This window comes from Acanthochromis polyacanthus, chromosome 15 (genome assembly GCF_021347895.1).
Source record: "Acanthochromis polyacanthus isolate Apoly-LR-REF ecotype Palm Island chromosome 15, KAUST_Apoly_ChrSc, whole genome shotgun sequence".
Classification (NCBI taxonomy): domain Eukaryota; kingdom Metazoa; phylum Chordata; class Actinopteri; family Pomacentridae; genus Acanthochromis; species Acanthochromis polyacanthus.
The window spans coordinates 25,971,085-27,000,706 of NC_067127.1; the positions used below are offsets into that span (position 1 = coordinate 25,971,085).

General features: G+C 40.5%; 5 protein-coding genes and 1 long non-coding RNA gene across 54 annotated transcripts in view; 2 read left to right on the forward strand and 4 right to left on the reverse strand.

The window, feature by feature from the left end:
- Window positions 1-94,101: 94,101 nt before the first annotated feature.
- On the reverse strand, window positions 94,102-651,112 carry LOC110961245 (uncharacterized). Of its 44 annotated transcripts, none has more exons than XM_051959628.1 (12): window positions 650,519-650,747; window positions 602,999-603,102; window positions 571,102-571,223; window positions 481,213-481,281; window positions 403,958-404,057; window positions 305,312-305,404; window positions 262,524-262,627; window positions 118,592-118,635; window positions 101,366-101,502; window positions 100,926-101,006; window positions 99,510-99,564; window positions 94,237-99,143 (listed from the first exon to the last, which is right to left on the reverse strand). In XM_051959628.1, the coding sequence occupies exon 12, from the start codon at window positions 98,720-98,722 to the stop codon at window positions 96,953-96,955; it is 1,770 nt and encodes a 589-aa protein (XP_051815588.1). In that variant the 5' UTR covers window positions 98,723-99,143; window positions 99,510-99,564; window positions 100,926-101,006; window positions 101,366-101,502; window positions 118,592-118,635; window positions 262,524-262,627; window positions 305,312-305,404; window positions 403,958-404,057; window positions 481,213-481,281; window positions 571,102-571,223; window positions 602,999-603,102; window positions 650,519-650,747; the 3' UTR covers window positions 94,237-96,952. The 44 variants fall into 44 exon arrangements, 30 of the variants coding, with proteins under 30 accessions (XP_051815588.1, XP_051815585.1, XP_051815577.1 ...); XM_051959625.1 differs by having other exon boundaries at window positions 101,332-101,502; XM_051959617.1 differs by adding exons at window positions 276,486-276,593; window positions 363,996-364,115 and having other exon boundaries at window positions 94,237-101,502; window positions 650,519-650,748.
- LOC127537416 (uncharacterized) lies at window positions 600,203-601,406 on the forward strand. The gene is made up of 4 exons (XR_007947038.1): window positions 600,203-600,403; window positions 600,714-600,771; window positions 600,978-601,066; window positions 601,314-601,406. It is a non-coding gene; the product is annotated as an uncharacterized LOC127537416 (long non-coding RNA).
- Window positions 651,113-652,998: 1,886 nt separating the features above from the next.
- Window positions 652,999-693,239, forward strand: fancl (FA complementation group L). Of its 2 annotated transcripts, XM_022206813.2 has the most exons (14): window positions 652,999-653,329; window positions 654,449-654,507; window positions 654,687-654,747; window positions 655,243-655,299; window positions 655,625-655,722; window positions 666,887-666,983; window positions 671,900-671,968; window positions 682,734-682,884; window positions 683,070-683,153; window positions 685,670-685,715; window positions 687,767-687,848; window positions 688,752-688,868; window positions 692,617-692,688; window positions 693,103-693,239. In XM_022206813.2, the coding sequence occupies exons 1-14, from the start codon at window positions 653,243-653,245 to the stop codon at window positions 693,136-693,138; spliced, it is 1,116 nt and encodes a 371-aa protein (XP_022062505.1). In that variant the 5' UTR covers window positions 652,999-653,242; the 3' UTR covers window positions 693,139-693,239. The 2 variants fall into 2 exon arrangements, with proteins under 2 accessions (XP_022062505.1, XP_051815618.1); XM_051959658.1 differs by lacking the exon at window positions 654,449-654,507 and having other exon boundaries at window positions 653,000-653,329.
- On the reverse strand, window positions 691,278-723,452 carry vrk2 (VRK serine/threonine kinase 2). 5 transcript variants are annotated; one of them, XM_022206809.2, is made up of 14 exons: window positions 723,261-723,450; window positions 721,839-721,973; window positions 721,345-721,400; window positions 719,234-719,303; window positions 718,186-718,273; window positions 715,717-715,825; window positions 715,383-715,475; window positions 714,991-715,123; window positions 707,293-707,413; window positions 706,947-707,005; window positions 704,142-704,314; window positions 694,932-695,066; window positions 693,973-694,083; window positions 691,278-693,603 (listed from the first exon to the last, which is right to left on the reverse strand). In XM_022206809.2, the coding sequence occupies exons 2-14, from the start codon at window positions 721,966-721,968 to the stop codon at window positions 693,235-693,237; spliced, it is 1,647 nt and encodes a 548-aa protein (XP_022062501.1). In that variant the 5' UTR covers window positions 721,969-721,973; window positions 723,261-723,450; the 3' UTR covers window positions 691,278-693,234. The 5 variants fall into 5 exon arrangements, with proteins under 5 accessions (XP_022062501.1, XP_022062500.1, XP_022062502.1 ...); XM_022206808.2 differs by having other exon boundaries at window positions 693,901-694,083; XM_022206810.2 differs by having other exon boundaries at window positions 693,469-693,603; window positions 693,973-694,079; window positions 723,261-723,452.
- A 178,981-nt stretch (window positions 723,453-902,433) lies between these two features.
- The window catches only part of LOC127537399 (piggyBac transposable element-derived protein 4-like), a 206,159-nt gene continuing 78,970 nt past the window's right edge, over window positions 902,434-1,029,622 (reverse strand). The window contains exon 3 of the transcript XR_007947028.1: window positions 902,434-902,825. The gene's annotated coding sequence lies outside the window, so the exon portion shown is untranslated. The remainder of the gene's footprint in view (window positions 902,826-1,029,622) is intronic.
- Window positions 916,129-943,545, reverse strand: LOC110967628 (cationic amino acid transporter 2-like). Its single transcript, XM_051960124.1, has 9 exons — window positions 943,504-943,545; window positions 938,938-939,307; window positions 936,735-936,890; window positions 936,452-936,617; window positions 935,397-935,533; window positions 934,615-934,837; window positions 933,151-933,287; window positions 916,419-916,521; window positions 916,129-916,171 (listed from the first exon to the last, which is right to left on the reverse strand). Exons 1-9 carry the CDS (start codon window positions 943,543-943,545, stop codon window positions 916,129-916,131), a joined length of 1,377 nt encoding a protein of 458 aa, XP_051816084.1.

Below are 1,029,622 nucleotides of genomic sequence, written 5' to 3' on the forward strand. Positions count from 1 at the left end.
GGACTCCTCTCCACCTGCCATGGTAACTGTTACCTGAGCATCACCGCCCACTTGAGCTTTTCAGCCAATCACAGCGCAAAAAACGATGGACTTCCTTTTCCACTATACTTACTTCCTTTTCCACTATTCTCTCTCGCAAATACATACATTCTCCTCTCACACACCTACATTCTCCTCTTACATACATACATTCTTCTCTTACATGCATATATTTTCTTTGTACATATACATATATGTAGGGCTGGGTATCAATCTAAAAGTTTCGATACCGGTACCAATTCCGATACCTTCACTTCGATACCGGTTCCTAAACGATACTTTTTTCGATACCAGTTTTACAATATATACTCTAACAGAATGAAAATTGCATTACACATTACTTTTCACATCTTGAGTTTAATTTTCCAGTGATTTCCAGTGCAAAAGAACATTTGCAAGCAATGTACAGTTCAGTACATTCTGAGCCACCTTCGGCCCCGGACCCTTCCTGGCCGACCCGGAGCCGGTCGCGGCGCACCGCCGCGGAGGAAATGCGCCAGGCGGGGGACGGCCCGCACCCGGTGAGAGGTCCCGCGAGGGGATCCTCCCGCACCGAGCGGCCGTCCCTGGCCCGCCGAGTTGAATCTCCCGGGCGGACTGCGCGGACCCCACCCGTTTACCTCTTAACGGTTTCACACCCTCTTGAACTCTCTCTTCAAAGTTCTTGTCAACTTCCCCTTAAGGTACTTGTCGACTATCGGTCTCGTGCCGGTATTTAGCCTTAGATGGAGTTTACCACCCGCTTTGGCATATACTGCACCGCGCACTATTGGCGTCTGTGGCGATGGGCGTGGGAGAGCTCAGCTGCAGAGGGGAGAGGTGTGGAGGAGAGTGTGTGGAACCAGCGTCAGGTTAATTAGCGCAGCTGGCACCAATTAGACTCACCTGATTCTCTCGGCAGTAACAGACTGAAGCAGAGGACAAAAGACAGACGGACAGAGAGGACGGGGGAACGGACGAGCGGAGGACAGCGGACAGGACGAGGTCCGGTGGAGCGGGCAGCTTATCGAACGAGATCCTGTGGAGATCCGGCTGACGCTGAGACTGTTTACCGGAGGAGAACCGGCGGAGAGCCGGCGGACGTTGAGACTGTTTACCGGACGAGGTCCGGTGTAGCGCCGGGCAAGGAAGAGAGACTGTTTTATTTACATTGAGACGGTGTGGTGAATAAAAGACTTTGTCTGCATTGGCCGAACTGCCGTGGTTATTGTGCTGAGCAGAGCCGCAGACAGGTTCTCCTGTTACAGCGTCCATTTTACAAAAGTAGAGCCACGTTTTAGACCTCAGAGGCATCTTTTCCCACTTCGACGACATGCTAAACAACTACAGTAAATTCAATGTACCTAACGTGAAACCTGTCTGTGAACGGGCAGCATGCTTTTTTCCGGCTTGCCGCAATCACGTGTAATGTTACAGCCAATCACAGGTTTGCTTTATCATAATCACGTGATAAGTACCGGAACATGGAACCGAAAGACGAGGCTTATTTCGATACTCCTTAGTACCAAAACATTTCGGTCGGTGCCATTAAAGAACCGAAGTTCGGTACTCAGCCCTACATATATGTCCATTTATTTAGGATAATGTATGAATGTGAAAGGAGAATGTGTGTACGTGCAAGTGTGACAATATATGCATGTGAGAGGAGAATGTATGTGTGTGCATGAGTGAAAATGTATGTATGTGAAAGTAAAATGTGTGTGTGTGTGAAAATTAAAATATATGTATGTGAAAGAAGAATGTATGTGTGTGCAAGGAAAATATATGTGTGTGAAAGGAGAATGTATGTGTGTGAGAGGAGAATGCATGTGTGTAAGAGAGTGAAAATATATGTGTGAAAGGAGAATGTATGTGTGTGACAGGAGAATGTATGTGAGTATGAGAGAAAATATATGTGTGTGAGAGGACGAGAATGAATTAAGTCTTGTACGGCCCCTCATACACATCCTACCTTTGTCTGTGTAGATTCTCAGTCATCCAGGTCATTGTAATCCTTGTCACTTTCATGGTAATCCTAGGAGGCATCCAACCTTTACATAAAATCTCTTTGCTCAAGTTTCCACCTGTTGTCTTTCGATGAGTCCCATCAATTGTGACTTGAATTTGCCCTGCTAGTCTCTTGCATGAATGCATTGAAGAGAACTGGATAACAGTCTTCAAGATGGTACCTCATTTGTTCTTAACTTTCCTTTGTGGATGTTTGGGATGCCTGGACAGTAGAGTAGTGGTTAGCACTTTCGCGTTGCAGCAAGAAGATCCCCGGTTCGAGTCCCGGAGTTTGCATGTTCTCCCTGTGCATGTGTGGGTTTTCTCCGGGTACTCCGTCTTCCTCCCACAGTCCAAAAATATGCTGAGGTTAATTGGTTACTCTAAATTGCCTGCAGGTGTGAATGTGAGTGTGATTGTTTGTCTGTATATGTAGTCCTGCGACAGACTGGCGACCTGTCCAGGGTGTCCCCTGCCTTCGCCTGAGTCAGCTGGGATAGGCTCCAACCCCCACCCCCACTCCGCGACCCTACTGAGGATAAAGCGGTATATAGAGGATGGATGTTTGGAATGCTTACAAAATTTTGTGCACAGAGAGTCACATGACTGAGACTCCCATTGGCCGAGCTGGTGGTCCTCCTGTGGCTGCCAGTGCACACGGGATTGGGATAAAATAGCATCACAGCTCATCTACACTTTCCTGATGTCATTGGACTAAGTAGACCAACTTCTGACTGAATAAAATGATATTTTGTTGGGCTGAAACATTGACTGTTGGTTGATTTTACAGGCGCTCCTTTTCCACTGATTATGTGGGGAAACTGCTTTTGGGCATCATGTGATGAGCATAGAAGTTGGTAGATATATGGTTTGTCGACTTTGCTAAAGTAATCTTGGGTCTTAAAAAGTCTAAAACAACTAAAACTAACCAAAGTTTTCCTTAACTGTCTGGTATTGTGCATTCCTCCTTATTCCCTTAAAATGTTGTGTACATGTTACATGTGAATTGTAGATGTTCTGCCTTCTTTTTTTTAACATGTGGTCACATGCACAGATTATGTTAGAGATCGGTCTTCAGAAAACCTGTATATATGATTTATTTACACATGGATTCATCTGAACTTTTTCCCGCAGTTAAATGATTTAACTTGGTTCACAATGTTGGGAGCAGACTAACATGAGAAAAAGATGCAGATCTGGTTTTAAAAGCACCACCAATTTCAACACGCAGTCCTCCTTCTGATAGACTCCTGTCTCACTTTGCCCTCTTCCTTCATCCCTCCTTCTGCCACATGCTGCAAGGCGACCGATCCTTAATTGTTGCTGTAATCAGTGTGATTCATATTGCCTCATTAATATGCCTGTTGTTCACACAATCTTCCCACATGTCTCTCTCCTCACTAATGTATCCCTTCCCTCCTGTGCCACTCCTCTCCCCATCTCCTCACTTCCTATTTTATTGCTCAATCCACTGTCCCTTTTCCCCTTTTTTCTCCCATTTCCATCTTATTATTTCACCCACTTACATGACCCCGCTCCCTCCCTCTTCTTGTTCACTGATCACACATAAATTAACATTGAAGGCTTCCATAATTGCTTATGTAAAAACTCACACTAATGCACACACTGCTCCCTATTTAACGGGTCTAATTTTATCCCCCTGCACTGTATCACCCGCCCCACTAATACACATGGTTTTTATGCTAAATGATTGATGTCTCACCATACCACATTTTCCACTTCATTAATAAAAAATGGTGTCTTTATTTATTAATGGGTAATATACATATACATGTATTTATGATTCAATTAGGGTGGCGATAGAACCGCAGTCAGGACATATAAGAAGGGATTTACTGTGTAAGCTTGAAGATCTAAGTGCTTGGTAATGTATCTGTATTGGGGTATTGCTCCGCTTGCTATGGAAGACTTGATAGCAGTGTACAGTGAGAAGCGCTGTGCATTAACAGGGGTAGAGATATTTCCATGAGAGAGTTGAAGTAATTAAGTTCTAAACATAGCTTGACAAGAATGTAGGATTAAAAATGAGCAAACTTGGTTCTAAAGAAAGTAAAAGGAAACATGTCGATATGGTGTTTTTATATGATTGAAGACATATCATGAGGGAAATAAGTCAAAATCATGGTTTCGCAATTCTGATGGATCGTTCTTGTTCTTCAGAATCCGTTTCCGGTTGTAACATAAATGGCTGAACAACTTTCCGCTATTCAGTGTGGAGCAGTTTTGGAGCAGAATTGGAGATAAGCAGGTTTGCTTGAGTTGCCGTGATTGGGGAGAGGTAGGTGGAGGAACCTGTGGGGACTTAAAAAGCTCACACAGTCTAGAAGAAGCAAAAGTGTAGCGTTACATCTGCGCCAAATCAAGAAGGAATTACTTTCATGGAAAAAACGTAAATACGTAATTTTGATGAGATGAGGTTTAAGGCATTAAATAAACAACCTGAAATAAAAGTTAAAGAGACAGGAACTAAAGTTGAGTTCTCATTACTCAAGTTACTGAAATTAGTGTGAAAAACATTCATGCTAATATTCTAGTCATATTTATGACTGTGAAAGAGAAATAATCCTTGAAGCTCCCATTTATCCAAGTAAGCAGCAAAAGCAAGAAAACATGAATGAATCACCAGAGTCCGCTGTTAAAGGTAAATAAATGGCGGAATTTAATCGATATGCTATTTTTAGGAAGGTGATTACTTGTAAATTGCATATTTCCTTGTGTTCTTATATAAAATAGTTTTGAATCAAAGTAGCAATTTCAGTATATTGAGTTGTAATTTAGGTGTAATATTTGGAAGAGATGTTGGTCAGACAAATATATTTGTATTTGTATATATATTATATTTTTTTCTTGTTAGATTCTGGTGTTGAGTGAAATTATGTCTGATCTATCATGCTAATCATATTTTAGCTTATATTTGGGGCTATTTTTTAGTCTACTTTTAAAGTTATTTTCTGTCACATGAAGTTTAGTTTTCTTTGGATTTACGGTATTTTTTGTAATTTTTAATTCAAATGTCAAAATGATTTTTATACTTCAAAACAAAGCATTGCGTTAATACTGTTTCCTATTATTGAAAGTGTCTTGTTATTTGTGAATAGATGCACATTTAAATGTGTGTGAACAGACCTTTAGCAGGCAGTGGAAGAGTAAACTCCTGAATTAAACATCCAAAAGCTTCCATAACTACATTTAAATCTCAGTCCATGCTTTTGTAGACACAGAGGAGCTACATAATGCCAGAAAAAAGTAATGCATATTTTCTATTTGTCGAGGAAAAAAATAATACATGAATATTAGGCAGTAGGTAAATGCAAAAATCTGCGTTATGAGCCAGCACATGTTCACATATCAGAAATACAGTTTTTTTCTAGTTAGATTTAACTATCCATTTCACACAACATGTACACACACAAAATAACACATTTACTAATCTCATAAATCAAGTTCCAAAGAGGACAGTCATTTGCTTGAGCCATTACTGTTGGGCAGTACTGGCTACTAAATTAGCCTATATTAGTCCTTTTTTTCTTTGTAAATGTGTGTGTGTGACTGTGTGTATCTGACCGCTAACCTAATAGAAGTCAGTATAACCCTGCTGGCGGAGACAGGGCTAATAGAAAGATAATGAGTCCGTCCATACTCACGCCTCTATTAAATCTCCCCTTAATACTCTCTCCCTGGAACGGCGGGTGTATTAGAGCCTGCTCCTCCTTTATGACTGCAGCGTTATGAGAAAAGTGAACCATCAATGAATATTCATGGTCCAATGGAGCTAAATACTTCTTACAAACAGTTTCTGTTTATGGTGAGATCTGGAAGTGTTTCCAAATGATGAGCACTTCTTGGGAGGGGGAGTAGTAATGTCTGCATGAGAGCTACAGTAAATCTACACATTCTACTGTATGTTAATGATTTACACAATGGAAAATGTCTGATAGCAAACTAGCCTTTCTAGTTTTCTGAAAACCACAGAAACACGGAAAAGAATGTTACCACTATGGTGTATTGTTACATATGCATATTTGCTCTTTTAACTTTAAACTTGGCATTGAAAGTGAAAATAAACGTAAAAATTTAAAGGACTGTGTTACTATAAGCAATGCATACTTCATATACAAAGTGCTTCTGACTTTTATGTTTAATTTTCCCTACAGTCCAGGCTCTGTTTCTTCAATGTGTTTGTAATATGAAAACTGGAAATGTGAAATCTGTTGAGCAAGCTTTGTGGTCAATTACAGTACAAACACAACTGCTTTACTTAGGAACTTTCAGTATGTGTAGATATTACATCACGATAATGCACAATATTAGTTTCTTACCTTAAACAACAGCTTAATTACCATGTTAAAATGCGTGCAAGGTAACCATAGCTACAAGATATATGCGTTATATCGTGCAGTTGTATCTGTACTGTCATTGCGTCTGTGCTACTTTCTGTTAACAATCCCAAAATGCAAGGTCAGTTGTTTTACAGATGTCAAAACTGTCCAGGTGACTGACAACAAGACATTCAAATGCAAATAGCAGAGCTATGTGAGACTAATATACACAAGAAGTAAAAACAGTGCAAAGTAAACTGTAAAGCAAATATATTTGTAATTAATAAAGATAATTAAAATGAATTCAATAAATAAAAGAGTGTCAAATGAAATCTGTAATTATAAAATAAATTACTTCTATTAAACAAAAGTGTCAGCTAAACAAAAAAAAAGGCTTGATGTTTGGATTTAAAGATTGAACTCTTTCTGGCTCTTTCATATTCCTCATACCCTTTTGCAGACATTCCCCTCAGCAGACTTCTGCTGAAGACTACATCTACAAATTTTGCACCTTATCAACTCTGCTGTATGGATGCTCCGAACAAAATTTCGTTGTTCTGTGACAATGACAATAAATATTCTGAATCTGAATCTGAAATAGTTTGATTTTGTAATACAAGCTCTGCGATTTGGTCAAACTGCTGGGTACTATAATTACATTTTATGTAAACAGCGTTTGAATATAGGTACATTCAAACTACTTAACGTTGTTGCACTACTACCAACAACAGTGCATTTCTTGGACAGTATATTCAGCAGAGAATTTAAACAAAAGGTCGGCGGGCACAGGAAATAAATGACAGTATTCACGGCAAAGAAGGAACTTGTCATCCAGTGAAATGTGATTCACTGAATGCATAATGAAAGAAAGTAATAAAAGATTTTGTTAGAATTGCTAAAAGAAAGAATTGTTAAAACAAATACACAGTTCAATTTATTTAATAAGTCATAGAAATACATAAAGGATACAACATAATCTGGTTTTCATTCTATAAGTTATGAATCAGTGAATACCAGTGGTTGCTTTCAAAATAAGAGAATGCATTTGGGAAACTAAAACATGATCATATCTTTTGGACATTGGCTGCCTTAACATGAAGCATTGGCCACTTGCACTGTTTACTTGTCTGAGGGGATAATGAAGCCTAATACCTTGCCACAAGTTATTGTAATAATAAAAATATATAAAACAACAATAACAAATAACCTTGGACTGACCTACTGGTTAAAGCTGAGGATGCTTGCTTCCATTGACATGGATCTAGTTGTATCAAACACAGATTCTAAATAAGAAAAGGTGAATTCTTCTTGTCCAAACTCAGGGTTTTATGAAACTGAAATCCATAGATACACAAATTCCAGTTAATGGATTTGCCCTTCTGTCATTCACAAAACCTTGGAGCAGCCATGTGGCTTTTGTCTGACGTTACCAATGCTTTAGCAGTGAAGCACAGCACAAAACACATGCAGCACGTATTCATCACACTCTCTGTCTCTTTCAAACTTACATGTACGGATGGATGAATACAAACTCCATAGAGAAAAGCACACAAATATCCAAGAAGTAAGTTATTTAGATACGTGTCGGGGATGAGGATAATGTGATGTCACCTCTAATACCCAGATAGAGACACAATGTCCCTGCCAGTGCTTTGCCTTCACATGTAAAAACAGCAGAGGAGGCGTATATGAATGACAATGCGGCTTGTGTCAGTGCAGGCTGACTTATTGGGGATGTATAGTGCAGGCCAGGCCAGCTTCATTCACTATGCTGTGTTATTTACCCCTTTTTTTCTATTACCAGTGCATTTTTATTGCAGAGGGAATAGGGAAGATGTAATTGCCTACCAGGTATCTGCTTGCATTATCAGGCCTAGGATGGCATTAACTATAAATAGATAAAGGACATTATGCTGCCATATTGTGTACTCAGAGTGTGTGTGTATGTTTGTGTGTGTGTGTGTGTGTGTGGGGTGTGTGTGTGTGTGTGTGTGTGTGTGTGTGTGTGTGTGTGTGTGTGTGTGTGTGTGTGTGTGTGTGTGTGGGGGGGGGGTATGGCCAGTGAGTGTTTTTGAAAGTGTGTGTGTGTTATTTGATTTATTCATACTACACAGCCTGTGGTTTATGACAGACAGAATATACAAATCTATTGTGAGGTTAGAATTAGATATTTGACCAGACAATGGGATAAGCTGCATCTCCAGAAGTGACCCGCATAAACCCTGTATACATAGTGTATAGGTACAGTGTGTCTGTGTGTGTGTGTGTGTGTGCGTGTCGCTGGGAGGCTGTTGAAAATAATTTATAGTAATAGTAATTTAAGTTCTTCTGCATTAAACAGAGATGTGCAGTTTTCAAGCAAGCTCAGCAGGGAGTGCAGCAATGGTAAGCCAATGTTTCTTTCTTTCTTTCTTTCTTTCCTTCTTTCTTTCTTTCTTTCTTTCTTTCTCTGTCTGCTTCAGTCTGGCTATGTGGGCACAGACAAAGTCAAACTGCTGCTCGCACATATTTGGGCGGCTATTTAATTAAAAGTGGATTACAAGAGTGTTGGGTAAACAAAGATCAGATTAACAAATAGGCCGTCGCTGCTTTCCCATTTGCTAATGCAAATTTGACTTGACGATGGGATTGGTCGTGCAGAAGAACGGCTCCGCCACTCCGCCGGAATATTAAGACCCGGTCTGGAGCTCATGTTAAGTCGGGACGACTCGCAGAAGTTGGCTAAGCCCTCATCCTTATGCCCAGTGTATGTGTGTGTGCGTTTGTGTATGTGTGTGTTTTCTCGCAAAACATTGTTCCTCATTTCTGATCTCAGAGGTGTGGTTCTTGATTTGATTGATGCGGTTTACGCAGCAGATGATGAACTACATAGTGCAGTTTGTAAATGTTTTTATATCAAACCCCAAAATATTTGAACACAGAAACACAAGTGAAGGAGCAGACATCACATTTCAATTTTTTTTCATCCAAACATTTCTGATTCAATATTGAAGTTCTACATTATAATTGGGGAGACACCAGTGGAAAAATTGCTATTGGGACCATTGCAGTGACTGTAGACAGCCCTTACAATCCCGAAAGATCCCCCAAATTAGTTCAAGAACTCTGAGCACTCCTGGACTCCACTGTGTGCTATAGACTGACAAGGATGTAATTTTACTGCCTTTATCATAGTCCACTTTCATCTCTTCTGTTTTACAGCTTCATTTTGGCTAATTATCTGAAGTCATTCTGAGAAAGCTATCCTTACTGCCCAGCTGTTATTATCCAGATAAGAATATGTGTTGACTTGACAAAAATCCAACTGGGGTTGCTTCTTAGGCTTAATACTTATTTCACCTCCCTCACTTGTCTTGGCCGAGCCAAACAAGGCTGTTGGCCCAACCTCAAACATTTAACCTAAACACAACTCCTTGTTTGATGTGTCCTGATGAGGGCCATGTGCAGTCTAGCAGAAAGCAATGCAGGCCATTTCTGTGAAGACGAAGTCAGTCCTTTTAACAGTAACAAACTTACAGTAACAAACAGTACTGTGCATCTTCATGCTCATCATGCATGTGTGCTTTCTTGAAGTCATACTAGTAGCTCTGTGAGGCTATATGGGTGATTTGAAATAAATGCAAATGCTAATGTGCTCATACTGACAATGGTGACCTACTGATGTTCATGGGAAATATTATAAAATAGTTTAACTGACTAGGTTAGCATGTCAGCATGCTAGCATTTCCATTTAGACTAAGAAGAACAGAAAGGGCTGGAAAAGTCATTAGTGCTGCACGTTTGTTAACAATTTAATAGTATTTTGTATGATGGTTAGCAAAGTTGGTGATAAGTGATATCAATCAACCAACCAACCAACCAACCAACCAACCAACCAAACAAACAAACAAACAAACAAACAAACAAACAACCAACCAGCCAATCAATCAATCAATGCACTATAAATGCTTTACAATTTTACAAATTCATTGTGCAGACACTTGCCAAAGTCAGGGGTACTAATCACTGAGCTATCCAGCTGCTTGTCCTTTACAAAACAGAAGGAATAAAACAATGAAAACAATGATCAATAAACACTATGTCATAAATGAAGGATTCCATAGATATGAGGACAGAACAACTATGGACAACTGTAAATAAACGCAATGAGGAATCACCAGAAGCAGACCAAGTAAAAATTCAGAATAGCAAGAAGATAAAAAAGTGATAAAAGAAAAATGAAATGGACTGAAATAAAAAGACAAATTAAATTGTATTTAAATCCAGAAATTAACCCACAACAAGAAACATATTTTGGAATGTCATAATAATCCAAAAAAATTTATACTGAAAAATTAAGCAATTCAACTGCCACTTATAAAATCTGCATTGTTAGTAATTTGAGAAGTGGTAGTAGCAGAGCATATTAAAAAGCTACCAGTCTTATAAAAAGTTAACACTAACCAGAATACATTGAGTTCACTGAGGTAACCCAGGCAATGGCTGCACTGTAGTAACAGACACTGGAATACACTTTTACAAGAAAGAGAAATTTCCTTGAAAAAGCAACAAAAAAAAAAAAAAAAATATATATAGAAACAGAGTATAACTGGAGTCACATGCTGGATGAGCAGCCCGTCATTTCGGTAGAACATGCAGGTTTTCTCCATATTTTGGGGCTCTTGGAGCCACTACATTTCAGCCTGTGCTCTACTGGAGCAGATACTAAATATTAAATAACTTTGGTTAAATTGGGACAACGATAACTTCATTTGGACATCCCTAATGATAACAATAAATAAATAACTAAAATCAAGAAAAAGCCAGACAGGTCTTGAATTTGCTTATTAAAATAATAATATTCTCTACAACCCTCAGGTCAGAAGGATCTTCAGGAGACCTGGGCCTTAAAAACAAAAGACCGCCACGTCGTTGGTTGTTATTTGACTTTAGGGATCATATAAATGCCCAGAAGCCTGGGAGTATGGATGGAAGGTTCATAGGATGAAAGCAAAACCAATAATTAGGAGCAACCAAGACTATTAAGAGCTCAATATTTCCGCTTTCACTGAAAAAACAATCAGTACAGTCAATACTTTGAACAACAAATATCTTGACCTTGAACTTCATGGAAGCACCATATAAAAAGATAGCGGATCACAAAAGCACCAGTTCGACTACCATAATTAGATGCCAATCCATTCAGCAAATCTTGAAATTTGGTACTAAAAACGTAAATTTTTCTGTTTATCTGTTTATGTGAAAACAGGAAATGTCAAGGGATTGGTGACGTCAACAAGAGTCATCTTCTGGTGGCCAAACATGTCCGTATCACATTTCATGACAATTTGTGAGCCAGTTCATTCAACAGTTGTGGAGACAATTTTATCCAAAACCTAACATGTTTAATTGTAAGAAGCATTTAGGATTTATAAAGTGAGAAATATGGAAATTTTATGCAATCATTCCAACAATGTATGACATATTTCAGTCTGGACTAAGACACTGACACCTCAGAAGCCTCGACACTAGTGCTAACCATAAACCTATTTATCAGTTGAGATTGAAAGTGTCAGCATCTTTGTCTTTATTTCTTTCTTCACATCTCTTTCCATTTTTTCCTCAACCTCCACATTCCTCACACCTCCCTGGCCTATGTGTCCCAGAGTTTTGGACACGGTTCGACCTTGCCGTGATAGACTGTCGCTGTGTTCATTCCTCTTTTTCAGGACACCTCTCACCTCCCCGGTCACAGGAGAGTGAGGGAAAAAGAAGAATGAAGTGGAGTTGGAGGAGAAGAGATGGATTTATTGACTTGAGGCTCGGCCTCAGGTCGATGCATCAGAGTCTGGATCATGGTGGATGATGATGGGTGTCAGGGACAACTTCATACTGGCCGGGGGCCACACATTTTTCTATGCAGTACCTTTTCTAATTTATGCAATTCACTTTTTTTTAGTTGTGATTTTTGCATTTTGCTGCTGTCAAATGGTAAATACTTAAAATCCTCTTTTATTTTGGTCTATATTTGTGCACTGGTTTTATGCAAAAGAAGTACTTTCTGCCCTTAACCAAACTGCTTTTGTTTCCTAACTATAAAGAGTACTGCAGATATGAATCCTTAAGTCAGATGTGAGTGTGAAATGCTTTGTACATCCACCATCCACCCCAACCTCCTCCTGCTGACTGCAGTGCAGTTTAGAGTTGTGCTGCTTCATTCTTAAAAAAACAATAACAGAACAATGCCATTGAATGGATTCCAGCCAGTGATCATGTTGTATCTAAATGCATTTGGAAGGATACAGGCTACAGTGCTCTGCTTTTGTCTAAAACCTTCTAGGCTGTTGCTTTGGGACTGTTTTCGTATTTAGAAGTTATGTTTTACTACTCACAATCTGAAAACCTCTGGAGCTCTGTCTAGATTATTCTGTTATCTTAATTAAACAAGGCAACAGTAATTTTTATATAAGAGGGAAAAAATCTGTTCAAATTATATTTCAAAGAAATTTAGCATCTCGGATGTGGATCACAGAGCTTAGTTTGGCTGAAAGAGGCTCAAATGAAAAGGTCAGGGACCAGTGTTGCACAGAGGGAGGGCTCAGTGTGTTGAATAATACAATAGATGATGTTATGGGGGGCACATGACGCCTCCTTCCACGATGCTTACATGCTTCTGTGTTATTTTAGTCTCTGGCAGAACAGGGATAGTCCATCTGGGTTAGCTGTAGAGTCACCCTCTACAGTCCCAGTGAGGAGCACCGTGACTCTCTGCAAGGACAGGACAAGACACAAAGAGTTGGAGAGCAGCGGACTGACACGACATGCTGGGTGAAGGAGGAGGTGAGAGAGGGAGGAGAGAGAGAAAGAGAAGTGGGACAGGAAGACAAAGGGAAAAGATAAAACAGGAAGATAAAAACCTGAAAATGGAAATGTGGACAGTAGTAACTGAAAAAGTGAAAAAAAAAGCAGAGCTAGAAAATAAGAGAAAAGAAGAAAACAGCTACAGAAAATGAATAAAGCAAGTGAGGAAGGAAATAGAAGAAAGCAGGGAAAGTGAGAAGGAAGAGGTCAGAAAGAATATGTAGAGATGGAGGCAAAGGAGGAAAAAATAGGAAAGCTGAGGAAGATGCTGAAAGAAGAGAATGATGTGAGACTGACATTTATGACCATGAATAAAGAACAAAATGATGAAATTTAGGTTTTCTAAGCGACACAGCTTTATGAAACAACTGTAGGTCTTAAAAATGTTTTTTGTACAATTATACAAAAAACATTTAATATTAAAGCTGCAAGCAGTGATGGACGGGTCCTTGCATCCTTGCTGGTCGACGAATCCACGCACGTCCATAAGGTGGCGCTTTGACCGAGAGTGTTTGTTGGCATGAAGAGTGGACTCTGATCACACATGCAAAATTTCAGGCAGATTGGAGCATGTTCAGGCTAGTTTTACAGCATTTCATGTCCGTCCAGCAGGTGGCGCTGCAACGGAGAGTGTATATTGGCCCATGGATGTGATCAGAACTGGACTCTGACAACACATGTAAAGTTTCAGTCAGATCGGAGTATGTGTAGGCTAGTTATATAGCATTTCCTTCCATCCAGCAGGTGACGCGATGACAATGGCTGTGTATTGGCATATAGATGTGATCAGGGCAGGACCGTGATCCTGCAGGTAAAATTTGATACAGATCGGAGCATGTATGGGACAGTTACACAGTATTTCCTGTGTCATGGTGAATTGTCAAATTCCAGGGGTCGCCATTTCCACACCCTCAAAATTTTGTGGAGCATTTTAATAACTTTTGATCACTCATGCCTGCTGTATATCCTGTCCAAATTTCAGCTGTCTCGGTGTTACCCTGTTGGAGTATATAGCTTTTGAAAATGGTGAAAAATGATCGAAAATCATAACAAAATATGAGACGTGATTCAAAATGGCCGACTTCCTGTTGGATTTGGTGCATGGGTGTAAATTACATTCTTGTGTGTCTTGACCAGTTGCATATGCCTACCAAATTTCATAACTGTAGGTGACACGTACTGGCCTTAGTAAATGTTTGAAATTTTCCAGGTGGTGTTATTGAGCCATTTTGACACAATCAGGTGAAATTCCTCTAAAAACTAAAAACTCAAATTTTGGTGAGCATTTGAGCATTTTTAACCTGTCAAAAAGTACTTTGTTTGTTATGGCAATGATGCGTTGCCACGGCAACAGTCTTTTTTGAATGGTCCAAATCTTCACACTGTGGCATCGTCAAGGCGTGAACACTCAGCTGTCAAATTTTCAGAATGATATGGCAAAGTATTGTGCAATGGGACGTGCAAATGTAATGACCAAAACTTGTTACTACCAATAGGTGGCGCTATGAGTATTCTGAAATTCATGAGTATGGATGTGTTCAGACCCCGACTGGTGTCCATCATATAAAGTTTGGTCCAGATTGGAGCTTTTGCAGCCGAGCTATAAGAATTCAATTTTCATGGCGAGAAATCGAAATTCGCCACGCCGCCATGGCCATGCCCTCTGATGATGAGTCATCATTTTCTCGGGGAAACATCATGAATGTGTTTAGGCTTGTGTCACCAAATTTGAAGTGAATATTATCAACCTGCTAAGAATAGTATTGCAAAGTGGAAAAAAATATGTACTTCCTGATACCACAAGATGGCACTATGACTGAGAATGTATATAACCACATCTATGTGATGAGGCTGGGACACTGATCATACATGTAAAGTTTCAGTTAGATTGGACAGTGTTCAGCAGAGTTAGACACCACTTCCTGTTTCATGGCGAAGGATCAGTATTTTGGGGGTCGCCATGGCCACACCCTTTGACTTTTGCAGAACATTTTCATAATTCATCAGGAAGCAGTATTGCATATACTGGCCAAATTTGAAGTCTCTGGGACTTACCCCCGATGAGTTATTAATCTCAAAAAATTTACAGCGAATTCAAGATGGCTGACTTCTTGTTGGGTTTAAAGCATGGCTGTAATTGACTTTTTCGTGTGTCCTGATGTGGTGCATGTGGCCACCAAATATCGTAGCTGTAGATGAAATTTCGTGGAAATTAGCCTAATGACTACATTTTTCAATTTTATTGGGGGCGCTATAGAGCCATTTTGGCACACACATGCGCAACGTCCATAAAATATCAAATTTTTCGCCAGTCCCAATGGGCATGCCAACTTTGACGCATTTTGGGGTATGATAAGGCTGCCAAAAAAGCAGTTCATTTGCCGGGCAAAGAAAGAATAATAATAAAATTAAAGCTGCAAGCAGCGATGGACTGGTCCTCGCATCCTTGCTGGTCGGCGAACCCACGCATGTCCACCAGGTGGTGCTTTGACTGAGAGTGTATGTAGGACTATGGATGGCATGAGGAGTGGACTCTGATTACACAAGCAAAATTTCAGGCAGATTGGAGCATTTTCAGACTAGTTTTACAGCTTTTCCTGTCCATCCAGCAGGTGACGCTGCAATGGAGAGTGTATATTGGCCCATGAATGTGATCAGAACTGGACTCTGATGACACATGTAAAGTTTCAGTCAGGTCAGAGTATGCGTAAGCTAGTTATAGAGCATTTCCTTCCATCCAGTAGGTGGCGCTATGAGTATGACTGTATATCGGCATATAGATGTGATCAGGGCAGGACCATGATCATTCATGTAAAGTTTGATGCAGATTGGAGCATGTACAGGACAGTTACACAGTATTTCCTGTGTCATGGCGAATTGTCAAATTCCAGGGTTTGCCATTTCCACGCCGTTAGATTTTTGCGGAGCATTTTGATAACTTTTGATCACCCATGCCTGCTGTATATCCTGACCAACTTTCAGCTGTCTCGGTGATACTCTGTTTCAGTATATAGCGTTTGAAAATAGTCAAAAATGACCCAAAATCGTAAATACATCTGACACATAAATTCAAAATGGCTGACTTGCTGTTAAATTTGGAGCATGGGTGTCAATTACATTTTGTGCATCTTGAGGAGTTACATATGGCTGCCAAATTTCATAGCTGTAGGTTACACGTACTGGTCGTAGTAAATGTTTGAAATTTTCCAGGTGGCGCTATGGAGTCATTTTGGCACATTCAGGTGAAATGGCTGAAAAATCTCAAATGCTTCACCGGTCCAGATATATGTGGAAATTTTGGCGAGCGTTTGACCATTTTTAGCCCTTGCACTGCCTGTCCTCGGCACCGTCGGTGCTCAGACCCTAATGATACAAAACAGCTGAGTCATCTACCAACATGTTATGATACAGTAATAGGAGCATAGCATGGTATGTAATATGAGGATACAGTGCAGAGCAATGTGTTCAGTAGTGTGATAATCTTTGATAGCTATAAAGTTATGTAGTAATCTCTTTGACAACATGAATTAACATTACAATACAATATTAACCATTAAACTACAATGTGATGGTATGATATAATATACTCAATGGACAGTAATTAATTACCTTTACTAGCACAATAAAGCTCAAATTAGGCCCTAGTGGCCAAATGTTTTGTTATAATGTTAAATTGTTACTAAAGATTAAGCTGGATGAAAATTATCGATGATAGGTGCTTTGAATGGTCAGATTATACTTGATTTGTCTCAGCCCTGCTGTTGTAAACACACAAGTAGTTTTCCAGGTCAAATTTCTAACTTATAAACCCAGAAAACCTTGCAAATATGCACTCTGCTGGAAAATGCTGGCTTTCAGCTGCTGCGGCCACAGCTGGAGAAAAGCAGAAAGGTGCCACTAGCTGATGCTCTGAGAGTCTTCAGTAGAGCAGCGTGTTCTTGCGTTGCAATAATCACAACGAGTCTCCGATAAGTGATTACTGGGTTTGGTGTGTGTCACAGTACAAACATGAAATCAGTCTACACTCAAAAATCTTCATGAATTACAACACATTAATTTTATGTAAGTTTTATGCAAAAATTTCATTTCAATTTTGTGTGTTTGCTATTGTTAGTAAAACAGTTTGTAAAGGTTATTACAATCTGATTTTAATATATTGTTAAACTGCCCTACATGAATACTAGAGTATGTGGTGTCAGAAGACTTATGTATGTGACTTAGGCACATTTTTGAGTTACCTGCAGTCCGCTTTACATTTTTGCGCTGCTCTATTTTGCTACCGTTTGACTATCAACTATGAACTAGTTGTATTGAAGTGGTGCAAATTGAACTTTTTACTCCAGTACATTTTTGCTGAAGTGAAAGGTTACAGCTGACAGTTACCTGGCATATTACAGTACATCTATAGAAACTAAAAATTCATATCTTTACTTTGATATACAGTAATGTAACACGATATAAGTCCATCTTCAATTATGCAATTATGGATATACATGTGTAGCTGAAACCTCATGTAGTGTCTTTTTGCGTCAGACTTGCATTGCCATCCCTAAAATATCCTAGACCAAAAAGCTTGACTCCCAGCACCCTGTCAGCACTGAGCGGTGCACCATTTTGGTCATCGCCACGACTCAAATTCACAATGTGAAACATCATCTTTGCACTAAAGCCACAGGCTGTCACCACCTTTTAAAAAGAGGAACTGAATAACGCATAATGCCTGAGATAATAACCCTACCCCATCAGTAACTGGCACAAAACAGAACTAAAATGAGACAAACAGTACAGCACATGTCAAAAGCAGTAAGAATGTCAAAAGTATTTTTTTTTATATTTTATTTTAAAAAAAACAACACTTGGACATAAGGATGTGTTAAACTGCACACAGAGCTACCACTGTTTCAGTGTCCAATGAAAACATCTGAGAAGCACAGCATCTGGTACTCAGCAAGTGCCTCTCTAATAGATTAGAACTGTTTCTGTGTTTTATCACTTACTGAACTCATGTTTGCAGCTCCCTTAGATGTTTTCTCTCTTCTCTCTCTTTTATTAATCTTTTTAAATTACAATATTACTGCAGTACACCACCCAGGTAATGGCCACTGGCTAACATTTTAACCTATTTTATGATCACTACTCATATTTGCAATATTTAACATCACATAAAATAACATAAAATCACATAAAAATTCACATAAATGAGAACAACTGTGGTGAAATTGGCTGTTTAAATCAGTATTTGTGATCAGAAAGAGCAGGCCAGGCCAGGAAGATTATCTCTCTGCCTCCTTACCTAGTTTGATTATTTCTCTGTGTCTGTATTATTGATTTAAAAAAAAAACAAAAAAAAAACAAGAATACTAGTCGTGCTATATACATGTCAAGACAAAGTCAGTAGAAAATAAAATATACAATAAAAACCTAAATGTCTGTGACCCACATGTTGACATACATCGTGTAGAGTGGTGGTAAATTGTGTCAGGTACACACAAAATAACCACAACACAGACTCTATAAATGGGCAAAAGTATGAGCAAATCATATAAATTTAAAGATGGATTAAATATTGCATAGCAATATGATATAGAATATGGTACAAAATGGTCTACACTTACATAGCGCCATTCTACCTTTATTGGTATATTGGCACATTACAATGTTTCATATTCACCTATTCACGCACACTAATGGTGACAGAGCTTCCATGCAAGGTGTATGCCATTGGGAGCAACTTAAGGTATGTGACCACAGGATCAGCCAGTTTCTTGCATCTCATTTATTGTCTATGTGAAATTCACCGTATCGCATGCTGGTTGTGCTGCAGTGTGTTTTGAGCTGCATTCCGGTGCGCCACCCTGGAGCTCAGTTGCATAAAGTACTTTCGTTTCTACTTCACGCAAATGAGGTGGAGTTCTGACGTATTGCAAAACTTTTCTAAACTTTAGATGTCTCAACTAGCCGTCATTGAACTAAAACAAGGACAGATTCAGCAGCTTATTTCTCGCCTCAAATGCTTTCAGAAATACTTTTTGCTGAACCGTTTTCGTAATAAAAGAGAAAGTTTGCAACCGAACTGTCAAGTTGGTCCAACGCATCTACCGGACTGAAGGTCTGAACGGCTGTCATGGGACTACTTAGTGGCCCACTAGTCCATGCCCACCATTCATATGTGGTGCATTTACATGCGCTTTAAAAAAAAACAGCCCTGTGGACACACAGTTTTAGGGTTCAGTGTTTTGCCCAAGGACACTTTGGCATGTAGAGGGGCCAGGGATAGAACAGCTAACCTTGTGATCAGTGTACAACTTGCTCCACCACCTGAGTCACAGCCACCCATAAAAATAAAATACGTTCAGGAATGAAGCATGAGATTTAACACATACTTTGAAAAACGCCTATATATATATATATATATATATATATATGGTATATAACAAAGAATCCAACAGCAGGAGTTACAGATGTTGAAGTGGTCGCATCAAAAGCATTTGTTGAGAAAAAAAAATGCACATTGTGAATATCTAATGAAAGGACTTGAAACTTATAAGGTGATGAAATTAATACATATTTAATTCCCTTATCCTCTTGTGCTAATTGTTTAGTTCAGCAACACTTGGAAATGTGTGCGAGTGTGTAAACTGGGTGCATGTGCGCCTGCAAGGAAGGAGCGCCAGAACGGAAAAGAAAGCATGAACTGTCCACAGAACACCACCCCTAACTCTTAACACATACAGATCAGGTTCACTTGTCTTTTGGTCTCATATTTGAATTGCTCTTAAGTTTAGAGCTTCAGTCAGACTTCACACCATCTCCTGGTATTTGTTTCAAACACTGAAAATTGAAGAGAGAGAATGAGATTTCGCTTAGCTTTTGGAGGCACTTGATGACTGACCATTGCATATATTGGGAGGAACAAGTTCCCATATTCTATACATGGGGTGGGAGCACTGTCTCTTGCAGGGAATAAGCTTTTAGTTTAGAGAGTAATACCAGAAGAAGAATAAGAAATCTCTGAAAAAATGGAATAGTAAGGAGGATTACACAAAGAAGAAAGGAATGGAGGAAACACTGCTGATAGAAGAAGGTTAGAGGGGACAGAGGGCAGCCTAGGCTACTGCTGCCTGTCATACTGTGTCATAGTCACTAGAGCTGTATGTGTGTGTAAGAGAGAGAGACTGTCCAACATAAAATGTTACTTGAAGCGCTGTTTCATTCCTCACAAATCCCCGTGTGTGTGTCTGTGTGTGTGTCTGTGGTTTGGGCTGAGGGCACCAGACGGGCAGGAGGGTAATTTGGTTTGGCACTAATGCAGGGCCGAGGATCTATGCTCTGGGTGAGAAAAATGTCTCTCGCACACACTCACACTTGTACACACTTTTTCCAATGTAATCTAAATAGAAGCAGACGGTTCACAGTTCTGCTACTTGCTGTCGTACTCAGTCCCACTGTACATGTAGACATGGCAGCCTGGCTGTGGCTCTGTGTGACATTTAAGGCTCTTCATGTATGTAGCCACATTCTGTATGCTAGCTTTGATATATAAATGTTATTATATACATAACACTCATCTTTCACGAATGTAGACTTTGTGTTGATTTGAAAATGTATGCAGTGTGTGTGCATGAATTACTATATATAAATCAATCCCTATAATTGAGCTTATGCATTAGTTTATATCCTTATTTGTGCGCATAGATGTGCATCAATTTGTTCAGTGTTTGTGTGTATGTCCATATACTTTAATTTGGGCAGGCACAAAGGTCTCTCACCCTGTCACACCAGCTCTTTATCCTCCTCTTCCTCCACCCCTTCCCGTCTTTCCGCTCACACCACCAGCAGGGCGATTATAGCCTTGCCAGCGTCACCCTGTTTACACCTTAAGCCGCCACCAATTACCAAGTTTGACACCCGAGGTGTCACCCGGAGGTTGGGGAGTAGGTTGGTGGGTGTGGTGAGGTGTTGGTTGGGTGGCAGATTCACACCCTTGGCCACACTGTCACAGCTTTACCTGTGAATAGACACAAAGAGAGGGTGGGGAGGGGATTAAGTTAAACTAGTATATGGTTTTGGGCATCAATATTTAATACAATTTCTTGACTCGCACACAGATGTTTGGGTAATCACACATCTGACAGTTTTTTTTTCATACAGAGCACCTGTTATATAAGTACATTGCAGTGCATACATTGAGACATGCTCTCACAAGGTCAGTCAGAATAGAATGTTACATATTGTTTCACAGGGAAAAGCAAATGGAAGATGTGCTTTTGAGGTCACTGAGTTTTAGGGTGCTTTCACACCTGTTAGTCCGTTAGAGTGGTTCGTTTGGACCCAAAAGTTGTTACAATGTTGCTAATTTCAACTGGTTCGGTTCGCATTCACACCAGTGTTTTCGCAGTTGAACCAACTACGATGAATGTTATATCTCCCCCCAGTCGTTTGGCGGCGCTGTTAAGAAAAATAAGGTGTTTTAGATGACGTAGTGAACGCTGATTGGCGCAGCATGTGAAGAGGGAAAAATCCCGGAAGAAAACATTCCATGGATCGAGGTTTATTCGTAAACAATTAACTATGCTCTCCTGTTCGTTCTTGTTGTCATATATTCGTATCATTGCTTTATGCAGCAAGCACAAATACTGCTGTCATTCCAGCATGAAGGTCGCATTCGATACGAGAACATTACACAGTCGTTTTTGGCTATGGAAGCTCCCGTAGACCAAAAAGTCTGCTGCGCCATCAAGCTGGTCCGAATGGAGACAGGTTTGTGTTCTCACCAGGAGCGAACCGAACTGGAGTTCACATAGAAGCGGACCGGTTCTTTAGTCCGCACCAAAAACATCTGGTCTGCTTTCACACCAGCCCAAACGAACCGTAGTTGCTGGTGTTGCGGACTCCAGTCCGCTTTAAGCGGACCAAAAGGCATATGTGTGAAAGCACCCTTAAATGAAGCTCAGATGAAATGGCATTTTAGTCGAGGGAACCTCTGGGGCTGAAAAATAAAGCTGACATGGAGATGCCAAAAACTACAGTTCCTTGAGTAGCCACTTGAGGCTGACTACAAAAATAAATCAATCCCAGCAGACTCCATGTTAAAGTGCTTAACTTTACAGCAGAAATAAACGTGTTGACAGTCTGATACTATATGTATGTGGAGTGAATTTTTCTTTTTAAAATTTTTCTTATCATTAACAGATACTGGTTTTCCCAGCGAGATCCCACATTAACACTGCTATACGGGACTGTCGGAGGACTGAACTGGTAAAACATTTGTCAAATTTGTGTACAACTTGAGACTGTACAAACAGTGACAACAATCCAAACCAGATCTTTATCAGAGGATTACCTCACATGTAAGACTAAACAATTGTTATTGGTTGTATTTGGTCATAATGCCATTATATTGAGGGCTGAATGAACTAACTCAATTTGAGCTTTTCTACTAGACCTACTGTCAAACAGGGCTGTGAGTATACAAAAGTCCAGAAAGTTTGTCTGAACATCTACATCCCCCTGCTTTTAAAGCATGCAACTACCTGAGAGTTTCTCCATCTTTACCTCCTCCAACCACACCCATTGAAAATGTATGCTTTATCTCATTTCATTGCACTTTTTGTGTTCATTCAAACACAATAAATACCCACATTTTCGTTTTATAAAAGTGAATGAGTTTTGTAGATGTTGAGCCTGGTCTCAATACAATGATACTGAACATGTTAAAGATAAGACTAGAGGCTTTAAATAGACATGAGACTCACAGAAAATATCTTGATTTGTTGATAAGAAGATGGGATGAAAGAGACATACTTTGCCACTGAGGGTTTGTTTTTCTGGTGGTTGGCCTACATGCTGTCTGAAGGCTCAAGCTGCCTGCTACTCCACCAAGTCTGTGTCAGCAAACACACTGAAATGTTGCCATGTACAACCAGCTAGAGTGCCAGCTAATGGCAAACCTTCTTGAGCTGTTAAAAATCTTTTTTGAACACCCAGTGACTCATGACAGGGTATTTGGAATACTGGATGCTTGCCATTCATGGACCATGGTTGAGGATTAGAAAATAAGCACAAACCATGTAGCACTTGTGCTTCAAGACAGGGGTGCAAATCTGGTGAAAGAAATGAGGTTTGCTGAACTTCCAGAACTCAGCTGCACAATATACTCATTTCAAGGTATGGGTTAATGACAGTATGTCTATTCAAAGAGCCATCATAGATACTACTGTGGCAATAAAGAAACATGACATCTGTTTCTGTCACACAATTTTTGCCAAGCAGTCTCTGAGGGATATTTCATAGCCAGAAGACAACCTCATCCAGGCTGTCCCAACAAGGTGGAACTCAACACTTAACATGTTGCACAGTGCTGGGGTAATGCTGTGCTCTTAACATCTACATGGAGGATACTGCACACCAGCGGGACCATGTGTATGGTATACAAATCTCATCCCAGTGGATGGAGTGATATTTCTGTAAACTAGAAACAAAAACTGTGGAGACAACATCTCCACCTCTGGTTTGAAGACGATGGGTATGGTGCTACAGAAGAACACTGTCAAGAACACAGTGTGAGCCAGTGTGGAAGAGCAGGCAGCAGAAGGAACCCATGAAAAACACATAACTGCAAAATGTAATGAAGGGAACTGGCATCTTTTTGTCACAGTATTGATGAGATGTTGGGTTCTCTATTAAGTCTTCACACTGGTAAAGCATTGGCCAACATCTGACTTGACAATAAATTAAAGTTGGACCCCAGACAGCCAGCTATTAACAGGTAAATGCAATATATACGACAAAATTTTAAATGTTACGATGCTTTGTATTTTGCACAATATAAAAATATTGGACTTTAAATTATCAGAATTTTTTTTTTTTATTAACCCTTACATAGTTTGGTTAAGAGCTTTTAAACTTTAAATCAATTTTTCTCAACTTCACTGTTTATATAGGAACATTGTAAAAACAAACCTTTTCCATTCTTTAACTGTAATTTGTAAACCTTTATTGATATTTGTTATAATATTGTTATTTAGCAAATCTTCAGTTTTGTTTAATTACAGTTACTATCTGGTTAAAGTTATATAATAGTGCTTCACAATTTTTTAACATTTTTTTTCTTTGTTACTTGATTTTCATGTGTTTTTTGTTTTGTTTTATTTCGTTTATTTCATAGCTATGACTCTATGCCTTTGTGATGCACTTTTGGACTCATTTTATTCTTTCATTAGTTAGCTACTTATACTGATTGATGTCTCTGACAAGATAAAAAAGCAACGTCATAAAAATTGAAAATACCAACACGAAATTACATGTACTACATAATAAGTATGCATAAACCAGCATAGTACATATGCATCCGCATGCACACGGTAATTGGCTGCAATCCATAGTAAATAAATATGGGAAAAAAATATGTGCATATTGAAATTAACTGAACCATTAAGTCCAGTTGCCTTTATCTAGTTGTTTTTTGTTCAATTTTAATGCTGCTCTTGGAAAGCAGCATGTTGTATTTCACATTAAAATCCCACTAGAAAATGGCAGGATTATGTCCTTTGAGCTGGTGGAAGTCTTTCAATATGAACAGGTGGGTGTTGAGTTTCACTCAGCCAGTAGCTTTAGACCAAAATACTGGCAGAACAACATAGGAGTGCTAATCACTACTGACTACAGAATTAGTATTTCTATTTTATTGGCAATATAGGAAATCAAAAGACTTAGAGTTCAAACATACATATTTTATAGAATGACTAGACTGAGCAGTTATACCATTTCATTACTGAACAGCACATAAAGTGGACTACATTCACAGAAAACAGCATCAAAATTAGAAGATCACTTGTTTTAAATAAAGAATCCTTGCAGTTTATGCAATATGTCTTTGTAGCTCTGATATGCTAAATGCAACTATCTCTTTCTGTCTGTGTAGACTGTGTGTTTGTGTGTGTGTGTGTGTGTGTGTGTCTGGGGGGGGGGGTAATTATAGGGGTTGTGGGGACCTAATGTCCTCACAACCATAGGAAAACCAAAAGAAATGTCATTTGTGGGGACCTCATTTGGGTCCCCATGAGGGGAAACAGTGTTTTCTTGGTCATGTTGTTGTTACTGAAAGAAGTAAAAGTGCAAAAACGTTTCTTTAGGGTTAGCCATTGTTTTGGTCTGGGTTAAGGTTAGGGTTAGGGTAAGGGTTAGGGGATAGATATGAATGGGAGTCAATGGTATGTCCCCACAAAGATAGGAATACACAGTGTGTGTGTGTGTGTGTGTGTGTGTGTGTGTGTGTGTGTGTGTGTGTGTGTGTGTGTGTGTGTGGTGCTTCACAGTAAGGTGAGTGTGGTCCATTGTGTGAAAAGGTGGGACAGAGGGCTTGGCCCAGAGCACAGCTATGATTAATGGACACACACAAACACACACCATCATCTCTCCTCACTGTCCCATAGTTGGGTCATGTGTTTTTAACCCCTCTAACACAATGACACACACACACACATACGGGCCACTCTCTGTGCAAGAGTCAAGCTGTTTTTTTTTACACATGGGAGTGAAGCAGCAACCTCATGCCCACAGTAATGTCACACTCAACATTAGCTAAAACAGGACAATAGTGACTGAGTGTGTGTGTGTGTGTGTGTGTGTGTGTGTGTGTGTGTGTGTGTGTGTGTGTGTGTGTGTGTGTGTGTGTGTGTGTGTTAATGAGCTGACCTGTTTGGTCCACCTGCTCTCCCCAGCTGGCCAGGCTGAGATGGAGTCGGATGCCGTAAATATCTGGAGGAGGTTCCACTGGGCTTTTGCTTCGCCTCTCTCCTCCCTTTCTCCTCCAGTCTCCATTTCTGCCCAGTCGTCTCTTTCCCATCATCTCACCTCACCTCCCTCTCTCTCTCCATTTCCACCCTATAATGTCAGCTCTCTACCTTTGTTCCCCTTTCTCCTCATCTCTCCATCTGACCTCTTTCTACTCTCCCTCCTTCATTCCTGTGAGGTTTTCTCCTTCATGCCAACACTCTTTTTTCTCCTCTACCAGTTCTGTTCACTTTCCATGCATTATCTTTCCTTCCCTTCCCTTTTCCTCATCCTTCCTTCCTCATCCGTATTCTTTTCTGCTTTATTGTCACCTACTACTCTTTCTCCTTCATTTCCTTTCCTCCTGATTTTTTGTGTCTAATCCTTCTTTTTTTTATCAGTTTGTCAGTATCTTCTCTTCAAGGTTTGAGTTGTCATGGTGTTAGAGTTGTGGTAAAGGCCAAGTCACCCTTTCCACGTCTGTGTGTGCAGGCCGATGAATGGACAAAAAATGTGCCTGCTGCTCAATTTATAGTACAATAGTACAATTAACTCTCATACTCATTTTAACTTTTACAGGAAGTAGCAGAAACTTACAGACTGGGCTGTGCAGCCATGTCAGTCAATATCTCGTGGGACAGTGGGACACATCACAGGACTTCTGGAGAGTAAATTTCAACTGTGTTAGAGTTTTGTTGATGAAAGTAAAATCAAAGTACCTCCAAAGTTTGGCAGCAAACACTTTAATTAACTTTCTGTTAATGATAAAGAATCCCATCATTCTCTTACCAAACATTTGCTTTAAGCACCACTTGTTTTCCTGGAATGTATGCAGTAGGCACACTTGGTCACACATTTTGCATGGATTTAGGTATTGCTATGCAGAAAGCTTGAATGGCCTTACGCTAAGAGGAAAACTGTCCTTTTTGCATACAAAGGGGGACACATGCTAATACATTTTTTTGTGGGTCACAAACCAGGATGGTTGTTAAAATTCTTTCTGAAATTGTACTTTGTATATCAGTCGACATGTTAAGCTGGTAATCTGAAATGGAAGAAGAAACCGTAGCAAGGGTCTCATATCAGTCCAAGTGTACTCGGTGATCCTAACACCACAGTACATCATTCTGCTGGGAAACCTGCCACATGGCAAAAACTTCTCAGGAACAACTCAAGAAACACTACAAGGAGCCTAAGGACTGGGCTTGGCCTTTAAACTCAAAAGATTTTCATCTCATGGAGTGGACATCCATGGGATGCACCAGCACAAGCCCCCTCTGTGCCTTTTCCCAGAAGCAACAGGATGCAAAGAATCCACTGCCACCATCCTGGTGCAACACCATAGGACACTCTCAGAACACTCATGTCCATTTAGTCTTTTTTGCATTCAGCTTTTGACATATCTTCAAAAAGTTTAAGTCATCCTGATTCCTATACAATTCTGGAGGTAAAGTGGTCCCTCGGTTTATTGCGGTTCACTTTTCACAATCTCACTGTATTGCAGATTTTTAAATAGCATTTGGTATCGCAGATATTTCACTATATCGCGGGGTTTTGTGAACTATAGGTATTTTTATATATTTATTATTGTGGCAAACTGCGTTGAAGAACGATGCTGCAGAAGAATATCTAACTTTTATGCACTCTGTGACTGGCAGATGCTTTTATTTTGACAAACACAACAAGCACAAACTTAGAAAATGTGGCAGGAAGTCATCATACACACTACACTTCACAGTCACGTCCTGACAAGACAACACTTAACAAAACTAACTAGGCTGATTAAACCACAAAAATACAATAAAACACAAACACTAATAACACTGTAGCACTAACATAAATGACAATACTATCATTTAAACCTCCAACACCCTGAACTCCTATGGTGCATTGCAGCACAAACGTTCAGTCATAGTGACTGGCTCTGTGATCACTACATTATTTTAATTATTTTTGTGGCAAAATAAGCATTTTCTAGCTTAAAAAAGTAAAATCAATGTTAAAAATATTAAAAAAAATAATTGAAACATACTAAAAGAATATTAAATCCAATAAAAATGTAGGGTACGGCGCTGGACACTGATTAGCTCAGTGACCATAGCATCAGTCTCCTCTGTCTCCTGTGTGTAGCAGCATTCAGTATCTCACCTTGTCCATATCACATACAGTAGGCATCTGATGCTGCTCATAGTGTTGCTCTGTGCTGTATATAAATAATAAAATAAATATGGTCGCTACATCGCAGATTTTTGCCTCTCGTGGGGGAGTCTGGAATGCAGCTCCCACGATATACAAGTGACCATGTATGTGAAACTTCATTTTTTTAAGTGAGTGGGTCTATAGGGATCCAAGATAATAAGATCCTCAATTTAAGTTCAACTGAAAGTTAAAACAGGTTTGTCATGTCTATATGTTGATATTTTGTATCAGGTTTGACTATATATTTTTGAAGCAAATTGCAGCAATCAGACTCTAGGTTTTTAAACTAGACTATCTTAATTGCCTCCAGTGCTTGTGTTGATAAGTGGGCCAATCTGCAATAACTCACTTCTTGTTATATTTAAAACACTTGCACACGCCTTTCCTTTCACTTCGCACTGTATCACCATGTCTACACAGAAGGTGTGGTGTGAACAGCACATTGATCCCAACACCTTTGGCTTCCAGGCACAGTACTGAGCTATCACCTGCAGTTTTAAACCACCCAGTACACAGTCACTGCAGTTATGTTGATAAAACACAAAACAGAGAAGGCTCAAAATTCAGTTTTGCTCATATTTATGTGTATATAGTGCAAACAAAAAATCTGTTGCCCTGCCACTGTTAGAATTAGGGATGTGCGGACTAGTCGTTTAATCGTTTAACCGCCTACTCATTTATTAAACGTTTAGTATTTTACTAGTCGGTTAAACGCTAGTGTGCCCCCCCACCCCGACCGGACGCTGCCATGCAGCTCTACGCTCGGCCGTGCGCCACACGCTCGTCCCGGCTGGGCTACCTGGTTGATCCTGCCAGTAGCATATGCTTGTCTCTTTTTTTCAACCCCCGCTATCCCCCTCATCATTAGCGGTGTTTTGACCACTCCAGCTACACCCACCACGTCCCTTCCTGCCACCCCGAAGCAAAGCATCGGCTCCAGTATGTGCTGCTCATGGACTGTCATGGCACACCGACCCGCTGCCGTTACGTACAGACGCAGCGGCACTTTCTGTCTCAGTGGAAGACTGAACATCTTCATCAGAGGGTGAATATTCCTCTTCAGAATATGAGTAAGCCATTACTTGACAAAGTACTTTGTCAGCGTTGACCAGACCTCTCGGTACGGTGAGTTTTCTCACTCTAAAATGTGCCGTCTTGTGCTCTGATATGCTCCGACGGCGAGTCTCGTCTCCTCGGTTTTCAAACTCTGTAAACTCCAAAACTTTGAATGAAAACACGCTCACAACTGATGCTCAGATTGAAGTTCCAGATGTCCGCCATCTCCTGGTGTACAGTACATGAGGCACACGAGGCAGTATATTTGAAGCTATGGCTTGTTATGTTCAGCAATGTTGCTTGTCGCAATATTGCGACTTTGGCGCTTAAAGGATTAAATTGCAAATTTTCCGAACCGACTAGTCGCCAATAAAATTAGCGACTAGTCGGTTCGGAAATTAGTCGAAATTCCCATCCCTAGTTAGAATATGCATTCTATCAAACATTCAAAAGATTTCATGTGTAGATATAATGTCTTTCAACATCACGTCTCTCTTCACAGTTACTGCTGCTTCACTTTAAGTTTGAAACATCTGGAATATAACCAAATTTTTTCTAACTGGAAGGTATTATTATTATCTTACATAAGCAGTACAATGATAGCCTAGCCCCGCTAGACAACCCATGGCAACGAATTTAATTCTCTGCCAGGGTGGGTCTAGTTACCCTCGGTAAGCCTCGAGGTTGGATGCTCCTAAAACTGGCCGACGAATCACCATGAAATGTAGAGTCAGAAGGCGGGCGTAACTAACTGACGACAGAGGCACGACGATTCTGACAGAAACAACTGGAAACAACTAGCCTAGCCGCGCTAGACAACCCACGGCAATGAATTTAATTCTCTGCCAGGGTCGACAACAAAAACGACAACAGTCATTGAGCTCCATCAGCACCGACTCTGAATAATCTTTCTGTTAACGTGTCTGTAATATACTTGAGCTTCAACCATTGACTGTATAAATAAGGCTTCACCGAACTACCGCATCCTCTGATTTCCGGCGCTCTAGGAACTATGTCAGCCTATTCGTTGCGCTGATTGGTTGTATACCTACCCAATTGCTGCAGAGTGATTTGAAAGACAACCTTTCAGCCCGCCTCCCTCCCTGTCGAGAGTTCCGAGACCCTTGTGTCTTCAGAGCTGGGTCTAGCGCGGCCAGGCTAGTACAATGATCGAAAGGTGATTAAGGCAAAGTTCAGCGTTAAAGTTAAGTATGTTAAGTATGTTAAGTATGCTAGTTATTGTGATTGATTCAGTCTGTAGATGGCCACCCCTGTAGTCTACAGTGTGCACATTTGCAGTCTGAATCTTCATTGAAACAATACTCATTGTGTGTCCTATTTCTATTCCTAATTTTATAGAAAAATTGTTTATATTTCTATTTGAATGTAGCAGGTTCTACTCCAGAATGCATTTAGAAAAATAGCTTGTGAAAACATTTCATATATTACGACCACAAAATAAAACTGGCTTCAACCCTGTCCAAATAAAAAGCTTTTCTACATAAAAACCTTTTGAACAGGGAAGAATCACAAACCAGCATTTATCTAAGTTAATGTGACTATTATAAACACATAAGCAGAGACATTCACAGCACCATCAACACATGCATTTACAGCTGAATAATTCAACAGCAACAGTTCCTCTAATCTGAGACGAATGAATTTTAAACAGAGAGGAATGTATTCAAATGTAGGTTGTTTTTTTCAGGCACTGTGTACTATTTACATACTGTAGATGTAACACTCTGACTGATCAATTGTGTACCTCTCCACATTTAATAAGGGGGCTCATCTATTACCTGGTATGACGGCATGAAACATATATCAGCTCTGCCACAAGAAAACCAACCCAAGCTGTTGTTAAAGGATGGACAGAAGGTCCACAGATAGAAGCTTCCAGTATTAAAATGAAAAGTACTTATCAAGCATTCTTTTTTGAATAGCAGCACTATAGGAAGCAGACCATTGCACATTCATGCAGTGCATCAAGCGTGTGAGCTTACTGACATACAGGGAACAGGGAACTATAGGTTGAAGGACATCAGAGAAAGTATTAAACTGAAGTGAAGCATTGAAAAAACACCTCTAATATGAAAGTCATTATCGGTTGAGTCCTGGTTAACGCCCCTATCTGTGAGGAAAACTTTTTTCTGTAATTGTGGACATCTGTTCATCATTTAATCAAAATTCCATGATACTACATTGACTAATGCTCTTACCAGAGTGGGTAGACAAAAAAAAGATTTTTATGATGGGAAAATCAGGCCTGTCAGGTGATGCATATCAGGGCTGCAATTTTAAGCTGAAGCTGTCATTTTAAGAACATCTTAGCGATGACATTTATTATTGTATTAATCATTCAACATGAAATAACACTTTGAAAGGCTGACATTCTTCAGTCATTTGAAAGCTACCAACCATATAGTAAACTTTCACATAATGTTTTTGCTGAAACTTTGTTTCACATTTTCTCTTTCAAGAGCTTTCAACTTATTTGAAGTGGTAATCCTTGCTACTGATTAATAAAGACTAAGTCATTATATGGTCAGAGTGATTGATCCTTTGCTAAGCCTTGTCCAACTTAGCTACCAGTTTCTGCTCTCCCATGGCACATATTTGCACATTCATAGTGAAAGGAGTGACAGATTGACCACTTTAAATTGTTGGTAAATTGCAAAATAATTGGTACTTAATTTCACACTGAAGTAGACGAAAGCACACTTTTTATTTCAAGCTGCTGACCAATTATTTTTGCAATGACAACTGTTACCGGAGATTTTTTGAGCATGTAGTAACGAAGTAAAACGGGTTTTAATGATGCAGTTTCTTGGCTAGAAAAAGAAATGTAACCATCTTTGTTTATTACCAGGACAATGATTCAAAACACACCTCCTGGCTCCTTAAGGGCTGTCACACCCAGAGGCAGAGTGATAGAGTGCTGCATCAGCGGACCTAGCCTCCACAGTCATCACCCTAAACCCACATTTTTTGGTTTGAGATGAGTTTGGAGTGCAGAGTGAAAGAAAAGCAGCTGGCAAGTGCTCAGTGGTAACTTCTTTGTTTGAAAAACTCCATTCGAGAACTTCACTGAATAAAGGACAATTACTGGACTAAGTGAAATTAATTGTTTCAACTGGTAGCACACAATAAAATTCAACTTATCCATATGAAGTTAACAAGCAGCAATAATGTCAGTATTTTACATTAGATATACTTAATCAGGTGATTCATTCGAACAGTATGCATTGCTATAAGTCAACTAGTTAACTATCTAGTAAACTAGGTACTTGGATACAGTACTCTTTGCTACTTGCATTAGCACTGTTTTATCAGTTACAAATATCCTGTTGTGTTTTTTAGTTTTAGAAAGACAAGAATCTCTCTTACAGGAGCTCTGTGCATACTACATTTTACAATCACTGTAAAAGGGAAGGGTTCAGAGAACACACAATTAGTTGTATATTGTAGATTTAAAAAGGATTTATTTCTATGGAATAAATAAGGATTGCAACATTAACGCACAGATGGACATATTGGAGATCTGCTTTTAATTATTTATTTTTAACTGTAGGTTTGCCAGTGTTGATGTGATGAGTAAGAACGTAAATACAGGCTTGGGCAAAGCTTCAGGAAAGCCAAGCCACATTGTGAGCAAATTAAAAAGAAAACTCATAGTGCAAAGAACTGGGGAAAAAAATCCCGGACTAATTCTTAGGGGTCAAACTGAGGATCAAATCCACATTCTGTAGTGGATACACCCTGCAAATAGATTCAAGCAGTCAAATTGTTCCCTGATTTGAAGGCACTTCCTAATAACTAAATTTAAATATAGAAATACTATTTTTTCCCATTTCATAGTGGATTAATTACAAAAGACTGATTACTGAAATTATATTCTGTTGGTGTAGCTTTTGAAAAGTGCTGTCAAGATGAACCCTCTCCACTTGTGCACTGGATCCAGGGCGAGACACTAAAGCAGATGCAGAGACAGAGAGTCCTGACTTGCTAATGAATTCAGTTTTGACTCAGTAACAACTGACACAGTTAGGAGACTGTGTGGGAGTCGTGTGTGTGTGTGTCAGTACAGTAGGTGAGTGTGTGTCACATGCAGCACTTCCGATGGCTGTATATAGTATAAGTACACACTTTCATACACACTTTGCAAATAAACAGCAGTGTGTGTGTGCTTGTGTGTCTGTACTGGTGTATGATCATGCACACTTGCGGGCGACTCCATCCTCCCACCTCCACTCCACTGTGTATGTGTGTGTGCGTGTGTATGTGTGTGTGTGTGTGTTGTACAGTGCAGCGAGCGCCTGCCGGTGTGTGCTCAGTGTGCCTTTATGCAAGGCAGGTGAAAGAGGTAAATTGGGCCGTTCCATCATGCGATGCGGGGAGGCCAGGCTGACATGCTGATCAGGTGTGCATGCATAATGGCCACCAAAAATAAGCTCTGTTTTGAATAATGCCCCCCCTGTCCAAAAAAAAAGAAAAAGTAAAAGAAGAAGAAATGCGGCGGTCTGCTCCTGGTCCGGCTGGGATCTCATCCATCTTAACAATGAATGGAAATCAGAGACAGACTGCCACCGACCGGGGCCTCCGCAGAGCCCACTTACATCTCTTTCTCCCTCTCTCTTTTCCCTCTCTCTATCACCCCTTTATTCTCTGACCCTTTCCTCTCCCCCTTCTCCTCCACTCTTTTGCTTTTTCGTCACCGCTGTGAATTTTTTCCCACTTGACTGTAGTTTTTTTTCTGTTACATACTCGCTTCATGTTTTTCCTTCTTCTTCAGCAGAGTAATAGTGTGAAAAAAGTGGCTAATTTGTTACTGACTAAATAATCTACCATGTGGCCAAAAGTATGTGGACAGCTCCATGAATGGAATACCCTGCTGAAGCCCTGAGCCAACACCAATGAAATGGTCCCCTATATTGCAGTCCCCAGATTGCCTTAAAAAGTCATTTCTATGCTGGATTAACACTACTTGGCCATTTTTAAAAAAAAGCAAAATACAAAACACATTTTAACCTTCACCTTCAAAGCTCATTTCTCAACTTTGCAAGCTTCCCAGGAGTCCCAGGACCCTACCGGAAGCTCTAGACATATTGTGTTTCAACTTGCTAGTGTTAATTTTAATGAAAATTAGTGAATTTATACACCTCAAAGGCATAGTATAACCTGGCATTAAAATAAACTCTGTATCAAAATGTAATTTTAGGGATTGCGGACTTTAAATTTTGTGATTACATGTTACAAATTGGTCCATTTTGTAGCTGGGTGCAAAGCAGCAAAACTGAAAACTGGCACTTCAAAGTCTGAGGCCATGGCTAGAAGAGGGTCGCATGTTGGGAAGAAGCTGTTGCCTCACGAGGAGGAATTTAAGTACCAACTGGTTCACGTGTAGTGAAAGACAGGAGCACTGTACTGTTCTCTGATGGTAAAGGGCGGCTTGAAGCAACAGGTAAATCTAGCACTTTACTCTCTCTTTACTCTGTTCCATTCTTTTTCTATGGCCACAAGCTGTGGGTGGTGACTAAGAGAACAGACCATGGATACAAGCGTTGCTGTTAATGGCTGGCTGGGCTAACCCTTACAGAGGGTCAGAAGCTTGGTCATTTGAGAGGGCATCAGAGTAGAACTGCTTCTTTTTGTGTTGATAGGAGCCAGTTGATCTGTCTGTCTGTGATGCCCCTTAGACAATGCCCACCTGAGATGTTTTGGGCCTGTCCAACTATGAGGTGACCCTGAGGCAGACCCAGCACACAGTGGAAAGATTATGTCTCTCTTCTGCCTTAGTTACACCTATATATATTCCCCTGAAAAACAGTGGCAGGAGGGAGGAGGTTCTGAACATTTCTGCTTTGACTGCTCACTCAAATGAAATGAATAATTAAAGACTGATGGATACAAATCTTGAAATCAGTCTGTTTAATTAAACTATAACACAACAAAACTGGAGCTGGCGTGGTAGGTGGTTTAAAAGGTGCACAGTAGTTTACTTATTTTATCTTGCTGTAGGTAATCCTTCCATTTTCATCTTAGTTGTGATTGCACTTCCATCCATCCATCCATGCTCTAACCACCACTTTATCCTCATTAGGGTCGTGGAGGGTGCTGGAGCCTGTCCCAGCTGACTCGCGCAAAGGTAGGGGACACCCTGGACAGGTCTGTGATTGCACTTGTTGAACTGATTTGCAACTGACTAAAAACTGTGTCAAAAAGCTATAATATGGTGAACTTTGTATTCAGGGCCTACATACTTTCATGTACTGTTGGTCTAGGTAACCTAGTCCTAATAAAGGGTAATCTCAATGCCAGAGAATGAGGTGATATTTTAAACCACAATGTTCTTCCAATTTTGTGTCAACAGTTTGGAAAAGTGATTAATGTGCACATGCACATCTATATTGTCCATGTGTTGAGCTCAAAAACCATTTCTGTGATTTCTGCCCAACAAGAACAACACTGTTGGAACTGATAGTAGGGGAGGATTTGAGGGGAGGAGACAGCAAACGAAATTAAGAAAAATTGCATGTTAACATACAGAAAAGGAAACTAGAGGAGGACTGCACATAAAGCTTTGTAGTTCTTATGAGCGCTTTTTCCTCAAAGTGTGACGTGAATTGAATATATATACAGTGCCTTGCGAAAGTATTCGGCCCCCTTGAACTTTTCAACCTTTCGCCACATTTCAGGCTTCAAACATAAAGATATAAAATTTTAATTTTTGTCAAGAATCAACAACAAGTGGGACACAATCGTGAAGTGGAACAAAATTTATTGGATATTTTAAACTTTTCTAACAAATAAAAACCTGAAAAGTGGGGCGTGCAATATTATTCGGCCCCCTTGCATTAATACTTTGTAGCGCCACCTTTTGCTGCAATTACAGCTGCAAGTCGCTTGGGGTATGTCTCTATCAGTTTTGCACATCGAGAGACTGAAATTCTTGCCCATTCTTCCTTGCAAAAGAGCTTGAGCTCAGTGAGGTTGGATGGAGAGCGTTTGTGAACAGCAGTCTTCAGCTCTGCCCACAGATTCTCCATTGGATTCAGGTCTGGACTTTGACTTGGCCATTCTAACACCTGGATACGTTTATTTGTGAACCATTCCATTGTAGATTTGGCTTTATGTTTTGGATCATTGTCTTGTTGGAAGATAAATCTCCGTCCCAGTCTCAGGTCTTTTGCAGACTCCAACAGGTTTTCTTCCAGAATGGTCCTGTATTTGGCTCCATTCATCTTCCCATCAATTTTAACCATCTTCCCTGTCCCTGCTGAAGAAAAGCAGGCCCAAACCATGAGGCTGCCACCACCATGTTTGACAGTGGGGATGGTGTGTTCAGGGTGATGAGCTGTGTTGCTTTTACGCCAAACATATCATTTTGCATTGTGGCCAAAAAGTTCGATTTTGGTTTCATCTGACCAGAGCACCTTCTTCCACATGTTTGGTGTGTCTCCCAGGTGGCTTGTGGCAAACTTTAAATGAGACTTTTTATGGATATCTTTGAGAAATGGCTTTCTTCTTGCCACTCTTCCATAAAGGCCAGATTTGTGCAGTGTACAACTGATTGTTGTCCTATGGACAGACTCTCCCACCTCAGCTGTAGATCTCTGCAGTTCATCCAGAGTGATCATGGGCCTCTTGGCTGCATCTCTGATCAGTCTTCTCCTTGTTCGAGGTGAAAGTTTAGAGGGACGGTCGGGTCTTGGTAGATTTCAGCCCGGTCTCACGGGGATTCGTGAAACTGTCACGTCAGTTTTTGTTTTGGTTTCGTGCGCACCAACAGGATGTCCTCATGTTTTTCATGCCGCTCACCACGAGCGAAACCCGCTGTGGTAATCACATCTGAAAGTGGTTTATACCGGCGGATTCATGACGATCTAAGCTGTCCATCGGCGTTTGCGGCCGCTGCTGCGGCCGCTACTGCGGCTGCCACTGCGGCCGCCACTGCGGCCGCCGGACATTCTTTAAATTCCTATGCAAATTCGGCGGATTCATGACGATTTAAGCTGTCCATCGGCGTTTGCGGCCGCCACTGCGGCCGCTGCTGCCGCTGCTGCGGCCGGATGTCTGGCGGCCGCAAACGCCGATGGACAGCTTAAATCGTCATGAATCCGCCGAATTTGCATAGGAATTTAAAGAATGTCCGGCGGCCGCAGTGGCGGCCGCAGCGGCGGCCGCAGCGGCGGCCGCAGCGGCGGCCGCAGCGGCAGCCACAAACGCCGATGGACAGCTTAGATCGTCATGAATCCGCCGGTATAAACCACTTTCAGATGTGATTACCACAGCGGGTTTCGCGCGTGGTGAGCGGCACGAAAAACATGACGACATCGTGTTGGTGCGCACGAAACCGAAACAAAAACTGACGTGACAGTTTCACGAATCCCCGTGAGACCGTGTTGTAGATTTGCAGTGGTCTGATACTCCTTCCATTTCAATATGATTGCTTGCACAGTGCTCCTTGAGATGTTTAAAGCTTGGGAAATCTTTTTGTATCCAAATCCGGCTTTAAACTTCTCCACAACAGTATCTCGGACTGGCCTGGTGTGTTCCTTGGTCTTCATGATGCTCTCTGCACTTTAAACAGAACCCTGAGACTATCACAGAGCAGGTGCATTTATACGGAGACTTGATTACACATCATCATCAGTCATTTAGGACAACATTGGATCATTCAGAGATCCTCACTGAACTTCTGGAGTGAGTTTGCTGCACTGAAAGTAAAGGGGCCGAATAATATTGCACACCCCACTTTTCAGTTTTTATTTGTTAAAGTATAAAATATCCAATAAATTTCATTCCACTTCATGATTGTGTCCCACTTGTTGTTGATTCTTGACAAAAAATTAAAATTTTATATCTTTATGTTTGAAGCCTGAAATGTGGCGAAAGGTTGAAAAGTTCAAGGGGGCCGAATACTTTCGCAAGGCACTGTATATATATTCAATTCACGTCACACTATGAGGAAAAAGCGCTCATAAGAACTACAAAGCTTTATGTGCAGTCCTCCTCTAGTTTCCTTTTCTGTATGTTAACATGCAATTTTTCTTAATTTCTTTTGCTGTCTCCTCCCCTCAAATCCTCCCCTTCTCTATCTCCCGGGTAAAGAAACGAGCTGGCAATATAAGTGTTATTCATGGCTTGGACAGAGGGTGAGTTTTACTGCAGGTAGATAAAAAGATATCGTCCTTCTGCTGCTGTCTACATGCACTATGTACACTGTCGTTAATGTGATGTGTTTCTCTGCCGCAAATAGAGGTGCAATTAAGGTACTGCAACAGTGTCGCTTCAGCATGAAGAAAAAGACTAAAATATAAGTAGTGTACTTTATGTAGTACAGTTGGTGCATCCTGTAGGCAGCAGAGGGTAAGTATATTGAAACCAATACAATATATTAGTTTGGTGTGTCTAAATATAGATATAATATATAAAGGCATGACTTGGTCACTTCTGACATATTACAATATAATAACATTTTATGTTCACTATTTGGAGAAACTTTCTATTTATACTTAGTTAGGATTTAGTGATATTCTCAGATGTTTCAGATGTAGGTGAAGATACAGTAGAAATCTATTAAATTGTACAAATAATTTGGTGTAGCATTTTCAGCATTGATTCAAGCTTTAGTACCCACCCTCTTTGTTATGTTCCACCTAAGTGAAAATGAATTGGGTACTTTTACACTGGCATCCCTTGTGATGAACTGTGATGGAATATTTTTTAGCAGTTACCACATTGCTGGACAGGACAGCATATATTTGAAGTTTCAATTGTATCACCTGCATTATATGTGTGTGTGTGTGTGTGTGTGTGTGTGTGTGTGTGTGTGTGTGTGTGTGTGTGTGTGTGTGTGTGTGTGTGTGTCAGTTTGTGAGGCCTGACATGCTACTGTGATCTTACTGTGATCTTAAATCTTAAATGACCTCAAATTACCAAATTTATTGTTCGAGTCCGAAATCTGACCCAATTCTGAATTGACCTGACATACATGTATGAATAAAATGAGTAAAAAAGAAATAAAGAAGACATGAAATAGACTAAAAGGACAGTCACAGTAGATCTATATGGACCAGAGGACCATCAGACTTGATCCAAAATCTAGTAGATCAAAACAGACCTGATAAGGAAAGCACTCAGAGAGTAGTGTTGTAGTGTTTACTTATTGCAGTAGTTAGTGACACCATGCCGCTATTTCACAATGATATTCAAATCTTTAACAAATCCGTGGATCCAGATTATAAACCACATCACTGTCGAAATCTAATCACTTGGTTCTTGTGTCATTTCTGACCTTCCCTGAAAATTCCATTTAAATCCAAATTGTCCATTTTTGAGTAATGTTGTGAACAGTTGTGAATATACGCTGATCATCACATAACTCTGCCGTTCCCTGGCGGAGTAAATATTTGGTTTCCATTTCTACCATTAGAGAACAGTTTTGTTCCAGACAAATAAACCAAAAGACAGATGACTGTTTTGGAACCAACATTAGAAATAGAACTTTTCTGGTGGAAAAGTAGCAATAGAGAAAACATGATTCACCACCAATCAAGTACTAATATCGCTGACATATTCCCTGCACTTTACAGTTCAAATTCTGCTTAAATGGACACAGTTAATTTTTCTGACAGATCACATGATCAAAGCTGATTGTGAGTCCCCTGGAATCCACTTGTCGGTTAGACACAGTGATTCACAGACTTAAGAACTGTGGCAATAGAGTGAGACTCAGTCCAGACATCTGACTGAAAAGAATCAGGACTCAGGGGCCAGGCAGGTCTCGCTAAGTTGGAACAAATGGAACTGTGAGGCCATCTACTCCGGCATTTAAAGTTGAACCACAGAATCCAATATATTTTTTGATTTTTTTTTAAATTTAACAATACCGAACTCTTCTAAACTCTCATCTCAACAAGTTTAATGATAACCAAGAAAAAAAAAGAATCTCAACACCCAACTGAGTCTTGCCTAATGCTAAAGTACAGTGGCAGGATAGGAAGAGGAAAAACAATGAATGGCATATTAAAAGATATGATAACAGTATCCAGAGAAACCATGGGAGGCCACAACCTTAAAGACTGAAAAGAGGTCAGTGAGGACAGTGGTGAGCTGGAGCACAAGAAGAGACAAGAAAGCAAACCAAGGAATGAGGCAATGTAAGACAAGCAGATGAGGACAGCGACATGAGATCAAGTGAAAGCAGAAGAAAGGCCGAGAAATAAAGGAAGAATGAAGCGAGGACGAAGGACAATGGTTGCGAGTGGAGGAGGAGTGGGAGGAGAAGGACTGGGAGATGGAGTGGTAAAGGATGGAGTGTGGATAGAGAGCAGAGGGGAGGACAGGAGGGAGGAGGAGGAGGAGGAGGTGGCGGCGGCAGGGCGTGTTTCTATGTGTAAGCGTTTCCTTCAGCCGGGGTGATTGAGCACCTCTGCCCTGAACTCTGGGTAATGAGCGGAGAGAAAAGGGAAAACTTCTGCCCTGGAAACTTCCCAAATTATTTAGAGGCTTATGGTGGCGGGAAAAAAAAAATTACAATATGCACAATCCACCTTCTCGATACCGGATGAAAAATAATGAAATTCTTTGTGACAGCCCTTCCAACCTCTCGCTGTATAATGATTTTTTTTGCCCCCCTCCCCACCCTCCACCCTTTCCATCCTGGCTAGATCTCTCTCTCTCCCACTCTCTCTCCCTGAGCCTGTAGTATCCGGGTACATCTGTTTTGCATGAGATGCATAAAATGACAGGACTTAGACAGCCACTGCATCTAGTGACAAAGATTACTGTCAGCCACCTTCGCCAGTTAATACATCATTGCCACTGGTCCATTCCCTGCCTCTGTCTCCTAGCGACAGCCTATCCCTTGGCGAGGTCCTAGCCATGTGATGAGCCCCCCACTAACTCAAAAGCCCCCCCACCTCCCTCACTCCCAACACACCTCCCTCTTCTACTCTTCAGCTTACCTTTTACATTAAAAAGAAAAAAAAAGAAGAAGGGGAACTGCTATTTTCAACTTTACATTTTTATCGTATTACCATAAAATATTGGCGAGAGCGCAGCATCGGCATTCATATCTGAGGAATTTGATTCTGCCAGTGATTATACCGTGTTTAGACTTGTTAATGTGCAGCTGCATGAGAGAGAAGAAAGTGGGGGCAGAGGTGGGGGAGAGAATAATATTTGCTTTTGGATATTAGTTTTTTTCTCTCCCTATTAGATACAGGACATAGAAACTTTTAAATGGTGCAAGGAATTAGGGTGGGAGAGGCAGGGAGGAGTGTGGGGAATAACCTCTTTACATGCAAATGGTACACAGTGTTATCTGATGGTCCGCTGGATAGAAAATGGTTGCTTTGGTTGTTCTCTCTGTTTCTGAATACATATAGAACAATACAAACGTTTCAAAATAGGCCTAAGGTGTGGTTTTATTGTGGGTGTCAATATTGACTAAAATTCAGCAAGCATTATCCTGTTGAGGCCAGAAAAAAAGTGTCTGCGTTTATTTTCAGAAGTGGAAAGTCAGAGGTTGGTCAACCAAATAAAGTGAATTTGAACATTTCCATACATTTATGTGTCTAGACAGTAACATGTCTAACTTGTTTGTTTTTTAAGTTATGTAAATTAATGCAGTAAACACACTTCAAATTAGTTTTCTTTGATTTAAAAAAAACAACTTGAAATTGTATCTTATATTCTCTTGTTAACTCTGTGACGTCCAACACTGTCTCTGGCTGTTTGATTCTACTGTCATGTTAAGAGAATATAAACAGTGAATAGAAACATGGATTGCTGCTCAAAGATATGCAAAGGATGAGCAGATACAGGCTGAGCAGCACAGTGAATCTGTGAGCAACAATTTTATCCTTACACCTAGCAAAGCTTTTTTTTTTTTCTTTTTTAAATTTGGACATATAGAATCACACGTCAGAATTGTCTAAATTTTCCAAAACTCTTGACGCAGCTGCTAAATAGCTACCCCAGTCCCTTACATCCCATGTCCCTGCAAGCTCACTGTGATGCCGTTGTGGTGATCTTTAGTGTCACTCAGATGCCTCTTCACTGAGTCTCATGGATGGACTCCAAATCTACAATCCTGGACTGCAGTTGGTGACAGTATTTCTTCTGGAGAAGCTGGAGATCTACTCCAAGCAGCTCACTGAGGCTGCAGAGCAGAGTCCACCCCCTGTAAAGTCCTCCTTTTCTGGAAGTTGATCTTATATGGTAAACAAAACATAGCATGGTGGATGAAGAAAAGGTACCAGTAGGTAGTGGAATGGTCTGCTGGAAGAACTGTGGAAGCAGCAGAATTGTGAATCATGACTTCAGTCAGAACTTCTACAAAAAAAATCAGGGCAAAGAAAATGATGCAGAGATTTATGAGTTTGGCCTTTATCTTTAGGTTGAAATGACAGGTTCTGCAGTCACACAACAATATGCAGAACTCATCATGTGATCGCATGAGTTCAACTCAATCTGTGAGTGGTTCAGATTGTGGATTGTGATTCTGCTCCAATCAGATAAAATGTACAACCAGATTTCAATCAGACTTTTTGGAAAGTGAGAACATGAGCCATGGAATTGTTGGTTATCTGTTGGTCAGCAGATATTTGTTTTCTCATTAAACTACCAATTGTAATGTCCATAACCATGACCAGGCAGCTTGTGTGTCATATGAACCCTGGCCTCAATGTTTCCTTCATCTGTTCAATCACTGTCACTATCCATGCAGATATAAATGCCCAAAACAGTTTAGCAAAAAAAAATATATACATACACAAATATACACCTGGATAGTAGATTCAAACTAAACATCTGTGGATGATGTGTAAAAAAGGAAGCCAGGAGAATATTAAGATATAGCAAAGTCTTTCTGTTACCACCACCAGATCAACAATGGAAAAAAATGTCATAATTCAAAATTCTTAATTTCATATAACAAAAATTCTAATTAAGACAGTGAATAATCGTCTTTAAATGATAAATCAGTGACACTATTATCAACTGTTTGATCAAAAATATTGTAATTCTTATTCAAATCGGAAAGGGAATGATGAGTCAACTCAGCTGCATCTCTACAAAATTTGATGCCACAGAAAAAAAGCAAACAATGCTGCATCCATTTTAGTCTCAGCAACACTGGGATATGTCTGCACTGAATGCGCCACACCATTGAACAAAAGCAGCAGGTTGCCTTTTTAATTAGTTATTTTTTAATTAATTTAATAGAGTGACAAGTTTCAAGAAAACTTGAAATTCCAATGTTAAGAGAATATTAATTGTATTAGAATGAAGCAAACCTGGCCCATGTGCACTGTCCATCAGCTGTCAGTTGTTGTGCGTGTTTTCAATTCAATTAAAAAATCAGCATGTTTTATGATCAATATGTGGAGGACTGTGGAGTTCCAGTGGAGGGATGAGTTTCTTGAGTAATTACTTCTGCGTACTGACTTATTAATGCCACTAACCTGTAATCACAGAACTGTACACACGTACAAACAGTGATCCCTGCTGTGTGATGCTTAGAAAGTGTTGGGACAAGACAACAAAGAGAGAGAATGGCTTTTTATTTCACTGTCCTTGTTCTCACTCCTTTGTCTCCTGTTTCTCTGTTCTCATTCGCTGTGGATTTTGCTGTTTTTATTGACTCACGCTGCTTCTCTCTTGTCATTATTTCTACCTTTTTCCTTCTCTCATCCCTCTCTTTTTCACCCCCGCCCTCCTCCCCTCCACTGACATTGTAATGTTACTGCACACGACTTTATCTCGCCTGAAAAGGTGAAGCCATGAATGATCTCTCCAATTTAAAAGCACTCAACCCTCACGCCGCCTGAAATGAATATTTTGCATATATTCATGCAACAATGATTCAATTTGAGGATATTATTTGCAAACAGTGGCTGAATTCTCCGCAGCATTAATAACGGAGCGGGGAGGCCGATATCACCGGGATGAAAAATGTATTTATTCTGACATGTTTAGAATGAACCAGCGCGATTAATTAAAAAGTAAACAATAAAGAGAAGAGTCAGATGGAAAAAGAAAGATGGGATGAGTGTGACCAGAGACATCTGACTTATTGGAGGTTGTTTGACTGTGGAACATGACTCTGTTGCTGTGCTAATGTCATTTTTGGATATTTTAAAGAAAGGGGGTGAAAAATATGATTCTAAGAATGTCTATTGTTTCTTACTGAGACGGTTAAATGTCTGCATGATGAGATGATGATGAGAAAGCCAAAAATGTCTGAATATTAGTATTTGGAGCTTGAAAATATATTGCACTTCATTAACACACAAAAAGGCAAAAAAACGGGAAAAACAAGTTTTTAAATTCCCAAGGTTGTCAAACTCTGGTCGAGATTTCCATGACGGTACACATTTACAGCTCGTCACAATTAGTCTCCAAGTGAATGCATAAGTTCTGTAGTTACGTGCTGCAGTTGAGGGAGATGGGGATTAGAGTAGATCCACAAGTGAGCATTTTCTGTTAAAACAAACATCTGTTCATTGTTTTCTCCTGGTGAACTCCCATCAGTTTGGGAAACGCAGCGGAATACAGCGCAGATAGCCTCTGAGCGACAGAAAAGAAATAAAAAGCTGATGAACAAAAGGGTCTGGTGGTTTTTCAGGTTGTAGTTTGTATGTTTGTGCAGTAGCTGGACAGTGGTGTCATACACTGGAGACTTGTCTAAATCCAATGTTAAGCCTGGCAGTGGCTCTTTCTGTATGCAGGTGATGAGCTGTTATGCTTGAATCAGAAAAGAGTATAAAAGCTGTGATGTGAAATAAATGCAATGTAAATACATTGATCAGATACAAATAAACCAAAGTTTCAATGCACAAATAACACAATTAAACTCACAAAAACACAAACACACCCTATGTGTGGAGGCTGACTTCACTGACCCTTTATGTTAACACTGATGCATTAACACAAACATGTTCTTTATATATTACTTCATATTTAATTACATCATTTGACCAGTGTTTCGCAAATGATGATGAGTATTAGGGTCATGTTAAAGTTTTACAGCACTTTTACTGTACATTTATTTATGAAGAACAGTTTTTTGATATGAAAGTCTAAATGAGGCTGCACAGTGGTGTTGTGGTTAGCACTTTCGCCTTGCAGCAAGAAGATCCCCGGTTCAAATCCCGGGGTGGGCCTGGGATCTTTCTGCATGGAGTTTGCATGTTCTCCCTGTGCATGCGTGGGTTTTCTCCGGGCACTCCAGCTTCCTCCCACAGTCCAAAAATATGCTGAGGTTAACTGATTACTCTAAATTGCCCGTAGGTGTGAATGTGAGTGTGATTGTTTGTCTGTATATGTAGCCCTGGGACAGACTAGCGACCTGTCCAGGGTGTCCCTTGCCTTCGCCTGAGTCAGCTGGGATAGGCTCCAGCACCCCCTGCGACCCTAGTGAGGATAAAGCGGTGTATAGAGAATGGATGGATGGATGGAAGTCTGAATGGTAAATGTCTCTTTAATGAAGCTGATACTGTCTAAGTATGTCAGAGTCTTAAACAGAAACTAGCTGTGTTTCCAATATAACTGTCAAGTAATCTGAAGTAAATTTGTAGTAAAGCTTTGCAAAACAAGAAAAAAAGTATGAGCTTGGCTTTAGTATGGGCTTGTTTCCATTGACTCCTTTTGAGCAAATAAACTACGTTGGATAGTAGGAGAAGCTTCAAACAGAACCAGTTGTTTTCCATCCATCCATCCATTATCTATACACTGCTTAATCCTCATTAGGGTCATGTGGGGCTGAAGTCTATCCCAGTTGACTTAGGGTGAAAGCAGGGGACACCCTGGACAGATCACCAGTCTATCACAGGGCTACATGTACAGACAAACAATCACACTCACATTCACACCTATGGACAATTTAGAGTTACCAATTAACCTGACCATGTTTTTGGACTGTGGGAGGAAGCTAGAGAACCTGGAGAAAACCCATGCATGCACAGAGAGGACATGGAAACTCCATGCAGAAAGCTTTCAGGTCCAGGCCAGGATGTGAACCAGGGATCTTCTAACTGCACGGCGACACCGAAGTCACTGTGCAGCCACTTGTTTTCCCCAAAAAAAGGAAATAAAATTTTGGTCATCTACAACAGAAAAATGGGAAAAAAATCTGAAACAGCTGTTTTCAGTTGAGCGAGCTGTAGTGTCAGCCAGTACTGATCATGTTTCATGCTGTCAAGAGGTGACAATAAAAAGAAACCAAAGTGGCCAATGGAGGAACTGCAGTTTTTGGCTCCTTTGCGTTAACTTCAATTCTCAGGCCTGAATGTAATATACACTATTGCGCAAATTATGACTTATCAAGTATGAAACATAGAAATAGTTGCCTTTTAATTGAGCACAGTGGAATGATTTTAATGCATTGATGTATGTGTGTGTGTGTGTGTGTGTGTGTGTGTGTGTGTGTGTGTGTGTGTGTGTGTGTGTGTGTGTGTGTGTGTGTGCATCATGTCACTGTGGAATAAGTTTTCAGTTGTGATAGTTAGCAGGATTATAAAAAGAGGATTACTGATCACTCAAATTAGTAAATAATTTAGTCGTAACATTTTGCAGTGAAACGATCTAATCCTACTTTTTCTCTACTGAAAGCAGGAACATAGTAGGGTGTGTGTGTGTGTGTGTGTGTGTGTGTGTGTGTGTGTGTGTGTGTGTGTGTGTGTGTGTGTGTGTGTGTGTGTGTGTGTGTGTGTGTGTGTGGGCTTTACAGAAGTTCTCTCAGTGTGAATCAGTTTCCTGTGTCATTAGTCTAGATCCACTCTAATGATGGTCCCACTGGAGCACCACTCTACACACACATGAACACACACGCATGAACACACACACACACACACACACACACACACACACACACACACACACACACACACACACACACACACACACACACACACACACACACACACACACACACACAAGCTGAAATCCAGCCTGTGTTGAGTGCGACAGATATGAGAGGCTGTGGTTGCATATGCGAGCATATGTATGTAAATTCCCTCATTTATGGCATTATCTGGAGGAGGTATTGTCTCTCCAACGTAATGTATGACTGCCAGGGAAACATGAAAGAGACAGAGAAAAAGAGAGAGACTCATATGCATGCAGAGAACCGATACACCATAACATATAATGACAGTTCCCGCATGTGGAAGAAGAAACAGGGACGCAAATGAGAAAGAGAATTAGAGAGTGAGAAAGTAGGGAGACAGAGACATGAGAGAAAGAGAGAGGCAAATTGAAGAGGCATGGAGAGAAGATGAGGAAGAGTGGAAAAGGAGCAAAATAGGGCCCAGCTGATTTGGGACTTTTTAAGGTGAAGAGAGATTTTATTTTTGGATTAAAGATGCTTATGTTTTGTACCTGTAAGACCAATTTCAGGCTCATAAAGGTGTAAAAGTGTGCATTGTGTCATAACAGTGGTGGAATGCACTGAAAGCAGGAGAACTTGTTTTAATAAAAGGCCAATAACAGGCACCTAAAAAAGCAAGTGGAAATATTGGCTTGCCCTGAGATTAAATTGGGAAACAAAGGGAGTAAGAGAAAGAAGCGACTGGATGTGGAAAGCTGGGGAAGGTGTGTGATCAAGGCACAGAAACAAAACATGGAAAAATGTGCGTTTGTAAATGAGCACAGGCATGTATATGTGCTCAATACAGCAAGCATTGTGTGTATCCTGAGCTTGAACAAAGAGAAAGACAGCTTCTGGCTTTGAAAAATGGTTAGATGGGATAATATGACTAGCTCAGCCTTTTGGAAGATCCTAAACAGAGAGAGAGAGAGAGAGAGAGAGAGAGAGAGAGAGAGAGAGAGAGAGAGAGAGAGAGAGAGAGAGAGAGAGAGAGAGAGAGAGAGAGAGAGAGAGAACCTCTATTTACGTATGGTCACAATAATAGATGTACATTCAAAAGTATACATTCAAATGTAGTCAATTTAACATAATCTTTAAATAAATCAGCTAAAGACAGTGAAGACTGATGGCCAATACCATCATATGGCACCATTGCACTCTGTTTTGCTTTTTTAAATGGTAAATGGTTGTATTTATATAGCGACCATCAACTTAAACACCTCAGGCCAAGCATCAAAGTCTTTTTTGTTGTTGTTTTTTAATATCCCGTGTTTCAACACTGGGTTTGATTGAAAATACATACAGTGGACATTGTGATGTGTGTTCAAGATTTTGAAAAATGTCACAGATTTGCATTCTATCAAGAGTAAAATCAGAACATAGACATCTCCATATTGTGGTTTTTAAGTATTGAACTTCAGACTGAACATAGCTAGCTTGGCTTACACAAAGGCTGGACATGAAGGAAAACAACAGGGTTTTACCAAAAATTCTAAAATTAGATTATCAGCACCTTTCAAGCTTACTTATTTTTTATACATGTTTTTATGCAGTACTTGGTGTAATATGAATAAAATGTTACATTGTGTGTGTTTTAATATAAAAAAATTATATAAATACTTGCTTTAAATCTAACACTTGACATCTGTCACCCAGCTTCCAGGAGCAGAAATCAAATGAAGCTGAGGAAGATAAAAACGAATAGGTGAATATGCAGTCAAAGATGGTGATAGTAAGCATGAGGACAGCTGTGACCTGACTGTCACAGCCATGTGGTCTCATAACAGGAACTTAGAGAAATTATCATCCTACATGTGAATGGATGGATGCTGTAATGTGTGTTGTGACGGCCAGTAGCAGAGCTAGTTAATGATACTGTTGTCATGTAAGAAAGAATTTGATGTTTCAACCATACATGGTTTTGCTTGAATGTTAAGAAGAATTTTGGCATGGCAGGAAAAAGAGAATGATTCTACTGTCGTTTTGATTTGTAATGGAAGGAAAAGCAAATGTGCAATTAATAAAACTAATGATGACTCCATTCCAATGAAGTGTCCCAGTAAACCACATCTTTGAGTCATAAAGCTGAACAGTGGAGTCCTGCAGTGGGAGCGTCATGATGGAATGCAGCCATCATTAATTATTATTATTAATTACACCTGTGCAGCTCCTGCTATGATGTGTTAAAGTGTCTGCTGTAAAAGAAAAAAAAAAGAACAAACATGCCTGTGAGACCTGAACTGAAAGATTTTGCAACAGAGGTTCAGAGCTTTTGTAATGAAAATATCAAACCCACCTCAGAATCTCCAAATCTGCTACATACCATGTGGGACTTTTTAATTAGTCCTAAAATTGTTACAGATTTTCACAAATGATGTAGAATATCAACTGTGATGAGGCCTCCATCTTTCATAATATTTTTTATACTGTGGTAAATATGTGTTTTATTTTTTCCTGTGTTAAGCAATAAACACATCCATCATCAGAGAACTGTAAAGATGTGACCAATAATTATTTTCATTATGACTGTCTCACAATTATTTCTTTGACATTTAGCTTACTATCTAGGTTATAAAGTGTCCAAAATTCGTGACAAAATTCCTTGCTTTCTGAGCGCTTGAAGAAGTGATGGCACTACATCATATGTTGAGGGGCCACTGGAGGAACATGTTGGGAACTTTTGTGTTTGAATTTCAATTCACTGTGTCTGCAATGAAACAACACAACTCTTTCAGGGCTGAGGTCTGTGAAATCCTTCCTTCAGTTAGACATAATAGCACATAGTTGTTCAGGTTAAAGGGTAAAAGTAAGTTTTATTAACTCCTGAAAAGCTTACATTATAAAATACAAGATACAGTATTTCCCTACACTGATTATTAATTTTACCACGTCTGCAATTTAAACTCACACTGTCACTGCAGCATTGAAACCACCATTTTATTGTTATCATTAAAACATGTAGTATTAATGATAGCATTGTACCCGCAACATTTAGGCTAAAACCTGCACCCACTGTTGGTCTAAAAAGTAATGGAAAAGGAAATTCTGTGATTGTGGTTTGGACAGTTTGACCTCTGTGGTTTTGTCAGAATATTATCACCAAGTTGATTTACAGGAGCTCTGTGAAACCCTGGAGTGGTTTTCCACATTCATTTGGTTTGCTGGCTCATGTGAGAACATGACGCTTCGACCAAAACCTGTTTTGCTACGTTTCCACTTCCAATTAGAATTCTGGTCTAACTTGCACTTGGGTAAAAACAAAGACTTAGTTCCCTGATAGTTTGGTTTCATTTACCTTAATTTTCACATACTATAGTGGAAGGTCTTTGATATAAATTAAATCCACACCTATAGAGTACAACTTTGACTTGCTACTGAAACAGTAAGTCGCACTTTGATTGGACAGTTGACTTCTTCACTTTAAGGTGTCTCTCATTTACATGCTCTGTAAGTGTGTCGCTTCAGGTTCTCACTCCCTCACCAGAATGCCTTGAAAGAGCATGCCTGTCTGACGTGTTTGCCAGTGTTTACCACTGTGTATGGCACGGCGCGCAGTCCGGACTGTCATTCATACTTACACTGTAAATATGGGAAGCAGTGTAGTGGAAGGGATCTGAAAATTACTCCGCCGCGTGCCTCGGTGACGAAATTAATAAACGGAGGCATGGGAGCAGAACGGGTTTTGACAATGCAAGTCTCTCTCTCCTTCACTCTCTCGTCCCATCCCTTTCTTCTCAGCCCTGCTGTCCTATTTTCCTCTCCCTCTCTCTCGACTGTGGCCTAATAAGGCTCAATTACACGGAGGCTCTTTCATTCATTATAGGCATGGGCCCCGGCTTCTCTTTGTGGACTCCTAATAAATACTAACACAGAGAAATAGCCGGGGCCTGGGCTTACTTATGAACCCGTTAATAACTGGGTGCCGTTGCTGTGATGGAAACAGCTTTCTCAGCAGCCTGTCTGGCCGCCACAAAAACACAAACACACAATGGATAGGGGTAAAAAAAAAAAAGAGGGAGCTAACGCTCTAGTTAGCCTCTAAGACAATGCTTTGGCAAATGACAAGCGCCGGCAATTAGCGCATCCATGACGTGGAGGTAACCCTATACATCTTTGTCTGTTTCAATCACGCCCAGACGCCACTCATGGTAAGAATTAGGGCCAAGGATGCCATCAATTTCCCTTAACCTGTTTTATATTGCTCTGTGTAGGTGAATGCATGATAGATTGTTTTTGTCAGCCTATTAAAAGTGATGTTAGATGCGTTAACAGCGAAGGCTGGAATGCACCCGCCAGGTCTGGAGGTGGCGGATATGTGTTTGTGTTTGCTTCTGTGTGTGTTTGGATGGTGAAAAAATATGCCCATTCTCACAATTTATGTCCCTCTCACTCGCTTCCTCTCCCATGACAGACCCTGATATCTAATGCAAATCACACTCTATACCACAAAAGACTTTCAGCTTGCTTCTGTCCATAACATCATTGGTGGATACACACCCCTCCTCTCCACACAACAGCTCAATCTGCCCTCGCAGAGCCTGTACACTGTCATTGGGAATCAGACAGACAGGCTCTTTATGGTGGTCTTTACGACTCCGACTGAAATAACTGTATTCCCCGGTGGGAGATAGAGTGGTGGTGGGAAATGTAACTGTATACATTTACTACAGTGAGAGAAGGAGAGAGAGAGTGAATGTAAGATGAGAGATGTCCCACACTGGTCAGTCAGAAGGACTACATTCACACTAAACAGCCTCCCATCTTTCTTTTCCTCTCTCTCTCATGAAGCTTTCTCTTTCGGACACATTTCATCTGTCCATCTCCTTCCTCTCCCGGCATCTTTGTCCATCCTTTCTTGCAGGTTTAAACCAGCAGCCGTGGCAGAGATTGCCATCCGTGGTTGTCTTGCGAGATGAAAGATGGCACGGCTGTGGCGCTCGGGGACGATCGCACCCTCCGTGACACACACATACACACTCTTTCTCTCTCTCACACCCACGTACGTCCTGCTCTTTCATTCGCCGCCGAAATGGTCCCTGCCTGGGCTAATTTACATAATACACTTCTGACACCTTTACTTTATTCATCAATCACACCCAGGCAGCTTCTCCAGGTCTGGGCTTTTGTCTGAGCATGTCTGTGGCTGTGTAAGGCTTGGCACAAAAGATTAATTTCACAGTTCCCCCCACCCCCCTTCTTCTTCTTCCTCTTCCTCTTCTTCTCCTTCTCCTTCTCCTTCTTCCTCTTCCTCTTCTTCTTATTTCTCCTCCCTGCTTTCCTCTGTCCCTCTGCCTCCCCCCTCATCTTTGTCCTCCTCCTTTCTCGTTCATCCCTCTCTTTCATTTCAAAGATACAAAGGCAGCAGAATGACAGCAGCCAGATAATGAAAACAACAATGCAAGCATTTTTTTCCCTCTCCTTTAACTCTGGCAGGTCGTATTCCTAGATTTTCTCAACAGTGTATTATTCCTTTCTTTCACTCTCACCCCTCCCACTGTTTCTCCATCTTGTTCATCCTCTTCCTCGTCTGCACCTCCGCCATCTGTTTGCAGTTTTTTCTTTCATCATCATCCCTCCATACTGTACTTGGGCCGACCAGGAACAGATTCCCTGTCAGTCTTCATCCTGCTCTCCCCCACCTGTCCAAGTTTCTCTTTCTTTTGTGTTTGTTGTTCAAATTGAAAACCTGATTCTTGCATGGCAGTGGCGGGAGACTGAAGTTTTTAAACTCATGAAAAAAGGAGAGAGGAAAATAATAAACCATCATATGTGATTAAAACAATGAACACAGCGTGTTGTTTATTAGTTTCCTCCGTCGTTATTGACCTGCAAGTGTGTCTCACATTTCAATTACCTGAAAGAAATGAAATAGGGCTTGAAAATCTCACGCTTGTTCGTCGATGGAGATGAGAGGGCAACTGTCGCTCAGATATCAATTTTTGAACAGATGGGTTGCCATGAGGGGCCATATCTCCCTTTCAATTAAAAATCTGAAACAGTCATTGTCTTAACTGTCATGCAAAAACACACAGATGGGTTTTGTTTGCGTCCATGTCGGAGTGAGCCTTTTCTTTTTCTACTCAAGTCGCTCAGTGGCCACCAGTGGACATCTGTGGTTGGACTGGGTGACTCCCAGCTCCAAGAGGGCCACAAAAGAGCATTCAAGCTCTGCACCGAATAATAGAAAGAAAAACAAAAAAACAACAACAAGCAGGGTAGATCCAGGTGAGGGAGACTGTCTGACCCTGAGGTCAAAGCAAAACAAGCATGGAGTTTGCACACCTGGGTGTGAGCATTCCCTCGACCCCCCTCAGTCTTTGCCCTTGCCCAGTGCCCCTTCAGCCCCTCCCCCACTTCTCACACTGTGTGGCATCTGAACCTAGCCAACGGGATAATTAGCCCCAGAGGCCAGTTTAGCAGGATGGAAAACAGCATTTCACTGAGTCTTCTGCACCAAATAGCAGTGGAGCTGTGTTGGCATCAACATTGCTCGTTGACCCCTTACTTACTTTCATTCCTGTTTGTTTCTGTGAGTCCAGGCACATCTTATGGTGCCTATCAGTTACAACGAGAGCAAAACTGTGACATAAACCAAATCTGATTCATGGCCACGGAAGCCTGTAGTTTGACCCAGGGCTGCAGTCCAACACAACCAAGAGCTCACCTGGCAAAGATGAGTTGATGAAGCAATTAGTTGATAATACATAGACTTATTTATCAAATACAAAAAAAAAAAAATACTTTTATATCTCTTTGAATTGGACAGCTTTTGGCATTTGGATGGTTGGTTGGACAAAACAAGACACATAAAAGTGCTACTTTGGATTTTTTCATATATTAAATCATTAATCAATTAATTCTGAAAAAACACTGTTGTAATATTGTTTAGTAAATACAAGAATGAAAGTACCTCAGTGCAATCATAATAAAGTCTTTTCATAACAGTAATAAAACATCCTGCACGTTTGGTTAATGTGATGCATTACGACACAGTTCTTGGTCATTAACTTTGCATTTCATTCCATTGCTTATGATAAATGTGCCAACCTCAACACGTTGCCAAAACTAGCTGTTTGACTTCTTCTGCATTGGCCACTTGTTTGTCTTGTTTGGTTTTCCTGATTCTCTCTGCTACATTTAGAGGAATCGCTCTTTGAGTTGTTTTTGCTTTTTTCCCAATTGCAATTTGTTCCTGATTCTTCCTCTTTTCCTTATGTCATTTACATATGCCCCAGCATTTAAGTAATTATTAAAATTAATATTTGAGACACAATTTTTTCTATAATGTTGTTACGTCCCCGAGAACTAGAGGATGAGGTGAGTAACAAATATAAAGAAGAAACAGATAGAGAGGCAGGAAAACTGATTGCGTAACATTAACAAAAGAAAATTTATTTACCAAAAAAAGAGAGAGAGATTTCAACACAAAGCAAAACAAGCTTTGTAAGTACAAAGCTGGTCACACTGTCACACAGTCCTCTACCCATTAGACACGTGGCCTAAAGCAGAACGCGAGACACCAACACCACACTCTGGTAGCTGATCTGGCCCACTGACCACGATGGTCAGGTCGGCTGATTCTTTAACCATTCCTGCTGATTGAAAGGAGCCACAGGTAGCCACTCTCACTGGGCGTCACCTGGGAACGGGGAAAAGAGAGAGAAAAAAACACAACCTACCTTACCTACTCAAACACACCACGGAACGTAACAATGTGCATAAAGTGACATTATCAATATACAATGTACCTGGGCTTTTTTTGTGCAAAATGTTCAACAGCAGTTCTTAAAAAGAAAGAAAAAAATCAGCAGCCCAATATAGCCACAATAAATTGGAGTATTTCAGCATAGTGAATCAATTGAACAGACAACGGTAATATCAGTAGAAATATATGTCATTGCTTACTGATGCTGATTAGTATTTAGGCCGGTCAGTCTCATCAGTTCAGCAGGTCTGACAGTCACTGATTGTGTTTCGCTCACAATATTCTGGACCTGGAATGTCCACAGTATTATTTCTCCACCACAAAACACCTATGGACAGCTTGCAGGACCTTTTTTTTTTCTTGTGAAGTGACCGCTGTTTCAAAATTCATCACACTGGTCACTGATCAGGCATTGTGTCCAGAAATATAGTTCACAGGAACAGGACTGGAATATTTGGCAGTAATATGAGAATAAAGGCTCTAGATTTCAAAGTGGGATTGAATCACATGCCAATTATAATATCATCTCTTACACTGATTTATTTCATTGTGTAACTTGATTGAGATAAAGATAAAGTGATAAAGTGATTCTGATTCTGATTGACAATGACACTGAAATGATGTGAAGAGGTGTGAGTCGGGTGGGGATCTAGATAGCGTTGTAGGTGATTCCGCAGGTCTGACACCTCACGGACAGCTCTCACCTCAAGGTCCATTTACCAGTTTCACGTTAGGTAGAGTTTAGAAGAAGAAAGTTAGTGTGTCAAGTGTGTTATTTGGGGGAGATACAAATGGAGTACTACGTTGCTTTTTTATTGTTTGTTTTTATTGGAAATACTGTCATTTTTAGTGTGATGTGTGGTAAAAGATACAATTAAGATGATGAATGTAAATGATTTGTGTTGAAATGCCATGGTCTTTTACCATTTTACAATGTATAGGAGTTCAACGAAGCAACCAGCAAGTGGTGGCTTGGTTGAGCTTTTCTTTCATGTCTAAGTTAGATTTTGCCAAATCTTTTTGTTGCATTAAAATAGGTTCCTATAGTGATTTATTTTCTGTTTTTAAATCTAATAATGCATGACAGATTTTTTGGACAATTTCCCCCCACCGCCCCGCTCCCTGCAAGGACAATATAGTTAATTTCACTTCAGAAGTCAGGCCTGTTATTACTGGAGAAATCTTACTGTCACATCAGTGGATCCTTTTGCTTTTTATCCCAAGGACTTCCCACTTCTCTAAGCAGGTGTTTAGAAGTCTGGGTTAACACCCCACCATCACCACACACACGCACGCACGCACGCGCACACACACACACACACACACACACACACACACACACACACACACACACACACACACACACACACACATTCTTTCACCATTGCTTGTTCCCTCCCCTCCATTTCTCCCTGAAGAAAATTAACACTCTCCTCCCACCCCAGGTGGCGAAGGGAGGGGCAGCAGGGATGGAGAGGCGGGGAGGGCGGAGGAGTGTCGAGAGCCTGATTTATCTGAGCCTGTCAGGCCCTGGGAGGCCTCGTGGGTGTTTGTGTGTTGGAGTGGGGCGGCAGCGGTGGTGGTGGAGGGGCTCTGTGTGTTTACAATGGGTGCAGGGAGAGAAGTGTCTCTCCCACCTTGGCCCCTGGGTTGGCACAGCGGAAGCCCCTCTCCGTCTCATTAGGACGTGTGTGTGTGTGTGTGCATGAGTGTGTGTGTTGTGGGGGGGTGCAACAGTGTGACAGTTCAAAGTGACATTCACACTTCCTTCTTTTTCTCCTGTCCTCCTTCTCACTTTTACACACACACACACACACACACACACACACACACACACACACACACACACACACACACACACACACACACACACACACGAAAAGAAAGGAAAAGGTATCAATATGTGACATTAGTCCTGATGCCTATATGACACCTTGCTATATTTGCAAAGCCAGCAAGTCAGGATCAGTCATCAACCAGCACTTTTAACCAGCACACACACATGATTCAACTCAGTTCAGGTTTGCATTATTTACTCAAGATAGAAGAGCATGCAAAGAAAAAAACATATTTTCTCTGTTTGTACCACATTTTATTGCTAAAGGGGAGAACCACTGATTTCTTACTATGATGTAAATAATCTCCACTTTCAGCACATTTTCAGTCTTAACTCTAAACTCTTTATTCCCCTAGGAATTATATATGACCCTTTTACACCACACCAATTACCCACTGCTTCTAAAATTCCATTTTTAACCTTGCAAAATTAGGCCAAACTCTTGCTAGATTTAGTAATGGGCTAGCTTATACTTCTGCCTCTAGTATATTCGGATCAATATCAAGAATGTGTGTGAAAGTGTTTTCATTCTGTTAACACATAGAGTAACTGGGTGACATGGACAGCATCAGTGCTTAACATGAGGGAAAGTAAATGTGCACAACAATGTGTGTGCCGACCATGAGCCCTTCACAAAACAACCCACAGACACTCATATGCATTTGGTATTCCCAGACAGAACGGTTTTTATTGGATGATTCTGCAAGACCCTAGAATGTGTTTAGTGGCACTTTTCAACATCAGGTGCCAACAGCTTTGGAGTTCTTGCTTTAAATAAAAGCTGTCTCTGGCATTCATGGTAAAATTTGGGTGATACTGTGGATATGGTAAACCAGCTATGGTTGGGCTTAAGCAACTCAAACACTTGGCTACACTTCTGGGTCTGAGAGGGGATTTGAAAGTCTACTTTCTGTCTCACTGGATGTAAATTGTGAGGTGGAGAATCATCACAAATGGATCTGGAATCATAGCTGAGATTCTAGCACACATGCAGTCAAGCAAAAACAAAATGTCAAGGCTAGATTTGAGGGCTGCTCCCACGCTGATCAGCTCAACTGACTTACCTGAGTGACAACACCAACGGGGTGGCTGCTTGTTCTGGCCCCCAGGATGGATCCTCATCCTCAGTTCTGTTCCACCACCACATTTATTTTTTTGATAACTGAGTGTCATGCCCCTGGACCACATCCAGCACACCCAAATATTTAACAGATGGTACCATGCAGAAGGAGTTTTGCAATGTGATATTTTTCTTCCCTTTTTTCTTACCAGATGGGTATGACCAGGTCCTCTTGTCACCTGCCAGTCAGGTCTACACTCTCTTCCCAAGATCCAGCCCCTCTCTAGGCAAATGACCCAGTCCATCAATAAGATATCGTGTACAGCTTCTTCCTTGGCCATTGGTATAGATCCAAGATTTTGTCCCGATAGCCACCAGCAGTATAAGTGAACAGTCACGTGCCTACTTGTCATTTTGAAAAGTTCCTGCCTGATAAATGTCTTTGATAAAGGGATGCATCTATAATTTATACTGAAAGTGTCAGAAAAGCACAAATTATTTCATTAGTATTTAATAAATCTGTCACATTAAGAAAAACTTTAAAGTTTTTGGAAATAAATAATAATGCTGATTGCAAAATCTCATAGACATATTTATATCTGTCAATTATTCCACCTATTTGCAGCTTATAGGTGCATTTCTGCAAACTTGACTGGTGAGGTTCACCATAACTGACAGGACTGTGTCTTTGAAGCAGCATTTAGAAAAGTGTGCATGTTAAGTGCATTCATTTAAATGCCTGAGACTGGAACTGTAGGTACTGGGACAGATCCTCAATCTCCATATGCTTATGCAATTTCAAATGACACAAGACATCCTGCTGATAATTAATCTGGGCAATCTATTAATTGCAGCAGATATTAGAAGCTAAGGTCAAACCAAGTAGCAATCAATTTTTGAAAAGACTCCAACTATACATAAAATGTGACTGAAAAGCTCTAGAACATGTACTGAATATGTGTTCCTGAGCTTCCAATCACATCACATGATCTTCTTCATTAGACTGAGTTAGTTATTTTTTTAAATCTCATTGTCCACGTTGGCTTAAAGGCAGAGATCTAAAGTTCCGTCTTGACTTCAGAAAGCTGCTGTTGAAGATCTTGTGATATGACCGAAATCTCCAGAGCTGCTAGATATTGTGGTGAAATGTTTTCTTAACTATTGCTTTCAAAGTCAAGAATAAATGTTGAGCCTCAGCTGGAAAAGTAAAGCTTCTAACAGTATTTTAGCATTTGGCTGAGCTCAGTGGAAAGAGCCTCTTTCTACATGTGGATATTTGAAATCAATCAAGGTCATTGCTAAAAACCAGTCGGAAGATTTTTCAAACCGTCCTTTTTCACAGTTGTATTGTGCAGCGCTGTTTATTTAACTGCCGCTTCATTGTCAGCAGTACAGTGATTAACCCAGCACCTCCTGTTTGGGCCTTCCTCGCATTAGCATACAAGATTTGTTTCACTAAACCCATTAAAACTAATAAGCACACAATTACCAGGCACGTTGCAGAGAAATATGCATATCAAAAACACCAGAGCTGTCATATTGTCCTGAGCATGTGCCAAGCTCTCCATCCTGACCATGTGGTCCAGGATTATAATAAAAACAATTCTCTGAAGAAGGCAAGTACCTTTACAGTACGTCCTGCTTATTAATTGGACAAACATAATTACTGAAATGAGCATTGTTTTAATTCATCATTATGGTGTATCTTATTATTTTTTAAAATAGTAAGTGTGCATATGTGCAGGCAGTTAAAGGTAAACAGCGTAGCATATGGTTGCCACAGAAGAAAATGAGGCTAAAAAAAGATATCAATCAAGAAGCTGTGAGAATGTCTTTTTTTTAAACTATGAGGGAGCAACAATGAGAAGATGAGGGATAGAGATAGCATAAATTAGTGAGGAGCATCTCTTTTCTCTTCTGATTTCATCTTCCAGATGCCCTCTCCCTCTCTTCTCCCCCTCTGTCACTTGCAATCTCCCTCTCCCTCCCCTTCCAAACCCAGCTTCCACTCCTGATCTATCTTTCTCTCTTTAAAGATGGGCAGAGTGTCACAGAAGAGAGGAGGAGAGGAAGCGAGGGGGAGGAGGAGGAGGGGGTATGCACTATGCAAAGCAGGGCCTCGGTAGCCAAAGTCGGCAGGCTGAGATGAGGTGTCAGCATTGCACGGGCGCACTGATGTATGAATGCGGCGAAATCAAACGCGTCACTCGACAGACAGGAGGGGGTTGGAAAGGTGAAACCAGCGTGCCGGGAGAGAGCAGCTGTACATCGGCGTCAAGGTGCTACCGTCCCTCTCTCCCTTCCTCTATCACTCTTCTTTTCTTGTCTTTTTTTGTAGTTGTATTCCACTTATTTATTTATTTGCCTGTTTATCTTCATCTGTAACTCTCTGCCGCTGCTTCCTGTTCTGTGGCACGGAAGAGGCCACAGCTCTAACAAGGTACAGCGGTCACAAAGAGAGAGCGGCAGAAATAAAGAGACACAGCTACTCAGAAAATATTAGCATATCCCCTAAGGAATACCAACTAAATTGATACCAAATGAACCCAACCCCTCCCTCTCTCCATTTTCACTCCTCTCCCCTCCCCAGTCCCCCTCGTCCCTCCCTTTTCTTTCTCCCAGACCTCTCCCAAGGTGTCACGGTGTCTTATTCATTAATATGTGTAAATCCTTGTTTTCGTCAACACGGCGGACGGCGGGCGACATCAGGTGGGCCGGTGTCGCCGCCTGACTTCACCACTCCGGTTCATCGGCTGAGGCTCATCAGTTGGAGGGATGAGTGAGAAGGAGTTAGGAGAAGGAAGAAAAATGAGGGGGAAAAAAAGGCGGGGACAGGTAGAAAGAGAAAAACACAGTCTGTTAGAATAGATGGTGACTTCATACGATCAGAATTAAAATGTTTTTGTTTTTGTTTTGTTTTTTTGCTACCAGTTTTGATGTCTGTGGTTGAAAATGTTCCTTGTTAGCAAGTTGTTGAAGACGTGTAAATTTCAGAATTTTTATAATCATTGTGTGAAGAGGTATATGTTCTTTTATTGTGGTGGAGAAACAAGTATGAGGAAAAGTAAACAAAAATGATTAGCATTTCTGTCGTACAAAATGTAACCTAAAAGTCTTTTTTGACAAGTTAAGTTTGATAAAGCGGTGTATAAAGCATTGATATATCGATGGATGGATGACGTTTCTAATAAGTGTTTTTCTGTAGCTGAGTCATAGCCAAGATTATAGAAATACTAAAGTTTTGATCAATTCCATCTAGGCTTAGACATATTTTACCAAAATCCAATTTTCTTGCTCCAGTAAGGCTGCAAGTGGCAAACCTTCTGTCAAAGTAGTGTCATAGACATGATATAACTTTAAAAGTAGCCAAGATCTGTGGGCATTTGTGTTGTCTATGAATTAAAATCTTTTCCATATTGGTAGTCCATGCATCACTGAGAGAAGGGTCTTCCATAGTGCTGGCAAGAGCACAGGCCTAGTGTCAGTGTCCTGTCTTGTAATGGCCTTTCCAGCAATCTGCTCAGATAGTGCAGGTTCTGCTGACCAGGTTAGAACCACTCATGGAGGGAGGCAGCATCCCCCGCAATATGTTCAGTGAAGATCTGGCAATCTGCATCACAAAGATTTCTGCAAGAGAGACATAAAAGCTCCCAAAGACAATAAAAGCTGTCAGTACAGTGAGTAGCGGGAGAGCCTAACAGCTGACCACATGAGGTGGAGAAGGATCCTGATCCACCACCTCAAAGCAGGGAGTGAGAAGCTGATGAACCAATATAAGCACACAGAAGGAGAGCAGCAGTTCCACCAGAACAGAGAGCACACACAGAAGTAACCTTTGCCATAGACTGTCTCTCCTGCACTTCAGCCACAAGAGATATTGCTCTAACCGAGCGTTCAGTCTTCACAAGGGTGCATCAGCCATGGTTCACCCTGACTAACGGAGACCCATAGGATTAAGCACAAGTAAAAATGTCATCTTTAACTGTAGTTTTCCAGATATTACTTTGGCCTGGTAAGGGGCAGATATTTATTATATTTCAAGATTCGCTTTTGTGTCTCTTATCCATAGAATCTGTGAATGTTCTCAGTTGTCCAGGTCATCTTAAGGTGAAGGGTTTAGTTCAGGCAACTGGACTTATTCTTGTGATCTTGAAGACGTTTCGCCTCTCTCACCAAGACGCACACTCAACAATGTAGTTTACGCAGTCCAGTGCAGTGAGGACTGCCCAGATGGCCCAACACAGAAGAGCCAGCACCTCAGGACAAGATTCAACTGTCCATTTACATTTACAGGAGAAAGGCCACTCCTTCCAAGACTCAAATGTACATATTCTAGACAGAGAGGACAGATGGTTTGAGAGAGGAGTGAAAGAGGCCATTTATGTTCATCTAGAAAGACCCACTCTGAACAGAGGGGGAGGCCTCAGACACCACCTCTAAGCAACATACAAAGCTGCCTTAAGAATTCTCCCTAGAAGATTTAACTACTGTTCACCCCTTTCCTCAGGTGAGCCCAACGACTCGCATGATGGTGAGTCATAGGTAGGAGGCTACTCATTGGGACATTAAATCAACGACTCTCATCAGACCCCCCTCTATTAGCATATTAATACCTCATTCGGATTCAACACCTGTTGTTGAAAGATTTCTTTAGTCTTTTAGGAGATACCATCAGCCTTAGCCCCCACCTTCACCTCTAGTGGTTAAATACCTGGGACTCTTCAAACTAGTTTTTCAGAACTGAAGAAGCCGCTCGGATGAGAGGCAAAACATCTTCAAGATCACAGGAATAAGACCAGTTGCCTGAACTAAATCCTTCACCTTATCCATAGAGCTGAAGGTTGTACATTTTGGGTGTGCATCAGTTGAACGGTTACTGACTAAATTTGAATGTTTTGAGGCAGAAATTTCCAAAAAGTAGCCAAAGGCTGAAGATGTTAAGTGAACTGAAGCACAGTGGATTTTGAATACCAAAGAAAATGTTCCCATATCATTGAGGCTCAAGTTTTCAAAGAAGTTAATGAGAGTTTGATCAGATTTCTTACTGGCTGTTTGATCAGATAAGCTATGAACTTTTGACACATTTCTTAAGTTTTAAAAAAGCTTCTAGTTTGTATGGTATTGTAATGGCACTGATACCTTAATGGTGTCCTAAATTTTTATTAATGTATCATTTGTTAGCTCAACTACTAAATAAAGGCCATGTACGATTGTTGATCGCAGAATATAGATTCACACATGCTGCTAAAAACCACAAATTCACACGCTATTTCTCAGTGGTCATCTCCTATAAGCTAAGGCCCTGTTGTGTACTGTGTATCAATACATCGAGCTAAATAATGTTCTCTCTCCTACATTCACATTAAAAGTGACACACAATCAGACATGTCACTTTTTGCCCTGAATTACACATATTAACACATTTAAAAGCAAACTGAGTTGTTTTGTCCCTAAGTGCACTCACAGAGGTATTTAAGATGACTCATGCCTTTTAAGAGCACATAAGTGGAAACAGTCACAGCCACATTTGAAACCACTTAGTTGAAACAATAGAAAAGAATGCAATTTGCACTGTTGGAATTAAGTTGTCTGGCTTAATGTGGTGAACTGAATTCTCTTTTTTTTTTCAAAATATTTTCCATACAAGCAGAGCCTGTTTGCTCAGCGAACATCCTGACGTATACTGGACTTATTAAATTATAGAATGCGGAAGAAAAAAAATCAATTAATGGCTTAGGCAATAAGCAATAAGCTGTAGCTGCTCTGACATGTCAGGATGGAACTCTTGTGACACTAATACATGCTATGTTATATGAAAAAAGGCTGAAGGCTTACTCCATTGATTTATTACAGAAACAGCAAATTGATTTAAATAACACTGCTAATGGGAGAGTGAAATGTAAAGGTTGGCGGATGCACAGGATGTTCAGAGCAAGCACTGTGGGGTGTCTAACCATAAAGGCTTAAAGCAGGGACACAGTCTCATGGCTACACCCACATTGTAATTACAGCCAAGCATCAATTCTCCAATTCAAACGAAAAAAAAAAAGTAAATTTTTAACCTGGTTGCTGGTTCACGGTCAGTGCAGCTTAGTAAGTGATGGTGATGTCTTCCCCATGCAGTTGTTCTCACATCACAGCAAGGGACAAAAGGAAGATGTCCATATATCCCAAGTTTGCAGTCATTCATATTAAACCCATGTTGCATTGCAAACAGCTCCTCTATTACCAACACTGCCCTGCTGTGAACTCTCCACTGAGCGTATGCAATCCACACGAGGCATGAGGGATGCGTAGTGCTGCGCTAGTATGTTAAGATTCCATTTAGATTTCATTCATGTTTTAAAATATCTCTTCTACGGGGGCTGCATGGGAATATGTATTCCATGAATGGGAAATGCCTGGATGCGGATGTGTGTTTCTGTGCATCCCGCACTGCAGGACCATTCGTCGGAGAACAAGGCCCTTGCCGTTTTCAATTTCCAAAGGTGTCAGCCGGACTCGAGGAAAGCTGGAAGCTGATACATCAGCTGAGCCGCCGGCCCTATTGTGTGTCTTCACTTCATACAGAGATATCCTGAAATGTATGGGCGCAAATTCAGAGCTATTGTCAAAGTCGAACGCTGCCAGGTAGCAATAGCAGTGGCCGATTCCTTGATAATATTCATAAACAACAGGTTAACTTGTTATGCTAGACATAGACAGAGTCAGAGTGATATTGTGAGCACTTTTCAATGATGCACACAGATAAGTTGGATTGCATTTAAATAGGCACAGTATTTGTCAGGCAAGATGCATTTACTTTCAAGAGTGTGTCTGTTTGTTCAGCTCAGGCTTGCTCCTCCTATGTGCTTCTTTGTCCTGATACAACAACATCTGCATGAAGCATGGCTCACACTCAATGCTCGTACAAGCATGTAAACACACAGAAAAATCTTCCTACACATGTATTTTCTGATGGGAACCTGCAGAATTGTGCATGTGAAGACCACATGCACACGTTTTTTGTCCCATCCATTTCTTCACAGCTAACACACACACACACACACACACACACACACACACACACACACACACACACACACACACACACACACACACACACACACACACACACACACACACAGGTCATGTAGTTGCAAACACACATTCATATACTTGAAGTCTTTACTCATTCTCTTTGTGTGCCCTCACCTTCACTATGCACCTTTTTCTCGCTTACACACACAGACACACAGAAATACACGCACACACACACACACACACACACACACACACACATGCAAGATAACTGATGTTCCTTTTCTTGTTGTCCTGCTGTTATGCACAATGGGATTTATTGTTTGCAGAGTGCATATGCAATGTGAGGGAGCAACACAGATGCAACAACTGCGAGAAAAAGAGGATCTGAAACAAATGGATGATATAGTTGTAACTATGCGACTGACAAAAGATTATCAAGTAGATAAAATGGTGTTACTTTCAAAGAGATGTGTATTTGTTTCCTGGACTTGCTGGTCTTTTCTTTGCATTTTTCATTACTCCTTCTGTTTCCCTGACCTTAAATACTGCACCTTTTTCGCTTCAAAAACACCCAGCAGGTAATAGATAATGTCTGTCATTGTGACCCTATGTGGAGAAGCCGTAAAGCAGGTGTCATTTTAATAACATATGCTAGCAGGCATGCTAAGAGACACGGCAGTCCTAAAGCGGCTGGGATGAGATGTGAGCCCTCATGGCTAATGGCTAATGCTCCTTTATGAAGTGCAGGCATCTGAGGAGGACGTTCGCCTTATGAAGCGCTCTTACAAGAAGACCATGCCGGCTTTGTGCCGTCTGATTCAGACGACCATGCTACAGACCTTGCTAGGTGTTAGCAGACTGGATTTCTGTTTATTATATTTGGAAATATGAGCTCCATTTTGATTTGATGTGATTCTCCATATATTTCACAAAGCCTGATGTGCTTGGCGGAGTTTTGTTGGACACAGGGAAATATTCACAGCTGAGGTGATATTGGGGGCTGAGTCATTTTCATTCAAAAGCAGATATTGCCAGGTCAACTGATGTTGTCTTCAAAACGGCTTTTTTTTGTTTTTTAAAGGCAAGTTTTTTTGTATAGCACAATTCAACACAAGGTTATTCAAAGTGCTTAACATAAACATTAAAACCAGCAAGACAGCAATAAAATTACAAAAAATAAATAAGAAACAAGAAATTAAAATAAAATACAAAAATAAAAATATATAAAATCAATTTTAAAAGAATAAATATACTAAAAGTAAAACTAATAGAGTATAAAAGTAGGCAGTCACAGACTGAGCTGGCTCTTTTTATCAGTCTGTTGAGTCTGTTTTTATCACACTCAGAGCACCACCCTCCCCAGCACACCACTGCACAGAAGACCACAGATGCCACCACAGTGTCATAAAAGGTCTTCAGAGCAGTGGTCTGCTCACACCAAATGATGCAAGTCTCCTTAGCAGGTATAAATGACACTGACCCTTCTTATAAAGAGAATCAGTGTTATCTGACCAGTCAAGTTTGTTATTTAAGTCAACACGCAGGTACTTGTAGATCCTCACTCTCTCAATGTCAAGTCCCTGGATGTTCGGCAGTGGAGTGTATGAGGGCTTCCTGTGGAAATCGATCACCATCTCCTTTTTCTTGCTGGTGTTTATTTGAAGTTGGTTCTGCTCACACCAGTAGACAAAGTCCACGATGACCTTCCTGTACTTGCAGTCATTCCCCTCTGACACGCATCCTATGATGGCGGTGTCATCGGACACCTTCTGGAGATGACAACTGTGTGTGGAGTAGCAGAAGTTTGATTTATAGAGGGTGAAAAGGATAGGTGAGAGTACTGTACGTTGGGGGGCTCCTGTGCTGTAGACCACCACATCAGAGAAACAGTTCTGTAGCCTCACATACTGGGGTCTATCTGTGAGGTAGTCCATGGTCCATGCAGCCAGCTGGTCATTGACCCCCGCTCTCTCCATCTTCACTCTAAGCAGTGAGGGTTGGATTGTATTGAAGGCACTGGAGAAGAACGGGATCCTCACAGTGTTTCTAGTGTCCTCCAGGTGAGACAGGGATCTCTGCAGCAGGTAGAGGATGGCATAATCCATCCTAGTACCAAGCTGGTACACAAACTGCAGGGGATCCGTGTTTGGGCTCACCATGGTGCAAAGATGGTTCAGGGAGATCCTCTCCAGTGCCTTCATCAGGTGAGAGGTTAAGGTCACGGGTCTGAAGTGGCCGGGCTCCTTGGGCCATGAGGTCTTTGGAACCGGAACCACACAAGAAGTTTTCCACATGGCAGGAACTCTTTCCATTCTCAGGCTCAGGTTGAAAATGTAGCTGACCACCTGACAGAGCTGGGGTGTGCACAGTCCCTGAGAAGTCTGGAGCTGAAGCCATCAGGACCCGTGGCTTTCTTGGCTCTGGTCTTCCTAAGCTGCATTCTCACCTGATCCACTGTTGATGTGAAGAGAGGAGGAGGAGGTGGGGGGAGAGAGGAGAGTTCCAGAGATGGTGGTAAAGGAGGTGAGGGGGAGAGGATGAGCAGGCAAGAAGAGCTGGAGGCAGGCTGGACAGGGCTCAGATTGGAGGGGGAAGGGGTGAGACCAGTGTCAAACCTGTTCAAAAACAGGTATAACTTGTTGGCCCAGTCTCTGTGTCCAGGATCAGCCTCCCCCTTTTTGCCTATGCCCTTCCCTGATGTTGTCTGGAGTCCTCTCCAGACTTCTAATTATGCCATAAAATTGGTGCGATGATGCTATGCAGCATCAGCACAAGTGTTTAAAGCTTAGCACAAGTGAGAAAAAAAAAATGCATCCTAATATCTGTATGCGAGTGAGGGTCAGGGGGACAATTAACCTCATTAAGCACGCAGAGTACAAAAGAAGCACAAAAAGAAGAAAACTTTCATTCAAAATTCCTATGGCATCGGTAGGTATGTTCATAATTTAACATGTAGCCTTGTAAGAGAGCCTTTCAATGATATGTTATGTATGCCACTTCATTTTTATGGGATCATTAGAAAAGTAATTTCATATCCTTGTTTGTTGTTGTTTGTTGACTGTTTCTCAGTAGATTAGCTAGAATAGTCTCCACATTCTCGTTCCATACTTCTGTACTCAGCATACCAAGAGTAGTAGTGATTGCCAAATAAGCATACTTCCCAAAATACTAAACTATAACTTAATTACAAAAGGATGACTTGAATTTTTGATTTCAAGTCTCCTTCAGTAGAGCAGTGTTAATTTTGTAAATTGTGGTCCTATTTAAAGTAAAATAGATGATAAAGATAAGCTCTGTTCATTACATCTGATTTTAAAAGGGCTAACATGGAAATGGACAAATTCCAAACTCAGGCTTCTAAACAGTAGTCCATAAACCAATTGGTGACATTATGGGTTTTTAGATACAGTTTATGATGCTAACATGAACTACAGACATCTACTGGACTACTCTGCATGTTCCAAAGTAACACTGAAAGGGTGCTGAGGGTGTTAAAAATAATGCCAAGGGATCAGGAGTTGTTGAGTGACACAGTCAGCCTGCACTAATTGAGACCAAAAACTGAAGATGAAAATGTTACCAAGTGATTAATACAGCAAAAAAATAGGTTCATCTTCTTATCGACTTCCATACAATTAGAATCTGCTGGCCAAAGAGAAGAATGTTGGTTTAGGGGACTGAACAGACTGAAGAGCTACAAGGGATGACTTGTGACTTTTATTCTTAATCTGAAACATTAATTTCAAGCATTGATTTACTAAGGCAGATGTGAATCAGTGGTTTCGAGAGAAGATGAGGATTTCTTAAGGATTGTGGCCAAACAAAGAACACAGAAAGTCCCACTGAGTCAAAGGAGTAGAAATGCAAGGTAAAGAAAAAAGGAAAGGATGAGTTGGCACGGCCTCTCGCTGGAAAGTGGTCACTGTGCATGTTAGTATACCTGCATGGGTAGCTATGATGTGTGTTCTAAGGTGGTAAGGTCAATTTTGTTGTTTTTACCCCAAATCTAAGTCAGTCAAGCCATCGCATACAGAATTGGCTCTTATGTTTATAATCACCAGCTCTTATGATATAAATCAATTGTCATTTGTGAGAAAAAAAAATCTCAAAATGCAGACGTGAAGCATTCCTTCTATAGTAGGCTTCCTTGGCTATGCGCTTCATGCCCTTCTAATTCAACAGGCCACAGCTTAAGGGCCCAGTTACAGTGGGAAAGGATTTTATGAGTTTACGGGATGCTGTTTTTACGAGCGGCTGAGGAGAAATAATGGGGTCGAGTGTCTCCCTCCTTCGTCCTTCCCTCGCTCCATCCCTCTCTCCCTCTCCCCAGGCCTCTCCTATTACCTGCCGGCTGGAGGACTCAGGAGTATCGCTTAATAAAAGTTAATCATGAGAAACTTGTTCATTAATTACAGTTCAGGCCGGCTGCCTACTTGCCTGGTTGCCTTGCCGTTTCTTCCTCATGCTAAGGTATGTCTTCCTTCAGGCTGGGATTAGACTCTTTGTTTTGTCCTTTTCCCCCACCTGAATTGCCATGATTTTTTATTGAGAAAATATCCAATCAGGTAAGTATTTCCTTGCACACGAGTGGGTAATACAAAGGATGCATTTACAGGCTACCAAGGAAAGCCAAGAGGGCAAAAGGGACACAATATAAAAAGGCAATTTCAAACGGTAGCAGGTCTAAGGGTGTTAGCTTAAAAGTTGATGACTTCATTGCCCTAAATTCCTGTGAGATGATGTCACTAAAGAATAAAGAGAGATCATATGAAAATAAAGAGCAAAAATTTATTATGAAATAACATTAAAGAAATGAGTCCTAGATAAAGTTTGGTGATGAGAACAAGACTTCCTGAGTCTAAATGTGAATGATTGTGGAGCAAAGCTAGCAGATAGTTGGTCTGATTCTCCAGATGTAGGCTGCATGCAGCTACAACAAAAACATCAAGTTCTGTTGAAAATTTGGATAATTTAATAGGGCAGCCTTGTTTTTATTCGTATTCTTATCATTATTATTTATATTATCCATTTTAATAGCTGTGTTCACAATCCTGTGTGCAAATGTTCCACCAAAACAATTCCCCATGGCTATTTTGAATGATCACCGTCAAGGCAAGCTTAGTCAAGATGATTGTGACTGGTCTGAAGAAACACAAATATCCCAGAGCTTGTGCCAGACCCCATAGCTCATTCACCTGCAGTTTGACACATACAGGTGTCTGAACAGTGATGCAACTTTTTGTTTAGGAAGAAAAAAAACAAACTATATTTTCAGTGGCTATGAATCTTTAAACTGCACTGAATCAGTCAATACTGAGGGATTCCAGATCCAGAATCAGCAATACTAACACCAATATGAGGACCTTTCATTACTAAAAGTGGTTAAATGACTATTTTAATGAGATAGTTAATGAGGTAAATGCGTAGCAATTACGCTATTTGTAAATATGCAATAATGAAAATAGATTTTCATTGCCACTGACAGATTTGCCAAACATTAGGCTTTTTTTAAAATTCTGTCGCTTAATCACAAGAATGTCACATTTTGTGTCTCTCACTAATGAGTAATTAACACCTTGTTCAAGATGTGATCAAAAAGTTCAAATTTTATTTCAATGTCTGCCATGCGTTAACAGAATGTTGGACGATCATGTGCATGCAACAGGAGCGAGCATTATTTCTTAGGAGTCCAGGTTCCACATGATGTAACATGATTAACACAAGATTTGTGTTAAGCACATTTTTCTAAACACCAGCACATGCATTTTAGCACTGTGATAATGAGAACACTGTGCAGTGTATCACTGAACATGATAACCACTTGGAAGGGAAGGACAGCTACATTTAAATCAGATATCTATGCTGTATTTATGCAGACTAGGAATTTCTTTTCATTGCGCCTCATAGTTTTAGTGCAGGCACATAAAAGACGAAAAATGTTTACAACAACTTGAGTAGTGATTTGCCAATAATTTGTTGATTTCTGTATGTTCAAGTTAAGTCCCTGGAAAGTCATAAATACCAAAACTTAGGTGCTCATTTTCAGGAAAAGTAATTGGACACTAGTTATACAGAAACTGATAAAACTCAGGTTTGCTACAGGCATTAAGTACTTACATATTTAATATTCTATGAAAAAATAGGAAAAATTACACAAAAAATGAAAACTAATGTTGTTTTTTTTAAATGAGGGCACAGTTTTCAAGAAAAACTAGCAAAAACCGCTTTGAACATCAGAAATCTGCTTATAATTGGTATTTATCAATTTTGCTTCTGTTTCTGCTTCATTTTGGTTTAACTTTTCCCTGTAGGTTTAAGGCAAAATGGAATTGTTTAGTTTGGCATTTCCAGCTGATTGAACTTTCCAGGAAACTAACATAAACATTCTTCAACATCGCAGTAATTATACCGCTAAGTATCAACAAATTTATAGGAAATTCTGAGGAAGACTTTAAGAAAATTCATTGACAAATACTGGAACCATTAAACTATAACGTGACTGAAAATTTGATCTTTCCACTTTACCTTCTCTTCCAAAAAACTTTGTCTAAGCTAAAGTTCCAGAGAAGGTTAAAAACCTAAAACCCATTAATTGACAAAGCTAAAAAAAAACCAAAAAACAAACAAACATGAAATCCAAGTTGTAATAAATTGATCTTTTAAGTAATGGTTCTATTTTAATTCCCCATTTTTATTTTGGCTGATTAATGCAGGTTGTCCTCTACTTAAAGGCCATATGGCTGTATCTTTATGTCTGTATCTATATGTCTAGTCTGTCTATCATACATACAGATGAAGACAGACACTGAGTTATAATCTGTTTAACCATGTGTCTGGTGTTTCTTCATGATTCAAGTCCAGACTGGATCATAGCTGGCTGGGGCTTCATGTGGACTCTTCCCGACCGCAGGACAGCACCGGCAGACGGGCCGAAGGCAAACACAGCAGACAAACACATACTTCGGCCAAAACCAGCAGGGTTTGGACTCCTGTTTCCTCTGGAGAATGAGGAAAAATAGGCTCTCCCAGTGCTTCGCTGTGAGGTCAACAGGCTCACCCAGCCGTGTCATTATAAAGTACACACACACACACACACACACACACACACACACGCACACGCACACACGCACACAAACTCTCTCTCTTTTTCTCTCTCTCTGTCTCTCTCTCTCGCCCTGCAAAAATGATCAGGCTTGACAAATGTTTTTATCTATGATTCTGCTACGCAAGGTTTATTTCAAGATATGTTGAATAAAATGACCTCAGTGTTATGACCGATATTTTTCTAGTCTGGATCCAGACGTTACATTTGTTTCAATGAAAGAGTGAGTTGCTTAAAGTGGTTTGTCTAGGGAGGTTTTGGGGGAATAATCAGGTACAGATGATCTCCTTTCTTTGCCCTAAAGTACATCTCCTGTGAGATTAAATGGCCCTTTGTTCATTTAGTTGCAGAATGTATTTAATTTACTTTGTTACAGGGGCGGCATGGCTCAGTGGGTAGAGTGGCCGTCTTGTAACTGCAAGGTTGCCGGTTCGATCCTCGGCCTGTCGTGCTCATGTCGAGGTGTCCCTGAGCAAGACACCTAACCCCTAATTGCTCCTGGTGGGTTGTGGTTAGCACCTTGCATGGCAGCTTCCACCATCAGTGTGTGAATGGGTAAATGTGACATATCATGTAAAGCGCTATATAAATACAACCATTTACCATTTTACATCTGCGACAGCCTGGTGACCTGTCCAGGGTGTCCCCTGCCTTCGCCCAAGTCAGCTAGGATAGGATCCAGCACCCCCGCGTTTTTTTTTTTTTTTTTTAAATCTCACAGGTCAGTAGTATGTATCCATAGTTTTATCAGTTCGGTTGCATTTGTATCACAACAATAAAAGAAATGGAGTTATGACAAATACACTGGATAAGAGTAGCTGTGCAGAAAAAGCAGATGAAATAAGTGACATCTGTGTGCCTGAATTTATGATACATGTCATGTTGATCAGTCTTCATATCCATTCCTGTTTATCTGTACAAACAGAAATGCTTTTAGTTGCAATTTCAGTACATATTTTATATAAGGATTACTGTTTCATTTGCATAACCATTGCTGTTGCATTATGTATTGTGAAAATGCCTCTTGGGTCAAGTTGGTGTTAAATATGCAGAGTCTTAGTGAATTGTAGGTACCCTGACTGTAAAGATGTGTGGTGTGCAACTGGAACAGTCGATTTGTTAATGCAGTACAGTTGTCTTTTGAGTCATTAGAGGCAATGCGCTTAATTAATGTATGTAAATAGGTGCAAGATCACACCTTACCAAAGTATGAGACAGGGCAGCTGTGGGTTGCATATGTGTGTTAATTAATGTGCTGTGCAGAGTCCACTGTCTTCTAAAGTGTGAGATATGAGCAGGTTCAGGGTGAAAAGTGTTGTGTCTGACAGGGAGCATTTACACACAAAGTGTTAAAACTACCCTTGGATTTAGATGCAAGTTTTTGCTTTATAATAATCCACCTTTATTTTGTACATTTGCATCTGCATGAACAAACACATGCATATGATCCCAGCTCTCAGGGTGACACACCACTGGCAGACAAGGTATGAAGCTGGTAGGACATTGTGGGGGAATCTAAAAAGCTAATTTTCTCGGTGGCCTTCTCACACCTCTGCCCTTCATATACAGCCATTTCCATAAAGTGCTCCCCCTGGGGAACCAACAATAATAAACAGTTATTAGTAAATGCATTATGCCAGCACGTCCCTTTTGCCCTCTTGCCTTTCCTCAATAGTCAACCTACAAACACTCCCAGCACCGCCGCAGCACCCAACCGGACCTGACACACGGGGATGCATTTGTGTGTGTGTGTGTGTGTGTGTGTGTGTGTGTGTGTGTGTGTGTGTGTGTGTGTGTGTGTTTTGTGTGAGTGTGTGTGTGTGTGTGCATGTCTGTATGTGTGTGTGTGTTTGTATTTCTGACCTATCTCACCACAGAGTACTGAATTCGTGAGGGAATTGGGCTAATGCTCATAATAGCGCCGGCCATTACAGCAAAAAGCTTTGGACGCTGTACGCCTGCCAAACTCATAACTGTCGTGATTTCATCTGATTGCCTGGTGCTTTTAGTTATGAAATCTCTTCATATTGCCTTTTTTTATTTATCCAGTTAGTTTGCACTTTCCATTAAAGTGGGCTAAATTGCTCTGAATTAAAATTCAGGTATTATCATCCCCGATGTTTAGTGATTCAACCTCTTCAATTAGTGATCTGAGACTGGTCACCTGTGTAATTGGAGATGATACTACACCTAGGTTTGTAAGCAGTAACACTGTGCCTAAAATACAAATGTATTTGAATTTCTCAGCCAGGATGGAGTCCAAACTCTGAGTTAGTCTTGTTTTATGTTTAAAAGTGACTGGTGACACATGTTTACAAGGCTAAACGGGCACCACCAGAACACTCTGTGCCATTAGTTTTTTTTGTTTGTTTGTTTTTTAATTTGTTTTTGTCATTATCATCAGGACTCATGGGAGCAGGCATGCACACAATCACATCGGTGCACATGCACAAACGGCATCTCATCTTCATACGAGGAATCACAAGCTTCCGTTCATTAACAGATGTGCTTCGGTGTCTGAACTGGCTGTCCATGCACATAGAAAGATGGGGGAAGGAGTGAGGGTGGAGGGGGGGTTAGAAGAGGGAGACAAAAGACAAGCACTTGCCAGACCTCTCCAGAGTGGGCACCCCCAAACAAAGATTCCTAAATGCTTGAACTTATTTACATCTCTATTGATTTTGGGGACATAAGGAGGCTGGGAGTGGGTGGGAGGGTGGGGTGGGGTTGTGGGGGGCAGATGGGCTGCCTACCTGAATGAAGCTGTCCTGTTGTGGGAGTGCGGTAAAAGGTTGGTTGTCAGGGCAGCTGGAGACGCACTCAGCACTCAAAGGTCTGGTGTGACTGACCGTCTGTGAGTCTATTCATCACCTCCTCCGCCATGTGTCTAGAGTGAGCATATGCAAACCTTTGCTATATTTGTTTGGTCCATCAAGGACCGTGCACCTTAAACCACATCCAACATCAACAGGACAGTTTCTACCTGAATCGAGCTGCACACTCTTTTGCCATTTGTCTAAAGGTTAATGGCATGGACACTATTTCTTAACTACATGTATCTTAGCGAGTTATTTTGTTGTTTTTATTACTCACACTAGCATCTGTGTAAGAGTAAAGAAATAGTGATGCAGAACCATGCAATTAGCATATGTAGTGACTTAGTCCTGTTGAAAAAAAAGTTGTTTTTTTATGAAATATTATTTTAGTTTGGGCAAATCTATGCCAAAAAAGTAAAGGAACAAAGGATAATGCATTACTTAACAGTTCCCAAACTACTACATGGATTCTTTAGGATGCACTAAGAAATAAAGTCCAAAATGATGTGATAACACAAGATCTGAATTCTGAAGAAGTATCTTTATACAGAATTATTTCCAAGCAGATTTATGAACCTTGACAAAGATCACAGACATGTTATCTTAGTGACATATGTTAGTCAGCATCTGACTCAGCATTTGACTGAGTGAATATAGGAAAATACATGTTCATAAGACATGTCTGACTGTACTGCAAAAACGCCCTTGAACTGAAAACATATAAAATAGACGTTTTCCTTTGGTTGAAAGAGGTCCATTTTGCTAACAGTAGAAAGTGATCTTGCCCTGATAGGATTTCAAAACAGAAAAAAAGTCTTTTTTCCCCAATACTAGAAGTCTTAAAACAAGTTCCAGTGACTTATAATGACAAGATTAGTGCTAACCTTGTTTCTGTAAAGCAAAACCTCTTGCTAGTGATACCTGTGCAGAGCCGTGCCCAACTTTTTGCACGTACAATTTTCAAGTTGGGAGATGTCTGCTAAAATTAAGCCACCTGGCCAAATGGATTCTAATGTCGCAGCTCAAGCCCCCTGTAAAGTGTGAAATTCTGCCATAAAATTTTGTACAGACTCAATCTCTCCACATGATGTGTCTGAATCACTTTGTCCTGAAAACCACTTCCTTTTTTTTTTTTTTTTTACATTGTTAACATGCCCATGTGGTATCTCTTTATACATTGGAAAATGCATCATGAGCTACATATAATACCTACAAAAGCGGCATATAGACAATTGATGGATGGACGATAGAAATAATGGTAAAGTACCTTCAAAGTTAGTCCACTGTTATGAAAGCCTCAATTTTTGTGAAGAATTTTTGTAGTAGGACTACTCTATTATTTGTAACTGGAAGACAACCTCAATCACACCAGAAAATATGAAGAAAAAAGGTATTTGTGGTATGCTTTTGTCTAGTCACTAAATTGATTGTGTCCTTGAAATAAACAAAGCAATCATGTTTTCTCTTAAAAGAGGTATGGAAAATTGTGTCAAACCATAAAGTCTACCAGTTAGCCTTGTTTCAGCTGAAGCTGAAAACTAGACAGAATTTCTCACAAAGACAAATCAAGACCAGTTACCTTGAAATAAATCTAATACCTGAGTGCATTCGGTGCTAGGCACAATAATTCATTTTGATGAAGTAAGATTTAATCATCCTAAAATAAGTTATTACTTTCAGAGTAGATTGAAAACAACATCCAAAAAGAAGTCCCATACTTAAAGTCAAATATCGTTTAAGGTTGATCATATATTCAATTACTAAAGTCAATATGATGAGATACATTCCATCCTTATGAGGAACATTTCACTACACATGTGCTAAACATATCTTCTACATAACCTGACATTACAAGAAGAGAAAGCAAAGAGAAACCTTTAAATAAGCTGTAACACATGAGAGAAGAAGATGGAGGAGTGAGACACAAACAGTACCCATAAATGAATGAAAGTCAGGGAGGGAGAGAGGGACAGTGAGAGGTGGCGCGGTCTAATTTGGACATGGTTGCTAAGTAAGGAGAGGGCTAATTACTGGCTGAACAGGGCAGGCACAGGCTGCTCATGTCAAAAAGGACTGAACCACTTATTAGGCATCAAAGTGCATTCATATCACAGCACAAAGGAGATGGGGGTCGAGGGGGCACGAGAGGGGGTACAGCATGTGTAAATGGAGGCATCTGTGTGTGTGTGGGGGGTGGGGGTTAGCTAATGAATGTTGTTGAGAGGTGCATTATGGGACCCTCTCCTTGGGTCTTTCGCTGTTTTAGGACAGCAAGAGGCTGCAGAAGGGCTGATTTGATTGTGTTCTAAAATGAAGCAGTGGAAATGGAGAGATGGAGGGCAGACGAGAGATAAAAGAAGGCTATGAGGGAAGTGCTTGGAGGAAGTGAAATAAAAAGATAGAGTCAGGATGATAAGACAAGAGAGTTTGGTTCTCAGGTCAGTGGGATCGTGGGGTTTCAGGGATCGACGAATAACTGAAAGGCCAACTGGGCACAGGCTAGGGGCCACAGGAGTAAGAGGAGACAGGAAGTAATCACCAAAAGATGTCCAATTACCAAAATTAGACACAAAGGGATGTGAAACACCTACAGTACAACGGGCCATGAATTTACCAAACTATGTCAACATTTTCTACAAATGTAGATAAAGTGAAGCAGACTATCAGGGGCCGAGGCTCTTTTACATCTCTGTATCCAGGAACCCTTTGTTTCAAAAACTAGCCATGCTTTCATGTGTTGAGATATAGAGTAGTCAACTTGAGAGTGTTAAAGAATGTGTAGTACTCAGTTCTCTTTTGACTTTAACAACAATCTTTCTTCAGCCTCTAGCATAGTGTTGTTGCTTTATGTAGGTTTCTGTAGATAACAACTTTTAAAATGTTCTCATTTGATATGTAAAGAAAAGAAACCATATTTATCTAGTTATTATACATAAGCACTATGTAAATGAATTCTCTGACCTCTTACAAACTCATGCAAAAGAAAAGTCTGAAAAAAAACAAAAAAACTTTTCAGTTAATGTAGACATTATTACCAAAACCCATGGTGTGCAAACTCAAGATATTTATTCACACAACTAACTTTTAAAAGTGCTGTATATGACATTGAAAAGAAGAATTTCAATAGAACATTATAATAATTGACAAAAACAAACTGGTGTGCCCTTTCACATTTCATTAAGAACCAGAAAGATTAAGAGCCAACAAAATTATTTTATTTATTATTATTATTTATTATTTATTTGGTTTCTTGCCTTGCTGAACACTCTGGACTGCACTCTCATGTTTACAGTGAGGTGTGGGAGGTTGCTCAGTCTCAGCCCAACAGTTTCACAGTGAGGGACCTACATCCGCATTCTGTCCAAACTGGATGACATAACATATTAGAGAAGGTCAAGAGAAGGTGAACCCTTGACCTCTACGGTGAGGGGATCTGTGACTCTATTATACAGTGGGTGGCATTTAACTCACATGGTTTGGTTCCACTTGTCTCCTTACAGCGAAGAGTCACTGCAAATCAATGCAAAGTTGTTCTGAGTGATCACCTTTGATGATAAAATGACAAAACATTTCCCTGCGGATGGGAGTGGTCTCCTCCAGGAAGACAATTCACCCATTTATAGGGCACAGGGAGTGACTGGAGGGCTTGGCAAATATGAAAATGACAGAAATCATATTGTGAATCAATCAGATCTCAACCAAACTGAACATCTGTAGAAGATTTTGGACTTGTGTGTCAGAAAGCGCTCTCCATCACTATCGTTTATGTCACCAAATGAGAAAATATCATTTGGAGGAATGCTATTCATCCCTTAATTAGAGTTAGTCTTGGAGAGTGAATGTCAAGGAGCATTAAAGCTGTTCTGTTAACACATTGGTGCCCCACATTGTGTTATATTTTACGATGGTTTTGCAGAAAATCTGACCTCTTGTATGTATATTGATGCTTTATTTATGTTCAAAATCTTCTGTAGAAACTTTAAAGGATCATGAACTAAAAAACCTTGGTAACCATTTATCTTAGTCACTAAAGCTGAGCTTTGAAACTTCTGTTTACTTTCTCCTTTTGAGACACACTGAAGACGCAATGAGAGAATTTTAAATACAGTGTAGCCGCAGGTCAGGCTTCTGGATCTTTGCATGGTGATTATACATGATGTAAAAAGACCAATTCTCTCAGCAATCTTGCATGTCCAAAACATTTAAGACTACACAGTTTGATTCCCCCCATGCATTTTGTGTGTTGTCAAAGTTAACTAAAATTACAGTAATGTACAGTCAGTATGAATTAAGAATTGTATGTTATAAAGATGAATGGCTGCAAATATCTGCATGTTCTTTCTACCAGCAGCTTTATAGTATCAGAGTGATGCCTGAAGAGTGAGTGTCCATCACAGAAGGAGAGACAGAACCAACTGTCGGGAAGCCCATCAGTTAGAGGCCACCACAGCATCTTCTTGAAGTCAGTACACAGCGGTTAATTGGCAACCAGCAACAGCAGCCTGCATTGTCAGCGGCCGGAAGACTAAAAAGTAAGAAAATTCAGCCCACAGCAGGAAATCTGCACACACTTATCAGCAGCTGACTGTATCTGACAATGAAAACAGATCCCATCTATTCCTCAGTCACATTCTGAGCTTCATCCATGAATCTACATGGTAATCGGTAAGCATAGCATTCAGCTACACAACAAGTCTCGCCTGACTGAGTCTTACCACAGCTGTATCCAGGGAACCAACAAATTTCATACAGCCTTCATAATACTAATCCCAGTCAAAAGACGCTAAAGACCGACAGAGAGGGAGGTTATGGGACCCACATCCGGTGGTGGTGCAGTGGGGAAGTGGATCGTAAACTGCTGCTTCCATCCCAGCATCCTGGGTTTGCAGTATATGAACCAAGGAACCAGAGGAACCAATAAATCCTAGAGTTCAACCCCTAGCTGCTCACACCCGGCCTGGGCTGGCATGGGATGAAAGGCCGCCTCGAAACCCTGGGCCCAACCACAAGTACACACACACACACACACACACACACACACTCATATAACCATGGCTTACCCCCACCAGCCCCCTGCCTGGACCCTGGCCCACAGCCCAGCGCCTATGGAGCGTTTATTAGAGAGGAGACTGAGCACCATGTGCTGCGGCCTGGACTGAAGGAATGTGCCTGGTCTACAGCAGATTACAGTGTGGAAGCATCTGCAGAGGAGGTACTTATTTGTGCTGCTTTGTGTACGAGTGTGGGTGTGTTTGTGTACAGTATTTGCATGCGCCTGCCTATATGGTAGCAGTGAAAATATGTGCATATGATGACGTATCCACATTAGAGCACTCTCTCAGTCTATGTGTTTGTCAGAAGGCATCGTATTAGAGATCTAAAATGCTGTGTATGCACTCACATGATTGTTTTTGCTCATGTACATGTTAAAATACGTGCCTGCATTTATGTGAACCTATGAGTCTGTTCATGTACATGTAGCCTACTGTTTTGATTATTTCACAAAATAGCTGAATTCTGGTTCATACTGGACTGTAAAGCATGTTAAGCGTACTGAACTTAAAAGCACACGTTTTCCTGTTGCCTTAAAAATGTGTGTTAACCGCACTTTGGTTGATTCATTATTTTAAAGTCATCTTATGAGCTGTGAAAGAAGTTGGGTTAAGTTAACTGACCTTGAGAAAAGCCCAATAAAATTAACTTGAAAAAATTCATCACATACACATGGTTACAAACTTGTTTTCCTTTTACATTCTCTAAGTTTGAAGAGTTCTTGGTTATCTAACACTGAGGACTGAGAGTCTCAGCTGTTGAGGACATTTTTGATCAGAGCCAGTACAAAGACAATCTGTGAGGCTGCTCCTGGTTACAGTCAAGTAAATTGTAAGTCTATGGGTGTAGGGGTGAAATTCAATATTCATCTTTTGTCATGGACTGAATTTATTTGATTACTTCTGAAAGCAACAACTCTAATTTAATTTAACATGTATTAAAAACACAAAATTCTTCATCATGTCTGTCTTGTCAAAGAACCAAAATCAATAGTCCTTTGGGAGTTTTAATTACTCCCCCCACCCCACCCCCACCCCCCCTTTTCTATAGATAGATGGATAGATAGATAAATAGATAGATAGATGAGAAAGAGAAGAAAAAGTGAAAAGAGAAGCTGACTGAATTCCTTTATGATCTTTTACAGTGTGAATGAAGCCCATAGTGAACTGCTTCATTTTCTCTGATGTTTAAAATGGTTTAACTACATGCCTAATTTAATCAAATTACGTTTACATTTATATTTGAACTCCACTGCAATAAAAAGGTCTGAAATGAGTCTAGCTAAAGACTGTGCAACTGCTAATAGTCCTTCAAGTAGCAGGCTGTTTAAATGAACAGAAGGCTTAATGAGTAGGTACACAAAAATCTGACATGCACAGGTCAATATTCCATCTATCCATTCTCTATACACCGCTTATTCCTCATTAGGGTCGCGGGTGGGGCTGGAGCCTATCCCAAGTGACTCGGGCAAAGGCAGAGGACACCCTGGACAGGTCGCCAGTCGCACAGGTCAATATTGCTCTATTTTTTTTAAAGACAGTTGTGTAGATAATGAAAGAGGGTCCTGGAAATGAAGTTAAAGTGTGTAAGATATAATCGAAGATGTTTATACCTTACACACCAATTGGTTTTAATGGCTCAATGGAGCATATAGCGTACTAAGAAAGAAGAAAGAATTTGTGAAAGCGATGAGGGAAATAAAGAAAATTTGTCTATGTCTTTGTAAATTGAAAATGGAAGATTTTGGAAAAAATCTGCAAAGTTCATCAGGCCTTTTTTTGCCTTTATTATAGTGCACATTGAGACAGAAGACATGGGGAGAAGAGTGGGGGAAAGACATGCAGTAAATGGCCGTGGGTCGGACTCAAACCCATAATTGCTGCGTTGGGGACTATAGCCCTTGTTTATGGGTCGCCTGCTCCAAGTGTTGACTTACAGGTGTGCCCCATCTGACCTTTTTAATCCACCTTTGAGATTTATCCTAAGTTCAGTGCATAAGTCTTGCACGTGTCTCAGCTGGACACCAAATCTAAAAGCTGAGCAGGTAGTGATGATGAACACTGCTGAAAGTCAAATTGTTGAACTAAAATGAATTGGCATCTTTTGTTCAGGCCGTCAGGACCATAAAAGTCCTGCTGCTTGAGTACTACATATTTCTGGTTCTTGTTCACAGAACTGCATTTAAATATGATTTCAAAATTCATATATGGACACTTTTCTTTGAGGGAAATCTGAAATGTAAAGATTTACATCAGGTTATTGTGTGTATTTCAACTCAACTGCAAACAAGTGGTGGAATGTTTGTTGCTTACATGTACAAAGCAACTATATGTACATATAAGAATAATATATTCTTATTTGTTTGGTTTAGACAGTATAAATGTTATTTGTACATGAAGAATCCTCACATTTGTAAGGTAGCAGCTGGTTAAAACAGACAAAGCAGAGGACAATATGTGCTGTTAAAGCCCAAAAAATTCTCTCTGATCACAGAGACACATCAGTGATAAACAGCTTTGGGGCATATACTGTGACTCACAAACGTACAATCCTATTAACAACAATCCACCAACCAATATACTGTATATACCTACTCAATTAGCATCCTGGCACTCTCATTTATGCTGTCTGGAATGTTCAGGCGTCAGGGTCAAAGTCGTATTTGCAAGAGGTGAGGCCAAACAAATGAGATTATAGCTGAATTAGCTAATTATCATCATTTCCATTCCCTAACAACCCGTAATATCTACAGCATAATGGTGCTTGTCAGGTTTATTGTTGTGTTTGTCTGGGCAGCCTTTGCCCTCTGGTCTCACCTGCTGAAACACATCGCCCATCCATTAGAATGCATTATGGAAATGAAATCTTTGTTGTTGTTTTTTTATACAGACCTTAATATGACAAGTTTTTTTTTCTGTGCTGGTGTTGTGTTATTTTTTTTTTAATAGAGAGAAGCGAGAAAGAGTAGGGATAGGCAACAAAGAGGAGAAGGAGGTATAGAGAAAGAGGGAAAAAAAGAGTACAAGTATATGGGTCTTCTTTCAAGGTTAGAGCAGGCAGGAATTTGTGAAGGAGTACCTATTACAGACAGACCTTTCAAAGGAAAATTGGACCCGTCTACCTTTTAAGGACGACATGCTAATTCATGTCAAAAAGGCTTTTAGTCAGGAGGACAGGGCCAGAGGAAAGGCTGTTGTGTTACATTCATATGGGCTGATGTGCACTCACTTCGAGGATATCGCAGGCAAATATTGATGTCAAGATTTGCTTTACAAGACTCAAGAAAAAAGCACAAAAGATAAAAGAAAAACATATTGTGTTTTCATTGCATTTAAATTGCATTTTATTAATCATTTTATTCAAAAACACAACCAAGGTTTGCTGCAAATAAAACCACAAATAATTGCTGTCCAGTGAAAAACATGTATCTTCAAGGTTACTGGTTTTTACACAGATGACTCAACAGCTATGTGCCATTTACAGGTACATACTGAGGAAACACGGATTCTGTTTAATGTCACAAGACTGATGCCTTGAACAATAAACAGGCAGGTTATTTCAAAATGTTTTACATAAAGTAAAGTGGCAGACAGGTAAAAAAAAAAAAGTAAAAAAATAGGTCAAAATTAAAGAGGGGTCAAGAAATCTTGCCTTTTTTTCACTAGCATGTATCAACATTGCTGGATCCAAGTATTCCCATAATGCCTATGACAGGTGATTCCATCATCATTCTAGTTCAATGATTACAGTTTATAAGATATCAAATACTTAGTCTCATGCCTAAATCAATATTACCTAGATGAGATGTACAGTAAATGGATGGAGCGCTGTTGTAGCTCTAGGAAAGTTCTGAAGATAGACTATCATAAATGCTGATTTTGACTATTTTATATCAATTCTTCAAGGTACAAGTAAATGATTTGTTTTTGAATTGGCACTGTTATATGGGATGGACATTGCTGTAGAATTCTAATTCACTGTCCAGCTGACTGTTGTAGACAGAGGAATCAGACCATGGTCCATGTTTGAAGTGACTTGTTTTTATTGGACAATGGAAATTCTTTTAAGAGAAGTGGTCTTATGATAGTTCTTTGTCTTCCATCTTTCTCCATATTTTTATATGATCAGTCAGGTAAAGTACTTGATGAAATTCAAAAATGGGCGCTTTCAGTGATAAACCTACAGAGAATATTCACCTATCTCTTCTTGTGCCCTTTTTAGTGCCGTTCAGCTGATTATTGTGAACATACACGGCCTGCAGCTTTAGTGCTTTAATTCAGTTTTTTCTTGTCTTCAGTCAAATAAATAAATAAATTAATTTTAAAAAAACCATTGTATGACTCTTGTCATTGCTAAAACGCAAACAGACACAGTTAGCAGCTAGCTGGTGATCATAGTGCAGCATTTAGCAGTTGAAGAGCCAGATATCATCGCTTTCTTTTGAAGATTTTTTTGTAATGTTTTGTACTATAAGCTGTACTATCGCATATACAAAGGAATAGTACTTTGCTTTCACACAATAGATGTGCAGATAATATACAGTGCCTTGTGAAAGTATTCGGCCCCCTTGAACTTTTCAACTTTTCGCCACATTTCAGGCTTCAAACATAAAGATATACAATTTTAATTTTTTGTCAAGAATCAACAACAAGTGGGACACAATCGTGAAGTGGAACAAAATTTATTGGATATTTTAAACTTTTTTAACAAATAAAAACCTGAAAAGTGGGGCGTGCAATATTATTCGGCCCCCTTGCATTAATACTTTGTAGCGCCACCTTTTGCTGCAATTACAGCTGCAAGTCGCTTGGGGTATGTCTCTATCAGTTTTGCACATCGAGAGACTGAAATTCTTGCCCATTCTTCCTTGCAAAGCAGCTCGAGCTCAGTGAGGTTGGATGGAGAGCGTTTGTGAACAGCAGTCTTCAGCTCTGCCCACAGATTCTCGATTGGATTCAGGTCTGGACTTTGACTTGGCCATTCTAACACCTGGATATGTTTATTTGTGAACCATTCCATTGTAGATTTGCCTTTATGTTTTGGATCATTGTCCTGTTGGAAGATAAATCTCCGTCCCAGTCTCAGGTCTTTTGCAGACTCCAACAGGTTTTCTTCCAGAATGGTCCTGTATTTGGCTCCATTCATCTTCCCATCAATTTTAACCATCTTCCCTGTCCCTGCTGAAGAAAAGCAGGCCCAACCCATGAGGCTGCCACCACCATGTTTGACAGTGGGGATGGTGTGTTCAGGGTGATCAGCTGTGTTGCTTTTATGCCAAACATATCGTTTTGCATTGTGGCCAAAAAGTTTGATTTTGGTTTCATCTGACCAGAGCACCTTCTTCCACATGTTTGGTGTGTCTCCCAGGTGGCTTGTGGCAAACTTCAAATGAGACTTTTTATGGATATCTATGGCTTTCTTCTTGCCACTCTTCCATAAAGGCCAGATTTGTGCAGTGTACGACTGATTGTTGTCCTATGGACAGACTGTCCCACCTCAGCTGTAGATCTCTGCAGTTCATCCAGAGTGATCATGGGCCTCTTGGCTGCATCTCTGATCAGTCTTCTCCTTGTTCGAGGTGAAAGTTTAGAGGGACGGCCGGGTCTTGGTAGATTTGCAGTGGTCTGATACTCCTTCTATTTCAATATGATTGCTTGCACAGTGCTCCTTGAGATGTTTAAAGCTTGGGAAATCTTTTTGTATCCAAATCCGGCTTTAAACTTCTCCACAACAGTATCTTGGACCTGCCTGGTGTGTTCCTTGGTCTTCATGATGCTCTCTGCTCTTTAAACAGAACCCTGAGACTATCACAGAGCAGGTGCATTTATACGGAGACTTGATTACACACAGGTGGGTTCTATTTATCATCATCAGTCATTTAGGACAACATTGGATCATTCAGAGATCCTCACTGAACTTCTGGAGTGAGTTTGCTGCACTGAAAGTAAAGGGGCCGAATAATATTGCACACCCCACTTTTCAGTTTTTTATTTGTTAAAAAAGTATAAAATATCCAATAAATTTCATTCCACTTCACGATTGTGTCCCAGTTGTTGTTGATTCTTGACAAAAAATTAAAATTTTATATCTTTATGTTTGAAGCCTGAAATGTGACGAAAGGTTGAAAAGTTCAAGGGGGCTGAATGCTTTCACAAGGCACTGTAGGTGTAGCATTTAACCTTGATTGTTTTGGACACCGGTCAAACCCATGTTGTCACATTAGGCACAGTCCCAGGTCAGGTCCTCTGCAGCATTTCTGCACATGTCACCGTTCAGCCGGGCATCACATCAGAACAACATCAACAAAAGTTGAAAAGATGTTGATTGTACATGTAGGAATGAGCATGGTGGCTGCAACTGACAATTTGACGATGCTTCAGGCAGTGATCTGTTCATTCGGACTCATGTTGCCAAGTGATCATAAACAATTACAAACCAGGTGTTGAGCTAGTCTTCATTGTTATCACAGTATAACTGGTCAGATTCTTGAATGGCAAGAATGATCCCATTATGTGAAAATTGAATTCAAACCCAGCGTTGAAGGGTGTCTGTCCTCCTTCATTTCTTTGATATAAGCAGCTAAGTTGCGCTGATGCTGCAAATATTTTTTCTGCAGCCTGACATGACAAGGCAAGTTTACAGGGTCAGCCACTTTGATTATCTTAATCTGGAACATAGTGGGGGATTGTTGAGTTTGTGATTTGAATGTTCGACTCTGAAATTTCAGGCCTAAATCAAATGCACCATCTGCTGCAGCAGGAGGCTTTGAGAATGGTTTACACAGTCTGTGTTCATGTCCACCCTGAACAAAATGCTCAACAGCTTTTTTCAAGGGCTCTGCTGTAGCATTCTACCATTCCTGTCGTATAAGGCAAACACCCTGGAAAATACAGTGTCAGGTTGCAGCTCATCCAGAGTCGTCAGTAGTCTTGAATACTTTTCCCTCTGCAGGATAATCTGATAGAATAGTCGAGGCTCTGCCACATTATGCGGCCTAAAGGCGGTTTTGGACTGCTGGGCCACTCCACTGTGAGCTGTGGACCTCCTGGGATCCTGTAGCTGTGAGAGATCAAACAAAGAGTTGAAGATAGATGGGGGAAGACACTCTGCCTCAGCTGATAACCTCCTCACCCGGCTGACACTGACAGCTCACACAGAGGAAGTTCTTCATGCATGTGCTCTGGAGCTGACACACATGCACACACTTAAACATTCACTTCACTTAACACTTTCTATTAGCTTTACTCTTAATTTATCCTTGTGTCTTTCTATTTTTCTCTCAGCCTTGTCATCTTCCTCCATCTCTACCTCCCCCTCTCTCTTTTCTCTCTTCTTAACCAGCCAGAAAGCAAAGGGTCTTTCATTTTTTCTGACACCCTTGTCCTTCAGCCTATTGATTGGCGACCGAGCCTGCGAGCCCCTGTCGGCTGCTAATAGAAAGTGAAGTTCATCAGCCTTTCCCTTCCCCTGACACACACACATACACACATGCTAACTCAGCCGTCCACCGCTCAGGGACCCTCCCGTCAGCTGACACCCGGTGATCTACTGTGGAAAGGCCAGCAAACTAACCTTTGCAGCACTATCCTTACTTCCTGTTTTGTCCCTGAAATCTTGTCTCATATTATATCAGGCTCTATTTCCCTTTTTGTGTCTGCTGATAACTTATTGCCGTATTTTGCATGCATTCAGGTTCAAATGAAAATTCTTGTCCTAAAATGAAGTTATTTTTACTGGTAAATTCTTAATTTTTGTTAATCATAAATCTAAACTATTATTCACTTTATCTGAAAGGTTGGTTGTATAATCAAAGAATTTAAATAGCAAACTGCGATATACATAAACATTGCTCAGCAATGTTTTGCTAAGCAAGTATCATATGACAATATTTTCATGCATTTGCAAGTTTCTGAATTTCAGAGTCTTTTACGAGGTGTAAAAGATTAATGCTTTGTAAATGTCAGAGGCTAAAAAACCACATGCAAAGTAAATGTAAAGACAAAACTAAAACTCAGCTAAAGATAAATTGTCATACAACTTAGTACACACAGTCAATGCAAAGATACAAATGCTACTCATGACTGTAAAATTAAGCAGCTTTGGTTTGTGCAGAACAACATGAAGCAGTAGTTGTTGGGAAATGTAAAACTGAAGAAACAGGGTGTTTCAAGTAAAATTACAAAGCAGGCTGATAGATTGAGCTCTGTAGCTGCTACATCTGTATAGTTAGGCACAGATCTCCACCCTGTAGGTCCCTGTTCTCTATTGGCTATTAAAATGCAACAAGCTGACATTTTTGGTCATTGAGTAAAGAGATTGTCCCGCATCATGATGAGTAAAACTGATGTAGCATTGAAGTCCTTCTTTCTGTTTTATTCATTGAGAATTCAGGTTCAGCTACATCAGTATCTTTTCTCCCTGATTGTTATAATTCACTCTAAATTAAAACTTTTGGATCGGAAGTAGAACAATTTAGAAAGTCACTTTTGAAGTTTCTCAAACTTTACTCTGGCCTGATGATGGGAATACATAGACTTATTTCATTTTAAAATTCTCTCAAGTGTCTGTTGAACCCAAGGTTGTTCATTTTGTCCTTTGTGGAGCCTGTAGTGCCTGAATTTGCAGATGGTTTTCAAGTGGAAGTTTCAAAAATTGCCTAAGGATAAAAGAATTAAACTACTAGTTGTGCTGGCACCAACACAAGCTGTAGAGACAAGACATTTAACATTGTTTTAATAAACATGTTAGCACCGTTTCCTATTTTATGTAAGAGCAATATTGGCATTCCTTTGGGTTGAGATGCTGACAATCTGGCAAATGTAAATGCAGTAGTGTCGCTCTTTTTAGGTCTGCTTGAGTGCTGTTCATGTGGCAAATGGATTAATCGGTGTGTTTATATTGAAAACAACTACACAATGATTTTCAGTGGTAATTCTCATTCATCAAGAGTGACACCTTAGTCATTATATTTACCTGGCAAATAGGTCAGATCAAGAATCTCTTAATATTTAAGCAAAAATTTATATTTTAAATATCCATGAGAACCCACAATAATGATTTTATGCGACAGACATGGCATACATGAAGTTAAAGTTCTTCCCTCATTTTCTCAGCTCTTTGTTTGCTTAAATGTCCAATGCATTTTTTGAAACCAGAAAAAAAAGGAAGAAAATCTAGTAAAACTTCTTAACCCACAAATTTTGCACTCAACATATATCACATAAAAAAATTATAGTGATTGGAGATGACTCTGTTATTACGCTGAGGCATGTTAGATCTGCTATATCTAGTAAGTGAGAGATTCTTAGTGTCAAAAACCAACAAGCTTCTCCCATAAGGCAATGATAGCTCAATGAGAAAAGCAATCCTTCACACTGTAATTAAAGTAGCCGCATTTAAAGCTTGGGTCTATGAGAGGGAGTCTGGGTATTTTCACTTCACGCTGCTTCTTAACAAAGTCTTCTCTGTTTTTTAAGGTTGACTCAATTAAACAGTGGCTAGTGGGTTGTTCATCTAAAACCAGAACAAATCAGGTTTGAGATGACAACCCTTATTTTGGTGCTGAATTAAATGTATAAGCTAATTATAGCTTACATTCTGTGATCGAGTGAAGAAGTATGGATGATTTGAACAGTCTGAGTTAGACAATCCACTCTTCATCACCATTTGATAATCACGCATAATAAAAACTTCATTACATTCCATACAGCAAGTGCATAAATCAATGCAGAACAATCTTTGTAAATAAAATGTTTTATTACACTGTAGATCCCTTACATTACAACAAGATCTCACTATTCAAACTACGAAAGGCACTTTGTAAGTTTACACATTGCAGGTTAAACAATGCCTTTCTCCAACTTTTGTTATTGGGAACTGACCATCCTCCCACCGGATTCTTGTGTTTCAGTGCTTTGGAGGAAACCACCAATCAGGACTGGGCTAATGTTAGCTCTGGGAATATATTCCCTCTAGATATAATGCCAGGAGGAAGGGTGCAAGTCAAATACATACTTCATATCGGCTTTTCCATTCTCTTCTTCTTTTTAAACCAGAAAAGATGTCCTAGGCAAGAACAGGAAAAGTAATTTTAATCTTTCCTAACGTTTTGGCCTGGTGATTCTCAGTTCAGTCAAACACAGTAAGCCAGAACCAAAGAAAATTTGCAGACTGAAATTACAAATAATAATAAAATAAACAAACAAGCAAATTAAACACTGTTGAGACTGTTTGGAAAAAGTATGCTAAATAATAATAATAATAATAATAATAATAATAATATTTTAGCGAAAACTAACTTTTTCACAAAATAAGCAGTCAAACACATGGCTGAGCATTTCTATCTTCAACTTGAGATTGCTGATAACCATCTAATAAATATGAATTCAGGCTTCTGGGGTTTTACACGTGACAAACTTAGCTTCACATCTAAGAAATTTTACAGTTTGAAGAAAACATTTGTTGTCCAAATATGTACGTAAGTTGGAATACATTTCTATTAAATCCAGTTTCTTTGTATAAAATCGTTATTTATTTTTTAGTCAATGAAGAAATATGGTTCTATGAATGACCTGTTATCGGTCTGTCAGGAGGCCAGTCCACCACTTTGCATTCAGACTAAAATAACTCAATAACTATTAGTTAAACTGGCTTCACATTTTTAACATGACCCCCGTCCTGTCCACAACATCACAAGGAGGCTAACACTTTTAGTTATTAGTGAAATCTTTCAACATTTACAAGATGGATTAGCACATAATTTTGCACATACATCCACGTTCCCCAGACACTAAATCCTAAAGAGTCTGATCTCATGACATTTACTCTAATGCCATCATGAAGTTGACATTTGTATTTTTGAGTGAAATAACTCTTCGATTACTAGATACATTACCTTGAAGTGTTCACATACCATTGCTCCCCTTAGGATGAATTATTAGCAATTGTGTCACTTCCCATTTTTTATGTCAAAAATTTAATTTATCCAATTCTTTGTTTCATAACTTCATGGAATTCCCATCAGTTATAGCAATGTTTTGTACTTAGTGGTAATCAGCTAGTGCTGGTAAGCTTATGTATTAAGCTAAGACAGAACATATTGAACGTTACAGCAGCTTATCATCAACTTGTCACTATTATTGTGACCCAATAATGCGTAGTGTGCCATTTATTCATATGAAAATGTCAGAAGTTATTATCTAAATTCACAAAATGTCCTAGAGAAGCCCAAGGCTCTCAAGAGTGCCAATTTACCATCACATCTGTTTTAATGAGCTCTTCGTGACTTGCTACGCTCCTATGACACCCACTGTGGCTTTGCTTACATTCTACAAGCAGTCATGGCATTATAGGACAGCATTTTCACCACTCACTAAGCAAGGTTTTTTCTCATGTATGAAATTTTCTGCACTTTTTGGGGCCATTCAAGCATCGTGAGCCCGGAGTGAAACTTTACTGGCTGAAGGCTAAGGCCCCACTTTGAAGTGAGGGAACATGGTTACTCATTTTCTTTCTTTTCAGCCTCTCCTCTGTCAGGTCTTAAGTCAAGACCAATGGCTCCTATTAGTGAGCGTGGCAGGCTTGCTGACAGGCTAGTCAATATCCATGAGAAGGCCACTTCATTAATGATCCCTACTTGCTCAGAGAGATGGAGGGGCCAAAGAAAGTGGCCTCTGACAGGCCACAGAGAAACACAAAGGGCTTGGACTACATTCTAAGCAAGACACAACAAAATAGTCAGAATGTCTGACAGCTGAAGGTATATTTTGAAGAAGATATATTCTAGGTCCATGTAAAAAAAAAGAAACAAGAAAAGATGAGAAGATAATCCTATGACAGCTTCAATAAACCAAAAGCGAGTAGTACTTTTCAGACAAAATGTATGAGGTAAGTAAGATGATAATGATGATCTTCCAGCAGTGTTGCCTTTCACTGCAGGACAGTGCAGATTTCCATGTTCAAACCACAGAATGAATGAGCCTGAGAAAACAACACTGTGTCTAAAAGCTGCTGCTGAGTTCATGCACTGATGCTTTTACATGTCTGATATATTTCAGGTAAACAGAAAAACTGGGCAATAAGGTGAAATAGCTATAACCCACCATCACTGAACACACACAAAAAAAGACTATATGCTGAAAATCAAACTTCATCCACATACAAAAAAAATGTCACAATTAGTTTATATATATATATATATACATATATATAAATTTAGGCAGGGTCTTCACTGTGCCAAACCCAGGACTACAAAAGGAATACAAATGCATATTTGCAACCACTGATTCTCGAAGAACCCCACTTGTAATGTGAATCTCTGTGGTTCCCAGAATTGTCAAGATTATTACCTTGCTGTTCTGTTGACCTTTGCAGACAAATTTGAGGTATTTTATTGTTTCCAAAGGCAGGCAAACTCCAGGTTGAACAACAATTAAGCTGAGAGATCCAGACAGATTTTTCAAGCAGCTACATTTTAACACTGACTAACATTTGAGTACAACAGGTATAGCGACTGTAAAAGTTAAGATTTTTTTGATAATAGGTTTAATCACTGACTAAAATGTCAATTTGTGCAAATTGTGTATATTATTCAAATATTTTCTTAATGACTACTATTTTATGTCCATGACAGGCAGTTTCCATTTTCCAGTTTATGAAATCCTGTCCAATGAAACAATAACTTCTGTTGTACCTCTGGTGATGTCATCATGTCTACATCAATTCCAGACTCTTATTTTGGATTATCAATGAAGATCCCTGGAAACAGTTCCCAAATAGTGTCTAATTCTGATAACTGCTTGCACTGTGTAAGCCTGTGTCAGGCCAGCAGCAGCTGGGCCTAATTAAGTGCTATTCTGTTGTTTTTGTATGTTCTCTACCTCTCTCCCTTCTTTAGGCTTGGCTCGGCAGGCAGGAGTGGCAACAGGTGTTCCCTATCCACAATCATGATCAGTGGGCGAGGGAGCACCTGGGAACGGCTCAGCAGATCTTCGCCACCTCCTTTAAAAGCAGACGCCACTCGCTTCTCTGTGCCAGATCGTAGCAACTCCTGTAATCTTTCACCCGATTACTTTACCACTATTCTCACCGTTGTTGATCCAACTCCGCTCTTTGCTCCTCTCTCCAGTCACCGGTTCAGCCGCTCCAGTCCACACTTTGCCCAGGATCGCCATTATCACTCCGTCTGTCGTTTTGTTTGAGGATAGTCAGCTGAGACGTTCCAGCCATCCGGCGTCCTTTCCACACACCGATGGTTGCCCTGCACCCGCAGCCATGCAGACCGCCGGCCGACTGCTTACACCGCTCAGCCCTGGAACCCAGTCCGAGCATCCTGATTCTTCCGTTGTTAAGTAACTGAGAAAAACCGATTGTTTGCCTGAGACAAGAACTAGTATGAGAGTAGCCTGTAACGCTTGATGATTTCAGTTAATGTTAGACTTCACCTATATGAACTCTTCGATATTGAGAAACGCCCGTAACGCTTCGTATTTTGCTTCGTTAGTAAATTGTGGTTTCATACGTATTTGATGATCCTTTCGATTTAGAGATTTTGTACTAGTGAACTCGTTCTGCAAGCCACTAGTGTGCGCTACCTTTGTTGTTACTTGTTTTCCCTCGTTACTTCCTGTTTCTCGTCCCATACTTGGGAATTGTAGTTCTTTTGAGAAAAGATTAAATTTTATTCCCATAAGACCTGTTGTCTGTCATTTCCTGCGCCTGAGCTCCTCCACAAACCATAACAGCCTGAACTCAATGAAAAATGTGTTTGGTAGTTTTTAATTGCTGAACTCTCTCTGCTCTCCCCTAACCCTTACCGGTCGAAGCAGACAGCCAACCCCTCTGAGCCTGCTTCTGTCAGATTCTTCCTGTTAAAATAGTGTTTTATTCTCCCACTGTTGACAAAAATTAGGCTTCTTTCTATAGGCTGTCCCTAAAGGACATAGGAAATCTTCCAAATATTAAATATGGCTATTACATTAAATATATATTTGATTAATTATCAAATGTATAGGGTTACGGAAAAAATACATATTTTCAAGAAATGAAATTTTTAACAGCATTTTATTCAATACGTAATTTTTTTCTATATTGAATCTAATATTCAATATAGAAAAAGTTACATACTGAATAACATGCTGTTAAAAATTTCATTTCTTGGAAAAAAAAAACAGTTTAAGATCAGTAAATTCAAGCATTGACTTTTGATTTACCATCATGCGGGCTGAATAAAGAAATTTAAGTAATGAGTAAATTTGTGTGCAAAGCTACCTAAACAGAGTGAGCATTTCTTATTTTACATGATAAATATTCCAATAACAGATCCAAAAATTGTGGTCTTGAACTTTGTGACAGATGACCTGTCTGTGGGTCCACTCAGTGCAATAATCACGGCATTCAGGCTATGCAAGACGGATTTATTCACCACAGAGCCACCAGTGAACATAAACAGTTTCTTCCTTTGCCTGGCGCTACACCGGACCTCGTCCGGTTGACAGTCTCACTCTCGTGCCTGCCGCTCCACAGGACCTCGTCCGTTAAGCTGTCCGCTCCACCGGACCTTGTTCCGACCACTGTCCTCCACTCGTGCGTCTTCGGTTGTCCTCTCTGTCTGTCCGCCTTTTGTCCTCTGCTCCAGCCTGCTAGTGCAGAGATAATCAGGTCAGCCTAAATGGTGCCAGCTGCGTTAATTGACCTGACGCTGCTTCCACACACTCTCCTCCACACCTCTCTCCCTTGCAGCTAAGCTCTCCCACAGCCATCGCCACATATCCCCACCGCCCGACTTAGACCGGGGAGCCATCCGGCCGAACCCACTCCCCGCTCCGAGGAGCGGGAGAGGAAGTCATCCACAGCCATCTGTGCCCCTGGCCTATGAACCACTGTGAACTTAAACGGCTGTAGATACCACCGTGTGATTCGGGCGTTGGCATCCTTCATGCGGTGGAGCCATTGGAGAGGGGCGTGGTCCGAACAGAGGGTGAATGGGCGTCCCAGGAGGTAGTAGCGCAGGGCCCCGACCACTCACCTGATTGCCAAGCACTCTTTCTCCACTATGCTGTAGCGAGCCTCCCTCTCAGACAACTTACGGCTGATGTATACTATCGGGCGGTCGACGCCCCGCACCTGCTGGGACAAAATGGCACCCCAGCCCTCTGTTTTGACGCATCAGTCTGCAGGGTAAAAGGGAGAAAGAATTTAGGTGTGTAGAGAGGCTCCCCACAGAGGGCTTGCTTTATCCTCTCAAACGCCCGCTGACACTGCTCCATCCACTGGACCGGATCTGAGGAACTCTTCCGAGTCATGTCGGTCAAGGGGCTGGCCAGGTCCGAGAACTTAGGGATGAACCGTTGATAGTAGCCCGCCAGCCCCAAGAGCTGATGTACCTCTTTTTTGGACTTGGGCTGCGGACAGGCTGCGATCGCTGCTGTCTTGTCCACCTGTGGGCGCACCTGCCCGCCGCCCAAGTGGTGGCCCAGATACCGTACCTCCCTCCGTCCAACCGCGCACGCACTTCTTCGGGTTGGCTGTCAGCCCCGCCTATCTCAAGGACTCCAGCACCGTGGCCACCTGCCGCACATGCTCCGCCCAGCTATTACTGTGGATGATGACATCATCCAAGTATGCGGCCGCGTATGCTGCGTGTGGCCGCAGCACCTTGTCCATGAGACGTTGGAACGTGGCTGGGGCTCCGAACAACCCGAATGGAAGTGTCACGAATTGGTACAAACCGTACGGAGTGGAGAAGGCCGTTTTTTTCCCTGGACTCCGGCGACAGGGGAATCTGCCAGTAGCCCTTGGTCAAATCTAGTGTCGTAAAAAAGTGAGCAGTGCCCAGCCGATCCAGGAGCTCGTCGACCCTGGGCATTGGATAGACATCAAACTGTGACACGTCATTCATCCTGCGGTAGTCCACACAGAACCGTATAGACCCATCCTTCTTGACGACCAGAACAATGGGGCTACACCAGGCACTGTTAGACTCTTCTATTACTCCCATCTCCAGCATTATTTTCAATTCCTTCTGAACTAGTTTTCTCTTATGTTCAGGCAGCCTATAAGGACGTGAAAAAACCCTCACACCTCGGGGGGTCTCGATGTGGTGCTGTATGAGGTCTGTACGCCCTGGCAGGGGAGAAAACACATCAGCAAACCACTCCTGCAACATGGCAATGTCGGCTTTTTGGGACTGCGAGGGATGGCTTTCAAAGGGGAGTGAGGTGGAACTGCCCGGCTTTGGAACCTCAGGCCCTAACTCATCTCTCTCCTCGACCACAGTCACCAAAGAAACCGACTCCGCCTCTCTCCATGCTTTTAGGAGGTTGAGGTGGTAAATCTGTGCTGCTTCTCCCCTGTCAGAGCGTGCTACCTCATAATCCACCTCCCCTACTCGTCGTGTGACCACGAAGGGTCCTTGCCACTTGGTGAGTAATTTTGAGCTAGAAGAAGGGAGTAATACAAGCACTTTGTCTCCCGGTGAAAATCGTCTGAGCTTTGACCCTCTGTTGTACAGGCGTTGTTGTCGCTCCTGGGCCTTTAGCAAATTCTCCCATGAAAGCTGCCCAAGTGATTGGAGTTTTGCTCTATGGTCCAGGACGTACTGAATTTCGCTCTTACTTGGGCTCTGACCTTCCTCCCAGTTTTCTTTAACCAGGTCCAAAACCCCACGTGGCTTCCTGCCAAACAACAGCTCAAAGGGAGAAAATCCCGTGGAGGCCTGGGGCACCTCCCGCACTGCAAACAGCAGAGGGTCCAGCCATTTGTCCCAATTGCAGCTATCCTCATGAATGAACTTACGAATCATGTTCTTCAAGGTCTTATTCAGACGCTCCACCAGACCATCAGTCTGTGGGTGATACACACTAGGCCGAAGAGACTTGATGCCCAATAATTCGTAGAGTTCCCGGAGTGTTCGTGACATAAACGAGGTGCCCTGGTCAGTCAGAATCTCTTTGGGGATTCCAACTCGGGAGATGACCTGAAACAGTGCTTGAGCAACACTCCTTGTGGAGATGGTGCGCAATGGCACTGCTTCAGGATATCGCATCGCATGATCCACTAGGACTAACACAAAGTGATATCCTTGTGCACTCCGGTGAAATGGCCCAATGAGGTGCATGCCAATTCTCTTGAAGGGGACCTCCATCAGCAGCAATGGGCGCAAAGGCGCTCGTGGGATGGCCGGTTGGTTAACCAACTGGCATTTGGGACAAGAAGCACACCGCCGACGGACATCTTCCCGAATGCCAGGCTAATTGAATCGGGCCATAATCCGGTCTAGTGATTTTTCGTACCCCATGTGACCAGCCATTGGGTTGTAATGTGCCGCCTCGAAAACAGTTTCCCGGCAGCATTTTGAGACCGCCAATTGGGTGGTTATGTCCCGCATCTGAGCATCATGATTCACTCTGTATAATCTGTCTCTGATCAATGCAAAATGTGGATATGTAAGTGCTGTGCCCGGGTGCACCAGCTGACCATCAATCTTTATCACTTGGTCAAAAGCTGAGCACACAGTATCATCTCGAGACTGTTCCAGAGGAAAATCTTCCATGGGGTGGAGGTCAGGAACCCCCGGAGCCTCCTGACGAGACCCCCCGGGCTCCCCCTCCCCGTCTGCAGTGTCGGATGACCTCGCGTCGCCACTGAGCACAGCACACATACCACATGTCCCTACCTCTCGTGAGCGCGCTCCCACACATTTTCCCACTGCTCGCTGAAACCCAGGCCAATCCGTGCCCAAAATAAGGGAGTGCGCAAGGCGGGAGCTAACCGCGGCCTTTATAACATGCTTTTTTCCCTTAAATATAATTTCCACTGGCACAATAGGATATTTGTGAACATCCCCATGCACACATCTTATCCTTACCCAGGATGCCTCCACCAACGCCCCAGGTCGAACCAGATTTTGGTGAATCTGGGACTGTTCACAGCCCGAATCCACCATAGCCTGGTGTACACCCCCCTGGATCCTTACCGGAACGCTGTATGTCCCACCTGGACCGGGAGAGGGTGCTGGCGGGCCGGCAACCCGAACCACCTGGTCGACCTCCCTGAGTGGGCACTCTCGGCGGGTGTGGCCAGGCTGCCCGCACCTCCAGCACTCCTGTCCTGATGTTTGAGGAGCCCCCCGTGAGTTGGAAGCAGCATCTGCAGCAACTGGAGCCTGGTGGGAAGAGGAAACATAAGGAAAGTTAATACGGGGAGCCGGAATAGGAGCTCCCGGCGTGCGAGGCGCCCCCGTGGGCTGGGCCGCTGACTTCCTGCGTGGCGTCGGTGGAATCACTGGAAGCATCCGTCCTTGGTCCCCCGGATGAGCAGCCAGATGGTCCTCGGCCAGCGTCACAGCCATGGTCAGGTCCACTGGACAATGGCACCTCACCCAGTTGCCAATCTCCGTCGGAAGCCCCTCCGTAAATTGCTCCACCACCACCTTTTCCAGCAGCCAATTCTCCCCTGCGGTCTCCCCCGGCTGCAGCCACCTGGCCGCCGCATCTCTCAGCTGCTGCACGTACACGAACGGGCGGTCGTCCGTCCCCAGCCTGGTGCCCCGGAATCGGTGACGGTGGTCCTCTGGCAAAAAGCCCAATCGGTCAAGAACCGCCTTCCGTATGTCTGTGAATCTTCCCTGGGACGCCGCCGGCAGGCTGAGCGCAGCAGTCTGGGCATCCCCCGTTAATAACGGAAGCAAGCGCACTGGCCACTCCGCCGCTGGCCATCCGCAAGCCTCTGCCGTCGCCTGGAACATATCCAAGAAGGACTGTGGATCGTACTCCGCCGTCATCTTCTGCAGGGACACGCCGGAGATGGGGGAGGAGGAGGGGGCCGAGAAGTTAGGCATTCCTCCCGACCGGGACAGCACCCGCTCGAGGACGCGGGCCTGCCTCTCTGACCGCTGGCGGAGAGCATCAAGGTGTAGCTTATGTAGAGCCACTAGCTCCGAAAGCATTGCCGCCAACTCCCCCAGCATCTGAGCCAACGCCCCCGCTGGCTGCACAGGCTCTGCCAGTGGCACAGACATCTTATTGCGCTGAGTGCCGTTTGGGCGCCAATGTGACAGATGACCTGTCTGTGGGTCCACTCAGTGCAATAATCACGGCAGTCAGGCTATGCAAGATGAGTTTTCATTCACCACAGAGCCACCAGTGAACATAAACAGTTTCTTCCTTTGCCCGGTGCTACACCGGACCTCGTCCGGTAACCAGTCTCACTTCTGCCCGGCTCTCCGCCGGATCTCGTCCGGTAAACAGTCTCACTTCTGCCCGGCTCTCCGCCGGATCTCGTCCGGTAGACAGTCTCACTCTCGTGCCTGCCGCTCCACAGGACCTTGTCCGTTAAGCTGTCCGCTCCACCGGACCTTGTTCCGACCACTGTCCTCCACTCGTGCGTCTCCGGTTGTCCTCTCTGTCTGTCCGCCTTTTGTCCTCTGCTCCAGCCTGCTACTGCAGAGATAATCAGGTCAGCCCAAATGGTGCCAGCTGCTTCCACACACTCTCCTCCACACCTCTCTCCCCTGCAGCTGAGCTCTCCCACGCCCATCGCCACAAACTTGTTTTGCATAGTCAGACCACTCTCAAGTGCAGACATAGGATTTACTGGGTGCACCTCATTATCATTCTACTATACTGATTAAAAAAATTATTTTTGGTTTGCATTTCTGTGAACCAATCACAATCATCTTAGGTAGGACTAAGAGCAGGCATTCACTCAAAACAGTAAAAGTGGAATTGACTTGGCGCGACATTTGCACACAAGGAGGTCATTAAAATGGATACTTTACAGAAAAGAAACAAACAGGACTACTTTACTGTATGTATGATCCATATCCTTGGTGTTTAGGTTGCTCCATGAGGTTGTTGTTTCCTGCAGTGAAGTGGATTTTAAAAATGGTAACATGAAGATATCAGAAGGAAAGAAGAAAGAAACTGAATGTGAGATCAATGGGAGTATGCATATTGTGAGTCAAAGTAGACACAAATGGACAAAATTTGGTGGATGAAAAGCATATCAGTTAGTATTAGGGGTGTAACGAAATTTCGTGCCTCGAAATTTCGCGAAATAAAAAATGACGAAATAAAATTCAAAGACGCACGAAATAAAAACACGAAATAAAAAACGCAAAGGGGCGCCGCGCATCACTGAGACTGATGATTTTTGACCCTCCTCACAAACCGTAGCAAAACAGTCGCTTCAAAGCGGAGGAAGATGAGGTTGAGGAATTAGCTGACGCTCCTTCGTCAAATAAGTCTGTTGTGTCGACCTATTTTGGCTTCCTATGTAAACGACGAGAGAACGGTGAGAAGACTGCGGATAAAACAAAAACCGTGTGCAAAATATGCCGCTACAGTTCGCCGTATACTGCAGCGAGTTCACAGTTCAGACATTTATAGGTCTAGACTGCAGCTCCTAGGACTGCTATTTGTTTTCTTTTCATTCAAGAATGTAGATATCTTGATTGTTACAACAACAAAGCACTTTTTTATTGAGATTTTATGTTTGTATTTGCACTGTAGTCTAAATAAGGGGAAAAAACTACAATTTTCTTTTTTTTTTAAAGCGCATTTATTTTGGACTGATGCAGCAGCATTTTTTGTATGTCTGCATAAGGTAAAAAATAAAGAAAATGAGATTTTTGCATAACATCTTACTGTTGGGGATTTTCTTTAATCTTTTTTTGTATCGTTAGTATTTCGTATCGTGAGCTCTCTTTCGTATTTTGTATCGTTTCGTGAGTTGACCATTTCGTTACACCCCTAGTTAGTATCATCACTATGACTTCACAGTATCATAATCTGCTTGGCAGATAAATGACAATAAACAGGGAAACCTGTAGAAAAAGAATATTTTTGGAAATAATTAGAAAACAGCTGGACTGGTGTTTGCTCATGAGTCATGTTGAAAGAAAAATTTGGTCATAAGAATCTCTCTAACATTGTGCAATCTGAGTTTTCATCCTCCCAGCCCGCAGCGCTAAGCCAGTAGAGAATTGTGGGAGAATGACAAGGAATTACAGCAGTTTGGTTGCTTGTGGGATTGCAGAAGTGATATGGTTTCCTACAAGCTATAATACTGTGCACTGTACGCACTGGCAGCACATGTTGTATTGAAAGAGAAACTGATAAACCTTTTCACTGGATCACAAGTCGTTTAGATAAGTTGCTCTTTGCGAGCCTCCCTGAGCACACATCCTTTTTCACACAAACACAAGTCAGTTACACACCCACCTGTCTTTAGTCCTTGTTTTCCGTTATGTCGAGGCGCTCGTCAGCAGGTGTGTGTTCTGTGGGTGAAATGATGTTTCTGCCCTGGACGACATGGGAGAGCTATCTGTGTAATAGAATTATCTGGAGAGGCCACTCAAAATTAACATAATACAGACTCAAAATGTAAATTGTCTTTCTGTGAAATGTAATGTGCATACGAATCTGCTCTCTTGCTCTTCTCTGTCTTATCATCCTGTCTCTCTCTCCCGCTCTCCCTCATACACTTTCTCTTCCTTATTTCCTGTTGTAGGGAGCTGATAAAAATCCTCTGTGTTGATGTGGACGCACACACTTCCACACATTTTGGGTGCAAATACTTGAGAGGTGTGTGTTCCGCTGACACGTGTGAAGCTAAATGCCAACGTACCATTTAAGAGAGAAAGGGCAGCAGCACATCCAACCTTTGTAGTGTGTCATTCAGCGGTGTTCACAGCCGTTCACATATAAAAATGAGGTCTCCTCTGTCCCGGGGAGCAGTGGATCCCTTTCACCCCATCAGGCAAAGGAGAGGGAGGGATGTTAACAACCGCACAGACATCTGTCGAAAGGAGAGAGGGGTGACAAAAAAAGAACAGGAAAGAATTTTTCTCATTTTTGTGTCCTTTCGTTATCCCTGAATTTAATTGAATCATGTGGCAGTGTTTGAAAATGAATCCTACTTTTCAATTTCTTTCTCAATCTCATACTTCATTTTTCCTTGTTTCCTGCATCCTTTTTTTCCTTTCATCCTTCCTGTCACACAGCAATGATGAGCACTTTCAGAGTGTTCAACTATTGCATTTAGCCATTCAGAGAGTTTGATAAAGCTACAATCTTCCCCCCCGCCTTCGAATTACATGGTAAAGGGAAAAGGCCACCTCTTTGTCACTAAATGCCTCTCCCATTCATTCACATGACAGCAAAGTAGTATGTCTTTTCCCACGGTAAAATGCCAGATTTGAAAGCCTTCTATTCGATTAATGTTTAGAGTAAGGTTGTGTGCCACCTTTAATCCTGGAAGTATTTTCCAGTCAAATAAGAGTCTTTTTAATTTGGGGGATGGGAAGGTGCATTGGTGGTGGAATATGAAACATTTTCACGATATGTACTGTAGACTGGAGTTCCACCTCTAATGTATAGATCTTGAATACTGATGGCTTAGAGTGTGCATTCATGTTTTCTGTGCATGCTGTTGTTTAAAAGGTTTTATACATGAAGATATGAAAAATGAGAAATAAACAAGGAGTTGTTTAGCTTTTACAAAAATCCAAATATATCACTCATAGAAAAGAAGAACAGTTTTTTTATGTTTGAAAGTCTACTTAATGCCTTTAAAAGATTATATATATATATATATACATACATATATATACATATATATATATATATATATATATATATATGTATACATATACATATATATGGCATGCCGTTTAGGAAATTATATATATAATGAAAGTCGATATATATATAATGAAACTTGATATATATATATATATATAATGAAAGTTGATATATATATAATGAAAGTTTATATATATATATATATATATATATCAATCAACTTTCATTATATATATATCGACTGTCATTATATATATATCAACTTTCATTATATATATATATCGACTTTCATTATATACATATATCAACTTTCATTATATATATATCAAATCTTTTTTTCCTACCGAGCCCCGGAAGGGACATGTCCGTATGGCGAAGCGACAATGAAGGACACTCACCCGGACGACAATTTTATTGAGTTTTATTTTGAAATCGGCCTGAAATACACAGACATTCAAGCAGTGCGATGCGCTAAGAGTCTGCCATGCAGACCAGCGATCCTGATAATGGTAAGTTTTATTTCTCCAACATCCTGCTGTTATCCTACTATGAATACGCTAGCTACAACAGTCCCACATCAGTATTATGAACGTTCCGCCAGCTAACGCGGTCCGGACACCGGATCAGTGATTAGAGGTTGGCTTTGCACTATTGTTTGCCAGCCAGTTAGCCGCTGGTAAGCTAACAAGCTATGAAACAACTCCTTATAAAACCGGAGGAAAGCAGCAGCAATATTTCAGTCCAAGACCTGTATTCAGAACCTCCCACGCTGTTACACAATGACCCATTATTCATATTACTGAACTATATGGTTATCATTGAAATTTCCCTTGAAGAACCAGTGAACTCTTTGCGAACACATTTTAATTTATGTGTTGATTATGTTTCGTATCAGTAATACAAGTCTAAAAAACTGATTCAAATGATCAAGTTAACACAATGAAGTAAAGAGTACTGGTAATCTGCAGCTATTTTCATAATTTCAAGGTAAAATTCTGATGTGTGATTTTCTAGCTTTGCAGATGTGGAAATCCAATGCACTGATTTCTTATACACAGATGCTTTTGGTGTTTTTTGTTGTAAAATAAAACAAGGCATTTATCACTGTTGGAAATTATTACAGGTATTATTTGTAACACTTTCTAACATTGTATGGACAAAGCAATAAATCAGTTAATGGATAAAATCATTTGTATTACAGATGCTATCAACAGCATGTCTTGTTCATTTTATTTAGTTGTCGGCCTTGGATGATGAGGTCCAGTTACCAGGAGCTCTAGTCCGCAGCTTACTGGTTCCATCCTGCAGCTCCTCCACGCTGTCCTCCTCTCTACAGACCAAATCAAGTAAGATCTGTTTAGACTATGCAGACATCAACATGATCAGTATGTTATCTTTTGACCCATCCTAAAATCACAAAATAGAACATTTACTTTAAGTTAACAGTGTTTATGAAAATAGAAAATAATTACTGACAACTAGTACTTTTTGGTGCTTTTATGCAGGAAAAGGGAACCAGGAAGCTGCTGTGGATCCTCTGCAGTATCTGGAGAGGTCAGAGGAACGGTTCTTGGAACAGATCGGAAGACACCAAGACGTGACCTCTGCCATTCTCCAGAACATCCAGAAGATGAATGAAAACCTTGGTTGCACTGATGGGACGCATGGTGTCGGTGCTGGAGCAACTGTCCCAGAATTAAACTGCATTGTTGACTATTGGCTTTTCTAGAAAATAAATCTTTTTTAGTACTTCACCTGTTTTGTATTTTACTCATGCACTTTGGGTGAATAAACAGAAATTTGTGATGAGAGATGCAAATTTTTGTCTATAATCTAGAGAGACTTTATTCAGTGTTCAGTGCACACTTTTGTTACACACATTTTGACAGATAAGCAGTTGTGCTTTTCAAGCAGATTTTAGTCAGAAACATCAGTAGCATAGGTTTTTTTTTTACTGTTACACCAATCTAGGTAGATAAACTGCACTACTGCAGCAGACATATTATTGAAATGTGCTTCTATTATGTGTCTACATACACTGCTCACAAATAGTTATTCAACTTTTGGGTGAAATTGATGGAAAATATAAAAAGTGCATGCTTTAGTGATATATCATAAAAGTAGGGTATTTAACTAGAAACATGCAATAGTGATTATTGAATCAAAAGCTAACAACAGTGGAGGGTATGTCACAATAAAAATGTCTCAGTTTGGACAGAACAGCAGCCTTCAGCTGAAATCCAGTACAATTGTGTCCCACCAGTGGTGTGATCATGGATGTGTCCAGGCAGCAGCTGACCTCTGCCTCGTAATTAGCCTTAAGACCAGCTATAAAGATAAACATAGATATTATCATTATCATCAACATATGGTGCAGTTGTTTAACCTTTAAGCTATGTAGGGATGCAAATGTAGTCGAAGCTAAGTAGCTAAGCTAATGCTAACACGTTCAGTGTTCAGAATCAAAACATCTCTAAAAATTACCTGTTTTCTCAAACGTAGTCGCCGTTCCCTGTGACAACCATGAAGACAGATAGATAATCACAGAAGAGCTCATCTGAAGAGCAAATGTCCAATAAGGTTCCTGTTTTTGTTTGCCATGTCCTTCCAGGGCTCAGTAGGAAAAAGTCTGAATATATGGAATGAAACTTTGAATAGATGGAATGAAAATCTGAACATTCTATATTCCGACTTTCATTATATATATATCAAGTTTCATTATATATATATCAACTTTCATTATATATATATATCAAGTTTCATTATATATATATCAAGTTTCATTATATATATATATATATCAACTTTCATTATATATATATATATCAACTTTCATTATATATATATCAAGTTTCATTATATATATATCGACTTTCATTATATATATATCGACTTTCATTATATATATAATTTCCTAAACGGCATGCCATACATATATATATATATATATATATATATATATATATATATACCGGGCTTTGCAAAAGTTCTGTTACACGGTTTCATAATCTTTAGAGACGTTTACATGTCGGAGTGAAAAATTCCATTAAATAAACTGAAAGTTCTACCTTATAGGCAGGTGTCCTTAATACAATTTTTTTTCTCCGGTGAAGTTGTATCAAGATGGAAGTCAAAAGAGTTGAGATATCTGCTCTCCTTCATGCTGGCCACAACAAGTCTGACAGAGCCAAGCAGCTGAACATCAGCCGGATGACCGTCCACAGAGTCACGGAGAGGCTCAAGAATGGTGAAGATCTTTCAGTGATCTTTCAAGAATGGTGAAGACCTGAAAGATCTTCACCATTCTTTAGCTTCTCCACGACTCTGTGGACGGTCATCTGGCTGATGTTCAGCACAAAGGAGAGCAGATATCTCAACTCTTTTGACTTCCATCATGATACAACTTCACCGGAGAACAAAATTTGTATTAAGGACACCTGCCTATAAGGTAGAACTTTCAGTTTATTTAATGGAATTTTTCACTCCGACATGTAAACGTCTCTAAAGATCATGAAACCGAGTGTAACAGAACTTTTGCAAAGCCTGGTATATATATATATATATATATATATATATATATGTACATATATACATATATACTTAAAAGCAATTAAATGCATAGTCACTCTATTCAATACGCCCAAGTGTTTTGCAACCACCTTGTTTGGTCCAGTATGACCAGTGGCATAAGGCCAATACATTCTTTCGACATATATGTGGATATGTGTATGTGATGCAAATTTCATCATCCATCCAAATATGCAAGGGTAATAACAGTGGCAGGCTGGTGAAAACAGTGGAGCTTTTAGTCGTTTGAGACCATAAGGTAGCTTTCTTTTAAAACTGAATAATGCACTTCTGTGTGTCCATGCTAATGTTACTGCATATCTTACTGTGTGCAGTTGATGAAATCGTTATGTTTACTGCTTTTCCTGCTTCCCCCAAGGGGCCAAATATGAAAGCAAGTGTCTTTACAGAAACATTCAGAAATGAACAACAATTCAGATGACCAAATTGCATGGTTTTGTTGTAATACCTCTATGCGACACTTGAATTCCAGAACAAATCACAAGCTGGGCCCTTTGTTTCAACCCTTGTATCACATGAAATGACTACCTGGGGAATGCGTACATATATCACTTGTGTCTGGCGGAAAAGTTGTGCTACTTTACAAAAATAAAGTAACACAACACTTTTACTTGAAGTTTTTTTTTTTTTGTATAAAATTTGGACTGGGGTTTTGACTAAGGCTGGCATTGATTCTTAGCCTCGATTACAGCTTCAAAGCAGATATTTGTGTTTTTGTCCTTGAAACTCTTTCACAGTTTTGTGCATTCATGGTTTTGACCAAACTTGAATGTTTGACCTATCATGTTTGGCCATAGAATGACTGACCAAGCCAAAGGTCTTTCACATCTTTCAGTTTTTCTGTCATTTAAAAAACAAAGCCAACCCAGAAGTTAAACGGGTATAATATGACACTAGTGTAAACAGATAAGCTTTTTGAAATGGTTTTATTGATGGGTGGAATTACTCACTGCTAACAGTACCTTTAGAGACACAAAGGCTTTTTAAAGAGAGTTCAGACTGAGCTCTTGTCAAGCATTACTACCACCATGATGAAGGTCAAGGGTTGTTTTTCTCCATTGACGTGAGCGTGCATACACTGCTACACCCCCTCATGCAAACCTCTACATCTCTTTATTTTGCTTACATTTTTCTTTTCTCTATTTTGCCACACTCTTCAAAGACCTTGTGGTAACACTCCACACATTATTGCTGCCTTACTCAAAAGCAGCGTTTCCGTTCTTTTCTCATGAATAGCTGTTGCTGGTGAACCACACACCTCTAGCAAACAAACTGAAGGCAGAGTCTCTGAGCTGCCAAAAAGCAGAGAGAAAGGTTGTGTGTTCTAGTCAGGGCACGACTACTTTATCTTGTCAAGGTTTGCATTGTTGCAATGTAAAATTGATATATAGAGAGAAAAAAAATTAACTCTCACTGTAATGTTCTAAAATAAAGTAATAAAAAACAAAGTAATAAAAGAAAAAATAAAAAGAAACACAGAGAAACATCATACATTACTTTTAATGTAATACACTGTGCATTATTATTCAATAGCTTTAAGACGAAGACCACTCATGCCATGAATTTGTACCTTCGGTATTGCATGGAAGATAATGGTTGAGTGGTTTAAGAGATGCATCAATTTGTTCTCTTTGAAATCATGGCATTTCACTGAAATGACACTTTGTTAAAGGCTTTTCTGCAGATTGAGAAGCTATTGGCTCCAAATCTGAGCAGTGTGAATAAGATTTATGAGTGTCATTTTTTTTTATAAGATTCAAAAGTCATAATAAGAAAATCTAATGAAAAAAACAGAGAAAGAGGATAATAGCACTGAAGCTAAAAGATGCTAACTACATACTCAAAAAAGAAAGTGTAAATGTATCAGAAATTGAAAATGATAGTGATTTACATTGTTAGAATACAAAGGTGCAAAAAAGATGAGAATTTTGATCACTTATAAGATAAGATAAGATAATCCTTTATTACTCCCCGTGTCCGGGGAAATTTCCCATGTTACAGCAGCATACATCATACAGTAGAGCCAACAATAAGCAACAATAAACAACAATATAATGATAATCATAATAACAATCACAATACGTTCAGGAGTGTAGGATGGAAAAAGTGGCTTATGAAATAATGTGAAGTATAAGAAGACTCAAATAGCACAAGAACTGTACAGATTATGTGTAAAGGATGATGTGATAGAGTTCAGTTTTGTGTTAACATCAGCCAGTGATGCTGATGTTATAAAGTGTTATTGCAGATGGATTGAATGACTTGCGACAGCGCTCCTTCTTGCAGGTTAGGTGTCTCAGTCTACTGCTGAAAAAGCTACTTTGAGACTCCACAGTGTCATGCAGTAGGTGAGAGGGATTGTCCATGATGGATGTGAGCTTTGCCAACATCCTCCTCTCACCCACCTCCTCTTTGGAGTCCAGGGAACAGTCCAGCACAGAACCGGCCCTCCTGACCGTTCTGTTCAGTCTCTTCCTGTGCCTTTCAGAGCTCCCTGCTCCCCAGCAGACCACTGCATAGAAAATATCAGACGCTACCACAGAGTCATAGAATGTCCAGAGCAGAGTCCTGCACACTCCAAAGGACCTCATTCTCCTCAGCAGGTGGAGACGACTTTGGCCCTTCTTGTACAGGACCTCTGTGTTGTGTGACCAGTCCAGTTTGTTGTTGAGGTGAACACCCAGGTATTTGTAAGAGTCCATTATCTCAATGTCCATACCCTGGATGTTCACTAGTGCAGTCTGATGTGTCCTCCTCCTGCGGAAGTTGATGGTCATCTCTTTCGTCTTACTGGCGTTGAGCTGCAGATGGTTTCGCTCACACCAGTCGACAAAGTCAGAGATGACTGTCCTGTACTCCAGCTTGTCCCCATTCGACGCACACTCAACAATGGCTGTATCATGGAGGTGACAGCTCCCAGAGTTGTAGTGGAAGTCCGATGTGTACAGGATAAAGAGAAAGGGAGAGAGCACTGTCCCCTGTGGGGCCCCCATGCTGCTGACCACTACATCAGAAACACAGTCCTGAAGCCTCACCTACTGTGGCCTGTTGGTGAGGTAGTCGATGATCCAGGCAGCCAGGTGACAGTCTACTCCCGCTCCCTCAAGCTTCACCCTGAGCAGAGAAGGCTGGATTGTGTTGAAAGCACTGGAAAAGTCAAAGAACATGACCCTCCAGTGCTGCCGGTGTCCTCCAGGTGAGTCAGCGATCTGTGCAGCAGGTAGACAACTGCGTCATCCACTCCAATGTTCGGTTGGTAAGCGAACTGCAGTGGATCCAGATTAGGGCTCACCAGGGGGCGTAGGTTCCTGAGGATGATCCTCTCCATCGTCTTCATCAGATGAGAAGTGAGGGCCACAGGTCTGAAGTGGTTTGGCTCCCTGTTGTTCCTGGTCTTTGAGACAGGAACCAGGCAGGAAGTCTTCCACAACACAGGAACCCTCTCCAGACTCAGGCTGAGTTTGAAGAAGGAGCAGCACCTGACAGAGCTGGTCTGCACAGTCTCTGAGGAGTCTGGAGCCTATTCCATCAGGACCTGCAGCTTTCCTGGTCTTGATCTTTTTAAATTCTATTTTAAATATATGTTAGACCCTCCAGAATAATCCCAGCAAAACAGCGCATAGTTCCCGCAAGAATCTCACATTTCCATGAAAAAAAAAGAGAAATATGCGGGTCCCGCTTGATTTCACAATTTCCACATAAAATGAGAAAACTATAACCAATATAAATGGAGTTGTGAGTGAGTTTTTATGTGACGCCCGGCCTGACGTCATCAGTTCGCGCATTCACACACACACTAGAAGCACAAGCTGATGCGGAACGCGGCGCTCAGAGACGAAAAACAAGAATGCCGAATGCTCAAAGATCACATTTACCTACGAATATTTCAGCCAGAGACCGGGCAAAACAGTACCCAGATTTACTGCACGAAAGCAGGGGGAAACTTTTTTGCACCCCGTGCAACATCGTTCTGGAGCACCGAAGAAAATCAACCGTGTTGCAGGTAATTTACTCTACCTCAAAGTATAACTAAGCAGAAAGAATGTTTTATTTCTGAGAAATTTCTGATTGAGGAATGTTTAAGTCATGCTTAACCTGATAATAAATGAAACATTGGCAGCACTTACTGTGATGTATCTTGCATGTAGTATGTCTGTTTGTCTTTATATTGCTCTTTTTCATTCAGTGGTAGCCTAGTAACAGGATGTAGGAGAAGAATCACCTTTTTTCCCAGTTCTTAGATGTTTCGCATCTTTTTGCATATTTCACAACTATTTGCATACTTTGCAACTTTCCGCAATTTCCCCGCATAAAATGGCATAAAAACCCCGCATATTTATTCGCATAATCAAGGATTTTAGCCCGCGGACATAAGGATTTTAGCCCGCGGACATAAGGATTTTTGCCCGCGTTTTTCTGGAGGGTCTAATATGTAATGAATTTGCATTGACTGCTATATGATAATGTTATATGAACTTCCAGGTTGCAATAGATATCAGGAGCATCATGATCACCATCATATCTTCATAATGGGCACATTGAAAGAGTTCCTCAAACAGTTCTTAATATTCAGGAAAAGGTAATGTGCCGTAAGAGCAGCCAATTATGTCAAAGTAGCCTTAGCTTTCTAAATTCATTGCTGTTTTCATTAAACATACTCTGAACTTGTCAGTGGCTGATGTTACAGTAGTAAACAGATGTGCCTCCAGATATTGAAGTTGACTGAAGGGGAAGCTAAACCTTCTTTTATTGATTTGTATTGACAATAGAAATCCTGGAATGGAGTTAGAGTGTTGATAGCTTCTCTAGCTATCTCTCTTTATTGATAGCTCAAGTAATACAATGACAGGCTTACTTGTGTGAGGTCTTGTGTATTTGCTTAGGCAATCATTTTTTAATGCTGCTGTTTTGTAATGGGTGCAGTCTTCTGTACTGCTTTTTAATCTGTTCACTTGTATCAGATGAAGAAAGAAGATAATGATAAGATAAAGGTAAAAGAATACAAGACGAGAAGAGTTTTAGAGTTTGTTCATATTTAATATTTTAACAACTAAATCTTTTGTTTACGTCATATGTTTAAAGATTATTAACTCTTTGACTCTTGGTGTATTTTCAGGGTAATTTCACTGCTATTACTTTCAAATTATTTTTAATCCTAGCTATAGATAGTGAATCTATTTTTTCAAAACAGTCAATGTTAAGTCAAAGATGTTAGGATAAATCTTGTAAAAACTATTATATCAAAGGGGAAAAAAACATGAAATGTTGCAGTGGAGATAAAGTGGGATACTGTATGATTTAAAAAATAGGGAAAACAGTATACTTTGTGCCAAACAGAGAACTGCCATTATTTTGTCGAACAAAAATTTGATGTAATGTGCTATACCTGCAAAGTGTTTGCTCTGCTATGTGCAAACATGTAACCAGCATAATTAAAAAGGGCCAATTCTTGTGATTCAATAAGAATGTATTTAGATCTATGTAATGATGAGTTCATGAGTAATTCAAACTGGATGCAGAGTTGTATACAACTATTCAATTCAAAATATTTTTTTCTTGTTGACTCTGTCTCACAGACAAGCAACTGTAAGTGTTGGAAAGGTCAAGTTATGTGGTTTTCTTTGATATGTACAACACCTCGCGGCAATAAATACATTGAGAGTAATTAGACTGAGAAGAAATCTAGACACAAAGTGGTAGGGTTCATTACGCTTAGAGTCCCTGATTAAGCTTTAAAGCTGGTGGAGGTGTTACATGGCACCCTCTGGTCCCTGGCAGCCATCACCTCAACGACTTTAACGACATGCTTTGGTCAGAAACATGAAAGACATATAAAACTGTATTTGTTCCCAAGAAAATTCCAGCACCTTTAAGCTAGGGACATTATCGTGTGGTTTCTAGTGCTCTTTAGAACACAGTTATGTTAATGAGGTGGAATTCAGTTCAGTCTCTCACTGCTCTTAAGTGTTACTGAAATGCTACTAGGTCTAAGTAAGCTTTCTGATATGCAACCTATATGTAAAACTGTCATCATATTTACCATTTCAGTGGCTTCCACTGATATGCTAACTGCAAAGGCTATGTTGTTAAATGTGTTAGATGCTGTATGTCTTCTGATTACATCTCGCTTCCACTGTATTTCTCTGCATATCTAACTGTTTTGTACTGCTTTTATTTGTTTGCAAATGTGTTCTCATGAAAAAGGTTCATGCACTTTGAAATATTTTATGCTTCATCTCCAAAGAAGTTCTTTTTTGTAGCAGTGCATATGAGCTTTCTGAATTGTGTTACTGTTGCACAATATCCCTGAGCTTCTGAAGGCCCGAGTCAACACACTGCAAGGCCTCAAATAATTTGCTTCTCATTTTCCACCAATTATGTACTGTTAAAAAACCTGGGAAGACTAAAAGACATACAGAAACACACACAAACACTAATTTGTCATTTTTGGTTTGAAAAAATAAAAATAAATAATACTCTGCTGTTTTTGTGTTTGGATTGGGGGGTTCTGAATAGTCACTGGGAAGTGACTGGGAAGTCAGGCTTGAATGATGTTTTCTTATTAAGTTTACAATAAATTCTCAGTAGGCACACATCAATTCCTAAATCACTTAAAAAGTTTAATCCAGCAGTGTTTTTAGGAGACCTTGTCATGTCAGGCTCAACAATCGATGATTTCCCCCTGGCATTAACAGCTGATCAATACTATTGATCGACCAAGTAGGAATACTTCAGCAGATCATTCACTTGCATATTTTTCTATGTTTGACATGGTGAGCTACTGTCCATACTAGATGAGGTTTTGGCATGACAAGGTCATAACCTAATAATTTCCTTATTCAATATTAAATATTAAAGAATAATTATCCAAAGGCTTCAATTTCCTTTCATCATTTATATTTGTATGAGACTTAAAATAAAAATACTTTAAACATAACTGCCCATTAAGATTAAACAGTGGCATCACATGGAAGCATTACATTTTACTCATATGCTGTTTCATTGGTGTACTGTCTTTCTCTGTGGAATCCTTGCAAAAGTTTATCTCTTTAGCTGTCAATGTGTAAGAATTTTATTCTTTTGCACTTAATTTTTTAAAAAGATACAACAGACATGCAATTCCAGATTTCTGATAAATTAAAACCATGTAGAATTAACACTTAATGAGCAATGCAAAAGATATGATGTGCGATGAATTATCACAGATTTTTCTATATTAACTGAGTAGGATACACAGTTTTCCCAGCAGATATTCAGATCTCAATGTTCACCGATGCTATGTGAAGCTTTATAAGTGCCTCACATACTCTACCCATGTACCATCTATGGTGAAGAAAGCCTGAAGGTCCAGCGGCCGTATAACAGGTGGTCAAATTATGAAGTCTTAATATAACTAAAGGGAACTACCAAAGTTCGGAGATGTTTTTCTTGATCTCAGCCAGGTGGAAAAATAAATAGTCTGTCATCGAAAGATTTATAGCCTAGTAGATGAATTGCCTTTGAAATTTGGTTGAGTGTGCATAACACAGAAAAAAATTAAAAAATTAAATCTAATGAATAACTGATTTTGAAAAGTTCCATCTTTGCTGCAAGTGTTGGACATTTCTCCACCTTCAACATTTGAACATGAAGAAAACAATAACAGTAATTCTAAATCAACCATTGATTAACATTACCTAAATGTATGGTCATCCATGGTCCAGTTCACTCACATGCTCATTGTTGTAGCTGTTGTCAGGGGTCAGTATGAACTCTCCAAATGGTCTGTGGCTACACAGGTCCAAACTCAACAAGCTGTGAGGCACTGTGTCTTCTGACAAGTTTCTATCAGAGAAAGCATTAAGGGTTTCAGAAGTTTGTGCTACAGTAACACAACTGACTTCTGACAACTTCACTGAGAATTATTTGACTTAAGTATATTTTTGAGATACATTCAAAAGATTTAGTGTTGAGTACAGGAAGACTGAAGAGTGGAAGCACTGAAGAAGAATAAGTGGCATCAAGTTGCCTTGTCAGCACATCAATTAATTTAACAGTGAAGTAAACCTCACAACAGTCTATGGCCTTCATCTAATACCAGTGATGTAAAAACATCAAATAAGGATGCCCATATTTTACATGCCCATTACACTTTGTCATGTCATGCCATTCGATATTGCTGTTGGAGTTAAATCAGCAGATACATATACAGTCAGATGAAATATGCCCAAACTAAGTGAGACAAGCTTTTCATCTGCTGGCAGCATGTTGCTGGTGTCAGGGATGTTGGCTGTGATCCAGGAGCACGGCAGGCATCTCAGGTCCACAGACGGCCTCCCACAAGACGACCAATAAATCACCAGCTCTGACCTTTGCTGGCATCAGGGACCTTAGTGCCTCCAAATGCTAGAGACTAGAGCAAGATTGAGACTTAGAGAAGAAGTGATGAACTGCAGATGGCCACACACACACACACACACACACACACACACACACACACACACACACACACACACACACACACACACACACACACACACACACACACACACACACACACACACACACGTGCGTGCACGCACCGTCTGGTGTCACTCACCTCTCCAGCTAGCTATCTGTCTCTTTCTGTGACTTGTGTTGTGTGTTGGGTTTGCTGAAATATTTTTCAGGTCGACACTATTGAGCGTTATAATATGGTGCTTCTGAGAAAAATTTGATTGCTTCAAAAGTAATACACGTCAAGCTCATTTTCAAATTGAGTGTATCACTAATTTGTCACCCAAGATAAAGTATGCAGAACATTTTATGTTTCATTTGATCTAATTCAATGTTGAAAGATGAAAATATGTGAAATAGTGTGAACATTAGCCTAAATGACAGTATGGTCTCTGTGGCAGATGAGTCGCACATTTTCGCCATAAGGTTGGTGGAGACTACATAATGGTCTCCAGCCAATCATAGCTTCTAGTCTGTCACAATGTGCGTGATGTCATCGAGAAGGAGGAGCCAGAGTGATTTCTGAAAAAATAAATCAGAATCAATGTTAACTGTCCTGCACTTGGGGAAGAAAGAAAATAAAAACAGAATGACCCCTGGTCAGTGTCATCAAACCTGAGTTTGTGTCCGTGTAGTGATTCATATAATTTTCTTTATGATATTTTATTTCATTTGTTTTTGTGGACAATGTGCACCTTCATTTATGTCCCTTGTTGAATAGAGGATAGAGATAAAAGCATACTTTTCTTTTTCTGCAGTTATAGCTATAACTTCAAAACACAACTTAATATTACATGAGGAAAACAAGCACAAGCAGTGAAAATAACTACTGTTACCAGTACGCAATTCATTCATCACATGCAGGGGTAGGGTAAAGGTAAATACATTGGTGTATATGTTGACCTCTTTTAGATGTTCATTTCTTTTTGAGTTGTGCTTTATCTATGTTTCTCTCCTAAAATAATTTAAACCTCCGGGTAGAACACAAACTGTAATCACAGGCCTCTAACAGAGTGCTGTCGCCTCTTATATATCTGCAAAGAAAGATTGGGTGCAAAGGTTTTTTGTCAAGCTAGTTATTTGTGGTTCAAATTGTTTTTAGGAAAGCATTTCTGATATAGCTGGATATTTCCACATGTTTCTACACCTGCTGTTCATTAGTCTTTTTTACGCATTCTTGAGGACTTAGGGCTAAATGTGCCCTCCCACTGTCCATAATGCATTTCTAATGAAAGCGATTTTATACACAAATATACATTTTGGTCCAATTTTGACACACTTTTCCACATCCCTAAATGTTCTCTGAAGTATGAAATGTATTTATTTCTATCAGTGTGCCTCTATCTGGCTCCGCTGGCTTTCCTCCCTCTCCCTTCAATGGTAGAAGGTTTCCATATGTGAGCCGTCGTGCCCTATTGGATGCATACTGTCAGGCGGGCGTGTTGTGCCCAGCATGGAGCCTGGCTGGGCAAGATGGAAGGTGGGCAAGTCAGCCACGCCACACGGCTGGTGGCCATATTAACTCTTGTGTTTCTGTGTATGTGTGTGTGTGTAGGGAGGGAATGGTTGTTGCTCTGGTGTTCCTCCATACGTTAGCTGTCTAAACACTCCCCCTTTTTGCTCAGCACACGCACATTAGACCCCCTACGGTGCTGCAGAGTGTAGATATTCATTCTGCCAGTAAAAGAGGGGGGACCACAAAGGGCCGAGGGAATCAGTTGAGGCTGGAGAACTCAAAGTGGACTGGCAAGAATGTTGAGGCTATTTAAATACACTGTGTATGGTTTACATGTTAAGTGTTTCCCCTGTTTTTCTATATCAAGAGCATCACAGTGCTACCTGAAGTATCATTGTTTTCTTTTCATATCCTGTATTATTGTGTATTGTCATTGTGGTCGACAGATTTTCTAAATTTGCATCTATGCAATAATGAACAAAAACAAGTGGAGAAAAGAAGAAGAGCATCAGGTAAGTGGGAGAAAAATATATAGCGCAATATTGCTGACCTCATTATTTGGCGAGGTTTAGCCCCTCTAGGTTCCTTCTTACCTGCTTTGATGTTCAGGCTAATGGTGAATGATTAATCACAGACTGTGGCTTTACACGCACTGATCCTGGTCAGGCAATGTTAAAACAGAGACTCAAGCACAACTTGGTGATTTTCCACAGTGGGGTAGTTCTTACTGACAGATCAGGAACTTTTGGGCTGAGGCCTGCAGCACTGAATTTTGGTCAAGTACACGCAGTGTTTTTTCACACCAGGTATTTTTAGACGTCACTCTTTTCATAGGTAATACTAATCTGCTTAATATTTCAAAGGCATTGACCCTGCTGTGCAAATGAAAATCAGTATTTGCTGGAACTTCTTTTAAAGCTGGGAAATCTCCTGGATATGATTTTTTTTTTTAAATGTATGGACCCGAAATTCCTGATACAATCCCAGCTACTAACAGTGTGACACCAATGGCAGAGTGTGCTGCAACACCCACATGCATGTATGCTTCCATGTGCACCCTCATGTCCGTGTCACTCAAGACTTTAAGAACTCAACAGGGAATCTTTACATCAAAATTAAAAAATAAGCAAATACTGGAATACACACAACTATATGGTGTTGTCAGTTCCTGCTGTGCTGAGCTTCAGTGTGGGGAGTGACAGTCAGTTTGTATTGTACATCAGTGCTATGTGTATTACCAGAAACAATATGAGGGACAGACTTGTCACTTAAAGAGTCCTGGATAGATATCTCCCAGAGCATTCTGTCATTACAAGGGATGGCGATTGTATGACACTTGTCCTGTCACTAAAGCCAATCATCTGCTTTGTTACAGCCGCAGCAGGAAGCATCTAACCAATTGTGCCGTTGCACTTCAGTATTGAGAAACTATGCACATGTACATCGGGTACGGAAAGTATTCAGACCCCTTGAAATTTTTCACTCTCTCTGTCATTGCAGCCATTTGCCAAAATCAAAAAAGTTCATTTTATTTCTCATTAATGTACACTCAGCACCCCATCTTGACAGAAAAAAACAGAAATGTAGAAATTTTTGCAAATTTATTAAAAAAGAAAAACGTACCCACTGTATATGTTTTCATCTTGGGGCAAAAATAATGAACTTTTTTAAAGCGTCTAAAATAAAAATCAGTTTAAAGTGATTATTCTATACACACAGTTTAGATGTCTCAGGAATTATTGATATTGTAGTTATGGCTCTCTCTCCATAACTGCTTGTGAACATTACTAAGATGGCTGTCAAGTGGCAAGACTTGCATATTAGGCTTGCGATGCTGATACATGATATATTCTATTTTTGCATTTCACTATTCTATTCTACATGAATTAACTGATTGAAATAAAATGGTAACTAAAAGAAAATTTCTATGTCACATATATTTGATGATGCTCATGAATATGAATTACAATTATACTGTGGACCTCCATTGTGAGTTCAGTTTGAACTCCAAAGAATATGAATTTCAACATTGGAGTACAGATTAAGAATGGTACAAGTCATATCAATGTACCTTCATTTTATAAAAATGTGTGTCAAAAAACACATTTTAAATTTCAAGAAGTACTCCTTTCATTATCTAATTCTGTTTTACTTTTTTGTACATGTGGTTATGTATTTTACATTAACATTTCACTTCCTACACATATCTGAGGTGGAAGAGTATCGTTAGGTACATTTACTATAACAGTTTCCGGTTATTAAAGCAATAGCTGATGATTTAAATTTTACCTTTCCACTCCTGTCAACATTAATCATGTTTACTTTGTGTGTCACACATTTCATTCACAATTTTAAGTCTAAGACATCATGGCTATAAAAAAAGCCCATGTCTTTCTGGTAATTACCCCTAGTAGAGTGATCTAAATGGTTTCTCCCAGATGACAGCTTGTATTTACAGGAAATTCGATACGACACGAACACTGAATCACTGTTGGCAGAACTGTCTATCCACTGCTCATTAGGTGTAACCTCCATTTCTAATCAATGCACACACGTAGGCTGTGATGGCTGAATAAATAAGGTGAAACCTACTATTAGGTATTTTAAGATCTAGTCCCACTTTCATTAAAGTAATTATAACACGAGATTTCCTGTCGCTCCAAGTGCTATTTCCAGATTTTGTTCAAGTAACGAGTGAATAAAATGATGCTGATAATCTACTTGTATCCTATACCTTTACTTCCAAAAATAAAAATAAAAAAATCTGTTAACTGTAAGTACTGACCTTTCCTTTACACCATGCACAGGACAGATCTGTCAACATGGCATCTGAAAATAAAACAAGACAGAGAGAGAAATCAGAAAATGATGTTAATGCCACATGGAGGCTTTGGAGCAATGACTCATGAGTGACTCCCCAACAACGATATTAACCAGCTGTCACCATGGTGCTGACCTTTACCGTGGCCCAGGGTGACCAGCGGTTTAGCGTCAACGTAAACTTGACCCCTGACATTTCCATGGCTCAGTGCCACTGTAGGCTCTGTTGGGAGGCAAATGGGGATAGCAATCAAGAGCAATGGATGTGACATGGTGTCTCTCTCTCTCTCTCTCTCTCTCTCTCTCTCTCTCTCTCTCTCTCTCTCTCTCTCTCTCTCTCTCTCTCTCTCTCTCTCTCTCTCTCTCTCTGTGTGTGTGTGTGTGTTTCAATCAATATTGGAACTGAGGAAGCAGTGATCACGATGATAATTCTTATGATAGTCATATACATACATATTTTGAAATTCCAAACCCAGTTAATAGTAGCTGTTGATGGTTTAGATAGTGACAATAGATACAATAAATACGCCAGATATAGCCCAAGGTTCATTTCCATCCGTTGTCCCAATCATCAATTAACCTCAGCATGCTTTTGGACTGTGAGAGGAAGCTGGAGTACCCAGAGAAACCCAGACATGCACAGGGAGAACATGCAAACTCCATGCAGAAAGATCTCATCCCGGGACGCAAACCTGGGCTCCTCTAGCTGCAAGGCGACAGTGGTAACAACTGAACCACTGTGTAGCCCACAATTAGAACAATTTGACCGAAAAAGCTTGATCACATTAGAATGCAGTCAATAATAATGATGATTCTGATTCAAAGCATAACTCTGATGATAAAAACAAAGACTGTGGCAGGTGAATTCAATTTAATTCTAATGATAATCATCATCATGAGAGTAAGAAAATGGTGAACTGACTGTGGTGGTTGAGATGATGTTGAGAATCATTAGTAGAAACTTTTAGCTGTTCTCATGAAAATCACAAGAGACAAGAATGAGAATTAGGATATCTTCAGTGATTCTTTTGCTGCTGTGAATCATATAATTGCAAGTGAGGATTGGGATGAGTTTCAGGATGATGATGATGGTGTTGATCATGGTGTGTTTGCTGATAATATTCATGACGATGTGTTTATGATGATGGCCACTGGACGAATAATCAGTACAAGAATTCAAATTCAATTGAATAATTCTGGTTAAAGTGATGATTTATTGACTGAGACTGAATCAGACAAAGATGTCCACAATGAAAATCATGCTGTTGATAATTGTGATGGTGCTGACTACAGCTTAAATAAAAAAATATAGTGTGTCCCTGATGACATTAAAATGGCTGAACAAAGACATTCTTACGTAGACAATGGCACTATGACAGTGAATAATAGAGGGGACAGATATGTCATGAGCTCTCCCCCAATGAAGACCTACAAAGTAAAGATGAGACGACAGTGAAGACTGTAAGATAAAGCGGCCATACAAGCAAAGGGAAAGCGAGCGAGCTAAGTCAGAAAGGACAGAGAGAGGAAGAACATGAGGTATAAAGACGGTCAGAAAAGGAAAATGGAAGCGATAGTGGGCCCAGGGATGGAGATAAAAGCTGTATTACATGAAATTAATGGCGGTCTTCACAAGCAGTACATGAATCACAGTCCTCTCCTACAGTGTGTAGCGAGAGAGAGAGCAAGACAGAGGCAGACAAAGGAGAACAGAGCTACCGGCTCACTAACTGCAACTTCAAAGGTCTTTCCACTTAACCAAACTACATAACACCCCTGACAAAGTGACAGAAGAAGAAGAAGAAGGGCAGGAGTGAGTAAAAAATAAAATAATACAATATATAAAACAGCAATAAACAGAAGAGGGGACTAAGTTATTTACCATATCAGTTTCATTCAAATAGAATTTTTCTGAATAGCTGCTTTGCTTGAGTATGGAAAAAACATTGATATGGTGCATTCTCAACATGCAAAATGCAAAATGCTGCTATGTGCTAAATGTACATGACCATTAAAACCACTTTCTTATTTGTTAGGTTCAGTTCATGTCAACTTTCAATTCATCATTACAGCCACTTTTTCCAGTTGACTTAATAACCTAATGCTGTAAGGTCATGGGCCCTGTCAAACTGAATGGAGACAAATGATGTCTCTGTAAAACAACATTATTGTATGAACTTTAACACATATTCAGTAGGTATGCTAGCAATTTTAAAATGCAAATTATTATTTCTCTTGAGGTATCAAATAATGTCGAACTGATGATAGTGATATGCACTAGTGACAGACAATTAATCTGCAGCAAAAAGAAAACTGTTTGATAGAATGATCTATATCCTTGCATTTTCTTCTGTTTATCCAGTGTTGAGTCACAGTGGCAGCAGGCTTAGCAGGGCCTTCCAGACTTCCCTGTCCTTAATGTTTTCCAGCTCTTTCAAAGAGATCCCAAGGTGTTCTTAGATCAGATGGGATCTGTAATCCCAATCAGATTCATGGACCACCTTGCACAACTGGCAACGTCGCAACTCTACTCCAGGCTCCCTCCAGATATCTGAGCTTGGTAGGTGCAGGGTTGTAATGTAAACTGACTGGCACATTAAGAGTTTCATTTTTGACTCTACACACCCCATCAACATCTGCAAATCTTCCTAGCTGGAGGCAGCAGTCATAGAATTATGACAACCCTGTTTCCCAAAACCACCTCCACCTAGGCAATGTTTTATTGGCGGCCTGTAAACTTCAAATGCCCATACTTCAGGTGTCCATGGTCCACATACCAGCTTTAGTAAGCACCCCAGGCCATCACTACCAAATATACTCTCAGTGCATGGCAATGGCTTCAGATTTATTTTGCAATTCATCAATGAGATTTTGATTAAAGCCTCCTGACTTCAGGGACAGAACCTGTGACATCCCATTTTACCTCAGCTCTCTATGGCATCATATTTCTCAGTCAGCCAAACAGAAACACTTGAGCACATGCTAAGATTTTGACATATTGAAGTGACCAGAACTGCATTACATATAGTTACTGCCTGCTGCTTAGAAGGAGTCCCACTTGAGGCATAAACATTATATTTATGTACGTATAGCAAAGGGGAAACAGGCTTTCCACAGCAACACACTTACACCTCAAATCCCCCCACATTATGTGCCGCTCATAAAGATCCCCGTCCACCCCACCCTACACACACACACACACACACACACACACACACACACAGACCTCAAATACTATGCCTTGTTCTCGAGTCTGTTCGGGCCTGTTCTTCTGTGAATAAATCTCTGTAATTTGAAAGTGACAAGGAGGAGATTTATGAAAGTATAAGTGCCCGTTTCTGGTGGAATTTATAGTGCAGAGCAAGGGATATGCAGATGAGAGTGCAAAGGGTGTTGTAGGTACGGGCAGATGTGTTTGCATGTATGTATGTGTGTGTGTGTGTGTGTGTGTGCGTGTGTGCGTGTGTACGTGTGTGGTATGACAAAGGGGCCTACAGCACTTCTTAATCTTTCAAGCATTATTATACATGCCTGGTGGTGGCCAAGCTGCAGCAGTGTAGAGGTTAGAGAAAGGGGCTTGTGGGATCGGTGCAGTCCAACACGATCAGGGTGCAGATACTGAATGACAAATGGTCTTTTTCCTCAACACGACCAATAGGGAGACCCCACAGCGATGAGCTGCTCACATGGTCAAAAGCAATGGTCATAAAATCAAACACAGAAAACCACAAAATTCAATTTTATTTTATTTTTTATAGACATTTCATCACTGAAAATGAAGAGATTTGTGTAGGTAGTGATCAGATGTGACAGGTTAGTGTTTGCATGTCCACATATTTTAGACTTAGAAATCTGCTGGTGTGATGCACTCAAAATGTATGATCACATTTGTGTTTATCTGTATTATTCAGCACTTTATTTTGTTAATATTAAGGAAACAAACATTCCAGTAGTGAGATGAAACACTTACAGTAGTTAATTTCAGATTTATGGTGGTTAAAATTCTCAGTTCATTAGGAAGAGGCAGAGTGGAACCAATGTGCTTAGGTGTTGTTCTGACCAGGTTCCTTTAGGTGTGGGTTTCTGACCATCTCCTCAGAGTAAATTTAAGAAGATAAATGATCGGTTCGTGTCTTTATTCCTGTGAACCTTTTACCTGTGTTTTCTAGGTCAGTACACTTTGAAAATCTCACAAAATCACAATGAAAGGTTAAATGTGTAATGCGAGTGAGATGTGTTTTGGGATTGTGTTTTGGCGTTCTTTAATAAGTTAATTAGCAGAGATCACCTGCGTCTTGGCAATGTGCTGCACCATTTTACAATACAGCAGCTGCGCTCCATATTTGCTTGCTTATGTTTCTGTGGCTTCCTGCCAGAGGTGGGTAGAGTAGCCAAAATCTGTACTCAAGTAAGAGTAACTTTATTTCAAAATTATATCACTCAAGTAAAATTGAAAAGTAGTCATTCAAAAAATTTCTCAAGTAAAAGTAAAAAAGTATTTGGTGAAAAGACTACTCACATACTGAGTAATTGCTTAATTGTAATGTCCGATTTATTTATTTATTTTGAAATGTGTGATCAGATAAACAAAAGTGTAAAATAATGTACAAATTCTGGTATTTCCAAATAATAAAATTTTAAAAAAGCAAAAAGAAGTAACATCTTTAAAAAATGACAAGTTAAGTCACAAGAAACACAAAATTCCAATACAAAAAATACAATGTAAATAAATATTTGTCATTGCTTCGGTTTTATTCATTCCATCTGCGTAATATGCAGCAGCAGTGTATGCCATCACATAATCATTAATACATGTATTTCAGTTATGCTATACAAACTTTTATCAGGCAAGAGTTCTGTTTTTCTCAGATTTTCAAATAATGGCAGATTATGCCCACATATAGTCTTTCTGAAGCTGTGGTCTTCCTGTTGGGCTACACACACTGTAATCTGGGTGAAAGACACTCTGATCGACACAGGATTTATTTCTTTATGGTCAATATCAAAATATTTAATTTCAGCTTCCAACACCACAGTTGAGGAAAACAGAATATCATGAGGACTCCAGTTTGAAAGAAAGCTTTTTGTACCACACAGACCATAGTACAGGACACAGGAAGGATGACCCAGTGTTAGCATGCTAACAGGCAAATAGTTAAAGACACTTTTTACTTGAAACTGCTGTATTTACTCTCTGTTTATTTAATATGAAAAATGACTGAACTGAAATATAAATGACCCATTGTACACATATGTCAAAGCAACATCCTGTGTTACTATTGTGGAGCATGATCCATAAAAAATAACTTCCCCCTCTCAGAAAAATGCTACGGATGCCATCAAATACTGAGTCTGATTTGCTATTTAGGCCTTATTTGCCTTCGCTATAGTCAAATTCATATTATCACGGGTTTTACCAGAAATCGGACATCAACAGATCTCTTACATTAATCTTTTATATAATGTTTTCTGAGAGGGTTTCCAGACAACATGTTGTACTGTTTTCCAAAAGCCTGTTCCATGAAAAGTGACCAAGTTTTAAGGGCTACTGACCCAGAGCTATGTTTGGTACAGTCTGAGCATTCAGAGAAAGTCTTGTGACTCTCATTGATCCAAACACATGACAAGTGTAATGGTGTGGCTTACAATTCATAGACAGTTGAGACTTGATTGTGGCCATTTAGGTTTTAAATCTTGATAAGGAATAATTTTAGAATGACTCCTAAATAATAAATTACAGTGCATTTTGTCAAGCTCAAGCAAATGTTGAACAGGAAATTTGAAAAATGTTTGCTGTCCTGTTACACAAAATGACCATTATGTATTTGTTAGTGATGAGGTGATATAGTTGTTGACTACTGTCAATAACTCAAGAATCTTGGCCTCTTTCTGTGAATACTTTCTGCGAATTTGGATCAAGAACTCCAAGCAATTGCATTTTCAGGAGACTCCCCATATGTTTTTTATGTAATTCTAAATGAGGTATAAGCTAGGTTTTTATTAATCTGACTCACTGGATGTAGATTGTGGGTGGCTTCCACAATCCTAGTCGAGCCTGTCCTCAAACCAAAAACGACCACATAGGTCGTCTGTACACGCCCGTATTACGACCCAGTGTTATGTTTTGACTATGCGAACTCTGGCGGTTGAGTAAATATCGACACTCTGGAGTCGCAGGTGAAACGTCATCATGAACAAACTTTTATCTAACACTATCCCTGTCCCTATCCCTAACCCTAACCTTAACCATAACCCTAAAAACGTGTTGGGAAAGTGAGAAAAAAGCCGTTTTGCGACGGAAAAGCCGTTTCGCGAATTAAATCCCGTAATGCGTTCGTTTTCCCCGTAGGGGCGCAAACGTTCATACGACCGCATAGGTCGTATTCCGGTGCACGGTGCAAACGACCGATGCGGTCGTATGAATTGGAGGACAGGTTGCATTCTCCGCTTAGTCCCATCCATGACTATAATTGTTTTAAAGAAATCCAAACAAGCAAAGCATTTCTTAGCCCCTAACAAAATGAAGATGTAGTGCAGCCACACTATTATGTACCACAGAATGGGTGGACGAAGCGAGACTAGCTCTCTATATAAGATATAAGCTTTTCTGATCAGCCACAACATTAAAACCACTGCCAGTTAAACTGAATACCATTGACTGTCTCATCCAAATGAAATGTATTGCTTGGAAAAGTCCTGGCATTCATGTGAATGTTATTTTAACACCCAGCTATTAATTACAGCAAAAAAACAACAACAATGAGTTAAGTACATTAACAAATTTAATCGCACCTTTTTCAGTTTTCTCATTTGTGGCACATTGGTGATGAACACTCCAGCCCAGTAGGTGGCGGTAATAAACCTAAAGTTTATCTGCAGCATACGGTCTATGGTCTGCAGTGAAGAAGATACACAGGAGTGACGTCAACGCACAAGGAGGTTTGGTGAACAGTGAGAACTGTTTTATATATATACAGTGCCTTGCGAAAGTATTCGGCCCCCTTGAACTTTTCAACCTTTCGCCACATTTCAGGCTTCAAACATAAAGATATAAAATTTTAATTTTTTGTCAAGAATCAACAACAATTGGGACACAATCGTGAAGTGGAATGAAATTTATTGGATATTTTATACTTTTTTAACAAATAAAAAACTGAAAAGTGGGGTGTGCAATATTATTCGGCCCCTTTACTTTCAGTGCAGCAAACTCACTCCAGAAGTTCAGTGAGGATCTCTGAATGATCCAATGTTGTCCTAAATGACTGATGATGATAACTAGAATCCACCTGTGTGTAATCAAGTCTCCGTATAAATGCACCTGCTCTGTGATAGTCTCAGGGTTCTGTTTAAAGTGCAGAGAGCATCATGAAGACCAAGGAACACACCAGGCAGGTCTGAGATACTGTTGTGGAGAAGTTTAAAGCCGGATTTGGATACAAAAAGATTTCCCAAGCTTTAAACATCTCAAGGAGCACTGTGCAAGCAATCATATTGAAATGGAAGGAGTATCAGACCACTGCAAATCTACCAAGACCCGGCCGTCCCTCTAAACTTTCACCTCGAACAAGGAGAAGACTGATCAGAGATGCAGCCAAGAGGCCCATGATCACTCTGGATGAACTGCAGAGATCTACAGCTGAGGTGGGACAGTCTGTCCATAGGACAACAATCAGTCGTACACTGCACAAATCTGGCCTTTATGGAAGAGTGGCAAGAAGAAAGCCATTTCTCAAAGATATCCATAAAAAGTCTTGTTTAAAGTTTGCCACAAGCCACCTGGGAGACACACCAAACATGTGGAAGAAGGTGCTCTGGTCAGATGAAACCAAAATCAAACTTTTTGGCCACAATGCAAAACGATATGTTTGGCGTAAAAGCAACACAGCTGATCACCCTGAACACACCATCCCCACTGTCAAACATGGTGGTGGCAGCCTCATGGTTTGGGCCTGCTTTTCTTCAGCAGGGACAGGGAAGATGGTTAAAATTGATGGGAAGATGAATGGAGCCAAATACAGGACCATTCTGGAAGAAAACCTGTTGGAGTCTGCAAAAGACCTGAGACTGGGACGGAGATTTATCTTCCAACAGGACAATGATCCAAAACATAAAGCCAAATCTACAATGGAATGGTTCACAAATAAACATATCCAGGTATTAGAATGGCCAAGTCAAAGTCCAGACCTGAATCCAATCGAGAATCTGTGGGCAGAGCTGAAGACTGCTGTTCACAAACGCTCTCCATCCAACCTCACTGAGCTCGAGCTGTTTTGCAAGGAAGAATGGGCAAGAATTTCAGTCTCTCGATGTGCAAAACTGATAGAGACATACCCCAAGCGACTTGCAGCTGTAATTGCAGCAAAAGGTGGCGCTACAAAGTATTAATGCAAGGGGGCCGAATAATATTGCACGCCCCACTTTTCAGGTTTTTATTTGTTAAAAAAGTTTAAAATGTCCAATAAATTTTGTTCCACTTCACAATTGTGTCCCACTTGTTGATTCTTGACAAAAAATTAAAATTTTATATCTTTATGTTTGAAGCCTGAAATGTGGCGAAAGGTTGAAAAGTTCAAGGGGGCCAAATACTTTCACAAGGCACTGTATATATATATATATATATATATATATATATATATATATATATATATATATATATATATATATAGCTTAGAAGTGAACACAGCTACAACATGCAGCCAGAAATGTAGCAGCCATTTTTGATCACAACCTCAGCTTTAACCATCAAATCTAGACTCTGGTCAAATCATCCCACCTGCAGTTCGCAAAGATCAGTTCGCAAACCAAAACTCCCCAGAAACATCACTGAGCAGCTGATACACCCTCATTTTCTCCTGCCTCGACTACTGCAACTCATTATTCATCTGCCTCAATGACACAACAATCCCCTAGTTACAGCTGGTTCAGAATTCAGCAGAAAGACATCATTAATACTTGATTTATTTACAGTTGCATTTCACAGCAATATTGAACATGGAAATAACATTAAAACAGGTTTTTTTCTAAGGGGTTTGCTAGTTGAGGCTGCACTCAATTTCAGTGGATCATATGTCCACTCAAATTGAATGTACATGATAGCTTTTCCTGTAAATTAAGTAGCTGTGATCACTTTTACAATCAACTAAAGTAATGTTATGTGCATGACTTGGAGGGATATCTTCACATATGACACACTGGCTCTACAAAAAATAGTTGAGTTAATGAGCAAGTTGTGAACCCAGATGTTATTTGTAACCGCAAGGCACACTGGTGTCGATGTATAGAATACCACTCCATGAGCCAGGCATTTAGTCAATCATCTGACAATCAGCACAATCAAATAAACTCAGTGGAGGTGGTGGAGTGACTCTCTCTCTCTCTCACACACACACACACACACACACACACACACACACACACACACACACACACACACACAGAGAGAGAGAGAGAGAGAGAGTACTCAGAGCAGCACTCAGAGACATCATATTAAGGCCTATCTTTAAACATAATAACCGTGCTTTTTATTTGAGTCATTAAACACACAAACTTCCAATGTCGTTTTAAACTGGGTCTAATCACATTCATCTGTTTAAACAGAGGCACACAGAGACAGAGTGAGAGGGGATGAAAGACACGCAGAGTGAAAGAGAGACTGTGGTGAAAGGGCTAATGAAAGAGTTGGCAGTGTTTACTCAAGCTGTGGAAAGTAGGCACGAGCACAGAGAAACAATGATAGAGGGAGTGGAGATGATGGATCGCAGAAAATAGCTGATACCCATACATACTCTAAATACTATAAATTCTCAAAAAGAGGTCCTGGCTTGCATTTACTTCAGCTGCTTGAAGGAGCAGGATTTGGTTTGAAACATGCTGGTTTTAGTAGCCACTTGCTTTGTACACTATTAAACTTAAAAATATTTAATTTAGTAAGTGCTTTGTTAATTTTCTTTTGCTAATTTAACAAAACACTCTGCTGAATTGGATAATTTGAATTGTTTGAGCCAGTGCTTTGAGTTTTGACCCATAATAGAGACTTAAAATTTAGGATATCTTGGCCTTTCCATTTTCACAATTTTTGTTATGACTATCACAGTCACATCTATTTTATATACAGCACTTTAATGGCCCAGTTTAAATAAGGGGCATATTTTTAAAATTTATTTGTTAACAGTGTTTCGAAGAGAAACTCTAATGTCACAACACATTAGAGTAGTGAGTACAACTTGATCATGTTGTTTCAATTGTGCTGTTTCTTTGGATTTTTACATTTGCAGTATTTCAGAAATACCTCAAACCATTTTTCCCCTTCGATTTCTCCTAGTGTTTATCAGGCCTTTATTGGGTTGCTTATTATTTTCTTATATTGACTTTTATTTTTCAGAAGTCTGTTTTTCATCAGTTAACAACCTCAAGAATAATCTTAATAAGTTACCACATGCTAATGTAAAGCAAACACAATCTTTCCCAGTGCATCAAAAATGAATTGAATTTTACATTGTGCAAGCTTTTAGGACTTCTAATAAATTAAATTAGTATGTGCTTTGCTTTGCAACCTTTCAGTTTGTTTGTATCCGTAAGTGTGTAACACTTTGTGTGTACATACTGAGTTTGTGCAGCAGTATTTCTGAACAAGGAAGTAAGACAGAGCAGGTTGGGGCATATTGTAATTACTCGCTGCATTAAAATCGCTCTGTGTTATGGATCACAGGGGGGATAGTGACGTCTGAAACGGCCAACGGCCGTCTCCTTCAGCGGTCATTACTTTATGTGACAGCATACATACAGCATGTAGCTCAGACAGAGGGCAGTGTGAAGGGGAACATGTTTTTATGGTTGTATGTAGCACAGACAAAAAAGAACAAAATACTTTTATTAGCAGCACTTCTAGAACCAATGGAGATGGAGTACCATTTAACTGGAGTTGAAAAAAAAGGGTGTATGCCTGTCATTGTCTTCAATCTTTCTTTTTTTCTTGAATTTACTCCCTTCTCAGTGATCTTCTTTGTTTAGTGCTGGACATTTGAGGAGAGCTTTTCCCTGACCTTCTGCTACGGAGAGTGATGACAAGGACAGCACTCGCTGACCTTGACATTCAGCATGTTAAATGGCTTCTTCCACAGCCGGTCAGCAAACACAGACAGGCAGGCAGGGAGACAGTCACCACTGTAGCAAGAAGGAACACCACTCCTGGAGGGTGTGTGTGTGTGTGTGTGTGTGTGTGTGTGTGTGTGTGTGTGTGTGTGTGTGTGTGTGTGTGTGTGTGTGTGTGTGTGTGTGTGTGTGTGTGTGTGTGTGTGTGTGTGTGTGTGTGTGTGGTATGGACTATGACTGTGGGTAGAAATACTGTATCTTGTAAAGGCGATAAAGGATGAATCCAGGAGGAGTATTTAATACAATCATGAAGGTATCTTTTAGTTTATTGGTATGCAGAGGTTATGCACACAGTCAATCCACATTTTGGCCATCTTGTGATGTGCAGTACAGAGCTAAGTCTCCAGACAATGGAGAGGTAACCACTGTATTTGCTTTGCTTGAGTTCTGCATTGATGGGATGAGGTTTTTCAGTGTTTTTCTGCCCAGCATGTAATACATACCACTCTACTACAGAATGAAGCAGAATTTAGAATGTTTTTAGCACAAAATGTCACGTGTCACAATGTGACAGGGGCTTCACCAAAAGATCCACAATTAAGTTGAGCGACATGCAAGAATTGCTCATATGTGAAGCCTATCAAACAGGTTTTTCTGTTTTCTTTTTGTTTTAATCTCAAAAACTTTTTGAGGACAAGCAAATTCTGGTACAAGTGAGACAATCTGTACTTTGTCAAACAAAATTTTGATTCGTGGGAAAATAGTCTGACTCACCTTATGTAGACTGTGGGTATGGGCTTGTCATTGTCCGTGCATTTTCAAAATTGGAAAGCAACCTAAGGTTTGCTCAAGGTTTAGACTGTGCAATGAATAAATGCAGTGAATGAGTCATTTTATGACAATGGTAGAAAGACTTGGCGAAAATAGATATACTGGTGTGTCTTTTTCCATCTTCTCATCAACAATATATGTATTTTCTGTAGTTCAGAAATGTTTAGAATACCAAGGAGGCATCGGATTGTTTCCAAGCTAATTCCTGATAACAAAATTTTATTGTACTTTCAGCACAAGTCATTAAAAACTATCTTCAGCCACAAGATGAACAAGGACTCCACAAACAGATGGTGTCGGCCCCACAGAGTCTTGATATCTACATCGTGAAATTCGTCTGCATTTGCATGAAGTGACACAAAACACTGAGACAGCTAATTCCATACAAAAACTGAGGCAAGTTCTCCAATTGCTTAAACTTGCCATAGATTGCTTAAACTGCTGCCACTTCATCATCTTCCCACCACCCCTTCCCCTCTTTTTCTGTTTTTGACCATGAAGACAAACAACCATGCATGGAGCATGCTGGAGTAGTGTTGTGTGGGTAAGTTCATATCACTTTGTGTCCCATTTAGAGAGCCAGGACTGTGAACCAACATTAGATTTTTTTTTTTTTCACGAATAGAATGAAAAGGTTAATTGAATCTAACAAAAACTGTATTTGATTAGCATACCTGACTTTGCGTTGAAGGGGTAACAAGGTTAGTTTTGAGCTGCACCTGTAGACGTGTTAATCTCATCTCTTTACATAAGATCAAAATATTTTTCCAATGAAGTCATTTGTCACTACTGAAACTGAACATTAGTTTATTGCTTCTACCACTTACTTGAACCCAGCTGGTGCCTACAGCTTGCCTGCATGCCAGCAACTCCTCCTACTGTGTTGGACAAATTTCAGAAGTCAAGAACCATCACAGAAGTTGCCTCTTAAACAACACAGTGTAGCATTGTTGGTGGTGCTGGCATACTGTCCCTTGTTCCTAACGAGAGAAGACGATGTGGGGTGAAAACAGCGCTAACCTTTCTGCTTGTTTACACTCTCTGCTGACAGGACCTGAGGATGGGCCGGAACGAGGGATGAGAGGAGGCGGAAGATGGAAACGAGGAGGTGGCCTCTCCAAAGTTTACCCGGCAGCCCCCCTTCTGTCCCCAGCTCCCCTTGAGAGTCGGCGCCTGGGCCTTAATGAGGGACCCGGTGGAATTGTTGGGACGTCGTCTCAAAGAGCACTGGGATGTTGAGACTGGCCAGGCGAGGAGGAAGAAGACCGAGTGTGTTTGTGTGTGTCTGGCTTTTGTCTTTGTTCCTGGAGGAGCTTTCTGAAGGTAAAGTGCCCAGTGAGAGTAGCCATACTCACTGTGGTGATGTTTGTGAAAGTTATTTTGTCTTAGATACTTGTTTTATCCCAAGGCCTCTAACACTTTGTGCTTGCAGCAGCACAGAATTCAATGGAAAATATGTTTTAGAAAACATACGTTATCTCTTTTTTCAGTATGCAATGAATCCTGTAACAGATTTGATTCTTAGCTCTCAGTCCCATACAGCATATTGTGCCATTTTAGCCCATTGCCACTCAACATAATTACATTTTAATTACAGAAAACAGTATGTCACAAATGTAAAAAGACCTGTCTCTAGGAGCAAAGAAGTTGAAAGTTTCTACATCAACTCTCTGCCAAAGCTTTATATGTCCACATTCCGCTCTACATAGACAGCTGTTAGGGTGGTGAAGGTGGAGGCAAAGAAGCACAAGTTTAATGTCTCAAACACACAACATGCTGACTTTCAAAGCAACACTTTGAAAACACATCATATTTCAATGTGGGGAAAAAAACTAACTGGATATTTACATTGATATTTACATTGGACTGGATAATGTGTGAGGAATGAAAAGATGCCACATTGTTTGATGGAAATTAAAATGATCAACCCACAGAGGGCTAAATTCAAGACACTTTTCTCCAGACCCTGTCATGTCTGTCACATGCGCTCAGGGTGAACCTGCCCTCATCTGTGAAAAGCACAGGGTGCCAGTGGTGGACCTGCCAATTCCTGTGTTCTATGGCAAATGCCAAACCAGCTCTGCGGTGCTGGTCAGCAAGCACAGAGCCCACTAGACCACCCTTATTACATCTCTTTCTGATTGTTTGGTCAGAGACATTCACACCAGTGGTCTGCTGGAGGTCATTTTGTAGAACTATTGCAGTGCTCATCCTGTTCCTCCTTGCACAAAGGAGCAGATACCTGTCCTGCTGATCGGTTGAGGACCTTTGACAGCCCTGTCAAGCTCTCCTAGACTAACTGCCTGTCTCCTGGAATCTCCTCCATGCGCTTGAGAATGTGCTGGGAGACACAGCAAATCTTCTGGCAATGGCATGCATTGATGTGCCATCCTGGAGGAGTTGGACTGTCTGTGGAACCTCTGTAGGGTCCAGATATCGCCTTATGCTACCAGAAGTGACTCTGACCCTAGCTACATGCAAAACTAGTGAAAAACAGTCAGAAAACATTAGGAAGGAAAAAAATGTCAGTGGCCTTCACCTGTAAACTCATTCCTGTTTTGTGGGTTGTCTCATTGTTACCCCTCTAGTGTATCTGTTGTTAATTTTATGAACACCAAAGCAGCTGAAACTGACTAAAAAGCCCCTCAGTTACTTACCTGACCAGATCAGTATCCCACATGTTTCACTGATTTGATGCAATACTTAGATTAAAAAGTGTTCCTTTAATTTTTCTGAGCAGTGTAGTTTGGGTTAAAATGAAAGCTCAGAGACATTTGCAACAGAGTTTGTCATTAAAGGTAGAGTCAGCAATTCTAATCAGCAAACCTTTCACTGAATATCTCTTCACAGTCCACCAGCTGTCTATTCTGTGTGTGCATTGATGACAAATATGGTGCTCGTGCACAGTGAACCTGACAAACACTAATGATCTATATATGCTAACCAGCTGAAAATCAACAATCTTTGTCCAAAATGACAGATTTCATCTTTAAAGCAGCACCTCTCTCCATACTTGGTGCAAGTTTACCTGTGCTGCCTTATAGGTAAAAAGGAACAAAAGTCTCTCTGCACATTTAACACCACTGATTCACCTACAAGACTGTGATCTAATTGCAACCTTTCTGTGGAAGATGCACACTGATGCACAACTGCAGCTGTTTTTAGGCCAGCATCAGTATATCCCTCTGCACAGATTGGGGTGCACACTGCATACTTGTACATATGCACCACTATACTTCTGGTTGTCTGCAAATAAAAGTTAAAGTACATAAGTGACATCAAATATTTATGTACTCTTTCTGCATTTTGTGTTTATTATAACAATTGTGTCTTCCCCTTTGCGAACCTCCTCCTTCAGACTGTCCTGGGACAGTCCGGCTGTCTGCTGAGTCAATAACTGTAGGAACTGGAAAAAACATTTAGCATGAATGGCTTAAAATGAAGACCACAAAGTCGATATATCTATTTTTCCTTCTGCTCTGTAAGACCACGATAAATGTGTTCATACTGTCAATGAAAGAAAGAAAAAAAGAGAAAGTCTTTAGGAGATACCTTGGGTTTAAAATGTTCATCTGGTTTGTTTGAAGGGTTTTTGTACAGACAAGAGTGGAACAAATACAAGTCATCTTCAAAGTTTCTTTTTAAAGTTAGTTAATATTTCTGAGAAGAATGTCTCACTGCACCTATGCTAAGGAATTACAGGGTGGAATGCAGATATTGAGAGTTCTTGGGCAACAAAATGCAAACAGTTTGATAGACTGGATTCTGAACCTTCATTTCATTCAACATGTTATGAATAGAGTTTTTTTTCTTATTTAAAAAGAAAAATAAAGCCTTTCTACAACGGAACTCTTCATTTGTCCTTCAGATGATACAAAATGAATTGCCACTGACCTCAGCAGGTTTTTATTTCGTGAAAGTGGAGAAGTAAGTGAGAAAAGTAAACTGTTAAACTTCAAAAAAAATATCAAGATTTCCTTTTGAACATTCAACATAATTATACACTTTGGAATTTGAATGATGTCACTGACAAAAGTGCTGTAGTACAAAACTCAAGATAGAGCTGGGCCCCTCAGAGTGTGAAAAGGGTTAACCGATTGCTGTAATGCCAGCTTGTGAGTGTGTGTGAAGTAACTAAATATGACTCATGGCTTTATGAGGCTCTCTGATGGGCATCTGAAACTGTGAACACGGCTGAACTGTACATTTCCTTAATTGCTCCAGTCCTTGTAACAGGATAATTGCAGTGCTCTTCCTCTTTCTTTTAACTCTCTCACACCATTTCAGTAAGGTAGAATGACAGAAAAGAAAAGAAAAGAAAAAAGGGAAAGACAGTAGGGAATAAATTAGCAAGGAGAGATACGAAATGACGTAGAGTTGAATTAAAGCAGTGTTTTATCTAAATTGATGCTCGATGATGGTCATGACAGGTTTAGGGTTTGAGCTGATTAGAATTAGACGAAAGTGACAATCTTGTTGGACATTTTTATACATTGTTTTAAAGTGACATAGAGATATGGTGATAGATATGGTGAAGAACATACGTGGACTTCATTGCATCATATTGAGGGAACAGAAATGTATGGTTTATTATGTATTAAGAAAATAGAAAACAGATATGAGGAACTCTAAAACACCAGTTTGATCCTGGTCAACAAGTAGTTTCCGCACATAATCCCTCATGAAATGATTTAACACTTCTGTTAAACAAAGAGCATATAAAGTAAACTTTGAACTAGTTATGCCCCAATCACAGATCTATTCCTGATGCTTTGTTTATGTCACCAAGGTGTTGTGCCATTTGTGGCAGGATGCTAATGATGCAAGTTTTGAATCATTTTCCTAGCTCAGTGATGCCAAAGAAAATTCACCTACCCTACCTTTAATGATGCCACATCTGGTTAAGCAATGTTAAGCAACCATTGTTTTTGATCATCACACAGATTTCATTCACCTGATTCTTTGTCAAGAGTTGTTGTAACTTTAATTCACAATCATATGAAAAGCTATCTTGGCTAGCATGATGAACACACAATAACTGTCCCACTGCCAAGACTGTAAGGGTTGGACTGTTGTGCAGACTTTGCTCTGAATGCATTAAGCTAAATCAATGTTCTTTATTTCAATCGCTGGTGTGCTGAACCTGAGGAAAGCTGTGGACCAAACCAAATGCATGAGGTGGTGTAAAGAGATGCATGGACTCTCATTCCCCCAGAAAACAAATGAAACATGTTATATAGCGCCTTGCAGACTCCAGCCAAGGTTTAAAGTGGTGGACTTTTCCATATTAATTATTTACGTACTTTCTGATAATGTTGCTTATTTAAACCGACAATTCAGAAAAGTTGTATTACCTTGCTGACATGATTTACATACTTGTAAGGAGAATTAATGATATCACAAGTTTTCCCTAAGTTTATATGCATCAAAGTCTGTTTACTCAATATGAAAAGTTACACTCTAGACATGAAACCAGCTGAGTCATGTTTTCTATGATGCCAGAGGAATTCTGTCAAGTCTGAGAAATATCTATGAATACTGGTGGTGTGGAGTTTGAAGGGGGCATTTGCAAAACATGGAGGATTTAATGTGAAAAAGTGGTAATTTATATATCTAGTTGTCATTGTTTTCTAAGTAGTAAACTAGAAAATTTGTGTAAAGAAAATATATTTGTATATTGTTTTAAGCTTGTATGTTGCTATGAAAAGTGTTACCTCTCTGTCCTTTATAGCGTATAGACATAGGCGTCAGTTTAGGGGGGGACGGTAGGGATGTGTCCCCCCCACTTTTTGTCAGGGGTCATTTTGTCTCCAACACATTCATATTCTTCACATGTAAGCCGTTGTAAACCCAGTTATTTTCAGCAGTATAGAAAATTCCGACGCTCCTGAACGCACCATCCGCACTCGGCCGAGAGTTGCACAGACATGCAGCACACCTTCGTGAGGTTAAAAAAAAATGTCCAGATGCTAAATTTGCGACCGTGTCAAGTGGAAGCTCCGACCAGAGGTGTGCAGGGGCAAAATTTCGGCCCGGGAGAATTAGTACTATAGCGGCCCACAGACCCCTCTACCCGCATGTACCGATACCTCAACAGGTTGAGCCTCCGCCTTTGGTGCGGTGGTTGTGAGTTTGAGCCTAGCTTGTGGCATTTTGCTGCCGTTCTTTGACATTTTCTCAAAGTGCTGTCTTACCAACGACACGGAAGCATATGAGAAAAGCAGGCGTGCCGCACCAATGCTAAACTTTGATCTCAAGTAGAGGGCCACAAAATATCGTCCCATGGGCTGCAGTTGGCCCGCGAGTTTGAGACCCATGATTTAAAGCATTATTATTATTATTATTATTATTATTATCATTATTATTATTTTATGACTGGAGCGGCCCAACAATAAAGCGGTCCACCGGGGATATCCCCGGTGTTCCCGATTACCCAGCACGCCACCCAGGGTGTGCATTTCCATCTGACAATGGCTGTGGTCTCCATCGCCCGCACTTTTAAAAACAAACTGACGCCCTTGCGTATAGAGGCTCTTTTTGCATTAATTGATGTACTGTGGAATATTAAATTTCTTGTTGTAGCTCATGACCTTCTCTTAGACTAGATTAGCTTCCACTATCAAAACTTTTTATTTGGGACACATTGCCTGTGTAGCTGGCATATGAGAGAAAGTAAAGAGGTCTTGAAATTTGGATATTTCATGCCTGTTTACATGTGTGCGCACCAATGATGCTATATAATTATCCATCCTACAAATGCCATTGTCATATTAAGAGAAAAGCAGGGATTTCAGTGGTCATGCCCAGAGGTCATGCTGATGTCCTGACCTTGAGATGTGACTCCTATGTGCGTGTCATTCAGTGTGTTTGTGTGTGCTCGTGCACGACATCGATAACAGCATCTGCGTCTTAGTGTGTGACTCTCCAGTGTTGAGACTGAGGCCCATCAGGCTGTGCTCACATGCAATTCAGATGAGCTCCGCAAATCCAGCATGAAATTAAATTTACGACTTGGACCACAACACACACGCTCTCTCTCTCCCCTCTGATGGCTGCCCTGATAACACATGGCCCTGGATATATGCATGCGGCTGTGTGTGTGTGTGCGTGTGTGTGTGTGTGTGTGTGTGTGTGTGTGTGTGTGTGTGTGTGTTTACGCTCCAAACTCTAACAAAAGCATTAAGTGACTTTGCAGTATGCGTCAGTATTTTTACATTGTTGCGATGATTCATATTTGCTTTAGCATGGCGATGTGTGGCCTGATAGTAGATTCATGATTCAGTTCAATGACAAGTTGAATATTACACAGATATGTTTTTGTGCCCATGTTTGTGTGTGCAACTGCGTGTTGTCTGCCTCTACATTTCTGCATGTTATGCATATTGCCCCGCCCTGTCCTGCTGAATAATAGAACATTTCCAATAATAACAATAATACTAATGGCTACCAGCATTACACCACAATCATGACCACATCCATAACAACTGCCACATGCACACACACATTGGCACACACACTTCAATCAACACCAAGTCTGGCCCAATCATGTCAGCCCTAGCTCTTTCTATTTGCATAAAACAATTACCCTGGGCGGACTCAGGGTTCAATGTCGTCTAGACGACATGTTTCACCGTGGTGTCATCAAGCCGTGTGTCTGCCTGTGTGTGTTTGTGTGTATGTGGGAGTGTGTGTGTGTATGTGTGTGTGTTTGGGGGGGTGACACTAGGTTGGTTGTAAATTAGCTAGGGTATGGTTGCTCGGGCACTGGCCGCATCACATCACCCTGAGGCGCATGGGGCTTGGAAGGATTTATTCACATAGATAACACACACACATGCAAATTAGGCAGCCAAGACACACACAAACACACACACACACACACACACACACACACACACACACACACACACACACACACACACACACACACACACACACACTCATGCACCCGCGTACACACTCCCACATACACACACACACACACACACACACTGCAGTGACATGGAGGAGTTAGGGGAGAACCAATATTCATATGGGGGCATAGGGCAGAGAGAAAGCAGGGAAAAAGGATTGTGTATGGGAGTGTGTGTGTGTCAGTGTACACACGTGTTTGTAGATCTCTTTTTCTCTCTCCATCTTCCTCTCTCTCTACTAAGCTTTCACCACCCCATTATTTTCTGCTACTGAGCCTCTGCGATCAATACACACAACACACCGGGCATCAGAGAAAGAAGGAGAGGTTGGCTTCTGATCTACCCCTCCTCCCCTCTGACCGACCAGAGGCCATGCGGAAAGGAAAAGAAAGGAGCAATAACAAATGACAAGACACACTTTTGCTTATTTGTCCCTGAACTGACTTTTGTTTAGAAGAGTCACTATTCAAGACCAATTAGCAGATAAGGGGAGAGTGTACTGTGTGTGTATATTACATGTGGACATGTGTTTCTGACTCCTACACTGACACACAGTCTGGGAACTGACTCCTATTTTTGCTTCAGCTTTGCCCATGTTTTGTCCAACCAATTATTATTGTATTACAGTTTAATTTATTAAAATTTAAAACAATAACACGAGATTACTATGTACACCATGAATTCACACACAAGTGATGAATAAAAGTAATATATACTGTATGTACCTATGTACAATTTAATGTAGTTGTGTCCTGTCCTGAGACAAAAATAGTCACAAATAAAGTGAGGAGATAAGGAGGTTGCACTAAAAATCAGAAAAGATAAACTGCACCTAAAGTGTAATTCTGATTTATTTCAATCTGTCATATGGGTCAGTCGAACTCTACACTTGTGATTTCCATTGCAGAGAGTCTGAGGAATGAACAATCAGGAAAAAAAATAGTATATATCAGGACAAACAGTGCAAGCCTCATGCAGCTATTTAGATTTTTCAAAACAGTTGAAATTTTTACATAAATAATTTCAAACACTGAACACAGAGAGTAACTGCCATGTACAGCACATAGACTGTATATATAGTGGACGTAGCATCTGGCTCCAGAATTGAAGCCAACCCAGAAGTGTCAAAAACTTGCAATATCCCGCCGTCCGCTAGGGTTGGCTCCAAAAAGCTTTTTCTCCATAGACCCCAATTCATTTTTGGAAAAAATAAAATTTGATAGACTGATTTTATACACCTCAGGATTTTTTTCCCGTTAGTTTTCATGGTCAAAATGAGAGATCAGGTGGTCGATCTTAAAATAAATCAATACTGAATTTTAAATAAATCGTTAAAGTAGGCGGAGCCAGGGGGCGTGGCTATACTTGATAGACAGCAACAGAAGCCTCTGCGGTAAAATGTGGGCGGGATAAGAGAGTCCTCAGCCAATCCTGCCCCTAGTTACTCTCCGGTCCAGTCTGTTTGATGACACTTTTTACGTCACTGGCTCCAAAAAATCCAAAACGGTGACCAGGAAGTAGCAAAATCCGGGCTTCATTTTCTCGGCGTTGAAACCAACGGGTGACGTCACGGTTAGTTTACGCCTGGTACAGCACAATGATCTACATTTTGGGCAACTTCCCAGTTGACCTCATCACAAATCCACACACACCAATTTGTTTGCAAGTGTGATGCTGCCTTTCACTGCTGTCATACTGTCTTCTGAGGTAGCCTAAAGTTCTGAGAGCTGCTGCCGTTCATTTCACTTTTATGGTTAGACTGTATTTATTAGACAGATAAGGAACTAAACTATATAAGAAGAGACTCAAAAGAACAGTGCAGTATTTGAAAGGAAACAGACTGTCCTGAAAGACAACATGCATTTTGAAACTGGTGGTATATCTTCAGCCACAGTTGATTGAAAAGGGAAACTTGTGCTGCAGAGAGTTTGACCTGTTGATTTCCAACTTGGAAAAACAGATGAGTCCACTACTCAGAATGATTACAGAGTTGTAACTACAAGAAATGCATTTGTGAAGCATACCAACTTTACTGTTGTGGAGATTTTTTTGCCTCAAAATTGACTGAAGAATAGATAAAGGCAAGCGAGATAAATGTAAAAATGTTTAATGTATGTGAGGTCACCTGGCACAAGCAGAAAGCAAAGACATGATTACAACTGTAATGTCTGGTTGACAAAATAGAAAAAAAGACCAGGATGTAAATCTTTGGGAACTGTGGGAGTTTCTTCTCCTTTAGCATGAGTCCTTGTTTTCCCAAATACCTTCAATGGAGTGGGTGGATGCAAAGTTACATCCACCCACAATCGACCGGACTACTATGGTCACATTTATGGTGAAATATGCTTCATTGAAATAGCCTGAATTTAAGTTTAAGGTAATGGAAATCAGTGATGGATGCTTGTCACTCATTGATGGAAACTGAACAGCACAAGTGAAAATAAGTAAAAAATAAAAACGCAACATTTAACTGCTGCAGTCACTGGAAAGAATTCAACAGCAGTAAAATGCTTTCTGCACTCAGTCCCTAATGTCATTATGTACCCCAACTCATATAAACATCGTACACAAGTAGAATGTGGGAAGCCTTACAAATTGCATGTAACTTCTGTATATTTACTTGCATTCGTTTCTTACGATAAACATGCTCCAGATTCAATTGCATACTTCAATGTGGGGTGTAAGTTATGGGTACAGATAAAAATTTTATGAAGCCTTTTATATGGAGTACGAAAGAGCAGCTATTATGGAATGGATTACGATGCAAGGAAGACCACAGTGCTGACCCTTCCTGCTTTGGAGGGATTTCCTGAGTGATTCTCGAGGACCCCTGGAGAGTCCCAGCACCCGAGTTTGGGAAGCAGTAATAAAATATGCAAAAGAGAACATCTAGATACTGTAGAGACAGTTTATGTATGTGTGCAGTGTGTATAGTGTGTGTGTGCAACTGTATCTGTGAACAGCCACCAGTCTTTACAGGCACTGCATACCAGTCGTCCCTGTTTGTATTTATATGTCTGGCTCCCAGGCTCTGGCCTTGCACAGTGCCTGACCTGTTTCACCCCATTCATGACCCACCCCCTGTTCTGTTCTGTCGACGCACACAAATATGCGCTAAAAGTTAGTCAAACATCCAGCGAACCCCTATGTGATCTGCAAAGTGTTTTTGTGCGATGTGATTAATTATGTAATACCTACTCAACACAATTCGAGTGTTGCTTTACTTTCCCTTAAAATAAATGCTGAGAAAAAGCGATAGGAGAGGAGAGGCGAGGGGAGGAGGTGGGAAAAGAGGAGGAGGAAGGCGTGGGGTAGGGTAATTATCCCTGGCAAAGGGGGTGGCATGCCCTGAATGGAGAGGCAGAGTGACAAGAGCACACGGTGACAGGCCCTTGCCCTTCACACACACACACACACACACACACACACACACACACACACACACACACACACACACACACACACACACACACACACACACACACACTAAAATAGAGAGAGAAGAAGGAGGAGAGTGCTACAGAGAGGGCAGTGGAGGGAGGGAGAGGCTGTGACATCCCAGACCCAGACTGCAGGATTAATGATGAATAAAAAGAAAGAAGTGCACACAAAGGAGACGGAGGGAGAGAAGGAGCGAGGGGGAGCAAAATAAAAAAAAGAGAGAGAACAAGAGAAACAGAAAAGGAGGAAAAGAGAGACCCCTTTTTTTTTATCCCACTAGGATGGATGAAGTTGTATTGTAAGTCAGGCCTCCTAGGAGTACATATCTATAGACACACACACACGCACACACGCACACGCGCAGACACATTCACAGTCATTTCAAAGGAGCACACATCAGTGTATATGCGTGTGAATGCAAGTACACAAAATGATGAAAATAAACACTTCTTTATTTCTTCATCACTTCTTTCACTTTATAAACTACTGGTGTCACATATAATAAGAGTAATTCCTCTGCGTACACACACACACACACACACACACACACACACACACACACACACACACACACACACACACACACACACACAGACTCATACATAAAACAGGCTCCTCACATTCATGCACAAACACATGGCACTGTGAATCAGCGGATGCTTAATCAATGTCAGAATTCAATCAATAGCCCAGTCCCATGTGACAAAGGGGGGCTCCCTCCTCTTCCTCTACTCTTCCTCCTCTCTCCATTTCCTGTCATCTCCCTTTCCTCTGCCTTCCCTATCATTTCTTTGCCTCATCCTCCTCTTCATTTCACCTTGCCTATGCCCTAAAGTCACTTAGAAGGGCACAGACAGTGTTGGTCAACACAACAGCAGCCCCCCCACATCCCATTTCCCCAAACCGATGACAGAAATACAGTATGTGGGGCTGAAACAGCGACTCTAATGTCCTAGAGAAACATCAACGGAGGATGACTCTGAAATGTTACTTACTGTCTGGTTTCCATTTACCTTGTCTGTCTTATTTATTACAACTATAGATGTTTTATCTTTATATTTCTTTAATTAGAAGATTATTTTTCTGCCACAATGCAGCCATGTGACAGTTTGTGTCTTTGTTTTGAGATGTGCTGTATAAAGACTGTTTAATAATATCCTAATCAAGGTTTTTTAACAAACATATATAGGCCTATTTGCTGCAGTTGTTGTTGAAGTGCAGTTTTTGTTTAAAAAATGAAACATTTCATTAAATTTTATGTCAGAAACAACTTCAAAGAGTTTGGAGTCTGCAGCATGGACTGTATGTGAAGGTGAACAATGCATCACTGTTTCCTCACAATGTACCAACGTGAAGCTAAAATATTGTGAATATGGCCACTGCCATCTTGCACCGGGAACACAATTTGCAACTACAGTTTACACAGCTGAGACCAGGATGTGGAAAGATGTTACTGAAGTCTTACTGGCCGGCCTAAATATGAACACGCACCCTCTAAACTTCATGTACTCCAATGACTTTCATTGATGCTCAATGTACACATAATTTTTCAGATAAAACAAAAACGTTTTCTAGTCAGCAAGCTACATATGAACTTCTGTTATCACAAAATGATTGTGTTCTTACCCTGGTACCATGCAAGGGACATCATTATCAAATGTCATCAGTACAAGTTGGTAACATGAGAGCTGCCATATCATCCATCAAAGTCTATAAGGTGCTAGTACCACATACAGTAGCCAAACTTATCTCCACAACACTGTGTCAGCACTGGAGAATAGTCTGACTGCATTCATTAACATTCAAGAAAATGGCCTGAATTGTTTGTCTTTTTAAACCAGTCAGAGCCATCTTCGGCAATGATAGGGCACAGAATGTAGCGATGGTGTCCCTTCAAAATAGTGATGGGGGAACTGTTTTGGTGAAACATTTGCATGCACAGAGGTGATCACTGTCTTTCGATAATTCATTTAAAATATGCAGACCTGTTTTCCTGCATGATCCAAATCTTTGGCAAAATCTGAAATTTTTAGCATGTTGCTTACTGTATTGAGCTTACAGTAGCATGAAGAAAGTAAAGCAGGAGAAGGCAGACTTAGACCTGCAGTCTACTACTGAGTCAAACCAGTGGGCTACAGTTGATGCCATATTGGCATGGGAAGAGGCTGGAGGAGAAGCTGGTTCAGAACAACGCGCGGGACGTGTGGAGAGGACTTAAGAACATTTCTGGACATGGACAGAGTGCCAGAGGGACAGCTGATGGAGACCAGCGCAGGGCGGATGAGCTGAACTGTTACTTTAACAGATTTGATTCTCCCCCTACCCCCTCTGCCCCCCCTTCCTGCTCCCCCCTCTTCACACATCCCCAGCCCAGCGGACTCTCCCCTTCCTGCGACACCTTCACCGGCCCCCAATTCACCCTCAAGGACTATTCCCACCCCCTGCAGCCCACCTCACTCCCCCCCTCACTCCCCCCTCTCCTTCACACCGGAAAAAATCTTTCGGTTTATAAGGAAGATGGCGCTGACCGAGGGCGACACGCCAAGAGCCTCTCTCTGCTTGTCTTTAGTTTTACTCTTACTGATAAGTTTGTTTTTGCTGCCAGTGGCCTCTTTAATAACATATGACCGCCAAACTCTTTTGGATATCAGACAACATGTCCTGGATGAGTTTGTTTTTCACGGATTCCCAGCGGACACTGTGAAGAAACCATCACAGTGCACTGAGTGGCACAGATTGAGTGGCAGCTCCAGGTGCAGCAGAAGGCGTAAGAGAGGAAGACGCGGAGGACTCCTGGTTCGACTAAGACGCCGACCCACACGAGCGCCGATTCCAAGCGTTTTTCTGACCAATTTGCAATCAATGGGGAACAAGATGGATGAGCATCGCTGCCGAGTCAACACTGAGCGGGACTTGAAGAACTGTTGTGTTTTTTGTTTCACCGAAACGTGGACTAAACCTGACACGCCGGATAATGCCATACATATCGAAGGCTTCTCTGTACATCGCTTAGATCGCTCTATGGACACGACTGGTAAAATAAAGGGTGGTGGAGTGTGTATTTATGTGAATAACTTGTGGTGTTTCAAAATCCTGCTCGCGGGACCTTGAACGCATCACCGTCAAGTGCCAGCCGTTCTACTCACCTCGAGAGTTTTCCACTGTTTTAGTGACCGGAGTTTACATCCCAACCGACGCTGACGAAAAGGCAGCCCTGGAGGAGTTACGCAGTGCTATTGGTGCGTGTGAGAGACGGTATCCTCAAGCCATTTCCATCGTAGCGGGGGATTTTAATCATGGCAAAAGTGTGCTACCAGAATATTACCAACATGTCAGTTGTCCCACGCGGGGGAAAAAGACTCAAGATCGTTGTTATTCCACCATAAAAGGAGCATATAGATCTGTGCAAAGACCACATTTTGGGAAATCGGATCATTTCTCAGTGCTTTTGCTTCCTGTGTATAAGCAGAGAGTCAGACGGGAGAAGCCTACTGTGAAAACTGTACAGCACTGGACCGCAGAAGGAGAGCTCAAGCTACAGGCTTGTTTCGACTCTACTAACTGGGAAGTTTTTAGAGACAACTCAAATATGCATGAGTATGCTGATGCTGTTTCTGACTATATTAAATTTTGTGCAGACATGTGCATTCCAACTCGCACTTATCGCTCCTACTCAAATCAACAGCCATGGTTCAACAATGATGTCAAACAGAAGCTCAGAGAGAGAGAGGTGGCCTTGAAATGTGGAGACGCAGAGCGTTACAAGGCAGCCAGGTATGGGCTCCAGAAAGCCATAAGAGCGGCAAAAAAAGATCATAGAGACAAATTGGAAGAACACGGGAGAGAGAATAACTCTAGGCACCTATGGAGGGGTTTTCAAGAGGTCACAAACTATAAGTTAAAGCCAAACACTAATTCAATCACCTGTGCCTTTTCTCCAGATGATCTGAATAGTTTTTACTCTCGTTTTGAGCGAGATGTGGACTCATCAGGGCCTTTACCAAGTGAGGACTGGAACATGGATAGTGGAGTAGGACTTGAAATCACAGAGACTGATGTGCACAGAGTTTTTAAATCTGTTAAGACTGGAAAAGCAGCGGGGCCAGACGGCATTACACCACGGGTCCTAAAATGCTGTTTTAGCCAACTTGCAACTGTCTTTGTGGATATTTTCAACTTGTCACTATTACTTTGTGAGGTTCCCACATGTTTTAAACGATCTATAATGGTGCCTGTGCCAAAGAAATCCTCTGTTACTACGATGAATGACTTTAGGCCCATAGCCCTAACTTCAGTGATAATGAAGTGTTTTGAGCAGCTGGTTAAACAATACATAAACAAAAACTTGTGCGCTACCATCGACCCGCTACAATTTGCCTACAAGGAAAATAGAGCTGTGGAGGATGCTGTCTCATTGGCCCTACACACTGTGTTACAACATCTAGACCGGCCAGATAGATATGTCAGGATGCTTTTTGTTGACTACAGCAGTGCTTTCAACACAATTATTCCATCTACTCTTGTAACTAAGCTAAAAGATCTAGGTCTTAGCTATTCCATATGTCAATGGTTACAGGATTTCCTGACAGGCCGTCCACAGACAGTGAGGGTAGGGACCACTTACTCATCCACTGTTGTTTTAAACACCGGGGCCCCCCAAGGATGTTGTCTAAGTCCTTTGCTGTATAATCTGTATACTTCTGACTGTGTGGCAAAACATTCCACCAACAGAATTTTTAAGTTTGCAGATGATACTACAGTTATAGGTCTTATATCGGATAACAATGAGGTGCACTATAGAGAAGAGGTACAAAGCCTGGTCACTTGGTGTCATCAAAACAATCTGTCCTTGAATGTGGAGAAAACAAAGGAGCTCATCATAGATTTCAGGAGGAATAAATCTATCTGTAGACCTGTTCATATTAACGGCACTTCAGTTGAGGTGGTTAATAACTTTAAGTTCCTGGGCATTTATCTCTGTGACAATCTTACTTGGTCTCTTCACATCAGTTGTGCTATTAAAAAGGCCCAGCAGAGACTCTATTTTCTGAGACGCCTCAGAAGGTATGGACTGTCCAAAGAAATACTCAAAAACTTTTATAGCTGTACAATCGAGAGTGTTCTGACCTCTGGTCTCCTGGTGTGGTTTGGAAACATTACGGGAGATGATCTCGCTCGGCTGGTGCGGACTGTAAAAACTGCATCAAGAATCATTGGATCCCCTCTGCCTCAAATTGGTCAGTTGTTTGAAAAGCGCTGTGAGAAAAAGGTCCTGAGCATTATGCAGGACCCCAGTCATCCTGCTCATGCTCTCTTCTCCTACCTGCCATCGGGGAGACGTCTGCGCTGCCTACAAACTAAGACCTGTAGATTTAGAGACAGTTTTTATCCTAAGGCGGTGCGGCTCATGAACATTAGCCTGAAGAGGCGCTGATAACTCTTATTGTTTGTTGTTGGTGTTGTGTTTTTAAATTGTATTTATTGTTTTTATTGTATTGGCTTGCAGAGAGTGTGCCAGGGGCAAACTATTTTTCATTGCTTGTGGTACCTTGTACCCTAATGTATATGACAATAAACTAAACTGAACTGAACCAGGTGAGGAGACAGCTGAGGCAACTGAAGCAGAGGAAATCTGCAGGACCAGATGGCATCAGTCCCAGGCTGCTGAGGACCTGCGCGGACCAGCTCTGTGAGGTCCTCTGCCACCTCTACAACCTGAGCCTCAGCCTGGAGCGGGTCCCCGTCCTTTGGAAAACCTCCTGTGTGGTCCCAGTCCCTAAAACAGCTCACGCCAAGGAACTGGCCCACTACAGACCTGTCGCCCTCACCTCCCACCTCATGAAGACCATGGAGAGGCTCCTCCTCCACTACCTCCACTCAGTGGTGAGCTCTGACCTGGACCTGCTGCAGTTTGCCTACAGGCCCAACATGGGGGTAGAAGACGAGGAGGATGTTGACCAAGCTCTCATCCATCATGGACAACAGCTCCCACCCACTGCACCGGACTGTAGTGGAGCTGAGCAGCTCCTTTAGCACAAGACTCAGACACCCTCAGTGCAAGAAGGAGCGCTACCGCAGGTCCTTCATCCCCACTGCCATCAGACTTTATAACACTACTATGTAGTTGTTATTATGTGCAATATTTATTATCTGTTCTTGCACTTTCCTGACTTTTGCACTCCTTTGTTTTTTTGTTTCTAAGAGCCCTGTAACGGTAAATTTCTCCTTTGTGAGATCAATAAAGTCTATCTTATCTTATCTTATCTTATCTTATTTGTTGTACCATTAAGCCACTGCAGAAGAAGAAGGCACACTAAAATGGCATAATTTAAAGAGGTCTAGTGAATCCTGAAGTAACATTTGTTTCATGGTTTACTTGTACAAAAGTTATGATTTCACCATTGCTTCAACAGATCTTATGTATTCATCTGCCTTTATTGAAGAAACTTCTTTGCTCTCTCACCCGAGGAGTTGAAGCTTCAGATGCTGAAGTCATATGGTTAAGCATAATTTTTGTCAAGTTCTCCTCTTCAGGCAAGCATAAAAAGTTTCTTGTTGTTACTGCAATTTTGTCTTTAACATTTTCTCCTTTTCCACTCAAGGTGTTTTGTAAATTGAAAATACACACAAAAAAACAGGTCGATGGAAATGCAGCAGCCCTGCTTTGTTTAGCCACTAATCCACAGGTGGGGGTATCGTTTAAAGATAGGCTACAGTGCACCAACAAAGGCAGGGAACACTGCAAGCTACAACAATAATTGTTGTACTTTCAAAACCTATTCATAGGTTTAGTATTGTAATTTTCGTATTTTTGTGGATAACAGAGGAAAAAATCTATGTCACAAAATTATGCATTTCAGCTGGAAGTAGTTGCTATATTATCTGTGTGTAAAGAGTTTTCTCATGTGTATGTTTGCATGCAAAAAGCCATTAACTTTACAAATAGCATTTTTAAACCAATATACCGTAATTGATCAATAATGAATAAACGAGAATTACAACCCCACAAAATTGATTGTAATATGCGTAATTGCACTGTCGATATTACAGAATACTACTACAGATTTTACTTTTTATACCGGGGGCTATATTTCATTCAATCTATCTGCATAACTGGTAAAAGGAAACTTGTATGAAATTCTGTGGTTTGTTAACTTGCATGAATGTTATGCATGTTGAATGATATCAGTCTGTAGATTGAACATAAATGCTGTGTGTGTGTGTGCACGCGTGAGCACGTGCGTGCGTATGTATTCCTATCCCATGGTATGTAGACATGACAGTGCTGCCTCTCTCTGTCATCTCCTGGGAAAGGCAGCTGTAGTATCCTCATACAGCCTCAGTCTGTACACCCACACACACACACACACACACACACACACACACACACACATACTATGTTTTTCTATCATTGTGGGGACATACCATTGCTTCCCATTCATATCTAACCCCTAACCCTTACCCTAACCCTAACCTTAACCCAGACCAAAACAATGCCTAACCCTAAAGAAACGTTTTTGCACTTTTACTTTTTTCAGTAACAACAACGTGGCCAAGAAAACACTGTTTAAACTTGTGGGGACCGAAATGAGGTCCCCACAAGTGGCATTGTTTTTGGTTTTCCTACAGTTGTGGGGACATTTGGTCCCCACAAGTATAGCCAGCACCTGACCACAACCGCACACACACACACACGCACGCACGCACACACGCACGCGCACACACACACACACACACACACACACACACACACACACACACACACACAGCTGAGCAGTCCAAGAGTAATATATTTTGTGTGTGTGTGTGTGTGTGTGTGTGTGTGTGTGTGTGTGTGTGTGTGTGGCTGGGGTGGGGGGTGGAGGGGTCTTTATGGGCACACACAGTATGGACATAACTACACAGTATGGACATGAATACTGAAGCACACACAGAGTTGCTAGCAATAAGGTTGTGTTATTAAAAACCCAATGTTGTGTGAGACTAATGTGATTGTACTGTAATGCTTGCTTATGAAGATGTAAATGGTGCTATGAGAGACTGGTTTACATAGCTGTTATTATTTTGGTGTGTTTAAATGACAGAGAAATAACCTTTGCTTGTCCATCTGGAATAAATAGGCTTCCCTGTGTTCATAAAAATACAATTTTCGCTGGAACAGTTATGAAGTTATGTCTGCAAGATAGTGTATGTGGTATTATTTTGTAACTTGACCAAAATACTGCTTCAGCATGTCTTGTGTTTATCTGTGGTATTGTAAAACTGAAGTTCTGTTGTTCCTTCCAGGGACAAATTAGTCTCCATTTCAACTGACTTGCAGGTGTTTGGACTGCAGGAGACGAACCAGACCACCTCGAGACAGAACCAATGAGCTTTTTAACAGCTTCACTCAGTAAATGCTCTTCTCAAAATACAAAAGCATCATTATGATTTACGAGATGGTTTGGGAGAATTATGTCAAACTCAAGAATTTCTTCATACTTCTATATGCTTAGAAAACCAAAGAGCACCTTAAAGGAATTCATTCATCACTTTTTGTTGTTGTTTGCACTTTATAGACAATGTTTACACAGGAAGAGTAATGTGACCACTTGTTTTGGATGTTTCAGCCAAATAAATGTTATCAGTGCATATTCATCCCATATTGGTCAGTCAGGACTTTCACCTCTTTCTAGTAGGCTTAGTAGTCCATTATTGTCTTTCTTACTTTCACTTACAAAGAGAAACAAAAGTCCACATTTGGATGACATTCAGATAAAAGGCTTGGTCAACTTTAGAAAAGGATCAAAGTTTGGGTTAAAAGACTTCCTGTGGGTAAGTTTCTGAGATGTTACCAAGCTCCATTTTGTTTCTTCCAGGGAGACGACTCCACTGGAGAGTTAACACGCTTTCATTCAATCACTAAGATTGTTATCTGCATTACTTAGTTTAACACGATGGATGACAACACACTTACTGGGCCTACTGAAGAGCGGAGGAGGTCCCTACTGGCCAAAATAATATGTGGTGAAAACTATTTAATAGGAGTTGGAATTAATAGGAGTTTGAAAGTTGGAATCTGGTGCATGAACAGCATGTCAGCAGAGCAGACATTCAGGTGTTCCATCGGCATGTACACAGGATGTCATTAAGCACAGAATTCAACTATAGGTCACCTATATCACCTATATTTTCTATTTCCCAAAACAGAATTACTGTAGATACTTGTGAATTGTAGTTGTAATAATCCATGTATGGTTCACTATTCGTTTTTCTGTTTCAAAATAAAATGAGAAAAAAATAATAATTTATTTATATTTTTGTTTTTCGTTTAAAAATTAAATTTGAAAAACGAAGAGTACAGAAAGAAAAAAAAACACTGCATTTTTACCAAGTTTAAAGTTTAAACAAAAAAAATAGCCTTTTCCCATTTGGATGCTACCAGCAGAACCGGAAAGCAAAATCAGAACTCGTGGTGACTTGACTTGACTTCTCTGTCCCAAACTCTGCACTACATACTTTGAAAACAGCAAAGACATGTTTGTCTTATTTAGAGGGAGTAGAAGCATCACACTGAGAGCTCATGATCTCGGTGTGAACAAAATTGCTGTAGTATTCAGGGCTTAAAGTTTTCCGGCGCTGCGCCGGATTTCCGGCGCATGGAAGTGTACCATTTAAAAAATTTCTTCCATCTCCCTCCCGAAGGCTCCAAGCATGTGCGTCATTGTGCATTCAGTTGCTCCGCTTTAATCAATCAAACTCCAAATCCTATATTAAAAAATATACACCTTCTGTCCAGGCATGCGACTTTCTGATAGAACTTTTATCCAATTACAGTTTTCTAACTGCGAGTGCGCATCGACTGCTGGGCGCACGATATGCTGCGCCCTCTTGGTTCGGCATCGTCAGTGCTGCTGAGCCACTGATAAGAAATAACAGTATCCCACAAACAAAATCCAAATTTGTTGGTGTTTTTTGTAATTATATTTTAAGGGAATTACTGGAAACACATTGATATATATTGCATATTATTTATTTTATTTCTGCTTGGACTGTATACCCATTCCACACGTGTCCCAGCCCTGTGGCTGCCTGGTCTCTCCAGAGCGCACGGAGCTCCAATCTGTGAGTGGTGCGGTGAAGAATCGAGCAGCTGATCACTGGTCAATAGCGTTGGAGCTTGTGTTTAGCCCAAAGACGCAGATACTAAAGTTTGCTCAGACTTTGTGTGACAGAGGAGAGAGGATGTGTCTCTGCTGATTAACAAAGAGAGCCGCGATCCCTGAGCCGCGGTGTGTTGACTCGCCCCATTGGCGTAAGTGCGTCAGTGGCGATGCACGTGCATGCCCCACAGTCCCCATGGTTTCGCCACAAAATAAAAACAAACGGGCTTAGGTATTGAATTAAAAAAAGTAACAAAAACAGAAGTTGTTGATTTTGTTTGATTTCTTAATCTTTAAACATTGTCTATGTGTTTTACAACGGCAAAAGGAAAAAAAAAGAAACAGCTATTTAGTTTGCTGGATTTTATTTTGAAAGGAAAAAAAATCAAAGATCAAGCCATACCGATTTGTCCCATTATTCTACTCAGAACATCTGTTTAGTTAAATATGCACAAACTGAATGTAGCTTAGGTGATATTAACCTTTTTTTATTTGAGGACATATAGGATGTTTGTAATAATGAGTTAAATAGCTCTCAGCAGATTTTGTGACCTTATGCATCCGAATGATGTCTAGCCACAAACAAAAACTCTCCAATCTTAAGCAAATATTATTAGTAAGAACAGAACGAACGTATGGGTTGTGTGAAATGAATAATGGATAGGTAGTTAAATAAGAATGTTCTTAGCCTGCTTTTCACCGTTTTTTCTTCCCAAAATATAGATTAAAAATAGAAACATTTAAATTGAAAGCCAACTGAACAAATTATACAGTGAATACATTTTTTCCCCTTACCAAAAACAAACAAAATGTGTGTCAGTTCAAATTGAAAGTCAAATGATTGAAACTAATCACACAGATTATTGAGGTGTATCAAATGAGCAGCTACTAACATGCGTATGTGTGGTTATGTGCTACAGAGGGCTTCTTAATCAGATCTTTGTGAGAAATGGGCTGACTCCAGAGGAAAAGGCCAGAGTAGAAGTTCTTCAGCATGAGCAGTCCATTCCCACCAGGACCCAGATAAACCAGATCAGGAAGGCCCGGATTTCTTTGCTAGTTACAGAGTTTGAGAGAGTCAGCATCATGATCAACTTATTCAGAGGTATCTTATATTGTGAGGCAATAACTAAAATTGCATTTAAGAGTTAATACTAGTACTTTTATTACCTGCTTAAATACAAAGTTGGTATAGCAAGTGACATATGACAGTTTATTCTCTTGTAGTGTTCCAGAGAATATTAAACAAATTAATTCTGTTGTCTGTGTTTTGCAGTTTATTTCAACAAACAACATTTTGAACAACATGTTAAAAAGAAAATGTTCAGAAAATTCACAAACAAAGCAAAAAAGAAGAAAGAAATGACTTTTTCAAACAGTATTCTCCAAGCACTTAATATTCTCTTGAGACTGACACTTGAGATAATGTTGTAAGTAAAAATTGTGCCGTATGAAGGAAAGCAGCATAGTTTTGTAGCAGTTTTGTTGTGGTTGGTGTTGTTTTGAGTTCTTGTTAAATCTATTGAAGAGATAAAAAAAATTATTAAAAGTTATTAATAATACATGTACTTGATTTTCATGATTTTTCCCCTTTACACTAAAATAAATCTTTGCAATTATAGTGATGTGGTATTGAAACATCAACACAAAAAAAAAAATCTGACTTGGAGCACTTTCTAAAATGCCTTAAGTTTTGGCCGAGTAAGGTTTTACATTTGAGCAACAATAAAATAGTGGGATCATAATGGGCATTATTTCCACCAGATGACCTCATATTTGCTCTGAATTAATAGAATCTCATATATATTGTGTTTTAGTGAGTTTTAAAACACATTTAAATACGTTTATTGACACTATAAATTGGATCTTAGAAGTTCAGGCTCAGGATTTTTTCTCACTTTAAGCCCTGAGTATTCCAAGTAAGCATTTTTAGGTATTAAAATGTGAAGAACTCTTGCGAGTCCGACCGCTGTTCCAGTTAAACTGGCGATCAGGTTAGCTGTCGATAGATTCCGTCTCCAGATGTTTCGTCACAGAATCGTCCAGACCAGACCTGGCTGTGTGTGAAATATATACACCAAATAAGGAAGATCTTGCCAAAAAAAATGTCAGCATCATTTCTTAATAAAGTCTATATCCATGTAAATATCACTTACAGGCAGTAAAAAGAAATGTGCTGGGGAAATAAAAAAACACATATTTTTATGAACAGTGAGAGTATCAGAAATGATGGAATCCAGAGACAAAATCAGAGAACACAGTCTCACTCATCATACCACAGATCAGTTCAACAAACATCCCACTGCATCCACATAGATCTTTGTCATTCTGTCAGGTGTTTAACATCTGGTGATTGTTCAGGAAACATGCCCAGGTTAACTGTGGATAATCACAACTTAATACAGGCTGCCTCGTTAATAACGAGCCACAGAACTAATTATTGTCTTACCAAGAAAACCCACAACATAGAAGCTCGTTCACTGCTGTGTGCTCGTCTGAGTTCAGTGGAACAGATCCAGAGCAGAACTTCAGGTTTAACTCGGGTTTATTCACAGAAACACTCAGACCCTTAGCAGCATCCCATGATGACCCTAACCCCTTGATAAGATTTGATGAAATGCATTAGAACAAGCTGAGACTACGTTGTTAAAACTAGTCACTCAGAAAACAATAAAAACACATTAAGTCCTCTGTCCTAACCATCATTTCAGAGCACGATAACCACTGACAATATTAAATAAAAATGGAAGTAAAGGGATCCAACCAGGTCAAAACAAACAATATATTTGTGTGAGTTGTGTCTTTCCAAAACCCCTGACTGGTTTAGAAATGGCTAAAAGATACTTTTAAAGATGTCACAAAAGAAGACTAGAATTCTTTCAGTACTGTACAGTCTAAGTGATTATACTACTCAGACAGTTTGTGTTGTAGGCTATTTTTGTAATCCTTTTTACATCCTTGTGAAGATGTTTATCGGACTGATCGGTGATACGATGAGTGAGACTGTGATCTCTAATTTTATCTCTGGATTCCATGGTTTCCAATCCTCCCACTGTTCACAAAAATATGTGTTTTTTATTTCAACCAGCACATTTCTTTGTATTGTCTGAAGATGATATTTACATGGATATAGACTTTATTAAGGAAGTGATGATGACGTTTTTCGATGAGGTCTTCTTTATCTATTATCTTTATTTCACACACAGCCAGGTCTGGTCTGGACAAATCTGTGACGAAACATCTGGAGAAGGAAATTATCGACAGTTAACCTGATCATCAGTTAAACTGGAACAGCGGCACCAATAGATGACGAGTATCCCGTCATAAACTTTTGTCCGTATGTTGGACCTGTCTGTAAAACACACACACAAAAGTGAAACATAACATTCTACAGTTCAAGAAATATGGCCCTGAAAATAGCATATTCGGTTAACAAAACAAATTACAGCTCTCTCCATTGAACACGATTGCATCTTCTTAAACTGCTCTCCATGCAGAACCTCCTGACACTCATAGAGCAATGTGGCGACACAAAGTGTCGCTGATTTCTGCGTGGGTTTTGCCACTCTCAAAGAGAATGAAATTGGAAAAGGGCTTGAGTACAGCCATTCTTTATGTGTTCACGGTCCAGACCAGCATAAAACTGTTTTTCCTCGGCAACTTCCGGTGTTGCAACAAATTAAAACAACAGCTGTATTTTGCATTTCAGGTTTAAAAAGCTAGAGCAAAAATCCAACACTGTGGTTATTTCATTAGTGAATAATACATTTCTACATTTAGGTTTTAAACACTGAACAGAAATGTATTATATAACTAATATAACATAACAGCCATATTTTGATATTTTGATTACAGAAACAATTGTTTAAATGTGGTTACAGTATGTGTCCATACACACAATAATGTTACTATGTCACGATCCTCCAGCTCATGTGCTCTGGCTCGTTAAGCTAAGGACGAGCAGCGACCGTCGATCCAGCTGCCAATTCCCGGCCTGGCCTCCAGAAGGTCCCCGTCGGTCCAGCTGCCGGTTCCCGGTCCGGTCCCTGAAGGGCCCCCGTCAATCCAGCTGCTGGTTCCCAGTCCGACCCCCGGAGTGTCCCCGTTGATCCAACTGCCGGTTCCTGGCCCAGCCTCCAGAAGGTCACCGTAGGGCCCACTGCTGGTTCCCGGCCTGGCCTCCAGAAGGCCCCAACCGCCGCAGCTGCCAGTTCCCAGTCCGGCCGCCGGAGGACCTCCGTTGGCCTGGCTATCAGTTCCCGGTCCAGCCCCAGCCTGTCCTGCACCCGGACCGTCCCCCGGAGCGGTCCTGTCAGCCTGTCCGACTCCTCCAGCCTGTCCAGCCCCTGGACCGTCCTCCGACGTTGTCCCTCCCACCCGCCCGGTCCCAGCCCGCCCGTCCCTCGGGCCGCCTCCCAGAGCGGTCCCTCCTGCCGAATCCCTGCAGGTCCCGAGGTCATCCACCGGCACCCCGGTCCGCTACAGCCTGCTCACCGTTCACCGTCTTCTGTACGCTGCTTCCCAGACTCTGTCTATCCCTTTGGACTACCTTGCCTGTTTCCCTGCCATCGCCACAATCCCTCCCTTGGCTCTATCAGTTCTGCCTGCTTCCACCTCCCAAACCCTGGACAATTCGTGAGTCACCTTCCCGTTAATTTAGTTTAGTTTCATGTTTAGTTTTACCTTGGCCCTCGGGTCCACCCTTAGGGGCCTTTTACACGAGGACGCTTGCAGGTAAAAACGTCAAAATATTTCAACAAAACACCCTATCGTTTATACGAGGACGGCGTTTTGGGGGCTTAAAAATGCAAAAATTTGAAACCGGCCTCCAGAGTGGAAAAGTTGAAAACTCTCTGCTGTTACGCTTCCGTCTAAACAGCAAAACGCAAAACTTTGCCAAGATCTGACCACGTCACTTATGCGATTACGTCACATACGTGCGCTGGTGCTTTGGTTTGCCGGCCGGTACAAGGAAGTAAACAAAGATGTGTGATTATTTCCATCCTTCATACCTTCAAGCAACTCTGGCAGCTCTATGTACACTACAGGAGTTGTACCAACAAACGTGCAGAATCTGTACAGATTCCATTCATGAACATTTACCGCTCGTCTAAACGTGAAATGACAAGACACCACTTTTGCGTTTTCTGTTAAGATGGTCCTCGTATAAACGTAGCCTTAGTTCAGTTCAGTTTTAGTTTCTCCATTCTGCTATATTTTTCCCCTTTTTCTGTAAGAGTTTTCTGTTTATATATTTTATAAATCACTATTAATTCACCCACCCATCTGTGCCTGCTGCTTGGGTTCAACTCTGATTCGTGACAGAATGATGCAGCCTCTCATGAACCCAGCAGGCACCCTTGTTTTTTTATTTGTCCCCACCGGTTTCTGAGCTGTTAAAAGCCATCTCCTCAGCTGCTGAGAAACTGGCCGGTTATGTCCACTCTGTAGGGTCTGGGGCTCCCTCTCCGGCCATTGAAGCATTCCTGGTCGCCGCTGAGCACTACAGGGTCATTTTGGCGGGCTCTGCCGGCTCCGCGGATCGCTTACAGGATCCGGGGGTACGGAGGACCGCCGTGACGGCCGTTGGGGGGCTCAAGGCCATCTGTGCTGCCTTCGAGGGGCTTGAGGCTAACCGGCCAGGCAGCTCTCCTGACAGCCCACCTGATCCTGTCTCTCAGCTAGTCATAGAGCCGACAGCCCGAAAGCCTGGTCGCTGCAGACGCGGCTTAAGAAGACACCATAACTCCCCTACTTCTGCCCTGGAGGAGCCCTGTGTCACCTCCTCTGCAGTGCCAGGGGGGCCCCGTGCCACCTCGCCTGTAGTGTTAGAAGGACCTTGTGCTGCCTCACGTTACGAGCGGGTCGACGCCGCCACTGTCTCCGAGCGGGTCGACGCCGTCTCGACGCCGGCCCTTGCAGGACTTGCAGCCTTGATGAGGCGTAAAGCCTCCAAAGCAGCCCTTAAAGGAGCCAAAAGCTTCCCCTGCAGCGTCTAAGAAGCAGGAAGCTCCCCCTGCAGCTTCTAGGGAGTAAAAAGCTCCCTCCGTGGCCTTGAAGGAGCTAAAAGCTCCCCCCGCGGCCTTGAAGGAGCTAAAAGGCCCCCCCCCCCGCGGCCTTGAGGAGGCATCCCACCTCCTCAGCAGCTTCTAAGAAGCTAAAGGCTTCCCCTACAGCCTTGAGAAAACTAAAGGCATCCCCTGCAACTCTGAAGGAGCAACAGGCTCCCGCTGCAGCTCTGAAGAAGCAACAGGCTCCCGCTGCAGCCTTAAGGAGGCGGGACACCTCTTCTGCAGCCTTAAGGAGGTGTTGCCTCCTCTGCAGCCTTAAGGAGGCGTCCTGCCTCCTCCGCGGCCTTGTTGAGGCCTCCCGCCTTTTCCGCGGCCTTGTCGAGGTGTCTCGCCTTTTCTGCGGCCTTGATGAGGCATCCCGCCTTCCATGCGGCCTTGGGGAGACGTCCGGCCTTCCCCGCGGCCTTGGTGAGGTGTCCGGCCTTCCCCGTTGCCTTGGTGAGACATCCTGCCTCCCCTGAGCCCTTGGTGAGGCGTCCCGCCTCCCCCGAGCTCTTGAAAAGGCGTAGCCCCTCCTCGGCAGCCTTTAGGAGACGTAGTGTCTCCCCCCTAGCACTGAAGAGGCATAAGGCCACACTAACACCAAGTGGCTTCCCTGCAGTGGCCACCCTCACATCGAATGGTCCGCCTGCAGCAATAGCCTCCCCTGTCCTGTCCCCAGTCCCAGATCCAATTTTGCTCCCCGAAGAGTCTCCATGGCTCAGTTTGGCTCAGTCCCCTGTTGTTTGTTTAGTTCAGTCCCTCCAGTCCTCCTTTGTGCCTCCTGTTCCTTCTGTCCCTCCAGTCCTTTCAGTCCCTCCTGTCCCTCTAGACTTTCCAGTCTCTTCTGTCCCTTATCCCGTTCTGCCTCTTGTCCTGTCCCCTGAGGGGTCCCTAATTCTGAGCCCAGTCCCATCCCCAGTCCGGCCCCAGGAGGGGCCCTTGGCTCCAGCTCCACCCCTGGAGTGGCCTTCGGCTCCAGCTTTGTCCCCGGAGCGGCCACCAGCTCCAGCTTTGCCCCCGAAGGGGCCACCGGCTCCAGTTTCGCCCCCGAAGGGGCCCCACCGTCGCCGGTTTCCAGTTCGGCCACCGGCCAAACCCCCTTAGGGATCCCAACCCCCAGAGGGATCCCACCGCTGCCGGTTTCCAGTCCGGCCACCGGCCCAACCCCCGGAGGGGTCCCACCACTGCCGGTTTCCAGTCCGGCCACCTGCCCGACCCCTGGAGGGGTCCCACAGTGGCCGGTTTCTAGTCCGGCCACCTGCCTGACCCCTGGAGGGGTCCCATCGTCGCCAGTCTCCAGTCCGGCCCCCAGAGGGTCCTCGTCGATCCAGCTGCCGGTCCGGCCCCCGGAGGGTCCCCGTCAATCCAGCAGCCTTTTCCCGGCCCGGCCTCCAGAAGGTTCCCGTCGGGCCAGCTGTCAGTTCCCAGTCTGGCCGCCGGAGGACCTCCGTCGGCCTGGCTATCAGTTCCCGGTCCAGCCCCAGCCTGTCCTGCACCCGGACCGTCCCCCGGAGCGGTCCTGTCAGTCTGTCTGACTCCAGCCTGTCCAGCCCCGGCCTGTCCAGGCCCTGGGCCGTCCTCTGGAGCGATCCCTTCAGCCTGTCCGACTCCAGTCTGTCCAGCCCCTTTCCAGCACAGCCGGTGCAAATCTACAATCAAGCGCAGCATAAAAGTCTGGCTCTCCTCAGCTTCCATTGCTGCATCATTGCTCCACCCTCCATGCCACACAACGCACTCCACTACAGCCTGCTCACCGTTCACTGTCTTCTGTATGCTGCTTCCCGGACTCTGTCTATCCCTTTGGACTACCTTGCCTGTTTCCCTGCCATCGCCACATTCCCTCCCTCGGCTCTATCAGTTCTGCCCACTTCCACCTCCCAAACCCTCGACAATTCGTGAGTCACCTTCCCGTTAATTTAGTTTAGTTTCATGTTTAGTTTTACCTTGGCCCTCGGGTCCACCCTTAGTTCAGTTCAGTTTTAGTTTCTCCATTCTGCTATATTTTCCCCCTTTTTCTGTGAATAAGGGTTTTCTGTTTGTATATTTTTATTTTATTAAATCACTATTAATTCACCCACCCGTCTGTGCCTGCTGCTTGGGTTCAACTCTGATTCGTGACTGTAATAGATGTTCTGTTGGTGGGTCCGCTCAGCGCAATAACCACGGCAGGTTGGCAGTACCACACGGGTTTTTATTCACCGGCAGAATCACAAACGCAAATAAACAGTCTCTAACAGGACCTCGTCCGGTAAACTTTCCTCCACCCGTGCATCTTCACCAGCCACCTTCCTCGCTGTCTGTGTCCTTTTTGTGCATCCGCTCCAGCCTGCTACTGCAGAGAGAACAAAGAGTCTAATCGGTAACACCCGTGTCAATTAGCCTGATGGTGCTTCCTCACGCCCTCCTCCACACATCTCTCCCTTGCAGCTGAGCTCTCTCACGCCCACCGCCACATATCCCCACCGCCCGACTTAGGCCGGGGAGCCATCCGGCCTAGCCCACTCCCCCCCCCACTCCCGGCTCTGAGGAGCGGGAGAGGAAGTCAGCCACAGCCATCTGTGCCCCCGGCCTATGAACCACTTTGAACTGAAAAGGCTGTAACGCCAGATACCACCGTGTGATTCGGGCGTTGGCATCCTTCATGCGGTGAAGCCATTGGAGAGGGGCGCGGTCCGAACAGAGGGTGAATGGGCGTCCCAGGAGGTAGTAGCGCAGAGCCCTGACCACCCACCTGATTGCCAAGCACTCCTTCTCCACTGTGCTGTACCGAGCCTCCCTCTCAGAAAGCTTACGGCTGATGTACACTACTGGGCAGTCGACACCCCGCACCTGATGAGAAAAAACAGCCCCCAGCCCTCTGTTCGAAGCATCAGTCTGCAAGGTAAAAGGGAGAGAGAAATTAGGTGTGTAGAAGAGAGGCTCCCCACAGAGGACTTGCTTTATCCTCTCAAATGCCTGCTGGCACTGCTCCGTCCACTGGACTGGATCTGAGGCACTCCTTCGAGTCAGGTTGGTCAGCAGGCTGGCCAGGTCTGAAAATTTAGGGATGAAACGTTGATAGTAGCCCGCCAGCCACAAGAACCACCGTACCTCCTTGGGCTGTGGACAGGCTGCGATCGCTGCTGTCTTGTCCACCTGTGGACAAACCTGCCCGCTGCCCAAGTGGTGGCCCAGATACCGTACCTCCCTCCGTCCAACCGCACACTTCTTTGGGTTGGCCGTTAGCCCCGCCTGTCTCAAGGACTCCAGCACTGTGGCCACCTGCTGCACATGCTCTGACCAGCTACCACTGTGGATGATAACATCCAAGTAGGCAGCGGCATATGCTGCGTGTGGATGCAGCACTTTGTCCATGGGACACTGGAACGTGGCCGGGGCTCCGAACAAGCTGAATGGAAGTGTAACAAATTAGTACAAACTATACGGAGTGGAGAAGGCTGTTTTTTCCTTAGACTCTGGAGACAAGGGAATCTGCCAGTAGCCCTTGGTCAGATCCAGCGTCGTAAAAAAGTGAGCAGTGCCCAGCCGATCCAGGAGCTCGTCGACCCTTGGCATTGGATAGGCATCGAACCGTGACACATCATTCACCCTGCGATAGTCCACACAGAACCGTATAGACCCATCCTTCTTGACGACCAGAACAATGGGGCTACACCAGGCACTGTTAGACTCTTCTATTACTCCCATCTCCAGCATTGCTTTCAATTCCTGCTGAACCATTTTTCTTTTATGTTCAGGCAGTCTGTAAGGTCGTAAAAAAAACCCTCAGGCCTCGGGGGGTCTCGATGTGGTGCTGTATGAGGTCTGTACGCCCTGGCAGGGGAGAGAACACATCAGCAAACCGCTGCTGCAACATGGCAATGTCTGTTTTTTGGGAATGCGAGAGATGGTTTTCAAAGAGGAGTGAATGGAACTGTCCGACTTTGGAACCTCAGGCCCTAACTCATCTCTCTCCTTGACCATAGTCACCAAAGAAACCGACTCAGCCTCTCTCCATGCTTTCAGGAGGTTGAGGTGGTAAATCTGCACTGTTTCTCTCCTGTCAGAGCGTGCAACCTCATAATCCACATCCCCTACTTGTTGTGTGACCAGAAAAGGTCCTTGCTACTTGGCAAGTAATTTTGAGCTAGAAGAAGGGAGTAATACAAGCACTTTGTCTCCCGGTGAAAATTGTCTTAGCTTTGACCCTCTGTTGTACAGGCATTGTTGCCACTCCTGAGCCTTGAGCAAATTCTCCCATGAAAGCTGCCCAAGTGATTGGAGTTTTGCTCTCAGGTCCAGGACGTACTGAATTTCGCTCTTACTTGGGCTCTGACCTTCCTCCCAGTTTTCTTTAACCAGGTCCAAAACCCCATATGGCTTCCTGCCAAACAACAGTTCAAAGGGAGAAAATCCCATGGAGGCCTGGGGCACCTCCCGCACTGCAAACAACAGAAGGTCCTTCCATTTGTCCCAATTGCAACTATCCTCCTGAATGAACTTACGAATCATGTTCTTCAAAGTCTTATTCAGACGTTCCATGAGACCATCAGTCTGTGGGTGGTAAACGCTAGTCCAAATAGACTTGATGCCCAATAATTCATAGAGTTCCCGAAGTGTTCGTGACATAAACGAAGTGCCCTGGTCAGTCAGAATCTCTTTAGGCATTCCAACTCGGGAGATGAATTGAAATAGTGCTTGAGCAACACTTTTTGCAGAGATCGTGCGCAATGGCACTGCTTCAGGATATCGTGTCGCGTAATCCACTGGGACTAACACAAACTGATATCCTCGTGCACTCCGGTGAAATGGCTCGATGAGCTCCATGCCAATTCTCTCAAATGGGACCTCCATCAGCGGCAATGGGCGCAAAGGTGCTCGTGGGATGGCCGGTTGGTTAACCAACTGGCATTCGGGACAAGAAGTACACCACCGGCGTATGTCTCCCCGAATGCCAGGCCAATAGAATCAGGCCATAATCCGGTCGAGTGATTTTTCATACCCCATGTGACCAGCCATTGGGTTGTAATGTGCCACCTGGAAAACAGTTTCCCGGCGGCATTTTGGTACCAACAATTGGGTGATTATATCTTGTGTCTGAGTGTCACGATTCACTCTGTATAATCTGTCTCTGATTAATGCAAAATGTGGATATGTAAGTGCTGTGTCAGGATGCACCAGCTGACCATCAATCTTTATCACCTGGTCAAAAGCTGAGCGCAGAGTATCATATCGAGACTGTTCCAGAGGAAAATCTTCCATGGGGTGGAGGACAGGAACCCGTGGAGCCTCCCGACGAGGCCCCCCGGATCACCCCTCCCCTTCCGCACTGTCGGACAACCTCGCATCACCACTGAGCACAGCACACATATCACACATCCCTACCCCTCGTGAATGCACCCCCACACATTTCCCCACTACTCTATGTAACCCAGGCCAATCCGTGCCCAAAATAAGGGGGTGTGCAAGGCGGGAGCTAACCGCAGCCTTTATAATATGCTTTTTTCCCCTAAATTTAATTTCCACTGGCACAATAGGGTACTTGTGAACACCATGAATGGGTGTTAAATTTCTCCTTTGTGAGATTAATAAAGTCTATCTTATCTTATAAAGTCTATCTTATCTTATCCCCGTGCACACATCTTATCCCCACCCAGAATGCCTCCACCAATGCCCCGGGTCCAACCAGATTCTGGTGAATCAGGGACTGTACACCCCCTTGGATCCTTACCGGACAGCCCGATCTCACGGGGATTCGTGAAACTGTCACGTAAGTTTTAGTTTCGGTTTCGTGTGCACCAACACGATTTCGTCATGTTTTTCGTGCCGCTCACCACGAAATGCGCACCAATGTATTTTAAACGGCGGACTTTTCGTGCCACTCAGAACGTATTTCAAAAGAATGTGTATATTATATTTTTAATGTAAAACCGTGGCGAATCCAACGCTATATTTTGCATGACATCGTTCCTAAACATAACCCTAACCATAACCATAACCATAACCTAACCATAAGCCGGTGGTACACTTACCAATTTGCATAGGAATTTCAAGAATGTCCGGCGGCCGGCGGCCGCAAACGCGATCACACAAGCAGTATACGCCGATCGACAGCTTAGATCGTCATGAATCCGCCGGTATAAACCACTTTCAGTTGTGATTACCACAGCGAAAAACATTTCGTGGTGAGCGGCACGAAAAACATGACGAAATCGTGTTGGTGCGCACGAAACCGAAACTAAAACTTACGTGACAGTTTCACGAATCCCCGTGAGACCGGGTTGTACCGGAACGCTGTATGTCCCTCCTGGGCCGGGAGAGGGTGCTGGCGTGCTGGCAACCCAAACCATGTGGCTGACCTCCATGAGTGGGCATTCTCGGCGAATGTGTCCAGGCTGCCCACACCTCCAGCACTCCTGTCCTGGCGTTTGAGGAGCCCCCTGTGGGTTGGAAGCAGCGTCCGCAGCAGCTGGAGCCTGGCGGGGAGCAACCCGGTCTCACGGGGATTCGTGAAACTGTCACGTAAGTTTTAGTTTCGGTTTCGTGCGCACCAACACGATTTCGTCATGTTTTTCGTGCCGCTCACCACGAAATGTTTTTCGCTGTGGTAATCACATCTGAATGTGGTTTATACCGGCGGATTCATGATGATCTAAGCTGTCCATCGGCGTATACTGCTTGTGTGATCGCGTTTGCGGCCGCCGGCCGCCGGACATTCTTGAAATTCCTATGCAAATTGGTAAGTGTACCACCGGCTTATGGTTAGGTTATGGTTAGGGTTATGTTTAGGGACGATGTCATGCAAAATATAGCGTTGGATTCGCCACGGTTTTACATTAAAAATATAATATACACATTCTTTTGAAATACGTTCTGAGTGGCACGAAAAGTCCGCCGTTTAAAATACATTGGTGCGCATTTCGTGGTGAGCGGCACGAAAAACATGACGAAATCGTGTTGGTGCACACGAAACCGAAACTAAAACTCACGTGACAGTTTCACGAATCCCCGTGAGATCGGGCTGCGGGGAGAGGGAACATAGGGAAAGTTAATACGGGGAGCCGGAACAAGAGATGCCAGCGCGCGAGGCGCCGCCGTCAGCTGGGCAGGAGACTTCCTGTGCGGCGCCGGAGTTGGTTGAGTCGCTGGAGGTGTCCGTCCTTGGCCCCCCGGATGAACAGCAAGATGGTCCTCGGCCAGCGTCACAGCCGTGCTCAGGTCCACCGGACGATGGCACCTCACCCAGTTGGCCGTTTCCGTCGGAAGCCCCTCCATGAACTGCTCCACCACCACCTTTTCCAGCAGCCGACTCTCCCCCGCAGTCTCCCCTGGCTGCAGCCACCTGGTCGCATTGCCGCAATCTCTCCCAGCATCTGAGCCAATGCAGCCACTGGCTGCATCGGCTGTGTCGGTGGTACAGACATCCTACCACGCTGAGTGCCAGCTGGGCGCCAGTGTAACAGATGTACTGTTGGTGGGTCCGCTCAGCGCAATAACCAAGGCAGGTTGGCAATACCAAATGGGTTTTTATTCAACGGCAGAATCACAAACGCAAATAAACAGTCTCTAACTTATGCCCGGCGCTCCACCGGACCTCGTCCTGTAAGCAGTCTCCAACTTATGCACGGCGCTCCACAGGACCTCGTCCGGTAAACTTTCCTCCACCCGTGCGTCTTCACCAGCCACCTTCCTCGCTGTCTGTGTCCTTTTTGTGCATTCGCTCCAGCCTGCTACTGCAGAAAGAACAAAGAGTCTAATCGGTAACACCTGCGTCAATTAGCCTGACGGTGCTTCCACACGCCCTCCTCCACACATCTCTCCCCTGCAGCTGAGCTCTCCCACGCCCACCACCACAGTGACATACTATGAAATGGAAAATTCTACATAATAAAAGACTTGACAGCAGAAAAAATTCTAAATTAAATGGATCATACTTTTACAAACTCATCCTACAGATGGCAGTTAGGTAACAGATGATGTTGTTGCAGCTTATAACTGTGACTCTGTGTGTGGGATTTTACCAGTCTGAGGTGAAGTAAAGGCCTTCACTTCAGGGATAATTTATAAGCGATTAATGTTAAGTTTCATATGTATCATGGTTGCTGTCTGATGCTACAAGTATTTGATGAACACAGAGGAAAGATTCCTAGAAACAGCTGGAAGCCTGTCAAATGTTTTGTCAAAACATTTATTACATTCATTATTTGTGAATCTCTGATTTGATTTGTTTTTTAATCCAGCTCATTCCAGTCATTCATTGCAAGGCCGGTTCTATAAATCTAGCCTTTGATTTGTAAGAGCAAGATTGCAATATCTCTTTTTACAAAAGTTAGATAGTGTAGCTTTAAATGGTAATCATACATCATCAAAAGATCATTTAAAATCCTCACATTGTTCTGGTACTGTCACTGGTAATATGATGCTTAGGACATTCAGAATTTATCATTAGTGCTGTGATTTTTTATTTCAGTTTCTCTGATTGCTTTAGGACAATTTTAGTAGCAATAAAAAAGGGGAAAAATGAAATAAAAACAGAATATTATGTGTTGTCCCCTTTGATAATGATGCAAAACAAATGCGAAAAAAGATCCTTACATGTATTCCATTTTACTGTAACCTCCAAAAGTGGAGAATCTCTCATTTGTCAATAAGCATTGTTTGTGTGATTATCAGTCTCCCTGCTTGTATATACGTATCTATAAAAAAAAGTGTTTTCTCTCCTGCTCTGCCAGCACACAGCAGGATTTCTGTATATTTGGGTTCAGCATAGCCACAAGAAACAGTCTCCCTCCTCCGCCTGGCCTGGGTGACTCATAGTAAAACCAAGAGATGATCCACACAACGCACACTCACAGAGTCAAAGAAAGTACAGCGCTGATACAGCGTCTGACATAGCACTGAGAAATAGTATAAGATAATAAATGAATACTTCATTCATGCAAAAGTGTCTATATGCACATGTGTAAGCATGAGTTAGCCCTATATGTGCATGCATGGTGACCATTTTACCACTCTATTCCACTCTGTCTCTCTGATGTCAGAACAAATTTAGCAATTTCAAGAAGGGGGAGAGAGAGAGAGAGAGAGAGAGAGAGAGAGAGAGAGAGAGAGAGAGAGAGAGAGAGAGAGAGAGGTCTACTGAATGTGACCTGTCAGTAGTTATGGCTTGTGTGTGTGTGTGTGTGTGTGTGTGTGTGTGTGTGTGTGTGTGTGTGTGTGTGTGTGTGTGTGTGTGCGCGCGCGCACCCGCGTGCATGTGTGACTGCATATGCATGTGTGCATACCTATATGTGTGTATGCATGTGACCAGGCTGCCCTGAAGCAGCAGATTTGATCTTTGCAAAGGCTAACATCTGTCGCCTGTCATTTTAGCAAGATTGATGACAGCTACCAGAATGGAAGGGTGAGAAGGAGGAAGAAGAAGGGGTGAGGCAATGTCTAGGACAGTGGAGGGGGAGGAGACAGTAAGAGCTTGTGGAGTTAGATAGTGGGTAGTAATGGACAGGTCATAGAGTGGTCTTTAGAGACACTGAATGAGACAACCCACTGCACCTTGGTGATTGAATAGAACACTGATGTTCTTTTTTTATGTCAGTTTTGCCTCAATTGATATTGATCCAAAACTTGTGTTGATTGCATATATTGTTGCTATCCAGCCCTGAAAGTTTTGAGAGCTTTCATAGAGCTGTATCAGCTTTTATCAAGTTTTTAATCGGACTTGTGTGCTTGATCATCGCCTGGAGTTCTTTTGTCAAGGAATTTTACTTTAATGCTCCATGCTAAAGAATGCAGCTGTAATGAAATATGGTATTTTCAACACCACTTCAAAATAGCCAAACAGTCGTCAGACAAACCACAAAAGTAAAAATCACAACATTTGCAATTGCAGAGAAAATTACGGAAGAAAAACTTTTTTACACCACAAAATGTAGAAAATGCCTCATTTTTAAGAATCAAGGACATTACTCCTCTAAAGGCTGGCATTCACTGAGTGTAGGCTGACTGTACCAGATTGCCAGAATCACCAGTTCTATAATATGTTTCATTTGCTTAAACTCCGAGTTCTTATGGGTTATAAATAATGTGAGACCAGACTCATGCAGCTTCTGCTCTGTGGTATGTTGTGGTGTTTAGGACCTGAAGGCTATACTCCAGTGTTGGTTCACATTTACCTTCGCATCCTTATGCTTTTTGCAACACTTCCTATTAAGTGAATTACCAAATTAAGGGTACCTATCTTGCACAGCTCATCTGGCTGCTGATTATTCAGTTCATGCATGTAACTTCTAAACTGATAGTACCTTGCTGAGCAACAGATTTTTTTTCTCTATTGACAGTCTACCGATTAGTGACCATTTATTTCATGACATCACAGGACCGTCACAGTACAGCTTACAAAGACTTTTAAATATTCTCATAAAAACAGACTGAGTTGTGGTCTCCACTTTTATTGTTTTAACCTGATGATCTGAAAGCCAAAGGCAGGGACATTGCTGTTGTTTTAAATTACTATTTCTGCTGGTTTCCAACCACGTTGGCCTCAAAAAGTGTAATGACATCAGATATTAAAACCTATGTTATTATATGAGACCTTTAACTTGTCATTGCATGGTTTAGAATTTTAAGATGGTTTACTGTAAATATTAATTATTCGTGCCAGAAGCATACTTGCCTCTAAAAAAAACTATGAGGGCTATATTCTGGAAGGAGCTCAAGCACAAATTGAAATGCAAGCATAAACGCAGAGAATAAGTGTACATCAGCGTTATCAACACATTTCTTCAATTTCAGTTACCAACACATTCCTGAGACAGCATAGCACATTGTGGATGAAAGGCTGAATACAATGTTAGTTGAAAGAAATGTTGGAGCTGGAGTGTCTGTCAATAATTGGCAATCACACAGGGTTCTCTCAATCCCTTTAAAAGCAGAAAGCAAATTAAGGGAGGTTTTAATGGCACTGAATACTATCTGGAAGTAATGAAAGAACTAAACAAGCCTCTTTCAGTTTTGACATGTGTAATCAAAGCTCTGCAACTGTAAATGAGGGCCTTTGGCCGGTCACCGAAGCTGCAGTGACACAACTACATAGCATTTGTGCTCTTCTGCAGCTGGAAGAAATGCAGCCTATAATGTTTATTCATTGAAAACACAAGCACAAAATTTATAGTGATCACAGAGACATTCCTACCATCATCACCTGTTACATCAATAGCATGTACAGATATTTCTCTGAACCAGGAGCAAAGCAAGTTTTATCAGGTATGTAGGCAGAAGCAGATGCCAAAAGAAAGCCACTCACTAAATATTTTTGGATAACATCTCTGTGAGGCTGGGTTGTTGAGGTAATGACATTACAATGACAGTTATTGATTAATGATACAACATCCTGGCACTGGCAGCAAAATTTAAGAGTTACATTGCCAGTGACCAGTGATGATATACTGTATGCTGCTTTACTTGGAACTTAGATGACTGATGATTAATATTGTGTAATCACAACAGCAGACAGCATATCCAAAAGATAAATAGAGAGCAGTAAGCTGATTTAGTAAATGAGCATATTGAACATGTTGTAGAAATGAGTATGCAGAGTAGCAGAGAAAGAGGAACATAAAATATACAGGAAAATATGTAGATAGAGAGAAGTCATAGTGTCCTTGGTACACGTAAGTAGTTGAAACAAGGAGTCAACCTTTGAACTCAATCAATGGTATTTTTGCCAAATTAGGGGCAGTACAACAAAATGTAAACACAACAACAACAACAACAACAACATATTATCATCGTTAAAAGGTACCGTGATGAATATCAGGCAGCATTGGTTTGATATTGTGTTTCTTTACACTTGATAAATGCAGTTCCAATATTTACTCTCCTTTATTGTTTTGGATTTAAGTGGGCAGTCACTTTCACATGACATATGAGGGCTGACTGAAAAGTTGAGATACTGTCTGTGGAGCACATGGTGTGGGTGACAGTCATGCGATTGCGTCATATGTTCGCGGTCATTATCGCCTCTGGAGACCAACATCACCTCTGTTACACATGTTTTAGCAACCATTGGTAGGTGTGATCTGTGATTTCTCCATGGAAGTCAAACCAGCAAGAAGAGAAAAACCTTCTGTGTCATTCGGCAGCCAGAGTGAATCAACCTTCATGTTGAGGATATCAGTGGGGATGAGAGGGCGGTTTGCAGCCACTGCTGAGACAAGAAGCAACAGTTTTCACACTGGCAGAGCCCATAATTTCCCAAACCAGACTAGCTGCATCAGGACCAGGATAACATGAGGAACACATTCATTTTGTTCAGCATTCTGTCAAGGCAAAACTCGAGGGGTCTCTGTCTATAGAAGAACACCAGCACAAGCAACCTGGTCTGATGGTGTGATGGAATGTGGCTGCTCCAGTGCACTGTGTGTAAGTGTTGTTATTACACATAGGTTCTTCGGCCACAACAACCCAATTGTTGCTCCACAACCAACCTTCTCACTGTATTTAGCTCCCTATGACTTCTTTCTTTTCGCAAAAATGAAATTCAACAGGAAGGGTCATCATTCTGACACATTTTCAAGGATTCAGCGCCCACTGCCGATGGCGCCTGGCATGTTTTTATCAATGGGCCTTCCAGGAACTGTTACAAGGTTGCAGAACCACTGGGAGCACAGCATCACTGCACATTCCAATGCGGAATTCAATTGAGGTGTGGATTTAGATTTTAAAAAGTTTATACAATTTTCTTTTGAAGTAGGATTTTTTTTTAAAACATTGATGTGACTGCCTAGCAGCTTCAAAAGAGCTTCAGCAGCTTGCTATGTGGATGATTTTAAGTTTTAAATGTGAAATGACTCCCCAGCTTCTTATTTCAAAGGTTGTAAATTTAGTGACTATAGATTGAACAACTTGTATGTATCCTCCAGTAACACGCATTCAGGATTAGTATGCCCTCCATTAAAACATACTGGAGATGGGAACAAAAAATGAAAATAAAGCTCCATTTACAACTTTACATTGCAATCATCTTTGCTCCATTCTCTTTTCATTTGGCTCTCTGTGTGTCCGCAGGGACACGTCCCTGACCGCTGTACATACAGCGGGCTGAAATTAAAAAAAATGAAAACCTAATTAACTGCAGAGTGGAGATATTATCCAAGCAGACAGAAACAGAAGCTACACTCATTTAAAGCCCAGTCAGTGCGGGTCATGCTCCATGAATTATTCAAGCTGGCCGGCAGTTTGCAGAGGGAGTTTTAAGTGGACAATGACCCTGTGCACACTCATTTAGCCTGCGCCTCGGCTAACAAGGCTAAGTATTCACCGACTCTCCACTATCCTCCTCTAACAAGCTAATGGAATTTCAATCAAGAGGATGCAGTGAATGGCTTAACATGGGCAAGCCTCGCGCTGGACTGCTATACACACACATATCAATATTCAATTAGATCTGTGGGTTTTTCAGCCTGGCCTTGTTCAGTAAGAAGTTGTGTAAAGCGAAAGCTTGCAAAGGCCAAAAGGCTAGTTCCAACCAGACGCTCATAACTTAAATAGTCTGTGTCTTTCTCTATAATCACAGCCTTCACTTAGATTTTAAAAAAAAGTGGCATTTGGAAAATATTGTAGAAAAAGCAGTTCATACACACGCAACAGGCAAGGATTATTAAAATCAATGTCCACTTTTAGGACTCATACACACTGACAGCCATGGAAGTTTTTTTATGAACACAAAGATTTAAAGCTAAAAGTTATGATGCCAATCAAATGAATAGTGTGCAATATATGATACATAGTACCATAGGTCAGTGCAACTACATATAAAAACACACCTATCTTCACTTCTGAGAGGAGCACTTAACACTGGTGATTACACACTTCAGAAGATTTTTCATTCATAACTGACACAGACTCTCTCTCTCTCTATCTATCTATCTATCTCTCACTCACACACACATACAATAACTTTATTAAGGGAAATTCAATATTATTGTAATAAAAATATTACTAATAATTAATAATATTATTTGCTTGTGAACATGGTTGGTAATTCTGATGCTACAGTTTCTATTAGTCAAGTCTTTAGTCAAAGAGACTAGACTGCAAATAAAGATAGAAAAAGTCTGAATGACAACAGCCAAAGGTTTTCTGAGCAGAGTTTTGGAAGTTCAGTACAGTTGACATTTTGGCTGTGCCTGAGTTCTCCTAACTCTCAGCTAATTTAATAATGGACAAAGAGATGGAGCATGAGTGGAGTTAACGGGTCATGCAAGCATTTTTGAGCCTTGCCTTCTGATGGCCTCCCCTTGTCACTCAAATCGCCATGCACTTAATTAACACTTGATTCAATTAAAGTGACAAATCAGTTAGCTAAAAAGACAAAAACTGTTTCTACCAGGCTGTGAAAAAGTTTGTTTCTCCTGTAAAGTTAAGCATTATAACATTGGGATCTATGGTAAATAACTTGCTATTGGAACCAACCTCAAATGGACACTGAGGAATTGCAGTTTTTGGAACTTTTGTGTTGACTTCACCTTTTAACTTTGGAGGTTGCTTCTAGATCAGATACAACAGGATTTGCTGATGGTGGACTTTGGCAAAAACAAAAATGTGTTAACAACAACAAGACATATGTCAACTTCATACAGTTATTAGCCAGGTGTGCTGATTTAAATAAAATAAAGCCAGTTTAAACTTGTCTGTCTAGCTTTGTATTCATTTGTTACTTAATTACATCTGTCAATTTACATTTACAAATATGTGTAACACGAGGAGTTACCTTGAAAAAAAAATGATGAAAAGAGGAGCTGCTAAAATCCCTCCATCTTTAGATGTCATCATAGTTCTGGTAATTTCTAATATTACCTGAACTATAGTTTTACACACCTTAACTTGAGATCCTGTCCATGAACTCCACAAACAGGAACAGAGACAAGGAGCAGCCCTTGCGAAGTCCAACACCCACAAGAAGTGTGTTTGACTTTCTGTCAAGAATGAGTACACAGCTCTCACCTTGGTTGTATACGGACCGAATGGCTCATATCAGTGAGCCTGTACCTCCCCATACTTCCCCATACTTTCACAATACCCCTGGCAGAGCCCATCAGGAGACATGGTCATAGGTCCTTTTGAGGTCCACAAAACACGTGCACTACCTGATTGAACTCCCATGACCCTCTCAGCAGCACTGCAAGGGTGAAGAGCTGATCCATCATTCCACAACCAGGATGGAATCTGCATTGCTTGTCCCGAATCCCTTCCAGTACCCAAAAGTCAACTTTCCTGGGGAAGCTGAGACATGTGATACCTTGATAATTGGTGCCCACACCACGCCGGTCTGCTACTCCACAGACATCATACCTGATGTCCAAGTTACACTGAAGAGACGTGTCAACCAAGACAGTTCAACGATGTCCAGAGCCTTCAGCATCTCAGGATGAATCTCATCCACAATGCTTTGCCACAGAGGAGATTCTTAACTACCTCAGCAACTTCTACTAGGGATATGGATGAATATTCCCCCGAGTCTTCATCCTCTGCCTCTTCCACAGAGGATGTGTTTACCAGTTTCACGAGTGGAAAGTGCCCGACAATATCGCATGTCCAGGTGACCAGTTCTCCCCCTTGACTGTACACCGCCCAGGCAAAGCCCTGCCTCCTCTTCCTGAGGAAATCAAACGGTTTGCCAGAACTTCTCCAAGTCCAACCAAAAGTCTTTAACCATATTCTCTCTGAACTCCTCCCACTCCCACATTTTAGCATACACAGCTGCTGTAGCTGCAGCCCTTTTGACCAACTGATAGCTATCTGCTTCTTTAGGAGACCCCCAAGCCAGCCAGGCCCAAAAAAAACCTCCTTCTTCAGCCTGACGGCTTCCTTTACTACTGGTGTCCACCAGCAGATTCTTGGGTTGACACTGCGATGGACACCAGTGACCTTCAGGCCACAGCTGCTAACAGTCACTTCTGCAATGGAGGCTTTGAACATGACCAACTTAGATTGCATGTCACCAACCTCCCCCGGCATGCAGGAGAAACATTTATGGCCAATCTATAATTAGCACAGCAACAAACAAAGCACTGTTCAGTTTCTGATCAGGCAAACCATTCCTACCAATCACCCTCCGCCAGGTTTTTCCATCATTGCCCAAGTGAGCATTGAAGTCACCCAGGAGAGCTATGGAGCCTCCAGAACAGGACACCATCCAGAGACTCCAAGATGGCTGAGTACTCTGAGCTGATGTTCAGTGCATAAGCACAAATGACAGTCAGAGTTGTCTCCTCCGCAACATGCAGTTGCAGAGAGGTGATCGTCTCATTCTAAGGGGACAACTCAAAAGATGCAGCTCTAAGCTAGGGGCTTGTGAGTATTCTCACACCCGCCCGGCACCTCTCAGAGTCCAATTCCTCTCCAGGAGTTTGGTTCCAGAGGGAGGTGGACCCAACTATATCTATTTGGGACTGCTCCAACTCCCACACTAGCTCAGGTTTCGGTGAGGTGATGTTCCACGTCCCCACAACTAGTCTATGTCACTATGGGGTGCCCAGGTGTGCTCCTGCCTATTGCTTGGCGAACATTGCACCCAACCTTGATATCCAGCCCTGTGGATGGTGGACCCACTGGGCAGCAGACCCATGTTACTTCTTCAGGTTGTGCCTGAATGAACCCCACAGGACCCCAAGGCTTGGTCACCAGGTGCTCTCTGGCGAGGTCCCCCCCAGGCCTGGCTCCAGGAGGAGACACCAGTTTCCCTGACCTGGGCGAAGTGGTGGCTTTCCTATTTTTTGTTTTCATTGGGGTTTTCTGAATCACTCTTTGTCTGGTCCCTCTCTGATGACCAATTTGCCTTGGGAAACCCTATCATGTTCTGTTGTCCCAGACAGCACAGCTCCCAGGATCACAGGGACACTCAAACTCCTCTAACATGATAAGGTGGGTAAGGTCATCAGGGTCTGACCTAAAAAAAATTGCATTCTTCAAACAAACTGCATTCCCAAGCTACTGGATTCTATTTGCTTGTGACGAATCACAAATATGTTTCTAATGAATATATCTTTATCCATTTATTGTATTACTTACCAACTATCACTATTTTTCAGCCAATCATGTATTAGTTCACCATTTCCTGATAACCCATAAAACGGATGCTGTAAAAGGTTTATATTTAAACACAAAACATTTTTTAGCTAAGTCGTGTTGGTACCTAAACTTAACCAAATTAAGGGAAGACAAAACTTAAAGCTGCTGTCTGGAGTTTGAATTGCAGCGTCTCCCAAAACACTGTTGGTCCCACCCTCCCTCTGATTTCGCCCCTTTATTTGTGCATGCGCGCAGTACCTGAGAGGGATGCCCGGAGTGCTGCAGCATCTTGCCTGTTTTGGTGTTTTCCACTCTTCTACATTTAGTACATTCAGTAAATAATAAAGGAATTACGTTAGAATTCTGTATTGAGTCTAACTTGTCCTAATACGAAAATAACATGAATCTGCTAGGACGAACGAGTAAAGTTTCAATATGTGATTACACTCGTGTATCCCTCTCGATGACGGTGTTTATCAAACTTAGTGCATTTACACGTGTATATGTGTTACATTGTTTATTTATTTCTATCTAGAGTTCAGAATTGCATGACTCCTCTGACGAAGAGTATGTCCCAGACGCCCCAACATCTTCCTCCAGAGGTCGGGCATCTAAACGAAGCCGTCAGGCGGGCTATGGAGGCCGTGGTCGGGGAGCGACGCGAGCACCCCGAGCCAAAAAACGTTCTGCAGTCTCTTGGCCTGACAAGCCGTGGGATTGGTAACTTTTCTGGAAGTTGCTGAGCCCTGATGCTCTCTCCTCCACAAGCAAAACAAATGTGCGCGCGGTTGCGTAGTGCGTAGCTCGCCCACCTCTGCATGGGCTTGCTTGCTGTGCGTGTAACCATTGATTGACAGCATGACAAAGGTGAAGCTCGAACTTGATTGGTCGGCAGCGACCGGCACTTTTTGGAATAACATGGGGGTCTATGAGAGGAAGGCGGAGCTCATGAATAAATTTTCATATCGCGTTATACTAACTTTATATTATAGTACTGAACTAGACTAACACATTTAAGCTTTGTTAAAAAATGATACATAAATTGAAAACAAACGGAAACTCCGGACAGCAGCTTTAAGTCGAGATATGATGACAACAGTAGAATACAAACACCAGTCAGTTGGGTGAAAGTCTGGTGTCAGATTAGTGTCACCACCAACCCCTCTATTCTCCTTACTCTGGTTTTGTGGCTCTTTGAAAGTGGAGATGGTTTTCGCCATGTCAAAATGTCACCAGACGTATATTTCTTTCAAAACTGTAATTGAGAATATTCTTTATATGTGTGGGAAGATAATTTGCTGGCTTATTCAGCTTTTTCAATGCTCTGACCATTTTTGCTCTATGAGATTTTGCTGCAGCATTGTTCTCAGATTTCTGAAATTACCTCAGCAGCTAATTACTAGGAATTATGTCCAAAATTACTTGGATACAGTATGACTTGAGAAGCAATAAGCCAGAAGTTAAACAAAAGATCTATTTTGAGGACACTGTTAGAACTGTGTTTGACTTTTTGTTGTGTTGTGACCATGCACTACAGATAGATAACCCCCTACCATAAAAAAAAAACCCTCACAATTAGCTTGGATTCATTTTCCAACTGTTGCAGCGCCTTAATTTCAGAGTTCATTGAATGTCAAATGAAAAGTCCTTGTAGCATTGCATTGTGGGAGAATGTCAATTCCATCTTATGTGCCAAACTAGTTGATGTGTTCAATTGAACATCTAAAAAAACGGGACAAAGAGAGAGCAAGCTTTATTCCAATTGGCTATGAGAAACAAAAGCCCACTCAACCTTGTTGATAGAAATTGCACTTGAGAGCAGAGCTGGCGAGCGCTACAGTAAATACTGATTAATTTGAATTCCTAATGAATAGACGCTGGGTCTGAGAGAAGGAAAGGTATTGAAGGAATGTGGCGTGTATTCTTCATAGAGGTAAAAAAACAAATGGATGAATAAAGGAGGGTAAAGAGGGGAATAATTAATTAGTTTGCTAGAGTGAAGTGTGCATTCAAATTGAAGGGCATACTGACAAGGCTTGCTCACACAAATGCTCAAGAAGGACAAGGTATGCTACAAAAGTTAAGCTGAAATCAAAGTCCAAGGTCCATGAGGTCTGTTTAAAAATGCCCCATCAGTGTCATCTTTTAAACCCTTTTCTAAATACTTTTTCAAAGATCTCAGTTTGTTTAGCTGCAGAGCAATAACACCTCCAGTGGCTGGGAAAGAAGAGTAAAATATGCAGGAAGAGGTGTAAAGATGTGTGAATATTGGTGTCATTTGAGTTGCATTCTTGTCAGTTATTTTATAGTCGTGTCCTGGTGTTGTTTAGCAGGGACACGCTGTACTGACAAGCTTCTTTGGTGCATCTTTATCATTTGACGTAATGACACTGGAAATCTATTTTGTCTTTATGTGCAGCTCTTCATTGTCTTCATGCACTGTGTTTGTATTTTGTCCCATTCTTCATTGTGCAATGCAGGTTGTGTCAGTTGTGTCTTTTTGTGTCGAAGAAAGCCTTGACATGACATCTTTTTGCATTTGAACGGCCGAGACAAAGGCAAAATACGACGTGTCAGCTCTGTCTCCCAGGAGGAAGAAGGAAAAAAAACGGCGGAGAAAGTGAGGGATAAGGGAGAAACATTATGCAAATGGGTTTTATAAGTCGAGTCGGGCATGTTGTCGTGACACTGTCTATATTTAAAACAGGTCACCTTAACCCCATCCCCACTGTCTCAATGACAGACACCGAGTGAGGCTGCGCTGACATCTGGATGTTGCACAATTGCAGCGATGCACACACATACAAGCACGGACGGACACCAGCACAAAATCAAAGGCATTGCTGGATCTTATTTGCATATTCAAACACACAATGCACATGTGACACACACATACACACACACACACACAGCATGACAATTGCTATGATATATGTATATATGTAAAACTGGCCAGCCCATTCTCTGCAGGCCAGGACCCAATCATTCCAGAGCGCTGAGCAGAGAGACAACCAGTCAGCCACTCAGCCTGGCAACAGAGGTGACAGAAGAGAATACCTGACCCCGGTGCATTCACCCGTCCCTCCATCCATCCCTCCACTCCTTCATCTGCTGGCCCCATTGCATTCCCTCACTCCTCCATATTCAAGAACAGCAGCATGCATGCATACGAGCCCTGATTTTATGGGGCCATCGAGTGGCCGTGAAGAATGGCTACTGCCTATGTATCCCCCCCCCAAAACAGACCCTCAGGCTGTCCATTTTTAATGGAGACGAGATGACCAGCACTCCCTCTTCATCCTTCGCCCCCAAACCTCTATTTAAATAATTTTCATCACTTCATTTGCTTTTTTTCCCCCATTTTTTTCTTCTTTCTACCATCTCTGTTGCCCTGACCTAGATACCAATGAAGAAGAGTGACACTTCTCTCCTGGCCAGTGCAACACCCCTTATATCTTGCAAACAATAAGTCAACATATTGGCATCTTTTTCTCCCTTTATTTTCCTATCATTCTCTCTCTCTCTCTCTCTCTCTCTCTCTCTCTCAACTGTCCATAAAATATGCCTCGGCGTTATCTCTCCCCCCACGCAGGAGAATAATGAAAGGCAGTGGCATGACAGATTGGACATAGATGAGATTGCCGCTGTGACTATATGCACGGCTCGCCTCGGCTCCAGCTTTGCATCTGAAATGGAAAAAGGGTGGAGGGTGTGTGTGTCTGTGTGTGTGTAGGTGAGGAAGGCGGGGGGTGGGGGGCAGAGGATGTTGGGTGCAAGGGGTGACAGTAAGCTTGAGGGGCAGTGGGTGCAGTGGTGTGAGAGGGGAGGAGGGGTTGTAGTGGGTGGCAGTGTGTGAGGAAAAAAATAGGGGGGATGGATTGGTCTGTGTGGCTGATGGGTTTGACGTTAAAGGGGAGGCAGATTCCAGACTGTGTGTATGTGTGTGTGCGTGCGAGTGCGAGTGTCTGCATGCATGAAATGACTGTATCATGGGGCAAACAGGGCAGAATCCAAAAACTGACCATCTGAGTGAGTCTTAAAACTACATTAATTACAGCACTTCTGCTCACTTGCAGGAAGATTATGGTGATGCAGAGTCATCATCAGTGTGTGTGACCACTCTGAACCAACTGACAGCTGTATGGGGGATGAGATTAGGCAGATTACAGCCAGCGAGCTTGGGTGTGAGGACCGAACACGCTGCCAAGATGGCTGCTGCAGTGCAGCGGCACGGTGCCAGCAAGCAACATGTAGGCACCTGTTACTGCTACAGCCGGACATCATGCTTAGCCACCGTGCCAGCAACTGCTGCTACAGTGGGGGGTTAACAGGGGCAGAGAGAGAGAGGAGGAAAGAGAGAGAGGCGGCTGTTCTACTCCGATGGAAGGAGCCTCGTGTTACACTGCTGAACTGCTACTGGTGCCATTAATGCATTTAACAAGTCAGCTGAGAAACATAGCTAAAGTGATGCTCAATTCAGCTTGCACTCGAAGTGTATTACAGAATAGAATAGAATAGAATAGAATAGAATAGAATAGAATAGAATAGAATAGAAAACTTCTGTATTTTGTCATGGCTGTAGGACAAAGTAAAAAAAAAAAAACACACTCAGACATTGAAAGCACCCTCACACATTAAAACTCATTTCTGTCAACTGAAAGTTTTTTCAAGTGGAGAAGAGCTTATTTTACAGTTTATGCAGTTCTTCCTAATTTTCCCTTTTTCCAAGAGAATATTCCATCTTAATATTATGCTATATATGCTATGCTATTGAAGCAGACTGTATTGTGTTTATTTACTGTCTTCAGGTGGGATGATGTTGGTAAAATCTTCATATATATATATGTATGTGTGTGTGTGTGTGTGTGTGTGTGTGTGTGTGTGTGTGTGTGTGTGTGTGTGTGTGTGTGTGTGTATGTGTGTATATATAGTATATTATTAGATTATGAATGAGCAGTGAAGCTCATTACTTTTGCCTACAAAGGTTTAATACACCCACAGGTATTTAAGAGGTAACTACCCTCATATAAACTGTATAAATCGAATAATAAAGCGATGTGCTCACCATTGTCCTGCTTTGACTTTGTCTTTTTAACAGAGAAACTGTTTTACTCACTGAATAATTCCAGTTGCATCTACTTTGCTGTTTTTTGATCGTTGTTCAATGAAACTAAACAATTTACACTAAAAGCTTTCCAGTGACTTAAATGGTGCAACTCAGCTAGCTTTCTTTTTCTAATGTGATTCATCTGCTGGAAGTGTTCACTGACGGCATGTTTCCTCTAAAGGAAAAAAAAAAAAGAAAAAGCTGAATTGATTGAAATTAATTGGAGCTGCAGAGTAGAGAGTGTGAAGAGATTCTGTTAACGTTCTTGTAGAATTAGTGCTGTGGAAATGTATACCATGCTGAATTTACCAGGTGAGCCCTCCTTCTATTATTTGTTTTTCATGGCTGTTACTTGTGGCCATTTCTAAATGGAAGAAAGTGATTTCTCAAGAAACAGTGGTGACATTCTTGTTTTTTATAATCAAAAATGGTCCTGGAGTTCTGATTGAAAAAAAAAAACATCTAAAGATGCCAGATTTCACAATTTTCATTTATTAACATCTTTTGGTCAATCATTAAGTGTTAAATTAAACAAATTCTCAATTTATTAACTGACTATGTTGATATTATTTTATCAAAATCATACTCTACTTACATATACATCATACTTGTTCCATGAATTTGCGGAAAGTGTGACAGCGGATCTGAGCAGCAGAAAGACAAAACTGTGAACTCGAATGAAGTGGAGGAGAGGAGGAGGAGAAGAACGGCAGCTAAACGCTATGTTTTTGGCAGCAAGGCTTGAGCTGTGTAGCGGCTTAAGCTGAAAACGAAATTGACATGACCCAGAGTGAAGCAGGTAAACAGGCCCAACCTGCTTTGCCTGGGGTGACCATCTGGCCCTGTCTCATGGCGAAGCAGCCTTCAGGATGCACGCACACACACAAAGTAACACACACACATGCTGGTGTACCTGGTGTCCCCTCTCTGCTCGCCTCTGTTTTTGTTTTTGTCTCTCAAAAGCTGACATGCTTTGGCTGCAAGCGACGGGAGGCATCAGGTAAGGGAACAAGCAAAACAGGTATGCACACACAGACATGCACACCGCACGCACAGACGTAGCCACACAGACACACACAACATATGGTGATTGGGCACAGCGTTGTAGTCCTTAAGTGGTGCTAACTTGACCCGAGGCAAGAAAGACAGAGAGGGAACGAGGGGAAGAAAGAAGCAGCAAGGAGGAGGGAGTTGGTTAAAATTGTTGCAAATTATTGATGCATCGTTACAGATACCTGCTGGCACAACATGACTCTCTGTCTATGCCTGTCACACACACGCACACGCGCACACACACACACACACACACACACACACACACACACACACACACACACACACACACACACACACACACACACACACACACACACACACACACACATCTGTGCGCAAACATATTTCAGCCACTAACTTTGGTTTATTCCTAAAAAGCCTTCACACTGTCAAGTTTTGATTTAAAACAACCTATCATCCTTACAAGTCTCCTCCAAAAAACTCTAATTAAAATTTATTCTGCTGCCATCAGCGACTTGTTCATTATGCAGAAACAAAGGAAGACTCTTTGAATGAGAGCAGCAAGAAAGGCTTTTCTGCTGTTATGTCTTTGGCCTTTGCCAGGGACAGCATGTATTGTAATGTTTCACACAAGATAAAATATTCATAAAAATTAGGGGAGCAAAGTTCCAGGGATAGCAGAGGGGAAGGGAAGAAAAAAAGTTAATGAATATGAGTAATCAAATTCGCTATCTCCTCCTTTTTTATTGAAAATCTTTTTTTTTCTTTTTTCCCTTTTTGTTAATTAGAGCCTATTACTATTCTAATTGGCTGAGTCTTACATGTCCAGTTCAGTAGCGTCATTATGGAGCTATTAAAGGAGACCCACCGAGATAGAGGAACAGAAAAAGCATAATCAACCAATCAATTAGGATCTTTGAGGAAAATGAGCTTTGCTGCGTTATCACGTTTGATCTTATGTCCTTGGTTTGGCTGTCATGTGTAATTTTTTCCTTTCGTTTCTTTTAAGTGCTATCAGCCAAATGTTTAAATTCTTCCATATTCTTTGAGCTGATGGGTGGAGTGTGTCTTTATTTCATGAAGCACTGACAAATGCTGTTCAGCAAGGACACAATTCTCTTAGTATTTTGTGTTTTCCTTGTTGTACCATACAATAATTGATAGCACATATTTTATAATCACTCCTTAGTAATTTCACAGATGTCTGAGGGAAAATAAATGAATAAATAAAAATCTACGCATACATAATATAACAATACTATATCATTTGAAGGCCTAAGCATACACTATTCCCCTTTGTTGTATTGGTAAAAACATCTTTTCCTTCACTGACTGAAAGCATCAGCTTGTTCCAGCTTTTCATTACTGGAAATCTGCATGATGCTTATATAGGGAGAAATACTCAAAGCTCAAAGAGCAACCTTCTTCTCCTTTGATTTATATTATTGCAATTTCTCCATAAGAAATGTGTCTTTTCTTGAAAATTCAGACTGAGATTTATGACTTTAATAAACATGCAATCAAATGTGAATATTTTAGATTTGCCTTGTGCATCATTTCATTCAAAATTCAACGACATTCAGCCTGACAGATTTGGTATATTTGGCAAATGCTGACATCTGCATTGAATTTATTATTTATTTTTGTTTTACAGGTTTTTCGCACACATAGTGCTGAAATGTGTGCAGGCGACTCTGTCCTAATTAACAGCCTGACATAATCCAGCCAAGAGATAGAAAAAGAAGAGCAGGACATGACCAGAGAGAGGAAGGATGTAGTGACTACATGTACAGACTCCCTATTAATGCCAGTGTTCAAATGTTACAGTTCACCTTATTTCAGACTATATAAAAGTTTCCTCTTTTCTAACATTACATTTCTGTAACACTGTGCTCACTTTAGTCACTTCACCAGGTTTCTGAGTTTCAAGTCTTTAGAGAAGAAAAAAATGCACATGTTTTATTTATTTTTTTTAGATTATGATCCCTTCTCCCTGGCTGGATTAACTGGCCACTGGGCCCCCCCACTGACCCCTGTTTTTTTCCTAATTTTACTAAACAAGTATATTTAGGAAAATAGGCCTAATTTTGCCACTAGGCCATTTAACAAAACAAGTCCTGAACTGATGAAGATAAAACTTTCTTTGAGAAAAACAAAACAAAATTCACAGAACTTCTGCTCCTTGGATTTCGTACCAAATGAAGTTGTTGGCATATCTGCAGAGTGAGTTGTGTTTGGTTTTACTGGAACGTGTTATCACATGGTTTGGGAATGGCAAGACGTCCATGTATTTTGGAAAGCGGTGAGAATATTGCTCGTTTACCAACTGTGCTACTCCTAAATGATAATTTTTTCTAGGTTGAATTCATCATGGTTAGAATGACGTGTACCGCACAGCAGCAAAATAAAACAACAACAACAACAACAACAAAACTTCTGCTGCTGTTTGCTGTGAGAATCTTTGTAGGTCTCAAAATTATTGGTTAAATTTAGAATTTTGATTTTCTTTTTATTCAGAACAAGGGGCAGACAGAAAGCTTTAATTCAAAAAAATGTTGAAATAAAACGAAATTTATATTTTATATCAATGTGCGGCTATGTATGCATATGATGTAAATATAATATGTATGCATACAGTGACTTTCTTAATATGCATTTGTGGTTGAAAATACCAATCTTGTTCTATTGAGTCATGTATAAAGACATGGCTAGACTAGAGACATGGAAGGATTATGGAAAGGACTCACCAGGCCTACCAGGTACAGACCGTTGGTTCTGAGCCTGTTTGAAGTGACTATCAACACATCCCGTTGAAAAGCCAAACCACTGCCAAAAAAATGTAAAAAAAAACAACTTTGAAAAAGAAACATAAACTCACTCAAAACAACTACAAAGAGACTCAAAATTATAAAAAAGATGAAAACACACCAGAAAGAGGACCAAATGAATAAAAAACTGACATCAAATTAACAAAAAAAAAAAAGATCTGAAATGTCCACAAAGAGATGCAAACCAATACTGTGGACATGCAAACAACAAGAAGGCAAAAAAAAAAAAAAAAGACTGCGAAAATTAACATGAGATCCAAAACAACTACACAGAGATCCAGAATTATCATACAAAGTCATTAAAAAGATGCAAACTAAACACAAAGAACCAAACAAATGAGAAAGAGGTTCAGGATTAACAAAAAGAGATGCAAAATGAACATGTTTCAAGAGATGCAAAACCACTGCAAAAAGATGCAAACTGACTACAGAAGAACACAGAACAACCAACACAGAAAATTACAAGCAAAATGTAGAAACATGCATGAAGACTGCAAAGAAATGCAAAATGAACATCCTGCAAACAGACAAATTGACCACTAAGGGGCTCAAACAAACACAAAAACGCATGTAATGACCACACAGAAACTCAAAACGCATCCATTGTAGGAGGAACTTGGGGCCTTTTATGAGTTTGTACCCAGGGGCCAGACTAGACTAGAAAGCTGCTGAAAACATTACATACAGTAGATCCCTTCGTGGCATCATGTTGGATTTCAGGGTGGATCCACGAATGATAAATGATGTATCCACTAATTCTGCTGGAAAGTGCCTTCATCTTTTCTCATTTAACACCAGCTTCTTTCTGAAGACAAAGGGGGGTCATGCCCGAGGATGGAGAGGATATTATTTGCTGAAGGTGACAAATTATTAGATGTAGGTCACCAAAGTATCAGATTAGAAGGAGCCAATGTTCACCAGATGTTCACTCTGTGTCATAATGATAAAAACTACAAGGTCAAATCTGGACTTAAGCTAAAGTATTGCAAGTTCTGCACCTCTTCATGCACATTTGAAACAGATTGAAGGAGAGATAGAATTTAAACACAGAGACAGGGGAGAGAATCATAATGATTTAAGCAATAAATTTTCAGCCTGCCGAAATTACAGCAGGCCCGAGCAGCAGCGGCAGCGACAGAATCTGTAATTATCCCTTGAATTCAATAAAAGCGAGGAAGAACAAAGAGCGAGGAAAACAGTTCACTGGTAAGTAAAGCGGTTTAGTGAATCGCCACTACACTGGTACAGGATAACACCAAAGATAATAGCTTCTTCTTCTTTTTTTTTCTACCTGAAGAGCAACTTCACAGGGGTGCCACAGTGTTCGGAGGCAGAATCGATAACACTATCAAAGGGCAGAATCTCAACCTTAATGAAAGGAAAGAAAATACTGCAGGCTACAGGCACTGAAAGACCACTAGAGATCTATGTGTATCAACTCGCCTGAGACTAAATATGAAATCAATTCATTACACCCTTTATTTCTTTCTCAAACACAGTCCAGCACTGAGATAACAAATTTACCTGCTACCTCTTTTATTTTCCTACTTCTTTCAATCTTTCTTTTCTCCCTCCGTCTCTCTCACAATTAATGAAAAGACAAGCAGTGGACACTTTCCAGCGATGGAAGCAGCATAAATAGATTAAATTGCAGAGGAGATTATAATTTATCATTTCTTTATTAAAAAGTAATGCGGGTGAATTAACTTTGAATTAAATTCTATTTGCATGGCATTACTGGAATCATCTGTGTAAATGGCTTAAAATCCCAAATGGGACATTGTTCCCTCCAACAGTATAATTGTAGAGAAAGAACTTTTTTTTCTTCTTTATCCAGGAAATTATAAGAGACCAGGAATTAATCTGAAACTATTGGAACAATGTGAGAGGTGAGACTTTAATCACGCCACCCAAAAAAAAATTCTTATACTTTTCAAGTTCTTTCTTATGAGGCTTGTACTAAAGTTTTTTGTTGTTGTTGCTGTTGTTTTTTGTCCGATTTCTAGAGGCTGGACAAATCCTGACCAAACCTTTGTTTCACAGGAGATCAGACAGCATAAGATACATTATTTCAAGAAACAATTAATAGAAAACTGGTTGCAGGTTTCTATTTGTTAACCTAGAAATCACACACAGCTTTTCTTACCGTTGACCTTAAATTCAGCAAAGTCACTTTGTTCCACAGTTGATATGTTTGGAAAAGCTGCAGTTGAAAACACAGTTCTGTGGTGCAGCAGCACTGAGGTAAACTGTTTTTTTTTTTATTAATCTATGCTGTCTAAATATTAAGCATAAGCCTTAGCCTGATGACTTTGTTGATGATACTTCAAGCAGAGGTTCAGTCAAATTTGACACATTTTAATAAAACAAATGTATTTGTTAAAGGAATGTGTTATTAAAGTGTATTAAACTTTAAAAACATTAACTGGTGTTATAAGAGAACTAATGAGGGAATCTCATATACTGACCTCAGCTTAATCAATTATGCTGTTATAAACACACAAGCAGTTTTCTGGGACAAATTTTCAGTTTGGTGGATCCCACCAACACAGTCTCCTGGAAAACATACTGTTGTGAGCCCAAATGAAGGAACAAGGACCACAACTGCCACAGGTTGAAGCTCTTTAGTTTGTCCAGAATCAGAACCTTATCAGCTCAGGAACTTCACTGTCCATCCACTCTCAACTGCAAAACGGTAGATCAATATGCAATTTTTGCGAAAAACATGATCACTTGACTATGAGTGATGGTTATTGTGCTGACCAAAGCGCAATAAGAATGTTTATTGTAAATGACTAATAAATATATCAGAATCAAAGCATGTTAACTACACTTTGAGGTACTAAAATGAAATGATACTTAAGAAAAAAAATACAGTCATACTGAGGAAAAGTCTTTTTTTTGTTATGCACAATTTGCACATTTCCAGATGACATCAATGGTGGAAAAACTGACAGAAAGGTTGGATTTTCAGAACAAAAAAAAAACAAAAAAAACTTGTTGACAAGTTGTAAAAAAAATTGCAATCCAGTAGAGCAGGGGTATTCAATTAAAATTCAAAGAGATCCAGTCAGAGAAAAGGCATTAAAGCAAAGGTCCGGAACATCATAAAATCTAGCTTGAATTAGTGTGATATATGTTGATGTAACCTCGTCGTTTTATTAACGTCTGCATGAAATCGAAAACTGACAAATCAAATAAATTCAGTACAGTTCAAAAAACAGTGACATTTTCTAAAAATAACTTTTTATACAACTGTGCATCTTAAAATAAAGTGCAGAACTTGAAAAAATAATGACTGAACAACCTGAACCAACTTATACACATATTTAATAATATCTAAATCTCAAAAAATGTGAATGATTAAACATTTTTACTATTTTTCCTCTCTTATGTCACTTCCCTTATGTCCCTGCTGCTAAATGGGAGAACTGAGCTGCAGCTTGTCCTGGCAGTGTTTTGAATCATCAACTGTTTTCTGAACGCAGAGCTTGCGCAGTGACTACAATTCACAGACTTCATTGGCTGAGTAGCGTCACGTGGGATGTCTGAACTTATACAGAATTGGTCTGTGTGTTTTCTGAGCTGAAAACCAATGCCATAAACACTGGAGAAGCTGCACCGAAACAATAGAAGTGACCCATGAAATTTAAAATCCCGTTACCATTTAATGATTACAGGTCCAAGTGAACCTGCTGACCAGCCTCCACAACACAGGCCCACCGGGACAGCGCCCGGTAGGCCTGATGGCCAGTCCACCCCTGCCTGTCACAGCTGAGTGTCTGTGGATTTAAGTGCTTTATTGTATGTTTTTAGTGACTTTTTTTATTTAACCTGTGTGATTTTATGTGATGTGAACGAACACAAAATAGGCTGCACTGTTTTTAGTGTTTTTAGTTATTTATGTGTTTTACTTGTTTTTTAATAGTACTGAGGTTTTAATATGTGACAGTGTTTTCAATGTTTGAGAGTGGTTTTTACATTTTGTCTTCCAGTCATGACAAAAAGCAAATTTCTGTTTTTATCTTGAAACAGACAAGAAAGTTATCGATTCTACCTGACTATGTTTTGTGAAAAAATAAATTAACTTTTTGCGATGATGTTTGTTTTTTGAATGAGTTTATTCTTGGGTCTAACAGTTGGTTATCCTTATGTTAAATCTCTCTTGTATAACTGAGTGACTGAACCGAAAAATTGCCCGAACACAGTTTCCTCCACGGAACCTCACTGCAACGAAAGAGCTTGACTCTGTTTGTTCTCACACTGCACCATCAGTCTGCTTTGACACAAAAACACACCCACATACCGACACAACTGCAGGAGGCAACGTCTACTATCAATACTGCAGTTAAAGTAAATGAGTAAGAGAGAAACCCGATTATCAATGCGGTGTGTACAGATTTACAGCAAACAGGTTATTAAATGTCTCATTACCTGCGCAACCTGGTAACTTAAGTGTATCTAAACACAACGCCAGATACCCAGACAATCCATCCTCAGCCCAACTGCAAACATTATTTAAAAAAAATAAAAGTTCTTGCACCAATCCAATCACAGCCAACATCTTCACCAGTCTGTGTGCAGGAGGTGCTGTGACAGTATCAGCGGCTCTATTTACAGCATGAATCATGTACACATTCCCCAATTCAATACCCATCTACACCCTACCACTTGGCTCTCTGTTTTGCACACAGCAATATAAGGTGGGGTGTCCAAAACACTATATGCACCAGCTGTTAGTTTAGAGTAAAATTGTAATTCAAGCCGTGGCTCAACAATTTTCACATTTCCCCAATGAAGTTTAAAATGATTTCCTCAATGACAAAAATCTCCAACTCACAGAAGACAGGCAAATCCCTGTTACTGGATTTACTTGTTCTCACCCTTATAGAATATTCAACATCACATAGTTACCCAGCTTCATTAACTTTTCTTATGACACAATGAAATGGCTTTAAAGAAGAAGTGGAGAAAGAGACCAAAAAAAGAAGAAAGGCAGACATTGATGAGCAATTTGATTGGCACATGACTCATGGGACGTACCAAATGAGGGAAGGCCCACGGGACAGGGGGAGATCTGATTAGCTGGGCATGGTGAAAATAGAGTGTACCACGACTAATTCAAGACAGCGCAATGAGAGATTGAAAAATCACCCAAGCCTCATACTCCTCATTGCAGTTTTTATTGAAATTCAATACATCTTAGCAAATGTCTCCTTGCCTCTCTGCCTCTCTTTGTTTTTACAGTGGACACACAGTCTCAGACACACAAGCACACATACACAAAAGTTTGTTGTGAGATGCACAAATCGACTATTTCCAATACGCACAAACATGCACACAAACAGATTCACACGCAGACTGAGAGCTTATTTTTCTCCGGGTGGTGTATGTTTTCAGTTCAATCATCACTCTTTGATACTGAGCCATTTTGCACGTGCTCAAGGGCATGTACTGAAGATGTGGAGGAAGAGTGGGGAAACACACACGCACACACACACTCCACAAACACACACACACATACAAAACCACTCCAACATTCATCCACTGATTATGATTGGCCTGGATGGTTTGGGTGTTAAGGCAGTGGTGCAATAGTCTCCTGCACAGTGTCAGAGCTAAACCCAGCTGTGGTGACTATTGATATGGCTGGCACAGACAGGGGCACCCTGAGGCCACAGCAGGCTTCAGCTTTAGTTAAGTGCAGTCTAAACTGGCTGGAGCAAAGCTAACTATGAGGAGTGACAAGATTCAGGACAGTCTACATGCTGGTTTGCCTACTGTGAAGTGAGGTGGTTGGGCCACTGTTGGGCTTTCAGTTCAGTATTTATTCTATTCAGTGGCAACCAAAGGTCTGAGACCACTAGCGAAGATACTTCAAATTTCATTCAAACTGTTAAAAGAATCCAAATCACAGTACCAGTTTAATAGTTGGAATGTGAAGGTAAATCTCTGAACATGCCAATGAATTTCAAGGTATCCTATTATTTGTTTGAAATTTGCAGCACTTGAGCTGTATGGACTCCACCAGTTTGTTTAAACCTGATCAGCCATGTTCTTCCAGCCCCATGTGACCTTGTTCTAAAGAGCCTCTTATGTTGTCAGGAGTGTTTGTCTTTCTTCGTGCTCAGCCCCATAAATGTTCATCTGCTTTTCTACCACTTGGTGAACAAAGCTGGCTTTTCAGATGGAGTCCAGCAAATATAACTAATCCAGTTTCCACAAAGGGTTTCGGAGCTTCATTGACGTCAAATGAGGCTGACAAGGTTTATAAGGTAGGGACCCAGTCATGATTTGATGCTGAATAACAATGTGACTTCTTTTTCACTATCACAATGCCACTTAGCAATCTCCTTCAGGAAACCTGAGACACTGCCATATTTCTGATAGATGAATAATGGCTAAAGGTTGATTTAGTTTAACAAGCCCCTGATTAGTCGATCAATGTCATGTCAAGGTTGTTTCAACTGAAGTATGCAACTTAAGAAAATCTGACCTTTGTACAAAGTAAAATGGCCACTGCCCCTAATCGGATCATTTTCATTGCTGACGTAAATGTAGCGCAGAAGCTACAAATGTTGCAGTTCAGAACTTCATGTCAGAACTCTTTCACATGAATGTTTTACAAAGAAAATGTATGAGTTTATAAAGAAACATTGTTACAGGTGATACTACCAAACAGTATGTAATGCAGTTTCATTCAGCTGCAGCTTTGTCGAAGTGAAATTTCTGTCGGAGTTTTTGTATGGGATTACACTAGACTGCACAAGTGTCCCTTGCTGCAACCTGTCTGTTGCTGTGTCCATAGAAGTTGTTGCTCTGAACACCCTAACACCTTAAACAATGCAGCACCGCCAGATAACATTTTTTACCTCATCTTGTACATACTTTAAGCCAACACTTTCTTGTGAGAATTTTTTTTTTTTTTTGATGTTGCTACTTCTAAATATTCCTGATTGCTACAAAATTTAAATATGATACTCTTCTGTATTTCTGTAAGTTGGTTGCTCCTTTTTTGCAGTCAGAATTCCTGCCACAGATCCTGTCCTGGTTTCCTCAGTCTCTACGGGGATTTACAACTTTCTCCTTTGGCTGACTGGAACTTTTCACAAGGAAAACTATGTGTTCATGTCTTCTGTGACTGTGAAACACTGTGACTCACATACACTCTCACATACCATAAATGGACATACACACTACATATGCACATGCACACTCAGGGGGTAGAGGCAGTAACAGTAACATCCCACCTCTCTCTTTACACCCTTAGTGTCTCTCTCACACTAAAGGTGCAATCTATTTTAATCACTTTCAGTAGACAAAGTTTTTTTTACACTATCTTCACTCTTCTGTGTATTGTTCCCTCTCTTCTTCATTCTTTTTTCATGTCTTCCTCTCTTGAACTCGTTCCATCACACACCTCTTCTTATCTCCATCTGGTCTTGAATACTAACACATACTGTATATGCTACACACACACACACACACACACACACACACACACACACACACACACACACACACACAGACATATGGACAAGTGCATACAAAATCACACCATCTCTCTCTCTCTCTCTCTCTCTCTCTCTCACACACACACACACACACACACACACACACACACACACACACACACACACACACACACACACACAGACATATGGACAAGTGCATACAGAATCACACCATCACACACACACACACGCACACACACACCTACCCCTAGTGTCTTGTCCTCCCTCTCTTCTTGCCTTTCTCTTTCATTCCTCCCCTTCTTTCTCCGCATTTGCTTGGAAAATGTTTGAACTCTCTGGCTCGCTAAGATGTTGCTGAAACAGAATATGAATTAGTCCCCCCCATCCCCCCCCCCACACACACACACACACACACGATCTGTCCTAATGCTGCTACTGCTTATGCGTAAGACACTACCCCCCCCCCCCCAAACCCTTCCACACCCCCCGAACCAACCACCAACCCCTCCCCATGCATAAATAATAAAACAATACAAAAGGAGGAGAGGCCCGCTGTCGAGGCACACATGAAAGAAGTGCTGAACTCCGAGCCGGAATGACAGGATTCAAAACTTCCTCAGAGGGAATGAGCGGGGTGTGGTGGGGAGCTGTGAGGGCGGGGGCGAGGGGGAGTGATGAGGAAATGGAGCAAGTGCACATGTTTATGTATGTAGGGTGTGTCTGTGTCTTTGCATCCGCACTCCATGTTTGCTTACTACATGCTGTCCTTCCATAAAAAAATCTTCTTCCTGGAGTTTTTTGTTGTATTCTGATTTCTCTGCAAACCTATATTCCAGTATCAACACTTTTTTTAAAAATGCAAAGCCAGCCAGGTTCATCAGATGCACTCATTCAGTTTAGAAAAGTTATCTCCAACATAATTTTTTTGTGCTTAAATGTGACCCAACGTTGCCAATAAGGCAAAGCATATGCACTTCTATCAACCAGGCTGTCGTGATAGTTGTAGCCTACTACCAGCTGGTTTCTAAACATAACTGATCCATTGACTTCCCTGGCTGATGGATCTCGTACGGCAATTAAAAGCAACATTAAGACCAAATAGGGACAGTCTCTATGCAAATTCATCTTAAGGTGGCTTATACTATGTATACTGATGGTGTACCCGGAGCTCAGACTTAAATCTTGTTAATACTCAGAGCTTTCAAGGAGGGGTTAATGTTTAAAATAATGCCTTGTTATGTCTGCTGTTATCCATTAGATAGTATTTAAGATGCACACTTCAATTGGAGTGGAGTTTGCCAGCATTTAGGCCTCATGCAACAGAATAGATTTGTTCTGAAAAAAATGCATTTTAGAGGAATTTAAACCATTCAGTAATTTCTTCATATTTTGGAGTGGTCCAGGTTTGTTGTACGAGACTTTTACAGATATTTTGCCTGCAGGATTCAGAATGACGTCAAATCTGATATACAAAAATAACAGTGACAGTCTCGTCCCAGTGACTTGACTCTCATATTAGTCATTGACCAATTTGCTTTAGATAAAGGGTTTATAGTGTCTAACTTAGCATCTCAACACTCATTCTTTATTTCCGTCAAACTCCAGTGCTGCTCTGATGGCAAGTCGCTGACAGCTGTATTATTAATATTTTCTAATTACTGACACTGCTAAAGTTGTTATCTTTTTGTCTCCTGATTTCTGACAGCAAGGGAGTCATTTTTTTTTACTACTGCATGAGTCTTTGTCAATGAAATTTTCCCACAAACGGAGCAGGCCCATACACAGTTTTAGGGAAGTCGATAATGTAAATGATTAGATAGCACAAATGTGCAGCTGCTCATGAAGAGGTGACTTTAATCAGGTTGATAAAAGCAATTTAGTTTAATTTGTTCGTCTTGGAAATAAAGCGCATGAAGCCCTTTGGGAAATGTCAGAAGCTTAAATGGGTGTAGAAAATTTGAAAAGAGCCATACTGAGATCAAAAACTTGTTTGATTGTTTGACTATAAATGGTTAAAAGTTACAATTTTTGTTCATATTTATAAATAAATGTCCAAGAAACAAACATTTTTCATAGCACTAGCTACACACATTGAACACACACCAAATAGCCAGCAGAGCTACTCTTATTGGAATAGCAGTGGTGTTTTAACTTACATTTTAATCTATGTTTTACAACATGTGTATAATTTAAAATGATGTTTGACAATCCGTTAAAAAAAAATATATCACAATCACTTTGTTGCGTAGTATCAAATCGAATGCAAAAAAAAAAAGAAACAAAATGTGTGGTAATATATTAAAAGAAACCTCATTGTGAAAGAGTTTGCAGACCGAATGCACACAACACAAGCACAAATCTTCTTACAGTCATATAATCAGAGGACTCTCGCTACTACATTGATTTTATGGACATAGAATTGGTTCGGTTTTGTGCTGACTTGCTATTTATCATCTCTCCCTCTCACCTCCTATCTCTGTCTCATCTCCTCCCTCTTTACCCAGGTCTCTCCCGCGCTCTCTTTTATGAAGTCTGCATATGTATTAAGAGGGATTTTGTTGTCCCAAGACACCAATTTGCATAAAGTGCATGCCATCATCAGTTCAAGAGAGGCAAATTATTTCCCTGGCAACATCACACTTTCTCCTTCTTTTATTATTTATTAATTTTTAACGTGATGCAAGCTGGGGCTTGTTAGGACCATTTAGCCAGATATGCTAAATATTGCCCTCCTTACAGCGCCTTCATCAATGAGCAGCGACGGGGGTGGGTTAGCACTTGCTAGAAATGATTGAATTAAGGACTCGTCCAGTCGTTTAGCAATTCCCCCACAGTTGTAACAGCAGCCAGCCTGCATGCCTGAGCGTGTGTCTGCTTTCAGTACATGCGTGTTGGGATGTGTAAACATGTTCTTCAGGTTTAAAAGCAGTTGGCATGTGTTGTCTAAACTGAATAGGAAATTGAAATTAAGATTTTATTAATTAAATATCTTTAAACACATAGTTAATTAGATTTATTGATCTGCTGTGACCTCAATCACATCTTTGGGGAAAAAAGTCTAACATACTACACCACTTTTCATTCTCATCAGTAGTTTGCCAACACCGTAAGATGATGGTTGTGTTCGGCTCAAACAAATATCTCATCCTTTTCTTCAATTAATTGTGCTCATGTGTTAAACTATTAGCTGAAAGAAATGCAGTGGTGTTTTTTCTCCTTTTTTCATTGTGATGACATGTTTAATATGCTTCAAACATAAAAATGAAGGTAGGAAATTAAGAAATGTATGGATGGGACTTTCAGAAGAGTCAGAAATCTGAACAAAAAATATTTATAATACATTTTATTACTGTCCTTTGTTGCTGAGTATTCTAATTATATACTTAAAATGTTTTAATTGTCGTTGAATTGATAAAATTATAACTAAGTTGACATAAATCACGTGCATAAATGTCAAATTTTCAAAAAAAAAAAAAAGCGTTCAACCAGAAACATGTTTCTTCACAGGATTAGTCCCAAGAACCAGTGATGGAATGAAATCACAATATGGATGAACACCACATAGTCAAAAGTATATGAACTCATATATGCAACAGTTAAACAGTTATTTCAACAACTAATCCCCTTCCTCAGGCTGAGGTGTCTGCCTTTCTGTTGACTGACCACACAAAAGAATATCCATCACGTGATTTGACCAAATGTGGCCATTAAGTCAAAATTACAACCTAATACTGTTGTGGATCAGAGTGGATGTGCTCTAAACATATTGCATGTCACATTAAACAAAAAAATAATGCCAACTGTAAAGTGCAGGAAAAAAACAACAGGTTTTGTTGCTTTTTTTTTTAAACCTCAGCTACCTGTTAAATGGTGACACATCTTACTGCTGCCACTGCTGCTGGTTTCTGTCCAGTTGGTCTGTTTAGGTTGATCAAATTCTACATTGAGTCAAATTATCTCTGGGTTTTCTGCCATAGATTGGAGCTAAAGTCTGAAAAAAAAACATTAGACCTTGGAACAATTCTGTAGCATTATTGGTGCCAGGGTCAAATCTTGACACAAATCCACAGATGCTTAAAAAAACAAATTTGAGTCAGTACTGTCAGTTTTACTTTGTATGGTGTTCTTTCTGTTTTTGGATGTGCTAAGGTCCAGCATTCATCAAATACCACGGATACCTCCTTAGATGTAATAAAGGCTGGGTTTATTCAGATCAGGTTTGTATGTCCTTTGGTCGATGTCAGATTGGTTCTCTTTGTAAAATAAAACATTTTTGCACACAGGTGTTTTGTGACTACCACATCAGACCATACCAGACAATCACACACAACTTCTGGCACAGCTGTTTACTCATACTTGTGGCCATATGGTTTAATTGGTATTCTTGTTGGCTCAGTGGCTATAATGGATACATATATAATGGATGGTGACTTCAGGGTCTTTAAGCTTCTTACATTCTTTCACTTTGATTACAAGAACATTTTTTATTCAAAATTTTAGCTGTAAAATCATCTAAAAATATATAAAGCACAAATTCCAAAAATATCAGTCTTGAAATAAGACAGGCAGATGTAATAAACCCAAGTGAAAAAAAAAAACATGTCAGTGAACATCTATCAGTATTCCACTGTCTCATTAGGAGCAATGATGAAGGTGCAAATGCCATTCCAGTCAAACCTCTTTTAGTAACTCTATCGGACAGGCAGCTTAACGTGACGTTATTTAGAATTAATGTAATTCACTGAGAGAGATCCGAGGTCCATTGTACCTTAGATGTGTCTTCTTTTGTCTGGGGCCCTGAACAATGCTCTGTCATTTTAGCAGAAGCTAATATGATTAAAGCACTCTGACAATAGACGGTGTAATTCATTTCATCATTAGGGATTGCGGACTGGGCCACGAGAGACGAGGGGGTAGATTATTGAGGCTGCATGCTAATTCAGCCACAGTGGAGAAGACCGACAGCCAAATGGACTTCAGCTGAAAAATATCATTTAGAGTTGAATCTTTAAAAAAAAAGAAAAGAAACCAAATTTCTTTAAAAAAAAAAAAAAAGATCCACCACACTAAGCATGGAGTGGAAAATCATCAATCACGTGAAAGAAGGAGATTTATGAAGTGTAATAATAGCAATAATCGGCAGTGCACTCCTGGTGAGGGATGGTGAAGGTGTACATTTCAGCAGGGGACGATGCCAGAACACGGGGTGGGGGTGGGGGGTGGGGGGGTAGTGCTTCTGGTTTTGAAATAGTCCATTTACTGACGATTGTGCTCTATTACTGTTCTTAGTCACAAGAGATTGGACACTTAGCCTTTCCTGAAGGTCTGTTTCTCATAAGTGTCTGAGCGGAGCTAGACGGTGCCATCTGACAAGTCTTTCATCTTCAGGGAGTGCCTGGCACTCTCTGTAAACTCCCAGTCACTGGAGGAATACCACTTCACATGTTTGCCTATAAAGTTACATGCCCATTAGGCCACCGCAGAAGAAGTGTGCAATATTTACCGTCTGGGCGATTAGGAATAAGCCTCAAATAATATCAAATTCTGCTACACACACCAAGAAGCTGGGTGCTAGCATGAGAACAAAAACACCCTCCAGTATGCTTGACAAGTGGGGACCAAATTATGACAGAAATGCAGCATAGGTGGAAACTTACTGGCGCTTCAGGAGTTGCCAGTTTAAGGTTGAATGTACTTTCTTCGCTTTAAAGAGTTTTTCAAAGTCACAGCTGAGTGTCAGATAGCATTATTTAGAGCATGTCTCATTCAAAAGTTCCTATGCAAGTAATTGTTGTATGTCCTGAAAACACAGTTTGACTGTCTCTGCTGTTTGAAAAGTCAAAATCATCTTGTCTGACACCCAAAACAATTTAGCACAATAAATGTCAACAGGTTCAAAGGTATGCTGCACTAAACAAAGATTTTAGACAGCTTAGAGGTTTAGATTCTTATCCATTGCAAAATATTCATCAGAATGGGGTTGGATTGGTCCCACAGCTCGACAATGAGCCCAAAAATCCATCCAGTCATAAAAAACGATCTTCAGTCACAAGAAGAACAAGGAGTCCTACAGCAGATGGTATGGCTTCCACAGAACCCTGGTCTCTCTATCATCATGAAGTTATTCTGGGATCACATTAAGAGACAGAAAACATTCAGACAGCCTGAATACAAAGAGCAAATGTGGCAAGTCCTTCAAAATGACTGACACAACGGACTCTGTAAATAAACTGTGTGCAGGTGTACTGAGGAGAACTGGTGCTGTTGTAAAGATAGGACTGCTCACACATACACGTACAGTATATGTCGGTGTGTGCACTTTGAATGAAAGCAACTAATACATATAAAAGATTAATTCTATTCATTTTGAAAGCATCACTTTACCTTCACTGCCTTAAAACTTTTTCATTGCACTCTGTCAAGGGCTAAGAAAGCTCAAAAGACATTTTTCAATCAGCTCTTTCTGTTGTCTTGTTTGTTTTTCTTTGCAAGTCTGTAAAATGAGCCAAAATAAAGCCAGATCTGAATAGCGCTGGCACAACAATATGGTCTTTATCAATGTCAGATGAGAGTGGAAGCATTCTTTTTTACTCACACTGTTAGAATGGAATATTCGACAACAGATACACACTTGCTAAGCTTGCCAAAACAACCAGGCTATAGAAAGGACGTAGGTTTTTGATCTGAATAAAGTTCCAGTCAAATCCCAGCTCTTCATAATACAGTACTGCTGAGCCTGAACACCTCTCTGGAGAGTGCACACAAGCACAGTGACACCAGACACGAACAACTTCATATGTAAAAAAGATGGTGGTGCTGGTGCTGGTGATAGCAGTGGTGGTGGGTTATAAGGGACAAAAACCTCCAAAAAAAAGTTTCCTGAGACGGCGAGCAAGAAGGAAAAGAGAAAAATGTGCGTTCTGCAAGGCGGGATCATTAATAACACAGCGACTAGTGAATGTCGAGAGGAACAATGGCATTGTGTGGAGAAGAGATGACGAATCCTTCTCTCTTTTCTTTTGGAGACGGCTCTATCTATTAATTACTTTTATGTCTTCATTCATTATTTCATACCATTCCAACGCCCAGAGTGATTTTTAATCGCTGCTGGCAGTAGAGTTCACCATGAGAGCTTCAATACACTGTTTAAGTGCTGTGAGTTTGTCATATATGGTCAGTCTACTACTTAGATTCAGTGTTGAGGGTAGATGAACACGCTACTGGTAATCCACATTTGGAGAGACTCAGAGATTACTTGAGTTGATCCATTTTCTGCTATTTTATACTTTTACTACACCACAATTCAACACGGAATGCTGTGCAATTCACTTTTTAATGATTTACATTTCAGTGCACTAACCAATAAATCATGATGTAAGATTTTATTGTTCGCAGTGGCTCATACACTAAAATTACTGTTTATATTCCAATGTAGTTTAACTATAACTACAGACCAGTAAAACCAGATGGAATAATATTAATTTTTTTGTAATTTTGCCAAAGGTAAAGACAACCTATGTAACTTCTATTACAAAAACAAGTATAGAGTAAAACGATTAAATAGGTGTACTTTTCCATTGCCTTGTTTTTCAGACTGTTTCAGATAGAAGTTACTTTCCAGATTTCACAGACAAAACAATTGATAGATCTTCCTTTACTGCTGAGATCACATTTAATTAACTAAACAAATTTGGCTTTATGCACCACAACCACATACAATTTTAACTTTGACATAAATCAACACCCGACATTCAAGCCAAATAAGTTCAGAAGACGCTCATTAAGCTTGTCAATACCAGGTAAGACTCTGTATTTTGCAGTAAACTGGGCTTTTGATCTGGTTTTTGTGGCAACATTCCCATGTTGGCTCACTGGTAGCATTTTTTTTTACAGCAACTAGCAGTGATCGGTTTGTCAGAACTGAGGAATGGAGGGACTCCACTGATGGAGATGGAACAGGCCACAGCTGTGGCTGCATACCAGAGAGGGGCAACAGCAAATATGAACAAAATCCCAAGAAGCCACAGCAGGGTTTGTGTGATTACTGTCACTTTCAAAAGAGGAAGACAAATGTTACACATTGCAGGTTTGAAATGTTGCGTATTTGCTAATGCATTTTAATAATCCAGCAGTTCTCAATGTAACAGTCAAGAGCCCGTTTACCTTCGTTGGCTAAAGCAAAATTTTAAATTTAGGAATATTTTCTTTACTCGTAATAGAGTATTCAGTATACAGATACTTTTACTAAAGTATTTCATACATCTGTTGCTGGTGGTTGGAGTGTTTTAGAAGAATCTAAGGTACAAAAGCCAGTTCCCTCTATCACTTACTAAAATCTTAAATTATATAGGGAAAATATACGGACCACAATGAAGACACTATTGGATGTAAGTTACTCCAGTCACTGTGAAAACCAACAAGTCACCAGCTGTAAGCAAAATAATCTACAACATAACCAAGTTTATTAATTACTTTACTGATTCATTTTGATGTTTAAAAAATAAATAAATAAAACTTTACTGAGAAGATAAAAAGTATAGTCCCTCATTGGTGTCAGTGAAGAATATATTTAATAAATGATTCCGCTTAAAAATTACAAATCACAACCTTTAATTGTTTGTGCACTTATAATGCAGCATTTTAACATGCACCTTCATGTTACAATTAATCACATAAGATTGCATCCATCCTAAAGGTTTAAAGTCACGTAAAATGAGATTTGAAGAACTGAATAACATTCCCGTTCCTGTTATTTTAAATTGTCTACAAACATCACTTTAAACAGAGACTATTTCTTTGGGAGAAAGAATTAACAAAAAAATTCCGTCTTGTAAACTACAGCATATTATACGTCAGATATAGTGGTCTGTTTTGCAGATATTGTGAAGTTATATATCTTTATGGGTACATATTTGGTTTTATTTGTGAACAAAGCACAAAACGTGGAAAGAAAATATCATTAAGAGAGAATTTTGTGATGTCTCCCACACTTGCTTGCCTGGCGCAGCGCATCAGTCTGGGTAAAGTGGACATACTAGACTTGCATCTGGCTCTGTATGTGCAGCCAGGAGAGTCTGCATTACATCCAGTCTGCAGCAGAAAGGACATCTCAGCAGAATGTATGAACCGGAGACGAAGCCCTGGCCTGGCATCCAGGCTCTGTGGTTGACTTTGCCCCCCAACCCTCCTCCTCCTTCTTCGCTCTCTGTCCTTAACCCTCCACCCACTCCTTCCATCCTTTCCCGTCTCTCCCCGGCCCTCCCCTTCCTCCACACACCCCAATTGGCTGTGGAAGATGGCTTCAGTGAGTCATCTTGGGACCGAGATCAAAGGCAAATTACAGCCGACGTCTATGCAAAATGTAATATGGAAACCCCCCAGCTATGTCCTCACTATTGATTTTTCTCTCTCTTCTTCCATCCCTTCTCTCTCAGTCCGTCCCTTTCTCCTCATTTCTCCGCTTCATTTTTATCCAAGCACAATACTACGCAGTGTGAAATTTGAAGAAAAAAGGCCCCCGAACCCTCCTCCAGATGAAGGGGGAAAAAAGAAAACGAAAGGGTGGAGGGGGTCTGGAGGAGTGTATGATTTGGCTGTTCCTAGTTATGCCTGTTTGCATTTAGAGTCCATTTTGTGATGTAAGTAGTCCTGTTACTCGTGTGGAGCGCCACTTTAGGCGAGGGTTTGATGTCAAAGAGGGAGGAGTTGCAATACGTTCCGCCCAGGCCTTTCTCAAATTAAATAAACTCGACAGGCAGCGTTCCTCTCACGCAATAGAGTCATATTTGTGAAATATCGGGTTTGGGGTTAAGATGTAAGTGCGAGGCTAAATGGAGTTCTTCGTCAGATTACTCGCTCTCTGAAGTCACTCGGGCCCTGCAGGAAATTGAAATGAATTGTGAAGCCATTCTCTATATAAAAGGAGTCTGTGACTTCTTTTTTTTTTGGAGATGTGAATATGTGGAATAGTGCTGCAGTCATATATTTTTGACACGTCAGCTTATTCACTGACAAAGCAGCTATTTCATACAGAAACGCATGCAAACCTGTATGCTTGTCGTCACACTTGAGCTTAGCAAACTTCAAAACACTACTGGGCAAAGGTGTAGGTTAAGTTTCTGAAGGGGTGGGGACTACATTTAAGCTGAGAGCTCCTCAGCCAAAAAAGAACTCAACCTACTACATGCATCCACAGAAAAAAGCATGGTATTAACATGATAGATTAGAGACTAGAAATTCCACATGCATTCCTGTTTTGAATGTGCTAACCTATTTGAAGTGAGATTTCAGTGGACATTTTACCAAAAAGCAGTACTGTTCATTTGCTGTTTTTCGGTGTTCAATTTGGAAGGGAATGTTTAAAAACTGCACTAAAGTCAAAAAAGACCATTTTATGCAGACTTGAAGCTTTAACTTCTGTTAAAGGCGTGTAAACTTATGAAACATTTATTTGGAAGAGGTGAATGCAAATGTGGGCTGCACAGTGGTTTAGTGGTTAGCACTTTCGTCTTGCAGAAAGAAGATCCCCGGTTCAAATCCCGGCCTGGGCCTGGGATCTTTCTGCATGGAGTTTGCATGTTCTCCCTGTGCATGCGTGGATTTTCTCCAGGCACTCTGGCTTCCTCCCACAGTCCAAAAACATGCAGAGGTTAATTGATTATTCTAAATTGCCCGTAGGTGTGAATGTGAGTGTGATTGTTTGTCTGTATATGTAGCCCTGCGACAGACTGGCGACCTGTCCAGGGTGTCCCCTGCCTTTGCCTGAGTCAGCTGGGATAAGCTCCAGCACCCCCCGCAACCCGAGTGAGGATAAAGCGGTGTATAGACAATGGATGGATGGATGGATGAATGCAAATGTTCTTTCTACATTCTCTACTTGAAATTATTCAGTCACTTTGAAGAGCTGTGTTTTCATTTTGACATTAAGTGGCTTGCTCCTATTGCTTAGAGTCAAATTAGACAAATTAGATAAACTTTGATTCAGTGTTGTTAAAGAGTGAAACATGTAAAGTTCCTATGAACTCTATTTGATGGGGATGTGTTGTGAGATCTGTATTACATTACTGTACAGCAGTGTTGGCTATGTGTATGGATTTGGCGTCAAATAGATCAGGACCAGGCTACAAGTCAGTACTGATCTGTTTAATTTTAGCCAGCAGGCCTCAAATATTTAATCAAATAAGGAATTACAAGACCATATGATTTGACTTAAATGGTGCATTTGCTGCTAACTGTGCACTAGGCCTTTTCTCTCAAAGCTGGAAATCCCACCCACTGTTGACCTTACCCACCTTTGTGACCACACACTTCTGAGAAACTGGTCTCTGCTGTAAACCAGATTATACTGAATTTTAGATGCAGCATAGCAATATTCTATACTCATTAAAACAGCATTTAACACACTTCTATGAATATAAAAGTACTGTATTTAAAATTCCATGTATGTTAAAATAAATATTATTACTAACACATAGGAAGTGTTGAAAGTAGAAGGACTTTGCAGAAAATCTGCCCATGTGACAGTGAATTTTTTTTTTCCCCATAACCAATGCATTATTGTTCAAGGGACATTTTACTGGTTTTACTGTTGAACTAATATCTATCCATCCATTATATACATCGTTTAATCTTCATTAGGGTCACGGCATGACTTGAGTCTGTCCCAGCTGACTTAGGGTGAAAGCAGGGGTCACCTGAACAGATCACCAGTCTATCACAGATGTATGTATGTATGTATGTATGTATCTATCCATCTATCTATCTATCTATCTATCTATCCATCCATCCATCCATCCATCCATCCATCCATCCAGCCATCTATATTGCATTTGCACCTATGGAAAATGTAGAGTTGCCAATTAACCTCAGCATCATTTTGAACTGTGGGAGGAATACAGAGAAAACCCACGCATATACAAGGAGAACATGCAAACTCCTTGCAGAAATATTCATGGAGGGCCAGGATTCGAACCAGGGATCTTATAGCTGCAAGGCAAAAGTGCTAACCACCAATCCATTGTGCAGCCCTTGCAGTAATATTCATGGATCAATCTCATCCAAATGATCACTGAGTAAGACTGAGGCTCAAATGATCAGCACACGGAGAGATTAAAAGAGAAAGAGAAGAGAAGAACAAAAGATGAAATGAGTTCCTCAAACTATTATTTAAAAGAAAGTCAACAATTCATTAACATCTAAAACTTTATGAAGGATTCCCAACTTTACACTGCCTGTCTGTCACAAGTGGTCACAAGCTATACAGCCTGATAACCACTGGATTAATCACGATCAACATTTTCATGTAAGTAAGTTATCTGTAAAATAACTCTGCCTGCCTTTTTTTTTTTAAAGTCGTAATTGTTTTCAAAAATCAACTGCAAATGAAAAAAATAAGCCTGAGGCGAACTTTGGTGCAGTGCATTGAATGATAACTTTGGTATTTCTTATTATATATGCTCTCTTACAATTAAAATAGAGACATAAATTGTAGTGGAGCTGAAAAATAACATAAAATGAAAAAATACAAATGTCATTTCAAGGCATCTGTACTGAACAGTAGGAATATTTCTATATCATTGTCAAGCAAATTTGAAGCAAACTTCCAAGATTGTTTTTTAAATAACATGCAGATTAGGCTGGTTTCCAGTCACTACTGTGGCATGTATAAATTAGGCTGAGTAGTTTTGTCAGAAGGTGATGGTACAGTCGAGGAAACAACACCAGTTGTTTGCCTAAAAATATCAACACAAAGAAAAATGTGTCCATATACAAGAGAAAAATGAAGAAGTCTTCAGGAGTTGCTTTCAATTGGGAAAGCTGTAATTATTGCTTCCTGTCAGCTGGTACTGGCCATGTTTCATGCTGTCTGGAGACGATGACTACGAAAGAAGCAAATACAGCTGATCGATCATGGGAGTTCAATGTTTGTTAGCTACGTCACAACTTAATCAAAAAAATGGTTTGTCCATCTCCTGTGATTTAATATATATATATATATACAAGTGTAAAAACTTTCTTGGAAAACTGAGGTTGTTTTTTTTCAAAATTTCCCTTTTGGATTAGGTTTCTCTGTAGTGCTAATTTAGCATGTTGATGTTAATCAAATCTGTCTAGTGAGAATGGTACTTGAGTAAATGGCTTACTGTTTACCACTGGTTAGAGTCACACACTGATACTGACTACTATATGATGGAGCAGTTGTGGGGGAAATAATAATAAAAAAAATTTTTGATTAATTAATTAAAAAAAAAAAAAAGGGCCCAAATTCCCTTTCCTTGGCCTGTCTCTTTGTTATATTTAGTGACTGGAGGCTGGCTGTGGTGCTAACATGACGGCCATAGACCTGAGATGCTGTGTTGCTGAAAGAATTAGATCAGCTTTATGTTTGTTGTTACTGTTTTGCTATATGTACAATGTAGATTTTTTATCACTTTGTCTCAAGTGTTGCAAAAATAACCCCACTCCAAGTAAACACAGGCCGTACAAAAATGCACAGGTAATCCAAACAATGGGTTTAAAGCGGCCTGTAGCCTACAAGGTGAAACCCAGGGCAGAACTGTTCATAATTCACACCCGGAGCCTATTGCTCTGAGCATAAAATAGTTGAAGGCAAACTAGACAAATGCATCATCCCAAACAGAAATTACAGCCTCGTTATTATGAATTAAACACACTGGATAAATAAACAAATAATGACAGCATCTGCACTAATTTCACAATATGTTTGAATGAATTTCCTCTGGCAAAATAGTTGTTGAGTAATGAAGGTGTTTGTAATTTGATAAACAATGTGCATATAGCTTAAAGCTGTTGATCTGTCTCATCCACACGACACACAAAGCACAAAGAGCCGCAGCGTGCACACACACACACTTTGTTCCCTTCGCAGTGTGTGTGGGACGCCGCATCAGAGCCTATTGAACTGTGGGTAAATATTGTGCCGATTGAGAATAAAATGCTGCAGGGATGAAATCCAAGCAACACACCTGGAGTCCGGAGAGAGACAAATGGAGATATATAGAGAGGGAAAGACAGACGGAGAGATTGAAAGGAGTGTGAGTGGTGAATGAGTGGGTTGGAGAGTGTGTACATGTGCGCTCCTGCATTCCTGTGCACACCATCGACTCCCCTCCTTGCTTTGGCGTGTCAATTTTGCTTAAGTGGATGCATGCTTTCAAAGAGTGTTTGTGAACCTGCGTGCATGTTTGTGTTAGTTGCGGCAGCCGCAGAAGGGGGCTGGCGGTGATGGGGACGCAAAGACATTAAAAAGGAAAGAAAACCTTTTTTTTCCCATTTGTGTGCGAGTGCAGCAGTGCCAGCTTCAGTGCCCTCAGCCATGGGCACAAAGACGACAGTGACAACCCATTCATTTCCCTGACGAGCTGTCGCCTGCGGGAGGATAGGTGTCTTCTCCCAAGGTTATTTATGGCATTGTTGATCTCTCATTCTTGGAGTCGATCCTCTCTGTCGCACAGTCCCCTCCCCCCATCCGTCGCCATCCCACATCCCAGCAGCATCCCTCTCTTTCTATCGCCATTTATCTGTCTCTGGCTCCTCACCTCATGTTGTCATTAGCCAGATTTAATCATTCTGAATATTGATGAGTTTATGTTTATAATGGAAATGCACAGATCATCTGGGCCTGTTCTTGACACACCAGTGAAAGTTAACCGAGGACTAAAAACAATGTTAGCTTCAGAGTTGAGAGTTATTTCTGAAACTTAAAGACACAATGTAGAACATATAATGAATATACAGTATGTGCATAGAGGTGTCCTTGTTGTGATTCTTATCTTGGTTTTGATCATATTTGGGATGTGCTGTTTAAATAAAACAATCGGTGTGAAGCCCTTATGGACTACAAGAGGAGATTCAAACACCTGGATGAGGTGTAAACATGCAGCAGTACTCTGCTTTCTATCAAGAGAACTTCAGGTAAGGTATCTAAGATACCAGGATGACCCAGGATACGACCCAATGCAAGTTTCTAAAACTAGTATGAGATGTTTATATGTATGACACAGGTCACTTTAGAGTATTGAAGCCACGTTGTTGTAATGCACTACTTATTAAGATTTTTAAAGGGTTCATAAGGCCTACAGCCTTTCACCAGAAACAAGATAATCAAGTAGTCTGTTGCAGAGATTGATCTCACTGGTAAATTTAAGAGCGCACTAAAAAGACTAGTAAAATGGAGGAGCTGGATTTTCCAGTTAAGCAAATTAAAAGTTCTTCAAAAAAAGTTTTATAACCGACCTATAAAACATTATTTCATGATGTGTTACACACAAAAAAAATTCATTCATTACAAATTAACACAGAGCTTTTCAGTCAGATAATCCTAGGTTACACAGTTTATGCAGAAACATCATGACAAAATACCTTAACTCTCGTAATGATATTCACAAATCCACAACATCGGTAGCATCTAGATATTCCTCTTTTGGAGGCAATGGAATTTGCAGCATCTTGTAATGTGCAAAACTGCACATTGATGGAGAGCGGACTCTTTTCTTCTATCGTCCAGCTGATCATTTCCTAAACCTTAACACAAGTATGAAGTTTGCAGTGATAAAAGTGGTTTACCTCTCAAGTTTATCGGTTGCTTAATTTAAGAGAAAGGGAGTAGGTATAGTGCATAAATGATACAGTACTGATTGACTGAGGCTGCAGCTGGGTGTTCAAGGCAAAAGGTTGATGATCCATGTAGCAGACATGAAAAAGGAAAAGACTTTCAAGGTGGCTCTGACTGATGTGTTTATCAAATGCTGTGCATTTTTAGGTGTACCATCATCTGGGGTTGCTGAAAGTTCCCCAAATCAAATAAAGAACAGGACAGGCTAATGTTAGCCTTGACTACGGTAGTATTCAGGACCAGCTTTCATGCAGTGGAATACACTTCACAGTTCAGCTGTAGATGGGGCTTTGTCCACTGAAACTCTGTAAGAGTCACGGCCTGGCTATCACTTAACAGGTTAGGAATCATCTGTACTGCTCCGAAATATCAGACGACATACGAATAATTTCAGACAGTAATGCTCTTACTTTAAGGCCTAAATGTATATATGCATCACTCTTGGAATTTTTTATTTCTTAATTCTAGATGCCTGATAAATACAGGCTCAAAAAGCTTTGATCGTAACAGTACCAAGCCAAAGTAAGTACAGGGCTTACACCTTCACATACTCCAGCACTTTGCCTTATGCAGACACACATCCACACTCATAAAAGCATGGGGAAACACTCCTTCCCACTCACACACACATGTACAATGCATGAGTAATGTGATTTAACCTGCTTTGGCGAGCTCTGACGGGTACTCGACATGATTAAGAGCCAATACAGTGTTGCATAAAGCCAAGCTAAAGATGTCTCCTTCTCCGAGCCGCTCCTATTTGCCTGCTTCTTAAGCCCCTCTTTGCATCCCTCTCTACATGTCTTTTAAGCACTTCTGAGGCATCTCAGAGGGAGAACTTTACACACATCATCCAGGATCCCTCACTCAGACGTAGAAGCATATCAAATGTCAGTGAAATGGGGAGCTCTGTGGTAATAAGGTGTTTTTAAGGTCCTTTCTGGGAGGCGAAATGCTGGAAAGTTTAGACTGGGTTCATCTTTTGGGGCTTTTTCTTTTTAAAGTAAAGAGCCCCCCTCCATCCCCTTAAGACCGATCATTATGTGCTTGGAATCAGCACTCTGCAGACGAGGAAGAAGTTCGGAGGCGTCCAGACGTGAGGCGAAAGAGGGATTGCGAGGAAAAGTGGCAGAGGTAAGACGGCACAGTTTAGATTCAAGCTTCTTGACCTCTCAGTTTACATCCAAGTGTGTGTGTATCAGCAAAAAGGATTCTTGTATGCGTGCATGCAAACACGCTGCATGTTCAGACATCTGAGGAGCTGCTGAGTTGTTCATCTATACATAACTTTCCATCTCTGCAGAACCTCCTCCCAGTCCAATCCTGTCTCCTTCTTTCATCCAATCCCATCCCTCGTTCCTTTTTTCTGTCTTTCTCCACCTTCCTCCTTCTCATTTCCGTGTTGTCCTGCCATTCACTTGTGGCGAGGCAGGCATCATCTCGTATACATGGCGTGGCGCGCGATGTGGGACCACGGTAATGCAAGCATCTGCTCAGGGCTTTTGTGTTCAAAAGATTCAATTAAAAAATAATTACCAAAAGATTAGTGGTAGTCCGGTACGACTGTACTGTTTGAATAGATGTTTCCTTTTCATCTGCTGTAATAATAGGATGCTTTTTTAATTAAAGAAAAAAAGAGGAAGCAGATGAAGAAAGAGAAGGGGAAGAAGAAGGAAAAGGCGGGCCCGCCTCAGTACACCCTGTCTGAAGACAAAGTTTGTTTGATGTGCAGCAAAATTAAATATTTTTTTGATCTAACAAATTAATTTTCACCCCCACTCCCCAGCCCTACCCGTCCTTCCTCTTCCTTTTTTTCTGGAGGAGATAAAGACAATTTAATTTAGATACCAACATGGTGAGGAGCACTGCACGCAGACACACACACACACACACACACACACACACACACACACACACACACACACACACACACACACACACACACACACACACACGCGCACAGTGTCTTGGTCAAGCATGATGAGGATCCGTGACTACCAACCAAGTTAAATCCTCGGTGGAGAGTAACAGAGAAAAAGGAAGGCAAATCATCACATGGTGGGGTGGAGCTGAGGGAAAGAATAGGCTGTGCTGCATGGGATCATAAAAGGGGAATCTCGCAGGATAAATACAATGTCAGTGTCACACAATATTGGTCATCAAGCTGATATTCAAATAACCAAACATGTTTTTTGTTGCCTTTTTTCGTGTGTGTTGATTATGCCATCTATATCAGATGTATCAGTGAGCATTACAGGAAGAGCTGGTTGAAGCTTTAGCAGGGTTTTCATTGAATGTTTTAATTCAACCAAGCAACAAAGACTTTTATTTTTCTGCAACATTCTGAGATTTTTATATAGCAATTTCAACATGTTTCGGGGAAAGTGTACTCGGGCTTTTTTATGTACAATCTGACAATGCACAGAAAAAACTCACACGCTGAAAGTGCTAAAGGCAAAAAACTCATGGTCACCATATAATTATGGAGGACAAGTAGATTAAATTTCAGGTTGTTTTCCAGAATTAGTAAATATAAAATGTATCAAAAAAGAGTGTATTTACCCATATTTCTCTTTATCACAAGTCAGTTTATGCTGATTTTGGCTATGTTGAGCTCTTTTTTATAAAATTATAGGATTTTTCATTTTCCTCACCGTGTTTTTTTTGTCTTATGCAGTGTTTGTTTTCTATTTTCACATCCATTATCATTACGAGAATTCACACATATAGGATGCATATTTTACAGTGTATGTCACTGCTTTAACATTTTTGAAATCCTTCTTGCATCTTTATGTAGTTTTATATTAACCCTATGTGTAACAGCGGCTGAATTACATAAAGTGGCTTTTAGGTGCTGTTGAATGTCTGTTAGGGTTATTGAACAGAGATATTTCTTCTTTTTCATTTGTTGACACTGTCCACGGTTAATCATCTTTAGATTGTTTTGACCATGTTACTGGTAATTCAGCTGAATATGCTTTCCTTTTTTTCTTTCTCCAGCCCCATCCCTGGCCAGGTGTATTTTTTATGGATGATTGATTGCTTGCTCCCTTGGGTAAGTTGTTGTTCCATTCAGGCTTGTTTTCTATTTGTTGTGTGAAATCCTTGACAAATGTTGCTTGACTGACTGTAGCTATTCAATAAATTTACCACAAGAGCACAGTAGCTGGTTTTTGGGTACTTGAATTTATTACCTTTTCTGCAGTGCACCTGTCTGGAAACAGGTGTGCAAAGATCATTTCGCATTTAAGATAAGTGTCAAATCACTGAAATAGGATTTAGAGGCAAATTATATTTCTTTACATTCTGCTATGAATAATAGTGTTTCCTTACTATTTAATTTCAAAAACAGTTTATCTGGAGCTCAGTGTGGCATATTTTGGTCCAGAATAAATATATCTACAACACTAGATCAACTGTGATTACATTTACCTAGAACAACTTATACCTTTTTTGATCTCTTCTGCTAATATGTAGACTAACAGGTTGCATTTTTTGACTGTGGACAACTTTGTACCTGTTCATGTTCCCTACAAGATCAGTCATTCAGGACTGATTAGCAAACGTGAGCATGCTCAAGTAAGATGGTGACCATAGCTTGCTTAAGAACAGCCGTGTTTTATCTTGGACATATAAATGGGTAAGCTTCCAAAAAGTAGCCTCATTACTGCATCTGTCTGCCATGTGATCACCTTGCACTTCTCAGCGGTCCCTCAAGAATTCCCCATGTCATGAGTGTCAGGCCCACCCAGTGAGTTATTTGCTCACACTATGACACTGTAATCCTGCTCTGCCTCGGGTTACACCCCAAAACACGCCTAATAGTCTGCTCTATTACAAGAAAAAACAATGAATTCGGCCCCTCTCTCCATCTTGCAGGGGTGAGAGAGGGTGAGGCAAATTTTAAAGAGAGTGACTGAAGTAAAGCAGGTGAGAGAGAAACAGTGAGAGAGTGAAAGAGAGAGAGATGTCATTGACTCCGTGTCCCTGTGGCTTTGTTCCTGCCATGCTCTGCAGCACAGGGCCAATGGGCCCTCGAGCAGTGTGCAGCACACACACATACGCACGCATATGCACACACACAGACATGCAGACACACACTGTGCCCCGTGCACACATGCTGTGTTTGGCCTGTCAGCCATGGTAGCACCTGTCAACTGCGCATGCTGACCACTTCATCGGACACCCCCAGAGAGAGGGGAGGGAGGCGGGTTACTACAGACACACAACAGGGAAAGCAAACAACTGACCTCTCTGTCCAGATGGGTCCTATCTTACTGTACAACACAAAACAGCAGTAGAAGTAATGCACTTTCATATATGTGAGAGGCTAACTCTGACAATCATTGCACCCTGATATTTTGAATTCAGTAGAGGAGTCAGAGACAGCATCAATAAACTACCAGGCTTTGCAAAAGTTCTGTTACACTCGTTGAGACATTCACAAAAATGAACACAAAGATTTTTGGTGCAATAAGATAAAACTTTTGGGTGGCCACATTTCTGATTAATATTATCATTAACACATATATTGAAATATTTGGAAAATAAAAATTTATCCTATTGCACAATAAAATCTTTGTGTTCATTTTGTAAGTGTAACAGAACTTTTGCAAAGCCCGGTATGCTCTTTTCTTTTCTGTCATTGTGGTAATTATCAAAAAAAAAAAAAAGTCAGCTGTAGCAGCATTCATTCACATAACTAGCAAATCTTTGAAGAACAGACTGTGAACAAAAAAATGATAGTTGTGGATTAAGCATGCAAGTCTCTTCTAAGAAATGGCAAAGTGATTGTATTTCAGAATAAAAATCCTTTCTAGAATGTGTAACTTTTGTTTCTCATCTAGACCCTTAACAGACAACAACCCGAAAGAGCATTTTAAGGTTAATATGTTAAACAATGGTGGAACCATTCATCATTTTTCTTTCAGTTAAATGTATTTTCGTGTCAATAGTAAAAACAGTCAGATGAAAACTATTTCTGCTGCATAAATTCAGTCAGTGGTTCAATATTTCTGGTAGTTCTGCTTTCTTTAGGAGAGAACTTGAAAAGATGTGCTTAAAAATGTCTTTTCAACCAAACCTATTCCCTGTTTAAATGGATAATGTACAAACTGGCTGAAAAACAAACATTAATAGCTTTTTTTTTGTTATGTTAGTGAAAGTTTATTTGTATAGACATTCGTGAATGTGGGTGAATGCTACTTTATTTTAGATGGATATATTGTAAACAGACATCAATGACATGATAAAAAGGAACTGTTATTGCTGAGCGTTGGAAAAAGGTGCACATTTAATTATATTGAAAGGTTGTGCAAGATACATGAATTGAAAATATTTGCTTCTATCCAGAGAGGATGTTAATTCTCGAGTTTCCATATAATCAAACTATTAATTCCTATGCAGGATTGCAGGTAGAATGCAACTGGCATAATAGAGTAACTCCCTGCTTTCACATCAGTCTGTCCAGCATTGTAACAAATCACTCAAAAGTTTGGATTGTTTCCATTCTGCTAATTATGCTTCCCCCTATCCTTGTCCAGCCTCCTCTGACTAGTGACTGGAAGTCGATGGACTGCCATCATCATGTTCTAATCGCTTAAATGTGTCTCTGTGGAGACAAGGAGTGAAGAGAGAGGAGCTTTGTGCAAGGAACCACAGGTGTATACTGTTGTTTTACCAGTGGTAATTAGGCTAAACATTTACAACTGGTTCATTATCAGTACTGGAGCGGCAGTCATCAGGTGTTTTTGTTTAAACCCACTGAGCCACAAAAGACAGTAAATAGAGATGGATGTCATTCCAGCATTTGTTGTTGACACCAAACTCATACCAGGCTCACGCTATAAGGGGTTTATGTTAATTTTGTCCTGTTTCAGCCCTCCTAACAATCAGAGAAGAAATCTGGCCTTGGATCTTGGTCTCAACAACATGTCAGGGATTTATTGGTCCAGTCTTTACCCTCCTAAGCTACTTGCAGATTTTTCATTGCTGTCACAATAATGTCAAATACGAGTATTAGTTTAGCTGACATTAGCATTAGCATACATTAGATATTACAACTAAAAGTTAAAATCTCATTTCCAGTTCTCACTACAGAATGGACAACCCATGTTGACTGCATTTTCCAGCTATTTTCTCCTCCATAGTTACTTAGCTTTTTGCTTTCCATTGATCTCCATTATGTTTCCATCTGTTTCCCCATAACATCAAGAGCTGCAGCACTGCTCCTGGGTTGCTCCATCAGGTGTGATGTTCTTAATGACATCCTGTGGTGTGTCATGCATCATTATTTTTATAATTGGTTGTGAGTCCATGTCTGAGATTAGAGAGAAGAATACCTGTGTGCCACTTGATTCACAAAAACTTGAACCTCTTGTTGTGTGATCCTGTCCTAAGAGAGCAACCAGTCAATTGGAAAAAAGTAGTTGATACATTGGTGGTGGTGGTGGTGGTGGTGGGGGGGGGATTTATATTTGGTGGGTGACCACACATACTAGTAAGCATGATTAACCCATAAACTGTAGTAAGTAAGGAACGAAATAATGAGTCTTGGTTACCATATTTGATATTTGACAGAAATAAATACACTGCTCAAAATAATTAAAGGAACATTTTGAAAATACATCATATTTCAATACGGGGAAAAAACAAACTGGATCTTAGCATTGATATGGACTGTTGTGTTAATGTGTTAGGAATGAAAAGTGCCACATTGTTTGATGGGAATGAAAATTATCAACCCTCCAGGAGGGCTAAATTCAAGACACCCCAAAATCAAAGTGAAAAACTGATGTGGCAGTCTAGTCCATCTTGCTGAAATTCCTTGGCAGCAACTCAAAATGGTATTCAGTAGTTTGTATGGCCTCCATGTGTTTGTATGCATGACTGACGATGCCGGGACAAGCTCTGAATGAAACGACAGATGATGTCCTGGGGTATCTCCTCCCAGAACTGGACCAGGGCATCGCTGAGCTCCTGGACAGTCTGAGGAGCAACCTGTTGGTGTCAGATGGAACAAAACATAATGTTCCAAAGGTGTTCTATTGGATTCAGGTCAGGTGAGCGTGGGGGCCAGCTAATGGTATCAGTTCCTTCATCCTCCAGGAACTGCATGAGTTCTCTTACCACATAAGACTGGGCATTGTCGTGCACCAGAAGGAATCTAGGACCACTGCACCAATGTAGGGTCTGACAATGGGTCAAAGGATTTCATCCTGATACCTAAAGGCAGTCAGAATGCCATTGTCCAGCCTGTAGAGGTCCGTGCATCCCTCCATGGATATGCCTCCCCACACCATCACTGACCCACCACCAAACCGGTCATGCTGAACAATATTACAGGCAGCCGAGCTCCACGGTGCCAGTCAGCGAGCACAACGGGCACTAGAGGACGCCGGGCCCTCAGACCACTCTCATTAAATCTCTTTCTGATTGTTTGATCAGAGACATTCACACCAGTGGTCTGCTGGAGGTCATTTTGTAGAGCTATTGCAGTGCTCATCCTGTTCCTCCTTGCACAAAGGAGCAGATACCTGTCCTGCTGATCGGTTGAGGACCTTCGACAGCCCTGTCAAGCTCTCCCAGACTAACTGCCTGTCTCCTGGAATCTCCTCCTTGCACTTGAGAATGTGCTGGGAGACACAGCAAACCTTCTGGCAATGGCACGCATTGATGTGACATCCTGGAGGAGTTGGACTGTCTGTGGAACCTCTGTAGGGTCCAGGTATCGCCTCATGCTACCAGAAGTGACACTGACCCTAGCCAAATGCAAAACTAGTGAAAAACAGTCAGACAATATTAGGAAGGAAAAAATGTCAGTGGCCTTCGCCTGTAAACTCATTCCTGTTTTGGGGGTTGTCTCATTGTTACCCCCTCTAGTGCATCTGTTGTTCATTTTATGAACACCAAAGCAGCTGAAACTGACTAAAAAGCCCCTCAGTTACTTACTTGCCCAGATCAGTATCCCAAGTTTCACTGATTTGATGCCATACTTAGATTAAAAAGTGTTCCTTTAATTTTTTTGAGCAGTGTACATTTCATTGTTCTTTCTGACCATTTGATGAACAAAAATGTCAATTACGCTTGAGTAAATGAAACCTTTTACTCTCAGTTGGTATCATTCTTGTGCTAATGGTTTTTCTTTGCTCCCGATTAAAACACCTATAGATGCATTAATAATTTCTCTATGCAGGAACAACCTGTGCTAACAAGGCAATTAGCACTCATTAAATATTTTATCTAAGAAATGGTGAGTCTACAGCAAGTGTCCACAACTTTCCAGGACAGTAGATTTATATATCCCTTATTAATCCCACGAGGGGAAATTCTGATTTTCGCATAGGGTCAGCTGCAGTACAGCTGCAGTACCCCTGGAGCAATTAGGGGTTAGGTGTCTTGCTCAGGGATACCTCGACATGAGCACGACAGGCCGGGGATCAAACTGCAACCCTCCGGTTGTGAGACGGCCACTCTACCTACTGAGCTATAAATTAGCTTAACAGCAGCTTCACTACAAAAGTATGAATACTGGTATGTGCCCATTTCTGTCAAACTCTCATCACAGCAGGATTATTACATTGCTGCATTTTAATCCTTGTAATGAGGACAAACTGCAATATTCTCCATGCATAGTAACTTCAAGGGCTGAAAGCTTGCTTGAACAACATAAACAGGTTCTGGCTAATGCAGTCATAACATTCATCCATTCACTGTATGTTCATAACTGATTTAATTTCAATGTAATAATGCACATAATGTGTCTGTAATATGTTTGTAATGCGGTTTCAAGTCAGCTGTTCCTCTTTTTGATTAGTCACGTTGTCAGTGTTTTGCACTACAGCCTCCAACAGAGTAGATTACATTTGCTCTTTGGTCTGATGGAGCATTCATAAATAAAAAAAGAATAGGATGGAATTAAGTAAGAGTGGAGAAAGCTTCAGAGAAGAGGGATTAGGATTCATAGTGTTTGTTAGAGACAGAGAGCAGTCGTGGCATTGTTTACCTCCTGCTTTATTCCTGGGCTTATTGGCAAGGCTTCAGTCTTAACTAGGCATTGATTCTTATTTAGGAGTGGAGAATCTAGAGTATGAGGGTTGTTAAAAAAAAAGTGGATTTAACACAAACCTTCTGCTGCCCAATGTGTGCGCATGTAAGGTGAAGAGGTATTCATCGTCCTCCATGACACCTGCTGGGTAAAAGTATCTCTGTGTTTCTTCTAATTTCCATTTACTGTAAGGCTCAGCCAAAGGTATTTTTATTCCTCTTCTCTCCCTCTTTGTGAGATTCCTGCTGTGCTTGTGTTTGTCTTATGCACTTTGTTGTGAAACTGATTTGGCGACACCTGTAGTTACTGGAGGTAATGGGAGATGTGTTTTAATATCACAAGTAATGACACATAAATGACACACAACAACCACTTGGAGCAACAAAAGCACCTAGATCAGCAAATGTGCTCAACAGAAAACGAACAAAGTGCAGCTTATGTACTGAGTGATGGGGGAGTTTAGATGAACTGTATTCTTCATTGCAAGATGGGGCTTATTTAATTTCATTCCCGTGAAAGTTGCTCAAATGTGATGTATCTTGTACACTTTTTAAGTGTTGCTGAACTGAATTTTTCAACTTCTTCAAATAAAAAAAGAGTCTCTTCCCAGGGTTTGCACTGCTATATTCTCTATTGCACAACTGCAATTTAACAGTGATTGCATATGGGAAAATGCTTTTTGGGCCAGTGTGCATCATGATAAACATTGAAGTTGTAGTGGCACTTCTTGGCCACTACAAGAAGTGCCACTACTCAACCAAATCCATGTTTGGTTGAGCTGGAATCAGACCCTCCCATCTTCCCACCAGAAAATTCACATCATGTTATTTCAACCCTTTGAACCCTTGTTTGAGTTTCACTCCTTTTGTTTACAGGCTTATGGCATAGTCACTAAATATCTTAACAGCGCATTTTTTGAAATAGTTTGCAAAATTGACCTGTATTGCTAAACCAATACGAGATCAGTATTCCAGGGATGTTAAAATCATGCTAATAGGCTGTCATTTGTCTTAGTTCTTTCAAAATAAAATCTCATATTTAATGCATATGTACAGTGCATGAAGCATGCTGTCAGTTTGTTTATTTATTTATTTATTTTTTAATTTTTGGGATAAATATTTTGTGAGTTTCTGTTATGCAGAGTTTCCATCAGGCCTGAACAAAATGTGAATCAGTCAGTTGACTGGGGTTGCCCAGTCAAATTTTATTAGCTGCATTTCTTTGCATCATAAATATCTCGGTTTACTTAGTATTTATCTGTTTCTGTGTACTTTAACAGACAACGATAACCAGGATTACTTTTAATACTGAAGAAAGTTCGGCGATGTTGTGACAGTTGATGGTTTCTCAGCGTGTGGGACTGGCTGTGTGTCGCTCAACACAGATTGGTTAATCTTGAAGAAATCATTTTTGTCAAATTGCACTCTCTCCAACATTGTCATCTTAAATAAGGACAAAGGGTAGAATTGTAAATGTTCATTGTTAGACTTCCTATGTGTTCATAAAAATTGAGTTACATCAATTTTGGTGCATTGCAGTTAAGGTTGTTGGATCCTAACAAAAAGATTGCCCTGAATTCCTGCAGTGTAAAGCTTAAACTTTGAGAGATTAGATATGAAATTATGAGAAGTGCTTTTTGACATGATTTCCAAGCAGATAAATGTACATTTGCCTATGATGGATCTATGATTCATTGATCCTTGGAATAATAAAGTTGCAAAAAAAATTAAAGAGGTCAGTATACAATAACTATGATCCAGAGTTTCAGTAGATGACAACTGGACTTCTGTTTCTGGTACTTTAAAGACTTTTCACCTCTCATCCAGGAGGCTTTTTTTTAGTTTTAACTTAGAACACAACACTTATAGAAAGAAGTAGTGACAGAATTCCAAGCCACTGTTCCTGACATAATGTCATAAATAGGTTTCAATCTGTGGTTTGCAGTTATGAAAACTTTTTGGGAAGCTAACATATTTGTACTGTCACTTACACATTGTCGGAGGATTCCCCAATACAGGGTTGTCAAACTGTAAAAGACATGAAATAGGCACATTTACATAAACGACAGCTATCTTCATTGTACAAATGTAACAATGGCACTATCCATCTCTCCTTTTCTCTCTCTGGTAGTACAGGGATGAAAGGGAGGTGGGGGAGGAGTGGGAGAGTGGAAAGAGAGGGAAGATATTAATTAAGCAGGGATTGTGCATTGACTCTGCCTTGTGCATAAGACAGAAGGTTAAGCAAATGCCAGGGCAGCAGTGTCACTTCAAACAATGACTATTAGCTTTAGAATCAGCCTTGTGTCTGCCGAGGAAACACAGTCCATTCAGACTCCTGATTGCCACTCAGCACAGCGTCTGCATGGTGGAGGTAGTGGGTGGTTGTGGTGAAGAGTGTGTGTGTGTGTGTGTGTGTGTGTGTGTGTGTGTGTGTGTGTGTGTGTGTGTGTGTGTGTGTGTGTGTGTGTGTGTGTGTGGTAGTGGGTGGGTCATTCTATTTCAATCTGTGGTTAAATTAGCCGAAGGTGGCACAGGTTGAAAACATACAATTATTGGTGTGAGTCGGGCCGATGGGGACTGGAGAGGCAGGGGCAAAACTTAAAAAAAAAAAAAAAGAAGAAGATAGTGATAAAGACAGATATTATTGAAAGAGGTGATGGTGGACAACAAGAAAGACAGAGGAGGAGCCGGAGGCTGGAAGGTGTGTTGGAAAAGGGCTGTCAGAGGTAACTATAGAAATGATAGCCTATTGTCTCAAATACAATCGATGAAGACATCCATGTTGCAAATGGCACATTGACTAAGGATTCAAAGGAAGATAGTGATGTTCATCTGAAACAGCTATTGCTTTTCAATAGCTTTTCAATGTGAACCACTATGTAGGTTACATTTTAAAAAGCACATTCTACAAAAAGTATAATCATTAACCATATGCAGTATGGTGCAGGGTGACACAGTGACACCTATCAGCTAGATGGTCTTGGGTTTGATTTTTGTGGTTGGGGCCTTTCTGTGTAGACTTTTCAGATTCACCTGATGTCTGTCTGTCTTTCAGTGTTAGTTCTGTGATTGAGACAGCTGTGACCTGCTGAGGGAGTCCCCCGCCTTTGGCCCTTTGTAAGCTGAGACAGGCCCTATTACATGTGCAGAGAACAAATGGTGCTTGTTATGAGGAGAGACTATACCAGGAGATTCTTGGTCATTTATACTTTAATAATTCATCATTTAGAAGAACTGTGAATGCTTTGATTTGTACATGCTTTCCATCACAGTGGACATTATAAATTCTCTAGAAATCTTTAGATGTCCACATCCACAGAAAACATCCACAACAGCCCTGCATGTTTTTCTGGAGTTCGTATGAGGGCCAATTCAAATGTCTGTGTAGCAGACCAATATGTGTCAATTACAGTATGACTGGAGTCATGTGAGCATCTACTGTCTGCAGTCCACATCAGTCATGTAATCACCTTGAACAGGTGACATCATTGTGCAACTGATATTAACAATATTTTGCTGAGCTACAAAGCAAAACTACAAAGCATATTGTAGCAGTTATGCCACTTACTGTATGCTCTGCATGCATGTCATGATGACATCTTTTATTCTTTGATCCCTGTTATCAACCTATTCCTGCCAGAAATAAAGAATTGCTGATTTATAGATAGAATCACTGGAAATTGTGGAATATTCTAAGAGCTTGAAAAGATTGTGTAAGAACTTTTGAAACTCACATTCTGACAGCTAAGATACACTTTCATTATGGGTGGAGTTAAAAACTTCTCTTGATCTGTCTTTCTCATACTCTATAAAGATGGACATCAACTGAAGCCAGAATTTCACAGAAACAGGTGCGCTGTCTTGCACTAGTGATATCATTTCCACTCTCAGTTGCTACTGCACAGACTCTGATTGCAAATATCATCACCAATGCAAGATGGCAGTGCCTATTTCTGAAATATTTTGGCAGTCATTATGTCCAACTCTATATACAACCTGTGGTATTTACTAAAAAAAGCAACTATACAATCCATCAGTCTGAGGACGGTGTGTGATTCCCCTGTGAGAACAATGGTGCAGTTAAGTCTCTAATAGATGGCAGGGGTTATATAAGGTACCTCTTGTCAGTCAGTTATAGAAGTGGTGCATTAGTGTAGCTGTGTTCATGCCTTGTTAATTTATTATGAGTTGACATTTTGTGCACTTAAGCCCCGCCCTTGAGAGAGGCCACCCAGAACAAGTATAGATGTTTTAGGATGCTTGTTTGAAGCAGACTGAGCCTTTAACTATTCAGGGGGAAAACGAGTGCAAAAATATTTGCTGGGGTCAAAAATGCCCCTGTTAAATGCACTGAATACAAACTGTAATAGATTGGGATATAGCAAATAAAAGCTTAGTTAAGTGACAAACACAAATAAAGAAGGACTTCTTAATTTTACTGAGCTGTGTAGTATTCAAAACTGATTACAAAAAATGCCATGGGGCCACAGTGAGTTTTCTCTATAGTTGTCAATTACTTTTAACCTAACATGCTATCTACACAAATACTTACAGCGAACCTATAGAGCAGCAGAAGCTGGCACTAAGTTGGAATAAATCGCCACATCAACATGACAAAAATAAGGAGGAAATAAACAAACCAGCAAAGCGGAGAGAGCCTAATGTTAGGGGCCTCTTTTGTATTGAGAGAAATTACAGGAGCGTTTGATTTGCACCGAGGTGCCGTCCTGAACATATGGCGTTTTAATTCTTGCCGGTCTCATCTGGATAACTCGGGGCCTGGCGAATCTCGTACCACCATCAGGGAAATATGGGCACAAGCAGAATGCTTAACAGCAAAGGGCTCCAATTTCCCACCTTAATGGGCATTCTCATCCCATTTTTCCCGCTTGCTTCTCTCTCTCTCTCTCTCTCTCTCTCTCTCTCTCTCTCCCTCTCTCTCTTTCTTCTCTCTCTTTTTGTCTCTTAAATCCAGGCCTTTTGTTTGTTTTTCATTTTTTTCAGCCCTTTTTTGTCATTCTTTTCACTCCTCCTGTCCTCCCCGCTTCCCTTATTTGCATTGATTTCCCCACTTAGAGGAAGAGTGGACTCGGAGGGAAAATAGGCCTCTATCAAAACACTCACACACTCACATACACACACATTTCCTCACCGTCCAAACACACACACACACACACACACCTGACACATAGCAGAAGACTAGCAGTGTGCAGAATATGTTTGTGGCTGTTTTTTTTTTTTTAATCGTCTGATGCCTTTTGTGTGGGTTGACAGCTTGAGACGAGTGACTAATAAGTCCAGGCCTGGTGCTGTCCTGCTGGGCTGAGCAGTCTCTTTACACACACACACACACACACACATACACACACACACACAAAAAGAGACCCTGAGCTTGGCTTCATATTCACTGCGCGCGCACACACACACACACACACACACACACACACACACACACACACACACACACACACACACACACACACACACACACACACACACACACACACACACACACACACACACACACACACACACACACACACAGTTTTTCACACAAAAACACACTCATAGGCCCCTAATCATCCTGGTGTCTAGCACTCCGCTGGCGATCACCACTCCGCCACACTGCCATCATGGGCCAATTAAGTGGCCATATATCTGTCTAACAGTCTCCTCTGGCTGAATGGACAGTGGTGGAGTAGCAGTAGTAAGCCGCTACATGAGCCCACCCGTGGCTAGCAGTCAATTTGTAGCTTAAAGCCTAGTTGCCACAACACTCCAGCATTATTAGGACTAGTAACACTATTGAGGATTCTTCTGAGTGTGTGTGTCTAAGAGAGAGAGTGCTTAGAAGAAAAAAAAAAAAAGGTTGTACACCCTTTTGTGTGTGCCCAAGCATATATGTGTGCTTCTGTGCTCAAATGTTTACCATTGTGCTCTTGTGCATCTGTGTGAATGTATACTTATTTAGAATCATTCAAGTTTCAGAATGACTACGAAACTATGTGTGTGCTTATTGCTTTACTTTGGTATTTAAAGTAGGAGCTGTAGTTTCCATGTGTGTGTAGTTCTTGTAATAAGGTTTGTAATACACTCCTGTGCGTTTGCCAGTGTCTGTTTGTGTCTTGTTGTCCTTGTTCTTCGCTTGTGCACACATGCACAAGAACCAAACCTCATAAGTCATAAAACAAACATCCACCGGGCTCCTTTTGGGAATGACCCAGTTGTTAAATTGGGCTGCCCCGCTGTCACCTCACAACAGGGAAACAGCCATATTTTGGCCATGGCTCATCTAGTCTGTCCAACTCTGCCGCAAAAACAGAAAGCGACCACATCTGGCACCCCAATGGAGAAGTCAGTGGAGGACCAGTGGTGTGCGAATAATAGCTAATGGTGCGTTCATGTGCACAGGCTTATGTACTTTTGTACAAGTTCTAAATGTGTAATTGCATGATGATAATCTTTGTTAGGTTAGGTTTGACTTTCCCTCATTTCTCTGAGTTTTCATGAACTCAGAGAGCATCAAAATCAGCATGTGTTTGCTGAAGACAAAAACAAAAAAGTTCAGTTTCAGATGCATTTTGCCTTTACAGGTAAACAAGTTGATTGTAATTTTTGCTTTGCAGTCAATCTTGATACAATGAAATGGACCCCTAGACTGTGATTCTATGTTTATTCTTTATTAACCACAAACTGACAATGAATTGACTCTTCAGTACAAACTATACATGGTTGTCATTAGTTAGCAACATAATATATATAACTGTGTGAGCAGCTCAGACCCCGATATTCCCTTTACAACTAACATTAACTTGCAAGTTGTATTTGGATACATTATTAAGTTGATAAAAACTGATCCATGCATCTTCACATTTACACCTGATATAAAAGGTGTAAATGTTGTTTAGTTTAACTGAGATCCAATCAGAATGTAAAACTGATCTGTTCTAAATCTGGTCTGATTGATCAAATCATTGCCAGTGCATCTGCACCTGCAGCAAAATGCATTTTTCGTTGTACAGGTGAGTGTAGAGTACTCAGAAGTTATGAGAAGTCAAACTGTGTTTATGTTAAAGTGATTCTTTGTACTACAAGAATACTCAAGACTATTTCCCTCTTTCCATCCACCTTGGAGGTTGGTGAAGTCAAGCCAGAAATCCAGAGTCACAAAGATTTACATTTTTTGTATATTTGATTTTCTTCAGCACTCTTTATTAATATCACATTTCTCTGTATAGTCATGAATTGGTGTCACAAAGCCTTTGGCAAATTGTCATCCTCTTGCATCTTGTGCTGAATCTAACATTGACTTTTCATTCACACAGAGATCACTTTAATAAACTAAATTTACAGATCCAGTGTGGCATTACCATGCATTGTCTGTAGCAAAGGTGACTTCAGTCTTAATTCCTAATAATTGCTTGGTTGCCTGAAAGTTTTGATTTGCATAGATTTAAATGCCTTGAAGTAAAAAAAAAAAAAAAAGAAATGGTAAATAGTCTTTATTTATATAGCGTTTTACTATACCTGCAAGACACTCAAAGCGCTTTACATGATACGTCACATTCATCCATTCACACACACATTCACACACTGATGGCGGAAGCTGCCATGCAAGGCGCTAACCACGACCCATCAGGAGCAATTAGGGGTTTGGTGTCTTGCTCAGGGTCACCTCGACATGAGCACAACGGGCCGGGGGATCGAACCGGCAACCCTTCGGTTGCAAGACGGCCACTCTATCCACTGAGCCATGTCACTCAAAGAGTTTCCAAAGAGAATTGTAGCAAATACAGAGTTTGTTGAAGATAAACCCAGTTTATGACTGACTTGGTTGTGCTTGATGAATGACAGAGCTGACAGTTTTCAAGATGGTCACAGATTACTTTTTGTTGCTTTATGAATCCATATGGAGACATCAGTTCAATTTCAGTCCAAGGTTCAATGTACAGTATGAAAGGAAAGCTTCTTTTTCTGCTGTTCCGAATACAGTCCAAATTACGCTGCATTTAGGAAAGGTATTTGACTATCATCTGCTCCAGAGAAATGGCTCAGTGACTTAAATTGGAAGATTTGTTTGCTGAAGGCAGATTTTAATGACTGTAGAAGGACTACCACATATTCCGTTTACTTTCCTAGGGCAAATGTAGTTTATGTACAGTACCTAACAAAAATTAGGTGTCACAGTTATTTAGTTGCTGGAGTCCATATAATTTGACGGATTTACAGGCTGTGTATTTCAAAAACACACAATATACAAGGTGAGAAAAAATAGATGGAAAGAGACAATTACCATAAAAAACAAGACGAGAACCCAAAAGAGAGAAAAAGAGAAAGAAAAAATGAAAGAGAAAAGGAAATGAGGTAAAGCCCAGAGTGCTCCAGAAGTGATTATTCTAATTTAGCAGCCAATGTAAATCTAAATGAAGTCACGTCAGGAGTCGGTGGATGGCCACAACACAATCGCTCTGGGATTCCCCATCAGATTGTCTTCCTCTCTCTTCTTTCAATCCAACTCTATCCATCTCCATCTCAGAGACACTGTTTGAGGATTTTGAGTGGGTAACCTCAGCAACACCACACGCAGCGGGGACCAACAGAGGTATTACTGTGTTTAGTATTGCTTTTTGGGTTGGGAGAATGAGTGGGATGGGGTGATGGGAGAACAGGAAGGAAGGAAGGCGGAGGTGCAGGAGGTTACAGAGCCTATCTGGGCTTGCTGACAAACACCGTTGGACTCATATTTCCATCTGGGTCCCAACAGATCGGGACGGCGGGGACGTGGCGACGCAGCCAGTTGTCTCGGTCCCAGCGCCCACAGATGACTAAATATGCCATAAGCACAGTATGTATATTGTGTGTGTCTATAAATCACTTCTATTCATTAGATCATAAACATAAAAAGAGTTAAGAGTTAAATCACAGTTGCTTATATTAACTCGAAAAGAAGATGTAAACAATACTAAAACAGTACTTCTGCTGTGACTATTCATTTGAATGAGTACAACATATACAAGCATGTGGGATTTTGTTAGTGTGTACACACATTCCACAAAGATCCTGCACTTACTCAGTTAGCCTCAGAGTGTATTTGTGTAATCACGGTTGAAGAAATATGATTTTGTTCACGCAAGATGACATTATGAAAAAGTTAACAGCAGATTGTCCTCTTCAGAAATGTCCAAAATATCTAAGAAAAAGGCACCTAATTTAGCTTTTTAACTTTAAGTAACTTTTAAAACACTGCTACATGATCCAACAAAGGCGATGTCTGAAGCATAGTTGGGCTTTTAAACACTTGCTAAATGGGATGCCTCATAATTTTTTGAATTGTCCTTCTTGGGTGATTGTTAACATTGTTCATGTTTTTAGAGTAAATGAAAACAAAAAACCACAGCATATTGTTTTACTAACCTTTAATAATAATCATCCATGTAGATCAGTTAATTTAAATCCATTTCATTAATTTTTATGTCCATATTGTTATTATTATTATTGTTTAGTGTGTGTTATTAAACATAATTATTGTTATGTAGTATTCTTAGGGAATATATCTCTTAACTAAAAATGTTATTGTAATTTGGGTGAAATGATTTTTTAAAATCATTGAATTAAAGATAAAATTTCAAGAGTATGTCTTTTTTTATTCTTTAATAAAAACAACAACTTGATATAGTTTTAATTTTTTTTCTTATTAGTCAGTTGCTCTTTAGAGTGGAGGGCTACAACAAAAGTGATTTGGATTGTTTGTTTTGACAAACATCTCTGATGATTTGATACAAAACACAAGTTTTTTTTAATAACCCAAATTAAAATGACTTTGAAGATCAAGATTTAAAAAAACCATTAAAACCTAATTTAGTAAGCCCACCAATACAAGGAAGCCCATTTTTTTTACTTTTTGTACAGATTTATGTAAGTGTGTTTGGGTGCCTGACTGCACTGGTGTGGGACCCCAGCCGACAAGCCGATGCAATGTAGCACCTCCTTGCACTAAGTGGTCATTCATCACTGGGAGAGCTCCAGATAACGCCAGCCTTCACCAGCGGGTCAGCAGACGACCGTCTCCTGACCTGGCTGCCAAAACATTTAACCGTCACCTCCCACGGCACAGACCCAGCTTGAATGTGTGTGTGTGATGGAGGGGGGCAGTGATCCCATTTGAGGTATAACTCAGCCAAAGGTGACCTCTGATCCACCCTTCATCCCCTGAAACTCAGCCCATCTCTCCTGTTAGCAGCCCTCTTCACCAGCCAGTCAACCTAAAAGCCAAAGAGCCTTCCCCGTCGGCTCTAATTCAGTCTTCTTGTGCATTTTCGTGGGTGTACAGAGATACATGAAGCTGTGATTATGAAAAAACAATTCACAATCAAACACCGATCACACTGCTGCATCAGCATTTCTTGTATCTCTATCAGTGCTACCAGATTGGCCAAGTCTTATTCCAAAGAAATGTTGCAGATACCTCACTGCATTTTTAACTTTTCGCCCACAACGTAAAACCACATGCAACTTCTGCATCAGCTGCCCCTCCCAACCCCTTATCCTTGAAGTCCCCAGTCTCAATCTGAAGAGGAGTAGCGACAGGGCGGTGCGAAGGAGAATAGAGGCAAAGAGATTGATGAAGAACCCTTTTGATACACCGCTGCAGGCAAAGGAAACGAAAATTGATTGAACCTTGATGAGAATTATATCAAGGGGAGCGTTCATTTGGCATGATGGACCTGCTGCATGCACCGGGGAGTAAGGAGGCCTGTACATATGTATGATCTGTGCTTGACTGTGATTCAGAGTTAAAGGGAAGCACAGGGGAATAGCACATTTCCATGATTTTTTCTTTTAACCTTCTTTTGACATGCCCTCTGATAATACTAGATTAAGCCATGTAGGTATAAATAAGTAATAAGTACATATACTTTAAAAAATGAATCTTAAATGTGTCTTTCTATAAATCTATGCTTGTTTTTCTTGATGCAGTAATGTAGTTTACAGTAATCCAAGAAAATAGATCAATGTTTTATTGATTTACTTATTTATTTGACACAATGTTAAGAGTGCTGCCCAAGCAAAGTCAAAGTGAAAAGAATTAAAAAAAAACCCATATACAACATATGTATGTACAACAACATAAACATCATAAAACATCTGTGTCACAGGGGTTCCCATTGGAATAGTTTTACAGCGTCAGCTTGTTTTATATGGTCAATCCTGACTCCCAAAAATTATATTTCTGAACAACCACACTGTATTCTGATTTACATTTTAAAAGAAATGCATGCTTCTTCAAAATGTAAGAAAATGACATCACATTTTGGTTGATTCTTGTATAACAGAAGCTTGATAGAAGTATGGTTAAGTTGAGGTATGAAAACTACAAAATAGTTTAGGAAAATGTCATGCCTTGGCTTAAACTATAACACTTTCACAAAGTGCTTGAAGCTTCTTCTCCATTTTTGGGATTATCAGGATGACGAGTCCTGCCCTATCTAATATTTGATTGGTTTCCTTTAATGCAGTGATAGTAAAGCAATAAAATGATGCATATGTATATTTAAAAAAAAAAAAGAAACATTTTTGTGACGTGTGACGCTACTATGGTACAGATCATTAATAGGAACCAAGTAGCTTGAAACTGTCCCAGTGGATCTGCTCCCCATTGCAATCCTTTGAAAATACATAAAACTGGCATTACTGGACAGCGGATGTAGTGATAACTGTTAGCTGTCTGAAAGCATCTTTCGAGATCACAGTCATGCTACGAGCTGTACTTTGACAGGGCTATGCTTTAACTCGGACTTTCAATGCAAAGGTTGGAGATTGAGTCAAATCTGGTAACATTAAATTGATATTTAATTTAGGTCTGGTTTCCACTTTTAGTGTGTTTTACTGACAGTTCATGAACCTTTTAAGTCACTGCTTGGTTCAGCTAAGGTGCCAAAGCTACTTGATTAGGCTAAGAAAAAGATCATGTTTTGGGTTAAATGGAGAGTGATAACTGCATCAAAATTTTACATAAATGTATTAAACTGCAAGAGATTATCGGGACTGTTTTCTTTTCACCAATAATCACAATTGATGAAAACACAGCTTCTGATTTACTCGTAGTGCTACAATACCTGCTAGTATCGACTGCATGACAGCAGTTGATTGCAGTCTGTTATTGGACTGATAATGCCAAAATTGTGTGGAAGAATATTTGCTAAAGAGCTTACAGTGGTGACATCATCAGTTTTATCAGTCAAAAGTACTTCTTAAATTACATTTTTGACCTGATGATGACACTATATGAAAAGTTGGTGGGTCATCACAGCTATTGCAATTCAGCCTGAGGGGAGCTGGATTTCTGAGGCAAATTTCATAACAAGCTTTCCAAAGATGCCAAACTATTTCACTCAGAGCTAGAAAGCCAACCTCACAGTAGCATGACACATATATATATATATATATATATATATATATGCAGACTGACTATACTCCATTGCCACGTGTAGAGCCATGCTGCTGGTCCGGCTGAAAATAGAATTAAATTTAGATAAAAACTATGTAAGAAATAAGTCAAGTAGTATAGGTAAAAGAATGGATTAGGAGGCTATCCTGTACCACATAACTTTATAAGTTTATAACTTACTTTAGACAGACAAGGGTACAGGAGTGGGGTGAAGAGCAGTATTATTAATGACCTTAACCTGTGGTCACATGAAGAAAACCCTAACAAAGCATACACAAAATAAAGGCTGATTTTATGTTTTTGACATTTATGAAATGTGTAAATATGTAAGAGTGTGTTGAATACAATGATCATGTTGACATGAATAGATTTTTTTGTTACACTTGTGATTTGTTGCTCTTATTTTAGAAGAATACTGAGACAACACACTTTGAAAAACATGACAAAAAAGGAAATAACAGTAGCTATGGATGCCAGGTTTCTTAGTGTGAGGCATTTGAAAGTTTTTATGTTGTTCATGCAGCAGAATTTGATCTAGAACCATTTATTAATTGTAAAAATTCAACACGATTTCACAGACCTCAAACAAACAAAGAGTAATTAATTTTACACTGGTTTCACAGCATGCGTTTCATGTGAAGTTTGGCAGGTTGACAGAATCAAGACCATTCCATCAGACCGCTAGAGCGGTCAAATATGGCTGTGTGTGTGTATGTGTGAGCATGTGTGTGTGCGTGTGTGTGCCTTTGTGCATGCATGTGTGCATGAGAGACAGGGTTGGGTATATATGCCATCTGGCAGTGGTGCCTCACACCCAACGTTACCCGTCCCCGTGTGTCGGATCAGAACCACCGGATCATGGATCCAGATCACTGCACACACCAGACATCGCCAAAAATAAACACACATACACATCACATGCAACACTAATACACAGAATACACAGATGCTTGGAGAGAACACGCTAATTGCAGTCTGTGGTTGTCAATCAACCGCTGTCCCCCCCTCTCCTCCTCATCATTATCTTTTTTTCTTCATTGTGTCGTTTCTTCCTCAACCTGCACTGTGGAGGCCCCCCACCCCCCGCTGGGGACAGTTGAGATCAATCTGAGGATGCTTGGAGATATTCATTAAGACCGCAGAAGACACTAAAGCTGCATGACAACAATGCCTTCCAAGATGAAAATGACAGCTGACATGGAGTCCCTTGCCATGAACATCGCCTTAAAACTCTGGAGTGGTCAGAAGGATTTTTTTTAATGCACAGTGATTGCTGTTCATAACTTTCACAGTGCTTCCAAAATATATGCTCAAGCTGCACATGTTGACACTCTTGAGAGCTACAGATGTATTCTGCAAGAAATAGGTTTCAGGTACCACCAATAATGTTTGAAAAACACCTCAGTCTTTACCAAAAAAATAAGTGCAAAAGTTTTTGTTGAATGATACAGAATTTGCTAATATCCATTGGTTTTCAGAATCTTTAATCAACTTAGGGATAGGTTAGATGTTTTATGTCTGTGTTAATGCAATACTAAAATACCATAGGTACAATTCAAGAGTTATTAGTTGCTGTAATCACTGTTCTTGTCAATAACAGCTGTAAGGGGAACCCTTTGAAATGAGATTACACTGTAATCTGCAGTCCTCTTTCTGTACCAAACAGACGCTCTAAACTTGATAAAACTATCTTTGGCTGCCTATCTGAAAGCAAGAAAATCATTACTGTCTGAGATAAAGGTTCTCACCTTATGCTAGACATAACCTTTCTCAAGACATTGACAGTTGTAAGGATTTACTGAATTTAATGATAGGAATATTCAACGTTACCTTGCAGTGGTAGAAAGGTAGGGGATTTCTGAAAAGTACAGCATTTCAGTTTAATGCAAGGTTTTATTCAGTCAAATTTGGAGTTTAACAATGTATGAATCGTGCATCTGATGTTGGGCCATCCAGGGAGCTGTGTGCCACTACCAAGACTAACCTAGCTGCTAAATGATCAGTTGTTTGTTTAGCCAAAATACCCTGTTAATTATTTCTATACGTTAATTACAAGATGTTAGGCATGGAAATGGAGGACCTGAACTTATTGAGAGGCTGGAGCTATGGTGAGTTAAACATAGAAAGTAAGGTAATTGATCACTATTTTCGAGTAACATGACCTTTTGAGTATTGGGAGAACATGTCGACACTGTGAATGGAAAAGCACATTCAGCATTACTTTTCAGCCTGCCCTTTCTTAGAGGTGCAAATATAATTTCACTGAAATCTCAAAGATTCCAAAAACACTGGGAGGCATTTATACATTCTCCAATGTAAAATCAAAGTCAGGCAAGGCTTGCTCTAGATTGTCTTCAAATATCCAAGATTTATTGCATAACTGTGGTCAGCAATGAGAAAAGTACTGTGAAGTGGTTCAAAAAAGTGAGGACAATTAGAAAAAAATAAAATCAAACAGCAGAACTCAATAGAACTTAGAGACCAAATATTTGGGTTTTCATGCAGAGAGTTCCTCCCCCTCCAACCCTGTATTTGCCTCATGCACGCACACATACACACGCGTGCACACACACACACACACACACACACACACACACACACACATATACTACTACATAGGCACAGCTGTTTTTCACAGGAAATTGGACTTGTTTGCTGGAACAGGTGTTTAGGCAGCCAAAAACATCTAACCAAACTCACACAGCATCTTTAATTGTATGGATATTTTCAACTTGTTTATCTTCAAGCCCAGATCCCTGCTGAAAATATGCTGTTTGTTGTCTCTATTTGGATTTTACTGACTGTATATTGGCAAATTAAAGAGAAAACGAAAAATCACTTAGAAATGTCAAAATAAACTTCACAGAAAAGTACAAACAGAAAGTTTGAGGATATTATAATACTGGTGCTGCTGGTGTGTGTGTGTGTGTGTGTGGGGGGGGGGGGTTGTGGTGGTGGTGGTGGGGGGTGCATGTACATTATTTAACTGTTTTTTAGGATTAAAACCAAGATGCATAAAAGAAAATGTTTTCCTTTCTGATGCCACAGTTCAGTTCAGTATATGAAATTAATGCAGGCAGGCAAGTGACTACTGATTTGCGGGTACAACACACCTGTGTCATTTATAATTGTTAGATGTTTTCTTATGGATGGCCTTGAAATGAGGCTAAATACCAATTTATTCTATGTTTATTCTATGTTGACACACTGTCCACGGAGGCCCCTCTTTGATAAGTGAACACTGGTCAGGGTTGCAGGTCCTTCCTTGGCAACTACAAAAATAGTAGTAGGACAACTATATGCATTTGCACTATTTTCCAACAAACAATGTAAAGTTAGCTATAGGTTAGGTACTTACTTTGTTAGCATAATTGGATAGTTATCATTTGCCAGATTCAGCACCTATCTTGTTCCTATTGCTATTTGATTTTTAAAGAAAGCAAAATGGGGGAAAAAGCAAGCTATGTGTAGTGAATTCGAATTGGTGATTTTATTCCATCCATCCATTCACCCATCTATTATCTATACACCGCTTAACCGTCATTAGGGTCATGGTGGGCTGGAGTGTATCCCAACTGACTTAGGGTGAAGGCAGGGGAGGTCATCAGTCTGTTACAGGGAGAATTGGTGCTTTGACTTCTATGAGCATTTATTTGCTTCGATATTCTATGAGTGAATCAGCGTAACACGGATGTGACGCACAAACAAATCGACCTTGAAGTCCATGTAGTCCAAACAACAATGGCATGCAGCCGAGAAAGCGTCGCGGTGAATGATTACTGCCGTTTTTGTCACAAAAATCTGCGAATACATAGGGTACTCTCAAGTACAACACTTGTTTTTGAAAAGGCTGCTCAACAAAAGACTCCTTCTGAACGATTAGCGGTGTTAGGAATAACTTCAAATCGGAGCCAAACCAAGTCGGTGTTTGGTTACGGGAGGTGCGCAGGTGTTTTATGGGTAATCCAGGCGCTGAAGATGACGCAGCATTAACTCCCGCCTCCCATGCTATGATTGGTCATACCAAACTTTCCCGGGAGGGAAACGTGATTCAATTCGCCCAATGCCAAACTGATTCTCCTGTGTCTCCTAACATGGAGATAGGAGATTACATGGAGATTCAGTTTGGATTTTCCAAGCTAACAATGAGTGACATTGATGTTACTGAACCTGCTTTAAAACATTCAACTGTGGCTCTAACAAATTTAATGCAACAGAAATGAAGCCTTATAATGCTACATCCATTTTTGTTACAGTAGCACAAGGCAACTCCTTCACTTATTATGGCATTCTTGGTAACCTTGGATTTTTTTTAATAACTCAAACAGCTTGACCCTGGTACAGCAAGCTCCAAGGTGGAAATAGTTTACATTTTAAACATAGTATGGGCAAGTGCCTTGTATTTGACAAAAGAAAGATTTCTTAAAACATCCAAAAAGATGCAGAGGAAATGGTAGTGTGACTCAGAAATGGAGAGTGCTTTTAAAAAGGTATATCTCAGAGGATGTAGACCCTTTAGTATCCTTCTGTCATGGTACAAGCCTCAAGAATCACATTGTGGTACTGTATAATTCTCCTCTGATCAGAGTGTATACCTTAAAGTGCTCACTGAACACTCTCTCCACAGCAGCCTGCTGCTTGAGGCTTTCCCTCGCTAGCGCTCTGTAAACACTACACACATCAAGACATCAAGAAATTATCGTTGAACACGGCGGCAGCGGTGGGATGCAGAATCAATTTGGGTTTCTTCAAAAGCTCCACTTGAAGCTGGTGGCGGGCGAGACGGAGCGGAGATGCTAATCGCCAAAAGGGTCCGGGTGTAATGCCTTCCCTCCCATTCAGCTCGCCTGCCTCTGAAGCCGTCGTTCTTAATTATCACCGTAGGACATACATTACCAGACCAAACGCAAATGCCATCAAAACGACAATGGGCTCGCAGTTGCCGTTATCGCTGGGCGTTAATTGATCTTATCGTAATCACATTATCTAGTTCAAATAAGGTGCTTTAACAAGCAGCCCTGGCCGTTTAAGCCTGAATAAATATCCACTGAGGAGCAAAGACTCATCACATCTTATAAAGGAGATATTCATGCGAGAACAGTGTAATTGCTGCTACTTAGTCCTTGTAAAAATGGATGCAAAACAGTACAAAATATCTACTGTATTTTGTGTATTAATGATACTTTTAGTGATTTCTGTGTTTCCTTTTTAGTTGAAGAATAACATGATTTCTGAATTCAATGACATCTCCAAAGGATACAGAATCAGAATCAGAAAGATTTCTTTGATCCCCAACGGAGAAATTGCTCCAAACTAGGCCCATCACAAATGTCTGTCTACAGTTTAACAAGGTATTTCGGGTATTCATAATAAGGCTACAAATGTAAATGAATCCAGCCACGTCTGTAGTGCTGCATTTGTCTCGAAATCCTCAAAAAGTGAAGAAAAGTGTTTCCTGCTCCTGAATTTAGAATATCAATTTAAAAGCAGAATGGGAGGCAATACTTTTAGCTATCAGCTCCTCTGTTATGGAATCAGCTCTCAGTTTGGGTTCAGCAGGCAGACACCCTCTCTACTTTTAAGATTCGGCTTAAAACTTTAATTTTTGATAAAAACTATAGACGGGGCTGCTAAGGTGACTCTGCACCTACCCTGCTGGGTTACTGTTTAGATGCACAGAGTAACTCTCCTCTATGATCCTCTTCTTCACTTTCCATACATTTATAGCACCTTTGCATGTCACTAGCTTTGTGTCTTCTCCCTTGCAGTTTGCGCTTATTACTTTGTTCTCTCTGCAGGTAGCTCCATGTTTCTGATTTGCAGTTACTGGCCTCACCAAGGTTTATTGTGGCATTTATTGTTTTCTTGTTTGTTGTCAGTGCATTTTTCACTGCTAACAACAGCAAAACAACTGAAGTAAATCAAACCTATCTTGTTTGCTTTTTAGTTTTTGATTCCTATAAGTCATTCCTATGAATGTGTCAACAGCTTTGAACTTGGTAATATACACAATCTGTCTGACTAGGTGTAAGAAATTTAGCACTAAGTAAATATATGCTAAAATTGTGAGATAGCACTAAAAACTGCTGTAATTTTTTTGGGCAGAACTCTGAATTTGAATATTTCTACAAATTGGATTATAAAAGCTTTAAGCAACAACTTCATGAAGACCTTTTGTCATTAGACTGAACTCTATTTGAGCCACTCAAAGTCAAGTAACATACATATGAAATAGGAACAGAAAGATAAAATCACGTGAAGAGTTAGAGTTTGTTGCATCACTGCTCTTTAGTCCTACATTGTTGTCATGCTGAAATGGCAGCGGATTCCTATAATATTCTTTCCTGTCAGTTTGAGGTTTTAATTATCGGAACTACAAAGACACTCTTGTTTTATTCACTCACTTTTTCTCCCTGCTCTAGTCTCTCTCCTTCTTTAAGTGATAGAACAGTTCTGCGTATTTTACACTTGCTTTCTGTATCAGTCGGATATCAGGCACCATTTCCTCTGCTGACAATGATCATTTGAATATTTTTTCAGGACTCTATAAAATATGATATAGCACTTCAGTGAAATCAGCTAATATTTCTTCCTGAAATTAAGGTAAATATACGTAGGTGTTCAGAAAATTTCAAAGAGTTCATCTTCATAAATGTTCCAGACCAATCAAATTGTTGAGCCTTCAGAGAGAGACTTTCTTTTTTGAAGTTTAAAGATGAATACAACACTTTGTCAAATACATAAGCATGTATATTAAATTCAATCATTGTGTTTTTTCACGTAATGGTAACTGATAACAGTCCAAACTATGATGATGATTAAAGTCAGTCCACAAGTTGCTTCAGCTTAAATTCTTAAGTTTATTGAACGTGTTTTGTCAAGGTTAATTATTTTAACTCACCTAGTATTAGATTAAAAAAAAAAACAAGAGTACATTTTGATGTAGATACTCACCCTGAGTTAAAAAAAAAATCACATTTTTAAATAGGAATGAGAACTTGTGCTTTTAAGTTGAACAAACCATTAAAAAGATGTTTTCCAACATCTTCAGCAACTATCACATTCAAATATGACAGCATCACACGTATCAGAACAGATGGATAACAGATGATTTTAACAATTTGTAATTTTAATATAGTTTAGATATAATAAAAGTCAATAGATTATAATAATATGTTAAAAAAACAGGTCCCAAATTTAAAATAAAATACAATAAATTAATGAACTCAAAACCTTTTTTTTTTTTCGTAAAATTTATGTCCTACAACACAAATACATTTGTGCAAGATTGGATGGTGTGCCTATGATAATTCCGGTTTGCACCTGAAAAATTTGAGTTCAGGTTTTCTGATAAATGAGAGCATTGAAAATGTGGCATTATTTCAAAAAATGTGGACTAATGACAAACATGCATGTTCTTTCTGCTTCCTTTACATTTACCATCAGAGAAAGCTGCATCTATTGTGTATCTGAACTAGAAATGCACTTGTGAAATCTTTAAACTACAAAAACGTTTGTACCGTGATTTATTTCCTTATAATTAAACCTCAAGTTTAAGCTTTGTGTCAAAGGCTGAAGAAAACAACTATTTGGTTGGATCTGTTGCCCGACACCCCCCCCCCCCCCCCCCCCCCACACACACACACAAACACACACACACACACACACACACACACAGAGTCCTAGAAATTATGGCTGTATTAGTTTGTTGTCTCTGCTCTCAGTATCAGGATTCCCAATGAATTCTGTAGAGACGGTATTAGGAACGTAGACAGAAGTTAATAAAAGTCTAATCAAAATAACTTCCAAAGCTTTGGCTTCTTTCACTTTCTAAATGAGATCAAAGCAAGAGTCGAAACCATTTAAGAATTACTAAGATCTGGAAGACACAAACAACAACAACAATAAGAAAGAGAAAATGTAATGAATGGCCAGGCAACAAACAAATAAAATAATAGGAGAAGAAAAAATACAGCAAAGAGGAGGGATAGAACAATCCACCGGGGACACTTTTCCTTTATTGTCTCGCTTCTTCTTTCATCTCGTGTATTTTTGTTTGTTTTGTTTATTTCTCCATTGGAGAGATTTGGTTTCTCATGTGTTGTCCAAAGGGGCGGGATGGGAGGGGGTAGCCTTCCAGGGGGTCGAATTGTTATTGTGTGTCTTCGAGTGTGCGTGTGTCCTTGTTTGTGTAATTATATTCCCCACATTTCCATAGAGGAAATAGTCTGAGCTATAATTGGCTTGACAATGGGAGTAATTGTTGATTATTCCTTATTTTTAATTATTGTACTGTCAGAATCTCCACCGCTTTTTTTGTTGTTGTTTCCACTTCATACTTGACTTGCAGTTGTGTATCACATGCATGAATACATTTCTTTCCTCCTATTATTGACTGTATGGCCAAACTATAACTAGTATGTACTTGCTCTTTCAGAAAGGTTCCCGCCAACCGACAAATCTGTTTTTTCTTTTTGGCACTCAAGTCTTTTCTTGTACTTTTGAACCTGCACCATTATGGCTTTTAGTTGCAGATCAAAGGTAGAATTACATCTCTTTTCATAAGTAGGAGCTGTTATTCAGTAACTGCACCTTTCCTCGCCGCAGCGAGGCGTCCACCGCTGCTGCAGCCTTTTCAGAGAGGTTGGCCGTATGAGGAGGGAGGTAGGGTCGGCGCGAGAACAGAAATAGAGGGAGAGGGAGAGAAAAGTCAGCGAAGAAATCAATGTCAAGCTCGGTCTTTCTTTTCACCTTGCACTTGGAGAAGGAGGGGCGAGGCGGTGGTGGATAGGAGGGAGGATGAGGAGCGGTGGCACTGGAGGACACCTTAGGTCAATAAAGAATCAATAAGAGTGGGTGAAACTACACGCTGAGGATAAAAGACTGTGGAGTAGGCCTTGGCTGCTGTGTATTGTAAGGGAGGCTCTGGCACTGGCAGAAAAGGAAACATGTCCAGGGGTTACTCTGCAACACTTCATGGCCAAACCTTGCAGCACCTAATTGCGCTAAGCTGTTTTCTAACCCAGCAACAGAGCGACATGTGAAGCACACCGCTGTTTGTCCACTTATTAAACACAAATGCAAATTACATTTCCTGTTAAATGGGAAAGCATGCTCGCACCAGTTTGGATCCTTCTCATTCACTCAGCATCGTAAACCATTCTGATCTTTAAAGAACACCATTTTCTATCAGTACAGGCCACAACATTATATCGCAAATTAAAAATAAAAGAAAATACTCATCATGCTAATTGTTTGTTATGCTTGAATGTGAGAAATCAGTCATGGAGCTAACAAATTTCAGCTCAGCTTTTCTCACTAAATGCACTGGAAACATGTCCAAGTCATTCTTCATTAAAATTTCAGCAGATGTGTTGTGACATCCCTGACATGTGGAAAATAACGAGGCGATGAAAGAATGATAGAAAACAGCCTTTGAAGTGTGGTGTTCCTACACAAACGCCTCTCTTTCTCCCAGTAAGGAATAAAGCGACCAATTAAGCAAATGAAGATATCAATTAGGTGGTGTAATTGAGATTGTGTGGCTATATGAAAATGAATTTCCCAAAGGTGTTTTGGGTCATGATTTCCATAGAGGTATTAAGGTAGGGTTGTCAGGCCCTGTGAAAAAGTTACAATAACACATAGACAAGGTGATATTCTTTACCTTTCTTCCCCGCATGTTTTTTTCTGTGACTGACTGTCTGTCATTTTCATGCCTTAATCTTTGCAGCTATGCAAGAAAGCACATTTGATCATGAGTTGAACAAAGAAACGTCTTTACCTCAGCTGCATGAAATAATAAAATAAGGTTGTGTTAGAAGCGTCCTATAAAAATTCATATTGTAGTCAGAGAGCGGACAGTCGCACTTAACTTCCAAAGGCTGAACCAGGGTCTTGTAATTAGCAGAGTAGGCAATACAGTTAAAACCAGATGATTGGTAAGGGAAAAATAACAAATCCTATCAGTCATAGCTGAGATGCAGAGCATGTTGAGCTTCAATCCCTGCAGCACACCTGCGTTTGTGACTCTCACCCTCTGGGGGTCAGAGGTCAGAGGAGCTGGAGTGGGCGTCTGAGCAAAACAGGGGTATCTTCCTACTGAAACACCTCCAGCAAAATGGCCACCTGAGCTTGTGAGGGCATCATACATATCTATTATAAATGCAAACCCAGTCTTAGTTAATGATGTCCTCACATGAATTTCTCTTCAGAGCAATTAATGCAGCTGTTTGTGCTGGAGGATGCCCCCATACATACAATGTCAAAGCCTCCACTCCCACACAAGCAAACAGGGAGAGCCCATGTAGGCGCACACACACAGAACATACAAATACAGCAACATGCACACATTGTTTTATCACAATCAGCATGTTTTAAGTAAGCTTTTCTTCTGCTCTAACTATGCAGTGGGTCGGGACCTGAAATGGCTAAGGAGTCTGTTTCTGAGTCCCTGTGTGCCAGGAATCTTAGTTCATACAGTGAGTACTAGTAGTCATTAGACCAGATCCCAATGTAAGACTGGATTTTCTAAATTTGGTTCCCGGGCTGAAGAAGTTTAACAACCCCTGCACCATTACGCGGGAGGAGAATGGCTAATGAGGACAAGGTTGAGAGATGGAGCGCAGGAAAAAAAAAACAAAATACTCAAAAGACGGGGCTATGTGAGCGCAGATATCTGGCGAATTGCATCCACACCCTCCACCCACCCAACACAACAAACACAAAAGATGCACAGCTCTCCATCTCTCTGAGGACAAACTCAGTGTTCTGCATATTGAATGAAACAAGAACAGTCAGAGCCAGCAGAGTGGCTGGCAGTACTGTAGTGGTAGCCTGTACCACAGGGTCAAGGTAAGAGTTGGTTGGAAGAAAAAGATGCTAAATGAAAGCACTGACAGTTGTATGCTGGTAAGCCCTTCACCTGTGTATGAGGTTTTATGAATCTAAAAAATGCATCAAATGTGTGATTAAGGTAAATACCAGAGGTGGTACACAGACTTTGGTATTCACAGTCAAACTGAGACAAAAAAAAATTATGAAAATAAATACATATAAAGTACATCTTCTTTGTGGGGGCAGGTCAAAACTGAAATTACCAACCATAGACTCTGTGTAGGCAACATTACTCTGTATGTTATGTAGTGAAGCTGGATTAAAGCAGGATTTAGTCATGCATCACCAAAATGTGATCCATAAAAGTGAGAAAGCTAGCCAAGCCATTCTATAACGCATAAGTGAAAATCATGAATCAACTTTCACTTCAGTTCAAACTGTCAATCTCAGCAACTCTGCTTTAAATTCACTTTTCTCCAGTTTCTGTTTGCACCGCAATGAAAATGCAGGTTTCTACAGCTGCAGATGAATGCATGGCCATTCAAGAACATTACATTACATACAGCACTAGGTGAATGTATCATTGTTTAAATGCACTTCAGCAGGTAAAAAAATAAGTCTTAATATGTTTTAAGTACTGCATGCACTGTGAAAGTCAGCTGAACTGACGATGACGTCCTTGGATTTGATATAGATTTGTTTGTTCGTGTATAGAACAGAAACTGGTGTGAATCTGTGCTAATGTTAGCACTCAAGGCTATTTAACATAGAGTCTCTGAGTGGAACACAAACTTAATAGCTGCATAAATCTCCCCAAATGTTGATTGTTGAAGGAGAGAGAAAGCAGCTGGCTGTCCCCCTTTGCCTCCAGATTACCAAGAACCTTTCACCTGGTTCACATTCAGCGGTGAAGGACGAATGATAACAGTTGATCATTGTGCTTCAAGTGGCCTATCATGGGCTTTATGCACTGAACAAAGTCAATCTTACCTAGTCTGGATCTTGACACCAGTTGAATGAATATCCTGTACCCCACCCACTCTACTTAAGCAATGCACTCCAGCAGCCAAACAGAGTCCGTGTATGGGTACTTCTGATCTGTGAGGGGTTTTCCTTCCATCCCTTCCACTAACACCCATTCATGGCCCATCACGTGGAAACTTAACATTAGCACGGTGTGACTGCACCCCCATGTTGTCCTCTATAAGCTTCTGGGTCCTCCCTCTTCTGGAGAAGGTACTGGGCCTTCAGTGTCTTCTTGTCTCAGTCAGTCAACTGATGCCATGGATAGTGCTTAAAATTTTGACACTGCTTCCACAACCTCCAGAAAATTTGACTTAGTTAATTCTACAATTCTACAATTTCATTTAGCAGACGCTTTTGTCCAAAGCGACGTACAACACAAGCAAGAATTCAGACATAAGGAAAAACCTGTAGTAAGTGCAAAAAGTGCAAAAAGTGCTTCAAGTGCGATAGGTCAAAGGTGTTGCCATCAAGTTACAGAAGAATTGCCAACACCCCCCCTTTTTTTTAAATCTTTGTCAGCGCGAAATAAATGCTGGGTTTTGGACCACCTGACTTATTCTACCCCTAAGGTGGAGTCAGATTAAGTGCCAAGGTGTTCTCTAAACAATTGTCTTCAATTGTCTTTTAAAAGTAGAAAAATAAAAGTTAAAATAAAACTCTTGCATTAAAGACAGAAGGTAAATACAAGCAAGTTTATCTGTCAGTACAGTCAATACATAGGCTCATACTGAAAAGAACAGTCCACCCAAACGTGTGTCCACACAACCATAGTGAGCATAGGAGGTCAAAGTTGAAGTTAGTCTAAACTGTGAAAACCTACAGTATCCTTTGAGCAGAGGTGCTCACTGCATCAGTATCAAAGAGACGTACTCTGTGGAATGGCCTCTATCAGTGCTATGCAATTAAATATTATTATTGCTGTCACTGATGTATCAAAGACATTTTATGTTTTAGCAGGCTGGAATGGAGCCAGTTTTAACTGGTTTATATAATACTGGGTAGTTTAATGTACTGTGCTGTTAATGACCTAATTGTAAAGATTCAGATCTGCTCACTATTTGGAAAGTGAACAGCTAACAACTTCTGCTGAGATGCCATGGAGCATAGTGTTGGACCTCAGTAGAGCTGTTCTGTGGCCAAAAGTGAGGACCTATCCTTGTACAGTAGTAAGCAGTTCCTATGACTTTATGTGGGTAATCGTATGAAGGGCTCAGTTGACTTTTCTTGGATAAATAAATGTCCAGAGCTAACTGCATTACTGATAGCCAAGTGCTCAATTTTTTTGACAAGACATCCTCTGATATGGATTTTAATGGTGTGGGAGTGTGAGATGGACAAGCTGCCCCCAAAATCATGAAAAGATCAATTTTATCATATTACCCACCATGGAGTCTGTTCCCAGTGAGTGTGGACGATTGGCCGTGAAGTGTCCTCTGGTTATGAAGTGGTCTCTGGGCAACTCAGACTTTGGCAGAGAGGCCCGGCACCACACAGCTCGGCACAGCTTGCCATACTTGACCAGCAGCCCAGGCAGATGGCCAGCAACCAAACAGCCCTATTAGCATTTGGTCTGGATTAAATCAAATGCCCGGTGGAGAGCTATCTCTGGAATGGCCCTGGAAGGAGCTGTGGGAGAAGAGCAGGAGGAGCCGGTGTTGTGGAGAAAGACTGGGTATGGAGCGAGTAGAGCGGTTGGTGCTGGGTTGGAACTGGTTCAGTGATCTGAAGTGTGATAGTCAGTGATGCTGGCTGGACTCCTCAACACAGACTGACAGGGATGTCCTGGGTTGAATCACTTTGTGATTATTATTTTTTTCTTCACATTCAAGGCGCTCACATTTTGATGAATTTGAAGTTACCGAGTTATCAGGTGCTCGCTCTCTGAGGTTACTGAAATGTGTGATTTATCTATCTGTCTCGTCTCTCTATTTATCAGGCTCTCTCTTGACTGATTGCATGTTGAGGTTAGATTTTTTTTATATAGATTTTAAACAACTTCATGTAAACAAAATATATGTATTAGAAGTCCATCCATTCTCTATACACCGCTTTATCCTCACTAGGGTCGAGGGGGTGCTGGAGCCTATCCCAGCTGACTCGGGCGAAGGCGGGGGACACCCTGGACAGGTCGCCAGTCTGTCACAGGGCTACATATACAGACGAACAATCACACTCACATTCAGATCTACGGGCAATTTAGAATAACCAATTAACCTCAGCATATTTTTGGACTGTGGGAAGAAGCCGGAGTACCCGGAGAAAACCCACGCATGCACAGGAAGAACATGCAAACTCCATGCAGAAAGATCCCAGGCCCACCCTGGGATTTAAACCGGGGATCTTCTGGCTGCAAGGCGAGAGTGCTAACCACTAAACCACTGTGCAGCCCCGTATTAGAAGTCAATAAATGTAATACTTTGTTGCAGAAAATTATTTCAACAAATTTGTGCAAGCTGTAATAATTTTGCTTTATGTTTTATTCAGCAAATATGGATCTGCAACAGCAGCAGAAACAATAAATTACACAAACTGATTATGACAACTGAACTTTTTTTTTTTTTTAACCTGAATCTACCTATTTGCAGTGTGACATGTTGAATTGCTACTAAAAAAAATGTGTAGCAGTACTCTTGACACTGATCTTTCACAGTGTGCTGGGTTTGGATCTCAAGACAACACACTGCAGAGTTAGTTTTTTTGGCCACTTTTATTACTGAACTCAGTAACACCAAATAACTGGACTCAGTTACATTAGGATACACAAGGATGAGAGTTAATTTTTCACACAACTTAGATCTACTGTAAGTGTAGGTAATCCAGTTTGTTTCCCCAGAATTACATTCCTTTACAACTAAGTTGTATTCTCATTCACATTTTGAAAGAAACATAATTTCTTATTGAAATAAATACATTCTCAACTGTGACACAGTAGGAATTGTTTCAAGTTGGAACAAGCCACAAGGGTCACAAAAGTAGGTAGGAGAGAATGGAGGCATAACTTGTGATGAGATTCTCACCGAGGCGATCATGTTCACATCCCGTATGACAACATTGAACTTAAGTTTATATTCATTTGTTGTGTACTGATGATTTTAGCACACCGTAGTGGCATCAAAAGTACTTGGCTAGGTTTAGGAAAATATAATGGATTGGATGAATATAACTAATCATCATGTTTTAAGCTTCTCCTCCACTTTGGAAGATATCATGGTAATGAGTCCTACACTTTCTAATATGTGACTGATTTGCTGAAAAGAACCAGCATTAAGGCAGTAAAATACGGCAAAAGCCAAAGATAGGTTGATGGATATCAGATCTGGGATATGCTTAACAAATCTAGGCTGGTGGAAATCACAGTCTCTGAATGTGATTGAGATGTTGTGTCGGAAGTTAAATTTTGGACGACAGGCTTGCTTTACCTTATTCTACTGTGAGGTCTCAAGGACTGTAATGATGATAGGAAGATGTGTCTACTAATTAAAGGCAGTCTATATAGTCTTTGTTGGAATGTAACAGAATCCCAAACTCACTGATGACTGTGTGTGATCATATTCAATCCGATCATATTCAAAATCTCAGTACTTTCTTGTATTTTAAATGTATTGTATTTCCTATATTCTTTCCTAGCCTTTTTTACAACTTCCATATATTTGAGCAACTGCTACAAAATAAATAAATAAATCCCTGCAGGGGATTGTTAAAGTTGTTATGAATATGTTACTGTATGGTTTCTTCCTCTGTCTTTTTCTTTTGTGCCTTCTCCACTTGTTGCTGTCTCCCCTGTTGCATCCTGCATTCTGTCGATCTTCACTTGTAGAAGCCACAGAAGTCTGAATATGGTTTGAAGCTAGTTAAAACTTTTTAAATGCTATTTTAAACCAAAACCAATGAATTCAACAGTTAACATCATGCCCAAATAACAACATTGAGCTCCCATCAGTTGGACAGTTTGCTTATTTATTTTTTTAAAGATGCCAAATGTCTTCATGAACGTGGCCCCTGCAGTGTTTCCAATTACCTGCTCACTTTGGCTCGCAGGGGGCATTTGTAATGCATAGCATGGGTGTTACTCTGGTAGTCAGAAAGTGATTGTGCTAATATGGAGATTCAAGGTTCCAGCAGAAAAGAAAGAAAAAAAAACAAAAGGTAGCAATTTTTACAGCTGTTATTTATTCATTATGTATGGAGGTCTGTGATAGACTGGCCTTCTGCTCTGGAGGTATCCTGATTCTTGCTTAATGTCAGTTGGGATAGACTCCAATCTGTGAAACCATCTTTTGGATTTTGTTTGGTGTCATCTCAGTGTCATTGAAAACAAGGGTCACTTTAGTGTTTGCAATAATCTTGATACAGTATATATATATATATATTCTTTTACCAAAACTGGACAATTTGAAAGCAAACGCTGATTATGCTGGTCAAAGATTATGCCCTAAGCTGTACCTAAACACAGAACATAAAACAACACAGCCAGCTGCAGGTTCTTTCTTTAACTTAAGAGGAAACCAGAGGCCGAGAGAGACAAAGTGGGAAAGAGCTACACAAAAAGAGAAAGTCGGTGACCTGTCATGTTTTAACGATCCCTTTGCTGCTCACACACACACACACACACACACACACACACACACACACACACACACACACACACACACACACACACACACACACATGCACACGCACACAGGGGCAGAGCGTGCACGTTAATCTGAACTGATTGCATGTCCACTTACATAAATTATGGACTGTGGTGGATGCATTATTTACTCAGTAGAATTAAAAAAGCATGCCAGGTTGCCATCACAACATCACGACACACACACACACGCACGCACGCACACACGCACACGCACACGCACACACACACACACACACACACACACACACATACGTGCACACAAACAAGGAGACTTAGCAGGAATATAGTTTGAACAGAAAAAGGCACTAAAATAAGCAGTTAGCCTGTATACACCCCGTCCTTCTTTGGCTTTGTTGTGTTTTATTTTTTATTCACTCCCCCTCTCCCATTTCCCTTCTTTCCTCTATCATTCTGTCCTGCTTTCCTTTCGCTCCTTCTTCTCTTCTTCCTTTGTCTCCCTCTGCACATACTTGCATCCATCCACTCACTTTCTATCCATCATCCTTTCTGTTCCTTTTCTGTGCTTCATTCTGTAATTTTTCATTAATTATTTCAGCCCTTTTTTCTTTCTATTATTTTCTCTCTACACTCTACAGTTTGTTCTTTCTTTTCCTCGTTTCTCTTCCTGTAGTACATCATTCATTCATTTTCCTCATACTGTCTTTTTTCTCCTTTCCTTTCTTTCCCTCCACTCCTAGCCTCCCTGCCATTTTTACCTTCCCTGTGTCACACCCTCTGTCCATTCTTCCCTTTTTCCCTCTCACTGCTTTACATTTCTGTTATCCATTTATTAAACAATTCAGCCTGCATTAGTTTCTCTCCTCCATCCTTTCGTTCTTACCTACAATCATTTACTCTTCCTCTCCCTGCTTCTTTGCTTAATCTCCTTCCCTAAGGTTACTCCATCAGTTTCACCCCCACTTCTTTGTTTTCTTTCCTTCACTTCTTCTTCCCAGTATCCTCTCTTTCCACACTGTCCTAATCAGGCTTAATCCCATTCCGCTATTCATTCTACTCTCCACTCTGCTCTGTGGCCCACACTATCTCCACTATTTCCATCATCTATCCTTTCTTTCCTTCCTCCACTGATCACAGAATTCTCCTCATTCACAGTTAGAAAGCTCCCCTCTCTCCCTCTCTGTCTTTCCCTTTGCTCTGTTTATGTCCCTCTCTGCATTTTACATCAGATGAGATGTGACCTGAAGGGAGGCCAGAAAACAGTGAGACTAGACTGCAACAATATTTTGACAGGACACATTCGTAGAATACCTGGAGGGATGGTAAAATCCAGAGGAAAGGAAAGAGATACTGACCTGCTGATGAAGGAGATATACATGTAGAATATATTCAGCATGAAACACTGCAAACAGGTGGACACTCATAGTGTATTATAAAGCATATAGTGTGGTCACAAAATAGAATTGAGAAGCCAATATTAGACCATTTTGTTGTAGTATTTCATACTATTGTAGGTATTTTTTATTTAGTTGTATTTTGATATACAGGTTTATCTTGGTAAGCTAGCCAAGCCATATATAGAATAAATGAAGGTACTTGCAAACTGAGGAAAATATAGTTGGAATTGTCATTATTTTCTGACATATTTTCATCATTTCATGTCTTGCTTTGGTTGATTAAAGAAATAGAATAGTGTCTCCACAGTTGGTATTTCGAGTCACATGATGCTTACCAGCCCAGGTTGGGTCAAAACATCGACTGTGTTCCAAATCACATGCTTCGTCTTTTTATTTTAATTAAAAACTAAAGCTGCTCTCACAAAGTGTGCATTGTTTGATGCAACATGTATACAACTGGGTAATACTACTTGGTCATAATAGCATATCTTAAACTGTGATGGTGCACTATGTGGTGAGGGTAGCTAGAGAATTTAAATGTGATGTCAAGGGGTCCTGACAAAGCTGCAAGTTGAAATGAGATGAGAGTGAGACTGGGCTCCATTGACTACTTTATGAAATATGATATACTATTATCACTTCAAATCAAACTGTACCAAAAACGTGTAATAAATATGTTAATTCATATGTGAGAAGGGAAAGCAAAAAGTTGGAGAAGGGCTACAGTATGCATCTTCTATGGGCCCCAAAATACAAAGTCTCATAAGGCCTAACAACGACTTTTAGCTAATGTATCAGCTGAGCCACTACTATTGCAATGAATGATCCACCATCTTGGTACCCAGTTCTATTAATATGCCCTGTTTGACATTAATTCATTGGGTTTATAGCTTTATTTTGGTGATCCTGTTTGTCTTTACATTTCTGTGAAGCTGCACTTTAGAAAGCAATGTTACAGAACTTTCTTGCACTACAGTCACAAATAGTCAACTTAACAGCAAGCATTACCAAACTCCTTCTTTGATGTTTTCTAAGCAATTTAATGGAGTCAAAAAAGTAATAGCAATAGAATAATACTGTAGTCCCAGCATGCATACACCATCTTGGAGTTTGTTTGATGTAAATTGCATCAATCAAAAGATTATCAGACTGTGGCCTATTTCTCATTAATGTGACAATAATGGCTGTTAAGCAAAATTTAACCTTTGTGATGAAAAGTCACACACAAGTAAATATGTATGGAGAGAATTTTGTTTCTTAAGTCATATTGACTTAACTTCAATCAAAACTAATATTTTTTGCTTGCAAGTTCAAAAGTTTTGCTTGTAAATTCAAAAGTTTTGCTTGTGAATTCTCAAGTTTTGCTTGCAAGCTCAAAAGTTTTGGTTGCAAATTCTAAAGTTTTGCTTGCGAATCATACTGAACCAAATGGGCGGGGCCAACGCTGGTGGAAGAGACAAGAGTTCCTATTGGTCGGTTTGACCTTGCTCCACAGCCAGTCATCGTGGCTCCACTCTGTGCTGTTGCATTTTGTTAAGCGGCCCAGCAAAATCTGACTCCCCCTACAACTTCTCTCCTGTAATAACTGCATACTTGATACTTCACACAGCAGCAGCAGAGGTGCAGATGTTGTAGCTGAGAAAGTTTGGAGGTTGTCACCTCTTGCATTCCCAAATAGTAGGGGAGTCCGATTTTGTTAAGTCACCCAATAAAAATCTGACTCCAGATTTTAATTCATATCATACAATCTGCACAGTTAACTCAGCCTGCATATTTCTGTTAAAGTCCTAGTTTTGAAATAGTCTCTCTGTTCTTAATCTGCAATACTGTGATCATTTAGCCCCTTATTTTATTATTCTGTTCTTACAGACTGTAATTTACTAGGTTTTTTTCTTTTTATAAAAACTTGTGATTTGGTGTTTTAGCTGTTGTACCAAATAATTTCCCAGGTATGGGAAAAATAAAGAATTTCAATTCTATTATATTGTTAACTGGCCCAATAAAAATAACAATAATAACAAATGACTTTATACTTAAAAACTATACTTATATTAAAGACTTTATACATAAATAACTGACATATTTTGATGCCATATCTTGCATTCTTAGGAGAGTCCGATTTTAAATAAGGAGATATAAAGTTTTCTCAGTGAACAATTATTTTATTGACACGTGCAGAACACTGATGGAATATGAACAATATTTGGCGATTACACCCTGTCCTGTCCTGATGTCCTCATAGGAGTGAAGCTGAGAGTAGCGTAGGATCTCCCCCGATGCCATTTAGGGTGCGCACATACGGATGAGAAGAGGAGGAGAAACATGTCACCTAATCATATTTAACAGGAAAACATGTCTGCAGTTCGGTACTTAATCACATTTAACTCGAAAACCTGTAGAAAACAACAGCAAAAACAGTAAACGTACAACAGAAAACCCATCAAGTGGCCACAGAGTGAAACGTAAGTCGCGTGCGTTCACGCGAAGGGGGAATCAGATTTTTCCGGAGAGTGTAAAAATTCTTACCCCAGTAGGTCAACTCGTTCCGAAATCGCGCGATAGCTCGCGCCAAAACACCGGTTTTTGCGATTTCGCAAGCTATCACGTGATTTCGGAAGGAGATTTGCTTTCTAGCGTCCTGAAATTTGGATACAGACCACAACAAACAGCGATTGCCAGGTAATGTGGAGGTTTTCGTTTACTTCTCATCTCTAGTATGTTGTGGGACACTCATTGAGACTATCTGAGCCGGTCAGTGTGGGGAAAAAAGCACGTTAGGGCGGACTTTGACGCAGGGGGCAAGTTGCCCCATGCTTTTCGCTAGCTGAGGTGCTAAGCTGCCTGCCTGGCTAAATACTGGAGCTATGTCGAAAATTCATTTCTCCATCACTCACATGTATGAAATGACAAATGAAAACAGACCCCAGGTTGAAAAAAACCGAAGTTCCCCTTTAAGGGAAAAGTATTTCTGAAAGAACTTGAGGAAAGTTTCACAATGCATGGGATCTCTGCACGCCGCATCGAATTCGCATCAACGCACTGATTAATTAATGCCGACAATTATTTGATTTGATTTAATGCAATTTTTTTTATTATTTATTATTATTGTAAAGGACTGATATTGTTGTTTATTTTGAGGTTTCACTGTTTATTGTTCAGTTTGAGATTTACCTAATGTCAGTGAACATGCTATGTTTAGTTTGTGCACCTCTGACTAGCTCAGAGTCAGCAGTAGTGTGCCTGTACAGTGAGAGAGCTGGGAACAGTGGCAACTTCTATAGGGTTTGTGTAATTATTTTGGTGTTGGCTATGGTCTACAGTAGCCTGTGTGAAGGTTCAGTAAATGACCAGAGAATGATATGAAGTCTCACTCATTCATCACAGAAGGTTCACTACATTGTTACTGTTGAAGTCAGTTACTTTCCGGCTCTGAATACACATACAGACAAATCATGGATCACAGGAGGTCTGAATGTTGATTAGTACTTGGGATGGGCATTATCACAAACTAAAGGTGGAGGGAGGCTTTGGCAGACTGGTTGGATGGGAGAGGTAGAGATAAACTTAAACAAGACAAGCGAATAAATGCCACAGCGAAATAGTTAGCTATAGACTGCGGGTCAGTTAGTCTCATGGAAGATGTTGATCTGAGGAACGTTCTTTGAACTGCAGGATTGACGGAACATATGAGCCTCAATCTGCATCACTGGAAGGTTTTTTTGTGTGACGACATAAACCGGGACGCAGCGGTCATGGGTTTGAGTCCAACCCATGGCCATTTGCTCTTCTCTCTACATTTCCTGTCACTCTCCACTGTCCTATTAAAGCCTAAAAAGGCCACAAAAGAAATACAAACATGGACCTCACAGACTAAAAAGTCTTCTGCACAGTCAGTCCCAGCTGTGCACTGTTTTACTTCATTCTAACAGGAACAGCTGCTACTGTACACAGAGTGTTTGTGCTGCTCCCTGATAAAAGAAAATGTCTTTGCTGGTATCTGTTCAGAGAAAAAACAAGAATACAGATGAATAAATGTTAGCTTGCTGTTGCTGGAAAGGTTCCCGTTATAATGTTATGATGGTGGCTCTGGACTCTGAGGGTAACTTGTGTATCTATAACAAACCAGATAAAACGTTAATGCCCTAGAAGTGACAAATAACTTTGGTTTGATTTGATTTGAGTGCATTAATGTTTAAGTTGAGATCTACAAGAAATATGTTAACTGCTGGGCTGCACAGTGGTATAGTGGTTAGCACTTTAGCCTCGCAGCAAGAAGATCCCTGGTTCACGTCCTGGCTTTCCTGGGATCTTTGTGCATGAAGTTTGCATGTTCTCCCTGTGCATACTTGTGTTTTCTCTGGGTACTTTGGCTTCCTCCCACAGTCCAAAAATATGCTGAGGTTAACTAACAATCCAAAATTGTCCATAGGTCTGACAGCGAGTGGGATTGTTTGTCTGTATACGTAGCCCTGCGACGGACTAGCAACCTGTCCAGGGTGTCCCCTGCCTTCGCCCGAGTCAGCTGGGATAGACTTCAGCCCCCCTGTGACCCTATTGAGGATTAAGCGTTGTATAGAGAATGGATGGATGGATGTTTACTGCTACTGTGTAAAGGGAACACTGCTGTTGAAGTTTCAAGTTTGTTTAAAGTGTTTTCAAACCAATTGTGATAGCATTTTTTTCATAAAACAGTATTTTTAAAATAAAAGTGTAGAATACACTACTTTTCAATTCATTATTGTATTTTTTGCAAAAAAACCCCAAGAAAATCTTGTAATTGTGATCAAAAATTTTACTGCACTAATATATATATATATATATATATATATATATACACACACACACAAAGAAGCAATTGACTCCCTGCCTTTAGGCTTATATTATCTCCACTGTGGCTTTTACATTTTGAACACACTGAGCCAAGCATATTAGAGCCAATTCACAGCATTCATGTCTTTCCTCTTTTTTTCTCCCTTGAAGTCAGCAGTAAAGCTCAAATTAGTATGCAAAGTGTCATAGTGGGGTGGCTCCTTACAGCAAAACATCCCAAGCTTTGCTGAAACTTTTGGACACCAAGTGCTGCCTCCAGAGCCAAGTGAGAGGGCGTCTGAAACAGACAGAGACAGAACTAAACAGAGCATATTACTAGAAAGGAAAAAGTATGGTTTTCCCCACTCACTCCCATCCAGCACCTGCAATCTTGGCTACAACGACTTAGCACCTAAATATAGAGCATGCTGGCTATTCATGTAGTGTTATTGCAACACTAATGCGCACAATCGCGGATTTTGGAGGGCTAGCCGGCCTTATAGCACGGCCGCCGGCTCCTGAATATGCATGGTGCCGAGCAGGGAGAAGAGAGCGCCAGGCGAGACACAGAGGATTTGATGTTCAATAAAAGAGAAAGCCTTTGACATGGAATACGAGCGGGGCCCAGCCTCAATATAAAAGAACCAGGAGGGGAATTAGATGGATGGAGAATTCCTTCAGAAGTACAGACAGAGGAGAGACAGAAAAGAGTGTTATGAGAAAAGGAAAGGGGATATTTGAGTGTTTCTGAGTGTGTATGTGTGTGTGTCTGCTCAAGTACATGAGCCAGTGACAGAAAAGCAAGCAGCCACACACACACACACACACACACACACACATTTTTTTTTATTTAAAGTGGAGATATTCCTCTCTGCGCCCTCTTTGACAGAGTTTGGATAATACAAACCTATGATACATCATAAGCAAGTCATTGAAAAGTCTCACTGCAGCTGCTCTTCTCCAACTCTTTAAAAGCACCACAGCTCCAACTCCCAGCTCTCACACGCCTCCCACCAACTTTCTCCAAGCTTTATGTGGCTTTTAAAGATTACCTTTAAAATCATTGAGTCACTTAACAGGCTTTTCAAATTAGACAGGGCCTACGGGTCAGGCTCATTACACATGCCATTAGCAACCATGCACTAATGCTGTACAAGGAAATAGTTGTTCAAGGGCCACTAAGTGATCATGGGTAATCCTCATGAAGATGAATGCTAACTAAATGGCCCAAATGAGACATTTCCTCATCCTAGTGATGTTAAAAGTAAAGACTTTTGTTTTGGAGGAGGCGATACATGTTGCAAGTTAACACTGACAAATTAAATTAAAACATACATGTGCACGTATATGACAGAGGGACTTTCAGGGAAAACCTCTCTATGTGTCTTCATGCACTCCAGTTTTATTTGAGGGAGCTAGAAAAATATTATAATATAATTCTTAAACTGAAAAACACATTGGGTGGATGAAGACCTAAAAAATCAATGAACAGATCAGTAACACAGTTGATATTGAATCTTCCCAACTTTACCTATATCACTTTTCATAAATATGTCATTAAAGAAACTGGGAAAATAATTTTTGACCCTGTGTGCTAACTTTATGTTTTTAAGATTAAAATGTGCTTGTAATGATGTGGCTGCATGTATGTCTCACAGTAACCTACCTTAGTGTTAGCTTATGTCAAACTAGATGCTTGCAAGAAAGATACTTTGATAACAGCCAGAGAAATTCTGGATTTCACTTGTCCCATAGTCAGTGTACATTGTAATCTTCATGGATTAACACAAGGTATACAGGACTATTTGTGAACAATGCTGTTTGTATCAGATGCTTGCTGATACGGATTTATATCACAAACCTTTGTAGCTCAGGTACTGATTTCTTCAAATCACAGACCAACTCTTCGTTACAGTTTCTCATAAAGAAAGATGGTGGATAGAGGAAAACACAGCAAACCAGAGGGAAAAAGACAGAAAGCACTGGAAATTCTGTGGACTATGAAAACGAGTGTGTTTACACAGCCCGATCTCACGAGGATTCGTGAAACTGTTACGTAAATTTTTGTTTCGGTTTCGTGCGCACCAACACGATTTCGTCATGTTTTTCGTGCCGCTCACCACGAAATGCGCACCAATGTATTTTAAACAGCGGACTTTTCGTGCCACCCAGAACGTATTTCAAACGAATGTGTGTATTATATTTTTAATGTAAAACCATGGCGAATCCAACGCTATATTTTGCATGACATCGTCCCTAACCATAACCCTAACCATAACCCGGTGGTACACTTACCAATTTGCATAGGAATTTAAAGAATGTCCGGCGGCCGGCGGCCGCAAACGCGATCACACAAGCAGTATACGCCGATGGACAGCTTAGATCGTCATGAATCCGCTGGTATAAACCACTTTCAGCTGTGATTACCACAGCGGGTTTCGTTGTGAGCAACACGAAAAACATTTCGTGGTGAGCGGCACGAAAAACATGACGAAATCGTGTTGGTGCGCACGAAAAAGAAACAAAAAATTTACGTAACAGTTTCACGAATCCCCGTGAGACCGTGTTGGTTTACATGGACATGGCTACCCAAAGTTGGTAGCTGGAATACTTAAAGAAAATTGAATATAGTTGTAAGTGAATGTCTTATCTAACTGAAACAATGCAGCAGGTAAGGTATTCTGATGCATCAAAGACACTCAATTTCAGATTGGATAAAAACAAAGCTAAAAATACTACATTGAAATGGGAGCGAAGACAAATTAATTGTGTAGTAGCCTGTTTTAACTATGCACAGCTAGCATGGTGCAATCAGTAACTGGGATATGAGTATTTGCTATACATACAAGATTTTGTGGTGTTGAGCGTAGACTTCATGGACCCAATATAGTCAGTATAGTACTTACAAGACATAGAGGATACATCATCTCATTGAGTGAGTAGAGCAAAGTACCATAATATACCACATCAACCACACTAGGGCCTACAACAAATTTGTATCATTAAGGGCAAAATGAGTTTTGCTTGAAATGGTTTGTTTTAGTTGACATTATGTATTTTTGTGGAAGACAATGGTCGCAGAATCTGAAATATGAACTCCTCCACACGTAGTAAACTGAAAGAGGAACAATGTAGTTGATACTGGGCAGTGCAATCTGTATTGAGTTCCTGTTTCTTGATCATCTATGTACATCAGACAGTTTGTTATAGATGACAAGGTCCAAATTGTTATGGTGAGAATAACGACTACAGCATCATTATACACAGGTACACTGATGGGTAAAATCATATCCAAAAACACAAAGATAGAAAAAAAACCCTGCAGCAGCACATTGAAATGGGGGATAAAGGTTCCTGTTAGGATGAGATTGTCACTGAATACACAAAATGCATGAGTTGATGCAGGAACAGCATTGACATTCACGCTCAGATTTACATACATACTGTATAATGCCCAGTCACGGATGCAGAAAGCGGGACTTCTACACAGGCCTGTTGGGGATGCCACGCATGTGCTTTGGTTGGAGCAAGTTCCATATTATGTGTGTTTTCCATTGCAATTAAGGCTTTGGCCTGATCCCTTCTGACACGGTAATTGTTATTTCAAACGCAGATTAATAAATCATGGACATCTAGTTAAGAATTAAAATAGGTCTTCACCACTGCTGCAGCCTGGGCTAACCTCCACAGCCCTGCACAAGCACGCACGCACGCACGCACGCACGCACGCACGCACGCACGCACGCACACACACACGCACACACAAACTGCTTCCCTGCATGTTCTCATACGCACACATATACAAACATATTATATACTGTACATGCTACACACAATCTGACTTCATACACATTTACAGTACACATATAGGGACATAACATATATGCACACATATACAAACGTTCATTTTCATTCATGAAATGTAAATTTGTGAGTAGGAGTATCAGTGTTTTTGAACTAAAATGATGCACCATGTTGAACAGCATGTTTTCATTCCAATTCTTTTGTGCTTGTTGATCATTTCTGATCATTTCAAAATGAGAAACATGTTTACCTCACTTAAATTACAAAAAAAAAAAAAAAAAAATCTACATGATGGCATCATCTTTGAATGACATGTCAGACAACAGAATACATAAACTCTGGGCAAAATTACATTGACCATGCGGACGAATAACAACTTTGGTGATGCTGAAATGAAAAAGGTGCAGCAAAACATATGGAAGGAGGAGGTCATGGAATAGGTGAATATTATTCAGTCCATACAGAAAAGCATTTAAGAAGTAAAAAAATAAAAAAGGAAACTGGTTTGATTTGAAACAGTGCAGCAAAAAATTGCGCAGCTGTCAACCAAAGTGGCATTAAGGCCTCATGGGGAGACCAGTAAACAGCTGAAGTGCACATCAGTGCCATGTCACTGAAGAAGTGGAGGCACTGGATTTGTTCTAAATGGACATAGCAACATCATGGCTGAAAATGTTGACCAGCTGATGGGCACGGAGGCAGAAGGAAAAGACCTCATAGGGTGTCCAGGAGGTAAATGCAAAAGGCTTATAAAAAAGCATTTTAGTCTCTCACGTTATCTCTTCATTCAGCAGAGCAAAATAATGTCTATTAGTCAATACTCACAACAGCATCTGAAGAGTACAGAGCTCTAAAGATACACATAATGGTCTGAAATCTGAATTTTACAGATGAGTGTTTTGCTGGGAATCAGATGAAGAAGGCAGAAGCACAAGTAATGTCTACAGCAGGAATAATGCAGTATGCAGTTCAGACAGCACACTAGAAAAAAATGAATGATTTATTTCAGAATGATATTCATTTAAGTTTGTTGGCGAATCTGCTCAAGTGATGCTCTTGAACAATCAGAGAAAGCATGACACACTCCATCCCTGAGGTCATGAGGCCTCTGTAACAGATTTATGACACTTTTAAATAACCACAGTATAAACAATGAACACAAGGAAGCCAAATATAAAGAGGCCATATTATACAAAGTACAATTTTTCATCGCTTTGCTACGGAGCCCCCGAGGGGACATCCTTCCTGTTTGTGTTATATCCCTTCCTGTTGTACTTTTTCTCCTCCGCGTTTGTATTTTATTCCTTCGCGTTTGTGTTTTTTTCCTTCGCGTTGTACTTTCTCTCCTCCGCGTTTGTGTTTTATCCCTCCGCGTTTATTTTTTAAGGAACACTTTTGTCATTTTTGCCCTCCGCCTTTATTTTTTAAGGAACACTTTTGTCATTTTTGCTGTTGACAAGTTGCTTTTCAAAGACGGAGTTCGCGTTCAAAGTCGAACTCCGCGTTCAAAGTCGAACTCCGCGTTTAAAAACGAACTCCGCGTTCAAAGTCGAACTCCATCTTGGGCCCGAGCAGTGTCACTCAGTCAGTCTGTTGAGCGTGCAGCAGGGGAGTCAGAGGACGGATTCCTAGGGTACTACTTCCTGTCCAAACTTAGTTTGGAGGTTTGCTTTGCCTGGCACACCGGCTGATCATCACCTTGGGACATTACACGCCAAACGGTAAATAATTATTTTAATGAATACCACTGTGCTTCGTCTATTGTTCTGAACTCTGCTGATCTCAAGTCACATTAGCCCTTTCTGTATTTATCGCAGTTGGACTGCTTCGGTTTGCACGCTGGCATGAAGCTAAAAGGAGCGCTCGTTTTTGTTCAGTGGGACTGCGCGCGGGACGGTGCGCTTTTTATACATTCAGAGAAACAGTCGCGGTTTGGTCAGTAGAAACGTTGACAAAAACAAGCGCTCCTTTTAGCTTCATGCCAGCGTGCAAACCGAAGCAGTCCAACTGTGATAAATACAGAAAGGGCTAATGTGACTTGAGATCAGCAGAGTTCAGAACAATAGACGAAGCACAGTGGTATTCATTAAAATAATTATTTACCGTTTGGCGTGTAATGTCCCAAGGTGATGATCAGCCGGTGTGCCAGGCAAAGCAAACTTCCAAACTAAGTTTGGACAGGAAGTAGTACCCTAGGAATCCGTCCTCTGACTCCCCTGCTGCACGCTCAACAGACTGACTGAGTGACAGTGCTCGGGCCCAAGACGGAGTTCGACTTTGAACGCGGAGTTCGTTTTTAAACGCGGAGTTCGACTTTGAACGCGGAGTTCGACTTTGAACGCGAACTCCGTCTTTGAAAAACAACTTGTCAACAGCAAAAATGGCAAAAGTGTTCCTTAAAAAATAAAGGCGGAGGGCAAAAATGACAAAAGTGTTCCTTAAAAAATAAACGCGGAGGGCAAAAATGACAAAAGTGTTCCTTAAAAAATAAACACGGAGGGATAAAACACAAACGTGGAGGAGAGAAAGTACAACGCGAAGGAAAAAAACACAAACGCGAAGGAATAAAATACAAACGCGGAGGAGAAAAAGTACAACAGGAAGGATGTCCCCTAGGGGGCTCCGTACTTTGCAACATAAATGTGTCCCTATGAGTTTACAGTCCCACAAGATATGAAAAAAAGCCTACCACCTTGTTTCTCAAGTTCCTCCATCAATTTGAGTTGTTCAGGTTTGCAACCTGTTGTCTTTTGTCACAACAAGATAGTTACTCCCCCAGCTGAATCCTCCCTCTCTTCCTCTGGACTCCTCTCTGCAACTCACTGAACAGAATAGACTGAAGAGACTGGAATGAAAAGGGGCTTGTGACCAGGATTGAATCTGAGTGCCCCTACACTGTGGAGGAGAGATCTGGTTCCATTTTATCCACTTTCTGCATACATTTGCATATTTAAAAGACTGCTGTTTTTGTTTATTTATTTATTTATTTTCCCTCAGAAATCGCTGCAACTTCTTAACACTTTGACCTTACAGTCACAAACAGATATGAGATGTGTTGCATGCCAAGGCAAACATGTTGCTGTGAAACATGTTTGTTATTTAATACATTAATTGGACTAATGAGGAGGAAACTCAGCCTCTTTGTGAACATGATATTTCACCATAGAAACTTCCTACTTACACCACAGGTATCCCATTGGCTGTGATTGAATATGTGCATATTAATCAAGTAAAAGTGGTGTTTTGTAAACTTTGCATAAGCCTTGATGACAAACCTTTAGCACAGTGAATGTAGATTTTCCTTTTATCTCTGAGATTATGGAAGAACAAAAGAAAATAAAGAAATATTAGAGTTTTAAGCTCAACTTTTGAGCTACCCACTGGTCAATGTTTGATAAATTATTAATTTAGAATTTTTATCTGTCTCACACAATTCAAATTTCCTATGCTCCATAACTCATGTTTTATTCAATTCTGTCACTTTTGTTCATGGAATTGTATGTTTGATGTGCTGCATGGCAAATACAAGTCTAAATATTTGCGATGCACAGAATTTGTTGTATTGTGTTTTCCCCACTTATTGAAATAGGAATGTCTTTAAATAGCTAAAACTTTGCAAGATGCACAGAAATCTGGACTTACAGAGGAGTGCGGATAAGGGAGAGAACTGACGGCCCTACAAGTGTGTTTCCTACAATAATACAAACAGACAGTGTAGACACACAGTTTCTGTATATAAACATGCAAATGCATATACGGTCTACACACAAACACTGTGTGCACTACACAAACACAAAATGTAAACATCCTATAGTCATAAGCAAATATATCATCAGTACATACATACATCATCTGCGCAAGTATGCACTTTCATGCACACACACCTTCAGATTGCATTGTGGTACTGTTGACAATAGAACACACAATGCATCAAAATAAATAAGAGCTGAAGGGAGAGAAAGGAGAGAAACAAGCATGAGAATCTGCATAATAAATGCAAGAAACATGTAAAGACTCAGCTACATCTCTGACCCTCCATCTCTGTTTCCACCATCTTCCTCCTTTCTTATCCCACAACCTCCCTATCACAGCCTCTAACTTGTGCTTCTTTTCCTCCTCCACCTCATTTTATCTCTTCCTCCTAAATGTCCCCTGCCTCTCTTGTCCATCTCTCCCTCCTTCATTCAGTCCTCCCATGAACTTTCATTCTCTTCCTCTAAGCCTTTATCTCTCTCTCTCCGTTCTTTGTACATGTGAAGATCGGGAGACTTCTGGCCCAATACAAAATTTATGCTGAATAATGTGTGTGGTGGCCACATCTTATGCTGTCTTCTCAGTGCTGTCCCTCCAAAAACAGAATCTCACAAACACAGAGTCTTCTGTGGTCGTCACAGAGCACTTTAACTATCACTGTGGATTAGCCTGAGACCTGTAATGCACCTTTAAGTACACCAGGGCCTTTTTAAACCACAACACTATATGCACGCACACATCACACATGGACAAGCTTAAAATACACATTACACACAGAGACAGTGGGTTTGATGCCAAACTATGTCTAGCATTATATACACAGAGAGCTGTACAATGAAGGCAAGTATATACATTTCGATACACATATTGGCAATGATTCATACTCTTGAACTATTTGTATCTATCACAAAGCTACAACACACATAAATATGAACATTCACAAGAGCATAAATAAATACACAACTTCATACTACCACAGATTTTTTTTTTAAATAGCTCTCTTTTTCTCTCGACTTGGACTCAGGTTTCCAAGGCAGCAACTTGGGGGATTAGAGGTAGGAGGAGGTGATGTAGATGGATGGACAGGGGAAAGCAGCAAAGACTCTCAAGTGCACTTCACACGTGCTGTACTCACTTTTAGATTGGACTCAGTACAGAAAAGTGTAGATGATGTAACACAGTTCTTTCCTTCCCAATCTGAACCATATAAAAATGCGGTCACTGGATACAATGAAATTCAGAGTAGTTCTTGAAGCCATGTTTCTCAGAAACACATAATACAACAGTCCAAGGCTGTAAGTCTATTGGTTATACAGTCCAGTAATTTCACATCGTCAGTGATGGTGGAAGAGAGATCCAGCTCATGTCTCCCTTTTTCCTGTCTGGACCAGATTCGTTTCCTTCATCGCTTCATTATTTCTCTGCATCTGCATCATCTGCATGGCCTCAGATTTCTCTCTTTGAGGTAGAGGTTCACCCCTTTCAAAGTTTTTTGACAGTTAAGTTCCAGAAAAAGAGCTTTGGCTAATGATTCTCTAGTTTTAAGTGATCAAGAAAAATACTGACTGCACAATGTTATCCGAAAAACTCAGGACCTTGGTCATTTGTGAGTTACAGTCGAGATGTTTATGACAAGTTAGAGAATAGTATTTATACATTTACATATTGTGATTATGCTGTACGAGAAGAGATGAAGAGGTAAAATGCTTCATGAATGTATCAGAAAAAGTTGGAGATTTGGGTTTTACTTAATATCAGTTAATTTTTCAAGATTCAAGTTTTGAATCCAGGATAATAATTTGGATTGCTATAGTTTATAGATTTCACAGTTCATAGTTAAGAAACACTGAAACATCTCAAAGATGGCATTACTTGATCTCATAAGAAAAATTTTGAAAGTTTCCAGGAGAACACAACAGTTAGATTGTGTGACGATGTCCTGGGATGTCTTCAAGAACTCCAGTTGACCCCATTAAAAAGTTTGCTTGAATGTGCTTGTACATGCATATGTGGTGTGCATGAATGTGTTGCCTGCGGAGAGTGTTGGGGTGGATCAAAAGGGCTTTGAAATGTGTTTTGGCTGGCCATGACAGATCAGTGGGCGACAATCCGCAAAGTGGCCCCTGAGAACCCCCTGTGGATGACCCCACATCTAGACTGAATGCAACCCCCTAATCCAGTGTGTCACCTCACACACCCGAGCCCTTCACCTCCCGATGGAGAGATGAATCAAAGAGAAAAGGCCTCTCGCTGCCCTCACTCCCTGAGAAAATACAGCAGTGGAGAGATGACCTTATAAGAGGGAGCAGATGAGATCAGATGGTGAGATGACAGGTCAGAGAAGTGGAGGAGGTAAAAGTAAAAAAAAAAATGGGCGGAGAGAGAAAGAGACAGATTAAGAGAAGGAAAGAAGTGGGGCAGAGAAGAGGCAGTGATGGCAAACAGTGAGTGCAGAGTGTTGTAGTGTGGAGAGCGGGCACTGAGAAGGATTAAGTGGTCATGCCGGGCTCCGTGTGTGCGTGTGCGTGTGTGTGTGTGTGTGTGTGTGTGTGTGTTAAGAGATAGAGTGGCTATATCAGGGTTATTCTGATGTCATCAAACAGTTCATGCGCTCTGCAGGAGCTGACCGTAGACAACTAAAGGCACTCAAATACAGATTTGTATTTGCATATTTCAACTAAGTTCATGCAATCAATTCCAAACTGAGAACTGTCAAACACTGACTTTTAACTGCACTTAGCAAAATGCTACCCTTACCCAATTTTACTACATAAAATCAGGCTAATCACAAAGTAAATCTCTGAATAATAACCTACACTTTAGCCCCTGGTCAAAGACTCTTCTTTGAACTGAAGTGGATTTATTTGTATGCGCAATCTACTCTACTGCAAAAACACACAAGCAACTCCCTTTTCCTTGACATTTCCCCCAGCTCTATTTGGAGATTGCCAAGGCATTAACAGGTAAAAAATCTTCTCGGCATTCCCTTAAATTTTTTAAAACTTTTTAAAACTGCCAGAACAAGGTGTCCAGAAGGCCTCCTGATCAGATGTTCACACTGCCTCAACCAATTCAATTCAATGTCAAGGGGAAACCCTTTGACTGAACTCTTTCCTGATATCTGCACTCCTTGCCCTGTCCCTATTGGTTAGTCAAACTACCAGGGTAACAAACTACATGGGTAACAATTGCTCCAAATTAAATCCCCATATAGATCATTTAATAGTTTTTGTTACATTCCATAGTCAAAGTAAAATGTTGCAAATCACTGCTGAAAAATAAACAAGGACATTTCATGAAACAACAATACTGTGTTCAAGATTGCGTTTCGTCAGAAAGAGAACCAGAGAAAGATCAGAACTGGGGTTAAGATAAGTATGGAATGATTATAGTTTAAAGACATAAAATTTAATTTAAATTTGAAAATAAGTGTAAGTCTTTGTTGACACAATATTCACTTAGGAAGGTCATTGTGGGGGGCACAGTGACCTGCCTAAGTGAACATTGTGGCTCTATATTATCACCTGACTTCCTTTATTGCTCCCAAAACCATTTCACTCAAAGCTCATAATCACAGATAACAGCTGAATGGTAGACTCACTGGAAAATGAAGAGCTCTGACTTCATATACAAGTGTCTCTTCACCATGACAGTTACAGCCAGCACTGTTCCTTCTCCTTCCTCCCATACAGATGACATAACAACCTATACAAAAAAACAAAAAAACAAAAAACAAACTCTCTGTACTCTTTGCTCTGTCCATAGCAATAATCTGATTTGTCTTTGAAAAACACATACAATACAGGTTTGTGACTATACCCTCCAATATGACCCATAGGATTCAGGAGTAACAGCATGCCAGAGGGTAGCAACAGTTAAATTGATACATTGCTGTTTAAAGATAAATAACACATCCTTTAATGGTAAAAGATGTCATTCTGCGCCATTCTAACACTTAACAGAATTCACCGTTTTATAAGAAATTAAGAATATATTGGCATTTAATCGGCAAAACTCCGGCCAATGATGATTATTTTAAAAAGGGCTATAATCTGCTGATTTAATCGGCCGACTGATAAATTAGTTGGGCGCTACTGTCTACTATCTTCCATGTGGAGTTGATTGGTTTTGCCACTACCAGATCCACTGCCCATGACAGCATGTGTGACAGCAAGTCTACTTGGAAAAAGTGCCTGAAATGCGTTGCCAGAGACGTTTCTGGGATTTTGAGTCATTCGGCACTGCAGATGCGTTAATTGCGTTAAGATTTTTTAATCAGATTAATCATGATGATGGATTCATCTGTGTTAACGCATTCATTTTGACAGCCCTAGTTACTATACAAACCTGAGCATAGCTACAAAGCATAGCGTTGACTATTGGTCTATCCCAGCCTCCTCACCATCTTGACTTTATGGTTCCACAAAAATGTCACCTGTCTTCCCCCTTCAATGTCACATTTTTGGGGTATTTTTTTCCTAATAGAAGGGCAGCCTCCTGAATATAGGTAACAGTTGATTGCAATCCATTTAATGAAGCGCTTTGTCCACGTTTGCATTCCTCTGCCACTATGACAGTTACAAAAATATCTGCACTGTACTGCACTATACTTTGAACAGGATCCCAGGCCACTTAACCCTCCACAGCGTACCCCACAATAAATCATTGAGGGGCGATTGGAGTAGGTTTGTGTAATGGTGGCTACAACCTCCCAATCCTCCCAATTTTTATTAATTGTTATTTTTTTATTTTCTGAGGACGAAAAGTGAGTATCAATCTTCTCTTCATCAGCAGTGACATCTTACTGGCCCAAACAATCACATATGGATAAAAAGTGTTTCTCTGATGTGCTTTGACACCTTGTTGAGAACAGTTGAGAGTTTTTGTGACACGTTCAGCTTGAAAGCTGCCACAGAACTGAACTGAGCTCACTGAGTAATCAGCTTAGAGAATTAAATTAAATAATGTTTGTATATATATATACTGCTCAAAATAATTAAAGGAACACTTTGAAAATACATCATATTTCAATACGGGGAAAAACAAACTGGATCTTAGCATTGATATGGACTGTATAATGTGTTAGCAATGAAAAGTGCCACATTGTTTGATGGGAATGAAAATTATCAACCCCCCCAGGAGGGCTAAATTCAAGACACTCCAAAATCAAAGTGAAAAACTGATGTGGCAGGCTAGTCCATCTTGCTGAAATTCCTTGGCAGCAACTCAGAATGTTATTCAGCAGTTTGTATGGTCTCCATGTGCTTGTATGCATGACTGACGGTGCCGGGACAAGCTCTGAATGAGACGACAGATGGTGTCCTGGGGTATCTCCTCCCAGAACTGGACCAGGGCATCACTGAGCTCCTGGACAGTCTGAGGAGCAACCTGATGGTGTCGGATGGAGCAAAACAATGTTCCAAAGGTGTTCTATTGGATTCAGGTCAGGTGAGCTTGGGGGCCAGCTAATGGTATCAGCTCCTTCATCCTCCAGGAACTGCATGAGTTCTCTTACCACATAAGACTGGGCATTGTCGTGCACCAGAAGGAATCCAGGACCACTGCACCAATGTAGGGTCTGACAATGGGTCAAAGGATTTCATCCTGATACCTAATGGCAGTCAGAATGTCATTGTCCAGCCTGTAGAGGTCTGTGCGTCCCTCCATGGATATGCCTCCCCACACCCTCACTGACCCACCACCAAACCGGTCATGCTGAACAATGTTACAGGCAGCATAACGTTCTCCATGGCTTCTCCAGACCCTTTCATGCCTGTCACATGCGCTCAGGGTGAACCTTCTCTCATCTGTGAAAAGCACAGGGCACCAGTGGTGGACTTGCAAATTCCTGTGTTGCCAGCCGAGCTCCACGGTGCCAGTCAGCGAGCACAGCAGGCACTAGAGGATGCTGGGCCCTCAGACCACTCTCATTAAATCTCTTTCTGTTTGATCAGAGACATTCACACCAATGGTCTGCTGGAGGTCATTTTGTAGAGCTATTGCAGTGCTCATCCTGTTCCTCCTTGCACAAAGGAGCAGATACCTGTCCTGCTGATCGGTTGAGGACCTTCGACAGCCCTGTCAAGCTCTCCCAGACTGACTGCCTGTCTCCTGGAATCTCCTCCTTGCACTTGAGAATGTGCTGGGAGACACAGCAAACCTTCTGGCAATGGCACGCATTATGTGCCATCCTGGAGGAGTTGGACTGTCTGTGGAACCTCTGTAGGGTCCAGGTATCACCTCATGCTAGCAGAAGTGACACTGACCCTAGCCAAATGCAAAACTAGTGAAAAACAGCCAGAAAACATTAGGAAGGAAAAAAAATGTCAGTGGCCTTCACCTGTAAACTCATTCTTGTTTTGTGGGTTGTCTCATTGTTACCCCTCTAGTGTATCTGTTGTTAATTTTATGAACACCAAAGCAGCTGAAACTGACTAAAAAGCCCCTCAGTTACTTACTTGACCAGATCAGTATCCCACACGTTTCACTGATTTGATGCAATACTTAGATTAAAAAGTGTTTCTTTAATTTTTTTTGAGCAGTGTATACACTGACAGTCAATAGAAACTTTGAGACCATATTTTTCAACATAATTTTGATTTTGAAGCCCGAAATTGGATTTTCTTCATATGAATCATTTGTTTAGCATATTGACATACAGAAACAAAAATCTAAAGTTTCAAGAATGATTTCAAAATAAAAAATTTCACAAAAGAAAACGGCACCTGCCAAACACAAAGTCACAACAGTCAATACCGAGTATGGCCTCCATTTGCTTGGATGCAGGCAGCAATCCGTCGGCGCATGCTTTGTACCAGGCTTCTGATTGTGGGTTGGGAACAGCCCATACGCCTGGCTACATCACTATAGCTCAAACCGGCCTCCACCATACCCAGTGCCCGGAGACGTTGTTCATGTGATAGACGCGGCATGATGCTGTTCACTGGACTAACAATGGTGGCCTTTTTTGGGCCTTTATATAGGCCTTCAAAATCCATTCTCAAATTGTGCAGATACTCACTGAGTATTGCTTGGTGTGTATTTGGTTCACTTTTGCAAAGTGACCAACCCATGTGCAATGAATCATGAAATAATGACAACTCATCATTATCTCAACTACCAGGGCACTAGATCATCAGTAAATCCACAATGAATAAATACAACCCCCCTACAAGTAGAATTCTGCGTACATTTCTACCTCAAAGTTTCTATTGACTGTCAGTGTATATATATATATATATATATATATATATATAAATACACACACACACACACACACACACACACACACACACACACACACACACACATATATATATATTTATATACACATATATGTATATAATTTATGTTTTTTAGTGAATGTGTTTGTTAACAGAACCCCTAGAGTACTATAATTTCACTTGGATGTGTAAGCTCCACAGATGCGACTATCTGTAGACTTTGTTTTCACATCAAGCTGTTGAATAAGGGAATATTCTCTACATAATAAAAACAGACTTCTAGGTAAAGTAAGACATATTTTATGCCCAAAACAGCTGTATGTTTGTGGAGTCAGGATTTTAAAATGGAGAAGAACTATGTAGAAAATACACATCCAAGATCATTTTCAACATGTACTGAACCTAAACCAGACTCTGTGTTGTCTTTACCTGATGCTAAATGTGAAATTTTGTGGTAGTTACAGCAAAATGTTTTTTTGTTTTTCTCTTATCAGAACATGGCAAAACATAGTGTTTCATCATATGTAGAATAGGTGGATGATTTCTTTATTTGTGCTCTTCTCAGTTGATAGACAATTGACAGCGCTGACCTCTTGCTCCTTCACTGACCAGAAGAGGTCAGGCTCACTTCGTCAACAGGTTCCTGCCTCTGATTTGGAAGGGATCACTTGTCTTTAACTTCTAAAAGCATTTGACTGTGTTATTAGGGTGTATCTATCTAAGTGAGTAGTCATTCTTAACAAGCATTCATTTATAAATGTCCTCTGATGGATAGTCGGTTGAAATAAAATCATGCTATTTCTTCTTTTGCCATGGACTACATCACATCCACTGAAGGACCTTCTCAAGGTCTGCAACACTGCACTTGGAGACAGTGTTTGTGTTTCAAATGTAGTGGACAAAGCAGCATTTTTACCCATCGTGGCCTTGGAAAGATTATTTTTGAACTGTTATTGTTCAAAGGTCGCGCTTTTTGGAGTAACTGATTGAACGGACCCTACAGTGATGAATTGTGTAAATAGACTGTGTTTGTTCTACTGTGACAGTTTAAATGAAGAAGTGAAGATAGTTCAAACCACTTTATAATGTACGGCTGTGTCCACTGTGGTGACATGTTGCTGCAGAACAGAGGCAGAAGGATTCAATGCGAGTCCAGGGTGAAAGAGTCAGACAGCTATTATTCCTGCTTTAAACAGGAAAACAGTGCTTCAGTGAGCATGAAGTCTGAACCACAGAACACAGGTGCATGTACACGACAATAGCGGCATAACTGAAAAAAAAAAAAACAATCAAGAACACAAATCTATACATCAAACTTTCACATTCTTTTGTGTTGGCATTTTTTTCAACACATATTTTTCACAAGCATTACTGATGTGGTTACTGGCATGCACCCTGTTTCTGTGAGCGTTATATTTTCCATTTTCCACTCCTATAGGGACAATCATAATGGCAAAATTCCATTACTGCAAGCTTTCAGCTTATTTCAGCTTTAGGACTCTTTTCAGGCAGCTTTTATGGTGAAAGGTACAGTTTCTGAGCATCCAGTGAAGGCACATGAACCTTGATTTTCTCTTGTTTTGAAAATTTTACTGAGTTCATTGACTTGAGGAGAAGCACCTCTACTTTACACATTAAAACCAGTTTACTTATTTATGTTATGGGCTGTACTACTAAGGCCGGATCCCCACCGGGCAAAGCAGGCCAGGTTTTATAGAATCATGCCTAGCTCCAGCTGACATGATGAGAAACTTGCTTTTTTAACCTAATCTTCAAGTCCTGTATTGAAAAGGGACTCTGTATAAGACTCTCGTAGCAAAATTGCCATTGTAGCAGATATTACATTTCCATTGTGTATATTCCCACATAGTTTTGTGCTTTATCAAACGAGCACTGCACATAACCCAGGGAGGAATGAGAGATTTTTCTCCCCTAGATATTACTTATATATTCGAATAATGTTTACTACTTCCTGTGGTTTTGGAGGGGCATCAGCAAATTTTAGAAATAATGACATGATCAGTGTTTGTTCTGCTTTAGTCTGAAAACTCCCACCTTTGACAGACTATTACATGCTTGTGGTGGGCTTGCAAAAGTGTTTTCATTACACCACAATCCATACAAAGTCTCATTAATGACTAAAACTAATTCATTTTATATATATATATATCTTGTCTTCATAATTCATGAAAATGCAGCAGTAAATATCTGGAATACCCCTTTAAAGCAGTAACAGTAAGTTGGGAGGCAATCTGGCTTGTGGTTATGTTAACAGAAATTTGTTTGCAATTAAAAAAAAACATTGAACAAGGAAACTGCAACATGTTAAAATATTTTTTAAGTTGATATAATTACTATATAGAACTATGAAATTCATTTGCACAAAGCTTCTGTGATCACAAAGTAGAGCCAGATGTCTGAAATTGCTATGAATGTGCTCAGGGGCAAACATAATCAATAGAGACACTATTTTCATCGTCTATTAACACAGCACATCTGCATCAGTTGATGAGAAAAATGCGAAGACAGTGAAATCAACAAAACTTCCACGAGTGACCTTGTCATTAAGGGATGTTCTTGTCAAGTGATCTGAAGAAGTGAAAATAAAACAAAGGGAATCAACACAAGGCCTTGGCAAGGCTTGTTGTCTTTCATATGAACAGTGGCTCTGGCTGTCATATAATACTGATAAAGAAACACAAGATTGATTCAAGAAGCCACATCCATGCATCAACGAAGTCTCTGAGTTTTGTAATCTTGGTCACAACTAGTTGCAAGAGTGCAGCCTAGTGGTGTTTGCAGCTGACTGAAGGACATATTTATTCACACGGGTACTGAAATCAATACATTTGATGGGACTTATAGGTATCTGTTGTCTGCAGGGATCTTTCAATGGGTTACCATGGTTACCCACTATGTGCAACCTCTTATGTGCACAAATACTTAAAATTAAATCTACTTAAAAAAGAACATTTGCTGAGTGCAGGCAGAATATACACTCATATGGACATATGCTCTCAGCACACCTACACAAGCATCCGCAGTTATTTGCACACTCTTGTGCACAATACGTCCTTCTCGGACACTAAAATAACTGTCTGCACAAACACACACTGGCGTTCACACACGATTGTGACCCCAGAGAGCAGGCCAGCTGTGTGTGTGCTGGAGCAGTAACCCCTGCGTTAATTATAAATCAATGGGCCAACTGTAAACGCACACAGAGTGCATCTCTGGCACACATGACTTCTCCCATGCATGTCAACATCCATAGGGTATATAAGCCGTTTAAAGTGCCGGGGCCCCTGCAATATTCATGGCTGATTATAACAGATGGTAGACACACACAGCGCAACACACTGCACTGATACAGGACAATGATACAGAGACAGACTGAGAGAAGAGTGGAATGCTAGGGCTGGGGATCATAAACTGACAACCACCGCTACCAGACTGCCTCACAGATCAATTTCAGGACATTAAAAGTTCAAACGCTGTGATATTATCAATTTTAACAAGCTGTTTAAAGGTAAATCTGCTTTCAAGCTGTTAGATAGGCATAGAGTGGGAAGAGAACGTCTCTGATCTATGATGTTTTGCTGACTTTTTCCTCTTCCTGCTGCATGTACTTCTACCTCTGTATCTTAAAGTTCCCTTAGACATTTCTCTGGAATGGTCTTGCATCCACCCATCAGTTCTTTACAGACATTTAATTTGTGCTGTGTTACACTTTTTCAGGTTTGACTACTGTCTGCACACATTCCTTTCAACCTTCTCCAACAATGTATAGCCAGTATAGCCTAAGAAGCAAACATGAGTGCAAACCAATTCCACAAAACACTCCCTGCTGCTATACTTCCATCATACTTTGTACATTCTTCTGCACATTTTGAGGTTTGACTGTTCTTTCACTGACGTCATCTTGTACTTGTTTGTCTAAAGGTGGTTGAATTGAAACCAGCAAAAAATTTGCATATTCATTGGTCATTTTCCTTTAAACTCTGTGTTTGCATCACTTTTAATTTATTGTTATTATTTTTTAATGGAAGCACAGTTGATAAGTCATTTTCTCAGACTGGGTGAGGATGGAGCCATCATAGAATATCTGTAGCATCATCAAAATACAGGTATTAATAATGTGACCAGTGTGTAAACCAAAGAAGGTGTGTGGGGCTTATTAGTTCTGCAAACGACCCTTCTCAAAACCCAAACTCTCCAGACATAATCAGCATTTAAAATAACAGACATAGTCTATAGAAATGACACAAAATGTGATAATCAAATCAGTTTAAGTGTAAGTCATATAAGAAACCAAGTCCTGATGATTTTTTGTCAAAAACATTTCAGTAGTTTATTTGTATTTAATTGTGAGAGTCAGTGTTTTTTTTTTCAATACCAACAATTATGTTTGTTTGTTTTGGGGTTTTTGTGATTTAAGAGACAAAGAATAGCTTTTTAATAAGATTTTCAGGATATAGCTTATACTTGGCAAATAAAGGGATACAATAAAGAAACACAAGGCTTATTATATTACAGATACACATACTATTCTGAAGCACTGTAGGAAGAATGCATATACACAGAGACACCAAGAGATCAGCAATAAATTATATGCAACTCTTCATCTATTTCCAGCAATAAAGTGTATTCATTTTTCTAAGCTGAAACTGAATTAAAGCCCATGAGAGAGCAGTGCAAGATAATCGTATATGAATACAAATGTGTGTTTGTACTGCAATAACTCACATGTATGGTACCTTTATTACTTGGTGAAAGAGACAATTCTGTCAAAAACAAATGTATTAATGGAGTAAGACAGTCTGATCAGCATGAGAGTATGATACACTCAGTGGTCACTTTATAGGGAACATTGTACAACCAAACACACAATAGCTGTCTCTGCTAAGCTGACAATGGTCAGGCGTTTTTTCTGTCAGGTAATTTAAATTAAATAAGTTTATTACTGGGTTGCACAGTGAGGTAGTGGTTAGCACTTTCGCATTGCAGCAAGAAGATCCCTGATTCAAATCCTGGGGTGGGCCTGGGATCTTTCTGAATGGAAGTTTATTACTTAATTTTAAAATTATATACTCTTATATATAATGGCATAGATAAAGGTGGGCATTTGAAACAAATGCACAAACAAACAGATAATAGTTTATGTTTTTTAAAGTATGAATTGAGTCAGCTGTAATCACAGAGCAGTCTCAATGTTTTGAGTAAACGTCTAAAATAGCTAAAAGGAACATTTAACTAAAATAAATGAATGAAAAGTCTGTCTATGAGTAATAAATAGTGAGCTAAAAGTTACAGATAAATAGTTTGCTAACAGTAATAATACCTAAAGGTAGTATACGAAACAATTAAAAGGAAGGCAATTTAAAAAATGCTTCAAAAAATATCACAGAATAACGGTTAAACATTTTAATAACTCTAGTGAAAGTATTACAAAGTTGAAATAGTTACCTAAATAATGAATAAATGAGAGATGCACCTATAGGTGATGGAAACAATAAAGTTACCTAAATGGAGGGTACACAAAATTTAGGTTCAGGCAGGACTTGTCACCCTGATAATCCAGACAATGTAGGAGAGTCATCATACAAGTTGTAAAAGTTGTAAAAGGTTTGAATCTTAATCCAAAACCTGATTTTTTCCCCTAAACCAATCCATGTAGTTACCTAAACTGAACTACAAATGAAAACCAAAAGTAAACAGTGAGTGAAATGTTAATTTAAGTTCAAGAGTAACGGACAGGACATGAACCCAAACCTTAAAGTCCTGTTGCTGACTTATGTATGTACCTAGATGCGATCACGATATGATACAATAGACGCTTGAATATGGACATTTAAAAGGCCCCCTGACTCTCCTATACAAAGGGCTTAGATACTGAGAGTGAAAGAAACACAAATGTTGTTGTCCTGCATCTCATTTATTGTCTCTTTTGTTTGTTGTTCTGCATATTGTTTTTCTCTTTGGTCTCTTTGGAGTTGTTAAATTGACTTTCAAACATGAACTGTGCTCAGTTACTGGTCCTATTTGTCTAACCAGCTAAATACTTGTCAACTTTTGACTTTGAGGAACCTCAATAGTAAAACATATAGTTTCATTGAATTAATGGATAAGTAATCAAAGCAGTTTATAATAGTATAATGTAAATATTTTAACACTGCTTTGCTTAATATCAGGTTTTTATCTAACACCGGTGAAGTACGACTAAAGATGTTTTTCCCTATATAAGATGTGATTGTCATGGTTAAACATAAATACGGTCATTTTCTTTTCATGTCACTGCAGTATGGCGTCATGTGAATACTTCACAGGCATGCAAACACTGACACACATCAGTCATGCATACAGAAACATGCATGCAACTGCTGTAACCTCAGCATATGCAGAACGTCTTTATAGCAACATGAAGGAGGGAGAGATAAGAGAGTGATGGAGGTGAAGCAAGGGAGGGCGATCAAGTGGCTCTACAAATTATATATGACGACTTGTTCAATTATGGGTCTATATTACTGACTGCAGTCTGTCACAACAGTGAAGGCTCAGCATGAAGATGAGACTGCAAACACTGTGTGGATCACACAGTTGAGAGGACAACAAGTGCAAGTGGGTACATAGAAAATCCAAGTTGTACTGGTAGTAATAGTCTACCTTGTTTACACAAATTTAGCAGCTTAATGTCCTCTCTACCACAAGACTGTGTTGGGATTTGAATCCTGCAGGTCCTGTGGGACCCAACGCAAATCTTGCAAGAGTGGGTGGTTTCAACTTTGCTGCAGGCAGTCAAAAATAAACTTTGGGTCGCGGGATTTTCCAGAATCAGAAGGATGGAGTCGATGAATGAAGTTGTAAAATGGATTAAAAGAGGCTTTTACAATACAAAATTGTAGCCAAGTATGTCTGACATGTGGATAAATATCTCACTTGTTTTTGAAAAAGGAGTAAAAGAACTCAATGGGCACAAAGCTGTCATCTCTGAGCTGAGGGGACACCTGCTCTATTCTCCCAGGACAGAGTAAGATAAAGTACTTCTTCCTCTGGGTATTAAAATGATATTGTTGAGAACTATATGAAATGTGTACTAACTCAAACAGAATGATTTTCATGTGTTATTACTGAAAGACATGTGCCTCTTTAATTATGTTACACAGTGATAAAACTTTTATTACTTCTCTGCAGGACATGAGAAGATGCAAAATCAATGTATTTCTATCCATCCATTCTCTATACACCGCTTTATCCTCACTAGGGTCGCGGGGGGTGCGAGAGCCTATCCCAGCTGACTCGGGTGAAGGCAGGGGACACCCTGGACAGGTTGCCAGTCTGTCGCAGGGCTACATATACAGACGAACAATCACACTCACATTCACACCTACAGGCAATTTAGAATAACCAATTAACCTCAACATATTTTTGGACTGTGGGAGGAAGCCGGAGTACCCGGAGAAAAACCACGCATGCACAGGGAGAACATGCAAACTCCATGCAGAAAGATCCCAGGCCCACCCCTGGATTCGATTCGACCTTCTTGCTGCAAGGCGAATGTGCTAACCACTACCCCACTGTGCAGCCCCAATGCATTTCTATTTTGTGTGAAATTCATATATATATATATATATATATATATATATATATACATAACTTACAAATGCCATTATTTTTGAAAGAAAAACTTTTTTTATTGAATGCAACATTAAATAATCAGAAATACAGTCCAGACATTGTTAATGTGTTTCTACTAATACAGACTAATGTGGAATGATTTTTAATGGAAGATCTATATAGGGGTACAAAGACCCATTTCCAGCAACAATCACTCTTGTGTTGTAATGATACATTGTGCAAGCTAATCGTGTTGAAAGGCTAATTGATGATTAGAAACCCTTGTACAATTATGTTAGTACATGAATAAAAGTGTGAGTTTTCATGGAAAACATGAAATTGCCTGCGTGACCCCAAATTTTTGAATGACAGTATACATTACTGATGGAACAGATGTATCTGGTTCACTCCTTCATCATGTCCCGTATAGATTACTGTAATTCCTTGTTCCTCGGTCTCCCAGCATCATCCCTACAGAAACTTCAGTACATCCAGAACTCAGCAGCTCGTGTCCTCACTCACACCAACCGCTCCTCTCACATCACTCCCATCCTTCGTCAACTTCACTGGCTCCCCGTTCAGTCCCGCATCATATTCAAAACTCTCCTCCTCACTTTCAAAGCTCTCCACAATCTGGACCCTCCGTACCTCAATGAACTTCTGACCCCCTACTCACCCTCTCGCTCTCTCCGGTCTTCCAGCTCCAACCTCCTCTCCATCCCTCAAACCAAACTCTCCACCGTGGGGGGGCGGTCTTTCAGTGCTGTTGCCCCGAAGCTCTGGAACTCACTCCCCCAATCCCTCCGTGATTGTCACTCCTTCTCTACTTTCAAATCTCTGCTCAAAACTCATCTTTTCAATAATCATTTTGCCTCCTCCTCCTTGTCGCTTTGTTTTTGTTTTGTTGTTGTTCTCTCTGTTCATGTAAAGCGACCTTGGGTTTTGTGAAAGGCGCTATATAAATTGAACATATTATTATTATTATTTCATTTTTTAGAATAGAATAGAATCACTTTATTCTAAAAAATAGAAACACACACACACATATATATATATACACACACACATATATATATATATATATATATATATATATATATATATATGCAATTAACATATGTGCTACATCCACTACAATTGGGCAGTCGCTCCAGTAGTAGCAGAACCAAGCAATTCCACATGAAAGACCGTAAATTTTTAATTTCTCATAAAGCAGTAAATGCTGTTAAATTTCGGAGTCGGGCAGAATGATATCCTTGCATCGTTTAAGCTGCAGCCAGTCAACATTACAGGAGTGGGCAGAGCCGACAGGTACTTATAACCAGGTTGTGAAATTAACAGCGACTCAACATGTCTCCCGTTTTAAGTGAAAAAGCTAAAATGATGAACATTACTGTCTGTCTGCAGCAACCGCCATGATGTCACACATATATATGTGTGTGTGTGTGTGTGTGTGTATATATATAAATATATATATATATATATATATATATATATATATATATATACACACACACACATATATATTAGGGATGTAATGAAATGGTCAACTCACGAATATGAAATACTCACGTTATGAAATAAAGATTAAAGAAAATCCCCAACAGTAGGACGTTATGCAAAAATATCATTTTCTTTATTTTCTTCCTTATGCAGACACACACAAAATAATGCTGCATCATTACAAAATAAATGCTCTTTGAAAAAAAAACTAAATTCTATTTTTTTCCCCCTTATTTAGACTACAGTGCAAATACAAACATAAATCTCAATAAAAGAAGTGCTTTGTTGTTGTAACAATCAGGATAACTACATTCTTGAAAGAAAAGGAAAACAAATAGCAGTCCTAGGAGCTGCAGTTTAGACCTAGAAATGTCTGAAATAGGTCCACACAACTGATTTATTTGACGAAAGAGCATCAGCTAATTCCTCAACCTCATCTTCCTCCGCTTTGAAGCAAGTGTTTTGCTACGGTTAGTGAGGAGGGTCAAAAATCATCAGTCTCAGTGGTGCGCGGCGCCCCTTCGCGTTTTTTATTTCGTGTTTTTATTTGGTGCGTCTTTGAATTTTTGTGGCACAAAATTTTGTTACACCCCTACTATATGTATATATATATATATATATTAGGGGTGTACACACACATATACCCTCTCCTGTCATTAGTCATTACCTTTGCTGACTCAGCTGAAATCTCACTAATAATTTTTTGTGCAACAACTCTTAGCTGTCGGGTAGGGTGTATACTCAGACAGAGAGATAAGTTCATTAAATGCAGTTAAATTCAAGCACATTTGTTCTGTCAGACACACATCAGATGAATGAGTGAACCATTATTTCATTCTTCTATTAGATCACTGCTGGATGTGAGTAGCTGTACTAATAAAAAATGAAATACATCTGTTCCATCAGATGCACGTGAGATGGACAAATGTTCAACTAATCTTTAAAGAGTCTTCATTTGTGTTTTGTGTACTTTGCATGCATATGAGAAACTTTAACATCATCAAAAAGGAAGTCTGCAGGGTGTAAGTGTGCATGCATGGTGATTTTTGAAAGTGGGTTTTAGAGCACACATCCGCTCCCAAAGATGGTCGCCGTAAATCTCCTAAAAGGAGGGAGCATTAAAGAAAGATGATAGGTAAGGTCACTGAAGTGTCACACACAATCACACACACATAAAGTTGACAAACTGGGCAGAGGAAACCGCGGGAAGAACAGCAGCTCACCTCCACCACTTCTGCACCTGACCACACTTCCTACATGGCTGCACACACTTCCTGGTCCCCTCCACACATAGACACACTGAAGGAAGTGACCGCAGTGTCAACAGGCAACTGATAGAGAGAGAGAGAGAGAGAGAGAGAGAGAGAGAGAGAGAGAGAGAGAGAGAGAGAGAGAGAGAGAGAGAGAGATAGATAAAGAAAGGGAAACACACCCTATATAAATCACTCCATCTGACAGGGTTGGGGCGGGTGTGAGAGAAGAGGGGAGAGAAAGAGAGGGAGAGCAGTAGATGAAGTGATAAAGAGTATCTCTTTCCCACATTATTCAGAGTTATGTAACATACTGTAGCATGCCGGTAGGAGTCATTGTAAACAAATGCAGCCACACATACATTTATGCATTTATGCATCCATAACACAGACGAGCCACAGTGGGCGTCCACAGTGAAAATGTATTCTCTGTCTGTATTTTCTGGATGCACACACACAGACACACATATCTACTGTGGAAACACACAAACATGCACACAGGTTCCAGGCCTGGAGACATTTCTGGATGATGAGTTGTATGGAAACAATATAAGAGCGCCCCATGAAGAGCAAACAGGAAGAGGAGAGCGAGTTCCGAGGTGGTGTGTGAACAAAAGGAAAGAACTGAAAGACACAAAATGTGAAGAGACTGCACAACACCAGAAAGAAATTAACTGGAGAAATAATGTGGGGAAAAAATGTTTTGCTTTGTTTGTTCAAAAAAGGAGAGAAGAAAGGTGAGAAGAAAGCGAGAGAAACTAAAAACTCAGCAAAGGGACATTTTGAAGAAAAGCAAGTAAAAGTTGCAGGTAAAGAAAAGAAAAGAGAAGAAGAAGAGAAGACCAATAGAAAGCTGTCCTCATACTGATTTTTGCAAGCTAATTGACAGGTAGCAAGCTCACTGTATGGAAGAGCTGATTGCCTTTCGTTAGTTACTCACTAAAGTTAAAGCTGCAGCTGGCAGCAGTCTCGAGAAAAAAACACAAAAAAACTTTCCCTCTGTTCTAAACCCTGAAAAAAAAAAACAGGACAAGGTGAAGAAGTGGACGTGTAGTTTCCTCTCTGACCAGTTGAACTACAATATGCTGAATGCCTAGCGTGGAATTTTTCCTCAATAATGCCAGAATAATGTTGTCTTAACCAATTTTACAATTCTACAGTTTCATTTAGCACTTTTGCCCACAGCACCGTACATCTGAGAGTAGATACAACACAAGCAAAGATCTAGTCAGGGGAAAACAACCTGGATTAGAGCCATAAAACAAGCTCAAGTTCAAATTAATACCAAAGTGGTGGAAATGTCCCCTTACCAAGAAGTAGACTGTATATAAAGCAGGACAACATAACAATTGCGTTACTGGTGCCTGGTTCCAGTATACTTTATAAACTCTCTCTATGTTACAAACAGCAGAGATTAACAGCTACTCTGTTCAGAAATATTACCTATTAAATTATTGCTTCTGTAGAAAACAATTGCTATTCTGAGGGGACCTTTGAAGTTTTTTTGGTAAGCTTTGACATCTAATCTAGTACTAAGATTAAAAGCTAAGAGCACAACAAAATAATTAAGGTCTGACTGTAAGCCTACAAAAGAAGGATGTAGCCTCCATTACATTTCCCATTAGTTTGTGAACTTTTACTTTGAAACCTTGAGTTTGGAAGTTGGCATCTTTATATACAAATTGCCTCCAAGCTTTACGGAGTAAACGGCTGCTGCAATCATGTCTAAAGTCTGTGTTTCGAGTCATAAAAGGTTAAAATGTGTTTGTAAATTTGCTTGGCTCCATAATCATTTCTTTTTTACTTAAAGAACTTTGAATGACAGTCATGTTGGCACTTTAAATATCAAACCTCACAATACATATATTGAGCCAAAATATTTAATGTTAACAACATAAACTCTGTCTAGAGTGACATCTGTAATCTGCTCTGCTCACACAACACAATGTACAGATCTTGTTCAAAGAAATACAAATGTCACATATGGTTTTGTCACTAAAAAAGTCAGATTTTCCTGATTGAGTATTATAGACATCGTTCCTCTTTAAAAAATTGAAAATCTACAAATATGCAAATATTTTTCTTTGAAAATGTTTCACTTCCAGATACAAGATGTGTCCTGAGTCTCCTGAATCATGTTCAGTGTTCAAGTTGCCACATCATGCTGGTGTAAATCACCTATTGGACAAGTTTGGCTTGAAGACTAATAGGGATATCACAAACATTGCTTGCGAACCCAATTTAAATATGCATCCATCCATTATCTATACACTGCTTAATCCTCATTAGGGCCTGGAGTGTATCCCAGCTTACTGAGGGTGAAGGCAGGGGACGCCTTGGACAGGTCACCAGTCTATCACAGGACTACACAGAGAGACAAACAATCATACTCACATTCGCACCTACAATTTAGAGTTACCATCACCTTAAATCTGTTTTTTAAAAAATCTTTTAATCAGAGAAATGTTACAGTTTCTGTAGAAGACCAAAAACACTTTTCTGAGTGGAAGAGTTACAACTCAAGTTTTTTAGGGTCATTATATTCATGAATTCAAGTTCATTGACTCGAGTCCTCACCTCTGTTACTAATGCATCTTCTAGTAATAATAATCTGACATCATCACATCTGTAGCGATCAGGATTTTTCTGCAGCCACAGCTAGTGGATGTACATGAAGTCCACAGAAAGTGTTTGAGATGCCTGTGTGGGCTTTCAGAGGGCACTCTGGACTTCATGGATATGTGCCTCTAAATCTGTTACATCTGCAACTCTGCAAATGTAAGGAAACGTAAACCCTTGGATTCAGCCTGAAAGGAAGAAAATAAGAGCAAGAAGTCAAAAGAGAAGAAAAGGGAACCAAAAAAGGTGAGAAGGGGAAGAAAAGTGATTTCATTTAGTCAAAAAGGAAAAAAGTCTGCATTCTAAAATCGGAAAGCAGAAGACTGAACTAAGAAAAGAGAAAAAGAAAACAAGTAAGAAGGTGCAAAGAAAGAACAAGATAGCAAGAGGAGCTGAGTTAAAGTGCCAAGGAAAGTGGAAGAGAGAAAAAGAACATGAAATAAAGGAAGGAGGGGAGAGGAGGGATAGAGAAAGAGAAGAGAGATAGTAACAAAGAGGAGAGAGGAGGCTGCCAGCTCTTTCGCTCTCTGTGAAGCGTCTTAAAGGCCTCAGACTCTCATGTATATTAATGGTGCTGCGATATGACAATGGTGACACAAAGCCTGTTTACAGGGAGCTGGCTGACTGCAGCCAGGTTGAAGCTGTTTAGCATGCGACTCTGCAGGGATTTATCACACTGCACCCATGTCGAAGGCTGCTCAACGTAATACAGGAACACAGCTTTTTGTACAGTGCATTTACATTTTACTTTTTCTTCTCAGGCATTTAGCCGACACATTTATGTGGAGTAACTTGCAATGAGAGCAACGTTAGAAAACATTCCAGGATCGTGCCAAGAGATTACAAGGAGACTGGATTAAGGAGGTCAAAGGTCAGGGGCATGAAATACTGTAATTCTAATTCACCTAGTGTAGCATAAAACTACAACTTGACAAAAATGTTGGCCTTAAAAACTTAATTAATCACAATTCAAAGTAAATATTGTCGTTGTGCCAACAAACTAAGACAGCCAAGTGCAGGAAAACAAAAACAAAAAACTGTCTTCACACAGAGTTTACTTTGTCCTTTGTATTGTTGTATTGTGAAATCTTATTTTTCACATGGAAACAGTACAACCCTGTGTAGAAGTAGAGACAACTCAATAATGCATTTTGTGTCATGGAACAAAATGCCATAAATGATTAAATATGAAAAAAAGCTTTAAACAGTTGAGTTTCTTTGATTATTTACTTCACAAAACTGAATAAACACAAATATAGAAATCAGTCATTTTTCCAAAGGTGTTGACAATACTGAGGAACTCTACATGCTATACATATTTTACTGTTTACATTTTGAAAACCTTTACAAATGCTGGATTTTCACATTGTTCTGCACATCAGCTCTGGAAAGATATTTCTCTATGCTGAATGTATCTTTCAATAACTGGCTCCACTGGACACTGTTTTTGAGTATTGTATTTGTTGATCAGGTACATTTTATTTATCTCCAAACATCTTTTGTCATATCCTCCCTGAACCTACAGTTTAGCCAAAAAGTGTCTGAATTTACATGACTGCTGGTCTCAGCTGAGTTGGTCATGACTCCTCAGTTTGCTGAGTGAACAGGTTTTGGTTTCTTTTTAAATTTCTTACAGGATCTGGTGCAAACAGTATTTGATGAACTTTTGAGTGAACACATGGAATGATGTAGAATAAGGTGATTTAAATAAAATATAACAATTTTAAGTTTGGTTTTCCTGTTGGAACTGCACATCACACATGATAAGCAAGGGCCACGAAGAAGTTGAACAGTCAATGATTGTCTCAAATTTTTATCACATCTCGCTCTGATAAATGGTGTCATTTTGGAAATTTTTTGAAAAGAAATAGGAAAAAAAGGTATAATTCTGAATTTAGTTGACAAAATGTCCAAGAGATCATTTCTTGAAGTCATCAAATTATATCATTTTTTAAAAATTGTGAAATCATTTGCATATAGCCTCTAGCATGCATTGGATTAAAGTTAAATGCTTCTTTTTTTTCTTGGATTAAAAGGTTGGCAAGCTGGGGGCGTTGTGTCTGTTTATAAATGCATCTTCAAAGACTTTAAAAAGAGTTAAAAAGTAAAACATTTGGATTTAAATGTAAAAAATAATGTGTTCCTATCCTCACAAAGCTGAGCTGAAGGAGAAACGAATATCTCCATTTGGACCTACTGTACACCAAACAGTTTTTTTTTTGTTTTTTTGTTTCTACCGGCTGCCTCTTTGACTGAACAGTTAAACTTCGCTTGCCTTTCTTATTGTTTGAAGAAGGGCCAACCTGTCCAAGATGTGTCTGAGACTCTGTTTTCATTCAGTCCTGACTGAGCTACTTTTTATTAGTGTGGATTTCAGTGGAGAGTTTAAGTGTCCCATTGTGGTTAAAATCCGGCCAAGAATGTGTTTTCAGGTCTTTTTTTTTGTGTTTTCCTACTAGACAATGGTAACTTTTCAAAATACCTTTAGGCTGTATTTGTTCTAGGTGCTGAGCTTCAAAAACTAGTAAAAACTCACCCTATGAAGAGACACATGCTATCTATAGGCCAAACATACAACAGAGACCCACAATTTAATTAACGAGTCTGTCAATTCCAGAGAATGAATGATTTGGCAGTGATTTTTTTGTTCTCTCTCATGAGGACGTTGAACCAAATCTATTATCTTTCATGGACCAAAAAATTTTAGTGGTCTGTTTTAATATTTTCAGTCTTTTGTGGTAAATCTGCTTTTAAAACCATCAGCCATCTTGAGAGCACTTTGTTAGGAACTCCACACAAGTACTGCTCACAAAACACTCCTGGCATGGATTTTACATAATGCTGGAAACCCTCCTCTGGTTTTCTGCTCCATGTTGACATGATAACATCACATTATTTCTGCAGATTTGTCAGCTGTACAGTCATGCTGCTGATGTCCCACTCTACCACAACTCACAGGTGTTCTACTGGATTCAAATTTGATTTGACTGGGGAAGGCCATCCACTGGAACTCCAGCCATTTTATGACACTAACTTGAGACAACTTTTACTTTGTGAAAGGGTACATTATGCTGCAGGAAGCAGAATAAGAGAAGATGGTAAACTTAATGTGATACACATGCTCAGCAACAACTGGCTGTGACAGCAGCTTGGACTGTTCATACAAGGCAGGTGGATTCATGGCATTGCAGAAATGTTGATCCATCATCTGTGCAGTTTTGGTGAGTCTCTGTTCACTGCAGGTTTAGATTTCTGTTCTTGGCCGACAGGAGAGGAACCTGGTGTGGTCTTCTGCTGTTGTAAACTTCATGGTTGATCACAGCCTTTCTGTCGGCTTCTACCAGCTTAGCCATTCTCCTCTGACTCATGTCATCAGCAAGACACTTCTGTCTGCACCACTGTTGCTAACTGGATTGTTTTCTTTGTTGATTTTTTACGACCTGAGTAAACTTTTAAAACTGTGTTTTAATAACCAACTTCAGAAAAACTTAAAACAGTCAACAGTCATGTCCTGTTTTTTCCCCATTCTGTGAACCGAAGCTCCTGACTTCTTTCTGCATTGCAGTACTGCCACATGATTGGCTAATTATTATTATTATTATTATTATTAATTTTTTTGTCTGCATTTGTTCTCATTGTTCAACTCCAGAGAAGAGTGTCAACATCTTATGAGATTAATGCATATTTTAGTCTTGCAGCCAAATATTTTAAGATTTAGTGCATGCGTGTGACCATCACCAGCCCTTCCTGAGAGCTAAGCTGATATTCTTTATTAGAATTCCCTATGAAGAGCCAGGGAGGGCAGTGCTACACCTCAGTGACGTGCAGGGAAACAAAGAGTGGACAGGACGAAACAGGACAAACAGTGATAGGAAATAGCAAGCATCGCTATAACAACTGAAGAGTGTCAGGTGCTGTGCTGTGTTATCCATCAACAAAACAAAAAAAACAAACAAAACAAAAAAACTCAAAAAATAAATAAATAAGCACACAGTATTGAACACCATAAATGTGTATGTCTTGACAGTATAGAATAGAATAGGCCAGAAGAAGATACTAGAGAAAGAGAGAATGAGTTTAGTGTAGAGACTCTGGAGAGAGTCTCAGCACATTCTGGTGATGTCCACTCATTGCTCAACAGTGGGACTAACAGGAGCTGGTGAGACCTGATCAAACATTCTAGCGTGAAGGACCCTGAAGCCCAGAACAGCCATCATGGCAAGGCAGGGCCAAGATAACAGGGTACCCCCCACCCCAACCCCCACTGAGTCACAGGAGCTACACGGCGGCACACCCAGAGAGCCACCAGGGCCACCGTGTACAACACAGACTCTGAGAACAAGAGGGAGCAGCTACCGACATCCCCAGCACGCCAAGACCGACCCAGGCAGCCTGGGGCACGAGGACCCACCCGCCACCCAAGCCCAACCCCGCCTGCCCAGCCCCCACCAGAACCTTCTTCTTCCTTCAAAATCATGAACAAATTTAGCTGCTGCCTTGTTTAATTATTTTGAATAACAAAGTGAAACACCAATCTGCGATTTGATTAACATAGACATTTTCCAATATCCGATGGCAAGTGAAAACAGTAACAAAATGTTCCTTAGTTTAGCTGAATCTAAGGCCTGGGGTATATAACAAGCTGCCTTTAGACATCCTACTTTAGCTTGACTATTAGTTGTCTTTCTATTTCACAGTGCAGCACAGGCTATTACACATTTCTACAACTTAATCTTTAGAATAGTAAAACATAATCAAATAAAGTAAAATTTAAAAACAAGAAAGAGAGAAAATCAGGTAGTGATTCTAACTGAATTTTGACCAAATGTATTTTTCTTTGTTTCAGGTCCTGCCCTTTATCTCGCTCTATTTTTAGTTATTTTTCTACAATGCTAATAAAGGCATTACATGGCCCAGCAATACAGAAAAAAACATATTTACAGAGCTGACAGTTGTATATATGTAAAAAATGTGCACTTTTCCAGGCTTTCATATCCATCTCTCAGTCTTGTTCATCTTCGTCCTGACACTATATAACCTGCTGTAACACAGAGTGTGCCTAATCTTACAAATTCTGGAATGCAATAAACATGCAGGACCACTTTTATTACTGTATGTTTGGGTCTTTGCATATGTAAACATCCACACGAATGAAAGTCTGATTTGGTCCACACCTGCAGTTTGCCTCCAGCTCCTCCTCCACCTGCACGGTGAGAACGAGACGGAGCTCTCACTCTCACGTTCTGCTCTCGCTCGTCCATGGCGATGCCCCAGTAGGGAGGAGGGGGAGGAGTGATTGGGAGGTCTGGGCGAGACAGATTCAAGTCTTTATTGAAAGATCATATGGGATGACTGAGGAATCCCATTACTTGTTGATTAAGTATTGATCCTGAGCCGTCCAAGTATTAACAAGTAAGCTAATATGGGCTGACCCATGGGACCAGTGGCTCGGGGTGTGTGTGTGTTTGCCTGTGTGTATCTGTCCTTGTGTGTATGTGTGTGTGTGTGTGCGTGTGTGTGTGACTGAATGAGAAAAAAGAGAAAGACGAAGAGATATGGAAAAAGAAGGGAGTGTACCTGATAGTGTGACAGGCTGAGAGAACAGGAGAGAAAGAAATTATCACAGTAAAGGTAGAAGGAGAACGACAGCGATTAAAGTTTGAAATGACACAGAGGCAAAGTGTGGAAGAAGTTGACTGTGCGGCGGAAAAGTGGAGCAAACCTACGTGTTAACGGGTCAAAGGAGAAAAGAAAAAGCGAGGAGAGAGGTATTTAAGCAGGGGGGATGGCGGGGGTTGTATGGGGAGGTGAGGTGCTCAAGGCTTTGGTTGAAATGTCAAGCGCTTACTGCAGAGTGGAGATCAATTCCTTCATTACTCTCTGCTCCTACCATTACCATCATCGCATGGCATTTCTGCAGTGAATTGATGTCCCCTCCCATTACATCCATGCATCCATGCACATATACACGCACTGGCTGTATAAAGCACTTTTAACTACATCCTTTCACCACAGAGTACAGTAGAAGACTTATAATACATTGTGAAAAGGAGAAAACCTGTCGATAGGTTTCATTATCAATGTAAAAGTAAATCTGTATTATTCCTTATACTTGTTGATGGAACACTGAATGGAGTTACTGTATCTGGTAAAGGTCCAGGTGGCCACGAGGTTCAGACAGTGTCTGGTCATAAAGTGCAAAACATCCCAGTGTGATCATATTGAAATACAGGATGATCACAAAATGTCTACAAAAAAAAACTGAACAAAAATAAAGAGACAAAAAGTAAACATGAGACAAAAAACAGCCACAAAGAGATGCAGACACTCTAGAAAGAGCGGCTACAAAGAGACCAAAAAAAAAAAAAACAAACACAAAGAGATGCAAAATGGAGTACAATATGAGGCAAAAAGAATTCAAATGGACACAGTGTGACTGCAGAGAGTTAAACAAATTGAGAGAGATGCAAAATAACTACAAAAATGCAAAACAACTAAAGTAGATGCAAAATAAGTAAACAGAAATACAAAGTAACTACACGGATGAAAAACAACTACCAAAGATGCAAAACAAACAAGCAGAGATGCAAAAAAAAAAAACAAGAGAGATGTAAAACAGATACAGAGATATGCCAAACAGCTACAAAAAGACACAAAAACAACTATAAAGAGATGTAAAGTGGATCCCAAATGGATGCAAAATAAACATTAAGAGATGCAAAAAGAGATGCAAGAAGGTTCACCAAAAAGGACAAACAGAAAATGACAAAAGGATCCAAAACATGGGTTCTATTTGTAATACCTGTGACCACAACAACTCCAAGTGTATGCTGTATGTGTACATAAACAATATGTATTCCCTTTGACCTACTAGACTAAGAATCCTATAATTTTGAATAAAAAATATTCTATATCTGTTTCAAATACTATGAAAACACCAATACTACATTAGTATCTCTGTGGCTATAAGCAACTAACCCATTATTTTTATTAAAGAGCTATATCTTAAATGCATCTATAGCTGATATTATATCACAAAACTGTATCAAAATATGTCAAATTGTCAATTATTGCAGGTTTAAAACTGCATTAACTGATAATTTATTCACTTGGAGGAACCACCAAAAGCAAGACACAAGTAACAGTTACTTCTTAACATTTGTATGGATCTGAGATTTTGCCCAACCTGTTTAGTGCTGAGTAGACGGTGTATGTAATGTTCAATAGTGCAGCTTTAAACAAGCACAAATATGTAATTGAATTTGTTCAGAATATTTTTTTATCAGATGATTAATTGGCATTTGGTGTTCTCGTGAGTATCTCTAGCAGAAAATAAAGTGTGTATGTTTGTTTTACCAAGCGTAATAGTACAGCTCACTGATGTGTCTTAAATATTCTTCTCTTTAGATAACAGTGGCGCTCGGTGGCACAAAGACTAAAATAAGTAAGGCTTTTGCTAGGGGACATAGTCAGATTGGTTAATTGTTGGTTTTAGACTTTTCATGGGACTCGTTGACTCTAAGAGAAATATAGAATCTTGCCAGTTTAATGCTTTTGTGTGCTTCAGATAAAGCTGTGAAAGACTTGAAAACGTACAACAGTATTCCTAAGAAAATACATAAAAACATACAGAATACAGAATGTACATATACAGAAATATTGTTTATACAACTGTGCAATTTATTCTAAAATACCACAGCATGTGTTGTGTAATCAATCTTAAAAATATAGCCCTATATACATACTTCAGTGCCTGGAAATAGTTCATGTAAACTGAAGGAAACCTGTTTGTGTGTACATCAGGGAACAAATATGTATATCTAAAATAATTTGCATTAAAGAAGGGAGTTACAAAGTTTGTGTGAACAAACTCTGTCCTTCAAACAAGATGAACTGGATTAATTTGTGAATTACGTAAGTAGTTCATTTATCAAGCTGACCAGATCTGATGAAGTCCAGGCCAGATTAGTGAAGGACCTTTCCAGAGCAGAGCCATTGAAGATTGGGGTTCTCTGGATTGTATAAAAAATAGAGTGGCATGATCATGCTATTGAACTCTGCAAATCTCCAAAAGTTCATCCACCCCCCCTCCTCATTCAACCTTCAGGACCACACACTGTGAGTTCCCACTACACCTCCATCCTTCATCTTCCTTCGTAGCTCTCCCTTTTGCACTCATAGGATGATGAACTAAAGCCGTGAACTTGAATACAGATCAAGGTTGAGTCCTGACACGGCAGGCTGCAGGTTATAGCAAAGCTGAGTCAATGGAGCACTGAGGGCACAAGTTTAGGTATTGAAAATCAAAGGCCAAACACAAGGAAACTCTTAAAAATGTGTTCTTCACTCTCATAATAAAAGCACTATTATCAGTAGTCTTATTTAAGCGCTTCGGAGAAGAAGAAAGCTTTAGGATGCATAAATTATGCCATTACAAAGATGTTTTTTTCACAGCTGACAGCACAAGTCAACAGTTTTCATTGTCATAGTAAGGCTGTATTCAAACTAGCATTAGCACTGTGGTAAGACTCAATTATGTCACTGCAGTAGTAACTGTTGTGGAACAGCACAGCACTGTTTCCTCTCAAAGGGTTTGTAAGGGAGCACTGAGTTCTAATTCACTGAAAATGACCAATGCTCATTAATCTTTGGCACGAATTAACGATATCTGTAGCAAAATGGGTATCCAACACAATTCAACATCAACTCATTATCAGGAGATTATAAAGTAATACTCTGCTGCCAGTGGTGACCAGAACTATGCAACAATACTAGTAATTACAATACAAAATAGAAGGAAAAGTGCCGCAACACCTGCAAGTACGGTTCATTTGGGCTGGTGTGAAAGCAGACCAGATTTTTTTGGTTCGGACTAAAGAACCGGACCGAGACCACCTTCGGGAGGTGGTCTCGGTCCGCTTCTATGTGAACTCCAGTTCGGTTCGGTTCGCTCCTGGTGAGAACACAAACCTGTCTCCATTTGGACCGACTTGATGGTGCAGCAGACTTTTTGGTCTACGGGAGGTTCCGTAGCAACCTGCACAGGTTGTGGAGCATCACCCGCTTTCTCCGATAACGTCTTGCAATGCATCTTCTCCATGCCAAAAACGACTGTGTAATGTTCTCGTACCGAATGCGAGCTTCATGCTGGAACAACAGCAGTATTTGTGCTTGCTGCATAAAGCAATGATACGAATATATGGCAACAAGAACGAACAGGAGAGCATAGTTCATTGTTTACAAATAAACCTCGATCCATGGAATAAACACAGCCTGTTGTTTTCTTCCAGGATTTTTCCCTCTTCACATGCTGCGCCAATCAGCGTTCACCTACGTCATCTAAAACACCTTATTTTGTGAACAGCGCCGCCAAACGACTGGGGGGAGATATAACATTCATCGTAGTTGGTTCAACTGTGAAAACACTGGTGTGAATGCGAAATGAACCAGTTGAAAATAGCAACATTGTAACAACTTTTGGGTCCAAACGAACCACTCTAACGGACTAACAGGTGTGAAAGCACCCTTACAAGCAACGGTGCTTTCAAAAAATTTTGGGGAAACCAGAGTGGATCGACAGCTGAGCGGCGTAGGGAAACGGAGCTCCACACATTTGTGTGTTTGGCGGTGACAATCCCCGTGTCCACTGCTTCAGTCGAGCGGACATTTTCAGCCCTAAAGTGAATTAAAACTTATGCCAGAAACACAACAGGGCAGGCTCGACTTTCAGCTTTAGTGTTGATGGCGATAGAAAGGACTTCTTGATGAAACTGAAGCGCACGGATAATCTGTAAGACAGAGTAATTGAACTCTTTTTGAGGAAAGAAAGGAGAATGGATTTCATATACAAATAATCAGAATGTCTGGTGAGTAAAATGTTGCTATTTTCCTAAATAATATTGCGATTTTATGAAGTTATTATTGATGCTTTTTTATGTGTGTGGCAGCTGTCGCTGCAGTAGGAGACTTGCGCACCCCGGGTTTGTTTCTTCAGTAAAAGCGTTTATCATGGCTACATGAGTTATCTGTCTGTGATTCAACGCCTCTTTATACTGCATTTCTGCATAAGAAGAGGTTTTTATAGCCATAAAATAGTTATTGTGGGGTGGATTGATGCAGACAGAGCACCACTGAAGGCCTAGGTGTGAAATGCACAGCCCGCCACTGGCTTTAACATACACAGGACATGCTAAAAAGTGTTTTGTGGATTGGTCAGAGCCATTTTCATTGTTTCGCACTTACAGAATAAGAGGTTGTGTGGAAACACCAGGTTTTGTTCCAACATATATACAGAAAGGGCACCTAGTAGACCGCGGAGAGATACTTGATGAATTTCACAAAATGAGTGCTATATTTGAAATGTTGTTTCTTGTTGCTATTAATTGTAATTCATATATCTCAAGATCTCGGAGGAAGGAGAAGTCTGTATTTTCAGATATATAGATTGAGGTATTCATGCACAAATGTGATTAAGATTCTTGATAAGGGCTGGTTTCCACCTTAAGTGCAACCTGCAGTGAAAAATGTGATGCTCTATGAGTTAAGAAATGGTTTACCCTTCAAGCTGATGAAGTTTTTTTCTCCTGATGCTTGATGCACTGACATTTTATATTCTGACCATGTGAAATTATGCTTTTATCTCATCAGCTTAAGTCAAAATATATATTTTCATAAAAAACATAGCCATTTCAATGCCTATTTATTGGAGTAAAAGTGGGCATAGGTAGTATTTCTTGGTTTTGCTGGGCAAAAAACTTTAATACAAATCTTTCAGCTTATTGTAATTCAAGTTGTTCAAGAGGAAGGTAGACTTCTGCACCTTCTCCTGGGTCCTTTATCAGGTTTTAGAAAACGTAACCCATGTTGTGAGATTTTAGCCTGTCCCATGGCTTTTCAACAATCACATGAGATGTATACAAATATGAACAAAGTCCACATAAAGCGGGAGGCGATGGTGCAATGGTTCAGACAGAGGGCTGTCACTTGGAGGCTGGGGTTTTAAATCATGTGTGAAGCCACAAATAACTGTAGACTTGGAGCTTGGAATGTATGGTGGGGGGTGCATAGAGGGGAGAGGGACAAATTGCAGGTGGAGGGCTGTACATTTTTGGTTTGGTGTATTTTTTTCAGGACTTTAATTTACAACATGTACAGAAAACAACAACAAAGAAACACTTGTTTGCTCTTCAGCCCAAAACTGCAAAATTAGATGTAGACTTTGCTAAAATACCTTAGTCAGATGAGACCAGGATAGACTTCTTCCCCTCAGATTGTGTCCTGTGTAACATGTGTAAACCTGGCCAGGACTACCACAGTGAATGCACAGTACCAACAGTGAAGTACGAAGGTGGGAATATGATGATATGGAGCTGAATGAGTGCAAAAGGTGCTGAGGAGAAGACATTTATAGATGACGCTATGAATGCCTGTGGATATACCAAAATACTGTCTGACAAGATGACTCCCAGTCTGCAGAGCCATGGTGGAATAGAAATAATCCAGCATAACGATCTAAAGCACACTGCCAAAATTACACAAGGGTTTTGAAAGTAGAAAAAAGTGAAAACTATGACCTGACCAGGTACTCTGTATGACCTAAATCCAATAGAACAACTTTGGGGTACTTTAAAGAGAAAGGTAGAGGAACAGAACCCCTCCAGCAAAGCACAACTGTAAAAACATGTCTCTGAAGAATGGTAGAACATCTTCCAGGAAATTTGGTAAAAACGCTGTTATTTTCTGTGCTGAAGAGGATTGAGTCTGTCATTGAAAATAAAAGTGGACATGGGGAGCATTGAAATAAAAGATTCAGATTCCTGTAGTAACTTTTGTTGCACTGGATTTCTACTGTGCTTGTTTTTAGTATAATAAATCTGAAATCCTATTTTTCAAAGTTTACATCAGGACAAATAGCATATTGTTCAATTTATTATTATAATTTTTATTTTGGCCTTTTTTAGGCAAAGATGCCAGTGCAGTCGGCTTTTTTATTTCAGCTGACTGCATCTTTAATGGCATAACTGTAAAATATTCTAATTAAATGCTAAACATGCAACAACAACAACTAAAAAAGCAACAATTTATTTATTTATTTATTTTTTCAAACTGCCAGGCAACATAAAGGTGTTCAGTCTTCACCACTTCAGAAAGACAAGCATTTAACCGCCTAGCACTTCATATCACACTGACACCTGTGATGTCTCTTGAGGAAGGCTGTACACTACATTCTGAAACTGTCAAAGGCAATCAATCTTCTCCTCGTGACTTGTGAACCTGCTCGGCAGTTAACTTCACTGAAGATGAGATGAACCAGAGCCTACCAAATCAATCAAAATGTGTGTGTTTTTGTCTATCAAAAACATCCAGCGTAATCTACTTATAATCTATGCAGTCATCAGCGTATCAAAAGTAAACTTTAATGAACTTTACTATAACATTATTTTCACAGCTTTGATATCACCTGCTCTTCTCTCTTTTTATCTTCTGTCCTCCAGCCACTGTAAATAATTCATTTTTCATTAAAAACTCATTACCACTAAAAACCCTGCATTTATATTATCACAGAGCACGAGAGAAAAGAGTGAGAGTAGAGTGTGTGTGTGTGTGTATGTGTGTGTGTGTGCGTGTATCTGTGTGTGTGTGTGTGTGTGTGTGTGTGTGTGTGTGTGTGTGTGTGTGTGTGTGTGTGTGTGTGTGTGTGTGTGTGTGTGTGTGTGTGCACGCATTTAAGTGTGAGAGAGAGAGACAGAAAGAATGGAGTTGAAATATGAGGCAAAGCCATAAATAGATTGTGTGCTCTAATGTGATTGTCATCCTGCGGTTGCTCTTTGTCTGCAGAGAATGCAGAGTGATGAGTCCAATGAGAGAGAGATCAATGGAAGACAGGGAGAGGAGAGGAGGGTGGTGAAAGATGAGTGAAGACAGAGGGAGTGATGACCAGCTTTTCTGGATGTGTGGATAAGAAAGAGGGAGACGGAGAGACAGAGTTTGTGTGTGTGTGTGTGTGTGTGTGTGTGTGTGTGTGTGTGTGTGTGTGTGTGTGTGTGTGTGTGTGTGTGTGTGTGTGTGTGTGTGCGCACGCGCATGTGTGTGTGTGTGTGCGTGTTGCATGGTGAGAAAGTGAGAGCTTATGCATCACACTGTTTTCATATGCAGATCAGTTGGTGTTATTATTCACTGTTCACAAGCTTTGGTGTATGTTTATTTATGTGAATATACAGTGCTGGATTAAAGCTTTCATGTCACATAACACCCTTTTTGGCAGCCATGTTGGAGTTTGCTCCTGAACAGTGTTTATGAAGGTTGTCTTCAGAGCTGGTTATGTCCACACTTTCTTAATTTTAGTGGGGTCATAAACATGTTTGTTTATTATCCTATCGATTTAGTCTCTGAAGAGCTGTCACCTGCTCACTACCTCATATATCAGCATGATTAGCAGTTTAAAAAAAAACCAAAAAAACATGCAAAGGACTGGAGAGAGCTAGCTAATTACCCAACAAAGCAAAATACTCATCAGAGAATAGGGTTGGGAATTTTCTGTTTCATTTATACTCAAGAAATGTCATAAAATGATCCAAAACAGCCCTGCCCTTTTGAGGAATGGACGAGACCGCTGAAGGTGTGCTGTGGTATCTGGCACCAAGATGTTAGCAGCAGACCCTTTAACTCCTGGAAGTTTCGAGATGGGGCCTCCATGGATCAGACTTGTTCGTCCAGCACATCCCACAGATGCTCAATTGGATTGAGATTTGGGGAATTTGGAGGCTCAAACTCAACACTTCAAACTTGTTGTTGTGCTCCTCAAACCATTTCTGAACAATTCTTGCATTGTGGCATGGCACATTATCATGCTAAAAGAGGTCACAACCATCAAGGAATACTGTTTCCATGAAAGGGTGTATAAGGTCTGTAACAATGCTTAGGTGGGTGGTACATGTCAAAGTAACATCCACATGGATGGCAGGACCCAAGGTTTTCCAGCAGAACATTGTCCAAAGCATCACACTGCCTCTCCCAGCTTGCTTTCCTCCTATTGTACACCCTGGTGCCATGTGTTCCCCAGGTAAGCGATGCACATGGTCATCCATGTGATGTACAAGAAAATATGACTCATTAGACTAGGCCACCTTCTTCTATTGCTTCGTGGTCCAGTTCTGATGTTCTCACGTCTATTGTTGGTGCTTCTGGAGGTGCACAGGGGTCAGCATTGACACCCTGACTGGTCCGTGGCTATGCATCCCCATACAGAACAAACTGTGAGGCTCTGTGTATTCTGACACCTTTCTATCAGAACCAGCATTAACTTCTTAAACAATTTGAGCAACAGTAGCTCATCTGTTGGATGGGACCACACGGGCTAGCCTTCACTTCTTATGTGCTTCAGGGAGCCTTGGCCACCCATGACCCTGTTCCCGATTCGCCACTGTTTCTTCCTTGAATCACTTTTGATAGATACTGACCACTGCAGACTGGGAACACCACACAAGAACTACAGTTTTGGAGATGCTCTGACCCAATCATCTAGCTATCACAATTTGGCCCTTGTCAGACTTGCTCAAATCCTTATGCTTGCCCATTTTCCCCGCTTCTAACACATTAATTTTGAGGACAAAATGTTCACTTGCTGCCTAATATATCCAGCCTACTAACAGCCATATTCCTCTGGTCACAAAGCTCCAGTCATCCTCAAAGTTTTGTCAGACTTCTTATGACAGATGAGATCAAGTGAAGGACATTGTATGATAACCACCCGTATAAATATTGTCCAAGAAACAGTGCTTGCTTGGTCTTCAGTACAACATCTGTTTTGTGCAAACCTGGCCATAGCTACCACAGTAAATGCACACTCCTGACAGTAAAGCGTCAACATGGGAGTATGATAATTGTGGATTACATGAGTGCAAACTGTGTTCGGGAGATGTTGCTCCTGATACAATTCAAACCCTGTGCCTCTGCTGAATACTGATTGGCTGAAATAACAACTTCAAGTAAACTAATGTGATACTTCGAATTGACAGATTTTTATTTTTTGAGAGGGGGGTGTTAATGGAAATGAATGTTCCACAACAAATAAAAGAGGTACAACTGCAGCAGCAGTTCACAAAGAAAGAGGTCATTTTACTTTTTAAAAAATCCTCCTGCTATTTTATTGTTGTGTTTTCCTTCATGAAGGCTTATTTGTAGTACTTAAAATGAGGAAGTGAGAGATTTTTCAGGTGTTATTTCTAAGGTCAAGAATGAAATGTGAAGCTCAACCTTTCAGACAAAATGAATGAGAATTCCTGAAAAATGCTAAAACAAACAAATAAATAAAAATAACCGAAAAGTCCATCCCCTTCAGTCTCTTGACAACTAAGAAAACCCCTCTGCTGATGAAGACATGGCAATGTGGTCAAACAAATCAGCAAGTAGGTGGACCTTGACTTGGGATTGTTTTGCCAGTGGCTTTTTCAAGTTTGAAATTGACAGTGTAGTTTCAAAGTTGGACTTTGATTGATGTCTATCTTTCACCCGATCAAAATACTTCACATACAGTGCCTACACAAGAGGCGAGATCCCACCAAGATTTCACTGTGACTAGAGTAATATAGTCCAGATGTTACTCGTTCATACTTTCCTAATTATATCTACAGCCACACACTAGATCAAGTGCAGGTTTTGCATTTGATTGTGTAACTTAGCTTCATTCGTGTGTGTCTGTTTATTGAGATGTAGTCTCTAATCTTTGCCTGCGTGTCGGTGTTTGTGTGTGTGATTGACCATGCCGGTGTTTGGCATTCGCCTCGTCTTGCGGCCAGTCAATAAGGCAGCGTGATTATTCAGATGGGCCTCAGGTTTAACTCTCCCCTCCTCATTGACTTGATGAAGGTTTTAGTCCTGTTAAGAAGCTGACACACTTCATTACAGAGAACATTCCTCTATTGATTAAACCATTCCAAGGTCTGGCCTTTCTTTCTCAGGAAGGATCTCCTCAAAAATAACTATACCTTACTCCAACACAAACACTGAGCTTTTGCACATGCCCAAGGGTGTATGCATACAATACATTAAAAGAAACAGGCTGTGTGTAAAAACAAATTGTTTTCAGTAAGTTAATTGTAAGTAAGTTTGAAAATGCAATATGTTGTCAGGAAAAGCTGTTTCAAAATATCTGTCATATGACTGGTGGACTGTCGATTTTATGATTATTTCATGAGCTAGTTTTTTGTAAGTAGATTCTGGCTAATTAGTGAAACAGACTAAATGTGTGTGACGACTGAAAATAGAATGCCAAAATGAATTGAAGCTTCAGGGTTCTGTTTTATGTTAGAAAATTTCTACTTCCAGTCAATCCCATTGACATTTGTAGTACTACTAATTCCACATGTTTAAAAGAGGTTGATAGTACAAAAAAGAGAGAGAAAAAATTAAACTGCCTTTCCCTTCAGTCAGACACCAGCAGCATGAGTTAAAGACTACGGCTCGGTTACAACAGATGTGTCTACATGTAACTGTGAAAGGTTACGTATTTGCATGTATGTACACTGCTCAAAAAAATTAAAGGAATTTTTTTTTAATCTAAGTATAGCATCAAATCAGTGAAACATGTGGGATACTGATCTGGTCAAGTAAGTAACTGAGGGGCTTTTAAGTCAGTTTCAGCTGCTTTGGTGTTCATAAAATTAACAACAGATGCACCAGAGGGGTAACAAAGAGACAACCCACAAAACAGGAATGAGTTTACAGGTGAAGGCCACTGACATTTTTTTCCCTTCCTAATGTTTTCTGACTGTTTTTCACTAGTTTTGAATTTGGCTAGGGTAAGTGTCACTTCTGCTAGCATGAGGCAATACCTGGACCCTACAGAGGTTCCACAGACAGTCCAACTCCTCCAGGATGGCACGTCAATGCGTGCCGTTGCCAGAAGGTTTGCTGTGTCTCCCAGCACATTCTCAAGCGCATGGAGGAGATTCCAGGAGACAGGCAGTCAGTCTGGGAGAGCTTGACAGGGCTGTCGAAGGTCCTCAACTGATCAGCAGGACAGCTATCTGCTCCTTTATGCAAGGAGGAACAGGATGAGCACTGCAATAGCTCTACAAAATGACCTCCAGCAGACGACTGGTGTGAATGTCTCTGATCAAACAATCAGAAAGAGATTTAATGAGAGAGGTCTGAGGGCCCAGCGTCCTCTAGTGCCTGCTGTGCTCGCTGACTGGCACCGTGGAGCTCGGCTGGCATTTGCCATAGAACACAGGAATTTGCAAGTCCACCACTGGTGCCCTGTGCTTTTCACAGATGAGAGCAGGTTCACCCTGAGCGCATGTGACAGGCATGAAAGGGTCTGGAGAAGCCGTGGAGAACGTTATGCTGCCTGTAACATTGTTCAGCATGACCGGTTTGGTTGCGGGTCAGTGATGGTGTGGGGAGGCATATCCATGGAGGAACGCACAGACCTCTACAGGCTGGACAATGGCATTCTGACTGCCATTAGGTATCAGGATGAAATCCTTTGACCCATTGTCAGACCCTACATTGGTGCAGTGGTCCTGGATTCCTTCTGGTGCACAACAATGCCCAGTCTTATGTGGTAAGAGAACTCATGCAGTTCCTGGAGGATGAAGGAACTGATACCATTAGCTGGCCCCCACGCTCACCTGACCTGAATCCAATAGAACACCTTTGGAACATTATGTTTTGTTCCATCTGACACCATCAGGTTGCTCCTCAGACTGTCCAGGAGCTCAGCGATGCCCTGGTCCAGTTCTGGGAGGAGATACCCCAGGACACCATCTGTCGTCTCATTCAGAGCTTGTCCCGGCATCGTCAGTCATGCATACAAGCACATGGAGACCATACAAACTGCTGAATACCATTTTGAGTTGCTGCCAAGGAATTTCAGCAAGATGGACTAGTCTGCCACATCAGTTTTTTACTATGATTTTGGGGTGTCTTGAATTTAGCCCTCCTGGTTTTCATTCCCATCAAACAATGTGGCATTTTTCATGCCTAACACATTATCCAGTCCATATCAATGCTAAGATCCAGTTTGTTTTTTCCCCGTATTGAAATATGATGTATTTTCAAAGTGTTCCTTTAATTTTTCTGAGCAGTGTATGTTTGAACAATACTTTCAGAAGAGAGTAATGATGTAAGCACTTGAACTCATGGAGCTTTCAGTTTTAGTATGCTCACAACATTTGTAAAATCATGCTAAACAGTTGTTTAACTTGGTTAGATTAAGAAGGTTATAGCTTCCAATGGCAACTGCTAGTTATAGTCATTGGCCCGGTTTCACAGACAAGGCTTAAGCCTAATCCCAGACTAAAATGCTGTTTGAGCTTGCTTAACTTTAAGTCACTTGCACAAACCTATCTTAAAATAGTCATAGATTTAGTCTGTTCTGGATTAAACAAAGCCAATTGCAAGAGGGTAGATTAGAGCTACTCTTGGACTAAATTGTAGTTTATATTAATCCTGCAAAGAGGCAGGTTTAACTTCAGCTTAGTACTGTTTGTGAAAGGGAGCACAGATGGTTTGGGAGCATGGAGTATTTGGAATATCTAAATGAAGACCAGTATTCACTACAGAGGCCAGCCAGACAAATACTTGTGGACAGGAGCAATCCATTGAATCAGTACGATGAAATAACTTTCCGAGACCGCTTCCGTATGTACAAAGAAGATGCATTGGAGATCATTACATTGCTTGAGCCTAGACTTTCCTCCATGTCTCAGAGAGGAAGGCCTGTACCAAGTTCTCTTCAAGTTCTGATCACTTTGAGATTCTTGGCATCTGGAACCTTTCATCGTGAGACTGGTGATTTGTGTGGTGTCAGTGAAGCAACAGTCTGTAGAATAGTTCACAATGTCTGCAGTGCCATTTGTGAACTGAGAAATCTGTACATTAAGTTCCCTGATGCTGCTGAGCAAGCCAACTATAAAGTAAGTTTCTATGAATATGGAAACTTCCCGGGAGTGATTGGCTGTATAGATGGATGTCATATTGAAATCAAGTGTCCATCAACTCCTGATGCTGAGGAGTACAGGAACCGTAAGAACTGGTTTTCCATCAATGTCCAGGCTGTATGTACTCCCAATTTAGAGTTTTCTAACATTGTTGCCTGTTGGAAAGGAGCAACACATGATTCAAGGATTTTTCACAACTCTTCATTGTGTGCTCAGTTTGAGAGAGGGCAACATAGTGGACTACTACTTGGTGACAGTGGATATGCTCAGAGTTCCTATTTATTCACACCATGGCCACATCCCACAACAACTGAGCAGCAAAGATACAACAGAGCTCATATTCGCACTAGAGGGTTGGTCGAGCACATGTTTGGAGTGTGGAAGAATCGATTCCAGTCTTTGCGCAATACACTTCACTTTGAGCCAAGAAGATGCTGCAAGGTGATCATTGCTACAGCTGTGCTGCACAACTACCTGAAGCAGCATAACTGTCCTGACCCTCCAATGGAAGACCAGAATGATCCAGATGTGCCCATGCCCATGGCAGGAAATAACCAAGGAGGACTTGCGCTCAGAGCTGCTTTCACATTGCAGCACTTTAGTTAGAAAAAAAAAATACATTTCACCATTGAAGGCATTGATTATGGCTTGTTTTTGCCTTAATAGTGTTTTTTGTGTACAACATATATAAATAGTGTGCAGAAAAATTAAATGGGAAACTTAACCAAGGCTGTTCTAAAATGTAGGTAGTGGTGTTTACATTACTCACTCTCTCACAATTTCACAATCACTCACAATTTATTTTCACAAGATATTTCATTACACTACATAGCTGTCTCATGCATCTTTCTTTGAATAGCTCTCTCTTCTAATTTCATATCTAATTCAACCTGTAGAATTCTCATTTTCATCTCATGCTCTTCTTTCAGCTATTTCATTTTCAGCTCATGAAATTCTAAGGCTAACTTTTCATGCATGGACATCTTTTTTGGTCTCTGCGGGAAGGTGGTGGCAGTATCTTTTCTCTGGGATGCCGTACCAGATGTGGAGGGTGCACAGTCACTGTGCACTGGCTCTTCCACCAGGGTTAAAATGATTTCCTCTGGGAAAAGAACACTGTTAGATACAAAAACTCACATGGTCCTTAGAATAAAATAAAAATAAACACGGACAGTTGAATAATCTGTATGTACAGAATGACATAACCTGCTTTCTATCGTATATTTACCATTTGTGCTCAGTTCTTCATGTCCACTGTCCAAATGGTCATCATCTAGTATACCATCCAGAGGTTGCTGGTCCTCTATTATCCCAGTCAACAAGTCAGCCAATTCATCACTTGTCTTTAGTAGGTGGGGGTCCACCACCAGTAGTAAATCTCTCTCTTCGGGCCACTGCAGTTTTTTTTTTCAAATCTAATTTGATGTTCTTCCACAGAGTCTATGAAGGCAGATATCATTCAATATAAACAATGTCACAAAACTATATGAGATCTGTGATATACAGGTCATAATCAACATGTCTCACCTGCAGTTGCTGTACCGCTCTTGTGGTTACATTTGCATTTGCATTGAATTCACTACAAATGGCAGCCCAAGCCCTCCTCTTCCTTTGTTCAATAGCAGCACTATGGCCTTTACTTTCAATAACAGCATGAGTTCCCACAATCTGTTTAAGTAGAGTTTTTTCATATTCAGTATAGTTCTTTGAGAGTTTTCTTTTACCTTCAGCCATGTTTGGTGCCAGAATTCCCTCCAGCAAAGCTGTCCTCAATTCCATTCCAGGTTTTTATGATCATCAATAGGCTAACAGGCTGTGCTCCCACTTAGGCTAATGAGGCTTGACGCAGGTGTTCTCGCTTAAGCTTACTCCAGGACTCCACAGTCTGGGACAAACTAAGACAAATGTAAGCCACGTTCATGCAAGCCACTTAAATGACCTAGCTTTACTAGTCTGACTTAGGCCTACTCCTGACTTGATATAAGCCTTGTCTGTGAAACCGGGCCATTGTGTTTTAGAATATACTATGTTGTTTTCAGAAAGACAGATGACAGATTTCAGGGTTTTGATTTGATTGGTTTGGGGCAGATCAGCCTATCAGATCAGACATGTTTAATTTCAGGGAAATGTTAAGATTTTGCTTTAATATTTGGTTTCATTAATATAGCTTGTTGCTCATATACCTAACAATATTCTGACAGTGATGGGCTACAAAGTTTAAGACTTTTATAAAGATAGCTAGAATAACAGGCACTTTCTGTTGTTTCTTTTTTAATGATTGATTGATTGATTGATTGATTGATTGATTGATTGATTGATTGATTGATTGATTGACTGAACACATCTAAATATCCAGTGAGTCCAAAAAAAGCTTGCACTTCATAACATTGGTAAAAGTCATGCAAAAAGGTTTTGTTTCTGTATGCTTTATGTCTAAATGGGTAGATTTAAGTTCACAGACAGCATATATTGTGTGCACTCACCTACAATTATAGACGCACATAAATACACCTGTACAGTTATATGTGCCACACCGATGCTCTGCATAAACCGAAGAAAACCCAGTCATCAAAGTTTAAAAGATGTTGCCTTGTGAAACTAATCGTCTGTTTAACAGTCTATGAGGCAAGTTAAACCAGGATGCTACTTTATAGAAGCATGCAGGACACACACACACACACACACACACACTGAAAGATACAGGATGTTGTGCAGCACAAATGTACTTGCCGAGGGCTATATCAAATCATTCCAGAAAATTTGACAGCATGTCTCATCATAACAAATATAAATAGGGAAAGTAGGGGAAAGCATAGAAAATACATGAATAGCATATCATTCTTGCTGTATCGAAAACTTTATCTCAGTATGTAAATGCTATCTATCTGTTGGAAGCATGTTTTCCTAAGCAAGATTTATAGGAATGAAGAAAAATATATTTTTAATATTTCATCATTGGCATACATGGATTTTTGCCATTCTGCCTTGTTCAACATACAGATGACCATTTAGCCCTTTGTACTGAGGTTTTTCTGTGTCAGCAGCTTCAAAGACTAAATGAAAACTTTATTGGCATTGTCACCGTTAACTGAAAGGTATTTTGTTGCTGATACAGCTTCTGTGAAATCAATAACCATTTAGTGAATTATGTGTTCATGCCAAATTTGATGAGTCTCTTACAGACTTCAATTAGAAACATCTACTACCACCCACACTGAGGAGCTTGTCTTCTCTGGCGAGATGCCAATTAATAATTGCTCAGTAATAATGTATATTACAGTATGCAAATATGCTTTCTATTCAGATACTGTCATTAAATTGTATGCACTTAACTATCTGTTTAAGGCAGATACTGAGTCTGTATTTGACAGATTCATATTTTAGTCAACGTAATTAAGCACTATTTGTAGTTGATTAGATGGACAAGCTGTATGCTGAATAAAAATAATTTACAATTTATACGAGTTCTTTTTTTGTTTCTTTAAAAGGTTGAACAAAAAATGTTTTTGTGCTGCCAAAATTAGGCACAGTTATCAATATTTTTCAATAATCACACTTCTAGCCACTGCACACAAATTCTCAAATAAAAGCTTTTATTTGAAAAACATTAAATTCGGCAAAACCTAATAACTAAAACATAAGTATTAATACTCACCATTTTGTTGTTCAGAAAAATACAGTTTCTTCCACTAATTCATTCCAGTAGATTCTACGTTGTCATTTTCTTGATCATTATTAAACTGCTCTCAGTAAAGTATTCTATTCTGCAGAACTTTCTTCTGAAAAGCCTCAGAAAAATGGTTTAGCCCTTTGAGTCACTGGGAGGCTTTTTTTGACAACAGCAAGTGTACATGGAGAGAGAGTTTGCTGTAGGAGCAAACAGCATCAATGGTAAACTGAAACTGATTTTTTATTAAAATAAGATCAAATATTAGTAAATAATATATACTACTAGGGATTTTATGTCTAATACTGGCATGTTCAAAAAAAAGACAGTTGAGGCATTTAAAGGGCCTGGGTACCATCACAAAACACCAACTACAACAATACAGTACAGGTACAAGTAATGGCAATTTATACACTGGCTTTTCTAACTGCATTACAGGCCAAACAAGTTGTACCTGAAATATTATATGAAGTGTTTTGTTAAGTGTTAGAAGAAGTATTGAAATACAATTGGCGGAGCTGCCATTACTATGTCTAAGCTACCTGGGTTTTCAGGAAGATTTTTTCCTTACGGAAATATGGCTGTTGATGCAATTACAATTGTAGCCACAAGTGGCAGTGGGTAGTCACCGTAGACACACACAGTGTTTGCAATTTTACATGTGCAACACTGAGTAACTACATATTCAGCAGATAAAGAGCAAAAGTATCCTTCAGTTGGAGTCATTTTGGGATATACCTAATGAATGCAAGTTTGAGATTCTATGTCCTTTTTGTTTTAGTCTTCCCTAACATTTAGCTTTACTTCTATGTTAATTAGCTAGCCGCAAAATGTGTTTACAGTAGTGTTTGTTGCTATTTTTGTTGAAAAAGACTGTTGTGACGAGATACACAGTTGCACAAAGTTACTGGCCACACAGCTAAAACAGATGCTAAAATGCTTCACAGGGCTGTGGAGAAATAAACAGCTGGATAATTTTCTATGGAGTAGTCTGATCAACTGGGAAAAACAATACAAACATCTACTCATGCCCTGCGACAGACTGGTGACCTGTCCAGGGTGTCCCCTGCCTTCGCCCGAGTCAGCTGAGATAGACTTCAGCCCCCCTGTGACCCGATTGAGGATTAAGCGGTGTATAGAGAATGGATGGATGGATGGATGGATGGACATCTACTCATGCAGGTTAAAGTACTATGTTTTGTATTAAAAACTGCATCAGAAGTTACCCACATGTTCTGTATCTTAACATGACTTTAACCTTAACACCAACAGTTTGTTTTTCAAACTATAGTAACATATTTTGGTTGCCTGGTTCCTTTTGTCTGGTTTGCTATGGGTGTTTGGTCATTACATTCCATCAAAATGTCAGAAAACTTTCACATTGCATAGCAATTTAAATTGATGTCTCTCCAACTCCTGTTGTTTATTTATTTATTTATTTATTTTTAGTTCAGTAACCTATTTGGTCATGAGTCAAGTTTAAGATTGAAATAATTCCCTTCAAAGTCACAAAAGCAAACTGATTTACAGTAGTTATCAAAGAAATGAAAATAACACAAAAACCTACTGAGAACACAGAAAAACTAAATCCATTTTCTGCTTGGAAGAAATTGTAGGAATGGCTCACTCTTCTTCCACCACCCCTGACTCAGGACTGTCTCCTCTCACTTTGCATCAGACATGTGATTTCCAATTTGATATACAACCTTTTAATGACCGATTCTAACCTTACATGTGACCTGGGGTTACAGAATTAGCCCGATGGGACTGTTGTTCACCTAGGTTGTGACTTGGTTCTTCATTTTCTGAGGCTTTTGGCCAGCAGTTCTATGGAAGCTCCCCAAAATACACATGCAGGCTTGATTGTGTGGGCGCCACCTCGGTGATTGCCTATTTAGTGAGTAATTATCCCTGTCTTTCTCACTCTCAGCCAACACAAGCACTGATTGAGTTCCTCTCATTGTGGGTAAAGTCTTATTTATCATAAGAGCCCAGTGTGAGTTTTGCAGAAAACACAACAACAACGAAAATAGATAGAGCAACCAGGCAGTACAGTCATCTGCAGCTATGGAAGATAAGGGCTGCATAACAAACCAAAAACAGCAGGTTAGTATAAGCTTGGAATGGCTTGGCATTAGGGAGCAGAACTTAGAGCTTTATGATAAGTTCCAAAACAGTTTGATTTTTGTCATGTTGTTGATATTGTGCTGTCAACCAACCTTAAAACACAGAAGAGCAAATACGAACTCAGATGAATTTCCATTAGATGTGAAGACCAGTTTATCCCTATTCAAGGCACACTAAAGCATGTCTTTGTCAGTGTTATTTTTAGTGTCAAGATGCTTTAAATTACAATACTTTCATCTAAAATCAGACAGGTTTCAGGGAGTGTTGAGGCCTCGGCTGGTATTTCCTATTCCAGACACAGTTAAGCATGTCTGATGCCGCCTCAGCTCTGGAGTTAATCTGTTTCTTTGTGTTTATTAGTAAATCAAAGGTCTAATCAGCTCTGAAGCTGCAGAGAAGAGGAGGAGAAGAGGAGTGGAGAGGAGCAGGAAAGAAGGTATAGGCTATTTTTCAATCTAATGGCCAATTAAGATCAGGCTAAACGAGGAGGCAGGAGAGCATTGTCTTGTGCAGACCTCATTGAGTCTCTAATAAAATGTCAAAATACCACCTATCTTTTTCTCTCTCTCACTCACTCACACACACACACACACACACACACACACACACACACACACACACACACACACACACACACACACACACACACACACACACACACACACACACACACACACACAGTCTCTGGATCACTTTGTCAATCTCATTCATTCAATTTGTTTTTTTACATTTCACGCCCCCTTTCTAATTTCTGACCTCTTTTTCTTTGTCATTCTTGACAAAAACATACAAACATTCACAGTCCTGCAAAGAAAGAGAAAAAAATCCCCTCACTCTTCTTCTTCGTTTTTTTTTTTTTTAACTTCTTTTGCTGCTGTCCTTGCACTCCCACACACGCTGGCTTCCCTCTCATCTCTTTTTTTATTTAGAAAGGCAAAGACAGAGAGAGAAGGAGAAGAAAAAAAAATGGAGCTATAGATTTGAGCTGCATACTGTATCAATTTTGCCCAGTCTAAATGACCTAAATAAGGAATTCAATACTGCGGGGTCTGAATAGGAGAGCTTAGTCCACATATTTATTGAATCCAGCCTTTTTGTCCAGTGCCAGCGCACTCTGTGGTTTTAGACTCCACTCCAGTGATCCAGTGTGGAATGGAAATCCGATCTCTCTCCCTCTTTTTCTCACTCTCTCTTTTTCTGTTTTTCTTCCACCATGCTCAGCCCTGGCAGCACAGAGATGGATTGAGGATGGTGATGCGAGATAAAAAGAGAAAGAAAAAGAAGCAAGAAGAAGAAAGATGTGGAACCAGAGAAGTTGATAAGGTTATCTACACAGGTGAAACTACAAGTACAAGTGTATAAAGGGTTACTATGCTCACTACTGTAACATGTAATAATTTGACAGTGGTTCATATTGATTTTTATGAAATGTTCTCACTTACTTGTTTGTGTCGACTCCATCTGTGGTATTCATCTTCCATTCTTTCCGCTGCTCAGTGTGAGGATGTCAGAGCAGGAAAATATATGCTTCAGCACTGCAAAAAATATGTGAAAATAAGCATTAATACTGCAGATGCTGTTTCAGTAATAATCTAAAACATGTTTCACACTGAAAATGGAGCTTTTCACTATGACTGCTACTTCTGTACTGTATGCTGGTTTGGGAAGAATGTAGATGTAAGCTGCAATTTTATTGTATGTGATTGTTAGGAGCTTCACCAGAACGGCATAACATGGAAACCGCATATGGCAGAAATCCAGACCAACCCCTATATGGTTCCTGTAGTAAAACACAGCAGCAGTAAGAGAATGAACCTTGGCTGACAAGAGTGATGGTTGAGCATTTTTGCTTTGTTCAACACTGGTCATTTGTGGAAAAAATGAAGACAACCTGTGTTTAGGTTTTTCTGATGAGGATATTTTGTGGTCATGTGAATAGTGAGTAACATAGATGATACATACTAGTAAAAGCTAACACTGAAAGTCTTTCATAAGATTACTGTTATGGTGTATGGCTCTGGCATTAAATATACTACATAAGTAGCTGGTAGTAAGATGCAAACACTTTGTAGATGAGCATTATCAAGGTAAGGTCGATGCAGAGTAGATTGGTGGAAATGGGCAGCTGGAAGCAGTGGGCTAGTCTGTTTCAGTGACTTCTGTCCCTTCATGTATTCTCAGATGATGTTGAGATCTGGGCTCTGTGGGATCAGACCACAACATCTGTTGCAGGACTCCTTATTCCTATATTTTACTGCAGTTAGCTTATTGTAACTTTGGTTGTATGTTTTATCCCATTGTGCTGCTATATAATCATTTGAAGAGCAAACCAGGTTCCTTTTCCATGACATGGTGCAATAGATAAGAAAATGATGTCCCTATCAACTTTTTTGTGCTACTCCAATCCAAGTCATATAATACTTAGTATCTGCCTTTTCCTGGATAATACACACCTTGACTGTTGTAACTAGGTGGTACTAGCTGTACAACACTTTGTCACCACCAGGTACATCCTTTAATATGACCAGAGAAGGTGGGCACTTCCATGTTTCAAGGAGAGAGCATTGTGGGAGTTTGGCTTGTAAGAGAGCACTACACCAGTCTTTTCTGAGGTTTAATGAGCTTGGCCAATGCTTAATCTTAAAATGCAATAATTAAGATCAGCAAGCTAATATCCCTGTGACACGCCAAACACCGATGTTTCTACATGTCTGCATGACAATACAGTTAAACAAGGAATTGGGCTTAATTTTTCCAAGCAGTTAAACATTGGAGCAACTGGCCCCAGTCTGTATGTGAGGATCAGGCTTGAGACATCCCGAGCTAAGAATCGTTAAAGGCTTGGCAAAGTACTTTATGTGAGTTCATTATCATAGTTTTTATTGATAGGGTGAGCAGATCAAGATATGCCCATTTGGTTATTTTGAATGTTATACAGTTAAAGCTATGTTTATTTAGTTTGATGGCATGTTAATATCTCATAGTTAGCAATAAAAACAAAGAACAACCAACCAACATCACTAGTTGATTTTATGCCATAAATCAAAGTTTTGTTCAAATTTGGGAAATCTTTGTCTATGGTGGCATTAATTGAAAAGCCCAGGGATTACCAAACCAACAACATGTTATCCTGAGAAAGATGACCGATAGTATTTGAGACGTATCACTGACAACTAGATATGTCAACCTAAAGGTAGTGCTTGAGCGAAGTTAAAGCTCGTGTCCGGAGTTTCCGTTTGTTTTCAATTTATGTATCATTGTTTAACAAAGCTTAAATGTGTTAGTCTAGTTCGATACTATAATATAATTTTAGTATGACGCGATATGAAAATTTATTCATGAGCTCCGCCTTCCTCTCATAGACCCCCATGTTATTCCAAAAAGCGCCGGTCGCTGCCAACCAATCAAGTTCGACCTTGGGCTTTGTCATGCTGTCAATCAACGGTTACGCGCACAGCAAGCAAGCCCATGCAGAGGTGGGCGAGCTACGCACTAAGCAACCACGCACACATTTGTTTTGCTTGTGGAGGAGAGAACATCAGGGATCAGCAACTTCCAGAAAAGTTACCAATCCCACGGCTTGTCAGGCCAAGAGACTGCAGGACGTTTTTTGGCTCGGGGTGCTTGCGTCGCTCCCTGACCACGGCCTCCATAGCCCGCCTGACGGCTTCGTTTAGATGCCCGACCTCTGGAGGAAGATGTTGGGGCGTCTGGGACATACTCTTCGTCAGAGGAGTCATGCAATTCTGAACTCTAGATAGAAATAAATAAACAATGTAACACATATACATGCGTAAATGCACTAAATTTGATAAACAACGTCATCGAGAGGGATACACGAGTGTAATCACATATTGAAATTTTACTCGTTCGTCCTAGCAAATTCATGTTATTTTGGTATTAGGACAAGTTAGACTCAATACAGAATTCCAACGTAATTCCTTTATTATTTACTAAATGTACTAAATGTAGAAGAGTGGAAAACAGCAAAACAGGCAAGATGCTGCAGCACTTCTCTCAGGTACTGAGCGCGTGCACAAATAAAGGGGCGAAATCAGAGGGAGGGAGGGTGGGACCAACAGTGTTTTGGGAGACGCTGCGATTCAAACTCCGGACACGAGCTTTAAGGGTAGCTCAGATTCATCCTCTTAGAAACTTGAATGTCGACAAAATTTTCATGACCATCAATCCATTGGACCAAAACATTGATCCACCAACCAACAAACTGACTGAGATTGGCTTCGTCACAGCCACACTGCTTGGTGACATTACTAACATTTTTGTTCATGAAATTTCATGAACAAAAAAATATGTCCTGAAGTACAGTAGCAGTCAAAACATACCTTCTCATTCAGTGGTTTTTATTCATCTTAATTACTTTCTACTTTCTACTTTCTATATTGTAGATTAATACTGAAGACATCAAAACTATGAAAGAACACATGTGGAACTGCATAGTAAACCAAACCATAAAACCATTTTTTACATTTTAGATTATTTAAAGTAGCCTCCTTCTGCTTTAGTGATAGCTTTTCACACTCTTGGCATTCTCTCAATCAGCTTCATGATGTAGTCTCTTGAAATGGTTTTGAATTGACAGGTGTGCCTTGTCAGGAGTCAATTTGTGGAATTTCTTGCCTTCTTAATGTGCTTGAGACCATCAGATATGTTGTGCAGAGGTAGGGTTAGTACACAGTGGATAGCCCTATTTGACTAAACCAGGTCCTTGGTTTAGTGAAATGGCGCCACAACCTATGACGTTTCATTGTCACATCGCCATCTCCCATAAATTTACTAAGAAAGTCTTGCGCCAGCACTTCAATGTCCATTGTTTGCGATGTTAAAACAAATTTCGCGCAGGAACTCGTTGCGAGTGGAACAGATGAATACCTTGCCAAATGGGGTTACATTAAAGAATTTAAAATATTGAACATATTTTGATTTAACACTTTTTTGTTTACACGATAATTCCATATATATTCTTTCATAGTTGTGATGTCTTCAGTATTAATCTACAATGTAGAAAATAATTAAGATGAATAAAAAACATCAAATGATAAAGGGTGTCCAAACTTTTGACCGGTACTGTATATCCAAATCATTTTGGAGAGTGACTCACACAAGAGCAAAAAGGTTGACATCTTATCCATACTGTTTGTACTGGTAATAGAAACCAAATCGCAGGTATTTTGGCAACTAATATAATTTCTCTGGTATCGAACGTCATATTAAATATGCAACCTCAGTAAGTTTTTACCTATGTTTTACCTTTTGACATTTTGGAAGAAGAGATTGAAAAAGAAATTGTATGCTTGTCACATCATGTTAGTTTTAAAAGACATCAACACAGGGTCAGAGATTTTCTCAGCAGTCATGAGATCCTTCATCTGTACTCAAATTCACAAAATTTCTGAAATTTTGTATTTTTTTTTCCCATCAACAAAAGAGGTCATCTTTGTCTCTCTCTCTCTCTCTCTTTCTCTCTCTCTCTCTCTGTGTGTGTGTGTGTGTGTGTGTGTGTGTGTGTGTGTGTGTGTGTGTGTGTGTGTGTGTGTGTGTGTGTGTGTGACCTTTTTAAGATCCAGCCAAACTGCTAAACACACTCCCTCTGTGCCTGTCATTTACAGGTTGGCTATCGACATCTTACAGTCTCAGCTTGGGGGATCGGCGTGCACATGCCAACATCATACACATGTGGGATCTGCATTCTGCATCAATACACACTCACACATACACAAAACACACTCATGTAGAAGCTATCTGCTCAAAGCCTATAGACAAAGGAAGAAGGCATCAGAATCTGTTGATGTAAACACTGCTTTAGTGTCACGATTCGCATGTTGAAACGATTTTTGCCAAAAATGCTGTCAAATTGGAAACTAGAATATCCTACCACGGTATTCAATGGATATAGGATCACTTCTCTGCATCCACACATCTGCTTTTGATATTTTTTCGAGAGGCATGCCCCCAATTCAAATCAATAACTGCATTCACTTCTTCTAAGCCTGCTTATTATTATTTGCTGGGAAACACATGCAATTAAAAAGGAAGTGGACAGCTGATTCCTGCTGTGGCTGCGGCTACTACATGTCCCCATGTGTCAGAAAAAAACAATGGAACTCACTGCTGTCATGTCCTCAGGCTTTGGCCTCTCCCAGCTTTGTCTTTCAGCCTAGGTTAACACGTAAACATCCCTCCCCTCTCCCAGTCAACATCTCTGCTTGCCAGCATCACCTTTGCATGAAAGTGATCATGAAATGTACGCCCACGTACAGCAGACTGATAGAATAGCTTGAGGGGGTAATTTTGTCAGGGAAACCTCACATAAGCTTTTTATCACAACACATTAGGAGGAGAAGGGGAGGGGAGCGCTAGTGTCAGCTGTCCAGCCCTGTTGGAGAAAGCGAGCTAGGCTAACTGTGACAGGTCAGTGAGCAACACTAGCCAAAGGCTTCGGAGAGCGGATGGAGACATATACTGCCATCACTGGCTCTTTCAACCTAAAAAAATAAAAAAAAAATAAAAAAAATCCAAATTGAGTATAAGGATGGAAAGTGTTGGATGCTATATATATTTTGGCATTGTGATTTTGAGCTATATAAGACTGACTTGACGAAGCATGTCTTATTATAATTGAAGTGATCGTCTTTGCAAAGAATATCAAAATAGATCCTGTGATATAGAATAGACCACAGAAGAGTTGAACAAGCTTTATTTAAAGGGGCACACTCATTTACATTGAAACAGCCACAGATCTTTCATTTCTGTTTAAGTTCATAAAACACATAATCCTAAATTCCGTTGCTGCAGTGTGACAATGCGCCACGAAAGTACCATTTTTACCAGACTTGCACCTCTGACTTCTGTCAGTGTGGCATCTCAGCCGCTGGTTATTACACAAAACTTAGAGCTGCTTTACCTTTTTCATCATTTGAAAATTGACCTGCTCTTCTAAATTGTAACTATTTCCTAAGAGGCCTTTTCAAATTAGACATTTGGAGGAGTCACAGTAGTGAAAGCACAAGATGGATGAATTCCTTGTAGCTGATTGAATTTCATGGTGCTATTATTGTGCTATAGCTCAGAGTATCGTACTGCAGCATTGTTAGTGTTGACATTATTAGTAATATTAGGCTTTTTCTACTCTGATCTGATGTAAAAAAAAAAGGCTTCTAGAAACAGTGACAGCTAGAACTAAAGTAGATGTTTGTATTAAAAAATACCTATCATATTTTGGTTATTATTAATATTTATGAATTTGGATACAAACTGGGATAAAATGACTGAGCAAGCCAAGATTGCAGTTGAATTATAGATTTAAAAAAAATCTTAACAATCATAATAATCCAATCCAACTGTACTGACACTAGGCATGCTGCCATGAAACAGTGGATGGTATAAATGTGGTTCTATCATGGATGGTGGATCACTTTGCAAATTGCTACCATGCAAATTGTGTTTACTGCATAGAATGGACAAATGTAGGAAGCAACGAAATGCCTTCTCTAAGGATTTAAAGAATTCAACCACCTCTTATCATGGCCTTCACGTACATACTTGAGAGTCATTTTGGTTTGTCTGGGATTTTCCTGAGTGAAAAAGACCACAGCTCCAGTGTACAGCCATGCTAGTTGCTCTGTGAGGCAGTACTTTGGCACAACTGGGCTTTGACCCAAATGTTTATATCAACATTCTAACAATGGCAATGCTGACATGGTGAAATTTAGTGCATTCACTGCTTGCCATGTTCACCATCATAGTTAAATGTGATGCATTGCCAATTTCAACTAAACACAAATTATAGCAGATTAGAGCTGCTGATGAGAATGTCAATAGGGTTGCAGTTATTCCACCACACAACTGGATAATAATAATATTTACTGAAGATAGAATTATGTTCCAGTGAGGGAAAAAAGCCAAAGAGGAACAAACAACAAAACCACAACCAAGACGATTAAAAAAAAAGAAAAATCATCAATAATTTTTGTCTAATATGCATGACAGTTTGAGGAGTAAAAACGGTGAACTGAGTGTTGTTGCAGAAGATTTTCACTTTCCATTCCTACTTTTTTTTTTTTACATCAATATGCTTTTAGTTCAATATTCTGAGATTTTTTTTTTTTTTTACAGATTTGTGAAACTCAAACCGCATAAGCTTTATACATGTAAGTGTGAGACCAACCAGAGCTTTGCTGACATAAAACAGACATGAAGATTAAGTTCCCAGTGCGCTCTCTTCCTGTGCTTCCATCGGTCTGGTGAAAACACAATAAAGGCTTTTTCTCTCTTTTGTATCTTCACATCTGCTTTTGGTAGATTTTGGTTGAACAGATGTGTCAGCAGTGCAAATCACTATCTGATTACTTATTCTACCCAGGACAGCTGTTGTCCCCTTCCCTTTAAAAAGTAAAATACCTCTGAAAAACAATCTGAAAGTGTATAGAATATTAATTTCATTAATATGTATGAATATTATGAGTTTTTTTTCAACTGTTTCACTATTTTGCACATTTTTTATACTTACTGTAGTATTCAGTATTCTGTCTGTTCCTTGTTTGATTTTTTTTTCTTTTGTTAATTTCACCACGGCATTATTTCTTATGGAGGTGTTAATATAATACCATTGTGATAAAGTATGATTTTCTTTCTCAAATTTGCTAAAGGATTACTGCAGTTCTTTTGGGAAACTAGACAATCTGAAGCTCCCTCTTTGTCAATACTAAATGAAGATAATTAACTGGAGTGCAATGGTGGGAATTATAATAAGGTAGCAGGCTTTGGGGTTGTTAGGTCTTCTTGTGTTGAATGTGCACTGAGCAATCTGGAGTGTGACCTTTCTTTTGGATACAAAGCAATTTTAAAGATCAGACTTTAATAGACTTCCTTACTACATTTATATCAATGGATGTTTGTTATAAAATTTAAAACTTTTTCAGGATTCCTATAGACAACTTTTGTACATTTCTTAATAGCCAGCATTTTGGAGCGAAAGACCATGGTCATCTTAAAAATTAACCAGACTTGTCTTTTTTTGGTGTCAACCTTCCTCTTTAAGCTGAAATCATTTGTGTTGTGGCACTAATGATGGATCAAATGACTATGTTTAACCCTTTCCATCTTGGAGGCCAGTGTACCAGTACCAGACTACTGTATATCTTTTCGTGATAGTCTCATGTTGTGCCCCCTTTTTTTTTTAGCATATTAATGAAAGTGGCCAGAATGTGTCTTCCAAGTTTCAGCTCAAAGTATCATGAGATGATTTTAAAATCAGGAAAGCAGCAACTTGGAAATGGCTAGGAAGTGACTGCTGGTTAACGTAGTCTGAATAGACTACATTTGAAGTACTACTTCAGCTGAGTTAAAAGAAAGTAAATGTGAACACAGAGAGTAGAAGGGAAGCATAAAGATATAAAGATCTGGTACCGACTGGGTAACTCATGTGGTCACTGTTTCTGTAAGATTACCCTGTTTCACGTTACAATTTAGCATAGGTAACATTGTGGCAATGTCAGCTATATTTTTACACTTCATTATTCATGTCATTACATGACCAAAGCTACATGCTTAAATTTTCTGATTAGAACCATTTAATCTTCATGAAGAGTGCAAATTTCTACTACACAAACCTTTTGTAAGGTCTGTTTTGTAATAATAATAATAATAATAATAATAATAATAATAATAATAATAATAATAATAATAATAAACTTGGCCATTTGAAGTCCTTGAACATATGACCCTGGCTGTCTTTTTTTCTGGAAAACTGCCATGCTAGGAGTCAGAAGTCAGTATGGAAGCTTGATGGTCCAGTCAGGGGACTGGCTAGTTGTCTGATCACTTACTCAGCCTGTCCAGGCACACAGAACACCAAGAGAGTGTATATATATGTAGGATTATACTTCCATTTCACAGGTCCATATGGCCCCATATAGCAGATATGGTAATGTGAGATTAAGGAAAACTCTCTGGGCAAGGATCCAAGATTATGCTGACATGACGTGGGCAGCATTTTTAGCTGGGAGTGTGACTAAGTAAAGCTGCTGTCTCCTTGAACAACTACTGTCAAGGTGCCCTTGAGCATGATGTTGATCCCCTACTATTTCAGTGGAGCTTCATACTAGCATCTCAGAGAGTAGGCCTGTGTTGGGTCAATTGAAGGACAAAAAAATATACTTTTTCTTTCACTTCTAATGGTCATTGCATATGTCAGTGTTTTGAGATATCTGAGATGTCTCCTCCAGCAAACACAATGAAATGAATAGAATTAAATTTGTGGTCACAGAATTTTAATTTTACTTTTTTTTTTTAACTTAATCTTTTTATTAGTGACAGGCGTGTATAGGATCAGGGCTGAATTTAAGCTTGTACACACTCTTTCAAACACTACCGAGATTTCAGTGAGTAGACTTTCATCAAAGAATTAATTTTTCAGGTCATAAATTTTGGCACAATTTTACCTCCTTTCAAGGTGCAGAGAGATGAGAAGAGTTAAAATGAGTGAAAACAAACACCAACACTAGAGTTGTTCTTAATCTGCTTGACCTGTTTTCTGAGAAAAGTTAATGGATGAAGTAAGGAGCCCCAATCTATATCAAATGTGTAAGTGTTCTGGCTCCTGTTCTATTTAGAACAGTAACCAAATCAATTCCAAAGTTAGTCAGAAATACTGTGCAATATTTTTATTCATCCAATTCACCTTTTTTTTAAAAAACAAAAAAAAAACAAAAAAAAACAGAATGGTGCCATGAGAGCAGTTTAATCTCCTTTGAACATGTGCTTTACTCCCTTAAGACTAATAAGTAAGAGTGCTACCAAAATCTAAGAATATTAAGAGAAACCAAAAAACTAACTGCAGATTCAAGATAAAGATCAAGATGGTAAAGGGATTAGAAACGGGGCATCAAAACAGTAATTCACATTCATTTAAAAAGGAAACAGGCCTTATTTTTCAACTAATTCAGAGGTATCGGTGTAGTCAGCAGGTGACTCAATTAAGTATTACAATTTCAGACCCTTTTGTGGCTTATTCAGTCTGACACTCTGAGGCTTGTTTTCAGTTATGAAATTCTTTTAAAGTAAGCTTTATTTTAAATTAGGCAAAATCTTAAGGCAGCACAATCCTTGGATATAAAATATTAGTTAGCTCACTGCAGAAGAGATGCAAAGCATACAGACTGCTTTCCCTGAGACTTTTAACATAAATGAAGTGTTGGGGTGGTAAAGAACATATTGAAAAGATGTTTTTAACTTAACTTTATTAATATTTTATAACATGCACACTGTAGTGTACAATAGGATGTCATTGATGTTAAATGTGAAATATTAACAAAGTAAATAAGCTGATCATGAAAATAGCTCATCTGAATGTTCTATTAATTAAAACGCATGAACAGATTTGTTTCAAACACATATTAAAACTTAATTGAAACTTCACAACAATTCACATTGAATTTGCACTAACCAAACCGTGTGTGGCAATGGGTGTCGTCAATCACAAAAAGGTGTGTAACTCCCTAATGGTTTCCAAAGAACTTTGGGGCAAGGTTGGTCATAGGCTAATGAAGAACTGATTAAATGTACACACCAACTGGTCAAAGATGAGCAGTAGGCATGGCCATTCACAATAACACACCTAACTCCAAACAGCTTTATCAGACAATGACAATGAAGAGTCTTAATTGATGGTATCTAATGAGGCAATCTGATTCTTTTTGTTTCTCTCACCCTCTCCTGTCTCAATCACTGGGCTCTTATCTTCTGAGAAGTCTAGGTCTGAATCTCCTTCAGTGATTCTCTGGAGAATTATTTTGCCTCTGTCAAAGGCCTGTCAACTAAAAATCAAAGTGAAGTAAACATAAGTCCAAAATCCTGACGTACAGCAGGGACAGATCTACTGGGGTAGCATAGGGTGGCCACTGTCACCCCTAGAAGATGCCTTGCCACGCTGGCTGCCACCCCAGTTCTGAACGATCTTATTCAAAAATATGTATATGAAAGTTTGTGGTCGGCTGTAAAGAGCGAAGGTCCAGAAAGGATGAATAAGCGAAACTTGGAGTGCTTTTGAAAGTACCATGTGGACGTAACATACTGTACAGTCTATGCTGCTACAGATACGAGGCAACATGACCCCCCTGAGGGGACTGCTGTTCGACCTCACTTGTGGACGACAGTGGGACTTAAGCATGACAGTAACCCCGAAGTTCCACATAATGCGATCGCGCCGTGCCGCGCAACGGAACGAAGCGCCGCTGTCTTGCTCCGAAAGTCAAAGCACACAGCAAGCGCAGCGGTGTGCCATCCGGATGGGGAGGGCTGGTCCTCAGAGAGGCTCTCGTGTGAACAGCGATATCACGCGATAAAAACGCATGATATAAACAGAAAATAAATAAACCACACCTCATTTCACTTCTACAAGGTCGCTCTGCTTGACCCAGCCACATTGCTCTGTGATTTATAGTACTTCTAGCATGGTTGAGTACATGATTTATGTTTTGATCTCAAATGAGTGCTTTTCTTTATCCAATAGTTAATTTTGTATGGTTTATTCCATATAAAAACAGTAATTTCTCTTCGCCCATGGCGTCGTGTTGTATCTGGGACCCTGTTGACCTGATGTTCGTGCCTCCAGAGGTGTAATAACAACATATAGGAAAAAATTTACGTCCGAGAAGTCGTGCATTGTGTTTTATTTTGAAAGTTCCGGTTTAACTTCCTGTCTGGAAAGAATATGCGGCGCTACTGTCTTCCTTCCACCTTCAGCCCCCATCGGCTCATGTTGGCTCATCCCGTCCTGTGAGCACATAAAAATATATACATATGTCTATGACATATCCACATGTGTCTATGTGATCACCCCTTCCTCCCCCCAGACGAAAATATTCGGAGCTCGTCTCTTCCCTTCGGCCCATTTCAGCTCATCCTGTCGTTTTCGGCTCATCTTGGCTCCTCCGTTCATGTTTGTAAACACCACCCGAATGGCCAGGTTGCTGCCGACTCTGACGTCATGCTGCTGAAGACCTCCGCTGTTTGGGAATTCTTCAGTTTAACTGAAGACGAAATGAAGGCAAAATTTGGACCCGAGACCAGACGAACGGATCCGAATATTCGGGCCATCTCTGCCACAAGCCGTCTCCGCCACAAGCAGCAGCTGCTGCCGCCGCCACCGCTGCGGCCCCCCCGGACCATCTCCGCCACAAGCCGTCTCCGCCAACAAGCAGCCGCCTCCGCCGCGGCCCCCCCGGGCCGTCTCCGCCACAAGCCCCGCTCCCGCTCACGGTCCCGCTCCCCCTAACCCCTCCTCTGTCGGACGTTATGGGGCGGAATGAATATGCAGATATTCGTCTTTAATAGGGCCCGAATATTCGGAGGCCAGAAACCACTATTCGGGCCAGCCCTAGCCCATACCATAACCCCACCACCACCATGGGCCACTCGATCCACAACATTGACATCAGAAAACCGCTCACCTACACGACGCCACACATGCTGTCTGACATCTACCCTGAACGGTGTAAACCGGGATTCATCCGTGAAGAGAACACCGTGCCGAATGTGAGCATTTGCCCACTCAAGTCGGTTACGACGACGAACTGGAGTCAGGTCGAGACCCCAATGAGGATGACAAGCATGCAGATGAGCTTCCCTGAGATGGTTTCTGACAATTTGTGCAGAAATTCTTTGGTTATGCAAACCCATTGTTTCAGCAGCTGTCCGAGTGGCTGGTCTCAGATCATCTTGGAGAAGAACATGCTGGATGTGGAGGTCCTGGGCTGGTGTGGTTACACGTGGTCTGCGGTTGTGAGGCTGGTTGGATGTACTGCCAAATTCTCTGAAACGCCTTTGGAGACGGCTTATGGTAGAGAAATGAACATTCAATACACCAGCAACAGCTCTGGTTGACATTCCTGCTGTCAGCATCCCAATTGCATGCTCCCTCAAATCTTACCACATCTGTGGCATTGTGCTGTGTGATAAAACTGCACATTTCAGAGTGGCCTTTTATTGTGGGCAGTCTAAGGCACACCTGTGCACTAATCATGGTGTCTAATCACCATCTTGATATGGCACACTTGTGAGGTGGGATGGATTATCTCAGCAAAGAAGAAGTGCTCACTATCACAGATTTAGACAGATTTGTGAACAATATTTGAGAGAAATGGTGATATTGTGTATGTGGAAAAAGTTTTAGATCTTTGAGTTCATCTCATAAAAAATGGGAGCAAAAACAAAAGTGTTGCATTCATATTTTTGTTGAGTGTACATCCTGCTTGTTTAATGCTGTTTTTCATAAATTTGGTATCAAGGTCATAATAACATCAACATTGTTGTTAGAAGATGGCGCCGCAGATGGCAGCCTCGGTACTGCGCTCTCTTGTACTTTATGTGTTTTGTGTTTTTTGCTTAGTTTTCTGCTCCCCTCCACTGGTCACATACACCAGGGAGAAACATTGGCGCATCTGCCTGTAAAACTTTTGTACCGGTTTTCTTTGAACCAGAAAGTTTTGCAGAGATTTTGGTCGGAGGAGCAGCAGTTCTCTACGTTAGCCGGAGACGCCGCCGTGGGAAATGCGCAGGAGCTCTCGTCAGACTGAGACAGCGGGGACTGCGGACCTCGCTCCCAGTGATTCACCTGGTGAATGTCCGCTCGCTGGCAAATAAGATGGATGAACTGCTGCTCCTTAACAGAAAAAACACAGACTTTTGCAGATCTGCCGCTCTGTGCTTCACGGAGACCTGGTTCAGCGAATACATCCCGGACACCTCACTCCACCTCCTGGGCTTCCACCTGATCCGGGCAGACCGCACGGAGCTGTCTGGGAAAACGAGGGACGGCGGAATCTGCTTTTATGTGAATGAAGGTTGGTGTATGGACGTCACAGTGCTAGAAAAGTCGTGCAGCCCTCATTTAGAAAGCCTTTTTTATAAACTTTAAACCTTTTTAGTCACGGGAGTTTTCCTCGTTCATTCTGGTGGGAGTATACACCCATCCTCTGGCCTGTGTCACTGAGGCCTTACAGCAGCTGGCTGACCAGATAAGGAACATGGAGCAACAACATCCAGACTCCCTGCTCATCATACTGGGGGACTTAAACAGAGCAAACCTCAGCCACGAACTGCCAAATTACAGACAGCACATCAAGTGTCCTACCAGGGACGCAAACATACTGGACCACTGTTACACAATTTTAAAGGACGCCTATCGCTCTGTTCCCCGGGCAGCAACCACTGACCTGCACGAACTGAGTGACACTGTGACATCCTACATCAGTTTCTGTGAGGAGATGTGTGTACCAACCAAAACCCTCCTCACTTACAATAACAACAAACCCTGGTTTTCACCAAAGCTCAGGCAGCTTCGTTGAGCAAAGGAGGAGACCTACAGAAGTGGGGACAGGATCTTGTACAACCAGGCCAGGAACACACTGACTAAGGAGATCAGAGTAGCTAAAAGGAGCTACTGTGAGAAGCTGAAAAACAACTTTTCAGCAAACAACTCAGCGTCAGTGTGGAGGAGCCTGGAGACCATCACAAACTACAGGAGACCCTCCCCCCACACTGCAGGGAGCCATCACCTAGCCGAGGAGCTCAATGGGTTTTATTGCAGGTTTGAAAGGCTTTCTCACCTCTCACCCACCCCAACAACACCACCTCACAACTGTTCACACCTCCTGCCACCCCTTCCCTTCACCCTGCTGACCCCTCACTCGAACTCAGGATCTGTGAGGAGGACGTGTGTCGGCTCTTTCAGAGACAGAAGATCAGGAAGGCACTAGGACCAGACGGTGTGTCTCCCTCCTGCCTGAAAGTCTGCACTGATTAGCTGACACCCATCTTCACGCAGATCTTCAACAGATCTCTGGAGCTGTGTGAAGTCCCCTCCTGCTTCAAATGCTCCACCATCATCCCAGTCCCCAAGAAATCCTCCATCACAGGACTAAATGACTACAGGCCCGTCGCCCTGACGTCTGTGGTCATGAAATCTTTTGAGAGACTGGTGTTGGCCCACCTGAAGGACATCACAGGCCCCCTGCTGGACCCGCTGCAGTTTGCCTACCGGGCAAACAGGTCAGTGGATGATGCAGTCAACATGGGACTACACTACTTCCTGCATCACCTTGACTCCCCAGGGACTTATGCAAGGATCCTGTTTGTGGACTTCAGTTCAGCGTTTAATACCATCATCCCGGACATCCTCCACTCCAAACTCCTCCAGCTCACTGTACCAGCCTCCACCTGTGAGTGGATCACAGACTTCCTGACAGACAGGAGGCAGCAGGTGAGATTGGGGAGCATCACATCCAGCACCCGGACAATCAGCACTGGTGCCCCCCAGGGGTGTGTGCTCTCCCTACTGCTCTTCTCCCTTTACAACAACGACTGCACCTCAGGTGACCCAAGCGTGAAGCTCTTAAAGTTTGCAGATGACACAACTGTCATCGGCCTCATCCGGGATGGTGATGAGACTGGGTACAGACGAGAAGTGGAACAGCTGGTCCTCTGGTGTGGTCGGAACAACCTGGAGCTGAACACGCTCAAGACTGTGGAGATGACAGTGGACTTCAGAAGGAGCCCCCCTGTGCTGCCCCCCCCCCCCCCCCCCCCCTCCATTCACAACAACACGGTGTCTGCTGTGGAAAGTTTCAGGTTCCTGGGTTCCACAATCTTCCAGGACCTGAAGTGGGAGTCCAACATCAACACCATCAGGAAAAAGGCCCAGCAGAGGATGTACTTCCTGCGCCAACTGAGGAAGTTAACCTGCCACAGGAGCTGCTGATACAGTTCTACACCGCCATCATCCAGTCTGTCCTCTGCACTTCCATCACTGTGTGGTTTGGATCAGCCACCAAGCAGGACAGGCACAGACTGCAACGGACAGTCAGGACTGCAGAAAAAATAATCGGTGCCAGCCTGCCCTCTGTTCAGGACTTGTACATGTCCAGAGTCAGGAAAAGGGCAGGGAACATCACTGCAGATCCGTCACATCCTGGACATAACCTGTTTCACCTCTTCCCCTCCGGCAGGCGCTACAGAGCTCTGTACGCCAAAACCACCAGACACATGAACAGTTTCTTTCCACAGGCTGTTGCTCTGATGAACATTTGAAACCAGTCACAGTCTGAATCATGAACATAAACATCCATAACCTCAACAAACAGTCCTATAAACAATAAAATTATAACTAGAAATGCACCATTTCCACTGATCACTTTAAACTAAGTTATTTTATGCTAAGTCATGTTATGTCATGTCATGTTATGTTATGTTACGCTATGCTATGTTAATTTTTCTAATTACGTAATGTTAAAGTTATGTTAGTATTTTTTATATATTTTTTGTTACATAATTTATGTTTATTATTTAATTTTCTATTTGTCTAGTACAAGAGGGTACTGTAAAATACCGGAGTCAAATTCCTTGTATGTGCTCACATACTTGGCAAATAAAAGTGATTCTGATTCTGATTCTGATTGTGTTTCATCATAATACAGTCATATCATTTAGTTTACAGCTCAAAAATGTTAAGTACTTATTTAAGGTTTAAGTTGTCCGCATAAGATTGTATCATAGTTAATAATGAGGACGATCAAAGGAAAAACATAGTTTAGTCAGTGTGAATCTTGTAGGATGCAATAAAGAATGAAAGGAAGGGTACCATCACTAGCTTTTCCCAGCCTAAAAGAAGAGAGGAAGAAGACCATCCCAGAGAGGAGATGGAGGAGGAAGAGATAAGAGAAAGAAATGAAGGCATGCAGTGCTCAGGCCGAGAAAGGTAGATCACAGACTATTTCTGGTCCAGCTGGTCCACATGGTACGAACATTGCTTTAGTACAATATGAGTAATAAGTACACCTGTCACAATAATGACCTATTTGTACAAATATTATCAGATGTAGTTATTTTTTTCATTTTAAGATGATAAGTAGATCCTTAGTATTCTTAAGAATATTCAAATATTGGAATTATAGAGTGTAAAAAATGTAAGATATGTCCCAAATAAAGAGCATCAAAAAATAAAAACACAAATCTAAGCCAATAAATAAAATTATCTGGACTCTGACTTTGTTCTAGATGAATTGGTAATGTAATCATTGTGGCAGGCCTAACATAAGCGTTGATCACGCAAATGCATATTTCCCAAAACAGTGCAAACAGTGTAATTTGTTGCTAAAATTAAGAAACATTTTTAATATATCTAGCATTTGGTTTCTTCCAAGTGTATAAGGTCAGCTTTATTTCAGTTTATATCTTTCCCCCTTTTTACTAGACATATCAAATCACATATTGTGATTGACAGCTAATAAGAACAACTCATGTTTAGGATTGGCTGACAAATACAAATATTTACTTTATACATACACACACACACACACACACACACACACACACACACACATATATATATATATATATATATATACATATATATATATATATACACATGTGTCACCCCCTAAAATGTATGTGGCACCCCTTTGCCACCCTATTTATTTTTATCTTGATCTGCCCCTGGTCATACCCTGTATAATAAAGATGGACGTAGTGCCTGGGTCAAAAAATGAAGTCTACCCGAAAGGGGAAAAAACTTGCAATATCATACCATCCACCAGGGGCTGGCTCCAAAATGTTCTGGCTCCATAGATCCCAATTCATCACGGGAAAAATTTTAATTTGATAGACTGCCTTTCTACGGCTCAGGATTTATATCAAAACGAGAGATCAGATGGCCAATCTTAAAATAAATAAATATTGAATTTTATATAGAGCGCTAAAGTTTTGCGGAGCCAAGGGGGCGTGGTTACTTGATTGACAGTCTGGTCTGGAATGACTTGACAGGTCCTATGGAGCAGGTAGGCCAGACGCTCATTCACCGTAAACTCTGTTCTCGTTTGGATTAACTCTGATATGCTCACTGTTGGTTTATTTATCGCTGAAGCCGCAGAACATTTTCCACAGATAATTTTTCTGCCTGTTAGCTTGTTTTAATCAGTTTTCTAACTTCGACTGATTCTGCCAGCAGACACTGAAAGGACTCTGATAGTTCGGTAAGGAAGTGTTTATTTTCTTATCGGTGCCGGTTTTACTGCACTTTATATGCAGCTTTAGTGTCAGATACAATATGTGCAATGCACTCCAGATGTTGGTGGAGTTTATTTCTGTGTGTATTGACCAGAGAAGACAGTTAGCATAGTAAATATTAGCTTTACTGTTAGTGATGCTAATGTAACTTGCATAGAAATGCATGGCCACTAAAGGGTTAACTCCCTCACTTCCGGTTGTTTGATCCTCAGCCCTTATGAGCAGACGTGTTGCAGCGCAGAGAGCGCGCAGAGAGACAGAGGAGAGGAGTAGCAGAAGTTAAGCCATGGAGAAATAATAGAAAAATGGAAATACACCAGCTAAATTAGCTGATGAATTGAATATGAGATGATGGAAATCTACCGGTTCAGTTTACTTTTTGATGGCGCATTGCTCTGGTGGTAAACGAATCAGGTGGTGTTTCCAACTATCGATGATCCGACTGTTTTTTGACTGGATTAGATACTTGGATGTAGTTCCTGCTGAACGTGATAGCAAGCCAGACCCAGCGAGAACTTCTGCAGATGAACGTTTAAGGCAATGTGGCCAGTTGTTTCAACCTTCATTGCAAGAATCAACTCTGTTGTTTTCAAAAGATTTCCGGATAAGGAACAATCACATTTAGACACGTCTATCCTACCTGGGTAGAGAGAGAAAAGGCTAATGAAAAAGTGACACAAGGAAGGACACAAACCAAAGAAGTCTCAAAGAGAGACATTAAGGACATTTTGTATTTTACTTTACTATTTTGTTTTCTTATGCAAAGTGACTCTTTTATTTTTGGGGGTTTTCAAAATATATATTGTGCTGTTTTGCAGTTGTTATTAGTGTGTCAAATTGCAATAAATTGCCAGCTGTTATAATCTGCAAATATATCGCTTTTTTAACTAACTCTTCCAGAACTTAGTTAATCACTGGCCCACATCTAAGCAAGTGCTACACAAATTTGGCAAGCCAGCCAGGAGGAATAGTTTTTTTGAAAACAAAATTATCAATTTGTACTGAAAACAGTTTGGCAGTTTTATCACAGTCGGACACACAGTTTGTTCTTATTACAGCATGACTGTCATTGAATCTCAGAGCATCAAGGTATCAAACTCCATTTTAATTTGTGGATTAAGTGGTACAGAAGTAGATGAGGAACTAGTTGAGGTTTTGCAGGAACATGGTTCAATTTCCAGAACAGCCCAAACTGATAGTTCTGATCCTGACTTTCAAAACACGACTATAGTTGAGTTTCAGTTAGGCACAGCTATTAAAGCACTCCAAGACAAATTGCCATGCCAAAGACCTACATCTAACCATAGTGTTCCTCACATTATTCAGCTTTTCTCACCACTCTACAGCACTAAGCTATCTTCTGGGATAACTCAGACCTACCTAGCTAACTTAAAAGGGGTTGCAAAATTGAGTGGCGCAGGCTATGAACAGATACCAGAAGAGTAAGGGAAATACAGAAATCAACTGACGGTGAAGAGGTAGTTCTTTTTGAGGACCCTTCTCCTGATGCAGATGAGCTAGCACCTGTGTCGCCAGATCAAACTCAGGCCCACCAAGTTAGTCCTGCCCTCCAACCTGTCACAAAATCAGACCTCAGTGCCTTGACTGGTACTAAGGGCACAGTTCCCCTCTTGTCACCTGAGCAGATTCAGACACCTGAAGTCCAAAGGGTGATAATTGAACACATTGTCAAAGCAGTGATTTGTCTCAAATTTACCCAAGTTCTTCCAAGCTCAAACTTTTCTCTGGAAAAAGACCCTGTACTAACATGGAACGTGACTATGAAACTTAATACACACGTGGACAAAATTGTTGGTACCCCTCAGTTAAAGAAGGAAAAACCCACAATTCTCACTGAAATCACTTGAAACTCACAAAAGTAACAATAAATAAAAATTTATTGAAAATTAAATAATCAAAAACAGCCATTACTTTTGAATTGTTGATTAACATAATTATTTTAAAAAACAAACTAATGAAACAGGCCTGGACAAAAATGATGGTACCTCTATAAAAGATTGAAAACTATTTGACCAGAGTGACATGATTAACTCAGGTGTGTCATTTAATTGACATCACAGGTGTTTCCAAACTCATAATCAGTCAGTCTGCCTATTTAAAGGGAGACAAGTAGTCACCCTGCTGTTTGGTGAAAAGGTGTGTACCACACTGAACATGGACAACAGAAAGCGAAGGAGAGAATTGTCCCAGGACATCCGAAAAAAAATGATAGACAAACATCTTAAAGGTAAAGGCTATAAGACCATCTCTAAACAGCTTGAAGTTCCTGTGACAACAGTGGCTCATATTATTCAGAAGTTCAAGACCCACGGGACAGTAGCCAACCTCCCTGGACGTGGCCGCAAGAGGAAAATTGATGACAAATTGAAGAGACGGATCGTTGGAATTGTATCCAAAGAGCCCAGAGCAACCTCCAAAGAAATTAAAGGTGAACTCCAAGGCCAAGGTACATCAGTGTCAGATCGCACCATTCGTCGTTGTTTGAGCCAAAGTGGACTTCATGGGAGACGACCAAGGAGGACACCACTGCTGAAAAAACTCATAAAAAAGCGAGACTGGAATTTGCAAAAATGCATGTTGACAAGCCACAAAGCTTCTGGGAGAATGACCTTTGGACAGATGAGACCAAACTGGAGCTTTTTGGTAAGGCACATCAACTCTATGTTCATAGACTCAAAAACCAAGCATACGAAGAAAAGAACACTGTCCCTACGGTGAAACATGGAGGAGGCTCAGTAATGTTTTGGGGCTGCTTTGCTGCATCTGGCACAGGGTGTCTTGAAAGTGTGCAAGGTATGATGAAATCTGAAGACTATCAAGGCATTCTGGAGAGAAATGTGCTGCCTGGTGTCAGAAAGCTTGGTCTCAGTCGCAGGTCATGGGTCTTCCAACAGGACAACGATCCAAAACACACAGCCAAAAACACCCAAGAATGGCTGAGAGAAAAGCGTTGGACTATTCTAAAGTGGCCTTCTATGAGCCCAGATCTGAATCCCATTGAACATATGTGGAAGGAGCTGAAACATGCCATTTGGAGAAGACACCCATCAAACCTGAGACAACTGGAGCTGTTTGCTCATGAGGAGTGGGCCAAAATACCTGTTGACAGCTGCAGAACGCTCATTGACAAATACAGAAATCGTTTAATTGCAGTGATTGCCTCAAAAGGTTGTGCAACAAAATATTAAGTTATGGGTACCATCATTTTTGTCCAGCCCTATTTCATTAGTTTGTTTTTTTAATAATTATGTTAATCAACAATTCAAAAGTGATGGCTGATTTTGATTATTTAATTTTCAATAAATTTTTATTTATTGTTACTTTTGTGAGTTTCGAGTGATTTCAGTGAGAATTGTGGGTTTTTCCTTCTTTAACTGAGGGGTACCAACAATTTTGTCCACGTGTGTAATAATGTGGAGTTTCATCTTGCTGACTCTTCGATCCCTGAAAGACCAATTGTCAGGAAAATGATAGAATGTGTCTTACCACCAGCTGCCAACATTGTCAAGCATCTGGGTCCCCTTTCCAGCCCCCATGATTTTCTGAGCCTGAACTGTTTGCAAAATTCCTCAACACAAAGCAAAACGCAGGTGAAAAGCCTTCAGCCTACTTGCATTGCCTACAGACCACACCGAGTACGGCTTTGAAGGGTGGTGATATTCGAGCTAGTGATTTTTACCGTCAACTGCTTAAACAGTTTTGAAGAGGATGTTGGAAAAACGGCTTAATTAGCAATCTTCAACTTGAGCAAAAGAAATGCAATCCACCCCATTTTCTGAACTATTGCTGTTACTGAGACCTGAGGAGGATAAGCAAGCTGCTGAGTCCAATCGCATGAAGCAGCATTTGGGCCTCACAAAATTAAAGGTACTGTCCAATCCCCTAAATGTGTACCCAGATCTAGATATGGCAGCTACTACAGATGACAGAACTCACACAGTGACAAAGAAATTGCAGAAGCAAATTGCACAACTCCAAGAACAGCTCACATCCCTGAGAGCTTCACTTAGTGAGTCTGTACCCATAAGATCTAACACATCACCACTGAAACCCAAGAAAGAAAAGCCCAATGAGACCAAAACAGAGAGTCGCCCACAGTGGAGTGAAAATGCAAGTAAAAATAACATCCAGACTTCACGGCCAATGCAATTAGTCTGTATGGACTTTCTGTCCTTGGAGCCGGACAGCAAGAACACAAAAGACATTTTGGTCATTACAAGCCATTTTACCAAGTATGCCGTTGCCTTACCTACTCATGACCAAAAGGCCACAACTGCTGCAAAATGTCTTTGGGAACACTTTCTGGTGCACTATGGGTTCCCTGAACTGCATAGTGACCAAGGCAGAGATTTTGAATCAAAAGTCATCTGGGAACTGTGTGCTATAAAAGGCACCTAGAAGGGGAGAACTAGCCCTTATCATCCCAGGGGCAACCCAGTTGAGCGGTTCAACCCCACCCTTCTCAAAATGCTAGGAATGTTGAAAGACGAGCAAAAACACTCAGGGTTACACTAACACGGTGCAGGGGTAATGTTTCCCGTCAGGGACTGGGAAACATATTAATAGGAGCGTAATGGGAGAGTTTCACAGTTATGGCCTCGCTGGTGGGATCCGGCCCCCTTACGGCTATGGGGGGCCGGGGTGGACCATCATCCGTGTCGCTGTGGCTGGGGGTGCCCTGGGCCAGGGGGTTGTGGCCTGTGGGGGTTCTCCTGCATGCCTGCAGGTCCTGGTTGGTACGGTGGCTCTTGGTGGGCTGCAGGGACTGGATTGGCTGTCCAGCTGTGGCTGTGGCGCGGGCTGGTGGTGTGTGGTGGCTCTGTCCTGGTGGCGGGGACCAAGTCGCGTTGCGGGATGTGGGGGCCTTGGGTGTACTGTGCTCGCCCAGGAGCTGGTGCGGAGCGGTATGCGGGGTGCCTCCCCGTTGGCATCGCCGGGCCCCACCGCTCTGTCCATTTTTGCCCTCTGGACTCGCATTGGGACCTGGCTGCGGTTCCCTCTGGCCGGCCTCCGGTGGCGGCCTGCCCAGCGGTAGCCTGGTTGCCCTTCCTTCGGTAGGGTATTCTGCCCTGTGTCTGGCTCCCTTTGGGGTGGGGGGGTGGGTAGGGGATTGGCGGGTAGTGGTGGTGGGGTGTGGGGTTCTGGTGGGGGCTAGGGTGGGAAGGGTTAGGGCTTGGGTGGTGGGTGGGTCCTCTTGCCCTGGGCTGTCTGGGTTGGTTCTGGCGTGCTGGGGGTGTCGGTAGCTGCTCCCTCTTGTCCTCGGGGTCCGTGGCCCCGGTTGCTCTATGGGGGTGCCACCCCGTGGCTCCTGCAGCTTGGGGGGGTGGGCACCCTGTCAGCTTGGCCCTGCCTTGCCGTGATAGCTGTTCTGGGCTTTGGGGTCCTTCACACTTGCATGTGCATGTTTGATCAGGTCTCACCAGCTCCTGTCAAGTTCCACTGTTTAGCAGCAATGGGACCCGCCAGAATGTGCTGAGACTCTCAGAATCTAAATTCACACTAAACCCACTCTCTTTTTCTCTAGTATCTTCTTCTGGCCTATTCCACTCTATACTTTCAAGACACCCACAACTATGGTGTTCAATACTGTTTGGTTATTTATTCATTTTTTTTTTTTTGTTTGGTTGGTTTTTCTGTTTTGTTTTGTTTTAATTTTTGTTTGTTTGTTTTATTGATGGGTAATTAATAGTCGGGAATAACACAGCACCTGATATTCTTCAGATGTAATAGCACTGCTTGCTAGTCCCTGTCCCTGTCCGTCCTGTTTCGTCCTGTCCACCCTTTGTTTCCCTGCATGTCACCACTGAGGTGTAGCACTGCCCTCCCTGGCTCTTAACAGGGAATTATAAAAAAGAATGTCAGCTTAGCTTTCAGGGAAGGCTGGTGATGGTCACATGTATGCACTAAATAATAAAATATTTGGCTGAAAGACTAAAATATGCTTTAATCTCATAAAATGTTGACACCCCTTCCGTGGAGTTAAGCAATGAGAACAAATGCAGACAAAGGAAAAAAAAAAGATGAGCAAAAATTTTACTTACTGGTGTGACTATGTCAAATAACTTGCTCACGCCCAGAACTGTCCCAAAAATGAGGTCACTGGTTACAGCCCATATGAGCTAATGTTTGGCAGATAACCACGGCTACCAGTGGACCTGGCTTTTGGACTACCTGTATGAGATGGGCAACTGACATCCCACTCCTAGTATGTCCGCAACTTGAGAGCTCAACTGGAGGAAAGCTACCAAATTGCTCTGGAGAACTCGACAAAAAGTGGTTGAGCGAAACAAACATCGGTTTGATAAGCACGTCCGAGAATCTACCCTCTAAGTTGGAGACAGGGTCCTTGTCAGAAACGTCCGCCTGAGGAACAAACACAAAATAGCTGACAAATGAGAATACACTGTGTACCATGTTCTCAGGCAAATGGAGGACCTACCTGTCTATACAGTTCAGCCAGAAAGTGGAAATGGCCCCACCCTTATGTTTCACAGGGATCTTTTGCTCCTATGTGGACACTTGTCTGAAGCTGAAGAAAATAAGGCAGACAAATGAAAGCCTTCCTACCAGCTCAGGACCAGGAAAAGCCCTCTTCAGCGAGAGAAACAGGATAACTCTGACTCTGAGGATGAATATGTATTCTTTCATTTTACTTTTTGATGGCTCGTTGCTCCGGTGGTAAACGAATCAGGTGGTGTTTCCAACTATCGATGCTCTGTTTTGTTTTGTTTTTGTTTGTTTTTTTGACTGGATTAGATATTTGGATTAAATTTCTGCTGAATGCAATGGTGAGCCAGACTAAGCGAGAACTTCTGGAGACAAACGTTTGAGGCAGTGTGGCCAGCTGTTTCAACCTTCATTGGATGACATCCTCAGTGGACCACTTCCTGCTTAGCTTTCACTGATGGAAACTCAGACCAACTCTTCCAGCTGTTTATTATTCCCTGTTCTTAGTATTCACAGGTTCCATTTATCAACTTCATCTCTGCTGTTGTAGCAGAAATACAATATAAAAAGTCCATGCTATTTATTACAGATATGCAGCATTAAAACATAAATATATTCAGGGCAGGAGCTTCATTATTACCTTTATTGCACATTTAAAAAGTACATTATTAAACAATTCTGAACTATAAAGATGTGTAAACGCATGTAATAAATGGATAAAATGACTAATGTGCTGCCTCAGTGAAGTGTAAAAACTGAAGTCAAGACAAGTTGTATTATGAAGAGAGGAGCTGAATCTTCAGCATTAGTGTTATTACTGAAAGGATGAGGAGGACATCAGTGCTGCTTTTCCTCACAGCGATGAAGGAGAGAAGACTCTTCAGACAACCACAGCTGGATGTTCATGTTCTCTGGAGTTCTCAGTCCACATCAGACTAGATGTTCCCAATGATCCAGACCAAAGCTGGAATGAAAAGACACTAACAGTGAGGAAAACATCTACAAAGTTCTTTCATTCCAACTGCTGGAACATTAAATATTAGAGTGAACACAGCAGGATGTGAATGGAACACCATAGAGTGATGTGTTTTGTCCTGTTTTTTAATGTTATGGAAATGTTTGTTTTCCTGGTCGAGGCCAAATAATATTTTACTGCCTTAGATGAACAATGAAGTTTCTTATTTTTTGATTCTAATGTATCATTAGCATTAACATGACCTCCACACAGTTATCTGACCATACACTGTTGTAGGAACAGAAGCTGTTAAAACAGTAGGAACCAAAGAACAAAGATATTAAATCAGAACTGAACTGTTTTTCATTCACTGAACTGAGAGATCAGCATTCATCAGTAACAGAGTTCTGTGGAGGAACATTAGCATAGATTCATTTCTATCTGCTGATCATTAACGAACTGCACCTCGAGATAGCAGTTATCGATCTGTTATGATTGATCCATTATGACTGATCATCTGTGACCTACAGGGCACTTAGCTATAGTTTACAGTTAACTAATTTATGATACTGACAAACCTGATATAGCATTAGTGTGAACACTAAGTTAGGAAACGTAACTTGAGATTTACAGAACAACTTGAAAGCATGATGTTAGAACATTTTTTCCATCAGAGGTTACAGTCTGATGTTAACTTACAGTAACTTCAGCTACAGTAATGTAGGTCATTGCTCGATATGTGATATTCTCCAGTTGTGGAGAAGAGTACAACTAGTTACAAAGATGACTTTAACACTTACCTGTAGAATTTAGCTCCACTTTGGGAGGCTAACATTGTTAGCAGCAGCGTCAGAAAACACCAGAAGCCAGTAAATGTGGGCGAAACAGAGAGTCCTCAGCTCTCTGTCAGTCTTACCAATTGCTGTTCTCTGACTGTGCACTCTGAAAATCTTTCTTTCGTCTCTGGCTCCAAAAATTCAAGATGTCAACCAGGAAGTAGCAAAATCCGGGCTTCATTTTCTCTGTGTAGAAACCAATAGGTGACGTCATGGTAGCTACGTTCATCTTTGTTATAAAGTCTATGCTCCTGACAGGCACTACAGTGTATGTTCATAAATCAATTGTTTTTCCTATGAAAATAACTTATCTAAGCTCTGAAAATGTACTCGAATTACTCTTTAGATGTTTATGTACTATAAGCAATTGTAACCCCCATAGAAGTTTAGCGTCTTATTTAAGTAAATAATTTTATTGATAAATTAAAATAAAAGTGTCCATTCCTGAATATGTCCATGAACACACCTTTCACGTGACTTACGCACGCACGCACAAGCAAGCCTGATTCAGCCAATCACGAGCCTTGTACCTTCCTATACAAGCTACTGCCGCGCTGCTTACTACAGACTCGGGAGGAAGGCAATACGAATGGCTGCAACAGGTTTGTCTCATTAACTCCACTAAGCGTGCTTATTTTAAAGCGTGTGTGTGTTTCTAATTGAATGTACAACTTATAGAGGTCGGACACCACCGCGGATAGGACGCTGGGTACTCGCTGGGTGACATTCATTGTGGAAATTGGTGAGTCTGTTGTCCTGCTATCAGTTATGCTATTAGCATTAGCCGCACTCATTTACCTTAGTGCAGATCTGTGATGCGAATGCTCGTAGGCCTTGGGTTGTTTATAAGCCGCATCGGCAATGTTTTTACTGATCCCTTTTTGGTTTCAACACTGTAACCTAGAAGCACTTTAAGCAATGAGCTACAGTAAATGGATTGATTTATTTATGAACGTTTTTGAGTGTTTTGAACTGTTATTTGAATATATATGCACTGAAATAAAATAACTAGCTAGTGTTAATAGAATTGAGTGAACTTAAGAATTAATAGTCGGCCCTGTTTTCCAAATAGGCCAGGTGTGCCTGGTTGGCACAGAACCACACGAGACGAGCTGACCCAAAAAGGAGCCTGAACCAAAGTCACCATCTCAACTCAGTCCTGCGGTCTGGTAGGGGCTGTTGCAGCCAGTCCTTCCCTGTTCTCTCTGTCCCCCGCTGTTCGTATATGAACTGTTTTGCGCGCTATGGCCTCTGTTCTCATATCCCAACCCGTACGTTCTTCTATGGACAATAATACAAAACTCTCTCAACCTTATTGCGGACAGTAAACATTTCCACCAACAAGTGGAAAATTGTGGAGGAGAAAAAGAGAGTATTATACTCTGGTTGGTTGATGGTGTTTCTATTGTGCTTTGACCAATGTTTTTGTGAACTGTAACAAAAAGGGAAAAATACTTATTTTTGTGTGTGAACTACTCAAGCTCGAGAACATTCTTAAATCTCTGCAGATTGTAAATATGTACCATTTCAACTCACTGTAAATAATAATACACAAGTTACTTTAAAATCTATTCAATCGTCTGTTTTTATTATACTGATGCACGCACCTCCCTAGAGATTCTTACATCTTCTGAACTTGTCCATATTCATAACTTTAGCAACACAACTCGTACAATCAAAAACTGTTTAAATATGAATATCTTGCTTACCTTTCTTCCTTTCGTAAAATGTGCTCACTTGGGATGGCTGCCATTTTGCAAAGACCAGCCAAGGGAGTTGGAAAGACACCCCCCCCACACGTCCGTTGAACAAAAAAAATAATTGTCCACTACAGTGTACAAAAATTAATTGCTAGGTCTCAGGAGGTTTAAGGGCTTTATAGGTGCGCTGGTCTCTTATCAGTCTTGCCTCTTATGTAAATCAAAGAGACTTTACAATCCCAAAACTACCACCTGTTATGAGAATCTGTAGCTGCTATATATGCAAACCATGCCATCACTAAGAAATGAAAGTAATATAGCACATGCAAGAAACAGACTAATGAGAAAGGCCAACAAAACATCTACAACTCCTCTGCAGGAGTTCAAAGCATTCACAACTGAGATGGGACTGAATGTGCATACAATGACTTTTGCATGGGTTTTTCAATGGTCAAAACTTTATGGTAGAGCGTCAAAGACAAAGCCATTGTTGAAAAAAATTAACTGAGCTTTTAAGATTTTAAATTTAACTGAACAGGTCTAGAAGACATGCTGAAGACTCTAAAGTATCTTTGGTCTCATCTCAGCAAAATTCATCCTTTAGGCCATCAGACTAGACACTGTATTTGGCGGACACCAAACACTGCACATTATCATAAGCACACCAACCTCAACTGTGAAGCATGGTGGTGGCAGCATCATGATGGGGAGAAACTTCTTCAATAACAGGCCCTGGAAGGCTTGCAAGGTAAATAGGGAGATAAGTGCAGGAAAGTATAGAGAAATCTTGGAAGACAATCTGATGCAGTCTGCAAGAGAACTTGGGGGAATATTTGTTTCCAGGAAACAAATGACAAGAAGCATACAGCCAGACTTGGACAGAAATGATTCAGAGACAACAAGGTGAATGTTCTAGAGACAATGATGCAGAGTCCAGATCTTAATCCAAATGGAAATTTGTGGCTGAACTTGAAAAGAGTTGTTCACTCACAAATGCTGTGAAACCTGACAGAGCATGAGTTGTTCTGTAAATAAAAATGGGGTCAAACTGCAGCGTCCAGATGTGCAAGGCTGCCTGAGATATATCCACTCTGCCTCAGTGTGAAGTAATTGTAGTGATTGGTGCATCTACTCAATACTGACTTGAAAGGGGTAAATGCATATGCAATCACTCATATTAAGTTTAATATTTGAAGTAAATGGCATTACTTGGAAGAAATCTGTTTTGCACTTTAATTAGAAAACTGTATTTTTTATATAAATTCTTGCCATAATCCAATTTATATTGACCATGATCCAATGCTTAAAAACGATAAATAGAGAAAATTTCCAAAGAGGGTGAATACTTTTTTATAGGCACTGTATGCTGTATGTGTATCAAGCAGTTAAAACTCCACACACAAATTGTATTGCGCACCTTTGTATTGTTGGGCCTGCATTGGAATAAATTAGGATATGTCATTTATGTGCATTTTTGTTGCAAATTTGAGTTGCTTTGCTCCTTCATTGCTTGCCACAAATAATGCATTTTATGTCCAGAACACAGAGGCTAATTGAGATGTAAGATTCACACCACAGAGCAGTAGATGGGAATGCATAATGAAACACGGAGCTGGATCGTATGCTAAATATAATGACAGAGGTGAGGCTGCAGATCACATTGAATATGAGGCAAGCACCGTCTTCATCTGCTAGCCTCCCACACACACACACACACACACACACACACACACACACACACACACACACACACACACACACACACACACACACACACACACACACACACACACACGCAGGTGCGCACGCTGGCTGAAAAAAACATGGCAGAAACACACACATGCAGTTTTACATACAGTGAAAGAACAAACATACGCTGTGTGAACGCATGCAAGAGCAGGCGGAGGTTTTCTGTTGTTGAATACAGTTGCACACACGCAATCAAACACACACTCACACACATGCAGACACAAGCGCAGGTCAGAGAGTCCCGGTGGCGTAGAAACTGGCAGGCATCCTTCCACTGTGCTCCAACAATCCAGCAGGCTTTTCTTTACCACACTGCCAACATGCTTTCCCCTTCACACACACACACACACACACACACACACACACACACACACACACACACACACACACGTGCGTGCACATACACACACACATGCATGTACACACACACAGCACATTGCATTTCCTTTTTCCTCTCCAATCATCCATTATTCTAAGCCCTCACAGGCATTACAAACAATGAGAAGTTGAATGGGAGAAAGTGAAGCTAATTTGTGGACATGTGCTTTGTTATTGTTTCAATAAAAATTCCCTATGAACATGACAATTACATAAGTACAACAAAGAGGCTTTTGGCGAAGCCTCCATCATGTCTCTTTTGTACAGACGTCCCCTCAGATATTCTGTAATGGATCATTAGCTAGAATATCTCCAAATAAATCAAAAAGTTGTTTGTGATTCTTTTTGATCTCTGAAGAGGAAGAAAATAATGTTGGACCGAAACTTTACTAAGCTGACAGAAGTAGATGCTTTTATAAGTGTATCTCCATATGTGTGGTTGCTTAGTGGACAGGTTTAGCCCATAAAAGACATAATGATTTACGATGAAAATTCATCTCTGCAGTTTCCCAGAACCCTTTGGAGCCTATTAGCCTGTTTTAGCTTGTTTTGGTTTTCTGGCCTGCAGTTTCAGTAGTTAATAGCTGTTAATAGCTAAGAAGTACTTTTATAAACTCTGCTTACTGTCAGTTACAATCCAAAGTAGAGAGGAAGCACAGTACAGAATTAAAATTCATACACGTCTACCCCAAACTTGCCATAAATGTGACCCACATTTGTTCGGACTGGGTCATTTTTACCCTCCTTCACCCTCCCACTCTCCCTCCCTCCCTTCACACACACACATACTAGTGGCAGTATTCTGGGCCGGGCAGCTCCTGGCTTCCACTTCAGGGTTTTGGCTGTGTCCCTTGCACTGTGACACACACACACCCTCTCCTCTCCCATGCTCTAAGATCCTGTTCATCAGCCTTTATTGTCCCAATCAAAGCCTTGCCTCCCTGACCGCCTTTAATATTCAACACTGCAAGATGGTACATGAGCCGTTTGTCTCAGTCTACATAACTCGCTAAAGGAGGACGGGTGCGTGTGCGTGTGCGTGTGTGTGTGTGTTTGTTGTGTGTGTGTGTACATGAGCACGCATGCTTCCACACGAAGTGGAGCTGGATAGCTGCGAGTTGCCCCTGACACCAAACTTAATTCTCCGAAGCGAGGCTGGGGATAAATATTTCAAGGTCATTCTGTTTGCTCTCTGTTGTCTTGTTCCGGGAGCGCTGACTATAATAGGAATATATGCATGCCTAACTAGGGGCTTTAGAACAGAATTACACCGCCTGCTGCTCACTCTCTGCCTATAGGCACAGGCCAAGAGATGAAAGATGACTGTCAAAGACGCCGCAATGGACATATAGAATCATGTGTCTTCATATGTGCAGTCTTAGGGAACACCAGTGCTGCCATCCACAGAGATGCTTCTATGTTCTGTCCTACCAGTGCTTCATATTAATGAAGCTTCTGTTGTGAACAGGCATGCTTGGTTTGCAGGTGTAATTAAAAGGGAACTTCAAACATGAGCTCATATTTAGCCCTCCATCACATCCGAGACCTTCATCAATTCAAGTACTTGTAGGTAAGCAATAAAAGCAAACCTGTCTCTTAGAAATTACGTTCCTGTACAACTAAATTCTTTTCTCAATTGCTTTAAGTTGCAGAGTAGCTCCTGGCAAGATCACATTGAAAGAGAACTTTTTTTTTCTTTTTTTTTCAAGAATGTATTGGAGTCACGAGGCGGTGGCTGGATTAGATAGTTGACTTAAAAAACAAAGAACTGTGACACCAGAGACTCCATTCTGTGGTTTAAACATTAAAAGCAATTTGAAAAAATTTTAAAAAGTTAGCGTTTTTATGAAGGTAAATATATACATTATGTCTCAATTTGCTTTTTCTATTTTGACCCAGACCTCATTTGCTACTAGTCCATACACATAACCATAAAATGGTAAAGAATGTTATTTTAGCTTCAAATGAATATTATACATGTTTGAGTTTCACGTGTACATATACAACTATATATAAAGCTACTTTTATTTCATTTTTTCCCACCTAGAGGTATTAATACATTCAGTTTTGGTGGGCCATGGATGATATTCAACAGAAAAAAAGTTCACAAAAACAGAAATGTGTGTAGCTTTCCAAGCCGCAAGTCCAACAATAGCATGTAAGCTGTTGATGCTTGTACAAGGGTGTGACAGATGCGACAAGTGCAAACTGCTCTTAGGCTATCTGTTTGATCAGTTTCAGGGGTGCATGGCTCAATGGGTAGAGTGGCTATCTTGCAACTGGAGGGTTGCTGGTTCGATCCTTGGCCTGGAGAGCTCATGTCAAGGTGTCCCTGAGCAAGATGTCGAACCCCTAACTGCTCCTGATGAGCCGTGGTTAGCACCTTGCATGGCAGCTTCCCCCATCAGTATGTGATAGCAATTTAATTGTACACTGTATAAAAACATTCTTCTTTTTAGTGGTTACAGCTGAATGCAACATGCATTCAAGGAGACGATCAAAAAGTGTACGGTGATATCTCCATGTATAAGCTTTAGCATGCCTTGACTTTAAAAATACACAAAAGAGACAGTGTGCCATAATTTCAGGCTTTTCTAACCATGTTTGATTGTGGCTATTTGGAAAAGATCTAAATCTTCATCACAACAAATTAAGGAATCTATTTTTTAAAACCTACAATTACACCCATGACTATTTGTCCAGTTTTTACTGTGAAGTCTGGAAATCCACTATTTCTTCTTCCTTAGAGAGGAGCTCAATAGCTTCTAATAAAATCACATTTCTGTGCACTGCTCTTGAATTTGAGACATTTATTGCATTTATTCCTCACATTAATTCTGTAATGAGAACTTTGAAGAAGGTCTATGGGGTCTGAAAAGTTAGTTTGATTCACTGATTCAATAAATGTTTCAAAGAGGTTCTCAGATGTCTCAATGAGATGCTTGCACAGCTCAATAATCAAACAATTTCTATTGTCTCAAATTCCCGCGCATCAGTAATCTCCTTTATTTTAAAGCTTTGTGATATTAAACATGCATTCAGCCAAGATATGACTACAATGGGATCTTGATTAGTATGGGTCTAGTTCTAGGAGATAGGTCTTTATGACCAGATCTGACATGGAACTGATGCAGTTATGTGTGTTACATGTCATTTCTCTGCAATGGGCTGTGTGGATGGTATGAGTATACTGGTTTGCTAAACTAGAGCTGCACAATCACACTTTATCTTGCAATACTGATTTTACTGAACTTTTTGCTAATCAGAAATTGATCAAATTTCCTATTCAAGCAGAACATGGACTTTGGGAGCAACATGTTCAACACTATTAAAGCATTCTGCAAAGTTAAAAATCAGCCAGTGATTCACTGTGAAATAGTGAATGAATAAATATGAACTAAACTGTAGGCCCATCCAAACCTTAAGTCGACTCATTTGCAGTGATTACAAATCTACCAGCCGTCTCTTCTCCCTTAAACAAAATTATTTCATCAATGCACTTCTAAAAATGTTTTACAACTCCTTTTGAGGTTGGAGAAAGGCAAAGGGGGCCCAAAACACTAACGAAGCGTGGTCAAAGTGCGAGCGGGGAGAGACTTTTCAGCTTGGCGGGAGATGTAAAGTAATGAAGTTGACACCAGTGTCCACCCCATTAGGCTGGGCCTGCATGGACCATTACAGGCAGGGTGAGAGGACAGCCCAGAGCCAGAGGACCCCGCGGAATACATGCGTGCGCGCACACACACACAAACATGAAAAGATGGAAGTTTATATACATGGAAGGAATGAAAATGTTCCGTATGTCCACACTTGGCACTCTTTCCTAAAGGGTTTGTCTTTACTATACAGAAACTAAGTATTGCGTGTGTCTGTGGATGCGTGTGTGTAAAGTTGTGTCTGAATAGAAAACAGAGATGGTTACACAATACATCCCATATGCCATATCCATAACCCTGCATATTCTTTTCCATAATATGTGCGTACATGTATAATCCCTGAGTGTGTCCTGTATCAGTGCATATGTACAGCTTACCTGAGTGACTGTGTATAGCAGCAGGAATGTCAGTGCATATAAGTGTGTGTGTGTGTGTGTGTGTGTGTGTAATGGAACGATATGGTGGCAGCCTCCATTCTCCCGCTCAGCCTGTCAGGGAAATATAATTTGCGCCTTCAGTGCTTTTCACCTGGCTCATATGCAGCATGCAAATTTATTTCTCTAATAATCCGAGTGCGCGACGGCCCTCCTCCAGGATTAATGACAGCATTCCTGGGGCCTTGCCTCTACCCTGGACCGCCAGAATATTACCACCATGCTCCCCCCGACACGCCATCTCCTCACTCACACACACACACACACACACACACACACACACACACACACACACACACACACACACACACACACACACAAAAACACCCTGACATGGAAAAATTGTGTTAGTTCTACACAGAAAAACGCTGGGGTATTTGTCCTGCTAGACAATATAATGGGCTGGTGCATCATCAGATTGCAATGTCATTTCAAAAAACCTTGAATACAAATAATAGGGAAAGGGGGTTGAAACGGGAGGGAGGAGAGGACTTGGAGGATAGATGGTGCGTTTTCTAATCCGGTGGGCTAGTTATCCTTCATTTCAGGTAGAGTGGTGTCGCAATGACACATACACACTCACAGAAGAAAAACACACCGCTCCGTTATTCAAATGAAGAGTGCCGCATTGTGCAGAGCTTGCTGCTTTCCTGGGACACATCCCTTTTCTTCCCCTCTTCCACCATTAATTAATCTTAGAGATCTTTTTTACCATCCCTCCCTCTCTTTCAACCCTCCCCAGCCCCAGTTCTCTTGCTTTTTCTAAGCAAACAGTATGAAATATGGATATGGGAGAAGTATTAATTATAACCCCATGTGTGGGTGTAGATCTGTGTGCGTGTGTTAGGAAGAAGGAAAAGAGAGAGGCGAGAGAGAGGAGGAAACAATGTGCCAGCGCCACCACCCACTGCCTGGATCTGTCACAAGATCCTGGGAAAAGAAAGAGGAAGAAGCAGAGAGAGGAGGGAGAGATGTACCGAGACAGTGTGAAAGAGGAAAGCGAAGAAGAGTGTGTGTGTGTGTGTCCTTCTATTAGTGTGTTTAAGTGCCACCCCAGCTTGTGTAGCCCTTCACCAGCGAACAGAAAGCGCCTCCATCACAGGTGAGGCCACACAAAGCCTCGGTCGAGCCTGTCAGCCGCTGCCATCCAGCACAAAGCGGGTTAACTTCAGCTGTGACTCTGCACCCTGACAGGCCGCGACTGCTGGTCACTTATCTTTTTAATTAGCTTTTCACTCGTCCTCAGCCTCCCCATGCACCCCTTCTCTCTGCCTTCCCTCTTTCTCTCCCTATCGCTAATTCTGAGTGGACCTTTATGAAAAAATGTTACCACTACACACTCATCTTCTCACATTTTAATTGAAAGTTGCCATTATAATTCAGGGTAACAATAAAAATTTGAGAAATCTGATCGGGTTTTTAAAAAAAGTTAAGGGCCTTTAAAACACACAATTAGTTAAGTACCATCTTTATTTTCCAGGTTCCCGTGTGGCAATTATATAGAACTGTCATTGTTAAGATGATAGAAAAGAAAAACCGGATCAAAGTTCAGCTTTCTTTTCTCTGTTTTCTCGCATTTTGTTATGGCCGCTTCTTTTTGCACAGCAGTCATTTCTGCTGTCAGCTTCTACTCTGGGTCAAAGGACGGGCCAGACAGGAGGTGATAGTTCAGAAAGAACAATTAGAAGTCCCTACTGCAGTGATAGTAAGATCCCTCACTGGGATCCCACCAATGGTTGGAGCACTGCATCCTCAGACTGAATCTGGTCTTTGCCTAGCTGACTTTGGGAGATGTGCCCTTTTTACCTTATATGTAAAATCCTTTAGGCTAATTTTAGAAAAACAATAGATGGTGATGATGATAATGTAAAACAGAATTTCACTTTGGGGATTAATAAAGTCTAGGATAGGATACCAACAGTTCAGTAAGAAAGTATCCATCATCCAGAAAGCACCGGTGGGGGGTGGGGGTGCGTGGCTGATCTGACAGATTCTGACAGATCTGTCAGATCAGCCATGTAATAAAAAGGACACGTCATCACACGTCAGATGACGCTCTGAAGTAGATAGCAGATGTCGTCGCAACATGTCGGCAAGGTAAAAACCATACTTTCTTACTGAATTGTCGGTTTAAAAGTAATGCTATCCCATAATAAGAAAATGACAAAATGAACATCATCCAATTAAAAATAAAGTCTGTCTAAGCAGTCACAGAGAATTATCAACCACCTCACTGCAGGTCAAATTTGCTGAACATTGTACTGTCCTTAGTTTAATGACCTGCAGGTTTACAGGTTTTGGATCGGTTGGTTGGTTGAAATAGCCATTACAGTGCTGTTACAGCACTGATTACCTTCTACCTAGATGCTACCTTAAAAAGTTTTTTCACTTTTTAACTTCTGTTGCACTTCCGGACCACCACTGGTACTTTAATGCAGTTCAAACACTTAACTTTTCAGAATTTTGTCTTGTTTTTAAAACTACAGTAACTACATGGTGAAAGATATCCTCTGCGTTTGCTGTGAGGTATCCCTTATTTTGGAGGGTTAATAAGAGATATTTGTCCATTATATTTTCATTGCATATCATCATCTCTGCTACATTCAGAATGAATCAGATGTTATGTGAAAATAGTTGCAATTCAGATACCATTTGGGATAACAATGCTAAATAAGGTTTCCTTTATTTGATCCCAACATTATTAGTGTTTCAGAATAACAGTGAATTTAAAAAATGTCAAGACACAGCAAGGTGAATTATCCAAAGAGTTAGTTAAAATTTCATATTTTGTCTGTTCTTCATTTTGAAATTGAACTTTTTTTTTCCTGCTGCATGGTAGAGGCCTAAAAGAAACACACAGGGGGTTTTCCTTGTGACTGTGAGCTTTGACCCATGAGTCTTTCACAAACACACAGAAACCTTTGCTTGTCAGAAAGAAGTCTGTCCATTCAGAAAATGTGCATTCGTGAGCATAAAGGCACAGAGATGGTGAATACAACGAGGGAGGGATACAATGACTACCTTCAATCAATTCAGTAAAATAGAAGAGTACAGACCTGTACATATACATGGCCTTGCAAATTTACAGGCCACAAAAGTGAACAGACTCTTCCAGAGTTTAGAGAGCCCTGCTGCATGGAACTGCAAGGCATGCAGGAAAACAAACCAGCATTTGTCATATGAATCATAACTTTGCTGCCACTCACTTTTGAGGAGTTGCAAAAAAAACTACATTTTGATTTGTTACTATGATGTGTCATTCCTGGCACCAGTACATTGTTTATATGTGTAATGGTCTTGAAAGAGTGATTGGAAATGCAGACAGACAGAATGGATATTCACATTGAGGGGATCCAAAGCAAACAGAAAACAGAGAGGCAAGGAGACGGCTTGAACCAGACCAACTCACATAATGATTTACTCATGTATTGAGCTGCGATTGGCTTTTCAATAAAAACAGGAAATCAGGCAGTCTTTGTAGTCTCCCATTAACGTCCAATAAAATGCACAGCTGAACTCCTAAGAAAATTGTTACCTCATGGAAAACTTGTTGAAATCAGCATCTGCTCTGTCAAATCAAACTGACTTTCTCTACATAACTAACACCTCATTTGTTTAAGACTGATTCTTCATTGTTGCATTTTAACTGGAAATACTTCACAGTAATGAAGTAATGACACCATTTCATGGAACTTTCTTGGAAAGTTAAAATCTTTGAGTTTACTCGACAGTGATTTTTTTTTTTTTGCCATCTGATTGCTGATGGTACTGTCGTGAGCATTATAATAAAACAGCTCTTAGAGTTCTGTTCTTTGTGATGTGTTTTGACCACAAGGAGCACAAAAAAGGCAGAAAGTGAGTAGTGATAAGGTTGCGATAAGACCAAACAAACTTAATTGAATGTATGCATTACAGCAACAAGTATGTGCTCCAGGTTTGCAATTTTGTTTTTCTTTTACGTTTTGCACTTTCCTCCTCCTTCTAATTCACATCTCTAATGTGTGTTGAGGTTGGGGAGTTAAAGTGGACGCTGTTTGGAATTCCTTGAGGGTCTCCACAGGTTCACCAGAACTGGACCGCCTCACGGTCATCAGCATTCCTGGGAAGAGGGCAACTCACCAGTGACCAATTAGATACAAGATTGCAGCAGTGAGATGAATAAAAGGGCTTGACTGTCTGGTGAGACCCCGTGTGGCTGGGGTTTGGTTGATGTGAGGACCAATTTGAGGACCCAGCAATGGCATTAAGAGGAAGGCGTGTCATGATGCTGGACCTCGTGAAGCACACGAACACACAGCATCAAGAACTAATAACCCACTGAAGACCCAATTCTGAGATCAGTGCATGCTATCCTCCAGCAAAATGTTGAGAAATTACCCTTCAGTCACAAGAAAACATTATTATTCGCCAATCCAAACAGTTAGAAATGGTCAAATCAAGCTTTAAAATGGTATTGTATTATTCTCTAAGTCTTGTCCATGTAAATAATTGCGCATAGAGTACATTCCACAAGGGCCAGAAATGCAGTGTAACAAAAGCTACAATCTCACTGATTTCTCCTATTAAATCAATTTTAGTCACATAATGATTCAACGTGGATTTTATATTTTATACCCAGTGATTTTTGGCTCCATTTGGGTTTGTACATTATTGTTGCTCCACCTTATCAAAGTACTTTGATATCTGCTTATAAAAAAGCCCGGATGTCACCTGTCAGTGTCCATCTAAGCAGCGGATGAAGATGTGACAGCCTTTAGGGGACCAGAATACTATTAACGCCGCGTTTCATCCCAAATGGGCTTTTATTAAAATGAACGCCTAATTAAATTCCAAGATGAGGGGGCAGCGAACAATGCCAGGCAGTGGCTACTTTGATTTTTTTTCCCCCTTGTTTTAAAGTAATTATGCAGGCCTGACATGAGTGAGCACACTGCCGGAGACCCCTCTAATGAGTTAAGCAAGAAAAATCGCCACAGTCGCCTTCACTGGCAGCAGCTAATTGCCTGGCCACATCAGGCCACCACTAACACTGTCATTTAAAATGTGCTTTTCTTCTACTTCTGCTATTTTTTCTTAAATAATTTTGGTTGATTAACATTTCTGTAAAGGTAGACTGTAAATAGTAAAGGAGCCAGCACTCCGTTCTTGCAAGATCACCCACCTGCTTGGAGAAGTGGTGAGAGGTGCAGGTGAAGGTCAACAAACTTTTACTTTAAAAGCATGAACTTTGCTCTCGAGAGGTTTTAACATCAGTATTATGCTAATGATCATGTTTAAAGGTATAAATTTGGCTGCTTGTGACAGAAGAGGCAACATGAGAGGCCAGGAAAAGTGTCTTCTAATGCATAATCACTGAGTTGCTGAATACATGAATGCAACCATAGAAGTAATCCCAAAAAGAAGTGAGTAACTAAAAAGAACCTGATGACAGAGGAGTGAAAATTAACATGAAAAATCTCCTATATGAGGTATCTTCCCAGAAAACAAAAAGGAAACATAAAGGGAATTGTTGTAATGCAAAAATACCAGTTATGATTCAGTTATGACATTTTAGCTTGCCTCCAGGCAGCAATGTCCAAATCTATATTAATCAGACAAAAAACAACTATTATAATCGCACCAAAAATGTCACAGCAACCCTGTCAGTCATCCCATCTCTCACGCATGCATGCACTTACACACACATACATAGACACGCACGCAACATAGACACAAAGATATATGCATGACTCTGCCGTTGCATCTACAAATGCATCTACATCTACAATGCCGTCGCTAACATTTGCAAATGTTTCTGGACCTCCAAACAAGGGAATCAGTGAGACAGCACATAATTATTCATATGTTTCACTTAACCTTTAACATGCAGTCCCATACAGTGCCCCTGCCAGTGTCTGCATATTGGTAGTAGATTATTATGAGAATGGCTAGGCATTTGTCCTTGTTTACGTGCCCTGTTGAAGCATCCTTGGCCGTGCTTGCCTACTCTCCAGATGAATAGCATTCCCTGGCCCCTGGAGGCTCCCAACTTCTCCTGAGACCTTTAAGTGTTTGTTGACAGACTAACAGACTTTGGCTTGTTTAGCTTTCTCCACTCTCTAAAATCCAAAAGGTCACCCGCAATTCCTCCGCCAGCCGCACCCCCCCCCCCTCAAAAGAAGAAGAAGGAGGAAAAAAAACAAGACCTCAGGAAAATGCCCTTACGAGCGGACCTCGAGAGCTCTCAGGGAAATAAATAGAATCCCTACTGCCACGGTTACCAAGTTTACCAACATGTCTCTATGGCTACAAATTACAAAATAGCTAGAAATACGCCCCCCTCCGCTAGAGAGGCAAACAAAGAGGAAGAGGAACTGAACTTGGTATCCTGTAGATTACACATCAGTAGCATAAAGAAACATTGCACTGGATATTTCCTTGGCTAAAAAATAAAGAGCCTAAAGACTGAGATAACATGCTCCATATGGCATATTTGGGAGGTCACTGTCAGTTTCGCAACATGGGGTAAAGCAGTACAATGGAATTATCCTGCATAACATGCATAATTCGTCTCGTTACAGCAAACGAGCAGTGTGCACCCCGTTATTTGGGGTCTCTATTGTTGCCGTGGCGCTGCTCATTATTATGGGGTGTCTGGTTCAGGCCATCAGAGAGGCTCTCGCCACTGAGGTCTCCGTGGAAATCGGCAAGCCCATCTCACTGCTTAGCAACCAAGCCCTGGGGCCTGTTTTGCACAGCTTAATTCAGATGAGAGTGCAACGCACAGGATTGGCTAAGCTCGACCCGCATCCTCCCCTCCCTCCCCCTCTCCTCCCTTCCCTCCTATCTCTCTCTCCCTGACACACACAAGCTCACACAGTCACTATCTCGCCCTCTTTCGCTGCAGCCTTACCTTGTGTATCTCTTCTGTTCTCTGACTATCTTCCTCTATCTACATTGTTCTTCTGCACGCCTCAAGCCTACACTCTTCGCAAAGGTGATTCCACAGAGAAGGAAAACAGTTCTGTAAGCTTTGGTGCCATAAAGTGCTCTGAGAGATGTCCCCTGTGGCACCAACAGTGTACAGTAATTATTGAATTTGTATGAGTTGATGAAAAAAAAATTCTTGTTACACTTTCACGGTCTTTTCCGTAGACGTGACAAACTTATTTGGAATCAGCCTAGCTATGCATTACTCATTAACAATCTCAATAATGTATTGTAATGCCGATCCCAGCTCTGCCATAAATGATTCAATTTAATAAGTACTGAGATCATGTGAGACAGCCACTACCCCACTCACTTTGTAGCTGTATTTTATTTGAAATGAGTAACAGCACTTTGCTAATTTGCAGCTGTACTTCAGAGAAATTAGGAAAATAAATACATAAATAAATAAATAAATAAAGATTTTTTTTTTAAATGCACTCACAGGAGTGCCACAATAAAATATAAATCTGTGAAAAAAATAAGAAAATAAACGTGTAAATATGAAAAGAAATAAATAAAAGAACAAATAAATAAATATATAAATAAATGAGGAAAGGAAATTTTGTCTTTGTTTTTCCCTTTTCTCTTTTTTCTTTTATTTTCCATTTTGTCATTGCCTTTTCCGTTTTGCATTTTCTTTTTTGCTATATTTATATATTTATTTATTTGTTTATTTATTATTTTATTCATTCCTCTTTATATTTACACATTTATTTCCTTATTTTTTTAAACAGATATATATATGTGTTTCTTTTTATATTTACACATTTCTGTCCTTTTTCTAAACAGACTTATATTTTATTTTGGCACTCCTGTGACTCCATGGAGCTGAGAGTCTATGCTTTCCATAATAATTATAATGTAGATTTCTTTGATATTTGCAGTCTTCAGCGCAACCTTAACTATGACATGATAATAGCAATGTCATCAGGATTGTTGATAAACTCCTCCACCACACAAGTCTGTTTTTACTGGTTCAGCAGTTCTACCTGTGTCAAGTAAACTCATGTTTGTGTGTAAAATATAAACAGTGGCCTCTTCAAATGTCAAATCAAAATGCAATATCTAACCTGTGACACATACTGTGTCGAGTAGCCTACGTAAGACTAGATGACCTGTAGTTCAAGCCCATACAGCCCACTGCAGTTGACCCCGCAAAGGCATACAAATTCTATAAACTACCAGAGAATCATTTGTTGGTTGAGAAGGCTGAAATGTCCCTAACCACCAGAATTATTATTATTACAACTTACCAGATATGTCTTTTAACACACTTTTCTTGAACCTAACAATTATTGTGTGCATTCAAAGACTGATATATCTTATTCCTCTGGGCCATGGAGCTCCACTGTTGTCCAAAACCTATTAAAAACACATCATTGAGCCAACCTGTTACACTGGGTGGCAAATTTCATCATTGCCTTGAACACGAGCATTGCACTTTATGTCGACTCAGTCCCATATACACCAGTCTGCAACCAGAAACACTCACTAACAAATGCACAATTAACTTCTCTCTCAGTAGTTTTTGCTGCTGGAGTGCCTAGCTGTTATAGCAACTTCCTGAGCCTTTATTGTTAGATCAATATATATATATACACTGACAGTCATTAAAAACTTTGAGACCATATTTTTCAACATAATTTTTATTTTGAAGCCTGAAACTGGATTTTCTTCATATGAATCATTTGTTTAGCATATTGGCATACAGAAACAAAAATCTAAAGTTTCAAGAATGATTTCAAAATAAAGAATTTCACAAAAGAAAACGGCACCTGCCAAACACAAAGTCACAACAGTCAATACCGAGTATGGCCTCCATTTGCTTCGGTGCAGGCAGCAATCCGTCGGCGCATGCTTTGGACCAGGCTTCTGATTGTGGGTTGGGAACAGCCCATACGCCTGGCTACATCACTGTAGTTCAAACCGGCCTCCACCATACCCAGTGCCCGGAGACGTTGTTCATGTGATAGACGCGGCATGATGCTGTTCACTGGACTAACAATGGTGGCCTTTTTTGGGCCTTTATATAGGCCTTCAAAACCCATTCTCAAATTGTGCAGATACTCACTGAGTATTGCTTAGTGTGTATTTGGTTCACTTTTGCAAAGTGACCAACCCATGTGCAATGAATCATGACAAAATGACCAGGCCACTAGATCATGAGTAAATCCACAATGAATAATTACAACCCCCCTTCAAGTAGAATTCTGCATACATTTCTACCTCAAAGTTTCTATTGACTGTCAGTATATATATATATATATATATATATATATATATATATATATATATATATATATATATAATTACATTAAACATAATGTAATTAATTACAGGCTTTGTAATTAATTAATTGCAATAAATTGTATTTTCAAATAGCAATACTTGAGACAATTAGTAATTATTTTAAATTCAAATACATTTTGGTTGACAGTTGAAACAATGAATAGGCATATACATGTGTATAATTTCAAATTTATAAAATTAATACAATTTAAAAATGGGAGATATAGAAAAAAGTGATATTTGATCATTTATGGCTATAACAAAAGCATAAGTAGTTCCAGGACCTTCAAAAAGATCCACAGATTCATTCTGTTTTCATAGTTTCTGGGTCTGATAAATGGTGTCATTTTGATGTTCTTTTTTTATTTGATTATGTTTTTTTTATTTAGAAACAAAAATATCTTTCATAAACTAAAAGTTTATAATTAAGTTATCAAAAGATAGACATTTTTGTGGTTTAACTTACTACTCTGCTGAGGCTCCACCTTTTTGGCAGTGTAATAAATTAAACCACAAAAATGTTTGTTTCATTTCTATTTATCTGCATTTTTCATCAGTCTGCTACATTTATAAATGCAATTATAGCGGTTATATTCAATATTTTAAGACTTTTTGTAAACTCAAGCACTTTCAGTGTTTTCTAAAGTGGTCTATTATGGGATGATTACACCACTAGCCGTTAGCAGGTCAGTTGTAGCTAGCGTTTGCTCTTTCGCTAACAGCAACATACACACGTGGACAAAATTGTTGGTACCCCTCAGTTAAAGAAGGAAAAACCCACAATTCTCACTGAAATCACTTGAAACTCACAAAAGTAACAATAAATAAAAATGTATTGAAAATTAAATAATCAAAATCAGCCATCACTTTTGAATTGTTGATTAACATAATTATTTAAAAAAACAAACTAATGAAACAGGCCTGGACAAAAATGATGGTACCTCTATAAAAGATTGAAAACTATTTGACCAGAGTGACATGATTAACTCAGGTGTGTCATTTAATTGACATCACAGGTGTTTCCAAACTCATAATCAGTCAGTCTGCCTATTTAAAGGGAGACAAGTAGTCACCCTGCTGTTTGGTGAAAAGGTGTGTACCACACTGAACATGGACAACAGAAAGCGAAGGAGAGAATTGTCCCAGGACATCCGAAAAAAAATGATAGACAAACATCTTAAAGGTAAAGGCTATAAGACCATCTCTAAACAGCTTGAAGTTCCTGTGACAACAGTGGCTCATATTATTCAGAAGTTCAAGACCCACGGGACAGTAGCCAACCTCCCTGGACGTGGCCGCAAGAGGAAAATTGATGACAAATTGAAGAGACGGATCGTTGGAATTGTATCCAAAGAGCCCAGAGCAACCTCCAAAGAAATTAAAGGTGAACTCCAAGGCCAAGGTACATCAGTGTCAGATCGCACCATTCGTCGTTGTTTGAGCCAAAGTGGACTTCATGGGAGACGACCAAGGAGGACACCACTGCTGAAAAAAACTCATAAAAAAGCCAGACTGGAATTTGCAAAAATGCATGTTGACAAGCCACAAAGCTTCTGGGAGAATGTCCTTTGGACAGATGAGACCAAACTGGAGCTCTTTGGTAAGGCACATCAACTCTATGTTCATAGACTCAAAAACCAAGCATACGAAGAAAAGAACACTGTCCCTACGGTGAAACATGGAGGAGGCTCAGTAATGTTTTGGGGCTGCTTTGCTGCATCTGGCACAGGGTGTCTTGAAAGTGTGCAAGGTACGATGAAATCTGAAGACTATCAAGGCATTCTGGAGAGAAATGTGCTGCCTAGTGTCAGAAAGCTTGGTCTCAGTCGCAGGTCATGGGTCTTCCAACAGGACAACGATTCAAAACACACAGCCAAAAACACCCAAGAATGGCTGAGAGAAAAGCGTTGGACTATTCTAAAGTGGCCTTCTATGAGCCCAGATCTGAATCCCATTGAACATATGTGGAAGGAGCTGAAACATGCCATTTGGAGAAGACACCCATCAAACCTGAGACAACTGGAGCTGTTTGCTCATGAGGAGTGGGCCAAAATACCTGTTGACAGCTGCAGAACGCTCATTGACAAATACAGAAATCGTTTAATTGCAGTGATTGCCTCAAAAGGTTGTGCAACAAAATATTGAGTTATGGGTACCATCATTTTTGTCCAGCCCTATTTCATTAGTTTGTTTTTTTAAATAATTATGTTAATCAACAATTCAAAAGTGATGGCTGATTTTGATTATTTAATTTTCAATACATTTTTATTTATTGTTACTTTTGTGAGTTTCAAGTGATTTCAGTGAGAATTGTGGGTTTTTCCTTCTTTAACTGAGGGGTACCAACAATTTTGTCCACGTGTGTATTTTACATTGAGGTGCTACCGTCAGCTTGAAGTGCTGCGGTGGTCAGAAAACTCTTTGTTGGACAATTCGCAATCCAAGCTGTGATCAAGAAGATTTTTAAAAGAAAACCTTCTTACTAACAAGCTCAGTGTTCTCGTCTTCCTTCATTGATCACCAAATCGCCTTTGTGCGCTGACGTCACTTTTGTGTATCTTCTTCACTGCAGACTATAGACCGTATGCTGCAGACAGACATTATGTTCATTTCCACCACCTACTGGGCTGGAGTGCTCATCAGTGTTACCGGTGTGCCACAATTTAGGGAACTGAAAAAGGTGCGATTAAATGTGTTTATTTGACGCATTATTTTTTCTGCAATTATTTAATCGAAATTAATGCATTAAAGTCCCAGCCCTAACACACACACACACACACACACACACACACACATATACATATATGTGTGGGAAGTAATGTGCTTGGGCCTGAGTGCTACAGACAGGAATGAGAGACAGTATGGGATTTAGTGACAGTAAGGAAAAAAACACAAAACAAAAAAACAAATAATGTTCTTGCATGAATTCCATTTTGAAGATGCTCCTTATCATGCCCAATGACACATTCACCACTGTGCTGTTTTTTGCCATGCACTTACTGGAGCTCACCTGTTCGTCAAAGAAGAGAGTGCTGTGTTAAAGTGCTGTTACTCTGTTGATTCTGGAGGTGGCGCTCTGTTCTCTTGTGTGCTCAATCCTTATTGTACCAACATTGTCATGACTATTTCTTGTGATAGTTTTTCTCTAAAGCAGAGCCAACAACAAATAGAGAAGTTTGCTATGATTTGACTGTGTCAGTGGAGAATATCGAGCCTAATAAGTAGATGAAAATGCATTACTGTTAGAGAGAAAATGTGACCAACAGTGTAAGTAGGAATCTTTGAAGAGCCACCTGTTTTCTGTAAATTTTACTTTACTTTTTTAAAATATTTTTGGCCATCTTTCCACTCACCTTCCCTACTCCTTTTATCACCTGTTTTCCTCTCTCTCTCTCTCTCTCTCTGTCCCTCTTTCTCTTGTTCCCTCCACCTCACTTCGTTAAGTGGGTGAGAGTGGGACAAGTGAGGAATTGACAATGGCGGCTGTGACTCGAGCCACCAGCTGCTGCAGTGTTGTGACGGTAATGAGGACAGGGTCAGTGGATAGACAGACTGAACGGCAGAAACACACATAGGAGGACAGAGAAGGGAGAGAGAGAGCTCACCATAGAGATGGTTGGAAGAAGTGAAGCTGGGTTCATGCAGGGAGTGAAAAAGACAGTGAGACAGAGATGGTATGAAAAAGGGAGGGAAATGGAGAGACAGAAAGCAGCTGATAGGACTCTATGGCAGTGATGGCCTCACAGGGAAAGTACTGAGCTCAGCAATTTTTTTTTCTCCCACAGTGTGGTTCGAGTGAGAGGATGTGCAACAGTACGAGTTGCAGGTTCATGTGAGGACACCCAAAATACATGCTGCAAAAATTTTTCAAATAGCTTTTAAAAGGTTGCCACATATTAACCCTACCTGCCTTCTGTTTAACATACTGAACCTTTTTTTTGTTGTTTTTCATGCACTTCATCTGCAGACATCAGTCATCACCCACCATGAGAATATATATTGTTTAAAAAAAATATGTTACACTCCTCAGAAATTACGTCAGTTCACAATCAAGTGGGAAAGCCATGTCATGTGAAGAATAAAATTATAAATGAAAATGTTAATCTTTTCAACTAATTTGAACAAGCAGGCATTTTAACCTCTTTTGAACAGTGCCTACAGAAAAAGGTGATATACTGAAACAAATTACACAGAAAACCTACATTTTGAATGCTCTTTAATGTTCAAAACACAACTGACCACTTATGCGGAAAAAGTAAGTGCAGTTTTACATTTATTTCACCTTAAAATAAAGGTTTAACAAAAGTTGAACTGTACGGGAAATATCAAGACCACAAACAGTTACTGATATGGTTTGACTGGAGTGTCTGTTAGATTAAAGTTATGGCAAATTATAGTTTTCACCTTTGCTGTTTATTGATTATGATGCTGATTTTTGGTTTAACTTACAGCAGCCGTGGTCTAGCTGCTGTCAGGTGTTATCATATCAAAAAGTAAATTGCTGTTTCCATTTGTCTCCCTCAAGACTCTAAGACTCTTAGCTCATTTTTTTTGGTAAATCTAAATGCTACATTTACATACATTCTCTTAAATCTGAAATACACTTCACATCAAGGGCTTCGTTATTGAGACCGTCCTACACAGTGAAAATGCATTCATAGATGTGTAAAGCTTTAAGACAGATGACAAGAGGATGGTAAATACTGCAGTTAAAATGCAGTATGCAAGATGAAATGAGTCTCTGACATGAATTTAAATTACAGTTTACCAAAACTAAGATCTATTTGAAGAAATTATACAACCACACACTGACAGCCTGGTATAACTATTTCCAAGAAAAATTAAATATTCTACACATTCCAAATGCATCAAGCCTAACTTTATATCAGTGTTAATGCATTAGCTCAGAATCACAGATTAGAACAAAGACGAATTACATCTTCAGTATCTTACATCGCAATGAGACTGTCTTTAATTTAGTTAATTGTAAAAAAAAACAAAAAAACAATGAATCTCTCAGTGGTGAGTGAACTTAACTGCCTATTGTCATAGCAAATTAAAGAACAAAGTAACTCTTGGTAATGCACAACATTGTTTGATGTATCCAACAGTAACTCAGTGCAGAAAAAAATATAAGCTTCCACACTAGTTTATAATTTCGTATCTTTGAATGGTTTACTGAAGAAAAAAGTAGCATTTCACACATTGTGTTACGCCAAGATACGGAGCGAAATGGAATGAGACAGTGGCAACACTATAGACACAGTGTTTAACATCGTCACCCGTGGCAGCTCAATTACCTGAGTGTAATTGCAATAACTCCAATACCTCTGCAGTCATGCTTGACAGTTTCCAGACCAGGTCCTGTAATTGCAGGTTGATATATGCAACTGGAAATCAAATGGGGCTAGCACGTTAGCGAGAGAACAGCTAGGCTATGACTTCCACAGCAGAGTGGTGAATCGCTAATGTAATAAAAGGCCGGAGTTATTAGCAGAGTTGTGAATGGCAAATTGGTGTGAATGCCAAATCGTCAGGGTTAGTAATGAATAAGATAGAAAGTTAAAAAGGAAACTGGCAGGAAGACATAATGAGACAATGGACGGTGTTCAGCTGTGCGAGAGCAGGCTCGGTCTCAGTGTAATGGTGCTTAAATACTGTTCGCAATTACAACAAAGATCTACTTTACTCTTTAAAAACTTCCTCCAGTCAGTAGCACAGGTCGGCTTTAGACCAGGGATCACAGATATTTATCATGAAGACCTGAAAATCTGAGTTTTCATTTCAACTCAGGTGTTGTGACTGGTGAACAAAAATGTTTCAGCATCTTGACCTTTAAGGTCTTGTGATGCTTCAAATGAAGTACTTGAGAATCATCTACAGCTGCTCAAAGTCCCTCATGTCAGAATCAAGGTGAGACTCTGTCAGACAATTTTTGAAACTTTTCAGAACAGACAACAGAAGGATTTGCAGCCTCCCTCTAAGACTTTCTTTGTTCATTTCTCACACGTTGACCTCTGTCATTTTTCATGCATACAGTTAGGAGCAACACCAAGTTTCGTTCAAGGAGAGAGTGAAACTGTGTGTCTTGTTCCTTTATTCACACTTACATGTTTGCATGATCATGCCTTTGTCAAAATTCCGTTATCTGTAATCCTTTCCTTGTCATTAGATATCAGTTAAAATGTAATAGTATTAGATCAAAACATAGATTTGCCAGTTTCAATTACTTTTATCATTTTTAATAGGGCATAGTCTTGAATACAGATGTCTTTAATCAAATTAACACATATACGCTAATGTGCAAAACACTAGATAGATCTTTGGAGCATGTCTAAAATGACAAGGCTTGTGTAGTGCTCCTGTTCTGCAGGTTGAGTGTCTACCAATGGTGGTTGAAGGAGAGACAAAACATGGGCTATTGAGAGGGTGATGGGGGCTGTGCTGGAAAGTGTCTCATCTTCAGCCACCTTACAGGAAGACTGCAAAGATCTGCTGCTAACATCTTAGTTTTTAATACCACAGGGCACCTTCACACTTCTTGTAGAGAGTTCATGCAGCAGTGATTTGGAGCTGTTTGGGCGCGTCACAAAGGACCAACAGCATATTACGTGGGGGTCGTCGCTATGTTTTGATGCATGAGTATACATACCATATGTATCGTCTCTGAGATACAGAGAACCATTTCACATTAATCCAACATCACAGTGCTGGTCTCTAATCCCTGGTTCTCTGAGGAAATAAGGAAACTGTCTCATGGTCTGCTGTGTTCACTGCATTTAATGGTATTTGGGAGCAAAAGGGTACATTACAAACTGTCGGTGGGGGTGGTGAGGGCAAAAGTAGCAACAGCATAGTTTTGCTACTTGGCCGCCAAACAAGTTCATCGTGCCATGTTAGCACCTCTCATAAGAACTTCTGCCACAGTTTTTTTTTGGGCCTCCCAGATATTGCAGCACCCTCTAAACACAAGAAAAGTATATCATAGGATTTTGTTTCACCAAGTCATAAGCTTTTCCCCTTGAAAGCTTCATTTGACTTATCTGAGATATATCTGAGTCTTGTAGTGTTTTCTTGGTTTTAGCCACAATTGGATTGTGTAGACTGCACCTTCTTATAACATCAACACAACCATTAGGTCTTGGTTGCTACCCAGTCTGTAGTTATTGTCTTAGATCATTTGCAGTAACAGCTGTCTTTATAATTTAGTTTTTCATTGCTTTGGCACTTTCGGGCCACTCGTGGTCAAGTTTGCTTTGGGACTAACATTTGGGCAAAAAAATATAGAACAAACACAGTTTTTGATTGATTGACGGCTGCGGAATCATGTGCGACCAGCCTGTATAAAAATCAGTAAAAATTCCATCAAAAAGACCACACTAAGCGCTACCGCTTCACTTTAATGTGGTCATAAGGAAACCCAAGACCATGTGCGGTTGAGACCAGCAAGCTAAAGGGCTTTGTGTGATTGCAGCATTCCTCCATATGTCTCGAGATGGTCCAAAACCACAGGCCCTGACACAAGTGCTGGTTCCAGGCTCAACTGCCAAAATCCACTGTGAGGAATATTCCTGTTCTTGGTCCAAGAGCGCTCCATTAGGATTTATAGCAGGGGAACATAAAGTACTCAGAGAGAATCTCTGTCCAGTAAAGGCCCAAACAGACTGACTTATGACAGCAGTAGTCCACCAAGGAAAGCATGGACCTGACCAAACATTTAGAAACTTTGGTTAGCAACAATGTGTTTACCAAAACAGTTAAACCCAAAAACTGGTGGATGAATGGATATGTCAAACATTCTTTTAGTCAGTCAGAGTATCAAATCATGTGGACTCCTTTGGAAAACAATCCCTATGATATAATCTAGCCATTTTCTGCACATTTGGACAAGGCAACTGTGAGCCTACCACAACACAGACAGCAAGCACACCACACTTAGATAAAAACACCACAGTAGCTCCGTCCAGAAAATGACTGAACAACAACACAAACCTTGCAAAAATCATCACATCTGTGACCTAATTGTAACAACCATAATTGTGACCATCCGCAATACGAAAAGCACAAGTACCATGAAGGATCACTGACACCATAATCACATAAGAGCGACAGGGATACAATTGCAGCTCGGCTTCATAGTGACAGTATCTTAAATTCCTACTTACTCAGGCTCCCCCCACAGCAATTACATTTCCTTAAACAGACTGTTAGGAGAGGGAGGGAGGAGGGACGACGAAGAAATGTGGCGACATGCTAGGAATAACTGTTGGCCAAGGAACTAATAGGCATGGAATGATGACAGATATCATGGAGTGGACGCCTTGCAATGACTGGGAAGGAATTAATAAGCAGGAATGGGTTAATAGTGCATTAAGAGCCAGCAGGAGAATGGCAGGAGAGAGGAGGGAGAAGCTTCTGAAGTCAGCTGTGAGTAATCAGCCCATGGCGAGTCTTCGACGATTACCATAACAGAGCAATTGGACGTGAAAAATGGATAATAGTATGGACATAGAAATGTGGGACTGTGTGTGTGTGTGTGTGTGTGTGTGTGTGTGTGTGTGTGTGTGTGTGTGTGTGTGTGTGTGTGTGTGTGTGTGTGTGTGTGTGTGTGTGTGTGTGTGTGTGTGTGTGTGTGTGTGTAGTGATGGCTGTGGGGGAGGAGTGAAATGCACAAACCGTACTGATTCTCCAATTGTGAAAAGTAGAAGGTGGTGGCAATTTTTCAAATAAAAACACTCATGTAGCAGTAGTGTTTGCTAATTTTAATCATTTTACCAGAGTCATCACTGAGCTGAAAATGTAATCTTCATCAGTGCATGTACCGTAATCAGGCTGGATAATATAATCTCAAATCTATAGCATGAGAAAATACCACAAATCTGCATGACTGAACAGATTTGTTGCCTCCTGTTGAGTCAGTTAACAACTGTTGTAACTTACTTTGTTAATACATGGTGGTGAGTTGGAGTTGGGGCAATTACTTTCTACACAACTGGGTCCTCTGTACAAAAACGTTGAGTGGAAATACGGTTTGCCAGTGTTCTTGTAGGGTAAAGGTAAATGGGCATCTGGTCATGACATTTACATAGCTTAATCAAGCTCCCAAGAGCAGTTTTTATTTCTGCTTGTCATACCATGAGCTTTATCCTTTAATATTTAATATTTTACTTACTTTAGTACTTTAATAAGCTATGGCTATCATTTAAAAAATAACAATAGGCTTCAAAGATCACCCTTGCCTTACCTTATTTCACTATTTTAAGACATTTTTGACCAAAAAACATTTTTATCAGGTTTTGATTGTATTATTCATTAAAACATTTAGTTATGCTTTCCCATATCTAACCTAAGGGTAACTGTGGTGACAAATATAACCCTTACCTTGATCAATTATGCCATCACAGTTTTGACAGCCATATTGCATAAAATGTACTGAACAAATTCAGACCCAAGTATGGAACCTTTTCACTCTTGAGTGTATAGCCCTTGTCCAGCCCAGCTACAAATTTTGCATGGCATCTCTACCATTGCTTTAAGCTCTAAAAATTAATCTCTGTGTATCATGGTTAAATTTTGATTTTTCTTTCATTATTTTCCCAATTTTTACCTTGAAATGGCTTACACACATCAGTTCACTTACAACTCTGCTGAAACACTGTGAAACTACTCTACGCTACACAAAGGCAAGTTGTAATATGAGAGAAAAATGATTCTGAATAAGAACAATGATACAGAAACCCCCACACTGCACGTTAACAGAATTGGTTAGTTAGTTTTATGATGTAAGAGACAATGGAAACCGGAATCCATATTTTTGAGACTGTCATCAGCACCCAGCAGTTAAAGAATGGAAGTGAAGATGTTATGGAGATGTTAATGAAGTTAAAAAACAAACAAACAAAAAATCTTATTTGAGGTTAATGAGAAGGGGTCTTTAAAATTTGTAACTAACTCTATTAATCTCAATGGGTTGACTACAAGCATCCTGTTTAGAATTAGCACCCTTTACCTTCATCAACATTACCTAATTATGGGTCCATGTAGCAGTTATTTTGAAGATATAGGTATATTCTACTACTACTAGAACATATTTGGCAGTGCATTGTTTGTTCTAAAGAGCACTGTTGTATGTGACAGGTGTGCCGAACCTTGCAGCCTCTAGGGACACTTGGTGGGTCTTTAAACCTTTACTGTTACTTACCTTAAACTGCCTTACCTTAGGCATTCAGTGTGAAACATTTCATGCATAGCACCACAGTTCCATCCTCCTACCTTTTGACTGCAAGTTTTGAAATTCATGAATTTTGACAAGGCCACTAGTTTTCTTTACTTTCTCTATATCTGGTATGTTTCTAGTGTATGTGGAACTAGAAGATATTTCACAGCTCGTGAGCAAGAACAATACATTGAATAGGGATATGATATACAGTAGCTGAAAATCAATATGCCCTTGGCATTACACCATTTGCTTCCAGTACGTGTCAGAGAAGCATGAGACGTTTTATTTTGTGCACTGATTCCTTTGGTCGCGTCATTATCCCCCTGATAAGTCCACATACCTCCTCTAATCAAATGGACATTCATCCCTGGGAAGTGAGAATATCCAGTCGCTTGAATGTTCAGTCATTATGTGATAGCTCAATCATAATGTTAATTTTATGGGGGTATTATTGTAAGGCAGATGATTGTGACTGAAACCGACTAGAAAAAAGACCTCCTCCACTTTCACATTAAACTGATTTGACTGCCCTTTTTCTCTGTACAAATGTGTGTGGGCAAAATGCAATGCACGATATAGGTATAAGAAGGCACATCTGTGTCCATGCACAGAACTCAATGGAATTATCACACTCAGCTTCACAGGTAATTGTAGGTAGTGGTGGCTACCTTTAACCAGAAAAGGTCACATAGGGTAAACATCCATCCATTCTCTATACACCGCTTTATCCTCACTGGGGTCGCGGGGTGGGGTGGGGGGTGCTTGAGCCTATCCCAGCTGACTCGGGCGAAGGCAGGGGACACCCTGGGCAGGTCGCCAGTCTGTCACAGGGCTACATATACAGACAAACAATCACTCTCACATTCACACCTACAGGCAATTTCGAGTAACCAATTAACCTCAGCATATTTTTGGACTGTGGGAGGAAGCCGGAGTACAGGGTAAACAGATGAAGTAAAATGTAATATAAAAAATGTTCTAATAAAACCCCCATGAACATCCCTAAATTGTTGGATAAAATAACAATTCTAATGATATCGGTTTTCCTACATTTAATATTTGTTTTGCTAGTGTAGTTGCTACCAGCGAACAATAACATGCTGCATCACAGTGAAGCTCAGGCTCTCTTTATCCAAAATACATATGAAAACAACTGCAAATATATCCCATTGTTCTGAGCTGTGCATATGTGAGCTTGTTTTGTTGCCCCTAATGGTCTATAATTCCTTGATGAAGTTTAAAATAACTGACTTGAATCAGAGTTATTACAAATGGATTTATTCATGCCATACCCAGTGTCTGACATTTATATCTCAGAAGTTCAACTGTAGTGAAAACAACTAGAGAAAAAAATAGCAAATCATAACAATTTCAACAGTACCACCCCATGCAATGGCAAAATTTCTACCTCTGAAATTCAAAAGCAATGAGTACACATCAACTACTAAAAAAGCTATTGAATGGTATTCCCCTTTTGGAATAGATGCAGGGCAGTGCAGATTGTTTAAGTCCAAAAGATCACAAATAAACATCTGTGGGCCTCCATAACTGCAAATAGCCTGGTTAAAGAACAAGTGCAACTTGGGGAGAAAAAAATACAATGCGAAGAACTCGAAAGGAAAGGAGTCAGCTCAAAGTCATAATAGTTCTACAACCTTCCACCCTATTGTCTGGCGCCAAACCAACTCTTACTGTCCACAAAATGCTACATTGGCTGCCAACTCCCCAAAAACAAACTCCAAAGGATCACTTTTAAATAACAAAGAAAATGAAAAATACAGTAACAGAAAGCCATGAAGTGGAGCAAAAAAGGTTTGCAGATACGAACTAAGGAACTCACATTTACCTACAGCTCATTAACCACATTTGCCTTACATAAAGGCCTCTTATTTTCAATTATTTCTCTGCATTGGCTTTTTTTGAGACCTGATGAGTCATTGGCTGTTCTGCTCTCGGTCTGTCCGGTGTCGCCCACGCCGTCGCATTAAGACCCCGACTCCAAACACCGAACAGGTGGCGGAGAACATTAGGTGGCCATGGATCACATAGCAGCACAAACAGCACATCGCATCTTCATAAATTACATAAGAATATGGACAATGAAGCGACAGAATGTAGGGCAGCAGCATTACAGGGTGACTGTTGCTTTCTGCTTGCATCTGTGCATGTATATACCTTAGTGTGTATTTGTGAAGGTGGATGGGTTGTAGAAACCTCTATGTTTGCATGTCCCATTGCCATGAGTTCTGCATATTATGAGATTAAAAGTTACCTCTGCCTGTGTACCCATTTCTGTGAATGTATGGGTGTGTTGCTACTGGCTCTGTGTGGTGTGTGTGTGTGTGTGTGTGTGTGTATTCAGCCTATATGGGTGGCTGCTGCGGTTGTACTAAATGTGTGCCCGTGTCCTTGCAAATGTGTGGGCCTGTAAATAGCTGTGGCAGCTGTAATGCTACTGTAATGCTATGTGTGGTCCTAGAGGGTCCACATAACCAGATGGCCAACACATTCCTGCCAACACATACAGCAATATTAAACGCACACACACACATACATGCTGAAGCCAGTGGGACTAAACCTCTAAAGGCCTTATTTCAGGCCTGGGCCGTGGGTAGAATATCAGCCCGCTGGCAGTGCCTCTCTTCTGGGTAAAAGTCTAGGCCCAGACAGCCTGGCAGCCAGGAGCTACTGGGCCTTACGCATGCCAGCTGAAGACTGCTGGGAGGCTGACTGTGTGTGTGTGTGTGTGTGTGTGTGTGTGTGTGTGTGTGTGTGTGTGTGTGTGTGTGTGTGTGTGTGTGTGTGTGTGTGTGTGTGTGTGTGTGTGTGTGTGTATGTGTGTACATGTGAGGTGCTGCGTTTGCCCTGAGCTCATGTGAGAACTCCCTTTCCTCTGGGCACCACATGCTCTGATCAGTGCTTGTGAGAGTTTGTGTGAGAGAGAGGGGTTTGTACCAAGTTGCAAAGTTGTCTACTTGAAGCATATTGTGGCCGGCTCAAACAAAAGCTTGTTGTTAGCCAAGAAAAAAAAAGTTCAAAGACTCTGTATGTTTGTGTGTGAATGTGTTTGAGTCGACAGATGTTGAGTACATGCTGGTCCCTTGTGTAAGAGACTGGGAGTTTCTGACTTACCTGAGGCTGCTGTGCAGCTGTCCTGAGCTGATCATTGTCCCTACCACAGACACAGAGAGTGTGTGTGAACTGGTGTGTGTGTGTGTGTCTGTGTGTGTGTGTGTGTGTGTCTAATTTTATGGAACTTAAGTCTTACTTGCAGACCTTTTGATATCAAGAATATGACTTCTGATTGCCGTGCCATTACTGATAGATACACCTGCATGTTGACTCTACAGTGCAATTTTATTTCAACAAATGTCCCCAGATACTTAAATCAAATACTAAATCAGATACTAAGTCAAAGTAAATGGTATTTTAAATCACTAACATGGAAATTTTAACCTGTAGTACATATAGTTCTATGCAACAGCTGTAGGCAATAAAAGTGAAAGGAAGATTCTTTGAAAAATAATGCCATAACTCTGTTTTATTCATCAGTGAACTTTGTTCAAAGTGCAGTAAACAAAAAACAAATCTAAATCAAATCAATATTTGTTGTGGAACCCTTTGCTTTTAAACTTTGTTCCATTTTTTTTTTTTTCCATTTACCTGGCAGGTCCGATGTTCCAACTCGAAGAGTTTGAGATTTGGGGTCTGTGGGGGTCACGCTTTCTGTTGCAGGACTCTGTTCCTCTCTGGCTGTATGGTTTGGATCATTGTTGTGGCGCAGAGTGAATCTGGGACGATTTGACGTTTCACTGGTCAGATTACATCTAATACACATCTAAACTGTCCAAAAGCCTTTGCACAGTATTGTACATTCTAAAAGCATAAGACAACTGTACATTATTTCAAAGCCCCATTTCTTAAGAAGGACCATAAGATGCATCTGAAAGCCCTGGAAAAAAGTTTGAAAATGGATCTCAAGTTTGGAGCATTTCATCTAACAAATCCATTCACATTAAACCAAAATATCTCCTTAATTTCTTCAACAATGGACTATGGACTAAGGACTTATGACAAAATATTCTTAGAATTCTTACTCTTGAAGCAATATGGCATAAGGAATGTCACACAAGATGCATTAATGACAATACTTACTTTAAAGGTAATATAATCTAAGCTTTTAGGTAGTTATTGATATTAAATATTGGTCTTAGGGTCGCACAGAAAACTGTTGTAAGCAAGTAAATGGTCTATGGTTGTTAACAATTTGGGTAATGCTATTGCTCTTTTATCAAAATTGGTTAAAAGAATGATCATTATACTTACCTACATTATGATATCATGAAACAGGTAATTTGATCAAAAGCAAGGATGATTTAGGTGTCATTCACTTTTTAATGCACAGCATTTCTGTCCATTGAAACAACACTAGTGACTTGTTGAAATCTGTGATTTTAGTATATTTCAGCTATCTTATGTTGTTTAACTGTGTGTGTGGTAATCTGTTATGGGGGAAAAAAAGTTTAACACATCAATATGTTAAACTTGTCTAATTACAACAAAAATGATATAGTGACAGCAACCACAGTGGTAAAATAAATAAACAGTAAAAATATAAAGAGTGAGGAAATAGATGGAAATAGAGCAAGAAATACATAAGGACATAAGAGGAGCACAGAACGTGGAGGGGAGGGGGTCTTCTGTAGCTCTACACCTGACACCTCCCTGCAAAAAAACAGCATGATAATATTTTTTTGTATGGAAGTGCTAAAGAGCTACATGTCTTTGGATTTAGAGCCCAGCTATCAGTAGCCACAAGCTCCGGCACGAGACGGCGTGACAGGTGTATGTTTCAGCAACTTAAACAGGGCGGATTAAGCCACTAGTGGCTCCTCTTCATATGCATTCCTTATGGGAGTTAAGGCCATTTGAAATGCAGGGCCAAAGGCAAGATTACCGGCTCATAGGCCCATGGAGAGAGGTGTGCTGCAACTAAAAGCCTGGATTTGAATAATTGTGGCAGAGCTTAGTGCTCGGAATCAGCACAGAACAGAACCAATGGATTATTACACACGCACACACTGACACACACACACCAACTTTGGAGGCTTTGACTTGTCTGACTCAATAACTCACAGTATCTCTCTCTCTCTCTCTCTCTCTCTCTCTCTCTCTCTCTCTCTCTCTCGCTGTGTGTGTATGTGTGTAAATGCGTTGTTGGTAAGGGGTTGGTTTGTGCCATATCTGTCTCCATGCCATAATGTAAACACATGTGACTGATGTTCTGCTGTTCTGCTGTTTATTATCCACATCCAACGTGTGTGTGTGTCTGTCTGTCTGTCTGTCTGTCTGTCTGTCTGTCTGTGTGTGCGTGTGTGTGTGAATACCACCACCTAAACACAGCAGAGCCACTGTTCCAGCGCTGTACGTTTTGACACTGGTTGACGGCTTAGTGGCGCTCGAGGTGCCAGACAGACTGACAGACGAGAGGGAGGGGAAGAGAAGCTGAGGAGCTGCAAAAAAAAGAGGAGTGGAAAGAATAGATAATGAAGGGAATGATGAGTGGTGGTCCCATATGAGTTTTTGCAGGGAGAAAGTGAGGGGAGAGGTTCAATGTATTCAACCTGTTTTAAAAGTGGAGGGAGAGGGAACAGGGCGGCAGGTATGAAAGGGTGGGTTTCACCTAAAGGAGGTTGATGGGAGAACAGAGGGAGACAAAGAGTTACACACTTAGATTGAACTGATTGAGCAAAACCTTTGGCCAAAGTATCGCATAATATATAACAAGAATGCATTTTGTCATTTCTGAAGGTTTGATCTGATTTAATTAATGTTTCTACTCTCTTACTTCCTCAAACCCCACTGAAACTTCTCACAGAGTGACACCAACCAAATCCACTAATCACTAATCACAGTCATGTACTTGTGGTTACTGCATAAAGGGTGCTCCACTTCATAGTTTTGTGGTCAGTCCTGGATGCAATGATGAAGCATCCACATCCAATTTTTTGGACCAAATCAAAATCATTGACCTCCTGAACTTGCACATTCTTGTATACTTAATAGCGTACACATACTTTTTCACAAATCCACTGGAGATAGAAATATGGTTACAAGGCTCATGTAAATCCCAATGAAAATGAGCTTGTGACATGTAACACAACCTACTTTCTGACCAACACTGAAACATAACCAAAGAAATATTAACAGGTACTGCTGTGACTTAAAGTTGTGTCCAATCTTAGCTCCAGTTCAGTTTGGTGAATTACTTTAAATTTAAAGCAATATACAAAGAAAACAAACTGAAAACATACATGGTTATGCCTCCACATTGCCTGAAAAACTTGATCCCATGATGAAATATGTGGGGAAAAAAACCTGGATCAAAGATGAAACTAATTTTTGACCTTGGATTATGAGATGTGCTAGTGTGTTTACCAACATTATCAATTTTGAGCAACTCTTGGCGAAGTTGTGTTTTTGTGGCTGTTTTGCATCTTTTTGTACCGATGTACAAAAAGCTCAGAAGTGTTGCTGTTGGTGGAGAACACAATTAACAGCTGTACTTTGTTCACTCTGGAAGCAGATCCACGCTGTGATTGCTGTGGGATACATTACAGGGAGACATAGAAAACAATTAAAGAAACTGTGTGGTGCAGCCAGTATTGTATTTTGTAAGCAGAGCAATTTTAGTTTTTTTAATGTGTTAGTTTCAGTGTAGGTTTAATGCTTCTTGCATTGCGTATGGGCAAAATATACCGTATATGCACTTTATCTGCAGATTCTTCAAATAGATGATTTGGATAGAGACATCCATCCATCCGTCCATTCTCTATACACCGCTTTATCCTCACTAGGGTTGTGGGGGGTGCTGGAGCCTATCTCAGCTGACTCGGGCGAAGGCAGGGGACACCCTGGACAGGTCGCCAGTCTGTCGCAGGGCTACATATATAGACAAACAAGCACACTCACATTCACACCTACGGGCAATTTAGGGTAATCAATTAACCTCAGCATATTTTTGGACTGTGGGAGGAAGCCGGAGTGCCTTGAGAAAACCCATGCATGCACAGGGAGAACATGCAAACGCAAACTCCACGCAGAAAGATCCCAGGCTGGGATTTGAACCGAGGATCTTCTTGCTGCAAGGCGAAAGTGCTAACCACTATGTCACCTTGCAGCCTTAGATAGAGACAGAAGAAAGGAAATAAGAAGTAACTGGGTTGTCCCTAGTTTAAATTGACTCCTCTGATTTTCCAACAAGAAATGTTTAACACTTTGGCTCAAGGCGCCCTGATGCCTTGAGCCAGTGGGCTGTGACCAGTGGAACCTTTAAGAATTCAATCACGACAATGAAGATTCTAAAACAGATTTACTTTTCAATTTTGTTAGGCATTCCAACAAAACACAAGAAAAACACAATTCACTTTGAAAATATACTATAATAACCTGAAAAAGTTACTTTCAAACATCACAAAGTTTTATTTCCAAATGAACCTTTAGACACCTAGATTTACAAAATGATGTTGGTAGCAGCTCTGGACCTCATCACAAGTATCATATCAGAGATGCATTTACCATCTCAAGACATCTGTTCAGTTTCAAAATGTTGTTGCAAAAATGTTGTTCTGTCTTTCCAGGATTTGTGTCTCTTTAAGTATATCTTTGTGAAGGGGAAATCATCAGTAAAAGTGAAATAAGACACGACACAAAAGAAGAGAAAAAGCAGCAAACTATGAAATAAGTTTAATCAATTATCACTTTTAAGATGGAAATAAGAAAAAAGGTAAAACTACAGAAGAAAAAAATGGAGCAAATGGAACTGTTAGGAAGTCAATTTGATGTGTCAATGATCAAATCCCACCCAGACGGACCTGAGTGCCCTGAGACCCCAAAACCCCAACATATGCAAAACAGCCGAGTGTATCCTCACTTTTTAAATGGTGTGAGCAACACTTTGAATAGAGGCAGCATCAACACCTGCTGCCGCAACTCGACCAAGAAGAGCTGCAGTGACAAGAGGGCAAACACCAATTGTAACACTCCGGAGCTGCTCTGAAACCACCTCTGCGAATACATGTACACACGCAGGGACATGCAAGTGTAGTAACAAGGATTTTTTTTTTTTTTGCTGATCCAAAATGAAGTGCAGTAACATGAGTATGGCAGAAAAACAGACCTATTAGACTAAATCTGTTACAGTCACCATTGGCCCTGACAGTATTTTATGGTTTTATTGAGTATTTTTGTCCAATCCTGTCAAAAACATGTACTTTTTACCTTTCTAAAATATTTCATGCATATATACTCCTATTATCTAAATGTAATTTAGGGGACCCATTCCCTAAAGCATCTTAATGCAATATTTGAAGAATTCTGAAGTCTGTTGGCTAACGTCAGCATAAGCTGAAGAGTTTATTTTGGAAATGAGACCCTGTTTTCTTGTTTAAACCTGAATGATGTTGTAGTGATAGCATAGATAGGTCCAAAGGAAGAAGCAAAGTATAACCTGGACAGTCTGCCATTCTGTCACAGGACTTTTTTCTTTCCACAGCATTAGTCCTAGTGTATGGAGAAGCTCTTGTATTGCCCTTACGTATATTTACTTCTTCTTCCTCAATGAGCCATCTAATGTCTTTCTCCTGGATGTCAGAGTGCATAGTCTTTGATGAGGACTCCACTAGGTTTTTTTTTCTCCAGATGTGTAAGTAATATAAAATTTGAAAAACTTCTGTTTACTCGTATTGATTTTGTTGTGTCCTGGAAAGTGGCAAGTACACTGAGATTGATGTCACGACCAGGGTCCGAGCAGCATGTACGCTTGAAATGCATTTAGATAGCTGGAAAAGGAAGAGCGTGTCCTGTGTTCTTTTAGTTGGACATAGGTCGAAGGTATCCAAAATCACAGACTGCAAATTACTTCTTGTCCCAGAGATGTGAAAAAGCTGACTGTCCAAGCAAACAACAGCTCTAAGCTCTCCTGCTATCTGCAACAGGACTATAATAGCACCACAAATAATCTCAGCTACTGGCTATGTGCCTTTCTCTTGGACCCTCTGAGTCACTGAAGACAATGTATTACAGTGAGGTAAATTCATAAAAGCCAGAATAATACTGAATAGTAATAAGTGAAAGAAAGTGACATGGTTTGAGATTGAAATGAGATGAAGAAGATGGGCAAAATCATTCATTTCTTACCCTGGCAGATGAGCTCGAGGGGATCTTTGATGAGAAGGGCTATTTCAATTCTACAATGGGAGAGATGGAGACTTATGCCTATTGTGTGAAGTATGAGGAGCGCCATCCACCCTCCAAAAAGAGACATCTTTTATTAAGGTGTGACTGTACCGTCCCTCTTCTTATTTTGGAGAGGATGATGGTGCGGTCTTCTCTCTCATCTTTCCACTGGACCCTGTCTTTTTCACAGGTCCCCAGACGGAGTCATGTAAATCTATCAAGTCATCTGAGAGAAGCACAGGCTTTGGGTGTGATAATGACTTACAGAAGACTACCAACGGGGAAAGGATGTGCCTGACACACACACATGCATGCACACGAACACACATCACTGCACCATCCACACCTCTCTACTCCAAGCTAGCTGAGCAATCTCCACACTCATCTTGTCCCTAACCTCCCACATACTGTGCCAGCTGCAGATTGAGGTGGCAGCGCCCGTCATAATGTGGTAGAAAGGGGGCTGTTGGAGGGCATTGCCAGTCCTGCTGGAAGCCCAGGTACCCAGCCTGAGTTCCAGGTCTCAGTGGGTAGCTACAGGGAATGGGCCAGCCAGGGTGGTAATAGAGTAAATAACTCAAATGAGGCAGAGTGTGAATTACTTCTCTGATGGGCTGGAGGGGTCCCTGCTGTGAATCTGACCAGGGGGTCCAGCTAGGATGAGCCTCAAAAATGTGGGGAAATGGGTCCAGGATGTGGCGAGTTAGCAGGGGGTGGTATGTCAGCAGGGATGGGGTGTGTGAGAGTGTTTAATACAGGTGATGATGGAGGGGAAAAATTGCTTGAAGCAACAGTGCCGCAGCAGGTTTGGATGAACCTCAGCAGCCCCAGGGGTGGACAGTCAAACAGAAAAAAAAACGAGAAACACAAAAATTCTGTCCTAAATATTAACTTGATGGAGTTTATTGGGCTTATTCGGACTGGTCTCATGTACGAATGGTTATTTCGGTTCCTAAAAGCTAAATCTTCTGTGCTATATAGTCCACGGAATAAAGAAACTTGCTTTGGACCATATGTAGCTACCCTGTGAATGAACAGAACTTGTAGCCCTGTGGAGCCCAGATACCAAGCACAAAAGAAACTTCAATGCCAAGGGATGATTGAAAACCACTTCAAAAATGAACCTGCAACCTTGAGCTTCAAAGGGAAGCATATTGCGTGAACTAATACAACCAGGAAAATATATGAATACATTTTCCTTCATTAGGTGACCTCGAACTAGGTTACATGGTCATTTCTATTCTGTGCCGACCCTCAAGTTCACAGACGCCTCAGAGCCACTGACGGGCAAACAAAGACTTCAATGACAGTCCCTCAGTGTAGGAAGATTCTGCTTATCATTTCAAAGGGACAGCCCCTTTCACCCTACCAACTCAATACCAATGGACAGAGTGCACTTGCAGAACAAAAAAAGTCCAGTTGCAAACTTAGGTCTTGCAATGGAAAACATGGAACAGCTGTCATCTGTATGCAGTATTTTTTGGCAAGAGGAGTGACATGACTTAGCAGGCAGTGGTTCTCCTGTGTGTGATCTTGTCCTGACCTTCAGGATGATCCATAATGTATTGCAGCAGAATTGTATAAAGGTTGTGAGTGTTAAGTCAGACCAAAGTTGTTGGTTTGTCATGCAGCAGCACAGGCAAATCTTTAGTCTGTGTTTAGGAGTAGGTTATGTAAATACAGGCTGCATGTCAGTTTAAGGAATGCAGCAGCATTTCTGAAAAATGCTGCTCTGATCGTGCAGAAACCCTGCAACTTGTCAGACATTGCAGGAGTCGGTTAGGGATCGACTGACCTTACTCTCCTTTCACAGCCTTTACCCTTCATTCCTCACCCCCACTTTCCCCCAATAGTGGGGCCTCTATTACACTCCATGGAAGTTTTTTTTTTTTTTTTTTTTTTTGCATCTAAGTTTCCCTCCTGCACAGCAGAAACTTTCACCTCACTGAAGAACTATCTTCTGGCAGCAAAACACAGCTGGACAAGACAGCAGAGACCCACGAGACAAAAAAAAAAAAAAAAAAAAAAAACAGATTCACAACAGAATCCTCATACAGCTGCCCTGCTAAAACACCATATAAAGTTCTAACAGTGATGGCTTTCCTGCCTAGTTGTTAGATCCATTTTCTCCAGGACTCAAATTGAATGCGGGCTCAGACATTGGAAGTTTGCTTAAATCGAGCTCAGCTGGTGGTTGCAAAGCCTCCGGTAAGAGAGAATTCTACTCAGGGAATATATTTCTTTGTTTGGTTGGATTTCAGGTGGATAGGCAGTAAGCCATGTAGTGTGCAGGTATATCCGGAAGATATGAGATTCATAAAGTCCCAGTTGATGTGGTTCGCAGTGTTGGGCTTCCTCTGTGTGGGTGCCTGTGTGTATTGTTGTGTGTGCAAGTACAAGAAAAAATATGTTGAATTTGAATGGAGCGAGCAAAGTAGAATGATGCTAATTCTGTCTTGTACACAAACAAGAAGGTGGACATGTTCATGCAGTGTTTGATTTGTGGGCGTCGAGGGTTTGGGAAACGATGAAGAGGGAGGTGGAATGAAAATTACCCAATTGAAAAAACTGCATTTATTTCATCGTCTTGCAATATTTTTAGCAGCGCTACATTTTACTGTGACAAATCAGAAGCCAGAAGGGTGCCCCTAAAGAAAACAATGACACCCTGAACTTTGTCATGGGTTTCGAGCAAACCACAAAAAACATTCTGTTGATATCAAAGATGCTATCATATTATTCTTTTTGGAGCTAGTTGCTGATTATTAACTTAGCAGTTTTTAGATTATTCATCCAATCGCTTAGTCTATAACATGTCAGAAAACTGTGGAAAAATTCCCATTATTTTCTGAAGGTAACATCTTGCCCAGTGCAGAAAAAGACAACACAAAGAAAACATAAAAAAGGCATTTTTTTTTCAAGTTTGAAAGCTCTGAGGAACATATCTTTAAATCGCTAAGTAAAAATATACTTGGAATTACTGAAATGATAAAGTATCACATTGACAAGTCAATTTACCTCTACCCTACATATAACATTTGCATGTGTAACATACATTGGGTTTTGTTTTGTTTTGTTTTTTGGCAGAATCCCTTGCCTTCAGTAAAATAAAAAGTGGTGAAGAAGTACAAAGTTCTTCCAGCTGACAGGACTGATGTGAAAAAAAGGACATTCGACAAGGACACAAGTAAACAATCAGCCTCACTTTTTTGATAGATCTAAGGGTCAGGTGTGGACTATATTTACCTTCCCACACTCCCTGGAAATGGCTGCCGCTCACCCTCTAATGTAATTACAGTTGTTTGCTTGCTGTTGTATCTGTGAATGTCGGTTTGTCACTGGCGCTTCTTTCCATCCAAACTAACGCCAAATATCCTCTGCTTAATGGTGATTGAAATATGGGTGCTGCCTGTCTCAGAAACCACTTAATGTCAACATGTCAGAGGTATCAGGGGGGAACTAAGTCCAAAACTACTGGACTGTCAAATCATAAACGCCATGGGGAACAGATTTCTCAGGGATCTGCAAGCGATGAAAAGAATCAGCAGAGGTTTTGACAGGGATTTCATTTGGCATCGCTCATGTCTCCAAATTAATCCCGCCACAAAATTATGGTTTCCTTTCATCCCCAAAGTCCCATTTCTATGGCTACAGTGTAGGGAAATCTCAGGGAGGGGAGGGTGGTCGGAAGTAAAAGAGTGTGAAGAGAAAGGAGAAGCGCGTTGCTCGTCTTTGATTTGATTTAACATTTCAACGTAGACAAGAAAAAAAAGAAGGCAGAATCTAATCTGAACAAAGAGAAAATTACATTTTTAACAGAGGTTTTATTGTTTTATGCAGAAGGGGGAACAGGGAGAAAGAGTTGCTCTGACAAAGAGATTCATTGGCTGCCTCGTAATTAAGCTACAAGTAAAGACATTTTAATTACTCCTGTTTTTTTCTGTCTCTTTCTGTCTCTGATGAAGATGGTGCAGCAGTGTGCAGGGAAATGGACCATTAACTATCTAGAAACGCAGACAGAGGCTGAGTAAAGCACATTTCAACTCATTTCTTTGCAGTGGACCTAGATACCTCATGCATGGATACTCAGAATAATTTGAGGGTATTTTTGAAAGCTTGAACTATTGTGTTTCACCTTTATTTATGTGTCCTGTTTAATAGAAACTTGCTTGTATGTTTAAATTACCCAACAAAGACTCTCAATAGCCCGCTGTAGTCAGTATTTTAGAGCAACTGTGGTCAAGACATTCATAACAGCTGTCAGCAGAACAAAAATCCTCTTTTCTATACATGCTGGTAGTCGTCCAAACAAAACTTCCCACAAATCTGTGGTTCACTTTGTCACCATAATGAGGTTTCAAAACCAACCAATGGTTTTGTCAAAGAGCACCAGAGCGACTTCTGCTGCTGCCGGAGCCAGTTGACCATCGACTGGCTGTTTAAACTGACTATCTGTGGCTGTGTGCAGAGGGCAGCCAACGTGTTATTACTGGACTGAGCAAGTACACTTGACCAGATGACTTTTGTGCTATAGGAAGACAGTCAAGTTGTAACATTCAACCAAGAGAAAAAGAATTCTGGATCTAAATCACTGGACTTTAGGTCTTAAAGAATAAGAGAAAGGCCCTTACAAAGCAACATACAGGAGACTCAATGCCCAGCGTTAATAGGAAATGTATGTGAAAGAGAAACTCTGATTGACCTCAGAGTTTAGTGAAGAGGTATATAAAATTATTACCCAGCCACACCGAACCTCTCAAAAACAAGTCTTCCAGCTCCTATTTCAAAAGTTAACATGCAGTATAATAGTCACTGTTAATTGTGCCTCCCCCATTAGTCCAAGCTTGCATTCTGTTTGGAAGAATAAAGGTCTTTCACTCTGAGTCTGAAGAATTACACCCAGAAAAAGAAAGTTGACCTCAAGGACAGAAGGTTTCAGATTTTAATAGAGTTTAATATATCAGGAGATCTTTAATGGAGTTGAATGCATCGGTTACATTTCTCATCTGTTCTTATCAAGTTTCCAGAAATACAGTTGAAGCAAATATGCTCTAATGAAGATGAAGAGCAGTATGTGCTTTAGTTTTTTATTTTACTCCATTCAGGTGCTTCAAGGTAATTTCAGTAAATTCAGAGAGATTCTCAACATTTTATATGGCAAAGATATTTCTTCCCAGAGTGCCTTTAATAGGTCTTTTTCAGTTTTTATTCCTGATGTGTTTTGAGATGCTCCTTACTGGGCTCATTAATAGGACACTGAAAAGCTGTGACCAATTTCATTTATGGATTCTGTCATCCCCTGCTCTCTCTTTTTCTCTGTCCTTACAATGCTACTTCTAGGCTTCACTAACAGATGTGTGGATAAAGTGGTAGTGTTTCCGATGGACTCACTTCCCTCTTTCTTTTTATTATTCTCACTTTCGCTGCCTTGCTCCCTCACTTTTGTGGCATGTCAGATTACCTTCTGCAAGTCACTGACATCGAACACAACAGTCATGTTCCTGATGATGCACTGCTTAGCTCCTAACACAAAACACACACACAGAGAGAGAGAGAGAGCAAGAGAGAGAGAGAGAGAGATACGCACACACACTTCATATTTCACAAGTCTCTTTTAATGAATAAAGACTGCAACTGTCACAAGGAGGCGAGCGAGGGGAAAGAATACAAGGAGAAGAGATAGAATTGCAAATGGAAAGAAAGCAAAATTAGAGCAATGTGTTTGGTTAAGACACACACCTACACACACACACACACACACACACACACACACACACACACACACACACACACACACACACACACACACACACACACACACACACACACACACACACACACACACACCATGTTTACTGCCCGGCTAGTTTCCTCTTGCCACCAGACCAACGCCCCACCCCAACGTCTGCCAGCCCTCCATCGATCCATGTGCTTTGATCGTTTTCTTTCCACCCTTAATATCTTCTTTTTTTTTCTTTTCTGCTGAAATGCAAACAACACAATGAGGCTAATTTTGGTGTATTTGCCCAAAATCCCAAGCTCTGTTGGCGGTAATTCTACTCGTGCTGTGCTTGCTGCATGGGAGAGTGTGCGCGCGCGCATGTATGTGTGTGTGTGTATGTGCTTATGAGTGGGTGGCGCTCGTCTCAGTGTAGCCGCTCTTTTTCCCTGGCATTGAACTTGACCCTGTGCGACCCCTCCATAATGAGTGAATTGAAAACATCTCCCTTCGGAATGCTGTGTGTGGAAAGAGGAGGCCATAGCTGCCTTCACCGTCTCTGCTCTCTTCACGTGTGTGTGTTTGTGCACATTTTAGTGTGTGCGTTCTCTCCAAACAAAAAAAGGCCCAGTGTCCACGTTCTTCATCCTACCTGTAAATACACAGTACACATCTTGACAAAACCAAAGGTTAGGTGTCTTGCTCAGGGACACCTCAACATGGGCACAACAGGCCAAGGATCGAACCAGCAACCCTCCGGTTGCAAGATGGCCACTCTACCCACTGATCCATGCCGCCCCAGATATCAAGAAATGAAACTGTATAAATGTAGCAAAGAACACATTATGATAAAGCTGGTTGTGGTGCTTCGTATTAAAGCAAAAAAAACAAAAAAAAAAACAAATTGGAACTGTTAATGCACGAATTCCACTTACAGTGCCTTGTGAAAGTATTCGGCCCCCTTGAACTTTTCAACCTTCCGCCACATTTCAGGCTTCAAACATAAAGATATAAAATTTTAATTTTTTGTCAAGAATCAACAACAAGTGGGACACAATCGTGAAGTGGAAGGAAATTTATTGGATATTTTAAACTTTTCTAACAAATAAAAACCTGAAAAGTGGGGCGTGCAATATTATTCGGCCCCCTTGCATTAATACTTTGTAGCACCACCTTTTGCTGCAATTACAGCTGCAAGTCGCTTGGGGTATGTCTCTATCAGTTTTGCACATCGAGAGACTGAAATTCTTGCCCATTCTTCCTTGCAAAAGAGCTTGAGCTCAGTGAGGTTGGATGTAGAGCGTTTGTGAACAGCAGTCTTCAGCTCTGCCCACAGATTCTCGATTGGATTCAGGTCTGGACTTTGACTTGGCCATTGTAACACCTGGATACGTTTATTTGTGAACCATTCCATTGTAGATTTGGCTTTATGTTTTGGATCATTGTCCTGTTGGAAGATAAATCTCCGTCCCAGTCTCAGGTCTTTTGCAGACTCCAACAGGTTTTCTTCCAGAATGGTCCTGTATTTGGCTCCATTCATCTTCCCATCAATTTTAACCATCTTCCCTGTCCCTGCTGAAGAAAAGCAGGCCCAAACCATGAGGCTGCCACCACCATGTTTGACAGTGGGGATGGTGTGTTCAGGGTGATCAGCTGTGTTGCTTTTATGCCAAACGTATCGTTTTGCATTGTGGCCAAAAAGTTCGATTTTGGTTTCATCTGACCAGAGCACCTTCTTCCACATGTTTGGTGTGTCTCCCAGGTGGCTTGTGGCAAACTTTAAATGAGACTTTTTATGGATATCTTTGAGAAATGGCTTTCTGCTTGCCACTCTTCCATAAAGGCCAGATTTGTGCAGTGTACGACTGATTGTTGTCCTATGGACAGACTCTCCCACCTCAGCTGTAGATCTCTGCAGTTCATCCAGAGTGATCATGGGCCTCTTGGCTGCATCTCTGATCAGTCTTCTCCTTGTTCGAGGTGAAAGTTTAGAGGGACGGTCGGGTCTTGATAGATTTGCAGTGGTCTGATACTCCTTCCATTTCAATATGATTGCTTGCACAGTGCTCCTTGAGATGTTTAAAGCTTGGGAAATCTTTTTGTATCCAAATCCGGCTTTAAACTTCTCCACAACAGTATCTGGGACCTGCCTGGTGTGTTCCTTGGTCTTCATGATGCTCTCTGCACTTTAAACAGAACCCTGAGACTATCACAGAGCAGGTGCATTTATACGGAGACTTGATTACACACAGGTGGATTCTATTTATCATCATCAGTCATTTAGGACAACATTGGATCATTCAGAGATCCTCACTGAACTTCTGGAGTGAGTTTGCTGCACTGAAAGTAAAGGGGCCGAATAATATTGCACACCCCACTTTTCAGTTTTTTATTTGTTAAAAAAGTATAAAATATCCAATAAATTTCATTCCACTTCACGATTGTGTCCCAATTGTTGTTGATTCTTGACAAAAAATTAAAATTTTATATCTTTATGTTTGAAGCCTGAAATGTGGCGAAAGGTTGAAAAGTTCAAGGGGGCCGAATACTTTCGCAAGGCACTGTACAATCACTGTTTTTTTGCGGGGGGAAAAAATTGACAAATAATACGAACAGCTCAGGGTCCATCTACTTGTCCCTTAAGTAGCTACAAGCTGCTAAGAGGACCTTGAGTAAAACTGCACCAAACCACATTTAGCGTCATTGACAGGGATCCAAGACTGAATAATAGAGGCTGTATTTGCATCTTAATAGAATAAATTTGTGCTTTCCTGTATTTCCTTTAACTAATGTTCACTAGAGCATTATTTTCAGCTGTAAATCAAAGTATAAATTAAATCATTTCAGAACGTATAGCTGTAGCTTTTTCCATCCCTGATTAGTATCTGCATAACGTATTATGAGAGATGAAGCTGAAGGACAATAAGAACCACTAAGAGCTCGCTGCTGTTGGTGAACCTTATGAGCACATTGTAAAAACTTTCATCTGGATTCTGGCAGCTTCAACAGTAAAGCACAGCACATACCGGCAGTGAATCATAAAAACATCTGCATGTTTTCTACGGAAGTCCGTACACTGGTGGCATCTTGACATGCATCACTGCAGGTTGCATCAGCTCTGCAGAAAAAAAAGTTTTTTTTACATTTGCTCCACAGAGTGCTACAGCATCTGGGTGCTATGGACACCAAATGATATGATACGAGACATACATGGCTCTGACGACAGCCAGCAGGACAAGAAGGACACATCTGATTCTGTCTGATGGAAATTATGCCCAAATCATTTAAAATATCTGACTGGAGTTTCAGAAGTATTCTTTATGTGAATAGTGGCATAATAACTGATGTGCAAACACTCAGATTATTGTATACTTTTGATATACTGACAATAAATTTCTGATTTTCAGTGATTAAAATAAACCAAAAAGTTCTTAAGATCAGTCAGGAATATGTTTAAGATTTCAACCTTTACTACAGTTTTTTATTTACTGTGTTACGAGTCAGAAGGAAGTATTTTACTCCAATCCTCTTATGTGACAGCTAATAGACATTGTTTATCTTGCTTATTTTTCACACAAAATAGACAACATCTTGATCTTAAAAATAACACATTATTATTGATCAAATTAAAACAGTATATAGCAATAAAACTGAGCTCCATCTCAATCAGCTATAATTAACAAAGTAATAATAATATCACAACAGTTAAATTCAACCAAGGCCCAGCTTCTTACTGCATTGTTCAAGGGGATTTAAACAATCTTTTGTAGGATATTATTTGATATTTGCAGATATATTGTCCCCATTAATAAGTGAGGGCTCACAGAACTGCAGCACATATTTAATCCTCATTTGGCAAAATAAAATAAAGAAAAATCAAAAGTGACCAGTTTCATTTGTGGAATTTGATAAAAATGCTGTTCTAAATGTTTTGTTGCCTGGAAAATGTTTGAATAGCTTTCTGTTTGTTAGTCTGTGATGTACTGCATTTGTGTTTTAGATGCAAATGACTCACCAATATTATATTAGTTTTATTATATTAGTTTATGCTTTGTTCATAAATCTGGACATTTATGAGAAAGTTTTGATGCAAATTATAAAAGCATTTCTGATTTTGATTTTTTTTTTTTTTTGATACAGGACCCAAACTATAATATGGATTTCCATTTTGACGTTTTGTATAATGAGCACTTTCACTCTTGATGCTTTCAGTACATTTTTCTTTACTTTTACATCTTGGTGAAAGTTTAAATTCAGGACTTTTAGAGGAAAGTTTTTTTTTCTTTTCTTTGTATTTCTGCTTTTAGGGAAACACTGTCTTCATATCTTCAAATAAAATACAAGGATTCTCAAAATCTGTGAAACTTGCTTTTTTATGCACGTGTAAAATCATGCGTGAGTAAACAGTGAGGATCTGTGTGCGTGTGAGTGTGTGTGAGTGTGTGTGTGTGTGTGGCCAAATGTGTCCAGCAAACCTGACGGGGCATGACGCTGAGGTGTGTTTGATCTTAATCTCGATCTACCATCCGTTGACACTGTCACCATCCATCACACACACTCGTACAAACTCACGTCAGGGGGAGGGACTAGTGACAACATGCTGAGGGAGGGCTCATGAATAATAAACAGGAAAAGAGAGAGGTCCAGGTAGGGTACCACACACACACACACACACACACACACACACACACACACACACACACACACACACACACACACATCCCCCATATAACCTCGCCACCATGCTGCCCTCTCCCTCCTCCTCCTGCAGTTCCATGTTTATGCATGGCACCCTGTTTCATATGTATCGGCTGCATCATTCCCCCTGTTGTCACGGGAACTGATGACACAGGCTGCATTAAGAATGATGACCCACCTACAGATTACTGTGCTGTTGGTACACACAAACACACATTTCCCGCATACAGAAACAAAAATACAGAAACACACAGCCAGATACAAGCACACACACACACAAACGCACACACACACACAAACACAAACACACACACACACACACACACACACACACACACTGACTGATGCTGTAAACATTTCCCAGTGGAAGCTGATAACACCAGCATGGCAGCCTACCTTCAGAAATATAGGGGAAAATACAAAAGACAGTGGCCAGTCAAACAAACCCCCCGCACACGTAACCTCACACTGACCTCAGCTGGTAAACCACACTGATAATGTATGATGCGTGCATGCAGAAAACAGCTGCTTTGATTGACAATTTACACATTTATTTATATAAAAAATAATCAAAGTGGCTAAGAATGATGATGATGCACAGTAGCCCTCCAAAATTTCCCATATGTTTCTATTCGAATTTATCTCAAGGATAAAAGAACTGAAATGCTCCTAATGATGTGGTGATAGGTCAATGCTCTCAGTTACAGTAATAAGAAAAAAGCAACATTTTGAATACCTAAAATGTCAACCACACATGCAGGAACAAGTATCTAAGCAGTGGCAAATTCAATGTGTCTAAAGGTGTGAAGTGAGGCAGTTGTTAAGCTGAGTCTAAAAGAGCACAGCTAAAAGCAGAGTAGTGTGACTCTGGACATAAAGGAGCAAGAAAGGGTAGAGTCATATAAAGTGAAATGAACAAAAGGACTGACTTAAAGGCATGTATTTTTTCTATCTTTAGTGATCAGATTCTGCTTTTTTTAAAAAAAAAATCTATACAGTCTATATGACACCCTCAATCTTTAGGTTATTCATGTAAGGAATAAGTCAATCTAAAAAAATATGTAAGTCAAAAAAAGTGAGGGAAACCTCTGGAGAAGTGGCAGAGGAGGGATCAGTCATCTAAAGAAAAAAAATCACCATGCAATGCTTTGCTTATTATATTTAGAAAATGATCAGCGATCAACAAATTGTCTTAATCAAAAATATTGATCTTAACCTCTGCTTTATTTATTGTTATTATTTACTGTAATGAGGAGAAATTCAGACCCTATCAATGGTAGAAGAGATCATCAGATCCTCACATAAGTCAAGGTAACACATACCAAATCATATAAAATGTACAAAATATGTTGCTGCATTTTAAAAAAATTTATTTACTTTAAATGCATTGAAATTCTAAATGCAAAATGTACTTTAATCAAAAATAAAAAATACTATTTACGACAGATTGTACCATTATATGTATGTACATATATGCTACTGCACTGCTGATTTACAATGATGCATCAGTGTGTAAGTTCGAGCTGAAAGGATTTGTCATTTTCAACTATTAACTTAATCACCATCTATTTTGATTGTTATTTAATTAGACTGAAGGTTTTTGAGGAAAAAAATAGATTTAAATTCTCTGATTGCAGCTTCTCAAAAATATTCTCTGCTTTCTTTCCTCTGTGACAGTAAAATGAATATCTTTGGGCTGTGGACAAAACAAAACATTTATCACTATTTGTTTGGGGAAACACTGATTAACTCATTTTATTTTTTAAACAATTTTATGAAATTTTGTTGACTACAAGTAATTAATATATTGAGGAAATATTTGACAAATTAACTGTGATGAAAATAATTTGCAGTCTTAGCATAAGCAGCATTTTACTGTTGTGTTTAGCCAAGACTGGATTTGTTTCATGTACTTTGCATATGGATGGGTTGCTTAAACTCTTCTAATCTCATAAACCGATCATGTATTGTGAATGTATGCATTGCTGAGAATAACTGCTAATTCTAGTTGTCAAATAAATTAAGTGTAATATTTCACAATGAAAAGTAGTAGATTTCATGTACTCATATAAATTACAAGTATCTCAAAACTGTACGGCCTGCATTTAACCTTTAATAGTAGGAGTGTGTAACTGTCATGATTTAATTCATGTGTCTTTAAAGTGCATGAAAAAGTTTGTTTAGACTTGTAAAATCAGGCTTCTGGATGGGCTTTAGAAACTGTAAGATATCATTCAATGTGAAGCTCATGGTCATTAAATATTACTTAATTGTGACTTCAGCAAAGAGAAAGCTACCATGTTTAATGTGACATTATGAAAATATTAATTATTGTTCAACGTAAGGCCAAAATGTGGCAGTTTAAATGATGGGCTGTCAAAGGGTTTCATGTTAAAATCCTGACAGAACAATGACACCAGTGATAAAGGCATTAACTCCAAGTTTGTGTGCTGATGCTGCTGTAGCAACATGGTGGCAATACACTGTCTGTCAGGGTGATTACAGAGCGAGGGAGACAGTGAATAAAAATGACAGTTGATGGTTGGTGGCGCTGTTTATAAGATAGAGGGTCAGTGTGTGTGTGCGTGTGTGTATGTGTGTGTGGATAGTGTGGTCCACAGAGACGCCTTCTCTGTTTTTCCACGACAGAGACATGAAACCGAGGTGGGAAAAAAAAGGCCCTCATTCGGTGTCTTTCTGTCGTCTTGTTTCACATTTCCTGTCATTCGTCCATATAATGAAGTTTTTCCCTCTTTCACTCTTTTGTAGTCAAAGTGAGAGACGCCAACTGATCCTTCCTTTTTTTCTTTTTACCTCTTTTTTCCTACCATTTCAAAAGATGTTTCTGTCGGAAGAGAATACATAATGTATATTACAGACAGCCAGAAGAAAACAAGACAATATGAATAATTAATAAGCCGCAGCACATATGTATAAACATTTCCATATCAAATAAATATCATATCTGGTCTTATGACTCATTTTTTGAATGCTTTGAATATTCAATTACTCATAAGATTGTCTGATCATTTGCAGGGGGACAGTCTATTATGCATGTCATGATCAAATGACACTGGGTATAGAGCAGGGGGAGGTGACGGGGTGGGAGGGTGTGTTGGTGTTGGTGGTGGTAGGTAAAACTTGAAATAAAAATACTTTGAAGATGGCCTCACAGAGTTCAGAGCAGATGGGATTTTTCTTGGTTAAAGATGAAGTAGGTACAGATCTCCCTACTAAATATATAAAAATTACCTTAAGACTAGTTGCAATGTCTTCAAACTCAGACCATCTCAGACAGTTTATGAAATTTCATTGGTCCAGTATTGTATGGAGTAAGATCCTGAAAGCTTTGAAAATCTCACAAATTGCGCCTTTAACATTTATTAAGCATAAATATAATATTACATAGTAGCAAACAACTAACTGCTATGTAAATATGCCGTGGAGTAATGGCATCCTTAGCACAGAATATGTTTCTGGATCGTAATCCTGGATTCACATCCGTTGGTCGTCCAGTCTAGTTCCACCTTGAAAAAGCCTGTCCCTCCCTGTGCTTTGAAACATACTCCCACACTTGTAAAAAGATTAGTGTAGTCCAGCTTTCAGCGGTCGCTCCCCAAATATTCAAGTGAATTTTAAAACCAAGTGTCTTACTGATATTATTTGCCTAGCCTGTTTCATTTCAGCTTCTTCCATGTTCATATCTGCTTTGACCCAGTCCTCTACTGTCCCTTTTAACAAAATTTAAAGTTACTTTACACCGAGCTTAACATTTTTTTTAACACTTGAAATGAATAGTAAAGGTTATTGTTTTTCCTGCTGACTGATTAACTCTCTATGATGTTACCCATAGGTTGCCTGAAGGGTGTGTTTTATGTTTTAACTGTCACTTGTGCCTGACTCCTTATAACTCACTGTTAATCCAAAAATGATCAGGTAGAGTGTTGTGAAAAGAGTTGGAGTGGGCCATGCAAAACTCTCTGGGTCATGCATTATCCTGTCATGGTGCCCACCTGCTACTCAAAATGAATCATGCATAACTTTATATAATTAGATTATTACCTCCGCCAAGGAGGTTATGTGACACTCGGCATTTGTGTGTCTGTCTGTCTGTCTGTCTGTCTGTCTGTTAGCAAGATAACTCAAAAACGCCTGGGCAGATTCACATGAAATTTTGAGGGGATGTAGACTATGGTAGGAGGAAGAGCTGATTTCATTTTGGTGGCAATCCGGAAAGGATTCTGGATTCTGGATCACTTTGAATTTTTTAGTATGTTTTAGTATGTGGTCTGAAATATGACAAAAACATCATAGGTTAGTATGTCGTCCAACAAATTGGAGCAAGGTGTCCAGATAGCTCAATTGGTTAAGAAGGTGATTTGTAAACAGAACTGTGTCAGAGACGCAGGTTTGATTCCAGCTTATGATCCTTTACTGCATGAGTTTCCTGTTTTCCTCTCTATCCTTGGCGGAGGTCTGCACTCTCTGAGTGCTTTTCTAGTTAGATTATACAGTTTAAATAGATAAGTTACATAGAAATTCTACTTCCATACAGATGTCACAAACAAGAAAATTTGATATAGTGTCTAAAATGGTTTTGCTAACATGTTAATTTTTCAAAATCGAACATAACAATATGGGGTCTGTTTGGATAGATTCACCTTTGGATCCAGCCTCAAGTGATCATTAAAGGAATAACAGTTTTTCGTACTTTGAAACTGACTCCATTTGTCTGCACCAGAGGATGCCAGCTGATTTCTCTTGTTTTGCTGTAATTAATTAATTGAAATTAATGCGTTGAAGTCCTAGCCCTATTTGTGACATAATGCATTATCTTGTTGGAGGGAGTCACTGAAAGATGGTTAACTGTGCTCAATAGTCATCACCATGGTGACAACTAATGGGGGTCCAATAAACAATAAACAATAAAGGGATGTACATGACCAGTGACAATATTTAAATAAACTGTTAAACTGATGGTTATTAAGGGGCCCAAAGAGCCAAGAGTACATTTCCCACATTATTCCACAACAAGCACCAGCCTGGACTGTTGACAGAAGGCAGGTTGAGTCTATGTACTCATGCTGTTGACGGCAAGTTCTGAGCCTACCATCTGCAGCCTCAACAGAAATGGAAACCCCTTAGACCAGGCTAACTTTAACTGTCCAGCTTTGATGAGCCTGTGCCCACTGCAGCTTCAGATTTCTAGTCTTGGCTGATGGAACCTGACATAAACGTCTGACGTGATAACCCATTTACTCCATTTACATTATGTTTCACAAGATTTGCAACTTCAGAAACACACAGACCAGCCTGTCTGGCACCAACAATCATCAGATTTTCACCTTTTTTGCCAATTTTTGATGTTGCATTGCTGTTACATGATCAGCTGATAGAATAATCGCATGACTAGACAGATGTGCAGGTGAGTGTACATTTTAATTTTAAGTGTATTGCAATTTTTGCATATATTTTTTACTGTCATTTGTCTACTGTCTGCATGTAGCTTTGAAATGTGATTTGTGGCTCTTCATCAGATGTCTTACATCAGTAGTATTTACATTGTCTCAAAGCTTTAAGAAGAATTAAACATTTTTTCCTTTCCTTTCTTCGTAATTCTGCACTGCTCAGTTCTTTACATAGAGAAACTACATATACAACAGTTTGCCATGTAAAAATTACTTTTACACTTTTATTGGTTTATTTCAGTAAAGCCTCGTCTAGACATGGAACATTTCTGGCTTCATCAATCTTTTAACATGATGACTTTATACTCATTCAGACATCACTTTTACATTAATGCTCCTCATGGCTATAATACATCCACCCAGAGTACCAGAGAGCACCGAGCTACGCACATGAAACTTTTCATTCACGCAAGACTGTTCAATAATGTACAAAATATGATAATGCAATGACAGACTAATAGTAAACTAACAGGCCAGTTAATTGCCGATTTCTTAAACAGTAAAACCGAAAAGTCAAGACACAACCTGAGGATGGCCGTGATGTACAAAAAAATTTCAACTGCTTCTGATAAACTTCGACTTCATGACAATTCACCTGTCTGAGGTGACAAAAAGTTTAGTGTCACCTGCTGTGAGATCCTGATTGGCCCTTTCTCCATGCCAGGATCATCGCTAAACCTAAGTAATGAAGTTCTTGCTTTTGCTGTTTTGTGCGTAAATGCATGCAACTCTCTCTCTCGAGACAGGTTGATCCTACCGCTATCTGATGCTGTTGTAGAAAATTACAATAAAATAGTCCCTAAACAGAAGGAAACTAAACTAGCATTCTGTGTGTGACAGCTCACCTGTCTGATGTGGAGACATGGGGGTTTATACAGTGTGACCAGCCATCGAATCCTGGCCCTGACTAATACACTCTACATGCTGTCTAGGGGTCAATTTCTAATTTTAAGAATTTCATTAAGTTACTGGCACTGTTGTCCTATGTGCAAATGTGTGCAACTCTCTCTCTCTTTGGGGACACACATGGATCTTGCGTATGTCTGAGGTTGCAAGTATTAAACTTAAAAACAATAATTCAGGTAGCCTAGCCACGCTAGACCCATGTTCTGAAGGTACAAGGGTCTAGGGCCGCTCGACAGGGAGGGAGGCGGGCTAAAAGGTTGTCTTTCAAATCACTCTGCAGCAATTGGGTAGGTATACAACCAATCAGTGCAACGAATAGGCAGACACAGTTTCTAGAGCGCCAGCGGACTGTGGCTAAGTCACATTAGCTTCCCAACCAGCGGAGCCAACTGGTATATTAAGGATTTGCCATATCCCGTCGGCATAAGTCCAAATACGTCTTTCTTCTCAATGAAACACTTCAGTGCCGTCCTTTGTTTAACTTTCAAGTTGAATTTTAGCTTCAAATCTTTAAGGGCTGTGGCCAAAGCCGAGTCGAAAGATAACTGTTTATTGTGCGCCGGTTGTTTCTGTCAGAATCGTTGCGCCTCTGTCGTCACTTAGTTACGCCCGCCTTCTGACTCTACACTTCATGGTGATTCGTCCGGCCAGTTTTAGGAGAATCCAGCCTCGAGCCTTATGGAGGGTAACTAGACCCACCCTGCCAGAGAATTAAATTTGTTGCCGTGGGTTGTCTAGCGCGGCTAGGCTATTGCTCAGGGACACCTCGACATGAGCTCGACGAGCCGAGGATCGAACCGGCAACCCTCCAGTTACAAGACGGCCACTCCACCCACTGAGCCATGCCGCCCCTTTACTGAAAAGTGGAAAAATCCTTCCTTAAATCACATCACACATCTCAAAGTGCCGCTGCTTGTGCATGCTTATCCATGATGGTTCAGTTCATACTTGTGCTGTGTTGAAAGTGATACTGAAATGTTTCTAGGTCCAACCCAGAAAGATTTCCAGCACGACTTCTACGGAAACGTGGCCTCTGGAAAAACCTTTATGTATTGCACTTATAGTCCAGATAGACTGTTAATTTTTTCAGTTAAATATTGATTTTACTGATGATGTGGCGGTCTCAGACATACTCTGTATGAGTGAATATTTGAGTGCCTTCTCCATCATGGCAGCACACGCGTCCTCAACTTTGTCGTAACAGCAAACTCATCAAATACACGAAAGCAGAAATCCTGAGTATTATCTGACCTGAGCCTGTGGGACTGAGCAGGAAGTGGGAATGTAATCGGTGGCGAGCAGGAGTTATTTGGAGTCCAGGATACCATCGCTCAGACTATCCTGACTGCTGCAAGCCAGAGATGTAACTTCCAGGCCTTTCAGCATTTGGCTTCCATTACAGCTAGACAGGTGGGCGCTGGGGGAGACTTTTCTGTACTTGTACTTCCCCTAACTCATTTTTTCACTTACATACACATATTCTCTCTCTCACTTTGTCTCTTTCTTCTTCTCCCTACTTTATGCTGTTTTGCGTTCTTCCTCCTGCGCGAGCTCTCTTTCTTGCCCTCCTCTCCTCCTTCCTTATGTCACACACACTCTCTTCATCTTTCCACACTCCGTTTCTCTGGCTCACACACAGACCCTGTGTTCTGGACTTGCTCCTCTCACTTTTTTCCTTTCCTCTCCTGTACAGTCTCTTACATTTTCCTCTCCTCTTCCTCATCACTCTTGTCCTACACACACTTACTTCAGACACTCAGTTCTCTTCTGTCTCTCACTCACTCTCTCTTCCTTTTAACTTAGCCTCGATTGACTTCTTTTTTTGGGCGATTTTTGTAAAAATGTAAAGACTGACCCACCGAACAACCTTGTGCACTTTCCCGCCTTTAAAGCTTTTCTCCCTTTGTTTACCTCTGTAACCTCTATACCTATCCCTCTTTGGCTTCCCATCAAGGCACACACACACACAGAAGCACACATTGGCCCAGTGCCCATGCACACATTTGGACCTGGCTGCATGCTTCTCAGTGTCTGGGGCCTTATTGTGTGTGTGTGTGTGTGTGTGTGTGTGTGTGTGTGTGGGTGTGTGTGTGTTGGTGTGTGTGTGTGTGTGTGCACGTGCACATGTGCGTTTGCATGTGTGTTTCAAAAAGCAGGATTTGGCAGGACTGAAACTTCATGCTCCACTCTGCTCAACCCCCTAGACCTGCATGAAGACAAGGTTATCATGTTCCCCGATCAGTGCCAGGCGCACGCACACACACACACACACACACACACACACACACACACACACACACACACACACACACACACACACACACACACACATATATGTACATACACACGCTTTCATTTTGCTTTCCCCCATCCTTCTGCTTTCCTCTTACTCAGTACACTTTGGAGTCTTGTGAGATGGAGTGTTGTGTACCCGAGTGTGTGTGCGTGTGTGCAGAAGGGATCTGAATGGGTGGGGGGATGTTGAAGACAAAGGATGCAACAACCCTGCCTTCTGCTGGCAGGTGATGAGCAGGTCACACACATACACACACAAACACATGTGCACACACATGCACACAGATACACACACACACACACACACTTTAAAAAGACATTTGCCAGTGAAGGAAATTGTGGTTTAGGGAGCCTATATTAACTTAAAGTGGAAATATCATCTCGTCATGGTTTTACATGGAAGCCAAAATGGATTAAAAACAAAGACATGACCATTTGTCTATTCATGCTACCCTGTTGCAAATATCAATATTTGAAATCTATTTTTTTTAGTCTGTGGTTGTATTTGTGGTTTTATGAGTGGTAATGTTTATGTCGCAGACCAAATTAGAATCCAGGCAGATATTAAATCCGCCTAGGCAGAATTAGAATTTTGATTTCGCCGAGATGAAATCAAAATCCTACCATGGTTGTTGTACGGATTTCAATCTTGATATGTCAATAGCCTGTATATTAGAAAGAATAACCCTAACCCTAACCCTCTAACAAGATTTTGGTATAGAGTATATGGAAAAAAAAACAGAAACTATTTTGACAACATAGTGTCAAAATAGTTTTAACAGTGTTGAGGACAAAAGTTGACATTACTTCTAAAGTAATTATTTACCTTGTATCGAAAACCAAATTTCAAGGTACATAATTTTAGGGAAAACAAATAATTACATTAACAGAGCATATCATATTCAAAATTTCAAAATTTCAATTTAGCCTAGGCGAAATCAAAATTCTAATTCTGCCTAGGCGGATTTAAAATCCGCCTGGATTCTAATTTGACCCGTTACATATATATGTCAAGTTATTTTTTTCACTGTCCCAATTAATTGCATTGATATGCGTAAAATATGTGTCATTGTATTCATGGGTCACTTAAAATGAGGATTCTTGGTGAATTCATCCATCCATTAAACATGAAACCACTTACCTTGCTGGATCGCAAAAGGCTAGATCGTATCCCTGCATGCACTGGGGTAAAGGGGTCACCAGTCTGTCACAGGGTTAACACACACACAGGCAAACACATTTACACCTACAGGCAATTTAGTTTCTACTTGACTTAACATACATGACTGGAAACTGTGGCTGATTGCAAAGAATCTTATTTTCGTCTTCTATTTAATGTGATTACCACTAAATCCTGCATCCTTGTGGTTCCTTTCCTCTTGTCTTTACTGTTTTACATCAAGTATTAGAGTGCCATTTCTAGCAGGAACAATGACCAAGGCAAACTGTTAATATGTGAATTTTTATGGAGATGCAAATTGCCTTACTCTTTGTAAAGCATTCAAACACTTTCAAACATTATGCAATCTATAGTGACACCACAAGTCAACATTTCCACAGAAGTAAATCAACATCTCTCACACAGTCTCAACAAAACTGATCATAAATTGAGGTCCGAAGGTCGCTTTTTGATCTAAGAAAGAGCATTTGAGAAAACAAACCATGACAAGGTGCATTTAGCAGCTGTTCTGGAGCTTTTGTATCATATTATTCTCATCAGCAGATAGATTTTGCCTAACTGTCAGTCGAAATTAGTCGCTCAATGATCAAGTTTCCATTTTTTCTGAGCACTTTGTCGAGAGATTATTTTCTTAACCAAGGTCAAGAATGAACTTTAAACCTAAGCTTTTTCGACAATTTGGACAAGAAGAAAGATTGGACAAATCAGGAAAGTATCTACACAAATTTAAGAAGTCTTGTTTAGTCACTCCATTCTGCAGAACATAATAGTCTGGCTGCACCACACTATCATTCTGATATCAGGGGAAAAATGCTCTGGCTTGTTGCAAAACCCGTAAAATCATTTCAAGTGGTCTGGTTGTTTGTAATTTGTGAAACCAGTCGCTTTCATCATGGCTAGGGCTAAATGAAGGAAGACTCTTCGGTGTTAACCCAAAAATTGTAATGGTGGAATTGTTGTATTGGAACATTTGCACACAAGAACACGCCAAGCACTGTAATTAAAATGGATGAACCACCAAACAAAACTTGAAGAGCTGCCTTACTGCATGATCCAAATGCTTGACTAAACATTCGGTTTCAGTTTTATTTTCAGTGCGATTGGTTGCTACCTGGAGGTTGCTGTTGTTCTTTCTCAGGTGAAGAAAACATTTACACATTGATAGTGGAGGGGAAAGGGAATGCTGACTGAAATGATCAGCCAGCGGCAGGCTTTTACCCACAACCTATAACCGGCTAGTCAAGCTACAATTTGAGTAATCAAATACAGAAATGTACAGCATACTTGAACATCTACAATTGACTTACAACTGGGAAAACTATCTCCTGATTTGATTAAAAGCTTCAGTTAAAGAGAGGTATGACACTGCCATTTGTCACTTCTGTTGTAATGTCTTCAACGGTAAAGGTTTGTCAGAGATTTATCTGCATTTTTGGTGTAAAACCTTTATCAGTTCTGACTGTGCCATGACAATAATTTTTAACTGAACTGTTATAATGATAACCAAAATGTAGAGGAAAAAACCCAAACCCCCCTAAAAGTTATAGGAGAATTTAATTTCGAAGACTGGATAAATCACATAAGAACTGTTTCCACCAACTGTTACAGATTTTTTTGGTCTTTGACAGTCATGATATAGCAAAAAATATTTGATCAAGTAGACAGACAAAAAAGCACTCACTTGACCTCTGCAGGTTGACAAAACAAACATGGAGGCAGCCATTAACTCGTGCTGTTTATACACTGTTAAAAGCTTACTTAGTCTGAGGTCCTGGATGGAGAGGCTGACAGGACAACGACTGGATTCAAAGACTCAACACCAATTAACAGAAGCAGGAAAGGAACCAATCCAATCAGTCATCAGCCAGGAATTATATTCATAATTGGTTCGTATGTGTGTCTCAGACATTAAGAAATTCTCAGTTTTTTACAATATCATGGCAATCAGATAATTTTAAGAAGGTATTATTATATCAAATTAGGTGACCAAACTGACCATGAAACACACTTCTCTCTTCTCTCTCCATGGATTTACTGGAATCAAAAATCTACCTGTGTGGAAAACAGAAGCAAACCCAACTGGCCGGATTGCTTGATGTGTTGCCCAACAAGTGAGATACGATCAGGTTCATGAGCCAAAGTCTGTTCTATTGATTGGTTGTTGTCTTATTGATCATTCATCTTTTCAAGGATGTCTGCCAGTTTCAATAACTTCACATTAGTGCAAGGACTTTGGTCAAAGCCAGACACTGTATTTGGATCCTTAGCTTTATCTGACCACGAGATAACCCTACCTCAGCATTTATTTCTATTTTTTCCTTCTCTATGAAACATTTGTCCTTGACAGCTAAGATAAATGATGAATAATCACAAATGTTGAAGGAGTTTGATGTCTAACACATGCATTTGGTGACTGTAAAGAATTCATTCCAAAAAACAGAGAAAACACAACCAGTGTAGCTATTTAGCCTAAACCCCTTAATGCTCATTGGGGATAATATGCATCATTTGACAGCACAAATCATCATAATTCAAATGGTATAAACCATGTTAATAGACTAATAGCACTCAACAATAGTTCAACACTTTGTAACATGAGTGTGTTCACACACAAAAAAAGGTTTTTGTTGTTGTTGCTTTTGTTTTTGTTTTTTTCTGTCATCTGTAAGGGTGCATACTCAAGGACCATGGGTATAAAAAGTCTTCTTTGTCCAAGTACCCTTATTTTAGCATATTTCTACTTTTTTATTTACAAGCTTTGAATGCAATGGACAATTCATACCACAAATGAGCTGGGTTGTGTACATATTTCAATTATACCAAATTAATGCCCAAATTAACTCAACATCAGATTGGAACATCTTGTCTGAAAACTGTGGCGCACTGCTACTGTGTCTACTGTGCAGTTTAAAAAACACATTTAGCTGTATGTACATATCTATTCAGGACTTGAGTGAAGACTCAATCTTCACAATATTGCAAAATTAGAGGAAAATTATAATTAACGTGGGACACTCACACATATAGCACATACAGTGAAATACCTAACCTTTGACTGTCAAATTAGTGTTAGAACATAATTTTCCAATTACCAAAGCTTTCAAAAACCTGATTAAACCATCAATCTTGTACATCTTCCTCTCTCAAAGGAATTAAAGAAGAGAATAACTATATTGTGAGCAAGCTATTGTGAGTGGAAACATCTGTAGCCTGTGTTGATCTGTTATCTCTTTGTAATCATATCTTTGCAGAGAATAAGTGAAAAAGAAATAAAGGGCTGGTAGAGGAGAGAGTAGAGGAGGTAAATAAAGACAGAGATGAAGTGATAATAACTATGATAGCCGGGAAAGAGAGGAGAGATAAATATAGCATATGAGGAGAAGACAGCACTGATTAGACCTGGCTCAGGAGATGTCATTGTTAATTACCACCCCCTCACCCACCTGCACCACACACACCGACCACAGACACACTGTGGCTCAGGGTGTGCGTGAATACATACACAATACTGCTGGAGGATCACAAGAAGAAAAAAAAACACATACAGAACAATGGGAATAAGGAAACAGAGAGGCTGCTGCAGACACTGAGGAAGTCACTGATGGAAGGTACTTTGTGTGTGTGTGTGTGTGTGTGTGTGTGTGTGTGTGTGTGTGTGTGTGTGTGTGTGTGTGTGTGTGTGTGTGTGTGTGTGTGTGTGTGTGTGTGTGTGTGTGTGTGTGTGTGTGTGTGTGTGTGTGTGTGTGTCAGGCTCCCGGTTCATCGCAGGAATAACACAACGAGACAAACCACTATACACCCTCACACTCACGCCTATGGCCAATTTATAATCACCAATTAATCTACCATAAATATCTTTGGACTGGGAGGAAACTGAAGCATCCGAAATAAAACCTACACAAGCACAGGGAGAACAAACTCCACAGAAAGGCCCATCTGACCTGCAGGTTCGAAACAAGAACCTCCTTGCTTCTGGCCAGCCACTGCACCACCTCATGTTTGCTTGTTGAAGAAAAACAAGAACATAATTAAAATAGCACCGCTCAGAATGGGGGAAAATGCCAGTGTCTCCTCTCACTTTGGAACTTTGCTGTTTCTTTAAAAGTAACCCTCAGCCTAACTTCTTGTGGCTTCACCAGCAGGATCTTCTGTTATACTGCAAATTATACATAGCTCACAGCATCCACAGTCACTGCATCTCAATGCAATGGAGCACTTTTGCAAAGAGGTAAAGAAGCAGAATTGCTGAAAGAATGTGCAGCTTCAAATTTAGAACAACTGTATGAGGCAATCTTGTCAACATGTACTGAAACCTAGAACTACAAAGGTGTGTCTAACAAAGTTGTCAGTGAGTGATGCATTGTTCAGCTACTGGTGACTGACTCACTCCTTTTTGAGGATAGTATGTGCTGCTATACTGGATTTTCTTTTGTACTTGAAGATGTATGTGTGTTTTTTTTTTTTTTTAAAGATGGTCACTATAGTTTTCCTGTCTAAATACATTATGAGAATATGTGCACAATAATAATAAAAGTTGGTGTCACTTTTATGAGTTTACTTCTAGTTGAATTATTCAAGAATGATTAGTTTGCAAATAGTCCTCATTTCACTTCTAAACTGATCTCAGTCCATTGCTTTCAATAGTGTTTACATTAGTAATATATATATATATATATATATATATATATATATATATATTTCATATGTTGTTGAAAAGCTATTAAAATGAATTTGCTGTGTATTCTCACACTTAAATGGTGCTACAGGAAAATCTTATTTCAGCTTGACAAAAGATGCTAAACTCCTGCACTAAAACATTGCACAGGAAACATTGAAAAAAAAAATCCCATTTTTTTCCCCCTCCAGCTTTCCCTCTTCCTTCTTCTTTACCACACCACACAATTCAGAGCCTGTTAGCCACATTAGCCAGCCCTGCTTGGGTGCTCAAACAGCCCAAAGAAACCCAGCGGAGTGTCAGGACTTTCTCAAGCTGTGAATGGAATAGCTTTGCAATTTGTCCTGGCAGAAAACAGCATTTTGATCTTAATGAATGGCAAATGGCTACCATTAGAAGTGAGAGGGATTATTGGGAGGGGGTGGTTTATGGCAAATGCCTGTGTGTGTGTGTGTGTGTGTGTGTGTGTGTGTGTGTGTGTGTGTGTGTGTGTGTGTGTGTGTGTGTGTGTGTGTGTGTGTGTGAGAGAGAGAGAGAGAGAGAGAGAGAGAGAGAGAGAGAGAGAGAGAGAGAGAGAGAGAGAGAGAGAGAACGAGAGAGAGAGACAGAGAGAGAGAGAGAGAGCGAGAGAGAGAGACAGAGAGAGAGATTTTTTGTTTGACGTCTTAGAAGGGTCTGCTCTGATCCTTCATTAAAAGGCTCACTGCAGGACCTCTTCATGGGACCCTCAAAGAAATGGGCCATGTTTAGAAGTCATTTTAATAAATCTGCAAACACACACACACACACACACACACACACACACACTGTTACACAGTATCATGGCTGGGATGTGTGTATGCTTCACTTCTTTATATGACATCGACTGAAATGAACAGCAAACACCCCTCAGATGGCAGCTTGCCCATCCTTGTGTGTGTGTGTGTGTGTGTGTGTGTGTGTGTGTGTGTGTGTGTGTGTGTGTGTGTGTGTGTGTGTGTGTGTGTGTGTGTGTGTGTGTGTGTGTGTGTACCTATAGGACTGTGTGTACTAATGACCAGCATGTGCTAATTACTGTCTCCATCGGTAAAATGCATTCTCTGTGCTCTCGTGGTGCTCTTTTTGGCCAATGAAAGCACAGTACTGACGTCTTCTTTAATTGCATCAAACGAAGCTCGGTGATTGGCTGCAACTGCAGAGGCAAACAAAACACATATTCTCTGACAGCTGGCCAGCCTGCTAATGGACCTTGGGTATGTGTTTATGTGTGCAAGTTATTACTAATACTACAACCATTGCTACTGCTACTGCTCCTATAGGGACCAGTGGGTTGCTGGACTAAGGGCCTTTACCCACACAAACAGAGTAATCCAAAGTACATTTGACAATGCTGCTGCTTTTCTACAGAGACGGCATATGAAATAAATGGTTCCCGTGTTGGTGTTATTTTACCCCATAGCTCATATGTATGCAGTAGGGTCATGTATGGTTCCATTTCATCGAATGGGATCACAAGCAAAATGGTGGGAACTTCTATTTTGGATAGTTGATTGTTTTCCAGCTTTTTTTCCTGACTGCCTAACTTGTGGGTGCATTGTCGTGTATCAGTGTAATTTCAGATGAATATGTCATATACTGTGACAAACACATGACAAACTTCTGCATTTGGGTTCCAGTTTGACCTACTGGGTGAAAACAAATGCACATTGTATAAATACTTTGCCCACATTCAGTTTTGCATAATGCATAAATTACCAGCCTATTTAGTGATGCAGTAGCCAATATTGTCTCATTGTAACTGCAGTCAATTTGATTTTTGTGTTCAATTTAGCCAGTCAACCTTCCTCCCATGTTTTGCATAAATGCTCTATTGTGATTGCAGAGAGAAAACATCTTATGCAGAAATTATGGATTTCACACATTGCCCTATTTGTGTGAAAAATGTCTTTAAATGGTATTCTGACTAAAAACAGAGATAAAAATAAAAAAAACAAGTAGAAAAGTCAAATTCAAAAATCCACAGTGTAGCACACACATTGTCTATCATCCAACCCCAGGACATTTTCTGCCATATCAAAAGGCTTGCTGGAAGCACAGATTTAGACATATGCCTCATCACTTTGCATTTTTTTTTTGTTTGTTTTTTTTGTTTTTTTTTCTTTTTCCTTTTTAACAGAATGAAATAAGCGCTGATGAAAGGCAGCCATTTTGTTATTTGCATTGGAATATGTTCCCCTTTCCAGACTCCTCCTAAACTCGGCTGTGGCTGGAAGCAGCATTCAGATTTGTTATTGCTTTTATTCATCCACCTTCCCACCCTTTGTCTTCCCTCCCTCTCTCTGTCATCTTCCCACTACAGCGCTGTGTGTTACTCCTGTTTGAAGTTGAGAGATTGAATAAAGCAGCGTGTAATATCCTGAGAGTCTATGGATGTACATACGCCTAAGGACAATAAAACATGATCTATATGAATTACACTCCAGATAAATGTATGCAAGTATAAACTGTCCACATCAACCACATGCATGCAGTAACAATACACAGGAAAAAGTGCTGACTGTTTTCTGCCATCCTGCCTCTCTCATGTCCTCACAATGGAGGTGTGTGAACTAGCAAGATTACTGTATTTTAACTTTTTTATTTTATTAAATCTAATAATATATAATCACCATTTTGTCAAAGTATAATAGAGATCCCAATAAATTCTTGAACATGAACATTCTGTCATAAGGGTTATTAAATTAAAAAACTATCAAAACTATCCTCCTACCTGACTGCCTCAGTATATTTTTTGTATAATAAATGTAACATATTAAATGGAGCCACAAAAACATTTTTCTTCAGACTTTGAATATTTTCCATGTAATCGAGTCCCGATTCTAAATTACAGCCCATCCCTATGTGCTGTGGGGACTTGAAACATAACATTTTGCATGGCCTCATTAAATATACTAAACTGGTTATACTTAAAACTTCAGCTGATTCAGATGTTTTTCATGACTAGTTGATGTCATATAAAATCACCCATATTTACAAGCATGACAGCTTGTACAGTAGGATATAACCCAAAGCAGTCACTCTAAGCTGTCTGCTACAATAAAAATGAAATGCGTTCCAAAATAAAAATGATTATAGTCAATTGTAACACATTTAATGTGTGTTGTCCACCAAGACAACACTTCCTCCCATTTACCTTTATGTCTATGAAGTGTTTAAACCTACTAGTGGGGTCTGGGCCAAAAGAGATCATCAAAGCCTGGTTTGGTTTGTATGGTTGGGATACATATCAAGAATAAGCTCGTACTGATGTACTTATAAGAAGAGGTTTTATGCCACAACAGGCACATTCACAAAGCAGACAGACCCATAATTTCAAAAGGGCCTTGTGCATTGTAGATATTTTCCATGGCTGTTAGGTCAATGAACTCCATTCCTTATTTGTTTTACATTTTTAAGGAAAGTATTTTCTCCTTCTAAAGATATGATGAACAGGAAAAGCTTCCACTTTGAAGAAGCCACAAAGTCCAAACAAAGATGGCGTTCATAGTCATCAACAAGACTGAAGACTGCTGGGGTCCAGTGTGGAACCATTGTTCTTAGTTTTGTTTTCACTGGTTTATTTTTGGTTGTCACACACTGTTTGGTTATGCTTTTGTACAAAAACTACTTTGTTCAGTTTAGGAAAATGCCACAGTTTGGGTTAAAATACGAGCCTTTCACAATATGTTTGAAGCTTGTTCTCTATTTTCTGGGTTTCCCGGAGGATGATGAGTTCCGCCCCATCGATTATATGATTGGTTGGCTGAAAAACAACAACAGTAAAGCAATAACATAAAAGGCAAAACATATTGATGTGGTGCAGATGTGTGATACATCATAAATGAATGTAATCCAGCAGAAAATACCTTTTCTACAAATAAATAATTCAAAATGCAACTTCATTGTATACAACTATACTATTTAGGAGACAGCACTGATTGTAAAGTTTGACATGTTTTCACATTAAAAGGGGTTCAGAATCAGAGCTAGTCTGTTTTTATTTCACACATTTCACTTCCTTATCACAACCTGGCACCTGCATTACCCGCTATGGAAAGAGGAAATGTGTGTGTGTTATTCTAGCAGCAGGTAACTGAATCTCCTTAAGAATTTGAAATGTACTTTGAAGTGTACAATCAGAGCAAGTCCTTGTATGTACATCTCTTAAAATTAACTAATGCTAAAAAGTAATAATATCAGGATCATGTACATTCTATGGCAGTGGTTTTGAACAGCGAATGGTCTTTGTCGCTTTTGCAAAACAAAAATTGCACAGATTTGTCAATTCGGAACATTATCTGGCTCACAAGCCATCAGCTGTTCATCAGTTAGAGTAAGGTCATAAACTACAAAATGTCTCTCTAAGAACTTTATTTAAAATCAGAGACATTTAGGGTCACAAACCAAAAACAATTAGGCTACTGCCTCCCATCTTATGTGCATCCACAGACAAAGCTGGCTGAGGGGATTGATAAATCTTTGAACTGAGCAACACAAAGCTCTACCTACGATGTCTGTTAACTCCAAATCCCCTGAATGATCGAGTTAGAATTTGGCACCTCCTGCAGTTTATTCATGTGACATGTTCACCTGTACATGTTTAGACAAAGTAAAGAAAGGAAATATCTGATTTATTTCTTTATAGACTTTTTGAATCTGATTTATTCATTATGGAAATGTGAGTTCCAAGTCACAATGATTAATGATACGAGCCAAAAAGCAGAACATCAACAGAAGTCGATGGCCAAAAATATTAAATGAAAGCAAATCCTGTAATTCCTTACTGAAGAGCTCCAGAGACAGGTTGGTAGACTCTAGTTTCATTTTTTTCTTTTTTTTTTGGGAGTGGGGTGGGGTGGGGTGGAGGGGGTGCTTTCTACTAGCAACACCATTCAGTGTCTATAGCACACTAAGACAACAATGTATAGAATTTGTTCCTGACTGGCCATCACTGCAACAAACCCATCCACAGAGAGACAGAGAGAAGGATGGAAGCAGTGGTGTCAATCGTATTGGAGGACTGGTTTGGGGAAATCAGAGGCTACGGCTGGTTGATCCAAAGGGAAATTAGCCAGCACTTAGCTGCACACATGTACACCAGGCCCTGCTAGGAGATAGAGCCTCAGCTCCAAGCATGGAGGACATGAAAGACGCACCAGAACTGTTGCCGAAGGGAGGAGATTCTCCCTCACCCATTCTATTTCTCCAGCTATGTCTTTCTCTCCCTCCCTCTCTCTCCTAAGCTTTCTTGCCTGCATCTTCATCTTTCAATCATCCTCCCTTTGCCTTCCTACCATCTCTGTCCACTCTCTAAGGAGGTTTTCAAGCAAGCGTATGTGTCCACAAAAGCACCCATCCCATCCTTATTTCTGTGTTTGTCGTGTTTTGTCATACAATATGTCCAATAAACATCAAATGCGGGGTGGGATTGGAGATGTTCAGAGGAGGATGAAGAAAAATACACTACTTGGTGAACAGGCTCTTCAAAGGGTCCACATTGCAGCCCTTTGACTAACATCCTGGGGACATAGCTTTGCTCTCACACAAACACATACACTCATAGGTCCCCGATGAGTCAGAGGTCATTGCATTTACAAGGCACTTGGTATACAGTGGCATCAAAACAGTCCTCCAGCAAAAAAGAAAGGAGAAAAAGGAAGGCTGTGTGAGACATATGACAAAGAAAGAGATGATTTTGCAGGCCTATAACCGTCAGTGTCAAAATATTTGAAAAAAAGCTTCTGTAGCCAATATTATTGCACCAATATGTATTAAGACCGCTCAGGATTTCCCATGGTAAACCATGTTAATTGCATTTAGAGCTTGCTATTACAACACAACAATAAAACATGACCTTATGCAGTTATGTAAATTCCCCTAAATAAGTCATGTGAGGTTATTACTCAGAATGGAGAAAAGAAAAAAAAAACATGAGATTCTACATTTAACACAATACAAGCAAAAGACCCCCTCTTTTTAATAAAGCTCCTTACATTTTAAGTACCTGTCTTGACTTTGAAACACACGGTTTCTGCTTAAACATCTTACATCTCAAGAATGATCCCCATGGCATCATAAAGATGGGCAGACTACATGCTGATAATTGGCCAATCATAACCTGCCTTCTTTTACAACCTGCGTGATGTCATCATTAAGGAGGAAGAGTTAAGAACCAACTATTAGAAAGAAGAATGTCAAAAACGGTGTGATTGATTTTGGCTATGTTGTGTTCAGAACAGGAAGAAAAAAAAGGAAAAAATAACTCGCATAAGGTCCACACATAGTTAACTTTACAATGCTGTGCCACCTCATTGGATGTTATCAGCACATTAAATGGCTGATATTAGCTTATACTCCCAAACATAGGGGAAAGCATGGACCCCATCCATCTTATAGTAGGCTTATTAGGTGTCACCATCCGTTGTGATCCTTGATAAGCAAAAAGTAACCCCAGTTATGTCAACAAGTACATGCTGAGAGTTGTCATGATTTCTTTTTACCTTAGAACTAAAGCATAGCAACACGTTTTAAACCAAACTATGATCCTCTTCTAAACCGAACCAAGAATTACTGATGACTAAACTTAAACACTCACTGGAAACAAAGAGTAAAATCAGTCTGTGAGAGTGAAAGTGAAAATACAACAAAATATATATACACTACTGTTCAAAAGTTTGAGGTCAATTAGAAATATCCTTATTTTTGAAAAAAAAAAAGTTTATTTCAATGAAGACAACATTAAATTAATCAGAAATACAGTCTAGACATTGTTAATGTGGTAAATGATCATTTCAGCCGGAAATGGCTGGTTTTTAATGGAATATCTACATAGGGGTACCATTTCCAGCAACTGTCACTCCTGTGACCTAATGGTACATTGTGTTAGCTAATCATGTTGAAAGGCTAATTGATGATTAGAAAACCCTTGTACAATTTTGCTAGCACTTGAATAAAAGTGTCAGTTTTCATGGAAAACATGAAAATGTCTGAGTGACCCCAAACTTTTGAACAGTAGTGTATATATCTATATCTCAGTGGTTGGAAATGGAACTGAAACTGAAGTCTTCTGGGTGGAAGTGCACTGACTTGACCCATTGCAAGTGCAGAATCATGGCTCTGCTACCATAAAATGTGGTTTTATCAGCCTACTGAGGTCTCCAGAAGGTGGAGCAGGTCCCTAGTGCTGCACATGTATAAGGATGACGTGATGATGATGGCTATTTATTGGACAGATGACATCCGGAACATCTGACTTCTAAAAGTTCCTTCAGAGTCTCAAAACAACCTATTACAACTATTGTCAGAGGTTAAATAATACCCCTCACAACAAGTCCAGTGATCTTCACGCATTCAAATTCATGGTGTCTTTATTAAATGTCTACACAGGAAAATAAAAAGGGTTTTTTAATAACTTTTCATAATCACCCATTTGCCCATTCCTTCTGCTTTATACTTATTAAACATAAAACAGGTTGAGAGACTTATATCTCCGGTTTACGTTTTCACCCTGCTTTATTGTGTGTGACACCCCTCCTCTCCTCTCACTTTCTCTCCCTCCCCATTCCTCCCCTCTCCCTCTCTCTCTCTGCATGCCCACAGCCCAGCAGTAATTCTGTGTTTATCAACTCTTTATTATGGCCCCTCGCATCATCATTTACAATGGTAGCATCTGCTCATTGCCTAGCCCGAGCATGGGGCAAATTGCTTTTATAGGGAAAAAACAGCCAGTGAGACGACTCACACTCACAAATACACACACATAGCAGCGGCTGTGCACAAATCAAGAAACCGAGCCCCGGCCTATTTACAGCAGTTGTTAACTCTCCTGGCAGAATCACACACAAACACACAAAAACATCTTCACTTCTTCTAACAGGATCAAATGATTAGCTGGCCACCATCGGCGAATCAAAATGAGTCCCAAACCCAATGAGGGAGCAGTTTTGATTTTCCTTTTATTTTTTTTTTGAACATCTACCTGACGCTGTGATGTGAAAAACAAATATCACATCTGGCCTTGGAGCTCTAATTTCTGCGTTTGGCTCGGTCTAATTTAGCTACTACAGCAACGTGGGAAACAGTGGGGAAGCAGAAAATGGCAAGACATCCTGTCTTTGTTGTTCGCATTTAACACATTAGAGCTCCCTAAATGACAGGGATGAGGAGATGGTGAGGTGAATCTGTGGAGGGACATAATGGAGGAAAGAAAAATGAACGCAGCGCTTGTTAAGAGCTATCTTTCCAATTATGAAAAGCTTCATCCTGTAGGGAAGTGGAATGAGAAGGCAGCAGTTTGATTTTGTAAAGATGTTTGTATAATTGGCACTACAGCACAATGTGAACAGGATTGAGGGAAAGAAGATGGAGACACACTTGCTGATGTGGTGAATGAGAAGATATTCCTAGAATTGCTGCTATTGAAGGAATCCTTTCATGAGTTTGAACAGCAAAAAGGACTTGAACATTTTAAAAGCTTTAAGGTGGTTTATCCATTGAAGTAACAGTGATTGCTTGGAATGAAAACCACAAATAAATAATGGTGAAGGCTAATGGCAGCCCATATCATACACTTACAGTAAACTATAAGTCCACATATTGTTTTCTCCACCTGTTTTTCTTAATGTTGGAAGATTTGTTCAGGTATTTATTTCTCTGCTATCTGCCATTTCTACTTTAATTTGCACTGGAAAATATATATTTTTTTGTATTCAGCTTCTCAAAGAAGCATTCAGATTTTGCAATCTGCAAGATTTGGTGAGACACAATAGCAAATGGCATGTGAAGACTGTCAATTTACTTGTTACAATGCTTGTGAAAAACCAACAAAATGAATAAGATGCTGATTTGGTGATGTTACAATGCAACATGCAGTAGCAGCTTTACATCTAATATATTAACACACAATTTCAGACTTTTGAAGTTTTTTTTAACTTTTACTTGTAAGGAAACATTTTAGTCTTTAGTATTTGGTCTTACAGAAGGGATCTGGACATGTCTTTAAATAATTATTCTGGTTTGTATATTTTGTAGTAATGTGGCCCTTTTATAGACCCTATAGATCATGCTTACTTTGCAGTCTTCACCTCCTTTGTGGACATTTGAGGAAACTGACTGACTTGCACTGATGCAAGTTCACAGCACCTCTCCAAAAAGAAAAGAAAAAAAAAAAGATTCTTCCATGATGGAGTTTGAACTTTTGTCTTTAGGTCTGACCTAAACACTGGCATTTCAAACCACACAAGCCGGTTTGCTAACGTGTAAGCTCAACAGCTAAATGTAATGGCAGATTACCCAGTGGACCATTAGGAAGACGATTGCAAGTCATTTTGTTGTGATGGTCAGTCGTATTTATTGGACCCGAGGGCATAGCTGAGGAGCTAAATCAAATGGAAGATGAGGTACGGAGAGTAAAGGCAGAGGCAGAAAGGCAGCAGGACCATCTTGAGAGACAACATACCTGAGAAAACAACTTAAGTTCCTGTGCTCATTTCTCTGCTGCTAAGGAGTAAAACTGCTGCTGCAAAAAGCAGGACCTTGTTGATGCCGGACAAAATCTCCACGTGTCCATGGAAGAGATTAGTAATCCCAGCTGCAGAACTACAGCTAAAGATGGAAATGGACAGCGGATGGAAATCACCACTTGTGCTAAATCTGGCTTACTTACTGCAATTTTGTGTAAACCTATGAGATTGTATGTTCATTAATATGCATTGTCCCCTCCAAATAAATAACGAAATGAAAGGAACTGAGTCTGAATCTTGATGTCCATCTTCACTGTAGAGATAGCTTCAAATCTCCCTAAAATCAACTGCATGATTTATAGTACTTTTAAAAATAATGGTTTGAAAATTGCTTTGAAAAACAAATCAAAAGAAGAATATCAGCAGTAAAAAAAAAACAAGACTGGGTGAACCAAACACTCTTGCTACAGAAATTAAAAGCTGATACAACAAGAAAAAGTCATTTTATGTGCTGATATCACAAAAAGAAAAAAAAATCCCTAAGCATAAATCTTTGGGTTGGTGGATGCATAAATATGCTGACTTTTTACCCAGGAGACTTAAGTTAGGGATTAGTCTTAGATCGTAATTATAGTTTAATTTTTTGATTTAATTATTGTTTGATTTTTGGTTTCAAATGCTGTGTTTCCCTCCGTGTTAAGATTATTACCAAAATTATTTGGCTAGATTTGGTAAAGAATCGTGGTTTAAGTTTAAAACAAAACCCTGCTGTTACAGTTAGCAGATGTTACAGAGCACCTTCCCTACTTGTCCTACTCTGCAACTGTACCATTGTTATTACATTCATCTTAATATGACTGCTATCACGTTGCTAGCACACCTGCATTCATTGTATTAGATTAGGTGCAATTGTTTGTGCACAATGCATACCCATAATATTAACATTCTAAATTATTTGTACTTAATGTAATTTAATGCTTTAGTTCTTCACTAACCTATTTGGGTGTCTACATGTGTTAATATCATTTCTTGTACAGTGATGTAAGTTCGCCCTGTCAAATCGGATTGTGGCCCTCGTTGCTGTCATTCAGCATGACACCCTGACATTTTTTGTGTGTGTGTGTGTGTGCGTGCGTGTGTGAGTGTGTGTGTGTGTATTTGCATTGGGTGGGGGTGAAGGGTTTGGATAAAAGATCTTTGACATTCATGGTTGCGCACCCACACACACACACACACACACACACACACACACACACACACACACACAGCCAGCAGCTATGTTGCAATGCTGCACAATGCTGTCACCCGTCAGATCTTTAGTATACACACTTAAACACACGTGCGTGCACACAAAGCGGTCACCACCATGCCAGAAGGCAGCTGAGTAATGACTTGGTATTATATGATGTTCAAATACAGCACAGTAAATGTTGCATATACTGTACATACACAGTGGATTTAAATTTACCTCCCTAACAAACTGATATCCCAGACTTCATCTCCTATTCCACTATATATCGTGTTACCAGTTTAGTATTCAGATATACTGCCCAAATAAACCTGCACCAGATTTACACTGTAACAATAAAGTGCTGTGACCTCTCCATGTGATATACAGCTGGCATAACTTATGGTTGGTCTGTATCATATTCATAAAAGCAATGATTGAAGAGTTCACATTTTCATGTGGAGGCTCACCTTTACAGCAGTAGGCTCTGTGTTGTGGATATTAGGTTTGGGAGTCCCCCCTGTTGTAAGAAGCACCTCTACTGGGACCCAGCTCATTCCCTGCATGTTGCTGTAAAAATACAGAAAGAGAAAGAAAAAAATTATAGTTATGCACAAGACACAAGATACACGTTAAATTATAGGATGCCATATTCAGTCTTAAAAGGAAATTCCAATATTTGCCAAGCTGGATGTAATTTTCTTGCCCTTTTTTTTGTTGCAAATCTCACCAGGACTTTTTACTTCCATGAGCCTCCTACAGCTTTTGACAGAAAAAAATAAACATCTTCAGAAATCGTCTCGAGAGTTTGCCGAAAGCAAACCCCAAAAGTAACCTCTTCACTCTTAGAACAGCTCAGACTTCATGTAAAAATGTTTTGCTGTGGTATTTGTGATCAGGCCTGCCATAGACGGCCACAGAATTTACTTGTCATTTTTCTTTTGAAACTCCACAACTTGCACATACAAAGAATATTTGTGAAAAAAACCATTTTTAATCTATGAAAACAGGCTCAAAAGGATTGGATAGATTGGAGAAGGCACACTTCAGTTTGCTTTCACCCTGGGGCCTTAAATTCTACTTTGAATCATGATTATCGTTTGTGGGGGTTTCTTTTGTTTGCTTGTTGGGTTGCTTCGTTTGGTTGGGTCTTGAAGCTACAGTAAGCCCTACCCTCAACACTACAAGTCTATCAGTGCCCTACTGGAGCTTTACAACAAGGTTTGTAACCACTCATATAACAGTGAAGGACAGGTTGGGTGCAGATATGCAGTTCTCTTCTAAATGCACTGCAGAGCTATTCCGTTTGCCAAGCTTATACACTAAGCTGATTTTAATAACTTTATTGTCCTTTAAGTGTTTGTGGGTTCTTCATCATCCAGGTCATGGTACTTCTAAGAGCTTTAGTAAAAAGCAGCTGGACTTCTCGTTTTTCGTTCTTTAGTTCTGATGAAATGTCTTCAAGAACTAATGACACAAGCCCAGTTGCTTTTTTCTGGAGTTCTTGGGATTATTTGAAGTGTTTGTTATTGAGGATAATATTACTGGATTGGGACTCGGTGTCAACAGATACTCAATATGAATGGGGCAAAGGAAACTTAATTAGGACATCCCTCGAGACAACTCCAAAAGGAGGTTTAACATGCTCATGCTCACACAACTGCAAGAGGTTGCCAACGTTATCATGGTTATTTTCTGCTTATCAGAACGATCAGATAAAGGATGATGCATTTTCTGGACTACTAGATGGTAGATGAGGCCCCTATTGGAACATTTGTATGGGTCCTATCTGTGATTTTAATGGGCTGATATCATTCAAATAGGTGTCCTAGAATCTGCATATTAGTCTTCATCTCCCATGTCTTCCTCACTTGGAGTCCAGCCGCAGCTATTCAGGTCTGATTTCATAGTACTCTTGTCACTCAAGACATATTGTTTCTTTAATTTTTGATGTCACATATGCTACTTTTTGATTGCTCAGTAGTAACTTTTTTGTTGACATTTTAAACACTGTACATTAAAAAATTGTGAAATATAACACTCACTGGTCTGAATGCAGAGTGAGTGAATTGTGCTGCTGTATTGTGAATTCAGTTAGCCCATTCAAAATTTCAGTTATGCATCATTTGACAGGCCAAAGCCTCATAGTTTAAGTTACGTAAACAAGATATCAGTATCACAGCAACAATAGTTCCTTGCTTTGTATTTAGGGTGGGTACCTAGTACTCAAACATGTCTTTTGTATATAGTGTATTAATGATTGGCTGAAATGAAGTGGCAGTTTGAATGCACCATGGTATGTCAAGTGAGTGCAATGTTAGGGTGAAAATGTAATTTTGGAGGGACAGAGCTTCAAAATGGCAATGAGTCAAATGAATTAATTAATTCCAAGTTATTTGAAATATAATTGTTTCTGTTGCTTCTATTTACATAATTAAAAAAAATGAAGCAAGGGTGGATGTTAAGAGGCTAATGAAGAATTTGTAATAAAAGATTTTAATACAACTTACTGATTTTTGTGTGAACTACGATTGCGCATCAATGTTTTTCTTAATATCTTAATATTTTTATTACTCCACCAAGGAACATGGCGGAGTTATGTGACGATCGACGTACGTTTATCCTTATGTTAATCTGTTTGTTTGTGCACAACATTACTCAGCGGATTTGAACAAAATTTTCAGTAAAGGTCAGAAATGACACAAAGACCACCTCTTGAGATTTAGGCAGTGATGTGGCTTACAGTCTGGATCCACAGATTTGTTGAAGATTTCTGCATCATTGCCAAATAACGGCATGGCGTGACTATGACAATAAGTGAACACAACATCAGCTGCTTGCTGACAATCATGTGATTGCGATCCTACTACAAATCCATCACTACGGACTTTCTGGGACTTATCCATCAGAAATCATACAAGGAATGAACACCCTTGGCAGCATACTATGCTCTCTGAGTGCTTCATTTGTTACCTTAAATAATCAATGAGTTTATCTGTGATTTGTGACTAAAATATAGAAATCAACACAGGTTGATAAAGAGGTTCACTTTAATACATCCTCATTCAGCACAAGGAGTCATTGGTCTGGAGATCAAAAGTCACAATGATAAACAATGACACAAATATTCATGTAATTGTAAAATGATCATTTATGATTAAAAAAAGAATAACCTAGAGAAAAGGACAAAAGTCTCATTTTTAACGGCTGCACCACTGACTGATCTGTGTGTGAGAGAGTGTCCAGTAACATGGCACCAGTCAGTGTCAGGTCCTGGGCTGGACCTGCTGGGCTTATAAAAGCCCTTCAGGATCCATCATACTACTTTCTCAGACATTGCACAGACACACACGCTAAAGGTGGAAAAGTTCAGTCCACCCACTATCACACACTAAGTCACAGACCTTGTTTATCAGACAGAATCTTGTGTGTGTGCATGCATGTGTGTGTGTGGTGTGAACTGGTTGGTTGTAAAGCTGACAGTGTTTCCCTTGTGGGGTGCAGACAACAAACAAGGTCCCTGGTGGTTTTTACTGGAAGAGAGGGTACAACACCCTCACACACACAGACATGTACATGCACACACAAAGACACACACACAAACCTCTTAGATGTTAGCTGCTTCATGCCAGCCACGGCCTTCTGGTTCATGTAACCAACTCTAGCGTTGTACATTTGACCTGTTTGCATGTGTGTGTATGTGCGTGTGTCTTGTGTTTCTGTGTGTCTGTGTGTAGTGCTAGGGAGAAGGGCCAAGGATATCGGTGTACACTTGACCTCCAGATTCTTTATTGCACTGCCACAACCACACCACTGAACCCTCCAGGGAGTGCCCTCATATGTCTTCATCTCAGACAGACAGAGGAATGAGAACAAGCAGAAAAGAGTACAAGTGAAGCTGAAATGGCTGAGGAAGGGAGTAGGCAAGAAATCACATGCACACACTGTCTCTCTCTCTCTCTCTCTCTCTCTCTCTCTCTCTCTCTCTCTCTCACACACACACACACACACACACACACACACACACACACACACTCTGAAATAGAGAATTAATAACCAGAGAGGATGAGGCTCCTAAGTGACCGAGCTGAGCCCAGGGTGAACCATAAACCATCCCTGTGTTTTATTGAAATGCCAGCGTCCTCCCGTTAAATCTCCCAAACACCAGCCAAACTTTGAGTCACAACTATATATGTGTGTGTGTGTGTGTGTGTGTGTGTGTGTGTGTGTGTGTGTGTGTGTGTGTGCCCATGTTTTTACTATATTGTGGGGACCAAATGTCCTCACAATTGTAGGAAAATCGAAAACTATGTCACTTGTGGGGACCTCATTTTGGTCCCCACAAGTTTAAACAGTGTTTTCTTGGCCATGTTGTTGTTACTGAAAAAATAAAAGTGCAAAAACGTTTCTTTAGGGTTAGGCATTGCTTTGGTTAGGGTTAGGGTTTGGTTAAGGTTAGGGTAAGCGTTAGGGGTTAGATATGAATGGGAGTCAATGGTATGTCCCCACAATGATAGCAAGACACACACATGTGTGTGTTTGTGTGTGTGTGTTTTAGCATTTGCTACATTGTGGGGACAAAATGTACTCACAACTAATGAAATCCAAAAACTACGTCACTTGTGGGGACATCTTTCGGGCCCCACAAGTTTAAACAGTGTTTTCTTGGCCATGTTGTTGTTACTGAAAAAAGTAAAAGTGCAAAAACGTTTCTTTAGGGTTAGGCATTGTTTTGGTTAGGGTTTGGTTAGGGTAAGGATTAGGGGTTAGATACGAATGGGAGTCAATGGTAAGTCCCCACAAAGATAGAAAAACACAGTGAGTGTGTGTGTGTGTGTGTGTGTGTGTGTGTGTGTGTGTGTGTGTGTGTGTGTGTGTGTGTGTGTGTGTGTGCGTGCGTGCGCGACCTGTAAAGCTAAATTTGAGGGCGTTGAGAGAGCTGTGAGCATCCTTCAAGAACAAAAGTCTGTTGTATCTGGTCTAAATGTATACAAATGTACACAAATGTATGTGGACCACTGGAGGAGTGGACATGCTGTGGAATGTGTCTTTGCAGTAGCTAGACCGTTGTGCACTCAAAATGTGAAAAATGCAATACCAGTCCACACTACTGACTGACTCTGTTAGAATTAGTATATTGATTATAATGGAAGTATAATGATGAAGCATCAGCTCTGTGAATGGTCCACATATGTTCCACGTTCAGTTTAAACAACACTCTCTTTGTTGGTACTCATGTGAATGGCTCGAGGATGGAAATACTATATTAGTTGGTTGTCTTTTTGTGTGGCACTGCTCTATGGTAGGGGTGTAATGGTTACTAAAATTTATAGTTTAGTACGTACCTTGATTTTGGAGTCATGGTTTGGTTTTTGTACAGAAGAGAAAGTAAAAAAAAAACACTCATTGCAACCAAGGAATGCAGAATACCATCTCTGAATGTACATCATGTCAAACCTTGAAGAGGATGGCCTATAGCAGCAGAAGACCACATCAGGTGCAACTGTTTTCAGCTGAGAAAACTGGATAAAAGAAGATTGGAAAACTGTTGACTGGTCTGATGAATTTCGATTTCAGCTCTGACACTCAAATGGCAGTAAAACAACATTAATGCATGTCTCCATCCTGCCTTGTATCAATTGTTCAGGCTAGTGGTAGTGGTGTAATGGTGTGGGAGATAGTTTCTTGGCACACTTTGGGCTCCTTAGTACCAACTGAGAATTATTTGTATGCCACAGCCTACCTGAGTATTGCTGCTAACCATGTCCATCCCTTTATGACCACAGTATACCCATCTTCTGATGCTTCTTCCAGTAGGATAATGCACCATGTCACAAAGCTCAAATCATCTCAAACTGGTTTCTTGAAAATGACAAGGAGTTTACTGTACTCCAATGGCCTTCACAGTCACAAGATCTCAATCCAACAGAGCACTTTTGGGATGTGGTGGAACGGGAGATTGGCATCATGGATATGCAGCCAACAAATCTGCAGCAGCTGTGATACTATCATATCAATATGGACCAAAATCTCTGAGGAATGTTTCCAACACCTTGTTGAAAGTATGCCATGAAGAATTAAGGTAGTTCTGAAGGCAAAAGAGGGTGCAACCATTAACTAACAAGGTGCACTTTATAAAGTGGCCAGCGAGTGTATATGAAATGGAGTGCCCAAGGCAGACAAAAAAAAGCAGTACCATCAAGTATACATATGTGCTATTTATTCATTCATTTTTTTTAAACTTCTTTACTATGCACATGTTTTAAATGTTTGCACAATCCGACCAGCCCAAACAACTGGCATACCAATACAGGAAATTAATATCTAATAGGTGCCGCCATTGTATCAAATCTGCCCTGGAGCAAGAAAGGAGGAAAACTTTCCAGGTCACTGGACCTGGAAGTTGGCAGCTATAACTTCAGCTTTCCATCGATATTTTTGCACATATTTATTAACTGAGTATTTCCCTTTGGTCGGAGAACTGCACCATCGCCTCATAGCTTGAAGATCCCTGGTTTGCATCTCAGCCTGGGCCCTGTCCGTGTGGAGTTTGCAGGTTCTCCCTGCTGAGGTCTCACTGGGCTCTCAGGCATGTCCAAAAACATGCTGAGGTTAATTGGTGACTCTCAATTGTGTGAATGTGAGTGTGTTTGTTTGTCTCTCTGTGCAGCCCTGTGATAGACTGGTGACCTGTCCAGGGTGTCCCTTGCCTTCACCCTAAGTCAGCTGTTATAGATTCCAACCCCCTGGGAATCCAAAGGGGGATTAAGCACTGTATAGAAAATGTCTGGATTCTCTAGAATGGATTCTCTATCTGTTATATTCATGACAGTGTTTTTTGTATGGTTTTCTGATGAAATCAGTGGGCCATGTGCCTCACAATACATCCTTTCTATAATCAGCTGCAGCAGCGACTCTTCTCAGCCTCAGTTTGGACATGTTAGAGAAATGTAGGAATAGCATGCCTGAAAAGAAGGAACAACTGACTTTCATGAATGACATGACACCCATTCTTTACATCAAGCTGCATGATAGTGGAACTGGAACACAAAGCTACAATCGATAATAAAATGAATGGCAATATCTCCTCTAACAACTGTAATATCATTATTATCATATATCCTTAAACTCTGAAATAGTGAAAGGTAAGGTTTCAGCACAGCTACTGCTATTGTGGCAGAAATTTTTGAGACAATCCATTTCTTTTATGCTGCCCTTCTTTGAGTCTGCCTCCAAAACTCCAAGTTGTCATATTTCTAGAAAGAGACCAGACTGGTCCTACAAAATGACCAACTCCTGAGCTCTTGTTCTTTTATTTAAAAAAAAAAAAAAACATATGCCAACCTCTCTGAAGCAGCATTTGACCTGAATGTTATGAAACTTTGTCTTGGAGTTAATCAGAAATTTGGAGTCCTTGCATGCCAGTGGAAAAGGGGATATATCCATCCAGGCATTAGCATTAGAAAGAAAGAAATGGTGAATATGAGAGGAAAGGATAGATTGTTTGGCTGCCATCTTAAGTGAGTGTGCCTAGCCAAGCCCGGCCAGGAGAAAATATAAACCCCAGAGAATAAGGCTTATTTTGATTGGTGGCCAGTTAGGGGATAAGAAGCTGCAAGGGAGGTGTGTGTGTGTGTGTGTGTGTGTGTGTGTGTGTGTGTGTGTGTGTGTGTGTGTGTGTGTGTGTGTGTGTGTGTGTGTGCGTGTGTGTGCATGCATACACTTGTATGTGTGGGTATGTGTGAATCATTGAGCATGCATGCCATAAAAGTAGCCAGCCGGTTTACGTCTGCCCGTCTCAGGTGTATATGTGTGTCCAAATCTGCATCTAAGCCTTCTCCTCCTCCTCAATTTCCATAAGGATAAATGTCATTAGCCAGGCAGCTAGTGGCAAGACGCTACTTTTACTCAGAGTGAGTGTGAGGGGTGACTTTGTCCCTGAGAGAGAGTGTGAGAGTGAAAGAGAGAGAGGTCTGATACATGGACCAGACACAAATCCTCTTAGCCAAAAAGAAAAAAAAAAAAGACTTTTGGGTGGCAGCTTAAATCGGCCATTGTAGCTCTACTTTAAGACTTCCTCTGATGCCTTTCTGCTTGGTGCTAATGTAAATAAATGAGTCCCAGTAGGAAACTTAGGAGGAAGTGAGGGCAGGAGGTAGAGAGGGATCGTATTCCTCGCTCTGACAGTGCAAAACACACAACTGGCCTGACTGGCTACAGGACCTTTCAGCATGGGTGGGTGTCCCTTGTGTGTCTTAGTGCGTGGAAAGTGACATTAGGAAAAATCCTCCAAAGAGAAGACATTTGTATGATCCTCTCTTCCTCTGGCTCCGTATTTGCACTTGGGTTTAGGATTAAAGGAAAATTTTGCCATAATTATATCTTTTCTGTTGGTGTAGTAGAGGAGGCTACAAACACTTCCGTGATTTATGTATTGACAGACAAATCTCACTACTGTCACCACCATTAGTGTCCATATTGAGTAGTGAACACACCTCAGCTTCTTATCACACTCCTTGTACAGAAAATGTTTCTTCTTCAACTTAAAAACTCAACATAGCATATGGTTCAACAGCTAAAGACTAGCTTAATTGCAGATATGTAAAGACCTGGTCACAACAGTAGCAGTTGCACTGTTTTTAAGGGCTTTGCTTATGAAGGTGAAATTAATCCATGTTTAGATTAGTAATACCACTGAAGATAAAAGTAAATAAATAAGTAGTAGTAGCATTTAAATGTTTATTTGTAATTGGCATTGGTGATAGTAATATTGTATGGTGTCTGTGTGGTCAGATTTGATGAATATTTTTCTCAGAAATTTTAGTTATGAGGTGCAAAGTGTGTTTAAAGAAGGTTCCCTGAATATTAATTGTTGCTGTTGGAACTGTTGATTGTATTCATACTGTAAGTATGCCAAAGTAACTGTGAAAACCTCTGGAATATAGCGTAATACCATAAAAAAAATCTATTTGTCCACATATTTTGTGCCCACCCAATTAAAAAAAAAATAGCCCATGTAGCTGCTCAAACTCACAACGCTGGCTAGTTAGCAGCTTGGAAGTTCTACAATTCACTTTTTGAGAAAAGCATTAATTTTGACTTTTCCATGTGTGTTGTTGTCTGCATCAATGGATTTAGGTACATTATTTTTAAGTGGGACATTTTATCATTGACCTTGAGTTACTACTGACAGCCCCAAAAATATATGGTGATGTTGAGTTAAAAAAATGTTTTGTCAAGGTACACATGCTAGCAGTGTTGATTTGAATGTACTTTTAAATATATTTTCAAAATCTCTGTTGGCTGAGGTCAGGAACCTGACAACATGTCCACTGTTAATTGTTTGCAGTAGTGTTGTGGCTTCATTTGGACCCAGTGAGCCACAACAATTCACAGTTAGTTCAACTCATAAAAATCTGCACATATTTTCACGCTCTTTGGCTATGTACACCCGTCCATCAATTCTGGGCACTAATCACACAGAAACTGTCCGATATTTTGGGCTGTGGGATTCCACATTGCCCAAACATTTACCTAATTGGTCACCTAACGCTAACAGCCTTACCAGACATTCATATCCAACCCACACTTGCAGCTATCGCCATTGCCAAAAAACTATTTTAGTTAACTGGAAAGATAAGAAAGCCCTCAACATCATCCATTGGCTGAACGTCCTCACAGAACACATTTCACTGGAGAGAACATCTGCTATCCGGAAAAAACAATTGGACTCATTTAAAGAAAAATGGTCTCCATTTCTTAATTCATTAAATATTAATCTATACCTTCTGCTTGTATGTGGGCATATGCCACTGCCTTCATAAAAAAATTGTGATACCTGTTCTGTCTGTGCGTATGGTTTAACTTTCCTCTGCTCTATTTCAGTTTATTAACCCTCCAACTCTCAAAGATTGATAGCACCATGGACTTGAAGGCCGCGTGCATGCACTGGTGGTGTCCTTTCCCTATGGTTCCCGGGGTTGCTTTCTGGCTCTGCGGGGTTGGGGTGGCTTGGGCCGCTCTCCCTGGGGGTGGGTGTCTCCGGTGTCTCCCCTTTGAGCTCTGGGTCTGCTGGGTCTGCACGCTCTCCCGGGGCCTCAGGGGTGTTGGCGGCTGATCTCTTCTGGGGCGCCTGGCTGGTCCTGGGGTTTGGGGTGGGTCGGTCCCTCCATTGCTCCCTTGTCCCTTCCCGCTCTGCTTCCCTCCTCCTCCCTCCTCCTCCCTCCTCTCCCGCCTGCCCGCTCCTCCTCGCCCTTCTCCCTACCCTGGGGGGGGCCTGGGGCTCTCTGCGGCCAGGGGGTCTGGCGTGGGGGCTGGGTGGTCTCTCTGGAGGGGTGGCTCTGGCTCATCTGGGCACAGGCCTTGATCCTGGCCTGCGTGCCGCCACTGGAGTCCAATTTCTGCTGGCTGGAGGCCGTCCAGGCCTGGTGCTGTCCTGGGGTGTGGTGTGGTGGGGTGGGTGGGGTCTCGGGGGCACTGCAGGGTGGGCGCCCCGCGTCCCTGGCATGCCGGCTCCTGGGTGAGCATGGCAGCTTGTGGCCCTCGCTTCATTGTGGCGCGGCCTGGTCCCCCCTTCGGGGTGGGGTGCTGCATGCGGCTGGCCCGTGTTGGGGCTATGGTGTCTGCCGGGGCGCTGCTATGATCTGCAGCTTCCAGGGGCTGTTGTGCTGGCTGGGCCAGTTAGTTCGTGTGAGCCCTCCCTGGCCCCTTGCCTCTTGGGGCCCTCTGCATCACTACCGGTGGTCTTACTACCTGTCTCCCCCACTGCTCTGTCCTCTTGGGCCGGATCCACACCAGACTGCCTCTTATTGTGCACTTCACATCTTTCACACCTCACTGTAAATAGCAATCTTTAGGCACATTTAGGGACACAACAGTTAAGGCCCCGAGAGCAGGTGGGGGCGGGAACGATGGGCACTGTGGTGGGGCGGGTGGCAGGGCTGTACGGCCCTGTCTCCCCCTCATCACCCTTTTGCCTGCCTCCCCTGCTCTCCAATCTTTTTTTTAATACACCACACACACTAACCTTGGGGGGTAGGTCTTGGTGGGCTGTGGGGACTGGATCAGCTGTCCTGGTGGGCGCTGTGGCAGTGGCGCGGGCTGGTGGTGTATGGTGACTTTGTCCTGGTGGGGGGGTCGGTTCGTGTCATGGGATGTGGGGGCCTTGGGTGTGCTGTGCTCAATCGGGGGCTGGTGCAGGGGGGGGGGGGGTATGCGGGGTGCCTCCCCGTTGGCGATGCTCGGCCCCACCGCTCTGTCCATTTTTGCCCTCTGGACTCGCATTGGGACCCGTCTACGGTTCCCTCTGGCCAGCCTCCAGTGGCGGCCTGCCCAGTGATGGGCTGGTTGCCGTCCCTTCGGTGGGGCGCTCTGCCCCTATGTCTGGCTTCCTAGCTGCGTAGGGCCGTCGGCCCCCTTGGGGGTGGGGTGTGGGGTGTGGGTGGGGTCGGTGAGGTACGGGGTCCTGGTGGGGGCTGGGGCTGCCTGGGTCGGTTCTGGCGTGCTGAGGGTGTCGGTAGCTGCTCCCTCTTGTCTTCGGGGTCCTTGTGGCACATGGTGGCCCCGGTTGCTCTCTGGGGGTGCCGCCCCGTGGCTCTGGCGGCCTGGGGGGGAGGGCACCCTGTCAGCCTGGCCCTGCTTTGCCTTGATAGCTGTTCTGGGCTTCGGGGTCCTTCACACTTGCATGTGCATGTTTGTTCAGGTCCCACTAGCTCCTGTCGAGTTCCACTGTTGAGAAGTGATGGGACCCGCCAGAATGTACTGAGACTCTCTCTCCAGAGTCTAAACTCACACTAAACCCACTCTCCTTTTCTCTAGTATCTTCTTCTGGCCTATTCCACTCTATACTGACATGACACTCACAACTATAGTGTTCAATACTGTTTGGTTATTTATTCATTTATTTTTTTGTTTGGTTTTTCTGTTTTTCTTTGTGTGTGTGTTTCTTTGTTTGTCTTATTGATGGGTAATTAATAGTCGGGAATAACACAGCACCTGTTATTCTTCAGATGTAATAGCACCGCTTACTCGTCCCTGTCCCTGTTCGTCCTGTTTTGTCCTGTCCACCCTTTGTTTTCCTGCATGTCACCACTGAGGTGTAGCACTGCCGTCCCTGGCTCTTAACAGGGAATTGTAATAAAGAATGTCAGCTTAGCTTTCAGGGTAGTCACACGCATGCACTAAATAATAAAATATTTGGCTGAAAGACTAAAATATGCATTAATCTCATAAAGTGTTGACACCCCTTCCATGGAGTTAAACAATGAGAATAAATGCAGACCAAAAAAAAAAAAAAATCTGCTATGGCTTTGGCTTTGCCAACACTGTAACATGTTAAAGAAAACCATAAGGAATTGTGGTTTTCATACCTGACAGCAGCAGCTACAATGGAGAAAGGAAATCAGACATACTTCATTTCTCCTTGTTGTTCTTCAACCATTTCTTTACGTCAGTATATTTAACAGGACTGGAGAGGAAAAATTCTCAACGTTACATAGGATTTTGTCAATATGTTATTACGATGAATAATTCACAGGAAACTGGCAAAAAATAAGGAAGCGACTGTAGATATTCAATTTCTTAGAAGATCTTTAAAGATTTACAGCACTTAAATTCAGTAGTTTCCACGAGGTTCAAAGTTGTTTCTCTTTCCATCTTCAAATATCTTACATATCCTGGAACAGTGAAACATTAAAATTACCATAGATATAGATAGTTAAAAGATGTGAAAGCATGAACTTTTCGGCTTTTAAAGCCAAACAAGAGTTCTGACATTCATGCAACATTGTGTGTAAAGATGGATTTGTGGTTTTTGCATAGATGTCCATTTGCGTAGCTCTCCACCTACACAAAATACAGAATTATGGGAATTCTATAAACACAGAGGTTATGGAGACGTTCTTACATGCATCCCTCCAACAAGCCAACAGCATATCACCTTTTGGCAATGATGCTATGTGTAGGTCGAATGCTGATAGGTTGAAAGGTTGGTTTGAACCAGACAGAAAACAACCACAGCAGCATTCACACCGCTTGCAAGTGCAGGTCCAACCAGTCAGCAATACTCTCCAGCATCTGTTCATTTTAACACTTTGTTTCAGTCACAACAAAGAAGTTCTTTGTTGGCTGAGACATCTATTTTTTTTTTTTGTAGAAAATAAAAACAAGAAGATCAACAAACAACCAACAAGAGTAGCCCACTTATATTTTTGACACTGAACCCAAGTGGCAGCAGACATCAATCAGATATGCATTTGCAAGCTCTGTGTAGCACCAATGCAGTACCAATGCAGTAGCATGTTTCAGGCCTTATCCTTAAACTGCTTGTGAATAGTTTCATTCTTCAGTTATACAAACTCCATTATCCATGGAGACTTATCACTATTTACTTTTTACTGGTCCAGGAAAATGTTACATTGTTCATTCAGTATTTCGATTTCGGCAAATGTATGTTTACCTTTGTCTCTGAAACATGATTGTTGCTCAGTCATTCAGTTTAGGTTTTCTGTGAATATGGTGTTTGTGGTCAAACTGTGTATAAGTAGACATGCCAGTAGATTTTGAAAACTTCCTCGGCACCAATGTCCTTTGTGGTGACCCAATGACATCATATATTCCCTTCATAAGACAACTCTTCTTTTAAAGCAAACACTACATAAACAGCCTAATCACCACTGCAGTCAGCATAAACGTAGCTGGAGGGCTCGCATCAGTGAACATACAGACAGAGACCATCATGCACTATAATCATACCATTGTACCATATTCATATTACAGACACACATACTGCTCTGCAATGATCAACCACATGCCGCAGACAGCAAGGGAGGATCAATGAGCTTAATAGGAAGTGACATAAAACAATACCAGATGGCCAATCAGCACACAAAAGAGGTTGGAAGTTACCGTGGGAACCCTGCAGGACAGCACTGTCTTCAATTCAGCTTTATTTCATTAGCGTTTGCTGGTTGAGTCATTTACAATCCATTGTAAAATACCAACACATATACGTGAACAACTAATAATTTGATAATTATTTGCCATGCATTTATCCTCTTACACAGATTTATTTTTATTCAGTGGCACTTGGGACTGGACTCCATCCACTGGAGTCCAGTCAACTGAATGTACTGTTAGCCAAACAAGGATGTACATTCTTCACCTTGCAAAAACCCTCCAAACTTATAAGTATAATTCACGTCTTTTTCAGAACCCATATACCGTATATCACACAATTTTCATTATTAGGTGAAATTTTCTGTCAGCTTGATGTGAAATCAGCAATGGTTATGATTTAGCACACAGTTTACTGTCTTATCTGTAGCTTAAGAGTTGTGCATAACGTTGTGCATATCTTTACTTCAGTGGAACAAACTAACTGAAGGACCAAATGTTAACTTTGAATCAACAAAGAACTATTTCCCAGCTCAAAAAACACTGACATTTATTCATAGTAATATAACTTGAAAGTGGATCTTTATTGTAGGTTTGTTTTTGTTTTTTTGTCGAAGAAATATTAGTATAGATACAGACTTTTCCAACTCTATTGTCATTTGACACCACAGACTATGTGAACGGAGTTTCACTGTCTGTGTTCAGATGCTTGGCTTGATCACAAACACCTCTTTAAGATTGGTGAAGGGCACTTGTTACTTGAATGTGGCTCCTGGGAAAACAATACCATCAGCTGTATTGCTTCTCTCTCTCTCTGCTCCATGTTATGAATTACAGCTACACCCCCCCCCCCCCCCAAAAAAAAAAAAAGAAAAGAAAAGAAAAAAACACACACCATAAAGGTTTAGATAGATAGATAGGTAGATAGATACTTTATTAATCCCGAAGGAAATTATACAATAGTCCGTTGCTCACATTCATAAACACAGAAATAGAAATAAAGTTTAAAAAGTACAATTAAAAAGATAAATAGCAACAGCCATAATAAATAAATGCAACATTAAAAAGTCAAGTGCAACTCCATAAGGTGCTTTAAAATTAAGGCACTGAAAAACAAAGTTCAGGACCAGCATCAGACTCATTTGCTATAAGAAGGGGAAGTGAAGAGATTTAGTGTTGTATATTTTTCTACTTTTTCTACTAAACAAATTTTGGGTGTCTGACCTGATAATAAATTATCTATCTATCTATCTATCTATCTATCTATCTATCTATCTATCTATCTATCTATCTATCTACAGTGGATACGGAAAGTTTTCAGACCCCTTGAAATTTTTCACTCTCTGTGTCATTGCAGCCATTTGCCAAAATCAAAAAAGTTCATTTTATTTCTCATTAATGTACACTCAGCACCCCATCTTGACAGAAAAAACAGAAATGTAGAATTTTTTGCAAATTTATTAAAAAAGAAAAAATGAAATATCACATGGTCATAAGTATTCAGACCATGTGCTCAGCATTGAGTAGAAGCACTCTTTCCAGCTAGTACAGCCATGAGTCTTCTTGGGAATGATGCAACAAGTTTTTCACACCTGGATTTGGGGAACCTCTGCCATTCTACCTTGCAGATCCTCTCCAGTTCTGTCAGGTTGGATGGTGAATGTTGGTGGACAGCCATTTTGAGGTCTCTCCAGAGATGCTCAATTGGGTTTAGGTCAGGGCTCTGGCTGGGCCAGTCAAGAACGGTCACAGAGTTGTTCTGAAGCCACTCCTTTGTTATTTTAGCTGCGTCCTTAGGGTCATTGTCCTGTTGAAAGGTGAACCGTCGGCCCAGTCTGAGGTCCTGAGCACTCTGGAAGAGGTTTTCCTCCAGGATATCTCTGTACTTGGCCGCATTCATCCTTTCTTCAATTGCAACCAGTCATCCTGTCCCTGCAGCTGAAAACACCCCCACAAAATGATGCTCCCACCACCATGTTTCACTGTAGGGATTGTATTGGGCAGGTGATGAGCAGTGCCTGGTTTTCTCCACACATACCGCTTAGAATTAACACCAAAAAGTTCAATGTTGTCATCAGACCAGAGACTCTTCTTTCTCATAGTCTGGGAGTCCTTCATGTGTTTCTTGGAAACTCTACGCGGGCTTTCATGTGTCTTGCACTGAGGAGAGGCTTCCGTCGGGCCACTCTGCCATAAAGCCCCGACTGGTGGAGGGCTGCAGTGATAGTTGACTTTGTGGAACATTCTCCTATCTCCCGACTGCATCTCTGGAGCTCATCCACAGTGATCTTTGGGTTCTTCTTTACCTCTCTCACCAAGGTTCTTCTCCCACGATTGCTCAGTTTGGCTGGACGGCCAGGTCTAGGAAGAGTTGTGGTCGACCCAAACTTCTTCCATTTGAGGATTATGGAGGCCACTGTGCTCTTAGGAACCTTGAGTGCTGCAGAAATTCTTTTGTAACCTTGGCCAGATCTGTGTCTTGCCACAATTCTGTCTCTGAGCTCCTTGGGCAGTTCCTTCCACCTCGTGATTCTCATTTGCTCTGACATGCACTGTGAGCTGTAAGGTCTTATATAGACAGGTGTGTGCCTTTCCTAATCAAGTCCAATCAGTTTAATTAAACACAGCTGGACTCCAATAAAGAAGCAGAACCATCTCGAGGAGGATCAGAAGAAATGGACAGCATGTGAGTTAAATATGAATGTCGCTGCAAAGGGTCTGAATACTATGACCATGTGATATTTCAGTTTTTCTTTTTTAATAAATTTGCAAAAAAATCTACATTTCTGTTTTTTTCTGTCAAGATGGGGTGCTGAGTGTACATTACTGAGTAATAAAATGAACTTTTTTGATTTTGGCAAATGGCTGCAATGACACAGAGAGTGAAACATTTCAAGGGGTCTGAATACTTTCTGTACCCACTGTACTTTATTATTATCCGTCAAAACAGCCTTTGCAATTTTTGCATTGGAATCAAATGAAATTCATCATTTAGTGTCTCAACATATGACACACAATAAAATTCCCAAATTGGAATGTTTGCTGTCATGACACATTCGTAGAGTCTGATTTTAGACACAACATGAAACATGTATGATAAACTACACTGAAAAGGATTTTATGAGTAGAGGCATGTAAATATCTCTAATTTCTCCCCGTCAAAGTGACGTTACAGTAAGGCCAACTGATTATAGAACAAACAACCATATGTAAAGTAACATTAAAATTGGAAGATGTTACAGATGATTGGAAGTTGCCTGTAGTCAAATTGCATACCTAGCCAGTTGCTTTATAAAAATAACCATCCGACCTCCACACACCCCCACCCCCACCCACCCACCCCACACCTGTTACATCATCAAACAAAGACTGTGTCTGAAGCATTCGCAGGTCAACAGCGTAGTATCTAAAACATGCATAAGAAATGTTTTACTGGCACTTGGGGTCCCATTGTTACATACATTTTTGAAGTAAAAAGGTGGTCTTTGTTTAGCTGCTGTTGAAAAACTATGTTTGGCACAGAGCAAAAATGTTATGATTATTTAATTGTCACCATTCTAAAATGTGGCACTCGTTGAACCTTCATCTTCTTACTGTCAATGATTTGTGAAAGCAGTCAGCTACTTGATGCTGAGCTTTACAGTGATACAGCACAGCTTCTCATCATGCCTCACAAAACCTCTTCAATATTCTAAAACCACTGTAGTGTGGCCTCTCGTGGCTTATTGTTGAAATATACACTGTAAAGTGAAGGAGATGACATGTGATAAAGGCTGAGACAGGTTTGAGTTTGTGGCATTGAAGTTTCAACTTGTGAGCAGCTGAATGCCCCACCAACAGCCAAAGTTTTGTGGTAAAGATGTTTTATAAATTCTTGCTAGAAGATCCCTCTTCAACTGTCAGTTTTGTCAGCGTTACATTTGCTTTCTGCAGTTTCTCTTTTGTTCCTGTCATGCACCAGCAGCAAACCACTGGAAATGAGTGGAGGATTCATTGCCCTTTTAGAAATACTGACAAACAACTACTCAACCTTACAGAGGAGGCTGGCTATGGCCTGTTGAGTAAAGCAACTTCATCACTATTATAATATGCATGCCATTCATTTCAGAGGCAAGTATGTTTGCTTGCTGCTGTCTTTCTCTCTGTCAGTCGCTCTCTCTCAGCCCCCTCATGTCAGCGAGGTTCACATCATCCTCGTTAAGCGTTTGTCTCCAGTCTAACTCACAGATGATTATTCATTTAGCCGCTTTAGACAGCTCCCGTCAGCCACAAGGACTCCGCTCATCCACCAAGGGACAAATCAACACCCGCTTTTTTCTCCTCCTCCTCCTCCTCCTCCTCAGTTCTTTCTCCACTTCCCATCTCTCTCCTGGGCTATTACACTGAGTGTTATGTTTACTATAACCCGCATGCTTGTTAATTATAAATCACCGGGTCCTCTTACGTTCTATTAATTGGTACCTCCTCTCTCGGTCTATGCAGAAGCGCCAGCAAATAAATTCAGGTACGGCTTCATTAAGTGGCACTCTCACAACAGATCTTGACACACGCTACAGAAGCAATAAAACAAGGGAGTTGGGGGGTAAGGAGCGGAGGGCTTCAACAACTGTAATCAGTGCTTTACAGTAGTCAATGGTACAATCTGCAGACTACCTTGCCTGCTGCCGCTGCCTGCAGGGAAAGGTGGGGGCTGATGTCGGACGAAGGAATGCATTAGTTACATAGTGACATGATTCGTTTTTTTGACCGTATTTTCAGTCATCAAAGCCACCGAGGTTTTTGTGAAGCAGCTGTTGTTTGACCTAGAAAGGTGCTGAAAAGTATTCAAAGTTTAATGACAGTGGGGAATTCATGCTATATCGATGCTAAATATTAAATATGAGCATATTTTAGGTGGAGCCAATCCTTAAAGTAACAATAATGCCAAACTGATCCAGTTTTATCAAAGCAGTGACGAGCAAACCTTTCTGCAATGTTTTATACTGAACACCCCCATGCCACCTCCATTAACATCAGAAGAAATTATTACAGTGTTATGAAGAATAAGCTTCAGATTTAGAGAAAACAAGCCATTGAGTTACATCATTTATCAAAGGTTGCATAGTTATGAAGTGAGGCAATTGTTTATTGTGTCATTTGGTAACTAAAGTAAATAACAGAAGTGAGTGCATTCGTGTGAAGTATCAAAAAAAAAAAAGTCGAATGATTCAAAACTGCATCACCTCCTAATAACTGCATTATTTCTGAGTCGGCAAGTAAAGTATGTCCTCTTATAGACAATCACTAATAAATACAGGCAACAAAGCCGAAACTCGCTGTAACAAAAGTGAATACACCTGTTATATCTGGCACAAATCTGTGATCACTCAAACAAGACTAAACATACCTATAATTTCCAATAAGCCTATTTGCATTACTGTGAATTTACATGGAGCGATGAGCACCACATTTTTTTTTTAAGTTTGGACCTATGAGCTAGGTACATCTGCATGTCTGCATTATGCCACCACATGCAAAAGAACTGCATAACGAAAACATCTACAAAAGGATACATGAAGATCTGTAACCAACTAAAAATCAATAGAGCCACAGTCACAACCACAATCAGGAGGTACATAATGCCATAGTACCACTAATCAGAGCCACGGTGGACTTTCTCTTAAAATGGTGTCATAAAGAAGGTTCTCATTTGGAACAGACATGCAAATGCCTCAGACTTCGCACAGACAGCACATACAGCATGAAAGACAGTGCATAATGTTGACCTCTATGGACAGTATCAAAACACAACCAAATAAACAAACAAAACATCCATAATTGTTGTTTTGAAATCAACAGCTACATGAAACTTTGCTAAATAATGTGAATAGAAGCCTGATAAATATTGAGAGCACATTTTTTACTCATTTGAAACCAAGAAAAATTTGTCTGGCTCAGATGGGGTTCAACATGTTTGTTGTGAACCTGACCAACAGAGGTTGGAAAGTGATAATGGGTGACTCCTTGTATGCAGATGTTTGGCAGATGACTGAAAACCTTCAACTGCAAACAATTTGAAGTCATGAATGACCAAGTGGGAACACATTGGAAAAGTTAGCAGCAGGAGAAACACTAATGAGCACGTGCAGGAGAGTATGCAATTAGAAGGCAAATCTGGAAGCTAGAAAACTGTTTGGGCTTTTTGACATGAACAGTTTTCATTCAAGTAAGTGGGCAACATCTTTAAATCTGGTATCTAGTTCTTATGAATCTACCATTCTCTATTGACACATTTGCTTGAAACCCTCAGCAACATGGAACATACCTGAAAATGAAGTCACATTTGCACCTTTCACTTTGATTAACACATTATAACCCATAATAGTACAATAGTAATTTGACAGACATTATTTGTTGTGAAATGTGTGATTCACACAGAAATGCAAAGAGACAGAATCAAGCACAAGCACAAAGACAAAGAAGTGGTCTGAAAGACAGAGGTATCGAAGGTCTGCCCATGGACCTGAAATGACTGGGTACAGTATTACACAGGAGAGCTCCATTAGAGATAATTGGATGAATTTCATATTAATATATGCTCTGTCATTTAGCATTGCACACAGGCTTAACCTCTGCATGGGATTTCATCCCCTGCCAAGTCCTGCAATCATACACTTCACACTGATCATAATGGTTGGACTACTGTACTACAGAGCAGGGTGATGTACTGGAGTAAAAAGAAAAATCGAAAAAGAGTAACAATCTAATCTTATTTCTTTTTATTCCACCACCATATTTACTCTTTGCATGATCAGAATTGGCGTTACATCAAAGAGTATTACTTTATTCTTTTTTGGGGTTGTTACTTGCCTATTCTTTTCATGTCTATAGTTTTTTTTGTGCATGATTTTTTTCCCCATGAGATGGTGTGGCACAGATTTTCACAGAATTTCTAATATTTGAGCTAGATCTTTGTGAATCACTGCATTCTGCCATCAGTAACTCTTGAGAAAATGTACTGAAAAGAGAGCAACAAAAGGACATTATTAAGCGAACACTAATAACTGATACATCTTGGCATTTTATTGGTGCTTCTGGGCTTCTTTACTTTACCTTCCATTTAAAAAACTAAACTAAACCAAACTAAACTCACTCTTGACCCTTAAACTTCAAGGTCAGTTCAAACAATTTCATGAATTTTTGTACCAAATTATTTATGGAAAAATTTGTGGAATTAAAATATGTGACGCAGTAGTACACAAAGTTGGTTAAGACATTAAAACTTGAAAGGAAGAGATTGTACGACCTACTATCCTTAAGAATTACTGTCCGTCAATATTACAGAAATCTGTTATAGAAATCTGCTCCATCAGAACAGATTTCTGTTCTGTCACTGAATGGAATTCAGTGATGGAACAGTATATCACAAGTCTGACTTTACATACAGTATTTTTTGTTGAATTCAGTAAATGTAACCATATTGTTTCTCTGTAAGTCTGTACTTTGCTGAAGGAATGCTTTAAAACATATCAGCACTGGAGGTAATAAATGTCATTGAACTTTTGCAGCTGGTTTTGTAGAATCGTCAAACATTTTTGTTTGACAATTTTGCAGCAAAGTGTAAGTGTCGCCTCACTTTTAGACATTGCTTTTTCACTGTCAAAATCATAAAACATATTCTGATTTGTACTGGAATCCTCCTTTAACCCAAGGACAGACTGCTCTTTGGACTTTTTGCAAGTGGTACTCAATAACATAACTATCCAAGTATCCTCATACAAATGTAGTTTTGTATAGTTTAAATTGGCCACGATAAAGCTTACTTCTTTCTATGAGCTTTACACTTCATGCAAAATCATACAAAGCCTCTGACAGCAACTGATTCATTTGAGAGGAAAAGTCTATGTCGGGGTTAATTACACAGGTTGCGAGATGGACTGACAGTTACTGCTGTTTCTAGCCTTTTTAGCACCAACTCTCACAACCAACAACACCTGCTTGGCACAGCTTTTCAACCAAGTGCTGCCCCACTGAACGTCTCCAGTACAGTGGGAAGTCAGCAGTGACTCTCCCGAAATTGGCAGGGGCAAGAGAGGCTACAAAAGTAATGGGAAGACCCTCTTCAAAAAATCCCTTCACCTTTTTTTCTCTCACTCTCCCTCTTCCTCCTCCTGTTTTGCTCATCAGAGAGAAATCTCTTTCAACTCGCTGAGAAGGTTCAGGACAACTGTGGAGTCTGACATAATTATCAGTGGCTTGGCTTTAATCACACTCTCCTCGGACTCCTCAGCGCACATTATCTGACACCAACCACAGACGCTCCTCTGCCTGAAACAGGCCAATTTAGCCCTCCTAACGCCACTCAGAAAGCCAGCCATCACACACAACTAGAGATGGACAGAGAAAAAGCGGCAGAAAGTGAGAGCGAGGAAGAGGGGAGACATAATTATGCACCTTATTTTGGCTTTGTTGTTTCATTTTTTTCTCCCCTTATGCTTTTTTATTCCTTTACTTTGTGCACTTTTAATAAGTCTGAGAAAGTGTCAGTTTGATTCAAGTCTAACAAAGCTGTGGATGATTTATGTCAAAAGGTTGCCAGAGAAAAAAGAGTGAGGCAAGATTTGAGAGACAGTTTCAAGGTAGCAAAGCTTCAATTAACCTGAGTTACCTGTATAGGATATCATTTGAATGACTGCTGAATTAATAAGTGCTTTTTAAAAATCTCTTGAAATGTGTTCTTGAGATACATCAAATGTAATCAAAGGAAATTAAATTCTGGTACCTGGCTTAGAATAATTTGAGGTCTTTTCAAATCAATGTTGTAACTCATCAGAGCTGGACGACTCAAACTTGGGTTTCAAACGTGAGCTGAAAGTGGGGATAATTGTCGTAGAATTTCATCTTGTTTTGCTTCACAATTACTTAGGATTCTGTAAGTGGCTATTTAGCAACTCCCAGAAATTGACTGTGAAAGTGTTTTATCTCATAATTTGCATCTATAAGTGAAAATTAGTGGCAAGATCCCTGCTTAGGACTTCCAACTGTAATCTCTAAGCAAAAGTATAGGGCAGTGCTTTAAAACAAAGCAGAAAAAAATGTTAATATTTGTTATGCCCCTCCCCTCGCCATCCTCAAATGGGTCAGAGAATGGAAGGAGTGGGAGTTGGAGGGGTCGGCAGAGTGAAAGGAGAAAACTTCAAAGTGATGAAAGAGAGAAAGATCACAAACAGTAGAACTCGCTAATGTGTTCCCAGGATGCAGCCATTCCAACCAGACCCCCGGACCTTTGATGCTGTCTCTGACAGACCATCCTGAAGAAAAAAAATGAGGAACCATCACCAGCTATCAGCAGGATGCCACAATCTCTTTGGGGTAATAAGCAATGAGCCAGGACAGGGCCACACTCTGTTTCAACCTCAGAGACACTTAGAAGATGGTTGTGCTTGCGTGGCAGTTGTTTGAAAACTGCAGTGTGATGAAATACATATAATATTAAAGATGGAAAATCTGAGCTCTTAGACATGTTGCTGACAAAACCGTAATCATGAAAATTAGACACTGACAAGGAATGATGCTGTTCTATTAATTTAAAATTACCAATGCAAACAGTATATAGGAAAAAAATACCAAAAAATAGTATTATTTACTCAGTTCATGTTATTTGACTTAAAACTAAGTATTTTTAAAATCACTTGGTACCACTGCAATTACAACATTCAAGGGTTGTTTAATGCAAAACAGCAATATAAGAAGACTAAAGTAATCACCCTTCTGCATGTTTGTGCTTGCTGAAAAAGTGTTGTAATTAAGGCATCTAAATATCTTCCTACTTGCAAAGATTATAGTGCATTTAAAGTACAGAGCATCACTGTTAACCTTAGTTTAAAAAAAAGTCACACAGGTAAGTTCAGTGACTGTATGTTCAACTGCTGAAACACTCTGTGACAGTTAGTGTCACCAACTGCTTTTGATGCTGAGTTTTTAACTGAATATATAAGAAATTAATACTCTTTTCAATGAGAAATTGAGGGTTCTTAAAAGTATACCTAGTTAGAATGACAAATACTTTGCAGAAAGTATTAAGGAAGATGTATGTGCTGTATCTGGAGTATGATTTGCGGTGTAGATACTTTCCCCAAACCAAATATTCTACAGTTTTTCAAAATGTATTCTGGAGCATTAGGTTGAGTTGCACTAGTGGATATACGCATCACATAGATACAAGATTATCAGTTTCTCATGAAATGTAAATTTAACATTATCTGTCCTTGAAAACATATTTGGGAGGCTGGATAATCGATTTTTCAGGTAATGTGTGTTAAGATTTTGGGTGCTGTATAGGTCATGTCACTTTAAAGTCTCCCTAGACTTCTCTTTGGCTCATTGAACTGTCTGCTGCGTTTTTAAGGTTAATGATGATGAGTGATTGTCTGTGATAGGAGAACTTGAACTGCTGCTGTCGACAATATTATTATCAGCCATGTAGGTTCCTGGAAACCATACAGCAGTTTGTTGTGACTAAAAGACACTGCCTAAATACGAAATGTGATGTATCCTCATTTATTTTTATGACTCAAAAGTTAACAGTAGAAAAAACAACTTAGAATAATCTACATATGTAGATATAAGTGCATGGTTCAAGTGCAACAGCAGTTAAAAGTTATTCATAGCTGTCTGATTTCAGTTGAAAACTCAGAAAATGTAGGACAAAGAAAATGCATGTCATAAGAACAAAGGAAGAAGTGCTCAGTGAGCAAGTGAGAAAGGGGCAGAGATCGTTTTTCCACCCAAACTCAGCGGCAGCAGTGACCGCTCTGCCAGCTTGTGCCACATCAGTTTGAGGAGGTCAAGTCAGCCCCTGGCAGGCTGCGTCTGGCCTGGTCTCACCGCAGGAGGAGCGCCGGTCCGGGGCCAAACCTCCAGGCCCGCAGCCTGCTCTCCCAGCAGAGCAACTCGCACTTCACTCGCTTTTCGCTGGGGGCAAGTCAGAGAGCCGCTGGGGCGTGGGGCTTCCAACTCCAGAGCTGCACCCCTTCAAGCTCCTGGGAAGTGGGGGAGGTGACCCCGACCAGCTCGAACTGTCAACTAGCCAGCCAGAGCACAGGAAAGAAAGGGGTGACAGAGGCCAGGAGGAGAGAGGAGAGGAGAGGGGAAGAGAAGGATGACAAGGGGTTAGGTGTGAGCTATCGGGGGAGATGTTTGTCCAGAGCTTACGGTGTGAAGCAGCTATGCTGAGTGGAAGCTGGTTGTTCTCACAGTGATCAGATCTGCCTGTAGTTGGCTGTGTTCTTCACGGGCATGAAAAGCCAAAGTTACAGAGGATTTCAGAAAAAAAAAGGTGAAATTGAGCACACAAAGGACTTCAAACTTTACTTATGTTGTAAATGTTCCCATTTAAGAATATAATATAATATAATATAATATTTCTTCCCTGAAAAAAAATCATGAAAATCTATCATCATTTTTGCAAGAAAAAACAACACATTTCATAAGAGCATTTGCCTGCAACGACAGTTCTCGGTGAGAATATTTGGCTGGTTTTCAACATGGAAGTAGTTTAAACTATTTTCCACATCTCTCCATTATTTTAAAGAAATGACTAGTCTTCACATTTGCTACACACACACACACACACACACACACACACACACACACACACACACACACACACACACACACACACACACACACACACACGTACTGCCAGTGGAGTCAAAACACAGCTGAGCCCAATATTCTTGAACTAATGTTGTGACAATACCGTATTCCTCAGTGGTCATTGTGTGTTGTATTTGTACAACAGGTATCAAGTCACGCAATGCGTATCAGTAAAACCTGAAAGTTTGACAATTTATCTTGTAAAAATTTTGGTCTAAGTGGTTAAAATGCAAAATATTTTTATGACAACCTGTCCAATACAAATCTAAATTTAAAGACATTATCTTCTTATGTTCACTAAATTAATGGACTGCTTCACCCAAATTACAACAAAACATATGTTCTGCCCATACGTTTTAGTTTTTTTTCGATTGCTAACACGCATTGGTCGAAACCGAAGTCACATGTTCAAAACTCTTAACTCAGACTGCAAAACAGCAGTCCATGTGGACCGAACTGTGAATCACTTTCCATTGCTTTCACACAAAATGCATTCAGTGACCACAGTCACCAAAATTCATGAACTCTTTTCTCAGTTACTAGTTCACCACCTGCAAAACACTAGACTTTTACAGCACATTTTTCAAATGCTAACACACTGTGTTCAAAACAGTTAAAACCACAATCAAAACAGAATGATGGGGGAAAAACACGGGAATTTCTGCTGCAGCCACATTGAAATCTATGGAAAATCATTTCAAAATATTGAAAATTAAAATAAATGAAAAGATTAGGCAATTAAACACAGCTGAGTGTAGTTGTCAGCTGAAACCTGATTCAGGTGATCTGTGTTTGGCCTCATCAGAAACCATAAAAAGGAGACACTCAAAAATGTTCTACCCACAATGCATCTCCAGAAAAGACATCAGATGTAATGGATGGAAACGTGGCCAAATGCAGACGACAGGGTGTGAATGTTACAGTATACATGTGTTGTTGGTTTTTGAATTTTATCTCTTGATTTCTATTCTGCCCCATGAATTCTGAGACTATACATTTTATTTTTGTTTACAGTAAACTTTTTATTTTTTGTATGGTCTCAAAGTACCGATATAAAGGCACAGAGAAAATACGTAAATGTTGTTGAAGTAAACTGCTGCATTCCCGATTCATTCTTGTTGCAGTATATCACAATAATTTAGAACACTCAAAGTGCAAAGATCTTATTTTATAATAAAATACTGATTTATCTGTAAATTATACATACAAAGTGTAACATTGTTTCTGAATAGAAACATTGCTATTGTATTTTTTCAGATTGAGGAAGCAGAAATCTCAAATCCTCAGCTAATAGAAGTTTAAACTTTGATAAACGTTCTCCATGAATTGACAATTTATGCAAAGTAAACAACATAGATGAAGTTTTGTTAGTTTGTGATCTGACTAAAGTAAAGCACTCAAAGACTTGGCTCCTCTATATGATAAAGATACACTACAAGCCAAAAAATAGGTCACACATTAACATTTTGTTGGACTGCCTTTAGCTTTGAGTATGGAACCCATTCACTGTGGAGATGCATTCATTTTTTACCAAGAACTTATATTGATGATGGGAGAGTTGGACTGCTGCGCAAAGTCTTCTCCAGCACATCCCAAAGATTCTCAATGAGGCTGAGGTCTGGACTCTGTGGAGCCAATCCATGTGTGAAAATGATGTCTCATTGATAGATAGATCGATAGACAGACAGACAGACAGACAGACAGCTTCATGAATCCTGACATTGTCATCTGGAAACATGCCTGTGTCATCAGCGGAAGAAAATTCCATTGATGAAAAGACCTGGTCTTCAGTATATTCAGGTAGTCAGCTAACCTCATTCTTTGGGAACGTAACATTGCTGAACCTGTTCAAACCCTAGATCCCAACCCTAACCCCCACTAGCCATGGTAAGGGCATCACTGCATCTGCCTCTCTTCTTACCCTGATGCGCCCATCACTTTGGAAAAGAGTAAATCTGGACTCATCAGACCACATGACCGACTACATTTGTTCCTCGAAGATGATGGTTCACCACCATCCTTCCAGGTTTTAATAATGCGTTGGACAGTTCTTAACCTGATTCTAGTAGTTTCAGAAACCTCCTTAGTTGTTTTCTTTGCTTGATGAAGGCCAATAATTTGACCCTTCTGAGACAGACTAACATCATTTTCATGACCACATGATATGTCTTCCCACATGGTTGTTCAAAAAATTGAGAAGCTCCTCACTGCATCAGCTCGGGTTAAATAACTTGTTGCCAGCTGAAACATATTCATCACTACAGTAATTATCCAATAGAAGGCTCTTGTCTATTTGCTCAGTTAAATCCGGGTGTTTTTTTTTGTTTTGTTTTTTTGTGGCCAGGCAGTGTATCTGACTCTAGCTGCTTAATGCTCCATTTTTTCTACCAACTAGCTAGCTATGTCTGTATTTGTTGTTCAGCATGTAGTGATTTTTTAAACTGCCTGTTGTGATGGAAAAGACGCTATAAGAAGGTAGAGAGTGAACTAGAACAGGATATTTGTAGCTAAACAGTTCAACAATGAGCTGAATTCACTGCAAAGCAGCATAAAGCTGAGAGAAACTGCAGATTCAGGCCATTATTCACATCTCTATGCACATCACCTTTCACACTGTCATTTAAAACAGTGTTTTTATTTAAAAAAATAGTAATCTGAGCTGCTTGTAACCCATTTTATAACAAAGTGATATTTTTCTTTTTGTTCTAAGTTATACACATACTGTACATTTTGACACAAAAATAAATAACTCGATCAAACAATGTTGTCACTTTAGAGAGATCTGAGGAAACTTTTAATTCCACATTCATTTCCAAAGTATAGGTACTATTTGGTGTAAAAGGGCTAATGCTGTCACGTTTTTCACCATTAAAAACTAGTTTTGTTGATTACCCTGACTTTTAAGAGTAAGGTACATTAATAAACTGTGAATATAAAAGGAAATAATCTATTGTAAATACCTATCTGATGAACAAATGCCATACTGCCCATGGACATGCTGTATTTTACACAGTAAGAAAGTGTGTGCATATGAAGTCCATTTGTGGTTATACTAAGGTTTCATTTAGCAGAAGTTTTAAATACAATAATATTTCATTGTCAACAAGTACACAGAAATAAAGAAACCCTTCAGTAGCAGGTGCAAGTGTGTGCAGGGTATGAGAGCAAATGTGTGTGTGTGCCTGGATGCTGTCTGCATAATATGCTTGAGTGTGTTTGTTTGTACACTGTGTGTGCAGATGTCCATGAGAGTGATATGTGTGTGTAAAAGCATGCAGCTCCTAGCGCCCGGCGGTGGTGGCCTGTTATTGAGCCTTTGAGAGGCGAAGAGGCTGATAAATTCAAACTCTTTGTGTAATTGTCTTTCGCATCTGAATACAAATCCCCGCTGCTTATGATTCATCATATTTATTTTTTTATTTCCTCCGGCAACATCTTTTATTAGTTGTGCACTCAGCGGCGAGATTTAATTTCTGCAGGAGAGGACAACAGCATCGGCTTGATGATTATTATTGAGAATGTGATACTACAGAGGCTGAAATAAAATCTATAGTGCATTAAAGTGACAGATTAGGAGGGGTGGAGGGTTCATTTACAAGTGTTAAGACATCAGCGGCTAATGCCCTGCAACGCCAAATAGCAATCCACCCTGGTCCCTGCTCTGCAGGAGTGTGTTTGAGGGTAACAGCATGAGCGAATGTATGAAGTGTATGAAGTGTGTGTGTGTGTGTGTGTGTGTGTGTGTGTGTGTGTGTGTGTGTGTGTGTGTGTGTGTGTGTGTGTGTGTGTGTGTGTGTGTGTGTGTGTGTGTGTGTGTGTGTGTGTGTTGCACTCAACAGGGAGCCTCTAGTGGAGACATTTAAGCATTGCTTGAAGACAGGGAGATTTTGCAAGTCACAGTGCCAGAGAGATGAGAGCTGGCCTGAGATCTTAAAATTACTCAGCAACATGAATCAGTGGAATTATCTCCCCTGCTGCCTGAATACTCTGCTTGTTTTAACAAAAGCATGTTGTTGTAGAATATGAATGACTTGATGGGCAGTTTTTCAGTTGGTGTCATTTGATTATATTTCACTGTGGAAGCCATACTGACAACAGAGAAGTAGTAGCATGTTTCTTACCTATTTTAGTTTAGCTTGTTCCCTAACATTGATTCACACTTTTTACTAGCTGAAGTGTCTTTGTTACAGATAGAGACAGGAGTTTTTCAATGTAGACGGATTAGTTGATCTGAACCATGCCATGAACATGTAAGGCAGTCTGACTTGGTGTAAGTGTTTGTTTACTACAAAATGTTTTTTCTTTACAATGTTTAGAGTGTATGCAGGTCACAAACCACAGTAACAGCCTGCATCTTGCAGCCCTTTTCAGCTCACTTTGACTGTTTCTGCTCGTACTACTCTTCCTGATCAGGAACTGATCTGGAACTGATCTGCTGGCCAAATATTGCAGAATATAATTACTTTATCGTTACTTAGACCTGTTTTATTTAGGAATAGTACTGTTAAGGGTGTCCCAAAGAAGATAAATACATTTTTCCTGCTAACTCAAAACCACAGAGATTTAGGTAGAAGCAAGAAAAGTCAAAAGAGACTTTTGATAACAGATCTTTCTTTCTAGTCTCCACCATGCATACACATGTTGGACAGGTGAGGACACGGCTGGTTTCTGCTGTGACTGCTGTTCTGCATATGAGGAGGTAATTAATTTCCAACTGATCAGTTTTTGATTCTGTACACATGGACAGCTGAGCCAGAAGAATCCTAAAACTTGGTTCCTCTGCACTGGACGCTGACTAATGACTAAGTTTAGATTCAGCCAAAGAAAAGAGAATGATACTTTGGTACTGTTTACTTCATCTGAGGTTTGTCAGTTTGGTCAGAGATATGATGACTGACAGTGAAAAAGCAAGAGCAAAAACACAAAAACAAAAATATACTGTCTGAGTGACGAGTATTTGATAGTGTAGCTTTTCAGGGCTGCTGTTGGTAGTGTATCATGTTGTGACAGTATTCTGAAAAATTACAGTAAATGATCAAGTGTGTTCAGAAAATGTCCCTTACACTTGAAATGATGATTCGCACAATTCATCAAATGTGAATGTTATCAGACTGTTCTTCGTTCAGTGACTTACGTATACAGTGCACATTGACATTTGCAGAGCACACACATATAGTGAGACAGTTAATTAATGAAACAGGTTCAACTCCATCCCTTCTTTGAGTTTAGAAGGATGTTTTCAGCAGCTTTCTAAAAATGTATTCGGAGACTGTATACCAGGAACTTTCAGCACCATTTAGGAGGACTCCTAATAGTGGTATTAAATCCTTTGTGATTATGGCTCCTAGGCAAATGAAACCAAAGCTGTATGCATGCCTGGACACAACTAATTGTACTTTGGATGAACTGAATGCTCAATTTTATTTTATTTTTTTATTTTTTTAGAAAAACAGCAATAAAATAAACCTGGTCCTTTGGTCCCTCTTTGGCTTTTTGTCAGTTGTTGATTTTTATAATACAGTAACTGTTGCATTCATGAATAGTCACCTACTGGCAGCTTTTGGAGTCTCGCTTCTTTTATTTACATATGGACATTAGAAACATTATAATTTCCACAAAAAAAAAACTCACTGTGGCAATTCAAAGCCTCTTACATTGGTGTTTGAATCTCGTTGAAAATGATGACAATGGACAGTCGTGAATCATCTACATGTGCATCTTCACTAAATGACTGAATAACAATGGAGACTCAAGTACAGGAAGATGAAATTAGCTCTAATGATATAATAGCTGCTCTCTTTAGAGCTGACATGTTGAGTCACTCTGCGACCGGTCAAGTCGCATCGATTTTCATCAGGGGTAAGAAACCTGATCTACACTCGGTCCTCTTTAACTGACTTGTCTCTTTCTCAGATGCCCCCAGATATTTATGTCTACTGTCTGATTCTGCTGAGCGGGGGCTTAATCAGATCCAGAATGAACGCCATCAGTATTCAAGCCAGCTGCTGGGAAGAAAAGAAGGCTAAGACACAGAGGAGGAGAAGAGAGGAAGACTGAGTGACAAAAGACATGGAGGGCGGAGGCACATGATAAGGCAGCAGCAGATTGTGTTAGAGCACTGCTGAGGGATGACAAACCATGTAACTCCAAATAGATTCTAAGACTGAAGGAAAGTCTCGCAAAAGCTACATGGTTTTAGAGAAAACTTTAATCTGAAACCTGTGTCATCATGAAAATAGATACTATAAGCTTAGTGCTCCATTCACTGCTATCAGGGCTAGTAATTGATTCAGACATTATCAGCACTTTAAATGGCTATTATTACGTGATATCATTCCATGCATATGGGACCTTCTCTACCTCCTAGTAGGCTCCCAGTAGGCTCACTAGACTGTTGACACAAAATTCAAAGGCTGTGGAATCACAATTTTGCACTTGCAAAGAAGAAAGTCTACATTTAGAGGTTGGAAGGGTTGATAAGGTGGAAATTAGAGAACTTAAGTTTAAGTCTCATCTCGCACCATTCTTACAGAATTATTTGACTTTAACGTTCAGTTGCTACTGAATGTTTACTTTTGTTTTCAGTTGGTGTTTGATTATGTTGAGGCACGAAAACCACTTAACACATATAGCACCAGTGTGTATTTAACCCCAGCCATGACATCTTTCTTACACCTAATCATATTACAAAGTTCCATTATCAAGGTCATTATTGAGGTCACTCTCTTTATCAATGACCACAATGGATGATAATGTCCCTATTGCCTTTAAAAGACTGATAATGTCCAAATTGATTGGGACTGGCTGATTACCTACCGTTGTTGGACAGTTTACCACTAACATGTTAGTCAATTAAGTATACACAAGCACTGCTCAGTTACAATGGCTGTGTTGATATCTTATCTGAGATTCCAAACTCTGAAGGTGTACCGTAATTTCCGGAGTATTGAGCGCACCTGAATATAAGCCGCACCCACTAAATTTAAAAAGTAAAAAGTTTCGTACATATATAAGCCGCACCTGACTATAAGCCGCAGGTGTCCACATTGCAACATGAGATATTTACACAGAAAGATTTTATTTAACTTGTAATTAAATACATACTTTCTTCCCGAACAGTGCCTGCAACACGGCAGTGAAACACATTGAGTCAGTTCACGCTGCCAACTCCAATGCGCTAAGTTTTTTCTGTATTGTATTGTATATCATCGTGGTGCATTTCGCTCTGCCTCCGTTTCCACACTCGTGTCTGCAAAACACACACACACAGCTGCAGTGCTCCTCCTCACGTCACACTCACACACACACACACACACACACACACACATACACATACTCTCTCTCTCACACACACCGTAACCTGCCTAGGTTAAAGGAGAGCAGGCTTGGCCTGCAACAGCTGCATCATATGCATTTCTTCGTGTTTTCCATGATGAGGGTGTGTGCATGAAGCGCAGAATGATTGATCTGAAGAATTTAGTGTGTGTTTGATTTAATTCGAACAGTGTCAATGGTCCACTGTGACCTGTTTGGTAATTTTATTGGTCTTATGTGACAAGGCTAAACTTAATGATGGCATGAAGCACACACGTAAAAATCTATACATTAGCCGTATCTTTGTATAAGCCGCACGGTACAAAGCCTGAGAAAAAAGTAGCGGCTTACAGTCCGGAAATTACGGTAAATTCATTTTTTAAAAATAACTAAAAATAAAGAAAACATTGTGTCCACAGCATATACACAATTTTCTCACAACCCCACAATACAATGTGGTTGAATTTACACAGCCCAAAAGTTTGTGATCAGTTGACAGCAATGACATGAAACATAGTTGATTAGTAGGTCCCCAAAGTTTCATCCTGCCACTGTCTATAGAATCAGTTATTATGGAGAAAGCGGTGAATAAGATGGTGGTTTTATTGATTCAGTCAGTAGGCTTCTACCTAGTGTTGGTAAATGTAAGTTAACTACAAAAGCTTCACAGCTATCAGCAAGCCACATATTTTATCTCTAGTTTACAAAATATGCCTGCAGAGCAAAATGGATGGTGTTAACACAGTTAGTTGGCCATATGACTGTCTTTTTTGTACTTTCAAGGAATGGAGAACCAGCATGCCAAGATGGTGTGCTATTGACCTGTGGTGCAGATTTCTGAGTCAAAGTTTGCTCAAGTTTGATTCTGTAAAAGGTCTGCATTGACTTACAGCTATGGTGACATAATTAGTCCGCTAAAGAATTGTGAGATTGCAGCATTACTGTAACTAGGACAACAAGTGAACACTACATCAGCTGATGGGTGACAATTACATGATTATGATCCTACTACAGCTTCCCCACTGAGGACCACAAATTTTTTAAAAACATTTCATACGTCAGAAATCAGACAATGACAAAGCAGCCTTGGTGGAGTGCTGCCCTCTCTGAGTTTCTTGTTTATTATTGGAATATCTTCAAACCATGAATAAACACAGTTTTTACAATTTGTACTTCTAAAAACCAGTGCAAGCATTTACATTTCAATTTTTTTAACTTTAGTCTTTAAATGAACGCCTTTTATTTTAAAGTTTAGTATAGCATTTGATTCATCTGACTTACACCTATTTTTCACTATAACCTAGCCACACATTTTGTACAACCTATGCCTTTTCTGTCAAATTTAGTTTTAATTTAACTCAACATCTACAAAGGCTTTTAATTCACAAACCCTGTCATGAGTAGTGTGAGGTTTTCTTATGTCTTTAGTGTCACAAAAGCAACAACATTATAACCGAGGTCTCTTTAAAAAGTCAGATAGGAAGTCACTCATCAATCCAGGGGCCCACAGAGTGTTTAAGAAGCTTCCTCTAATTGCTGACATTGATTCATGCAGGAAGGACAACGAATTATTTTCCGAAATCTGTGTGGATTAGTTTGGATTATTTTCATGTCATTAATTACTTCCAGCCACATATGTGTTACTTTACTCGCAAATTGAAAGGCCAAACAACAAATGCCCCTTATCCAAAATCCTTGTCATTTGAATTTAATTCTCACAACATCTTCCTAAAATCAGAGTAAAAGAGAAAATGTGGAATCTGTTTATTATCCTTACTCAGTGACAACTCTATTCTTCAGAAACATATGTCTTCGTCTTGTTTACATTTTTGTGTCAAGGGATTCATGCTGCAGCAGGATAATGCACCTAAACACACCTTAGAGCTTTAACTTGAAGATCACAAAAGCCCAAGGAGTGCTGACTTTCCTCAGCAGTCACATGACCCCAACCCCACTGAACATTTAAGGAGAACTGAGCATGACAAACATTGACAAGAAGCCCTTTGGAACATGCTCACGTGTGAGAACATGGCTCATCTGGTTTTACCAAATTGGTGGAGTCTGTGGAGCTCAAGTGATGCAGTCATTAAAGTAAAATGAGAGAAACAGATAACACTCTGGAATTTATGGAAACTTTTAAAGGATCACTCCAATTGTTAAGCTGATATTGTCTTTTGTGATGAAATATCCTGTATTAATATCAAAGTGAATGCACAAAAAAGTATCTGTACTTGTGGTCTCACATTCTTTTTAATTAGATGCTTTAAAATGTTTTTCTATGCCTCAAACAAATAAATAAAATGTCTTATCCAGAATTTTGATGGTAATTCAAACTCCTTGGTTTGCTCTGCAAAGTGTCTTCAAGTGATAGTTTGACACAATGAAATTTCTGCTGTTTTTTTTTCCATCTACATTTAGCACTTGTCAAATTATGGAGACAAAGGTCAGAATCCTAACAACTCTAACAAGCTGATTTTCACTTAAGTACCAATAAGAATGAATGCGGACAATTTTTCCTCCACAATGTGATATCTGCCTGCTGAAGGAAAAAAAAACATTCAAACTGTCAAGATATCAATTTTAACATGTTTGAAAATTACAGTACATGAACTTCCTGCTTCAGCCCTTTCTCTCATTTTCCCCCTTCACCGAGACCATTCAGCTGCCACCCGATCTGCAGTCATCCGGGCTGTAATTGTGCAATCTGATTGTGATTTCTTTACCATGTTCCTCTGCGCACCACTCTCCCAGTGAACCTCTCACTGATCCATATCAAATCTGCAGGTCAACCGGGCTTTTTGGAAAATTCCCCTGTGATAAAGTCCTGCTTCAGAAATCTGCTAGATTTTCAGGTGATTTGGTTCGCGCAAGATGAGTCCAAGTAGAAGAGTTTGCATACAAAACCTTAATCGAGGGGCTACTTCCATCAGTGTATATTTGGATTGTAAATATTGGTATGCTTTATATCTAATTTTCCACCTCTTTTGTCTCCAGTTGCTACCTGATTCATGTCCCCCCCCACCCCCTTGCAGCAGAACAGGAGTGCAGGCAGTGTAAGCTTCTATTATGTGGAGCCCATGGTGCATTAACAGCAGCAGCAGGCATCGGCTCTCACATCTGATCGCACTAAATCAGACAAATGTGGACGAGAGGTGAAGGGAGAGAGAAGAGGGAGGAGGAGGAGGAGAATGGTCTGGAGGGATCTGGGAGCGATGAGCTGACTGTCAATGTCTAAGTGTGACATGTACGCTAGTTGCAGGGACTAAACAAAAGAAACACACTTGCAAGAAATATACACATACATCATACAACTCCTTTGTCTTTGCTAGACATCAACATCAAGTTCACATGTCACTTGCCGGGGGCATCTGTTTCGCATATTGCAGTCAACACCTCATCTCAATTACTTCCAGCAGATAAATATATAAATAAAAGGAGAGCCGACATAATCAGAAATCAGTATGTGAGCCCCCACTGTCCCTGAAGACCCAAGCTCTCAGATCTTCTTTGTCATTTCTGGGGCTGGGAAACCACTGGGCCCGTGGAGGTCACAGAGCTCAGGCCTCATCAGCAGGGCTAATTTGATTGTGGCGGAACAATGGTTGGCGTAGCCGAGCCTGGCGCTGGCCTGCTGACGAGGTGCATATTAATGGGTAGTGGAGGCAGGGCTAGCTTTGCCCTGCATAGAAAGGGCACACAGAGGGTAGAGAGGGCTCTGCACCGTACACACTCCAGTCAACGCTGCTGCAGTGGTCATACATATGAATGCACTTTTTCCTTACAGAAAAAAATCATCTGTTTTCTTTACTTGTTACAGTATTTTCACTTTGTTTCACTTCAAACATTTTGATATTGCTGACTACTTTATCATTCTATTTGACATATCACAAATACCTTTCTACCTTTCATCACATCTTTGTCATTTACTTTATTGCTTTACTGAGGCTACTTTTCAATTCAGCATTCCCATATTAAGCCAAGTGCCTTAAATCCAAATAGCTGTGTACACATGACAATCAGCTGGGACTCCATTCATTCCTGTTCGAGCCTTCATGATCATTGGTCTGTTTGTGAAGCTCCTCCTTTCATGCTTTTCCGGTACAGAATTTGCATCCAGTACATTTTTCTTTTCAAGTTTTGTGATTGATTAAAGGAAATTAGCCAAAAGAGCATTCAGACCATGTCGCCAGTCAAATTGTATAAATATGTAACTTATTACAGTTTGTGGCTCCTTCAAGCTTTAGTGAAAATACATTTCTTTTAAAATGAGAAAGCAGTTTAGTTGTACAAGAATGTGAATTTTGAGAGACAGGGTTGATCCTTACATCAACAGGTGAATTATTCAGTACTTCATTTGAATTAAATGTATGTTTGTATTTTCCACAACAAGCTAAAACCACACTCATTTCTAATATTGTGGCACTTCTCACAGACATCTAGCCACATTAGCAATAATTTGTGTGGCTGTGTTTTTGGCCTCCTGGCATATGTAAGTCACTCTCCTTTTAGCTCTAATGTGGGTTCCACTAGTGAGTAGTTCAACTTTGACATTGGGCAAAATTGAGAATTACTGTAGCTTTAAAAAGTGGCATGTTTGGTGCTAATTTTGCCTGTTAACATCTAGCTAAACTACGCGCATTATGGGGAATACGAAATTCACACATCTTTCAAGTAAGGTAAAATTCAGGTAATTCTCAAATTCAAACTCGCAGTGGACATTGTTAGCCAGTTAAGCTGAAACAAACAGACATGTAAGTCAGACAAAATAATCAAAGTATTGTTTCCTTATTTGCTATCTAACTACTAAAAATCTGATATGATAAGTTGAAAGTTTAAGTTTTAAGTTTACAAAATCTTTGTGTCTTTGAGTCTTTAATGTAAATAAATGACAATACATTACATGCTTACATTACAAACCCAGCAAATGTGGCTAGAAATAATGCTCACCTGGGCTTTTTCCGCTACGTCCCTCTTTGGGACAGACTAATCATGAACACTGCCTTGGACAGCATCATATCCTGAGAAGTGAGCATACTAATGGCTAGTGTAGCTCAGCGTAACCCCTTAGTCCCACACTGAAGCATACTAATGTTGCTGAAGTTGAATGCAGGTCTGCCTCACCAAAGAGCATACTAATTAGCATGTCTGCCCTTCTCTCTGACCTTAGCAGGTCACTTAGCAGTGTGATCAGTCCCTGACTCCTAATAAAGACACTTTAACAGGGTGAGCCACAAGGCCAAAGAGTTTCCCCCCTCCCTTCTCCCTTTCACTCACTTTCTATTTGTTGTAAAGGTATGTTTTTGCTTTTTGTTCTTTAGTTTACGAGCAGTAAAGTGAAAGACAAATACACAAAAGAAAAAAGTTATTTGTCTACTATCATCTATGCATCAAGAGTGCTTCTCATTGGAAGGATTTAAAGGCTGGTACCTTTTTCAGTGTGTAGATTGAGAACAAGGTCTAAACAGAATAATGTTTAGGTTCCCTTCTTGCCACCAAAACAGTAGTGACCTGTCAGGCCATGGACACAGGACATCTGAGAGTATCCTGTGGTGTCTAGCATCAAGACATTGGTAGTAGGTCCTTTGGGCTTGTGAGTTGAGGCACACGGTCTCCCAATGACACTTGATGAGACTAGAATCTGAGGAGTTTAGAGGATAGGGTTAACCTTAAGCTCTTAGCCATGTTCCTCAAGCTGTTCCTGAGAAGCTTTGATAGTGTGGTGAGGTGCATTGCAAGGCTAGGTGAGGATGCTGGCAGATGAAAGGCTGTCATTGGTCAGTAACAGCATTTAGGTGGATTTAGGTGAAGCCATAGTCATGACTGTCAGGTTTGCAAGACAAAATGATCAACGTTATTCACCTGTCATCATAATAAATATATTTTTCTAAGATTGCAGTCTATTTCAATGGGAAGTCCAACAACAGACTAACTGCAGCATCTTTGATGTCAACAAGCCATGTGTTCTTACAGTGCGGTTTGGAGCAAAAAAAATCTAAAACAGCAAGTTAAGATTACAGTGTACCGTACTGACTATGAGCTGCTACTTTATTCTCATGCTTTGAACCCTATGGCATATACAACAATGCAGCTAATGTATAGATTTTTACGGGTGAGCTTCATGCCGTGTCATTTAGCCTTGTCATATCAGAATGAAGTTACCGAACAGGTCACGGTGGACCAATGAAAAAGTCTGAATTACATCAAATGCACGCACACTAAATTCTTCAAATCAGTCATTTTGCACTTGTCACACACACTCTCATCATGGACAACACACGAAGAAATGCATATAATGCAGCTTTAAAGTTAAAGGTAATCGATCTGCCTGTCGAAGAAGGAAATAGAGCTGCTGCATGCCAACTTGGTATCAATGAATTGATGGTGAGACGTTGGAGTTGGCAGCGTGAACTGACTGAATGTGGCTTACTGCCGTGTTACAGGCACTGTTTGGAAAAAAGCATTTATTTAATTAAAAGTTAAAAAAAACTTTCTGTGTAAATAACTCATGTTACAACGTGGACACCTGCGGATTATAGTCAGGTGTGGCTTATATATATATTCAAAACTTTTTTCCTTTTTAAATTTAGTGGGTGCGGCTTTCATTCAGGTGCGCTCAATAGTCCGGAAATTATGGTAAATTATTTATTATATTCATATTTATTATTATTGAAACTTTCCATGCTCCCCTGTTCATTGCCTTTGTTTAATTAATAAGCGTGCTAAAGTCAACTAATTTGCACTAAAATTGAATTAAGGCTAAAGCTAGGGGGAATGTCATTTGTTTGAAAATCTTTGGTCATCAACCAAAGTACAGTATTGGATAAATTACAATTTTAAACAATGCTGGGGTGAACGTAAACGTGAATGAGATTTATAAATTTCAACCTGCATGTGACACTTGGTGAAGAAACAGGCCCATGAACTCATTACAGTTACCTCAAATAACATTTTAAGCATATCCACTGGACCTGGAGATATTTCAGAGTACTTGAAAACTTCCAACTAATGATGGTGCTCGATGATATGTCAAGATTCAAGAAAGTTCTTAGGATTCCTTCTGTGGGGAAAGCCTTTTAATAACAAAGTTGTGCTCATGGTGTTTTTAAAATTCTGTGCTAAAAGCAAGAATCGATGGATCAGCTGTTGCTGCTGTTTGTGTACTGGTGAGGGTAATGTTGTCTTTTCAAACTTTGGACCCCTTAATACGTATCCTGAGTGTTGTTGCTAATCATGTGCTATTCTTGGTCTCTTTATGACCACAGTTTGAGGACAAAAGGAAGACCCTACTCAGTATTAGTATTGTGTTCCTAATAAAGAGGTCAGTGCTCAGTTAACAGACTTCAACTCTTATAAAGAGTGTTTGTAGTTTTTTTTTTTTTTTTTGTATTATTTCTCATAATGCTCTTCAAGCTGGGTGTATAATCATATATTGATCTAAAACAAATCTGACAGTGTACTCTTTTTTGTCCTCGACCAAAATGGTCAATAGGTAAACTTATGTTTTGATTTAAATATGATTCATGGTACTGACAGCAGCCTGTATTATTCCTAATAGGCCTGTGTCTCTCCTGTTTATTGTATTTTCCCACAGTGCTGTCCATGTGTTGACTCATATCGGTGAAACCTCGGTTAGTATCTGATGTGTATTGCCTTTAAAAGAACGATCAAATATTTGTTTTTCATCCATCTCAGTCATCTGTCTTTGTTCCACATTTTCCCTCTCTCCAAAGCTTTACCTCCCATATTCACACATACACACATATTTCCTGTCCTTCTACCTTGATCCCTCTCCATTTCCATCCAACCCTCTTCATCTCTCTCCCCCACCTCTTCCATCCATCCTTCTCTCTAGTGGTGCTGGACACACAGGTAGTGAAGCAGCAGGCAGTGTGGCGCTGGATAATTACCTAGTGTTTGGAGCTCCCCAGGAGTCTGGGCCTTCTGGGGAGGGGGTACAGCGACAAGCCTGGCTGTATTTATAATGCACTCTGCTAACAGTATACTCCAACACTTAGTCAGTGGAACTGGGGCCCAAATAAATGGGCTTTTGTTGCCACCTGAAAAGGAAATGGAAGAAGATGCACTTTTCATCTGCCTTTTTACCCCTCATTTTTCATGCTGCTGACTCTCAGCCACCACCACCCCACCACCACCACCCCCACCCCCCCCCCCCGCTGCTTTTCCCTTCATTTACCTGCAGATTCTTTCCTCCGACAGTTTTACACAAGACAATTTTACACAAGAAAACACAGTGTAGAGACGGTTGTGACTGGGATTAAGTTTGTTTGTTTGTTTGCCTGAGTGCGACTGAGGCTTTGTGTACACCTTGGGAAATATGATCCATAGCTGTCAAGAAAAGAGAATGAGGTGATAAACAAATATCCATATAAATGGGGGTGTGTGTGCTTGCATGCACATGCGCACACACACACACACACACACACACACACACACCCACACACAGGTGCAGAGACCTACCTCCTTGAAAAACCTGGCAATCTGCAATCTGAGCATTAGCAAACATAAAAGGCATTTTGTTTGGTGATCACCAGCTAAATGGGTGATAGAAGCCTCTAACAAAACTCACTTTTAAACAAGCAGTGAAACCACAATGCTCCTGACCCAGCTGAAGTGGAGTGGAGTGGGCCGAGCCAGCAGCAGCATCCGGTTGCCCAGTTGTCCAGGCTCCATTAGCCTAGAAGAGCCTTCCATGAGGTATTAGACGGCAGCCCCTTTTAATCATCATCCAGCGCAACATCCAAGCTCCCACCTCCTCCTCCTTACCCCCATCTCTCACCAGCTCTCTGAGCGTGAGCCAGGCTCCTCCTGACTGGGCCACAAGCTCGGCCAGAGCCCTCGTGTCTCTGGAGCCTCCGCCGCTCTCCGCTTTAGCCTCAGCTGCTGGAGATGTTGTCCCTAATTAACAAGGGATTAAGCCATCATCTCAGCTTGTAATACAGCCTGGATGGGAATTCCAATATGGATGCTGTGGGGGACGGGAGGTGTTGTGAGGAAGGGGTGGAGGGTGAAGGGGGATTGGACTGGGTAGAAAGAGAGAGAAACAAGTGGCGTTTAGCAGCTCAGTAAATTACTCTTGACCCGTAGGACTGAGGGGAGTCTATCGGCACGGCAAGCCGGCTGCCAATTACAACAGCTCAGGCCTGCCAAAAGTTTTATTGGGTGGAGGGCGGGGGCAAGTTGGGAGGTGATTGCTGTGCATATGTGTGTGCGAGCATGTGTGTCGGTGGATGGGCAGGAGCAGGGGGGCTCATTTTTAATGGCCTTTCACAATATTACTTTCTGTCAGGATTGGAAGTGTTTGCATTTGGAGGGATATTGACATAATTATGATGAGAATTTGATGGAGGTTAAAAATGAAAATAGAATTTTTTTCATACACACCCCCACAAGTCACTGTGTTCATTACACTGTCAGACAGAAATATTTTATTCAGCTTTGACTCCTCTGTCTGCTAAGATTCTGTATCTGCTTCTTCACATCATTAGTATTATTGTCATTCTTATTGTTAGAATTGTTATTGCAATTTTGGTTGTTCATAGTAACAGTAGTAGAGATATTTACAGTAATACTAGCACTATATAAGCAGCATTAGTAAAAGCAATAATTTGTCATTTTATTGTCATAAACAAGTCATAAATATACTGTGTATCACTGACCTTATGTGGCTGTTTTACGCTCTTTTGTGGTTCCTCTTTAAACTTCTAATTGCTTTTTCCAAACTATGGTAAACTCAAAAAGAAAACAGAAGTTCTGACTGGTTTACACAGCCCATGAGCAATGTCTCATAAATTGGAACATCACATTATGAGGATGTCTCAGTGCTCTCAGTCCTTCACGTTTTATATATTATACGCTAATCAACCACAATATTTAAATCACCTTACTGTTGCCGCCAAACAGCTCTAAACCATAGTGAACATTAGACGATTGTGGGTGTACCATGGCAGGGGATCATTTGGGTTCTGTAGTGGCAAAACCTGACTTCCAGTGTAGTTTGAGAGTTAAAAGACAAAACTACAAATAAAAACTAGTGAAGCCAGTAACATAAGGTGAACAACTGCAAGTGAACTACAGCAACTACATTAATAGCAGGGTTCTTCATCAGATTCCATGAGTACACATTTATGTATCAAATAATAATGTGTTTGTTGTTTTTATAATAAGTCTAACATTTATTATTAGAATTAATTATTATAATTATTATCCAATTCATTTATTCTCTCATACGATTTGCAATTTTTTTGGTGAAGTGTAAGTTTTCCAGCCTTTTAATCCTACAATGTCAGGAATCCGACAGTTCAATATGACTCCAGTGCTCTAGACTTCTTTAGATTAGAGACAGTTTGTTGTACATTACCAAAACTTTATAGGTTTTCTGAGGAATCTTTGAATAAATGAAAAAAAAAATGTATAAATGAATGTAAACAAAACAGACATTTCTGTTATTTCTATTATTCTTATTTTGGGGCATAAACTTGTATTATTTGCAGCTGTCATGCCACAAATACAAGTGTCCACTTTGGCTCTTGTCTTGTCCAAATGCTTACTCAGGCTCGCATTAGGTTAAAAGTACATTAGCATCCAAATCAGTTCCAACATTTGGAGTTCGGAGGTGTTAAGACACAATATTTAAAGTGATGATCTTTATGTTAAGGCTGTTCTAACAGCTGGTGGGGTGTATATGGAGAGGTTGGGGAGGTCCAGCCTGCCACTGTCTGCTGCTGATGTAAACTGATGCAACCTTCATTCAAGACAAAGCAACCTAATGAAAAAAAGTATGGCATCAGTGTCCACTATGAACCAGCAATACACAGAGTGTTTGCGTGGCGAGTTGCACTGGGTTTTCATAACCAGACCTAATAATTGATGACGTGTTGATAACGATCAAGCGTGTGTTTTTCGAGCATCACTTGCAAGCCAAAATGAGAGGGAGAAGACAAGAGAGAGAGTCGAGTGTATGTGAGACAACCAAACACAAGCTGAAAGTGGAAGAGACAATGTGTGTCAGAGTTTTGAGAAAGAGTAACTGATAATGGGCAGCAGATACACACACATCACATCACAGATACATTCACACACATATGCACATACGCACGCACGCACACACATTATCATCACGGATACATCCATACACACACATCCTTCAAGCCCAAATGTTCATATACAACTAATTTGCTGTAGCAGAAGCATAATGCTGCAAGGAATGTTTTTTTTTAATCAACGTAAACAGACACATTCGTATTGAAAGTAGCTGCAACACATTTAATTTATTTTCTTATAAAACCTCTTCTTGGTGAATAAAACACAATTAAATAAGGTTGAGTTTAAATGGCACAATAACACATTTTGGAAAATATGCTAATTTACTTTTTTTTTCCTAAAGAGACATGAAATAATTAAAACCAATTATACATATAGGGTGGGCCATAAGTTTCCATACATATAAATCAACATTTTATGTTGGACAACCATTTTTAGTTATATAATGTGCTCTATATGATTACCTTTGTTTCGAAAACACATATTAATACATGTTTTCTACTGCTGATGAACTTGAATTAGCACAGTTCAAGTTATACTTGTAATGGGGTTGGTGATATGTTCCTTGAGATGATTTATGTCTCGTATCTTCACCTGATACATTATGGCCTTCAAGTGCCCCCAAAGATACCATCAAACACATCTTCTAAGGTATCTGAAACAAAAAATATAAACATTATACTTTTTCCTGTGTATGGAAACTTATCGCCCACCCTGTATATAATATACTGTATCCTACCATGGATTGCTCTGTACATACAAAAAGCAAACGACATGTGCATGATGTAACCAGTTTTGTATCTGTGCTATGTTCAAAATCTTGGCCGTTGTCATGCCGACTATTTGTCCTGGGTCTTCCAAGAAGTAGCTTCCTTTTTTTTCATTACTACAGGATCCAAGGAAGAAGTCACTTGGACTACAGGCATTTCCATGTTGGCAAGCACAAAGAACAGTGGGAATGGTAATCTTCAAATCAAAATTAGCAAATCTATGACTGTTATGCAGTTGTTGCTCACGTGGGTTTTGATGTTGCGTGGCTGAAAACACTGTGGGGGTTTTCTGGCAGCAGGCCATCATGAGAGACACTCCAGTAGCAGTAATGACTTCGGTCAGTGTTGAAGTTCAGAGGTGTGCAGGTGCCCAATAAAGCAGTATCTTATAACTTCTCTGTGTACAGGACACAGGAACCGCTCTATTGAAGTGAGATCTCGATCTCACAGTTCTTCATTCTGTGCAAGCCTGCCACAGTATTAGGTGATTATCTGTGACAATAACATGCCAGATACAATCTTGTGAGGCACAGGATTTAGTACAGATCTTATTACAGAAATGATGAACCAAACCTGGCAACCTCATTGCCCAACAATAAGCTCTCGAAAGACACTGGGCCCAACTGTTATTCACCACGAAACAGTTCCATCATGGTAACTCCGGCTTAAACCACCAACTGGGGCTTTTAAGAAATTTGGTGAGCTTTGTAGAGACTAATCGGTGCTGGTGTCCTGCCTCATTGCCAATGTCTGGGGCCTAAAGGCGGGCTAGGAACAGCAGGTCTCACCCCAGCTTGTAAAACACGTTGCACTGTAATGGGCTCCAGTAAAGGGACAAAGCCCTGTTTGTCTTTTCCCATTACCACCAGTCTGGCAAGGTCACCTAGTGTGGCACATTTTGCTCTCCAGAGCTCTCCAAATGGCTAAAATGGAGAGGTGATCAAGTACTACTAGAACTATAAACATTGTTGTTTCATTTCTGTTGCATTAGGTGTGACAGAATTTTCAGTTGAGAAATTTTAGCTTAAGTCCAACCGCTTTAGTGTCACAGACTAATTATTATAAAACTGCTATTATTTTAAATTAAATATTATTCAAGCAAAAGTGAACCTTTGATTATCTGGAGGCATTTTTTAACATCTCACTCATGTATGGGTTTCAAAGTTTCTCCAAATGTCCGATATCCACAGATTCAGGGTTGTTGATTTTGGCCTTATAGTTGTGGAGTTAAGGAAGTGGAAATTATAAAATATAGCCCAGGACTTAAACTGTTAAAACACAGATGTAAGAGTAATATCAGTCATTTTTGTTGTATGGGTAAATTGTGATTTGTTAGTGACAAACAGTACATACCTGAGTAGGAATGACATGATGTGTGTGTGATGTGTCTAGCATGCATGTGTGTACATAAATGTCTATCAGAAGGAGGGTGTGATTGGTCTATTTGCGGCTGACTCTCACAATTGTGTCTTACTAGACGATGGTACACTAAGATGGTGCCAGTGATGCATGAGGAGAAGTTCATCTTTCTCTCTTTCCAACCAGCTATACTTGTTCTTAAAGCTATTTTTTTTGAGCCATTACAATCTTCACCTCTTTCCTTTTTCATGTTTGCAAAGGTGGGCTATTTATGAGAGGGTTAAGTTGTTGTAGTCTGTTTCTATTAGATTGTATTTGTCACCTTTAGATTGTTTATTGTTTATCATATTGGTGTTTCTCCCTCTGAAAATATTTTTAGCTCCATCAAGTTAAGCAAAAGTCATTTCCATGTTTTTGTAAAGGAAGGAGACAGCTGCATGCAAACAATGCTGCACCTCTGTGAATACTTCAACAAAACCTCTAAAATACTCTGAACCCCAAAACTTGCAAACATGATAGTTATTTATATTTTTAAAAATGCCTAGGTGACTTTGTTTATCAGAGTCAAAATTTACGAAGAATTAAGGAATCTTTCCAAAAGTCTTTGAATAAATCATATCTGACATCTGCCTGAAAATGTGATATTTAGTTAAATCACTATTTTCTCCATCTTTTAATTTAAAAAATCCTCAAAAATGAACTATTAGCAATAAAATCAAATTAAAAAAATTAAAAATAAAAAAACTGCTTCTCGGGTGCAACAGAGAATCATGACTGTGAACAGCTATCACCTGACAAAAATATTTAATGAATATTCAGCTGAACTGCAGGCTGTATTACAGTAACAAAGTGCAGAGAAGAAAACGAGAGAGTTGGAGGAAATGAAACATACTTCATAAAATAAATGCAGCATGGTTTAAAAACATTATAAGAGCAGCAAGTTGTGAAAACATTCATTAATTTAACAGTATTGGTACCACATGGGCATGTTATATTATTTGTGAAATAAAAAGTGAAACAAATTTAACTTCATTTATTAGATGTTAGTATTATTATCTGTGTAATTATAATACCACAAAAATGCATTTTTAATTCTCCCTACTTTCTAGTCATCGTTGTGCTCTTTCCATAGAAGTGCAGGACTTCATTACAGTGAATATGAGCTTTGGGTGAACACAGACCTGTTTTTTGTTGCCTTATGTCAATTTATGCACTCATAGTTAGGGCATAAGTATAACCTAGGCTGATATTTCAACCTTAATTTAAAACACAGTGCTAAAGGCCCGAACTTTGCTGGAGCGTTCCTGGAGCAGTGAAAAAAAATTCATCACCGCTCGTAACCATTCACCACCGTTTAACAGAAGTTGGCCCCTGTTAAGCAACGCCGTATACGCTCGGCCACCGCTGATGTTCTGGAGGGCCCTCCTACCACTCCGAAAGTTTTGAGCTGCACAAAATATTGCGAGCGGTGAGGAGGGGGCAATTTCCACCCCGGCAAAGGTCATCCCCGCTCCACCAACGCCCAGTCAAAGTTTGGCACCGCTAGACGCAAAGTTCGTGGCACTTGGGTCCGCTAGGCCAACGCAGAAATCTTGAACGCTGGACCACTGTGCTTCACCAGCGTTGCCCGGACGCGATTAAACATTGCACAAACTTCGGTGGAGCGGTTGTAAGTGTTTTACGAGTGGACACGGGGTTGCTGGAACAGTTGTCGGGCATTGAAGCAGCGATCCATGGCGGCGATGAACTTTGGTTTGGCGTTGGTATAGAGGTGTCGGAGCGGGACCAGATTTGGCTATAAATACGGGGAGAAATGGACCAGGAGCTCATTTGGAATCGAGCTGCCGTTGAGTTCAGACCTCATCTATATCGAATTTGCTCAAAGTTACAGTAAAACTGTAATCACCATGGATGCTGAGAGACTTGCTATGATTGGTGCACTAGTCCAGCAGCAGAATCAGAACCTCCTCAGATTGCAATAAGCTGTTGACAGAAGGAGAAGAGAGAGAAGAAGGAGAGACAGAGTTGTGTGGGTCAGACAGTGGATACTGAGAAGGCCTGAACATGGACTGTATGACAAAGTGATGGTGGAGCTGAGGAATGAGGATCCACGAGCCTGAGCATTTCTATCAAAAATCTATCAGAACTTGTATCAAAACGATCCGTTCAGCTCCGTAGTCACAAGCGGTATGCCGCTAAACCAACTTTATACCCCCGCCGAGCCAATGCCCGCATGTGCAGAACGCCGCTATACCAACGCTCGCTACCGCTAAACCAACGCTAAAGAAACGCCGGCTTCAGCGGTGCACCGCTAACCCAACGCCCGTGTTTTCGTTTTTTTCCCCATTTTGTATTTTGTGCACGGTGACGAGCGTTGTCGAAATTCGGCCCCCCCTCCCTACCGTTCAAGGAACGCTCCAGCAAAGTTCGGGCAGTGTGACCGGGCCTTAACAGTTGTATCCACTGTCAGAGTTCTGTCATTTTTTCACCCAACCATCAAAAGCAACAATTACATTTTCTGCAATTTTTTTAAATTTTATTATCTATTATTTTATATGAAACACATGATGCATGTATTTTATCTACTACATGTTAGAGATGCCACAATTTCAAAGTGTGTGTGTGTGTATGTGTGTGTGTACGGGTAATTATAGGGGTTGTGGGGACCTAATGTCCTCACAACCATAGGAAAACCAAAAAAAATGTCATTTGTGGGGACCTCATTTGGGGGACCTCATTTGGATCTCCATACAGGAAAACAGTGTTTTCTTGGCCATGTTGTTGTTACTGAAAAAAGTAAAAGTGCAAAAACGTTTCTTTAGGGCTAGGCATTGTTTTGGTCTGGGTTAGGGTTAGGGTAAGGGTTAGGGGTTAGATATGAATGGGAGTCAATAGTAGGTCCCCAAAAAGATAGGAATACACAGTGTATGTGTGTGCGTGTGCGTGCGTGTGTGTATACTATTTAAGTGCTGCCCTCTCGTCGTTAAACATTCACCAAGTGCGGCCCTCATTACCAACAGTGGCCATTTTTTCGGACCCCTCTTGGTCATACTTTAGATCATGCTAAAATCATGTCTAAAGCCTTCTGGTGAAGTTTTATATTTTTTGCCAAGTGGGACCCAGCAGGTCGGTATGTGTAAATAAGCGCACTCAGCAGCGCCCCTGTAGACAGGAACAGGTATGTCAACGACTCATTCACACACGTCGGTCACACACTCATCTGCTGTATGAATGGCTTGTTGCCCCAGGGAGGCTCTGAGGCTGTAAACAGAGACACTTTATAACACATTACTTACTGAAGAAACCAGTTTCATAAGACATGATTTGATTCTTTTTTGAAAGGAAATATAAACTTTAATAAAAGTCTTAACTAGCTTCAAACTTTAATTTATACCAAAATAAAGGACTATCACAAAAAAGAGAAAAATGGCAATTTAAGAAAAAAAGTTAAAGAAAACTAGGACAATATTGACCATGAAATTGCCAGGATTGTGATAATTTCTTTAAATTTTGAATTAAACACTAAATACAGATGTGAGACTTTTATGAAACATGTCAGATTTTTCAGTCCTAAAACACTGATCACTTTTTACAAGAACAGAATTCAAGTTAATTTGAAAAGATGCTTGTGTCCTCAATCAGTACATTTGAGAATGTGTGTTGATGTTTTTGATGGAAACTACTACTTGATAAAATGATAGAAGTCCCCTGTTTGATGGCACAAAATGACATGGGTCCCACTTAGATAGTATGGAGCAATGTTCACACTCCACAATGGACACACATAAAAAATAAAAGAAATTGTTTATTAAATAAAAATAATTGTCAAAACTTTAAAAATGGAAGAATTTTAACTGCTATCATTCTACTGGTGTGATAAAAATTCTAAGAACATAAATGAAAATGTATGCTGTGAATGCGCAAAGCTTGAATATAGCATCACTCACTATTGGTTTTAACAAATTTTACAATGTACTTCTGTACTCCGTCTGAAAATAGTGTGTGTGTGTGTGTGTGTGTGTGTGTGTGTGTGTGTGTGTGTGTGTGTGTGTGTGTGTGTGCGCACGCATGTGTGTGTGAAGCCATTGTTTTCTGCTCAGTGAAGCAGCACTGGATTGATGTGTTCCCAATGAAGTGCAATGACAATTAAACAGTAACTGACCTGCTATTTCCCTTCATTACCTCCCAGCTCGACCTGCTGTCTGTGTGTGCACATGTGCCTGCATATGTGTGTTTCTACACTGGATGTGGACAGGAAGAGAAGGAAAAAGTCAGTTTTTCCAGAAACATGTAGACAGACACATAAATTTGGTATATGATACACAAATATACAAAAGTCTCACAAAAAGACCTATTTGCATGATGTCCACACACTTATGCCTGATCAGAGAGGATCCCTCACATGGGAAACACATCCTGCAGGTATAGATCGCTTGCCCATGGCGGAAATTATTTCTGTAAATATACATTCAAAAGAGCATCTTTAATATGTTTCCTGCCCCCTCCATTTTTGTTTCTTCTCCTTTGATTTTTTTTACCTTTTTCCTTCTCTTGCTCTTTCAGTTTCTGTATCCTTCTCTCTCTTTTTTCCCTCCCTCACAGCCTCCCAACACACACAAAGATACCAACAATGCCATTTTTTTCCCTCCTGCACAAGGCCCACCACATAGCCATTTGCATAACAATCTCCACTTGTTTTTCTGCTTAGATGGAATTCACAGCATGGTGCCAGCATGACTGAGACAGGGGTCATTGCTATGTATATCAGAGAGGGAGAGAGAGAAAGAGATGCTGAGGAAACAGCTAGAGAGAGCGTTTATGGCAGTGAGAGGGAAAGAGAGCGAGAGGGAGGTGACAGTTGCAAAAATACACATTTACAAACACTTCCATAAAGAGACTCATCGGCATACATGTGCCTACTGATGGAGAGGTGGAAATACATCCTGAAAATACAGACAGGATGCAGATGAAAGCACCTGACTACATCATTTCAATGTAAAGTGACATTAAAGGAAAAGAAGGAAGCAACTGAGGAAATCAGCAAGAACCTTTGCCAGTCACATTTCTTTTGTTAAGTTCAGATCACACTTTATGTTCAGCACATCACTCATTATGTACTCAAGCCAAAAAGTCTTCTGTTCTGGTTAATTTTTTGTGTGTGTGTGTGTTGTTCCCCACTCATTCTGCTGCCAGTTTCAGTTTTCATGTTTGTGTCTGATAAATTTATTACTGTGCCAGATTAGAGGATTACAGAGTAAAAAAAAAAAGTTGAAATAACTTGGTCCAATAACCAGATATAGTTCGCCATCCTTCATGACCAGCATTATGTTATCAGGTAGTAGGGGCCAAAAGGCCCGGCTTAATAAACAAAACTGAGAAATAAACAACAGCATCCAATTCATGTGTATGACTCTAGCTGTCATATCCTGCTAAAACCTAAAGAACGAAAGAAAAAAATGACATTGAACCCATTTGGAGGTTGCCATCGTGGGCCAGTATGGATTGTTTGTTCTCATCCTATGTTTAGATTCACTGTGTTCATCACAGAATCCTGCTCTGTGCTCCTATTGGTCAGTGTCACAAACATGTTGCAATCATCCAGGATGTGACATCAGTTATCAATTATGATGAACCTCACGCTTATTTTAGTTACTGACACTCTGCGTCTATTTGATCAGCCTATTTTTGTTGATGTCATATAGTCTGAATGTGGCACCATCACTTCTTGTCCTGTTTTGTTGTTGACGTTACAGTAGATGCCAAATGTCTGCATGTTGAGGCAGCTCGGTTTAAAGCCACTCTATTTGACTAAAATCACAACCCTACCAGGGAAGTGCAGAACACATCTGTCAGTATCTCCAAGCAAAAGATGTAGCTGTATTACAAGCATTGGTAACAGCAGGCGTACTTGGACCTGCAAAACAAATGTTAGCCAGGGTTGGTTGACTTATGCTAAAATGTATGAGTGCTACTTAGGTGTTAAAGCCAAGTCATGTGGCTTATGGCATGGCATAATATGGTATATCAACAATGTATTGGTGTCAAAATATTTTTTTTAAATGATTTTAAAAAATTGTGTTTTTATTTAAGCTTTTGTCCTAACGTTGCTGGCTATACAACATATGAAAAACTTTGAGTATATTTTTCGCTAACTGTATGCTGGACACTAGTGGACTGTGTTGTAATTTTCTTTGTGACCTCCTGGTAAAAGTGTTGTCTCGGTGTTTCAAAGAATACACCCAGACATAATGCTACAGAAGCATTTATCTGATTGTCACAGTAGTCTGATAGCGATACTGTGGGTGTGAATTAGTTCAGGGTAGCATCTTCTTTGACTGGATGGTTGAGAAGACGACCATTCATGCTTTGCGCGATATTCACACTGTAGTAGGTAGAAGAGCGTAACTATGGAGAGTGATAACTGTGATCTCTGTGCTGCCACGTTGGGGGTAAACATTTTGACCATGTTAAAGTAGATTTTTAGATGAATTACACAGATAGGCAAGTGACAATTTATTATGCTACTACTATCTGTCTATGGAACACAGGCAAGTGTCACTACTCCGTGGAGACGGCATTCATTTAATTTTATTAATTTGTGACACTTTTTTAAGAGTGATTAATAATTATTTGTCTTGATCTGTGCAAACTGAAAATCAAATTGGAACAAATGAAATTGTCATCCTGTGTTTTTATGTGCATTCACCTAAATATAGAGTAAAGTGATGGATGCACCCAGAGGCACTGATTTTACTTCATGTCAATTTATAAACAGAACATGATTGACAAAACACCACAGGCCTAATGTCAGTCAGATGTCAGAGTTATAACCCACAACTAAAAAGAAATTTACTAAGAAATATTTATATTATTACCAGGCCTGTATTTTTTTTATTTATTTATTTTAGCAAATTAATTAAAGACATATATCTGTCATGATTTTCCATGATCTTTAAGCTAAATGAAAACATGTCTAGTGTTACTGAAGGGAAAACTAACAAAACATTTTTGGTCATTTTTTTTAATCGTGTGACCTCAAGCCAATAAAAAAGATGATGTTTTTGAAAAATTTAGCGGTGACAACTGAGGGAGAGCTGCTGGCCGACAGTACCATCTTCAGAGAACACACAAAGTACCTGCACATGGCATATTTTCCCAGTGGGTGCTCAGCATTTTGTATTGATGCCTTCGTGTGCATGTGAGTACACATTTATATGGTTATAAATCTGCATGCATGTGGCAGCATTTTGATGTAAATAAGTCCCTGCTGCAGAGGTGGAGTCAGGAATTATAGCACTCAAACACACACATATGCAGATTTAGAGCCATACATGCAGACACATACACGTACAGGTTAGGGACACGGATAAATAAACACAGTTAGACGCGATACATGGACACATGCACAATGGTGGCAATCCAAACAGCAACACAAAGAAACTGACAGGGTGACAAAGTAGAAAGAATGACAGCAGACAGGAAAAACAAACAAGACAGACGGCGTGGGCGATCAAGGCGAGTGGGAGTCATTTTTTATCCTTTATTTAATCAGGTACTCTCATTCAGATCAACATTCATTTTTTTCAAAAAGACCTGAGTACCAAAACGTCGACTGAGAAGTGACAAAGAAATGTCACAAATGCAGTTTAGTGCCACACTCCATCCTTCACTCAGCAACTCACTGACTTTTAAACACAAAAATCTGCTAATAAATGTGCTTTGAATTATGTTCCTTAAGACTTAGAGAGTAAAAACCCCCATCTGCAGGTCAACAACATAGGTGTTTACTCAAATCTAGCATGTGTATACGGAGGGGAAAAACAACTGAATTTAACAGGCAGAAAGATGAAGCCTTTAGCAATACACAAAAGCAGCATTTCAATTCTGGGCTTAGCATGCTTTCAGTGAGAAGGATAAATGAGACTGATGTGACTCTTCAGCAGACAGACAAATCTGATTCATGCTGCTTCACATTTGCAAGACATATTTTAGAAGGAAGCATTGTACTTCTTATTCCACTTCATATTTTCACAGTCTGACTCCCTAGTTAGTTTCTCATTCAGATTATTGATAGAACATATAACCAGTTATAAATAAAAATGTGATAATAGATAGGAAGTAGTTTTTTGAGGTGCAACTGTAGGTGATGTCTCTGAATAAATGCAACATTATTTGTGCTAAAAAATAAATGATCATAGCCAAATCACCAACTTACTAAAGTGAGCAGCAGCTCTGGTAACAAAGACATACAGGGCCCCAAAACCACATGTCTACATAATTATATTCATAGAAAATGTGTAGGAAATTTTGTTGAATAAATTCATGGAACAAATACACTGATGATCACTTTATTTCCTTTACTAGTCAACATTTTTTTTCTCTTTATGGAAGGTCTAATTCAGTGATTAATCAAATAGCAACATGTTTTCTTATTGTTTTTCATGTTATTTTCATACATTAGTCAATTTAACCATTTCTGATCTAGTTTTTGGGTGACTGAAAAACATTGTGCCAGGCATGGTAATAGGGACTTATACCTACTATTCTGTAATTCCAGAATGTTAGATACTGCTAACAGTATTTCCATTTTGTGGTGTTGCTGGTACATTATAGTGATACTGGTAGTCCAAAAAGACAGCACCAGAGTTTTTGTGTTGTTCTTTTCAGCACATATTTGTGATTCATAAATAGCTTTGCTTGCAGAGTACAGCTGCTTAACCTGGATTGCTGAAACTCCAAACTAACCCCTACAAACTTTGGAATGTGCATTTTTGCAAAGACTGAGAAGTGAAACTGTCCTCCATCTAGGGCTGCAACAACGAATCGATAAAATCGATAATAATCGATTATTAAAAGCGTTGGCAACGAATTGCATTATCGATTCGTTGTGTCGCGCGATTCATGCGTCACTCGCCATGTTGCAGAGCCGTTACGTCACCTGCAGAGCGAGTTGAACAGAGCGAGGTGGAGGCAGAGCAGAGCAAGTATTTTCAAAGGAAAGTAAATTCAACAAATGAAACATGACCAGCACGGAGAAAACGGTTTGATGGAAGTCCTCAAAAGTATGGGAGCATTTCACGCTTCACAAAACAAAGACATGCTGCGTGTCCATGACACGCGAATGCACGCATCTGAAAATCACACTGATGTGAGCAGGCCACTATGTGGTCATGTGACCGCGCTTTCAGCTTGACAGTCCGGTAGATGAGTCTGATAAACACAGAGGCTCGGCCGCAAACTTTCTCTATTATTTCGAAAACACTAAAGGGAAAAGTATTTTGAAAGAAAGAAAGAGAGAAATAATCTGTGCAGCAGCTGAATCTGTCCTTGTTTTAGTTCACCGACTAGTTTAGATGTTTAAGGACAGTAGAAGTCAGTCTACTTTATGCAAAGGAGCTGCAGGTAAACAGACCGGATCGCAGCTGGAAACGCACCAACCGGACCAGCATGTCACATGCCAACACGGTCACGAATCCCCGTGAGACCGGGCTGCACATGCTGTGTGTCGCATCTAGTGGACACACACCTTAAGTCACTGCATTATCCTACATTTGTTCCGTTTTAAAGTGAGGAAACGTAACGTCAGTCTCTCTGGTAGCTTGTCTGATGCTAGGGTTTGCTTATTAACTGATTAATGGCAGTGATAGGGCGTGTGTGACTGTGAGAGATGCGTTTTATTTACTTTAATCAGCTTAAGCAGGGTTTGAATATGCATTACAAATAAACATAACTTGCACACACTATGCGGTAATAGTTTGAAGATTAAGCCTCAAGTTTTAATTTTCTGACAAAGTCTGAGTGAAGACACTAATCTGTGTTGGAGTGAGGCAGGATGAATTGTATTGATAGGCTTCATGAAGAGAAAGACATCATGTCCACCACAGCAAGCAGCTGTCTGACTGAGAGCATCCTCAACATGACCGTCACTGACATGAGGCCTCTATCGATGGCTGAAGACGAAGGCTTCACTATAATGATCGCATTTGCTCTGTCATTCCAAATCTTCTATTTCTGAATAAAGAGGCAGAAATTAAAAATGTTTTATTAATCCGATTCATCGATTAATCGAAAAAATAATCGACCGATTAATCGATTATTAAAATAATCATTAGTTGCAGCCCTACCTCCATCATTTCCATTGGAAGCACCATAGAACCAGTATGGACTACAACAAGCCAGTACTGTGTCATCTTTCATATGAGCACCTGAGTAATGTGTAATGACAATCTTGAAATTTAATCTATTGCGACCAGTACATTGTTGACATTGGGCGTGATTTTATTCAAGATTTTCTTAAAAAACTTAAAATTATAAATCAGCTCACATATTGTTTATGGGCTTGCACAGTGGTTTGGTGGGCAGCCCTTTGCAGTTAGAAGATCCCCGGTTCGAGTCCCAGCCTTAACGGGATCTCCCTGCATGGAGTTTGCATGTTCTCCTTGTGCATGTGTGGGTTTTCTCTGGGGTATACCGGCTTCCTCCCACTGTCCAAAAACATGCTGAGGTTAATTGGTTATTTTAAATTGTATGTAGGTGTGAATGTGAGTGTGATTGTTTGTGTGTATATGTAGCCCTGTGATAGACCGGCAACCTGGCCGGGTGTTCCCTACCTTCACCCTACGTCAGCTGGGATAGACACAATTTTCTGTTAACATAAGAAGTAAATATGTTGATTTACATTTGGCATTGATGCCAGTCATAGAATGTACTAAAAATATAGCTGGGGGTCAAAAGAAACAATGTGACAATGGATTGAACCTTTATTTTGTTTTTGTTTTTCTGGTGTCAGCAGGTCTCAAGTGCTGTAGTTACAAAAACAAGTCTGATTATATAGAAGTCTATGAGAAATGACACTACTTCTCCCTTTATCTGTTGCCTTAGTAAAACCTTTCCTAATGACTGCAGTGTCTCAACACTACAGTGTTTTGTTTTAGCAAATTACAGTCCAAGTTACAATAAAATTGATGAAAACAGGGTTTCACGGATTCTGTGATACAGATTGTAACAGTAATATGTTCACAGCATGTTTTTTCTGTGTTGTTATGGGATCTTGCAGTGTGACATTTGCTTGTAGTCACTTTTGATTGTAGATTATTACACAAATTATAGTTACATTTGCTGGTAGATCTTGCTTTTAGCATTTGGGAAAGATTTGGGATCTTGTTTAATATGGAAAAACTTCACATTCACAACATGTTTTTTTTTTTTTTTTGGGGGGGGGGGGGGGGGGGGTTACATTTAAGCTGAATTACATATAATTTCTGAACCAAAGTAATTCTGTTCTGAGATAAGAATCTGGATGTGAACCCTGGTTTCAGGTATAAGACTCATGCTCAATACTATTTGGTAAACTACGGCCAGTTTCTAGGAGAATGAGTTGTCACTCATCAATAAATGAAATTCCAGTGAGAGTCAAGCAGTTTTGACTACCCGTCTCAACAAGTTTAGTTGGTTGGAGTAGTTTTAAAACCCTCCCTCATTCTCTTTCTGTACCTCACTATTATCTTTTAGGATACAAAGTGTTTTATGCATACGTTGTGAACTTCCTTCTCATCGTCTCCCTCTGTAGAAATTGGTGCCTCAAAAAGAAATCTAGATCACACGAGGCTATAGTGAGAGCAGAGAAAAAGTTAAAATTCTGTTGCTCATGTGTATCTTGTACTGTGTTTGAACTGTTGGCATTATAGTGTAAGTATTATTTTGAATGAGTTGACAAACACAACTACTAGTAAGTAAGTATTTATACTCACACATGCGAGTGTACACACACACGCATGCACAGACACACACACGCATGCACAGACACACACACGCAGAGAGCACAGGTCCATAATCATCCTATTTGTATACCGTTTATGAGTATGGACAAGTAGGTGAGCATGAGCCTTTCTAGATTTGCACAAACACTTATACAAAGTGTGCATCCTTTGAACAGTCAATTTAAACTTGACTATTATGAAGTTGTCCGACTTCAGTTTTTGATTGACTTCTCTATGCAACAGTTTTCACAAATTCCTTGAAGCATTATTTTTGCATCAACTACTCCTGCAGTAATTGATCAATTGATTAGTCAATTAACCGATAATTAAAAAAAAACATTTTAAATTATTTCATTTGATTAAATAATTTTCTTTCGCATGCATTTGTTGAGGTTAGACTTTTAACAATGAGCCAATTGTTGCCGTTTCCTATTTTGTGTCATTATCAAACACACCTCTGGTTAGGGTTAACCCTAACCCCACCCTTACCCTAACCCTATGCAAAATTGTCTACATACTAGCTATTTTTTTTAACCACATCATAGTCATCTTCAAATTGGTTTTGCCCACTTACTAAGCTATCTGCTGGTGAAGTAGCCTTAGACTTTTCTTGGCAAATGAACAAACTAAAATTTACCGGAAATGACTAAGATGCAACTAAAAGAACCAGAAAAAATAAATACAATTAAATAAAAATTGGCTTGTGTACCTTAAGGACTTTATTATTTTCAAAGCAACATATATTTTAAGCCTATCAAAATTAACGTGTTAACACGGATAAATCCTTCATCACGATTAGTCTGATCAAAAATTTTAACCCATCAGCAGAGAATGATTCAGAATCCTTGAAACGTCTCTGACACTGAATTTCGGGCAGTTTGTCCAAGTAGATTTATCGTTGTGCATGCCATTGCGCATGCACAAATGGGCAGTTGAATGTTCTGCCTGTAATTCATATCTGTGTTGTTGGAAGTGTTAAAGGACCAAAAAAGAAGCAATTTTACTCATTAAATATTTTTAAAATCAATCAACCAATTAATCAGTTGTTGGAATTTTTTTCAGCCAAATAATCAGCATCGGCCTCAAAAAATCCATATTGGTCAGGCCCTACTAAACAGCATGTTGGCCCTTTTGGTTTGAAATTTGAATACATAAAAACCCCACGATGAAACAGTCGACCAACATGAAGTAATATCTTCCTCTTCCTCTGCAGGAAGGAGTTTTCTTTTCACCAAGAACTTCCAACTTAAAGTACCACATTAACACGAAGCATGCGTTAGTCAGGGATTCTAACATGAACCTTTAAAGGTGTTGAATGAATACCTTAAGTGGATATATATTCAGTTCTTTCTTGAATCTGTGCATGCAAAACGAAACACGATTAATATAGATTAAAATTTGATGATATTTATTTGTGAATAATCAAAATCAATCCACTACAACTCCGTGATTAATCTGATTTAAAATTTTCATTGTTAGACAGCACTAGATTTAAGATCAAAATCTTTGGTTTCTTTTTGGTAGTTCAACACAAGTGGTTTAGCCTTAGTGTCCAACTTCAGCCTTAAACCTAAAATGAAATTAGAAAGGTTGCTATGGTAAAAATAAAAATGGGGACCTTGCAATGGAAGGCTTTTGAAGCTTCTGTATGTTGTGAGGTTTCCCACTGACCTTGCATCCCATCAATAGAATTTAAGAAAAACACTTCAGATTCCGCTGCAGATTGTTAATCCCTCAGCTCGGACCACGGCTGTTCCTGATCATTCCCAACGACATGTGCTGAGTTAGTTCAACACATAAAGAAAATGACTAAGTAATATTAAATTTTAGTGACCCTGATGGTCATTTTAAACCTATTGAACATAATACTTAATAGAGTTTGACAAACAAAACATAACTTGAGATGATGGTTAGTATGATGATAACTGTTTTTTCAGTTGTCATGGGGACCTACATGACCTAAATTAAAATAAACCAATCATCTAACATATCAAAACCACTGACGGGAGATGTAACACTAATCATCTTGCTACAATACAATGTTCTGCTGGGAAACCTTGGGTTCTGGCATTTGTGTGGATACTCTGACATGTACCATCAAGCTAAACAATGTTGCAGATCAAGCACCTCCCCATGACAACAGCACTAACAGATGGCAGCGGTCTCCCTTAACAGGACAATGTACCCTGTCACAAATCAAAAATCTGCTCAGGAATGACTAAAGAAACAAGACAAAAAGCAAGAGGTGTTGCCCCTGCCTCCAAACTCAGTAGATTCCAATCCAATTAGACATCTGTGGGATGCACTGGAACCACACTTTACCACAGTGTCCTCATATCACATCACACAAGACCCAAAGGATCCACTTCCAATGTCCCAGTGCCCCACACCACAGGACACCTCGAGATAAAGCGTATCCATGACCCAGTAGGTTGGAATTATTTTGGTGGCACTAGGGGCACTGGCACAATATAATTAAAACAATATTTTCATGTTGTGGCTGAACAGTGTACAATAAATACGTGACATAGAGTTGGGAACAAAATTTACATATACTTGTAAAGGTAGATACCATGGTAGAAGTTTCCAGTGACTCCTATAACTCTAAATTTACTGTCATGGAATCATTGAAACCTATCTCTCTATGTCACCAAAACACAATCATACATTTCAGTTGTTTTGGTGACAAACACTGTAGTGTTTGTGGCTGAATCTAATGAGTATATCAGTGCCTCAGAGGAGTCAGCAGCTAGTCAACTGCAATAATCATGAAAAGTTAGGAGGCCACACCACTAGCAAAATTTGACATGCAGCTTTCTAGATCGGGCTGCACAGTGGAGTAGTGGTTAGCACTTTCGTCTTGTAGCAAGAAGATCCCCGGTTCAAATCCCAGTGCCTGGGCCTGGGATCTTTCTGCATGGAGTTTGCATGTTCTCCCTGTGCATGCGTGGGTTTTCTCTGGGTACTCCGGCTTCCTCCCACAGTCCAAAAATATGCTGAGGTTAACTGGTTACTCTAAATTGCCCGTAGGTGTGAATGCGAGAGTGATTGTTTTTTTGTATATGTAGCCCTGCGACAGACTGGCAACAAGTCCCTGCCTTCGCCCGAGTCAGCTGGGATAGGCTCCAGCACCCCCCGCGACCCTAGTGAGGATAAAACGGTGTATAGAGAATGGATGGCTGAAGCTTTCTAGATCACTGAAACTGATTTTTTAAGTTGTAGTATGTACTGTATATGTCTGAGACAGCATAACTGCTGTTTGTGACAAATTCTCATGGATGTCAATGATTCCATCATTGAAAACTCAGAGCTGTAGAAGTCACTGGAAACTCAAGACTGCTATGACATACATTTCAAGTGTATGTACTGTATTTTTGTTTTTCTACTAAAACCATTAAATTTTTAACTTAATTAAAATTCTGTTTGCTCCCTCAACCTACAGACAAGAAAAGTCTCAAGACAACTTCATTCACTGAGTTAAGTGAACTCTAAGCAGTCCATTTATTCATTTTAAGGCAAAAGGTCTTAAGTCAGAACAACTCATGTTTTTCTCTTAATTTGACATTAAGTTCATATGAATTATGTTCTATTCCTGAATGATATTTTACAGTAAAACTGCATTGCATTGTTTTGTACAGACCAAAAACTAGGACTGTGCAGTGGCTCAGCACGGTGGGAGTCCTGTGGCATTTTTGTTCAGTTTGAAAATCCACTCAGCATCTAGTGGATTTCCTTCTGATGTAGAATCTTGTGAACTTGTAATTACTCAGAAGTGTTATTGTATTTGTGTGTCTGTTTTGACCCTGAAAAGGTTAAAAAATGAACAAATGGTTAGCATCAACTGAAAAAAAAAAACTAAGTGCAGACATTTTAGACCACACTATTAAAACCATGCTCTCTTAGAATGAATGTATGTCAGTCACATGATGCAGTACTTCAGTCTTGGTCATGAAATGATAAGAAACTACCCTTTGAGCAATAGTGCACATTGATTTGAATTGACACACACACACACACACACACACACACACACACACACACACACACACACACACACACACACACACACACACACACACACACACACACACACACACACACACACACAAGTATGTAGTACACATGCACAACACACACATTCTATGGACTAAAAAGTGTTTTCGTTTACACATTGTGAGAAAACATGAAAGTAAAATCCCCCTTTGAAAAACACTATGAATTCAGCCTCTAAAGCCTGAGCTCCATAAGAATAATATTCTAATTCTAAATTAATCAGTGTGGCTGCTGCCCACATAGCATTAAATTGTTAGCAAGTATTTCTTACAAATAAATGTCATTAATTTCTGGGAGATTCCCGTGTACAAAATAAGAAATGGTGGGGGATCTTGCACTTGGACAACAGGATTAGTGTAACATGTAGTCAGTGAAATATATTAACCTCTATTTAGGCACTCACATTTATGAAAGGACAGCACTTCACTTCAAATTGGCCCCGTTTTCTGAGAAGTGGTAGGATCTACTGGCATGAGTGTGGTTGCCCTTGGAATTAATGTTTAATGTATTGTTGACAAATTGGTTGAAACTCCTCCAATACAGTAGTAAACCACATTGGAGAAGAGGTCAAGAGGTTAACAGAGAAAGACCAAAGGAGTGCCAATCACCTTGAGCCCAAGGCTACTGCCCAAAACATGGGGATGCTCTGTACATTTGTTAAATCCATTTTAAAGACACTGCTGTTTCGTAGGATTTTGCTTGGACAAAAACTAAAGCTACAAGGTCAAGACAGTCAAAAAAGAGTGCCTATAAAGGAGACTCCTTGTTGAAGAGAGAGTGCAACATTTTTAAAAATGCGTTCATACATGAATCCATGCCACTGTGCCAACAACAAACTTCCACTTAAAATTCCAGATGTTCTGTTTGTGTACAGAGTAAATTAACCCTCTGAACTCTGAGCAGATTCTAGGTGTTTTTGCTCCTGTCACATTTTTTCTCAGTGTGGGCTCATTTATCAATGCAATATTAAGTCTTGGACTCAGGAAATGTATTTTTTTCAGCCTAGCAAAATTGAAAGTAATAAATGAATTGATAAATAAATACAGAACTTCTTTAATTCTTTTTTAATGGAAACAGCATGTACAATATTTCTCAAAAATACTTACAGGTTGCTTACAGCTGTTTAACATGCTATAAATATTCTCTTTACATTTTTCCATGCTTGTTTCCTATCAGCTCTGTAGACACACAGCCTGCAGTTCAGTATCAGAATTTTTTATTGTGTGATCTTTTGTCACATTTGAGTCCAGTAGCTTCACTGAGAAATGTAGAAACTTATTTCATGCTTCTTCTTCGATTTGGATTTACAACACAATCTTCTCAAGGATTAGATCTTTTTTTTTTCCATTTAGTAAACACAGTGTCTCTGGTACATGCTCAAAGATTTAAACTATTTTTTGAAAAAGTTATGCTTTGTACTTAAAAACAAACTGTCCCAATGTTTCAAGGCCCCAAGTAAAGGAGAGGACTTGTACTTTTGCTCCCTTCCCATCCACAAAGCATGAAAAATAATAAAAATAAATGAAGTCCACTAAATAACCAAACCATTACTGTCATGGTGAGAGGTAGTGGTAAGAGAAACTATAGATCTGTAATAACTAGAGAGGCAGTGGAGCCTCCTGTGTGTTTTAATTTCTCTAACAGAGCAGTTCTCCTCAGTGCAGGGTGGAAGGAAAAGGCCTTTTAATGGAGATACACTCAGAGCTGATTGCAGGTCATTACACCACCACGGGGAGAGACCAGAGGAAGGAGCTTAATGGTTGAGGGAGAAGAGCGCTCATAAACCATCACACATACACACACTGTTAAGCTGACACAATATCAGTGTGTGCTTCCACACACTCTCCAATCCGGTTTTCACTCTCAAGCTGAAGCCATGTTGCACACACATCACACAGAAACACACACTCCCCTCTCCTCTGATGTTTTTTTTTTTTTTTATGATTATTCCATCACGGCAGAGTTTGTTTAAGACCCCATTAGAATCAAAAGGGCGACAATCTTCTTAATCAAGCTTAATTTATTAAAACATCAGCCGGTGCTATTAACATTAACAGGATGAGGCAGGAAGGCAGACAGTGGGAGGCTGTGATACAGAGAGACAAAGAGATGGAAGACAGAGAGAGATGGGATAAAGAGAACAGTGTTTTTTCTTCAATTTTGAAAATAAAGGTTTATTGCTGCTCTGTTTTTTTCTCACTGCATTTCCCAGAGATCACTCTATTAATCAAATGCAACTATGCGGACAAGCAGAATTTTGATCAGTTCCACTGGCAGCACCTGGTAATATCTGGCTTATCCTGAAGGTGTTCAATGTCTGCAATTAAAAAATATCTGCAAACAGTGTATCTTTGTAATGTCAATATAGGTATTTTTAGACTCCATACATTCAGTTTGTAGTACTGTCTGGTTCACAAAAAAATACATTAATTGAATTAAGGATTTTTTGTAGCCTGGCATAGTTTGTAGCAGATAGATAACAGTCTGGTAATTTGATTAAATATGTTGTTTACAATAACACCTCAACATTTTTTAATTGAAAAACATTTAATTGTCTACTTCAGCAGCACATGATGACTTCATTTGTTGACACTTAATCGTGTTGATTTTATTTCAGTAAAAGTTTGAAGTCAGTCCAACATTCTAACTTCTTCAGTGTGTACTGCTCCCTAAAGGCAGAATGGTCCTGGGAGAACGCACAAAAACACATGCTGAAATTCAATGAAACAAAGATCCACATTGTTGGCATGTGTTAGCAGTTGTGTGTTCTACAATAATAAATGTTAAGATGGACACAGAAACTGAGTGCAAAAGAAGAAATGATATGAAGCCGTTTTAGAGCCACGAAGTGCACACGCATATAGAAAAAAGGCCGATGGATGGGTCAACAAAACATTGACTTTTGTCAGAGCAAATGATTGCTCTTTTCTTTATTCAAACATCAGTGTTGTTTCTTTTAACTACGATTGTAGCTATATATTATGTGTTATGCATATATCCATTACTGTGCAATAATTATTCTAAAGTTTCAACAATCTTGAATTGTGAAGTGCTGGCATGATCGTGTTTTAATTTTAGCTCCCATGGGGAATAAGTGGGATGGCATCATTTCCTTGCCTTTGGTACAGAGTGGTCCAGTGTATACTGTACTAAAGAGAATAGGAAAGCAAGCACTGAAACACCTTTCCTTAGCCTTTTGACACTTTGATCACCTCTTGTCGTGGCCAGGGCCATGCAGAGACCTTTGGAGGGGCAGGTGCTCAAAGTTAAAAGGGGGCACATGGAGCACAAATTTGAAACACCATGCAGAAGCATACCTTACAACAGTGATCATCAACTGGCGGCCCGCGGGCCGAATCCGGCCCTCCGAACCGTCCAATCCAGCCCGCGACTGGATTCCAAAATTGTGAGGATCAAAGAGAAAATATCATGTGGTCCACACTATTAAAGCAGTCAGTCCAGTCATTATTAAAGGATCTGTTTTTCACATCAACTTTTCGTTTCGTGGCCTAAGAGAGTGCCATTTTACCTGTGTTAAGAGGCCTTTTCCTGTCACTTCTGCGGTGTTTCTTTTTCAAGTGCTCTGTGAATAAAGTTGACTTGAGATGAGGCAAAATATCTCTATCACTCCTAGTGGTTGACTGTGGTACAGGTGATAGGAGCACTGACTCATAAAGGCTAAAAATGCCTTCAGTTTTGTAATGAAATGGAAAAAATATAAAAAATAAACATCAAATAATAATGTTATGCCAAAATTCGATTTTTATTTAATTTTTGTTTGAGGGTCCGGCCCCCAAAGTGACTGTCCGGTAAAATTCTGGCCCTCTGGCAAATATAGTTGGTGACCCCTGCCTTACAATATAACTGGCTGAATTGTAGCAACCCATATTCATAAAGGATAATAATAATAACTTTATTTATAAAGCGCTTTCCGTCAAAGTGCTGTACACAGAAATAAAAACAGATAATATAAAAAAAGATAAAAATAAAACAATGAAAACAACAATAAATAAGACATCAGTAAAATAAACAGTTTAGGATTCAAACAAGTGGGTCTTCAGCTTAGTTTTAAATACTTTAATGGACGATGCCTGCCGGATTTCAGCAGGCAGACTGTTCCACAATGTAGGTGCCCAGAATAAAGAAAGCCCTTCTCCCACCATCTTTTACAGACCTTCGGGATATTCAGAAGTTCAGTCCCCTGAGAACGGAGAGCCCGAGCGGGGACATACAGATTCAGCAGGCTGGATAAATAAAACGGGGCAATTCCATTAACAATTTTATAGGTTAGTAGCAGCACCTTAAAGTCTGCTCTAACATGAACTGGTAGCCAATGCAGAGAGGCCAGCACTTGAGTAATATGCTCGTATTTACTTGTTCTGGTCAGAATGCGAGCTGCTGCGTTCTGGACCATCTGCAGACCGTGAAGGCTCTTCATTGGCAGACCTGATAAAAGGACATTGCAATAGTCCAACTGTGAGTAAACAAAAGCATGAATTAGGACCTCAGCATCCTGAAATGACAGACTTGGTCTGATTTTAGAGATATTTCTGAGGTGGAAAAAGGCCAGTCTGGTCACCTCTTTAATATGGAATTTAAATGAGAGGGTTTTATCAAAGAGTACACCAAGATTCTTAACTCTGTCTTTACAATGAATAGCACAGTCATCCAAAGACAGAGTAAAGTCATCAAGCAGAGGATTAACACTTTCAGGTCCAATCATCATCATTTCAGTCTTGGCAGAATTCAGGAGCAGGAAATTCATTGATAGCCAGCTCCTAACAGCTGAGAGACAGGCCTGGAGTTTATCAGTGTCAAAAAACACTTTGAGGGACCAAGGGCGTGTATAGTTGTAGGTCATCTGCATAGCAAAGAAAAGAAATCCCAAAGGAGCACAAAATTTGACCCAAAGGTGTCAGATAAAGGGAAAACAACAGGGGTCCTAGTACAGATCCCTGCGGTACGCCATGTCTAACAGCACAGGACTCAGAGAGCACGTTGTTAAAGAAAACACTGTGAGATCTCTCTGACAGGTAAAACCTCAACCATTTCAGCACCTGGCCTGAGATGCCGAAATAATTCTCCAGTCTGTCCAGTAAGATGCCGTGATCCACCGTATCAAAAGCTGAGCTGAGAACCAACAACAGAACAGATGATGCCTTTGAGTCAGCAGCTAGAAGCAAATAATTCACCACTTTAGTCAGCGCTGTTTCTGTGGAATGATTTGCCCTAAAAGCTGACTGAAGAGGCTCAAAAACATTATTTAATGACAAATATTTCAGTAGCTGAGTGGAAACCACTTTCTCAAAAACTTTTGACAAAAAAGACAGGTTGGATATGGGCCTATAATTAGTAAGGGAGTCAGCGTCCAGGCCAGGTTTCTTCAATAAGGGTTTAACAATTGTAGATTTAAAACAAGCTGGGAAAACTCCAGTGGAAAGCGATATATTGAGGATATATAACACATACGGGCCTAATGTGGACCAAAGCTCTTTAATAACCCACGCTGGCAGAGGATCAAGACAGCAGATTTTACACCGAGCCGCCATGACAACCTTGGTGAGGCTTTCTAAAGAAACAGGCTCAAAATTCAGGAAACCAACGCCACCACAGACAGGAAAAGTAACTAAGCCCTCAACATTGTCAGTTATAGACTGAGGAATTTTAGTTCTAATATCCTCTACCTTGTCATGTAACATGAATGTAACATGGAAGCACAACATACCATATCATTAATCACACCTCATATCTTCATTAGGGGGCAGTCTATGTTTGACCTGATGGGGTACATTGAACAGCTTCTGTTGAGGGGGTTGGTGAGAAGGCTGCTGATATCGCTGGAGGTGGGCTTATTGATCTGAGAGTGTAGACACTAAAAAGAGCATGGGAGAGATAGTAGTTGATTAAACAAGGGTTATGTGGTCATGACAAGATGCAAAGATAACTAACACTGAAAATGACTGTGACCTGCCATAATGCTGCTTGTGTGTAGGAGACTCCTGCTGAGAAAGGCTGCAGCCGAGGCTGACTGTTTGAACTAGACAGACCTAGTTGCTCATTTGTAAACTGAAAGAGGAACATTAACGGGGGGGACGAGAATAACGAAGGGGTGAAGGTACAGCCTATATCCACAAAGCCATAATTCAAGCCGTGCATTAATTTAGGACATACACACGTGGACAAAATTGTTGGTACCCCTCAGTTAAAGAAGGAAAAACCCACAATTCTCACTGAAATCACTTGAAACTCACAAAAGTAACAATAAATAAAAATTTATTGAAAATTAAATAATCAAAATCAGCCATCACTTTTGAATTGTTGATTAACATCATTATTTAAAAAAACAAACTAATGAAATAGGGCTGGACAAAAATGATGGTACCCATAACTTAATATTTTGTTGCACAACCTTTTGAGGCAATCACTGCAATTAAACGATTTCTGTATTTGTCAATGAGCGTTCTGCAGCTGTCAACAGGTATTTTGGCCCACTCCTCATGAGCAAACAGCTCCAGTTGTCTCAGGTTTGATGGGTGTCTTCTCCAAATGGCATGTTTCAGCTCCTTCCACATATGTTCAATGGGATTCAGATCTGGGCTCATAGAAGGCCACTTTAGAATAGTCCAACGCTTTTCTCTCAGCCATTCTTGGCTGTTTTTGGCTGTGTGTTTTGGATCGTTGTCCTGTTGGAAGACCCATGACCTGCGACTGAGACCAAGCTTTCTGACACTAGGCAGCACATTTCTCTCCAGAATGCCTTGATAGTCTTCAGATTTCATCGTACCTTGCACACTTTCAAGACACCCTGTGCCAGATGCAGCAAAGCAGCCCCAAAACATTACTGAGCCTCCTCCATGTTTCACCGTAGGGACAGTGTTCTTTTCTTCGTATGCTTGGTTTTTGAGTCTATGAACATAGAGTTGATGTGCCTTACCAAAAAGCTCCAGTTTGGTCTCATCTGTCCAAAGGACATTCTCCCAGAAGCTTTGTGGCTTGTCAACATGCATTTTTGCAAATTCCAGTCTCGCTTTTTTATGAGTTTTTTTCAGCAGTGGTGTCCTCCTTGGTCGTCTCCCATGAAGTCCACTTTGGCTCAAACAACGACGAATGGTGCGATCTGACACTGATGTACCTTGGCCTTGGAGTTCACCTTTAATTTCTTTGGAGGTTGCTCTGGGCTCTTTGGATACAATTCGAACGATCCGTCTCTTCAATTTGTCATCAATTTTCCTCTTGCGGCCACGTCCAGGGAGGTTGGCTACTGTCCCGTGGGTCTTGAACTTCTGAATAATATGAGCCACTGTTGTCACAGGAACTTCAAGCTGTTTAGAGATGGTCTTATAGCCTTTACCTTTAAGATGTTTGTCTAGTTTTTTTTCGGATGTCCTGGGACAATTCTCTCCTTCGCTTTCTGTTGTCCATGTTCAGTGTTGTACACACCTTTTCACCAAACAGCAGGGTGACTACTTGTCTCCCTTTAAATAGGCAGACTGACTGATTATGAGTTTGGAAACACCTGTGATGTCAATTAAATGACACACCTGAGTTAATCATGTCACTCTGGTCAAATAGTTTTCAATCTTTTATAGAGGTACCATCATTTTTGTCCAGGCCTGTTTCATTAGTTTGTTTTTTAAAATAATTATGTTAATCAACAATTCAAAAGTGATGGCTGTTTTTGATTATTTAATTTTCAATACATTTTTATTTATTGTTACTTTTGTGAGTTTCAAGTGATTTCAGTGAGAATTGTGGGTTTTTCCTTCTTTAACTGAGGGGTACCAACAATTTTGTCCACGTGTGTAGGAATATTGAATTGTAGTTGCTCTTCCTGAAGTCCTTGCTTTAACATTTCATACCTTTTCAAGCCATATACTATAGCCACAAATTTGCTCCATGGTGCTGATTCGCAATTTGGCCTTGCAAGAAGAAAGAAAAGAAATAATTAAATGATATAGAATTCATGTATTTAAATGTATTTGTTCTTTTATTCAGTCTGACTATTCACTTTGCGGTTGGTTTCTAGACTAGCAGCGCTTGCACTGAGCTACAGGGCATCTGAACACCTCATGGCAGTGAGGGATGTCTACGTGGATCATGTGACTGACCAAGAGTAGATCTAAATTATTATTATTTTTATTTTATACGTTATTTTGAGCCACAAAGACTTCCACACACACACTTACAAATACAAAATTCAATTCAATTAAAAAAAACAACTTTGACAAAAGGGAACTTTGGGCATCAAGGGACAAAGGGACAGCCCCCACTTGTATGATCACTTGTAAACCAAATTCCTTAATGGCTCTCTTTGTACACACACCCAGACACCTTTAACGCTCTTTCCACTAAATACTAATGCTCCTTATGTGTATTGACATACACCATTGACAAGTCAATTCAATTTACCTTATGAAAATGGTTAGTGTTTTTATTAGGTTAATTAGCCGGCCCCCTGCGGGAGTTGCGGGATGAGCAAGATAAGCGATGAATTTACAGCTCCCCTGTAATGGCCAACAGGCTAAAGACTCTCAGTGAATGGTAATTTGTCATCATAGAGAAGTATCACATGCTGACACTTTACACAGACGTACACGTACACACACACACGCACACGCACACGCACACACACACACACACACACACACTGTGTGTTCCTATCATTGTGGGGATCTACCATTGACTCCCATTCATATCTAACCCTAACCCTAACCTTAACCCAGACCAAAACAATGCCTAACCCTAAAGAAACATTTTTGCACTTTTACTTTTTTCAGTAACAACATGGCCAAGAAAACACTGTTTCCATTTGTGGGGACCCAAATGAGGTCCCACAAATGACATGTTTTTGGTTTTCCTATACTTGTGGGGACATTTGGTCCCCACAAGTATAGCCAGAACCTGGGCACACACACACACACACACACACACTACTATTTCCTTTTTTATGTAAACATCAATTTTACAACCAACTTTAAACCTAATTTGTCAATCAGAAAGTACTGCTGAGCACGTGAAAATAACTGTAGAATCACTTGTGTGGCTCTGGAGGAGCTTTTTCAAGTCTGTTGTTACAAATTTAGGACAGTGAATTTGAAGTGCATGGAAGCTTTCCTGACAAAGATAGTATAACAAAGGATGCTATTTGTCACAATCTAGGTAATTTACAGCAATTTTTGACATTCTTTTCATATTTGAATGTAAAAGCTGTAATGTCTCAGCCTCCGCTGATCAAGTATTGATTGATTTTTATTCCAGCTACTTGTAGGTCTCAGTCATTTGTGGCTTACTTTGATCCAGACTACTACTTAACTACTGAACATGAAACATAAGGTTGACACTGACTTTTCACAAAATGACAAAAGAGATTTTAATATAATTTTCATTATGATTTTATGTAGTGATGGCCTTGTTTCTATACAGGCTCGGTTTCTTAAATCCTTGGAAACCTTAGATTTGGGAATTGGATTCTCCTTGACAAAGGTGATGGCAAGCCCCAGTGAGTGATATACCTTCCTAATCCAAGGAGAGGATCAAGATTATGTGTTTCTGAGGATGGATTACCGTCTTTGTTTTCATCATTTTAGTGGTAGGATCATCCATTTGCCACATTTGAGTATTTGACTTGTGACAGATTTACTGAACCTAAAAGCACTTTGAAACTGCACTTGACTTGACATTAAACCCCTTGACTCAAGCTAGCTTAACTGACCAAACCTGAAACTTAAAGGAACGATTAAATGAACATTTGAAGGCAACCTGAAAGAAGATACCAACCCAGTTTGGAACTTTTATTTTGCAACTTATTATTCGGGGTTGAATGGTGTTTTGTTATGTGTTAAAAAACTGAATACTGTGAACTGAGCAATTGATGCACTGTATTTTATTTTTTTATATAAAGCCCTATATACACACGTGGACAAAATTGTTGGTACCCCTCAGTTAAAGAAGGAAAAACCCACAATTCTCACTGAAATCACTTGAAACTCACAAAAGTAACAATAAATAAAAATTTATTGAAAATTAAATAATCAAAATCAGCCATCACTTTTGAATTGTTGATTAACATAATTATTTAAAAAAACAAACTAATGAAATAGGGCTGGACAAAAATGATGGTACCCATAACTTAATATTTTGTTGCACAACCTTTTGAGGCAATCACTGCAATTAAACGATTTCTGTATTTGTCAATGAGCGTTCTGCAGCTGTCAACAGGTATTTTGGCCCACTCCTCATGAGCAAACAGCTCCAGTTGTCTCAGGTTTGATGGGTGTCTTCTCCAAATGGCATGTTTCAGCTCCTTCCACATATGTTCAATGGGATTCAGATCTGGGCTCATAGAAGGTCACTTTAGAATAGTCCAACGCTTTTCTCTCAGCCATTCTTGGCTGTTTTTGGCTGTGTGTTTTGGATCGTTGTCCTGTTGGAAGACCCATGACCTGCGACTGAGACCAAGCTTTCTGACACTAGGCAGCACATTTCTCTCCAGAATGCCTTGATAGTCTTCAGATTTCATCGTACCTTGCACACTTTCAAGACACCCTGTGCCAGATGCAGCAAAGCAGCCCCAAAACATTACTGAGCCTCCTCCATGTTTCACCGTAGGGACAGTGTTCTTTTCTTCGTATGCTTGGTTTTTGAGTCTATGAACATAGAGTTGATGTGCCTTACCAAAAAGCTCCAGTTTGGTCTCATCTGTCCAAAGGACATTCTCCCAGAAGCTTTGTGGCTTGTCAACATGCATTTTTGCAAATTCCAGTCTCGCTTTTTTATGAGTTTTTTTCAGCAGTGGTGTCCTCCTTGGTCGTCTCCCATGAAGTCCACTTTGGCTCAAACAACGACGAATGGTGCGATCTGACACTGATGTACCTTGGCCTTGGAGTTCACCTTTAATTTCTTTGGAGGTTGCTCTGGGCTCTTTGGATACAATTCGAACGATCCGTCTCTTCAATTTGTCATCAATTTTCCTCTTGCGGCCACGTCCAGGGAGGTTGGCTACTGTCCCGTGGGTCTTGAACTTCTGAATAATATGAGCCACTGTTGTCACAGGAACTTCAAGCTGTTTAGAGATGGTCTTATAGCCTTTACCTTTAAGATGTTTGTCTATAATTTTTTTTCGGATGTCCTGGGACAATTCTCTCCTTCGCTTTCTGTTGTCCATGTTCAGTGTGGTACACACCTTTTCACCAAACAGCAGGGTGACTACTTGTCTCCCTTTAAATAGGCAGACTGACTGATTATGAGTTTGGAAACACCTGTGATGTCAATTAAATGACACACCTGAGTTAATCATGTCACTCTGGTCAAATAGTTTTCAATCTTTTATTGAGGTACCATCATTTTTGTCCAGGCCTGTTTCATTAGTTTGTTTTTTAAATAATTATGTTAATCAACAATTCAAAAGTAATGGCTGTTTTTGATTATTTAATTTTCAATAAATTTTTATTTATTGTTACTTTTGTGAGTTTCAAGTGATTTTAGTGAGAATTGTGGGTTTTTCCTTCTTTAACTGAGGGGTACCAACAATTTTGTCCACGTGTGTAGTTCAAGTGGAAACCATCTTGTGGTTCTGTTTATTCACTGTGCCAGTTTTCCTTTCTTGTAAACCCTCCAACAAACTAGAGCTGCAACTATCGATGAATTGTGTAGGCACGTTACGGCATCCAAAGTGGAACTGAGCACACTATGCAACAGAAACAACCATCCAGGCGGAGCGCAGAACATGGATGGACACCTAAGCTGTATAGTTCATATATAATATGCACGATACAGTGTGGATATCCGCGTTTACGATACAGCAGACGATACAGTGCGGACGTTCATGTTCAGCGCTCCGCCCGGACAGTTATTTCTGTTGCATAGCGCACTAACTTCCATTTTTCATTGCCCTAACGTGCTTAGATGATTAATCAATTCATCAAAAGTTGCAGCCCTACTACAAACCTAATTTTGGTCCTAAACATTCTGTTTACCCTAGTGGGCTACAATAGCTATTGGGTTGTTTAATGGCGAGATAAATTCACAACTAATGACATCCACGCAAGGTATTTTTGTTTGGTGCTCATCGGCAGATAATAGCATGCTACAGTGCTGTTTTTTTTCTTGTCATTATTTTCAAAGAGAAGTTTCACTGAAAGTAATGTACTGTCTTTCAGGACATATACACTTAAAATGTTTGCCCTGATAATTACAATCTATGATTATCACCAGCCAGAAATCCACTAGTTGGGGGTTAGGGACATTACTACAGATTTCGTTAACCCTGTCTGGGAAGAGAATCAGCAACCATCTCGTCCCAAGCCTGTACCTTCAACCTTTAGGTCACTGCTGACATCAAGATTGGTTAACACGGTTAACATATCACCCAAGCACCAACATGTCAGTAGTGTTTACCATCATGTCACCAAATTTGCAATTTATAAAAACTGGAGCACATTTTTAAAGGCTAACACCAAAAAAGTAGGGCTTTCCAAGTGAACAAGATTGTGTAAAATATCTTCAACCACAGCATAACTAGCACACATCTAATTTGTGAATGTATTTTAGATTTTCCCTGCTCGAATCCATCAGTAACAAACATGGATAAAGAATGATGTACTCTTGATGCAGTGATAGACTTCCACCAGATCAAAAACAACCCAACCGTCAAACTCATGCATACTTGAACTTTGTGTGACACTAGTAAGATGCATATGCACAGACATCAACACTGAAAAACTGAATCAAGTCTGCTTATTAGTGTACAGCCTCAAATGAAAACCTTACATCTGACATGCACAATGTACACGCACCAACATATCCCCTGCTGAGTGCACACACAAAAAACACAAAGGTGGGAACCATGAACAGGCAGTGCAGGGCTCCCTTGTCGAAAGCTTTATTGATTGGGATAAAGGTCTTTTGATGAGGCAGATTGCTCATCAGGCTGGAACGACATGCTTCTCAGATGTGACGCCTTTTCAGACCAGCCCAGGGGCTCATCGACCAACGAATGGCCATCCTATCTGTGTATGTGTGTGTGTGTTTATGTGTGTTTGTCTGTCTTTAGTGATCACACTTAAGACAAGCCGGCATTGATTGGAGATCGGCCCATCTGGGTCACCCTGGTCCCACCCTGACGTGTCCTCTGTTGGGGAAAGGACATGGATGGTAGTGGGCAGTGAACTTCATGCTCCAGCCACATCAAAGAAAATGTCAAAAAGCAATTAACAAACTAAACGAATATTTTATTTGGAGAAAAGATTTTTTTGGAATAGTTGCACATCCAGAACTACAGTACAGAGTAACACTGCATACTTAGGAAAAGACCCATTCATTGGATCATTTCAGACAGTATTTGGTGTCCTTTGGGTGTAAACGGAGTTAAAGAAAGGTAATCCAAATTTACTGGCACACAGTGTTAAGTCATGGCTTACACAACTAATAAACATTTTCTCACAATTTTATTGTTCTCTATTCATGCATTCCTTCTGAAATAATATTTGCAAAACTCCTCTATATAACAGCTTTGTTAACCCTTTAAGCTTCAGTCAATTCCAGCCGTTTTCAGTACAAAAAATCGCTAATATTCTATTTTTAAATTAAAAAAATTACGAAAAATACGGGGAATATTGGACGCACATCGCGAGGTGCATTTCCTTGAAACGACCGATTCGTGGATTTTATACCGACTTCAGGACATGTTTTGGACAAAATAGTTTACTGGCTTGTGTTGTCTGGATGTAAAAGGTTGGATTATGGCCATTTTTTGTGGAATCTTTTTTTCTGTGTGTAATAATGAACCCGGAAATGTGAGTCGCGCTGTGTGCATTGAAGCCGTGTATAGAGAACGGATGGATGAATATTCGTTTTTGTCGGACAAATGTGTTTTTCTCACCCGCTGTGGTAATCGCATCTGAAAGTGGTTTATACCGGCGGATTCATGAGAATCTAAGCTTTCCATCGGCGTATAGTGTTTGTATAATCGGGTTTGCAGCCGTCGGACATTCTTGAAATTCCACAACACCTACGACGCACTGAAGCGTAAAGGGTTAAATAATAATTTTTAATCAAAGAAATTTGGTACAAAACAGTCCACGTGCTTGTTGCACTTAAAGCTGCTTGAATTAATGTTATCAAACGACAACATGCAGTGTTAAAGGGATCATTTTTCATGGTGAGCCCAAAGAACTATCACAAAAGTCTGCAGTTTCATTTAAGTCTACAGAGCAGTCTGGTATTTTTGAGCCCTTTGTTTTGGCGTTTATGGTCCACAGTGCCATAATATTCGATCTCAGCACTCTTAACGGTCTTGATAACAGCTTAGACTGCCTATGAAAAGTGGATGTAGCCTTTTGGGTCTGAAAAAATTAAGCCAGCATGGATGTACCTTAAACTTGCTTTTCTTTTAACAGCCAGCAGGGGGCTATTCTGGTTGACTAAATGAATTGTATAGAAGTCTATGAGAAAATAACCCTACGTCTCACTTGATTTGCTACCTCAATGAACATTTTCCTAATGAGTTTATAGTCCGAATCACTAGTTTTAAATAAAGTACAATGTTCATTTCATTAGGTAAGGTAAAATAGTCAAGCGGTTAACAGTGAAAGATCAATATACATCAAACTTGTGCAAGATGTTCAGCTTGTTGTAGAGTTCTACCTACTTAGTGGGCAGACACACTCATTCATGCTCCTAAAAAGTGACATTTTATTTTCACTTGCAAATTTTTTTCTGCTGTGCAGCTTCTACTACTAGAAAAGGGAACAAATGGACTGATACATCCACTGCACCCCAGTCATTTGAGTTTAAATACCTTAACTTAACCACATGACTAAAGAATTAAAAGGCTTTTTGAAGTCGAAGCACATGTGAAAAATTACATTTTTACATGTTCTTCCCTCCAGTTTCTCTCTGTCATAATCTTTTTTGAAACAATCTCTTAGTCAAGGTCTCCTGCCTGCCCCTCATTCATTCCATCTTCTTCTCTCACCTGCTTGCAAGTTTATTTTTTATTTTATTTTTTTAGATATTCTGATATCCAAAAAATCTAAACAGGACACATATACAATACAGGACAGTTAGCTCAGTCACATCAGATTGATGTTCTTTCCACTTATGTCCTCTCAGACATCTTTGTTCAGATTTTTGGGGGGTGTGGTGGTTGTCCCAGGGAGGCCAGCTATGGAAGGAGTAGACCCTATCCAACCCCCCTGGATCTCCTTCATAGCGTTGCTAAGATACCCAAACTCTTAATAATTGATTAGCATTGATTCTAACCCAGCCCTGACCTGAGCCAGGATGGACAGGCAGTGTTGTCCAAGCATGAACATGTGTTTATGTGTGTTTTTTCTTTACATGCATTTGTGCCAAGATGGTTTATGGTTCCACATTCATGTGAGCAGTGCATTTACAGTAAACCTCCAAAACGAAGCATATATTTGTGTCCGCACACACTCATTGCAAGAGAGAAGACGGTAGTGTGCTCATCTTTAAAAGCTCCAGACGTGTTCCCAGAATTAAATATTTAGGCCGACAAAGCCTTGACCTCCCTGTGCTAGCAGAGACTCCTGGTTCCTATTGATTTCTGACAAGGCAACTGGGACACCATTACAACAAAATGCACTATAGCTGGCCACATGTACCCTCTGACACTCTCGCCAGCTTAACTTCCCCCTCTCCAACCAACCATTATTGTCCACTGCCCCTGTTTATGTGTGTGCATTTCTACTGCAAATGGGCACAGCTCAAGGTCTTCCTTCTATATCGTCTCCCAAACAGGATATCAAATTTCAGCACTGTTGACCAATGAAACCTGTAAGTGCTGGTGAGATGCAGTTCTCCCGCCCTCCCCCAAACAGATAGCAATCTTCAGATGTGTGAGCTCCAGTCACATACCTTACTGGAAACTGATCAGAGACAAGCAGTGATGTAGAGCTGGGAGGCAATGCATCAGTATTCTTCCACCTGAGACGGAGACAAAGACAGATTAAGAGCCAGTTACTGAAAGGGATCAAGTTTATATTGTGTTTAATCCCCTGCATTTAACTAAGCTTTAATATATCAGGTATTCAAATAAAAGTGACAGTATTGTGAAATATGGGATCTCAACTGCTGCAGTGATTCCACCCTCTGTTTAACACTTTCTTTATCACTCCGTAACTCTGTCACTTTGATATTTTCAGTTGTCTTTTCTTTTTATCTTCTTGCTTGTCAAAATGCAGTCAGGAGAGCTTGAGTCATGCTGCAAACAATTTGTGCTTTTAGTTTAAAACATGTTGTAGCCTGGCAAAGAAAATAGGGAATAAACAGGATAAACTTTAAAATGTCAGGCTGTCTTTTGAGCATTTCTCAACCCGTGTGCTGTTCCTAAAGATTTTACAGTGGTTTTATTGTGTGACAGGCAAACTGCCATTTAGTGACTGATAATTTATTCTCAGCAGGGTATCCGTGTTGAAAGGTTCCAAATTACTGTAAATGTGTTATTGCTTGCTTTTTGCAAACTCATACTTACATTTGAATAAAAGAAAGTTGATAAACATGCAAGACACAGTGGTACTTAGCTTTTTCCAACAGACTTTATTCCAACTGATGGAATCAATAGTTTAAGGTACAAAAATATAACTAATTGTGATAAACTCAATAATCTTCTCATCATAATAATTAATTGACTGGCTTTTCTTCAAAGAGTATGTGTCAGTTATCTTTGATGGTCAGTGTGAGTGTACATGAACCTTAGGAGTGAGGTAAGAATCTTTGGGAATCTTGATTGTGTTTCTAGATGTCACAGATTCAAATTTGTATCTGTTTTTTTCTCTCTCTCCTTTACCCACCCCTCAACCAGTCGAGGCAGATGACCAAACTCTTGGGGTCTAGTTCTGCTGAAGGTTTTTTCTGTTGAAATGTATTTTTTTCTTCCCTCTATCACAATGTGCTGTTCAGTGGGAATCATTGGATTCACTGGGTTTCTCTCCAGCATTGCAAGGTCTTGACCTTATTATGTGAAGTACCTTGAGGTGACTTCTGTTGTGAATTGACACTATATAAATAAAATTGAAGTGATTTGAAAAATTCACTTCAATACAAAGAAAAGGGGCCATTATATTATGCCTGTTTCTCCAATTCACTGTGGATTCAAAGCTTTGACTTTGGTTATTTGCCCACAGAACTGCAAATGAAACATAACTGATGGCTAACTGGTCTTGATGAGGGTTATGACCAGGCTTATAGAAAAATGTGAAGAAAAGCATGTGGGAGTGTAGAGCCTTGTGATTGAAGTTATCCATGTAAGTTAAGTGCATTGGTTTGAGAAAATCTGACAGTCTTCTTTCTAAATGAAACTGATGAAATGAAAACGCTCTTTAAGTGTGTGTGAATTGAAGAAACAGTAGGGATACTGCTCACTTGTGATATTAACACTACATCTCGAGCAGTGCAGGACAAGCTCTCTACTGAGGCACTGGAAGTATTGGGACTTATTTTGTGCCAGTTTTGTAAAGTTCAACAGTGTGTGTTGTTCAGACAATATTTTTTGTTAATGTATGTTCTCAACTTGCAAAGCAAACCATTTTGAACAGAAATTACAAGATGGATGTCCAGCATGTATGTAGTGGCTACTGTCCAGGTGCTCTACTATGCCCATACAGTTCAGTTCCTCCTCTGGCATTTTGTAAATGCCAGTAAGAAGTAAGAAGGTAATAATCATAGTTATGTAAATCTTTTTTACACACTCTCAGTCTTGGGTTAACTGCTGGCATAACTTCCAGCTCATTAAGGTACAAATGTGAAAGCTGCATGAAATGGTATTTGTTATTGTTTGCTTCCCTCTTTTTGGCCAACCTGGGGATGCACCAAGCTGAAAACAACACTGAAATATGATCACCTTCTTAAGTTGTTAGATCAAATGTGTTCGAAAACAAGGACAACACATCTGGCTGACGCAGAGTATCATTAGCGTACAGTCATGGAAAATATGTTAGACCATCCTTGGTTTCTTCAATTTCTTGTTTATTTTAATGCTTGGTACATCTAAAGGTACATTTGTTTGGACAAATATAATGATAACAACAAAAATAGCCCATAAGAGTTTAATTCAAGAGCTGATATCTAGCCATTTTCTATGGTTTTCTTGAAAATAACCAAAATCACTTCAGTTCTTACATTAATAGCTATGCATTGTACTGCCAAAAACAGTGCTTTTCGGTATTCCAAGTTTTCTTTTCTGTCTTAGTCGCATGATACACACAGGAGTTACTTGATTGCATAACCATTGTTTTTGATGACTGCAGCTATGCGTCTTGGCATGCTCTCCAACAGCTTCTGACATTGTTCTGCTGTCACACCAGCCCATTCCTGTTGCACAAATTCAAACAAATTAGTGTTTCTTTTTGTGCTTGTGGTTCTGCAATTTGTGTGTGATAATTTCTCACAGGTTTTCAACTGGATTTAGATTTGGCGATTGAGCAGGCCAAGGCATGGGTTGAATATTCTGCTTCTCCATCCAGGCTTTAACTGACCTTGCCGTGTGGCAAGGGGCATTGTCTTGTTTGAAAATCTAGTCATACGAGGCAGGAAAGACTTTTCCAGTTGATGAAAGAAGACTGTGGTTGACATGACCTGGTTCATTCGTCCTTCACACATTTGCATTTGACTTCTTCCACCCATATTGAAACAACCCCAGATCGTCACTGATCCAAGTTGGCTGGAGTGGGCATCAACTGAAAATTGGATTTATCACTAAAGAGAACCTTAGACTCATCAACAGTCCAATCTTGTGATCTCGTGATATCCAGCAAAGAGTAACGGGGCTTTCAAGAAGTCACATTTCTTGACAGTGCCCACTCAATTTTAAGGTCCCTGGCGGTCTGACGATGATTCCTGACACATGAGCAGATGAGTGCACGGTCATCTCGTGGGGTAGAACAATGTTTCCTGTTGTGACCAACTAGTAATTTGGTAGTACCATACTTGAGTTGCTTTTTTCTTAGTGTAATGAACGGCTGTCTTGGAGATAGTCAGTTTTTTCACTGTCTCTCACTCATGCCAATTTCCAGCAGTGTCAAGATGACTGCCTTTGTGGCTTCACATAATTCTTTTGTTTTCGGCTTTATGTGAGAGCTGACAACTTCTGATTTGTGCTACGGCTTGAATGTAAGCAGGAAACCACTCTAGGCCTTTGCATGTGCAGTGCTGCTTATGACATGAAATGGCCTCTTATACACCCCCTGTCAAACGCTTTAGGACACTTTCTCATTCAAATAAAGTAGAACCTGTCCTACAACTTTTGACAGGGGGTGTATCTACCAAATTTGGTACACATATGCAGCACATCAGGCTGAACAAAAAGTCAGTGACAGCCACATTCCAAACCCAACAGGAAGTGAGCTATTTTGCATTGAATGTCAGATTTTGCCCATTTTTCATTTTTTTCTAGAGCGAACTCCTCCTCGGGGGAAACTTCAATTCACCTCAAATTCGGCCAGTACATACAAGAGGCCTTAATGATCCAAAGTTATTAAAATCTTTTTCCAAAGTCAAAGGGCATGTCCGTGGTGGCCTCTGGAATTTTGATCCGTCGCCTTGAAATTTCAAATGCTTTGTAAATGCTCTGAATATGCTGTCACAACCTGGCTCAAAGGAAGGACAAAAGATGGAGATGACCCATGGCAAATTAAAGTTAAATGTAATTTATTGACAAAACTGAGGTAAATCTGCAATCAGTTCATCAGTAATGTATGTAGTGAATGGATGTGTGATCTTGTGTGAGAAAAGGAAATAACTTCACCAAACCAGACAAACCATACCCTAGCAAACCCGAGAGAAAATGGAGGATGAGCCCCATTCCCAGCTAAACACCAATTTATATAGGAGGCAACCCAGGTGTCAGCAATCAGGTGAGTAGTGCACCCAGGTGTCAGCCATCATGGCCAATGAGCTGCTCTCCCGGCTCCTAGCAACCAGCAGAACAGGACCAGGTCCTGAGGCCTAGGAGCTGTCACATCCCCCTCCTTAAGACTGAGGTCCCACCTCAGACCCTGGAACACAACATATATTAGACACAAAACAAATCATCCATCCATCCATCCATCCATCCATTCCATATCACAAACAGTCCATTCCATTTGATAACAACTCATGTAATCCATCACCGTTTTCATTTTCCAGTCATTGTCTGCCTGCTTGCCTTCCTCCTCCCCCCCAATCCTCATGACTCAGCAATTCTTGGATCCTGAGAAAGCATATTTAAGAGTGCATGAAACTGGGAAAGAAGAAAGACAAGTCAGGACAGGCACCCCTGCAACTCTAAACAAAAAGCATCCTAAGACCAAGGTGCACGAGACAAGGCATCTGCCACTACATTTTCTCGGCCTTTTATATGCTGTATGTCCAAATTATAAGCTTGTAGAAATAAAGCCCAGTGCAGCAATCTTTGATTGGGATTCTGGAGCGAATGCAAAAAAGTTAATGGATTATGGTCTGTATACACAATCAGGCCAGAGCCTGACCCAACATAAACATCGACGTGCTGAAGGGCCCAAATAAGTGCAAGTGCTTCCTTCTCTATGACCGAATAGTGTCTCTGTTACACTTTAAACTTCCTAGAGAAGAAGCTGACTGGCCTTTCAACTCCCTTCTCATCCGTCTGTAACAAAACTGCCCCAGCCCCAAAGTCACTTGCATTAACTTGTAATACAAATGGCAAGTCCAGCCTGGCAGCAGCAAGCACTGGAGCTGAAGACAGCATGCTTTTCATCTAGTCGAAAGCCTGCTGACAAAGTGGAGACCAAACATGTTGAACATCAGCTTTCAACAATTCAGTTAGTGGAGCCACTACGGAAGCAAAATTTTCTCAAAAGCTTCCATAATAACCTGCCATCCCAAAGAAGCGCAACAACTCCCAAAAGTTCATCTCAAAAGTTGTAAGACAGGTTCTACTTTATTTGAATGAGAAAGTGTCCTAAAACTTTTGATAGGGGGTGTATACCCTGGGAATATAATTAAGCTCAAGCACATCAAATAGGACATAAAGTATTATGTAATCAGCTGCATTTTTTGTCGTGTTCATTGTATTCTTCAGGTGATATACCTTAGTGGTACCAGGGATTGAAATGAACAAGAAATTAAAGAAAACAGGAGTGTTCTAATAATTTTTTTCTGACTGTATATTTGGACTCAGGTTTGTGTCTATCTATAAGATTTGTTTTTTGTTTGTGTATTGTTCATTCTACCACCACTGAGAAATCAGTCTGGCTTTTTAAAGTCTTCTCTGCTCGCAAATTAAAATATTGTACAGTCTGTTCGTCTCACTTTAAAAAAAAAAAGCTGCTTATATACTTTTAAAAAAGAAAAAAACTTCATAGCAAATTAAATGAGTTATAGATGGATCAGTGTATTGAAGTAATGGCAACTTCCAATGAAACTGTGTTCAACCAACAAACTCAACTGAGTTAGAGGGACTAGCTTTTCCACTATAATTAAGGTATCTGTTGGGCAATGACTGGTAGCCCAAGCACAAGTTACTGAGTTGACTTATTATAAAAATCTATTTTTAATTTTAAACAGGGAAATTATTCAGTGTTGTTAAGTAGGTAGGAGAGGGGATTTGTAATCATGACATCCAAGACGGAAACTGTCAATCCAATTTCATTAAGTTACCTCTATTTAAATTATGTTTGTATTCAACTATCACAGACATTTGAGCACTCAATATTAAGGAAGTACCAACATTATTATGACAACCCAACCCATCAAATTAATGTCTGCAACTTAAAACGATCTAAATCAAGAAATTAGATTTTTTTTTTCAATCTGACAACCATGCATTTAAATGAGTGGTGGCAATAGGTTTCTTGAATTGCTTTGTTTAACCCTTTGCGTTTCAGTGCATAGTAGATCTTTCACTGTTAACCGCTTGATTGTCTATTTTACCTGACCTAATGAAATGAACATTGTACTTTATTTAAAACTAGTGATTCGGACTATAAACTCATTAGGAAAATGTTCATTGAGGTAGCAAATCAAGTGAGACGTAGGGTTATTTTCTCATAGACTTCTATACAATTCATTTAGTCAACCAGAATAGCCCCCTGCTGGCTGTTAAAAGAAAAGCAAGTTTAAGGTACATCCATGCTGGCTTAATTTTTTCAGACCCAAAAGGCTACATCCACTTTTCATAGGCAGTCTAAGCTGTTATCAAGACCGTTAAGAGTGCTGAGATCGAATATTATGGCACTGTGGACCATAAACGCCAAAACAAAGGGCTCAAAAATACCAGACTGCTCTGTAGACTTAAATGAAACTGCAGACTTTTGTGATAGTTCTTTGGGCTCACCATGAAAAATGATCCCTTTAACACTGCATGTTGTCGTTTGATAACATTAATTCAAGCAGCTTTAAGTGCAACAAGCAGGTGGACTGTTTTGTACCAAATTTCTTTGATTAAAAATTATTATTTAACCCTTTACGCTTCAGTGCGTCGAAGGTGTACTACCGGCGGTACACCTACTAATTTGCATAGGAATTTCAAAAATGTCTGACGGCTGCAAACCCGATTATACAAACACTATACGCCGATGGAAAGCTTAGATTCTCATGAATCCGCCGGTATAAACCACTTTCAGATGCGATTACCACAGCGGGTGAGAAAAACACATTTGTCCGACAAAAACGAATATTCATCCATCCGTTCTCTATACACGGCTTCAACGTACACAGCGCGACTCACATTTCCGGGTTCATTATTACACACAGAAAAAAGATTCCACAAAAATGGCCATAATCCAACCTTTTACATCCAGACAACACAAGCCAGTAAACTATTTTGTCCAAAACATGTCATGAAGTCGGTATAAAATCCACGAATCGGTCGTTTTCAAGGAAATGTATCTCGCGATGCGCGTCCAATATTCCCTGTATTTTTCATAATTTTTTTAATTTAAAAATAGAATATTAGCGATTTTTTGTACTGAAAACGGCTGGAATTGACTGCAGCTTAAAGGGTTAAACAAGAGTATATAAATAAGTTTGCTGTACATTGAAAACAGTAAACCTGGGGACCTCTGACCAAAATGTTTACCTAAAAGTGCCAAATTTCTTTGTCAACCTCACAAAAAACTTGATGAAAAATTTCTCAGTTTTAAAAAAGAAAAGAAAAACAGAAATGTAAAAAGTAATTTGACCTGTTATTTAAGTAAAAGTAAATATCAGTCCCTCCAGGAATTCACAATGTTGCGATCGCGCAAATTCACGAGAATTCAACCAATCTCCACAAATTCTGCACAACCTTGCAATTTTGTCCAATCACCACAACTTTTCTGCAATTTTGTCCCCCTCCCATGAGTTCCACCAATTATAGCAGTCCCCAGCGCAAATGTAATGCACATACATCACCGAATTCACTTCCTTGTTTTTGGTTTGAAGATGCAGACATGTCCAATTCTGATGTCTCTTATTTACCAACAAAAATTACTGCTGAAGACCATGCAAAACAATTAATTTCCTGATGTTCTTCACCAAAGTGGAAGTAAACTGTTTTACACCCGTGCAATATTGTGGTGGAATACTACAAAAAAATCGATTGATAAACACTTTTCTACCACGAAACATATTAGGAGAATGGCTGAAACGAGTGTACCACAGACCAGACAAATCACCGTGATAGAAACTGTTGCATTCAGATCTGTTGAAGCACTGAAAAATGAAGCCTGTAGCCTCTCAGACCATCAGTAGAGGCACAGCGGCTTATGTCCCGATCCAGTCATGGCTAGCAGGGCAGTTAGGGCCTGGTGGTCCGTCCGCAGTGTGAAGTGCCTCCCGTACAAGTACATATACCAACGTTCACATGCCCAAACGCAAGCCAGGGACTCCCTCTCCCCCACCAAATACTTGCGTTTGGCTGGGGTCAGGGACCTCGAGGCAAATGCCACCAGGCGCTCAGTCCCTTGCTGGACTTGGGACAGGACGGCGCCGACTGCGGAGTTGGATGCAGATCACGAACGTCGGACTAAGCAGGTCGAAGTGGGCGAGCACTGGTGGGGAGGTGAGCTGAGACTTGAGCTGACTGATGGTGGAAGAGCATGCAGGGACATCTACATCATGACAGCAGCAACCTCACAGCCTTCGTGATGCACATGGGTGTCTTCCGGTACACTCGCATGCCCTTCAGCCTCAGCTCAGGGCCCAGCTGCTTTCAGAAAATCATGGCCACCATTTTTGCCAGCATTCCGGGTGTCGTTGTGTACTTGGACGACATTGTGGTGCACGGGGTGTCTCCCACCGCACACGATGAATGCCTGTCCAAGGTGCTTGACGTGCTTAGCACCCACAACCTCATGCTGAATGGGGAGAAGTGCATCTTTGCAGCACCTGTCATCGAGTTTGTGGGGTTCCGCCTGACCAGTGAGGTCCACTTGAATGTTGACGCCATTCTGCGCCTGCCAGAGCCCTCCTGCCCGGCCGAGCTGTCCTCATTCCTGGGCATGACGGCGTTTTACCTCCGTTTCCTGCCCCGCTATTCTGAAACCACAGCTCCACTACGTGCCCTCCTTAAAGGAAAACTTCGTTTTTTTTTCAACCTGGGGTCTGTTTTCATATGTCATTTCATACATGTGAGTGATGGAGAAATGAATTTTCGACATAGCTCCAGTATTTAGCCAGGCAGGTAGCTTCGCAGCTCAGCTAGCAAAAAGTATGGGGCAACTTGCCCCACCGTGTCAAAGTCCGCCCTAACGTGCTTTTTTTCCCACACTGACCAGCTCGGATAGTCTCAACGAGTGTCCCACAACATACTAGAGATGAGATGTGAACGAAAACCTCCACATTACTTGGCGATCGCTATTTGTTGTGGTCTGTATCCAAATCTCGGGATGCTAGAAAGCAAAACTCGCTCCGAAATCGCGCGATAGCTCGCGCCAAAACACCGGTGGGGGAAACAGCTGTTTGCCTCAGGTGAAGAGAGATGAGTGGAGCGATTTTGTGTCGGATTACCGAAGTTTATTTATTTCTTTATTTTGAAGTTATGGCTGAGTTTTTGCCTGATGAGCAGGACGTAGATGAAACTGAATTTCATTTTGATGCCGACCATATTTATTTGAGCCCGAATACACGGACGAAGAACTTCAAGATATTGAAGAACGGGCGAGGACAGAAACAGTTGGTCAACAAGCAGAGAGCACGGAACCAGCTGAAGCAAGGCTGTGAAACTGGTAACTGGAAACTGGTGGTGTCTCTGTGGGTGCTGCGTACCTATTCCTACAGAAGAGGAGTGCCTTTGTTGCAGGGAATTGGACTTGCTGCAGCAAGCTGTGAGTGGGGGTTACCCACTGGACAGTTCACGCTGTCTGACTTCATCAGAGGATTTTCCCCCCCTTGATCAACAGGGCCATACTGGAGACCTTCTTCCGTGTTCCCAAAATCAACTGGAAGAGGTGGCCAAGACCACAGGGAGAAAATGGCCATTTATCTATTGAGTGAGTAGTCTATACATGACCATTTACATTTGTGTACTTTATTTACGGTCTCTGGTGTGTTCAATTACTGTTATTTTGTCATACTTTTCACATATAAAATTGATTATTTCCTCTTCTCCAGCCAATGCAGACTCGTGGCTTACCGTGTGGTGCTGGAGTGGGTGCTCAGAGGAGAGCATCTTGGTCGTGGGAATAGGACAGTGTTGCCTAGCTGCGTTGTTGTGGCTATAGGAAAAAGTACCCCTCTCCAACTGGCACTTACACTGGTTTCAACGACACAGAGGACGTCTTTGGGATAATTTAAATTATTCTGCATACATACATTTATCTGTTATATTTCACTGTAATAGTCAATCATCTAAAATAAATTATTTTTAGAACTACTGTTTTCCAATCTCTTTATTTTCAACCTGGTACACATACAAAGCAGCATAAAGAATAATGTCCTAAACATTATATTGGATCCTCTTTAGTAAGGTCTGAACCTTGCACTATGTCGTGCAAGCAAATCAGCTTTTTTAGGGCTTGGAACAGGAGCAATGTTACGAAGAAGTCTTCGGCGGAGTTTGTGACAGGGCAGAGGCTCTGTAAAAACAACATCTCTTCTCTTCAAGACATGCTCCATGAGGTCATTACGGAAGGTCTGCTTGGTATGTTCATAGATGGGCCTTGCAACCCACTGTGCACTTTGTTTTGAGAATGAATATCTGTATCAGCATTCTCCTAAGACAAAAAGAAAAAAACACATGAGTTGTTCACGATGTCATAGATGCATATTAATTTTCAGGTAGTTTTAGGAGAATGCTTTTCTATACCAGAAACTCTTATAAATTGTAACCCCCCAAAATGCCACTATGTTTCTCTGAATATACACTGCTCAAAAAAATTAAAGGAACACTTTGAAAATACATCATATTTCAATACGGGGGAAAATAAACTGGATATTAGCATTGATATGGACTGGTTAATGTGTTAGGAATGAAAAGTGCCACATTGTTTGATGGGAATGAAAATTATCAACTCCCCAGGAGGGCTAAATTCAAGACACCCCAAAATCAAAGTGAAAAACTGATGTGGCAGTCTAGTCCATCTTGCTGAAATTCCTTGGCAGCAACTCAAAATGGTATTCAGTAGTTTGTATGGTCTCCATGTGCTTGTATGCATGACTGACGATGCCGGGACAAGCTCTGAATGAGACGACAGATGGTGTCCTGGGGTATCTCCTCCCAGAACTGGACCAGGGCATCGCTGAGTTCTGTCTGAGGAGCAACCTGATGGTGTTGGATGGAACAAAACATAATGTTCCAAAGGTGTTCTATTGGATTCAGGTCAGGTGAGCATGGGGACCAGCTAATTGTATCAGTTCCTTCATCCTCCAGGAACTGCATGAGTTCTCTTACCACATAAGACTGGGCATTGTCGTGCACCAGAAGGAATCCAGGACCACTGCACCAATGTAGGGTCTAAAAATGGGTCCAAGGATTTCATCCTGATACCTAATGGCAGTCAGAATGCCATTGTCCAGCCTGTAGAGGTCTGTGCGTCCCTCCATGGATATGCCTCCCCACATCATCACTGACCCACCACCAAACCAGTCATGCTGAACAATGTTACAGGCAGCATAACGTTCTCCATGGCTTCTCCAGACCCTTTCATGCCTGTCACATGTGCTCAGGGTGAACCTGCTCTCATCTGTGAAAAGCACAGGGCACCAGTGGTGGACTTGCAAATTCCTGTGTTCTACGGCAAATGCCAGCCGAGCTCCACGGTGCCAGTCAGCGAGCAGAGCGGGCACTAGAGGACGCTGAGCCCTCTGACCACTCTCATTATATATCTTTCCAATTGTTTGGTCAGAGACATTCACACCAGTGGTCAGGTGGAGGTCATTTTGTAGAGCTTTTGCAGTGCTCATCTTGTTCCTCCTTGCACAAAGGAGCAGATAGCTGTGTCTGCTGATGGGTTGAGGACCTTCGACAGCCCTGTCAAGCTCTCCCAGACTAACTGCCTGTCTCCTGGGATCTTCTCCATTCACTTGAGAATGTGCTGGGAGACACAGCAAACCTTCTGGCAATGGCACGTATTGATGTGCCATCCTGGAGGAGTTGGACTGTCTGTGGAACCTCTGTAGAGTCCAGGTATCGCCTCATGCTAGCAGAAGTGACACTTACCCTAGCCAAATGCAAAACTAGTGAAAAACAGTCTGAAAACATTAGGAAGGAAAAAAATGTCAGTGGCCTTCACCTGTAAACTCATTCCTGCTTTGGGGGTTGTCTCATTGTTACCCCTCTAGTACATCTGTTGTTAATTTTATGAACACCAAAGCAGCGGAAACTGACTAAAAAACACCCTCTTTTACTTACTTGACCAGATCAGTATCCCACATGTTTCACTTATTTGATGCAATACTTAGATTAAAAAGTGTTCCTTTAATTTTTTTGAGCAGTGTATATAATCAGCACAGAATATTTTCTTAGGCAGTGAACAACAATATAGACTACACATAAAAATGGAATATTTTCATTAACATATCACATCTTTACCTTCCGTTGTTTTTGCCTGTGGTCTGTCAACGTTGGCATTATGATCCATGATTGCTAGCTGTGTACGGGCCCTCATGGAGTCATATGTGAAGTGCAGCCTCTTTTCAGTGTACTTAACATTGAAGCATGGTAGACCTCCAGAGATCCTGTGTTGCAAGTTCAAAAACAATATTGAGTGCTACTTCCACAGATGACACTTTATCGTACATGTGAAATATCTGTACAAGTTGATATTGTAAACAGTACAGTGGTTGTGCACAGTATTACTGTGGTGTGACCTGGAGAGTAGTGGTATTAGTCCTCACAGCAGCAGACATTTTTGACCTAGTATTTGTAAAAGAAATCTTTTAATTTGAATGAAATACATTATTCTTGAAATAAAGCATACCAGTGTGCTTGAAACGTGCCATCTGCCTCAAGTCATGCAGGAGATTCTTGTCCAATACCACTGCTTTGAGAGCACGGAAAGCTGATGAATTTGCATGAAGCCATTTTTACTTCTCTGCTGATCCTCGGTCAGGGCTGGATGATGACAGGTGAACTCAACCCCATCCTCCTCCCATCTATGCACGCCACAAAAATGATGCAGTACGCTCTACCAGCGTCGCACAACATCCTAATAATAGATATATATTAGAACAGTGGCCAAAAACTTGAGTTCAGATGATCAAGGTAAAACTGAATAAAGTATAGTATAATACAGAGAAGTACAGTAAGTATAAAGTAAATTACTTTTTAGTGATAGAGTAGAACCAGGTATTTGATCAGTCATTCTTCTTCCATTTATGACAAAAGATCTCTTGTAACTGCAAAGGATACTAAAAATATCACTGTTACCTCTTGATCACCTTTAGATGAGCTACATGACCAGTAAAGGTGGTTACAGATGGATTTGACCCATGGTTGCAGATCTTTCTTTTGTGTCTTCTTTGAAGCAGCCACAAGTTTCTTTTTCACACCTAATTGAAACAACAAAAACAAGGAGGCATCCCACATTGTTTATAGTTACAACAGGACTACGTAAACAGCATTACATGAAACATAAAATTGTATTTGTTTGTAGACATTTTTCTTACTTTTGTTGACATGCCACAGGTCAAATTCATGGAGGATGTTGCTGTATGTTTCCTTCATGATTTTTCTGACAGATGGTGACCTGTCTGTTGTCATAACACCAACATCCACACCCATATGTAGCAAGTAGTTCAGCCCCCTCTGGAACCCCATCCCCTCCATTGCCACCGAGCTGGATGCCTCTGTAACCTAGAGCATAACAATATGTCATCATATATGACATACTTACAGATTTAGACAACCAGTCAAATTGGGTTTGAAACATATGTTATATTATGTTTAGTTACTATTTCTTTGTGAATTACCTCAACCAATTCAAAATGCACAATTTTTTTGTGTCATCGTCTTGGAATGAGTACGTTGAATATTTGCTGCTATAACCTGGTGAGAAAAAAGTGGTTATTTTCTGAAATTACAATGACATACAAAAACATTACAGTTTTACAGAGGAAAACTTTTTACCTGGCCTATCACATCTTCCGTCACCACAGAGTTCATTTTTCTTTCCAGATGTTATGAGACGCTCCATGATTTTTTCATGTTCATATTCTGCCATCCCTCTTCTATCAGGGCACGATGCCCACTTTCCTGAGTGTCCATTCAGGCAGTTCCACTCTATTTTTATTTGGCTTGATCTTGTCGTCACTTTCTTTTCAATGATGGCACACCCACATTGGCTGGACCTATTAAAAAGTTCCATGAGTTTTGACTCATTGACCATCCTTTTGGTACATCTTTGGCTAGCTGAGGCAGAGGCAGAAGCAGATCCTGTGGCAGAAGATGAGGTGGTGCTGAGAGGTGCAGAACTGCTGTCTGTTGGATCGTGAATACTCATTTCCTCGAATCTCATGCTCATGTCAGTCAAAACGGGTTCTGCTGCATCTTCCTGTTGAGTCTGAAGAAACAGGATAGTTGTAAAATCTTCACACTTCTTTTTTTTTTACAAAGTTGACTAAAAGCCATACTACTCACATGTGATAGATGTTCAGTTTCTGTGCGAGGGACAGTCAAATCTGCAGTTGGTGCAGGTACAGTCTGTTGCACACACAATAACAATATGCACTGACTGACTGTCTTTCCAGTAATGTTGAAGTTGTATGGTGATAGTTAAATTGTTCAGAAAAGGTGTTAGCATAGCTAAACTTACCATGGATTGTGCCCAAGAGGGAGGTAGTGCATGATATGTTCCAGATAATGAAAGCTTGGTGCGAGGTGTGGTCTGATGAGGACTTGACAGAATAAGCTTCAAGCCAGATGACAGTTTAGGACATGATTCTTCATTTGCTCTGTCTACTTTTTACTGGAGTGGATTGTGGAACTGCAGCAAATTCCATTGCTTGTGGACAGTCAGCACCATCAGCGTCCTAAAACATTGTTTTTCACAGCCAAATGATAAGATTATTACTGTACAACTCATTATTGCATTTCTTACTTTCTCTTTACTATTTGTTTTGGATTTGGTGGATTGTGAAAACGTTCACTGCACTGACTAGTACTAATACACAGGTACAGCTGCACTTAGTTCCGCCTCCCAACTTACGGTAAGAATCAAAACAAACCATGATAAACAGATATAAACTAAACTGCTGTTGGGAGGCACACAAAACATTAGCTAATAACGTACCTGCACTCCGCCTGCAGCTGGTGTCTCCCATCTAGGAACTGCACTTTTCCTCAAAAAAAGCGTGTTTGGGATTTGCTCGCCTCTTTGATCTGGAGTAATCATCCAGTCAAAATGGTCACTGCAGACTCTGTGGTCGGCACGTCGAAGTGCATCAACTGGAGTTTCAGGGTCCATTTGTAAAACGTTTAGCCACAACTTTAGCGTTTCCTTCTCCGAGTACGGTAGTCTGTGAAAGCTGCACGAAGTGTAGCGCACCATTCTGTTGCCACAACTCGGAAATGCGCACTGACAACCCATTAGTTTCACCAGGTTTAGAAAAAACTAACTGTTCTGTAATCCGACACAAAATTGCTCCACTCGTCTCTCTTCACCTGAGGCAAACAGCTGTTTCCCCCACCGGTGTTTTGGCGCAAGCTATCGCGCGATTTCGGAGCGAGTTTTGCTTTCTGGCATCCCGAGATTTGGATACAGACCACAACAAATAGTGATCGCCAAGTAATGTGGAGGTTTTCGTTCACTTCTCATCTCTAGTATGTTGTGGGACACTCGTTTAGACTATGCAAGCTGGTCAGTGTGGGGGAAAAAAGCACGTTAGGGGGGACTTTGACGCGGGGGGCAAGTTGCCCCATACTTTTCGCTAGCTGAGCTGCAAAGCTGCCTGCCTGGCTAAATACTGGAGCTATGTCAAAAATTCATTTCTCCATCACTCACATGTATGAAATGACAAATGAAAACAGACCCCAGGTTGAAAAAACTGAAGTTCCATTTTAAGGAGGGCACGCAGTGGAGCTGTGGTTTCAGAATAGCGGGGCAGGAAACGGAGGTAAAAGGCCATCATGCCCAGGAATGAGGACAGCTCAGCCAGGCAGGAGGGCTCTGGCAGGTGCAGAATGGCGTCATCGTTCAATTGGAGCGGGCTCAGGCCCTCACGGGTCAGGCGGAACCCCACAAACTCGATGACAGATGCTGCAAAGATGCACTTCTCCCCATTCAGCGTGAGGTTGTGGCTGCTAAGCATGTCGAGCACCTTGGACAGGCGTTCATCGTGCGTGGTGGGAGACTCCCCGTGCACCACAATGTCGTCCAAGTACACAACGACGCCCGGAATGCCGGCAAAGATGGTGGCCATGATTTTCTGAAAGTAGCTGGGCGCTGAGCTGAGGCCGAAGGGCATGCGAGTGTACCGGAAGATACCCATGTGTGTCACGAAGGCTGTGAGGTTGCGGCTGTCTGGATGTAGGGGAACCTGCAGGTAGCCTTGGTGGAGGTCAAGTCTAGAAAAGACAGAGGAGCCGTGGAACTTAGCAGACAGCTCCTCCACTGTGGGCAGCGGGCATTTGTCTGGGACCACTGCCTTATTTACCTGCCTGACGTTGATGTAGGGGCACAGGCCGCCTGACTTCTTCTTGGCCACCACCAGATTGGAGATCCAGGGCGAAGCGTCAACTTGCTCGATAACACCAGTGTCCATCAACTTCTGAAGCTCGGACGTGACATCATCACGTAAGGCGAGGGGCAGTCGGCGCAGAGGCTTGATGACTGGAGGCATGGCTGGATCAATGAGTGGCTGGTGATTAAAGGCGGTTAGGCAGCCAAGTCCAGTGAAATGCTCTGCCAGGGTGTGGTGACTGTCAGTATGGTGGCACCTGTGTTGTCCATGATGGAGAAGCCCAGGGCGCAGAAAAGATCAAAACCCAAGAGGTTGACCCCGTGGCGAGACACCTGGAATGTGAACGCTGGAAGGGTCCTGGATCCATAACGGACAGAGAAAGTGGCAGTGCCCACCATACCAATCTTAGCATGGCCATATCCATATAGGTCCTCTACACCTGCCTTAATCGTCTGTCGGGGGAAGAGCCATCGAACTGTGGCTTCGTTGAGCAGGGACCTTGAAGCGGCAGTGTCCACCAGCAGAGGCAGGCAAACGTCATCCAGCTCGACTGTGTACCATGTGAAAGGCTTGGAGTGGGAGCCCACAGAGTGAATAGTGGTCGGGTCTGATGGGGGAGATGAGCGGGGCCGGGATGATGCAGGATTGGGTGCAGAGCGGCACATTTTGGCAAAGTGGTTCATCTTACCACAGTGTTGGCATCGTTGTCCTGCAGCCGGACAGGCCGGCGCACGTGTGGGATGGGAGGGAGAGCCACAGTTTCCACAGGGCCGGCGCGCTGCGGAGCTCAAACGTCCTGCTACGTTAATTTCGAGGTCGGGGGTTCAGTAGCCACGGCCACTGTCTGCGCCGCCAGGGAAGCGGGGTGTGAGGGAGCCAGGTCTGACGCCGCTAGCTGTGATGCTAACAGAGCGGCAGACTCCAGCTGGAAGGCTATTTCCACTGCCTTAGACAGTGTCGTATCATCCGGCGCCATAAACAGTTTTTCACACAGCTTAAGGTCGGTAGCATGCTCTGCTAGCTGGTCACGGATCATCTCGTTCTCCAAAGTCCCAAACTTACAGAGGCTGGCCAAACCCTGGAGATCGACAACGTACTGGTGGACTGACTCACTCGGCCGCTGTCTGCGTTGGCAGAAGACAATCCGGCGGACGATAATGCTTTGAGGGGCGGCGAAGTGTCTGGACAGTAAGGTGATGCAGTCTGTGTATTTTTCCGCGGGTCCAAGAGTCAGTAAGATGCGCTGTCCCTCGCTGCCCAGGCTGTGGATAAGCATGGCTTTCAGCCTCGCATCACTGACATCTGAAAGTCCCATCGCGGCCACAAACGTCTCGAACGACTGGAGCCAGCAGGGCCATGGTACCAGTGGCTCGCTGGGCAAAGCGAGGAACAGAGGCAAAGGTGAGAGAGGAAGCTCTATCCTCGTCGCCAATGTTACATCCAGAAAATGGTTTATTCAACAAACCTGCAGACCAGCACATGTACATACACTTTGCGGCTCACGCACACACACTAGACCGCTTTACGGCTGATGTCACACTGTCGTGACGCGCCTATAAGCTGTATGCTTCAAAGGTCAGAAATGACACAATGACCAAGTGATTCGATTTTGGCAGTGATGCAGCTTAAAGTCTGGATCCACAGATTATTTCCCATTGAGATAGCGGCACAGCGTCTGATAGCGGTACAGTAACCATAGCAACAAATGAACGCTACCTCAGCTGCCTGCTGATGATCACATCATTGCGATCCTACTACAAATTCACCACTGTGGATGTATCGGAAATGATACAAGGAACAATTGATTAAATTGTGGGGATGTTTCTGAGTTCCATCAATTCCCTCTGCCCACTACATATTTTATCACGTGATTCGCTATGTACACATGCAGAACACATGCCTGTGCTCAGGGCAAGGTCATGTAATGAACAGTCTTGCCGGAGTACTGTGCTCTCTGGGTGTTTTTCTTGTTAATTGACATGACAATCCTTGAGTGTGTGTGTGTGAACACGCGTGTGCCAGGAAATGAAATTAACTTTTTAAGCCAATGACAGACGTGCCCAAATGTGATTCATTCCATAGTAAATTTTCATTTTTTGCCTTCAATCTACCAACCACTTCATGTTAAACCAGTATCTCGCTGCTGCTAATTCCCACCATGTTTTGCCAGCTTTCGTGTGAATGGGTTGGACCGTTAAATAATTAGTTTCGGAATAAATATTGTCAATTATAATGTTGAAACGTTCTAAAATCTGAAAAAATGCAAATTTTTAGCAATTGTCACTGTCTCCTGCAATTTCATCGCAACAAATACGCTTAAAACATTGCAGCTTAAATTGCAATTTTTTCAAAAAAGTTGCTGGGAATTCAGGCTGCAACAATATCGAAAAACACCCACAAAATCCTGGAGGGACTGAAATATGATCAGTGCAGCTATAAAGGTGCACTAAATTGACACGCCTTTTACATTGCGTCTAGGTGGACCTAGGCTCAATGTTCCATCACATTGTAACAACACTCAAATAATATTTTTTAAAATATTACCAACAGGAAAAACAGCAAAAATATGTATGTCTGTTGTTCCCTAACAAGTGAACCCACAACAGCATCTCAACATGACAAACCACACTGAGCTGAGTAGCAACGTCCATGACTGTGTGAGTGTGTTGGTAAGCAGACCACATTTAGGCCATAATCTGTGCCCTGTACAAAAGGTTAATCACAGTGTGGATTGGAAAAACAGTTGATGCGCCAGAGGACGGTGTGTTCTCTCCTTTTTTTTTTTCTGACAATGACAGTGACACAAATAACAATAGCATTTTAATCCCACCTCAGCATGCTTCCTGCCCTGCCCTCAGACTTAACCTTAGTCTTTCTGTGCACATTCAATTTTTCATATTTGTTTTTTTTGCTGTCTTTTTTTGTAGGTCACTGATGCTTGTTATTCTGTCAGTTGTGTATGTTGATTTCGTTGATCCTTTGACATTTTGTTTATTGTCATAATTTGACCATGATAATGTCTTGGTTGTCCATTAATGAAAGGTAAATTAAATTATCCTCAGCAGACACTGCATTAGGCATCGCCTGTGATTTGTGTCTTTTTGGATAGATACATAACAGAAGGCTAACAGTTAATTGTAGTAAACATAGCAGGGCTTTTAGGAGTATTCAGGTTCGATTCCCGCTTGCAGCCCTTTGCTGCGTGTCTTCCCCCCATTTCCTGTCTCTATCACTTTGTCTATCTAATAAGGCCGAAAAAAGGCCATAAAAATAACATTAAAAAACGAAACTATGCAGCCTGGACCTAGAAAACCCTGTTCTGTATTTATTTGTCAGTTTGGGTGTTTTTGTTGTTGTTGTAAGACCCTGAAGGTTTAAAAGTCGAGATATAAAATAACAATGTCTGTGTCCTGGTTAATCATGAGAATGAAGTTCACACACAACAATGCCATTTGGTGCTGGGTCAAACTTTACCACTGAAATGAGTTGAAATGGCGAAGCCACTCCAGCCACTCCATTCGAGCCACAGGCGAACAACACAAATGAACAGAGACGAAGAAGCATAATGGGTGTGTATTCTTCAATGCTATGTATGGTTAGCCTAGCTTAGCTAGACTGTATTCCCGTTATAAGGGATATACGGGAATACGGTCTAGCCCTCCTCCATTGACACATTTTGACAGGTTTTCAAGCTCCGAGCAGATCAGACCGAACCAATCAGAGCACCAGAGGTGGGAGTTAACGATGCGACCGCAACAGAGCGAGGTTTCTCTCGTGCGCTTTCCTCTGTTTTGCACGGGCTGAATTTGTCCTTAAAGCCTCAACAAGAAGCAGCTCTTAAAGCTTTTCTTTTTAAAAAGGATGTATTTTTAATTCCGGCAGGCTGTACGATAGAATGCGTAATGCTGCCCTGCACTGTTGAAAGGGAGAGCTTAGATTTTCCTCAGGACCCCTGTACGGCGAAGGAAGCTGTTAAAACTACAAAACATCATGGCGGAAAGGCAATTGTTAGGTCGCTTAGTGATTGCGTCACACATGTGTTACGCTGATTGGCTCTCTCCAATTCAAGCTGTGATCGGTAGTCCCGCCTCTGGGCTAGATTTGGTTCAATGGAGCAGTTCCAGACTGACTTTATGTGTATTTGTAATACACAATATAAAGGCTGTCTGGTCCCCAGGCAAATGTATGGTGACATCCTTAAGACAGTGCCATTAAGCAGCTTTACAATATAGGAACTTGGTAAAGGTACAAGGTGGCACAAACATTGACAAGAATAGCCTATGATCAGTTCTTTTAGTTTTCTGTTTCCATTGTGGTGCAGGAGAGCCTTGACCAAGACGTTGACCTAGAACTGGGGTATTCAACCAAAATTTACAGAGGTCCAGAAAGAGAAAATGTATTAAAGCAAAGGTACGGAACATCACACTGTCTAACTTGAATTAGTGTGATATAAGCTATGTTTATGTAACCTCATAGTTTTATTAGCATCTGCATGTAATCAATAACTGATCATCAAATTAAATAAATTTAGCACGGTTCAAACACATTTTGACAAATTTTTTTAACAAATAACTTTTGATATAATTGCACAAATTAAAATAAAGTGCCAAACTTGAAAGAATAATGACTGAACAACCTAAACCAACCTTTATACATCTTCTACAATACCCAAACCTTAAAAAATGTGAACAACTGAACACTTTTTTCCCCTGTCTTGTTTCACTCCCTTTATTTTCCCTGCTATTTAATGGGAGAACTGAGCTGCATCTTGTCCTGCCAGTATTTTGAACTGTGGCCCGAATGGTGTCAGGGCCATTCTCAAACACATTTGGAACTCATTGACGAGTGTGGAATGATATTTAGTTTTTACTATGTTCATAGTTGAGAAAGCTGCCTCGCAACTGTATATTGAGCCAAATTTTCTCCGCATGTGCAGGACTATTTTCCTCATGGTGTCCCTTTATTTATTCTTCTTTTTTGTCTGTCCCTCACCTCTCAACTCTTTCCTGAACACAGAGCTGGGATGTTTACCGGCTGCAATGCAGAGATTTCATTGGCTGAGTAACGTCACGTGGGATTGCTGAACTCATACGTAATTGGTCTGTGTGTTTCTTGAGCTGATAAACAAATGCTGTAAACACAAGAAAAGCTGTGCTGGTAAAATAGAAGCAACCCATCAAATTGAAGTGAACATTACTCTTCCAAAAAATATTCACTGATTTTCTGTTTTGGCGAGAGGCAGTTCTCCAAAATCACTAAAAAGTGAAGTTGAAATTCATGGTCAGATTAGGGAATTGTCCCTGAGCCATCTGAGTATGGTTTGCAAGCTGGAGCAGTTATGTTGGTATTTTTTTTCAGAGCATTTTTAAAAAATTGTATAAGCATTTGGCATTTGGAATTTCACTACATACCTCAAAAACGTTCAGCCAAAATATTTTGCTATTGTTGTTTTAGAGTGGCATTGTCTGCTTCCTATACCTGATTAGTCACTCCGACTAGATAAATTGAAAAGAGTGTGTGTGTGTGTGTGTGTGCGTGTGCTTGTGCGTGTGTGTGCGTGTGCGTGTGTGTGCGCGCGCCTTGTTCCACAAGGCTCCATCCTGGGCATGTACTACCAGATGGATGCCTCAGACGGGATGTCAAGGCTCCACCTGAAGCTCAACCAGTAGTTTTTGTTCCTCAGGGGCAGACATCTCATATTGTAAACTATATGGTGTTGGAGAGACCAAGATAACAGTCAACCTCAGCAAACATACCAAACATCCATCCATTATCTATGCTCCGCTTTTTCCATGTAAGGTTGCAGGGAGAGCCTATCCCAGCCGACTTAGGGTGAAGACAGGGTAGTAAAAAATACCATCAGTAGTCAATTTCTTCTTTATCATACCAGGAGAATTTTTGGTGTTTTTTTTTTTTTTTTTAGCTTCTTTTTTTGCTATTTTTTCCCACCAGCCAGACAGCCCTGCATCACCTCCTGTTTTGACTACTGCAGCTCCCTCTTTGCTGGAGCTTATATATCTGCCATCTGTGGCTACTGGAGAATTCAGCTCTTCACCTGGAATTCAGCTGTCCTAAGTTCATTGACATCATTCTTCTTCTGTGCTCATTACACTAGCTCTCTGCTGCGCCTAACTATCCAGTTCAACTCTGGTGCTTTCCTACAGTGTGGTACAGCAAACTCTTCCTTCCTACTTCCAAGACATGCCCAAACCCTGCACCACAACATGGTCGTTACTCTGCCTCTGCCAAGTTCTAGACATCTTGTCACTCCAAGAACCCTGTGGTCACTCACATTGATCAGACTCTTCTCTGGCTTCACCATTTTGGGGGATATCTAACCCTAACCCTATTATAACCAGTTTTGGAAAAAAATCATAGTTAAGTTAATATAAGTAATGTACAGGAGATCACCTGTAAGAACAGAGGATCTGGTATTTAATAACATACTGTGATATATATCAGTGTAACATGATATTGAGTTTAGGAGATTCTGTTGTGCTTTAGGCTCTGGATCCACATATTATATTTTATACGCATTCATACACAGATCATCAGGTGAGTCCTGGTGCCCTGCATTTGGTTTGTTTATTTCTGTTTTGTGTCACTCATCTTCATTTTTATTATACCAAACATAGATTAATGTGCACCCTATTGACCCATATTTTCAAGTACAAAGCAAATTATTCAGTGAATATTAAAAACTGTGGAATAGTGACCACTGCTTGCACCACACACACTAGCACTGACTTGCAAGTAAAATTATGATGTTGACCAGACACAGACACAGGTTGTTTTCTGCTGGAGAAGCTAGCGCTCCAACTTTTCTTTTCTCTCTTTTCCCTCCCAGCATCAATTCCTCATTCCTTCTCTCTCCTCCATCTCTAACACTCTGGGCCTCCTGCAGCTCACATTCCCTGGACTAATCTCCGCCGGTTCAATGTTGTTCAATTAGATTCCAGTTGACATGCATTGGAAGTAGGCACTCCTCCTCGTAATTCAGCCCTCTTTATAGCCAATCTATTTTTTAATAAAGGTTCAGAGGAAAACATTAAAGTATTGATCTTTATTTATCGACCTCGGCCCAAAGCATAGTTAAAGCTGACACAAATCAATCAAAATAAATTTAAAATGATGATAGCACATAGGAGGAGCCTGGCCGCCTGTTTCGGGGAGTAATTAGGGGGCCAGGCAGAGGGAACCCAAGGCAATAAGAGTAACAGTAGCGCACACACATACACACACACGCAACAGCAGCAGAACAAGCTGCAAGAACTGTTTAGCAGACTGCAGATTAGAAATTTGTTTTGTATTAAATGAGACGACTAAGAGGCAAGGTTAATGAAAGGGCACAGCACTTTGGGGCCGTAGTAATCCACTGAAACCCTCTCTTCACTGAATCTAACGTGCAGCCCATACGCACACACAAACATTCACACACACATACACACAACCCCGGGAGGCAGCCTCCGGGAAATCCTCTGCTTAGCAAAAACAATGGGTATTAATTTTAAAAAGTGAGTGAGAAATGGCTGGTTGATGGTTGTATCTGTGTGTGTGTGTGTGTGTGTGTGTGTGTGTGTGTGTGTGTGTGTGTGTGTGTGTGTGTGTGTGTGTGTGTGTGTGTGTGTGTGTGTGTGTGCGTGTGTGTAGGTGTGCGTGTGTGAGACAGAAAGTCAACTACCCACAAGTGTATTAAATGATTTTAATCTGCCTGATGATGTCCACTGAGTACAGAGGTCACAAAGTGTGTAGGTGTACTCGATAGACTTAACTCGAACAAATGTGCATTCTAGGATGAGCCACCTCTGCTGCCCTCTTTTGCATGACACCTTTTCCTTTTTGGATATAGTTTTAATTCAAATCAGGGGATGCATTCTTACAAATTGTTGCACGAGCCATACAGGGGTGTGTTATATTATAGATTACTGTATGTAGAGAGAGAAGTGTGTCAGTTCAAATGAAAATCATATATTTAAGCACCCAGAAGGCTAATCTAACATGCAGATGTCTCTCAGTCATAACAGAAATGGCATTCAAGGCTTCACCAAGTTTGATTTTAAGCATCTTTTAGAATCCTATTTTTTTCATTTACTAAAAGGTAGCAAAGTGACAAAATGTACTAGAAAGATTATGTTGACTGCTTCATAATTCAGTGTCCCACTGAATAGACCCTACAATAAAAACAGAGGCAATTAACATGTCATGTAATCAAATATGAAGTCAATCCAGAATGGTAGTGTATCACTTTAGCTGCATGTATATCCCTGGTATTTCCCAGCTATTCTTGCTTTCAGTCTTTTAACATGAATCTATGGCCCAGTCGTTCAAAGACTTAATTGAGGTCACAGCTGTCGTGATGGGGTGTAAGTTCATGAGAGTTATAAATGGTATAACAAGGAGGAACAGAACACACTACCATGATAGCACACAATGGTTGGAAAAACAAATTTCAATTAAAAGCTTTTTTATTCATCTGGGTAAAAAATTAATGCTGCATTTGAAGTTAAGGTCTTTTGCTGTGTCAAAACTGGTAAGGATTTTTTTAAAAAAGGGGAAAAATTGCCTTGCCATGTTTTCATTGATAGTACGAAGACCAAAAGAAATCTCATAGAAGAAGAGGTTCTCGAGATTCTCCTGGGTTTAATCTGAATTAGTGGCACTCTAACCTGCTGTGTATTAACCATATTGAAAAGTATGGGTTAGGATGCAATATAAGAACTTTATGGCAGGAAAAAAAACACAGACTGCACTCCCTATCTTTCTTACCATGGTACTGCACTTTTTTGCAAAATTACATTATTATAGATGTGAGAACCTTCTACTTTAACCTCGTATTATGTTACCAAAAAATTATTTCCATCAAATCACATTTCAAATTGAGCCACAAAGATAAATCACTCTTAAAAAGTCAAAGCTTTCAGTGAAACAATTACGAAGATTCTAGATTTGAATAAAAAAACAAACCTTTAACACTTCAACTTTAAAATACTTGCATCCCACTTAAATTTCAAGCACAATTCTTGACTTTGAGCCCTTTGAATTTCATTTGTTGTATAGTTGTATTCACTCCCTTTCATGAATCTGACTTGTAGCAGAGAGAGTGGTGAGTGTTCTTTACAAGTACAGTAAGTGTGTGCAGTTTCAGTGATGGGAGTTTGGTTTTGGTGGTTTATAACTTATGTGACAGTTTTTGCAAGCCATTCTTCTCGTCTTTGGTAAAACCTGCCAACCTACCACTGGTAGGGAAGATGGCAGATTAACTTGAAGTGTCTTGTGAGGTTTTCTCTTTCCTTTTTGTATTAAATAAGAAGATTTCTGTCGAACATTAATTCTTTGAATTTCCTTAGAGGCAAGTATCATCCTGAATTGTTGATAGCGTTACCTTTCAATAGTTTTTTTACTTCACACTTCTGACCATTAACAAGCAATGATTTTTGCCTGTGAACTGTCCCACAAACATTCACACATGTAGGAATGGGATATTTCCTTGGTCAGCTATGCTTGCACAGGAATGTTTTCTGAGTGTATCATCATCCCAAAGGCAGCCAATCATATGGATTGATAATATTCCTTTGTGACACTCTGTCCATCTACACAGTATTTTGGCCTGATCCTCACTTATGTCATGGTCTGGTTCAGGCCATCAACTTGGCTTGTATGTACAATAGAATAATAGAATAGTAGGGGTGTATTGAAATGGTCAACTCACGAAACAATACGAAATACGAAACAGGGCTCACGATACAAAATACTCATAATTTGAAATAAAGATTAAAGAAAATCCCCAACAGTAGGAAGTTATGCAAAAATCTTATTTTCTTTATTTTCTTCCTTATGCAGACATACAAAAAATAATGCTGCATCAGTACAAAATAGATAACCATTTTATTTGACGAAGGAGCGTCAGCTAATTCCTCAACCTCATCTTCCTCCATTTTGAAGCGAGTGTTTTGCTACGGTAGGCAAGGAGGGTCAAAAATCATCAGTCTCAGTGGTGTGCGGCACCCTTTCGTGTTTTATATTTCGTGCTTTTATTTCGTGTGTCTTTGAATTTTATTTTGTCATTTTTTATTTCGCATTGCACCCCTATAGAATAGAACAGAATAGAATAGAATAGAATAGAAATCCTTTATAAATCCTTTACAGGAATTTACTTGTAACAGCAGCATGTTCACACGCAGACAATCTACAAACCTGACAGACCACCAACACTAATAGTCATCATACATAGTATATTAAATTATAAAGTTTAAAAACATATGCACAGCACATATCTCATAAGTAAAAATATTAATGTTAATTACTTTGAATTGAAAAGCCTGATTGCAGCTGGTAGAAAGAACTTCCTGCTGCACTCAGACATGTACTGAGGGGAGATGAGTATGCGGCTGAAGGTGCTCTGCCAAAACACCTCCAGACAGTGTAGTGGGTGAGCAGCATTGTTCATAATAGAGTTCAGTTTCCTGAGCATTCTCACCCCAGCCACCTCTTGTACTGATTCTAGCTAAACACCAACTGTGGAGCTCCCCCTCTTGATCAGTTTATTCAGTCAGTTTCTGTCCCCGGAGTGAGCTCCCTCCCCCCAACACACAACCCCACAGAATAAAGCACTGGCCACCTCCTTCTGGTAAAATATACATAGAAGAGTCCTAAAGATGTTAAAAAATCTTAACCTTCCCAGGAAGTAAATTCTGCTTTGGCCTTTCTTGTAAACTACCTAGCCCCACTCATAGCTAGAGACAACCTCCACCTCCGTAACAAGAATGGTGACCGGTTCCGGTGTGGTCTTCTTCCTCCTGAAGTCAAGCACCATTTACTTGGTTTCAGTGGTGTTCAGGATAAGGTGATTGAGATTGCACCAGTCAATAAAGACCCCGATAATGTACAGTGAGCTTAACTGCTGCTGAGGAAAATACATCAGATCACAATCAGTACTTCCTTTTGTGTATGCTATTGAAATATTTAATGCACCGAATACTTTTTAATGATAAGCTGATTCATAACATTAAGTTAATACATTTTCGTGGTGGTTTGATGCTGCTGTTATTGTATTTCCACCCCGATACACAAAATAATACAAGAGTTCATCCAAAACCACTTAAGACAGCAGGTTTAACCCAAGTGGAATTGACAGACCAAACAGTAAATTATTGTGCTGACCAACCACTAATCGATGTGGTCATGCTTTTGGAAAAATGTATTTGGCTCAAAGACAAACACTGTAACAGTGCTTTAGTTGCTGTGGTTACAACAGTTTGTCCAATCAAAACAGATTAAATGACCCAAAAAATCAAGACGTTGGAAGGAAATTTGCAGACATCACAGTGTAATTTGCACATTGATTTAAAAGGGACATTTTATGTTAATTTCCAGTTCTATATTCTTATTCTGGGACTCCACTTGAGTTAGTTTGCAAAATTCACAGGTAAAAAACAAAAATCTTATTTGTTCTCATTTTGTCTCTTTTGTAACTTCTCAGCTGAGCTGCAGGCTCTTTAAGACCCCTCTCCCTGAAGGGCCACTTTCCTCTGACTGGCCAACTTCCAGCAGCCTGGTGAGAGACAGCACTCATTGCTCGTTAGAAATGCCTCATCCTCTTACCAGTCCACAGGTACCAAAACCCAACTGTAAATTAATTTCTTGTTCTTGATTCAAAATGGCAACTACTCAGATACATCTGTCCATGTTCAAGGCTGAATCCAATCCAGAATATTAGAGTAGACAGCAGCAACAATGACAGCAACAAAGATGACAGTACAATATTTCTGGTAGCCAAATATTACACTCACTGGCTTACAGAGTGACACTATGCATCACAAGATATTCTTTTTCTTCTTCTTTTTTTAAATCTTCCATTCTAAATAATTGACTTGTGGGAAATTCACACAAAGGAAAACTTGCCCTATACCACTATTTTGGGTAAATGTGTACATACATTTATTAAGTACGACATAGTGTGATACCATGACTGTACTGTACCTGGAACAGATGACTGAATAAAGAAATCTGTGATGAGCTGAGGTCAGTGTAACAGTGGAAAAACTGTAGGACACCTAATAGGGCTGCCACAAAAAGTCAGTTCTTCGAAACATCAGTTGAAGATTTCAGTTTCACCTCAAGCATTTGTGGCGGCATTTTGAACCCATTTAACTTTCCAACATTAAAAAAGTTAAATGCTAAATCTCCTTGTGTCATCATCAATAGCGAGCAATGCTATGAATTTACTTTAAAAATTCATTTGTTTATGCTCATTTATATATACGTATAGGTGAAAAAAATAGGCTGAAGAACGTGTGGTCCATTATTACAACAAATCAATATGGCAGCCCAAATACATTGGCAAAAAAAAAAAAGGAACAAATGTTCAAATTGTCGTAGTAACTGACCAAACCTGATTCCACTGACAATATTCAGGAGTGGAGTTTATGTGTCTTTGTCCACTGTGATTTCTGTAATGGACTATCAACCTGTCCAGGTGTACCCAGCATCTCATCTAGTGTCAGCTAGGATATGCTCCAGCTCCCTATACCCTCTACAGGATGAAGTGAAAATAAAAGCTTTTGGAAGGTTGTGCCAAAAAAAACATTTTTTTTTTTTGTGATAGCACTTGTGTACTGATGCTTTTAGACAGCATTCCTGCTCATAGATGCTGACTGTACTGAGTAACAGTAATTAATACAACTGAGCACTATTCTTCTCTAAAGCCACCCTGGCTATACATTCCTGTATATACCAGCTCTGCAGTGAACCCAGACACCCTGCAGCCCCTCATGACCAGCACCTAAACTCCATTCTTCTTGCTTCTTTTAGTTTTTATCATTTTTTCTCCACAAAAACCTCTCCATGTTCCTCACCAAGGATCCACCAGTGAACCAGCCATTTCAGCCTGGGTGAGATATTAATGAGTTTACAAGGACCTTCCCGGTCTAATTATGTCGAGCAACTGCTGTCTCTTACTGGGCCATGGCTCCCGAGGGAGAACACAAATCTACCAGGCAAGCAAAACTCGCCTACTTTTGACAAAACACTCGACACGCGAGGATACAAATAACAGCGAGCATCCTTCATTACCACCGCTGCGATGTCGCAGGCGAGATTAATATCGCCGCCCAGCATCACCACCCCAAATTTAACCTGAAAAATACTCGACTTTGGCATTAAGACAACGGCTATTAGTGAAGGGAGGGATGTCGAAGCATGGAGAAGAAGCTCTGTATTCTCGAGGGGAGATTTTGTTAGAGAGCTCAAATACTGTAAGTACCATTAAAGTGATTGGATGTGACCTTTGTGCAGACTGAACTATTTAACTTGTTCATGAAAGTTTCTCCACCTTGCTGACATTTGAACAGTGACACTGACATTGAAAATCACAAACTTTAAAAGGATCTGGCTGAATTTGCTCTTTACAGAAACGAAAATGGTGAACACTTGTGCCTCTATCGATTTTATATTATATACCGTTGCTCTTCTAAGGTTTTGTCTGGTTTAGGAGATGAATAAACAATCAGTTTGTTCTTTTGTTCTTCTGTGATATAGTTTTTTGAGCACCAATAAAATCATCTTCTTTATTTACATTTAAACACTTTTATCATCTCAGTGGAGTGCCATCATATTTGTGATTTATATTGGACTCTCATTCACCAAAGTCACTTCAAATCTCGAAATGCAGCATTGCTTCAACAAAGTTAAGTCACAAGCCATCAGTTAGGGTGAATTATCATCTTGCACTACTGGGCTTCGACCCAAGGGCTTGAGGGGCCTCAAAGCCAAATGGTCTTTTTGCTTGACTGTTGTCAAATTCTTTTGGTGTTAAATCAAAGATTGAGGTCAAAAGTGATAATGTCCAAATGTATCTACTGACTTACATATACAGTGAAGCCCAGAATTAATCATACCCATGCCAAATATGGATTGATAGTTAATCTTAAAAGTGGCTTCTACTCTAGAGGCAAATCTTTAAAATGCATCACAGCTACACTGCCTGGCCAAAAAAAAGTCACCGCCTAGATTTAACTGAGCAAATAGGTATGAGTCTTTCACTGGGTAATTACTGCAGTGATGAATATGTTTCTGTTTCAGTTTAACCCGAGCTGATGCAGTGAGGAGCTTCTCATTTCTTAAACAACCAGGTCAGAAGACATATCATGTGGTCGTGGAAAGGAAAGTAATCTCGCTCAGAAGGGTCAAATTATTGGCCTTCATCAAGCAAAGAAAGCAACTAAGGAGATTTCTGAAACTACTAAAATCAGGTTAAGAACCATCCAACACATTTACAAAAACTGGAACGATAGTGGTGAACCATCATCTTCAAGGAACAGACGTGGTTGGTCATGTGGTCGGTCATGTGGTCTGATGAGTCCAGATTTACCCTGTTCCAAAGTTATGGGCACATCAGAGTAAGAAGGGAGGTGGATGAAGTGATGCATTCATCATGACTAGTGCCTACAAGTCTGTAGGTTTATGATCTGGGGTTGGTCAGCTTCAGCAAACATATGTTCCCAAAGACTGAGGTCAGCTGACTACCTGAATGACTAGGCCTTTCCATCTGTGAAGTTTTCTTCCCTGATGGCATGGGCATGTTCTGAGATGAGAATGCCAGCATTCATGGGGCTCACATTGTTAATGAGTGGTTCTTGGAGCATGAGACATCATTTTCACTCATGGATTGGCCTCCACAGAGTCCAGACCTCAGCCCCATTAAGAATCTTTGGGATATGCTGGAGAAGTCTTTGCACAGCGGTCCGAGTCTCCCATCAACAGTATAAGATCTTGATGAAATATTAATGCATCTCTGGACAGAAATAAATGCTGTGACATGGCAGAGGCGTATCGAAATGATGTCACAGTGAATGAATACCATACTCAAAGCTAAAGGCAGTTCAACAACAAACAAAAAAAATAGAATCTGTGACTTATTTTTTGGCCAGGTAGTGTATATACAGCTTTGGGAATGATAATTAAAATGCTGTCGCCACTGCTTTCTGCCTGTTCCTTTGTGGCTTTTGATGAAGCTATACTGAGTTTGCTTCTTGACATTGTAATGGACATCTGCTTGGCTGATTCCAAACTAGTTAGAGATCATTGGTCTGTAACCATTGGTGGCTTTATATGACTCCGTAGCTTTTAAAAAAAAAAAAACTTGCTGTTTTCCTTTTTTTCCCAAAAAATATGGTTGATTTTGCACAAAAATGTTACTAAGCTAAATCTGTTTTTATTACAATTGTTTAGACTCAAAATTCCAATTACCTGAAATCACAGTTTACATAATTTTAAGTCGAGTTGTTGTCCTGGGTAAAAGTTTGATCAAAGTTTGAGCAGAAGGAAGTGAAGTGGTGCAGCTTGTTCAGAGTATGTCCACTTTGCTAACAGTCAACCATCATTGAAATGCAACTCTGAGGACCAAATGACATCACCTGCATACCTTATGCAAATATCCAGTAGGATCCATTACACAGCAGGAGAGATAAGTACGTCCAGAGCGGAGCAAGGCCCACTCACACTCACAGCTCACCTCTTGTACAGTATATTTTCACTCTCTCTCATACACACACAGTGGGTAGCACATTAGGCATAAGTTTGCTCACACACATACACACACACACTTATCTCTCCCCCTCTAATACAGAAATAAGACACTTGACACTGCAGTGATGGCAGTGACACTGTGCATGGTAGAGGTGATGGAGTATAATGGCCTTTTAAATCTGTATTCCCAAAGAGAGAGAGAGATAGAGCAAAAGAGAGAGGGGTTAGCATTAAGCTACCTCTGACTTCAGCTGCACTTATAAATTATATTTACATCTAGCACAAGTTAACCAATGGATGGCAGTGGCTTCATGTGTGCCAAGCACTTTAATTTTTGCTTTGTAGTTACAATGAGTAGCTTTTTAACACCACATACTCTTTAATATGCTCATTTTAATACTGTTGAGAGTTAGCATGAACAAATAAGCTCATCATTGACCATTGTTATTCAAACCAAGTCAGTGGAATCTTCAGTGATTAACGTCCCATAGTTCTTACTGGTCCTCTGGGTCTACTGTTGTTTTTGTGGGATGTCAAAGTAAGCCTTTCATATCTCAGATGCTGTCTGTGGATCTTACCATTAAAAGTGTTCTTTATCAAATAGTTGAGACTGCATTCCATGGATCATCACATAGAAGACACAGATGTGGTTTTTTTTTTTGTTTGTTTTAAGATAACAAAGGTTGCACCAAATGTTCATCTTTAAAATGATACCTTCACAAAAAGTGGGGATTCTTTTTCAGAATACACAATGTAATATGTAAACTTTGAACCTTGGTAGTAAATATTAAATATTGGAAACTCACTTTAAGTTTTGAAGTGTGAATTTTTCCCCAGGCATCTATAAGGACTTATATTCGGTTAAATTAATATCAATCAGCCCATTATGCTCAGCAATTAGATGCACATTGGATTATTCTGCCCTTTACTTCACTCATGTCTACTGCCAGTGTTCAGTGGTTTTGCAGAGAGTAGTGTGTGCTCAGTGTTGGGAGACAGACTAGTGCATGTGAGTTGGTGTAGATTGGATATGCATGTAGCTTGTTAGGATTTCAGTGAGTTTGAGTCTTGTCACAGAATTGCAATGAAGGTTTTTATTAGGTTAATCATGATCATTCCCAACCTCAGCCACACTCCATTTGGAATGCACAGAAAGTGAAGAAAGCAAGATTTTTAATAAAAACAAAAAACTAATGTGTTGTCTTCTACTGACAAAGAATATCCAAATGTGTCTTTTTGTAGCTCTTCTCTAATCTGCTACTGCTATGGAAGAGGTTTGATTCAATGTAGTTTAGTGAGGAAGTGTCAGTACAAGAGAAGATGCAATGTGAACCATAGTCTCAGAGTTTTGAGTCACAAGTTTTGTACACTATTAAGAGGTTCAGGTAAAAGCAACTTAAACACTCTTCTAAATGTTTTACTTCTCATCAAATGTTTCATCTAATGACCATGACCTAGATGACTAAGAATTGTCAGTGGTAAATGTTTTGTATTGATATACCGCATTTAAACCTTAGCTAGCCAGTTAAAAGTCAGCCAAAATGTTGGAATTCAGAAGGGTTTTTACCTAATGTAAACCATCGCATTAACAAGCTATGACAGGCTGAGGAAAAGGCTGACTGTCATAGACATGATGCTGTTTAAATATTGGTAACAAAGGTACACATCTTCAGACAGTCTCGCCAGGAAGCTATTCATAGTGTTATGCTTGGTGGTTCTCATGAAAAGTGCCACAGAAATTGTGTAACAGCTGGCTGATTAGTGTGAATGCTGGATTGTTGGTTTCAGAAAGTTACACAGATTTGAAGGAGACAGCCCGGCCAATCAAACGATAGAAAGGTTTGGGAGGCAAGGGGTCTCCGAAGCTTCCAACCATCTGACAAGCAGTTTGGTCAGAGTATACAGCCAGCCTGAAAGGTTTGTTGTACTATAAAATTCATCCGCCCATTGTCTATTTACATAATCCTCATTAGAGTCACGGGGGGACTGGAGCCTATCCCAGCTGACTTAGGGTGAAAGAAAGTTACACCCTGGACAGGTCACCAGTCTATTACAGGACTATGCATAGACAAACAAGCACTCTCATATTCACACCAGTGGACAATTTAGAATCATCAATTAGCCTCAGCTTGTTTTTGGACTGTGCCAGAGAACCCGGAGAAAATCCTTGCACAGGCAGAACAACAAACTCCACACCCAGGTCTAAGCACAAACTGGGATCTTTTAGCTGTGAGGTGACAGTGCTAACCACTGTTCAGCCCATTGTACGATAACAGTGTCCTTCTATTTCTGACAATGCTACTTGTAATTATTTTAATATTTTAATTGTGTTAACAGATGGCAGATGTTTTCCTTTTTCTAGTGAAGACACCTCATTAGACCATGTAGATGAACTTTCAGTCAAAGGTGTGAGTTCACTGAATTAAATTTTTTATCTTCTGATGAATGGGCTTTTTTTCTTTTTATTTGTTGAGGAACATACATCAATAAAAGCATAAATTGAATAATCATATATCTATATCTATATCTATATATATATATATGGACGCACGCACGCACGCACGCACACACTCAAGATGGAGAAGCTCATTGTTAAACCCAAATAAAAGTAGATGTGATTTACTTTTCAAACAAAGTAATCACAAATTAATTTGACATTGATACAGTGAAGTTAAAAATGCTACACACAGCACCTTTATCTTTCAACAACATCAACCCCTCCACCCCCATGACTAGAGATATAAAAAGAGAGGGATGAGAGAGGGGTCAGCGCTGGCCACTCAGTTTTTTTTTCTCACGCCTCAATAATAGATGTTTTAAAGTTTAAGTGCAGCCAGAGGGCTGCGAGCCCTGCTGTTCATTAAGTCAGCCACAGCCATGGAGCAGCATTTACATCGACAGTGCTCTGAACGCCTGCTCTGTCTGAGCAATTACATCTACTCTAAAGTGCTGGATAACAGTCAGGGAGAGGAAGGAAGCAGAGAAGAGAGGAGAGAGGGAAGAAAAAAAGGAGAGGAAGAGGAGAGTAGAGATGCCAGGTTGAAAAACTAAGAATACCATAATGGAGAGAAAGAAAGGAATAAGCAACTCTTTTCTACCTACAGTCTCTCTCTCTCTGATACACACACACACAAACACGTAGTGCTCCGGGCAACATTAAAGCGTCATGAGATACCAGCAGCTCACATGAAAAAACCACAGCCGCCACATTCGTCACCACACACTCACTCGGAAAAAGCAAAACACAATCAGTTGCTTATTTAGCCACGAAAGGGGAGGCAGGGAGGATGGCCCTCGGCGACATATGTGTTCCATCATGCTTGTCACAACAACACGTTTCATCTGCTAAATACGCTCTACCAGACAACAAATCCGCCAGAACGCTATGAGCAACGCAAATTTGTTTACAGACGAAGTGACGTTTCACAAAGACATCCAGAGGTAGACGGCCGACAACGGAGAATGATAATACTAGTGCTGCTGGGAATGCTTCTTTCATTTGTAATCCCTTTGGCAACTATTGATAAACTAGAAAACAGGATGTAAAAATCTTTGACTGCACTTGAAGGTACTGCCTTTTAATTAATTTTGCACAGAGTGCTTCATGTTTTATTTATTCTTTTTAAGTTAGACCTCCTTCATTTGTATAATTGTGATTTTCTGGCCTATTGCTTCCTCCTAAAATGAAGCAGTGTTGATTGTTTGGTTGAACTGTTAATAAATACAATCATTATATCCTTCCTGGACAGATAACTTGAGGGATCTTTTAGATGCCTGAAATGGCAAAAGTATCCAATATTCCACAAGGATCAGAGGGGGATAAAAGAAAAATCCGTCAGTTCTGTAAATGAGAGCAGTAACTTATTGCCAGAGCAATTTTTAGCCTCGTAATTTTTAAACTGTAACATGCACTCTTACACTATCTGTACCATAACTCACCAGTCTGACCAGTAAATACAGGAGATGGTGTGATGCTCGTGTCTGTGTATAGCTGTATGTTCATGTTTCTTTTATTTAGTTGTTTGGTGTTTAATTAGTATTTGCATCGTCTTGTAAAGGAGCTTGCTCCACACTGTGCAGCTACACTGACAGCTACTGGCATCAGACTCCTTTAATAAGTGAACACATTTGGCGAAAAGAATTTCGATTTTGCTTCTTTAAAAATCTGGTGACTCTTCAGTGTGAAACCACTGTTACAAGAAATGTGGCAGACTGAGCACCACATTTCTATATGCTTACTAGTATTTAAAACAGCCACAACCAGTGTCACTAAAAGGAGAGCCATGAGCCAACCAAAATATTTCAAGCCTTTTCACAGGATTGTTGTTGTTGCTGCTGCTAATTTTCGGCACTGGCAGAACCTGGTTGTAGTTAAAAAGTTGTAGAAAATTATGGCTTGGTTTCAGTAATGACTACTAATTCTAAACCTAACTACAGGCAGGAGTCTGAATATGATAAGTCTTTGGTGAGACTTATCATATTCAGACTCCTGCCTGTAGTTCCACTCAAAGCACTTCCTGCTGACTTTGATGCAGTTCATAACTGTGGCATTTACTTTAAAACAATACATTGCCCCTGAAAGTAATTCATATTAGTATGATGCACCTAATCATTATTGGGAAGAGAATTTAGTTTGAATAAAATATAATTTCTACAGAACAGAGTTTCCCATGGGCATGTATGGATTTACAGGGATTAAACTGATTCACTGATTATTTTTGGTCACTGTGGACAGCAGAACAAGATAAACAATGCTAAACTCTGTTTGGCTAACATCTGAGCAAACAGTTGCCCAATTTAAACCTCTTAAATGCTCTACTCTGTTCACCAGCCACATTTTGATATGTCAATACGACATGTTCAAGATTTCTACCTTCACCCTAATACAACAGGTGAATGGAACTTTGCTTGTTACTCTGGATAATCCTGAACCTCAGCTGTGAAAAGTTTTAATTGGAGCTGCCTTCACTTGAGAATTTTTGCTTATGAACGTCACAGTTCAGTTGTAACACTGTTAGTGGTTTGGAGGCAGAAATCTCAAGGAAAGTTGAAATCAGAACAAATAAGTCCAAATCTGTCTGCGTGGAAAGATACATCTATACTGTAAGTGAGCAAATATCTTTTTTTTCTTAGAAACTGGGTAAGCAGCCCTTCAACATATCAAATTATGTTCACTGACATGAAAAATTTGAAGTAAAAATGGATATTTCAGCATCTTTAAAAAGTGTTGACAGGTTAATTGGTCACTGAATGTTCAGTCGCTTCATATTGGAGAGAAAAGAATTTTCCAAAAGAATTTCTGTTTCATATTAGACAGCATAATTGATAGAGTGTAGCTGATGGGTGGTCTGTTCTTTTCGAGAGAAAAAGGTTGCTTTAGGCTTACTGCTCCAAACGTTATAGCTCTGTACAAATTTGCCACCCAGCAAAACTCATTTGTCCAAGTTGTCTTAACTTGGCTGTATGCCTGAACACATTTGAAAACCCCATTTGGAGATGTTTTTCAGCAATAAAATAGTACAATGCTTAAGGAAAAAAAATCCTATTTAGTAGGAGTTTGTCTTTGTGAGCGTAGAGTCATGCTAAAAACCTTATTTTCGCCGGAACGGCCACCCTATCACAAACTCTGCAGGGGAGCCACATTAGAGGTAATGTCATCCACAGTTTAGCCCTCCACTCCTCATTCCTCCATCTCTCCCCTAATGAACTCCCACTGAATTACCACTTCACCAGCGCCCTGCCTTTTTATGATTCTATTTGTTTGTCTATCTCTGATTTCCTCCTTCGTCTTCCTCCGTCGCCTGGGCACGCACCGGCTCTTTAATTTTATTGGCCACCGTTAGGGAGAGGCGAGTCGAGGCATTTGGCTCGTCAGATAAACCACCCGCCCGAACCCACCTCCACCCCGTTTGGTGAGATTAGCATTAACAGATTAGGGTGCTCATCAGTCAGAGACAGGGACCCCCGTCGTGACAGGCCGCGGCCAAATCGCACAAACATCTCTGGAAGGCATTGTGCCATAATTGAATGCACAATAATTTCCTCCCATTAATACATCTCTCATATCGCAGCTTACGCACAAAATGTCCACATTATCTGTTGCACTTCTCCGTTAATGTCTTCACTCCTTAATAGCACAAGTGAAAGGGAGTGAGTGAACAATTTCAGAAAATAAAAATATCTTAGCCTTCTCATTTTTCATTAATCTGTTCTAAGTAGATGTCAAAGAAATAAGGAAAGAATGATCAGAACTCCAGCTGTTCTTGCGAAGGCTGCCAAGCTTGCAGAGGTTCACATAAACTGACTGACAGCTGCCCGACAGTCTTCACTGATTAATGCTGCTCCGTGTTTATTTTGAGTAATTGTGCTTTTTATGTTTTTAAGGCTGAATCAAGGGAATTTAAAGTCTGTCCTTTTCCCACAAAACTTTTTGTAGCCAACTATTACAAACAGCTACTGCAAATACAAAAGTAACAGCAGTGGACACATTACAAGACAACCTGAACACATACAAATGTGCACGTATGAATACAGTTTGTGTATTTGTATTCAAATATATTGTATTTATGTGGTTTACCTTAAACTCTATTATTATTTTTCACATGAAAATGACTAAATTTAATTTAAATTCTGAGCATTTAGCAAAGGAGCTAAATGTTAGTTTACATTTGCATGGATTTGTCTGTATTAATGTTGTTGTTTTTTTCTAGAGAAGAAAAAGCAAAATAAATCAACCATACACAAAGTAGCTACATATACTGGCTAAGAACATCGCCTCCGACCCCATCCATGTTCTAAATTCGGAATATGTGCTGTTACCATCGGGGCGTCGGTACCGTGTGTCCGGCTTCAACAAGGTCTGATTAAGGAACTCCTTTGTCCATTAGTCCATCCTTAAATTAAATAGTTAAAACTGGAGTTCAATCTACAAAACCAAATTTTAGTGGACAACGGCGAGTGGACAATGAGCTTATATGTTAATGTTATATGTTAAATGTCTGTCAAGCGTTATTGTGCTGCCGAACATGTAAAACAAATTTTGGGTCTCTCACCTGATAATAAAGTTTCTATCTATCTATCTGTCTATCTATCTATCTATCTATCTATAACATTTTTCATAAAATTCTATGACATCTACAGCTTTTTTTTTTTTTTTTATCATATGTCAGCACACACATGCTCATCTTTTAAAAACTCCACCATAGGCAGGTAACACTAGGAGACAGCCATTGTACAAGTTCTGGTCCTGAAAGCTGCAGTGCAAACTGGGAACAATAAATATTTGAACCAGAGATAGCTCAGTCAGTCTGAGATTTAGTTGATTTTACAGAAAAGTATGACCACTCAGAGTTGAGAAAAACATGGCAATCTGTAAATAACCTTTAAAAAAAATGTCTTAAAATGTATCAAGAAAGTTGTTATTGCAGCTGCTCTGTCAGCTAACCCTTGATGATTAGGTTTTGTGTTGCTGTGAATGGTGTTAACCCTCACTTATTTCCAGGTAGAATACTTGGTGACCACCAATAATCAAATCCACTCCATGCATCTTCCTTTATTTGTAGTGACAACAGAACTTTCTGGACACTACATGTCAAGTGGGAATGTGTCATGTTAATATAACAGATTTCATAAATTAAATTTAGATATTATGAGATATGTTTTATTATTTCAAGCTGTATTTTATTGAGAATAAAGGTATTTGTATGGTTTTCAGACCGTTGCAATATTGAAATAAATATGTTATCGTATTTTGCAACACTAAGTCTTAGTATTACTTTAACTTTTTTCTTTTTCTTCCCCCTTTAAACCATTTTCATGATTTTTACAAAATAATACAACTACTTTTTAAAAATATTTTGACATCTTTTTCACATTTTCACAGCATTGTTTCAATACAAGTCTGTACCATCATTTACTAAGAAAGCAGAAGAAGATGCAACTTCATTACCAAAACCTAATAGGGATGAGGCTGCTCAAAGACTCCCACAAAACCTGTCCTGTCTTTTTGTTTTGGGTTTGTCATTTACGATACGCTTTTTCCCATGATGTGTGCCATAACTGACGAGATAATAATTTTGTCTCACACGTGAAGCATCCCTGCATCTGAGTGTGCAGCGGACCCTTCTGTAATGTCTGTACCATTGTTTTATTTTTTGTGGGTTTTTTGTCTGCTCCGTGGCCAACTTAGTTATTGTGCTAAGTTATCTACCGTCTCCATGCTTCAATGTGTTCATAAACACACAAACACCAGAGTAAACTGAAATCTCACAGTTGCCACTCATGCTTGATCCCATAAATGTTACCATGGTTTTGCATCCTAGCGACCTGTGTGTGTGAATGACTTACACACACACTCACCTTTAATTCTTTCCCTTCAGCAGCCTGCAAACACTCAGGGATAAGTGCTTGACGTGCTGGCCGAACAATAGACGTATTAACTCTGGTAGTGACTGCTGGTGGGAGTATTATTATGTTTGTGTGTACACACTGTAAGCATGTATGTGGACAGACAAATAGAAACAGGGAAAAACAGGTGGGAGGTATTAGAGGTTGAAAAAGAGATAACAAGGGGAACTTAAAACTATATTGGAAAGCCCCAGATTCTCATCTCTTTAATTCCATCATCATTGTTGGTCATCTAAAAGTGCTTTTGATGTTTTTCAATAGCTTTAGTCTGCATTCTAAAATTACTGAGGTCTGTTGTCTAAATTCCTGTAATAGAAACAAACTTCTTGACATATTTTTTTGCCTTGCTACTAAAGTAGGTGAAATGATTAGATATTCTTGTTTAATTGACTGTTTCTCTGATCCCAGGAAATTATTTTTAGCATCAGCATTTTTCTTCAAAAAATGATGGGGACTAAAACACAACTACATGGTTTAATACTGGACTTACATTTTTCAGCTCAAAAGAAATCTTAATCATAACGATAGTGTTGCTCATTGTGTAAGAAACTATTTTACCCATTTTGACTTCAGCTGATATTAAGTCATGTTTGTTACTGTCTTAATCTATTGTCTGTCAAATGTCAATAATACCACAATCAGCTTTAGCAAGTTAATTTTGCTAATGACTTCCATTTTATGGCAAGTGTTCGGCACTGAAAGTTAAGTGAGGATACTGTTGGTTACATATATGTATGTATGTATGTATGAATATATATATATATATATATATATATATATATATATATATATATATATATAGTGTGTGTGTGTGTGTGTGTGTGTGTGTGTGTGTGTGTGTGTGTGTGTGTGTGTGTGTGTGTGTGTACAGCTTTAAAGCTTGCAGTCCTATTTTGCAAACTTAGACTTAAAGGGACAAAAGGCAGGATACTGCACTTGCAGGTTATGCTCAGTGTATCAAGTAAGAGAGCACAAAGCCCAGCCTCATGAAAAGTCTGTACAGTACGGTGTGTTTACAGTAAAGCTGAGTCATTTCACACTCAGAACCATATGTCTGCCACATCAATGGAAGGAAAGTTGCAGAAAATAGAGAAGAACATGCTGGACAGATCTGGAGCATGAACTGATGAAATTCCCAGTTAAAGTGAAAATGGCATAAAAGACAACAGTTATACTGCTTTTCAAATGTAACTCTACTGTGTTTCAAGATGTACTACATGAATTATTAGTGGAATTATCAGTGCATGTTTGTGTATTTGCATGCATGTTTTTTGTTTTTTTCTGTGTATTTGTGACTGCATTGTTTGTGAGTGTAGGACATGTGTGCGTGGCCATGCTCAGGGAAGCGCACCGCCCCGCGGATGACACTCAGAATGCATTATAACCATTAATGAAAAAGTTAATGGGGCATTTTCTTACATATCAATTTACATTTTACTATTTGGGTGCACAAATGATGTCTGGGCGGTCGCGGCTAACGCCACTCGGCACAGAAACAGAGAGGTCTAATGTGTTTTTGTGGACATCAAATGTTGTGAATAATGATGCGTCCACTGAATGCAAATCAGATGACACTTGATAGGCCATGATCAACAGTGCCTGCATGGAAACTTTCACCCACAATGAAAAAGAGGAAACACAGAGAGAACTGCTACCAGCAGGACAAAACATTTTCCTGCTGCATTACACCTTTCAGATATGATGTAAAGCTATATTTATTTTCTTACATAAACTGTGCATCCACATATGCAAAATATGCTGATATGTGATATATGAATGCTTATATCACACGGCAGAGGGAGAACATTTGCAAAACACTAAGACTCACACTCTCTCTCTCTCTCTCTCTCTCTCTCTCTCACACACACACACACACACACACACACACACACACACACACACACACAGAATGTTATGTTTCCTAATGCATGTCACTGTTGTATCCAAATATATTAATGTTATCATTTTTTTTCTGTACGAGAACAGTGGGTAGAGTTGCCATGTTGTCACCTTTTTCCCGCTGGAGGGTTTACAATGGTGGAACTGGCATTACAAATGAGAACTAGTGAGAATGTCTATTTGGGAATCATTTGTTGGAGGCTTACAAACAGACATGGACACACATGAGCATCAGCATAAATTTGGAAGTTTTAGTTTCTTGTTTAAAGTCTTGATGCATGTCCAAGTCTTAAAGTTTGTGTATCGAGTCCTCAACAATTTATAAAATTAGGAACATTGTAAAGTTTAGACTGATGTTGTTGCCAGCTACCTAAAAATGTAAGCCAGCAAATTTTTGAAGCTGTCAGCAGACTGATTTTATAACACAACCCAAGGACTACCAGATTGCTATTTATAATACTTTATTGTGTTTATTTAGACAATTACATTTTACAATATTTAGTATTTTGGAATTTTAATTATTAGAGTGTTTTTCACATCATGATGTTTTTATGGTTTTATATGGTTTGGATGATGTTTAAAGTATGCTCTGTGGGTTCGTATCTTGATTACGGTAGACGGTGGTGATGAGACTGTAGGGTTGGATCGAAAACGTACTTATGGGTTATATAGACGTAAGAATTGATTGTGTGGCTGTTGAAATTGCAATGATCTAATGTGGCACTTCGTCCAAGACAAATTTCCTTATAGGACAATAAAGTTAATCTGAATCTGAATCAGATCTTGGATGGAAAGATGCATTTACCATGCTGACATTGTCCAATGCTCAATTCTAGCACCTTGACTTAATGCCATGTGAACTAATTATTGCTTACTCTAGGCTTAAGCCATAGCTGGCCATAGAACACTAACAGTAGCCTCAACTTACTATTGTTTGTGTAGCCTCAAATTTCAAGGGCACTTTACAAAGATTCCATCTGTATTTTGAAGCTACATGTTTTGCATGCTGCCAATGACCACACCAGAGTCTTAACTTCATTTTACTTTATTTATTTGGCTTTCAGGAGGACATCAGGTCACATACAGGAAGTTAAAATGCAAGACAAGTCCAGGTTCATTGATATTTGGTCTTTAAAAATGTTTCAAGAAGAATAATAGTGTTAGAATTAGTACCGTGTTTCTTCTAATTCTAAAAAATTATACACGTTAAACCAAATATGTAGAATATATACAATTTATTTTTAAAAGTGCAAGAATAAGTGGTCTCTCCCTTGACATTAATGAGTTCATACTATGTATGTCTGCATGTTCCCTTTGGGGCTCCATTAGAGTATGTTTACATGCTTTAATGCTCAAAATCTGATTATTCTTCTGATGCTGTACACTGCTGCTGCATCTCTCCTTAGCATGTCTGAAGCACTCTGTTTTGCTCCTGTTTCTTTAGGACTCTTCTTATGAGTTCAGTCTGCTCTGACTGGCCTGATGATACCAGGATTAAAGAGTAACAATGGTTACATACTGTAACCTCAGAGCAGGGGCAGAACAATATAGCCAAAGCAGAAGTGGCTTTCATTAGGAAAAAAATGTCAGACTGCAAAGCAATTGCTCATTTTTGGGACAAACTGTGCAAATGTTATGCAAATGTTTTACATAGTGACGTAGACCAGTAATGGGAGAAAAGCTTTGACATCAAATGTCATTCAGGCAGGGAAACCTCAGTGTTTTCTGTTGGAGAGAATAACTTTCCTTTACTTTGGACTCTCTAAGTTGCCATGCCTTTTACATACAGAAAAAAGGTGAAATATCACACTAAAGGAAATGGGAGAAACACAAACAAAAAGAGTATCATTTGGGTTCTGCAAGGTTTGCAGATTCTAAAGTTTTGAATAGGATTGAATCAATTGTGAGTAGTTGGTTCCATTTTCCTTTGTCGTATATTGGCCTGATTGGTCAATTTTGGTGTTTAACTTTGCTAACAGTGTTGCAAAAATGGGGTGGTATTGGCACTTTGTCTCATTGTACAAAAAGTTCAAAGAAAAAAACAGAAGTAAACTGTGTTCAGATTTCTATGCTTGTATTTTTCAGATTGTAGAGGTGCCTAAGTTGACTTAATTGCCCAATAGTGTTGAGAAATACAAACTGAAATCGAACATCTCTGTGCTCATTCTCATTACCTCATATTGCTACTTATTCCCTTAAAATGGGCATCACACCTGATACTTTACATAAACAATTGCAAATGAAAAGCCACCCTGCAGTTTCCCCCTTTCCTCCCATCATTCCCCTCCCTCGCACTCCTTCTAGGCTCACCTCTCTCTCATTATCCAATTCTGTCACTTGCTGCCCCCCTTTCTCACCCTCCCACACCCGTTACTGGCGAGTGGGTGAGAGCGATGGGCAATAACCCAGCACGGCGCTTTTCGACTTAGCGCTACCTGCAATGCTAATATCATTAATCAATAGAGCTCAGATTGTCTTTGCTGCGATTCAGAGGATCTAAGAGTCCCAGCGGTGCACAGGTACCTTTCCTTTTTTCCCCTCCTCCTCCCTTCTTCTCGCTCTCTCCTCCTTTGCTGCAAAAAAAAGAAAAAGAATAAAAAAGCTCATTTGCGAAGGCCCCCAAGATGGCCGACTTAATGATGGCCACAGAAGTTTTTCCAACAAATTTCATGGGGCATGATCCAAAGATAATAGCTTTTCAGCCCCAATGACAATCCAATTACCGTGCCAATCAAAGCCCACGGCATGCTGTCTAATTATGATCAAATCTGGCTGTCAGCTCAAATACTAAAACAGCAGCTTTAAGTCCAACAAATCACAGTTTAGAGACAGAGCCCAGTTTGTTCATCCATGATCAGGTAAAAGTAGGGTTTAACTTTCTGTTTGACAAAAACAGAAGCAAAAAGATTGTCTTGTTTTGTGCGAGCTCATTTAATGTGATATTTGACACAGCACACTCAATAATGATTCTGAATAGCATTTTTAATAGACCTTCATTATTCATTCATTGCAGGGCATGCGAGGTAAAGAGTCCCCCCCCCCAAAATACAATGGAAGAATAAAGAATAAGACTGATGTTAGTTCTGTCTTTGTCACACACACACACACACACACACACACACACACACACACACACACACACACACACACACACACACACACACACACACAGACGGATGCATAACATGCAAAAATAGACACATAAGACCCTAACCGTCGCTCACACTTTCTAACAAACAAAAAGGCAGCATCAATAACACAAATGATTAAACATTCATGGCCTTTTCAGTGGAACATCTGCTGTGTATGGGGCTCTAGCCTCAGGGACTGGGCGAATCAAGAGGATTTCTCCCTGAGAAGCTCAAGACAGCAATAAGACGGGGGTGGGAGGGGGGCAGGAGATTTACACACATTTTGACACACATACATGGACAAACAATTGTATGCATGTGTGCACAAACACTGGCACACATACACACAGAGCAAATACAAGACAGCACGGACAGCAGTTCAGACAAGCAGTTTTTGGGGCGCAGGATGAAAAATACGCACACAAAAAAAACACACAGGCCACCACAGAGCACCATGCTTGCCTTGACGGAAGCTTGTGAAAAGTTGAGAGACATTTTATATTTTATTCTTAATTTCCACATTTTTCAAATCTTTGTTCTTCATTTGTATATTTACTTTGGTATTTTAAGCTTGAAGGATGTCGGAATTCAAAGAGACAAAGACACTCTCAAAAAACTCACATGACCTTAGCAACTTCAGTATTTGCTGGAATTCTGTGCAAGATTTTTAGTTGTGGTACTTTAAAGAAATTATTTAAAATGGCAAAATATGACAATATAATACTGTTGTATTGCTTAAATATCACAGTTAAAATTGAAGGCTGGCCTCTAGTAATACAACAGCAATGCTCTTCATTCTCTGTAACCCTTTAAAAGCAACTGACATTTTAATGCTTTAATAAGTCCAGACTGGCTTCCTAGAAATGAAAAAAAAACAAACTATAGATGAGTACATCAGAGGGACAGCACATGTTAGAGGTTTTGGAAATAAAGTCAGAAAGGCCAGACTGAGATGGTTCGGACATGTCCAGAGGAGAGAGAGTGAATATATTGTTAGGAGGATGCTGAGTTTCCCACTGCCAGGCAGGAGGCCTAAAAGGAAGACCAAAGAGGAGGTTTATGGATGTGGTTAAAGAGGACATGAAGGTAGTTGGTGTGAGAGAAGAGGATGCAGAAGAAAGGGTTAGATGGAGGCAATTGATTCGTTGTGGAGACCCCTGAAGGGAAAAGCCGAAAGGAAAAGAAGAAGAAGAAGATAGATTAATATACAACAGTACATTAGAGGCATATTAATATCTGTAACGTTATCAGTCTAAATTTCATATACATGTATATGTACAGCAATTTATTTTATAGTATCCAACTTCAGCAGAACAAGACACTCCTGTTAATGTATATGCACAAAATAAGTAGATAATACAAAATATGCTGCCAAGTTTCCATTTTCATGCCTACTAGCTGTAAAATAATTTGTGCCCAACAATGCCACCACAGTAAATACTGAGGGAAAGGTAATCTGGCAACATACATAAAGAGCATTCATGAATATCCTGCTGACGCAACATCTTTTATTAGGTGCAGAATAGAGAAAAAAAACCTCATGAAGCTCATCGAGAGAATGTCAAGAGTGTGCAAAGCAGTAATCGAAGCAAAGGGTGGCTATTTTGAGTCATCTAAAATATAAAACATGTTTTGACTTTTGACTGGTAGTGTACATCAAATGAATATTTGGTGCGAGCACCTTTTGCAATTACAAAAATTCCCATCAGTACATTTGCACACAGGCATAGCAATGATGGTGACGTCAAGATTCTTTCGACCACAGACTACATAAAAAATGGGCATATCCTCCAGATGAAGCCAACATGGAAGTAGCTTAAATCTGAAATATGTCAAAGAGCCATTGTATATGAGGAAGCTAAACTTATTTTTCGTTTGATATATTACCTTAGTAAATATTTTGCCAATGAATCTATGGTCTTAATCGATTACTTTATCCTTTAGATGCACAAGTGATTGGACCATACACTCTTCCAAAAGTGGCTCAAAAATTACCTTTATAAGAATCAATGTTTTTATGTCACTTTAGTCAAGAATAATCATTCGTATTTTTGTTTGGATTATACTTTGGCCCACACAAAAATTTTTCAAAGTTTCAAAAATGTTTATTAGCTATCTAGTGTTAGCTAACTATGAAGTAATGCATAAAGAAATGCATCCTGGTCATTTTTGACCCACTTATGGACGCTTGGAGTAATAATACAAATATTATAATTTCTTAAAGGAGGTTACTTGCAATTTTAAATGGCCGTGTTATGATTCCTGCTCCAGCCCCTGTGCTTCTCCCTCCTTCTCCCTATTTTTCCCTCTTTCTCCCTCCGTGTCCCTCTTCTTCTGGCTGTGTCAATTTTAACCTGTCTGTCCCTCTGCATCTGTCTGCCTTTCTTCTCTTCTTTCTCCCTCTCTTTCTTTCCTCTCTCTGTCTCTGCTCCTCTGTATCTCCTGAGATGTCTGCACTGCGGATTGCAGCAAGTGGAGACAGCTGCAGTAATTGCACACCTGCTTACAATATTACCCCCTGCTTTATAAACTCAGTTCTTTCACTCACTCTACACCAGACCATAGACTGCAATAGTCCTCGTGAATTCCACCTCCCCTGGATCCTGTCTATCTGCAAACCTGTCTCCTGAATCCTCCGTCTGCCCTGTCTCTCCTCTGGACCTTTTTGGAAACACTTGCCTCACTCACTCCAGCCACAGCGCAACACATTGTGTTACCTAATATTTAGCTTTCCTGCCCTGATTGGGATTTTAATGTTATCTCCTGTTTAGTTTTTCTGCCTTAGTTGTGATTTGTAATAAAACCTTTTTTTCTATTTAAGACCTGTCTGCCATGTTTCTGTGCCTGCACCTGGGTTCTCAGGCGAACCCGTAACAATATGAATTGATAACAACTTTCCATTACAAAGATATTGCAAGAAAACAACCTCACTGGGTCATTTTTGACCCATTTATGCATCTAAGGGTTAAGATGTTTTTGGGTAGAGCATCATATTCATTTTACAAATTGCGATCTTGTTGATTTAAGGTGGAGTCGCCTAATGATTACCAGGCCTTCACAGTGTCACTACTGCAAAAGGTAATCCCCAAACCAATGGGTGAAACCACAAAGTTTTGTACTCAGTCTATGAACCAGACCATACTTACAACTGACTGTGTGTTCTGGCTTTTTGTCACTGCATGCAGGTCAGGAGTCTAAACATGTACACAGGGATGTATGCTAAGCAATCATGAGATATGATATTGATAGAAATGCTGCCTTGACAGAAAAAAATGGTCAAAACAAACTGTCCAGATAATAGAAGACATGTTGTAGCATTGTTATAACTGTAAACATGACTTTCTTTGAATGCCACTTCAAGAGTTGGTGGAAAAAAATGTGCTGTTTTTGTATCTCAGCTCTCTGTATTCCACAAGGGGAAAATGCAGTTAAGTAGAAGCACAAGTTACTTTTCATGGCAAAATTCCTTCCACTGTCCTGCAACAATTGTAAGATAAGAAAAGCACCTTTTAAATAAAATGTAGTGATGCGGGGATTTTTGCATAGTTTATGGTTTTGAAGGTGAACAGTGAATATTTTATTCTAACCTGTTATTTTTTCCTATATTTTGTAGAACAAATACTTTTCTAGCTGTCGAGTTCTAAGCTTTATCACAGTAAAAGCTCTTTACAGCAAATGCAATCTGAAAAGGAGATTTCAAGGATCCAGGACGGCTCCCTTGTAATGCGCTCCTCAGACAAGTGAAGTGTATGGAGGTCATACTTGTGGCTGAAAAACATAACTGAATGTAGTTTATTCATCCTCTTATTCAAAGGCAGAGTAACATTTCAGCAGCGACCGCACTCCAATCCCTTTGGCTGCATTGTGGCTTTCCTGCTGTACATTTGCACCGTGCAAATGAGCACACAGAGCTAACCTTTTCTGAGTTAGAGGCACCCAGCGACACTGGAACAGCCCTGTGAATTATTTCAATTCATAAAGTTGCTCATGTCCAGATTTCATTAGCGGCACATTAGCTGCAGTTTTATGCTTTATGTTTATTACAGGCCTGACATGATCTATAAATAACAAGTTAAGCGGGTGCGGACACTGCAGACGGTCGTGGCTCTGTAATGCTAAAGGGATCTATCATTATTGCTGACAATTGCTAATAGCCAGCCCTCTGGGTCAATCACTACAAATTACAGTGGCTCAATTACATGCCATCATTTCTGGGTGTTCAGAAAGCGAGGTGTACGGCACGAGGTCTGGGATAGCCATAGAGAGAGGATTCAAAAAGCAGGGTATATGTTGGGTGTTGTCTTTTTCAGGTGTGTGTTCTGTTTAAGACACTACAAGCTGTCACTTTTTAAAATCCAGGTATGTAATTACACTTAACAAAAATATAAACGCAACACTTTTGTTTTTGCTCCCATTTTTTATGAGATGAACTCAATGATCTAAAACTTTTTCCACATACACAATATCACCATTTCTCTCAAATATTGTTCACAAATCTGTCTAAATCTGTGATAGTGAGCACTTCTCCTTTGCTGAGATAATCCATCCCACCTCACAGGTGTGCCATATCAAGATGCTGATTAGACACCATGATTAGTGCACAGGTGTGCCTTATACTGTCCACAATAAAAGGCCACTCTGAAAGGTGCAGTTTTATCACATAGCACAATGCCACAGATGTGGCAAGATTTGAGGGAGCATGCAATTGGCATGCTGACAGCAGGAATGTCAACCAGAGCTGTTGCTCATGTATTGAATGTTCATTTCTCTACCATAAGACGTCTCCAAAGGCGTTTCAGAGAATTGCGTTTATATTTTTGTTGAGTGTAGTTTCGCAGGTTTCACTGGAAAAACAGCGCTATTCCTTCCATGTGTGTTCCATTTGTACTACACACATCAATTCACACCAGCTCCTTTAACCCTCATCTTCCCAACATATTTGACATACAAGGAGGACAAGAGTCTGAGGCTACCCAGTTAGTAGGATGAGGGTTTCTTATCAGTCCAAGTTGGCAATTTGACTTTTGTTCACCAGTTTTAGATTCTCAGTACAGAGTCATGGTGGGCAGAGGTAATACATAGATTCAGTTTTAAAAAAGTACAGCAGTTTTCTTCCTAAATTTGTTTTTGGTTCTATAAAGAACCAAAAACAAATCCAGTCCAGACATTGATGAAAATTTTCAACATATTTAAGTAATCAAACACTCAGTCCTCTCTAAAAACACTTCCCGCCAGAAGGTGATACAGTATGCTCAAAGAAGTCACAAAGTATAATTACAAAAACCATAACCATTTAATTGACTTAAATGGTCAATAGAAAGTCTGTTCCACCCTTACTTTTATCGGACATTCAAATCCTAAAAATTAAAATCAGAAGTTTCAGGTTAGATCTTGATGATTCTAACCTGTGGCTTATCTACAGAGAAAAGGTGGTTGATGCTTATGAATTAGATTAGTGACTGAAAAAGAAATCTAAATTGTATGTAGTGAAAGTCCACTATTTATTTACATTTTTACTTTTTTCATCACAACCATCTGTGTGCGCTGACTTTATGGAAAGGTGGAAGACATGACACCTTCCCAAAATAAGCCAAAATAATGTGAACAGAGTCTCTATATTGATGGCCAGAGTTGGAAGCATGGCATAAAAGTCCAACCTTCTGTGCTAACAGTACAACCAATGTAGGACAGGAAATTCGCAGTAACCACTCATTTTTATGGAGAGAGAGAAAAGCATTTTGTTAGCTCTGATAACAGTCCAAGACACATAATGTAACGGAGGCTGCCTACGTGAAGTTCAAAGGGTGTGTGCTTCATGACCTCACAGTTATACCAAGCAAGAGGTAGTACCTTAATACCTCATCTCCATTGGAGACATTAAGGGGAGATATTCTTGGACAGCTTAAAATGATCACAATGATTCCTTGCACTCTTCTCCACTTTTTCTGCTTGCACACACCATGTAAAATAAATGAATTTCCTTATTACTCAATCATTTTCTTTGCCTGAGCACCACCTAAGATACAAATAAATGATGTACTCTTAAAATAATATTTTTTTTTAGCACAACTGGGGCTGTTTTAATATGTGCATTGTTGTAATGTTATATGATAATAGAATTAATTCAAAAGTAAAACATATTATAACATAGCATATTATTCATTTTCTGCACAAACACAAAATAAAAACCATGCAATGTGTTTGGTTTTGACAAATTTGTATCCGGAGGCCTATGAATAAATGATTCTGAAATAATGCTCAGAGCTTTAAAACATACATTTGGGAAACTCCATAAAATGCTGTTTCAGTTAACAGTTAAGAAACTATATAGTTTTTGTATGTATGCATAAAAAACAAGCTGCAATGTTCCAGACATTTAAACTTATAGCTCAAAGTAGAGTGGAATCAGTTCCCTCATTTTATCAATGTGATTTTACTGAATATCAGGGACTTTTCATAGGAGTCAATTTGTACTGGGAAAAAAACTCATTACCTTCCTTCAAGACTCAGAATTGGCTTAAATGTCTCATTGGGTATTTTTACAATGTTCCCTGGGATGAAAGAATTGACAGATAAACAACCAAATCCTCCATTCAGCAACATTTGGCTACTAGCTCATGGTAATTTTATGCCATGCTTGTAATAAATGATATTTATCATTACATTTTGATACCATAAAGCAGCAGAATGTCATGGATCAGGATTGTCACATAAATCACTCTTCTATATTTTGACACATGATGTGTATAATGTGCAGATTATGAGCTTTCCATTTTAGCTTCCTCTGTGTCTCTGCCATCCGACAGAACAAACACCTTTAATAAAATCACAATCACAAAGGCGAGGGGGCCAAATCCACTCCCACACACACATATAAACACACAGACACACATGTTTACTTACACACAGTCACCAGTGCTATTGTCAGTGGAGCCACATATAGAGTCAGCTTATGTGTGAACATGAGTAATCATTGGACAACCAACAGATATGCACACCTTTCACACGCACAGTGACAAAAGACTTGCATTGATGTGATTAACACTGTTTACTTGAAAATGTGGCCAAGAATCAGCAGCGTCAAGCAGACATTCACCTCTCTGCCTTCTGCCAAAGCTCTGAAAAGCACTAAAAATGACTTTAATCACAAACACCAGGGAAGTTTCAGTGAAAGATTTTTCAAAGGCTAAATTACTGAGAAGGCCGACATCAGAGCCAAAGAACAACCATTAGCAGAATGTAAATATCCCAAATTTGACTGGAAAATCAAGGAACATACAAATAAAAAGCTGACTGATTTCCATGAATGCAACGGAAGATCCGAGAATGTCAGTAAGCCAGATTGCCTTCAAACAGAAATTGGTATGGCTAGTTTAAACCTTTAGGTTAATTAAAGGGGAATTCCATTGATTTTATACATGAAGGTACATGGATTGCCAAACAGAAAAAATGTCATTAATTCTACTTTGTTTTGTGTCTTCTCCCATCTGTTATTTTATTTTATAGGATTAATAAAGATACGCACATGTCAGAAGGAGCACAGCAAATTTACAGTTACATTAATAAGAATGTGTTGTTTGAGAGCAGTAAGCACACTTTTCAGCTATTTCTTGATGACATTTTGTTTAATATATGCAGGAAGAAGCCATTTATCTTTGAAACTGAGCTCACTTTGACCTGGAAGAACAGTGCAGTTCTCACTCTGGCCCAGAGGGGTCAACACTTTGCACATTTGTCGCAACAAAATGCAATTTTTTTCATCTCTTTCGGAAACAACTGAGAACTTCATCCACACGTTAGACTTGCTTTAATTTGCTTTATTGTTGTAAAAACCCAGTTTAATTTCCTTGTCAACTCCATTTGTTGACTTCACCTGTCTGTTTGCATTAAATCCTTTGATTCAAAGTTTTGTTTTCTGTGTTTTTTCTTTAGACAACCTGCCGACAGCACAGTTAAAAGACCTGCGTTGGGCCCTGCAGTACTCAGGGGATCCCAGTCCCAATCCAGTCCTCTACATCATGATTTGTAAGGTTTCCAGAGGAAGCTCTAAAGACAGTGTCTGGAGTTAAAGACTACAAATTTAAAAATGAAATAAATATGTTGTTGTGGAGCTGTTAAGAAGAGAGTTGAGCAGACCTCTGTGGCCTGCAGCTCATCTGCTGCAGGTTACATTAGCTGACATTAACAGATGCTGCCTGTCCTGTCCTGGAGTTGCAGGGTGTGCATTGTGGGTAATGTAGTCAGCAGGTTATGACAATGAGGAAGAATGCATGAGGAAAAAAGGCAACATCTCTGATTGTGCAGCACAATTGTTTTTTGAATGTAATTTTCTTTAAAGTTTCCAGTTTGAGTCTGATGGTTTTATGTAAGTGCATTGTTAAATCAGTACTCTTTAAACCTAGCAGACACATTTTAGTGGGATTTTGTTGTACTTTTATTATTAAAAGGATGCTTGTCTTTTCCACTGTGCTTCAGCTGTCATTACAGAAAACAACTGCAATGTTTCTATTGTTTTGACCTGAGGACAAACACAATAAAATTACTCTTGCACAGCAGGTGGTGCTGGAGTTTTGACCTCTAAACAAACATCAGAGGGTATTTTCATTTGAAAAACTAATATATTGCAGTATACATGTAACAGCAAAGTTCTCCCTGACACTTATGGTACATAGTGAGTCTGTCACAATAAGCATTTTCCATCATAGGTTATCTGCAGGCTTAAAGAAGAACTTCTATGTGACTGTTGGATCTGAGAAACATAGCAGCAGAGATCATGATGTCCAGAGATTTTACACTCACTAGGAGACACCGACACCGAATTCTATCCCTGCCATAATGCAGCCTCAAGGCTCTTACATTACCCCGTTAAACTAGAAATGACCATCTCTCTTAGTTTTAAAACACACATTCTGTTAGTTTGTGTGTGTGTGTGTGTGTGTGTGAGAGAGAGAGAGAGAGAGAGAGAGAGAGAGAGAGAGAGAGAGAGAGAGTGTATGTTTCTTTTTTTCACCACAGAAATGTAAAGTTATCATCTGTTAAACAGCCAAGAATTAATGGTAAGACAAAATGTTGCGATGGAAGATGAAATAAAACGTCAGTAAGTCATAAAATGCTCTACTTCAAAAATCTTAACACTGAGTGTGCGAATATGAGACTAAAACAGGATGAAAGAGGAAAAGAGTTGAAAGGAGAAGAGCGAAACTTGACAGTGAGGTCAGAGATAAGCCAAGGTATAAGCTAAAAGGAATTGATAACTTTGATGGACATCAGCATGTTTAACATCATTCCAGTGAGAAAATCCCATTGGCGTACACAACAATATTCTTTATTGTGACTTTATTCTACAAACTCTACATATAATCAAGCCATTTACTGCTTACCCTTTACTAGTTGTGCCAGCATGTGGACAACTGTGTGTGCATGTGTGTTTTTGCTGTGAGTTGCAACATATCTTTGTAGCTACCGTACTGCCCATGTTTTTGTGTACAACATGAGAAATCAACAAAAAATATGACAACAGTTACAATTTCTGTCTGTGGCTGACCAGCACATGTTTCTACGTAACTGTATCCAAGTAAATTAATCCAGTAGTGAAGAAAAAACAAATCTTCACTTATACATGAGATACTTAGGAGTGACTGGATTTACCGCCTGAGTGCCACTGTTGTCTACATTGTATCTATCTGATAAAGGTAAAAATGTCAAAAACTAATAAAAGAGAACATTTAGACTCTGCACAAGCATTGTTACAACATGTGCAGACATAAAACAATGCCTGGCCACAAAAAAAGTCGCCACCAAGATTTAACTAAGCAAATAGACAGGAGCCTTCTATTGGATAATTACTGCAGTGATGAATATGTTTCAGCTGGCAACAACTTATTTAACCCTAGCTGATGCAGTGAGGAGCTTCTCATTTCTTAAACAACCATGTCGGAAGACGTACCCTGTGGTCATAGAAAGGATGTTAATCTGTCTCAGAAGGGTCACATTATTGGCCTGCATGAAGCAAAGAAAACAACTAAGGAGATTTCTGAAACTACTAAAATCAGGTTGAGAACTGTCCAACACATTATCAAGACCTGGAAGGATAGTGGAGAATCATCATCTTGAGGAACAGATGTGGTCGGTCATGTGGTCCTAATTCGGGTGTGGGATGATGTGCTTGAACAAATCTGACTTAAGGCCCCTTTATAGTGTGCAATCACTTTACAGTCTGGTGAGAAATTCAGTAAAATGTGGTCACCATCCTAGAATGGTGTTTCCAGAACTCACAATGTGACACATCCACAAAGGGCTCATTTGGAGGTCTTGCAACAAAAGGCAGCTTGTGGCAAATTTTCGACCCCTCCACCACATATTCCTGCAACAGTGTAACATATATCAGACTAATCTTGCATTTCTGGACGTGAAAATAACTTACCTAGTCCTTGCAGAGTCCTTTCCTCAACAGGTCAGAGCTGGTTTGGCAACACATGAACTGAACTAAAAACTTCTCATAGGAGGCCATTATAGCTTCAAAGGCCTGAATTTGTGTATGTGTGTGTTTTTGGTGTGTAGGTGGCAACCAACAGTAACTATGCCCCTGGGACTAGTGGGCCCTCCAGGTGCAGCTCAGAACAGCTGACTGGTAAAGCAACCAGGAGCAGTAGGAGAAGGAGAGGGCCATTAGGAAGACTGACTTTTTTTTTTAAATTAATATGTTTATTGGGAAGTTTGACATAGAAACTGCAGGACAGTCACATTGGCCTTGTATATACATGTACATTTGAAGGGAAAAGAAAATATTTAAACGTATACAAGTCATGTAACATCTTATCTCTGCGATTCCAAATCTATACGATTTCTTACTGCACCAAATTGTACTTCCCAGGAAGACTGACATTTTGGGAAATATGCTGGTTGGCCATATTACCTGGAATGAGATGACAAGTTTGAAATCACTTTCTTCTTTGTGTCCAAAAGCATAAGTATTTGCAGGACTGCATTTGGCTTAGCTTAATACAGAGACTGGGGTCAGGGAAAATTGCTACTCTACCTGCATTCCAGTGACTCCAGAACCCTGGATACACTTTGTATGTTTGCCAGAAAGCTCGTCACAAACACTTCCGGCTATCACCCATGTTCGGTGTATCGTAGCCTGAGGTCACAAACCTGGCAACCTCACTAAGTATCCAAGGCCTCCACTGTAACTGGTCAAATGAAATCTTCTGAAACCACTATATCAATGTTTAAGGATTTTCACTGAAACATACTTTGTGCTGTTGAAAAGGAAAGCTTTTCATGTTTCATGGTGCTCAATTTTGCCCTTGCTTCTAATCTTGGTTCTAAGCTTGGCTAAATTCATCCTGGTGTTCTAACTGTGCCAGATGCACAAAGATTAAACTGATTTTGGCAAAGAAGCATATCCACCGCCAAACTCTTCATAATGCCTCCAGGCTAGTTGCTGTTCCACTGGCTTCTGTAACTCAGTGCTACATCTCAAAGAGGTGTTTATTTCTTATGCATTTCTGTTCATGTAAAGCATGTTTCAGGTTTCCATACATTGAAGTGAGTACCAACAGGGTTTGTCAGTACATCTCAAACATTGTGATTTTAGCAACAAAGGAAAAATCTGAACCTTTGACCCCTATAGTGAAGTGATCCAGTGGCTCTGTTATGCTGTAGGGGACATTTAGTTGACATGGTTTGGGTCAACTTATCCACTTGAACAAAGGGTCACTACTAATCAATGCAAAAATGTGACATACCGAGTGGATAAATAGTGCTTTATCCCTCCAGTTCCTCCATTCCTCTATCCACATATTGACTGACACATATGACATCCTATCAAGAGGGAAATGTGCCAAAGCTGGATTTATCCAGTGATCTCTTTTGCAACTAATGTTGTTGTAGTTTTAAATGAAGTCTTCTTAGTTCCACAGCAAAAGCCGCAAGTTCTGTATTCTGGTGGATGTACCATTAACACAGTAAGTTCTACAACATTGAAAGAAGAAATCAAGAAATAACACATGCTTTCATTGTGTGGTGGGAATTTATGTTGCTGTAAGAACCTCTTAAGAATAAAAAATTTTAAAAAATCATTTTTGAAGTGTATCACTTCAGACATTCAGTTTTGTAATTTAACTTAAATCAGCCAATCACAATATAACCAAGATCTCTGTGTATTACTCTTTTTGGCACAGATGGCTTAATCTGCTGGACTGACAAACAGCAATAGATAGCAGAAAGCTGCTTAAGGCATTTCAGCAGCAATTATATGGGCATTTACCATGCCTAAGCGTATGATAATACCAGGAAGGCAGCACTGGTGTATCCTGTTTCTCCATTGCAGCTACAATTACAATTACATTGTGTGTTATTGCATTATCTGTTGTTTGTTGATGTGAATAACGTGAGATGAGATGTTGTGCTGTGACTACCAACACTACCTGCTAAATTACTCTTGAGAGTATCAATAAAACTGAACTGACTCAAATTTTATTGTATTCGGTAGTATGGGATAATAGCTTTCACTGGTGAGCTGACGATTTTCTCAACAACAACAACAGCAAACACCTGAATTCATTCTGCTCTGTTCTTTGGCATGATTGTCTGAGGGATCCACTGGGGAATACAAGGCTCCTCTTTCATATACTTCTCAATATTTCACACTAACATCCATATGCCTCCGTTTAACGAGATCTTCCCCCTCGCTTTGATCAAAAAAAGAGGGAAAGTTGATGTAATTAAATATGCATTAAGGCATGGTTGAATTTGTCACTGATTAAAAGAGCAACCGAGTTTTATTTTTCCCCCTGAAATAATTTCATTTGTTCTTTGGAAAGTTACATAGTCACTTTGTTCACAGTCTCAAGAAGTTGGTGTCTGTATTCCTTACAGTCTTACAGTCACTGGTTGCTGACACAGTGGTGACACTCACACAGACCCTTTTGCTGGTGAGCTTCCAGGATGCAATGCATGTGTTAAGATATATACTGAGAAGAAAAGAAAGAAATACAACTTTTTGTATTTAGAAAAATCAATATTATTGGATACACAAACCATTTTAGATGTAGCAAACTAAATAGTTGATTTTGAGATTATTACTTAAATGTATGCAATTTAAGCATTGCTTTTACTTTCTCATCTTGCTTCTATGATGTAGATGTGTCCTCCAGGGTGTGTCAGTGCACTGGGACACCATGTGTGTGGCTGTGAGTGCAGCTGAACACACACCTCACCTTTCTCAGTGTCTGTGACAGTACTGTAAAGTTTTAACCCGAGAAAACTGTGAAATATCTGGATTAAATTTAGTTTAATTACTCACTCTGAACATCTAACTGCTTCATAACAAAGCAAGTGATTTGGCATGGCAGCCTTTTATTTGACTTTTTAGATCTTTTGTCAGCCAGTCAATTGACTGGGTCTCAAGTGTCCACTTGAATTTGTACACACCTACTAATTCAATGTTATTTTCTATTGTTTACATTATAAAACAAACCAAAACACAACACAATGACACATCTCATTGTATGTACTGTATGTAGTCAGCATAAAAAATGTCAAAGTAACAGTTTTTGTCTTTTTCAGCTTTATTAGATAGGTGTAGTGAGAGACAGACGGAAAGGAGTAGGGGGAAGACTTGCAGCAAAGGGCCACCAGCGGGAATCGAACCTGGGCCACTGCATCAGGGAAGCCCCTGTACATGGGTCGCCCACTTGAGCTATCCAGGCACCCAGACTAACAGGTTTTAAATTTTAGATTCTTTAAAGCAGCCATCTTTTGTCAAGAAAGCCTCCAACAGCACTGTTCCTGCAGTGTTCATACCTGGTGGTGGACGAAACCAACAAGCTAAATCTTGGACCAACATTCAGGCCTCGTGAAGCTGGTCATTATGGCACAAAGTTTGTCTAATCTAAAGTCTAGATTATATATTTAAGTTTATTTTTTCCCATTACATCATTGTGTGTTGTTCTACACTGTATAAAATAGTAAAAAATTAAAACAAAAAATAGTCTTATAATGTGTAGCAGTGCTAGTGTAATTTAAGTCAAGCAATAAAATAGAAACACAGTGAATCTATATGAAATATGAAAACTATGCAAGCATATGAAATCTGATGACTATGAAAAGACAGGAAATTAAATCAGCCAACAGTAAAAATAATTTGCTCCTCCTCTACCAACTATAAAAGCTATAAAGCATCTGTGAGAATTTAATGATACAATAAATAATGCTATGTAACACTGACAGGAGCCATTCTATCAGCATAATGAGCACTTTTGTTTTAAATACCTAATTTAAACGCTAAATATAAGTTAGAATATATGAATTTTGCTTTTACTAGAGTACTTTTTCTGTTCTGATTTGGCTGCTTTTACTCAAACAGAAAATCTAAATCCTTCTTCCATCACCACACAGGCAACTGGCATTTTGAACAACAAAAATTTTTTACGTTCAAACTGCTCTGTGACCTGTTTCCACTTCTAAAGTGCTCGCTGCCAGCTATGCCTCCTAATTCTGAATCATCTATTAAGCACTCACGTATTGTTTAATCTACTCAAATGTGGATTTATTCCTCATGAAATGATTTCTCTGCCTTTAAAGTTGGTATGATTCTTAATGTCAATTTATCCGCTCCTCCAAAATGCACTCCACTTTAACTAGTGCAGAAGTGTAATCTTTTGTCTCTTTTAAGACTTTTTTTAAAAATTGGGTAAAGGCCATTAAGAGAAAAAGCACCAATCAGCTTTTATAGTCATTCGTCTTTATCAAGCGCAAGGGAGCTCAAACAAAAACCTACTCAGGTTGTAAATGGTCGAAATGTCAATTAGAAAAAAAAATTATCATTAGGTTTATTACTCAAATTAACAGTTGCTCTCAACCATTTAAATCATTGTTGGTGTTCGCCGTTAAAAGGGTGCCGTTTTTTTCCTCTTTTCTTTCAGTCTTAATAGTCAGACACATCTCCCTTTGGACTCTGACGGAGTGATTTTGGAGGTATTATATTCATGAGGGGTTCCAGTAATTGGATTAAATTGGTTCCAGAATGTAGCAATTTATATTATAATATCCCATTACTTCTAATACTGTTCTTAATTAATTAGCCTGATTTTTTTTGGTCCGTGCTCCTGATAAGTTAAGTTGGCTCAGGAGGAGGTCCGTCCCATGGTGACGTCTCGCCGAGCTACATCAGTCATACACACCTGGACACAGTACACAAGGTGGAGGAAAATCTCACTGAGAAAATGACCTTCATCTTTACTGGAACTGATCAAGAGAAGGAGAGTTGGATGCAGATTTTGATACATACACACAGCTAGGAAGAGGAAGTGTAGACGGATTTATACCCTGAAAACACACATTTTGTACATCTGCGTGTGTGCGCGCGTGCATGTGTGTGTGTGCATATTTTCATCGACAGGCACCTACTGAGCAAAGTTCAATATCATCACCTGTCACTCTCACAGCCTTTGTCTGATTTAGCTTTAATATGAGAAAGTAATTCTCCTTTGAATATAACAAATTAATACCATTTTCAAACAATTTCCATATGCAAATATGATTTAATCAAGTAAATGAAACTCTCAAATGCAATGCCTGAGGGCTAAAAGTAAGCTGTGTGTGGGCGGGTGTGAGAGAGAAAGAGAGAATGTGTGTGTAAATGTGTGTGTTCAAGCTTGTTTGTAGCATTTTTCTATAAACACACACACACACACACACACACATATGGAGAGAGAGAGAGAGAGAGAGAGAGAGAGAGAGGGCTGCACAGTGGCTCAGTTAGCACTGTCGCCTCACAGCTCAGAGATCTCAAATTCTCAAATTTGTCTCCCGGCCTGGGCCTGGGGTTTGCATATTCTTCGTTTTCATGCATGGGTTTTCACAAGGTTCTTTGTTCTGTGATAGGCTGTCCAGGGTGTTCCCTGCCTTCACCCTGAGTCAGCTGGGATCAACTCCAGCCCCTTTATACAGTCTACATCTGCAGTTATCAAGTTAGTTAAGTTAACTCTATCACTGTGCTCAACTCTGACACTGCTTCTTTTAGTTCCTCTGCTAAATGTGTGCTTGTATTTTGTTCATTAATGGGACAGTATCAGAATTCACGAAACCAGATTTGTAATTTTACATTCAGGACAAGTGGGCATTGTGGGAAGTAGCCCTCTGTAACTCCTGTAGATCAACACCCATCGGTGGTGAATGCTACCAGCAGAGTTCATGATTCCTGAACAAATGCTGGTTATGCTCAATTGTAGAGGACACATACCACAGAGTGAAATGCATGCAGAAAAATTCTGTGGATCAGGGCTCTAACACGTTGTCTGTGTAGGTTCTCATTCATCCAGGTCATGGTTATCCAAAGTAGTTTAAATCAATCCATCCACTGGACTTTAAGAAAGTTCCTTGAAAACATTTCACCTCTCATCCAAGAGGCTTCTTCAGTTCTTCTTCAGTTCTTAAAGTCCAGTGGATTGATTAAACTACTTTGGATAACCATGACCTGGATGAATGAGAACCTACACAGACAACGTGTTAGAGCCCTCCTCCGCAGAATTTTTCTGCATGCATTTTACTCTGTGGTATTTGTCCTCTACAATTGAGCATAACCACACTAAAGTAGTTAAAATAATCACTTCAACAGTAAGCATTACTGTTGTCCATGAGAAAAAACATTGTTCAATAATATGATTACAGACAGCATAAAAAGGCCCATTTATCAATCATATCTCTCAGTCATGGGCAATGAAGTTTAACTTAACACACACAGGCGCGCGCACACACACACACACACGCTTATATATACACATAGGAAAACTGGTCAGTTATATGCAATAGGGCTTCTTCAGTTCTGAAGAAGCCTCTTGGATGAGAGGTGAAACGTCTTTAAGGAACTTTCTTAAAGTCCAGTGGATTGATTTAAACTACTTTGTCTAACACATTGACCACATGTCTAAATGTATTACTTTCTATGATGGCTTCTATGACGGAGTCTGAGAGTCTGCTGTTCCACTGAAGGACCAGGTATGTAAACTAAGTACATTTACTGGGGTACTAGATGCTTCTCTTACTCTTACGATGTTTCACGCCTGTATCCCACAGAGCCACTCTGGTGACACTGATGGGAAAAATGTTGCTGGAAGCCATGTGCTCTAAATGTATGGCCACAAGATTATACACTTACAGACATAAGTTTGTAATGTGTGGAAATGGAAAAAAAAACCAAGCTGCATCCACAATTTCATTATTGTAAGGCTATGATTTTCAATATTTCCATAATTTATGTACTCCACAAAACGTGAACTAAGTAAGAATCTGAATTACGTCCAGAATTCTATCCATCAATGTCTTCTCTTCCACTGCAGTACTATCAGCAAACAGCACTGTCCATGGTTCTGAAACAGCAGATCAGCAATAGATTGCAGGATATAATTCATCACAAGATTACAATCAAATCAAATCAATTAAATGAATGCTTAATGTGTTATAATAGCCCTCAAAGATCATGTGATAAAGAGACAGCAGATGACACATGGCGCTATTCACACTACAGTATACTACATACGTTCTTCTGGCGATGGTCGCATTGCCCTCCATGCAAAACACAGAAAACCACACAGAGTTGCAGTGGAAGGCTGTAACTTTAGACTAACACCTGGAATGTAGCAGCAAGTTGTAGACTGGACAGCAACAACTTACCGGTGATTATTTGTGAGGTGTGTCCAGCACAGTAGGTGACAGCACAGGATTTCTGGAGAATTTAGAACTTCACACTGTGTTTAGGCACCAACGATGGAAAGCATGTAGAAATCAAAGCACCTCCACAGTCTAGCAGTGGCTACTTTAATTACAACTCTTTCAAAAAAATTCTAAAGGTGTGGATAAATCTCCTTTTTCAGTCTTTTCATAACAAGTATTATAGGTATGAACACCATTTGTTTTCCTTGCAGCAGTGCACCTGTAGTCCATACAGGCTGGGTGGTCACACATTTTACACTGTAAATTAATGTTCAGAGAGGATAAAATTTACATCACATCTACATTGCCTACCTTTTGATACCAAAAGCATGAATTATACTTAATTTATCATCTTCTCATGCTATGATTTTGTGGCCTTGCATGACAAACAAACTCATGGCCATGCAATACTATTTTCTCCATCAATGTCACAAGAGAGACTCAATATAGTTCATAAGGAAATGCTGTATTTTTAAATCCACTACATTTACTTTAGAGTTTTCATCCCTGCTCAGCTGGCTAATTTATTTTTCATGCAGTATGTCCATCTTTTATTAGGCATTTTTACTTATTGCAAAAAGTCACCTTCTGAAGCAATTTTTATTCATTATTTCGAAAAATATTTTCAAAAATCAAATGTATTTTTTCCTAAATCTCACTAGTGACTTAATCATTGTCATTGCCATTAAGTTATAATGGGGTTTTCTTTGTTAACAACTAGATATAAACCACACTAAAGTAGTTAAAATAATCACCTTCAACAATAAGCATTACTGTTGTCCATGAGAAAAAACATTGTTCAATAATATAATGATTACAGACAGCATAAAAAGGCCCATTTATCAATCATATCTCAGTCATGGGCAATGAAGTTTAACTTAACACACAGGCACGCGCACACACACACACACACACACACACACACACACAGACAGACATATATATATATATATATATACATACACATAGGAAAACTGGTTAGTTATATGCAGTAGGGCACATCATAATTAGGCTGTCATATTTGTTATTATTCGGTGATTGCAATCATTAACTTGTCACTGTCCTCAAATATTCCTTAATTTTTTAATATGTATTAGTTTTTCCGCTTGACTAATATTCTTGACCAATTTTAGTTGAGGGGTATAGATACTCCCCCCGTCGAATCGCAACCTTATCGCGGTGGAGGGGTTTGAGTGTCTCGGTGATCCTGGGAGCTATGTTGTCCGGGGCATAAGCCCCCAGTAGGGTCTCCCAAGGCAAACTGGTCCTGGGTGAGAGACCAGACTAAGAGCGATTCAGAAGACCTTGATGAGAACGACAAAAGGCAAATCCGCTACCTCGCCCGGGATAGGGAAACCGGGGCCTTCCCCTGGAGCCAGACCTGGGGGGGGAGCTCGTACAGGAGCATTTGGTGGCCGAGCCTTGGGGTCCCGTGGGGCTTGGTCGGGCATAGCCCGAAAAAGTAACACGGGGCCACCTCCCAGTGGGCCCACCACCTACAGGGCAGGAAGTCGGGGTCGGGTGCTATGCCCACCGGGCAGTAGGCAGGAGCGGGCACCTGGGCGTGCCGCCCCCTGGTGGCATAGACTAGCTCTGGGGACGTGGAACATCACCTCACTGGCGGGGAAGGAACCTGAGCTGGTGCGGGAGGTGGAGCGATACCGGCTAGATATAGTTGGGCTCGCCTCCACGCACAGCAAGGGTTCTGGAACCAGAATCCTGGAGAGGGGTTGGACTCTCTCCTACTCCGGAGTTGCCCAGGGTGAGAGGCGCCGGGCGGGTGTGGGGATACTCACAAGCCCCCGGCTGAGCGCCGCTTTGTTGGAGTTCTCCCCGGAGAACGAGAGGGTCACCTCTCTGCGACTTCGTGTTGCAGGGGGGAAAACTCTGACTGTTGTCTGTGCTTATGCGCCGAACAGCAGTTCAGAGTATTCGGCCTTGGAGTCTCTGGGTGGGGTCCTGGAAGGGGTACCGCCCGGGGATTCCATAGTTCTCCTGGGAGACTTCAACGCTCACGTGGGCAACGATGGAGAAACCTGGAGGGGGTGATTGGGAGGAACGGCCTGCCCGATCTGAACCTGAGTGGTGTTTTGTTATTGGACTTCTGTGCTAGTCATGGTTTGGCCATAACAAACACCATGTTCGAGCATAAGGTTGCTCATAAGTGTACTTGGTACCAGAGCACCTTAGGCCAAAGGTCGATGATCGACTTTATAGTCGTATCGTCAGACCTGCGGCCGTATGTCTTGGACACTCGGGTGAAGAGAGGTGCAGAGCTGTCAACTGATCATCACCTGGTGGTGAGTTGGATCCGATGGCGGGGAAGACTGCTGGACAGACCTGGTAAACCCAAACGTGTAGTGCGGGTGAACTGGGAACGTCTGGCGGAGGACCCTGTCCGTAGGGTTTTCAACTCCCACCTCCAGAAGAGTTTCTCCTGCATCCCGGGGGAGGTTGGGGACATGGATTCTGAGTGGTCCATGTTCAAAGCCTCCATTGCAGAAGCAGCTGTTAGGAGCTGTGGTCTGAAGGTCACTGGTGCCTGTCGCGGCGGCAATCCAAGGACCCGCTGGTGGACACCAGCAGTGAGGGAGGCCGTCAGGCTGAAAAAGGAGACTTTTCGAGCCTGGTTGGCTCGGGGGTCTCCTGAAGCAGCTGACAGGTACCGGCTGGCCAAAAGGGCGGCAGCTGCGGCAGTTGTGGAAGCTAAAACTCGGGTGTGGGAGGAGTTCGGGGAGGCCATGGAGAAGGACTTTCGGTCGACCTCGGGGAAGTTCTGGCAAACCATTCGACGCCTCAGGAAGGGGAGGCAGGGCTTCGCTCAGGCTGTGTACGGTCAGGGTGGAGAACTGTTGACCCGTACTGGGGATATCATCGAGCGGTGGAAAGAGCACTTCGAGGAACTCCTGAACCCGGTAAACACGTCCTCTATGGAGGAGGCAGAGTCTGAAGACTCGGGGGTATCTGCGTCCATATCCGTGGCAGAGGTCGCCAAGGTAGTTAAAAAGCTCCTCGGTGGCAAGGCGCCAGGTGTGGACGAAATTCGCCCTGAGATGCTGAAGGCTCTGGACATTGTTGGACTGTCTTGGTTGACACATATATACAATGTCGCGTGGGCATCGGGTACAGTACCTAGGGAGTGGCAGACCGGGGTGGTGGTCCCTATTTTTAAAAAAGGGGATCGGAGAGTGTGTGCCAACTACCGCAGTATCACACTTCTCAGCCTCCCCGGGAAAGTTTACTCTAGGGTGCTGGAAGGGAGGATCCGACCGATAGTCGAACCTCGGATTCAGGAGGAGCAATGCAGATTCCGTCCCGGTCGTGGAACAGCGGACCAGCTCTTTACCCTTGCGGAGCTGCTGAGGGGGTCATGGGAGTATGACCTGCCAGTCTACATGTGTTTTGTAGATCTGGAGAAGGCCTACGACCGTGTCCCCCGAGGGGCTTTGTGGGGGGGCACTACGGGAGTGTGGGGTCCGAGGCTCGTTGTTACGGGCCGTTCGGTCCCTGTACAACCAAAGTGAGAGCTGTGTCCGCATACTCAGCATTAAGTCAGACACGTTTCCGGTAGGTGTTGGACTCCGCCCGGGCTGCCCCTTGTCTCCAATCCTGTTTGTGGTTTTCATGGACAGGATTTCAAGGCGCAGTCATGGTGGGGAGGATTTTTGGTTTGGGAGCCTCAGGATCGCTTCTCTGCTTTTTGCGGATGATGTGGTTTTGTTGGCATCCTCAGACCATGACCTCCGGCACGCACTGGAGCAGTTTGCAGCCGGGTGTGAAGCGGCAGGGATGCGGATCAGCACCTCCAAGTCCGAGGCCATGGTTCTCTGCCGGAAACCGGTGGAGTGCTTCCTCTGGGTTGGGGGGGAGTTGCTTCCCCAAGCGAAGGAGTTTAAGTATCTCGGGATCTTGTTCACGAGTGATGGGAAAATGGAACGAGAGATGGACAGGCGGATTGGTGTGGCATCAGCAGTAATGCGGGCGTTGTACCGAACCGTCGTGGTGAAGAGGGAGCTGAGCCGTAAGGCGAAGCTCTCGATTTACCAGTCCATCTACGTTCCAACCCTCACCTATGGTCATGAGCTTTGGGTAATGACCGAAAGAACAAGATCGCGGATACAAGCGGCCGAAATGAGCTTCCTCCGTAGGGTGGCTGGGCTCAGCCTTAAAGATAGGGTGAGGAGCTCAGACATCCGGAGCGAGCTCAGAGTAGAGCCACTGCTCCTTCGCATCGAAAGGAGCCAGTTGAGGTGGTTTGGCCACCTGATTCGGATGCCTCCAGGGAGACTTCCTCTGGAGGTTTTCCGAGCACGTCCGTCTGGGAGGAGACCCCGGGACAGACCCAGAACTTGCTGGAGAGATTATATATCTCGTCTGGCCTGGGAACGCCTCGGGATCCCCCAGGAAGAGCTGGAAAGCATCGCTGGGGGGAGGGACGTCTGGAACGACCTGCTTCGCCTGCTGCCCCCGCGACCCGGCCCCGGATAAGCGGAGGAAAATGGATGGATGGATGGATGGATATAGATACTGTAAAAACTCTGAATACACTGAATGTTTGTAAGACGTAATGTAATTTTCAACTACAAACTCCTTTGATATCTTACTTACAATTTTTTAATTGCTAAATATTCAGGACTGTTAACATGTTGATTATTTTGTGGCCACCTGGGCCAGCAGATCAATCTGAGAAAAATACTGGCACTACGACCTCCTCAAGTTGTTTCAGTTAAAATCTGTACTGTCACTTATTTACACATCTAACAGACATACAGCAGATCTACACCGTTGAAAATCATGTTTTTGTTTGTTTGTTTGTTTGTTTGTTTTAACCTTATTTCCATGTCCAGGAATGTTTTTCATTTGCTAGAAGACATGTAGCTGGTGAGCTGGTGTGGTGAGGTGCAGTGAGTGGGAGGAGCTGGATGAAGATAGAGTCAGAAACCATGTAGAGCTATGCATTCTAGAAGATACAGTGGTATAGAGTTACATCGAAGCAATTTTAGGAGACAGGATGATTATTTCCATGAAAAAAATTTTTAAATAATTCTTTATAAAACTACTACGAATAATGTAAAGCTTGATCATCTATGCTCCATCTGCTGAAGATCATGTAATATGGAAGAAAAAGCTGCAAAATACGTATTACATTACTACTGAGCATTTTGACTAGCATAGTCTGTACGGACACAAAGTTTGGACTACGCATGGACAGTTTCATACTGGCCTTAAATAATGAACAAGAAGAGTTCTGAGATCAACAATAACTTGCAGCTTACTTCCTGTGTGTGCTGTTTAGTAAAGCTCAGGTTGTGTACAGTAGGGTTGCCAGAACAGGTTTTGTCAACCAGCTGGCAGCAGAATAGAAATCAGAAAGGGTATATCTAATATTATAAGGTTTTAACCTCACTATATACCCTGAGGTTGTGTTTTTAATTGATTCAAAGAATTCAAAGATGGCTATAAAGAAAACTGAATTGAACTGAACTGAATTGAAAGCAGAATTTTTACCAGCTGCTGAAGCAATGATTAAAAATAGGTTCATATGGTCTGTTGTTTGATCACTTCCAGTAAGTGTCATCACAGTTAAACACAACTTTCACATTGCAAAATTAACTTTTATCCATTTATATCCATATTACTTACTAATGATATTCTCACTGAATAAAGCAGAGAAAACAGAGAAATAAAATTGCTGTGACTTAATGTTTCCTTTAATAACATGTTTGTTTGTTTTTTCAAATTATTCAGTTCTTTTTTATAGGAACCATTCATTAAAGCTTAAGCAGCTCCTATATGATTATATTGTATGATGTTGAAAAAAGCCATGAAGACGTGATTACCTGTCAGTGGTGATTCAGAGGCATAGCAACCAGGAGTTTACTACATTGTGCTTGTGTCACAGAGTTACTGTCCAGTGAGAGCTTTCCATCCTATGATCTGATACACACTACTGGATAAAAGTGTTATATTTAATCTCTCCCCCAGGCCTGCAGCAATGGACCCAGACATGGTCCTATTTTTCACCAGAGCTTGTCATACCTCACTTTAAATTATTTGGAGCTATTTTTGGGGCTGATGCTATCGCTCTTTCAACCGGATACAGTAGTGTGAGACATGCAGGCCACGAGGCGTCAGAGACAATCTCCCGCTTTCACAGCTCTTGTCTTGCAGCACATTTTACGGCAACCATGTTGAATTTACCTCAATTCATTTAGGACTGTCAAAAGTAAAAATGACAATAAGCACATTGTTTGGCCTTGATAACAAGCACTGGTATTATAGAGAAATTATGTCTGTCTATAAAACAAATCACATAAAATTCATGTTTGTGTAGTTTTATGTAATGATCTCACAATTCAGTTCACTGGAGCAGCTTCGTGACCAGCAGGTAAAAGTAATTCTGCAATAAAGTAAGTATCCACACAGCAGACTGTCATTCGTAGGATGATTTGTTTTTTAAAACATCAGATCTTACAAAGGTACAATGTTGACTTTTCTTGTATAGGAATCAAAACAAAACACTCCCTTCCTTTATAGAACCTCTAAAATGGTTTCTCTTAAATGTTCTACATTTTTTACATGCAGTTTACTCGGAATCAGCTTGCTTCTGTCCTGCCTTTGTTGGTGCATCCATGGGTTTTTGGCAAGTTTCCACTACCTGTTGATCAGTCAGCTGGTATGACTTGTTGGCATGTGTGCAAGTCAAGCTCTCAGAAACCCAAATCTATAGCACTATGTGTAAAAGTCCTTACTTACCTTAATCACTGCCTCTGGTTTCACACCAAATGCTGCAAATGAGCTCAATGAAAGTTCTCCAAAGAACAACAAACTACTGGACCCTTAATGCAATGCCTTACTTTTTATCAAGTGTCTATGATGAATGTTATGAAGCATTGCTTTGAGAGTAAAGCTGCTACATCAGTCTTGATACCTCTTATGAGTGATGAATTAAAAATGGTGAGGAACATAATGTAGCATATTAATAATGATTGACAACTCAAAGGTAAGGCAGCAGGTTTTGGGGTTCAGAGGGTTCAGAGAGCAACAAACTGAATTTGTTCTCATAGTTCTTTATTTCACCGCTAAAACCCGTCTCATATACAGCTATGTCTTGTGTGCCAAAGTGGCCTTTTCAAAAGGCAAATCAAAATGTATTCTGCAGTTTAGAGCTCCGTTCTTCTTTCATGTAGAACATATAAGAATATAGTTTCAACAGTTTTCCTTAGCAGGTATTTTTTGAGGTCTTTATGTCAAGGTCCCACTGAGTAACACCGACTGTTCAACACAGTATAAAGCAGGAGGATAACAGAAGAGAAGAAGAAAGTGATTAGAAGCAGGGAATTGGATTTAAAAACCACAACTTGTTCATTGACCACCACTAGTGAAGAGGACGGTAAACAAGAGACAAAAAAGAAACCACCTCAGCTCCACATGACTATTTGAACTGCTTGGCATTGCCTAGGAGAAGCTTATCTATTGTCACGGCAATGAGCAGCAGCAATGTAATTCGACATTACATGAGGTCAGACACTGGCGGCTTACTGGTGTGACACATCCGTGACATGCTTCGAATTAACATGCAGTGGTGTCAATTAAAAGCATGAAATGCACTTATGGGAAGCTCAAATGTTTTTCCGGCTCCTGAAACAGCCTGATACAAAGTGAATGAGGAAGTGCAATGATTCTCTTCAACACTGTTTACATTAAGTGTGCACAGACCAATGTGAACATTTCTGCAATTCACACACGGTACGATGTCCACTAGAAAATGCAAATTGAGCGAGATTGCAACAAAAATTTAAAAAGTAACAAAATTGTCTCTCACACACACAAGAACAGCTGCACCTCTGGTTTGATTACAGTCACCCACTAGTTTCCTGCCAAGAATGGTCATACATAGAAGTAACAGACAGGAGCGTGCACATTCAGTCAGCCTTCTCACCAATATTTCACCAGCTCTGTGTGAGCACAGATTTGCTCTTTCATCACACTAAACAGCGGTGGTGTTTGTACGGTGATATTCTATTTTTTCCCCACCCCGTTGTTGTTGTCTCGCTGCGTATCAGCTCACAACTGGGGCTCACATGAGTGTGGAATTGTGTCTCTGCTTGACGCGCTGAAGACGAAAGAAAAAGAAGGAGAAAGAAATGAAAGTAGTTCAAGGGATGGATAATGACGGACAGACAAGTAGGTGACATGTTTGCACCCGAAAGAGCACGAGAAAAGATTTGAGGTGTGTGTGTGTGTGTGTGTGTGTGTGTGTGTGTGTGTGTGTGTGTGTGTGTGTGTGTGTGTGTGTGTGTGTGTGTGTGTGTGTGTGTGTGTGTGTGTGTGCGCGCGTGTTGGCCCCCTACGCAACAGTCTCACACCGTCTCAACTTCCGCAGCTCATCGTCAGTGGTGTAATAACAATATCACTCATCTCATATCCTCGGCTTACTCTGCTTCCCCCGCCGTCGCCGCCGCCCCCTCGCCCCACATTTATCATATTCATTTGATATTCAGAAATAAATGTAGCAGAAAGAGAATAATGCACCTCCTGTACGCAGCGTTCATTACAGATACATTTACATGGGGGTTTGCCTTCATGGTTTCAAATGGAGCACTGTTCACTGGTGTTCCTCACATTTGTTGAGGAGGGGTGGAGGGGGGTAGTTCTGTTCACATTAGCGCTATCAGTGAGCGATGATAAATGGGTCGATCTATCCATCTCTGCTGTCACATTCATAAAAGAAATTTGGCCTTCGTCAAGGGAACCTAGCACCGAGCTGTAATATCCGCAACACGTATCCATCAAGCCTAACTTGAGATGTATCGAAACGCTATGGCGAATATACCTGAGTGAATAATATTTCATCCATGATAATGCAGCAAATACCCGCTGAAAAAAATCTGCATTTTTTTCTCGTCTCAGCTACAGAGGACGGCGGAGGAGGTGGGCTACTGATCATATTCAATCTGGAGGCGATCATGTAAATAGCCCTCCATCTTGGGAAGGCGATATGCAAAGCAGCCCGTCTCCCCTGTGTCAGGATCAGATTAATGGAAACCTAAAAGTGGGAATTACGGCCCTTATCCGGCGCAACGTTCCGGGGAGGGGCCAGGATACGGGCCCTCGGGGAATCTGCCTGGTTCAAAGCCCATTCCTCTGGTTAAGGAACTTGCTAAGATCCATGCACCGAGGTGAAGGGTAATTTCCTTTGATATTCAGCAATGTATTACTGTATGTAGTGCGCAAGCTGCATGCCCCACTGGCTCTGAGTGCATGTGTGTAACATGCAAATGTATGCACACACAAACAGCCGCACAAAGAAGCTGCAGCAGTAAACAGCTTTATAAAGACTGGACGCAGCACCATGTGGTCATGATCTTATGGTAGAACTGGCAGATTTGTGCCAAGACTGTTTGCCTCACCGGCCAAAGAGTAATCAACTTCTAATTTATGACTGCATGACTATAGGTTGGAAGACAAACCAGAGCCTCAGTTATATACAACTCATGTGGGATTTGATGGTAGTTAGCCTGTTAGCCTTGGCCCACTTAAAAGTGCAACAAAAACAGTACCACTGAAAGCATCAATTAGCAATATATATATATATATATATATATATATATAACACTGGAGCAGTGAAACCAAAACGCAAAACAAAACACTGCACTCCTCGTATAAGTTCTGAAGATGAGGATGTGTATCTCAATATACTAGTGCACACATATGTCTGTGCGTGCATGCATGCGTGCGTGCGTGCATGCGTTCGTGCATGCGTGGGTGCGTGCGTGCGTGCGTGCGTGGGTGCGTGCGTGCGTGCGTGCGTGCGTGCGTGTGTGTCATTCAAAAATGAAGAAAATAATGCAGAAGTGGTATTGGAATAACCAATACCAAAGGCCAGCTTTTCATCTGGCTTGATCCTTGGGGTTGCAGGCTTTGTGCGCTCTGTGTGGATATGACAACAAGCCCAAATCTATTACCTGAAGCCTGGTGTGTCTATCTTATCGAGGCTGCCCACGGTGTGAGGCTCTGCAATGTGCACCACCACCTGACTTGCAGGTTGCGAGGATAGGCAATATGGAATCAAACCTCTCACACGCAGACATATGCACAAGCAAAGCTCACAAACACACTTCATACTCTGCTAAACTCCAAAGGCTTATATAGAATAACAAAAGAAAAAACAGCAATTGGATTTCATTAGAGACTATGCAGACCTCTCCTACAGTGTAGTGTGGATAGCGGGGGGGGAAAATAAATAAATAAAAATTATATATATATATATATATATATATATATATATATATGTATGTACGTATGTATATATACCTCTCCATACTGTTTCCCTCCGTCAGTGTCTTTGAGATCCACTCCTCCAGTCCTCCTGCTCCTCCTCTCTTCCCTCCTTCGCTACCTCCTGCTTAAATTTGAATAATACATGACCTGGCCTGGTGATGACATCACTATCACGCAAATACATATACTTTCTACTGTACTTTCATATATACATAAACAACCTGGCCAGATGATGAATCCTGTTCAGTCTGAGCTCTGGGTGTACAGCTGCTCACAGTCTATTCTGTCAACAATTTATCAACCCCAGGCCAAGTGGTGCTCCGTGTTGCCTGTGTTACTGTGCATATTCCACCAGAAAAACCTTCACAGTTTATCTCACAGTATAAAAGCTTGAACTGTGTGTTTACGCATCTGTGTGTCTTTCTTCATGTGTGTGTGTGTGATGCAGTCAGAGCATCTGGCTCCTCTCTGCTCCCCGACATTAGCGCAGACAAGAGAATCAGTGGACTATTGAATGCAATTACAGCGTGCGGCCCAGACAATAAAGATTGATAGTGCTTTCGCCTTTTATCACACACCAAACATACCAGAGGTTAAAGCCTGCAAGCCTTGAGCTGCTGGCATTCTAATAATGATTGAAAATATGCCACCAGAGTAAGGAGGCACACTTATGGGAAAAATACAGGAATGCATAAAACAAAAGGAAGGTTTATTCAGCTGGCTGGATGATTGGAGATCACACCATGAAGGAAAATGAGGTGTTTTTAGTCTAGGTTTGTTCCTCAGGCAATGCTCAGAGTAGTGCTGATTTTATTAATGAAAACTTTGACAGTATTGATTTGGTAATTACCTTTTTCCATGACAAAAGTGAGGCATTGATAAAAGGTAAAACATTATATTAATCAAAAACTAGGATTACTTTTTTAACAAAAATAATAATAAAAAAACAACTGTTGAATACGGTGACATTTAAGAATAAAAAATTTAATGACACACCTGTGATGCAGTAGCAGTAGTTCTGAGAACAGGCAAGTAATAAGTGAAAATGAAGGGAAAGTAAATGATAATAAAAGCTAGGAATTTGATCGTTTGGACTTGCCGCTGCAACAGAAAAAATGTAAAGTGGTGATGGATGAGAAGCCCTGCAGCTATTAAAAAACTTTCAGAGTACTTTTGAAGGAAAAGATGCAAAATGTTCTGTTTTCTACTCCGTTTTTTTTTTTTTTTCAAATTTATAACATTTCATTTCAAACACTCTGAATCCCCATTTTCTGTATGTTTCCACTGTATTCCAAGTAAGTCTTGAGTTGTCCAGCACAAGGGCAGCAGCCATGGAATAGGGAAAGTCCAGATGTTGCTGATATTAAAACTGACTGCATTTATTTAGTTTAGGATTTAGTTGCACTCTGCTAGTATTGTCCATGTTTAACAAGTGGCATGAATTGTAAAATCATTAACCTAAAAGCGCACATTCCCTGTTGCCTCAACATGTCCGTTAATTACATTTAGTTGATTAATAAGTTCAGTATCATCTTGTCCTGTGGCAGGCAGTAATTTGTTGTCTTCACTGGCCAATAATGATATTCTAACCTTTAGTACATTGCAATTCCAGTGGTCTGAGAGATAACTGCACCCCCGCCTGACTTCATTTTCATTCTTTAGGTCGTGTACATTGGGTTCAATCTACCTGTTGCTACCAGAGACTGTGTCAATGAGAGTGATGAGAATAAAACATAAAGTTGCAGACTGTGGAACAAACAAACAAAAAAAATGTGATGAACAATGCTAAAAATCTCTGTTGTCTGTAGAGCTTTGCAGTAGTACAGCCTGTTGATAATCTTTGTGTCAGTTCATCAGTGATACTGACCATTTGCACATGTAATCATGTCATCCATTGTTATTACTAAAATATTAATTAATCTAAGTTAACTTTTTAAAGTTTTGATTTTGCACTTGACTCATGGTCATGGTTTTCACTGATTAAGATTAGAATAACATTTTTGTCTTTTGTCAAAAAAGATTAAAGTTAAATAAATGATTACAACTTCAATAGGCTTTGATGTTAAGACAAAGGGTGAATCTGATAAAAGAGCATACAATTTTTGTTTTGTGCTGTATTTTTCCGGTTCTTTTTTGACTCACCACAAAAGATTCTGTGCATTACCAAACGGGTCATTGCTATTTATCAACAAAGCTCCAGCCTGCTGCACTGAGAAAAGTTTACCTGCTCCTGCTGCTTAATTTTAAAATGTTCTTCTATTTAAAAAAGGAAGCGAACAAATCTGAACTGAAACTTGACACATTGCATGCCCCCATAGCCCCAAATCCTTCCATATCTGCTGAAATGATGACACACAGACACAATAGTTGATCTGCTTCATTGCCGCCGTGCGATTTATCCTGACGTATCAAAGCAGATCCTTTTCATGCAGGTGTTCACAAACAAAAAGTGCTCAGGATTGAGATAGACACATTAAAATAGTTGGTTGCCAAAGATGTACAATGCATCATGATGAAGGAATAATGGGAGACGGTGACCAAGGACAGATTTGAGAGAGGAACACAAGAAGGAGCAGGACAGAAGAGAGAGATGAAAATGACAGCAGGAGAAAAAGGACAAAGGAGGATAAAACACAGGACTTTTTTCTTTCTAATTTTTAAACGGAATACCAGCCACAGGAATAGCAGAGGATGAGTGACAGAGTGATTGTTCTATTATGTGGCTGACTGGCCACAGCCCTCTAACATATGAACATGCATGTGTGGCGGCTTTTTCAGGTGCTGCTGTTGATTATTTCTGTCCTATTAGTGACATTCTCTTCCAGTCACTTCTTTTCTTCCTGTCTGTGACTGTACAGAATGAATGCACCTTGCTTTGATATTGCGTTGTTTGTCTGTGTTTAATAAAAAAACTGAGAATAATAATCACACTAATAATCACATTTTATGCCTCTTGAAAGTGTCAATCTGTGTGTTTTTTTTTTTTATTTGTGTTACAACCAGTAACTTTGCCATCATCCTTGGGTTATTATTGTGACTTTTTCTCCTTTTTTTTCCCTTGTTTGGCTTTTCTGCTGAGGAGTTTTCGGTGTATGTGGGTGTTTGTTTCTCTCTGCTCATTCTATTCAAGTTCTTCTGCTTTTGATTCCAAAGAAAGTGGACATATGAAACACATCACGTCCTATTCACCACATTTTTGTCCAGGATCGTTTACTCCATTGATCAGAATCACAGGAAGAATGTTCTACACAAGTCAGGCAGCAACAACTTTAATGGCACCTTATTACAAGCTCAGAGCTCATAAAAGTGTAAGAACAAATCAGGTGTGAGTGCTCAGTGTTTGCAGCAGTTACATGATTTTGCATGGAACAGAGGATGCTGTAGACATACAAGTTTTTATACCCCGCTCAGTGCAAACATACAACTAACAAAGACAAGATGATAAACATGTAGCAAAGATCTTTCAGTAAGAGGGGTGCAATAAAACACTACAAAAGATTTAAACAGTTTAAATGTAAACATTCCTATCCATCACGCAGGAGATGAGTGATCGATCCAAAATAAGGAGAGTAAGGAGGCCTGTTAAAGATATTGTGACCCCCACAGAGCTCTGATCTCAACATCAAAACAAGACATTGAGGCAGACTGAACCATGGAGATACTGTGACAAGTTCTCTCTGACAGTCTACCTGCCAGGTACCTGAAAAACCTGTGTGCAAACAAATGTGGAGAGCTGGTGGTCTTTGATAGGCATAGCAAATATTTATTTTTGATACTTCTTTATAGCACTTTTTAAAGACATAATTAACATTTATTAACACTTGACTGACATCATTTTAAAAGCATCCTCACTTTACATCTGCAGTTATCTCTATCTCTGCATCACAAGACACATTTATACACTCACTACGCCTTTCATGCTGCTGGAACTGTAAATTTGTCTTTGGAGATTAATAAAGTATCTATCTATCTATCTATCTATCTATCTATCTATCTATCTATCTATCTATCTGTTGAACAGGTTGTAATGAATAGTACTGGTTGCACCTCCAAAGAGAATTAGAAATATATGTTAGAGCCTCTTTCTCATTTTTTAAAACCTTTTTCTTGTAAAACACAAATTCTGTTTATATTATTATTAGTATTATTAAGACTGAAAAGTGTCATATTGTTTTGTTTTCATTTATTTATTTATGTTTGTTTATTCCTGTACAACATGGATCCAGATTGACCAATCTACATTTTATGTTTTATTTAATGGACAACATAGAGGTCAATTTATTATTGTCATTTTTTAAATTTATATTTACTTGACAGAATACAACAGGCCAATAGTTTGCTGCCACTGAGCTTTTCTAACCACACACAAATCTGCAAAATGATATGCACATTATTTCTATTCTGAGGTGAAATGCACAATAAAACAGTTAAGACACACAGTTGTCTTAAAGTAGCTTTGTAGATGACTGATTTTAAGTTCAGAGATCTATAATAAAGTGTGTTCCTACTTCCAAAAACATAAATAACCCAAAGGTTTCCAGCAAAGTCCATTGACAATATGCACAAGTCAGTTTTGACCAGTCTTGTGTATTTATGGGGTAGTGGTACTTTTCAATGCAATATAAGGATACCACTAAAGGTAGGTGTTTATTATTTATTTTATTAATTGCACCTAAATCTTTCTGTCAGGTTTGTTTTGACCCATGTTGTACATGAGAGGAATAAAATGAACCAGTCCAAGAGGGACCTGAGGACAACCAGGACACCTGAAGATGACTCGGTACAGTCAAAAATGCACTTTAAGTGAACATACCCAAATTCTAACACTGGCAGAAAGCCAGTGCCCCATCCCTTTACAAGCCATTGAGCATTTTTCTATTTTTCTTTCAGTGAAACTATGTTATATTTTCTTGCACCTCTCTGATGTACTTCAGTTGTGATTTATTATTTTTATGATAAGAATTTATCTTCGTCTAACTGTTCATGTTCTAACTGCAGGTGCATGTCAATCTGTTCTACTGACTTTTAGTGGAACTAAACACTTTCAACTAAATAGCTAATTCCCAGTATAAGGCCTTTGTCCTTGCTGACCGGATATTAGAGGTTGATCCATAATCCAAGGATAATTTGTTTGTATTTAGCCGCAGCCACAGCCGAGCACAAACAGGCAAGCAGCAGATCCTTAATCTGTCTAACCAGCAGCAGCTACTGTAGATGTTTTTACTACTGGACAGTCACTGCTGTGTTTACGCAGTTTTCCAAACATATTTGCAAATGAACCAGCGTCCTCAGATAATTCCGCAGAAAATATTAGCAGATTAGAAGCGGATAGGATTAATGTATGGTGTTTTGGCATGTTGTGATACAGTGCAGACTGCATGTGCAGGCTGATGGAAATCATCAGCAGAAACACAAACACATGCACACACCCACACTCCTAAGCCCAGTCCCTCGCAGAGATACAGAAAGCGGTAGGACGAGGGTTCACAGATCACCCGATAACAGTCAAATCCAGACACCTATTTAAAAAGCTGATATTTTAGTAGTAAACATGTAGGATTCCTTCATTATTTGACAACTCCCTGGTCTACTTAGTTGGGAGCTTTCTGTTAAGATGCTTATCTGAAATGTCAAAAAGAATTATGCTGATAGCAGTCAGTATGAATAGGGCCTTCGCCATCCCTGATAAGGACACGTGTGGACTCCAGCACGCTCCTCGCCAACACTGGATTTCCTGCACATCTAAAAAGGGCCTAATTCCACACTAATATGAATATGCCACCCACCACACCAACCCCCCTCCCACCTCCTGATGGAAAGAATTATGGTCCCTATGAACCGATCCTCACTCTCCTTACCTCTGCCACGACAAAAATGCCACGGTAATGTCAGGGGAGATGTAACGATTTAGATTCCAACGATTGTCCCGTGTCAGGCGCACATCCGTCGGCCCGGGCGAGTTGATTAGAGTTGGGACATCAAAAGAGGCTCAGGGTGGAGATAAGAGGGGTGGGTTGGGGGTAGGGTGGGTGATATTAACGCATTTCCCGTCAGGAATTAAGGCGCAGGAGGAGTTTCAGCCAAAGTTCTGTCTGTCTCGCCTTCCGCTATCTTGAAAGAGTTGGCAGTGACTCTGGCTTTTTTGCATAGCAGCCGAGATAATCTGAGCCTGTTTAGATCAATTAATGGAAAGATAGCGAGTACAGTTAGTGAAGTGACGAGGGCGTGGAAAAGTCAACTGAGTGCATGTGAGAGTGTGGTGTGTTTTAGTTCTTCTACCCCAACAAATACCCTCACAAGGATGGTAAAAGAAGCAAACTCAGTCACAGTGATGCCATTCTAAAAGTCATTCTGTATGTTTTTATTTGTACATACAGCGTACAAATAAAAACAGCTGTGATGAGGGGCTATAGAGAAAATGTATGTACATTAAAATGAAAAAGTTAGTCCAATGAAATTAAAGATCGAATTGACCCGGCATTCTGTTTCACTCTTTTTCTAGCTTATGTAACAATTTTTTTTTTGTCAATTCTGCTTGAAAAAGTCCTCTAAATTCAACCAACACCAGTTCCATAACTCCAACCTAAACTGTCTTGGGCTCTGTGGAGACACTTAGGGAAATTTTGAAATACAACAAGTCTCTGTGTTCTCAACACCACACCAGAGAGAGATTCACAAAAAAAAAAAAAAAACAGCAGAAAAACACATTTTTCTAAATTAGAGCGCCCTAATGACCTAATGAGTCAGTGATGCTGATAATGTTGAACCTGTTTGAAAACAAAGGTTAATGCAGTACATGTCAGAGCAGAAATGAAGCAAAACACACTACGCTTATACTGGCTGACTGTTGCATTTTAAACAAATATTTAAATACAACAGAAACCTCCCTCTTGTGGAGCTGCATTATCAAATGTATAGTTTTAGCGGTGAAATGTGAAGCTTATAAATAGATGGTAGCTGACATTAAAAATGCCAATACATTTAGATACTCAAAAAATGACAGAAATTGGCTGTTTTGTTGTTTGTTGTAAATTTAATGTGATAGTTTTTGGATTGTTGGTTAAGCTAAATCTGCAAATATCACCTCGGAGTCTTGATAATGTGTAATATAAAACCATCTTTAGCTACAACCCTTATCTTCATCATTTCTGTTATTCTGTCTGCTGGTCTGTTGTCTCTGCTTAGCTGTGTGGCTCATTTTACTTCAATTCATCGGTTCCACTTAAAGATCACACATTCCAGACAGGTTGGTAACTTCAGTGCAGTATATTATATTATATTGAATGGGAGCATTCTGGGCAGCATGGTGGTGTAGTAGTTAGCACAGTTACTTCCCAGCAAAAAGTCTGCGTGGTCAAACCTTCTGGTCTCTGGGGTCTTTCTGTGTGGAGTTTATATATTTTCCTTGTGCCTGTGTGGGTTTCTCCAGGTGCTCCAGTTTCCTCCCACAGTCCAGATATGCATGTTAAGTTAATGGCTGGTGCTAAACTGGCTTCTCGGTGTGAGGGTGAGTGTGTGGTTGGTAGTCTCGTTGCCCTGTGATGGACTGGCGATCTGTCCAGGCCTCTCATCCAATGTCAGCAGGGATGAAATCAAATTCCCTTTGAGCCTCTGCAGAATAAAGCGTTTGCATGAAATGTTCCAAGTTTCCAAAATTGGTATATTAGTACACTTTCAATAGTGTGTGAGTGTGTGTGTGTGTGTGTGTGTGTGTGTGTGTGTGTGTGTGTGTGTGTGTGTGTGTGTGTGTGTGTGTGTGTGTGCTTTCTCTTCAGCATCTGCCCTTTACCAATTCCCATTCCCTCCTCACCCGTAGTATCTCAATTTAACACCGCAGCCCTTAGAGGTCAAAAAGACACCCTGGCGCCAGCTGTCCATCCTAAAGAGGATAGAGGGGTTGTGTGTAAAGGGGAGAAGGTGGGGATGAAAGGGGGGCCATTAATTATACATGGACCGTATTTTGCATAACTCCCCTCCTATGCCCCCTTCACACCACTGTCAGGCTTTAGTAGGTTCAGAAGCAAGGGCTGCATCCGCTTCGTGATAACATCTCCAATAACAATTAAGGGGGAAACATGTAATTTGCCAAGGAGAAAAAAAAACTGTCAATAGACTCTGTTGCCTTTGCATACTAAACATAGGAGCTGGAGCTGCTGGGGTGCTGAGGACTTTGGAGTTTTAATTTCAAGTCTCAACCCTGATGCATTTTTTCCTATGCAAACGTCTGTGTAGAAGTCTTAACATGTATGAGTGTAAACTTGAAATGGACTGTATGTAAACACGTGTTCGTATCTGATATATGACAACTGCATTAGCTTTGTTGAAAGCTGAGGATAAAATAGTTGACAAAATTAAGGGCTTTATTTGAAAAACTATTTAAGGATTTAATTTACCTATATCTGCACGACTACCACCGTATGGTTAAGGGTATAGAAAAGAGCAAAACTATGGAAGATAAACAAAAGGTTTAGCTTAGGTAATGTGGAAGTTTTGTCTCCCTCTTCTGACAGTGAAATTAATTACAGAACCACTGTCAATGCCTCTTGGGTTATTGCTTCTAGTTGCTGTTTTAAGTGTCCATTATGCAGACACAGCTGCAACCATCTCAGATGCTGCATCTTCAGCTCAGGTTTTCTTGAGGTGGTGTAAAACATTGCTGTTGTCTGGATGGCCTTGGGTGTAAAGGCTGTTCATTAAAATGTAAAACACAGAATGGGCCTGTCTCCATGTCAGGGGTTTTTAAACAATGAATGATGTTGCCATTGTTTATCTTCCATATGTACAAATGTGTGCAACTGTCTTCCTTTGAAGATGCATCTATGGATGCTGCTGATGTCTGATGCTGCAGGTATTTATTAAGCTCAAAGGAATGACTACGACAAACAGCTGGAAGCAACAAAGTGTACTTCTGTTTCTGTTAATATTCTGTCCAAAACAAACAAAAAAAAACTGTGTTGCATCTATTATTGGTGAGTATCATTACTCTGAGGTGTTAGTATCTGTTTCCATCACAATAAAGTTTCATCTTTATGGACATTTCAGCTTGTAGCTTAATAAACGTGAAATTGAAAAGCAAAGTGAACAAAAAAGTTGTGCTGTGATTTTGGCACACAAACTATGGTTTTTGTTCTTTGCCATGTTTTCGGATCAATATTGTATGATGTATCTTTCTACCAAGTCAGCAATGATACCAAACATTACAGAAGTGCTACTTTTGCCAGACCATGTTTATTTCACTGGGCTGATGGGCAGGCACGCAAGCAATAGCTCATGCTCTATTACTGTAAACTCAACAAAAGGTTATGGAGTTGAATTGAGTAGAATGAACACTGCCTTTTCAAAACCTAATAATTTGCAAGCGCAAGGGCTGAAGTACAGGTCTTCATTCATCCTAAGTAGTTTTGTATTTCATTAAAGAATCATATGATATTTACCCTGTATGTATATCTAAGTGTAGATGCTGTTTCAAATTAGTTCCTCATCTTTTCTCTTTGGTCAACCATAAGGAAAAGGAAAGGCACAGTACCTACCGTACATTTCAACCTGCATCTATAGGAGTTTCATCTCCCCACCGCTGGGGATACACTCTGATCCTTTTAAGCATGTATCCAGACTGGCCTCATCCTTTCATCAAAGGTGATAAAAGCTTCGCCTTTACTTCTGATGCCACCTTCCCCCCTAGCTTCCCACCTCCTTACCTACAGTCACTCCATGACTGCTACATCCGAATCAAGAATGCAAATGGGGCTGGAGTCTCACAAAGCCTGGGGTGACCTATATTACAGCTAATGATGGGCCACGGTGTCGGAAGAAGATCTGGAATGAAAGAGAATTTGAATGAAGCTGACCCACATACAAAGGCACGACCAGTCGGAAAGGCATGTTCCCTTCTCACTAAGTAGGCCACAATGGGCTTCAGGATTATGCACAAGTTCCCCTTTTCTCCTGATGGATGGAAATGGGAAAAGTGATGGGGTGCCCCTGGCAACAAGAGTCATTCCGTAGACACACTGCTAACAGGTTTGTATTAAAGTGAGAGTCTGAGCATGTTAAATGGGAACCGGTTTTCCTTGGACAGCAAGCACACAGCTGACATGCATGGTACATGAACATGGTGAAGCAGGGTCTCATAATGCTGAGTTTACACTTGATACTTCACCAACAATCAGATTACCCAGAACCAGAACAAAAATCTCATGTTACCTCATCAAACAGAATAGATGAATCCTGCTGTGATTTTCAAAGTTAAAAAAAAAAGGTATTCAACCTTTCAGAGTTGGTTCAACGGAAAATAATCCTAAACTCATAATGAAGAAACAGGTCAACAATTTGGGAACCGCACTCAATTACTGTTTTTTAAAAAGCTACAAGAGAATCAATCTCATTTTTGACATTTTGACCATCAGCATGAAGCACAGTTTGGGATGTGGTAAGCTTAGCTTAGCATGAAGATGGAGAGCAGAAGGAAATGGCGACCATTGATCATTTTCTTGATTTCTTCTGAAGAAAAACTTCCAAAAAGAGAGATTTCACATCACATTTTCACATCTGGGGCAACATGTATTTGAAAGAAAGTGCACCAAATATAATGTAAATTTGTGTTATTAGAAATCAAAAACAATATATTGGGACAAAAATGTGTTGTGCACAAGCATAGATTCCAAAATCATGTGTTTCCATTCTCAGAACAGACTTTAAAATGAGATATCAACTAACTTAAAAACTGATACCCTCCATTCTTTCCATCAATGGCTACTGTTCAGACAGTTTTTCCCCTCTAAAATGAGTGTATAGTGTTTTTAAGGAGATTCACCAATTACTGTAAATGGTAACAGAACGTTTGGGAATTCAACTCATGAAACAGAAATGTACAAAATTTTAAAACATACTGCACAAATCTCATGTATGATTAAAACAGTATTAAAACTGCATGATGTTTAATCAATCTGTGTACAGAGAGGGCTAGGGTTCCCTCACTGTAAGAAACACAGATGGGATTTTTTTTTCTAAACTCATGTGGCAAGCAGGTAGTAATTGGTGTGTGTGTTAATCCTGGGATAACAAGTGTTTTCCAAGGAGAGTCAATGATCATCTTACAAGGTCAGTTTAGCCCTGTACGCTGCATGCATAATGGAGAATGCAAAGGCTAATAGGAACATAATCACATCACACACAGGCACACGCTCTCACACACACATACATGTGTTCTGCAGACATTCCCCAACTTAAGGTGATGTACTCAGGGAAGGATCCAGTTTGATCTTTAACTGGCATATTCCTTCTCTGGAAGCTTTTCGACCGAACAGGGCTACCCTGCAGTCTACCCAACACTTTACCATCATCTTAGCAGGGGACCCTTCCCCTTTCCATCCAGCCAATAGGATTACAGCTGGGAGGCTGCGGCAGCGACCACGCACCGTGACCCGTCCATTTTTTTATGACTTCATTATTTTCCCTCCCTGCCACGCTCGTTTTCATTTGCCAGAGCGAGGGTATAATGACTGCGCTATAAAAACGCTGCTTTAACGTTTGCATACTGTTCTCATTTGGTCCGGCCCTCAACCCTTCAGCTAGCATATGGCAGGTAATCAGGTCTGCAATCAGGGCTGCACGTTACACAGGGCCCCGCTTTCAGCACAGGGGCCATTACCCATCTGTCTTACGACACACATACTCACACAGATGCACGTGTGTATTCGTGCAAGCATGCAAACACACAAAAAGGCACAAGTAGGTACTTGTACACAAATTCATTCTCCACACGGATGCAAATGCTCTCTCTCTCTCTCTCCCTCTCTCTCTTTCTCACTCTCACACACACACACACGCACACACAATGAGCTCATAACCCCATGCACAAATGCATACCGCTATCTCATCATCTCACCTCTGCAAAATCACCACATAAGAGACTCTGGCTAATGATATGAAAATGAAATAGGCAGAAATAGGCAGTAACTACAAGTCCTGTGGCTTTTCTTTCCTTATGTGTCATTAATAGCAAAAAGACCTGTGATTTCACAGCTTCACAGCTGCACATGACAAAATGTCTCTGCTCATATGTAAAGCTTATTTAACCAAACCCCTTTGCTGCTCACCTCTACATACCCTGGAATGATCATTTCTCACACATCAAGGCTCATACATTGTCAATAGCACAAACATATGGTTCCATCATTAGGTATGTAGCACTTGCCAAGCCTATAAAAAAGAAAAAAATTGCACTAATGGTGAGCATGACCTGCCATTTTTACATTTTTCCTTTAAATACCATCATGACTTGTTGAAATGATTTCTGAAATATAGCTTAACCTACAGGGATTTCTTTTGTTGTTTTTAATGTTTCACATTGTCAGCTGGACCCTGGCAGAATACTCATGTATACTCTGTAACACTGAGACGCCGTAGTGAAAGGCAGACTAAAGGACAGACAACCTATAACTTCACTCTGTGCATCCTGCAGATATGCCATCAGTTTTGCTTTGTTTCCAAATCACACCTACGTCAACCTACAGTCCAACCTACTATCTACTATGTCATTGTTTCTGTACATTCTTGTTTTCCATAGTCGGTCTATGACACCTCCAGAAAGACAGCTTGCTATGATTGGTCTGTTACCAAAGTGTCATCTCTCGTGTGTTTCTGCCATGTTGCCACAAGAATTTCTGAGTTTATCATTGCCTAATCTCATGCAGTGACCATTTTATCAGACACAAATATCGTCTATTCTGAACCTGACACAGCTGCATCTTCCAGACACTGAGCGTTGATTATTGAGAAAGTGTATAGCCAGTGCAGTGGGATAAATATACATAGGATACAGAGTACAGATATCATACTCACGCACTCTAAAGTTCGGGAAAAAAAATCTGCCCAAACCCGACAAACATTCATTAATATTACACAAGACTCGAAATGTAAGGGAGGACTGTCCAATCAACTTTGACAAAAAGACAGCAGACCTGATCTAAAATGTGGCTGACTCAGAGAGACCCAAATGGAGAGCAATGATAATGGTGAGTCTGTTTATTACACTTGTATATTAGACATATCAAAAAGATTCTGTAATTCAGACTGAAAATTATTTCTACCTACTCCAACTTGGATCTCAGGTTGGAACTTAGATATTATGGACCTGTGAGGATCTCTATTCAGTCCTTGATATTTAAGTCTAAGTCACTGTCAGTCAACGTACAGAATCATTTGTGGATCCATTTTTGTTTTTGGCACATCACCAGCAGTTCTGGAGACATTTCAGCTGACAGAAACATTATGCATAACTGCATATGGGATGTGAGATGGAATAAGAGGGCCTGTGTAATGTTGATGGACTTAATGTTACTGGCAAACTACTGTGCAGTCCAAAGGTCATGGCTGCAGACAGGAAGGTAAAACCAAGAAGATCTGTTTCCTTTGGCAGACACAAATGGAACTTCTAAAACTCCAGCCAAAGACAAAAGAGACATTTCAAGTCAGCATAAAATATTACGAAGGCAATTTTGAGGGCAGCCAAGACAAAAGATAAAACATAGTTGTCAGTAAATATGGAGTGATGACAGGACGAAACCAATCTGGCAACAGGGATGGAAACCATTACTCCCAACCGGACTGGAGCTTTGAAGATTGGGGGAATCTTGTGGTGGGATATCCATCCCCCCAACCATGCACCCCAGCAGAATCCACCAGTTTTCTTTCATTTGTACAGATGTCCAGCCAAATAGTATCTCTTTGTGTGTGTGTGTGTGTGTGTGTGTGTGTGTGTGTGTGTGTGTGTGTGTGTGTGTGTGTGTGTGTGTGTGTGTGTGTGTGTGTGTGTGTGTGTGTGTGTGTGTGTGTGTGTGTGTGTGTGTGAGTGAGACCATCCTTCCTGTGAGCACAAATCCGCAATGTACACACACATTCTCTACCTCAGCTCCCATGTTTCATCCTCTCCGCTCTCCCCGTGTTGTGTTTGTCGAGCTCTCAGGCCCAAATCCATTATTACCTCCTGAAATGACAACTCATTTCCACAAATGTAATCCTTTCCCTTGCCTGCGTGAAGCTGTAAAGTAAACACAGTCTTCTCTCTAGAAGGCACAGAGCAAGGAGGGTGGGGACACGCTACTTCAAATTTGCAAAGGAAACTCAGAATGGTGAGCGCCAGACCTGAAGAGCGAAAATGATAAAGACGGAGAGCATTTGAAGGGATTTATTCCAAAGCACTGCAGTCTGTATAGATATACTGTATATAGCAAACACGTGATATCATCTGGGAGTTTTTTCTAGCTCCAAGTGTCCATTTTAACAAGGATATTTCAAAGTCTGGGTTGTATTTTTCTTTATAGCAGAACATATCTGGGAGCTGGACAAGTTTGCATATGTCCAATGTAGATCAACAGTATGAAAACTGTGTTTTTGATCAAGTGTAAATTAGTGTATATTTTTTTTCTCTTTTTCAGTCAATTTATCGGGGAAGATTCAATTATTCATCCTGTGACTTCAGGACTGCAACTAACAACTATCTTTATTAACCTTTTTCATGTGTCTAGTGTTCAATGTGACATTCTCATTATACTTTTGTTTGTCCAAACAGCAATCTCAAGCTATTTCATGTGAAATTACATCAACAAAAGCAGCAATATCTCACACAAGGCAAAGAGTTTATTTTGGTATTTTAGCTTCATATATCACATTTAATTAATTGATTACCAAAATTGATTTAGATCAATTTTCTGTTGATTGTTTCAGCTCTAGATGTCTCCATTGGAATAAACTTTACTGCACCCAGAAAGCACATAACACAATACATTATGTACTGTGTCAAGACTCTCTAATGCTGCAAGTGTAAGTTTTGGAAGTTGCTCAGACTTTGGCAAAATTGTTTTGTCACCAAAAAATACAATAAGGAATATTTGATTATGACCCATTTGTTGTGGCAAAAAAAAAGTAAAACCAAATGAAAAATGTAAAAAGAAAATATGAACTATGAGAAAATGTTGGATAACTTTTGCCAATAAACAAAAACTAAGCTAATGCTAAATACAGATGAATGGACACATGAAGTAATTATTAGCTTTTGATTATTGCATTGGTTGAATCATACATTGCAGCTCTTGATTTGTAAAAGTTTAATGTGTAGCTCAAAATATCTTGTTAGTGGTTCTTGAAAGAAACCTGACTGTGATTTGTGAATTTAACTCATCTACAAATTACAATGAGAAAAAGCAGCAATAAAAAAAAAGGAAAAAAAAACAAACATGCAGGCAGCTGCCAACATTTATTCTAAAGTAAGCTCACATTAATCTAAAATTCTTAATTTGAAACATGATGTGAATGTAAGTGATAGCAATGTAACAAGTGACGCTGATATCACTCAGAGCATTAAACTGCTTCTTCTTGCTTTGTATTTAATCCATCTTTTTTTTTTTGTCGATGAACTGGTTGTGGTTTATATGCCCATATGGTACTGCCATGCACTGTGTTTCTGTTGTGATAAGACGGCAAACATGACGAACAAATTATGATCAACAGCACTGGCAGTAACCACTCAATTTACTTCTGTTATCATGTTTTGAATTTTGTTTCAGGTGCTTGCTCACACTGGACAACAGTGGAAAAGAGAGCAGAACCACCAAAACATCAAATTATAGCACAGCAGTAGAAAAAGAAGAAGTTAGACTTAATACAATGAATTTTAAGATCAAAAGAAAAATTTAATCTGGCTTCCTACCACATTAAATCAACCACTTTGTTCAAATATGAAGCCACAGTTAAAACCAAATGTAATCACTACCTCAATTCAAAGGTTGAGCATCACACAGAAACACGTTCCATCCTCCTAGACATTCACCCACTGAGATAAACAACAATATAAAAAATCCCTGTCTGCCATCAGCCTGCCCACCAATCCATCCCTCACCCTCAGCCACATCATATGTGACTGGTTTAATCGCAGGCCAATCACTGCTGGGTCACAATTAATAAAAGCCACAACAGCCGCAAATAAACAAGTCCAAATTGCTGCCTTAATCGAATGATGCAAACATCGGTGAGTTACAAAAGTTCACTGCCACCACTGACAATTTCCTAATTGTATTCACTCATTCATGGCAATTTTATTAACATGGAGCTGATGTCTTCTGCCCTTCCACTGTCGCAGCACCAGGGATCTAATTTCATTATTTTCCACAAGATTTGCTTGACTACTGCCGCCATGCTAGTGGCTCACCATGGCCAGATGTTTATGCTATTTAAATGAGGAAGCAAAGCCTGTTGGGTAAACATAATTAAAGAAAGTTGAAGCTTTCTGTCTTTTTTTCCAACTTCTCTTCCTTGCCCTCTCTTTGTCTCCCTATCTCTCCTCCTACGTGTCTCTCTCTCTCTTTCTTAACTTTACTTCATTAGACAAATTTCAATTAACATCAGAGCCACATGTTCCTCTGAGCAGGAGCACAAGGCCTGCATGGAGGGCTGGGTACGCAGAGAAGTGTGACACACAGTGGACAGCACACACACACACACACACACGCGCGAAGAGTATGCACAGATGCTTTAGCCTACACTTAACATGCAAATATGCAAAGTTTGTGCACAAACGCACAAACATCAGCAAACAAGTGAAGAAAAGAGCAGGGCAGGAAAAGCTAGTTGGTGTTTTCTTCACTGACCATTTGCTAAAGTGAACCTGGTGGAAGTGTGTGTGAATGTGTGTGTCTGGAATGCTCTTGAATCATTCACAGCTCTTTCCTACCTGTGCGGCTGATGAATCCAAACACTGTTGACCTGTGGCCTCCTCGACGTGCGTGTGTTTATTAAAATCATCACCCAGCACAGCCCAATCACACAGGCATTACTGTCCATGCCTGTCGCATGCTAAATAAGAGAAGATACAGAGTAAGAGAGAGAGAGAGAGAGAGAGAGATGGAGGGTAAATTAAATCACTCATGTCACGGTGCTAATAGGCCAGCCTCACTCTCTGTGTAATTCCAGAGGCTGGAGCCACAAAAAATAAGTTGGGTTAAAAAAAAAAAAAGGAGAGCAAGAACAATCTATTAGGGCCAATATCACAGACAGTGTGTTACAAGAGGTCATTACAAGATTATATAAACCCAGAGAGAGCATTTCCATGCAGTGGTCATTTACATGTGATTATTGCATCAGAGTTGGGCAGTGATTATACAAGCTCTGCACACACAGACCCTGGCCATACACACACACAAATTATGTCATGAGATTTAAAATAAGAGCAAACTCACAACAGCACCTGTCTGCAGGGTGCTTGTTTAGAGCAGAGATTTGTTCGCGAGCGCACCCATTTTGCAGTGTGATTTTGGGGCCGCCTCGCTCATAAAAGCCCTCATCCTAACCACCTCCATTTGATAGAAAACACCCCATTCTCTGCGTGCATTACTGCCCCACATAGTCGGCTTGATGGCTGAAGTATGCTTTGGCGCTCCAGCCATACAAGCGCTTTTTAAGTATTCAACGCGCGGCACATTCGATACCCTTTAGTGCACACGAACTGAGTAGCTGTCAAAAATACAACAGGCATCTCAAGTAATTATGCAGATTTATGCAAAACATTAACAAGAAGAATTAAAGGCACAAATGAGGTGGCTACACTTGAATTGTTAAGATTATGAATAATTACCATGAATCTTTTTGCTCTTAATATAACTTGTTTTTGATAAACAAAGCCTTAATTATCGGAATACTTTGGAGGATTCCAGTGACCTTCATTAATCTTAGACAACAAGTCTCCTGTGAGACTTGAGATGAGGCCTATGCATGTGCACGCACACACACACACACACACACACACACACACACACACACACACACACACACACACACACACACACACACACATACATGCAGGCACATGCTCACACACACACACTCATATAGGGTAAACATGCACGCATGGCGGCGCATATGCTAACTAGCCACTTCAGCCCGGAGCAAACAGACAGACAGGTACATCTCCTAGTTAAGCCAAGAGAGCTCCTCACACTCCCTGGTGTGTCCAGGTACGGTAAGCCAGGAGGACAGATGCACAGGCGCACACACACACAAACAGCAGGTGACTCAGATTCTCCTTTGAGAATTGGCAGCACCAGGTCCTTCACTAATTACAATTACATCTCACTTCCCTCCCCTTTCCACTTTCCTCCAACTTTGGACATGAATATTCCAGCAGAGCCATTGTGCATTGGACATGCTGCTCAATATGTCCCATAATTAAAAGCATGATGTGCGAGATGAAAATACTAAGGGCGCTCAGACTCTGCTCCCAGCTTGCTGTGACAGAGGGAAAAAACAGAGTACGAGATACAGCATTTTCTCCCACCTGAAAACACAGTGCAGACGAACAGTTTAATCTGTGCATACGTTCCACTTTTTAAATCATTGCACAACACAAAAACTTCAACAAATTATATCTTTTGCATGAAACAGTCTGTAATTTGTATTTTGAAATCACAAATTGTTTAAAATGAATTCATTAAAAGTTTTATGTAAGAACTGGATTGATAGAAGACGTAGTATACAGGAGAAAAGAGTACACCCCTGTGCAATATACACGGCTCAAAAAAATTAAAGGAACACTTTTTAATCTAAGTATTGCATCAAATGTGAACTTTGTGGACTTCGCAAATTAGCTCTGGCTATAAATGTCATAGTGTTATACATGTTTATTGTATACACTGGTCCCTATTAAATAAACTATAAATAAATAAATCAGTGAAACATGTGGGATACTGATCTGGTCAAGTAAGTAACTGAGGGGCTTTTTAGTCAGTTTCAGCTGCTTTGGTGTTCATAAAATTAACAACAGATGCACTAGAGGGGTAACAATGAGACAAAGCCCAAAACAGGAATGAGTTTACAGGTGAAGGCCACTGACATTTTTTTCCTTCCTAATATTGTCTGACTGTTTTTCACTAGTTTTGCATTTGGCTAGGGTCAGTGTCACTTCTGCTAGCATGAGGTGATACCTGGACCCTACAGAGGTTCCACAGACAGTCCAACTCCTCCAGGATGGCACATCAATGCGTGCCATTGCCAGAAGGTTTGCTGTGTCTCTCAGCACATTCTCAAGTGCATGGAGGAGATTCCAGGAGACAGGCAGTTAGTCTGGGAGAGCTTGACAGGGCTGTCGAAGGTCCTCAGCCGATCAGCAGGACAGGTATCTGCTCCTTTGTGCAAGGAGGAACAGGATGAGCACTGCAATAGCTCTACAAAATGACCTCCAGCAGACCACTGGTGTGAACGTCTCTGATCAAACAATCAGAAAGAGATTTAATGAGAGTGGTCTGAGGGCCCAGCGTCCTCTAGTGCCCGCTGTGCTCGCTGACTGGCACCGTGGAGCTCGGCTGGCATTTGCCATAGAACACAGGAATTTGCAAGTCCACCACTGGTGCCCTGTGCTTTTCACAGATGAGAGCAGGTTCACCCTAAGCGCATGTGACAGGCATGAAAGGGTCTGGAGAAGCCGTGGAGAACGTTATGCTGCCTGAAACATTGTTCAGCATGACCGGTTTGGTGGTGGGTCAGTGATGGTGTGGGGAGGCATATCCATGGAGGGACGCACAGACCTCTACAGGCTGGACAATGGCATTCTGACTGCCATTAGGTATCAGGATGAAATCCTTTGACCCATTGTCAGACCCTACATTGGTGCAGTGGTCCTGGATTCCTTCTGGTGCACGACAATGCCCAGTCTTATGTGGTAAGAGAACTCATGCAGTTCCTGGAGGATGAAGGAACTGATACCATTAGCTGGCCCCCATGCTCACCTGACCTGAATCCAATAGAACACCTTTGGAACATTGTGTTTTGTTCCATCCAACACCATCAGGTTGCTCCTCAGACTGTCCAGGAGCTCAGCGATGCCCTGGTCCACTTCTGGGAGGAGATACCCCAGGACACCATCTGTCGTCTCATTCAGAGCTTGTCCCGGCATCGTCAGTCATGCATACAAGCACATGGAGACCATACAAACTACTGAATACCGTTTTGAGTTGCTGCCAAGGAATTTCAGCAAGATGGACTAGCCTGCCACATCAGTTTTTCACTATGATTTTGGGGTGTCTTGAATTTAGCCCTCCTGGGGGGTTGATAATTTTCATTCCCATCAAACAATGTGGCACTTTTCATTCCTAACACATTATCCAGTCCATATCAATGCTAAGATCCAGTTTGTTTTTTCCCCGTATTGAAATATGATGTATTTTCAAAGTGTTCCTTTAAGTTTTTTTGAGCAGTGTAATTTAAATAACAAATGATTCAAAATTGTATGAGTTTACAATATTTGCATTACTTCTAAGTTGCGCAGTAAGGTATCAGCTCTTACACAAAATTAAAAACTAACAGTTTAGACAGACTCAAACCTTCTCAGCTTGGAGGATACCAGTTTTGCAAGTTCTGGAGAGATATTCTGCCTTTCTTCAGAAAAGTTTGGGTCATTTTACCTTTCTCTTTAAAATATCTCAAAAGTATTCTATTGAGTTCATTCAAGCAACACAATTGGTCAGTTTCTAGTTTTCACTCTTTTGTACTTCTTTAGAAATTTGTTTGATTTTGGCTGTGTGCTTTGGATTGCTTTCATGCAAATATAGGCAAATATTCCTCTTCTACCAATCTTCTACAGACTGGGAGTCATCTTGTTAGTTAGTGTTTTAGTGTATTCACAGACATCCATGGTGCCATTTGTTGATGTCACACATTTTCATTCAGACAACCCCACATCATCACTCTCCCATCTTTAACTGTGCGTTCACTGTAGTACTTACTGCCAGGTTCACACCAAACATGCGGGACTCATCTGAGCCAAACAAATTTATCTTTGTCTCATCTGATCAAAGAATGTGCTCCAACATTCACCGGACTTCTTTTCATGTCTTTTACCAAAGTTTAACCTTAAAGTTGTGTTCACTGTTCATTAAGGTTGACATTATGCAGGGTCCGTTACACTGTCTGAGCTTTCACAGAAAGTCAGATTTCCATTATTAACCTCAATGTCAAGACTGAAGCACTTGTCTTGTCTGTCCATTGTGTCACTTTTACAATTCCTTCTATACCTCCTGATTACTGCTGCAATTGTGCTTCCATTGAGTTTTTGTTTGTCCCTCATCCTGTATTCTTTTCCATCTTTGTAGTTTCTTCTGGCAGTTCCTTTCCATGTGCGCCAGGATGCAAGCAAACAGATAGACAAAGCCCATAGGTACAAAACTGAAATCTGCTGTTTACAGGTCATTTTATAACCATGCAATTAGGCTGCCTGGATATCAGGTGTACTTAATTTTCAGTGATCACAGGATTTCTAACTTGTTTGTCAGTAGTCACGGGTGTCACTCAGTTGTTGCACTGAGTTTCCACTTTTGGGCCTGTATTTTCTATATATACTTACTGAAGTACTTGTTTTGATTGTTCATATAAAGAAATGCGTTGCTGTTCAACTTAGAAAAATTACAGTTGTTGAGAGATGATTCAACTCTGAATTTTCTGACATTTAAGTGGTATTGCACAGGGGTATACTCATGTCATTTGTACACTGTAGCTTGAACAAATGGAACTGAAAAAGGATTTAAAAACTAAATCCAGTTTCTAATTTTGAAAAGCCACCAAGGCATTCTTTTAATCCTTTTACAATGCTTTTTTATCCAACATTTTCACTTTGTAGTTTGGCTAACTCATGAGATGAAACATTCACTCTTAGATGACAGAACTCATTTTGCCCTCAGCAGAATTTCCATCAATGGTCTCTTGTAGTTCCAGGGACTAAAGTCTGGGAAGTTTCCAAAATTCTAAAAGGTTCCTTCTACACTTTTAGTGTCCGTATTTCCACTTCAGTCTAAAGCCTCACAAAGATGAGGAAAATTAGTCCGTTTTCTTAGCAAGTTATTTTTGCCTGCAACATTACTCACAGATAAAGAGCTCAATTAAGTTTTTTGGTAAAACCTTTTCATTGCAGATTTCAATTTTTTTATTGGATTTTATTCTCAGCATGAGTGCTTAACTGGATTTTTTCTGCACCTATGTTGCTCTGTCAAAGCACAACAAACGCAAATGAAATGACCCTGTTGGCAGGTGCTGCTTTACAGTTTTTTATGATTGCATAAACACTAAAAACAAAACAATTGCATAATTGTCAACACCTTACACTCAAGGAGCAAAACATTGGACCAGATTTTCACCATTATAAACACAAAGTCAGCCTCATACTTTTTTTTGCAGAACAATTCACACAGTGATTTGCGAAATACTAAGCACACTTGTATACATTAGACACAGAAGTATATCATGATGTCACTTCCTTGCAGTTTCAAAGCACTGACTGATAAATTACCACACCCATGGGCCACTTGGTTAAACATGCACATCAAGTGTGCAAACATGATTGCTTTATTGTAGACACACCAATCAGGTTTGAGCACTATAAAACTACCGTCATGCCAATGTGGGTCCTTAGAACATAGATCACATTCTCACATTTTTGGACCAATTGCAAAACCTCGACACAGTAATTAACCAAATGCACCGATGCAACATATTGACAGTCTGAGGTAATGTCTCATTCCACTGGTACTGTACCTTGCACCATATTCTCCATTTCTAAACCCATCGAAGAATTTTTCTTGGCATGGTGGTGGAAGGTTTATGATCTCTGGCCCCAGGCTCAGGTGCCCCTCATTCAGGCCATGGAAGAGGTTTCTGACCAAATCAACACCGCAGCTGTGCAAGGATGGATTTGTCATTCGAGACATTGAATTGCTAGTGAGAATATTGCCTGCGATGTTGATGAAATTCTCTGGCCAGATCCAGCTAGGCGAAGAGATGTATAGTATTTATTTTATTCAGATTGCTTTTTGTTTTCTTCTTTTACTTTACAGTACTTTTAACTTGGACTGGTAGTACAATATTTTTATTTGTCTATTTTCTGGGCTTACAGTGTTGAGCGTTGTTGTGTGATTGTATATGTTGAAGGATTTTGGTTAAATGAAGAGAAATAAATCATATTTTCTATAGTCTGCAGCATTGAGCTTGTGTTACATTTGGTGAATTTACCATGTTGTGTATTTGTACTCTCTCTGTGTACTTCATTTACAGTAATCTAATCACTGAGAGGTAGAATTGCTAAAAGTGTTTTATGTTAAACATAGCAGTGTGTAACTGGTTCAAACAGAAATAAGGCTTATGAAATGTGTGTGTTTCATATGGTAACATGATATGTTTTATACAAATGTGTGTAGTTTTTACAAGAGTGTTTCATTTTGCAAAGGATCTAAGGTGTTGTGCATATTGTGTGTGTTGTGCTAATTGTGTGCAGTGATTTGAAATTCCGAGCCCTGTTTTCAAAAGCAATCGTAAAAAACTGTTAAAACAGAGATTCTAAAAATGCTGAAACAGTAGCATTCAAGACCCTTGGAGATCCAATCCTGAAGGCTGCTGGATCAACCTTAAGCAGGGTGTGAGGGTACATCCATGGATGTGTTAGGAAAGCTGGATACAGTGCACCATTCATTCAGTTGGACAATTTGTCCCTGTGGTCACTTGTGGCATTGCAATGAAAAAAAAAATTCCCTGCGACCAAAAAAACATTTATGCTGTGGACGACAAGTATGAAAGACACGTCTGCACAGTAACTGAGAGTTGATAAAGGTGATAGGGCATTTTATCTTTACAGGGGGCTGAATGTAATAAAAAGCTCTGAAGAAAACCCTAAATATGTAGTCATGACTTTCATCTATATGAAGGATTAACCTAAGTTAAGTTGACGTTAATTTGAACCCCTGTTAAAACATGAAACTGCTAAAATTTTTGGGAAAAAAAAGGTGCATTAGATAAAGAGCAAAGATAAATATATGCTTCTGCATTTGCATACACACGCTGCATTGTGGAGCTGCAGTAACTACAGTGTCCCAAGTTTGGTTGAGGCAAATGATGCTTGAATGAATAAAGAATGTCTAAGCATTACTCATGTCATTAGTATTTAAATACTGTGCATAGTTAATAATATCAGATTACGTTTGATTACTATGTGTGTTGAGCATAGTAAGTGATGACTTTGCACCCTGTGATGGTTCAATAATTAGGTCTGGTCCCATGGGCGCCATGCACCCAGGGGTCCTGTCAATCAAATCATAGTTGATTGTTTTTGTTTTGCTGCCATGTTGTTTCTATTTATTTCTGTCTTCCTAATGATCTCTTGCTTGTGTGTTGTAGAAAGAGTAAGTCAAGAGTTATTCCCTTCTCTTTACACATACACAGAAACACACCTCTCACTGCAGAAACTTAATAGAGAAGGTCACTCCCACACACACACACACATCTTTATTGAACATCAGTCAGTTTAAGAGAGGATCCAATGTGTACTTCATGCACTACACACATGCTCAATCACACGACAACTTCTTGATAATCTTTTCATCAGCATCAAGTGTGACAAACAAACTACTGATCAACCAGAGATAGTAAAGACTTTTAAAGCCATCAGACACCGTAAAGCAGCAGCTATATAAATATTACATTTTGTGTGACTCCAATGTGTATTATTCAGTGTAAACTGAATCTGAGGAAAAACAAAATTAATATTTGAAACAAACATGGAAAAAATTGTATTTTAAGTTTTAAAGCATAAGTATTTTCTACCTCTATTGGTGACCAGTGGGAATAGCCACTCGTCAAGTCTGTGACAGCTTTCAGTGACCTAAAATGGACATGAATCAGTTTATCTGCTTCCAGCTATTTGTCTGAAATCTGCTTCGTTTCACTGGGTTCCATGTATGCACTATTTGTTCACTACAATTTGCATATTTTTGACGCACAGTTTTCTGTCAAATAAAAGTAATATACATGTAGTAGCCTGGTTCCAGACCTCTAAATTGCATCTTAAGTTTCCTTCTTTTAGCCCTTTATATTGGCCTGTTGTTCATTGATGTTGAAGCTCATTCACAATTGTGTCCCCTGGATAAAGAAACAACAAAGTGATTCTGAGCTGTGAAAGCAAGATTAAGAAAATAAAGCAGAAATCAGCTACAAGCATAATGGAGAAGTAAAAAATAAACTGATGCAGCTGTACAATCTCTTGACTTTTATGAAGCACAATATCTCAGATTCGTCCTTTAATTGTGCTATTTTCTTTGTGTGTTTTTGGTCCTATAAAGTCTAGTTCTTTCACATCTTTGGTTTAGATCAGTGGTGTAGTCCAGGGTATACGGCGGTATACGGCGTATACCCACTTATTTTTCAGTTAGCATTGCGTATACCCACTTCTAATGCTCCCTGGTGCGCATCATTCAGTAATATCTGTGTGCCAGGTAGCCCTCTTTTCCTTAAGGATGATGAAGCCATGAACAACCCTCCTCTGCCTGTAATTGGCTGGTACATGCTACCTTCACTGATTCGATTGGTTAACTTTAGGGATGAGCCAATCAGAGGCAGAGTAGGGCGGGTCATACAGAGGAAAATTTTGCTAACACCTCTGTGGCACTCCAGTTGATTGACAGGTCTGCTTGAAAGATGCGCGGAAATGCGAGAAAGTCAGAAAAAACACCTTTCAAGTGACTGACACGTATCGAGCGAACCTACTTTCATGAACGATATAATTTTCAGGTAAGTTTTAAGGTGGTTTCCAAATGAATCATTGTTTTAAAATACTGGCAACATGACTGCACATTTCAAGGAGAGGATATTTTGTCGCCAGTGGTTAAAGCTGCAGTCAATTCCAGCCATTTTCAGTACAAAAAATCTCTAATATTCTATTTGTAAATAAAAATATGACGAGAAATACTGGGAATATTGGACGCGCATCGCGAGGTGCATTTCCTTGAAAACGACCTATTCATGGATCATATACCGTCTTCAAGACATGTTTTGGACAAAATAGTTTACTGGCTTGTTTCGTCTGGATGTCCAAGGTTGGATTATGGCCGTTTTTTGTGGAATATTTTCATCCGTGTGTAATAATGAACCCGGAAATGTGAGTCGCACTGTGTACGTTGAAGCCGTGTATAGAGAAAGGATGGATGGATATTCGTTGTTTGTCGGACAAATGTGTTTATATTACCCGCTGTGGTAATCACATCTGAAAGTGGTTTATACCGGCGGATTCATGAGAATCTAAGCTTTCCATCGGCGTATAGTGTTTGTATAATCGCGTTTGCAGTTTCTATCATTTAGCAAATTGCTTATGCAGATCTCAAAGAGTACCGCGGGTGGGACACTGAAGCGTAGCTGAAGCGCAACGGGTTAAACTGAGTGTCGGGCCGAGTCTGACCAACATTTTGAAAGGCTAACGTTATTCTAACGTAAGTCTGAAGCTAGCTAGATTGGGATAATGTGGGAAAACCTCTAGGCTGGTAGTTGATTTTAAAGTAAGTAAAAACACAAGAATGGGGACAGGTAGTTTAAGATTCGACCTAAAATAATATTGAGGTTTTATTCATGATGGAATATGAACAAGGATGCACTGTCAACTTCACATTTGAAGTATTTTATTTAAATAAATGTTCAAAAGTAACTGAAACACCATGTTTGCCTCATGATGAATATATGTTACATTCATCCAGTTTGCTTGTGTGACCAGTAATAACTACAAACTGCTCCTAATCAAGTCATGATAATTTTATAATAGTGGGCAAGTAGAAATGACTGAATAAATTGAATAGTCTTCTATGTCACTGTTTCTAAAACAGGGCGTTTTTTTGGACTAATTTAAAAAAAAAGGTGAAAATTAAGAGTATACTCACTTCTCCAGGGACCACTACACCACTGGTTTAGATTACTGACCAGGTAGCTTTTGGACCAGTCAGCAGTTTCCACGTTGAAAGAAAAATAAATCACCTAGATAGACTCATTACTCACTGCTGGTTATATAGAAATATTTTATTAATCCCAGAGCGGAAATTTGTTAAATTATTGGTTAGTACAAAGCAAAACTAACCTCCAACTTCCTAGCAGGAAAAATGGCTAACATGAGCACAACATGAGGTTTAATTCAGACTACATGTACTTTGCTGTACAGGCTTCAGAATTAAACTGTACACAGTTTTTTTTCTTTTTTTAATGTCAAATTAAATTTGATGAGGACACTGGAACTTTCTTCACATTAATACATGAAACAAATGCCTTTTATCCATGTTACATTGCCCCTTCCACTTGATTTTTCACCAGTGCTCATTCAGTGACATCATTTCAACAGTTGAATTGCACCTGACTGGAGAATTAACACAACCACCTCTTAATCTGAGTGACTCAAACTTTGACATGTGTGTAGCAGTAGTGAGTGCACTGCACACTAGTTCATAATGTCTTTTGCAAAATTTCTGAAAATAGAGTTCAAAACTGCATAAGACTCTGATCCAAAATATTTTAATGTAAACCTGGGAATACTCATACAGTTTGACGATTACTTTTAAAAACACAAGAAGATTATTTTCAGCCAACAGGTTAGTGACACCGACCATTTTAACCCCTTTGTACAAAAATTCAGATTTCCTTGCATTGAAGCAAAGTTCATGACACTCAGCTGGATTTGATCAACTCACCATTGTTCACCTGTTAGAAATATGGCTGTGCCTCAAGTTTCCAAGAAAACACTGTTAAGTTGTATCACTAAGTAGTCACTAAGTGGTAGTGTGATAGTTATAAACAATGCCTCTCAACTAAATGAAAGTGTCAGTAGTCATATTGTTGACTTTATACCTCTCAACCCAGCCGGCCAGCAGCATATACGTCCTCCCATATGAGCGGGGTTCTGCTTCAAGGTCTCTTCCTGTTAAAAGGGAGTTTTTTCTTGCCACTGGGCTTGCTCTGGTGATTCAGGCATATGGGTTCTGTAAAGCATCTTGAGAAAATCTGAATTGTAATTGGTACATAAGTGAAATTGAATTGTTATTCTTAGCAAACAGGAACTTTCTCATTGTCAAATCGTGACTAGACTGAAGGTTTCTAAGGGGGCAGTGTCTGGAACTCTGGAACACTCTGTGGAAACTGGATCAGCTATATATAAAGTCGGACCAGACTGACAAAACTTTTGGGCACCACTGGACATTTGGATAGAAATCTACCTTATGGTGCTAGTGGAGAAAGCAACAGAAACACACTATGACACAAATTACTCGAACAATAATACTTTTTTCTCTTTTGTGTGTAGATAGAAGTTAAGTTTTTGCTGGCTGGAGAGTTGTATATTCATAAATCACTTAAAAGCAAAAAGACCTCCAAAAGCCCAAAATCTCAGCACCTGGCCAAGTAATTGTTATTGATTAGAGAGTGCTCTCCTACAAATATATATGCCAGGGTTATTGTGCGCTTTTGTAGCTCAATTTTTATTGAATGTGAACTTTAAAATTTAAGCTTTTTGACCTCATAAATACTGTGTCAAAGCAGGGAAAAGCTGGATGATAAGGACCTTTAAAGTAATTTCAGGCTTGATTGTTTGGTTGACAGAAATGTCCATGGGGTAAATTCAGAGAATTAGAGTTTCAATCTATACATTGCTGTAAATTGTTTCTGACAGGAGGTCACCGTTTGTCTGTTATGTTTGTGTACAACATCACCGTTTGAGAATAACATGCATACAGAGGCATCGATGTTTGAAATATGTTTGCATAGACACTGCTGCTTGTTGCTGGACTGAGTCAACATCTTGTCCTAGGATGTTTCTGGGATGATGGCTACAGAGTCCAGACCTGTGTGGCTGCTCTGCTGTCCCTAATAACAGGAACCTGAAGAGTAACTCAGGCCTGCTCTATTGATCATGAAAACACAACATCCCTCATCCAGAGGAGAACAAAACAAGCCAATATAGCTTTCAAATGCTTTACTGCCCTCTAGAAAACATCAATGGGGGAATATTGTCCCAGTTTACATAAAAGAGCAAAGGAAAAGAGAAAAAAAATGGCCGCCGTTAAGCTGTTAGTCAAGAGAGCCAGATTTACCGTTTCTATTTCTACATTTTCCCTCTGCGGATCGATGGAGGAGTCAGTTCATTTTCTCTGACATCAATACTGCTGAGCCCGGTACAGTTCGCTCCCCTCCAACTGCCTTTCATCCTGGCCACACTGGAGCTTGTGGATGTTGGTGTTAGCCTGACGCTCGAGGTAGCGGCTGCCCTCCCCAGCACAGGATCAGCTCAGGCTCACCTTTCCATGCTGTAACCTCAGCCATGTGGAGAAAGGAAAGGGAGGGAGGGAAGGAGGGAGGGAGTAAATAAAAAAAGAAAAAAATAGCTGACCTCTCCTGAGTGGTTCGGGGCGATGTCTACCTTCTTTGTAGTCAGTTGTTGGGATTTTCGAGGACCTTTTCTGAGTTGGTGTTTGGCGGCAGGATGCTAAATGTTGGCCCGGCTACTGGATTTCCTGCCCTAGTGTCTGAATGTGGAGGTATCTGACGGGTGGGGGGTGGGTTGCCTTCTTGAAACGCCTTTGGAGGTATGCGGTGCCCTTGCCGGCAGCTCTCAACAGTTTCTCCTCCCCCCAACACTCACCCCAGCCCAAACCTTAAAGCAGCGCAGGGAGAGGGAACTGGCCTGTATCGCAGTGCTCAGGGGCAGCCCCAACCTCCATCCCAGCACCCTGACCTCACCTCCTGCAGGGGGGTGAGGTGGTCGTAGAGGAGGCCTGTGGAGGAATGGAGGGGGGTAGGAAGGGTGAGGAGGGGGGGACTTGGCATGCAACTTTGAGAGTGTGGAACAAGGTGCTTACAGGAAATCATACCCCGGGACGGGAGCACTACACTCTGCTCATATGACTTCTGTTTGATGCCTGTCTTCCTTTTTCCTTTTATTCTTATTTCTTTGTTTTTTCTTTTCTTTTTTTTTGTCTTGTTTGATTTTTGTTCTTTTACAAAAGAGGGCACATGTGCAGCAAGGCAAATCAATGGCTTTAATAGGTTTGAAGTTTCTCTTTGCTAAAGGTTTGACAAAATCCCAGCATCCAAAACAAGTCTTTTGTTTTTTTTCCGGGGCGGTAGATAAAAAAGCGTGAACACCTACATAGTCTGACAAAAAAATTTTTAAAAATCTAGTACATCTTCTACACAAAATTAAACAAACTTCTTTGGCTTAAACTTGTCTTTCACAGCATCTCAATATTAAATGCTGTCTTTTGAATTTTTATCACAGTTTAATTTCTTTTATTAAAACTCTAAAAGAATTCTGCAGGGAAAGTAAAACTATTTCATCATGTCCTCAATATAAATCAACCTGTTTCAAGGAAATACTCCAGAATGAGCAGGCTGCTGCAATACAATTGATAAAATGATGTATGACTGCAGAGAATCATTCAAAATATTTTTATTAGGAACAAAGACTACTAGGTCCTTAATAATGAACAGAAACTGATAGGCCAAAGAAGGAGGATTCTGCAGTGTAGTGTGCTATAAAAAGACTCTTCAAGAAAGTTGGAATGTGTCGTGATGTTAGAATGAATAAACCTTTTTTATTTAAACAATAAAGTAAAATCAGTACTTTTCAAAGAATGGTCAGCAGTAATCAGTCACAACAGTAGACTGCACACACTAAAAAATCAGATCTTTAAAGAAGGCAAGATTAAAACACAATCTTCACTAACAATGTTTTAATCTAAATCTTGAAAGACAATACGCTTCTATATGCATTTAATTTTCTCTATAACACATAGCAGTCAATCCTTTTGCCAAACTTTATTTGTATAGCACCTTTCTTGCAGATTAATGTAGTTCAACATTGTTAATGGTTTAAATCAAAGCATAGATGATTGATAACAAAAAGAAGAGAGTGTTTATAATCCAGTTATTTATGTTAATCATTCAACTAGCAAATGCTATTACCCAGAGCAATATAATTAAAGCACAATCCAAGACATCAGTTTCATACTACATCTACAAAGTGTACTCATGGGCCTCAATCTGCTAGAAATACAAGTGTCATCTGGGTAATAAAGTTTACAACACAAAGGTGATAAATGAAATAATTCTGGAAAATTCTTGGAGCAAATTCAGTTAGGTTGTGTCAGAAAACACCTCCCTTCGTCACTCATTCATGACTCCCGATAGACAGTAAATCGCTTTCTCAATATAAGACGTAAATGAAATCATATGGAATAAATTTCCTATCATAATTCAAGAGCATTTTAAATTGATTTGAGGGCAGCATTTATCGATTTCATTCTCAGATTTCGTGATATTGTCTCTCAGAACTCTGCTCTCGCGCTCAAATTTGCTCTGCGCGTGCTCAAACTGTGTCCTCGCACTCGGTTACGATGCTGCTCGCGCAGATTTCTTGCGCTCAAACTCAAACTCTTCCTCTTGCTCTCACGGAACTTGTGCTCATGGATCTCTGCTCTGCTCTCGGATTTTTTGTGTATCAACGCTGTCAACCAATAGAAGGCCGGCTAGCTTTGACCAATCAGATTATCCCTGTTTGTATACAGGTGCGTTCGCTGTTTTTCCGAGGAGCGTCGCTTACGGCCGGGCACTCTTTCAACAGGTTTTATCCACTCCCTACCTCCGGAGCTGTAATAAAATCGCTGCCAGCTGTAGAGCTGCACAACACTGGTAGTTTTGGTGTGTGAATTGTAGCACATTGCACCATGCATGGTGGCACAGCACACTGCAGTGTGAGAATACACATGGCAATAGATAAAATCTGAGGATTAAGAAAACTTCTCCAGCCACCAGACAACACAATGCATGACAACATGCTGACAATAGAAAAACATGTCAGTCCTCTGTTTAGCATTTACTTCTCAGTCACAATCTATAGAAACAACATGTGTCCTTCCATGTCCATCATCTTTCAGTGCACCTTGGAAACACCCTGGTTGTAGTCAGCGCAATTTGATTCAGTAATTGGTTGTGTTTTCTATATTTGCGAGGTTTTTCTCTAAATGCTGTTCATGTGTCGCCAAACTGCTGAAGATGATTTGTTAATTTGATTTTTTTTACCTTTTTGCAAGTGTTTCTTCAAATTGCTGTGTGTTGAATTCTCAGGGCCGCTGTAATTATTCAGAAAAAAAGTGTACAAGCTCTGAACTCTTCCACTGTTGTGGAATTTATTTTGAAGGGGTAAAGATTTTAAAACACAGAATTCTCTCAAATAAAATGTAGTTCACTGACCCTGTAAACAGGGAGTGACTCTGGACAAGGATCCAGCTTATAAATGTTGCAGCCCGATCTCACGAGGATTCGTGAAACTGTTACGTAAATTTTTGTTTCGGTTTCGTGCGCACCAACACGATTTCGTCATGTTTTTCGTGCCGCTCACCACGAAATGCGCACCAATGTATTTTAAACGGCGGACTTTTCGTGCCACCCAGAACGTATTTCAAACGAATGTGTGTATTATATTTTTAATGTAAAACCATGGCGAATCCAACGCTATATTTTGCATGACATCGTCCCTAACCATAACCCTAACCATAACCCTAACCATAACCTAACCATAACCTAACCATAACCCGGTGGTACACTTACCAATTTGCATAGGAATTTAAAGAATGTCCGGCGGCCGGTGGCCGCAAACGCAATTACACAAGCAGTATACGCCGATGGACAGCTTAGATCGTCATGAATCCGCTGGTATAAACCACTTTCAGCTGTGATTACCACAGCGGGTTTCGTTGTGAGCAACACGAAAAACATTTCGTGGTGAGCGGCACGAAAAACATGACGAAATCGTGTTGGTGCGCACGAAAAAGAAACAAAAAATTTACGTAACAGTTTCACGAATCCCCGTGAGACCGTGTTGAAATGTTCTAAGTTTTGATTTTTCTTTTTTTGGTCCGTTTTATACTAATCAGTTTCTTTACCACACCCAATATGCTCTGAATCTAATATTAGAATCTCCTTCAGTAGTTTATATTTGTCAACATAGTGGAGCAGTTTTCCCCAGTCCAGTATTCCATAATCCACTGTGCAACCACAGAAACGTATGTGCAACATATTGCTCAGAGTCTGACCCCTATCCCTCCCTAATTAGGCCTAAGTGAAGTGTTGTTGTTGTCTTCGAGCCCCCTGCCCTCGCCTGCAGGTATCTGCTCCAACATGGACTCCAGAAGAAACTGCCAGCGCTGCTGCCATTTGGGCTTTGGTGTGTTTGTGACACACACACGTGTGCGCTCTCAGAATCTGCCCCCACCTCCAGGCAAACAGATGTCCCTCCCTCAGCTAGTGTGTCCACATTTACACACAAACGCACACATACATCTGAAGCGACATCGATGTTCAGAAAAGGAACGAAGCCCTCCGTCTGGCTCTGTTCACACTGCAGCTTGTCACAGAAATCTGGTGCATTGAGTTTTACTACAAGACACAGAATCACAATTTGAGCTTGTCACATTTGCCAGTACAATTACTAAATCTGACAGTGACACACTTATGACCAGTTTCCTAATTTTAGCGCACACGACAACGTGGGGCTAGCATGAGCATGGGCCGGACAACAAAAACGGCAGTGAGGAAAGGAATATTCAAATTTTGCAGTGATATCCTCTGTCAAAACTTAAAAGCACGGTGAAGTTATTTTTTTTCTTTTGTTATTTTTACTACATGCACATGTGTCTTTTCAACACTGCTGTCAGTTCTCTATGGTATGAGACAGAGGTTACATCCTAAAATAGACATGAGTGTCTCTTTTTAGGATTCCTGTAAGAAACAAATATTACCAAATATGTTTTTGCTGGAAAGTGGGGCCAAAAACCATCACAAATTGTATGCATCTATATTTAAATACATTTTTCCTGCTTAACTCTCTCTCACACACACACATAGAACCACACTTTTTCACCCCCTCCCTACCCCCATTTTCACCCTCCCACCCGTCACCCTCCTCCCATTTGTGATTTTGCCATTACAGAAGGTTTTATATGTGTGTGTGAAAGAGAGACTGCATGCAGTGCATTTGTAAGAGAGGCTCGACCTGACAAATGTATTCGGCTCCCAGCAGCACCGCCGAGCCCCAAAATTCATGTAAAACACCAGTAACTCCCGGTGCTTTTTAAAAAGGGATCGGCTGATACAGGATAATGATGGAGATTTCAGCTTGATTATGGGAGCCCATCCCCATCAAATATTCCATTCCCTTTTTTAACATTCAGGCTTTATGGAAAAAAAGAATAAAATCAGACCAGCGTACCTGGAGCTGTAGGCGCTGAGGCCTGAGCAATCTGTGGAAGAGACAGAGGAGAGACAGAGTGCATGTGGAGGTGGAGAGAGGTTTATGGTGGTGAAAAGAAAATGATGTGTAGTTTTCAATGGGCAAGAAACAAAAAGACATTTAGCCTCAAATTCATTATTTTAATCTTATTTTTAAAAGAAATCTAAAATTCTTAACTGCTATTTTTTGGTTGCTCTGATTTAGTTTTTTACATGCAAAATCCTTTAATTTTGCCTCCTCATTCTCGTCTTAGAGTAATTCACAACCCTCTTGTCAAAAAGCAGAATAGATAATTAAAGTGGTCACACGATGAATGACGGAAACAAAAACAGTTTTCAGCCATTTATTTAGATTTTCCCCTAATGAGTTGCTGAACCATTTGACCACTTTGGCCCTGCAAAGATCAAACGTATTTTATGGTATGTGCAACGAGTCACAAAGCTCATTTTAAATGATCTCAAGCCAAAAGGGTTGAAAAGAATTTTCACATAGCACACAAAATCATCATCAAATGAGGAAATACATCATGCATCAGGTTTGTCACTCCATCACTATGCTGTCCATGTTTCCTATTGAATTCGAAATCATTCATGACTTTTGAATAAAACTGTCACCGTCCGAAAATGCTGTCAAAAAATATCAAATTCTCTGCAGCGTGCAGTGATCATTTTCAGGAAAAAAAATGAAATAAATCAGAATGAAAAAGAACAACATTTTAAACACAAAAGATTTGAAATGAAGTACAGTGAAGCTTTATTTTGCAAAATAATGCAAGGAATCAAAATGAGTCTTTAAATTCATAACTTTAAACACTAATCCAAAACCAGGTGCTCAGTCCTCACTATCCTCCCAGCTCGTGATACAATTTCTTACAGCTGCTTATTACGGTACAAAAAGCTAGATTCATTTTAACTAAAATATAAAACTAATGTAGGCCAATGAACTGCTGTAATTATGTGTGTAAAGTTTGTCTTATTGTTTACTGTGTTTTTATCGGAACACAATCGTAACACAGAACACTCAGTCACTTTGCTTCAAGTGAATTTAAGGTTATAAACTGTGAAGTCATTTAAAACTAAATGATTAAAGAAATAAGAGTTTTCTAAAGAAAATCCTATTTCTTATTTCAATGTGTATCATTTCTGGAAAATGACAGCAGCAGCAGCACTGGAGGTGGATATTATTTATTGCATAATTTGACCCTGTCAATTTTGTTACTGGATACAATTCCATAATAAATTAACACAAGGTTTTGATGCTCTAATTAAATAGACATACAATCAGTTAACAAATGAGAAGGAGCTCTTTTCTTGCTGTGTGGTATGTAATCTTTTGAGACAGAAATGCAGGTACTGGAGAGAAACAGTCAAAATAATGATAAAATGTTGCAGAGCAAATAAAGAAAATGTGACTGACTGTGCACTTCATTCATAGACAGCAAAAAAATGTGTTTGTTTTTCTATTGAGTAAAAGTTTGTCTTTACAAGCATGTAAGATGCTAAATATCTGCTAATTCCAGTTACTTGGAATCACTGAATATATAGCAAGTCAGAATAAATATAATGCATTGTAGTGGTGTACAATTATTTACTGTTGCAGTGACATCCTTCTGGCTAATTTTCTGGAAATACTGTCAGTTAATTCAGGAGGTTTTAGTGAGATGTTTAGAAGAAAAATGAATACATTGTACATGAATGAATTGTATTCACTACAGAAGAAGTCCATTGTGACAACATTTAAGTTGAATGTTTTTTTTCACATGCTGCTAATAAAATATCATCCATCATAGGGATTATTACAGTAAGATTTTCAAAATATAATGAGATTTTTTTTAAACCCAATTGTGTTTGTAATTGAATGTTTATGCTTTTAGAAATGTTTAGGGCTCATTTCTAACTTGCAGGATTTTAAGCAAGAAAATAAACAAAAGCAAATTTTTAATAAAGGCTAATTTTGGATCAAATTAAAGCACGTATTGTGTATGAGAAAATGATCAAATTAAATATCACTGTGATGAGCCTAAAAAATCCTAAAATTATCACTAAAGAAATCAAAATCAATCCTCAGATTATCTCTGCATTCATTTTTTTTAAATTAAAATCAAGATGACTTATTAATACTCTTTTGTTGTGTCTTAACATACTCTGCAAATTTTGTGCTTGACTAGTTCGACTGTAAACCTGGCCACCTCCGGGATGTCACTGGCCATCAAACTGAAGGGAAGGAGCTGTCAATTTTTGATTCATTTCTAAGTTTTGAGGTAAATTAACTTCTATTCTCCTAGACGCAAAGGTCGGAAATGTAGACAAGAGGTGGAGGGGAGGGGCTGAGGAGGAGAGAAGAACTAGAGGTCAACAGCAAGTCAAGGCAACCATCTCCTTTTATTTCCCACCAAGCAATTTAGAGCGACACAATTGTCTGCTTCCGGAACCTATTGGATTCATGTTGATAACCTATGAGATAAATATGCTAAAACATTCGTCTGGGAGAAGGAGAGGGTGAAGGAAAACAAGGATAGGGTGAGGAAGAAAGAAGGAGGTGCAACAGGCACACACATAATCAGAAGTTGCTGGTAATGTGCAGGCATTCACCCATTGGACGAACATCTTTCACTTTATTAGCATGACAAAGAACACAATCATTTTGGATATGCCTGAATGCCGTTTTCATTAACTTCCCAATGATTTATTAACAAAAGTGTCAGGACTGCTATGAAAGCTGTAGGCCTTGGCCAAAATCAAAAAAAGAAAGAAATTGAACAAGAAACAGAAAAAAATAAATAATGCAAACCAAATAAAGAAATGTCATGTTGGAAAATGAATAATGAGAGAGCAAAAAGGGTGAGGGGGATGAGGGGAAAGGAAGGGGTTAAAAGGTAGATGGTTTTATAACAGTGGATCCCATTCTAATTGTAAAGTATATCCAGTTAATTATGACATTCGTTAGGTTTTAACGCAGCACACTGGAAATGAGACTCCCAGCTGGGTAACGTTCTCCAGGCAGCTAATAGGGAATGCCATCAGCCGTGGAGGAGATTGAAGCTTGTATGGTTTTATATGCTGCTTCACAGAGGCTGAATGAGATCACCCAAAAAAAGAAACAGACCTTTTGGAATTTTCACAATACAGCCAGTGATCCTCTCTTTGGCAGCAGTATCCTGTTTGACCAGATAAATCAATAGTATTTCAAGTTGTAAAGTTCCTCTTTAATGGTTTGAAAGCTCCACTCATCTATTATATAGTTCAAATCTTTATCTGTCAGTCTATCATTGACTGGACTTTTTGTCATTACACGGGAACAAATAGGGGCTTGTGGGCCAATTCCAGCTCTCAATTAAACATATTTTACTCCTATCAGCTTACATGGAAACATTTAAAATTTAAATGAGAATGTGCAGAGAAAACCTTGAAAAGATCTTCTCATTCAAAGATTCTTCTTTGTGATATTTTCTAAATTGTAGAACAAAACTGGACTCCAGGATTGTAAAATAACACCAACAGTGTCACCAGCAGAGTCCCTGAAACACTATCACGTCCACTGCTGTCTGTATCTCACAAAGACAAGTCTGCAGCAATCCTGAAGCCTAACTGAATTCATCGAACCAGATTCCAGATTTCTAGTGATCTGATGTCCATTTCTTGTGTTTCTTGATCCAGCAACTTCTCTTCTTCTTTTTAGTCTTTTTCAGACGTGGTTTCTTTGCAGCACTTCCACCATGAAGGCCCGATTCACATATTCACCTCCCAACAGTTATCACTGAGATGTACCTGCTGCTTTGGGAGGTATTGTGGGCTTCAATCTAACCTCCTGATTTCTGAGGCTGCTGCTTCCAATGAAGTTCTCCTCTACTGCAGACGGTTCTCTTGGTCCCCACTTTCCTTGGGCAGTCCTCATAAGAGCCAGTTTCATCTACTCAATTCATGTTTATTTCTTTTTTAAACTTGTGGAGAATTTTCAAAGTTCTTAATATTTTCACAATTGACTGACCATTATGTCTTGAAGTAATAATAGTTTCTCATGTTTCAGTTGAGCAGTTCTTTGATAACCACAGTATTAAGCAGGACTGTTTAACCCAGCCTTGACACAAAAAACTGATGTTATCAAATAAAAAGAAAAGAAATTCCATTAGTTGACTTTTAATTCTGTTAAATTGTATTTAGTTTACAATTTAGTTAAATTTAGTTTTAGTTCAGTTTACAATATAAATATGTAGAGTAACCTATGGACATGAAGATCTTGCAGTGGGGAGAAATCTAACAAATCCAATATGTTCCCCTTGAGCAAGCTGTAGAGTGGGAATAGATATAAGAAGATCTTTAGTTTTGGTCTGCACTGTATAAAATAGTAAATTGAAAGAAAAACCCTTCAGTGAATGAGTGTGTCTAAACCCTTGACTGATACTTAAAGTTTGTGGAACTCCCAGCATACTGCCCTCATGTAAAAAAAGGGGCAAGTTGGACATATTTAACAGACAAATAACATATAATAGTATAAGTGCAGCATGACCAGCTGCTATCACATTGCAGATTTCCATACCTAACATCATGACTGCATTATCTCCATGACAACAGAGCAAATTCCTGAGGATGACCTTGAGATGCAGAAATCACACCTTCACATTAAATGTATGAAATTTATTCATCATTAACTTAGTTAAGACATACAAGATACCCCAGGGCTAAAGAACAAATGATTAGATATAGTGCTAATTTTACACAAAAAAAGCAACAAAAAAAGATAAAGCTGTAGCTGAGGTACCGCATTCACATCATGACAGTGATGATGGGAACCCTAACCCTAACCCTTTATTTTTTTTCAAATCTGTCAGCTTTATCTCTTTATTTCAGTCAGCAGGGGGAGTTTGCTCAGTTGTCAGTGAAAAATGTCTATTTGTCATCACCTTAAAATAGGGTTATACCCTCTGGAAAAACCTAGAGTGGACTTTAGTAATGATTCTTCAAGTCAAAATCAAGTGGCAGCTCCATGGGTTGAAGTGGATATTTCACTTAAAGTGAAATACCAACAATGGTCATAAACTGTTGACTCCAAAAGTCTCTGGCATGAACTTCTCACTGGAAATACTGAGCAACTTTTTCAAGGAGCCATTTTGGTTTTCAGTGCTAAATCTGGGGACTATAAAAATGCACTGCTGGTCTATTAGATATGGAGCCTTAAAGAAAGCTTTAATGTCTGTTGTGTCCCAGTTGACATTACTGACAGCAGACTTACCTGCTATTTCCCCTGCCCTGTCTCCAGCTGTTGTTCAAACAATAAACTGTGATTTTTCCTACCTACATTAGTTTTACTAAAACGGAAAGTCACTAGATGCTGTCATCCAAAGTTCAAGTGTAATGTTTGTAATTTCTATACCTGCCTTGTTAGCATGATGTAACGAAAGTAGCCAACAGCAGGCTCTCCCAGTTAATGTTTCAGTGTTGGTTTCAGTGTAGCTGAATCTGTTCCCAAAATGTGATAGCCAACACTCGACGCTCCTTATTTAAAAGCTCCTGACATCAAATGGAAATTAACCATGGTGTATATGTTCAATATACTGTTTTCAAGGTTGAACTTTACACTTCATGTACTTTTCATTCGGCTACTTTGTAGATGTGGGGTGCCATTTTGTTAAACTGAACCCTGGCTCCTCATAATATCTGTGCGCAGACCGACTAAACTAAAGCCCAAGCTCTGTCTCAGTATAAACCTACAAAGAATATACACACACTTCTCATAAAAAAATAAATGGATTAAACTTCTTTAAAAGCTGTAAAATATGTTACCTCAAATACTTTACTAAATGTTCTTCACAATGAAAGTAATCAAAATGATTTGTTAACAGCTATCTGAAGACACGTATCCTCACCTGTAATGTGGAAACAGTGATATGTGAAAATGAGGTGGTAATATTTTATACAGAGCTTGGAATGAAATCCATCAAATGAGTCTGCACATTCAGAGGAAAGAAAGGAAAGAAATATGAGGTGAAAACTGATGCTTCCATTGGTTTCAGTTTTAAAGTACAGTATGAGCAAGTTTTGAGCTGTAAGAACCATAAATGAGTCATAGAGCTGTTTCGTTTGGATCCCTCCATGATCATGGTATGCTTTTATGAGGACATTTTTCACTGGCTTTCTTGGCTGTGAAGGTGTAACAGTTCATTCCTGAGCTCAGAAGACCCACCAGGGAGTCCCACCATCACTACCCTCACCAACAGCACAAACAGTAACAATGGAAAGAAGAGAACCTGACTCTCAGAAGACAAGTGTTTTTAAAAAGATCGAGCTTTCCACCACTGAGCTGATGAACGACTCTCTTCTTCCCAGTCCCTTTGCAAAAACAGCCAATGAAAATAAGCTCAACAGTGCAATTTAGAGTGCCTTATAAATCAATCCTGGTGAGTACACATATTTCCGTGAGGGGAGAATTTATATGTTTAATTACCGAGCGCAGGTGCCGGGCCCTGGCTTTACTCATTACAGTAAGATATATGAACGGCGGCGAGAGCCCGGATAGCACAGGACAAAAGGGAGGACAAAGTAATTAGCCGGCTCTTATTTAATGGGACCCTTCCTCAAGTCGTTCACGGCTCCCGTCGCGACTCCTCGTCCATATGCTTCAATTCAGAAGTCATTTCATAAAGGACCACTGGTGGCAGGTAGCACAGCGGCAATTAACACTGGCGGGGAATGGAATCGGCAGGGATTGAAAATTAAATGTTAAACACTGTAATATTTGATTGTCCAGCTTTTCTTACCACCCCCCCACCACCACCACCACCACCACTCTCCCTCCTTTCTCCTCTCCCTCTTTTCCCTTTCAGATAGATTTTCCCAGAGAGATGAGAAGCCAAACACTGGGATTCCCTGCTGAGTGGGAGTGTGCTGCAAATGCCTTTGGCCACAGAGTGGTCGAGGTTGGTTTTGGCCGTGTGTGTGTGTGTGTGTGTTTGGCCAAAATGTGTGTTTTTCCTCCCATGGCCTGTAAATGGACTTGGCTGTTAATTCGGCTTTGGCTATCCTGTAGATGTGTCAGTATGTGTGTGTGTTTAGCCTCGTGGCACCTGTACTGTGTACTGAGGCGAGTAGGGACATTAGCCACTGCACTGTCAGTGTGCCAAGTGTAGGCCGGTGCCATTTACCTTAAGGACTCTGGACTTGTACCAATCAAGGCTGTGCCAAAGGGAGGCACTGACCGTCCAGAGACGGGGGTGGTGGACAGTGGCACTGTTTCAGTAACATCTACAGTGTGAGGATAGGCCTCAGTCTCTGTCAGCATATAATGGAAATCTTGTCAGTCAAATAGTGTTTGTGGAAGTGGCGGAAAACTCAGCTGTAGAAAATTCATGACCAATATGTTTTAGAAACGATGTTATTCACATAGCACTCAGTGAGGTTCATGAAACGGTACAATTTCCAGAGGTCTTCAAATGAAGACAACATTCTGTGTACTATTTTGCAATGGTATACAGATCAGTAAGACTTCACAATAGGGCTGCAAGTTTTAAGCATTTTTGTAACCTGTTGTTGGCTGCATAATCAATCAAAAAAAAAAGATTAATTACTAAAATGAATAAAATGCAGTGGGCATTAATCCATATGCTGATTAAGCTGTTTTTAACGTTCACTGTAAAAAAAAAAAAAAAAAAAATGCTGCTCAACTACCTTAGTTTCTGTGCTACAGGAATGCTGTCCTGCTAAACTTTGGTTCCCCTTCAAAATGTGAGCACTGGTCGCAAGCCATTAAACACCACAGAAGTCTTTGACATTGTGGCCCATTGCTAGCTAAACACCCATGATGCTTTCTGCTTACTAACACAGACCTGTCTGTACTCCGAGGGACCAGAAACACAGCAAATGAACTTCTGTCTTCTCATCCTCTCATGAAACAGTACGAGGCTCTGGCCCTGTTGGAGCAGCCAGGTACTACAGCTAATCTACTATACATTTTATAACATGCATGTCCTTCGTGTGCTGCCATACATTTTTCATTTCTTAAATTTCTAAATTGATTGACTAAGGATAAATTAATAACATCCTTCACATGTTTCACATCATAAGTGGTCAGTGTATTAAAAACAAATATATGTTTTTATTAAAAACACATATACATATATCTGCTACTAAATAATATATGCATTACAAAAATTAGGAAAAATAGATACCTACTAGACATTTTAAAAAAAATCTTTACAATTCAATCATTAAAAAAGGAGAAATGAGAACAATATATTGAATAATATTTTGAAATGACCAGGACTTCCCTCAGCAGGACAATGCATCATGCCACTTCAGAATCTGATCAGGTGTGTCTAAAGGAACACGACAAAGAGCCAAAGGTGTTGACTCACCCCGAACTCACCAAGTCTCAATCTGATTGAGCTTTCATAAGATCTGCCAGAAAGATTCTGATGCTTAGAGGCCAGACACTGTACATCACAAGATCCAAAGGATTTATTGCCAATGTCCCCATGCCAAACACCACGGGACACCCACAGAGGTCCCATATCCAGGGACAAGTGGATCGGAGCTGTTTTGGCAGCACGAATGGGACTGACACAATATGAGGCAAGTGGCTATATTGTTGTAGTGAATCAATAAACTGTTGTAAGAAAGCAAGCATAAAATACAGCGCCCTCCGTAATTATTGGTACCCCTGGTTAAGATGTGTTCTTTAGCGTCTAATCGATTCATTTTTTTTTCTAAATAATATAGGACCACAATGAAAAAAGAGCAAAATCCAGCCTTTAATTAAAGTCAATTTATACAGTGGGGGAAAAAAATCACACATTAAGACATAATTCTTTTACATCAAATCATTTGTGCCACAAATATTAGCAGCCCTGATGTTAATACTTTGTACAACCCCCTTTTACCAACTAAACAGCACCTAATCTTCTCCTATAATACATTTTTGTACAATTTTCAGTGTGAGAGTATGCTTCTGCTACAAAAATGAATTCTCTACAAACTTCAACTAATTCAGAATGCTGCAGCCCAGATCACCACTAGGACATCTTCTCTCCACCACATCCCTGTACTCCAACAACTCACTGGCTCCCAGTCACAAACCACATTAACTACATGCTGCCAACCTTCAAGGCCCTCCATAACCTCACCCCTCTGTACCTCACTGAACTCCTCCACATAAACACACCCAGCCGGGCTCTCAGATCATCTTCCTCCCTCAGCCTCACCATCCCTCCTGCCCGTATGACCACCATGGGCTCCAGAGTCTTCCGCTGCTCTGCCCCCTGCCTCTGGAACTCTCTCCCACCTGACATCCCAACACTGACACACTGACCATTTTCAAATCCCATCTCAAAAGCCACCTGTTCAAAGTAGCATACTCACTCTGACTTCTATTCATCTTTTTCTTCTGTTTTTTTTGTTGTTGAAATTACTAAATTTCCTTCATTTAAACTTTTTACATGTTTAAGTTTATATTGCTAATGTGAATGTGTTGTAACTTTGTATAGTGTCCTTGGGTGTTTTAAAAGACACCTATAAATAAAATGTATTATTATTATTATTATTATTATTAATTAATTAATTAAATTCGATACAAAAAACAAGAATAAAACAGGCACACACGTTACAAATCTGCTCCAAAAAAGACACAGGGCCCTTTCAAAAGTTATGGTTGGAATAAGAGCGCAAAAATATCAATGACAGAGCATTGAAAATCGAAAAAGTCTGATTTTATAGTCTCCTTGGAGATTCAACAGATGTAGAATACTAAAAGTGAAAATGTGCTACATCTATGTTAGGACTGTAATCCAACCTCTTATCACCCTTCTGACCATAAACAGCAAAGCAAACCCACAAAGGACAGGCTGAGCTTCTCATTTACACTGTCTACACACAAACACCAGTCATGTTGAGTCAGTCCAGCCAGCCCGGAGGCGTTGTTTGGCCAACACTAAACCAGGGTATCCCTCACTGGACACCACTTGGCTGCTCCTGAACCTTGTCTACTCGCCGTCTGGCCACACGCTTGTAGCAATTGGCAGGCCTTGTACTCCCTGTTCTCTAGCAAATGCCCACTCTGAGTTCATAGCTTTTGACCTGCGTGTTGAGGGGATGTGTTTGGCTCACACTGGGATGTATAAACATAACAGCGTGTAGCCGAGGGCCAGTTTGGCCTGAGCAGCCGTGGTTAACAGGCTGACATCGGCTGAATTAAACACCTGATGTTCACAGTCTGTCTCTGAACCAGTTGCAGTCACTGGCCTTTGACAGTCTGGGCTCCTGTTAGACTGCGGACACTAGCATAAAGTGAGAGCGCTATATAAATATATGAATACAGTTTTGGAAAAAGCAAATGCTCTTCAAAGTGCCCCCTCATAGTCTTTATATAAAAATGTTTGCATGCCCCTTTCTGATCTGACAATGCAGTAGATGATATCTTTACTCAGTTCAAAGTACAATATACAATTCTTTTGTCCAAAGTGATGTACATCTGAGAGTAGATGCAACACAAGCAAGGATCTAGTCAGGAGAAAACAATCTGGATAAGTGTCATAAAACAAAATCCATATTAAGTCACCTTAAAATAAAATCACATTTGTTTTTGTTGGTGGTTTACGTTTATCATCCACACTAACAAGGCTTTTTTTTGCAACCAAAAGCAAATCGTTAACAGCGTTCTCCTTCAGGCTGTGAACCAAACATACATACACACTATTGGTTCAACTTCACTTGTATTTTAATCAACACCTGCAAAATTCAGAAGCACAATGAACATTAACTTAAACACACAGTGTAGTCTCATTGCATACCGGCCTGAACTAAAGCACTTTTACTTCTAAAAGATATTAGTTTTATGATACCAACAGGATCCTTATTTTGTGACTCATTTTAATCTTAATAAGGTAGTAAAGGGTCATATTTAAAATGTACAAAAAAAATTTGATTTGAGAGTAATAAAATCATTGATGCATATGTGATGTAAAAAATGTAAGATATTAGAACTGGCATGGAAGCATACAGAAAACATACTGAATTTGTTTATGTGTTAGCAGTTGAAGTTTGGTGCAGAAGAGAGGATTTCCTTTCTCTTAATGTTTATTCGAGACTTTTTTGGCTGAAAAGTTAAGTCATCTGGACATCAACATTGTCACTGCTGAACCATTCCTACACATGTCGTCACATTAGAGTTTAGCGGATCTTAAGCTTGAAGACAATTCAATGCACCAAAAAGAAAAAGCATCAGATATCTGCCATTTCCAGTGAGGATTTCTTGCATTTTTCTCCTCCTCTTTTTCTATCTGCATGTTCAAAATCCACTTAGCTACAGGAAATGACAACCTCCAATATATTGAACTACACAATGAGTTTTGTCTGAGATTTGGCTCCTGCAGTAAGGCAGGTCTGCTTGGTTAATTTGTAAATTATCCATTTTAATGACAGTACTCATGTTCCTACTTCCAAATGTAAGACAACAGTGCCTAAGGTGACTGTGACTAGTTTAAAGAACTACAAACAAGTCAGAGCGTTCGTTTTCCTCTATTGTACAACGATAATGAGGTACAGACTGACTGTTCTCCAACACCGTGAAAAGAAGTCTGAGTATGCAAGACTACAAATGTACAAAATGGCAGCAAGAAGTAGACAGTCATATCATAGGCGTTTCTAGCCCATTTTTGGGGGTGCTTCAGGACCCCCAAATTGAATCCCAGCACCCCTAAAATTGAAAAGATTTTTATTTTTATTTTTTGTATCGCATGTCCTTTTTTTTTAACAAACCAGAAAAGTGTAAAAAACCATACAGTACTTGAGTGATACGTAATGTTTTAACAACAAAAATACAGCACCCCCCTCCCCCCATCTTGCCTCAAAATGGTTTGATCCTGCTCAACTTTCCCAACTCGGGCTCTGAGCCGCTACTTGCAGAGCTAAGCGCTGCCCCACAGAAGGTAATGTGCCGTAGTGGTGTGAGTACCTGGTTTGAACTTCTACCACTCAGTACCAACACATTATTATCATTACCAGTCCTCATTTTTGCTGCATTTAATCAAAGGTTACTGTTTATGTTGTTAGGTAGGAGTTAGCTTACGTTTTTTCTAGCTAGCAAACGTTGCAGGTGGTCAGTGTCTGTTTGAATTGGACTGAGAGAAGCTAGCTGTTGTCTCAGTGCATGAATTAATTTTAAAGCCAAGGTGCTACTGACTAGCTAACTGACCGGATGCCCATTAACATTATAACTCCTATTGTGTGTGTGTGCAGACAGACAGCCTCATCATGGACATAAGATTGTTTTTTCGAAGAAAAGAGCCGGGTTCAGGTAAGAGTGTAAGATGAAATGGTTTATCTATCAAGAGTAATGTTGTAAGTTGGATCAATGTATCAGTGTTTATATCTGTTATCAGATATAAAACACATTGTTTGGTAATTAGCCTTTAGATTGACATTACAAAGAGAGAGAGAGTGGATGTTCTTTATTTGTATTCTTATTGGTATTTTTTCATATTTATATAATTTTTCCTCTAGCTGAATACAATCTATTTGTGTATGATTGTCAGTCCAAAGAGGAAGAGATGAAAAAGGAGAGGAGAGAGTGCAAAGTCAGGAAGAACCAGGTAAGAAAACAAACAGAGAATAGTGGCAAGCAAAACACCAACTGTTAAGATGACAAAGAAAAACATTCATTCACAATATAATTTTTCATATACGTATGTCATGGAGGTTATGTGTTCTACCCACATTAAATGCTTTCCAGAAGCACACTTAACAGATATCAGTGGACTTCATTCTAAACAGAACTTCTTCATTACATTTTCCTAATTTTCTATTTGTTTTTCTATTTGTTTAATTTCACTATAAAAGGAAGGGAACACGGAGAGACTCTGGGAGATGAGAGCGTGCAGACCAGGGAAAGAAATGCTGTGCATCACATTTCAAATAAAAGTCAAAAAATAAGTCCAAGGTCCATTTTTGTTTTGTTTTTTTGTTTTTTTGGTGCTTGGTATAGGGGGCTGGTTTACTCCAGAAACATACATGCTGTTTATGTGTATGTTGAGGAGCTGCTGTATCTAAATGAGTCGTCTTTTCCCAGAAATTAGGACTACGATATGTTTCTTTTAAGATTCCAGTGCATTCCTCCTTTGCGGTGATTCAGCATTTAAATAAACTTTATCAGACTGGATGGTTTAGTCACAGACCTTTTCAAAAAGTGTTATGCTTTTCTTTCACAAATGTGGGAGTGAAACTGCATTAAAACATACAAAACGATGAAGAAATTTATCTTGCCTGGCTGGGCACCTCTGGGTGCTCAGCACCCCTCAACCTCTGATCCTAGAATCGCCCCTGAGTCATATGATCAGGTAAAATATAACACATTTGAAATATTACCAAAAATAGTTTTTTACAGACATGTACTTTTACACACAATAAATCTAGTGAGTCCCAAAGCTCAGTTATAGAATGTGTTCCTTATTCTTCAGCCTGGTGGTTGCACTTTGGCAGATGCAGTTAAGTGTGGAGGGCAACAAAACTGTGTGAGTGCTGGTATCATCACTGGACTTGAGCTGTGTTCAGCTACCATAAGTCCAGAAAGGAAAACATGCATCAGCCATTGCCTACACTGGCTACAGCTAAACTTTAACACATCACTGACAATTTGTCTGGTCACACAAAAACCGAGCAGCGAAAGTTACTTTTTCTGCATGTTTAATGGAAGCAGTACGTACACAATAATCTGATACACATCAGTTTTGCCAACACTAGTAACACTACTTTTTATTTTGTATTCTTTAGTATTGCTTGTCCGAAAAACAAGTTTATACAAATTGTTCTGAGTAGAAATATTCATATTTTGTTTACACATTATTCAGCGAATATTCACATATAATCTTATGGAAAACATTCATCTCACCACTGATGTAAAGATATGAGTAAAATAATGAGCGCCCTGATTTGCTCGCTTCACTGATTCAGAATAAAAACTTATTAAAGCCACATTTCAACAGGTTTAACATTATTGGGCTCGGTGGGGGCTAATATATTCCTTGCAGTCTCTACTAATTTAACTCAAAGTCTTGGGGGGATTTTAAGTGAGATTGAAATATATGGTCTCCAATAACGGGACAAACTTAAAAAAAACACAAAAAAAACAAGTAAAGACAAATGTACATTCATTTGAGAAACTGCCTACAGAACTTGTCTGAGAATCCTAACATTTTGAAGTTGCCTACAGTGCTATATTAATCTTGTGATAGTTGTCTGCACATCTGTGGGTGTGTTACAAAGAGGACCTGCTAATAGTTAATATGGCAAAAAATAGGGGTTCAGTAAGACAGGCTGACATATACACTAAGGCAATGAGGGCCATATCGACTAACAGCGGTGGTACTGTATCACATTCAGCACCGGAGGGGTGACAGATAAAGTAATGGAAACAAAGCAGTCTTTACTGCAGGTAACAAACTTTGAATGTCAGCGAGCGTGACGGCCACTGATTCAGACAGACAGAAGGAGAGAGACACCAAGGCAGACTTGGCATGAATCCCTACCTGGATGAGGGCGGTTGGCACTCCTCCAGTCAGCGTGCCACCCTGGCTGCCTCCTCTCCTCCCAGCCGTCCCGCCCATGGCTCCATGCCCCATTTCCACTCACACTGGGGACACAAGCAGAACAGCACGAGAAGGAGACAAGAGGAGGACCAGTCACTGATCAGGTAGTCCCACTGGATCAATCAAAGGCCATTAAATGCTATAAGTCAGTGTCAGGTGATAGTCCACTTCTTCTACCACTGCAAGAACAGGGAAAACACCCCAACTTTAAGAATGAGTCTCTATATTTGGCTCCTTTTTCATCATGTGACAGACACTTGTGTGACTGGGATAGTACAAGGGTTGTCTAAGTTTCACCACCAATCCCCTGAGTCAAAACTCACCAGAACAATGTTTAAAATTAAAACTGCAGAATCTGATTTTGTTTTTAATTTTAATCAAATGTACATTTTTGTATTTTATTTTTTATCACTTAAGCAGAATGAATGTGGTGAATGAGTTTGTATAGTCTATGTCTTGGAAACTTGTAGCCATGTAATAATTGTTTTGAAATGAAACAGTTTATTGTATTGAACACTTTGCTCTATAGAAATGAATTGTTTTCCTTTTTAGTTGTTGTTCTTGTTTTCTTTGTTTATTCTAAAATAATAAAACAGAAATCCCTTCAAGAGAGATGAAAAACACAGGACTGACTGAATGCTTACTTTTAAATAAAATTTTCAAAAAAATAAAAGAAAAAGAAATAATAATCACAAAACACATTATTTATAAAACAATATTTTTTTAAAAATAAGAAATGACAGTCTGGCCAGTCACGGGCTCATGATGGCTTTTTCGTGACTAAATAACCAGATGGGTCTTAGATGGGTATGCCTTTTAATTTCATCAGTGATCTTAAATAAAACAAGCTGTTGTATTAAATTTAACACAATAACGGCTGGAGTTCTTCATGAAAGTTCACAATAACAGATGCACAAGAGTACTGAAGAACGATCCAAAGATTAGGAGCTCAGTTTTCAGGTTGAGGTTAATATCAACTGAAACGATACTTTTACACCTTCTAATAGAAAGAATGACAAAGTTGGCCCTGACATATGGCTGGCTGGGCTGGACATATGGGACTAAAAGTGATTTCTAGAACTGTTCTGAGTAAACTAACCTGTGAATTCAGTTGTGTTTTTCTCACGCACATTTTTGTGACTGAGGCATTTTTGTGATCCATCATGTTAATGTGTAGATCCCTGACTCCCTGCTGTTTCCATTCTTTATTTTACCTGGGCTTTTATGCCGAGAGCAGTAAATCTATGAATGGCTTATGACATAAATGCTTTGTCTACCACAGAGGAAAACAGGAGGTACCTTGACATCAAGGTATGTTTAAAAAAATCTGTTTTCATCAGCCCTTATTGCAGCTTCTCTTTGCAGAAATATCCATTTTTGTCTTTTCCACTCAACACAGTTAAAATAAACGTTTGGATGTTCTTTCATTGCCAAATTGAATTTTGAAGAAGAAAAAAGAAATGTAATAAATAAAAGGTCTAAGAAGAGGTCCAAGATTTTTTTTTTTTTTTTTTACTGGTGATATAGAAATATAAAGAAGAAATACAAAAGGAGCATATTTCAATCCAAGGCTTTTGTATAAATTCCGAATTTACAAAATGCTTTTAAATTCAATAAATAACATTTTACACTTCAGAAGTTTACATTTGGAAAAAGGATATGAAAAGTAAAATGACTATGAAGAGGAACATGAACAAAGTTTTCTTTAGTTAACTTATTCAGCCAGCAATTGCAAACTCTTATCACACAACTTGATACACAGAACTTTTGTTTTATTTGAATCAGAAGAAACGAATGAAATCATGCACAAAGTATTTAGAATACTGTGCATGTATTGGATGAAATGATGTAGCCATTATTTAACTCTGTATAATGATGGCATATCATTAATGAAAAGCTGAAATATTGTATTGCATACAAGCAGTGAGACCATGACGTATGAGATCAACTGAACACCCTTACAATCGTAGACAGAGTTTACATTTATGGGATGAAGTCATTTCATTAATTTATTTCTCAGAAAAATGTGAAACATGACATTGTCTGAAAGCAACAGAGAGAGAAAGAGGGAAAGGAGAAAATGAAAAAGGAGACAGAGTTGGGAGGGGGTAAAGCTCAGGAGGAGGAGCCATGAATTCCCAAAACTAATCTGAGTATAATCAGGGCACTGCCCCAGTGTCCTAACCCCATCTACACACGCATACACACACACTGCAACATTTCTGCCTACCCATAACCCCCAGTGTGTGGGCGGTGGTGTTCCCATGACCCACTTAACACATCTGGGTCAGCTGTATTCAACCGCCAACTCACACACACACACACACACACACACACACACACACACACACACACACACATACACACACACACACACACACACACACACACTGTGTTTTTCTATCATTGTGGGGACATACCATTGACTCCCATTCATGTCTAACCCCTAACCCTTACCCTAACCCTAACCTTAACCAACACCAAAACAATGCCTAACCCTAAAGAAAAGTTTTTGCACTTTTACTTTTTTCAGTAACAACAACATGGCCAAGAAAACGCTGTTTAAACTTGTGGGGACCGAAATGAGGTCCCCACAAGTGACATTGTTTTCGTTTTTCCTACAGTTGTGGGGACCAAATGTCCCCACAAGTATAGCCAGTACCTGACCACACACACACACACACACACACACACACACACACACACACACACACACACACACACACAGGACCAGGTACATAAAGAAAAATGAACACACACATACAGGTTCAGAAAAGGCAGATGGGCTTTCTTTTTCACTCACTTTCTCATGTGAGTAAAAATTATAGCTGATCCACTGCTCATTGCAGAAAAAAGAAGGCACATCTGTGACACATAGGTGCCATTATGGGATAAACTGCACCATTGTTCAAAAACTATCCACTCCTCCATGTCCACAGTTCACCAGCAGTTGTTTTTTCCAAGCATTTACTCCTCTGAAGGCCCAGCTCGAGCTGGAGCAGGGGCCGAATGCGTGGCCCTCCTTCACCGTATATAAAGAGCACTGTGAGACGAACACCTTGGAGAGCCAAAAGGTTGTCTCGCTAGTTGTAGCGCTGGATGTAAACTAGTAAGTTTTTTTGGCGCGTTGGGGCCTTTTTGCAGAGGCAGGAAGCGAGAAAAGGGCACATGAAGAGAGCGGTTAGGCTCTTTAAACGCAGGGGTAGTACTGGCTGTATCGCTTCCAAAAATAAAAAGGAAAAATGAAAAAAAAACTTTTGAAGTGTGTTTGTGTTTGAGGCGAGGGAGCAAAGGTGTGCTTTTGCGTTTGAGGCAAAAGGCAGGAGTATCTTCAGTGTGTGCTTGTGTGTGTGTGCACGTGTGTGCGTTGAGGTCCCTCTTGCCAGTTTTAAAAACTATCCGTAGCCCAGGTAAATGGCATGCTGTCCTCTGCACATGCCCAGTGGCTTTCTCTTTCTCTTCACAGGGAAGAGTTCAGAGGGCCAGTTAGCACCGTTCACAGTGGACCCTGAGGCTTCACTCACACAGATACACACACAAGCACGCACACACACACGCACGCACACACACACACACACACACACACACACACACACACACACACACACACACACACGTACACACAATGAAATTCATGTACAAAGATTTCTTTAAGCACACACAGCATACAGGGGGCCACAAACACATTCACACATGCTTGCAGGCTCGTAAATTCATGCAGCGGCAGCAGTTGTACATCCATACAGACACATGTGCACGCACACACATTCACACACACTGTTGGCCCGTGGCTAGAGTGTTCAAACAGGCGTGATATTGAAATCCAGCAGTAGGGAGAACAGTGGGTTTTGCTGAGGTCCATAGCAGGTTATTGATCAAGGTTAGTTTACTGTGAAAACTCTGCCTGTGGCCAAGGGCCATTCACACCAGAGGTGTGTGTGTGTGTGTGTGTGTGTGTGTGTGTGTGTGTGTGTGTGTGTGTGTGTGTGTGTGTGTGTGTGTGTGTGTGTGTGTGTGTGTGTGTGTGTGTGCGTGTGCGTGTGCGTGTGCGTGTACGAGTGTGTGTGGGTGTGTGTGTGGATGCGTGTGTGTTTGTAGTTGTGTGTATTTTTGCACTTACATATATTGAAAGTTTATGAATAGAAAACAGTGTAGTTGAGCTTTTCGGTGAACAGAACTGTTTTTGTACAGACTCTTGTTTCTACAGAGCTGCAGAGAGGTATTGATGCAAGTCCTTTTTTCTGAACTAACTGTGTTACAATATTGTGCATTACCTCTGATCCACAGACAGCAATTGTCTTTATTATGCTATAATATGCATTATGTGGTAGATGGCTGCTGGCTATGACAGCAGTATACCTCGGCACACCCTCAGCTCCAGTTTGAGTGACTCTAGTTCCATAGAGTTGCCTGAGTTACTAGTTGAGGGCAACTGTGGCTCAGGTGGCAGAGTGGTTGTCCAATAATCGCAAAGTGTGGGTTTGATTCCCAGCGTGCCGAAGTTGGGCAAGACATCCTTGCATTTGAGTACCTCTGAGGCAGAAAAGCACTTTCGAGGTGCAGACCATTCAAAGAAGATGACTAACCTAGGTCTCACACTGTGGTTTTTGGCTGTTGGATAAGACTTTTTCAGTGCTTTGTCCGTCCATTTTTGTTTTAGATGACAGATGCAAATGAAGATGGAGAATATCAAACATCTAAAGGGATGTTCTGTCATTCTTCAGAGAGAGCTGTTTTGCAGCTGTTCTTGCATGGATGCATGGATTACTGAGTCATTCCACGAAACCGGTGCCTTTTCAACTTTGAAAATGTAAAATTGAAACTATATTTAATTTTTATTTTTTAAGTAGCCAGGAATCACAGAAGGTCTAAAATGACAGGAAACTATATTGTGCCATCTCAGGCTGTGTTATTTAATATTTGTTAATTATGTCAAATCCTGTTACTGTGGAAAGGTAACAGGGTTGACAGTAACAGGGTTGACCATTTTAAACTAATTTGCTTGGAGCTAGCTAAAATAAATGCTAGTTTAAGTGCAAGCTATGTACTTTGAAAGATAATTACTTGTAGATATTGATTATATTTTGAAAAATAGAAAATTGATTATGTTTATATGTTAAAAACTGGTAACAGGATTGACGTTGTATGCTTGTCCCCCCTGGTTAAACCTTGAAAAAACTTCAAAATACCAAATCAGAGATGAGAGAAACTTACTTGTCAATGAGCTGTTAGCGTCCTGGTTCCAAGATGATGCAACCTCCTTTAAATCCTGTCAAATCTGGAATGTACCATTATTTTTATAGGGTTTTTTAGTTAGGGTAACAGGGTTGACACGAAATCAGGGGACGCCGATAAATTGGTAATTTATAATGGTTAATATATATTATTATTACCAAAAACACTGTTTTACAATAAGATCATACTTTAAACTACATGTAAATGTAAAAATTTTAACATTTTGCCTACATTTTACAAATGAAAAGTCCTGTACACATACAACAATAACAGTGAGGGACAGGCCAAAAACCTCACCCTCTTCAGCATGAAAGTAATTTAAATTAATTAAAATAACATTTCACTGACTTTAATCTGATGCTATATTAAGGAGAGAAGACAGGGTAATGTTATATTTTTAAATGAAATATTAATTTGTTGCTATCATAATTGTATGACTGATTATTTCTTGGGGATGCAAAAGGCACCGATTTCATGGAATGACCCTACTATACCTTTATCCTTAAAATACCCCAAAGGTGTTCTTTTGGACCTGAAATAGTTTTCCTTGTACCTCTATAGAAACTCATGTGATTTTGGCAGTGTGGTTTCTATTGTTTTCATGCTGGAACATTTCTTTTCTGCAAAGCTTCTGCCAACTGGGAGTCATGTGGTCAGGCAGATTTTTGGTATAACCACATGCATTCATGGTAGCATCTGTAAATGTTATTTCTCCAGCACATTTTGCACTTATTCAGCTTCATAACATTACACCCCTTCTGCTTCACTGTCAGAACCTTGTATTCACTGTGGTAGTCCTGGCCAAGTTTACAGTAAAGATGCTGGTCCCCATCTGAGGCGAATAAATTTATCTGGCTCTCTTTAATATGCTCTCAATATTCATTAGCCTCCTTTTCATGTTTTGTTTTTTGTTTTTGCAAGGTTTCCTCTTGCAGTTTTGCCTCACTTGTCCACCTTCCTGTATTTTTTTGTGTCTTTGTGAAGTCTCACAATTTTTCACTTCCTCTGACAGCTCGTTTCCATGAGAAGCCATGATGCAGATAGACAAAGTCTATAGGTCCAAAATCTGAGAGGGTTCTTCAAGCTTATCTTGTAACCATGTTCATAAATGTACCCAATTTTGTGACAGTGTTGACATGTTTGTTGCTTGTGTGCCAGTGATCACAGATGTATTCATTTTATGTTTGTTTTTTTGTACACTGGTAATTTAAGTGTTTTGGAGGTAACAGAATCATAATTATGTTGTATGATGTGTCTATAGATATATGTGCTTACGTTACGCAAACCTAATGTACGTAGGTCACCGAATTCACTTCCTTGTTTTGGTTTGAAGATGCAGACCTGTCCCATTCTAATGTCTTTCATTTACCAACACAAACTACTGCTGAACACTGTGCAAAACAATTAATTCCCCGATGTTCTTCCTCAAAGCGAAAATAAACTGTTTTACACCCGTGCAATATTGCGGTGGAATACAAAAAAAAAAAAAAAAATAATCGGTTGATAAACACTTTTCTACCACGAAATATATTAGGAGAATGGCTGAAATGAAGACATCACAGATCAGACAAATCAGTGTGGAAACTGTTGCATCCAGATCTGTTGGAGCACTGAAAGAATGAAGGTAATTTAGATTCATTATTCCGTCAAGAAACATGGTGGAGTTATGTGACAATCGACAAATGGGAATCATTCCTTTGTTTGCAACATTACTTAAAAACGAACCAAGGGATTTGGATGAAATTTTCACGGAAGGTCAGAAATGACGCAAGGACCAAGTGATTAGATTGTGATGCAGCTTAAACTCTGGATCCATGGATATGTTAAGGATTTCCCATTGAGATAGCGGCACGACATCTGATAGCAGTACGGTAACCATGGCAACAAGTGAACGCTACCTCAGCGGCCTGCTGAGGATCATGTGATTGCAATCCCACAAATCTACCACTGTAGACATGTTGGAAATAATACAAGGAACAACTGATTAAATTGTGGGGGTGTTTCTGAGTCCCATCAATTCCTGCCGCCGGCTACATATTTAGGTCATGCGATTCGGTATCTGTACACATGCATAACACACACCTGTGCTCAGCAAGGTCAGGTAATGAACAGTCTTGGTGGAGTACTGCGATCTCTGGGTGCTTTTCTTGTTAACTGACATGACAAGCCGTGAGCATGTGTATGTGAATATGTGTGCACCAGGAAGTAAAATTAACTTTTTAGCCACTGACAGATATGTCCAAATGTGATTCATTCAATAGTAAATTATCACTTTGTGCCTTAAATCTACCAACCACTTCATGTTAAACCACTATCTCGCTGCTGATAATTTCCCACCCTGGTATGCCAGCTTTTGTGTAAATGGGTTGCAGCATTAAATAAGTAATTTCGGAATAAATATTGTCAATTACAGTGTTGAAACATGTTCTAAAAGCTGACAGAATGCAACTTTTTAGCAACTGTCATTGTCTCCTGCAATTTCATCACAACAAAGAAGCTTAAAACGTTACACCTTACATCACAATTTTTTTTAGAAAAGCTGCCGCGAATTCAGTCATTTTCAGCCGCTAAAAATCTCGAAAAATCCTGGAAGGCCTGACTAATTTACATGAATAATGAATGACACAGTGCCTGTGTTATTTTTTGTATGCAAGTTTTGCTCTTCTGTCTTTGAGACATGCAATTTTCTCAATGACTCTATGGTTAAAATCTGGGGTCTCCCTGACAAGTTTCTTTTCCATAGAGAGCATGACCAGTGCATTAAGACGATCCTGCGGCATCGTGTTCCTGAGGAAGGTCTTGATTCTTTTTAGTGTTGAGAAGCACCTCTCAGATTCAGCTGTCATCATTGGAGTTGTGATGAGGATCTTCAGGAGAGACACAGTCTCTGAGAAGGTGTCCTGAAGATTGTTGCTCATGAAGAGCTGGTACAGAGCCACAGCACCGTTGCAACTCCTGAACTCTGTGTTGCTGAAGATGAGCGACAGTTCAGCACAGGCTGGCCCTCTTGTATTGAAGAGGAACGAACTGTGCATGTCAAAGTTATAACGAGAGTCAATGGGGAAAGATGAGTGCGCCCCGGCCGGATATATCTCCACTATTAGTAATTGTAGACAACGTCGGACGTTTCTAATCTGACTTTTTATTACAAATTATACATTTTAGTAACTCTCTACAGGCTCTATTATCCATTTTGCTTGTTAAAAACATAGGATATACATGTAAATGTAATTTTAAAAACGTTTTATTAAAGGAAGGGCTGTGACTCTACATGATGTGAGACAGAGGGGGTGACGCCCTAGCGCCCTCTATTGACCAGCCGCCCCTGGTAAGAAGAGACGTGGATGAAGTGATGCACTCATCATGGTTTGTGCCTACAAGCTTGTGGGGGTTATCAGAGTCAGAATCAGAAAAAAAATCTTATTTATCCCTGAGGGGCAATTAGGTAGACATAGAGTGGCACATTATGGTTATGATCTGGGGTTGGTCAGGTTCAGCAACATTATGTTTCCAAAGAATGAGGTCAGCTGACTACCTGAATATACTGAATGACCAAGTCCAGTTTTTCTTCCATTATGGCATGGGAATATTCTGAGATGACAATGCCAGGTGGTTCAGGGAGCATGAGACATCTTTATTTACACATGGATTGGCCTCCACAGAGTCTGGACCTCAGCCCCATTTAGAATCTTTGGGATGTCCTGGAGAAAACTTCGTGAAGAAGTTCGACGCTCTCATCATCAATATAAGCTCTTGATGAAAAATGAATGCCTCTCTAGACAGAAATAAATGCTGTGACATTGCAGAAGCTTATCAAAATGATGCCACAGCGAATGAATGCTATACACAAAGCTAAAAGCAGTCCAACAAAAAATTAGAGTGTGCGACCTTTTTTTTTTTTGACTGGGCAGTATATTACTCATCATTTAGCTTCAAAGACACTCTTCTTGACATGATGAAGACACCGGAAAGTCTGAAAATTCACATAAAGATGAAAGAAAACGGTTACCTTGTTGCTGTCTACACTAACAAAGGATGTGTATAAACTTAGAAGCACCTAGCTGCAATGGGGACAAGCTCTTATGGTGTTTCCTGAAGAAAGGAGTGAAAGACAGAAAGATGAACTTGTGTTTAAAACAAGGCTGACAGCTGAACGTAAATAAAGGCTTTGTGAAACATCAGCCATTGTCTGGCTGGGGTTTGCTACATACATGACCTAAATATGTAGCGGGCACCAGGAATTGATGGGACTCAGATACACCCCACAGTTTAATCATTTGTTCCTTGTATGATTTCCAACTGATAAATCATGGTCATTTTGTAGTAGGATTGCAATCATGTGATTGTCAGCAGGCAACTGACGGCGTTCACGTCATGGTTACAGCAATTCCGTGCCAGCAGCTATATCTGGCAATGGCAAATCCTTAAAAAAGCCGTGGATCCGGATTGTAAGCCGCATCAATGCCAAAATGTAATCACTTGGTCCTTGTGTCATTTCTGACATTCCCTGAGAATTTCATCCAAATCTGTTGGTCTGTTTCTGAGTAATATTTCACACAGACAGACGGATTTACATGAGTGCAGGTGATCTGTAACCCCAGGCCTACAGACTACAGATCTGTTTAATTTATTTACAACAGGAAAACAATTCCCTGCTGCTAAAATAGCATTGCTTTTTTATTTCAGTTTTATTTATTTATTTTTGAGTGTGTAGATGCTACCAGTGCACAGCACTCTGCCTTACAATTTCTTACTTCTGAGATATTAGTAGGCGGTGCCAGATGCAACAACAATTTTTCCTAATGTGTTCCACTAAATTAACTACACAACTTAGTGTATTTCCTATAAAATGGGATAAAAAAGTGTTTTTAGTTATGTGAAGCCAGAACGGAAACATGAGTCTCGACTTATGGGTCATCAAAAGTATTGAAAGGTCACTATTCATGAAGGGACAAAGACTTTGACTAAGTGTTTTTGGTCATCAAAGAGGTCACGTATTTCATGATGCCTCTAAGACCAAAAATATTCTTTTTTTTAATTTTTTTTTCTCACTGAATAATGACTACCAAGTGTTGTGTTACTGACCATAGTTGGGCTGCCTCGGGTAGCGCTAGCCGGCTTAGCTTAGCGCGGCTCATTAATGGTAAGTGTCATATATAAGTCCGGACAAACTTTGCAGGGGGAGAACATATTGTAACTGCAGCAAACTGTCCACACTTACAGTTACTCCAGGGTACACTGGCTGCCAAACTTGTCCTCTATGAATTGCTATACTATGACTGTGCATATCGCTCTGCCACCACTTCCACCCTCGTTTCTCTCACACACATACCGCTGCAGCGTCCCTCCTTACATCATACTCAAACATACGCAAACTCTCATACACACCGCAACTTACCTACGTTAAATATAATACAATACAATACAATAACTTTATTTTTCCCCTAAGAGAAATTCAATTATCTGGGGTCTCATCTGTTTACTTTGGAATAAAATAGTCTAATTGCTGATGGTAAGAAAGATTTTTTTTAAAATCTTTCTGTCCTGCAATGCATGGATAGGAGCTGTCCACCACCAATGTTTTATTGTTCATTGATGGAAAGGTGGGCAGGCTTGGGCTGCAACAGTTATCTGCATACCCTCAGAGAAATGCTCATGCATTTCTCAAAAAATAATCTTCAGCAAGATTCAGTTAAGCAACAAATGCTGTAGAGGTGCAAAGTAAAAGTTCTTGAGGACTTTTAAATCCTCCAAATTGAGTTCATTAAAATCAAGAATCTGAGCAATTTTAGATGAGTGAAGGCCTGGAACAAACTGACAAATTCAGTTTGCTTTGCGCTTTAGAAGAAGATTTCGGATGAAATAACATGAACGAATGGGCAACACGGTGCTGGAAAGACAGAGGAAGAGATGAAATAAAAACAAGACAGAGGCAGAAGGTCACAACTTTTGCTGCTTTGACATCTCCCTGGCAAGTTCTGAAGCAGAAAGCGCCTCACATACATAGAAGGCTTCTTGTGAAGATCATGCATGTGTATGCATGAGGTTGTGAATGAGTGTGTGTCAAAAAGGACTTCTCCTATGTGTGCGAGGTAAAGTTTTACCATATTTTGACTGAACTTGTGAGCTTGTATGAACACTCCCCCTCTTGCTTCACACACTTGTATATGAATGTGCACATAGGTATATGTGTGAATTTCCATATGAAGCTTGTTTGATGTCAGGCCTTTGGTCCTGAATAGCGTAACAGACACATTTCATTTACATCTGCTTTTGTTAGTGCTAGACAAAAGTCGACACGTGAGCATTTCTGTGTGTATTTTTGTGTTTCAGAAAGTGTGCATTGTATGTCAGAGAGATTAGCCGAGTGGCAGCCAAGTTTTGTAGTTCTGCAGAACATGAAAAATCCTGAGTAGTCCCACACCACCAGTGAAGGAGAACCTCGCTGCTTGTAAAGTTCACATCTGAACTCTGGAGTCGACTAACAGCACCACAAAGATGGTGCTGACACTTGTTATGACTTCATGAACCCAAGACTGAATGGCTATTCAAAATGAGATATTTTAGCTATATTTTTTTTTTGAGTTCAGTCAGTTCTGTTCTGCCATGTTGGGGTCAGCCTGATTGTGTGCTTTATGACGGATAAACAGTGTTTCTGAGTTTTATGCTTTCTTCTTTCAAACGCACTACTATAATATAGCTTTTTATATCATAATATAGCATTAAATATAACATTAAAGCCAGCACAGAGGTGCTGGCTTTAATCTCTAAAATCTGAGGATTTACTTTTTAATAATGTAAATAGAAATGTTGGTTGACACAAGTGGCACTGTAGACTGAAAGCCTCTTGATTTTCATATGTTCTGAAATCTGGGGAATTACTGTTTTTCTTTATTTTCATTGTAAATATTTAATGTTAGTTGACAGAAGCACTTTGGGCTCAAAGCCTAAGATAAGATAAGATACAGTGCCTTGTGAAAGTATTCGGCCCCCTTGAACTTTTCAAACTTTCGCCACATTTCAGGCTTCAAACATAAAGATATAAAATTTTAATTTTTTGTCAAGAATCAACAACAAGTGGGACACAATCGTGAATTGGAACGAAATTTATTGGATATTTTAAACTTTAACAAACAAAAACCTGAAAAGTGGGGCGTGCAATATTATTCGGCCCCCTTGCATTAACACTTTGTAGCGCCACCTTTTGCTGCAATTACAGCTGCAAGTCGCTTGGGGTATGTCTCTATCAGTCTTGCACATCGAGAGACTGAAATTCTTGCCCATTCTTCCTTGCAAAACAGCTCGAGCTCAGTGAGGTTGGATGGAGAGCATTTGTGAACAGCAGTCTTCAGCTCTGCCCACAGATTCTCGATTGGATTCAGGTCTGGACTTTGACTTGGCCATTCTAACACCTGGATACGTTTATTTGTGAACCATTCCATTGTAGATTTGGCTTTATGTTTTGGATCATTGTCCTGTTGGAAGATAAATCTCCGTCCCAGTCTCAGGTCTTTTGCAGACTCCAACAGGTTTTCTTCCAGAATGGTCCTGTATTTGGCTCCATTCATCTTCCCATCAATTTTAACCATCTTCCCTGTCCCTGCTGAAGAAAAGCAGGCCCAAACCATGAGACTGCCACCACCATGTTTGACAGTGGGGATGGTGTGTTCAGGGTGATGAGCTGTGTTGCTTTTACGCCAAACATACCATTTTGCATTGAGTTTGCATTGCATTGTGGCCAAAAAGTTCGATTTTGGTTTCATCTGACCAGAGCACCTTCTTCCACATGTTTGGTGTGTTTCCCAGGTGGCTTGTGGCAAACTTCAAACCAGACTTTTTATGGATATCTTTGAGAAATGGCTTTCTTCTTGCCACTCTTCCATAAAGGCCAGATTTGAAGAAAAAAAAATTGCACATGAAGCTTAAGCAATGGCACCATGAGTGGTTGGTGTCATTTTTGAGCGGACTTGCAGACAAAAAAAAGAAAAAGAAAAAAAAAAAAAAAAAAGGCCAGATTTGTGCAGTGTACGACTGATTGTCTTTATGGACAGACTCTCCCACCTCAGCTGTAGATCTCTGCAGTTCATCCAGAGCGATCATGGGCCTCTTGGCTGCATCTCTGATCAGTCTTCTCCTTGTTCGAGGTGAAAGTTTAGAGGGACGGCCGGGTCTTGGTAGATTTGCGGTGGTCTGATACTCCTTCCATTTCAATATGATTGCTTGCACAGTGCTCCTTGAGATGTTTAAAGCTTGGGAAATCTTTTTGTATCCAAATCCGGCTTTAAACTTCTCCACAACAGTATCTCGGACCTGCCTGGTGTGTTCCTTGGTCTTCATGATGCTCTCTGCACTTTAAACAGAACCCTGAGACTATCACAGAGCAGGTGCATTTATACAGAGACTTGATCACACACAGGTGGATTCTATTTATCATCATCAGTCATTTAGGACAACATTGGATCATTCAGAGATCCTCACTGAACTTCTGGAGTGAGTTTGCTGCACTGAAAGTAAAGGGGCCGAATAATATTGCACACCCCACTTTTCAGTTTTTTATTTGTTAAAAAAGTATAAAATATCCAATAAATTTCATTCCACTTCACGATTGTGTCCCAATTGTTGTTGATTCTTGACAAAAAATTAAAATTTTATATCTTTATGTTTGAAGCCTGAAATGCGGCGAAAGGTTGAAAAGTTCAAGGAGGCCGAATACTTTCACAAGGCACTGTAGGTTTTATTTGTCACATGCACAGTTATACATAGTATAATGCCTAAAGGTTTCAGTATTTTTTTTCAGGCAAAGTGACAATTTTTATTGCTTTGATCGTAAATATGCAGATTTGCTGTTTTCTCATTGTCATGTAAGGTTGTTAATGTAAAAGTTAGCTCACAGAAGCACTGTCTGCTTTATGCCTTATAGTTAGTTTTTTGTTTGTTTTTTTTTAACAAAATGTCCAATGTTTGTTGGTTTCACAGGTATGGATTTGTTTTTGTTTATTTGAGTATGTGAATATAAATATGTTGTTCCAAAGATTTTGCTGGACAGAAGAAGCACTTGGCATTCTTTGAAGCTGGAAAAATGAATTGTTTCTTTTTTTACTTTTAAAGTAAAAAATAGATTTGCATATTTATACATTCTTAATTTGTTTAATTATAGAAAAGGAGACTTTAAGGGTTTGTGTGTACCAATTACACCTTATCTGGAGCAAATCATATCAAACACTGGGGAGATGCATTCAAATTCACTAGCTGGTAGCATTTACATGCATTTAATTGTCTATTTGACTCAGCAGTAGTGCTTAGGTGTACCCTCGTAGTGGTGCATAGTAATAGCACATCAAATGGCTGTGAACATAATTTACATCAATTCTTGTATTCCGGTGTTGCTGACTCTGCTATTTGGTTTGGTTAATTAAGTGCGCCCCCCCAAGAGAAAATTCACCAGCCACCACTGCTTCTTACTCTGATGCACCCATCACTTTGGAAGAGGGTAAATCTGGACTCATCAGACAACAACCGATCACATTTGTTCCTCAAAGATGATGGTTCACCGCTATCCTTCCAGGTTTTAATAATGTGTTGGACAGTTCTTAACCTTGTTTTAGTAATTTCAGAAATCTCCTTAATTGTTTTTTTTGCTTGATACAGGCCAGTAATTTGACCCTTTTGAGACAGATTAATATCCTTCCATGACTACAGGATATGTCTTCTGTCATGTTTGTTTAAGAAATGAGAAGCTCCTCACTGCATCAGTTGGGGTTTAACATATTCATCACTGCAGTAATTATCCAGTGGAAGGCTCTTACCTATTTGCTTAGTTAAATCCAGGTGGCGACTTTTTTTGTGGCCAGACAGTGTATTAAACACAGTCAAAACTAGCATCCTGGTGTGGCATAATGACTGATTACATCTACATGACATATGATACAAAGATAAGTACTGGTTTGAGCATGTGGAGTCTAGCACTGCAAACTGTGCTGGCAAAATCACCATGCACCAGATAGATATGTGATTGATGAAAATGTTCCAAATTAAAGCTGGCTAAAAGAAGGCCTTAGTATGGAGCCAGCTATTGGTTTGTGATAAAGAGCCAGTAGGGAGTCTATTCACAGTGTATGCTAAAGAATCATAGTGGCATTAGGTAGTAAGGCTTTGCTTGGTAATGTGTTAAAAATTCAAATATTCTATCACCTGTTGTATCTGTAACTTCAACCCTCTTTTATCTGCATTTTTTTTCAAGCCATACCTTTCCTGGAAAGCGTCTTGAGACAATATGAATTGTAACTTGTGCTATGTAAATCAAATTGAATTGAATTGAATTGAATTGAATTGAATTGAATTGAATTGAATTGGGGCTGTACAGTGATTTAGTGGTTAGCACTTTCGCCTTGTAGCAAGAAGATCCCCGGTTCAAATCCCGGCCTGGGCCTGGGATCTTTCTGCATGGAGTTTGCATGTTCTCCCTGTGCATGTGTGGGTTTTCTCCAGGCACTCCGGCTTCCTCCCACAGTCCAAAAATATGCTGAGGTTAATTGGTTATTCTAAATTGCCCGTAGGTGTGAATGTGAGTGTGATTGTTTGTCTGTATATGTAGCCCTGTGACAGACTGGCGACCTGTCCAGGGTGTCCCCTGCCTTCGCCCGAGTCAGCTGGGATAGACTCCAGCACCTCCTGCGACTCTAGTGAGGATAAAGAGGTGTATAGAGAATGGATGGATGAATGGATGAATTGAATTGAACTGGAAGGCTGCAGAGTGGATTGGTGGTTAGCACATTCGCCTTCCAGCTAGAAGATCCCTGGTTCGCATCCCGGCCTTCCCAGGATCTTTCTGCATGGAGTTTGCACATTCTCTTTGTGCATGTGTGGGTTTACTCCGGGTACTCCGGCTTCCTCCTACAGTGCAAAAATTGATCATTGATAATTCTAAATTGTCCATATGTGTGAATGTGAGAGTGATTATTTGTCTGTATATGTAGTCCTGTGATAGACCTGTCCAGGGTGTTCCCCGCCTTCGCTGGGATAGGCTCCAGCCCCCTAATGAGGATTAAGTGGTGTATAGATAATAAATGAATAAACTAAATTTAAATGAATCTTTCTTTCTATCTCACCATATTGAAAGGGTCGACTTTTGACCATTTTTTTCAAAGTGAAATTATTAATCTGTTGCTACACCCAGCGATTAACACGTCTTGCCTCAGCTTCACGATAAAACCCTTCAAGTAGTTCGTGGGTGAAACACTTTTCATGTGAAGTAGTAGAAGCAACCAGCAATCCTGCAGCGAATATCATTACAACATAGAGCACAATTGTATGGCTGGAAAATCCCTTCATATTAGACAATGTTTTTTCATTAGAATACACTCTGTTTATGTTACAATGAACAGTCATTGAAATGCTGCATTTCAACGACCCCCACGGATACTCCCAACGACCATCATTGAGTAGTCAGATGGGTCTTGGTAATGGTTGATGGAATAATAATAGCCCTGGCCACACCTCACAGAGGTTTAAAAGCTGAGGCAACACCAACCACCACCAGAACTAAAGAAGCCTCTTGGATGAGAAACGTCTTCAAGGAACTTTCTTAAAGTCCAGTGAATTGATTTAAACAACTTTGGATAACCATGACCTGGATGAATGAGAACCTACACAGACATCGCAAATGACAAACACTCAAAATGTCCTCACTTTACAAAACCACCCTTCCTCTGAAGGTCTAAAATTGAAGCTGGTTCTCAAAAGAATAGGAGTGCAAGACGCACAAACACATGCATATACACATGCACCATCCCCTTTCTTTCTACCTTCCTCTGTCCGGTCAGAGTAATGGATGGTGAATCTGTTGCTTACTCATGCATACAGCTGACAAATTGTCCCTCTCTGATAGCAGCCCTGTCGCTGTGTGATTTGTGAAAGACAGGACACGACAGGCAGCTCAGACTGAAAAAGAGCACAAACTAGTCCAAAAGGTGCATTTGAAGAAAATCGTATATCTGAGGGCTTACATGCTGCTGGAGTGCGGATGAGTGTGAGTGCAAGTATGTCTGAGTAAGATTACAAATATGCAAGGCTTGTTTTTTTGTTTTTTTGTTTTTTTAAATGACTTTGTTGTGTGGTGGACTGTGAGAATTTTTGTCTAAGTATATGTGTATGATGGTTTATAAATTTACACAAAAAGCTTCTCCAACAAAGGCTGAATCTCTGAGGTATGATAAAGTGTGACTTTTTTTTAACTTGATTTCACTGTGAGACAGGCCACATAATGTGTACCAGTCCCCATTTAAAGTGTATAATATGACCCACATACAGTCCAGCAGTCCCTGCTTACAGTATAATTTAACCCACATACTACTCACTGCTTCCTGGACCTATTATTAAAATATAACCCATATTCTCTTCAGCCGACTGCACTGCAATCTCTGTTACTGAGAGTTTGGTTTGTATACCAACCGCTGCTCTTCTCTTTTCTTCTATTCGGACTTTGGAAATCTGTGGTGTCTTTGAATTCACACAATAATAAAGATTTGTTGAAAAAGTTGAATTTATGAATGTGTATGAAAATAAAACACGCTGCAACCTTGTAAAATGATGACCAGGTTCTTAAGAGCAAGTACTTTAGCATAAATTACAAAGTGGTGAACGGACGGAGTATTGTATGTACATGCACTGATGATCAGTTTGGTCCTCTCCCACCCAAATACAGTCAAAGTGGGACTGCTGCCACGACTGACACCTACTGTACTGACGACTGTTTACTTTGGCAATCAAAGATGGCCATGTTCTTACAATGTGACCACAGCTATAACAGCCGTCTACAAACAAACCAAGAAGAATACATCATGAAGTTATACAGAATATACTGGCCAACAAACAACTGAACAAAGAATTGTGACAAATGGAAAGAACCCACAGACTGTATATAAGAGATGAATATACATTTCAGGTTTGAAGACAATTCAAGCCTTAGACTCTTGCAAAAAAAGAGGTTCAATGAAAAAATGAGCCTACGTCTCACTTTATCTGTTAGATCAGCAAGCATTTTTCTGACAAAATAATGAACTAAAATCTCTATTTATAGTCTAAGTCAACACAGCATGGAGTTTTAGGGTGGGGCTACATTGTAGCTGACAGATATCACAGTGCACAGTATCAGTCAAATCCATCACTTGAACTTGATTACATTCAGATACAAAAGACAAACATACTAAATGCCTATCTTGAATCTTCAAATCATCCATCCATCCATCCATTCTGTCGCGGGGGGTGCTGGAGTCTATTCTATAATCTATAAAAAATTGCAAAATTGGGCAGCAAAAGTCATGTCTTCAAACTGTAAGTCTTGCAAAGATGTATAGCGTGAAATTACGATGTGTCTTTTTCTATTTCCATCATTGTGCTACAACACATCACACAATCATCTCAAAATTTGACATGAATCAAAATGATATTGAATCTTTTCAGAAACATCTAAACAACAGCATAGCATGCAAGAAACATACATGAACATTGTTTCTCACAGCTTGAAGCCACCTTCGGGCTGTGGGAACACCACTGTACACCACTGTAAGCTAGTGATGTCAGCAAGAATGCTGTTATGTGACAACAAATTCAATGTATCAGATTGTATAATCCATCATCCATCCAATAAAAATCATTGTAGCCAAACACACTGATCAGTATTCCATGCTTTAAAAACGTAAACAACTACAGCAATGTGTAAATGCCTGACCGGCAAAGGCCTGGTTCAGACATGATCTAGCTGTTTTCAGCATCTTTGGATTTTGGATTCTGTGAACATGGTCACAGAATAATCATACATTCTACTCAGAAAGACGCTTAACGCTCCTGATGTGATCTTTAAAATCACAGGCCAGCACAGCAGAGCTTTCACAAATTAACCCACTTTATGACAAGCTGTGAACCATTAGAAGTTGAAGTTGAAAAAATACATTCAAGAGAAAAAGACAAAGAAAATAAAGGAGGGAAGGTACAGGGAGGTGGGAGTAGGGGCAAAAGGGACCCTCGCTAATTCAGAACACTAGACGAAGTGTTGTGCCAAGTCTGCCTCGCCTTCGCTAACCCTCTACTCCCCCCCACCTCGCTAACCCTTTCTCTTTCAAAGGGCCAAGAGGAGGCCAAAGCTTTCTAGTCATAAACATCTTGCGGGTAGGTCTGCACTGAGCCTTTGCCACGTTACACATTTGCTTATTTAAATGAAAAAAAATGTAATTCTGGCACAAAATGTGCTTCTCTCTCACCCTCTCTCATTCTCTGTCTGATCGTTCCTCGAGGCCAGAGTTGAGGCTGTGATAAAGATTAGGACAGCAGCGCTACTGACAAGGCAGCTAAATCTATGACGGCTGACAAACCTGGCAGTAGCTGTGTTTGGGGAAGGACAGTTAAAAAAAAATTAAAAAGAGAGAGACTTTGACTGATCGCGAGGAGAGAGACTAGGAGCCGGGTTCAGGAAACGGAGCATTCTGGATGGGGCCAGAATGGTTGATTGGGGAGACTGATCAGTTATGATTTAAGGCAGATGTAAGGCTCTTGCACGGCTGATTTAGCTTTAATAAAAGAACGCGTGCATTCCTGCATGTGTGTATATATTAGCAGCAAGTACAGTACATCTGCATGTGTGGCTGTTTAAGGCTGACTACACAATCTGTGTAAATAAGAGGGTGTGAGTGGTGCAAAGCCCGTAGGGACTCTTGCAGACAAACAGTCTACAAAGTGCTGAATTCACAACACTTCAAGAGTTACCACTTTACCATGGTGAAACCACATGCTACCAGTCGCCACTGTCAGACACAATATGGTGTCCATATGCCCATGATGGCATCCAGATGAGTTGATTCGAGGGAACTACATGGCAGGGAGCCATGTTGGGTCTGATTAAAGTGCTCAAGGAGGGCTCATTTAAAGGATAGCTTGAAACAATAAGGTGCTCATATGAACAATGAAACACTCTTGGCTTTCTGTAATCATTCGTCTTGTTTATACAGACCATCAAAGGATCACTGACAAATGTGATACCAATAATAGCAATGGAAGGAAACCTGTGTGCAGAAGTTTATATGAAGCCATTTTAACCACAGCATGTTCTTGCAATGTTGGACAGATTAACACAGTGCAATAAGATTTGTCACCATCTTTAAACAGATTTAAAAGGAACTTCAAAACCCTTAACATCCATCAAATTAAAAAATTAAAAACTTGGAACCACCTTGTTTGTTCAACTTGAAGACAGAATAAGAAACTACACGTCTGACTGTGTGTGCACTCTCATTCAGTAAAATGATTTAATTTGGTTTACACAGTTTGAATTGTAAAGCTTTATGCTTTCAAATGATGCATCATTTGTCAAATCTGATTCAGAACTGGCCGGTGCCCTACTCATCACTGTGCTCTGTTTGTTGGCCAGCTTTCTCAATGCATTGTTTGAGTCATTGGTATATTTGTATCTTTAAAGGTGTTCCAGACAAATCTCAGTCATATGTTTCAAGCTTAGAAACAGAGGTCATCTTCCAAGCATAATCTCATGTCACAAAATGAATATATGCTGTCTGACCTCATCATATTGACAGAGTTGTTTTCCGTTCTAGAGACTTTGGGTTGTGTGCAGACAGAAATGAAAATAAACAAAATAGTGCCAGAGACAGCAGTTATTGTAAACTCTACGAAAAATAATGAAATGATTTTAAAAAGATTAATTTATATATTAATAGATTTAACTTATAGATTAGTTAAGCATTTCAAATGCTAGCAGTTGTAGTATAACTTCTGTTTGCTTTTAACCTCCATGCTCTGTCACCTAATGCTGCCAACCTGGCTAGGTCACCGATGTGAAAATACCTGCCATTCTTATTGGGATTAACCTGGTTAAAAAGAGAGTAAATAAGATCAAAGAAAAATGTTGTGAGGCTTCAGAAATCACAGTTTAGCAATAAAATCCCCTGTTTGTGTTTTCACACACAGTGTTTAGCTACAGCAGACAGAATTTCATGCCAAAATGAATGTAACTTTGGAAGATATCCACTTGATTTGTGGCCAGAAATTATTAGCTTCAGATATGTGTTTGAATATATTTTGCCAAACTATCTTTCAAGGTCCTAAAAGACTAACTTTTGCTTTTAGACAAAGGAAAAAGGCCTTTCTTTATTCCCTTTATACCCGGAAAGTTTGTAAGAAAATGCCAGTTGCTTATTTTGGGCTTGTTTTTGGATACGTAGCTAATACTCCTATCAGATATGGTATCACCATTAAAGCTGAAGAAATTGCTGAGATCTGTAACATTACTTCTATAAACAGGGCACCAACTGAGAGGTCAGACAATCTGAAAGACTGTAAGCAAGACTATGTAGTGAAAAATGTGGGTAACTGCTCCAGCTTCTTTGCCCTGGGACCCAGTTCCTAAAGCCCCAGTACAACTGCATTCACTGTTTTTGGCAATTTCATTAATTGCAGATTTGTAATGGAGTTTACCACACCACTAATGCACATTATCAACTAAGGCAGGTCGCACATAATTAGTTAGCTTTAGTGACCCTGTCTTGAAATTTAATTTTGACTCAATTATCTTATCATGATATGAAATCATGCTCACATGATGCATACCGCCAACAGAGTTGGGATAAATTACCATAATAATTACAGTATTATTCCAGCATATGAGTAATGGTTGCATTAGACTTTATGAACTTAACGGTGAAAGGCTAGATAAACATAGCACAAAGAGCGATAAGTGGGGTATCAGTTGAGGCTCCAATAGTACCTTTTTGCTCTGGGTCCTCTTAACAGGTTGCCTCATTTATGCTCTTTGCACAGCTGTGTGCAGAACTAGTTGTAGGTCAGAGCTGAACCAGAAACTCAGTGTGTAAACTTTGGTGTGGCAACAGAGTTCGGGGTAATAGTGAATTGGTAGAAGTAAGTAGAAGTAGTAGAAGTAAGATGGACTGAAGTGGGAGCTTGTATAAAACCAGTCTGATGTCCTGACAGCTTACGCTTTTTGCCCTGACTTCTTTTTGGCAGTCATCCTTTTCCCAGATCTCAGCAATTAACTTTGCAGGTACAATGTTAGCATTACTATGAGGGATGATGGTTAACACGAGTTCTATTCTTCACCAGGCAAAAAGTATTTCAACTCACTTGCTAACCTTTTTAGCTCTCTAATGGCATCTGATGTCAAATGAGCAATCTCCATACTGATGTGGATATGTATGAAAGCTCAGCTGTTAAAATTAGGTTTATGTTAAAAGACCTGGATCTTAATAAAACGAATATAAACTTCAATGACTGATAATCAGAAACTGCATTGCCAAGAATATGCAAAGTATTAGTCAAGATGATTTGGAAGCATTTATTATACAGCAATACACAGCAGCAATTTCTATGATAATGTAAAACAACAGAGAAATGTAGCACTGCAGATCATTCCACAGCAAAAACAAACCACTCTAATAATTATTGTTTGTGTCTGTGTGTGTTTGTCTGTGTGTGTGTTCTTACCCTACATTGTGTATTGTTACTTTCTGTGTGTCTGTCTTTCTGCTTCTCTGCTTCTCTACACCCACCACCTCACGGTTGCAGATTAGGCTGCTTAGTGTTCACCGCAGGGTGAGCTAATCACCAAGGAAAGCAAGGGGTTGGAAAGATGGGGGTTAGAGAGAGAGAGGAAGAGAGAGAGAGAGAGAGAGAGAGAGAGAGAGAGAGAGAGAGAGAGAGAGAAAGAATGAAAGAGGAGTGGTGTTCAACTGCCCCCCACCTCCCCATTCAACCATCCGACCCCCGCCAATCCCGCCCCCGTACTGCCTGCAGGGCACTGTCACTGTGACAGCGGTGTGACAATAATCTTCCAGTCACTTTGGTCTTTCTTTCTTTCTTTCTTTCTTTCTTTCTTTCTTTCTTTCTTTCTTTCTTTCTTAATAGGGGAATGGGGTGGGTTGGGGGTCACTGTCAACACCCCCTCCATGCACAACAGCTCCCCACACACCCTACCCTGAGGTACTGTGACACTTAGTCGACTGCCCCTAGAGCAGGATACGCTGAGCGTTGCCAGCACTGGCACAGCCAGCAAGGAGCACAGAGATGCTTTCCCTCCCTCGCCTCTAAAAATACTTCCACACAATGTATCTGATAATAGGTTTATGCAATGATGCACCAGCGCATGGTAATGTATCCACCCCAACATCACCCACCGCTACCTCAGCTGATGGAGAAAATTGCTAATGTAAAACCAGAAAGGTTTAGTGGTAGCACAAACAACAGTATGTCAACTTATGTTCAAGATGAATATGAATGAATATGGGGATGAAATTCCAGATCAGCGCTTAAAGGATAAAGAGGGAAGAATTTTAACATTTTTCTAATTGTCATCATATGCCATGTTAGGCCATCTTTCAGTTCTTTAAGGCTTTCCTACTCCATACGACCCTCGGTATCAAGCCCACGTACATCTTTAAAATGGGTCACCATTACATGGCTTTATTTTAAAACACATCAGTCTTTTCCTCAAACAGCTGGACATTGTGAGTTTTAGCTGCTCTGGGTCAGATAGAAGATTAAAGTGTTTTTGTTAGAGACTATTATCTTGTGCAGATTTATACACAATTTAAAGTACAATTACACCAACAAAAGAGTACATGCAGGTCAAACTAAACTACGGCGTGCATTCATTCCGATGGAGTACAACCGTGTGGCTCACTGATGTGTTTTTACTGGTGTATGATCAACAATAGAGCTCTATGGCAGAGATGACTGTGGATACACACAGTATGTTTTATCAGTTTATTGTTGTTTTTGGTCTTTTTGTATTTTATTGACAGTAAGAAAAACTGTTAATATCACAGAGTAACTGTATTGTGAAGTTGACAATAGAAGTAGCAAAAGAGAGAAAATAGAGGACAGTGGTCACAGGGAAGCTCAACCTCCAGCCACACACTGTGTTGAGTTATGATAGCAAAACCACCTGTTTATTGTAAGTTATCCTCTGTGCTTGTTTGAATTGGCACACACATAAGAATTTATCTCCTTGTTGAGCACAATGAGGAGCAATGTGTCTACGCATGTGTCAGTAAGCAGAAGGTAGCACTCTAGACAATAGGAAAAGAGCCAGATTTAAGAGCACTGTCGCTTGGTGTGCGCCAAGCATCTCCATAAATCCTAATACACATTCCACAGTCCCTGTGGAGCAAAAAAAAAGAAAAAAGAAAGGCAAAGAAAGGGAGGGAATGAATGCATTTTCTTCTTATCTATCTGTCTTTCACTCTCTTTCCCCAGTGAGAGAGACAGAAGGGAATAAATGGCTCCCCTCTTCTCTCCTCTCTCCTCGGTGTGGGCTGACAGCGCAGCAGATGGTGGTTTAAGCAGTGAATTTATGAGCGCCACAATCTTAATGTTGCAGAAAGAAAAGAAAAGGACTCGCATCAAACGCCACTGACAAATGCACTTGCTAATATTAATGCACTCCTCATTCATCCAATATGCTGCCTAATTGCTTTTCTGTACACAGTAATATGGCACCTGCTGCTCAAGTCCGGCGCTCACGTCAGGAGAGGGGAGATCGAGGAGGGGGTGGGGGGCAGACGTGGAAAGAGAGAGATGGGGAAAAAAAGTGTCTCTTGCTCTCTCTTTCTGTCTTTCTCGCTCCCTTTTTTCTGTGATGGATGCAAGGCTGTGGATCATGCGCCAGACCTGTCAGTGTTCCTAATTAAAATTTTATACTTACAGGCTCAGGGAAAAAAAAAGGTGGAAAGCACTCAGTAAACAATCAGTTATGAGAGAAGAGGAAAGGAGAGGCCATCACAGACATACTCGCGCAATGCGACACATTGAGGCACACACAATCCAATTTTAAATACAGCATCATACACTGCAAATCCTTGGACTTTATTAGAGCTTAACGAGGCCATCTCGCCCGCAGAGCAAACTCGAAATCCAGAAGGGCCTGAAAATCAGCGATCTGCCCACCTTTGTTACAAAAAACGAGAAAAACTCTTTCATGGGCTGTTGTGGACATGCCAAGTATAATAAAAGTACAAAGACTGTTAAATTGTGTGGCTATGTCACCTTCAAAGTATCAGTGACTAAAGCGGTTTCACAGAATTGTGCTGGAAAGTTAACAAGTGACTTAAATTTCATCTGGACTATGTGGTTTGTGCCATGAGCCGCACAGCTTTTTACCGGACACTCAGTGAGAGCTCATCATTAAACATTAAAACAAATATTTCAATCAAAACTCAATTAAAACCAATCAATACTGTATGATTTCACATGTATCATGAATTATTCAGAGCTGATATCTTGCGCATTAACCATATCAGGCTGTAAAATACAATCATCCGCATTACCAGAAGCTTCCCGGTATCAACTTTCTTTCTAATATTATTATTGTTATGCACTGTTTCTTTTGTGAATTCTGACTTTTTAACGTCAGACAGATGAACATCATCAATTTATTGCTTTGCATCATGTTTGGGGGTCCATCTGGGGCTTGTGTTAGCCCCCTATAGCCCACTATTATCTGCCCTCCAGCTGCTGTTAAATGCACTAAATTGTAAAATAATGAGTTTGTAAATTGCATGCAATTACGGATGCAAATTGAATAAATCCTCCAAACTATAGATTGTCCTTTCTCCTCACATCAGCACTTAATTGATGTATGTTTTATAGAGAGTAGCAGGTATTTCCTTGAGCAGTGGGGTGAAAAACTGAAAATGCGTTTTGTTGTTTGAGGTGTCTGAGTGCAGTAAAAAGATGAATTGTGATTTGATGGAACAGAGTGTACCAGTTACGGAACGAGAGGTGTAGCATGCAAAGACGCTTGCTTGGTGAGTGATCAGTGCTTGTGATGCTGGAGTACAGCTAATTAAAACAGCAATCACAATAAGATCTGAAGCTCAGTTAAAAACATGTCACTGACTTATCTGACCTAAAAGACACAAATATACAGGTCCCTCCAAGGGATTGCATGCTAAATCTCAGCTGAACATTTTTCTATTACACAAAATGACATATTTTTAATTTGTATGGCAACTCTAGCAAACTACAAATACTAATGCAACATTTTAATAAAAAAATTAGAAAATCAAAACATCATTTGAATCATATTAAACATGCAGTCAGTGGTTAAAAGTCACACAAAAATTATGCACAAACAGAAGCCAAAAAGTTGCAAACCAGAGCTTCGGGTATTGCAAATTTGTCATAGCAACATGACATTTAAGTATATTCATATTAAAAGATTGTAAAAAGGATGCAGGTGGAATAATGGATCACAAGAAAACTAACTTATGCACAATTTCAATTGATCACATATATAAAATGGATAATAACATAAACAAAGAATGGGTTGTTTGCATGACATGAACCTAAAAGAGAGTTTTAGCAATCTGCAAAAAAATTAAAAATAAATTCTGTATATTCTGAAAACAAACCACAAGGCCAATGTGATTATTGAGGGAATAAAAAAGGGCTCTTTTTGCATTTGATTTATAAAAAACAACAATACCGCATTTTTCATTGTTTCCAAAAAAGCCCCATCACTGCATTTTTTTGACAAATCTGACCAGACACCAACTATGTTAAAGTATTTATTGTGTACAATTATTGAGTTATTTCTGTATGTTCTTTCCCCTAAAATGACCCTGTCTATGTTTCAAAGCCTTTATGTATGAATCATACATTTTTTTATTATTTGATTGGTCTGAATGTGGTCAGTGTGTGTTATCTATTGGATCTAAATTTTCAGGTTGCTAAAACCAGTACGCTGTCGTGCATTATATCTGCAGCTACTTGTTCATACTGACTGTGTATTAGAATGTATTGAAATGTACTACATGTGTTGCTTCCAACACACATGCATGTGATAGTAATCCATTATTATGCATGTTGCTACTAACACATTCATACATTAGCACCACTAAAGACCACACTAATTACAACGATGCTGTATGAGCTTGTTCCTGTGGAATTCAAGCATTCTAAATGCTCCTTTTCCCAACTAAAGGAAGATCAATTATTGAACTCAAAAACAGCATATGTAAGTTATAATAATGATGCAGCAGACACTGACACATCACACACACAGTCAACAATCACGCAGGATTCACTTTGAGCATCCGACACACATACACACACCTGCTTTTACCTCTTCTTTCTCCTCGTGTTTCTTTGCATGTGGGTGGATGTTTTGCATGCATTTACCTCGTCCACGCAAATGTGTGTCTGTCTGTGTGTGTACCATATGTGTATTAGTGTGTGTGCAAGCTAACTCTTTTATGCATGAAATGGAGAACACTATGCACCTGAAGGCACACGTCAACACGCCAAGAACAGACATCAGCTCAGGACTTGAGTCATATCCAGCTGTTAACACACAAACGCACACGGAAAACAAAACACTTAAGCATTTTCGGGCTGCATGTGTGCAGAAATACAAAACCACATTTGACATCAGTAAAGTAATAAAAAATTATATTTTCCAGTGCTATTCCACCCACTCATTACAACTAACGCAATCAACTGTGATTTCCCCCATGAGACAAATAACTGGCATTAGTTTAATTATTTCTATGTCCCATCATACACTAAGCACCATCGTACATTCAGTTTTACTAAAGAAGTGTTTATAGCTACTGAACTGACACAAAATGACTGAAATTATTCAAAAAAGCATCACCATAAAAGAATGCTTCTGCAAAGATTAAGCAAAAAATAGCTTTGACTGAAGAAAACTTTCAGTGTGTTTTGAAATGCAGTATTTTATGACAACATATTGGAGCCACCACTCGTCTTTCACTCACGTGCAACGGCGAGGCCATCACAACATGTAGTTGTGTTTTCTGAGTTTGTATTCTTTTTAGGAGGAAGAGTTAAAAAAAGAAGGACTCCCTGAAATAATCACGAGCACATTAGCAAGTTGTACACAGACCAGAGCATCGGCATCATCATCATCTTCACTGGAGATACACTACCCACAATCCTTTTCCACAAGCCGACTAATTAGCCGCCGAAAGGTCAAGTAAAGTCAGAGTGTGATTAGAGAGAGAAGGATAGAGAAAGGGAGTGAGAGAGGAGTGGGGAGGGAGGGAGGAATTAGACAGACAAAAAGAAGAAGCTCACATACATCTAATTTTGGACCCATGCCAGAATGTCTTTCTTTTTTTTTCTTTATTTAATTCGTCGTCCTTTCTCTTCGTTCTCTCCTTTTTACTCGGCGCCGACTGAGAGCTTTGCTACAAAACGTTGGCTTCAATTTTTAATGAAATGCTTATGTTGTAGCACCTGGACACGCTGGCTCGGAGCTGGTCCATCAGGTAAGGGTTCCCAGGAGGGTCATTAAAAGCAGAGACGCAGCGAAGAGTCGGCCCTGCCTGGGTGCCAGCCGTGATGCGAGCCTTCCACAATCACATGCAGTAAAGATAGATGTGTTTCTGTGCTTTAAGGTGTATGAGCAGTTTATGAATCATGCTTAGCTGTATTTTCAGTGTGTTGTTCATATTTCAAGTGGGCCTATCAACCGATTTAAAAATGTATTGTTTCATGATTTTCTGTAGTTTTCGCAATCAAAATTATAAAGCTGTTCCATTCTTTTAAAATTTACCACGAGAGATTACTAAGATCATCAAGGTTATATTAAAAACACACAATATGCTTTATACAAATTATGCACTGAGTGTGCTGATTTTAATTTAATGTTCCAATGTATTCATAACGCATGATGTCTCTTAGTAAGCAAGTGAATGCAGTTTCCACTGTTGTTTGCAGTCTGCTATCATCAAAAGCTATGTGAAAAAGTGACTTTTCATGTTATCAGGATGCATTTTTTTTTACATTTGGCATACCATTACGATGTAGTCATGATGAACGATCCCCTCCTCTTAACCTTCATCTATGCATTTGCCATGTTATATTAACACTAAAATGGTAAACCCGAAGCTTAATATGTGTAGACAACATGTAAAATATCTAAAATAATGCTCTATTCATACACAATTCCGTGGCATCGTGTTATTTAGCGATATACAATAGGTAGTAACCCTGAGACAGCTATAGTTTCTTCATATTCCTGTAGCTACCAGTCCTACTGCTTCAACTCTTCAGCTAGTTTTGTTGCCTCTGTCTCATACAACTCATGTCTCAGCAACTAGCGACTCTCAAGTTGTTGAGCCACAGAATCCAAATAATGTCGCATGGACCTTCATCATTATCAAGTCATGTCACGTTAAATAGAAACTGATCCCTTCAACTTTCTGAAGGCTGATATGACCATTGTTCTTGATTTTCATGGCACTTGGGAAAAAACTTTATAGTACATCATTGCCACTAACTGAAAAATAACAACTCTGTCTCCAGATAAATAAAATGTTATACAACTATGCTGCATTCTCATTTATATTTTGTAGGAAGTTTAGATTAATTCTGAAACAAACATATTTTCTTATCGAAAGGTGAGACTGTGACTGAGAAGGAAAGACTTGTAGTTGAAAGAAGCTCAAACTATAGAAGGAGGTTAAGCTTCATCGTTAAATTGAGGGAACCACCAGACTTTGAGTGACATTTATACAAGCTTAGTATAGTCTGGCCAAAAAAACTACATGATTAGGTTTTGTAATGAGTTAAAAGTTGAGTTAAAATGTAACACTTTCACAACATATTTAAAGATTCTTCTCCATATATTAGGTTACCACAATGGTAAGTCACACCCCATCTAATATATGATTGGTTGGCTGAGGAAGAGTGACAAGAAAATAAATAGCAAAAATTAAAATGTATTTGAGATATTTCACAAATGTAAGCAAAAGTACGCATTCCTCAATGTAACTGAAAATGCAGTTTACCTTAGAGGAACACCATTTTTGGGTGACAGATCAGGAATTTAACCATACATGCACTATTTCTGATTAGTCACAGAAAAGACTGTAACTTGCATTAACAGGGCTCTTTTTTTAAAGCTGCATTAACACAGTATTATCATAGTAACTTCGACAGCATTAATTTGTAATCATCATTGCTTTATGCTGCATGAACTGGAGGTCACAGATATTGCAGATTACATTTTATTCAACTACAGTGATGTGTGTGCACTTGCAAATATTTAGTTTTTTGTGCTTGTGAGTGTTTGTGTGTGGTTCAGTGCCAAATGACAACATGATGGTAGATGCAGGTCCGCTGCTATTCCCAGTGAGCCTGGTACGGTGGTCTTGCCGCAGGCTTCTCCCCTGGCTCAATGTTGAGTCAAAACATCTCTTGTGGTATAAAAAAAAAAAACAGCAGCGCAGCAGTGTGCGCTTCCCTGTCAACAGCAAAACACAGCAACGTGTTGGATGACAGTGACACTGACACTGCACCTACTGTGCACTCCCAACCTTTGGGAATACACTGGAGTGAAGAGCTGGTGTATACTTAGCATCCCAGATCCAAATGATGTAAAGTATGTGTCATTCTGCAGGCTTTTCTAAAGCAACATATGCTTTGCTACACACTAACATGGAGTTCTCTGGCTCTCTCTCACACACACAGACAATGGCTGTACACTTGCCCTTATACCTGGAATAGCCTGATCCCTGAGGGCAGTGGTGTTTTAAGACATTCAAATACACACACTCATGCGCGTGCGCACACACACACACACACACACACACACACACACACACACACACACAAGGACGTAAGTGGACTCGCAGCCTAATGGAGTTTAATTACTCCCAGCACATCCATCAGGGGCTCCAGTAGGGGAGTGGAGTATTTTATCACCACTTTTAAGGGGTTATTAGTACAAATACACTGTCACCCTGCATTACCACTGCAGCGCTTTAGGGTGCCATGCCCTCACCACATTCATTACAATCGCTATCAATATCTATCAGAAGTAAATGCTCCCTCTTTCTCGCTCCACCCTCCTTCTTCCATGTCCTCTTCTTACACACTTGGTGCCATTAAAAGATGAAGACTGACTCCCTACGCCCACCCTCTCCTTACCCTCCTCCTCTCCCCCTCTTTGTGCCTCCATCTCCCTTCACCTCCTTTCATACACACCTCTAAAAGTTTTACTTCATTGATCGCCCAGCGCTCTTCGAGGCCCCCCGACTAGATGGAGTTTGGTGGCTGGCAAAGACACTGCCATATGGTGCCTTTAAGAGCCCAGTGGTCACTCAGAAAAAGGGCTGTGGTGGGGGATATTCCTGGATCAGATGACTTCTTTTCGGGGCAGCTGAACACATTATTCACTTTGCGACATTGCGTACATGCGAAGGTGAGAGGATAAGGAGAGATGTGCTTCTCTAATTTTTAAAAAAAAATGTGTGAAGTTACTCGAGGAAAGAGACAGTTTGCAGTTTCTGGCTCGTGAAGTGGGGAACATCAATCAAGCAGTATCCAACACCTATACAGTCCATTACTGACTGCTGAGACGAATATTTTGGCTGTATTCAGACTGCTGGGCAAAAGTGGCCCACATCAGTTGTTTTTGCATATTAATGTTTATATATAATACTAATAATACTAATATTTTTCTAGGGCTGTCAAAATTAATGCATTAACATGGACTAATCCATCATCATGATTAATCTGAGATTTTAACGCAATTAATACATCTGCAGCGCTGAACGACTCAAAATCCCTTAAACATCTCTGGCGACGTATTTTGTCCAAGTTAACTTATCATCGCGCATGCCATCACGCATGCGCAAATGGACAGTTGATCCAGTTGTGGCAGATCCAAGCAGCTCCACATGGAAGACGGTAAACAGTAGGGCCCGATGGATTTATCAGCCGGCCAATTAAATCGGTGGATTATAGCGCTTTTCCAAATAATCATCATCGGCTGGAGTTTTGTCGATTGAACAACGATATATTCTTAACTTCTCATTAAACAGTAAAAGCTGTTAAGTGTCAGAGTCGTGCAGAATTATGTCGTTGCGCCATTTGTCCAATACATGGAGTCATTTGATTCCATTTAGTCCTCAGTCCTCACTGCTATCTTCTCAGTAACTACAGGAGTGAGCTACAACCAGGCAATATTACCGAAGTGGGCTGAGTCGACAGTAAGTTTAAAACAATGTTGTGAAATTAACAGTGACTCAACATGTCTCCCGATTCAGGAGAAATTTAATGTTAAAATGCTGAACATTACTGTCGGTCTTCAGCAAGTGTCATGATATCATTCTTAGATTTACTTTGTCAGAAAATACTAGAACATGACCCAGGCTGTAACAGCAATTCCATATTGTTATAGAGGAATATTAGTGACGGACTATTTGTGACCATTATATATTTAAAATGCAACTCTGTCAAAGATGATATGTTTTATATCTGAGAAAGGCATCTCTGGATGCTTATATACAGCATATATGCAAATATATACCCTACTTCTAATTTGCAGCAACAAGAAGTACAAGACCAGATGCACTGCATAGCACACTTACAGACTGACTCTTTTTTTAAGGTCATATAATTTCCCAGAGGTTTAAAGTTTTGTTGCTTGTTTTTGTACTTGAAAATTCCTTTCTGTTGTAAAATTAAACAAATACTGAAGGACAAAGTATTATAAAACTATTAAATATTCTGCCTGTAATTCATATCTTCATTGTTGTAAGCATTAAGGGACCAAAAAAGAAGTTATTTTATTCATTATACATTTTTTAAAAATTATTCGACCACAATTAATCAGTAATCAGAATTTCTTTCTGCCAAATATTGGAATCGGCTTCAAAAAATCCCGAACCTTAACCCTATCAAACAGCACGTTGGCCCTCTCGGTAGGAAATTTGAATACAAAAAACCTCAAGACAGAACAGCAGGAAGGCGTTTTCTTTTCGCCAAAGCACTTCCAGCTTAAAATACCACATTAATGTGAAGCATGCATTAATCAGGGATTCCAGCATGAACCTTTAAAGGTGTTTAAAAAACACCTTCAGTGCATATATATTCTCTTCTTTCTTGAGTCTGTTTGTGCATGCAAAATGAAATACGATTAATTTAGATTAAAAATGAATGATATTTAATTGTGATTAATCGAAATTAAGCCACAGCAGCCCTGTGATTAATCTGATTAAAATTTTTAATCATTTGACAGCACTAATTTTTTCACCACTCAGTAAACAGCACAAAACACATGAAATCTGTTCTTCTAATTCTGACTCAGTTAACTTCCGTATGCATATTGTGAATCACACATCGGATTTTGTCACCTCAGTCTGAACAGTCATATCAGAACCCATGTATCACCCAGATCCATATTTGTCACAGTTCTGCACTGGTGGGAACATCAGGGCCTCCACTGTACATCAACTTAAAAATTAAACTGTGAAATCTGACTTCAGTCACATCAGCGTTTATTTCCACACAAAAGCATGATGCATGACATAATATTTTGCAGGTTAGTTCAGGACCCTGACCACACTGTGCTCTGATATTGCCTAGATAAAAAAAAATGGGATCAGCCAAATAAAAAAGGATCTGAGCAATAAATCTGAATTGTACACTAACACTTGCATTGTGAACGTAATCTTTGACTACCTTCTTTGCTAGCTCTGATGTATCAGTGTGTGAATTTGAGTCAAAACAATATAGTGAATGTAATTATCTATATATGGCAACTAATGTGAATTTCGGTGCGACAATTATATTTGTAAATCAGACTATTTATGCAAACATGATTTAAAGTTCAAAATTACTTAATCACAATTTTTTAAATTGATATCCAATTTTGTAATACAAAGAATAATTCAAATCAATTGTTTATTTTCTTCTTATGTTGTCCTCTCTTAGTTTTAGCAATTACTCCAATGAGTTATAATAACAGTTTACTTACAAAGTTAAATACTGACATCTGGGAACACATCCACATTGTTTAGAAAGTACAGGAGCAAAAATCACAAGCAGCCAAATAATCATAAAGGTGATAAACAAACTCACAGGTTAGCCAAATATTTATGAAAATAAATACAAATATGAAATTATTGCTGAGCATCCATCACAGTTTAAGGATTGATTTTCTAACTTGTATGATCATGCATGTCAACCTAAATGTAATGTCTATACATTTTTAAAAGAAATTTTGAAATCCCCCAATTGAAAATGCTTAGTGAAGTAAAAATGAATTCTGCTTAAACATATGTGTGCTATAAGTTCAATGAGGTGCTCTGCTACAGCCATCACATATTATTTTGTACTGTGAAGTTGCAGAGCAGAACAACAACTCCTGTTTTTTTGTTGATTTTTTAAGATGTAGTCCTTATATACAATGCAGTTTGTGCCACTGACAGATTTATTTTTGGATTTTACAGATATTTCCATCAGATTCACCAATACAAGCGGGCATCTGATTGCCGTACCATGATGGCATTATCATATTATATTATAGCTTTTTAGTGCAATGACATATATTTACGAGGATTTTGTGCGTGCTCATTTTCATTTTTACACCCACAGCATAGAAAAATGTTAACTGGTTTGCATCTTCTCGTAAAGTCTAGCATTTCATATTTCCTGACCCCCTTCAGACCTCACCTCAATAATTTCCACATTCCTACACCTAAAGGGGAGTAAAATGTTGTTAACTGATAAAAATGATGAACAAAATTGTGTAAATAATTCCACAGCTTAGTCAAACACATATAAACTGACCCTTTTTTGTTTGTTTTGTTTTTGGTGTTCAAGTGAAAAAAAAAAAAAAAAAAAAAAAAAGCTACATTATCATATTAACTAGTTGTCCTGGTCAGCATTCCAAGTTTAAGACAAGCTTGATTAACTGCCTGTCCAGAATGAAAATAGAAAAAAAAAAGTGTCATTGTCACTGTATTTGCTTTTCTGCCATTCAGGGCTATCTATATTGACTTTCCACATTTTAACTACCAGTTTAAAAAAGAGCAATAATATGCCGAGTTAGATGGAGCCTGGATGTCTTAAAGCTATGTTCTAACGCTAGCATGAGACTATCAAATAAAAATAAAGAATATAGAATAGTCCTTTATTGTCATTGTAGCCAGTACAACGAAATTTAAAAGTGCCAGACAGTCAGTGCATCATTAAAAAAAACAGAAAAATCACTGTAGTTGAAAAAAAAACAGAGCTTAACCTGCTGAACAATAACAAAAGAGGAAGAAGTTATGTATTGGCTACCTTTTTAACTTGGGCTCCACAAAAGCTATAGGAGGACTATAACTAGCAATGATAAGCTATCTATTTAACTTAATAGAAATGGTCAGCTAGCTGTTAAAGTAAATAGAATATTAATGTTATTGTCTTTATAGTCATGTCATGGCGTGTTCGCTAGCTTACTTTGCAGTTTGAGCTCCACAATTTAACTGCTGATGTTGTAGAAAAACAACAAAGACTAGCAATGAAAAGCTAGCTAGCTAGCTAAATAAATACCACTGTCTTATAAATTAGCTTATTTTCTAGCTGGCACCACTACAATTAAGCAATTCAATTAGATTATTCTTCCTTTAAAGCAGCTCTGCCTCAAAAAACACCATGTACACAGTCATTCAAAGGTCTAATATCTTCTTTTATCTGTAAGCTTAAACATTGCAAGATTTGATCTTCCCGACTTCCAGTACATTAAATACAGAGCTCTGAGTCCTGACACTGCTATGTGGCAGCTGTTGGCCACAGATTCCATGGCTGGGGAAGGTTATTTGGAGGTAAATCCACACAGCTTGGACTTGCTAAGTGGCACAATTATCGTGCTTACACAGTGCTTACATCCAAGGCACACACCTGGCACAATTGCCTTGGTATGCATTAGCGTATAAACCAACCTCTAGAAATGCACACAAGGCCCCAACCCCCTCCATTGAAACTACAAGGAGAAGTTTAAGTTTGAGGCTGATATATAGCAGCGAGGTTGAAATTTTTTTAAAAAAAGATTACAGAGCAACACTGAAAATCTTCCACTGAAACTCCCTCAAAGCCTGCCAGTAATGAGATTTTTTTTGTGTATTTAAATTGAAGCACATACACAGATAGACAAAGATCTTGAGATTGTTTAAAGACAATCTCCACATTGCATGAGCTCCATATGTTCATCTAATGATGTATCTCTCATCCCCCCTACACACACGCAACCACTTAAGCCATGTCCCTTTCGAAACTGCCCATCTTACCAGGTGGATGTTTATTCTTCTTTAATTAGTTTCTCTGTTTTATCTCCAATATCATGAAATAAAAATCTATACTTAAAATCCCCGAGCTCTCGTTATCCACTTGCATATATTTTATAATAGAATAAAATAGTAGCATGATGAACGTTGGAATTTGACCCCATGCTGTTCAGGCCATGCAAAGGTCAGGGAAATTAATTTTGCCCACTGTTGCAAGAGAAAGATAGAGAAAAGGAAAAGGAAATGGAGAGGGGCAGAAAGGTTATAAATACAATAAGACATACTGGGTAACTTGAACCTTTTAAACTGTGTTATTCAACAGCTGATAAGTTACTTAAATCATTCAAACGCTCATGTGTGTATGTGTGCGCTCTGTTATTGCCAAGCATACATCGTGAAATTTGAACTTGTAGCCTCTCAGAAACAGGCACGTATCTTTTTGGTGCTCCCTCTAAATTAATCTACCTCTAAATGAGTAGTTAAGGTTGTGTGTGTGTGTGTGTGTGTGTTTGCGTGCGTGCATGTGTGCACGTGCACGTGCGCATATGTGTGCGAGAAGCACTTTGAGCGCTGCTGTCATCCTTTTGAGAACAAAAGCACTCAGCGTTACAAGCCAGTCCAAGCCGAGTTCTTCCCTGTTATTTATGGAAAACGAGGAGTGTATGGATTAAACAGATGATGCCAAGACGAACAACAACAACAAAAAAAGCCATGATTCATTTCCCAAAACATGGAAAAGGGCCAAAGGACAAACAAATCAATGGCAGTTTGGATGATATCTGGCCCCGAGCATTGACAGGCCCTGGAGTGTTTGGCATGAATGTAAATGTGAAAAGTGCAGTTTTCTTTATGTGCAGCAAGGCCGACCAAAGCCACAGTATATGCTATTTTGTCCTGATTAACACAGCTCAATATGTACATTTAAGGCAGTTGCAGCCGTAAAAAAAGCTTTAAAAAGTAGTAGTGGCAGGAGTAGTGGGCTAAATACATATATTTCCCTCCTTTTTAGCTGGACAGATTAAGCAGAAGAAGTGATGCTGATGATTTTAAGAGACAACAGTGAGATCCATCAAATTAGAAACCAGCCAAAACAATCAAATAATGCACTGGATAAATGATGTCATACTGTAAAATCTATGGCTTATTGTCTGGGCAGAGGGCCAATTCACATCGCTACACTGGTTATGCAAAATGGCAGAAACGCTTCGAACGTGAGCTAGTCATCAATATACAACAGCAGCTGCTGGCTACTGTTTTTCAATGTAAATTTCACATGTGTATGTGTGTTTACGGCGGCCCCTGTTAAAAGCCACATGTGAGGAAAGATAGAGGAAGAGGAGGAACGGGAGGAGAGGGAGGAAGAGCCGAGAAGAGACGAGCCCTGGCTGGCTGCCACTCATCTGGGCACCTTCTCTAAGCAGGGCAGAAAATCAAACACGCCAGGAAAGAATTAAAGGAGAAAGAGAGAGGGAGAGGGAGAGAAAAAGAAAAATGATTTTTCTTATAAATAGCAGGGCTTGCCAGAAGGCAGAGGAAATGAGAGCAAGTGAGCGCTGGAAAAGAAGGGCTTGAGCTTGACACGGGGCTTAAAATTGAGAGGGGGCGGAAAGAAGGGACCTACTGCGCGAAAATGTCTCCAACCAAAGCAAGGATTAGTGTTCCAACCTCCTCCACCGCCAAGATCCGCCAGTACAACTAATCACCTTCACAGCTTCTCTCTCTCTCTCTTCTCTCTGTCCTTTTTTCACTCTTTTCATTCCCCTCTTTTTTGCCTCTGCTCTCCTCTGCTCTTTAAAGTATCATTTCGCCCCTCTCATCGTCATTATGGCTAAAATTAAAGCAGAGTACGTTCTGCCAAGCACGATTAGCCGCCGCAGCCTAACTGGGCGCAGTAAGGTGCTCTGGTTTTTTTGAGTCAATCTAGTGCGTGAGTGCACGGTGCATTACCAAGCGCACGAACACACCGCAAACTTCAAAAGGCATCTATATACTGTATATGATGACAAGGGATGTCACAGATAAACAGCCCCACTCTCCATCCTCTCTCTTGCTTTCTGTCTGTCAAATCCCCTCTGTCACTCCATCCCTCACTCTTTGATCCCCCTGTTCCCACCTTCTCCACCTGTCAGTCCATCCTTCCTTCCTTTTCTTTCCCTCTCTTCCTCACCGTCAGTGCCACCAATCCATTTTTTCTCCCCCGACAAGGGCTCCTCACAAAGATGGCGACGGCGACAACAACGATGGCGCATAAACATAAACAAGTCAAATTGATCACACAGAAGATGAGCCAGGCGGTGGATTTTTAAGGGGTTTGTGGTGGTAAGGGAGGAGGGCTGTGTGTGTGCGTGTATGAAACAGACAGGAGCGATTAAGCTCCTTTTTCTCTTTTCTTTCTCTTTTTCCCAAGCTCGATCTCTCTTTTCGTCTTGTAGAAAGATGGGGGGAGGAGAAGGGGGCAGTAGCAGAACCATCCCAGAGAAAGAGCCACTTCATAAGCAGATGCCTGGCATACGATTGCAGCCGGGGGAGTGTGTGAATTCATTCTCCTCTGCTATAAATACACGCCGTGTCTCTGTATAGGTGCAAGCGCAAAATGTAATTAGGCAGTGAGGCAGAAAAGCAAGCTGCCTTTCTCAATGTTTGCATATTTTGTCCACAAATAATGTACTACAAAGGCAAAGAGAGGAGAAATCTCTCCTGAATATTCATTTACAAAATAACGGTTTGCTGATAAGGCCAAGGCATGTGATAATCAATTAGCTAAATGTTCTACAAAAACCTGGCAAGAAGGAAAAAAGGCAGTAATAATAAATATGCACACACATAGCGTTGTATGGTAGAGAAGCAAAATGACGACTTCAGCAGAAGTCTGAATATCCATACCACATTAGCCTAGATAAAATATCACAAAGAACAAAAAGGGAGCTGGATGTGTATTTCTAATGAGTTTGTTTGTTTCAAGCATTCGTACGATAAGAACGAGTTTGTTTTACATAGAGTGTGTCTAAACGCACCTGCTGTTGCCTGTGTGCGTGGGATTAGGAATATAACAGCAAAAGATGAAGATGGAACAGAGAGATGCAGAGATGCAGAGATATGTCTGAGACAGTCTGGGAGGTCAAAGGAGTGTCAGGTTGAGACCTGGCCCAGGTTCGCATATAAGCCCATTTTGCTTCGTCTTGTTTTTTTCCTGAGCAACAAATTGAAATATCAGAGAATCACAATGACAGATAAAAGTGGCATGTTTAAGCCATGTGCTCTGTGACCTTCACTGACATGCACACACAAAATAAAAGTGATCTTTGTCAGGCTGCAAATGAAGTCCGAAGTAAACTAAGTAGATTAATTTTTTTTAAACTGTAAAACAATGCAGATAAAATACTGAAAAAAATGCTCTGCTCCCACTTCCTCTAAGACCAAGATCACATCTTCAAATGACTTGTTTTATTTAATCAAGTGTTAGAAATCCAAATATAATTAATTTTAATCATGTAAAAAAGTAAAGAGCAGCAATTCCTAAAGAAAATTTAAACTTTCACCGGTTCACTGGTCAAGATGTTTACAGTGTCTTGCTATGAGGAATCCTAATTTGCCATCAGCATACTTTAACATGAAGACACCTTATCCCGGTTTCTGAACTTTCTGTTCTGTGACTGAGATGTTGATCTGTTCACAAACCTGGACAATAATAACAAATTCTTCATATTATATGTAAACACAGTACTTTAGAGGCAAGCTCATCTCTGCAGGATCGCTCTGACTACACTCACTTTAAAGATTCCCAGTCCAGCCACAGCCTGGAGCAGTTAGGGTGAAAGGCCTTGCTCCAGGACTCCAGAGTGGTAATACTGAAACAGGGACAAGTGCAGCTTTTTCTGCTGTTCCAGTGTATCGACGTGCAACCTTCCCTTATAAACAATTAATCAACTATCACAAGAGTCATACATACATTTTCATTTCATTGACTGATCGATTATTTGTTCATTTCACATCTAGATCTCTGCATCATGTCAGATGTAATTGAATTCTACAGGCAGTACTTCAGTGGTATGTGTTACCTCTACAGTGTGACTGCATGTAAAACCAATTATAAAACATGCAATCAGACCTTGCTCCTATTAATAACTGCTAACAAACATTAGTGTTAGATATAGCAGGTGGATTTAATAAAAAGAATAAGTCACAGCTCCTGCAGGCCTTGTACCTCTGCTGCCGTGCAGGGCACGTCGTCCTCTACTGGCCTGAACAAGAATTACAGCTGACCCTGCCTCCTGCAGCCAACCTGGCAGGGAACAAAGAGGCAGCGCTGTGCCAAAGAGGCCTATCACTCTCTCCTCTAGAGGGGAAGAGAGGAGGGGAAGCCTTCCAGGAGGGGGGGACGCTCCACCATATTGGAGCAATGCAGCTGTGTTCTGCGGTCGACTCCCAGCCAAACGGGGGCAAACTATCTCAGCGCTTGTGTGCGGGTTAGGAAGAGGTTGGGTGGGTAGTGGTTGTTGGCACTGAGGGGTGGTCTGGTAAGACATCTGTCATCCTATCATCAATGCTGTCACATCATAGAACAAATGGGCTGTGGGATTTTTACAGCCCCAAAACAAGGGATGGCAAAAGGTGTCAGTTAGCGTGTGATCTATTACTGCTCTTTTGTGCCATTTTCAATAAACGTCAGCCACTGCACTTTACCTCATCAAAGGGGGAAGGAATAGGATGGGAAATGGTTGCTAAGTAAGAGACAGAATGCAAATCTGACAAATCATAATACAAATGCCTAAATCAGCTCAGCATCATGAGGTTGTTCTGCATGTGTACATCCTTGGCTGAGGCCCCAAACCATATTTAGGGTCTGAAGTGAGGACAAAGAGTAAAAAGAAGGGAGAGTGTCATATTTAATTTCCCCCCAGAACACATCGCCACCATCACACCGTCCCCTTTTGTATTTTAAAGCGGGCCGCCGCACAGAGGCAAGGTCTTCCATAATGACACCTTGACTGTGAAGAACTTCATCCACTCTGCTGAGCTATCTGGTGCCTGCATGACAAGACGGCTGTCTTTGCTGCCAGGAGAATGGAGAAGAGCTTTGAACTGCTGCGTGACGGCGCAGGGGAAGCCATTCCAGACATAAATGTAAATTATTGTTACTTACACTTTTAACCCAGCACCTACAACCGCCCCCCCTCCAACATCATCCAACACACACACCCACACACACACACACACACACACACACGCACACACACACATGCTCCCCATCCCATGACTACCCTGTTCACTGCCTTGCACTGGGCTATGGAAGAAGGTAGCGATAGTAATGGTGGTGGTGCTGGAGGTGGAGGGGTGGGGGGGAGAATTCTGACATCATGTTGCCCTCTTTTGGTGAACATTTGCAATTGCAGCCCACTGTCCTCTCACCTCAACTCTGCCTGTCCAGTGATGACGAAAAATATTGCAAACTGTGCTTTTTGAAGGACTGCTGAGACTGATACTTAAGGAATATATCTTAAGACAAGGCAGCAGCATTTTTTTATCATCATATTTTTAAAAATGAACCAAAGAAAATTGTAAGCTGCAAAGTATCGTGAAAATTATTTGTTTACCCCACATGATTACCATGTGCTTCAGATTCTCACACCTACCAACTCCACATTTCCTATCTCAACTATGAATCATCTACAAGCTTGTATATTTTGAACAGAATTAGTACTAACGGAATGGTGTGTATTGTTTCACTGGTTAGCTTGCTTTCTGCCACACTGGGAAATCAACGCACAGTTTGACATGGCTAATTTTCTCAGTTTCTTCTTTTTTTTTCTCTACTCAACTAGGTAAATTGTGACTAATATATCTTCATAAAGAAAGATCTGTCAAAGACAACAGTATAAAATAGACAAAAAACAGGTTAAGATAAGTGCCAAATGTTACAGAGGAGTATGAATTATGAGTAGAATTATTTCAGAGGTGGTCTAAAAGTTTTTTTTAAAAGCATTAAATCTTAGACAAGACCATGAATGCCATTATCCAGACTTAGAGTAATTGTCTCAGATCATTTCAAGTCATTTCACTGTTCCAGGTGGAAAGCAAAATTCCTATTTAAAAGCCTCCCAAGTCTGGTAGCCAAAATTAATAGAACATTGTGAGAATGTTAACCATATCAGTTTTGATTTCTACATATCTATATAGGTATACATGCAGGAAATTAGGAACAAGTGTCAGTGTGAGATTCATATGTGGCTTTTTAGCAACAGCAGAAGTCCCCAACTGTACTCATACATGTAATTTTTTTCCACCAAAGTGCTTAAAAAAAGATCCTGTTGAATTCATTGTTAGATTCATTTTTGTGTGTTTTGTCACTGCAGTGTTGCAAAAAAAACACAAAAAAATGATGACTGTCTTGTCTTGTTCACCTTCAGATGATTCAGAATGAAAAACGAAATTAAATATTGCAACGCAGAGGGACATAGTGTTCTAAAGTTCACATCCAATCGGTGCCCAGACTAACTAGCATCAAAGAGTATGAGAAGAATGTGTGAACAGATTGCACAGCTCCATCACTGACCACACATTGGATTTTAAATATAAAGTGAAGCTGGATGTGGATGGTGGATTGAGACTTGCGTTCTGCTGTTGATCTCATTTTGCCACTCCACACTGAGCAAAGCACACTGGCAGCGGCTGTCGTCAGGCAAAGCTCCAAGCCATTTCCCCTAGATGCATCTCAACTGAATCAATAAGGCCCTCGCAGCATATCATTAGACATAAGTATTATAATTACTTGTGTTATTAATTTTGCCTTAATACCAGGGATAATATGATATGTAATTCAACCCTGTTGAGGGAAGAGAAAATAAGATAATCACAAATGCATCTCTTATGAAAATCAATGTTGAAATGGATATTCCAATAATCCTAAACCACTGGCTCTCTGTTTTTTTCTCATGCATGTCAACCAATCATTTTATGCATTCATCTGGAAAAAAATATATAAATATGTCCGACATATTTCACATGGGCGCCCCTGTCTGAGGCAAAACAATATGGATTTGTGTTGCCTCACAAACAATTTTAATAAAAAGCTATTGATTGAGGATCGAGCGGATAGCCTGTGGGCGCGGAGCACCAGACCCCGGTGGGTCCAGATCATTAATGTCCTCAACTGCTGGCTTCACTGGCCCAAATTTGTTCAATAAGGGTCTGGCACACATGCTTCAGGGTTTGATTTTGATACAGACACGTCAAGCTGTTTGTGGCTCCTGCACAGGCCACAATCTGAAGACACATTCAGTTAAAATATGATGGAAGCATGTGTTCTTTTTCTCTGTGACTACAATTCCAATCTGGATCAAAACAATGCCGATGCATGTCATTTCAGAAAGTGGTGGAATGATTAATGCATTTAAACACATGTTACTCCCACTCAGTCCAAGCACTCATGGCAAACATCACCTACAGACAGGTCTAGTCACATTAATGTCCATAGGAGTAAGAGATAGAGCCACAACCACAACCATGAAACATACACACACACACACACACACACACACACACACACACACACACACACATGCAGCATGTCAACAACAGACATCCTTCTGACAGAGAAAAAGAAAGTGCAAAACACACTTTCACATCCTCTGCTTTATGTCAAACCTCACTGAAATTTGTGCAGCCACAATGTCTACATCCAGGCAAGAAACACACTCGCATATACTTTCTTGAGCAGGTATCAAAGCCTTGGCGCAGCGAGACAGTTTTAATTACCGGGTACTTTCCCTATGCTTATGATTTCAATTTCTCCCTGCAAAGCTGGTAATGATATTCAAAACGCCTGCTGGCAACTCCGACTCCTTATTCTCCCCTGTCTTTCCTTCTCACTAAAATGTGAATACCCCAGTTTATGGGCTTATTTGTCCTCCAGTCACTTTGTAAAATCTTTATTCGGCCGAACATTTCTTTTTAAATGCGAGCCTCACTGGAAGGAATGGCAATAAAGGTTTTTGGGGAGAGGGTTGGGTGAAGGGGAGGAAGGGGAGTGGGGGTGGGTGGGGATCAATGTAGAATGTATTAGCCTGCACTACGGAGACTGACTTCAATAATAAAAGAATTGATCCTTTATAGTGAAGCTTTATTCTGGGCCGGCATGGTAAAGAAGTATGGTCCATTCCAATACTGCACAGGACAGATGGAGAATCACAGCAGGCTATTTCACCCTCCCCCAAAATTTTCACATTGTATTTCAAACCAGTATTAGATTCACTTGCACAATTACGGAGGGATTCTTGTTGAAATGCCTTTCCAATAATACAGCATATAGAATAACATTCAAAGCTTTGCCAAGCACAAAAGAGAGTAGGGAAAAGAGAAAAGATATTAAAAAAGAGGACGAAGTTAAACGAGATAGCAGATTCTTTTGGGTAATATATAAGATTAGTGGAGGACAACTTAATTTAATATAATTTAGATTGTTAAGGCAAGTCAGAGAGTCACATTATTGCACAACATCAAAGATGCAGATTGCTGTGAATTCATCTAATTTCATCTAATGTTTCTTTAACTATCTTATTTTCAAAACAGGAGCTGCTAATATTTCCCGATTTCCATTAGTTACTGGACACATCAGATCCCACCAGTGTCTCTGTGCACAGCCGTTGGTAGTAAAGCGGTGGCAGTAATCAAGCGTGAGGGCAGGATATATAACAAGCACACTTCACAGTGTGCCTAACAAGCACACTTCACACACTAATCAGCTCAAGTGGACTTGCTTTGCATCTGTGTCTTTGCATTTGGTGTCTGTCCGGCTTAGATCATGAAATTATCTGGATGGTATCAACAGATACAGTTATCACTGATTCATCGAAAGTACACCGAAGTCTAGCAAAGCACACTTTTTCTCAGCAAACTCTACCGCATTTATTGATCTTGGTGTAGGCCTCTACAGACTGTGCTTTCCCTCACAAGGAAGCCAAATTAACACAACAATACACACAAATTAGATGAAGAGACATACATAGAGGTATCAATGGCCTTTCCCTAAATCTTCGATAATAATAATTAGAGTGGAAAGCCTTATCATTCTCATATCTCATATCTGACAAGAAAAATAATCTGTAACTTAGGGCTGTGACCAACTTTCTGCTGCTTTTTTTGACTGGTATTAGTTTATAAATGTGAATGTGTCATATCTCTCCTGTGAGTGACTTTATTTTCACATATGCCTTATTGTATTGTATTGTAATGCGATGGTGGATATCGCAATTTCCTTTGAGATTAATAAATCATATTTTCATTCATTTGATGTTATCCGTCTTGTTTTGTCTAACTGTCCAAAACCCAAACATATTTAATTCAACGAAATACTACACACAAGAAGCAGCAAATCTTCACCTTCGAGAGGATGGAAACAAATATTTGCCCTTTACATTATGAGTGACTGAACAACTGATGCAATTAATGTTAGTATAGCTACAAATTCATTTTCTGTTGCTTTGACGTTAGTCTGTAAAATGTAAAGAAAAAATGTGAAACTGTATTTAACACAAGAAAAAAATCTATAATGAAAAAAGTAAAAATGTACTCTTTTTTGCCCATTATTTCATGTAGTTTTTACACCTACAATTTATGAAGTCAAGAGTAATTAGATTTTGCCCATACAGTTGCATAAAATATCTGTTGTTCACAGTCTAAATATAAAAAAGTGAGCACACACACACACTTGCTCACACAGACAAAAACACATAAGGTGACCCCAAATTATACCTAGTGTCTCCTCCACTCATTGAGCAGTGGTGGAGGGGCAGGACAAACACCCGCCTCCTGTAATTCCATCAACTCATGTCAGACAGCAGTCTGGATACAAGCCTATCTGTGAGGCCTGTAATCCACAGACTAAGACTTCACACGCCACACTCCCACTTATCTGGAAATACACAAACACACACACACACACACACACACACACACACACACACACACACACACACACACACACACACACAATACACACACACGTACACACACACACACACACACACACACACACACACACACACACACACACACACACTCCTTAAAGACACTTCAGAAAGAAAAGTGACAGTTGGTGGCTACTTCACTCATTTTATACACCAGTTGTGCTACATAAAGGGAGAATCAGCGTATATGCAGAAAAATGTTGTCAAGTCAGTGCATCTGCGGCCCGGGTTATAAGCACGTTAATGGTTTCAAAATCCAGTAAAATATGCACATGAATAAATGCATCACAGGTGCTTTAAAACTGAAGTTTAAATTGGTCCTGAAATTAAAAAAGTAAAACCCTGATGAAGCAAAAACTATCTAAATTTTACTGTAGGAAAATAAGAAATTAGACTTTTTAGTGACCAACATCTAACACTTTGATAGAACTGAGAATACATGTTTTGTTGCAAGTATGTGTATTAATTCTTTATAGAAATGTGCTGACATATTACAAATAATAAAATATCAGAATGCTTTGTCTACGGAGAGCACCAAAATTTGACATGGAAATGTCTTCAGACAGGAGTGAAAATGAAAGCTGCAAACCCTCCCACTGTGCTTAGAAATCATGCAATATGCTATTCAGATAAAACATTGAAAAAAAGACTCGGTACATATTCAAAATGGTGCTCAAAAACGACAAAACACGAGATAATCTAAAACTGGGCATGCACAAATTCCTGAATGTCGTCAACACATTTTCCTGTCAAGCCATTCAATCAATCAGCGGTCCAGGGAACAATATGTCCCATTATCATTCAGATACATGCAAAACGCCATGAAGAAAAAAATAAAAGAACGAGAGATAAAAAGGCACGTCGGACAAGGCACCCCTGCTCATGTCTTGCTTCAAAGAGGGAGAGAGAGAGAGAAAGAGAGAGAGAGAGGGAGAGAAAGAGACACGCAGGGTGCAGGACCCACACGGTGTAGTTCCAGCCAATTGCGTTCCAGAGAAGTGACCATGGCCAGTGATAAACAAAGCACCATAGATCATTCCTCTCCCAGACGGAGCCCGGCGCTGGAGGCAGCGGAAGGGAGAGCGGTCAGACAGACAGAGAGAAAGAGAGAGAGGGAAGGAGAAGCAGACAGAGACAGAAGACAACAGAGAGCTCACCGCCTATATGCATCTGCCCCTCTGCTATCCTCTGATGCTACATTTTGACGCCCTTTTTGCAACTGGAATGCCATTAAAGCCGGTCGTGCTGCACGCCTGCAGATTTACTCTCTGTGACAAGAAGGAGAGAGCGAGCCAAAGAGAAAAACAGAGAGAAAGAGGGAGGGAAGAGAGCTGCTGCTTCTTTCTCCCACTGCAATTGTGCCGATGCATCATATTTTTAAAAAAAAATCAACAAAAAAGCCTTAAATTGTTCCCATTTCCAAAAGAGAACAAAAAAGGGCATTCAACACTTACCCACTCCCAGACACAAGACTCAGATTCAGTGTTCATTTGAGCCCAGTGTGCGTCACAACAGAAACCTCAGATATTCCTCCAAAACAGATGTGCAAAGAGGAGCAGTGAGGTTCTCCCTCTTTTGTTTGTGAGCCTGCCTGGCTAGGCTTCTCTATTTGCATCAGCCGGCTTTTACAGCTTTGAAGCAGGTGGATGACAAAAACATCAATCTCTCCCGGCACATTGTGTGGCATGCACACTTTGACACACTCCCCTCACCAGCTCTATACAGTATAATCACACATTCCTATTCTCTGCTCACAGCTCTACGAATGAAAATGGGCTCAAAAGGAAAGTGAAGGACAAGTGTGCATTGTTGGAGAGTGCTTTTGTAGTAATCATGTTTTCATTGGATTAGAATAGGAATTTGCTATATCTCCAGAGTTCCATTTGCCATATGTTGAGGCAATTTTATGCACGCTGTTTAAGACAGGACATCAGTGGATTTCAGTTAGCAGCTGACAATAAGCCAGAATCAGAGTGCCCATTTGACTTTTCCCCTTTTTTAAAGCACCATATAGAATTAATTGTGTTGTTATGCATGCAAAGATAGTCTTTAGTCCAAACTAGACCATGATAACTCGCAACAGTGAGGCTTTACTCAGTCTGAGCATTTCAAGATCAAATCAAGACTGAGTTCAAATAGGGGTCAACTCATATGCATGTCAAACCCTAAAAGCAAAACTCAAAGCTGCACTAACTCATTTTGTTGATATTACTCATGGTGATGAGCGAACAGAAAATTATCACTATCTCTGCATTTACTGTCTTCGATATTTTTAGACTTGAAGGTCCACAACTTTCCCATTTCAGTACAGCCTCATTGCTCTTATCACCCTCATTTCTACTACAGCAGGCAGTTGTATGCGTGACAAATACCAAATTTAAACCTGTTACTAAAGCTGGGGTAGGCATTTTTTTCCACCAGCATCAGCAAAAATTCTAAATTAACCTTTAAGTGTGTTTAATTCAAGTTTTCAGAAGTGTCACTGGACACCTACACCTCCTCTTGTTTTCAGGCTTTAGAAGCTTTTGATGGGAGATTTTAACCAATCACAGGGCTTCACAGCAGATCAGGTGAGAACATATAAAGAGTAGTCCATTATGGGCAAATGATATGGTAGAAACAGTGTCAGGAACATTTGGGAGGTTTTACAAATCTGAAACCTTCATTGAATAAAAACTTTATAACACAGAGTTAAAATTAAAAACTTCAAAATAGACAGAAATAAAAAATAGCTTGTTTGCAGTTGATGCTGTGTCAAAAGTTTCACAGACATATCTTTTACAATACAGTGTATATGGAAAAAGCTTTTTTGGCTGCAGGGAGTTTGTGACCACTGAGACAAATTGGTCATATTGAACTATGCTGACTCATAGAAATGACACATAATAGCACTGAAGAGTCTGCATCAGAGCAGTTGGACATTTGATGATTTGATAATGGGACAGTTCTAACCCCTAATGCACTTAACTGGAACACAACTCAAAGTTCAGGAGTCCATATGAATGAAGACTGGTATTGGGCCCATACTTGCTTCACTATATGCTCCATACTGACTGCTCAATTTGCATTAAGATTGGAACAATGTGTAAATACAGTCGACATAATAAGATCTTGAAAATGTATTTTGATATTAGGTGTGAATACAGAGACCCATGGGTTAAGTAGGAGTAGGTTGTAAATTGCAACAAGAAAGCTCTGATTAACCCATTGTACTCTGTGTACCCAACACCAAACACCAGAAAGACAAAGTGGGTTTTTACTCCGGCTTCCTCCAACAGTCTAAAGATATGCTGAGATTAATTGGTAATTCCAAATTGTCTGTAAGTGTGAATGGGAGTGTGATTGTCTGCAGGTGGACAGGTCACCAGTTTATTGTGTGGCTACACATAGACTGGTGACCTGTCCACCTGCCTTCACCCTAAGTCAACTGGGATAGACTCCAGTCCTCCGCGACCCTAATGAGGATTAAGCGTTGTATAGAAGATGAATGGATGAATACTGACCACAATTTCATCGTAGTATACGTCATTAGATTTAAATGTAACACCAACAAGTATGGAGTTAGGGGTTCCGATAGTTTTTGTAAGTCATTGAAGGCAGCAGCGTGACGTAGCCTGTTTTGGTTTAGATGGCGGGATGCAGATGTTTCACTCTCCATGTTGCTACTTATTCTTACACTTGTTGATCTTAGCTAAAACCAGCTGACATTTCGGTGGATTCTGGTTTTACCAGCGTTAGCTTGAGCTTCACTTTTTAGTTTAGGAGACTGAGTTACTTAAAGTCCCCGCTAGTTTATCGTGACAGGTTTGCTAACATTAGCTAGGAAGCAACGTCCTGGTTTAGCAGCTTGAAGTGGGACGGAGAACGCAACATAAAGTTTAATGGAGAACTTACTGGTAAAAGACAACCCGCTGTTTTTGCCTCTCAACAAGGATAAAACTGTCTATGACGGATTTATCACCGTTCAGGTAACTTCGTTATTGTATTAGTGGGGTGTTCGTACTCGTCACGGGTGAATGTCCGAACTGCGTTGAGAAAATTATGAATTTAAAGATTCCTCGCTCTGGACACATGCAGTTGTGTGATAGGTTTTAACTTCAGGTATTTACTGAATGTTCACAAACCACTGGGGAATTCGGCCACTTTTAGAAACTCTGCCAACTTTTATTATTGATATTTGTAGCCATTACCACCTGTGCTCCCAGTACTGTCGGTAGCAGAACGTGCTATATCAGCAGTTGACACCTGTCAGGCCGCGTTACTAATTTTGACTGCCATGCCATATTAAACAATTCAGAAAGTATGTTCTACCATACATGTAAGTCTTTCGATACGCAAAACAAACTTTACGCTATATGATTGTATATTGTAGAATATACAATCACCACGAAGGTGGTGAAATTCGTTCAATTATTCTAAATTATTATACAACATCGTGAAGAAGAAAATTAGCAGAGTAAGTGATCTTCAGTCCACTTGTGGGTTTATTGTACACTATGTATACAATACAACAAACCAAGCTGGTTTCGAGATTAACTGAAAGAATTCACAGAATTCATTACCATAAATAACATTCTTTACCTTGCTCAGTGGGTGTCATAGTCCCAACAGTATATCATAATCACGTGATTCTCCCCACTAGTTCAAGAATGGTATGTCATGTTTGCATGAAAATCTCAGTCTCACTGTGCAAATTGCACTCTGAGTAGGCAAAATGATTGAGTGGGGCTTGTAAACAATCTAATCAAAACTATCTTGGGCAGCTCACAGAGACCTTTGTTAAGTGTATTTACTATTACAGTTATATTTAACTATTGTTTCACATGCTTATTACATAAAAACATAGTTCAAATGGCCTAAATGGGTATACACTTGATTATATTTTGTGACACGTTCTGTAGCAAATTATAGTTTTCATTCAGTTCGGCAAGTAGCATTAGAAGTTATTGAACAAAGCAGCCTGCCAAACTTAACACATTTGATGCTTGAACCAGTTCACTTCTTGTTTTCTGTGCTACTACTACTCATACTGCTACTGATACTACTACTATTGTCGTTTAATTTCCATTCATGCTATATTGTTGTAGGACAGAGACTTAAGAATGAGGATAGTGCTACCACCAGATCATCAACTCAAGAGGGCCAAGTACAAATAATCTATTCACCTTCTTTTTACAAATTACACTAGCATTTCATGCAAATGTGATATTAGTGGAATGAAGATTGTGTCTAATTATGGTGACTTCAAAGCCACTGAAAATGTTATGTATTCAATTCTTTTTTTTGCTGTAACAATCTTTGATATTGCTGATATTGTCCTTGCAGGCTGCACTGCTGTTGGCAGTTAAGGCACTTGTTGCGTGGATATGAGCATATAGTGAAGCAGGTAAACGTGTTGTAATACAGTTCCTGTTGCTTCATATTATTTAGTGATAGGTTGTGTCTGCCATCTCTGATTGCGATCATTTTGTTTGCTGTGTGTTTAATATATATTTTTGTCAAGTCATTTTGGCTCCATTGTGTTGGCTGTATCGTGCTTGGCGTCGTTCCTGCACTCTCTGTCACCCGTCAGGCTCGCCTCACTCAGAAGCAGAGAAAAATATTTTTCACTGTTTAATTAACATCGCCTGGAAAATGTCCCTATTTGTTATGTGGCCCCTCAGGGTTATTTGGATGAGATTGATATTTCACCCCGGGCTGCAAAGTTCATTATTTTCACAGCCTTTAAGCTATCATTAATTATTAAAGCTAGTGGCAGCCCCCATTAATCACAAACACTGTGTTTGATTTGAATGGCTGGCTAGAGGAAAAAAATAGACACTGTCACTTCATTATCCTTCCATTCAAGGATGTCTTTTCTCACTTGTTTGACTTCTCGCAGAGGCTGCAGCAGTCGGCTGATCTTGTCAGTTTCATTCTGGAGCTAAAGACTGTCTTGGTAAGGAGGAGAATGACACAGTGGTTAGCACGATCATTTTGACATTGTTGCTTTATGAGTAGGAAGTAAATGGGAACCTTCGGGCACTATCAATAGCCATGATTGTGAGACACACATGTACATGTATATTTTTGTTAGATTAATGAAAACGCCTATGAGTATGCCACAAAACAAATACATACGACTTACTGGCCCAGATTCAGTTTAGCTGTATTTACTTTGTTTACTTTTATTAGAGAGATTGTGGTTTACAGTGGTGAAATTGTGCAAAAATATGCCTAGAAATCTGAGCTTAAAATAAGAAGTGTTTTACGTGTCGTTGCAGGAAGTGGGTCTGAAGAGCCGCCCTGAGTCCCGCTCCATTCCGCCTCCGCAGTATTACTCTCAGCTCATCTCTGAGATGGAGACCCTTGGGTGGGACAAGTAAGTGGGCCACTAGGAGCACTAGCACATCTCTGGAACCAGGTTTTAATGGAACATTAATCGTTAAGCTGTGAAATGTGGGAAAGTTGGCTGTTACCACCTCGTTTGCTAGTTGTACAAATCACTTTGACAGGTGGTGTACCTGTGTTGTCTGTAGCTTAGTGCATTTCTGAAATATCGAAATCAGTATATCACTATGCAAAGCATGAGGCAATATCATTTTGAATTTCAGGATAGCTACAGGTGACCTCATTAAAGGTTTATGCACATTTATTTACAATCCATAAATCAAACAAGGAACTAGGGCTTGTGATGTTTCTCACAGATTGAGTGGTCATTTAATTTACTTCCAATCAAGAAATCACATAGAGAAGAAATATACCATGTTAGAAGAAGTATTTTGACAATTCTGACACACATTGTTTGAGGCCATCATCTGTGACAGTGGAAATTTCCAGCTGATTGACAGATCCTACAGATCCTTGTCTGTTACTGAGAGACTTATTTTCATTGATCAGAAAGGTTCCTCTGTGGCAGTAACGCAATCATGAGCACTTGGGAACTCCTGCAGAATGCATTGAGTCACTAAACAATTAAGTGACTGACTGATGATCTGAAAATAAGAGAGGAGATCAAAAAGTTCAAACTGTGACTGTTAAAATCAGAAACTACCTGATTTAAATGTGGTCACCATCCCCATCACAGTTGTCTCCTGGTGCAGCAGTTTCTGCAACGCTTGTAATGTTCCCTGTAAGTCCTGTCACATAAACCTTTCAAGGACAATCTGCAATGGAACGCTGAATCTCCTAAACTATGTCAAATTGGTGAACCTTCTGTTTGAATGTCATCTTGAGGAAGAAGTCTCAGAGACACAAATCTGGTGTATAGGTCTGCTGTGGAGTAATAAATATCCATGCCACAGTTCAGGGTTTTTGTTCTGAATGTTAATGTTGAAGATAACAATGACAAAAGCTGCTGTGCAGTCCAGACCTGACGGTTCTTGGCCAGTTTGGGAAACTGCACCTCTTCCACTGTGAAAAAACTGGCGTTTGGCTTGTTAGTAGTAACTTCAGACCCACCCCTCCTCACTTGTGATGGTCCTCAACTTGAAGGCTCAATCATTCTGGCTGCTGACTGACCCAAAATTAATGTTTGCTTTCTGCTCCGTGAAGAAATCTCACATGTGGACCTGCCAGTGGTCACAAAAAGTGTAACACAGGTGACACACCTGATGTTGATAGTACAGTGTCACAAGGTCTCCTGACATGTGACAGTTACTACTCATACATGTTGCATATAACCTAACAGTGGTTCACTCTATGCACATGGAACCACGAACAATTTTTGAACTTTTTGGTCACCCTTCATATAGATGATTGTCCAACTCTGTTTTGGACTCGGGCTGCACAGTGGGTAGGGGTTAGCACGTTCGCCTTGCAGCAAGAAGATCTCCGGTTCAAATCCCGGGGTGGGCCTGGGATCTTTCTGCATGGAGTTTGCATGTTCTCCATGTGCATGCGTGGGTTTTCTCTGGGTACTCTGGCTTCCTCCCACAGTCCAAAAATATGCTGAGGTGAATTAGTTACTCTGAATTGCCTGTAGGTGTGAGTGTGATTGTTTGTCTGTTTATGTAGCCCTGCGACAGACTGGCGACCTGTCCAGGGTGTCCCCTGCCTTTGCCCGAGTCAGCTGGGATAGGCTCCAGCACCCCCCGCGACCCTAGTGAAGATAAAGCGGTGTATAAAGAACGGATGGATGGATGAATATTTTGGACTCTGTGTGTCTTGAAAAGTAAGGTCCAGTAATTGATTTTAACAATAAGTCTCAGTAGCTGGGTTTCCATTACCCTTAGATATGCGCAAAATGTAAATAGCGCAATAATAAACTGGTAATGGAAACCCCTGAATTTCGAAAAAGGACTAAAATATCGCAAAAAAGTTTTTACGCTCTCATGAGGTTTTTCAGACGTTTCGATATTGAAAAATTTCGCAAATCGCAATGGAAACACTTTTTCCGCAATTATAGCTCACCGGACGTGACGTACCTGGTCACATGACCAGTTCTCTTGGAGTAAACATGGCGCGGTACGTGTGGACAGAAGAGGAGACTGAGACTTTTCTTGCCATTATTCTTGAGAAAAACATCACTGCAGTACTAGACAGCAAACAGCAGAGGAATGCAGTGTTTCCCCTCCCATATAATCAGCGAGGCGGCCCGCCTCGTCGGTATAGGCCACCGCCTCATTAAAATTCTGCCGACATTGCCGCCTCACTGGTCCGCGGCAAAAAAAAAAAAAAAGTGCAGTGCAAAACCCGCCTGACCAACGAGACCGTCCGCAAGGGGGGGTGCGCGGCTGCGGCGGGGAGGGCCCGATAGTATATATAATCCCACCCCCCACCCCCACCCGCCGTCAACAACTTTCAGCTGAAAGTGACCCCACCACCTCACAGCCATTTCAACCCAGGGGAAACACTGGAATGCAAAGTGTTATAAGGAGATAGAAACAGGTTTTGGGCATCCATCTTCCTGCAGTGAAAGCTCACGGGATGATATTTTACGAGAGTTACGATGCTTCTGCCCAGAACAACCTTCAATAGAAACACATTCAAAGCGCAAATATACTTTGTTGAAATTTTAGAAATATTGCTTTTATTTTGCGAAAAACTGTAAGGGAAACCCAGCTAGTCACAGCAGTGCATGTTCACTAATCATGTACACACTGGTTCAGACATGATCTTTCTCCCCTCACTTCTCAGCTGAAGCACAGGATGAGAGAGAGATCACATGACTGATTTGTTGTGTGAAAAAGTGTGAACTAACTTAATGTTATCTGCCTGCTTATTTTATTTTATTGTGACTCCAAAAGCACACAACAAAATTTAGGCAGGTGCTGATAAACCACAAAGCAGGCTTATATTTTTACTTGATAAATTCCACAAATTTTATCTGAATAAAGTCCATGGGATTAATCATGTGGTTTTCAAGAGGCTTTAAAGAGGCGCTGTAGCTATGATCAGTGTTGGCGCAATAAGCTGGAATACTGCAGAATCAATCCCCACTCAGTGTAAATAGTTGTTTAAATTGGCTTACAGAGAAAACCGGGTGATAATCAAACAATTATTTTTTCTTAATGAACAACATGGTAACATGGTTCTGTTCCCCACTTACATGGTCCCAGGATACTATGGAAGCAATTTGCCTGTGGAATTGCATGCCGATAGAGCTTCTTTCACAATGATCCAGATATCAACTCTGGGTTCCCTTTGCTCTGTGGAAGCTTTACAGCTTGTGCTGCTTCCTTGGAGTTTAATGGCACAAAAGACACAATATAAAAACTTCAGGTATATGCATTTTCCCCAGAGATAAGATTAACTTACTGAGGTTTATATATGGATAGAAGCCTCCACAGCTTTACACTGCTATATGGAGCAATCCCTGTATTTTCCTTATTCTTTTTTTTGCCTAAACTGATTGGAGAGCCTGCAACAACACAGCTCACATTAACAAATGGCTCTTAATGACTTCCTTATTTTTAGTTATTGAGTTATAGTTAAATCCAGGTCACATTTAATAATGCTCAGCCCACGTGTGGTGACAGGCCCAGCTAATACCGTTGTCTCCACTTGTCAGGAGAGAGCAAGGAGGGGGTGGAGGTGGTTAGTAGGAAGATATCTATTCTCCCCCAGCTCGGATTAAGCCTTGACTACGACACTCATTTTCCACTTTCCTATTAATGACCGCGACTACAATTATGATATTAGCAAAATGCAAATGGCTCTAATTGAAGACTCTCAGGTTTTAATAGGAGAAGGGGGGTGAAGGTATGCTTTATGCTGGAAATGGGACCAACATCATTTTCAGTGTCGTGTTACGGTTAGGAGGCATTATACACAGTGGGCCTCAATCTCCAAAGCACTCGAGATTCGCTTAGCGTCTTAATTGGTATGGGCCGTGCTAATAGCCACCAGGGGTTTTCAGCTGTAATTCTGTCTGCTGATTGGGCCAGGTAAGTGAGTTTTTCTCTCTTCTTGCTCCCCGCATGTCTTCATTTGTGCATTTGAGAGTGTGGTCATCTTAATTGGCTAGAGATGGCAAACCATGTGTTAATTAATGGAAAATGAGGTCAAGGAGGTCAGCTGCCATCAGTAGGTGGCCCCAAAATGTGGCCCTGGAAGCGCCGGGGCTCATTATGGGCACAGCTGGCACTCCATGTTCACAGCCTCTTGGTGACCGTGCAGAGAGTTGTCTCTTCTTATCCCAGTGTTATCACTCTGTCACACTGGGTTGGTGCACTTCTGAGGCCAGTTATAACAGCTCTCAGACAGCAGGGCTCTTGTGGGCCGACCAGGCCCAGAGCTGAGGGATTGCAGCATTTCCAACATGGATTTTTTTTTTCGTCATCTTTGTTTATTAGGCCAGCTAATAAATTACTCCTCTAATCCTTTGATATAAATGTGATCACAAATGGTATTGGGAGTGCTGCAGTTACAGTAAGTAATGAGAATGTCCTGGTTAGCACAGTTAAACTGTAAACCAGGCTAATGGTTATATAGGTCTCTATACTTTATAAAATTAACATGTTTTTTTGTCTTCTTGATTTGCACATACATTATTTACTTTACGTCGTTCTCTATTCTCTCCGTGGTATATTGTGTATGCCATTATTTTGCATGTGTATTTTTATGCAGCATGCACAAGAAACATGTATGCATTGATCTCACCATTCATGAATCACTTTGTCAGCACACAAAAAAAAATTCTGAGACATGTGCACACTGAAGTGGGCATGGCTTGTGCTGTCTGGAAGCGGCTCACTTGGCTGTGAAGTTGCAAATGGGATGCTCTCATCAGTCTTCCCAGCAGGGCATCTGACTGTCACGCTGTTTCCATCATGGCCAAGTAGGGGTGGTATCTAGTCCATACTATCCTGGCCGTAAGACCCCAGAGGATGAAGATGGAAATGTGTGTGTTGCCATGCACCAGTACCTTTTTCACTACAGATACTCTTTGTCAAGAGTCAAACCTGTGCTAACTGGGACATTCTCATTACTTACTGGAACTGCATAACCCCCAGTACCATTTGTGATTGCATTTACACCAAAGGATTAGAGGAGTAATTTACTTTCAATTACTTTCAGTGCACTTTCTGTTCAAGTGTTTCTTGTTATTTAGTTTACATTTTGTACTTGTGCAATTTATTTATTTTTTGACACTATTCCTTGGTATAGACTTAGACACTTTACACAAACACTTAGACACACACTATACACTTTGCGTTTTGTACTTGGTAATCTTTTTGTTATTTAGTATATAGGAGTAGAAGAGGAAGATTTTCAGTGTAAAAAAGAAAGTGGTCAGTGGCGAGGCATAAGTTACATGTATGTGCCATTATTCTCGCTGCCAAAAGAACAGACAGAAGAAACAAAAGTTCTGCTCTGCAGGGTTAAACATCCTCATTCCAGTGATGCCTGTTTTCAAGATAGATTCTGATAATTAGATAGCAAGGAGATCAATAATTTATTTTTGGAACTGATATACATTTGAAGTAAAAAAAGAAAATCTCACAAACTCCAACTCAAAATTGAATCACAAGACCTCTGTTTATGTGTTACATATGTTCAATTAAAAGAGAGCTTTTCACCTATCAAAGTTAATAGGCTGTTAGCCAATCAGATGGTGCTGTTGGTTTGATTTTGCATGGTAGTTAATTTTAAATTGTTTCTTACTAGAAATTGTTAAAACTATTAATATTTTCCGGTAATGCTGAGTATTGGATCCAATACTCAGCCAGGCCAGTACTACTTTAATGTGCACTCTGTCATGCATTGTATTTGTATCATTTTTGAGTGTGTAATACATTTTTTTGGTATCTTGCTTGTCAGCAGAGGTCGACACCAGAATGTTGTTTTCACATTCGTTTGCTGAAAAGGAAACGTTTCTCTGATCTTTTCTTGAATCTGAGCTTAACACATGCATGAGTTAATATTGTGATATTCCAAATATTCCAGAGCCATTTTTGAACAATGCCTCTTTTGATGTGAATACCTGAAGCAGAAAGTTTCATATTGTGTAACAATTCATTAGTATCACCACACTTTAACGATGAGTGTTTTCAGTGCCCTCCAATACCAAAAATGCTTTAATCTTATTGTGCAGTTTCAGGTCAATGCCTCAGTTGAACTTCCATGCACAGCTAGTGTTTCTGTGTGCTCAGCCAGAAAAGGGCATTCGATTCAACAAGGTATAGAGGAGGATTTGGATTGAAAAAGCAAATTTGTGTTTGATTTGGACTGACTAAAGTGCCAGTCAACCCAACTCTATCAACATTCCCAGCATATGCAGACACATGCTCATGTTCACATAGCTTATCTTAGTAATACAACCACTGTTACTACCTATGCATAGTCGTACGTGTAGAACAGTTGAAGGTAAAATATTCATTTATTCCATGACAGCTTTAAAAATATGTTCTAATGACTAACATTTTGCTTGGTAAAACCTGCAAATGCTGTACGATGACTTTGCCCATTAGATCTAACTGACCAGTACTGCAGAAATTCAGTAAAATGGTGTATTCAGTGATTTACTTAGGTGTCATGGCTGAAATAGGATTAAAGAGAAGCATATTTTCCTTTTGAGTGAACCAGTTTTCTTTTATTCATGCCTTCTGCAAATCATGGGCATTTTAGTTCAACGATTCCACTTCTTACTCATTGATTTGTTCGTTTGGATGCTTGTCACTTTCTTCACTTGCATAGGTCTATTAACTGGTCGTGGTTGAGAGATTTGTGTATTTATTGCTGTTAGCAGCAGCGATTTTTTTTTTATGAGTCTGTACTCTTTGTGAATGTTCCCCCCTGGTTTTAAAGTATCCTGAGTGCAGTCTGTTCAAGACGTTCTATACTGCTAGATTACCTTAGTCTGCTGTTTACAGGTAGAACTGATATTGGTGCTTACAAGAAAAGATATGTCTGTGTCGAATTGGCACGATCATTGACATTGCATGCTTGAATGTATAGATGTTAGTGTGCGTATGGCATTCAAGCACTGTTGCCCTTCCCCGGCATTTGATTACAAGTGTGTGAGTGAACAGACACTTTTATGAGTTGGGCCCATCGGACACCGTCTCCCATCATTCCATCACTTCCCTAAGTGTGTGTGTCATTCCCTGCTCACATCACTCCTTTCTAACACACTCCATAAATCCTCAGCAGATATACAGCCATGTCAGCCTCAGCACAGAGCGTCCATCGTAATGTACTGTAAATCTGGAGGAGGACTGTTGAAATCCTTTGTCTCAGATCAGTCTTTTGTCTTTGGGTCTCAGTAGACTGGAGATGGACTGGTGAGGGGGAGGAACTGACTCCTTCACAGTGTGCTGGAGCAGCAGAAGGAGCAGTAAATCTGACAGCAGTGTTGGTGAATGCTCCAGCCACGTCACTGTTATGTCCTTAGCCTCAATAGGTTATAATTAGCTCTGAAAGGAGAGGGTCTGATTTACAAGTTGACTGTAGCTTAAAAAAGTGAACTCAGCCTAAGGTCATACAGAGACATATCATTTTCTGATAAGTTAAATGCCACTGCTTTTTCTGCCAAAGCAACTGGTGTTAGTATTACATTATTTCTATGTATGCAGTGGCAGAGAAGTGTTGAACGAAGTTTGTTCAAATGTTTTTAATCGAGCTTCCAGGCATTGTCGACAGCAGTCTTGACAGAATCACTAAAACATTTGTCACATTCTGATCTGGTGTTGAGAAATTATGCCCATATTGTAATTGTAGGACATTGTCGATCTAAATGGATAGTATGGTGTGCAACATTGGTGTCATGAAACCACCTGTAGACCACTTTGCTGGGGTCTCGCTGACTAAATACTTAGATGTACATGATGGATGTTCATGCTACCTGTGTGGTCTGCTAACTACAACAATTATGTTAATAAACACAGCACGCAGTTGTAAGAATTCCTCTGAGCTGTTTGGCATGTATCCAATTTAGTACCCACTGCATGCTAATGGTGAAGTAGGATCTTCCAGTGTTAATCTATAACAAAATGGTGCCAGTGATGCGGCAGCCTGCTACAGCAGCTTTTTAGCCCTGTGTTATTCAGTTTAGTGTTTTTTTTTCTTGATGCCAAATGATTTTGCAACTGTTGGCGATTTAAATGTTTTTTATTTCATTTTTTTTTTGATTGTCTTGGAGGAGTGGGAAGCGAGAATGGAGCAGAAAGGTTACCGTCGCAAAGGTTGCTGTTACCGTTGCTCAGTGGAGTTGTCCGTGCAGAGCAAAGAAGCCGGCCGGCTATTGTTTACTCTGAAAAGAGCTTCTTGATCTTGCTGAGCTCTCCAAAACTGCTGGGATGAGACATGATTTTCTGAAGGAATTACTACAGAAGAGACGTAGAGGAAAATGAGCTGGTGTAAAAAGGAACAGGAGGAAGGGGGAGAGAGTTTGGAGAGAGGCTTATAGACCGGCTCTTTCGTTTGTTATTCATGGAAAATATTTGCTCCATGACAAATAAGATGAGAGAGTTTGAGACACTCGTCAGAAGTCAAAGACTCTACCAGGAAAGCAGCCTCATATTTTTACACAGAAACATGGCTGAAAGACTATTACCGAGAATAACACCAGAGTCAATAGCTTCTGGACTGTGCAAGCGGACTGGGATGCCACAGCATGCAGTAAGAGGAGAGATGGAGGACTTGCTCTGCTTGTGAATGACAGATGTTGCAACCCTGCACAAGTTACCATCGAAGAACAGTTATGTAGCAGGGACATTGAACTGTTAGCAGTTAGTCTGGGAGCATACTATCTGCCACGGGAGTTCACTGTGATTGTTGCCATTGTTTACATTCCTCTGACTGCACACGCTGACACTGGAGACCACCAGGTTGACCATCTCCTCCCACCCTCCTCCTTCAACCCAAACTTCTACTTTCATCCTCTCAAGCTTGCCCCTCTTCTGTCCCCCACCAGCTCTGGTGACTTCCATCAACTCAGTCCCACCTCCCCTCACTCCTCTTTCTCTGTTGTCTCGGTTGTCTATGTTAACATGCTACTGTTACAAATAATGTCCGTTTAAGGAGCAATAAAGTATATCTTTTCTTAATGCAGGCCAGCAGCTTAGTGTCAGCAGAAAACAGCAATGTGGCTGCTAATGTTTCTACCGTTCACAACTTGTAGAACTCAAAGAAAAATAATTATATTTTATTTACATACCCAGTCAGAGAAGAAAACTGTTCACAATTTGCATCATTAAGTAATACAGTTAGAGTATATGTCAGGCTGTCAGTTGTGCGACTTGACATAGCGTAAGGGGTTAATTAACCTTTGAAAGTGCTGGGCAGCAAATGTCAGTTTATTGAGGCTTGATATCAAAAACTCCACTACAAACTAAATGTGACATGCATGTTGGATACATCCATGGCCTTGTAAAAGTTGACATGGCTGATAAGCAAAAACTGGCCAGTTTGCACATCCTGCAGATTTAGTGCAACATTACAGTTCATAAAGTATTGTGTTTTTAGTGAGCTCACAAATGTAATTCCAATCCTTTTGTAGCTTGGGTTTGGTCTCCGCCAGTCCCTAAAAACATATCTGGCTCTTAAACTGTCACAATCTGATCAAGGAGTCAGTGTTGTTGTTGCTCCTGACAGCTAGTATTTTGTGTTTTATGACCACACATTCCAGAATTTCCACTACAGTTTTATCCTTCAGATTAGTTGCTGTTGTATTACTAACAGAGTGCACATACAGTCAGTGTGTTTGCTTAAATGTTTATTATTAAAGCTGCTGTCCGGAGTTTGAATCGCAGCGTCTCCCAAAACGCTGTTGGTCCCACCCTCCCTCCGTCTGATTTCGCCCCTTTATTTGTGCACGCGCGCAGTACATGAGAGTGGTGCCCGGAGTGCTGCAGCATCTTGCCTGTTTTGCTGTTTTCCACTCTTCTACATTTAGTACATTTAGTAAATAATAAAGGAATTACGTTAGAATGCTGCATTGAGTCTAACTTGTCCTAATACCAAAATAACATGAATCTGCTAGGACAAACGAGTAAAGTTTCAATATGTGATTACACTCGTGTATCCTTCTCGATGACGTTGTTTATCAAACTTAGTGCATTTACGCGTGTATATGAGTTACATTGTTTATTTATTTCTATCTAGAGTTCAGAATTGCATGACTCCTCTGACGAAAAGTATGTCCCAGACGCCCCAACATCTTCCTCCAGAGGTCGGGCATCTAAACGAAGCCGTCAGGCGGGCTATGGAGGCCGTGGTCGGGGAGCGACGCGAGCACCCCGAGCCAAGAAATATCCTGCAGTCTCTTGGCCTGACAAGCCGTGGGATTGGTAACTTTTCTGGAAGTTGCTGATCCCTGATGCTCTCTCCTCCACAAGCAAAACAAATGTGCGCGCGGTTGCGTAGTGCGTTGCTCGCCCACCTCTGCATGGGCTTGCTTGCTGTGCGCGTAACCGTTGATTGACAGCATGACAAAGCTGAAGCTCGAACTTGATTGGTCGGCAGCGACTGGCGCTTTTTGGAATAACATGGGGGTCTATGAGAGGAAGGCGGAGCTCATGAATAAATTTTCATATCGCGTCATACTAACATTATATTATAGTATCGAACTAGACTAACACATTTAAGTATGTTAAAAAATGATACATAAATTGAAAACAAACGGCAACTCCGGACAGCAGCTTTAAGTTCAAGATTCAAGGTGTTTTCATGATGACTCATCGATATAATACTCTCTGCCTCAACTTGATTGAATGTGTTATATTTTCCAGTAAAGCTCTCCCTTAGCCCTTATCCAGTTTGACCTTGCTTACTGTCCCCATGTTTCCTGTGTCTTTTTCTACACAACTTATCTAATAGGGGCAAAAATGCTTTTAAAAAATTCTTTAAGAACTTGATGGAGATGAATCAAAGGAGAGCAGCCTGCAGTTACATCCTGCTGGATTTGGGCGTGTTGTAGACTGATGTAATGTCACTGCATTGGTACCTAGAGTGATAAATGTCAAGGTAGAGTTGATGTCTCAATATTGCACTCTGCAGCTGTGATTAATGGAGGATTATTGCTGCTGTCAGTTTACACTGTTGTGCATACTCTTCTCTATGAATAGATGTTGATTTATTGTGTTGTGTATGTCCATCTTCAGGCTGCTCTTCATAGACACGGAATTCCGAATGCTGAGAATGAAAGCGGAGGACTCTTCTGCAAGGCAGCACATTCTAACTATTAAACTCAAGTCGAAGGTAAGACACACCCTGCACGGTCCTGCATACAGAGAAACACACAGTTTACTGTAAGGACTGGATAAATTTCACACTGAAAATTATTCATCAAATGGAATACTCTACATCTTGATGTTGACCTACAGCCAATACAAATCCAAACTAGCCGACTTCACAAAACGCATATGGGGATGTTCCATTTGCTGATAGAAAATCAGTGATTTACATCTGTGCCCCTAAATCTAGGTCAAACTGGAGAGGGTGTGGAGAGACATGATAACCCGCTGTGACTGAGATGTAGCACAGATAAAACATCTCCACATAGACCTCAGCATGATGGAAAACCTTCTTCTATGCATAGAGAAAACCGATACACCCACACTCATCTGCATAGCTGCTGTCATTGCTCACCACTGTTGAGAGAAACCCTCTACCTAGTGTAGGTACGAGTAAATGGAATGGTAGTGTTGGTGGGATGTTGGCGTATTACAGGGCGTTTGAAATGTTTGGATGTCAGAGATCTCCATATTGAAAGATAAGAGGTGACAGTTTGTGTTTAATGACATTTTGTCACTGGAACACAGTAATTTTGGTTGATTTTAGTATTGAAATGTAGAGGCATCTATGATAGACTCTATAACGGTAAGGCTCTATTTGAATAGACTTAAATAATTTAGAATTCTGATAACTTTAAAGTATTTTTCATGTCGCTTGTAACTCCCTTCAATAAACTCAAGGTTCACCTGACTGCTTTTGCAAAGTAATGGCAAGAAAACTTACTGTGTAGTCCTACCTTTGTCCTCTTCTTCTTAAAAATATGTTTGGTTCTTTTTTTTTTTATTTAGAGGATTGTACTATAAAGCAAATTTGACATAGCCAGGCTGTCTCTTTGTAAGCTGGCTCCACAAAATCTAAAACTTGAATCACAGATAATCTGTATCACATCAGTGGTTACCAGCTTTCTTTGTTAACTAGGCTTTCTTCACTGGACTCTGTGAGTGCTCCCATAACACAGGGCATCCGACATATCATCGACCCTTCTTTGGCACAAAATGCACCATTCGTTTGCCGACTACCTCGGTGAAAAGGAACAGGTTGTTACAATGGAGACAAAAAAGTATTTTGGTAAAAAGCAACACTGTTTCTGATAATGCAAGAGAGAAACACTGACAGAAAATTGTTAGCTAATATATAGATTTTCTTGCTCAATGCACTCTCAATGCAAGTGTATATTTCCAACATGCCAGCTGCTCATTTAAGCTCTGAAACACTTCACATATTTAAGCTTGATAACGCAACAAGGATCTTTAGGTGTGACACTGTTGCATAATGATAAATATGTGGAAATCTGTTTTTCTGACCAAATCAAAGTGAAATTATTATTATTGGGTGAATTTTGTCTGTGATTAATTACATTCATCTAAGCAGTTTTCCAATAAATGTTGTTTTAGCTGCAGTACCAGCTGTGCAAATCAGCACCAAGTGTAAAAACATACTTGTGCATTTTCTGCATCACTAACTGCATCCATGCAGGTTCCCATGGCAATGCAAATGTCACTGAGAAGTCTAACTTTAGGCTTAACATATCTTGCTGTTTTTACATCCAAAGCCAGTGAGATGCCCAAGGAAGCGTTTAGTGCCGCTTTTAACGTGTCACACACACACAAGAAGAGTGGACTTTGTAGTGAAGAACAGATCTGATTTTGAGCAGCTAAAGTTTTGCAGTAAGTGTAATAAATTGCCCTTTTTTTGTGGGAAAAATTGATGAGACAGTTTATTTAAAGCAGAGTGTTTTTTTTTTTTTTTTTTACTGTCTTAATACAGGACTGGAGACGACATTTAAAGAATAATTGCCTGCTCAAATTTCTCTCCCCATCTGACTTAGGTTTTTAGATCTTTGCAATATAATTGGAGAGAACAGTCCTAAAAAGAAAAAAAAAATACAAAGTTGCCTAAAACCCTAGTAAGTCTTGCAAAGATTTCAGGGTCCTCATATTTTGTAGTCATATTCAGTCAATATCACTGACAGCTGGTATTATTTTGACTTGACATTGTAAACAAAAAAGGAGAAAGGAAACTGTTGAAGTTAAAGTATAAACTAAAAACAGAAACCTGTTTCTATGTAAAGGTTATATTGTGTTTCTCAACCCTGACTTTGACTTCAAATTTATATCAAAATGAAGCATCTAGCATCTGGCAGATGTGGAAGTCCCTCAGAGTCAAGTTGCACATTCTGGGCATGGTGGGTGGCATAGTGAGGTGATGCTTGCCTAAGCTCAGATGACATCCACTGGGGAAAAGGGAGGGTGGTGGGACCCCACTCTGCGCCCACCTGGCCCTCCTTGCCCCTCTGGCACCTTGTAAAAATAGCTCAGAGTCCTCCCTGTGCTCCAGCTGCTTCCGCCAGATCCAGCGCCAGGTCATCCCTCACCATGCACAGCTAGGGAGGAGGCAGCACTGGCACGGACACATGGAGGTTTGGAAAGCAGGGGAGTGAGAGAGGATGAGAACAAGGAAAGGACAGAGAGTAGTGCGATGATGAAGGTGAGCAGTGAGAGTAAGTCTGGCTCATACAGTGACCAAAACTTCTTATGCAAGACTTAATAAGACTTTAGCAACATATTAAAGCCAGCTAGCAATAATCCCAGAGTCTACTATAAATTCATCAATAAAAGATGGTTTTCAATGCATAGCGGCTGATTGCTAGTAAGAGGCCAAAAACATTGGTGAGCAGGGGAATTACTTTCATTAGAATTACTCATTTGTTAAATTTAGAAATATAGCATAAAATATTTCTTTTAGTTTACTCTTTGATTTAGATTCTGCAGTGGCTATAAAAAGACCCAATCTTTAAACTTTTTAAATGCAGAACAGCATCACTCATACAGCACATGCAAACTGCTACAGCATGTCGAGACACCCAATATTGCGCCTTTTCATGGTTACTAAACTATATTCATTTCATTAAGACAGCAACAGTGCCCTGCCGATCTCTTTATAAACACTCGTTTTTGTGAAAATCTTTTTTTTTAACTTTGTGTCCATGTTAATGTGAAATTTTTTATATGCTTGAAGACATATCACGAGTAAACTCTGCACCATGGCTGAGTATTTCCAACCTGGAATAGCATCGCAGTCTCTAAACCATAAATTTAGAAGAGGATTCATATGTAGCATACCTAAAGAGTCAATCCTGTCTTTTGCAGTATGACACAGCTGCGTTCCTCTTCAGGTCCAGTTTATGGTTATGTCATGTAAGGCTGAATTACTCTAATTTTACAACTTGCCATCACATAGTGTCGAGTAAAGTAAACGCATATATACATATATATATATATATATATATATATACATCCATCCATCCATTTTCTTCCGCTTATCCGGGGCCGGGTCGCGGAGGCATATATATATATACACACACACACACACACACACACACACACACACACACACACACACACACACACACACATATGTTTGTACTTCTATCTTAGTGAGGACATCCATAGGCGTAATGCATTTCCTAGAGCCTTACCCTAACCTTAACCATCACAACTGATTGCCTAAACCTAATCCTTACCCTAACCCTAACCAAACCTCAATTCATACCTGTCACACACACACACACACACACACACAGTCATAGAAAAAAAAATATTTGACCACCCTTATTTTCTGCAATTTCTTGTTCATTTCAATTGCTTCCCTCTTTCAGTGTCTGCTGGTAGAATCAGCCTAAGGTAGAAAACTAGACAGAAAAACTGTCTGTGGAAAATGTTCTGCTGCTCCACTGATAAATAAACAAACAGTTATTATATCAGAAATAAATCCAAACAAGGAGAACAGAGTTTACGGGGAATGAGCGTCTAGGCTGCCTGACCTGTCAATCATTCCAGTCCACACTATCAATGAAGTAACCTTGCCCCCTGGCTTTGCAAAACTTTAACGCTCTATATATAATTCAGTATTGATTTATTTTGAGATCAGCCACCTGATCTCTTGTTTTGACCATGAAAAGTAACGGGAAAAAAATCCTGAGCCGTAGAAAAGCGGTCTATCAAGTTTTTCGTTTTTTTTCCGTGTACAATTGGAGTCTATGGAGACAGAACTTTTTAAGGCTAGGAGTTTTGGAACCTTCAATTGGATGCGGAACTGAACTGTGAGCCAGTGGAACTGATGAAGGGCGGGAGTGATGTGGTTAATTGGAGGGGATCCAAGTGATGATATGGGCAGCTGAATTCTGAACCAGTTGAAGTTTATGGAAGGATTTGTGAGGGAGGCCAACAAGGAATGAGTTACAATACTCCAGACAGGAAGTGACGGGCAGTGAGGGAGGCGTGGCGACAATTGACGTTTTGTAGGTGGTCTAGTCTTCCTTCATTGTTCACCAAACCTCCTTGTGCCCTGTGTATCTACTTCATGGCTGCAGACCATAGACTGTATGCTGCAGACAGACTTACGGTTCATTACTGCCACCTACTGGGCTGGAGTGTTCATCAGTGTTACCGGTGTGCTACAAATTAGGAAACTGAGAAAGGTGCGATTAAATGTGTTGATTTATTTAATGCGTTATTTCTTCTGTAATTAATTAATCGAAATTAACGCGTTAAAGTCCCAGCCCTAATATATACATACGTACATATATACACACACACACACACACACACACACACACATATCGGTAGTACAGTTTTTAAGCTTTTTGTTTATTTCAGGATTGAACAATTATGTGAAAATGATCTGCTAGAAGGAAAATACTATTTAAATGGCAGGGCCTTCTTTATTGAATTTATGTATTATCACAGCAGCTCAAAATTGCAATGTCTGGCATTCTCTTCCAGATTTATTTAACCAAGGATGATGAGGATTTGGTAGCTTTTACATTTAAATTGAGACTTAATTTATGAACCAAAATTAATCATCTACTGTATCCACAGCACCCTGCGGAGGCTCCTGAATGCTCAGCTGACCTACCAATCCCTTTGACTTTAACATGGACTGCACAGGTATGTGCTCTGTTTGCTGTTTTATTCAGACGTTTGAAATTATTATAAATAGAATGAAAATACAAAATAAGCGCAGAGAAACAGGAAATATTTCTGACATACTCTCACATAACTTCACGTTCCCCACATGGCTCAAATCCCAGTGTACAGATAATAAAGCAGATCAGTGTTCTGTTGATGAGAACAGCATAGAATATATACAGTCTGGACAAAGAAAGCACCCAGACATATATATATATATCATGAAATAAATTGTTAAAATGTACTCATTTTGTGTGCAAAGGTATGTTTTTGCAGGCCAGAGAACACAAATTTGTCTTTCAAGAGCAGTACAATTCTGTACATAAAAAGGTTTCCCATAGAAGCGCATCACTGTATGAAAAGTGCTGTGAAAGTCTTGTCCAACTCTATATATGTATGTATATATCAGGGATGTGATTTTTCCGCGAATTCGCGGAATTCCGCTTTTTTTCAGGGATGGGAATTTACCGCGGATTTCCGCGGATTTCATTTATTTGAATGCTGATTTCACAAGTTTGAACACTTTATTGTCGCTGATACTCCCGCGCAATGGTAACGACGTTAACGATAGCTTGTTAGCAACGATTGTAAATGGCCCACTGTACAGACAATAAAAGCAGTCCCCCGACCGACCACGGTCTGTTCTCTCGTCCCTCGCCTCTCAACTGTTTACTGAACACAGAGCTGCGACGTTTCGCACCTGCAATGCAGAGACTTCATTGGCTGAGTAGCGCCACGTGGGATGAATGAACTTGTACATTAATGGTCAGTGTGTTTCCTGAGCTGATAAACAATGCCGTAAACACTGGAACAGCTGCACCGGTAAAATAGAAGCGACCTGTCAATTTTAAAATCCCATTACACTTTACTGAGTACAAGTCCTGGTCCGTTTAAGATGTCGTCTGGATCAGGGTCTGGATCCAGACCGCGTTCCACCAGTTTAGTGACCCCTTGGTTATTGTCATGTATTTGCTAACTAAATTGCTGCATTATTGTCTAACTCTGCTTAGAATCCTATTTAGTTTCATCGATGGCTGATAGGAGTGTTTGTTTCAGTCTTTAATAGTGTCTACTGCTGCTACATTCTGGCTGTACTCAGCTGGATTCATGCTTGGCACAAAGGTTTAACAACATTCCTGCTAGAGATATCAGCTCCATTTAGAAGTTATAATTTCATAATAACTGTTTTTGCATTCTTTCATCCCCATCTGTGAGTGACAGTGGGCAAGGCGTGGACTCGTAGTAGTATTATTTTGAGCAGGAATCAAAATACTGCGAAGAGCATAACAAATTTCCACCTACTATGTCTCAAGAATTAGCCAATTCCATTAGGTTTTTAAAAAAAATGTTTTCATTCTTAAACTTCAGAATTTTGTACCTTGATTGTTTTTAGGCCCTTCAAAATTGAAAATCCAATTAGGGGCTGCGAAAATAAACTTGACTCATCCTCTGCCACCCATTGCATAATTTGACAAAACATGTATCCACCTGCTCTATTAAGACATTTTCCTTCAGCCCCTCAAATTTAGTCCACTGTAATTGGCATGGAAGTGCTTTGATATAAAACCAACTGTGGGCTCTTTATGTCTCTGTGCTTTCTCTTTATTGTTATTTGCCGTTTTGCTTCTTTTACTCCAGTGCTGCTTTTCATCTCTGTCATTACCTCTGAGTCTGAATCTCACTTACTCAGTCTCATACACTCATAGATGTCTTAGTGTTTTTTTTTAACAGTTAGGGTTATTTTGTCCATCATTAAAAAATACTGCTCTGTATCTGAGCATTTCACTGAACTGTTTTCCCTTGTGTGTTCCTAATGTCTACCTTTGTAAAGATGCATTTGAATTTTGGACCTTGGGTAAGAGGATTTTTTTGGAGAGGATGGAGCTGTGGAATGCGTATGTCACAAATATATGTGTGTGTTGAGTGACGATGTAGGCAAAAAACAGAGAATGGTGAGAAAGAGAATTTGAGGATAGAGATGCTAATGTGTGGGAATATCTGTGTGTATGTGTGTGTGTTGCTGAACTGATACATGGCAGGCGTACAGTGAAGACCAGCTTAGAACAGCGCTACCGTATGGAGCCTGTCTGCCTGCTGGGTCGTTGATGGATCTCTCCCACACTGCAACATGAAGTGTGCGTGTGTGTGTGTGTGTGTGTATATATATGTGTGTACGAGCCTGCATCTGTGCCAAGTGTGTGTGTGTTTGTGGTGGGGGGATGGGCCTGTCTGTCGGCAGTCCTGACATGTTCATTTGAATGAGTAATTATTGCCTGCTCTGTTGCAGGGCCAAGACGTGCCACTATGTGCATTTGTGTGGCACTCGAATGGGAAGCGAAATAAACCTCTGTGTGTGTGCGTGCGTGCGTGCGTGCGTGCGTCCGTCCGTCCGTCCGTCCGTCCGTCCTTTGTGCTTGCAAGCAGCAGTAAAGTGCATATATTAAGAGATGAAGGAAGTTTCAGGGTAAATAAAAATGTGAGACGTGTGCGACAAACAGCGGACACCAAAGCCTCTGTTGAATACATATAATAGCATGCCACTGCAATATTTCTACTGTATTTTGGTTTCCCAGTGCAGTATGTCGTAAATGTAAAGGTTGTGCTCCTGCTTGGTGCAGACAACCTACTATGTGTACATTTCTGAAGTTGGGAACTTGTCCATATTTTTTCAGGTGGGTATGCAAAGGTTCCAAAAAGTATTTAGACAGGTACGCCACACTTGAATGGGTATAAATTTCACAGCATTAGATATGATACAAGACACAGAGCAAATGCAATTTATTTGAAAGAAAGATGGCACAAGCACACTCGTCAAGCAAAGAAGTAGTGTAGATTTTAAATAAGACAATTAGCTATACCACTTCATTCCAAACAATAGCTGTGACCAAAATTTTGTCTGTTACAACAGCAAAGCTTTCAGTTGACAGAGTAGATGAGCTAAAATATTTTCTCCATGGGTGCTTAAAGATATTTAGGTCACGACTCTTGTAGGGCCATTCTCATCCCTTACTTTTCTCTTGGGTAAAATAGTTTTCAGCAGATGGCTGTTCTGCATTGGATCATTATATACTGAAAAATCTACATCTGTTGTGTGAGATTTATGTCTGTTTTTTTATTTAAGTGTGCATCTATACTTAATCAATGCACTGCAGAGTCCGTGATTCTATCAATACAGGCTTGACTACACCATTATTAGAAAAACACCCCCAGTTTTTGGTGCTCCAGATGTTTACCCTTTCTCAGTGCAATGTTGTTGGAATTCTTTACCTGGCTTTTTACACACAGATTTTCTTCCGTCAGATCGCTGTAGGTTAATTTGGACTGTAACCCACTCTGAAAAGGGCAATCTTTCAGTGCTAGTTCTTCTGCAAATCAATCCTGAAACAGTTTGCCTACAGTTGACTTTAATATCTGACCATTCACTTACCATTAAATACAAAGCTCTTTAACTCTGGGGGATTCCATTTGGGGTTGTTTGTGCTAATGAACCACTGTTTTATATCTCCAAGACCAGGGGTTGGCAACCTTTAACACTCAAAGAGCCATTTGGACCCATTTTCCAAAGAAAAGATAACACTGGGAGCCACAAAACCCTTTTGACATTTAAAATGAAGATAACACTGCATATATCTTTCTTTTCTTTTTACCTTTATGCTATGTAGATAAAAGAAGCTGTGTCACATTTATATCAATGAACTACTACAGAGAAAATAAAATTACATTAACCCTAACTGAGTATATGCAAAATAATTAACAACTGAAATATGTATTATTATTATTATACATATTTATATATATATATATATATATATACACACACACACACATATATATTTAATTCTTAAATAACATTGATTATTATATATTGAATAGCACTAATTATCCTAAAGGTCTGGGACCCAAACTTTTAGATTAATCAATGTTACTTGCTTCATCTGTGGGAGGTCATAGTTTTTGTTTTGTTTTTTTGTTTTCTCCGTGTAAATAAAGTTGTAAAATCTGAATTTCACATGCAAATTACATTATCAGTTAAAGTCAGCAATTAAACATGGGTGTTCTTCATGTTGTATAAGGCACTGAAAGCATTTTTTACTTTGTTGACCTCCGTTTATCACAAGAAAGTATAGAAAGCCGGTCTCGCTGACATGTTGTAAACCCTAAACAAACAGTTAATCACTTTACCTGATTGTGTTTTGCACTTTGTGTTTTCCATACAGATTATGGTGGACATATAGTTCCTTATGACACATATTTACAATAGGTTCTAACACATATATGAGCACTGTCACAACTCTCGTAACCATCAGCAACCACATTATAGTATGTGTTCTTTTGCAATTTTAAAGACAGGATGAGAGGACTCTCAGGAATAACATTTTTACAATAGAAAGTGAATAATAGCTGCTCAGTGAGAGAAGAAGTTACTGAAAAAGGGTAAAAAAACTGTCAAGTTTAACAGCTTCCAAGCAAAGAGGAGTGAATTCTTTCAGCCCGGTTGCTTTCTGAGCTAAATTGAGGTCAGTCAGAGATATCATAAATAGATAAAGAGGACTGATTGAGATGGCCAATTAGCAAATCTCAGCTCAGATTCAGTCTCTTTCGTACTTTCCTTCAGTCTTCCGCTCTCACTCATGTTCTTCTCTCAGATGCAGCAGGAATTCAATTACCAGCCCTTCTTCCTTTTTTTCCTTCCTTCTGAACTGGGCCTAGCGTAGTTATCCTGAGCTGTAACCATAATCATACCTCTGGCATTAATTGGGCTGTAATTGCTGAGGCTCTCAGCACCTGGACGATGCTTAATTGTGTGCACTGTGCTGGCACAATGACCCATAATTTTTGGTTCATTTTTTCCCCTAATTTTTTCCCTCTCATTCCATCTCTATTCCTCTCCTACGCCTTTATCATCCTCTCTTTCTCTTCTGTGTGTATGTACGTGAACATGTGCACCTTAAGTTATTACAGTTTTTAGCCACTGATCATTTTCTATCTGCACTTTCACTTCAATCCAGTTTTCTCAAATGAAATGTGGCAACCTCTGCATTTACATTTGCAGCTTTTCAGTGTGGAATTCTAACCGACTAATGGTGAAATTTAAATATTCACCTGGCCACAGTCACTCATTCACTTTGATAGTGCTGAGTGCACACTTGACCATAAGCCTAGTCCTAACCCTGTCTTTTCATGCTGCTGTTGGACAGAGCTCAAACATCTATTAGCTTTATTTACCCTTCAGTTGAATTAATGATTAGTTTCATTGTTGATCAGCATGCTGGTAATTGTCTGCATTAATAGATTAATAGCTTTCTCTGTGGCATATCAGAAAGTGGAAGATCATGTTGACAATGCCAGTAAGTGGTAACCACAATTTCCCAGAGAATTTTTATTTTTAATTTTTTTTAGTTGTGGGACATGGTTAAAAAATAATTGAATGAATTACAGGCTTTGTAATGAATTATACCCAATCGCATTTTTGTCAAATAGCAATGTTTGACACAATAAATAAAGTTTTTCAATTCTAATAAACTTTGGTTGACAGATGAATAAATGAATAGACATATACAGTGCCTTGTGAAAGTATTCGGCCCCCTTGAACTTTTCAAACTTTCGCCACATTTCAGGCTTCAAACATAAAGATATAAAATTTTAATTTTTTGTCAAGAATCAACAACAAGTGGGACACAATTGTGAAGTGGAACAAAATTTATTGGACATTTTAAACTTTTTTAACAAATAAAAACCTGAAAAGTGGGGCGTGCAATATTATTCGGCCCCCTTGCATTAATACTTTGTAGCGCCACGTTTTGCTGCAATTACAGCTGCAAGTCGCTTGGGGTATGTCTCTATCAGTTTTGCACATCGAGAGACTGAAATTCTTGCCCATTCTTCCTTGCAAAACAGCTCGAGCTCAGTGAGGTTGGATGGAGAGCGTTTGTGAACAGCAGTCTTCAGCTCTGCCCACAGATTCTCGATTGGATTCAGGTCTGGACTTTGACTTGGCCATTCTAACACCTGGATATGTTTATTTGTGAACCATTCCATTGTAGATTTGGCTTTATGTTTTGGATCATTGTCCTGTTGGAAGATAAATCTCTGTCCCAGTCTCAGGTCTTTTGCAGACTCCAACAGGTTTTCTTCCAGAATGGTCCTGTATTTGGCTCCATTCATCTTCCCATCAATTTTAACCATCTTCCCTGTCCCTGCTGAAGAAAAGCAGGCCCAAACCATGAGGCTGCCACCACCATGTTTGACAGTGGGGATGGTGTGTTCAGGGTGATGAGCTGTGTTGCTTTTACGCCAAACATATCGTTTTGCATTGTGGCCAAAAAGTTCGATTTTGGTTTCATCCGACCAGAGCACCTTCTTCCACATGTTTGGTGTGTCTCCCAGGTGGCTTGTGGCAAACTTCAAATGAGACTTTTTATGGATATCTTTGAGAAATGGCTTTCTTCTTGCCACTCTTCCATAAAGGCTGATTACTGACAACTGATTGTTGTCCTATGGACAGACTCTCCCACCTCAGCTGTTGATCTCTGCAGTTCATCCAGAGTGATCATGGGCCTCTTGGCTGCATGTCTGATCAGTCTTCTCCTTGTTCGAGGTGAAAGTTTAGAGGGACGGCCGGGTCTTGGTAGATTTGCAGTGGTCTGATACTCCTTCCATTTCAATATGATTGCTTGCACAGTGCTCCTTAAGATGTTTAAAGCTTGGGAAATCTTTTTGTATCCAAATCCGGCTTTAAACTTCTCCACAACAGTATCTCGAACCTGCCTGGTGTGTTCCTTGGTCTTCATGATGCTCTCTGCACTTTAAACAGAACCCTGAGACTATCACAGAGCAGGTGCATTTATACGGAGACTTGATTACACCCAGGTGGATTCTATTTATCATCATCAGTCATTTAGGACAACATTGGATCATTCAGAGATCCTCACTGAACTTCTGGAGTGAGTTTGCTGCACTGAAAGTAAAGGGGCCGAATAATATTGCACACCCCACTTTTCAGTTTTTTATTTGTTAAAAAAGTATAAAATATCCAATAATTTCATTCCACTTCACGATTGTGTCCCAGTTGTTGTTGATTCTTGACAAAAAATTAAAATTTTATATCTTTATGTTTGAAGCCTGAAATGTGGCGAAAGGTTGAAAAGTTCAAGGGGGCCGAATACTTTCACAAGGCACTGTACATGTTTATAATTGAGCTGCTCAGTGCTGTAGTGGTTAGCACTTTTGCCTTGCAGCAAGAAGATCCCTGGTTCAAATCCCGGCCTGAGCCTGGGATCTTTCTACATGGAGTTTGCATGTTCTCCCTGTGCATGCGTGGTTTTTCTCCAGGTAGTCCGGCTTCCTCCCACAGTCCAAAAATATGCTGAGGTTAATTGGTTACTCTAAATTGTCCGTAGGTGTGAATGTGAGTGTGATTGTTTGTCTGTATATGTAGCCCTGTGACAGTCTGGCGACCTGTCCAGGGTGTCCTCTGCCTTCGCCCAAGTCAGCTGGGATAGGCTCCAGCACCCCCCGCGACCCTAATGAGGATAAAGTGGTGTATAGAGGATGGATGGATGGATGGATGTTTATAATTTAACTCATAAGAACCCACGGTAACACCAGTGTAACAAGCACTTTGAATGCCCCAGTCTCTTCCTTGTAAAGCTTTATGTCTGACCTTAACTCATTAAGTCCTTTAAGGAAAAATGGGTCTGGGTTCTTATGGGTTAAAATTTCAATTTTTTAAATGGGATACTATAGAAAAAAGTGATTTAGATGATTTAAAGTTGTTTTTTCCATTGTATGGAAGCATAAGCATAAGTAGTTCAAACACCTTCAAAAAGTGAAAATCAATAGATTCATTCCGTTTTCATAGTTTCCTGGAACTAAAAAATTGTCATTTTGGTGGCTCTTTTTTTAAATCTACATTTTTATTTATGTAAAAATGTTTTCATTAAACTAAAAGTTCATAATTAAGTTATTAATTTGTTTAATTGAGGTATGTGTCTGCTTCATTTCTATTTATCTTCATTTTTCATCTGTTTACTATGTTCACAGATTACTGCAAACTCAAAATGACATTACAGCGCTTATTTTCAACATTTTAAGTAAGACTGTTTTAATGTCTTCTAAAGTGGTCTGTTATGGGATGGCTACACTGTTAATTTAGCTAACGTTAACTCTGGTGCTAACAGCAACATGTTTTGCATTGAGGTGATACCGTCGGCTTAAAGTGCTGTGGTGATCAGAAAACTCTTTGTTGCACAATTTGCACAAAACCATGCTTTTATCCAAGCTGCCATCAGGAAGATTTTTAAAAGAAAACTTTGTGCCCAACAAGCTCAATGTGTCTTGTCTTCCTTCACTGTTCACCAAGCTTTCTTGTGCACTGACCATACAGTCTGTGGCTCTGACGGCATCAGTGTTACCAGTGTGCTAGAAATACAGGAACTGAGAGGTCTGATTGAATGTGTTATTTTTTAATGCATTATTTTTTCTGTATTTAATTAATCGAAATCGACACATTGAAGTTCCAGCCCTAGTTTGTTTATTTTTCTGACAGAGCTCATATTAATATATTCATATTATTTATTTTGCCCGACAAAAATCCATTGATACTAAATTTACTTATGTAAAAACAAGCCCAAAAAAAGCACCAAACTTTTCACTGAATCCACTGCATATTTGACACTTATGCTTGCTAAATGACTTTTTTGACGGATTATCTAAATGGACTGAAATGTCAATAAGAATCAGTTTTAACTTGACCGATTAGTGACTAACTATGATGCAACTGGAATGTGTATCAGCACTTCCAAATTGGAGACCATGGTTCTCTACGGTGAGAGAGGGGTATGCTTCCCTCGGGGGAAGGGGAAGAGTCTATTGAGGGAAGAGGTTTATCTTGTGTCTTTTGGTCTTGTTAACAAATGATAGGAAAAGGGATCATGAGCTCAACCAATATCCTTGATGGGGCTTATGCAGTGATGTAATGGTTATTTGCCACCTGAGTGGTGAAGAGGGTGCTGCACCCGAAGGAAAAGCTCTCAATTTGGTCAATGTCCCTCACCTATGGTTGTGAATTTTGGGGAAATGATTGAAAGATAAAGATTACAAATACAAGCAGCAAAAATTATTTTTCTCTCCAGGGTGGCTGGGCATACTCTTTAAGGTCAGATGAGAATTAAGAAATCTCAGAGGAGCTCAGAGCACTCCCACTGCTTCCTCCACATTGAGAGGATCTAGACGCCCTCTGATCACCTCCATGTAGAGATCTACCAGGCACAAGGCAATGGGGACATCCCAGGACTCAATGGAAGAATTATATGAGAAGTGATCAAAAAGTCCAGCGACTATGTCTGCGACTTCTTCACTTTTGGAAACTGTGCTTCCCCCACTGTGCAGTCTGAAGTTTCCATTGGCAAGAACTACAGACAAACCTCTCATGCACACACACCACAAACATCCATCCATCCATCTTCTACCGTTTACCCTGGGTGAGGTTAAGGTGGCAGCAGGCTATGCAGGTCATCCCAGCAACCTGTTTCAGCTACTCCTGGGGTTCCTGAGGTCTTCCTAGTTCAGATCTCATATGCAGTCTCTCCAACAGATTCTGGGTCTAGGGTTTCTTCCAAGTGGACATGCCCAGAAAACCACTAAAGGAAGGTTCCCAGTAGACAGCCCAGTAAGATGCCCAAACCACCTCAGGTGTCTACATTCAATGAGAAGAAGCAGTGCTCAGAGCTCAACTCTGAGCTCCTCTGGATGACCAAGCTCCTCACTTGATCTCTGAGGCTCACAGCCACCTGAGAAACTTATTTTGGCTGCTTGTATTTTGCAGTCTTAGTCTTTCAGTCATTACCCAGAGCTCATGACCATGGGTAAGTGTCTGGACAAAGAATGACCGGCAAACTGAGAACTTTGGCTTCCAGCTCAGCTCCTCTGGTGCCATGAACAGCACTGAAATTTTGTGATCACCTCTCAAATCTCCCAGCTAGCCCAGAAATAGCTGGGGATCCTCCTGGAAAGAGCTGGAAGACGTTTCTGTTGACACGGAGGACTAGGATCTCTGTGCTCCCTGTTGCCACCACAACTGTATAAGCAGCTTGGAGATGAATGTTTAACTATACATAGACAGACAAAGAACATAGATGACATACAAAGGATTGTGTTTACGCTTGCAAGTTAGTAAGAGCAGAGGGGGAAAGGAAAGAGAAGTATGTTTTCATGTCCCTAAGTTTGTAAAGCAATCATATCTAGCTTACGTGCTGTATCAGGTCAGGTACTGGTATCTGTACAGGCAAAAATGTACTTCACTGTGTTGAGTCTGTACATGTGTATACGTATATAAAGCCAAAGTATGATTCAAGATATGCAAAGAACAAGTTAGAAAGTTGTCATTTTGAACTTTGAACTGAACCAGGCAAGCTGGTTCTTCAGCTTCTAGTCTTCATGCAATGTTAAAATAATCACTCCACTTCTGTACTGACACGAACATGAGAATGTCATTAATCTTCTCATGTAACTCAGAAAGAATGTAATTCTTTTTCCTGAAATGTTGAACTATCCCTTCAGTGCACACCTTTATATTTCACTATTTCTTCAAATGACTCAATGTCAAATTCTGGACAGTAACCAACTTGCAGTCATTGAAATGACACAGTGGTTGTTTACAACATAACTATAACTGACTTTGGACACCTAACATTATTCTTGTGCTGTAACTCACCGCTGTGGCTCTTCTGGTCTGGTCTTCTAGAGTACTCTGGAGCAGATCCACAGCCAGTTCCTGCTGTGTCTGCAGTCCCTGGCAGAGTTCTGGGATGTTCTGGATGAAATTGACACCAAAACTTGGATTCTGGAGCCAGAGAAACCAAGCCGGTCCGATACTATGAGGCGAATTGCCATTGGTAAAGTTTAACACATGTATGCTAACTCAAGACAAGTGAGCCACTGCATAGTATATACATTGTACAGTGTCTCTTTGGACTTCACAGGTTAATGTTGATTATCCAGCTGAATGTCACACCTACAATGACACTCATCAGTCCATATGAGAAGAGAGTAACAAGTGTACTCCTGTCTGTGTGTATAGGAAACAACATATCCATCAAAGTGGAGGTGGATCCCAGACACCCAAAGATGCTGCCAGAGTGCTGCCTGCTGGGAGCAGAGCATGGTGGGTAGGACCCCAGAGACATGGCAACACTTCAAAGTGTGTTTTCAGGCAGTGCAAGAGCATAAGAAGTGTATCTGCACTATTACACCTCCAAAACTGACACACCGTATTATAGCATGGGAAATCCTCTCCTCATTATAATACGGTTATTGGGTAGCTGTGAGGATTGGGAGCAAATTTAAGCTACTTTTAGGGTTTTCAGGTAATAAGGCAGGTGATACTGATCAAAAGAATAAATAGCTGATCAATACAGAGTGTCTGGTCAACATTTATCTGCTTCCTCATAAAATAGGTGACTGCAATGTAGCAAACATCATAGCCTTTCTATTCTTGGACTCTCTGATGAATCCTTTCCTCTAAGATCAGCACATCAGCTGTCAAGCAGGGTCTCGTTTGGTTTTAGCGGCAGGGCTTATAGAATCTACTCTGGAGTCATAACCAGACCCCTCTCCCCCTCCATAAAAAAACAAAATAAAAATTAAATGCATTTATTTATTATAGCCTAAAAAGTAACACATGCAAATTTGTGCCTTCCACATTTCTATTAAAAAATAATGAATAAGCCTGTCTTTTTGTATTATTAACACACTGACACAGAACTGAGATTTTATTGCATTTACATCTCAAAGCACATAAGTATAGCAAACAAAACATCTGCTCTTCTTTGAGGGACACTGTTCTTTGTTGCCTACGCTTTGATGAATGCTCAGTTATTTCTTTATTTGTAGATTAACAAAAGCATTTGTAAATAAATATATCAGTTAAGTTGTACTTATTTTTCAGCAAGCAGAGGAGGTTGTTGTTGCTTTTTTTTGTTTTGTTTTGTTGTGTAGCAAGAAAAGGCTACGTACATCCCAACAAGCTGCACTAAAATCAAGGCTAGGATCTATGGAGAAGTGGAAAAACCCCTGGTTACAAAAAAGTTCACTTGCATTAACAAAGGCAGTGACACTGTTCAAGAGATTATCATGAGAAATCCAGTCTGTACAATCTGTCAGAAAGGGGAGACAAATATAGAACTTTGAAAATCAGTAATTTCACGAAGAAAATTGCCAAATCTATGTGGTAAATGTCGTCAAAACTGGAAAATCACTGCGAACGTTCCAAACATGAATGAACAAAGGCATTTCAGTGAAATGTTGTGTTTTTCTAAATTTTAATACCACGATTTTCATTCTTTCTTCATGTCAGTATTCGGTACATTCAGTGTGGGAACCAGCCGTGTAATACCATATTGGCTGACTCCTGTTTGCCAGCAAGATTGTGTAAAACTACCTGTCTAATAGAGAGAGGTGGAGCATCTCTCAAAGCAGAACACATTACATTTTGGTGAAGGTCTAGAACAGGGGACTGTCTTTAGCTTGTGTTTAAAGGAGCATATAGTCTATAAAACTTCTCAGAGAAGTGAACAAGGTTAATGTCACTAACAGCAATTCGTTTGAAAAATGATGGTCATTTCCTGATTACTTGTTTCTAGGGCTGACCCGAATAGCAGTTTCTGGGCTCTGGATATTCGGCCCCTATTAATGATGAATGTTCGGTCCGGTCTGCTCCGTAATGTCCGATGGTGGGGGTGGGGATTGGGGTTGGGGGTTGGGGATTTTGGGGGGGGGGGATACCACCGTCACGACCAAATATTCGGATATTCGGGTCCAGCCCTACTTGTTTCATCACAAATTGACTGTACAGAGCCTGTATCACTGCAGTCATGTATGTATCCTGCGTGCTTTCACACAATACTCTGCCAGTCAAGGATCAGCCCAGGCAATAGAGTGCAATTTTTACCTGAGCCACTATTACCCAGATCAGTGAAAAGCCATCAGGATGAAAAAGGAATGGCACTTCTTCTTCTAATCTCCATGTGTCTCATCTTCTACCAGGCTGGTTGTGTTGACTGTTGTGTGTCGTCATGTCAGAGGACTTGCTTCGAGAATGGCATGTTTTCATTCGCACCACTCTGACACTGGAGCCAGTCAGCGAGCTTGGGCTTCAGCTTTCTATTTAAGTCCCCATCAATTGTCGGCCATTGTTTCTGTAAACCCAAGGTCACGCAAGTCCTAGCCTGTTGCCTAGCAATGCAACTCAAAAGATATTAAACACATGCACACTTCAGCCACCAAGACGGGAGGCAGGCGGCGACCCTCAAATACAGGGGGTCGCACAGAAATATTGCTTTTTGCATGTAGGAATAACAAATAGTGAAAGTGATGAGTGCTGCACGGAGACAAAGCTTCCCTGTGGAACAGAGGAAGCAATGATGGTTCATATCTGACAGCGGTGACGCCGCCGTCTGTGGTGAACTAGGCTGTTGTCAAATAGGAGACGCCGTTTGAGGGTATGCAGAATACGATTTTTTTTTTACAGACAGTGCAATTTTCCAAGGACTTATCTGCAATAAAGGCAAATCTGCAGATGCTGGAAGTGTGTGAAAACCGACATCAGCTCAAAATTAAGGCTGTTTTTATTATTATTAGAATTTACATCCAGTGCCTAATAATTTGTTTTGTTGTTTGCAGTCGTGACTCCGCTGAGGAATAAGCTGAATGCCAACATGCACTTGTGGTAAGATTCTCTGTTTCAGTGTGGGGTTTGGACTGGATAATTATTTTTTTTTAAAGCAGATTAATATCTTCATTTTATGATCGCCATCTACTGTCTTCCAGTTTAATTTTTTTTTTTAGAAAAACATTGTCACAGTGCAGTTCAAACTCTGTAATTGAGGGTTATGATTTACACTTGTTAAGAATTTGGTGGATTTCATGCATGATATGCCAGTTTGATTATTTTGTGATTTGAGTTTATTGTCAGCAAATCAAATGAATAAACTAAACCAGCAATGTGTTACTCCATCTACTCAATCCTGAATTTCCCACCCAGTCTGTGGCCATGTGAGAATGTACACATTTAAAGCTGCACTTGCCAAGACCACGTGAGTCACTTTTTGTGACAAAACCACAGAAAATTATCATCTGACTTATCACTTTCTGTTAAGTGCTTTAGTGTCTTTCTAGTTGTTGTTTTGGTTCACGGGCCCACAAAGTTAGCATTTTGATTCATTCTCGTCAGTTTTGTTTCATGCGGCAGCAAGCAGCTGTTTTTAGCTAGAAAAGCATAGATGACCCACTGCACACTACCTGCCCAGCTCCAAACAGCAGACAGACCAAAGCAGTGAACAGCTGGTGAACATAGTAAAGCATTTAGAAGCTAGAGTCACAGTCAGAATTTCCAGAGTCACCACTGACTCCAGCTTGGGTTGACAGTTCATGAAAACAGATGCAAAGAATTAATTTTTAAAAAGCTGTGTGCTTATTAGACATCTGTTTGACTAATAAAAATACGAAAGGACAATAGTGTGATGCATTTCCAACCAGGGAAGCTTTTATTTTATATGCAAATCAATATCGACGCCCTAAGAAATAAACTCAGTTATTATTCTAATTAATTATTTCACAAATATTGAAAACGCCATGAATCAACTTGTATAATGTTTTTCCAATTACCCACAGGTGGAAAAAAATAGTGACTTCACATAATATGGATATTTTAATACTTTAATTTTTAATTTATCTCCAACCTTGTCTCCTATCTGCTCTGTTCAAACACTGCCGGCAGTGCAGAATCCAGTTTATATTTGACTAATTTTAGGTTTTTAATTTAAAAAAAAAAAATTCTAATTGTTTTTGAAGGAAAATTTCGATTTTAATCTTAGATTTGGTTCATTTTCCAGACATAAAGGCATGTAACAAGTGAGAATTCTTTCTATTTTTTACCATTCATGGCTGATGAATGGTTTAATTTGGTGTTTTTTAAGATGACATGTCTTGCATGTCTCCCATTATCTATGTTGGACACTAATTTTTTCACATAGGTTACTAAAATAAGAACAAATAGCATCATTCAGTATATTGCAGAGTAGCTGAGTAGGACCTGCATTAAAGGCGACAAACACGGCTGAAGTTGCAGCTAACGTGGTAATCACCATATACACTCTATTGAGGCAGTAACTTGGGACACTTTATGTTGCTTGAGAATGACCTGGTTTTTAAGTTTTCTTGAGTAAATCATTGCGCATCTTTCATTTCCAAAATGCAAACAAATAGCTTAAAAAGCGAGGCTCAGTGGAGCTAGCTGTATTCATGATCACATTATATTGCTTTTTTTCACGTGTTTTCATACAAAATCACAGGACAAGTTCCATTCAGCATCTTTTTCTCCGACTTCAAGCCACTTAATATGGAACACACAAATTCATGCTGGTTTTGTTTTATTCATACTTATAGGTTTCTTTTTATCTTTACATCCAATAGCATCGTCAGTGTCTAACCCTGCATACTATTTCAACTATTCTATGGGCAGGGAACCAGCTGATTATCACTCTGTGGGGGAAAAAAAAAACATAATTACTTTTCATTTTGAACCGAAGTACAGATTTTTAATTTCACCACAGGTTTTAACATTTGCCTCCCTGCATGAAGCATCTCAGGAAATTCTCCCTCCACTTCCTTTTTATGTACCAATGGTGAAAGTCTCCTAATCATCCCTCAGTGTCTTTGCAGGCTCATTTGCATGTGGTTAATTAGTGTGTGAAGGAGCTGTCTGTGGTCTGCTGGCAGGAACCCGGACTCCAGCGTCTTGCACAACCTCCGGGATGTTTTGGAGATCGAATTCCCGTCACCTGCCACCCACGAAAAATCTGTATGTCACACAGTTGCCCCCTTTCCATTTCAAACATGTCCATTCCCATCACGATTACCTCTAGGAGCTGTGCGAGTGTGTTTACATCTATGCATTCATCTTGCTGTTTGTGTGTCTGTTTGAGCTTCAAGTTATAAGGGGGCGGACGTACACTGCTGCCTATTTTTCTGTCTATTTCCATATTTTTCTTTCTCTGTGTTTTGTTTTTTCTAAGAGGTGGGCACAAATTCCCCTTTAATTGGGTTGTTTACAAATAAGATCATTAGAATAACAAAGATGGCAGAATTCTCTGCACTATCAAACGGCTTTAATCACGCAAAACCATTTATCTCTTTCTTTTTTTAAACACTCTTTCTTTCCCCTCCCCTCCCTGTGGATGGGTTGAAAGGGCGTTGTGTTTATCCGCTGTCGCCGCGGTGATTAATGCCTCAGCTTCATTAACATTCAGAGGAGTGCAAAAAAGTTGAGTTGACCAGATGTTGATTTTTTTATTTTTTCTGCCTGCCATCCTCTCTCTTAATGGATAGCTCCAGAAAAAAATCAGGAGCTTCTCATTACGCCAAAATGCAAACGAGAGCAGAGAGGAAGTGTGTGTTGAAGGTGTGATGGTGGGACGAAAGAGACTCAGGAAACTCCCGCTGCTACAGGGTTATGTCTGGTGCTGGAGCTTTTACAAGAGGCTGGTTTAGCGCGAAGTGGTTACTGAAGCTTTGCCTAAATTTTCAGCATCTGCGAACACAATATGTGTGAAAAAAAGAATGCAAGAAGCACACTGAATATCTGCAGTCATGATTTTTTTTTACCTGTGTGTGTGTGTGTGTGTGTGTGTGTGTGTGTGTGTGTGTGTGTGTGTGTGTGTGTGTGTGTGTGTGTGTGTGTGTGTGTGTGTGTGTGTGTGTGTAGGATTTCAATGTTGAGTGTGGCATCTGCTACTCTTATCGTCTTGAAGCTGCTATCCCTGATCAGGTGTGTAATGACCCTCACTGTGGCCAGCCCTTCCACCAGGCCTGTCTCTATGAGGTACGGAGAGACACACACACACACAGCCCCCACAGAGTTTCACTTCTACGTCAGCAGGCTTCCCTCCACTTCAGACACACTTCAGTGCTGAATAATGAAATGTGAAGAGAAGAATAGATGGATGCTCTCAGATCAGTTTTGCATAATACATGTGCATTATTGAGAAAATTGTCAACATGGCTTTTTCAAACCTTACCTGTCCATCAGTATTAACTCGCGTCACAATTCGATATCTCACTGCTGTACTGGGTCAGCACTGGACTTTTAGTTAAATCTGGTTCTTAACTATCTGAAGAGGATTTGATGTGATACGAAGGTTCCAAACTGTACTGGTGTATGCTAAGCAAACTCCACATTTAGTTAATTTCAAAAGAAAGCTTCAGCAATTTGTCCTTCATTGAATTTTTATGAGAAAGCAGCTCATTACACCAAGAGTCTGTAATTCAAACTTATCGTAGTTATAATGGAAGTGGACGCACCACTATAGTCCATACAAAGTAGTTTTTAAAGCTACAAGTGGTTACTAAACATCTACTACCTGCATCGTCTCCTTATGAAAGGGAAACTCCACTGATTTTACAGTCAAGGCATGTTTCCAGGTGTTGGTTAGCACTATCATGGCAGGTTATATTTAGTAAGCGAATCCATCAGGAATTAAAATTGCACATATCAACAATGCCAGAGGTCAAAAGTTTCATTTCTTATGTCTGTAAGGTATTTCTGCTAGTACTGACAAATCATTAAATGACACCTGAATTTTTGACCTAACCATTGCTAGTCGAATTAGTTTGCCCAGAAGTGAAGCAAAACTTGAATCTTGCACTGGTGGGATCATTTGCACAACTACTGTGTTGCTGTGTTGCTGGACCATGATGTAGAACGGCATTTTTATTATTTTGTACATTTTCGGGCTGCACAGTGCCTCACTGTCGCCTTGCAGCAAGAAGATCCCTGGTTCGCGTCCTGATCTTTCTGCATAGAATTTGCATGTGCTCCCTGTGCATCCATGGGTTTTCTCCAGGTTCTCTAGCTTCCTCCCACAGTCCAAAAATATGCTGAGGTTAATTGGTAATTCTAAATTGTCTATAAGTGTGAATGTGAGTGTGACTGTTTGTCTCTATGTGTAGTCCTGTGATAGACTGGTGACCTGTCCAGGCGTCCCCTGCCTTCACCCTAAGTCAGTTGGGATAGACTGCAGCCCTACCGCGACCATAATGAGGATTAAGTGGTGCATAGACAATAGGTTGATGTACATTTTGATGTGTCACACTAGAAGAAAGTTAATGGAAACAGCAAAATCTGAAAATGCTTCACCAGTTTTGCAAAATATTTTTACACTCACTATTTTGGAAAACAGTTATTGATGGAACACTTGTCAAATAAGTTCCCATGTAGCAAGCTTTCAACTTGCATGATAGATCAACTACTCCTTTTGTTGTCTTTGTTTCCAGACAGGCTGAAACGTGCCAAACACCAACTTACATGAAAGAAGAGTTGTTGGTTTGTTTTTTTTTTGTTTTTTTTTACATAATTACATTTACATTCTTCTTTTGATTGTATTTAGTCACTACTGCACACACTCTAATTGCAAATGACTTCACCACTGCAAGATTCAGGCTTCACTTTTGTTCAGCCGGAGGAAGTGATGAATGCTGATCAACAATCTTTATGTACACTAGTCCAGTTGGAGGTTTACAGAGGGTGGACAGGGTGAAGCCGCCACACTGCGTTGAGGTTAGAGTTCCGAGTAACTGACCTGCACTGAGTGTCACCAGGTGGGAAATCTACACCACCATTAGCACCACATCAGGTCTATCAGCCAGCCGCTGGGAGAGTGTTGCTTAGGTGGAGATGTTAGGAGAAACAGGGTTATGGCCATTTTTTGACCACCAAGTCCATGTCACAATGGCAACCACTGGTCCATGCCAGCTGTAGCCTCCACTTGGGGAGGTCTGCAGACACAGATGGGGGCAACTAGGCAGTCGGCACAGCAGCCATGGAGCACAAAGGACAAAGGTTCTCCATTGCTAAGGGACATGATTGGCTGTCATGAGCCAGGGAGGGAACACACATGAAATCTGCTCATGAAACTCAACTTTGTATTTTCTGTTGTGTTTTCACGAAGTTTGGATAGAATACATTTAGGTGAAATAATCAAACTTTCTCCAAAACAACTGTCTTATTGCTAATGATTAATTGTCCATTGCTGGTACATAGCTATCATTCTATGGTCCAGACCTGTGCTTTAGTTTGGAGAATAGTTAAGGTGCTATGAAATGCGAGTCGACAGGCACAATGTAAATGGTAAAATCTGCACAACAATTACTTGCACTGCTGGCATTTTTTTTTTTTTTGCACTTTTACATTTATTCCACAAGCCACTTTTTGCTGATGTCATTTACTTAAATGTAAGGCAAGGCAAGGCAAATTTATTTATATAGCACATTTCAACAACGAGGCAATTCAGAGTGCTTTACAAAGACATTAAGAACAGAGGATGATGATTATTAAAAGAAAAACAAAAGAAAACATTTATGAAATCATTTTAAAAAAAATGGATTTTGTGTAGTAATACTCTATTTATTCATTTTTTATCCTTCACTCTGTATATATTATTGTTATTATAATTATTATCTTTACTGTGCACTGTTGCTGTAACATGGGAAATTTCCCCTTACGGGGGGAGTAATAAAGGATTATCTTATCTTAAATTTTAGTAACACAAAATGTTAGTATAATTTAAAAGTTCAGATTTACCGCAAACTACCTCACATGCCTCATAACTACAAAATGTCAGTAACTGACAAAATGACTTTGGTGAGGTGAGCAGAAGAGAAAATTCCACTCCATTAAATTCATCAGATTTACTAGATTAACTCTTGAACAAATATTTCTTTGTATATTCATATCCCTCCTGAAAGTGTCATGTTGGGGCTTAAATAAATATCGATTCACGCATTATTCTTAACCAGCTGGCATGTTAGTCCGGATTTAATGGTGTCCTGGTTGAAAGCAATCTAGTTTTCAGTCAGAGAACTTGATACAGTTTTAATTGGTTTGTGCAAAACATTTGTTTGACATAAAAATATTGTTTTTACAAATGCATTACACTGTTTTCATTCAGATAATCATAGTACAAAGCTTTATCATGTCACTTTCACAGAGTCCAATGTTTGAAACCTATATAAATAAGCATCATACTTGACCTCAACTAAAATGTAAGTGTTGAAAGTTCCATTTAGGAACCAACGGCTTTTTAATCAGAGGTGCTGGAACTGTTTGCTGCTCAGGATAAGACAGTCTCGGATCTCTTGGCCATTAATGTTTTAGTGTTGTAACAGCTGGGCTGCTCAGATAAGTGACAGTGGAGTGTGATCCCTGGCTGAGTTGGAGCACAGACGCACTACTTTCTGCTCACCACTCAGGTAAAGAGAGGGATTGTTGAGGTGGACTGCTGCTGCTTCATGACACACAGCAAATGAGCTCCATCTGCCTGAGCATGTTTGTATTCTCTGTGTTCAGTGAGATTCTGAACACTCAGATCTTTCTTTAAAGAAGAAAAAAGTGGCAGGAGACATTATAAAGTTCTACTTAAAAGCCCTCAAAATGCTTCAAGGTATTGGATAATCTTGAATATGCCTTTACAGTGTGCTGCAAAAAGTGTACATTGAAACAAATGTTTTAATCTGTGACACATCAGATCCAAGGTAATGATTTGATCAAGTAGTTTCTTTCTTTTTCCCTTCAGTGGCTGCGGGCACTCCCCACCAGCAGACAGAGCTTCAGCATTGTTTTTGGAGAGTGTCCTTACTGCAGCAAGGTATGTCTGCACCTCACAGTGTGACTGACAGCTGCCGTCACAGAGCTTCAGAAAGGCCTTCCCTCACACTCAATAGATATTCAGCATACTTAATTAGCACAGCTCTATACATCACGTAGCCTTCTCTCCACTGAAAGGCCGCTGAGTGCGGTCGTTACAATATGCTGCATTCAGACACTTTCCCCGACGCTACTCCTCATCTGACAAAGGAGTAAGTATGTGACACTGGATGTGTGTGAATACAGCACATCATCGATTCAGAGTCAAAGACAGTTTTATTTGTGCATGTGATTTTGAGTGAAAAATGAGAGCCCACTTCAATATTTTTTTTTAAAAAGCAATCCTTCAAACCCCATTTAACTTTACAGAACATTTAATAGGCAGAATAAACTGAGGCTTCTCTTTCTATTTCAGCCTATTACAGTGAAAATGGCAGCCCAGAAGTCCTGAGAAGAGGCTTTGTGTCCCCAGCAGCTCCATCTCCATTTTTGGAAGCAGCTTAGAAAGAAGCCGTTTAAACTGGCAGATCCCTTACCTGCTCAGAAGTCATTTTTTCTGTTCAAATGGGTTTAAATGTACTTTGGCAAACTCTAAAACGGCAACCACCAAAAGGAAAGCACCCAAAACGATAAACCAGGACATCAGTCCTTGTCTCTGTGTGGAACCAGCGTCCTGTCCTGTACTGTCTCTGTGCTTATACCAGCGCTGGCTGTACCTCTGCTGTTGATGGCTGTAGCCTTCCCTGTCATGGAGTGGCCTTTCATCCCATCTTTCTGTGTACTCCATGTTTGTTTGGCTCTTAATGTCACAGTTTGCCCATTCAGGTTTTCTCCTTTGCAAATCGACTCGTTCCCATCTCCCAGAGGTCACAGTCCAGTCGTCCGTTTTCCTCCCGGTCCATGTGGATTTAGTTTTCTGTTAAAGAGGGTAATTCAAGTGTATGCTCTTTTACAATGTGCACTGTATGAGATGAAAGGCTTAAAGTGGCAACTGCAGACTTTTGTATCTCTTTGCAACCTTTTTGAAACCTGGAGTCACAATGGGACGTACTAAGGTTTTAGGGCACATTCATGAAGATTAACTGTCAATAAAATACTGGTTTTGGAGCTATTAGTGTAATGTTTATTTACATAAAACAAACTAAGGTTTAACATGGCAAAATAAACACAGTCAAACAAAAGGAGTCTGGCTGCTAGCTTCTTGCCATCACACCTGTTTGGGTTGACCACTGGGGCTTTTTGGAGGTCCTCTCAGATAGCATGCAAGAATGGGTTTGGGTCTGACCTCCTCCTCTTCATCCTCCTCTTCATCCTCCTCACTGTCGTCCTCCTTGTAAGAGTGAACAGGTGCAACCCGCGGCCTCTGTGATCTTCTGACAGTCGGCAAAACTTCTTCCTTTCATCAGCAAACAAATAATAGAAGTGTTTTACTGATTCATAAGAGTTTGACTGGATTATTAAGTATATTTATATGATAACCCATGTGAAGTTGACTTTGGCTTTCAAATTTCATATCAGTGTGTTTGTATAGTATATTCCTCTGCCCATAATGCATGTAATGAAAGTACAACAATTAATCTAAGCCAGAAGGCAAAAGAGCACCACCAGGTTGTGTCGGCATCATGTCCAGAACGACTCACGCACTGGAAAACAACGTTATAGATTAAAGTTTAGAATTACGCTAAAGTCAGTAAAATCTGTCCCTTAAACTCTGACTGGTTACACAGTAGAGCAAGCATTGTAATACATCAAAAATGCAAGTAGTAACATCGATACTATACTATAAAGGTCCATCGCTCTTTTTCTCGGATTGGCAACACCTGTGTGCACTTGAAAAATGTTGCTCCATTAAAAAAAAAAAAAAACTTGATAAATGATTTTGGATTTACAGAATTATAACCAAAAAAAAAACATTGTCATTCTCCATGTCTCTCTACATGGTTGTGCTGTTACTATAGAGGTGCGGGACTTAGACTGCAGTGAAAAATGAGTCCACTGTAAACCCTCAGAAACTGTTACAGATGTCATCATGAAAACAAAGTCCGTACAGATGAAAAAGAGCTGCTACACAAAAAGATGCCGTGTTGTCCTCAGTCTACCATGAGGTTACACAAGCAGCAGTACAAGAACAAGCACTTACTGTTGAAGTTCAGCTGTTGTCCTAAAACATCATAAATAAATAACGACAAAGTGTTATTATTACATAACGTATGGATGTATAACGTGGTGAGAACATTTCCTTACCTGTTGTGACTGAGGTTTAGGGAGGGGTGGTCCTCTTATGTGGCAAGCTGGCACTGGTTTGGACTTCATTCCTTCATCTTCCACCTCTGCAGGTGAAGGCTTGGTTTTGCTGGGCCCTCTGGCTCGTCCCGCTTTCTGTTGGCAGATTAATCGTTACTTTTTGCCTTTGTCGATTCATGTTGTACCGCAGTCTAAACTTCCATGTCCTCTAAACTTAAGCGCTCCTTTGGCAGTTGTGTTCTACTGTTGTATGTGGTGCTGCCATGTTCCAATGTCTGTTGAGCTGTCACTTTAAAATCTCTTCTAAAACCTGTGAACTTTCATATAAATGCCTTTTATATCCGTCTTTAACCAGTCTTCTGTAAGTAAAACTTTGCCTCACTCCAAAACTATAATCATACATAAGATAATAATAAATTTATACAACACTAGTGGCAAATGATTGGGCGAAGATGCCCATTCAGTGTCCTTTATCTCGGCTGACATTTACTCTCCTCACTAAACCGCCAGTAAATGGCCACTTCTGTTTAACTAGGGATCAAACTGGCCAGCACTTTAGCATGGAAATTAAATGACACAAGGAGAGGAGAGGAAATCAGGAGCATAATTGGAGACACCCTGTGCTGTGTAAAGTGTGTGTCATCAACTCCTTCAAATAGGACCATTGAGAGGGCGCTCACTGGGCCCCTGAGGGTCAAGAAGTGATTCTGGTGAATTGGAGGAGAATCATGGTCCTCCTCCTGCTTTAGACCTGGCCACCTCTGGTCGACATGCTCATTGTAGGGGATGGGGGGTGTCGCTGGCAGGTTAACTTTCCCTTTCGCTGCTGTCACGTTTCTGCACTCTAGGGTTAAGAGACTCAGCAGGTTGAACAGGAATCTTTGTGGCCAAGGCTGAAGTTGCCCAGTGTTGACTGAATGGTAAAATTTTTGATAAGAAGTAACCCTCAAAGATGGCATCTGCCTTTATGCAGTAAATGTACCTCCCTAAATCAACGGTTTAAACTGCACACAAGTGTTTAAACATCCTGTAGAAGTAGCACACAGAGACACCTACACATGAAGCACAATAGAATATTCTAGTTTACTATTTGTACAGCACACACTGCCATTTCCAAACTCAGACAGTGACCCTGTGTTCACACTGCTATAACTAATACACTGTATCAGCTACAGTCTGACACTGTTATGCTATAAAACTCTTGAAGAGCTACAGCCAGAAGGGTCAAATCATTACATTCAAACCACATCTGCTACTTGAATCCGTAATGTGGGCAGGGATTTGAATACACACACATATGTACATACATGATTACAGAAGCTAAACTGTGAATGCTGTTTTCTGCTCTGTTGTGTTCATTCTACAATTGATTTTGGACAAATCATTATAACTCATTTGCAGAACCGTAATGTATCCAACATTAAGAACACTAACAATACAGGGTAGTCCATTACAAGAAGCTGTCTCTTTCTAGGATTTCATGAACTGCTTAAGTACACAGAGTAGGACACCCAGCCAACACACTGTAGTTTTATTGTTTTCCATAGTCTGAGAGATTGGGGAAAAGGTCTCTACAGTGCTAGAAAGAAAATAAGGTGTACTGGCCTGGGTATAAGAGAGGGTTTTCTTATATGTGATTGTACTAGAGGCTCTTAATCTGAAGGGACATTCCTCTACTGCAACAGGAAGTAACGGCAGTACCGCAAGAAGCCGTCCTGGAGAGGGTGATAGCGTAGCCGCAGCTAAAAAAACCCTTTCCTTACTTGTTCTGTTTTGTGTTGTAACCTGTTAGATAATACTGGGATCTGTCTGTTTCCAGCTCTGTTGGATGTGTGTGTTTTGTCCTGACATTCGCTGTTAAGTCGATGAAACGTGAGTATCATTTCATATTGTCATTGTTCACCTGTAGCATGTAGCCCTCGTTGAAGCGTCTGACATGTGTGCTAGTACTGATGCGTTTATTCTGGGCCCTGTTTGGCCAGCAGAGGGCAGTATTGGTCAGAGTAATTCAGGCCAATATGGATGTGGACACATTTTGGGTGTTGTTTAATGATGAATATGCAGGAGGAAGCGGTGTATAGACTTAAGTTTATGGTTTATTTGTATGTGTATATGTTATTAGGTGAATTGATGTTTTAATTGTTATTTTTCATTATTTCAGAACTGTATACACCCGTGTGTCAGATTAAAACGTCACCATCTTGAAGATGCTGGTCTCCTCCTTTCGTGTCCTGACTGACACCCATCTTGGATACTGTATCAACCTAAAAGAAACAGCTAAAGATCCTTTACCTCCCTTACATTGATCCTTCGAGCCGGATACAGCATTCAAGATGCAGTCAGATGATGAGCTTCCTGCTGTTGTGAGATCCAAGCGTCAGACACGGCGACCTGCTAGGCTCCAGGATTATGAAGTGGACTACATGGGTCCTCACGGAGGCCACCGCCTGTTCTCTCCTCACCAGAGCATGCTTCCTTTCATCCCCCATATGGCCCAGCTAAGTCAAGTTATCATTACACACCTCAGCCTTCCACTGATGGATTTCCTGGGGATGCTGCTCATTATGAGACGCCTCAGCTAGCCCCTGGTTTCCTCCAGAGGAGTAATTCAGCCAGGGATATCCTACCTGGATCCTACCCTACATCACAGCAGTGGGGCTCTTACCAGCATCCCTCCTTCCGTCCAGATATCCAAGCCATCCAGGAAGAGAATGCGAAGCTCCAACATTCACAACAACTTTTCCAGTCCACCTTAGAGGAACTGCATGAGGCTCGGAAAGAAATGAAGGAGCTAATAGATGTAGCCCACTCACTGAGGGAGAACATTGAGCAGTCCTCTAACTCAGCTTCAAGTCACAGCAGCTACAGGCCCCTTGGAGCCAGTGCTGCAGCATCCCAGCCCAAGCCCACTTCCTGTCTGCCTAAGGAAGAAGTAGAGGAAGATTGGCCTGACCCACCTCCTTGGCCTGCACCTGAGGAAGACATGTCGGCAGGAATGAAGCATCTTAACCTGGGGCAACAGAATATGTCTCAGAGCCAACCTCCTCACAGCTTCCTTAATCCGGAGATGTCATCGTCTAAGTCTCGTCCTTCAGCCACTCCTCTTCAGCCATCCTCTCACCCTGCTCCTGCCTACGCCGGCTCAAGACCCCCAATACAGTCCCAAGCAGCCCCTTCCCCACCTGTCGTTGGGGTGATGCACAGCTCTTTCCCCCCCTAACAACCCTGTACAGGCACCTCTGTCAGAAATAGTGTATAGAGGCCCCAGACCTACAATTCCTAAGTTCATCCAGCCAGACCTCAGTGAGTTCGCCAGATTTCGCATCGCCTTGGAGAATCTGCTCCCACTGGACTCTACAGAACTCTTCAGGTACCAGATTCTTGTAGACCACTTGAAGTTGGAGGAAGCTAAGCGAATAGCTGATGCCTATCTCAACTCACCTACCCCGTACACTGACACAATGAGAGCTCTGTATGATAGATTTGGCCAGCCTCATCAGCTAGCTTTGAAGAAAATAGCTAGTGTCCTAGAAGCCCCTGAAATCAGACGCAGTGACTCGGCAGCCTTCCAAAGGTTCTCACTCCAGATCTAATCCTTAGTGGGTTTGCTCAAGACCTTAGGTCCAGAGGGGGAAGTTGAGCTGAATTGTGGTTCCCATGTGACTCGTCTTCTAACCAAGCTTCCAGCGGAACAGCGGGCTGACTTCCGTCGGCACCGGTTCAAACAGCCTGGCACCTCACACACCCTGCAGGAGTTGTCAGAATGGCTCAGCTATGAGTCCTATTGCCTAAGCTTTGACAGCCCAGTCAGCACAAGGACCAGTAAGGACAGACATCCCCCTAGGGCTGAGGCTCGCCTGGGGAAATCGACGGTGACTGTCCTACATGGCCTTGGAGAACCGTCCAGAGAAGTCTCTGTCTCCAAGGTAAGTTCTGAGAAGAAGAAACCCACAGGGAAAGCCTACTGTGCCTATTGCCAGAGTGGTGAACATTACCTTAGTCTGTGCAGTGAAGTAGCCAGACTTTCTAAAGAGCAGCTGAAGGAGTGGATTCAGGTGAACAAGCGGTGCTGGTGTTGTGCACGTAACAATCAAGCAGCCCAGTGCACCTTGAAGAAGCCCTGCAATATCTGCCAGGGGAAACATCTCTTAGCCCTGCATGAGATAAATCAGAGACCTGAGAGGAACCAGGAGACTGGAGTGAAGGAAGAGAGCTGCCTGACAAGCTCTGCTTCTGACTCCCTCTACCTCGATCGGCCTGGAGCCAATAATCGTGTCATGTTGAAGATCTTTCCAGTGCTTCTACGTCACAAAGGCCATAGTCTCAGTACCTTTGCCCTGTTGGATGACGGATCAGAATGGTCCATGCTATTACCAGCTGCAGCTGAGTCCCAAGGAATAAAGGGCGCCCCTGAACACCTGCCTCTTCAGACGGTCAGACAGGATATCCAGGTGCTACATGGGCATAAGATATCGTTCCATGTGTCTCCCGCTGCTAACCCTGAGGTCAGTTATAAGATCAACGGTGCCTTCATGGCTAGTCGCCTCAGTTTAGCCCTGCATTCGTACCCTGTAGAGCAACTTCAGAAGAAGTACAAACACCTCCGTGGCCTTCTTATACCAGCTTTGAAGAATGCAGAACCATCTCTCCTCCTTGGCTCCGATCAGGCACATCTTATAACCCCTATACAACCAGTCAGACTTGGACCACCTGGTGGCCCTGCAGCAGTCCACACCCGGCTGGGATGGACCCTCCAAGGTCCTATCAGTTTCATGGGGCGGCCAGTAGATCCGGTGCAGTGTCTCTTCACCTCCCTTCCACCACAGATGGATGAGCTGTACCGTCATGTACAGCGGTTATGGCAGATGGACACCATACCTCACCGACCAGTAAAAGAAGTGACTCGGTCAAAACAGGACAAACAGGCAGTTGCACTGCTGGACACCAAGACTGTCCGCACTGACGTTGACGGGGTGGGCAGGTATGCTACACTGCTGCTACGTCATGCAGATATGCCCCCCTTGCAGGCACCGAAGGAGTCAGTAATGGCTCTTCTGCGAAGCACTGAGTGACGGCTCCTGAAGGATCCTGAGCGAGCAGAGATCTACAGAGTAGAGATGCAGAAGCTCACTGCAGCAGGTGCTGTCCAGGAGGTTACTAGGGATAAAACCCCGGAAGAGTGTTGGTACATTCCCCACCACCTTGTCGCTCACAATGGCAAGAATCGGCTCGTATTTAACTGCTCCCACCAATACCTGGGACAAACTCTGAACCAGCACTTATCACCTGGCCCCACCCTTGGAGCTTCCTTGGTCGGCATCCTACTGAGGTTCCGGGAGCACTCCATCGCAGTGAGTGGGGACATCAAGGGGATGTTCCACCAAGTCCGCCTCCTGCCTGAAGACCGCCCTCTGTTGAGGTTCCTGTGGCGTGACCTGAAAGTGGATGAGCCCCCGAGAGTGTTTGAGTGGCAGGTGCTGCCTTTCGGCATAACCTGTAGCCCCTGTTGCGCTACATATGCACTGCAGCGCCATGTGGTGGGACACTGCCAGCCTGATGACCCGATAAGATTCTCAGTAGAACACTGCTTCTATGTTGATAGCTGCCTACAGAGCTTACGTACACCAGCTGAAGCTAAACAGGTAGTGGATCGTCTTAGGGAGCTTCTATCTTCAGCTGGGTTTGAGTTGCGACAGTGGGCCTGTAATGAGCCAAGTGTCCTGGACCATCTGCCCCAAGAGGCCCGATCTCAGAGTTTAGACCTGTGGTTGGCAGAGGACAAGGTTAACCCGGAGGAATCCACTCTCGGACTCAGTTGGAACTGGGAGAGAGACGCACAGGCCAGTGTCCTACGATGCGCCGACCCTGAGGAACCTGTACAAGGTTCTAGCTTCTCAGTATGACCCCTTAGGTTACCTGTTGCCTTTCTCCACCAGAGCAAAGATCATCATCCGACACCTGTGGGACAAGCAGCGAGGGTGGGATGATCCAAACTTACCTGCAGCACTGCTTCAAGCCTGGTCCACCTGGGAAGATGAGCTCCAGTTCTTGCCTTTCCTCACCCTTCCCTGAGCCTACGTGCCCACTGACCCTGATCTTGAGGATGCCCTTCAAGAGGTGCACATCTTCGCAGATGCTTCAGAGCAGGCTTATGGAGCTGTGGCCTACCTGAGGACAAAGACAAAGTCGGGTCACATTCATCTGTCCTTCATCCTTGCTCGTTCTCAGGTTGCCCCCAAACATGTGCATTCCATACCCCGCCTGGAGCTATGTGCCGCTCTTGTAGCAGCCCAACTAGCCAGTCTTCTTCAAAAGGAACTGACCTTGGAAGTGGCTCACACCGTCCTGTGGTCCGATTCTACTACAGTGCTTTCCTGGCTCCATTCCCAGTCCTGCCGTTTCAAAGCGTTTGTCGGGGCGAGAGTGTCCGAGATACAGGAACTGACAGAGAACTGCACCTGGCGCTATGTGGATTCACACCAAAATCCTGCGGATGACCTGATGAGAGAGAAAACTTTGGAAGAGCTCAAAGATCCCAATAGGTGGTCCCAGGGCTCTTCTTTCCTGCTGCAGAGCGCAGACAGCTGGCCACAAAGACCCAATGCTGAGCCCCCAGAGGATCACACAGAGCTCCGGAAGACCACCTTCTGTGGAGCTACAGTCACCTCACCGGCAGTCTGTGACCCCGGTGATGAAAGGTACAGCTCCTGGCAGGAACTCTTCGATGACACGGTCAGAGACCTCCAGGGAGTGACCTCCTCTAATAAGTCACCCACTGCTGACGAGTACAAACAAGCCGAAGTCAAAGTCCTGCAGCAAGCTCAGAAGCAGTCATTTCTGGGCGACTACAACCTCCTTGCTGCTGGGAAAACAGTACCACCCTCCAGTCGGCTACTCACATTATCTCCCGCCGCCGACCAGACCTCTGGTCTAATCAGGGTAGGTGGATGGCTCAGATGGTTAAAGGACCTAGACATGTCCCTGCATCCAGTCGTCCTTGATGCCGCGCATCCAGTGACCCGTCTGCTCATCCAGAAATATGACAGTGATTTGCATCATCCTGGGCCTGAGCGTGTGTTTTCCGAGTTGATACAGTCATTCTGGATCATCAGAGGATGGGAGGCAGTTGGTAAGCATCAACGAGCCTGCGCTGAGTGTCACCGTTGGAGGGGTCAGCCTTCTATTCCCAAGATGGCTGATCTTCCCTACGCCTCAGATTACATAAACCAGCTTTCTACTCCACCGGCGTGGATTGTTTTGGGCCTATGATGGTGAAAGTAGGCAGACATCAGGAGAAACGTTGGGGAGTAATCTTTAAGTGCTTAACGACAAGAGCGATGCATCTGGATCTTCTCCAGAATATGAATGCTGATGCATACCTGATGGCGCTGAGGCGTTTCATTGCCAGGTGAGGGACTCCGGCAGAACTGTGGTCCGACCAAGGGACTAATTTCAAGGGAGCCTAACGGGAACTCAGGGAAGCCTTCGAGAGCATGGCTCCAGCATTGCAGCAACAGCTTGCCCATCAGAAGATCAAGTTTCACTTTAACCCCCCTGCTGCTCCCCATTTTGGTGGAGTATGGGAGCGAGAGATTCGCTCAGTTAAGTCAGCACTCTACACGTGTTGGCTCGCAACCAGTTCCTGAAGAGGTGCTGTTCACTGTCCTGCTGAAGGTTGAGGCCATCCTCAACTCAAAACCGTTGGGCTATGTATCAACTGATATAGCTGACATCGACCCAGTCACACCCAACAGTTTGCTCATGGGGCGGCCTGATGGCTTGCTCCCTCAGGTGGTGTACCCAGGGACTGAGATCCTGAGCCGCAGGACACGGTTATGTCAGATCCACCGATGTCAACATCAAAGGGCATATCTTCACCCGACCAATGGCCCAGCTGGTGATGTTGCCAGCTCTTCCCTCGGGGGAGGGAGATCCTCCTCCAAGTTCTGGACCCATTAAGACAGACTGAGCTTTATTTGATGCAAATGTGCCATGCATATTTGGGGGCGGCTGTACTAGAGGCTCTTAATCTGAAGGGACATTCCTCTGCTGCAACAGGAAGTAACGGCAGTACCGCAAGAAGCCGTCCTGGAGAGAGTGACAGTGTAGCCGCAGCTAAAAAACCCTTTCCTTACCTGTTCTGTTTTGTGTTGTTACCTGTTAGACAATACTGAGATCTGTCTGTTTCCAGCTCTGTTGGATGTGTGTGTTTTGTCCTGACATTCGCTGTTAAGTCGATGAAACGTGAGTATCATTTCATATTGTCATTGTTCACCTGTAGCATGTAGCCCTCGTTGAAGCGTCTGACATGTACTGATGCGTTTATTCTGGGCCCTGTTTGGCCAGCAGAGGGCAGTATTGGTCAGAGTAATTCAAGCCAATATGGATGTGGACACATTTTGGGTGTTGTTTAATGATGAATACGCAGGAGGAAGCGGTGTATAGATTTAAGTTTATGGTTTATTTGTATGTGTATATGTTATTAGGTGAATTGATGTTTTAATTGTTATTTTTCATTATTTCAGAACTGTATACACCCGTGTGTCAGATTAAAACGTCACCATCTTGAAGACGCTGGTCTCTTCCTTTCGTGGCCTGACTGACACCCATCTTGGATACTGATACCTAAAAGAATCAGCTAAAGATCCTTTACCTCCCTTACAGTGATCACTTAACAGGTGCTTGTTCAGATAGATTTGTTGAATGGAAACATTACATGTACAGTTGCAGTCTTCTCCAAAGAATGTTTCAGTCAGTCCAGTTAAACTTGCAGGAGTTTCTAAAGGCGCCAGTCAGTCAACTAGCCAGTGGCCACACCCACAGAGAACATAAACATGTCACCATAGTGCCCATGTCATCAGAAACCATGGGAAAACTTTGCCATGTTTTATTATGAATCCATTTTAAGATTGTCTCCTGAACAATTCACTACTAGCAGATTGATTTATGATCAGTTTATAGACCTGCAACCAAGTGGTATTTTATGATTGCTAAATCTATTGACTATTTTGCAGCTTAATTGATTAAACTATTAATTTTCATCCAAAAAAGCAAAGTGATAATTTAATTTAGGCTCATTTTATGTTGACAAACTGTATGTGATTGTGCAATACAGCCATAGAGGTTTAGCTTTTGAAATCATTTTAAAACGGTCTTTGTTTTGGAATTGATGTCACATAATTACTGATGTGCACCTTGTCATGCTCTCACCTTTTCCTTGGTGTGAGGATTCTTGGTGTCCGACTCCACTGCAGGTCCTTGAGGGCTGGAGAAGTCAAGGCTTCCTGTGACAACGCTGGCCAACAGGTCTTTGAGATGCTGGTAGTCGGGCTTATCTTGGTATTCCAGAGTTTTCACATAAAGGAGAAATGCAGCCACCTCGTCTGAAGACACGAGCACAAAAAACAAAATCAAATATTTGTAGAAACTACTGGATCAAGCCAGAGCCATGAAATCAATTGATAAAATATGTTGTCCGCTATCAGACTTGGGTTTGATTTTACAGAAAGACATTGTTGTCAGTAGTACTACCTGCTCTGTGTGAAATCATTTCTTTGGGACTTGAGTCATGCAGCAGCAAAGGCAGGATGAACCTGAAGGTCTCACAGTCCAGATAAGACACTGACTGGTCATGTATCTCCCGCACAGAGTAGATTAGGCATGCGTACAGCCATGGATATGTGTATGTGTGGAAGTGTCATACAGTCAGTGTCAATGCATCACACACTGGTCAGACGACGTGTATGACACATACCGGAGTAGAACTTGTATCGCTCTCACACACACACACACACACACACACACACACTTGGTTGATGCATACCCTGGCTCTTATCTGTGGCGGGCAGCCGGGCTTTGTCAGCACAGGAGCACCCGGTCCCAACCATACATCACACACTAAGCCATCACACAGGTGTGACCTCTCCTTATAAAGAGGAAAGATAAAACACGACAAACTTTGAAAGGCATGTCAATAGGACAGCTGTTTAATTGGAAAAAAAAAAAGTTATTCTGGACCTTCAGGTAACTGAAGAGGAGACAGAGGGTTTTATTCCTGGTGGCTCTGGCAAATGAGGATTTGATATAGTCTGGAGCTTCATTTATTCTCGTCTCTATAGACCCCGGTAATCCGTTCTAAAGATTTGGTTCACATCAGACATCTTTCAGCCATGTTCAAACCAAACCAAGATTAGCCCCTTCACTCATTTCTTTAAGGAATTCCACTGCAAAACATTCAAACACGTGTCACATTTCATCATTTCCCCAATGCCTGTACCAACACACCTTTAACTAGTGTAGTCCTGAGCACTTTTATTCACTGAGACTGAGGTACTGTTCTTTGAACTGAACCAGGGCTATATAGAGTAAGTGAAATCTTGATATGTGCCTAGAATTCTTGCAATATCACTGCCCTCAAATTTAAAAAAAAAAAAAAACCCTGCAGAACTAGTATGTTTGCTATATAAGTCTGTCCTAATGCTACTGGAATTTCATGATTCTTGGAACTAAACATGGAATCAAAGCAAAATAAATCAGTCAAATTAATGTGCTGAAATTATCTTAGTTTGAACCTTAAATTTGGATACCTCTCTTTAACCCTCTGAACTCCAAGCAATTTCAGGGTGTTTTTTTTTTTTTGCTCCTGTCACATTTTTCTCAGTTTTCATAATATCATATAAAGTTCTGCACTTCTATGGAAACAGAACAAATACGGTTATAAGTATTGAGGACTCTAAATAATGGCATCTGTGGAGTACAAAACAGTCATCATCCCATAACCCCCATGAAAAAGTGAAAGGTGAATTTATATGATTATTTGTTTTACAGCAATTGAAAAGACTTTAAAAAAAAAAAAAAGCTCAACCGGCTTGGTTGTTACCACCATCGTCTTGCAGCTAGAAGATCCCCAGTAGACATACCAGCATGGGCCAAGGATCTTTCTATGTGGAGTTTGCATGTTTTCACCAGGTTCTCCGGCTTCCTCCTACTGTCCTAAGACATGCTGAGGTTAACTGATGGTTCTAAATTGTCCATAGGTGTAAATATGTCTTTGTATGTAGCTTTAAGTCAGCTGGGATAAACTCCAGCCCCTCTGCGACCCTACAGAAGATTAAGTGGTGTATAGATAATGAATGTTCTAAATAGTTTATTTTCAAAAAATGTTTTATTGAGATTTATAAAAAGATAGCATGTCAAAGATTTTAAGCTTAGATTTGATAAAATTTCCTGACTGAACTTTAATAGTTTTTGGCTCTGATCAGTGGTGTAATTTGGGCAGTTATTTTTAAAGATAAAGTGTCTTTAACATCCACTGGAACCTGACGGTTCCAAAGATTAAGCAGCTTAGATAAGTTTGAGGCTTTTTTTTTCTAATTTTATAACTTCTTCCTGATTGTCTAGCTCAAACATTAAATATCTCCGTGCAGGACTCTTGTCATGTTTTTTCTGCAAGTCACAGTGGACCTGTTGCTTTTCACTATCTTCAGCACCTACAGAATTTATAGTTCTTCTTACAGCATCATATAAACCACTTTGGGAATTTTGGCATCAATAGAGCCCATATCCATTCTTATGAAATCCCTACTATATGTCACGGTATATACATAAACAACAATGTCTTCTCCAAACACCAATACCACTGCTAAATGTGTGTTGTAGATGTAGTCCATCTTGGCCTGAACTTGTCATTACTATTACTGCAGGAACCTTTCAATTTGTTACTACTATTTTTCCTGCCATAACAATAACTATAAACATCATCTAAAATATTTTGTGTCTGCATACAAGGATACTGGTTTACAAGCGTTACTATTTGTGTGCCCTGTGCACCAAGTTTAATCTATGCTATGCCCTTTACTATGAGTCTCTATTTAAAAAAGCAGAAGACTAGACACAGGAATTCCTCTCCTCTCCTCTCCTCCAAGGTTTTGTTGTCTTACTTCCAAATTCTCACTTTAATCTGAGAAGTGTAAATGGTGTCCTGTACCTTGAAGAAGCCCTGCGGCCTTGGCTTACCTGTGCTGGCTCTGCTCGCTGACAGCTGCTGGACTGAGTCTGGCAGATTATCCATCAGTCTGAGAGAAAAGTAAAGGAAGATAAAACATTGTGGAGGGGGGAACATACAGAAATGTAAAAGATGGAGTTCAGGGTCAGATAGGAAGATGAGAAGAACACAGAAAGAGGACAGCCTGAATTAGCCTCAACAGTTACTAAAAATAGCTACACTACCGAACTGTTACTTCACTCACAGAGACTGTTGTATCCTAATATACAAATTAACAGTCTAAGTTGTTCCAAAAAGTGCAAAGTTTGGACATAACCCTCCCCTGAGGGCCACTGGTGACCACAAGTGACTACCTACCTGGCTTTGGCCTCCTGGACCTGAGTTGGATTCTTGAGGATACTGATCCAGGGGAGCGACCCACATAACCAGTGAAGAAGACAGAAACCCAAAATCTGGAGGTCACTACGTCTAGATGGAGCTACAAAGAGACAAAAAGGTGATGTGCTTCAAAATGACAATAGCATATTGAACCCGGATAGCTCAACTGGTTGATCGGGCGACACATGAACGGTAATAGGGGGTAATAATGTATATCTAGCTAGAAAAAGTTCACAAAGATTAGAAAATGAAAAACTGCAGCACAAAAGTTAGCAGTAGCTTGATTCCCAGGCAGCTTTATAGTTTTTTCTTCAAGTAACAGATATTTTCCAAGAACAGTCAAGGTTGGCCACAATTACTAAGTTAAATAAGTGATTCACAAAGTAGAATTAATCTAAAAACTTGCAGAACAGATACTAATTCAGCTCGTACACTGTGTCACCTGTCAGTGGAGCTTTACTGTTTGGTCAAGAGGCAGCCCAATGAGAACGAAAATTAGTTCAAAAGGTAGATCCCTGCTCTTGATTCACAGTCTATTTACAGATTTGGCTGAAATACAAAGGTCAGATTACAAATTGTGTGATGGGAGTATGAGGATGACAACATTAGTGAAAGATACACTATAGCTGTTAAATGATCCACCATGACAGAAAGCAGTCTGGAGTACACTCACTGACATATTTGGTAATTTCCTTAAGTGGTTTTTTTTTTAATGAAATCAGATACCTGTGATGTTTGACTTGATCCAGACACACAAAAGAAATTCTTGTCTCCCCTTGTACACACAGACTGGTTCTGAAACATTAAAATATCTGAGGCCAAATCACTACCTCATGTTACAGAAGTCAACAACGGTATACTGTTGACTCCTATGGGGACATTATTGCAGCAAAACTATTTGTCAATGCCTACAGAGAGTTGTCTGTATCTCAAGCTCTGTGTCCGAAATGAGATTTGTCAATGTGTAAAATAATTTGTCAATGCAAACTGAGATTTTTCAATTTGAACCAAAATCTACAGAAGTCAGTTTTCAAATCTGTAAAAAATATGTTAATCTGTATTAAAATGTGTACATGTAATGAGATTTGTCAATGTGTACAAAGATATTCATAGCTGAAAAGTCTCGGCTACACAAGTGCTGGAAATACAGACAAATCACCAGTTACGAGTCAAGCATCTTCACAATTGCTCTCTATTTACACATCGCTGTTAACACTAAATCAGGAAATGTAACCTGAGATTTACAGAACAACTTTAAATCACAAGGGTAGAACATGTTTATTATCAGAGGTTACAGTCTGATGTTAATTTACAGTAACTTCAGTTACAATAACGTAGGTCACTGCTTTATATCTGATATCGTCCAGATGTAGAGAAGAGTACAATCTCCATGGATTAAAAATAATCATAATAGAAAGAGTAAAAATGAACATTGTTTGCATTTGAAGTTGGTGTTCTGTCAACAGCTAAGTTGACAGAACTCTTCTATAATTGGGGTTTACGGGAAAAATAGTTTTCAGACTGCAAGTAATTTTTTCAGTTGTACTACCTGGAGACGACTGAAAAGTGACATCACAGTCAGTCAATACCAACTCCTGCACATAACATCCACTTTCAAAAACTCAAGAAAACAAATTTCAAACAAATAGCTTAAAAATGGTAGATCACCAACCAATGGGTGACATCACAGTGGCTCTGTCCATCTTTTATATATATGGTGGTGACGCCACATCCAGGTCTTTTAATACATCCATGAACATGACACACCCAAACCTTCAACTGAAGTGTTGAGAGACCAGTTGACATGGAAGGAAAAAGACTGGCATAAAAACAAAGAATATACATTTACTTTACTAACAGTGATTTTGATCCTTTTCCCTTTTTTGTTTTAAATTGTTATTTTAAAATACATTTTAAAATTATGGCACTCATACAGAATACCATTCCTGCTGGAGACTGCAATTCACAACACCACCTTCAAGAAGTATTGCGCCCAAAATATGCTTTACACCGTGGTCCTGAAATAGTAAGGAGACTTTAACGAGAGTGTGTCTGTGGTCTACAGACACAAAGGGTTTTCAGAATTAATAACCAAAAACACTTCAGTACAGGAATCCAACCAACAGAGTGAGGCATTTATTTTGTGAAGATACTACAAATTGTATGTATGAGGCCAGTGTGGACTACGACTTATTTAAGAACAAGTCAAGACTGCGTTTGTGTCCTTTTGTAATTGTGTGTGTGTCTGCATGAGTCTACATTAATCTGTGAGGTCTATCAATACTTAGCGGCCACGTCCGTCCAGAGGGGTTGAGCTCGGGGAGTTTTAGCAGTTCAATACTGTAACGGCCGCCACACGTCTCAAGAGAAATTACCTATCGACTGGCTCCATCAGAGGGGAGAAATCTCCTCCCTAAGCCACAGCAGGCATTGATCCTCCCCAGCCAACAGTCTGGTCCAAAGAGAAAGCGTGGTGCCTGGCACACAGGACCAGATTATGTGGGATGGAAGGGCAGTAATCTGATTACATGTTGACAAATTCAAGAAATATAAGTATTCGTACTGATCCTCCTTAAGTTACTTCTTCAACGTGGCCACTGAACATCAAGACGTAAGAAAACAGCAAGGACAGTCCGAACAACTGAGGAGTGCTGAAGGGACATGACTTAGTAATAAACTCTGGGGTTAGTTCAGAACACCAAACTGCTTGGACCCAGCAGGGAAGCTAAATAATCAATGAGGACGATCAGAATAGGAGAGATGGTTAAAGGCTGCATGCTTAGGATGGCGGTTGACAACTGTGATGTTAGATAATGTGTTAGCATCAGAAATCCTACGCCTGCAGTATCCTACCTTGTAAATTTTGTATGAACTGTATATTGCTTCTGCTACAGGCTTCTACCATTTTCCCTCTGTTTTTGTGTTTTTCCTCATTACAAATGAGGGTCTGTGGCCAAAATCTCACTACATGATTCGTAATTTTACCTAGAGTCAAGTATCAACAAATGTAGCACAATTCTGAGCCAAATGTGAAAGTCTATGTATAAAAATGTGAATTAATCTGTACTTCCATCCACTATTGTTATGTGAATAAAGCTGCGTGTCCACTAGATGCGTTTTCCCAGATGTGAACTTGCCACATCTGAAAATTGCACGCATGGTAGGTGGTTACTAGCAGGCCACAACATTATCAGCGTTTGAGCTTCAGCGGGCCACAATGTGGTCATGTGACAGCGCTTTCAGCTTGACAGTCCGGCAGATGCGTCGGACAAACATAGCGGCTCGGCCGCAATCTTTCTCTTCACTTCAGCGAAAAGTATTTCTGAAAGCATTTGAGGTGAGAAATAATCTGTGCAGCAGAGCTGTGGCCCACTCGGGAAAATCACCAGATCACAGCTCAAAACGCACTACATGTTACATGCTGGTGTGGTTGCAGTGCATTTCAACCTGCAATCTGGCTAGACTTGTGCTGATCTCTCCTATGTTTGTCCACATCTGCTGGACTGTCAAGCTGAAAGCGCTGTCACATGACCACGTTGTGGCCCGCTGAAGTTCGTTGTCATGCGGCAATGTTGTGGCCCGCTAGTGACCACCCACCAAGCGTGCAATCTTCAGATGCGGCGCGTTCACATACGGGAAAAAAACGCAGCTAAGGGACACGCACTTTAAGGGTTTGTGGGTCACTGAAAGATCCTTGTTCCGAGGGGCCAAAGCACAGAAATTTTGCCAGTAAATCTAGTCTGGATTGATCTTTCATGGCTACTCTTCAACCAAACAAGTAAGCACAAATCTGCTGTGAAAACAGCATGAACTGTCAGCTATACATTAGCTCCAAATGTGAAACTGTCATTGTTCCACTTCATCTCAACAACTCTGATAATAAGAGTTAGATCTGTTTGCCCTTGTGGGTGTAAAGTAAGCATTAAGTTGGTGTTACGGTGAGGCTTCCTATTGTTGTAAATAATTACACAGAGCTTCATTGCGACTGAGAGCCTGTTGAAGGAGAATAAAGATGAAAAATACATGCAATACTGACACCGGAAAAAATGTTGCAACTCCCAGAGCGCCATAATGGATTAACAATTAAAAAGATCAACAACTACATTAAGCGTTGCTGCCCTCTGTGCGTGCTCTGGGCACGTTATCGCAGCTTATAATAGCGTTTGTGTGTCTGCTCTTCTGTATTTAATGTGTTTTGCCCTCATATAAGGAATGGCACAGTAAAGCACAGGGAAATCTGCATGTGTGTACACACACACACACACAAACAACTCTCAAAGGCAGTCTGGACATACACGATACATAAATACACACAATGCAGACATTCTCTACATGCTTTAGACAGGGAGGTGAGGAAGCGACGGTGTTGTTAATTATCTCCCATTGTTATTCAGATTCCCTAAAGTGTGCTGCAGTGTCACACTCTTAACCCTTCTGCTTCACAGTCTTGTTGTTTGGAGACGGTCTTCTGTCCGCTGTCCGCCCACTGAATGGCAGTAATTACACCGTTTAGCTGTGGGTTCATAGCATTACCATTCGCAAGCTGTGGTCGTCAAACCTCACCATGGCAACCTGTCAACATCTTTGTGGAGATGGATGCCATCAGGTCAGTGAAGGGCAGATAAGGGTCTGGTTTTTGGTCATAATCTCAGTGTGCAGTGGAAAGTGCTCTAACACTTGCCTGTTCTATCTGTGTGCCTAAGCAGGGTTTAAAGATGACAACATCAAGAAATATACACACTGTGAGATTTGTTCAGACCTTTGGAGGACAACTGTAATATAGTCATGGGCCTGTGTTTTTGACAATGATTATCATTGTCTCTGTTAGGCTTGCAGCACTCTTCTAGCTTCAATATGAGCCCAAGATGGATGAATAATTCTAACATTTTATGTTGCTTCATGTACAATGGACTAAAAGCAAACCACCATTTGTACAGTTTGGCCTTTGGCTGCTCCGTTCCCCTCCCAAAATACTATTAAAATTGACAGGCTTTCCATTTGATAGTTATTGCTGACAGGACACTTTTTGCCCCTCTTTCATTTATCGATCATGTTGATAGAAACTCTGCCGTGGCGATTAGGCAGTCGGAGCTGTGCTAACTCACAATATCGAACTGGTGGGTAGTGGAATTGGTCGGCGTGGAGCTCATAGAGGTTATCTGTGGCTCAGTCCTCGCTCTAACTAAACATCAAAGCCCTTAATTAATGGGGGGATGAATACACGATGCAGGTTATGACTTCAGCTAATTAGGGAATTGTTAAACAGAGATGGTGCCGGGGAATTCAGCAGAGGCCGTGGATGGAGAATCGATGGTCAATGAAGAGAGGGAGCATGTAGGCAATTTGCCAGTTAATGTGTTCCCAATATCAGGTAAGGGAGGCAGAGGGTGGAGTGGCAGAGACTTTTACATGTATTGACAAAGGCTGAAAACTGAAAGAACAGAGCTTATAGTAGGATTAATAAAGATATTGTAAAGTACTTTGTTAATACCAGTCATTCTTTCTACATGTAGTAAGCAGTAAAATCAGATATCTGAAATATACAAATCAAGTCAAGTCAATATATTTGTTCTAGTACTTGTGTGTAAGTTAATTGTCAGTGGGTTTTTTTCCTGGCAGCAGACCGAGAAGGACATATCTGCCAAGGTAACTGAGGGAAAAACTGAGAACTTACGGCTAAAACAACACTGTATGTTACAGGTCTCATATTTTCTTGTGAATTTCCTGGAAAGATTCACAAAAAATTTCAATTTGAAATGCAATCAATTACAAAAACCATGGACAAACATCGACTAAGACATTCATTTTTTTAAGAACATTTTTGAAAATTATTAAGTAACTGAAAATAGGTTATAATTTCACAACAAACATACTAGCTTTTATTAGTTAACAAAGTTTCTTACATACAATTAAGAAAGGATAAAGTGCCACACCGTGTCACAATATTTAACAGGTCTGGTGTTTTGAAATTAGCCAGAAATATGTAGAAATATGTTGTCAGTGCAGTTTTATGGAATGCTGTGTGTTTTAGTGTCAGTTTAAACCTGAAAACCAAGTAATTTCCAATGCAGTGGAATACATACATGTAAGGATCCAATTCAACCAATATGCACATAAATGTCCTTGGAAATATTATTCAAATGAAAGACTTAAGAATCCAAATTATGACTTTCTAAATAATCGATGGATACTAACATCAGAAATGCAAAAGCTCTGGATGAAAATAACAGGAATTTAAATGGCAACTGGCAAACTCTATCTAGTCATGTAAGACTGTTTACAATCATCATAAGGTTCAGAACAGCCACTATATGGACCGTACGGTGGGACTGAACAAATATGGGATACCGTGATTTAGCAATCCAGATAAGTAGTCAATATTGATATACAGAAAAAAGACAGGGGGACATTATCTCAAAACTGTCCTGTATGTGGATATAGGCATGTGTGGATGACTTGCTTAAGGATAACATAATTATTGCCTCTCTGATAAGCCAATTACAGTCCCTCTTACAGCAGTTTAGGTACCTGGTGATATCTCTTTTTCCACTTCTCTTAACTAGGCCAATAATAATTAGAATCTGGGCTTAAGTTATTCAGAGTACAAAGCAAAGTTGTGTGGAAAATGGCTGTAGATTTAATTTGTACAGGGCTACTGTCAATTCAACCGAAGAGAAGAAAAAACATTTTACTTTGAATTGTGTAGTCAATAAAAGTTTCTAGCCAATGTAGAGATGTGGTGGTCCTTCTTAGAACTTATGGTGTGACTTAGTCATTTCAGCTCTTTCTTATCATCAGTCACGGTTTGCATAAAGTGCAATATATTGATCAGTTTCTGGGTTTGCTGATGAACTAAAAGATAACTGTGAATAATGATGGAATAACTGCGAACAATTGCTTGCCTTGTCAACACTTGACATACTTGAAACTGACCTAAATGTAGGCATGTGACAAATTAAAGGAAAGTTGCTCTCTACCGCCATCATGAAAATACTTAGTGAGGAAATGTCTTTTGGAAGACTGGTGTTCAACACTTCAGTAGAGTTCCAGACACTTGGAGAATCAATAAAAAATGCACATTAAAGCTGTTGTGATGGCACACATTTCATATTAGCTTTGTCCTTTAATTTGTTACCTGTTTGTATGTCATTGACTATCAGCCTGTCCACTGACCCACCTCAAGACCTGCTGGATATTTAGCTGAGTCTCAGAACTTTGGTCAGCTGGCGAAAACCACAGAGTCTGTACCACGGGCAAGTTGCATGCAAGAAGAATCGCTTTGTAACTGGTCTGGTCTAACCGCATTAGCTCCAATATTTTTTTAGTCAAGTTGCTGATTGATCATTTTGTGGGACATAATGTCTTATGAACAAATGTCAAACACAGCTGTGCATTTTACCAGACAGGAGTTGTTGCACACCAACTAGCATAGTCCCTGGACATATGCATTTTTCGATGATGTTTAGCTTTATGGCCAAAATCCACTGTTCCAAAATGTTTCAATTCTCTATTGCTTGGAAAGCTTGCTGCAGCACATCATCTCTGTCGATCAACTAGATTGTCATACATACAGTTCAAACAACATGATCATTAATGTGATCACCACATATGTAGAAATCCACAGTCAGGCCTTTCATTTCCTCTTGTGTTTATCTGCTTATGAACTGGAACTCTTACCAAGTCCTTTGTGGGCATCAAGGCTGGTATACTCGATTGTTCCATCATGGCACCTCTTAGGGTTTTCCTTGTATTCTTTGTGGGCTCCATCAGGACAATATCTGTAGGACAGCCCATAATCTGCAAGGTAGACCTACAGCACAGAACAGACCACACGCACACACTATAATTATAAAGCTATTCAGAAAAAAAGCGCATTTGTCCTGCCTTCTTAGAGGCATAAACCTCATTAAAATGGACAGCTGATAACTGATCATTTACATTATTAATGAAAATAGCACACAGAAGGAAAACCCTTAATTGCCTGCAAAAAGTTTGAATTCTATACAACTGAGCAGACTTCACTCGTGTGCACATGCAGGATAATTTCTAGAGATGTGCGGTGGACTAACCTGTTCAGGATCTCTGTAACCCCGCATGAGGTTGGCAGCTTTAATGTCTGCATGGACATACTCATTCTCATGAATATACTGCAGAACATCCACCTGGCACAGCAGTCAAAAACACACAAAACAAGAATGACAATTATGATGAGCAGACTAATGAAAAGAAGTGAGTACACATATCAAAAAGGTTCACTTGATGGAAAAGAGGGATTATTATCTGCTAAACTTGCATTTGAATGCAAATTTGCTGGCTGAGCAGCTGGTGCTATAGCTCCATCCACCTACTTTATCCAATAATCAATGGACAGAAAAAGATCATGTTCGGTGAAGATTATCTCACCAGTCGTTGGCCGAGCTGCAGTACAGTGGCCTTCTTCAGTCGGCCTCCATTGTGCTCACAGACCTTCTGAAGATCCATGCCCAGTCGGTCCATGGCCATGAAACGATAACTGAGCAGGAGACGTAAAGCTCAGTTCCTTTTTTTTTTTACTCATTCTGACACAACCCTGTCTACTAATACCTAATATGCAGACTGCTTTTTGCCCTAAGAGTGCTACAAACTCCAAAGTAGAAGGTCTTACTCTGACATTTAGTATCCAAAACTTACATGTTTTTTTTGTTTTTTTTTAAACTTGCAATAAATGCTATAATGGAATTTCATTAGACATATTCTGAGGCATAAAGGGATGTTTATTTGACCAATAAGACGCATCTTAAAACACACTTTTGTTCCCTGGCTTTCGATCCAGCATGAGACACTCTTTTATTTATGTTTAGTGCCTTTGTTGTGTGTTTCGGATTTTATTTGTTTTTTAGTGCCTTTTATTTTGTGATTCTATTTGTTTTTAGTGCTTTTATTATGTATCTCTGATTTTATTTGTTTTTAGTGCATCGATAGTGTATTTTATTTGCTTTTAGTGCTGATTTTATTTGCCTTGTCCTGTGTACATGTATGTACAGCACTTTGGGTCAATCAGTGATTGGTAAAAGTGCTATACAAATAAAGCTGGATGGGATTGGACTGGAATAAAATCTAAGTGACATAGAGACCTATCCTTTTCATAATACTCACAAACAAAAACCTAAGAATACATAACATTGTTGACATCATGGTAGAAAAGAGGCTAGCATTACAGCATTTCGGCCAAAAATCCAAAATAATCCTTCAGTATCACGTAATTCAAGTGGTCTGAGAGGAAACGAGACATCTCCACCACCTCCTGGTTCCATTTTCAGACTTGTAAATGTAAATGGTTGTATTTATATAGCGCTTTTATCCAAAGCGCTTTACATGATATGTCACATTTACCCATTCACACACACACTGATGGCAGAAGCTGCCATGCAAGGCGCTAACCACGAGCAATTAGGGGTTAGGTGTCTTGCTCAGGGACACCTTGACATGAGCACGACGGGCCGAGGATCGAACCGGCAACCTTCCAGTTACAAGACGGCCACTCTACCCACTGAGCCATGCCGCCCCCTGGACTTAACAAAATTTAGCCAGTGACAGGAGATTTTACTCAATCACAGTTTTTTCTTCACCAAGGACAGTCAAAATAAGAAATGTTGACTTTTGGCTTGAGTACCTTTCTATGTTGGACGCTCATGCTAAACTAGTGGGAGGGGCTTAGAACAGAAAAAAGAGAGGGAAAAGCTGCAGGAGGATGGTTGCATGTTGTCAAATACTGCTTTATTAATTGTCTTTTCCAGATTGCTGCAGGCTGCAACTTTGTGTCAATCAGGCTAACAACAACAACAGAAAATGCTAAAATACTGACACACTAAGGAAGTGAATACAAATTGGAAGACACAAAGTAGACATTATTTTGAACTACTGGAGTTTGAGACAATTCTGTCCAACATCTAAGGCCAATGTACAGATGCTTTTGGTTAGGCGGGTCTGGAAAAGCTTAAATGAAAGTGTCATGAATTAGACGCGTCACGTCAAAAAGTGACAAAGCAGTGACGAAGACAAAGAAAGCTGTAGACAACTTACAATGTGTGAAATAGGCTATGCTGTGATTGCTAGTCCACGTTCTCTTTCACTCTCTCAATCACTCACACACTGAAATACTGGAGAGGGCAGGTCCTCTTGTGCACTTAATCAAGATAACTGTATAAAACAGGTGAAGAATTCAAAATGACACTATTATGGTTAAGGCAGTATATATACACACACACACACGTGTATGTATATATATATATATATATATATATATATATATATATATACATATATATATATATATATTCCAATACGTTCCAATTGCACAATATATATTTAAATGATCATCTGATTACAATTTGTTGTTTTTCACAGTAATCAGAGTAGATGAGCCAGAGTGGTGACGTGATTAAGTACGCTGGTGTTCCAATTGCACATTAAGAATGCTCCTGTTCTTGAGAGTCCGTACGTCCAAGTAAGAATGGCCAGCACAGTTTGTTCGCCGCCAAAGACAGGCCAATGTTAAAACAACAGTTCAGCTACTTAGTTTCGGTTAGGCAGACCTTTTCCTACCATGAAACCTGGATTTAAAGCACAGAAGTGAACTTTACAGAGAGTATTGGCAACGTTTTTTGTCTATGACATCACAACTTCAAAATCTTAATGAGAGCAACATTCTCAAGTTGAATAATGATGCATCATATGGTAGTACTTATTAGAAAGGTCTGATTGGGTTCCAGCTAACCCACAGAAACGTAGTAATATAGAGACAAATGCTGATGTTTTTACACTCAAAAAAGGAATTGACCTGATGCAACTGTCTAATAACATGCTAGCTACAAATATTAGTTATGTCCGTACCTGAGGTCATTATATTCTGCAAGTCCAGAGCCCCAGTATGTCGGGATGCCAAGAAAGTCCAGTTTCTTGTTTTTCTTCCATCTTTGCACTGAAACAAAATTACAGAAGGAAAAAATTATGTGAATGTGTCATTTTCATTATTGAGGTACTCACATTTGGGTGTTTACACCTGAAAAGCCTGGGCAGAAAGAAGTCAGACCACTAACTACAGGAAAACTCATAACTGCACTGGCTGTTTTGACAAAGCAGAAACCCTGGCAACATGGACCACCTATTTGTACTGACATAAGTTTGAGGGGGGTGGCAGGTAACTACAAAAACTTTTGATGTTATTTCTCCCTACAATTTCAGAGTATTATGCTTGTCTAGCCTTGACCAATAGCCCCTGCCTCTCTTGGGGAGTCTGAACACTCTAGAAAAAGTTAGCAAATGTTTTGTCCAAAAATCAGATTTGTTCTTGTGAGGGTAACAATGCATGTTTACAAATATCTATCTTAAAGTACTGAAACTACAAACACACAACTGTAAATACATGCACATGTGTGCGTGCACGCATGCAGGGGCACACACACACACACACACACACACACACACACACACACACACACACACACACACACACACACACACACACACACACACACACACACACACACACACACACACACACACACACACACACACACACACACACACACACACACACACACACCAGACAAAGCAATGGGCCTGGCTCAGGGCTTGATGGCGTCTGGCCTGACTGGCTCTCAACCAGGCTGGCAGGTGGTCAGGGGCTCAGCAGAGGCCCGGGCATCATTACATGTGAGTGGCTTCCTCTCCCTTGCTCCTTTCCAAACGAAGGCGTTAGAGAACTCAGACAAGCACGGAGAGGGGGGTCCAACTGCCACTGAGGTGCATGTTTGCTTTGGCTTATTATTAATTACAGTGCGGCAGGCAGCAAAGCCTCTGTGTCTGCAGCCACTTCATCAGTCAAATGCACTTGTGCTCCAGTGAGCTGCCGGGACTCTGGACGGGTGGTGCTACTTACTGCTTTCTGGTTTGGCTGCCCTCTGGTAGAACTTGAGCTCTGAGAACAGGGGGCCATTCTTCTGGTACTCCTGCATGTACAAGTGCACAGTATTAACCATTTCATTATCACTGGCTACAGCTGTAGCTGGTAACTGTCTGTGTCTAATTCACAATATAAAACTGTGATAAGACGTACTGTCTCAACCAATGAGCATCATGTCACTTGGCCAAATACAACTGCCTGGGTAATATGTTCCTTTTTAAAGCTTTCAAAGGCAAAATGACATAAATGCTGGCATGAAACATGGCAAACTAGAGGAAATTCTGTTTTATTTAAGAGGTGTGAAAGGAGAAATTGTCTTCTCTCAGTGTCTTGTTTTTCCACCTTTTTAGTAAGAGTGCAAATTACTACACTGAAGAAAAGAGTTTCATACTGGACTGTCACATCTGCTAACAGTAATAGTGGACATTAGTTGTACTGTCAGGATTAAACGTTGCGGATACAGTCTACCTGGCAGTTTTCCATCACAATCATTTTTGTCCTTTTATGCAGATCATTTAGGTAATGATCATGGAGCTCAGTTTATCCGTGGTTAGCCTTTGTGTTCATGACAACTTCATGACAATGGGAACCTGCATTGAACACTCCATGTATGAGACTAACATCCAGTTCTAGTTTCTAAAAGTGGGCTGCACAGTGGAATAGTGGTTAGCACTTTCGCCTTACAGCAAGAAGATCCCCAGGATCTTTCTGCATGGAGTTTGCATGTTCTCACATTTGATCTTGTTTGTATAATACGTACAAAAACTAAGCATGACAAACGTAATTTGCAGCTTTATGGGGCGCTATGTGATGTTTCCTGGTGTAAACAGCATCTTTTGAAAATGATGCTGTTACTGCGAGTTTGCTCTGGAACTAGCAGAGACTTAAGAAAGTTTTTTAACTTTCTATTTTTACGTTTTTAATTTTAACTCTCAATTATAAAGTTTTTATTCTATGGAGGTTTCATATTTGTGAAACCTCCCAAATGTTTCTGACACTGTTTCTACCACATCCTTTGCCTGTAATGGACTACTCTTTATATGTTCTCACCTGATCTGGTCTTAAGCCCTGTGATTGGTTAAAGTCTCCCATCAGAAGCTTCTAAAGCCTGAAGACAGGCTTTACACCTCCAAGAGGAGGTGTAAGTGTCCAGTTTCCCTTCTGAAAACTTGAATTTAGCAAGCATTTAACAAAGAAAGTTGAAAACCTCCTTTGTGATATCTGTTATCTCTGAGTGTTCTACTTTTTGTCAAGCTGACTTGCACAACAAAAGTCTGATGATGTCAAACTGCCTTCGTAGTTCAGTCCTCTGATCTGCTAAAGGACGTGAACACTAGAAAAGCTGCACCAGTGAAAATAGAAGCATCCAGACAAATTTAAAATCTGCTTATAATTTATTGAATATAGGTCTGGGTCCGTATAGGAATAAGTCTGGGTCCGGACTCAGACCGCGGTCTGTCAGTTAGTGACCTGCGGTCTAGTATGTAGTGGATTAAATGAAGCCTTAATTCAGACAATTTTTCCTTGAGGAATTTCAGTAATCGAATTACTCAAATAACACAAGGAATCGTTTCAGCCCAACAAGTGATGAAAATATACTACTTTGAATCTGAATATAAAATTGCCTAAACTAAATTTAAAATTTATGATTACCACAAACCAGCTACGGCAAGTGGAAATGGACAACAACACCTAGCAACCAGTCAGCATGCAATACATTTATGCCAGCTGAGGACCCTTTACTGCCCACAAATTGAAGTGCAAAGGTTGGAGGAACAATCACATCAACTAAGGTTCCAGTCAGCTCCACTGTCAAATGTTACTTCTGGTCATCATTTGTGAAAATTTTTTACATGATTTCTCACAGTGGCTAAGTCACGTGATGTTTTGTGAAGTTGAAACTAAAAAAAGGGGGAAACATTACTTTTCTGTAAACAAGTTACCCATCCATTCTTGTCTTTAACCATGGTAACAACTGTTCTCTGCTTCCAACAGAGAAGCGCGGTAAGGACATCCTGCGTTACATTAAAATTTCAAAAAGCATTTCTGTGTCCCTGAAGACGTATAGGCAGCACAAATATACTCACCACTTTTATGACAAAGTCAGTGTCCATTGCAACAGGTCTGTCTATGTCCTTGGAGGCTTAAAGATGGCAGAAGACAGACAGGGAAGATGAGACAACATGCAGGCTCCAAAGTATATATATGTTATGTAGGTCACTTGGAGTTTTCAAATATATCCAAGACTAGAAAGTCATTTACAAAATACTGTACTTGGGACTAATAGATTTGTAAATCTAAGGAACTACAGCTGATTGGACGACAAATGTCAATTAATGGGGTAGGGAACATTTGCAGTACATGCCATGCACTGACATTTTTCTAGCAATCGGGGCAAACAGCTTTCACAACAAAGAAACAGATCAATCAGAGTGTCCCCCAGAAACAATCTGTGTATGTGGAGCAAAAACACAGGGACTTCTTAAAACCAGTCTGCTACATGTACATAGCTAAGTGATGAAGTGTGAATATACAGGGCGTGTGTGTATCGGCATGTCATTACACACAACGTGCTCATTACCAAGATAGATCAGTCCAAATCCACCTTGACCGATGATTGTCCCCAGCTTCCATTTTTTCTTCTCGGTGTCTGTCAGTATGAAGCCATCTGGGAGTGGTTTAGGTAATGCATTCTTTTTTGGAGGAGCCATTAAAACTAAGAATGTTTCAGAAAACATGTAAATATATTATAAAATATTATAAAAATCCATCTATACACTGAGACAAAACACAAAAGAGAAATTACATGATGTGCCCTGGCAGTGGTCACAAACATCAGAACAAAGCTGTATTCTTGAAATATGTTTGGGAGATAACAATGTAATAGATGAAGTAACAGTGATTGTGCAATTTCTTCTTTCGATTCTGTCTAATATGAAAACAAAACTGAAACAACACCCAGTCTCTCTGGCACAAAGCTGCCCTGTGCTACTCAAGTTATCTAACGGATAAATGAGAGACAACATCCACAAATGTCTTTTTTTTTTAAATTTCAGCTTTAAAAATCTGATGTATGATTGAGTTGTATGAGTTGTTAGGAATTAAAGCACAGTTCTTCCCCACTGTGAATTGTGGTATTTTTAGTCATCTTTTTAATCTCAGATTTAATTTGTGACAGCCTGAACAATCAAAAACAAATTCTTTCAAAAGACCATACCACAAACCCAGGTCACAAAGTGGATGCAACCAAAGTGAATCCATGATCCATGATCGCTGACAGACAAGCCAGAGGGCTTGTAAATAATGCTTGAACATGCTTATGAAATGACCTGTGGACAGCACAACTTTGTCAGATTTAAATCTATAGACTGTATCTATATGCATGTCTATATCATGGCTCCATATGAAGAATTTCCAGAAGAAGTAAAAAATTCTGATTGTAAAAGAAAATATCAGTGACCACTAAAAATCAGTAGAAACAGAGTTGCAGCAGTAATCTGGAGAACGAGCTATAGTACAACTAACCAGAGCTGCAGGGGTCATTCTCCTAAAACAACACCACAGACATACAGACTTGGCTCAAGGATTATAAATGGAAATGAGAGAGGTTTTAGTGACAGCTCAGAAAGTGTGAAGGGCATACATATCATTAGCCTCTATGTCCGGTGAGAAGAAGAAAACATAATACGTTGAAGTAATATTGCACAAAGGCGTGTTCACTTCTGCTGTTAACTGTGCGGTAGTTTTGAGCAGTCAGTTTAAAGCATGTCTATTCTGGCTATGTAGTTTTGCTTGTTAGCACTTTGTTGAGGTTAGCTAGTCAGATAAAGCACAACAAGTACAGCAGGATGTAACACAACAAAACTGTCTGATACACTGCAGTCAGGTTTACACAACTCTGGTGAGCAACAGACAAACATTGGGACGACTAACGGCACAGCATGAACTACCTGGCTAATAAGCAGCTAACTTAGCTAGTAAGGCGGCCTGAAGTATCACTTACAAGCGAAAATACGCAACGACTTCTGAAGCCGTATGTCGTCGGGCCCTTTGTTCAGAAACACATCGATAAGCTCTTGTAATTAATATCGTAGTGTTCTTGAAATGTCACCCTTCTTCCTCGGTGATCCTCCACAGTGAAACAGAAACAACAACCGCTTCACTTCCTGAAAATTGTCCCTCCCGCTACGCCGTACAGCCAATAGCAGGCAAGGAAAAGTTTCTCAACAACCAATAGCCAATAGGGAGACAGAAGAGGTGGGAACATGCGGTATTATGGACTCAGCTGACAAATCAACAAGCTGGAACCAGGATTATGAAGCTGAAATCACGAGTGTCACTTAAAACCTGACATGTTCATTTTCATCTGAAGTTTGTATAAACTAAAGACTTACAATTTTCCAAAATTAATTCTTGTTGTTCTTTTTTAACATACAATTATTTTCTGCTTTTTTTTAATTCGGTGATTTGTTATTTACTATTGTGTCATCTTGTTGCTGAGTCTGTACAGTATTAGTCTGAGGTATGCCTCAGTCAGTATGATATTTATTATGTTGTGTATATGTCACGAATTTTAGATGATATGCAATTTCATTTTAATTTTTTAAGATAAACAAAGATAAACTTTATTGATCCCACAGTGGGGAAAGTTCACCATGGACAACACAAAAAATATACCATCTGTTTGGGCTAACTAACTCATTTACAGTCCCTTTTTATTTTGATCAGTGCTGTCCATGTCAGATAAATGAAGTGAAATATTATTCTTTATCATTAAGATTAAAAAAAAATGAAGACAGCCTGTGAAGCAGCTGATAAAAGCAGATCAGCTAAAACAGAAAGAATGCAGGGATTAATGTGTAGTAAGAAAAATCGTGATGCCAGCATGTCAAAGCACTATAATTATAAATGTGGAAGACAGTGCACCCCAGGGATTTACAAAATAACTCACTGGATGATTAAAGGTGTATGAAAAATGTTGCTGTTACAGAGAATGATGCTATTTTCCCCGATGTTTTGTGACATTTTTTACATTTTTCTTATGAAATATTGTCACTACATATGAGAACAACTGCCGTTATTTGCACTTTCCACATTTCATGTCCATATCCAACTTGTGATGAGGGATCACAGGTAGACACTGCGATTTAAGAAATCAAAAGCCAAAACAAGATTGGAAACAAACGTCATAGTGTGGCAAGTGCAGAAGTTGCCCGTTTCACATCAGCAAACCTGCTGTCTCAAATAAGATGCAAATAATTTCACTTGGGTGTTCTCTATTTTAAACTACAGGAATTTGTGACCACCTGTAAGTAGAAAAAAAATCACATGAGATTAGATTTTCAGCCAGTACAGAAGACGGTGTTGATTTTTCTTGATTCAAACGATGTTTGCAACTTTGCGTTGTTTGCCATTTGCCAACAGTGATTGCAGAGATTTTTCATTCATCACGTATTCTAAGTCAGCGCTGATGCTGAGTTTCCCACTGCCGGGCAGGAGGCCTAGAGGAAGACCAAAGAGGAGGTTTATGGATGTGGTTAAAGAGGACATGAAAGCAGTTGGTGTGAGAGAAGAAGATGCAGCAGACAGGGTTAGATGGAGGCAATTGATTCACTTTGGTGACCCCTGAAGGGAAAAGCCGAAAGGAAAGAAGACGTATTCTAAGTCAGTCCTTCTTGAAGACTAATTGAAGTTTACATAAACGTCCCTGACCACTTCAGAATGTAACTTGAGCTTTAAAAAACAAAAGCATATTGAAATCCCTGTTTGACATTTGCTTTTAAACATAACCTTTTAGCTCTCACTGTCTGTTGTATAGGCTGAGTGAATGTATTTTTGAATGGCATAGGCCCATTCTGAATCAAAGCAACACTGACATACACGTTTAAAGCCTCACAATTGCACTCTTCTCTTCTACTCAGAAATAATGTTTAAATGTGGATGATATATCACAGGGATGTATTCATTTCTGTTGTGCACTGTAGATATTTCTGGTGGGCACAAGTCATCTGTTGATTCACATGAGTGTGTATTTCCTCAAGACAGTTCTATCTTATTTGTGACCATAGTATATGAAATTTGCAGCCCCCTTCCAACTCTAACACTGTATGAGCTGTTTATCTGACTGATTAATCCTATTTATGAGCTCACAGAATGAATGATGAAACAACTTGTGATCCTTAGTATGAAACCAGCAAGGTCAGAAAGCAGAATGCAAGTAGCAAGTATTTGTGATGCGATGTGTCCACATTTGCTTTGGAATGATCAAATGTTTAAAATCATTCTGAGCACTGGCATTACTATCACAGCTCTCTGCAAAACTGTTTTTGACCTGTATGATTATTTCATTCAATCAGGTGATCCCCATGTGGTGTGTATTGAGATTTCCTTAGCATTCTATTCTGCAAAATTCAGAAAGCATAAAGGCCGCTGTGAAAAAATAAGATAATTTAACTTACTCCAGTGAAATCATTTTCATTTAAAATATGAAAACAAATAGTCACAAATAAGTCATAAAACATCTTCCATTTACCATTTGTATATCATCTGAGCTATATAGATGCTGCAGTGAGTGTGCTTTCATTAATCAGTTTCATTTTATTTTTTGAATACAATAAATGTTCTGTACACCTCGATGGTGTCCTTCCTTTGCAGCATGATGCACGTTGTAAAACATTTTAATGATTCAGTATGTTTTTTTTTAAATGCCCACTTATGACATTGAATAGCTGTGGGCTGCCCTGCTTTACAGAGCAGGTAATTGCCACAAAATAAATTCACCAGTCCAGATTTAGAGCGTTTAATGATGTACCAAAAAATACCATTTCAAAGTACTTTCTTCCCTGCTAGGAATACATTTCTGAGCTTTTCTTATGCAACAGAGTTGTGTTGTTATTAATGTAACAGGTAATTTCCACTAAAAAAAAGATCCTACTGTGTATTTGCCCTATAAAAATATTGTGTGTTCCAGTATGGCATTTGTTCAGTGTTATCCATAAATCCCAGTCTCACACACAGCCTACTACACCCTTGTTACACTTAAAGTGGATCCACTTATGCATAAATACTCCAAATAGTCAATAAGGCCAGCTGGTGTTAACAGCAGCATGCAGTAAAATGGAAGCAGAGGTGGTACTGGATTCTGACATGGTATTGGGCCTTCAAAGCAGCCTTTTGTATACTGCTTATTCAACTTAGTTACACAAATCAATAACAGTTTGTTTTCGGGAATTCAAGTGTCCCTGTTGTAACCCAGCTTGATCTCCGTTTTGCTGTACAACATGGTCAATACCACAGTCAGCTAATGAACACAGGCTGCAGGAACAAAATGCAACACTGGAAACTGGTGGTGGTGGTGGTGGTGGTGGTGGACATGAACTCACACATTTCTCTTCACTCATCGCTCTCAATCAAGCATGGTTTTTTTTCCAGTGAAAGGAGAGGCAAAATGCCTACTCTTGTTGTTCCTGTTGGCGTGCACCTGCAGTGAGCCTATCGATCTGCTGGCACCCTTAGGGCCTAATTTAAGTCTCAAGGATTCTGCTTTGAAAGGAAGAAAAATAAAACATCACTGGTTGAACATCAGGTAGTCACAGGGAAAATTGGGGGGAAACTGGGTCTGGCTTGGATTGAAGATCAGCTCGAAGTCATATGCGCTGCTTGTCCACAGATCAATGGCAGAACACTTATAATGAATATGACTAATTATTGCACCACAGAGCCTATGGTGTGTCTAAATACCTGCTATTAACTCAGCTTGTATAAAATTGGCTGAGGAATGCTTTTAATTGCATAGTCCTTCCCAAACAGCTTTTTATAAATGAGTGTATCGTCAATTCAGTGTCATCCTAATGCATTTGCTAATACGCCCATGCAAGCAGTCCTTAAGAACAGAATTTAAGCTGTGTGCCATTTGTTTTATATTTTAACAAGTGTTTCATGTTTCATGTGACTGTCCAATCTGCACAGCAAACACCGAACGACGCACTCCTGTGGTTTTACTCATTGCAACTTGTTGCAGGATGTTTCTGTGACTTAAAAAATGGTTGAAACACTACAGATATTGTGTTACGAAAGTGTTGGAACTTGCAGCATAATAGCAACTGATATCTTATTCACAGCCGATTTTTAACTGTAATCTGGTTTTGCATAAGGAAAACCCTCGTAGAAAGCAAGTGAAAGAGCACATAGAATACATCTATACAGATTCTATATGACACTTTATCCTCTGTAGGGTTTGTAGGGTGACTTAGGGTAAAGGCACCGTTCACTCTGGACAGGTTACCAGTCTATCACAGGGCCACACAGACAGACAGACAGACAGACAGACAGACAGCATACTCACATTCACACCTACAGGCAATTTACCAGTTAACCTCAGCATGTCTTTGGACTGCGAGAGGAAAACTGGAGAACATGGTGAAAACCCATGCAGAAACAGGGAAAGCATGCAAACTCCACAAAGAAAGACCCATGATCAAGGCTTGAGCCCAGGACCCTGGAGCTGTGAGGTGACAGTGCTACACGCAGGTCAGAATGAAGTATGATTAGTTAGATGACATGAGGAGGTGGTCAGTCTTGCATTATGATTGGGATCTTAGCAGGAGTAAATGCTGTCAGTACAATGTGACCACATTCTCAAAAAATATGCAGCAAGTTGAAAGCTCATTGAACTCCATCTCTTCCTGGAAAATCAGACAAATTTGTCAATACCCTGGGTGTGACATAACAGTCATAAATACACAGGCCAAGGATTTTTATGTCATTTTCCAGGAAATGTATCCAGATGCGGAATGGGACCTAAAAGTTTGTTGTTGTTTTTTGGTTGTTTTTTTTTGCATCTTTCCACTGCAGGAGGTCCTTTCAGTCTCACTGTCTCTGTTGTGGCATAGAATCTGACAGATTCAATCCCAGTTACTGGATGTGACTCTAGTTCCATGAGCACATAGGAACTAGACCAATGGAGGATTTGTTATATTATCTATTTAGGGAGTTTTACATTGTTGATGACAATGTTTGAAAGGAGAAGATGGGGATATCGAAATAGCATAAAAAATGGTGCTTGATGTAATTTCTGAGGTTAATCAGTCAGGATTGAGACCTGCACAGCAGTTTTTAGAGCTGCTCAAAAGTCTCAACCCTGCAGCAGGTGTTTATTTTCTCTCACTAAAGCAGTTTTAAAAGAGGTTCTACAGGGGCAGTTCCTGTGATCACAACCTGCACAAGAAATTTAAATTTCTGCAGTGGGAAATGTCCTATTTTTGCCTCTTACGAGTTTTCTAGTTTTATGGAATATTAAATCCCTGCCTTACCCATTTTAAAAGGAAAGATTCAGATTTTCTAGTTTGTTAATACTCTACTGGTACACTTACACCCATTTACTCTCACCGGCTACTTGCTAGATCAGTCAGTGTTGTTGAAATAGACACAGGGCCTCTTTAGTCTTTTCCCCACAGCTTTCATAGAGACACAAACCAGAAAAAAACAGAATATTATTTTGGCCTGCTAGATATATTCATTATCCTTTGTTCGCTCACTGTAGCGGGCAACTTGCTGCACAGAACTGCTAAATGGACAGATGAACAGCTTTTGTCATAAAATGTTGATGGTCGGTATATTTTGAATTGAGCAAGTGTGTTGCTCTGTAAATAAGCACATTTTCAAAAATGTGCTGAACTATTCCTCGAACAGGGTCTCCACAGAAAGAGGCTGTTAACTTCACTGGGACTAGCAGAGGTTAAGCAACTGGATTAAATCTTTCTGATTCTCCAGTAGGATATACAGTTGTACAGTTTGACATCGAATCAATCCAAAAGTCACCAGTGTTAACTTCATTGATACTGTAACCTCTCACTGTGGCCCAGGTGTTGACCCTCACCTCCCTCCATCTCTCTTCCATTTCTTCTCTGTTGTCTTCTCTCTTTTCACTTGACCTCCACCTCTCTTACTCCCTCCTCTCTTTTTCCTTCCTCTGACTTTGTCACCTCTCACCTGGGGTAATTGCTCTGTGGGCTCAGCGGCGCCTGCCAAACAACACTGCAGTTTCCTCTCACCGCCTCTCATAGTCTGGGCTCAGCAACACCAATCTCTGCGAGGGCATGACACCATTTTGTGTAACTGGCCCTCGTGATGGAGATAGCATAATTGTCCTAATTAGGAAGGGGTGCGTGGATCGGGGCGGCCGCAGCTCTGACCCACCCCGGCCTGAGTCCATATGGTGGGAGGCTGATAATGAGCCAGTTAATGTGCTGTGTCCATCAGTAAGAGGTACTCAGTATGGACGCTATGCCAAGGAGATGGAGGAGGTTTTACTCTCTTTGCCCTCTTTTCTATTTCCTCTCTCACTCACTCATACACACATAAATTTACATTTTGGCTCCAATAAAAAAAAAAAATGGAGCAAATTCTTTGATGTATTTATGTGCTTAATTACCTATAGTAGTCATACCTGTCAGCACATTAGTGGGTGTTACATTTTGTCAGTAATTACGGACATCCTGCCCCCGTATCATAAATGACATTTTCAAACTGTTTCATTTTATGAATCATTTGTTCCTGGCCTTGACTCTCAGCTCCCATCATGCAGCTGTGTCACTATTTCATGTTGTGACTTTGTTCCCTTTATGAATATGAGATGTATTGTCAGTCCAAATGAAAGTAATACAAATCTAATGGCCGGTAATGAGATGCTGTTTCACCATTATTGGGTGTGGGCTGTGTCTGTGCGAACGCATGCGTGTGTGTGTGTGTGTGTGTGTGTGTGTGTGTGTGTGTGTGTGTGTGTGTGTGTGTGTGTGTGTGCGCGCGTGTGTGCGTGTGTGCATGTGTGTGTGTGTGTGTGTGTGCGTTTTCAATACTGTGTATGATTTGATGCTAATAAAACCATACTTTCTGCTCCAGGGAGCATACACTGACCATGATTCAGATTAGGCCTTAATGGCTTCCAGGCCTGAGGCTAAATTGAAATGTAAAACCCCAAACCAAACATCATTTAGTTCTTACGTTTCTTGATGTGGCCCAGCAAGTGGAAATTGGAGACATGTAGCTGTTAAACTGTAATTTGCTTTCTTCCATGCAAATATCGAAGTGCAGTGAAGAGGCTGCGTCCAGTGACGCAAAGATGCACGTCTGGATTTGCATTGTGATGCTACAAATGTTCATTTCTCCTAATCTATGTCCGCTCAGCAGCTTCTTCCCTATGAATTCAATTGTTTAAGCACTTATGAGTTTTTCCCCTTGTGTATATTAGCAAGACAATCACACCAAACCGTAATTTGAATGTGCTGAGGAACATTTTCAAATAAAACATTTTTAAGCACCACTTGATCTGGAGCTTCCACACAGCTAATAATTTGTAGGTGAATTAACTTGATGTTTTATTATTATCTTTTTCTATATGTACTAGCAGTTTTAGGAATATGTGAAGATCAATTGAAATTTTGCATTGCACTCAGTTCAGCTTAGACATTTGTCATAAACAACCAGTCTGGATCAATTCTGCAATAAAATCATAATGCATCATATCCATCACATCAGAGGTGGACTGCCCGCCTCTGATCAAACCAGTTTCGGTCTCACAGATCAGCTAATCAATACACTGGTCAACACAGATCACACGACACTGTGATGAATGCCACCCAGTCCTGTGGGGAACTGCAGCACCAGTGGTACTGTAGGATAATGGTTGGTGCTAAAGTTGTGTGCGTGGAGGTTTAAGAGGCTACACTGTGTCTTTGTTATTGCCTTTCAGTAATCAAAGGCACAAGAGCACTTTGCTTTGCTTTGTTGTTTGTGCCACCATATGACTCATATTCATGCAATGTTAGGTCTGTTTAACATTTCCCCCCATCCTAGTCCACTCTCCACTTCCCAGGTTGAGAAGCACAGGTTTAACAAATGGTCAGTCTGCCCTAGTTGCTAACCACAGTGCTGCCACTAAAAAAAATCCCTTTGTGGACAAAAAGAATTTTCTTTTGCAACCTGCAAACAATGTCAATGTGACATGAAGGGTCAGAGCCCAGAAATGGTCTTCAGCGTGTTTGAGATGTTGCTCTAGTGTGAAGTATGTGGGGCTGATCTGGCAGTTTCCAAGAAACAAACATTTATGGTCTTGGAAAAAATTATTATACCACCCTTGTTTTCTTCAATTTCTTATTCATTTTAATGCCTGGTACCACTAACAGTATGTTACCTGAAGAATACAATGAATACTACAAAAAATGCAGCTGATTGCATAATACTTCATGTCCTATTTGACATGCTTAACCTTAATTGTATTCTCAGGGTACATAAGAGACCATTTCATGTGATAAGCAGCATCGCACATGTAAAGGCCTAGAGTGGTTTCCTGTTTACATTTTAGCTGTAGCACAAGTCAGAAGTTGTCAGTTCTCACATGATGCCTAAAACAAAAGAATTATGTGAAGCCACAAAGGCAGCCATCTTGCCACTGCTGGAAATCGAGAGACAGGTAGTTAAAAAACTGATGATCTCCAAGACAGCGGTTGATTACACCAAGAAAAAAACAAGCTGAATACGGTACTACCAAATTGCAAGCTGATTGCAGCAGAAAACGTCTTTCTACAACATAAGATGATTCATCCGTTTCTGTGTCAGGAATTGTCATCAGACCTCCAGGGACCTTAAAAATGAGTGGGCACTGTCAAGAAATGTGACTTGTTTGGCAAGTGCAGTTCAAAATGGACTTCTTGAAGCTGGTCTGATGTCACACGGAAGAAGCCCTTCATCAACAAAAGGCAGAGGAAAGGCCCGTTACCCGTTGCTGGGGATCACAAGGATTGGACTGTTGATGATTGGGCTAAGATTCTCTTCTGCGATTAATCCAATTTTCAGTTGATGTCTACTCCAGCCAACTTACTGGTTAGGAAGAAGCCTGGAGAAGCCTGCAAACCAGGCTGTCTTGCCCTGCAGTAAAACATGGGGGTGGATCAGTGATGATCTGGGGTTGTTTCATTATGTTATTATCAAGAAAACCATGGAAAGTGGCTAGATATCAGCTCTTAACTTAAACTCTTATGAGCTATTTTTGTTGTTATCATTATATTTGTACAAACAAATGTACCTTTAGCTGTACCATGCATTAAAATAAACAAAAAAATTGAAGAAAACAAGGGTGATCTAATAATTTTTTCATGACTTTTTCATGACTGCAAGTGTTTACTTTGTGCTTTACCATGTGTCTCAAAAACAAAGTTTCTATATAACTAAACCTCATTCTGAGTTGTGCTTTGAGAGAAACATAATCTATTCTGGATCACACTATTACAAATGTATTTCAGTCAACTCATCTCTGTAATTGATTTTATTTATTTATTGTCAGTTGACTCACATACACCTGGTAACTCAGAAAATGGAGAAGTTCCAAACATGTTGTGAAAGTGTTCATTAAAACCCAAGCAGTGCTGTTTATCAAAACAACAACTGAAAATCTAAATAATAAGAATGCAAAAAACAAACAATGAAAACTTTATATCATTCTAAAAATGAAGGCTCCACACGGAACATGAACCCCAGTGTCTTGGGTGAGGATTCTGTTGCAGACATATGACTGCATCATGCCTTCCTAAATCCTAATGTGGACTTAGATTTTTTTCAAAAAATAAATGAAGATGCTGGCATGCATTGCAGCACATGTGCTGAGTGAACAAGTGTCACTGGAATTAACTGGCTGGTCCAGTATCAGTTTTTTGACTACATAAATTGAAATGTTACGCACTAGTAAGAACTGCTGACTGCAGAAGGAAGTAGAGCAGTTATGTGGTACATGCAAGCAATAAAATAAAAAGAATATGAACAGCTAAAATTATATCCAGAGGAGAAGCATGTCACCTACAATTTGCTCCAAAAACATCTACAATATTTTCCCTTGATTTTATTCCACAGTCAACAACAGGAGCAACAAAACATCAAGAAGAAGAAGACAGCTAACTTAGAAACCTGTAAATTTGGGATAGGTTTCAAAATTTACCAAAAAATGCTTTATGACAATTCTTATAGCATTGGCCATCTCCTAACTATTCTTCTAGTGTCAGCAACATTTAGATATTTTTGACTTTCAGGTAAATACCTTGGGAGCTACTTAATAGAATGCAATGAAACTAAGCAGACACTCATGGTGCCCAGAGAACACATTTTGTTGACTCTAAACTTTCTCTCACATTTGCTCAAGAGCCACCATCACGTCAGATCTTTCACTTATTCTATGACATATCTCAAAAGCTTTAAGATAAATCTGCATCCTCTCTAGCATCACCGTGACATTTTTCTCATTTTTAGTGACACATCTCAACAACTAATTGCCATATTATCATTTAATTAACATTTAGTAAACACATTTTTTTACCTAACAGGATGAATTGTAACAACTTTACTAAATGACCTTTCATCTTGCTCTAACTTCAAGTCTAAATTTGTGCAACTTCTCCAGTAAAGCAATATAGACTGATGACCATCCATAGTTGTGCTTTTGATTTAATTCTCATTAGCGACTGTTACCCTAGTAAACAAAGATGATGAGCATAGAACACATTATGCCAGCTTAGCGGCACCATTTTAGCAGGATAGCATGGCCATGTGAACTTTTAGTTCAAAGCACCATTATGTAAGAGCTTTATTCCTTATTTTATCCATCCATCCATTCTCTATACATTCTTTATCCTCACTAGGGTCGCGGGAGGTGCTGGAACCTATCTTAGCTGACTCGGGCGAAGGCAGGGGACACCCTGGACAGGTCGCCAATCTGTCGCAGTGCTACATATACAGACAAACAATCACACTCACATTCACACTCACCGGCAATTTAGAGTAATCAATGAAACTCAGCATATTTTTGGACCGTGGGAGGAAGCCGGAGTGCCCGGAGAAAACCCACGCATGCACAGGGAGAACATGCAAACTCCATGCAGAAAGATCCCAGACCCACCCCGGGATTTGAACCAGGGATCTTCTTGTTGCAAGGCGAAAGTGCTAACCACTAAACCACTGTGCAGCCCCTCCTTATTTCATGTACAAGAAAAAAAAAATCTTGTTTCTAGTTAGTCAAATGAGAAATCTACACTTTAAAGAAATAAATTAATCTTATAAGAGATAATAGAAATGAAACCCAACTGTAATCTTGTATGCAGGAACATCAACATTGAGACTGTTTTGCCTTCACGGCCTCTGTCTATTTGTTCAAGGCCTTATCGACAGTATCCACAGCCTTCAACAGCTTAACACCAAACATCAATTATTTCTTCGGACAACTGTTGATACAATACCACTGGAGGCTCTTCAGTCAAACATTTCTCACCTGTCTGCAGCAGCTATGTTTCCTTGCACACATGCACAAAAAGTTAAAACAGAAAGTTGAATAAAATCAATTGTTTCATTGGGAGCATGGAAGGTCAGAGCAATGGTCCGGCTACCTTTGTTGTGTGCCATAAAAAGCAACATTCCTGATAAAAAGTGCTCTAGTGCTTCTCAGCTTGATAAGTGCACTCGGGTGGCCTTGGCCACGGCAGCACTAGGTCCAGTGTTAACTAGGAGTTAGAGGAAAAAAGATAGACAGACAGATGGATCGAAAAAAATCCAATCAACTTTGAGACACTTTGGTTTCCACCAGGACTCACTTTGTTCCACACTGACTGAACAAAACCAGGGCTTGACCATGACCCCCTTCTCTCTTTATTCTCATATGTGACTTTGTGCTACATTTCATGCACTGTGGTCAGTATTTCACTTAACAAAGCAGCCATACATCACATCACGATCCTCTTTGTACACTCCAATTTTACACATCATCCTTTCTCATCAGACATGGCCCCCATTAGATTTTCTTCTCTGTGTGTTGGAATATGTGGTGATGAATGTCTTGTACGATATTAAAAGATCACAGTGAATCTTCTTAGCTTTCATGGCTTAGTTTTCGTTTTGGAAAATGTTTTGTGCCTTACAATTTTCATGACTATATGCTGACAGGTACTGTCTTAGAAGCAGGATTCACATAGTTTTAATTAGGAGAACACCGAGAACAAGAAAGGTGAGCACACCCTTGTGCAATATAACTTAAATATCAAATAATTAAAAAGTCTATCACCTGTCAACAGTTGCATTATTTCTAAGCTGACAAGTATATAATTGTCAATTATGAACAATCAAAAATAAATTCAAAGACTCTCAAAGAGTTTAGAAAAGGAAATCAGACTTCAGCTCAGCCAGTGTGAAGCACATTGACACTGACCTCTATGGATGGCATTCCAGAAAGAAAAAAGCTCTTGCTTGCTGCTCAACAAAATACTGCAAGATGGAACATGCATAAAGAACATGACAATAATTCTCGTGAATGTTGGCAACACCTTCCTTAGTCTACGTGACATCAATATAAATTTGTTTGGCTCAGATGAGTCCAGCATGTTTGGTGTGAACCTGGCCAGGACTACCACAGTGAATGCATAGTCCTGACAGTGAAGCACAGAGATGGGATTGTAATTACCGTATGTGAAACTGGATGGGGGCAAAGGGTTTTTAGGAGATGACATTTACAGATGATACTATGAATGCCTCTGAGTATACCAAAATACTAGTTGACAAGATGACTCTCAGTCTGAAGAAGCTTGACAGAAGAAGAATATTCTAGCATTATAAGAAGTCAAAGCACACTGCCAAAATCACACAACAGTTTGCAATGGAGAAAAAATATTAAAAAGTATGGCATGGACAAATAAGTCGCCTGATTGGAATCCAATATCAGATATTTCGGTTATTTTAAATAGAAAGGCAAAGCAATGCACTCCAGCAGACAACAGCTGAAAAAATGTTTTTGATTTTTGTTCCATCAAGTTAGTATTGTAGAGCCCGTATTTGTAATATATATTCCAAATAACCTTTTGTTCAGTTTAAAGGTATTGCAATTCTGTAAAGTGATACCGTTTTTAATCACTTGACAGTCAGATGACCTTGCACAAGGGGTGTATTCACTTCTGTGGTACATTGTATATATCATATACCGTACTGAACAGTTGCCTGTTTGTATTTTTATATGTTGCAATTCTAATTTAAATAAGTCATGTGATATTCATCTTCTGCTGACCTGTTTAAAACAGACAACTTTGATATTTGTATATTGAACATTCCCAGTGTTATTTATACTTTCTGAAATATTATATCAGTTTCTTAAACAGAAAATGTCATGTATTTTCTTGTATTGGAATAGTTCTTTAAGCAGGTTAACAATATCCTTTCTGTGTCCTGAGGAATTTTTAGAGTCACAAATTAAGCAATGAGCAACACCCAGCGATGTGAATGTTGTTTTCAAGTAATCTCAACAATATGTCATCATTCATGGTTTAATTGTTCCTAAGGTGGTCTTAGAGGATGATTCAGAAATGGTTTTGCACAAAGCAGGTTACTAAATGTAAATAGACCTCAGTTCTTAACCTTGCGTACTTGAGTCAGTCGATAATATTGTAATACACAAGTGTTCATGTCATGTTACTGTCCAAGTTATAGTTACAGACTTAGAAATTCTGCCACTGTGTGAATTAGAGTTTATATAACTTATTACATACATTTATGTTGTTTATTACTGCTGTGCCAAATGTATTATGCAAAATCTCAATGACAAAGTTAAAATAGGCAGCTCTATAAATGTTAATGTTAGCATGCAAACATAATGAAAGCAATAAGCAATTGTTTGTTAGCATGCTAACATTGCTAATTAGCCCTAAACACAATGATGGTGAGGCTGTTGGGATTGTCATTAGTTGTGGTCACAAATCAATATACTGGAAGTTGAAATGTTTCATGTGATATAATACTGAAGGAAAAGTCTGAGAAGCTCCAAAGAAATTTAATTTTTTTTTCTGCCAGGAAAATTAAAATCTGAATTAGTGGCCATCCATCCAATAGTTGAAACCAAAGTATGTGATAGAATAGGAATTACAGAAGCACCTATATGTACTTGTTACATTGATGCTATTTTACACCGATGAGCCAAAATATAATAACCATTTACAGATGCAGCGATTAACAGTCAATGGCGATTTTAGCGGGTGGCCTGGGGTGGCCGGGGCCACCCCTGAAATCTCATTGGCCACCCCTGCGGCCACCCCAGATCTGATAGGTAGTTGGTCACATGGGCGTAACGGACGAGGGGTACGCGTGGGACATGTCCCCCGCACTTTCCACATCTGTCCCCTCTGTCCCCCGCACTTTTTTCAGCCGTTACAACAGCTAAACCCGTTATTAGCATCCAGTCACGTGTTTTCCCGAGCCGTCTTTGAATGCACCATGAGCGCATGCTAACGCAGGTGTTCCACAGGAGACGTGCTGCTGTGCTGAGCAGTGCTGAACGTGCGTCTGGAGTAATGTTTAGCAAACCAGCCAGAGCCAGCAAGAAGCCAAAAACTTTTCACAGTTCTTTCCAAACAAACCGTGTAAGTTGTGTGACCTTGTTGGATGCAAACAATGTTAGACTTGTTAGCTAAATGATGACAAGGTAAAACGTGGCAATATATCAATATGTTAAGCTAGTTAACAATAATTTAAATGTTGTTGCCTCTGTTACATTACTGCTAATTAGTTTATTCTTTCTGGGCAGAAGATGTGCTCACAATTGCTCTCGATGTATTTAAGTCTTTTGGTCCCAAAAGAGGAGAGTCAGGGAGGAGAAAAAAGAATAGGCTATCTATGGTATAAAAGTGGTTAAATTTACAACTATTTTTACTGCTTCTCTTTCTAATTCTATCTCAGAATTTTGATTTTCAGATTTTTTTAATGATTATTTCCATAACAAAGAGCAGAGTCAGGCAGGAGATGGACCAGAGGCGGCGGCCAGCAGTAATGTTGACCATGCAGGGTCTGCAGAGGTGAAAAAAATATATAAGTGGCTGAGAAAAAATATGTATCTATGGGTCAAAGTGATTTTGAGGTTAAATTCTACTGCAATTTTTACTCTTCCTAATGCTATTTCAGAATTTTTCTTACCACATTTTTTATGTTTATTGCCATAACAGAAAGAGCAGAGTCAGGGAGGAGATGGATCAGAGGCCAGCAGCAGGGACAAGGATGTAGGGTCTGTACAGGTAAGGAGAGATTATAACTTCCTGAAAATAAGATATCTATTGCAGGGAGAAACCAGGCAGTCCTGATCATTTCATGTTCAGTGTTTGGCACCTTTGGCTACTTGTCCAGTAGATGTTCAAGGGACATTGTTGTCAACTCAACTAGAGTTTGGCCACTAAAACTTTAGATTTTATAGTTTAAAGTTTTATACTTTATAGTTTAAAGAACTAGCCTAGTTGGTCCCCTGGTATTGTACTGTGGCTGTTAGGGATTATGTGGTTCTTTAGCCACAAAGGACGGTGCAATTAAATGTAATTAAATCGCTCTGAAAAATTTGTCCCCCTCACTTCTGAGATGGTGGTTACGCCCATGTAATAATGGGAAATGGAATTTAAAAATAAACCAGAATAGACACCTTATTTAACACTTATGAGACAGGAAAACATGGGAGAAAGAGGGGATGTCACATGCAGCAAAGTACTGGGATTTGAACTGTGGTCGGCTGCGTACATGGCATTAAACTCCGCTATGCCATAGCCACCCCACACTAGCTTTGTGTCCCATCAAGGCCACCCCGGTAAAAAGTCCTGGATACGCCACTGTTAACAGTGAATATCAACACTGTGTGTGAAGGTCTGGGATTTATTAGAAGGGTAAGGAACCATCACTTCTTGTAGTGAAACTAATGGATTTTGGGGGAAATGAGCAAGTGTAAAGACCTGAGGAATTTTGATATGGGCCAGTTTGCTTTGATCACACAACTGGACACATCACTGAAATGGCAAGGCTTGTAGAATGTTCCAGGTCAGTAATGGTGAGTGCCTGTCATTGATGTACACCATAACCATAACCATAAACTAAAGACCAGGTTTTGAGTTGTGTGCTAGAACAAGTCTGAACCACAGCAGACCCAACTCACAATGTGCAGGACATGAAGGATCCAGTGTCCAGAGGCCACCTTCACAGGTCCTGAGGAGTTCCATGTCATATGGGAGCTGTTTTGGTGGCAAATGAAGGACCTAAAACATTTTTGGTAGAGGTGGTATTAATGTGCCAGCTCACCAGGGTATGTATGCAGTAGCCCAAATTGTATCTGTCTGGGAATATGATATTTGGCATATGCAACAGCCTTTTCAATACACACAATTGAAATTTCAATACTGAGTTGAATGCTGGCCATAGTTCCACTGTTTTAGCAGACAGATGAATAATGAGATCATTGTGGTAAGATTAGTTTCATGACAGACCGAAATGTATTGCAGTCTGTCATTTCTAACCTGGTTAACCCACATTTACAACAGCAGCAAAAATTAGAAAAGAAAATAGGCAGAAATCGCAGTCAATAAACTCACAACATTAAAGATCTCATATTCTTCTTGTGGGATATGCGGGAGGCTGGTAAGTGCATGTCTGTCCTAAGCCACTCAAGAAGGACCATCAAAGGTCACAGTTCATCCAAATGAGGTTTAATTTTCTAGACATCAGTCATAATCATCCTGTTCCACTGGCTTGCCATCTCTAGAAGAGACCATTGTACATTGTACATCAGATACATGACAAAAGGGAACAAGAGCCATTCTCCTCCTCAAAATCCTGACAGTAGGCTGGTGCTGACAAACAACAGAAATCCCAGTACATCAATATGACCATTATCAAGATTTCACTAAAGAATGCATTAGGAAAAAATATGTCTTCTTCTGTGTGTCTCTCTCATTCTTTATTGCCACAGCACACACAACACAACTTAAATACTAGAAAATACCATAACGCACTCAATATATTTCTTCAGAGTTGTACATCCTCAGTATCTGTCATTGCTAACATGGTTAGACATTTTGCATGAGAAAATTCCAAGATGCTTTCATGCACTCTTCAATTTACACTTAAAAATGGTGGACACAGAGAGAAGTAAAAGTAAGACTCTGCAGCTTTTTTGATGGCAATCGTTCTTACAATTGAAAAGAAAAAACATAAAATGAACAACACATACACATTCAAATCTACCACTGCTCATTTTGAAAGACTTGAATGCTTGCATGAATAAAAGTGTGTTTTCATGGAAAACATTAAATTATCTGGATGATCTCAAACTTTTTGAAACGGTAGTTATTGTACGTGCACTACAACTGGTAGTTCAGTCCTGGAAAAAATGATTAGACCACCCTTGTTTCCTTCAATTTCTTGTTCATTTTAATGCCTGGTACCACTAAAGTATATTGCCTGAACAATACAATGAACACGACATAAATGCAGCTGATTACATAATACTTTATGTTCTGTTTGACATGCTTAAGCTTAATTGTAATCCCAAGGTATATGAGACCATTTAATGTCATAAGCAGCACTGGTTTCCTGCTTACATTAAAGTCATAGCACAAGTCAGAAGTTATCAGCTCTCACATAATGGCTAAAAGAAAAAAAATATGTGAAGCCACAAAGGCAGCCATCTTTGCACTGCTGGAAATCGGCATGAGTGAAAGACCGATAGTGAAAAAACTGGTGATCTCCAAGACAGCTGTTCATTACACCAAGAAAAAACAAGCTGAACATGGTACTACCAAATTGCTAGCTGATCGCGGTAAGAAATGTCTTTCTACCCCACAAGATGACCATGCACTCATCTGTTCCTGTGTCAGGAATCGTCATCAGCTCTCCAGGGACCTTAAAAATGAATGATGCCTACTCAAGTCAACTTAGTGGTTTGGAGGAATTTTGGAGAAGCCTGCAAACCAGGCTGTCTTGCCCGTAAGTAAAACATGGGGGTGGATCAGTGACGATCTGGGGTTGTTTCAGTATAGGTGGAACATGGCAAATGCAATTGTGTGAAGGGCGAATGAACCAGGTGTACAGGGCCACGCTTGAAGATAGTCTTCTTCCATCAGCTGGAATCTCTTTCCTGCTTCCAATGACTGGATTTTCCAACAACACAATGCCTCTTGCCACAAAGCTAGGTCAGTTAAAGCCTGGATGAAGAACCATAACATTGGAACCATGCCTTGGCGTGCTCAATCACCAGATCTAAATCCAATTGAATATCTGTGGAAATCATCAAACACAAAATGGAGAACCAAGCCCAAAAAGAAACAAATTTGTTTGAATTTGCACAACAATAATGGGCTGCTGTGACCACAGAACAATGTCAGAAGTTGGTGGAGAGCCTGCTAAGACGCATCGCTGCAGTCATCCAAAACAATGATTATGCACGCACACACACACACACACACACACACACACACACACACACACACACACACACACACACACACATATGTATACACATATACACATTTACAACAGATACACATGTATGCATACAAATAACATATACACACACCCATACATGCGTGTACATGCATGCCCATGCATATATATTAAACATTCATCATAAAAAAAAAGTCACATAACTCAAGATTTGTACTGTGTGTAAAATATGAAAGTTGTTGATGCTTTGCTGGAAATATTTTTACAAATATGTTCACTATGGACATATGAGTTGACAATGAAAGAGCTTCGACATAACTTAAGTTGTGGAAAACCTAAAGCATGGAACAAAACTATAGCACACATGCAGATTTGAAAATTCCTATTGACTTGGCTGCACTGCTTCTGTCAACACCTGAAGCTGCTTCACACACACACCTCAAACTCAGGAGAGGAGCTGGCCTGCAAGCCATTCACACTAACAAAACTCACCCACTTTACCTTCAGTAAGCGTCCAACATAAACCTGCTTTGAAAGAAAATTTCAAAATAAATAACAAAGGAGCACTGCTGGCAGAGAAAAATGTATTGATTTATTCTCTATGCTAACTAGAGTTGTAGTTGCACAACAAACAAACTTTGCTTTTCTTTTGTTTCATCCAAGTCCCACCCTAAATCATTCTGACCCAATAACAATATACTTTGAAATGCAAAAGAATCTCTGATGTTGATCCCAAAGTTGCTATCCAATTTAAGCATGTGGTGTGTGAGTTTGTGTAAACTACAGGGGATGCAGAGATCTGGCCCCACTGTTCCCTCACCTGGGGCTCCTAACTAGCTCTGAGGTATGTCATATGCTTGCAGGTATTGCAGGGCAATTACACAACTATCAATTTGCTGAGACAGTCTTTGTCTTTGATGTTGTTCCTCAAACACAATGCTTTCCTTCTCATCCCCCCAGGTAGTTGTAGAGTGTTAATTACATGGCGATTGCCATCTGCATCCAACCCGTTTCCAAATGGTGGCCTTGGATCCTGATTCGGGTTGCATACATTTGTGGCGACTTTAAGTTTGGCAGAAAATTGATTATTATGTTACGTGATTAATTGATTCTACTTATGATGACTGAACAAGCGTTGATCATATTTCAAAATGTATACCCGTTATTATGTTAAAAGAATAACAAGCACTATATGAATAAAATTCTCTGTTTCAGTGTAGTACAGCTTGATAATGAGAGAGCAGGCAACCTTTGATGACCAAAACTTTTAAGACTATTGGATAACCATCATGAAATTACTGACATGGTGAACATGTCATTTGGAGCAGTTCAGGGCTGTCCTAATGTCCACATTGAACATATACCACATCTCCAGCTCCACGAAGTCTGTGATAATCTCCATCAACAGTTGAGCCGTTAGCTTTGATCCAGACCCCAAAACAGCATTCTTCAGTGGATGAGCCACAGTTCCTAAGACCAAAGTGGTCATGACAAGTCAGGAGTGCAACAAGAAAGGCATGCTCATCATTTTATTGATCATTCACGGAATAGTGAATCATGTTGGAATCTATCCCAGCTGAAGAGTGGCAGGGTGAAGGTAGAGGACATCCTGGACAGGTCACCAGTCTCACAGGGCAACACATTGAGACAAATATCACACTCGCATTCACACCTACAGACAATTTAGAATCACCAATTAACCTCAGCATGTCCTTGGACTGTGGGAGGAAGCTGGAGAACCCAGTGAAACCCACGCAGGGAGCACTTGCAAACTCACACAGAAGATCACAGGCCCAGCTGGAATGCGAATGGGAATCTTCTAGCTCAAGTTGATATCACTTTAATGTAATGTTATATCATCGTTAAAATGCAATATGGTAAAGGTTTCCACCTTAAATTACACTTAAAGGACAAAGTTCACCATTTTTCAGGTCAGTCTTGAAACAACAATCAGGTGAGCATAAGAAGAGACTCACAATGGCCAGTAACAGAAAGCAGGCAGAACCTACTTTAATTTCCATATAGACCCCATCAGAGCCTACGTCATCAACAACTGCGTGCACATCAAGGCAATGGAAGTACCGCTTCATATCATTTACCTGGTATTGTTCGCACCACACGGAGTAGCAAACTAAAGCTAACGCTGAACTGTCGGCATCATAATGTCAGGCTGTTGTGTTTTTGGTTGTACGAACCGAAATACTCAAGAGGGACATAAGTTCTACCGGCATCCAATGGGCTCTCAGCCGTTTCAGAGCAACTGAAGGCGGCTGTGGCTCCAGGCTATCAAGCCAGCGGATTGGACGGAGGATACCATCAACAGTGCACACGTGTGCTCTGTTGTGGCAAATAAAGTGAAATCAGTGCAAAATATACTGATGAGCTGTCGGTTCCCACACGACTAATCGCCCACTAATAAACCTGTTGACTGTTGTGACAGGGGGACATAAAAAATAAAGCGGCTGGAATCGCCGCCATAAAAGATGGAGTTTGCTGTGTGTATGTTGTTCTCCACTTTGTTGATGATCACCCATGCCTCATACATCGTAGTCTTCTGCTCTTGCCTTTGGCTGGGTAGGATTTCAGACATCAAAACACAAAACTCTTTGTCAGTGTCCTTGTATCTCACCTGTACCTGTCACAAATTGCATAATCATAGGCCTCCATAATTTGTATGCTCGCAGCTTCTCTCTAGTGTACACTCTAGGTTTTTCAACTAAATACAAATAAATATCAGGCCACTTACGAACGTCATAGGCCCGTTCGGTGATCTTTTTAAAGTATTTTTCGCCAATCTTTTACTGATAATGCACCCGCATGGCTTGACAAGCCACTGCTAGCCGCCACACTTCCGTTGCAGGATGCGCGCGCAGCCCTCTTATTTACCTACAGTAAATGGGTCTATTGGGACCTAATGATCATTTATGACATGAAATAGTGAAGAAATTGTGAACATTGTGTCCTTTAAAATTCATTAGAATTATTTGATAATATAACATTATTTAAACATTACATTTACAATAATGGGTTACACCAATCCAGGAGTTAATAACGTGGCTAGTGTAGGGAAAAGAATGGAAAGCAAATGACTGAACTAAGAAGGAAATATATATCCAGAAATCTAATAATGTAAAGCATAGACTATTTTTGTTGTTGTTCTTAGATAAGGAGACAAAATAGTGATGTTGCACATTCTATTTAATAATTAGTTGTGGATGACACTAATCAACCTGTGATAATGTCCCTCGTGTGAAGTTTGATCTAATCAGGTTTATCATGGGGACTCTAAGACAGGGGTCGGCAACCTTTAACACTCAAAGAGCCATTTCGACCCGTTTCCCATAGAAAAGAAAACACCGGGAGCCGCAAAATCCTTTTAAAATGAAGACAACACTGCATATATCGCTTTTTTACCTCTATGCCCTTGTTAATCAGTCGTGATTAATTAATTACAAGCCTCTAATTAGATAGATTCATTTTTTAAATTGTCTCCTACCACTAATATTTATCTTATTTGGTTAGTATCATTTTTGCTCCTGGACCTGATATGTTACGTCATGTTAGCTGGAAATCAATATTTTGCGAATGTCTATTTAACTGTAAAATCTATTATCTTAAGCTAATAACTTTTCTCCGGTAAGTCGCTGCCCTATTTTCCAAGACGACACTCCTCTGAGTCTCTGACCTGCTGCCTGGATGCTGGACGTGAAATCGAGCCATGTTCTCCCGAGTATTACCCTATCATGAGTACTTTTGACTCAAAGACAAGACATGTCTTTCTTGGAGTGGAGCTTTAATATACAGGCTTGCCATTCTTGAGTACAAAACGATGTGAAACTACAGGCGTTGCTTCTCCAGGAGTAAAACAAAAAAAGGCATGAAACGTGTGGGAATCGGAAGCTCCGTGTTGTCTCTCTGCATCAACTTTGCGCTCTCATGTCACAGGGAAAAAACCCCAGCAGCACATCCGGTGGAGTGACACGTCAAAATAAGAGCGGTAATTTCACAATAAAAGTCTCTATATTAAAATGCATTGAAACGCGCCTGAAAGGCAGAACAATTTATTTTCCAAAGTTAAAGGGAGCCACAACAGAGGGCTGAAAGAGCCGCATGCGGCTCCGGAGCCGCGGGTTGCCGACCCCTGCTCTAAGACATGCTTTACAAAACCGTGGCATGGAGTTTGACGGAAAAAAAATAGTATTATGGAGTTTGTAGGATGTAGTGTTTTTTAAGGCTGATAGAAGAAGTCCACAGTTAAGTGGTAGCACTACGCAGTGTCCTAATCGATAATTGACAGATGCTGTCCAGCAGGAAACCATTACAGTCTACATCTTGCTACAACCGCATAAACATTGGTTGCACCTGATTGGACAGATACTTTGCTCCTAAGCGTCTGCTCCTGGATTTCAACTTGGCTGCTCTATGTAAGACTGTGCAAAAATGCAATATGTACAGTCTTACATACATTAAATGTTGTAAACTGTGAATTGTATTTTTAACGTGTTGAGAAATGCTGACATTAGAAGTAAGCTGTGCAGTTGCGGAATCTGTCTAGATTAAAGATTTTCCAGAGTTTCCAAAGGTATCATTTGGCCAGACATCCCTGATTTGCCTCAACAGCCTACACTTCAACTTTCTGAAAATGAGGAGCAGGTAATGTGAATCATTGGCCAGTCACTTACATAAACAGTGAATGGAAAGTATTGAATGATGGGGCATGTGGACGTAAGATGGTCAGGATTCCAGGTACTATCACGTCAGTTCTGTTATCTTTATCTTTTGTGATTGCCTTAACTTTATAGAAATATAACAATAAACTGCTGGAGTGCACCTTTACAAAGTTAAAACAGGCAAAAATCTGTTTCATTCAGCACCACTTTACTTTTGTGCTGAACATAAATGCAATATTCACAGTCTTACATACATTGAGTTATGAATAGTGATGTCCTGGTAAATAAAATTTGAGCATCAGCTGATCACAATAGAGACAACAGACCATCTATGTGAACATAAAACTAATAATACTTCTGCAAAGTGTCACTTTTAGTCAGGCAAGGATGTAATCCTTCCAATAAAACACTGGGTGAACTGAGTTATGCTTGGTTTACCTTCCATTATAAAACACAGACACACATTCACACACATCACTTTGTCACCTTGATGCCAAGAACAGATATGCCCAGTTTCTTTTTTCCTTTTTCTTTTAGGCTGAGCACATCACCAGCACAGTGGGAATGCATTATTCAAATGTATCTTTGTTACTCCTCCAAGATGATTGTGGCACAATCAGCCATGAAATAAGTTTGCTGTTTTAAAAGTGTTATTCTCCCTCCAGGTCTCTCAGGTGTAGCTTTGTATTCAGGTCGGCTTGCCTGCGCCAAAAATCAATCTCAATCAAAGGTGGCGAGGAGTTTATCATAAATTATCATGAAAAGGGTTCCCACTCAGTAGATGCTTAATTACAATCTCATTTGAATAAGTTTGCATATTAATGAGTTTGGAATGAAAATGGTTTGTGGGGTTTGTGATGGGGGGCTGCAGGGTAACCCACGGCGATAATGACGGTCCTTTAAAATGTATGCGATATTATTGCTTGTGGAGAGCCACACGCTTGTCTCTCAAAACATGTACACACATACGTGTGCATATATGAACTTGCCCATACAAACACACAGGCATATGCTCAAACACACTTGCGAAGAGAAACACATCCACACACACACAGGCTATACACACATTAGTGCAAGCACACGCACACTCAGGGGCGTTATAATATGATTAATGGCGGAGTGTCTCTGACATTAATAAACTATAACCAAATTAAAGACTTCATTAGTCTCAACTTGGGCTCAGCATTTGGTCACACAGTGAATCAGCGCTGTGTGATATTTGCCTTGCAAGACTTTTCCTTTTTCTTTTCCTTCGTTTTAAGCCACAAAAGTTTACTTTCCAAAAAAAATAAAAATGATCAGTTTCTGTCTCTTTTGGAAGAAGAGTCACATGACACTGATATCCGTGAAAACATGGTTTTGTATTTTGACTGATTGAAGGTATAAAAATGTGTGTGTGTGTGTGTGTGTGTGTGTGTGTGTGTGTGTGTGTGTGTGTGTGTGTGTGTGTGTGCGTGTGCGTGTGTGCGTGTGCGTGAGAAACAGATGTTTTGAGATGCTGATATTCATCTCACAATTCGGTCTGTTCTTGCAGGCGCATGTCAGATGGAAAGTTCGCAGAGGGCGTCAAGTTGTGAACATTTACTATCTAAAAACTGACTCACAGAAAGAAACACTGAATAATTTAAATATATAAAAAGACATTTTTAAAAAGCAACATGAAAGTTCTTGCCCCTATCCCCATGCTTTATAATTGAATACTGTGAAATCCAATTTCCCACATTTTCCTAGTTATAAAAGATATTGTTATTGTAATTTATTCTGCAGAACTAGCAGCAGTTCAACAAATAGTAGTGATGTTAATGCAAATAGCCCCTACTGTATAAGATTTGTACAAATATGTGCTTGTATTTATTAAATTGTTGCTTTACATTTCTTTATTTTGTGGATTATTTGATGAGTTTCGGATTTTTTGGCATATTAGGAAAACTTTAGGACATAAAAATAGATTCAGTTTTAGCGTTTTTCAGCCGTTAAATGGCAAAGAGGGCAAAGCTCAGATACTGAGGTGCTCCAACAGCCAGGTTCATCAGTCTTCACTGCATTTGTTAGGTTGATTAGTTATAAATTTGTTGAATTATTTGCACTGTCGAAGCACAACATCAACTAATGCATTGTTTGCTAATGATCTGATCCTGTCATATGGAGGGAAGGAGCCCTGTATCAAAATACAGTCTGAAGAACTTTATACCACATCAGGTACAAATGAGAAACCCTATATTGTGCCCAGATTACTTATTTATTTTTATGTAGTTTTTTTATTTGTACAGGGACAAGTGTATAGCATGAACTGATGCCACGCATCACAGTATTTATAACATGAACTAATTAGTCACACCCATCTCAGATGGCATTTACCAAGAAATCCAGAGAAATCAACCACAAGTTTAATCAATGAATTTATTTTTTAATCAAATTACCACAGAGATACAGATTGCCTTAATGACAAGAACTCTGGTTGCAGGACTAAAGAGACCTTGATCAGAGCAAAGTAGATTTTTGGATGTAAATAGATATAGATATAGATATAGATATAGTGCGGTGGAGCTGGCTGAGGTTAATAGGGTGCCCTCATCATATATTTGCCCAGGTGCCCTTTAGCAGGTTAATCTGGTGGTGCTCTAAGGTCATCAGTCGATTGTAGCATCTGCACAACAGCATTTTCTATCTCATTCCCATATTTTTCTAAATCACTGAATATTAACCAACCAGTAGAGCTAGAAAGTACATTATGGAATAAGAATTCATTACTTTAATCTCTTTTTCCCAACAATTTAAAAAAAAGGTTAATTCAAAAAGAAAGAAAGAAAATGTAGAGGTACGTGGTCAACAAACACAATGCAGTTGTGGTACATAATTTCAACAGTGTGTTTTCATATATGAAATATGGGATTGGCTCTGTTGTGTTTGTTAGAAAAGCCCTTAACAGATGTGTATTTGCCAGCTCTGTCAGTAGATACTTACTGCACATGCTTCAGCTCCAAACAGGTGGAATAAACCTGAGTCAAAGTTCCATCTATCCACTTCAGCCAAACCTCTAAACTGTTAAACCTGCAGGAACAGGTGATCCAAACTTCTCTTTCTCTTCTCTGATCTGAGTTCCAAATAATAATCAGGGTGAAATGGATTGCATCGTGCGTCAGAGACATCCAAATGCTGTTAGTTCAGCAGGAACACGATGCCATCTGCATGACAGACTCCAGCTTCACTAAATGACATGGATTTACTGGTGGAGCGGTCCTTAAAGGGAGATTACCCCGTCCTTCCAAAATATACAACAAAATAGCATTACTTTTGGCAGCACCCACTGAAAACCGTGTGTATTTTTTTTTTAAAAAAAGTGTATTTGAATATACACTCCTGTCAGCATCTGTACTTAGAGATTTAAAGAATCTATCCCTGCTGCTAATCTGTGATGACCCATTTACGTGCGCTCTGTGGGGAAATAACTTGACACAATGGAAAGAAAGCGAAGCCTCAGAGCACCCATCATCAATGTCTGAGAGAGAGAAACAGAAAAAAAAGGTTTTATGAAAATGTCTGCATTAATGTAACATTCCTTATTCTCTGTTAAGATGAATTTTGATTCATGCTAAGAAGCACATGAATATAACTGTATATAATAGTCCCAGATGGTACTTTACATATGTCAGAATCACAGTACAAAGAAAAACAGAATGCAATTATCCTGGGACATTTTACATTGATTTGTTACACAAAAATATATTCTAAACTCATTTGTTTTTATTCAAAACATGTTTCAGTGTAATATTTAGGTTTAATAATCTCTCTGCAGAGGACTGAAGTCTCAGGTATAATCTTTGCCTAAGATTCTTTTAGATTTTGACACTATATTTTGGATTCTTTATCATTGTTGCAAATATATTTTCTTTTTTATCGTAGAAGTCAGTGTGGGCTGACTGGGAACACTTTATTAATTCCCCTCTAGCTATCATTTGAAAGCAATAATTAAAATAATTTTCTTTACAACATACTATAATGTTGTTGATAGCACAGATAATGACACTTTAAGTCTTTGATAGGGCATCTGTCAAAAGTGTAACATCTGTAACTGGTTTATAAACAATATACCACACTGAAATCATAATTATATTCATTGATAAATGCTTAAAATTATCACAAAGCTGATGCCACACACCAGACTTAGCAACAGCCTTGCTTTGTTGCAATTTCAATTCAGAAATTGTTGCTGGATTTTAAATGATTTATTTAGCTTTCAAAGTAAGATAATTCTCTACAACCATAAAGAAAGTATTGAAAATACTAAATTATTTTTGTGGCAACATTAAACAAATTATTAGTATACATGTCTAAAACTGTTTGTCTAAAATTCATGAAGTCATATTGAGCTCTAAGGATCATTTGTGACATTGTAAAAATTATGGTGGGCTTTTTAGATTATTCTTTACACTGTCTCATGGGTTTCATCTGCAGGTGGAGTCTGAAGTCTTAAAAACATATTTTATTATTAAATATAACACATTTGTATAGAATAAGATAACTGTATTATATTGTGTCATCTGTTTTCTGCTTCACAGGAGGAGCTGCAGTTCCTTACGAGTACTATAATGAACATTAAAAAGGTCCTTCTTTCTTGCAGATACAATATCGTACCTTCTGTGTGAAATTTATATGTTTATGTAGCATTCATTGTCTCTTTGTACTCTGCTTATATACTGCATGTTAAACGGGAAGAATAATCATTTTCAAAAAGGTGTGAATATATTATTTAAGCCTGCAAAAGCTCAGGGTCCAACAAGCTGGAGTGATCTAACAATTTTCGGTATGATTTTCCAAATGTAACAATATAACATTAAGTGCATTAACTAATCATTTATTTGTGATGCGAATAGAATTTTTACTTATCATTCCACCCCATCCTTATTAGTCTCACAATGAGAACATAACAAGCACACTGCAAACATTATGTAATACTTTACAATGCATAATGCACCACATAATGTTTTAAGTAGAGTGTCACCTTTGTTCTCCATTAGTTAGTGGAGCTCAACTGTTGTGAACAACGTGCTGTTTCCCCTGCAAAGGAACAATACAGCTGTCAGTAACAGCGCTGTATGTGTAGTTAGACAGGAATTCAACACCGCCTAAGAGACCTTGGGCTTTCAAGAAAGGCAGAAATAAAGGCAAGAGAGGGAGGAAAAGTGTGCGGTGTCCAATCCAATGATAGAGACCATCATTCATCCTTGATGCAACAGCAGAGACTAGTGGTGAAAGGCAGCAACATACACAGACTTCTCTCCTCTGTTTCCATTTTCCTTTCGCTCTAGTCATCTTTGTTTACCTCTCCTCTTCTTCACAATCACTCTCCTGTTGTTTCTTCTCTTTTTTGGCACATTCCTCCTGTATTCACCTCCCAGACTTGACCTTTTCCTCTGTTTGCAAGATTATTAAAGCTACAATTATTGCAGATTACGCCAAGGGAAGAAGAGGAGTGTGTTCTAGTGTGTGCACTTAAACACACACACTTACACACTCGCATAAGGCAGCTTTTTATTAGATCTGTACAATGGCGCTTATTGACTACTCATATCACCTAAAGGGCAACACCCATGAAATAGAGAAATTATATTTCTGTTGTTTTTTATTGAGTATGCATGTGGGAATTGTGCCCCACCACCCCCCCACCCCCTCAGCTGCTGTTGCTAATTTTAACACAATTTTGTTTAAGCTGCTCAAGAAAGACGAATTAGTCTTTAATTTATTACCATGTTTTACAGCAATATTTTCACTGGTGTGGCTTTTGAGCCACAAAACGGGACAATTTTGGGAAGATAATGTTTTCAAATGTAATGAAAAATCCTCTAATTCAGCACCAACATACTTCCACTCTTCTTTTCATTTGTCAATCTTTCTGTTATCTGCCACACAGTAACATAAATCATCATATTTGACTGTGTATTTTGCAGCGTGCTGAGGAGCAGAAGCCAAAAGGACGGGAGGTGAAGAGTGTTCAGCTGTGTGGAAGAATCTGAGCTTAATCAGAGCTGAGGGCCAGCAGATTAATTACACCACGACTTCTACACACACAACATCTACACACACACACACACGCACGTACGCATACACACACACACACACACACACACACACACACACACACACACAAACATGTAAGCAGAAGTAGACAACACTGGTGGCCCTAGCAAATAAAAATGGCATGCTAATGAGCAAGTCTAACCCGTCAAAAAAAAAACTGCAAGAAAAAGAAAAAACAGCCGCGGAGCAAATAATTCATAAAGTCATATTGATCTGAGAGTAGAGACGTTAAGCCTCCATTAAGGGCAACAAAAGGAAAGCATCATGCTTCATCAACAGGAGAAGCTAAGGGGAGAAATGTGAGATCATAGACAGATTGTCATTAAGGACGTTATGTGACACACTTGCACACGCTTGTCATGTTTGCACCCCACACAATGCACACACAGTCACAATGACAGCAGCACACACACATGGTAGTGGAAGTGTGATGCCCTCACACTGTAGAGCACAAGGAGAGGAGGGGAGAGAGAGTAGGGAAAAGACAATAATGAAAGATTAAGAGGAGGAGAAGGAGAACAAGAAGGGAGGGCTCCTCTAATAAATCAGAAAAACACGCAGCTCCCGTTTGTTTGGTGATGGACTCAGGCTGAGCTTTTATGAGTGTGCTGCGATCCTGCCGCACGCTTCATGAATACTAAATCTTTACTGTTAAATAGCCATGCTCGACACGGTCACCATGACGGGATGAGGCTGAAGCAAGCTCACAGAGCACAGGAAGAAATAATTAGGTGTGCAAAATGAATAATGGGTCAGTTTACCCAAATTACAAATAAACTAAAATATTCAGAGTACATTTAGAGCACAGACAGCTGATTCATTTGTTTAGGAGCTGATTCTTTAAATTTTACAGTAAAATATAGTTTGTATAGCAGTTGCTGAATCGTTAAACATGTTCACCATCTTTTTATGATACTGAAGTATTAGTTATATTTTATAGGCAAAGAAGTCATTATGTCTTTTCTGCTTACTGTTTGGGGTAAATATTGTGTACATGCAACATGTAACTGTATATGTAACTGATGTTGAAAAGAGTATTTGAAAATATCAAAGCTAAGATGAAAATAAATCTTTTTAGCAACATATATTGATGATCTTCAGTCTCCTTTCTGAAGAACTGCATCAACCCCTATAAAATAAAAATATAATGTCCTTGTTCCTCTCGATAATCAACAGAACATAATGTTCTTTGATAGGACGTAGTTGAAGAGGATTAAATTAAGCATAAGGGTCATGATAGATTTGCTTTTTCACCAATAAGTATGCTCAAGCAAGCAGCTGTGATGTAGACAACATTGTCCTTAAGCTTGCCTTTGTACCTGAAGGACTTAAAGGGGCATTTTGCAGAGGCAAATCAGCTGGAAAAGATGCCAAATCAAAGTGTCTTCCTTAAGAGTATCAGATTTTGCATAGTGTAAAAATTACTTTTAACATAACATGTAACATAACTTTTGAGATGCCATGACCAAACAGTAGAAACAGGGACAGCAGTGCCACCAAATGCATATTTTTCTGTTCAAAACTGCAAAGCATTGTTGTTATAATAATGGATTTTTGAATTATTGGATGTAGGTTTGAAGTGACAAATGAAATGCACTGCTCCAAACAACAGTAAAGCAACCACAAACAGATGATCACAAAAGGACACAACACAATTGCAAACAAATGACCACAACAGAAGTAAAACAATCACAGACGCACAAAATAATCCAAAAAAAAAAAAAGAGCGAGAGAGAGAACATGAAATCATCAGAAAGAGGACAGGCAGCAAAACAAACATGAAAAGACACAAAATGACCATAAAAACAGATAAATTACAAGAAAGAGACACAAAATGACCCCAAAAAGTTGTAAAATGAACAAAGAGAAACACAAATTGGTGACAAGAATCATGAAGTGACCAGAATGAGACTTGGAAGGTCCAGAAACAGATGCAAAATGATTACAAAGAAATGCAAAATCAACACAAAGAGATGCAAACTAACCAGAAGTGAAAGAAACCCTCAAGAGAAAAAAGACATGCAAATTTGACAAAGACACCAAAAACAACAATTCTGGGTGTATCACTTCTATATACCAGGGTGAGGGGTCTATGACATGTTTGTGCTTAGGACTCTGTTGTCTCAAACACTGTCAATGTTCCTCTGATCATTGTAACATCTTTTTATTCAGCTATACCTTCTTTATCCTGTCGAGGGTCACAGCTGGCTGGACTCATCACAAAACTAAGACAATCATCAGCCCAGTTTCTAGCAGCAACATACAACAAACAACTTTCAGAAGCCCATTGTTTCACTTCTCATCCAGCACCTAACAACAATTAACAGTTAGCCTGTGAAAGACATTTTTCTCCAGCGTTGGTGGAGACCAAAGCAGAGCTAGTCTGACTGGTTGCCAGAAACATGGCCACCAAATGGGTGCTGTATTTGTTGTGTGTCTACTGTATCTGTAAACTCACAGCTGTTTGCCAGCACATTTACACACATTTCCAAGTTGTTTTTGCTGGTCTTTAAGTAAAATACAGTTTTCTTGCCTCCTCATTTGACTCAACTGTCCCTTGAAAATGAGAATGACACAAATTTGTTTACCTTCATCCATAGTATGATATGGTCCCCTGAACACCTGAGCACCCTGGCTCACTCACGCAGTTTAATACCTGCAGTGTGGAGGGAAAAGGAGTACAACGCGTTTTGCCACTCACCTAAATGATTACAGATAATTCAGATAGAGAAATGTTTCTGATTGTAGCTGATCACTTGTAATTGCTGAAAATCTCTGCTGTTCACTAGAAGATAGAGAAAACTCAAGGAATTGCACGCCGTATGTGTTTTATCTCCTTCAGACATGGTAAGAATGTTTCCAAATGCATACTAACGCTGAAATGAGGAGGACAGATTCATTATATCAGAGACAGATGGCTGTTTGACGTACATGTTTTAAGTAATAAAAGGCTGCACAATGTATGTGTGGGCATTGAGAAGTAAAGTGCTAATAAGTGATTGTGAGTGTGCAGCTAATTCAGTGTATGTGCAGGATTTAGACAGCACTGTGTCTCCATTTTCACACATGTATACACACACACAGTCTTTGGCTTCTGGTTGGTGCATCTGAATGACTGAGATTGCCCTGGCAGAGATCCAAACCTTGTTTTGGGTTTAGCCCATGCTGAGAGAGGAGAGCAGAAGCAGAGAGCGATATACTTCATCCTGGCTCTCATTAGACAACTCGGGGAACACGTCAAACCGCAATTTGTTTCCCTTGCATCCAATAAACAGCTCATTCACTGGTCAATCAGTCACCACAGCGGCTAGTCAGATTAAACCCAGCGGAGGTTGACAGAAAGAAAAGAGAAACAGGAGAGAGGACAGCTGAGGCAAAAAACCAACGGCAAAATACCACTCTTTAAACATGAATACACATCAGCTGCTCAGTGATGTCTTCAGTGCCCACAGAAGCTTCAGGAGATTGGTCCTGTTTACTAGATGAGTGATGAGAACACCACCTGGTGGATCATACGCTGTAGTGTTTCATACGAACACCTCACAACACTATTTAAAATGAGAACAGTTGTAGGAGCCCTAAGTGGAGAATGATCTGAAATGATAGACTAGGAAATCTGTCAGATTTGTGGAAGAGTCTATTACATTCAGTGGGGACTAATTTCTTACCAGAAAGGGAAAAACAGTAGGTGTTCAGGACTATACACAGATTAGAATCATTGTGCAGCAGTTGTTTATCTACAATATTTGTAGAAATTTAAGTGATCCACTCCAGTAACTCAGGAGAAAAGATAGAAGTGTCAGTCACTCTGTCTGTTTCACATTATTAATATTATTTCTCACCAATGTGGACTACAAAGCCACATTGTCATGATGCCCTGTCTCTCCAAAATGAAGTTCTTATACAACCAAGCTGCATCTCTATTGCATTTTGAGGGAATGGGTTTGTTTCTAAATATCACAAATATGTCACTAATGAAAATATATTTTCCATTCATTTTCTTGCTTTGTTGTCACTCTGTTTCATCCAACTCATCATACACAGAATGGGGCGGGGCTTGTAACCTTGGAAACACAGGAAATGGTTGAGAAGCATCAAACGTGGTGAAAGGGTTGTTTTTAAACTAGTGCTACCAAACGATAAAATTTTTAAAATCAGATTAATCACAGGGTTGCCGTGGATTAATTTTGATTAATCACAATTACATATCATTTATTTTTTATCTAAATTACTTTCATTTCATTTTGCATGCGCAAACAGACTCAAGAAAGAAGAGAATACATATGCACTGAAGGTGTTTATTAAACACCTTTAAATGTTCATGTTAGAATCCCAGACTAACACGTGCTTGGCATTAATGTTATACTTTAAGCTGGAAGTACTTCAGTGAAAAGAAAACTCCTTCCTGCAGAGTGTGCATATTACTGTATGTCGGTCGACTGTTTCGTCTTGAGGTTTTTTTGTATTCAAATTTCCCACCGAGAGGGCCAACGTGCTGTTTAGTAGGGCCCAACCAATGTGGATTTTTTTGAGGCCGATTCCAATATTTGGCAGAAACAAATTCTGATGACTGATTAATCGGCCAATTAATTTAAAAAATATATAATGAATAAAATACCTTCTTTTTGGTACCGTAACAAAAATAAGCATTACAGGCAGAACATGTTACTGTTTTACAATACTTTGTGGAGGAATTTTGAAGTACAAAAAAATGCAACAAAGCATCAAACCTCTGGGAAATTACATAACCTTAAAAACATAGTCAGTGTATAAATTATGTATATATATATATATATATATATAATTTTTTTTAACATATATCAGTGTTCTCTCTAGGATTTTTTGCAGCAGCAGCGGCAGGCTCTCCTGGGAACCCCAGGTGGGCTGCCGCTGCAGAATGAATGTAGAGGAAACACTGTATAAATATATAAGCAACATAATGAGTGAAGTTACTGTAAAATATTATTTCTGCAGCCCTCTGATGCCCTTTAACATTAAATCACATTTTCTCTACTCCATTATTTTCTTTGCCATGAAGTCAGGACTCATATGAACCAAAATAAAAACCAGAGACGCCTTTCTCAGATATCAAAACATGTCATCTTTGACAGAGTTGTATTTTAAATATATAATGGTCACAAGTAGGCTGACACTAATGTTACTCCATAACATCACACACAGTGAGTTGCTGTTACAGTCTGGACCATGTTCCAGTATTTTCTGACAAAATAAAACTGAGAGTGACATCATGACACTTGCTGAAGAAAGACAGTAATATTGATCATTTTAACTTTAACTTTTTCTCTTAACCGAAACGGAGACATGTTGAGTCATTGTTAATTTCACAATGTCATTTTAAACCCTACCTGTCAGCTCAGCCCACTCCTGTAATGTTGCCTGGCTGTAGCTTAAAAGGTGCAAGGACATCATTCTGCGTGACTCCAACACTTAACAGCATTTACTGTTTTATGAGACATTAAGAATATATCGGCATTTAATCGGCAAAACTCCGGCCGATGAAGATTATTTTGAAAAGGGCAATAATCAGCCGATTTAAATGGCCAATAAATCAGTAGGGCTCTGACTGTTTACAGTCTTCCATTTGGAGTTGCATGGTTCTACCACAACCGGATCAACTGCTCATTTGCATATGTGCGATGGCATGTGCAACAGCAGGTCTACTTGGACAAAATGTGTTGCCAGAGACATTTCAGGGATTTTGAGTCATTCTGCGCTGCAGATGCGTTAATTGCATTAAAATTTTTAATCAGAAAAATCATGATGATGGATTAATCTGCATTAGCGCATTTATTTTGACAGCCCTAATTTAAACTTTGAACCGTGTTATTCCCTAAACTTAAACAGGCTACAATTACAAGTAGTTGTTGCAGTGAAAGTGTCAATCAAAGCTCAATATTTTATCAGATGTAACCACATACTTTGGATAACTAAACTTAACCAATAGTGGTAGGCTTAAGAATACGGTCCCAGATCTCCTGGATGAGGGTCCTATTGCTGACTTGCGTGTCCTTTGTCCCTTCTTCCCTCTTTACACAGACTTTCAGGCATCCACAAACCGAATATTTTAGGGCTGAAATTGCTTTTCTTTCCTGATGTAAATGAGAAGTTTTTTTTAGCTGTATTGGAATGTATTTAATGGCAGACAGGGTTGAACCATGAAATATGGATGCCCAATATATATATATATGTATATATATATATACACACGTGATAATAAACATTTATAATTCACAGGTGGTAATGCGTTATCAGTCCTTACATGTACGACATACAAGTTATGAATTTGACAAACATTTGTTGTTTTATTTGCAGCTACCATGGAATGAATACTTTTCAGTATTTTTTAACTTTTCAGACATTGTGGTCAGTCTCAAAAACACTACACGCCCAAAGAGTGGACAGACTTGTCTGCCTGTTACATACTTTTGTCTTGTTTTGGTCTTTTTTTCATGGTGGTCCACTGTAATACCAGTACCATATAAAGGTCAATAAATGCTGTATGGCAGTAGATAACTTTAAATTGGATTAATAAGCAGGTCTTGTATTTCTGAGGTTCATGCAAAAACACGACTCAGACATCCTTCCATCCATCCATCCATCCATCCATCTTCTTCCGCTTTTCCAGGGGCCGGGTCTCGGAGGCAGCAGGCAAAGCAGGTCATTCCAGACACCCCTGGAAAAGTCGCTTGTATCCGTGATCTTGTTCTTTTAGTCACTACCCACAGCTCATGACCATAGGTGAGGGTTGGAACGTAGATGGACTGGTAAATCGAGGGCCTCACCTTGTGGGTCACTCCCTCTTCACCACGACAGTTTGGTACAACGCCCGCATTACTGCTGACACCGCACCAATCTGCCTGTCCATCTCCCGCTCCATTTTCCCATCACTCGTGAGCAAGATCCCGAGATACTTGAACTCTTTTGCTTGGGGAAGCAACTCCCTTCAACTCAGAGGAAGCCTATTGTGTACATACTAATACAAATTCTTTTCTGGATAGATATTTCAGCTTCCATTTTCAAAACAACGGTCGACATGATCATCATTTTACAAATGAAAATTCAAAAATGACAACAAACACTCTAACTATTCCGTCCAAAAGCCAAAGATATGAACTCACACTTTAACTTAAGGATACATTTGCAGAGGGAAAAGTTGGGGATAATGTCTCTCAGTTTGTTTTCCTGTTAGATAGAGTTGTGCTCAGTAATGGCACAACCTGTCACTTCGCAGAATTAATTCTTTGGGCCTATAGTCCTTTCATCAGCTGGAACTGGGCCTTTTGGTTTACATCTGCAAGAGGGAAAATATAAGGTCTCTTGTGCACTCCAAGGCCCCAGGGTCAAGCTGAGCTCAGACAAGGAGTGGATGCGAGAAAATCATTTAAACGAGAAAGCGCAAAGTTAAAACATGAACAATGCAAAAAATGTGCACCAAGTGTCAGCACTAAAATATGTAATTTGCATCAAATACTGTATATATATCAATTAAAACAGCAAATGAAACAATACAATGATACAATAAAAATGTGGAGCACAGAACACAACTATTTAATGAAAGATATTGTTTTTTCATTTAAACTATGATTGCTGCCTATTGAATTGTAGATATTTACTATCATAAAGACATACTTAAAATGTAAAACTGATTTTCCAAGTGCTTTAATCGCTTTTCAGCCGTCGCTGTTTTTACAAATGAAGTAAGTCATCACTCAGAATTTATTTCACAACAATATGACCGTCAGCTGGCAGAGATTTGAAACTTGCCTTATCATGTGTCCTTACCCTTTTTACAGGATAATTCAGGTCCAGCTCTCCGTCTAACGGGTCAGATTCTATCTTGCCTGGGGACCAGACAGCCTTTATATTGTGTATTACAAATACACATAAAGTCAGTCTGGAACTGCTCCATTGAACCAAATCTAGCCCAGAGGCGGGACTATCGATCACAGCTTGAATTGGAGAGAGCCAATCAGCATAACACATGTGTGATGCAATCACTAAGCGACCTAACAATTGCCTTTCCGCCGTGATGTTTTGTAGTTTTAACAGCTTCCTTCGCCGTACAGGGGTCCTGAGGAAAATCTAAGCTCTCCCTTTCAACAGTGGAGGGCAGCATTACGCATTCTATCATACAGCCTGCCGGAATTAAAAATGCATCCTTTTTAAAAAGAAAAGCTTTAAGAGCTGTTCTTGTTGAGGTTTTAAGGACAAATTTAGCCCATGCAAAACAGAGGAAAGCGCACGAGAGAAACCTCGCACTGTTGCGGTCGCCAACTCGGCCCTGAAGATGACCCATCGTTAACTCCCGCCTCTGGTGCTCTGATTGGTTCGGTCTGATCTGCTCGGAGCTTGAAAACCTGTCAAAATGTGTCAATGGAGGAGGGCTAGACCGTATTCCCGTATATCCCTTATAACGGGAATACAGTCTAGCTAAGCTAGGCTAGATTCTATCTGCCAATTAGAATTCACCTAACAGGATTCAGTAGAATATTTAAGCTGGTGTCAAGGAATACTCACCTAGGTTCTTACTGTCTTCTTCCAAACGTCTTACCCCTCTTATTTCAATAAATACTCTCTTACTAAGCAGCCCCCTTGTAGCAGAATCGATTTATTGATCACGTTTGTTAACGACAGCTTTCCTCTTATAACTGATTGCACTTGGTGATCTTCCTAGATTCGTTTAGAGGTTTGGAACACTAACCTCGGGGGTAATGTTTGAAGTAACTAGTTGGATTAAAGTAACCTTTAAGAACCTTTAGCTCTGATGCACACAATAAACTTAACTTTTTACCAGTATGCGGAGTCGGTGACTCGTAAGAAATTCATAATTCTCTTTAAATGCAATATAGCTTTTTACTGAATAACTTTAGCAGGGGCATAGCAACAGCTCATGATTAAACACTTTAATTATTTCTGATTATTTCTAACTTAACTAAACTGAGCGTACCTATGAATCTTCTCTAATTGTAAATTTAGGAGAAAGAGTGGACGCTCTGCAGTTGCCACCACGCCCGGTCTTGACCTGTGTCTGGTTGAACTCCTCCGTAGACCAGCAGACTCAGTACAAAGTCTCTTTTCGGTCCGAAGGATGTCATTCCTCGACAAGGGGAGCGGAGAAGCCTCGAAAACCAATCTTGGTTGTCCTCAGTGGAAGAAGCTGGAACAGCAGTGAGAAAATCCCTCAATGTCCTCAGGTTAGCATGTGGTGTTAGGATGAGAGCAGCTCCTTGTTGCTGCCTCCGCTGCCTTCTGGGGTGTGGTGGATTTTTCTTTTCTCCTCTCAGTAGAATCGCAGACTGATCGGGGCTCTCCTTTCAGCAGAGTGTGGTCTTCTTCTTTTGAACAAAGTTAGAACAACTTTGCTTCCAACGATGTCCTCAAAGAACTCTGAAACCTAAGTCCAACGATGTCCTCATGTCCTTTGCAGAAGGTCTGGTGACGACTCCTCTGGGCCTCGGCGTTGATCTCCGGAACAGCTCTATGGCAGCTCCAGGGAACAACTCCAAATACAATGTCTTTGTCTCTCTCCTTTATACCCTTATCCTTAGCACACACACATTTGCACACCGAGTACACTCAGTTGCTTAACTCATAAGTTTTACACACAGTTTTATCCATTTAACACATACATTTAGTGACACACTCAGTAACTCGTACATACACAGGTTACACACACTTTGTCATGATTCAGTTACCAACACATACACATGTTTTAAGAACTTGTTGCAACCATATTTGGAAATGCGCAAGCACTCCTCACAGGCCAAGATTTTCCCAGCATTGTAGTTCCCCTTTTTTGTAAGTGCGCAGTTCAAAATAGGCTACTTCTCCTCATACACGGTGCTTTTACTTATAATCACTTCTTTTAATCATTACATCTTAGCATGAACATATTACTCATTTTAAATCATTCTATTCTAGAGCAATAATTTTAGAATATATATCAGCCTATGAAAATCATTCTTGCCTCAAGCATAAGCATAATCATGTGGTTAACTTATATAGTTTCTCATTTTAGCTTTTCATTGGTCTGCTTAAAGCTTTTATTTAGGTAGTGGTTGCTCCTGGGATCTCAAAGAACTAGGCCCCACTTGACACGTCAGTTTTTGTTCATCATGAATGCTATGAGGTAACTCCTACAACTGATCTGGACTAACAGCTGCTGGATGTACAGTAACATTGCAAACATATTGTAACATTATAGTGTTGTCAGTTTTTTTTTCTAAATTTACATTAAGATGACTGTAGCACAGTGAAGCATAAAGAAAGACAACAGCTACCCACTACACTTACAGCAATGTTCAATATCTCTTAATACAAAAAGTAAATTACACAATACAATGATGTACAATGAGGCACAATAATTCTACAATAATGTGAAACACAGAACACAATTATTTAACAAATAATCGCAGAAACATTTTCAAAAATGTGCAAAACCAGCACAACATTAACTTTCCATGAAAAGCATTAAATGCATCCAGCTTGGTTTGTTTGCATACCTCAGTTCTTTTCGTTTTTTTTTTTTTTTTTGTTCAGTGAGAGAAATCTAGTCTGTTTTGGGCTTGAACAAGTGAACTGAAGTCAAGTTGAATATCTGTGCAGGATATGCGAAGAACAGCACTCAGTGATCATCACTTAGAGAGGATCTGTATCTAGATTTGTTGAACTTCATCACTGAGAATGTTTATTAGCATATATAAGTAGATCTAAAGAAAACCAACATCTTCTGAGCATGCCTCCTCAAATTTGGAGAACCCTTCTCTTTGAGAGAACAATAAAAAGTCAGCAGTGATACTGACTTAAAGTACTCTGACAGTAGTTTATCAGACTGCAGATCAATGAGTTCAAGTTGGACATCACTAGGTGCAATATTCACACTGCAGCTGAAGGGAGAGGAAAACATTTCACTCTCCACTGTTTTGAAGTCTTCAGATCATCTAGAAAATTCAACATGCAGCGCCTCCAACATGGATGAGTATCTGCGGAGGTGATCAGCTGATAGTGTGACTTCCTTCAGTGTGGGCATGTGGGTGAGAATGTTGCCCTCCAACTGGCTTCAGAGAAACTTCAGTGTTCTCATAAAAGCGGTCACCAGGCTGTATGTTTCATGTGCAAAGAGGCTTTTGCCTTGCAGCTAGGTATTTAGTTCATTCATTAGTGCAGTCACATCAACAGCAAAAGCAAGGTCTGCCATCCAGTCTGCATCTGAGAGCTCGGTGATGTTCCTGTCTTTCTGCTCACAAAACTCTTGAATCTCTGCTCTCAGATTCCAAACTCGTTTAAGCACCTTTCCCAGGCTGAGCCATCTGACAGTTGTCTGGTAACCAAGGTCACCATGCTCACTCTCATGCTCCTCCAAAAAGACAACAGTCTGTGGGTTAGTGTAGAGTGACCATATTCTGTTTCTCTGAAAAGAGGACACACTTCCAGCTCGCGCGCGAAAAATTTTCAGTCCCCCCCCCCCCATTTTTAGGGGTTTTCCATGGGTCAGGGGGCTTTGTGCTTCAAACTCAGTTAAACAGATATTCTGAATTTCCCAGAAAAGAACACTTTACCTGGATATACAGAAAAATAGCCCAAAACACTCACAAACAGTTGCTTTATAAATAATATATTTATTAATTTAAAGCAATTCTCCTAAACAATATAATCAGTCACATACAAATATGGCAAGCTCTAGTCTTTAATAGTTATTGACTCAAGTTGTGTAGGAACACATGTATTCAGATGTTTAACAAAATAAGAAATAATCATCTCTCTTAAGTCTGACACTTACACCTTAGTTAGGAACAGTGAGGTAGAGTACCATTCTTCAAAATAACCTTCCAATTATCAATTATGTAAAAATAGAAATAATGCCTCAAAATATTAAACAAAAAGAAAAAAGAGAGGTAGCCTATTCTTCAATGTTCAGTTAGCCCATTCTTCAAAATAATGTGTCTAATGGCAAATGAAAAAAATATAGAAATAATGCCTCAAGTCAACAGTCCCTTTTTCCTTCTTTTTCCTTCTCTTATTAGCTACAGAGACATAAGTCCCAGCTTTGCAGACTGTACATTCTGCCTCCCATTTGACACGACCTGGACGAAAACAGGGGTACTTTTTTCGCATTTCATCAGTGAAATGACATTTGCGTTTCGGTATTTTCTTTCGGTTCGAGTGTTCTCTCGCAGTGTGCCTACCTGCCTGTCAGCCTGCGAGGAGTGAGTGAGTGTGGAGCGTTCCGGGATTTGGCTCAAACTCCGCCTCTCAGAGCGTGTTTCCAAAAGAACCATTCAACGTGAATGGTAACCGGCTCATTAATATTTATGTCCGTCGGATTACCAGCCAATCACGAAGCGCGTTCATCAGCCGGCTCATTAATATTTATGTCCGGTTCATTAATATTTATGAAAAGGGAAAGTGCCGTATCCGTAGGCCACGGGCTACGGGTACGGGTCCGTATCTGTAGACACTACCATGATAAATACTCTGGTCTGTGACGCGCTCAAGCTAGGCAAGATCAAAAACCCGGACATTTGAAGGACTTTATAAACCCCGGCTGAACAGCCCGGACAGCCTCTCAAAAGAGGACATGTCCGGGCAAAAGAGGACGTATGGTCACCCTAGGTTAGTGCTCTTGCCCTGATGAAGTTAACTACTTTACTTACAACATCAGTCACGTGGTTAATTTTTTAGCACTGACTTACACAACACCTCTTGATGTATAATACAATGCAAAAATATCAGTTTCTGTTATGGGTTTATTTCAGTCACTTTATCTTGCATCTGTTTCAAAAGTCCAACATTTTTCCTTGTCAAATTTGGACAGCCATCAGTTGTAACGCAACCAAATTCATCCATTTTGGTCCCAGCTTGTTCATGCATGTATTTGCGTCAGTGAACAAATCACTCCCTGTTGTGGTCCCTTTCATTGTCAGCTCCTCCGTCATCTTAAAGTTTTTTGTTAGTCCACATACAAAGATGAGTAACTGGGCTGTGTCACGGACATCACAGTTCAGAGCCAAGAAGAAAACATCAAAATCGTCCACTTTGTTGTGCAGCTGAAGCTCCGGATTTTTGGCAATGCTCTCCACACGCCTCGTTACGGTTCGCCTGGAAAGGGGCACATTAGCGAACACTTCTTTTTTTTTGGGCATGTAAGTGCTGCAGAGTCCACTAGACATTCTTTTATAAACTCTCCATCAGAGAATGGCTTACTGTTTTTGGTGATTTTGTAGGATAATACAAAATTCGTCTTGACTGCTCCCTTGATGTGTGAGCTTTGGTAAAAAACGCTTGCTGCTTTAGCAGTTTAGCTAGGATATCCTCGCTCGCTCTGCATCAGTCAAATGTTTGTACATCTCCGCATGTTTGGTCTCGTAATGTCGATTAAGATTATTGTCCTTGAGCACCGTGATCTGTTCTCCACAGGCACACAGCTTTACCTCTGACTTCAATGAAGAAATACTTGAAAGTTCATGTTTCATTAAAAACTCTGCATTCAGAATCAATCTTTCTTTTGTTGCCTATAGCTTCCCAAGCTGAAGCTGACCAACAAACCAATCAGTGCATAAACCTTGTGCTAAGTATGGAAAGCACACACGACAAAACACATGAAAAAACGGTAACTTAGCAGATCTTTCAAAATAAAAACGGTGCAGGCATATTGCTTGCATGTATTGTGAATACATATATTTGCGCTGACTTTTAATATTTTCCAATGACCTCATATGGGCCAGTCAGGGTCATCTGGCAGGCCGGATGTAGCCTGTTGGCCGTACGATGCCCAGGTCTGTGCTAGTGCAAAGCAGATGTAAAGACACTAGTATATGTCCACCACTGTTGTCACTGTTCACCCAAAGCCACACAGGGCAAATGCAAATAAGTCATTGTTTCCAAAACCTTCTATTTACATGTCCACACAGATACAAACAAACTAAAGATTTTAAGTATCTACACTTTGGAAGTTATTTAAGAGTCAATTTAATTTATCTGAAACACTGTTTACATTAGAGGATCAAATGTCAAGGCATTTTTTAGCAGAAAATATCCATATGATTTAATGAGGTCTGAATCAAGAAAAAAAACGTGTTTTAGTCATTTTATTTTTGTGTTTTTCAGTCATCAACATAAATTAAAGACATTTTAGTTTTCGCCAGCCATATTTTAGTTTAATGAATGTTCTGCATTTTCAATTTTCTTATCTTCTCAGCATTTTGAGGCTACAGCTGTCGCCATCTTTGTTGTGAACAGTTACCATAGTAACAGGTGTTGGTCTTGTCTATCACGAGAATAGTGGAAAAGGCTCTGTTTGCTTCTCTCTCTCTCTCTCTCTCTCTCTCTCACACACACACACACACACACACACACACACACACACACACACACACACATGTTTGTTTTTCTATACCGGTGGGGACTTACCATTGACTCCCATTCATATCTAACTCCTAACCCTTACCCTAACCCTAACCTTAACCATCACCAAATCAATGCCTAACCCTAAACAAACGTTTTTGCACTTTTAAATTTTTTATTAACAACAATATGGCCAAGAAAACGGTGTTGCCACCCGTGGGGACCTCATTTTAGGTCCCCACCGTAAGACAAGTCCCCACCTTTATAGCAAATAGTCAGGTCAAAGTCCCCACCGGAATAGCAGAAACAAGTACACACACACACACACACACACACACACACAGTATGTATGTGACTTTGTCCTGCAGTAATACAAGAGTCTTTCGGCTACCTGTTCTCCCCACAGCAGAAACTCATGCAGAAGATGATTCACTCTGTTCTTCATTAAACCACTTCACTGTCTGAGGAGAAGTTCAGTCATCGGATAACTTGGATTGTCATTGGATCCTTTTAGCAAACATCTGGAGAACCATGTTATGAGATATTTTTTGGTTCAAGTAAAGGAATTTATTGCTCAGTAGCTAATTGAACATAAAAATGATAACAAAGAACACAAGCCAGGTGGATGTGCCAAATCAAAGAACAGAATATAACGAAAAGAAGGCTAACAGAATTTGTAACTGAGCGAAACACAAACAAAACAACTAAACTCCCTAACCAAATTTAAAACACAGAAGCAACACCCACCACAAGCAACAGAAACTAATACAACAGTGCACAAAGCTAACTAAACAAAACTAGTGCGTCTGAACGCATGAATTTACTGCACACAGTTCACAAATGCTCAAATTACTAAATGCCTCTTCACTAAGTTGGAGGACTGTTAACTGGAGCGTCAGTCTCCACTGGGTCTGGAGGCTTCACACCAAATTTGCAGCCGCCGACAGAAGCTCTAAATTGTTTGTAGTACCGACCACAAATAACTTATGGATCGACAGCTCACACAGGAACATAAACAATAAATCATTCACACAGAGCCACCATGGCGAACTGGTCACTAATACCAGCCGCCCCGACTGAAAGTCTTGGTTGCAGTTATATGTTTGTGTGTGGGGATTGCGGGGGTCTTCAGGGAGGAAGAGTCATGGTGATGGACCGATCCGATGTGTCAGAAGGCGGGGAGGACCAGAGTTGGGAAGCGGTCTGGAGCTCCATGCTAATCACTCCTCATGAACACCAGGTGTAATCTCCAGCTCGGTCTTCAGCTAGGTGTAACGAATCCCTCTCTCCACAAGCCCATCCAGACACACGGCCACCAGATCCTGGAACAATCATTTACATGGTTGATGACTGCCATCATTAAATATGGTACTTGCTTGTTCCTTCTGATGACTGAAAGTAACATTACATCCACGGCAACTTTTAAAAATGCTGGCAGGCTGCCACCATGTTCAGCTGTTGTGATGCTGTTTCTTGTCAGATTTTTAGACTGATTTGATCCATGGATCTGATTCTTCCCAAAGCTGGCAAAACAATATGGATGACATTAGGGAGAAATACATTATGCCACTAAATGCAATAAGCTTCTGATAAAAATGATACAACAGGTGAAGTATCTTTTAAAAAATTAGAAAAAGAGACATTTTCACAAGACTGCAACTGTGTCAGGACGTATATATTAAACAGCAATTAGTTAGATATTCCAGTCGTCTATCTCTAACATTGTTTTTGTTTTCAAAGTTTTTTTGTAATACATTTTTTTAATCATAACGACTGGGCTATCAACATTATTCTTATTTTTTATATGAAATAACACTGCAGAAAATGAATCCCTCTTTACCTTCGCAGTCTCATGGTGCAGTCAGCCCTCATTTCACTTCTCATTCATTCTTTTTGAAGCGAGACACATTCACAAATTGACTCGCTTCCTTTGCTTAACATGCAGAAGCTTTCCAATGTCGATTCAGTTTGAGAGAGGTGCAGGCAGGAGTGTGGAAATGCACATTTTTAGATCTCATAATCATTGTGTTGATGTAATTATGCATATGCAGTTTTAATGCTTAACTTGTCAGAGTCAGCGGAGTGTCAACATTACAGTACCAGTGTACTGAATAAGGCCTGAGTCACAATATGTGACTATAGCAAGTCAATAACAACTACCATTGTCCTCTGGTAAGCAACTAATGTGGCTACATAGTGGTATATAGTGAAAGTGAAATTCCTGAAGAAAATCGCCATCAGGGATTTTGACCTCTCCATGCTGCACAGATATTAAATGGATCTGAATCTTCATCACACTTTTAAATTTTCCATCAAACTCTCAAACATACGATTAAAATGTCCACAAGAGCTCCCTTTCCTGAAATTTTGACCATTTCTGTTGTTAAAGAAATGCAGAGCGAAATAATACGAGGAATGGTGAAGGACAGATGCTGTTTGGTTGCAGAGCAAGGATCGTGTCAGATTTATGACAGTAAAAAGCATTTGTTTAATTTTCAGCCGTGTGGATTGCTGATGTTAGTTCACCACAAATTTTTGTGTTTACTGTCTTTCCTTACTAGAAAAATGGAAATAGTTCCTTCCATCTGGAATGGCAACTTTGCATTGTGTGGTACAGAAGTTACTAACTTAGATATTACCTTATAATGTATGACAAATGTCAGTTCTGTAACAAAGATTTCTTGTTGAAACAAATATATACTTATATATATATCTCTATATATATAGAGATATATATATATAGATATATGCGCATTATTGCAAACAATATGATTTTTTATTTCATTTAAATTGAACTTTGAATGCAGATTTCAACGGTGGTTTTATCATTGCTGTTGACTGTTTAGGAGACTTTAGCCATCACAGTTACAACTAGAAAAGCACTCAGAGAGTGCAGACCTCCACCAAGGATAGAGAGAAAAACAGGAAACCCATACAGTAAAGGATCATGAGCTGGAATCAAACCTGCGTGTCTGACACAGTTCTGTTTACGAATCACCTTCTTAACCAGTTTAGCTATCTGGACACCTTGTTCCAATTTGTTGGACGACATACTAACCTATGATGTTTTTGTCATATTCTGGACCACATACTACATCAGGGGTTCTTAACCTTTATAACCTCTGGGCCCAAATTTCCCGGAGTAAAGTGGCCCGGGACCCATCCAAATACTAGCACTTTCATTGTAATTCATCTGAGTCTTGGTTCGATTTGTAGTCAATAACTAAATCAAGTTGTTTTATAGTTTAACAAGTTAAAACCTTGTGAAATAAATAATCTTATACACTGCAATCATCTCAAAGACGTTTACTTATAGTCAAGTGTATGAACCTGCATATACAACATTGCAATTGTTGCAATTATAACAAATCAAATTGCTAAAACAGCAAATGGCTCCAAGCCAAACTTTTAGATTTTGACTGACTAAAAAACTGAAGAGAAATTCTGATAAATAAAATTGTTGTACCAAAATAAATAAATAAATTATAAGAAAACTTTCAAATTAAATAAACAAACTGCAAATAAAAAATAAAGTGCAAATTAAAATACTGTAACCTGCTGATAAATTTGACAATTTAGCAGTCTTCATTTTTGCACGGCAGAACTAGAAGTTGCTCTTCAAATCTGTGACAAATGATCAATAACAACAGTCACAACGGTCCAGTTTAACATGCTACAACTCCCATTTCATCTTCACCTCTCAATAAGAGACTTGGGCCTGCCTCTCAGACACGATCAGATCCAGTCTGGGTGGATTAGGGGAAAGGCTCACTCTCAGGGTAGCCTCCAATGATGTTCTTAGTCTGTTTCGAGCTTTGGTCTTGGTTGTGGCCACAATGGAGAGCCCTGATTCACACAGGTATGTAGTTGTGAATGGGAGAAGGAGTTTCAAAGCCCTCAGTGCCAGAATGGGGTACTCCTTTGAAACAACAATCCAGAAGGAGCCTAGGTCCAGTTTGTCCCACTGCCCCTTAAGAGTGCTATCAGTGGAAACTTCCAGAAGCTGTGATTCCAGATGTGAGGGTAAGGCAACATCATTTAAAGTGGGATCCACTGAAAATGGGTCCACAACCCGCATGTGTCCCTCTCTGGGATCTTGTGGAAAGTATTAATCAAATTTCTCTGCCAGTTGTGTGAGGTGCTGAAGGACTGACTGATGTTCACCTGAGGAGAGTTTTCCAAAATGTCAGACAAAAGTGGAAACATGTCCATTCTCTCTTCCTGGGTCCGTTTAGACCACAAAGCAAGTTTCCTCCTGAAAGCTTGAACTTTGTCTGCAACAAAAAATATGTTGCTATTTCTCCCTTGAAGTGAGATGTTCAGTTGGTTCATGTGTGAAAAAATGTCACAGAGATAGGCAAGTTTAGCTGTGAACTTGGTGTTGGTATAGTAATGTGCAAGGGGAGATTTTTTCCCAGTGAGGAAAGATAAAACCTCACTCTTCATCTCAAACAAACGCTTGAGGACGAGTCCTCTTGAGAGCCATCTCACTTCACTGTGACAGAGCAGCTGGACATGATCTGCATCCAAGCCCTCACAAAGCTTAGCAAAACATCTGGAGTTAACAGCATTATTTTTTATGATGTTGATAGTTTTCACACTTACATCCATCACCTCCTGGAACTCTGGTGACATCCTTTTTGCTGCAAGGCTTTCACGGTGGAGAAAACAGTGGGTCCATTTAGCTTCTGGCGCACGCTCAAGTATCTGCTTGATGACGCCTCGGTGCCTACCAGTCATTGACGCTGCACCGTCACTGCACACCCCAACACAGTTCTGCCAGTCCAGGCCATTCTCCATGAAGTAGTTATCCATGCAGCGGAAACATTCCTCAGCTGTAGTTCGGGTTGGTAGCTCTCCACAAAAGAGCATGTCTTCTTGCAAACTGCTGTCCCAGTGATAGCGAACAAAAACCAATAGCAGTGCTGCATTTGTTACATCAGTGGACTCGTCTAGCTGCAAAGAGAAACATGGGCTAGTTTATATTCTCTCCAGAAGCTGATGTTGTATGTCGGAGGCCATGTCAGCAATACGTTGACTCATCGTGTCGCTTGAGAGTGGAATAGTCATCAGCTTCTTTGCAGCAGCCTCCCCGATCATCTCACGGCACATGTCCACAGCGGCAGGCAGAACCAATTCCTCTGCGATGGTGAACGCCTTCTTACTCTGTGCCACACGTCTGGCTACGAGGTAGCTGGCTTTTAAAGCACACTTAGCACTGCCAGTGCCATTTTTTCTGCATCTGTAGCCCAAGCGCTTTTCTCTTAAAAAAATCCATCGGCTTTCCAACTAGTTGTGCGTGTTTCGTTTCCAGGTGCCGCCTTAATTTTGAAGGCTTCAGTGCTTCGTTTGATAGCATAAGCCCACACTCCACACACTGCGCCCTCGGCTCTGCCTCGCTACTTCCATTCCCGAAGCCGAACTTAATAAAGTCCGGGTTATACTTGCACACACATTTTGTTTTTGACGATAGGTTGACTTCACTTATCTTCATTTTTTCGTTTCATAAACTTCTCCATAATGCTGCCGAGACCTTCGTAGTTGACCCATGAGTTAACCTCTTCTACTGTCGCTCCTTTTGGGGTGTGTAAACAACTCGCTGACGTCTCACTGCCACCAAGTGGTGGGAAGCTGTATTGCGGTCCTGTGGCCCTCTCCAAGTCCACATGTGCAGAACTGAAAGTTTTTTGCGGCCCACTAGTCGGCACTGGAGGCCCATTGGTGGGCCGCGGCCCAATGTTTCAGAATTACCGTACTAAAACATACTAAAAAATTCAAAGTGATCCAGAATCCAGGATCCTTTGTGGACTGCGACCAAAATTAAATCAGCTCTTCCTCTTACCATAGTCTACAGCCCTTCTTTTCAAAGCAGGGACGAGTGCATTATGGGAAATTAAAATGCTGTGCACTCTGGCAGCAATTTTAAGATGATTAGAAGCAGTTTTAGTGATCTTTATATGTCAGTTCGGGGCCTATAATAACTCACAGTCAGATTCCTGTGTCTTATAATATATTATACTGCTGTCTGTAGAGTAAAATCTCAATTTGGTTTCACTTAATTTTAAGTAGTTGTTGCTTAACCATTTATTAATGATGGTAATAAACACAGGGTTGTGTTACAGTGGTCAAACTGTTAATGTTGAGAAACACAACAAGGAAAAGGGCTCTATTCACAGTCCCCTAGTTCAGATGAAAGCAAATATGACTATTGCTGTCACGATTTCAATGGCGAACCCGGGCAAAGACCACACTACCGAGGCAGAGTCAGGCAGAAAGTGGATTTTATTGTGGGGGAGAGTGAAGGAGTTGTTGAGGGGAGTGGAGCCAGGGGAGGAGCCGGGAGGTGATGATGAGGAGATGTCCGGGGACGGAGCGGCCGGCGAGCGGTCTGGGCGGAGCAGAGTATGGTGGACTGGAGTGAGTGAATGTTTGTGGCGGCAGGCAGACGGAAGGCTGGGACGCCAGGGGAGAGAAGCCAGGCGCCGGTGGTCCGGAGAACGTGGCGGCAGGAGAGCAGAAGGCTGGGGGATGTCAGAGGAGGGGAGCCAGGTGCTGGTGGTCCGTAGTGGTGAGGTGGCAGGAGAGTCCGGGGGTCCAGGAGGAGGGAACCACGAGGGGAAATCCGGAGAGGGACACAAGGGGGCAAGGCAAGACAGGAGGAGATCCAGGCAGCTGGGTCGGATTCACGAGCAGAGTCAACAATCTGGTGGATTGAAGAAGCAGGAACCGGTCTTTTATGGAGGAGGTCGTAATCACAAGAATGAGCCGCAGCTGCGGCGGTGGAATTCCTCCGGGGCCCGGCAGGTGGCCAGACCGAGGACTGATGGCGGAAAGATTCCTCTGGGAGCCGGGACAGGGGCCAGGTTGGGGACTGGCGATGATGGAATCTCTTCGGGGGTCGGACTGGAGGCCGAGCCAGAGACCGGCGGCGATGGGCCCCCTCCGGGGATCGGATTGGAGGTCGGACTGGGGACCGGGGATGGCGGGATCCCGCCTCCGGGGGCTGGATCTGTGGCCAGACTGGGGACTGGCGATGGCAGGACCCCTTCAGGGGATGGATCTGTGGTCGGACTGGAGACCAGCGGCCACAGACCCACACAGGTGCAGGGAACACCGGGACTGGAAGCAGGTCCTTACTCCCCTTAGAGACTAAAGGCGGAGGGTCGGACTCCTCAGAGACTGGAGGCAGGGAGTCGGCCACCACAAGAACTGGAACTAGAGGCGGGGCGTCTGCCCCCACAGGGACTGGAGTCGGGGCGTCGACCCCTACCGGGACCAAAGGTGGGGCCTCGACCCGGAAAGGGACTGGGAACTCAAAATGTTTCTGCGTTGGGCATGGGCGGTGGCCGGGTCATTGGGCGGACAGTTCCTCGGCCCACGGGATAATGGAAACTGATTGGCAACCAGGGGAGCCCCCGGCTGCGGGAGCCTGGAGCCCCTCCGAGAACAGGAGGGGTGTTACATCCGACCCTTCCAGGAACGCTGTGGCCGTATTTAGTGCCTCTAGGCAAGCGGCAGCGGCACAGAGCACCCCAGGATACCTTGTGGTGGCCAGGGAATCCCCGTAGGTTGCGAAGGCCATATGAAGCACCTCAGAACAAGCAGTGGCAGCCCGCATTGCCTCCAGAGCGGAGGAGGCGGCCCTGCAGCATATTTTATGACCATATTTAGAAAACAGTGGCCAATCAGCTTCGTGTCAGTACTTTGGGGAAAGCTCTTTTCTTTTTCAACATGGCTGCCACCCTGTCAAAAAAGTTCCTTGGTACCTTGGTGACTAAATGGATTTTCTGAAAGTAGAAGTAGTTTAGTTTTAAAATTAAAGTTTTAAAATTACCTTTAGCATTTGAGAACTACTGACTGTGTCTCTTTACTATCACTGGTTTCTGTGCAGGCAAAGACTAAAGGTGCAGGATGTATGTGAAAGGAGGGTATTTTGAGAGTGATGGTGAGACTGTGCAGCATTCAGGTGTGTGTAAACAACACACACATACACACACACACACACACACACACGTGAATGGTGCAGTATGGAGGATGCATGTGTGAACATGTGTGTTTGTAGAGGAGTGTTAAAGAGTAGAGCTGTGAGCTCTGTTTTCCTTGTGTGTGTTTGTGCAATTTTGTGCCGAAACTTATTATATACTATTTTTTGTGTGTATGTGTGTTTTTGTGTGTGTGTGTGAGAGAGAGAGAGAGAGAGAGACAGAAGGAGAGAGAGAGAGATAGCTGTTGTCCTTGTAAGAACACCTGCTGTCTCCTCCCATCCCTTCTCTATTCCTTCCATTCTTGTGACACTCCATCATTTTTCACACACACACACACACACACACACACACACACACACACACACACACACACACACACACACACACACACACACACACTGTGTTTTCCTATCCTTGTGGGGATCTACCATTGACTCCCATTCATATCTAACCCCTAACCCTTACCCTAACCCTAACCTTAATCCAGACCAAAACAATGCCTAACCCTAAAGAAACGTTTTTGCACTTTTACTTTTTTTCAGTAACAACAACATGGCCAAGAAAATACTGTTTCCCCTCATGGGGATCCAAATGAGGTCCCCACAAATGACATTTCTTTTGGTTTTCCTATGGTTGTGGGGACATTAGGTCCCCACAACAATAGCCACCACCTGATCTCACACACACACACACACATACACACACACACACACACACACACTATAAAGGGGTCCTATACACAACAAGTACACACAATTATGCACAGACAACACACACACAAACCGCAGAAGACTTCCTCTGTAGTATGACATGTCACTGCTGTATGTAGTCAAACAGTTTCAGCACAACACACACTTAATACGTATATCCATACACTGTCACATCCAGAAACACACACACGCACGCACACACACAAACACACACACACATTTTCTTTTGTGCCAATGTCTCAATGTCTTTCATCCCCTTCTCTGTTTTTCCACCTTGCGCCTCTCTCTCACTCCCTCTCCATCTCTCTCTTTTCCTCCTCTACTCCTCCATCCATCCTTCCATCTCTCCCTCCCTCTCTCATTACCTTAATTAGACCCAGCAGATGAACATCGTCTAGTCTGTTGGGGAGGAGGCTAGGCCTCGGTGATGCAATAAGGCTCATTTGCATCAGCAAAGTTAATTGCGGGAGCGGAGCAGGTGTATGGCAATAATGATCATCACATATGACACTCACCTGTGACCAGCGGCATACGTGACACACACACACATACACACACACACACACACACACACACACACACACACACACACACACACACACACACACACTAAGACACACATGCATGCTATCACGTGTTCAGCAACGCGTGTATGGAGTTTTAACATGAGTACACACTAGGAAATGAAAGAAAATTCAAAGCACATGTGCACACACAAAGACACACACATGAACACACATTGCAATCACCTCGTCACCAAATTTTTATTTCACGAGTAATCCCCAGATTCTTTCTGGTAATGTCTTTTGGATGATGGTTAGAGCCATTCATACTCCAAAGACACCCAGTAGACGAGTAAAATATCAGTAAAATATAAGGAGGATATTTATATGCAATGAAATACGGTGAATAAAAGTCTGGCATGTTGTGTGTCACAGCAGAGACATAAACAAGAGGCTGATGGAATGAGTTCAAAAACTGAAAAACACAATGTGAACTGTACGTTGGACAGACTATCATAGTGTCTTTATCCTGTACCCCAAAGATCTGCTGTTAGATTGTAAGTGTGGTCGGCTAGCATGTAGCATGTCGTCCTATGAATCCAACCACACTCATTTGCTGCTGTTATACTTAACAGTTAATTCTTAATAGTCCTTAATAAGTCTTGTGAAGTCATTGTGGCAATGCAATGTAAAACTGTTGATGCTATTGTTACAGGCCTCAGCCAAGTTACCTCAACAGAAGATGTATCCTGTTTTGAAAATTGAGACAGGAGATGTCAGTTTCTCAGCTCTCTGGCTTTATTAAACAGATTTTACTTTGTTCTCTTTTGTTGTAATGTATATACAAATTGTCGGTTTCCCACAATGGTTTCATAACAAATCACATCACAACATAAAACAAAATATAGGCACATGTTCAAACCGCCGGGATAACACAAAATAAATTTTACTTGAGCTTCAAATTGCTGTCTTTGCAGACCAAAATGATTCAACTTCAAAGTCTACAGCCAGTGGTTTCTAACACTGTGATTGAGCCTACCAATTTTATCATTTTTTGTACAAACACAAGTGAACCTGTTTTCAAACGTCATAAACAGCAATAAACACAACCTTGATGCTGTATTAGTAACAACTCAATCTCTAATACATACATTTCAAATACAATTTTACATAAAAACACTGAAGCGAGGACATATGTGTTAAGGAGCTACTGTATAAATGCATGAAGATACCGTACAGGCCGCCAGTTCTGTTAACCTCATTTACAGGAGAGCTAGCAAAGCATTAGCCACAACCATAAACTCCTCAGATCACTGAAATGACTATTTATTTAATCCAAACCTCCTCTAAACTTCATCAGATGACATAAAGGTTTGCCAAGTCCGTGGGAATGTATAGTGTCGAATTGAAACACACTACTAACCTGTTTTATGCAGGAGAAAAGGATGAGTTGTTTTTCAGTAGGCGGAAACGCGTTCTCTGGGGTGACCAATTGCGCTTCTCCATCTGGCAATCTGATGGATGAGTCTGGGTTTGGCGGTTGCCAGGAGAACGATACTTGTCGGACTGCATTGTGCCAAGTGTAAAGTTAGGTGGAGGGGGGATTATGGTGTAGGCTTGTTTTTCAGGAGCTGGGCTTGGCCCCTTAGTTCCAGTGAAAGGAACTCTGAATGATTCAGCATACCAAGACATTTTGGACAATTCCATGCTTCCAACTTTGTGGGAACACTTAGGCGCTGGCCATGGAGTTTATGCCAATTTCCAGCAGTGGCAAGATGGCTGCCTTTGTGGCTTCACATAATTCTTTTGTTTTTGGCATTATGTAAGAGCTGACAACTTCTGACTTGTGCTATGGCTTGAATGTAAGCAGGAAACCACTCTAGGCCTTTACATGTGCAGTGCTGCTTATGACATGAAATGGCCTCTTATATACCCTGGGATTACATTTAAGCTGAAGCATGTTAAATAGGACATAAAGTATTATTTAATCAGCTTCATTTTTTTGTTGTGTTCATTGTATTCTTCAGGTAATATACTCAAATTGAACAAGAAATTGAAGAAAACAAGGGTAGTCATATCATTTTTTCCATGACTGAATAATAGATGGATGGACTGACAAACCCAGTAAAGTTTTGTTCCAGCAATATTTGACTTCTTGTGGGTGTGACAAAGCCCTCTACTTTAACCAGAGATGTTCTGATCAAACTGTGATTACACACTTCCTTCTCATGAATCTGGGGGCCTGTGATTCTTATTTCCTCACTTTATTATTGCCTCACAGGTGATGACTGCAAGTTGAAGAAGGAATTACAACTAAATAACATAAACAACTCACACTGACACAGGAACAACAATCTACAATCTGTGAAACACAAGTGATGATTGTTAGGCCTGCAGAATTCCACTCTGCTGCCGGCCACCTGGCATCAAGTGCAAAAGGAAGGAAGTTGATGGGTTAGTCATCACCGTCTGACCTGAATAATTTATAGACCCTGAAGTGAAAATCACACTTTTTTGCTGCCAGGTTGAGGGCTTGGTGATGTGGCTCACACTTGTGTTCTGCCAGGTTGGGTGGACAGGGTGATGTTGGTGAAGGCTACATCTACATCAACAGTGTAAGATGAATTTCACTATGCATATTTAACACTGCTGGATTCAACACAGTTCCAAGCCATATTTAGATGCTCTGAAGTGTTCATCACACACACTTTAGAAGCCAAGTTTAGACTTGAAAGGAACTGACGATGGAGAATGCTGTTATTTCTACAGATTATGATGTGTTTTAGATCATGACAAGTTAATGGGAATATGATTGGAAATTCATCTTTCTCAGTCTGTTTTGGGCTTCCGTTCACACTCTGAGATGTGTTACATGATTTTAAAATACTCCAGAGTAAGTTACCTTTGAAAATTCTGGTCTGATGTCGGCACAAAAAATGCGAGTGTTTCAGATAGATAGGACTATATATTTTGTAAAATCTTAACTTCATGCCTTTTATTGTGATGTTTAATTATTGTGATAGACCTTATATGAAACTTTGAATATTTAGATATAGTTTGGACAAACAACTGATCTCTTAAATACAACAACATTTAGGTAAATATGGGATTATAAGGTGCTCAGACTACATCAAATCATCGGAATTTTAGTGGAATCAAAGGACGTTCTACTAGTTTCATAGCTTGGTAGGTAAACATTTCTTCAGAGTAGTTTATAGGGGTTTATAAGGTAAGATTTAAGCTTTAGCTTTTCCATTATTTATACTACATTGAAACTCAATTTCTCCAAAGACTTCGAGGAGTCAAACTGCAGACTGTAAATTTAATGCATTTCTGCTAAAAATTAAAGTTTTGATGATGTACTAATTTCTAATGTGAGGTATCCAACAGTCAGATTCTGATTTGAACAACTTTGACCAAAGTTATGCTGTTTGTCCTAGTAGAGAAGTCTGAAAACTTTCACAGACACTGATTAATACATCCACGCTGCAGCATTACTACAGCAACAACCTTTCCATCACCTCAACACCTGTAAACACCTATTTTGCATAGTAGCATGCTTCAGCTTCAGAACACAAGACTAAACTAGACAAGCCCTTAGTAGATGGCAGAACCATGCCCATGCATGCTACTCTGCATCAATTTTGATCATCCTACGTATATCCCTTCCTATACAAATGATGCAATATGCAAGAAATGTGCTAAGTGACCCCTGTGACCTTGACCTTGATCTGCTGACCTCTAACTCCACAACTGAGCAGGGGACCTTAGACCGATCTTCAGTGCCAAGTTTGATTATCCTGACTTCAGCACTTGCAGAGATATCTGAACGGACAGACACACACACCCACACACACACACATACATACATACTTACCCAGCCAGCCAGATACCGAAGCGAATGCAGTAACCCCGCTGACGTACACGTTAGGCGTGGTTAAATAGTGTAGTTGAAAGAATAATTGATTATTATTTGGCTGATGTAAGTGGCCCTATGAAATCCCAATTTCTTATTTGTGCAGCTGTGTAAAGAAAGGAAAAAGTGATTACAGTGTCAGAAGTGACATTAGAGCTTTTCACTGCTGAGAGGCTTGCTGTCTGTCAAAGCATCCATCTAATATCACATCTGGATGAAAACCGAAGGACAGTTAAAAGGAAATTTTTATCTGTTCAGTTTTTTTTTTAAATCAATTTTGCATTCCAATTGAAAAAAAGCCTAAGAAGCACTGTAGAGTTATCTGTTTTGGTGCGGGATGGCATAATATGGAAAAGGTTACAAGAAGGAATATGGCTTTGTTGCAGAATGACAGGCATCTGTATAAGGACTCAGATTTACAACATATGCACAACATCTCACTGTACTTCATGTCGCTTTTAAATTTTTAACATCCACCCCCTTTCGAAAAAAAAATACTAGAAGCATAGGCGTCAGTTTAGGGGGGGACGGTGGGGATGTGTCCCCCCCCACTTTTTTGTCAGGGGTCATTTTGTCTCCAACACATTCAAATTCTTCACATGTAAGCCGTTGTAAACCCAGTTATTTTCAGCAGTATAGAAAATTCCGACGCTCCTGAACGCACCATCCCCACTCGGCCGAGAGTTGCACAGACATGCAGCACACCTTCGTGAGGTTAAAAAAAAACGTGCAGACGCTAAATTTGTGCCCGTGCCAAGTGGAAGCTCCGACCAGAGGTGTGCAGGGGCAAAATTTCGGCCCGGGAGAATTAGTATTATAGCGGCCCACAGATCCCTCTACCCTCGTGTACCAACAGCTCAACAGGTTGAGGCTCTGCCTTTGGTTCGGTGGTTGTGAGTTCGAGCCCAGCTTGTAGCATTTTGCCGCCGTTCTTCAACACTTTCTCAAAGTGCTGTGGTCTCCATCCCCCCCACTTTTAAAAACAAACTGATGCCCTTGACTAGAAGCATTTTGTTCACTGGATTCTGATGGTAGGTTACTCCTGTTTTGTTGTGTTGTTGCATTTTAATTTCTTATAATTGACCTCCTTTTTTTTCACCTCCTCTTTAAACTGACTAATATTCTTGAACATTTGTTTGATAAATTCTGACGGTAGAAATAATGAGCGGCATGTAATCATTTAACAAGTATGAGTCCCTATAAATGACAGAAACGGTAAGGAACTGCTGCTCTGCTGTGAAAACCTTCTTATTAGAAAGTAAGGAACTATTGTTCCTGTTGCTGTGGTGATAGTTTATACTGTTTGCATTGAGCCGCTTTTCAAATGATTTATAATGGAACCTGATACCATTCAAAATAAATTGCCAGATTGTGTTCTTAAGAGATTAAACACATCATTAACTGACACCGAGAACATGCTGAAACCATGCTGCTCACTGTAAAGTTTTGAGGCAACTACAAAGTTTTGTATGCAGAGACAAAAAACCTGGCAACACCTATAGAATGAATAAGTATTACTGTTTTGTCAAAGAGAAAAAAAAATACAAAAATGTCAGGTACATTGACTAGTTACAGGATACATTTTAAATTTGTTTTTATATCAAGCTTAGAACAAAACTTGCTCAGCTGGTACAGAATTCCTAATAACACAATGAGGGAACTTCATACAGCAAAAAGTATAATTTTAGAACACACTTATTTTGATTTGACTGGCCTTAACCTTTTTTTTGCAAAAAAAAGTGCATTTTGTACCACATCCTTCAAATTGAAATACATTTAATAAGGCGTTACAAAACAACCTGAGTCAGAGGAACCATTACAGAAAGAGAATCTTGTCTCTGTTCACATATTTCCGACTATTATTTTGATACTGACATGAAATAATGTGACCCGCTCTTATGCTTGGCATCTGTGAAACTGATCCCCACAATATTTTTGAAAAGTCTTTAAAGTTAAACATTTACCAATACACACGCAAAAAATAAAAATATAAAATGCATTGCTTTTAATGTAGAAAATATATTTTTTAAAAAGCTCCTTAAATCAGTAAGTAGGTCTCCATATATTGTAAAATTAAAACATCTATGCCTTCACTATTTTCACCCTGAGGAAAAAAAAAATGTTTCAAATGTTACAGCAGTCTCTCTGTTCTGTGGTGTATGTCATGTTTTACAGCTATTTGGATTAGTAAATTCAGTTGAAGGTTTTGGCAATTTTGAATGACTGCAAATGACACAGAATCTATAAAGCAAACTACTCTGAAGTAATTTACCTTGCAACACTATTACTTCTCCACATTCAAAAACATGACACTTCAGCGTGACTCAAGGTGTTTCTGTAAATATCTGCTGTGCATAATGATGGGAGCAATTATCTATTAGTCCACGCAAAAAACATTAATTTCTGAAGTGAGTATGTTATCACTGTCAAGCAGAAAAAGCTGAGACACACAACTGTATAGCCGGAGTGTATGTTGTGTTGTAGGCAACGGAGGAGAAGTGAAGAGCGAAACTGCTGTGGTCCATTGGTTTAAGTGTGAGAATTCGAGGATTGTCAAAGTGAAAATGTGATGATCATGCCAGATGGTGAGTTTTCCGCATGCCACTTCAAAGAGGCCGGGACGAGGCTTTGTAGGCATTCTGCCGACTGCGTCTCTTTTCATGTGTGGGTCAGAGGAGGTTAGCGATACTCTGTCTGAGCCTCTTCATTAGACTCCTATTTCCTTCATTATAGATTGTGGTTTTAATTGTCTCTCCATACTGTACACATATTGCATTTCTGGCGAAGTTGCGTTTTACCTCATGTCAACACTTTGCTTGGGAAACAAAATGGTGCAGTTTATTTGAAAAATTCTTTAAGCGACTAAGGACTTTTTCAATAGTTTGTGAAGATATGGCATCTGTTGAGGTAAACAAACTGAAAAAGTGTTTTTAAGAATGAACAACTTGACAGCCTGTGGATCATTACACTAACAATCTGATGTGGCTGTGTGGGTGTTTCTGTCAGAGTCTGGACCATCATCAGCCACTATTAGCACATTTATGGGTCGTCTGGTGTGGTTAGTATGACAGTCCCGCTCCTGGATCTGCCTCCTCCAATGCACCACTGCATTACAGAGGAGTCTGTGTTAGTTTATTTCTTTGCGGAATGGTGCACTCACAAAATAAAGAATGAAAGTAAAAAAAAAGGGACAGAGATTGAAAATGAAGTCTTCTCCAAGCCTTCTGTTGACCCATCAGTCAAACAGAGGGAAATAATTTGCCTGAGAAGAACCGCAGAAACCACAAGTAAACAAGCTCTTCCTCCTTTTAATGCATTATTTATGGAAAACAGGACAGGAGGGGGGAGGTGGTGGATATCGAGTAGAGGATGAGGTGAGTTGTGTGTGTAGTACTGTCTGTGATGTCCTTTGTGTATTATTTATGAATACTGCAGCGTCCCTGCCTGCTTAACATACTGCATATCTGCATGTGAGAATCACACTGGTCAGTGTCCACTTCTTCAGTGTTCATAAGGAATTAGACATACTTCACTGAGAGTATCGATCATGTGAGAGATGAACAATATCTATCTGGTCTACTGTATCAGTATGCATGCATTCACCTACATATACTTCATCTCCGTTATCTTGTGTGGCTAAATAGGCAGAAATCAGCATATTATATATATATATATATATATATATATATATATATATATATATATATATATATGTATGTATGTATAATGAAGTACTAATATTATATTAAATATATTAATTATTAAGAACTAATATTTTATGATTAGTTCCTTCAAATTGTAAAAAAGTTACTCAAAAAGTAACTCCTGCTTGGTTGACTCCATAGCTGGTTGGTTACAGTGTATATTTGGATGTAAATGACATAAGCAGTGAGTCTCTGGTTTGATTGCCAGCCTGCTCGATCTTTACTGCAATTTCATTTTTGTCTCCACTATGACTGTCTCATAAAATAATAATAATAATAACAACACCAAATAAACTAATAAATCTTGTGTTTTCTTTGGGACTGCTTTTAGATGCAGATTTGATGCTCCAAGATACTTCACTGAGGATTGATTGAAAAACAGAAACTATCACATGGCTCAATATTGATACTGGTCTTTTTGTAGGATATATTTGACACTAAAATATTCTGAATATCACCCTTTACCTTTAGGTCAAAAAGAAAGATTCACATTTGAACATTATCAAATAATCCCATTTTGGTAGAGGAACAGGTCTTGGAGCAAGAAAACACAAAAGACAGGAATAGGACTAGGTAATAAAATGTTTCTGCTAACTGACAAAAACATATAATATTCTAATGGAGTCTTGAGGAGCAGGGGTGCTGGGAGGAGCAAAGACAAGTGAGTGCTAAATCCAGGAATCTCTAAGAGGGCTACTAGTGGACATATATAGAATAACACAGTCATCCCACATATGACAAGCTCATCATTCCCATTGACTTAATAGATTTTTTCATTCACCTGTTTCATGCAGGGCTGCAAAGTGGCGTAGTGGTTAGCACTTTTTCCTTGTAGCAAGAAGATCCGCAGTTCAAATCCTGGCCGGAGCCTGGGATCTTTCTGCATGGAGTTTGCATGTTCTCCCTGTGCATGCATGGGTTTTCTTCCTCCCACAGTCCAAAAATATGCTGAGGTTAATTGATGACTCTAAATTGCCCATAGGTGTGAATGTGAGTATGATTGTTTGTCTGTATATGTAGCCCTGCCACAGACTGGCGACCTGTCCAGGGTGTCCCCTGCCTTCGCCCGAGTCAGCTGAGATAGGCTGTAGCACCCCCCGCGACCCTAGTGAAGATAAAGCAGTGTATAGAGAATGGATGGATGGATGTTTTCATGCACATTTTCAGCTTAACAGGATATTCTGAATGAAAGCAAGGTTGAAACAAAATTGGAAATAAAACTTTAAAAAATCTCAAAACATTGCAAAAATAGAGATAGACTGAGGCTGAAAACGTTATAAAAGTAAAATACAATAAAGGGCAATGTCAAAAATGGATAAATATTGATGTACATGCAGCATGAGAATTCAGTGTTCACTGATGCAGTAAACAAAATCATCAGTCTTTGCAGTCTGAAGAAATACATGAAGTACAATTATAATTGTAATGTTTTGACATTCTTTTTCTTTTGAAGGCTGTTGTAGTTAGGTTACAGTGTGCCCTCTTTTCTTCAATCTGAATGTCTTTAATGTGCAGTAGAAGAACTGAAAGTGAGAGCAGGTGTCTTTATGACAAAAGATTCATCAATCACAACAACACTTGTATTTGACTGAAATAATCTTGCCCTGTTTTCTCTCCTGCTTTAAAGAATGCTGATTAACTCCAACTCCCCATACTCAAAAATGTCATATTATAACCTTTAGATAATGAGGTTTGAAAACATAACTCATTTAACAGAAGTCAAATGCGCTTTCAAGTGTAACATCAGAACAATGGTCAGGGTTGTAGCTCTGATGTTATCTGTTTTTTTTACCTGACCTAATCTGCAGTCACCCAATGGAACGTCTTCTGTGAAACCCACTAAGGTTTAGGCCCATGTAATCCTCTCTGTAATGCCTGAGTCATTTGGTTGGAGATGGAGGAGGATGGTATTTTTGGAGGTGCGTACTGGTTTGCTTCTGTGGGCTTCTAGGTAAAGTCACAGGGGCTATGCGCTATGATTAGCAGCGTTGCAGGCTGAGAGGGGAAACAGCAGTAGCAGGCATTAACTGTGTTTGCACAGCTGTTAAAGTAATGCTACCTCATTCCTCTGCTCCGGAGGCAGGGCCTGCAAGCTGCAAAGATGATAACACATCATTCTCCTGGGGTTCTCGTCACGTCAGTCCTTTCACCGTCATGAATTTGAATTTTTTCTTTCTTTCTTGCTTGCTTGCTTGCTTTCTTTTAAAACGTAGTGTCTTTGGTTCTCTTTAGCTGTGGCATTCTTCCTCAGTCATTTACTTTTGCTCCAAGACTATTTTTACGTTCTGCTTTCCATCACTCTGTCAGCAGTGCTGGGTCTGTCAATGGCAAAAACCTACATTTAAAGCTGCACTCACCCATAACTTTTGTGTCTCCCATGGAATAAAAGACTGTGAGTCATGTGAAAGGGGATCACCATATAAACCCACAAAGAATTATCACTTAATACAGCAGTAACCTCAGATATAAGTACTATTTTGCCCTCTCCTTGCTCATTGTTCTAGTTATTGGGCCCACAAATTTGCTATCGAGTATCTAGAAAGCTAGTTAGACTTTCTGCCCAGCAGACAGATGAAGCTGGCTACTTATTTGACCAGCCAGAAAAGTAAGTGAGCCGAATGTTTAGAAAACTAAGAAAAAAGATATGTTTCTCAAATGTTGGTGGAGACCAAAGCAGAGCTAGATGGAGAATAGCCAGAAAGTGCACATGGTGCTGAGCCTGCCGGATTTTCATTCGGGAAATCATTCATCAATGCATCTTAATAACTTGTGGTCACGGTATGTCATATTTTGTGTTTCAGGTTGTTTTGCTCAACCAAAACAATTCACATACTGCACCTTCACTTGTTAGTCCTTTTAAAAGCATTGTGTCCAGGCCTACCTCAAAGAAAGACTATATTCAGGGTCGAAGCACCAACTGCAAAGACCCTATTGAAACCCATGGGTTCATTATTATAATACTTTCTATGTCTTACAGAAGAAACGCATTTTTGATGCCCCAAACATACTCAAAAATGCGTCAGTTTGCACACACACCAGAAACGGCGAACAATTTGATATTTTAGGTGTGTGCCAAAATGGCTCAATAGTGCCTCCTGGAAAATTTCAAACATTTGTTATGACCAACACATGTGACCGAGAATTATGAGTTATGTGTCATGTTTTTGGACGATTTTGTGTCATTTTTGCACATTTTGAAAAGCTTTTATCTCAAACAGGATAACCCTGAGCGAGCTCAAACTTAGCCAGGATGAACACCAGGCATGGGTTGTGGAAATGGTGACTGTCAGAATTTTGACAATTTGCCATGACACAGGAAGTGATGTATAACTGACCATGTTCCAATCTGCTTGAAACTTTATACCGGTATGTGTTATCAGAATTCGAATCTCATCCATATGCTGGAATACAGTCACAGTCATAGTACCACCTGATGGATGGACAAGAAGTGATCTATAACTAGCCTGTACATGCTTCAATCTGTCTCAGATTTTACATGTGTGATCAGACTCCTACCCTGATGAATTCCGTTGACCAATATACAGTCACAGTGATAGCGCCACCTGGTAGATGGACAGGACATGCTGCAAATCTAGACTGTACATGTGCCAATTTGCCTGAAACTTTACATATGTGATCACAGTCCGGCCCTCATCACATCCATAGACTGAAATACACTTTAAGTCGCAGCATCACTAGATGAACATGCTTGGATTCGCTGACCAGCAAGGATGCGAGGACCCGTTCCACGCTGCTTGCAGCCTTAATTGTTGTTGTGTTTTTAGTCCAAAAGTGGCAATTGTAGCTTTTCAAGCCCATAAAAATTACATGGTGAAAGCAGAACCACAGTAGGCTGTCCATAGAACTTTCTCATTAAGGTGTACTTAATACTTCCAGCCACAGAAATTAAGCTAATATGTGCTATATAAATTAGCTTACTGTGGAGGATGACAACACATTATGAGAAACTATAAGATCAGTTCAAAGGCGTGAAAGTAATGATTTCTTTCTGGTACCGGCAATAGAATTACTGAAATTGAAATTGTAAATTACAAAGAAATTATTACAGCAATATATTGTTAAGCACGGAGTTAGCGCAGATCCCCTCAATCATGTCCATTACTCATTGCATAGATTTTATTTTAAAAGGGAATATCCCTCACTTATTGGTTTTGTAACTGGCTTTAATCCTGATGGGTATGACATTGGAGTTGGCACTCTGCGCTGTCGGAAACAGTCTGTTTTTGCTAATCTGGCTCTGTACAACGCACTAATGAGAGATTGGGATATTGACATCAGGTTCAGAGTGTACAATGACTCATTGAGAAAAATGGCCCATCATGAGAACCGTTATTGCTCTCATTACACCTTTGAGCCACAGAATTTAGTTTTTCTCATTAAATGAATAACATCACTGTATTGCCCTGTTCAGAGGTATTATAAAATCTTATATTTCCCAAGGCTGCGGAAATAAAAGGACTCACTGTCAAATTTTGGTTCACTCCAACTATACTGTAACCAAAAGGGTGACATAGCCAGCCAGAAGGGATTGAGATGAGCAGTATGAAAATGGTGTGGAGGGGGGGCTGATAGAAACAGATTGGTGTGCTAATGCAAATTTCCTCGCATTCTTCCTGTTGATGGGAGGATAAACAGGAAGTGTTGTGGCAAATTCCGCCTGAAGACTGTGATTGCTGACAGGCCTGACCCCTGAGCTCTTGCCATGTTTCCCCATAACTCACAATTAACGCAGACATTAGAGTTTCCCGAGAGGCCCGTCCAGCTTTATTTCCCTCCCCGACAGAAACCGGGCAGCAGCAGTGAGGCCTCTGGACCTGAGCCCAATTCTATGATTTAGCTGGAGAGAGAGTGATAGCAAGAGGAGGGGATGGGCAGAGGCGGCAGAGGAAATAAGGGGGTAGAGGGGTACCCTGAGCACACTTTGGGGGTTTAGGGCTGTTATGGATATGGCTGTGGTAATTACTCAGTGCTTGTTATTGCCCAGGCTGCCACACCTGTGCCCGGCAAAATGCCGGTACAGCGCCGGAAGGCATCCGACAACATCAGAAGAATGTCAGGGATAAGATCAAGCTGGATTAGTGAGACTAAAGGCACAAATTTGAAAACCACCACTAATAAAGGAAAAAGCGTTTTTAATTAGGCTGCTTTGTAATCACACCTTACCAGTCATAGGCTTTACATTGTTCTGTGTTATTTTGGACAGGCGAGGTTTGGCGCAATCCTTTTATTTGGGAAAATAAACGAGCACCTGTTCTTTGACGTGTCAAACTCAATCTCATGGCTCGTTAGCGGGGCCCCTTCCCAATAACCCAGCTTTAGCGCCGCTTTGGCTCCTAATTCCCATCTCTGGGCTGTCACACAGTGTCATCGCCACAGTCATTCATGTTTTTATTCATTTCACATTTCATCATTTATTTATTGCCCAGCCAGGCTGGCACAATAACACGAGGACCTCGGACAGAAGGTATCTAGAGGCTGACAGAGGACAACATCATTCCTCTGGAAAACCTGCTGACCACTGACAGTGAAGGCAGCAGCTACTGAGGAGAAGCTACCTCGCTTTCTCTCATTATAATAAGGAGCCTTCCATAACTGTGACACCATTCAAAGAGTATTAAAGAGAAGACTGTAAAGTTAAAATTGTTGGAAGATTAGGCACTGTCAGGATTCATACCGATAGTGTCAAGATCCTGAATATAATCTGGTTCCATGACAAAAGTATCAGCATGATATATTGGTATTAGCAGGATTGACGGTGTGTGTCTGGATTTGTTAAGAGATGTGATAGCAGTTTTACAAAGTTTATTTGTGAAAAGGATGTAATATTATTAAGCTGCATTGTTATTTGTGTTCAGTTTAAACCTCTCAATCTTTTCATCACCGCTTTCACCATCCTAATTGTGCCTGTTAGTAAGCTAACATTTGTTAATGATGATTTTATTAAGGTTTTAAGGATCGCTTCAGGGTTATGAACTAAAACACTGAACTACCTATACCTATAATACAACAATGACACATTCTCCATAAAATGTTGTTCCTTTGCAACTTTATTGAATTCCCAATCACAGTTGGAAAGAATTTTATTGTTAAAAATTTCCCCCAGGAGACTGGGACTTGTGTGCCATTTGAATCTTGAGATTTATTTTCACAAGTTTATGTTTAGATTTCAATGGCTGTTTAATTATTTTTAGGTGCAAAAAAGGAGAAACAGTAAAGTAATAACATAATGGCCAAGATATGTCGATCTGAAGTGGATTTGTGTCATTCCCAAACAAGTATCCAACAGAAAAGACATTTCCCTCTAAGTGTAACTGAGAATGCAGTTTTGCTCTATAGGACGGATATATATATATATATATATTTACTAATCTATAAAACTACAAACATGCTCTCCCACATTATTTGTGAGAACTTTTTGGGTTATGAAACTTGTAGGACAGTCCAACAGACATTTTATATCAGAAAGTACTTGTATTGGTATTATTAGGTGTCAGAGGTTTACACCAGATTTTTTTTTTTTTTTTTGTTATACTTTAATGCTACTTTTTATGGCCAAATTACCTAATTCAGGTAAGCATTATTGTCATTTTTTTCAGTAGTGTCCTTGTATGTTTATCAGACCAGGCTAATAATTCAAGCACACGCACATATACAGTTGTACTGAATCAGTGTGTGCTCATATGTCCTGGTTATGGTTTATTTTGAGTGTTGCAGTGTTGGAAGGGAAGCAGATGCCCTTTACCCCTCATCTTCCTCCCCTCCTTCTTCCCATCTTCCACCTCCTGCTCAGGTAACAGAGCTGTCACCCTGCTCTTAACCAGATCTGAAAGCATTAACACCCTCACCCCGCTTGCTTTCTCCCTTGGGACCCGGACCACGGGCGACAGCAGTGTTGCCCTCCAACCACCATGCCCCTGCCAACAATGGTACATGAGGATGCGTAATGCAGGGCCCTGCACACATTGGCAGCGGTGCCCAAAGTCACTCAGCAGGCACTGGCATCAGGCCAGCCAGTTGAGCCAAGGCCAAAAATAAAAAGACAGCCAGAGAGGACAGGAGGGATCAAGGGACAGAAAAGTAGAGGAGCATTACCTCTTTCATTTAGCCTTCCAACTGTTTTCTTCCTCTTCGTCTAATTGACAGAATAAATGCCCCTGCCATTATGGGGAATCACAGAAATGAGTTGTGGCTCCCTGTCAGACACCAGAGGGGAAAGTTGGCTGGAGGAGCACAAACTAAGGGTCAGCTGCTCCACTGCAGCTATATTTCTCTCTCACTCTAAAACTGCAAGCAGCTGTTTTACTTATTGAGTTATAGTAAACTTCGAGCATGCAGTAGCTTTTCTGATCTTTGGGTATTCTTAGCAATGGTGATCTATGACCTTGTTTTAATTAATGTGAAAAGGTAGCAAATGGAATATGCTGTAGATGAAATACACATGATGTGTAATGTGCACATCTGCCAAGACAAATTATATTATTCAAATAATGCGTTCATGAATCTGGATTCAGATTTGAATTGCACTACATGGATAATTAATGGGAATTATGTCAAACAAGCCATGCATTTGGGAATTTTACAAGCACTTATTAGGAAAATGTGTGAAAAATCAAAAACGGAACTTCATCAGTCAAATATGAAAATTCACTGAAATGAGTGACAGCATCCTAGCTTTTAAAAAGAAGACATTGGAAATGCAGTGTTTATCTCCAACCCGGTCTCACAAGGATTCGTGAAACTGTCACGTAAATTAATCTATGGTTTTGTGCGCACCAACACGATTTTCTCATGTTTATCGTGCTGCATACAACGAAATTCCAACACGGTTTTCTCATGTTTTTCGTGCTGCATACAACGAAATTCAAACCAATGTATTTCAAGCGGAGGATATTTCGTGCCACTCAGAACATATTTCAAACGGATGTGCTAGTGATGCGCAGGTATATGCCGTATACTAGTGGTCGGCAACTGGCGGACCGCGGGCCAAAACTGGCCCGTCAGGAATAATATCTGGCCCACCACATGATTTTGAAAATTTGATTTGGCACGGAGCCAAGCCAGTCCGTCAGCGCAACACGAAACTCGCGTGGTCGGCTGCTGTCGGGCATTTCCGCGTTCGCACTACTGGTCGGACACGGTTGTACCAGCCAGATTTCACTGAGCAACAGTGTGTGCAAAACATGTGTGTGTCTCGGGAGTCATTTTTAATACATCTGTGATCAGAATTGAGACGTGTTTATTAATTGTGACAAACCAAGAATATCTAACATCACAATACAGTCTGGAAACCTCAGATATTTAGGCATAAATATCTCTCCCAGGATATCAGAACTTACAAAACTAAATTATGTTCAGTTATTGAAAACAATAGAGGATGATCTTATACGGTGGAAGCACTTACCCATATCACTCATGGGGAGAGTAGCCACTATTAAAATGATGGTTTTACCTAAAGTTAACTATGTATTCTCAATGATACCATCCAAACCATCCTCCTGTTGGTTTAAATCACTGGACTCATATATATCCCTGGGTTGGGCTCTTCTGCTGCCCTCTGTCCTCCCTCGCCTTTCCGCCTTTTGATGTGTGGCGGCTGTGTGCCTCTTTGGTCGGCGGGTCTCTGGCTGCGGTTGCTGTGGGCCCCGGTCTTGGTGGCGGCTGCTCCTGGCTCGTCCTGCACTGGAGGGCGCCTGGGAAACGGGGGTGCCTATTGCCCTTAGTGGCTCGCCCTCTGGGGGAAAGTTTTCTTCCCTACAGACCTCATCCCCAGACCCCTCACTTCCTCTGCTCACATTCACACACATGTAGGGCTATGGGAGGTGTGCTCATTGTGCTGGGTGTGGTGGTGGGGGCCATCTAAGTGGCCCCATCCACTGCACCCTCTGATGGCTCACCTCTCAAGTTTTAATTGCACTTAGTCACTAAAGACAGCAAAATACTGATAACACACACTGCATCTGGGGGACACAGTATGCCGTGTAAGGTGGGCGGGGTTGCAGGGGTAGGCGGGACTTCCCGTTAACCTGGATCTTGGGCTGCGGCGGGGGCGCCGGCCCATGCCGGGTGGCCGTCTGGGGTGGCTGGTTCCCCTGGCGATGTTGACCCTCTGCCTGGGGGGGCGGGGGTTGCCTCTTTGGCGTCTGGGGTCCTGTGCTGGGGGTCGGCGGCTGCCGATCTTGGTCGCCTGGGGCCCAGCCCTGCTGGGCGCTGGAGGTCCTGGCCGGGTTCTCCCTCTGCCCCCTTCCGGGCCGGTCCGTGGTCGTCCTCGTGGTTAGGTGGCTCGGATCTCTGCTCTGGGATTGCTGCTGGCTCGCCTGGGTCTTGTGGGCTCTCGGGCCCGCTTCTGGCCTTCACGGAGGTCAGAGGTCATAGTTGCATGATCACAGTCACAATTGCACCGTACTCTGCATGTGAACATAGCAACCATGTTGTCTTGGGGGGTGTTAAGTTTGTCCTGGTGCCAAAATATCAAAAGACATGTTTCCTCAGTTTGTGTGTTTCACATAGATGATTTGAATAATTACTAGCTGTTTCGTAACAAAACCCATAGGATGCGTTCCGGTGTGTCTTTGTTAAGGTGTACTAGCTTGTTATCTGTTGTGTCGGTTTCAATTGAAAGATAATTGTATTCTTGCACTTTTCCTTTTCTCTTCACTATCCCCTCTTGTTGTTGTTTTTTTTCTCCTTTTCTCGTTTCTTTCTTCCTGCCTTTCCCCTGTCGGGTTCGGCAAATTTATGTATATTTAACTAATCAACAAGTATTCAATCTAAATAAATTACTGTACAGTATCAAGGGGAGTCTTATACTTACGAACTCCCCTTGGAAAAGCAAACTTGTATGGCACAATGCAGCAGCCAGATCCTCATTCTGCCTGCTCTGTTGCCGGACAGGACACAAAAAAAAAAAAAAAAAAACAATTGAGACGTGTGTTCCAAGCAGCGGCGATCAGCTGTAGAAGCTCCGCTGCTCGCGGTATCGCCCCCCCGCTCGCGGAATCGGAGCGCACCCCCCTGCAGGTTGGCCCACTGTTCGATTGTTTACAAACATTTTGGCCTGAAGCAACATCTACTTGCTGACCCCTGCCGTATACCCACTATAAATTTTCCAAATTTTTGTATACCCACTTAAAAATGCGCAAAGATACGTATACCCAGGGGTGTAAACACGCAGGTATACGCCTTATACCCACTAGAAACCCTAAAAAATGAGGGTGAGGGTCTAATTCCACTGGCAGAAGGCTCTCAGGGTCGAAGAGTCTGACAAGGGTTAGGGTTTTCCTAACATGAACACTTGGTCAGATTTTTCTACTGGGATCCTGGGGCTGATCTTTTAGTATGTTATACTAGGCTATATTTGGAGCTGAACTGTGGTGGTTTGGTGTCTCTATGACCTTCCTGTGACCCCTGGCGCAGGGTCAAAATGTCACATTTTTGGACATTGAAGCACCGTAAATTGGTAATTTTTGCATCAAATGAGCTGAAACTTTTAGGGGTGATTTAGGTGACCTTGGTGAACAATTGATTTGAAGCACAAGTCTCTAGGTCGTTCCTGGAGCTACTTCCGGTTTGGGAGGGGCTAGCAAAAGAGTTCCAGTGGATTTAGATTTTAGATGTTTCAGAGGTAGCAGATCCCAGATTTCAGCTCTCTGAGTATTTCAGAAGAGAAATGAGAGCAAAAGAGGGACATTTATGAAAAACGTGTTTTTTTGGCCCTCATTCCTTCTTCAGGGCCCCTGGAGGTCTGAAACATGCATGAGCATTCACATTAGCCTCTATATATAGAACCTGTGCAGTTTGGTCCAAATTGTTTAAGGAATGTGTGAGATTTTGACCTTTTTAGCCCATTTTGAAGCATTTGGACATTAAAGGGTTAATGGTCGAGTGAAAAACCGGCTGTGCTCGGGCCCCTTTTGAGCTAACTCTCTGAAAAAAAAATATGCAAGGTCAGGGGGTGGTCTAGTAGGAGTGTGTCCGATTTGGTGTCACTAGACCCAAAAATGACCGAGCAGGAAATTTTTTTTACATGTTTGAAGGCCTCAGGCTTCATCACTGCTAGCAGGCCTCACTGCTGAAAAAAGCGGGTTCCCATGGGGCTAACAAAAACAATAGATAGAAGTGATATAAATCATAGATGGAGTATCAACATCATTCACATATATATATAATAGATAAAAGTTATATATCAGAGAAAATTATTATATAAATCACATATAGACTATCAATATAATTCATACATATATATTAAAAAGATATGTCAGAAAATTATATATATATATATATATATATATATATATATATATATATATATATTGTTTATATAGAAATATGTGTTCATTAGTCAGTATTTTGTTTATATATGTATATATAGCTTAATATATTGCCTCTTCAAATTATTAAAATAATTCACTTTACTGCTATTATCTGCTTCTCTAACATATATTATTGTGTGTGTGTTTACAGTGTTTGCAAAATACCTGTCTACAGTCGAGCTTAATTTCAGAATATTCTATTACCTATTATTATTATTATCTATTATTTCCGCTATGAATATTACTATGTTCAGCACCCCATTGATTTGCACCTGCATTTTGTGCTTCATGGCGCTAGGTGTGCTGTTTGCATGTTGGACATTGTTTTACACAGACACCACCGAAGAAGAAAGGTGCCAAAGTGCTGCATTTTTAAAAAAAAATTGAAACAGGAGTCTGTCCACATGAATGTCCAATGGGTTAGGGGTTGTCCATGAGTTTGATATCTTCAATCATGTTAAAAACTTTTACAGCAGTCCATTTTTTCATATGTTTCAGTGATGAGAAGAATAGAGACATTTCTTTATGAAACATTAAAAATAGGTTTACATTTTAGAAATCTGCATTTGTGTATGAAAAATTTCCCTAATATTATAATACCGCGAGACCAGCTCCTGTACATGAGTCGCCTGCTTAACATGCTGAACTATAAGGGCATCGGATACCCACTATACAAAATTATTTAATAAATACCAGCGCACCGGCCCTTCGGTCAAACGGACGAATGATGTTTACACAAATTTTGGCCTGAAGCCACATCTAATTGCCGACCCCTGTATTACATTATAAATATGGGACGATGTAATGCAAAATATAGCGTTAGATTCGCAACACTTTTACATTAAAAATATAATATACCCATTCATTTGAAATACGTTCTGAGTGGCACGAAAAGTCCTCCGCTTGAAATACATTGGTGTGAATTTCGTTGTGAGCAACACAAAAAACATGAGAAAATCGTGTTGGTGCGCACGAAACCATAGATTAATTTACGTGACAGTTTCATGAATCCTTGTGAGACCGGGTTGCAACCTTATCTCTGAGGCATTAATCAGTGGTCCTGGCCATATAAAAAATTTAAAAAAAAAATTGAAGTGTCTTGATAATTAGAAGAAACTACAAATTAGAAAAAAAAGATGCTTGGGGTCCTTGTTTGCTGAAAGTTTTTAGATTATTCTCAGCTCCACTAACATTTTTTTTAAACAAGGACTGCTCTCATTCAAGATAGTCAATCCCTAAGTGAAAAAACAAAAAACAAAACAAACTTCACAGTAGAAAAAAACACGCATACAACCTGGACTGAATTTGTTCTTGATAGTTAATTTTGCCATTCATTACAACAGTGCATAATAATGCATACTTTAGGGTGTGATCACATTTGGGCACCATCGTGCTGACATGCAGTCCATGGTCTGGCTCACCTCCACTCTTTTCTTAGATTAGCCAGGAGCTAGGAGGAGTCCATCGCTGCCCAGATGGTGATTGATTTAGCCACCACACTGAGCTTCAAAAACACTGTTCAGGAAACCTCTGGGTGACGTTCGCGGAGGGTTCATCTATCTTTGTATACTCTCAGTGTGTCTCATGTAGCCATCTAACAGACAGCTATAGTAACAGTAGTGCTGACTTGTATTTCTGGCCACGACTTTCCTTTAAGCTCTGGTTTAGTCTCCACCAACTCCTGAGAAAGATATTTGGCTAACAGCTGATCTTCCACATGGAATAGCCTATTCCAGGGGTCGGCAACCCGCGACTTTCAGCCCTCTGTTGTGGCTCCCTGTAACTTTGGAAAATAAATTGTTCTGCCTTCCAGGCGCGTTTCAATGCATTTTAATATAGAGAATTTTATTGTGAAATTACCGCTCTTATTTTGACGTGTCACTCCACCGGATGTGCTGCTGGGGTTTTTCCCCTGTGACATGAGAGCGCAAGGTTGATGCAGAGAGACAACACGGAGCTTCCGATTCCCACACATTTCATGCCTTTTTTTGTTTTACTCCTGGAGAAGCAACGCCTGTAGTTTCACATCATTTTGTACTCAAGAATGGCAAGCCTGTTGGCTATATTAAAGCTCCACTCCAAGAAAGACACGTCTTGTCTTTGAGTCAAAAGTACTCATGATAGGGTAATACATGTTACTCGCAAGAACACGGCTCAATTTCACGTCCAGCATTCAGGCAGCAGGTCAGAGAGTCAGAGGAGTGTCGTCTTGGAAAATAGGGCAGCGACTTACCGGAGAAAAGTTATTAGCTTAAGATAAATAGATAAATAGATTTTACAAGTTAAATAGACATTCGCAAAATATTGATTTCCAGCTAACATTATGTAACATATGAGGTCCAGGAGCAAAAATGACATTAACCAAGTAAGATAAATATTAGTGGTAGGACACAATTAAAAAATGAATCTATCTAATTAGAGGCTTTGTAATTAATTAATCACGACTGATTAACAAGGGCACAGAGGTAAAAAAGCGATATATGCAGTGTTGTCTTCATTTTAAATGCCAAAAGGATTTTGCGGCTCCCGGTGTTTTCTTTTCTATGGGAAACGGGTCAAAATGGCTCTTTGAGTGTTAAAGGTTGCCGACCCCTGGCCTATTCCATTTGCTACCTCTTTTACTTGTTGCCTGAGTTGCTAACTTTGTCTGTCTGTTGTTACCCAGAAAGGTATTGTTAAATATTGACAGCAGTGATATTTACCAAAAATGAAAAAAAAATTTTTTTTTACATGAAATCCAAACAATGAGCTGAAAGCTACTAAAACAGTCCACAGAGTTAAGAGGAACTGCACTAAACATAACACCTGTCACATCACACATTAACTGGTCTCCATTCTAACTTAATGCAACTTTTAAAGCATGTCATGAAAATCTGAAAAACATTGCCACTATTGTTATGGGGATATTAGCAACTGGGTCAATACATATATTTGTGGGACTTTTTGTAACATAGTTCACAGGTATCATAGTTGGCATTTTTGCTGTTTTCAGGCCTAAAGTCAACATGGCCACCTATAACCAAACACCACCTAGCATTTTTACAGAAAGATTCTTCAAAATATAAAAGATACAACTGAGTAAAATTGAAATTGAAAGTTACTTAGTCCACACTTGACTCACACACCACTTTATAATAAATAACTAAGAAAGAGGAGAAAGAACATATCTTGGAGTCGTGCCAGTTTTTTTTCAAGAGGAAATGAATCCTCTGGAGCAGGCCATGTGATCTGGAATTACCATACTTCCGTGAGAAGTGATTTCCTGGACACAGATAAAATGTTTTGGTTTTTTTTATATAAAAAAAAGAAATTAAAAAAATACAGGATTATATGAAAGATATTGGACTAGAAGATGTCTGGAGACTCAAAAACCCAAAAAAGAGGGACTATACTTTTTTCTCTCAGGCGCACCAAACATTTTCAAGAATTGACTTTTTCCTCTCAAAGCTACTACTAAAATTCATCCAATCTTTATCAGCGACCATGAACCAATACCTCTCAGCCTGCAAAAAGATTCCATCCCTAAACCTCCTCAGACTTGGCGCCTCAACATCTCACTACTCAAAGACCAGGAATTTGATCAAACAATAAGAAGTGAGTGGGCAGACTTTCTAAAAAACAATGACTCTAATGATGTATCTCCATCTTTATTTTGGGAAACTGGAAAAGCTGTAATCAGAGGCAAAATAATATCACACTCCTCATACAAGCAAAAAAACGGATCAACAACTACAGGAAGAAACTGAGGAAAAAATCAAAGAACTTACAGAGAACTATGCAATAAATCCAAGTGATCAATTGTGGTCTGAACTACAAAATGTTAAACTACAACTTGATAATATCTTTTCAAAGAAAACAGAGTTCTTATTACAACTGCTGAGATATAATGAAATAAAGAAATTATATAAAGACATTTTCCTGATTTACACAACAATAAATCAGGAAAATTTCTTGCGAACCAACTCCAGCACAATAAAGAAATAACATAACATAACAGCAATTCAGGATCCCTCAGGAAAATATACTCAGTCACCCCAGGAAATTAATCAGACTTTCTATAATTATTACCGGAGTTTATACTCATCAACAGTTAACCCAAACAAAGAAGATATTCATAACTTTCTTGACAATCTAAACTTGCCCGAATTAACGTCAGATTACAGAGACACACTAGATGCTCCATTGTCTATCAAAGAATTAAAGTGTGCATTAGACAGTATGCCAACAGGCAAGGCACCTGGTCCTGATGGTTTCCCTGCTGAATTTCTTAAACATTTCTGGTCAATGTTAGCATCCCTTTTCTTCAGGGCAGTGACAGAGATGAAAAATAATGGTTATATAAGTTTGCACATGAATACAGCTGCAATTAAATTATTATTGAAACCAGACAAAGATCCTATACTTCCCTCCAGCTATCGACCTCTGTCACTAATCAACACTGGCATCAAAATTATCTCAAAAACACTTGCCTCTAGGTTGGAGAAAATTATCCAGTCAATAATACAGTGTGATCAAACAGGTTTCATAAATGGCCGACACTCCACCAAAAATATCAGAAGACTTCTAAATCTAATCTCTTTGACGCAACACCACAACAACGAAGCTATCGTTATGTCACTGGATGCAGAAAAAGCCTTTGATAAAGTTAATTGGTCTTTTCTCTTCACTGTGCTCCACAAGTTTATCCAGTGGATATCGGCTCTGTACAACTCACCCAAGGCTACAGTAACCACTAATGGAATCACTTCACAAAGTTTCAGTTTGCAAAGGGGAATGAGACAAGGATGCCCACTCTCTCCTTTATTGTTTGCGATCTTTATCGAACCATTATCAACACCTATACGTCAGAGCACTGATATCAAAGGTATCTGCACTTTGGAGTCTGAACACAAAATTAACCTATGTCATCTGCGTAGATGACATTTTACTTTACCTACAAGAACTGAAAACCTCAGTGAAGGAAGTATTTAACCTCATTACAACCTTCTCATGTCTTTCAGACGACTCCATCAACTGGTCAAAATCAATCATATTACCTTTAACAGAAAACTCATGGAATCCCACAGTCCAAAACTTGCATTATTCTATTCCTACTGGCAACATCAGATATCTGGGCATAAATATTTCCTCCAAACTCTCAGAGCTAGTTCACCTGAACTTCACCCCACTTTTGGACAAAGTCTGTGAAGATCTAAGGCGATGGAATAACCTCCCCATCTCCCTTTTGGGGCGTATGGCTACAGTCAAAAGAAAAATGTTACCAAAAATCAACTATCTCTTTTCTATGATTCCATTTAAACCCACATCAAAGTGGTTTCAATCGTTAGACTCTGCCATTGATAAATTCTATTCAAAGAACAAAAAGGCTATAATCAGTCTGACCACCCTCCAGAGGAATAAACCCGAAGGGGGACTGGGAGCCCCCAACTTCATGTATTATTATTTAGCCAACCAACTACAATATCTCACCAAATGGATTCACCCATATGAAGAATATAACTCCTGGCTGGAACTAGAATAGTTAGACTGTAACCAGATCAAAATCTCTGACCTGCCATTTATCACTTCTGCCCTTAAACATCACTCCTGCTTCAAGAACCCAATGATCGCTTCCACCTTGTCTGCTTGGTGGAAAACGTTGGAGGTCACAGGCTCCCAATTAAAACCCAGTATACTGTCCCCAATCTGGCACAATCCTGATTTTGCAAACAATAAAATACATCTTTATTTCAGGACATGGGCAGAGAGAGGAGTCACCCACCTCCATCACCTTTTTGATAATAACATATTTAGGACATATATAAACTTATTCCAAACATTTGAAATAAGAAATGGAAACTTCCTCCATTACCTATAGGTAAAGAAGACCTTACAAGTAGAATTCCATCGCTTTGGTGTACTTCACAGCCAACTGATTTACAGCCACCTGAATTTGTCAAATACATTATGAAACTGTCTCCAAGAAACAAAAGGAACCTCTCAAAAATGTATAGTTTACTTTCAAAGACAGACTCTATTCACCTACCAACTCACAAATGGGAAAAAGACTTATCCAAATCCTTTGACTCCGATTTTTGGACACAGATCTGTGAAAACACATTTAAAATGACACAAAAACACCAACTTACAACTGATCCAATTTAAGGTTCTTCATAGAACACATATAACCCAATATAAATTATATAAAATGGGCTTCTCACACTCAGACACATGTACTCAATGCACCCAAAACATGGCTGACACATACTTTCTTGCTCTTTGGCTATGTACACCCGTCTATCAATTCTGGGCACTAATCACACAGAAACTCTCCGATATTTTGGGCTTTGGGATTCCACATTCCCCGAACATTTGCCTAATTGGTGACCTAGCGCTAACAGCCTTACCAGACATTCATATCCAACCCACACTTGCAGTTATCGCCAATGCCAAATAAAATATTTTAGTTAACTGGAAAGATAAGAAAGCCCTCAACATCATCCATTGGCTGAACCTCCTCACAGAACACATTTGACTGGAGAGAACATCTGCTATCCGGAAAAAACAATTGGACTCATTTAAAGAAAAATGGTCTCCATTTCTTAATTCATTAAATATTAATCTATACCTTCTGCTTGTATGTGGGCGTATGCCACTGCCCTCATAAAAAAAAAATAATTGTGATACCTGTTCTGTCTGTGCGTATGGTTTAACTTTCCTCTCCTCTATTTCAGTTTATTAACCCTCCAACTCTCAAAGATTGACAGCACCATGGACTTCAAGGCCATGTGCATGCACTGGTGGTGTCCTTTCCCTATGGTTCCCGGGGTTGCTCTCTGGCTCTGCGGGGTCGGTGTGGCTCGGGCCCCTATCCCTGAGGGTGGGTGTCTCCGGTGTCTCCCCCTTTGAACTCTGGGTCTGCTGGGTCTGCACGCTCTCCTTCGGGGGACTCCGAAGACAAGAAGGAGCAGCTACTGACACCCCCGAGGGGGGCCTCGGGGGTGATCTCTTCTGGGGCGCCTGGCTGGTCCTGGGGTTTGGGGTCCTCCGCGGCTGGGGAGTCTGGCGTGGGGGCTGGGTGCTCTCTCTGGAAGGGTGGCTCTGGCTCATCTGGACACAGGCCTTGATCCTGGCCTGCGTGCCACCACTGGAGTCCAGTTTCTGCTGGCTGGAGGCCTCTGTCCAGGCCTGGTGCTGTCCTGGGGTGTAGTGGGGTGGGGGGGTCTCGGGGGCGCTGCGGGGTGGGCGCCCCGCGTCCTTGGCGTGCCGGCTCCGGGGTGGGCTTGGCGGCTTGTGACCCTCACTTCCTTGTGGCGCGGCCTGGTCCCCCCTTTGGGGTGGGGTGCTGCATGCAGCTGGGCCGTGTTGGGGCTATGGTGTTTGCTGGGGCGCTGCTCCGAGCTGCAGCTTCCAGGGGCCGTTGTGCTGGCTGGGCCAGTTGGTTCGTGTGGATCCTCCCTGGCCCCTTGCCTCTTGGCTCAGGGGGCCCTCCGCATTTGTACTGGTGGTCTTACTACCTGTCTCCCCCACTGCTCTGTCACCTTGAGAATCAGACTGCCTCTTATTGTGCACTTCACATTTTTCACACCTCACTGTAAATAGCAATGTTTAGGCGCATTTAGGGACACAACAGTTAGGGCCCCAAGGGCAGGTGGGGGTGGGAACGATGGGCACTGTGGTGGGGCGGGTGGCAAGGCTATACGGCCCTGTCTCCCCCTCATCACCCTTTTGCCTGCCTCCCCTGCTCTCCCATCTTTTTTAATGCACCACACACACTCACCTTGGGGGTAGATCTGGGATGGCTGATGCCTCTCCCAGCCACCCCACTTTTAATGCACCACATGACACTCAGGGTTACACTATCATGGTGCTGGGATAATGTTTCCCGTCAGGGATTGGGAAACGTATAAATAGGGGAGTAATGGGTGGGTTTCACAGCTATGGCCTCTCTAGTGGGAATGTAGCCGCAAGGGGACACAAGCCAGTGTCTTATTGTGCCGGTACCAAGCCCGGATAAATACAGAGAGTTGTGGCAGGAAGGGCATCCGACGTAAAACTTTGGCCAAATCAAATATGCAAATCCAATGTATGACTTCCATACCGGATCGGTCGAGGCCCGGGTTAACAACGACCGCCATCGGTGCTGTCGACCTACAGGGTGCCGGTGGAAAATGGACTACTGTTGGTCGAAGAAGGATGGGAGGAAGGTGTGCTCGTAGGAAGAGAGAGAAGAGGAACACCAAGAGTCCAGGACTGAGAGTAGGGACTTTGAATGTTGGAACTATGACAAGAAAAGATAGAGAGCTGGTTGACATGATGCAGAGGAGGAAAGTGGACATACTGTGTGTCCAGGAGACCAGGTGAAAAGGTAGTAAAGCTAGAAGTTTAGGAGCAGGGTTCAAGTTGTTCTACTATGGTGTAGATATGAAGAGAAATGGAGTAGGAGTTATCTTGAAGGAGGAGTTTGTTAGGAATGTCCTGGAGGTAAAAAGAGTGTCAGATCGAGTTATGAGCCTGAAGCTAGAAATCGAAGGTGTGATGTTCAATGTTGTTAGTGGGTATGCTCCACAGGTAGGATGTGAGCGGGAGGAGAAGGAGAAATTCTGGTTGGACCTTGATGAAGCGATGCAGAGCATCCCTAGAAGTGAGAGAGTTGTCATTGGGGCAGACTTCAATGGACATGTTGGTGCAGGAAACAGAGATGATGAGGAGGTCATGGGCAGGTTTGGTATCCAGGAGAGGAACGCAGAAGGACAGATGGTGGTTGACTTTGCAAAAAGGATGGAAATGGCTGTAGTGAATACTTTCTTCCAGAAGAGGCAGGAACATAGGGTGACCTATAAGAGTGGAGGTAGGAGCACACAGGTAGACTACATCTTGTGTAGACGGTGTAATCTGAAGGAGATCAGTGACTGCAAAGTAGTGGTAGGTGAGAGTGTAGCCAGACAGCATAGGATGGTGGTGTGTAGGATGACCCTGGTGGTGAAGAAGATGAAGAGGGCAAAGGCAGAGCACAGGACCAAATGGTGGAAGCTGAAAAGGGAAGAGTGTTGTATGACTTTCAGGAAAGAGTTGAGACAGGCTTTGGATGGTCAGGAGGTGCTTCCAGATGACTGGACAACTACAGCAAATGTGATCAGAGAGACAGGTCGGAGAGTACTTGGTGTGTCATCTGGAAGAAAAGGAGATAAGGAGACTTGGTGGTGGAATGAGTGCAGGAATGGATCCAGAGAAAAAGGTTAGCTAAGAAGAAGTGGGACACTGAGAGAACTGAAGAGAGTAGACAGGAGTACCTGGACATGCAGTGTAAGGTGAAAGTAGAGGTGGCAAAGGCCAAACAAGGGGCTTTCGATGACTTGTATTCTAGGTTGGACAGTAAGGAGGGAGAGACTGACCTGTATAGGTTGGCAAGGCAGAGAGACAGAGATGGGAAGGACGTGCAGCAGGTTAGGGTGATAAAGGATAAGGATGGAAGTGTGTTGACAGGTGCCAATAGTGTGATGGGAAGATGGAAAGAGTACTTTGAAGAGTTGATGAATGAGGAAAATGAGAGAGAACGAAGAGTAGAAGAGGTGACTGTTGTGGACCAGGAAGTAGCAAAGATTAGTAAGGATGAAGTGAGGAGGACAATGAAGAGGATGAAGAGTGGAAAGGCACTTGGTCCTGATGATATACCTGTGAAGGTATGGAAGTGTCTCGGAGAGGTAGCAGTAGAGTTTGTGACTGGGTTGTTCAACAGGATCTTAGATAGTGAGAAGATGCCCGAGGAATGGAGGAGAAGTGTGCTGGTGCCCATCTTTAAGAACAAGGGAGATGTGCAGAGTTGTGGCAACTACAGAGGAATAAAGCTGATGAGCCACACGATGAAGCTATGGGAAAGAGTAGTTGAAGCTAGACTAAGGGCAGAGGTGAACATCTGTGAGCAGCAGTATGGTTTCATGCCAAGAAAGAGTACAACAGATGCAATATTTGCTTTGAGGATGTTGATAGAGCAGTACAGAGAAGGTCAGAAGGAGCTGCATTGTGTCTTTGTCGACCTGGAGAAAGCTTATGACAGGGTGACCAGAGAGGAACTGTGGTTTTGTATGAGGAAGTCTGGAGTGGCAGAGAAGTATGTTAGAGTTGTGCAGGACATGTATGAGGACTGTAAGACAGTGGTGAGGTGTGCTATAGGTGTGACAGAGGAGTTCAAGGTGGAGGTGGGACTACATCAGGGATCAGTTCTGAGCCCCTTCTTGTTTGCTATGGTGATGGACAGGATGACAGATGAGGTTAGACAGGAGTCTCCATGGACTATGATGTTTGCAGATGACATTGTGATCTGTAGTGAGAGCAGGGAACAAGTGGAGGAGAAGCTAGAGGCGTGGAGGTTTGCCCTGGAAAGGAGAGGAATGAAGGTTAGCCGCAGCAAGACGGAGTATCTGTGTGTGAATGAGAGGGACCCAAGTGGAAGAGTGAGGTTACAGGGAGAAGAGATCAAGAAGGTGGAGGATTTTAAGTACTTAGGGTCAACAGTCCAGAGCAATGGAGAGTGTGGAAAAGAGGTGAAGAAGCATGTACAGGCAGGCTGGAACGGCTGGAGAAAAGTGTCAGGTGTGATGTGTGATAGTAGAGTTTCAGCTAAAATGAAAGGAAAGGTTTACAAAACTGTGGTGTGACCAGCCATGTTGTTTGGTCTGGAGACAGTGTCCCTGAGGAAAAGACAGAGGCAGAGTTGGAGGTAGCAGAACTGAAGATGCTGAGGTTCTCTTTGGGAGTGACCAGGATGGATGGGATCAGGAATGAGTACATCAGAGGGAGGGGGGTGGGCGGGTGGGGTGGTGAGGTGCGGGGTCCTGGTGGGGGCTGGGGCGGGCGGGGTTGGGGCATGGGTGGCGGGTGGTTCTGGCGTGCTGGGGGTGTCGGTAGCTGCTCCCTCTTGTCTTCGGGGTCCGTGTGGTACACGGTGGCCCCGGTTGCTCTCTGGGGGTGCCGCCCCGTGGCTCCTGCGGCATGGGGGGGAGGTTACCCTGTCAGCCTGGCCCTGCCTTGCCTCCTGTCGAGTTCCGCTATTGAGAAGTGATGGGACCCGCCAGAATGTGCTGAGACTCTCTCCAGAGTCTAAACTCACACTAAACCCACTCTCCTTTTCTCTAGTATCTTCTTCTGGCCTATTCCACTCCATACTGACATGACACCCACAACTATGGTTTTCAGTACCATTTGGTTATTCATTCATTAGTTTATTTTTTTGTTTGTTTGGTTTTTCTGTTTGTGTGTGTGTGTGTGTGTGTGTGTGTGTGTGTGTGTGTGTGTGTGTTTGTTTGTTTGTTTGTTTGTTTGTCTTATTGATGGGTAATTAATAGTCGGGAATAACACAGCACCTATTAGTCTTCAGATTTCAGATGTAATAGCACCGCTTGCTCGTCCCTGTCCCTGTCCGTCCTGTTTCGTCCTGTCCACCCTTTGTTTCCCTGCACGTCACCACTGATGTGTAGCACTGCCCTCCCTGGCTCTTAACAGGGAATTGTAATAAAGAATGTCAGCTTAGCTTTCAGGGAGGGCTGGTGATGGTCACATGCATGCACTAAATAATAAAATATTTGGCTGCAAGACTAAAATATGCATTAATCTCACAAAGTGTTGACATCCCTTCCGTGGAGTTAAACAATGAGAAAAAAATGCAGACAAAATTTTTTTTGATATATTGCCAAAAAAGAAATATCTGTCACAAAATTTAAATAAGATTATTTTATTATTGTTTAGCTAATAAGAAAATGGTTGTTATTAAATTTGGATGGTTATTTAGTTGACATTTTGGTCAGTCATTTTTTTTATTGATAAGTGATTGTTTCTATCATACATAACTATGGAATTTGTAAAGACATGATAATAATGAACATAAAAAACATATTTTTTTGCTTTCATTTTTAATAAAAATGTATGCAAGATATATCCCACGGACAAAGTCCCTCAATTACAGTGGGTACGGAAAGTATTCAGACCCCTTGAAATTTTTCACTCTCTGTGTCATTGCAGCCATTTGCCAAAATCAAAAAAGTTAATTTTATTTCTCATTAATGTACACTCAGCACCCCATCTTGACAGAAAAAACAGAAATGTAGAATTTTTTGCAAATTTATTAAAAAAGAAAAACTGAACTATCACATGGTCATAAGTATTCAGACCCTGTGCTCAGTATTGAGTAGAAGCACCCTTTTCAGCTAGTACAGCCATGCTTCTTCTTGGGAATGACGCAACAAGTTTTTCACACCTGGATTTGGGGATCCTCTGCCATTCTTCCTTGCAGATCCTCTCCAGTTCTGTCAGGTTGGATGGTGAACGTTGGTGGACAGCCATTTTGAGGTCTCTCCAGAGATGCTCAATTGGGTTTAGGTCAGGGCTCTGGCTGGGCCCGTCAAGAACGGTCACAGAGTTGTTCTGAAGTCACTCCTTTGTTATTTTAGCAATTCGCTTAGGGTCACTGTCCCGTTGAAAGGTGAACCTTCGGCCCAGTCTGAGGTCCTGAGCACTCTGGAAGAGGTTTTCCTCCAGGATCTCTCTGTGCTTGGCTGCATTCATCCTTGCTTCAATTGCAACCAGTCATCCTGTCCCTGCAGCTGAAAACACCCCCACAAAATGATGCTCCCACCACCATGTTTCACTGTAGGGATTGTATTGGGCAGGTGATGAGCAGTGCCTGGTTTTCTCCACACATACCGCTTAGAATTAACACCAAAAAGTTCAATCTTGGCCTCATCAGACCAGAGACTCTTCTTTCTCATAGTCTGGGAGTCCTTCATGTGTTTTTTGGGAAACTCTATGCAGGCTTTCATGTGTCTTGCACTGAGGAGAGGCTTCCGTCGGGCCACTCTGCCATAAAGTCCTGACTGGTGAAGGGCTGCAGTGATAGTTGACTTTGTGGAACTTTCTCCTATCTCTGGACTGCATCTCTGGAGCTCAGCCACAGTGATCTTTGGGTTCTTCTTTACCTTTCTCACCAAGGCTCTTCTCCCACGATTGCTCAGTTTGGCTGGACAGCCAGGTCAAGGAAGAGTTGTGGTCGTCCCAAACTTCTTCCATTTGATGAATATGGAGGCCACTGTACTCTTAGGAACCTTGAGTGCTGCAGAAATGTATTTGTAACCTTGGCCAGATCTGTGCCTTGCCACAATTCTGTCTCTGAGCTCCTTGGGCAGTTCCTTCGACCTCATGATTCTCATTTGCTCTGACGTGCACTGTGAGCTGTAAGGTCTTATATAGACAGGTGTTTGCCTTTCCTAATAAAGTCCAATCAGTTTAATTAAATGCAGCTGGAGTCCAATAAAGAAGCAGAACCATCTCAAGGAGGATCAGAAGAAATGGACAGCATGTGAGTTAAATATGAATGTCGCTGCAAAGGGTCTGAATACTTATGACCATGTGATATTTCAACCCGGTCTCACGGGGATTCGTGAAACTGTCACGTAAATTTTTGTTTCGGTTTCGTGCGCACCAACACGATTTCGTCATGTTTGTCGTGCCGCTCACCACGAAATGTTTTTCGTGTTGCTCACAACGAAACCCGCTGTGGTAATCACATCTGAAAGTGGTTTATACCGGCGGATTCATGGCGATCTAAGCTGTCCATCGGCGTATACTGCTTGTGTGATCGCGTTTGCGGCCATCGGACATTCTTTAAATTCCTATGCAAATTGGTAAGTGTACCACCGGGTTATGGTTAGGTTATGGTTAGGTTATGGTTAGGGTTATGGTTAGGGTTTTGGTTAGGGACGATGTCATGCAAAATATAGCGTTGGATTCGCCACGGTTTTACATTAAAAATATAATATACCCATTCGTTTGAAATACGTTCTGAGTGGCACGAAAAGTCCGCCGTTTAAAATACATTGGTGCGCATTTCGTGGTGAGCGGCACGAAAAACATGACGAAATCGTGTTGGTGCGCACGAAACCGAAACAAAAATTTACGTGACAGTTTCACGAATCCTCGTGAGATCGGGCTGGATATTTCAGTCTTTCTTTTTTAACAAATTTGCAAAAATTTTTACATTTCTGTTTTTTTCTTTCAAGATGGGGTGCTGAGTGTACATTAATGAGAAATAAAATGAACTTTTTTGATTTTGGCAAATGGCTGCAATGACACAGAGAGTGAAAAATTTCAAGGGGTCTGAATACTTTCCGTACCCACTGTATATATTGACGCAGCTTTAGGTTTGTCAAGATAAACTGCTTGCAATGCTATAATCTGTAACTTTGACCTTAGGTTTTTCTTTAGCACTGTAGCCAGGCTGACAAAGAGTCAGAGCTCTGTTGAATCTTGTATTCCTTTAGCTCCAACCAGTAACGACTTCGTGAGCTTCTTTACACATAAAATAATTATGATTAGAGATAAAATTAATCTGGCCCTTCCTACAAATGTCACAGATGCTTTTGAATTGACTGTTAGACCTGATGAATATTTAGAATTCTTCACTCCTATATGTCTCTCCGAACTAATTTCAACAGTTTCTACATCCAAACCATCAACATGTCTTTTAGATCCTATCCCAACTAGACTTTTCAAGGAGATTTTACCTTTAATTAATTCTTCAATGTTAGATCTAATTAATCTCTCTCTAGTAACAGGCTATGTACCACAGGCTTTTAAGGTTGTTGTCATCAAACCTTTGCTTAAAAAGCCCACTTTAGATCCAGATGTGTTAGCTAACTATAGACCAATATCCAACCTTTCTCTCTAAAATTCTGGAAAGAACAGTTGCAAATCAATTATGTGAACACTTACAAAGGAATAATTTGTTTGAAGTGTTTCAGTCAGGCTTCAGTGTGCATCATAGCACAGAAACAGCTCTAGTGAAAGTTACTAATGACCTTCTCATAGCATCAGATAATGGACTAGTCTCTATACTTGTTTTGTTAGATCTTAGTGCAGCGTTTGACACAATCGACCACAAAATGTTATTCCAGCATCTAGAACATTCAATTGGCATTAAAGGGACAGCACTGGACTGGTTTAAATCCTACTTATCAGATAGGTTCCAGTTTGTGCATGTCAACAATGACTCTTCTGAGCATACTAAAGTTAAACATGGAGTTCCTCAGGGTTCTGTCTTAGGACCGATACTTTTCATATTATACATGCTTCCTTTAGGCAATATTATTAGGAAGCATTGTTTTAACTTCCATTGTTATGCTGACGATACTCAATTGTATTTATCTATGAAGCCAGATGAAACTGATCAGCTAGCTAGACTGCAAGACTGTCTTAAGGACATTAAAACTTGGATGACTTTTAACTTCCGACTGCTAAATTCAGACAAAACTGAAGTCATTGTATTTGGCCCTAAACATCTTAGAAACTTGCTTTCAAAGCAAATAGTTACTCTGGATGGCATCACATTGGCCTCCAGTACTAGTGTGAGGAATCTTGGGAGTTATTTTTGACCAGGACATGTCCTTTAACTCACACATAAAGCAAGTCTGTAGGACTTCCTTTTTTCACCTGCGAAATATTGTAAAAATCAGGAACATCCTGTCTCAGAGTGATGCAGAAAAATTAGCTCATGCTTTTGTTACTTCCAGGCTTGACTATTGCAATTCCTTATTATCGGGTTGTCCAAATAGCTCTCTCAAACATCTACAGTTGATCCAAAACGCTGCTGCGAGAGTACTGACAGGAGTTAGCAAAAGAGATCATATTTCCCCTATACTTGCTTCTCTTCACTGGCTTCCTGTTAAACCCAGAATAGAATTTAAAATCCTTCTTCTGACATATAAAGCTCTTAATAACCAATCTCCATCATATCTTAAAGATCTGTTAGAACCATATTATCCTAGTAGAACTCTTCGCTCTCAAACTGCAGACTTACTTGTTGTTCCTAGAATTTCTAAAAGTAGAATGGGAGGCAAAGCCTTCAGTTATCAGGCGCCTCTCCTGTGGAACCCGCTCCCAGTTTGGGTTCGGGAGGCAGATACCCTCTCTATTTTTAAGACCAGGCTTAAAACGTTCCTTTTTGACAAATCTTATAGTTAGGGCTGACTGGGTGACCCAGAGGGGTTCGGCTTGTGTCTTCATTTGCACAGCTGACTCCCTCTTGGACGTCCCTTCGTTCTGCCCCTAGTCATGCTGCTATAGGCCTAGGCTGCTGGGGGACTTCTCTTGAGGCACTGAGCCCTTCTCTATCTACCTTTACATTTAATATGTATACCATTATTGCATTACATTCACTCTGTTTCCCCCTGTGCTATTTCTCTGAGTGTCCCTGGTCCCAGAGCTGGATGCTTCAGATCTGCGGTTGATGTTCCACCAACTGGTTTAGTCTCCACCATGTCCACTGTGGGATGCTGCTGCTGACCTTCTTCCAGCCCTCTGCTTCCAGCTTCCCTTTACCACCAGTCAACTCTGCATCGCCTTCACTATACTTGTTATGCTAATTTACATACTGTTTGAATTTTACTGCTAGCTATATATGTAGTATATTTAATGTCAGAGCCGTACATCATAACAGTAAACTTATGAATCAATTTCAATGTTAGCTTGTACTTTCTATGTATCATCTCGCTTATCATACACATGTATGTTAATTGTGTGTTATATGTTCCTTGTTCTCCACTCCCCTCTTCTCCCGTCTCTCCCCCTCTCCACCCGTCTACCTCTACCCCTCTACCCCTCTACCCCTCTACCTCTCTACCTCTTCTGTCCCTCTCAGCCCACCGGCCAGCAGGCAGATAGGTCCCCCCACACAAAGAGCCGGGTTCTGCTCAAGGTTTTTTTCCCTGTTAAAAGGGTGTTTTTCTTGCCACTGTTGCCGTAGGGCTTGCTCTGGGGGTTCAGGCATACAGGTACTGTAAAGTGTCTTGAGAGAATTTGACCTGTAATTGGCGCTATATAAATAAAATTGAATTGAATTAAACCACCATGATGACTATGTTGACAATTTTAGAGGTGGGTGGGCCAAGATGGAGGCTTGAGCAGCCATTACCATGGTTCTGGGCTGTAGAAAAAAAATCACCATTTAGTGTTGTTTGTCAGTGACTCAATGTTGTCTCATTCTGTTATTTGAGGACAGTTCTCTCTTGTGAGAGACCCAGTGTCTCAATGAGAATCCCTGTATAAATAAAGGTTAAATAAATCTTCTTTACGTCCAGTATTTTTTTTTCAACACACCAGTGAATGTGCACACACCTTCCCTTGACATTATTTACTGTTTCAAGCCATGAGGTTTTAGTTATGGCCTTGGAATGGATTGTCAGCTTAAGTTCTGTGGAAATGAATGAAATTAAAGGAGTTAGTGTGTACAAGTTTTACATGCATATATCTGTATGTGAACACAACTCTGTACAGCTGTGTGCAAATGTGGGTTGAGGTGTCTGTGTGTTTGGGGACTGAGGAGGGGGAGGGAGAGGGAGGTGGACTGGACAGATTCCGACGCATAATTTAAATTTAATTGGACCGGGCCTGACTGGCTCGGGTCAAAATGAAGAGAAAATCAGTCACATTAATCAAGATAAAATTATCAGCTGATTAATCAGTGTTCTAATTATGGTGCCAGCGCTTCTCTTCTTTGTTCTGTTTTAATTACTCTGCTTCATTGTCTTTTCCATATGGCCAACATGTCCCCCTCAAAATGCCCAGTGAGCACACAGACATGCAGACTCTGACACACACACCCACGCACGCACACACACACACTTCTTGGAGCTAAAATAATTAGTGCATGTTCAAATATGTAAATCGCTCTCATCTTAAAACCAGAGTCCTCCATTTTCCACCAGTTTTGTCCTGTCCAACATATTTCTGGTTGTCAGGGTCTTAGCTATCAGCCAGCTACTCTTGGTATAAAAGTAAAAAGAGCATGTTTCAGTTAAACCTTTACCTGACTTCACTTACTGCTACACATTGAAGTCAGAGGTGTCCGGTGTTAAATCTTAAACCCTGCTTTATTTTCTAGTTCTGTCACTGAGATTTGACATGATTCCACTACGATGTGCCAACACATTCTGTTAAGTTATGTTTTCAAGATCTCTATCCCGCCTAATGGTGCCTTAAAGGCATTATGGAGGATGTTTTTTTTTATTTAATTTGTCTGATTCACATAAAATGAATATACTGACCTTTAGTGGACTTGTATGTATGGTCTCTAAAAGAATAAAAAAATAAATTAAAAAAATAACTGTGGACATGGCAGGACCTGAAAAACATCAGCCAATCAACGCGCTCGGACCGAGGCGTTTGGTTTGCTCCCTTTCCTGTCAATCAAAAATCTTCCGGCTCAGGCCTAGTTACGTAGATTACGTACGCCTTGGACTTACGTGTTTTCTGTATGTGTTGCTTTGGTATAGCTTCATAGTTAGCTGGCGACTTGTTTTGCTCATCTTTTTTTACATAATGGCAGATAAAGATCTAGGGGGACCCAGCCGTAAAAGACAACTTCACGAGTGCTACGCAAGTTTCTGGAGGGGGTTGTTTCTTCGTAAATGTTAAGAGGGGAGAGGTTAGAGGGGGGTGAGGGAGAGGTTGTATGTGCGCATGGGCATGCTACGTTCAAAGTCGTAGGAAATTAAATCTCCTCTAATGCCTTCAATGGAGAGAATGTACAGTAAACAGCAATGCATATCTGTATTCAATTCAATTTTCTTCTTATAGCACAAAATCACAATATTTGTCATCTCACAGCACCTAATGTAGTAAGGTACAGATCTTACAAATTATAAATAGAGAACAGAAAACCAATTATCCAAAGAATATAGCTATTTCAAGTCATTATTAACGGATAACAGTAAGACAACCAATTCTGGGTAAAGTCTGTGACAATATTAAATTTAAAAAAACACAAACTAGTCCTTTTATTTTCAAGACATTAAAGACAAGAAAACAATCAAGGAGCAAAATTGTTGTTCACAACAAGTCATCTCCTGCTACAGCAAAAGAGACTCAAACTCGATATCCTTAGAGGGCCTGCAAAAATCAAGCTACAGTGAGTTTTGTGTTCTATTCTTCATGGCAAGATCAAATTTCATTATTAATATTTTTTAAAATATTTTTAGATGCAAATGAATGATATTTTAAAGGTCTGGATTCAGTCACTATCAAAATATCTGATGGATGCAATACCAAGCTGTGAATAAATTCATAGATAATTAAAGGACTGTGATCTGTTGTGGGTGCTTTATTGTGTTTCTTTGTATGGATTATTTATATCAGTCAGTCATATAAGGCACAAATTCAGCTTCATCCAATTTAGAGTTTAGTAAATACATGTTAACAAGTTTTAAAATAGATTATCTGCATGATTTAAGAGCTTTCTAGGGCTCATCTAATACCATCACCGTCATTCTGTCACTTTCACTCTCAAGAATATCAGATTGTTTTCATGTTATATGGTAAGTGTTTTTCCTCTTTAAAAGCCCTTAAATATCTTACTGTAATAATAATTACAAAAATATTTAATAATGCTGTTTCACAGTTTTCTCTAAAACCCCACTGAAAAAAATTAAATAACAAGAGATGGAGGGTCTGTGTTGTTTAAGAATTCTACATGCTAAAATATGCTGAAATTAAAAAAAAGTTTACTTATGAAGTAACTGAAACATTCAACCAAATCATCACACTTAGATCATCGATCCTGTTTTTTTATAGTGTCTCCCTGTCAGTTCTCAACACAGGCCTTGCACATGCAAAACATTTCTTTGTTTGTTACTAAACCACGATACTATTTATTGCACTAGGTCATATTTCTCAAGTAAATGTTATTTAAAATTTCCTTCAGTTAATGTTTATCTGTTAACTTGTGAAAAAGATCCAGCCACCAGTGCTTGTGCTAAGTGCTAACTGCTAACTATCAGTGAGTGTGGACTGAGATGTAGTAAGTTAGTGAATAAAACATGTTCTGTTGCCACAGGGGCTCCACATTAGCCAGGGCAAAGTGGTGATTAGCCGACCCATCAGACTCTGCACTGTAATTCCCATCACTACTCCCTCCATCTTTCCTGTTTTACTCCCTCTTTTTATTCTCTGTCCTCCCTCTTAATCCTTTTTAATGCTGCCTTTTTTCCTCTTCTTCTCTTATTAATCCCTCTTCATGGTTTATATTGACCTTATCCTGTATTGATTTTAAAGTTATCAACTGATATTTGTGAACTGGAGCTTCAGCCTCCTATGTACCTTACATTTTGCTACATCATTCAGCATATAACTGCTCAAGAAAAGAGGTATGGTTTGCAAATAAGAGCAGTGGTACAAATGTGTCACTTGAAGAAATGGTGTTACTGGTCGATGCATGTTTATGCATGATATTCATGATATATGGGATGGGAGAGAAGGATGAGCTTCACATTTTAAGATTTGCACAGTGCTGGACAGGTTAAGGCCTAACAAGGTTTAATTTTCAGACAATGAACTTTGGCAAGAGTGAGGTGTTAATTTAGTTTTAAAGAAGTTGTATATTTCTATAACAAATGACAATCTCAATCTTGGCTATAGCTTGGATCTTGGGATGTTGAATAAAAAAAAATTTCACATCAGGCATGTTTCATATGTCATTTTTAAACATTTTAAGCTTTTGCATGTTATTTTACAGCATTAAAATAGTTCGTTACAGTAGGGTTAAGATCAATAGCTGAATGAACTTTGTTCTGGTGTGTCAGGCCTTAAAGACATTCTGTATGTCAAAAAATGTGAGTTGTTCTTCTAATATTCCATTTTTATGTCGACAAGGTGCACGCTCATCTTAAGATGGTAAGAATAAGGTGTCTAATTTAAGCTTCTGTATTCTACCATAGAACCCATAACCCCACCTCTGTTAAAACTTGTCTCGTTAAATTTCACTGCAGGCTTTTACACATGGTGGTTTCAACAGTAAAATGACAAGAAATTGAGGGAGCAAAGATTCTTAGAGGGATGCCTTTACAAAACATTGAAATAATCTAAACATGTCGTGTTCAGCTAATAAGAAATGTATTGTCCACTTCTATCTTTTACTCCAATGTGTTCTTAGATTTTTAGTTTTACAGATCCATAAATTTACATATGGAGTCAGCAGGTTCCATTTGTGTCCAGACACTGATGACATCTGCAACGAGGTGAAACATGGCTGCTTGTGTTTTATTGAGTTGTCAGTGTGTCAGAGTTGAATCAGACCACTCACACCAGCACCGGCAACCAAACCTCTCTGAATATGTAATTAGCTGCAGCAGTACAAGTGTCTCATGAATATTCATGATCTTTTTAATTAGGCGGCTCTCTTCACAGCTAGCCGCCACAAAAAGTTACCTCCTCGCTTCACACTGGGTGTGTGTAACATGTGTGTGTGTGTGTGTGTGCGCGCGTGTGTGTGTGTGTTCTCAACTCTCAAGTGGTCGTGTAGGCAAAGGAAATGGAGGGAAAAAAAGGACGAAAAGGAGAAAAAAGTGACAGCAAGTAATAAAGGAAATGTGTTAGAAAGAAAACTGGCTTTATTGTTTCTGTCTGTATACATGTATGTGTGTATGTAGAGTCATGTACAAAAATAAGGACATTCCATGGAAGTAGTTGCTTTTCTTGAGCTATTTGAAGGAAACAAATGTTTGATCCCATTTGAAACAGTACCTGAAGATAAAGGTTATATAGTTGAACACAAACAGAAGTAAAATTTGGTCAGTGTGATGTTCATCTCTTAAAGAGCTATCTTTGGTCTGCGCCAGACATGTCTACTGTCACTGTGGCCAAACAGCTCTATCTCTGATTCATCTACCAGAGCACATCATTCCAAAAGGCTTTGCTCACATGTTCATTGGTCACTGGAGTTTTCTCTAATGCTGTTTTTGGAAAACAAAGGCTTTTTACCTATCATGCAGGTCAAATTCTTGCATTCTGTTTCTGATCATAGATGCAGCACTTTGACATGAATTGTTGCCTGCTCACTTACCTGACCAGTTACCTGCAGATCTTGTGATGAAACTTTGAGATCAGCAACACCAGCAATCCGTTATCTGTGTCAAAACAACCATTGGTAGTCAAGGCTGATGTCTTTGTTTTGTTCTAGAAAACAGTCACATGATAAGAGCATGACAAGACAGGGAATGATGCAGAGTGACCGTAAAGTCCCAGTAAGAAAGTAAACATGCATGTCTGTTTCCTAACATCTGTGTTTCTGCCTGTCAAATTAAAATGCAAGTCATGAGTTTTAAAACTAAAACAGTAGCAGCAGTGATTGCAAAAGTGTCTGTTTTAGGGGCCCTAAAGTACTAGAGTAGTGTGTAAATGTTTTGTTAAACAATACGCATGTATTAGTGTGGATGGAGTCCTTGGAGAGTTGTTTTTGCATCAAATGGCCTGCTCTTGGGCTGAATTGGCTGGCACCCAGTTTTGGACAAATTGTCAGTTTAAAATATGATTTAAGATTTCCCTGTACAGTGGAAGGGTTTATTTCAAGTAATTTGAGAACACTAAATAGCAAAGAGACCAGCAGACTCCTATGTTAGAGGTTCACATAGCAAGTTCCACCTGTCACTCCCTTAGGAGTCTGCAACATTGGCATGTAGTCTGGACCTCCTGATTCTAATTTGATTGATTTAAAGGTGTGATACGTGTAGGGGGTGGGCAATATATATGTTGGGGTGGACTCTGTCCAACTGTAACAAGATCTACTTTTCAATTTACTAATCAGCTAGGTCTGCCCAAAATAGTCAGCCAAATGTTAGCCGATGAAGGGAATCAGTGAAGACTGATTGAAGGTTGGTTACAGGAAAACAGAAAGAAATATAAGCTGAAAACCCAAAACTCTCTGTGGTTACTGGATAGTAGATACATATGTCAGGCTGATAATTCTCTTGGTTCATTTCAGGGAGTAAAGGATGATCCCAAGAAGGCGAAATGCAAACTCAGAAAAATTGTCAGTCAGGGCTATAATAACAAAACAAAATAAAAAAGTTTTTAGACTTTTCAAAAGTCCATGAGACCACTGATTAAGGGGTCAAGCATCCTTTTTGACAGAGTAGTATGCGTCAGTGATGGTGTGATGGCTGCATTAAGGCAGGCTTTTATGATTTCTGCAATAACTAACCTAAGACAAAGTACTCACCAGCTACAATTTGTGGACATGAGGTGTAGTATATGATCGACTTCATAAACAAAATGTTCAGTCTCCTTGCTGGTCTTTCTGACACTGTCAGAGTCACTAACATACCACTTTTGGTGATTCGGTGTTGCTTCCTGTATGTACTTGTAAAATGTATATTTTGAAGGTTTATAATCTGTCATTATTGATCAAATCATGTTCGGATAACTAGATTATTATCAGTCAACTAATCGGTTCAGTCATATAATCAGTGTTTATCTTTTTTTCCTGCACAAAATCTGATATTTCTACAACAGCATCTTGTCAGTGTGAAGACTCAGAAAGTTACTATAGTGTCAAAGATTTAACTAAAGCTTTGAGTCTGCATTATCACAGACTGGAAACAGTTAGACTGGGGTTTGCTTGATGTCACACTTTCTAAGCGAATTTACACATTCTGTCTTTTTTAATCCAATCTGAATTTTTTTTTTTTTTACAAAAAATGAGAAACAGAGATGAAACGTTTTGATAAACAACAGTTTATCCATCCTCGGATTTCAGTTTTTCCATTTCCCCCTTATATAGAAAGCAAATGAGGATAATGATCGAAATGTATTCTCCTCAGCTGCCGCAAGAGGACTGTTAGTACAAGAGCTCTCAAGTAAAACATTTACAACACAGTGCTTAGAGAGTCTCTTTCACTGATCAGAAAGGTCACACTGTAAAAAATATCTGTGTTACAGTTAAAGTTTGCTTATTTACTAAAGTGGCTAGTTGAGAATATGAATGGTAAATGCAGTGCCAAGCTATGGATGCTTTAGTCACATAAAGCATCCATAGACTGACGTGTTTATGACTGTCACATGTAAGCAGTGTTATTAGATATTACCAACGTTCAATATCGTAAGTGATCCGTAGTGGTAAGAATGATATCAGCATAGTGTTTGGAAAAGTGTCTTTTTATTGGTGGACTTGGTGAGGTGTAAAAAATGTGGAGTGACACTTGTGCCCACAAAGTAGTGGAGGTTTATTAAGAAATGGTTGTCTCTACATTGATGCAAGCAGCCAGATTTATTAAGCCTTAAATTATTCTAATGTTTCTCTGAGCATGACTTTTATATGAAAATCAGTTCCAGCATTTCTATGGTATCAAGATATTACTTCACCCTCTCAAGATTTGTTAAGTTTAGCAAAAGATGTTTCATTGGTGGAGATGCATTTTCAGTGTCACTCAGCTGGGTAAGATGTTAATTGTTTATTGATCATCATAATAGGTAAATTATAATTTGATTGCTCTTTTGAATGAGTGAATTTCTCTTTTGTCTACAGGGCACTGTGTGATTAGAAACAGTGAGAGACCAATTTTAATGGTTTTCTTTTTGCTGGATAAGGCAATTAAGACTGTGCTGAAGATCAGGTCCTCAATTTGAATATTGACAGTTTTGTCATTTCACCTGCGCAAGGCAACATTTCTGTTTTTCAGACTCACTGGTCTCTCTTATAGCGCAGCAATTAAAACATAAAAAGCACAAACACTCTCTGACTGATGCCTTAGTCAAAGGCTTAGTTAAGTGCCACATATCCAGGCCAAATGCAGAGCAACAGCAGTCTCTTCTGGACATTCAGCATCAATGCAACCAGCTAGGAGAAGGAGAAAGAGAGCAGAGAGTGGGCTGGGCGACCATACAGTACAATTTCAGCACAGAAACAACAACATCTTGAATTACTTTCAACTAATGAGATGCTTTTTATATCATTTTTTTCTAACTGAAGCTCTGGTGTCTATCTATCTATCTATCTATCTATCTATCTAACCACTGAAGTGATTATATTGGACTTGTTAAATAAAGGGGCACCACCTCAGTTTACCTGAGGAAAATTATCAATTTAAGTAAGAATCTCAAGGAGACTCGAATTGGGATACTTGGTCAGTCTGATATCTGAAAGTCTAGAATTCTTGAAATTGACTTCAGTTCTAACATAAAGAAAACACACAATACGGTAGATTGGTCTAAGTGAAAACATTTATTTACTATTCTATCAAAACAACACAGGTGAGCTATGTACAGTGAAAAATATGGTGTGTGTGTGTACCTGCGTGAATACATGTGCGTGTGTGTGTGTATATGTGAGATTGTATGTTTGGGTGTGTGTGTGTGGATCAGATTCAAATCAGCATATTAAAAGATGAGGATTATGGTGACAGAAAGCCAGATAGCTGACGACCTGACTCAATGAAACAGTAATTTAGAATATGATCGATACGTAAAAGAGGAACGAAGTGGCTGGATTTAAATAAATCAGGTTAGTGACATCAACCCAGATCAGGAACAGAGAAAGCTCAGCTGACCTTACTTTTGAGAAGAATCGTCAGTATGCTGGGACGAAGAAGTCGCAGGCTGATGACGCCTTCACAACGCGACGGGACATCAGGGCCGGCCCTAGGATTTTGGTGGCCCTAAGCAAGATTTTTTTGTGTGGCCCCAAAACATGCACAGGGCAACTACCAAATCACGTGCACAGCTTGTAATTGGGTTAAAACACACATGCACATGATTAACAGCAAATATTCAGCCCACTCCTGAACTTCCTTTTTGGAGCCATGATGCCATCTCTAGTGCTACTGCTTTTCCATCTGTGGCTTCTCCAGACCAGTGTAATCGATCAAGTTTGAAACGGTGCCGTGGTGTCACAGTAGCCTAACTTACGCACGAAGCATGGAGTCACCAACTGACTGCTGGTTTATTTTTTCTTTCCTGTATTTTTCCCGTATAGTTTTCTAATAAGCCAGTTTAAATTGATATGTTACCATGATGATTTATGTTTTATTGGAATAAAGACAGGCATGGGCGTAACCACCATCTCAGAAGTGAGGGGGACAAATTTTTCAGAGCGATTCATCATTCTCTTACATTTAATTGCACCGTCCTTAGTGGCTAAAGAACCACATAATCCCTAACAGCCACAGTACAATACCAGGGGACCAACTAGGCTAGTTCTTTAAACTATAAAGTATAAAACTTTAAACTATAAAATCTAAAGTTTTAGTGGCCAAACTCTAGTTGAGTTGACAACAATGTCCCTTGAACATCTACTGGACAAGTAGCCAAAGGTGCCAAACACTGAACATGAAATGATCAGGACTGCCTGGTTTCTCCCTGCAATAGATATCTTATTTTCAGGAAGTTATAATCTCTCCTTACCTGTAAAGACCCTACATCCTTGTCCCTGCTGCTGGCCTCTGATCCATCTCCTCCCTGACTCTGCTCTTTCTGTTATGGCAATAAACATTAAAAAATGTGGTAAGAAAAATTCTGAAATAGCATTAGGAAGAGTAAAAATTGCAGTAGAATTTAACCTCAAAATCACTTTAACCCATAGATACATATTTTTTTCTCAGCCACTTATATATTTTTTTCACCTCTGCATGGTCAACATTACTGCTGGACGCTGCCTCTGGTCCATCTCCTGCCTGACTCTGCTCTTTGTTATGGAAATAATCATTAAAAAATCTGAAAATCAAAATTCTGAGATAGAATTAGAAAGAGAAGGAGTAAAAAATAGTTGTAAATTTATGCCATAGATAGCCTATTCTTTTTTCTCCTCCCTGACTCTCCTCTTTTGGGACCAAAAGACTTAAATACATGGAGAACAATTGTGAGCAGATCTTCTGCCCAGAAATGAAAGAGGACTGGGTTTATTCCAAGAATAAACTAATTAGCAGTAATGTAACAGAGGCAACAACATTTAAATTATTGTTAACTAGCTTAACATATTGATATATTGCCACGTTTTACCTTGTCATCATTGAGCTAACAAGTCTAACATTGTTTGCATCCAACAAGGTCACACAACTTACACGGTTTGTTTGGAAAAAACTGTAAAGTTTTTTGCTTCTTGCAGGCTCTGGCTGGTTTGCTAAACATTACTCCATACGCACGTTCAGCACTGCTCAGCACAGCAGCACGTCTCCTGTGGAACACCTGCGTTAGCATGCGCTCATGGTGCATTCAAAGACGGCTCGGGAAAACACGTTACTGGATGCTAATAACGGGTTTAGCTGTTGTAACGGCTGAAAAAAGTGCCTTGACATGTCTGGGGCTGCGGCTGCCGCCCAATCAGCGACACTGAACTTACAACGCGTGTTGAGTGGTTGCCAGGTTAGTCCGAAGCAAGTAATGTTAGATGGCAGTCTGTGGGTCAGACCATCAGACACAGTCAATTCGGGGGCCCCCTAGTGGCGGCGGGGCCCTAAGCAGCCGCTTAATTCGCGTATAGGGAGAGCCGGCCCTGCTCATCAGTCCATTAAACTTTGTTCCAAAACTTTTGTGGCTGATCTCTGCACTTTGCAAAATCCAATCTGGCCTTCCGATTTTTTTTTTGCTGATGAGTGGTTTGAATCTTGTGGTATGGCCTTGGTATGGTCTTGAACTTCTGAATAATATGAGCCACTGTTGTCACAGGAACTTCAAGCTGTTTAGAGATGGTCTTATAGCCTTTACCTTTAAGATGTTTGTCTATAATTTTTTTTCGGATGTCCTGGGACAATTCTCTCCTTCGCTTTCTGTTGTCCATGTTCAGTGTGGTACACACCTTTTCACCAAACAGCAGGGTGACTACTTGTCTCCCTTTAAATAGGCAGACTGACTGATTATGAGTTTGGAAACACCTGTGATGTCAATTAAATGACACACCTGAGTTAATCATGTCACTCTGGTCAAATAGTTTTCAATCTTTTACAGAGGTACCATCATTTTTGTCCAGCCCTATTTCATTAGTTTGTTTTTTTAAATAATTATGTTAATCAACAATTCAAAAGTGATGGCTGATTTTGATTATTTAATTTTCAATACATTTTTATTTATTGTTACTTTTGTGAGTTTCAAGTGATTTCAGTGAGAATTGTGGGTTTTTCCTTCTTTAACTGAGGGGTACCAACAATTTTGTCCATGTGTGTATATTCCTTCTCTCGAAGTTTTCTTTGAACAGTGGATTGTGACACTTTCACCCCTGCCCTATGGAGGTTGGCAGTGATGTCAGAGACTGTTGTTTTTGTCTTCACAGCTTTCACAATGTTTCTGTCATCAAATGCTGTTGTTACCCTGGGCCGACCTGTTCGATGTTTGTTGCTCAGTACACCAGCAGTTTCTTTCTTTTTCAGAACATTCCAAATTGTTGTAGTGGCTATGCCCAATGTTTGTACAATAGCTTTGATCAATTTTCCCTCTTCCCTCAGCTTCATAATGGTTTGCTTTTCTCCCATAGACAGCTCTCTGGACTTCATGTTTGCTTAACAGAAAATGTAGTTTTCACAGGTGAAACCCAAAGCCAAAAACAAGAACTATTTATTGTCTCTGCAATCGATCTAAAAGGCAACACCTGGGCAACTAGAAACACCCATCAGTCACATGTTCCAATACTTTTGCTCACCTGAAAAGTGGGTGGGTTCAAAGAAAAGGTGCTCTGTCCTGGGTTGTTTAACACATCTTGATGTAAAAAACATGAAATAAAAGCTGGAATTCTGAACTTTTGTGTCATATTCATCTTTTTATCTGAAACCCAAATGTCTTCAGTATACAACAAAAACAACGGAATTGAACTTGTTGTTTGTTGTGAAGCATGGAGATATGAGATCCCAGAATCAGCCACAAAGGGGAGACTCTGACAGAACAACAGCTAAATAAGGGAACATTGTGATATTATAACCTGTGATTTAGGATCAGATTATGCCATAACCTAATGAATGAGTTTGAACTAACCAAGTGTCTATTCTTACATTCTTTAATGTTGAAACAGTGTAAAAATCAGAAGAGCAGTTCACTGTGAAAAGTGATGTTTTTGACAGATTTGACTAAAAAGAGGAACTTATGCTTTATGAAATGGGAATGCTTTTAAGAGTTTTGATTACTATGAAACTGAGGTGTTTTAGAAAGAGTTTTGACTACTGTTATGAGGTGAGAAGTTACGAGTTAAGTGAACTGGGGTCAAGTGTTTACCGTAAAGATTAAACTCAGAATAGATTGGGATTTTTTAATAAGTCTGTACACATTGTGTAAAAGATTGCACAATGGGATGCCAGCGACAGTTAGAGGCTGACATCTGCTTTTCCACTTCCTGATCAGGAGCCTGTGCTGAGTTGCAGACAGGAGAGATCAGGGGGGGCAAGAAGGGCTGTCTGGACAGTCCAAAACAGACAGTTTCAGTTCCTTAAAAGTGGAGGTGATCATGCGGTCCGTGTATGGGGCAAGTGTGCGTGCTGGGAGGGGGTAAAGATACAGTAAACTATAAATTACATCTGATCGAGATGCAAGTTGGGAGATCGTTGCGGGTATCTGCCTGGGTGCAATCCAGACATCAGTGTGAGCACAGGGGATGATTACCACGTAACTCTGGATGAGTGGAATAACTTGGTCTGCAGAGGGAATAACTGTTCTGATGGAATTATGGATTAAAGGAATTTGCTCTTTCTGCATTGAGGATTACAGAACTGTGATCTGGAAATAATGCTGTCTGAAGGAACATTACTGAACTCTATTTTCCATGTGAGGAATACTGGACCAAACAACAAAAATGGATATATGCAGATCTAAATCTGGTCCGGACCCCCGTCCACTTCCCCCTGGGCCCCGGCGGGTCTCAAATACCTGTCAGGTTTCAGGTGAGCAGCCGGGTGTGGCCACACCGTGGCTGCTCTACCCCTCCAAATTATGTAATCTGGGTGATTATTACTCTTCTTTTAGGAAAGCATAATACCAGTTAGGAGTTAGGATGAGTGATTTGAATATTATCTAAGGTTTGATTATTTGTCTGATGATTTATTGGCTATGCTTTTGCCCTGCTAAATTTACTTTAATAAAGCATTATTCTGCAATTAAAGATAACAAATTGCAAGTGCTATTTTTATCCCTGAATGAATACTTATACATCTAACTCTGGATGTAAGAAGTCAGATTACAGCGTGCATAACAATAGTAGAGGTTCTGAAAGGTTACCTCGTCATGGGGGCCAGGTTGGCCCTATACACACGTGGACAAAATTGTTGGTACCCCTCAGTTAAAGAAGGAAAAACCCACAATTCTCACTGAAATCACTTGAAACTCACAAAAGTAACAATAAATAAAAATGTATTGAAAATCAAAATCAGCCATCACTTTTGAATTGTTGATTAACATAATTATTTTAAAAAAACTAATGAAATAGGGCTGGACAAAAATGATGGTACCCATAACTTAATATTTTGTTGCACAACCTTTTGAGGCAATCACTGCAATTAAACGATTTCTGTATTTGTCAATGAGCGTTCTGCAGCTGTCAACAGGTATTTTGGCCCACTCCTCATGAGCAAACAGCTCCAGTTGTCTCAGGTTTGATGGGTGTCTTCTCCAAATGGCATGTTTCAGCTCCTTCCACATATGTTCAATGGGATTCAGATCTGGGCTCATAGAAGGCCACTTTAGAATAGTCCAACGCTTTTCTCTCAGCCATTCTTGGGTGTTTTTGTCTGTGTGTTTTGGATCGTTGTCCTGTTGGAAGACCCATGACCTGCGACTGAGACCAAGCTTTCTGACACGAGGCAGCACATTTCTCTCCAGAATGCCTTGATAGTCTTCAGATTTCATCGTACCTTGCACACTTTCAAGACACCCTGTGCCAGATGCAGCAAAGCAGCCCCAAAACATTACTGAGCCTCCTCCATGTTTCACCGTAGGGACAGTGTTCTTTTCTTCGTATGCTTGGTTTTTGAGTCTATGAACATAGAGTTGATGTGCCTTACCAAAAAGCTCCAGTTTGGTCTCATCTGTCCAAAGGACATTCTCCCAGAAGCTTTGTGGCTTGTCAACATGCATTTTTGCAAATTCCAGTCTCGCTTTTTTATGAGTTTTTTTCAGCAGTGGTGTCCTCCTTGGTCGTCTCCCATGAAGTCCACTTTGGCTCAAACAACAACGAATGGTGCGATCTGACACTGATGTACCTTGGCCTTGGAGTTCACCTTTAATTTCTTTGGAGGTTGCTCTGGGCTCTTTGGATACAATTTGAACGATCCGTCTCTTCAATTTGTCATCAATTTTCCTCTTGCGGCCACGTCCAGGGAGGTTGGCTACTGTCCCGTGGGTCTTGAACTTCTGAATAATATGAGCCACTGTTGTCACAGGAACTTCAAGCTGTTTAGAGATGGTCTTATAGCCTTTACCTTTAAGATGTTTGTCTATAATTTTTTTTCGGATGTCCTGGGACAATTCTCTCCTTCGCTTTCTGTTGTCCATGTTCAGTGTGGTACACACCTTTTCACCAAACAGCAGGGTGACTACTTGTCTCCCTTTAAATAGGCAGACTGACTGATTATGAGTTTGGAAACACCTGTGATGTCAATTAAATGACACACCTGAGTTAATCATGTCACTCTGGTCAAATAGTTTTCAATCTTTTATAGAGGTACCATCATTTTTGTCCAGGCCTGTTTCATTAGTTTGTTTTTTTTAAATAATTTTGTTAATCAACAATTCAAAAGTAATGGCTGTTTTTGATTATTTAATTTTCAATAAATTTTTATTTATTGTTACTTTTGTGAGTTTCAAGTGATTTCAGTGAGAATTGTGGGTTTTTCCTTCTTTAACTGAGGGGTACCAACAATTTTGTCCACGTGTGTAGCTGGCGCACCGCTGAAGATTTTCTCAAGGTTCGGAGCCTGGTTCTCCTTCACGATATCTTCAGTCGACATCTCAAAGACCTCGACAGATGCTTCAGGACCATTTGAAGCCCCCACAAATGAAGCTGCATTGTTGACAATGGTCTTCCTTGTCTTCACGGCTGTCCAAACATGTTGCTTGACTGACCCTCCGATCCCGTCGACTGGACCTTTGCTGCCCCCTATTTTTAGAGAAGGCAACTGGCCTTTGTCTTAGTACATATTAAAACCATCAACTGCTTCTTTAACTCTTGTAAAATATTGTTACTGACGTTACATGCGTTACTGACGTTACATGCGTTACTGACGTTACATATTTCATGCTTTCATTTTATCCAAAGTATACAAGTTAAAGGGTGATACTGGTATTCAATCTATACCAACTAGTTTGTAGTAGGAGAAAATTAAAAAGCAACTCATAACTTCAAAGGATCACCAAGCAGCACCAAATACAAGTCATTTTCGTTACTGACGTTACATGTTTTATGATGAATTTATTGGAAACATTTTTTGGAAAGAGTTCAAATATCTGTGATTCTCTGCTTTGTTTACAATGAAAGGGGGACTTATGCTATTCAATCAATCAAAGACTCACTGAAAAGGACTTAAAATCTACTTTGCAGGCCGAGTTGAAAAAGCTAGTAATTTCTTAACGTTTTACAAGTTTATTTTATTGTCTGTGTCATGTGGCTGAAAAAAAGTTTTGAGTAATGAAACAAACCAAACTTAGTAAATCCACGACCCTTAATATCATAACTAACCATCTCAATTGTTCTCTAGTTGAAAGCTGAAGTTTTATTTTTTTCTCCAGTGTCCATCATGGAATGCATCATGGAATTGCCCTGCAGCTGTCATATTTCGTGCACAGTCTGTCGCTACAGTTGTAATTTTTTCTTCAATTTCCCACTCGCGTGCCACTGTTAAGAAGTGTTCAGCACATGCCTCTGCGAAGTGACGCTCTTCTGTCTTCATTACTCTTAATGCAAGCGACTTTAATTCCCATTTGGCAGTAATCAGATGCGCCGTATCACCAAGATAGTTACTGTTACTAACAGATGTCCAATAGTCTCCTGTCAGGGCGACATGTTTGGCTACAGTTAAATCCTCATGCTTTTTTTCTTTTTCAGTTTCATAGAGTCCTCGAATTTTTGTTATTATTGTGCTTCTAGACGGAGCACTGTACAATGAGTCTTGAGAGGCAACTTGCAAAACTTTAGTAAAGCCCGTGTCCTCGTCGATACTAATGAGTCTGCAGTTTGTTGCAATCCACCTAGCAATTGTGTCAGTCAATTTGTCCGACATAGACTTACTGAGGCCCCGACGTTCCGTGAGGGTGGTTTGTGGCAAGCCGGGCGACACATTAGCCGAAGTGCTGGCAGAATCCCCTACTACTGCATGTTTCGCGTTGATGTGATATTTTAGGCTGGAAGTGCTTCTGTGAAAAGAGAACTACTTCCTGCAGAGTGTGCAAATGACTGTATTTTGGTCTATTGTTCCGTCTTGTTTTTTTTTATAGTCAAATTTTCCACCGAGAGGACCAACATGCTTTTTAGTGTCCTCCATTTGGAGTTGCTGCTTCTTCTTCTTGTGCTACTTCTTCTTCTTCTGCATTTCCGACAACATGACGGCAAGTCGACTTGGACAAACTGCCCGAAATGCGTTGCCAGAGTAATTCTGCGCTGCAGATGGGTTAATTGCATCAAAATATTTAATCAGATTAATGACGATGATGGATTAATCCGGGTTTACGCACTAATTTTGACAGCCCTATATATATAACATACAATTGGATATATATATATATATAATTATATATATAATATATATAATGGATGTGTATACATATATATATATATATATATATATATATATATATATATATATATATATATATATATATATATAAGTATGCATAGACATATGCATACTTCTGCTTAGCTTTTGTTCATCACAAGATAAAATTAAGTCGGACTGAAATGGAGAGAAAGAAAGCAAAATTGTTTTGTATTCAATTTTCCAAACACATCTGTTAGAGAGTAAATGTGAGAATTAGATTTGAAATACAAATATATACTGCACTGGTGCCAGACCTGTGTTAACTTTCCCTTTCCTGAAATATAGCTGTACACATGATGACTGACTTTGCTACCTCTCACGTTTACCTTCTATCTTGTTCCAACTGTGTTGGGTTTTTTGACATGTTTTCCTCCAGTAAACAAGGAATTTATTTGTAGTTATATGACCCAAACCTTAACCACAGTAGACTGAAGGACATTCACTGACATTACAGAAAGTATTTAAACTTGTTTGCCATTTGCACATTTTCTTGTACAGTAGAGTTCATTTTGAATAGATGAAATGTTCTCTAATCCAAAGACAAAAAAAGAAAAGCTTTTCTTGGATAAATCTCTATGGGAATTGTACACCTGGAATTGGGCAGTTCATACCATTTTTCTTGACAGTTCCTCTCAAACTCTGTCAGATACGAGGGGAATTATTTTCACAAATGATCAGGGGCCTATTTCACGAAGCAGGTTTTACAAACTCTGAGTTTAATCCTCAACTCTGAGTTGATCTACTCTGAGACAGGAAACTCTGAGTTTTCGGTTTCACAACGGTTGATTTGAGTTGGTTTAATCAACTCGGAGTAGTTTCACTCGGAGTTAAGCGCGTGCACCGCAACTCTGAAAAGACAGCATCAATTGAGCCCCGATTCGACGAGTCACCATGGCAACGGGGAAGCGAAAGGCTGCATTTTTGAACTGGAAGTTTTTAACGCGCTCATAAGGCGAGTTTGAAGACGTTTTTAGAAAGAAGTGCAATACCGCTGCAGCTGCAAAAGAGAGGGAGATGGCGTGGAGAACACTGCTGCCCGGATCAGTACGTAAGTTTAAATGTAGTCCTTTGTAATCGTAATATATTACAGGGAATAACTGTCTGAATCGTAGAATATTGAGTTATTTCATTTAGGGGAAATCTTGCGGGGGAGAAGCGCTCGTGGCAGCAGCTTAAGATGAAATATAAAAACATTGTTCAAACAGGTCAGACCTCAGCATTATCTCATGGAGGTACTTCATGTTGATCATGTTTTACATTGTAAAGTAGCCTAAATATTAAGTGGCTGTTTGACTGTGCAGTTGTTTTATCCACACACAGCCTAAATGTCTGCATCCATATTATGTCCTGTTAAATAATTGAGCCTATTTAAACTAACACAGACTTCTGCTCAGCCAACAGAAAGAAAGCAGATGCCTGTAAATCAGGTGGTATAAAAGGTCATGGATGCATATCTATCTATCTATCTATCTATATATATATATATATATATATACATATGATTATTTAGTTCTCTTTTGTGTCTTTTTTGTCTTTTGGCCCCTTCACACCACAACAGACCTTGTAATTGTAAGTAGTCAACACTCCAAAGATTTATCCAAATGGTAGTTTAAGTGTGCTGAAACATGTCACTGATCTGGGATGAAGAGGATGAAACTCTGTCTGCTGCCTTTACAGAGGGGGATCCAGAAAGGCATACAGAGGTATGTTACTGATAGTTCTCTTCCCATTCACATTTTGGGTGGAATATAGAGTGTGACATTTAGCCTCCACTGAAGTATTGCACATTCTCATCTTTTTTTAACAGAGCATGGCTGGACAGCAGCAGGATGGTTCCTCAACTTCCACTGCACAGACTGACACAGTGAGATGGATGTTCAGGAAACACCAGAGGTTCATTCTGTGGAATTCATGTGCAACTGTATAATTGAATGTCCTCTGTATTCCCAGTTATCAGTAAAACGGATTTACAAACTGCATTTGCTGAGAAAAAAAAAAAAAACAGATTAGGAGGGCAGATCTGGAAATTGAAATACTGGAGCACAAGTTAGAGGTGGGTGATGGTCACAGGTGAATTATGTACTGGAACATGAACTGAACTATCTTTTATTTGTAGGAAATAAAGAAGACCAAATGAAATGTGTATCATGTCTTTATTTTCTGTGGTGGTGATGATGGTGACTTAAACTCTGAAGTGATTATTGCATACGATGTCTCTGACTGCTCTGCCATCCTGGATAGCTGCAGGTGGATGGGGTCATCATCTGGGTCTTCAGTTTGTAGGGCAGGGTGTTGCTCTCCTCTAATAGTGGTAATATTATGAAGAACAACACATGCCACAGTAATATCACAGGTCCTCTCAGGGGTCACCCTGAGGAGATGTAGGCTCTGGAAACGGGCTTTCAGCAGGCCTATGGTCATCTCCACCTGGGCTCTGGTCCTGCAGTGAGTCCGGTTGAAGTTCTGTTGGGAGCCTGGTTCAGGGTCAGGGTATGAGGTCATCAGCCTGGGTTGGCATGGTAACCCCTGTCACCCAGCAGAAGGCCATCAAACTCTCCTGTAATGTATAGTGGATACATCAGAGCATATTAAAGGAGAGAGACAAGAGAATTCTATTGTGAAAATCTTTAGGCTGCTGACCACGCTGCAGTCTGTTGCTCAGGTTAGACTCTCCATAAATCCTGGAGTCATGAACAGACCCAGACCACGTGGCCTCCACATTAGAAATGATGTATGCAGCATCACACATGATCTGGACAGTGCAGAGAATGACAGATGTTGAACTATGATGCAGTCTTTAACATTTAGAAACAGTAGTCAGTCTACTTGTAGCCTACCTGCACATTTATGCTGTGAATGGACTTCCTATTCATGATGTGAGGGAGCTGTGATGGGGATGTGTGTGCATCTATCACAGTGGGAAATCCTAAAAGAAATTCAAATGACTAATCCCAGTCTGACGTTGCAGCACAATGTCATTAACAGAATATGATTTAAAATGAATTTAACAGATCTCTACATCATTCACCTGTAATCCTGTGGATCTCCTCTTGATGTTCTGACAGGTTTATGTCCACAATGATGAGTAAAAGTCATTTCAGAGCCAGGAAAACTTTTCTGACTGTCCTGCATACAGTTGTCTTACTGTAGTGCTCTGCGTCTCTGACATCATATAAAAACTTCCATTTGCAAAGAACCGCAGCGCAACACACAATATCTGCTGGATGTGAGAGCATGACTGCAGCTGGTAATGTAAATGTAAGGACGGATTAGGTTGTTTGGTCTGGTAACAATCTACCGATGAATATTTAATTATCTGTGCAGTAATGCTGCTCCTTTATCCACTGGGTCGTTAATAAAAGCTGTTCTATGTCAAAACTCGCTCGCTTTCTGACTGTATGAATGAGGAAATGAAACAGCATGTGTGGCTGAAAGAGGGCGGAGACAGAGAGAAACTCGAGGTTTTCTCAGATAAACCTGCTGGCGAGCAGGTTAGAGTCATAGAGTCTGTTACTGCGGTAACTGACCGAGAGTTGAAGTTACCTCTCTTTGTGAAACAGGCTGGAGTTACCCCGCATTCCCTGGTTAGAGTTACCTCGCTTCGTGAAACGGAAAACTCTGAGTTTCCCTCATTTCAGGGTTAACAAACTCAGAGTTTTCACTAAACCTGCTTCGTGAAATAGGCCCCAGGTCAGATTATATGAGGTTTAGGTTTGGGCTGTCGCTGGGTCACTTGAAAATGTGTCCTGAAGTCATTTCAATGTTGTCTTGGTTGTATGCTTTGGATTATTGTTGTACTGCAGGGTTAACCAGATCTCTGCACTCTGGAGCATTTTTTTTCTTCGAAGATCCTAAGTGAGCTTCAGTTTAGCTTCTCTAGTGCGGATGATTCTTCCAGCAGGTTCTCCCATGCTGGCAGAGGACCTCTGAAGATCTGCTTGGACCATTTTGTCCCTGGTCACCTCAGTAACCAGTGCTTTTTCTTGGTAACTCAATTTGGCAGGCTGGACAATTCTATAAACTGCAAGACCTGTCTTAAGGACATAAAGACCTGGATGACCTGTAATTTCCGATTACTGAATTCAGACAAGACTGAAGTCATTGTATTTGGCCCCAAACATCTTAGAAACTCGCTTTCAAAGCATGTAGTTACTCTGGATGGGATTAGATTAACCTCCAGTATTACTGTGAGGAACCTCGGAAGTATCTTTAACCAGGTCATGTCCTTTAACTCACACATAAAACAAATCTGTAGGACTTCCTTTTTTCACCTGAGAAATATTGTAGAAATCAGGAACATCCTATCTCAGAGTGATGCAGAAAAACTAGTCCATGCATTGGCTGCGTCCAGGCTTGACTATTGCAATTCCTCATTATTATGATGTCCCAATAGCTCTCTCAAACATCTACAGTTCATCGAAAACACTGCAGCTAAAGTACTGACAGGAGTTAGATCATATTTCTCCTATTCTGGTTTGTCTTCATTGACTTCCTGTAAAATCTAGAATAGAATTCAAAATCCTTCTTCTGACATGTAAAGCTCTTTGCAACCAATCTCCATCATATCTTAAAGATCTGATAGTATCATATTATCCTAGCAGAACTCTTCGCTCTCAGACTGCAGGCTTTCTTGTTATTCCTAGAACTTCTAAAAGTAGAATGGGAGGCAGAGCCTTCCGTTATCAGGTGCCTCTCCTGTGGAACCAGCTCCCAGTTTGGGTTCGGGAGGCAGACAGCCTGTCTATTTTTAGGACCAGGCTTAAAACCTTCCTTTTGACAAATCTTATAGTTAGGACTGACTTGGGTGACCCTGAGGGTTTCAGTTGGAGTTGTGATTTGCACAACTGACTTCCTCTATCAACGTTCCTTAGTTCTGCCCCTAATTGTGCTGCTATAGGCCTAGGCTGCTGGGGGACCTCTCTTGATGCACTAAGCCCTTCTCTAACTACCTTTGTATTTATTATATATACTGTCATTGCATTGCATTCACTCTGTTTCATCCTGTGTCCTTTCTCCAAGTGTCCCTGGTCCCAGAGCTGGATGCTTCAGGTCTGCGGTTGCTGTCCCACCAACTGGCCAAGTCTCCATCATGTCCACCGTGGGATGCTGCTGCTGACCTTCCAGCCCACTGCTTCCAGCTGCCCAATTTCACCAATCTACTCTGCATCGCCCTCACTATACTTGATATGCTCATCTACATACTGTTTGAATTTTACTACCAGCTACATATGTAGTATATTTAATGCCAGAGCCTTACACCATAACAGTAAACTTATGAATCAATTTCAGTGTTAGTGTCATACTTTGTATGTATCATTTATCTTATCATGCATGTATCCAGTTGTATGTTATATATTCCTTGTTCCCCAACCTCCTCTTCTCCCATCCCTCCCCCTATCTACCTCTCTACCCCTCTATCCCTCTACCTCTCTACCTCTTCTGTTCCCCTCAACCCACCGGCCAGCAGGCAGATGAGTCCCTCCCACATAAAGAGTCAGGTTCTCCTCAAGGTTTCTTCCCTGTTATAAGGGCGGTTTTCTTGTCAGTGTCACCTAAGGGCTTGCTCTGAGGGTTCAGGCATATGGATTCTGTAAAGCATCTTAAGACAATTTGACATGTAATTGGCGCTATATACAGTGGGTACAGAAAGTATTCAGACCCCTTGAAATTTTTCACTCTCTGTGTCATTGCAGCCATTTGCCAAAATCAAAAAAGTTCATTTTATTTCTCATTAATGTACACTCAGCACCCCATCTTGACAGAAAAAAACAGAAATGTAGAATTTTTTGCAAATTTATTAAAAAACAAAGACTGAAATATCACATGGTCATATGTATTCAGACCCTGTGCTCAGTATTGAGTAGAAGCACCCTTTTCAGCTAGTACAGCCATGAGTCTTCTTGGGAATGACGCAACAAGTTTTTCACATCTGGATTTGGGGATCCTCTGCCATTCTTCCTTGCAGATCCTCTCCAGTTCTGTCAGGTTGGATGGTGAACGTTGGTGGACAGCCATTTTGAGGTCTCTCCAGAGATGCTCAATTGGGTTTAGGTCAGGGCTCTGGCTGGGCCCGTCAAGAACGGTCACAGAGTTGTTCTGAAGTCACTCCTTTGTTATTTTAGCAGTTCGCTTAGGGTCACTGTCCCGTTGAAAGGTGAACCTTCGGCCCAGTCTGAGGTCCTGAGCACTCTGGAAGAGGTTTTCCTCCAGGATCTCTCTGTGCTTGGCTGCATTCATCCTTCCTTCAATTGCAACCAGTCATCCTGTCCCTGCAGCTGAAAACACCCCCACAAAATGATGCTCCCACCACCATGTTTCACTGTAGGGATTGTATTGGGCAGGTGATGAGCAGTGCCTGGTTTTCTCCACACATACCGCTTAGAATTAACACCAAAAAGTTCAATCTTGGCCTCATCAGACCAGAGAATCTTCTTTCTCATAGTCTGGGAGTCCTTCATGTGTTTTTTGGCAAACTCTATGCAGGCTTTCATGTGTCTTGCACTGAGGAGAGGCTTCCGTCGGGCCACTCTGCCATAAAGTCCCGACTGGTGGAGGGCTGCAGTGATAGTTGACTTTGTGGAACTTTCTCCTATCTCTGGACTGCATCTCTGGAGCTCAGCCACAGTGATCTTTGGGTTCTTCTTTACCTTTCTCACCAAGGCTCTTCTCCCACGATTGCTCAGTTTGGCTGGACGGCCAGGTCTAGGAAGAGTTGTGGTCATCCCAAACTTCTTCCATTTGATGAATATGGAGGCCACTGTACTCTTAGGAACCTTGAGTGCTGCAGAAATGTATTTGTAACCTTGGCCAGATCTGTGCCTTGCCACAATTCTGTCTCTGAGCTCCTTGGGCAGTTCCTTCGACCTCATGATTCTCATTTGCTCTGACGTGCACTGTGAGCTGTAAGGTCTTATATAGACAGGTGTGTGCCTTTCCTAATAAAGCCCAATCAGTTTAATTAAATGCAGCTGGAGTCCAATAAAGAAGCAGAACCATCTCAAGGAGGATCAGAAGAAATGGACAGCATGTGAGTTAAATATGAATGTCGCTGCAAAGGGTCTGAATACTTATGACCATGTGATATTTCAGTCTTTCTTTTTTAATAAATTTGCAAAAAATTTTATATTTCTGTTTTTTTCTGTCAAGATGGGGTGCTGAGTGTACATTAATGAGAAATAAAATGAACTTTTTTGATTTTGGCAAATGGCTGCAATGACACAGAGAGTGAAAAATTTCAAGGGGTCTGAATACTTTCCGTACCCACTGTAAATAAAACTGAGTTGAAATGAATTATAAAGAGCCTTGGTACTTCCTGACATAGTCTATTTCACCAATATCGAGGCCAGTGTACTCTTGAGAATGCTCAAAGCTTTAGAAATGGTTTTGTACCCTGGTCCTGATCTTTGCCTTAATTCTTTATGGAGGTGTATAGAGAGTTCCGTGGATTTGGTGGCCTTTCTTTTGGTGGTGAAGAAGGGGTTAGCTACAGAAGGTCATGAGTTGGCGTTCCAATTGGGATCTTTATGTGTGGAGTTTGGATGTGAGTTCTCATCAGGACCTCTGGCTTCCTTCCACAGTCCAACATGCTGAGGGTAATTGGTGACTCTAAATTGTCCGTAGGTGTGAATGTGAATGTCTGTCTCTCTGTGTAGCCTTGTGATAGACCGGTGACCTGTCCAGGGTGTCCCCTGCCTTCACCCTAATTCAGCTGGGATAGACTCCAGCACCCCTATGACTCCACAGAGGATTCAACAGTTTATAGAAAATGGATGGATGGATTTTTTTTTTCCAGATGAGACATTTGAAATATGGGATCTTTATCCAGTATACACAGGTGTATGTGCAATCAAGTCAGTTTGTCACAGGTGAACTCCAATCTAGGCACATCACAAGGAAATTAAAGCAAACAGGATTCATCTGACAAATTCCTGCTTTTTAGTATTTAAGAAACTTGGCTGTTTTCGGAAGTAAATTCATATACTTCTGGCATCTTGTGCAATCTTGATTCATACTGTTCACAGCATTAACATGTTCATAGCTTAGGCATGTCACTCTGTGTCTTTTTTGTGCTTAGATTCATTACAACTCAAATAAGCTTTACCATCAGGAGTGTTTCTTCTTCACTAAAGTCCCACTATTTCTACTGGACTGAGATTACTGCCCCCATACATCCCCTCCCACTCCCATCTTTCTGCTATCTAATCATCTGGCCTGATTTGGCCCCAGCTCCACCATTAGGGACCCTGTGGCTTGGCACAAAATGGCCGCCCTCAGGCCCTCCTGCTGCTTGGCGTGGAGCTGCGAAACAGTGAAACTGCTTTGTGATGTCTCCACCGCCCCGCAGATCTATCCATCACCTCACCGTTTATCACACTCGTCTGCTGGCAGGCCTATCCATCAGAGCCTAAAGTGTCAGGGCCTGCTGGAAAACTCAGTAGTTCCTGCGGTAAATAAAGAAGAAACACAGCAGGATTGCAGAGGAGGAGATGGTGGGAGGGAGGGAACAAGAGGAAAGTGAGAGAAGGAGAGAGGATGGAGAAAGTGAGAACTAATGGGGAGACAGAAGAGGAAATATGAAGGAGGAGAGAGAGGTGAGGAAGACAAATAAGGGAGATGGGTGGGAATGAGGATGATGAATAGGGGGAAAAAGGTAAAAGGAGAAATACGAGAATGTAAGAAAGACTGAGAGAGTGAGAAAGAAGAGAAAGAGAGGGGAAACAAAGACAAGAGAAAAGCAAATGAGGAAGAACAAAATAACAGCAACAAAAATGACAACTATTGACCTATTTTTCAGATTATTAGAAAGCTTAAGTGTTTCCTCTAGAAACATGCAATAACCTCATGAAGTACAATATACTGTTGAGATTTAATCAGTGTTTGGTTGTTTTTCTCGGTTTGACATGCAACAGCTTACAAAGTAGAGTTGTTAGCATTTCTACTGAACAGTGATTTCCTGTCTCATCTTTTCAGATGGCTTCATTTGCATAACTGAGACGAACCCCTCAGATTTATCTCATGACCCACTGGAGGGGTCTAACCACTAGACTGGGTGTAAAGCTATATATAAAGTAGTAAAAGTACTTTCTTAATCTCAAACAACTAAAATGTTGCTTTGCACACTGATGCATCAGTATTATAAAACAAATGATATAAGAGGATCACATACCAGTCACAGGAGACATTTTACTGGTCGGTCAGTGCTTTTCTTTGGTAGTTTTTGATCATTTTGCTTGACATAAATTATTTGAATGCCACTGCTGCAGTCTGGGATGACAAACAAGCCTAAAACCACAGAAGAACTGTGGCCCATTTTCCAAGATGCTGAAGAACTGCTCATGTTTAAGAGGCAACGGGTGTTCACACCAAATGCTAATTTGATATAGGTCTTGATTACATTTTCCTCTTTACTGCACATTTAATGAAACTAAATGATAAAAACAATTCATGACATCATTTTCTTAACAAAGACTATTGTATGTGGAAAATATTATGCCAAAATTAATACCTAAATCCCAAAACTTTTACCTAGTTGGCTATAAATTAACATTAAAATGGAAAAATAAATAGTTGGCTATAAATTAAGATGGAAAAATAAATATGAATAATGAAAATTAACATTACCTACACTTAATAACAAACAATTGGCCTGGGTAAGATGAGAGCTGTGTGCTATAGCTTCACAGTAGTCTATATTGTCACATACCTGCGATCATGTGGCATCTTTTGGGTATAGTGTAACATTTTATCAAATGATGGTGATGTGACTGATGTGATTTTAAGCTTGTAGAGTTTAATTCTAAATTTTGTAGTTGTAAATCAAATTTTGTAAAAATAAACCTTTCTGAAAAATTTCACTGTAAATGTGTAGACAAGAGACTGTGTCAATAAAATCTATGAAGCGATATATGCATGCTGTCTTGAAAAAGTGGAATCCTCCTTTGTCAGTGACCATTGAGATCCAGCACAGGGCTCAACTGTAGTGGTAAAATTGTACAAAAACACAGAAAGAAATGTGAAATAAATGTCAAAGTGAACACCAATGTACAGTTACAAAAGAGAAAACTGTTTCAAAGCTGAGTTTTTCCTGCCGCTCTAGGTGACCATACTGTCATCAGCGAGCATCTTTACTCTCATGGAACATGTGCATATACGCTCACTGAGCATTTTCTTAGAAACGCCATACTAATATTGAGTATGCAAATGTACTGTACTTGGGTGCTCGGTGAAGGCTTTCTCAGCACATGCACTAATCTCAGTTAACCCATCACATTGTATACACTGAAAGCGTATAATTATTTTTTTTGTAATTCCTCTCCTAATGTTTCTGTTTTACAGTCACTCACTCTGACAAACCTCATCCTCTTTTTTACTGGTTGTTGTTGGTTTATACTGTTGTAACAGCAAATGTGTCCTCTTCCTGGTAGGCCTGCTTTGAACTGTTTCCAGCATAGCACAGATGGGCTCTGAGACTTTGTGGTCCTGACCCAAATCTGATGCCCCTCAAGGTCACTGGGGCCATTAATATGTTTGAGTGTGACAGTCCAAACCCTGATCACCACAGATGTCTGGAAAGATTGTTCATTATACTTTTAATTACACATGAAAATACAGAGTTTTTCCTCTTTTTTTAGTGTAATCTCCATCCTGGTTTTCCCTCGGAGTTAGAGTTCCTGAGCTCCTGTTGATAGAACAACAGCACTGACCTTTGCCTTAGGTGTAGGCTGACGTCCTTCTAAAATATCAAGCTGAATGTCAGGGCATGATCTCAGGCCAGGGTCAGCACTGAGTCATTCTAAAAGCACTGGACTGTGGCTAAAAAGCAGTGTTTAGCAATTGTCAGCCAGGAAACATCTAGTCCACCTCCAGACAGTCATCTGCTTAATCAGAGGCCATTTATATTTTTCTACTTGATTGTGAAAGCGACAATGTTAGCTTCTTATCCACTTTCATACAGCTCATCCACAGTCAGTGGCTCTTAGAGGAACAGTATAATGTGAGGAAATGTACAGCAAATACATCAGTTTTTCTTCCCCTTCTTGCTGGAAAGATCAGAGCACTCTCATGTCTATATGCTAAATTCTTAGTTAAAGTAAAGTTAGCTTAGCATGAGGAATGAAGGCAAGGGGAAATGACTAGCCTGAGTCTGTCTACGTTCAAAATATGCTTGAAGTCTGACTGGAAACAAAGATCTTTTTTTTTTTTTTTTTTTTAAAAAAGGTTAAATGGCTATGTTTTTTAATTTTAATACAGGAATATAGGTAACGGCTGTATTTAGCTAGAGTGCTAATTACTAGCATTGTTGTTGTGTTTCTGCTGCTGATATATATACACACGTGGACAAAATTGTTGGTACCCCTCAGTTAAAGAAGGAAAAACCCACAATTCTCACTGAAATCACTTGAAACTCACAAAAGTAACAATAAATAAAAATTTATTGAAAATTAAATAATCAAAATCAGCCATCACTTTTGAATTGTTGATTAACATAACCGTTGGTTCCAGGGGGGGACAGAGTGTGGCGGCGGATGGTTGGGGGATCCCTGGCGGCAGGGGGGAACGGTAGAGGATGAGGAGCCAGAGGGGAGGAGGACACCAGAGGAAGGGAGCCAGACGCTGGCGATCCAGGATGGCGTGGGCGACGACCGGGTCGGGAGATGGCAGGCGTATCCGGGGGGCACCAGGAGGGGGGAAAGCCAGGAGCGAATCCGGAGGGGACACGGTGACGGATGGGTCCAGGCAGGCGGGGTCCGGACAGCTGGTTCTGGCAAGGCAAAGAGGAGAGACATGTTAGGTGCATTTTGGGCACAGAGAGAAACATACATGGCTAGAGAGCGACTGACTGGGACGTCGAGTACAACAATCTGGCTGGGTGTGGAGGGATGAGCCGGTCTTTATTGTGGTTGGTGTAATCAGTTGAATGAGCGGCAGCTGTCCAGACGCTGGGAAGGTGGCTAATCACCGGAGTGGAGACAGCCGTGAGGCTGCACTCCACCCGGTGCAGAGCTGTGAGGAGAGAGGAGCAGCAGGAGAGGAGGAGAGGGGGGAGAGGAGCCGGAAAGGGAGAGAAAGGGGGAGACAGATGGGAAAAAGGGAATTTGGGATGCCAGGTGGGGGGTGGGGGGGTGGCGGGTCCTGACAGTATTACTGATACAAAACATAATCAACACATAAATTAGAATGTGTTCGCAAGGAGTTCACTGGTTCTTCAAGGGAAATTTCAATGATAACCATATAGTTCAGTAATATGATTAAACGGGCCATTGTGTAACAGTGTGGGAGGTTTTGCATACAGGTCTTGTCATGAAATATTGCTGCTGCTTTTCTTCGGTTTTATAAGGAATTGTTTCATAGCTTGTTAGCTTAGCAGCTGCTAACAGGACACCAAATATTAGTCTCGCCAACCTCTGATCACTGATCGTGTGTCCATACCACGTTAGCTGGTCTAACATTCATAATATTGATGTGGGATTTCAAAATAAAACTCTCGTCCAGGTGGGTGTCCTCCATTGTCGTTTCGCCATACTGCCATGTCCCTTCCAGGAAAAAAAGTCTGAATATATGGAATAAAAGTCTGAATATATTGAATGAAAGTTTGAATGTATACAATGAAAGTCTGAATATATTGAATGAAAGTTTGAATCTATGGAATGAAACTTGGGGAAACCAAATAACCATCCCATATCTATCTAACTATCTATCTGTCTGTCTATCTATCCACACACACACACACACACACACACACACACACACACACACACACACACACACACACACACACACACACACACACACACATACATACATTTAACCCTCCAGAAAAACGCGATTATGCGATCGCATGAATTCCCGCATTAATCACCAAAATGCTGCTGATTATGCGGTGGGTCAATTATTTCCCAAAAGGCCGCATAATCCCCTCAAAGCAGTGCATAATTCCCGCAAGAATCTCACATTTCCACGAAAAAAAAAGAGAAATATGCGGGTCCCGCTTGATTTCACAATTTCTGCATATAAAATGAGAAAACTATAACCAATTTAAATGGAGTTCTGAGTGAGTTTTTATGTGACGCCTGGCCTGATGTCATCAGTTCGCGCATTCACACACATACTCGAAGCACGAGCTGATGCGGAGGGCGGCGCTCAGAGACGAAAAACAAGAATGGCGAATGCTCAAAGATCACATTTACCTACGAATATTTCAGCCAGAGACCGGGCAAAACAGTACCCAGATTTACTGCATGAAAGTGGGGGGAAACTTTTTTGCACCCCATGCAACGTCGTTCTGGAGCACCGAAGAAAATCAACCGTGTTGCAGGTAGTTTACTCTACCTCAAAGTATAACTAAACAGAAAGAATGTTTTATTTCTGAGAAATTTGTGATTGAGGAATGTTTAAGTCATGCTAAAGCTGATAATAAATGAAACACTTTTTGCATATTTCACAACTATTCGCATACTTTGCAACTTTCTGCAATTTCCCCACATAATGGCATAAAAACCCCGCATATTTATCAGGGTTCTCGCCAGCGCATTGCAGTCTTAACGGCCCGTTACGCTCAGTTTAAAAGATTACGCTGTTGTTATGAGAGTGTGTGGCTCCATCATGAGAGTGGGAGAGAGAGCAGCGTGTGTGTGTGTGTGTGGGAGGGAGGGAGAGGGAGGGGGAGGGAGGGGGAGAGCGAGTGAGAGAGACGGGCAGTCGGTGCAGTCGGTAGAAGTGGAGAGGTGTGTAGTTGCTGGGTTGGAGGTACTGTGCGGTTCAGCCACTGTTTATAGACAATAAAGGATGCAGTGTTCTTCGATGCGGCTGGGCTCCTGTGTCTTTGCCTCTACGGCTGCTGATGAAGTGAAGGGGGTTAACCCTGGACTTCCTGACCATGGTCGGGGGCCGAACAGGAAGGGTTAACACTGTGATTAGGGCCGCTGCGCTGTTATTTTGACAGATAACGCCATGTGCGTTTGTTTTTATCAACTGGGTGCCTATCTAGGTTAATTTATGTCTCCCCAGCTCAGCCGTACTTTCCTGTCGATTGACCCGTTCCCGTCTATTGCGCATGCATGCATGCGCGTTCCCGTCAATTGCGCGCGCACGCGTTCTCGTCTATTGGGCGCGCGCGGGTGCAGGAGGACCTGCCGTTACGCTGAAAAAAAATCCTGGCGAGAACCCTGTTTATTCGCATAATCAAGGATTTTAGCCTGCGGAATCAAGGATTTTTGCCGGCGTTTTTCTGGAGGGTCATATATATATATATATATATATATATATATATATATATATACATATACAGTGCCTATCATAAGTGTTCACCCCTTTGATGTTTTACGCTTTTATTGATTTCATAAATCAATTATGGTCAATAAAATTTAGCTTTTTTAACAAACAAATTTATTGGAAAAAACTCTTTAATGTCAAAGTGAAAACAGATTTCTATAAAGTATTGTTAATGAAAGAAAATTATATAAATGAAAATAATTGTTTGCATAATTATTCACCCCCTTCAAGTCAGTATTTAGTAGATGTACCTTTGGCTGCAATTTCAATGAGTCTGTGTGGATAGGTCTCAATCAGTCTTGCACATCTGCCCACTGCAATTTTGCTCCATTCTTCTTTGCAAAACTGCTCAAGCTCCGTCAGGTTGCGCGGGTATCGGGCATGAACAGCCCTTTTCAAGTCCAGCCACAAATTCTCTATAGGATTAAGGTCTGGACTTTGACTCGGCCACTCCAGAACATTTACCTGGTTCTTTTTTAACCCTCCTGTGTAGCTTTTGCAGTATGTTTTGGATCATTGTCTTGCTGGAAAATAAATCTTCTCCCAAGACGTGGTTCTCTTGCAGACTGAAAATATTGTCCCCCAGGATTTCAGTGTATTTTGCAGCATTCATTCTGCCCTCTATCTTTACAAGCCTTCCAGGTCCAGTTGCTGAGAAACATCCCCACAGCATGATGCTGCCACCACCATGCTTCACAGTGGGGATAGTGTGTTTTTGGTGATGTGCAGTGTTTGGTTTCCGCCAAACATGACGTCTTGTCTGATGGCCAAAAAGCTCAATTTTGGTCTCATCAGACCAAAGAATCTTCTTCCACTTCACCGTGGAGTCTTCCATGCGCTTTTTGGCAAACTCTAGTCGAGATCTAATATGACTTTTCTTCAACAGTGGCTTTCTCATTGCCACTCTCCCATAAAGCTCTGACCAGTGAAGAACCCGGGCAGCAGTTGCTACATGGACAGCCTCTCCCATCTCAGCAGCTGAAGCTTGTAACTCCTTCAGAGTAGTTGTAGGGGTCTTGGTGGCTTCTCTCACTAGTCTCCTACTTGCACGGTCACTCAGTTTACGAGGGCGGCCTGATCTAGGCAGATTCACACAAGTGCCATATTCCTTCCATTTCTTGATAATTGATTTCACTGAACTCCGGGGGATGTTCAGTGCCTTGGAAATTTTTTTGTAAACATCCCCTTAATTGTACTTCTCAATAACCCTTTCCCTGAGTTGCATAGAGTGTTCTTCTGTCTTCATGGTAGCCAGGAATACTGATCAACCACTCTCTGGACCCTTCAGACACAGGTGTTTTACAACTCAATCACTTGAAACACACCCACACCACTCAGGTGATCTTCATTTCACTAATTGTGAGACTATTGACAACAATTTGATGGACCTCTATTGAATTAGACCATTAAATTAAAAAGGGGGTGAATAATTATGCAAACAATTATTTTCATTTATATAATTTTCTTTCATTAACATTACTTTATAGAAATCTGTTTTCACCTTGACATTAAAGAGTTTTTTCCAATAATTTTTTTTTGTTAAAAAAGGTAAATTTTATTGACCATGATTGATTTATGAAAGCAATAAAATGGTAAAACATCAAAGGGGGTGAATACTTATGATAGGCACTGTATATATATATATATATATATATATATACACACACACACACACACACACACACACACACACACACACACACACTGCTCAAAAAAATTAAAGGAACACTTTTTAATCTAAGTATTGCATCAAATCAGTGAAACGTGGGATACTGATCTGGTCAAGTAAGTAACTGAGGGGCTTTTTAGTCAGTTTCAGCTGCTTTGGTGTTCATAAAATTAACAACAGGTTGCACCAGAGGGGTAACAATGAGACAACCCGCAAAACAGGAATGAGTTTACAGGTGAAGGCCACTGACATTTTTTTCCTTCCTAATGTTTTCAGACTGTTTTTCACTAGTTTTGCATTTGACTAGGGTAAGTGTACCCTACAGAGGTTCCACAGACAGTCCAACTCCTCCAGGATGGCACATCAGTGTGTGCCATTGCCAGAAGGTTTGCTGTGTCTCCCAGCACATTCTCAAGCACATGGAGGAGATTCCAGGAGACAGGCAGTTATTCTGGGAGAGCTTGACAGGGCTGTCGAAGGTCCTCAACTTATCAGCAGGACAGGTATCTGCTCCTTTTGCAAGGAGGAACAGGATGAGCACTGCAATAGCTCTACAAAATGACCTCCAGCAGACCGCTGGTGTGAATATCAAACAATCAGAAAGAGATGTAATGAGAGAGGTCTGAGGGCCTGACATCCTCTAGTGGCCCCTGTGCTCGCTGACTGGCACCGTGGAGCTCGGCTGGCATTTGCCATAGAACACAGGAATTTGCAAGTCCACCACTGGTGCCCTGTGCTTTTCACAGATGAGAGCAGGTTCACCCTGAGCGCATGTGACAGGCATGAAAGGGTCTGGAGAAGCCGTGGAGAACGTTATGCTGCCTGTGACATTGTTCAGCATAACCGGTTTGGTGGTGGGTCAGTGATGGTGTGGGGAGGCATATCCATGGAGGGACACACAAACCTCTACAGGCTGGACAATGGCATTCTGACTGCCTTTAGGTATCAGGATGAAATCCTTTGAACAATTAACAGACCCTACATTGGTGCAGTGGTCCTGGATTCCTTCTGGTGCATGACAATGCCCAGTCTTATGTGGTAAGAGAACTCATACAGTTCCTGGAGGATGAAGGAACTGATACCATGAGCTGGCCTCCTTGCTCACCTGACCTGAATCCAATAGAACACCTTTGGAACATTATGTTTTGTTCCATCCGACACCATCAGGTTGCTCCTCAGACTGTCCAGGAGCTCAGCGATGCCCTGGTCCAGTTCTGGGAGGAGATACCCCAGGACACCATCTGTCGTCTCATTCAGAGCTTGTCCCGGCATCGTCAGTCATGCATACAAGCACATGGACGCCATACAAACTACTGAATACCGTTTTGAGTTGCTGCCAAGGAATTTCAGCAAGATGGACCAGCCTGCCACATCAGTTTTTCACTTTGATTTTGGGGTGTCTTGAATTTAGCCCTCCTGAGGGGTTGATAATTTTCATTCCCCTCGAAAAATGTGGCACTTTTCATTCCTAACACATTATCCAGTCCATATTAATGCTAATATCCAGTTTGTTTTACCCCGTATTGAAATATGATGTATTTTCAAAGTGTTCCTTTAATTTTTTTGAGCAGTATATATATATATATATATATATATATATATATATATATATATATGTACATAACTTGGAGATAGCAGTAGTTATCAAAGCGAAGAGTGGCTATTTTGAAAAATTTTAAATCTAAATTATGTTTTGACTTATTTCACACTTTTTTGTTCACTACATAATTTCATGTGTGGCCATTCATAGTTTTGATGCCTTCAGTGAGAATCTGCAATGTAAATAGTCATGAAAATAGAGAGAAAACGCCCCCCACCCCCCCCACCGGTGTTTTTATTTTTAATTTTTAAAATAAAATAAACAATAATCAGTTATTTTTAGCACCATGCGTGTTTAAATTCGCAATTACATGTCGTATAATATATTAAATAGAATTTTCGGGAAAAATAGTTTCCTGCTCATCTCTGCTGAGCTGCTGGGGCACTGGAGAAAACACCCCTCTCGTGCGGCAGAGCAGCCAGTTACCGACAAGAGATTCGACATAGCAACAGAAATTTATCCAATCAGCGTCGTCGAATCTGATGCCCAGAGGGGCGAAATCGATTTCGAAATCCAATCAACATGGACAGCTAACTGTAAGATTTTTATAAAACTCAAAGGAACACCAGAGGAGGCAAAAGTGCTGGTTATTAGAGACATCACTGAACTCAGGAGATGCTGTGAGATCGCGAGATTCTGCAAGAGTGACGAAATTCAACATAGCGGCCTCCAGCTGCTAGATTAGAAGTAAACAAATCGCCATTTTCTCAACTAATTTATATTTAAAAAAACAACCTAAGTAGCCTGCTCAAGATCGCAGAAGTAGTGCTAAAAGTGGAGGACCTCGAGAGATTTATCGACGACTACTTTGTCCGGTGCACGATGGAAGAACCAGTCACCCAGAACCCAAACCCAAACAAGAGGAAGAAAGCTGACTCCGCGACTGACACACAAGACCTGCAGACCACGGATATCCAGGTAAGTGTCCTCGAATCTATTAATAAAAAACTCCTTGGTCTGCTTCACCAGGAGATTAAGGACCTGAAGGCAACCCTGGAGTTCACTCACCAGCAGATAGAGGACCTGCAGAGAGACAACTCGGAACTCCGGTCCATGCTGACAGCCATCTCTTCAGAGGTGACCACACTTAAAAAAGAAAACAAAACCCTGAAGGAGACCGTCTTGGACATTCAGTCGAGGAGTATGCAGGAAAACCTGATCTTCTCTGGCATCCCTGAGTCCACACCAGATAACCCAGAGTCCCTGGTTAAAAACTTCATGGTATCAGCGCTTAAAATCCCTGCGGATACGGTGAAAAACATCACTTTCCACCACGTCCACCGACTCGGACCCCGAGGACGAAACCGTCCCCGTCCTATCATCGCAAAGTTCGAGCACTTCCAACAGAAAGTGCTCGTAAGGAGCAAAGGACAGGAGCTGAAAGGTACGTCTTACGGGATGAATGATCAGTTTCCCAGAGAAATAAACGAGAAGCGCAAATTTTTATACCCCATCATAAAAGAACACAGGCAGAAAGGTAAACGGACTGCACTAGTTGTGGACAAACTATACATAGATGGGCAGCTATTTCGGGAATCCTCCATTACCCCCTGGCTCTTCTAATAACAATAATAATAACATCTTAAATACTTAGTATACCACTTAGTAATTTAGTTTAGAAAATGTACTCAAAAAAAATCAAAATCACACAAATGTAAATGTGTCACTCTCCCTATCTACACGCCCCACTGGAGAACCCCCTCCTCCTCCTACTTTTCTGTCTCTCCCTCTCTATATGTTTCCCTTTATCCCTCTCCCCCTCTCACACACTCACCCCCCTCACTTTCACTCACACCCTATATACCCCCCATGTTTATTGTGCTTGTATGTTTTATAAGGTGTTTGTTGATAGTTTTTCAGGCAATGTTGTGCTATTATATACAGTGTTGGGGAGAATACTTTGAAATGGTATTTAGTTACAGAATACTGAATACCTACTTTAAAATGTATTTTGTAATGTATTCCGTTACAGTGGTTAATCTTGGTACTGTATTCTGAATACTAGAATACTTCCTCTTAAAAAAAGTTCAAGTGTACGAAACCTGTTATTTATTATTTGTATCTATTCCTGCAGGAAAACAAAGGCATAGTAGTGCTAAATATCTATTGACAGGCAAAAATAAAACCCTTACACTTTAATTATTTTCTTAAATTTATTATAGTATCAACAGATTCTAATTCTGTTTTCTGTAATAAAGTGACAACGTGCTTGAACATTGCACCAGCTGTTTTTAACCTTGCATGTTTAAAAGAAAAATCTGTATTTTGTACTCACATGGGGAAAAAATGTTATGCCACAATAGATGATATTAAAAAAAAATTCAAAAAAGTGCAAGTAAAACCCATGAAATATATGGCTGAATCCAACATTTTCTTGTTGATGAATCAAACCTTAACTTTGAACAATGGCTTTAACATCTGGCGAATGCAAAAACTGTAGGTTTTATCTGAAGCCACCAACCTATATTATTTCCCTAATCAACAGTCCAGTTAGTGCGGTTGTAGCGCAGCAAGAGAGACATTTCAAAGTGCTCATCTGTCAGTCTGTTGCGATGAGGAGTGAATATGAGTCCTCCCTGGCTGAATAGTCGTTCTACAGGTGTACTTGATGGCAATGTAGAGTTGTACTTAATGAAGAGGGCTTTGACAGTTGGGTACATCTTCAGTGAAGCCAAGGACTTGTCTGGATCTTGAAGGTACCTGTCAACACAAACAAGTATTAGAGCAGTACAAAGCACGGGGGCAGACGTTACTGAGGGGGACTTCAATATTATGGTCAACAAACTTACATGCTAGAATTTGATTTTGCATGTTTGAGGTATTTGAGTTTGGTTTGAGTTAGGTTTATTGTGAAATAAAATAAGCTTCAAAATGTGTACCAGTGCACCTCTTCTTCTGCAGTCGAACCAGTTGACTCTGTTGTGCCAAAAGTCAAGAAGTTGTCATCATCTTCCACATCTGATCCACTTGAGGCATTAGCAGCTGCATGGTGATCAGCAGAGGGTCCCCCTGAGTTGATTTGAGAAGCTTCTTGGACAATCTTTTTTTTTATTTCTTCTCTCTCCACATCCGCAAGCCACCACAGTCGAAATTTTGGAATCATAGATGCTGCCATTCTTGCTTCATGACATAAAAACAACTCCCCAAACCGAGTGTCAATAGCTTTAATCACTGCTGTAAGGATTTGAGATGAAAACTGAGCTTGTCTCATTTTTTCGGACAGTTTGGCTTTCAGGCTGATGATTGTTGGAAGAATGTAACCAAAAAAGCAGTTTTTTTCTCCTTGGAGAAGATTTATGGAGAAGGCAAGTGGTTGCAGAATGCTTGTGTACTCTTTCAGAAAAGCTATCTCCTGTGGGTGGAGTTTAGACACACTGAGGCGATCGCAGATGTCACTCAACTGATCATCAGAGAGGCCCATCAGCTTCTCAATGGCATGGTACTCTGAGCTCCACCTTGTCACTGATGGCACCAGGCATCTCATCTGGGCAATTTCTTCGACTGCATCAGCAGCACCAGATGAGCGGTGGGCTTTGTTCCAGATGGCTGCACATTTGGACATGGCGCTTCGATAGAGTTTTCTGTGAACACCTTGTGATGCTGCTTTGTCCAAGTCTGTTGTTGCAATTAGATTAAGTATATGTGCAGCACAGCGATGGTGAGGTGGCAAAAAAAAAAATGTAGTTCTTCATCATCTTGGTCTGCCTCCAAAACAGCTGAGACATCCTCAAACTGTACTTCATCTTCAACATCACTTTCGTCCTTAGCTTCAGACCCTCCATATTCGTTGAAAGCTTTCACAAAATTGCTGCCATTATCAGTAACTGTTGCACTCACTTTGCCCTGGATTTGATATTGTGAATGAATCTCAGAAAGTTTGGCCGCAATTACATCATATGTGTGGAGCCCATGAAGCCGTTCACAGGCAAGTGCCGCAGACCTCCGTTGCAACGTCTCAGGCTCAATCCAATGGCAAGTAATACCAAAAAAACTTCTATGGTGAGCTGTCCATATGTCCGCAGTTGTGCAAACAGTTTGAACATCACGGAGTGTTTCCGTCAGTGCCTCCTTCATTTTGTGAGTCTCACTTTCAATACGTTGCATTAAGGTTTTTCTGGACATGGGTCTTTTACCTCCACTGATTCCCTCAAACATTTTCCGAAATGATGCATTCTCTACCATTGAAAAAGGTTGTACATCGGCTATGATGTACTCAAACACCAATTCATCAAGTCTTTTTTGAGTAAGTGTGCAGGTGCCCAAAACTGTTTGCTTGAGAGGAGGTGTGCTTGAAATGGAGTCATCTGATGATGTGGCTGGAATTTGCAGTACTGCATTGGGATGCTTCCTCTGAAACAGCAAACACAGAAACCCAGTTTTAGTGATTAAAATAATACATAAAAGTGCTCTAATTTTTTGATGACATAGACATGGACAGTAATACATCATGAGAAATACAGAAGATTTCAAAATAACACAATTTTTCTCTCTTACCAATTACTTGAATTGTATGAATTTGTAAAACACACACTATATTTCATATACAAGTCATGGTACTATATCTCATATTTTAAACAAACCATGCATATATCTTTTATTGTTATTTATTTGCTTCGGGGATTAGAGCCACTGGGGGAAAAAATGAAAAAAATGAAGGTCCTACAAAATTGTTTTGTTTTACTTTTCTGAGAAAAAAAGTCAGAATTCTGACTTAAAAGTCAGAACCTCCAGAGAGTAAAACAAAACAATTTTTTTCGGACTTTCATTTTTTTCAGTGACCCTAATCCTCTTCTGTACAACACTGACGCTTCCCAATTACAACAAACTTTTTGTCAGCATTAACATCTCTTTATTGACCTCCAATTGATCAAAGATGAATGACAAGTTGATCAGACTTTTGTGCTATCAGCTTCCACACAAATGGCACATTTGCTCTGCTGTGTCATGCCTATAAATGATACGGTCACAGCACTAAAAACAATTATTGCACAGTAACATAGTATTGTGAACTGACGTCCATTGCACATCAAAAGAAAAGTGTTTTTAACGCACATTTACCAAAGAACCCTCACAACAAGCTAAGCTAACGTTAGCTAACGATTGCTTAATTTCATGTAACATTAAATCTAACAACAGCAACGGCAAGAAAACTTGCATATCTGTATCAACATGGCACTGTCAAATCATCCACTAAAAGCAAAGCTAAATGGAAAAATCACAGTAGAAAAAAACACTTACTTTAAGGTGCTTCTTCAGGTTAGAGGTAGAGTCTTTGGATGCAGATAGTAGTTTGGTTGTTGGCAGACAAAGATTGCACTGCACCATGAAATTTCACTGACCCGTCTCCTCTTTCAGGGTAAAAAAAAATGCTTAAATTTCCAGGACGTGAATGCACTTTTTCCTTCATTGCTGGAAGGTTGATTCTGCAGTGGTTGTGGCTCCGAGCAGCCCGGCTTCTCCTCTGAATCCATATGCGACCACACAACCCGGTCTCACGGGGATTCGTGAAACTGTCACGTAAGTTTTAGTTTCGGTTTCGTGCGCACCAACACGATTTCGTCATGTTTTTCGTGCCGCTCACCACGAAATGTTTTTCGCTGTGGTAATCACATCTGAAAGTGGTTTATACCGGCGGATTCATGACGATCTAAGCTGTCCATCGGCGTATACTGCTTGTGTGATCGTGTTTGCGGCCGCCGGCCATTCTTGAAATTCCTATGCAAATTGGTAAGTGTACCACCGGCTTATGGTTAGGTTATGGTTAGGTTATGGTTAGGGTTATGGTTAGGGTTATGTTTAGGGACAATGTCATGCAAAATATAGCGTTGGATTCGCCACGGTTTTACATTAAAAATATAATATACACATTCTTTTGAAATACGTTCTGAGTGGCACGAAAAGTCCGCCGTTTAAAATACATTGGTGCGCATTTCGTGGTGAGCGGCACGAAAAACATGACGAAATCGTGTTGGTGCACACGAAACCGAAACTAAAACTTACGTGACAGTTTCACGAATCCCCGTGAGATCGGGCTGGACCACGCATGTGAATGCTGATTCTAGTAGCTAGTCATCGGTAGTGAGCAGGAGTGAGATGCACGTTACTGGGAATTATGGGATAGCCAGCGCAACACGCAATTTATTTATATTTTGGTGATATAAAAAAATAAAATAAAAATAAGTGAAAAAGACATTAGTATTCCAATGGTATGATGAAAGTAACTGTATTCTAAATACCACGTTTAAAAACAGTAACTGTACCGGAATACAGTTACTCATAATTAGTATTCTAAATACGTAATGGCGGTACATGTATTCCGTTACTCCCCAACACTGATTATATAATGCATATATAGATCCTGACTTGCTATGTACATCGCTGTCCAACACCCACAGCTCACAGACAGCAACAAACAGCTCACAAGGACACACACAGACGATATTCTATATTGCTACTTATTCAATGACTGAACTTCTCTCTTTATGTTCAAGTTAAATATTGTAGCCTGGAATGTTCATGGCATACGCTCACAAAAAAAGAGTTAAAATTATGGACTATGTCTCTAAATTTAAAGCAGATATTTTGCTCCTCCAAGAAACGTATTTACTACAATCAGAACAAAAATCTCTATTAGATTCAAATTATAATATCATCTTTTCATCTTGTTATAACAGCAGACAAAGAGGGGTCTCCATTTTAATCCATACGACAGTACCATTCACTTTAAATAGCACAGTAACGGACTCAGAGGGCAGATATATTATTATCCAGGCAACAATCTTTAATAAATTACATTCAATTGCAAATCTGTACGCCCCAAATAATGATGATCCAGCCTTCTTTCACATGGTTTTCTCCCACTTAGCAGACTTATCTGCTAACTCAACAACCATTATTGGTGGCAACTTCAACATAGTATTGAACCCGTCACTAGATTGATCTAATAGTCCAATACATGCAAAACAACCACAATCAGCGAAAGTCATACAGGATTATATGAAAGATTTTGGACTAGAAGATGTCTGGAGATAGCCTAGCCGCGCTAGACAACCCACGGCAACGAATTTAATTCTCTGCCAGGGTGGGTCTAGTTAGCCTCCATAAGGCTCGAGGTTGGATGCTCCTAAAACTGGCCGGACGAATCACCATGAAGTGTAGAGTCAGAAGGCGGACGTAACTAAGTGACGACAGAGGCGCGACGATTCTGACAGAAACAACCGGCGAACAATAAACAGTTATCTTTCGACTCGGCTTTGGCCACAGCCCTTAAAGATTTGAAGCTAAAATTCAACTTGAAAGATAAACAAAGGAAAGCACTGAAGTGTTTCAATGAGAAGAAAGACGTATTTGGACTTATGCCGACGGGATATGGCAAATCCTTAATATACCAGTTGGCTCCGCTGGTTGGGAAGCTAATGGGACTTAGCCACAATCCAGCGCTCTAGGAACTACGTCAGCCTATTCGTTGCGCTGATTGGTTGTATACCTACCCAGTTGCTGCAGAGTGATTTGAAAGACAACCTTTTAGCCCACCTCCCTCCCTGTCGAGCATTCCTAGACCCTTGTGTCTTAAGAGCTGGGTCTAGCGCGGCTAGGCTAGTCTGGAGACTCAAAAACCCAACAAAGAGGGATTATACTTTTTTCTCTCAGGTGCACCAAACACTGTCAAGAATTTACTTTTTCCTCTCAAATAACTATCGTACACAAAGCTACTACTAAAATTCACCCAATCATTATCAGCGACCATGCACCAATATCTCTCAGCCTGCAAACAGATTCCATCCCTAAACCTCCTCAGACTTGGCGCCTAAACATCTCTCTACTGGAAGACCAGGAATTTGATCGAACAATAAGAAGTGAGTGGACAGACTTTCTAATAAACAATGACTCTAATGATGTATCTCCATCTTTACTTTGGGAAACTGGAAAAGCAGTAATCGGAGGCAAAATAATATTGTACTCCTCGTACAAGAAAAAAAAAAGGATCAACAACTACAGGAAGAAATTGAGGAAAAAATTAAAGAACTTACAGAGAACTATGCAATAAATCCAAGTGATCAATTATGGTCTGAACTACAAAATGTTAAACTAAAACTCAATAATATCTTATCAAAGAAAACAGAGTTCTTACTACAACTGCTGAGATATAATGATTTTGAACACAACAATAAATCAGGAAAATTTCTTGCGAACCAACTCCAGCGCAATAAAGAAAAATCCTTCTTAACAGCAATTCAGGATCCCTCAGGGAAATATACTCAGTCACCCCAGGAAATTAATCAGACTTTCTATAATTATTACCGAAGTTTATACTCATCAACAGTTAACCCAAACGAAGAAGATATTCATAACTTTCTTGACAATCTAAACTTGCCCGAATTAACATCAGATTACAGAGACACACTAGATGCTCCATTGTCTGTCAAAGAATTACAGTGTGCATTAGACAGTATGCCAGCAGGCAAGGCACCTGGTCCTGATGGCTTCCCTGCTGAATTTCTTAAACATTTCTGGTCAATGTTAGCACCCCTTTTCTTCAGGACAGTGGCAGAGAAAAAAAAAAATGGTTATATCAGTTCGCAAATGAATACAGCTGCAATTAAATTATTATTGAAACCAGACAAAGATCCTATACTTCCCTCCAGCTATCGACCTCTGTCACTAATCAACACTGACATCAAAATTATCTCAAAAGCACTCGCCTCTCGGTTGGAGAAAATTATCCCGTCAATAATCCACTATGATCAAACAGGTTTCATAAATGGCCGACACTCCACCAAAAATATCAGAAGACTTCTAAATCTAATCTCTCTGACGCAACACCACAAGAAAGAAGCTATCGTTATGTCACTGGATGCAGAAAAAGCCTTTGACAAAGTTAATTGGTCTTTTCTCTTCGCTGTGCTCCACAAATTTGGCTTCGGAGAGTCATTTATCCAGTGGATATCGGCTCTGTACAACTCACCCAAGGCTACAGTAACCACTAATGGAATCACTTCACAAAGTTTCAGTTTGCAAAGGGGAACGAGACAAGGATGCCCACTCTCTCCTTTATTGTTTGCGATCTTTATTGAACCATTAGCAACAGCTGTACGTCAGAGCACTGATATCAAAGGTATCTGCGCTTTGGAGTCTGAACACAAAATTAACCTATACGCAGATGACATTTTCCTTTACCTACAAGAACCGAAAACCTCAGTGAAGGAAGTATTTAACCTCATTACAACCACTGTTGTCAACTCCTCAGTAAGGAAAGTCACTGTTGGCTGTCCTAAAAGTCGCTAGAAGTCGCTAAATGACGTCATCACCTAATTTGCATATTTCCCAGTTTGCATGTAATTGTAATCAACGTTGTAGGAGAGAAGAATAACGTTGTGGAAGAGACCAAAAAGTGAATATAAAACACCCAAAATATGTTTTTGTACGAGAGGCTAAATGCTGTGGTTTATTTTAGCATGACAGTGAAGAAACATTTTCGTTTATATGGCTCTGTAAGTCTGGATGGGCTCTGTAGTGACTGTGCATGCGCGATTCGTCTGCCGTCTGGCCACAGAGTGATGTGGGTCTCCCCCTCCCCTCACTGGGACTGCTGCGGGGTTACTGGACTGACAGCCTGTGCTCTGGGAGGGGGAGAAGCTCATAGCAGCACCTGCTGCTTGTTGAAAACAGTAACTGCAGAATGAGCCGAGTTTTCCTATCAGAGTCTCCAAAACGGCACAAAAAGTCGCTAGATTTGTCGCTAGTCGCTTTTGACAAAAAAAAAGTCGCTCGGAGCTTTGAAAAGTCGCTAGGAGCTTTGAAAAGTCGCTAGATTTAGCGAGAAAGTCGCTAAGTTGGCAACACTGATTACAACCTTCTCATGTCTTTCAGACTACTCCATCAACTGGTCAAAATCAATCATATTACCTTAAACAGAAAACTCATGGAATCCCACAGTCCAAAACTCGAATTATTCTATTCCTACTGGCAACATCAGATATCTGGGCATAAATATTTCCTCCAAACTCTCAGAGCTAGTTCACCTGAACCTCACCCCACTTTTGGACAAAGTCTGTGAAGATCTAAGGCGATGGAATAACCTCCCCATCTCCCTTTTGGGATGAATAGCTACAGTCAAAATGAAAATATTACCTAAAATCAACTATCTCTTTTTCATGATTCCGTTTAAACCTACATCAAAGTGGTTTCAATCGTTAGACTCTGCCATTGGTAAATTCTATTCAAAGAACAAAAAGGCTAAAATCAGTCTGGCCACCCTCCAGAGGAACAAACCCGGAGGGGGACTGGGAGCCCCCAACTTCATGTATTATTATTTAGCCAACCAACTACAATATCTCACCAAATGGATTTACCCACATGAAGAATATAACTCCTAGCTGGAACTAGAACAGTTAGATTGTAACCAGGGGGCTGGTGTGGGGGGGTATGCGGGGTGCCTCCCCATTCCGTTGGCGTCGCCGGGCCCCACCACTCTGTCCATTTGCGCCCTCTGGACTCGCATTGGGACCCGGCTCTGGTTCCCTCTGGCCAGCCTCCGGTGGTTGGTTGCCGTCCCTTCGGTGGGGCGCTCTGCCCCTGTGTCTGGCTTCCTGGCTACGTGGGGCCGTCGGCCCCCTTGGGGGTGTTGGCGGGGTGTGGGTGGGTGGGGTGTGGGTGAGGTGTGGGGTCCTGGGGGGGCTGGGGTGGGCAGTGCTGCTGGATTTTAGTGCAGCTTTCGATGTCATTGATCACAATCTCTTGACAGGTAAACTGGAATGCTATGGATTTAAACCAAATGCCATCTCATTTATTAAGAGTTATCTTTCTTGTAGAACTCAAAAAGTTTATTATAATGGCAGCTGGTCGAATTCTAATGATTTAGAGTGTGGTGTGCCGCAGGGCAGCTGCCTTGGACCACTTCTGTACTCCATTTTCACAAATGACTTGCCATCTATTTTGCACAAAGCGAATGTACAAATGTATGCCGATGATTCGACACTGTATTATGCAGCAAATACTAGCAGAGAGCTAGACAATAAGATAAGATAATCCTTTATTACTCCCCGTGTCCGGGGAAATTTCCCATGTTACAGCAGCATACATCATAAAGTAGAGCAACAATAGCAACAGTAAACAACAGTATAATGATGATCATAATCACAATCACAATACGTCCAGGAGTTTAGGAAGGAAAAGGTGGCTTATGAAATGATGTGAAGTACAGAGAAACTATGCAGATTATGTGATAAGGGATTGTGTGAAGCAGTCCATTTTTGTGTAAACATCAGCCAGTGATGCTGGTGTTATAAAGTCTTGTAGCAGATGGAATGAATGATTTGCGATAGTGTTCCGTATTGTAGGTTAAATGTCTCAATCTCCTACTGAAATTGCTACCTTGAGGCTTCACAGTGTCATGCAGTGGGTGGGAGGGGTTGTCCCTGATGGATGTGAGCTTTGCCAACATCCTCTTCTCACCCACCTCCTCTATGGAGTCCAGGGAACAGTCTAGCACAGAACCGGCCCTCCTCACCAGTCTGTTCAATCTCTTTCTGTTCCTCCCAGTGCTCCCCGTTTCCCAGCAGACCACTGCATAGAAAACAGCAGACGCTACCACAGAGTCATAGAATGTCCGGAGTAGAGTCCTGCACACTCCAAAGGACCTCAGTCTTCTCAGCAGATGGAGACGACTTTGGCCCTTCTTGTACAGGACCTCTGTGTTGTGTGACCAGTCCAGTTTGTTGTTGAGGTGAACACCCAGGTATTTGTCAGAGTCCACTATCTCAATGTCCATACCCTGGATGCTCACCGGTGCAGGCTGAGGTGCCCTCCTCCTGCGAAAGTCAGTGGTCATCTCTTTCGTCTTACTGGCGTTGAGCTGCAGATGGTTTCGCTCACACCAGTCGACAAAGTCAGAGATGACTGTCCTGTACTCCATCTCGTCCCCATTAGACACACACCCAACAATGGCTGTATCATCTGAGAATTTCTGGAGGTGACAGCTCCCATAGTTGTAGTGGAAGTCCGATGTGTACAGGGTGAAGAGAAAGGGACAGAGCACTGTCCCCTGTGGGGCCCCCATGCTGCTGACCACTACATCAGAAACACAGTCTTGAAGCCTCACATATTGTGGTCTGTTGGTGAGGTAGTTGATGATCCAGGCAGCCAGGTGACAGTCCACTTCCGCTCCCTCAAGCTTCACCCTGAGCAGAGAAGGCTGGATTGTATTGAAAGCACTGGAAAAGTCAAAGAACATGACCCTCACAGTGCTGCCGGTGCCCTCCAGGTGAGTCAGTGATCTGTGCAGCAGGTAGACAACTGCATCATCTACTCCAATGTTCGGTCGGTAAGCGAACAGCAGTGGGTCCAGATTAGGGCTCACCAGGGGGTGTAGATTCCTGAGAATGATCCTCTCCATCGTCTTCATCAGATGAGAAGTGAGGGCCACAGGTCTGAAGTGGTTTGGTTCCCTGGGGTTCCTGGTCTTTGCGACAGGAACTAGGCAGGAAGTCTTCCACAACGCAGGAACCCTCTCCAAACTCAGGCTCAGTTTTTAAGATGCGGAGCAGCACCTGACAGAGCTGGTCTGCACAGTCAATGTGATGACTTCTAAGTTGGATTTGGTCTTTGATTGGATACAACGAAACAAGATGGCATTGAACATCTCAAAGACCAAATCTATTATTCTGGTATCAAGTCACAAACTGTCATCTAGACCAACATTGAGACTGAACTTGTCTGGCAAATTTATAGAGCAGGTTGATAAGGTTAAATTATTAGTCGTTAAATAGATAGTCAATTGTCATGGTCAGAACACATTGACACTATAATCAAGAAAATGGGTAATGGCATCTCTATGGTGAGAAAATGCCTTCCTTATGTTACTGAACACATTTTGGGTCAGGTAGTTAAGTCATTAGTTTTAAGTCACTTGGATTATTGCTCACCCATTTGGTCCTCAGCATCAAAGAGCCTGCTAAATACATTACAAATTGCCCAGAATAGAGCCGCCAGACTTGTTTTACATTGCTCCATTAGAGCAAATACAGAAGGTATGCATCGTAAACTCTCATGGTTAAAAGTAGAAAAAAGGCTGTCTTTAACCCGTTAAAGCACGCCGGCCCGCGGGCGGGCCGTTTTTTTATCGGTATACGCTTTTTTTTAAATAGAAGGACACTGCAAACACGATTATACAAACACTATACACACATAGAAAGCTGAGATTCTCATGAATCCGCCGGTATAAACCACTTTCAGATGTGATTACCACAGCGGGTAATATAAACACATTTATCCAACAAACAACAAGTCATGTAAACGTGCACAGCTCACCTGTCGACGCAGTTTGGACGCTCGTTTCTGGTCATAAAAGAAGATAATCCACAAAAACCGGCCAGAACCCAAGCTTAGCCATCCAGAGGAAACAATCCAGTATAATACTTTGGCCAAAACATGTCTCGAAATAGGTAAAAAATCCAGAAAACGATCGGCTCCGTGCGCGTGCACGCGGTGGCGCTGTGCGTTTCATATTCACTGCATCTTTCTATTATAACTTTATCATACACGGTCCTATTTTCTTTGTTCGCGATTCAAAATGGATACTGGAGGCTTCTCGACCGCTTCAAACCGGACTTCAACCAATCAGGTGACTCGTTTCCGCCTACTTCGGCAATATAGCCAACCATGGCCGAGTCTGACAGATATCGATTACATCACTTGATTGACTTGTTTCTCAGCAAATCACGCCGGAGGAAACGTTAGATTGACAGGCCTGGTAGCCAATGAGCTTGCTGAATGGCTTGAATATAAATCCCGCCTCTGCCAGCGGCTTTATATGATATTTCATTCGTGAGCTCCGGGCTCCACCTGCTGTTTCTCTGTATTCCTCTCAATCTGTGTGTGTGATCGACACTGAAGCCTATCTGAAGTGATTTTTTGAGTTCTTTATGAGTTTTTGGAATGAAAATGAAGTGGAAAATGAAGTGAAAATGAATTTATACCATTCTGTAGAGAGTGTGCACAGTGTATAAAGAGTGTATCCAACATTGACAGGGGCGGAGCATATCAGTACAAATACATGTGTGAAACACTCATTTCTTGTAGTATTGCTCTGAAATTTTGACCTGAACTATGTAAGACCCCAGGCTTTTGCAATATTGTGTTTTCAAGCTCTTACAGTGCTGCCACACTGATTTTCAGGTGTTTTATTAGGGAAAAAATGTAGGCGAGAAAAAAAATTCATCCTAATTCAGTGTGTGCCAACATGAAATACTCTGTGCCAGTAGCACCTAGAGTAATTCTGACTGCACTGGGTGAAAATTCAGGTTGTCAGCTTTCAAATGAGACCCCAACCATGCATGTACTCCAAACAGTTCAAGAACAGCATTCAATTTACTTTCTGTAAATCTCAGTAGAAATTTCGGGCGGAAATTGACCTCTTTGGCAATGCTGTTTATTCCACCAAACCTGAGTTTTTACATAATCAAATTATTAGATGTAGTCAGATTCATAATCATTCCACTAGATTAGCAGATGATGGTCAGATTACATTACCATGTCCAATATCCAATGCTTTGAAAAAGGCAGTTATTTATTGTCCATCAAACTTTGGAATAGCTGCCCCCTCCACATACGACAATCGAACAGTAAGGCCTCATTCAAATACTATCTTAGAATGCACTACTTAATGGCTTAGCAGTAATCCAGTCTGACAAATATTACCACATAGCAGAGAAATGTGGCCCACATCTGGCTTGAAGCTGGCACAGGTGGCATGCAGTCGGCACTGGCATAAGGCATGTGAACCAAACATGGCCCAGAGGTGGCACCTTCTTTAAGGTGGCAAACCAAATGTGGGCCAGATGTTGAGTTTAGTATGTGGCCCTCATATCAAATTTGAGCTGTGGGCCACAGGTGGCATTCAGTTGGCACCACTTTACGGTGGCAAAAAAGATGCGGGCCATATGTTAAATTTAGCATGTGGCCCACACATCAAATTTGAACTGTGGGCCACATGTGACCTGGGTCTGTTGTTGTCATGATTGTTCATACCAAATTAAACAAAAATTAAATAGCAAGTATGAGTGTGTTAGATGTCAGAGTCTGGTGTGTGTGTGTGTGTGTGTGTGTGTGTGTGTGTGTGTGTGTGTGTGTGTGTGTGTGTGTAGTGAGAAATTACTGTGTGTGTGTGTGTGTGTGTGTGTGTGTGTGTGCGTGCTTGTACTTGCTACATGGTGAGTACCATTTTCTGCATTTAACTATCAAAGTGAGGACATTTTTACAAAGTGAGGACATTTTGGCCGGTCCTCACTTTGAAACAGCCATGTTTGAGGGGGAAGACTTGTTTTTAGAGAACAGGTATGAATTGAGGTTTGGTTAGGGTTAGGGTAAGGATTAAGTTTAGGCAATCAGTTGTGATGGTTAAGGTTAGGGTAAGGCTCTAGGAAATGCATTACGCCTATGGATGTCCTCACTAAGATAGAAGTACAAACATGTGTGTGTGTGTGTGTGTGTGTGTGTGTGTGTGTGTGTGTGTGTGTGTGTGTGTGTGTGTGTGTGTGTGTGTTTTCAGTGTAGCCTTGGAACCGTATACAGTGCCTCATCTTTTTTTGTGATTGCATAATAATAATAATAATGAAATGGGGCTGCACAGTGGCGGAAGTGGTTTGCACTTCGCCTTGCAGCAAGAAGATCCCTGGTTCGAATCCCGGGGTGGGCCTGGGATCTTTCTGCATGGAGTTTGCATGTTCTCCCTGTGCATGCGTGGGTTTTCTCCGGGTACTCTGGCTTTCTCCCACTGTCCAAAAATATGCTGAGATTAATTGGTTACTCTAAATTGTGTGAATGTGAGAGTGATTGTGTGTCTGTATATGTGGCCCTGCGACAGACTGGAGACCTGTCCAGGGTGTCCCCCGCCTTCGCCTGAGTCAGCTGAGATAGGCTCCAGCACCCCCCGCGACCCTATGAGGATAAAGCGGTGTATAGAGAATGGATGGATGGATAATGTTATTGCATTGGCATATCCCTAAACTGGCATTTAAATGCTTAAAATTATGAGCATTACTTCACATTTGGTATACATGATGAGAACTGGGGTCAAAACATTTTTTTCCATTTTTGATTCTTTTTTGTTTATTAATGAACCAGTGACCTAAAGTCTACAAGAACAAATCTTTATTTTTTGAGGAATGGTGAAACAAGGATTGTTTGGGTGAGACAATTATTCAACAGCAATGGTGTTTTAGTTTCTTATGGAGAACTTCTTCAACACAGTCAGATTCCAAAAATTCCTAAACAATTAGCAGTAGTCTTCAGTGCAATTCCTTCTGGCCTATCCTGTTCAAGAGTTGTATGTCTTTCTTTGTTCATAATATCTATCATGTTGATGTAACTGATTCTTCGATTGGTGAAATTTGTTTTTGTCTGTCAGTAAGAACAACCGTAAGATTCTTTTCCAATATAAACAGAGCAAATTTTATGCCTGCTGTTTCATACTGGAATAGCTGTGTAAATTACCTCAATTTTTCTGTTGACAATAAGGTAAAGGAATTTCATTTAAAATCATTAATAGGTGTTACCCTACATATTTGCAGATTAATTTTGGATAATGTCATTTGGTTTTGTAGTAGAGTAATCGAGTAATAATATAAGACAATTTTTTGATCAACGTTTTCATAATTTAAAAAAAATTGATATTCATAAATGTAAGTTTACTAAAATGACACCTTTATTTTGTGTGTGTGTGTGTGTGTGTGTGTGTGTGTGTGTGTGTGTGTGTGTGTGTTGTGAAAGAAATGTATATATCTTTATAATATATTTCTTAATAATATAATAATAGAAATTATATTTTCAGTCTATTGCTTCTATTGCTTCTAACTAAAAACAAGCAATGTCTTTACTTTGATTTGTTTGTATGTATCTGTAACATGCTATTAATGTATTATTTTTTTAAATAACGTAATTAAAAAAAAGCTAGCTGTTTCCACCATACACACGTGGACAAAATTGTTGGTACCCCTCAGTTAAAGAAGGAAAAACCCACAATTCTCACTGAAATCACTTGAAACTCACAAAAGTAACAATAAATAAAAATTTATTGAAAATTAAATAATCAAAATCAGCCATCACTTTTGAATTGTTGATTAACATAATTATTTAAAAAAACAAACTAATGAAATAGGGCTGGACAAAAATGATGGTACCCATAACTTAATATTTTGTTGCACAACCTTTTGAGGCAATCACTGCAATTAAACGATTTCTGTATTTGTCAATGAGCGTTCTGCAGCTGTCAACAGGTATTTTGGCCCACTCCTCATGAGCAAACAGCTCCAGTTGTCTCAGGTTTGATGGGTGTCTTCTCCAAATGGCATGTTTCAGCTCCTTCCACATATGTTCAATGGGATTCAGATCTGGGCTCATAGAAGGCCACTTTAGAATCGTCCAACGCTTTTCTCTCAGCCATTCTTGGGTGTTTTTGGCTGTGTGTTTTGGATGGTTGTCCTGTTGGAAGACCCATGACCTGCGACTGAGACCAAGCTTTCTGACACGAGGCAGCACATTTCTCTCCAGAATGCCTTGATAGTCTTCAGATTTCATCGTACCTTGCACACTTTCAAGACACCCTGTGCCAGATGCAGCAAAGCAGCCCCAAAACATTACTGAGCCTCCTCCATGTTTCCCCGTAGGGACAGTGTTCTTTTCTTCGTATGCTTGGTTTTTGAGTCTATGAACATAGAGTTGATGTGCCTTACCAAAAAGCTCCAGTTTGGTCTCATCTATCCAAAGGACATTCTCCCAGAAGCTTTGTGGCTTGTCAACATGCATTTTTGCAAATTCCAGTCTCGCTTTTTTATGAGTTTTTTTTCAGCAGTGGTGTCCTCCTTGGTCGTCTCCCATGAAGTCCACCTTGGCTCAAACAACGACGAATGGTGCGATCTGACACTGATGTACCTTGGCCTTGGAGTTCACCTTTAATTTCTTTGGAGGTTGCTCTGGGCTCTTTGGATACAATTCCAACGATCCGTCTCTTCAATTTGTCATCAATTTTCCTCTTGCGGCCACGTCCAGGGAGGTTGGCGACTGTCCCGTGGGTCTTGAACTTCTGAATAATATGAGCCACTGTTGTCACAGGAACTTCAAGCTGTTTAGAGATGGTCTTATAGCCTTTACCTTTAAGATGTTTGTCTATAATTTTTTTTCGGATGTCCTGGGACAATTCTCTCCTTCGCTTTCTGTTGTCCATGTTCAGTGTGGTACACACCTTTTCACCAAACAGCAGGGTGACTACTTGTCTCCCTTTAAATAGGCAGACTGACTGATTATGAGTTTGGAAACACCTGTGATGTCAATTAAATGACACACCTGAGTTAATCATGTCACTCTGGTCAAATAGTTTTCAATCTTTTATAGAGGTACCATCATTTTTGTCCAGGCCTGTTTCATTAGTTTGTTTTTTTAAATAATTATGTTAATCAACAATTCAAAAGTAATGGCTGTTTTTGATTATTTAATTTTCAATAAATTTTTATTTATTGTCACTTTTGTGAGTTTCGAGTGATTTCAGTGAGAATTGTGGGTTTTTCCTTCTTTAACTGAGGGGTACCAACAATTTTGTCCACGTGTGTATAAGAACTGGATACTGATCTTCTCTCTCCTTTTCTCTTTCTACTTGGATTTACTCTGTAATGCTCAATCTATGACAATAGTTTGTTGATAATGATAATACCTATGTGCCTTGTTTATTTGTGTATACTTGTTCTGAATAATAAAAATAAAAAAGTTCCGTGGCTTCCGGGTTACTTCCGCGTTACTTCTCGCGCCAACAGAGCATGCGCAGTTGTGCCCATAACGTTCCGCTGCCGAATCTACTTCCGGTTTAGACTGCACACTTTCACAACTGCACGCTGTCACAGCGAAATAACGGGAAACACGAATTATGTGCTAATAAAGTAACGTTTTTAGAGTGTAGGCTGTTAACCGTCAAAGAAAACGCTGTGTCGGGAGTCTGGTTCATGGTTTGGTTTGAATCTTAATAATCTGGCTATCTCATGTAACGTTAGTGTCTCATGTAGCGTCTAACGTCTAATGTAATGTTTGCGAACGGATGCCATTTTGTGTGAGGATGGTTTGTAAAGAAAGATAAATGACACAACTGAAGTGGTATGCTGTATTCAGCCTAAATTAAAACCAAATAAGATTACTATATGCGTTTTCGCGCCCAAACGGAATTCGAGTGCACATTTGAATTTGAATTTGAGGGGATGCCCCGGGCATGACGTCAGCAGCAGATGACACGAACCTTGGAATCCATAATAAGCACTAATAAACTACATAAATAAGGCTGTGAGGCTCTTATCATCCTGAGGCGAATACAGGTATCCATTTATAATGTGGAAACACTTTTGTGAAGTAAAACATGTATCAGTTGTAGCTGGCATTAGATAGATTAACCCTTTATTAATCCCACAGCGGGGAAATTTACATTGTACAGCAGCAGATAGGACATTGAATAAAAGAGATATTGCAGCACACAAAGCACACAGCGCATATATATATAAATAATAATATTTCCTTCAAAAGCACACAGCGCGTATGTATATAAATAAGAATACTTTCTTCAGACGAGAAAAAGAAAAGAAGCAGTGTTTACAGCAAGACTTCCTGAAATTGCACAGCGTCATTATTTACATTTGTAAATGGGTGGACAAACCAGTTGCATATAATGCAACATCTGGGTTGACAACAGATAACCCACCCAATGTCTGTTTGTGCCTTACAAATCGGTTACAGTAGTATGTCCTCAGGAATAAAATTTTTTTTGATTTGATTAAGAGATGAGAAAATACAGTACAGTGGATTTTTTTGTCATGATTTTTGTAAGAAAGGATTTTAAAATAAATCAGTCAGACAACGGCTGATATTCTTCATATCAATGTTATCAAGTATCACTTAAAATTCTTTGCAACTCAGCTGAACCAAAAATTATTTTCTTGTCATTTACAATTTCATTTTCACTATAAGCTATTAAAACATTTTTTAAATTTGAAATGTTCTGCTTTGTCTCTTTCAGGTAGAAGAAGAACCATTAATTAGTCAAGGTATGGAAAAAGACTGGAAGTACAATGATAGGGCCATTGTGCGAAGAAGAGCATTAAAAAGAGTTAATGACTTCATTGAAAATGAGTTGGAAGGGATGGTTGATGCCAACTTTGTGGCAAGTGCTTGTGTTGATGACTCAGAGGAATCTGAGACCCAAAGTACTGATGAGGAAAGTGATCAGGATCTGAATATTGAGGATAATGAAGAATATGAGGAGACTGTAGCTCCTGTTGAGGACAGGCCTGATGTTGGACAACAGACCATTCAGAGTAATGGTGATCTGCAGAGCTCACTGGCAGATTGGGCAGTTGAATTTGGTGTTTCTCTCATTGCTCTGTCTGCTCTTCTTAGCATCCTCAGAATATCTCATCCCTCTCTGCCAAAGGATGGATGTACGTTGCTGCAAACAACAACAACTTATAAAATTGTCACTTTAGCTGGCCGTGTGTTCCATTACTTTGGAATTCTAAAATCTATCGGGAAAATCCTAGACAAAGTGTGGCCTACTGTGCCTGACAGACATGCCTTCAAACTGCAGCTAAATTTTGATGGTCTTCCCCTCTTTAAGAGTACCAGTACACAGTTTTGGCCGATTCTTGGAATATTACAAGGATACACCAAGAAACCAATGTTGATCGGACTGTTTTGTGGCACTTCTAAGCCGAATTCATTATCTGAGTATCTCCATAATCTGGTTGAGGAGTTAAAAATGTTGAAAAGTGGGTTTTTCTTTAAGGGGAAAACATTGTTTGTGAATGTTGTTTCTGTTGTGTGTGATACCCCAGCCCGAGCTTTTATCAGAGGAGTGAAATCACACACTGGATATTACGGGTGTGACAAGTGCCACCAAAAGGGTGTCCGTAAATGTAATCGTATGACATTTCCTGAGGTCAATGCAAGACGCAGAACTGATCATAGTTTTCGACAAGCAGATGAAGAACACCATGTCCAGCACTCGCCACTTGCAGATGTTGGCATTGACATGGTCACTTGCTTCCCTCATGATTATATGCACCTGGTTTGTCTAGGTGTAATGAGACGCCTTTTAGATTTGTGGATCGGCACCACTGGCCCATTGCGCTGTCACATTTCATCTGTGAAAGCTTCTATCATCTCAGAAAGACTTATTGCTCTGAGAAATTTCATTCCCAGCGAGTTTGCTCGAAGGCCCCGGGCTCTGGCTGAACGCAGTAGGTGGAAAGCCACAGAACTGCGTCAGTTCTTATTATACACTGGTCCGGTTGTGCTGAGGGGTGTACTACAGCCTCAGATCTATGACAACTTCATGCTTCTATCAGTGGAGGTGTACATTTTGGCAAGTGCTACCCACTGTATGGAGATGAATGAGCTTGCTAACACTCTGTTGGTTTTCTTTGCTGAACACTTTTGCCAGCTTTACGGTGAAGAGTTTTTGGTCTATAACATTCATGGTTTGGTCCATCTCAGTGATGATGTCAAAATCCATGGAAATTTAGACCTTATATCAGCGTTTCCCTATGAGAATTTCTTGGGAAAATTTTTTAAAAAATGGTTCGGGGCCCATGCAATCCTTTGAGTCAGGTGATCCGCAGATTATCAGAGCAGGAAAATGGCATATACAGTGCTAATGTTAAAGAGGCATCTCTTAAAGTGGATAAAGAGCATACAGATGGGCCATTACCAGAGTGCTTGTCACGGCAAGCTCGTCAATTTAAAGTGCTTATCTTCGATGATGTAATTGTGAACAGCAAAGAGAGAGATTTTTGTGTCAAAATTGATAAGTTGGTTTTAGTCCAGAACATTGCTGAGGATAAAGGGATATTGTACATTGTGGGCAATGAGTATAAACAGGTGGAACACTTATTTAAATATCCAATTGACTCGAAAGAACTGGGTATTTATGTGGTTTCTAGCCTCTCAACCAGTCTAAAGTGTTTCATGGTGGGGGGAAGCTGCAGAAGTATGTGAGACTACCATGCCAAAAGAAATTTGTTGTTGTTCCACTTCTGCATTGAGAATAATAACCCTTATTTTGCATTATAGTTTGCTAAGGAATATTTTAGTTGAATAGGAATTTCCTATTTATGTGATGAATTATTTTGTTTAGATGTTCCACATTGTTGTCTTTGACAAAACAAATGAGGTGGAAGTTGTGCCGTCAGTGTGGATGAAAGATGGAAAGTGCATGTGGCCTCCAAATAGAAGTGATGTGGCAAAATGTATCAAATCCCAAGAATGTCCTGGAGATGGATGGAAGCCCTACAAAGCAAGAATAATTTTCACATCAGGTAAGTTATATGCTGTGACCCCTACCTCTTGAGTTGAACTAACAGTATATATTGTGTCATTAAAATAGTTTTTGTTTATTGTCATTGTTTTTCCAGATGACTACAATGAAGCAAGGCGCAAACTACCTAAAGCTGTTAACCTCACTGACCTTGGAAGTGATGAAGATGATTCACCACTTAAATTTAAAAGAAAAAGAATGTAAGTTTTGGTATTTTTTTTAATTAATCTGTTACGCACATAGGGATGTAACTGTATGAAAATTTCACATCACGATTATTGTGAATAAAGTTATAACGGTTATCAGTACTATCACGGTATGGTTTAAATATGCTCAAAATGTTTAAAAAGTATTTATACACACACTGAAATCATTTAACCACCTTTTATTTTGAAAAGACGAACATAGAACAACAAGTAGAATGGACTTCTGCGCGTTGAACTGTATCACCCTGTGGTTTTCAGAGTGTAGTAATCAAACACGGTTTTAATGATAATTGAAATTTGAAACGATGTTATAATTTAGCGCCTTCCAACTCGTTTCACTTGTGGGTCTGCGCTGCTCTTTTTCTCTGCAAACTCTCTACAGATCTAGGATTAGTCACTGAAATCTTGATTAATCCTTCATCAAAGCAATGATGTACCATCCAAATGTTAGACCACGTGACAAAACAACACACGATAAAATTTTGTACATTTTTGTTGGCAGCTCTGCCTGTAATAATGGAGGGCAGGCAGAACCGAAAGCATCTACACGAGAAGAACAGTTGTAATATGAGCTGAATTCCGAACAAAAACATGTGAAAATTAATTGTGTTTTGTCACATGGTAACATATAGCTTGACATCATTGCTTTGGTTGGGGGTATGGATGGTTTTAAATGAACAAAGGTGATTTATGAGACAAACACAGAGTATTACTGGAGATGCCCTATAATTTTGTTGACATGATTTAATGTGTTGTCAGATGCAAGAACCTTTTGTTCCCTGGGGAAGAGGATTATGAGGAAGAAGAGAGAGGAGAAGAAGAGACCCAGAAAATCAAACGGTCAAGAAAAGGGTAAGAAGTTTCAACCCCCTAATAATAAGATAATATGATAAAATGTAATGTAAGATACAATTATAATCTGTTTTGTTACATTAAAGTACTAAGACTTGTTTTATTCCTCTGAACAGACTGGATCCATTGCCCAAAGCACCAAAAATCAAAAAGCCAGCCCCCTCATTAGATATAGGGAAGCAAAGCAGCCCCATGCTCTGCCAAAGTGGTCAGTATAGTCCTGACCTCTTTGCAAATGATGATAACATTACTGACCTCACTCCGATTAGAGACAATACCCCTGACCTCTTAGGTAGTGACAGTGACACTCCAGACCTAGACCTGCCAAGTTGCCACAGCTCACCTGAGCCACACCAGAATCAGAACACCAGCAGTGTGAGCAGTACATCAAGGTACCTCAGCTGTGAGATCCGTCCATCGAGGCACCCCAGCAGTGACGTTCGTCCATCGAGGCTCCCCATCAGCAACATCCTTTCGCAGAGGCACCCTAGCAGTGACACCCGTCCAACGAGGCACCCTAGCAGTGACACCCGTCCAACGAGGCACCCTTGCAGTGACACCCGTCCAACGAGGCACCCTAGCAGTGACACCCGTCCACCGAGGCACTCCAGGAGTGACACCCGTCCACCGAGGCACCCAAGCAGTGACACCCATCCACCAAGGTTCCCCAGCAGTGACACCCGTCCACCGAGGCACTCCAGGAGTGACACCCGTCCACCGAGGCACCCAAGCAGTGACACCCATCCACCAAGGCACCCCAGCAGTGACACCCGTTCACAGAGGCACTCCAGCAGTGACACCCGTTCACAGAGGCACTCCAGCAGTGACACCCGTTCACAGGCATCCTGCATGCAAATTTGTGAGTATTCACTAAGGTTTATTATGGTATTTACTAAGGTTTAGGGGTGTCCCCAAATAGTGATTTGTTCGAAGGAGCTTCAGTTTGTTTCAGTTGTTGTGTGCAGGAAAGTAAAAGTGTTGTTTTACCTGCCTGCGCTGTTTTTTTCTGCTGTAGCCTTTATTCTAATGATTCTAAAAAAAAAAAAAAAAGAAAATTGATGATTCGAATATCAGTTGAATATCATCAGATTCGGGCGAATCAGATTCTATGTAAATTCTTAGTCGGGGACATCCCTACTAAGGTTTACTATTTACTATCTTTTGTGGCCTGTACTATGTTTAAAATATCACAACACAGGCACAATACATCCACCAGCTCCTAGAAGTGAACTTAGAAGTGAATTTACAAAAGCAAGAACCACATGAGCCAGTCAAAGGCGTGTAAGCGTGGATTTTGGTAAAAAAAAGAAAAATGGATGTTTTTTTTTTTTTTGCAGCTATTGAATATTTTTGTAATCAAGTATTCTATCGAGTATTACATCAATTGATAATCATCATTTTCTCCACTGTTGGGTACTTCCACTTCCTTATTCTTCTTCTTGCCCGCCGCCGAGGGCAAATTTGCATAAGTTTGCATTCACGTCACCAGCCATGATATCAGATACAATATAGCAAATTTCTCTACCTTTATAGTAAATTGCATTTAAGTCAAAGTGGATTAACCAGTTTTTTGTGCTGTTTCTAATCTGTCTTCCTTGCTTTTTTCCCCACCTCAGTCCTCCTGCAAAATATGTTGATGAAGCAGGAAATGATGATGGACCAATTAAGGATCATCTTTAAGACCCTGGATCCAAATATTTTGCCTCTCAAAGATGTCGAGTCTCTTGAGAACCTGGAAGAACAACTTGGGATTAACCCAGACCTCAAGAAACAGTTGGTATGTGGGCACAGTGACTGCATTTCCTAAAATGGAGTTGCCTAGCTTTTATCTTCCACAAATGCCTTTTTCCTCCTTATAAAAATCTTTGATAAACTTAAGCAATGCAAATTAACATTCATTTAGCTTTAGATCTTGTAAAAGTAATTTTAAAGAACAATACCAGTGTAACATAACTACCATAATTAAATAATTAATAAATAATTAATGAGGAATATATGATTTCAGGCAAAAACACTGGGTCTGAAAGGAGGGACCAACATCAAAGAGAGTGTTTGGAGGGTGATGCAGGCAACAATTACAAACTCCTTGGCCAAGAATATCAATATGAGAGGCGTCAACGGCAAGATTGGCTTCCAGCGCCTACGCATCAGGAATGTGGTGTGTGGTAAGTTTACCTTGATGACATTACTGACTTTCATTTTTATGTCATCAAAAGTTATTTACATTGACATTTGAGTTCTTAGGGAATGGAAAAGAGATGATAAGATGAGGAAAAAGGAAGAGGAGAGAAGGGAGGGGCCCACCGAACAATAGACGTCTATTAGATGTCTAGATTTTTTTAGACCTTATTTCAACCATCTAGATGCCGTCTGTTTTTACACGGAATTTAGACATTGTAGTTTAATCAATTATTCTATAACTATTTATTTAAAAAAAAAACAACTGTAAGGTGCATAGCTAATATCCAAATACTGAACTAAAATAATTATGATAGCCATTGAGCGATATTCAGTGTAGTATAAATTTAGCCGAGATTTATACGTTTAAATATCTACCGCATTTCAACGTCTAGATATACACCGAATCTAGACAACTGAATTTAATCCATCATTCAAATGTTGTTAATTTAAAACAATAGCTGCATGTTGCATAACTGATGTCCAAATACAGAACTAAAATAATTCTGATGGCCCTCAAGCGATATTCAGTATAGTATAAATTTAGCCGAGATTTATACGTTTAAATATCTACCGCATTTCAACGTCTAGATATACACCGAATCTAGACAACTGAATTTAATCCATCATTCAAAAGTTGTTAATTTAAAAAAAAAAGACTGTAAGATGCATAGTTAATCTCCAAATACTGAACTAATATAATTCTGATAGCCGTTGAGTGATATTCAGTATAGTATAAATTTAGCCGAAATTTATACGTTTAAATATCTACCACATTTCTTCCATCTTGGCTTATTTGTTGACAAAGATGCAGCCACCTTATTGGTGTAGCACGCTCACGTGACGCACCGTGCAACCACTTCCTGGCAAAATATTATTCCGCTCAGAGGGAAATAGTCCGTGATAAAACTTATCGCCATAGCCGCTTTGCCACGATATCAACGGCAAAAGTAATTGGTAGCTCTGTAAGGCCCCTGCTTTGTATTCATATGGAGATCACATGGTCATTGTAATATGTTTGAAAGAAGTTTGGAAGCGTTCGGTGGCGTGAGGATGTTTATTCTCACGAGCAGGCAACTCATACGTGCATTTGCATTGGCAGTCACTAACACATTAAACAATGCGGCTCCCGTAGCTCTGGGCTTACGTCGTACTACCGTAATAGACATAGGAGATGTGCATGCACCCTTTTTTTTAAACTGCGCCAAGTATGAACATGAATAAATGCAAACCAAACATATATCTGCATATATGACATCTTCCTCCTTTTGAAGTGTTATTTATACTTTGTAAATAACCACTAATTTAAGAACGTACACTTCTGAGACACAGTCTATATGCAATGTATTACTGAAAAAAAAATAAAGAGTAACTGAAAACATGCACAAATGCACTTTTAGCTTAGTTTAGCTGGTAAATTGTCCTGAATTAAATCACTTCTCAAAACTTGAGTGAACATACAAATAACATTTCTCTTTTTTATACACACACACCTCCTCTTTTCTTTTTTTTTCTTTTTTTTTGTCTGTTGTTGTTGTTGTTGATGTTGGACACCCCCCTCCCCCCAAAAAAAGGCCATAAGGTAGATATGATTGGCTTCAGGTCCATCCTGTGGACCGGCTTGCACACACGCCCAGACCTGGTCACAGTCTGACAGGGTGCAGGCATCGCAAGTGCAGCCACATCCTGGTTGACAGGAACAGCATCAGTCACGGATGTAGAAGAATGTGTCTGTGCTGCTCCGATGTCCCCAGGTGTTGATGAAGCATGGCGTTGAATTTGCGCAGACTGAAGATGTCGGCGGTTACGTCTCAGCTCCGTTCCTTGCGATGTTGTGATGATGATGGATCGTGGCGTTGTACTCTCACGCCGGACCGTTGCTGGCAGTGACCACGACTTCTCGTGATCCACCTTGGAAAAAACAGTATTTCCTGGCTGCAGAACAGGCAGTGCCCTGGCACCATGGCGACGATTGAAGTAGTAGGCGTGCTTAATCTTTTCACTGCTGTCCTTGTTTCTGACCACGGCCCTATTTGGCCATTTAGGAAGAAGACTTTTCTCCAAAACAGGGAGCGTAGTGCGAATCTTTCTCCCCATTAACAGCTCCGCAGGGCTGTAGCCCGTGCTGGAGCAAGGTGTGGATCTGTAGCACATTAGAGCCATTAGTGGATCATCTTGCTTCAGAATTTTCTTGGCGGTCTGCACAGCTCGCTCTGCATGGCCGTTTCCCTGTGGATGATGTGGACTGGATGTGTAGTGCTTGAAGTTGAACTGTTGTGCGAACTCCTTGAACTCTACACTTGAGAACTGCGGCCCATTATCACTAACAATTTCATCAGGGATGCCATAGCGTGCAAAAACCCGTTTGATCTTCTGGATGACTCTACTGCTAGTTGTGGAAGGAAGATCCAGGATTTCTAGGAACCTGGAATAATAGTCTGAAAGAACCAGGTAAGTGTGTTGGTTATACTCGCAAAGGTCCATGGCGACCCTCTTCCAGGGACGCTCAGGCAGCGGTGTGGGGATGAGTGGTTCTCTTTGCTGAGCTCTCCTCATTTCACGGCATGACTCACAGGACATCACCAGATTGTTTATCTCTGTAGTGATTCCAAGCCACCACACTGAAGACTGTGCTCGCTCCCTACATTTCACAAGTCCCTGGTGACCTTCATGGATCCTTTGCAAAATTTCTGCTCTCAGTGACTTTGGAACTACTATTCTGCTTCCTTTTAGGATAAGTCCACTGTATTCAGACAGTTCTGCTCTGACCTGGAAATATGCCCTGGCGTCACCAGGCACACTCTGAGAACGATCTGGCCATCCATTCTTGATCAGCTGCTTCACTGACTGCATTTCTGTGTCTTGAGCTGTTGCTTGTCTGATTTCATCCTTTCTGCTCGTGGACGCTGGAATTGCGCTTACCACACTGTCAACATAATGGGTGACTTCACTGTCTGTTTCACTGACATTAGAAGGGCTGGTCAGAGGGCTTCGGGACAGCGTATCTGCCACCAGCAGGGTCTTCCCTGGAGTATACTCGGCCACTGCATTGAATCTCATGAGCCTCATAAGAAGACGCTGACACCGGATGGGGACATTGTCCAGGCTGCGGCTGTTGATGAAGGGAACCAGCGGTTTATGGTCAGTCACTAGCCTGAACTGCTTCAGGCCAACAAGGTATCGGTCGAATCTCTCACATGCCCACACTCCAGCTAGCTGCTCTTTCTCAATTTGAGCATAGCGAGTTTCTGCCTCGGTGAGCCGTCTGGAACAATATGCCACTGGCTTCCATTGCTCACCGTGTAGCTGCAGTAGCACACCGCCCAACCCATAGCTGCTCGCATCAGCCGACACTGCAGTGGGTTTTGTGACATCGTAGAATGCGAGTATTGGTGCAGTTGTGAGCAGTTCCTTTATGTGATCGAATGCAGCCTGTTGTGCGTCACCCCACGTCCACATGTTCTTCTGTTTCAGGAGTTCATACAGCGGTTCTCCAACAGTTGCGAGGTTGGGGACATATTTTCCGAGATAATTTACCATCCCCAGAACTCTCTTCAGGTCATGTACGTCTGTGGGCGGTGGAAGCTGTTGGATGGCTTCCACTTTTTCTGGGTCTGGCCGAACTCCCGACTGGTCAATGAGATGTCCAAGAAACCGTAGCTCTTTCTGCTTGAACAGGCACTTCTCACGGTTGAGTTTCAGGCCAGCAGCCTCAATGCGCTGCATCACTTTTTCCAGCCGGCTGTCATGCTCTGCTTCGGTAGTGCCATGCACAAGAATGTCGTCCTTAAAGACTTCTACTCCATCCAAGCCTTGGAGCGTTTCAATCATCTTCCTTTGAAAAATTTCAGGAGCGCTCGTGATTCCGAACGGCAGCCTCTTGAATTGAAATCTGCCGAACGGCGTGATGAAAGTGGTCAGCTTACAGCTATCCGGGTGGAGAGGAATCTGGAAGAATCCACTAGCTGCATCCAGGGAGGTGAAGAGTGTGGCACCACTGAGCTTTGCAGTGATCTCATCAGTCATAGGTAAAATGTAGTGTTCCCTCTTAACAGCTTCATTCAGTCTTTTGAAGTCTACACAGATGCGTGCTTTTCCTGTCGCTTTCTTCAGCACAGGCACCATTGGCGCGCACCACTCCGTTGGTTGTGTGACCTTCTCAATAACGCCGTTTCGCTCCATCCTCTCTAACTCCCCCTTTACTTTGGGCAGCATTGGAAGAGGAACACGGCGTGCTGCATATACGGCGTAAGGCTGGGCATCACTCTTCAGTTGAATTTTGACAGGCTCGGTGTCCAACGTGCCATGCTCACCGTATGCGCCCATGCACCTTTTCGCACTGTTTCATCCACTCTTCGGACCAGATTTAACTGCACTGACGTCTCCCGGCTGAGAAGGTTATTTACAGTTGATCCGCTGACGATGTAGGCTGTGAGGGGTAGAGTTCTGCCTTTGTATGTAACAGTGCTCTCGATCCGTCCAATGCACTTTAGCTTGCCTCCAGGCCTCTCCAGTGGAATGTGTGCAGGCTGTAGTGGTGCATTTGGAGTGAGCAAATGGTAGGTCGCCTCGCTGATGACGGTCACATCGGCACCAGTGTCAATCTTGAAATCAACAGGTGTGGAGCCCACTTGCAACTCAACGACCCATTGTTCTGCTGTTGACTCTGTTTTGTTTACAGCCCCCAGAAAATATGGCTGGAACTGCTGCTGCTCTGGTGGTTCTGCGACTACTTCTCTCACTGACCTTTTGGTTCTGCACACTAAGCCCCAATGTCCCACTTTTGCACATTTATTACACGTTGACTTTTTGGCTGGGCAGGTCTCATTTTCATTGTGCCTCTTTTTTCCACATCGTCCACATTGGCCTTGCCACTTATTTTCCCCTTTTGACTTGTGGGAATGATTGGTGTGTTTGCCTTGCTTCTGTGCTACCTCTTGGATTACTTTACTTTTACTTTTTACTTTTAATCTTTATTTAAGGGACAATGTACAGAAACATTAAGCTCACGAGTCAAAGATGTGCTGCACCAGATTATAGCTTATTAGCTAATTTCCATCTGCAGTCCCTATAACATTAATAAATAACAATGCTAATAGAATAACAATAAAAAAACCAATAAAATAAAACTCACACTTCTCGCCACTCACAAACAGACAGTTAACACATCCAATTCCATTTGCTGTATCACATTTTACATCAATCCATTTAACAATATAATTTACATAGCTCTACTAAGCAAAACAACTACATTGCGTCACATCAATAAGCGTACCAATATATATACATACATACATACATACATATAAAAGAAGAGCTCAGTTCTTGGGTGGATCCAGGTCCAGGTTGGATGCGAGAAAACAGCATTACAGTCAGTGCTGACAAGTTTGACCATCCAATAACCACTTTCTTAGTTCCAGTGTAAAGACAGTGTAACTCGATTGAGCCTGATGTCCCTGCTGCTCCGCCTTGAATGCTGATTTGAGCCATCACTTCTTCAGCCTGCCTGACTGTCTCGATGGTCAGTGCTAATGTAAGGTCTTTAGTCAGCTGCAATTTGCGAGAAACATCTTTATCCCGCACTCCCACAACAATACGATCACGAATATTTTCTTCCCTGCTTGCACCAAATTCACAATGCTCTGACAGTTCATACAGTGCCCTAATGAAGGATTCTGCTCTCTCCCCGGGCCCCTGTACACGTTGATGGAAACACGCACATTCGTGTATCACATTTCTTCTTGTAACAAAATATTCATCATATTCGCCCAAAACAGTGTCAAAGTCATCTTGTTGTGCAGCAGTACCAAAAACAAATGAGCGAAAAATATTTTCCGATTCGTTGCCCATGGAGTACACGAGACAACTCACTTGGACAGCGCCATCTTCTTTGTCCAGCTTCGTAGCTGTTCTGTACAGCTATACACATGAAGCGCTGGCGCCATTCTGGCCACTCACTTGGCTTGTCGAAGGGAAAGCTCGAAGGCGGGTTAAACTTTGCCATCTTGACTACTCACTTCGAAGGTGGAATCCGTCCTTTACTTCTGACACCATGTAATATGTTTGAAAGAAGTTTGGAAGCGTTCGGTACGTCATACGTGCATTTGCGTTGGCAGTCACTAACACATTAAACAATGCGGCTCCCGTAGCTCTGGGCTTACGTCGTACTACCGTAATAGACATAGGAGATGTGCATGTGTGACATGCCCAAAAATAGAGCGACCATTTTTGTGTTTATTTGAGAATTTAACACCTCAGAAATAATTTTTCTGTTTCAAGGTTTAAGATTACCTTTAAAGAATAAATGACATAAATGTCAGGTTATATCATGTAACTATAATGATGGTCAAGCGTGATAAAAATGCGCAGCATTGGGGCGGAACGTTCGCCATGGAAGCAGGGGCGCCCGGGTGATCTCAGGTGGGGACTTCCGCCCATGCCTCAGACGCAACCTGGAGAAAGAACTGACCGCTCTGTATCTTCATTGCTGCGGCATTTTATCATATGTTTCAGAGGTACTTTGTTGCTGTGGTGCCATCCTGGGACCCGTAACAAATTCTGGGGGCTCGGCCGGGATCCACTGCCATCTGAACCAAGGAGGAGAGTGGGTCCAGTGATAACCAGAACCACGAGGCCAAGGCTAGAGACGGAGCGACAGCCAGGACGACAGCTGGTGGGTGTCCACGAGGGAAAGCGGGACCTAGAGGAGGATCTTCATTCCAAAAAGGGAACCGCACTGCTGCCTTATCACTGGGAACGCCATGTCAACAGCACGGAAGGAACTTGTCTGGGGTATCAAAAAGAACCTGTTTAAGCTCTCGGGTAGTGAAGCTTACCAACTTGCAAAAAACATTACAACCGACAGTCAAAGTGAAGACTTACAACCTACTGATGAAGAAAGCTGCCTGGACTTCATTCTTGAGTGCATGCGCTCTGACACCTTACTGCAGTTAGAAGATGAAGGCATGAGTCAGTTACTAATGTTAAATGATCATCTGTTGTCCATCATTGGGGGTTGTACCACAGGTGAGGTCACAAAGGGGGTAACACAGGTACAAGAAACACTCAACACCACTACTCCCACTCAGACAGAAAGGAACACTACACTCACACACACACACGAGGGTGACACACCACCCACCACTACGGTACATGTTACACAGCACACTGACAATAATATGGTGACAAACATCGCAGGACAAAATATAGATCAGCTAAGGATGATGTATAGTGAATTAGGCAAGAAATTACAACACTTCAACGATGTGAGTAGTATAGAACCTATTGAGACTGGCAGTGCAGGTGAGCCAACACCACGCTCACAGGTAGTGATGGACAGAATGGTTCCGTTAAAGGAGCTTTCTTACCTGCAGTGGAGGGAATTTAAGTTACATGGGGGACAAATTGGGGACCAAAATTCTGACATAACCTACAGTAGTATCTGCAAACAGATAGATGAGGGAGTCAGGGAGGGTTTCGCAGACACAGAGGTGGTTCGAGGTGTGTTGAGGGTTATTAAGCCAGGTGTTTTCAAGGACATGCTTATTAACAAGGATGGAATCACCATCAGCGAAATCAAAGGGTTTATCAGATCCCACCTCGGTGAAAAGGCAAGCACTGAACTGTTTCAGGAATTGATGTGTGCAAGACAAAATGACCAGGAATCCCCCCAACAGTTTCTGTACCGCATGATGGGACTCAAACAGAAAATCATTTTCCAGTCAAAGCAGGCCACTGCAGACATCCGTTATGACCCCAGAACTATTCAGGAGGTTTTCATTCACACAATCTATCAGGGCCTAGGGCAAAAATATAGTGACATTAGACAACAGTTGAGACCACTGCTTTCAGACAGTCAAGTCAGTGATGAGGAAATTCTAAGCAAGGTTATGAAAATAATTAGTGATGAAAATGAACACCAGCGCAGGCTAGGTCAGACATCCAGACAGAAAACTACGCATACACACAGTGTTCAGGCTGAAGGAGGAGATCGAGCTGCAGACAAGAAAACCAGCGAGACCATACAACAACTCAGTGCACAAGTGGAGACCTTAACCAGCATGGTCGCCACATTGATGGACCAACAGATAGGAGCCTTACAAGCAACACACTCCACAGCGGTGTCATCCCAAACGCCACGACATACACAGTTGCACAGCTCCCAGTTTTCATCTCACCAAGCACCATCTTCTTCCAGCCAACCTTCTGTAAAGAGAAGAAAACCATTTGGTTGTAATAACTGTGTACAGCAAGGCTCAGAAAACTGCAATCATTGCTTTGTGTGTGGAGGCACAGGACACAGAGCAGTAGGTTGTTTGAAAGGAACCAAACAACAGGGAAATGGGAGTTGGCCTCTGCCGAGGGACAGCCAGAGGCCACACCACCACTTCAGTCCCACCCAGTAACTGTGGCAGACAAACGAAAACGCCTGAGAAAGAACAAGAGGAGTACAAACATCAGCCAACCCCATCCAGATGAAACACAAACAACCCCTGAAAGCAAACCATGCACAGCTCCACTAATTGGTAGGAAAAGCCTGCTAAATTGTTTCATAAATGGTTTCGCAGTGACTGTTTTATTCGATACTGGTTCACAGGTTAGCATCATTGATAGATCCTGGAAAGAGAAATTCATCCCCAAGGAGATGGTGAGGCCACTGAATGAACTTTTAGACTCAGGAGAGAACCTTGACCTGTGTGCGGCAAATGGACAACCAATCCCATATGATGGATGGGTGGAGCTAACAGCCAACCTCCCAGGAAATAACAACCCTAATCTCACAATTCAAGTCCCCTTCCTAGTTAGTCAACTCCCTCTCCCCCAGCCCTTACTTGGAGCTAATGTCATTCAAGAGATGATTAAAAGCGAAGCATCTGCTGCTGATGCGCATGGCATGGTAGTCAGCCTCCTCCGAAAAGCACTTGGAGGGGAAGAACAGCAGGCCAACGTCATGGTCAACTTTATTGAAGTTCAGAAAACGGCAAACTACAGTACGACCACAGTCAGAGTAGGAAGAGAAGGTGTTAGCATCCCAGCTGGTAAAACAATGCATGTGCGATGTAGAGTACCACCTACCTTTGATGTGTCCAACACTGTAGTTTTATATGAACCACCAGAAGAGAGCACCCCCTTAGAACAGCTCAGTGTTGGAGAGGGGCTGCTGGAGATTAGTAAGAGTAGATGGCCCTGTGTTAGGGTACCCATTTCCAACCACACTAAGCAGGTAATCACTATACCGAGCAGAACCCAAATCGGGTCCATCCAACATGTAGTTAAAGTACTTGAAATAGACCAACAGGAGGTGTCACCACAGGCTAGTGTAGTGAGAGCTGAGGTTCAAAATGTCAACTCGTCCAGCAGCTCTCCTGCAGACCTGTGGAAACCACCTGTTGACCTCAGTCATCTAAGTGCAGAACAACAGCAGGTAGTGGAAAAAATGCTTTTTGAGGAGTCAACAGCATTTGCTCAGGATAGCAGTGACATCGGATGCATCCCATCTCTGCAGATGTCGATCACGCTCAAAGATGACATCCCTGTTCAAAAGGCTTATGTGTCAGTTCCAAAACCGCTGTACAAGGAAGTTAAAGAATACATCCAGGAGCTGCTTGTGAAAGGATGGATTGTGAAATCACAGTCACCCTATTCTGCACCCGTTGTATGTGTGAGGAAAAAGGATGGATCATTGCGTTTGTGTATTGACTACAGACTCCTCAATAAAAAGACTGTGCCTGACCGGCACCCTCTCCCTCGCATACAAGACCTGATTGACTCACTTGGGGGCTACAGCTGGTTTACAATTCTAGACCAGGGCAAAGCGTACCACCAAGGCTTCATAGCCGAGGGGTCCAGACATCTGACTGCTTTCACAACACCCTGGGGCCTGTATGAATGGGTGAGGATGCCCTTCGGGTTATCCAATGCACCTGCAGCCTTCCAGAGAAGCATGGAGGAAATGCTTGACACACTCAGGGATGAGTGTTGTATCCCGTATCTTGATGATGTCCTCTGCTTCTCCAAGTCTTTTGAAGAACATGTTGAAGTGCTACGTCGTGTGCTCAGAGCTCTGCAACGCCACGGTGTTAAACTGAGACCTGAAAAATGTGAGCTGTTCCGCAAGGAAGTCAGGTATGTGGGCCGTCTAGTGTCGGCAGAAGGGGTGAGAATTGACCCAAAAGATCTGGAGGCAGTACAAGCACTGAAAGAGAAAACCCCACAGACAGTTGGGGATGTCAGGAGACTGTTAGGTTTCCTAAGCTATTACAGAGCTTATGTGCAAGATTTTTCATGTATAGCAAGACCTCTGTACGAGCTTCTCCAAATAAAGTCTAGTTTGTCCCAATCAACACCAACAAAAGGGAAGACAAAGGGTCCACAACTGCCCTCACGTGCCCAAGTTGAGTGGAACAGTGAGCATCAGAAGGTCCTCGAGCACCTTATAACCATTCTAACCAACCCGCCAGTGTTAGCATATCCAAACTTCGATCTCCCTTTCATTCTCCATACTGATGCCTCCCAACAAGGCCTGGGAGCGGTTCTTTACCAGCACCAAGATGGTAGAATGAGGGTTATCGGGTATGGGTCCCGCACATTAACACCAGCCGAGCGGAGTTACCATCTTCACAGTGGCAAGCTTGAGTTTTTAGCTTTAAAATGGGCAGTATGTGAAAAATTTAGGGATTACCTATTTTATGCTCCCCATTTCATTGTCTACACTGACAATAACCCTCTCACTTATGTCATGAGTACTGCTAAGCTTAATGCTGTAGGCCATCGCTGGGTGGGGCAGCTTGCAGACTTCAACTTTGAAATAAGGTACAAGCCAGGCAAACAGAATGTTGACGCAGACACCCTTTCGCGTTGCCCCCTTGACATTAATAGCTATATGGGTCTGTGTTCAGAGGGATTGTCAGAAGAGGCAGTGTGTGCTGTTTGGGAGGGTAGCAGAGCAGCCCAGCAGGGGGAAGTAGCATGGGTGGCAGCCTTAACATGGCATCCCAACCAAATACTCACAGAATACCTTTCCCAGTACTTGATCAAAATGAACTGGCAAATGAGCAGCGCAAGGATCCTACTATTAAAGACATTTTGGAGGCTAAAGAGAAAAACACGAAACTGACTGATGACAAACACAGGACATTGAACAGGCTCGCAAGAAAACTGTCAAGGGAGTGGAGCAAACTGTACGTGAAGAACCACCTGCTGTACAGAAAAGCCCTTGGTCGCGAACAGCTGGTCTTACCCACTACTTATAAGCAGACAGCTCTCACCTACCTGCATGATAAGATGGGGCATGTTGGTGTGGAAAGAGTTCTGGGCCTTGCGAGACAACGATTTTATTGGCCTTTTATGAAGAAGGACATAGAGGAATACGTCACCAGAAAATGTCACTGCATAAAGCAGAAAAAGCCAACAGTACCTGATCGAGCTCCAATGGGGAGCCTCACATCAAACTCACCCCTTGACCTTGTCTGCATTGATTTCCTCCACCTTGAAACCAGCCGTGGAGGCTACGAGTATATACTCGTGGTAGTGGACCATTTCACCAGGTTTGCGCAAGCTTACCCCACTAAAAACAAGGCTGGAAGAACTGCTGCTGACAAGATTTTTAATGACTTTGTGCCACGGTTCGGATACCCATCAAAACTCCACCATGACCAAGGTAGAGAGTTTGAAAATGAAATGTTCAGATCTCTCAGACAACTTGCTGGTGTGAACCACTCTCGGACATCCCCGTACCATCCACAATGCAACCCTGTGGAGAGGTTCAATCGAACCTTGCTACAAATGCTTCGAACACTAGGTGACAAGGAAAAGGAGAACTGGAAAGATCACCTGCCTCATGTCATCCATGCGTACAACTGTACCAAACATGAGTCAACAGGCTACTCCCCATATTTCTTGTTATATGGTCGTCATCCACGTCTTCCTGTTGACCTTCTCTTTGGCTTGGTGGCAGAGGAAGAAGCAAGCACAGCACAAGGGTTCGCCGAAAAGTGGGCGGAGAAAATGATGGAAGCATACAAGATTGCAAGTACTAACAGTCAACAATCAAGTGCTAAAGGCAAACTTTATTATGACAGAAAGAACCGAGGTGTAACTCTTCAAGTGGGTGACAGGGTGCTTGTTCGCAACGTTGCCGAGAGAGGCGGCCCATGTAAACTAAAGCCGTATTGGGAAAAGACAATCTACATTGTCAGAGAGCAGCTCGGTGAAAACCCAGTCTATAAGGTGAGCCCGGAGACCGGGAGTCATCGCATTCGCACTCTCCATCGAAACCTGTTGCTCCAAGTAAATGACCTGCCTGGAGAGCTGGCACCTGAAAGTACACCTGTAAGGTCACAAAAGAGGAACAAGAGGTCGACACAATCACTGAACAGAGACGAACAAGAACAACATCATGAGACAAGTGGATCAGATGATGACGAGGATGGACCGCGGTATTGGCTGCGAATACCAAGAGGAGCTCAGAGAGATGAAAATGTGATACCAAATCAATGTGTCACCGGGGAAACACAAAGAGATCCTGAGCAAGTGGAAAGTCACCCTGAGGAAGCCGGACTGGTTGAGGTGGCATCTGAAAATGAAAGTGAGCCACATGACAAAGAACCTGAGTGTGGTGATGCACAGGATGTGTCTCAGGTTGGTGGTCCTGAGAGTGTGGCCCAAGAACCTCAGCTGGATTCCCAACCTACACTGAGGAGGTCGGCCCGAGACAGGCGTCCAGGCCAGATGTTAACGTACTCTGCCTTGGGTCAGCCAACTTATCAGCCACGCTTCATTGTTGGTGCAATATGTGCTCAGCCCACAGTCTACACTCAGCAGTGTCCCCAGTCTCATTTCTATCCATTTCATCTCACACCTACATTTCCATCTACATACTGGCCCGTTAGTTATCCCGCCTACTGCTATTGAGCAATGGACAGATTCAGACATATACATAACTGATCCCCATTTTGAAGGGTTATGTTGTTGGTGTTCTGCATGTTCCTAAAGGGTTTTACTGTTGAAGTTGTATTATTCATTGCAAGTGTCAGGAGCCACTTTCGTTAGTGGGGGAGTGTGTGACATGCCCAAAAATAGAGCGACCATTTTTGTGTTTGAGAATTTAACACCTCAGAAATAATTTTTCTGTTTCAAGGTTTAAGATTACCTTTAAAGAATAAATGACATAAATGTCAGGTTATATCATGTAACTATAATGATGGTCAAGCGTGATAAAAATGCGCAGCATTGGGGCGGAACGTTCGCCATGGAAGCAGGGGCGCCCGGGTGATCTCAGGTGGGGACTTCCGCCCATGCCTCAGACGCAACCTGGAGAAAGAACTGACCGCTCTGTATCTTCATTGCTGCGGCATTTTATCATATGTTTCAGAGGTACTTTGTTGCTGTGGTGCCATCCTGGGACCCGTAACACATGCACCCTTTTTTTTTTTTAAACTGCGCCAAGTATGAACATGAATAAATGCAAACCAAACATATCTGCATATATGACAGTCATAACATGAAAAAAGCTTCACTTTATGGACGGCACAACTTCCGACACAACTTCTTTTCGCATTGCGAGGCAAATTTCATAAAACCAGTTAAAAGGTTGTTAAAAGTATTTATATTTAGTTTTTTTAAACATTTTTTCCACTGTTATGTGTAATATTTTGTTCAGTTTATTTTGAATTGTTTTAATTTTTCCAAGTTCAAGGTTTAAATTTATGTTCTATTTGTGTAACATTAAAGAAAAACTATGCCAAGTCCATGATTGTATTCTGAATGAATAATGTACTGTAATTGCAATTCCAGTCTACTGATGACAAATGTAGATTAGTGTTAAATTATAAAAAAGCATGACATTAGATTAAAAATGTATTGTGAAAGGTCCAGAAAGAGACACGTTGGCGAAATAGTCGGGACATCCTTGGAGTGGATCAAGGTAAGAATTGCAGGTAATTTCTCATTTAGGCTTTTTTTGAGAGAGAGATTTTTGTCTACAGTGCTTTTTTTTTTTTTTACATTTTTATTGTGAATATTTTTTATAAATTGCCAAATTCTAATTACTTTATTCGAATTTGAGTAAAATATGCATTAATGATTGTCAGTTTATTACAGTATTGATAGGAAACCACTGACCTTTTTTTATTTGCTCTGACAGACGTCTAATACACGTCTATTAGACGTGTAGTCTAAAATAGGTATACCAGAGGTCTAAAAATGAAAGTTTTTTAGACGTCTAAATAGACTACACCGCTAATAGACATATAATAAATGTCTAAGTGTATACCTGTGTTTATATTCGGTATAAGCATGAACGTCTGATAAACATCTAGAACAGGGGTGTCATACAATGGGAGTTTGAACTCAAGCAGCAGGTGTAGGCAGGAGGGTGGAATTAAATATGATTTTATTAAAAGAAACCAGAATATTAAATGAACAGAAACACTGAGTGAGGGAAACAATGGAGAAGGAAAACTAAACTAACTAACAGAGGGCGGACCAGTAGGCCGAGACAAACTGAATCAAAACTGAACTAAGTAGCAGGAAAAACTCACATAAAGTCCAGAGTCGGGTGGGAAAAGGAGCAGAGCAGACTGAGACGCAGAAGGGAGTGACAGGAAGGCAGGGAAACAGGCAGAGTTGTCCAAGGGAGGGGCAGAGTCCAGGAAACGACGTGTGGGGGACGATGAACGGAGTGCAGGATTCCAACGGAGTGCGATATGGCATGAACGGAGGAGCGTGGATGAGTCAATGAACCGGCAGGGAACTGAGCTGGGAGACAGGCTTAAATGCTGCACTGATTGTCATCTCTGCCACCTGTGCTCTCCACACAGCTGCTCATCATTACCCTGATGAGCCAGCTCCTTGGAAACAGAGGGGTGTGACAAAGGGTGTCAAACTCCATTCCTGGAGGGCCACTATCCTGCATGTTTTAGATGTTTCCCTCTTCCAACACACCTGATTCAAATGATCAGGCTCGTTATCAGACTTCTGCTGAGCTTGATGATAAGCTGATCATTTGAATCAGGTGTGCTGGAAGAGGGAAACATCTAAAACATGCAGGATAGTGGCCCTCCAGGAACTGAGTTTGACACCCCTGGTCTAGAATTTAAACGTGTGAATTTAGCCGTCTGCTGTACGTGATTTCAACATCTGAATGTCTATAAATACACGTTGTTTAGACGTATAATAAACATCTAAGTGTATACCTGGGTTTATATTCGGTATAAGCATGAATGTCGGATAAACATCTAAAATTTAAATGTCTAAATTTAGACATCCAAAAAACTTTCACTTTTAGACCTCTGATACACCAATTTTAGACGAGACGTCTAAGGAACATTTAGACGTCGTTTAGACGTCTTTTAGACTGAAAAATGCTCGGTGGGGGTGGAGAAAGGGAGATGAATTAGGAAAAGGGAGAAGAAAGGAAGGGGTGCAGGAAGAGATTAGAGGGAAGGAATAAGAAGAGACTAGGGTATGGTGGAGGAAAATAAAGAGGTGAGCTGACAAGCATGGTAGGGGAGATGAAAAAAAACAAACAAACATGATTTTATCTATTATTCCAATAGCTGTTGTAGGACTCAGATCTATTTATAGAAAACTGGTTAGGTGGTGGGAATTAAGAATGTTGCTCTACATATATAGACTGTAATTTTGCTTCAATTCAGTAGAGTTGAGCTTCAGTAGAAAGCCTCATACCAGTACATGCTTTCTCCCAGACTGCCAGCTCATTACTGGATTGATCTGCAAAATAACATTCCCTAAGTATAGATGTCCCATCAGAATGTCAATAAAACCTGGTTAATGGAATCGTATAGTAGCTAAATGAGCTGCTGATACTAACAATTAATTTCATGTGTATATGTATGTTCTAGCTGCCGTGAGGTGCAACAAGTTGACCAGTAGTGCCACTGAAAAAGTAATTGACAATACAGTAAGAAGATGGCTACACCTGGCCCCTGATCGAGATGGTGGGAGGAGAGTGAGGATGCAGAGGAAAGCCAGTGAAGAGGAAAGGGGAAAGTAATGATTGTTCATGATTAATGATGTTTTTTACACTTGTTCCTGCAGTTTTGGCCATCTAGTTCTGAGCCCGTTAAGTTTTTATTTGTTCTATTGTTCCTGACACGTGTGTGTGTGTGTGTATATATACATACACACACACACATATATATATATATATATATATATATATATATATATATATATTTATATGCATATGTATATATATTATTATATTATTGTATTATATATTTTTATTATTATTATTACATTACTTTGATATTATATATATTATGTCTATATTATTATTATTATTATTACTATTATTTATATATATGTATATATATATATATTTATATGCAGTTATACAAGATTGTATTATTGTATTCCTGTAGTTTTGGCCATCTAGTTCTGAGCCCGTTAAGTTTTTATTTGTTCTATTGTTCCTGACGTGTGTGTGTGTATATATATTATTGTATTATATATTTTTTATTATTATTATTAACTTACTTGGATATTATATATTATATCTATATTATTGTTATTATTATTATTATTATTATTATTATTATTATTATTATTATTTATATATGTATACATATATTTATATACAGTTATACAAGATTGTATTATTGTATCAATAAATAAATATTTGATACTGTTATTGTTTGGGCATTTTGTTTTCTGGGCCAAATATGGCTAGTAAGTTTATTAAAGAAGTGGCTTGGTTACGGTTTAGTTAAGGCTGGACATCTGGAACCAGTTCTGAAACTTATCCGGCCCAACACTGGACCAGGACAGGGCCATATGTGGCCCTGTCCTGGCCCAGTGTTGGGGGAAAAAACAAAAACTTATCCGACCCAACACTAGGCCAGGACAGGGCCACATATGGCCACATAGGTGGCTGAGACATGGCACAATCATGGGCCATATGTGGCAACCAGATGTGGTCCTCCCAAGTGCCGTAATACATTGCGGTATGTGAGCCGAGTCTTAGGGAGTTGTGTGGCCCACCACTCAGCCAGACAATTTTGCTATGTGGGTTATGTCCTATTTATGTGTTGTTTCTTGTTTTGTGTGTTCCTGTTGTCTGAATGACTGGTCTAACATCAACTTGTCACTGTAAACAGATGTACATCAAATGTGTATTTTGATAGATCTGATCTAGATGCTTGATCTTTTCATGTAAGGTTGTTTTTTAGGACCCCAGGAAGACTAGCTGGTGACACTGGCAGCAGCTAATGGGGATCCTTTTTAAATATATAAATAAATAAATCTGTGGAAGCAGCTGAAACATGCAGTCTGGAGAAGGACAGCCTTCACACCTGAGACAGCTGTAGCAGTTTGCTCACCAGGAGTGGACACGTGCAGAAGTCTCACTGAGAGTTACAGAAATCACCTGACTGCAGTGACTGGTTTAAAAGGTTGTACAACAAAATATTAAGTTAAGGGTACCATCATTTTTGTACAGGCCTGTTTCATATTCATGCAAAGTAATCTTCAACAAGAGTACTGTCTGTCTGTTTACACACACACATTTATTCCCTTGACCAGATTTTTCTTTGTATAAAGTTGACTTTAGCACATCATCCAGCAATGTATTGCACTTCGTAATGTTTTGATATTTTGTCTAAATAGATGTGTTTGCTTATGTAATCTGCTCATCATTTTCTGGCTTGTTCACTGAAATGTTGAAATCATCAAAATTGTTGCAGATTGTATTTTTCTTTGTCTGCTAATTGAAAAATCACTTAATTGTTGCAGTTCTGATCAGTTAGTAACATTTAGCTTTATCATAAATTACTGTGCAGTATTTTTCTGTTCTAGTATTAATTTCTTAATATACTTAACACTTAACATAATACTTGAGTCGTCAATTCAACACTAATGCACTGTTTCATGTGCTCAGCTGTACATAGAATTTATTGCCAAAATTGTGGTTATGCAATATGTTGTGCATGTTTTGTGCAAAAATGCCTCAAGTTGTTAATATTGGCATTAAATAATTATTATTTCACAGAGGACTGATATCCTGTCATTTCTGTTTATTTGTATTGGGATGGTTACTGAAACTGACTTGATATGGCACAGCCCCACCTAGAATATTTTTCACCAGCTGCCACTGGAGAGGAGTAAAGAAAGACTGGAGTAAAAGTCCTGAGTAAGCATCGCCTGGTGAGAGAAGTTTTTCCTCACACTCTAAAAAGTAATTCTGTGGACCTTTTGTCATAACTTAAATAAATATATTGTTGTGAAATAAAAAATCAAGTTCTGTAATCCAATTAGACTTTTTATTTGTAAATGTTATTTTTTTGAGCTTGGATGACATACAAATAAAGCCTTTTGATTCAATGCACTACCACCGCCTTGGCAGAGCTTAAAAATTTCAGTTCATCATGAAACAATTTGATTTTAAGTTCTGCTAATGTAAAAAACAGTTTGATGACGTGTAAACGGCCCATAGTCTCTCTTTCCCGCATGCGCGAGCGGCCATGTTTAAGGTCAGAGTGAGGAGTACACGTTGAGCAGCCGAAGCACAGCCGAAGCATTTTGGTGAACGGTAAGTAATTTTATGCTTAATTATGCATATTTGCATTCGCTCAGGATTCTGTTGATGATAGCCTACTGTAACTGAATATCGAAATCTGAAAGTCCTTACTTTTAAATGCGTGCAGTGTTGGTAGGGCAGTCTGTGTGCCGAGGTAAAGTTAGCTAGGTGATGCCTGTACTGGCTTCAATGCGGGAGGAATGGGTTAATTTCGGCATGTGACTAACAAACCGGCGCACAAATAGGTTGTGTTTTGGTGAGTTGTATTTATTATTTCTTCTTATCTGAATCACAGTCTAATTCTGGGTTACCAGCCGTCCCTTAAAATACCGAATTGTCCCGCATTTGAAACTAAAATACGCGGTTGGTATTGAATCCATAAGGAGGTGACAGCCTGTGAGAAGCTCACCTGCTTGGGATTCAGTGCTAATATGTTTTTCTTGTGGATTAAATTAAATGTATCAATGGATAATATCGTTGCAATTTTATGAAATGGACAGCTACACTTATTTACAAATGTATTGATAACACGATGTAACCCGCTCATCAGGCTGTCGTCTGACCAGGACGACAGGCCCACATATTACGCGCCTACGGAGAAAGAGCACATTATGACGACCCTCTGGGCTCCCAAAATATGAGAAAAGTCAAACAGGGCTATGATAAAACCGACAGAGAGGGACGGGGGAGCTAAAGGAGTTCATTATGATTCATAAACGAACCAGCAGACACCGCGGTGCGCTCCGTAACGGCACAGCCGTGCGTCCTAACGCATACACACCTTCAGGTCTGTGTGGACAGGTCTGACTGTCCATGACTACACAGATAAGTGTTTCCCTTAAGTTTTATGGAAGAAAAGAATCAAACACTAGTCATTTAAATTGCTATAAGCCCACTACTGCTTTGTTTATATTGATTTAGGGGAGACCGAGGACGGTTGTAACCAGTGGCGGTTTTTTGCACAAGCCAACTAGGCGGCCGCCTTGGGCGGCAAACTCAAAGGGGCGGCATGATGAAGGGGGAAAAAAATAATTAAATACAATTCCCTTCATAAGCACGCAGCTGAGTAAGCATCCATTGACACTGTGATGGTGTTACGTTACATAACAAATGGCGCCCTCTTCAGGTCAAGACTCAGAGGTGCGCCCTCTGCTCTCTGACCGACGAGACCGCGGGGGTGCGCGGCTGCGGCGGAGACGGCGAAGTCGGCCCGATAGTGTATTAATGATCATTCTTTCAGGTTTTACATGACTATACATGGCATAATAGAAGTATTAATGGTGTATAATTGGGCGATACGGTAATCTGAGGTGTTAAAAACAATATACACCAAACCATGGATTTTCTATTTTCTTAACTGTTCCATCCTGTCTGTGTGTGTGTGTGTGTGTGTGTGTGTGTGTGTGTGTGTGTGTGTGTGTGCGCGTGTGCGTGTGCGTGTGTAAAATGTTAACCGGGTAAAGAATATGCCTGATGCCTGAAGAAGAATGTAAATTTTAGCTGAATGTTTGATTTGAATTGATAAGTACACAAGTTAATTCATAAGAAAATGGATGCATTGTATTAGAAAGGAAAGTAAGTAAATTTTTTTCAATGTTTTGAAAGGTAAATTATATGCATGTTACAAATAGAAATATATTTACTTATACTTAATATATTTCTGTACTTAGGTCTTCAGCCACCTTGCTGTGTGCTTTGCAAGGACAATAATTTCATTTCATCTTCTTCTAGTACCCTGGTGTTGTAGACTGAGGGATTCAAGTTGAGTTGAGTCCTCTCTGGACGAACTGGACATTAACTTCTCCTGCCCCTATGGTAAGAACCATTTTGAGTCCATCTAGAATTAGTGACGATGACAAACCTGAAACTGATTTAGTCACTGTACTGAAGACTCACTAGTGAAATTGAAAATAATTTCTTGTGTGTGTGTGTGTATAGGTGAGCCTTTCTGCAGTGACCCAGAGTCATGGCGTTGTGGATCAAGGGGTTCAAGTTAAGATGTGATAGCCTCCTGAAGAAAGCTGTGAAGAAGTACCAGGTGAGACAGAAACATTTATACTTTAGTTTTGTAACTCAGATCTACAGTAAGTAAATTAGTTGTGTTCACACACACTCCTTGAATGATTTTACGTAATTGATCTCCCTACTCAGGTCTTCAGTCACTTTGCTCAAGGACAAAAAAAACTCCAGCCCTGATCTTCTCCTGCTATCCTGGTGTTGTGGACCAAGAGGTTCAAGTTGAGACGTAGTTATCCTCCTGAAGTGAGTGTGAAGAAGTTTAGAGTGAGACAGAAACAACGATATGGATTGGCCTTGCAAAATCTGCAAATTTTCAACCCCTACTAAGGACGAGTTGTTGAAACATTATAGGTTACGTCACATCCCAGGTGGGCAACCTCTGCCATGTCCTTACCTGGATTGTTTTTGTTTATTTAAATCATGGGGTAGCCTGAAATCACACATGTCAAGGAAACGCTCAACTCACTCGGCAAGAGTGAGAACCTCTCAGTTTCTGTTGCCAGATCTGTAATGGAGGCACATCCTCCACTGAAAAAGAGTACTTTGAACACCTTCGTCAACATTTGAAAAAGCAAGAAACAGTCACCTGTGTTTTCAAAAATTGCGATTTCAAAACAAATATCTGTGGAACCTTTGCTTCGCATAGAAATCGCAAGCATACTCCCCACTCATTAGATGAGTTCAAAGACAATGTGCTAAAGAGGTATGAAAACCCTTCACACGCAGATCAGTGCAGTGATGGAGTTAATCAGGAGGGTGAGCAGTCTGATATTGATGAGATTAGAGATGATGATGTAAGAGAACTGCCAAAGTTGATTGAAAGAAGCTTGGCTCATTTAATGTTAAAATTAGAGAGTTCCTTTCATGTACCCAACCAATGCATTGATGAGCTTGTAGAGGAGTTGCATTTTATTTGTCATTCAGCTTCTGGTCCCATCATGAAAGACATTTTGCAGTCTTGTTTGAAGAGACACAACTGTGAAATTGATGAAGCCATTGTGTCTGAAATGGTGAATGACATTTGTGGTGCTAACCCCATTAGCTCTGCCCTCTGTGATGGTGGTCCTCTTTCCTCTGCATTCAAAAGAAGAAAGTATTTTAACGAACACTTTTCTGTCGTTGAACCTATTGAGTATGTTCTTAGTACAGAGAGCAGCTTCCAGTATGTCCCCATTCTAAAGTCATTACTTCAGGTTATTAGCAAGAAAGACATACAGGACCTGATCTTGAGTGAGACAAAAGGTCAGAGAACTGTGTACAAGTCATTTCATGATGGCACCTTTTACAAAACCAATGAGCTGTTCTCAGGAAGTGACCTTACCATTGCTCTCAATCTCTATGTGGATGACTTTGAGATATGCAATCCTCTTGGTACATCCAGGAAAAAACACAAAATCACAGCTGTGTATTGGGTGTTAGCTGATGTCCCTTCATTGCTCAGATCTGAACTAAACTCAATCTTCTTAGCAATTCTGTGCAAGGCTGAGGATGTGAAGAGATTTGGTTACAGTGCTGTGTTGGAGCCACTGCTCAAAGATCTTATGGTCTTTGAAGAAGAAGGACTGTATGTTCCGGAATTGGACAGAAAGGTCAAAGGCACAGTGTTTAGTGTGGTTGCAGACAATCTTGGTGCCCATTCTTTGGGGGGATTTGTTGAGAGCTTTTCCTGTTCTTACATCTGTAGATTTTGTCTCGGGGAAAAGTCACAGTTTCAAGATGGAGAAGTAAGAACAGGTGCATTTCCACCCAGAACAAAAGAACAACACGCACTACATATTCAGGCTGTACAGGAGAATGATAGTTTGGTGCATGTGTATGGAGTGAAGAGACAGTGTGCACTGACAGCAAAACTGAAATATTTTGATGTTTTGTCTGGGTATCCGCCTGATGTGTTGCATGATCTCTTTGAAGGTATAGTGCCCCTAGAAATCGCACTGTGCCTCAGAGTGTTCATTCAGAATAAATACTTCACTCTTGAAGAGCTGAACAAATGCATCAAAGAGTTCCCATATAAATGGTCAGACAAAACCGATGCACCACAGCCTGTCTCTGTGAACTTTTCCACACGGAAGAGTGTGGGCGGCAATGCCCACGAGAACTGGACTTTGCTGCGACTCCTGCCAGTCATGGTTGGATCGAAAATCCCTGAAGGTGATCCTGCATGGGAAGTGCTTCTTGTGCTCAGAGACATTGTTGAGCTTGTTGTAAACCAAGTCCACACAGAGGAGACCATTTGCTTCCTGGATAGTGAAATATCTGAGCATAAACACAGGTTTCTCATGGTTTTCCCAGAGCAACACCTGATCCCGAAACACCATTTCCTGGAACATTATCTAGAATTGATCAGGGCTTATGGTCCTCTGGTGTCACTGTGGACAATGCGGTTTGAGGCAAAGCACAGCTTTTTTAAGCATGTTGTCAGACACACTCGTAGCTTCAGAAATATTCTGCTGTCACTCGCCATGAAGCACCAGCTGTTGCTTGCTTATAACCAGCATGATTCAAGAGCTGTCAGACCTCTACTACAGGTTACAACACTGTCTACAGTGGATGTTAGTGTGCTGAGAGATGATATCCAAGAAGCACTGCAGGCTAAGTTTCCTGGTGAGACATGTGTCCAGATAGCCAAATGTGTGTGTTACAGGGGTACCAAGTACATCAGTGGAATGATCTTGGCTCATGGTTCCACTGGTGATCTGCCAGATTTTGGAGAGTTGATCCAAATTGTGGTTGTGAAGGGCAGCGTTGGATTCATTGTGAAAGGTCTGGCTGCTTGGTCAGTTGAGCATCTGAGGAGCTTTGTGCTTGAGAAAAATGGTCCTGTGAAAGTCATAGAGCCAGCTGAGCTTTCAGACGTGTTCCCGTTGATATCGTACACCTTTGGTGGTACAAGCATTATGACTCTCAAGCGCGGCATTTATGTTCAATAGATGGTGCCCATAGTATGTGCTAATTTTTTAGATGAAATGATATGAACTTGCATATCGCAGTCTTACTGTACATCCCAAGTCTGAACATAATAGTAAAAGTGTTCCTGATTTCCATACCTAAAAGTTAAATGTAATATATTCTTAACATTATTCACCATTTTGCTGTTACTATAAATTACTTTAACATGTCACGTATTTTGTCCACAGGTTGCATAATGTCACACCCTGCTCAACTCCGAGTGATCCTTGCGGATCATGATGTCCGTAAAGTTGCACTGCCATCTGGAATCCCTGAGACAGTGGACGACCTTCACTCAGTCATTCGTGATACATTTTGCATTGCCAGAGACTTCAGTCTTCACTATAAAGATGTTGATTTTGGTGAGTTTTTCACCCTTTTTTCTACAACTGACCTCAAGGATAAAGACACAATCAAGGTTGTGTTTATTCAGGACCAGGAGCCTGCAATAACTTTGACTTTAACTCATGTAACCAACACTGTTGTTACCAACCTGACTAATCAGTTTGGTGAGGAGGACTTTGTTGATGACGATACATCTGTGTCAACCAATGACACATTGATTCTCTCATCTGAAGACAGTCCAGGCCACCGTTCCCAGCGCTGGCCTACTCGGTTTCCAATTCCCAAATTTTCTGGCCTCACTGAGATCCAAATTCAGACAGGCAATGAGTGCTTCAAGAAATATGGAACTCTTCTCTCTACTAAAGATATCATTCCACTACTCCCAGACATCCTCGGAAAACTAGCGGAGGCTATTTATGAGTACACTGCTTATCCATCTAGTCAGCAGATCAGTGAAGTTGCGGAGGCCCTCACTCAAAAGCATCCCTGCCTGAAAGAACCAGGGTCCTTTAATGGGGCCTATGGATGGGTGCAGCGCCTGAAATATAAGATGAACAATTTCAGGAGCAAACTTAGAGGACTCGGCTGCCCTGAAGTTGAAGTGAACTCACTCAAGAGGAGACAAACACATGACCATTATCCGGCAAAGAATCTGAAAAAACCAAAGAAGGCTGAAGTGAACTACCTACCCCCTCATGGTCCAGGTGAATCTGCTGCAAGTTTGGAAAAAGAGAGAGTGGAGCTCCTAAGTGAAATGATGAAAAGGGACAACTCCAAGGTTGTAGCTCAAAAAATGGCCAAGACGTTCAGCCTTCGTCGGGAAGAAATAGTAAAAGAGACTCCTGCCATCAGTGACTTCATGGACCGCTGGCCTGCACTTTTTAGTGAAGCACAGGTGAGACTATAAAATGTTTATTAAATAATTACTTTTGTACTGTTGATTGATTCAATGTGGTTACATGTCCACAAATTGATGTTAAACAAATAGAGAAATACAATACAGAAGTAGCCTTTTTCATTTCCGAAGTGTACTTTTTCTTTTCTTCTTTCTTTCTGCATTTATTTATTTGTTTGTTTATCCTTATGCCATGTTTGGTTCTCATACTTGTGTGTCCTGTAGATAAGTGAAGAATTCAAGAGGATAACAACTGTTAGCCTTGAATCGACCTTTCTGGCCAAGCTTGACCAATGCACCCCGAAATTGATGGCCTTGACCCAGTCAAAAGGAGGAGCTGCCGGCATGAAGATTCGGCACATTAAGGACATGCTCCTTTAGGTATAATGAATATTAAATGTTTTTGCTCCCTGTGTAATGTTGTCATGATTTGGGTGACACACATCAGATTTTTTGTTGTATTTTTTCCGTGTTTCAGGACAACACAGTTCAAAAACGGAGAGAAATTGCCATTCGCTGCCTCATAGTCTATCTTGGAGAGAAGGAGGAGGACCTTTTCAAACAATACAGCGTAAGTAGTTGATAACGCTTTTAATTTTTACATTTTCTTTGAACTGCTTGCCTTCCTATGGGGAGGTATGTCCATTTCAATCCTGTGCACCAGCCTCCTGTGGGCTAGGCGTTGAAGTTCATGGTCGACCTGAATTCCCTTATGCACATCACCCTGACAAGCTTTGAGCCATGTATATTATACATCCTTGGGGATCCTGGAAACTCTGGAAATCCTGGAAAGTGATTGATCAATTTTCCCGTCATGGAAAACTTACAAAATTGAGAAAAAAAAGGTAAAATGTCCTGGAAACGGTGAGATTATCCAAGAAAATAAATTTTGTCCCCCTGCTTTGTAGGCAAATGGAGGATGGAAAGGATAAAAAATGATTAAGAACATTTTTTTTATTTTAAAAAGGAAAAAATGATAAGATGATTTATAAAAGGATGCAGAGGTAAAATTGTGATTAAATGATAAAAAGGAATAGAAGAGGGTGAAAGACTTTATAAAGTTAAAGAAGGATACAGAGGATAACACATGATAAAAGGTTAAGAGGATAAATGATACAAAAAATTGATAAGGAAGGGATGAAAATTGATTGGAAAAAGCGATTAAACATGATCAAAAATAAAAGATTTAAAGAATGATACAGGAATAAAATAAGATAAAAGTATAAAAAGATTAATAGATCTAAACAGGGTGAAAGATTTAAAAAATATAAAAGGAAATAAGCGAAAAGAGTCAAAACCCTGATCCTAACACCTTTTAATTTCTTCTTCAAGGATATGGAGGAGCTTGATGCAGACCTTGCCATGCAAGTCATGAAGATTGCCATCATCGGTGATGGGTGTGCAACCATCGTTGTAGAGGGGAACAACATCCTCCGTGGGATTGCTGTTGGCCGATCTTATGCTTCAGCCCGATCTCACGAGGATTTGTGAAACTGTCACGTAAGTTTTAGTTTCGGTTTCGTGCGCACCAACACGATTTCGTCATGTTTTTCGTGCCGCTCACCACGAAATGCACACCAATGTATTTTAAACGGCGGACTTTTCGTGCCACTCAGAACGTATTTCAAAAGAATGTGTATATTATATTTTTAATGTAAAACCGTGGCGAATCCAACGCTATATTTTGCATGACATCGTTCCTAAACATAACCCTAACCATAATCCTAACCATAAGCCGGTGGTACACTTACCAATTTGCATAGGAATTTCAAGAATGTCCGGCGGCCGGTGGCCACAAACGCGATCACACAAGCAGTATACGCCGATGGACAGCTTAGATCGTCATGAATCCGCCGGTATAAACCACTTTCAGATGTGATTACCACAGCGAAAAACATTTCGTGGTGAGCGGCACGAAAAACATGACGAAATCGTGTTGGTGCGCACGAAACCGAAACTAAAACTTACGTGACAGTTTCACGAATCCCCGTGAGACCGGGTTGTATGCTTTGCTGATGGGAGTAATATATGCTCTTAACCGTGACTATCCCAAGCAGTTGAAATTTACATTTGAGGCTTTCCAGAAGCTGTGCCTTGAGCTTGATGGCCAAAAAGCCAGCTCTAAAGTAATGAATCTCAAGTATGGCATTTTCTAGAATGGAGTTGATCAACCTTTTGTGAGAGAGAAGCTCACATCACACATGCACACACACGCTCACTTACATGCACGGACACACACATACGCACACACATGCTTGTTCTTCTGTTTCTGTAATAGTATGAATACCTACTGAGTGAAAATCAAATCAGTGGAAGTTATTAGCATAGAAAAGGGTGACCTCTGTTCTCTGAGGGTGTTAGTGTATTTTGAACTTTCTTCAGGGATGGGAATTGATAAGATTTTGACACCAGTGCTATTAATCCTGCTAGTCGATCTAACTCTTTATCGATTCTCTTTTTGATTCCTGCAAATTTTCCATTAGCGCAAATGTTGGCCTGTAGATTTTCACTGTCAACAATGTCAAACACATGTTGCAGCATAAATAACTGTTCCTGTGAGTTGCTGTTTTTTCCCACTCTCTTAAAGGGGAACTTCGTTTTTTTTTCAACCTGGGGTCTGTTTTCATGTCATTTCATACATGTGAGTGATGGAGAAATGAATTTTCGACATAGCTCCAGTATTTAGCCAGGCAGGCAGCTTAGCAGCTCAGCTAGCGAAAAGTATGGGGCAACTTGCCCCCCCCACGTCAAAGTCTGCCCTAACGTGCTTTTTTCCCACACTGACCGGCTCAGATAGTCTCAACGAGTGTCCCACAACATACTAGAGATGAGAAGTGAACGAAAACCTCCACATTACCTGGCGATCGCTCTTTGTTGTGGTCTGTATCCAAAGCTCAGGACGCTAGAAAGCAAATCTCGTTCCGAAATCGTGCGATAGCGGTTTTGGTGGGACCTCTCGCATGATTTCAGAATGAGATTTGCTTTCTAGCGTCCTGAGCTTTGGATACAGACCACAACAAAGAGCGATCGCCAGGTAATGTGGAGGTTTTCGTTCACTTCTCATCTTTAGTATGTTGTGGGACACTCGTTGAGACTATCTGAGCCGGTCAGTGTGGGGAAAAAAGCACGTGCGGGGGGGCCAGTTGCCCCATACTTTTCGCTAGCCGAGCTGCTAAGCTGCCTGCCTGGCTAAATTCTGGAGCTATGTTGAAAATTCATTTCTCCATCACTCACATGTATGAAATGACATATGAAAACAGACCCCAGGTTGAAAAAAAAAAAACGAAGTTCCCCTTTAAGGTTGTGCAGTAGGCACCTTCTGAGTTCATGTTGTTTTGTGTCAGGAGAATGCAGCCTTCTGCTGTTTGCACTTTTAATGATTTAGTGCTGCTGTTAATGATTTAGAGTTATTGCTAATTTTAATAAATGGTTCTTATGAATTTGAATATTTTTGTCTGAATTTTTGTTCATTTTGAACACCAGGAAAGAGTTTCTTAGCTGCTGTTCGGTTGCCATGATTTGACTTCCCCCCCCATGCCTCTTAATACTCCTAATACATCCTTTCAGAAGGTGTTTGTCATCTCCTTGCTGTCAGAGCCGTTTTCCCTCAGGTACCCTCAAACAAACACAAACACACACACCATCTAAATCTTCCTCAGATTATGTTGTAATCATTTGATTTGAACTGCTTCTTGCTTTACAAAGACATTAAGTTTGTAGCTACCCCATATTTCTGTGGGGTTCATGCTTGGCTTGGCTAAAGATTTTTTTCCCAAGCTCATGGAAAAAAAGCAGACACAGCACATGGTAAGCCTGAACATCATTTGGAAAAAAGTCAAAACCTTAATGGTGTCTGTTTATATTTAAAAAATTGAAGTCCTCTCTGAAGTCTTTGTTGCCCCACCAAAAATCTCCAACCCTAAAAAAAAAGACCTAACTGTCCCTGTGTAGCATTGCATCACAATAGCCTGTTTCCTAAGAGATTAAGTCTCTCAAAACTCCAACCTTGTCTGTTTTGTGGATGGGCTGCTTTTTGGTGGAGCCTGCCCTTGAAACAACCAAGGATGGAGTTTTGAGCAACTTAGCCTCTTGGGAAAAACAAGAAAATAACCTTACTATAGGACAGGACTTAACTTCACTCTTGCAGAGATCAGCTTAATTAAGTTCTTGTTACTAAGAAATTTGTTTAATTGTGGCCAGAAAGCTTCTTCACCTTACTTAAAAATTATGTTGGATCAACTTAATAAATTGCATTCATGTTGACAATTATTAAGTTCATGTTACTTAGAAATTTGTTTAATTGTGGCCAAAAAGCTTCTTCACCTAACTTAAAAATTATGTTGGTTCAACTTAAAAACTTGCATTCATGTTGACAATTATTAAGTTCTTGTTACTCAGAAATGCATTTTTGTTCGGACTAAAAGGTAATTCAACATACTCAAAACATTGCTTTGACTTAATGTAATTCTGCCAGCTATTGGCTCAACTTAAAAATTCGAGTGGAAACTGTTAACATAAGTTTTTATGTTGACCCAGTGTTTTATTTATTAGAGTGCACTATCAATCCTCTGTCTGTGTCTGGCTCCCTCACCTCGTTAGCTAATTGAATAAATGAAAGATTGCTCTCTGCTCCTGGGGCACTGTGTCTCCCTTTGTTTTTTCTTTTCTTTTTTTTGTTTTTCCCTTATGTTCCTTTCTGTCTTTTCTGTCCTCTCCTGCCTATTTCCATGTTGAATTCACATAAAAATAACATTATAGTAATAATGCTAGAAGTAGTGTGCGTCCGTGTGCGTCAGGTCCTGAAGGGATGGGCCTTTCAAATGACACCTCCAGATGTGCTGATGAAGAGCGAAGAGAGGAGAGAGAAAAGGGTGAAGGGATAAGAGAAGAAAACAGAGTATGTGAGGAAAAAAATGAAGACAAGCGAGATGAAGAAGGGCAGGAAGAGGAGAAAATGAAAGTAAAGTGGGACATAGAAGAGATGAGGACATTTAGAAGTAATGTTAAGAGTAAATTCCTGTTTGATTCTAATTCAAGCCTCAGGGGATCCTCATTGGGGGGGGATCGTGATAACTTCTGTAAATGGTGTTGAAAATGTTGAAGAGTGTATGTGATGCCGGGTGTGTGTGTGTGTGTGTTGGTGTATTGATTTAATACTGCCGAGCAGGGCAATGTCATTAAACGTTGATGTGCAGATGGTGGAAGCCTGTTAAAACACTCTCACCTCCATACTGTTTATGACCAGGCACGATAATGCACCATAATGCACTGCCAGCTATTAATTACAGTCAGCAGCATCTCCTATAGATGCTACAGCTCTCTTACTTCACTCCTCCAGCTTCCACCAGCACTGCGTTCCTTCCTCTTCAGTGCTTTTCCTTAAGAACTTTGCAAAGGTTAAAGGCCTAGCTTGTTTGATTCATTTCATTTTCAGGAAAACAAAGCATAATGAAATAAAATCTGGAGTCAGGTTTTGTTAAGTGATACAACAAAATCTGACTCCAGATTTTATTTCATATCATACAATCTGCACAGTTAACTCAGCCTGCATATTTCTGTTAAAGTCCTAGTTTTGAAATAGTCTCTCTGTTCTTAATCTGCCATACTGTGATCATGTAGCCCCCTACTTTATTATCCTGTTCTTACAGACTGTAATTTACTAAGTTTTTTTTTTAACTTGTTGTGATTTGGGCTTCCTCCCACAGTCAAAAAACATGTTGAGGTTAATTGGTTACTCTAAATTGTCCGTAGGTGTGAATATGAGTGTGATTGTGTGTCTGTATGTGTAGCCCTGTGACAGACTGGCGACCTGTCCAGGGTGCCCCCTGCCTTTACCCGAGTCAGCTGGGATAGGCTCCAGCACCCCCGCGACCCTAGTGAGTCTAAAGCGGTGTATAGAGAATGGATAGATGGATGTTGTGATTTGGTGTTTTAGCAAATCATTTCCCAGGTGTGGGATAAATAAAGAATTTCAATTCTATTATATTGTTCACTGGCCCAATTAAAATAACAATAACAAATGACTTTATACTTAAAAACTATACTTATATTAAAGACTTTATACATAAATACCAGACATATTTTGATGCCAAATCTTACATTCTTAGGGGAGTCTGATTTTAAATAAAGAGATACACACATGGACAAAATTGTTGGTACCCCTCAGTTAAAGCAGGAAAAACCCACAATTCTCACTGAAATCACTTGAAACTCACAAAAGTAACAATAAATAAAAATTTATTGAAAATTAAATAATCAAAATCAGCCATCACTTTTGAATTGTTGATTAACATAATTATTTAAAAAAACAAACTAATGAAATAGGGCTGGACAAAAATGATGGTACCCATAACTTAATATTTTGTTGCACAACCTTTTGAGGCAATCACTGCAATTAAACGATTTCTGTATTTGTCAATGAGCATTCTGCAGCTGTCAACAGGTATTTTGGCCCACTCCTCATGAGCAAACAGCTCCAGTTGTCTCAGGTTTGATGGGTGTCTTCTCCAAATGGCATGTTTCAGCTCCTTCCACATATGTTCAATGGGATTCAGATCTGGGCTCATAGAAGGCCACTTTAGAATAGTCCAACGCTTTTCTCTCAGCCATTCTTGGGTGTTTTTGGCTGTGTGTTTTGGATCGTTGTCCTGTTGGAAGACCCATGACCTGCGACTGAGACCAAGCTTTCTGACACGAGGCAGCACATTTCTCTCCAGAATGCCTTGATAGTCTTCAGATTTCATCGTACCTTGCACACTTTCAAGACACCCTGTGCCAGATGCAGCGAAGCAGCCCCAAAACATTACTGAGCCTCCTCCATGTTTCACCGTAGGGACAGTGTTCTTTTCTTCGTATGCTTGGTTTTTGAGTCTATGAACATAGAGTTGATGTGCCTTACCAAAAAGCTCCAGTTTGGTCTCATCTGTCCAAAGGACATTCTCCCAGAAGCTTTGTGGCTTGTCAACATGCATTTTTGCAAATTCCAGTCTCGCTTTTTTATGAGTTTTTTCAGCAGTGGTGTCCTCCTTGGTCGTCTCCCATGAAGTCCACTTTGGCTCAAACAACAACGAATGGTGCGATCTGACACTGATGTACCTTGGCCTTGGAGTTCACCTTTAATTTCTTTGGAGGTTGCTCTGGGCTCTTTGGATACAATTCGAACGATCCGTCTCTTCAATTTGTCATCAATTTTCCTCTTGCGGCCACGTCCAGGGAGGTTGGCTACTGTCCCGTGGGTCTTGAACTTCTGAATAATATGAGCCACTGTTGTCACAGGAACTTCAAGCTGTTTAGAGATGGTCTTATAGCCTTTACCTTTAAGATGTTTGTCTATAATTTTTTTTCGGATGTCCTGGGACAATTCTCTCCTTCGCTTTCTGTTGTCCATGTTCAGTGTGGACATACCTTTTCACCAAACAGCAGGGTGACTACTTGTCTCCCTTTAAATAGGCAGACTGACTGATTATGAGTTTGGAAACACCTGTGATGTCAATTAAATGACACACCTGAGTTAATCATGTCACTCTGGTCAAATAGTTTTCAATCTTTTATAGAGGTACCATCATTTTTGTCCAGGCCTGTTTCATTAGTTTGTTTTTTTAAATAATTATGTAAATCAACAATTCAAAAGTAATGGCTGTTTTTGATTATTTAATTTTCAATAAATTTTTATTTATTGTTACTTTTGTGAGTTTCAAGTGATTTCAGTGAGAATTGTGGGTTTTTCCTTCTTTAACTGAGGGGTACCAACAATTTTGTCCACGTGTGTATAAAGCTTTCTCGGTGAACAATTATTTTATTGACACATGTAGAACACTGATGGAATATGAACGATATTTGGCGATTACACCCTGTCCTGTCCTGATGTCCTCATAGGAGTGAAGCTGAGAGTAGCGTAGGATCTCCCCCGATGCCATTTAGGGTGCGCACATACGGATGAGAAGAGGAGAAAGATGTCACCTAATCATATTTAACAGGAAAACATGTCTGCAGTTCAGTACTTAATCAAATTTAACCCGAAAACAACAGCAAAAACAGTAAACGTACAACAGAAAACCCGTCAAGTGGCCACAGAGTGAAACGTAAGTCGCGCGTTCACGCGAAGGGGGAGTCAGATTTTTCTGGGGAGTGTGAAAATTCTACAACACGTAATCCTCCAGTTCGGCCTTGTGTAGCGTTAGCTGCTTGTCCCGCTGCAGCGACTTGGAAGTTTGCAAGTCTGAAAAGTTGACTCATCTCACTTTCCACAGTGCTGTGAGTAAAGTTTGGTGCAGATAAACCTGTCGCCTGCTGCTCAAGCGATGACGATAATATGTGACCGTTTCTGGGGATGACTAAATGTTTCTTAAAAACCCCAATGGCTTGCTGAAGCGCTTGGGACTCCTCTCCACCTGCCATGGTAACCGTTACCTGAACATCACCGCCCACTTGACCTTTTCAGCCAATCACAGCGCAAAAAACGATGGACTTCCTTTTCCACTATTCTCTCTTGCACATACATACATTCTCCTCTCACACACCTACATTCTCCTCTTACATACATACATTCTTCTCGTACATGCATATATTTTCTTTGTACATATACATATATGCCTATTTATTTAGGAGAATGTATGAATGTGAAAGGAGAATGTGTGTACGTGCAAGTGTGACAATATATGCATGTGAGAGGAGAATGTGTGTGCATGAGTGAAAATGTATGTATGTGAAAGTAAAATGTGTGTGTGCATGAAAATTAAAATATATGTATGTGAAAGAAGAATGTATGTGTGTGAAAGGAGAATGTATGCATGTAAGAGAGTGAAAATATATGTGTGTGAAAGGAGAATGTATGTATGTGAAAGGAGAATGTATGCATGTAAGAGAGAGAAAATATGTGTGTGAGAAAGGACGAGAATGAATTAAGTCTTGTATGGCCCCTCATAGATTTAAGCATCTCTCATATCTGTATGTATGTTCACCATGTGTGCTCTGCTGCCGTACCATCTCTTCTGGTATTGTGGAAGGTTTCAGTGCCCTTTCACTTGCATGATATAGCAATGCCCTCTACAGGAGAAACAGTAGTACCTCTACCTCTTTCGATCCACTAACACTGCTTTCATCCCACTTCAATGTCTGCCTGCTCACATACTGAATAACACAGACACATTATATTTAGATGAATAGATCTATCACTGGATCTAGCATAGTGGGAAAAATGCCTTTATTTCAAATTAGTGGTTTGTGACCTTAAAATCTTTGAGTCCTATCAGTGTCCACTATGATAAGAAAATCAGCGCTGTTCACACATTTTTAAGATGACATATTTTGCCAATTACCAAAATTTTTAAAATTTGCAAGTGTTGCTAGTCATAGCAATTGAATTTCCATACCTCTAGTTTTCATTCGAGACTACAATCACTCAGCCAGTGATCAGACTCCGTCCATTCCTTCTGCAGTATTGCTGTAGTAACTCCAGCCCGAGTCTAGCACCTGAGATGACATCTTAACCCAAGAAAAGACTTATTAATACAGACGAGACATCATTTGCTTCAAGGCTTTTACCTTGAAGGAGGAAAATATATTTGGAAAATAACCCATCACTGCCTCTAAGTGGTAAATGTAAGACCTTTATACAAGTCTTGAGATGGAAATGATTTGCAAAACACATGCTGCTTCTACTTTCAAATGATGTACTTGAAGTACAGAGCACCCTAATGGTTTTCAGGAAATGCCACTTTTGTGCAGGAGTGCTGTTAAATTTGTGTGCGAGTATGTGTGCTTTTTATCAAAAGATAACCTTCTCTCCTCACCTCCCCTCTCTTGTGCATTAGAGGAAAAGTGTGTGTTGCCTATAGGTGGTGTCGGTGCATCGGGAGATCGTTGCGTGTGCGTGTGACCGTGCTCCGATAGCGTGTCAGAGTGAATTAGTCTCTGTGTGGCGTCGGCCTGGCACACACGGCTGTCTGCCCTCTGCCCACCACCCCACATATGTGCCCCAGATTAAAATGAATAACCAGCGCTGCCAATCATGCTTTAATCACAATAACTCTGCATTTAGGGTGTGTGGGGAGGTCACAGGCACCTGGGCCCCAGGATGGCCAATCTGGAGCAACTAATAAGGGAGCTTGCACAACCGTGTGTGTGGGTGTGTCCCTGGTGGACTCATTTTGAGTGTTAGTGGTGGCAGCTGCTCAGGTGAGCCCCAGAGGCTGACAGGAGGAGTCCAAAATTTGAAAGAAAAAAAGTGCAGCCAAACACACCAAACAGCTGGAAGAGATGTGCAAGATAGGTTAGTGTGTCCACTTTGTGCATCTGTCTCAATGTGGATCAATTTGTATGAAGAATAATAGGTGACACAGAGTTAGCAGATCAGATATTCAAAAGCAGAGGGATACTATATCCATATTGCAATTTTCAAAAAGAGCCAAAGTGATTTTGGAGATTGCTTAGCATTCAATACATTTATTTCCCCCGTCGTCTATGTAGTTAACCTGAAAGAAAAACAACACCCAGAGGGAGGCTGACAGTCTGTCCAGAACCATAAGTGTATTTTGAATGTTTCATGCCCATCAATGAATCGAAATTTGTACAAATTATCCTTGTAAAATAGCATGTCATTGTAATGTGAAAAAAGTATTAGAATCTGACTTTCATTAAAATTAGGGTTAGCAGCATGTTTGTTGGCATTGCTGGGGAAAAAAGTTTACACTAACCTTTCAGTATATTGTCACTCAAGGGGGCTGACAGAAATATAGACTTCTGAATCTCCTCCCAGCTCAGTTTTCAAGCTTTAGAAAATCTTGAAAGTGACAGGCAATTTTAGATGATCAAGGGGCTTTTCACTGAGCAGATGAGATCATACAATTTGGCAACAAAGTCCATTAGCTTGACTATTTTTGCTTAGTTTAGCACCATGTTTTACTCATTAGGCCAGCTACGACAGTTGTGTCAATCTCAACAATTTTAAGGATTTCATTGCTCCAAAATCCTACAATTTGATGTCATGTATCAACTATAGTACGCAGTTGTGGACTAGTGGCTCACAGGGTAATGGTAAACCCAGTTTTAGATGCTGTTGCTTAGAGACACTAAGCTGGAAATTTGTGCATGAATGTAAAAAACCCTTCCTCTGAGAATAACAAAGGATGTACTTCCTCCCTGAAGTGTGGTCACATTGTGGTGACACTGCTTCTTTTATACATAGACATATCTTGTGAAAACAAGAAAACAATAAAGGAACATATGTCAGGCCTTGAGAAACTGGCAGCCACATGTCCTGCAGGCTGCACAAATGAAGAGTGATGTTTGACAAATGAACACTGGATTGTATGCATTAATTAGCCTCTTGGTGTTGGCACCTTGTAACAACTAGAGTCTGGCAATCACAATGCTGATCAGAGCTCCAAGGAGAGAGAGAATGTAAACAAGATTATGTACTACATAAATAAAAAAATACATTGAAACAACAGTCATACTAATTCTTTGTACTTTCTATGAAACAAAGAAGAGTTACAATGATTAGGCAGCTCAGAGTTTGTTATGGGAAATGTGACTAGTCACAGTAATCAAACAAAAAATATTAAGTGGATAAAAATAACCACAGATTGGCAAAAACAATTTAAAAAAATTGACAGGAAATGATGATAGATGTTGAAATGTGTTCACTCCACAGCATTTCATAATGTCACCTAGAAAGTGGTAAGGACAACAAATTTTCCAGAAATTTCTCAATTTCTTGACAAAATCAATTTTCACAGCAGAGCTTTTCCAGTGAAAGAATACAATTTCAGTAAGTTGATGAAAATAGCACAGAGTAATTTGCTGAACTTGCAGCTTTACTAACTTCATAGACTTTTGCAGTCAGTTTCTGTTTTTTGTACAACTTCAACATTGCCGCTTTTGGTTATTCTGATCACTCTCATTGCAGCATTTTCACAAAAAATTAATTAATTTGTATAAACTCGAAAAAAGACAACTCTTATTCACTGCAGTGAAATGTATTTTTTCACAACTTTATTAACATTTATTCTCTCTGATTTAATTTTTTCCACAACACATTTTTTAAAAACAAGTTTTGTCATTGTCAGATACTGATATAAAATGATCATATCCAAGGTTGCACAACCTTGAATGACTTATAAGTAATAATATATAAAATGACAAATATGCTATTTATATTGTAGCATAGCCACAGATATTTTCAGGAATAAAAAATATGCATCACTTGAGGCATCAGACTAATAACAGGTCAGTCAAACTCTGGCTGGATTGTGAGTAAAATATTAAAAGGATCTCAAGGTGATTCCTTGATCATCTTAAACAATGGTTATAAATCAATACGGAGCATCAAGCAGCAGAATCGGGAACATTTACATTAGCAACATTCATCTCTGTGTGAGCCTCCCTGAGGTGCTGTTTTTGAACACTGTAACGAACCCCATAGGCAAAATATATGATCATTCCTGTGGAAGACACATTATGGCATTCACTGTTCTGATTTTTAGGTTATTATCTCCAAATTATGCAGTTTTGGAACAAAAAAAGGTATATCAAGAAGTTGAAAACAAAAGGTTCTTACCAACTGCCATCCAAACAGCATAGCTAATCCATGGTTCTCCGTCCAGTTGAACCATCAGGTAGGTATTGATGAAAATACTCAAAACAGGAATTACAGGAACACCAGGAACCTACAGAAAGATTGATTATCCATGTTAAAACGAGTAGTTTGTCATTTTAGTAATCATGTAATTTTACTTTCTCGTCAAGTCTTACATGAAAAGACTGATTCGAATCTTGTGCCTGTATGCTAAATAGCCTGCATCTGTTCAGTACAAAGACTCTAGAGTTTGCTTTACCCAAGATAACAAAATATCCTATTCAGCAATTCTGAAACTCACTGATCAACACCTTATACACACGTGGACAAAATTGTTGGTACCCCTCAGTTAAAGAAGGAAAAACCCACAATTCTCACTGAAATCACTTGAAACTCACAAAAGTAACAATAAATAAAAATTTATTGAAAATTAAATAATCAAAAACAGCCATTACTTTTGAATTGTTGATTAACATAATTATTTAAAAAAACAAACTAATGAAATAGGGCTGGACAAAAATGATGGTACCCATAACTTAATATTTTGTTGCACAACCTTTTGAGGCAATCACTGCAATTAAACGATTTCTGTATTTGTCAATGAGCGTTCTGCAGCTGTCAACAGGTATTTTGGCCCACTCCTCATGAGCAAACAGCTCCAGTTGTCTCAGGTTTGATGGGTGTCTTCTCCAAATGGCATGTTTCAGCTCCTTCCACATATGTTCAATGGGATTCAGATCTGGGCTCATAGAAGGCCACTTTAGAATAGTCCAACGCTTTTCTCTCAGCCATTCTTGGGTGTTTTTGGCTTTGTGTTTTGGATCGTTGTCCTGTTGGAAGACCCATGACCTGCGACTGAGACCAAGCTTTCTGACACGAGGCAGCACATTTCTCTCCAGAATGCCTTGATAGTCTTCAGATTTCATCGTACCTTGCACACTTTCAAGACACCCTGTGCCAGATGCAGCAAAGCAGCCCCAAAACATTACTGAGCCTCCTCCATGTTTCACCGTAGGGACAGTGTTCTTTTCTTCGTATGCTTGGTTTTTGAGTCTATGAACATAGAGTTGATGTGCCTTACCAAAAAGCTCCAGTTTGGTCTCATCTGTCCAAAGGACATTCTCCCAGAAGCTTTGTGGCTTGTCAACATGCATTTTTGCAAATTCCACTCTCGCTTTTTTATGAGTTTTTTTCAGCAGTGGTGTCCTCCTTGGTCGTCTCCCATGAAGTCCACTTTGGCTCAAACAACGACGAATGGTGCGATGTGACACTGATGTACCTTGGCCTTGGAGTTCACCTTTAATTTCTTTGGAGGTTGCTCTGGGCTCTTTGGATACAATTCGAACGATCCGTCTCTTCAATTTGTCATCAATTTTCCTCTTGCGGCCACGTCCAGGGAGGTTGGCCACTGTCCCGTGGGTCTTGAACTTCTGAATAATATGAGCCACTGTTGTCACAGGAACTTCAAGCTGTTTAGAGATGGTCTTATAGCCTTTACCTTTAAGATGTTTGTCTATAATTTTTTTTCAGATGTCCTGGGACAATTCTCTCCTTCGCTTTCTGTTGTCCATGTTCAGTGTGGTACACACCTTTTCACCAAACAGCAGGGTGACTACTTGTCTCCCTTTAAATAGGCAGACTGACTGATTATGAGTTTGGAAACACCTGTGATGTCAATTAAATGACACACCTGAGTTAATCATGTCACTCTGGTCAAATAGTTTTCAATCTTTTATAGAGGTACCATCATTTTTGCCCAGGCCTGTTTCATTAGTTTGTTTTTTTAAATAATTATGTTAATCAACAATTCAAAAGTAATGGCTGTTTTTGATTATTTAATTTTCAATAAATTTTTATTTGTTACTTTTGTGAGTTTCAAGTGATTTCAGTGAGAATTGTGGGTTTTTTCTTCTTTAACTGAGGGGTACCAACAATTTTGTCCACGTGTGTAGTTGCCTTGTTCAACCCTATTGTAACAACTAAAAAAAATCTAATTTATGGTGTCTGTACCTCAAACAGTACCAGTACTGTTGTATCCACTCCCTTAAACTGCAGAAATTTGGACTGTATTTAACAAAAGTTCAAAGCAAAATTTACATGTAAATATTGCTTTCTATATGTAATTATCATATCCCAGTTTCTAGACAACATTTTTATCATACTTTTTTCCTAATGTAAGCTTTCATTCAGTTTAGGTTTAACCTGAGCTGGCCTCACTTCCATTGGTACCTAACGTCTTTGCCATAAACTTTCTGTGACCTCCAACAGCCCCTCAGTGATGCCCACCAACTGATCCACCTAACAAGATATCCCCAATGGAATTGGAAAAACGCAAATCCTCAAGATGCATGAAATCCTCCATTTACATCCCTCTGGTTTACCATGAAAGCAGCTTCAGTTGTGCTCTGTGGCTGTCTCCAGATGATAATGATGGCGAGGACAAGTGTCAGCACGAGGACAGCGATGAGCAGCACACTCCACAGCTCCCGTCTGCGGAGGGAGTGCACGGCCTCGGACAGCAGCACACTCAGAATGATCACCAGGAACACTAGGGAGTGACCAGAACCATCAGAGAAAACTGACAATGGACTTGCGTTTCATTTCTACATTTAAAATATCTAATAAAACACAGAATACAAAAATATCTGTATGCAAAAATGCCTCTGACTCTTTGAAAGTCTGACATTGTTAGCAGTGAGTACAGGTGGAAATGAGCAGTGTCAGTGGCTCGGAGATGAAAGCTTAACAGTTTAAAAGGATGACTCACATATAATGATGATGACTATGTTGACAATTTTAGAGGTGCGGCGAGTGGGTCGAGATGGAGGCTTGAGTAGTTCCATTACAATGAACGGTTCTGGGCTGTAGATAAAGTCATCATCTATGTACCTGTGACAAAGACCAAATTTGCTTATGCAACAGTCAGTGCTCAACTAAGTTGGCGGGATACATCATTCTGAATGAAATGGGTGTTTGTCATCATTACTGCTCTTGGATGCTTAGAAAAACGTACATAAAGGGTTTAACATTAGAAGAAATGTCTAAAAAGAATGTCTACTAAAAGTTTCTGTACGATTTGTGACATCACAACTAGTTTGGAAACCAGTCCAGTCCAAGAGACAATTTAGACTAAGACCAGGCTAAAATCCCACATATGATATAATCTGAAAAGTTGGAAATCTGGTTGACTTAGAAATATCAACCATGTTTGATCTTATTGGGTGGCCTTGATAAGTCTAGAAGCATATTGGGAGATTCCAAACTGGATCTGTAATCGCCTCACATTAACAAACAAGAAAAACACTTTGAGAGTACGGTACTCTGCTCTCTAGAACTCTAGTATTCGCTCATCATAGTTACAGTGACGCCGTGCCGCTATCTTGCAATGATACAGAAATCTTCAACAAATCCACTGATCCCGACTATAGGCCACATCACTGCCAGAATGTAATCACTTGTGTGATTTCTGACCTTCCCTGAAAATTTCATTGAAATCCGTTATTCCATTTTTAAGTAATGTTGCGAATGGACAGAGACAAAAAAACTAGTAATGGCGCTGTGCGAGCAGCAGCTGGTTACGGGAGCTCTCAACCCTATTTTCCCACTTTTCGTTTTTTCTATTGTAAATAGGCACTTTTTCTTGTTTTTCTTTAAAGTGGGTGAAGCTTTGTGCAATTGTGCACATGGGAAACACACTTATCACACTCTTATTCGGAGTAGTGCTGTTTTTTGCACTTTTTGGACTTGCGTCAGGAGAGCCCTCTGGACACAGCGGCGGTCGCTCTGAGGAACAAAGACGCTACACACGTGAGGCCCTTCTCGGCCTCCGCAGCTCATCTTCTCTCTACACGGAGAGGCCCCATGTCCCCACGGAGATATGGAGAAAAAGAAGAGGCTGCAGAGGAGGACGGCGAAAGTGCAGGACTTATTTTCCCTCTATCATCATGGGGAACGTCCTCTCCATCACTAACAAGGTAGAGGAGCTGGCCACGCTGACGCGGCTGAAGGAGCATCGCGAGTGTAGCCTCGTGTTTCACGGAGACGTGGCTGAATGGACATACACCAGACTCTGTGGTTTCCCTGAACGGATTAACACTCGTGCGCGCGGACCGGAGCGCGGTGGGAAGCGGCAAAATGTCTGGGGGAGGACTGGCTGTGTACGTGAATGAGCGGTGGTGTAACCCAGCAAACGTGCATGTGAAGGAACAGCTGTGCACGCGGGACTTGGAGATGCTTACGGTGGCGCTGCGGCCGTATTATCTACCGAGGGAGTTCTCGCACGTGATTGTGTTTTGCGTGTACATCCCACCATCAGCTCATGCAGTGACAGCGTGTGAAAGACTCCACAGTGCCGTGAGCGAAGCCTAGAGCCGCCATCCCCAGGCGCTAGTGCTGATCACCGGAGACTTTAACCACGCCTCCCTCTCTGCCTTTCTCCCTACTTTCACACAGTATGTCATGTGTCACACGCGGGGCGACAAGACACTGGACTTACTGTATGTGAATGTGGAAGGCGCCTACACCGCTGCCCCCCTCCCCCCACAGGGCCGCTCAGACCACAACCTGGTCTCATCTGCTCCCCCACTACACACCCAAGGTGAGAAGAGGACCTGTGCAGAAGAGGACTGTGAAGGCATGGACAGATGAGGCCAGTGAGAGACTCAGAGACTGTTTCCAGACCACAGACTGGAGCGTGCTCTACAGTCTTCACGGAGATGACATCGATGGCCTCACGCACTGCATCACAGATTACATCAACTTCTGCGTGGACAGCACTGTGCAAACTCAGAGGGTACGGTGCTTCTCCAACAACCACTCTTGGGTCACCCCTGAGCTCAAAGCCCTCCTGAACCAGAAGAAATGGGCTTTCATCTCAGGGGACAGAGAGGAGCAGAAGAGAGTGCAGCGAGAACTCCAGTGGCGGATCAGACGGGCCAAGAAGGACTATGGGAAGAAGCTGGAGGAGAAGCTGGAGCAGAACAACGCGCGGGACATGTGGAGAGGACTTAAAGGGGAACTTCAGTTTTTTTCAACCTGGGGTCTGTTTCCATATGTAATTTCATACATGTGAGTGATGGAGAAATGAATTTTCGACATAGCTCCAGTATTTAGCCAGGCAGGCAGCTTAGCAGCTCAGCTAGCAGCTCGGCTAGCAGCTCGGCTAGCAGCTCGGCTAGCGAAAAGTATGGGGCAGCTAGAAACCAAATCTCGTTGCGCGATTTCGGGAGCTCTCGCACGATTTCAGAATGAGATTTGGTTTCTCGCGTCCTGAGATTTGGATACAGACCACAACAAAGAGCGATCGCCAGGTAATGTGGAGGTTTTCGTTCACTTCTCATCTCTAGTATGTTGTGGGACACTCATTGAGACTATCTGAGCCGGTCAGTGTGGGGCAAAAGCACGTTAGGGCGGACTTTGATGCAGGGGGGCAAGTTGCCCCATACTTTTCGCTAGCCGAGCTGCTAGCTGAGCTGTCTGCCTGGCTAAATACTGGAGCTATGTCGAAAATTCATTTCTCCATCACTCACATGTATGAAATTACATATGGAAACAGACCCCAGGTTGAAAAAAAACGAAGTTCTGCTTTAAGAACATTTCTGGACATGGACAGAGTGCCAGAGGGACAGCTGAAGTGTTACTTCAACAGATTTGACTCTCCCCCCACCCCCTCTGCCCCCCTCTCTGCTCCCCCCTCTTCACACATCCCCAGCCCAGCGGACTCTCCCCTTCCTGGGACACCTTCACCAGCCCCCCATTCACCCACACGGACTATTCCCACCCCCTGCAGCCCAACTCACTCCCCCCTCTCCTTCACACCGGACCAGGTTAGGAGAGAGCTGAAGCGACTGAAGCAGAGGAAATCTGCAGGACCAGACGGCATCAGTCCCAGGCTGCTGAGGACCTCTGCCACCTCTACAACCTGAGCCTCAGCCTGGAGCGGGTCCCCGTCCTGTGGAAGACCTCCTGTGTGGTCCCGGTTCCTATAACAGCACACGCCAAGGAACTGGCCCACTACAGACCTGTCGCCCTCACCTCCCACCTCATGAAGACCATGGAGAGGCTCCTCCTCCACCACCTCCGCTCAGTGGTGAGCTCCGACCTGGACCCGCTGCAGTTCGCCTACAGGCCCAACATGGGGGTAGAAGACGCTCTCATCTACCTGCTGCAGCGAGCGCTCACTCACCTGGAGAGCACCAGCAGTGCTGTGAGAGTCATGTTCTTTGACTTCTCCAGCGCCTCCAACACCATCAGGCCGGCGCTGCTGCGGGGGAAGCTGGAGGACGCGGGAGTGGATGGACATCTCGCTGCCTGGACCATTGACTACCTCACTGACCGTCCACAGTACGTGCAGCTGCGTGACTGTGAGTCAGAGGTGGTACTCTGCAGCACGGGGGCGCCCCAGGGCACCGTCCTCTCGCCCTTCCTCTTCACCATCTACGCCTCGGACTTCACCTACAACACGGACAGCTGCCATCTCCAGAAGTTCTCCGATGACTCCGCCATTGTGAGCCGTGTGTCCGAGGGGAACAAGCTGGAGTATCGGTCGGTCATCATGGACTTTGTGGACTGGTGTGTGCGCAACCATCTGTGCCTCAACACCAGTAAGACGAAGGAGATGGTGGTCGACTTCAGGAGAAGGACACTCCCACATCCACCAGTGAACATCCAGGGGCAGGACATTGAAACAGTGGACAGTTTCAAATACCTGGGTGTTCACCTCAACAATAAACTGGACTGGTCCCACAACACTGATGCTCTGTACAAGAAGGGCCAGAGTCGCCTCCACCTTCTGAGGAGGCTGAAGTCTTTCGGAGTGTGCAGACCTCTACTAAGGACTTTTTATGACACTGTGGTAGCCTCTGCTTTCCTCTACGCTGTCGTCTGCTGGGCCCCGGCAGCACAGAGCGGGACATGAAGAGACTGAACAAGCTGACCAAGAGGGCCAGCTCTGTCCTGGGCTGCCCACTGGACTCTGTGATGAAGGTGGGCGAGAGGAGGATGTTGGCCAAGCTCTCATCCATCATGGACAACAGCTCCCACCCACTGCAGTGGACTGTAGTGGAGCTGAGCAGCTCCTTTAGCACGAGACTCAGACACCCTCAGTGCAAGAAGGAGCGCTACCGCAGGTCCTTCATCCCCACTGCCATCAGACTGTATAACACTACTGTGTAGTTGTTATTATGTGCAATATCTTATTTTATAACAATGTATATAAGAAAAGTATTCTATCTTATAACAATGTATATAAGAGTTATCTTGTACTTGCACCTTTCATGACTTTTTGCACACCTGTTTGTTCCTAAGAGCTCTGTAACGGTAAATTTCTCCTTTGTGAGATCAATAAAGTCTATCTATCTATCTAGAGACAGACAGACAAACCAATGCCGATCATCAGTTGACTCCGCAGCATTCCTTGGTGGAGTAGTAATCTAGGCTGAACATGGGTTCAGACCAAGATCGAAGGTCAGATTTCTCTGTCGGGAGGATGAAAAATGGCCTGAATCTCTGGCAGCATGAGCCCTGATTAACGATTTTAATTGATTTTAAGCAGTACTATTAGTCAAAGCAGAGTATTCTAGCTACTTTCTCAGGATGCTGTGAGTGAATCTTTAAAACAATCTTCTAAAAAAAGGTGGCATATTTACATAAATTAATATGTTGTTATTATACGCTATACGTACCTCAGTTTGAGAATACACACTGCAACAAGACTGTATGCAAAGATGGTCCCAATAGAACTCATGTCTACCAGTGCCTTTAGGTCAAATAACAGCACCAAGAAAGCTGTAAAAGACATCCAAATACAGTGTAAGTCAGAGACCAAACAGAAGTCTACAATTTGACATGCAATGTATATACTGAATATACAATGTTTATAGTATAGTAACACCAATTAAAGTTCACCTGACATTTTGTCAGCTTGTTTACATTAATGGAAAATAATGATTTTTGGGGGGCTGACATCTGCTTGGTTTTCGTGACAGACAGCTCAGCTATATATTATGGCCAGTTCATGATTTTTGTTTTCACATAGGAGAAATTTCATCATGTCCATGGGAGTCTGAGTGCACCCCTGTGTGCAGCCCAAGGCCTCAGACCATGTGCTTACTGTGTGGACAGTTCATGCAAAATGTGCATGTGTCAAGAAAGAAAATTGTATGTTAGCTTCAAACACAACATAGATGTCATGTTTGTATAGTGTTTCGCATGCTGCTCCTGGACTTGTTAAGAGCTTGCTAACAGCATTTTATTTTTTCATGTCCAGATAAAAACTATGAAATGATTTCAGGGAGTTTACATAATTTCTTCTCGCTCCCATGTGCACAACAAGCCAACATATTGCTGACTTAGTGTTATGCCCACTGCCCGGCCGAAAAATAAAGTCGCACACTCTAATATTTTGTTGGACTGCCTTTAGCTTTGTGCATGGCACTAATTCGCTGTGGCATCATTTTAAAAAGCTTCTGCAATGTCCAAAGATACATTCATTTTCACCATGATTTTAAACTGGTCATGGGAGAGTTGGACTGCTGTGCAAAGTCTTCTCCAGTACATCCCAAAGATTCTCGATGGGGCTGAGGTCTGGACTCTGTATAGGCCAATCCATGTGTGAAAATGATGTCTCATGCTCCCTGATCCACTCATTCACAATACGAGCGACATGAATCCTGGCATTGTCATCTCGGAATATGTCCGTGTGTGATAGTCATGAATGAATATGTCACAAGAAAAACAAACAGTTACACCAACCTGAAGAGGGTTCTGCAGGATTAAAATATTGCTGTATACTGTTGTTAAAATTATCATTTAGAACCTGTTAAATATACTGTAGTTAAAATTGTGTAATATGTTGTAAAAAACATGCCAAAACTTTGAGAGACTACATGAATATTGAGGGATCTGTGAGCCAAGAGGTTGCCAGGATCTGCGATCCGCTTGTTTAGACTTGATCGTGTTTGATTGCTTGTGCCTGCCGGAGCCGGAAGGCAGAACCGTCCGCCACTGTGCGCCATTCGGACTGGAGTTGCCGAAGGAGCATTACATTGTGTGCGCTGCTCTTTTTCATCCGCTTCTGCAGGCCGTAACATTTTGGAGGCACCGTTGGGATTGGATGTGATGAGGGCCAGCTGTCCAGGATAGACGTCCAGATCATCATTCAAACCCTCCCCCTACACCGACAGCCAAGGTGGATGAAACTGCATGGTGGTTCAACAACTGCGTGGAGAGACTTGCAGGCAAGCTGAGGTCAACCGCTGGTGCCAGGAGAGCTGCATCGTCTACTCTACAAAGAGAACGTCCTACATCACACAGATTCTGTCCACTGGTCAGAGATGGAGATGGATTCTTCAGAGAGAGAAGACTTAAAACTGGAAATTGGAGGAGCACTGTATACACTGACAAGAGATGCTTTGGTTGAAGTTTGTGACTTCCTAACTATTGCTGGGCCAAAGTTTGAAAAAGTATCAGGAAAAAGTCATTCATCGCTAATTTCACATGTCACGAGATACTTAGAGAAGAACTGGATAACCTTGAGGATCAAGGGATGGCGGAATTACTGACTTTAAAAGATAAAATTGCTGAGTTACAACAAGCTGCTGAACTTAATGTGCTAGAACAAGTAGCTGATGATGCTAAACAGACAGATGTGGAGCCACACCAGGTTATGCAACCTCCAGAGGGAGAACGGTTGCAAAAAGAGATAGAAAAATTACAGGTTGCATTAGCATTGTCACTCCAAGAGAAAGCAAATCAAACCAGTGGGGCCAAACAGGCAGTGAGTGAGGAGAGTAGTAGTAATCGAAAAGACCATGTTCCTCCTCAACCGACGCCACAACCTCGCCTGTCATTACAGTGGGGCAGGGAATTCAAATTATCAGGCCAGGTTGGAGAACCAGGACAAAGAGACAAACTCACATTTTCTAGTCTAGCACATCAAATTGAGCAAGGCATCAGCAAAGGATTTCCTGACATAGAAATAGTCGATGCAGTGATTCGAGCAATTGCACCAGGCTTACAACTGCGCAGCTACCTAGAGGGCAAAACAAACTTGACGTTACCTACCCTGAGGAGAATTCTAAGGTCCCATTACCAAGAAAAAGGTGCAACAGAATTGTACAAACAACTCACTTCAGAGGTCCAAAGCAGCAAAGAAACCCCACAACATTTCCTGATACGAGCCCTGGACTTGAGACAAAAAATCCTGTTTGCATCACAGGAAGCAGAATCTGGTCTCAAATATGATCCTGTCCTTGTGCAGAGTATGTTCCTTCATACTGTCCTCACAGGCCTGCAAAATGATAGTATTCGAAGTGACCTTCAACCATACCTGCAACAAACAACAACAAGTGATGAACTGCTCCTTGAGAAACTGAACATTGCCTGCGCAAATGAAGCAGAGAGACAAAACAAAAAGAAACTACTTGCCCAACAACGAACAATGTCAGTGCACTTAGTCCAGTCTAATGACACACCTGCAGATAAAAAAAAGGAAAAACCCAAATTTGGAACTCACCAGCAAAACCCAGTCTGAGGTACTAAACGAACTGAAAGAAATGCGTTCTGACATCGCAGCGCTGAAAACCCTAGGTGCTGAAGTTGCACAAATCAGAGAGGCCATTAGGCAACCTAACTCAGCACAGACGCAGTACATACCTTCATCTGTTGCACAGGAATGCAGTCCTCCCCAGTTTCAGTATCCACCGCAGAGTTGCTGGCCTCCCCCAGGACCAGGACGAAGAGGAGATACTGCTCAATACCAACAGAGGTTTGCACCACAGTACCAGTATCATACTCTGAGTCGTGCACGCCTGAGAAAATGTTTTGGCTGTCAGCATAGTGGAAGTGACTATTGCACTCATTGCTACAGATGTGGCAGTACTGAACATTTCCTTGCTGGCTGTAGAATGAGAGGAACTAGAAAAGACAAAGAGAGTTTGTTAAACGAAGGAGGGTTACCCCCACGGGACAGGGAGTAACCGGCAAAAGCAGAATGTCCCAACAGAACTGCTCACACTGTGGTGTCTCTGGAGAAGACAGAGTATTCAAAAGATGTGCATCCTGTAAAAAAGACAATTACTGCTCCAAAATCTGTCAAGTTGAACACTGGCCAAAACACAGAAAAAAAAATGCAATGAACATCTTCATCCACAGGGAAACCAGCACTCTCGTCCAAGAGTAAATGTCACCCACACCAAGAAAGAAGACAGCCGATCCTGTCTTGTTGATTTGGTAGGAAGACAGTGTGTGGTTGATTGCTATATACAAGGCCATAGAACTCAAGCATTATGGGACACAGGCTCTCAAGTCTGCATTGTTGATGAGAAGTGGATTAAGAGACATTTGCCACTAGAAAAACTAAGAGATGTGTCTGAGTTACTTGACGCACCAGATGACTTGAAAATCATAGCTGCCAATGGACAGAACATGCCCTACAGAGGTTTCATTGAGGTCACATCTGGATTAGCTGCAGATGATTCTGATGCCAAAGAACTTATTGTCCCCATGTTAGTGATGAAGGGAGGCAGCCTCTCACAACCAATCTTAGGTTTTAATGTCATTGAACGAATAGTGAAAACCAGCACCATAGAACCGCTTGATGCCAACAGAACAGAACAGTTGCATGAAACACTGAGAGCAGCTTTCCCGATCCTTCAGAGAGACAGTGTTTCAGCTTTCATTGAACTAGTGACTACAGAACAGTCATGTGACTATGTTGTCAAGACAACAAAAGAGAAAGTCATCATACCAAAGCACACCTCTGTTCAGATTGAATGTAAAGTGCAGACACCACCACTGAAGAAAGACACTACACTTCTCTTTGAGCCAGACATAAATCCTCAGTGGGCAGAAGGCCTTGAGTTTTGTGAGACTGTTGTAAAGCTCAGATGTGGTGTTTCACCATACATTGTACTTAGTGTGCAAAATCCAACCGACCATGATATTGAGTTGTTAGGAAAAACTATTGTGGGTACTTTACAGCAGGTCCAGGCTGTGTATCCAGCAACCATTTTGGAGAAATCTGATCATTGTCCCCCAGTGTCAGTGAGTAATGTGAATGTTGAAAGTGAGCAAGCAACTAATACTCAGTGGGATCCACCAGTCAACTTGAGTCACCTGAGTGAACCTGAGAGAGTAGTGGTGGAGAACATGCTTCGAGATGAATGCTTCTCCTTTTCCAAATCAGATGATGACATTGGATGCATTAACAAGTTGAAGTTGAGCATGTCATTAAAGGATATGGACCCTGTAGCACGCACCTATTTGTCAGTGCCAAAACCACTATACAAAGAAATGAAAGAGTATCTGCACAATCTCATTGCACAAGGATGGGTGAAGAAATATAACTCACCTTATGCCTCACCAGTCGTGTGTGTGAGAAAAAAAGATGGCAGCCTACGTCTTTGTATAGACTATAGAGAACTAAACAAAAAGACTCATCCGGACAGACAACCAATCCCTCGAGTGCAGGACATTCTTGACAGTCTTGGTGGTAACTCATGGTTCTCATTGTTGGACCAAGGAAAGGCCTACCACCAAGGATTCATGGATGAAGACAGCAGACCTTTGACAGCATTTGTAACTCCATGGGGCCTGTACGAATGGATAAGGATTCCATTTGGGCTAATGAACGCACCTGCAGCCTTCCAGCGGTGTATGGAGGAGTGTTTGGAGGAAGTGCGAGACAACATCTGCGTCCCCTATCTGGATGACACACTTGTGTATAGTCAGTCATTTGAGGATCACGTGGACCATGTTCGTAGAGTGCTCCAGCTGTTGAGGAAGTATGGAATCAAGCTTAAGCCCAGCAAGTGTGAACTGTTTAAACATGAGGTCCGCTACCTGGGAAGAGTTGTTTCAGCCGAAGGCAGTAAAATCGATCCAGCTGATACCATCGCTGTGAGAGCCTTGAAAGATAAAAGACCAAGCAATGTAGGAGAGCTGCGAGCTGTCATGGGCCTGTTAAGCTATTATAGGCAATACATACAGAACTTCTCTCGTATTGCTGGACCACTTTATGATTTGTTGAAAGGGACAGCAGAAGACAACAGTGGGCCACAAAACAGGATGAACACACGACGAGCTATAGGAAAGACTAAAGGAGTGCCGTCTCACAAACCCATTCTGTGGACTGAAGAACATCAATGTGTACTGGAGCGGCTGATAGACTGCCTGGTGGAGCCACCAATCCTTGGGTTCCCAGATTTCTCAAAACCCTTTGTCCTCCACACTGATGCCTCAAACCATGGTCTTGGAGCAGTCCTGTATCAGCATCAGAATGATAAACTCCGTGTGATAGCCTCTGGCTCTCGAACATTAACTGCTTCTGAAAAGAATTACCATCTGCAGTCAGGAAAATTGGAATTTCTTGCTTTGAAGTGGGCGATCACCGAGAAATTCAGGGATTACCTGTATTATGCACCTACCTTTACTGTGTTCACTGACAATAATCCACTGACCTATGTCCTGTCAAGTGCTAAACTCAATGCAACTGGGTGCAGATGGGTCGCTGAGCTTGCGGACTTCCACTTTACCATTCGATATCGCCCTGGTAAAGAGAATGTGGATGCTGACAGTCTGTCAAGAATGCCTCTGAATATTGAGGAGATGATGGGTCAGTTTACTGAAGAGTTAGCATCGGACTGTGTGTCAGCGATAACACAAGCTGTCAAGTCACAAGAATCGAGGTCATCACGAGTTTGCCCAGAGGTTTGTTCTCTCCAGTGTTCAGCAGCCAGTGGTGAGACACCCAAACCATTTTCTGTTACTGAGATCCGACATGCACAGCGAGATGACCAGGCTATCGGTCCAGTAATGCAGTGTAAAATCAGAGACAAAAAGCCATTAGGACATGAGTCTAATGCCCTCAGTATGCAAAGTAAATGTCTCCTGCGTGAGTGGGAGAGACTTCATGTTAATGAAGATGGTGTTCTCCACAGAAAGACAGCGAACAAAACACAGCTAGTCTTACCTGAGAAATATAAAACCACTGTACTCCAGCAGCTGCATGATGAGATGGGTCATCAAGGGATTGAACGAACAACATCACTGATCAGGGATAGATTCTTTTGGCCTTACATGCAGAAAGAAATTGAACACTATGTGGCAAGAACTTGTACATGTTTGAAGCAGAAGACACCATGTAAAGAAACAAGAGCCCCTCTCACCAGTATTGTCACCACGCAGCCATTTGAACTAATGTCAATAGATTTTCTCCACTTGGACAAATGTAAAGGTGGTTACGAGTACATATTGGTAGTTATTGATCATTTTACTCGTTTTGCACAGGCTTATGCCACCACCAACAAGTCTGCTAAAACAGTTGCTGATCGGATATTCAATGACTATGCCTTAAAGTTTGGACTGCCAGCTCGCATACATCATGACCAAGGCGGTGAATTTGAGAACCAGCTTTTGGCTCAGCTAAAAAAGAACTGTGGCGTGCTAGGATCGCGAACAACACCCTATCACCCCCAGGGAAATGGGCAAGTTGAGCGCTTTAATCGCACATTGTTGCAAATGTTAAAGACATTAACTGACAAACAGAAGACAAACTGGAAAGAATCCTTGAACAAGCTGATCTATGCATATAACTGTACACGATCTGAGGTAACAGGTTTCTCCCCTTTTTACCTTCTCTTTGGGAGGTCTCCAAGGTTACCTATTGATGTCTTGTTTGGCCTCACCACTGAGACAGGGAAAACAGACCATCAAACATACATGGAGAAATGGAAACATGAAATGCAGGACGCGTATGACATAGTACAAGCGAATGCAAAGAAGTCAACAGAAAGAAGTAAAAGACATTATGATGGGAAGGTGAGGAGCTCAGTATTGTATCCTGGTGATCATGTCCTTGTTAGAAACCTGACACCAAGAGGAGGCACTGGGAAGCTTCGTAATCATTGGGAAGAGAATATCTATGTTGTGATCCGCAAGGTTGGAGAAGACATCCCAGTCTATGAAGTTAAACCTGAGCAGGGAAGAGGGAGATCAAGAATCATGCATCGCAACCTGTTACTGCCATGTGATCACTTACCTGTAGAAATCCAGCCAACAACAGTGAAACAACAGAAAAGGATGACAGAAACAGTCTCAGAAAATGTGAATGATGGAGAGGAAGAAAATGAAGATGAATGTGTGTACTATTACAGACCAGTAGTACAGCCTCAGGTGCCCATAATGGACAGGACTATTGAGCCTGCTGATATGCAGGAAGACAGTGACCGAGAAATGACACTGTTAAGTGCTGATAGGCCGCTGATTGAAGAAAGGCCCACAAATGAGTCTGAGATACAGCAGGATGAAAATATGCTGCAAGTGGATGGAAATCAAAGTGAAGATGAACAGCCAGTTGAAAGAGCCCAGGATGAGATTCCAGAATCCCCATATTCAGGTCTTGGTGATGGTAATAGAGAATCAGGACATCAGTTACCAAGAAGAGAAAGGCGACCCCCTAAAATCTTCACCTATGACCAACTAGGAACCCCAGTATGTTACAGTGCTGCACATGCAAATGAGATGCCTTGTCAGTATCAACCTATGCCATACAGACAAGTTCAACCAATGACAATGTGGACAAATCCTTTTCAGTTTTATCAACCCCTATTTGTGCAGGGATACTAGTTACATAAAAAGCCAAAATGACTTAAATTGTTTGTTGTATTTAGTACAAGACTGCTTAACTGAGGAGAGAAGATCACAAGGCTTAGTAAAGTGATAGATAAGAGTACATGTATGTTGGTTGTTATGAAAAAACTGTAACTATGTTGCAATTACCTTCAAACTACAATTGAATATTTGGAACATAAGATTTGAGAGTGTGATGTCGGGACAACATCTAATTTTGCAGGGGAGTGTGTGATAGTCATGAATGAATATGTCACAAGAAAAACAAACAGTTACACCAACCTGAAGAGGGTTCTGCAGGATTAAAATATTGCTGTATACTGTTGTTAAAATTATCATTTAGAACCTATTAAATATACTGTAGTTAAAATTGTGTAATATGTTGTAAAAAACATGCCAAAACTTTGAGAGACTACATGAATATTGAGGGATCTGTGAGCCAAGAGGTTGCCAGGATCTGTGATCCGCTTGTTTAGACTTGATCGTGTTTGATTGCTTGTGCCTGCCGGAGCCGGAAAGCAGAACCGTCCGCCGCTGTGCGCCATTCGGACTGGAGTTGCTGAAGGAGCATTACATTGTGTGCGCTGCTCTTTTTCATCCGCTTCTGCAGGCCGTAACACGTGCCGTCAGAGAAGAAAAACTCTGTTGATGGAAAGATCTGGTCATTCAGTATACTCAGGTTGACCTCATTCTTTGGACACATAACAATACTAAACCTGACCAACCCTAGATCATAACTCTAACCCCCACAGGCTTGTAGGCACTAGCCACGATGAGTGCATCACTTCATCCACCTCTCTTCTTATGCTGATGTACCCATCACTTTGGAAGAGGCTAAATCTGGACTCATTAGAGCACATGATGAACCACATTTGTTCCTCCCAGATGATGGTTCACCACTATCCTTCCAGGTTTTCAATAATGCATTTGACAGTTCTTAACTTGATTGTAGTAGTTTCAGAAATCTCCTTAGTTGTTTTCTTTGCTTAATGCTGGCCAATCCTCAACCCGCCACCATCACAGACTCAGTTCCAGAGGAATTACTCCGCCACCGTTCACACCACAAGCACAAGGTAACACGAAGAGGCAAGAAAAAAAGTGGAGTAAGAGCCAGATTAAAGCGGGAGACATGTAAACAGCGGCCGCTCCCCTCCATTATCCTAGCCAACGTGCGCTCGCTCCGTAACAAGCTAGACGAGCTACAGGCTAACATCAATTACCTGCACGAGTACAGGACGGCTTCGATTCTAGCTTTCACGGAGACGTGGTTAAACAACAACGACTGTAACAGCCTGCTGCATATCGATGGCTTTGCCCCCACTCTGAGACTGGACAGGGACAGAGAGCTCACCGGTAAACAACATGGCGGAGGTGTCTGTCTGTACGTTAACACACGTTGGTGCTCCACCGTTGTTGTGAGGGAGAAACTGTGCTCTCCAGACATTGAACTCTTGGCTGTTTCGCTGCGCCCTTACTACCTACCTAGAGAGTTTCCACAGCTTTTTGTTATTCTGGTTTACATCCATCCCAAAGCTAATGCCGCCACTGCCACAGAACATATCATGAACTCACTGGACAACCTGGAACGCATCTCCCCCGACTCACCTAAGTTTATCCTCGGTGATTTCAATCACTGCTCCCCTGGGAAAGCCCTGAAAGGTTTTCAGCAGTACATAACATGCACCACACGCCTGGGGAAGACGTTGGACAAATGCTATGGGTCAGTTCCAGATGCATACAGGTCTGTTGCTCTCCCCCCTCTAGGCTCTGCTGACCACAGTACTGTTCTACTCATTCCAGCATACATCCCCATTATACGGAAAGCCAATAAAATCATCTGCAACATCAAGCAGTGGACCAAAGACAGCATTCTTGCCCTACAAGGATGCTTTGAGTCCACAGACTGGGATAACTTTTTAATCCCCTCCAATAACATCAGTGAACAGGTCGACACCATCTCTTCCTACATCTCTTTCTGTGTGGATAGCATTATCCCCTCCAAAACTGTCACAATATTTCCCAACAATAAACCATGGATCACCAAGGAGCTCAAAGAAACCATCAACAAGAAGAAAAGGGTCTTTTTCACTGGCTCTGAATTAGAGAAAAAAGAGGTCAACAGGGAAGTTAAGCGTGCCATAAAAGCAGCCAAGCTGAAGTATAAAAACAAAGTTGAGGAAAACTTCACACAGGGGAACCTCCGCTCAGCTTGGCAGGGCTTGAAGAACATGGCTGCTGTGAACACCACCACCAACTGCAGAAACACCATCCATGTGGACGGTAGCAGCCCTACATCTCTTCCCAACGACCTCAACTCTTTTTACACCAGGTTTGAAAGAGACAACACCGCACAGCTGGAGGAGATCAGGACCACACTCCAACCCACTGACTGCACACTGACCTTCAACAGAGAGGAGGTGACCAGAGCCCTGAGGAGGACTAAAGAGACCAGCTCCCCCGGCCCGGACAACATCTGCGGTCGTGTGCTCAGACACTGTGCAGAACAGCTGGGAGGTGTGTTTCAAACCGTCTTCCAAAACTCCCTGGACAGTAATAGAGTTCCTCAGTTGTGGAAACATTCCACAGTCATCCCCATCCCCAAGAAGAGTACAACCAAAGTACTCAATGACTTAAGACCTGTGGCCCTCACCTCTCTCGTGATGAAGGCAATGGAGAGAATCGTGAAACAACATGTCATCAGAGTAACTAACTCACAGATTGACCCTCTCCAATTCGCTTATCGTACGAGCAGAGGTGTTGATGATGCCAAAACATTCATTCTGGACACTGTACACCGTCACCTGGAACACCCAAACACTTCAGCAAGACTTCTGTTTGCTGACTTCTCCTCTGCATTTAACACCCTCCAGCCTCACATCCTGGCTCATAAACTCTCCTCCCGCTTCCACCTGGATAATCAGCTCATCCTGTGGATTCTGGACTTTTTAACCCACAGATCACAGAGGGTGCGGGTCAACAACACCTTCTCTGATGTACTTCACACCTCCACTGGTTCTCCTCAGGGCTGTGTCCTCTCTCCGCTTCTCTTCATCCTCTACACTGATGACTGCAGATCCACACAGCCCAACTCCCACCTGGTCAAGTATGCAGACGACACAGTCCTCCTGTCTCTGCTGTCAGGACCTTCTTGGTCTCACAGCTCAGTCCTCCAGGAGTTTGTGGACTGGTGTGATGACTCTTGTTTGGAGCTGAATGTTGAAAAAACCAAGGAGATGGTGGTGACCTTCTCCAACAAGCAGATGGCGCTGGCTACAGCCGTCACCACCACCATCCATGGACTGCCTGTTGAGCTTGTGGAGGAGTACAAATATCTGGGCACCATCTTTGACAGCCAGCTGAAATTCTCCTCTAACACAGAGGAGATAATCAGGAAATGTCACCAGAGGCAGTATCTCCTAAGGAAACTCAACTCATTTGGAGTAAATAAGAACATTCTCCAGACATTCTACTACTCCTTCATAGAGAGCACCATTACATTCTCCATCATCTGCTGGTTCTATTCTATCAGCCTCCAGAACAGAAACCGCCTGCAGAGGACTGTCACTGTCTGTTCCAAGATCATAGGACTTCCTCTGAGAACTCTATCTGCAGTGTATGAGCACTTAACATGCAGACTGGCGAACCGGATCATCAGTGACCCCTCACATGCTCTCTTCTCTGCATTTGAGTGGCTTCCTTCTGGTCGACGGCTTCGCTGCCCCGCATGTAGGACACAGAGGAGAAGGGCCACCTTTGTACCCAGGGCGGTCCAACTACTCAACTCATAACCACAACACCCCCCACCCACTGCCACCACCTCCCACGGACTTTAACACGGACCTCGTGAACTTTTCCATTTGCATTTTGCACTCTGCATTTTACATCTGTACTGACTTATTACTGTACCTACCTCATTGCCATTGCAACTATTCTACTTGTACTACTGACATACACTTGTATATTTGCACTAGTAAATTGTTTACCGTATTGTCATTTTAATTTTTTAGTTTTTATTTCTGTACATAGTATTTTGCCTTTATTATTATTCCATTGCACTGACTGCTCTACGTGCCTTTGAATTGCCCCTTGGGGACAAATAAAGTTTTTTGAATTGAATTGAATTGAATAATTTGACCTTTCTGAGACAGATTAGCATCCTTTCCATGACCACAGGTGTAGCGTACTAACGAGCAGAACATTCCAGAGCAACACGCAAGGATCCAAAGGCCCTTTTTCAAAACTGTAAATTTGGTAAAACATCATTTCAGGAGACAGCTAACCCAAAATTCACCTCCAAATGGAACATATGATGATTGGAGGTTTACTACTGAATGACCACTCAACACTTTTGGAGACAACAGGATGCCTCCTACCTCCCCTTGAATCTGATAAGGGTCAAAGAGTGTCGACTGTGAGGAAAACCACACCTCAGGATTAGCATTCTGACCTTCTAATCTGAATACCTAAAACACTGAACTTGTGTGCAGGAATGGATTCAGCAGTTTAAATCAGAACACTAAAGAAATGCAGCATCACCAGAGTGACAATCTGAACTCAATCTCTGATACCAGATTGATCAGGACCACTATGGAAGAAGAACACATCAAATCTGAAGTGTTTGTGGAAGATGCACACACGACACACAAACACCCCCTCTTCTCTCTGTCACAGACTGCAGCCACAAACTAGATGAGCCCTCAGTAGATGGCAGAACCACACCCATGCATGATACTCTGTATCAATTTTGATCATCCTACTTATATCCCTTCATATACAAATGATGCAAAATGCAAGAAATGTGCTAAGTGACCCCTGTGACCTTGACCTTGATCAGCTGACCTCTAACTCCACAACTGAGCAGGGGACCTTAGACCGATCTTCAGTGCCAAGTTTGATTATCCTGACTTCAGCACTTGCAGAGATATCTGAACGGACATACACACACACATACTTACCCAGCCAGCCAGATACCGAAGCGAATGCAGTAACCGCGCTGACGTACACATCAGACGTGGTGAAAGACAAAGAGGGACTTTTTACTCTAAAAATATATTCGCCCTATGTCTTTTTCTTAATATTAGTGAATGTATATGCTTTTATGTTTTACTATGTTATAAGTTTTACCTAAAGTCTATTTGTAAGTTCATTCTCGTGTACATCTTTTATTATTATCTCGGGAACCATATGAGATACCTATATTGTGTTTGGCGTCTTTTTAATCATTTATTTGGTGTTAATTCAGATCTGTGATCATCATAGATGTTGAACAACTGGATGTCTACATTTAAGAAATAAACTTAGAGTAAGATATAAAGGTATTTGGCCTTTGACCTCTCCTGGACAGTGAAGCCCAACACCACCCAAAACAGGGGAAATACATCCATGATTGGTAAGATGCTGATTTGAATCTGACTCCAAAACTTTCTACAAAGAGGAACTCACTGGAATTCAACTGGGCTTTTTCAGAGTTTTAGTTTGTGCTTTCTTTTGGAATTTGTCTTGGGCTAGATTTATTTTTTTGTTGAAGAATGTAACTCAGGGTTTTAGAAAAATTCAACTTGGACTTGTAACTGGGCCTGCAAAAAGGGCTTGTAGAACATGAAAATCTTGAAGAAAAACTGACTCTTAGAAGAATGCAACTGGACTTAAGAATTACCTAAGAACTACAACAGCACAAATATTTTCTTGATATCTATGAGCTTTGACTCTTCCTGTTTTTACTTCAGCACACTTTTGCAATGCAAACCTGCCAAAGTGTCTCCTTGTCTCTGCGTTCCTGAACCAACTCATCCAGCAGATCTTCACAGCTTCACATCCTGCAGCGACGTCCCTCTCACTACTACAAAGGCTATGCAAGTATCACTTTTCTTCTGCTAACCAGGTGAATTTACAAATTGCAATTGATTTTCCAATTTTCAAATCTAAATTCATCACCTTTTCCACGAACTGCTTCCAGTGACAATATCACAGTTCACGAGTTTATCTACATTTATTAATTCACTGTCTGCTGTTGTCATGTCATTGTTATTTGTTTGTTTGTAGTATTAGTTAATAAATGTTTGTGTATAATTATCGTTGGTTCTACCGTGTATTTCTTTGTTTTGGGAACTGGAGGTCAATGAAATCAGAGTTTACGACTTTCAAAATGAGACTGATAAACCTCATTTTAATCTAAGTCTCTTTGAAACTTAGTTTAAATCGATAATTTCCTCAGGAAAGCTGAGGATAGTGCCCCTAAATTAACAAGTGCAGTTTTAAGCATAAAGTGTAGTTTCTTTCACTAGGTGTGTTGTAGCCTACACTTTAGTCACATATATATCCATTTTTGTTCTGCCAAATGAGGCTATTTTCTGCAACAATTTTGTGACATTTATTTATGGACCCATGAACAAGAACCCATGTTTGTCAACTTATAAACTGCTAATTAGTCCCAAATTGGAAATCTTCTTGTTAGTTAATCTGGTGCATTGCTGTCCTTCAGTCTGTAATTCTAGAATTTCATTTCAAAACAATTTCTTAGCAGATACTTTCATCCAAAGTTATGTACATCTGAGAGTAGATACAACACTAGCAAGGATCTTGTCAGGACAAAAACAATCAAGAAGTCAGGATAAGTGCCATAAAACAAGTTCAACTATGATAGGACTTTGGTGCATACAGGTGGTACAAGAGGTAATAGGACATTTTTCTTTATCTGAAGTTTTTTGGATGCTTGTTGGGCTAAGGGGAAAAATAAAGATCGGTTAATGAAAATAATTCTAAGCTATTATATTTACATTTCATTTTCCCATTCAACTAAATACACACGTGGACAAAATTGTTGGTACCCCTCAGTTAAAGAAGGAAAAACCCACAATTCTCACTGAAATCACTTGAAACTCACAAAAGTAACAATGAATAAAAATTTATTGAAAATTAAATAATCAAAATCAGCCATCACTTTTGAATTGTTGATTAACATAATTATTTTAAAAAAACTAATGAAATAGGGCTGGACAAAAATGATGGTACCCATAACTTAATATTTTGTTGCACAACCTTTTGAGGCAATCACTGCAATTAAACGATTTCTGTATTTGTCAATGAGCGTTCTGGAGCTGTCAACAGGTATTTTGGCCCACTCCTCATGAGCAAACAGCTCCAGTTGTCTCAGGTTTGATGGGTGTCTTCTCCAAATGGCATGTTTCAGCTCCTTCCACATATGTTCAATGGGATTCAGATCTGGGCTCATAGAAGGCCACTTTAGAATAGTCCAACGCTTTTCTCTCAGCCATTCTTGGGTGTTTTTGGCTGTGTGTTTTGGATCGTTGTCCTGTTGGAAGACCCATGACCTGCGACTGAGACCAAGCTTTCTGACACGAGGCAGCACATTTCTCTCCAGAATGCCTTGATAGTCTTCAGATTTCATCGTACCTTGCACACTTTCAAGACACCCTGTGCCAGATGCAGCAAAGCAGCCCCAAAACATTACTGAGCCTCCTCCATGTTTCACCGTAGGGACAGTGTTCTTTTCTTCGTATGCTTGGTTTTTGAGTCTATAAACATAGAGTTGATGTGCCTTACCAAAAAGCTCCAGTTTGGTCTCATCTGTCCAAAGGACATTCTCCCAGAAGCTTTGTGGCTTGTCAACATGCATTTTTGCAAATTCCACTCTCGCTTTTTTATGAGTTTTTTTCAGCAGTGGTGTCCTCCTTGGTCGTCTCCCATGAAGTCCACTTTGGCTCAAACAACGACGAATGGTGCGATCTGACACTGATGTACCTTGGCCTTGGAGTTCACCTTTAATTTCTTTGGAGGTTGCTCTGGGCTCTTTGGCTACAATTTGAACGATCCGTCTCTTCAATTTGTCATCAATTTTCCTCTTGCGGCCACGTCCAGGGAGGTTGGCTACTGTCCCGTGGGTCTTGAACTTCTGAATAATATGAGCCACTGTTGTCACAGGAACTTCAAGCTGTTTAGAGATGGTCTTATAGCCTTTACCTTTAAGATGTTTGTCTATAATTTTTTTTCGGATGTCCTGGGACAATTCTCTCCTTCGCTTTCTGTTGTCCATGTTCAGTGTGGTACACACCTTTTCACCAAACAGCAGGGTGACTACTTGTCTCCCTTTAAATAGGCAGACTGACTGATTATGAGTTTGGAAACACCTGTGATGTCAATTAAATGACACACCTGAGTTAATCATGTCACTCTGGTCAAATAGTTTTCAATCTTTTATAGAGGTACCATCATTTTTGCCCAGGCCTGTTTCATTAGTTTGTTTTTTTAAATAATTATGTTAATCAACAATTCAAAAGTGATGGCTGTTTTTGATTATTTAATTTTCAATAAATTGTTATTTATTGTTACTTTTGTGAGTTTCAAGTGATTTCAGTGAGAATTGTGGGTTTTTCCTTCTTTAACTGAGGGGTACCAACAATTTTGTCCACGTGTGTACATAAGGAGAATAAATCTGTATAAACCTCATTGATGATTGTAGTAGAAAACCCTCGCTTCACTTTGAACTCACAAAATGCAGAAAGTTTGTTTTGTGCAATGGAGCAAAATACTGTCTTCAATTTTTAAGTTAGTTCTTCTGTTTCTATGTGCATCTATGGTACACTTAAGATTATGGAAACATTGTGTTTACATCAGTAATAATATGACTGGGGTACAAAGACATCTAGTTTAGGTCAGGTAATGAGTTTGGTTAGAAAGGGTAAAGTAACCCATGAGGTGTTGATTGGGACAAAATGAACAGAGTTCTCAGGCAATACTGAGTATAAACATCAGCTGCAGCTGCCTTACCGGCCACAGCTCCTGAGGAAAGCGTGGCTAAGACAGGACTTTGCCTGGAGCTCATGTAGCTGAGTCTCTTGAAGAGGAGCCCATCTCTGGCCATGGCAAAGATCACCCTTGGCATTGGAAACATCATTCCAAGAAGACTGTGGAAGAATCACATCAGAAGTGAAGGCTGAGCTGGCTAAGAGGTTATTCAATCAATTTTGTATGATATAGTATGCACAAAAATTCTGTCTGTCAAGTGATCAGATTTTAAATGAAGACTTCATGAGTCCTACTTTGTAATACTACTCAGCCTGTGCAAATAGATGCATACAGTGTTCTTGCCTTTAAATATTTTCACTTGTGAGAGAAAACAAATGGACAGTATCATCAAGTAAAACACAGATTTACAGAGGCAAGTGTAACAACCTGACCACATGACGTTAAGAAGAGCTTTAATTAAAACACGTCAGTGGTGTTTGTATGTACATCCAGTGTTTCAGTGCTTCGGAGCTATTTGAGACTAAAAACCAGAGAACTTGGCCTTTCTACTGTGAATTTGAGTTTTCTCCCAATATAGCTCGTGTCCAAATTCATGGAAATTCAACCACTGGAGAACTATTTTAAGTTTCTTGTCTTGTCACATACAATTTGTGCTGGCATATGTGTAAATGTGTAGACTAGCAAACAAAATAGTTGTGTGAAGTTCAACAGAAACGCTAACAATGTAAATGTGATTCAAGATTTCAGCAAAAGCTAATGTAGTATAGGGTAGAATGTATTTGTAGTAGAAAGAATAAAATGGCTATTCACAATATTAATATCCATTTGTAAGAAACTTCTTATTTAACCACTAGCTTTCTTCTGGCCAGAAATGAAAAACAAGTGGCTAAAAAAAGTGAAATCTTTTACTGTAAATGTCATATCCAGAGTTATGCATACCATTTTCTCAGGAATCCAAGGCACTTTTTGCTTACTACCAAGTCCTTTGGAATATTTCAGATTAAAACTGTTTGCCTCTCTTCATGTCATTAGCAGTCAAAGCTCTCAGTGATGGGCCCTAATAGCAGCTCACAAATTCTGCAGCTTCAGCCATGCTTTACAGTTGACTGGTAATTGACTAGAGAGCCAATGCATCAGCTGTTCTCAAACTTCATTAGCTGTTTTAGAGCATTAAAAATAATGTAAAACACTGTAGAAATTGCAGGATCATCAGGAATGGTATAGAAACTGCATAGTTTAAAACAATTTAAGACCATTCCAAGGTGTCTGAAAAAATCTGAACATGTCATTTTTTAGCGAAAATATAATTAAAGAACCATAGAGATTGTTCAGATTTTTCAAGAACATCTTAGCCTTTCATCACCCATTGTCATTTCCAGCCAGAAGAAATCTGTTATTCACATAAAAATTAACTTTACCTCAATTTTTGTCATGGACGTAGGTGATTTTACAGAAAACTTCATCTTTAAGGCTACAGATCAGTACCTTGTTGAAAGTGCACAGAGGGATCCTACAGCCACAGCATACTTAGCTGGCTCCCAGCCAATGTACTCAAAGGCCACAGGTAGTGGACTGTGGGTATCGAGCAGATAGTAGGGCATCATGAGTGTTAGGGCAGCTGACACACCAAAGTAGGCCAAGAAGCAGATAAGCAGGGACACCACAATCCCAAGAGGAATAGCTTTCTGTGGGTTCTTCACCTCCTCACCTAGAACCACACATCAAATCAACGTTACATTTTGCAGTTTAGGTTCAAGAACTGACCCATCTGACTGAACAAATCACAGACAAGACATTATGACCAATCAGATTAACTATTTATCGATTATCTGGTAATAAAAGCATGTCAAAATCTATGATCTATTAGACATTGGCCAAATCTTTAAAACAAGGCAACTAGGTGACAGCATCTTTCAAACAACAAGGCTTGTTGGGTGCTTCCACCAGTAGTGATGAGGGCCTCTCAAAAGCAATACGAGGATGGGAGATGTGCTGGAACAAGTCTGATCCATGATGGCTTTGACTCACTAATTAGAAGAACTAGAGCTCATGCTGGTAACACCTTGGTGTCAGATACCATAAGTGACCTTCAGAACTCAGAGAGTTTCTATCTCAGCAAGTTGGAGTAGCTTTGATGACACATCAAGGCTGAACATCATATCACGTCAGAGTGGTCAATTATGTCTTGGCTTATCATACTAAGTACAGAAGCTGTTTATTCAGTCAAGTCATACAAAACTTATCTTATGCATCTCACTCAACAGTACCAGTTGTAGCAATGCAGTCAAATCCAACAAAAGCATAAAAACACGTTGCTGTTCCTGCCAAAGTTCCATCAAAGCCATAGGGAAAGAACCCGCCAATGCCAAAGTCACTTGTTTCATTGTAGGCCACTGTAAGGTTCCTGCACAAAAGAAGGATTGCCATATCAGTTATCACCATATACAATATAAATTATGTTTGCTATTTACAAGTTAGCAGCTAAAACCATTGTGATGCATTGAGAACAGAAACTATAGCCTATATTCTGTTAATATGTATTTATAATGGTACAAGTAGATCTGCTTAATGACAATTGTATATTCAATTAAATGTGCTACTTAGTTGAAGCCTACACTTGAGGTGTGTAAGATGGTTAGATCTTGATTTTTAAAGTGCCAGCATGACATAGTTTAACATTCTTGAGAGTAAAGAACCAATAATAAAATTTCCTTCAAATCAGATAACTACAAATTCTATTCGGTGAAAAAATACAAGGCCTTAGTGCTTTAATCAGTTTCTGTTTTAGGGTTCAATTGCTTTACAAAGGTCTGCAGAAAAAAGAATTTATTAGAAGAAAAAAATAAATCAAGTAAGACTAGTGTTCATTTTGAAAATCTCTTGTGCTTGTCAGGAAAGGAAAAGGAATTTGACAGTCTCTGAAAACTCTTGCCGCAAAAATTATCACAATATCTGTGCACAAAGCTCTAGGGAATCTTCCATGAGTGGTGATGCCATTTTTCAAGCGAACTGTAAATTGACCTTCCTTTAAATTACACTACCCAGCCCCCCCCAAAAAAACAAACAAAAAAAACAAACAAACAAAAAAAACTGCCATTATACAGACACACACACAGTTTAAGATATAGTGGTCTAATAAAAAATGTTGTTCATTTAGTTTAGACCCAGCCTAAATCAATGATTTAAGGCTGGTGAAGACTTTTACAAAATACCAATATAGGGAGTAAGGAAATATATTCTTATTAAAATAGGTGAACTTGCTTTTAATGACATACTGAAATGATTTTAATTTGAATGAAAAATTTGTATAAAGTCAACTTACTCCACTTGGTGAGTTCCATTGAGAATAGTTTTCTCGCTGATTCGCCAGTTGTTGATGTCTCCTTTTATAAAGCCAGAGATGACGATAAAAACTAACACAGCCACATTGACTGCAGTAAAAACAGTATTGACAATAGCAGATTCTTTCATACCAAATGCAAGTATCACTGAAAATAAAGAACAAAAAAAGTATAAACTGCAGCTGAACTTCATCTTGAAGAATATCTTGCATTATCAATATTCATTGTGCTCCATCTTCAAACAGAAAGTTGTATTACTATTACCAGATAGCAACATTATTAACCCGGCAGCAAAGAAATCCGGGTATGGAGCCAAGCCAGGTGAGTCCATTGGTGTATGTTTTCTCAGAGTTTCAGCAATAACATTATGTGTCAGGTCATCAAAAGCCCCAATCCAGGCTTTCGCTACACTAGATGTTCCTGACAAGAACAAAAACATTTTATTTAGTACATTTTCTTAAGCAGATAGATTTAACAACCAGAAAAATCAGCAACATTCAGACCAGTTTAACATAGATGAACATGATTCTACTATGACTTCAGGGGGAGTGCTTGTATGATGAAGATGGATGAGGGTTCACACATAAGAACCATTTCAAACTGACATGACACTGCACTGACTAAATTAAAGTAATTAAATTCAAGTCTATGTATACTCTCCAATCCATCAGAAAAATCCAGAATTAAGGATATGACAAGAATGCAATAGCATTCTTGTCACACCAGGATCCTATAATAATTGTGATACGACATGAACACAGCATAAAGTAACAATGTAAACCTACAGTACATGTAAACCTACTGTATGTAAACCTAAACTGTTTACATACAGTTTAGCCACCTGGTGGCAGTTACTAGCATATTATGACATCTTCATTTGGAATTGAGTTTCTGGCCACCAAACACTCCAAGTCCAACATTTGCTTTAGTTTTAGCTCTGGTTTAGTCTCCACCAACTCTGCTGTAAAAAATATTGGGCCATTACCTTCAAAGCTAGTTTCTACCTTTGTCTGTCTGAGCAGGCAACATACAATAGGTTCAAGAGTCTGAATGAGCAGATGCCTCACAGTCTACCTGGTTTTTCACATTTAGCAGCTGCATCTGCTACCTGTAAAACGTCCTAACCATGAGCAAAGCTGACCAGATGTTCTGCTGCTGGGTGCACAAGAGTCTTCACAGCAAAAGGAAAATCCCTAGTGTTAGCACAGTGGTGCAGCAAATGTGGCTAATGTTACTGTTAGCTTTGATTATATACTCACAGGTTTGAGCTTTTTGGAAATTGTAAAACTAAGGGACATACAAGGATGGTGAAAGCATTACACTAATCTGAAACCAATTAACCATGACATGGAGGTTTCATGTGATTTCATGTCACTTGTTTTGCTTTAGTCCTGTTCTTTGTGTCCACATGTACTGAACTAAAGATGAAGTTCCAAATAATTGTGTTCCCATTGACATAATTTTTCTGTTTCTGGTGTCAGACAACAGAATGAGTTGAAACAGTGACTGAAACGCAACCAATTAAGACCACATGTTAATCAGCTGTGACTTCAAAATTGCTGCTTTACAGCTAAACTACTGATATTACAACCACATCATCTGCGGATAAAATGACTATACTCCTAAATTAAAGATAAAGAGAGAGGCTTAGAAGAACATCATTCATGTAAATGTCAGTGCCATATTGTGAAATGTTTTGTTTCACAATTTCAAATCACTGAACAATGCAGACACAGTGAATGCTGCATCTTAGCTGTCCTGACAGTAAAACCACCTGTTGAAAACACTTGCTAGAACAAAATGTTCTACACTCGTGGTGGTCGTGGTGGTTGTGTGTGTGTGTGTGTGTGTGTATATATAGATAAGGTGTCCCAAAAAAATGCATACACCTTTTAACAGCTGATAACTAACTAACCTCACACCGCTAGACTTCTTTTTATAGGGATACCTAAAAGACAAAGTCTACGCAATGAGACCTGCAACAGTCACTGAATTGAGAGCAACCATTGAACGTGAATGCACACAAATACCAAGGGAATTGTTTCATGATGTGTGCTATTTCATCGCTTCGCGTTGTCGGCAGTGTCTGGACCAGAACCGACATCAGTTTGAGAACAGGCGGTGACAATACAATAGAATGATGTTTATAATTTTTTTACATGTTGAAAATTAAACGAGTTATAATAAACACCTAGTTTACAATTATTTAAAGTGTGTATACATTTTTTGGAACACCCTGTATGTATATATATATATATATATATATATATATATATATTTACACACATACACACACATATATGTTTTCATATACATGGAAATAATGCAAATTTAATTCACCTATAATTTTTTAAACAACAGCTCTAAGCCAAAATATTATTGATCTGTGCAACTCATTGAGTATGTTTATCCAATTCAATGATTCAATGTCTAAAAAACACATGAATCTTCTTTATGCTTAACTTACCAATGACATAGGACAGCAGCAGATTCCAGCCACTCACAAATGCCCAAACTTCTCCTAAAGCCAGGTAGCTATAAAGGTAGGCTGAGCCTGTTTTAGGGACACGAGCTCCAAACTCAGCGTAGCACAACCCTGCAAAGACTGAAGCCACTGCTGCTACCAGGAAGGAGATGATGATACTGGGACCAGCAACTTCCCTTGCCACCTCTCCTGCGAGCATGTAAACCCCAGCTCCAAGTGTGCTACCGACACCTAGGCCCACCAGGTCCAGGGTGGTCAGGCATCGGCAGAAACTAGACTCCTCGCCTTCTGGCTCCAGTGATTTCTTACGAGTCAGGGTTCGAAGAAACTGTACCACTTTATCACATGATGACTTGAAATCAGTATCACTGTGACTCAGCAAAACAATAGAAAATAGTGTAAGTACTGTATTTCATTTCCTAGCCTGATTTTTGGTAAACCAGGAAAATCTATATATTGAGTGCAGTTAACATATATTAATGAACAGAAATACATCCTTTGGGATCCAAAAGGTTGTAGTTGACCACTGACAAAAGTGTTCAAAGTTATGTGAGATTGGTATGAACAAATATTACCTGCTAGTCATTTCCAAGCGTTAGTTTTCAGGTAGCTGGGTAATGCTGGGAAAAGAAAAAAAAGTTTAAGACTGCTGCTGTTGCTGTATAATTGGAAAAGGAAAGAGAAAAAGACTCCCCCATCTTCCCAGCCAACAGTCCTAAAGCACTTGAGACTGAACACCTGAAATCAGTTCAGGTAATCAGACAACTCAGAGAACTCCTGAATGCTTCCTTCTTCTTCTTCTTCTTCTCATGAAATTCCAGCAGTCTGCAACCAAGCAAGAAATTTGCTGTTTTATCTTATGTTTTTACAATAGAATGGAGTGTTGCGTAGATACTTGCAACACTGTCTTGAAGAAAACTTGAGAACTATTTTCAGAAAACACTGACAAAAACAAAAAAGTCCCAAATGTAATATCTCTGTGAACAACACTTCACTTCGCGTCATGTATGTCACACAAATCATGAGAGTGGTGTTGATCTTCTCATCTCACTCTCAACACAAAATAAATAAACATAATAAAATAAAAATGCACGATTCCCCAAATTGCAGTAAGAAAAAGTATGAATTTTTGTTTTAGTAATGTATAATGTTTTCTCATCAGTAAACAATTTGAGGACTGCAACACTATGGAGTTTGTTTTTATCATGTGCAGATTCAGCTGACATATTTGGTAGACAGGAACCTGCTGGAATAAAAAAGCAGCTCTGGAGGTCGACCAAGCTTTACACAGCAGAGATTAATTCTAAACCAGGAGCAGTGCACTGCAGTAAATGTGTTTGTAGAAATTACAGTCGGTGGGTAGGAGGACTTAAAGTTGTCATGAAGTTAGATCTCCTGATCTGGATCAACATTCTACAAAAGACTAAGCCTCCTCTCTTGTCACTCTGTCGCCCAGTGTATGATGTAAATTTGGTTAAGTCTGTCCTTGTTACGAGTGGGGGTGGTTGTAGAACCCAGGAGCAGTAACCAACAGGAAGACAGTAGGTGTTATAGAACAAAGGGTTTTATTAAGAAAAAGTCCAAAAACACATCCACCAAAATAACTAGAAACAGGCGCAGGGTTGAGTTCAAACAGCAACTCTCTCCTTAAACCCTCTTCAATTAACTCAGGTGAACAGAGCGTACTTACACGCAGTAGGTCTGTCTCAAAAGTGAGAGCAGGGGGTATTCCACGAAGCTGGCTTAGGTCTAAGCCTGGCTTATTTCGGTCAACTTCGCTAACTTTAGTGAGAGTTTAGTTCCACCAACAAGGCTTAGGGCTAGCCTGGCTTGGTAACCATGGTAACTCAGCCAGAGCGACAAGCCTGGTCCGGGGCAGGCTCACAGTCAAACTTACTTTAGCTCCATGTCAGAGAAGGTTCTGACGAGCTTCAGAAAGACGCCTGTGAACCGCATGTTACTCATTAAATTCATCTTGATCTGTAATCAATGATGTTCTTGTTCGGTGACATACATTGAGACCTTTTTTAGATTTTCTTATTTAAATAACGCCGGAATAACCGAGAATCAAACTATATCATATTACACTACACATTTTGTCACAGTGCACAACTGTGGCTCAGTGGTTAAAGCATAGTTAAGTAGATTAAATCTCGTTTCACTTTTCATTGCGCCATGGGTTCGAATCCACCAGCGGTAAATACTTGGAAATATCTCATTTTCTTTCTTCTTTCACCCTCAAAGTGCAGTCAACACGTAACAGGAATAGGCACAGATTGTCTTAAAATAAGCAGGACACAACAGCCACAGTTTTCCATAAAGAATACCTTCCTTTTACCAGCGGTCCAATCTGATCATGATGATAATCCAAAGGTGATGCCAAATGACGAGATAACTATTTTGTGTACAAGCTCATTTGTGTCTACTCCCTTATTTAAATGTAGGGCACAGTAGCACCATCATCTCTAATAAAAATGACATCTCCTCTATAGGCCTACATGTTTTTTTCTGCTTTTTTATTCAAAGTTTGAGTGTTTGATGAAACATCTCCACATGAAGTTGCCCCTTTTTTCCAAAGTATTCCTACTTTGGTTTTAGGTGTTACCTGCTGCTTTATTCATCTATGGTGGATATATATTTGTCAAAACAAGAACATGAATTAGGCCTACCAGAGTAAAAAGTGAAAACCACCATCACATTATAAAAAACCAGGCTATGTTGTAGCCTCTTTCTCTCATATATATATATGCATATATATGTTTATACACACATAAAAAATGTCTTCAATGGGTTTTGAAAAGCTTTATTTCATCAAGCTTGATCTCCTCTGGGCCACAGTAGTGTGACAAACTTCAGGGTGAGGGAAAAAAAGTCATCAACCACTGCAGTTGTGGGTTATCCCTAATCGGTGTCAAAAACTTGCCCTCTGAAAATTAAATTTTTAGACGTGTGCGTGTGTACGCTCAGACTAAGTGCTTCATTAAAAAGAAAGGTAGTGTCTACAGATACGGACCCGTACCCGTAGCCTGTGGCCTACGGATACGGCACTTTCCCTTACCATAAATATTAATGAGCCGGCTGATGAACGCGCTTCGTGATTGGCTGGTAATCCGACGGACATAGACATTAATGAGCCGGCTAAACTGATGAAGGTGCTTCCGTGATTCGAGGTGAATCTGCGGAATGAATGGCGGAACTAACAGCCAGCAAACTACAAGTATTTTTTTACCTTCAAAAGTAGCGACAGACTATTACATATTAACAACCTAAACAAAACCCTGACGTATTTTCTGCGTCTGTCAACACAGACCCTGTCACAGTCACTTTAATGTTAGTGGACTCTGTTGAATGGCTAATTTACATCACCACAAACAAATCTCACAATATCACAGTAAATCGAGTTTGTGTTTTTTTTTAATTCATGCCGAATTAAAGAGCTGCTCCTCACCATTCGCGAGTGTTTGTTTCATATTCGACATCCTTAATTTTATCTTGTAAATTAGGGTCCGAAATTAAATGGGAACATTTGCAATGGAGTTCATCAGCCGTTTCCACCACTGAACGCGGTAAACTAATTAATAGGAACTGGACTTCAAACAATTTAGACACGGCGTCTAAAAGCGTAAAAACTACATTGTCTACGTAAAGTGTGAGAGAAGACGGTGTATTTTTAGTTAAATTATACAATGTTCGCCGTCAAAGTCATTCATATAAACTGCCTGTAATGTGCAGCAAATAGTAGTTAACCGGCGCCAGCTCTTCAGTGACCTTAACGGGTCTGTACCTCTAGTACAGATGCTACAGGTACGGGTCCGTACCTCTAGCATCAACCAAAAAGAAAATAAACACACATTTAAACGGTCGGCAATGCTTTGCCAGGCAGCGTCTCGAGCTTTATTTATCACAACCGTGTTGCCTTTTCTTGTGATAATCTCCCTGTAGTCCTCGTACAACTCCGTGAGAAGTTTCTGCTCCGCTGAAAAGAAAGTCTCCGCTCTGTTTTTGGACATAATATCATCATTTCGACGATCGACACGTCTGGGCTTTTTATCTCCCCCGGACGCGCGCTCAGCCTGGCTTGGATCAGCCTGGCTTGGATCAGCCTGGCTTGAATAAGCGTCTCTGAAAAACAGCCGAGCCTCGTTTGTGGAACTACTTGCAGCTGAGATTAGAGTTGCCCCTTGTTCAAGCCACGCTTACCGGCGTAAGCCCAGCCTGTTTTAGCCAGCTTCATGGAATACCCCCCAGGTAACCAAGGTGAGTCCAGAAAAACACTCAGAAAACACAAACGAGTCCAGCGGGGAGTAATCCTTAGGAAAAGGCCAGAGCACTCAGGATCCAGAAGGAGTTTGAGGGTGAGCAGCATGGAGGTCAGCCAAAGTTGATACTCCCACAAACAAGGAGGGGAGCAGAGAGCTTTTAAGCAGAAGGGCAAAGGCAGGTGACTGACGTTGGCTTGATTACTCCTCAGCTGAATCTCATGCCACACTCAGGTGTCCTCCAGCGGGCGATCAGCCGGGAGAGAGAGAGGGAGACAGGAACAAAAACCGGGCAGGAGCCGGAACGGCTTCCTGACAGTCCTCTTTCCATCTTTCTATGTTTATGGAGATTGTGTGTCTCAAATTCCCCCATGACCCTAATGAGGAGTAAGCAGTGTATAGCTGATGGATGGATAGTTTTCAAAAGTCAACATGGCAGGACAGACATTTTTCTAAAATCTTACTTTCATCCAACGAAGAGAGCAGGGAAGGGTTTCATCATGTCAAACTGTCACACATGTGGGTAAAGTGCAGGTTAACTTGTCATCATCTTTGATGTCTACGCTGCACCCAAAGGTGAGTCACTACAAAGTCACAAACTATTCACATTCTAGTGGAACATGATGGAAACTATCACAAAGAAAAGGAAATACAGCTGCAAAGACACTACTTGTAACTGTATGCAGCTGGTGTAAGGAAATTCTCAAAGTGCTTTGCCTCTTTGCCAGAGTTACTTTTTCGTTTCATCTAGAGGGGAAATATGACCTGAAGTGATACAGTGGCTCAAAAATATATGTTAGTTAGATGTATCAAACACTATCCCTCATCATTGGTAATCTGTCCCACATTGACCCACAGAAACATAATCTTTGCCTTCCATTTGGTTTGTTTCCATCTGTTAACCTTACATCCTTGCAGGACTATGGAGAAAGTCATTTTTATCTCAGTCTTATGTCTACAAATGTGGACTCACACTGAACACCTGTTTGACCTCTAATCAACACCCCACTGATATTCTCACTTAATAAACTTATGTGCATCCTATTGGTGGTGGAATATTTGCTAATGAATTGTCATATACAGTGCCTTGTGAAAGTATTCGGCCCCCTTGAACTTTTCAACCTTTCGCCACATTTCAGGCTTCAAACATAAAGATATAAAATTTTAATTTTTTGTCAAGAATCAACAACAAGTGGGACACAATCGTGAAGTGGAACGAAATTTATTGGATATTTTAAACTTTTTTAACAAATAAAAACCTGAAAAGTGGGGCGTGCAATATTATTCGGCCCCCTTGCATTAATACTTTGTAGCGCCACCTTTTGCTGCAATTACAGCTGCAAGTCGCTTGGGGTATGTCTCTATCAGTTTTGCACATCCAGAGACTGAAATTCTTGCCCATTCTTCCTTGCAAAACAGCTGGAGCTCAGTGAGGTTGGATGGAGAGCGTTTGTGAACAGCAGTCTTCAGCTCTGCCCACAGATTCTCCATTGGATTCAGGTCTGGACTTTGACTTGGCCATTCTAACACCTGGATACGTTTATTTGTGAACCATTCCATTGTAGATTTGGCTTTATGTTTTGGATCATTGTCCTGTTGGAAGATAAATCTCCGTCCCAGTCTCAGGTCTTTTGCAGACTCCAACAGGTTTTCTTCCAGAATGCTCCTGTATTTGGCTCCATTCATCTTCCCATCAATTTTAACCATCTTCCCTGTCCCTGCAGGCCCAAAACCCAAAAGCAGGCCCAAACCATGAGGCTGCCACCACCATGTTTGACAGTGGGGATGGTGTGTTCAGGGTGATGAGCTGTGTTGCTTTTACACCAAACATATCGTTTTGCATTGTGGCCAAAAAGTTCGATTTTGGTTTCATCTGACCAGAGCACCTTCTTCTACATGTTTGGTGTGTCTCCCAGGTGGCTTGTGGCAAACTTTAAACGAGAATTTTTATGGATATCTTTGAGAAATGGCTTTCTTCTTGCCACTCTTCCATAAAGGCCAGATTTGTGCAGTGTACGACTGATTGTTGTCCTATGGACAGACTCTCCCACCTCAGCTGTAGATCTCTGCAGTTCATCCAGAGTGATCATGGGCCTCTTGGCTGCATCTCTGATCAGTCTTCTCCTTGTTCGAGGTGAAAGTTTAGAGGGACAGCCAGGTCTTGGTAGATTTGCAGTGGTCTGATACTCCTTCCATTTCAATATGATTGCTTGCACAGTGCTCCTTGAGATGTTTAAAGCTTGGGAAATCTTTTTGTATCCAAATCCGGCTTTAAACTTCTCCACAACAGTATCTCAGACCTGCCTGGTGTGTTCCTTGGTCTTCATGATGCTCTCTGCACTTTAAACAGAACCCTGAGACTATCACAGAGCAGGTGCATTTATACGGAGACTTGATTACACACAGGTGGATTTTATTTATCATCATCAGTCATTTAGGATAACGTTGGATCATTCAGAGATCCTCACTGAACTTCTGGAGTGAGTTTGCTGCACTGAAAGTAAAGGGGCCGAATAATATTGCACGCCCCACTTTTCAGTTTTTTATTTGTTAAAAAAGTATAAAATATCCAATAAATTTCATTCCACTTCACGATCGTGTCCCAATTGTTGTTGATTCTTGAAAAAAAATTAAAATTTTATATCTTTATGTTTAAAGCCTGAAATGTGGCGAAAGGTTGAAAAGTTCAAGGGGGCTGAATACTTTCGCAAGGCACTGTATATTTACAGTCTGCTGCTGTTATTTTATTCTAATCTGTCCATCATGAAGAATATTCCCTGGTTGCTCTTCTCGGGGTTTCCTCTTTAATTTTGCCCTTCTACATTACCCTCAAAGAACTTGATGAAACTGAATGTCCACATAAATGTTTTATGTACAGTGTGTGACCAAATTGGAATTTGAAGAAGCAGCAAACATTTGCCTTGAAGCCTCTTTACAACCAACAGAATATTTCTGATAAATCCCAGCCTGTAATACCCTCCTGGCATCACAAGATGGCAGCAGGAGCATTAAGAATAAATGAATACCTGCGTTTGGAAACCTCTTTCTTTCCTCCTATCTCAATCGATGACATAATCCCTGTGTCAATGAAAAGGAGGGAATTCTGTTTGAAATCAAGGAGGATGAGGAAGATCAGGAGAGAAATCTGTCTCTGTTCACTAAATAAACACAGAGAGGAAGCCCTTTAATGGAAAATCCTCCATTTAGTCAGTAGTGATTATGATCAGAATGTGTTCATTTTGTTGAATGTAATTTCTGATCTCACTACAAACAAGAATCCTATGAAATCTTGGGTTCATTCTGTAGAATACCAAGTATATCCTCCTGAGACCTGGCAATTCATTTTTGTGCGCTGTAGTGCACATTCATTGTTCATTTCTCCAATACTATATATGCCACACTTTTAAGTCCTGATGTTCCTTAAAGGGGACACACTTAGCTTTAAAATGGCATCACATGTGTGGGGGTGTGTCTTGCCAACTCCCTTTGTGGTTCTTTTCAAAATGGCAGTCAGCCCATTGAGCACATTTTACGAAAGGAAGAAAAGCAAGGAAGATATTCATATTGTAATTGTTTTTTTGATGCTATATTTTTACTGCTTATAGTAAATAAAATTCTAAAGAGTAATTTGAGTGCATTTTCAGAGATTTGACTAGTTATTTTCATAGGAAAAACAATTGATTTATGAACGTATACTGTAGTGCACTTCAGGACTTTGGACTTAAGTTTACTTCACTTTTATCTTTAGTAAACAGGTGTTTGACAGAGGCAGAGGTAATTCTTCAGAGAATCATTAAGGGAGATTCCGACCTAAACCTTTCAGAAGATGACAGCCCAGTAGTTGAGACAGGAGAGGGTGAGACAGGAGAGGGTGAGAGAAAAAAAAAATCTAATTGCCTCATTAGATGTCATCGATGAAGACACCTTATTGTTGGCATCTGATGAAGCATCTGATAAAGCTGTTTGGGAATTATTTGTGTTATTGTGAATGGCCAACCTTAGTGCCCCTCTTTGACGAGTAGATGTGGACATTTATTCAGTTCTTCATTAGCCTAAGACCAACCTTGCCCCAAAGTTTTGTGGTACGTATTTCCTGAAGCCATGAGGGAGTTACATGCCTTTTTGTGATTGACCACACCCATTGCCACACATCCTTTTGGTTAGTGCAAAGCCAATGTAAATTGTTATTGTGAAGTTGCTGTAAAGTTTTAATGTATGTTTTTAAACAAATATGTTCAGACATGTTTTATTTAAGAATATTCCAGATGAGCTATTTTCATAACCAGCATATTTATTTTGTGAATATTTCACATTAAACACCAATGACGTCCTGTTGTACACTACAGTGCACATGGTAGAAAATGTTGATAAATTTAAGTTTTTAAAAAATATATTCTTTGCAATATGTTCTTTACCACCCCAACACTTACTTTATATAAAAAAATCGAAATGACAAAGCGTTTTTTCCCTGGGTCTCAGGAGGATATTCCTGCCTTTCTTCACTTTTCTCAATATTCAGTGTGAGGAGTGCCCTTGCTTTGCTCCACCTATTAATAATTCAGGCTGTTAAATGAATATGCTAGGGTTATAACTTTTTAAACTTTTTTCCCAAAATCAAAGTCCTGCATCATGATTGGATGAACTTTTTGGTATAATTGAAGAAACCAAACTCAATTTTCAACACTCTTTTTAAAAAGTCCCCCCGAAACAAAGAAGGAGACAGAGAGATTTCCCCAAATTTACATGGCTTATAAAGTGAAAGCAAGAATAGAAACTGATACTCCAGTATATTATGATGGCAGTACAACTTATCATTGATTCATTATCAGTCATATTGACTTGTAATGGCCCTTGTGATAACTTAGCACGGTTTCGCATTTCATATCATTGGCTATAATGTGTATTTAATACTTTTTTTCATTTACTTCTGCCACCAAAGACACACTATACCAGAGGTAATCCATAAACAACAAGTAGAGTGATCAGGCCAAAACTCACTTCACATGAGATCAGATGAGAGAGGGGAAAGTCAGGCTACAGGGGAGCGACAGTCCAGGGGCTCACGCCAGCTGATTGGGCCAGTCCCGGGGGAAAGGTCCACGTCCTCTCTCGAACAGGACAGCAAGGGTCCATCTCCTCACTCTGAGGAGGCCAGGGAATCCGCGTCCTTGTTCCAGAGGACAGCTGGGGGGAAACAGACTGCTCCGGCGGCTCAGCGCTGCATCTTCGTCTCATGGGCTGGAGACAAATGCAGGAAGGCAGTATGATCCGATGTCCACTGCCGTGTGAAGCCGGTCTTTATAGCAGCTTATGGATGAGCTGCAGATGTGACGCTCTCGCAGCTGCACCTAATCTGCTGATCAGAAGCTGCAGAGAGCCTCACAGACCGGAGACACCCCGGCAGTGGAGCAGATGGCCGGAGAGGGGGCGGGGTTAGGCTAGGCCCGTGACACAGGCAAGGGAATGGGCAGCAGAGTGTAGCAGGCTGGGGCGGCGTGTGGTGTGCCTGTTGGTGGAGAGGGCAAATGCTGCAGATTGGGAGCTTGACAAACACACATTCTTGTAAAACTACCTTTAGGAGTAGGTGTAGGTGTGAATCCAGACAGAAAGGACAGTGGAGCAGAGGGGTCCAGGTGGCTAGCGACGTACCTCAGGCAAATGGGGAAGGTTGTAGGGAAATCCAACTGGGCTGGCGAGTGTTCCAGGGCTGGAAAGCAAAGGACAAGGGTTCAGCACGGAACAGGTAATAAGGGAGCTAGACTGAACGAGAATCTGTACTGACTGAAACTGTTCAATGCTCTGGTGCTGAGTAGTGTGCAGAGTCCAGCTTTATGGAGCAGAGGAGTAATTACCGTCACCGCCTCCACCTTCCAGCATTTCCCTTTACTGATAGGATTGGAAGAACCTGCCCACATGCCACACCACACATTCAAGCCCAACTGAGGAGAGACGGAAGGGAGGGAGAGAGAGAAGGCAGCCTCCACTACTTGGAGCCTGATCTGGAGAGTGTCACATTAGCATTGAGTACTTTTTTCAAAATTAGGCACAATTTTTCAACATCTTTAGCCAGGTTTAATGAAAAGAAAGGACGAGACAAACCACAGATGGAGTAATTCTTTGTTGCCTGTGGTTGTTCTATGGAGTTTGTTGAAAACAGGAAAAAGTACAGATTGATGTTAGACTTGTTTCCTGTGTCTTCATTAATCATGAGCATAGACACTTAGGTTATGTAATGCAAAGCACTGAAAATAAGATAACAGCCATCTGTTTGCCTACACTACTGGGGTTGGGTTGCAGGGGCAGCAGACTAGACATGTCATTCCAGACTTCACCTCTCTAGCAATGCTTCTCACTTCCTCCCTGGTGATTCTAAGGCATTCCCAGCCAGGTGAGATATATGATCATTCCATTTGGTTTGGTGAATTGCTAAGACTGAGGACAGCCACCTTATAAAGGAAACTCATTTTGGCTACTTGTATCTGTGGTTTCATTCTTTCAATCAATGCGCAGAGTTCATGACCAGAGATGAGGGTTGGAAACTGGATCACCTGCCTTCCATCTCAGCTCCCTCTTCACCACGACAGTCAAGTACAACAGCTGCATTACTGCTGATGCGGGACCAACAATGTTTAAAGATGAATGGCTTCTGTGGGAGTCGACAGAAAGAAAGAGAAAAAGAGAACCCAACTAATATATTATGTAGTTTCATGGGATTTATTCACTAAGGCAAAAATATATAATAATTGCCAGCTTTATTCTTTAAGTCCAGTTTTAGGAAAGGTCATAGTATGATACATGTGGTATCTTGTATATACTCAAGAGAATTATTTATTCAAAAAAGTGAAGGGAGAAATTTCTTAGTAAGAATGTCGACAAAGAAAATAGCAATTTAAAGTGATCGATCAACTTCACAGACTGAAGATTTAAAACAGAGCAGCTGTCTCCACCACACAATGCATCATTCTCAAAAGGAATCTGGGAGCTTCAAACTTATTCTTCCCAGCCAAAGCACCATCTGACATTTGCCCATTTGGCAGGTAAACTCCTGGGACTTTTTATGTGTCTATACTTAGACTGGAAATGCGTTTAGTGTGACACCAAAGGGGCAGTTGCATACATATGAATATACTTAGAAACACCGTCATAGTGGCGCTGGCTATGGCGACACGCAGCAGCAGTGTATGAGGTGTCCGTTTGTTGGGGGTGTTTCAGTGTGTTTTTTTTAAGTGTTTTTATTAACTTCTTTTTTAGTAACTCTTTTAACCACTTGTGGAAGACAATGTCAGCAGGGAATCATCCCAGTTTGGGGGGCATTCACTTCTTTTTAACACTTTTATTCCACTTTTACTTGGAGTATGTGTGAGTGGAAAACCTCACCAGTATAGCCGCAACTTCCTACTTTTGCTCCGTGACTCTGGGTTGGGTACTGGAGATCGACCGGCTGAATCCCTTCACGGAAAACTGGAGCGGGTCGGATGGGCCGAGGCGTGCAAGGAAAAGGGGGAAACGTGGCGGACTGCGACAGAGGCTCAAGCGGCAGAACCACCGTCGGATACCTCTACCCACTGTCATCCTGGCTAATGTTCAGTCTCTCCGGAATAAAGTGGATGAGCTTCAGAGTAACGCCAAGTATTTGGCAGAGTACAGGGATACATGTATCCTGGCCCTTACGGAGACCTGGCTTAAGGAGCAAGATCCACAGTCAGAGCTGGAGATTGATGGATTTGGAGTTCCCTTCCGCCTTGACAGAGACCCCGCAGTGACCGGTAAGTCACTAGGCGGAGGTGTGTGTCTCTACGTCAATAAAAACTGGTGTAATACGGTGATTGTCAGGGAGACACTGTGCACCAAAGACATAGAATTATTGTCCGTATCCCTGCGACCGTTTTATCTTCCCAGGGAATTTCCAGTTATTTATTACTGTTGTTTATGTTCACCCGAAGGCTAATGCTGATGTAGCAACCCAGGCTATGCTAAAAACAGTGCAGCGGCTGCAGGGGTTAGCGCTGGACGCACCGTGCTTTATTTTGGGTGATTTTAATCACTGCAAACCGGCAAAGTCCTTGGCCAATTTTTATCAATATGTGACGTGTCCCACTCGACAAGCAAAGTGTCTTGACCTTTGTTTTGGATCCATAAAAGGAGCATATAAGTCCTTCAGCAGAGCTCCACTCGGCATGTCTGATCATAACATGGTTTATTTGGTTCCGACCTACAAATCCGTCCTGAAGAGGAACAAGCCGGAAATAAGATTGGTTCCGGTTTGGTCAGAGGAATCAATTCACTGCCTCCAGGACTGCTTCTACAGTACAGACTGGGATTTGTTCACAAATGTTTGCACGGATATTGATGAATTAACCGATGTTGTTTCATCATACATTTCTTTTTGTGAGGCCTCCATCATTCAACAGAAAAAAAATTTTCCTCTACCCCAATAATAAGCCATGGGTGACCAAAAGTGTCAAATCTGTGATTAATCAGAGGAATATCTGTTTCACTCAGGGTGACACTGCTAGATATTGGGAGCTTCAAAAACAGCTTATAAAGGAACTTAAACTTGCCAAATGTAAATATAAGGACAAGGTTGAGAGCATGCTAAGGACAGGCAGCTCTCGGCCTGCTTGGGAGGGGGTCAAATCTATGATGGGGATGCAATCAAAGAAAAGCCATGTCTCCCTTAATGGAAAGTCTGATCTGGTGCTCTCAAATGAACTGAACAACTTTTACAACCGTTTTAACAACTGTGATTTTAGTGAGGAATTGTCAGTTTTTAAAAATGCTGGCCCCTCACAGAATAATGTTGTTGATAGGAGCAAGGTGTGTAAAATGTTCCGTGGAATCAAGGAAAGAAAAAGCCCTGGTCCGGATGGCATTGGAGGGCGTATTGTTAAGAACTGTGCTGATCAGCTGGTAGACATATTTACTTTCATTTTTTCATTGTCTCTCCAACTTCATAAGGTCCCATCAATTTGGAAGAATTCCACTATTGTTCCAGTTCCCAAGTCTGCATCCCCCAAAGCACTAAATGATTTTAGACCTGTGGCTTTAACTTCTCTTGTTATGAAATCATTTGAAAAAATTGTCAAGGAGATGCTTATGATCAATGTTCAAGAGAACCTGGATCCACTGCAGTTTGCTTACAGGAACAAGAGCCTGTACCAGGAATTGTGTCACCTCTTCAGACAGGAATGCTCTGATCTTCCTGATGTTGTACAAGGAGAATCGAGATGACCGAGCAACAGAGGCCAAGTGAGCCTTGATGGTTTCTTGGTCATCAATCATGACACCCAAGTTTCTGGCATGCTTTGTGGGTTTGACTTGGGATGAGTCAAGCTGGATGTCGAATTCTTGTTGTATAGGAGAGACTGGCTAGGATGACAAGCAGCTCAGTCTCGGAGAGGTTGAGTTGAGAGTGCCGTTTTTTCATCCATGCCGATATATCCATGAGGCATGACGAGATCCGGGCAGAGACGGTGTGGTCGTCTGGGGTCCACAACAACAAGAGCTGTGTATCATCAGCATAGCAATGATATGAGAAATCACAGGAGTCAATTATTGCACCAAGTGAGGTTGTGTATACAGAGAAGAGGGGACCAAGCACTGATCCTTGAGGAACCCCTGTGGATCGACTGTGCAGTCAATCGGTCTGTTCAGTCAATTCTCCCCTCCAAGGTACTCTGAAAAATCTCCCTGAGAGGTAGGACATGAAACAGCAGAGGGCTGATCCTACGACACCAAGCTCAGTGAGTGTAGAGAGGAGGACTTGATGGTTAACTGTGTCAAAAGCAGCTGACAGATCTAACAGCAATAAAACTGATGTCAGGGCCCCCTCCTCCTCCTCTGCTCCAAACTGACATCCCTTGCTCCCTTTTCCCTCTCTCTCCCCCTCTCCCTCTCTCCTCCGCTGCTGTCGAGTGGAGTCTGCCTCACGGCTGTCTCCACTCGATAATCAGCACACTCCACAGGATTTGGGCAGCTGCGAGTCGTTCCCGTGATTACCTCCTCCTCCATAAGAACCGGTCAAACCTTCCATATCCTGCCAGATTGTAAACTCTGCTCTCGCAGTCAGTTGCTTTCCAGCCTCTGCATGATTTGGTATTGTATGCAAAGTACTAATCCTGTTCTCCTGCCTCACAGTTCTCCCGCACCTTTGACCCTCCCCGGCCCGCCAACTCTCGGAATCCCTGCCTTGACATCCTGACGACTCGGAACTCCTGCACCTAGGTCATATTAGCAAGCTAATACGAAGCTACGCAGTGATATGGACAGGGTCCTGGCACAGCTGGATGAAGCTGAGCGCCGTGTTTCTGAGCTGGAAGATAATAGACAGCTTCGCCAATCTGCAGATAAAAGCATTAAAAAAATGCGAGGAACTTCAATAGAAGATGCCGCTAACCGAGATAGACGCCAGAACTTGCGCTTGGTTGGGTTGAAAGAGAAGATGGAAAATGGAAAGATAGAGATCTGTGTGCGGAACATAATCGCAGAGGCGCTTGGTGTTGAACTTGACCCAGTGCAACTACAGCGGGTACATCGTACCCCCGTACCGATGCTGGAGGACAACAACCCCCCGAGGCAAATAATCATGAGGTTTCTGAGTTACCCGGAACGGGAATGAGTTCTGGCTGCCGCGAGGGAGAAGTATAGAAAGAAGGAGAGTGTCATCTGGAAAGGCTGCAAGCTGTCATTTTTTCCTGACATGACCAGTGAAACTGCGGAAAAGAGGAAGAAGTTCACAGATGCCAGACGGAGGCTACACGAGCTGGATGTGTGCTTCACCTTGGCATACCCAGCGGAGTTACGCTTGACATGGAGGGGCAAACGAGTGAAGTTTACTGACGATCGCCAGGCTATGGCCTTCTTAAACAACGATGAGGAGGTCACAACGGAGGAACTGCAGTAGCACATGGCTTTAAAGGAAATTACAAACGCCAAATTCTGCCAAATGTGACTTGTGTTTATGGATATGGACCTCTGAGACAGACTTCTATGAGTAAATTTTTACTCTGACTATGTTTTATATTTCGATCCAAAAAAGAACACTATAAAATTTGATGTTGGTGTCTTTTTGAACAAATGTTTATTTTTTGCAGAGGTAACTGACAAATATTGTCACTACAGATAAGCTATATTTACTTTCTTTTTTCTTTTTTGTTATAATTATATGGCCGTTTTGTCATGTTTGCTTTACAATTGTTACTAAAGAGGAACTACAATGGGAGGGGGGGAGGGGGGGGGGTCCTCTGGATGCGACCACTCGTGTGTCATATGGACTGCGTTTATGGGAGGATTCTCTCTAAACAGAGAAGGATAGCTAGGGGATTGGGAAAGTTCATGTTTATTAAATTATTTCAGCTGTTTGTTCTTAAAAATAACTTTGCATTGTTTCTGTTTGCGTTCTTTGGAAACATATTGGCACATCTTATTTTTAGGTTGGAGTTTTCATTGGTAGTAAGGTCTATTACAATATGTCTATTTTATGGTGGCTAATTGTTTAAGAGTAACATCCTGGAATGTAAATGGACTTCAAAATCCTGTAAAGCTGAAGAAATGTTTAACATATTTGAAATCACAACAGACTCAATTGGCATTTATACACGAGACCCATCTGTTGGATTCAGAGGTACTAAAATTAAAGACAGACTGGGTGGGGCAGGTTTTTCACAGTTCATATACAAGTAAAAAGCATGGGGTGACTATTTTGGTACATAAAAAACTTCATCTTGAAATAGCAAAAGAACAAAAAGATTCCGAAGGTAGAATGATATGCTTAGAAGCAAAAATTAATGGGATTAATATTAATCTTTGCAATATATATGCCCCCAACATAGAGGATGCTAATTTTTTCCATAAAATAAATAAAATAGTTGGAGACATATCAGGTGATCGTACAATACTAGGTGGGGACTTTAATCAAGTGTTAGACGCTGTATTAGATAAGACCACTTTCTCCACAAATAAACCAAAAGACAGAATGGCTATCAAATCGGTGATGACAGATCTCAGCTTGGTTGATGTATGGAGAGTAGTTAATCCAAAAGAAAGGGAGTACACATTTTATTCACATAAACATAAATCACATTCTAGAGTTGATTATTTTTTAATTAGTAGTAATTTGGTTGAAAATACTTCAGATTGTATGTTAGGACCAATGGCATTGACAGATCATGCTACAGTGCACCTGGGTTTGATTCTGGAACCGGAAGAAGTTAGAAAGAGCAGATGGAGACTAAATGTGTCTTTATTACAAAACCCTGACTTTCTTAAATCATTGGAAGATGAGCTTGATAGTTTCTTTGACCTTAATATAGGCTCAACAGAAAAGATTGGTATGGTTTGGGAGGCATCAAAGGCCTTTATGAGGGGTAAAATCATTGCCTATGCTAGAAAGCAAAAGAGAGAACAATTAAAAAAGATTATAACTTTGGAGACTGGAACGAATTTTTTCAAAATTCACGGAAGCTGCAAACGCGATTATAGAAACACTATTCACCCATGGAAAGCTTAGATTCTCATGAATCCGCCGGTATAAACCACTTTCAGATGTGATTACCACAGCGGGTAATATAAACACATTTCTCCAACAAACAACAAAACATTTAAAGGGCACAACTCACCTTTGGATGCTCTTTTACTGGTCAAAGATGAAAATAATCCACAAAAACTGGCCAGAATCCAAGCTTAGGCATCCAGACAAAACTACCAGTATAATATTTTGTCCAAAACATGTCTTGAAATAAGTAAATAATCCACAAATAGCTCAGCTCCGTGCACGCGGCGCATGGTGGCGCTGCGCGTTTCATATTCACTGTACTTCTGTCCATATTTTTATGAAGCATACACATATCCACGCGGTCTTGCAGTCAAAATGCCGACTGAACTCTATCCTTCTTCTTCTTCTTTTTAGTTTTATGGCGGTTGGTAAAAAACTTTAGGTTGCATTTATCGCCACCTTCCGGTAAGGAATGTGGGCCAGGAAGGCCCCAGCAGTCAACATCTTAAATTCTCCTACTTAAAAGTAACACGAAGAAACGTCAGCAGATCTTATATATGTCAGGGTAGAGACTGTGATTTGGTAGAATTGGAGTTTCTACCAGTAGAGATTGCGATTGGAGTCTCTACCAGTAGAGATTGCGATTGGAGTCCCTACCAGTGGAGTTTGCGATTGTAATCTCTACCAGTAGAGACGGAACTTTAAATCTGACCCCTGACCCTAACCTTAACTAACCCTGACCTTTAAATCTGACCCCTACCCTGACCCCTGACCCTAGCCTTAACTGACCCTGACCTTTTAATCTAACCCCTGCCCTGACCCCTGACCCTAACCTTAAAAGTCTAACCTTAGCCCTGACAAATGTCTACTGGTAGGATTGGAGTTTCTACTGGTAGAGATTGCAATCGCAGTCTCTACTGGTAGAGATTTCAATCGCAGTCTCGACTGGTAGAAACTCCAATTCTACCAAATCGCAGTCTCTACCATGATACATACATCGAACCTAGAGTCTCTCTGCAAAACAGTCCCCACTGACCAGATTAACCCTCTATTCTCCATACGTCTACTTAAAACTCTTCTTTGCTGTTCATACTTCCTGCATCTCATCAAAACATGCTCAACTGTCTCACTCTCCCCACAGTGTTCACAATGCCCCGTAGGATGCTTTCCAATCAGTTTCAGAGTACTGTTTAATCACGTATGTCTAAATCTCAACCTGGTTATTACATCTTCTTCTTTCCTTGCTAACAGACCCCCCATCCCTGGCCCCTTTAACTTCTGTTGAAATGAATAATAAAACCATCCCTTTACCTCCTCATTCCAATCTTTCTGCCATTCACTCTCTAACTTCTTTTTAATTATGCTCTTAATTTCGGCCTTACTGTACTTAATTTGAGAATCCACCAACTCTTTCCTTGCCCCTCTCTTTGCATATGCCTCTGCCAACTCATTCCCTTCAACTCCTATGTGTGCTGGTACCCAGAGAAGAACTAATTGTTTTCCAGACATGATTATCCGATAAACCACTTGTAATATATCATATATTATATCTTGCCTCGATTCAGACCTCATATTTTGCAAACTCATTAAAGCACTACTGGAATCAGATGCTATGACTACTTGCATTGCTGCATTTCCTTCTACCCAGTGTAACGCGAACAAAATTGCCACTAACTCTCCCGTAAAAACTGCTATATTATCACTTACTCTTCTAAAAACTCTAATATCAAGACTTGGAATAACAAAAGCAATCCCAACCCTCCCATCTTCTAACCTTGATGCATCTGTATATATTGATAACCAGGAGGAAAACCTCTTCTCTATATATCCTGTTACACTACTACTACTACATTTCTTTCCCTGTAGTCCAAGATCTACATTAGGCCTTTTCAATATCCATGGGGGGACTACAGAGATCGGTACCGCAGGACTAACATCCATCTGTGCAATACCAAAGTCTCTAGCTTTTCGACTGCTTACCCACCCAAAACTGTTCAGCTGAGCTCGCTCCCCTTCTTGACAATTACGTAAAAGCTTTAAACCTGGACGATTGCTTTTATGACCACTAAGACCTGCCCAATATGTCAACAGTAGCTGCATTCTTCTATATTTTAGAGGCATCTCTCCTAACTCTACCTGAAGGGCAGACACTGGAGTTGACTTCATCGCTCCACAAAAAATCCTTAGTGCCTGGCTCTTTACTACATCTAATTTCACTAAATTACTTTTTGCTGCCAAATTATATGCCACACATCTAAAATCAAAAACAGATCTGATTAGTGCTGTGTAAACTATTTTTAGACATACTCGACTTGCTCCCCAGTCCCACCCTCTAAGGCATCTCATCACATTCACTACTTTCTTACATCTCTCCTCAGTTTTCCGAATATGGAACCTCCAATCAGCCTGCTATCAAACCATAATCCTAAGTATTTAAACTCATTCACTCTTTCCAAGTTTTGTCCATAAAGTGTCAACTTAATATCATTGCTTACTCTCTTTCTAGTTAGAAACATAACCTTAGTTTTATCTACAGAAAATCTAAAACCCCACTTTAATGCCCAGCTCTCTATCTTATTAATACCTTGTTGTACTTTTTTAACTATATACTTGATGTTCCTACCTCTCTTCCACAGTACACCATCGTCAGCAAATAGTAACATTCCAATCGAGGAATCTACATTACAGAAAATTTCGTTAGTCATAATGGAGAAAATTACTGGACTAACAATGCTACCCTGCGGTGTTCCATTTTTAAAGTCATACTTCGAACTAACATCCCCCCCTACTCGTACAGCTATTGTTCTTCCTGATAGAAAGTCCCTAACCCACCTTAAAATCCTTCCTCGTAGACCCATCTGATGTAGTCTAATAATCAAACTCTCCCTCCACATCATATCGTACGCTTTCTCAACATCAAAGAACACGGCAGCTACACACTCTTTGTTACCTTGGGCCTTCCGGACCTCATCTTCTAAAATTAATGAAGGGTCTACTGTGCTTCTACCTTTCCTAAACCCATATTGATAACCTTTAAACAACTCATTACTCTCAAGAAAGAACAGTAGTCTATTATTGATCATTTTTTCCATCAACTTTCCCACATGTGACGTTAAAGCTATGGGTCTATAACTTGCAGCTTGGCAGGGATCTTTACCTGGCTTACACATTGGGACGATTATCGCCTTCTTCCACTGCTCTGGCAGACTACTCTCTACCCACACTCTATTATACAACCTCAACAAAACATTCTTACTACTTTCACTGAGGTTCCTCAGCATGCAGTAACTGATATCATCCTCTCCAGGAATAGTATTCCCACAGTCATTTAATGCCATATTTAGCTCCTCCATTGAAAACTCTACATTTACTGCACTGTCATAGTCACTAACATCCTCAAGGGCTTCAGTGTGATTCCCCACTGTCTTTCTTCTTGCCCTTCTTTCTCCTGCACCCAGATTTGCATTACCGTGGACTTTCACAAAATGCTGTACTAACACTTCTGCTTTTCCTTTATCATCTAACACAACCCTATCTCCACGCGTTATAACTGGATATCCAAACCGTTTATTATTACCCGACATTCTCCTAATAGTCCCCCATACCTGACTCACAGACGTTTGTCTTCCTAATGTGTCACAGTAACTCCTCCAGCATGACTGCTTGGGCTCTTTTACTACTCTTCTCACAAGTACCATTTTCCGCTTGTACTCACAAAGATTTTGATAACATACATTTCTTTTAAAGGATTTAAAGGCCTTATTTATCTCCTTAACAGCATTAGTACACTCGACAGACCACCAGGGCACCATCTTCCTCTTACACACGTGGACAAAATTGTTGGTACCCCTCAGTTAAAGAAGGAAAAACCCACAATTCTCACTGAAATCACTTGAAACTCACAAAAGTAACTATAAATAAAAATTTATTGAAAATTAAATAATCAAAAACAGCCATTACTTTTGAATTGTTGATTAACATAATTATTTAAAAAAACAAACTAATGAAACAGGCCTGGACAAAAATGATGGTACTTCTATAAAAGATTGAAAACTATTTGACCAGAGTGACATGATTAACTCAGGTGTGTCATTTAATTGACATCACAGGTGTTTCCAAACTCATAATCAGTCAGTCTGCCTATTTAAAGGGAGACAAGTAGTCACCCTGCTGTTTGGTGAAAAGGTGGGTACCACACTGAACATGGACAACAGAAAGCGAAGGAGAGAATTGTCCCAGGACATCCGAAAAAAAATTATAGACAAACATCTTAAAGGTAAAGGCTATAAGACCATCTCTAAACAGCTTGAAGTTCCTGTGACAACAGTGGCTCATATTATTCAGAAGTTCAAGACCCACGGGACAGTAGCCAACCTCCCTGGACGTGGCCGCAAGAGGAAAATTGATGACAAATTGAAGAGACGGATCATTCAAATTGTATCCAAAGAGCCCAGAGCAACCTCCAAAGAAATTAAAGGTGAACTCCAAGGCCAAGGTACATCAGTGTCACATCGCACCATTCGTTGTTGTTTGAGCCAAAGTGGACTTCATGGGAGACGACCAAGGAGGACACCATTGCTGAAAAAACTCATTAAAAAGCGAGAGTGGAATTTGCAAAAATGCATGTTGACAAGCCACAAAGCTTCTGGGAGAATGTCCTTTGGACAGATGAGACCAAACTGGAGCTTTTTGGTAAGGCACATCAACTCTATGTTCATAGACTCAAAAACCAAGCATACGAAGAAAAGAACACTGTCCCTACGGTGAAACATGGAGGAGGCTCAGTAATGTTTTGGGGCTGCTTTGCTGCATCTGGCACAGGGTGTCTTGAAAGTGTGCAAGGTACGATGAAATCTGAAGACTATCAAGGCATTCTGGAGAGAAATGTGCTGCCTAGTGTCAGAAAGCTTGGTCTCAGTCGCAGGTCATGGGTCTTCCAACAGGACAACGATCCAAAACACACAGCCAAAAACACCCAAGAATGGCTGAGAGAAAAGCGTTGGACTATTCTAAAGTGGCCTTCTATGAGCCCAGATCTGAATCCCATTGAACATATGTGGAAGGAGCTGAAACATGCCATTTGGAGAAGACACCCATCAAACCTGAGACAACTGGAGCTGTTTGCTCATGAGGAGTGGGCCAAAATACCTGTTGACAGCTGCAGAACGCTCATTGACAAATACAGAAATCGTTTAATTGCAGTGATTGCCTCAAAAGGTTGTGCAACAAAATATTAAGTTATGGGTACCATCATTTTTGTCCAGCCCTATTTCATTAGTTTGTTTTTTTAAATAATTATGTTAATCAACAATTCAAAAGTGATGGCTGGTTTTGATTATTTAATTTTCAATAAATTTTTATTTATTGTTACTTTTGTGAGTTTCAAGTGATTTCAGTGAGAATTGTGGGTTTTTCCTTCTTTAACTGAGGGGTACCAACAATTTTGTCCACGTGTGTACCTCTCTTTCCCTTCCTCCTTATTGTCTGCTTAGCTGCTTCCAAAACTGCACTGCAAAAGGAAGTATTAAAATCATTAATATTGGCATTTACATTTACTCTCTTTATTTCAACATCACAAATGTACTTAAACTTATCCCATTTAACCCCATCATAAATCCACCTTCCCACCCCCCCTGTGCAAACTTCCTCCAAACTGAGACCCAGTTCAACTACTATTGGATAGTGATCACTAACTATAGTTGTTTCACCATCCACTCTCCATGTGCAAACTCCTGCAATACATTCCGATACCAATGTAAGATCCACAGCTGATTCACTCCCATTACATACATTAATCCTTGTCATATTGCCATCATTTTTGTGCAGCTCTGCACATAACCCTTTAGCTCCTGACCATTTGCCACTAAACTTCGAGCATTCCATTGGAGGAAAATCAGGATATTCCAGCCGTCTCTCCCGCTCTCCTCTGCTCCTCCTCCAGTCTCATGTTAACTTGCTCCCATGTGACCCCTTTCATACCAAGGAACATCTCTGCTCCCTTCACAATTATTTTTATTTTATCAGTTTTATGTTTCACCTGTTCAGTGCAATTTATCACATAAGCTAAAAAGACTATCAGCTCATCCATTGATACTTTAGCTTTCTCCATTAAATCACCTTGCTTAGTGCTGCCTTTACTTCCTACTGTGTTCTGCTCCTGGACTTTCCTTACAGCCTCGGCATACAAAATATTACGTGCTACTTTAACCTTTTGGACTTCTACTGCTTTCCTCCTGACCTCACACCCACCATAGGTCACTGCATGTTGCCCTCCGCAATTACAGCACTTTGGGCAGTTACTCTCTCCACACTCCTCTACTCGATGGTCTCCACTACATCTAGGACATTTCTGCTTTCCCCTGCAGACCGACGCTATGTGACCATACAACTGACATTTATAGCACCGGAGTGGTGGGGGTAAATACTCTCTTACAGGGAAACTCAAGCAGCCCATTTTAACTCTCTCAGGAAGAACATTATCTTTGAATTCCAAAAGGACAGAGAGGCTCTCAATGCTTCTTCCGTCTACACGTTTCATCATTCTTCTAATGCCACTCACAACACCCCCCAAACACTGCTTAAACTTCTCCAAATCCTCATCCAAAGGGATGCCTGTTATAACTCCACGTGCAAATGTTTTCTCTCCTATTACTCTCCTCTCATTCACATGGACTTTACAAACTTGGTCCAGTTGCAATGCTTTCTTTTTCTGCTCTTCTGATTTACTAATAATTAGCAAACTACCATCCCTCAGCACTTTAGCTAACTCAACATCTCCCAGTTTCTTCTTCAAATCTTTAGATAGCGCTAGCAGACCTACCTTATTAATATCATTCTCTGGTCTAAACTTGAGGATCACTCTTGGATTTTGCTGCTTTCTTACCGTCCTCTTCAGCGCTGCAGCACCACTGCCCTCATCTGAACTATTTTGGTCCAAAGCTCGCTTCCTGGTTTGACTCACACTCAGTCCCTCCTCTGCTCTAGATCCTTGCCTGGACCCCGACCTGCCTCGACCTACGTCTATGTTCTCCTCCTCCACCCAAGCCGGAGAAGCCATCCCGGCCCAGTCACAAACCGGATTATGCCAACCGTCCTCTTCTTCGTTCTCAGTCGAGCACGACAGCTAACTGTAACACCCCTGCCGATAGCGGCGGGAGCCTACCGCCCGTTCCGAACTCTATCCTTTTGGTTTACACCACATTTCAACCAATCAAGTGACTCTGGCCTGCTTCTCAGGCCTAAACGGCTAACCGTAGCCGAGACTGACCGATCTGGACCTACCTCATTTTGTCAGTAAATTCTGAGCAAATCACGTCAGAGGAAACGTTTGACTGACAGGGCTTGTAGCCAATGAGCCTGCTGAATAGCAGGATATAAATAGAGCCTCTGCCAGCAGGGTTGTGTGATTTTTCACACTTACGCTGCCGGCTGCAACTGCAGCCTCTCTGTCTCCCTCCCAGTCTCTCTGTCTGATCCACACTGGAGCTGCTCTGAAGTGCTTTTTTTTTAGTTCTTTATGAGTTTTTGGAGTGAAAATAATGTGAAAACGGGCTGAAAAATGAACATATACCATTTTTGCCCAGGGTGTGCAGAGGGTGTACAGAGGGTGTCCAAAATTGACAGCGCCTGGCCATAGCAGTACAAATACATGTGTGAAACACTTATTTCTTGTAGTATTGCTCTGAAATTTTGACCTGAACTATGTAAGACCCCAGGCTGTTGCCTTTTTGTGTTTTCAAGCTGTCACAGTGCTGCCACACTTATTTTCAGGTGTTTTATTAGGGAAAAAATTTAGGCGAAAATAAAATTCATCCTAATTCAGTGTGTTACAACATAAAATACTCTGTGCCAGGAGCACCTAGAGTAATTCTGACTGCACTGGATGAAAATTCAGGTTGTCAGCTTTCAAAGGAGACCCCAACCATGTCTGTACTACAAACAGTTCAAGAACAGCATTCAATTTACTTTCCGTACATCTTCAGTAGAAATTTCAGGCGAAAATTGGCGAAAGCTTATAACTGGAGAGGAAGTTGTCAGCACTTTACACAGATACAATATTGAAGTAAATTTGTGATAGAAAGCTACAGATGAATGAAATATACAGTGCCTATCGTAAGTGTTCACCCCCTTTGATGTTTTACTCTTTTATTGCTTTCATAAATCAATCATGGTCAATAAAATTTCGCTTTTTTAACAAAAAGATTTATTGGAAAAAAACTCTTTAATGTCAAAGTGAAAACAGATTTCTATAAAGTAATGTTAATGAAAGAAAATTATATAAATGAAAATAATTGTTTGCATAACTATTCACCCCCTTCAAGTCAGTATTTAGTAGATGCACCTTTGGCTGCAATCACAGCAGTGAGTCTGTGTGGATAGGTCTCAATCAGTCTTGCACATCTGCCCACTGCAATTTTGCTCCATTCTTCTTTGCAAAACTGCTCAAGCTCTGTCAGGTTTCGCGGGTATCGGGCATGAACAGCCCTTTTCAAGTCCAGCCACAAATTCTCTATTGGATTGAGGGCTTTGACTCGACCACTCCAGAACATTTACCTGGTTCTTTTTTAACCATCCTGTGCAGCTTTTGCAGTATGTTTTGGATCATTGTCTTGCTGGAAAATAAATCTTCTCCCAAGACGTGGTTCTCTTGCAGACTGATAAAGATTGTCCCCCAGGATTTCAGTGTATTTTGCAGCATTCATTCTGCCCTCTATCTTTGCAAGCCTTCCAGGTCCAGTTGCTGAGAAACATCCCCACAGCATGATGCTGCCACCACCATGCTTCACAGTGGGGATAGTGTGTTTTTAGTGATCTGCGGTGTTTGGTTTCCGCCAAACATGACATCTTGTCTGATGGCCAAAAAGCTCAATTTTGGTCTCATCAGACAAAGAATCTTCTTCCACTTGACCATGGAGTCTTCCATGTGCTTTTTGGCAAACTCTAGTCGAGATCTAATATGACTTTTCTTCAACAGTGGCTTTCTCATTGCCACTCTCCCATAAAGCTTTGACCGGTGAAGAACCTGGGCAGCAGTTGCTACATGCACAGTCTCTCCCATCTCAGCAGCTGAAGCTTGTAACTCCTTCAGAGTAGTTGTAGGGGTCTTGGTGGCTTCTCTCACTAGTCTTGCACGGTCACTCAGTTTACGAGGGCGGCCTGATCTAGGCAGATTCACACAAGTGCCATATTCCTTCCATTTCTTGATAATTGATTTCACTTAACTCTGGGGGATGTTCAGTGCCTTCGAATTTTTTTTGTAACCATCCCCTGAATTGTACTTCTCAATAACCCTTTCCTTGAGTTGCTTAGAGTGTTCTTCTGTCTTCATGGTAGCCAGGAATACTGATCAGCCACTCTCTGGACCCTTCAGACAAAGGTGTTTTACAACTCAATCACTTGAAACACACCCACACCACTCAGGTGATCTTCATTTCACTAATTGTGAGACTATTGACAACAATTTGATGGACCTCTATTGAATTAGACCATTAAATTAAAAAGGGGATGAATAATTATGCAAACAATTATTTTCATTTATATAATTTTCTTTCATTAACATTACTTTATAGAAATCTGTTTTCACTTTGACATTAAAGAGTTTTTTCCAATATTTTTTTTGTTAAAAAGGTCAATTTTATTAACCATGATTGATTTATGAAAGCAATAAAATGGTAAAACATCAAAGGGGGTGAATACTTATGATAGGCACTGTATAATAATAAAAAAAAGTCGAATATCCTCTATTTAGACTAAATAGCAATTTCTATGAGAGTGGAGAAAAAGCAGGGAAACTGTTAGGTAGGCAGCTTTAAAAAAAAAAAAAAAGGCTCGCTATACTCAGCCCGATCTCACGAGGATTCGTGAAACTGTCACGTAAGTTTTAGTTTCGGTTTCGTGCGCACCAACACGATTTCGTCATGTTTTTCGTGCCGCTCACCACGAAATGCGCACCAATGCATTTTAAACGGCGGACTTTTCGTGCCACTCAGAACGTATTTCAAAAGAATGTGTATATTATATTTTTAATGTAAAACCGTGGCGAATCCAACGCTATATTTTGCATGACATCGTTCCTAAACATAACCCTAACCATAACCATAACCATAACCTAACCATAAGCCGGTGGTACACTTACCAATTTGCATAGGAATTTCAAGAATGTCCGGCGGCCGGCGGCCGCAAACGCGATCACACAAGCAGTATACGCCGATGGACAGCTTAGATCGTCATGAATCTGCCGGTATAAACCACTTTCAGATGTGATTACCACAGCGAAAAACATTTCGTGGTGAGCGGCACGAAAAACATGACGAAATCGTGTTGGTGCGCACGAAACCGAAACTAAAACTTACGTGACAGTTTCACGAATCCCCGTGAGACCGGGTTGCTATACTATACCTGCCATTAAAGATGAGACAGGTGTACTGAGAACTAGCACGGGTGATATAAATAAAGTCTTTTCAACATTTTATATGAAACTTTATGAATCAGAAGTTGTGTTTGACATACAAAAGTGTGGTAAATTCTTTTCAAAATTTAACTTGCCAAAACTGACAGCAGACCAACAGAAGGGTTTAGACAGTCCCATAACAGTCCCTAATGAAAGTAGGAAAGTCACCTGGATTGGATGGATTTCCGTCAGAATATTATAAAAAATTTAAGGATAAATTGGCTCCTGTTTTAACTGAAGTTTATCAATAAGCTTTTTCATTAGGAAAGATGCCAGAAACTTTCAATGAGGCTATGATTTCTCTTATTTACAAAAAGGACGAAGATCCCACTGATCCAGGTGGCTATAGGCCAATAAGTTTGATCAATGTCGATTGTAAAATACTGATTAAAGTTCTTGCCCTCAGGATGAAAAAAAATTTACCATGTCTGATTCACTCCGACCAAGTAGGCTTTGTGAAGGGAAGAACACCATCTGATAATGTGAGAAGGCTTCTGCACCTCATATGGCAGAACAAAAATAATAGTGCAGCATTTGCTGCTTTATCATTGGATGCCCATAAGGCCTTTGATAGAGTAGAGTGGAGCTTCCTCCAGTACACCCTTAAAGCATTTGGCTTTTGTGAAGGTCTAATTAAATGGGTAAGTGTTATCTACTCTGATCCCAGAGCAGCAGTCTTAACAAATGGACTGATCTCACCATTTTTTAGTTTGAAGCACGGAACAAAACAGGGGGATCCTCTTAGCCCTCTGTTGTTCATTCTATTCCTAGAGCCTTTAGCAGCCGCAATTAGAACAAATAGGGGTATTGGGGGAGCTATACATGGCCCTGAAGAGCACAAGATGTTTTTATATGCTGATGATATTTTGCTTCTCCTTAGAGATCCTTCCTCTTCAGTTCCGAAGGTTCTATTTACTATTGATAATTTTTCAAAATTATCTGGATACAAAATAAACTGGCAAAAGTCAGAAGTTATGCCTGTATCAAAGGGATGTTTACAACCTCTTCTTTCTCCATTCCAGTTTCGGTGGGTTCCTAATGGAATGAAATATTTAGGAATTAGATTATGCTTAGAGTTGACTAATGTAATCTCAATAAATATACAGCCATTACTACAGAAATTGAAAACAAATTTAGATAAGTGGAAGTTGTTAAATCTTACTCTGTGGGGAAAAATTAACACTATTAAAATGCTTGTTGCTCCACAGTTTAATTATATATCAATGATGATTCCAATAATAATAGACAATACATTTCTGAAACAATATAATGGGTTAATCAAAGAATTCCTTTGGAATGGTAAGAAAGCAAAAATTTGACTTAGAAAACTCACAGCTTTGAGGGATTATGGAGGCCTGGCTCTTCCAGACCTGGAATTATATAATCTTGCATTTGAAATGAACAAATTATCTAGACATTGGAAAGATGAAGCCGCAGATGTTGGGTGGATTAAGATTGAAAGGAAAATAGCAGCTCCATTTAATATTATCCAGTGGCTCTCGCAAAAATATACAAATTCATTAGAACTGAACCCAATTTTACAACATTCACAGTAGGCATGGGCACAAGCTTATAAGAGATTGGGAATTTCTCCTTATAAACAGATTTATTCTTCTGTATGGAATAATCCATTAGTGCTCATCGGAAAATCTTCCTTTTTTGTGGCGGAAGTGGCTGGAACAAGGGGTGCAAAAAATAGAACATTTATATCGAGATGATAATTTTATGACATTCAATGTGTTAAAAGAAATGTTCAACTTGACTGACAAAGGGGATTTCTGGAAATATTTACAGATTAGGAGTAGTGTGGGCTCAGTTTTTAGTTTAAATCAGATACAGAGGGATAATACATTGCAGGATTGGATGGATATACCAACTCATCTTCAGTCAGCATCAATGTTTTACAAGAAACTTTTGTCTTATCAAGGTACTGTATCTGTATGTGATGGTCTAAAATTGAGCTGGCAAAGGGATCTACAATCTGAGATTAATGAAGAGGCTTGGAAGAATATTATTTCAAAAATAGGATGGGCAACTAGAGATGCGGGAAGCAAATTCATCCAATATAAAATAGTACATAGATTTTATTTTACACCTTCAAGGTTATATAAAATGGGTCTGTTACAAACTGATGCTTGCTGGAAATGTGGAACAGACACGGGTACGTATCTCCATTGTTTCTGGGAATGTCCTTTAGTTTTCCCATTTTGGACTGAAGCCATCAAAAACTTGGAAAAATGGACTGGCTTGACTATCCCAATTATGCCTCAGTTGTGCTTGCTGGGAGACACATCTCTCATGCCTCCCGATTGCACAAAAGAAATGTCCGGCTTGGTGGTTGCTGCATTTGTGGTGGCTGCCAGACTAATCCTGCAGATTTGGAAGAGCCCTCATAGACCAAAAATTGAGGAATGGGTGAAATTAATGCCTGAGACCGCTGCTTACGAGACATTTATTTCTAAAGTTCATAATGTCCAGGATAAAGCCAACAAAACATGGATGTATTTTATGTCATTTATTAGAAAACAAGACTCTGCCGTCATTAGAATATCATGAATGTGTCACATTCTGTTATTGTGTTTTGTTGTTTTTCTTTTTGTGATATATGTATGTATATATACATATGTATATATACATATATATATATATATATACACATATATTGATTATTATTATTATTTGTACATGTTTTTGCTGTTGTTCTTGTTCACTGAAAAGGAAAAATCAATAAAAACTTAAATGACAAAAAAAACAGCTGGAAAGTCCAATTTTATTGAGCAATGTTCTTCGGGAAACTTAAAACACAATCATATATGTAACAGGTAAACATTTAATTTAAAAAGCCTCTGGTGAGTTGATCAAATCCACCTCAGTATCATCTGAACACTGCTTCTTTGGAAGGATACAACTACATGTAAATCAAATGTTTATACAAGAGTGCTACGCTCTAAACGTCTGACGCGACGTAGTGGCAGTCTCTCCCTTTCTCTCTCTCTCTCTGTCTCTTTCTAGATGAGTGTGAGCATGGTGTTTGGCATTGCATACAGGTGCTGCTAATGAATGGCTCCGAGCAGGTGGGAGTGATTAGCTCAACTACACTCTCCTGCCATATAAGCCAGACGCAGTTCACTACTCCTTGCTGAACTGTTGAATAATGCAGTTAGTGTTCTGATCTCTGTTCAGTCTCGCTCCCTGGTGATCTTCATGTACGAACCGCATTCTCCTGTTCTCTAGTTATGGATCCCACCTGCTTGCTGCTGCCACCTTTCTGGTACACTTAACCGTGTCTGGTTGTCTGTCTGGATCACCCTGGATCTCCGCTCATTCATTCTGTCCTAGCTGCAGCACCTGCCTTGCATCTGCCATCCCTCCCGCCACATGCCATCTCCACCCAACTCTCTCGCTCTGCTTCCCCTCAGTCAGTAGGCAGTTTAGTTCCCTGCTTAATCTCCGTAATTCAGTCTTTTTTGTTGTTGTTGTATAGTCAGCTGTAAGTTTGTAGTCCATCATGTTGTAGTCACTTGGGTTAGTGAGTATATTTTTGCTAGTGTTTTGCTGGCCGCTTTCAGCCATTTAGAGACCCGACCTCTGCAAAGTTAACTGTAAGTATTTCTAAGTGTTTATCTTGGTTATTCTTGTTGGGCCATTTTAGCCTTTAGTTTCTCTGGAGTGTTACGCCGTTATTTTCCTGTCTTTGTAGTTCTCAGTTCGGGTCAGTATTCTAGTTTCACTGTCAGTAGTTCTTAGACTGACATCCTGCTGTGCTCCGCCATCCCTTTTAGAGGGTTCTCCAGTTTTCTGGTATTTCTGCTTCTCAGTCGGCAGTTTCTATATTCAGTGTATTTTATAAGGAAAACCTTGAATTTAAATTCTTGTTTGCCATGCCTTTGTTTCCTGCACATGAATCTCAGTATTGTAATGGTAACAAAGAGCTGACATGGTCACTGCCACAAATCTGGTACAGTTTGACTATTGACCAAGAAATAGAGCAGAATTGGAAATATGTCTAACCATCAAATTTTCTGATCACTTCCAGATTTACATGGGAAGATGTCACTTCTTCCATGTGGTCTCAGACTTTTGGCTCCACTGTATATACTGCTAGCGGACAGGTAGCTGACTCTGCCAGCGTTGAATCATTTTGTGCATCAAATTAAATGAATGTGAACAATGATTCACTAATGAGACTTTACTCAAAAAAGATGTTTAAACAGCAATTTATAAACTGAAAAGAATGGAAAATTGTATATGGGTCCCATTGGGCTTATAGGCTCTTAAAAACCAAAGGGAGATGTGATAAATCTGCAATATCTGGCCCAGGACATCTGACTAATAATCCCGCTCAACTTCGCATGCTGATAACTCCCCTTTGTCTCCACCTTTTTTTTTCTTCTTCCCTCCTTCTCTAACTCTACTTCAAATCCTTCATTGTCGTTCTTTCTCTCTGGCAGTATTGCTGTCCGTTTATCACGCACATCACTGCTCACCTCACAAATGCGACCAGTGTCCACAATTAAATCCACATTTAATAACTTCAGTATCTCGTGTACCAACCTAGCCAGCTCACCAACTGCTCTCATGTTATTAAAGCCTCACAAAAGAAAAGTGATGACAATAAGGCTTTTAGGTGTACGTCTTTAAGAAGCAATGCATCCACTGGAATGTAGTCTGAACATGAAAAAACAAAAAATTATAACAAATTATTTGCATATATTGCATTGTAAACCTGTCCTTAATTTTTTTTCTGCTTCTATAAGAATAGTTAATGTTGCTGTTAATGCAAATTCAGTACATTCAATTTAACACCTGCACAGAAATTTCACACTCAAAGCTCACGTACTGGTAGTATGTTCAAATTATGTTAGATTCCAAAATCTAAGATATTGAAATCTAAGCATAAACATGAGTATGTGCAATTTTCACTTTCTTTGCTGATTACACACCTTCACATCAGATAACTTCCAGCAGTTCAACGGGCATTATCTCTGCCTCCCCGATGTAAGCATTTAACACGAAAGATCTACAGAAAATCTTGGGTTACGCTGACAGAAACTTAACAGTTTTGGGGGAAAAAAACAGCAAAGTTGAAAGAAATAAAAATAATTAAATAACTGTTGTACATTTGGAATCATCATTAAAATATACTGTATCTTGAATATAGTCTCTGAACAGATGTAATCTGATTTGTTGTTGATGCTGTTTGTGTTTTGTTTTGTTTTTTTAGGTAAGCAAATATTGGCTTGATGCTACTTTACTAAATACTCTCAACTAAAAATATAGGAATATCTGGAAATAAGCAGTACCATAATAACTTCACAGAGACAGATGTGTCTACGCATGTCCTTAATATACACTCAAGTGGTTTTACACCAGTCAAATTCTTGATTTGGAAGAAGGTGGCACAGCATCAGTTATAAACCAATCAGTATGGCATATTCAGCCATCCAAGCTGGAAACACCAAATCCACAGAATCAGATAGTTTATACCCACTTTTGACTTGTGCTAATTAGCAATCTGATTTAAGGCTATCAACTGAAGAAACTAATACACTGCAAATATTAATTTATCATCACTGTTAATCATCACAAGTTACTTTCGCCCTCTAATTTCAGGCAATCTCTTTGATATGTCTGACAAATATGTCGTGCCATCTCACAGAACCTGGTATCTCAATCCTCTGTAAGCTTGCTCATCAATGGTAACCTCAAGCTGCCTGATGGGAATATGTAAAAAAGTGCATCTGATACCTTTAATGGGCTTCATCGGGAAATGCATCAATGCATGTTTGATAAAACGTAACATCCTGACTTATGATGGACATTATGTAGGCTTATTCAGAACATAAGGAAAATAGTACTTCTGATTGCTAATGCAAACATACATTTAAATTAAAATTCCCATGCATTCACCTTCCTTATCCAGAGACAGACTGTGAAAATAGCACACAGCAAAATCAGGATACTCAGATTAACTCTGTGGGAGTTAATATTAACACTTTTAAAGTGTCTATATGGGTCCACTCCACAAAGTGATAATTTAACTCGTTTTGGAGAGTTTGTACTTTAACATTGTTTCAGTGTTATTGACTTTTTGGAGTTAAAATTTAACACCAGGTAACACTAACCAGTGTCACTTTTGCTTAAAACTGCAATGTAGTGTTACAAATTAACACTTTCAGAGTATCTTTTTCAACTATTATAAGGGTTACCTCTTAACACTGTAAGGTGTAAACATTGGGGTAATGAATTACCAAAAAATGTTTTCAAAATATTGCTAAAATAAAGATACCATGTTTGGTTAGAACTCATTTATTTTCAAATGTGCACCACAATGTAACTTGAAATACATTTTAAAACATGTAACAATAGGGAACAATGTATGCTCTTTCATTTTTATTAGAATATTGTTTATCAAAAGTCCTAAAATAAGTAAGCTTGTCAATGCATTCAACAGTACGTTTATCAGTAGTCTCCTCTATGCAGTATGCTTGAAAGAGCTCATCAAAGCAAAGTGTGTAAACAGTACATCCTAAAATGAAAGGAAGCTGTTCATGAATTATGATATTGCAGATTTTCTTGAATACAGGTAGATCATTTGACATTCCAGTACATATAAACAGATTAATCTGATACTCAGTGCCGTAATTTTTGATGAGTCAAAAAGATGAATCTACAGATGTTGCAACTACAAATTGGGATTTGTAGTTGCAACATCTGTAGATTCATCGAGATGTAACATCTTATGCAGTAATTCTCCACCATCCAATTCATCTACGAATTTCATTTTTACAGGACCAACCTCAAATCTTTGAAAATAATTTCATAGTAATATGCCAGTTGACGCTGGTGTTGCTTTACCAGAGATTTAGTAAGGTTTTTTAAAAAAATATGCTTTGCTTCAAATCTCATACACCACATATGAATAAGAGGGCCAATCTTTTTAATATATCTTGGATAGTGGATCATTAAGTGATGCTTGGGTATCAATTTCTTGTCAGGGTACGAAATTTTAAACATGGTATGGTGATCATAGATTAAATGCTTTAGGCCATCAGTGGGGACAGGGGAGAACACTATATTAACAATTTGCAACAAAAGGAGCACAAACGTCCAGTGACTATTTTCCCTTTTAACAACACCACCAACTATAAGGGGGGTATTGCGGAGAACACACAGTGACTGAATGGCATTTAAACCTAAGTGCTTGCTGTTATCTTCCATTTTTAAACCACTTGGTCTGTTTTTACGTTCCACGTAACCATAATTAAAACTAAGTATCCTGTCTGACACCGTTTTCATAGAGATGTAACCATTTTTAATCAGGAACTGAAAAAACAACTTAAGCTCATACTGTACTATACCTTCTAACAGGTCGCGCATAAAATCAACTTAAAAATTGTCAGTGCTATGAAAATATTCTAATGAATTGAGCACACAAGTTTTTTTTAACACCAAAAATGGAAGGCAGAACTGGATCTTCACTAAGTGCATTACAATGTTCAATGTGAAGCTCTCGAGAGCGCAGAATCAGCCCAGGTTCATCCTCAGTAAATACAGACTGAATGTCTTCCTTATCGGTCAGGCAAAACCTACAGCAGTGTGTTGCACTGAAAGATTCCACAAAGCCTAGCAGGCCATTTAAAGCAAGATTATCCCCCTGTGACTTGAATTACAGAGCCAAACAATGGTTCCTCAATGAATGGAAGTTGGATTCCTTTTGTTTCTAAAATGTTTAAACCATCAAGCCTCTGGGCTTCAATATTTCACCAAATCCATATATTTTTTAAAGTCTTCTGTGTAGAAAAGGGCTGCTAGATGTACATTCATTACAAGAAGTCCTCAAATTCATACGACCGCATCGGTCGTATGCACCGTGCACCGGAATACGACCCGTGAGAGCGTATTTACGTTAGCGCCCCTTCAGGGAAAAGAAACACATTACGGGATTTAATTCACGAAACGGCTTTTCCGTCGCAAAACGGCTTTTTCCTCCTTTCTCAACACGGGTTTAGGGTTATGGTTAAGGTTAGGGTTAGGGATAGGGACAGTGATAGTGTTAGATAAAAGTTTGTTCATGGTGACATTTCACCTGCGACTCCAGAGTGTCGATATTTACTCAACCGCTAGAGGTCGCATACGTCAAAACGTAACACTGGGTTGTAATATGGGCGTGTACAGACGACCTATGTGGTCGTTTTTTCTTTGAGGACAGGCTGATTCATTAACATGGAGTTCAACTTTGGTGGGATGTTTTTAAAAGTAAAATAAACACATTCAAGTTTGTGGACCCCTTTCTTAGAACCTAATGGGTTAGCAGTCTCAAAATCGTCATAATATAGCAAAATCTGTAGAGCGTGCTTCTGTTTTGAGAACAGAGGATGATTTTTGAAATGCAACACATCATTTACATCTTCGTATGTCCCCTTTTTACTAAGTTTTTCATGTAAAAAGCACGCTCTTATCTCACGGTTTTTGAAAATGGATTTCATTGTATCTAATATGGGTACATACATGTATTTATCTGTAACAGGAATCTGACTATAGACACCTGTAGTTCTATTTCTCCATGTATCTAGTCTCACACTAAGTACAAATTCTTTAGGTTCAAATATTTCCCATTTTTCATCATATTTTTGCCTCTTTTTCTCTGTGTTAAAGGTTGAAAAAAGATTTTCTAGCTCATCTAAATTTTGCTTTATTTTCTTATTAATGTCTGACTCTGTTGTGTCAGAAGAAAAGGCTTGGAGAACTGCTTCTTGTGCTTGCTTTTGAACATCATTTACAACTTCCTCCATTGAAGAAACTATTGTTTGGACAGTACTCTGAGGAATACCAGTAGCTTGTAAGTGGGCAATTAGAGATCCACACATTCCTTGAAGTGAATTTTGTGTGACAGAAGGAGAATCCTGCAACAGGGATGCAGATGTTGAGGGCTGATCACTGAAAAATTCAACCTCAAAGTGTATTTCTGTGTCAACTTTCTGGTAAGGAAGAGCTTGTTCATTATGTTGTTGCCTATGCATGATGTTAAGGTGCTTTCTGAAGCCACTGTACGTACAAAAAGATAAGGGACATCCTTGCTCTCCGCATTTTAAACATAATTTTTTAGCTGGATATAATCCATGCTTGAATTTTAAATGTTTACAAAGATCTGAACTATTTTTGTGGTGCGTATTTCAGTTAAAACACGTGAACATGGTTAAAGCTGTGGCATTTTAACAAGTATTTAAAGCCATTTTTGTGTTAAGTTTTTCAAATGAAACATGAACATGCTTTGAAGGCTTCTTTAAATTTTCTTTTAGCCTGTTAAATCTGGAGGCTAACAATTATTTTCACAAGAAATTTCCATTTATTTTGAATATGTTAGACAGTTTCCTTTTGGTCTGACCTTTGTTATCCTGTGCCATTTCATCAATCTCGCAGTATTCGGGCTCTCAGTTCCTTGACTCTCTTTTACATTCCCAACATCAATGTGGTAAACGGTGATTTGAATGAAGGTGTAAAAGCTGCTTAGAGCTTCATCATAAGATAGGCTGAAGACATAGTGTGCTTTGAATAGCATGTCAAAAGCAGCAACTGATGTCTGAGCCTCGCACGGGATTGCTTTCTTGTCCACAACAACGAAGAACCTCTGGATTTTCTTCTTTTGCTTGCCAATGCAGAGAAGGAAGGGCTGACATGCATCGACTTTGTCCAGAAATGCAGTGAGGCTGACTCCTTCCTGTATTTTGAATGAAGCAGACCAGATAAGTTAAGTGTACTGTTGCAGTCCTACAAAAATCTGCAACAAACTTCTTTTGACAACTGCAGCAGGCTTATTCCATCCCAAAACACCAAATATTCAGGAAGGTGGTTGCAGCACCATCTTCAATTTTACTGTGAAGATGGTAGGGAACAAGCTACTGTGTTGTGGACACACAACACAGTAGCTTGTTCTGTGTCCACAACACAGAATCTCTCATTGTTTTGTTTATTTGATAAGCCAGTAGCGTTTGCCACACCATATACGTTACCTCACGTATATGGTGTGAAACGCTTTTGTCTGTTGAACTCTCTTCTGTATTTCAATACAGCAACCAATTATTCTGTAGATGTAATGCATTATATTTTAGAGTGGGTTGCTCAGTTTGAGATGAGATGAAACTTGTTCTGCAGTACATTAAGAATAACTTCCTCAGTGATGAACAACTAGCTGGTAGAATGGGTACAATCAGCAATGAAACCGTCCACCAAGAGTAAAGTTGTTTGATGGAAGTAATGATTTGGGCCTGAATGCCATGCAGTCTTGGTGCTTACTGCGCAACATGCCTTTAATATTTGGAGATGTATTCCAGTCAGATAAGTATTGGCATGTTTTACTTTTGCTTCTACACATTGTCAACATTGTTTTTTCACCTGTCCTGTCAGAGGGTGTGATCATTTACCTCAAACATTTAATCATTGGTCATCATCAGCTCTTCAAGCAGTTATTTCCTGCAATCAACCTCTTACCAAAGCATCACTTAATGATTCATTACCCTCGTTGTATAAGGAAAACTGACCCGGTTCTGCACATGTGGTGCATGCGTTATGAAGCTAAACATAATTTCTTCAAGAAACAATTAAATGCTTTTAAAACATTACACTAACATTACCCCAAAAGCACCAAAGTTGTATGACAATGTATCAGGAGACCATAAGCAAGGAGAGATTAACTTTAGGTCCAGGAAAGATGGTGATGCTTGATGAGCTCAAAGAAGGTCCAGGGGTTGCTCCCAAATTTGGAGCTGTATTGTCAACAGCTAGTGTGTATTCTGCCAAATGGATAAAACATCATGGTACAGAGTACCGCTGTGGCTTCATTGTCTGTACTGAGGTGGCATTTGATATGCCTGTGTTTTGTAAGATAAAGACTATTGTTACGAAAGATGATATTGTATTGCTCTGTGGAAAACTGATGGAAACACTGTGTTTTGATGAGCATTACCGTGCCTTTAAGATTAGGCTGCATCCAGACAAAGTTGTAAAGGTGTTGGACATAAATGAACTGACTTACTTTAAACCATTTGATGTTCAAATGGCATATGGAACATTGGGTTCATCATTATATGTTGTTCCATATTGCCATTTTATGCAGACTTAAGGTCAGTGTTTTTATATTTTCTACCTGATGATATTCCATTTCCATATCGAATTCCATTTGTGAAATTTCCTTGATACAAATATTCCATGCTCAACTGTTAGTGGTATTATGTTGGCGGTACTATAACAAAGCGGGAGCAACTGGGAGCCACAGCAACTCAGCCAGAAAGTGGTAGACTACAAAAAAATCACAGAGCGCCTTCAGTGGATGCTGAAGTGCACACTTTGTCGAAATCACCAACTTTCTGCAGAGTCAATAGTGACAGACCTTCAAACTTAAAGCTTCATGTAATGAGTTTCTATATAGTCAAGCAGCTGCATCCAAGCCTGATGGTACATGTCAACAGGAGTGTTCACATCTGAATATGGCCCGGTTGGTGGGCGTGTTTCTTGCCACTAGGCAGTGTTTAGATTTTTTTTAAAAAGGCTTTCCTTCAGCTGCAAACTTTCGTACCGGATTCATCGTACAGCAGCGTGGATCAAAAGAATATTATGACTATTTTCCATTACCCTTTTTTATTTGCATCTACGACTCTGTCGCCAAAGGTTCTGGTGTCACCCAGTCCTACGTAACTGCAGACAAGCTGAGTTCCACTGGTTGATACAGAAGCTTCGCCTGAATGGGGCTTTGTTCCAGCGGTACTTCTGTCTCTGCAAAGCCCAATTCGATGAAGTGCTCAGTAAAGTTGGAGCCCGAATCACGGCTATGGACACCAGCTACCAAGTGGCTATCAGTCCAGCTGAGTGCCTCACTATCTGCCTACAGTAACATGCATTGATTGTTGTTTTCTGAACTAATAAAACAGCCTTTAACTTTTATGGTTAATTGCATTGTTGTGTAAATAACACGCTGGTTTAGGGCTCCATGGCTGAGCCTACTGCAATAATGTCTGTGAGCAAACTGGAAATAACAAGCTACAGCTAGACCTATAGAATAGAATAGACACTTTTAGTGTCAAACAGAACATACACTAGCTGGTGCACATCACTGCAAAAACTTGACATCAGACTGGTAAGAAACAAAAACGAAAATTATTATTATAATAGAGTGTAAAAAAGATATATTTACAATATATACATGTTAGACTATATATATAGATATAGATGTTATAGCAGAAATGTAGAAATTGTTTTGCACGGGTGCACCAAAAATAGAGATATATGTCGCAAAACTGTAGGCTGCAACACACCTAATGGTAGAAATTACACTTTATGATTGAAATTGCACTCGTTATTTTAGGGCACCATTCTTAGCTTGTCTGAGAAAATAATCAATTTAGACTAAGTCTCAAAGAGACTTTGATGAAAAAGAAATAGATCAGTCTCAATATGGAAGTTGTAAACTTTGATTTCATTGACTTCCAGTTCCCAAAACAAGGGAGTTTCAGATGTGCTTGTTCAAATTTTTATTATTATTATTTTTTAATTTATACATTCAGCCTTTAAAAACTATTTTCAACTGGCCATTCAATACATAGATTGTAAAAGTAAAATCTGTAGTCAAATGTCATTTGTTTACATCGCCACGGTTCACTGGAGAGCCTGTTGCTGCTGCTGAAAAAAATCCTAGAGGAAACACTGTAAAACACAAGCATATAAATTCAATAATTAAAAAAAAAAAAAAACATAGGGTGAATATATGCTTAGAGTAAAAGTCTCTCTGTCTTTTATGGCTGTGGTCTGTGACTGAAAGAGAGGGGATGTTGGTGTTTTGCTTGTTCTTCATCACAAACACTTCAGATTCGATATGTTCTTCGTCCTGATCTACCTGGTGTCAGAGAGTCCAGATCATCACTCTGGAGATGCTGCATTTCTTTAATGTTCTGATTTAAGCTGTTCAATTCATTCCTGTGTACATTTCTGTGTGTTAGGCAGGGAGCTCAGAAAGTCAGAATGTCAATCCTGCAGAGGTCTGGTTGCCATTTTATAAGGTTTACATATTTCATGAATGATCAGTTTATATATTTATTTTTTGATATATTCATGGATTTGTATTTTTGGTTAAAATGAAAGGTTACATTTCATATGTATTAGGTTCGATTTCATGGGTATTTACAAGAAAAATATGAGTATATGCAGTCTGCTGTAGAGGGCTCACTCGTGTTCTGTCATTACCAACAAAGAAGACATTGTTGTTTGTTTGACTTGAATGAGAGAATAAATGATGGCTGACGGAGCAACATATCTGTTTACTGTGGGTGCAGTCATGCTGACGTGCTGCGGCGGCACACGCATAAAAGATAAATCTCTGTGTCGGTCATTCCAAAGAAGAGGTTAAATGAAGAAAACAAAGAAAGCAGTGAACCAAAGATTAGCCTCTACAATGACCCTTATCAGATGGTAGTGGAGGTAGGAGTCATTCTGTTCCCTCCAAGAGAGCCGTGAGTGGTCCTTTGTAGTACACATCCGATCAGCAGATGTTTCATTTGGAGGGGAATTTTGGCTTAGCGGTCTTCTGAAATGATGTCTTGGCAAATTTATAGCTTTGAAAAGGGTCTTTGGATATTTATGCGTTGCTCAGAAATGCTCTGCTCCTTAGTATGCGACAATAGATAGTATATACATACATAAAAATATATACACACCTTCATACATACACAACCACACACATTTATTGCATAGAGAAAATGTAGCAGCAGTATTGCACAGTGATATTCCACAGAGAAACATTGAAATTGTCACGAAAGCCAGACAGGAGAACCCAAGCAGCAGGCGCAAACAGAAAGATGGATTAAATAATGTTTTAATTAACAGAACAGGTAGCCAAAACAGAAACTCGTCACAATTTAAGCAGAAGGGAGAACAAAACAGAATCTAACTAACTAAAGGAGGACCAGGGGCCGAGGTAAAAACTATAAATAAACAGAACTAACTAAACAAGGGCAGACCCGAAGGCCGAGGAAAATCGGAACATAAAACCGAATTTAAATCAAAGGGGAAGGTGGCTTACTGAGTCCGGGTTATGGAGGGCAGGAATGGACAGGGCAGACTGAGCTGGCAAGGAATGAGACGAAGGCGGGGAAGCAGAGAATTTCATCCGGGAGGGGCGACGGGGTCCGAGGAGCAGGGACGCAGCGTTGATATCGAAAGGAAACAGAGTCCAGGGGAGAGATGTCTAAGAGACGGCAAACGGCGTGGAGCAGAAAGCAGGATGCATGGCGTGGTAGGGAGTATGGGATAATAATGCAGCGTCAGAGTGGTGGACAGTGCCAGGCTTTATGCTGCACTGATTAAGGATTAGCTCCGGCTGTGTTGCTCCACACAGCCGTAAGTCATTCATCTGACGAGCTGGCTCGCTGCAGCCAGAGGGGCGTGACAGAAATGTAGTAGGTATTTAGCAGTACAAATTTAAGGGTCTGATAATCCATCAGGAGAATGAAACTGCTGCAGAACCTGGCTGTTCTCGCTCTGGTGCAGAACTTCCTCAGGACAGAGCAGGGAGAAGAGTCCATCATGGGGGTATGTAGAGTCTTTGATAATGTGGCTAGCTCTGCTGAGACAGCACTTGTGTGCAATATCCTGGATGGATGGAAGAGAAGTCCCGATGATCTTCTCTGCTGTCCTCACCACCCTCTGCAGCAACTTACCATCCGAGGCCCTGGAGCCGCCCAACTAGATGGAGATACAGCTGATCAGCACGCTTTCTATGGTGCTTCTGCAGACGGTGGTCAGGACGGGAGGGAACAGCTGTGCTCTCTTCATCCGTCCCACGGGGTGCAGACCTTGCTGAGCCTGTTTGTACTAAACGATGTGGTTTTGAATAACTTGGCTTGGCCTGTTAAATAGCCTGTAGTAATAACATGATAATATAATCTAATACCATTATAATTAGTGCAATCAAATGCTTAAAATTTTTAATCAGTTTAATCACAGGGTTGCTGTGAATTAATATCGATTAAACATGATTAAATATCATTCATATTTAATCGATATTAATTGTGTTTTACACACACACACACACACACACACACACACACACACACACACACGTAAGCTACAGTAAATTTATTTTCATAACTAGAAAAGCACTCAGAGAGTGCAGACCTCCGCCAAGGATATTGACACTCCCACAGAGAGGAAAACAGGAAACCCATGCAGGAAAGGATCATGAGCTGGAATTGAACCTGCATCTCTGACACAGTTCTGTTTATGAATCACCTTCTTAACCAGCTGAGCTTTCTGGACACCTTGTTCCAATTTGTTGGACGACATACTAACCTATGATGTTTTTTGTCATATTTTGGACCACATACTAAAACATACTAAAAAATTCAAAGTGATCCAGAATCCACGATCCTTTCCGGATTGCTACCAAAATTAAATCAGCTCTTCCTCTTACCATAGTCTACATCTCCTCAAAATTTCATCTGAATCTGAGCAGGCATTTTTGAGTTATTTTGCTAACAGACAGACAGACACACAAACGCCGGGTGTCACATAACCTCCATGGCGGAGGTAATTACACTTGCCATTGTGCATCTTTGCAAAGTCACAGATGCACATATTGACATGTTAACTTTGAAACAAAACTCAGCTTAGCACTTGTAGCTTGATGAGATTTCTTTGTTTTGTTCTCCAGTTAAATCTTCAGCCTTCATTTAAATGTATGTAGCACCCCAGCACCTTTAATTTGAGACTACACTTACTGTTAAAAAGTGGCGATTATTTAGAGTACTGGGGTGTTTGGGTTCATGCTGCTAAAGGTAATTACTCTGACCTCAAACTCTGTAGATCCATCCACCATTAGTTCATACTACTTTGAATGACTGACCCCAACAACTTGATAGTAAGTAAACTAAATAAAATACTTTAATTCAACATTCTAAACAAGAAGTCAGGGTAAAAAAACAAAGCAATTATTCCCTTCAATTTGATAATATCTAAACACCAACAAACAACTCGACTGAACTGCCAGGTATTGTCCTTCAATTTGTGGGCCCACACTCACACACCCATGCACCAACCACAGATCGTTGCAGGCCTGTGTACATTGGCCTGTGTACAGGCCTATGACAGTCGCCATAGTCCAGAGGAAAAAACAGAAGACTCCCAATGATCGCAGACAGCCGTTCCTCAGCTCTCCGCAGCGATGTCTGTCCCCCACGGTCAACAGAATCCAATACCAGCAGCCCGCAGACTTCACACCATGGCACTCACAGTCCGTTGCAAGGAACATCAGCCACCAGCCAACGAAAAATCTCACGTCCCAGTAAACGCAGGTCAGAGGTGCAGAACCGAAGACTCCTCTTCCTGAAGCGTCTCGATACTCACAGTCCAAAGTCCAACTCTGTCTGTGACGAAACTAGCCTTGTAGCTTAGCCGCTAGCATGGAGGCCAGCTCAAACCCGAATGTTTGTTCTCCTCAGACACCCAACAACCTCGGTGCCTCTGCTGTCCTCGACCACCACGGTCTACAAAACCAAACAGATGATTCAATTCATAAATCCAGTGAATCAAAAATTTGGACTAATAAAATCCCATTCAGCGTCTGCACCTCTCTTTTCGTTCGCCTGCTCTCCTCCAACATACATCCCACGTTTTTTTTTTTCTCTCTCCAACCATCTCTTCCTCATTCCCAACCAATCCTCACACAGAAAAACAACCTGATCTTTAACCTCTAACCAATAAACAGTAACTGAAAATAAAAGGATTAGTCTGTGTTTTTTCTTTATATTCTATTCCACCAAATGTAATCAAATTTGATTCCCACCCCCACCCCCACCCCACACACACATTTCCCTATACAATCTATTTCAACCGTGTACATAACCATTTGGTTCACGGAAGAAATGAACATGAATGAACCATTTTAATATCTGGGTTAACTCCAATAACTTTAGTTGAACCGATTTTTACATTAAACCCTGATGACTTATGTCATCAGGATAATTAAATGCCGTATGTTTTAACAGGGCTACATGTACACTACCAGTCAAAAGTTCTAGATCGCCCCAATTTTTATTCCTCCAAGGAACGCGGCGAAGTTATGTGACGATCGGCGTACGTTTGTCTGTAAATCTGTTTGTCCATGTGAAACATTACTCAAAAATGGACAGACGGATTTGGATGAAATTGTAAGAGGAGGTCAGAAATGACACAAGGACCACCTCATTAGATTTTGGCAGTGATGCACCTTCTAGGCTGCATCCACGGATTTGTTAAAGATCTCCCATTGTGAGATGTAGCAGCCGGCATGGTGTCACTGTAACCATGACAAAAAATGAACTGCTGCATATTTTAGTCATGCAATTCGGTATCTGTACATAACGTATGCACAGCCTGTGGTCACGCAAGGTAATCTTTTACTTATTTAGTTAGTTTGTGAGTCGATCTATATTAAATGGCCAGATTCTATGTTACTGTGATTTCTGAATACACAAATTGAGGAATGAACAGTCTTGGCGGAGTACTGCACTCTCTGAGTGCTTGTTACAGATTTTTAATGAAAATTATACATGTTAATGTCTTATTGTACTCTCAAATGAAAACCTAAAACAACTCAAAGATTGAAGTTATAAAAGAAATCATGAAATCAATTTATAAACAAAAATTATTTGTAAACTTTTGACTCATCAAAGTAGCCACCTTTGGCAGATAAAACAGCTGAACACACTCGTGGCATTCTTTCCACAATGAAAATCAAATAGTCTTCTGAAAGTTCTTCCCAACTCTGTTTCATAAGTTATTATAAAAGTGTGGTACTTGTAGGTTGCTTTGCTTCACTCTTCTGTCCAGTTTGTCACAAACCAGCTCTGTCTGATTTAATTCTGGAAACTGTGCTGGCCACTCCATGTGTTAAAGCTCACCATCTTGTTCTTTTTTCCTAAGGTAGTTCTAGCATAGCTTGGACTTGTTTTTGTGGGTTGTTATCTTGCTGAAGAATGAACTCTTGACCAACTAGGCACATATCAGAGGGTACTGGATAGCGTTGCAGAATGCTGTGGTTGATGTTTTGGTTCAGAGTACCTCTCTGTACAATTCACCAATCCTGGATCCAGCAAAACATCCTCAAATCGTGGTTTATAAAGCACTGAATGGCTTAGGTCCAAAATGCTGATCTGCTGTCACTTTATGAACCATCTGGAGCTCTGAAATCATCAGGTACTGGTCTGCTTTCAGTCTGTAGAGTTAGAACTAAACATGATGAAGCAAGATTGACTTATTATGCTCCACATATCTGGAACAAACTCCCTGAAAGCTGTAGCTCCACTCCAACTCTCACCTCTTTTAAATCACAGCTGAAGACATTTGTTTGCCACAGCTTTCCCATTATAGCTTATTTTAAATTGTTTAACATGCAAATTTTAATCTTATTTTTTAATATATTTCTAATTTTCCTGTTCTTTTCTATGTTCTATTATATTTACCATTTTAATTGTGCTTTTTATGCTTGTCTGAATATTTTCAATGTTTTGAATGTTTTAATGTAAAGCACACTGAGTTGCACTTGTGTTCGAAATATGTTAAATAAATACAGCTGCCTTGCCTTGCCTTTCACCTTCTCGATGGTATACAATAATCCTGATGACCTGAAAATTTCAATGTTTTGATTCATTAGTCCATAACACCTTCTTCCAGTCTTCTCCACTGGCAGGGTTTCATGACCCAGGCAAGCCTCTTTTTCGTATTCTGATGTCTTAGCAATGGCTTTCTTGCTGCAACTTGATCTATCAAACCTGCAACTCCAAGTCTTCTCTTCACAGTTGAAACTGAGACTTCCTTACTATGAATTTTATTAAGCTGTGCTTGAAGCTGTTGTTCTTTTAGCCACCTGTCACACAAGCTGTTGACTTTCAGAAATTTGTCTTCTGATTCTACTGTGGCTTTGGGTCTTCCAGACCTCTTCCTGTCAGAGTTTCCCCCCAGTTTCTGAATGCATTTTGATGGTGAAGAACGCTGTACTCACTGACATCTTGACTTTCTTTGCAATTTCTCTGTAGGAAAGACCTACATTTCAAGTGTTATGATGGTCTGTCTCTTTTCTATTGTTAATTGCCTTTTCCACACCATTTTTAGAGCAACACGCTACTTTTTGCAGTACAATGCTGTTCAAATAATGCTCTTGAGGGTTTGGTACCACAGTGTGTTCCAGCACTACTTTTATGCAGACAGAGGTCAAGAAAAGTTGGAACACCTGCAGGATTTGGTGGCACCAACTTTCAAGGCTTGATCAACCTCAATTGCTGCCTAACAGCTTTAAGTTGTTAACCCATTTCTTGTTACCTAAAAAAGGCCTTATTTATAATTCTGAAATGTATAGTTTTTTCTATTTGAGGTAACCTCACGTTTTTTTTTTCTTTACACCTCTGGCAGTTTACCACTCAACTTTGCACCATTACAATGTATTCACTGGACTTGAACTGCTTGGATTTCAGTAAAAAATTGGAAGACCACCTCATGAAGCTCATCGAGAGAATGCCAAGAGTGAAACCAGTAATCAAAGCAAAGAATGGCTATTTTGAAGAATCTAAGAATGTAAAATATGTATTGACTTATTTCTTTTTGATGCTACATAATTCCATATGTGTTCATTCATAGTTTCTGAATCCTTTCAGTGAGAATCTACAATGTAAATGTAATAAATAAAATATAATATAAACATTATATATATATATATATATATATATATATATATAATGTCAGGGTAGAGACTGCAATTTGGTAGAATTGGAGTCCCTACCAGTAGAGATGGAACTTTAAATCTGACCCCTGCCCTGACCCTAACGTTAACTGACCCTGACCTTTTAATCTAACCCCTGCCCCTAACCTTAAAAGTCTAACCTTAGCCCTGACAAATCTCTACTGGTAGGATTGGAGTTTCTACTGGTAGAGATTGCGATTGCAATCTCTACTGGTAGAAACTCCAATTCTACCAAATCGCAGTCTCTACCATGATATATACTGGGCTTTGCAAAAGTTCTGTTACACGGTTTCATGATCGTTAGAGACGTTTACATGTCGGAGTGAAAAATTCCATTAAACAAACTGAAAGTTCTACCTTATAGGCAGGTGTCATTAACACAAATTTTTTTTCTCCGGTGAAGTTGTATCAAGATGGAAGTCAAAAGAGTTGAGATATCTGCTCTCCTTCATGCTGGCCACAACAAGTCTGACAGAGCCAAGCAGCTGAACATCAGCCAGATGACCGTCCACAGAGTCGCGGAGAGGCTCAAGAATGGTGAAGATCTTTCATATGATCTTTCAAGAATGGTGAAGACCTGAAAGATCTTCACCATTCTTTAGCCTCTCCGCGACTCTGTGGACGGTCATCTGGCTGATGTTCAGCACGAAGGAGAGCAGATATCTCAACTCTTTTGACTTCCATCTTGATACAACTTCACCGGAGAAAAAAATTTGTGTTAATGACACCTGCCTATAAGGTAGAACTTTCAGTTTGTTTAATGGAATTTTTCACTCCGACATGTAAACATCTGTAAAGATCATGAAACCGAGTGTAACAGAACTTTTGCAAAGCCCAGTATATATATTGCTCAAAAAAATTAAAGGAACAATTTTTAATCTAAGTATTGCATCAAATCAGTGAAATGTGGGATACTGATCTGGTCAAGTAAGTAACTGAGGGGCTTTTTAGTCATTTTCAGCTCCTTTGGTGTTCATGAAATTACCAACAGATGCACTAGAGGGGTAACAATGAGACAACCCCCAAAACAGGAATGAGTTTACAGATGAAGGTCACTGACATTTTTTTCCTTCCTAATATTGTCTGGCTGTTTTGCATTTGGCTAGGGTAAGTGTCACTTCTGGAAGTATGAGGCGATACCTGGACCCTACAGAGGTTCCACAGACAGTCCAACTCCTCCAGGATGGCACATCAATGCGTGCCATTCACAGAAGGTTTGCTGTGTCTCCCAGCACATTCTCAAGCGCATGGAGGAGATTCCAGGAGACAGGCAGTTAGTCTGGGAGAGCTTGACAGGGCTGTTGAAGGTCCTCAACCGATCAGCAGGACAGGTATCTGCTCCTTTGTGCAAGGAGGAACAGGATGAGCACTGCAATAGCTCTACAAAATGATCTTCAGCAGACCACTGGTGTGACTGTCTCTTATCAAACAATCAGAAAGAGATATGAGAGTGGTCTGAGGGCCCAGCGTTCTCTAGTGCTCGCTGACTGGCACCATGGAGCTCGGCTTGCAACACAGGAATTTGCAAGTCCACCACTGTGCTTTTCACAGATGAAAGCACGTTCACCCTGAGCGCATGTGACAGGCATGAAAGGGTCTGGAGAAGCCATGGAGAATGTTATGCTGTCTGTAACATTGTTCAGCATGACTGGTTTGGTGGTGGGTCAGTGATGGTGTGGGGAGTAGGCTTGTCACGATACCAGAAATTTAGTAGTCGATACCAATACCACTTAAATTCTACGATACTCGATACCACTAAATACCAAGGTAGCGGAGGTAGCAGGCGCATTGTGCCACAGAAATGACCGTCCGTGTCAAACACCGTGAGCTGTATAGTAGTCCAGATATATATTTATATATTAAACGAGGCTTCGAGGCACACAATTTGCCCCGAGGATATTTTGTAATCGAATTATTCGGATTATGCGAGGAATCTTTTCAGCCCTAAACGTCACAAAACTATTATGCGGGACAAACAAGGCTGGACACGCTTGTTATTTTGCCATGCAGCTCATTTACTATGGGCTGGGCTCATCTAATCATTGTAACGTAATTAGATATGAGCAACAATGATAACGCATGAATTCAAATGCACTCACCTTGAATTCTGTGTACAACTCTGGTACAACGCGGGCCGTTTTGATATCTGCATAAGCATTTTTCGAAATAGAACGACACTGCCAACTCGATGATAGAAACATTATGCACCGATGGAAAGCTTAGATTCTCATGAATCCGCCGCTATAAACCACTTTCAGATGTGATTACCACAGCGGGTAATATAAACACATTTGTCCGACAAACAACGAATATCCATCCATCCGTTCTCTATACACGGCTTCAACGTACACAGCGCGACTCACATTTGCAGATTCATTATTACACACAGATGAAAATATTCCACATAAAACGGCCATAATCCAACCTTGGACATCCAGACGAAACAAGCCAATAAAATATTTTGTCCAAAACATGTCTTGAAGTCGGTATATAATCCATGAATAGGTCATTTTCGAGGAAATGCACCTCGCGATGTGCATCCAATATTCCCTGTGTTTCTCGTCATATTTTTATTTACAAATAAAATATTCGCGATTTTTTTTTTTTTTTTTTTGGACTGAAAATGGCTGGAATTGACTGTACCTTATAGGGCTACATGTTTCGCCTAGTTGGACGTGTTGCTCCCCTTCGCTGTGCTGCGGTGACGGCATTTTTGCAGACGGGTTTTTCAGGATCAATAACCAATCCGTCCTCATCAGCCTCGAATCCAAAATACTTCCAGACGCGACTTTTGGCATTTTTTTTTCAACTAATTGAGGGGCAGCTGCTGTTGTCGAGCCAGGTGCATGTGCCTCTGCCATACTGCATGTAGCTGATCTCTTTGCAGCGTAGTCAGTCATGTGATCAGCACTGTGTGAGGGTTGCCAGATAATCGCTCATTTACAGCCAAAAAAACAACGCTAAAGAAGCAGCCAGATCTGGCTCCTCAGTACCTACGGTACTTTGGGTAGTCTAGAAAAGTCAGTACCGTCACATTTTCTGAATCTTAGTACCGACGTGGTACCGAAGTATCGGTTCTCGTGACAAGCCTGGTGGGGAGGTATATCCATGGAGGGACGCACAGACCTCTACAGGCTGGACAATGGCATTCTGACTGCCATTAGGTATCAGGATGAAATCCTTTGACCCATTGTCAGACCCTACATTGGTGCAGTGGTCCTGGATTCCTTCTGGTGCACGACAATGCCCAGTCTTATGTGGTAAGAGAACTCATGCAGTTCCTGGAGGATGAAGGAACTGATACCATTAGCTGGCCCCCATGCTCACCTGACCTGAATCCAATAGAACACCTTTGGAACATTATGTTTTGTTCCATCCGACACCATCAGGTTGCTCCTCAGACTGTCCAGGAGCTCAGCGATGCCCTGGTCCAGTTCTGGGAGGAAATACCCCAGGACACCATCTGTCGTCTCATTCAGAGCTTGTTCCGGCATCGTCAGTCATGCATACAAGCACATGGACGCCATACAAACTACTGAATACTGTTTTGAGTTGCTGCCAAGGAATTTCAGCAAGATGGACTAGCCTGCCACCTCAGTTTTTCACTTTGATTTTGGGTGTCTTGAATTTAGCCCTCCTGGGGGGTTGATAATTTTCATTCCCATCAAACAATGTGGCACTTTTCATCCCTAACACAGTAACACAACAGTCCATATCAATGCTAATATCCAGTTTGTTTTTTCCCCGTATTGAAATATGATGTGTTTTCAAAGTGTTCCTTTAAATTTTTTGAGCAGTGTATATACAGTGCCTTGTGAAAGTATTCGGCCCCCTTGAACTTTTCAACCTTTCGCCACATTTCAGGCTTCAAACATAAAGATATAAAATTGTAATTTTTTTTGTCAAGAATCAACAACAAGTGGGACACAATCGTGAAGTGGAACAAAATTTATTGGATATTTTAAACTTTTCTAACAAATAAAAACCTGAAAAGTGGGGCGTGCAATATTATTCGGCCCCCTTGCATTAATACTTTGTAGCGCCACCTTTTGCTGCAATTACAGCTGCAAGTCGCTTGGGGTATGTCTCTATCAGTTTTGCACATCAAGAGACTGAAATTCTTGCCCATTCTTCCTTGCAAAAGAGCTTGAGCTCAGTGAGGTTGGATGGAGAGCGTTTGTGAACAGCAGTCTTCAGCTCTGCCCACAGATTCTCGATTGGATTCAGGTCTGGACTTTGACTTGGCCATTGTAACACCTGGATATGTTTATTTGTGAACCATTCCATTGTAGATTTGGCTTTATGTTTTGGATCATTGTCTTGTTGGAAGATGAATCTCCGTCCCAGTCTCATGTCTTTTGCAGACTCCAACAGGTTTTCTTCCAGAATGGTCCTGTATTTGGCTCTATTCATCTTCCCATCAATTTTAACCATCTTCCCTGTCCCTGCTGAAGAAAAGCAGGCCCAAACCGTGAGGCTGCCACCACCATGTTTGACAGTGGGGATGGTGTGTTCAGGGTGATGAGCTGTGTTGCTTTTACGCCAAACATATCGTTTTGCATTGTGGCCAAAAAGTTCGATTTTGGTTTCATCTGACCAGAGCACCTTCTTCCACATGTTTGGTGTGTCTCCCAGGTGGCTTGTGGCAAACTTTAAATGAGACTTTTTATGGATATCTTTGAGAAATGGCTTTCTTCTTGCCACTCTTCCATAAAGGCCAGATTTGTGCAGTGTATGACTGATTGTTGTCCTATGGACAGACTCTCCCACCTCAGCTGTAGATCTCTGCAGTTCATCCAGAGTGATCATGGGCCTCTTGGCTGCATCTCTGATCAGTCTTCTCCTTGTTCGAGGTGAAAGTTTAGAGGGACGGCCGGGTCTTGGTAGATTTGCAGTGGTCTGATACTCCTTCCATTTCAATATGATTGCTTGCACAGTGCTCCTTGAAATGTTTAAAGCTTGGGAAATCTTTTTGTATCCAAATCCGGCTTTAAACTTCTCCACAACAGTATCTCGGACCGGCCTGGTGTGTTCCTTGGTCTTCATGATGCTCTCTGCACTTTAAACAGAACCCTGAGACTATCACAGAGCAGGTGCATTTATACAGAGACTTGATTACACACAGGTGGATTCTGTTTATCATCATCAGTCATTTAGGACAACATTGGATCATTCAGAGATCCTCACTGAACTTCTGGAGTGAGTTTGCTGCATTGAAAGTAAAGGGGCTGAATAATATTGCACGTCCCACTTTTCAGTTTTTTATTTGTTAAAGTATAAAATATCCAATAAATTTCATTCCATATATATATATATATAAAGGCTCCATAGGTGCCTGCCTGGTCTGAGAAGGCCAGAACAGAGCCTCGAAGTGCGCCACCGTGTTTAGTATTCAGCTTTCACTTGGAAACCCTCACTCTCTAAAGGCAATTCAAGAGCTTGAAACATCTTCAAGGTGTCATCCAGTTAATTTCCAGTGAATTGACACTCTGACAACGGGCAGAATATGTGAGCACAGATCAATAACAGGGCCTCTTTATTCGTCAGCTCAGTGAATTGGATCCTGTCATCAATGTCATTTTCTGTTAACGTAAATTGGCTGAATGTCATCGGATTACTTAGAAGTCCACCGCACTGTGCTATAACTCCCCACATCTCCCACTCTGTGTGTACACAGAAGAACACATGAACTCAGATTGGTGAGTGGCCACACACACACACACACACACACACACACACACACACATGATTAACCTTCAGATATGCTGTCTAAGCTGTTTGCTGTAGTTGCTCCACTGGCAACCTTTTCACAAGGATCCCTGTCTCTCATTTTCCTCCCACAATCCTTTGCAGCCTTTAGCTCCTAGCATAGAGAAAGCTATTAAGATCTGTCTTCTGTCAAAATTCTTTAATTATTTACCCCAGTAATGTCATTCTGCCCATAGTGATGGAACAATGTATATGTGGCTCACACTGACATTTACACACAATGCAATATACTGCACAACATGGTGTTTTTAATCTTCTTTCTCCTTTTCTAATTATTTCTTGTTTTAAAGAGACTACATATAGGAACTGGAGCTACAATGTTTTCTTTTAACTGTACAATGCGATATAAAGAACCTAGAATCACGGACAGCCTATATTGCAAAAACACCTGTGTGGTATTTACAAATGTCAAAAAACCCAGCAGTATTCATCACGTGTGTGCACAAGCTGTCGGTTGAGATTCTCACATAGTACAGGATTGATTGGATTTCTCTGTGTGATCTTGTCGTGATGCTCTAAATTAGAGCTTTCTGTCCTTGCACAGAATACAAAACTGATGTCTGCACAGAAACATTTAGTCCTTGGGCCAGGATCCAACATTTCAGGTATCTGTACCACTTGAGGTGACCAATTCATTTTGGTGTCTTTAACTTGCTATATGTCTCTCGTTTGCATTTTGATATGATAGTCCTTGCAGACTCACAGCTTAATATATGTTATCACTGGTTTAATGGACGTTACCCACAATAAAAAGCATGGAATCTGAGCCATAAGTACTACCAACACGACAGGACAGAATTTGATGGAATTTTTCCTTATTACGAAAAAGTAATAAACGCCACATGCTACACATGACCTGTATAATAACTTTACAGCACAGAACAAGACTATAACTAACTTGAGACTAAGAAAGATTCCATTGCTATGGTAACAAGATGTTCCGTAAGCAGGATGGAACAATAGAATAGTGAAAGTTTGACAAGCAGATTCAAAGTAAAATTTTGATGAAGAAGACAAACCACATCTTATGGTTTTTGGTCAGTGTGATATAGCATACTATAATTTCCAGTGAAACATAAAAAAATACCTTTTTAAATGGTGTCAAAACAGGCAAAAACGTGATGAAAAGTTCAAAATGTATGTAAGGTGCCAAGGAACACAGCGGAGTTATGTGACGATCAGCTTACGTTTCTCTGTGAATCTGTCTGTCATGTACAACATTACTCAAATATGTACCAACAGATTTGGATTAAATTTTCAGGGAGGGTCAGAAATGACACAAGGACCAAGTGATTTGATTTTGGCAGTGATGCTTATTGTTTGGATCCATGTATTTGTTAAGAATTCCCATTGCGAGCCAAGTAAACGTTGTGGCAATTTTTTACATTTTAATTGACTTATAGTTTTTTTCAATAGTAAATGGTTGAATTTATATAGCACTTTTATCCAAAGCGCTTTACATTATACATCACATTCACCCATTCACACACTGATGGTGGAAGCTGCTATGCAAGGCGCTAACCACGACCCACCAGGAGCAATTAAGGGTTCGGTGTCTTGCTCAGGGACACCTCGACATGAGCTCGACGGGCCGAGGATCAAACCGGCAACCTTCCCGTTACAAGACGGCCACTCTACCCACTGAGCCATTTTTGTCACAGTGCCTCTTTCTAGAGAAGATTAATTTATTTTTGACTATTCAGTCTTCTCAAAGGGTAGTGTCTGTGGATCGGGTTTAGTTCCTGAAACTGTCAAACACTGTCACTGTGAAGGCATGGAGAGCAGGCAAGCTGTGTCCTTTCTCCACTATAATCCCTTTCCATTCAATAAGCACTGTCCTCCCTGTAATCCAGCAGATGAACAAGACAACCAGCAGTTGCTTGGGCAGGTCTACAACAAAACTCAACTTCTCACACAACCAGGATTATATAAGCCCTTTTCAGACATGGGATACATAACAGTGCCACTTCATCAATCTGAAGTGAATTCTGTCATTTGGACCTGCAAACAAGATTGGACAATACATCAAGGTTCAAGGAGCTACTACGCTAAAGACCAAAGGAACTTCTAATAATAATAATGATGGTAACTTATCAAACTGTCCCAATAAAAAATACTGTGGATAAGTCAAAATCAATATTAGAAAATTAGTTTTCTACTTGTTAATTATAAAAATGGCAGCAACGCTACCAGAAAGATAATAGACCTCACCTGGGAGACTTTATTGTAATTCTGCGACTGTGCAGCTTATTTCTTGCCTCAAATGCTTCCAGAAATACTTTTCTCGTTAAGTGTTTTCGAAATGACTGGGAAAATTTGCAGCCAAGCCGCTGTGTTTTTCCGACATGCCGACCAGACCATCAAACGAAAAGTGCTGTCAAGTGCTCAGTTCAGACAAAGTTATTATTGTGGGTGACTTTAACATTCATGTTGACGTAGGCAGCGGCAGCCTTACAACAGCTTTTAATTCATTATTAGACTCAATTGGGTTTTCTCAACATGTAAATAAACCAACTCATAGTTTTAATCACACTCTTGACCTTGTCCTGACTTATGGCATAGAAATTGAAGAGTTAACAGTATTTCCCCAGAACCCTCTTCTTTCTGACCATTTTATGATAACATTTCAATTTAAAGTAAAGGATTGCATAGCAGCTGAGAACAAATATCATTACAGTAGGTGTTTGTCTGACAATTCAGTATCTAAATTTAAGGAAATAATACCATCACTGTTTACTTCAGCAACCTTTACTGATAAATCAGAAGGCAAATATTATAATTTTACCCCCACAGAAGTGGATTATTATGTTAATAATGCTTCAGCATCACTGCGTACAACTCTTGATAGTGTTGCACCTGTAAAAAAGAAAGTTATATCTCAGAGAAGACTTGCTCCTTGGTATAATTCCCAGCTACGGACTTTAAAGCAGGCATCCCGAAAGCTGGAAAGAAAGTGGTATTCCACTAATTCAGAGGAAGTGTATGTGGCTTGGAAAAATAGTCTAGTAATCTATAAAAAAAGCTCTTCGTAATGCCAGGACAACTTACTATTCATCTTTAATAGATGAGAACAAGAACAACCTTAGGTTTCTCTTTAGCACTGTAGCCAGGCTGACAAAGAGTCAGAGCTCTGTTGAACCTTGTATTCCTTTAGCTCTAAGCTGTAACGACTTCATGAGCTTCTTTGCACATAAAATAGTTATGATTAGAGATAAAATTAATCTGGCCCTTCCTACACAGATGCTCACAGATGCTTTTGAATTGGCTGTTAGACCTGATGAATATTTATAATTCTTCACTCCTATATGTCTCTCTGAACTAATTTCAACAATTTCTACATCCAAACCATCAACAGGTCTTTTAGATCCTATCCCAACTAGACTCTTCAAGGAGATTTTACCTTTAATTAATTCTTCAATGTTAGATCTGATTAATCTCTCTCTAGTAACAGGCTATGTACCACAGGCTTTTAAGGTTGCTGTCATCAAACCCTTGCTTAAAAAGCCCACTTTAGATCCAGATGTGTTAGCTAGCTATAGACCAATATTCAACCTACCATTTCTCTCTAAAATTCTGGAAAGAGCAGTTGCAAATCAATTATGTGAACATTTACAAAGGAATAATTTGTTTGAAGTGTTTCAGTCAGGCTTCAGAGTCCATCATAGCACAGAGACAGCTCTGGTGAAAGTTACTAATGACCTTCTCATAGCATCAGATAATGGACTAGTCTCTATACTTGTTTTGTTAGATCTTAGTGCAGCGTTTGACACAATCGACCACAAAATTTTATTACAGCATCTAGAACATTCAACTGGCATTAAAGGGACAGCGCTGGACTGGTTTAAATCCTACTTATCAGATAGGTTCCAGTTTGTGCAAGTCAACAATAACTCTTCTGAGCATACTAAAGTTAATCATGGAGTTCCTCAGGGTTCTGTCTTAGGACCGATACTTTTCACATTATACATGCTTCCTTTAGGCAATATTATTAGGAAGCATTGTATTAACTTCCATTGTTATGCAGATGACACACAATTGTATTTATCTATGAAGCCAGATGAAACTGATCAGTTAGCTAGACTGCAAGATTGTCTTAAGGACATTAAAACCTGGATGGCTTTTAACTTCCTACTGCTAAATTCAGACAAAACTGAAGTCATTGTATTTGGCCCCAAACATCTTAGAAACTCACTTTCAAAGCAAATAGCTACTCTGGATGGCATTACGTTGGCCTCCAGTACAACTGTGAGGAATCTTGGAGTTATTTTTGACCAGGACATGTCCTTTAACTCACACATAAAGCAAGTCTGTAGGACTTCCTTTTTTCACCTGCGTAATATTGTAAAAATCAGGAACATTCTGTCTCAGAGTGATGCAGAAAAATTAGTTCATGCTTTTGTTACTTCCAGGCTTGACTATTGCAGTTCCTTATTATCAGGTTGTCCAAATAGCTCTCTTAAACATCTACAGTTGATCCAAAATGCTGCTGCGAGAGTACTGACAGGAGTTAGCAAAAGAAATCATATTTCCCCTATACTTGCTTCTCTTCACTGGCTTCCTGTTAAATCCAGAATAGAATTTAAAATCCTTCTTCTGACATATAAAGCTCTTACTAACCAATCTCCATCATATCTTAAAGATCTGATCGTACCATATTATCCTAGTAGAACTCTTTGCTCTCAAACTGCAGGCTTACTTGTTGTTCCTAGAATTTCTAAAAGTAGAATGGGAGGCAGAGCCTTCAGTTATCAGGCGCCTCTCTTGTGGAACATGCTCCCAGTTTGGGTTCGGGAGGCAGATACCCTCTCTATTTTTGAGACCAGGCTTAAAACGTTCCTTTTTGACAAATCTTATAGTTAGGGCTGACTGGGTGACCCACAGGGGTTCGGCTTGTGTCTTCATTTGCACAGCTGACGTTTAGTGAACGTCCCTTCGTTCTGCCCCTAGTCATGCTGCTATAGGCCTATAGGCTGCTGGGGGACTTTTCTTGACGCACTGAGCCCTTCTCTATCTACCTTTACATTTAATATGTATACCGTTATTGCAGTACATTCACTCTGTTTCCCCCTGTGCTATTTCTCCGAGTGTCCCTGGTCCCAGAGCTGGATGCTTCAGATCTGCAGTCGATGTTCCACCAGCTGGTCCAGTCTCCACCATGTCCACTGTGGGATGCCGCTGACCTTCCTCCAGCCCCCTGCTTCCAACTCCCCTTTTTCCACCAGTCAACTCTGCATCGCCCTCACTATACTTATTATGCTAACTTACATACTGCTTGAATTTTACTGCTAGCTATATATGGAGTATGTTTAATATCAGAGCCATACATCATAAGAGTAAACTATGAGTCAGTTTTCAATGTTAGCTTATACTTTGTTTGTGTCACATATCCTGTCATACATGTATCCAAATGTGTGTTGTGTTTTCCGTGCTTTCCCACCCCTCCCTCTTCTCCCATCCCTCCCCCTTGCCCTCCTCTGTCCTTCTCAACCCGCCCGGCCAGCAGGCAGATGGGTCCCCCCTATATAGAGCCGGGTTCTGCTCGAGGTTTTTTTCCCTGTTAAAAGGGTGTTTTCCTTGCCACTGTCGCCTTTGGGCTTGCTCTGGGGGTCAGGCATATGGGTTCTGTAAAGCGTCTTGAGACTATTTGACTGTAATTGATGCTATATAAATAAAACTGAATTGAATTGAATTGAAGTGACCACGTAGTGGCCCACTGAAGCTCAAGCGCTGTCATGTGACAATGTTGTGGCCCGCTAATGACCCACTTTCCATGCGTGCAATTTTCAGATGAGGCACGTTTACATGCAGGAAAAATGGCACCTTCAGATGCCTCTGTTGACACTAGTTGTTTTCAGCACCTCTGTGATGGCCTGAGGCTGCAGAGACACACAGAGAGGAGAGAAAAGGCTCTATGGACACAAAAAAAGAAGGCAGAAAAAAGATAAGTATGACAACTGAGACGTGGGAATGGAGAACTATACTCCAGAAACCCTCTCATGCATCTCAGTGGGGAATCTTCACAGGTTACTGGTGTCGGTTAGTTGTGTTACCTAAAATTCAACCACAACAAAATGCACATGCAACTAAAATTCAGTGAACACAGACCATTCTACCGAGCGTCCCTGGCAGAAGGCATGGCTGTTGTTGTCATGGTAACTGACAGGCAAATGGCCAGGCCAAAACCTTTAGTTGGACCTCAGCCGAAAAAGATGTGTGTATTCCCCCTGAGGCTCGGCTACTCAGGGCCAAAGCAAAGGCAATAAATCTTCTTCTGTTCTTTTGCAACATGAAAAAAATCAATCTGATGTATGGTCGTCCAATACTACATGACGCAAGGGTGCATCTTAGTTCTGATATGAATCAATGCCCGTCGTGCATATAGAATTGTAGCTATTGGAACAGATTAGAATAAATCCTTGTAGAGGCTTGAATTAGATTTTATTTAAATGTTGCTTTAAGATAAGATGAGATAATAAGATGTTTTTATTACCAATATACATAAAAATGCAATGAAATTCTGTTGGCAATGTCTTACAGTTGCAGCATAAGTTGTCGTGGTCAGTGGAAATCACAGTATAGGATATATAGGTATATAAAATCAAATAAATATGTATGTACACAAGTAGCAGCAAGGTTTAGTGAACAGTAAGGTGCATTATTGTGTCCATTGACAGTAAGGTGCAATTATAAAGTGTCCATTGAGCAATTATTGAACATGTTTTTAAAAATCATGAGTGTGTTATTTTGAGTTCAGATTCTCCATAGCTATGGGGAAGAAGCTGTTCTTCATTCTGCTTGACTGAGTATGGATGGTTCTGAGTCTGCCTGAGGGGACGGAGGTGAACAGGTGATGACTGGAGTGAGAAGGCTCTCTCCTGATGTTGACGGCTTGTCTGTGACGAGATGTCACTCAGTTTTTGGAATGAGTAGCCAACAATCCACTGAGCCATCTTGACGACGCACTGCAGCTCCTTCTGTTCTGCCACTGTGCAACTTGAGTACCAAATTGTACACCTATAAATCAGGATACTCTGTATTGTACAGTGGTAAAAGTTCTTTAGCCGCCATTGTGGGAGCCTGGTGCATCTAAGAGTCCTCAGGAAAAAGAGGTGCTGCTGGGCCTTCTTGACGAGGTGGGTAGTGTTTCCCATAGATATGTATAGAAGAGTAGATACGACAGGCCCCTCTGAGCGGCATGCCTACGGAGACACTAAGATAGTGGGGGCAAAGTTTCAGTGTTTCCCATTTATGTCAATGGCACGAAAACTAAAACAGGAAGAATGCCGGCTCATTGTGCTGCATACAATTGCACACGATGTTGGGCGATCAATACAAGGAAATTTGGAATAACTTTCCACAGGTAAGAATAGTTCTTGGCTCTTTTTTCATTATTAAATCTTGAGAGCTTGAAGTCTATGAGAGCTAGCTAGTTAGCCACTAGCAAAACACTAATGCGAGCAAGCAGCTTTACAACCAAATACCAGATGATTAATAGTAGCTGTAGTATACTTGTACAAGTAGTACCCAGTCAACATGTACATGTGGGCCCCATATGGGTTGTAAAGGGGCAACATGGGTACCAAGTGGGTATGGGCTTGAACTGGGCAAATTGTCTGGGCCCCACATGGTTTCAGTAACATGGGTCCGATATAGGAAGCCTATATGGTCAGCACATTTGGGTCCCATAGGGGATATGAGTCGGCTAAGTAGACATGGGATCGAAGTAGGCAGGTTATACGGTTCCCATATGGGTCACTTAACATGAGCCCCACATGGAAAGCCCATGTGGGGCAACTCAAAAAGTCCCATAAGGGATATAAGTGGGCAGAGTGGGCATGGGGTGGAATTGGGGATAGTTTCTTGGGCCCCATATGGTTCCTTCAACTTTGGCCCATATGGAAAGCCTTTGTGGGATAATTGCAAGTGATGGGAGTGGGCTAAGTGGGCACTGGCTGGAGTTAGACAGGTTGTGTGGGCCCAATGTGGTTTTTGTAACATGAGGCCCAGATGGTTAGCCCATGTGGGCCTACTCTATGGGCCCCATAAGAGATGTAATGGGGCAAAGTAAACATGGGATGGAACTTGATAACACCATCTGGGAACCAAGTTGCTTCAGTAACATGGGTCCAACATGGTAAGCCAATGTCGGTCTACTCCATGGGTCCCATAAGGGATGTAAGCGGGCAAAGTAAGCATGGGATAGAACTTGGTAACACTATCTGGGACCCATGTTGCTTCAGTAACATGGGCCCCACTTTAATCAGAAAGTCATGACTTTGGGGAAGAATTATGTATAGGTTAGACAGCATTTGCTGTGTTTTTTTGTTTTTTTGTTTGTTTGTTTGTTTGTTTTGAAATGTGTTTCGTTTATTGTTTCATCCTGATATCAAAATCCCAGTTAAGCAATGGTGGACTAACATTCATAATTAACATTAATGCAGACATTCTGATTCTGAATGTAGCCGCAAGGGGACACAAGCCAGTGTCTTATTGTGCCGGTCCCAAGCCCGGATAAATACAGAGGGTTGTGTCAGGAAGGGCATCCGATGTAAACTTTGGTCAAATCAAACATGCGAATCAAATGTATGACTTCCATACCGGATCGGTCGAGGCCCGGGTTAATGACTGCCATCGGTGCTGACGACCTACAGGGTGCCGGTGGAAAATGGACGACTGTTGGTCGAAGAAGGAGGGGAGGAAGGTGTGTTTGTAGGAAGAGAGAGAAAAGGAACACCAAGAGTCTAGGACTGAGAGTAGGGACTTTGAATGTTGGAACTATGACAGGAAAAGGTAGAGAGCTGGTTGACATGATGCAGAGGAGGAAGGTGGACATACTGTGTGTCCAGGAGACCAGGTGGAAAAGTAGTCAAGCGAGAAGTTTAGGAGCAGGGTTCAAGTTGTTCTATCATGGTGTAGATAGGAAGAGAAATGGAGTAGGAGTTATCTTGAAGGAGGAGTTTGTTAGGAATGTCCTGGAGATAAAAAAGAGTGTCAGATCGAGTGATGAGTCTGAAGCTAGAAATCGAAGGTGTGATGTTCAATGTCGACCTGTCCAGGGTGTCCCCTGCCTTTGCCCGAGTCAGCTGGGATAGGCTCCAGCCCCCCCACCCCCACCCCCGCGACCCTAGTGAGGATAAAGCGGTGTATAGAGAATGGATGGATGTTCAATGTTGTTAGTGGGTATGCTCCACAGATAGGATGTGAGCTGGAGGAGAAGGATAAATTCTGGTTGGACCTTGATGAAGTGATGCAGAGCATCCCTAGAAGTGAGAGAGTTGTCATTGGTGCAGACTTCAATGGACATGTTGGTGCAGGAAACAGAGATGATGAGGAGGTCATGGGCAGGTTTGGTATCCAGGAGAGGAACGCAGAAGGACAGATGGTGGTTGACTTTGCAAAAAGGATGGAAATGGCTGTAGTGAATACTTTCTTCCAGAAGAGGCAGGAACATAGGGTGACCTATAAGAGTGGAGGTAGGAGCACACAGGTAGACTACATCTTGTGTAGACGGTGTAATCTGAAGGAGATCAGTGACTGCAAAGTAGTGGTAGGTGAGAGTGTAGCCAGACAGCATAGGATGGTGGTGTGTAGGATGACCCTGGTGGTGAAGAAGATGAAGAGGGCAAAGGCAGAGCACAGGACCAAATGTTGGAAGCTGAAAAAGGAAGAGTGTTGTATGACTTTCAGGAAAGAGTTGAGACAGTCTTTGGATGGTCAGGAGGTGCTTCCAGATGACTGGACAACTACAGCAAATGTGATCAGGGAGACAGGTTGGAGAGTACTTGGTGTGTCATCTGGAAGGAAAGGAGATAAGGAGACTTGGTGGAATGACAGGAGTGGATCCAGAGAAAGAGGTTAGCTAAGAAGAAGTGTGACACTGAGAGGACTGAAGAGAGTAGACAGGAGTACAGGGAGATGCAGCGTAAGGTGAAAGTAGAGGTGGCAAAGGCCAAACAAGGGGCTTACAATGACTTGTATGCTAGGTTGGTGTCACGCCCTCTTGCTGCAGCAAGCCGGCTCATTAAACTCATGAGGAGCGACTGCGCTGAGAGCGCAGCCGGCAGCAATCATCAATCATCAATCAGCGCTGTATAAAGCGTGGCTCTAGACACTACTCAGCGCTGCATCATTGGATCATCTACCCTGCCCACGACGCACCCCTCCATATTCCGTACTCCATTCACCTTCGTCTGCACACCGCTTCTCGGACTCTGTTTCCCCTGTTTGGACTTCTTTGCCGGTTTTGCTTGCCATCGTCTCATGCCCTCACTCGGCTCAGACACTGGACTCAGTAAGCCACCCTTTCCATTAGTCTGTCTTGGTTTAGTTTTCACCTTGGTCATCTGGCTCGTCTTTTGTTAAATCCGTTCTGTTTTATTTATAGTTTTTACCGAGGCCGTATGGTCCACTCTTAGTTAGTTAATTTAGTTTAGTTTCCTGAAGTCTTCCTTTTAAGTATTGTTGTTTCATTTTAAATTCATTAAACCCTCTTTCTTATTTACCCTTCTGCCTGTTGCCTGCTGCTTGGGTTCACACACCCCTGTTGTATGACAGTTGGACAGTAAGGAGGGAGAGACTGACCTGTATAGGTTGGCAAGGCAGAGACAGAGATGGGAAGGACATGCAGCAGGTTAGGGTGATAAAGGATAAGGATGGAAGTGTGTTGACAGGTGCCAATAGTGTGATGGGAAGATGGAAAGAGTACTTTGAAGAGTTGATGAATGAGGAAAATGAGAGAGAACGAAGAGTAGAAAAGGTGACTGTTGTGGACCAGGAAGTAGCAAAGATTAGTAAGGATCAAGTGAGGAGGGCAATGAAGAGGATGAAGCATGGAAAGGCACTTGGTCCTGATGATATACCTGTGGAGGTATGGAAGTATCTCAGAGAGGTAGCAGTAGAGTTTCTGACTGGGTTGTTCAACAGGATCCTAGATAGTGAGAAGATGCCCGAGGAGTGGAGGAGAAGTGTGCTGGTGCCCATCCTTAAGAACAAGGGAGATGTGCAGAGTTGTGGTAACTACAGAGGAATAAAGCTGATGAGCCACACGATGAAGCTATGGGAAAGAGTAGTTGAAGCTAGACTAAGGGCAGAGGTGAACATCTGTGAGCAGCAGTATGGTTTCATGCCAAGAAAGAGTACAACAGATGCAATATTTGCTTTGAGGATGTTGACAGAGAAGTACAGAGAAGGTCAGAAGGTGCATTGTGTCTTTGTAGATCTGGAGAAAACTTATGACAGGGTGCCCAGAGAGGAAATGTGGTTTTGTATGAGGAAGTCTGGAGTGTCAGAGAAGTATGTTAGAGTGGCGCAGGACATGTATGAGGACTGTAAGACAGTAGTGAGGTGTGCTGTAGGAGTAACAGAGGAGTTCAAGGTGGAGGTGGGACTGCATCAGGGATCAGCCCTGAGCCCCTTCTTGTTTGCTATGGTAATGGACAAGATGGCAGACGAGGTTAGACAGGAGTCTCCATCGACTATGATGTTTGCAGATGACATTGTGATCTGTAGTGAGAGCAGGGAACAGGTGGAGGAGAAGCTAGAGGCGTGGAGGTTTGCCCTGGAGAGGAATGAAGGTTCGCCGCAGCAAGACGGAGCATCTGTGTGTGAATGAGAGGGACCCAAGTGGAAGAGTGAGGTGACAGGGAGAAGAGATCAAGAAGGTGGAGGATTTTAAGTACTTCGGGTCAACAGTACAGAGCAATGGAGAGTGTGGAAAAGAGATAAAGAAGCGTGTACAGGCAGGCTGGAACGGCTGGAGAAACATGTCAGGTGTGATATGTGATAGAAGAGTTTCAGCTAAAATGAAAGGAAAGGTTTACAAAGCTGTGGTGAGACCAGTCATGTTGTTTGGTCTGGAGACAGTGTCCCTGAGGAAAAGACAGGAGGCAGAGCTGGAGGTAGCAGAACTGAAGATGCTGAGGTTCTCTTTGGGAGTGACCAGGATGGATAGGATCAGGAATGAGTACATCAGAGGGACAGCACATGTTAGAGGCTTTGGAGATAAAGTCAGAGAGGCTAGACTGAGATGGTTCGGACATGTCCAGAGGAGAGAGAGTGAATATACTGGTAGAAGGATGCCGAGAAAAACCAAAGAGGAGGTTTATGGATGTGGTTAAAGAGGACTTGAAGGTAGTTGGTGTGAGAGAAGAGGATGCAAAAGAGAGGGTTAGATGGAGGCAATTGATTCGCTGTGGCGACCCCTGAAGGGAAAAGCTGAAAGGAAAAGAAGAAGAAGACAGACATTCTGATTCTTCATAAGACCCTGATTAAAATCTACAGGCTCTATATTTCTTCCTAATAACTCTGACTTCATGCAAGCAGCTGTCAGGTGTGCTGTAACAAAGTGAAATGTGCCTCGATTTTTTATTTATTTATTTATTTATTTTGACTGACTGACTGCCCACTGGTTTGAGACATAGGCTACTGCTCATGCAGTTTATTACAGTCAAACCACTGGATAGCCTATGATTAATAATTTCCTAAAACAGACTAATTAAATAAATGAATAATTTTGCTCTAAATTGAATTCCTTCTTTAAAAAAAAATATACCTACTTTAATAAGTACTGAGATCAGCCCCCTGTCATTTTTTTTAATGTTGGCATATTTATTGCTCCAAAATTATGGTGTTATTCTAAGAAGGCAGACACTGTTGTCCGCTTTTCAAAATTAGTAAGTCACGTTTAGTTTAGGTCACCTAGCTAAACGGTCACAGTGCGCGCTTTATTTAAAAATTTTTCGCTACAGCCACACAGAGCACTGAGAGCGGCAGCAGTCCAGCAGTGCGCTTTGGATACTGGTGAGTGGCATATATGTCTCTGTATAATCATCATTTGGTTTCCCAAAGACTATGGGTTGAGGAAGAAGTGGGAAGCAGCTCTGAGGAGAGAGGGGTTTGTTGCAAGTTTATAACAGCCTAAATAATAATTAATATAAATAATAATTCTGTTGTTTATTGTAAATGTAGTTGTGTTGTTTATTGTAAATGTAAATAAATTCTATCCTGTTCTAGTCTATCTCCTTGTTATATGTATATAACAGCCTAAAGAGAGAAATATTAAAAAATAATATTAATAATTGAGTAGTTTATTGTAACTGTAATTGTGTTATTGTAAATGTCAAACTCTATCCCGTTCTAGTCTAGCTCCTTGTTATATGTATATAACAGCATATATATATATATAATTTAGAATAATAATAAATAAATAGATTACATTCACAATTAAATCTTTTGATCTCAAAACGTTTTCTATATATCTAAGTATTTACATTTATATATGTAATGGCTGAACTGAAAAGATTCCCTGGCCTCTGGCCCGAAAGAATAAGATAACTAAAACTGCAGGCTACATTGGTAGGAAGTCTTTTTCCTTTTGTTTTTGGATCAAATGTTCTCAATCAATACCACATGTTTTGACGTTGACAATAAAGTAAACCACACGTGAAAATCGGTTGAGAAATTGTGATTTATTTTCAATGTACATGCATTGCTCTAAATGGGAAGTTTGCCCCCTCCAAGATGGCCGCCACATAGGTACGTCGCTTAGCCGACTTGCGCTGGCATTTCTACTCTTGTATACAAATTCATGGTGTTTCCTCTACAGGTCAGGTTCTCCACCCCCGCTGATGTCAAGTCCCCTGTGAAGTGTTTTGTTCATTTTTCTGAAGTCCACTGTCAGTTCTTTTGTTTTATTTGTATTAAGGTTCTGGTCATTGGTCTCACACCATGTGGAGAGTGCTTGGACCTCCTCCCTGTATGAAGCCTCATTATTGTCTGTTATGAGACCCACCATGGTCGTGTCGTCTCTGGATTTTATTATAGTGTTCAAGCTGTTGGTGGGGCTGAAGTCATAGGTGTGGAGGAAGCAGAGGAGTGGGCTGAGGATTCAGACTTGGGAGACACCACTGTTCAGTGTGACGGTGAAGTGTTGTTGTCCAGTCTGACATGCCGAGGTCAGTTGGTGAGATAATCTTTGTTCCACAGACAGCCCCACTGTCTGTGGAACAAACTGCAAACTGCAGTGTCTGCAGCTTGCTAGGGTTGATGGAACTGAAGGCAACAAACAGCATTCTGATGGAACTATTAGGGTTCTCCAAATGGATGAGGTCTGTGTGTAGGACAAGTGATATGCCGTCGACTGTGGATCTGTTTGCCCTATAGGCACACTGGTTCTGGTCAAAATCCAGTCGAATGGAAGCCTTGATGTTGTCCGGCACCAGTTTCTCAAAGCACTTCATAATAACTGGCATGAGAGCAATTGGACGGTAATTATTCAGGCTGGAAACTGCTGTGGTTTTGGGGCGATTGTGGTGATCTTCAGGCAGGTGAGGACTGTGGCAAGTTGCAGGGACTGGTTGAATATGGAGGTGAAAACTACAGTGAGCTGGCTGGAACATGCCTTTAGTACACAGCCCAGGACTTGGCCTGGCTCTGCTGCTTTGTTGCTGTTGATTCTTTGCAGGACCATTTTCATGTGGTAGGAGTGAGTGGCTGGTCGTTTGCTGGTGGGGTGGTGTTGGTGGAGGTGGTTTGAGAGATCAATCCTTAGTTGGCAAAAAAAAAAAAAATGCTGAGCTGATCTGGGAGGGAGGTGTCAGGGGAGGTGGGGATGCTATGGCTTGTTTCTGTGATGATCCTGATGCCTTGACATATGCTGTGGAGGTTGTTTTTATTGAAGTCCTCAATCTGCAGTTTGTACTGTCTTTTGGTCATTAAATACCTTTCAGCAGGTCTGCTCTGGCTCTCTTGTAGGCCTCCCTGTGTCCCGATCTGAGTGCTGTGTCCCTGGCATTGAGCAGCACTTTTACTATTGGTGAACCAGGGATTTTATTGGAGAATGTCTTCACCACTTTTGTAGTGGCTGCATTCTCTATACAAAAGGTTATGTAAGAGACTACAGTGAATGTGTGATGAAGTTTGAAGTTTGGTTCTGCTGATCATGAGATGATCACATTGTCCAAGATGGGGGGATAGGTGGGTCTTGTAGGCTCCGGTATGTTTGTATATACCTGGACCAAAGTTCTGCCTTTACATGTTTTAATGTCAACATTCTTATTAAACTTTGGCAGCACAGTCTTAATTATGGAGTGGTTGAAATCTCTAGCTACTACAAAGATCCTCTCTGGATGTCTGTTCTGCTGCCTGCTGATGGCATCATGCAGCTTGTCCATTGCTAACTTAGCAGTAGCTCTGGGTTGGACATACACTGCATTGATGAGCACTGCAGAGAATTCACTAGGGAAGAAAAAAAAGGTCTGCATCTCAGCAATAAAACCTCCAGGTCTGGGCAGCAATGTCTCTCAATGACTGTGGTCTGTGTGCACTAGCTGTTGTTTACATACACATACACGCTGTCTCCTCTCATCTTACCGGAGCCCAGTGTGCGCCCTGCCTAGTAGATGGTGTGGCCTGCGAGCTCCATGGCCGACTTGGGGGCATTTTCATGCAGCCATGTCTCAGTTATCACAGTGACACAGCTCTCCACGTGGAAGTTGTTAATCTGCAATTTGATATTGTCCATTTTGATGCATTTGCAAGAAAAACGCTCGTAACAGCAAGTCTACATGGGTGCACTCATAGCCAGGCCGACATGCCGGCTCGTTTAACCCAAGTCTGCCTACATTCACATCATTGCCAGTGCCTCCTTACTTCATGTCCGTTTGTCATTACTGTGTGAGTTATCTTCTCTGGGATGGAGCTCAGTCCTTCAGGTGGACGTCTAGAACAGAAGTTTCTCAGGTCAAGAAGCTCCATGCGTCTGTAAAACCAACATACACTACTAGCTGTGCGAGAGCACCTAGCCATTGCGCCTGTGCGCGCTGCCATCTTGAACAGTATTATGAACTAAATGGAAGAATCCATTTGTGCTGTTGTCAAAGGAGACAGTGAGGCATTGTTTGATGTTCCCTATACAATGACGCCTTCATGTACTTATGTGTTGTGTGATATTGTTAATGAGCTCCATATAGTTCCTGTTACATTTGCACAGCCATTTCTGACTTACAACTGAATGCAATATGAAGACAGGTTAAAGATTTCTTCTCTTTTGCTTCAGGTTTTCTCAGTTGAGAAAAGGTCAATTCATTTTATCCTTTTATCTAATGCCATATCTTTACAGTCAGTGCTACAGCAGTTGTCCTGTTGATCAGGCACATTTTTTCTACATTTACACTCAATTTCAACACCAGTGGAGGCAATGCAAATGTCTGGAGATGTTAAAGTACTTTTCTAAGTACAAGAGTAAAGCCCCGTCTGGCGTTTAGCTAAGCAAATATGGTCTGTAGTAGACATGGAAATTCAGCAGCAAACTATGACAAATGTATAATAAAGCAATGAGGAAATCAGTTCTTAACTGGTTATGTGCCTAAAAATTAGCACATTTTAAAGGTTTGTTCAGTATCATAGTCATCCAGTGATGTTGTTTGTCACCTAGAGTACATTACAAAGAAGAAATGCTAGTAGTTAATTTTGCCATACTTCAAGTGGCACTAGTTTGACAAATGTGAACAAATAAATACTAGAACAGGGCTCCAAAAGAACCACACAGCTGATCTTAATTAGCCCATACAATGCCAATTACTACATTATTGTCATAATAGAAAGATAACCTCTCCAAATGTATTTTTGTGAATACAGTGCACAATCGTGAAAATCTTTGGTTGTGTTTTCCCAACTTGCATCCTGGAGTGGTGATCCCCACGTTTGTAGATTCAACCATACCCACAGTAACATCACTACAGAGGCAACAAGGGGCTCTTTAAAACGCAGTAAAAAACGCAGTGACACTGTTTTCTAACAAGTAAAGAGACCACTGATGAGGAATCGTGAGAGAAGAAATCCCAACTGTGAAAAACTGCAGTGCCAAAGTTAAGACTTTCTGCATTGCACTAATCCTTTCTGGGTGAGTTGTGTCAGCTGAGTACTTGTATTATTTTCTGTACCTTTTAATTGAAAATAAAAATACTGAAACACCTTCCACAACTATCTCCAGTTAGTGGCAGAGTCTCCCATCCCCCTCCACTCCTGGTGGGCGTGAGCATACAGCCATGGCCATAAGTTTGGACACAGCATGACTTACTATGTCTGTTTTGATGTCTATGACAGAACATAACTAATATTTTTGACAGCATCAGTTTAATTACTCAACAAATCAACAAGGGATATAATATTAGCAATAAATTCCAATAATTGGAACAACTTTGTTCCCAAAACTTAATATTAGAAGAAAATAACAAAAAATGCAGTACTTTCACAACCGAATTTGGTAAGAATAACAAAATGACACCAAACTCTTTTGATGTTTTATTTTTAAAATATGAAACTTAATATAGTTCTCAGGAGTTGTGTACTGTATTGTAAGTGACAATTTTGTGGTATTTTCTAAGATTCACAAGCGTCATGGTACTTGTGTCCAAACTTATGGCCATGGCTGTAGTGTGTGGCATTAGGGATAGGTTCTTAAGGGTTCCAGAGGTTCAAGCGCAGGAAAAGAGATGAGACAGGTGTTTGTAAAAATAAAGACTTTTATTTTGCCAAAGACAGATAACTGAAACTCAGAACTACAATGCTAACTGGAAAACTACAACTGGAAGGGAAATGAAAACTGATACCATAAACTAAGGATACTCAGTAGAACCCCTAGTGGGCTGACAGAGAAACTATGTCTAAACTGATTGCAGGAACAAGCAATCCCGAGGCAAGCAAGCATAATACAGAACTCGACAAGACGAGAATGATAACAGAATGATATTTCAGAAGAATGATAGCACTCACCGAGAAACTACAGATTATACAAATTCAGGAACTGACTCGGAATCATACAAGCCTAATGAGATACCATGACATTATAAGTGCGATTAAACCAATACTATAATTCAGAAGAGTGATAACACTCATTAGACAGGAGAACTTGGAATACACAATACTTAGAACACTATACTAACCTGAGAGTTAAATCAATACAAAATCACACAGGTCACATCTCTTGTTTTTCTTTTGCTGCCAGGAAAAAGTTGGTTGCTGCCACTTTTCTCCCTGTGCTTAAACAACGTTGTACACGAATGGAAACAGTTTCATGCAGCAAAATATGCACAGATATAGTTCAGAGAAAAGATATATGCTCACACTCGATGGTAATGAATCAAAAGTAGATGTGAATTAAGAGCTACAGTTCAATTTAACACGTTTAAATGTGTAGACAGGTTTATTTCGGCCTCACGCGGCCAGCACATTATATGTAGGATTAACTACTTATTAAAGTTGAATTATGCACTCGTGAAATAACAGGGCACCACCCTACAAACGTAGGGAATTAAGAACAGATGATTGCTTGATTTAATTAAACAGTCTAATATCTGAATGTCGAGACATCCTCGAAAAAGTGACCCGTCAGACACACATAAACGCAAAAAGACTGTAATTTTGGTCTAAATGGAGGACATTTATTGACTAATCTAATAACAACACAGTGATTGATATAGTGACAAATATAAAGTATACATGCATGAGTGAATAAAGGCTATGTGTGTGTATATAAGGAGATGGGTGTATGTATCTGTGAATGTTTAAATCTGCCTTGAATCTGAGATTATGGTACTGAGTAATCAGACCGCAGAAGAGGTGACGAAGTGACTAATAATTTGGAATATGACCGATTGACACGGGACTAAACGGAATTATTAATATTTAGATAAAATTATGATTATTATTGACATCAACCACCAGCTCAGATCACACGTCAGCTGTTCTTACTTGTCGTTGAAGAAGGATTGCTCAAAGTTCAGAGGCTGGGATGCTGTTGCTGTGGCACGGAGCTTGTTTGGTTCCTAGAGGAAGACAGGCCGTGCTGCTGGCTGTTATGGCAACGCTGCTTCGTCCTGCCCGCTTCAGACTTCGAGTGTCCTAGGTCTGGCTCGACCCAGTCAGGTTGGTATTCAGCTGACGGTGGAGAGGGCTGGAACAGCCTGCGTTCTTCTGGGTTGATTTGCCAAAAATAACTTAGAAAACTGAAGGCTCACGTTCTATTTCTGCCAGCAGGTCTGGCTGAGTCACAGAGCAGGTATAAGGACGGAGCCGCTGCAGAACCGGAGGAATAAAAACTTAACCGGAACCAAATGGGTTCCTATTCTATGGAGCCCCCTAGGGGACATCCTTCGTGTTTGTGTTTTATTCCTCCGTGTTCTATTTTCTCTTCTTCGTGTTAGTGTTTTATTCCTCCGCGTTTATTTTTCAAACACGGTCCCACTGAACAAAAACAAGCGCTCCTTTTAGCTTCATGCTAGCAGTTGGGTGTGTGGATGGAATCATGTAGCAATAAAAATATTGTCAGATTTCTGATTGAGATTGCCCTGTTTTTGACTTAATATGAAAACGGTTGAGAATTGTTGTCATAGACAGTAACAACATGATATAAACTACAGTAATCCCTCTTTACTCTCGGTATAGGGTGTTAATCACATTTATTTTATTCAGGCTGCCCAAGTGCTGTCACAGATGTAGATTCTCCAGACTGGTCTCCGACGCTTCATCTCGGCTACCAGAGAGGTAAACCAGTGACAGAGGCATCAAATTTGAACAGCTCATTTGGGTCTTAATTCGGTTGAGACTTAATCTTCCACTGCAGGATTTAGCTGTTAGATTCAAGATTTCATGTTCCACTGCTTCTCGAATTTGGCACAAGATGATTGACATACTTCATGCAAGAACAGAGTTTCTAATTGAGTGGCCGGAGCGAGAGGTGTTGGAAGCTACCATGCCAATGTCGTTTAGGCAAGCATTTGGATGCAAGGTTGCAGTAATTGTGGACTGTTTCGAAGTGTTCATAGAAAGGCCTTCTAATTTACTAGCAAGAGCACAAACCTGGTCCAATTATAAACACCACAACACTGTCAAATTTCTCATTGGCATTGCACCTCAAGGATATGTCACATACTGTACATCTCCCGTGCTTGGGGAGGGAGAGTAAGTGACAAGCAGTTAACTGAAGAGAGGGGTCTGCTGAAGAATTTGTTGCCCGGTGACATTGTTCTGGCAGATCGCAGCTTTAACATAGGGGAAAGTGTTGGATTTTACTGTGCTTCATTGCATATGCCTCCATTCACAAAAGAGAATTGCCAGCTATCTGCATATGAGGTTGAACAAACAAGAAAACTTGCTAATGTGCGCATTCATGTGGAAAGAGTAATAGGATTAGTGCGAAGAAAGTACCAAATTCTGCAGAGTAGGGCAATGCCCATTGAACATATGGCTGCAAAAGCAGGAGATTCACTGGCACTGATTGATAAGATTGGGGTTATTCGCTGTGCATTAGCTAACCTTTCTGTCTCTGCTGTCCCACTGGAGTAAGCAGTAGACATTATATTCATCCAAAATATAAAACAGAGTTTTATATTTTGAAGCAAACAGGGGGAGTTCTGTTTGCTTCAATGGCAAACAGAACTGCCCCACCATGTGAGCAGGATTCTGACAATCTGTTAGTAAAAAGGACAGAGAAAAGGAATTAGTATGCATTTACAGATAAGATCTGTTCATAGTGACATGCACAATGATACGAATAAGTAACACACAGAGCTAACAGGCTGCCTTGTTTATGGGGTTTACGGGGAGAACCTAATTTTACATACAAAAGCTGTGCTTCTCTGCTTTCTGAACTTTCTCTTAAACTCCAGTTCTCCATGATATGATATATAACACACATTGACTGTTTACCACATAAACTAAAGTCACTATAAGCTAATACCTCACTGGAAACAAACTAGTGATCTTCAGGTCAGATGACTCACGATAGTTCTCACATTTTCATGTTCACAACTGAACGTTTACCTAAAGCAAGGGGAACAGTGGCCTAATTCTGAATGTTTACATGTTGATGAGATGTTCATTTATAATGACTTACCCAGCCACGCAATCACAATGTGCTGTAACAACTGCTCCATTTTCTTTAGCCACGACCCACATTTTCAAAGGTGTCTCATTAGACCTCTGAGAATGGTTGACCTAGAAACATTAGGTAGAAACCCGTTAGTATTTACAATTAGCCAGTTAGCAGTTCTGAACTCACATTAGCCCTTTCTGTATTCATAGTAGTTGGACTGCTTCGGTTGAAGCTAAAGGAAACGCTCATTTTTGTTCAGTGGGACCGCGCATTCAGATACATTCAGAGAAACAGTCGCGGTTTGGTCAGTAGAAACGGTGAACAAAAACGAGCGCTCCTTTTAGCTTCATACTAACGTGCAAACCGAAGCAGTCCAACTGCTATAAATACAGAAAGGGATAATGTGACTTGAGATAAGCAGAGTTCAGAACAATAGACGAAGCACTGCGGTATTCATTAAAATAATTATTTACCGTTTGGCGTGTAATGATCCAGGGTGATGATCAGCCAATCTGCCAAGTAAGACTGCTCCGGCCAAAGACGAAGTACGTCTTTAAACGCAAAGTCCGTCTTTAAACTCGAAGTCCGTGTTTGAAAAATAAACGCGGAGGAATAAAACACTAACACGAAGGAGAAAAAATAGAACGCGGAGGAAAAAAACTCAAACACAAAGGAGAGAAAATAGAACATGGAGGAATAAAACACAAACCCGAAGGATGTCCCCTAGGGGGCTCCGTACTATTCAAAAATCGATCGCAGATAAAACAAAATGAGCTCTGTTTGTTGAAAATGAACAAAAATATCTCTTCTGAGTAAAAAGGAAATGCTTAAAGAAGTCGGAGTTATCAGAGGCCCGCTCTGATGTTCGCGAGGGAGAAAAGTTTCAGGGTGAAGACAAAGGAAAAAAGGCGCGCCTTAAAAAAAAAAAAAACAGAGAGTCACTTGGACGGAGTTTCTAGTAGCAGGTCAAAAGACAAGAGAGAGAACAAAGTCAAAATGGCTGTTTTTATATCTTTTTGGCTACAGAAGGTGGAGAGCTGAAGGTCTAGGCGCGACTTCTTTGAAATCTAGGGACCTCCCCCTGTGTCTCTGGGAGAGGAGAGCTGGGATCTGATCAAATAGTGGATTACAAATATTAAAACGCACAAAAAGCGGTCTGTTTACTTTGTCCATGATCCAGGAACTACTTTTAATACAATCCAAGGTTACAATACTACAGAGCATACCGGCTATTCAAAAATATGTGAGTTATTAGTTCATAATTATATGTTTGTGTACTCTATCTAGTAATTCTGTGGGTCACAGTGCAAATATGATAGCATGGCATACATAAGGTGGTAAATAAACAATTTTCAACTCTTTTTGACCTGTATAAAACACAATTTTATGATTAATTCAGTGAAATCCTTGATAATGTCATGGCATTCCGATGTCAAGAGGGGCCAATGTTGAGCTGTGGAAGAAATTGGGTTAGAAAGACAATAAACCAAAAGTCCGATAACTTTTGATATCAGCAGCCTAGAAACGTCAGAGTTGGACCAACATGTATAACAAGTTATTACTTCAGCTTTGATAATCTCAAAATCACAACATATATTCCAGAAATATGAGTTTGGAAAGTGAGTCCTTGTGGGCAGCAGACAGAGAGGGAGCGTCTTTCTGCAGCCCCTTCCGGGTGACAGGAAGGTCATTAATTATGTACGACCTGTTATCTGATGTAGAGATCCAGAGACAGCGTGGAGCCTCAGAAGAGGATTTCAGTTCATCAAAGCATTCTGGAGTTAACAAAACAGTCCTTTAAATGGTAATTTGAAAGGTGTTAACGTTTGTATCCCCTCCAGCTCTCTATGCAGGAGACCTGTGTGTCCTTGTGTGAACGTAGAAACACAAGGGAATATATATGTCCCAATTTAATACAGAAATACATGTGAGAGTCTGCAAAAAGGGGTTTTCTTAACCAGGGTCAGGTGTCATCATAAATGAATTTTATGAGGCTTTTGGTGGAAGGTGGAGATGTCTCTGGGCCATAAAAATCCTCTTCGGAACACTTGGTCTGTTTGCTTAAGGCCTCTCTGGCTGAGGTGATATCTCCTCAGGAATGTCTGGGGGCCCTTAACATGGATGTCTCCTACAGGTGACACCATATATTATTAAAAACTGACAAGCGTTTGCCTTCTTCCTTGCCACTGTTATCTCTCATTACTGTATGCTTGAATTGTCTATGGTAACGATACGGTGGAAAGTTATCACCAACAATTCAAATGACTATGTGGAAAAAGAAAGATAGAAGAGGTTGGAAAAAATAGCTGATAAAGTTGAAAGATGAGCAGAAGTCACTGACAGGCAGCATGAACAGTTGCCACATGCTGAAAAAAAACTCTTGGCATTTTCTTTACTCCTCCACACCTTGCTCTTGCCATCACTCTGATTCAAGTTCATCTTGGTCCCATCTGTCCACAAGACATTTACTTCAGAATTCTCTAAAGACTTTTTGTCAAACTGTGATGTGATCATCATGTTTCTTTGGCTAACTGGTGGCTTGCAGGTCACGACACGACAGAAGCTTCCAAAACGCTACTTTCACCAAAGAACAACAGGTCCTGAGAGCTAGGATACTTGAGTAGAGAGTGGCGAGGATGAGGGGAAAAACCAAAACTCTGAGTAAAACCAGAATGCATTTCTGATAATGCAGTTTCCAGCGGACAGTGGTCAGACACAGCTACCTCCGAATTGCAATTCTGATTTGCTGGACATTGGTGTGTGGACCTTTTCTCATTATGATGAGAATTTTTCTGTCCGCAGCAGTGCAGGTCTCATCAAAGTGTCATGCATGTATACTGATTTATTTGCAGAAAATCTAATTTTAATTGACATTACATTAAAATCACTAGTGATTTCTAGTGTTGCTGACCTCTTTATTTTTTACATCAAGTTTAATCCTGCATGGTTAAAAAAATAAAAATAAAAACTCCGTAGCTGACAGGAAACATTACAGTAGTGATTTCACTGTTCCACTGACCTGGGGTAACAAGCCAAGATGTGCTTCAAGTTGCATCCAAAGCCACTGAAGAAGAACTGAAAATAAGCATACACAAATGTAAACATGTAAAAAATATTTTTTTTTGTGGAATATTTTGAGGAATTAAATGGATTCCACACATTTTTAGATGCACATAATGTATTTCAGTGAGCAAAACTTAATATAACCCTTACATTTATTTAATTACAAGAAAACTTTACACAAAGTTTTCAAGCATCCTGCAATCTGACTGACTAATCAGGCTTACAGTGAGTATGAATGAGAATGATAAGTCAAATGATAGTCAATATATATATATTTTTAATATATACCATACATTTGACAGTAACTATCTTTGTTCAGAATTGTTTTTGTTAAGCATGTGAATTATTAGTCCTGATAATACAGTTCTGTTTGCACACAAACATAAATTTTTAGTTGCTTTTTTACAGTTTGTTACAGCTGTTACTAGGCATGTGTGAGAGCATGTGTAAATGCATATGTGCACCTGAATGCAAACACATGCACTTGCACCAGGATGAACCAGGTCTTTGCAAAATAAAAGCGAGAGATAGAAAACATGTCTAGCAGCTTTTTTGCTTTCTCATCCTTCAGTGTCAGCGGAGTCGCCACTGTCTTGCAATTCTCCTGTCTGAGTCCAGCAGGACACTTAAAACAGTGTGTGTGTGTGTGTGTGTGTGTGTGTGTGTGTGTGTGTGTGTGTGTGTGTGTGTGTGTGTGTGTGTGTGTGTGTGTGTGTGCGTGCGTGCGTGCGTGCGCGTGCGTGCGTGCGTGCGTGCGTGTGTGTGTGCGCGCGTGTGCGTGTGCGCGCGCATGCGCGCACGTGCATGCGTGTGAGAGAGAGAAAAAGAGAGTGAAAGAGGAAATCAGATCACAATCTGCAATGCAGGGTTGGCAAGGCTGAACATAGAAGGATGGCGAGAGGCAGACAGAGGAAAAGCTTCCTATTGTTCCCAAGAAGCTGATTTAAAGACAAACCTGCAGAGGTCATGAAAGGATTTTCAAAAACATACCATTCTGCAAAGTCACCCAAAGAAAGTTGGCATTATTTGCCCACTAAAACTCTGTATGCTCCATGTGAGGAAACATCCATCCATTCTCTATACACCGCTTAATCCTCATTAGGGTCGCGGGGGCGCTGGAGCCTATCCCAACTGACTCAGGTGAAGGCAGAGGACACCCTGGACAGGTTGCCAGTCTGTCGCAGGGCTACATATACAGACAAACAATCACACTCGCATTCACACCTACAGGCAGTTACTTACATTTTCAGTCTAAACAAACAGAATAACCGGTTGGATTTTCACCCGTCAGGTGGCCCCTGAAGTAATCATGTGTGTTGTGCATTTCAGTTGAGAAAATTAACAGGATATAAGCTTAAATCAAGATATTTGTTCTATGTCTCATTTTAAAATTCAACAAAAGTAAACAGTTTGCATCAAATTCTGTTAAAAAAAAATGACACAACTGTGTCATCATTACTGCCTCAGCTGTGACCAACAGTCGCATGACAAAATTCGGGAATTTTTTAGCTGAACTGAAGGTAGTGCTTACACAGAGCAGACAGCAGACCAATGTATGGAAACCACCTAAAAGTGCAGACAGCATTTGACTGAATCACATATGACACATTAGTTCCAGAATTTTGATTCTGGAGCTCCTTACTTCCTGGGAAAATTTGGTGACAAAGGTTTATGAAAGGGCAGCTGTAAAAGGTTTAGCAGTGCAGAGAGATAACTTTGTCTGCAATAGAAAGACGTCTGTCTTCTTCCTCTCTTTTTATCCTTTTTGACTCTGTCTGTCTTTAAGTGTGAGAGATAAAGATACAAGAAGCAGAATATATGGTACACTGTATTCACTGATCTCATTCAATGAAAGTATTGTAATATCTCCTGATCAAAAATAACACTGCTAATGCAAAATAACAAATGGCAAACTGTGAATGTGTTCCCAGTTTGGCTATGCAAATGTGAATTGAACTCCTCATCTGAGCAGCGCTTTGTTTACTCAAGGCAAGACGCATGAGCTAACATTGCTCCTGCTTCTCTGCCACTATTGGCAAAACAACAGCTCCCTGATTGCAAATTCTGTTCATTTGCATTGGACACATGGTGGAAATGAGATTCCCATGGTGATGGATGGGTCCACTCTCCCTGCTGTTTAAACAGACTGACTGAAGACTTGTGGGTGCATTCCCAGATCCACACAGTTCCCAGTTACTCTATCCACCATGTCCACACAATCCCATTGCAAGCTAATAGCCTTGGAATGGAAATTGTCATTCTGGTAGATTAATGTTGCTGCTGTTGCCCACACTGGTTCATGCTGCAATTTAAGTTCAGAATGCTGAAACTGGATAGAGATGACTCATTTATCATGCCACTTTTTAACGCAACAGCCAATCTGGTCTGAGTTTCTGTGGGTGACTCATATCACTGTCAATGAGTCTTAAGATCTTAAAACGTGTGTATGACTAATGTTCTTTGCTGAAAAACGAATTATATATTTCTGCACAAGAATAAAAGCTCACAAATTCACAACTCCACCTGCCCTAGGAAATCAGAAAATGTAATAACTTTAGTCGTGCTGTAGATTTTCTGCTTCCTGAGGCTGAGGTTCGATGGGCCACGAATCAGTCCTTATGTGGAGAAGGGGCTGGACTAAACTTAAAAAATGTCACAAATAGTCATTAAAAATACATTTTACTTTTGACTTGCAGCCGCCTGGTTGGTGAATGAGATATCCCTCCGTCTAATTAATTTTTTATTTGCAGTGACTTAAGTGGAAGTTCCCTCATCTCTGCAGGGGGTTGAATATAATATTTGGTAGAAGAAATATTTAGATTCAGCAGTGGTACTAATGGCACAATTAAACACTATTGCAAGTAAATGTCTTGCTTATTTGAACTGAAGTATGCAAGTGTGATCAGGATGTTTAAAGTACTCCTCTTTGTTATATGTTATATATCAGTTAGTCACAGCATTTAAAGCACTGACAGCTTAAGTGAAAAACATTGATCATCTTGATTGAGCATCTTGTTACTATCCAATATTCTGAAGGAAAAGCGTTGGGTTTATAGGCATGTATGTGAATACTACTTAACATGCACAACAGTGTTATAAAACAAGCAAGCTAACCCATGTTACAGTTTTTTACAATTGCTTAAACACAATTTTGAAAACAGGGCTCGGAATTTCAAAACACTACACACAATTAGCACAACCACACACACAATATGGAAAACACTTCAGATCCTGTGCAAAATGAAACACTATTGTAAAAACTATATACACATTTATAAAAACCATACTATGTTACCATATGAAACACATACATTTCATAAGGCTTAGTTCTGTTTGAACCAGTTACACACTGCTGTGTTTAACTTAAAACACTTTTGGCAGTTCTACCTCTGGTATCTCAATCTCAGTTCTACCTTTGGCAATTTTACTTCTGGACCTCTCAGTGAATAGATTACTGTAAGTGAAGTACACAGAGAAAGTGCAAATATACAACATAGTAAATTCAAACACATCACAAGATCAATGCCGCAGACTTTTGAAAATATGATTTAATTTTCTTTATATAACCACATTCAGTCAACATAGACAATCACAAGAAAACATATCCCAACACTGTAAACCCACAAAATGGACAAATAAAAATACTGTACTACCAGTACAGGTTAAAAATATGTAAAGAAAATGAAGAAAACAAAAAGAAATCTTAGTAAAATAAATTACAGTTTTTTCCAATTGCTAAAACACTAAAATGACATGCATAGCACAATTATTTAAACTGACACACAGAGAGCAAAACCTCTTCTCAAGTCTCCAAAACTCTAAACACATGTTCTGCTTTACACACATTTTGCAATTCAAAATGGCACTTTTTAAATGCAATGAACACGGTTCTCTGCATAAGACACTACAATCTGACATAAGGTCACATGTGTGCCATTTCAAAACACTGCCATTCAAAATGACAGTACATGAGCTAATTCGCCAATATATGTGCCACCTGGCCAAACACCTCAATGGTTAATTGTTACCACCTCAATCAGGAAGTAAGCACTATAAATAGACCACAGGTGAGCACCTTTTTTTACAACAACAATGGAAGACGTGGCAGAGAGAGGAAGAGGAAGAGTGAGGGTGAGAATGAGATAGGGAGGAAGAGTGAGAGGTAGGGGTAGAGCTGGTAGAGGAGTTCATGGCCAAACAAGACAACAACTTTCAAATGAAATCAGAGCAACCTTAGTTGATCATGTCATCAACCATGGGCTGACAATGCGAGAGGCTGGACAGAGAGTGCAGCCCAACTTGAGTCGTTTTACTGTCGCCTCTGTCATCCGGACATTTAGACTGGAGCACAGGTATGTAACCAAAATTTCTTTCACACTATGTAGTACACCCAATGTCATAGTGTATCAGTTGGGTGACACCTGTTTATTTCTTGAATGGCTGTGATGTCATACACTAACTGTACAAGTTTCCTGTACAATTTACTCTACTGTGGGGGAAATATCTGTAGGCTACATTGTCCAAGCCCTATATTTTTTTTTTTGTTTGTTTGTTTTTCCAAAGGACTGAGAGACGCAACCATGGTGGAGGAAGGGGCTAAATGTTCACCGGGGTACAGGAAGCTGCCATTGTAAACATGGTTTTGGAAAATAATGAAATCAGATTACGAGAAATTCAAAGCCACATCATCCAAGACAACACCATATTCAACAACATTCAGCGAGTTGGTCTGTCCACATTGGTTCGCATTCTCAAGTGAAACCAAATCAGAATGAAGCAACTTTATAAGGTGCCTTTTGAGAGAAACTCTAAGAAACAAAGAGCTCAGACGAGCATATGTGGATGTAAGTACAGTATTGACTGCAGTACACTACACGCAACACTGTTTCCAGTGTACTGGATAACACCATATTGACTGATTTTTGTTCTTTGTTTTCAGGCAGTACTGGAAATGGATTCTCATGCAATCCCACATGAGTTCATCTTCATAGATGAGGCTGGGTTCAACCTAGCAAGGACCAGAAGAAGGGGAAGAAACGTCATTGGCCACAGAGCCATTATAGATGTTCCAGGCCAACGTGGTGGGAACATCACAATGTGCGCTGCCATCTCCAATACGCATGGTGTCCTCCACCGTCATACCATCCTTGGACCATACAACACAGCCCATATTCTCACATTTCTGGACAGACTCCACAACATTCTCATACCACCAGAGCATATGAATGATGCAGACCATCAAAGAAACCGGTACGTTGTAGTATGGGACAACGTGAGCTTTCATCGTGCAGCCCCAGTCCAAAATTGGTTTGCTGACCACCCAGCATTTTTCGTGCAATACCTCCCACCATATTCACCATTTCTGAACCCCATAGAAGAGTTTTTTTCGGCATGGCGGTGGAAGGTATACGACCAGCAGCCCTTTGTGCGCATGCCTCTTGTGCAGGCTATGGAAGAGGCATGTGATGAAATTGATGTGGGTGCGATTCAGGGATGGATAAGGCACTCAAGGCGCTTCTTCCCTCGATGTCTGGCAAGGGAAGATATTGCCTGTGATGTGGACGAGGCGTTGTGGCCAGACCCAGCTGTGCGGCAAGATGCTGCCTAATTTTTCTTGCCTCTTTTTTATATATATTTTTTCTGCACATTTTTTCTGCAATTTTCTTTTTCAGTTTACTGTTTCGTGAGCATATATTTGTTCACTCCAATGTAAACATATCTGCGGTGCATATGTTGCACTGACTTGTTGGTGAAAAATAAAAAAAGTAAATGTTTCAACAGCGTGTGTGTATCTGCAAATATTTCTGTGCATGTGAATAATCTGAAGACTGTTCTACAATTTGAACTATTTTAGTATTATGGCAAAGCATACTAAAGATGAGAGTGCTTTTCATTATGCCCAACAGTGTGTAGTTGATTAGACATAAATTTTGTAATATGAATGACGTGTGTGCCACTTGGTACAAAAGTTTGATTTTGATAAAGCTATATGTAGTTTTGGTTGCAGTGCTTCATTTTGCAGGATGTATGAGGGATTTTGCAGTTCGGGTGTGTGATTTTGTGAATTGTGTTAAGTATTTTGATAAAACCAGCCTGGCTTGCAAAATTGTGTTTTAGCAATTGGAAAAAATTGTAAATACTAAACATCTCTTCGCCTAGCTGGATCTGGCCAGAGAATTTCATCTACATTACAGGCAATATCTTCTTTGGCAAGACAACGTGGGAAGAACCGTCTTGAATGACGGATCCATCCTTGCACAGCTGCAGCGTAAATTTGGTCACAAGCCTCTTCCATGGCCTGAATGAGGGTATCTGAGTCTGGGGCCGGAGATCATAAACTTTCCACTGCCATGCCGAGAAAAATTCTTCGATGGGGTTTAGAAATGGAGCGTATGGTCAACCCAGTCTCATATCAAATTGTGACATAGTCACGTTGGTCCACAATGCAAAACATTACAATCTCACAATTTGGGCCTGAAAATTGTGAGATGCTCACGTTTTTCCCCCCAATTCTTTTCTATTGTTCTGACGAAGGATCACGTGACTGCTTGCTGCAGGCTTCTCAAAATGAAAACATGGTGGCTATTCCTTTTATTTTCCATGGAAAATGCCTTATTTTAAGATAGTTTGGACAGAAAAAAACATTTTGATGACATTTTTAGCGAGAAATATATATAACACTTTCACATTATCCATTCAGTTTTTGGAAATGATCTTTGGTTTGGTTTGTTTTTACGCTGAATGGTGAATTGGTGGTATGTCTTTTACCCCATGGGACAACAGATGGAAATTAGCCTTGAGCTAAATCTGGCGTATTTACATTACTGGATGTTCATTAATATGCACTGTCCCATTCAAATAAAATAATAAATGAAATGAAATGAAATTAAATTAAATTAATTTCACTTCACGGCATTAAATTGTGACAGTGTCACATTTTGTACCGTTATGCTGGTTGATTAGGACGCTGCCACAGACGAAACCAAGTGGTGTGTTTATTTTTGTATTGTTGCACTGTGTAATTTTTGGAGTTGTTAAACCATTTATGTAACTCTTGATGATTACTGCTTGTTACTGAGATGTCTTCCCCGGCCGTTCATTAGTTGACGCGCTTCGCTCCCTTGTTAACAAGTTGCATTTCAATGATCCGCAAGTCTCTTGTTGTCAATGCAAACAACCGTATTTATTTCCATGAACGTGCTTTTACCGCAATAATTTGTTGAGTTCATCCATACACCAGTCAGTGCACAGCGATCTAAAAACTTTATTCCTGACCACAACAAAATCCCCCTGTCTTTCTACCAGAGCCTCAGGTATTACAGCGACACCAAAAAAATATACATTTTAATTTCACAATATTCGTTCAGTTCTTGTGTATGATCTTTGGTTTGTTATTATGATGAATCTTTCACGTCTCGGAATGAAATTGTTATGTTTCCCACCGTTGCTATGGTGGTTGCTATGGACGCGTCCACGGGCTAAACCAAATGGCGTAGGCCTATATGTTATTGTATTTATTCGTTACATTGTGTCGTTATCTGAGCTCTTAGCATATTTGTGTAGTTACTGACGATATCTATTGTTAACCTTTCCTGCTGTCCGCTTCCTGACCATGGTCGGGAAAACACAGGGGAGAACAACGTGCAGCACTTCGGGCACCTTCCCAGATAGCAGACAGATGTGGGCCACTTCCGGCAACAATCTGGCACTCTTGGCGTTCTTCTGGCCCGGATTAAACAGATGTGAATCTAAGCTGGCCCATGTGCTAAATGCTTCATTTGGCCCAAATATCACAAAACATATCTGGCCCACCTTTGGCTGAAATATGGCAAACATTATACCGGGTCATCCGGATGTGAGCCTAAAATGGCCCACATATAAGGTGGCACATGTGGCCCACCTTTGTTGAACATATCTGGCCCACCGTTGGCTGAAATATGGCAAACTTTGCACCAGGTCATCCGGATGTGACCCTAAAGTGGCCCACGTATAAGGTGGCACATTTGGCCCACCCTTGTTGAACATATCTGGCCCACCATTGGCTGAAATATGGCAAACATTATACCGGGTCATCCGGATGTGAGCCTTAAGTGGCCCACATATAAGGTAGCACATTTGGCCCACCCTTGTTGAACATATCTGGCCCACCTTTGGCTGAAATATGGCAAACATTATACCAGGTCATCCGGATGTGAGCCTAAAGTGGCCCACATATAAGGTGGCACATGTGGCCCACCTTTGTTTAACATATCTGGGCCAGTTTTGGCTGAAAAACAGATGTGGACAACAATGTTACCCTTCCGCTGAAGAAAGAAAAAACGACATGGTCACTGAATATCTTGAAACTGACAAAAGTAATAACAAATGAAAATTTATGAAAATCAGACATTGCTTTTGAATTGTGGTTCAACATAATAATTTCATGAAAACTACATAATGAAACTGGCCTGGACAAAAATGATGGTAACCCAAGATAAGATTGAAAATGATTTGACCATAGGGACATGTCAAACTAAGGTGTGTCCTGTAATTAGTATCTGAGATGTCTTCAAGCTTGTAATCAGTCAGTCTGACTATTTATAGGCTGAAAAGTAGTTAATGTGCTGTTGTCTCAGATTTGTTGGATCACATATATGTATGTGACCCCCAAGTGCTCTGTGAAGCATCACCATAAATCCTAACCACCAAAAATGGTTCAAGTTATCTTCTTGAGGTTTTTATTGTGTTTTATTGTGTGTTGTTTTATCTTTTTGATCTTATTTATTCTACTGATCCATGCTGTTATATATGGTGAAACACTGAGCACTTTATGCCTTGTCACTTTGACCAAATATCTGCCAATTGTTTATTGTCTGTGTGGTTTGTGTTGTGGAATATAATCGCTCTGTCTGCAAGACAAATCTACCCTCGGGTATAAATTATAAAGTAATCTGAACCTGAATCTGAATCTGGTTCACTTTTAATCTGTGAAAATGCAGCCAGGTTCTTGATTTGATCTTCAGCCACTCTAGAACACGTTTGGAGCAAGATGTCACAGTTACTGATGAGAAGGTGGCACCTTGAAGCTTCTTCTTCATTTCACTTCAGCTCAATTCTCTCCCATTATGTCCCATTATGGGCAAATACACCGGTAAAAGGATCAGATAAAAACATTATTCAGACCATGATGGTTAAAAACCGTTTACCCTAACCAAGTCATTTAAGGCTCTGATGGAGACTTGGATGAAGGAAATTTTATATCTATTTTTAGTAGCTTTGTAAAAAAAAAAAAAAAACCCTGCTTATTACAAATATGATTCAGACCAGAGGACTGTATCTTACTTGCCATCTCCACAATCTGGTCAAGTGCATTCCCTAGGTTATCTTACAAGCAAGGAATGAAAAAGGATATAATGGATTCAATAAAAGCAGAATAAAACAGCGACATCAGAGACTTGTCAGTTTGAATTTTGATGAGTATTCTTAGACAAAAGTCGCTGCTGGCCTTTCTTCACAGCATTTGTGGTTGGTGTTACATTTAAATGCATTAATATGTATGTATGTTAACCACTGCTCTAAGGTTTTGAGTACAGATTGGACAATGATGAATTTACCAATTTTTTATTTATTTTTGTGCGCAAGTTTTTATTGCAAACCATGGCCAAGGGGTGAACATACAGAACCCATACCATAAAGCCCTCACCCACATTGAATTTTAGCAATACATCCCACAGATATTACCACTCAACTCTATCAAAGGCTTTGGCAAAGTTGACAGACAGCACAGACCTCTTGGAGTTGATCTGAATCTTCTATCACATGTAACAAATGCACAACATTGTCCGCCGCAGGTTGGTCTCTCATGGATCCAGTGCCCAGCATATGTAGGCTATCTTGATGTATGAAAAGTGCTGTATTGTAAATACTGTAATAAAGATTGGTTTTACTTGATATAAAATGATTTTTTTCAGTAATAAAAAAAATAATCTGAAATTGCATTTCCCTTACTTTAGAGTTATACACGGTCCTTTGTATATGTATGTGTGAATAATTGTATTTGTATGAATTTTGTGCTTTTTCCCACTGTTCACCATTGTCACAGAGTGTCAAACCTCATGTTTGATTAATGTAACCAACATAAAATCAAAAAGGGCATGAAGTTTTAATAACATACACTCAATTTACATGGAAAATATTGCAATTAACATTATTAAGTCTGCATGTTGGGAAGGATTTTATTTAACCCTGAATCCCAAGCAGTTTCTGGTCGTTTTGTGCTTATCTCACATTTTTCTTAGCATGGTCTCATTTTTCTCTGCAATATGAAGTCCAGCACCTCTATAGATTCAGGACAACCATGGCTATAGGCTGATGTAACTCAATTATGTCTTTATGCAGTGTAACAATATTTAAAAGCTGCAAATCATTAGATAGGGGGCAGCATGGCTCAGTGGGTAGCGTGGCCGTCTTGTAACTGGAAGGTTGCTGGTTCGATCCTCAGCCCGTCAAGCTCACGTCGAGGTGTCCCTGAGCAAGACACCTAACCCCTAATTGCTCCTGATGGGTTGTGGTTAGCACCTTGCATGGCAGCTCCCACCATCAGTGTGTGAATGGGTAAATGTGACATATCATCATGTAAAGTGCTTTGGATAAAAGTGCTATATAAATACAACCATTTAGATAAAAGAAAAACAAACATACATCTCAATATTTAATAACATTTATCATATCATTAATATTTATAATAAATATTAATTATCATTAAAAATCATTATATTATCAATTCACAGTCTACACTGCAGAGGCAATCTGCAAAGCACTCTTTCTTTTGTAAAAACGACAGTTGGTGGTAAAAGTTTGCCCTGTAACCGGTCTTTAAGGCACTGCAGCAGGTGTCCAGCTCAGCACTTATTAATGCTGAACTGCTCTGAGCAGGACTATGAGCGTGCAAAACACTGTGTGGGATGGAAATTCAATGATTTTTTAAACACAGAATTCAGGAAGTATGTGATCATTCCGGTCTTGTTGAACACAGTAAGAAGCTTAGACTTATTTATTTATTTATTAAGTTATTTATTTTTTATTTTTTTTTACAGAATTTAGCCAAAGCAAATGGTTAGTTTCTGCAAACTGTCAAAGAAGACATATGAATTAAAGCAAAGTGGAGGAAATCTTAGAAAATTTGTTGCTGACATTACTTATGATACATTCAGGTACCCTCGGAAACTTGAAAATCAAACAATTACAATAGGACAAATGGTTTGTAAATGCCAGTCATTTCAATATAAGTGTTTTTTGATCCCGTCGGCGGGATCGGATAGCGGCGGGTTAAACTATATTTGCCGTTATTTCTTTGCTATTGATGGGTCTTTGTCTCTTTAAGCTGGAGCTTCCCAAATTACAGAATCTTTTGAATGCAGCTTCTTCAAACTGAGGAAAGAGAGCTGAAGGCGCGCTGCGTTATCTTGCCTACCGTTAACCGAACAATAGAAGGCACGGTAAGTTCCAAATGACAAATTAGTTAATTTATCCATGTTGGAACTTTATGCACATATTGTTTTTAATTGGTAGAGGGTAGTGTTGCAAAACCAGTCGAGTAACTGGTGAAAACTGTAGTATAATAGTGTTTGAAAACTTTGTTAGCTAGCTAAATTGGAATTTCCCCTTGTGGGACTAATAAAGGAATATCGTAATCTTAATACATGGGACTGTATCATGGTTAAGTGCTGAGAACGTTCTGGGTTCTGGCAAACTGGGGTGACTTACTGAATATCATGGATTTATTTAGTTCAAAACCCATTTTCTCAACCGCTGTTCCATAGGGCCCAAATTTGGGCCTGCTAGGGCTCAGGAGAAAAGCTCCTCGACACAGCAGCACAAAAATATGCATTTTAAACACTTCGTTTCTTAAATTTGTGTTTTATTTGACAAAATACATATATATTTGATCTTTGACTCAATATGCACTGTTTTCAAAATCCTTGCCTAATTATATTGTTATCAAACCTCTCTAATTTTGCTCTGCGTCACTTTATAACAATAATCCTTTGCAGAGAGGATGTAAAAATAATTTATTATTCATTTTTAGAGTTCTGCAGCCACTTCAGCATCATTTCTGAGAGATATAGTCACATTTTTTTTGCTTTTTTTTTTAGGCAAGGATGATATTTTCAGATTATTCTGACTTCTATCTTCATTTACTCTGTCCCAGTAATGCATATACTGATTATTACACATCTGGACAAATCTCTCAAGTGTTCCTTTCATTATGACACCAACATTTTTCAAATAGACCTTGTGGTTGCAGAGATGCACTCTTTTCTTTTTTGGGTCATTTTGGATGCAGAAAGGTTTAAAAGGGGCTGGGGCTAAGCAGGTTAAACTGTGGTACAGCTACTACTGTACATATAAATCATGTATGTGTATGTATGTGTTTTTTTTCACCCCAAGATTACTACTTTGAGTGTCATTGGTGGCATTGACACTAAAGACACGGTGTGGCGATTGATGAAGCAGTGCTTCACAAACTCACTGGCAAAGCTGTTGAACTGGCGTGGGATAAATGGAAAAACTGCTTTCCACAGACTGCAGCTTAAAGATGTACTAACTGGTAAGTGTTAATTGGAGGTTATATTGTCTACTATGTGACAAATGAATTGGTTTACCTGGGTGGGCCACCCCAGTGAAGCCTATTTATAACAAACACTTAAAAGTATAGACTCTGAATATAGAACAGCCTTAATTTTTCAGGTTTAACAAGAGAAAGAAATTCTTGTTATACTATGTAAGGGTCAATATAGTAGCAGGCCATGCTGCTTTTCTCATCATTTTTCACCATTGTTTGTCATTTTGTTCTATCAAGAGCTTACATATTTTCCCCATTTTAGGAACAGTTAGAAACAATCGACTTACTGCCAGTGCAACGGACCAGGAAGTGGAGGCATATATAAAGAGATGGCTTCATCTTTCTGGAGACAGAGATGGCGGAAGGAAAGAGAGGGAGGAGAAAAAGTGGGCCTCACAGCACTTGCGTAAGTCAGCTACAAAGCCTGTTTTGCAATATACGGTGCCAAGACGAGTATGTGGACTATTTGGAATAGTTTTCTGCATTAAATGTTCATTAGATAAGTAATATACTTCAGTGATTCCCAAACTGGGATACACAAATTGACATAGGGGGTATGCGAATACCTGTCAGGTTTCAAACAGTTGTTTTAGTAGTTCAAGTTCAAACTGGCAAATGTTTATATTGTGAGATTTGATAAAGGCCTGAAGTGTGGGCAGAGAGGCTGGAGGACGCATTGGTGAGGTATCTGAGAAAAGGAAATCTGTCCTGAATAAGTTCAGTCAGACAGCCTTCTTATTAAAGCTATGGGGAGTTTGTAACAGCTTCAAGTTCATAACTGAATGTGATCCAGAAATATACTTTTTTTTTCCAAAAGTGAACTGGTTGCCCACTGACATTGCTGGTAAATAAATCTATTTAGTGAGAAATAATTCACTTGAAAGGATTTTATTGGTATGTTATGCATGTTAACTGTGGAGGCGGGGGTGGCAGCAGGCTTACAGACACATTTCTTTTTCTAGCTGCTATAAGTGCATGAGAATAGGGGGTACATGACTGGAGGTCAAGTGTCTGAAGGGGTACAGGCTGCGCAAAGTTTGGGAACCACTGATCTACTTCATACGTATAGACACAAACAATGTGCTCTAAATTCATGACTCGCCAGTGGCAAGGTGCTGGGCAGCACAACCTGTGCAGTGTTAATAAGGTATATGGGTTCTGTAAAGCGTCTTGAGACGATTTGACTGTAATTGACGCTATATAGGGCTGGGCGATTTGGTCTAAAAAAAAAAATCTCAGATTTTTTAAAAGAAAAATTCGAGTTTCGATTCGATTTTCGATTTTTCTTTCAATGCACTTAAAAATTACTGCAGACATCAGATATACTGTCAAATGTAACTTTATTGCTGTAATTGTCCTCAGAATAAAAAAACGCACGTAAACAATTTAATGAAC

Coding starts and splice junctions, on each gene's coding strand:
- LOC110961245 (XM_051959615.1), bottom strand. CDS start 98,722: ATGTCTGTGCCACTGGCAGAGCCTGTGCAGCCAGCGGGGGCGTTGGCT.
- fancl (XM_022206813.2), top strand. CDS start 653,243: ATGGAGAACTTACTGGTAAAAGACAACCCGCTGTTTTTGCCTCTCAAC. Junction 683,154..685,669: donor CCTGCTGGGAGCAGAGCATG/GTGGGTAGGACC, acceptor TGTTGTTTGCAG/TCGTGACTCCGCTGAGGAAT. Junction 688,869..692,616: donor ACCAGGCCTGTCTCTATGAG/GTACGGAGAGAC, acceptor TTTTCCCTTCAG/TGGCTGCGGGCACTCCCCAC.
- vrk2 (XM_022206808.2), bottom strand. CDS start 721,968: ATGGCTCCTCCAAAAAAGAATGCATTACCTAAACCACTCCCAGATGGC. Junction 715,826..718,185: donor GCAGAATATAATGACCTCAG/GTACGGACATAA, acceptor TCTCCTGCTCAG/TTATCGTTTCATGGCCATGG. Junction 715,124..715,382: donor GTTACAGAGATCCTGAACAG/GTTAGTCCACCG, acceptor TCTGTGCTGTAG/GTCTACCTTGCAGATTATGG.
- LOC110967628 (XM_051960124.1), bottom strand. CDS start 943,545: ATGGAAAGAGGACTGTCAGGAAGCCGTTCCGGCTCCTGCCCG. Junction 936,891..938,937: donor GCTGCTGTCCTATGTCATTG/GTAAGTTAAGCA, acceptor TGTTCTTGTCAG/GAACATCTAGTGTAGCGAAA. Junction 916,172..916,418: donor GTGTGTATTCTCAAACTGAG/GTACGTATAGCG, acceptor ACCCATGTTCAG/CCTAGATTACTACTCCACCA.